The following is an 862,461-nucleotide window of genomic DNA, read 5'->3' on the forward strand; positions in this document are numbered from 1 at the left end:
AACATAGCAAGACCTCCTCTCTACTAAAAATCAAAATAAATAAATAGGTGGTGACTTTTTTTGTGTGTGTGTGTGAGATGGAGTCTTGCTCTGTTGCGAGGCTGGAGTGCAGTGGCGCAATCTCGGCTCACTGCAAGTTCTGCCTTCTGGGTTCAAGTGATTCTCCTACTCAGCCTCCCGAGTAGCAGGGACTACAGGTACGTGCCACCACGCCCAGCTAATTTTTGTATTTTTAGTAGAGATGGGGTTTTATCATGTTGGCCAGGATGGTCTCGTTCTCTTGAACTTGTGATCCACCTGCCTCGGCCTCCCAAAATGCTGGGATTACAGGCGTGAGCCACTGCACCCAGCCAGTGGTGACTTTAATCAAATGCTTTTTCTGCATCTCTTGAGATGATTCTATGATTATTTTTAAGTTTATTCTGTTAATTTGGTAGACTATATTGATTGGTTTTCAAATGTTAAACCAACCTTGTATTCCTAGAATAACCACAACTTGGTTGTGTAATATTATCCTATTTATAGATCTTTGGATTTGGTTTACTGACATCTTGCTTAGAATTTTTGCATCTTTGTTTGGCCAGTTATTTTTCTTCCTTATAATGTTCTTGTCAGGTTTTTGTATCAAGGTAATGCTGGACAGATAAAATGAGTTAAGAAGTATTCCCAGTTTTTCTGTTTGCTGGAAAACTTTGTATAAAGTTATTATTATTTCTTCCTTAAATGTCAGAAAGAATTCACCATTAAAACATCTGGACCTGGAGTTTTCTTTGTGGGAAGATTTTTATAAGTAACAGAACCAATTTCTTAAAATAGGACAACTAGGCTGTTGTTCTAGAATATGTTTGTTTTCTAGAACATAGTTGTTCATAATATCCTCTCACTATAGTTTAATACATGTAGGTTCTGTAGTGATGGCCCTATTTCCATTCCGAAGGGATAGTTTTTTATGTCTCCTCTTTTTTTCCTTCATCACTCTTGCCAGGAGTTTATCAATTTTGTTTTATTTTTTATTTTTATTTATTTCTTGAGACAGAGTCTCACTCTGTTGTCCAGGAGTGCAGAGGCGCAATCTCGGCTCACTGCAACCTCTTCCTTCCAGGTTCAAAAGAGTCTCCTGCCTCAGCCACCCCAGTGTGCCACCACGCCTAGCTAATTTTTATATTTTTAGTAGAGAGGGTGTTTCTCCATGTTGGCCAGGCTGATCTCGAACTCCTGACCTCAGGTGATCTGCCCACCTTGGCCTCCCAAAGTGCTGGGATGATAGGCATGAGCCACCACACCCCGCCAACTTTATCAATTTTAGTAGTTTTATCAGCCAATTACCTTTTGGTTCTGTTGATTCTCTCTTTCATGTCTTGGTTTTCTATGTTATTAAATTCCTCTGTCATTTTTACTACTTTCATCCTTCTACTTTATTTGGACTTAATTTCTGTATGTTTTCCCCAACTACTTGAGGTAGACAGTTCCATAGTTGATTTTCAAACATTTTTTATTTCCAATATATGCATTTGAAGCCATAACTTTTACTCTAAGCATGGCTTTAGCTGCTTCTCACAAGTTTTGACATATTGTATTTTCATTATTATTTGATACAACTAGTTTTAAATGTTCACTGGGGCTTATTTTTTGGCCTATGGGTTATTTAGTAGTACACTGCTCAATTTCCAAACATTTTGGGATATTCTAGTTTTCTTTTTTTTTTTCCGAGACGGAGTCTTGCTCTGTCACACAGGCTGGAGTGCAGTGGTGCGATCTCAGCTCACTGCAACCCCTGCCTCCCGGATTCAAGCGACTCTCCTACCTCAGCCTCCTGAGTAGCTGGGACTACAGGTGCCCGCCACCACACCTGGCTAATTTTTGCATTTTTAGTAGAGACAGGGTTTCACCATATTGGCCAGGCTGGTTTCAAACTCCTGACCTCGTGATCCGCCTGCCTCGGCCTCCCAAAGTGCTGGGATTACAGGCGTGAGCCATCACGCCCAGCCGATAGTCTAGTTTTATTTTTGTTTTTTATTACTAGCATAATCCATCTGTGGTCATTGAGTATACGCTATATTATATATTTCACGTCTTTGAAATTTAGTGCTATTTACGTTGTGGTCTAGCATATCAATAAGTATTCCAAGTGCACTTGAATATATTTTCTATAGTTGTTGGTTTCAATGTTCCATATATGTCAATAATAAGGTCAAGTATGTTAAATGTGTTAGTCAAATATTCTTTGTCCTTATTGATTTTTAAAATTTGCATATTCTATCAGTTACAGAAAGAGGTGTGTTAAAATCTCCCACATGTAATCATGGATATGTCTGTTTTTCCGTGAGAAATAGGTCCTGCCCTAGAACCTTGCACAGCTGTGTGACGGGCTGACACATAATGAGACAGTAACTGTGAGAATATGTTTAGACACTCTGGCAGAGAACAATCCAGTAAACACTCAAAGTTTTGTTCCTACTGAACTTCTGGAAGTTCCCTGAATGCAGGTTTTGTTTTTCCCTATAAGACTATGGTGGTCGCTGGGTGCAGTGGCTCATGCCTCTAATCCCAGTACTTTGGGAGGCCAAGGTGGGCAGATCACTTGAGGTCAGGCGTTTGGGACCAGCCTGGCCAATAAGGTGAAACCCTGTCTCTACTAAAAACACAAAAATTAGCTGGGCATGGTGGCACACACCTGTCGTCCCAGCTACTTAAGAGGCTGAGGCAGGAGAATTGTTTGCACCCAGGAGGTGGAGGCTGCAGTGACCCGAGGTTGCACCACTGCACTCCAGCCTGGGTGACAGAGTGACACTCCATCTCAGGAAAAAAAAAAAAAAAGGACTATGGTGGTTAATTTTGTGTTAACTTGACTGAAATACAGGATGCCCAGACATTTGGCTAACCATTGTCTTGATGTATCTGTGAGGGTTTCTGGACGAGATTAGCATTTGAATCCGAAAACTGAGTAAAGCCCTAATGTTGTTGGGCCTCGTACAATCAGTTGAAGACCTGAATAGAACGAAAAGGCTAATTAAGAGGAAACTCTGCCTGCCTGACTACTTCAGCTGGATGGATATCAGGTCTTTTCCTACCTCTGGAGACAGCTGAAACTTCAGCTTTTCTTGAGTCTCAAACCTGCTGGCTTTCAGGCCATATTGGTGCTCCAGGTACTCCTGGGTCTTCAGGTTGCTGACTGCAGATTTTGGGACTTCTAAGCCTCCATAAGAGCATGAGCCAGTTCCCTTGTGTGTGTGTGTGTGTGTGTGTGTGCGTGTGCGTGTGTGTATGTGTGTGTGTGTGTGGTGGGAGTGGTTATCAAAATGGACAGCAGGGTCAAAGCAGCAATCAGAATAGTCTGATGTGCGCAGATCTCTGGCGTTGGCTAGCTGAGCATGGTGTTCCTAGAAGTGAAATAGATAGGAAGCCTACTAAATTCTCACTTGATCTGTAGAAAGCAGAAAAGTTCTAGGTTAAGTGGACAAAAGTCTAACTCAAATCATAAAAACAGAGAGCTGCAGAAGCTCAGTTGATTCCCATGCTCAAGCCAGTTTACAAGCCCAGAACCCCTTAAATGGAGGGCGAGACCAGGTCCCCTTCTGGAAGAAGCCTGGTACACAGTCCCAAATTTATACTGTCAATCTTTTATTTTCTTTTTCCCAATACACAGTGACCCTGGTGAAAGGTGAAAGTGACCCTTTCCCCAGGATCACTGTGTGTTGGGAAAAAGAAAATAATCAGACCTTTTGGGGACTCCTGGACACTGACTGAACTGGCACTAATTCCAGGTGGCCTAAAATGTCATGGTGGTCCATCAGTCAAAGTAGGGGCTCATGGATATCAGGTGGAATTTTAGCTCAGGTCCATCTCACAGTGGGCCCAGTGGGTCCCCAAACCCATCTTCTGATTATTTCCCCAGTTCTGTGCCTAATTGGAATAGACTTACTCAGCAGCTGGCAGAATCCCCACATTGGTTCCCTAACCTATAAAGTGAGGGCTATAGTGATGGGAGAGGCCAAATGGAAGCCACTAGAACTGCCTCTACCCAGGAAGATAGTAAAACAAAAGCAATACCACATTCCTGGAAGGATTGCAGAGATCAATATCTCAATCAAGAACTTGAAAGATTAAGGGGTAATGATCTTCAGGGGTGGAGGTACCCACCAAATCCCCCTTCAACTTGCCCATTTGGCCTGTGAGGAAGCCAGATAAATCTTAGAGAATGATGATGGATTACTGTAAACTTAACCAGGAGGTGACTCCAATTGAAACTGCTATACCAGATGCGGTTTCATTGTTTGAGTAAATTAATATATCCTATATGTGGTACCTGGTATGCAGCTGTTGATCTGGCAGATGTGTTTTTCTCTATCCCTGTGAATAAGGACCACCAGAAGTAGTTTGCTATCAGCTGGCAAAGCCAGCAATACACCTTCACTATCATACCTCAGGGGTATATCAATTCTTCAGCTTTATTTCATAATTTAATTTGCAGGGATCTTGATCGTCTTTCCCTTCCACAAGGTATCATACTAGTCCAATACATTCATGACAATATCTTGATTGGATCTAGTAAGCAAGAAGTAGCAACTACTCTAGACTTATTAGTAAGACATTTGCATGTCAGAGGATGAGAAATAAATCCAACAAAAATTCAGAGGTCTTCTTTTTCAGTGAAATTTCTAGGGGCCCAATAGTGTGGGGCATGTCAAGATATTCCTTCTGAGGTTAAAGTTGTTGCATCTGACCCCTCTTACAACAAAAAGCAAGCACAATGTCTAGTGGGCCACTTTGGATTTTACAGGCAACGTATTCCTCATTTGGGTGTATTTGGCCCAAATGAGGGCCATTTACCAAGAGACCTGAAACACTGCTAATTGTGAGTGGATCCCACAATGAGAGAAGGCTCTGCAACAGGCTCAAGCTGCTGTGCAAGCTGCTCTGCTGCTTGGGCCATATGATCCAGTGGAACTTGGAGTGTCAGTGGCAGATAGGGATGCAGTTTAGAGACTTTGGCAGGGCCCTATAGCTGAACCACAGTGCAAGCCCTTATGATTTTGGAGCAAAGTGCTTTCATCCTCTGTGGATAACTACTCTGCTTTTGAGAAACAGCTTTTGGCCTGCTGTGGGACCTTAGTAGACACTGAACACTTAACCATGGGTCACCAAGGTATCATCCAACCTGGGCTGCCCGTTATGAATTGGGTGTTATCTGGCCCCCAAACCATAAAGCTAGGCATGTGCAGCACACTCCATCATCAAATGCAAATGGTATATATAAGATTGGCCCCAAGTAGGCCTTGAAGGCACAAATAAGTTATACAAGGAAGTGGCCCAGGCAGGGGCGCAGTGGTTCACACCTATAATCCCAGCACATTGGAAGGCCACAGCTGGCAGATTACTTGAGGCCAGTAGTTTGAGACCAGGCTGGCCAACAAAGTGAAGCCCCATCTCTACTAAAAGTACAAAAATAGGCCGGGCATGGTGGCTCAAGCCTGTAATCCCAGCACTTTGGGAGGCCGAGACGGGCGGATCGCGAGGTCAGGAGATCGAGACCATCCTGGCTAACACGGTGAAACCCCGTCTCTACTAAAAAATACAAAAAACTAGCCGGGCGAGGTGGCGGGCGCCTGTAGTCCCAGCTACTCGGGAGGCTGAGGCAGGAGAATGGCGTAAACCCGGGAGGCGGAGCTTGCAGTGAGCTGAGATCCGGCCACTGCACTCCAGCCTGGGCGACAGAGCGAGACTCCGTCTCAAAAAAAAAAAGTACAGCCGGGCGCGGTGGCTCACGCCTGTAATCCCAGCACTTTGGGAGGCCGAGGCGGGCGGATCACAAGGTCAGGAGATCGAGACCACGGTGAAACCCCGTCTCTACTAAAAATACAAAAAAAAAAAATTAGCCGGGCGCGGTGGCGGGCGCCTGTAGTCCCAGCTACTCAGGAGGCTGAGGCAGGAGAATGGTGTAAACCCAGGAGGCGGAGCTTGCAGTGAGCCGAGATCGCGCCACTGCACTCCAGCCTGGGCGACAGAGCGAGACTCCGTCTCAAAAAAAAAAAAAAAAAAAAAAAGTACAAAAATTAGCTGGGCGTGATGGCACATGCCTATAGTCCCAGCTGCTCAGGAGGCTGAGGCAGGAGAATTGCTTGAACCCAGGAGGCAGAGGTTGCAGTGAGCCAAGATCGTGCCACTGCACTCCAGTCTGGGCAATAAGAGCGAAACTCCGTCTCAAAAAAAAAATAAAATAAAGTGGGGGGGCTCAATGCCCAAGGTCCCTAGGATAGCACCTTCTCTCTCCCAGCCTTCACCTATGGCTTAATGGGGCATTACCTCCAATCAGTTGACAGAGAAAGGAAAAACTCAGATCTGCTTAAGAGTGCCAGGGTTGGTGTCCATGTTGGTAACCAAACATTCTGACTGATGCAACAGAGAGACGAGGCTGGGTGCGGTGGCTCACTCCTGTAATCCCAACACTTTGGGAGACCAAGGTGGGTGTATCACCTGGGGTCAGGAGTTTGAGACCAGCCTGGCCAACATGGTGAAACCCCATCTGTACTAAAAATACAAAATATTAGCCGAGCATGGTGGCAGATGCCTGTAATCTCAGCCCCTCAACAAAAGCAAAACTCCGTCTCAAAAAAAAAGAAAAGAAAAAAAGAAAGACAGTAAGGAGAAGGGAAGAGAAAGTAACTCAGAGAAAACAAGTCCACTCTGAAGCCATTCTGAGAGTGAGGTAAATGCTCATTGAGTTTTTTTGTTTTTGTGTTTTGGAGACAGTCTCACTCTGTCGCCCAGGCTGGAGTGCAGTGGCGCAATCTCGACTCACTGCAACCTCCACCTCCTTATAAGCAATCCTCCCACCTCAGCCTCCCGAGTAGATGGAATTACAGACACACACCACCATGCCCAGCTAATTTTTGAATTTTTTTTTTTTTTTTTTTGTAGAGATGGGGGCTTCACCATGTTGGCCAGGCTGGTCTCGAACTCCTGACCTCAAGTGATCTGCCCACCTCGGCCTCTCAAAGTGCTAGGATTACAGGCGTGAGCCACCATACCCACACCCAGCCCTCACTGAGTTTTGAGGCAACACATGGCATTTTGTGGCAACTGACTAATATAATCAGCAACGGGAAATTCAGGAAAAGAAAAGAAAGGATGTCACTGGGGAGGGCGCACAGGGCTTCAGAGTATTAGTAATTCTCCATTTTTCAAGCTCAGTGATGAGTTCATAAGTGTTCATTACACCATTATTCTTTAAACTGCACACATCTATTATACATACACTGTTATTTTTTATTTTTTTAGAAATGAGGTCTTGCTTTATCACCCAGGTTGGAGCGCAGTGGCACAATCACAGCTCACTGCAGCTTCAAACTCCTGGGCTCACGCTGTCTTCTTGCCTCAGCCTCCCGATTACACATACTCTGTTATTTATTAATTTTTTCATAATAAAAAAAGAGTGAGGGAGAAGGCCAGTAGCGGTGGCTCATGCCTGTAATCCCAGCACTTTGGGAGGCTGAGGTGGGCAGTTCTCTCGAGGCCAGGAGTCTGAGACCAGCTGGCCAACATAGCGAAACCCCATCTCTACTAAAAACACAAAAATTAGCTGGGCATGGTGGCTTATGCCTATAATCCCAACTACTTGGGAGGCTGAGGCAGGAGAATCACTTGAACCTGGGAGGCAGAGATTGCAGTGAGCCGAGATTGCATCACTGCACTCCAGCCTGGGCAACATAGTGAGACTCTATCTTAAAAAAAAAAAAAAAAAAGAATGAAGTTTGGGACCATGTGCTGAATGGAAGGTGGTTTGAGAGAGATGGGCAGATTTCAAGGGCTGGTACAGAACAAGGATGGAAGGACTAGAGTACAAAGATGGATAAAACCAGTGCAAAGTAGGTAAGACAGTAGTTGGATCTGGGTGGTGGAATCTGAGGGGATTTTATTTTCTTCTTCACCTTTTTCTGGGTTTCCCAAATATTCTACAATGAACATACATGACTTCTGTCATCAGAGAAAAGAACAAAAACTATTATGATGGACACTATTGGTCACTTCCCAACAGGCATTTTCTTTCTTCCCCGTTGACAGCATGAGTCATGATTGGTCTAATCCAGCCCCGGTAGTACTGTCTCCTTCCTCTGTGGTTCGTTAAGTGGTGTCTTTGGGCCCCAGTTCTGACCAATGAAATGAAAGGGCAAGTCTGCTGAGGGGCAGGATTTTAAGAAAGATTTTCTTACTTGAGAAAAAAAAGAAAAAGAAAAAAAACAGGAGAGACAGGGCAGGAAGCTCTTCTGATATTCCCATCTAGGTTTTGGGTGTTGTCAGGTCATGTTGTGATATTTGGATCTGCAGCAGCCATCTCGCAACCTTCAGGGAAGATGTTGCCACAGAGAGTGGCAGAGGGGAGAGATGGCCAGGCCCTCGATGACAGGTTGAGCCACTGAGGCAATCCAAGGACTATTCTGCTAACTTCTTGTTAAGCAAGGTACAAAAACTTCGATGGCTCAAGTCACTTTTGGTTAGAAAGAGTCAGTTACAGCCAAAAATGTTCTATTTGATACATTTTTTTTTTTACATGTGAGAAGAGATACATCTGGATGTCCTTAGAAGTCAGTTTCATCTCCGCAGACTTCTAGTTCAGCAAGTTTGAATTAGACAAATGGAAGAACTGGCTGCTGTTATCAGCCACTGGGTTCCAGGGGCTCCCCCATTCTAATAAGGTCACTCTTCTACATGGGAGCTTCTAATGTGACATAGTCACACAGCTGTTGCCTCCCCTCTGTGGATCCTATTTATAAGTTCCTTTTTCTATCGTTCATGTCAGCAAAATATGTTCCTTCCCCATTTCAGTATTACGGAAAGTGGGGTAATGAGCGTTCCAGGGATTGCTTGTGCCCTACTTCTCTGCTTGCTCATTTCTCCCTATTAGATCCTATTTTATATCTGCACCACTGAGCAGAGCTAGTAGTTAGCATCCCATAACCTCTTTGCATGACAAAGTGCTATACAAAGAAGAAACCTAGAGATAGAGACAGCAGAATAGACACAAACTTGAACTGACCAGTGTCAATATCTGCTGATTGCAATTGGCTCTGTCCTCTTAACCAGATATGCTCCTCAGGATGCATCCAGTGTGAGAGGCAGGGGAGGGGCAGGGTCTGTAGCTCCAGCAGTGCCATCTACTCAGGAGTCCTCCCCAGGGGTCCACTTTCTGTGGCCCTTCATCCACCATGGTTCATCTTAATAAATCAGCAGTCCCTCCCACCTCCCCAAAGAACGAGCTTTTAAAAACATGATTCAGGCTAGGCATGGTGGCTCACACCTTTAATCCCAGCACTTTGGGAGGCTGAGGAGAAAGATCACTTGAGCCCAGGAGTTCAAGATTGCAGTGAGCTGTGATTGCACCACTGTACTCCAGCCTGGGTGACAGAGTAAGATCCTGAAAAAAAAAAAAAAGAAAGGAAATAAAGAAAGGAAGAAAGGAAGAAAGGAAGGAAGGAAGGGAGGGAGGGAGAGAGAGAAAGAGAGAGAAAGAAAGAAAGAAAGAAAGAAAGAAAGAAAGAAAGAAAGAAAGAAAGAAAGAAAGCAAGCAAGCAAGCAAGCAAGCAAGCAAGCAGAGGAGAGGAGAGGAGAGAACATGAGTCACATTATGTCAAACTCTCCAAGGCTTTCCATTGCAGTCGATATGTGTTTGCTCCTGTCTTCCTCTCTGTGCTTCCTCACACTGGTGGGTCACAGCCTGTGACCTCCAGGGTACCCGTAGCCATGTCCCCTCCTTTTCGTTTTTTGTTTTTTGTGTTTTTTTTGAGATGGAGTCTCACTCTGTTGCCAAGCAGGAGTGCAGTGGCGCGATCTCGGCTCACTGCAACCTCCACCTCCCGAGTTCAAGCAATTCCCCTGTCTCAGCCTCCCGAGTAGAATAGCTGGGACTACAGGCACTTGCCACCATGCCCGGCTAATTTTTTTTTTTTTTTTTTTTTTTTTGTATTTTAGTAGAGACAGGGTTTCACCATGATGGCCTGAATGGTCTCGATCTCCTGACCTTATGATCTGCCCACCTTGGCCTCCCAAAGCACTGGGATTACAGGCGTGAGCCATCACGCCCAACCTTGTCCCCTAGTTTTTATTGAAAACCCACATATGACACCTTCTCCAACAGGACCTGAGAGGAAGGAGAGGCTCTGAAGAGTCTAGACTTCAAGACTTCAGCCATATGGGCAGGCCCAAGGTCCTCCCAAACAATCTGTAATAGCTGGTTGTTGGAGGGAACCTTCAGCTGCTCCTCCCCACTCCCCATCCAAACCCATCTCCTCTCCATGAAACACAGGCTGCTAGTAGAAATCATCTACCAGGCACAGGGGTGACTTTATAAGTTCTAGCCAGGCTAAGGACTGTCAGATTACTTTGGTCTGAAGAGTTGCTCTAAAATGCCAGCCCAGGGTCGGGCACGGTGGCTCACGCCTGTAATCCCAGCACTTTGGGAAGCCGAGGCAGGCGGATCTTGAGGTCAGGCGTTTGAGACCAGCCTGGCCAACATAGTGAAACCCTGTCTCTACTAAAAATACAAAAATTAGCCGGGAGTGGTGGCAGACGCCTGTAGTCCCAGCTGCTTGGGGGGCTGAGGCAGGAGAATCGCTTGTACCTGGGAGGCGGAGGTTGCAGTGAGCTGAGACCGTGCCATTGCACTCCAGCTTGGGCGACACAGCCGAGACTCCATCTCAAAAAATAATAATAAAATAAAATAAAATAAAATAAAATAAAATAAAATAAAATAAAATAAAATAAAATAAAATAAAATAAAATAATAAAATAAAATTCCAGCGCAGAAGGAGCCCAGTTTATCCAGTTTTTCACCTTGGCTAATGCATTGTAAAGTCCTACGTGCTGGGTATCTGACTTGGGTGCAGCAACCAAATATGGCCACAAGGGGGAAGTAATGCCTTTCGTCTGCGGCAGGGGTTTGGCTTCAACCAGGAACAGCTTGATATTTTTATCCTATTAAAGCGGAAGAGCCAGATGGAGATCTCGGGGTGCCCTGGTGAAGACAAATAACTTGATGGGCCATTAAAATAACATTCTTGGCCAGGCGTGGTGGCTCACGTCTGTCATCCCAGCACTTTGGGAGGCCGAAGTAGGGGGATAGCTTGAGTTCTGGAGTTTGAACCTGGGCAATAGTGAGACCAAAAAAAAAAATTAAAAATTAGCTGGGCTCGTGGCGTGCGCCGGCGGTCCCAGCTACTCGGGAAGCTGAGGCGGGAGGATTCCTTGAGACCAGGAGTTCGAGGCTGCAGTGAGCCGTGATCGCGCCACTGCACTCCAGCCTGGGTAACAGAGTGAGTCCCCGTCTCAAAGAAATAAATAAGTAAAATAATATAACATTCCTTAAATACTCGTTCAAATGTATTTAGTGGGGACGAAATGAATAATTTTCTGTTAATACAACAGTACATTTAAATAAAAAAACAACTGCAAATACATTTACTGTATGTGAATATATACAGTGGGGTTAGCGGTGGGTTCCAGGACCCCAATGGATACCAAAATCTACAGATGCTCAAATCCCATTGGCCAGGCACGGTGGCTCACGCATGTAATCCTGGCACTTTGGGAGGCTGATCACCTGAGATCAGGAGTTCGAGACCAGCCTGGCCAATATGGCAAAACCCCATTTCTACTAAAAGTACAAAAATTAGCTGAGAGTGGTGGAGGCATATCCCTATAATCCCAGCTACTGGGGAGGCTGAGGCAGGAGAATCACTTGAATCCGGGAGCAGAGGTTGCAGTGAGCCAGATGGTGCCACTGCACTACAGTCTGGGCAGCAGAGTGAGACTCCATCTCAAAAAAAAAAAAAAAAAAAAAATCTATGGTAATGATGGATCACTTAAAAATTACACTCTTTATGTTCAAAATAGAGATGTATTTTATGCATTGAATGTAGTATACATTTTTTGAGGAGAATAAATTGTTAATACATTCACAAGTTTTAAAATTCAAACGATACAAAAGGGTGAATTAAAATCTCTCTCCTGGTCAGGCACAGTGACTCATGCCTATAATCTCAGCACTTTGGGAGGCGAGGCTAAGGTGGGAGAATCACTAGAGCTCAGGAGTTTGAGACCACCCTGGACAACATAGCAAGACCTCATTTCTACTAAAATAAACAAAATTAGCCAGGCATAGTGGACACACCTGTAGTCCCAGCTCCTCAGGAGACTGAGGTGGCAGGATCGCATGAGCCTGGGATATCGTGGCTGCAGTGAGCTATGATCCCACCACTCCACTCCAGGCTAGGTGACAGAGGGAGATCCCGTCTTCACACACACACAAAAAAACCCTCCTCTTTCCCATTCATATTCTCCAACCATTGAAATCATTCAGTACCCTCCCATAATAGGTATCTATTACTGTGTATTCAACCAACCCAAAACATAAAAACATAGTGGCCTAAAACAACAACATTTAACAAAAAAAATTTTTTTTTTTTGAGATGGAGTCTCACTCTGTCGCCCAGGCTGGAGTGCAGTGGTGCGATCTCGGCTCACTGCAACCTCTGCCTCCCGGGTTCAATCAATTCTCCTGCCTCAGCCTCCCAAGTAGGTAGGATTACAGGCATCCACCACCACGCCCAGCTAATTTTTATATATTTAGTAGAGATGGGGTTTCACCATGTTGGACAGGCTGGTCTCAAACTCCTGACCTCAATGATATTCCTGCCTTGGCCTCCCAAAGTGCTGGGATTACAGGTGTGAGCCACCACGCCCAGGTAAGAAAAATTTTTTTAACAACCTTTTTTTTTTTGCTCAGGATTCTGTGGGTCAGTAATTTGTGCTGGGCTCAGCAGAGCAGTGCTTCTGCTGGGCTTGCCTGGAATGAATCATGCTGCTTCAGTCCTCTGATAGACTGGTGGGGATACAACTACAATGGCCTCACTCACTAGTGTGACTGTTCACACTGTTCACACTGGCTGGCTGCTGGGCCCCTCTCCCTGAGGTCTCTCATCCTAAGGAGGGTAGCCTGGACTTCTGTATGTGGCAGTCTCAAGGCAGCAAGAGAAAAAGGGTGGAAGTTGCAGGGCCTCTTCAGACGTAGGCCCAGAACTCTGACAGCACTTCACTTGCATTCTATTGGTCAAAGTAAGTCACCTGGTCAGCCAAATTTGAGGATGAGGAATAATATAGACTCCACTCCTGAAGAGAAAAGCAGCAAAGTCACATTACAAAGCTCTGTGCATACAGGGAATGCAAGGAATTTTGTGTCTATTGCAATCTGCTATGCCTCCCATGGAGTTTCTTAGGTGTCCTTCTATAAATATTTTGCATATATTTAAATATTCACAGACAAATGACTCCACTTCAAGCCAGAAACCTGAGTGTCTTTCCTAAATTCTCCTTTTCCCTTAAGATCTACACCCAGCGGCCGGGCGCGGTGGCTCAAGCCTGTAATCCCAGCACTTTGGGAGGCCGAGACGGGCGGATCACGAGGTCAGGAGATCGAGACCATCCTGGCTAACACGGTGAAACCCCGTCTCTACTAAAAAATACAAAAAACTAGCCGGGCGAGGTGGCGGTTTCCTGTAGTCCGAGCTACTCGGGAGGCTGAGGCAGGAGAATGGTCTAAACCTGGGAGGCGGAGCTTGCAGTGAGCTGAGATCTGGCCACTGCACCCCAGCCTGGGCGACAGAGCAAGACTCTGTCTCAAAAAAAAAAAAAAAAAAAAAAAAAAAAAAAAAAAAAAAAAGATCTACACCCAATCCATCAGCAAGTTACCAAAATCTCCAAAATGCATGCAAAATCCATCTATTTCTCACCATCTCTGTTGCCACCACCCCCCTTCCAAGTCACATCCATCTCCTGCCTGCCTCCTAACTAGTCTCCCTGCTTCCACTGTGGTTGCACTTAAAGCCATTCTCACCCAGCAGGTAGCAGGAGCTTAAAAACAGAAATCACATCATGTTATTTCTTTGCTGAAAACCCTCCAAGGCCTTCCACGCATTCAATATGTGTTTGCTCATGTTTTCTTCTCTGAACAATTTCATTCCACTCTCCTGCTTTTTTTTTTGAGACGGAATCTCACTCTGTTGCCAGGCTGGAATACAGTGGCGTGATCTCAGGTCACTGCAACCTCCGCCTCCTGGGTTCAAGCGATTCTCCTGCCTCTCAGCCTACTACGTAGCTGGAACTATAGGCACACGCCACCAGCTAATTTTTGTATTTTTGGTAGAGAAGGGGTTTCACCATGTTGGCCAGGATGGTCTCGATCTCTTGACCTTGTTGTGTTCAGCCCACCTCGGCCTTCCAATGTAGGGATTCAGTCAGGATGGTGGGAAAAATTGTAAAATAAACACAAACCTTCTTGGAAGGCCAGAAGGATTTTGTGAAAACCTCAGGATAGAGTTATGGCTGAAGGCAGCCTAATCCTCTTTGAGCTATAACAAGGGTAATTAACAAAGGAATGTAGAGGAGTCTATCTAAGTAACTTGTTTATTCATGTGGTCCTAAGACTAACCTTTGACCATCCATGGGTCCATGATTGCTCTCTACTCTGGGGATCAGCAACGGTAATTACCTTCTAGTGGTGTTTATGTGAGACTTTTGTCATTTAATGTGTGCTGAATAAATGCTGGGAGGGCCAGTGAGTAGGGGCTGCAGTTGCAACTCTTTACAGCACTCTCCTGGGAATCTGCAAGTGGCCCAGACTCTCAGCTGGACTGACAAGCATAATATCTGTGTCAGGGTATGTTATTCATCCATCACTGGGTTAGGGTCTGCGGGACGGACCCCCACATCCCAAAGTGCTGGGATTACAGGTGTGAGCCACTGTGAGCGGACACTCTCCACTTTTTTATTCCCAAAGGTACAGCCTCTTTGTTCTCATTTGAGAGCAGGCTCTTCTCTGCCCCAGGGCCTTTGGAACAGCTGTTTCTTCAGACTAGGCTGCTCTTCCTCTTGGGGTTTCACTCCTTTTTTTCCCTTTTGTGCAATTGCTTAGATAATTATTCCTCAAGAAAGGCTTCCCTGACCATAATTTCCCCTGCCCACTGTACCATCATTTCTATTACAACATGTTGTTTATTTCCTTTGGTATTCATCATATTATCTTGCTCAGGTATTGGTTGTCTTCTATTTTTCCTCTCTCCTCTTTTCAGAACTTAAGGACTTTGTCTTTTCACTGATCAATACTCTGTACCTAGTATAATGTCTGGTATACAATAGGAGTTCAATAAATACATGTGGATGGAATGAAGATTAAAGAGGACATGAACGGCTGGGCGTGGTGGTTCATGCCTGTAATCCCAACACTTTCAGAGGCCAAGGTGGGTGGATCACCTGAGGTCAGGAGTTCAAGACCAGCCTGGACAACATGGTGAAACTCTGTCTTTCCTAATAAGACAAAACTTAGCTGGGCGTGGTGGCATGCACTTGTAGCCCCAGCTACTCAGGAGGCTGAGGCATGAGAATCGCTTGAACCTGGGAGGCGGAGGTTGCAGTGAGCCGAGATTGTGCCATTGTACTCCAGCCTGAGTGACAGAGAGAAACTGTAAAAAAAAAAAAAAAAAAAAAAAAAAGGAGGACATGAACAGTAACATTACCTTGTGGTATAATAAAGGGAAGCCCTTGACTATGGGAACCTGGAGGAAGCTCACAGCACAGGCAGAGAACGCTGGGTATTCTGGCAGGACTTCCTGGGGCTGTGGTGTTTGAGCTGTTCTCTATGTTCAAAGAGATGCATCTGATATGTTGGGCCGCAGGCTGTTGGGATGCCAGGCAACCGCCAGAAAACAGGGTCACTTTAATAAATGGAGCAGATATCATAATGCTTATGAGCACCAACCCTAGAAAAAGATATTTTAGGCCAGGTACAGTGGCTCACATCTGTAATCCCAGTGCTTTGGGAGGCTGAGGAAGGAGGATCACTTGAGCCCAGGAGGTCAAAACTACAGAGAGCTATGATCGTGCCACTGCACTCCAGCCTGGGGGACAGAGCAAGACCCTGTCTCTAAAAATAAAAGGGGGGGGGCATTTTAATGTGGAATCCACTGATTTGTGTAATTATGAGGTCTGGGAACTTGGATGGAAAAAGAATTACATTTAATATTCTCTAACACTTGTCAACTTAAAAAAGAAGCTGAGGCAAAATGAGTAGAGAAATGGGCCAAGCTTGGAACTCGGGAGCATAGATTAAAGTTGCCGTGAATACACACTCCAATTAGCAGCAGTTACAAGTGGATTTTTTAAGGCAAAAAAGGGCATTTTTTTGTGTGCAGATGCAAAGTTGTTTGTCAGGAATTCTCATTGGATTATAGAAAGAACATTGATTAGCAATTGACTATACATTGTTAAGCTATAGAGTATGGGTTACAGGGTCCAGTGTGGCATTATTAGGTTAACTTCTAGCTACTTGTGGCAATAGCAAGCAGTTGTAAGAGATGAATACATATCTCAAGGGGAAAGTAGGATGAGATTGCTGTCTCTTTCTTTTTTTAATTTTTGTGGGTACATGGTATGCTGTCTTTTTTTTTTCTTTCTGAAATGGAGTCTTGCTCTGTCGCCCGGGCTGGAGTGCAGTGGCGTGATCTCAGCTCACTGCAACCTCCACCTCCTGGGTTCAAGCAATTCTCCGGCCTCAGCCTCCCGACTAGCTGGGATTACAGGTGAGCGCCACCATGCGCAGCTAAGTTTTGTATTTTTAGTAGAGACGGAGTTTCACCATATTGTCCAGGCTGGTCTCGAACTCCTGACCTCAAGTGATCAGTCTGCCTCGGCCTCCCAAAGTGCTGGGATTATAGGCGTGAGCCACTGCACCAGGCCTGCTGTCTCATTTTAATGTCTCTCTGGAAGTTTTTTATTTTATTTTATTTTATTATTTTATTTTATTTTATTTTTATTTTATTATTTTTGAGATGGAGTCTTGCTCTGTTGCCCAGGCTGGAGTGCCCGATCTTGGCTCACTGCAAGCTCCGCCTCCCAGGTTCACACCATTCTCCTGCCTCAGCCTCCTGAATAGTTGGGACTACAGGCGCCAGCCACCACGCTCGGCTAATTTTTTCACTGTGTTAGCCAGGATAGTCTGGATCTCCTGACGTTGTGATCTGCCCGCCTCGACCTCCCAAAGTGCTGGGATTACAGGCGTGAGCCTCCGTGCCCAGCCTGGATCTGATAATTTAAAAGGACTCACATTCCTCAGATAAAAGTTATTTTCTTTTCTCACCTATAATGAAAATCAGCATTTCCTTCAATTACGAATGTAGACAACCAACTGCAGTGGTATCAGTAGTAACTGTGACTATGTCATTAACAGAAGTCACAGCTATTTTCACACTACATTACAGTTGTTCCAGGTATCTTTAAATATCCTTCATACTCATTATTCCTTCAAAATTAGGATTTATTAGACATGCTGCTAGGCCTGGTTATTGAATGTGTGAAGAAAGAAGCACATCTGTTACTATATCTTAAGTATGCTTTTAAAAACATCTTGATAATTAAATTTCAGTCATATTAGTTTTCTTTTGTTGAAGTCAAAATAAAAATGTCGAGACAGATCGGGCTTGGTAGTTTATGCCTGTAATCCGAATACTTTGGGAGGTGACCAGAGGATTGCTTGAGCCTAGGAGTTTGAGACCAGCCTGGGCAACATAGGGAGATCTTGTCTCTACAAAATAATAATAGTAATAACAATAATAATTAATAAATAAGTAGAGATAAATCTCTAAATTTAAAATTTTATTTGAGAAAAAAGAATTGCAATTTGGGGCATGCATGCAGACTGGGTGCTCTTTAGTATGACCAAAGAGCAAAGAGAAGGTTGGAGGTTTTATAAAACAAGAAAAATGTTACATATTGCTCTCTGAGAAAGTTCCTTGGCACTAAGAAGGTTCTGGGGAGTTGGCAAGTTCTGATTGGTAAGCGATGGCAGTGGGCAAAATGAGTCCTAGAGTTTCAGGAAGTTATCTCAGCAGTTATAGATCAAACTGGTCTCAGGTTATATACAGCAGGCAGTTTCAGCAGCCAGGCTTGCAGGGAATTATACTCTAGTGCAATGTAATGTGTCCTAAGTGTTTTCTCCCCCTGGCTTCTTGACTCTGTTTTAGTTGGGTATTATGAGAATGACCCAGTTTGCATGATCAACTTTCAAACTTTTTAATCTTATGTGTTTTTCATACTTAAAGACATGCTTCTGGATCAGGCATGGTGGCTGACTCCCATAATCCCAGCACTTTGGGAGGCCAAAGTAGGAGGATCCCTTGGGCTCTGGAGTCTGAGACCAGCCTGGGCAACATAGTGAGACCCATGTCTCTACTAAAAAAAAAAAAAAAAAAAAAATTAACCAGGCGTGGTGGTGCATGCCTGTAGTCCCAGCTACCCAGGAGGCTGAGGCAGGAGGATCACTTGAGCCTGGGAGATCAAGGCTGCAGTGAAGCTATGATAGTGCCACTGCCATTGCACTCCAGTCTGGGTGATAGCCTGAGACCCTGTCTCAAAAACAAAACAAAACAAAGCATTATTCTGAAGAGGGGTCCATTGATAGACACTTGGGTTGCTCCCACCTACTGGCTATTGTGAATAATGCTGCTATGAACATGGGTGTACAAATATCTGTTCAAGTCCCTGCTTTCAACTCGCGTGTGTGTACATCCCCAGAAGTGGATTGCTGGATCACACAGTCAATTGATTCATCTCTGTTTTATAGCACGGGTTTTAGCATATCTCTCTTGGTCACCAGACCTAGAATTGTCCAAGAACTCTGGAGGCATATTTCACTCGAAAAGGATAGTCCTGCTCCCAAATTCCACCCAGTGTAAGGATCCCTGGACCATGGTCGATTCACAGCCCTAAACAGACCACAGGGGCTCTTCCAACTCAGGCCCTGCTGCTGAGTGCTGCCCCCAGCCAGATGAGCAGGCTGGGTTCTCTGAGTTCCTTTCTCCTGTTCAGTCACTGCATGTATTCTCAAAACATAGAAATTCATTCTCTCTGGAGGGAGGAGAGTGAGGCGTGGAGCTCCAGCTCCAGCCATGAGCTGAGCAGAAGAGAGGCATATGTTTCCAGTATTCCTTACAGCAAGAGACTTCAAGGCCCTTCACGTCTTTTCCTGCAGGTTCAGCTAATATCAGATCAACCAAGAATGTTATAGCAATATGACCTTAATGCTTCTGGAAGGTTCATTGTCTGGAATGTAAAGTTTTCCACTTCCTTCCCAGCGACCAGATCAATGGGCAAGAGGAGAGGTCTTCTAAAGACACCAGAGGCCTGTATCACCCTTCTCTCAGAACACTGGTATCAATTTATGCTATATTTACATAACCAAAGTAGCCATTCAAGTAACTCCTTCTCAGTAAAGTTCCGCTCCCTGGAGCCTTGCTGTCTCTGCTCAAATGTGTAGGCTATTGTTTAAGTCCTCCCAGCAGCCCTTCCTCCCCTCCTATCCTTTTGTAGGAAAACAGAACCTGCCCATTGGCTAGAAGATAAGCACATGACAGACTGTGCACGGTTGCTCATGCCTATAATCCCAGCACTTTGGGAGACCAAGGTGGGTGGATCACTTGAGGTCAGGAGTTTGAGACCAGCCTGGCCAATGTGGTGAAACCTCATCTCTACTAAAAATACAAAAATTAGCAGAGCGTGTTGGCACACACCTGTCATCCCAGATACTCAGAAGGCTGAGGCAGGAGAATTGCTTGAACCCAGAAGGCCAGGTTGCAGTGAGGGGGGATTACGCTATTGTACTCCAGCCAGGGTGACAGAGCAAGACTCCATCTCAAAAACAACAACAACAAACAAACAGAAGATAAGCCCATGACAGAAGCTGGGCCAATCAGTATCCTTCTCTGGGATTTTTTTCTCCTAGGGCTGGTAGGTAGGAGAGAATGAAGCAGACACAGGAAGACCAGGGGCAGAGAGACAGAACATAGTTATTGTCTAAGCAAGACCCAACTTCCTGTGTGTACAACCAAAAGCCCTGCCTGATACAGGCTGTTTCTTAGAGTTCCTCCTGATCAGGCATGTTTATCTATAAAGAGTTGGGATTTATGCCATGTTATGACTAGATGACTAGAGTTCATGTCTAAACTATTCATACCCCTACTTTTAAAGCATAAAACTAAAAACATAATCTCAAACATGCTTGCTGTTGTCACCGGTCATTGAATGTGGAATGGGTTGCCTGGGTGGCATGTGGAGTTTTTTGCACTGTGTAAAAGGGCCATTCATTGGGCACAGTGGCTCATGCCTGTAATCCTAGCATTTTGGGAGGCCAAGGCAGGAGGACTGCTTAAGCCTAGGAGTTTGAGACCAACCTGGGCAAAATAGTAAAACTTCATCTCTACAGGAAAAAAAAAAAAAAAAGTTTAAATAAAACATTAGCCAGGCATGGTGGCACATGCTTATATTCCCAGCTACTTGGGAGGCAGAGGTGGGAGGATCGCTTGAGTCTGGGAGGTGAAGGCTGTAGTGAGCCATGATTGTACCACTGCACTCCAACCTGGGTGACAGAGTAAGACCTTGTCTCAGAAAAAAAAGTAAAATAAAATAAAATAAAAGGGCCATGGCTTAATAGATTGCAAGCAACTGCCTTGCACAGTCCAATCTTGGGGATAATCTGTCTGAGGGCACCAGGGCCATGAGTCCCTCCAACCCATGCAACCTATTTAACCAGTGTATTAGCAAATGTCAATGGCAGACCCAAATACAGGGATGAGCTGGGAAATCCAACAAAGTTGACATATCTAGGATGTAGAAGGAAGCTGGTGCAGCCAGGATACCCAGAAGTGAGATCAGCAACAGCGGGAGAGGTGGGGCCTTTGGATCCCTTCAAAAGGGCCTCCCCAAGGAGACATAGCTGTGGATGATGAGTCTGAGTGGGTAGGGGTCCGAGCACCCCCCACCCCAAACCCTCAGCTGCTGCTCCTCCCTTTACAACTGCAACCCCAGTACTAACCCCATGCCTGGTACATGGAAGCATTTGGTTAAACTAATGAGTAAGTCAACAGTCCTCACTTAATTCCTAGATGGGCCACATTGCTGAGAAGCAGCACACAAGCCATCCATGAAGAATGTTCTCTTCTTGGGCAATTCACAGGCACCCAAGTTCGCTTCCTGCTGGGGCAGGTTTGAAAGCCCAAGGAGTGTTTTGAGGGTTGAGCAGTCACAGGCTCTTGCAGACAGTTTGGGGTTTCATTGATAGCACTATTCTTTCAAAAATGTCGTAGGCGTTTAATCCATTTTGTTCTGGTCAGTTCCAACATGAGTAACTGTAGGCAAAAATCTTATCTAGACGTGGCTTCCAAGCCTGAAAACTCTGATCTTTTACTTACCAGCTATTCCCCAAACTTAATGATGGTTTTCTTCAAGCCATCTGAAACAACTGGGTTGAGTGGGAAAGCACCATCTTTAATTCCTTCTTTGCCAACAGGCTCACAGCTTTTCTAAAGAGGGCACCAGTCTTAATTCCTGCTAAGGCTACCACTTTGCAGTTACCACTTATAACTGCTTCAGTGTGGAAGCAATGGCTTTTTCAAGTCTGCAGAACTCAAAATTACAGGATTCTCAATCAACCCAGATTATAGGTTATAGCAAAGAGTTCCTCCCTTAGCAAAGCTGTGCAAAGAAGCCAACTCTAGCTTGATTTTCTCTCTCACAGGACTTGCTAAAAGTAGCAAGAAGAAGCCAGACAACAGAAACGTTCTGAATTTCTGTATCTTTTTTTTTTTTTGAGGTGGAGTCTCACTCTTGTTGCCCAGGTTGGAGTGTAGTGGCGCAATCTTGGCTCACTGCAACCTCTGCCTCCCAGGTTCAAGCAATTCCTCAGCCTCTGGAGTAGCTGGGATTACAGGCACGTGCCACCACACTTGGCTAACTTTTGTATTTTTAGTAGAGACAGGGTTTCACCATGTTGGTCAGGCTGGTCTCAAACTCCTGACCTCAGGTGATCCACCCACCTTGGCCTCCCAAAGTGCTGGGATTACAGGTGTGAGCCACTGAGCCCAGCCCTGAATTTCCTTATCATTTATACATGGCTCCATTGCATTGCTATAACCTCAGTCAGTCCATGATCTGCCTTCCAAGGTGAGGTAGCTATTGTCTGAAGATTGTCTCCAGAGAACCATGTTACCAATATTCACAGCCTTGTGTAGTATCCTCCCTTTACATCTGGGCTGAGCCTGTGACTCACTCTAACCAATAGAATGTGGCAGAGTGACACTTGCCAGTTCTAGGCCTAAGCCTTAAGAAGGTCTTCCACTTTTGCATTCTTGGGATCCGGCCGCCATGTTATGATGCCCAGGCTAAGCCACATGGAAGGAGAGGTCACAGCTTTTGGCTATCCTGGTGCCACACACGTGAATGAGGCCAACTTTCATATTCATCCCCAGCGCCAATCTGACTGTAACCTCATGAAATACCCCTGTGAGATGCAGAAGAAACACCCAGCGATCACGGTCAACCCACAGAATGGTGAGAGGTAATAAAACGCTTGTTGTTCTAACCTATTAAGTTTGGAGGTCGTTTGCCACACAGTAATAGCTAACTGAAACACATGGTTTTGATCAAATATTTGACTACTGCATAACAAGGATCACAAGCTTCCCAGTCAGCAATGTCTGAGTCCTTGCCATCTGCCACCCACCTGCATTCATTAATTAAGCATTTAGGTTCTGTCACTTGTAGTAGTCTTTTTCCAGGTACCAAATTTAATATCAATTAGAATCAGGTTTGCCTGTGATTGACAGAAAAAATTAAGTAATAGTGGCTTAAACTAAATAAATAAACGTTTATTTCTCTCTCTCATTAATGAAGTCCAGAGATAAGTCCTGGGTCCCTTCCACAGTTTCAGGGACCCAGGCTCCGTCTGTCTTGTTGTTCTTCCACCATCAACGTATAGCTTTTTTCTCCTAGTCCAAGATGGCTGCTCCAGTTCCAGCCAAAATGGCTGCTTTCCAACCAACAGAAGGTGAAAGGGACAAAGAAAGATGTCTCTCTCCCTCTAAGGACATTTTCTGAAGTTGCACAGGACGCTTCTACCAGTATTTCATTTGCCAGAACTTACTCACATAGCCACACTAAGTTCAAAGATAGGCTAGGAGATGTGGTCTTTATTCCAAGTGGCTATGTACCCAGATGTAGATCTAGGGTTCTAAGGAAGAATGAATACTGAGGGTAGACTAGCAGTCTCTGCTGCCAATTGCTCTGATTACAGTGGTTTTCTGGTCAATCCTGATTTCTGGAGAACAGGTTTCCTCCTCTGTTCTTATTTTTCATACTTTTGACAATTCTTTAAAAAAAAAGAAATTTATTAATATTCTAGCTGGAACTACATGAAATTTATATAGTAATTTTAAAGAACTTTTATGAATTTACATCTTTTCATACAAAAACATGTGTCTTTTCATTCATTCAAATCTTTATATCTTTTAATTTGTGGTTTTCTTTTTATAGGTTCAATACGCTTCTAAAGAAAATGTATTCTGAAGTATTTCATAGTTTGGGTTGCTATCATAAGTATAATCCCCACAGCCATTTTGTTTCCAGGTATTCATTTTAAGAGTAAAAAAAGAGATAGACACTTTTGCTTCCAAGTATGATAAAGCAGCCTTTGGCATTGAGTGCTCCTGCTGAGAATGACAAGAAAAGTCAGATAAAATAGCCCCTCACAAGAACCCCACTCCTTGTCTCAAACCAAATATATAAAGGCAATGAAAATCTGCTCAACCAACCAGGCCTAGGGGGCCAGTGTTCCAGGGAAGGGAATGGAGGGAAGGGGAGCTAACAGTCTGCGGCTGTTTTTTATTCCTCATTGTAAAGTTTTCTTTAAAAAAACAAAAGTAAAAACAGGTTTTGTGCTTTTTTTTTTTTTTTTTTTTTTTTTTTTTTTTTTTTTTAGACAGAATTTCACTCTTGTTGCCCAGGCTGGAGTGCAATGGCGCGATCTTGGCTAACTGCAACCTCCACCTCCCAGGTTCAAGCAATTCTCCTGCTTCAGCCTCCCAAGTAGCTGGGATTACAGGTGACTGCCACCACGCCCAGTAATTTTTTTTTTTTTTTAAGACGATGTCTCACTCTCACCCAGGCTAGAGTGCAATGGCACAATCTCGGCTCACTGCAACCTCCATCTCCTGGGTTCAAGCAATTCTCCTGCCTCAGCCTCCTGGGTAGTTGGGACTACAAGTGCATGCCACCATGTCCCGGCTAAATTTTTGTAGTTTTAGTAGAGATGGGGTTTCACCGTTTTAGCCAGGATGGTCTCGATCTTATGACCTTGTGATCCAACTGCCTCAGCCTCCCAAAGTGCTGGGATTACAGGCGTGAACCACCATGCCCAGCCCTACTTTTTGTATTTTTCGTAGAGATGGGGTTTCACCATGTTGACCAGGCTGGTCTTGAACTCCTGACCTCAGGTGATCCACCCACCTCAGCCACTCAAAGTGCTGGGATTACAACCGTGAATCACTGTGCCTGGCTGGTGTTTTGCTTTTTATATTTATCTTATATGCAGTCACCTTGCCCAATTCTCTTATTAATTCTAGAAGTTTTTACTAGAATCTCTTCTGTTTACTAGACATATTATTTCTGGCAGTAAAAAGAGTTTTCTTTCTTTTTTTTTTTTTTTAAGTTTATAGCAGCTATTTTGTTTTCTTAATGTTCTAGCTCAACTTGGGTAAAATAACCAAACATTTGTCTAATAGAAGGAGTTACTGATGCCTTGGATAATGGAATAAAGAAGTTCACTAAAAGGTAGTGAAGCCTTTACCTGGAGTGCTGGGCTCTGTGTCATCCTCGTAATCCTCCCAACACTCACATGAGGAGGGCAATGCTCTCTCCACCTACAGAGGAGGAAAGGCGACTTAAAAATGTTCAGCAATTTGTTCAAAGTCTCATAGTGGAGGTGGCAAGAGTGGGTGTGGGGGGTGGGGCAAGAGGGAGAGAGAAACCCAGGCCAAAGTTGCCACCACCTTGTCTTCCCTCCACCGTCCGACACTGAGTTCTGAAAGGAGTTTTAAGTTTTCCTAAAAGAATTATCTGTCAAGTCAACAAAGTATTATATGTGAATCTTCATAGATGACAAATGATGGCTTCATTCACTCCCTCATTCACTTTTTTTTTCCCTGAGATGGAGTCTCACTCTGTTGCCTGGGCTGGAGTGCAGTGGCGGGATCTCGGCTCACTGCAACCTCCACCACGAATCTGTACGGCGGACAAATCTAGGAGATGCTGCAGCAGAGTTCTTTTTTTTTTTTTTTTCCTAATGAGACAGTCTCACTCTGTTGCCCAGGCTGGAGTGCAATGGCGTGATCGCGGCTCACTGCAACCTCTGCCTCCCAGGCTCAAGCGGCTCTCTTGCCTCAGCCTCCTGAGTAGCTGGGATTATAGGCATGCACCACCACAGCCAGCTAATTTTTGTATTTTTAGTAGAGACAAGGTTTCACCATGTTGGCCAGGCTGGTCTCGAACTCCTGACCTCAAGTGATCCACCAGCCTTGGCCTCCCAAAGTGCTAGGATTACAGGCATGAGCCACCACAACTGGCCCACTGCAACAAAATTCTGTGGAGAAGTATCTGACAATGTAAGACTAAGATTTACTCTCCTGGGGAATCAATGGGAGAGAGTTAATGTATGTTGTGATACTAATGTGTTAACAGTAATCTTGGTTTGGGGCAGAATTTTTCCGTTTGTTTGTTTGTTTGTTTGTTTGTTTTGAGACAAGATCTCTTTTGCTCAGGTTGGAGTACAGTGGCGCTCTCATAGCTCACTGCTCCCTTGAACTTCTGGACTCAAGCAATCCTCCTGCCTTAGCCTTCCCAGTAGCTAGGACTATAGGTGCATGCCACCATGCCTGGCCTAAAGATAAAAATGTGACAGCTTCCCTTGGAGAAGAGAACATGGGTAATAACTTAGAATCTGCAGGTGAAGACAGTATTTATGACCAGACAAGAGGAGCCGGGAGGAAACTGATGTTGAAAAGTCAAGTGTACATTTAAACATCCCAGATGGGAGAAAAATCAAGTCTACACCAACATTGCTAAAGAAGAAAACAGAAAAGCCAAGACAGATCAGGTAAAAAATCTTCAGGCTGAGCAAACGTCGATTGAAAGTGCAGATCAAAATCTTCTGCAGAGAGGAAATGAAGTGACTGAACTTTGTCATGACAAAGCAGTGCAGTCTCTTGATAAATGATCTGTCTGGGAAGGTCATTATTGGAGCAAGAGGAGGAAATTTCTGAAGCAAATGCCAAGATAAGCATGTTATAAAGAGCTGACAACCTTCAGAAAGCAAGTCAAAGACTTTGTAGCAAAGCGCAACAGAATCATTTGTTCTTCTCAAAACCAAGTTATTTCCCTTGAACTAAAAGCTCATGATTGTTAGTTGAGAGTACAGGAGGCTGAAAGAAAGCTCCTCATCTCAAAACTAGAGATAGCAAAGATGAGATAAATAATAAAGAGGCTGGGCACAGTGGCTCACACCCGTAATCCCAGCACTTTGGGAGGCCGAGGTGGGTGGATCACCTAAGGTCAGGAGTTCAAGACCAGCCAAGCCAAAATGGCAAAACCCTGTCTCTACTGAAAATACAAAAATTAGCTGGGCATGGTGGTGCACACTTGCAGTCTCAGCTACTCAGGAGGCTGAGGCATGAGACTCGCTTGAACCCAGGAGGCAGAGGTTGCAGTGAGCCAAGATCATGCCGTTGCATTCCAGCCTGGGCAACAGAGCAAGACTCTGTCTCAAAAAAACAAAAACCAAAGAATAAAGAAAACAGTGATTAAACTTGAGCTTCTAGAAGTCCTTATTCATCTGATGATCCAGATGGAGTATTGTTCAGGGAATATTTTCACTGCTCCCCATCTCTAGACATGGGGTACCATTTCCTCTAGACGGGAGGCTCTCAACACCCTCCCCTCAGATCTCCTTGTCTGCCAGGCCTTCCTCCTTCATTCCCAAACCTGATGTTTCCAATTGATTCGAATGGGGAGTTAATGGAAGGAAGACATCCTCTTCTTCCCTGCATTAGTCAGGGCTCTCCGGAGCAACAGAAATAGTAGGAGATATATACATATATGAAGAGATTTATTTTAAGGGATTGGCTTATATGATTGAGGGGTTGGCAAGTCTAAAATCTGCAGAGCAAGCTGGAAACTCTCAGGCTGGGGCTGAGGCTATAGTTCAATCCACAGGCAGAATTTCTTCTTTCTCAGAGAAACCTGTTTTGCTTCTTAGACCCTTCAACTGATTGGTGAGGCCCACCAATTATCAAAGAGAATTTCCTTTACTTAACTTCAACTGATTGTGTAGGTCAACCAAATCTACACAATATTTTTTTACAGTAACACCTAGATTAGTGTGTTAGATTGAGTAACTGGGGACGGTAGCCTAGCCAGGTTAACACATAAAACTAACCATTACACTTCCTGGCTGGAGTGCAGTGGTGCACTCCATTTTCCAAGCTCAAGCGATCCTACCACCTCAGCCTCCTTCATAGTTGGGACCACAGGTGCATGCCACCACACCTTAGCCTTAAAAATAAGTTAGAAAATTACTGTATTAGTTTTAAAAACTTTTTACATCTCAACAACAAAAGCCAAATAACCCAATTAAAAAATGGACAAAAGATTAGAATAAACATTTCCCCAAAGAAGGTATACAAATGTCTAATAAGCACATGAAAAGATGATCAACATCATTGGTCATTAGGGCAATGCAAATAAAAACCACAACAAGAGAATACTTAAGACAGACAATAACAAGTGTTGGCTAGGACATGGAAATATCGGAACTCTTAGAGGTTGTTGATGGGAGTGTAAAATGGTGCAATCACTTTGGAAAATAATTTGACAGTTCCTCAAAATGTTAAATGTAGAGTTACCATATGATCCAGAAATTTCACACCCAAGAAAAAATAAAGCATATATATGTCCACAGAAAAATGTGTACACAAATGTTCACAGCAGTATTATAATAGCTAAAGAGTAGAAATCACCCAAATGTCTATCAACAAATGAACAGATAAATAAAACACGATATATCCATAAAATAGAATATTATTCATCAATAAGAAGGAATGGGCCAGGCACAGTGGGTCACGCCTGTAATCCTAGCACTTTGGGAAGCTAAGGAAGGAGGGCTGCTGGAGCCTAGGAGTTGGAGACAAGCCTGGGCAACACAGCAAGACTCTGTCTCTATCAAAAATACAAAAATTAGCCAGGCATGGTAGCATGTGCCTGTAGTCTGAGCTACTTGGGAGGCTGAGGTGGGAGGATTGCTTGAGCCTGAGCCTGGGAGGTTGAGGCTACAGTAAGCTGAGATCTCACCACTGCACTCCAGCCTGGGTGACAGAGTAAGACTTTGTCTCAAAAAAAAAAAAAAACAAGGAATGAAATACTGATAACATGCTACAACCTGGATGAACTTTGAAAACATTATGCTAAGTGAAAGAAGCCAGTCACAAAAGGTCGCATGCTGGATGAGTCCATTTATTTTTTAAAACTATTTATTTAGAAACGGGGTCTCACTCTGTCACTCAGTCTGGAGTACAGCAGTACAGTAACAGCTCACTATAACCTCAAACTCCTGGCCTCAAGAGATCCTCCTGCCTTTACCTCCCAAAGCACTAGGATTATAGGTTTGAGCCAACTGTGCCTGGCCCGTGATTCCATTTATATGAAATGGCCAGAATAGGCAAATCCGTACAGAAAGAAAGCAGATTAGTTTTGCCAGGGGCTGGGGAGAAGGCAGATTGGGAGTGACTGCTAAAGACTATAGGGTTTCTTTTCTTTTCTTTTCTCTTTTCTTTTCTTTTCTTTTCTTTTCTTTTCTTTTGAGACGGAGACTCGCTCTGTTGCCAGGCCTGGAATACAATGGTATGATCTTGGCTCACTGTAACCTCCACTTCTTGGGTTCAAGCGATTCTCCTGCCTCAGCCTCCCGAATGGCTAGGATTACAGGCATGCGCCATCATGCATGGCTAATTTTTGCATTTTTAGTAGAGACAGGGTTTCACCATGTTGGCCAGGTTGGTCTCAAACTCCTGACCTCAGGTGATCCACCCCCCACTTGGCCTCCCAAAGTGCTGGAATTACAGGCGTGAGCTACCATGTCTGGCCTAGGGTTTCTTTTTGGGGTGATAAAAATGCTCTGAAGGCTGGCCGCGGTGACTCACGCCTGTAATCCCAGCACTTTGGGAGGCCAAGACAGGTGAATTACGAGATCAAGAGATTGAGACCATCCTGGTCAACATGGTGAAAACCCGTCTCTAAAAATGTAAAAACTAGCTGGGCGTGGTGGCGCATGCTTGTAGTCCCAGCTACTCAGGAGGCTGAGGCAAGAGAATCACTTGAACCTGGGAGGTGGAGTTTGCAGTGAGCTGAGAACTTGCCACTGCACTCCAGCCTGGTGACAGGGCAAGACTCTGTCTAAAAAAAACCAAAAAACAAAAACCACTGAATTTGATACTTTAAAAGGGTGAATTTTATGGTAGGTGAATTATATCTCACTCAAATTATCATTTTAAAATATTTTCATAAGCACTTTTACTTTTGCTCAAATTGCATCTTGATAAAAACGTGAAGTTTTTTTAAATAAAGATAATATACCTTATTCTCATTATATTATACTCTCTAGAAAATGTAAGTAGTAAATTTGAATTTGATGAGCCAGTCCATTATTTCCTAAACAATGTATAATCTGTGGGCTGTTCTTTCACCAGGGACACTTGAAATGGCAAAATCTTTTCCTCTCTGCCAATGGTTCTGTGCACCACAGCCATAAAGAAATGTAAAAGTTACTTGTTGGCTTATTAGTCTCAATAAGTTTTAGTTGATTAAACAAACAGATAAAGTCTCACAGCCAGGACTGCTGCGGCTGGAATTGCTGACATACTGTCATACCTCTCACTGGTCAATTCACACTCTCCTCCCATCTACACAGCTCTGGAGATTAAAAACAATCCAACCATGACTATCACGGCTTCAGAGGTCTATGAACTCCCAGGAATGATATGCAGACTTTTTCCTGAGGAGAGCCTAAACTTTTTTATTGGTTTCTCAAAGAGGGTCACTGACCAACATTTAGAGACATGGGCCAAGTCCGGCTACATTTAGATTCCGTAGTGGTGTCTGGTTTTAGTTTGCCACGTCCTTTCTCCTTTTTCTTGTCATAGTGCCCGCTCTTTGGGAGGTGGGGGAAGAGTCTTCCCCTGAAGTCTTCACTGCTGCTGGAGAATCTTCCTTTTTCATCTGGTTGCTAAATCCGGAGAATGAAATCTAGGAGATGATTGCACCATCCCCGCCCCCTGACATGAAGGATGCCCCACTGCCCATTGGGGAGGGGAGCAGGGAGAGCTGGAGAGAGGCTGGGTCGGGGCAGGACCCAGGCGCAGATCCTCTGAGGCCAGCTGCAGCCCTGCCTGCCTGCCTTCCCCTTTCCCCTCCCTTCTTTCCTCCTTCTCTGTTTCCTTCCTTCCATATCTCTTTCCTTCCCTCTTTCCCCCTCCCACTCCTTCCTTTCTTCCTTCTCCTGTGGAGGTGGAAAATTTAGCTAGGACAAGCTGGGGCTGGGACGTTCCAGGAGCCAGAGACTGAGTGAAAGGCACAGAGATGAAAACGCGGTTTGGGAGAGCTGGTTCTTGGGTCGGCTAAGAGGGGATGAGCTCAGTGGTTAATAGGATTGGCCATGGCGAATCCCTCAGCAGGGCACGCACGGCACAAAGGGCCGAAGCGCGCGGGTAGCTCGAGGTCAGGATTACAGAGACTCAGGAGCAAGAGAGGAAGGCTTAAAGAGCCAGACTGCGCAGCCAGGACTGGGGTGATGGGCGCTGTCCTGCCAGGCCGGAAAATGAAGATGTAGGCCCGCCCCCAACCTAGGGAGTACTACCGGCCCCGTTCGTGTCCTCCCCCGCAACCTCGACCCCATCCCACCCCAGGAACCTCGGCGAAGCTGAGCCAAGACCACTTCTGAACCAGGGATGACCAGTGAACCTAGGGTCAGAGCCATCAGTTGGAAAGGCTGAGAGGAGCCTTGAAAAAGAGGGCGACCTTCCTTGGGATCTGTCTGTGCACTCCCTCCTTGCCTCCCCCCTCCAGCCTCCCACTTGGTAGCACCTTCCTGATCCCCTTATCTCTAAGGCGCTCAGGGAAATGCCCCGCTACGGGAGCCTTCTGGGAAATGCTGCCCTTGCCGCCCAGGAACCATGAGCCCTGCAGCCCCGGTAAGGAAGAGTTCTCTGGGACAGGAGGAAGGGCCCAGGTCAGGGTGGGCACGCTTGCCACACAGGGAACGGGACAGAAGTCTTTTAGGCCCTGACAGCCTCTGGTCTCTGAATGACATCCTGTGGCTCCTGGTAGGTGAGGGTTTGCGGGGCTGAGCTATTGAAGGAAATGATCACAGTCCGAGGTGAGATACAGAAAGTCTTCCTTCTCCAGGTGGGCCCCCTCCAATCCATTCTTTACTGTGCCCTAGAGGGGACTTTACGACCCCCTAATCACACACCTCCCTCCTCATCTTGAAACTCCCACCCCCAGCTCCAGTCACTGCGTCCTAACATCCAAGCTCTCCGCCTGTCGTGCAAGGCCTCTGTGCTATTTCTTTGCAAACCCTGCAGCTCTATCGCCTGCCACTCCCCATGCCCTCCCCACCCCTGCGCTCTATGTTCTAGACACACGGAAATGCTGGGCTCTCTTCAACATCCTGACAGTATTCATAGGGGACCTTTCGGGTCGCCCTAGGAAACTGCCACTCATCCTCCAATGCCCCTTTCGGCCTCCTCTGGGAAGCCTTCCTGAACCCCTTGGGAAAAGTTAGGCTCATCTTTTCCATTGTTAAATCACACGCTGTGATCCAATTGTGTGTTTCCATGTAATCTCCCTCACTAGACTGGAAGCTGGGGATGGAAAGGGGAAGCATCAAAAAAACATTCAAAACTAGGAGCCTGGCTTCTCCTTGCAACTTTACTTTTTCTTTTTTTCTAGGAACTGAGTTCACTGATTCTTAAGAAAAAGTATTTCATGATAAATGAGTGAACAAATGTCTTAATAGAAAAGTAAAATTGCAGGCGAGGCTGCTCTAGAGGGGTAGACTACAAGTCCCAGCATGCCTCGGGTCAGCATCTCTTCACGTCACGCCCCCTCCCTGGGGGTGGGCAGGTCCGGAGGGCGGGGCCCAGGGGGCAACTGGGCTCCCAGGCGCTGCCGGAGGAGAGAAATGCCCCTGGCTCTCCCGGGCGCAGAAAGCGCAGGCGCAGCGGGTTGGGTGGCAGCAGCATCGAGTAGCGGCCGGTTTGGCAGCAACATCCGCAACAGGTGTAGACAAGGTGGGTGCATCAAGGGGAGGGCTGGAAAAGGAGTCTGCACCTGGCCCTCTTGTCTGATCTGTGTCAAGACCGTGGAGACGGGAGGGAGTGGCAAGAGGACAAGGCCGGGCCTTCCAGCCCAGGTGTGCCAGCCCTTGTTACGCAGCAACAGGTGTGAGCAGGTGGGGGAGGGGCGGAGGCACCCGCTGGCAAGTGAGTCGCCCTCAGGAACAGAGGGCACCTACCTGGATTCCAGTGCAAGCTCCATCGCATAAATGGATGAGTCATTTGCGGACCCTCAGTTTGTCCATCTGTAATATAGGAGTAAAGATTCCCTTCCTAACAGGGTTATAATGGGGACAAGGGGAGGGAGTAGTATGTTCGGTGACGTCCAAACTTAGCTGTACATTGGAATCATCTGAGGATCTTTGAAGAGTACCAGGGCTTGCCTCCTGCCCTCAGACATTCTGATTTAATTGTTACGGAGTGTGGCCTGGCATCGGAAGTTCTCAAAGCTCCTGCTGGCATAACGGTTTGAAGCCAGGACTGCTGGGTGTGAGTCTGGGCTCCATTGCTTACTGATCAAGTGGCCCCGTGCAACTGACTGGACCTCTCCAGCCCCCGTTTCCCCATCTCTGAAATAGGAATAATAAGGACTGCAGGGAGGCTTAAATGAGATAATGGATGAAAGCACTGAGAGGGGGTACCCAGACAGAGTGCTCGGTCCATCACAGCTGCTGTTGAACTCCTCTGTTAAGCACTTTGTAAACAGCTCTAGTGGGGTCCAAATGGGAGGGAGCCTTTCCATTGCCATGATTCTAATATTCTGCACTTCCACATTACAGAATCCCAAGGTTTCTAATACTTTAAGAGTCTCATGCTCCACTGACTGAGCTAGCCAGCTCCTCCCTCCAGCTTCTGCCTGCCTCGCAGACGCACTTCTACAGATTTAGAAACAGACCAGGACAGAGGGCCGGGGAGGAGGGATGTGGCCAAAGTTATGAAGCTGAGGCTGGAATCCAGGCTCCTGGTCCCCACCCCCAACCCCACACCAACGGCTGCCCTGCTGACCCCACAGTGACAGTGCTCCCATTCTCTTCCTAAGCAGAGAATGGGGAGGAGGCCGAGGCTGCCTGGCCCTTGTTTGTTTACTAACCCTCCCTCAAACATTTCCTGGGTGGCTCCCCGGGGACGGCAGGGCTGGGGGCTTCTCTCCAGGGAGCTGCTGCTGAGGCCTGTGTCTCCTGTGGCTCCTCTGACAGATCCCGCCTGACTCCGCCCTGGAAAGTCCTTTTGAAGAAATGGCCCTGGTGAGGGGCGGCTGGCTGTGGAGACAGAGTGAGTGATCCTGGGCCCCTGGTCCTGGGGCAGGGTAAGGGAAGTGGCTTACTGGGCTTGCCACAGGGAACCCTTCTCCCAAGGAGCCAGGACCTTTTCATCCTTCCCTTGTTTGTCCACGCTCTTCCCTCTGCCTGAAGGTCCTTCCCATTCCCGACTACATGGTTTAAACTTCTACTTGTTCCTCATGACCCATCTCAGATGGGCCTCTGTCTGAGGAGACTTCTCTGGCTTTTCCTCTGGCCCCCACCCCTGCCCCTGCGATAGCGTCAAGCTGGATTAGAGGCTCCTTCCTTGGTTTTCACGGCGTCTTACAGTGATCTCCTTAGAACAGAACTGTCTTTATCTGTGGGTCTCCCCACTCCCTGACCCCAGACTGGTCCCAGTCTGTGAGCTCCTCAAGGACAGGGGGCTGGGTTTGACCCTCTGTGTATCCACAGTCCCCTAACTCCAGGGGGGCTGGGTTTGACCCTCTGTGTGTCCACAGTCCCCCAGCCCTGGGCTGGACACAGAATGAGGTACAGAACAAAGTGAAAAATGAGAGAGAGAGAGAGAAGATAGAGGCTCAAGGTAGGGAGAGGTCTTTGCCCTTGAAGAGACCTGGGACGTGGCCTTAGCAGCTTCCAAGTAATGGGCCCAGTCACTCATTTCCCTGTTCAGCACATGTATGACTCGAGCTTCTACTATGCGTCAGACCCAATGGGAGGCAGGAGGTGAACAAGACAGAGAGAAGACAGAAAGAGGTCCTGCCCTCATTTCAGGGGGTAGATAGACAAGAAAAAGGTGGTTATAACACTAGGGACTGAGGCTGAGGGGACTTGGGAGTCTGTCTGGGGCTCCTATCCCCAGCAGGCTCTGGGATCGGCCTGCCTAGTGCATCTGGAATATTGTACAGGCTCCATCCTCCGCCGCTGGAAGCGGAACTGGTTTGCCCTGTGGCTGGACGGGACCCTGGGATACTACCACGATGAGACAGCTCAGGACGAGGAGGACCGTGTGCTCATCCACTTCAATGTCCGTGACATAAAGATCGGCCAAGAGTGCCATGGTGAGCAGAAGCCCCTTCCTCTGTGGCACCGTGACTGTGGGCAGAGCCCTCCCACTGTCTCTGAGAACACCTGCTGTTGGAAGCCTCTTTGCAGCTTTCAGAGGCATTTCACAGACATTGCTTCTGAGCCTCTGTGAACTCCAATTCAGTTTGGTGTGAGTTAAGAAATAGGTCCTTGGCTGTGTGTGGTGGCTCATGCCTATAATTTCAGCACTTTGGGTGGCTGAAGTGGGAGGATCACTTGAGGCCAGGAGTTCTAGACCAGCCCGGGCAACATAGTGAGACCCTGTCTCTAAAAAAAGAAAAAAAAAATTGGTGAGATGTGGTCGCATATGGCTACTGGGGAGGCCGAGGCAGGAGAATTTCTTGAGCCCAGGAATTCAAGGCTGCAGTTAGCTATGATCCCAGTACTTTGAGAGGCCAAGGCATGTAGATTACTTGAGTCTAGAGTTCAAGACCAGCCTGGGCAACATGGCAAAACCCCGTCTCTACCAAAACAAAAACAAACAAAAATTAGCCAGGTGTGGTAGTGTGTGCCTGTAGTCCCAGCTACTTAAGAGGCTCACGTGGGAGGATTGCTTGAGCCTAGGAGGCAGAGGTTGCAGAGTGTTTATGGCACTGTACTACAGCCTGGGGGACAGAGCTAGACCCTGTCTCAAAAAAAAAAAAAAAAGAAAAAGAAAAAGAAAGAAAAGGAAATCAGTCCTTTAGTGCCTTTCTCCTCTGTGCTGTGTCTCAGAGGTGAGCCAGGCACAGTTCCTGCCCTCCAGGCGCTTGGTACTGGACGAAGATGAAATGAAATTAGGAGGCCCAGAGAAGCGAAGTGGCCCAGGGTCATAGCAAATCTCCACATTCCTCCACCAAGGCCCAGGCCACAGTTCTAACTGGGTAACTGGGAGGCGTGCTGAGGGAAGCGTCAGCATGGAAAGGTTGGAAAGGTTAGAAGCGTAGAGTAGAATCCCTCAGAGGGTATATGGGATCAGAGGAGGTTGGCAGTGGCCAGTAAACAGAGCCCAAAGAAGTCAATTTCTATTCCTATTCCTGGTTTACTGGGGGGACCCGGGGCTTGCGCCTGTGGAAACCCATATTTGTCTGCTTCCAGATGTGCAGCCCCCAGAGGGCCGGAGCCGAGATGGCCTGCTAACTGTGAACCTACGGGAAGGCGGCCGCCTGCACCTCTGTGCGGAGACCAGGGATGATGCCCTGTGAGTCACTCTCAGGAGAGGATGGGGTGGAATCTTGGGGAAAGTTACCACGTGCCCCCTTCTCATTGGGCCTTCTGGTTCTCTGACCGTAGGAAGAGGGCACTAAGGCCAGTCAGCAAGGGTATCTCATTGGAGGTGGGTAGAGTGGATTTGAAGGGCCCATGGTGACTGGCCTGGCACACAGTGAACTCCTCATGTGGTCTACGGTGAACTCAGGATTGCTGAGGGGAAGGTGTGCACACCTGCCTCGGGTGTCTGGTTCCTGGTCTTTAGCAGCCTCTGAGGTGAGCCCTCACCTGAGGGTGATGCAAAGCAGCAGAGCAGCCTAGTGGCACCCTTGCTGTCTTCTTAGAAGATGCCCTGGTGGGGGACTCTGGTCTGAGGGGTAGCCCCCGACCTGCCTACAAAGGCAGTCAGCTGCGTCCCAGGCAGGGGCACCCCAATGTCAGATGCATATCCATGCGGCCAGCCTGGGTGTGTCCTCCGCAGGCACCATCCGCTCGCTCACATTCCGTCCCTTCCTACCCTCTGGCTGAGGGGTGCATGGCCTTTGCGCTGGAGGAGAGTGAAAGAGATGGGTGTGTGGGAGTGGGGGAAGCTGAGCTCCAGGCAGACAGCACAGAGCCGCCTTGTCCAACCCAGCCAGGTGCCATGGCAACCAACAAAGGCCCAATTGTCCCGTGTCTGCTGGGCCTTCCTGGAGCTCTGGGGTCAGAGCTTTGGGGAATTGTTTTGTTTGTAGATTTGGGATGTGGAGGGGGGCTGTGGCTAGAGCACCCACCCAGGAGTGTCAGATTCTGACATCCCCTGAGAGACCACCCAAGCCCAACCATCCACTGTATAGATGAGGAAACTGGAACTTCTAGAGGGGATGAGAAGAATGAATTAGCCTAACTTAGTGCTCCATCCATGTGACTGGGCAGGGGAGGGGTCACTTTTGTCTTCCTGAGGGAGACAAGAGATCTCTCCTTTCATGAGAGACTGGGGCTGGGTTGGAGAGGAGAGTCTAAAATGTGGGAGCCCAATTCACCTACCCCCAAACTCCCTCCTCATGGTCTGGTGGGATTTGCTTTGCAGAGCATGGAAGACAGCGCTGCTGGAGGCGAACTCCACCCCGGTGAGTTCCCTGTTCTCTCCCCCTTTCCCCACCACCTCCGTGTGCCATGGAATCATGAGTGATTCAGACTCGGTCTCCACCTACCAGAAGTTCTCAGTCTCATGTGGATAGGTTTGTGCAAACTCTGATGCCTGAGTCCCAAGTGGGAAAGGATAAGGGACAGCCAACTGGTGCTCAGAGGAGAGAGAGAAGCCTCCATGGAGACTTGCTGGAGGGAGTGGCACGTGAGCTGGGGAAAAGGAACTGTCTTTTATCGAGCAACTATTATGTGTCAGGTGTGGTGCAGGTATCATTCCACCTGCTCCTCACAACAGTCCTGTGAGGTTGGGGTTATTGTTCTGTCTCTGTAGATGATAAGACTGAAGCTCATTCATCCACACAACAAATATTTACTGAGCTGCTACTATGGGCCAGGCACTGTGTCAAGTGCCAGGGATCAGAGGTGAACCAAGGAGATGTGGGCTCTGCCCACCTGGACTCAGCCTAGTGAGGAGCCAGACATGGAACAACTAATTAATTATGCCATTTCAACAGCATAACGGCTCTGACAGAGATTTGCAGCGTCTGGCCCTTTCATCCAGGTGGTAGTTCAGGCAAGGCTTAAACCGAGAACTGAAGGATAAACAGAAATTGACTGGGTGAAAGGCGTGGGGAAGGGGTAAAGGGAACAGTATTCCAGGCAAAGGGATCAGCATGTGCAAATGCTCTGAGAGAGGTTAGGACGTTGGCAAGTTGAGTAGGAGGACAGCTGGGGTGGCTGGTGCTTAGGGAGTGAGTAGGTAAGGGGGGAAGGAGGGTTGGCACGACCAGGCCTTGTGGGCTGTATGAAGGATTGGTTTCTGCTAAGAGCACCAGGGAGCCATGACAAGTGTTTGAACAGAGGGATGGCATGATCAGATCAGGCTCGATTTATATTTTTAAAAAGATAATTGTTGTAACGTTGGGGCATTAAAAAAAAACAAAACAAAACAAAAAGGTAGTCTGTCAGTTACTGAAATTTTATTATAGAGAAAAGGAAAAAAAAGATAATCTGGCTGGTAGGTACGGAATGGATTGTAGAGGGTAACTGTAGACACCCAGAGGCCACTTAGGAGGCTGGGACAGTGTCCCAGCAACAGACTGGAGATCTGGACTAAGGCCTTGCTGGCCGAGACAGGCTGATGAGTACAGGATGTATTTAGGATTTGGAGTCAACAGAGCTTGTGACTGATGGAAGTGGCAGTTTGAAGAGCCGCCCAAGGCCCAGCTTGTCCTCCACCCCCATCTGCCTGACTCCAGAATCTGTGCTTGCTCTTTCTTTGTGTGGCACAATGGAGCCCCCTCTCACCTACAGAGAAAGTCCATTGGGAAGTAGCAGGGGAGACCTGGATGCATTTAGAAACCTCCTCAGGCATCCACCTGCTGAGCGCCAGGCATTATGCTAAGCCCCTGGCACCAGTGACATCATTTCATCTTCCAATAACCCTGGCACGGCAGCTGGGTAGGGATTGGCATTATCAGTCCCATTTTACAGATAAGGAAGCCAAGGTTCAGAGACGGGAGGTGACTTGTCCAAAGCTTATAGTCTTAAGTCAGTGGAAAAGCCTATCATGGAAGGAGGACATTATCTGCAGAAGTAACTGCATGAGCAGAGACAGAGAAGTGGTGTGTGCATGTGTGAGTGCACAAGTGCGTGTGCACATACGTGTGCATCTAAGGGCCCAGAGTCTGCCTGGCTGGAGAGCAATTCATGAGGGGAATGAAACAGGAGAGATGATTTCTGAGGTCACCAGGGCCAGCTCATGATGGCCCTCAAAGTCCAGTTGGAGGAAATGGACTTTCCCTGAGGCCTGTAGGGGAGCAATAAAGGGCATTCAACAGGGAGGGCTGTGGTCAGATTTTTGGGGGCAGACTCAGGCTCCCAAGTGGCAGGTGAATTGGAGGAAGCTGGGAGTAAGGAGGCTACCGCAGTAGTCTGCAGGGTGGAGGGACCCAGGTCGGGCTCCCCTGGCTTGGAGCTCCGAAGCCTCTTTATGTAGGGCGAATCAGTTCCACCACAGAGAGGCGAAGGGAAGGAAGCAAAGGCGACCGTCTGCACTCTGTGACTCTATGAAGCGGCCTCGCTCTTCTCTGCCTGTCCATCTCCTGTGGCTCTGCTGTCCCTTCTCTCTGCCCTGGCCTCTATTCTACCTCCCACTACTGCACATATACACATCCCTCTGGGCCCGGGCTAATTTGAGTCGGGTGTGTTTGTGCCTGTGTCTGCCTGTTTCTGTGTGTTCACCTCTGTGTTTATGGGTTTCTCTCTGTAGCCTGTGTGGGAATGACCTGCCCTTTGTCCTCCGACATGCTGGAGTTCATACCTCACTCCAGGTGGAGGTTCCAGGAGCCCCTAACACCAGCTTTACTGGGAACACAGGGCCTGGGGGCACAGCTAGGGACGAGGCTGGGGTAAAGCGAACCAGGTAGGCTACAGGATAGATGGGAGTTGCCCTGTCCTCCCTGGAGACTGGGAGCCCCAGCAGCATGAAATAGGGGAAGGTGGGCTAATTCTGGAAAGAGACTACTTGTCCTTCTTTTCTGCGTAACTTTGGCAGTCGTCAGCCTTCTCTGAGCCTCCCCTGTTACCATGAGCTGAGGAGAAAGAGGACGCTCCCTGCCACAACCCAGCTGGCGGAGGGCTCTGGTAGGGTCTGGAAAGAGCTCTGAGTGTCTTTAGGCGTAGAGGGCCTCTGACACCCCCTTCCTCCCTCCCCCTTCTTGGGTTTCTGTGGCTTGAGCAGGCCCCAGCTGGAGCAACCGTCCCTCCCAGGAGCCGCCGGGTTTGCTCCAAGGTCAGGTGTGTGACCCGCTTGTGGAGCCCCTGTAAGGTTGAGAGGCGGATCTGGGTAAGTGCTGGCTCAGCCCTCCCTGCCTCCATACTGGCCACCAGGATGAGCCTCCAAAACCAGGCCCAGTCCATCCCTTCCCTGTGACAAACATTCCATGGCTCCCTATCACCCACGGGACAAAAACCAACGGCTGTGCTGTACCCTCTGCCCCCAGCCACATCAGACCTTTCCCCTCTGCCAGCCTTCGCACATGCTGTTCCCGCTGCTGGCGAGACTGCAGTTTCCTCGTTCACCGGACAGACTGACACCCGTCCTGTAAGGCTCACCTCAGAGGCTGCCTGCCACCTGCTCGGTGGGGACCTCCTAGACCACCAGCCATCGTCATTCCCTCCCACAGCCTAGTGGCACTAAGGCTTAGTGCTTTCTTCATTCTGCCTGGTTTCAGAACTGGTTTATTCTGGTCTGTGTCGTCTTCCATGAGGCCTAGAACTTCCTCCAAGGCAAGGACAAGGCCTGACTGCGCTGCCTCTATGGAGCTTGGCACAAGGCTAGGCAAATGGCACATGCTCACTTAGTGCTCAGTGATGGGGAGTCTGTGCTGACCCTTCTCACACAGTGGGGCTCAGGGAATGTTCACTGAGTGAGCAAAGGAAGGAAGGAGGGAGTGAAAAACCTCTGTTATAGCAATACTACTACATAGTCAAATAATTTAGTCTAGATCTGTCTCCCCTCAACCTGAATGTTTCTTGAAGGCAGGATCTGAACCTGAATCTTTTCTCTGTCCCCAGTGCTCAGCACAGGGCCTGGCATGGGGTGGGTGGCGGGAGGGGTCTTGAGTGAGAGTACCTGTGATCTTACAGTCAACTCTGAGCTCTTCTTACACAGTGGTGCTCAGTGTGGCTATGTGTCAGGATTGCTTAGGAACTTACAAGCACTAACAACAAGTTCTACCTCTGGATGTTCTAATCTGGCATGGGGCCTAGGCCTAGGAAACCTGTAGTTTAAACCTGTCTCCTGGCCGGGCCTGGTGGCTGACGCCTGTGATCCCAGCATTTTGAGGCTAAGGTGGGCGGATCTCTTGAGGTCAGGAGTTCGAGACCAGCCTAGCCAACATGGTGAAATTCTGTCTCTACTAAAAGTACAAAAATTAGCAAGATGTGGTGGTGGGTGCCTGTAATCCCAGATACTCGGGAGGCTGAGGCAGGAGAATGGCTTGAACTCAAGAGGTGGAGGTGGTTGCAGTGAGCCAAGATTGCCCCACTGCACCACTGCACTCCAGCCTGGGCAACAAAGCAAGACTCCATCTCAAAAAAAAAAAAAAAAAAAAGTCTCCTGATGACTCTGATATGCAGAATCACTAAGCCTAGAAGTGCTTGGGCCACCAAGTTGTACAGATGTGGCACTGTTAGATCCTCAGAGGCTTGGAGAGGTTACCTAACTTGATCAAGATCACTCAACTCATCAGTGGCAGGTCTGGGACTCCCAGCCCATCGTTCTGAGGTATTCTCCATGCCCAAACTAGAATACAAGTTTGTTTAAAGTGGGGAAGCCAAAAACTAGGATTTAACAGACTGTAAACCTAATAACACAACAGCTCGGCTAAGGGGAGTCATTTGCATGCGACCCCCTGATTGGTCAACACTGGTTGTACCCACAAAGTAGCTGGGCCTCTGGAGGGGGAGAGGCAGGTTCAAACCCTCAGGTTCTGCCCATGGGTCTCTGGGCTGTCCCTACTTGTTGCCAGGTGACTTACAGGAGTTTACTTCTGGGCCTCCCAGACCTGGAGAGTAAAAACAGGTGCCCTAGAGGGACATGGGGTGCTCCACCCTCTCCAGGGCCTCCCAAGGCCACTGGCTTACTGCGTAGCAGCAGGGCAAGGTGGAGGCTCTGGATCTCAACTTCCCCACCAATAAAATTGGACCTGAGTGCTTAAATCCCTCTAGCCCCTTTTGGGCCTGGAGCCCGGATTCTGGCACTGCCTACCAGAAATCTGTATTGGATCACTGATGGGGAGGGAGCACCGGAGAGTTCACTGACCTACAGCATTGCTCGTCTGAGCCTCTTGCATTTTCTTGGGACTATTTGTTTTCCCTGACTTGAAACTGAACTCAGAGTTGGGCAACCTTAGTTCCAATCTGGCCCTGTATTTGATTTACTGGAATGAGTTCAATAAACATTAGGTACCTGCCACATTCTAGTCAGATCTGATTAGACCCAGTCTCTGCCCTCACAGGCATCTCCAGATCTGATGGGAGAGACACAGGGACACAACAGGAAGACAGCATGATCGGTGCTGTAATGCAGGGACATCCAAGGGCTGTGGGTATCCAGATGGGGCCCCAACAGAACCTGAGGTTCAGGGAGAGTGATGATTGAGTTGAATCTGGAAGACAGCTTGGGTAGTTGAATGAGGTGAGAAGCTCATCCCTATCAAAGGAAAATGGCATGGAGACTTGAAATCACAAGGTGTGCTTGGAGACCTTCCCCTTATCACCAAACTTCTTCAAAGAGATGTCATGACATGGGGATTGCATCCTTCACCTCTCAGCCTTTCTTCAACCCTCCATAACTTGGCTTTTCCTACTCAGCAACTCCTCTGAAAAGTTTTTTCAAGGTCACTCACAACTTCCAAGTTGCTAAAACCAGTGGCCTATTCTCTTGGAATTGACCAAAAGAATGGACAGAAGAACGTATTTAGAAGATAAAATCACGAGAACTGTTGGCTGTTGTGTGGAAAGTGAATGTGTGAAGACAAGACAAGGGCAACAACCTGCTTTCTTTCCTTCTTTCTCCTTTTTTTTTTTTTTTTTTTGAGACGGAGTCTCGCTCTGCTGCCCAGGCTGGAGTGCAGTGGCCGGATCTCGGCTCACTGCAAGCTCCGCCTCCCGGGGTTCACGCCATTCTCCTGCCTCAGCCTCCCGAGTAGCTGGGACTACAGGCGCCCGCCACCTCGCCCGGCTAGTTTTTTGTATTTTTTTTAGTAGAGACGGGGTTTCACTGTGTTAGCCAGGATGGTCTCGATCTCCTGACCTCGTGATCCACCCGTCTCGGCCTCCCAAAGTGCTAGGATTACAGGCTTGAGCCACCACGCCCGGCCAGTTGTTTTTTTTTTGAGACAGGATCTCCCTCTGTTGCCGAGGCTGGAGTGCAGTTGTGCAAACACTGCTCACTGCAGCCTCTATCTCCTGGGCTCAAAGGAGCCTTCTGCCTCAGTCTCCCGAATAGCTGGGTCCACGGGCATGCATCACCACACTCAGCTAATTTTTTAATTTTTTGTAGAGCCATGTGTTTGCGATGTTGCCTAGACTGGTCTTGAACTCCTGCATTCAAGCAATCCTCCCGCCTCGGCCTCCCAAAGTGCTGGGATTACAGGCGTAAGCCACTGTGCCTAGCCTTTCTTGATTTGAGTGCATGGTGATGGCATGTATTGAGAGAAGCATTTATGGGGCTGGGTACTTTGGGAGGCTGAGGCAGGCAGATCACCTGAGGTCAGGAGTTCAAGACCAGCCTGGCCAACATGGTGAAACCCTGTCTCTACTAAAAATACAAAAAAATTAGCCAGTCGTGGTGGCAGGAACTTGTAATCTCAGTTACCTGGGAGGCTGAGGCAGGAGAATTGCTTGAATCCAGGAGGTAGAGGTTGCAGTGAGCTGATACAGTGTCATTGCACTCCAGCCTAGACAACAAAAATGAAACTCTGTCTCAGAAAAAAAAAAAAAAAGAAAAGAAAAATGGATTTATGGGAAGAGCAACAGTTTTAGCAGATGGAGAAATGCTGCAATCACCTTGAGATGAGTGGTGTCTGAGACACCTGGACTTCTAAGGGGAGCTGGACTGTTCAGGTGTGAATCCCAGTTAGAGAGAGACACAGGGTGGAGGGAGGCTAAGTGGAAAGATCCAGAAGAGAAGGGGATCCTGACCCCTCTCCAGGTCTGCTCCCCCATGGGTAAAATGAGGGGTTTGGAGCTTCCATTTAATTCAGCACATAGTTCTTGGTTCCTGATATGCACTAGGCCCTGCCGGTGACACAAACAAATCAGAGTCCTTGCCTATAAGCAGCTCACATTTGGGCTGCAAGAAAGGCCAGGAGAAAGGATAGCAACAAGAGGCACAAGCAAGTTCCAGAGATTTCAGGGGAAAAAAAAATCATTCTTCCTGAGACCAGGAGAGTTTCCTGGAGTGGAGTGGGTGACCGTTAAGCTAGGCTTTGAAGGGTTGGCAGAAATCTAATGGGAGAGAGGGGAGGGCAGGGAGTGCATTCCAGAGAGAACACTGACCATTCTCTGAGCCTCAGTCCCCTACCCTACGGTCATGTGGAGCTAATAACTGCTTTAAGGATTAGAGGCGGTAACACATTTGATTACTTCCTTCAGGACCTGGTACATAGTAGGTGCTCAATAATCGTTACAGTCTAGTGCAGCCTAACAATTTTGGGTCAGTGATGGACCACATATAGATGGTGGTTCCATAAGATTGTAATGGAGCTGAAAATTTCCTATCACCTAGTGATGTTGTAGCCATCATAATGTCATAGGGCAATGCATTACATTTTCTACGTTTATATATGATTAGTTAGATAACAAATACTTACCAATGTGTTACACTTGCCTACAGTATTCAGGGCAGTAGCCTGCTGAACAGGTTTGTAGGCTAGGAGCAATAGGATATACCACATACTCTAGGTGTGTGCCATCTAGGTTTGTGTAAGTACACTCTATGATATTCACATACTAAAATTGCCTAAGGACACATTTCTTAGACTGTATCCCTGTTGTTTAAAAGATGCTTAACTGTATTTTAGTTACTTGCCATCCCTATCCTTCCTTTCCCTTCTTCCTCTCCAACCCCTGTTTATTTCCTGGGTTGGGGCTTAGCCATGTTCCCCTTCTTGTGACTAGTAGAACTGGATCTTTCCAAGTGGCATCATTGTAGAGCTGCTAGCGAATATTAGACTATCTATGAGGAGAAGTTGGGAGCCATAGAGAATTTTTTGAGCTAGATGGGAGGCCAGAGTAGGAGAATGGGCGTCACTGGGAGCTGGATGTAGGGCGGAAGTTTTAGAGGACAAGGACCGTGGACCTTGTGGGGAAGGCAGGGCCTTTCTCCAATAGCTTCCTAGTGGCTGGAGGCCCATTTCTAAACTTGGGGAGGCGGCTCCATGCATCCCAGAGAGGCCTGAGCCCGGCGTGTGGGTAGGGGACCAAACCCAGGCCAGGGAGTTCCTGGGCACCTGACGTGGCTGGATTCCCCAGGTGCGTGTCTACAGCCCGTACCAAGACTACTACGAGGTGGTGCCCCCCAACGCACACGAAGCCACGTATGTCCGCAGCTACTACGGACCGCCCTACGCAGGTAAGTCTCCAGCGTGCCCCGGGGCTTGCCTTGATCCCGCGCCGATTCAGCGCTGGGCCCAGCCCACGGTCCGTCAGTTTTGGACCAGGCTTCATCCTTTTAGCGTGCACGGATTTTCCCAGGTAGAACCCTCTGCAAGCCCCTCTCCATCCTGAGACTGGGAGAGCCCTGGGACCAGTGTTCGCCCCGAGCTGACCTCACCCCTCCAGACTGGCTTCTCAGCCCTACGGTCGGCAGTACCCATTCCCGAGCCGGTAGCGGCCCCTGGTGGCTACTGCGGGAACGGCTGCCTCCTCCCAGCTCTGGGGCCTGGCGGTTGGGAACGCCTGGCGGTTGGGAATCGTTAGGTGCCTGGTGGTTGTGTTTAGCGATCTCAGGGTTTCTTCGCTGCTCCGCCCTAGCGTGCCGTAGTGGACCCGTAGGTTCCGGGACATCCGCAGCAGATCCAAGGCCTGGGAGCCATGAAGTGGAGCTCTTCCTGCGTCTAGATCTGTTCCTTTGACTGGGGAGCAGAAGAGTGGGCTCGGCGCCTTACACTGGGTTGGGCTGGAGTGATGCAGGAAGGGTGCGAAGATCACTCTACTCCCTCCTAAGTCGCTGACCCTCATGGGCTGTCTCACTCTGCAGGCCCCGGCGTGACGCATGTGATAGTGCGGGAGGATCCCTGCTACAGCACCGGCGCCCCTCTGGCCATGGGCATGCTTGCGGGAGCCGCCACTGGGGCGGCGCTTGGCTCGCTCATGTGGTCGCCCTGCTGGTTCTGAGCCCTGGGACCTGCAGCACTGGCCCCTGCGCTTGGACTGCTAGACTTTTCTTCCTCCTGGACCCCGCTCTCTACCATCCAAGCCCTGTCCCACTTTGGCCCTCTCCTCTCCATTAGCTCCTTCCGGGTTTGGACCATTCCCCCCACTCCCTACCCTCACTCCCCACATGGGAAGAAGCTGTCATCCCAGGTACAAATGTCGCTTGAAGTCTTCACATCTACTGCCAGACACCCCCAAATCTGTTATAGGCATTTATGGATACATTTCCTCTAAACACACCAGGGCACAGCAAATACGACTTCATTTGGCTTCGAGTTCCGTAGACACGACATGAATCGGGCTCTCTGCTCTCTCGTCAGGGAGCTCGAGGCCTGGTGGGGAGAACAGGAGTAAACAAGAACTTGACAAAGCTGCAGAGTTATCAGTCCTTTGACAGGGACAGGTGGGGCAGAGAGCAAGGCAGGTAGGCTGGAAGAACAGTTATTGGCAAGTGTGCAGAGCCATGAACGTCATGGCATGTCCAAGGAATTAAATGGGAGTTCATCTGGCCTGGGGTGGAGGCCAGGATCAGACCATGGTGGGCCTTCTAGATAAGGAGCTTCCTGGGTGAAAGGGGAGATGTGAACGTTCCCTGGAGGGAAGTTTCATGATTGCATCTATAATATATTGCCTGTTTTGTGAATATTGACATACGTCCATACCCAAAACACCCCTGCCCACAACCAGCTTCCTGGCTGGTACCCATGATAATAATTGAGCTGAACCTTGGGGCCCCTCGTTGGGGAACAGGTGAGTTCTATTTGAGACTTCTAGCCCCAGAAAACTGCCTCAGTCCGGAAATGGCTCTCATACCAGGAGCTCGGCCCCCTTTTTGTAGCTGTGACTGTCACCCTCTCAGGCTTTGTCTCATCCTTCATTCTGAGGGAGATGGCAGTGTTCTTCTCTGGGGCCTGATCCACCTTTACACCAGCCCAGGAAGCCCCATCTGTGCCTGCCCTGAGGTGGTCCAGCAGTCTCCCCCTTTGGTCCCCTTCCAGTCTCTTCCCCCTTTCTATCCCAATCACCAACAGAAATGCTAACATCCCTGCCTGGTAGCCAGACTAGCCCACTAAAGCTCCCTGTAAATGGGGGCTCCATTAGTTCTGCTGCAGAGACTAATAAAGATTTGGTTGGCTTTAGCAGTGACTGTGGCTTGCTTTGTTCCCCTAGAAGGCCCCGTTTCCCTCTCCGTGACCCAGCAGCTACTAGTGCCTTATCCGGTCTAGTGAAAAGAGTGCGGATTCTGAGATCAGGTGGAACTGATGACAGCATGTTAGCTGAGTCATTTGGGGCAAGTCACTTAACCTTTCTGGATTTTGTTTCCCCTACACTTAAGGTAGCTGGTTGCAGTTGACCATTCCTGAGGGCTCAAGAGGAGGGACTGCCTTGGAGTCTCTGTTGTCTGAGCTGATGGATGATCCAAGCCAGGTCCTGCCTGCTTTCTGAGAATCCTGTTCATGTTGGGGTCTTTTCCAGTAGGTTCCCATCCTTCTAGAGCTGAATCAATGAATTGTTCTCATAGAAAACCAGGTGGCCAGGGAAGGAAACACCACCATCCTGCATCAGGCCTCTTGGGGCTGTAAGATAGAAACTCCCTGCTCAAACTGATTTAAGCCAAAGGGAAAAGGTTGAGCCACATAACTGAGAAGTCCAAAAGCTGTGTGATCCAGGGGCTTAAACAGTGTCACTTAGACTTTGCTTCATTTCCATCTTTACACCTGCGGGGCTGGCTCATTTGGAAGTTGCAGTGATGGTCAGCAGCTCCAGGCTAATGCCCTCCTGAGTTCAAGTCCAGCCAAGAGAATTTCTCTTCTTCTGACAGTATGACTGAAAGTCCTGAGCCTGGTGGACATCAGTCTAAATTGGGTCCTGTGGCCATCCCTGCATCAACCCCAGTGGTCTGGAAATGGATGGTCTAAAATAACAGGGCTTACAGCAGGGGTGGGATGGTGTTCCAGAGGAAATTTAGGGCACTGTTCCCAGAAGTAGGATGAATAGATGAAAGCTGGTTGGCAAAAATATCAGGAATTCACCTCAGCCACAGTTCCAGAGACACCAACTTAGAGGTAAGACATATATAAAACCAGCAATGATTGAATGAGGTTACAGAGGAACGTGGTGCAGTTGGAGTTCTGAAGAGCAGGCATGCAACTCTGCCAAGGGAACTAGGGAAAGATTTGGGACAGGAAGTGCAAATTTAGTCTGAACCTTGAAAAATGAGTAGGAGTTTGCCAATCTGAAAAAGGTGGGTGAGCTTTCCACACAGAACAAATGGAAGAAATGGTATGAGCAAAGGCGTTAGAGGCTTGAGAACACCATGAAGTTCAGGAACCAGTCTCATGCTATAGCAGGTTGCATGGTGAGAGGTGGTGAATGAGGTCAAACTATAAAGAACCTCTTGGGCCAGGCTACTGAACACAGGGCATAGTCCAATATGTGGCACCAGCTTAAGGACAAGCATAGATGCAAGAAGGAGCCTCTTGAGAAGGCCAAGTCTGTTAGCATTTGTGCAGTCAGAGGTTACATACCCTGGGTGTCCTAAGGCCTGTACTGTGTTCAGGGGACCCAGCAGTGCATCAGACCCAGTGCATGCTTTGGAACCTCAGCCTTAATTTTTTCTTTTCTTTTGTTTTGCTCCCCTCCCCTCCCCTCCCCACAGCCTTAATGTTTTCTGTTTTTGTCTTTCCTCCCCTCCCCCTTCCTCCCTCCCTCCCTCCCTCCCTCCCTCTCTCCCTCCCTTCCTTCCTTCCTTCCTTGGCAGCACTGGCAATTGGGGAGAGAGAACAGAGTTTGATCTGTAACTGACTGAACAGTCAATTGAGATAACTCACTACCTTCAGCCCAGCCTCAGCCTTAATTTTCTCCCAGATAGACCCAGTTATGCTGTCAGTCCTTTAGTGGCATCCCCATTATGCCATCTCATTAGAGGGTGTCTTACATGCCCCTGCAGGGACATCTCTGAGTCTGGCTCTGGGAATGACCTCTCCGGCACAGCCTCAGGACTTTTAGAGATCAATATGTAGGAAGAGCCCAAGCTGTCCAGAGTCCTTTCCCAAGAATGTGGGTTAAACAATGATCAGGGAGCTGGCTGGGCAGGGCATTTGAGATCAGACAGAGCTGGGGGCATTGCCATTCATTGCCCAAAGCTTCCCTGTTTTATCTTATAGGTCTTTGCAACAACCCCATGGGCCTGGCGTTACTATCCCTATTTTACCTACAAAGAAACAGATGCAGAAAAGGAAAGTAGACTGTCCAAGTCATGCATGCTGTGTCAGAATCTGGATTCAAATGCAGGTCACTTAACCTTGTCTACCATAGCACACTGCTTCTGCACTATAAATCCTGTGTGGCTCATTACCTGACAGGAAAATAATTCCCAGAGAGGAGGTCAACTGTATAACACAAACATCTCTTCTCTTTTCCTTTAGCAAATGCTTTTCTGAGAGGTTTTGTGGGCAGACAGGGCTGAGAGCTGGGTACTGGGAGAGGAATGAGATTTGGGCCCTATTCAAGGAGTTTGTGCATGTGCCTTTGTGTGTGTGTGTGTGTGTGTGTGTGTATGTGTGTGTGTGTGTGTGTGTGTGTCTGTCTGTCTGTCTGTCTGTCTACCCTAGACATGGACACAGACTATGACAACATGGGCTGTGGGAACTGGTAGTCCTGAGGTTGTAGGGGCACAGAGAAAGGAGCCCTTAGCCCAGGTATGGGTGGAAGTGTCTTAAGCTGACTGAAAAGACAAATGCTCTTCCAACTATGGTCTTGTGGGAGTTGCTAACTTAGATGAAGAGGAAACAAGAACTAAAGCAGCACTCAGTCAGTGCCAAGAGGTCTCTGGATGAGGCTGGATCTGCAGTGTGATGGGTGGAAATGGGGGTCAGCAGAGTCAAACCATCAGAGGCCTTGGATGCCAGGGAAGGAGCTTGAACTATATACTAACTCTCAGGCCATGGAATGCCTCCAAAAATGTGAAGCAAAGGAAGGACATGGTTGAACCTGGAAGTTCGATCTCACACACACAAAGATATTCATTCTCATAGACAACACAGTCTTAACCCAGACAAAACCATCTCTGCAAACTGTCTGGGCAGCCCAGGTACTACCTGGCTGCTCATAGCCAGCTCACTGGGGGTGCTCAACTCCACATCCATTCCTGAGACCACCTGCCTCCATCAGCCCCTACTAGAGGAGATTCTATAGACAGCGAGGGTCTGTGGCACTCTGAGCATCCCGGCAGTGAGTGCTTCTCCAAAATCAGGTATATGACTCAGTCTCAGAACTAGAGCCCTACATTCAGAATACCTGGTTGGAAATGACCCTAGATGCCCTCTAAAACAGATTTGTCTCCCCTTTGCCCCACCTGATAGGGACCATTCTACTGCCTTCTGCCACCCATAGGGACTGGGAGAACTCTTACCTTTTCCCTTTCCTGCCCTTGTGGGATAGCTCAGTCTGTGAGACCTCCTTCATCAGGAGTTGAGATCTGCCTCCTGAGACCTCCCAGGATTGGGTCCCAGATTTACTTCTGACCTCATATCACAGTGTTCCCCAACCTTAGAACTTCCCACAGAGGTCTGGAGACATCTTAAGTGGTCATGAGGAGACTTCATTGTCAGAATCATGGTCCAATCAGTCTATCACCCTTAAACCTGAAGCACAGAACCTTGAGGTTTGACCCTTTCTAAGTTGGTCACCAGCCTTGGGGATGAAAAGAGGACAAGCTAAGGCCAGGATATGCTTAGGCAGGAACGTGTGCTGAATATAGAAATTTCCAACTGCAAAGCAGATGTCAGCCTCTGTCTTCTCAGATTGTCACCTTCTGGCGGGGCGTGGTGGCTCATGTCTGTAATCCCAGCACTTTGGGAGGCTGAGGCAGGTGGATCACTTGAGGTCAGGAGTAGAAGACCAGCCTGGCCAACCTGGTGAAACCCCGTCTCTCCTAAAAATACAAAAATTAGCCAGGTGTGGTGGTGGGCACCTGTAATCCCAGCTACTCAGGAGGCTGAGGCAGGAGAATTGCTGAGACTCGGGAGGCGGAGGTTGCAGTGAGCTGAGATGGTGTCACTGCACTCCAGCCTGGGCAACAGAGCGAGACTCCTTCTCAAAACAAACTGAAACAAACAAACAAACGAACAAAACACACATCACCTTCTTCTAGTATATCAGGGGAGGAAGGAGGCCTTCTCCACTGGCCAGCTGCTCTCCCCCACACCCTACTGGTTACCATTTGGACATCTTAGCAAGATTCCCTTAAATGGATGCCTGTTCTCTCTAACTGGACACCAAGTATGGGATCAATGTGGGGTGGTTTTCCTTTACTGTCCTAGTTTTCATTCTCCATGTCTTCACCAGCCCCATCAAAGCATGTGCATCAGACTTTATAGAAATGGTGGAGTAACAAAGGAAAAAGAAGGAAATGAAAAAATAAAACAAAATTACTCTTTATCCCCTCAGTAAGGGCACAGGTTTTTAGTTCACTTGCAGAAGTTCCCACTTCCTCACCTCAAACCCCTGTCCTCTATTCTTGCTTTCTCCAAAAACCTCTCCACATTTCTGCCAGTGTGCTTTCCAGTCAGCTCACTGAAAAAAGCAATGAGTGCAAATAGATGTTCCCAATGCAGTTTGCTTCAAAATCTCTCGACTAGTAGGACTGTAACATGAATTTTTAATCCTTCCAGCTGTCCAGCAGACAATTTTTAAATTATTCACACACACATTAAGACAGACATTAATCCTCATAGACAAAACAGTCTAATCTGGAGGTGGCCAATGGACGACATCTGGCCCAAACATTGTTTTGTCTAGTCAACACATGGTTTTTAAAAAGTTTTGAATTAAAATGGGCAAAGATGAAAAAGACAGACGACACTAAGTACTGATATGGAGTCTCATACACTGCTGGAAGAACTGTAAAGTTAAACTGGTACAATTGCTTTGGAAACTGATTGGTAACGCCAAGCATATGCATACATTATAACCAATCAACTCTTCTCCTAGGGTGCACCCAACAGAATTGTGTACTTACCTTCACCAAAAGGTAGGTAGAAAAGTGTTTATAATAGCAATGGAAAAAACTTAAATTCTACAGGATAAATCTACTGGTAATATTCACAAAATGGAATGACAGTCAATCACAAAATGGAATGATAGTCAATAGAATTAATTATTTACAAGTATATGCAAAATTATGAATGTAATAAAAAATACATCAAAAAAGCAGAGAGGACAGGGAGTGGGGGTGGGACAATAGAATGATACTCTGGCAAGTTTCCTGTACCTTATGTGAAGTAGTACAATATTAAGTATACGCTAATAAGTCAAACATGCACATTGGAGTCCCTAGATCAACTGGAAGCCAGGTTTCTCAGTGGTGAAGTAGAAATTTACAGATAAGCAAAGGGAGGAAGCTAGAATGATTCATGTGGTAATGGATTAGAGTTGGAGACATCAGTATGAACTCATGTCTAGCTTGACATAGAGATGGGATTATATACAGAAATATTTACAGATATGTGTCTATACACATGTCAGTACATACATATATTTCCTTCATCTGCCAGCTGAGAGAGCCTCAAAGAAAACACCTCAGTGGAAATGAACACACCTAGGCTGGGCGCGGTGGTTCACGCCTGTTATCTCAGCAATTTGGAAGTCCAAGGCAAGTGGATAACCTGAGGTCGAGACCAGCCTGGCCAACATGGCGAAACTCCATCTCTACTAAAAATACAAAAATTAGCTGGGCGACGTGGCATGCACCTGTAATACCATCTACTGGGGAGGCTGAGGCAGGAGAATAATTTGATCCCAGGAGGCAGAGGTTGCAGTGAGCTGTGATCGTGCCACTGCATTCCAGCCTGGGTGACAGAGAGACTCTGTCTCAAAAAAAAAACCAAAAAACAAAAAAACAAGCCATGTGTGGTGGCACCCACCTTTAGTCCTAGCTACTTGGGAGGCTGAGGCAGGAGAATCACTTGAACCTGGGAGGCAGGGGCTGCAGTGAGCCAAGATCACACCATTGCACTCCAGCCTGGGCGACAGAGCGAGACTCTGTGTCAAAAACAAAAACAAAAAAAGAAAAAATAAAAGAAAAGAAAACAAAAAGAAATGAACACACCTAGCCCCACATCTTTTGTGTGTGTTTGTTTTTTGAGACGGAGTCTCGCTCTGTCGCCAGGCTGGAATGCAGTGGTGCGATCTCTACTCACGACTCACTGCAACCTCTGCCTCCCAGGTTCAAGCAATTCTCCTGCCTCACCCTCCCAAGTAGCTGGGACTACAGGCGCCCGCCACCATGCCCAGCTAATTTTCGTTTTTTTTTTTTTTTTTTTGAGACGGAGTCTCACTCTGTTGCCCAGGCTGGAGTGCAGTGGCGAGATCTCAGCTCACCGCAAGTTCTGCCTCCCAGGTTCACGCCATTCTCCTGCCTCAGCCTCCCGAGTAGCTGGGACTACAGGCACCCGCCACCAAGCCTGGCTAATTTTTTGTGTTTTTTACTAGAGACGGGGTTTCACCGTATTAGCCAGGATAGTCTCGATCTCCTGACCTTGTGATCCGCCTGCCTCCCAAAGTGCTGGGATTACAGGCGTGAGCCACTGAGCCTGGCTAATTTTTGTATTTGGGCACGGTTGGCGTTTCACCATGTCAGACAGAGATGGTCTCAACTCTTGACCTCGTGATCCGCCCGCCTCAGTCTCCCAAAGTGCTGGGATTACAGACATGAGCCGCCACACCTGGCCCCACATCTTCATTTCTAATACCAGTTCTCCAGTCAAAGAAATCAGAGATCCTTAGAGAAATGGCTGATTACAGGACTGGATAAAGAGGTATCCATGATGAGTCTGGAGCATCATGTACTGCCATAAAGAAGTACTCAAAAGACCAAAACAAATGCACATCAATGGGGGGTACATCGAAGGGGCAAAATAACTGAAAGAGCTGGAACAATTTGGGCAACCAAATAAAGTAGTATTAGATTATAACCCAAAGTATAAAATAAGAATCCATGAGTCCATGGATACTTTTGAGTCCATACTGATATAAATTATTGAACAGATAAATAAATGGGGGAGAAGAGACAAATCTCCCTTGCAGAATTCCAAACAATTTACATAGCTATTCCCCCCTAAAGAAGAACAAATCCCAACTCCTGAAATATGGGCTGCACATACAGATATCCTTCAAAGAATAGAGACAGAAAGGCAGTAGGTGAGAAGAGTAACTCTGTCGTCCAGGCTGGAGTGCAGTGGTGTGATCCTGGCTCACTGCAACCTCTAACTCCCTGGTTCAAGCGATCCTCCTGCCTCAGCCTCCGGAGTAGCTGGGATTATAGGCACACGCCACCACGCCCACCTAATTTTTGTATTTTTAGGAGAGAAGGAGTTTCACCATGTTGGCCAGGATGGTCTCGATTTCCTGACTTTGTGATCTGCCCGCCTCAGTCTCCCAAAGTGCTGATTACAGGCGTGAACCACTGCGCCCGGCCTATACATTCATCTTTTAACAGGCATTTGGGTTGTTTCTAGTTCTTGGCTAATACTAGCTACTATTAATTTTGTCCACAAGTTTTGTTTTCTTTTTTTTGAGACAGGCTGGAATGCAGAGGCAAAATCACAGCTTACTGTAGCCTCGACCTCCCAGGCTCAAGCAATCCTCCCACCTCAGTCTCTCAAGTAACTGGGATCACAGGCATGTGCCACCACACCTGGCTAATATTTTTATTTTTGTAGAGATGGGGTTTCCCTGTATTGCCCAGGCTGGTTTCAAATTCCTGGGCTCACGTGATCCTCCCGCCTCAGTCTCCCAAAGTACTGGGATTACAAGCATGAGCCACCACACTCAGCCTGTGTACAAGTCTTTGTATGGACACATGCTTTCATGTCTTGTGGGTAAATATTGAGGAATGGAATAGATGGGTTATATGACAAACACATATTTAACTTTAAATGATACCAAGCAACTTTTTTTTTTTTTTTTTTTTTTTTTGAGACAGAGTCTTGCTCTGTCGCCCAGGCTGGGGTGCAGTGGCCGGATCTCAGCTCACTGCAAGCTCCACCTCCCGGGTTTACGCCATTCTCCTGCCTCAGCCTCCTGAGTAGCTGGGACTACAGGTGCCCGCCACCTCGCCCGGCTAGTTTTTTGTATTTTTTAGTAGAGATGGGGTTTCACCGTGTTAGCCAGGATGGTCTCGATCTCCTGACCTCGTGATCCACCCGTCTCGGCCTCCCAAAGTGCTGGGATTACAGGCTTGAGCCACCGCGCCCGGCTGCAACTTTGTTTTTTGTTTTTGAGACATGGTCTTGCTCTGTCACCCAGGCTGGAGTGCAGTGGCATGATCTTGGCTCACTGAAACCACCTCCCAGGTTCAAGCGATTCTCCTGCCTCAGCCTCCTGAGTAGCTGGGACTACAGGTGTGCGCCACCACACCTGGCTAATTTTTTTATTTTTAGTAGAGACAGGGTTTCACCATGTTGGCCAGGCTGGTCTCAAACTTCTGACCTCAACATGATTGAGCTCCACTGCACTCCAGCCTGGGCAACAGAGCAAGACTCTGTCTAAAAAAAAAAAAAAGAAAAAAAAAATCATCCCCTAAAGGCTTAACTCTTCTAGCATCAACTCAATCAAAAGTCCAAAGTCCATAGTCTCATCTGAGACTGAAGGCAAGTTCCTTCCTCATATGATTTTCTGTAAGATCAAAAACAAGTTATTGGCTCAAACCTGTAATCCCAGCACTTTGGGAGGCTAAAGCAGGTGTACTGCTCGAGCCCAGGAGTTCAAGACCAGCCTGAGCAACATAGTGAGACCCCATCTCTACCCAAACTACAAAAATTAGCCAGGCATGGTGGCACGTGCCTGTGGTCGCAGCTACTTGAGAGGCTGAGGTGGTAAGATTGCTTGAGCCTGGGAGGGAAGAGGTTGCAGTGAGCTGAGATCATGCCACTGCACTTTACCCTGGGTGACAGAGTAAGACCCTGTCTAAACCACCACCACCACCAACCACCCCCCGACCAAAAACACAAGTTATTTACTTTGAGGATACAAGGGTTATATAGGCACTGAGTAAATATTCCCATTCCAAAAGGGAAAAATCAGCCAAAAGAACAAGGCAATAGGCCCGAAGCAAGTCTGAAACCCAGAAGGGCAGACATTAAACCTTAAAGCTCCAAAATAATCTCCTTTGACTCCAAATCCCACATCCAAGGCACACTGATGCAAAGGTTGGCCTCCCAAGTCCTTAGGCAGCTCCACCTCTGTGGCTGCTGTCACAGGTTAGAGTTGAGTGTCTGCAGCTTTTCTAAACTCAGGGTGCAAGCTGCTCGTGGCTGTAGCATTCTGCAGTCTGGAGGGCAGTGGCCCCTCTTCCCACAGTTCCACTTGGCATCGCCCTGGTAGTGACTCTTTGTGGGGGCTCCCATACCACATTTTCCCTCTGCATTGCCCTAGTAAAGGCTCTCTGTGGCGGTTCTGCCCTGTGGCAGGCTTCTGCCTGGGCACCCAGGCTTTCCCACACATCCTCTGAAATCTCATTGGAAGCTGCCAAGTCTCCCTCACTCTTGCATTCTTCACAGCTGCAGGGTTAACATCACATGAAAGCCACCAAGGCTTATGGTTTGTGCCCCCTGGAATAGCAGCTCGAGCTATATCTGGGGCCCTTTGAGCAGTATCCTGAGGCTGTGCAGGGCAGCAGGGCCCTGAGCCTGGGCCCTGAAACCATTCTTTCCTCCTAGGCCTCTGATGGGAGGGACTTGACCAAAGACTTCTGAAATGGCCTTGAGGCCTTTTCCCACTGTCTTGACTATTAGCACTTGGCTCCCTTTTAGTCATACAAATTTCCCTAGCAAGCTGTTGCTTGTATTCCTCTTCTGAAAATGTTTTTTCCTTCTCTACCACAAGGCTAGGATATACATTTTCCAAATTTTAATGCTCCTCTTCCCATTTAAATATATCTTCCAACTTTAAGATATTCCTTTGCTCTCATATCTGATTGCAGGCTGTCAGGCAGGAATGCCACCCCTTGAATGCTTTGCTGCTTGGAAATTTCTTCAGCTAGACACCCTAGCTGAAGGTCATCACTGTTTTTTTTATTCTTTTGAGATGGAGTCTCACTCTGTCGTCCAGGCTGGAGTGCAGTGGCACGATCTCGGCTCACTGCAACCTCTGTCTCCTGGATTCAAGCGATTCTCCTGCCTCAGCCTCCCCAATAGGAGTAGCTGGGATTACAGGTGTGCACCACCACACCCAGCAAATTTTTGTAGTTTTAGTTGAGATGGGGTTTCACTATGTTTGCCAGGCTGGTCTCGAACTCCTGACCTCAAGTGACCCACCTGCCGTGGCCTCCCAAAGCTCTGGGATTACAGGTGTGAGCCACTATCCCTGGCTAGAAGGTCATCACTCTTAAGTTCAACCCTCTGCAAAGCCCTAGGACATGAACACAATGCTAATGTTCTTTGCTAAGGTGTTAACAAGGGTGATCTTCATTCCAGTTCCCAATAAATTCCTCATTTTCATTTGAGACCTCATCAGCCTGGTCTTCACCGTCTATATTTCTATTAGCATTTTGGTCATAACCATTTAACCAGTCTCTAAGAAATTTCAAAATTTCCCTCATCTTCCCATCTTCTGTGAGCCCTCTAAATTCTTTCCCAACTTCTGCCCATTACCCAGTTCCAAAGTCTCTTCCACATCTTCAGGTATCTTTATAGCAATGCCCCACTTTTCAGTACCAATTTTCTGTTAGTACATTTTGCATTGCTATAAAGGAATATCTAAGGGTGGGTAATTTATAAAGAAGAGGTTTAAGCTGGGCGCGGTAGCTCACGTCTGTAATCCCAGCACTTTGGGAGGCTGGGGCGGGCGGATCATTTGAGGTCAGGAGTTCGAGACCAGCCTGGCAAATACGGTGAAACCCTGTCTCTACTAAAAATACAAAAACTAGCCAGACGTGATGGTGTGCACCTGTAATCCCAGCGACTCGGGAGGCTGAAGCAGGAGACTTGCTTGAACCTGGAAGGCAAGGGCTGCAGTGAGCTGAAATCGCACCACTGCGCTCTAGCCTGGATGACAGGGCAAGACACCATCTCAAAAAATAAAAAATAAAAAATAAAAGAAAAAAAGGCCAGGCGTGGTGGCTCACGCCTGTAATCCCAACACTTTGGGAGGCCGAGGCAGGCGGATCATGAGGTCAGGAGATCGAGACCATCCTGGCTAACATGGTGAAACTCTGTCTCTACTAAACATACAAAAATTAGCCGGCCGTGGTGGCAGGCACCTGTAGTCCCAGCTACTTGGGAGGCTCAGGCAGGAGAATAGCGTGAACCCAGGAGGCAGAGCTTGCAGTGAGCTGAGATCGGGCCACTGCACTCCAGCCTGGGTGACAGAGCAAAACTCTGTCTCAAAAAAAAAAAAAAAAAAATGTTTAATTGGCTCACAGTTCTGTGGGCTGTACAAGAAGTACAGTGCCAGCATTTGCTTCTGGTAGGCTTCAAAAAGCTTACAATCATGGCAGAAGGCAAAGGGGAGCTTTGCCCTGCTTTTTATCGCATTGCAAAAGGAACAAGAATGCTACTTCTGTTTTCCTTTTTTTTTTTTTTTTTTTTTTTTTTTGAGACGGAGTCTCGCACTGTTGCACTGTTGCCAGGCTGGAATGCAGTGGCACAATCTTGGCTCACTGCAACCCCCACCTCCCGGGTTCAAGCGATTCTCCTGCCTTAGCCTCCCAAGTAGTTGGGACTACAGGCATGCACCACCATGTCTGGCTAAGTTTTTGTATTTTTAGTAGAGACGGGGTTTCACCGTCTTAACCAGGATGGTCTCGATCTCCTGACCTTGTGATCTGCCCCCCTCAGCCTCCCAAAGTGCTAGGATTATAGGCGTGAGCCACTGTGCCAGGCCAGCTAATTCTGTTTTCTAATGAATGAGTTCCTCAATTTAATGTTCCAGCTTACTAACTCCATTCTAACTAACGGAATCCATTCTACCATTTATCCCATCTATGTGTTCCTTATCTTTCCTTTTAGAAACAGAGTCTTGCTTTGTTGCCCAGGCTGGAGGGCAGTGGTGCAATCAGAACTCACTGTAGCCTTGAACTCCTGGGTTCAAGAGATCCTCTCACCTCAGTCTTCTGAGTAGCTGAGACTGCAGGTGTGTGCCACCATGCCTAATTTTTTAATTTTTTTGCAGAGATGGGGTCTCACCATATTGCCCAAGCTGGTCTTGAACTCCTAGGCTCAAGCTATCCTCTCACCTCGGCCTCCCAAAGTGCTAGGATTACAGGCATGAAACACTGCACCTGGCTGTGTTCACTTCAACAATTAAAAACTTTTCACACTTATGATTCTAAATTCTTGTTTCATATCTTATCTCCTTAATATTTATCATGTCATCCTTAAATTATTGGTTTTCTTTCCCAAAGTATTTCTGCTTCAGATATTTACTTTTACTTTTGAGGCAGTTTTTAGGTATTCAACTATATTGCTGTGTGAGTTCAAATTCTCCTCAGGGTATACGCTACTAATCTGGAAGGCACAGGGAACAAGACTGTCAAGGAGAGGAGGGGACAAACTTTGGGGCAAAGAGCTCTAGGAACTCTAAGACCACATATAATCACTCCCACTCAGTATCAGTATCATCCCCCCAAGCCATAACTTATTTCAGGGCCTTGCCTTTATTTCCATCGGCTTATTAGGGCTTTTGTATTGCCCTAATATTACTCTCGTGGACACCTGCACTAGTATTCTGGCCTGTGGCCTTCATTTTACGGTAAGGTGTTCAGCTATGGTTATCCCAAGGCAGGGATTGCCCTTTTCTCTGTAAAGGGCCAGATAGTAAATGGCTTTTTTGGCTTTTAGGGCCATAAGGTCTGTGGCAGCTATTAAATTCTGCCGTTACAGTGAGAAAGTATGGCTGAGTTCCAATAAAACTTAATTTTAAAAACTGGTTCCAGGCTGGATTTGGTGGGAGGGCCACAGTTTGCTGGCTCCAGTCCCAAGGCAAAGGTATAGTTAGGAGTAAGGAGGCAAAAGCAGATTTTTTTTTTTTTTGAGACGGAGTCTTGCTCTGTCGCCCAGGCTGGAGTGCAGTGGCCGGATCTCGGCTCACTGCAAGCTCCGCCTCCCGGGTTCACGCCATTCTCCTGCCTCAGCCTCCCGAGTAGCTGGGACTACAGGCGCCCGCCACCTCGCCCGGCTAGTTTTTTTGTACTTTTTAGTAGAGACGGGGTTTCACCGTGTTCGCCAGGATGGTCTCGATATCCTGACCTCGTGATCCGCCCGTCTCGGCCTCCCAAAGTGCTGGGATTACAGGCTTGAGCCACCGCGCCCGGACGCAAAAGCAGATCTTAAGATGCTTTTCTTAATATGTCCTATTACTGCCTCCACCAGGGGCTATACCTTTCAAGTTGCCCCCTTCTCCTCCACCCCGCAACAATACCCCCATCAAAAAAAAGATTCTTTGACTCCCCAGGAGTTGCTCACATTTGCTATTGTTATTTTTCTGGATTCTGTCCATGTCCGCTTTATAGGTCTAGGGAGGGAGAAGCATATGCTAATTCACCATCTTGGCAGGAATGGGAAACCAAGTCAATAATTGTTTTCTTTTGTGTTTTATTTATATATTTTTGGCAGCAAAATTGTGTTTATTAAAAAAAAAATCTGGACTATGAACACACTTCACTGCTTTGAAGAACTCCAAGCCAAATAAAAAGACCAATCAATATTAAAAGCAGTATAACTGGTTACTTTCTTAAAAATACATAAAAAGAATCAAATCCAACAGTGTAGGAAGACAATCACCCCCATGTCAGAAGTCACAACTTCTTCCAAATAAAGAATATGACCCATCTGCCATATTGAATCAATATTTATTTCAGGACATGCCATGTCAAAATAAAACGAAGAGTCAACCCTTGCTTTTAACAATTATATTGTATTATAAAAGCACTTTACAACTCCATCCCATCTTTTAAGTATAAGTTACTGGTATGTGGGCTAATGATTATCTGTAAGCATTTCTCTATTCAGATCCATAATCCAAGTGCTCTCTGAATATTACAAGGTGACAATAAGTGGGAAGTGGAGGAGGAAGAGGAAAGAGAGGGTACTAAGGTTCTCCCAGTTTAAGGTTTTGTTGCAATGAGAGGATGAGGAAGTATGAAGATAGTTTTGTTGTCTTTTCATCTGTATACTGTGTTAAGTAATGCTTACAACATAAATTCAGCAGGTTTTTCCTGAGCTGTAACTCAGAAGTTTTCTTCCTGCAAACAATGTATTTACAAATGTGTTTATTAGCTTACACAGCAATCTCACAATAACTAGTAAAGATTAAAAGGGCACACTCCTAGTATATTTGTTTGCAGTGTTTTAAGGGAAATACATATTGCCATGGTGAAGCTCTAAATAGATTCAACGAAACATCTAAAAATTGAAAGTTGTTAAAAAAAAAAAAGGCAAAGAAATAAATATCACCAAAGAAAAAAGATTAATTGTAGTTTAAATATAAAACTAAATCACTAGTTAATTAAACTATACAGATCTAATACAAACCAAAACCAGCCTGAAAGACCCAACCTTAAAAAATGCTAACAAATAAGGCATAAATCTGCATAATATTGAGTTTTATTTCCATTCTCTCCTTTCTCTCTACTATGTATGCTTTACCTGATCTGCCTCTAGGGGCTTACAAGAAAACAGTTTCTGGTTTCCGTCTTCAATTTGACCTCAAATGTTCTGAGCAAAGTTTTTGCTATTCTGCTGAGGGTTCTTTTGTTGGTAAGCTTTAGATATCGTAGTTTCTACTAATTCAGTAGTTTTGATTGTAGTGCCAAATTTAAATTCTTCCAGTGGTTCTTCTAGAAGGAATTAAACTTTTATAGTGCCTTGCCTGCATAGTATTATTTTTTTAAAAAAGAAAACTCAAGCAAAATCTATTGCTTAAAGAGGTTTCTTATTTTTTAAACAAACAGAATAACTCTTGACAATTTTAAAACCATGGGAGAAATAGTTCATTAGAACTTCATTATCTTACCATGAAGAATACTAAAAACCTATTCTGAAGCACTTGGTTACTATTCTCTCCCAGAGTCTAATAAAGCACATGTGAAAGAGCCATTTGTTTTAGTCAGAAATACATTTTTTGCTCTTCTACTTATTGTAAGTACTCAGTATGTTCTTTAGGACTCATTTTGAAGATGCACCAGGAGCCTTTTCTCATTCAAGCACTGCCTACCATGATGGCTGAATTTTGACCTCAAAGAAGATCTAAGTAACTTATATCAGTGCTCAAGAATAATTTTGGACATCTTGGTCCATAGTCTACAGCAAGTGGTATCTGTAAAATTAAAGGATAATTCCAGTGGGCTTGGTTGAACTGCTGCTTTGCCATCTCTTGTTTGAGGAAGTGGGGGGAGGCTAGGTAAGAATAGGTAATAGGGAATGGGGGTAAGGGAGAGATGAGAAAAGCAAGGAGAGATAAAGTAGGCTATGAACACACTGCTCAATAACCAAGCCATACTCATACTGTTGAGATTTCCATCATTTTGAAGTACATTATCATAACATTAAAAAAGAAAAAAATGTTAAGAAAATGTATCTAATTTTTAAAGTTATCACTGGAATATGCTGAAATATTTTGGCTTTTTGTAAAATATAAATAATGAAGACACTGACTTTTTTTGTGCTTATGAAGCTAATAGATCATCTCCACGAGACAGGCAGCAATGATGAATTGCAATACGTTATTACTGAAGGGAAAAGGTTCAAGCCAATATTCACACTGCAGTCAATGAAAGAGTAAGGGGGCCAAAGCAGTGAGCTTCTAAAGAAGGGTTGAAGATGACATGAGAGATTAGCAGGAACAGCCTCCTTCGCTGACTGGTTGCTCCTGAGGCTTTTCCAGTTTTATGTCAATCACTGAAACAAAAGTTAAGGAGCCATAAATGGGAAAGTACAATTTCAATTCTTACAAACACTAGCATTTCTGGGATGGCCCTTATATTCCTATTTGTCTTCAGAGCCTATACAGTCACTATTTTCCACATAGCCACCTCACCATATAGGGTGCTCAAATGGAATAAACTTGCTTATATCTACTGTATGCAACAAGGGTCAGAATGAGGTACAAGCTCTATTTATGGGTATCTATCCTAAGGAACTTATTCTATAGCAGCAAGAAGTGATATGAAGATGATGTTCCTCATAGAATCATCCTAATATAAATCTGAAAATAGCCTTCAAGACAGTTCCAACAGCAGGAGAAGCATTTAATAAATAATGGGACTTCAGGCCAGGCGCAGTGGCTCATGCCTGTAATCCCAACACTTTGGGAGGCTGAGGTGGGCAGATCACCTGAGATCAGGAGTTCAAGACCAGCCTGGCCAACATGGTTTAACCCCCTCTCTACTAAAAATACAAAAATTAGCTGGGCGTGGTGGCTTGTGCCTATAGTCCCAGCTACTTGGGAGGCTGAGGTAGGAGAATCACTTGAATTCAGGAGGCAGAGGTTGCGGTGAGCCGAGATTGCGCTGCTGTACTCCAGCCTGGGCAACAGAGTAAGACTCCATCTCAAAAAAAAAAAAAAAAAAAAAAAAAAAGTGGGGAGGGGGCAGATTTCAACTCAACAGAACTTTTTTTTTTTTTTTTTTTTTTTGGAAACATATTTTATGTTTTTTGTTTTTGTTGTTTTTTTTGGAAATGGGAGTTTCACTCTTGCTGCCCAGGCTGGAGTACAATGGCACGATCTTGGCTCACTGCAACCTCTGCCTCCTGGGTTCAAGTGATTCTCCTGACTCAACCTCCTAGTAGCTGGGATTACAGGCGTGTGCTACCACGTCCAGCTAATTTTTTGTATTTTTAGTAGAGATGGGGTTTTTCCATGTTGGTCAGGCTGGTCTCGAACTCCCAACCTCAGGTGATCCACCTGTCTTGGCCTCCCAAAATGCTGGGATTACAGGCATAAGCCACCGCACCCAGCCTGTTTTATGTTTTTTATGAAAACATACAACATTTACAAGTGGGAAGGGCTGAATACCAAGTGCTATAAACTATATTGCTTAATAAAAATGTCTGCATATGGAAAAACACTAGAAGGTAAATATGAAACACTGAAAACATCAAATTAAAAATCTTTAGTATTAACTAATATTAGATGTTCCAATCCTTGGAAATAAACTAATATTATGTCCTGCTTCTGAAAGCAGAGGCTACAATAAGGCTCCACTCTATTTCTTGCCTGTGTCAAGCAGACAGCTCAAGTGTTAGAAAAAGAAATGAAAATCTGATATTCTATGAGGAAAAAGCCTAGAGTCAATGGGACTCAAAATGAAGAGGCAAGGAGACAGAGATTCTGAGAGTTTCCTGCTCATTTAAAAGCAAGCAAGCAAACACAAACCCTCTCACTGATCAACAATGAGAAGCAGGCTGCAAAGGGTACACTTCGATAACTATACAGAAACTATATATAACTTGCTATAGAAAACCTCTGAATTTCTATGCCTCTAAGTCATCAGTTCCTGGTTGTAAAAGGCAATGGCACAATATTCTTTAGCCAAGCAAGCAGGGCTCTAAAGACTAGTGTTAATAATGAAAAATTTCCGATGAAACAAAAAGGATACTGTCTTCTCTGCTTCTGTCCTGTGTGCTTTCCATTCCCGGCAAAGCTGCTGCTACACGTCGAAAGAGCTGTGGGAAAGAAAAGTGGTAATTGAGAGGGAACATTTAGCAAAAGGTATTGAGGTTTATGATTACTGTACAGTGAGCTGTCTAAAGGTAGGCACAGAAGGGTATTGAGGTTTATGATCACTGTACAGTGAGCTGTCTAATGCTGGGTACAGTGGTTCACACCTGTAATCCCAGCACTTTGGGATCCACCCGAGGTGGGCAGATCACTTGAGGTCAGGAGTTTGAGACCAGCCTGGGCAACATGGTAAAACCCTGTCTCTACAAAAAACACAAAAATTAGCCAGGTGTGGTGGGACACACCTGTAGTCCTAGGTACTGGAGAGGCTGAGCCTGGAGGACTGCTTCAGCCCAGGAAGTGGAGGCTGCAGTGAACTGAGATCATGCCACTGCACTCCAGCCTGGGCAACAGGGCGAGACGCTGTCTCTAAATAAATAATAAAATAGAATAAAATGTCTATTCATTCTATAAACGAGTATTATATAAAAAGCAGTATGCCAAATACAAAGAGATATAAAGACACGATTTCTGTTTTTTTAACTGGTGAGATAAGACATGAACAAATAGCTATAAGCAGCAAAAATGTCATTTGAATAATAAAGTATTACAGAAACCCAGAAAAAGGGCAGATCATTCATTTAACAAAACTGTATAGAATTCCTGTCTTTCATATAAAGAGTTAGGTTCTGGGCTGGGCGCAGTAGCTCATGCCTGTACTCCCAACACTTTGGGAGGCCAAGGGGTGTGGATCTCGAGGTCAGGAGTTCAAGACCAGCCTGGACAACATGGTGAAACCCTGTCTCTACTAAAAATACAAAAATTAGCTGGGTGTGGTGGCACATGCCTGTAATCCCAGCTACTCAGGAGACTGAGGCAGGAGAATCACTTGAACTTGGTAGGTAGAGGTTGCAGTGAGCCAAGATCACGCCACTGCATTCCAGGCTGGGCAACAGAGCAAGTCTTTGTCTCGGTGGGGGTGTGGGGGGGAAAGAGTTAGGTTCTGAAGTCAGTGTATAATATATTGTGAAAGTCAGTCCAGTCAAAATTATCCTTTATCATTTGTTAGAAAAGCACTATGTTAGAGATTAATACACCACCCCTCAAGTCCAACACAGCTGGCTTTTTCTTCCATCATTGGAATGAGTGCCAGTGGGAGTGGCTGACTTGTGTTTGAGGTATGAAGCTATGAAAAATATCTTCAACAGGAGAAACGCATTCAAGCCTGGTGAGACGTTTATTTTTGAGAGGCATATGAGAACAGATACTGGAACAACAGTTTATACTTCTTATATTGTTCCAATCTTAGTCATACACATACTGGGTACAACACCAAGTAAAACTGCCTGATTGTTTCAATTATTTATCTTTTAATTAAGCACACAGTGTAAACTCATAAATTAAATTCATGTGTGCTGTAACTCCTTTGTACCAAGTACTTGCTTACTTGAGGCAGTGTATCAGGCTGCCTCATTCTGTGTCTTTGAGACACAGAAATTAACAAGAAAAAACAGTTTTTTAATTCAAGGAGCTCAAAATCTGGTAAAGGAGATACTCAAACAATTCCTTATGTTACAATGTGATGCTACAAAGTAGTGTAAAATGCTATGAGAATACAGATGTAACAAGGTCCAACTCAGGAGGCTGAAAAAAATCTTTTTTTTTTTTTTTTTTGAGACGGAGTCTTGCTCTGTCACCCAAGCTAGAGTGCAGTGGCGCAATCCTGGCTCACTGCAAGCTCCGCCTCCCAGGTTCACGCCATTCTCCTGCCCCAGCCTCCCGAGTAGCTGGGACCACAGGCGCCCACCACCTCGCCCGGCTCATTTTTTGTATTTTTAGTAGAGACAGGGTTTCACCGTGGTCTCGATCTCCTGACCTTGTGATTCGCCCGCCTCGGCCTCCCAAAGTGCTGGGATTACAGGCGTGAGCCACCGCGCCCGGCCTGAAAAAAATCTTTCAGGAGGTAATATCTGAGTTGAGCGTTAAAGGCAGTCTTAAAACCTCACTTGGCTGACATACATACATAAAATGCTCAGGGTTTAAGTGCTCTATAAGTATCACTGAATTAAAGAAAGAACAGAATGCCTAGAAGGGCAGAGATAAGAGACTGGAACTATAAATAATATGTTTAAAAATGTATCGGGCCAGGCGCAGTCGCTCACGCCTATAATCCCAGCACTTTGGGAAGCCAAGGCAGGTGGATCACGAGGTTCAGGAGTTCGCGACCAGCCTGGCCAACATGGTGAAACTCCATCTCTACTAAGAATACAAAAATACGCTTGTAATCCCAGCACTTTGGGAGGCCAAGACGGGCGGATCACAAGGTCAGGAGATCGAGACCATTCTGGCTAACATGGCAAAACCCCGTCTCTACTAAAACTACAAAAAAATTAGCTGGGCATGTTGGCAGGTGCCTGTAGTCCCAGCTATTCAGGAGGCTGAGGCAGGAGAATGGCATGAATCTGGGAGGCGGAGCTTGCAGTGAGCCGAGATTGCGCCACTGCACTCCAGCCTGGGCAACGGAGTGAGTCTCTGCCTCAAAAAACAAAACAAAACAAAACAAAACAAAAATTAGCCAGGTGTGGTAGCGCGTGCCTGTAATCCCCAGCTACTCCGGGAGGCTGAGGCAGGGGAATTGCTTGAACCCAGGAGCTGGAGGTTGCAGTGAGCCAAGATCGTGCCACTGCACTGCAGCCTGGGCGACAGAGCAAAACTCTGTCTGGAAAAACAACAACAAAAAATGTATAAAAGAGCAAACTGCAAAATTTTGATCTGGTAGACAAAAGCCTGATAGGGTAGGTGCAGGGAGTATGAAGATTGGGGAAAACTCTAATTGTCTTGGTTCTATAAGGTTTAGTAGCTTTTTAAAAGATGTACCAAAATCAGGCTTTACCCCAATATTCAATCCAAATCAGCTATAAGACTTTGAATTGCAGAACATTTACCTTACCATTTCTGGTACACCATGAAAGATCATGTAGACGTACAAATTACCATCATGTCAAATCAATATAACATTAACTGTATACGGTGGGTCCATTTGGATTAATATGTGAACATTAGGTTTGAAACACAGATAAATATTCTAGCTAAGTGTGCCGACACAAGCTAGTAATCCCAGCTACTTGGGAGGCTGGAATGGGAGAATCAAGCAATTGAGCCCATAAGTTTGAGACCATTGGCAACACAGAGAGACCTCGTTTTAAAAAACAAACAAAAGCCATTCTAAATGCAACAATTAATGACTGTGAAAGCTGTTAATTTTATGAACAAAAATAAGTAGGCCAGGCACGGTGGTTCACGCCTGTAATCCCAGTACTTTGGGAGGCCGAGGCGGGCAGATCACGAGGTCAGGAGATTGAGACCACCTTGGCTAACACGGTGAAACCCAGTCTCTACTAAAAAAATACAAAAAAATTAGCTGGGCATGGTGGCAGGTGCCTGTAGTCCCAGCTACTCGGGAGGCTGAGGCAGGAGAATGGCGTGAACCCAAGAGGCAGAGCTTGCAGTGAGCCGAGACCGTGCCCCTGCACTCCAGCCTGAGCAACAGAGCCAGACTCTATTAAAAAAAAAAAAAAAAAACTGATACAAGTTAAATGAATAGAGAAATACAGTGCATTAGTCAGACAACTTTTTAACTTTCAGATAACCCTTTAACTTTCAGATAGAGTATTATACCCTTTTTATTTTTTTTTAATTTTTTTTTGTGAGACAGTCTCACTCTGTCGCCTAGGCTGGAGTGCAGTGGTGCCATCTTGGCTCACTGCAAACACCGTCTCCCGGGTTCAAGTGATACTCCTGCCTCAGCCTCCCGAATAGCTGGAAATACAGGTGCCTACCACCAAGCCTGGCTAATTTTTTTTTTTTTAGTAGAGATGGGGTTTCACCATGTTGGCTAGGCTGGTCTCGAACTCCTGACCTCAAGTGATCTGCCCGCCTCAGCCCCTAAAGTGCTGGGATTACAGGCAAGAGCCAGGGTGCCCGGCCCTATACCCTTTTTTTTTTTTTTTGAGACGGAGTCTCACTCTGTCACCCAGGCTGAAGTGCAGTGGCGCAATCTCAGCTCACTGCAAGCTCCGCCTCCCAGGTTCATACCATTCTCCTGCCTCAGCCTCCCGAGTAGCTGGGACTACAGGCGCTAGCCACTATGCCTGGCTAATTTCTTTTTTGTATTTTTAGTACAGACGGGGTTTCACCGTGTTAGCCAGGATAGTCTCAATCTCCTGACCTCATGATCTGTCTGCCCTGGCCTCCCAAAGTGCTGGGACTACAGGCATGAGCCACCCTGCCCGGCCTCCTATACCCTTTTTAAATTAAAAAAAATATATATATATATTGGCCAGGCGCAGTGCCTCACACCAGTAATCCCAGCACTTTGGGAGGCTGAGGCGGGTGGATCACAAGGTCAGATCAAGACCATCCTGGTTAACACAGTGAAACCCCATCTCTACTAAAAATACACAAAATTAGCTGGGCATGGTGCCACATGCCTATAGTCCCAGCGACTAGGGAAGCTGAGGCAGGAGAACTGCTTGAACCCGGGAGGCGGAGGCTGCAGTGAGCCTCCATCCTGGGCAACAGAGCGAGACTTCGTCTCAAAAAAAAAAAAAAAAATCTTCATTTTAAAAGAGTCTTGCTCTGTCACCCAGGCTGGAGTACGGTAGCATGATCATAGCTCACTGCAGCCTTGACCTCCTGGGCTCAAGTGATCCTCACACCTTGGCATCCCAAAGTGCTGGGATTACAGATGTGAACTATTATACCTTGTTTAAACCAGCAAGTGTTTCTAAAAGTTTAATACAAGGCTAGGCAATTCTGATCTTTTTTTTTTTTTTTTTTTTTTGAGGCGGAGTCTCGCTCTGTCACCCAGGCTGGAGTGCAGTGGCGCGATCTCGGCTCACTGCAAGCTCTGCCTCCCGGGTTCCCGCCATTCTCCTGCCTCAGCCTCCCGAGTAGCTGGGACTACAGGCGCCGCCACCACGCCCGGCTAATTTTTTTGTATTTTTAGTGGAGACGGGGTTTCATTGTGTTAGCCAGGATGGTCTCGATCTCCTGACCTCGTGATCCGCCCGTCTCGGCCTCCCAAAGTGCTGGGATTACAGGCTTGAGCCACCGCGCCCGGCCAATTCTGATCTTTTTAATGAGCATTCAACAATGAATTAAAAGCAGAATACAAACTTTGTCAGCTCAAAATTTCATGCATCAGGAAAAACTCCAATGTCCATTAATAAATCACCTTTCATCAAGACATAAAGAATACAGGGTATGAAGGAAAACATATTTTATAGAAATTGAGTCAAAAAAGTGTTCTCTCACCAATATCAGCTGAAAACTTGAAAATAACCATCTACTTATTATCACAAATAGGCAGTAAGTATAGTGACTACAGAAACAATCCAGTAGCTGACAATGTGACACTATATCAAACTTTAACAGTGTTTTGGGGATTTTTTAATTTTTGCATATAGAAATTTACTCTATAATAGTGATATAGGCCTTTTTTTTTTTTTTTTTTTTTTGAGATGTGGTCTTGCTCTGTCACCCAAGCAGGAGTGCCAGTGGCACAATCATGGTTCACTGAGGTCTCGACCTCACGGGCTCAAGTAATCCTCCCACCTCAGCCTCCCAAGTACCTGGGACTACGGGGGCATGCCACCACACCTGGCTAATATTTGTAAATTTTTGTAGAGAAGAGGTTTTGCCATGTTACCCAGGGTGGTCTCTAACTCGTGAGCCAAGGGATCCACCCACCTCGGCCTCCCAAAGTGCTGGGATTACAGCCACGCGCCACCACACGTGGTGGCACTTTTTTTCTTTTTTGAGATGGAGTCTCATTCTGTCACCTAGGCTGGAGTGCAGTGGCACAATCTCAGCTCACCACAACCTCCGCCTCCTGGGTTCAAGTGATTCTCCTGCCTCATCCTTCCGAGTAGCTGGTACCACAGGTGTGCACTACCACACCAGGCTAATTCTTGTATTTTTAGTAGAGATGGGGTTTCGCCATGTTGGCCAGGCTAGTCTCAAACTGCTGACCTCAGGTGATCTGCCTGCCTTGGCCTCCCAAAGTGCTGAGATTAAAGGCATGCGCCACTTCGCCTGGCCTGAAACACCAATTTTGAAAGAAGTTCTACTATGAGTAAAATACTATGAAACAGCATTCAATGCTACAGAGAAATCATTTGTGATAGAATCAATCAACGCAGAAAACTACATTGTATTAATAGTATTATTATAAGAAATTGCCACAGCCACTCCAGCCTTCAGCAACTACTACCCTGATCAGTCAGCAGGCATCAACATCAAGGCAAGACCCTCTGACAGCAAAAAGATTATGATTTGCAGAAGGCTATGATCAGATGATCATTAGCATTTTTTTAGCAATAAAGTATTTTTTAATTAAGATATGTATATTGCGGTTTTTTTTTTTTAATTTTTTGAGACAGAGTTTTGCTCTGTCCCCCATGTTGGAGTGCAGTGGTGCTATCTCAGCTTACTGTAACCACCTCTGCCTCCCGGGTTCAAGCGATTCTCCCACCTCAGCCTCCTGAGTAGCTGGGATTACAGGCATCGCCACCACACCTGGCTAAATTTTGTATTTTTAGTGGAGACAGGGTTTCATTGTATTGGCCAGCCTGGTCTCGAATCCCTGACCTCAAGTGATCACACCTCAGCCTCCCAAAGTGCTGTGACTACAGGCATGAGCCACCACATCTGGCCGGATTTGTACATTGTTTTTACAGACATAATGCTATTAATAGAGTACAGTATAGTGTAAACATAACTCACACACACTGGAAACCAGAAAATTCATGTGACTCATTTTATTGATATATTCACTTTATTGCAATGATCTAGAGCCAGAATGCAGTATCTCTGAGGTATACCTGTATGCAGTTTTGGCCTCAATGATTTTAACACCTGGCCGTCTAGTCAGAATGTATATTTAGCACATTTCTCTTTCAGTAGAGATGAGGACAAAGGAAAAGTGGCAAAGATTTCACAGGGAAGATTTTCCTGAACACATGTTCAGAGATTGAAAAGTACAAGGTATACTTAAGAATGCTTTTGTAGTCCAGACTGGTTGGAGCATAGAATATGTAAAAGAATTAGGATAAGGATATATATACTGGAGGGCAGACTAAGAAAGGCCTTCTCTCACATTCTTTTAGTGGCAAAGGAAGCCACTAAAAATAGTAGTTTGCTCTCAGACTTCCATCAATAATTCCATTGTCTTAAATATGGCTAAAGAGACATACAAATCACATAGTGAAATTGAAAGGTATTAAGTGGAATGGCAAAAAGCAAAAAACTAAAAGGTAACGTGTAGATAGCAGTACAGCATAGTAGTTAACAATCTGGGCTTAGGCCCTAGGTTGTCACTTACGTGACAGATCGTGTAATCTTCGTTCCTCTGTTCCCTGATCTGTAAAATGGGCTTAAAATAATAGTATACTTGCCTGATTAGATTATTGTGAAAGTTCAGGGAAATAATTATGCAAAGTGTTTAGTACTGACCTGCTATATATAAAGTTTTTTTTTTTTTGAGATGGAGTCTCGCTTTGTAGAGTGCAGTGGCGCGATTTTGGCTCACTGCAACCTCTGCCTCCTGGGTTCAAGCTATTCTCCTGCCTCAGCCTCCTGAGTAGCTGGGACTACAGGCACCGGCCACCATGCCCAGCAAATTTTTTGCATTTTTAGTAGAGGCGGGGTTTCACTGTGTTAGCTAGTATGGTCTCGATCTCCTGACCTCGTGATCTGCCTGCCTCAGCCTCCCAAAGTGCTGGGATTACAGCTGTGAGCCACTGCACCCGGCCTGAAAGTCTTTAAAAAAAAAAAAAAAAGCAGCATCCAGGTGCGGTGCCTCATGCCTGTAATCTCAGGACTTTGGGAGGCCAAGACGGGTGGATCACCTGAGGTCAGGAGTTTGAGACCAGCCTGGTCAACATGGTGAAACCCCGTCTCTATTAAAAATAAAAAAAAAAAAAAATTAGCCAGGTGTGGTGGCAGATGCCTGTAATCCTAGCTATTTGGGAGGGTAAGGCAGGAGAATCGCTTGAACCGGGGAGGTGGAGGTTGCAGTGAGTCAAGACTGTGTCACTGCATTCTAGCCCAGGCAACAAGAGTGAAAGTCCATCTCAAAACAACAACAACAACAACAAAAAAAAACGCAGCTTTATTTCTACCAGAGACAATAACTCTATTAGAGATAAATGAACTCATGGGCCTGCAGGCTTGCAAAACAAAGAATTTTGCCAAATGTTATACAATTCTGCAGTGAATTCTAGGACTAGAGCAAAACACCCACAGGCTCAATTCTGCTTTAAAAAGGAACTATAAAAAACTGGTGGGAAAGGTGTGGGGGTTGGGGGAGACCTTTTAAAAATATTACAGCAGAGGCCGGGCGCGGTGGCTCAAGCCTGTAATCCCAGCACTTTGGGAGGCCGAGATGGGTGGATCACGACGTCAGGAGATCGAGATCATCCTGGCGAACACCGTGAAACCCCGTCTCTACTAAAAAATACAAAAAACTAGCCGGGCGAGGTGGCGGGCGCCTGTAGTCCCAGCTACTCGGGAGGCTGAGGCAGGAGAATGGCGTAAACCTGGGAGGCGAAGCTTGCAGTGAGCTGAGATCCAGCCACTGCACTCCAGCCCGGGCTACAGAGCGAGACTCCGTCTCAAAAAAAAAAAAAAAAAAAAATTACAGCAGAACTGAAACTTTCTTACTTAGGAATATCTAGAAATTGTCCCCATAATATTACAACTTACTTCTGACATGAAATATTTATTAAACTGCTTGCCTATTCAAAATGCATAATCTTTTCGGCTTTTAAGAATACCAGGTTTTGGCCGGGCGTGGTGGCTCAAGCCTGTAATCCTAGCACTTTGGGAGGCCGAGACGGGCGGATCACGAGGTCAGGAGATCGAGACCATCCTGGCTAACACAGTGAAACCCCGTCTCTACTAAAAAAAATACAAAAAACTAGCCGGGCGAGGTGGCGGGCGCCTGTAGTCCCAGCTACTCCGGAGGCTGAGGCAGGAGAATGGTGTAAACCCGGGAGGCAGAGCTTGCAGTGAGCTGAGATCCGGCCACTGCACTCCAGCCTGGGTGACAGAGCGAGACTCCGTCTCAAAAAAAAAAAAGAATACCAGGTTTAGGCTGGGTGCGGTGACTCACTCCTGTAATCCCAGGACTTTGGGAGGCCAAGGTGGGGGGATCATTTGAGGTCAGGAGTTCGACTAGCTTGGCCAACATGGTGAAACTCCATCTTCAAATACAAAAATTGGCCGGGTGTGGTGGCGGATGCCTGTAATCCCAGTTACTCAGGAGGCTGAGGTAGGAGAATCCCTTGCAGCCGGGAGGCAGAGGTTGCAGTGAGCCGAGATTGTGCCACTGCACTCCAGCCTAGGTGACAGAGTGAGACTCTGTCTCAAAACAAAACAAAACAAAACAAAAACCAGGTTTATTATCAGCTAGCTTGAAAACTGAAAATCTTTTCAAGAGGGAGGCATAGGAAAGGTTTGGCTACTTTGAGTGGAGCTTGTGAAATGGAATAAAATTAGGTTTACAAGTTTTCAGACTTTTAAATAATTAAAATAGGTTCTCTTTAGTGAAAAGTATATAACTAACAAAGTATTCCACAGCATGTACTGTTATATTCACATATACCTACCTATTTTCATTATATATACACATATACTGCTTCATAACATCTATTTTGACATTCCTTGACATATGGTCCAGCAATTCTACTTGGGGGTATATATTCGAAAGAATTGAAAGCAATGGTTACACAAATATTTGCATACCAATGTTCATGGCAGCATTACTGACAATAGCCAAAAGGTGGAAACAACCCACGTGCTATATAATATATAAGTATATACTATATATTATACACAGTATATCCATAAAATGCAGTACTATTCTGCCTTAATAAGGAAAGAAATTCTGACAACTACTACAATATGGATGAACCTTGAGGACATTATGCAAGTGAAACAAGCCACACACAAAGGAAAAAATATTATATGAGTTCACTTATATGAGGTACCTAGAGTAATCAAATTCACAAAGTAGAATGGCTGGCTGTCAAAGGCTGGGAAAGGGGGAAATGGGGAGTTATTATTTAATGGGTACACAATGTCAATTTTACAAGAATGAAAAGGGTTCTGGATACTGATTTTTGCACAATAGTGTGAACATACTTAAAAAAAAATCCTATTTTGTCTAAGGAAAATGGATACAATCTTAGGATAATGAACACAATCTCAGGCACAAACTCCTGGCCTCAAGCAATCCTCTCATCTTGGCCTCCCAAAATGCTGGGATTTTAGGTGTGAGCCACTATGCCTAGCCCAAGAGTGGCACTTGCTAAATATTTTCCGGACTAGTCTATTTTTTCTCCATTCCTATTGTCATTATTCATTGTTGAAAAGTACATGGGGCCAGGCATGGTGGCTCATGCCTGTAATCCCAGCACTTTGGGAGGCTGAGGTAGGCGGATCACCTAAGGTCAGGAGTTCCAGGCCAGCCTAGCTAACATGATGAAACCCCGTTTCTACTAAAAATACAAAAAATTAGCCAGATGTGGTGACCGATGCCTGTAATCTCAGCTACTTGGGAGGCTGAGGCAGAAGAATTGCTTGAACCCAGGAGACAGAGGTTGCAGTGAGCCGAGACTGCACCATTGCATTCCAGCTTGGGCAACAAGAGTGAAAAACTCCGTCTCAAAAAAAAAGAAAGAAAAGAAAAGTCATGAATGTTACCTGGTAGACTGTCACTTAATTTGGATTTGCTTGTTGCTTCCTAACGTTTAGTTTTGCCTTACTTTTTGTCAGTAATACTACAGAAGAGATAGTGCCCAGATTCTTAGTGTATCATATCAGGAGGCACCTTATGCTGGCTTGTGCCCTTACTGGTGAAGTGAATTTTAGCCATTTGGTAAAATTAAGGTAGAGCTGGTCAAGTTTCTTCACTGCCAAATAACCAACTTTCCTTTTGTAAGTAATAAGTATGAGAGGAGATTCTTTGTGATTGTGTATACATCTTATTATTCTTTGTTAAATTTTCACTTAAGGTTTTAATATCAATTGGTGATTTTTGCCCAAATAAATCATTACTGTGACATCTGAAAAAAGATTACTAAATTTCCTTTCATTGTCTCATGGTCTGCTGAACTCCGGAGCTAGGCTGGGTCAGTAGGGCTATGCAGTGCCTCTTGTGCCTGTCTCTGTCTCTTGAAGTCCTATTTATTGTCTCTGGAAGGCTTAGCTTGCAGTCTCAGCAGAGGGGTTGACTCCCAGGAAGAGTGAGAGATTTGAGCCTAGCTGATGATATATAAAATACAATGAATTTGTCTCTGTGTCCATCATGTTCTGGCTCCAGAGCAATAAGAGAATTGCTAATGAGTTGGTGCCATTTTGCATACTTTCTGTATCTTGAACTCTAAGAGATCTTGTCCCTGGGTCTTCTGCTAAGGATTTGCCACCTGACTCTACTATAGCATCACATTACAGATAAAGAAGGAAATCAAAATATCTTACCCCAAAATAACATTATTTTTGCCATAAATAGCCCTGCAAAGGGCCATTTTGTGAAGAGAAAACTTGCATCTGTAAAACATTTCTATTTACATAAGTAGATATTTCCCCTTCCAGGTCCTCCTAATCCTGAAGAGAATAACTCAGAGTCTAGCACCTTTTAAAGGTCTAAATAAGAAACACTTGCCACCAGGCAGTGTCTCACTCTTGTAATCCTAGCACTTTGGGAGGCCGAGGTGGTTGGATCATTTGAGTCCAGGAGTTCCAGACTGGCCTGGGCAACACAGGGAGACCTTGTCTCTATAAAAAATTAGCCCAGTTGTGGTGGTAGGCTCCTGTAGTCCAAGCTATTCAGGAGACTGAGGTGGGAAGAGCATTTGAGCCCAGGAAGTTGAGGCTGTAGTGAGCTGTGATTATGCCACTGCACTCCAGTCTGAAAGACAGAGGGAGACCCTGTCTCAAGAAGAAAAAAAAAAAAAAATTGCTTCTGAGGGCAGCCAACTATGAGACTTCATTGACATTAGCGATCTCCAACCTTTTTGGCACCAGGGACTGGTTTCCTGTAAGACAATTTTTCCATGGACTGGGGTGCAGACAGTTTTGGGATGAAACCATTCCACATGTGATTATCAGGCATTACTTAGATTCTTGTAAGGAATGTGCAACCTAGATCCCTCCTGTGCAGTTCACAATAGTGTTCGTGCTCCTAGGAGAATATAATGTTGCCATTGATCTGACAGGAGGCAGAGCTCATGCTGTAATGCTGGCTCACCCGCTGCTCATCTCCTGCTGTGTGGCCCAGTTCCTGACAGGCCACGGACCAGTACTGGTCTGTGGCCCTGGGGCTGGGGACCCCGATCTACGTCGTAAGAACTTTGGTCTCCACAACCTTTTATCTTAGCCCAGACACTCCTATCTATTGATTCCAGGTCTTTAGATAACTCTTTCAATCAACTGACACTCAGAAAATCTCTGAATCCACCTATGACCTACAAGTTCCCCTCAACCCCCACCACCATTTTTAGTTGTCCTACCCTTCCAGACCAAACCAATGTATACATCATAGGTACTGACTGAGGCATTATGTTTCCCTAAAATATATAAAACCAAGCTGTAACCCAACTACTTTAGGCAGATGTTCTCAGAACCTCTTGACTGTGCCTCGGTAGAGGTTGCAGTGAGTGGACATTGCACCACTGCACTCCAGCCTGGATGACAGAGCGAGACTCCGTCTCAAAAAAAAAAAAAAAAAAAAAAAAAAAGGCCGACTCGGGCATGATCACTCATATTTGGCTCATAACAGACCTCTTTAAATATTTTACAGAGTTTCGCTTTTTTTGTCAACACTCTGGAGGAGTGGAAAACTTCTTTTCACATGGTGTAAGGCAGAAGGGGAAAAAGCCTTTTTCCATAATTTAATACAGCATTTAATGCACGTATAGAAAGAGCATAGAGTACAAGCCCGGAAAGAAACTCTAGTATTAACTACCCCATTATTACAGCTTTGTAATCTCAAGGATATTTACTATCTCTAATTCTTAGATTCATTCAAATAAAAAGGGGATACAGTTGTGAAGTTCAAAGGACACAATGATGCTGCTTCTCCTTGGAATACCCTCCCAGCTCAATCTGCCTAGCTGACACTTATCCTTCAGGACCCATTCCCTGGTAACTCCTTAAAAAGCTTCTCTAACTCACTCCCCAGTTCCTTAAGTCTTCTCCCTCCTGTCCAATAAAATCTTTTTTAAAAATAGAGACAGTATCTCACTGTTGCCAGGCTGAAGTGCAATGAAAATGTGATCATAACTCACGGTAGCCTTGAGCTGGAGGTTCAAGCAATCCTCCTGCCTCAGCCTCCTGAGTAGCTAGGACCATAGGGATGTGCCAAGGCACCCAGCTAATTCTTTTATTTTTTGTAGGGATGGGGGTCTTGCTATATTGCCATGGTCTCAAACCCCTGGCCTCCCAAAAGTGTTGGGATCACAGGCATGAGTTACCATGCCCGGCACTAAAATATATACCCCAAGTAGCACCAGTAGTTCTTCTTTCAGAGTATTTATTGCACTGATTGTAATAGCCTATTTTTACTTCTCTTTCCCTCTAGACTTTAAACTTCTGGAGAGCAAGGTTCTCATTTCATCTTTGTTGTCCCAGTATCTAACATGCAGTAGATATTTTTCAAAATGTTAGCTAAAACAATAATTAACGGGTGTGAAAACACATTAGAAAGCAAAAAGTGGCCGGGCACAGTAGCTCATGGCTGTAATCCCAGCACTTTGGGAGGCCGACGCAGGCAGATGACCTGAGGTCAGGAGTTCAAGACTAGCCTGAACAATATGGGGAAACCCTGTCTCTACTAAAAATACAAAAAAAAAAAAAAAAAAAAAAAAAAGCTGGGTGTGGTGGCTTGTGCCTGTAGTCCCAGATACTAGGGAGGCTGAGGCAGGAGAAGCGCTTGAACCTGGGAGGCAGAGGTTGCAGTGAGCCAAGATCACACCATTGCAAGAGCAAAACTCTTGTCTCCAAAAAAAACAAAAGGCAAAAAGTGCAGTACAAATGTTTGTATTAGTGCCTTTACTTGCTGGCTGTTTTGGGTACCTATTAAATGTGAATTGTCAGATTAATTCTTTGGGTATAACTATCCACAATATTACTTAGCAGACCAACACAGACTTGAGAGAGCTTATTTTCATATTAAGTCAAAGAAAATCTGGCAATACTTACACCCACTGAATCCTCCTGACCTCAAAAACAGAGCAAAAAAAGAAATCAATTTATTCAGTTCTAATGGAAAAAGAAGTATAAAAAGGATTTCAAATTTACACGCATAACACGGTTACAGTGAGGGAAAACTCTGACTAAATTAGATAAACTTCAACTTGATAATAAACAAATGCCTGCTGGGCGTGGTAGCTCACGCCTGTAATCCCAGCACTTTGGGAGGCTGAGGTGGGCAGATCACAAGGTCAGGAGATTCAGACCAGCCTGGCTAACATGGTGAAACCCCGTCTCCACTAAAAATAAAACAAACAAACAAAAATTAGCCAGGCATGGTGGCAGGCGCCTGTAGTCCCAGCTACTCCTGAGGTTGAGGCAGGAGAATGGTGTGAACCCAGGAGGTGGAGCTTGCAGTGAGCCAAGACTGCGCCACTGCACCACTCCAGCCTGGGCGACAGAGCAAGACTCTGTCTCAAAAAAAAAATAATAATAAAATAAATAAAAAAAACAAAAATATAACAACAACAAAAAAGCCAATGAAGAGTATCTTCAATTAAATATTAGAAAAGGATTTAATGGCTAGGCGTGGTGGCTCACGCCTGTAATCCCAGCACAGGTGGATTACCTGAGGTCAGGAGTTTAAGACCAGCCTGGCCAACATGGTGAAACTGTCTCTACTAAAAATACAAAAATTAGGCAGGCATGGCAGCGAACGCTACTCAGAAAGCTCAAGCAGGAGAATCGCTTGAACCTGGGAGGCAGAGGTTGCAGTGAGCTAAGATCATGCCACTGGACTCCAGCCTGGATGATAGAGCGAGACTCCATCTCCAAAAAAATTTAAAAAAAGGATTTAATTAACATAAGCAAATATAATTGGAATGAATGAAAGATACTAAAAGATTGACAAGTAGGTATATGAATCACAGAAATATGTGTTTAAAGAAAGCAACAGGGCCAGGTGTGGTGGCTCACGCCTATAATCCCAACACTTTGGGAAGCTGAGGTGGGTGGATCATTTGAGTGTAGGAGTTCAAGACCAGCCTGGGCAACATAGCAAGACTGTCTCTTAAAAAAAAAAAAAAAAAAGGCAGTGGCTCAAGCCTGTAATCCCAGCACTTTGGGAGGCCGAGACGGGCAGATCACGAGGTCAGGAGATCGAGACCATCCTGGCTAACATGGTGAAACCCCATCTCTACTAAAAAATACAAAAAACAACCTAGCCGGGCGAGGTGGCGGGTGCCTGTAGTCCCAGCTACCGGGAGGCTGAGGTAGGAGAATGGCGTAAACCCGGGAGGCGGAGCTTGCAGTGAGCCGAGATCCAGCCACTGCGTTCCAGCCTGGGCGACAGAGCGAGACTCCGTCTCCCAAAAAAAAAAAAAAGAAAGAAAAGAAAGTGACAGCCTGGGCACTGTAGCTTAGGCATGTAATCCCAGTACTTTGGGAGCCCAAAGCAGGAGATCACTTGAGTGCAGGGGTTCAAGATCAGCCTAGCAACACAGTGAGAACTCGTCTCTACTAAAAATTTAAAAAATTAGGTGTGGTGGTAGACACCTGTAGTCCCTACTTGGGAGGCTGAAGTAGGAGGACTGCTTGAGCCCAGGAGATGGAGGTTATAGTAAGTTATGATGGCGCCACTGCACTCCAGCTTCAGGGACAGAATGAGACTGTTTGAAAAAACAACAACAAAAAAGGCTAGATAAGAGTAATAGGTTAAAGTGATCCCATAGGCCCTCCCCCATTCTTAACTTTGAAAGTTATTACAAAGAAATACCTCAGGAAAGCTTCCTTGAAAGGTTATGCGTGAATTCTTTCCCTCTAGACCAGTGGTTCTCCATACCCACGGGGCATCAGAATTACCTGGGAAGCTTAAAAACAAACAAAACACTAGAAGCTTGGGCCTCACCCTCAAAGACTGATTCCGCTGATATGGGGTGGGGCTGAGTCATTCGGGTTTTATTTAAATATCTCTGGATGATTCTAATGTGCAGCTAGGGTTAAGAACCAGTGTTGGCAGGGCACGGTGGCTCACGCCTATAATCGCAGCACTTTGGGAGGCGGAGGCGGGCGGATCATAAGTTCAAGAGATGGAGACCATCCTGGCTAATACGGTGAAACCACGTCTCTACTAAAAAATACAAAAAATTAGCTGGGCGAGGTGGCGGGCGCCTGTAGTCCCAGCTACTCGGGAGGCTGAGGCAGGAGAATGGCGTGAACCTGGGAGACGGAGCTTGCAGTGAGCCGAGATCTCGCCACTGTACTCCAGCCTGGGTGACATCTCACAAAAAAAAAAAAAAGAAAAAAAGGAAACCCAATGCTGTAATAATAATTTGTAAGGGTATATGAAACAATCAAATCAAATAAGGGAAGAAAGACACTAATACTGAGTACTTACTTGTGAGGAAAATGTTAATAACCCCATTTTATACAAATATAAGGCTAAAGAAAGTATTTGCCACAGACCAAATAAACGGCAGAGCTGAGATTCCAAAGCTCTTATTTTTTATAATACCTAAGCTGCCTAGTATAAACGGAGTACTTTTTTTTTTTTTGAGACGGAGTCTCGCTCTGTCGCCCAGGCTGGAGTGCAGTGGCACGATCTGGGCTCACTGCAAGCTCCGCCTCCCGGGTTCACGCCATTCTCCTGCCTCAGCCTCCCCAGTAGCTGGGACTACAGGCGCCCGCCACCTCGCCCGGCTAGTTTTTTGTATTCTTTTTAGTAAAGACAGGGTTTCACTGTGTTAGCCAGGATGGTCTCGATCTCCCGACCTCATGATCCGCCCATCTCAGCCTCCCAAAGTGCTGGGATTACAGGCATGAGCCACTGCGCCTGGCCAATGGAGTACTTTTTATATGGAAAGCACTGTGAAAGGGCTATGTGAAGAAACAGCTAACAATCTTGGGTAAGAATAATTTGTTTTGTAAAAATACTACTATTACACATAAGTGAGAGACTTATCCATTTTTTTATGACAAAAAAAAAAGCTAATCCATTTTTTTATGACAAAAATTTTAGGGTGGGTGCAGTGGCTCATGACTGTAATCACAGCACTGTGGGAAGCCAAAATGGGAAGATCACTTGGGCCCAGAAGCTCGAGATCAGCCTGGGAATAAGGAGATCCTGTCTCTAGAGAAAATTACTTTAAAAATATACCAGGTCAGGCGCAGTGGCTCATGCCTGTAATCCCAGCACTTTGGAAGGCCACAGTGGGTGGATCACTTGAGGCCTGGAGTTTGAGACCAGCCTGGCCAACATGGCAAAACTCTGTCTTCACCAAAAAATACAAAAAATTAGCTGGGCATGGTGGCACACGTGTGCAATCCCAGCTACTCGGCAGGCTGAGGCACGAGAATTGCTTGAACCCGGGAGACTGAGGTTGCAGTGAGCTGAGACCGTGCCATTGCACTCAAGCCTGGGCAACACGCAAGACTGTGTCTCAAAAAATAAAAATAAAAATATATCCAAAATTTTTTAATCTATAGTTTTAATCAATGTATTTAACAAACTTGGTGCTTTCTCCAAAATATTCCAATTAGATTAAAAGAATCAGTGTCACTAACCTATACTCAACTCAGGACATCCCCAAGTGGGCCAAAAAAACTTTACAAAGGTTTTCAAATTCCAACTTACTTCTTGGTTAAATAAAAGAAAAATCTACTTCTTAAATGCCAATGACGTGCTAACAAAACAAAGGCTTCTGCTATATTAGGAATCACAGATGACTAAGTATGAGACTAGTACAGTTTTTAATACTTAAAACAAAAAATTCTCATATTTACTGAGTATCCACTTTTTGTGTGTGTGTGTGTGATGGAGTCTTGCTCTATTGCCCAGGCTGGAATACAGTGGCGCAATCTTGGCTGACTGCGGCTGACTGCAACCTCTGCCTCCTGGGGTTCAAGCGCCGCCTCAGCCTCCTGAGTAGCCGGGATTACCGGCATGTGACACCACGCCCGGCTAATTTTTTTGTATTTTTAGTAGAGAGGGAGTTTCACCACGTTGGTCAGGCTGGTCTTGAACTCCTGACCTGATGATCCACCCAACTCGGCCTCCCAAAGTGTTGAGATTACAGGCGTGAGCTATCGCGCCCAGCTGAGTATCCACTTTTTTTTCTTTTTTTTTTCGAGACGGAGTCTCGCTCTGTGACCCAGGCTGGAGCGCAGTGGCGCGATCTCGGCTCACTGCAAGCTCCGCCTCCCGGGTTCCTGCCACTCTCCTGCCTCAGCCTCCCAAGTAGGTGGGACTACAGGCGCCCGCCACCACGCCCAGCTAATTTTTTGTATTTTTAGTAGAGACGGGATTTCGCCGAGTTAGCCAGGATGGTCTCAATCGAGTATTCACTTTCTAGAAGACATTCTAGGGCACCCTTGCTGGAACAGCTTCTTTCCCCAAGAAACTTTTATTTGTAGTTTCTAGGGGGCAACAGACATATTTAAGTTGCAGTGACAGCTAGTACAGGAATTAGTTCAGGGATGATGACAAGTTGAATATGGTTCTCTGTAGAAACTTTCTTTTTTTTTTTTTTTTTGAGATGGAGTTTTGCTCTGTCGCCCAGACTGGAGTATGGTGGCAGATCTTGGCTCACTGCAAGCTCCGCCCCCGGGGTTCACGCCTTTCTCCTGCCTCAGCCTCCCGAGTAGCTGGGACTACAGGCGCCCACCACCACGCCCGGCTAATTTTTTTTTTTTTTATATTTTTAGTAGAGACGGGGTTTCACCGTGTTAGCCAGGATGGTCTCGATCTCTTGACCTCGTGATCCACCCATCTCGGCCTCCCAAAGTGCTGGGATTACAGGCGTGAGCCACTGCGCCCGGCCGAAACTTTCAAGTTGAGTATTTTAGTTCATTATTTTAGGGTTAAAAATTTTTTTAGGGATAATTTTAATGTAAAGGGATACACTGGAGAAGGAGATTTCAAAATAATATCACTATGACTACCAGTTCTTACCTTATGAAGTTAACTAAGTATTTTATAGGCAGAAATACCGCCCTTCAAAGAGCAAACTAAGCTAATCAGTTTTACCAACTTACAGAAAAAACTCCATTATGAAAATAAACGTTGTCAGAGTAAGGAGTGTTTTATACATAACTGAATTGTTATATGAGTGTTCATTATTTGTGGCCTTTTGACTTTTATTTATTTTTATTTTTCTTGAGACAGAGTTTTGTTCTCGCCCAGGCTGGAGTGCAGTGGCTCACTGCAACCTCTGCCTCCCAAGTTCAGGCAATTCTCCTGCCTCAACCCCCGGAGTAGCTAGGATTACAGGCGCTCACCACCACATCAAGCTACTTTTTGTATTTTTAGTAGAGACTTTGGCCATGTTAGCCAGGCTGGTCTCGAACTCCTGACCTCAGGTGATCCTCCTGCCTCAGCCTCCCCAAGGTGTAGGGATTACAGGCGTGAGTCACCACGCCCAGCTGCTTCTGACTTTTTGCTAGATCTCCATCTTAATTTTGGTAGTAAGGTATTAAATAAAAGATTATTATTTTATTATTTATATTTATTTTTTCAATTACTCTTAACAGATCATTTTTTACACAAGAGCCAGTGATTTCTTTCCTTTCTTGAGACAAGGTCTTGCTCTGTCTCCCATGCATGATCATGGGTCACTGCAGCCTCATCCATCCGGGCTCAACTGATCCTCCCACCTCAGCCTCCTAAGTAGCTTGAACTACAGTCGCACACCACCATGCCCAGCAATTTTTTTTTTTTGCAGAGACACAGTCTCCCTATGTTGCCCAGGCTAGTCTTGAACTCCAGGGGTCAAGCAGTCCTCCCACCTTGGCCTCCCAAAGTTCTGGGATTACAAGGTATGAGCCATCGTGCCTGGCCTGATTACTTTTAAATTGTAAGATCCTGTCAAATCTCTGATGAAAATGGCTTCCCCTCTCACTGGGAATAAAATGCCAAATCCTCACTACTGCCTACATGGTCTTAGACCACTGTTCTCCATAACTATCTCTGTGAGCTCTTCTCTTATCATATGCCCCTTCCTTCACTCTACTTTAACCTTACTAATTTCCTTACTATTCCTTAAACATGCCAAGTTTCTTTGAATTTGTCACTGCACTTGAAGCTTGGCATGCTCTTCCCTAGATGTATAAATGGCTCACTTTCTCAATTCCTTCAGTTCTTTGCTCAAATATCACCTTATCAGACAGGCTTTCCCTCCTTTTATAAGACATCAATATATCATCATTCCCTTCACCAGTAGTCTTTATCCTTCTTACCCTACTTTATTTTTCTATTTTTCTTTTCTTTTCTTTTTGAAACAGAGTCTCACTCTGCCTCCCAGACTGGAGGGAAGTAGCATGGTCGTGGCTCACTGCAACCTCTGCCTCACTGCAACCTCCACCACCCAGGTTCAAGTGATTCTTGTGCTTCAGCCTTCCAAGTAGCTGGGACTACAGGTGTGCACCACCACCCTCAGCTAATTTTTGTATTTTTAGTAAAGATGGGTTTCACTATGTTGGCCAGGCTGATCTTGAACTCCTGGCCTCAAGTGATCTGCCTGCTTCAGTCTCCCAAAATGCTGGGATTACAGGCATGAGCCACCATGCCTGGTCCCTACCTCATTTTTCTCTATAGAATGTATAACATCCTTAAGGATTATATTTCACTAATTGTCTAACTCTCCATACCAGAATGTAAGCTCCATAATGGCATGGACTTAGGTTATTTTGTTCCACTATTGTATCCCCAGTGCCTATAACATAACTAGGCATGCAGGAGGGGATCAACGAATATCTGAGTTCATTAATGACTGAATAAAACCTGATCAATATAATTTCTCTGTCAGTTCATATTCATCATATACATAGATTTCTGACCATTCAGTGATATTGAAGTCCCACTGTGGGCTGGCATGGTGGCTCACACCTGTAATCCCAGCACTTTGGGAGGCTGAGGTGAGCAGATTACCTGAGGTCAGGAGTTCAAGACCAGCCTGGCCAACATGGCAAAACCCCATCTCTACTAAAAAATACAAAAATTAGCCAGGTGTGGTGGAGCATGCCTGTTATCCCAGCTACTCAAGAGGCCGAAGCAAGGGAATCACTTGCACCCTGGAGGCAGAGGTTGCAGTAAGCCGAGATTGTGCCACTGCACTCCAGCCTGGGTGACAGAGTGAGACTCTCTCTCAAAAAATAAAATAAAATAAAAATAAAAAATAAAGTCTTACTGTGTTAAGGATATGAAACACAAAAGGATAAATTAGGGGTGAGGTTAAACTTGAGAGAGGCAGAATAATATAAGGCTTAAGAGCTCAGATTTTGGAACTAAATAGACCTGGGCTCACATTGTAGTTTAAGTTATAATCTTTTTTTTTTTTTTTTTTTTGAGACGGAGTCTCGCTCTGTTGCCCAGGCTGGAGTGCAGTGGCGCCATCTCGGCTCACTGCAAGCTCCGCCTCCCGGGTTCACGCCATTCTCCTGCCTCAGCCTCCGAGTAGCTGGTACTACAGGCGCGCACCACCACGCCCGGCTAATTTTTTGTATTTTTAGTAGAGACGGGGTTTCACCGTGTTAGCCAGGATGGTCTCGATTTCTGACCTCGTGATCCACCTGCCTCAGCCTCCCAAAGTGCTGGGATTACAGGCGTGAGCCGCCACGCCCGGCAAGTTATAATCTTAAGCAAGTTATTTGACCTCTAAAACTTTGGTTTCATATCAATGAAATGAATATGCTTATCTATTTCATAGGGATATTGTGAGAATTAAGTTAAACACTTGGTATATTAAGTGGATCTAGCAGACAGTATTTAGGCAGTTCTGGGCAAGTTATATAATTTATATGCCTCAGATTTTCTCCCTAAAATCAGACCAACAATAGCAGTTGACTCATAGGATTGTTACATAGATTCCTTCTTGTATTCAACAAGTATCTAAGCACCTAGATGTTATATATGAAATGCTTGCTAGGAAGGCAATAATGAAAGACTTTAAGTTAACATTCATGGCATAGTATTTACACTATGTGTGCTAGGTAGTCTTGTATCACACTTATGTTAATTTTTCTTCTTCCTAGAAGCATCACCAGTTACCTATCCAAATCAAATACACTCAGTTCAGCTCAGATACTGTTTTTTTGTTTTCTTGTTTGTTTTTTTTTTTTTTTTGAGATGGAGTCTCCCTCTGTCACCCAGGCTGAAGTGCAATGGCATGATCTCAGGTCACTGCAACCTCTACTTCCCAGGTTCAAGTGATTCTCCTACCTCAGCCTCCCCAGTAGCTGAGATTACAGGTGCCTGCCACCACGCCCAGGTAATTTTTGAATTTTTAGTAGAGACAAAGTTTCACCATGTTGGTCGGGCTGGTCTCGAACTCCTGACCTCAGGTGATGCACCCACCTTGGCCTCCCAAGGTGCTGGGATTACATGCTTGAGCCACCGTGCCCAGCTGATAATGCTGTTTTTTAAACAAAGCATTCCTTGACCAGTCTAACTATATGTGATCTCATTCAATTATTCAATACATCTCTTTGTGCCAGCATTCATTTTGCTTCTCTCCTTTTTATTTATTTTTTTGAATCAGGGTCTTGCTGTGTCATCCAGGCTGGAGTACAGTGGTGTGCCAATAGCTCACTGCAACCTCCAACTCCTGGGCTCAAGTGACGGTCCCATCTCAGCCTCTCTCAGCCTCCTGAATAGCTGGGACTACAGACACTCAACCAGAGCTAGCTAATTTTTAAATTTTTATTTATTTTTCATTATTTTGTAGACACAAGTTTTCCCTTTTTTGCCCAGGCTGGTCTCAAACACCTGGCCTTCAGGCAATCTTCCCACCTCAGCCTCCCAAAGTGTTGGGATTATAGGTGTGAGCCACCACGCCTGGCCTTGCTTCTCAGTAATTACTGTGTATCTTACTGTCTGCAGCATTTGCTAGGAATTTATCATGTATGACCCATTCTTTACTGCATAGTCTTCATGAGAATGTGACTCTTCTTCCCAACAATATCATAAGTTTCTTGAAGTTAGGAACCACATTTTACATAACTTTTTATTTTCCAAAGTACCTACAGTGGTCTAGCATACCATACTTGATACTATGGATTAAGGTACATGATAAAAGTCCAAGATTACCACCTGCTATAAGCCAACTGTGGTAGACACGGAAGATATAGTGATGAGGAAAAGATATGATCACCACCAATGCATAAGGTACATATACTATTTCAGCCAATATAAAATAATTGTCCCATACATATATATCATTGCAACTCCATGGTTAGTATGTACACAAGCTTTCACTGACCTGTTAGAGCTGATGCCCATCAGCTATCACTACTTTCTCATAAAGTCTTCTCTCTTTCAAACAAATCTTCTTTTTATGATAAGTACTAATGATTTTAGAAGTTTAAAGATCAAGGGGTTTTTCTTTTCTTTTTCCATTTTTCAGTACTTCAAAATAATAATAAGGTGACATCATACACTTATTACTTCACTAAAAGAATGTGCTAATCCCTAGATGAAAAGCCAGGTGAAGGCTAAAGTAATCACCTATCATTATCATTTCTTCAGCAATTTAAACACCATACCACTTTCAAAAACAAAGTAATACTTCTGCATTAAAAAAAAAAAAAAGAATTTGGGCCAAGCACCATGGCTCACACCTGTAATCCCAACACTCCGGGAGGCCAAGGCTGGTGGATCACTTGAGGCCTGGGGTTTGAGACCAGCCCGGGCAACATATAGCAAAACCCATTTCTAGGAAAAATAAATAATTAGCTGGGTGTGATAGTGGGTGCCTGTAGTTGTAGCTACTTGGAAGGCTGATGAGGCAGGAGGATTGCTGGAGCCCACCAGTTCAAGGCTGCAGTAAGCCGTGTTCACACCACTATACTCCAGCCTGGGTGACAGAGCAAGACCCTGTCTCAAAAAAAAAAAAAAAAGGGTGTGTGTGGGGGGTAGAGAATGAGAAATCTAAGGAGTAAAACTATTTTTCAGAGGCTGTCTTTTTATGAAATACTTAATGGAATGAAACACATTTTACTTAAATATCCTATATAATACAAATGATCATGTTAGATATTACTATTTATGCTAGTTCTAGTACGGATTGTTTTATTGTAAAAATGACAACAATATTCTGTAAGACAGAAGCAGTACTTTAGGGTAAAGTGCTTAAATCAAAGAGCAAAAGGGTTAGGCACAGGAAATTTCTTGGGTGCTACAGCCTAGTCACTTGAATCATGATCAGATAATAAATGTAAAAGCTCTCACAATTATTTAAAAAGAAAACAGCAACAGAGAAAGCCCACTTTTAAGCTTCTATTAAGTGATGTGCATTATAATCTAGTAAATGAGGGAATGGGGAAGAGGAAGCCAGCAGATTAGCAGAAAGCTAGGAAACATCTCTGTATATAGAAAAGCAGAACTACATGGTACCTTTAGTACTGATAAATATATACCTTATATACAGAAAGACTTCTGTGTATCTTCTGGTAAAAAGGCATGACTTTGTCAAATCAAATGAGTACAATGCAAAAATAAAAAATAGTTCTCCTTACAAACATACACAGCTGAACAAACACACAATGGTAATAACAGGCATATAAGACTGTGATTCTCAATGTTTTCCAAGACAGTGACTACACTGTGAAATTTACCTCGGAAAGTCCTGAATACCAGCACAACTTCTGAATTATGACTGACTTGCACAGCAAGAACTCAGAAGGGGTCAGAGATTATTTCATGATAATCAGTTTTATTTCCTTTATCGGAAATTCAACGTGCGTCAGGTGAATGCAAAGAAACGGAAGATGAACATGTATCTATGTCTAATGTGTAGTCAAAGGAATTTAATTTTTACCCCTATAAGTTCAGTGCAGACTTTAGCTTTGGTAATAGCAGAGCAGCTTGTATAAGACTAACACTCAGCAATGATTAACTCTGGATACAGGGACATTTCTTTTTTCTTTTTCTTTTTTTTTTTTTGAGACAGGGTCTCGCTCTGTTGCCCAGGATGGAGTGCGGTGGCATGATCTTTGTTCACTGCTGCCTCAACCTCCTGGGCCAAGCAGTCCACCCAGCTCAACCTCCCAAGTAGCTGGGACTACCACACTGGGCTAATTTCTCTGTTTTTTTGTAGAGACAGGGTTCCGTCATGTTACCCAAGCAGGTCTCAACTCCTGGGCTCAAGCAATCAGCCTGCCTTGCCTTGGCCTCCCAAAAGTGCTGGGAATACAGACGTGTGCAACTGCACCCAGCCCAAGAGGGGCAGTTCTTTACATAAAAAAGCCAACAGATAATGAAGACATAATGGTTCTAAATATGTATACACTTACTAACATAACTTCAAAACACAAGAAGTAACAGTTGACAGAACTAATCAGCAAAGCGAACAATACATCTTTGCTGTTGTAGATTCCAATATCCCCTTCTCAGTAACTTACAGAACTGGACAAAAAAGGATATATAAGGTGTTTTATTGTTGTTGTTGTTGTTGTTGTTTATTGAGACAGACAGAGTCTTGTTCTGTTGCCCAGGCTGGAATGCAGTGGCACAATCATGCCTCACTGCAGCCTTGAACTCGTGGGCTCACGCAATCCTCTGCCTCAGTCTCCTGCGTAGCTGGAACTATAGGTGTATGGCACCATGCTCAGCTAATTTTCAAAAAAAATTTTCTTCTTTTGTAGAGACAGGGTTTCAATTATGTTGACCAGGATGGTTTTGAACTCCTGGCCTCAAGTGATCCTCCCACATCCACCTCTTGAACTGCTGGGATTATGGGCATGAGCCGCTGTGCCTGGCCAGGCTATGTAAGATTTGAGAATGCTATCAAACATGTAAACTAGTATACCTAACAACTGTAAAAAAAAATCCTTTTTCCAGTACATATAAGAACATTCAATAAGATAGACCATATGACAGGCCATAAAACTTGTCTCAATAAATTACAAATCACTGAAATATTACAGAGTGTATTCTCTGACTATAATTAATACAGACTTAAATTAGAAACCAGTAACAATTAAGATTATCTAGAAATGTCCCTAAACATTGGGAAATTAACAACATATGTCTGTATCTTCACTGCTGTGGTCATTATACCTGTAAATACATTTATCAAAACTCATCTAATAGTCAACTTAAGATGTATACATTTCACTGTACATAAATGTTTATCTCAATTATATATATAAAAAAATTTTTTTTTTTCCTTGAGACACTCTCGTCCTGTCACCCAGGCTGGAGTGCAGTGGCGTGATTTTGACTCACTGCAACCTCAGCCTCCTGGGTTCAAGTGATTCTCTTGCCTCAGACTCCCGAGTAGCTGGGATTACACGTGTGTGCCACCACACCCAGCTAAATTTTTTATTTTTTAGTAGAACTCCTGACCTCAAATGACCCGCCTGCCTCAGCCTCCCAAAGTGCTGGGATTATAGGCATGAGCAACCATGCCTAGCCTGACAAAAAAATTCAACGTGCGTCAGGTGAATGCAAAGAAAGGGAAAATGAACATGTATCTATGTCTAACGTGTAGTCAAAACAGCAAATGAAGGGCAATTCCTCAAGTAACCTGGCTTCTCTAGGGATTGTTCAGTCTAGCTTAGAAAATTCTTAAGACAGAACCAACGCCATGAAATAAATCTTATTTTTATGGCAAAACAATGCAGCTCTAAGAATCTGCCAAAGAAAAATAAAGTATATTATCATTAATTCAATGAACATTTATTGAGTTTGTTGTTTAGTGGGGAGGCAGGATAAACTGACAATTAAAAAATTTCTGGCCAGATACAGTGGCTCACGCCTATAATCTCAGCACTCTGAGAGGCTGAGGTGGGCGGATCACTTGAGGCCAGGAGTTTCAGACCAGCCTGGCCAACCTGGCAAAACCCTGTCTCTACTAAAAATATAAAAATTAGCTAGACATGGTGGCGTGCACTTATAATCCCAGCTAGTCAGGAGGCTGAGGCACAAGAATCACTTGAACCTGGGAGGCGAGGCGGAGGTTGTAGTGAGCTGAGATCATGCCTCTTACTCCAGCCTGGGCAACAGAGCGAGACTCTGTCTTAAAAAAAAAAAAAAAAAAAAAAAAAAAAAAAAGCATAAAAATCTAAATTAAAAGTAAGAAGGGCTGGGTGTGGTGGCTCATGCCTGTAATCCTAGCACTTTGGGAGGCCGAGGCGGGTGGATCATGAGGTCAGGAGTTTGAGACCAGCCTGGCCAATATGGTGAAACCCTGTTTTTAATAAAAATACAAAAATTGGCTGGGTGTGGTGGCGTGCGCCTGTAGTCCCAGCTATTTGGGAGGCTGAGGCAGGAGAATTACTTGAACCCAGGAGGCGGAGGTTGCAGTGAGCCGAGATTGTACCACTGCACTCCAGTCTGAGCGACAGAGCAAGACTGTCTCAAAAAAAAAAAAAAAAGTAAGAAGGAATACTATTGCAATAATCAGAAAAGGCCTTTTTTTTGAGACAGAGTCTTGCTCTGTCGCCCAGGCTGGAGTGCAGTGGCACAATCTCGCTCACTGCTACCTCTGCCTCCTGGGTCTCAGTTCAGGCATTTCTCCTGCCTCAGCCTCCTGAGTAGCTGGGATTATAGGCACGCGTCACCATGCCCAGCTAATTTTTGTATTTTTAGTAGAGATGAGGTTTCACCATGTTGGCCAGGCTGGTCCTGAATTCCTGGACCTTGTGATTCACCCGCCTCAGCCTCCCAAAGTGCTGGGATTATAGGTGTGAGCCACCATGCCCAGCCCAGAAAGGCTCTTAATCTAAATTTGATTATGTCTGAACAGAGTTACAAATATTAGATAGGGAAGAAACTATTTTAGGAAGAAGGACAATAACATACAATAAAAATATGAGAAAATGGTCTATATGGAGTACTTCAAGCACGTATATAGTGGCCAAGGATTAGGATAGTAAGGTATGAGGGGGCTATATCAAAGATGTTATTGAACTGCATGTCCTGGCCTACAAGGAGTTTAACATTCATAATAAAATTCACAGAGTAAACTGATCAGCTTGGCATTTTAAAATAATCACTCTGGTAACAAGATGTAAAATAAACTAAAATGGGGCAAGACTAAACGCATTTATCAGTTAAAAAGCTATGGTAACAGGCAAGGCTACTAGATAGCAAGGGCCTCAATATACCAGTAGGAAGCGTAGTTAAGACTCAGTGTCTAAATGATTGTTTCCAAGGTATGAATGCAGATGAGTCAAAGAGCTTCTGGATTTCACTAGGTTTTCTCTCCTACTTCATGAAGACTTATTTTGACACTTGGCTACATAACAACTATTTAATTCTTGTGTACAAATTTGGCTATTACATTTTGAATGTAGGAAGCTTGTCTTCTGTATCTAGCAGGGGTTAGGAAAACAGTACTTACTTGTTCAAACAACAAACTGAATAGATTTGAGACTATTGCTGATCCATCTCTATGGCTTTATACCAGTCTTTTTAAAAAAGTATATCACGCATGAGAAATTCCCTGAGATACTTTTCTTTTTTTTCTTTTTGAGACAGAGTCTCGCTCTGTCAGCAGGCTGGAGTGCAGTGGCATGATCTTGGCTCACTGCAACCTCCACCTCGCGGGTTCAAGCAATTCCCCTGCCTCAGCCTCCCTAGTAGCTGGGACCACAGGCAAGTGCCACCACGGCCAGCTAATTTTTGTATTTTTAGTGAAGATGAAGTTTCACCATGTTGGCCAAGATGGTCTTAATCCCTTGACCTCATGATCCGCCTGCCTTGGCCTCCCCAAGTATTGGGATTACAGGCGTGAGCCACAACAACCGGCCAAGAAATTCCCTGAGATTCTTGTTTAAAATGTAGATGTATTAGGACACTATACTAAACTCACTGGAATCAATATCCATAAGTACCCCGAACCAGTTATTTATTTATTTGAGACAGAGTCTCGCTCTGTTGCCCAGGCTGGAGTGCAGTGGCGCGATCTCTGCTCACTGCAACCTCTACCTCCCGGATTCAAGCGATTCTCCTGCCGCAGCCTCCCGAGTAGCTGGGATTATAGGCGTGTGCCACCATGCCCATCTAATTTTTTGTATTTTTAGTAGAGACGGGGTTTCACCATGTTAGCCAGGATGGTCTCGATCTCCTGACCTTGTGATCTGCCCGCCTGGGCCTCCCAAAGTGCTGGGATTACAGGCGTGAGCCACCATGCCTGGCCTATTTATTTATTTTTTTTATACAGCGTCTCACTTTGTTGCCCTGGCTGGAGAGCAATGGTGCGATCAATTCACTGCAACCTCAGGCTCCCAGGATCAAGCTATTCTCCTACCTCAGCCTCCCAGGTAGCTGAGACTAGAGGGGCACACCACCATGCCTGGCTAATTTTTGTACGTTTTTGGTAGAGACAAGAATTCACCATGTTGGCCAGGTTGGCTTTGAACTCCTGACCTCAAGTGATCTGCCTGCCTTGGCCTCCCAAAGTGCTGGGATTACAGGTGTGACCCACCATGCCCAGCTGGAACCTGTATCTTAAATAAACTTCCAGGTAACAATTATGTACATTAAAGTTTAGACCCATTAAACAATTCTCCGATCCTCTTCCTAGGGAAAATTTGCCATTCTAAAACCTTCGTCCTTTCCCGTTTTTTTGAGACAGGGTCTTGTTATGTCACCACTCAGGCTGGAGTGCAGTGGCACGATCAGGACTCACTGCAGCCTCAATCCCCTGGGCTCAAATGGGTCCTCTTGCCTCAGCCTCCCAAGCAGCTGGGACTATAAGTGTGCACCAACACACCCGGCTAATTTTTTGATGTTTTATAGACGAGGTCTCACTTATTTTTCCCAGGCTGATCTTGAACTCCTGGCCTCAAGTGATCCTCCCACCTTGGCTTCCCAAAGTCCTGGGATTACAGGTATGAGCCACCAAGCTCAGGCCTAAAACTGTCCTTTCTTATTGTTGTCTGGATATTATTCTCTCTGCCAAGGACAGTAAAGGAAGATTACATTCCCAGCCTCAATGGTTAACTATATGTCTTTAAAAATATAAAATATAAGAAACGTTTGTCATATATTTTTTATTAAAGTTTCCAATGGCATGGTAAACATTAGATTTCTAATATATGCACTGAACTCCAACCACATTAAGTGCATTGTCTAGAATAAAGAGTTGAACTACGGTTATTTGTAGATTTGATTTAGACTTAACTTAGGAAAATTTGAATTTTTCTATAAAGCTTATATGTGCAATGATATCAAAGGCCATGATTTTTTAAAATATTAGGATGATTTGTAATGAAACTAAAAGGGTAAACATTTCTTTCACTTCTAGTCATTTAAATATTTAAGTTTTTTATTAAAAATTTTGTTTCTAAGTATTACGCCATAAGAAGTAATTAGTTATATTTGACTAGTTCTGAAGTTCCTTTAAAAAAACTTTTAGGCTGGGCACGGTGGCTTACGCCTGCATTCCCAGCACTTTGGGAGTCTGAGGCGGGCGGATCGCGAAGTCAGGAGATCGAGACCATCCTGGCTAACATGGTGAAACCCCGTCTCTACTAAAAATACAAAAAATTAGGCATGGTGGTGGGCGCCTGTAGTCCCAGCTACTCAGGAGGCTGAGGCAGGAGAATGGTGTGAACCCGGGAGGCGGAGCTTGCAGTGAGCTGAGATCGCGCCATTGCACTCCAGCCTGGGCGACAGAGCAACACTCCATCTCAAAAAAAACAAAAACAAAAACAAAACCTTTTAGACCAGGCATGGTGGCTCATGTCTGTAATCCTACCACTTTGGGAGGCTGAGGCAGGCGGATCACGAGGTCAGGAGTTTGAGACAAGCCTGACAAACATGAAGAACCCCATCTCTACTAAAAAAAAGAAAAACTTCAAAAATTAGTTGGGCATGGTGGCATATGCCTGTCATCCCAGCTACTCGGGAAGCTGAGGCAGGAGAATTGCTTGAACCTGGGAGTGGAGGTTGCAGTGAGCCAAGACCACACCACTGCACTCCAGCCTGGGCGACAGAGCAAGATTCCATCTCCAAAAAAAAAAACCCCAAGAAAAAAAAAACCCAGAAAGGTTATTTGGAAAAAATAAAAACAAAAGAAAAAAACCATAAAAATTCAATAAATAAACAATCCATTAAAAAGTAACGTTAATTGTTAGCTAATACTTCAAATCAGCAAGTCATTTTCCCAAATGACAAAATATATTCTATAAGATTAATCACTGCCAGTTGAAAGGGGAAGATGTTAACCAATTATTTAAATGTGCTTTTATTTTTATATATATATTTTTTTGGAGCTGGAGTTTCACTATTGTTGCCCAGGCTGGAGTGCAATGGCGCGATCTCGGCTCACTGTAACCTCCGCCTCCTGGGTTGTTCAAGTGATTCTCCTGCCTCCGCCTCCCGAGTTGCTGGGATTATAGGCACCCACCACCATGCCCAGCTAATTTTTTCTATTTTTAGTAGAGACGGGGTTTCACCATATTGGTCAGGCTGGTATCGAACTCGTGGCCTTAGGTAATCTGCCCGCCTCAGCCTCCTAAAGTGCTGGGATTACAGGCGTGAGCCACCGTGCCTGACCTAAATGTGCTTATTAAACTAGTATTTTAATTTTTTATTTGGTTTCATTCTCTCATTTGGGGGTTCCAGGACTTTGTCTTCCTTGGCTGAATTATATGAGCAGACAAAGCATGGTCTCCAAACAGTGAAATAAAATACTGTGGCACTCCCTTACAAAACCTAAGACAAGTAATGGTTTTTGTGAGTTAAGAAGGAAGCTACAAAAAATTAAGTCAACTCAGTTTCAAAAGTTATAAAATAAAAGTTTTGGTTACATTTATATTTAAAAGACAATAAAATAAAGTCCCAACAGCATCAGGAAATTCACCAAGATGAGATGTTCAGATAGATAATCTAAATAAGGAAAAACAGTAAAGTAGCAAATGGTGGGTTTTGTTTTGTTTTTTTTTCAGACAGGGTCTTACTCTGTTACCCAGGCTGAGTTCAGTGGCATAATCATGTCTCACTGCAGTCTCAAACTCCCGGACTCCAGCGATCTTCTCACTTCAGCCTCATGAGTAGCTGGGGCCACAGGTGCATGCCACCACACTCAGCTAATTTTTGTATTTTTTATAAAGACGGGGTTCTTGCTATGTTGCCTAGGCTGGTCTCAAACTCCTGAACTTAAGGGATCCTCCTGCCTCAGCCTCCCAAAGTGCTGGGATTACAGGTGTAAGCCACTGCACCCAGCCGCAAATGGGTTTTGAATTCAGGACAAGATTGTAAAAGAAATCGCTCCTCATTATCACTAGACAGCTATATCTGCCTGTATGGGTTAGGCTTTTGGAAAAAAAATATATACCTAGTAATAAAAATGTTCTAACATCAGATTATGGTAATAGTTGTACAATGCTATAAATTTACTCAAAATTGGCTAGGCAGAGGGGCTCACATCTATAATCCCAACATCTTGGGAGGCCAAGGTGGGAGGATCACCTGAGTCTAGGAGTTCAAGACTAGCCTGGACAACATGGCAAGAACGTATTCTCTGGAAAAAAATTAAAAATTAGCTGGGCAAGGTAGTGCGTGCCTGTAGTCCCAGCTATTCTGGAGGCTGCGGTGGGAGAATCACTTGAGCCTGAGAGGTCAAGGCTGCAATGAGCTGTGATTATGCCACTGCACTCCAGCCTGGGAAACAGAGCAAGACCTCATCTCAAAAAAATAAAAATAAGAGGGGCAGGGCATGGTGGCTCACACCTGCAATTCCAGCACTTTGGGAGGCCGAGGCAGGCGGATCATGAGGTCAGGAGATGGAGATCATCCTGCTTAACATGGTGAAACTCTGTCTCTACTAAAAATACAAAAATATTAGCTGGGCATGGTGGTGGGCGCCTGTAGTCCCAGCTACTCAGGAGGCTGAGGCAGGAGAATCACTTCAACCTGGGAGGCGGAGGTTGCAGTGAGCCAAGATCGCGCCACTGCACTTCAGCCTGGCGACAGAGTGAGACTCCATCTCATATAAATAAATAAAAAATAAAAATAATAAAAATAAAATCGGAAGCAATCAAACATCATGAAGACACCAGACATCAGTAGTGCTTACTATATGCTATCTGATAATTCTAGAGCTTCTAAACCTATGAGGCTACTTAGGGTCGGGGCTAGGGGACCACAGCAATGCCTTCTTCAGCTATTAACCAAGAAAAGGATAGCCTGAAAGCAGGATATAGAAGCAACTAGCTCACACCCTTATTAAAATCTCTCTAAAAGAGAAAGCCAGCTGGGTTTGGTGGCTCACACCTGTAATCCCAGCACTCTGGGAGGCAGAAGCAGGCAGATCACTTAAGGCAAGGAGTTTGAGACAAGCCTGACCAACAAGGTGAAACCCTGTCTCTACGAAAGGTACAAAAATTAGCCCGGCACAGTGTCGCACACCTGTAATCCCAGCTACTGGGGAATGTGAGGCATGAGAATCACTTGAACCCTGGAGGCAGAGGTTGCAGTGAGCCGAGATTGCACCACTGCACTCAGCCTGGGAGATAGAGTGAGACCCTGTCTCAAACAAAAAATAAATAAATATAAAAGAAAAAATATATAAGAAATAGAAAAGAGAAAGTCAGATGAAGCTACCCACTGCTTTGTCTTAGAATAGTGGCATATGGCTAATATAATGGTATTACACAAATTATTTAACTGTCTGTGGCTCCTATGGGTTCATTTACTTATCACTTACTACGTTCCATACACATTGCTAGGTTCTGGGAATATATAATTCTGATGAGAGAGAGAGAGATTTTCAATACACTGTGGTAAAGTATGACACTGAGATCAGGTCTGTGAAAACACGTAAGAGAATCAGGTGTCACAGACAGGAGGTAGGATGGGAAATGTCAGAGAAAATGTTGCTGAAGAGCTGACATCTAAACTGAAACTTACAAGGAGTACAATTAGGAAAGCAAAAAAAATGAACATTCTAAGCAAAGGAAACAAAAGCATGAGCAAAAATATCAAACCATGAAACAATATGTTAATGAGGAAAGAATGAGTGATCATTCAATATTACTTACATAATGGTTCAAGGCATGGAGGGAAATAAAGTATAAAAAATAACAATATAAAGACTTTTTCATAAAGCTTTAATTATTTAAAAGATGCTACTGTTACCCTCCGTTGATCACCCTCAATTAAGAAAATTATTGGTCTAAGCCAGGCATGGTGGCTCACGCCTATAATCCCAGCACTTTGGGAGGCTGAGGCAGATGGATCACGAAGTCAGGAGACTGAGACCATCCTGGCTAACACGGTGAAACCCCGTCTCTACCAAAAACACAAAAAATTAGCCAGGTATGGTGCGGGCGCCTGTAGTCCCAGCTACTTGGGAGGCTGAGGCAGGAGAATGGCATTAACTTGGGAGGTGAAGCTTGAAGTGAGCCGAAATCGCGCCACTGCACTCTAGCCTGGGTGACAGAGCAAGACTCCGTCTCAAAAAACAAAAAAAACCAAACCTAAATACATATATATATGTCCATAAATCTTATAAATCTGGGACCACTACTCTATATGATATATAGCCTTGAAGAGTCAAGCAGGTGAGTCTCTGGCTGACCTATCTTGTAAATGACTTGATAATTTGACATCTCCCTATATTTTCCTGCCTTCCCCCAAAAAGACCTGTTGTAAACATTGTTCAAACACCAGCAGTTTATTAAGGATAAAATAATCAGAATTTACTTTTACAACAAGTAGAAGAACACCATGACTGACAGCAAATACTCGCTTTCATTTATCTCAGTCTTGGCATCAAACTCAGAAATACGGACAGCAAATATTTATTTTCATTTATTTCAGTCTTGGCATCAAACTCTGAAATAAAGAAAATTTACTAGCCGGGCATGGTGGCTCACACCTGTAATCCTAGCACTTTGGGGGGCCGAGGCAGGCGGATCACCTGAGGTTGGGAGTTCAAGACCAGCCTGACCAACATGGAAAAAACCCCGTCTCTACTAAAAATACAAAATTAGCCGGGCGTCGTGGCGCATGCCTGTAATCCCAGCTACTCGGGAGGCTGAGGCAGGAGAATCGCTTGAACCCAGGAGGCAGAGGTTGCAGTGAGCTGAGATCGCGCCATTGCATTACAGCCTGGGCAATAAGACAGAAACTCCATCTCAAAATAGAATGAAAGAAAGAAAATTTACCTTTAAAGCAATGCAGTAGGAATGTAGTGAGAGGAGAGTATGGTAGATTTACCACTTTGCAGTAGTTCTGTTCACAATCTGAAGTTTGGCAAGTTTTTTCTTTTTCCAAAAACTATGCAACATTTATATTTTTCACTGTTTGAAAATACACTGCTAGTTTGTAAGGCCTGCTCTTGCCAGGGGGAAGAAAACCATACACCAGAGAATAGAATATTCACACAATTATTTCACGTTTTTTCAATTTGGTAACCTCAACTCAACTTACCTGCTTTACATTGTATCCAGCTTTTGCACTAGTTTCAATAAACATAACATTCAGCTCTTTGGCTTTCCTCTCTCCCTCCTCAATTGACACTTGCCTGTAAAGAAACAAACAAACTTCTTACTTTTGAGACATAGACAATATTATAAAGATTATAAAGAAAGCTCTGAAAATAACTTTCCTTGACATAAGGACTGGTTATACAGGTCAGATTAGTTTGAAAATTCATTAATCTGCCACACTTTTGAAATTTGTGTGTTTCTGTGTGTGTATACTTTTTTTAAAAAGACTTTTTGTTACTGATTTGCTTTCACTTGACTGGGCTCATCCTGTAATTTTTTTACTTTTAAAAACTTAATAGCTTGAGGATGCTTGAGTCCAGGAATGTGGAGGCTGCAGTGAACCATTATTAGGCCACCACATCACTGCACTCCAGTCTGGGCAACAGACCCTGTCTCAAAAAAAGAAAAAGCTAAAAATAAAACAAAAAACGCTTAATAGCTTGCCTCTTTCCCTTAGTATCAGACCATAGGCTTTTAGCCTTAAAATTCAAATCTTTGTGTAAAATAATTTTTATGGCTAGACAATTTCTGTCAATTCGCTCCTATAATTTATGTGGCCATTTCCAAACTATTAGAATGCAAGTTGTTTTCCAATTATACACTACCATGAAAATTTTTGCCCTAAATATTTGTGCTTGATATTTTGTGCACTGCAAATCATTTCCTTAGGTTAGATTTTGTGGATTTCTTCTTTTTGAGACAGAGTTTTGCCCTTGTCGCCCAGGCTGGAGTACAATGGCATGATCTCAGCTCACTGCAACCTCCACCACCTGGATTCAAGCGATTCTCCTGCCTCAGCCTCCTGAGTAGCTGGTATTACAGGTGCCTATCACCATGCCTGGCTAATTTTCATATTTTTAGTAGAGACGGGGTTTCACCATGTTGGCCAGGCTGGTCTCGAACTCCTGGCCTCAGGTGATCCACCCATCTCAGCCTACCAAAGTGTTGGGATTAGAGGCATGAGCCACTGTGCCTGGCCGATTTTGTGGATTTATCTAAGTGAAGTAAGTGAGTCAAACACATGTATGGTAAACCCTCTAGATACAAAATATTAATACTTTAATATTTCCTTTACAGGGTATTTTGTGATGCATTACAATTAACATTGTGTCTGAAATTGTGAGCTCTCAAGTGCAAGATTATATCATTTATTTGGTATTCCTAATGCCTAAGCTGACAGGTAAGTATTCCATAAATATACAAATGTTCTAATTAGATAGATTTAAACTATCAGCAGACAAACCCTGCTTCCTACAACACAGAAAACTGAGCAATGGAAGAGAACTTCCACAAGCGTCCATCTACTTGCAAGTGTGCCCTTATATTCTACCTCTAGTCCTATTACTATGAAAGAATTGTCCTTATTCTCAAAACTTACACCTATGTATTAGATCCCATTCCCTTCTTGCCTACAAGAAATTATTATTCTAGAATTCTCCACTCCCTAAAAACAAGAACATTCTTACATAACACTCCAACTGTTAAGATTTTACATTTGCTTGTTTTATCTTCTCATTTTCTCCATGTATATAAATTTTCTAAAACACTTTTTAAAAAAACTATTTGAGAGTAAACTGCCAATCTGCAGACCTTTAGCCTTAAATACTTCAGCAGTGTGAATTTCCTAAAAACAAGGACATTCTCTTATACAACCACAGTACAATTATTAAATTTGGGAATTAACATCAATATACCATCATTGAATCTATAGGTTTTATTCTTCTGTCAATTATCCCAATAATGTCCTTTACTGCCAGTTATTCCAATGTCCTTTATAGCAAATTAAATACTTCTTTAGAAATAAACTTTCTCAATTATTTGCTTATCCCGAGGTACTTAGAACAAGGAGGGAAGGAGTGACGGAGGCAGGGAGAGGAAACGAGGATAAATGCTCGAGTCAGTCTCTGGCATGTTCCAAAGGTGACCAATGAGTTTTCTCCTTAACTATATTATTATTATTACTATTACTTGTGGATTTAAACATTTTACAGTAATTACTGATTTTCAAATTTTCCTACAGTTTGACCAGTAGAGCTTGAGTTGGCTCTCCTGAATCTGACATAACCTCAATGGTCTTTTTTTTTTTTTTTTTTTTTTGAGACAGAGTCTCTCTGTTACCCAGGCTGGAGTGCAGTGGCGTGATCTCAGCTCACTGCAAGCTCCGCCTCCCGGGCTCACGCCATTCTCCTGCCTCAGCCTCCCGAGTAGCTGGGACTACAGGCGCCCGCCACCACGCCTGGCTAATTTTTTATATTTTTAGTAGAGACGGGGTTTCACCTTGTTAGCCAGGATGGTCTCGATCTCCTGACCTCGTGATCCGCCCGCCTCGGCCTCCCAAAGTGCTGGGATTACAGGCGTGAGCCACCGCGCCCGGCTCAATGGTCTTTAATAACTTCTTTGATTTATGGTATGACATGATGTTCCAGCCCCATTGTGTACATTTTCTGGACCAGATGCCAAATTTGTCATTTCTTTAAGTAGCCCTGGTTCCTTTGGAAAGAAACAGTATTTATATATGGTAATGTGGGATCATTCCTCCTGGTTTAAGCCCTTTCAGTAGACAGAGCTAGAAAATATTAAAAATTTTCAAATGCTAAAAAATGTAATGAACTCATGCTTATATTTATTTATATTTAACTTTATTAATCTTATATCTGTATTTCCATCTCCCATGTCCAAAATCCCAGTTCCCCAAGACAATAATTAATCAAAGTATTCATTTATTTTATGCAGAATACAGACAATCATTTTGAAATAACAATATCCAACATCATCACCAATATGTTTACTAAAAACAGTTAATATCTAGCCGAGTGTGGTGGCTCACACCTGTAATCCCAGCAAGGTGGGTGGATTATTTGAGGTCAGAGTTGAAGACTAGCCTGGCCAACATGGTAAAATCCCATCTCTAATAAAAATACGAAAATTAGCCAGGCGTGGCTGGGAACAGAGGCTCACGCCTGTAATCTCAGCACTTTAGGAGGCCGGGGCGGGTAGATCACAAGGTCAGGAGATTGAGACTATCCTGACTAATATAGTGAAACCCCTTCTCTACTAAAAATACAAAAAAATTAGCTGGGCGTTGTGGCAGGCGCCTGTAGTCCCAGCTACTCAAGAGGCTAAGGCAGGAGAATGGCTCGAACCCAGGAGGCGGAGCTTGCAGTGAGCCAACACTGCGCCATTGCACTCCAGCCTGGGTGACAGAGCGAGAGTCCATCTCAAAAAAAAAAAAAAAAAGGAAATTAGCTGGGCATCCCTATAGTCCCAGCTACTCAGGAGGCTGAAGCAGGAGAATCACTTGAACCCAGGAGGCGGAGGTTGCAGTGAGCTGAGGTTGTGCTATTGCACTCCAGCCTGGGCGACAGAGTAAGACTCAGTCTCAAAAAAAAAAAGTTATTTATTTATTTATTTTTTTTGAGACAAGGTCTTGCTCTGTTGCACATGAGTGCAGTAGCAGGATTGTAGCTCACTGTAACCTCGAACTCCTGGCCTCAAATGATCCTTCTGCCTCAGCTTCCTTTGGGAATAGAGGTGGTAAGCCACTATGCCCAGCCCATTTTCATTAAACTTATGATTTATCTTTCCTTTTTGGCCCTTATTTACAGTTTAATGGCTATACAGGTCCCAGTCCCTCATTTTGGCCACTCATGGGCCCACTAATTGGGACTCAAAGGCTTTCTGCTCAAAGGCATAGATGCACAGGAGTGCACTTCCACTACACATGCATTTACCACCTGGTATCTCTGAAGCAGTGGCTTCCCTTCAAACTCTGCGGACACCACCAGGACTTGAAAGATGGACATACAGCACAGTGGTGTGAGGGTTGTATCCTCTACCTCCACCATGCTCTGTCTCCAGGTCCCTCTGCAGCTTCTCCTAAAGTATTTGATGCTGAGCTCCACAGCAGCAGTCCAGCTGAGATGGCAGCCCAGTAGAGTCCTCATTTTGTTTTGGGTAATGTGTATATACATCTGTATTTCTCTCAAGTAAACTGTACCATGTTACAGATGACTTCACCTTGCATTCACTTAGTCATATATCCTGAAGATTAACTCCATAGTAATATATACTTTCTTCGTTCCTTTTTGTACCTGTCTAGTACTCCTTTAAAAGGATGTTTGTAAGTTTGTCAAACCATTTTCCTTTTGTGGACATCTGGGTTGTTTACAGTCTTTAGATATTACAAATAGTGCTATAGGAAATAGACTTGTATATATGTCTTTTTGTACTCTTACCAATGTATCTTGAGGAGATTCCTAGAAGTGGGATTTCCAGGTCAAAGGCTAAACGTCTGTTAGATATTGCCAAAAAGCAACTCTCTCTCCTCCATAGGAGTATTACCATTCTGCATTGCCTCAGCAATTCATAAGAGTAACTGTTTTCCTTATAGCCTTGCTAGCAGAGGACTTCAACAAACTTGGAATTCTGGCAGTCTGAATCTGAGGCAAAAATATTTCTCAGTGTAGTTTCAATCAGTACTTCAGTAAGAGCAAGACTGAGCTTCTTTTCAGATAATTAAGAGCTATGTTACTTTCTCCATAACTTCATATTTCTAGTCAATTTTTCTATAGTGATGTTTATCTTTACTTTTAGAGGCTTTTTATATATTTGGGATATTAGCCATTTTTGATACAATTTACAAATACTTTTCCCTAGTTTGCCATTTGCTTTGTTTATAATGTTTTATGTAATCAAACTTAACATTTTCCCTTATTTTGTGTCATAGCATTAGTATCATTAAGAACCAGAATTCAGTTAGTCCTTATTTTATTTTCACAATTAAATCTCTAATCCCTTCAGAATTTGTCCTAGTGTAATATGAGAACTTGATCCAATTTTATCTTTTTCTATACAGTTAACCAGTTACTCCAATCAATTTATTACATAGTTCATTTCCCCCAGTGATTTGAGGTACCACCTTCATACTTATTTTCTATATGAAACCGGGTCTGTTTCTAGCCTTTCTTTCTTTTTTATTTTTTTTGAGACAGAGTCTCACTCTGTCGGCCAGGCTGGAGTGCAGTGGCATGATCTCAGCTCACTGCAACCTCTGCCTCCCAGGCTCAAGCAATTCTTCTGCCTCAGCCTCCCGAGTAGCTGGGATTACAGGCACGTGCCACCACGCCCGGCTAATTTTTGTATTTTTAGTAGAGATAGGGTTTCACCATGTTGGCCAGGCTGGTCTTGAACTCTTGACCTCAGGTAATCCGCCTGCCTTGGTCTTCCAAAGTGCTGGGATTATAGGCATGAGCCACCACGCCCGGTTCTTTCTAGCTTTTCTACTCTGTTCTACTTTTCTGTAACTATTCATGCAGCAAGACCACATTGCTTTAATTATAGAGGCTTTTTTTTTTTTTTTGGACAGTCTCACTCTCACCCAGGCTAGAGTGCAATGACACGATCTCAGATCACTTACTTCCACCTCCTGGGGTCAAGTGATTCTCATGTCTCAGTCACCCAAGTAGCTGGGATTACAAGCATGTGCCACCTTGCCTGGCTAATTTTTATATTTTTAGTAGAGACAGGGTTTTTCTATGTTGGCCCAGGCTGGTCTCGAACTCCTGGCCTCAAGTGATCTGCCTGCCTCGGATTCCCAAAGTGCTGGGAGGTGTGAGCCACCACGCTGGCCAGATTTTTCTTTTACTATTATTAATAAAAATAGGGTCATCTTATTCATCTTATCTTATAACTTCAGAGGTAAGAGGGGCATTCTGTCTTGAACCTACTGTAGTGAGATTTTCAACCCCATCACTTCAGTGTGACTACCTGTCAACAACATTAATAACCTTCAAACTTCTAAATCCAATGGGTAATTCTCAGTCTTCATTTGGTTTGACCTTAAAGAGCATGTGGCATAGTTAATAACTGTCTTCTCCTTAAAACATTTATTTTCATTTGGCTTTCAGAACACTGTATCCACCTGGTTTTCCTCCTACTTTTGTGGCCAATTTCTCCTTCTTACTTGTTTCACCAGTTCCTCTTTACTTCCTTAACTTCTCAGTCAGTGGATCTTAACCAGGGGCAATCTGGGGAGAGAGTTTGGTTGTCACAACCTGGTTATGTGTGTGCTACCGGTATCTACTGGGAAGAAGCCAAGGATATTGCTAAATATCCTAAAATACCCTAAAATATCCTAAAACGCACAGGACAAGAATTACCTGGCCCAAAATGTCAATAGTGCCAAGACTGAAAGATCCTGTTTTAAATAAAAAATACCCTAAAATGTACTCCTTGGTCCTCTTCTCTAGCTACAATTACTCCCTTGCTGATCCCATACAGTCTCATGGTTTTAAATACCATCTATACGCTGATGACTCCCAAACATATATCTACCCTGGACTGTTCCTCTGAACCCCAGACACATATCATCCAACTGCATATCTGACATCTTCACTAAGATTTCTAATGGCCATTCTAAACTTAACATGACCAAAACTCAGGTCATGTTCTCTCCTAAAACAGCTCTTTAGACAGTCGCTCTTATCTCAAGTTAACGACAGTCACCCAGGCCAAAAATCTAGGTATCATCCTCAACTGCTCCTTCACTCACACTCCACATTCCACCCATCAGTATGTAATCCATCCACTGCATAAGTATATCCTGATAGCTCTATCTTCAAAATATATCTGAACTGAACCACTTATCACTGTATAAGCTATCACTGTCTTAGTCCAAGTCATAATTTCTTGCTTGGATGACAGACTGGATTAGCCTCCTTACTAGTCTTCTCACTCCCATTATTACCCCTTTAAATTCTTTTTTTTTTTTTGAGACAGTCTCACTCTGTCGCCCATGCTGGAGCGCAGTGGTGCAATCTCAGCTCACTGCCACCTCTGCCTCTTGGGTTCAAGCAATTCTTCTGCCTCAGCCTCCTGAGTAGCTGGGATTACAGGCACGCGCCACCATGACAGGCTAATTTTTGTATTTTTAGCAGAGATGGGGTTTCACCATATTGGCCAGGTTGGTCTTGAACTCCTGACCTCAAGTGATCTGCCCGCCTCTGCTTCCCAAAGTGCTGGGATTATAGACGCGAGCCACCGTGCCAGCCTACCTCTTTAATTTTAATAGAACAGTGATCCATGAAAAGTTATTCCTCTACTCAAACCCTCTAATCTCATTAAGAGTGAGCCCTCACTTTGCTGTACATGATCTGGCCTTCATTTGATCTGTTTGTTTGTTTGCCTTATTGCCTACTACTCTCCATAATCATCTTTTTTCTTTTTTTTTTTTGAGATGGAGTCTCACTCTGCCGCCCAGGCTGGAGTGCAATGGCGTAGATCTCAGCTCACTACAACTTCCGCCTCCCGGGTTCAACCAATTCTCCTGCCTCAGCCTCCTGAGTAGCTGGGATTACAGGCACACACCACCACACCCGGCTAATTTTTGTATTTTTAGTAGAGATGGGGTTTCACTATGTTGGCCAGGCTGGTCTCCAATTCCTGACCTCAAGTGATCTGCCCACTTTGACCTCCCAAAGTGCTGGGATTACAGGTGTGAGTCACCATGCCCAGCCTGCCATCTGTTTTAAAATAGAAAAGATATCGTGTTATACACATTGATCAAGTGCTTTTCTAAGCTTCATGTGTTAGAAATATGTTAAAACATCAGTAAATTTCTGTCATTCTTTTTAATGGCTACAAAGTATTCCACTTACAAAATACTATTTATATCTCCAATCTACTGCTGCTGGATATCTAGATTGCTTTTAATTTTTCAGTATTATAAATAATGTTGCAAGAAACATTCTTGTATGGTCACATTTTCACATTTCTGTGGGCCCATCTGTGGGATACCGGGTCAGTAACATTATTTTAAATTCTAGTATCATCCAATTGTTTCCCCCCAAAATTGTTTATAGTTACATTTTCAGTGCATGAGAATTCCTGTTTATTCAAACTCTTGAAAATACTGTGGATTTAAATCTTCTGAATCATGGTCGATCTAACAGGTAAATACGCTCTTTATGTATTCAAACTTATCAATCTTTCCCTTTATGGCTTCAGGATTTCATGTCATGCTTATAAAAGGCCAAATATAAAGATGCTTTAAAAAATTAAGCCTTTTACCCATTTGAAAATCATTTTGGTGGAATGAACAAGCTCTAATTGTTTTAAATGTGAACAGTTGAGAGATGATAGTCTGGTAAAGATTACCAAGAAAGATGGTAATTTCAAAGCAACTGACAAATGTTACCTTAAAGAAAAATTATTATAGTTTTAGGTAGGGCATGGTGGCTAATGCCTGTAATCTCAACACTTTGGGAAGCCGAGGTGGGTGGATCACCTGAGGTCAGGAGTTTGAGACCATCCTGGCCAACATGGTGAAACCTTGTCACTACTAAAAAATACAAAAATTAGCCAGGTGTGGTGGCGAGCTCTTGTAATTCCAGCTACTTGGGAGGCTGAGGCAGGAGAATCGCTTGAGCCTAGGAGACTGAGATTGGAATGAGCCAAGATTGTACTCCAGCCTGAGCGACAAGAGCGAAACTCCATTTCAAAACACACACACATACACACACACACACATATATATATATAAAATTTGATAAGTTTCTACCATTTGTGCACTCAACTGAAATTTTTTTTTTTTTTTTTTTTTTTTTGAGACGGAGTCTCGCTCTGTCGCCCAGGCTGGAGTGCAGCAGACAGATCTCAGCTCACTGCAAGCTCTGCCTCCTGGGTTTACGCCATTCTCCTGCCTCAGCCTCCCGAGTAGCTGGGACTACAGGCACCCGCCACTTCGCCCGGCTAGTTTTTTGTATTTTTAGTAGAGACGGGGTTTCACCGGGTTAGCCAGGATGGTCTCGATCTCCTGACCTCGTGATCCGCCCGTCTCGGCCTCCCAAAGTGCTGGGATTACAGGCTTGAGCCACTGCGCCCGGCCTCAACTGAAATATTAAGCAATAAAAAAACTAATCCTTATAAGCATCCTCCTCAGATGACTCTGGCTATAAAGGGAAACAATTCAGATACACAATTTTCCTATTTAAAAATGAAGAGGCCAGGCACGGTGGCTCACGCCCGTAATCCCAGCACTTTGGAAGGCCAAGGCGGGTGGATCACAAGGTCAGGAGTTCGAGACCAACCTGGCCAACAGAGTGAAACCTCGTCTCTACTAAAAATACAAAAAACTAGCCGGGCATGGTGGTAGGCGCCAGTAATCCCAGCTACTTGGGAGGCTGAGGCAGGAGAATCGCTTGAACCTGGGAGGCAGAGGTTGCAGTGAGCCGAGATCGCGCCATTGCACTCCAGCCCGGGTCACAATGCAAGACTCCAACTCAAAAATAAACAAGTAAAATGAAGGTACCGGCAGGGCGTGGTGGCTCACGCCTGTAATCCGGGTACTTTGGGAGGCTGAGGCAGGTGGATCACGAGGTCAGGAGTTCAAGACCAGCCTGGCCAACATGGTGAAATCTCGTCTCTACTAAAAATACAAAAATTTGCAGGACGCAGTGGCAGGTGCCTGTAATCCCAGCTACTCAGGAGGCTGAGGCAGAAGAATTGCTTGAACCTGGTGAGGCGGAGGTTGCAATGAGCTGAGATCACACCACTGCATTCCAGCCTGGGTGACAGAGTGAGACTCCATCTCCCCCCCCCCCAAAAAAAAAAAAAAAAGGTACCTACGAAGTCTCTAGAGTGAAGAAAAATAAAATAGTGAAAATTTCCTTCATAGCAATTCATGTCCAAAAAAGATTTTTATAAAGAAAAGATGAAATCACTTTGAATTTACTTTTAAATTAAGACTTTTTTGCAACTGTACTACTTTTTTTTTTTTTTTTTTTTGAGACAGTCTCTCACTCTGTTGCCCAGGCTGGAGTATAGTGGCACGATTTCAGCTCACTGCAACCTCCGCCCCCCGGGTTCAAGTGATTCTCCTGCCTCAGCCTCCCGAGTAGCTGGGATTACAGGTGCCTGCCACAGCACCTAGCTAATTTTGTATTTTTAGTAGAGACAGGGTTTCACCATCTTGGCCAGGCTGGTCTTGAACTCCTGACCTCGTGATCCACCCTCCCTGGTCTCCCAAAGTGCTGGGATTACAGTTGTGAGCCACTGCGCCTGGCCTGTACTACCAATTCTAATTGAGGTGCCATGGGCAGAAATGGGCTTCACATCTCCACAAGTCTTTTAACACTGGCTTTCTTTGCAACATTTGAATTAATATCACAAGTTCATTACCCGAATTTCAATATCCATCTCATGAATAAACAAATAATAAACAGTAAAAGCTCTTACTATTAAGTAGTATGGTCAAAACTATTTAAAGCAGAAAGAGTATGCAGTAAATCGCTTAAGAATGCTGAAAGCAAATATTCAAGCCATGGGTTCTACAGTGAATGTTAATATATTTTGCATCCTGTGACTTGAATATTGCTTTGCTCATTTGACTAAGGTATCACAATCAAGCTATTCAGTGCAACTACACAGTCTGGTTCAACCACACAATTAGAAAACAACAATCAAAAAACAAAAACCCACACCACTGAATTATAATGGATGTTTATAAGAAGACTACTAAGAAAAGAGTGTACATTTAATCATTATGAATAATTTTTAAAGATAAGGTTTTTCCAAACTGGTTTGCTCTTTAACAAAACAATATTCATGCTTATGAGATCTAAAAAATGCAAAATATTTACTGGCTTCAAGTCTAAACAAACTTGCACAAGAGTTATTTACACGTGAGCTTAAACAAAATAAAATTCATTTTCCCTTAAGGACTGGGTGTTTAATATTTACATTTATATTTGAGGTTCCCATGCTAAAGAAAAGCAGGGGAGGACACAAACTTAAGGATTAAGCATGTCTCCTTTCACAACAAATTTTCAGTGAACAAAAACAAAAGGCTGTATAACACAGAAATCAAACATTACACACACATAAAATAACTCCATACCTCTTGTCAGCAAGATCTGTTTTATTTCCTACTAGCATGATGATAACATCACTTCCTCTTTCTGTTCTGACATCATCAATCCACTTTGTAGTTTGCTGGAATGAGTTAACATCTGGTATAGGAGGGTAGACAGATTAGTGTTGCTGAAAAATGCCTCCCCAGGTGGTGGGCACCTCCCTCCAAAAAAGCCCTGGAAGTTGGAAGGGGGCTGGCACATTAGTACCCCACTTTTAATGTGCCTGCAACATAACTCCATTTTATCTGATTACAACTGTCAGCAATTTAAACAAATTACAAGAATAAAATCTTCAAGGTTCCTTTTAGAGTAGTTTAAAATTTTTTTGAATATGACCAAGTGAGTGCAATGTAGTATTTAATTTAAAAAAAAAAAACTTTTTGAAATATAAGGACAGTTATGGCAGATAATATGGTGTCACATTGCCACAATGCTTTTTTTATCACTTACACATACCAAACATAACAAAGAAAGCATTTTCAAAAGTATGTCAGCCAGTAAGTCCCAACACATCCAGAAAATTTGTAAAGCCTTTCAATAGCTTTCAACACCACTGTTGGCACAGCTTCCTCAGTTTGTGATCACTTTAACCTAAAATTTATTTGTTTAATGCACCAGAAACACCTGTAACAAAATTTATCTTTTCTAGTGTTGGATTCTAAGTAGAGTACTTCAACATTTATTACAGCAGCTAAAGAAAACAATATACTAATATTTGAATCACATTTGTGGATTAAAAAAAACGTAAGGTTTCACTTGCTGTGGTTAAAGTAAGCACAAACATTTTAAAGCTACAAAACGTGTCAATGCACAATATGAACATACTTCTTTTTTTTAAACAAACAGCAACCCAAAGTAAAGGTGCAAAAGAAGAAAGATTGCATATAGCACCTATTTAAAAAAAAAAAATCCTTGAACGCAATCTTCTAATTTTGCCAGCACAATTATTCATTATTAGATATGATTCCTGATTGAGATATGCAAAAATGTATAGTAACAGTTTTATTAGTCCAAATGAATAGTTCCTTTGTCTATGTAAGTTTTTTTTAGCCCACGATACTGCATCTGTGTAGTGTGGTACACATTTTTTAAAAATCTAAAAAGAAAGTCCCAGATACTGGGCTGGGCACAATGGTTCATGCCTGTAATCCTAGCACTTTGGTTTTTGTTGTTGTTGTTGCTGAGATGGAGTTTTGCTCTTGTTGCCCAGGCTGGAGTGCAATGGCACGATCTCAGCTCACTGCAACCTCTGACTTCCAGGTTCAAGAGATTTTCCTGCCCCCGTCTCTCAAGTTGCTGCGATTACAGGCATGCGCCACCACATCTGGCTATTTTTGCATTTTCAGTAGAGATGGAGTTCCATCATGTTGGTCAGGCTGGTCTCAAACTCCTGACCTCAGGTGATCCACCTGCCTTGGCCGCCCAAAATGTGAGGATTTCCAGCGTAAGCCACTGTGCCTGGCCTAATCCTAGCACTTTGGAAGGCTGAGGCAGGAGGATCACTTGAGCCCAGGAGTTCAAGACTCTGGTTTTCCTATAAATTATGAACCACTATATGGAATAATGTTTAATATTGCCTAATATATGTCATAAACCAATTTACAAAGGCAATTTCAATCAGAAAGCATTTTACTGTCAGTCACCAATGCTTCATGGAAAATTTACAGTCACTTAAAAGGCCACAGGCATTATTCAATCTTTAGAAAAAAGAAAGACTACTGGTTGTTTCACCTCCTATTTAAAATTTTTTTCTTGGAGAGAAATGAAAGTGTAATTTGTTAGCAACAAAGTAAATAAATCAGTCACAGAACCAAAATATGATTCAAATAAAAAAGATTAATAGAAAACTATACATTATGTTTTCTCTGTCTTCCTCTACAGAGACAGAATGGCTGGAAGGGGAAAGCAGAGAAAAGCTGGCTAGCAGAAGCTTGTAATAGCCTCAATAGAAAGCTTGGAGAATTTGGAAAACTTGGCAAGAGACTTAAACACAGATTATTTTATTTTAGAGAAATCTGAGATCAAATTAAATTAAAAGGAGACATTCCTCCAACTATAATTATGGTATGGTTTAGGAATAACAGGATACTAAGAAACCCTTGAAAAGGATTCACAATTGGACCCAAAAGAAAATTTCTGGGGCAAAAAACCTGGCACAGTTAGATATAAAGCATACTGGTATAAACACCAAAGCAAATATTTCTGACCTGGCTGATATGTGATTTACTACGATAAAACTTATTTTTACATGCCAGTAAGGAAAACAAGCACAAGACAAGAACATGCATGCAGCTAAGCTAAAGGTTGAAAGAAGATTAGAAATGCATAATTCCCTCCACTCACTTGTGATATCATAAACAACAACTGCCACAGTGGAGTCACGAATGTAGCTAGGAATCAAGCTCCTGAACCGCTCTTGACCTGCTGTGTCCCATAACTGCAATCGTACCTAACAACAAAATCAGTCAAACAAGCAAGAAAAGTAAGAAAGGTCAACCCGTTGCAATATACCTACTTGTGATATCGTAAACTACTACAGCTGCAGCAGAATCACGGATGTAACTGGGAATGAGGCTACGGAAACGTTCCTGACCCGCAGTATCCCACAGCTGAAGCCTGATCTGTGAGATGGGAAAAAATAAATAAAAAAAAAAAAACAAACGAAACTAATACTAAAAAGAAAAAAAAATGTTTTTTTAAAAGGGAGAGGGTGGGAAGGAAGTAGAAAGAAGACTCATGCAAGAGGTTGCAGGGAGTGAGGAATGAAAATAATACAAAACTCCTTTTTCAAAAGGGAGAAATATTAAAATTTTGCGTACTCCGAAGGTAAATGACTGGAAAATGCCACTGGGAAAGGTTTCACAGAATCAGAAATATGGCTTCCCTTTTTCCCTACCTAAAACCTATTTTAATCCCTATGCCTTCCAGGGTCAAAAAGTAGACTGTTGATGGTTAAACAGAGAAAAAAAAAAAAAAAAAAAAAAACTAAGGTAAATGTCAATGAAAGGAACAGCCTAAGCTATCAGAGTAAAGGAATTAATGCTTCTTTGAAAGCTTCTCTTAAGCTAAAACGTGTCTCTTTCCTATTGGGTCTAGAATACTTTAAAACTGGGTCTTTAACTACTGTGCTTGTATTTGTCCCATACATTTCTCCCCAGAACACATGTGTGTGTGTGTAATGTAACAAAAAGGAGGAAGACCTTTTTGCAGCCCTACATAAAAATTTATCTACTATCTCATATCTATATTACAGGCGCGAGCGTGTGTGTGTGTAATGTAACAAAAAGGAGGGCCAGGCACAGTGGCTCACGCCTGTAATCCCAGCACTTTGGGAGGCCGAGGCAGGTGGATCACAAGGTCAAGAGATCGAGACCATCCTGGCCAACATGGTGAAACCCTGTCTCTATTAAAAATATAAAAATGAGCTGGGCGTGGTGGCGGGCACCTGTAGTCCCAGCTACCTGGGAGGCTGAGGCAGGAGAATGGCTTGAACCCGGGAGGCGGAGCTTGCAGTGAGCCGAGATCACAACATTGCACTCCAGCCTGGGCAACAGAGCGAGACGCCATCTCAGAAAAACAAAAAAAAAGGAGGAATACCTTTTTGCAGACCTACATAAAAATTTATTTACGTACTATCTCCTATCTATATTACAAGAAGAAAAGCCTGAAAACAAGCATCAAGTTCTTGCATCATGACAGAAAGTTGTTTCCAAGCTTTCAATTTTTTTTTTTTTTTTTGAGACAGAATCTCATTCTTGTTGCTCAGGCCGGAGTGCAGTGCTGTGAACTCGGCTCACTGCAACCTCTGCCTCCCGGGTTCAAATGATTCTCCTGCCTCAGCCTCCCGAGTAGCTAGGACTGTAGACACCCACCACCACGCCCGGCTAATTTTTGTACTTTTAGAAGAGATGGGGTTTCACCACGTTGGCCAGGCTAGTCTTAAACTCCTGACCTCAGGTGATTCGCCCACCTCGGCCTCCCAAAGTGCTGGGATTACAGGCGTGAGCCACCGCACCCGGCTGCTTACAAATTTTAAGAAATGACATGCTATATATTAAACCATAAAAGAGAATATTCAGGAAAAAAAAAAACACATAAGAAATAACACTGGAAATAAAATAATGTTTTTGGGTGCAGGTCTCAAAATACTGCATGTAAGATATTCACTATTTAGGTGACAAGAATCTCTTCAAGGGGTAGTGGGCTAGAATACAGATTTTACACTGTATTTAAAGAAAACATTCCAAAGGACGAAAGACAAGAAATCCAACAAATAAATACACATTACTTTTTTTTTTTTTTTTTTTGCAACGGAGTTTCACTCTTGCTGCCCAGGCTACAGTGCAATAGCACAATCTCGGCTCACTGCAACCTCCGCCTCCTGGGTTCAAGTGATTCTCCTGCCTCAGCCTCCCGAGTAGCTGGGATTATAGGCGCCTGCCACCACGCCTGGCTAATTTTTTGTATTTTTAACCGAGACGGGGTTTCATCATGTTGGCCAAGCTGGTCTCAAACTCCTGACCTCAGGTGATCCACCTGCTCCAGCCTCCCAAAGTGCTTGGATTACAGGTGTGAGCCACTGCACCCAGCTCACATTATTTCTTTTTAGTCAGTCACTTTGACATGCATCCTGTCCTGACAAAAAAATACTGAAGTTCACAAATTGAAATCTTATTGAATGCCTCAAGAGTGGTATTTAGAAGGTCTTTAGCAGCTTTAATTTCTTCATAAAAATTCTCCTTTAATTCTCTGTAAAGTTCTTTGTTTTCATTTTTCCAAATCAAGATAACTGCCAAGTACTACTCACTCAGTAATAAGAGTTTTTCTCAACAACTGTAAACTCTCTTTGGTAACTCTGCTAAGTACTTCTTATGGCGACAATCATTGATTATTTTGATCGCAGTTTTCTAACCTGGAATGTTGCAGAAAATTGCACACTGAAAATATTACTCACTGTTCGATCCTCCAAGTACATAGTTTTTGATAAAAAGTCAATGCCAATTGTTGCCTGTAAAACAAAACAAAGAAGTTAACAAATAATAACCGTTTAATGGTGGCCAGCAGTTTAGGATTCAAATGGGATTCATTAATTGTGGAAGAAATAATGAATAAACAAACCAATACAACATAGCCAATTAAGGACAAACAAAACTTCCAGTGATAACAGTTTCCACGTATTCAGCACTTGCTTAATATTAGAGACTGTTTTAAGCCTTTTACATGATCATCTCTAATCTTTATACATTCCTGCCAGGTAGCTTATTCTCATCCCTATTTTTCTCATTTTACAAATAATAAGATAATGGCAACTTTGGTTTAAATATTTGTATTTGAACTTTAGCTTGAATATCTGATTGCTCCCCACTCAGAATGGTGCGTATCTGCCCCAAGAGCAGTTTTATAAAATATTGTTGATATAAACAACTATCTGCTGTCATGACCTCCTACATAGTGGTTTGTCAACTGTCCTGATGACATAGAAAGCCAGAGACTCACAAACATCGTAACTTTCCATAAGACACATGATTTTTCCAATATAAAATAAAAGTCATTAGGTAAGGAAAACAGGTTTTACTGTGTACCACACAATGATAGGTTCCTTCTGTGGTGAAAACACATGTAAAATTCTATTGCCTGGCTGCTATTTTCCCTATCAAGAGAAAATGGTGAAATAATAAGAGAATAGAAAGAAGGCAGACTAGAAAAAAGAGGGAAAAAAAAGTATACAAGTTAAAAAAGAGGCCAAAATTAATTAGGGGAGATAAATAAAAAGAATGGAAGAAAGACAAATGACCCCAGAAAGAGGATGTTGATATGGACTCTATTTTAGAAATTTAATCACCTCATTAATAAACGTTTGTGTGCACATATACTATGTATGTGTGTGTGGGTACATACATACTTTTTCCCTAAATATCTTTGTGCCATATTCCTTAAAACAGAAACTAGTTGAGTCTGTGCATTTAAAATATGAATCACTAAGAATTTTAAGTTCCTAAAAAACAATAAAAAACTAGATCAGAAAAGTGGTCCATCCAGTTGGGGGTTTTATTTCTGTTGGCAGAAAAATAGAATTCTGTGTGTGTCACAGCTGAGTTCTCATGAGATCTGATGGTTTTATAAAAGGATTTCCCCTCTCTTTGTTCTGTGCTTCTCCTTGTTGCTGCCATGTGAAGAAAGACATGTTTGCTTCCCCTTCTGCCATGATTGTAAGCTTCCTGAGGCCTCCCCAGCCACGCAGAACTATAAGTCTGTTAAACCTCTTTCCTTTACAAATTACACAGTCTCGGGTATCTCTTCATTAGCAGCGTGAGAACTAATACACGTGTCTCCTTTAATTTCTCCTGGCAGTGTTTTGTATAGTCTTATGCTGTTTGTTAAATTTGTTCCTAAGTATTTTATTCTTTTCTGAAGCTTCCGCAAATAAAATTTAAATAAAATTTTTCTTTTTCTTTCTTTTTTTTTTTTGGAGACAAGGTCTCACACTCTGTTGCCCAAGCTGGTATACAGGGGTGTAATTTTGGCTCAGTGAAGCCTCAACCCCCTGAACCAAGCGATCCTCTCAAGTAGATGAGACTACAGGTGCATACCACCACGCCCCACTAATTTCTGTATTTTTTTTGCAGAGACAGGGTTTTGCCATGTTGTCCAGGCTAATCTGCAACTCCTAGGTTCAAGAGATCTTCCCCATCTGGCCTTCCAACATGCTGGGATTGTAGGCATGAGCCACTGCGCCCCACCTAAAGATAATATCTTTATATGACAAACCAATGTAATGTTGGTAAGTCTTTACACATTTTTACATATATTCAAGAATGAAAGGTATAGTAAATTATATAAATTATCTACTAAGTGCCAATTTATACACATTGCCTCATTTAGTTCTCATTTATTCGTTCATCCATTATTTATTTAGAGACAGTCTCGCTCAGTTGCCTAGGCTGGAGTGCAATGGCGTGATCTCAGCTCACCGCAATTTCTGCCTCCTGGGTTTGAGCAATTCTAGTGCCTCAGCCTCTCAAGTAGCTGGAATTACAGGCATTCACCACCAAGCCCTGTTAATTTTTTTTTTTTTTTTTGAGACAGAGTCTTGCTCTCTCACCCAGGCTGGAGTGCAGTGGCGCCATCTTGGCTCGCTGCAAGCTCCTCCTCCCGGGTTCATGCCATTCTCCTGCCTCAGCCTCCCAAGTAGCTGGGACTACAGGCGTGTGCCACCACGCCTGGCTAATTTTTTGTATATTTAGTAGAGATGGGGTTTCACCGTGTTAACCAGGATGGTCTTGATCTCCTGACCTGATCCACCCGCCTTGGCCTTCCAAAGTGCTGGGATTACAGGCGTGAGCCACAGCACTCGGCCAAATTTTTGTATTTTTAGTAGAGATGGGGTTTTGCCATGTTAGCCAGACTGGTCTCAAACTCCTGGCCTCAAGTGATCCCCCCACCTCGGTCTCCCAAAATGCTGGGATTACAGGCATGAGCCAATGCACCCAGCTTGCTCATCAAATATTTATTAAGCATGTACTTGCAAACACTGTGTAAAGTACTAGAGATAGAGTGATGAACAAACATGCAGTTGGTCTCTACTCAAATTAGCACACATTTAAAAATCATGTAAACTTGTCTACATTCATCAGAAATATTTATTGAACTCTATTCCTTCCTAATACTGGGGGGGAAAAAAAGAAAGATTTTATTTATTTACTTATTTATTTATTTTTATTTTTATTTTTTTGAGTGACAGACTCTTGCTCTGTTACCCAGGCTGGAGTGCAGTGTGGTGATCTTGGCTCACTGCAACCTCCGCCTCCTAGGTTCAAGCAATTCTCCTGCCTCAGCTTCCCAAGAAGCTGGGACTACAGATGTGCACCACCACACCCAGCTAATATTTGTATTTTTTAGTAGAGACGGGGTTTCACTATATGTTGGCCAGGCTGGTCTCGAACTCCTGACCTCAAGTGATCCACCCACCTCGGCCTCCCAAAGTGCTGGGATTACAGCCGTGAGCCACTGTGCCTGGCAGAAAGAAATATTTATTGATTGCCTACTAGTCACCATCATTAGGAGCTAAGAATCCTGTGGTAAAAGAATAAAAAGCAGACAAGAATCTATGCACAGAGGTTACAGTCTGCTAAGACAGACAAACAATAAGCTAATTAAGTAAAATAGTATGTTAGAGAGTAGCAAAAGAGAAAAAAAACAGGAAAAGGACAATAGAAAATATTATGGTATGGTGTCGATATTTTTAGACAGGATACTCAATAAAGGCTAAGAAAATGACTCTCACCACTCCTACTCACATATCTATATACTGTAAACCAGTACCCTGCATTTCAATATATGAGATTTGGTTTTTTCAGTTACATAAATAAAACACCACAAACTTTATGTATGTCAATTCCTGTACAGTAAATATCTCTAACAAATAGGTTTTTAAAGAAAAAATTGAACTGTTTCTCAAATTCCATATAAACACTTATGCATTTCTCATTCACTCTGACTTAACATGGGATTACTGCATATAGGCTGCAGAAAGTTCACACTCAAGAACAGCTATGTAAAGCATGTAAAACAACAGCAATTCAAAAGGTGATTTCAAAAGCAAAGAAAAAGATATCCCACTGAACACTTCATTTTCTCTTCCATGACAAAAACATTCACTTGAGAATATATTAATTTGAACATCAAAGTACATTTGTTAATATACATAGGCAACATCACAAAGTTGACTAAAAGTAAATTTTGTAATATATAAGTCAAGAACAGTTCTCTCTTCCTCCTCTGAAAATAGCAAACTGTGACTTACAAATTATGCAGCTAGGTAGTACTATAAAGGCTACAATCATTATCATGCTAATATCATGTTTTCCTAAATGTATTTCTTTATAGCACTTTTGACTAGATTAATAAATTGTTTGATTAACTGTTAATTATCCAACTTCTCCCCACTAGAAGTTCCATGAGAGTAAGGTTGGTATGTTTGTTCACTGCAGTATGCTATATACCCAGGATGCAGAATAGTGCCTGGTACATAACAAAAACTCCAGGAAATAAAGAACAATGGAAGTGTTGAGAATGATAAATGCCAGAGAAGATAAGATTTAGCATAGTTAGGGACTGGCTTTTGATAGGAAGAGGGCATTTACTACAGTATAATGGAATGAAAGAGGATTGGTATAAATACTGTTACATATACACAGATGATGTGGTAAGAAAAATTAAAAAGGGCATTCCTGCCTTATACTTCCCATTTGTTTAAGAAGCAAGGTCTTCAAAGTAAGGGTCGAAGAAGAGTGGTAAAAGTGGTAAAGTTCGAGTTTGAGGAGTATAGAGTTAGTATGAAATAGTTACTCCAAAGAGTGCTTGGTAAACTGATAACCTAGTTGACACTAGCAACATTAATGTATTTAAGAACCAATGAGGAGAAATGAGATGACTGGGTTCATAACATGAATTTTGCCAGGCATATGTGATTGAACCAAAGAGAAGTGTATTGGTCTGTTTTCACGCTGCTGATAAAGACATACCCGAGACTGTGTAATTTATAAAGAAAAGGAAGTTTAATGGACTTGCAGTTCCACATGGCTGGGGAGGCCTCACAATCACAGTGGAAGGCGAAAGGTTCTTACGTGGAGGCAGCAACAGAGAATGACAGCCAAGCGAAAAGGGTTTCCTTTTATGAAACCATCAGATCTTGTGAGACTTATTCATTACCATGAGAACAGTATGCCGGAAACCACCCCCAATCATTCAATTATCTTCTACTGGATCCCTCCCACAACATGTGGGAATTATGGGAGTTACAATTCAAGATGAGATTTGGGTGGGGACATAGCCAAACCATATCAAGAGGCTAGAAAGTTAAAGAATTTCCCATGGAGTCTAAGCTAAAAAAGGAGAAAGGTAAGACAGAAGACACAGGATCAGATATTTAAAAACAACATAGAAGGGGTGGGCGTGGTGGCTCATGCCTATACATCCAGCACTTTAGGAGTCCGAGGCAGCCGGACTGCTTGAGCTCAGGAGTTTGTCATCAGTCTGGGCAACATGGCAAGAACCTGTCTCTACTAAAAATACAAAAAAGGCCGGGCACGGTGGCTCACGCCTATAATCCCAGGCCGAGGTAGGCAGATCACAAGATCAGGAGTTTGAGACCAGCCTGGCCAATATGGTGAAACCCCACCTCTACTAAAAATACAAAAATTAGCCAGGTGTGGTGATGCGCACATGTAGTCCCAGCTACTTGGGAGGCTGAGGCAGGAGAATCGCTTGAACCCAGGAGGCAGAGGTTGCAGTAAGCCAAGACTGTGGCACTACACTCTCGCCTGGGCGACAGAGCAAGACTCCATGTCAAAAAAAAAAAAAAAAAGGCCGGGCACAGTGGCTCACACCTATAATCCCAGCACTTTGGGAGGCTGAGGCAGGTGGATCACAAGGTCAGGAGACCAAGACCATCCTGGCTAGCACAGTGAAACCCTGTCTCTACTAAAAATACCAAAAATTAGCCGGGCATGGTGGTGGGCGCCTGTTGTCCCAGCTACGTAGGAAGCTAAGACAGGGGAATGGCATGAACCTGGGAAGCAGAGCTTGCAGTGAGCCGAGATCGTGCCACTGCACTCCAGCCCAGGTGGCAGAGTGAGACTCCGTCTCAAAAAAAAAAAAAAAGAAAACAAAAAGGCATAGTGGTGCACACCTGTAGTCCCAGCTACTCAGGAGGCTGAGGTGGGAGGATCACTTGAGCCTGGGGGGACGGAGGCTGCAGTGAGCCAAGATCACACCACTGCACTCCAGCCTGGGTGGCAGAGTGAAACCTTGTCTTAAAAAAAAAAAAAAAAATAGCCCAGCACTTTGGGAGGCCAAGACGGGCGGATCACGAGGTCAGGAGATCGAGACCATCCTGGCTAACACGGTGAAACCCCGTCTCTACTAAAAATACAAAAAACTAGCTGGGCGAGGTGGTGGGAGCCTATAGTCCCAGCTACTTGGGAGGCTGAGGCAGGAGAATGGCGTAAACCCAGAAGGCGGAGCTTGCAGTGAGCTGAGATCCGGCCACTGCACTCCCACTGGAATAGAAACTATTATAGTAAAAGTACCTGAATTTAAAAATTGGAAGGATACAAGATTGTGGTCTGAGAAGAGAATATATGATTTTTAGAGAAGGTTTGAGATTATGGAAAAGTACAGGAGGCTAGTAGACTGCCTATGTGAACATTATAGTTGTCTAAAATGCCGACAGGTTATAATGAAGATGAGAACTATGAAAACAAGTGCTATTCAAAGAAAGAGAAATAAAACAATCAATGTTGTTCTCAATGGTAAATGGTAATAATCACAAAACAACAGAGCTTGTGGCCAGGCATGGTGGCTTATCCCTGTAATCCCAGCACTTTGGGAGGCTGAGGCAGAAGGATCTCTTGAGCCTGGGTTGAAGATCTAGGCTAGATGGCAAAAACCCATCTGCACAATAAAAATTTTTCTTAATTAGCTGGGAGTGGTGGTGTGTACCTGTAGTCCCAGCTACTTAGGAGGCTGAGGCAGGAGAATCCCGTTAGCTCAAGAATTCAAGGTGGCAATGAGCTATGATCATGTCACTGCACTCCAGCCTGGGCAAAAGAGCAATACTCCATCTCTTAAAAACAAACAAAAAAAAGAATAGTTTTTTTTTCCCCCAAAAAAGAATGGAGTCACCATCCATAGGGATTATGATTCTCACTTTACGGATGTGAAAATATGGATTCTGAAAAATTTAATAATTGATCCAAACCCATCCAACTACTAAATGGTAGAACTAAGACATAAATAAAGGTGCTTCCAACTCTAAGGCTCATTACATAGCTTTCCTAGAAAAGAAATACCCGTGTGTTCATTTTTCAAGAAGATTCAATTCAGAAGCCATATTCCTGAAATAAATACTTCAAAAGAGGAAAAATACATACTAAGAGGATTCAGATTTTAAGATTACCCTAAAAGCTTTCTGAAAAATAAAAATGGTTTGATAATAATCAAGACAGCAGCAGTTAATGAGTGACAGCCTTAATTAGATTAACATTTGCTATATTACAAAGTAATTGAAATCGTTTTTTTCCTTAATCTATAAATGATGATAAATGAAATCAAGTTTTTATGCTAACTACATTATAATACATATAAAATGGATAAGTAGATTAAGAGTAACCTGTTTTCTTTTTTTAACTTAAATTTTTGTTAGTTCATTTAATAAGGCAATTTGAATCTATGCTCCCCAATTGTTTAAAAAAAATCTTTTCAAAGAGTTAATATGGTAAAAGATTTACAATGTGCTGAGTGCCTCAAAGTATTTGCTCTTAAGATTACTAATTTATTCCTTTTAGTTTGTTTGTTCTTTGATTTTTTGTACTGAAGCTGTGTAGGTTGTGAGGGCAGACATCCTTACTTGTTCCTGATCTTAGAAAGCATTCAGCTTTTCATCATTAAGTATATCAGATGTGGCATTTTTATGGATGCTCATTACCATTTAGAAGTTTCCTTCTATTCCTAGTTTGTTGTCGTACGTTTTTATCATGAAAGGCTGCTGGATTTTGTCAAATGCTTTTTATGTGTACATTGAAATGATCACGTGATTTTGTCCTTTATTTTATTCAAATAATGCATTATGTTGATTGCTTTTTGTATATTCCACTTGTTAAATGACACACAAGTCGGGTGTGGTGGCTCAGACCTGTAATCCCAGCACTTTGGGAAGCCAAGGTGAAAGGGTTGCTTGGGCCCAGGAGTTCAATACCAGCCTGGGCAACATAGCAAGAGTCTTTGTTTAAATAGTAACAATAATAATAATAATAACAACAATAATAGAAATAAAAATAATAGTGTATAATCTTTTTTAACATGTTGCTGGATTCAGTTTGATAGTATTTTGTTGATAATTTTTGTGTCTATATTCATAAGCGATATTGGTCTGTAGTTTAATTTTGATATCTCTGGGTTGAGTATTAGAGTAACACTGACCTCACAGAATGAGTTGGGTAGTGTTCTCCTCTATTTTTCATAAGAGTTTTACAAAGTATTGGTGTTCTCTAAATGTTTCACAGAATTGACCAACGAAACTATATGATGCTGGGATTTTCTATGTGGGCAGTTTTTTTAATTACTAATTCTCTCTACTTATTATAGATATATTCAGATCTTCTATTTCTTCTTGAGATAGTTTTAGTAGATGGTGTCTTTCTTGGAATTGGTCCATTTTATCTGTCATCTAATTAGTTAGCATATAATTCTTCACAGCATTCCATCATTACCCTTTTAATTTGTTTTTTTTTTTTGAGATGGAGTCTCACTCTGTCACCAGGCTGGAGTGCAGTGGTGCAATCTCAGCTCATTGCAACCTCCGCCTCCTGGGTTCAAGAGATTCTCCTGTTCTCCTGGCTCAGCCACCCAAGTACCTGGGATTACAGGCGCCCACCATTATGCCTGGCTAATTTTTGTATTTTTAGTAGAGATGCAGTTTTGCCACGTTTGCCAAGCTGGTCTTGAACTCCTGACCTCAGGTGATCCACCCACCTCAGCCTCCCAAAGTGCTGGGATTACAGGCATGAGCCACTGCACCCAGCCAACCCTTTTTATTTCTGTATGGTTGGCAGTAATGCTCCCTCTTTTCTGATTTTAGAACTTGAGTCTTCTTTTTTTTCTTGATCAGTCTAGCTAGTCACTTTTTTTTTTATCTTTTCAAAGAACTGCTTTTGGTTTCATTGATTTCCTCCATTGTTTTTCTGTTCTCTCTTTCATATATTTCTGCTTTAACCTCTATTAGCTTCTGTATTAAGCATGTCTTTTTACTTTCTATAGTTTTGATGTTTTGACATCAGGGTCCTTGCTGACACTGGAGGGACTGCCCCCGCCAGGATTAGCTTTTTCCTTAGAGATAGTAAACTCACCTGTGAGTACTCCTTTCATAGGCAAACCAACAAGTCCAAAGTCAATAACCCAGCACCTCCTCTACAACACTGAGGGCCAATACTACACTGCCCTAATCACCTGGGCCAGGTACTAGACAACTAAGAACAGCCCCTCAACCCCAGAACCCCTGAAATTATCTGAACTAGCTACTCCTAAACCTGCTTACCCTGTCTTGTGTGCCTCTTCCCTTGAAAACCACAATCAACACTTTTGTCCACATTTCCCGAGTCACCTGCCTTTTAACTGACTCAGTGCTTCCTCACGTGGCCCCCTCTGGCATGGCATGCCCTCTCCTCTTGGGATCTGTGAGCATAACAAACTATCTTTTCAATGGCAATCATCTTCTGATCTATTGGCCTCACCATACAGGAATAATGATAAAACCTAAATTTTGGCCGGGCGCCATGGCTCACGCCTGTAATCCCAGCACTTTGGGAGGCCGAGGCGGGCAGATCACGAGGTCAGAAGATCGAGACCATCCTGGCTAACACAGTGAAGCCTCGTCTCTACTAAATATACAAAAAAAAAAAAAAAAAAAAATTAGCTGGACGAGGTGGCAGGCACCTGTAGTCCCAGCTACTTGGGAGGCTGAGGCAGGAGAATGGCATGAACCTGGGAGGCGGAGATTGTGCCACTGCACTCCAGCCTGGGCAACAGAGCAAGACTCCATCTCAAAAAAAAAAAGAAAGAAAAAAAGAAAAAAAAAACTCTCAATTTTAAAATAGTCTCTTCCTTCTGTTTGCTTTGGGTTTAGTATTCTTCAAGTTTCTTAAAGGAGAATGTTAGGCTATTTATTTAATATCTCTTTTCTGTATAGTACTGCTTTAGTTTTATTTTTATTTTTATTTTTTTTTTTTGAGACGGAGTCTCGCTGTGTGGCCCAGGCTGGAGTGCAGTGGCCGGATCTCAGCTCACTGCAAGCTCTGCCTCCCAGGTTTTTACGCCATTCTCCTGCCTCAGCCTCCCGAGTAGCCGGGACTACAGGCGCCCGCCACCTCGCCTGGCTAGTTTTTTGTATTTTTTAGTAGAGACGGGGTCTCACCGTGTTAGCCAGGATGGTCTCGAACTCCTGACCTCGTGATCCGCCCATCTCGGCCTCCCAAAGTGCTGGGATTACAGGCTTGAGCCACCGCGCCCGGCCTACTGCTTTAGTTTTATACCATCACTTTTGGTATGCTGTGTTTTCTTTTTTATTGATCTCAAAGCATTTTCTAATTTCTTTTGTGATTTCATCTTTGACGTTAATTATTTAGGAGTGTATTGTTTAATTTCCACAAATTTGTGAATTTCCTAAATTTCCTTCTGTTAATGATTTTTAATTTCACTATTTATTCTTAATTTCAAGTGTAGATAAAAATGTCACAGAATCTTAGGCTTGGACAAAGTCTATAGAGAATATCCACCATTACTTCTAATGCCATCCTAGATGATATTAGAGATCTATTTCAACACTTTGGAAGAGATGAAATCAAACGATAAAGTATGATTTATCCTAGGACTGGACAAAATCATTTATACATGTATTTATACAGCATTTTACAGATTACAAAAAGTACTTTTACATCCACAACAGCATGTAAAGAAATAATTTTTTTTTAATATCTTGAATATTACTTGTAACACAAAATAGACAACAAATAAATAGGCAAAAACAAAATACCTGATAGGTGTTGTCAAAACTGTCATACATGAATCTGGTGATCAAAGATGTCTTTCCAACTGAAATGAAATGAAAAGATTTGCTCAGTGAACACATTACATTGGGTTCTCAGCAAATTTTTCTACAGAGAACTGCAATTAAAGTCAATGGGAAATATCTGCAATGGTTCTACTAAAAATAATTAAAACCCATATAGCCCCAAGATTGCCAAAATGACTTTCTCCAAACACAGACAACCAATTCCCAATTTAAAAGCACAGGTAAACAGTATATAGTTAAAAGTTGAAAACACTGTTATTATATACTGACATTCTTAATTCACAAAAGGCCAAGTAAGTGTTTACTTGGCCCTAACAAAAAGAATGGAGGCTTAGGTCCACTTCATCTAGCAAATCAAAGTATAATCCCTGGGAGTAGAAAGGCAAAAGATAGAGAGTCTTAGAAAGGGTATGAGGGCTACAAGAACTACACTGTTTAAGAGTGAGAAAAAGTGGCCAGGCGCGCTCGTTGACGCCTGTAATCCCAGCACCTTGGGAGACCGAGGTGGGTGGATCAGGAGGTCAAGAGATCAAGCCCATCCTGGCCAACATGGTGAAACTCTGTCTCTACTAAAAATACAAAACTTAGCTGGGCAGGGTGGTGCACGCCTACAGTCCCAGTTACTCAGGAGCCTGAGGCAGGAGAAAAACTTGAACCTGGGAGATGGAGGTTGCAGTGAGCTGAGATTAGGCCACTGTACTCCAGCCTGGCAAGAGACAGACTCCATCTCCAAAAAAAAAAAGTGAGAAAAACTGACAAGAGAAGCTGCTTTAAAATTCATTTCAAATCAGATAGATCTCTCTACTTCTCTGGCAGAGAATTCCCAAAGACCCATAACTTTACTTTGTATTGTGAGATATATATATTTATTTATTTTATTTATTTTTTTTCAGACGGAGTCTCGCTCTGTTGCCAGGCTGGAGTACAGTGGCATGATCTCGGCTCAATGCAACCTCTGCCTCCCGGGTTCACTGATTCTCCTGCCTCAGCCTCCCAAGTAGCTGGGACTACAGGTACATGCCACCACATCCAGCTAATTTTTTTTATTTTTAGTAGAGATGGGGTTTCACCATGGCCAGGATGGTCTTGATCTCTTGACCTTGTGATTCGCTCACCTTGGCCTCCCACAGTGCTGGGATTATAGGCGTGCACCACTGTGCCTGTCTTGTATTGATATTTTTAGGTTAATCCACATGAAAGTGTCACAAGGTCAAAAGTAGTGGAATGCTGGCAATTTCTTCACCAATAAGCACATTCTCCAAGGGCAAAAACCACACCTGATTGTTTTTCTATTTTGCCAGTGGCTTGGCACAGACTCAAAATACAAAATGAATGCAAAAAAAATTATTGATTAGAAAGGAACTGGGTAAATCGACATCTCTAATACTCCCCAAAATGTACTTTTTGGGAGGATAAGAACCATACCTAGTCATTCATATTTTATTGTGAATTAAGTAACTTTTGATTTCAAACCAATTTTTAGAGACCAGATCTGGCCTCTACCTCTCCCTCTTATATGCCATATGAAAACCTGAGGGAAAAATTAGGCCAAACAACAAAGAGGCCCACAAAATCACCTACTCCAAAATATCTTATTTAGAAGATCCTAAAATAGCAGGTTGAAGAGAAGAGCTATAACTAGCTTCTGTAGACGTTAGGCAAAAGCAAACTCATATTTGGGAAGAAACCACTTTTTTTTTTTTCCCCTTTGAGACAGAGTCTCACTCTGTTGTTACCCAGGCTGAAGTGCAGTAGTGCAATCATGGCTCACTGCAGCCTCTGTCTCCCAGGTTCAAACATTCCTGCCACCTCAGCCTTGCAAGCAGCTGGAACCACAGACGTGCGCCACCATGCCCAGCTAATTTTTTGTATTTTGGTGGAGACGGGGTTTCACCATGTTGCCCAGGTTGATCTCCAACTGCTGAGCTCCAGCGATCCACCTGCCTTGACCTTCCAAAGTGCGGGGATTATGAGCATGAGCTAACACGCGTGGAGACGGGGTTTCACCATGTTGCCCAGGTTGATCTCCAACTGCTGAGCTCCAGCGATCCACCTGCCTTGACCTTCCAAAGTGCGGGGATTATGAGCATGAGCTAACATACCCGGCCTGGAATATTCTTTACCCTAGGCTCCTGGGGTTCTAGGTGGCCAAGAACATTGTACAATATCAAAAGAACTTTAAAATGAATTCAAAAACAAAGCATCGGTGGAACCACTGGTTCCACAAAGCATCGGTGGAACCACTGGACAAGTTCTTGTCCAGACTTTCTTGTTGTACAACAAAAGACTGGCAACTGGTGTTTATCTTTTCCCTTCAAGGCTTGGAGTGGGTTAGCAGCTTTATAGATAAGGGCAGTTGAGATCATAAACTTAACCGCATTTGCACAAAAGAGTAAAATAGCCTATCCCTTCTTGCCTTAAATGCTGGTGCTTGTTTGTCTTCCTTACCAATACATGTCTTTTGTGGCATTTTCCCCCCAGAACAGGGTATACTTGTCTGTACTGAAGACCTGTTCAGGCCAGGTGTGGTGGCTCACACCTGTAATCTCAGCACTTAGGAAGGCTGAGAAAGGTGGATCACTTGAGGTCAGGAGTTCGAGACCAGCCTGACCAACATGGTGAAACCCCATTTCCACTAAAAATACAAAAATCAGGCCAGGCGCAGTGGCTCACGCCTGTAATTCCAGCACTTCGGGAGGCCGAGGCAGGTGAATCACGAGGTCAGGAGAGGAGATTGACACCATCCTGGCTAACACGGTGAAACCCCGTCTCTACTAAAAATACAGAAAATTAGCAGGGTGTGGTAGAGGGCACCTGTAGTCCCAGCTACTTGGGAGGCTGAGGCAGGAGAATGGCATGAACTCAGGAGGCGGAGGTTGCAGTGAGCCGAGATCGTGCCACTGTACTACAGCCTGGGCAACACAGAAAGACTCTGTCTCAAAATCAATCAATCAATCAATTAGCCGGGTGTGGGGGCGGGCGCCTTGTAATCCCAGCTACTCAGGAGGCTGAAGCACCAGAATCGATTGAATCTGGGAGGCAGAGATTGCAGTGAGCTAAGAGTGCACCACTGCACTCCAGTCCAGGCGACACAATGAGACTCTGTCTCAAAGCAAACAAACAAACAAACCTGTTCAGGCAGCTATCCTTTCTTCTCAATGATTTTCTTTTTTTTTCCCCAAGACAATGTCTTGCTCGGTCACCCAGGCTGGAGTGCAGTGGCACAATCTCAGCTCACTGCAACCTCCACCTTGTGGGTTCAAGCAATTCTCCTGTCTCAGCTTCCAGAGTATCTGGGATTACAGGTGTGTGCTACCACGCCTGGCTAATTTTTGTATTTTTAGTAGAGACAGGGTTTCACCATGTTGGTCAGGCTGGTCTCAAACTCCTGACCTCGTGATCCGCCTGCCTCGGCCTCCCAAAGTGCTGGGAGGCAGCACTTGAACCCAGGAGGCAAAGGCTGCAGTGAGCTGAGATCACACCACTGCACTCCAGCCTGGGCGACAGAGTGAGACTCCCTCTCAAAAAAAAAAAAAAGTAAAATAAAATAAAAAATAGGGCCAGGCGCCGTGGCTCACGTCTGCAATCCCAACACTTTGGGAGGCCCAGGTGGGCAGATCATGAGGTCAAGAGATCAAGACCATTCTGGCCAACATGGTGATACCCCGTCTCTACTAAAAATACAGAAACATTAGCTGGGCGTGGTGGTGCGTGCCTGTAGTCCCAGTTACTTGCGAGGCTGAGGCAGGAGAATCACTTGAACCCAGGAGGCAGAGGTTGCAGTGAGCCGAGATCGTGCCACTGCACTCCAGTCTGGTGACACAGAAAGACTCTGTCTCAAAAAAAATTTTTTAATTAAAAAAATAAAGTAAAATAAAAGCTGTATTTTTAAATGCAAGACATTTTGTATTTTTAAAAGAGTACAAGATTTTTGCCTGCCGGCATAGCTATACGGATGGCTACACAAATTTCCCCTTTTTTTAAACAATGGTCCTTATGGTAGATTCATTCACTTTGTCATGGCAGGTAACTGTAGATGCAGACCTTGAGCAATGGTATATATAAAGCAATTCAACAAGTTTTTCTTGTAATGTCATGACTTTTCTCTGCCTTGTGGGAGCACTTCCAGCATCACTAGCGGCACTTCATACGGGTCCCACTGTGTTATTCAAGGTTTGTAGTACACTGCACTAAACATGATGAGAAAAATGAAAGAACTGTGAGAGATCAATCATTCTGATCACTTTTTACTGCAATATGATGTTTACTGGAGAGAAAACTGCTCACTTGGAGATGATTAGAGTTACAGGCATTTTAAACTAATACTCACAACACTTAAGCTCACCACACCACCAACAGGAGGTAGCCACAAAATAATTACGGTATGTACTACAGTTAGTTTTATGCAGTTATAATTTAATACTGAATCTTTATGTTTATTTATATTTCACTCCACTGCAAATGGTACCATGTATGGTCTGTAAGCATAGTGTATACATAAGTTTTAATAAATTTTAATTTTTGCTGGATGCTGTGGCTCATGCTTATAATCCCAACACTTTGGGAGGCTGAGGCAGGAGGATCACATAAGGTCAGGAGTTCAAAACCAGCCTGGCCAACATGTTGAAACCCCATCTCTACCAAAAATATAAAAATAGCCAGGCATGGTGGCAGGCGCCTGTAATCCCAGCTACTAGGGAGGTTGAGGCAGGAGAATCGCTTGAACCCAGGTTGTGGTAAGCCGAGATCATGCCATTTGACTCCAGCCTGGGTGATAAGGGCAAAACTCCGTCTCAAAAAATAATAGTAAATTTTATTTTATTTTATTTTTTTTGAAATGGAGTCTTGCTCTGTTGCCCAGGTTGGAATGCAATGGTGCACTCTCAGCTCAACGCAGTCTCCACCTCCTGAGTTTAAGCAATTCTCTTGCCTCAGCCTCCTGAGTAGCTGGGATCAGAGGCCTATACCACCACGCCCGGCTAATTTTTGTATTTTTAGTAGAGATGGGGTTTCACCATGTTGGCCAGCCTGGTCTCAAACTCCTGACCACAAGTGATCTACCTGCCTCGGCTTCCCAAAGTGCTGGGATTACAGGCATGAGCCACTGAGCCCCGCCAAATTTTAATTTTTTATAATAGATTTGTCTACATATTTTATAGTAGTAAATGATAAAATCAACCTGTATTTAAATATATTTTATGCATTTACAAAATACCTTTTTCTTAATCTTTTTCAATATTTTTAGGCTACACAGTTCACAAATTTTTCAAAATGTCACAAATCTCCAAAAAAAAGTCCAATGTATTTATTGAAAAAAATCCATATATAAGTGGACTCTTGCAGTTCAAACCAGTGCTATACACAAGGAGCAGTGGTTCATGCTTGTAATCCCAGCACTTCAGGCATTTGAGGCAAGAGGAACCACACAAGGAGCAGTGGTTCATGCTTGTAATCCCAGCACTTCAGGCATTTGAGGCAAGAGGATCCCTTGAGCTCAGGAATTTGAGGATGCAGTGAGCCAGGATCATGCCACTGCACTCCAGCCTGGGCAAAAGAGTGAGACCCTATCTCCAAAAAAAAAAAAGGGCGGGGGTTGACTCCTATTGTTCAAGGGTCAAGTGTATATACTTTAATCCTAATCCTTAAGCTTTCCAAAATAAGTAAGGTAGAGACCTTTCTTTTTGTTTTTTGTTTGTTTGTTTGTTTTTGAGACAAGTCTCGCTGTCACCCAGGGTGGAGTGCAGTGGTGGCACAAATCTCAGCTCACTGCAAGCTTCACCTCCCGGGTTCACTCCATTCTCCTACCTCAGCCTCCCAAGTAGCTGGGACTATAGATGCCCACCACCATGCCTAGCTAATTTTTTTGAATTTTTAGTGGAGACGGGGTTTCACTGTTTTAGCCAGGATGGTCTCGATCTTCTGACCTCGTGATCGGCCTGCCTCGGCCTCCCAAAGTGCTGGGATTACAGGCGTGAGCCACTGTGCCCGGCCTAAAGATCTAATTCTTTTCTGACAACTTCTGCTTAAGAAAAAGCTTTTATTTCGCTAGCAAGAAAAAGGTACCACTGAAATGGGATTATGCTATACAGTTAATCTGATCAAAGAATTTTTTTAACTGATAGGTAGAAAAGATGATTTCAGAGAAATCTTAAATTGACCCTACTTCCTTATTGCCCCAATCCTTTTCAAAACACTCTTCACTGATGAAAGCCACACCTAGAATTAAAGATCACATCCTTGTTCTGGGAGTTTGCCTCTGAAACTGTAGTAAAATCTATGGCCTAAGTAAGTTTATTTTATGAGCCAGGCATGGTGGCTCATGCCTGTAATCCCAGCACTTTGAGAGGCTGAGGTGGACAGACCACTTGAGCTCACAAGAACAAGACCAGCCTGGGCAGCATGGTGAAACTCTGCCTCTACAAAATATACAGAAATTAGCCAGGCATGGTGGTGTGCACCCTGTAGTCCCTGCTACCTGGGAGGCTGAGGTAGGAGGATGGCTTGAGCCCAGGAGGTAAAGGTTGTAGTGAGCCTAAATCGTGCCATTGTACTCCAGCCTGGGTGATAGAGCCAGACCTTGTCTCAAAAAAAAAAAAAAAAAGAAAAAGAAAAAACAAGCTTATTTTATGGAAATACTTAAGATGAACTTAGGAAGGTGCCGGTAAAATGTTCTTATAAAAATAAAAATCTTTTAGGCCTTGAGCAGTGGCTCATACTTGTAAGCCAAGCACTTTGGGAGGCTAAGTAGGAGAGTTGCTTAAGTGTAGGAGTTAGAGACCAGCTGGAGCAACATAGTAAGACTCCGTCTCTATAAAAAATTGTAAAAGTTATCTGGGCATGCTGGTGTGCACCTGTAGTCCCAGCTACTCAGGAGGTTGAAGTGAGAGGACCGCATAAGCCCCTAAGGTCCAGCCTGCAGTGAGCTGAGATCACAAAATTGCACTCCAGCCTAAGTAACACAGAGAGACCAAGTCTCTTTAAAAATAAGTAGGCCAGGCCGGGCGCGGCGGCTCACGCCTGTAATCACAGCACTTTGGGAGGTCGAGGCAGGTGGATCACGAGGTCAGGAGATCGAGACCATTCTGGCTGACACGGTGAAACCCTGTCTCTACTAAAAATACAAAAAAATTAGCTGGCTGTGGTGGCGGGTGCCCGTAATCCCAGCTACTAGGGAGGCTGAGGCAGAAGAATGGCATGAACCCGAGAGGTGGAGCTTGCAGTGAGCCGAGATCGTGCCACTGCAGTCCAGCCTGGGTGACAGAGTGAGACTGTCTCAAAAAAATAATAATAATAATTTTAAAAATAAATAAATAAATAAATAGGCCAGGTGCGGTGGCTCATGCCTGTAATCCCAGCACTTTGGGAGGCCGAGGTAGGTGGATCACCTGACGTCAGGAGTTCGAGACCAGCCTGGCCAACATGGTGAAAACCTGTCTCTACCAGAATTACAAAAATTAACCAGGTTGCCGGGCGCGGTGGCTCAAGCCTGTAATCCCAGCACTTTGGGAGGCCGAGACGGGTGGATCACGAGGTCAGGAGATCGAGACCATCCTGGCTAACACGGTGAAACCCCGTCTCTACTAAGAAATACAAAAAAAACTAGCCGGGCGAGGTGGCGGGTGCCTGTAGTCCCAGTTACTCGGGAGGCTGAGGCCGGAGAATGGCGTGAACCCGGGAGGCGGAGCTTGCAGTGAGCTGAGATCCGGCCACTGCACTCCAGCCTGGGCTACAGAGCAAGACTCCGTCTCAAAAAAAAAAAAAAAAAATTAACCAGGCATGGTGGCAAGTGCCTATAATCCAGCTACTCAGGAGGCTGAGGCAGGAGAACTGCTTGAACCCAGGGGCCAGAGCTTACAGTGAGCTGAGATCACACCACTGCACTCCAGCCTGGGCTACAGAATGAGACTCCATCTCAAAAAACAAGTAAATAAATAAAATAAATAAGGCCGGGGATAGTGGCTCACACCTGTAATCCCAACACTTTGGAAGGCTGAGATGGGAAGATCACCTAAGGTCAGGAGTTCGAGACCAGCCTGGCCAACATGGCAAAACCCCATCTCTACTAAAAATACAAAAATTAGCTGGCGTGGTGATGTGCGCCTGTAATCCCAGCTACTCAGGAGGCTGAGGCAGGAGAATCCCTTGAACCCGGAAGATGGAGGTTACAGTGAGCTGAGATCATGCCACTGCGCTACAGCCTGGGAGACAGGGTAAGACACTATCTCAAAAAAATAAAATAAAATAATAAATAAATAAATAAATAAAGATAATGGACAAATTGTGGCATAGTCATAAAATGAAATATTACAATGGCAAAATATCCTAATATGTAAAACCACATGAACAAATTTCAGACACTACATGAGTGAAAGAGGCCAGATACAAAAGAATATATACTCTATAATTCTATTTATATGAAGTTCAAAACTGGCAGAATTAATGCTGATAGAAGTCAGAAAAGTTGTAAAGGGTTTCTAACTGAGAAAGGGAGCCAAGGAATCTTCTAAGTGCTGGTATTAATAGTTACAAGGGTGAATAAAAAGGTAAAATTTCCAACAAGCCATATACTTAAAATTTGTCTACTTTATGCCCTTTACTGGATATTATACATATTAAAATAAAATCTTTTTCTCAAAGAGTAAAACACTTTATTACATATGTATCATTCCCAATAAAAAGTGTATATATGTATGTGGCTATCAAGTACCCCTGATACGCTGTGACAAGAAGGGCATTTCACCTCGTGAAGTGAGAAAAACTCCAGTTTAATAGCGGAGAAAAATTTACCCATTTTATCAAGTTTTTTTTGTTGTTTGTTTTTGAGACAGAGTCTCACTCTGTCACCCAGGCTGGAGTGCAGTGACACGATCTCGGCTCACTGCAACCTCTGCCTCCCAGGTTCAAGCGATTGTCCTGCCTCAGCCTCCTGAATAGCTGAGATTACAGGCGCCCGCCACCACGTCCAGCTAGTTTTTGTATTTCTAGTAGAGACGGAGTTTCACCATGTTGGCCAGGCTGGTCTTGAACTCCTGACCGCAGGTGATACACCTGCCTCAGCCCCTCAAAGAGCTGGGATTACAGGCTTGAGCCACCGCACCTGGTCAGTTTATCCAGTTTCATAGTGAGAAAAAAAACTGACAAACCCAAATTGGAGATAAATCTACAGCAGCAGTTACCAACCTTTTTGGCACCAGGGACCAGTTTCGTGGAAAACAATTTTTCTGTGGGTGTGGGGGAGGAGGAACGGTGGATGGTTTCAGGATGAAACTGTTCTACCTCAGATCATCAGGCATTAGATTCTCATAAGGAGCATGCAACCTAGATCCCTCACATGCACAGTTCAAGATAGGGTTCTCGCTCCTATGAGAATACCACACCAGCACTGATCTGACAGGAGGTGGAGCTCAGGCCCACTGCTCACCTTCTGCAGTGAGGCCTGGTTCCTAATAGGAGAAATCCAGAATCTAGGAGAAAAAAAACTAAAGGAGAATGTCTCTCAGTAAAAGTAGGTAGGAGCAAGACAACTATAAGTTGAGTATCTCTTATCCAAAATGCTCAGAACCATAAATATTTCAGATTTTGGAAAATGTGCATTACACTTGGGCATCCTTAATCCAAAATCCTGAAATGAGAAATGCTCCAAAGAGCATTTCCTTTGAAAGTCATGTCTAAATATAAAATTTTGATGCATGTATTTGTAAATCATCTCTTAAAAACTACATTTGCATTCACTATGCTGTCTCAATGCAATCTTCAGAAACAAAATAGAAATTCTAGCACAATTTCAACATTTATAATAACATTCCTGAAATCACACCATCTGCACCATGCTAATTACACACTCTTGTAATTCTGTGAAGGCCAGACATGACAATGATCTCAGTGGGATTCACATTCCATTTGACTGTATTAACAACCACCGGCAAACAACTTGGGTATAAATCCTGAATCAAATGATAGGGCTAAATCTTCGAAACGTCTGTAGCCCAGGGCAAATATAATAGAAAAATAATCCTACTCACTTATATTTCTTCTTTTTAATGAGAACATATTAAATGCCAGGGACTGAAAAATGGCTGGGGATATAAAAACAATCAGAACATAGTACTTGCTAAGGTTAAGTCAGAGAGACAAAAAATTACTGCAGTGTGATTAAAAAGTACAAGAGTATGTTGTGAACAGGGCAGTCTTCTGTTATGAGGTGAGAAGGTAAAGAAAAACTTTCCAGAGAAAAATGACTTTAAACCTGAGGTCTGAAGGAGAGACTTTAGCTAGAAGAAAAAGAATGTATCTCAGGCCTTTAACAAGTACTGTGAGTATTAGACAGTTAACTTAGGAAGCTTTATTTATTTTTCCAATCTTATTTGGAAAGAAATAAATTTAAATATGTAACTCTACTTATATGAGATTACCTAAATTCTTCAAGAATAAATCAGACAAGTAAATCTGTAATGAGCCATATGCAGGACATAACCTTGAAGTTACAGGTCCTCTAACAGGATTTTGCTGCTAATATCAAACCTATCCCAACCTCAAACATCTACTTGAGAGAATAAGCAATATTTGAGGTGGCAGTTTCTGGAATCCCAACAATGCCTTAAAAAAAAAAAAGAGAGAGAGAGATAAATCACATACCATACAATTCACTATATTTTTTTGAAACAGAGTGCAGTGGCATAATCATGGCTCACCATGGCCTCAACCACCTGAGTTGAAATAATCCTCTGACCTCAGCCTCCAGAGTAGCAGATGCTACAGGTAGAAAGTGCTGGGATTACAGATACGAGAAATTCACCCTTTTAAGACCAGGTGCGGTGGTTCACAGCTGTAATCTCAGCACTTTGGGAGGCCAAGGCGGGCAGATGACTTGAGGTCAGGAGTTTGAGATCAGCCTGGCCAACATGGTGAAACCCCATCTCTACTAAAAATACAAAACTTAGGCCAGGTGCGGTGGCTCAAGCCTGTAATCCCAGCACTTTGGGAGGCCGAGATGGGCGGATCACTAGGTCAGGAGATCGAGATCATCCTGGCTAACACGGTGAAACCCTGTCTCTACTAAAAAACGCAAAATAACTAGCCAGGCAAGGTGGTGGACGCCTGTAGTCCCAGCTACTCGGGAGGCTGAGGCAGGAGAATGGCATAAACCCAGGAGGCGGAGCTTGCAGTGAACTGAGATCCGGCCACTACACTCCAGCCTGGGCGATAGAGTGAGACTGTCTCAAAAAAACAAACAAACAAAAAACAAAAAACAAAACTTAGCCGGCGTGGTGGCAGAGACCTGTAATCTCAGCTACTTGGGAGGCTGAGTCAGGTGAACTGCTTGAACCTGGGAGGCGAAGGTTGTAGTGAGCCGAGATTGCACCACTGCACTCCAGCCTGGGCAACAGAGCAAGACTCCGTCTCCATAAAAAAAAAAAAAGGCCGGGCGCGGTGGCTCAAGCCTGTAATCCCAGCACTTTGGGAGGCCGAGACGGGTGGATCACGAGGTCAGGAGATCGAGACCATCCTGGCTAACACAGTGAAACCCCGTCTCCACTAAAAAATACAAAAAACTAGCCGGGCGAGGTGGTGGGCGCCTGTAGTCCCAGCTACTCGGGAGGCTGAGGCAGGAGAATGGCGTAAACCTGGAAGGCGGAGCTTGCAGTGAGCTGAGATCCGGCCACTGCACTCCAGCCTGGGCGACAGAGCGAGACTCCGTCTCAAAAAAAAAAAAAAAAAAAAAAAGAAATTCACGAGTGAAAGTAATTTTAGATGAAGGTATTTCCTAATTGAAAACAAGGCAGTTGGCCAGGTACAGAGGCTCATGCCTGTAATCCCAGCACTTTGGGAGGCCAAGGTGGGTGGATCACCTGAGGTCAGAAGTTTGAGACCAGCCTGGCCAGCATGGTGAAATTCTGTCTGTACTAAAAATGCAAAAATTAGCCAGGCATTGTGGCTCATGCCTGTAAGCCCAGCTACTTGGGAGGCTGAGGCAGGAGAATCACTTGAGCCTAGGAAGCAAAGGTTGCAGTGAGCCAAGATTACGCCACTGCATTCCAGCCTGGCAACTCAGTGAGACTTCGTCTCGAGAAAGAAAAAAAAAACAAAAACAAAACTAGCTGGGTGTGGTGGTACATGCCGTTGTCCCAGACACTTGAGAGGTTAAGGTGGGAGGACTGCTTGAGTCCAGGATGTCAAAGCTACAATGAACCATGATCATGCCACTGCAGTCCAGCCTGGGTGACACAGCGAGACACTGTCTCAAAAAAAAAAAGAAAGAAAGAAAGAAAACAAGTGCTGGGACACAAAGTAAGTCTCAACAATTTTCAAATGTTTGAAATCATACAGAACGTGTTCTCTGCCCTCAGCAAAACTGAACATGAAATTTATAACTAAAAGATATCCAGAAAATGTTGAAATGTTTGAAAATAACGTAATGTACTTCTAACCCAGAGGTTCAAAAAGAACTCAAAATGGAAATTTAGGCTTGGTGTGTCGGCTCATGTACGTAATCCCACCACTTTGGGAGGCTGAGAAGGATCGAGTGAATACAGGAGTTCAAGATCAGCCAGGGCAAATAAGCAAGACCCTATCTCTACAAAAAAACTTAAAAATTACTAGAGTGTGGTGGCATGCACCTGTAGTCCCCTACCTGGCAGGCCGAAGCAGAAGGACTGCTTGAACCTAGGAGTTTGAGACTGCAGTAAGCTATGATCACGCCACCACACTCTAGCCCGGGTGACAGAGCAAGACCCTGTTTCTAAAAATCATCATCATCTGAGCTAAATGATAATGAAATCATTATAACATATGGCATGCACTACCCATAAGAACCAAAGTGCAGAAACAAGCCAAATGACCATCAACTAATAAACAAAATGTGGCATATAGATACAACGGGATGAAGTATTGATAATATGCTTCAAAATGAATGAATCTTGAAAACACTACACTAACTGAAAGAGGCCAGTCACTAAAAACCACATATTATTGCCAGGTGCAGTTGCTCACGCCTGTAATCCCAGCACTTTGGGAGGCCAAGGCAGGCGGATCATGAGGTCAGGAGTTCAAGACCAGCCTGGCCAACATGGTGAAACCCTGTCTCTACTAATAAAAAAATAAAAAAATTAGTTGGGCGTGGTGGCAGGCACCTGTAACCCCAGCTACTCTCTCTTTTTTTTTTTTTTTTTTTTGAGACGGAGTCTCGCTCTGTCGCCCAGGCTGGAGTGCAGTGGCCGGATCTCAGCTCACTGCAAGCTCCGCCTCCCGGGTTTATGCCATCCTCCTGCCTCAGCCTCCCCAGTAGCTGGGACTACAGGCGCCCGCCACCTCGCCCGGCTAGTTTTTTGTATTTTTTAGTAGAGACGGGGTTTCACCGGGTTAGCCAGGATGGTCTCGATCTCCTGACCTTGTGATCCGCCCGTCTCGGCCTCCCAAAGTGCTGGGATTACAGGCTTGAGCCACCGCGCCCGGCCTACCCCAGCTACTCTCTAACAAAAAATACAAAAATTAGCTGGGCGTGGTGGCGGGCACCTGTAATTCCAGCTACTCAGGAGGCTGAGGCAGAGAACAGCTTGAAACCGGGAGATGGAGGTTGCAGTGAGCTGAGATCACACCATGCACTCCAGCCTGGGCAGCAGAGGCAGACTCCATCTCAAAAAAAGATCACATATTATTAATATATACTAAAAGCCACTAAACTGTATACTTGATACAAGTAAATTGTATGATATGTAAACTTTAGCTCAATAAAGTTGCTATAAAAATTTATGTGGGTGATGGTTGTACTAAATGTGAATGTTATTTTTTATTTATGTTTTACTTATTTATTTACTTTTAATAGAGACAAGGTCTCACTATGTTGCCCAGGCTGGTTTTGAACTCCTGAGCTCAAGCAATCCTCCCACCATGGCCTCCCAAAGTACTAAAATTACAGTCATGGGCCACCATGACTAGCCAGTACTACAGTGTGAATGTTCTTAATGCCACTGAACTACACACTTAAAAATGGCTAACATAGCCAGAGACAGTGGCTCCTGCCTGCAAACCCAGATACTTGGGAAGCTGAAACTGTAGGATGCTTGAGGCAAGGAGTCCAAGGCTAGCCGGACAACACAGCAAAACTCCATCTGCAAAAACATTTAAAAAGAAATTTAGCCAAGCATGGTGGAGTAGACCTGTAGCCCCAGCTACTTGGGAGGGTGAGGCAGGAAGAGTCAAGCCCAAGAATTTGCAGCTACTGCAAATTACGATAGTGCCACTGCACTCCAGCCTAGGCAACAGGGTAAGATCCTGTCTCAAAGTAAAAAATAAAATAAATATCCAATATTGAGGCCAGGTGCGGTGGCACTTTGGTAAGCCGAGGCAGACAGATCACTTGAGCTCAGGAGTTTGAGGCCAGCCTGGGCAACATGGCAAAACCCCGTCTCTATTAAAAATACAAAAATTAGCTGGCGTGGTGGCACACACCTGTAGTCCCAGTTACTTGAGAGGCTAAGCCGGAGGATTGCTTGAGCCTGGGAGTCAGAGGCTGCAGTGAACCAAGAATGAACCACTGCACTCCAGCTTGGGCAACAGAGTGAGACTCTTGTCTCAAAAAAAAAAAAAAAATATATATATATACACACACACACACACACTCACATATATATATGTATGTGTATATATATCTATATATGTGTATATATATCTATATACATGTATATATATGTGTATATATATAATATTGGGGCTGGATACAGTGGCTCATGTCTGTAATCCCAGCACTTTGGGAGGCCAAGGTGGGCAGATCACTTGAGGTCAGGAGTTCAAGATCAGCCTGGCCATCATGGTGAAATACTGTCTCTACTAAAAATACAAAAATTAGCCAGCTGTGGTGGTGCATGCCTGTAATTCTAGTACTCAGGAGGCTTAGGCATGAGAATCACTTGAACCTGGGAGGTGGAGGCTGCAGGGAGCCAAGATCACAGCATGGCACTCTGGCCTGGGAGACAGAGCGAGACTTGGCAAAAAAAAAAAAATAAAATAAAATATATATATATATATATATATATGTAAAATAAAATATTGGAACACCAAAGATAACTAAAAAGTAAACTAAAAAAAGGTTGATTAAAAAAATATTTTTTAAGAGATGGGGTCTCACTATATTTCCCAGGTTGGTCCCGAACTCCTAGGCTCAAGTGATCTTCCCACCTCAGCCTCCCAAATGCTGGGATGAGAGTTGTGAGCCACCAATGCACTCAGCCTGATTTTTTACTTTTATTTATTTTTTTGAATCAGGGTCTTGTTCTGTCTCTGGCTGGAGTGTAGTAACACCAATCATGTCTCACTGCAGCATCAAGTTCCTGGGCTCAAGAAATCCTGCCACCTCTAAGGTTGATTATTAAAAGTTATCTAATTATTGGGGCCTCAAGAAAACCGAGGTGTATTAATTTAGAAGATTATTTTTATAAGTGGTAAAGTAAGTCCTCACATAATATATTCTTCAAGGATACCTAGGATTCATAGAATCTAAGACTGGTATTTGCATAAAAAAGAGAAGTCTCAGGCTGGCGCGGTGGCTCATGCCTGTAATTCCAGTACTTTGGGAGGCCAAGGTGGGCGGATCACGAAGTCAGGAGATGGAGACCACCACCCTGGATAACATGGTGAAACCCTGTCTCTACTAAAAAGACAAAAAATTAGCCGGGCTTAGTGACATGCGCCTGTAGTCCCAGCTACTTGGGAGGCTGTGGTAGGAGAATCGCTTGAACCTGGGAGGCAGATTGTTGCAGTGAGCAGAGACCGTGCCACTGCAGACCAGCCTGGGCACCAGAGCAAAACTCTGTCTCAAAAAAAAAAAAAAGAGAAGCCTCAATTAGTCTACAATCTATAACTATGATCAATTCTGACCTGCTTCATAATTCTTGGTCAATAACATTGGCCAGATGGTATTGAACTAGACCAAGTAGATATTTATATTTTTGAATTTGTCCCACAAAAAAACTATAAAAAATTAGTCCGCTATGATAATGGTAGCTTAAATCATATGCTATGATTGTAGCAACAAAAGCCAAGCAAAAAACACTACCTGTAGTCATTGTTCCATCCTGGTAACAAAGACAGTTGAGAAAAGTACCTAGGGATCACAACAGAAAAGCTCAGCGGCAAGCAAAACTCACTGCAATATCATATCCAAGGGCGTCTCACCTAGGTGATGCAATTCTAGAAGAAAACAGAATCAATTAAACCAAACTAATGCTACTTCAATGTCGCTTACCTAGTCAATAACACTAAAGTTTAAAAATCTAGTAGCTTTTCTCTAAGAGACCTAAAATGAATCAAGATTTTTTGTTTCTCCTGAATTTTAAAAAAAAAAAAAACTAGCTGGCCAGGAGTGGCAGCTCACGCCTGTAATCCCAGTACTTTGGGAGGCCAAGGCAGAAGGATCACCTGAGGTCAGGAGTTTGAGACTAACCTGGCCAACATGGTGAAACCCCGTCTCTACTAAAAATACAAAATTGGCCAGGCATGATGGCACGCGCCTGTAATCCAGCCACTCGGGGGACTGAGGCAGGAGAATCGCTTGAACCTGGGAGGCGGAGGTTGCAGTGAGCCAAGATCGCGCCACTGCACTCCAGCCTGGGCGACAGAGTGAGACTGTCTTTAAAAAAAAAAAAAAAAAAAAAAAAAACCCTAAACTACACCTATACAATCATATTTAAAACTTCAGAGAATGAATTTGGTTGTATAGAAAATTTATTAAAACAAGTAATTTCAATTTCACATCTATAGCTCAAAAGTTGTTTTTAATAAAAGTGATTTCTCCACAATAATATTTATCAGATCTACAGTATAAATTTCCAGCATGATGAAATAGAGACATCCAAAGTAAAAACAAAAAATATTTACCTTACAAAACAAAATATACTTTTTAAAAATTTTTTTTGAGATGGAGTCTCGCTCTTGTTGCCCAAGCTGGAGTGCAATGACACGATCTTGGCTCACTGCAACCTTCGACTCCTGGGTTGAAGCAATTCTCCCGCCTCAGCCTCCCAAGTACCTGGGATTACAGATGCACGCCACCACGCCTGGCTAATTTTTTCTATTTTTAGTAGAGATGGGGTTTCACCACGTTGGCAAGGCTGGTCTTGAACTCCTGACCTAAGATAATCCACCTACCTCGGCCTCCCAAAGTGCTGGGATTACACGCATGAGCCACTGTTCCTGGCCCAAAATATACTATTACCATATGATCCAGTGACCATGCTCCTTGGTATGTACCCAAAAAAGCTGAAAACTTGTGTCCACACAAAAATCTGCACAAGAAAAAAAAAAAAGGATGCACATGGATGTTTACAGCTGCTTTTTATTTGTAACTGGCAAAACCTGAAAGCAATCAAAATGTCCTTCAGTAGGCGAATGGATAAACAAACTGTGGTATAGCCACACAATTGAATATGATTTAGCACAAAAAAGAAATACAGTATCAAATCATAAAAAGACATGCCAGAACCTAATGTGAACTATTAAATGAAAATATCCTATCTGAAAAGGAATGCATACATGATCCAGCTACATAATACTCTGGAAAAGACAAAACTGAGGAGACAGTAAAAGTAAAACATCAGGGGTTGCTAGAGGTTGGGAGTGAGGAGAAGTAGGCAGAGAACAGGATGTTTAGAGAAGTGAAAATAGTCCATATAATACTATAATGGTACATACATGTCATTATTTGTCCAAACCCACAGAATACACAATACCAATAATAAATTCTAATGCAAACAATGAATTTTGGGTGATTAATGATGTGTCAATGTCAGTTCATTAACTAATGTATCATTCTAGCAGGGGATGTTGATTACGGGGGAGATTAATGCATGTGTGGAAGCAGGAGATACACAGGAAATATCAGTAAGTTCCTCTCCATTTTGCTGTGAACCTAAAACTGATCTAGAAAATGAAATGTTAAAAATTTTCATTTTGTTTTTTTTATTTCTTTTAGACAAGAAGGGAATATGATTTAAAAAGAAAAACAAAATTAAAGCAGAAAAAAATAAAATAGTCTGGGCATGGTGGCTCACGCCTGTAATTTCAGCACGTTGGGAGGCCGAGGCAGGAGGATTACTTGAGGTCAGAGGTTGGAGACCAGCCTGGTCAATACAGTGGAACCCTGTCTCTACTAAAAATACAAAAATTAGCTGGGCATGGTGGCAGGTGCCTGTAATCCCAGCCACTTGGGAGGCTGAGGCAGGAGAACTGCTTGAACCCAGGAGGGAGAGGCTGCAGTAAGCCGAGATTGTGCCACTGCACTCTAGCCTTGGCAACCGAGTGAGACTCTGTCTCAAAAAAAAATAAATAAATAATAACAAAACAAAACAAACAGGGTCTGGCTATGGCTGCCCAGCCTTGTCTCAAACTTCTGGATTCAAGTGATCATCTCACCTATGCTTCCCAAAGTGCTGAGATTACAGGCGTGAGCCACCACACCTAGACAAAAAAACCTGTTTACATAAAAGTTGCAGACAAGAAAGATACATAACGGTAAAGACAGACTACTGATTACTCTTATCAAAGAAAAACAGGCCGGGCGTGGTGGCTCATGCCTATAATCCCAGCACATTGGGAGGCCAAGGCAGGTGGATCACCTGAGGTCAGGAGTTCGAGACCAGCCTGACCAACATGAAGAAACCCTGTGTCTACTAAAAATACAAAATTAGCCGGACGTGGTAGCACATGCCTATAATCCCAGCTATTTGGGAGGCTGATGCAGAAGAATCACTTGAACCCAGGAGGTGGAGGTTGCAGTGAACTGAGATCGCCCCATTGACTCCAGCCTGGGCAACAGGAGTGAAAATCCGTTTCAAAAAAAAAAAGAAAGAAAAGAAAAAAAAAGTAAACAAATATATTAATGTTCGAACGGCTATTTCTCACTTCATTCCAAAACTATTAAATGCTAGGAAATAAGGAGGGTGGGGGATAAGTATGCAAAAACAAATACAAGTAAAGCCCTGACCTGAAAGGAGCTTACAATCCACCGAAGAAAACAAGCACGCACACATACAAGAGAGTGAACAAGATAAGAAAGCACTGTAAGGCAGTGACTCACGCCTGTAATCCCTTTGGGAGGCCAAGGCAGGCAGATCACTCAGGAGTTCGAGACCAGCCTGGGCAGCATGGTGAAATCCCGTCTCTACTAAAAATCCAAAAAAAATTTAGTCCGGTGTGGTGGTGGGCACGTGTAATCCCAGCTACTCGAGAGGCTGAGGCAGGAGGACAGCTTGAATGCGAGAGGCAGAGGTTGCAATGAGCTAAGATCGCGCCACTGTACTCCAGACTGAGCAACAGAGCAAGACTCTGTCTTAAAAAAAAAAAAAAAAAAAAAAAGGCCGGGCGCGGTGGCTCAGGCCTGTAATCCCAGCACTTTGGGAGGCCGAGGTGGGTGGATCACGAGGTCAGGAGATCGGGACCATCTGGCTAACATGGTGAAACCCCGTCTCTGCTAAAAATACAAAAGAAAAATTAGTCGGGCGTGGTAGCGGGCACCTGTAGTCCCAGCTACTCGGGAGGCTGAGGCAGGAGAATGGCGTGAAGCCGGGAGGCAAAGCTTGCAGTAAGCCGGTATTGCACCACTGCACTCCAGCCGGGGGACAGAGCGAGACTCCGTTTCAAAAAAAAAAAAAAGAAATTTTTTTTTGTCTTATACAAAAGTTATAAAAATAGTACAGGCCGGGCGCGGTGGCTCAAGCCTGTAATCCCAGCACTTTGGGAGGCCGAGACGGGCGGATCACGAGGTCAGGAGATCGAGACCATCCTGGCTAACACAGTGAAACCCCGTCTCTACTAAAAGTACAAAAAACTAGCCGGGCGAGGTGGCGGGTGCCTGTAGTCCCAGCTACTCAGGAGGCTGAGGCAGGAGAATGGCTTAAACCCGGGAGGCAGAGTTTGCAGTGAGCTGAGATCCGGCCACTGCACTCCAGCCTGGGCGACAGAGCGAGACTCCGTCTCAAAAAAAAAAAAAAAAAAAAAAAAAAAACAATAGTACAGAGAATTTCAGTATACCTTTTACCTGGCTTCCTCTAAGATAAAATCTTTTTTTTTTTTTTTTTTTTCCGAGATGGAGTCTTGCTCTATTGCCCAGGCTGGAGTACAGTGGTGTGATCTTGGCTCACTGCAATCTCCACCTCCTGGCTTCAAGCAATTCTCCTGCCTCGGCCTCCCAAATAGCTGGTATTCCAGGTGCCCAACCATGCTCGGTTAATTTTTGCATTTTTAGTAGAGACTGGGTTTCACCATGTTGGCCAGGCTGGTCTCAAACTCCGGACCTCGTGATTGGTCCACCTTGGCCTCCCAAAGTGCTGGGAATTACAGCCGTGAGACACCACGCCCGGCCAGCCTCTAAGATAAAATCTTACATAACCACGGCACAATTATCAAAACTAAGAAATTAACGGTGATATCATGTTATTAACTAAACTACGTAACTGACTTAGAATTTCACCCATTTTTCTACTAATGCCCTTTTTCTGTTCCAAGATGTCATCCAGGATCCCACATTGCATTTAGTTGTCATGTCTCCTTGGTCTCCTCTGATTTGTGAGATTTTCGCCATTTTCCCTTGTTTTTGTGACATGGACACTTTTGAATAACACTGGGCAGTTGTTTCACGTAATGTTCCTCAATTTGGATTTGTCTGATGTTTTCTCAAGATTAGACAGAGGTCATGCATTCTTGGCAAAACTACCACAGAATTAATGTGCCTTTCTCAGTGCATTATAACAGAGGATACATAATGGCTCATTATCTTATTCCTAAAGATGTCAACCTTAATCACGTGGTTACTGGTGGTGTCTGCAGTGTTTCTTCACCCTAAAGTTAATGTTTTTCCCTTTGTAAATAACAACTACATTGGGGAAGACACTTTGAGATGATGCATTGTGTTCTCAAACTTTTGCCCACCAATTTTAAAATTCATCAAAGGGATCTTACCTGCAGCAATTACTAATGTGGTATTCTAATGGTGATTTTTAAATTTACCTCATTCTGTCTGTATTTGTTAACTGGAATTCTTTTAAAGGAAGAGCTGTCACTTCTTCATATTATTATGAACTCATGGATATTTTAATTCTCTAATAGAGAGATCCTGAAATATTAAGCTCAAAAATATGTAAAGGAACGAACAGTATCCCAAAAATAAAGGCCTCTATGAGCAATTATATACAAAAATGTCAAGAATATTTCAGTAAGGAGGTCTTCCTCTTTGAGCAGCCATAGCAAAATAGTTACAATATGATGTGTGGAGTTTGCTTTAAAATAACCCACTTTTAGGCCGGGCGCGGTGGCTCAAGCCTGTAATCCCAGCACTTCGGGAGGCTGAGACAGGCGGATCATGAGGTCAGGAGATCAAGACCATCCTGGCTAACACGGTGAAACCCCATCTCTACTAAAAAATACAAAAAATTAGCCGGGCGAGGTGGTGGGCGCCTGTAGTCCCAGCTACTCGGGAGGCTGAGGCAGGAGAATGGCGTGAACCCGGGAGGCAGAGCTTGCAGTGAGCTGAGATCGCGCCACTGCACTCCAGCCTGGGCGACAGAGTGAGACTCCATCTAAAAAACAAAAACAAAAACAAAACAAAACAAAAAAACCCACTTTTCCCAAGAGTTCAAGGTTACAGCAAGCTATGACTGCACCACTGCAATCCAGCCTAGGTGACAGAGTGAGACCCTGTCTCTAAAAAATAAATAAATATATAAAATAACCCACTTTGATACAGAGGTTGGGAATGCTATATAGATGAAAAAAAAACTAAGATATGAGTTAATAATTATTAAAGCTGTGTAACAGCTAACAGGGGCTCCTGATGCGAGTCTCCGTAATTTTTTTTTTTTTTTTTTTTTTTGAGACAGAGTCTCGCTCTGTCGCCCAGGCTGGAGTGCAGTGGCGTGATCTCAGCTCACTGCAAGCTCCGCCTCCCGTGTTCCCGCCATTCTCCTGGCTCAGCCTCCCGAGTAGCTGGGACTACAGGCGCCCACAACCGCGCCCGGCTAATTTTTTGTATTTTTAGTAGAGACGGGGTTTCACCGTGGTCTCGATCTCCTGACCTTGTGATCCGCCCGCCTCGGCCTCCCAAAGTGCTGGGATTACAGGCGTGAGCCACCGCGCCCGGCTATATTTTTTTATACATTCAAATTTTTCTGTAATGAAGAGTCAAAAAATATTTTAAGGACCCCAAAACATAGTATTTAGTTAAATCACAAGTTCACTTTTCAAATATGCCATTTATAACTGTTGTCTATTTCTGAATCCTCCTTCTTCCCCCCAAAATTCTACCAAAACTAACTTTAAAAAATTATGGATTAGGTCGGGCACTGTGGCTCATGCCTGTAATTCCAGCACTTTGGAAGGCCAAGGTGGGCAGATCAGATTGAGGTGAGGAGTTCGAGACCAGCCTCGCCAATATGATGACACCCCATCTCTACTAAAAATAAAAAAATTAACCAGGCATGGTGGCACACGCCTGTAATCCCAGCTACTCGGGAGGCTGAGGCACGAGAATCTCTCGAACCCAGGAGGCAGAGCTTGCAGTGAGCCGAAATCATGACACTGCACTCCAGCCTGGACAACAGAACAAGACTCTATCTCAAAAAAAGAAAAAAAGAAATGCGGTATACATCTACCATGGAATACTACTCAGCCATAAAAAGGAACGAAGTAATGGCATTCACAGCAACCTGGATGGAGTTGGAGACCACTATTCTAAGTGAAGTAACTCAGGAATGGAAAACCAAACATCATATGTTCTCACTTATGTAAGAGGGAGCTAAGCTATGAGAACACAAAGGCAAAACAATGATATAATGGACTTTGGGGACTCAGGGGGAAGTGGGGGAGGGACAAAATACTATATACACACTGGGTACAGTGTACACTGCTCGGGTGATGGGTGCACAAAAATCTCATAAATCACTACTAAAGAACTCTTCCATGCAACCAAACACCTACCACCTGTTCCCCCAAAACTACTGAAAAATAAAAGGCAGAGACATGTTCTGTACAGTACACAACTTAATGACAATTTAAGAAACCAAACTAGGCTGGGCTCAGTGGCTCATGACTGTAATCTCAGCCTTTTGGGAGGCTGAGGCCAGAGGATCACTCGAGGCCAGGAGTTTGAGACCATCCTGGTCAACAAAGCAAGATCTGTCTCTATGAAAAAACTTAAAAATTAGCCAGGTGTGGTGGTGTGTGCCTATAGTCCTAGCTACTCGGGAGGCTAAGCCAGGAAGACTGCTTAAGCCCAGGAGCTTGTGGATGCAGTGAGCTATGATCACACCACTACACTCCAGCCTGGGCAACAGAGCAAGACCCTGAGTGTAAGGAAAAAACAAACTGGCAGGGTGTGGTGGCATATGCCTGTAGTCCCACCTACTCGGGAGGCTGAGGCAGGAGAATCACTTGAGCTCAGGAGTTAAAGGCCAGCCTGGGCAACATAGCGAGATCTTATCTCTAATTACAACATTTTTAAACAAGAATTTAAAAAATTTTTTTTTTAAAGTCTGCCTCATTGAGGCTGCTGTGAGTCTTGATTGTGTCACCTCACTCTAGCCCAAGAAACAAAGCAAGACCCTGTCTCAAAAAAAACAAAAAGTACATTTTATAAAATTAAAACCAACTTATTTTACCCCCATATTCATAGTAGCATTATTCATAGTAGCCAAAAGGTAGAGGCAAATAAGTATCCATCCATAGATGAATGAATAAACAAAATGTGACACATGCATACAATGGAGTATTAGCCTTAAAAAGGAAGGAAATCTTGGCCTGGTAAAGACTAGTGTTAGAAATAAGTGATACAAAGGTAGAAGCCAGACTATGAAAGCCTTTAACTTATAGAAGAGAGTTTGGATTTCATCACAAAAGTGAAGTCTGCTGGGATGTTCTGGCAAGGTTTAGTCAATCTCACAATGGACAGGATAACAAAGAGGTTTATTTAGTACTTATTAATTTTAAAAATCATAAAATATTTGTCCTTTTGTGACTGCCTTATTTCATTTAGCATAACGTCCTCAAGGTTCATCCACGTTGTAGCATATGTCAGATTTCCTTCCTTTTTTTTTTTTTTTTGGGACAGAGTCCCACTCTGTCGCCCAGGCTGGAGTACAGTGGCATGATGCCAGCTCACTGCAACCTCCGCCTCCCAGGTTCAAGGGTCAAGCAATTCTCGTGCCTCAGTCTCCAGGGTAGCTGGGATTACAGGCATGTGCCACCACGCCCAGGTAATTTTTGTATTTTTAGTAGAGGCGGGGTTTCTCCATGTTGGCCAAGCTGGTCTCAAACTCCTGGCCTCAAATGATCCTCACGCCTTGGCTTCCCAAACTGTTGGGATTACAGGCGTGAGCCCCGCACCAGGCCAAGATTTCCTTCCTTTTTAAGGCTAATATTCCATTGTATGCATGTGTCACATTTTGTTTATTCATTCATCTGTGGATGGATACTTGTTTGCCTCTACCTTTTGGCTACTACGAATAATGCTACTATGAATATGGGGGTAAAATAAGTTGGTTTTAATTTTATAAAACGTACTTTTTTTTTTTTTTTGAGACAGGGTCTTGCTCTGTCTCTCAGGCTAGAGTGAGGTGACACAATCAAGACTCACAGCAGCCTCAATCTTCCTATGCTCAAGCCAGCCTCCCAAGTAACTGGGACTATAGGTACCTCACCTGGCTAATTTTCAAAAAATGTTTGTAAAGATAGGGTCTCACTATGTTGCCCAGGCTGGTCTCGAACTTCTGGCCTCAAGCAATCCTCCCCACTCCATATCCCAAAGTGCTGGGATTACAGGTGTGAGTCCATGCCCCCCAGCCAAAATGTACTTTTGAAAAAGAAGAGAGCCAGGCTCAGTGGCCTGAGTCTATAGTTCCAGCTACTCAGGGGGCTGAGGCAGCAGGATCACTTGAGCCCAGGAGTTCAGGGCTGTAGTGTGCTATCATCATGCCTGTGAACGGACTGCACTCCAGCCTGGGCAACACGGAGAGACCCTGTCTCAAAACACAAACAAACAAACCCTAAACAAGTATTAAGCAAGTATTAAGTGTTGGTTCTCAGAAAATCTAAATCATCCAAGTTAGAAGGTAGAAAGCAAATGGAAAAGTAGTAATTGACCTAACAGACTCAATAATGATCAATTTTAAACCAACAATGGGGAAAGCTGAGAAAGCTGATTTGGACCACAGAACCCCCATTGATTTAGGAATTGTCTGGGCCAAGTACATCTATAAATAAAGGTGAAGATGGAACTAAAAACAGAAAGAAGGGATGAAAGTCTATTTAACAAGTAGATTAACACTCTCTTATATTCCCTCTTCAGTTCAACACAGCTGGGTCCCTCCTCCATTTCATCAGAAAATTAGAAGATAATGCTGCTGAGAAAGAAAAACAGGGTTTCTGTACTAGGGATTACAAGGTACAGCTGAAGGATAGAGTATAAACAATATTAAAAGCAAGGAAACTAAATGCATTTACTGTATGTTATGACTTCAAACCCTCTCTCCATTCACTTCCAAGAACACTGACAACCAAGTTTCTCTCCAGCAGTGCACTGAGTAATTCTTCTTCGGGGAATCTGACCAGCAAAAAGACTTAAAGACCCAACATTAGAGACTCCCAAAAAGGAACTCAGCAAGATCATTCTGCAGTAAAGGCCCACAAGAGCTTAAAAAAAAAAAATTACTGCTCAACTCTTAAATAAAAGCAAATAGCCAAGAAACACTAGTTTTTTGAGGACCACGTCAAACAGGAAATAGAGAAACTAAAACAAGCAGAGATGAAAAACAATTTACAAAAACTAAATATGCAGGAAGAAAAGTCATATAGCTTATTAATATCTTTCAAATGACAAGAAAAGGTAAAAATGGGGAATTAAAAAGATATTACAGAAGGCTGGGTGTGGTGACTCCTATAATCCCAGCACTTTGGGAGGCCAAGGTGGGCAGATCACTGAAGGTCAGGAGTTCAACCAGTCTGTCCAACAAAGTGAAATCACGTCTCTACTAAAAATACAAAAATTAGCCAGGCATGGTGGCGGATGCCTGTAATCTCAGCTACTCAGGAGACCGAGGTATGAGAATCGTTTGAACCCGGGAGGTGGAGGTTGCAATAAGCCAAGATTGCGCCACGGCACTCCAGCCTGGGTGACAGGGCAAGATTCTGTCTCAGAAAAACAAAAAACAGATGCTACAGAAAAGGAACATTCAGAAAACGAACAAAAACGCTCTTTGAAATTAAAATGATAAGGGCTGGCACAGTGGCTCATGCCTGTAATCCTAGCACTCTGGGAGGCCAAGGCCAGGCAGATCATGTGAGCTCAGGAATTCAAGACAAGCCTGGGCAACATGGTGAAACACCATCTCTACCAAAAATACAAAAAACAGCCGGGCTTGGTGGCGCATGCTTGTGGTCCCAGCTACTCCGGAGGCTGACATGGGAGGGATCACTTGAGCCTGGAAGGCAGAGGTTGCAGTGAGCTGAGATTGCACCACTGCACTCAAGCCTAGGTGACAGAGTAAGACTCCACCTCAAAAAAAAAAACAAAAAAAAAAAAGAAATTAAAATGACAGCAGAAAAAAAAAATAACAGAATGGAAGAAAGTTGAGAAAAATCTTATGAGAATTAAAACAGAAGCATAAGGAAATGGAGGAGACCAGATGAAATAAAATCAGGAAGTCTAATAAAAAGTCCAAGCCAGGTGAGGTGGTGCAAGCCTGTAATTCCAGAGTCAGGAGCTTGAGGCAGGAGAATCACTTGAGCCCGGGAGTTGGAAAGCAGCCTGGCAACACAGCAAGACCTCGTTTGCTAAAAAAAAATTTTTAATCAGCTGAGCACAATGGCGCATGCCTCTAATACCAACAGCTCCAGAGGCTGAGGTGGGAGGATCACTTGAGCCCAGGAGCTCGTGGCTGCAGTGAGCTATAATGACACCCCTGTACTGCAGCCTGGGTGAGAGAGCAAGGAGTTCAAGACCAACCTGGCCAACATGGCCACTCACTGCAACCTCCGCTTCCTGGATTCAAGTGACTCTCCTGCCTCAGCCTCCTGAGTAGATGGGATTACAGACATCCACCATCATGCCCAGCTAATTTTTTGTATTTTAGTAGAGCCAGGGTTTCACCATGTTGGCCAGGCTGGTCTCCAACTCCAGACCTCAAGTGATCTGCCCACCTAGGCCTCCCAAAGTGCCGGGATTACAGGTGTGAGCCACCACACCCAGCCTTAGCTCTACTTCTAAAAGCAACTGCACTCATCATACTATATTGTATTAGGTATTGTATATTTCTTCCCTGATAAAATATAAATTCCTTAAAAGTAGGCACTACCAAACCACCTAACACTGTAGCAGTTTTCAATAAACATTTGTTAAATTAAAACACTTTCTGAGCCCTTCTCATGTGGCCAGCACTCTTCTCAATATTTTGCATTATCTGACTAATTTAAACGTCACAATAACTCTATGGTAGGTCTATTATCTTTATGTTATACATAAGGAAAAATGGAGCATAAAGAGATGTTGAGTAATCTGCCAAAGGTCAGTAGCCACTGCTGAAACATGCAATCTAGACTCTTACTCTCCATCTCTACCAGTCCTTTAATGTTCTAAATCATTAACTCTACCATTTAGTTTTAAGGCCTCAGAACAAGACATGAAAAACTGGCAACACTGTAACATGAAATACAATTGGCTTAGTATTACCTAACCCAGCAGTTTACAAAAAGTGGTCCACTGACCCCTTGGGATCTCCCAAGACCCTTGGGGAGGTCCACAAACTCCTGGATGTCAAAACCATTTTTATAATATTAAGATGTTATTTGAATTTTTCACTCTTACTCTCTTGAAATGTATTGTGGAGTTCCCCAGGGCCTATATGATGTGTAATATTACAGGATTGAATGCATAAGCAGCTATGCAAATCCAATTGTCCTCTATCAAGTCAGACATTAAAGAGATTTGCAAATATGTAAAACAATGTCACTCTCACTAAATCTCTGTTTGGAAAATAATTCTTTTTCATTTCAGAAATGATGTTAGCATGAAGGCTAGGGATGGTGGCTAATGCCTGTAATCCCAGCACTTTGGGAAACCAAGGCAAGCAGGTCACTTGAGGCCAGGAGTTTGAGACTAGCCTGGCCAATATAGCAAAACCCTGTCTCTACTAAAAAGACGAAAAATTAGCCAGGCTTGGTGGCGTGTGCCTGTGGTCCCAGCTACTCAGGAGGCTGAGGCATGAAAATCACTGGAACCCGGGAGGCACTCACTCCATCCTGGGCAACTGAGGGAGGCTGTCAAAAAAAAGGTGTTAACATGCAATGGGTTTATTATTATTATTATTATTATTTGAGATGGAGTTTTGCTCTTGTTGCCCAGGCTGGAGTGCAATGGCGTGATCTTGGCTTACTGCAACCTCCGCCTCCCAGGTTCAAGCGATTCTCCTGCCTTAGCCTCCTGAGTAGCTGGGGACTACCACTGGGACTGTCCGCCACCATGCCAGGCTAATTTCTTTGTATTTTTAGTAGAGACGGGGTTTCACCATGTTGGCCAGGCTGGTCTCAAACTTCTGGCCTCAAGTGATCTGCTTGCCTCGGCCTCCTAAAATGCTGGGATTACAAGCATGAGCCACCACGCTTGGCCCTATTATTTTTTAACATATTAAATATTTTTAAATTTTTTTTTCAGTACAGTAAATATTGATATAAAACACATAAACAAAAGTAAGGCACAGTGGCATGTGCCTATAGTCCCAGCTACTAGGGAGGCTGAGGGAGGAGAGCTTGAGACAAGGCTGCAGTTGGCCATGATAGCCCCTGTGAACAGTCACTGCATCCAAGGAGAAGGGGGAAGGGGGAAGGAAAGGGGAAGAAGAAAGGGGGAAGGAAGGGAGAAGGGGGAAGGAAGGGGGAAGTGGAAAGGAGGAAGGAAGGGAGAAGGGGGAAGGGGGAGGAAGGGGGAAGGAAGGCGGGAGGAAGAGGAGGAGGAGGAGGAAGAAGAAAAAGAACAAGAGGAGGAGAAGGACAAGGAGAAGAAGGACAAAGAGGAGAAAGAAGAAGAGGAGGAAGAGGAGGAAGAACAATAACAACCACATTAACAGAGCTCTTTAGGATCCTCAAAAATTTGTAAGAGCAGAAAGAGGTTTTGGGGAAAAAAAAGTTTAAAAACCACTGATCCAGCCAATATAAAATGTTCAATACTGGCCAGGCATGGTGGCTCACACCTGTAACCCCAGCACTTTGGGAGGCTGAGGCCAGACGATCAGCTCAAAAGTTTGAGACCAGCCTGGGCAACATGGTAAAATCCCATCTTTACAAAAAAATACAAAAATTAGCCAGGCGTGGTGGTGCATGCCTGCTGTCTCAGCTACTTGGGAGGCTGAGGTGGGAGGATCACTTGAGCCTGGGAGATAGAGGGTGCAGTGAGCTGAGATCGCACTACTGCACTCCAGTCTGAGTGACAGAGTTAGACCCTGTCTCAAAAGAAAAACAACAACCTGGTCAGTACTGCTAGTCTCTGACAGTAAGACATTTTTCCTTATCTAACACATTGCAATTCAATCAGCATTGATGTAAAAAAGAAAAGGCAATATAAAAATGAAAAAAGCAGTAGTAGGCTGAGTGTGCGCTTCTCTCTGCCACTACCTCTCCTAATTTATAATTGGTAACATGTATACATAGTAAAATCTTCTACTGTAAACCACTCAGTGACATTACTAAAAGTGCCTCCGCATCTCAAGACAATAGCCAGAGGTAGTAACAAAACAGACTCCTCAAGGAAACTTCCAATTGGGTATTTCAACATTCATTCATTCATTCATACATTCAGAGACAAAGTCTCACTCTGAGGCCCAGGGTGGAGTGCAGTGGGGCGATCTCAGTTCACTGCAACCTCCACCTCCTGGGTGTTCAAGTGATTCTTCTGCCTCAGCCTCCTGAGTAGCTGGGATTACAGGCACACGCCACCACACCCAGCTAATTTTTGTATTTTTAGTAGAGATGGGATTTTGCCATGTTGGTCAGGATCACCTGACCTCAGGTGATCCACACATCTGGGCCTCCTAAAGTGCTGGGATTACAGGTGTGAGCCCCCACGCCCGGCCAAACATTCCCTTATTAAACCATAAGAATTTATCCAAGGTTAAGATTGATGGCATTAACTCAATCTGCTTCATGTACTGACGTAATTCATTTTCATCATAGAGCATAGTATCTTAAATATACACACATACATATATATATATATTTCTTTTCCTTGAGGCAGAGTCTCACTCTGTCGCCCAGGCTGGAGTGCAATGGCATGATCTCGGCTCACTGCACCCTCCGCCTCCTGGGTTCAAGCGATTCTCCTGCCTCAGCCTCCTGAGTAGCTGGATTATAGGCACTCACCATCATGCCTGGCTAATTTTTGTATTTTTGTAGAGACCAGGCCGGGGGGTAGGGGGGTGGGCCTCCACCATGTTGGCCAGGCTGGTCTTGAACTGCTGACCTCAGATGATTCACCCATCTCAGCCTCCCAAAGTGCTGGAATTACAGGCATGAACCACCGCACCCACCCTAGTATCTTAAATTTTTGACAAGCCAAATAAAACCTAATTTCAGATCAGTTCCATAAGCACATGAGCACATCATTAGTATAATTTGAATACTTTTCATGTGTTATATTAATAATTTAACAACAACTTTAACAAAGGAAGACTAATTCTGCTCAACTCAAAAACAAAAAAGTACAAAATTCAGGTCAGTCCTATTTTTTGAATGAAATGGTTGGGCCTTTAAATGATTGGTTTCTCTACCCACTTAAGTATCTGATAGATTCCTGTATACAATCAAATGATGTAAGTTTTAAGTGTTATTGTTAAACTATCAATTGCATACGGAAAAAATGTGAACTTCACCACGTCAAAGAGTGTAATATAGGCTACTAGCTTTCATTACTATTAGATTCAGCCACCATTCATTCACCCAACATGTCTAAGCAGCTACTATGAGCCTGGCTCTATGCTAGGCAATGGGGATACACTGAACAAAAAAGGTAACAGTTTTTATCTTCATGGGAGTTGCATTCTTCTGTGGGAAATAAAAACAAACACACAAAAAATAAGATAATTATAAAGGTGGTAAATGCTATTAAGGAAAAAACAAGACTTGCCACAGATTACAGTCTTTGAAAGCTGAATTGTGGAATTCTAACAGACCTAAAAATAAGTAATTCATGAAGAGTTACATCCAAACGACATGGAGTCTACAGACCTCTACTAATGCATAAGAAAACTATAGACACTAACCATGAAAACAGAGATCAATCTTTCATTGTCAAAGCTACTGAATGGCATTACTTGGCAATATAGTAACTTCAAAAGATAATTAACTTGACATCCTGAATTGAATGCTGAAACAGAAAAAGGACATTAGGTTAAAACTAAAAATCTAAATAAACTATGGACTTGAGTTAATAATAACATATCAATATTAGTTCATTAATTGTAACAAATGTGCCACACTAATACAAGATGTTAATAACAGGGGAAACTAGATGTGTGGATATATGGGAACTCTGCACTATCTTTTCGATTTTTCTGTAAGTCTAAAACTGTTCTAAAAAATGAAGTCTATTAAAAAAAAAAAAAAATCTAACCAGGCTTCAGTAATGGAGGGAGGAGGGTAGTAGAGGCTTAAACAAGGTACGAAATTAGAAGCCATAAAACTCTCCATTATGAATTAGAACATATACAAATACTCAAGAAATTCAAAGGAAACCTGAAGATACTTAGGAAGTTAAGCACTCCTTTCATGCTAAAATATTTTTAGACAGGGAGATGAATGAGTTTTTTCATGCAAACTAAATAGCTGTGCATCACAACGTAAGAAAGGCAATAATATCCTTAGAATGCACAATAAGCACTTTGGATCCTTTTTACCAATAATGATCAATAAGCTTTATTTTATGTTTGGGAACTATCCTGAAATTGACATATAAAAGCTGGACCAGGATCAACTCCATAGGTTCTACCAAGTTACTCACCTAAAGACACAAGTTTATACTTACCTCAGGAAAATATGTAAGCGAAAAGCAAGGAGATCGTATTTTTACCCTCAAAAGGGAGGAGGGGAAGATAATCTACATATGAAAGGAGAAAAATGATTTCCCAGTTCTAACGGGAGGCAATTTTGCAAGGGTATTAACCTCTGTAATGGCATACAAATCAGTATAAATAGTTCAAAGTAGTAATAAAAGCTATGAGTTTATATCACTTATATGCCTTCTAGTCAAAACAAACAATTAATGTTTTCTATAACCTCACCTAAAACACCTAGTAGGTACTCAATGTTTGATGACTCAGAACTAGTCTCTCAATGTCTGAATTTTAAAGACGGTCATGCAAAGTGTGAGAAAAACAAAGGAGGGTAATCGTCCCTGAATTGTCGAGTGTCAAGTTTGTATAATACAGCATAAAACTGAAATTACTACAAGAAGTAATCGTAGAAACGACCATCACAAAATTAGGATCTTGTATCTAATACGGAAGTACAGTGACAGCAGAACCTGACCAGGTAAATGACATAACAATTTCACTCATCAGATAGTACGGAATATGAAGCATAAAAGAATTATTTAGCCCAAATGGTATTTAAATCTAATTTAGATAACTAGATGAGTTTATTTCTACTCTACTCCATTTTCCAAAGGAAATTTGACAAAACAAAGATGTTTGTTATTCCAAGCCTTCTCTCACATGAATCCTCAATATATCATTGGAAAATACTCAAGAAATGAATAATTAACATTTCCCCAGTAATTCCCGTTTGTACCACCATGAGACTCAAACGCTGCTTCATGTTGAAAAGAGAAAAAGGGTAGGTGAGATGAGAAATATTCCAAGTAAAATGATCATGACATAGCATCTGGCAGAGATTGAAAAATCATCAACACTGCCAAAAGAATTGTCAGTGATGGAAGTCAACAGAACAAAATGAGGTTTTCCGACAAGCCACAGCCCCATCTAACCTAAAGGGCAAAAATCTCCACTGCCGACGCTACCCCTTTCACCCCCAACCACCCCATGCTCAAGTCGTCTCCAATTCAGATGTTTCCTCTATGGCCCGACTAATTTCCCACCCAGGTGAAAACCATTTAATAATTTTTTCTACGACCACCCCTTCCCACCTTCGACGACATCAGCACTTCTCAGGGCCAAGCCTCTGGGGAAAACAACGCCCAGATCCCACCCTCCTTGGCCAAGGTTGAAGAGGGCCCGTTCTCAGGAGTAGGGCTTCCCTGAGTGGGCCTCACAGAGCTGAGGAACTGGGAAAAGAGCAAGGAATAAGGGTGGGGCTCAAGAAAGGGTACTGGGGTAGGGGAAACGACGGAGACCGGAGGAAGAAAGGGATGGACAAGAGGCTGGGCGGGGTGAGGGCTGAGGAGGGGGGGCAGATCGACCGGAGACGGCCGGACTGCGGGGAACGGAGACGGCGAGTCAAGGATTGAAGAACCCGGGGAACAGGGTAAAATCTCGGCCGACAGATCCAGGCGGAGAGCCAGTGGCACCGGGGGGCACATCGGGAAGGGCTGCAGTGGCAACGAGCGCGGACGCTAGGCGGGCTGGGAGCCTCCGCGGACGGAAGGGCCGCACCGGGGGCGGTGCGGGGACGCTGGGGCCAGCTGCCAGGAGTGGGGGAGCCACGTACTCACCGCTTTGCTCCCCCAGGAACACCAGCTTGAATTTCCTCAGCGGATTCCCGAAGTCTCCGCCCGCGGACATGGTGGAACTAGAGGAGCTGCCGCCGCCTCAGCCCAGAGACCTCCCGGACCGATGCTGCTCCAGACGGCTGACGAAAAAGGCGAGCGGAAGGGCGGGCGCCGAGCTCTCTCGGCCCCTGCAAGGCCCGGTGGAGGAGCCCGGTTGGAGGGCAGCAGGACTCTCCACAGACTGGCAGCCGCCGCCGCCTCCCGGCAGAGTAGCCTAGCACCGAGCGAGGCCCGCGGCTGGGAAGGAGAGGGCGGTGTCGGCAGGAGCCAGGGGTGTGCTCTGGTTTCCCTAGGCTAGGGCAGTTCCCTCCTTCCGCACTCAACTCCGACACCTGGGGGAGAGAGGCAGAGGGTGGCGGAGCCGGAACCGCAGACGTATCTGGGACCTCTCACGCGCAGCGCCTCAGCTTCCACAGCTGCCGCCGCCGCCGCAGCCCAACCTGCTGAGTGCGCGAGCCTCTGGCGCGGCGCGGGGCGAGCCCGGGCGCGAGCCTGCGGCCCCGCCGGCCGCTGGCGTGCGTGCGTGCGTGCGCGCCACCGCCATAGCTATCGCCTTCCTGGTTTGGACAGCTCTACTGGCTCCTCCCGCACGGCGGCGACGGGGCAGGTTAGGTTTCCACTTGCGCCAGAAGAAGCCAGGAGGAGGCGGGGCAAGCCAGGGATAAGTTAGGAGGAGGCTGGAGCCCTTACGTCACTTACGTAATGAGCCAATCGGAAGGGGCCGAGGGCGAGCAGACACGCGAGTGAGGTGGCAGCGTGAGAGCGCGCGCAACCCTAGAGCAGTGGAAAGCGGACCAGTGTGGCGGCCATACGAAGTGTGGCGCTTCTCAGTCTTATGGGACAGGAGGGGAAGGAAGGGGAGGGGAGAAGGGTGGGGCGGAGGCGGGGCCGGGATAAAGGTGGAATATGATCCCCCAAAAAGTGTGGGTGGTCCTATAGCCTTAAAATTTGTAAGAGGTGCCTCTTTCCTGAGCCCTCAGCCGTGCCTCACAGTCCTCAGATCCGTTCTTCACCCGTGCACCCACCCCACCTTCTTCACCCTCTCATCATAATTCCTCTCACAGCATCTTACTAAATAACATTATCTTCCATTGCTCCCAGGAATTTTATAACTGTCAGAATCAGGGCCTCCCAATTTTGCAGATGAGGAAACTGAAGCCTAGAGAGAGAAAATGACTTGCAAAATCCGTAAAGCAGGCCGGGCGCGGTGGCCCACGTCTGTAATCCCAGCACTTTGGGAGGCGGAGGCGAGTGGATCACGAGGTCAAGAGATCAAGAACATCCTGGCCAACATGGTGAAACCCTGTCTCTACCAAAAATAGAAAAATTAGTTGGGCGTGGTGGCACGCACCTGTAGCCCCAGCTACTCGGGAGGCTGAAGCAGGAGAATACCTTGAACCCGGGAGGCAGAGGTTGCAGTGAGTCGAGATCGCACCATGGCACTCCAGCCTGGCGACAGAGCGAGAATCCATCTCAAAAAAAAAAAAAAAAAAAAAAAGCCGGGCGTGATGGCTCATGCCTGTAATCGCAGCACTTTGAAGGCTGAGTTGGGTGGATCACCTGACGTCAAGAGTTCCAGACCAGCCTTGGCCAACATGATGAAACCCCATCTCTACTAAAAATACAAAAAATTAACGTAGTGTGATGGTGGGTGCCTGTAATCCCAGCTACTCGGAAGGCTCAGGCAGGAGAATCCTTGAACCCGGGAGGCGGAGGTTGCAGTGAGCCAAAGTCACACCGCTGCACTCCAGCCTGGGCAACAAGAGCAAGACTCTGTCTCAAAAAAAAAAAAAAAAAAAAAAAAATTCCATAAAGCGGCTGGGCGCGGTGGCTCACACCTGTAATCTCAGCACTTTGGGAGGCCGAGGCGGTAGAATCGCTTGAGCCCAGGCGTTCGAGACCAGGCTGGGCAACAAAGCCTGGTCTACAAAAAATAAAATAATTAGCCGAATGTCGTGGTGTGCCCCTGTAGTTCCAGCTACTCAGGAGCCTGAGGCAGAAGGATTGCTTGAGTCCAGGAGTTGGAGGCTGAAGTATGGCACCACTGCACTGAAATCTGGGTGATAGAACAAGTCCCTGTCTTAAAAAAAAAAACAAACAAAAAAAAAAAAAAAAAAAAAAAACTTTCTAAGTGAATAATAAAAAAAGTCCTTACATTTGTGTATAGTATCTTATGTCATCCACAAAAACATTTATGTACATTTTCTCATTATTGGGGAGTTATTTGCTTAGCTGTAGAAACGACAGGATCGAAAAAGTGCCTTCTCAGGCCCAGGGATGAATTGGTGACCTAGAATAAATTACAGGGAGTGCTTAAAATATCATCTAGTCTGGCTTATCAAGACAACAGCTATATCCTCAAACCATCTCTATCAAAATTTACTCCCTTCTGGTTCCTCTCCCAGCCACGTGCATCTAAAATAAAATGCATTTAGAACATGCATCTAAAATAAAATGGTAAAAACCTGGCTTGTGGCATGGACGTTTGATTTTACAAGTAGTTTGTCAGGTCTAATAGGGTCCTCTCCACCATTAACCCAGAACCCTGGCACATACAAAGAGCAGCTTAAACCAAGAAACTTTTTAAAAAGATTATGCAAACAGAAGTGAGTAGCTATTTTCTTTCTGATGGGTACCAAGTTTTCATTATGCTTCCTGAAATAGACTTTAAAGTAACATCTGAGGACTGGAACTATAATTATTTTGTACTTCCTACAGAACTTTATGAATCAGTCCTCCCTGCTGCTTTGGTCTCTGTAGTCACCTAGACAGGTGGTACTATTCCCTGTCATTTTGAAGGGCCTCATGGTATAGTCCACCTCTTACCTAAAATGTTTTAATGGGTTTTTTTTGTTTTTTTGTTTTTTTGGTTTTTTTGAGACGGAGTCTCGGTCTGTTGCCCGGGCTGGAGTACAGTGGCCGGATCTCAGCTCACTGCAAGCTCCGCCTCCCGGGTTCACGCCATTCTCCTGCCTCAGCCTCCCGAGTAGCTGGGACTACAGGCGCCTGCCACCTCGCCCGGCTAGTTTTTTGTATTTTTTAGTAGAGACGGGGTTTCACCATGTTAGCCAGGATGGTCTCCATCTCCTGACCTCGTGATCCGCCCGTCTCAGCCTCCCAAAGTGCTGGGATTACAGGCTTGAGCCACCGCGCCCGGCAATGTTTTAATGTTTTAAGCTTTCATTTTGCATTGACACATATAGAGCCTCATTATCCTCTGAAGCTGCCTTCGTATTTACCAAGTACTCTGCGTAAGTTTTGTCTTCAGAGACTTTATGGCCTAAACATTGCATATTAAGTGCTATAGTGTATAGCAAATTGAAAAATTACTCAGGAGAAAGAGGAATTAGGCCCTTTTCAAGAGTATTTTCACCGACATTTTCACCTTCATAATTTCCTACACTCACTTCTCTTTACAGCAAATACTCTTCCCCTCCCTTCCCCACTCTTCCCCAATTCCTACTCATCCTTCAGTTAAAGAAATTGTCTTTTTTTTTTTAAATTTTAAATTGCTTACCACTTAAAGAAGTTATCTTTGTCCATTCAGGCTGCTGTAACAGAATACCATGACTGGGTGGCTTAAACAACAAACATTTATTTCTTACAGCTGGAGACTGGAAAGTTCAAGAGCAAGGTACCAGAAGATACGGCATCTAGTGAAGGCCCACTTCCTGGTTCATAGACAACCATCTTCTCACTGCACCCTCACATGGCAAAAAGAGAGCAAGAAAGTTCTCTGGGGTCCCTCTTACGAGGGGACTAATCCCATTTATGAGTATTCCACCCTCATGACCTAATCACCTCCCTGAGGTCCCACCTACTAATACCATCACACTGGGGACTATGGTTTCAGCATATGAATTTTGGGGAGACACAAACATTCAGTCTATTGCACAAGTCTTACTCCCATCTGCTCCCATCCCCACCAACAGTATAAGTACCTTTGCCTGTCCTATTGTACCCTATTCTTAATTGTTGTTCATTGTCAGTGTTCCCTACTTGACTGTAACCTCCATGAGGTCAGATCTCATCTTGTATCCCCAGTGCTTGAAGAGTGCTTAGTACATAGTAAGCATGCAGCAGATGTTTGCTGACAAAATGAAATAAAAGAGGAATTATTTTTCACTATCTTCAAAGGATGAATGGGATTGGGGCAGGCAGAGAAGGAAGGTTAAGAGCATTTTGGAGAAAGAGAACATTACCAAAAATATGTCATGTAATTTGATACTTCTTTCCTAAACCATTACTTATGAAAAAGATGCTGAGAACAGATCTTGTAACTAAAAATTAGGAACAATGGGAGAGGACAGGCTTCACAGCTCCAAATTCACAGTACCTAAAGCAGCTTTCATTATCAATTTAAAGGTGATATCTAAATTGAAGCCCAGGAATATGTAGGGAATCTATCACACAGAAATTGTAATAAAATTATAGCTTATCTTCTGCCCTGAGAGACACAAAGCTTCTTGCAGGGGGACTGAATTTTTTTTTTTTTTTTTTTTTTTGAGACGGAGTTTTGCTCTTGTTGCCCGGGCTGGAATGCAATGGCACGATCTCGGCTCACAGCAACCTCCGCCTTTCGGGTTCAAGCGATTCTCCTACCTCAGCCTCTTGAGTAGCTGGGATTACAGGCATGTGCCATCACACCCGGCTTATTTTGTATTTTTACTAGAGATGGGGTTTCTCCATGTTGGTCAGGTTAGTCTCGAACTCCCAACCTCAGATGATCCGCCCGCCTTGTTCTCCCAAAGTGCTGGGACTACAGGCGCGAGCCACTGCGCTCCGCTGAAATTTCTTTTTTTTCTTTTTTTGGAGACAGAGTCTTACTCTCTCCAGGCTGGAGTGCAGTGGCGTGATCTCAGCTCACTGCAACCTCCACTTCCTGGGTTCAAGCGATTCTGCTGCCTCAGCCTCCTGAGTAGCTGAGATTACAGAAGGGTGCCACCATGTCCAGCTAATTTTTGTATTTTTAGTAGAGACGGGGTTTCACCATGGTGGTCAGGCTGGTCTCACACTCCTGACCTCAAGTGATTCGCCTGCCTTGGCCTCCCAAAGTGCTGAGATTACAGGCGTGAGCCACTGCGCCCGGTCAATTTCATCTTATTCTTAGTGACAGGCACTATTGGTTGCATATCCAGCAACGCACACATAACACACACACATCCACCATATATACTAGAGATGACAGATGTGTTTCCAGCCTCCTTTCAGCTAAAGTATAGGCACATGAGTCCATCTGAGCCAGTGGGAGATGAAGGAAATGTGCTAGAGGCTTTTTTATTCTAAGAGAAGAAGAGATATAGAGAGATATATTTTCTTCCTTGATGAAAAGGAATAAATAAGAAAAAACTGCCTTTTTTCTGCCATTGATGTGGCTGTGTAAGGACATGATATTTAGAGCTAAGATAGCTCTTCTGAACATTAATATATAATTCTAATGAAAAAAGCCAATCACTGATGATGGCTAAGCAGAAAGCCACTGTACCAACCCTGGAACTGGCCTTCCTCTGGATTTCTTTTTAGTAACATAATAAATGTCTTTATATTTAATAATACCTTTATGTGTCTTTGTATTTCTTTGTTATTGTTACTTCGAGCTGACATTCTCATCTTTAGATCCCTTAAAACACCTTGCATAGTTGCTTGACTATTAGGCACTCAATATTGTACGTATATATATAAAGTAGTAGTTATCAAACAGGAACTGCCTTTTTCTGTTTAGTACTCCCTAAAAAGGGATTTATTACTGTTGGAGAGGCAGGAAATCAATAGAAGGAGAAAAACTGTCCAGCTAAAAGGACTGAAATCATATTGCTCACATTTGAAACAAATAATAGCTCTGGCAGGAATTCAAATTCCATCAAATGCAAAGACCTTCTAACCCACACTGCAGGGTATTATAATCATTGCTACTAAAAATAATAGTGGGTCAATATACAAAGCATAAAAATGACAAATGCTCAGTAATTCAAGGTGACCAATTAAATTAGTACAATTAACACAAGATATGTTGAAGTAAGTCTCATTTTTAAAAGACCACAAAAAATAAAGGTGGAGAGGAGTCATGTTAAAACCTGTTTTCCAAATACTTTGTCCTATAAGGACATGCCATTGGAGAATAAAGATTATTCAGTCAAAGTGGAGAAGGTGGTAGAACTTAAATGGAATGGTCCTTTCTGTAATTATAGCCAATGAATAGCTAAGTCAGAAGATATTTTTGCTACAGATTGATCTACAGAATCTATTTTTAATAATTCCATTTTGTTCTGTTCATGTGAATCATGGTCCCCGTTATGAATAATGTGATTTCTCAGAGCCTTGTAAGTGAGGTGTTACTTCCAGGCTTTGAAATTGCAGTGGGGGAAGAACTTGCTTCTTTTTATGCTAGTCCAGAATATATAAAATCTGACACATTGCTGGAGCTCTCCTCTCCCCACACTCTATCCCCCACAAATAATAAAGTCTCCTCTAAGATGTACAAGCGAATGAATCACTCCACCTGCTACTAAGTGATAATCACTCTCAGAGTAGAAGAGAACAACTGCCTCTACTGCTGTTTATATAAAGAACAGAGCATCTTAGGACAGAAAAGTGAGACCAACACTGTTTGCACTGAAATACCAACAGACTGCACAGCCAAATTGTAACTTGCCAAAGAAGCCAAGAGAAACTATCTTTCTGTGAACATTTCTTCGGCTTTTCAATTAACACAAAGTAATTAGGACTTTATTTTACATAAAATCAAAAGATATCAAAATAATTACAGAAATTGTAGCTCAAACTATCGAGTGAGATTATAAGCCACAACATCACAGGGAAAACAAACAAACTTCCAGTTTTAGGAAGATAAAGATGTTCTGTCTTCTTCTCTTTCTGAAACCATTCCAAAACCAGAAAAAAGAAATTAAAATGCAAACTCTGGGTTTGACATCTCTAACCCAGAGCCATAATATTTTAAGATGGGAGACAAAGATAGAGCAATGGTAACTGACTAAACAGAACATATAAAGTGCTTACTGAAAGATGAAGTAACAAGAAGCAAGTCAATCAACTAAGCAGAACTGCAGAAATTCTGCTCAGGAATGTGAAATACCAGGTACCACATAAGGTAGGGGTAAAACAAGGACAAAAACAAGAGAATTGTATCAACGACTGTATGAATAGCATTTTAAACCCATCCCTTTCTATGGTGAAACTGAATACAAGAAGCTCTCGGCGGCCGAGCGCGGTGGCTTACGACTATAATCCCAGCACTTTGTGAGGCCGAGGGTGGCGGATCGCCTGAGGTTGGGAGTTTGAGACCAGCCTGGCCGGCATGGTGAAACCCTTACTAAAAATACAAAAATTAGTCGGGCGTGGTGGCAGGCACCTGTAATCCCAGCTACTTGGGAAACTGAGGCAGGAGAATCGCTTGAACTCGGGAAGTGGAGGTTGCAGTCAGCTGAGATCGCGCCATTGCACTCTAGCCTGGGCAACAGAGCAAGAATCCATCTCAAAAAAAAAAAAAAGAAGAAGAAGAAGCTCTAGGCTCAGTTAACCAGGCATAGTAAAGTAACAGGGTGAGGTACTGCCAAAAGACAGGGGAATTGATAAGCAATTATCTCTTTCCAAGCACCTTCCATAAAAATGGCAGACAGTCTCATATGCCCAAAAAAGAGACTAAGAGTTTCGCTCTTGTTGCTCAGGCTGGAGTGTGGAGTACAATGGCGCAATCTCGGCTCACTGCAACCACCACCTCCCGGGTTCAAGCAATTCTCCTGCCTCACCCTCCTGAGTAGCTGGGACAGGCACATGGCACCATGCCCGGTTAAGTTTTTTGTATTTTTCGTAGACATGGGGTTTCACTGTGTTAGCCAGGATGGTCTCGATCTCCTGACCTCATGATCTGCCCGCCTCGGCTTCCCAAAGTGCTGGGATCACAGGCTTGAGCCACAGGGCCTGGCCCACATTAATTTCTAGACCAGCGTGGGCAACATGATGAAACCCCACCTCTACCAAAAATACAAAAAATTAGCCAGGCATGGTGGTGCGCTTCTGTGATCCCAGCTACTCCGGAGGCTGAGATGGGAGGATTCCTTCAGCCTGGGAAGTGGAGATTTCAGTGAGCCGAGATCATGCCACCGCACTCCAGCCTGGGTGACAGAGTGAGACTCCATCTCAAAAAAAAAAAAAAAAAAAAACCAATTCGCATTATTTTCATCAATAAAGACAAAAAATTTCCAAATCACTTTTCATACCAACTGTCTTCCTGGTTTTACCTGACAGGCTGTTGTTTCTGTTGTCCAGATCGAAGATTATCAGGGACAGTGTGCAGTCCTTCCAGAGGAGGCTTGCAAGAACACCTACATTGTAGCTGTACTCCAGTACAGACAACAAAGATTATATATATATACTCTTTATATATATACTCCACTATCTTTTGATGAGGAAAAAAAAAAAAAAACCCAGTTTATTTGCTATGTGATCCATTTACTAACATTATCATTTCAGAACCTTTCAGCTGGAAGAAACAGAAAACCCAACACCAAATAGTTTAAATGGCCGGGCTCTGTAGCTCACATCTGTAATTCCAGCACTTTGCAGTGGCCGAGGCAGGAGGATCACTTGACGTCAGGAGTTGGAGAACAGTCTGGCCAACATGGTGAAACCTCATTTCTACTAAAAATACAAAAATTATTCGGGTGTAGTGGCAGGCGCCTATAATCCTAGCTACTAGGGAGGCTAAAACAGGAGAGTTGCTTGAACCCGGGAGGCGGAGGTTGCAGTGAGCCAAGATTGTGCCACTGCACTCCAGCCTGGGCAACAGAGGGAGACTCCGTCTCAAAAAAAAAAAAGAAAAAAAAAGTTTAAACAATAGGGCAAACCACAAAAACAAGCCCTGGCCAGTGCAGTGGCTCACACCTGTAATCCCAGCACTTTGGGAGGCCAAGGCGGGTGGATCACGAGGTCAGGAGATCGAGACCATCCTGGCTAACATGGTGAAACCCTGTCTCTACTAAAAATACAAAAAAAAAAAAAAATTACCCAGGCCTGGTGGCACGCACCTGTAGTCCCATCTACTTGGGAGGCTGAGACAGGAGAATGGCATGAACCTGGGAGGCAGAGCTGGCAGTGAGCGGAGATCGCGCCACTGCACTCTAGCCTGGGCACCAAAGCGAGACTCTGCCTCTAAATAAATAAATAAATAAATAAATAAATAAATAAATAATAAAATAAAATTAGCCGGGCATGGCGACAGGTGCCTGTAATCCCAGGTACTCAGGAGGCTGAGGCGAAAGAATCGCTTGAACCAGGGAGGCGAATGTTGCAATGAGCCGAGATCACGCCATTGCACTCCAGCCTGGGTAACAGGGCAAGACTCCGTCTCAAAAAAAAAAAGGAAGTCCGAAGCTTCCAGGAAGCTTCCAGGACTAGTTAATTCCCTCCCACCCAGCAATGGCTACAAGAACCAGGTTCTTCTGTCTTTCTGCTCTGCCTTTCTCAGTGTATTGACTTTACTCTTAGATACTAGCTTCCCCAATAATCACAAGATTGCTGCTACAGTTCAAGCTGACACATCTATATCCTATAAAGTCCAGGGAAAGGAGATGCCGTCTATGTATCTCTGTAAGTAAAAAAAAACATTTCCCAGAATCCCCCATTAAACTCCCCATTACATCTCACTGGCCAGAATTGTTTCATATCCCCATCCTAAATCTGTCGCTACAAGAGAAATGGGATTACTAAGACTAGGATAGAGAGATCCATGGCTGTGTGAAGAAAGATAGATTTTTACATTAAAACTGTAATTTTGTTATGAGGAAAAGATGAAATATAATATTTGGAGCCGAAAGCCAGTGTTCATTACAATAAACACACGAATTCAGTTTTGAGTATGCTTTGTCCTGAAATATTCATTTGTTCATTTATTCATTCTACAAACACTTTTAACTAGTGTGTACCAGGCACTCTGCTTTACTACTGGAAATACAAAGCAGAAAAATATTTGGTCCTTACTTTTTTTTTGTTTTTTGAGACAGAGTTTCGCTCTGTCGCCCAGGCTGGAGTACAGTGGTGTGATCTGGGATCACAGCAACCTCCGCCTCCTAGGTTCAAGCAATTCTCCTGCCTCAGCCTCCCAAGTAGATGGGATTACAGGTACCACCACCACACCCTGCTAATTTTTTTGTAGTTTTAATAGAGACCGGGTTTCACCATGTTGGTTAGGCTGGTTTTGAACTCCTGACTTCAAGTGATGCACCTGCCTTGGCCTCCCAAAGTGCTAAGATTACAGGCATGAGCCACTGTGCCCAGCCTGGTCCTTACTTCTGAGGTTTTGAGGTTATATTATTCTACTGGTGAGGCAAGCATGTTAATATATATATTTTTTGAGATGGAGTCTTGTTCTGTCAACCAGGCTAGAGTGCAGTGGTGCGATCTCAGATCACTATAACCTCTGGCTCCCAGGTTCAAGCGATTCTCCTGCCTCAGCTTCCCCAGTAGCTAGGATTACAGGTGCCTGCCACTGCGCCTGGCTAATTTTTGTATTTTTAATAGAGGTAGGGCTGGTCTCGAACTCCTGACCTCATGATTCACCTGCCTCTGCCTTCCAAATTGTTGGGATTAGAGGTATGAGCCACCGCGCCTGGTATATTTTTTCTTTTAGAGATGGGATCTTGCTATGTTACCCTGGCTGTTGTTGAACTCCTGGCCTCAAGTGATTCTCCTACCTTAACCTCTCTAAGTGCTGGGATTTTAGGTGTGAGCCATCATGCTCAGCCTTAAAAAACTAAATGTAAGTAAGAATAAAGTAAGTAATGGGGGTACAGGTACTTTATTTATTTATTTATAATTTTTTTGAGACAGGGTCTCACTCTGTCACCCAGGGTGGAGTGCAGTGGCATGATCTTGGCTTATTGCAACCTCTGCCTCCTGGGCTCAAGCAATCCTCTCACCTCAGCCTCCTGAGTAGCTGGGACTCCAGGCTGCACCACTATGCCCGGCTCATTTTTTTGTATTTTTGGTAGAGATGGGGTTTCACTATTTTACTCAGGCTGGCCTTGAACTTCTGAGCTCAAGCAATCCTCCAGCTTTAGCCTCCCACAGTGCTGGGATTACAGGCATGAACCACTGATCCAGGCCCAGGTACTTTATAATTCTATTTAACTTACTAGATCTGATAAGAAGCGTATATTATGGTCTATAGATCACAGAGATCATGCATATATTTCATATATCATCCACCACTTTGAAAACTAAGATATGGGTAAATTGTTTTTTCTTTTTTTGTTTCTTGTTGAAACGGAGTTTCACTCTTGTTGCCCAGGCTGGAGTACAACGGCGCGATCTTGGCCCACCACAACCTCCACCTCCCACGTTCAAGTGATTCTCCTGTCTCAGTCTCCCAAGTAGCTGGGATTACAGGCATGCGCCACCACACCCAGTTAATCTTGTATTTTTAGTAGAGACAAGGTTTCACCATGTTGGTCAGGGTGGTCTCGAACTCAGGACCTCAGGTGATCTGGCCATCTCAGCCTCCCAAAGTGCTGGGATTACAGGGATGAGCCATCGTGCCCGGCCAGATGTGGGTAAATCTTAATTATCTCCTCCAGAAGAATATGAATTTGATGAATTTATTCTATTTGTATTTTATTATAGCCAAAGCCCAAGAAATGAACAATTGTTGATAAGTATTTTCACTACTGTATCATATCAATCTGGAGCTCAGGGGATATGTCTGAGCTGTAGATAGAGATTTTGGAGTCATCAGCTTATATGTGACAGCTGTAGTAATGAGAATGGATGTATCACCTAAGTAGAGTGTGTAGCCTGAGAAGGCCAGGATAGAATCCTATGGAACAGCAATATTTAAAGTCAGACAGAAAAAGTATGGCAGAGTGTGGTGGTTCCCACCTGTAATCCCAGCATTTTGGGAGGCTGAAGCGGGTGGGTAATCTGAGGTCAGGAACTCGAGACCAGCCTGGGCAACATGGTGAAACCCTGTCTCTACTAAAAATGCAAAAATTAGCTGGGCATAATTGGTGCACCCTGTAATCCCAGCTACCCAGGAGGCTCAGGTGGGAGAATCGCTTGAACCTGGGAGGCGGAGGCTGCAGTGAGCCAGCATTGCGCCACTGTACTCCACCCCGGGTGACAGAGAAAGACTCAATCTCAAAAAAAATAAAAAATAAAATAAAAATAAAGAAAGTAATCTGTGAAGAAAAGAATGTCAGAAAGTCAGGTGGGAAACCAGGAGAGAAAGTGGTGACAAGAAAGCCAAGGGAAGAGAACGTGTCAAAAGGAAAGGCTCAGTCAGCAACTGAAATACATCGGAGCAGTTAAATAAGTCAAAGACAAAAAGCATCCTACTATCAAAGGTGAGTGACTGCAAATGGGGCAAATGGGGACAAGGAATCTTTTTTTTTTGAGACAGAGTTTTGCTCTTGTTGCCCAGGCTGGAGTGCAATGGTGTGATCTTGGCTCCCTGCAACCTCTGCCTCCCAGGTTCAAGTGATTCTCCTGTCTCAGCCTCCCAAGTAGCTGGGATTACAGTCGCATGCCACCATACCCAGCTAATTTTTGTATTTTTAGTAGAGATGGGGCTTCATCATATTGGTAAGGCTGCTCTCAAACACCTGACCTCAGGTGATCCACCCGACTCAGCCTCCCAAAGTGCTGGGATTACAGGCGTGAGCCACCGTGCCTGGCAAGGAATCTTTTTAGGGTGATAGAACTGTTCTAAAAATTATACTGTGTTGATGATCACACAACTCTGTACATTAACTAAAAATCACTGAATTGTATGCTGAAAATGAGTGACTTTTGTGGATTATAAATTATACCTCAAAAGAATACCTCAAAAGAATGTTATTCCTTTTTTTTTGGAAACGGAGTTTTTCGCTCTTGTTACCCAGGGTGGAGTGCAGTGGCGTGGTCTTGGCTCACTGCAACCTCTGCCTCCTGGGTTCAAGCAATTCCCCTGCCTCAGCATCTCAAGTAGCTGGGATTACAGGCACCCGCCACCATGCCCAGCTAATTTTGTATTTTTAGTAGAGACGAGGTTTCACTATGTTGGCCAGGCTGGTCTCGAACTCCTGATATCAGGTGATCTGCCTGCCTCAGCCTCCCAAAGTGCTGGGATTACATGCGTCAGCCACCGAGCCCGGCTCTTTTTTTTTTTTTTTTTTTGAGACAGGGTCTCACTCTGGTTGCCCAGGCTGGAGTGCAGTGGCATGATCTTGGCTCACTGCAGCCTCGACCTCCCAGGCTCAGGTGATTCTCCCACCTCAGCCTCCTGAGTAGCTGGGACTACAGGTACAAGCCACCACACCTGGCTAATTTTGTGTATTTTTAGTAGAGACAGGGTTTTCTTTTTTTTTTTTTTTTTTTGAGATGGAGTCTCGCTCTGTCGACCGGGCTGGAGTGCAGTGGCCGGATCTCAGCTCACTGCAAGCTCCGCCTCCCGGGTTCACGCCATTCTCCTGCCTCAGCCTCCCGAGTAGCTGGGACTACAGGCGCCCGCCAACTCACCCGGCTAGTTTTTTGTATTTTTTAGTAGAGACGGGGTTTCACCGTGTTAGCCAGGATGGTCTCGATCTCCTGACCTCGTGATTCACCCGTCTCGGCCTCCCAAAGTGCTGGGATTACAGGTGTGAGCTACCGCGCCCGGCTGAGACAGGGTTTTCTACATTGCCCAGCCTGCTCTTGAACTCCTGTACTCAAGCAATCCTCCTGCCTCAGCCTCCCAGAGTGCTAGGATTACAGGAGTAAGCCACTGCACCTGGCCAAAACAGTATTTTCAAGAGGGTTACTGGTGGCCTGGGTCTGAGAAGTTTCAATGAAGTAATGAGAATAAAAACCAGATTTGGATTTAGGAGTAAATTCAAAATGAAGAAATGGAGGCAAGAAGTGAGACTCTTTCATTTAAGAAATTCGGTTCTGGCTGGGTGCGGTGGCTCTTGCCTGTAATCCCAGCACTTCGGGAGGCCAAGGCAGGTGGATCACGAGGTGAAGAGATTGAGACCATCCTGGCTAACACAGTGAAACCCCGTCTCTACTAAAAATACAAAAAATTAGATGGGCATGGTGGCAGGCGCCTGTAGTCCCAGCTACTCGGGAGGCTGAGGCAGGAGAATGGCGTGAACCTGGGAGGCGGAGCTTGCTGTGAGCTGAGATGGCGCCACTGCACTCCAGCCTGGGTGACAGAGAGAGACTCCATCTCAGCAAAAAAAAAAAAAAGAAAGAAAGAAAAAAAGAAAAGAAAAAAGAAATTTGGTTCTAAGGGCAGGAAATAAAAAAAGTAGTACCTAAAGAGACCCACAAGGTCAAGAAGGGGAGGAAGGTGGTAAGTTTAGTTTTAGGTGTATTCTGTTTGAGGTAAGACTCCATATAGCTACTAGACAATTATTCCCTTGTTTTAGAAGTAGGAATTGTGGCAGATTGCTTAGTACAAAAGTTCCACAACAGGTGCGCATTGGAGTGAAGCTGGAAAGAGAGCAGCACAGCAGATAAAGGGCCCCAGTTGCTCTCTAGGCAAATTCCATTTCCAGAATTACTGAGCTCAGAGAATATCCATAGGACTTCATCTGTCAGCTTCTAGGTATATCAACATCAACTTATTCCTCAGTACATATAGTGAAGAATCTCTGTCTACTCTCCCACTCTCCCCTGTTCCAGTTCTTCATTATCTGGAAGGTTTTCCTGGTGTTTAACACAAATCTCTCTTTAAAATTGTATTCCCAGCACTTTGGGAGGCCGAGGTGGGTGGATCACGAGGTCAGGAGATGGAGACCATCCTGGCTAACAAGGTGAAACCCCGTCTCTACTGAAAATACAAAAAATTAGCCGGGCCTGGTGGCGGGTGCCTGTAGTCCCAACTGCTCTGGAGGCTGAGGTAGGAGAATGGTGTGAACCCAGGAGGCGGAGCTTGCAGTGAGCCGAGAGTGCACCACTGCGCTCCAGCCTGGGTGACAGAGCGAGACTCCGTTTCAATAAAAAAAAAAAAAAAAAATTGAATCCTTTAAAACTTCTCATTTAAGAAAAGATGCTGTGGCCGGGTGTGGTGGTTCATGCTTGTAATCTTAGCACTTTGGAGGGCCGAGGTGAGAGGATCTCTTGAGCCTAGGAGTTTAAGACCAACCTCTGTTGCACGGCAAGATCTCATCTCTATTTTAAAATAATAATAATAGAATGTATTTTAAAAAAAGAAAAAAAGTTGTGTGCTGTCATGCTTTCTATTTCTAGTATTTACAAGATTGCCAGACATCCTCTTTTTTTTTTTTTTTTTAACGACATGGAGTCTTGCTTTGTTGTCCAGGCTGGAGTGCAGTGGCTCAATCTCACCTCACTGCAACCTCTGCCTCCAGGGTTCAAGCGATTTTCCTGCCTCAGCCTCCAGAGTAGCTGGAATTATAGGCGTGCACCACCATGCCCAGCTAATTTTTGTACTTTTGGTAGAGATGGGGTTTCACTATGTTAGACAGGCTGGTCTCAAACTCCTGACCTAAGGTGATCTTCCTGCCTTGGCCTCCCAAAATGCTGGGATTATAGTTGTGATCCACTGCGCCCAGCCGCAAACTACTATTGATTAATATCAATCATAAAATAAAGCAAACTCGAAATAATGAAAAAAAAAGTATTTAAAGCTGAGCACAGTGGCTCATGCTTGTAATCCCAGCACTTTGGGAGGCCCAGGGAGAAGGACTGCTTGAGCCCAGGAGTTTGAGACCAGCCTGGGCAACATAGTGAGATTCCCTTCTCAACAAAAAATATAAAAAACAACAAAAAATTGGGGCCAGGCGCTGTGGCTCATGCCTGTAATCCCAGCACTCTGGGAGGTCAAGGCGGGTGTATCACGAGGTCAGGAGTTCGAGACCAGCCTGACCAACATGGTGCAACCCCGTCTCTTCTAAAAACACAAAAATTAGCTGGGCATGGTGGCACACGGCTGTAATCCCAGCTACTCAGGAGGCTGAGACAAGAGAATCACTTGAACCCAAGAGGCAGAGGTTGCGGTAAGCCGAGATCATGCCACTGCACTCTAGCCTGGACACAGCAAGACTCTATCTCAATAAATAAATAAATAAGATGCTCAACATCTTTTTTTTTTTTTTTTTGAGACAGAGTCTCACTCTGTCACCAAGCTGGAGTGTAGTGGCGTGATCTTGGCTCACTGCAACTTGTGCCTCTCCGGTTCAAGCAATTCTACTGCCTCAGCCTCCCAAGTTGCTGGGACTACAGGCTTGCGCGGCCACACCTGGCTAATTTTGTCATTTTTTTTTTAGTAGAGACGGGGTTTCACCATGTTAGCCATTATGGTCTTGATCTCCTGATCTTGTGATTCACTGCCTCGGCCTCCCAAAGTGCTGGGATTACAGGCGTGAGCCACTGCGCCAGGTGTTTTTGTATTTTTAGTACAGACGGGGTTTCACCATGTTGGCCAGGATAGTTTCGATCTCTTGACCTTGTGATCCACCTGCCTCGGCCTCCAAAGTGCTGGAATTACAGGCGTGAGCCACCGTGCCCGGCCACAACAACTTTAATGATCAAGGAAATGCAAACCAAAACCACAAATACACCATTTCAAACTACTAAGATGGCTTAAAAAAATGTTTTGGAACCTTCAAATACTTGTACAAAATGTTTGTAGCAGCTTTGTTCACAATAGCCAACAAGTAGAAACAACCCAAGTGTTTGTAGACAGATGAACGGATAAACAAATTGTGTTATATCCATACAAGGGAATACTATTTAACTATAAAACAAAATAAAGTGTTAATACATAGTACAACATAGATGAAACTTTTTTTTAATGCTAAGTGAAACTAGGCAGACAGAAAACCTCAACTATTGTATGATTCCACTTATATGAAATATAGCAAATTCATAGAGACAGAAAGCGCACTGGAGATTAACAGGGGCTAGTAGGAGAGGTTAATGGGGAGTTATTGCTTACTGGGCATGGATTCTGCTTGGGGTAATGAAAATTTTTGGAAATAGATAATGGTGATGATTGCACGACACTGTGAATGTAATTAATGCCACTGAATTATACACGTAAAGATTGTTAAAATGGAATTTTTTCTCATATATATTTGACCACAAATTTTTTTTTTTTTTTTTTTGGTGGAAACGGAGTTTCGCCCTGTTGCTCAGGCTACAGTGCAGTGGCGCGATCTCGGCTTACTGCAGCTTCCGCTTCCTGGGTTCAAGCAATTCTGGACTACAGGCGCGCGCCGCCACGCCCGGCTAATTTTTGTATTTTCAGTAGAGACAGGGTTTCACCAAGTTGACCTGGATGGTCTGGATCTCCTGACCTCGTGATCCGCCTGCCTCGGCCTCCCAAAGTGCTGGGATTACAGGTGTGAGCCACTGCGCCCGGCCCCATATTTGACCACAATTAAAAAAAAAAAAAAAAACAAACAAAAACAAACCGAGCCGACTATAAATAGGGTGACTCTAAGTAGAGTGACTATAAACTCCAGAACAGTCCACATTTACGACTGTTGTGTGGATTGTAATTATTGATAGTATACCACTAGACTCTCAAAGCTATACAAGTTTGAACAATAAATTATATAGTCACCGAATCTCTAAGATCTCATTTTGAATGGTTCTGCAATCCTAACATCGGGCATTAGGACCTTAGAAAGGTTTTGCGATGACATCACCTCTGGAAAACTAGAACCCACCGGCCTCCAGGGAACTGGAGGCGGGGCGGAAGATATGTGCATTTCACACAAACGCCCAGCTCCCAAGTGAGAATCTTTTCAGTGATAAATCATCTCTTTACTTCGGGTCCTGAGAGCCTACAACTAAAGGGAAACACTTAAACAGAGTGTGTGGGATGGAGTCAGCGGCGGCAGAAACAGAGAATACCCCACCCTCCCCTGTCAAGCCACACTCAGCATGGCCGCCAACGTCCATGTGGAGGAGGGAGCGCGCATCCTCTCGCAGCCCCAGAGGGGCGTGCCCTGGGAACCGAACGAGCTTCAGCGGACCAATGGGGAGAGGCAAGGGGCGGGGTTGGCCTGGGTCGTCGGCCCGAGGGCGGTGAGGTTGACTTGGACTGGCGGGTCTTGTGGTGCCGCGGCTGCCACGTTATTTCCAGCTTTTGAGGTGGATTTTGCCCGGTGGTGTGCCACCGTCAGCGCTTCCGGGTTGAACTGCAGCTGAGCTGATCAGATCCCACCCTACCCAGTGCTTGTCCCTCCCCTTCCAAGCCAGCCCTAGTCAAAGCCCTGTTGGCCCCTCCCTCTCCTTTGAGATGACTCATCTCTGTATCCCAACGACGCGGCACCAGGTGTGGCCTGACACGTTTGAGCTTAAAACCTTTTTTTCTGATTATAAAAATATATGCATATTTTAGGAAATTAAGAAAAGCGTAATGGAAATAAAAGTGATTTACTGTCCCATCAGCCAGAAACAATCATAATTAACCTTTGTCATTCTTTTTTTCCCTCTGTGTATCAATTTTAACACAATTGAGACAATGCTGTATAACTTACGTATTGCTGTTTGCATATTAAATGTTTTTCTTTGTGATTTTATTTAGTTATTATTATTTTTTGAGACGGGGTCTCGCTCTGTTGCCCAGGCTGGAGTGCAGTGACGGTCTTGGCTCACTGCAAGCTCTGCCCCCCGGGTTCACGCCATTTTCCTGCCTCAGCCTCCCAAGTTGTTGGGACTACAGGCGACCGCCACCACGCCCGGCTAATTTTTGCGTGTGTGTTTTTAGTAGAGACGGGGTTTTACTGTGTTAGACAGGGTGGTCTTGATCTCCTGAACTCGTGATCCGCCCGCCCGCCTTGGCCTCCCAAAGTGCTGCGATTACAGGTGTGAGCCACCACATCCGGCCTTCTTTGTGATTTTAAATGAATGGCTAGGATAAGGTATTCCATGGATGAATGACTATCATTTTTATATTTTCCTGTTGAGCATTTAAACTAAACTTTGAGCCTGGGCACAGTGGCTCACACCTGTAATCCCAGCACTTTGGGAGGTCAAGGCGGGCAGATCACCTGAGGTCAGGAGTTCGAGACCAGCCTGACCAACATGGTGAAACCCCATCTCTACTAAAAATACAACATTAGCCGGGTGTGGTGGCACACACCTGTAATCCCAGCTACTTGGGAGGCTGAGGCAGGAGAATTGCTTGAACCTGGGAGGCAGAGGTTGCAGTGAACCAAAATCATGCCACTGCACTCCAGCCCGGGCAACAAGAGTGAAACTCCATTTCAAAAATAAATAAATAAATACATAAAATTTAAAAAATAAAATAAACTTTGAGTGGATAGCCTCTTGGAGATGGGGCAGGTCGGGAAAGAGAGATAGCTAAGAACTGGCTATTCCACAGCTTCACCTTCTCTTTGCAAAGTTGTTCCACAAGAATTACAAGATTGTAGAGTCTTTCAACATTTTAGGATCTTAGGGTCATAAAGTAGTACAATAGAGAAACTTAAAATCATAACATCTTGGGTGGGTAAGGACCCTGAAAAAACAAGTCCAAGCCTCTACCAAATAGTTTGACTCCATCTCAAAAAATAAACAAACAAAAACTGTTCTCTATGGAAAAAAAAAAAAAAAGAAAAATTAGGCAGGTGTGGTGGTGGGTGCCTGTAGTCCCAGCTACTTGGGAGACTGAGGCAGGAGAATCACTTGAACCAGGGAGGCAGAGGCTGCAGTAAGCTGAGATCACACCACGGCACTCCAGCCTGGGAAACAGAGTAAGTCTCTGTCAGAGAAAAGAGAGAGAGGAGAGAGGGGAGGGAGGGAGGAAAGGAGGGAGAGAGAGAGAGAGGAGAGAGAAGAGAGAGAGAGAGAGGAGAGAGAAAATTGTAGGAAAAGGTGTGGCAAAAGTCAAATGGTATATTAATTTCCATAGGCCTATATGACAGAGCATATACAATAGTCCTTCTTAAGGCCAGAAGAGTTTTTATCCCAAAACAGCATTATCAACTCAGAGTGACTTGTTTTAAATGAAGAATTTAGTTATTTTGGTGGTAAAGAGCAGGTTACCTCAAGTAGTTTAGGGTAAAAGTTTGTTGCGCATTTCTTTTTTTCTTTTTTTCTTTTTTTTGAAAGGGAGTCTCGCTCTGTTGCCCAGGCTGGAGTTCAGTGGCCGGATCTCAGCTCACTGCAAGCTCCACCTCCCGGGTCTACACCATTCTCCTGCCTCAGCCTCCCGAGTAGCTGGGACTACAGGCGCCCGCCACCTCGCCCAGCTAGGTTTTTGTATTTTTTTGGTAGAGACGGAGTTTCACCGTGTTAGCCAGGCTGGTCTCGATCTCCTGACCTCATGATCCGCCTGTCTCGGCCTCCCAAAGTGCTGGGATTACAGGCTTGAGCCACCGCGCCCAGCCTGTTGCGCATTTCATTATAAAAATAGTCATGTTGGAGGGCCTTGAGATGCTAAGCAGGCCAGTTTCAGAAAGAGATGGGATTCAAAAAGAGGGTGGTTTCGTATTCAAGAAAAGGGTAGGGACCACAACAAAGTTGGAAGGTCTGGTTTTCTTGCAGCCAGACTTAATGGATAATTTATTCATCTGAACTGAGTCTCAGTTTCATCATCTGTAAAATGGAAACAACCATGCAATTGTTCTCTAATTGGACCATTAACAATGTATGGCAGAACAATAAAATCTAAGACCATTTTAGGACTAGGTGCGGTCGCTCATGCCTGTAATTCCAGTACTTCAGGAGGCAGAAGAGGGAGGATCACTTGAGCCTAGGAGTTCAAGACCAGCCTGGGTAACATAGCCAGACCCCATCTCTATTAAATAAATAAAATAAAATAAATAAGGCTGGGCGTGGTGGCTCATGCCTGTAATCCCAGCACTTTGGGAGGCTGAGGCGGGCAGATCAATAGGTCAGGAGATTCAGACCATCCTGGCTAACACGGTGAAACCCCGTCTCCACTAAAAATGCAAAAAATTAGCTGGGCATGGTGGCAGGCACCTGTAGTCCCAGCTATTCAGGAGGCTGAGGCAGGAGAATGGCGTGAACCTGGGAGGCGGAGCTTGCAGTGAGCTGAGATCACGCCACTGCACTCCAGCCTGGGCGACAGAGCGAGACTCTGTCTCAAAAAATAAATAAATAAATACGTACATACATAAATACATACATATCTAGATAAAAACACTAAAGATAAAAGGGTTCAGGCACAGTGGCTCAAGTCTGTAATCCCAGGACTTTGGGGGGCCAAGGCAGAAGGGTCACTTGAACCCAAGAGTTTGAGACCAGCCTGGGCAACATAGTGAGACCCTATCTCTACAAAAAATTTAAAAATTAGCTGGGTGTAGTATCATGCACCTGTATTCCCTGCTACTTAAGAGGCTGAGGCTGAGGCAGGAGGAACGCCTAAGCCCAGGAGGTTAAAGCTGCAGTGAGCTACGATCGTGCCACTGCATTTCAGCCTGGTGACAGAGCGAGACTTTGTCTCAAAAAATAATAATGATAAATAAATAAATAAAAGACATAGGCTGGGCGTGGTGGCTCACGTCTGTAATCCCAGCACATTGGGAGACCGAGGCGGGCGGATCACCTGAGGTCAGGAGTTCGAGACCAGCCTGGCCAACATGGCAAACCTCCATCTCTACTAAAAATACAAAAATTAGCCAGGCACGGTGGCTGGCGCCTGTAATCCCAGCTACTCGGTAGGCTGAGGCAGGATAATTGCTTGAACCTGGGAGGCAGAGGGTTCGGTGAGCCAAGATTGCGCCACTGCACTCCAGCCTGGGGGACAGAGCAAGACTCCATCTCAAAAAAATAAATAAATAAATTTTTAAAAATGAAAGACATGAAGAAAGAGAAACATAATGAAATGTTAACATCCTGGCTGTCTTTGGGTGGTGCTGATTTTTTTTTATTTTTTATTTTTTTTGAGATGGAGTCTCACTCTCTTGCCCAGGCTAGAGTGCAGTGGTGCTATCTCAGCTCACTGCAAGCTCCGCCTCCCGGGTTCACGCCATTCTCCTGCCTCAGCCTCCCGAGTAGCTGGGACTACAGGCGCCCGCCACCATGCCCAGCTAGTTTTTGTATTTTTAGTAGAGACGGGGTTTCACCATGTTGGCCAGGATGGTCTCAATCTCCTGACCTTGTGATCCACCCGCCTCCCAAAGTGCTGGGATTACAGGCCTGAGCCACCGCACCCAGCTGGATGGTGTTGATTTTTGCTGTTGTTGTTTTTACTTTTCTGTATTTTCCAAATGTTTCAGTTAATTATGCCTCCCCACTTTTTTTTGAAGAAAAGGCGCTCAGGGGCTAAAACAGGAGTTGCTAATCATGACAATCATCTCTATTTTGATCAAAAACTTAGAGCCAAAGTTCTTAGTATTCTTCAGCAAGCCCAATCTTCATCCACAAATTATTTCTGGTACCTACAATGTGTAGATGCTAAAAAGATGTTGAGAAAAACACAGAGTGGGATCAGACAAGGATCCGAAAATCAAGGAGCGTTTTCTGGTGGTTTGAAAAAACGCATCTTCAAACAACTATAAAACAAATTGTAAGGTCTATAAAGGAGGTATAGGAAAATGTGTTGAACAATTATCAGTGTCGTATGTGCAATGCGCATGTGAATAGGAACGGCTGAATGATAAATTGGAGACAGATCGTGAAAGCTGTAAGTGCCGGCCAGGCGCGGTGGCTCACGCCTGTAATCCTAGCACTTTGGGAGCCCGAGGCGGGCGGATCACGAGGTCAGGAGATTGAGACCATCCTGGGTAACACGGTGAATCCCCGTCTCTACTAAAAATTAGCCAAGCGTGGTGGCGGGTGCCTGTAGTCCCAGCTACTCCAGAGGCTGAGGCAGGAGAATGACGTAAACCCAGGAGGCGGCGCTTGCAGTGAGCCGAGATAGCACCACTGCACTCCAGCCTGGGTGAGGAGGAGGTTCAAGCGATTCTCCTGCCTCAGCCTCCTGAGTAGCTGGGAATACAGGCACATGCCACAATGCCCAGCTAATTTTTTTGTATTTTTAGTAGAGATGGCGTTTCACCATGTTGACCAGGTTGGTCTTGAACTCCTGACCTCAAGTGATCCACCCACCTCAGCCTCCCAAAGTGCTGGGATTACAGGCATGAGCCATTGTGCCTGGCATATTATTATTATTTTGAGATAAAGTCTCCCCCTGTCACCAAGGTTGGAGTGCAGTGGCACAATCACAGCTCACTGCCACCTCAACCTCCCAGACTCAAGTGATCCTCTCACCCTCAGTCTCCCAAATAGTTGGGAAAATACGTATGCACCACCACATACAGCTAATTTTTATTTTTATATTTTGGTAGAGGCAGGATTTTGCCATGTTGCTTTGGGTGGTCTCAAACTGCTGGGCTCAAGCAATCCTTCTGCCTTGGTCTCCCAAAGTGCTGGGATTATAGGCATGAGTCATTGTGTCTGGCCTACATTTATTATTTCTTAATTTTTTTGAAGACAAAGTCTCTCTCTGTCACCAGGCTAGAGCACAGTGGTGTGATCATAACTCACCGTAACCACAAAACCCTAGGCCCAAGGGATCCTCCCACCTTGGCCTCCCAAAGTGTTGGGAGTATAGACATAAGCCTGTGCACCCGGCTGTATTGAAGGTTTTTTGTTTGTTTTGCTTTTTAAATCATGATCTCCATGAAATATGCTTCAAGAAAGCTGTTTTTGGAAATAAACTGGAATAGGAATGAGACTAAAGACTGGCACACCAATTAGTTATGCCAGCACAATAGTTCAGATGGGAGATAATGAAAATGGACCTTGGCTAGTACATGTGGAGGTAAAGAGGAGGGGCATTCAAATGAAGAGATAGAGCAGATAGTTGGAGATAAAGGTCAGAAGCACCTATCTCATTAGGTCAAGGAGTTATTACTATCCTCCAAATAATGTATTTCAAAAACTACCTCCACATTTTGATTTTGTAAAATTTGCACCCATGTCTCCTAATCCCAGGCTGCCAGGCAGGATAATTACACTAGAGGCTATGAGTGGTTTGCTAGAGTGGAATTAGGGTTTTTCTGTTTCTGTTTTCCAGTACATGTGTGATATTTAGGCCATGGACAGCAGCAACACACAGAACTTTTCCATAAGAAAAGTGTTTTGTTTTGTAGAGGTGTGGGTCTCACTATAGCCCAGGCTGGTCTCAAACTTCTGGGCTCAAGCAATCCTCCTGCCTCAGCCTCCCCAAGTGCTGGGATTATAGGTGTGAGCCACCTGGGATTATAGGTGTGAGCCACCGCACTTGGCCGAAAAGTTTTCTTACATTGAGTAAAACGTTTGCGATAACAAGTGGTTCAGTGCAGACCAACCTGAAAGGGTTGGGAAGAGGTGGATAAGGATAGCCTCTCGGGTGTCACAGTATCCCTCTGCTGGAGGAGCTCTGTGCAGGAGGTACTCTCCCAGGGCTGGACCAACCAGAACACGGGTTTTGGGCTTCTGGAAAGATTATTGTTTAAGTTGCACACCTAACTACCTGGTGAGTGGTTCTCCGTACCCTCTCCGTCGTTTTTTGTTTTCTTAAGAGTCAGAGTCTGGACCAGGCAAGGTGGCTCATGCCTGCGCCTGTAATCCCAGCATTTTGGGAGGCCAAGGTGGATGGATCACCAAAGGTCAGGAATTCGAGACTAGCCTGGCCAACATGGTGAAACCCTGTCTCTACTAAAAATACAAAAATTAGCCAGGTGTGGTGGCGGGTACCCGTAATCCTAGCTACTCGGGAAGCTGAGGCAGGAGAACCGCTTGAAACTGGGAGGTGGAGGTTGCAGCGAGCTGAGATTGCACCACACCACTCCAGCCTGGGTGACAGGGTGAGACTCTGTCTGAAAAAAAAAAAAAAGGGTCAGAATCCACCTCTGTCCCTCAGCTGGAGCACAGTGATGCCATCCTAGTTCACTGTAGCCTTGAACTCCTAAGCTAAAGCAGTGCTCTCACCTCAGCCTCCTAAGTAGCTAGGACTACAGGCTGGCACCACCATGCCCAGCTAATTTTTAAATTTTTCTGCTACCTTGGCCTCCCAAAGTGCTGAGATTACAGGTGTCAGCCACAGCGCCCTGCCCCTTCCTATGGGCTTCTATGATCTTACTAAACAGTTGAGCTTCCATCTTGCAGCCTCTTTCATCATCTTTTCACCCTCTCTCTAGGGTTAGGTAATTCCCACTCACTCAGCCCAGCCCTGTACAAGGAGAAAATTCCTGGTAAAGTTCAGGCTAGGGTGTCAGCCCATCTCTTTCTGGCTTTTCCTAGGTAGCCAGTCCTCTTCCACCTCTGGAGTTTTATATATTTTTTTTCTTTTAAGTATGATTTTCTTTGTATCAAAACCATACCAAAAAATAGAAGCGGAAAACTTCCACTGAAGCTAAAATAGTTTTCAGTTTGAGGTAGCTTAAGGTATATATTTTCACTTAAGTCATAGATTAGAACTTTTTGGCACTATGGGAAACTTTTTATAATAGGTGACCATGAAATTATTACTTGAAAGGAAGTTTAACTAGAGATCAAACATAGTCTTTCTAAAGGGCGTCCCTTTATTTTCTTGCTCCCTAAGGCATTCTCTGATGTGGTTGTGCTGAGAACCAGGACAGTTTTTTTTTTTAAGCTTTAAAGGAAGGCTAGCTTGTAAAAATAAAACCAGAAAGGCAAAGTACTCAATGCTTTTTTTGTGATGCAAGATATTATAAAGATCTAAAATCCATATTTACTTCTGGGAACTTTAAAAATATTCACATATTCATTATTTCATTCAACATTTGTTGGCACTTCATTATGTTCTATGACCTGTGCCAAATGCTGAGGATAGAAAGAAACATGAACAATATTCCTCTAAAAGTGCTCTAGTGAATCCGGTAGAGATCTAGTGGAGAAGATACATAAGTGAACAAATAGTGACAATACATTGTGTTGACAGCATGAGAAATGAGCTGTGGAAGTGCAGAGAAGGGACCACATTATTCCTGCAGAGTCATTGGAAATGGCTATACAGGAAAGGTAACATTTGACTTGTGTCTGGAAAGAAGAGTAAGAATTTTCCAGGTGAATGAGTAAACAAAGGTCATTTCAACACAAATATTGCAGGAGCAAAGGCAGGGAGGTGTGATAGACAGTATCATGATTGGAGAATTACAGGATTTAATATTGGCTATGGAGTAATATTTGTGTTGAAAAGGGTGGAAAGGGCCGGGTGTGGTGGAAAGGGCTGGGCATGGTGGCTCATGCCTGTAATCCCAGCACTTTGGGAGGCTGAGGCAGGTGCATCAAGTAGGGAGATCGAGACGATCCTGGCTAATATGGTGAAACCCCAAATCTACAAAAAATACAAACAAATTAGCCAGGCGTGGTGGCAGGTGCCTGTAGTCCCAGCCACTCGGGAGGCTGAGGCAGGAGAATGGCGTGAACCCGGGAGGCAGAGCTTGCAGTGGGCTGAGATCGTGCCATTGCACTCCAGCTTGAGGGACAGAGCGAGACTCTGTCTCAAAAAAAAAAAAAAAAAAAAAAAAAAAAAAGAGAGAGAGAAGAAAAGGGTGGAAAGGCCAGCCAGGCTCAGTGGCTCACATCTGTAATCCCAGCACTTTGGGAGGCTGAGATGGGAGGATGTTTGAGGCCAGGAGATCGAGACCAGCCTGAGTAACAAAGTGAGACCTCATCTCTACAAAAATAAAAATAAAAATAAATTAGCTGGGCACAATGCTATGTGCCTATAGTCCCAGCTACTTGGGAAGCTGAGGTGAGAGAATTGCTTGAGCCCAGGAGTTTGAGGTTGCAGTGAGCAAGATCGCATCACTGCACTTCAGCTTTGGTGACAGAGCAAGACTCTGTCTCAAAAAAAAAAAAAAAAAAAAAAGTGGAGGTGGAAATAAGGCTAGATAGGTAGACGGGAAATAGAGAGCAAAGGACTTGGTTTTTAGGAGTCTGGACCTGATCCCATAGCCACTATAAGGAGCCACTAGCCACATGTGATTATTTACATTAGAATTAAATTAAAATTCAGTTTCTTTTCTTTTTTATTCTTGAGACGGAGTCTCTCTCTGTCGCCCAGGCTGGAGTGCAGTGGCACGATCTCCGCTCACTGCAAGCTCCGCCTCTCAGGTTCACACCATTCTCCTGCCTCAGCCTCCCGAGTAGCTGGGACCACAGGCGCCCACCACCACACCCAGCTAATTTTTTTTTTTGTATTTTTAGTAGAGATGGGATTTCACCATGTTAGCCAGGATGGTCCCGATCTCCTGACCTTGTGATCCACCCGCCTTGGCCTCCCAAAGTGCTATTACAGGCGTCAGCCACTGTGCCCCACCCTAAAATCCAGTTTCTAAGTCACACTAGTCGCACTTCAAGTGCTCAATAGCCACATATGGTTGGTAGCTATCTATTAGAGCAGATATAGAGCATTCACATATTTGCAGACAGTTCTGTTGGACAGCACTGCTACAGGCAGTGTGTGAAGGGCATTAAACAACCTTGGGCAAAAAAGTGACATGGTCATATTTATGTTTAGAAATAGCACTCTGATGGCAGCATAAGAAATGGCATAGAGGTGGGGTATGGTGGGGTGCACCTGGGGTCTCAGCTACTAGGGAGGCTGAGGTGGAAGGATCATTTAAGCCCAGGAGTTCGAGTCCAGCCTGGGCAACACAGTAAGACCCTATCTATTTTTTAAAAACCCTTTTCTTATGGACTAGGAAGAATCTTTTGTGTTGCTGCTCTCCAAGGTCCAGATATCATAAGTGGCTCATGACTGTAATTCCAGCATTTTCCAAGGCCGAGGTGGGAAGATTGCTCGAGCCTGGGAGGTCATGGCTGCATTAAACTATGATTGCGTCACTGTACTCCAGTGTGGGTGACAGAGTGAGACCTTGCCTTAAAAAAAAAAAAGGCCAGGTGTGGTGGCTCACACCAGTAATCCCAGCACTTTGGGAGGCCAAGGCAGGTGGCGTATGAGGTCAGGAGTTTGAGACCAGCCTGGCCAACATGGTGAAACCCTGTCTCTATTAAAAATACAAAAATTAGCCAGGTGTGGTGGCAGGTGCCTGTGATCTCAGCTACTCGGGAGGCTGAGGCAGGAGAAGTGCTTGAAACAGGAAGGCGGGGGTTGCAATGAGCTGAGATTGCACCACTGGACTCCAGCCTGGGCAACAAGAGTGAAACTCCATCTCAAAAAAAAAAAAAAAAAAAAAATGGCCTGAAGGAGGGAGAGAAAGGGATTTGTCAAAATCATTTGAAGTGATCGGGCTGGGCGCGGTGGCTCAAGCCTGTAATCCCAGCACTTTGGGAGGCCGAGATGGGCGGATCACGAGGTCAGGAGATTGAGACCATCCTGGCTAACACGGTGAAACCCCATCCCTACTAAAAAATACAAAAAATTAGCCGGGCGAGGTGGCGGGCGCCTATAGTCCCAGCTACTCGGGAGGCTGAGGCAGGAGAATGGCGTGAACCTGGGAGGCGGAGCTTGCAGTGAGCTGAGATCCGGCCACTGCACTCCAGCCTGGGCGACAGAGCGAGACTCCGTCTCAAAAAATAAAATAAAATAAAATAAAGTGAAGTGATCACGGCCAGGCACAGTGGCTCACTCCTGTAATCCCAGCACTTTGAGAGGCCAAGGTGGGCAGATCACAAGGGCAGGAGTTCGAGACCAGCCTGGACAATATGGGGAAACCCCGTTACTACTAAAAATACAAAAATTAGCTGGGCATGGTCGTGGGTGCCTGTAGTCCCAGCTACTCAGGTGGCTGAGGCAGAAGAACCGCTTGAACCAGAAGGTGGAGGTTGCGGTGAGCCAAGATCATGCCACTGCACTCTAGCCTGGGCAATAGAGCGAGACTCTGTCTCAAAAAAATAAAAATAAAAATAAAATAAATAAGTAGAATGAAACGATCACAAATTACTATTTGGTTCTCTCTTTCTGAACCCTACAGTCATTCTTCTGATATCCACTCATCATGAAGGACAAAACTATCCAGAATTTAGGCCCAAAGCATTGACTTCAGGAAGCCTTTTTCTGGTGGCATTCACATGCTCCAGCCCTTTCCTTCTCTATCTCCCACTAGAGAGGTCAGGAGGCATTTGGTGAGCCCCTAGGCTGATAGCCAAAGGGTCTTCTGGGCAATAAAGAGAGGGACAGGAGCAGTCACATGCCTGGGAGAATGGGAAATTGGCTTATCTGGTACCTAGTTGTAGACTGATGCTCCATATTCATCTCAGATTATAACTTAGAATGTCCTTTACTGCTCACATCTAATCAGTCACCAAAGTCTGCCCATTCTATTGCCTTAATATCTCTCGTATTGATTCCTCTCCATCTCTATCAGTGCCTTAACTTAGACACTCCTCCTTGTCACTTACATTGCCACTTTAGTCTTCCGGCTGGACTCCCTGGCTCTGTTCTCTTCTCTACTTTTCCACTCTTAACTGGCTCCTGATTGGTCAAAGCCTCTCCAACTCTTTGGTCTGACATTTAACAATTTGACTCTATCCTGCCTCTCTAATCTCTTTTCTCAATAGTTTTCTCTCTAAATCTACATTTCAGCCAAACTTGAAGTCCCCTAAACATTCACCACTCTCTTTTTCAAAACCACATAGTGAGTAAATGGCAGGGGCAGGAATGAATTTGAGCCCATATTCTATGCACATTCTCCCATCTCTGTGTGTCTACTATGCTGTTTGTGAAGAAGCAGACAAGAAATATCATTGTAGAAATGGGTTATAGGTAGGAGAAAAGAGAAAGAAGAGGGAGCTTTCAATTCAGTTCACCAGATGCATATTCCATGGGCTGGGCCCTGGACTAGATGCTGGAGATACAAAGATAAATAAGGTATTGGCCAGGTGCGGTGGCACATGCCTATAATCCCAGTGCTTTGAGAGGCTGAGATGGGAGGATCACTTCAGGTCAAGAGTTCGAGACCAGCCTGGGCAACATAGCAAAACACCCTGTCTGCAAAATAAATACATACATAAGCTGAGCTTGATTGTATTCCTTTGTAGTCCCAGATACTCAGGAGGCTGAGGCAGAAGAATCACTTGAGCCCACAAGTTTGAGGTTACAGTGAGCTATGATCACGCCACTACACTCCAGCCTGGGCAGCAGAGCAAGACCCTGTCTCAAAACAACAACGAAGAAACAATCAAATATGAATAAGGTATAAATATCCTTGACCTTGGGAAGTTCATGGTTTATAGAAGGATGAAGTAAAAAGAAGAACTTGGTACTTGGAAAGCGGCCTGTGTTGAGCTGTCTTGGTTTCCCCAAATGGGTGGGAGGCTTTGTTTTTAGAGGCTGAAGACAAAATAAGCCAGAGAAGCTACTAAATGTTAGATATGCAGGGATTTCTGCTTACATCTATATGAAAGTGTCCCTCTGGGAAGCTCAGTAAACGCACTCCTTTATAACATATAACATCAACAACAGAGCTTTGCAACAATAATATCCATTCCAGTACGTTCATGGATATTGCTGAGGTGCGTTTATATTTATATATGCTAATTTCAGCTTCCTTTTGGGTTCTAGATTCTTGACCTTTGAAAATATTCTAATTGTTAGCTGGGCGCGGTGGCTCACGCCTATAATCCCAGCACTTTGGGAGGCCAAGGCAGGCTGACAACCAGGTCAGGAGATTGAGACCATCCTGGCTAACACGGTGAAACCCCATCTCCACTAAAAATACAAAAAATTAGCCAGGCGTGGTGACAGGCGCCTGTAGTCCCAGCTGCTTGGGAGGCTGAGGTAGGAGAATGGCATGAACCCAGGAGGCAGAGGCTGCAGTGATTGGGCCACTGCGCTCCAGCCTGGGCGACACAGCAAGACTCTGTCTTGAAAAAAAAAAAAAAATTCTAGTTGTTTTGGGAATCCTTGTATCTTCATACAAAGGACTAACCGTCTCCTTCTTCCTTCTTTTTCCTTTTTCCTTACTTACCCCAGAGAGTGTATTAACATGAAGATGGATTTGTATCTTTTTTTTTTTTTCCCCAGACGGAGTCTTGTTCTGTGGCCCAAGCTGGAGTGCAATGGCACCATCTCAGCACACTGCAGGCTCTGCCTCCCGGGTTTAAGCGATTCTCCTTCCTCAGGCTCCTGAGTAGCTGGGATTACAGGCATGCACCGCTACGCCCGGCTAATTTTTGTATTTTTAGTAGAGATGGAGTTCACCATTTTGCTCAGGCTGGTCTCAAACTTGTGATCCGCCTGCCTCGGCCTCCCAAAGTGCTCGGATTATAGGCATGAGCCACCACACCCGGCCATGTATCTTATTAGATTGTATTTACCTGGACTAGACAAGGAAAGAAACTCTGGCTGCCAACCTGCCCTTTTGCAAACCTATAGTCACAATCCCATAACACAGATGAAGCACAGGCACTGAAATGAAACAGCTCACCACTTATATAACATTATGTTAGCTAGGTACCTTCTTCCTGTCTCCGTTCCTCATCTGTGAGATGGGTATAATGATCCTCAGCCTCATAGGGTTATTGGAAAGACTGAATGAACCCATAAAGAACCGACCTGGCACATACTAGCATTTGATTGATTTTTTTTTTTTTCTTATTTAAAATTTCACTTCTAAAACCCCAGTAGCATTTATTAGGCAACAATCAATCACTGTACTGGAGGAGGTATGGCTGGTCCATTATATTTCCAAGCATAATTAATTGTCATATCTGTGTTACCTCAGTACTTTGCACACAATTCTGGTATTTCACTTACCATACTAGATACTAATTATTTGTTACTAGATACTAATTATTTTTTACTATTATTTTGATTGAGTTTCTCAAGGACTGAGATCCTGATTGATTAATTTATTCCAGCATCTAGCACGGACGTGGAAATCTGACTTCTAACCTCAATTTAAGAGATGATTGGTCCGGCCCGGTGGCTCACGCTTGTAATCCTAGCACTTTGCGAGGCCGAGGCGGGCGGATCACCTGAGGTCGGGAGTTCAAGACCAGCCCGACAAACATGTAGAAACCCCATCTCTACTAAAAATACAAAAATTAGGCGGGCGTGGGGGCGCGCGCCTGTAATCCCAGCTACTTGGAGACAGGAGAATTGCTTGAACCAGAGAGGCGGAGGTTGCAGTGAGCTGAGATCATGCCACTACACTCCAGCCTGCGAAACAGAGCGAGACTCCGCTTCAAAAAACAAAAAAAGTCAGATCTGTGCTAGACGCTGAAAGGAATTAATCAGACAGGATCTCAGTCTTTTAAGAACTTTCAAATACAGAGAAGAGGTGGTAACAAATCATTAGTGTATAATATTGTAAGTGAAAAATCAGAAATGTGTGCTAAGTACTGGGGTAACATAGAGATGGTAATTAATTCTGCCTGGAGAAACAGCAGTGAATGTGACAACCTGAGTGAGGGCGGAAAGCAGGAGAATTTCTAGACGCTGAATTTCAGAAGCTTCCGGAACTAAAATGATGCGGAAGTTGAGTGAGTCTCGGTGGGATATTGTTGCTGCACCTGGTCAAGGCTGTTCCGTCAGTGTTTTCAGACGCCCTGGGAACGCGGCTGCAGGGGCGGGTCTTCAGTTTGCACAGCTAGAGGCCGCGCAGTAGCAAAGGATGAGCGGAACCTTGGAAAAGGTAACGTAGATTCCACGCACGCGGGGCTTGGTGAGATGGTGGAGAGTGGATAGCGGGGAGGTGGCGGCGGGGGGATATCCGGGGATAAGACACTGGGGCGCCCAAGGTCCTTCCCAGCAGCACATGTGGCTGCCTGGCGGTGAAGGGACTGAGCAGATTCCTTTCCACCCGGGGCGAACTCTGCGGAGGCGAGCCGTGCCACGCCCACACCACACACCACTCTCTCCACCCAGTGCCTGGAAAAGGGAGAGCTCTGCGATGGGAATCACACCAGGATACGGTCCCGATTAACTGTGTGACCTTGGGCAGGTCATTTTATATTTGCATTTAGTTATCAACTTCCATAATTTTTTCTAAGAATGCAGTTTTGACTTGCTGAACTGATGAGGATGTGAAGCTACCTGGTAATAAGGAAAGAGTAGTAATAAACTACGTTTTCGTTCCTCCCTTCCCCTCCCCTCCCCCTCCCCCTCCCCTCCCCCTCCCCTCCCCCCTCCCCTCCCCCTCCCCCCTCCCCCTCCCCCCTCCCCTCCCCCTCCCCCCTCCCCCTCCCCCCTCCCCTCCCCCCTCCCCCTCCCCTCCCCTCCCCTCCCCTTCCCTCTCCCCTCCCTTTTCTTTCTTCTCGGATTTCGCTCTGTTGCCCAGGCTGCTTGGCTCATCACAACCTTCGCTTTCCGGGTTCAAGCGATTCAGCTGCCTCAGCCTCCCGAGTAGCTGGGACTACAGGCGCGCAAGACACTATGCCTGGCTAATTTTTGTATTTTTAGTAGAAACGGGGTTTCACTGTGTTGGCCAGGCTGGTCTCGAACTCCTGACCACGTGATATGCCCGCCTCGGCCTCCCAAAGTGCTGGGATTACAGGCGAGAGCTACCGCACCCCGCAAATTAACTACATTTTCATTTCCAAAACCTTATTTAAGTGACTGTCATAAAATCGTATGAACCACTATAAATGTGTTCCTTGGCTTTCTCCTATTCCCTTAAGAGATTTAACAGATTTCATTTGTGCTCTTTCAGTTGTATCATGCTGCTTAGATTAATGGCTCATTTTAGCAATTTATATTAAAATTTTGTTTTAGGCATTAGTTGTGGAGACTATTATTTCCATGATTCATAGGTCAGCATGGTCGTTGCAGCTCATGGATCTACCTATGGTTACCTTGGGGCTGCCCTTGAATGTGTAAGGGCCCACGCCTCACTTCATCCTTTATGAAACAATTCAGTTGTTCACCTGAGCCAGTTTGTAAGAATTTGGCCAAATATAGTGCCAAGATAATAGAAAAAAATTCAGAAAGTTTCAAAATTCCATTGTTAAAGATGGTCACACTGGTGACTACACTCCTTGATTTGCCTTGGTTGCAAGAAATGCTAAAAGGGAGGGAATAAAATAGTATCAAGGAATACTATTTGCAACCATTTGGTTCTCCATGTGTCACCATGTTGCTCAGACTGATCTGGAACTCCTGGAAAAGAGCCCATGGAAATCTGTCATTAAGGCCAGCATCTGACATGGGTATATAGAGCCTCCTTAGTTGCTTTAGTCAGCTAACCTTGTCATTATTTGCCAAATGTAAGTCTGTCTCAAAGTGTTAGTTAATACTTTACATTTATAAGGAAGGTCATAGGATTTGTGTCAGACAGTTCTATCTCTTGTTATGACTTTGGGCAAGTTATTTCACTTCACTGCTTGTGTTTCCTATCTGTAAAAGCAGATGATGCCCACCACATGGAATTGTAGAGATTATAGAGAATAATGTAGATAGGAGTATTTTGTAAGGTCTGAAGGATGATGCAAATAAGAATATTGATATTATTCTAGGCTGGGCGCGGTGGCTCAAGCCTGTAATCCCAGCACTTTGGGAGGCCGAGGTGGGTGGATCACGAGGTCAGGAGATCAAGACCATCCTGGCTAACATGGTGAAACCCCGTCTCTACTAAAAATACAAAAAACTAGCCAGGCGTGGTGGCGGGCGCCTGTAGTCCCAGCTACTCGGAGGCTGAGGCGGGAGAATGGCGTGAACCCGGGAGGTGGAGCTTGCAGTGAGCCGAGATCATGCCACTGCACTCCAGCCTGGGCGACACAGCGAGACTCCATCTAAAAAAAAAAAAAAAAAAAAAGAATATTGATATTATTCTATAGTTAATAAATTTTCATTTACATAATTTCATTTGATCTTCACAATAGCACGAGATAATCCTGGCAGATGAGGAAATGGAAGCCTCATGTCTGGTATATAATAGAGACTTCAGTGTCATACTGATGCCTTGAATGAATGACTGGAACCTAGGGTTTGTTTTTGTTTAGAGACAGGGTCTCACTTTGTTACCCAGGCTAGAGTGCAATGGTACAATCATAGTTTACTAAATTCTTGAACTCCTGGGCTCAAGTGATTCTCTTCACTCAGCCTCATGAGTAGCGGGGATTACAGGTACACACCACCATGCTCAGCTAATTTTTTTTTTTTGAGACAAGAGTCTCGCTCTGTCACCCAGGCTGGAGTGCAGTGGCATGATCTCGGCTCACTGCAAGCTCCCCCTCCTGGGTTCACGCCATTCTTCTGCCTCAGTCGCCTGAGTAGCTGGGGCTACAGGCGCCCGCCACCATGCCCGGCTAATTTTTTGTATTTTTAGTAGAGACGGGGTTTCACTGTGTTAGGCAGGATGGTCTCGATCTCCTGACCTTGTGATCCGCCCGCCTTGGCCTCCTAAAGTGCTGGGATTACAGGCGTGAGCCACTGTGCCCGGCTGCTCAGCTAATTTTTTTATTTTTAGTAAAGATGGGGTCTTGCCTTGTAGTCCAGGCTAGTTTTGAACTCCTGGTTTCAAGCAATCCTCCCACCTTGGCCTCCCAAAGTTCTGGGATTACAGATATGAACCACAGCTCCCAGACCAAACCTAGATTAGTTGTACCCCTCCTAAGACCCAACCACCTTTTCTTTTCTTTTCTTTTTTTGAGACAGGGTCTCACTTTATTGCCCAGGCTGTAGTGCAGTAGCACAATCTTGGTTCACTGCAGCGCTGATCTCCTGGGCTCAGGTGATTCTCCCACCTCAGCCTCCCGAGTTGCTGGGACTGCAGGCACCTGCCACCACGCCTGGCTAATTTTTGTACTTTTTGTAGAGACAGGGTTTCGCTATTTTGCCCAGGCTGGTCTGGAACTCCTGGGCTCAAGCAATCTGCCCATCTCGGCCTCCCAAAGTGCTGGGATTACAGGCGTGAGCCACCATGCCTGGCCCACTGCTTTTTCTTTTCTGAGTATTTTACATCTCCCTAATATGACAATATTCTTGGTTTTCCTCATCTGTGAAATGCAGGATGAAAACCTTTCCTGGCTTTCTTATGTGTCAGACCTTTCCTTCTTTGTAACCCGTATAGCTCGTTATACTGATCTAACATAGGATAATAAATAATTTGTGCATCTACTTTCCTCATTAGAAAGTTTTGTGGGTATGCGACTATATTTTCTTTTTTTTTTTTTTTTATTTTGTTTTGAGATAGGGTCTCGCTCTGTCACCCAGGCTGGAGTGCAGTGGAGTGATCTCAGTTCACTGCAACCTCTGCCTCCTGGGCTCAAGTGATCCTCTCGCCTCAGCCTCCTGAGTAGCTGGGATTACAGGCACGTGCCACCATGCCTGGCTAATTTTTTGTATTTTTTTGTAGAGATGGGGTTTTGCCATGTTGCCCAAGCTGGTCTCAAACTCCTGGGCTCAAGTGATCCGCCCGCCTCAGCCTGCCAGAGTGCTAGGATAACAGGCGTGAGCCACTGTGCCAGGTTGCAACTGTATTCTTGTCTATATGCACCCACCCTATGGTGTATTTGGCCTAAAGTAGGTAGCTGGTAAATGTCGAATGAATAAGTGGACGAACAAATGTTGATATTACATGGTAAGTACATGGTAGAGCTGGGACTAGAACTTCTAACTCTTAATTCAGTGCTTTTTCCTTGGGACCCTAAGAAATTTCTGGCTGCAGATAATCTCAAATTTTATTTTATTTTTGAGACAGGGTCTCACTATGTTGCCCAGGGTGGTCTTGAACCTCTGAGCTCAAGTGATCTTCCCACTTCAGCCTCCTGGGTTGCTGGGATAAAGACATGCCCTTCTGTGCCTAACTTCATCTCAGATTTTAGATGAGTGAGAAGCCCAGCTTTGCTAGAATAAAACTGGATAGAGCCAATACCTCTTTGGGTCAATAGAAGGAGTTCAGCAGGATGGAACCAGATAAGGCACTCAGGCTGATACTTATCAGATCAGTGTATTGATGATCATGATAGCAGGATGGTATCTGGGGAATTTAGAATGCACCAAGGAAATGAGTATTGAATCACTTGCACAGAAAATGAATGGCTCACGGGTGTCAAGCTCAGGTCTAGATGCCACTCACTCTGAGATCACCACTATTTTCTCAGGGATTACCTTACTCCTGAACTGCAAGGGTACGGTTAGGGGAGACACTGTGATTACTAATGGTGTGCCAAGTTATGTCTAATGTGTCAGCCCAGAAGTAACATCCTCGGGAACTGATCTCAGAGATAAAATGTTTTCACATTTCAGCATTTGAAGGCTAAAGAACAGAGTTCATATGAACAAAATATCCTCCTAATACATTCAATAGACAAGAATTAGAGGACATTAAAAGACATGAACTAGTAGTACACACATTTTAGAGTACCTAGAAGGGCAGGAAGTGCAAAAGCACAGAATAATCAAGAAGTTGGCTATTTCCTGGTCACCACTAGACCACAGGCCCTGGAGGAGCTTTTCTATTTTGTTAATGGTTTTATCATTAGCACCTGTCATACCCTAAGGTACATATTGTTTCACAAATGAGGAACCAAACAATTACCACCACCATTATCATTGTTACCAATTTGACCATTAATAATGCAGCTTCTACTTGTTAGCCCTTTTCATGTGTTATCTAATTTAATCATGTCAACAAGTCTATGAGGTAAATATTTTTATAAACTCTTCAGAGATAAGAAAATGAGGTTTAGAGAGATTTACTAATTTGATTAGCAGATATTTATTGGGCACTTGCTCTGTGCCAGAGTGTATGCTAGATGCTGGGATGTAGCAGGTTCCTGTCTTCATGGTGCTTATGTATTTATTTATTTATTTGGAGACAGAGTTTTGCTCTTGTTGCCCAGGCTTGAGTGTAATGGTGCGATCTCAGCTCACTACAACCCCTGCCTTCCGGATTCTCCTGCCTCAGCCTCCTAAGTAGCTGGGATAACAGGCATGCGCTACCACGCCCGTCTAATTTTGTATTTTTAGTAGAGATGGAGTTTCTCCATGTTGGTCAGGCTGGGCTTGAACTCCCGACCTCAGGTGATCTGCCCGCCTCAGTCTCCCAAAGTGCTGGGATTACAGGCGTGAGCCACTGTGCCCGGCCATGGTGCTTATTAAGAGATGGACTAATTAAACTTATAACTACTTAACTGACTATGATAAATGCTGCAAATGGAAGATTCAGGATACTATATGACTATAGCAGCAGGATCCAAGCAAGTCTGAGCAGTCACGAAAGTTTTCTTGAGGACACTGCATGACTACTAAGATTTAAAGAGTAAGTGGGATTTAGAGAGAGAAAATGTATTCCAGATAAGGAGAAGAACATGTGTAAAGGCCCTGAAATGAGAACACACTTGGAGTTCCAGAGGAACTCCTAGAGGAAGTTGGGAGGGAGAGAAGCACTGGGGTGTAGATTAAGGGAGAGTATGCAGATAAGTAGTATGGGAGTGAGAACTGAGGTAAGGGATTGGATTTATATTTAGGCCAGGCATGGTGGCTGGTAATCCCAGCACTTTGGAAAGCTGAGGTGGGTGGATTGCTTGAGCTCAGGAGTTTGAGACCAGCCTGGGCAACGTGGCAAAACTTTGTTTCGACAAAAAATACAATAATTAGCCAGGTGTGGTGGCATGCTCCTGTAGTCCCAGCTACAGGAGCCTGAGGTAGGAGGATCAGTTGAGCCTGGGAGACCAAGGCTGCAGCGAGCTCTGTGATTGCCCCACAGCACTCCAGCCTGGGTAACAGAGCGAGACCCTGTATCTATCTATCTATCTATCTATCTATCTATCTATCTATCTATCTATCTATCTAAACTATCTATCTGTCTCTAAATAAATAAAATTAAATAAATCAAGGCCGGGTGCGGTGGCTCATGCCTGTACTCCCAGCACTTTGGGAGGCTGAGGCAGGGGGATCTCCTGAGGTTGGGAGTTTGAGACCAGCCTGACCAACATGGAGAAACCCCATGTCTACTAAAAATACAAAATTAGCCGGGCATGGTGGCGCATGCCTGTCATCCCAGCTACTCAGGAGGCTGAGGCAGGAGAATGACTTGAATGCGGGAGGCGGAGGTTGCTGTGAGCTGAGATCGCACCATTGCACTCCAGCCTGGGCAACAAGAGTGAAACTCCTTCTCAGGAAAAAAAAAAAAAAAATCAAATCAGGTCAGACAAACAAACAAACATTTTAGATGGTGACCACAGGATTGTAAAATTGGATTAAGTTCTAGAGAATGTTAGGGAATTGAGTGTAATGGAGCTCAGCTCTAGCTTAGAAGTATCATCCAGCACTTGTGTTATGAGGGCAAATATTTACTTCTCTTCTTTCTTTTTTTTGAGATGGAGTCTCACTCTGTTGCCCAGGCTGGAGTGCAGTGGCGTGATCTCGGCTCACTGCAACCTCCATCTCCCGGTTCAAGTGATTCTCCTGCCTCAGCCTCCTGAGTAACTGGGATTACAGGCATGCGCCACGACGCCCAGCTAATTTTTTTTCTTTTTCCCTGGGGGATGGAGTCTTGCTCTGTTGCCCAGGCTGGAGTGCAATAGTGTGATCTCGGCTCACTGCAACCTCCACTTCTGGGTTCAAGCAATTCTCCTGCCTCAGCCTACCGAGTAGCTGGGACTACAGGCACCCGCCACCACACCCGGCTATTTTTTTTTTTGTATTTTTTTTAGTAGAGATGGGGCTTCACTGTGTTGCCCAGGCTGGTTTTGAACTCCTGAGCTCAGCCAGTCCGCCCGCCTCGGCCTCCCAAAGTGCTAGGATTACAGGCATGAGTCACTGCACCTGGCTCATGCCCAGCTAATTTTTGTATTTTTAGGAGAGACAGGGTTTCACCATGTTGGCTAGGCTGGTCTTGACCACCTGGTCTTAGGTAATCCACCCCCCTCCGCCTCCCAAAGTGTTGGGATTGCAGGCGTGAGCCACCGTGCCTGGAATTCATTTCTGAATTTTTTTTTTTTTAAAGTATAACAGCAGGATCCAAGCAAGTCTGAGCAGTCATAAAAGTTTTCTTGTGACCTTTTTAATAATTAAGAAATATAATTTATGTATTATAATATTCACTCTTTTTTTTTTTGAGGCGGGGTCTCGCTCTGTCACCCAGGATGGAGTGCAGTAGTGCGATCTCGGCTCACTGCAAGCTCCGCCTCCCGGGTTCACGCCATTCTCCTCCCTCAGCCTTCCGAGTAGCTGGGACTACAGGCGCCCGCAACCACACCTGGCTAATTTTTGTGTGTGTATATATATATATATTTTTAGTAGAGACGAGGTTTCACCGTGTTAGCCAGGATGGTCTTGATCTCCTGACCTCGTGATCCGCCTGCCTCGGCCTCCCAAAGTGCTGGGATTACAAGCTTGCGCCACCGCGCCCGGCCTATTCACTCTTTTAAAGTAGATAATTTAATGGTTTTTAATATATTCACAAACTTGTACAACTGTTACCACTATTTAATTCCAAAACATTTTTACCATCCTAAAAGGAAACTCCTTATCCGTAAATAGTCACTCTCCATACTGCCATCTCCCAGCCCTTAGCACCCACTAATCATCTTTACATCTTACGATTTGTCTAATCTAGTCATTTCATATAAATGAAATCGTTTAATATTGATGGCAGCAGTGGGCCATCTGCAGTGGCCGCTGCCACCACTCTGGCTGCAGCAGGGAGGTGTGGCCAGGGTTGTATGTTTCATGGAAGCAGCCGGAGCCAGGGACAAGTGGGAGCCCTGCCCCTTCCGAGTTGGGGTGGTGCCCAAGTCATGGCTGTGGATCTGGGCCTCCTGCTCCCCGCTCTTCCGAGTGCACTTATGGCTGCCCAAACTGACTACGGACCCAGGCATCTGTGCACTCTTGTGGGGCCCAGGAAGGCTGCCCCAGCCATCGCAGGCCATCAGAGGGGTCTGTTTCTGCTGCCTGGCTTCTCCCTGCTGTTGGCACCAGCTCTGATCTTGGAGTAAAACTGGGGCCAAGCCCAGGCCTGTCGCAGCCTGGCCAGGTGTACACACATTCAGGGCAGTGCTGACACGCCAGCCTCTTGCCTCTGTGACCCCCTCTGGACTTTGGGCACCAACAAGCATAGGAGGGAAGCCAAAGGGGAGGCTGAAGGGAGCTCAGCACTGGCCTGCACGTGCCCCTTGGCACCTACAGGGCACCATGATTGACAGTAGGAGGCAGACAGGTTCTTGGGCAGAAGGGTGCAGGTTCCTGGTGAGGCGCCACCTTCAGGCCAGGGAGTGCCTGAAGTCTGGGCCTGGGCTGCCAGTCCGGTGGACAGGAGTGGGAACTTACGGTGCCTTTTCCAGGCCTGCCCATGGCCACCCATGGACAAATCATCATGTACTTCCTCCCCTCTGAGGCTCATAAAAACTTTGAGGCTGGGTGTGTTGGCTCATGCCTGTAATCCCAGCACTTTGGTAGGCTAAGGCAGGCAGATCACCTGAGGTCAGGAGTTTGAGACCTACCTGGACAACATGGTGAGACCCCATCTCTACTAAAAATACAAAAAAATTAGCCGAGCGTGGTGGTGGGCGCCTGTAATCCCAGTTACTTAGGAGGTAGCTGGAGAATCCCTTGAACTAAGGAGACAGAGGTTGCAGTGAGATCATGCCATTGCACTTCAGCCTGGGTGAAAAGAGTGAGACTCTGTCAAAAAAACAAACCAACCAACCTTGGGCTCAGCCAGAGCTGAGCAGACATTGGGACAAGAGCTGAGCAGACATTGGGACAACTGGCTGCAGAGAGGAGCTACCCACTCTAGAGCTTTCTCTGCTGAGAACTGGGAAGACATTCAGACGACCTGCCTGCAGAGGGGAGCTGCCCACTCCAAGGGCCTCCTCTGAGCTATTTTGTCACTCAATAAAGCTCTTCTTTGTCTTGCTCACCCTCTGCTTGTCTGCATACCCCATTTATTCTGGTTGCAGGACAAGAACTTGGGACCCGTTTAATGGCAGGGCTGAAAGAGCTGCAACAGAAACAGGGCTGAGATGTGCCCCTTTTTCACCATGTTTTGGGTGAAGAGAAGGAAAGAAGAGCTGCCGCCCTTCGGGGAGCCCAGACCTGGGAGTTCCCTGAGCCAGGGCTGTGACTCTCTCCTTGGAGCCCTGTGGTTGCTGGCATCTCCAAGCTTCTGAGCACCACGTGTTCCCCAGTGCCAGCTGTGAAAGCTGCTTGCGGTGCACCTGGTCCGGCCTCACAGAGAGCCGACACCTGTGCCAGCACCTGGAGTTGCCCACCCTGCTGCAGCAGCCAGCATGTCTGACTGTGCACATTGGCCAGACCCCATGCTCACTCACACACCCCTCACCAGCCAATGCCTGACTTGCCCTTGGCAGGAGTGGGACCCAGGCTGGTAGCGTGAGCTGAGCACAGCCTGCCAAGACAAGTGGGTGAAACAAGCCCAGTTGACCAGAGCAAAACTTGGGCAAAGATGCCACCGGCCACAGACTTTTCCGGCCGGAAAAATGACATTCCAAAAATCCTGTAACAATATGTGAGGTCAGCTGACTTTCCAAGGATTGTACAGCTAGTAAAATGGAAGTGCTGATATTCAAACACAAATTCGTGTTTGGGTTTGTATATAAAATTTGTGCTCCTAACAGCCATAAGGACCCAATCCAAAGGCAGACTTTGATAGCAAACATAATGTGTTTGGAAGGTTATGGCTAAAGGAAAGACTGGAACCAAAAACATTTTTTTGTTTTGTTTTGTTTTTTGAGACAGAGTCTCGCTCTGTCGCCCAGGCTGGAGTGCAGTGACATAATCTTGGTTCACTGCAACCTCCACCTCCTGGGTTTAAGCAATTCTCTTGCCTCAGCCTCCCGAGTAGCTGGGATTACAGGCGCCCACCACTGCGCCTGGCTAATTTTTGTATTTTTAGTAGAGACAGGGTTTCACCATGCTGGCTAGACTGGTTTCGAACTCCTGACCTCAGGTGATCTGCCTGCCTCAGCCTCCCAAAGTGCTGGGATTACATGCGTGAGCCACCTCGCCCGGCCAACAAAAACAATTTTTTTTTTTTTTTTTTTTTTGAGAGGGAGTCTCGCTCTGCCGCCCATGCTGGAGTGCAGTGGCCGGATCTCAGCTCACTGCAAGCTCCACCTCCCGGGTTCCCGCCATTCTCCTGCCTCAGCCTCCCCAGTAGCTGGGACTACAGGCGCCCGCCACCTCGCCCGGCTAGTTTTTTTTTTTTTTTTTTGTATTTTTTTAGTAGAGACGGGGTTTCACCATGTTAGCCAGGATGATCTCGATCTCCTGACCTCGTGATCCGCCCGTCTTGGCCTCCCAAAGTGCTGGAATTACAGGCTTGAACCACTGCGCCAGGCCAACAAAAACAATTTTTAAAAGAACTTGAGAAAACCTGGAGGCAATGATTATTGCCTTCAAATACTTGAGGGATTTGACTTCTTGTATGAAAAACAAGAACCGAACTTAGTTTATATGATCTCAGAATGGGGAACTAGGTACAAACCATAGAATTTACAGGGAGGGCCGGGCGCAGTGGCTCAAGCCTGTAATCCCAGCACTTTGGGAGGCCGAGGCGGGTGGATCACGAGGTCAGGAGATCGAGACTATCCTGGCTAACATGGTGAAACCCCGTCTCTACTAAAAATACAAAAAACTAGCCGGGCGTGGTAGCGGGCGCCTGTAGTCCCAGCTACTTGGGAGGCTGAGGCGGGAGAATGGCGTGAACCCGGGGGGCGGAGCTTGCAGTGAGCCGAGATCGCGCCACTGCACTCCAGCCTGGGAGACACAGTGAGACTCCGTCTCAAAAAAAAAAAAAAAAAAAAAAAAAAAAAAAGTTACAGGGAGATGAGTTTGGGCTTTCTGTGTGGGAGGACATTCAGATAGTTAGCAGTGTCTGAAAATGTTTCAGTTTTGACCAGGGAGGTATTTAGGTAGCAGATGGATCGTTACGGACAGAGAGGCTAGTGTTGGTTGTGTACATGGGAAAGGTAGTGGTGAGGCTGGATGCAGTGGCTCACACCTATAATCCCAGCACTTTGGGAGGCCAAAGTGGGTGGATCACGAGGTCAGGAGTTTGAGACCTGCCTGGCCAACATAGTGAAACCACGTCTCTACTAAAAATACAAAAAATTATCCAGGCTTGGTGATGGGCACCTGTAATCCCAGCTACTCAGGAGGCTGAGGCAGGAGAATCGCTTGAACCTGAGAGGCGGAGGTTGTAGTGAGCTGAAATCGCGCCATTGCACTCCAGCCTGGGCAACAGTGCGAGACTCCGTCTTGGAAAAAGAAAAAAAAAAAAAGGAAGGTAGTGCTGGGCATTGAGAGTGGAAAGCCAGTGAGGAGAATTTGAAACTTCTGATAAATGAACTCAGGCAGGGACTGGGCTTTCCCAGGATGCCTAAGATGAGAGTAAACTCCATTGTAAGTTTTGGAACGTAGAGCCTGGGCAACATGGCAAAACCCCATCTCTACAAAGAAAAAATAAGCCAAGTGTAGTGGTGCATATTTGTAGTCCCAGCTACTTGGGAGGGTGAGGCGGGAGGATGGCTTGAGTCTAGGAGGTCGAGGTTGTAGTGAGCCATGATGACGTCACTGTGCCCCAGCCTGGGTGACAGAGCAAGACCTTGTCTCAAAAAAAAAAAAAAAAAAAAAAAAATTTGGAATGTAGATCAAGGTGTTGTTCATCTCAGGGAAGAAAATAAGAGCTGTCATGTAATAGCTGACTTGCTTTGCAACAGGAGTATAGGATATAGTATATAGTGGTGGAGAGAGCACTGATTGTGGGGTCAGCTAGAACATGACTTATTAGTTGTATGCATTAGGTGTGTTAATTCACTTTTCTGAGCTTTGATTTCCTCACTATAAAATGCGGTAGAAATGTCTACTTCACAGGAGTGGAATCATAGACATTGGAGACTTGGTAGGGTGGGAAGGTAAGAAGGAGATTAGAGATGAGAAACTACTTAATAGTTACAATGTTCATCATTTGAGTGATGGTTACAATAAAAACACAGATTTCACCAATATGCAATGTATCCATTTAACAAAATGGCACTTGTACTCCCTAAATCTATATAAAAGAAAATACAAAGAACTATGCCTCGCAGAATGGTTGTGAGGATTAAAGGAGATGGTGTTTGGCATATAGCAGGTGCATAGTAAATGGTAGGATTATTGAATGGCTATTATCATTAGCTATGAACTTCATGGCTATTATCATTAGCTATGAAGTTCACTAGTATAAATTGGTATCAGTTTTTTGAGAGGTAGCGTGGAAGAATAGAAAGGATGGACTTTGGGCCGGGCGCGGTGGCTCAAGCCTGTAATCCCAGCACTTTGGGAGGCCGAGACGGGCGGATCATGAGGTCGGGAGATCGAGACCATCCTGGCTAACATGGTGAAACCCCGTCTCTACTAAAAAATAAAAAAAACTAGCCGGGCGAGGTGGCGGGCGCCTGTGGTCCCAGCTACTGGGGAGGCTGAGGCAGGAGAATGGCGTAAAAACCCGGGAGGCAGAGCTTGCAGTGAGCTGAGATCCGGCCACTGCACTCCAGCCTGGGCGGCAGAGCCAGACTCCGTCTCAAGAAAAAAAAAAAAAAAAAAAAAGAAAGGATGGACTTTGGATTCAGGCAGACCTGGGTTTGAATTTCTCTTACCAAACCTCTAACTTTGGGCAATTTACATAAACTTCTTTTTTTTTTTTTTCATATATAAAATAGAGCCAGTTATCTCAATAATGCCCCTGTCAGAGATGGTTGTTGTAACGATTAATTGAAATAATATGGACCAGGCCTGGTGGCTCACTCCTGTCTGTAATCCCAGCACTTTGGGAGGCCAAGGCAGAAAGATTGCCAGAGGCCAGGAGTTCGAGACAGCATGGGCAATACGGTGAGATCTGGTCTCTTAAAAAAAAAAATTAAAAAACAAGTAGTATGCGTAAAGTGCCTAGCAAATAGGATGTACTCAATAAATTGTAGTAACAATGCTATTTTAAATAATGTTTATTAATACATAAATATATTGTTACTTTCGTGAAACAGCTCTCAGTTGCTTACATCAGAGACCCCGACCCACTGCTCTCACCATCCACCCCAGGCTCTGATATCTTAAGCTACTCACATGCTATAGATTTTGCACTGTGACTTCAGTTTTTTGGCAGTTATGCAGTCCTTGCTTGGTTCCTGGCTCATGGGAGTATTTTTGTTACCCACTGCAGCGTCTGTGCCCTCATTCATTCATTAGCTGGCGTCACCACCCTCCTCTTCCACTTGCAGGGCCAGAGTTGCTCTTCATTTGCTGATGGCGGGGAGAGGGTAATTGTAGATACAGTCCCAAAATAGATTACTATTGTCCTGATAAATAATGCCAAGCATTGCAGGGGAGAGGAAGCACATTTCCCAGAGCTGACAGGGAGAGTTCATACCACAATTTGAATGTCTTCCAGAAATTTGTCAACTCTTAAGTCTGGCTTTTAGATAATTAAATGCATAGTTATTGTAGAGACTCAGAAATCTGAACAACTCAAATGAGAAAGCAGTCTCAATTTGATCTTTTTTCCCATCCAGTACCTCTTCTATATGAAGTAACCCATTTAAAAATACATTCTGTTCATTCTCATTTCTATTCTGTTTGTTGTGGTTAATAGATCCCAGCCCTGGAGGGACTTTAGAGTCATCTGATCTAACTTCAAGGCACATGGCCAGTAGTTGGGGGAGCTGGCCTGACCTCTCCTGGGACCCCAGTTTCCTACTCTGTCTTTTATGCTGAGTATTAGGTTAAATATATTGTACACATACTTTACAAAGTCTTTTAGTACCTGATTCAGTTGTGCTTTTGGAATCATCTGCATATTTTGCCCTTCTATCTATTCACATCCTTCCCAATCTTCATGGTCTTACATCCTCTGCAAGACTTTTCCTAAGTTTTATCTTTCCTGCTTCTAATTTCCTAAGCATTAACACCTTCATTTATGTGAGAAAAGGTGTAGAATAGTGGGGAAATTATGGATTTTGGTGTCAGAGAAACCCAAGACCCTATGCTAGCTTCAATAGTAGTTGTGTGACTTTGGGTAGGTTACTTAATCTGTTTCCTCAACTGTAAAGTGGGGATAATAATGCTTATCTTGTAAAGGTATTATGATTTAGACACATGATGGGTGCTCAGCAAAGTAGATGTGGGTGCTTAATATACGGTAGCAATGATTATCATTTATTCATCAAAACAAACCTTGATTGTCTACAATGTGCCTGAGAGGAAAATGACATGACCCTTGCTCTGAGGATCTCTTGGTCTAGCATAGGGGTTCTTGGGTGATGATAAGAGTTTTGGTGAATCTCCTGAAGTAGTGGGCAAACTCTTTGTATATCCATGCCTATATGCATTTGTCTAGGAAGAGGGCTCATGAATGAGCAGATCCGCAGCAACGTGTATAACTGCAAAAGCTAAGGATTTCTCCTAGCCATTTCCCCCTGCATTTCCTGCCAGGTATGCTTGTTGTTCACACCACCTATTTTGACTTCCTCATACAATGCCTGCAGTATTGCTTAGCTGTTTAATACAAATGTATGTCTGTGCCTCCAGCCATCCAAATGCCTGAAGGACAGAGATTATGCATATATTTTTTGATAGCTTTATTGAAATATAGTTCACATAACCTACAATTCACCTATTTAAAGTGTGCAATTCTGTAGCTTTTATTATATTCACAGAGTTGTACAACCATTACTACAATCAGTTTGAGAACATCATCCCAAAAAAGAAACTCCATACTCCTTGGCTGTCATCCACAGCTCCCCAGACCTTCCAGCCCCAGACAGCCACTAATCGACTTCCTTTCTCCATAGATTTGGCTATTCTGGATATTTTACAGAAATGGAATCATATAATATTTGATCCTCTCTGACTGGTTTATTTTATTTAGTATGATGTTTTCAAGATTCATCCCTGTAGTTACATTTACATTTTGTTTTTATATACTCTTCAGCATAGCAGTTGGCATATAAGCCTTCTTTTTTTTTTTTTAACTTGAGACAGGGTCTCATTCTGTCACCCCAGGCCGGAGTGCAGTGGCACGGTCACGGCTCATTGCAGCCTCAGCCCCATGGGTCCAAGTGATCCTCCTACCTCAGACTCCTGAGTAGCTGGGATCACAGGCGTGCACCACCACGCCTGGTTAATTTTTTAATTTTTGTAGAGAAAGGGTCTCCCTATGTTGGCCAGACTGGTCTAAAAATCCTAGGCTCAAGTGATCTTCCCACTTTGGCCTCCGAAAATGCTTGGATTGTAGGCATTACCCACTATACCTGGCTTATAACAGACTTTTAAAAAATAAGCTTTATTTTAGAATAGTTTCAGATTTACAGAAAACTTGCAATGACAGTACACAGAGTTCTCGTATATCCCAATTTCCCCTATTACTATTATCTTTACATTAGTGTGGTTTATTTATTTATTTTTTGAGACAGAGTCTTGCTCTGTTGCCCAGACTGGAGTGCAGTGGTGTGATCTCTGCTCACTGCAACCTCTGTCCCCTGAGTTCAAGCGATTCTGCTACCTCAGCCTCCCAAGTAGCTGAGATTACAGGCACGCACCACCACCCCTGGCTAATTATTGTATTTTTAGTAGAGATGGGTTTTCACCATGTTGGCCAGGCTGGTCTTGAACTTCTGGCCTCAAGTGATCCACTTGCCTTGGCCTCCCAAAGTATTGGGATTACAGGCTTGAGCCCCTGCACCCAGCCTAGCATGATTATTTTTTTTATAATTAATGAGCTAGTGTTGGTATATTATATTAACTAATGTCCATACTTTATTCAAATTTCCTTAATTTTTCTCTGGTGTCCTTTTTCTGTTCCAGATCCCATTCAGGATATTATATTTTATTTAGTTGTCATCTTTTCCATAGGCTCCTCTTGACTGATAGTTTCTCAGATTTTCCTTGTTTTTGCATACTAGACTTTTCATACATCCATGTTGAAAGAATTAAAAAATTTTTTTTTTTTTTTTTTTGAGACGGAGTCTCACTCTGTCACCCAGGCTGGAGTGCAGTGGCCAGATCTCAGCTCACTGCAAGCTCCGCCTCCCGGGTTCACGCCATTCTCCTGCCTCAGCCTCCCGAGTAGCTGGGACTACAGGCGCCCGCCACCTCGCCCGGCTAGTTTTTTGTACTTTTTAGTAGAGACGGGGTTTCACCGTGTTAGCCAGGATGGTCTCGATCTCCCGACCTCGTGATCCGCCCGTCTCGGCCTCCCAAAGTGCTGGGATTACAGGCTTGAGCCACCGCGCCCGGCCAAGAATTAAAATTGTTATCCATAGTTGGGCATGATTTTCTCTTGATGTTATGGGACCTTAAGAACAGACATTTTTTGTTTCTTTCCCGTAAAACAAACAAACAAAAGAACAGATGTTTGCTTGGGAGGCTGAGGCAAGGGAATTGCTTGAGTCCGAGAGATCGAGGCTGCAATTGCTATCATTATATTTGTTTTTTTGTTCTTTCCTGCATTGTGAAGGATCATTATCACTGTTTTTTTTATTTTATTTTTGTTTTTTGAGACGGAGTCTTGCTCTGTTGCCCAGCCTAGAGTGCAGTGGCAAGATCTCGGCTAGCTGCAACCTCCTCCTCCTGGATTCAAGCGATTCTCCTGCCTCAGCCTCCTGAATAGCTGGGATTACAGATGCCCACCACCACGCCTGGTTGATTTTTGTATTTTTAGTAGAGACGGGGTTTCACAATCTTGGCCAGGCTGGTCTCGAACTCCTCACCTCGTGATCCACCCACCTTGGCCTCCTAAAGTGCTGGGATTATAGGCGTGAGCCACCTATCACTGTTATTGAGAGAGACAGTGTGCTGTAATAGAGGCATAGCTTTTGTAGTAAGTCAGTCCTCTTTTTTTTTGAGACAGCGTCTCATTCTGTGGCCTAGGCTGGAGTAGAATGGCGCAGTCTCGGCTCACTGCAACGTCCGCCTCCTGGGTTCAAGCAATTCTTCTGCCTGAGGCTCCTGAGTAGCTGGGATTATAGGCACGCGCCACCACACCTGGCTAATTTTTGTATTTTTAGTACAGACAACACCATGTTCGTCAGGCTGGTCTTGAACTCCTGACCTGGTGATCTGCCCGCCTCTACCTCCCAAAGTGCTGGGATTACAGGCTTGAGCCACCACGCCTGGCCATTAAGTCAGTCCTCTTAGCAGCTTATTAGGTATAAGTTTTTGGAATATAACCTCTCTGGGTCTCAGTTGCTTTACTTGTAAAATTGTCTTGCAGTGTTTTGAGAATTAAAGAAGACTTAATAAAGCCCCTCTCATGATGCTGTGCATGGCAGATGCATAGTAATTATTGATTGATATTAGAAAAAAATGGGTTAAGTTGGAAATGGTAAACAGTGAAAAAGCAGTGTGGGAGGGGGACTTCTGTTTCTTGAGCATTTACTGTAGTGGGTGGAATGAGAACGATGACCTTGGTTTGTTTGCATGCTTGGTGTTAATTGTAGGATAGCTTCTTTGCTAGATAAAAACATTTTTGTCCTCTTTTGGTTTGTGTACTGTGCTTTTCTTGCCTCTCTGAGAAGACATACTTGGAGGTCTATAAATGCTTAAGATTTTCCTAACGTGGCTGTTTTGCTGTAGGTGCTGTGCCTGAGGAACAATACCATTTTTAAGCAAGCCTTTTCTCTCTTAAGGTAAGGATATTCATAACAATAATTAAAGATAGGTAACATTTGCCTTTGGCTTCATAGTTCACACAGCATTTTTTCATCATATTTACTTGCATGTCTATAAGCACATCAAGCATATCCCCTGCTACCTTGCTCCTTCTCAATTCTCAGTTAATAGCATCTCCATTCATCTAGTTGCTGAGGCCAGAATACTTGCAGTTAATCCTTGATGCTGTTAATTCTTTTTTTTTTTTTTTTTTCCTTTTTGAGATAGAGTTTCACTCTGTCACCCAGGCTGGAGTGCAGTGGTGTGATCTTGGCTCATTGCAACCTCTGCTTCCCAGGTTCAAATGATTCTCCTGCCTCAACCTCCCAAGTAGCTGGGATTACAGGCACCTGCCATCATGCCCGGCTAAATTTTGTATTTTTGTAGGGATGGGGTTTCACCACGTTGGCCAGGCTGGTCTTGAACTCCTGATTGCAAGTGATCTGCCCACCTCGGCCTCCCAAATTGCTGGGATTACAGGTGTGGGCCCCTGTGTCTGGCCAGATGCTGTTATTTCTTCAGCAAAACTTGTTGGCTTTACTTTTGAAATATATACAGAACCTTTTTTTTCTTTTTTAATTGAGACTGAGTCTCCCTCTGTTGCCCAGGCTGGAGTGCAGCAGCATGATCACAGCTCACTGCAGGCTTGATCTCCCAGGTCAAGTGATTATTCCACCTCAGCCTCCCAAGTAGCTGGGTCTATAGGCGTGTACCAGCATGCCCCATTAGTTTTCATACTTTTTGTAGAGACAGTGTTTCGCCCTGTTGCCCAGGCTGGTCTTGAACTCCTGAGCTCAAGTGATCCGCCCAAAGTGCTGGGGTTACAGGCATGAGCCACTGTGCCAGACCTAGAACCATTTCTTTCTCCAGTTTTTGCCTCATGCTTTCTGTTTTGCTAAACCACTATGGATCAGCTCCTTGTCTTCTCATTGCCTTTACTGCTATCACTTTGCCTCCCAACTGGTCTCCCTATGTTTACCTTTGTCTTCAATTCTTCACAGTAAAGCAGAGTGATTTTTTTTTAAAAAGATACCTAACATTATGAACATAAGAATAATTCTTTTATTTATTTATTTATTTATTTATTTATTTATTTATTTATTTATTTATTTTTGAGACGGAGTCTCGCTCTGTCGCCCAGGCTGGAGTGCAGTGGCGCGATCTCAGCTCACTGCAAGCTCCGCCTCCTGGGTTCACACTATTCTCCCGCCTCAGCCTCCCGAGCAGCTGAGATTACAGGTGCCCACCACACGCCCGGCTGGTTTTTGTATTTTTAGTAGAGATGGGGTTTCACCATGTTAGCCAGGATGATCTCGATCTCCTGACCCCATGATCCACCCGTCTCGGCCTCCCAAAGTGCTGGGATTACAGGCGTGAGCCACCGCGCCCGGCCAAGAATGATTCTTTTAAAGCCAAGTTAGCTCACATCACTCCTTTGCTCCAAATTCTCCAGTGGTATCCCATCTTACTCAAAATAAAACCTGCAATCTTTACCATGGCCTATAGGACTTTCCATAATCTGTATCCTCATTTTATACTACTTACTCAGCATTAGCTACACTGTGGTTTCCTATTCCTTGATAATCTAAGCACCTTCCCACCCTAGGATCTTTGCACATTCTTTCCTCAGATATCCATATGGCTTGCCCTGTATTTTATTCAGGTTTCTGCCCAAATGTCATCCCAGCCAAGAGGCCTTCCCTGACTACTCTATGTAAAATATACACCCATCCATCAATCTCTGTTCCCTTGCTTTGCTTTATTTTTCTTTATAGCAGATGTCACCATCTGACACATTTTGTATATATAAAAATGTTTAACTGTCTTTCCTTGCCCCCTAAAAATAAGCATCATGGGGATACGGACTTTTAGTTTTGTGGACTGCCCTATTCCTAGGCCTAGAATGGTATCTGACACATAGTAGGCATTTAATAAATATGTGTTAAATGTATGAATTGACCCTTATAGTGACCTGGTAAAACAGATGATATTATCTCCATTTTATATAAATAACTGGGGTCTGTTGTTTTAACATGATGGAGCTAATTTGGGTTGGAATTAGGATTCAAATCCAAGTTGTCTTTTTTTTTTTCCCAACTGTTCTGTATATAAAGTGCAACCTCCCCATTGTTTTTCTTTTTTCGAGACAGAATCTCTTTAGCCTAGGCTGGAGTGTAATGGCACTGTCTCAGTTCACTGCAACCTCTACCTCCCAGGTTCAAGCAATCCTCCTGCCTCAGCCTCCTGAGTAGATGGGATTACAGGCACCCACCACCATGTCTGGCTAATTTTTCTATTTTTAGTAGAGATGGGGTTTCACCATGTTGACCTGGCTGGTTTCAAACTCCTGACCTCAAGTGATCCATGCTCCTCAGCCTCCCAAACTGCTGGTATTACAGGCATGAGCCACTGTGCCTGGGCTCCCCATTGTTTTTCTCTAGGTGCTGATGAAATACATTTGGTGGTTTATTTCTCTGTTCAGCAGCAAATATGCACCAAGTGTCTTTTGTGTGTGGCAGCCACAGGATATAAAATAATGTATTGTATATCTTCCTAAACTACTTGGCACTCATGATCCTGGATGATTTCTTGATTCCTTAACATTTATTGAGGGCTTTCTCCCTTTATTTCCCTTCTAACTTTTAATTTTTTTTTTTCTTAATCCCAAATGTGATAGTATCCCCTTCCATCTTAATCTATTATCCCATCTTAATCAGTCAACTGCTATTTGATAAGCACCTCCTATGGCACCATGCTATTTTTTGTTATCTTTAATCTTCACAAAAAACACTACAAGACAAATATAAATATCATTTTACAAAAGAGGAAACTGACTCAGAGTTTAAGATATATTTTCAGTCCCATGAGATTGTAGTATTATTGTCTGTATTTTTTTTTTTTTTTGAGACGGAGTTTCACTCTTGTTGCCCAGGCTGGAGTAGAGCGGCACAATCTCGGCTTACTGCAACCTCCGCCTCCCGAGTTCAGGCAATTCTCCTGCCTCAGCCTCCCGATTAGCTGGGATTACAGGTGCCCACCACCAAACCCGGGTAATTTTTTGTATTTTTAGTAGAGACGGGGTTTTGCCATGTTGGGCAGGCTGGTCTTGAACTCCTGACCTCAGGTCATCTGCCTGCTTCAGCCTCCCAAAATGCTGGGATTACAGGCATGAGCCGCTGTGCCCGGCCACTTTTTTGTTTTTTAAAACTCATCTCAAAATAGTTTCACCTCCCTAGTAGAAATGACAATACTTTCCTTTGTGTCCTATTTAATTTTGAACATTTCTGTTCCGAATCAATACCATATTGTGGCTCACATTTGTTTCCCAGCATCCTTCCCAACTAGACCATGGATAGAGATATCTTACTTATGTTTGCATTCTCAGGATGTGCACTTTGGCACACAGTAGGTGCTTATTAAAGTTTGTGGAAGGAAGAAGGGAAGGAAGGAGTAAGGAAACAGCATTGATGCATCTTTAGTGACAGAATATAAATTTTGAAAACTATGCAAATAAAATACGGGTTTGTAATTGTATTCAACATACTTTCTCCCTCCTTTTAGGTTTAGAACTTCAAGAGAGAAGCCCATCTATTCTGTAGGTAAGCAGTTTTTACCTAATGTAGTTGGCCTACTTTAAGTGACCCTTTAGCACTCTATAATAATTTTGCATTCTATAATAATTTTGCCTAGAAGGAAGCCTACCATATCTTTGAGAACAGTGGCCTGAACCAAACCCCACCCCTCCATGCGTGCATGGAATAGAACCATGGGTGAGAACATAAAGTAGTGGTTAAGAGCAAGAGCTCTATAGTAAGTTTGGATTCCAACTGTACTACATATTTATTCGGTGATCTTTGGCTATTTCTCTGTAGCTTGGTTTCCTCACTTTAAAAAATGAGCAGGCTGTGAGGCCAGGCATGGTGGCTCACGCCTGTTATCCCAGCACTTTGGGAGGCCGAGGCGGGCGGATCACCTGAGGTCAGTAGTTTGAGACCAGCCTGACCAACATGGTGAAACCTCGTCTCTACTAAAAATACAAAAAATTAGCTGGGCGTGGTGGCAGGCACCTGTAATCCCAGCTACTCAGGAGGCTGAGGCAGGAGAATCGCTTGAACCCAGGAGGCAGAGGTTGTAGCGAGCGTGGTGAGAGACTGTCTTTACAATTTTTTTTAAAAAAAGTAACCAGGCATGGTGGCACAGGCTTGTGATCCTACCTACTCTGGAGGCTAAGGCAGGAGGATCACTTGAGCCCAGATTACAGTGAGCTATGAACGTGCCACTGCGCTGCAGCCTGGGTGATAGAGCAAGACCCTGTCTCCTAAATAAAAAAAAATTTTTTAAATTAAGAAAAGAGGATAATTATAATACAAACTGCAGTGTACCATTTGAAGATTCAGTGAGATAAAAGATATAAAGTGCTTGGCTGGGTACAGTGGCTCATGCCTGTAATGCCAGCACTTTGGGAGGCCGAGGCAGGCGGATCATGAGGTCAGGAGATCAAGACCATCCTGGCTAACACGGTGAAACCCTGTCTCTACTAAAAATACAAAAAATTAGCCGGGTGTGGTGGCGGGCACCTGTAGTCCCAGCTACTTGGGAGGCTGAGGCAGGAGAATTGTTTGAATCCCAGAAGTGGAGGTTGCAGTGAGCCGAGGTCACACCACTGCACTCTAGCCTGGGCGACAGAGCGAGACTCCGTCTCAAAAAAAAAAAAAAGATATAAAATGCTCAAAAAGTAGCAGCTGTAATTGTTATTATTAATACTGCTACTATTCTAGACCTGTCTTGCATGTCCATCATCAGGCTAGGACTTTTCTCACACTGTTTAATCCAAAATGAATGTCCATTCAGTCTGATTAACTCAATGGATTTCCATCTCTGTTTCAACCCAATTACTTGCCATTTTTCCTTTGTCTATTATGTGAGAAATTTCAGTGGAGTTGTTGGATTTTAGTGATGTTTGTCATGTGTCTAACAAGTATCAGAGATAAAGGAATGGAAGTAAGGAAGGGAACTAACATTTTTTACTTGATGCCTACTGTGTGCAAGGAAGTGTGGAAGAGGCTTTACATACGTTAATTATTTTAGAAGGTGGCGGCAATGTGTAGGGAATCACCATTTCTACTGGACCCGAAGCCCAGCATCTCAAAATAATGGACTTTTTATTTGTACATTCTCATGACAGGCATGTATCTTATTAGACTGTGTGTTAGATGCTGGGGATACAAAATTAAGAGGATATAATCCTTGCTGTTTAGTAGTTTTAGAAGCTTATTTTTTCCCCAGGAATAACCCAATGAACATTTCTTTACCCACCATTTAGATTCAACTTTTGTTAACATTTTGTCATGTTAGCTTTTTAAAAATCAGACATCATGATACTTTACCCTTGAATACTTTAGCTTGGGTTTTTAGAAATAAGGATATTTTCTTTCTTTCTTTTTTTTTAAATTATAATTTAAGTTCTGGGTTACATGTGCAGAACGTGCAGTTTTGTTACCTAGGCATACACATGCCCTGGTGGTTTACTGCACCCATCAACCCGTCACCTACATTAGGTATTTCTCCTAATGTTATCCCTCCCCTAGCCCCCCACCCCTCGATGGGCCCTGGTATGTGATGTTCCCCTCCCTGTGTCCATGTATTTTCATTGTTCACCTCCCACTTATGAGTGAGAACATGTGGTGTTTGGTTTTCTGTGGTTTTTGTGATAGTGGAGTGCCTGCAAAGAATATATTAAGCAGCCCATTGGATACACTGATCTTGAGCTAAAAATATAGGTGTGAGTTGAAACTATAAATATGAAAGTTATTATTTTGTCAATTTTAATTGAAGCCATGGGAATGAATGTGATCACTTAAGGAGAAAAGGTGGAGAAGAGACGCAGGGATCATATACTGAGGAATTTCAACCTTAAAAATCTGGGTAGAGGGAGAAAGGCTAATGAAGCTGAGAAAGAGAGACCAAGGTAGAGAAAACCTGGATAGTATAGTATCATGGCAGGCAAGAGGAGAGCATTTCAAGAAGGAAAGAGTGGCCAACCATATTACGGTTTCAACTGTGCTACTGAGAGATCAGGAAAAACATGAACATGATAGTATCCTTGGATTTTAGCAATCTAGAGGTCATTGGTGACCTTGGAGCATAGTCTAGGTAGGTGGGATGGATAGGTTGTAGAAATTAACCATGAGGTGACAAGTGAATGAAAGTCCAAGAGTTAGGAAAAAATGACTGTAGACAATGCTTTAATAAAGTTTGAGACTGAATGGGTCAAGAAAATATTGGCAGGAACTGACGAGGGATGTAGGGTGAAGGAAAGGTTTTTTAAAAAATTGTTTATCTCTTAATTATACTTTTTATTTTGAGAGATATAAAAATATAGAAAAGTGAAAGAGTAATATGTCAAATAAACCCAGAATTGGCAACTATTAACATTTTGTCAGACTTTCATTGTCTTTTTGGTATTCAAACAAAAAGGTCTATGTTCAAGTCCTCATTATTGTCTAGCCTTGGTCTTATCCCTTACCCTCCTCAACCATAGGCAAAGTTTATTTTGAATTGGTATATATTCTGAGGAAAGTCTTTTAAAAAAATTATTAGGTTGGTGCAAAAGTAAAAATAATGGCAAAAACTGCACTTTTGCACCAACCTAATACTATTAAAATAATCAACTGTTAAAAATTTGAAATGGATGCATATGGTAAGAATAAACTTAAACTGTACAGAAGGGTATATGACGAAAAGTTAAATTTTATTCCCCTTTCTCAGTCTTTTTTTTTTTTTTTGAGACGGAGTCTCGCTCTGTTGCCCAGACTGGAGTGCGGTGGTCTGATCTCGGCTCACTGCAAGGTCCGCCTCCTGGGTTGATGCCGTTCTCCTGCCTCAGCCTCCTAAGTAGCTGGGACTACAGGTGCCCACCACCACGGCCCGCTAATTTTTTATATTTTTTAGTAGAGACGGAGTTTCACTGTGTTAGCCAGAATGGTCTCGATCTCCTGACCTCGTGATCCACCCTCCTCGGCCTCTCAAAGTGCTGGGATTACAGGCGTGAGCCACCTCTCCCCGCCCTCTTTCCCAGTCTTAACTCCCTCATGATATCCACTGATAGCAATTTCTTGTGTATCTTTCAGGAAGATTTTATATATATATGAAGATTTATATTATGTGTGTGTATGACTGTATCTTAATGCTGGACATTTAAGTTGTTTTAGTTTTTTGCTGTTTCAAAAAATGGTACACCAGCCATTTTCATATGTCTTTGTAAACTTGTTCCTGTACATTTGTAAGATAAATTCCTGGAATTGAAATTGCTGAGTCAATGCATTATGAATTGGAGATTTTGATAAGTATTGCCAGACTATCCACCAGAGAAGTTGTATTAATTTACATTTCTATTTTCCAGCCCAAACTGAGTTTTATAAAACATTTATTGTTAGCTGGAAGCACTGGCATGGACTTGTAGTTCCAGCTACACGGAAAGCTGAAGTCCCAGAACGGTCCTTTGAGCCCAGGAGTTTGAGACTGTAATGCACTTTCATTTTGTCTGTGAATAGATGCCACACTCTAGCCTGGGCGATACAGCAGGATCCCATGTCTAAATAAATAAATAAATAAATAAATATATATATATATATATATATATATATATATATATTTAGATGGAGTCTGGCTCTGTCGCCCAGGCTAGTGTGCAGTGGGGCGATCTCGGCTCACTGCAAGCTCCGCCTCCTGGGTTCATGCCATTCTCCTGCCTCAGCCTCCTGAGTAGCTGGGACTACATGTGCCCACCACCATGCCCAGCTAATTTTTTGTATTTTTAGTAGAGACGGAGTTTCACCATGTTAGCCAGGATGGTCTCGATCTCCTGACCTTGTGATCCGCCTGCCTCGGCCTCCCAAAGTGCTGGGGTTACAGGCGTGAGCCACTGCGCCCGGCCTTTTTTTTTTTTCTGAGACTGAGACACATTCTGTCACCCAGACTGGACTACAGTGGCACGATCTTGGCTCACTGCAACTTCTACCTCCTGGGTTCAAGAGATTCCCCTGCCTCAGCCTCCCAAGTAGATGGGACTATAGGCATGCGCCACCATGCGTGCCTTTTTGTATTTATTAGTAGAGACAAGAGTTTCACCATGTTGGCCAGGCTGGTCTCTAACTCCTGACCTCAGATGATTCACCCACCTCGGCCTCCCATTGTGCTAAGATTACAGGTGTGAGCCATTGCACCTGGCCTAAAAAAAAAATTTTTTTTTGTTAGTGAAAATTATGTCTCATTTTAATTTGCGTGTCTTGAGTTTGTCATCTTTTCATATGGTTATTTGCCATTTGTATTTCTTTCCTAATGAATTGCCTATTTATTGATTTATTGATTTATTTATTTTTGAGAGTCTCACTCTGTCAACCAGGCTAGAGTGCAGTGGCATGATCTCGGCTCACTGCAACCTCTGCCTCTTGGGTTCAGGTGATTCTCCTGCCTCAGCCTCCTGAGTAGTTGGGACTACAGGAATGTGCCACCATGCCTGGCTAATTTTTTTTGTATTTTTAGTAGAGACAGGGTTTCGCCATGTTGGCCAGGTTTGGTCTCTAACTCCTGACCTCAGATGATTCACCCACTTTGGCCTCCCAAAGTGCTGGGATTACAGGCGTGAGCCACCATGCTTGGCCCATTTATGTTTTTTGTCAGTTTTTCTATTGGATTGTTTACTTTTCCATTTTTGATTTGTAAGAACTTTTAATATAGTTCTTTCTTTTTTTTTTTTTTTTTTGAGATGGAGTCTTGCTCTGTCGCCCAGGCTGGAGTGCAGTGGCCGGATCTCAGCTCACTGCAAGCTCCGCCTCCCAGGTTTACGCCATTCTCCTGCCTCAGCCTCCTGAGTAGGTGGGACTACAGGCGCCCACCACCTCGCCCGGCTAATTTTTTGTATTTTTTAGTAGAGACGGGGTTTCACTGTGTTAGCCAGGATGGTCTCGATCTCCTGACCTCATGATCCGCCCGTCTCGGCCTCCCAAAGTGTTGGGATTACAGGCTTGAGCCACCGCGCCCAGCCAATATAGTTCTTATATATTAAGGAAATTAGCATTTCTCTGTTACATATGCTTGTACTTTTTCTAGTCATTTATCCCTTGACTTTATGTTTGTGTTTTTTTCATTAAACAGAAGCTTTAGATTTTTATATAGTTATATTTATTAATCTTTGATTTCTAGATTTTGTTTCATGCTTAAAAAGATATTTTCTACTCTAAGATTATTTTGAAAAGTCCTTCATGTTACCTTCTGATGTATATTTTTTCTTTTAAATATGTGGTCCAGACCAGGTGTAGTGGCTTACACCTATAACCTCAGCACTTTGGGAGGTTGAAGGGAAGATCACCTGAACCCAGGAGTTCAAGGCCAGCCTGGACAAAATAGGGAGACCCCCATCTCTACAAAAAATAAAATAATTAGCCTGGTGGGATAACCAGTGCCTGTGGTCCCAGCTACTCAGAAGACGAAGACTGAGGTAGGAGGATTGCATGAGTCAGATTGAAGTTGCAGTGAGCTATGATTGTGCCACTGTACTCTAGCCTGGGTGACAGCACAAGATCATGTCTCAAAAAGAAAAAAAAGAGTGAGGCTAGGCGCGGTGGCTCACGCCTATAATCCCAGCACTTTGGGAGGCTGAGGCCGGTGGATCACCTGAGGTCAGGAGTTCGAGACCAGCCTGGCCAATACGGTGAAACCCCATCTCTACTAAAAATACAAAAATTAGCCAGGCGTGGTGATGCATGCCTGTAATCCCAACTACTTGGGAGGCTGAGGCAGGAGAATTGGTTGAACCCGGGAGGCGGAGGTTGCAGTGAGACAAGATGGCGCCATTGTACTCAAGCCTAGGCGACAGGAGCGATCCTCTGTCTCAAGTAAAAAAAAAAAGTGAGCCTGGGCGTGGTGGCTCATGCCTGTAATCCTGGCACTTTGGGAGGCTGAGACGGATGGATCACTTGAGGTCAGGAGTTCCAGACCAGCCTGGTCAACATGGCGAAACTCTGTCTCTACTAAAAATACAAAAATTAGCCAGGTGTGGTTGCCACACGCCTGTAATCCCAGCTACTCAGGCAGCTGAAGGAGAATCCCTTGAACCTGGGAGGTGGAGGTTGCAGTGAGTCGAGATGTCTTGCCACTGCACGTCAGCCTGGATGACAGAGCAAGACTTGGTCTAATAAAGAAATAAATAAATAAATAAGTGTTTCATCTGAAATTATAAGTGGGGCATGGATACAGTTTCTCCCCCTTAATGAATGAATGAAGTCAGTTGTTTCAACATTTATTAAAATATCCACATTTTTGTCTGGGCAGTGTGGCTCATGCTTGTAATCCCAGCACTTTGGAAGTTCGAGGTGGGTGGATCACCTGAGGTCAGGAGTTTACAACCAGCCTGACCAACATGGTGAAACCCTATCTCTACTAAAAATAGAAAAATTAGCCGGGCGTGGTGGCGCTCCTGTAATCTCAGCTACTCAGGAGGCTGAGGCAGGAGAATCGCTTGAACCTGAGAGGCAGAGGTTGCAGTGAGCCGAGACCGCACCATTGTACTCCAACCTGGGCAACAAGAGCGAAACTCCATCTCAAAAAAAGAAAAAAAAAAAAAAAATCCATGTTTTTCCAGGAGGTTTGAGAATGTAGCCTTTATCATATTCTAAGTTCCTGTATAGATCTGGGATTTTAAAATTTTTTATTTAGAGTCAGGATCTCTCTTTGCTGCCCAGACTTTGATGCCATCACAGTTCACCACAGTCTTGAGTTCCTAGGTTCTAGGGATCCTTCCACCTTGGCCTCCCAAAGTGCTGAGATTACATGTGTGAGCCACAACACCCAGCCTAAGTCTAGGGATATTTTTTGTTTGTTTGTTTGTTTTTACTTAAAAATTTTTAAACATAGAGACTAGGTCTCACTATGTAATCCTCCTGCCTCGGCCTCCCAAAGTGCTGGGACTGCTCAGTCTGTCACCCGGGCTGGAGTGTAGTGGCAGCATCACAGCTTACTGCAGCTTCAACCTCCCATGCTCGAGCCATCCTCCCACATGCCTCCTCAGTAGCTGGGACTACAGGCCTGTGCTACCATGCCTGACTTTTAGTTTTTATTGTTTTTATAAAGACAGGGTCTCCCTATGTTGCCCAGGCTGGTCTTGAAGTCCTGAGCTTAAACAGTCCTCCTGCCTTTGCTTCTCATACCTCTAGGTTCACAGGCATGAGCCACTGGGCCTGGCTCGGAACTACTTTTTAAACTTCATTTTGTTTTATTGATCTGTATATATATTTGATGCCAGTATGAAATTGTTTTAAAGCTTTTTGGTTACTATAGTTTTATAGTATATTTTAGTTTTTTATTTTTGAGATGGAGTTTTGCTCTTGTTGCCCAGGCTAGAGTGCAATGGCATGATCTTGACCAGCCTCAACCTCTGCCTCCCGGTTCAAGCGGTTCTCCTGCCTCAGCCTCTTGAGTAGCTAGGATTACAGGCATGCGCCACTATGCCTGGATAATTTTGTATTTTTAGTAAAGGGTTTCTCCATGTTGGCCAGGCTAGTCTCAAACTCCCCACCTTAGGTGATCCGCCCGCCTTGCCTCCCAGATTGCTGGGATTACAGGCGTGAGCCACCGCACCCAACCTGTAGTATATTTTAATATCTGGTAGCTACCTAATTCAGAGGTCATTTTTTATTTATTTTATTTATTATTATTTTTAGATGGAGTCTCACTCTGTCACCCATGCTGGAGTGCACTGGTGCCATCTCGGCTCACTGCAACCTCCAGCTCCCAGGTTCAAGTGATTCTCCTGCCTCAGCCTCCTGAGCAGCCGGGATTACAGGTGTGTGCTACCATGCCTGGCTAATTGTTTTTGTATTTTTTTTTTAATAGAGACGGGGTTTCACCATGTTGGCTAGGCTGGTGTGTAACTCCTGACCTCAGGTGATCCACCTGCTTGGGCCTCCCAAAGTGCTGGGATTATAGGCGTGAGCCACCAGGCCCAGCCTATTTATTTTGTTTTTGAAGTTGGCATCAAATAGGGCATGTTAAATTGCTATTGTAAAAGATGCAATAGGAATTATTTTTTGAAAAGATATGTGGGGATAGGAGCATAATTTGTTCAACATTTTTCTATTTGGAGAAATTTAAGTTGTTACCAAGATTTTGCAATGGAAACAACACTGTGATGAACATTCTTGTGCAATAATGTTTGTGCCATTGTCTGATTACTTAGGGTACATTTCTGAAAGTAGAACTGTTGGGTCAAAGGAAACACACACTTTTAAAGCTATTGATTGATGTGTGTTACTAAATTGCTCTCCAGAAAGATGGCACCATTTTTTACTTCTCTATTTGAGAATCCTATTTTATATACTCATCAACATCGAGTATTATTTTTAATATTTGCTAATATTGTAGGTTAAAATATACTTTCCCTTGTGTTTGGAATTTCCATGTCTTTGATTACTAGTTGGTTGAACATATTTTTGTACATTTCCTTGCTATTTATTTATTCTTTCCTTTGCCCATGTTTCAACTGTGGTTGGAGAATACTAGTCCGTAGAAGGTTCCAGGGCCCAGAATAACTCACTAATGTTGGCTCAGAAAGATAATTTCCACTTGAAAGCACACAGCTTTGTTGGCATTTTTTATAGGTTCTTTCAGATATATATTTTTGTTGTTGTTTTTGTTTTTGTGAGAGAGAGGGTCTTGCTTGTGGTCCAGGCTTGAGTACAGTGGCATGATCATAGCTCCCTGCAGCCTCGAACTTCTGGGTTCAAGCAGTCCTCCTGCCTCAGCCTCTTGAGTAGCTGGGATTACAGGTATGCGCTACCATGCCCAGCTAATTTTTTATTTTTTCAATTTTTTGTGGAGACAGGGTCTTGCTGTGTTGCCTAGGCTGGTCTTGATTTCCTGGCCTCAAGTAATCCTCCCATCTCAGCCATCCGAAGTGTTGGGATTACAGGTGTCAGCCACTGCACCCAGCCTGAGATAACTTTTTTTTTTTTTTTGAGACTGAGTGTTGCTCTGTCACCCAGGCTGGAGTGCAGTGGCGCGATCTCGGCTCACTGCAAGCTCCGCCTCCCGGGTTCACACCATTCTCCTGCCTCAGCCTCCGGAGTAGCTGGGACTGCGCCCGCCACCTCGCCCGGCTAATTTTTTGTATTTTTAGTAGAGACGGGGTTTCACCGTGTTAGCCAGGATGGTCTCGATCTCCTGACCTCGTGATCCGCCCGTCTCGGCCTCCCAAAGTGCTGGGATTACAGGCTTGAGCCACCGCGCCTGGCCGAGATAACTTTAAAGTCAGAAATTTCAAAATGGAATTACAATGATACTCAGAAAGCAAGAGTAGGGAAAGTGCCCCATTCCTGCCTTCACCCATCCACTCCGTGTGTGGGCTCTGGGGACCATTCCAGCTGCTCTATCCAAGGAGGGGCTTAATTGTGGTGACCACCTTTTTCTTATTGATTTAAATATAAATAGACAGAAGTAAATATATAAAACTAGATCTAAAGAGACTAGATGAAGGGAACTTAGAGTGCTCTCATTACAGCATGAATAAAAAGGTAGAAGCAGAGAAGCATGGTATATTCAGATCCAAGTAGTTCAGTATAATTAGAACAGCTGAAAGAAATTTGAAAAGAAATTTTGAAAAATGTGGGCAACTGCCAGGGACAAATCATTGCAGATTGTTTTGGTAAAATATCTTAAGAACCATTTTTGTTTTGTTTTGTTTTGTTTATAAATATACACTTACCGAGCACATACTGTTTGCCAGGTGATGGCATTTTTTCTGCCCTGGAGGGCCTTACAGTCTGTTGAGTGGAGAGAATAACCTGTAATTAGCTTCTTGGCTGGGGCTACCCCAATTTTTTTCTTTCCCTACCTGCATAGTCCTGCTAAAAATGCTTATCCCAATTCCGAATGAGAAATAATTAAAACAAAGTTGTTTATCCCCATCCTGGATTGATGGGTTTAGTTCTCAGTTTAATAAACAAGAACATTGAAGGACAGTTGTCTCTGGCATATGTAAAGGAAAGGGGAATGCTGTGCGAAACGTCAGTGCGTGATTATGTCTTATAATTGTGGTAACTGAAAGATTTTCAAAGCCTCCATTTGAAACCCTGGAGTTTTGTGTCTTTCGTTAGTGAAGAGTTGCGTTTTCTCTCAGGAGGCTGCAATGTTAATGTGATAGCAGGAAACCTACTTATTGACATGACACAGGGGAAAAGAATTCAGTTGAACTTACTGGAAATCAGAGGCTTTCAAACTTGTAAATTTTATAATTAAAACAACTGGCTAATTAAGCAGTTTAACCACTGGTAATTTGACCAAAACCTTTCATTTAAGGGGAGAATGGTTCATTTAACAGTGGTTTGAACCAGCTTCTTAATTAAGCAGCTGCACTAATTATAGGAATTGCTCCAAACCGAATTTTAAAATGCCTCCTTGCCAAGGAATTCCAGTAGATAAGAGGCTGAGGCAAACATTTGCAGTACTTTCACCTACGATGTGTCATTATCTCAAATATCCTTTTTGGTTCTGCTTTTTGAAATTACAGATAGATGATTGAGTTTCTATGTAATACTTAAAGATAGTGATTGACATATAAGTTTTCTTTTTTATTTACACAAAATGTTTTATTATATAATGGAGGCATGGTAGAGCTATTACTATGAATTAAACTCTTCATCTTTGTATATTTAGGGCAGCAGAAGAGTTTCACAGAGATGGTAACATTTGAGCTGGCTCTGGAGGCTGTGTAGAATTTCACTGTCCAAGAGGTATAGTCCCAGCAGGGTAAACACCCGAGGAAGGCACAGAGGCATGAGAACTGTGGCAAGAATGGCAAGTGTAGCTCTGTGGCTGGGGAGCAGGGTTTAAAAAATCTAGAGGAGTGGGAGAATGAGATGAAATAGTTAGATCTAGATTATAAAATCAAGATCCTTAAGTGCTTACCTAAGAATTTCAAACTTTGGGCAGCAGAAAACCATCAAAATTTTACCTTCTGTCTCTTTCATTGTTGTCTTTAGAGTGCCTGGCATAGTGCCTGACAAATAGTAAATACCTATATTTTAAAACAGTTGTCCAGCCTGGGCAACATGGCAAAACCGCATATCTACAAGAAATCCAAAAATTAACCTGGTGTGGTGGCACGCACCTGTAGTACCAGCTACTCAGGAGGTTGAGATGGGAGGATCACCTGAGCCCAGGGAGGTCAAGGTTGCAGTGACCAAGATCGTGCCATTGCCCCCCAGCCTGGGCAACAGAGCAAGATCCTGTCTCAAAACAAGCAAACAAACAATTGTGTGTGTGTAATAAATAAAGGGTTAATTAATGAGAGTAACATGATTAGATTTTTTTTTTTTTGAGACGGAGTCTCGCTCTGTCGCCCAGGCTGGAGTGCAGTCGCCGGATCTCAGCTCACTGCAAGCTCCGCCTCCCGGGTTTACGCCATTCTCCTGCCTCAGCCTCCGGAGTAGCTGGGACTACAGGCACCCGCCACCTTGCCCGGCTAATTTTTTGTATTTTTTAGTAGAGACGGGGTTTCACCGTGTTAGCCAGGATGGTCTCGATCTTCTGACCTCGTGATCTGCCCGTCTCGGCCTCCCAAAGTGCTGGGATTACAGGCTTGAGCCACCGCGCCTGGCCACATGATTAGATTTTTATTTTAAAAGGATTAATCTGTCAGTTCTCAAGGGAGGAATAGAAGAGAGGGATGTTGGAGGGTGTAGGTGCAGATCAACAACTTAGCAGGGGCTACCAATCTAATCTCCCCACTCACTTCACATAACAACCAAAATGATCTTTTAAAAACATATATCAGACGTGCTTCCCTGCTTATGACTGTTCAGGATGAAATCCACACCTTTAACAAGGCCCAGCATGGTTGATTCCTACCACTACTCACTCTGGTTCTTTCTTTTTTGAGACAGTGTTTCACTCTGTCACCCAGGCTGGAGTACAGTGGCTCAGTCTCTGCTCACTGCAAACTCCACCTCTCAGGTTCAAGTGATTCTCCTGCCTCAGCTTCCTGAGTAGTAGGGGCTACAGGCATGTACCATCACACCCGGCTAACTTTTGTGTTTTTAGTAGAGACAGGGATTCACCATGTTGGCTAGGCTGGTCTCAAACTCATGACCTCAAGTGATCACCCGCCCCAGCCTCCCAAAATGCTGCGATTACAGGTGTCAGCCACTTTGCCCAGCCCACTCTCATGTCTTGCGTGCATTCTGTCCCTCTCACTTTGCTTCAGTCACACTGACAGCTTTTCTGTTCCTTGAATGTCCCAAGCTGTGTGTTACATTAGGGCCTTTACACATGCTGTTTCCTCTACCTGGAACACCCCATCCTCCATTTTTTTCATCCAGTACACTTCTATTTCCAATATCTTATTTTATTTATTTGTTTTTGAGTGGATAATACATGTATACAAGGAACAGATTTTAAAAGGTGCAAAGGAATATAAGTAACTCTCTTGCCTTTCTAGCCACTTCCCCCGCCCCACTATCCCCCCTGGGGATAACCACTATTATAATTTTCTTCTGAATTCTGGTTTCAGTTAAAATCTCATTTTTTCACAGAGGCCTTCCCTGATATTCTGTTCTAAAAATAGGCCTACCTGTTGTATCACCATAGCCATCCCTGTGCTTTTTGTTTTTATCACTTATCAGAATTTGTAATTACTTTTTATAGGAGAGAGGGTCTTGCTCTGTTGCCCACACTGGAGTGTAGCAGCATGATAATAGTTCACTGCAGCCTTGAACTGGGCTCAAGCAATCCTCCCATCACAGCCTCCTGAGTAGCTAGGGCTATAGGCACATGCCACCATGTGCAGCTAATTTTTTTTTTTTCCTTTTCGTAGAGACAGGGTCTCTTCTATATTGCCCAGCTGGTCTTAAACTCCTGGCCTCAAGCGATCCTCCTGCCTCAGCCTCCCAAAGTGTTGAGATTACAGGCATGAGCTACCACACCTGGCCACAATTTGTAATCTTATATTTACTTTGTGACTATAAGTCTAATGATTCTCTCCTCCCACTAGACTATAATCTCCATAAGCAGAGTTTTATTGGCCTTGTCCCCAACCCTTTGCACAGTGCCTGGGATATCATTAGTACTCAATAATTAAGCCCTTCCTAAGCTTTGCCTTCTCTAAGTTCATCTCTTGCCACCCTGATCCTCATGCTCTACTTTAAAATTCTCTCTGGCTCTTTCTCTGCCTATACCATGTTTTCTCCTAACTCCTACTTATCCTTGAAGTTTTACTTAAAAGCCACCCAGTCTAAGAATCCTTTCCTGACACTCAAGTTCTTCGTGTGCCCCTCCCCGGAACAGTGCTTATAGACAGCCCTTATCACCTTGCATTGATATTATTGTCTGTCTCCCTAGGTGGCAGGTTCTTTGTTTTTTTTTTTTTTTTTTTTTTTTGAGATGGAGTCTTGCTCTGTTGCCCAGGCTGGAGTGCAGTTCAGCTCACTGCAAGCTCCGCCTCCCAGGTTTACGCCATTCTCCTGCCTCAGCCTCCCGAGTAGCTGGGACTAGAGGCGCCCGCCACCACGCCCGGCTAGTTTTTTGTATTTTTTTTTAGTAGAGACGGGGTTTCACCGTGTTAGCCAGGATGGTCTCGATCTCCTGACCTCGTGATTTGCCCGTCTCGGCCTCCCAAAGTGCTGGGATTACAGGCTTGAGCCACCGCGCCCAGCAGGTGGCAGGTTCTGTATTGCAGGGACTTAGCCTTTGTTCATTGTTATAGCCCCAGCTTCTAGGGCAATGCATGGTACCTGTCGAGCCTGCCATGGATATTAGGTTGGTTGTACACTGCACAATTCTGGTGTGTGCCATTCATATGGTTGTGCAGTATAATTGTTGCTGCCTACCCTGATAGGTAATAATAAATATTTGTTGAATGGATGATTATACTTTGGAGAGTTCAGTGCTTTTTAGGAGCTCTTATTTTGAGTTGTAATAAAATCTTCTTCAATGAGATTCATTTGCAAGGCCCTGACCTGAGGATCACTGTATACCCATCAAAGAGATTTGGATATCAGCTCCATGGGTGGGTCCTCAGGTTGGAGAGTCTAGAGCCCAAAGTTGCAAAAGGTCAGATTCAGAGAGATGAAACTGGGGCAGCAGTCAGGAAGATACCTTGGTTATATTCTGTGCTCTTTGGGAACCTCTAGCCAAAAATACCACCCTACTCCTTACATGGTAAACTCTTACTCTGCTTTCAAGAATGCAGCTATTGCCTCTTCTGAACCTATTTCCCTGCACCCTGCAGCCCCACTCCAAAGGCAGAGTTACTTTTTTCTTCCTCTGAGCACCTATGACATTGCTCACATGTCCATTAAAGTACTTAGTACACCGTAAGGTGATTATCTGCTTTCCCATCTTCCTTTCATAGTATGCCTCGAGTATCTCAAGGGAAAAGTAGCATATTTTATTTGTAACTGTCTCAGTGTCTATACAGTTATTGGCATGAAATTGTAAATGTGGACTAATACATATTGTGGAAGGGATCCATGATATTTCTGGGTTGTCTTGATGAAATAGTGTGGATTGTAAATGTAGGGAAGTTCTCTGAAGCCAGGACTGTCTCTGATAGGCCTCACACAGAGCAAACCTACTTGGAAGCCCATTTCTGAAAAGAGAGGCCTAAGAAAACTTTTACTTGATGTCACTTAGATCAGGAATCCCCAAACCCCAGGCCATGGACCAGTAAGTGGTCTGTGACCTGTTAGGAACCAGGCCACACAGCAGGAAATGAGGGGCAGGTGAGCCAGGGAAGCTTCATCTGTATTTACAGCCACTCCCAGCCTCTCCCCATCACTCAGATTATCACCTGAGCTCTGTCTCATCTCAGATCAGCTGTGGCATTAGGTTCTCATAGGAGCATGAACTCTATTGTGAACTGCACATATGAGGGATCCAGGTTGAGCACTACTCCTTATGAGAATCTAATGCCTGATGTTCTATCACTGTCTCCCATCATCCCCATATGGGACCGTCTAGTTGCAGGAAAACAAGCTCAGGGCTCTCACTGATTTCTACATTATGGTGAGTTGTATAATTATTTCATTATATATTACAATGTAATAATATAAATAACATACACAATAAATGTAACACACTTGAATCATCCCAAAACCATTTCCCCACTCCTCACATCTGTGGAAAAATTGTCTTCCGTGACATTGGTCCCTAGTGCCAAAAAGGTTGGGGACCACTGACTTAGACTTCTTCACACTATCTTGTGTTTAGTCCCCCACAGAGTGGTGACCCTGAAGAAATAAGGGCAGGACCACAGCAGCTTGAAGATCCCTCTTCAAGGAAGGACTTGCTGCCCATATCTTGATGCCACATACACATACATATAGATAGACATACATACACATGTTATCCTTTAACCTCTTTGTTATCCTCATTTATAAATAAAGAAGAAATAATAGCTCAAAAAACTTTGCTGAAAGTAACCAGAAAGTAACAGGTGGGAAGTCTATTTAAACTCAGGTCTATCTGACTGAACAGCCTGTGTCCATAACCACTAGGTTATAACACTTGAACTTCTAGAATACAAAAATATAGTGAGACGTGATCTGATTTCAGTTTCTTATCTCTACCCATCTTTTCTTTTCTTTTTTTTTTTTTTTTTTTTTAAATTTAGAGACAGGATCTCCTTATGTTGCCTAGGCTGAAGTGCAGCAGCTATTTGCACTACAGCGTCAAACTCCTGATCTCAAGCAATCCTCCTGCCTCAGCCTCCTGAGTAGCTGGTGAAGGGCTGGCCTGCCCCTCCACATCTGTAGGCGTTTCTGAGACCTGAGAAAAGAAAGAGACACAGAGACAAAGTATAGAGAAAGGAAAGTGGGCCCAGGGGAGGCAAGGCACCGGTCTCTGAGTTCCCTCAGTATTTATTGATCATTATCTTTACCATCTTGAAAAAGAGGAAGTGGCGGGACAATAGGGTCATAGTAGGGAGAAGGTCAGCAGAAAGATATATGAATAAAGATCTCTGTGACATGAATAAGTTTAAGGAAAAGTGCTGTGCCTTGATGTGCATACGCAAACATCTCCATAAACATTTTCAGTTCATAAAGAGCAGCATTGCCACTAGCATGTCCCACCTCCAGACCTAAGGCGGTTTTCTCCCATCTCAGTAAATAGAACATACAATCGGGTTTTATACCGAGACGTTCCAGTTCCATTGCCCAGGGATGAGCAGGAGACAGATGCCTTTCTCTATCTCAACTGCCAAGAGGCCTTCTTTCCTCTTATACTAATCCTCCTCAGCACAGACCCTTCACCGGTATCTGGCTGGGGGACAATCAGGTCTTTCCCTTCCCACGAGGCCATATTTCAGACTATCACATGGGGAGAAACCTTGGACAATACCTAGCTTTCCTAGGCAGAGGTCCCTGCAACCTTCCCTTCAGCAGTGTATGTGTCCCTGGGTACTTGAGATTAAGAGAACGGTGATGACTTTTTTTTTTTTTTTTTTTTTTTTTTTGAGACGGAGTCTTTCTCTGTCCCCCAGGCTGGAGTGCAGTGGCCGGATCTCAGCTCACTGCAAGCTCCGCCTCCTGGGTTTACGCCATTCTCCTGCCTCAGCCTCCCAAGTAGCTGGGACTACAGGCGCCCGCCACCTCGCCTGGCTAGTTTTTTGTGTCTTTAGTAGAGACGGAGTTTCACCGTGTTAGCCAGGATGGTCTCGATCTCCTGACCTTGTGGTCCGCCCGCCTCGGCCTCCCAAAGTGCTGGGATTACAGGCTTGAGCCACCGCGCCGGCCTGGTGATGACTTTTCACAAGCATACTTGCCTTCAGGCACTTGTTTAACAAAGCACGTCCTGCACAGCCCCAAATCCATTAACCCTTGAGTCACCACAGCACATGTCTCTTGCAAGGACAGGGTTGGGGGTAGGGTCACAGATTAATAGCATCTCAAATACAGAACAAAATGGAGTCTCTTATGTCTACTTCTTTCTATATAGACACAGTAACAGTCTGATCTCTCTTTCTTTTCCCCACAGCTGGGACTACGGACACATGCTACCACTCTAGCTATCTGGGTCTACCTCTCTGGGTCTACCACAATGTATGTGTATGTAAAGACCCCCCCCCTTTTTTTTTTTTTTTGAGACGAAGCCTCGGTCTGACACCCAGGCTGGAGTGCAGTGGCGCGATCTCAGCTCACTGCAACCTCCGCCTCCTGGGTTCAAGCAATTCTCCTGCCTCAGCCTCCTGAGTAGCTGTGTGCCACCATGCCCAACTAATTTTTATATTTTTAGTAGAGATGGGGTTTCACCATGTTGGTCAGGTCGTGAACTCCTGACTTCGTGATCCTCCTGCCTCAGCCTCCCAAAGTGCTGGGATTACAGGCGTGAGCCACCGCACCTGGCCAAGACCCAATTTTTTTAATCCATTAGTAGCATACCTGTATACTGTTCTACACTTTCGGTTTGTTTTTTTTGTTGCTCACTTAACGATATTTGTTGGAGGCTGTTTTCAGATCAGCACAAATAAATCAAGTTAGATGTTTTGTAAAACTTTATGGCCGGGCGCGGTGGTTCACGCCTGCAGTGCCAGCACTTTGGGAGGCCGAGGCGGGTAGATCATGAGGTCAGTTCGAGACCAGCATGACCAACATGGTGAAACCCCGACTCTACTGAAAATAGAAAAATTAGCCGGGTGTGGTGGCACGTGCCTGTAATCCCAGCTACTCAGGAGGCTGAGGCAGGAGAATCACTTGAACCTGGGAGGCGGAAGTTGTAGTCAGCTGAGATCGTGCCATTGCACTCCAGCCTGGGTTACGGAACGAGACTCCAGCTCAAAAAAAAAAAAAGACTTTATGGAGCTCTATGATCTTCCTCTTTGTTGGCTATTTTTGCTGCCTGTCTCTTTCTCTATACAGTCACAGTTAGAAAACTTCAAAAGGGCAGGGGAAAGGATTTTTTTTCGAAAGAAAGAAAGAAAACCTCAAAAGGATTATTGCCTGTTGAGGAACAAGAAGAGATGAGAACCCTCTGAGAATGTATTTTATCTCCTTACTGCCAGTGGCTTTATCAGGAGAGAATTTCTCAAAGAAAGATTAGTGGGGATCGGGCATATTCTAGGAGCCAAAAGGAGTGAATAAGGGGATAAACTGAGAATCAGCCCAGGATCAATAAATATCTATGGCCCTTTAAACCAACAAGAGGTCAGCTACCACCAAATCTTCCCAGTATTGCAGTGGAGAATTTGTCCCCTCAAATCATCTGTGTGTCCCTAGAGGAGCTTAGAAAGAGGTTTTAATATAGTTATTGTATGTTAAGGAAATTAGCATTTCTGTTACATGTGCTTTGTACTTTTTCTAGACATCTATTCTTTAACTTTATTTTTTTGTTGTTGTTGAACAGAAGTTTTAACTTTTTTTTTTTTTTTTTTTTTTGAGACAGAGTCTCGCTCTGTCGCCCAGGCTGGAGTGCAGTGGCCGGATCTCAGCTCACTGCAAGCTCCGCCTCCCGGGTTCACGCCATTCTCCTGCCTCAGCCTCCCGAGTAGCTGGGACTACAGGCGCCTGCCACCACGCCCGGCTAGTTTTTTGTTATTTTTTAGTAGAGACGGGGTTTCACCATGTTAGCCAGGATGGTCTCGATCTCCTGACCTCGTGATCCACCCGTCTCGGCCTCCCAAAGTGCTGGGATTACAGGCTTGAGCCACCGCGCCCGGCCAGTTTTTTGTATTTTTTTTAGTAGAGACAGGGTTTCACCATGTTAGCCAGGATGGTCTCGATCTCCTGACCTCGTGATCCGCCCGTCTCGGCCTCCCAAAGTGCTGGGATTACAGGCTTGAGCCACCGTGCCCGGCCCAGTTTTAACTTTTTATATAGCTAAGTTTATTAATATTTGATTTCTAGATTTTGTTTCATGCTTAAAAAGATTTCTACTCTGAGATTATTTTTAAAAATCCTTACGGTTACCTTGTTTTATATATATATATATATGTATGTGTGTATATGTGTGTGTGTGTGTGTGTGTGTGTATATATATATATTTTTTTTAATTTGTAGTCCAGGCTAGGCGTGGTAGCTCACACCTGTAATCCTGGCACCCCGGGAGGCTGAGGTGGAAGGAGTTCCAGACCAGCTTGGGCAACATAGCAAGACTCCAGCTCTACAAAAAATAAAAAATACTAACTGGGCATGGTAGCACATGCCTGTAGTCCCAGCTACTTGGGGTCAGGGGGTGGGGGGTGGGCCAAGGCAGGAGACTATCTTGTACTTAGGAGTTTGAGGCTGCAATGAGCTATGAGATGGCATTACACCCCAGCTTGGGTGACAGAGCAAGACCCTGTCTCTTAAAAAACAACAATAATAGCAACAACAAAAAAACAGGTTTGTCTTATTTTCTCTCTTTTAGGTGGAATTCTACTAAGTGCCAGTCGGCCCTACAAGACAAAGCCCACCCATGGCATTGGAAAATACAAGCACTTAATTAAAGCAGAAGAGGTAAGGGGCAGGGGAAGTCTTTTGGAAAAGGGTAACGTGCAACTTTTGCAAAAACCTGAAGATCAGATATGTATAGTTTGGATAATATTGGAGCTAGAAATGATAGAGTTGCCTCCTTAATCCTTGCCAGTTATTAGTTTGGAATTTCCAGACTGGAGATATTTCTACCAACTTCCAGTCTTATCCCTAGGCCAGGTTATCATAGTAAAAAGCAAATGGTTTGAAATTTTTTTTTTGAGGGTCTTGCTTTGTCACCTAGGCTGGAGTGCAGTGGCATGATCACGGCTCACTGCGGTCTTGATCTCCTAGGTGCAAGGAATCCTTCCACCTCAGCCTCCCAAGTAGCTGGTTCTATAGGCTCTCGCCACCATGCCCATCTAATAAATTTTTTTTAATAGAGACAGGGTCTTGCTGTATTGCCCAGGCTGGTCTCAAGCTCCTGGCCTCAAGTGATCCTCCTGCTTCAGTCTCTGGAAGCATTGGGATTATAGGCATGAGCCACCGTGCCTGGCCCGATTTTATTATTTGTAATACTTTAAAAAAATCTTCCTAGTAGTGTACTTAGTTCATTATGGACTTCATAATGGAAATGATAATTCAGTTTAGTTGAGTGAATGAGTTGTGGCAAGTAGAGGTAGATTGATATTTTCAGCCAAATAACTGGTTCTTTTTTGTTTGTTAGGTTTTTTTGAGATGGAGTCTCACTCTGTTGCCCAGGCTGGAGTGCAGTGGCATGATCTCAGCTCACTGCAACCTTTGCCTCCCTGGTTCAAGCTATTCTCGTGCTTCAGCCTCCCAAGTGGCAGGAATTATAGGCGTGTGCCGCCACGCCTGGCTAATTTTTGTATTTTTAGTAGAGGTGGGGTTTTACCATGTTGACCAGGCCAGGTCTTGAACTCCTGACCTCAAGTGATCTCCCTGCCTTGACCTCCCAAAGTGCTGGGATAACTGATTCTTACTGTATTTTCAAATCTAAAATAGGCCGGGTGTGGTGGCTCACACCTGTAATCCCAGGACTTTGGGAAGCTGAGGCAGGCAGATCTCTTGAGGTCAAGAGTTGCAAGACCAGCCTGACCAACACGGCAGAAACCCCGTTTCTACTAGAAATACAAAAATTAGCCGAGCGTGGTGGCACGTGCCGGTAATCCTAACTACTCGGAATGCTGAGGCACGAGAATCCCTTGATCCCAGGAGGCGGAGATTGCAGTGAGCCGAGATCACACCACTGTACTTCAGCCTGGGCAACAGAGCGAGGCTCTGTCTCAAAAATAAATAAATAAATAAATTATGTGCTTCTTGAATCCTTTATCACAGATAAGTGGGTATTAGTTCTAAGCATTATGAAATTATTTAGCCCATTTCTTTGGCTCCAATTAGATTTCTATGTGTGTGCAGAGGATTTTCTTATGGGGTGGAAACAGCATGCAAGGTAGAAGATCTGGCTTTCAATCTGCCTGTCACTTCGTGCAAACAGTACAGTGGGGGAGATTTTGGGGAGACTTCAACAGCTCTTGGTTCTTTAGCTGATTTTAATGCTTCCACGCAACCACACATATTTCCTATTTACCTCTCTCTTCTTGGCAAGGTCCAATTCCACTGTATTTGGGCCTTAGAAGCCACTAACCTTGCCATGTTCTTCTGAGCTCGTCCTTAGAGTAAGGAATTTCAGGAGAAGAACACTACTACCTATCAGACCTGTATTAGGCAGGCTCCCCAACAGGAAACAAATGCCCTACTAAAATTGGTCCTTTGTAGTGGGAAGTCTGCTGAATTAGGAACAAGGAAAGTTGTGTTCTAGGCTTTGTTCTGCCACTTTTCTGCCTTGTGACTTTGGGTAAGTCAGCCTTCCCCGTCTAGGCATGGCGGGTCCTGAAATTATATGTAAAATATTTGCTGTAGGTGAATTTTTCTGGGAAGAGAGTCCATAGATTTTATCAGACTTTTCACAAAGGTTGAGAAATCTGGATTAGAATATCTCCAAGACGGCCGGGCGCGGTGGCTCAAGCCTGTAATCCCAGCACTTTGGGAGGCCGAGACGGGCGGATCACGAGGTCAGGAGATCGAGACCATCCTGGCTAACACAATGAAACCCCGTCTCCACTAAAAATACAAAAAAATTAGCCGGGCGTGGTGGCGGCGCCTGTAGTCCCAGCTACTCGGGAGGCTGAGGCAGGAGAATGGCGGGAACCCGGGAGGCGGAGCTTGCAGTGAGCCGAGATCGCGCCACTGCACTCCAGCCTGGGCGACAGAGCGAAACTCCGCCTCAAAAAAAAAAAAAAAAAAAGTTTCTTAGAACCTTCTCTCTCAGATAATTTTCTGCATATGTCATGCTCTGACCCACTCCATTAACGTGGTATAAAAGGAAGCTTAATGCCATCTGTCCCGCCATTCCTCTCCAGCCTCTCCTCCACTCTCCTGGATACCATGCTTTAATGGTATTGGGCCTCTTGTTTTTCCTCCAAGTCATTATACTTTTTCAAGGCTCACAAGCTGTTCTGTCTACTTGGAAGACCTCCCCTTCTTCACCTGGCTAATTCCTCTTCAACCTTTAAATCTCAGTGAGAAAGCAGGGTGTGGAGGGACACAAACAAATTTCTCCTTCGAAGAAACTTTCCTGGATTCCCTGCACTGAGTTACTTTTCTTTCTTTCTTTTCTTTCTTTCTTTCTTTCTTTCTTTCTTTCTTTCTTTCTTTCTTTCTTTCTTTCTTTCTTTCTTTCTTTCTTTCCTTTCTTTCTTTCTTTCTTTTTTTTTTCTTTTTTTCTTTTTTAAATTTGAGACATGGTCTCACTCTGCTGCCCAGGCTGGAATGCAGTGGTGTGATCATGGCCCACTGCCCCTTGAACTCTTAGGTTCAAGCGTTCTTTTTGCCTCAGCTTCTCAGTAGCTGGGACTACTTGGTGGCACATGCCACCAAACCTGGCTAATTTTTAGAAATTTTTGTAGAGACGGGGTCTCACTATGGTGCCCATGCTAGTCTTCTAGTCCTGGGCTCAAGTGATCCTCCCACCTTGGCCTCCCAAGTGCTGGAATTACTGGTGGAAACCACCATGCCCAGCCCTGAGTTGCTTTTCTTACCGTGAGCTGCCAGAGTTCCTTGTGCTTCCTCTGTTCTAGGAAAACTGCTCTATGTTTTAATCAACTGGGTGTTTTTGTTGTTTTCGTTTTTTTTTTTTTTTGAGACAGGTTCTTGCTCTGTCACCCAGGCTGGAATGCAGTGGTGCAATGGCTCACTGCAATCTCTGCCTCCCAGGCTCAAATGATTCTCCCTCCTCAGCCTCCTGAGTAGCTTGGACTACAGGAGTATACCACTACACCCGGCTCATTATATTTTTGTAGAGATGGTGGTCTCACCATGTTGCCCAGGCTGGTCTCGAACTCCAGGACTTAAGTGATCCGCCTGCCTCAGCCTGCCAAAGTACTAGGATTATAGGAGTGAGCCACCGCACCTGGCCTTAACCGTCTATTTTGATGACTATGTTCCCTTTTAGATTATGAGGTCCATAAGGGTAGAAGTCTCATTTTTCTTTATATCCTCAGTGTCTAGCACAGGGCCTGGCATCAAGAAGAGGACAGTAGGCCGGGCGCGGTGGCTCAAGCCTGTAATCCCAGCACTTTGGGAGGCCGAGGCGGGCGGATCACAAGGTCAGGAGATCGAGACCACAGTGAAACCCCGTCTCTACTAAAAATACAAAAAATTAGCCGGGCGCGGTGGCGGGCGCCTGCAGTCCCAGCTACTCAGGAGGCTGAGGCAGGAGAATGGCGGGAACCCGGGAGGCGGAGCTTGCAGTGAGCCGAGATCGCGCCACTGCACTCCAGCCTGGGAAACAGCGTGAGACTCCGTCTCAAAAAAAAAAAAAAAAAAAAAAAAAAAAGAAGAGGACAGTAAATATTGATTGAGCTAAACTGAAATGCGGTTATTGGAGCTGCCCTGTGGTTTTATAAATCAGATTTCTCAAATACAACCCACTATCTGCAAACACCTGGCTCCGGATGACCCTGGTTGTTTGAATGGATTGGATGCTCCCTTTGTTTAGGACTGTAGGCTTTTCTCTAATGTTATTGCGTGTCCCAGGATGGCTGGTACAGTAGTGCTGGCTACTGGAGTAAGTTGCTCCAGCCTCTTGGCTTCCTGCACGGGACAGCACAGTTAAAGCTTTCATCTACCACCTTACAGAGGCTCTGTCCTGAGTTCCTCTCTCTTATCCCTCTGGGGAACTGGACTAGTTAAACTAGATGGAATCTTTTGTGACCTCCTTTCTTTCTCTCCCTAAGCCTAGAAAAAAAATAAGTTGGCTAGATTCCCATTTTTTCCTCTCTGGGTCTCAGTCTGGCCCCTCTACTCTCGTGAGCCCAACATCCCTAAGACAAGAGTAAATTCTCATGCTCATGCACAAAGTACCCAACCCATGTCCCATTTCTGCTCCTTCATTCCTCCTTCGAAAGGTCCCACACTCAGTTTTATGACTTCTGCACCTTGGGAAGGAAAGGGGGGTATCTACTTCATCTCAGCTTTCCTTGTTAATACCCTCCCTCCCTCCCTCCCTCCCTCTCTTCCTTCCTTCCTTCCTTCCATTTTTTTTTTTTTTTTTTTTGAGACGAAGTCTCCCTCTGTCGTCCAGGCTGGAGTTCAGTGGTGCCGTCTTGGCTTACTGCAACGTCCACCTTCTGGGTTCACGCAATTGTCCTGTCTCAGCCTCCTGAGTAGCTGGGATTACAGGCATGCACTACAATGCCCAGGTAATTTTTGTATTTTTAGTAGAGATGGGGTTTCATCATGTTGGCCAGGCTGGTCTCAAACTCCTGACCTCAGGTGATCCGCCTTGGCCTCCCTAAGAGCTGGGATTATAGGCATGAGACACCGCGCCCAGCCTGTTTTTCTCTCTTTCTTAACATGGCCCGGTTTATAACACTGAGTAGCTTCCCATCCTTCCATCCCACGTCCTTGTCCTTGATGCTTTTTTGAGGGAGTAGATGAGAGATAAAAATGAGGCTTTTTCTTGGGTGGCAGCATGGGGGATCACAATAAATGTGGTATTTCAGCTCACTTACAGTATGGACCTGACCTCCTTCTCAGTGATCTCCCTTTTTGCACCTTGTATTTCAAGCATGTTTTCTCATACACCCATGCTCTTTCCTGCCTTTCTGCCTTTGCACATGCTCTTTCCTTTGTGTGGGATGATACCCTCCCTTTTTTCTCTATGGTGCTCATCCTGTAAGACCCATCTGGACCTGTGGCAGTGAATGATCACATATTAGAGCGTATCTCCACACCTAGCATCCAGTCTCAATGTGTAGATCTCATTATTCCTTAAAGGCCCTGCATCATTCAGTTGAATTTAAAAGGCTTCAGATATTTGGAGTGACTTATATTTGATAGAAGTAAAAATAAGGCCAGGCGTGGTGGCTCATGCCTATAATCCCAGCACTTTGGGAGGCCAAGGCGTGCGGATCACCTGAGGTCAGGAGTTTGAGACCAGCCTGACCAACATGGTGAAACTCCGTCTCTACTAAAAATGCAAAATTAGCCAGGCATGGTGGTGCATGCCTGTAATCTCAGCTACTTGGGAGGCTGAGGCAGGAGAATCACTTGAGCCAGGGAGGTGGAGGTTGCAGTGAGCCGAGATCATTCCATTGCACTCCAGCCTGGGCAACAAGAGCAAAACTCTGTCTCAAAAACAAAAAAAAGTAAAAACAATAATAGTCATTCATATTTGTATAGCACCGGGTCATTTTTCCCAAGACCATTTACATACTTGCCCTCAGCTGTTATCCAGCTTCCAGTCTTGGGGTAATGGCAGCTTAATCTGAAATTTGCCAAGAGAAAGATATGGGAGGATGAAATGGAGGCAACATGAATTTCTGTCACTTTGTTATATGTTCTCATTTCCAGGCCTTGGAGCAAGAGAGTTAGGCATGTCTTCTGCTAACTCAGACAATTTTCTTCCTCTTTGCAGAACGGCCCCTAGGAATCAAGATAACTTTTCTTTTGGAAACTTCATGCTGTTTTTAGTGTTGACAGAGAAGAGGTGTCTGCCATTTCTGTCACCTATTTATTTTGTTGTGGCACCCATAATAGATCAGCTCTTACAGCCACAAATCTGTGAGGAGACTGGAATCATTCCCAGATAAATCAGCAGGTCAGAATCACTTTATGGTTATAGTCTTAGCTTCTTGAGAGCTGTTTGGAGGTTGTAGCAGGGGAGTGCAGCTAGTTATACACCCTTGACTAAGGACCAGTCCTCCTCTATTGGGGATGGTTGTTCTCTTCAACCGAACTTGCAGCTTCAGGAGGGATGCACATGGAGTGGTAAGGGAGGAAGGTGACACCAGCCTAGCCAGCCAGATCAGCCGAATCAACCCTGGCAATCAGTGGGGTGACAGATGTCGCAGCCAGATCGCCCTCACATCTAGTCCTACCTTCTTGATAACAAAACAATTGGTTTTGCTGGTCTAGAAACTGTAGGGCTAGACATGTATTATAGGACTGGCTTAGGGAGAGTTACTTTATATTAGCACCCATGTTTTCACTCGTTTATTTCTTGTAACTCATTAAAAGAAAAACCATAATTGAGAATCTACTATATGCCACGCATTGTGCTGAGTATCCATAATGCTCAGGTAAATGGGACATGGTCCTACAAAAATTGTAAAGTCTGCTGGGAAAGTTAGTGCTCAAAAGTGTAACTAAATACTTGTGGCAAGTGCTTTACTAGGGGAATAAACTAAATATCAAGAGAGCAAAGATAAGCAATCGCTTCACGATGTTTTACATGGTAAATACATACAATTTTAAAAACAAAAAAGAAACAATTCTCCCCAAAAGGGTCAGTGAAGGTGTTACAGAGTTCAGCTCAACAAACATTTATTAAATGCCACCTGTATTCTTGGCACTGGGTAGGTAAAGCTGAACTGGACACTCCTCTGGCAGTATCTAGTTGCTTGGGGTAGCTGTTGACACAAGGCTGTAAAGAACATTAAAAAGCTCCCCAGGGCTTTTCTAAGTACAGGGAGTGACTCCTGTGAAGACCTGACTCTGCCTGTGCCATTAGAGCTCCTGATCTGCAGCCTGCTTGGAGTCTTGCCCTGTGTTACCAAATTACAATGGTGTCTGATTTTTAGAGGGATTCATGTTTGCTATGAGTAGTAGTAATGATCCTTTTCCTGAAAGTACTTTGGCATCCATTATCTCAGACCCTTGCAAGCCATATTTCCTTGGAACATTGGTAGTACTAGAGCCAAACCCTTCTTCAAGATGAATAATAATAGTCCTTCCCATTTTAGAAACATATTAAATGAATTGATAGAATTTTCTAAATTTCATACATTCCTCCTATCAGTTTTACTTGGTGAAAATAAATATTAACAGAGAAACTCAGTTATGTTTTTATTTTTTTAAATTATTATTTTTTTCAGAGACAGGGTCTTGCTCTGTTGCCCAGGTTGGAGTGCAGTGGTGCAGTCATAGCACACTGTACCCTCAACCTCTCAGGCTCAAGTGATCTCACCCCAGCCTCCAGAGTAGCTGGGACTACAGGTGTGTACCACTACGTCTTGCTAATATTTTTATTTTTTAAATTGATTAATTAATTTTTTGAGATGGGCTCACTCTGTCATCTAGGCTGGAGTGCTGTGGCATGATTATGACTCACTGCAGCCTTGACCTCTCTGGCTCAGGTAATCCTCCCACCTCAGCTTCCTAATTAACTGGGATTATAGGTGCTCCCCACCACACTCTGTAAAGATGGGGTTTTACTATGTTGTCCAGGCTGGTGTCGAACTCCTGGACTTGCGTGATATGCCTGCCTTGGGCTCCTAAAGTGTTGGGATTACAAGTGTGAGTCACCACAGCTGGCCTAGAATTCATTTCAGTTCAACTCAACATTTAATATTTTGGGGCTCTAGGAATAGAAAGATTAATGAGACATAGTACCTTCCTACATGAATTGTGGTAATAGTTTAGTTACCATAATAGAGAGACCTACAACACCAGGGGCTTAAGAAAGAGAGAAATTTCTTTTTTTCTCACATAAAGGTATAAGCAGATACTCCAGCTTTTTGTTTTGCCATACTTATCATATTGCTTCTATCTCATGGTGTGAGATGGCTGCTCCCTCTTTAGCCACTATGTTCACATTTCAGGCAGCAGGAAGGGGAAAAGGGAAACAGTGGTCATCATGTCTCTTTTCTTTCTTTGTTTTTTGTTTTTGTTGTTCTTGTTTTATTTTGTTTGTTTTTGCTGTTTTTTTCTTTTTTGTTTTGTTTTTTTGAGACAGAGTCTTGCTCTGTCACCCAGGCTGGAGTGCAGTGGCGTGATCTCAGCTCACTGCAACCTCCGCCTCCCGGGTTCAAGTGATTCTCCTGCCTCAGCCTCCTGAGTAGCTGGGACTACAGGTGCCCGCCACCACGCCCAGCTAATTTTTTGTATTTTTGGTAGAGACAGGGTTTCACCGTGTTGACCAGGTTGCTCTCGATCTCCTGACCTCAGGTCATCTGCCCGCCTCGGCCTCCCAAAGTGCTGGGATTACAGGCGTGAGCCATCGTGCCTGGCCTGTTTTGTTTTTTTTCTGAGACAGGATCTCATTCTGTCATCCAGCTTGGAGTGTATTTGTGTGATTATGGTTCACTGCAACCTCAAACTCTTGAGTTTAAGCGATCCTGCAGCCTCAGCCTCCTGAGTAGCGGACCACAGGTACGTGCCATCACACAGAGGTAATTTTTAAATTTTTTTGTGGAGATAGGGTCTTGCCATATTGCCCAGGCTTGTCTCAAACTTCTGGGCTGAAGCAATCTACTGACCTTGGCCTCCCAAAGTGCTGGGATTACAGGTGTGAGCCACTGTGCCCAGCCATGTTGTCTCTTTTTTTTTGAGACGAAGTCTCACTCTGTCACCAGACTGGAGTGCTGTGGTGTGATCTCGGCTCACTGCAACCTCCGACTCCCTGGTTCAAGCAATTCTCCTGCCTCAGCCTCCTGAGTAGCTGGGATTACAGGCACGCGCTACCATACCGGGCAGATTTTTGTATTTTTAGTAGAGGCAGAGTGTCACCATGTTGGCTAGAACGGTCTCAATCTCTTGACCTCGTGATCTGCCTGCCTCGGCCTCCCAAAGTGCTGGGATTACAGGCATGAGCCACCGCACCCAGCCTGTCTTTCTTTTTTTTTTTTTTTTTTTTTTTTTTGAGACGGAGTCTTGCTCTGTTGCCCAGGCTGGAGTGCAGTGGCCGGATCTCAGCTCACTGCAAGCTCCGCCTCCCGGGTTCACGCCATTCTCCTGCCTCAGCCTCCCGAGTAGCTGGGACTACAGGCGCCCGCCACCTCGCCCGGCTAGATTTTTGTAGTTTTTAGTAGAGACGGGGTTTCACCGTGTTAGCCAGGATGGTCTTGATTTCCTGACCTCGTGATCCGCCCGTCTCGGCCTCCCAAAGTGCTGGGATTACAGGCTTGAGCCACCGCGCCCGGCCAGCCTGTCTTTCTTTAGAGTAATTGAACTAGCACTTTGTAAACTGCAGGTGCTTAATAAATTCTTCATTTTGTAAAATTTACCAGTTGGAAATTGGGACCATGCTTACCTCCAATATGTAGTAGTAACAGTAATGTCCTATCTATGTACGCTATACAACCTGTTTTAAAAATGTCATTTATGGCAGGACTCAGTGACTCACACCTGTAATCCTAGCACTTTGGGAGGTGGAGGCTGGTGGATCACCAGAGTTCAGGAGTTTGAGACCAGCCTGGCCAACAAGGTGAAACCCCGTTTCTACTAAAAATACAAAATTGCCCATACATGGTGGCAAATGCCTGTAATCACAGCTACTCGGGAGGCTGAGGCACGAGAATTGCTTCAACTCTGGAAGTGAAGGTTGCAGTGAGTCGAGATCACGCCACTACACCCTAGCCTGAGAGACAGAGTGAGACTGTCTCAAAATAATAATAATTTTAAAATGCCATTTATTTATTTTTAATTTTTTTTTTGAGACAGGCCCTCGCTGTCACCCAGTTTGGAGTAAGGTGGCATGATCTTGGCTCACTGCAACCTTCTCCCAGGTTCAAGCAATTCTTGTGCCTCAGTTTCCCAAGTAGCCAGGATTACACATGTGCACCACCATGCCCGGCTAATTTTTGTAATTTTATTTTTATTTATTTACTTTTTTTGAGACAGGGTCTCACTCTGTCGCCCAGGGTGGAGCGCAGTGGCACCATCTTGGCTCACTGCAACCTCTAGCTCCCGGGTTCAAGCAATTCTGGTGCCTCAGCCTCCCGAGTAGCTGGGACTACAGGCGCCCACCCGGCTGCAATCTCCACCTCCCAGGTTCAAGCGATTCTCCCTGCCTTAACCTCCCAAGTAGATGGGATTACAGGCACTCACCACCACACACCCAGCTAATTTTTTGTATTTTTAGTAGAGACGGGTTGTCACCATGTTGGCCAGTCTGGTCTCAAACTTCTGACCTCAGGTTTTCCCCTCACCTCGCTCTTCTAAAATGCCAGGATTATAGGCATAAGCTACCATGCCCTGCCAAAAATGCCACTTATTATTATATACCAGGTGCTATAAGTACTATGTGCCAGGCTTTAAAGACATTATTGCATTTTATAGCCTTTTAAACCTATTTATTATTTAAGCCTTAGCGTATCATATGGTTATTCGAGACCCTGTTTGAGGAATCCAAGACTCAGAGAAAGATTAAATGATGTGCCCATGTGGCTAGAAGTTTTCAGAGCCGATATTTGGAATGAGGATGGCCAGAATTCACCTAACATATCTAGTATTTCCATTTCATATAAATTCACTCTATTAAGCTCACAATAACTTTAGCTGTTACAGATGAGGAAACTGAGGCCTAGAAAGGTCACACAATGTCATGTAGTGACTAAGCAGATAGTTAGGATTTGAGGTCAGATTTTCTGTGGCTTCCATCTAAGTCTAGCGCACTTTATATAGCATCAGGCCATGCCTCCTTGCTACCCCAGTCAGAGCCAGGCCTTTTGTCCACATGTCTCTCAAGTGTATAACACCAGGTTATAAAATACTTGATTGCTGCGTACCTCACAGCTCATTATGGACTATTCATGGTACTAACCCCAAATCATTCAAATCCTTGGGTGTAAATTTTGTTATTTTTATCACCATAATTTCTGGAAGCTGAATATGCTGCTGGCATATCAGCCTTTTTGTTTGAGGATTCAGATAATGGATAATTCTTACCGAACTTTCTCACCCTGGAGAGTGTCACTTACAGCGATAGGTAGATACTATCACTTGAGAGGAGAGAGCCTGGGCTTGGGGCTGCAGACTCGGCTTCCAGTTCTGGATAGACATAAAGTGGTTACCTTTGTCCTTTTCTTGCTGTTATAACCTTACACAAACCATTTTCCTTTTCTGGGTCTCAACTTCCTCCTTGTGTAGAATTAGGGGGAAGGAGAGACTCAGTTATCTCTAAGATGCTTTCCAGCTATAACAGGCTATGATTCTAATTTGATTCCTTTCTTTATCTGCTCTTTCCAGCAAAATTTCTCAGTAACCTTGGGCAAGTAACTTACCTTCAGAGGACCTCAGTTTTCTATCTGTGAAATAGGGGTAATAATGTGAACATTTCTGTACAAAACTTGTTTCATAATTTACCCTATAGTCTATTTGGGGGACCACAGTGCAGTCCTGCAGGGATCTAAGAATGACAATCCTGGGCTGTCCCTTAGTGAATCCAGGCCATAGGAGTGCCAACGTTTGATGATGGATAGTAGGCCATCCTCCCTCCTACATTTCTCCTAGCTTCCTTTCCTTTCCTGCCTGGCTGGCCTTCATGTGCAGTCAGGTTGGGCTTCCCAAAACACAGCTTTATTCATGTATATCCTTTGCACAGATTTATTTATTTATTTATTTAGAGACAGAGTCTCGCACTGTTGCCCGGGCTGGAGGGCAGTGGCACGATCTTGGGTCACTGCAGCCTCCACCTCCCGGGTTCAAGCGATTCTCCTGCCTCAGCCTCCTGAATAGCTGGAACTACAGGCGCCTGCCAGCACTCCCGGCTAATTTTTTGTATTTTTAGTAGAGATGGGGTTTCACCATGTTGGCCAGGCTGGTCTTGAATTCCTGACCTCGTGATCTGCCCGCCTTATCCTCCCAAAGTGCTGGGATTACAGGCATGAGCCACCGCTCCTGGCCCACAGAGATATCTTTAGTAGCTCCTCATGGCATTCATGAAGGCTTGAACTCAATCAGTAGGAGTAGAGAGAATGGGATGGATGTGAGAAAAATTGTGTAGATAAAATGACGGAAACTGGCATCTGGTATTATATGCAGTTAAGCTCTTGCTGGCTATGCTGTGCCCTGGCTCAGAACTGAAATATGTACTGTAATATCACAATGGGATCCTGGTAATGTGAATTGGTTCAGATAGATCTAGGCCAACATGGAAAAGCAAGTGAGATGCCAAGAGGGACACTGGGATCAGCTTTCTTTTCTTTGTTCTCCTAAAGCAATACCTTTGGAGAGTCCTGGCATTTTCTGTTGTTAAGAAAAGCCTCCTACAGGCTTCAGAGAAGCTCCTCCCCTCTCTGCTGGAAAATTTCAGCCACTCTCCATTGCATTCTGACTTTAGCATTCTACACAGCTCTTACTGCAGTGCTGCCTGTCACAATGAGAAGTCCTGATTGCTGCATTTGGCCATGAGTGTGTTGGTCTCTGAAGAAGAGAGAGCCGAATGCCTGCATGTTGGTGGTTGGTTTCTAGAGGTTGGCTTCCCACTCACAGCAAGGTCTAGCACCCTGGGGTGGCCACCACTGTTAAGAACTTTAGTAATGCAGAGGAAAAATTCCTGCACTGGGAATCAGGAGGTCTGGATTTTAGTTACTGGCGTCTGTCTTGTCTGGCTCCGTGATTCTGGGAAACACATTTATCTGTTTGGGTTTCATATTCTTCCCTTGCAAAGATGAAGAACCAGGACAAAATCATCTCTAAATTCCTTCCCATTCTAAAATTTTAAAATAATGACTCATTGTATGTTTTCTCTTCACTGGGCCCTGTGCTAGATATGAGGAATATAAAGTGAAAATAATAATAAAAGTTAATGTTTAGTGTTTAAATATGTGCCACAGATTGTATTAACCATTTTACATATGGTATTTTGTTCAATTCTCAAAACATTCCTGTGAGATCAGGTCTATCATCAGTATTACTGGCCTTGTAAAAGGACCATTTCTTCCTCTTCTGTATGCTTCTCCAGACTGGGTTCCTGCTCTCTATAGGTTGACCTCCAGAGCAGCAGTGTAAGGGAACCATTCCTACAGGTTGACCTCCAGAGCAGCAGTGTAAGAGAACCATTCCAGGTGCTCTGTTAGGAACAATGCTGCTGTGGAAGCCACTAGACTGTTGGCTATTAGATGGGGTGACTTAAGACTTATCAGTAGAGATAGTTTTTTTTTTTTCTTAAAAAAATAATTCTGCCCCATAGCAAGACTTACTACAAATCTCCAATTATTAGGACATGGTGGGTATCATCTCACGGATAGACAAATAGCCCAATGGAACAGAAGAGTAGAGAAACAAATGCATATATCTCTGGGTGCTTGTTATATGACATCAGTGGCACTGTAAAGCAGTGTGGCTGGGTCATTTCGGCTGGATGATCATGTGAAAACAAAAAATAACTCTTGACCCTATTTCGCATCACACACAGAAATGACTTAAAGATGGATTATGGATCTAAATGTAAATATTAAAATGATAAAACTGCTAGAACGTAAAATACAAGGGAATCTCCAATTATCTTAAGGTAGGCAAAGATTTCTTTCTTTGACACAAAAATCCCTATAACCATAAAAGATGAATACAGTGGACTACATTAAAAATAAGAACTTAAGTTCAACTTCAGGCCTGGTGTGGTAACTCACTTCTATAATCCCAGCACTTTGGGAGGCTGAGGTGGAAGGATCACTTGAGGTCAGGAGTTTGAGACCTGCCTGGGCAACAGAGTGAAACCCCATCTCTACAAAAAATTTTAAGAATTAGTCAGGCATGATAATGTGCACTGTAGTCCCAGCTACTTGGGAGGCTGAGGCGGGAGGATCACTTGAGACCAGGAGTTCCAGGCTGCAGTGAGCTACCATTGTGTCACTGCACTCCAACCTGGGCAATATAGTGAGACTCTGTCCTTAAAAAAAAAAAATCTGAGCTTGTCAGTAACAAGTTAAACCAAAAAGAGAAAATAAATAATAAATAAAAATAAAAAAAGAACTTCTCATCAAAATATACCATTATAAAGTTAAAAGGGGGCTGGAAGCTGTGGCTTATGCCTATAATCCTAATACTTTGGGAGGCCGAGGCTGGCGGATCACTTGAACCCAGGAATTTAAGACCAGTCTGGGCAATGTGGAAAAACCTTGTTTCTATAAAAAAAAAATGCAAAAATTAGCTGGGCATAATGGCACATTCCTGTAATCCTAGCTACTCGGGAGGTTGAGGTGTGAGGATCACTTGAGCGTAGGAGGTCGAGGCTGCAGTAAGCTGTGATTGTGCCACTGAACTCCAGCCTGGGCAACAGAGTAAGACCCTATTTTTTTTTTTTAAGATGGAGTCTCGCTCTGTCACCCAGGCTGGAGTGCAGGGGCGCGATCTCGGCTCACTGCAACCTCTGCCTCCTGGGTTGAAGCGATTCTCCTGCTTCAGCCTCTGGAGTAGCTGGGACTACAGGCAACCACTACCACGCCTGGCCAATTGTTGTATTTTTAGTAGAGATGGGATTTCACCATGTTGGCCAGGCTGGTCTTGAACTCCTGACCTCAGGTGATCCGCCCACTTCTGCCTCCCAAAGTGTTGGGATTGCAGGCATGAGCCACTGCACCCGGCCAACCCTGTCTTACAAAAAATAAAATAAAATAAAATAAAATAAAAATAAAGTAAAAAGGGAAGGTACAGAGAGGGAGAAGATATTTGCAGCACGTACAAAGGATCATGTTTAGAATATGTAAAGAACCTCTACAAATCAATAAGAGAAAGGCAGACAACCCAATTTTTAAAATGAGCAAAATACTTGAATAGGCAGATTACAAAAGACAATATCCAAATAGCCAGTAATCATATGGGAAGGTGCTCAGGCTCAACAGATACAAAGAAAATGTTAGTTAAAACCTCACTGCATTACCACTACATATCCACCAAAATGGCTAAAACAAACCCACAAGAAAACCTGACTATACTGTTTTCTAAGTGTTAGGAAGAATGTAGAGCCATTAGAACTCTCATATACTGCTGGTGGAAGTCTAAATTGGAAACTACTCTACAAAACTCTTTGAGAATATCTATTAAAGTTGAACCTATACAAACTGTGTAACTCAGTAGTTCAGCTCCCAGGTATACCCCCAACAGAAATGCGTACATATGTTTACTAAAAGATACACACTAGAACATTGGTTGCACTACTATTCATAATGGCCCCATACTGGAAATAACCCAAATTTCCACCAACAGTAGAAAGGATAATTAAATTGTGGCGTATTCATACAGTGGATTAGTAGCACATGAGAAGGAAAGAATTGCCATTCCACCTAATGCCTGGTGAATCTTATGAACCTAATGAATGAAAGAAGACAGACACAAAAGAGAATGTATCTATCATTCCATTTTTGTGAATTTCAAAAACATGCAAAATAACTATGGTTTCATAAGTCAGGATAGTGGTTACTAATTTGGGGGAAAGGAGACATTTTAGGGTACTGGTAATGATCTGTTTCTTGTCTAGGGTACTGATTACAGAGGTACTTTCACTTTGTAAAAATTCATTGAGCTATGTAACATATATTTTTGCATATTAATATATTGCAATAAAAATTTACTAAAATTCAAGCATAATAGATTTTAAGATTCTAATTTTAGATTGGTAAAACATTTACACTATTAAAAAATTTTGAAAACAGAAGAAATAGTTTAAAATTCTCATTCCTACCCCCAGGCTCCAGCCACCTAGTTTCTTCACAAGCAGCCAATGATACTAGTTTTTGGGGGTTTTTGTATTTATTTTTGTTTTTGAGACATGGTCTCGCTCTATCGCCCAGGCTGGAGTGCAGTGGCTTAATCACCACTCACTGCAACCTCTGCCTCCCAGCCTCAAGCGGTCTTCCTGTCTCAGCCTCCCAAGGTGCTGGGACTACAGGTGTACACCACCACGCCTGGCTAATTTTTGTGTTTTTTGCAGTGCTGGGGTTTTGCCATGTTGCCCAGACTGGTTCTGAACTCCTAGGCTCAAGCAATCTGCCTGCCTCGGCCTCCCAAAGTGCAGGAATTACAGGCATGAGCCACTGTGCCTAGCCAATACTATTTTTGTACATGCTTCCAGAGGTTTTTTTAAAAATATGCAAGCAAATAAGTATGTATGTAATTACACACATGCACACACACATATCTATTCTCTTCCAGCTCCCCCATTTTATATGTGTGGCAACATTTTGAACACATTATTCTACAGTTTACTTTTTATCATTTATTTATCTTAAAGACCTTTCCAGTATCTGTACATAAAGGAGTGGTTATTTATTTATTTATATATTTATTTAGAGATGGAGTCTCGTTTAGTTGCCCAGGTTCGAGTGCAGTGGTGGGATCTCAGCTCATTGCAACCTCTGCCTCCCAGGTTTGAGCAATTCTCCTGCCTCAGCCTCCCGAGCAGTTGGGACTACAGGCGCACACCACCACACCCAGCTAATTTTTGTATTTTTAGTAGAGATGGGCTTTCACCATATTGGCTAGGCTGGTCTCGAACTCCTGACCTCATGATCCACCTGTCTCTGCCTCCCAAAGTGCTGGGATTACAGGCGTGTGCCACCGTGCCCGGCCCCTTATTTCTTTTTACAGCTGCATAATTTACTTAATAAGTCTCCCTTCTTTTCTTTTTTGAAACAGGATCTCACTCTGTTGCCCAGGCTAGGGTGCAGTTGCGTGACCACAGCTCACTACAGCCTCAACCCCTCAGACTTAAGCCATCATCTCACCTCAGCCTCCTGAGTAGCTGGGATTACAGGCACTTGCCACAATGCCCAGCTAATTAAGAAAATTTTTCTTATAGAGTCAGGATATAGCTTATTGTCAGGGCTGCTCTTGAACCCCTTGGCTCAAGTGATCCTCCTATCTTGGCCTCAAAGTTCTGGGATTACAGGTGTCAGCCACTGCACCCAGCCATAAGTCCCTCTCTTTATGGGCATTTAGGTTAGATTATTTTTGGTTGAGGTGCTTTCTTCTTTCTGATGTATGTTGTATTAAATATTTTTTCCCAGGCTTCATTTTAACTTTTTTTTTTTTTTTCTTGAGATGGAGTCTTACCCTGTCACCCAGGCTGGAGTGCAATGGCGCCATCTCGGTTCACTGCAACCTCTACCTCCCGGGTTTAAGCGATTCTCCTGCCTCAGTCTCCTGAGTAGCTGGGATTACAGATGCATGCCACCATGCCCGGCTAATTTTTTGTATCTTTAGTAGAGATGGGGTTTCACCATGTTGGCCAGGCTGGTCTTGAACTCCTGACCTCATGATCCATCCACCTCAGCCTCCCAAAATGCTGGGATTACAGGCATGAGCCACCACACCCAGCCTTCATTTTAGCTTTTTACAGCAGCCTACACAAGTTGATATGTAGTGAAGCAATATTTTGTATGACAAAAAAGGGGAAGAAATCAAATAATTTTTCTACCTCTCAGTTCTTAAAAGGAATGCTGTGTAGACAATTGTAGAATTTCGAGCTAGGAGGAATAGAAGAGAACTAATGCTGAGATTCCTTTCTGTTAATTTTTTTCATGATTCTGATAAAACTCAGGATTCTCTCCTCAGAAACATATACATGTAAAATTTTGCATATAAATTTTGGGGCTTGGCCAGTAGCAGTGGCTCACGCCTGTAATCCCAGCACTTGGGGAGGCCAAGGTGGGTGAATCACCTGAGGTCAGGAGTTTGAGACCAGTCTGGCCAATATTGGTAAAACCTCGTCTCTACTAAAATTACAAAAATTAGCTGGGTATGGCAGCGGGCACCTGTAATCCCAGCTACTCAGGAGACTGAGGCAGGAGAATCGCTTGAACCCGGGAGGTAGAGTTGCAGTGAACCGAGATGGCGCCATTGCACTCCAGCCTGGGCGACAGGGTAAGAGTCCATCTCAAGAAAAAAAAAAAAAAGTTAAAATGAAGCCTGGGAAAAAATATTTAATACAACATACATCAGAAAGAAGAAAGCACCTCAACCGAAAATAATCTAACCTAAATGCCCATAAAGAGAGGGACTTATGGCTGGGTGCAGTCCCTCCTGCCTATGGCTGGGAGGCTGAGGCAGGAGAGTCACTTGAACCCGGCAGGTAGAGATTGCAGTGAGCTGAGACTGCACCATTGCACTCCAGCCTGAGCGACAAGAGCGAAACTCCGTCTCAAAAAAAACAAAAAACAAACAAAAAAAACTGGGGGGCTCATAGACCCCTTAATTCATATATGGGTTAGGAATATTTTAATCTAGGCCAGGCTTGGTGCTCACACCTGTAATCCCAGCACTTTGGGAGGTCGAGGCGGGTGGATTGCCTGAGCTCAGGAGTTCGAGACTGCCCTGGGCAGCATGGTGAAACCCCATCTCTATGAAAAATACAAAAATTAGCTGGGCATGGTGGTGGGCACCTGTAGTCCCAGCTACTTAGGAGGCTGAGGCATGATAATTACTTGAAGCGGGGAGGAGGAGGTTGCAGTGAGCCAAGATCGTGCCACTGCCACTCCAGCCTCGGTGACAGGGTGAGACTGTCTCCAAAAAAAAGAAAAATATTTTAATCTGACATAACCCTATCAATTTACAAATTGAGTAATAGAAGGCCAGAAATGGGAGGCGAATCTCAAAAGAAGGTAATAGCACAAGACAGTTACATGTACTCATGTTCAAGTAATTCATGTATTCAAGTAATGACAGCAGTATTCTCTCTCCTTGCATTGGCTGATGTCACAACCCAGACTGACAAGGGAAGCTGCTCATTCCTTCCCAGGAGAACTTCAGTTTGTAGGTAGGGTAACCCAAGAGCAAAATGTGAACAAATTTATTAGAAAGATTGACTTTTTAAAATATCAAGATAGTATTATTAGAATTTCTTGTATAATACTTTGATTATTTTCTTTCTCTTTTTGTTTTCTCTTCAGCCCAAGAAGAAGAAGGGAAAAGTGGAAGTGAGAGTCATTAATTTGGGGACAGATTATGAATATGGGGTTTTAAACATTCATCTGACTGCATATGACATGACCCTGGCAGAGAGTTATGCCCAGTATGTTCACAACCTCTGCAACTCTCTCTCCATTAAAGTCGAGGAAAGGTATGAAGGATGCTTTTGTATGGGATGTTCTTGGTGTGGGTAGAATGCTCTGCTTTTTTGTTAAACTAGGCTTTTGAGATACAGTTTACATGTAGTAAAATTAACTCTTTTTAGGTATATAATTTGCTACAATAAAAATATAAACTAGTTCTATTAACCTGAAAAGTTCCTTGGTGCCCTGGTGTAGTCAGTCTTCTCCCTCTTCCCCACTCAAGTCCCTGGCAATCACTGACCAATTTTCTGCCCCTATTGTTTTAACTTCTCCAGAATATCATATAAGTGAAATCACATGTATGTCGTGTTTGTGGCTGGCCTCTTTCACCTAGCATAATGTGTCTGATATTCATTCATGTTTTTGCAAGTTTTTTTTATTGTAAAATACACATAAGTTACCAGTTTAACTATTTTTAACTATACAGTTTAGTGATATCAAATGCATTCATAATGTTATACAAGCATCACCACCATCCATCTCCATAATGTTTTTCATCTTATAAAAATGAAACTCTAGCTGGGCGTAGTGGCCTACACCTGTAATCCCAGCACTTTGGGAGGCTAAGGTGGGAGGATCACTTGAGCCTAGGAGTTTGAGACCTGCCTGGGCAACATAGCAAGACCTCGTCTCTACAAATAACAAAATTAGCTGGGCATGATAGCGTGTGCCTGTAGTCCCACCTACTTGGGAGGGTGAGGCAGGAGGATAGCTTGAGTCCAGGAGGTGGAGACTGCAGTGAGCAGTGTTCTTGCCACTGCACTCCAGCCTGGGTGACAGAGTGAGACCCTGTCTCAAAATTTAAAAAAACAGCCTGGACGTGGTGGCTCATGCCTGTAATCCCAGCACTTTGGAAGGCTAAGGCGGGCAGATCACCAGAGGTCAGGAGTTCGAGACTAGTTTGGCTAACATGGCGAAACCCCATCTCTACTAAAAATACAAAAATTAACTGGGAGCAGTGGCGCGCGCCTGTAGTCCCAGCTACTTGAGAGGCTGAGGCAGGAGAATCGCTTGAACCTGGGAAGCGGAGGTTGCAGTGAGCTGAGATCGTGCTACTGCACTCCAGCATGCAAGAGCAAGACTCCGTCTCAAAAAAAAAAAAAAAAAAAAAATTAAAAAAAACAAACGTTGAAACTCTGTACCCATTAAACAATAACTTCCCATTCCCCTCCGCTGAGCTCCTGGCAACTACCCTTCTACTTTCTGTCCCTGACTTTTACTACTCTCCCTCATGTAAGTGGAATCATATAATATTTGTCTTTTTGTGACTGGCTTCTTTCACTTAACTTAATATCCTCAAAGGTCATCCATGGGCCGGGCGCGGTGGCTCACGCCTGTAATCCCAGCACTTTGGGAGGCCGAGGTGGGTGGATCACGAGGTCAGGGGTTCGAGACCAGCCTGACCAACATGGTGAAACCCAATCTCTACTAAAAATACAAAAATTAGCTTGGCGTGGTGGCGGGCACCTGTAATCCCAGCTACTCAGGAGGCTGAGGCAGGAGAATTGCTTGAACCCAGGAGGCGGAGGTTGCAGTGAGCTGAGATCGCGCCACTGCACTCCAGCCTGGGCAAAAGAGCAAGACTCCATCTAAAAAAAAAAAAAAAAAAAAAGTCATCCATGTGGTAGCATATGTCAAAATTTCCTTTCTTTTTCTTTTTTTGTTTTTTGTTTGTTTTTTGTTTTGTTTTGTTTTGTTTTTTTGTTCTTAACAAGCAGAATTTTATGTCCATTCAAAGAGTCTTTTATACCTTTCTGGGCCTATTCACTTGCAGAGAGGAGTCGAAACTGTAACCAGGCTCTTCATATCGTGCATTCATATGAGATGTCCAGTCTTCATATGCTGTCCAATTTCTTTAAGATAAATGGAGTGACTTGCAGCAGGGCCACGTAGATGAGAAAGTTCTGTATGGAGGAGATCACATCCTCGCGCATCTTTCGTTTCATCTCCTCCGGGTCCAGCTTCGGCGCGAGGCCCTCAATCCGGTACATCGCGGCTCTGACTTTGCAGTTTCCAGATGTCGCGCTCTCCTCTTCCCAGTGGCCGCCTCGCGCCTCTTTTTTTGTTTTTTGAGACAGAGTCTCGCTCTGTCACCCAGGCTGGATTGCAGTGGTGCAATCTTAGCTCCCTGTAACCTCTGCCTCATGGGTTTCACCATGTTGGCCAGGCTGGTCTCTACCTCCTGCCGCAAGTGATTCTCCTGCCTCAGCCTCTCAAGTAGCTGGGATTACAGGTGCGCACCACCACACCTGGCTAATTTTTGTATTTCTAGTAGAGATGGGGTTTCACCAACCACATTGGCCAGGCTGGTCTTGAACTCCTGACCTCAAGTGATCGCCTGCCTCAGCCTCCCAAAGTGCTGGGATTACAGTCATGAACCACTGCGCCCCACCTCCTTTCTTTTTCTTTTATTCTTTTAGTGACGTGGTCTCTCTCTCCCACCCAGGCTGGTATGCAGTGGTGCAATCGTTGCTTACTGCAGCCTCAACCTTCTAGGCTCAAGCGATCCTCCTCTCTCTCTCCCAAATAGTTGGGACTACAGGCAGACACCAAGTTGCCAAGCTGACTTTTTTATTTTCCTGGTATGATCTAGTCTTCTGAGTGCCTGGCTAATTTTAAAATTTTTTTGTAGAGATGGGGCCTCACTTTGTTGCCCAGGCTTCCTTTCTTTTCTTTTCTTTTTTTTTTTTTGTCTCACTCTGTTGCTCAGGCTAGAGTGCAGTGGCACAATCTCGGCTAACTGCAACCTCTGCCTCCCTCCAACCTCCAACCTTGCCTCTAATTTCTGGATTGTATAGTAAGTTTATGTTTAACTTTATAAGAAATTGCCAAATTGTTTTCCACAATGGCTGCACCATTTTGTATTCCCACCAGCAATGTATGAGAGTTCCGGCAACTCTTCATCCTGGTCAGCAGTTGGTATCATCAATTTTTAAAAAGCTATTGATAGGTTTATGGTGGTATCTCATAGTGGTGTTAATTTGCTCTTCACTAATAAATAATGATGTTGAGCATCTTTTCATGTGCTTATTTGTCATCTGTGTATCTTCCCTGATGATATGTCTGTTCAAATCTTTTGTCCATTTAAAAAAATGGCTTGTTTTCTTACTGGGTTTTGAAAATTGTTCATCTATTTTTAGATAGCAGTTTCTTTTTTTTTTTTTTTTTTTTTTTGAGACGGAGTCTTGCTGTGTCTCCCAGGCTGGAGTGCAGTGGCGTGATCTCGGCTCACTGCAAGCTCCGCCTCCCGGGTTCACACCATTCTCCTGCCTCAGCCTCCCAAGTAGCTGAGACTACAGGCGCCCGCCACCACGCCCGGCTAGTTTTTTGTATTTTTAGTAGAGACGGGGTTTCACCATGTTAGCCAGGATAGTCTCGATCTCCTGACCTCGTGATCCACCCGCCTCGGCCTCCCAAAGTGCTGGGATTACAGGCTTGAGCCACCGCGCCCGGCCCCTTTTTTTTTTTTTGAGACAGAGTGTTGCTTTGTTGCCCAGGCTGCAGTGCAGTGGCACAATCTCGGCTCACTGCAACCTCTGCCTCCCAGGTTCAAGCGATTCTCCCATCTCAGCCTCCCTAGTAGCTAGGACTACAAATGTCTGCCACCATGCTCCATTAATTTTTATTTATTTATTTATTTACTTATTTTGAGACAGAGTCTTGCTTTGTCACCCAGGCTGGAGTTCAGTGGCACAATCTCAGCTCACTGCAAACTCCGCCTCTCGGGTTCATGCCATTCTCCTTCCTCAGCCTCCTAAGTAGCTGGGACTATAGGCGTCCGCCACCACGCCTGGCTAATTTTGTTTTTGTATTTTTAGTAGAGACGGGGTTTCACCATGTCAGCCAGGATGATCTCTGTGTCCTGACCTTGTGCTCTGCCCAATTTGGCCTCCCAAAGTGCTGGGATTACAGGCGTGAGCCACCGGGCCCAGCCTCATTTTTGTATTTTTTTGTTTTTTTTTTTTTGTTTTTTTTTTTGAGACAGAGTCTCGCTTTGTCGCCCAGGCTGGAGTGCAGTGGCACCATCTCGGCTCACTGCAAGCTCCGCCTCCTGGGTTCATGCCATTCTCCTGCCTCAGCCTCCGAGTAGCTGGGACTACAGGCATGCACCACCATGCCTGGCTAATTTTTTGTATTTTTAGTAGAGACGGGGTTTCACCGTGTTAGCCAGGATGGTCTCGATCTCCTGACCTCGTGATCCGCCCGCCTCGGCCTCCCAAAGTGCTGGGATTACAGGCGTGAGCCACCGCACCTGGCCCATTTTTGTATTTTTAATAGAGATGGGGTTTCACCATGTTGGCCAGGCTGGTCTCGAACTCCTGACCACAAATGATCCACCCGCCTTGGCCTCCCAAAGTGCTGGGATTACAGGTGTGAGTCACTGCACCTGGCCACCAGTTCCTTTGCAGATATGTGTTTTGCAAATATTTTCTTCCTGTCTATGACTTATCTTGTCCTCTTAACAGTATGTCTTTTGAAGAGTAGAAGTTAAACTTAATGAAGTTCAGTTTAACAATCTTTTTCTCTTATGGTTTCTGCTTTTGCTTTTATATCTAAGAAATCTTTGCCTGACCCAGTCGCAAAAAAACATTTTCCTATGTTTTCTCCTAGAAGTTCTATAGTTTTAAGTATTGTATTTAGGTCTGTGATCCATTTTGAATTATTTTTGTATATAGTGGGTCAAAGGTTTTTTGTTATTTTTTTTTGGCTTATGAATATTCAATTGTTTCCAGCACCATTTGTTGAAAAGATTTTCTTTCTCCACTGAATTATCTGAGCATCTTTGTTGACAGCCAGTTGACCATGTATATATGGGTCTGTTTCTATGCTCTATTCTGTTACATATATGCTTACACCTGTACACACTGTCTTGATTAGTGTAGTTTGATTACTGACTCTTTGTTCTTCTTTTTCAAAACTACTTTGGCTATTCTAGGTCCTTTGGTTTTCCATAAAAATTTTTAGAATTAGCTTGTTGATTCTACAGAAAAGAGTCTGGGCATGGTGGCTCACGCCTGTAATCCCAGCACTTTGGGAGGCCGAGGTGGGCGGATCACGAAGTCAGGAGATCGAGACCATCCTGGCTAACGTGGTGAAACCCCGTCTCTACTAAAAAAAATACAAAAAATTAGCTGGGCATGGTGGCAGGCCCCTGTAGTCACAGCTACTTGGGAGGCTGAGACAGGAGAATGGCGTGAACCCGGGAGGCGGAGCTTGCAGTGAGCAGAGGCCACTGCACTCCAGCCTGGGCAACAGAGCGAGACTCCATCTCAAAAAAAAAAGAGTCTGATGGGATTTTTTTTTTAGGATTGTGTTGAATCTGTAGATCAATTTGGGAATAATTGAATCTTAATTGTTTATATTGAATCTTCTGATTCATTAACATAGTTTATCTCTCCATTTAGATATTATTTATCTGCTCTGCTTTTATGTATTTTTTGGATTTGTTGGAAAACTGTAGGAGAGGGAAGTAACATTTACTGCCTACCTACCTTCTCCATTCTGGGCTCTTTACATATCTCAGTATTTCACACAGTATAGGATGCTCTCTGGTTTTCCTTAAGTAACATTAAATCCCATGGGTAGAAATTCCTTCCCTTCGTAATTTTTTTTTTTTTTTTAATTTTGAAGACAGAGTCTTGCTCTGTCACCCAGGCTGGAATGAAGTGGCGTGATCCCGGCTCACTGCTACCTCCACCTCCTGGGTTCAAGTGATTCTCTTGCCTCAGCCTCCCTCAAATAGCTGGGACTGAGCTGGAGTGCAGTGGCACAATCTTGGCTCACTGCAACCTCTGTCTCCTGGGTTCAAGCGATTGTCCTGCTTCAGCCTCCCAAGTAGCTGAGATTACAGACGTTCCCCACCACACCCGACTATCTTTAGCAGAGATGGGGTTTTGCCATGTTGGCCAGGCTGGTCTCAGGCTCCTGATCTCAGGTGATCTGCCTGCCTTGGCCTCCGAAAGTGCTGGGATTACGGGTGTGAGCCACTGCGCCCAGCGGCAACTTCTTATCCATGTTCTGTCCTTATAGTTTTGCCTTCTTCAGAATTCCGTACAAATAAAATCATGTAGTATTTTTCTTTTTGATTCTTCTTTTGCTTAGCATACTGTATTTGAGATTCAATCACGTTGTTGCCTGCAAGTAGTTTTTTTTTGTTGTTGTTGCGAATAGTGTTTCATTGAAAGGATGTACCACAGTTTATTCCTTTCCTGATTGAAGGACATTTGTGTTGCTTCCAGTTTTTGGCAATTATAAATAATAAAACCACTATGAATATGTACGAGGTTTTGTGAGAACACACATCTTCATTTCTCTAGGAGTATGATTGTTGGGTCAAATGGTAAGTGAAGTGTATGTTTGATTTTATAAGGAATCAAGACTTGGGCACAGTGGCTCACACCTGTAATCCCAGTACTTTGGGAGGCTGAGGAGCACGGACCGCTTGAACTCAGGAGTTTGAGACCAGCCTGGGCAACATGGTGAAATCCTGTCTCTACATAAAAAATACAAAAATTAGCCTGGCTTGGTGGTGTACGCCTGTAGTTCCTGCCACTTGGGAGGCTGAGGCAGGAATATTGCTTAAGCCCAGGAGGCAGAGGTTGCAGTGAGCTGAGATCGTGCCACTGCACTCCAGCCTGGGCGACAAAGTAGAGAGCCTGTCTTAAAAACAACAACAACAAAAATGTAGCTTAGGTAGTCTGTCACTGTGGCAAGGTAGTATATGACATAGTATGTGGGTATGGCAAAGATTATACTTGCTTTTTTTTTTTTTACACTGAGTCAGAAAATTATTTTAATAACAAAACTTTTTTTTTTTTTACAGAATCATTATAAAATAGCAGTTGGTTACTCCATAACTGCCAGAATTATTTGTACTTGAGGTCTTGGCTAAGTGGGGCTGAAATCAACAAAAGGTCTTGGACTGTTGGTTCACAGATCATCCTAGGAAGCCTGCCCTCTTGATATCTATCATACTTACCTCTTATGACATGACCCAGTCCTTTAAAAAAAAAGTATCTCTCTTTCTTTATTCATTCTTTGGAGGCTTGAAGTGAATTTGGCACCGTTTATTAAATACCTTCTAGCCTTTGTCTTTTACCACTTCTTCAACATTTGGTTCTGACTGCATCCATTTCAACTTTGTCTGCTCTTTTCCAGGTTGCTTTAATAACGTTAAATAGTCCAAATTATTTTCTCTCTCTTCTCGGAGGTTTTTTTTACTACTTCTGAGGTCTGGGCTGTACAATTTTTTATGACTCTGTTCCTACTGGCAAGAGCTGCCATCAAAGACCCCTAAATTTGTTTACAGGTTTGGCTGGCATAGTTTTCCCTATAAAGGAAGCTGTTGGAACCTTAGTGTTTAGTTTATGTACTATTCTGTCATCAGCTGTCCTCATCACTTCGAGTAATTCGTGGAACTGGGCAACCTCCTCCCAGTCCACACCGCCACTGGGTGCTGCCATATTTGACAAACAAAAATTATACTTTCTTACTCATTAGATATTAATATATTCCTATCTAACATATGTGGAAATCAAGGCTTAGAAAGGCCAAAAGCACAGAACCAGTAACTTGCCTGGATTTAAACCCAGTTCTGCCTGACAAGTATTTTCAGTTATATAGGGTCTTATTTTAAGTCCTTCAGCCAAATTTGAACTTTTAAACCTTTATACATTAGAGTACAACTGTGCTAAAAAATGTTCTTTAGAAGGTTTGATAATAAGCTGTGACTTTAGCTCTCATAGTGACAGTACTTCAATTCTTTTAAACCTAAAAATGTGCTTTATCTCTTTCTGATGCCCCAGAGAGTTGGTTCCTCTTTCAGCACTTGACACATACCTCATGTCACTTAGTGCTCTGGTCTCGAATGATCTATTCCTGTGGCAGTTTCTCTTCCCTCTGACAGTGCGTTCCTTCTGGATGGGGACTGTGTTCTTTATTTCTTTAGCACCCACTGCAAGGCCTGCCATATGGGAGACATTCAGTCATGATTGAAAGAATGACAGGTTCTTGAATATCACTATACAATCCAATTGTGTGGTATACATTTCCTAAATTAATAAAAGTCCTTTTAATGAATTAATTAAAAAACTATTGATTGAGCCTCTTCTTGCTATGTGGTGAGCACTGCACTAGACATTCTGTGAGATACTAAGGTGAACCTCCTAGTTTCAGGGAACACACACACACAGAGTGAATGCACACATACATGCATGTACATACACACCAAGAAACATAATTGTAACATAATGTGAAAGATAAACTGCAATTACAGCTCAAAGAGGCTGAGTAGCATAGTAATTTACAGTAGTGCTTCTCAAAGTACCATTCTGAGAAGATGTCAGGAGCTTATGCCAAAATATACATTAATAATTTGTTTCCTTCATTAGGAAAGTCTTGATATTAAGAAAAAAAACGTGGCTGAATCAAATGGTTTGTTTAGTGACTGGTTGCACATTTCTCGTGGACCAATGACAATTAGGCTGTTCACTGGCAGCTTGTCTATTGACCGTACTTGAAGTAATATGTGGTTAAGAGTACAAGCTCTACTCACAGAATGGGAGAAAATACTTGCAAGCTATCTAGCTGACAAGGGATTAATAACCAGAATATATAAGGAGCTCAAACAACTCTATAGCAAAAAATATCTAATAATCTAATTTAAAAATGGGCAAAAGATCTGAATAGACATTTCTTAAAAGAAGATGTACAAATGGCAAACAGGCATATGAAAAAGTGCTCAACATCACTGATGGTCAGAGAAATGCAAATCAAAACTACAGTGAGATATCATCTCACCCCAGTTAAAATGGCTTTTATCCAAAAGACAGGCAATAACAAGTGTTGACAAGGATGTGGAGAAAAAGGAACCTTTATACGCTGTTGATGGGATTGAAAATTAGTACAACCACTATGGAGAACAGTTTGGAAGTTCCTCAGAAAACTAAAAATAGAGCTACCATATGATCTAGCAATCTCACTGCTAGGTATAAACCCCAAAGAAAGGAAATCAGTATATCGAAAAGGTATCTGCACTCCTGTGTTTCTTGCAGCACCATTCACAATAGCCAAGATTTGGAAGCAACTGAAGTGTCTGTCAACAGGTGAATGGATAAAGAAAATGTACATATACACAATACTATTCACCCATAAAAATGAATGAGATCCTGTCATTTGCAACAACATAGATGGAACTGGAGGTTATTATGTTAAGCGAAATAAGCCAGGCACAAAAAGACAAACATTCATGTTCTCATTTTTTTGTGGGTGCTAAAATTAAAAACAATTGAACCCACAGAGATAGAGAGTAGTATGATGGTTACCAGAGGCTGGGAAGGGCAGTGGGGGCTCAAGGAGAAGTGGGGATGGTTAATGGGTACCAAAAAATAGAAAGATTGAAAAAGATCTAATATTTGATGGCACAACAGGGTGACTATAGTCGATAATTTAATTGTACATTTACAGATAACTAAAAGAGTAGAGTTGGATTGTTTGTAACACAAAAGATAAATGCTTGAGATGATGGATATCCCATTTACCCTGATGTGATTATTATGCATTGTAGTCCTGTATCAAAATATCCCATATACCCTATAAATATATATACCTGCTATGGACCCACAAAAATTAAACATTAAAAAAGAGTACAAGCTCTGGAATCAAACTGTTGGCATTCATATTCTGGTTCTATCAGTTATTAGCAATATGACTTTGGGAAATTCTGAGCCTCAGTTTCCTCTTCTATATAATGAGGATGATAATTTTTTCTGTTTCTTTGAGCTCTGAAAATGAAACAAGATGGTACTTGACAGCACTTAGCACAGACACTGGCACACTGTAAACATTCTGTTACTGATTTTATTGTTGCAATAATTCAGAATTTTTTTCATCTGACAGGAATTAGAGATAGCTTCTTAAAAGTTGGTGGCAAAGAACATTAAATGTCATTCACAGAATGTTACTATCATACCTACAGTGGGGTCAGTTCCTTGGAATAGTGTTTGAAATTTTTAGGACTGTTTTTAGAGATGCTGCTTTTACAGTGAAGGGCACTGAATTTCCTGCTTTTCATCAACTAACCGCGGAAGTGCTGTTTTCCCTTTGGCTTTTACTTTTGCCACGTAGCTAGGTTTCTGGTTCCCCCACAGTTGGTGTGTTCACATAAGATTAGGGTCATTTTAGAGGAAATAGTTTCAATGTTTTGTTTGTTTGTTTGTTTGAGTCAGAGTCTTGCTCTGTCGCCCAGGCTGGAGTGCCGTGGCACGATCTCGGCTATTGCAGCCTCTGACTCTTGGGTTCAAGCGATTCTCAAGCCTCAGCTTCCTGAGTAGCTGGGACTACGCCTGGCTAATTTTTGTATTTTCAGTAGAAACGGAGTTTCACTATGTTGGCCAGGCTGGTCTCAAACTCCTGACCTCAAGTGATCCGCCCACCTTGGCCTCCCAAAGTGCTAGGATTACAGGTATGAGCCACCGTGCCCAGCGTAGTTGCAATGTTTATAGGGTAGTTGTGGTAAGAAGCTAGTTTATTTTACATCTGGCTAAGTGGTCAGTGCTGCATGATTGTATACTCCCGGATTATAAATTTAAAAACTATGTAGTCCAAAAAAAAAAAAAAAGTTTCTTTAAAAAACACAGCTGTAAAATGCCCTGGCTGCATTTGAGTGAAAACAGGAAGGCAGTTACATTTGTTGAGCACCTGCTATCAGTGAGGCACTCTGAACAAGCTAAGTACATTTTTCGTGTATTATTTAACTCAAACACCTTGTACATAGTAGATCAAAGTATCAACGCCGGAGCCAGACTGCCTGAGCTTTACTCTTGCTCCACTGCATTCTTACTGTATGACATTGGGCACTTTGCTTAACTTCTTTGTGTCTTGGTTTCCTCATCTGTAAAATGGGATTGCTAAAAGCACCTACCTTAAAAGGCTACAGTGAAAATTAAGGGAGCTATTATGTATAATGTATCTAGAACTATGTCCAGCAACTGTTGGCTGCTATTATTATTACTATTGCTATTACTATTATTATAGAAGCTTGCCCATAGTCCTACACCTAGTAAGTGGCAAGTTCTGGAGTTAAACCTACTTTTTTTCCTGATTCTCTATTCTTCTAACCGGTTCTCCACACAGCATTTAGGGTGATCTTTCTAGATGGAAATATGATTATGTCACTCTTCTGCTTGAAATCCTTTGATGGCTTCTCCCTTAGGAGAATGGGGATGATCCTACTTCCTTAGGAGTAGGAGTAGGGGATGATCCTACTCCCTTAGGATCACAATAAAAGTTTCTCATGTAGCTTCCTAGGTGCTCCAGGGCCTGCCTTGCCTCTTTCATACTTCCCTCCCCACCTCCCTCTACTTCCAGTTACACTGGCTTTGTTTTTGTCCCTTTCCACCTCAGGACCTTTGCATATACTCTTCCTCTCTTCATCTAACTAGCCTCTACCTTTTTCTTAGATGCCATCTTTTTTTATTTTGAGATGGAGTCTTGCTCTATCGCCCAGGCTAGAGTGCAGTGGTGCGATCTTGGCTCACTGCAACCTCTACTGCCCGGATTCAAGCAATTCTCCTGCCTCAGCCTCCCAAGTAGCTGAGATTACAGGCGCCTGCCACCACGCCCAGCTAATTTTTGTATTTTTAGTAGAGATGGGGTTTCACCATCTTGGCCAGGCTGGTCTTGAACTCCTGACCTCGTGATCCACCCGCCTCGGCCTCCCAAAGTGCTGGGATTACAGGCGTGAGCCACCCCGCCTAGCCTCTTTATTTATTTTTTATTTTTTGTTTGTTTTCTTATGTCTCGAATATTACTTCTTCAGGGAACCTCATTAAGTTAGGTCTTTATGTTATACATTAGAAGAAGTAAAAGGTATTTAACTGCCCTTTCATAACATGCACTTCTTGCTCTATAATTACTTGACTATTATTGGTCTTTTCTATTAGACTCTAAGCTCTGTAAGGCAAGGATTGTTTCTGTCTTCATTAGTGGTCTAAGCCTAAGATCTTGCCTAGTACCTGACGCAGTAGGCACTGAATAAAGACTTGTTGATTTGGATTGAATTCTAACAGGCATGCGGACATAATTCCTAGAACAGCAGGATGAATGTGCTGCTTTTTGCCTCTTTGCTGGCTCTTTGCTCCAAACAGCTCAGAGCATAAAGAGCTGTTTGTTTTTAGTAACTCAGTTCTCTGCATTGATTGAGGTTTTCAGACTGTCGTATTGTTAGGCAATCTCACTGCTCAGCCTTTCGGAGATGAAATTCTTTTCTTCTGATTTTCATTTCATCTTAATCCATCTTTCCTCAGGGGAGGGTGGGTAGGGATGATGGCCGTGACCTTGAGATGGAATTGGGCTAGACAGCAGGATGCCAACTTTTGTTCTCTAAATGGTTTGCACTGCTGCAACTACAACTCACCCAGGAGAGGCGAGGAAGAGGCCTCTTAAGTGGGTCCCTTAATTTGCCTGCATCCTTTGCCTAGCAGCTGCCTGAGGAGATGGAAATCTCACTCATCTGGGAGCAGCTTCCAAGCCTGAAGTTGAACCAGCCCCTGTGTTCTGCTGAGAGTAAAAGCATCATTCAGCATCCCTCGCTATGAGGCTACTCTTCTCTTTTTAAAACATCTACTTACATTTTTAAAAATTGAGATATAACTTGTATAAAGTGAAGCTCCCCAGCACCCCAGCAGACTTCCTCGTGTCCCTTTCTTGGCAATACTCCCCCTAAATAGCATTATTTTGTCATGTTAGGTTGACTCCTGAAATTCTTTCATTTATTTCCTTCCATTTTGCTGTCTGATCATCAAAGCAATGTTTATTGCAGAAAATTTGGAAGGTACAAAATAGTGTAGATACTAAAAATAAAAATAAAAAATAAAAAAAAACCCATATGTACTCTTACATACATAAAGGCCTGTTCTACATCTTGATAAATCACTACCTCCTGTGAAGCTTTCCCTGAGTCCCCCTTTCCTCCCCTTCTTGTCCCTATAGTATTTGGCACAAAGCTATTATTGCCTTTGTCTTACTGTAGTACAATGTTTGTATACTTACTTATCTCTTTAAAACACTCACAGTGACCTCCTTGAAAGCATAGACCTTTTTTTTTTTTTTTTTTTTGAGACTGAGCCTTGCTCTGTCGCCCAGGCTGGAGTGAGATAGCATGATCTTGGCTCACTGCAACTTCTACCTCCCACGTTCAAGTGATTCTTCTGCCTCAGCCTCCTGAGTAGCTGGGACTACAGACGCTTGCCACCACACCCAGCTAATTTTTGTATTTTTAGTAGAAACAGGTTTTCACCATGTTAGCCAGGCTGGTCTCAAACTCCTGACCTCAGGTGATCTACCTGCCTCGGCCTCCCAAAGTGCTGGGACTACAGGCGTGAGCCGGGCGGCCGACATTTTTTTTTTCTTTAAATAGAGACAGCGTCTCACTAGGTTGCCCAGGCTAGTCTTAAACTTCTGGGCTCAAGCAATCCTCCTGTCTTGGCCTCCCAAAGTGCTCACATTATAGGTGGGAGCTACCACGCCTGGCTGCATAGACTTTTTTTTTTTTTTTTTTTTTTGAGATGTTGCCCAGGCTGGAGTGCAGTGACATGGTCTCAGCTCACTACAACCTCCACCTCCCAGGTTCAAGTGATTCTCCTGCCTCAGCCTCCTGCATAGCTGGGATTACAGGCGGCTGCCACCACACCAGGCTAATTTTTGTATTTTTAGTAAAGACGGAGTTTCACCATGTTGACACTGGTCTTGAACTACTGACCTCAGGTGATGCACCTGCCTCAACCTCCCAAAGGGCTGGGCTTACAGGCGTGAGCCATCACATGCATAGACTTCTTATTGCCCATCAGGGTGCCTAGAACAGAGCAGGCTGTTAGTAAATATTTGTTGAGTGAATGAGTAAACAAATCAATGACATTTTGCTGAAGTAAGTGTTAAAGAATAAAACCCATTATTAGTGGCAGGAATGGAAAATTCTCACTTTAGTCAGTCAGTCCTATCTGCAGAATGCCAAAAAAGAAAAATAGTATTTTAGGGTGTTTTTACTTTTCTGAAACACAATTATTTCACTTGAACATCCATAAGAAGTCTATGATTGTGTCCCCATTTTTTATGTTGGAAAGTTATTACTGTATTTGAATCAGAGGAAGAGGAGATCAGAGATAATGCTGAAAAGCAGGAGGGATGTTATTTAGAAAAACTACCTGAAAGAATTTGCAGTACCTTGCATTTACTGGCTGTATTTACTGTATGCCAGGCAATTACTTATGTAATCTCATTTAATCATTGCAACAACTCTATGAATTAGGTATTATTATTTTCAGTTTATAGCGGAAGAAATGGAGACTCAGAAACCTGAATTTCCAAATTCAAATAGGTAATAATTGGCAGAGCCAATATCTAACTCCAGGACTGACTGTCATGTCTCTAGTCCATTTACTGTTACTTCTAAACTCCTGATCTCATGATCCACCTGCGTCAGCCTCCCAAAGTGCCGAGATTACAGGCGTGAGCCACCGCGCCTGGCCTATTACACTAAACTTCTTTTTTTTTTTTTTTTTTTTTGAGACGGAGTCTTGCTCTGTCACCCAGGCTGGAGTGCAGTGGCTGGATCTCAGCTCACTGCAAGCTCCGCCTCCCGGGTTTACGCCATTCTCCTGCCTCAGCCTCCCGAGTAGCTGGGACTACAGGCGCCCGCCACCTTGCCCGGCTATTTTTTTGTATTTTTTAGTAGAGACGGGGTTTCACCGTGTTAGCCGGGATCGTCTCTCGATCTCCTGACCTCGTGATCCGCCCGTCTTGGCCTCCCAAAGTGCTGGGATTACAGGCTTGAGCCACCGCGCCCGGCCTACACTAAACTTCTTTTGTAGAGGTCTACCTATAGAGGGCCATGCCCCTTGCTATTAAGTGATGATTTTGTGACACATGAAAATTTAGGAATCTTTTTTCATTTATCTTCAGTTTGATTAACTTTTTGATAAGATGAACACAACACTACTACCATATTTCCATGTAGCCATTAGTCAGGTCTTATCTCATTAACACACCAGTTCTCACAATTCTCTGTTGATATAGGTCTAGATCGTTATCTTGTTTATACCTGAAGAAACTGAGGCCTAGAGGGGTAAGTGACTTACCTGAGTAAATATTGCTAATAAGTTGCAGCGCGGACACTTGACTCCTGTTCCGTGTTATTTTCACTGCAACATGTAGGCTTGCTGAAGTCGATTTTAGTAAGCATAAACTCTAACCTGGGAGAAGCTGCCCCTCAGGGGAAAATTAACAACGTCTGGAGTATACTACACCACTTGGGGTATACTACAGATGTCCAGTGGGTAGAGGGATGTATATGGATATGTAGGTCAGCCCCTACAACAAAGAATTATCTGGTCTAAAATGTCAGTAGCACTGAGGTTGAGAAATCCTGTTCTAGAACAATTAATTTTCATGCCTTATTTCTCCAGAACAGATTAAATACCCAAGGTTAACCTCCAAAGCATACCTAGTGATGAGCTTGATTCTCTTTTTCTTTCTTTCTTTTCTTTTCTTTCTTTCTTTTTTTTTTTTTGAGACAAGGTCTCCCTCTGTTGCCCATGCTGGAGTACAGTGGTGCAATCTTGGCTCACTGCATCCTTGACCTCCTATGCTCAAACAATCTGCCCACCTCAGCCTCCTGAGTAGCTGGGGCTACAGGTGTGTGCCACCACACCTAGTTAATTTTTGTGTATTTACAGAGACAGAGTTTCACTGTGTTGCCCAGGCTGGTCTTGAATTCCCAAGCTCAAGCCATCCAGCTGCCCTGGCCTCCCAAATTGCTGGGATTACAGGTGTGTGCCACCACACCTGGCCGCTTGATTCTTTTAGAATGGGCTATTCTTCAGTAGCAACAAATTATTTATTAATCACCAGGTTTTATTCAGAGTATTGTATTAAGTATGATTAGAGATGCAGAACTGCATTAAACATGGTGTATTTGTTTAGGGAGTTTAGAGACTTTTGAAGGAGATAAGAGGGATCTAGTTACTTTGCTCCTGGTTGCAGATAAGCATCCCCTACATTCTGGAAACTATCACATGCAGTACTGGCTATACTTATGGACTACTATGATTGAAGTGGCTGCTGGCTTCCGTGAACACTCACTATAGTTGACTCTTCCTTCCCACAGTTATGCGATGCCAACCAAAACCATGGAAGTGTTACATTTGCAGGACCAAGGGAGCAAAATGTTACTGGACTCAGTGCTTACCACCCATGAGCGAGTGGTTCAGGTAGGCACTCCAGGAGAATAAAAAATGTATTTGCTTCTCCTGGTTCTTTTCTCTGTCCACTTTTTCACTTTCTGTTATGCTCTTTTCTTTCTTGAATAATGGTATTCTCCAGTGTTCAGTTATTGATGCCTCCATCTCTCCTTTTATAATACCTTCCCCCTATGCAGTCTCATTCATTCCTTAGGCCTCAGTGACCATCATTTAATACTGATAACCCCCAGATGTATACATCTCTAGTCCTGATCTGTTGGCTGAGGCTTGAAACTTGATACCCAGTTGTCTTCTGGCCTTCTCGACTTTGATCCACAGGAGTCCTCCCTGCACTCCATCTATGCAAAATTAGTTGTAGAGGGACTGATTTTCCTGTTTTTCTGTAACCCTCCCCACCTTTGAACCTAATGTGTCGCCCTTCTTTGTCTTCTGATACCCATTCATTCACCAAATTCTATAGCTTCTACGTCCTAAAAATCTTTCAGATTCATCCACTTCACTTTACCCCCATACCGAGTGATCATGTCATTTTCCTGCTTGAAACCCCTCAGTGGCTGCCTTCCTTTGATCTCTAGTAGTTGTCCTCTTTTCTTCCTGCAGATAATGATGGGTGCCAACCACACTACCATGAGGGCACCCAGAGGTATTAAAAATACACAGCTTGCCAGCTTTACCATCATCCCCCTTTTAATAAGAGCATTAATTGATATATAATGGGCACATCATACAATTTACCAATTTGAAGTATACAATAAAAATGGTTTTTAGTATATTCAAAGAGTTATGCAACCATCCCCACAATCAATTTTAGAACATTTTCATCACGCTAAAAGAAACCATGCACCCATTAGCAGTCACTCCTCTTTCTTGGTCACCCTAACCCCTTGCAGCCACTAATCTAGTTTCTATCTCTGTGGATTTATCTCTTCATTTAAATGGAATTGTACATTAAATGGCCTTTTGTGTCAGGCTTCTTTCACGTAGAGGAATGTTTTCAAGGTTCATCTCTGTTGTATTGGTACTTCATTCCTATTTATTGCCAAATAATATTCCATGGTATGGGCATCACCCTTTTTTTATCCACTCAAGGAACATACAGCAAGGTAATAAAATGAATGTTAAATTTAAGTCTAAATATGCTAATTTTAAAAATAACTAAGTATAATATTTGGCTTTTAAAATATTATCAGGACTAAATTATTTGTAATATATCCTGTGACAGATCTGACATGCCAGAAGCCCATAGAATAGTTTGAATGCTTTAGGTTGGTACTCAGGTGCTTTCATGATTCTTCTCCTGCTTTTCCTCTTCACAGCCCATTTACTCCAGCCACACATGGAGCTAGGTATTTTTTGGGTTTTTTTGGGAGACGGAGTTTCACCCTTGTTGCCCAGGCTGGAGTGCAATGGCAAGATCTCGGCTCACTGCAACCTCTGCCTCCTGTGTTCAAGTGAGTCTCCTGCCTCAGCCTCCTGAGTAGCTGGGATTACAGGCATATGCCACCATGCCCAACTAATTTTGTGTTTTTGTAGAGATGGGATTTCTCCATGTTGGTCAGGCTGGTCTCAAACTATGGACCTCAGGTGATCCGCCCACCTCGGCCTCCCAAAGTGCTGGGATTACAGATGTGAACCACTGTGCCCGGCCAATGGAGCTAGTTTTAATTTCCTAACACTCTTATGCCCCCACATTTTACTGAATGTTGTTTCCTCTGCCTTCGAAATCCTCCACATGACTGTTGAATTCTCCTAGTTTACTCCTGTTTTTCTTCAAGATTTCACCAAGATACTAACGCTTCTGGAAGCTTTTTTTGACCTTCCTTGGTTGAGTTGGGTAGGAATTTTTCTTGTGGGTCCTTGCAGCCCCCCTGCCTGCCCTTTTACCATACATCTGATTCACCTTGGTGTTCTTAGCACAGTGTTTGACACCAGTCAGGTCCTGGTATGCGTGGATATGGGCAAAACTGAGTTGAATCAGAAAGTCAGTGTGCCCAGGCAGGTGGTTCACGCCTATAATCCCAGCACTTTGGGAGAATAAGGCAGTCAGATCACTTGAGGTGAGGAGTTTGAGACCAGCCTGGCCAACATGGTGAAACTCTGTCTCTACTAAAAATACAAAAATTAGCCATGCCAGGCGTGGTGGTGTATGCCTGTAATCCCAGCTACTCAGGAGGCTGAGGCAGGAGAATTGCTTGAACCCGGGAGGTGGAGGTTGCAGTGAGCCAGGATCGCGCCATTGAACTCCAGCCTGGGCAACAAGAGCGAAACTCCATCTCAAAAACAAAACAAAACAAAAACAAAAATTAGCCAGCTGTTATCTCAGCTGCTTGGGAGGCTGAGGCAGGAGAATTGCTTGAGCCTGGGAGGCGGAGGTTTCAGTGAGCAGAGATGGTGCCACTTCACTCCAGCCTGGGGGTAACAGAGCAAGACTTCGTCTCAAAAAAAATAAATAAATAAATAAGAAAGTCAGCCTGCGCTGGGTGCCATGGTTCATGCCTGTAAACCTAGCACTTTTGGAGGCCAAAGTGGGAGGACTGCTTGCAGCCAGGAATTTGACTAGTCTGGGCAACATAGCAAGACCCTGTTTCTACCAAAAACTAAAAATAAAAAATTAGCCGGGACTGGGGGCACGTGCTTGTAGTCCCAACTACTCTGGAGGCTGAGGTGGGAGAACCACTTGAACCCAGGAGTTCAAGGCTGCAGTGACCTATGATTGTTCCGCTGCACTCCAGCCTGGGCAACTGAAAGAGACCCTGGACTTTAAAACCTCTTGGTCCAGTAATGACATCTAATGCCCACAGGAGCAGATATTGGCAGTGACCATCTCAGCACCTTGCAGAAGGCAGGAGAAATCCCGTAGAGGCCAGGCTCAGAAACCAGTTTTGGTATTAATCTTCCACCCTTGGGCTCTCCAGACTCTACTGGAGCTGGCATTTGAACCCATACCATGTCTGCCCAGTTACCTCCTTTTCAGCTCCTCCCACCTCTTAGAGCGCCTTCTTTCATTTTGCAGATCAGCGGTTTGAGTGCTACGTTTGCAGAAATTTTCTTGGAAATAATCCAAAGCAGTCTTCCTGAAGGAGTCAGACTGTCAGTGAAGGAGGTAGGTGCTGGTTTGAGAAGAGGCCCCTGTTGGCCTGCATATGCTCAAAATAAGGATAAGAACATCTGGGCTGGGCGCGGTGGCTCACGTCTGTAATCCCAGCACTTTAGGAGGCCGAGGCGGGTGGATCACGAGGTCAGGAGATCGAGACCATCCTGGCTAATGTGGTGAAACCCCGTCACTACTAAAAATACAAAAATTAGCCAGGCGTGGTGGTAGGCGCCTGTAGTCCCAGCGACTCGGGAAGCTGAGGCAGGAGAATGGCGTGAACCCGGGAGGTGGAGCTTGCAGTGAGCCGAGATCGTGCCACTGCACTCCAGCCTAGGCGACAGAGCGAGACTCCATCTCAAAAAAAGAAAAAAAAAAAAGAACACATCTGGACTGGCTTTAGAAAGAACAGAGAAATGTGGATAATGTGGCCTAAATAATAATCAGAAAAGTTGTATACTCTGATGACACTGTGATCATTAGTCCAGCTTCTGAGGCATCAGGGATGATGCTTTGTGGCCTACGAGTGCTGAGTTTCAACACAGCATCCTGATGTTGGTGGTGAGCCTATGAGGCCCCAGAATTCTCTCCTTTCAGACAGTTGTGTGGAAGAAAGAACATGGGTTAAGATAGTATATGGTGTAATAAATCAGAACACAAATAGGAAAATATATGTTAGAGAAAAGGTTCCTGGATCTTCAAGTCTTGACTGTAGCTTGACTAAATATATTTCATAAAGAATGCTAGTCAATAGGATGTTTGGTCAGGCATGGAAAACTTGGAGAACATTAGGAATCTTAGCCTAAATACTGAGTATTTGGGTCCAATTGCCAAGATGATCCTTCTTATGACACAGATGTATAAGGTCATCTTAGATTGGTACCATTTGCTCCATCCAGTTCTGCTTGTTCTGAGTCCATGCTTGTCAAGCTTCTTCTGGTTAGTATTTGGGCTTCATACAGATCTGGGTACACAGACACTACGTGCTGGTCATGCTGCCTTAAAACAGTCCAATCCCTGTTTGTTTTATTTCCTATGTAAATAATTTTGGTATTCTCTCTCTCTCTTTTAAATGCTTCTATTGTGATAGTTATAGCATTTTGACATTAAATCTTCATATATCTGTCTTTTCTAACTAGACTGCAAGTTCACGGAAAGCAAGGAGGAAATCTGATTCAAGTTTGAATCCCCTATACTATACTATACTATAAGTCTGCTACATAGTAGATGATAAAAGTTACTTGAATCTGAATGATTCTCTACAGAGCTGGTTCATGGTCCCTTTCTGGATGCTCTGCATATCTGGATAACTAAAAGCTCTACAGTGATTTCCACTTATTTTCTTTTTCTTCTCCTTAGCACACTGAAGAAGATTTCAAGGGACGATTCAAAGCTCGACCAGAACTGGAAGAACTGTTGGCCAAGTTGAACTAGCTACTGTAGACTCTTTCATGCCCGCAATGGTCATATTGAGTGCCAAGGAGAAGAGCTTACTGGGTAGTCAGAGTTCATCAGGAGACCTGACCCTTACATTTCATAAGTACCCATTCCCATAGCCAGTAATGTCCTCCTTCTCTGTGGCATGGCTGTACTTGCCATTTGTTACCACTTATCTATGAGGCAACCCTTGTTATCTTCCATCTAATAAATATCTGCTGCTGATATGTATATATATGTGTGTGTGAGAGAGAGAAATTGGCCCATCCTGTGGAGTATCTTTAAGAGATTCTATATTCTGGCCAGGCACGGTGGTGCATCCCTCTAATCCCAGCACTTTGTGAGGCTGAGGCAGGAGGACTGCTTGAGGCCAGGAGCTTGAGACCAGCCTGGCAACATTCTGTCTTTACCAAAAACTTTTTTTTTTTTTGCGAGACGGAGTCTCGCTCTGTTGCCCAGGCTGGAGTGCAGTGGCATGATCTCGGCTCACTGCAAGCTCTGCCTCCCTTGTTCACGCCATTCTCCTGCCTCAGTGTCCTGAGTAGCTGGGACTACAGGTGCCTGCCACCACGCCTGGCTAATTATTTGTATTTTCAGTAGAGACGGGGTTTCACCGTGTTAGCCAGGATGGTCTCTATTTCCTGTCCTTGTGATCCGCCCGCCTCGGCCTCCCAAAGTGCTGGGATTACAGGCGTGAGCCACAGCGCCCAGCCAAACATTTTTTTTTTAAATTAGCTGGACGTGGTGGTATGCACTTGTAGTCCCACTACTCGGGAGGCTGAGGCAGGAGGATTGCTTGAGCCCAGTAGTTCAAGACTGCAGGAGCTATGATTTTGCCATTGTACTCTAGCCTGGCTGACAGAGTAAGATCCTTTCTTTTTTTTTTTTAAAAAAAGAGATTCTATTTTCTCTTTGCCTGATGCTTTAGCACAGAAGCATGTTCCCCTTCCACATTTCTCCAACTAGAGTGAATTCATCCTTTAAAGCAATCTGGCATAGTGTCCTGTAGTGAAGCAGAGGATCATAACATAAGTAAACTCTCTATGGGTGGAAGTTGGAGAGAGGGACATTTTGGCTTTGTACATGAAAAAACTCTCCAGATAGAAACAGATTCTGCCCATAAGTGAAATAAAATGCTTTGTGGGGGTAATAAGTGACTTATAAGTATTCAGGTAGATGTTACATAACTGCTAATTAAGTTACTCTGGATTGAGTTTAAGCAAAGACTTGAAAGTTGATCTTGGTCAGGTGTCAGTAAACTACTGCCCATGAACAAAATCCTACCCACTGCCTGTTTGTGTTTTTTTTTTTAAATAATATATTGAGGTGAAATTCATATATACAAAATTAAACTTTTTTTTTTTTTAAACGGAGTCTCGCGTGTCACCCAGGCTGGAGTGCAGTGGTGTGATCTTGGCTCACTGCAACCTCCGCCTCCTGGGTTCAAGCAATTCTCCTGCCTCAGCCTCCCAAGTAGCTGGGACTACAGGCGCCTGCCAACACGCCCAGCTATTTTTATTTTTTTGAGATGAAGTCTTGTTCTTGTTGCCCCGGCTGGAGTGCAATGGCGCCATCTCAACTCACTGCAACCTCTGCCTCCTGTGTTCAAGCAATTCTTCTGCCTCAGCCTCCTGAATAGCTGGGATTACAGGTGCCTGCCACCACGCCTGGCTAATTTTTGTATTTTTAGTAGAGATGGGGTTTTACCATGTTGGCCAGGGTGGCCTTGAACTCCTGACCTCAGGCGATCCACCCACCTCAGCCTCCCAAAATGCTGGGATTACAGGCATGAGCTGCCGCCGCACCTGGCCTTAAACATTTTAAACTTGAGTAATTCAGTAGCATTTATTTAGTACATTCACAATGTTGTGCAGTCACCAGCTCTATCTAGTTCCAAAACCCCTCCGTTTTTTTGAAATAAAGGTTTATTGGATCAGAGCCATACGTATTCACTTACATACTGTCTCTGGTTGCTTTAATGCTGCAATGGCAGAGTTGGGTAGCTGCATGTGTATTGCCTCTGTATCATATGGGCAATGGGCAGTGTCACATGTTTTCCATTTGGAAACCTGGAAAAAATAGCAGTCTTTTCCAGTTGCTCAGTTGTTATCAATATATGGAAGCAGGAATCAGGATTTCATAAATTGACAAGACACTGGAGCTTAAGGACTTTAGGATCCAGCCAACCTAATTGTCTCTTTTAGCTAGTACAGGTTAGGAGCCCATAGAGGGCAATTCTTTGCCCAAGGTCATGGGATATGTCACTGGCAGAGGGGCAGCAGGATTCAAATCTCTTGATTCCTAATCCGTCTTTTTCTATCACATCACTCAGGGATGAGTCAGGCTTCTTACACAGGAGGCAGCTGGATTCTGTCACCTTGGAGCTCTTGTGTCACTGACCTAGTTGATGATTTATGCTCTCACCAGAGTCAGAGAGCTTTTGTTGCTCATCATTAGTTTGCCCTGAGACAAATGGAAGTTACTCTTAATGCCTTATCCTGGTAAGAAGGACTGGAGATATTCTGATTGCCAGAACCTCAGGGTTACAAAACAACTATGAGCTTTGACTCTTCTGGAGGGAGGTCCAGAAGGAAATGGATGTTCTTACGATCACATGGCAGTAAAACCACACGGAACACAAGTCTTCTGGCTCCAGGTTGAAAATGCCTTCCCTTCCCTCCCTGAGACAACCTGCTAAAGGAAAGAGGCAAAGAAACCTGAGTTGTGCCTGGCTTCTACATTTATTCATTTCTAGCCCATTGAACTTCAGATTTCTGATCAGAAGAATGAGCATAATCCCTTTTTAGGGATTTGAGATGGAGATAATATATATAATATATATAATATATATATATTATATATATTATATACCTTGAGCGGTGGCTCAAGGCCTGTAATCCCAGCACTTTGGGAGGCCGAGACGGGCGGATCACAAGGTCAGGAGATCGAGACCATCCTGGCTAACACGGTGAAACCCTGTCTCTACTAAAAAAAAAAAATACAAAAAACTAGCCGGGCGAGGTGGCGGGCACCTGTAGTCCCAGCTGCTCGGGAGGCTGAGGCAGGAGAATGGCGTAAACCTGGGAGGCGGAGCTTGCAGTGAGCTGAGATCCGGCCACTGCACTCCAGCCTGGGCGACAGAGCGAGACTCCGTCTCAAAAAAAAAAAAAAAAAAATATATATATATATATATATATATATATATATATAAAATGAACTAGTAATGCTCAGTAAATGTTATATTTCCTTCCCTTCTAAAACTTCTTTGGCATACTTTTTTTAAAATATTTTTTTCATGGAGGTATAATTTATATATAGTGACATACAGATCTTGAACATATATTTGATCAATTTTGAAAATACATCTACCTACCCATGAAACCCATACTTGTATCAAGATAAAGAACATGTCCATCACCCCAAAAAGTTCCCTCATAATCTTCTTCCCCCAAGATGGAGTTTTGTTCTGTCGCCCAGGCTGGAGTGCAGTGGCACAATCTCGGTTCACTGCAACCTCTGCCTCCTGGGTTCAAGCAATTCTCCTGCCTCAGCCTCCCGAGTAGCTGGGGTTACAGGCATATGCCACCACACCTGGTCAATTTTTGTATTTTTAGTAGAGACAGGGTTTTGCCATGTTGGCTAGCCTGGTCTCAAACTGGCTGGTCTCGAACTCCTGACCTCATGATCCGCCTGCCTCAGCCTGCCAAAGTGTTGGGATTACAGGTGTGAGTGACTGCATACGGCCATCTTTCACATTTTCTCCAAGAAGTAACCACTAACCTCGTTTCTACTGCCATAGATTAGTTTTGCCTATCTAGTACTACATATAAATGAAATATACAGTATGTATTCTTTTCTGTCTGACTTCATCCGTTTAGCATAATGTTTTATCCCTTGTGTTACATGTATCAGTAGTTCATTCCTTCAGCATACTTTTAGTTTTGAATATCCTAGTTGGGGTTAAATTATTCCTAGTAGTGCCATGAAATCACAAGGGATAGGCAGGAGAGAAGAAGGAATGTCAGCGGATTGAGAGTCAGAATAGGTGGGTTCTAATCCTGGCTCTATCAATCAATACATAACCTTGGGGATAAACTATTTTGGTCTTCATTTTACAAATGTGTTAACTGGCCCAGGGAGAGAGAGAGACTTGTCTAAGGTCACCTAATTAGCCAGTGGCAGAGCCAAGGATGGTTTAAGGTCACACAATTCCTGGTTGAGTGCACATTACTGAGATTTTTAAAAAAGGATTTTTATATAGATCACTTTTTTTTTTTGAGACGGAGTTTTGCTTTTATCACCTAGGCTGGAGTGCAATGGCACAATCTTGGCTCACTTCAACCTCTGCCTCCCAGGTTCAATCGATTCTCCTGCCTCAGCCTCCCGAGTAGTTGGAATTACAGGCACCCGCCACTACACCCGGCTAATTTTTGTATTTTTAGTAGAGACTGGGTTTCACCATGTTGGCCAGGCTGGTCTTGAACTCCTGACCTCAGGTGATCCACCCGCCTTGGCCTCCCAAAATGCTGGGATTACAAGTGTGAGCCACCACACCCGGCCAGATCACTAACTTTCAAGGATAGGATGCCTGGGTAAAATGGGCAGTTTTCCTAGTTGAGGCCAGCAGATTCCTCAGCTTTATGTTTTTGTCCCTTTCCTCTGGCTGAGGATGACTTGTTCCTCCACCACGGAAGCCTGGAAATGGCCAGCTGTGGATTCTGAAAAGGTATGTTTTAGACACATTCAAACAAATCTAGGTATTTTGGTCACTCAGATACTAGCAATGCTGAGGCCCCTGGGTCCCCTCTGTTTCTAGTGTACTTAAGGAAAGCTTTCTGAGCCTGTATTGGGTGTGCCTAGAACTAATCCTGATGGAGAGACACTGCATACAGAGGTAGCCAATGTGTCTTGTGCTTGTTTAATCTGTACTTTGATCTCTTTGTGAATTTTTGTTTTCATGTGTCTGATCTTCCCACAATCTGAAATGATTCATTTGACTATAATAATCCCTCTGGAATAACTTTCATTCTCAGACATTTCAGCTCATTTTAGAAAATCAGCTCACCATTGAGTGTCCAGGATCTGAAGAATGAAAACCCTTCAAAAGATAGCTGCTGACAGGGAAGAATCCCTGCTACCTCCTCTGCTTGCTTTAAGTCCTTGCTGAGTGAGAAGGGAGCCCCAGCATTTTCTACAGGAGAATATAAGGATTCAATCTGGACTTGCTTCAGTTCTCTTCGGGTTTCTGAAGTCAGCAGCTCAAGGACTTAGTCTGGCAACTTTATGGAGAGAGGGTGGGAGGAGTATCTTCTTAGTCATGTAGTAAAACGCATTGCAGTGCACCTTTGTACCGAGCACAAGGCCAAGTCCCCAGCCAAGGACCTTGAAAGGAAGAGCTAAACCATGAGTCCGCCCTAGGCCTAGCCAAGAGAGGCATCAAGCCAAGAGGTCTCTCCACTCATCCCTGGCACCAAGCCTCTAAGCAGAGGCAACCCAAAGCTGCCAGAGTTAGATCCTATAGGGACAGGTATGAACCACCTTAAAGTCCAGCTCCTAGACTGTGGGCTGCAAAGCTGAGACTAAAGAAAAACATACCAATCTATATCACTGTGGGCAACTTGCACTAATTAATTGCAAAAAGTTAATTTCCTTTTTGCAAAGTGCTGACAAAAGCAAAGTAATATTTACACAGTCAATGTGGTTACTCACTACTGTGTGTTAAGCACTGCACTGGGCACCAGATGCTTGTGAGAGTAGAGCAGAAAACAGCCTAGGCTTTAGAGCAAGACATGCTTGGGAGTCTGATCCCCAGTCTGAGTTTTATTTCCTCATCTAAAGGAGAGCGAATGCCATGTTCAGAGGATTAGAAATTAGATTAGATAATGTAACTCAGGACAGTCACTAGCACACTTAATAGTGATGATGGTAATAGCTAATGTTCACTCAACACTTACTATGTGCCAGATGCTGTTCCTAGGCTAAACCAATATTTAACTCAATCTTTCAACAATCCTATGAGGAAGGCCTATATTAGTTTTGAGGCTTGTGAAAAAGGTACTATATTTGCATTTTTACACAGGTAAAAACAGATCCTGAGATGTTAAGTAACTTGTCCAAAGTCACAAAGCTAGTAAGTGGCATAACTAGGATATGAAGGCAGCACATCATTGGGATTGAGAGCAGGCTCTGGAACCAGACTGTCTGAGTTAAATGCCCAATAAATTTTAACACTTTTTATTATTAGCTACATATGTTTCATTCCCTCATTTATTTGGCTTATGACATACGAATTATCCCCATTTATCTGAGGGAACAGGCTTGGATGGCAAGAGTCCTCTTTGCCTGATCAAATACATTCTGTGATCCACCCCATGCTTAACTCCCTATTAGAGCCACTGTCCTCCAAAACATGGTTGCTCCACTTAGCTGGTTTGGAAGCCATCCTTCCTGCTAAAGAGGCCTTTTATGCTTCTCTCTGTTGCTATCACCCCCTCCTCCATAGCCTACTATTTTTACTCACACAAAATACACACATTCCTATTGTAAAAGATTTGAATACACAGAGTCCTTACTGATGGAAATTGACATTGGGACCATTTACTAGTATAAACAATGCTGCAATGAACCTAATAGTATATATGTCTTATAAAAATACATTTCTGGGCCGGGCATGGTGGCTCAAGCCTGTAATCCCAGCACTTTGGGAGGCCGAGACGGGCGGATCATGAGGTCAGGAGATCAAGACCATCCTGGCTAACACAGTGAAACCCCGTCTCTACTAAAAAAATACAAAAAAACTAGCCGGGCGAGGTGGCGGGCGCCTGTAGTCCCAGCTACTCGGGATGCTGAAGCAGGAGAATGGTGTAAACCCGGGAGGCGGAGCTTGCAGTGAGCTGAGATCCGGCCATTGCACTCCAGCCTGGGCAACAGAGCGAGACTCCGTCTCAAAAAAAAAAAAAAAAAAAAAAAAACAACACCTTTCTGGCCAGGCACAGGGGCTCATACCTGTAATCCCAACACTTTGAGAGGCTGAGGTGGGAGGATCACTTGAGCCCAGGAGTTTGAGACTAGCCTGGGCAACATATTGAGACCTCATCTCTACCAAAAACAAAAACGAAATTTCTCTGATTATCCATGATGTAGAGCATATTTATAGTTTCCTATGTTTTGTGGCTTGTTCACTTTTTTTTTTGAGATGGAGTCTCGCTCTGTCACCCAGGCTGGAGTGCGGTGGCAGGATCTCAGCTCACTGCAACCTCTGCTGCCTCCTGGGTTCAAGCAATTCTCCTGCCTCAGCCTCCCAAGTAGCTGGGATTACAGGCACATGCCTGGCTAATTTTTTTGTTTTTAGTAGAGACAGGATTTCGCCATGTTGGCCAGGCTGGTCTCAAACTCCTCATCTCAAGTGATCCACCCAGTTCTGCCTCCCAAAGTGTTGAGATTACAGGCGTGAGCCACTGCGCCTGCCTTATTTGTTCACTTTTCTATCCAACTATGTGCTTCTTAGTGGCTTCCAGGTACTTTTTATTCTGGATGGTAATCTTTTCTGCTATAATTTACAAATAGGTAATGTCTACTTCATCTTTATTATTTATTTATTTATTGAGACAGTCTCACTCCATCACCCAGGCTGGAATGCAGTGGTGCAATCTTGGCTCACTGCCATCTCTACCTCTCAGATTCAAGTGATTCTCCTGCCTCAGACTCCCAAGTAGCTGGGATTATACTCAGCATGCACCACCATGCCTGGCTAATTTTTTTGTATTTTTAGCAGAGATGGGGTTTTGCCACGTTGGCCAGGCTGGTCTTGAACTCCTGACCTCAAGTGAGCCACCATGCCTGCCCTACTTCATCTTTAAAAGTTCAACTCAACTCATCCCTTCTCTTCTTTGAGATTCTTGCTGAAAACTCCAGTGCACACTGCTTATTTTCTCTGATGAATCAGCACTGAGCACACACACATAGCAATTTGTCTTTATAATTTGCCTGGTTATCCCCTTCAGCCAGAAATAGGATTGTTCTTTAAACTCCTATCTTCTCCCCTCTTTTCTCTTTACTTCTTCCCCAGATACTGGCATGAAGGCTCAAAGCAAATTTTAAGGCCTACTATACCTCAGATTTGGGCTTCTAATAGATCGATCCTGAAGCAATATTTGTTACTGTCTGGGTGTGGTGGCTCATACCTGTAATCCCAGCACTTTGGGAGGCTGAGGAGGGTGGATCACTTGAGGTCAGGAGTTCGAGACCAGCCTGGCCAACATGGTGAAACCCTGTTCCCTACTAAAAATACAAAAATTAGCCGCGTGTGGTACTGCTTACCTGTAGTCCCAGCTACTTGGGAGGCTGATGCAGGGGGATCACTTGAATTTGGGAGGCAGAGGTTGCAGTCAGCCCAGATTGCACTATTGCACTCCAGCCTGGGCGACAGAGCAAGACTCCATCTCACAAAAAAAAAAAAAAAAAAAAAAAAAAAGAATAGAATGGAAGAGTTTTGTTGAAGAAAAATGAGAATTGATATGCAACTGTTTTGAATCAGAAAACACAACCTACTAAAAGGGGGAGTTATTCAGCTCCAGCAAATTGTTAAGAGGGAATAAAAGTCAATGTTAACAGCTTTTCCACTTTTTAAAAGCTGAAAATCTGTATGTTAGTGTTAAATATACTTTAAAAATGTTAGCCCAACTTTGTGTGTTTGTTGGGTTGGGAGCAGGTTAAAGCCAGACTCGGTATCTGTTAATTCAACAGAATCTAGCATTTAATAGGTACTCAATATTTGAATAATTAGCTGGGTGTGGTGATGCACACACCTGTGGTTCCAGCTACTTGAGAGGCTTAGGTGGGAGGATGGCCTGAGCCCACTGAGGATGCAGTGAGCCCTGATTGCACCACTGCACTCCAGCCTGGGCAACAGAGATTCCGTCTCAAAAAAACAAAACAAAAACATATTTGAATAAAAAGTTTCCCCATTTGCTTTCTTCCTTCCACTAAACTGACTGAAACATCCAGAACAAGTGATGAAAGAGAAAAGCACTAATCAGGTAATCAATTTACCATTAGATTGTGAATTTAATTTAAAATAAAACGTCCCTAAAATCATCTCAGTACTTGGCACACTGACCCAAGATGTGGGGTGGGGGAGCATCCCTTACCACATTCTTTGTTTTCCTGGGAAATACTGGTGGAACAAGACAGCTGCGGATGTGTGAGATCTGACCACGAACATATGACAGCTGTTTGTGCCAGTCACGTCTAAACCCATGGCTCTCAACTCCAGATCCAAAAACTATCCCCATGTTTTATACCTCCCACACCCAGCATTTAGGATTTCTTCCTCTATAATCCTGCTGGGTGCTGATCTTGGCAGGCCCATCTACTGGGGATAGGTGGTTTGAGGTCTCAGTGGTGGGCACTGGCTTGTTCTTTCCTCCTCTGCAGCTCCTCTCGCCGCCTCGACTGCTGTTCACTCATGCAATCCTTGAACGCCTGCACCTGTGGCTGGCATTGCCGCCAGTCCTGGTGCTGGGCCATGCACTCCTGCACTGCAAAGTGGGAGGCAGCACAGCCAGAGCGGGAGATCAGCTGGTCCAGCGGGTCCTCCTCCTCATCCTCCTTCTTCACCCGTTGGGTCCAGGTATGGCCTTGAGGGGCTGAGGTTGACATCCTGGGGATGGGGAGTCTATAGAACATTAACAGAGACAAGGTTAGAGTGGGGATATAATATGTAAGGTTCCTAGATTATAAATAGCACTGACCAGACTGCACCGTTTAGCCTGTTTATGTCTCCCGTGGGAGACTCGAAGCTTGCAGACAGATGCTTGTGTTTTGTTTCATTTTGTTTTTTAAGGGTGTCTTGCTTTGTTGCCCAGGCTCACTGTAGCCTCCATCTTTAGGGATCAAGCCATCCTTCCGCCTCAGTTCCTCCCCAGCCAGAGTAGCTGGGACTACAGGTGTGCACCACCACACTCAGCTAATTTTTTTCATTTTTTGATAGATACAAGGTTTTTCCATGTTGCTCAGCATGGTCTCAAAACCCTGGGCTGAAGCGATCCTCCTGCCTTGGCCTCCTGAAGTGCTGAGATTACAGGTGTGAGCCAACTGTGCCCAGCTGATGTTTGTCTTGATTTACCTTTGTGCCTCCAGCACTAGGCCTAGCTGAGAGCAGGCCTGCAAAGTGGTTTGAACTGAATGAGATAAACCATGTGAGAATGCTTGACATAACATTCAATAAGTTCAATGGATTTTGCTATTGGAATATTAATTAGGTGAAATGTCATCTTTTTAGATAAGCTATCTCTGATCTACCTAAAGAGAACTAAACTTTCAGCTAGGTACGATGGCTCAAACCTGTAAGCCTAGCATTTTGGGAGGCTGAGGAAGGAAGATCCCTTGAGCCCAGGAGTTTGAGACCAGCCTGGGTTATGGCAAGACCTCATCTCTACAAAAAAATTTTAAAATGACTGGGTACGGTGGCTCACGCCTATAATCCCAGCACTTTGGGAGACTGAGGTGGTTGGATTACCTGAGGTCGGGAGATCAAGACCAGCCTGACCAACATGGAGAAAGCCTGTCTCTACTAAAAATACAAAATCAGCCAGGCATCGTGGCGTATGCCTGTAATCCCAGCTACTCAGGAGGCTGAGGCAGGAGAATCGTTTGAACCCGGGAGGCGGAGGTTGTGGTGAGCCGAGATCACACCACTGCACTCCAGCCTGGGGAACAAGAGTGAAACTCTGAGGCCTCAAAAAAAAAAAAAAAATAAGAAAGAAAGAAAAAAAATTTAAAAATTAGCTGGGCATGGTGGCACACACTTGTAGTCCCAGGTTCTCAAGAGGCTGAAGAGGGAGAATCCCTTGAGCCCAGGAGTTGAAAGGCTGCAGTGAGCTATGATGCTGCCACTATACTCCAGCTTAGGTGACATGGTGAGACCCAGTTTCAAATAAATAAATAACTGTTCTTCTTTTATCCTGCTAGTCTTATTCTATGCTGAAGAACAAAGTTTAAAAAGTGAAAGAGGCTGGATGTGGTGGCTCACACCTGTAATCCCAACACTTTGGGAGGCCGAGGCAAGTGGAGCACGAGGTCAGAAGTTCAAGACCAGCCTGGCCAAGATGGTGAAGCCCCATCTCCACTAAAAATATAAAAATTAGGTGGGCACGATGGCAGGTGCCTGTAATCCCAGCTACTTGGGAGGCTGAAGCAGGAGAATCGCTTTAATCCAGGGGACAGAGGTTGCAGTGAGCCAAAGATTGCACCACTGCACTCCAGCCTGGGCGACAGAGTGAGACTCCGTCTCCAAAACAAACAAACAAAAAAACAAAGTGAAAGGGTGCCCAAATATGGGTAGGTTTTGGCACATGGGAAGGATAGAAAGAGCTCAGTGTGGCTGTAGCATACACCATGCAGAAACCTGGCCTCTGCATCTATAAGGTGAAATGGCTTTGTAAACTATACAAAAATGTGAGATGTATTTATTTGCCCAAACTGTCATGCCCATCTGCATCAGAACACTCAGCAGAAAGCAGCATACAGAAGGAACTTAAGATCTGAAGAGAAATGACTTCAGCCTTTGCAAAAATTTCACCATGATGGGCTGTAAAGAAACTAGAAGGACTCCTTATTACCTTTACTGTGTCTCTCATTCACTCAACCAATGATTAAGTACCTATCATGTACCAGGCACTATGCTAGTGCTGAGGATTCAAGAGTGTCTAAGTCAGTTAAGTTCCTGGCTTCATGGAGTTTACAACCTAGACAAGGAGACAGGGCAGTTTACTATGCAGTGTACAGATAGCGAAGACTGGGACCACAGTGGAGGGATACCTAATCCAGACAAGGGCAGGAATAGCAGGGAAGGCTTCCTAGAGGAAGTGATTTCCAAGCTGAAACTTGACATATGGAACAAAAGTTAGCCAGAGATGGGAAAACTATTTTTGGTCAATGGAAGAGCAGGTGGTTGAGATAGAATCTGATACATGAGAGAAAAAAAAAAAGTTCAGTGATGGGAAAATAGAGTATCAGAACAAGACAATATTAAACTGGTGGGCTTTGTAGGACATAGTAGGGAATTTAAGACTTTTTATTCTGAGGGCAATGGGGAAGTCACAAGAGGGAGTCAGGCACTTTACACAACTCATTTGCCTTGGAGGCAGTATAACTTAAGCAGGAGGGGGAAAATGGGCTTTGAAACAGACTCGGACCTAGCTTTGTCACTGCCTCATTTGGTGTCCTTGGACACGTCATTTGATAACCTCTCTGGAAACACAGAGATGAAGCTGGGTGCCATGGCTCACGCCTGTAATCCAGCACTTTGGGAGACTGAGGCTGCAGGATGGTTTGCGCCCAGCCTGGGCAACACTGCGAGCCGTGATCATGCCACTGCATCCCAGCCTGGGTGACAGCGGGAGACCCTGTCTCAAAAAAAAGATAAGGTTTGTAAGGAGGCTAGTACGTCTAAAGAGTTCAATAAATGATAGTTTTCTCTTCCTAAACAGGCCAGCAGCAAATAATTTAGAGAAAGAACAGTGGAATGGAAAGTGCCTTGGATCCTAAACCAAGAGATCCGTATTCGAATCCCAGCACTACGCCTTACTATGTAAACTTTTTCATTTTAGTTTCCCCATTAATAATATTTAATTCGCACAATAGAATGAAGATTAACGAATGAAAAGTGCTTGGGCTACAACAGGACTCAGTAAATGCTACTGTACTCTCCTCTCACCACCTTCTGGCTTCAGTCTCCGGAGTAAAATGAGGACGACCCCTGCTCAGAGATCAGGGTAGGCTAGATGGTTGGCAGCTGGATCGTGGAGGCTGGCCTAAACTAGGAAGTCATGCAAAGGATCTTAAAGCAGACAAATGCTGGCAGCCACGAGGCCTGAAGCGCCTCAGGGGCATCGCGGACTTTGAACTTTGAGGACGCATGCGCGCGCGCGGCCGCTAATCGCTGCACCTTTGGGCCCGCAACGCCTTCTGAAGAACGCGGTATGCGATGCTCACCGAATAGGTGGGAGAAGAGGGCCCGAACACACGCTCCTACGCAGCGGCTTGAGCTTCGCGGGCGGTTGAGGGTCCTCTGTCCATCCTTCCGGGAACCAGCCCCTCGTGTGGAGCGCGCACACGGAAGGGGCGGGGAACGTGAAAAAGGCACGTTTTCACTGGTGGCCTCTCGGTGTTGAGCCCACCCTCTGTCCTCGCCGCACCCTTCTCGGGGACCCACTTCCGGGAAGGGGCGGAAGAGGTGGGCTGGTGGAGGCGGGGTCGAGATGGCGGCGCCTTTGAGGATTCAGAGCGACTGGGCGCAAGCCCTAAGGTGAATCCAGGCCCAGGACAGAGTCAGAGGAGGAGGGTAGTGGATGTTGCTTTTGCGTCAAGAAAAGCCATGCCTGGTCCAGGATATCAATAGGGGTTACTTCATCAATTGTTGAGGGATATGGAGGGAATAGGGTCCGGAAAAAGAATTGTCAAACCCGTGTGGTCATTCTCTGAAAAGCTATCCCCAGGTCAAGGGAGCACATGAGTTGTGTGATCCCCGCGTCAGAATTAGTATCAGTGAGTTGGAGAAAGACAGGGGTACTGGAAGGCAGGAAGGCTCTTGGCCAAGCAGTCATTTAGCAAATATTGATTAGTCGTCAGTTATTTCCAGAAGTCCCTGTACTCACCACTACTTTGTGCATGTGATGGAACCTTTGTATTCTCCTAGGCCCCTTAATGCTATATTGGGCATACTGGACGATACTATTAAGGAAACTAACACTATGTCCAGGCCCCGTACTGGATGCTTGGTGGAGCTCAGATGTATACTCTAAATATAAGTGATGGTTCCTGCTCTTAAGAAGCTGACATCCAAGCCGGGTGCGGTGGCTCATGCCTGTAATCCCAGCAGTTTGGAAAACTGAGATTGGTGGATCATTTGAGGTCAGAAGTTCAAGACTAGCCTGACCAACATGGTGAAACCCTGTCTTTACTAAAAATACAGAAATTAGCCGGGTGTGGGAGTGGGCACCTATAATCCCAGCTACTCTGGAGGCTGAGGCAGGAGAATCGGTTGAACCCAGGAGGTGGAGGTTGCAGTGAGCTGAGATTGCACCACTGCACTCCAGCCTGTGTGACAGAGCGATACTCATCTCAAAAAAAAAGAAAAGCTGAAATCTTAAGTAGGAATACACAGCCAACTATTCATTCATAAAACGTTTATTGATCTTATACTGTGCCAGTTGTTTCTCTAGGAATCAGGATGGATATAGCAGTGCCATATTTGTCAACTGCTACTGCTAATAAGGGTTTTTCAAATTGAAACAATGGTGAAGATGAATGAAACAGCCTTCTGCATTTAAGAAATTTTCACCTTACTAAATTTATACCTTACTTAATTTAGGTGGGCTAAAATACAGACTAGTTGCTAGTACACAGAATGTGATAAGTAGTAAAGAACAATAACATGGCCGGGCACGGTGGCTCAAGCCTGTAATCCCAGCACTTTGGGAGGTCGAGACGGGCGGATCACTAGGTCAGGAGATCGAGACCATCCTGGCTAACACGGTGAAACCCCGTCTCTACTAAAAAATAAAAAAAACTAGCCGGGCGAGGTGGCGGGCGCCTGTAGTCCCAGCTACTCAGGAGGCTGAGACAGGAGAATGGCCCGAACCCGGGAGGCGGAGCTTGCAGTGAGCTGAGATCCAGCCACTGCACTCCAGCCTGGGCGACAGAGCGAGACTCCGTCTCAAAAAAAAAAAAAAAAAAAAAAAAGAACAATAACATGAAGTTCCACTAGGTACCTATAAGAAAGTACAGCACCAGAATCAGAAGGCTTAACTTGGCCAAGATCATGCATCTCATCAAATGATAGAGGGTTACTGTCAACCTAGATGTTTCTGTCTTAAAAGCATAGACCCTTTCCATTAGACCCTAAAAGTGCTAGGGTGAAGAGATCAGGATTTGGATGATTGGGCAGGTGCCGAAATAATAAAAGGAATCTTGTTTGGTTATTGTGAGAGTTAATGATTGTATATGGAAAGTGCTTAGCACAGGGCTTGGTTTACAATAATCCTGATAAATATCTAATTAGATAACCTTGATTTTTCAAAGTGAGCTCACTGTTGATGGATGAGCATTAATTTAAACAACAGATATCTATTCATTAAATAGTTAATCCACAAATACTTCTTGAACAAATAAAGTTTGTCTGTGTTAGAATGATGTATACCTGATGAGAGGTTGAACTAGCTCGTGTCTAAGTACTGTGACCAAACTGGAGGTTACATGACCTTCTTTCTTCCCTTGTAACTATGGGATCCTGTTCAACTTTGGTGAGCCTAATTAAGCTTTTGTCTTTCTTCATAGGAAGGATGAAGGGGAGGCCTGGCTGAGCTGTCATCCCCCAGGTAATACCCTATATGCTGTCACTTTAAAGAAGAAGGATTATTACCCTTAAAAGAAAGCTTCCTATTTTCTCTTGGCCCAGCCTCCTTATATAATACTTATAGTCTGCAAATATGCTTGACCAGTCAGTACTGTATAGCTAACACCCCAACTCCTCCATTCCAAGGAAGGCCTTCAGATTGATTTTCCATTTGAAAGCCACAGACTTATTCATGGAGACATTGTTGATGCATCTTAATTAATCACTTACCCTGTGCTGTTGTATTCTAAGCACTTCTGCAGCTTTAACTGGGACCTTCTTGATGATAATTTCTAGATCTATAGCTCCAGCCCTGACTTCTCCATGTTCAAACAGAGATTGATCAGTTGTTTGCTGGAGATTTCTGCTTAAAGGTCTCACTGTCACCTTAAGTTACTTGACTTACTGAAGTCCAAAACCAAGCTGAGTACATTTGTTGTCAAGTGAGTTCTCTTTCTTGATTTTCTCATTTCTTAAGTTACCATCATTTTTCTAGGCACCAGAGTGAAAAACCTAGTTATTTGACCCTGCCATATCCAGGAAGCTCCCAAGTCTTATCAGTTTTTCTTTTGAACAACACTCTTTATTTCATTCACAGGATTCTTTTCAAATTGGTAACCAATGTGGTACCATTCTAAAACAAATCAACCTTCCTTCTAAATTCTGTGAGAAAGTTTTGTTTTGCTGATTATCTTTCATTTCAAATGCTGCTGATATATTGTATTTCTATGAGAAATAAAGTTTTGGCCAGGCACAGTGGCTCACACCTATAATCCTAGCACTTTGGGAAGCTGAGGCAGGAGGATCACTTGAGCCCAGGAGTTCGAGACCAGCCTGGGAAACAAAGTGAGACGCCCATCTCTATAAAAAATAATAAAAAAAAAATAGGCATAGTGGCATGCTTGTATAGTCCCAGCTACTTGGCAGGCTGAGATAGGAGGATCTCTTGAGCCCAGGAGGTTGAGGCTGCAGTGAGTTACAATTGAACCATTGCACTCTTGCCGGAGTGACAGAGTGAGACCCCATCATTTAAAAAAAAAAAAAGATTATTGTTTATATCAGTGGAATAAAGGACTGACTTTATAGTGTTGTGACTTGCCAATCATCTTAAAATATAAGGCCAGATGTGGTGGCTCACACCTATCATCCACCATTCTGGAAGGCCAAGATGGAGGATTGCTTGAGACCAGCTTGGGGAACATAGGGAGACCTTGTGTCTACAGCAAATAAAACTAGCTGGGCATGGTGTTGGGTGTCTGTAGTCCCAGCTACTCAAGAGGCAGAGGTGGGAGGATTGCTCAAGTCCAACAAGTCAAGGCTGCAGTGAACTGTGATCATGCTACTGGATCTCCTACCCTGATCGGGTAGCCGTGATCATGCTACGTGATCTCCTACCCTGGACCAGAAAGTGAGACCCTGTCTCTAAAAAAAGAAACACACACACAAATATACAAATATATATATACACACACATACATACACATATATACATATATATGTAACATAAAAATTCAAGGACAATACTGTATTTTATTTTACCTATTTTATTGTGCTTAATTATGTTCAAAAATCCTATTCTAACTGCTTGAGCTAGGATTGTGCCACTGTACTCCAGCCTGAGAGACACAGCGAAACCCTGTCTCAATTAAAAAATAAAAATAAAAAAAATTAAAAAGCTGGGCACAGTGGCTCTACTAAAAAAAAATACAAAAAATTAGCCAAGCATTGTGGCGGGTGCCTGTAGTCCCAGCTATTCGTGAGCCTGAGGCAGGAGAATGGCATGAACCCAGGAGGCAGAGCTTGCAGTGAGCCGAGATCATGCCACTGCATTCTAGCCTAGTCGACTGAGCAAGACTCCATCTCAAAAAAAAAAAAAAAAAAAAAAAAAAAAGCTGGGCACGGTGGCTCACGCCTGTTATCCCAGCACTTTAGGAAGCCATGGTGAGCGGATCACCTGAGGTCAGGAGTTTGAGACCAGCCTGGCTAACATAAAACCCTGTTTCTACTAAAAATACAAAAAATTAGCCGGGCATGGTGGTGCTGCCTGTAATCCTAGCTACTCAGGAGGCTGAGGCAGGAGAATTGCTTAAACCCATGAGGTGGAGGTTGCAGTGAGTGGAGATCGCACCATTGCATTCCAGCCTGGGTAACAAGAGTGAAACTCCGTCTCAAAAATAAATAAATAAATAAATAAAAGTAAAAAAAAAAATACACAAAAGACCTACATTTTATTTTAACTAAAATATATAAACATACATTAAAATTCACCATCTCTTCATTAGTCTACTGATTATTACAAGGACCTTGGCTTTCTTATAATAAACCATAACCGAAAGGCACCGTTTCTTTAAAGCAAGGCAAATCTTTACTTACGCTAAAAAAGCAATCTAAGAGCAAAATGTCAACTGGGGTTTATATTTTTTTAGATCTTTTCCCTAACATTTTGCATTTATCTTGCCCATACATACTATTAAAGCAGTTTTTTTAAACAGAGTCTTGCTCTGTCACCCAGGCTGGAATGCAGTGGCATGATCTCAGCTCACTGCAACCTCCAGTCCCGGGTTGAAGCGATTCTCGTGCTTCAGCCTCCTGAATAGCTGGGACTACAGGTGCATGTTACCATGCCCAGCTAATTTTTGTATTTTTAGTAGAGACGGGATGTCACCATGTTGGCCAGGCTGGTCTTGAACTCCTGACCTCAAGTGATCCTCCTGCCTTGGCCTCCCAGAGTGCTGGGATTATAGGCATGAGCCACTGCCCCTGGCCTAAAACAGTTTTTAAAAAAATTATCAAGTCTTTACAAGCAACAAACTTAGTTTTGTTTTGTTTTTAATTACCAAGCTACCTTCAACAACCAAGGAGTTTTTTGTTTGTTTGTTTGTTTTTGAGATGGAATCTCACTCTGTTGCCCAGGCTGGAGTGCAGTGGCGCAGTCTCGGCTCACTGCAACCTCCGCCTGCCAGGTTCAAGTGATTCTCCAGCTTCAGCCTCCCAAGTAGCTGGAACTACAGGCGTGTGCCGCCATGCCTGGCTAATTTTTTTTTTTTTTTTTTTTTTTTTTTTTTGAGATGGAGTTTCGTTCTTGTTGTCCAGGCTGGAGGCTGGAGTGCAATGGCACAATCTTGGCTCACTGCAACCTCCACCTCCCAGATTCAAGCAATTCTCCTGCCTCAGCCTCCCGAGTAGCTGGGATTACAAGCATGTGCCACCATGCCTGGCTAATTTTGTATGTTTTTTTTTTTTTAACAGAGACACGGTTTCTCCATGTTGGTCAGGCTGGTCTCGAACTCCCAACCTCAGGTGATCCATCCACCTCAACCTCCCAAAGTGCTGGGGTTACAGGCATGAGCCACCGCGCCCGGCAATTTTTTGTATTTTTAGTAGAGACGGGGTTTCACCGTGTTAGTCAGGATGGTCTCCATCTCCTGATCTTGTGATCCACTCACTGTGGCCTCCCAAAGTGCTGGGATTACAGGTGTGAGCCACCGCACCCGCACTTTTTTTTTCTTTTTTGAGGGTAACTTGTAGGCTCAGTTTTCTTATGAATTGGAGTTAATGATGTCAACTCTTAAGGAGGAGGATGGTTTTTGGTTTTGTGTGTGTTTATTTTTATTTTTATATTTTATTTATTTATTTATTTATTTTTGAGTTGGAGTTTCGCTCTTGTCGCCCAGGCTGGAGTGCAGTGGTGTGGTCTTGGCTCACTGCAACCTCCGCCTCCTGGGTTCAAGCAATTCTTCTGCCTCGGCCTCCCAAGTAGCTGGGATTGCAGGCATGTGCCACCACGCCTGGCTAATTTTTTTTTTTGTTTTTTTTTTTGAGATGGAGTCTCGCTCTGTCGCCTAGGCTGGAGTGCAGTGGCACGATCTTGGCTCACTGCAAGCTCCGCCTTCTGGGTTCATGCCATTCTCCTGCCTCAGCCTCCTGAGTAGCTGGGACTACAGGCACCCGCCACCACGCCCAGCTGATTTTTTTGTATTTTTGGTAGAGACAGGGTTTTACTGTGTTAGGCAGGATGGTCTCGAACTCCTGACCTTGTGATCCACCCACCTCGGCCTCCCAAAGTGCTGGGATTACAGACGTACTGTGCCTGGCCTATTCTTATTTTTTTGAGACAGAGTCTTGCCCTGTTGCTCAGGCTGGAGTACAGTTACGTGGTTATGGGTCACTGCAGCCTTGATCTCCTGGGTTCAAGAGATCCTCCCACCTAAGCCTCCTGAGTAGCTGGGACCACAGCCATGCACCACCATACCCGGCTAATTTTTTAAATTTTTTGTGGAGACAAGGTCTCACTATGTTGCCCAGGCTGGTCTTGAACTTCTGTGTTTATTTTTTAATGCATGGGGTCTCACTGTGTTTCCCAGGTGCTGAATTTGAACTCCTGTGCTCAAGTGATCCTTTCTCAGCCTCCCAAGTAGCTGAGACTCTAGGTGTGATCCACCATCTTGTTTCTTGTTTTTGTTTTTAAATAACAGCTTTATTGAGATAAAAATGTGTGCTATCTATGTGTTAGTTGCTTTACATATATTATTTCTAGTATCACTCCCCCCCCAAAAAAAGTCTATACCCGTTAACAGTCACTTTCCACCCCCCAATCCTAGCAACCACTAGTTTACTTTCTATCTCTATGGTTTTGCCTACTTTGGACATTTCATATAAATGGAATCATAAAATACGTGGCCTTTTGTGTGACTTCTTTCACTTAGCATAATGTTTCTTTCTTTTTTTTTTTTTTTGAGAGTCTTACTCTGTTGTCTAGGCTGAAGTATAATGACGCAATCTCAGCTCCTCATTGCAACCTTCACCTCCCGGATTCAAGTGATTTTTGTGCCTCAGCTTCCTGAGTAGCTGGGATTACAGGCACCTGCCACCACACCCGGGTAATTTTTGTATTTTTAGTAGAGACGAATGAGGTTTCGGCATGTTGGCCAGGCTGGTCTTGAACTCTTGGCCTCAAGTGATCTACCCACCTCGGCCTCCCAAAGTGCTGGGATTACAGGCAACTTAGTACAATGTTTCTATTTGTTGTTTTTATCAGTACTTCATTCCTTTTTGTGGCCCAGTAATACTCTGTTGTATGGATACACTATATTTTGTTTATCCATTCATCAATTGACGGACATTTATTTCTAGGTTTTGGCTATTATGAGGGAAGGAGATTTTGATGGCAGGATAGATGGCATGAGAACCGGCTGCTGTGGGGAATGGGAGAGGTGAAAGGATTACAAAACTGCTGAGTTTAGAAACATGAATTGGATTGGTGACAATTGGCAGTTGTGTCCTTTTCTGGAGCAGTGCTCAGCAGCCTGCATGTAGGAATGTAGAAGGTGAGTAGTTGGATTGATCCCAGTTCTGCTATTATATAGAGAAAACCAAGGCTGAGGTCATTTTAGTGACTTCACAAATGTAGAGAAGTCAGCTGGGCAGGGTAGCTCACCCTGTAATCCTACCACTTTGGGAGGCTGAGGCAGAAGGATTGCTTGAGCCCAGTAGTTCGAGACCAGTCTGGGCAACAGTCTCTACTAAAAATAAAAAAAAATAAAAAATAAAAAATTGGCTGGGCGTAGTGGCTTACGCTTGTAATCCCAGCACTTTGGGAGGCTGAGGCGGGTGGATCACGAGGTCAGGAGATCGAGACCATCTTGGCTAACACGGTGAAACCCCTTCTCTACTAAAAATATAAAAAATTAGCTGGGTGTGGTTGCAGGTGCCTATAGTCCCAGCTACTCAGGAGGTTGAGGCAGGAGAATGGCGTGAACCCAGGAGGCGGAGGTTGCAGTGAACCGGATCACGCCACTGCACTCCAGCCTAGGTGACAGAGCGAGACTCCATCTCAGACCAAAAAAAAAAAAAAATAGAATATGTATTTTAGTCTTGAAAGTGTATTCCCTTTCAAATTAGAGTTGCCTAGTGCTATAGTTTGGATATTTGATCCCTCCAAATCTCATGTTGAAATTTAATCCTCAGTGTTGGAGGTAGGGCCTAACGGGGGGTGTTTTGGGTCACGGGGGCAGACGCCTCATGAATAGATTAATGTCCTCCCTGGGGAGTGAGAGTGACTGAGTTCTCTCTCTGTTCTTTCCTGAGAAAGCTGATTGTAAAAAAGATCCTGGTATCTCCCTCCTCTCTCTTACTTCCTCTCTCACCATGTGATCTCTGCACACACTGGCTCCCTTCTCCTTCTGCCATGCGTGGAAGCAGCCTGAGGCTCTCATCAGAAGCAGATGCTGGTGCCATGCTTCTTGTACAGTCTGCAGAACCGTGAGCCAAATAAACCTCTTTTCTCGTAAATTACCCAGCCTCAGGTATTCCTTTATAGCAACACTAAACAGACTAAGACACCTAATCTAATTCTCTTTTTACTTCACCTGACTTTTAACACAGGTACCTGTTTTTCTTTCATGGGCCAATTTCATGGGTTTACTATTTATACAGATGCCTGAATTGGGTCTTCAAAGAGAAAAATATTAAATTTTTCTTATTTTTTGAGACATGCTTTTTTTGTACCATATAGGGAAACCGTCTTTGTATGGCAGCCTAACTTGTCAAGGAATTGGCCTAGATGGCATCCCAGAGATTACAGCTTCAGAAGGATTTATTGTGAATGAAATAAGCAAGGTATGTTTTTATATCTTCTAGATGGCATGATATTTAAAACTATGGTAGTACCCATACATCTACTTTAGATATTTATATGATTATCGTGTATCTCCACTTCATTTATATGAGAATCATAGTTTTTGCTGCCTGTGTTAATAGTTTTCTTTTTCTCATGTAGTTACATATACTTTTAAGTGCCATCAAACTTCCTCTTACTTCCCTCATATCAGTTCTGATAATGCAAGATGTATGTGTAATTTAAAATTTTCTAGTAGCCACATTATAGAGATAAAAGTAAATGATGAAATTGATTTTTGTTTTGTTTTGTTTTTTGAGATGGAGTCCTGCTCTGTCACCCAGGCTGGAGTGCAATGGCACGATATTGGCTCACTGCAACTGCTGCCTCCCGGGTTCAAGCAATTCTCCTGCCTCAGCCTCCTTAGCAGCTGGGATTACAGGCACCCGCCACCACGCCCAGCTAATTTTTGCATTTTTAGTAGAGATGGGGTTTCATCATGTTGGCCAGGCTGGTCTTGAACTCCTGACCTCGTGATCCACCTGTCTTGGCCTCCCAAAGTGCTGAGATTACAGGCATGAGCCACCACGCCTAGCCGAAATTGATTTTAATAATATATTTGATCTAATCCAGTATACCTAAAACATTATTTCAACCTGTAAATGCTACTAAAAATTATTAGAGAGATTTTACATTTATTTTTCTTATTAAGTCTTCAAAACTCCATGTATATTTTACTTTTACAGCCTATTTCAGACTCTAATTTTTATTAGAAATACTTGATCTGTATTTAGGTTTTATAAAATTTACAGTTGAAAACATATGCCTATATCCAAGTAGTTCTCAGTTGCCTGATATGGCTGTTACCTACTACACTGAACAATGTAGCCTTATAATCCATATCTGTTGAGGCCTTGATGAAGAGTCTACATTAATAGTACTTAACAGTTTTTCTTGTTTGTCTTTGAGGTGAGTATATGGGTAAGCAAAGCATTGGTGCACCCATGATTTGCCTCTCCCTACTAATTCTGACTGCTGCAGTTAGTATGCTTTGATGAGATGATTCCCTAAGGGTGGACCAACCTTTTGTTTCATTTTTCATTTTTTGTGTAATTAAACTTTTTAGTTATAAAAATACTTTGGATATACTTACAAGAATAGAGAATACTTCATTTTTCTTTTTTTTTTTTTTTTTTTTTGAGACGGAGTCTTGCTCTGTAGCCCGGGCTGGAGTGTGCAGTGGCCGGATCTCAGCTCACTGCAAGTTCCGCCTCCCGGGTTTACGCCATTCTCCTGCCTCAGCCTCCGGAGTAGCTGGGACTACAGGCGCCCGCCACCTCGCCCGGCTAGTTTTTTGTATTTTTAGTAGAGACGGGGTTTCACGGTGTTAGCCAGGATGGTCTCGATCTCCTGACCTCGTGATCCGCCCGTCTCGGCCTCCCAAAGTGCTGGGATTACAGGCTTGAGCCACCGCGCCCGGCTTACTTCATTTTTCATATAAGATTTTTAGCAAATGTTCATTCATTCCCTAAGGTGAGATGATTCCTTAAGGGCGGACCAGCCTTTTGTTTCATTTTTCTTTTTTTGTGTAATTAAACTTTTTAGTTATAAAAAATATTTTGGGGCTGGGCGCAGTGGCTCAAGCCTGTAATCCCAGCACTTTGGGAGGCCGAGACGGGCGGATCACGAGGTCAGGAGATCGAGACCATCCTGGCCAACATGGTGAAACCCCGTCTCTACTAAAAAAATACAAAAAAACTAGCCGGGCGAGGTGGCGGGCGCCTGTAGTCCCAGCTACTCTGGAGGCTGAGGCAGGAGAATGGCGTAAACCCGGGAGGCGGAGCTTGCAGTGAGCTGAGATTGCGCCACTGCACTGCAGCCTGGGCGACAGAGTGAGACTCCGTCTCAAAAAAAAAAAAAAAATATTTTGGGTATACTAACAAGAATAGAGAATACTTTGTTTTTTTTTTTTTTTTTTTTTTTTTTTTTTTTTTTTTTTTGAGACGGAGTCTCGCTCTGTCGCCCAGGCTGGGGTGCAGTGGCCGGATCTCAGCTCACTGCAAGCTCCGCCTCCTGGGTTCACGCCATTCTCCTGCCTCAGCCTCCCGAGTAGCTGGGACTACAGGCGCCCGCCACCTCGCCCGGCTATTTTTTGTATTTTTTAGTAGAGACGGGGTTTCACCGTGTTAGCCAGGATGGTCTCGATCTCCTGACCTCGTGATCCGCCCGTCTCGGCCTCCCAAAGTGCTGGGATTACAGGCGTGAGCCACCGCGCCCGGCCAGAATACTTTGTTTTTTACATAAGATTTTTAGCAAATGTTCATTCATTACTCTCTTTGGGCCAGGTAATAGGCTACATGTTATTTTATATTTCATATTTGTTTTTCATAAACAGCTATGGGTATTATAGGTGTCAGAAGATCTAAGTCTTAGTTAATTCTGACACTTATTAGCTATGTGATTTTGGACAAATAACTTAGTTCTCTGGGTCTCAGTTTCCTCATCAATAAAGCTGAGATCATAATCTACCTCCTAGAATGGTTAATGGGGAATGAGACTGCATGTGGATGAATCTATAAAATACTACAAAAGTTAGTTTTGGTTGTTTTACCATGACAATCCTGTGGGATTGGCATTTAAAATTTCCATTTTGCAGATAGGCAAACAAACTCAGAGAGGTTAATTAATCTCTAATAATCAAAGACAGACTGTATGCTGGCATTGAAACCCAGTTCTGTTGATTCCAAGTTTAGCACTACCATGCAAGCCTACGTTTTTCTCAGGTGTTTTTGCACAGCCTAGATGCTGACTTCTTTCTTCCCTTCATACTCAGACCTGGATACAGTCCTTATCACTTCAAACATGATTGCTAATTTTTGCTGTGAACCTGCTGGGTGGGTTCAGACAGTAAGTGCTTATAGTTGAACATTCATTTGTTTCCTAACTGCCATGAGTCACTTTGCTATTTGATATTGCTACATTGTTCTCTTAAACAGTAGATCTGTCATTGTGCTTAAATGTCTAACCCTGGAGGATAAAAATGTTTGACTTAGAATTTTATCTTAGTGCAGCATACTCACATTTTTTCCACTTGAATTTTGTCTGTTCTGATCTCTCTTGCAGTTTTTCTTTAAAATATTTTCATTAACAGCATGATTGTCCACTGCTAATATTGGAAGATATTTTAACATTTATCTTCCTTCATAGTCTGTTTGTGGATCAAAGGTTGATTTGCAAGATTGCAAAGTAGGAGAAAAGAACTGATTATTGAAATCTGTCACATAGCTCCAAAGAAAGGAAGTCTTCTGAGAGCTAACCCAATTCTTACAGAGGCCCAAACACTAAGCTTTTGAAACTCCTTGCATCCTTGCTAGCGTGAATATTCAGCCAAGAGAATTTAGCTGACACTTTAGTTTCTGGTACAAAAGGTAGTTCCAAATCCAGGCAAGCACTCTTGCAGCTATATGGGCTTTGTCACGCAGTTAGAAGCAAAAACTCATTTAAAGAAAGGCCTGCGGGCAGCCAGGCATGGATATGCTGGCTAAGAAAGTGCTGTTTGTGTAGATAGTCCAATTGTCATTTTAAAGGAGTAGATCTGTAAAGAACATACTGATTCAATGATGAGAATATTTTGACTTTGAAACCATTCTTTCTAATGAACTGTGAGGACCTGTGCTTGTTGGATATAAGGAGATTCAGAAAATTTTGATTACTGAAGTCATTTTCATTGTCCTGAAGAATGACCAGAGACTTGGCCGGGCGCGGTGGCTCATGCCTGTAATCCCAGCACTTTGGGAGGCCGAGGTGGGTGGATCACGAAGTCAGGAGATCGAGACCATTCTGACTAACATGGTGAAACCCCGTCTCTACTAAAAATACAAAAAAAAAAAAAAAATTAGCCAGACGTGGTGGTGGGCGCCTGTAGTCCCAGCTACTCAGGAGGCTGAGGCAGGAAAATGTCGTGAACCCGGGAGGCAGAGCTTGCAGATCGCGCCACTGCACTCCAGCCTGGGCAACAGTGGGAGACTCCGTCTCAAAAAAAAAAAAAAGAATTACCAGAGATTTTGAAGTACTACTACAGAAGAGATAAAAGGTTAGGGGTCCTTTGGTGAGTGTAGCTCCTCAATTCCTTATAGGAGATCTATACTTAGGTGATAGTATTGGTATTATGCTGGTTAGAGTAAGGGGCTGTCATATTGCAAGAGTCCTTGAGGGAGAGTTTACCAAGCCTTTTTTTGGAGACGGAGTCTCACTCTGTTGCCCAGGCTGGAGTGCAGTGGCACAACCTTGGCTTACTACAAGCTCCGTCTCCCAGGTTCACAACATTATCCTACCTCAGCCTCCGAGTAACTGGGACTACAGGCGCCCGCTACCAAACCAGGCTAAATTTTTTTGTATTTTTAGTAGGGATGGGGTTTCACTGTGTTAGCCAGGATGGTCTTGATCTCCTGACCTCGTGATCCTCCCGCCTAAGCCTCCCAAAGTGCTGGAATTAGAGGCGTGAGCCACCGCGCTCAGCCACCAAGCCTTTTTTTTAACCTCTACACATGCTACCTCGAAACACCAATATTCTTATCTAAAATGGTTACAGATGGCCTTTAGCAAGTCATGTCTCCTGAATCTAACATCTAGTTCTAAGCATACTTTCCTAATATGCCACCAGTGTTATCTTCCTATAGTAGTTGAAAGACAGGTGGTAATGACTAGGTAGAACACATGGGGCATCAAAATATAACTGTGTTACAATAACCAGTCTATGCACATGTACAGTCAATTTAAGTCTAAGCAGGGAGTAGGCACTGCAAGCCTGACCCAGGCCTATACATTTTATGGGTGTACCATAATTTACTTTACCAGTTTCATCTGGTCATTGTAAATGTCAGTAGTCTAACATTCTCTATAAAAGTTCTTATAGACAGCAAGTTTACTTTTAGACTTGTCTTTTAAGACCTAGGCTTGGGAGCTGGTGCTGAGTTTCCTTATATCTCTTTATGTCCTCTTCCGCTGATCCTGTTCCTTGCCCCACTGCCAGTTGAGAGTATTGGTATTAGATTTTCTTCTTAAAACTAATGCTCTAATGCTTGTTGGTTGTATCATACTACTTGTCTGTCTTCTGTGCAGCAGTTTATTTCAACATAAAAAGATAATGGCATCTTAGCAATACCAAATTACACTGTAGCCCTCAGCAGTTTAAAAGGACTGCTGATCTATAGGGGAGGGATAGTTTTGTGGGGTGGGAAAGGAGGATGAGAGAGGGTACACAGAGAAGATGAGAATGTCCTGTAGTCCTAATGTTTTCTTTAAGAGGCTTTAATTATAATACATTGGAGGAGTTTTACTGACAAATCTCATCTTTTCCTCTTTGTTTAGAAAAGCATTCATATTTCATGTCCAAAGGAAAGTGCATCTTCTAAGTTTTTGGCACCATATACTACTTTTTCCAGAATTCATACAAAGAGTGTAAGTATTTTGATAAAATGAAGAGAAAATGTAATAGCATGTTAATTTTTCATTTTATTTGCTTGTCTGGTGCTATAAACATATTCAAAGTTAATATGTCTTTCATTTAGTTTGCATTGTAAGATGATACAGCTGATGAAGTGTGATGTGTTTGGCAAAACTGGTACTCGAGTCCACATACAGTATGTGTTCAGATCTACTCACTGGTAATCTTAGAGATTATATCAAATTTCCTTGTATGTGTTTTAGGAGAGTTAGCAGCTTTCAGATAATGATATAATACTTGATGCTTGGCTAGGTGCAGTGGTTCACACCTGTAATCCTAGCACTTTGGGAGGCAGAGGCAGGAGGATCACTTGAGGCCAAGAGTTTGAGACAAGCCTGGGCAACAGAGTGAAACCCTGTCTCCACAAAAAAACAAAAATTAGCTGGGTGTGGTGGCACATACCTGTAGTCCTAGCTACTCAGGAGGCTGAGGTGGGAGAAATTTTTGAGCCCAGGAGTTGGAGGCTGCAGTGAACTGAGATTATGCCACCGTAGTGCAGCCTGGACTCTGTCTCCAAAAAATAAATAAATAAAAATAAATTTGTAATAGTTGATGCTTACATAATAATGCTGCTGCTCATATTTTATTCCTTTTCCTACAGGACAGGGACATTTTCTCAAAATTTCAAATATACCATGTTGAGGAATAATTTTTAAAGGTCTTTGTAATAAAGCCTTTTCTACCATGGGCTTCTTGGAAGCAGAAGTGAGAAATTGGTAGATAAAACTGATTATATTGAAGCCATTCACTTCTTACTGTTTGGTACATTTTTTAAAAGAGTGATTTTTGGCCAGGCACGGTGGCTCATGCCCATAATCCTAGCACTTTGGGAGACCGAGGTGGGTGGATCACTTGAGCTCAGGAGTTTGAGACCAGCCTGAGCAACATGGTGAAACCCTGTCTCTACAAAAAAATACAAAAATTAGCCAGACATGGTGCCACGTGCCTGTAGTTCCAGCCACTCTGAATGCTGAGGTAGGAGGATTGCTTGAGCCCAGGAGGTCGAGGCTGCAGTCAGCCATGTTCATGCCACTGCACTCCAAGCTGGGCAACAGAATGAGACACTACCTCACCAAAAAAAAAAAAAAAAAAGGCCGGGCGCTGTGCCTATCACCTGTAATCCCAGCACTTCGGGAAGCTGAGGCAGGCAGATCACGAGGTCAGGAGATTGAGACCATCCTGGCTAACATGGTGAAACCCCGTCTCTACTGAAAATACAAAAAAATTAGCTGGGCGTGATGGCGGGCCTGTAGTCCCAGCTACTTAGGAGGCTGAGGCAGGAGAATGACGTGAACCTGGGAGGTGGAGCTTGCAGTGAACCGAGATCGCGCCACTGCACTCCAGGCTGGGGGACAGTGCGAGACTCCATTTCAAAAAAAAAAAGAAAAAAAGAGCTCTTTTTTACCCTTATTACAAAACAAATATATACTTAGTGATGAAAATTTAGGACATGTAAAAAAAGTGAGAATCACTCATGTTTCTATATCCTAAAGGTAACTGTTAGGAACTTCTGCTGTATATCCCTTTTAAATAATAATCATAGTAGTAAAGGTCACATTTATTGATTGCCTACTATGAGCCAGCAACATGGCAACTTTGCATATCATTATTTTACTTAATACTCTGTCTTTTCCTTTTTTTTTTTTTTTTTTTTTTTTTTTTTTGAGACGGAGTCTCGCTCTGCCACCCAGGCTGGAGTGCAGTGGCCGGATCTTAGCTCACTGCAAGCTCCACCTCCGGGGTTGATGCCATTCTCCTGCCTCAGCCTCCCGAGTAGCTGGGACTACAGGTGCCCGCCACCACGCCCGGCTAGTTTTTTTTGTATTTTTTAGTAGAGACGGGGTTTCACCGTGTTAGCCAGGATGGTCTCGATCTCCTGACCTCATGATCCGCCCGTCTCGGCCTCCCAAAGTGCTGGGATTACAGGCTTGAGCCCCCGCGCCCGGCTGTCTTTTCCTTAAATATTTTACCAAAATGGGTTTTTACATTACATGCTATTTTGTAACTTGCTTTTTGTTTTGTTTTGTTGTGTTTTTGTTTTGTTTTTTCATTTTTTTTGAGATGGAGTCTCACTCTGTTGCCCAGGCTGGAGTGCCGTGGCATGATCTTGGCTCACTGCAAGCTCTGCCTCCTGGGTTCACGCCATTCTCCTGCCCTGGCCTCCTGAGTAGCTGGGACTACGGGTGCCTGCCACCATGCCCGGCTAATTTTTTTTTTTTTTTGTATTTTTAGTAGAGACGAGGTTTCACCATGTTAGCCAGGACTGTCTCGATCTGCTGACCTTGTGATCCTCTTGCCTCAGCCTCCCAAAGTGCTGGGATTACAGGCGTGAGCCACCGTGCCTGGCCTATAACTTACTTTTTATTACATAATTATATGTCCATTATTCTATGCTGTCTTTCAATGTATTCTTCTGAGAGTTGCATGGTATTCTATTGATGAGTTTACTATAATTTAATTTAACTGTTTTATATTACTGGACATTCAAGTGTTTCCAGTTTTGTGATTTTGTATTTTTATGAATACATTTATAGCTAAAGTTTTGCTCCCAAAGATGGGAAGAAATTAGAATTCATTTGTAAAAGTGGAATTGCTGAGTCATAGGGTGTGGGAATTATAAGACTTTGGGTGTGTTCTAATGCATCGCCACTTAACTGATTTATAGAGTCAATTTTTGCTCTGCATTTCCTCTGTAAAACATACCATTAGGTTGAATGTTTATCAAGAGTCAGTTGTAATGCCAGTTATATTATTTTTGAAATTATATAAATTAATTAAATATTATGTTAAATCAATAAAATGTGAATGTGAAAAGCAGAGAGCAATTATTTATTTGAAAACTAGGCAGCTGGGTGCAGTGGCTTTTGCCTGTAATCCCAGCACTTTGGGAGGCCGAGGCCGAGGCAGGCAGATCATGAGGTCGAAGTTCGAGACCAGCCTGGCCAACATAGTGAACCCTGTCTATACTAAAAATACAAAAAAATTAGCCAGGCGTGGTGGGGCACACCTATAATCCCAGCTACTCGGGAGGCTGAGGCAGGAGCATCGCTTAAACTCAGGAGGTAGAGGTTGCAGTGAGCCGAGGGCATGCCACTGCACTCCAGCCTGGGCAACAGAACAAGACCCCATCTCAAAAAAAACAAACAAAAAACAAAAGCACCACAAAAAACAAAGTTGAATGCTTTGAAAAGATGTGATAAAGATGATTTAAAAAAAAAAAAACTGCTTTAATAGTATGCTGGGCAAGATAAATGCAAAATTTTCAGGAAAAGATAAAAAGAAAAAGCAACCCTAGTTGAATTTTTGCTCTTAGATTGCTTTGTAAGTGTGAGTAAAGATTTGCCTTGCTTTAAAGAAACTGGAAGCTGTAAATTGTGCCTTTTGATTATATTTTATTACAAGAAAGCCAAGGTCCTTGTAATAATCAGTGGACTAATGAAAAGTTAGGGAATTTTAATGTATGTTTATATATTTTAGTTAAAATGTAGATCTTTATGTGTCATTAAAAAAAATGAGATAGGATCTCACTCTGTCTCCCAGTCTGTAGTACAGTGGTACAATCATAGCTCACCCTAGCCTTGAACTCTTAGGTTCAAATGATCTCGCACCTCAGCCCCCTAAGTAGCTAGAACTACAAAGTTCATGCACCACACGTGGCTTTTTTTTTTTTTTTCAGATGGAGTCTCACTCTGTAGCCCAGCCTGAAGTGCAGTGGCATGATCTCAGTTCCCTGCAACTTCTGCCTCCTGGACTCGAACGATTCTCCTGCCTCAGCCTCCTGAGTAGCTGGAATTATAGGTACCCACCACCACACCTAGATAAGTTTTGTATTTTTAGTAGAGGTGGGGTTTCACTATGTTGGCCAGGCTGATCTTCAACTCCTGACCTCAAGTGATCTGCCCATCTCGGCCTCTGGAAGTGCTGGGATTACAGGTGTGAGCCACCGTGCCTGGCCTAAAAAAATTTTTTTTTTTTTTTTTTTTTTGAGACAGAGTCTCGCTCTGTCACCCAGGCTGGAGTGCAGTGGCCAGATCTCAGCTCACTGCAAGCTCCGCCTCCCAGGTTTATGCCATTCTCCTGCCTCAGCCTCCCGAGTAGCTGGGACTACAGGCGCCCGCCACCTCGCCCAGCTAGTTTTTTGTATTTTTAGTAGAGACAGGATTTCACTGTGTTTGCCAGGATGGTCTCGATCTCCTGACCTTGTGATCCGCCCATCTCGGCCTCCCAAAGTGCTGGGATTACAGGCTTGAGCCACCGCGCCCAGCCTAAAAATTTTTATTCTTATTTTTTGTAGAGGTGGAGTCCTGCTCTGTTGCCCAGGCTGGTCTCAAACTGCTGACTTCAAGCAGTCCTCTCTCCTTGGCTTCCCAAAATGCTGGGATTATAGGTATGAGCCACTGTGCCTGGCCTTTATACATAATTTTTTATTATTTTCTGCTTTAACTTGAGGGAGAAGGCGATTAACCTCTTGGGAGAGTTGGGAATGCCACTCACCTTTTGAGAAGTAAGTTATTTTAAAAATCATTTACAGGCTAGGCATAGTGGCTCATGCCTGTACCCAGCACTCTGGGAGGCCAAGGCAGGAGGATCACTTGAGCCCAGGAGTTTGAGACCAGCCTAGGCAACATAGTGAGACCTTGTCTCTAAAAAAAATAAACAAAATAGGCTGGGTGTGGTGGCTCACACCTGTAATCCCAGCACTTTGGGAGGCCGAGGTGGGCAGATAATTTGAGGCTAGGAATTCAAGACCAGCCTGGCCAACATAATGAAACCCCATCTCTACTAAAAATATAAAAATCAACTGGGTGTGGTGGTGCACGTCTATAATCCCAGCTACTCCGGACACTAAGGCACACGAATCACTTGAACCCAGGAGGCAGAGGTTGCAGTGAGCCGAGGTCACGCTACTGCATTGCAGCCTGGGTGACTGAGCAACACTCTGTCTCAAAAAATAAACAAACAAAATTAGCTGGATGTGGTAGTGTGTGCCTGTAGTCCCAGCTGCTCAGGAGGCTGGGATGGAAGGATTGCTTGAGCCTAGGAGGTCAAGGCTGCAGTGAGCTGTGATTGTGCCATTGCATTCCAGCCTGGGTTACAGACCGAGACCATGTCTCAAAAACAAACAAACAAAAATTAACTATGCTCCTTTTCTATTTCTTACTCTCTTTTTATTTGAGCTTACTGAAAGATGATTCATCCATTTATTAATCACCTACTATATTTCAGCTACTCTTCTGGGCACTGAATCAAACTAATAAAACTACCCTTATAGGGCTTACATTTTAGGAGTGTGGAACCAGACATGATTTGCTGATGACTTGGATGTTAGGTATGAGAGAAAATGAGGAGTTGGGATGATTCAAAAAATTTTGGCCTGAGAAGTAGGTAAATTGTGTTCCATTTACTAATTGGAGGAGGAGCAGCTGTATTGGGATGGGGCAGGGGAAATAAAAGTTCTCTTTGGACATGTTCATTTTGAGGTGTACAGTCTAGCCTTGGTGTCCACTGCCTACCAGCAAGCAATTGAATAGATGCCACCTGTATCAGGACAGAACCTGAAGTATGTTGCTTACCAGTAAAAGATCCACTACTAAATTAGCCGTCCTTGTATAACAAGGAAGCAAAATAAAGAAGAAAAGTCTTAGAAAATGTTAGAGTTGATGGATATATCCCTATAGTTCTTCCCAAATTTATTAATTATGGTTTAATTGGCATAGAATAAAGTAAAATGAAAAGTTGGATAATTAAAGCCAAAGTCCCTACTTTTTTCTTAATAACTTATATGGGAATTATTGTTGCTGGGAATATGTCTGGAATTGCATATCTTGGTCCCACATTTCTGGAGCATTTGCAGCTGGTTGTTTTTTAATAAAAGAGTACAGCTTTGTATGTGTATAAAAGATTTGTTATTCTGATAATGGTTTATGCATGAAGTGATTGCTGATACTGAAATTACAAAAGTGAGGCTAGATGTGGTGGCTCATGCCTGTGATCATAGCACTTTGGGAGGCCGAGGCAGAAGGATAGCTTGAGCCCAGGAGTTCAAGACCAGCCTGGGCAACATAGGGGGACCCCATCTCTCCAAAAAAAAAAAAAATTTAAAAATTAGCTGGACATGCCAGCCCATGTTTGTAATCTCAGCTGCTTGGGAAGCTGAGGTAGGAGGATCACTTGTTCCTAAGAGGTTGAGACTGTAGTGAGTTGTAATCACGCCACTGCACTTCAGCCTGAGCAACAGAGTGAGACCCTGTCTTAAAAAAAAGAAAAAGAAAAAGAAACTATAAAAGTGAATTTGGAAAACAAAAAGTGAATCTGATATTTCTCTATTCTTTATTCTGAAAGATCTATATCTGTATATTTTCTATAGCTATACCTATATATAGGTATATGTGGAAATACCTGTGCTCTTGAATCCTCCTTTTGCATCTTAGAACATTATCTTTTGTGTAACTGGGTTCCTAAGAATTAGGAGAGGTATCTTAATTTTCTTTTTATTTTTTATATTTACTTTAAAATTTTTTGTAGAGATGGAGTCTCATTATATTGCCCAGGCTGGTCTCAAACTCCTGGGCTCAAGTGGTCCTCCTGCCTTGGCCTCCCAGAGTGTTGGGATTACACAGATGTGAGCCACTGCACTTGGTCTTAATTTTAAAATAAAATAGCAGGGCTGGGCATAGTGGCTCGTGCCTATAATCTCATCTCTCTGGGAGGCTGAGATGGGAGAATCACTTGAGCTCAGGAGTTTGAGACTAACTTGGGCAACATGGCGAAACCCCATCTCTATAAAAAAATACAAAAATTAGTCAGGCACATTGGTGTGCGCCTATAGTTCCAACTACTCGGGAGGCTGAGGCAGGAGAATCGTTTGAGCCTGGGAGGCAGAGGTTGCAGTGAGCTGAGATGGGGGCATTGCACTCCCGCCTGGGTGATGGGAGTGAAACTCTGTCAAACAAACAAATAAATGCAACACATGGAAACTATGGAAATGAAATGGGGATAGGGAAAACTTTTTAGCTGAAGCATTAGATGAATAGAGGAATATCTTTTTGTTTGAAGAAGTAAAAGGTGTTTACTTCAGCCTTGTTGGGAGGTTGGTGATGATAACTCAACCTTTACATCAAACAGCAGTACTTTTTTTTGGGCAACATAGGCTTCAGAAAGTCTTGCAAGAGTGAAACAAGGGAAGTTTATAACATATTTCAAGGGAATACGAGTATTTCATTATTTCTAACACATTGTTTTCTCTTTGAACAGATAACATGCTTGGACATTTCCAGTGGAGGAGGTCTTGGTGTGTCTTCTAGTACTGATGGGACCATGAAAATCTGGCAGGCTTCCAATGGAGAACTCAGGGTAAAGGATTTGGATGTGCTTTTAGGGTCTTAAATACAAAGGGTGGTCTGAGAAGCCTTGGACTGGGACATGGAAGGAAGAATGGCCCGTTCTAAAAATGTGGGACTACTCTGCATGTCAGTTGCTCTCTTTTCTTCCATTTTTGTGTTTTTTGTTGTTTCTTTTCTTTTCCTTTTTTTTTTTTTTTTTTTTTTTGAGACAGTCTTGCTCTGTTGCCCAGGCTGGAGTGCAGTGCTGCCTCCTGGGTTCAAGCGATTCTTGTGCCTCAGCCTCCCAAGTAGCTGGGATTACAGGCATGTGCCACCGTACACATCTAATTTTTGTATTTTTAGTAGAGATGGGCTTTCACCATGTTGGCCAGGCTGGTCTCCAACTCCTCACCTTAAGTGATCTGCCCGCCTTGGCCTCCCAAAGTGCTGGGATTACAGGTGTGAGCCACCACTCCTGGCCTCCCATTTGTTAATTGGAGAACCATTCTCAAGCTCAGTGATTTGGCAGAACAGAGTGGGGCTGGAGCAGTTAAGGAGCCAGACCAGTAAAGGTCTAAGTGGGTGTGCCCTTGTTTTTTAATTGCCTTCAGTGATCCGTTTCCAAGACAGAATAGGATTTTAAACAGAGATGAGTAAAAGGGTCCCCAAGCCACCTCAGCTCTTTATTCTTAGAACTAGACCTAGAGATAGCTGTGAGAGCCATGGATTTTTTTTTTTAACCTAGGCTCTGGGGTGTTTTTACATGGAATTCAATTCTATAACCTCTATAGCTGAATTCCAGGAAAGAGAGCCAACACTGCCTACTAGACAAATGAGCTAAGAGATCCTTTGGATATCCTTAGTTTTAAAACCTAGCATGTGGGTTTAGCATGTAGGTATTTCACATAAGGAACCAGAGTATGGGAGGTAAGAGAACATCAAGGGATGGACAAGAGAACTAGCATGGAATTTTCTTTTGTTTTTCCAGAGAGTATTGGAAGGACATGTGTTTGATGTGAATTGTTGCAGGTTTTTCCCATCAGGCCTTGTGGTCCTGAGTGGGGGAATGGATGCCCAGCTGAAGATATGGTCAGCTGAAGATGCTAGCTGCGTGGTGACCTTCAAAGGTCACAAAGGAGGTATGAAGTGTGGTTTCTCCAGAAGGCTTCTCTAATGATACCCAGAAATGAATCACTGAAAAGGTAGAAACAGAAACTAGTTATTCACGAATGCACAATCCATCCAGCTGGGCATTTAGATAAGCTGCCATTTCCCTAAGGACCAGAAATTCCTTTGCCACACAATCTTTTTATTGCTATCTTGAACTGTCTTACACAGTTGGTTTGATACCTAAAGCCTTTTCCAGCTGGGTGCAGTGGTGCATGCCTATAATCCCAGCTTTATCAGTTGTTTTCTACAATTGATTAAAAAAAAAAAAATTCTCTCCAGGAAATCAAATACTTGTGTGTTGGGAAATAGAGTGAGAGAGAAGGAGGTGTGCCTACATTTTGTCATATTAGTCTTTTGGCTGAGAGAACAGTAAAAGCTGGGTAGCTAATGGCTGCATCATCAGACATTATAGATAGAGCTTGATGATTCCCATAGATTTAAATTACAGTTCATGTTTTAAAAATGGATTAGCCTTATAACCAGTTAATATCAGATTATAGAGATAGAGTGGGAACATCTTCCCTTTGTAACTGACTTTTGTGGGGAAAAAATATAATTTAGGCATGTTTTATCCTTAATTGGAATATTGAAAAGGAGATAAGTATGCTATTCCTATTTTACAAGTTTGAATATTTTAAAAATATGTGATAATATCCCCAAATAATTCCTTGATCCTTCTTCTGGAACCATAATACATATTGTGTGTACCACTAATTTGGGAATTAATTTGTATTGCCTTCAACTTATGGGATTTTTAACTCTGTTTTTGTGAACCTCCGTACATTGTAACTTGGTGTGTGGAGAACAAGTTTTAAGCTTTTTTTTTTTTTTTGAGACAGAGTCTTGCTCTGTCGCCCAGGCTGGAGTGCAGTGGCCGGATCTCAGCTCACTGCAAGCTCTGCCTCCCGGGTTTTTACGCCATTCTCCTGCCTCAGCCTCCCGAGTAGCCGGGACTACAGGCGCCCGCCACCTCGCCTGGCTAGTTTTTTGTATTTTTTTTAGTAGAGACGGGGTTTCACCGTGTTAGCCAGGATGGTCTCGAACTCCTGACCTCGTGATCCGCCCGTCTCGGCCTCCCAAAGTGCTGGGATTACAGGCTTGAGCCACCGCGCCCGGCCAAGCTTTTTTTTTTTTTAGACGGAGTTTGCTCTGTCGCATAGGCCGGAGTCCAGTGGCATGATCTCAGCTCGGTGTAACCTTTGCTTCCCAAGTAGCTGGGACTACAGGTGCACATCACCACACCTGCTAATTTTTGTATTTTTAGTAGAGATGGGGTTTCACCATATTGGTCAGGCTGGTCTCAAACTCTTGACCTCAGGGTGATCCACCTGCCTCGGCCTCCCAAAGTCCTGGGATTACAGACATGAGCCACCGCGCCTTGCCTTTTTTTTTTTTAGACAGAGTTTCGCTTGTTACCCAGTCTGGAGTGCAGTGATGCCAGCTTGGCTCACTGCAACCTCCCCATCCCAGGCTCATGCGATCATTGTGCCTCAGTCTCTCAAGTAGCTGGGATCATAGGCGTGCACCACCACATACAACTAATTTTTGTATTTTTTAGTAGAGATGGGGTTTCGCTGTGTTGGCCAGGCTGGTCTTAAACTGGCCACAAGTGATCTGCCTACCTTGGCCTCCCAAAGTGCTGGGATTATAGATAGCCACTGCACCTGGCCCAAGTTTTAAGTTTTGATATTTCTTTATTAAAAACATTTTGCCAGATTACATGCTGATGTTTTAGCAAACACACACATTAACCTAAGTACATAAATGGTTTACTTCTGTGACGTAAGAAAATGGGTACGTTGAGAGGGAATAAAAACAATATTCAGAGCCTTCCTCACATTACTGAAGAACTCATCACCTCCTGAAGAACTGAGAGATTTAAGAAGTCAGAATGGCCTACAAATCTGGGGAGTCCAGGAGCCAAAGGAGTCTAGAGGAACAGTGCAAGCTTCACCTCAGATCTGGCCATCACTTTGAAGGTGTGGGGCACAGGAAAACATTTCAGTGGAACAAGTCATGACTCTGCACGTTGAACTTAGTTAACAAGATGCATATTCAACGTCAGTGCACACCCAGTTTCTGAATACCTTTGGATCACTGCAATTATTGTTCCCTCTACAGAATTCTAAGTCTCCCAACTTTCTTTAATTCTCCCTGAGAATATGTATGTGACCCTTAGCTTAGAGTAAATAGTAGAATGTTTGTTTGTTTATTTATTTATTTTGAGACGGAGTCTCACTCTGTCTCCCAGGCTGGAGTGCAGTGGTGCGATCTTGGCTCACTGCAACCTCTGCCTCCCAGGTTAAAGCAGTTCTCCTGCCTCAGCCTCCCGAGTAGCTGGGATTACAGGCATGCGCCACCACGCCTGGCTAATTTTTTTTTGTATTTTTAGTAGAGACTGGGTTTCACCATATTGGCCAGGCTGGTCTCAAACTCCTGACCTTGTGATCTGCCCGCCTCAGTCTCCCAAAGTGCTGGGATTACAGGCGTGAGTCACCATGCCCAGCCTAGAATGTTAAATCAATTTAGATTTAAGCTTTTATTCGCATACTTGTTCCATTCTTTTAGCCTTGTGAGAAAGTCCTGGGGTAGAGTAGTGCCTTCTGCAGAGTATAACAGCCCTGACTTTTTTCTTGAGAGGGAAGTTTTTAGTAGATTGAACAGGATGATATATTTTAGAAGAAATGACATGAAGTCAGATCCAGGCTAACCTCTATCAGGTCATGAAAGCTCCTTTCCAGTTAGTTGGATAAAGTAGCCCCAGATTTGGGGTTGCCCATTCTTCCACAGCATGGCAAAAATCAAGATAGATCTCTGATAGTTTAACAACATATATATAGCTAGATCTGATAGCTTAGCAACCGAAAGATTGAGTGATTGTCACTATCTTCAACCAAATGACTTCCGAGTTGCTTTGTGTGACTTAAAAAAAAAAAATCTTGGTCCGGGCACAGTAGCTTATGCCTGTAATCCCAGCACTTTTGGAGGCGGAGGCAGGTGGATCATCTGAGGTCAGGAGTTCAAGACCAGCCTCGCCAACATGGTGAAACCCCGTCTCTACTAAAAATACAAAAATTAGCCGGGTGTGGTGGCTGGCGCCTGTAATCCCAGCTACTCAGGGGTCTGACGTGGGAGAATCGCTTGAACTCAGGAGGCAGAGGTTGCAGTGAGCTGAGATCATGCCATTGCACTCCAGCGTGGCCAACGAGTGAAACTCTGTCTCAAAAAAAAAAAAAAATTCTCTTGAGTTATGAGATTTTGAAGCATTTTATTATCCAGAGCCATGAGCCATATTAAAAAAACAGAAATGGCCGGGTGCGGTGTCTCACCCTGTAATCCCAGCACTTTGGGAGGCCGAGGTGGGCGGATCGCCTGAGGTCAGCAGTTCGAAACCAGCCTGGCAAACATGGGAAAACCCCATCTCTACAAAAAATACAAAAATTAGCCAGGTGTAGTAGTATGCGCCTGTAATCCCAGCTACTTGGAAAGCTGAGGTGGGAGAATCGCTTGAACCTGGGAGGCGGAGGTTGCATTGTGCCAAGATCGCACCACTTCACTCCAGCCTGGGCAACAGAGTGAGACTCCGTCTCAAAAAAAAAAAAAAAAGTATATATACATAAATTGGTGCCCCAATACTGTGTGTGTGTGTGTATTTAAATATATAACTAAAGGATTATTGTGTTCTTTACTTAATTAACAAGCAGAGGTAAGGTTTCTGTGTGTATGCTGAATTTTTCAAATGGAAAGGTAGACTAAAAGTAGTTTTGTGTTAGTAATATATGAGTTCAATAAGTAACTCTAAAATGCAGTTTAATCAGTTTGAAGTTAAATTGCCCAGGCCATTTAAGTAAGGTTGTGAAATTTGGGAATATACATTTATAATCCTAATTTTTTATAATAAGCATTTCATCTTTCATAATCAGTGAAATGTTGAGACCAAATTAAACTCCATTTTAGTTAACTAGTTGGCTTAGTTTTTTTTTCTCATAATGGTAGTGGAAATGCTTATATTTATAGAATAATTTTAAGAAACCAAGTTGCAGTTTCAGCAGTTGGGCCATTATTTTCCAAGTCTTAAATACTTTCTTAGAAATTGGCTGTGCTACCTCCAAGTAATAGGAGGTGCTTCAAGGCTTATTTTTTTTTTCAGAGATCTGAGTCATAGCCATTAATTTTCCCATATACACATGTATGTATATTGTTCTCTAGCAACATTAGAATAGCTTAATATGATAGAGAAACTAAATAATTTAAATAAACTTGTTAAGAATATACACCTGGGAATATGAAATTTGCTTTATTTCTTACAAATACTTATTTCAGGAATAGTTTCTTCTAATGTTATTCGTATTTCCAGACTTTGGCTGGGATGCTTTTATGTGATTCTGTTGAATCTTTTTTTTTTTTTTGAGACGGAGTCTTGCTCTGTGGCCCAGGCTGGAGTGCAGTGGCCGGATCTCAGCTCACTGCAAGCTCCGTCTCCCAGGTTTACGCCATTCTCCTGCCTCAGCCTCCCGTGTAGCTGGGACTACAGGCGCCCGCCACCTTGCCCAGCTAGTTTTTTTTTTGTATCTTTTAGTAGAGATGGGGTTTCACGTGTTAGCCAGGATGGTCTCGATCTCCTGACCTCGTGATCCGCCCGTCTCGGCCTCCCAAAGTGCTGGGATTAGAGGCTTGAGCCACCGCGCCCGGCCAATGAATCTTTTCTTGAAGGCAAATGCTTCTGTGTTCTGGTTTATATGGTGAAGACTTGTATCTATTTGGTTTGATATCTAAAGCCTTTTCCAGCTGGGTACAGTGGTGCATGTCTGTAATCCCAGCTATTTGGGAAGCTAAGGTAGACAGATCTTTTGAGGCCAGGAGTTCAGGGCTGCAGTGTGATATAATTGTGCCTGTGAATAGCAATGGCACTCTAGCCTGGGCAACATAGTGAGACCCCATCTCAACAAAACAAAACAAAAATAACAGTAAAACTTTTTGCAGCTTCTGGTAAGTCTTAGCTGTGGCTGCTTCTCTTAGAAAGGCATTCTTGAAATTGCTACTTTCTTTTTTTTTTTTTTTTTGAGACAGAATCTCACTCTGTCACCCAGGCTGGTGTGCAGTGGCATGATCTCGGCTCAGTGCAACCTCTGCCTCCTGGGTTCAAGTGATTCTTCTGCCTCAGCTTCCCAAGTAGTTGGGACTACAGGTGCACACCACCATGCCCTGCTAATTTTTGTATTTTTAGAAGAAACTGGGTTTTACCATATTGGCAAGGCTGGTCTCGAACTCCTGACCTCGTGATTCTCCCTCATTGGCCTCCCAAAGTATTGCGATTACAGGCATGAGCCACCACGCCTAGCCAAAATTGCTACTTTCGTAGCTTCTTTCTAAAGTCATTCTTCATAGGTTCCCACTTCCCCAGGGTTCTATTTTCTTTATTCTTGTCATGTAAGTGTTAAGAGACCCACACCAGATGCTGTTATATTATGAGTAATATTTTACTAAAGAGAGGGTGATAATTTTTCACTCTGCTTTTATAGAAAAGGAAAACTATCTAGATTGCAACTCTTTGCTGAATATTACTTGAAATTTATACACAATTAATAATGTAGTCAGCTTTCTAGCCACAGCTATAGCATCTGTGCCTTGAATACATACTTTTCAGAATTGTTTTTTTCCAAAAGCATGTATCACTTCCGTGGAACTCAGTAGCATTTTGAAATAGCGGTTGGAACTTCCCGTAGAGACATAAAGAGATCTTTGATTGCTTAATAAGACCTGAAAGACCTTCCTTCTGATGATTCCTTAGGATTCTTAAAAGCTCTAAGATATTTTCTAATTAGATTTTTGCTGAATGTGTTATGGAGTTAAAATAGAAAGGTAGATTTTCCAAACTCAAAATACTTTGGTGACCAATTGCAAAATAAGAAACAAGATGGCAGCAAACCATATGGGCTCGATAGATCTGTTTTTGAGAGGAAGACTGAAAAATCTTTTCTCTAGTAGACTTTATCTAGTGGGTATATAGCTGTGAGAATTACATTTACCTAACAACTGTTGTCAGCTGTATAAATTGAATTTCGTTTTCTTTTTTTTTTTTTTTTTTTTTTGAGACTCCCTCTGTTACCTAGGCTGGAGTGTAGTGGCGCCATCTCAGCTCACTTCAACCTCTGCCTCCCAGGTTCAAGTGATTCTTGTGCCTCAGCCTCCCAAGTAGCTGGAATTATAGGCATCTGCCACCACACCCTGCTAATTTTTGTATTTTAGTATAGACAGGGTTTCGCTATGTTGGTTAGGCTGGTCTTAAACTCCTCGGACTCCCAAAGTGCTGGGGTTACAGTCGTGAGCCACTGTACCTGGCCTGGATTTAGTTTTTATTTTAAACTGCATCTATTTGAAAAGTTACACTATAGTGATTAGGTCCCACCTGAGTTGCTTTTAATCATATTTTCCCACACAGACCCTAAATTGGCTACTTTTTAAAGCTGTGGCATTTTCCATAAACTCATCTTTTTCTAAACAAAGTGAAATTTCCAGTGAGAATTGAGAGACATGGTTAATCACATTGGATTGGCACTTGTACGTTACGCTGAGTTGCTGTAGAGTTTTTGTAAAGGTTTGTGTATCTGAAGTCATTTCATTTTAAGAGGAACGAAAGTATGCTAAAGACCACTAATTAGCTATGTGACCTTTGGTCAGGTACTCTTAATTTATTGGGCACCTATACTAAGCATCGTTAAATGAGTTTTAATAAAACAAATACTAGCCCTGCCTGGATCACCATAAGGTTGCACTACCTCTCTACCCTATACAACTCTGTGTTTTTACACCTGTGCCATTGTATTGTAAGTCTTTTTTTTTTCCAGATATATTCTGTTTGTGTATTTTTTTCTCTTTTTTTTCCATTGTAAGTCTTTATGTCTATAATTAACTCTATTTTTTTGTGCTGTGTATTCCCGAAGCTAGGGACCAAATATTCATATTATAGATAATAAAGGGCTTCAAAAACTGTAAAACCGATAGACATTTTGGACATTATAACACTCGATCTTAATTCTATCATCTTTTTTGGCAGGCAATTCCCTGTTGAGGTGTGGTATGAGGGCTGGGTAGATAAGAATGTTCAGCCTCCTACTGGGCTCCCCTTACACTACCCTGGCAAAAGTGGAGCACTGACTTATACCGCCTCACATTGTAGACGGGGGAGGTGGAAGTTCAGCTTCCCCCTTGGTCCTGTGTCACCTTCTTGGTGAAAGTAGGACACAATTGCACCACCTGACTTGCATCACCTCATTGCCTCCTAGTGGCGTTACAAGCTTGGTTCCCTGCTGACTGACACCTGGGAAGGGGTTGTGGGCACCTCAGGGCACCTCTTTGTGCCTGTCAGTGCCAGACGGGGATGGAAGCTCACTGCTGGATCCTGATGACAGTACCCTACTTAGCCTGGTCAGCCCCACTGGGTAGGGGAATGGGAGTGCTGCTGCCTGCTTCCATGGGAGCAGGGTAGACGATCACCTCCTGTTCAGCCCCACTGAAACCATGCGGGAGGGGGAGTAACAGTTTTTCTGTTGGTGTCTACTTGTATAGGGTGGATGTTGCCAAGAAGATTTCTATTTTGTGATCTATGTCCTTCTCAGTCTTTGCGCTAGGGGCAACAGACTTTACTGGGAGTTTTGTTTTGTTTTGTTTTTTAACTCTGTTCCTGTTAGCAGTTTCGTGTTGGAGGCTTCTGCAACGTCCTGTCCAGGATATGTGGAAGGCAATAAAGAAATCCAGAAACTCATTGCTATGTTATTCTTTTTTTTTTTTTTTTTTTTTTTTTTTTTGAGACGGAGTCTCGCTCTGTCGCCCAGGCTGGAGTGCAGTGGCCGGATCTCAGCTCACTGCAAGCTCCGCCTCCTGGGTTTACGCCATTCTCCTGCCTCAGCCTCCGGAGTAGCTGGGACTACAGGCGCCCGCCACCTCGCCCGGCTAGTTTTTTTTTTGTATTTTTTAGTAGAGACAGGGTTTCACTGGGTTAGCCAGGATGGTCTCGATCTCCTGACCTTGTGATCCGCCCGTCTCGGCCTCCCAAAGTGCTGGGATTACAGGCTTGAGCCACCGCGCCCGGCTGCTATGTTATTCTTTAAATCCTGAGGTCCTTAGGTGGTCCACCACCTTCTTTCCGTCATTCCGAGTCTTCCTATGCTTGCTGTGTCCACGACTTTTCAGTTGTAAATGGAAGGACCTAGGAGCAATGGGACTACTCTTTCTTGGCCAGAACCAGAAGTCATGACCTTTTTTCAAATGGGGAGGCTAACCCTTTTAATTAATTATGACTGAAAGCAGCAGCAAGATATATGTAATTATATGTATATATAGTGGGGTCTTGCTCCACTGCCCAGGCTGGAGTACAGTGAAGCAATCATGGCTTACTGTCGCCTTGAACTCCAGGGCTCAAGCAATCCTCCCACCTCAGCCTCCTGAGTAGCTGGGACTACAGGCACAAGCCTCATGCCTGAATTAAATTTTTTGTATAGACAAAGTCATGCTGTGTTGCCCAGGCTGGTCTCGACCTCCTGAGCTCAAGAGATTCTTCTGCCTCATCCTCCCAAAGTGCTGGAATTACAGGTGTGTACCACTGTACCTGGCCAAGGCAGTGATTTTCAAACTGAATTCTCTTAGGTGTCTATTTTTTTTTTCTCCAAAGTTCTTGTTAAGGTGTCTACTTTATTTATTATTTATTTATTTATTTATTTGAGATGGAGTCTCCTCTGTCGAAGGCTGGAGTGCAGTGGTGTGACCTCAGCTCACTGCAACCTCCGCCTCCCAGGTTCAAGCGATTCTCCTGCCTCAGCCTCCTGATTAGCTGGGATTACAGGCATGTGCCACCACACCTGGCTATTTTGTATTTTTAGTAGAGACAGGGTTTCATCATATTAGCCAGGCTGGTCTTGAACTCCTGAGCTCAGGCAATCCACCTGCCTCAGCCTCCCAAAGTGCTGGGATTACAGGCATGAGCCACCATACTCGACCTCTTAATTTTTATTTTTAAAAAAGAGTTTTGAAGATAAAATAAAAAACTTGAACATGATTGCTCTAGCACACTCCACTAAAAATTAAATCCAGAATTTGTTTTTCCATGCCTGTCTTTCACAGCTAAACTTTGATTTATTGGGGAGCTGGGACTCTATTTCTGTTTTTCGAGCACTTGAACATGGCCAGCATGTGGTACCTGTTCAGAACATGTTTGTGAAGGGATGGAGTCATTTATGCAGCTCCATCTTCTCTGCCCTTGTAGTTCCTTTACTCCATCCTCCATCTTAGGGAGTTTTTTTCTCTTGCTAGGTATCCTGGATACAGCCATCGTTGATCGGGGGAGGAATGTGGTATCTGGTTCTCGAGATGGGACAGCACGACTTTGGGATTGTGGGCGCTCAGCCTGCTTGGGAGTCCTTGCAGATTGTGGTTCTTCCATCAATGGAGTGGCGGTGGGTGCTGCTGACAACTCCATAAACCTTGGCTCCCCTGAGCAGATGCCCAGTAAGTTGATAATGATATGTAGGATTGTTTTTTTCTTGGGCCCCCTTCAGTGATTGCCTTGGTTTCTCTATTTCTTCCTCATCCTTTTCTGCTCTGTACCTGGTATTTCTGTTTTCACCATACAATTAATATTTATTCTGTACCTACTATGTTTCTATTGCTTTGGAATCTACAAAGGAAGTATATGTCATAGCACTACATTTCAGTAAGTACAATCTAATTTAGCAGATGAGATTAATGCCTATAAAACAGGGGTGTCCAATCTTTTGGCATCCCTGGGCCACATTTGAAGAAGACTTATCTTGGGCCACACATAAAACACACTTAACATTGATGATAGCTGAGCTAAAAATAAATAAATAAATCTCATAATATTTTAAGGAAGTTTATGAATTTGTGTTGGGCCTCATTCAAAGCCTCCCTGGGCTGCAGGTTGGACAAGCTTGCTATAAAACATTTAGAGAACAGTAACATTTGGCTGAACTAATTAGTGATTCTTTTTATTTATAATATTCTTTTAGTGATAGAGTCCTGCTGTTTTGCCCAGGCTGGCCTTGAACTCCTGGGCTTAAGTGATCCTCCCACCACAGCCTCCCTAATAGCTGGGACTATAGGCATGTACCACCATGCCTGGCAAATTAGCGAGTCCTAATGCAAATATAATAGGTTTTCAGAGGGATGGAGTGTTCCCGGTTAGTATAGATAGGAAAGATGTCACAAAAGAAGTTGGCTTAAGCCTTTAAAGGGTAAGTTCAAGTTGAACAGACAGGAATGGTAAGGATAGGACAGTGGGAGCTAGGGCAAGGGGTAGGTGTAGGGGCAGTTTGCATTACAGCTTGGACATGAAACTGAGTGTTATATAAAAAGATACACTTGGCTGGGCTAGAAAGTTGAATTAAGAGGGGTAGTAGTAGGAAATGGGTTGAACAGCTGTGGTGAGAGGCTAATAAGGGTCCTAATAAGGCAACTTTCATTCTTATTTTCCCATAATAATAGTTGCATATTTGTTCCATAGGACAATATTTTTTTTGAAATGGAGTCTTGCTCTGTCGCCCAGGCTGGAGTGCTGTGGCACAATCCCGGCTCACGGCAAGCTCTGGTTCCTGGGTTCACACCATTCTCCTGCCTTAGCCTCCCAAGAAGCTGGGACTACAGGCGCGCGCCACCACGCCTGGCTAATTTTTTGTATTTTTTAGTAGAGACGGGGTTTCACCATGTTAGCCAGCATGGGACAAATTTTTTTTTTTCTACCATTGTCTTAGCCCTTCACATTTAAAAAAATAGACCTTATTTTTTAGGGCCATTTTAGGTTCACAGCAAAATTTAGCAGAAAGTACAGGGGGCTGGGCGTGGTGGCTCACGCCTGTAATCCCAGCACATTGGGAGGCCAAGGAGGGCGAATCACAAGGTCAGGATTTTGAGACCAGTCTGGCCAACATAGTGAAACCCTGTCTCTACTAAAAATACAAAAATTTAGCCAGGTGTGGTGGTGTGTGTCTGTAATCCCAGCTACTCGGGAGGCTAAGGCAGGAGAATCGTGTGAACCTGGGAAGTTGAAGTTGCAGTGAGCTGAGATCGCACCAATGCACTCCAGCCTAGGTGACAGTGTGAGCCTCTGTTTAAAAAAAAAAAAGTACAGGGAGTTCTTATATACCTTTTGCCTTACCCACCCACACATAGCCCTCCTCACTATCAACGTCTCCCACCAGAGTGGTACATTTGTTGCAGCTGATGAACCTACATATGACACATTATTATCATCCAAAGTTCAGAGTTTAAGACTCATTCTTGGCGTTATACATCCTATAGGGTCTGACAAATGTACAGTGACATGTATTCACCATTGTAGTATCATACATAGTAGTTTCTTAGCCCTAATAATCCTCTGTACTCTGTTAAAGCAGTTCTCCTGCCTCTCAGCCTCTTGAGTAGCTAGGACTCTAGGCATGCACCGCTACACCTATCTAATTTTTTTTATTTTTTATTTTTGTAGCGACAAGGTCTCACTATGTTGCCCAGGCTGGTCTTGAACTCCTGGCCTCAAGCGATCCTCCCATCTTAGCCTCCCAAAGTGCTGGGATTACAAGTACCAGCCACTGCTGCTGGCCCTAAAGTAATTTAAATGAAAATATTGTTTCTCGTTTTCTGTACTTTTTCATTTCCCATTTATTCTTCAGCCCATTCTAGGATGGTTTATGCCCAAGTACTTGACTGAAATGGCTGTTGTTAAAGTCACCAGTGACCTTCCTTTTTTTTTTTTTTTTTTTTTTTGAGATGGGGTCTTAGTCTTGCCCAGGCTGGAGTGCAGTGGTACGATCTCTTGGCTCACTGCAACCTCCACCTCCCAGGTTCAAGTGTTCAAGTGATTCTCGTGCCTCAGCCTCCCGAGTAGCTGGGATTATGGGTGCCCACCATCATGCCTGGCTAATTTGTGTATTTTTAGTAGAGACGAGGTTTCACCATGTTGGCCAGGCTGGTCTTGAACTTCTGGCCTCAAGTGATCCGCCCTCCTCAGCCTCCCAAACTGCTGGGCTTACAGGTGTGAGCTATGGGGCCCAGCCACCAGTGAGCTTTCTCTTGCCGAATCCATCTTATTTCTCTGTGCTTGTCTTTCTGAATTTAGTGGTATTTCACATAGTAAACCCTCTCCTTAGAGAACATTTTTTTCATGGCTTCTGTGATACCACACAACACTGGCTTTCTTCCTGTTTCATTGACTGCTACTTTTTAAAGTTCTCCTTTTATGAAACTCCTCTCTTCTACCTTTAAATACTAGAGGGCCCCACTATTAAGTTCTGGGCCCTCAACTGTAACTACAGTTTCTTCCTTTGTGATCTCATCTGTTCCATAGCTATCATTATTTAAACTGATAACGATTTCCAAAGTTCATGTAAAGCATAGACCTCTCACCTGAGTTTCAGACTCTATTTTGATGTCTAATAAATAAGTTGAACTTACCTTGTCTAACAAGGAGTGTTTGATCCCTCCCCACCCCAAACTGTTTTTTTCCATCTCAGAAATGGCACCACTATCTACCCATTTGCTCAAGCCTGAAGCCTGAGATTCACTCACAGTCTACGCCCTCTTTCCTCATGTCCTGCATCAGCAACGTCTACCATCTCTAACTTCAAAGTGTTTCTAATTTTTCTATTTCTCCCTCTCCCTCCCCTTCTCTCCCTCCCTCCTGCCAACATCCTGGTCCAAACTATCATCACCTATTTCCTGTACTACTGCCTAGACTATTCTCCTATAAGCCATTCTTTTCAGAGCAATCATTGTGGTCATTTAAGAAAATCGTGCCGGGTGTGGTGGCTCACGCCTGTAATCCCAGCACTTTGGGAGGCCGAGGTGGGCAGATCACAAGGTCAGGAGATCGAGACCAACCTGGCTAACACAGTGAAACCCTGTCTCTACTAAAAATACAAAAAATTAGCCGGGGGTGGTGGTGGGCGCCTGTAGTCCCAGCTACTCGGGAGGCTGAGGCAGGAGAATGGCATGAACCTGGGAGGCGGAGGTTGCAGTGAGCCGAGATCACGCCATTGCACTCCAGCCTGGGTGACAGAGCGAGACTCCATCTCCAAAAAAAAAAAGAAAAAGAAAATCATAAGTCATGTCATGCTCCTGCTTAGAACTCTCCAGTGGCCTCCCTTTGTACATGTTGAAATCCTAACCCCTTACATGGCTTACAACAAGCTCTTATACTTTCTGACCCCTGCACTTCTCTCCAGTCTCATGTCATACCATCCTCAGCCAGGCCCACTACATTTCAACTACAGGGCTTCAGTTTCTTCTTTCAGTACAGTGGACTCTCCCAGTCTCCGGACTTTGCCTTCTTTTTTTTTTTTTTAAATTGAGACAGTCTCCCTCTGTCACCCAGACTGGAATGCAGTGGCACATTCTTGGCTCACTGCAACCTCCACCTCCTGGGTTCAAGCAATTTTCCTGCCTCAGCCTCCCGAGTAGCTGGGATTACAGGCATGCACCACCACACCCAGCTATTTTTTGTATTTTTGGTAGAGATGGGGTTTTGCCATGTTGGCCAGGCTGGTCTTGAACTCCTTACCTCAAGTGATCACCCGCCTCGGGCTCCCAAAGTGCTGGGATTACAGGCGTGACCCACCGCACCTGGCCTGACTCTGCCTTCTTTTTCCCTTAGTCTGGAATATACTTCTGAAGCTCTTCACATAACTGGTTTCTGTTCACCTTTCAGATCTCACCGTTCAGTTGAAAAATTACTTCCACAGAGGCTTTTTAAAGTTAAAGTTTAGGCTGGACATGGTGGCTCACACCTGTAAACCCAGCACTTTGGGAGGCTGAGGTGGGCGAATTGCTTGAGCCCAGGAGTTTGAGACTAGCCTGGGCAACATAGTGAGACCCCATCTCTATAAAAAAAATTTTTAAAAATAAATGAAGTTTACATTTAAAGTTACCCTCTCCACTTAGCCTCCCACCACCTATTCAATTCTGATCTTATTTTCCTATTTTATTTTCTTTTAGAACTCATCACTTTCTGAAAGTATCCTACTTGTTTATTTACCTATTCACTAGAATCCTTGAGAGTAAGGACCTTATCTGTTTGTTCATCACTGTTTCCTTAGCAGTTAGAATAGTGTGTGATGTCATCACATAGAAGATGAAGGTAAAAAAGAAAAAGAAAAAAAGAATAGTGCCTGATACATAGTAGGCCCTAAAGAAATATTTGGTGAGTGAATGAATACATTTCATTTTCTCCAGGCTGTAAGATCTTTGAGGTCAGAGCCTATATTTTCCAGCATTGTATCCCTGCTCCTAGTGTGGTGTCTTCTCACGGTACAAACAACTTAGTATTTTAAAAGTTGGGTTTATTGCCAGCCATGGTGTGCACACCTGTAGTCCCAGCTACTCAGGAGGCTGAGGCGGGAGGATTGCTCGCGCCCAGGGATTCAAGGCTGTGGGGTGCTATGTTTGTTCTTGTGAATGGCCCATGCACTTCAGCCTGGACAACATACTAGACCCTGTCTCAAAAAAGAGTACACACACACACATTTTAAAAATACATTTGGATTTACTGAGGTATCTTTTACATATGGTAAAAGTCACCCTTTTCCTTGGCTACTGGATACCATTAAAAAACATTTTTAAAATGTAAAAATAAAGTCAGTCTTTTTAATTGTATAGTTCTGTGAGTTTTGTCAAATATATCCAGTTTATAAATAATACCACAGTGAGATACAGAACATAATAAATGTTTGCTTTGTAGTAAGTGAATCGCTAACAAAATCAGTAGTCAACCATCAGTATTGGTGCTGTGTGGGCACTGCCAGCTGATCAGCCTCACTGTTATTAACATAGTTCATTTGTCATGCAGGTGAACGGGAGGTTGGAACAGAAGCAAAAATGCTGCTGTTGGCCCGGGAAGATAAGAAACTTCAGTGCTTGGGACTACAGAGCAGGCAGCCGGCAAGTGGTTCCTATATGGCCTTTGAACTCTGAGGCAACCTGGGTCGTTCTGTTTCTTAGAAGGCTATTTTGGAAACATTTCTACTTGCTCCCTGTGTTCACTTTTGAGAAAGCTGCCTGAGTAAGAGGAAGTACAGCATAATGATTAAGAGTGTGGGATTTGGAATAAGGGCAACATTTAAATCCCTGTTTGTTTGTTTGTTTGTTTGTTTGTTTGTTTTTTGAGACAGAGTCTCACTCTGTCGCCCAGGCTGGAGTGCAGTGGTGCAATCTCGGTTCAGCTTACTGCAACCTCCGCCTCCTAGGTTCAAGTGATTCTCCTGCGTCAGCCTCCCGAGTAGCTGGGATTACAGGCCTACCACCATGCCTGGCTAATTTTTATATTTTCAGTAGAGACAGGGTTTCATCATGTTGGCCAGACTAGTCTCAAACTCCTGACCCATGTGATCTACCTTCCTTGACCTCACACCTGGGAGTACAGGTGTGAGCCACTGCACCCGGCCCTAAATCCCAGTTCTTGTGCAACACTTGCAGAGAATAAAAAAATAAAATAAATCTCAGTTCTTATGTTAATACTTAATGATTCCAGCATTGGACAAGTTACTTAACCTCTCTGCGCCTGCTTCCTCATCACTAAACTGGGCATAATAGGGTATATGATGAGGATTAAATGCTCTACTGTTTTGTGATCTTTGTTAAGTCATTTTCCTTCTCTGGGCCTTAGTGTGCTATATGTAAAATGATGAAGTTGTATAGATTTTCTTTCTTTATGAGTCCTGCTACCTCTTAGGTAATGTGAAGAAATTCTGAGTAAAGAACTCATGCGGCTGGGAACAATGGCTCATGCCTGTAATCCCAGCTTTCTGGGAGGCCCAGAAAGGGTAGATTGCTTGAGTCCAAGAGTTCAAGACTGGCCTGGGCAAAAAACCCATCTCTATTAATAATACAAAAAATTGGCTGGGCGTGGTGGCATGCACCTGTAATTCCAGCTACAGCTACTTGGGAGGCTGAGATGGGAAGATCACCTTAGCCTGGAAGGTCGAGGCTTCAGTGAGCCAAGATTGTGCCACTGTACTCCAGTCTGGGGAACCAGAGTGAGACCCTGTCTCAAAAAAAAAAAAAAAAAAAAAAAAAGACTCATGTATTCAGGACTCTTGATCAATTAATGAACAGACCATTAGTTGGAGTTTCTTCCTACATCTGAATTTTTGCTGGGAAGATTATGCTGTTAACTAAATTCTCTCTTTCCAGAGATTAGATTTTTAAAATTTCCTTCTAGCTCCTGTAATTGTCATCCAGACAACTTTAATGATTTGGTTTGGCCACAGCGTTTGCTGTTTTCATTTCATCTTATTACTTCATTGTGCTAGTGATATTTCCATTTTCAAAGTTTGTTTCAGGAACATTACCATTTTTGCTAATATCACCTTTGTACTTGAGTTTTCACACTGGCTTTTACTTCCAGAGGGAAATCAGGTTTTTTGGTTATTTTGTTTTTTGCCTTTTCTTTTTAGAATGTTTGGGGAAGACATAATCAGTCTGAGCTAACAGTAAGAAGTAAATGAAAATCTAATACTTTCTTTTTCAGATTCATGGGGAGAACTGTGATTCTTTACATCGCTACTTTATTTAAGCCTGTTTATTTTCCTACAAAATACCCTCCTTCAAAAGGTTGAAGTGACATGGAACAAAACTTACATGTGGGAATTGCAAGTGTTTCTCAAATACAAGGTTGTCATGAAAAAGGGGAAAAGAAGGAATTTTGTTGGTGAGGATACTGTGAGATAGTGTGTTGAGTGGTAATAGTTGGAAAACTGCCACCTCAGAGTATATTACATAAACTGTTCAAGTCCTTAACCAGCCTCAGGTTCCTGAAATCCTGGGAGTATTTCCTTCTCAGTTTTTGGTGAATGTGTAATTTACCATTTGAGAATAATTAAAGGGGGAAGGAAGAAAATATCTCAAAATATAGTGAAATTTTTCCTTTTTTGGTGCCTGTTTATTCTTGGAAACAAATTAATCTCTAAACAGCATTTTTGCCTCCTACTTGTTCCCAGGTGTTCCTCTTTATTGGCTCAGATGCTTTCAACTGCTGTACTTTTCTCTCTGGCTTCTTGCTATTGGCTGGGACTCAAGATGGAAACATTTATCAGCTGGATGTGAGGAGTCCAGGGTGAGTCACTATTCATTTACATGATGCAGGTCTTCTACAGAGTGGAAATTTTTATTGGCTTTAACGTTGATTTAGCCTAGCATATAGATGACTATTGAATCAAGGGTATATTTTTCCGTTTACAAAGGTTTTCTGGTCTGAATTTTCTGATTGTTCTTATTATTCCTGGACTCATATTAAAATATATGATTCATACTATTATGATTGTCTGACTAATGATTGCTGTGAAAATTAAGCTTAAATATAAACTAACATTTCATTTAAATTGATTGTCTAGAACTTTTAACCTTAAAGAGCTCGGTAATTTTCTCTTACATTAGACCCTGGCTACCCTAAGATTGAAAGATTGAATTATTTTTATTTATTTATTTATTTTTTGAGATGGATTCTCACTCTGTCCTCCAGGCTGGAGTACAGTGGTGCTATCTCGGCTTATTGTAACCTCTGCCTCCCGGGTTCAAGCAATTCTCCTGCCTTAGCCTCCTGAGTAGCTGGGATTACAGGCGTGCGCCACCACACCAAGCTAATTTTTGTATATTTAATAGAGACAGGGTTTCACCAGGTTGGTCAGGCTGGTCTCAAACTCCTGACCTCATTATCTGCCCACCTCAGCCTCCCAAAGTGCTGGGATTACAGGCATGAGCCACTGTACCCAGCCCTAAAAGATTATTTTTGGTTTAAGGAACCCAGCTCTGTTAGTTATGTAGTTTTGATCATGACCTTTCTAAACAGGCTTTTCCTTGGTCTTAAAGATACCTAAAGAGAATCACACAATCTCTCTGTTGCAGGATTTAATAATTTCTACAATTCTGTCCCTTCTTCCTTTGATTTCCTTCCTTTTTTCAACTGATATTTATTGAAAATAGCTTCTGTGGGCATCAGGCTTGGTTCAAGGCACTGAAAAACAGAAATAAAAGGTACAGACTCTGGGCTGGGTGTGGTGGCTCACTCCTGTAACCCCAGCACTTCGGAAGGTCAAGGTGAGTGGATCACCTGAGGTCAGGAGTTCGAGACCAGCCTGGCCAACATGGCGAAACCCCGTTTCTACTGAAAATACAAAAATTAGTTGGGCATGGTGGCGCGTACCTATTATCCCAGCTGCTAGCGTAGCTGAGGCAGGAGGATCGCTTGAACCTGGGAAGTGGAGGTTTCAGTGAGCTGAGATCGTGCCACTGAACTCCAGCCTGGGCAACAGAGCGAGACTCTATCTCAAAAACAAAAACAAAAAACAAAAAACAGACTCTGCCTTTGAGACACCTGGAGTCTAATGGTAAAGATGGACAAGTAAAAGACTGTTGTGCAGTGTGATCGCTTGTCTGACAGGGCTAGCCACAGAAATTTAAGGAAGCACCAGAAAGGAGAGGGAAGGAGGTAAGACTGCTTCTCCAAAGCAATGAGAAACATTGGATCTTGTTGAGTAGGAAGTTGCCAAGTAAAGGAGGAGGAAAAGAGCTGGGCTCGGCAGAATCCCATATATACAATCCTATATATGAAGGCATGTGAAAGGGGTTGTTTTCGGGAGTCTATGACAGGTATGTTCCCTGCATATGAGGGCAGTGGTGAGAAGTGATGCCAGCAGGAAAACAGGAGCTGCTTTGACCTTACCTGCCATTCTAAGTTTATTCCAAGAGCAGGGAAGAAATTACAGTAGATGGTGACTAGCTTATACCTTTTCTTCCATCATTTCAGTTACTTAATTTTTTTCTTTTTTTTTTTTTTTTTTTTTGCCTCCACAGAGATAGGGAATCTCTGATCACTATTATAAAATCACCCTTACATATATATTAAATTGATTCTCACTCAGCTTTCTCTTTCTTTTTAGAGTCCTGACAATTTTAATATTTTACAACAAATCTTAATTCTTTCGTTAAGTGAAAAGGTTAACATACTGCTAATATTGTTATCTTCAACCCATGTCATACCTGCCTTAAAAACTCAGGATTTGGGTGGTGACTTAGTTCATGTTTAGAGACATGGATGGTTTTAAATGAATTACCTTAATCTGCCAGTTAAGGTTCTTGCCAGGAAAGAAACCATAGAAATGTTTAATCTTTCTCCACATTTTATCCTGTTTGCTCTTATGTGATTAGTGAATATGGTCAAGTATTGCTTTTGAAGAAAGAAAGTAAAATTTCCCTTTTCTTTGAATCCTAGGGCTCCGGTACAAGTCATCCACAGATCAGGAGCACCAGTTCTATCCCTGCTAAGTTTCAGAGATGGATTCATTGCTAGCCAAGGTGGGTCCATGAGCCAATTGAGAGAGATGCTTCTTTGTAGTTCAGTTAATTAAACATAGTTTTAAGTGTATAATCTCTGGCTGGGTTGGGGCATGGTCCCCCATGATTCTTTGGCATATTGTACCTATCAATAGTTTTTATCACTCTGTGTTGTGATTGTCTGCGTCCCCCTCCAGTTCAAGCTCCTTGAGGGTGGTGACTGTGCCTTATTCATTGTGTTATTCCCAGAATTTAGCTCAATGCCCACCACTCTTGTGCCCTAAGGGAGCTCACAATAAGGCAGACAGACATGTGAACATATGATTGCAGTCCAGTTTGATAAGGACTACATTAGAAGACTGCATGAGGAAATGGAGAATAGCTAATTCTAGAGGCAGGAGTGCTGTCAGCAAGGTCTTTGTGAACTAGGTGACATGTAAACCGATAAAGATTTCACCCACTGGAGATGTAAAGATGGACACTGAAAGCTGAAGCTTTTGTGTATGCAAAGTCATAGATGAGGCAAGGCGGGCAAAAGAAGAAGGGCACTAGCATTTCCGGAGAGCCTGCTATGTAGTAGGTACTGTGTTTGATGCTTTACATACATATTCTAGGTAAAGCGAGTACCTTGGTGTAGCCAGGACAAACTCTTTGGAATGGAGTTCAGGAATGATGTTGGGGAAATGCCTGGAACAAAGTGTACATTAAGGGACACTGGATCCTTGTAGGAATGATGCAGGTGAGGAGGACTGGACTATACAGCCTGGAGGGACTACCTACCTACCTTGAGCATTTCAGTATATCAGTTAGGATGTTTTGGGCTGTTATTTACAGAACACTCCGCTGAACATGGTTTAAACAGTTAGGAAAGTGTACTGCTTCACTTAACAAGAAGTCCAGAGTCCATTTCAGATTATATTAATTTAGTGATTTGAAAATAAAAGTCAACCAAGGAGACTAAAGAAACTTGACAGCTAAGTCAGTGGTATTCTAGACTGGATCCAGGATGTTAAGGAAAGACTGGTGGAAAAAAAAAAAGTATGTGTTTAGGTAATAGCAGTGTACCAATATTGACCTCTTAGTTTTGACAAATGTAAGGTGATAACATTTGGGAAAACCTGAAACTGATTAAGGGCATATGGGAACTTTCTGTATTATCTTTAACTAACTTTTCTGTAAACCTAAAGTCACTCCAAAATATAATATTTTTATAAAACTTTTTTTTTTTTTTTAAATTTAAAAAACAAATGGGCTGGGCACAGTGGCTCATGCCTATAATCCCAGCATTTTGGGAGGCTGAGGTGGAAGGATCACTTGAGCCCAGGAGTTTGAGACCAGCCCGGGCAACACAGAAGACCCTGTCTCTACAAAAAATAAAAATTAGTCAGTCATTTCTGTGGTCCCAGCTACTCAGGAAGCTGAGGTAGGAGGATCGCTTGAGTCTAGGAGGTGGAGGCTGCAGTGAGCCATGATTGTGCCACTGCATTTCACCCTGGGTGACAAAGCGAGACTCTGTCTCAAAAATAATTTTTTTAATTAAAAAAATATTAAAAAGATAGTGACTGGGCATGGTGGCTCATGCCTGTAATCCCAGCACTTTGGAAAGCTGAAGCGGGTGGATCCCTTGAGGTCAGGAATTTGAGACCACCCTGGCCAGCATGATGAAACCCTGTCTCCACTAAAAACACAAAATTACTGGGCATGGTGGCACACGTCCGTAGTCCCAGCTACTCAGGAGGCTGAGGCATTAGAATTGCTTGAACCTGGGAGGCGGAGGATGCAGTGAGCTGAGATCATGCCACTGCACTCCTGCCTGGGTGACAGAGTGAGACTCTGTCTAAAAAAAAAAAAAAAAAAAAAATTAAAATTAAAAAATAAGGTTGGGCGCAGTGACTCACACCTGTAATCCCAGCACTTAGGGAGGCCAAGGTGGATAGATCACCTGAGGCCTCGATATTTCTCACCTCTTCTCTCCTACCTGCAGGCCATTTTCCTGATTGTTATCCCAGCACTTTGGGAGATCGAGGAGGGTAGATCACCTGAGGTCAGGAGTTTAAGACCAGCCTGGCCAACATGGCGAAATGCCATCTCTACTAAAAATACAAATATTAGCCGGGCATGGTGGTGTGCACCTGTAATCCCTGGTGAAACTCCCTCTCAAAAAAAAAAAAGAAAAATCTCTGTTTCAAGGTGATGTGTGGGTTATATGAGGAGTAGGAGGTGGAGAAGAGCTGACTCGTACTCTACTTTTGGTACTTTTTTTTTTTTTTTGGAATGTTAGAAATTTCTTTTTCTTTTTTTTTTTTGAGACAGGGTCTTGCTCTGTCACCCAGGCTAGAGTGCAGTGGCAGCATCTCAGCTCACTGCAAGCTCCATTCCCGAGTTCATGCCATTCTCCTGCCTCAGCCTCCTGAGTAGCTGGGACTACAGGTGCCCGCCACCACACCTGGCTAGTTTTTTGTATTTTTAGTAGAGATAGGGTTTCACCGTATTAGCCTGGATGGTCTCGATCTCCTGACCTCATGATCCGCCCGCCCTGGCCTCCCAAAGTGCTGGGATTACAGGTGTGAGCCACCGCGCCTGGCCTGAAATTTCTTTATTATTACTTATGCTTACTAAGCACCAGCTTAATACTGCAGAAAATTTCAAATCACTGTTGATAACCCACTTTCTTTTCTCCCACCCGAATTCTTGATCAAGAGTTTTTCAAGTAAAGACATGCTCTTCTCTCTTGTGTATAAAACGTTGTGAAATAAAGGCAAAGTATTGTGTATATCTTGCTGGAAAATGCTGCTTAGGGCTCTGGAGATGGTGGCTGCCCCTGCTCCTTTCACTGTCCAGGTCTTGAAAGACTCTAGTTCATGAACTGTCTCTTCACAGAGCAAGTCCACCACTTGCTGCGTTTATCATTCTGAGGGTTGAAAACTTTCTTACAAAGTCTCAGTCCAGTCTCTTGCCTTAGCTGTTGTAAATAGGCCTTTATCACTTATCTTCCTGTTTGTTTGCAGCTTTGGGATAAATTGCATTAAGTGGAAAACCGGGCTCTCCAGGAACAGGAAAGTTAGTGATTCCCAGTGTATACATTTCTTTCTCACCCTGGCTTTTGGAATTGCACTTTTGGAGTTCCTTTAGACACTCAGAAACGTAGAGAGAGATATATATCAAGGTCCTATCAGCTTCATTATTAACTTCATAGTTTTTGAAGAAGACATTGGCCTTGAAGTAATAGATGGCTTCATCCACAGTATCAATATCTTTTGTCTCTCTTGGGGCAGGTCCTTTGAATTGACTTCTGATAGGTAACAGTGCCATGTTTCCAATGAGTTCGGTGTCAGAATCCATGAGAGAAGAGTGGTAAGCTGGCATCTTGGTGGCTCCTGGGTTTCAACCCAGAGGAGCAGATTTTTTGTACTTTTCTACTTTTCTGCTGGGAAGAAGGCAAGGCATAACTTCCAGTACTGATATCTAAAGGCAAAGGGAGTAAGATTATAGCTCTGTTTTCAGAGGACAAAACTAAGACCAGTAAGAGAAAGTTATCAGAAACCACATTCCAGTTAATTATAAAGGAAAAGCTTTCTTTTCCTTAAGAAAGAAGCTGCCCTTAAGGTAGTGAGCACCCCTAACTCTGGCGATGGGCAAGTGTAGGCTGTTTGGCCGCTCTGCCATGTGCTGTAGAGGGAGTTCTGTACTGGTTTAGAAGTTGGATATAGATGATCTTTGAGGTCCTTTGGAACTCTTTGATTATTAGTGAGGAGATTTAAATTGCCAGATGAAACAAAATAAAAAACTTTTTTGATGGAAATTGCCAAACATATCTAAAAGTAGAGAAAATAGCACAGTGAACCTGCTATACCCATTGTCCAACGTAAGCTATTATCAATATATGGCTAATCTTGTTTTACCCATTCCCTTGCATTCCTCATTTCATATATTTTGAAATTTATCATGAGCATCTTATTTCACCTGTCAGCATTTCTATATGTCTCTCTCAAAGATAAGGATTCATTGTTGGAGAAGATGATTTTTAATAATAATGCAAGAAAGGGTAAGGTACTACCTTGTATATGCTGCTGCTTGGAATATAGATTAACAGATAAATTTGGAAAACAGTTTTTCAGATTTCCAAAAAGTTTGAAAAGGTTAATTAATATCTGCTGATTCTTTTCCAGGTCTTTATATATACAAAGTCAGAAAAAACTGTATGCATAAAGACATTCATTTATGCACATGCTGTCAACCATGAAAAATAGGCACAAAAAATAGATAAAAATATTAACAGTAATTGCCTTTGAATGGTAGATTGGGGTGATTTTTCTACCCCTGCTTTGTTTATTTTTAAAGTTTTGTTCAATGAGCATGTACTACTTCTATTTATTTATGTATTTATGTATTTATTTTGAGACAGAGTCTCATTCTGTTGCTTAGGTTGGAGTGCAGTGGCACCATCTTGGCTCACTGCAACCTCTGCTTCCTGGGTTCAAGCAATTCTCCTGCCTCAGCCTCCTGAGTATCTGGGATTACAGGCGTGGACCACCACGCTCAGCTAATTTTTTTTGTATTTTTACTACTTTTATATTAACAAAAAGAAATCACCTCATTAAGCAGTTTATAGATCACCCCAAGTTTCATTTGTCCGTGCTCTTTTAAGAATTAGATATACTTTTACTTTCTTAGTGTTAACTGTCCTCTTTCTCCTAGTGTATACAGTCAAATTTACAGATTGAGGAATAATCTGGGAACATTTTAATAGGGAATATCGCCGGGCGCGGTGGCTCAAGCCTGTAATCCCAGCACTTTGGGAGGCCGAGACGGGCGGATCACGAGGTCAGGAGATCGAGACCATCCTGGCTAACACGGTGAAACCCTGTCTCTACTAAAAAATACAAAAAAAAACTAGCCGGGCGAGGTGGCGGGCGCCTGTAGTCCCAGCTACTCAGGAGGCTGAGGCAGGAGAATGGCGTAAACCCGGGAGGCGGAGCTTGCAGTGAGCTGAGATCGGGCCACTGCACTCCAGCCTGGGCGGCAGAGCGAGACTCTGTCTCAAAAAAAAAAAAAAAAAAAAAAAATTGGGAATATCTACACAAATATTTCTTTAAAAAATGTTAAGGACATTTTTTTAGACATTCTCTATTAAAAATAATCTAGGATAAGTTTATAAATACACACACACACTCACACACACACACCTGTGGTTGCTTGCTCTGTGCCTTTGGCTGGCATTGCTAATCAAAGACATCCCTTCTTCCCACAGAACTCGCACTTGCTCTTCAAATCCACTCCAGCTCCGCATTCTAGGCAGCCACTATGGGTTATCATAATTGGCCCACATAGGCCGGGCATGGTGGCTCACGCTTGTAATCCCAGCACCTTGGGAAGCTGAGGCGGGTGGATGGATCACCTGAGGTCGGGAGTTTGAGACAAGCCTGGCCAACATGGTGAAACCCCATCTCTACTAAAAATACAAAAATTACCCAGGTGTGGTGGCGGTCACCTGTAATCCCAGCTGCTTGGGAGGCTGAGGCAGGAGAATTGCTTGAACCCAGGAGGTGGAGGTTGCAGTGAGCTGAGATCGCGGCATAGTACTCCAGCCTGGACAACAAGAACAAAACTCTGTCTGAAAAAAAAAGATGGCCCACATGATAAGATCTATTTGCCATTCTGGGTCTTTGGACCATCTTCTTTACACTAGTGATCTACAGAAGCAAATAAAAATAGTGAGTGTTTAAACTCTGGATAGAGTTTTCTCTTAGTTATATCAATTTTCTTTCTGCCTTTCAGGTGATGGAAGCTGTTTTATTGTCCAGCAAGACTTAGACTATGTCACTGAGCTCACTGGGGCTGACTGTGACCCTGTGTACAAGGTACAGGCCTGAGACAACACTAGACCTGGGTGATTCTCATGGGAGAACTAGGGCTTTTATGAGACTGAATCCAGATACCTTGTGGTCATTAGGGATGATAAAATAGTGCTTATTGTATAGGCAGTGTGGTAGGATGGGAAGAAATTAAGAGCTTAAGTCAGAGGTGACGTCTGGGCCAGGCATGGTGGCTCATGCCTGTAATTCCAGCACTTTGGGAGGCCGAGACAGGTGGATCACTTGAGGTCAGGAGTTCAAGACCAGCCTGGCCAGCATGGTGAAACCCGTCTCTACTAAAAATACAAAAAAATTAGCTGGGCGTGGTGGTATACGCCTGTAGTTCTAGCTACTTGGGAGGCTGAGGCAGGAGAATCACTTGAACCTGGGAGGTGGAGGCTGCAGTGAGCCCCGAGATCGCACCACTCCACTCCAGCCTGTGCAACAGAGTGAGACTCTATCTCTAAAAAAAAAAAAAAAAAAAATAGTGACTTCTGGCTGACAGCTGTACCCCCAGCACTTCTGGAGGCTGAAGCAGGTGGATCACTTGAGCCCAGGAGTTCGAAACCAGCCTGGGCAATAAGATGAGACCCCCATCTCTACAAAAAATACAGAAAAATTAGCTGGGCATGGTGGCGCACATGCCTGTAGTCCTAGCTACTCATTTGGGAGGCCAAGATGGGACAATTGCTTGGGCCTGGGAAGTTGAGGCTACCATGAGCTGTGATCGTGTCACTGCACTCCAGCCTGGGCGAAGAGTGAGACCCTGTCTCAGAAAAAAAAAAAAAAGTTCATCACTTACTGGCTCTAGAAACTTAAAAACTTACTTTACCTCACTAGTCTGTCAATTCATCTGTAAAATGAAGATAGTAATATGAAAACTCCTTGTAAATACATTCTATAAATATTATTATTATTATTATTAAGACTTCTGGACTGATTTTCTCATTTGATTAGAATAGAAAGAGAAAAATAAAAGGGGAAATATTTATTGACCAGACACTGTGCTGAACGTTTTATATACATTATCTCATGTAATCTTTGTTACCATTTGTTGAGGTGTAGGTATTATTATTCCTATTTTTTCCTATAATTTAAAAAAAGTTGTACAATTAATATCTGTAAAAGTTCAAACAATACAGAATGATACAGATTTAAAAGTCTCCTTTACGACCTTTTTGGTTCCCTTCCTCTTTTCCAGAAGTAACTAGCGTTAACAGTTTGGCACATATTTTTCAAGACTATTTTCAGAGAATTTGTACACTTACATCTTTATGTATTGATGTGAATAATATACTTTTATCTTCAGTTTGTACATAATTGAGACTATTCTCTATATAGTGCCCTGTGACTTTTATTTAAATTACCGTCTTAGAGCTGTTTCCAGGTAAATGCATATAGATCTATTTCTTTTTTCTTTTTTTTTTTTTTTTGAGATGGAGTTTCGCTCTTGTTACCTAGCCTGGAGTGCAGTGGCACAATCTCAGCCCACTGCAACCTCTGCCTCCCAGGTTCAAGCGATTCTCCTGCTTCAGCCTCCCAAGTAGCTGGGATTACAGGCATGCGCCACCACGCCTGGCTAATTTTGTATTTTTAGTAGAGACAGGGTTTCTCCATGTTGGTCAGGCTGGTCTCGAACTCCCGACTGAGGCCTGCCTTGGCCTCCCAAAGTGCTGGGATTACAGGCGTGAGCCACTGTGCCTGGCCATCCATTTCATTTTTTAAAATTCTTGTGTAGTGTTCCAGCCAGGTGCGGTGACTTACGCCTGTAATCCCAGCACTTTGGGAGGCCGAGGCGGGTGGATCATGAGGTCAGGAGATTGAGACCATCTTGGCTAACACGGTGAAACCCCATCTCTACTAAAAATACAAAAAATTAGCCAGGCGTGGTGGCAGGTGCCTGTAGTCCCACCTACTCTGGAGGCTGAGGCAGGAAAATGGCGTGAACCCGGGAGGCGGAACTTGCAATGAGCCAAGATGGTGCCACTGCACTCCAGCCTGGGTGACAGAGCCGAGATTCTGTCTCAAAAAACAAAAAACAAACAAAATTCTTGTATAGTGTTCATATTTTGAATCAACATATTTCCATTGTACAAATGAGGCAACTGGGGCCCGGGGGGTTGAGAAAGTTGCCCTAGGTCATGCAGCTAGTTGGTAGTAAAGCTGAGATTAAGTTAACTCCAGAATTCATGCTGTTTTCCTTGAAGAGTTGATGAAATCCTCCTCAGAAAAAAAGACACATATTCAGTACTTTTTTGTATTCAATTTTATAAGGTTCAAGAGTAGCCAAGCTCATCTATGAACCATCTCCTCCCCAGAGGCAGACCATCTGTGCTCAACCTGAACAACACTAATGGGTTTGCTTTCCACTTGGACCGATTAGTTTCTCTGTTCTATAGTCATGGGTGCATCCCAACCATTGGTGATTGGGATGCTGGCATCACTATGAGCCAGCAATTTTTGTAAGCACATAATCATGGATGTAATTCTGTTGCCTTCATAAAGCCTTCTCAGACTCCCTGGGACTAGTGTCTGTCAATCATAAGCCTCCATCTTTTTGAAATGGAAGAATCCCAGGCTTCCTTTTAACTGTGAATTCTTGTGTTCTAGGTAGCCACATGGGAGAAGCAGATCTACACATGCTGTCGAGATGGTCTTGTACGACGCTACCAGCTTTCTGACCTCTGACTTCTTGGAAAGAGCAATCCTGGTTAGTGAAAAGGTTTGACCCTGATCAACAATGAGCAGAAACATCATCAGACCTTCCCAAGGACCATGGCCCTTAGTGTCTTGGGCACACCTTGGAAATCACAGAAAGTCAGCTGTACTGGCTATATGGAACTCTCATGCCAAGACCTACTTTGAACTGAATAGGAAGGTCACTGGGCCCACTGCATTTGTCCCAACTTCTCCTTGTATAAACGTACCCCAGCAACACAGGGCAAGGATATAGATGCTTTTAGTTTGTTCTTAAACCAGTTGTGTTAAATGTTTACAAGGATCTCAGTACTAAAACTTGTTTTCTGGAGGAAATAAAGAAAATATGTTTGGAGGTCCCTGAATATGAAAAACTTTGTTAAAAACTCTTACTCCAGGCCGGGCGCGGTGGCTCAAGCCTGTAATCCCAGCACTTTGGGAGGCCGAGACGGGCGGATCACAAGGTCAGGAGATCGAGACCATCCTGGCTAACACGGTGAAACCCCATCTCTACTAAAAAATACAAAAAACTAGCCGGGCGAAGTGGCGGGTGCCTGTGGTCCCAGCTACTCAGGAGGCTGAGGCAGGAGAATGGCGTAAACCCGGGAGGCAGAGCTTGCAGTGAGCTGAGATCCGGCCACTGCACTCCAGCCTGGGCGACAGAGCCAGACTCAGTCTCAAAACAAAACAAACAAAAAAAACTCTTACTCCAGCAAAAAGTTGGTTAGGATGATGGAATTCCTTCCTCAGCACTCCCTGTTGCCTGACCATAGAGAAGGCCTGCTTGGCAGTAGCAACAAATGTCCTGTAAGAGATTCTTATGCCGGGCGCGGTGGCTCAAGCCTGTAATCCCAGCACTTTGGGAGGCCGAGATGGGCGGATCACGAGGTCAGGAGATCGAGACCATCCTGGCTAACACGGTGAAACCCCGTCTCTACTAAAAATACAAGAAAATTAGCCGGGCGAGGTGGCGGGCGCCTGTAGTCCCAGCTACTCGGGAGGCTGAGGCAGGAGAATGGCGTGAACCCGGGGGGGCGGAGCTTGCAGTGACCCGAGATCGCGCCACTGCACTCCAGCCTGGGGCACAGAGCAAGACTCCGTCTCAAAAAAAAAAAAAAAAAAAAGAGATTCTTATGCAGGTGGTAACCAACTGTCCCAGTTTGGTTGGAACTAAGGGGTTTGCTGTGACTTGAAACTTGCAGTGCCAAAAGTGGGGCAGTTTCAAACCAACATAATTGGTCAGCCTATATGTAGGTGAGGAAATTGAGTCATAATCATTGTAAAGGCATTGGCTGTCAAAGTGTGGTTCTTAGAACAGCAGCATCAGTATCACTGGGGAACTTGATGGGAAATAGAAATTGTTAGAGCCAATCCTAGACTTAAATCAGAAATTCTACGGGTGCAGCCAGCAATCTGTAGTTTAACAAGGATTCCAGGTGATTCTGATGTATGCTAAAGCTTGAGAGCCACTGATCTAGAGGAAGAAATGGTGGAGGGCACTTTAGTCACAGCTGGAACCCAGGGCTCAAAATGACAAGATTGGTCTGTAGGAGATGAGGCCACAGGGATTGGCAGAGCCCAGCTAGTGAAGGAGTAGGAATATCAGCTAAGGAGCTCAGACTTCAAGTGGTTGGCAGTGGGGAACCACTGAAGGGTTTTAAGCAAGAGAATGGCATGGTCCTTTTTTCTCTAAACATAAAAATGGAATCATAATGTATGTATTCCATGGCTTATTTTCACTTAATGTCTCTGAGATTTTCCATCTCAGTACATGTAGATGTTCCTCATTCTTTTTTAATAATGTCCAGAATGGGGATACCATATTATTTATATTTTTGAGATTATTAGAGAAAAGTTTCTTGAAAGATGTGACACTTGAGCTGGGACATGCAGATTAAGATTTCAATTTATTTAAGGGAGGAAGGTCATTTCATTCCTGGCTGGGGTAATAATATTGTTGACAGAGTTCTTTTTTTTTTTTTTTTTTTTTGAGACGGAGTCTCGCTCTGTCACCCAGGCTGGTGCGATCTTGGCTCACTGCAACCTGCACCTGTCAGGTTCAAACGATTCTCCTGCCTCAGCCTTCCGAGTAGCTGGGACTGCAGGCATGCACTACCATGCCCGGCTAAATTTTTTTTGTGTGTATTTAGTAGAGATAGGGTTTCACCATGTTGGCCAGGCTGGTCTCAAACTCCTGACCTCGTGATCCACCTGCCTTGGCCTCCCAAAGTGTGGGATTACAGGTGTGAGCCACCGTACCCGGCCACCAGAGTTCTTAAAGGCGTATTCTCATGTAAATTTTTTTTTTTTTTTTTTAAAGACAGGGTCTTGCTCTGTTGCCCAGGCTGGAGTGCTTTGGCATGATTATAGCTTACTTCAGCTTTAACCTCCTGGGCTCAAGCAATTCACTTCAGCCTTCCAAGTTGCTGAAACCATGGGTGCACACCACCACACTTGGCTAATTTTTAAAATTTTTTGTAGTGACAGAGTCTCACCATGTTGTCCAGGCTGGTCTCAAACTCCTGAACTCAAGTGTTCCTCCCACCTTGGCCTCTCATAGTGCTGACATTACAGGCATGAGCCACCACACTCAACCAGGAACTTTGTCTTAACTTTAAATCCCATTTTTTTCTACAACGCCCTGTTGCTTAAACCAAAGTGTAAAAAGAAAATACTGTAATTCATTTAATATCTACTCTGTTCTAGATACTATATTTATATATCTAATCAAAAAGCAAATGTTATTATTTGTTTTATTCTGATAAGGAAACTGAGACTCAATACAGTAAATACCAGAGGCTTCCTTGGACAGTCTATACACCTGCTACACTGTGTAATCACAGGCAGGGAGCAAGAGACCTTTGTGACCAGAGCAATTTCATTTCAAGGTGCAATTTGTGACAGGGTCAGGTAGACCAGAATGGACATATTCCAGAACTTAGAAATATTAAATCCTAGGGTCTCCAGGTGGAACATCTAAGAAGTCAGATTAAGAAAACAGGATGAGGCTGGGCGCAGTGGCTCACTCCTGTAATCCCAGCACTTTGGGAGGCCAAGACGGGTGGATCACCTGAGGTTGGGAGTTCGAGACCAGCCTGACCAACATGGAGAAACCCTATCTCTACTAAAAACACAAAATTAGCCGGGCATGGTGGCGCATGTCTGTAATCCCAGCTACTTGGGAGGCTGAGTCAGGAGAATCACTTGATCCCAGGAGGCAGAGGTTGCAGTGAGCTCAGATTGTGCCATTGCACTCTCGCCTGGGCAACAAGAGCGAAACTCTGTCTCAAAAAAAAAAAAAAAAAAGGATGAAATGGGCTGGGTGTGGTTGCTCACACCTGTAATCCCAGAACTTTGGGAGGCTGAGGTGGGCAGATCACAAGGTCAGGAGATCGAGACCATCCTGGCTAACACAGTGAAACCCCGTCTCTACTAAAAATACAAAAAAAAATTTAGCCAGGCATGGTGGCAGGCGCCTGTAGTCCCAGCTACTTGGGAGGCTGAGGCAGGAGAATGGCGTGAACCCGGCAGGTGGAGCTTGCAATGAGCCGAGATTGGGCCACAGCACTCCAGCCTGGGCGACAGAGCAAGACTCTTATCTCAAGAAAAACAAAACAGGATGAAACGTTGTCATTTATTTGTAGAATCTGAAACATTTGAACTCATAGAAGCAGTGAGTAGAAGAGCCAGCGTGGTGGCTCATGCCTGTAATTCCAGCACTTTGGGAGGCTGGGGTGGGTGGATCGCTTGAGCCCAGGAGTTGGAGACCAGTCTGGGCAACATGAGGAAACTCTGTCTCTATTAAAAATACAAAAATTAACCAAGCGTAGTGGTGGGCACCTGTAATCCCAGCTACTCAGGAGGCTGAGGCAGGAGAATCACTTGAACCCGGGAGGTGGAGGTTGCAGTGAGCCAAGATCGCACCACTTCACTCCAGCTTGGGCAACAGAGCGAGACTGTCTCAAAAAAAAAAAAAATATATATATATATATACACACACACACACATACACACACACGTGTATATTTTGATACTTTTATATTTTTATGTATATATACATATATTTTATATATACATATTTACATGTATGTATGTATATATAATATACTATAATATATAATATATATAATATATGTGTGTTTATATATATAGAAGCAGTGAGTAGAATGGTGGTTACAGAGACGTGGGGAGGAGGAATGGGGAAAATGATAGTCATAGGGCTTAAAGTCTCAGGAGGAATATATTGTTTTTTGAGATCTATTGCATAGCATGGTAGATTGCTAAGAGTAAATTTCAAATGTTCTCAACCCAAAAAATGTTAAGCATATGAGGTGATGGATATGTTAACTGGCTTGATTTAATTATCCCACATTGTATTTATAAGTCACAATAGGACTTTGTGCCCCATAATTATAAACAGGTATAAATTGTCAATTTACAATTAAAAAAAAGAAAACAGGATAAGGAAGGATATGGCTGAGTACACACAACACGTGAATGTCTGTGAGTTCCCATTCCAGGGCTCACTATTCTACATTGCCACCACATTCATCCACTCCTTTTCATAGGTCTCTAGAGTCGATGTCCCAGTTGTGATATATACAGTGACCCTTGACAGCTGCTCTGAAATCCGGACCCAAACAGAAGGAAAGGAGGCCAGCTCTCAGGTGCTCCATAGCCTTGTCCACTGTGAAAGGAAGGAGCCCCTGTTTTTAGCAGACAAAGCTTTTTCTTTTTTTTCTTTAGGATTAAGGAGTGCATTCTGGGTAAGGAAGGGTAGGACACTGACAGCTCTACAGACTCAGTGAACTGTGCTAGACGGTGTTTCTTGGCTTTGGGATGCCGCCTTGTGACTTCTTATGAGAAATACCTTTCTCTCCAGACCTGAAAAGCTGGCAGCAGCATCAGCTATTCAGCATGTACTTGGTACCAGGCACAGGCCTCACAATAGGTAGATTTCTTTTCTAAACAAGACTCTTTGTGCATATACTTTTATGTTCTTTTTCTGTTTTAACTTTTATTTTGCCAATAACCTTAAACTTGCAGAAAAATTGCAAGAATAGTACAAAGGATAGGAAACAGACATGAGAAATATTTAAAAATAATAAAAAGAATAAAAAAGAATAGCATCAAGGATTTCAGTACACCCTCACCCAAATCTCCCAGTTGCTGACTTTTTTTTTTTTTGAGACAGAGTCTCACTCCGTCACCCAGGCTGGAGTCAAGTGGCGCGATCTTGGCTCACTGCAACCTCTGCTTCCCGGGTTCAAGCGATTCTCCTGCCTCAGTCTCCTGAGTAGCTGGGATTACAAGGGTGCACCACCACACCTGACTGATTTTTGTATTTTTAATAGAGACAGGGTTTCACCATGTTGGCCAGGTTGGTCTCAAACTCCTGATCTCAAATGATCCACCCGCCTCAGACTCCCAAAGTGCTGGGATTACAGGTGTGAGCCACCGTGCCTGGCCCAGTTGTCAACTTTGTATTATGTTTGCTTTATCACCCTCTTTCTGTATATATGTGCACAGATTATATATGCTATATTTTTTCTGACTCATTTGAGAGTAATATGTAAATGTTATATTCTATTACTCTATTACCATTTGTGATGGTAAATTTTATGTGTCAGCTTGACTGGCCATGGTGCCCAGATAGTTGGCCAATTTTCTGGATGTTTCTTTCAAGGTATTTTTTTTTTTTTTTTTTATGAGATGAACATTTAAAATCAGTGAATTTGGGGGCTGGGTGAGGTGGCTCAGGCCTGTAATCCCAGCACTTTGGGAGGCCAAGGCGAGCGGATTACTTGAGGTCAGGAGATAGAGACCACTGGCCAACATTGTGAAACCCTATGTCTACTAAAAGTACAAAAATTAGCCAGGCGTAGTGGCAGGAGCGTGTAATTCCAGCTACTCGGGAGGCTGAGGCATGAGAATCACTTGAACCCAGGAGGCAGAGGTTGCAGTAAGCCAAGATTGCACCACTGCCACTGCACTCCAGTCTGGGCAACAGAGGTAGGCTCTGTCTTTAAAAAAACAAAAAACAAAAATCAGTGAATTTTGGCTGGACACAAAATTTTTGGATTACCAGCTGACGCGTGTAATCCCAGCACTTTGGAAGGCTAAGGCAGGAGCGTCGCTTGAGCCCAGGAGTTCAAGACCAGCCTGGGCAACACAGGGAGCCCTTGTCTCTACCAAAGAAAAAAAATTAGCCAGGTGGTGGGGTGTGGCACACTCCTGAAGTCCAGCTACTCAAGAGGCTGAAGTAGGAGGATCGATTGGGCCCTGAAGGTTGAGGCTTCTGTGAGCCATGATCATACCACTGAGCTGCAGCCTGGGCAACAGAGCAATACCATGTCTCAAAAAATAAATGAATAAAATAAAATCAGTGGATTTTGAGTAAAGCAGATTACCCTCCATAGTGTGATAGTGTGAGTGGGCCACATCCAGTCAGCTGAAGCCCTTAATACAACAAAGACTGTTGTTCCCCAAGCAAGAAGTTCTGTCAACAGACTGCCTTTGGATTCAGACTGCAGTTCTTCCCTGAATCTCCAGACCATCAGCCTACCCTATCAGTGTCTGGATTTGCCAAGCCTCCTGTGAGCCAATTCCTTAAATGTCTCTCTCTCTTTCTATGTATATATACACATACATACACATATCTATATGAAAACAGAACCTACACATCTTATTGGTCCTGCTTCTCTGGAGAGACCTGACATATGTCATTGTATGGATATATACCACATTTTTATCCATTCATCAGTTGATGACATTTGGGCTGTTTCCACTTTTTAGCTATTATGAAATACACTGCTAGCAGCATTCATGTGCAAGTTCTTGTGTTAACATATGCCTTCAGTTCTATTTGGTATATACCTAACAGTGGAATTGCTGGATCATATGGTACCTATATTTAACTTTTTGAGGAGCTGCCAACTGTTTTCCAAAGTGACTGTAACCATTTTATATCCTCACTAGCAGTGTATGAGGGTTCTGGTTTTGTTTTTTATTTATTAATTTTTTTTTTCTGAGACAGAGTTTCGCTGTTGTTGCCCAGGCTGGAGTGCAATGGCATGATCTCGGCTCACTACAACCTCCACCTCCCAGGTTCAGGCGATTCTCCTGCCTCAGACTCCTGAGTAGCTGGGATTACAGGCATGCGCCACAACACCTGGCTAATTTTTGCATTTTTAGTAGAGACAGGGTTTTACCATGTTGGTTAAGTGAACTCCTGACCTCAGGTGATCCACCTGCCCCAGCCTCCCAAAGTGCTGGGATTACAGGCTTGAGCCACAACACCCAGCTATGTCCTTGTTTTTTTCCATTTTTAAAGTTATAGTCCATTGATGTTAAGGTGGTTAAAATGGTGTCTTCCAGGTTTCTCCACAGAAAATTAATAAGCATTTTGTGGGGAGCTACTTTGAAACTATATAAATATCCTGTTCCCATGAAACTTACATCAACTAGTTTTAGCATTCTTTGATGATTCTTATCTGAATCAGTTATTCCCATGCTATTAGTAATTGTCAAAGGGTGACTTTCTTATTTCATCATTTTTTCTATATTTATAATTAGCATTCTACCATAAGGTAGAACTTCCCTTCTCCCCCATTTATTTATTTATTTAGTCATTTGCTTGTTTGTTCATTCATAGATATATCAGTGTGGACTACTCATGGATTCATATTCTATGACCACAACTCATTCTTACTATCATTTACTTTGATGCTTAAATTGTCCCAGTTTGGCCAGTGGACACTCCTTCAAGCTGGATCCTGTGTCCTTTTGACATGTTCCCATCATTCTCTGAGCACTTCCATCTTTTCTGGTACCACAAGATGTTCCAGCCTCACCCTGTATTTTTCCAGCCCCAGCCCTAGAACCAGTCACTTGTGTAAGTGGCCCTGGTTCCATTTAGTAGAGAATGGTATTCAGAAACCAAGATCTGGGCACTAGTATACTCTGTTACTGGAGTGTTCCTGCTTCGGGGCCCTATCGGGGACAGTACACGAATGGCCCTTTCCACATCCATCATATTCTGTAGTAAAAAGCATGAGTTCACACTGATGTCTCCAGTTCCAGCCCACCTCCACATGTTTTATCCTACCCTTCCATGTACATACTTCCTTTCTTCAATAGTGAGGAACTTGCCTCTCCTAATCCTCAATATAGTCACTGATTTTGGAGTACCTCTGTGAATAACCAACCTGCCAGGACACAGGCCAGCTCCTCCTGTTTTACCCACCCCCTGCACACATGGTTGTCACTCAGATGGGGTCTTCCTGTCTCCCTCCACCTCAGCCAGGTCTAGGCTGAGCAAGGCGTTCTCCCAACCCTCTGGATTTTCATTTTAATACATTTGTTTTCTAGTGGTAAGAGTGAAACAAATGACTAGCAAACATGAAAAGATGCTCAACTTCATTAGTAATTAAACAAATGCAAATTAAAATTCAAAAGAAGGCTTGGTAATGCAAAAAATTAAAAGGGTAATTCCATATTTTCATTTTGTAAATAGGAAAATGTGGCTAAGAAATAATTGTTTAAGGTCAGAAAACTAGTAGGTAACAGATAGGATTTGGAACTTGGTCTTTGACTCTACTGCCTCAAGGCTGAGGGAGCATCTTGTATATGCTACATGCTTTCCTATAACTTATTATTTTAATTTTTTGTAGACATGGGATCTGGCTATGGTGCCCAGGATGGTCTTGAACTCCTGGCCTCAGCAGTCCTCTCTTTCTGCCTCCCAAAATGCTAGGATTACAAGTGGCTGAAGTAGGAGGATCGATTGGGCCCACCTGGCCACCTATAACTTTATATATTTCCCACCAACCCTGTGTTACAGTTGATTGTTAATAATCCCATTTATGTGAACAAACTTAGACTTAGGCCATTAAGCAAGCTTGCTTCAAGTCATACAAGTGGCAGGTGAGCTCGGCAGCATGAAGATTTGGTCACTTTCTGACCACTCAATTTACCCAAAACTTGCACTTTAGTTTTTAGCTCTTTAATTGACTTTTCTGTCCTTTGGCCCACCTCCAAAAGTGTGTTTTACTTATTCCAAATACACCTAAAGTAAGCCTTTTGCCTCAAATAATATGAAAGCGCTACTTTAAGGCAGGCCTTCCTCTGTAACAGTGTGGTTTCAGAGACCCAGGAAAGTTCTTAAATATCTCAGGCACTAGTATCTGAAATGCCATCAGGGAAACAAGCTTTTCCTTCTGCATTTAGAGATGAGATTTTAAACACAGCATTCCTTTTTCCCTATATGAGTGATGTTAGATTCTTCTCCTCAACAGAGGAGTCTCTCTCTGTTGCCCAGGCTGGAGTGCAGTGGCGTGATCTCAGCTCACTGCAACCTCTGTCTCCTGGGTTCAAGCGATTCTCCCTACCTCAGCCTCCCAAGTAACTGGGATCACAGGCCCCTGCCACCACATCTGTTTAATTTTTGTATTTTTTCAGTAGAGATGGGGTTTCACCATGCTGGCCAGGCTGGTCTCGAACTCCTGACCTCAGGTGATCCACCAGCCTTGGCCTCCCAAAGTGCAGGGATTACAGGTGAGCCATTGCACCTGGCCTGAGCCAGCACACCCGGCCAGATTCTTTCTTAAGAGCACGTTTCCATTTGAGGGGAGTAAGAGGCTGACTGGTTGGGTGTGGTGGCTCATGCCTGTAATCTCAGCACTTTGGGAGGTGGAGGCAGGTGGATCACTTGAGCTCAGGAGTTCGAGATCAGCCTGAACAACATGGTGAAACCTTGTCTCTACCACAAATTATTAAAAAAAAAAAAAAAATCGGCTGGGCACGGTGGCTCACGCATGTAATCCAAGCACTTTGGGAGACCGAGGCTGGTGGATGATGAGGTCAGGAGTTCAAGACCAGCCTGGTCAAGATAGTGAAACCCTGTCTCTACTAAAAATACAAAAATTAGCTGGGCGTGGTAGCACATATCTGTACTTGGGAGGCTGAGGTAGGAGAATAACTTGAACCCAGGAGGCAGAGGTTGCAGTGAGCTGAGATAGCGCTACTGCACTCCAGCCTGGGCGACAGAGCAAGACTCCATCTCAAAAAAAAAAAAAAAAAAATTATCTGGGCATGGTGGCATGCCCTTTTGGTCCCAGCTACTCTGGAGGCTGAGGTGGGAGGATCACTTGAACCCAGGTGGTGGAGATTGCAGTGAGCCATGATCATGCATCATGCCACCGCACTCCAGCGTTGGCGATGGAGTGAAACCCTGTCTCAAAACAACAACAAAGAAGAGGCTGACTGAAGGAGTAGTACTTAGGGAAGATACTCCTGAAGAAAAAGAATGGGGATGGGGAGAGAAAAAGGTTATATTGTGGCATTGTGTTAGGGTGATCAGACCCAACACCAGGCTGTGGGGGCTACAAAGTACAGTGGAGTCAAAGCAATGAGACAAGTTAACAGTGCATAAAGTAGGTCCAGGGGACCAACGGCAATATGGAGGCTGCAAAGGCCCTGAACTCTGGGAGTGATCAAACAAAGAAGCAGGTGGTGAGGACGTGGGGGTAGAAAGGAAGCAGTGCATCAAGTGTTTGATCTATAGCTGTGGTAGTTTAGCAGTTTCTTTGAAGCATATGGAACATGCTCTGCTACTCGAGATAATGGAGAACATGTTTTTCTACCTCAAGATACAATCAATTTACGAGCCTGGGAGAGCAAGAAGCAAGGAGCCAGCAAGTCTAGACACATTCCAGAGGCAATGAGGTGTTTTATGCCCTGAGCCCTGGATTCCATCCAAGCCATGAGGGGTTTTATGCCCTGGGCTTAGATTGTGGTGCAGCAGGGCAGCCTTCCACCCTTTGGCACAGAGCTTGGTGTTCCAAAGGCCACGAGGGGTTTTAGACCCTGGACCCAAGACATGTTCCAAGACTGTTTTACATTATGTCAAACAAGCAAGTCTTGCCTCAGCTCTTCTACCAACATGCCTCCTTCTTCTTTTTTGCAAAACCACCACAGCTATCATTGCTTGTTCTCGGCGGCGGCTTTCTCTCCAGAGGCAGCTTCTGCATCTGCTGACTAATATGAGACAGCACAAGCACATAATTATTAGAATAAAATTCACAGATGTAGAACTTCCAATGACCTTAATCCATTTAAGAGGATTGATTGCAGACAACCCATCAGCTGCCTTACTCAAAATATTAGTTCTAGGGAGCAGGACTAAGTGAGTCTGAGAGGCTTCAAAAACCTGCTCTTTTAGTTTTACGATGTTGAGGGTGAGATTTTCCTCTTTTCCTTCCAAGTGATGTTTAACTTTTTCCCATTGGTGTTCTGTTTCATTGTAACTATGGGGAGTAATACAAAAATCAGATGTATTCCAGTCACATTGTATTTGAGTTCTATTTTCTAAACTCATAATATGATCCCCCATCCAAATTACAGTCTGATGGAGATCATTAATTTGATTAACTATTTTTTTTATCTATTTGAGCCTGAGAGTTCCATAATTTTGTGGAATTTTTCTGCCACTTATCAACAAATTCAGCAGTTTGCACAGATGACTGTAAAGCCACACCAGCTACTGTAGCAGTAGTAGTAACAGCAATGAGGCCAATTATAGCAAATATGAGAGCCACTATAAATCTTTTTGAACAGGATAAAAGTTTCCTAAGGATTTCAGTTATAGTATGAATAGATGGTAATGCTTCCCATGGAAGCATCTCTAAACAGAGTTTAGAGATACAGGGATCCAGACTCCTTCCCTGGCTCTAATTAACAAAATAGTTTTTGTTTTGTTTGTTTGTTTTTATCAAAAGCTGAGTTAATGCAGGTAAATAGGCGACATTCTGGGCAGGTAATAGAGCGTGTATTTATATCAATAGTAACATTTCCTATTGGTAACATAAAAGGTGGTCGAACACAACTTTGAATCCAAAACGTCCTGTTGGAAAGAAAAGAAAGAGCATATTTATCCTTACCTCCCTCCCTGCTGTACTTTTCATATTTACCCTCCCAAATTTTAATTGGACTTTGAGCTACAGTTAATTTTCATAATTCTGAATGTTCCTGTCCTATAGCAGGAGATATCATTTTTGGACTGGGGCGCCAATGCCATCAGGATTCCATATGATAGGGGCATCAGCTTCCGTCTGAATGTATTGTGTATGATTCCATTGCCAGCAATTCCATCGGTTTGTTACATTTGCTTTACAAGAGGGTCTTCTGGTGCAATTTGGTTTGAAAATCTCCTTAGGGGACCAATCAATGACGATTCCACAGGAATTATTTTGTAGCGCCTCAGCCTTACTTGCTATACAATCTTCTCAAGTCCAAGTATCTACACCTTCCAACCAAACTTTATTTTGCTTACATTCGAGCTTGTTTGGACGGAATTGCTGAGTTTTAGGGCTGGAATGGTTATATTTTAAACTTTGCCCCAAAATCATTTGTAAAGCAGCCTGTGATTTATTTTTTCCAGGGATTACTGCCAACTAGACTTGTGTGCCAATTTGTAAGAATCCAGCGGCAGGTCCCAGGCATATTGGAGGATATTTATATCCTATTGATATATTCATTTTCATCCCTTCCTCATTAGAATGCATTGGCCCTCGATTATCTATGGGCTTAGGCATCCAGTTACTGTTTTTGTTGTATACTTCAATAACCGGGTCCATCCAACTCACAGACCTAATTAAAGGAGGAAATGGGACATATGCCCAATAAGTAAAATTTTGAGTTGCTCCTACAGTAGGGAGGCTTACCACCACAGTGAGTACTGCCAGCATGGCCATCATTAAGTTACTAGTTGTTTTTGGTTTGTTCTGTGCTCTCAAGCTATCCTCTGCCATCAGCACCAGCTTCTTGATTTGTCCCCATGTTGGAGGATCTGCCTGACGAGTATTCTTGGTCTTCTCTTTTGTCTGTGAGATGTTCATTCATGCCATCACTTGTATCAGGAGCTCTGGCTCTTCCCAGAGTCCTCTCTTCCTGGTGTGGATCATGATACATTTCAAATGTTTGGTGGGCACCCACACAGGTTACTCATTTTCGCCTGGAGAGACATAAGCAAATCCTCTTCCCCATGTAATTATCTTTCCTTTTTCCCAGCTTTTTGTATGAGTATCCCTCCACCATATATCTTGTCCGGCCTTTTTGTTTTCCTTTTGTCCTGTCAAGTGTTATTCAGCTGCAGTCATGGATTGATCTTGTTGTAAATTTAGAAAATTTAATGTTGATAAAGCTAAATGTAATTGTATATGCAGTATTTTATATTCCTGGTCTCCCCCTTTTTGTTTTTGTATTTGAGTTTTTAAGGTATGATTAGCTCTTTCAACTATTGCTTGTCCTTGTGAGTTATGTGGAATACCTGTAATATGGGTAATATTCCATTGTTGAAAAAATGTAGCCATAGCTTTACTACAGTACCCTGGGCCGTTATCAGTTTTGATTTTTTTCTGTGATTCCCATAACTACAAAGCAAGATAAAAGATGTCTTTTAACATAAGCTGTAGCTTCTCCTGTTTGACATGTGGCCCAAATAAAATATGAGTAAGTATCTACTGAAATATGAACAAAGGACAACTTTCCAAAGGCAGGAACATGTATTACATCCATCTGCCAGATGGAATTTGGAGATAAACTTCTAGGGTTAACTCTTGCTCCTTGATGTGGCAGATGTGAAACTTGGCAGGCAGAGCAATGTTGTACAATTTCCTTAGCCTGTTTCCAAGATAAGCCATATCTGTTTCTGAGACCTGTAGCATTAAGATGGGTTAAAGAATGGAATGTTTGTGCATCAGTAAAAGCTGCAGAAACCAGTGCATCCGCCCTTTGATTGAGTTTGGTTAAAGGGCTGGGGAGGTTAGTATGTGCTCTTGTATGAGTGATATACAAAGGGGAATGCCTTTGTTGTACTGCTTGTTGTAAAGAATGAAATAAAAGATTGAGTTGATCGGCCGGGCGCGGTGGCTCAAGCCTGTAATCCCAGCACTTTGGGAGGCCGAGACGGGCGGATCACGAGGTCAGGAGATCGAGACCATCCTGGCTAACACGGTGAAACCCCGTCTCTACTAAAAAAAATACAAAAAACTAGCCGGGCGAGGTGGCGGGCGCCTGTAGTCCCAGCTACTCGGGAGGCTGAGGCAGGAGAATGGCGTGAACCCAGGAGGCGGAGCTTGCAGTGAGCTGAGATCCGTCCACTGCGCTCCAGCCTGGGCGACAGAGCGAGACTCCGTCTCAAAAAAAAAAAAAAAAAAAAAAAGATTGAGTTGATCATCAGTTACATTTTGAATTAAGGCACATTCAGTATTTTGCGTGGCTTGCATCGCATAGGCTGAATGAGAAATAATGTAGCTGTTTAAAGGTTTTTAGTACTGTAATTATAGCCATAAGTTCAGCCCTTTGAGCAGAAGCAAAGTCAGTTTGAAAAACTTGTTGTTGAGGTCCTACAAATGAGGCCTTTCCATTACTAGATCCGTCAGTAAAAACAGGATTGGCCCCTTCAATAGGGGTCTTTTGAGTATTGGAGACTAATATCCATGATGTCAATTTTAGAAATTGGAATATTTTGGATTTAGGATAATGATTATCAAGTATACCAATAAAACCAGCTAAATTAACTTGCCATTTCTGGGAATTAACATAAGCTTGCTGAATTTACTGTTATTTAAAGGAACTATAATTTGATTTGGATCATGTCCCATTAATTTTGTTGTATACAGCCTTGCTTGACCTATCAGTACAGCAATTTGATCTAAGTATAGAGTAAGTGTTTTAGTTGTATTGTGAGGTAGAAAAAGCCACTCAACTAGATCATCCTGTTGAACAACAACATCTGTAGTTGAATGTTTAGTAGGAAAAATTAAAAACTATAATGACATAGTGGATCAATTTGAGTCACTCGTGCCTGTTGAATTTTTTCTTCAGTTAATTGAAGTTCTAATGCTTCTTTGGCTAGAGAGCATTTGCTGTTAAGGTCAGAATCACCTCATAAGGTAGAAAAGAGGTGAGACATAACATAAGTAGGAATGCCTAAAGTGGGACAAATCCAATTAATGTCTCCTAATAATTTTTGAAAATCATTTAGAGTTTTAAATTATCTCTTCGAATTTGAACCTTTTGAGGCTTAATGATACTTTGTTCTACTTTCATTCCAAATATTGAAATGGAGTGAAAGTTTGGATTTTATCGGGGGCTATGATTAATCCTGCTGCAGTTACAGCCTTTTCTGTTTGTAGCATAGTATTAATTCCTCCCTAGTTTCAGCTTCACATAAGATATCATCCATGTAATGGATGATATAACATTTTTTAAACTGTTCTCTAACTGGCTTAATAACTTTTCCGACATAAGTTTGACAAATAGTTGGGCTATTTAACATGCCTCGTGGAAGTACCTTCTTTCCAATAGTATCTATCCACTGGTTCTTTGTTATTTATGGTGGGAACAGTAAAAGCAAATTTTTCATAATCTTGGGTCACTAAAGGAATGGTAAAAAAAGCCATCTTTTAAATCCGTCACTATGAGAGGCCAGTATTTAGGAATCATAGTTGGGGAGGGCAGCCCTGGTTGCAGCACACCCATGGGTTGAATTACAGCATTAACGGCTCTCAAGTCTGTTAACATTTTCCATTTCCCTGATTTTTTCTTTTTTTTTTTTTTTTTTTTTGAGACGGAGTCTCGCTCTGTCGCCGGGGCTGGAGCGCAGTGGCCGGATCTCAGCTCACTGCAAGCTCCGCCTCCCGGGTTTACGCCATTCTCCTGCCTCAGCCTCCTGTGTAGCTGGGACTACAGGCGCCCGCCACCTCGCCCGGCTAGTTTTTTGTATTTTTTTAGTAGAGACGGGGTTTCACTGTGTTCGCCAGGATGGTCTCGATCTCCTGACCTCGTGATCCGCCTGTCTCGGCCTCCCAAAGTGCTGGGATTACAGGCTTGAGCCACCGCGCCCGGCCCCCTGATTTTTTCTTAATAACAAACATAGGAGAATTCCAAGGAGAGAAAGTAGGCTCTCTGTGTCCCTTTTACAATTGTTCTTGCACCAATTTTTTTAAAACCTCCAGTTTTTCCTGTTTCAGCACCCATTGCTCTACCCAAACCAGTTTGTCAGTTAGCCAAACAAGAGGAATGGGAGCCAGGGGCTCCCATGGCTGCTCCTAAAAATGATACCCTAATCCAGTTTGCTCTGTTTGCCCTTTTAGTTTTAAAGGTTCTGGTTGGCCATTTTCATTTTTTTCCTAGTCCTTTCCCTGGGAGATATCCCATTTTTTTTTTTCATTATTTATTTACTGTTGTTACTATATTGATCCATAGGAATAGATATTTCAGCACCCCATTGTTGCAATAAGTCACTTCCTTTCCATCTGGCCCTTGACATGGCAGAATTAAGGAACTTTGATAAACTTCTGAGGCAGCTCCTACTCCAACAATACCAATGGATGCCTTTTGTTTGGGCCAATGCCAGGGTCACTGATCTAAAGCAATAATAGAAACATCATCTCCAGTATCTACTAGTCCCTCAAAGTCTTTACCTTGAACGGTTACTGTACAAATAGGTCTTTTGTCAGATACTTGATTAACCCAATAGACAGCCTTTTCTGCTGGATTTATACTACCAAACCCTGCCATTCTTTTTACTGTGCTGCTTCCCAGTTTTGTATAAGGTAGAACTAACAACTGAGCAGTTCTTTCTCCTGGGGAAGCAGACCACGGAGTTGCGGAACGGATAACTAGTTGAATTTCTCTGGTATAACCAGAATCAATTATTCCTGTATGTACATTGACATCTCTTAAATTTAAACTAGACCTTCCTAGCAAGAGACCAACTGTTCCTGAGGGTAAAGGGCCCCTAACTCCCATGGGGACCTTCTTTGGTGGCTCCTCAGGAAGTAGGGAGACAGGACTTGTGCTGCAGAGGTCTACGGCAGCTCTGCCTGCTGTGACGGGGGACAATTGTTGTACATTTGTAAGGGCACTGGCTGTGCCTCGGTTTGTTGAGGGGCCCGAGAGAGGTTGCCCATCTTTGCTAAATGTAGAATGACACTGATTTGCCCAGTGATTTCCCTTTTTACATCGGGGGCAGATACTGGAACTTTTTTGCTGCTTACTGGTAGTAACCTTTGCCTGTTGATTTCCTTTTTTACATTCCTTTTTTGTGTGTCCAAATTGCCCACATTTAAAACAAGAGCCTGAGAAACGAGGCATATTTTTTCCGACTTTTAATCCAGCCATAGCCTGAGCTAAAAGAGTAGGCTTATGTAAGTTACCCGCAGTGCCATCACAAGCCTTAATATACTCGGCCAGATGAGCCTTCCCCGTCATAGGTTGAATAGCAGTTTGACATTCTGCATTGGCATTATCGTATGCAAGAAGCTGTATTACAACATCTTGAGGCTGTTTTGTCAGTTATGGCTTTATTCACAGCCTCTTGGAGCTGAGCAATAAAATCAGTATATGGTTCCTTGTCGAACAGAACTGAAAGATTGATATTTTTTCCCTGTAACATTTGTTCTTTCCCATGCCCTTAAGCACACAGAGCGTAACTGAGCCATGGCAACATCCTCCATTAATGCTTGATTGTCTAATCAACCCCAATTAGGGCCGACCCCCATTAACTGTTCAAAGGACACAGGCACAGGCGGCTGTGCCTGTGTGTTTTCTCTTGCCTAAGTTTGAGCTTCATTAGCCCACCAAGTTTTAAATTGCAAGTACTGAGACGGAGTGAGAACAGATTTTGTTGAAGTATCCCAATCATATGGTATTAACCTATTATCAAGAGCCACAATTTTTTAGTAAAGTTTGCACAAAAGGAGAATTTGGCCCATATTGACTAATGACTTGAATTCCTTTAACAACTTACAAAGAAAAGTGGCCCAATTAGCTATATTCTGTCCTCTTTGTTGGGTTACAGTAACTGGAAACTGCCATGCTTCAAGGTCTCCTTCAGCTCTAGCCTTCTGAATAGAATTTTGTATAGCACCACCAGTTGCTCCAGATTTTAATGTTGTCACTACAGGAGCAGTAAGTTTTACAACTACTTCACTTTCTTGCCCATTGTGGGAGAGGGAGGAGGTGCCCATTCGCTTAATTCAGCAGACGGAGCCAACGGACCAGTAAAATACGTGTTTTTCAGCTTTCCTTTCTTTTCTGTGATTTCCTCTGGCTCCTGTGCCTCGCATATCAGAATCTGATGTTAGTTTCTTACACTCATCCTCCTCTTCTTCATCTGAATCTGCCTCATTATCTGTTTGAAATGACTCAAGAGCTGCCTTTATTAACGGCCACATTGACCAAATAGAAACTGGAATTTTGGCTCCATCTTTATATGCCTTTTTAAAATCTCTGCCAATTCTTTCCCATTCATCCAACTCCCTAGTCCCTTGTTCCAGGAGCCATGGGCAGAACTGCTCTACTGTGCTGAAAAGTGTTAATAGACTTTGAGTACTAACTTTCACTCCCCCTCTCTGTAATAAATGCCTTAAGAAATTTAAATAAGAATTTTGCTTTCATTCTGTCCCATTGTTACCCTGGTTCTTCCGAGCGCCCAGCTTACCCACTGAGCTTCTTTCAGTCATCCTCGGGTGTCCTGTGACAATGTGTCCTCCCCTTCTGCATGCTCTAACATTCCTTCACCGGGGTTTTCGTCGCCCCACATTGGGTGCCAGAAATGTTGGGGTGATCAGACCCAACACCAGGCTGTGGGGGCTACGAAGAAGTCTGGCGGAGTCAAAGGAATGAGACAAGACAAGAGTGCATAAAGTGGGTCCAGGGAGCCAACGCCAATATGGAGGCTGCAAAGGCCCCAAGCTCTGGGAGCACACACTGTTTACTGGTGATCAAACAAAGAAGCAGGTGGTGAGGATGTGGGGATAAAAAGGTGAGGAGGTGAGGACGTGGGGGTAGAAAGGAAGCAGTGCATCAAGCATTTGACCTATAGCTGTGGTGGTTTAGCATTTTCTTTGAAGCATATGGAATATGCTCTGCTACTCGAGATAATGGAGAACGTGTTTTTCTACCTCAAGGTACAATCAATTTATGAGCCTGGGAGAGCAAGAAGCAAGGAGCCAGCAAGCCTGGACACATTCCAGAGGCCACAAGGGTTTTTATTCCCTGAGCCCTGGATTCCATCCAAACCACAGGGGGTTTTATGCCCTGGGCTTAGATTGTGGTGCAGCAGGGCAGCCTTCCACCCTTTGGACAGAGCTTGGTGTTCCAAAGGTCACGAGGGGTTTTAGACCCTGGACCAAGGACACGTTCCAAGACTCTTTTACATTATGTCAAACAAGCAAGTCTTGCCTCAGCTCTTCTAGCAACACATTGCCCCAAGGATAGACCAATGGACAGCAGTCCAGACACCAACCCAGGCATATGCTGAAACTTCATAATCTAACACAGCAGTCATTACAGATCGGTGGGAAGACAATGAATAATTAAATAACTGATCTGGGCAGTTGGATATCTTTTTAAAAAGATAACTACCTTGCTCCATATATAAAAAAATAAATTCTAGTTGGGTTAAATACTTAAATGTGAAACGGACTTTTGGAAGATCATATAGGTGAAGATCTTTATGCCCTCACATAAGGAAATATTTCTTAAGCTAGACACACGAAGTATAACCAGAAAGGAAAAGATTGATAAATTTGACCTAAAAAAAGGTGAAAAAAGCTTCAAATTGAAGAAAGGATATGTATTTCATATTATCAACAAAGAATTTGTTTTCAAAATATATAGCTTTTGTTTTTTTTTTTTTTTTTTTTTGAGACGGAGTTTCACTCTTGTTGCCCAGGCTGGAGTGCAATGGCGCAATCTCTGCTCACCGCAACCTCTGCCTCCCACGTTCAAGTGAGTCTTCTGCCTCAGCCTCCCAAGTAGCTGGGATTATAGGCATGCGGCACCATGCCCAGCTAATTTTGTATTTTTAGTAGAGATGGAGTTTCTCCTTGTTGGTCAGGCTGGTCTTGAACTCCTGACCTCAGGTGATCCACCCACCTCGGCCTCCCCAGGTGCTGGGATTACAGGCGTGAGCCACTGTGCCCGGCCTGTCGGTTTTTGAAAAGGATAGTCAAATAGAAAAAATGGGCAAAAACATAAATAGGTGTTTCATAATGAGGAAAAACAAATAGCCAATAAGTATGAAAAGATACTCAACCAAGAAATGCAAATTAAAATCCACAATGAGATGCCACTTTATGCCCACTATATTGGCAAACGTTTTAAAACGACATCAAGAGTTGGTGAGGGCCAGGAGTGTTGGCTCATGCCCATAATCCCAGCACTTTGGGAAGCTGAGATAGAAGGATCACTTGAGCACACGAGTTCAAGACCCGTTTGCACAACATGGCAAGACCTTGTCTCTACAAAAAATTTAAAAATTAGCCTGATGTGGTGGTGTGTGCCTGTGTTTCCAGCTACTTGGGAGGCTGAGGCAGGAGGATTGCGTAAGCCTAGGAGGTCAAGGCTGCAGGAGGTCAAGCCATGATTGCACCACTGCACTCCAGCCTGGGCAACAGAGGGAGACCCTGTCTTAAAAAAAAAAAAAAAGAGTTGGTGAGGATATGGAGCAAAAGAAACTGATACAATGCTATTGCCAGTGTAAATTAGAATAACCACACCAGAAAACTTTGGCATTGCCTTGCAAAGTGGGCACATATACCCAAATGTTCATCAACAGAGAGTACTGTACAGCCTGTGTGATAAGTCACACACACAAATACCTACCGTTTGTATAAATGATACCATTTATATAAAGTTCAAAAATATGAAAAGGTAAATATGTCGCTATGGATATTTGCAGTGTGGCACTGGAGCTGGCTTGTACTGGCTTGGGAAGAACTGGCAAATGCCACAAACCAGCACACCACTGGGTACAGGCATATGGAGTAACTCTCTAAAGAAAAGCAAGAGAATTACAAACAGGTAGGGAGGGGCACATTGGAGAAGTATTCCTTCAACAAGGAATGTTCTAATGCTGCTCTTTTTCTTCCTAAGAAGAAAAAACAAATAGAAGTTAGTTAGGTTGATGTGAGAGTCTGTGGTGGGTGGGGTGGGAGGTTCTGAGCAAAGGTAGCAGCAGAGGTGAATGAGGAGAGGGGATGGCTGGTCCAGGCAGTGGCAAGCGCTGCAGTCCATTCTGACGAGCACTGGGCGCGTATAGGGCAGTGGTGAGAGCTCAAGGTGGAAAGGGAGGCACCGGATCACAGAGGGCCTGTGTGCCATGGTAAGCAGTTTGGAGTTCACTACAAGTAATGAGGAGTGTGGGTTTCGCAGAACAGAGACAAGGCAATCTGGCCCACGAGGAAGTTGTTGTGGTCTTGCTGAAAGATGAAACCAGAGCTGGGCCCTGATTATGAGGAGGAAGAGCAGAGGAGCTGGGCTTGAGAGGTTGTCTAGGAAGCAGAATGGACTGAGCTTGGTGACCAATTGGATTTGGGATGTTCATGGAAAACAGGGCTCTGCTGTACTTAGAGAGGTGGAGCATGACTCCCTCACTGTAAGGGTGGACCACACAGTGACTGCCTTCCAAAGAGTGCAGTACAGAAAGGGGGAAAGAAGGGCCGGGTGTGGTGGCTCACGCCTGTAATCCCAGCACTTTGGGAGGCTAAGGTGGATGGATCACTTGAGGTCAGGAGTTCGAGACCAGCCTGGGCAACATGGCAAAACCCCGTCTCTACTAAAAATACAAAAATTAGCTGGGCATGGTGGCACATGCCTGTAATCTCAGCTACTCGGGAGGCTGAGGCAGGAGAATCACTCGAACCCAAGAGGCAGAGGTTGCAGTGAGCTGAAATTGTGCCACTGCACTCCAGCCTGGGCAACAGAGTGAGACTCCATCTCAAAAAACCAAACAAACAAACAAACAAATTCAAATTGTGGGACATTCTACAAAACACCTGACCATTATTAAAGTGTCAAGGTCATTAAAGCCATGGAAAGTCTGAGAAACTGTCACAGTCAGGAGGCACCGGAGGAGATGTGACAGCTAACTGTAATGTGGCATCCTTGATGGGATCCGGAACAGAAATAAGATATTAGGTTAAAACAACTAGTAAATCTGAATAAAATGTGGATTTTAGTTAACAATAATGTACCAATATTGGTCATTATTTGTGACAAATGTACCATACTAATGTAAGATGTTAATAATAGGGGAATGTGAGTGCAGTGGCTCACACCTGTTATCCCAGCACTTTGGGAGGCCAAGGTGAGCCCAAGAGTTCAAGACCAGCCTGGGTAATATGGTGAAACCCCCTTTCTACAAAACATACAAAAATTAACCAGGCATGGTGGTACACGCCTGTGTCTCAGCTGAGGTGGGAGAATCCCTTGAGCCCGGGAGGTCGAGGCTGCAGTGAGGTGTAATCCTGCCACTGCTCTCTAGCCTGGGTGAGAGAGTGAGACCCTGTCTCAAAAACATTAAAATAATAATGAAATAGGGGAATGTGGATGTGAGGTATATGGGAACTCTCTGTACTGTCTTCTCAACTTTTCCAAAACTCTGTTCTAAAATAAATGTGTTTTTAAAAAATTAGCCAAATGCATTTCTTCTAAAACCTTTTTATTAAAACTAATTGCTGCTCTCTTTAAAAACAAAAACAGAGCCCTGTAAGTCTCCAATTTCTGAGTTGAGTGACCTTTCACAGGGTCACAGAATCAGCCCCAGCTCTCCTAGTCCTTTCACTGACTCCTCTCTGTTGCAGAGGTGAGATTTGTTTAGGGAAGTGGGACTACAACTCCCAGAGTGCACCTGTGCGGTTGTCAGGAGCAACCAAGGAAGCAAACTAACAGCCTTGCTAGAGTCTGAGGACTATCCAGGGCCTCACTGCCAGCCAGCCGGCCATGGGCCAGGATTATTACTCTGTGCTCCAGATCACTCGCAATTCAGAAGATGCCCAGATCAAGCAGGCGTAAGTTGGGGTGGGAGCCAGTCCTTAGGGGTGTGCTGGGGCAGGCCCTGCCCTCTTCTCTTCCAAAACAAGCTTTCCTGCACAGCTTAGAGCAGACAAGGTAAACCTTGTTCCTTCTTTCACTTCTTGCATACCTGTATCCTGGCTTTGGTCTGGGTCAGGGCCCAGGTTGGAAATTTGAACTCTTTAGTTCCTCAATCTGCTCCCAACCCATCTCCCTTTATGCTCCATGCCCTGTCTCCTCTCCTGGGTGCCTTGCCTTTCCCAGCAATGAAATGGAGACAAAGGAGCCATTTGAACTTTATCTTGAATATTATGGAGAACCAGAGGCTTATGAACAAGGGAGTGGCCGGGCCAGATAGATGTTATAAATTCGATTCTGGCCATGATGGAGGTTTTCAACATTGACTAAACTGCATTCCTGAATACTTCCATCAGGTCTTAAGGATGCTCTGGTTCATTCCTAAGAAAGCCTACGACAGGAGTCAGTACATTTTTCTGAAAACATGTTTTTGTTTTTGTTTTTGTTTTTTTTGAGACGGAATTTTGGTCTTGTTGCCCAGGCTGGAATGCAGTGGTGTGATCTCAGCTCACCACAACCTCTGCCTCCTGGGTTCAAGCGATTCTTCTGCCTCAGCCTCCCAAATAGCTGGGATTACAGGCACGCACCACTACGCCCAGCTAATTTTGTATTTTTAGTAGAGACGGGATTTCTCCTTTTTGGTCAGGCTGGTCTCAAACTCCTGACCTCTGGTGATCCTCCCGCCTTGGCCTCCCCAAGTGCTGGGATTATAGGTGTGAGTCACCGCACCCGGCCAAAAACATGTTTTTTTTTTTTTTTTTTTTGAGACAGAGTCTTGCTCTGTCACCCAGGCTGGAGTGCAGTGGCCTGATCTCCGCTCACTGCAAGCTCCGCCTCCCAGGTTCACGCCATTCTCCTGTCTCAGCCTCCCGAGTAGCTGGGACTACAGGCGCCCGCCACCTCGCCCGGCTAGTTTTTTGTGTTTTTTAGTAGAGACGGGGTTTCACTGTGTTAGCCAGGATGGTCTCGATCTCCTGACCTCGTGATCCGCCCGTCTCGGCCTCCCAAAGTGCTGGGATTAGAGGCGTGAGCCACCGCGCCCGGCCAAAACATGTTTTTTTTAAACAAATATTTATTAAGCGTCTACCACAGGGTCGAGAGGGTACTTCACCTCCTGCTGCAGTGGTGGCAGCTGGAAATAAATGTCTGAATCTGACAGTGACACTTCCTTACCTCATGCAGCTAGATTTTGTTGCTGAATAGATGTTGAATAAGTCACCACAACTGTGATGAGTGTTACAAAAGAGGAAGTACGGGGGGCTACGGAAGTTATCTTGGAAGGAGAGAGACCCCTTAGAAGGCTGTTCGGGGTAATCAAGGCAAAAGATGAGGCCAGAGAAAGGGGAGGGAATGGACTTGGCAATTAAGTGGATCACTGGAGGGTAAAGAAAAGAGGAGTCCAGGATAACTCAGTTAAGTTGGGCAGTGACAATAGGTGCATGTTTTGAGTGTGTAGGTGCAGTTCTGAGAACTTTCCCTCACTCTTTAATCCTCACAACAGTCCTGAGAATTAAGTACCATTATTATCCCACGGCCATGCACTAGTAAATGGTGGAGCCAGTGTTCAGACATCAGGCCTCCCAGAGTTGCCAGTCATGGGCCTACTCCTGGGCCAGGTCCTTTTGGGGATCAGTGGCGTAAGTGGAGAGTCTGCAGTGTTGTTGGAGAAAAAAGACACAAACTCATGAAAAGATTTGAGAACAACTCAGGACAGTGTATGATGTCACCCACTCCTTGGAGCATCTCATTGACCAGAAGGACCCATCCAGGGAAAGGTAATCAGGAGGAAGGGCAGTGGGAGTGCAGAAAGAGAAGCACAACTTAAGCACTGGAAAGGGCTGGATCAGAATCCAGATTCACTTACCTGCTAGCTGTGTGACCTGGGCAAATTACTTAACCTCTCTGAGCTGAAGTTTTCCCATGTCTAAAAATCATCCTCATAATAAAGGTTGCTGTGAGACTGAAATAGGATTAGATAAGATAATGCATGTGTCCAGCAATCATTTGCATGTGAAACCATGTCATATAAAGAGTGATTAAGGCCTGGCGTGGTGGCTCATGCCTATAATCTGAGCACTTTAGGAGGCCAAAGCAGGAGGATCCCTTGAGCCCAGGAGTTTGAGAGGGCAGCCTGGGCATCATCGGGAGACCCTGTCTTTACAGAACATTTAAAAATTAGCTGGGCATGGTGGCACACACCTGTGTCCCAGCTACTCGGGAGGCTCAGGTGGGAGGATCGCTTGAGCCCAGAAAGTAGAGGCTGCATTGAGCTATGATTGCACCACTGCACTCCAGTCCGGGCAACAGAGCAAGACCTGTCTCAAAAATATAAAAATGGCTGGATGCAGTGGCTCACACCTGTAATCCTAGCGCTTTGGGAGGCTGAGGCAGGTGGATCACTTGAGGTCAGGAGTTTGCCAGCCTGGCCAACGTGGTGAAACCGCTTCTTTACTAAAACTACAAGAAATTAGCCAGGTATGGTGGCGCACACCTGTAATCCCAGCTACTCGGGAGGCTGAGATAGGATAATTACTTGAACCCAGGAGGCAGAGGTTGCAGTGAGCCGAGATCATGCCATTGCACTCCAGCCTGGGTGACAGAGCGAGACTTCGTCTCAGAATAAATAAATAAATAAAAATAAGGCCGAGCGTAGTGGCTCATGCCTGTAATCCAAGCCCTTTGGGAGGACGAGGCAGGAGGATCTCCTGAGATCAGAAGTTCGAGACCAGCCTGGCCAACAAGGTAAAACCCCATCTCTACTAAAAAAAAATTAGCCGGGTATGGTGGCAGGTGCCTGTAATCCCAGCTACTCAGGAGACTGAGGCAGGAGAATTGCTTGAACCTGGAAGGTGGAGGTTGCAGTGAGCCGAGATTGAGCCATTACACTCCAGCCTGGGCAACAAGAGCAAAACTCTGTTTCAAAAATGACTAACTAAATAAATAAAAATAAATAGAGTGATTAAAAGAACTGTGCATGTTTCAAAAAGCAGTCCTTAACCCTTCTCTCCTGCAATAACTCTAAGTCACATGTATGACATGCTTGCTCATGGGACAACCTAGATATTGATTAAAAAAAAAGAAGAGCTAAACTTATATAAGGAAGAAAAGCACCATGATGGTTTATAATTGTCCAGGATTCATAACTGCAGCGTTCAAGTTGTGATTTCACCCCTTTCTCTGCCACTCAGGAAAGCAGGTGAATGAGAGTGATGTTACTGCAGGGATAATTTTGAAACCACTCAAATTTATATGAAAAACTAAACCTTTCTCAAACCTTGTTACCTTTTTTCTTTTTTTGAAATGGAGTCTCTCCGTCACCCAGGCTGGAGTGCAGTGGCACAATCTGGACTCACTGCAATCACAGCCTTCTAGGTTCAAGTGATTCTTCTGTCTCAGCCTCCTGAGTAGCTGGGACTATAGGTGTGCGCCACCATACCCGGCTAATTTTTGTATTTTTAGTAGAGACGGGATTTCACCATGTTGGCCAGCCTGTTTTCAAACTCCTGATTTCAAGTGATCTGCCCGCCTCGGCCTCCCAAAGTGCTGGGACTACAGGAGGCTGAGATGGATCGATCACTTGAAGCCAGGAATTTGAGACCAGCCTGGCCAACACGGCAAAAACCGGTCTTTACTAAAAATACAAAAATGAGCCAGGTGTGGTGGTGGGCACCTGTAGTTTCAGCTACTTGAACTTGGGAGGCGGACATTGCAGTGAGCCCAGATTGCGCCACTGAACTCCAGCCTAGGTGACAGAGTAAGACTGTATCTCTAAATAAATAAATAAATAAATAAATAAAAATAACCAACTGTGACCTTTATAATTGAGAAAGGCTGGTTTGGAAGGCTGTGACAATGTCTTCAAGTCTCTGAAAGTAGATATTCTCTCTGTAAGGTCCCAGGGCACAGCTACATCCCTTATGGATGGAGGGACAGTTGCAGGACAGCAGATCCAGCTTCCTGTTGCAGTAAGAGGAGGCATTGCCTAAAAGTCAGAGCCATTCCACAGTGAGATGGGCTGCCCTGTAGGATGCTGAGCGTATATCATTTATTTACTCACTCCTGCTCAGTGCCCAGCACTGGGGCTAGAACTGGATGCAGCAACTCCAGAACCTATTAGATGAGTCGACGACACCTGGAACACAGCGCTGCTAAGGACGAGGATCAAAGGTGCTGGGGACTTGGGAAGGGGAGTCTAACCTAGAAAGGAGGCTAGCTGTCAGGGAAGGCGCCCTGGAGGATTTGGTAACCTGAGCCGAAAGTTGAAGGATGAATTAAAAATTGCCCAGAGAAGCTGGGAGGGGCTGTAGAGGGGTGAGTCATGCAGGAGAGGTCAAGGGAGCAGCAAAGGAGAACAGTGAGTGAGGCCAGAGGAAGAGGCAGGGGCTTGGATCTTAGAGCGAGATATCTGAGTTTTATGCTGGAGACAATGGGGAAACCAGTGAAGGGTTATGCCAGGAGAGGGACCTGGTCAGAAAATGTTTCAGAAGGCCGGCATGGTGGGTCATCCCTGTAATCTTAGCACTTTGGGAGGCTGAGGTGGGCGAATCACCTGAAGTCAGGATTCAAGACCAGCCTAGCCAACAGGGCGAAATCTTGCCTCTACTAAAACTACAAAAATTAGCCAGACGTGGTGGCTCATGCTGGTAGTCCCAGCTAATCGGGAGGCTGAGGCAGGAGAATGACGTGAACCCAGGAGGAGCTTGCAGTGAGCCGAGATCACGCCACTGCACTCCAGCCTGGGCGACAGAGCGAGACTCCATCTCAAAAAAGAAAAAAAAAAAAAAGAAAGTATTTTAGAAGCATCAGTATTAACGAGCAGAGAGAGTGAGAGCAAGAGTGAGAGATACCGCAATTGGCAGCACACAATGCAGTGGAGGAGGGGCCACTGGGTGCAGGAAGACATGGTTCTGCAATACTTGTCGGGATAAAGAGACAGGAACAGAACATTTATTATTTATTTTGAGACAGAGTCTTGCTCTGTCACAGGCTGAAGTGCGGTGGTGTAATCTTGGCTCACGGCAGCCTTGACTTCCTGGGTTCAAGCAATTCTCCCACATCAGCCTCCCAAGTAGCTGGGACTACAGGTGAATGCCACCATGCCCGGCTAGTTTTGCATTTTTTTTTTTTTTTTTTTTTTTTGTAGAGTCAGAGTTTTGCCATGTTGCCCAGGCTGGTGTTGAACTCCTGAGCTCGAGTCATCCTCCCACCTCGGCCTCCCAAAGTGTTGGGATTACAGGCATGAGCCACTGTACCCAGCCCAGAACATTAGTTAGAAGGAAAACCCCATGTGACTTGGTGACTGATGGGATAAGGAGAGGAGATGAAGGAGAGCTTGGAGTCAAAGTGCTCACATTTCTGGCTGCAGTGCCTGGGGAAAAATTATGCAGTGAAAATGTATGTGTTGGCAGGGTCAGGTGGCTCACGCCTATAATCCCAGCACTTTGGGAGGCCGTGGTGGGAGGATCACCTGAGGTCAGGAGTTCGAGACCAGCCTGGCCAACATGGTGAAACCCTGTTTCTAATAAAAATACAAAAAATTGGCCGGGCGCGGTGGCTCAAGCCTGTAATCCCAGCACTTTGGGAGGCCGAGACGGGCGGATCACGAGGTCAGGAGATCGAGACCATCCTGGTTAACATGGTGAAACCCCGTCTCTACTAAAAAAAAAAATACAAAAAACTAGCCGGGCGAGGTGGCGGACGCCTGTAGTCCCAGCTACTCGGGAGGCCGAGGCAGGAGAATGGCGTGAACCCGGGAGGCGGAGCTTGCAGTGAGCTGAGATCCGGCCACTGCACTCCAGCCTGGGTGACAGCGCGAGACTCCGTCTCAAAAAAAAAAAAAAAAAAAAAAAAAAACCCAAAAAACTAGCCGGGTGTGGTGGCGGGTGCTTGTAATCTCAGCTGCTTGGGAGGTTGAGGCAGGAGAATAGCTTGAACCCGGGAGGCGGAGGTTGCAGTGAGCAGGGATTGTGCCACTGCACTCCAGCTTGGGCAACAAGAGAGAAACTCCGTCTCAAAAAAAAAAAAAAAAAAAAGTGTATGTCTGGACTCGGTGAATTTATGATACCTTGGAGAGGAGATGGCAAGTAGACAGTTGGAGGTAGTCTTTGGCTCAGGGAAGTGGTCTGGTTCAGGATGGAGATTTAGCTGTGAGAGACCGAAGCCTGCCCCTGGGATGAGAAGAGAAACCACGGAACTCTGGGGATGGCGGCGAAGCGAGTGTGGGCACTGGAAAAGCAGGCGGAGGTAAGGTTGGGGATCATGCCTGGGCTGAGTGACAGGCGTCTGTGCTGGACGCCTCCCGTGCAACCCTCCAGACCCACTCCCCACCGTTCCTGCCCTGCTCGGCTCCGGCTCCGGGAGGCTTCCTTGCCCTCAGCCTTCCAGATGGAGCCGGCCCAGGGGAGCACTAGGCGGGAGATGGGGAGGGAGAAGGGCGGGGCTGCGGCTTTATTCCCCAGTTCTCCTCCTATGGGGTCTCTTCAGTCAGCTGTGTCGCTTGACAGAAAGTCACAGCTCCGCTGAGGGCCCTGTCCACACACTCCGACAGACCCCTCAGCGTTCTTGGCCTGGGAAAACTGCACTCTGCTGTCCCTGGCAAGTCTCCCTCCGCTCCTCCTGCACCTGGGCGAATGGTCCCTTTATTAAACCCTCCACAAACCACCCAATCCGCGCCATCTTTCCCCCACCCCGGGTCACTTCTGATACATATTCTCAGATGCTACGATGTCTGCCCCTCAGAAACAGGCCAGCTGGTAGGACTTGTATTAACCCTCCCTCCTCCAGGTACCGCAGACTCGCCCCTTAACCACCCGTTGAAGTCAAATGAGCCGTCTTCAGCAGAGATTTTCAGGCAAATAGCAGAGGACTGGGCAGAAAAGAAGTGGGAAAAAAAATAAGCACAGAGTGGGTGTGGGCGGCACAGGAACCAGACGCGCGTTGAGCGCCTCATCCATGTCCGCTGCACACCCGATTGTAGCTCATCCTCCCAAGACGCCTGTGTGTCTGCTCCTGTCCTCTAAGAAGCAAACAGGATTATGTGCAGGAAATGTACCTGGAGAGACTGTGAAGGATGAAGGGAAGGGAGCAGGAGCGCGCAGGGAGATTCCCCAGAACACAGTGCAGCCTGACGCTTGCGAGTGGAGATAGGGAAGGGAGGAGTGGGGAGGGAGAGCTCAGCCAGCCTCTGGGGAGCCCTCACGCAAAGCGTGTCCGTTGGAGGAGTCCTGTGTCTTGCAGGAATGGGCCAGCCTTGGTATCTCCACCACACGTTAGCACTGGGGGCAGCTCAGGGGCAGTAGCTTCGGCTCAGATGCCCTGGGGGGCAGCTGCTGGAACTGTCAGTCAGCTGTGCTCCCCGCACCAGCTACTCTTCAAGAGCTGAGCAGTGCACCTCCGCAGCCACCACAGCCCGTGAAACTACCCCGGATTTATAGCCAGCCAGGAGTGGACAGAGTGCCAGCTCTGAACTCTGGTCTGCCCTCAGAAACAGGCCAGCTGATACGGCTTGTATTAACTCTCCCTCCTCCAGGTACCGCAGACTCGCCCTTAAGCACCACCCGTTGAAGTCAAATGAGCCGTCTTCAGCAGAGATTTTCAGGCAAATAGCAGAGGCCTTCGACGTGCTGAGTGACCGTGAGTAGCTGTGGGGCTGAGCAGCCCCCTCGATTAGGATCATTCCTTAAGTCTCCAGACTGTTGGGTTTTCTGAGGGGGCCCAATAGCGAGGAAGCATCCCTCTTCCCTGCCTAGAATCTAGACACACAGAGAAGACAGAATACCGACCTGCCTTTCTCAGTAGAAGCAAGCTGAGGGGGAGGACATAGGGTGTGGAGCCCAGGATTACATTGACTCGCTCACCCTGGCAGGCAGTGTGGGAGCAGGGGCACATTCCCCACGCATCCCTATCCCTTGCGAGGACGGGACCTTCCCCGGGAGGAACAGACTGAGGGGCTTGCAGCTACCGGGGAAGAAGGCTGAAGCTGGGCGGGCGCACCCACCTGTCCCTCCCAGAGGTCCTTCCCAGTGGCTGAGTGTCCATTTCCCCAGGGCCAGCAAGAGTAGGAACAGGCACAGAAAGGCCAGGAGTAATTAGGAAATCTCTCTCCGATGGAAATCAGCAGAGTGAAGAAAGTGTGATCCCCGCCCCCACACCCAGGGCCATCCTTGCGGGCTTTCCCTGGGACTTGTCCTGGAGACTAATCCTGGTTCCTGCAGAAGTACAGCTAGAAGATCACTAAGGTTTCTACAGCCCTGAGTTTTCAGGACTTCAGGGTCCTTAGACTCTAGGATTTCAAAGTTTTAAAATTTGGAGGCTGTAGAATTCTTAGCTTCTAAAATGTCAAGGTTCTATAATTCTGTTTACCCCAGATAAGACAGTGGCCATGATGACTGAGTTAGGCCAAATCCCAGGGCCATGGCCTGAGCCTCAGTCTCTCAGTTATTCCCCCAATCTCTCACCCCGCCCCCAGCAAACCCAAGGCTTTCCCGTCTCTCTTCTGGGCTACAGAAGCCATACCTAGGTCCTCCCAGAATGAAATGGAACCCCTGACTCCTAGGGTCTCATTCCAAAGACTGCCAGACAGCAGGCACTTTGGGATCAAGCTGCTTCTGCCCCTTCCCTTTCTCTATATCCGCCTGCTTCCCAGCCCCTCCACCTATCTCAGCCCCCAAAGTTGGACGCCTCCTCAAGGTGATGCCCATCCACAGCCGTGAAGAGAGGCATCTACGACAAGTTTGGAGAGGAGGGCCTGAAGGGTGGGATTCCTTTGGAGTTTGGATCTCAGACCCCATGGACAACTGGTTACGTCTTCCACGGCAAACCCGAAAAGGTGTTCCACGAGTTCTTCGGTGGAAACAACCCCTTCAGTGGTAAGAGGTCTTCAGAGGTCTTCCTCCCCACCTTGCCTTACAGGGAAACGACACAGCTATAAATGATGCTTTTCGTTAAGTAGTTTTGTTTTTATTTTTACTTTATTATTTTATTTATTTATTTATTTATTTATTTATTTGGAGATGGAGACTCGCTGTGTCGCCCAGGCTGGAGTGCAGTGGTGCGATCTTGGCTCGCTGCAACCTCTGCCTCCTGAGTTCAAATAATTCTCCTGCCTCAGCTTCCCGAGTAGCTGGGACTACAGGCGCACGCTGCCATGCCCGGTTAATTTTTTTTTTTTTTTTTTTTTTTTTTTTTTTTTTTTTGAGACGGAGTCTCACGCTGTTGCCCAGGCTGGAGTGCAGTGGCGCGATCTCGGCTCACTGCAAGCTCCGCCTCCCGGGTTCCCGCCATTCTCCTGCCTCAGCCTCCTGAGTAGCTGGGACTACAGGCGCCCGCCACCGCGCCCGGCTAATTTTTTGTATTTTTAGTAGAGACGGGGTTTCACTGTGGTCTCGATCTCCTGACCTTGTGATCCGCCCGCCTCGGCCTCCCAAAGTGCTGGGATTACAGGCTTGAGCCACCGCGCCCGGCCTAATTTTTTTAAATTTTTAGTAGAGATGGGGTTTCACCATGTTGCCCAGGCTGCTTTCGAACTCCTGAGCTCAGGCAATCTGCCCACCTTGGCGTCCCAAAGTGCTAGGATTACAAGCGTGAGCTACCGCGGCCGGCCTATTTTTACTTTAATAAATATATATAACACATTGCAAAAGAAAAAGTAAAACAGAATTCATTGAAAAAGAAATACATTCCAGCCCTCCATTTTCTTTCTTTCTTTCTTTTTTTTTTGAGATGGAGTCCTGTTCTGTCACCCAGGCTGGAGTGCAGTGGCATGACTTCAGCTCACTGCAACCTCTGCCTCCCGGGTTCAAGCAGTTCTCCTTGCCTCAGCCTCCTGAGTAGCTGGGATTACAGGCACTCACCACCACACTCAGCTAGTAATTTTGTATTTTTTAGTAGATGAAGGGGTGGCCCACCCCTCCAGACCTGTGGGCATTTCTCGTTAGGTGGAACAAGAGACTTGAGAAAAGAAATGAGACACAGGGACAAAGTATAGAGAAAGAAAAAGTGGGCCCAGGGGACCGGTGCTCAGCATACAGAGGACCCACGCCGGCACTGGTCTCTGAGTTCCCTTAGTATTTATTGATAATTATCTTTACCATCTTAAAGATAAGGGAGTGGCAGGACAATAGGATCATTGTAGGGAGAAAATTAGCAGTAAGACATATGGATAAAGATCTCTGTGACATGAATAAGTTCAAAGGAAAATGCTGTGCCTTGATATGCATATGCAAACATCTTCCATAAGCCTTTTAGCAGCATTGTTTCAGCAAGTCCCACCTTTTGCCCTAAAGCGATTTTCTCCTTTCTCAGTAAACAAAGCATACAATCGGGTCTCACACTGAGATGTTCCATTGCCCAGGGACGGGCAGGAGACAGATGCTTTTCTCTATCTTAACTGCCAACATCCGCCAAAAGGCCTTCTTTCCTCTTGTACTAGTCCTCCTCAGCACAGACCCTTCACGGGTGTCGGGCTGGGGGACAATCAGGTCCTTCTCTTCCCACGAGGCCCTATTTCAGACTATCACATGGGAAGAAACTTTTGACAATACCTAGCTTTCCTAGGCAAAGGTCACTGCGACCTTTGGCCATGTATGTGTCCCTGGGTACTTGAGATTAAGAGAATGGTGATGACCTTTAACCAGCAAGCTGCCTTCAGGTACTTGTTTAACAAAGACACATCCTGCACAGCCCAAAATCCATTAAACCTTGAGTCACCACAGCACATGTCTCTTGCAAGGACAAGGTTGGGGGTAGGGTCACAGATTAACAGCATCTCAAATACAGAACAAAAGTCTACTTCTTTCTATATAGACACAGTAACGGGCTGATCTCTCTTTCTTTTCCCCACAAGTAGACATGTGGTTTCACCATATCTGCCAGGCTGGTCTCAAACTCCTGACCTCAGCTGATCCGCCCACCTCCATACATACATACACAATCATTGAAAGGCCTGGGTGAGAAGGCTCTAAGCTGGCCCTGTAGGAAATCTTCCAAGAACACCACCTCTAAACTGGTCCACAAGGAAAGCTGCTGTCTCTGCCACAGTCACGAAGAAGGAATCAGGAAATGTCACCGTTGCATTCCAGAACACACCATAAATGTAGCTGCAACTGCTGCCTCACTTGCTTCTGACAGGCATGAAACTCGTAGGTGGACACACAAAGGCTGCTGCAGAAAAACCCAGTATTTCCACGACAGTGCTCACCAGCTCCAGACAGAGCCATGGAGAGATGCCTGCCGCCTTCTTCCCGCCTCCCAAGTAGCTCAGGGTTTACCTGATGAACAGAATTAAAAGCCAGAACATTAGCTGCTAGAGAGTCTGGGGGTTGTTCCTTTTGGCTCTACAGATTCTCTAGGAGGGAAGGTATGCAAGAAGGAGGTCAGAGCAGATGCCAAGTGCCAGCATGGCTACCATGGGTGTTTTATAATTTATTATTATTAGAGTCTTACTCTGTTGCCCAGGAGTGCAGTGGCACAATCTTGGCTCACTGCAACCTCTGCCTCCTGGGTTCAAGCGATTCTCCTGCCTCAGCCATCTGAGTAGCTGGGATTACATGCAGGCACCAGAATGCCTGGCTAATTTTTATATTTTTAGTAGAGATGGGGTTTCCACTCAAGACTGGCCAGGCTGGTTTTGAACTCCTGACCTCAGGTGATCTGCCTGCCTTATCCTCCCAAAGTGCTGGGATTACAGGCATGAGCCACTGTGCCAGGTATAATTTATTATTTTTAATTACTGTCTTATTGATGGGTATTTAGTTTCTTTCTGGTCTTTTGCTAATATTGTATTTGTGGGAAGATACCTCTTGTCTCTTTTGCAGTTAAAACAGTTCTTGTGCTATTTATAGTTTCCCTAACATGCTTGTCTCCCTACCAGACTGGGAGCTGCTCCAGGTCTGATTGATCTCAGAGTAGCCAAACCCCAGCCTAGCATCTGACAAGAGTGAGTGGATGGGTGGATGCATGAAATGAAGGAAGGAAGGACAGATGGATGAATGGATGAGTGGGTGTATGAATGAATAGATGGGCGCGTGGTGGGTGGGTGGGTAGGCAGATGGATGGCTGGGTAGGCGGATGGATGGCTGGGTAGGTGGATGGGTGCATGATCCCAAGTCTCAGACGAACTGACCAAGAGTTGATTTCTGAGGTTCAGAATCATCTTGCAAAGGCAGTGAAAAGACCTTCACACCTGACTTCCTGGCTCCAGTTATGCCCACATAGGCCTAGATTTTCACTGCCTGTTTTCTCCTACACCCCTTCCCCTTCTCCCTGACTATACTTCAGCCTTTCTGAACTTCAAAAGTTCTCTCCTTCTCTTCTCTGTGCCAATACGTGGGTTATAGCCCCTGTGCTTCAGAGACTGCTCCCATTGTGTGCCATCCTCATGTGTCTGCCAGAGGAAGCTTAGTTTATAAGCTCCACGTGAGACTGAAAATAGCAAGGGGCTTTGAGTAGCAGGCCTGTTTCCAATCCATGTGCTGCCATTTGTGAACTGTGTGGTCCTGGGAAATTTTCCTTACCCCTCTGAAACCCCAGCTTCCTAACCATTACATAGACAAAATAATCATTAAGGCTCAAGGGCTATTATCAGATAAGATAATGTTTATGAAAAGGGGCTTTGCAATTGGCCAGGCACGGTGGCTCACGCCTGTAATCCCAGCACTTCGGTAGGCCAAGGCCAGCAGATCACCTGAGGTCGGGAGTTCGAGACCAGCCTGACCACCATGGAGAAAATCCATCTCTACTAAAACAACAACAACAACAACAACAACAACAAAAAACCAAAAAAAACAGTCGGGCACGGTGGCGCATTCCTGTAATTCCAGCTACTCAGGAGGCTGAGGTAGGAGAATCACTTGCACCAAGGAGGTGGAGGTTGCGGTGAGCCAAGATTGTGCCATTGCACTCCAGCCTGGGCAACCAGAGTGAGACTCCGTCTCAAAAAAAAGAAAAAAAGGAAAAGAAAAGGAAAGGGGCTTTGCAGCCCAAAAATGCCATACGGTGGACCTTGTCTCCCTACCTGTCTCAGTTCAAAGGAGCCAAGGGAGTCTACAGGGCATCGCTCATTGGGAAAGGTCAGGCTCAGGGTCTGGGCCTCCTTAGGCAGCACCCAGAAGCTATACTGCCACAGTGCTCCACCCCAAGGGTTCCTGAGTCCCATCTCCCTGCAGGGTTGAGGGGCTGGGCTTCCTGTGGCCTGGCTATTGGGGTGTTTACTGCCTGGTACACTGTAGGTCTGGGTGAACAAGTGAATTCAGCAGTGCAACAGGAGGCCAGATGATTTGCAGGCCCCTTGATTGCCCATCACATCTTACAGGGACACAGTGTAGTCACCTCATCCCTGCCTAAGGTCATTTCACCATTCTAGCCTGTGAAGTTCATTCCATGGCATCAACCATGAGAAGCAGAATATGGGAACTCTGAACCATAGTGCCCCTCAAGTTTACAGCTTATGAAGGGCTTTCACATCTAGCAATGCAGTGTGGCACAGTGGTTAAGGACACAATTTCCGTATTCATATTGTCCTGTGGTTCAGATCCCAACTACTGCTTACTAGCTATGGGACCTTAAGCATTTTGTTTGGCCTCTCTGGACCAATGAAATAATAATGTAAGGTGCAAAAATAGCACCTGATGCATAGTAAGCTCTCAGCAAGTTTTAGCTCTTTATCTTAATGGTGGAAGGCAAGTCAGGCATTATTACCCCATCCCACAGACCAAGACACTGAAGCCCACGGATCACACAGCACATCAGGGGCAGAGCCGGGATGGGGCTGTCTTTGCACTGGGAGGAAGGATGTGGGCAGCAAGAGGGGTTATGGGTGTAGAGCTGGGCAGGGGCAAAAGAAAGTGAGGAAAGAGGAATTTGGGGGATGCTAGTGGCCTCTCAAATTGTTAGGGACCAAACTTTTCCCTCTCCCATCTCAGTCGACAGCTTTATAGCAACTTGAGTCTGGGGTCTTTAGTAGTCTTGGGCTGGGCTGGACAGTGAAGGGGAGTGGCGTCTGTGGAAGAGTAGGGAGGACTGGCCAGCTCTGACCTTCCTGCCGAAGACTACCAGCAGTCTCTTCTGGCACTCCCGAGCGCGGCCACCAGAGGGAGCGCCTCCCTTTCCTGAGACAGCCAGAGTTACGGTATCCAAGTTGTGATTAAGAGAGACGGGGAAGCAGCGGGGGCGGCGGCGGGGTGATACCCCAAGCAGGGGTGAAGCAGTGGGAAGTGGCAAGGGATGATACTCACTGCATCAGCGGTTGAAGCAGCTCCTTGGCTTGGCCAGTCCGAGAGGTGGTTATAGGATGCTGGGTATTACACAGGGCACTGAAGAGGTTGGGGAGCGTATCTGGATGGGGAGGTGGAGTGTGTGTGTGTGTGTGTGTGTGTGTACACGCGTGTCTGGGTCTCTGGATACAATTTCTCTTACTCCTCTCCCTAACCCCCGCAGAGTTTTTTGATGCAGAAGGAAGTGAGGTGGATTTGAACTTTGGGGGGCTCCAGGGCCGAGGGGTCAAGAAGCAGGACCCCCCAATCGAACGGGATCTCTACCTGTCCCTGGAGGACTTATTCTTTGGCTGCACCAAAAAAATTAAGATCTCCAGAAGGGTGAGTACTCAGCTTGCTCCTCCCGGGAGCCACCACCTATCTCCTGCAGCCTAGCAGCCACCTCCTCCCTTACCCGGGTGGGAGGACTCAGGGATGGTCTCTGATGGAATTACAGAACCTTAGAGGCCGGGCGCGGTGGCTCAAGCCTGTAATCCCAGCACTTTGGGAGGCCGAGACGGGCGGATCACGAGGTCAGGAGATCGAGACCATCCTGGCGAACACGGTGAAACCCCGTCTCTACTAAAAAATACAAAAAATTAGCCGGGCGAGGTGGCGGGCGCCTGTAGTCCCAGCTACGCGGGAGGCTGAGGCAGGAGAATGGCGTGAACCCGGGAGGCGGAGCTTGCAGTGAGCTGAGATCCGGCCACTGTACTCCAGCCCGGGCGACAGAGCGAGACTCCGTCTCAAAAAAAAAAATAAATAAAAAATAAAAATAAAAAAAGAACCTTAGATTCAGAGACCTAGGATGTTAGAATTCTAGAATCTGAAATTCGGAAGGGACAATTGAGGATATTAGCCCGGTTCTTTCCTAGTGCAGGAGTGTCCTCTGCAGTCTTCCCAACTGCAGTCTTCCTCTCTTTCAATTCAGCCCCATCCCCGTGGGAACTGGAAAGGCTCTGAATCCTCTGAATTCTTTCCTCTGGGCTTTACCAGACCATATTCCCAGGATTTTACCAGGGTGCATGCCTCATGCATAAGAAAGAACAGTGGGCATGGAGGGTGGGCTGGGAGACAGTCACCAAGGTGACGGGTTGAGGAAGACCCTCAGTGCCTCGTGTCTAGTCCTTGGCTTGGCCCTGTGCCATGGCCCAGCCCTGTGCCAAGCATAAGAGCAAGCCTCCTCTACCTTTGCCCAGCAGAGGAGATGCTGATGCGGCCATGCTTTCCACAGATGGCACCCATCTGGACATGCGATTGGGGAGTGGAAGGATGACACAGTGGTGAATGCACTGGGGGAGGCTTAGATATGTTGACTTTCATTTCTCTCTTTGGGATTAAGAGACTTGCTGGAGGCTCAAGCCCAGGCCTCTGGGATTTGGAGAGAGGAAGGAAGTACATTTTCACCATGTATCTGTTAGTGGCCAGGCCTGGAGCTGTGTGTTTGATCAACTAATGGTGACTGCTTGGCATCTCAGCCCCTAGCCCCAGTCTCATGGCATCCCCTGCCATCCTGGAATCATAGGTTCTTGGTTGTCATGGCAACAGGATGGGCAGGCTCTCCCCATTGCTGGAGGCTCTTCCCATTGCTAGAGGATTGAGCCCAAGTACAAATCCCATAGAGCATCTTTCATGTGTGCAAAGGTCACCTGAGTGTTCATGAAAATCTGAGCAATTGACTGTGCTCATGGAAGTCCTAAGCAGACCTCCCCACACCTGATATGTTGCTGCAGGTGCTGAATGAGGATGGGTACTCCTCCACCATCAAGGACAAGATCCTGACCATTGATGTGAAGCCTGGTTGGAGGCAGGGCACACGCATCACCTTTGAGAAGGAAGGGGACCAGGTAAGAGTGGAAGAAGCTGACTCAGATCAGTCACTGGACTCAGGCGGTGGGAAGACTGAGGAGGAAGGGAAGGGAAAAGAGGCAATACTTTTTCCTGACCCTGTGAGCCTTGGTCTGTAGACAGCCCAGTCTGCAGAGTGGGTGAGACAGGATCCCTAATGTTCCTTCCAAGGAACAGAGCCTTATAATGCTTCTGTGAATGGGCAGCCCAGGGACTGTCCCCATTTTACAGAGTGGGAAACGGGGACCCAGAGAAGAATGGGACTTGCCTAGGGCAAGAACATGAGAGCTGAAAGGAGATCCCAGTCTGAACTCCAGTGTTTTCCTGATTTTCTTCAGTGCTTCTCGGAATAAAGCCCAACTACAGGAGCTACTCAGAAATCATTTAATCATAATAATTTTATTTATTTTATTTTATTTTATTTTATTTTGAGACGAGAGTCTCACTTTGTTGCCCAGGCTGGAGGGAGGTGAAACAATTTCAGCTCATTGCAACCCCCACCTCCTGGATTCAAGCGATTCTCCTGCCCCAGCCTCCTGAGTAGCTGTGACTACAGGCACGTGCCACCACGCACAGCTAATTTTTTTTTTTTTTTAATTGAGACAGAGTCTCACTCTGTTACCCAGGCTGGAAGGCAGTGGCGCAGTCTTGGCTCACTGCAAACTCCGCCTCCTGGGTTCAAGTTATTCTGCTGCCTCAGCCTCCCCAGTAGCTGGGATCACAGGCATGCACCACCACACCCAGCTAATTTTTGTATTTTTAGTAGAGACAGGGTTTCACCATGTTGGCCAGGCTGGTCTCGAACTCCTGACCTCAGGTGATCCACCTGTCTTGGCCTCCCAAAGTGCTTGGGATTACAGGCGTGAGCCACTGCACCTGGCCACCTAGCTAATTTTTGTATTTTTATAGAGATAGGATTTCTCCATGTTGGCCAGACTGACCTCGAACTCCTGACCTCAGGTGATCTGCCTGCCTCGACCTCCCACAGTGCCTGGGATTACAGATGTGAGCCACCATGCCTGGCCTATTAGTAATACTTTTAAATTAAATACTATTTAAATAAAAACATAAAATTATTGTCCAAGGCATGCTGAGTCCTTAAGTCCTGAGAAGAGGCAGAATGATGGAGCATTCAGAGCCAGGAAAGATACATTCCTTTGCCTGCACTTTTTACCCCCTTTCTCACCTATGAAACATCTACCTCCGGTCTGGCTTGGTGGCTTACACCTACAGCCCCAGCACTTTGGGATGCCAAGGCAAGATAATCACTTGAGCTCAGAAGTTTGAGACCAGCCTGGGCAACATAGTGAGACCTTGTCTCTACTAAAAACAAAAAAGTTAGCTGGGCATGGCAGTGTGTGCCTGTGGTCCCAGATACTCAGGAGACTGAGGCCGGAGGATCTCTTGAGCCCAGGAGGTAGGTCAAGGCTGTGGTGAGCTATGATCATGCCACTGCACTTCAGCCTGGGCAACAGAGAGAGACCCTGTCTAAAAAAAAAACAAAAAACAAACAAACAAACAAACAATAAATAAAACATCTACTTTGAAGAAACATGCTTCAAAACCCAGCTCGTGTTTCCTGCTCTGGGCAGCCTTCTCTGAGCTCCAGGATCTGGGCCTCCCTTTATCATGTCTCGAGCTTGCTGAGGATTCACCGTCAGTTCCTCTCCCTCCTGGCCACGAGACTGGGAGCTCCTTGGGGTGAGGGGCCAGTCTGATTCCTCTGTCCCCAATGCCCAGAAGAGACCTCAGCAGACTTGTGGTGACTTAAGGACAGGGGTGTCATGCCTGGAGTTACTAGCAAGATAGAGACATATGGTCGGTTGCCTGACGCCCAGCTCAGTGTTCTACCTGCCGTCTGAGGAAGCCTCTCCGAGCCTCCAGCTGAGTGGTCTATTTTGGGCATGCTCAGTACAGAAGTAATTCTGGGGGGATTCATCTGGGTAAGCTTCTCAGGCTTCTAATCTATCTGGGCTATGGGGGCCAAACTGAAAAGGCCCTTCCAGAAAACCTGCTCTCATCTCCCCATTGTACAGATGAAGACATGGAGACAAGTAGAGGCAGGAACTTGGCCAAAGTCACACGGCCAACTAGTCCTTGTCACCCTTTGGCGTCCCCTGCCCAGGGCCCCAACATCATCCCAGCAGACATCATTTTCATCGTAAAGGAGAAGCTACACCCTCGCTTCCGCAGGGAGAATGACAACCTCTTCTTCGTGAACCCCATCCCTCTGGGCAAGGTGAGTGGGCAAAGCGCTAGAGCAGAGGGGAGGGGATCGGCATGAGCCCCACCTGCCCTGGCCTAGACTTGGCCTCCCCTCCCGCAACCACCTGCCATCAGTCACTAAGCCCTGTGGATTCCACCCTCCAAATCACCATCCACTTGGTCCCCTCTGCTCATCCGCACCGCCTGGATCTGTGCACCAGATCTGCACAGCAGGTCCTCCTCCCCACTTCTCATCTCCTCCAGGCTCTTCTCCTTAGAGATCCTGCCACACACTCATCGGACCCTGCCATACTCCTCACTGTCTAAACATCTTTGTTTAGAGGGCCACTGGAGGCCCTCTGCGATCTGCTCCCTGCTTACCCCTTCCCCTGCACTCCAGCCCCTTCGCCGCATGGCACCCTGCCTGCGTAACACATTTTCACGCCTCCGTTCTCATTTCTGCTGGGCCCTCTCCTTGGAATGCTGTCTATTCACCTGACCCTATAGGGTCCTCATCAATAGCTACCACCACTGCTACCACTTCCTGCCCTACTCCTGAATGGTTTAGGGGCCTCTCCTTGGCTCCCACAAACACTTTTATTCTATCTCCATCATTACATTTATACAACATCCATCTTACCTGCCAGATCCACCCATCTTTCCTGCCAGGGCAGAAAATGCCTGGGTCATTCACCTATTAGTTCTTGAACAGCCTTGTCTCCCTTGTGCCTAACTCACAGTCTGGCACTGGACAGGTTCCTAAGGTGCCTTTTAAATAGGAGGGCCATGGTGACCCTCCTCAGCCCCACCTTTGGCCCTGACCCTCCCTAGGCTCTCACCTGCTGCACTGTGGAGGTGAAGACTCTAGATGACCGTCTGCTCAACATCCCCATCAATGACATCATCCAGTGAGTCTATCTGCCTTGGGCCCCAGTAGCCAAGAGAAGGGCTAGCCTGGGATTTAGGGGGTATTGTCAGACAGGTCTGCCCAGTAGAGTTGTACAGGCTGCCCCCAGCACAAGGATTCCCTGCTGAGGGGATAGAGAGGACCAAAACCAAACCCACACTCTGGCCACGCTGTGGGCTGCAATCACCTGGCAAAAGGAGCACCTTTTTCTAATCCACACGAAGCTACTGCAGAGGCTAGAGGCCCCCAGTGTTGGGCAACCCCGTGGCCTCCATCCCCCTAAACTTCTCATTAGAGTTCTGAGTTGCATCCCCTAAGTCCTTTTCCAACAAAGGCCCTCTGCCCCTGCAGAGGTTTGCCTGGCAGCCCAGCGCCCCGCCCTCACCTCAGGGTTTGCTCACCCTTACTTCCCGTTTCCCGTATCTTAAACAAAGTTTCTGGAATCCTCCATCAGAGACTCAGTGTAAACAGGTTTTCAGGGAGCAAGCGGTTTGGAATAAGCCAATCTCCTCTCCTTTCCCAACCAGTTCTGGCTAAGAGCCACTCCAGGTGAAGGCTGGAGTGACTGTGCCCTTCCTGGGGTTATGTGACAGGGGTTATGTGACAGGGACTTGCTGAGGTGCTGCTCTGGGATGATGTCTAAGCTCCTTTCTTTCATCCTATTTCAGCCCCAAATACTTCAAGAAGGTGCCAGGTGAGGGGATGCCATTGCCGGAGGACCCCACTAAGAAGGGGGATCTCTTCATCTTCTTCGACATCCAGTTCCCCACCCGCCTCACACCCCAGAAGAAGCAGATGCTGCGCCAGGCATTGCTGACATGACTGCGGTGGGCTGGAGCAGGGGTGAGAGGAGGCTAGCTGGGCCTCACCCCACCCCTACCCGCCACAGCCTCAGGGTGTGCACAGGTGTGCATAGCCTCAGGGAGCCTGCTGCACAGATATGATACCAGAGTGGGATGGTGCAGGGCTTAAACTAACATAATAAAGATCTATTTCCTGTCCTCCAGCTACACCCATGAGAGTGTGTTGGAGAGGAGCTTCATATTAGCCTTTCTTGGGGGGCACAGGGAAGAAAGAGGCCCAAGGAGCTGAGTGCCTGGGTCCCTGTCCTGGCTTTGTGGGAAAGGGCAGGTAAGGGTTCAGATCCTCTGTGCTTCCACTTTGATAGAGTGGGGCAGGGCTGTGTGGCCTCTGAGGGTCTCTAGCTCTGCTCTGGCTTTTCATGACAGAAGAGACAATCTCTGGAGCATGGTATGGTCACGTTAGAGACAGGAAAACTAAAGCACAAAAGAAAACATTTGTTGCAGGTCACTCAGGCCTCAGTGGCAAAGCTGTCATCAGAACCTTGAAGGTGGCAGGGTGCGGTGGCTCACGCCTAGACTTTGGGAGGCCAAGGTGGGCGGATCACTTGAGGTCAGGAGTTCCAGACCAGCATGGCCAACATAGTGAAACCTCATCTCTACTAAATACAAAAATTAGCCAGGTGTGATGGCAGGCACCTGTAATCCCAGCTACTCCAAAGGTTGAGGCAGGAGAATTGCTTGAACCGGGGAGGCAGAGTTGCAGTGAGCTGAGATCGCTCCACTGCACTCCAGCCTGGGCAAAAGTGAAACTCCATCTCAAAAAAACCCAAAAAGGCCGGGTGTGGTGGCTCATGTTTGTAATCCCAGGACTTTGGGAGGCCGAGGCAGGTGGATCACCTGAGGTCAGGAGTTCGAGATTAGCCTGGCAAACATGGTAAAAACCCGTCTCTACTAAAAATACAAAAATTAGCTGGGTGTGGAGGTGAGTGCCTATAATCCCAGCTACTCGGGAGGCAGGGGAACCACTTGAATCCAGGAGGTGGAGGTTGCAGTTAGCCAAGATTGTGGCACTGCACTCCAGCCTGGGTGACAGAGCAAGACTCTGTCTCAAACAAAACAAAACAAAACCAGAAACCCCCCAAAACCTTGAAGGTCACTTCCCATAGACTCACCCTGCGTAGAAGAGCAGCATAAAGAACACGTGTGCACTGGAAACAGCTTTGGTTCTACCCCTCTGGCCTCAATCCCCTGGTCTGTGATAGGGTCCTGGGCAGGGTGATCTGGGAAACCCAAGTTCTGATCCCAGCCCTGCCACTTTCTCCTGGAACCAGTTACCACACCTGTCTTGTCAGTAGAGCAGAGCTCATAACCCCCTTCACAGGCACGTTGTGAGGACTGAAATCATTGATGTGAAAGTGCTTGGTGAACTCACTGCTTAGATTCAGGAAGGGGTAACAGTACTGCTGCCCCCAAGGCCTGGAGTTCCAGCATCCACGTCCAACCGGGCCTGCGTAGACCACACTTGCCTCCTCAAAGTCAACAAGTGTGCTACGCTCCCCTTCCATGCCAGCGAGGTTCCCTTCTAGAGTCTGAGCTTGGGTGAGGATAGATCCAGGCTTCGGGGATTAGGTAGCCAATTCCATGGAATGCCTTCAGAGGTGCCAGAAATGGCCCCACGTTCAGATTGCTTGGGACTCCACCATTCAAATCACATCAGCTTAAGGCTTTTTCTTAAATGGGGGTTCAGTAGCACTTTTGTCATTAAAAAAATCACCATGGGCTGGGCGCAGTGGCTCACGCCTGTAATGCCAGCACTTTGGGAGGCCGAGGCGGGTGGATCACAAGGTCAGGGGTTTGAGACCAGCCTGGGCAACATGGTGAAACCTCTTCTCTACTAAAAATACAAAACTTAGCCGGGCATGGTGGCATTCACTTGTAATCCCAGCTACTTGGCAGGCTGAGGCAGGAGAATCACCTGAACCCAGGAGGCAGAGGTTGCAGTGAGCCGAGATCGTGCCACTGCACTCCAGCCTGGCAACAGAGCGAGACTCTGTCTCAAAAAAACAAAAAACAGGCCGGGCGCGGTGGCTCAAGCCTGTAATCCCAGCACTTTGGGAGGCCGAGGCGGGTGGATCACGAGGTCAGGAGATCGAGACCATCCTGGCTAATATGGTGAAACCCCATCTCTACTAAAAATACAAAAAATTAGCCGGACGTGGTGGCGGGCGCCTGTAGTCCCAGCTACTCGGAGGCTGAGGCGGGAGAATGGCGTAAACCCGGGAGGCGGAGCTTGCAGTGAGCCGAGATCGCGCCACTGCACTCCAGCCTGGGTGACACAGCGAGACTCCGTCTCAAAAAAAAAAACAAAAAAAAACAAAAAAAACAAAAAACATTCACCGTAAAGTCAGCTGCCCAAAGACCTTGCGATGAAGACTCCAGGACCAAGGCTCCAGGAAGCATTTCAGCACAGTAGTTAAAAGCATGTGGGCTTTGGAGTCAGATACACCTGTTCTGGATCCCAGGTGTGTTACTAGCCAGCTGTGTGCCTTTGGGCAAGTCACTTCATCTCTCTTAAAGCTTGTAGCCCCTACCTTGCAGGCCTTTCATGGAAACCAGATGGTGAGGCATGAAATACTCAGGGGCAGGACTCAGGTGGAGTGGGGTGGTGAGAGCTGCCCTGTTCTGAGAGCAAGCCCTGAATTGAGAGGGGCTGTGAAAGTAGAGCCAGGGCTGTGAAATTATTGAACTCTAGGTCCCCTGTAGGGCAGCAGGAAAGCCTACTCCTTATCATGAGGCTCTGAAGGAAGCCTGGGTCTCAGGCCTGAAAGTCCCTTAGGAGATTCCTATTACCTCAGTGATCTTCGGCGCTACCTTGAATTAGGCAAAGCACGGCTTATCATATGCCCACTTAATAGGCATTAAAGGGTTGGGGACCAAAGAGAATTGATCTACCTCTGATCAGAATGAATGAGACCCACTGGTATGTTTTCCAGTGGTTCCTACCACTGTTCCCAGCTCATTGTCCCAAGGCCACACCCAGAACCACAATGAAGGTGGGTAGCCTCATGTCTATTAAGGCTGCTGAATGAACCAGCTGACTTGGTCATGCCCACCTGGCCTGTTTAGCTTTGACACACACCTACTAAACTGCCTCTCCTTCCTCTCGTCCAGAGCAGAGCTAACAGCCTGCCTCAAAGGATTAGTGTGAGAAGGTACATAAAGCACTGGCCAGGTCCTCCGTACATGCCACCCCCTGCAGCCTGCCTGGGCTGCCTGTCAACTCTTAACCTGGTCTGCCACCTTATGGCACTCAACCCTGTCCCTCCCGAGGACTATGGGGCCTCAGATCAATTTGTCAAAAACTAAGAAGGAAGCTGAAGAATCCTGGACCCTCGTTCCTTCTCCAAGAACCAGTCTAACGCCCTGGCCCTCAACCCAAGCACTGAAGGGTCTAGCCTCCAGCTCTGACCACTGGGCTAATGAGGGGAAGGAGCAGTGGCGTCAGCTGCTTGAGGCTGAGGGAAGAGGGAGGGTGGTTGTGTTCTCAGGGCCTGGCTCCACAGCTGCCAAACAAGCTTCCCCAAGGACCCCAGCATTGGTCTTGGGGAGTCCAGAAGGGGAAGGAGGACTGGGTCCCGGTCCCAGTTCAGTAGCGGACTTTCTGGGTGTTCTTGCCTGCATCGCCTGTGTCAAGCCTCAGCTTCTTCAGACACCTACGAACTGGGTCTGAGTGACATATTACTAAGGGCCCAGCCCTACAGAAGATGCCTTGGGATTCTGGGACCTCACAGTCTCCACTCCTTGAAATTGTAGTAGCCCTGCCTACCTGCCTCTGAGGGCAGGTGATAAGAACAGGGACAGAGAAGCGGAGACCCCTGTGTAGCCAAAGCCCTGGTTTCCTATGGACTCCTTGGATCCCTAGCTGGGGCGGGGGCAGGTGGAGAGGGGCTGTGGTGAGACTCCAAATGGAAAGTATCCTGGCCAGGTGCGGTGGCTCACGCCTGTAATCCCAGCACTTTGGGAGGCTGAGGTAGGTGGATTGCTTGAGATCAGGAGTTCGAGACCAGCCTGGCCAACATGGCAAAACCCCGTCTCTACTAAAAACACAAAAATTGGCCGGGCACGGTGGCTCAAGCCTGTAATCCCAGCACTTTGGGAGGCCGAGATGGGCGGATCATGAGGTCAGGAGATTGAGACCATCTTGGCTAACACGGTGAAACCCCGTCTCTACTAAGAAATACAAAAAATAGCCGGGCGAGGTGGCAGCGCCTGTAGTCCCAGCTACTTGGGAGGCTGAGGCCGGAGAATGGCGTGAACCCGGGAGGCGGAGCTTGCAGTGAGCTGAGATCCGGCCACTGCACTCCAGCCTGGGCTACAGAGCGAGACTCCGTCTCAAAAAAAAAAAAAAAAAAAACACAAAAATTAGCCAAGTGTGATAGTGTATGCCTGTAATCCCAGCTACTTGGGAGGCTGAGGCAGGAGAATTGCCTGAACCTGGGAGAGGTTGCAGTGAGCCGAGATTGCACTACTGCACTCCAGCCTGGGTGGCAGCAAGTGAGACTCTGTCTCAAAACAACAAAAAACACAAATGGAAAGTATCCTCAGGCAGAAACCGGATATTTACCCTGCAGCCTCCACCCACCCTCTGTGGAGTCAGGGCCTGCTCCACCCAGTTCAGTAACACTTCCTCTGTGGGTATGGCTGTGGAGGGTGGAAGGAGGCTGACTTGTTCTCACAAGGTCTGGGACTTTGGGAGAGGTGGGTCTTCCCTCCGTTTGTAAAGTGGAATAAAATAAAGTTGACAGCATCGAAGAGTCTCATGTTCCTCTGGAACTGCAGGAGATGCAGGGCAGAGAGGAGCACTCTTGTTGTGCAGATAAACAGGCCTGTGGCTGGGGTGGGGGGTTGGGATGGCAGGCACTAGGGTACCAGATTCTGAGTAAGAGCTCAAGTGGCCTGGCAAAAGAAGGGGAGGCGAGAGCAAGGCCACTGCTGTCTCTCAGGTGGCTCCTGCTCTCCCCATGTTAGTGCAGGGCCTAGGTCTGAAAAGAAATGGACTGGATGACCTCCACGGGCTGCAGATTGGATGCTGGAGGTAGAAGGTGGATCACACCCATTTTCAAAGTCAGGTGGTTCCTCCCCTGCCCACCAGGTACCAAAAAGGCCATCGGACCAAGACCTCTGGTAACAGCTACAAGAGAAGGAGGAGACACCAAGGTTGAGCTTGCTTTATGGGTGACAAGTGGGCTAGGGTGGGCTGCGGGGGGCAGGACGAAGATTCTGGCTGAATGTTCCAAGGGATGGGAGGCTTGGGATCCTGGCTGGTACCAGGCCTCCCACACTGTCAAATGTCAGCTCCACCAGCACTGAGAGACAATGAGGAGATGACAATGTGGAGAGAGGGAAGGTGGTGGGTAAAGGCACGGAAGAGAGAGGCGGGGAAAGAGGGAAGGAGGGAAGGGAAAGAAGGAAGAAAAGGAAAGCATGGCCCGGCTAGAGCTAAAGCCAGAGGTGATCAGGTCAGCAGCAGGAGAGGCTCAGAAGGGAGCCTCTCGGGAAGTGCAGGCGGCCATGAGGGCCCGTTTCAGCTGCTCATAGGTGACGAACATCACCACGTTCCAGGAACCCAAGCGGAGAAAGGAGGGCATGAACCTAGGGGAGAAAAAACACAGGTCATGGGAGTACCTCCACCTCCCACTTTCCTCACTGGGCCTGGTATTCAATCCAACCCAGTGGCTCTGTCCCAGAGGAGACTGGGAGGACTCAGTGAACTGAGCTCACAGCTGCCTGGTATGAATTCCCTTTGAGTCTCCGTTTAACAAATACAAAATTGTGATGGTAGCAATTCTGGGAGGAAGGAATTAAAGGGATAAGTGAAAGCTGGCGAAATGCCAGGAGTGGGATCAGAAATAGCCTGGGCTATCAACCCACTGGGCTGATACTCACTTCCGGGTGCTCCTCTCCCACCCATGATAGACATGCATAGCCAAGAGGCCTGAACTGGGTGGGGAGGATCAGAGGCTCACCCTTTGTAGAAGGCTCGGGGTCCCTCCTTCTGGAGCATGGTGAGGGCACAGTGGCCAGCGCTGCTGTACTGGCCCAGGGCAGAGTTCATGTATCTCGTCTTGACCACGTCTACAGGGGAGGCGATGACAGTGGTGCAGAAGCCTGCCCCAAAGGCGGAAGTGAAGTGGCAAGGGAGGTCATCTGCCAAGGAGGAGCAGGCAAGACAGTCAAGATTCTTCACTCATCATTCCAGAAGGAAGGAGAATACTTAAGTAGCTAAGAGTTTTCACGATTTTAAAGAGACAGAGAGGGTGGGCACAATGGCTCATGCCTGTAATCCAGGACTTTTGGAGGCTGAGGTGGGTGGATCACTTGAGCCCAGCAGTTCAAGACCAGACTGGGCAACATGGCAAATCCCTGTCTCTACAAAATACAAAAATTAGCCAGACATAGTGGTGCGTGCCTATAGTCCCAGCTACTCAGAAGGCTGAGGTGGGAGGATTGCTTGAGTCAGGGAGATCGAGGCTGCAAGGAGCCATTAATCACCCCACTGCACTCCAGCCTGGGCAACACAGCAAGACCCTGTCTCAAAAAACAAATAAGAGGGTGGGGCGCGGTGGCTCACACCTGTAATCCCAGCACTTTGGGAGGCCAAGGCGGGTGGATCACTTGAGGCCAGGAGTTCGAGACCAGCCTGGCTAACATTGTGAAACTCTGTCTCTACTAAAAATACAAAAATTAGCCAGTGTGCTGGCGCACATCTGTAATCCCAGCTACTCAGGAGGCTGAGGCATAAGAATTGCTTGAACCCGGGAGAAGGTTGCAATGAGCCGAGATTACATGGTGAGACTCTGTCTCAACAAAACAAAAAACAAAACAAAAAACAAAAACAAGAGACAGGGACTCCAGCTGAGACCTCTTCTGAGGACCGGAAAGAGTCGTTGTGCCAATCTAGCCTCAGTTCCTCAATATGCAAAGTGGGAGCTTCATCCTAGTTGGCTTCAATATGGCAAGTAAGAGATATATCTTACTCTCCCTGCAAAGGGCAAATAGGATGAAAAGATGTAGGCTTCTGGTGTCAACTAGACCCCTGTACCTGCTCCCGGCACGGGGGAAGGGTGAGACCCAGCACCATCAACCTTGTGACTCACCTGTCATGAGGTTGGCTTTCAGAAGGGCATCCTTGATGAGGTCATAGGTCACCAGCTCAGCACAGTTGACAATGGCATTACGAGCAACATTGGGAGAGGTCCCTGTAGGAAGAGGGAGATCCTGGGTGAGACCAGAGAATCAGGGAGGAGGAAAAGGGGAAAAGAAAACAACTGTACACACCTTTCCAGAGGCCCCCAAACCCTTCCTCTCGGGCAATGGTCTTGTAGGCATCGACGGTGCTTTGGTATCTCCGACCTCCAGCCCGGGCCTGAGCTTGGAACCGGACCTTTACCACATCCGTGGGCTGGGCCACAGCCACAGCCAGGGCACCTGTGGTGCTGCCTGCTAGGAGGCGGCTCCCAATGCTGGCATCTGTGGGCGAGTCAGGGGGTCAGTGGCCAGCGGGCTTGCACTGGTTTTTTACCTCATCTCTCCTCACCAAAACCACCCTGTCACTGTCATCTCCTGCTTTGGGGAATAGAATCCAGAAGCTTTTGGCCTTCTACAAGCTCTTGCTCTAAGAACTCCTCACATCAAACAAAATATCCCTATGAATGTCTACTCCTTGATAGGGACACAGCAAGGGGTAAGACCAAAATGAAACCTGGTGCTTTCTTTCATAAAACATTTTCATTTACCTGCTCAACAGCCCTGAGAAATCACAATCATTTCCATCTGACAAATGTAAAACCAAGGCTCAGAGAGAAGTGGCTTTCTGAGGACCGGGACTCCTAAGACTTGGGATCTCAGGTCAGCTTTACTTCTTCCTGCCATGTGATCTTGGGAAAGAAAACTTTTGTTTGGGGCTCTGTTTCTTCATATGTAAAATGGAGGGTTGGCAGAGCATAGTAAGGAGGTGAAAGGGAAGAACGCTGGCCTTGAAGGCGAGTGTCCTGGCTCTCTACTGTGTGCCCTTGGCCAAAGTCCCCCTCTACCCACTGCCTTCCCACCTCAGTCTCTTCTTCTATAACACTGGGATGATACTGCCTACTCCCAAGGTGGTGGTGAGGACTGTCATGGGATGATGCCCTGCTCAGAGCCTGGTGTAGCGCAGGTGCTCGGGAACTATGCGGAGGACCAGGCCCTTCCAGTTCTCTGTTCCTCTGATCTTCCTAAGGATCATGAGGCCTAAAAACACCTATATGGCTTAATGAACTAAGATCTATCATCACTGAGAAAAAAGGGCCAAGGGGCCTCCAGCCTAGCTCCATACTCACGCTCAGAGCCCTTGGTGTAGAACTGTTTGACAGAGTCATACAGGCCAATGCGGACAGAGGCAAAGCTCATTTGACGCTGCAGGCCGGCAACCAGTCCATTGTAGAGGCTTCGGGGGCCCTCGGTACGCACCATGGTCAGAATGGTGCCCAGCACACCGCGGTACTGGGCGCCGGCTGTAGCGCGCACTGGCCCCTGACTTTCTCCTTGGATCTGCAAGGCCAAAACGGGGTAGCTACAGGGATAGGCATGTTGCCCTTCCCACCTCCAGTCATCTTGATGCTCCAAATACCCACTGGCCCTTGAGGGGTCTGTGTCCTTGGGGAGGGAACAGAGTAGACACCATCAAGATCCCCAGGCTTCATCCCCTCACCTGTAACCGGACTTTAGCAGTATCCAGAGGAAAGGTGATGAGATCTGCAATGCAGGCAGCTGTGCCAGCCCCAAGAAACTTCACAGTGGCAGTAGGGGGGATATCTGTGGCCTTGAACCCAACCATGATGCTGATTTCCTGCTACCTCCCAGGAGACGGAGAAAAACCGGAGACGGGGCACCTTTAATCAGTAACAAGACGAGATAGAGGAACTCTGCCGGAATCTAAGCCAAGAGGAGAGAAGCCCCATTAGCCACGATGTCCCCAGGCCCTCCCTGCTCACCATCCCCAACCCCAGCTTCCCTAATAGCACCAAGCCCCTCAGCAAGACTCCAAGTGGCCTCATGAGGGAAAATAGATGTGAACTCGAGAGGCACTCAATTAGGCACTGGTGAAGCAATTCCTGCTCAAGCAGTCAATACTTCATGAAGGGCTCCCTCCCTTTCAATACAGGGAGAGTCTGGATCAGAGCTCTCCTAGCGCTGCCTCATAAACAGCCACTGGACCAGCCCTCTGTCTGCTGGATGCAGAGGTTTCACTGATGATGCCCATGTTCCTGCTTCTGTGATTCATCTGGAGAGCTGACAGAAGCGGAGGAAGTTTCACCCAGACTAAGACCCGACAGGCACAGACCCACACGCTTATCTTCTGGATGTCTAGGCAGGAATGGTTTCCACGGGTCTGGAACTTAAGAAGAAAAGGAAGGTACAAGATGATGAATTCAGTCCCTTCCCAGACCGTCAGTCTAATTCTCTCCTCCAGCTCCCACATAGCTTAGGATCTCCAGAGTCACTGTTTTGTGACTTTGCTGGGCAGTAGTTCACTGAGATGCAGGAGATAATATCTACCCTAGAGGAGGCTTACTGTTGGGCACAGCGGGTGGGTGGGCAGATGATTCAAGCTGCGTTTGAGGCTTACAGGACATACTCTCAAAATGCAAAGGAGGGAACAACCAATGCCATCGGGAGAGAAGGAAGAGTGAGTGATCAGAAAAGACTTCCTGGGCCGGGTGCAGTGGCTCATGCCTGTAATTCCAACACTTTGGGAGGCCGAGGCAGGCAGATCACCTGAGGTCAGGAGTTTGAGACCAGCTTGGCCAACATGGCAAAACCCCATCTACACTAAAAATACAAAAATTAGCTGGGTGTGGTGGCACGCACCTGTACTCCCAGCTACTTAGGAGGCTGAGGCAGGAGAATCGCTTGAACCCAGGAGGTGGAGGCTGCAGTGAGCTGAGATTGTGCCACTGCACTCCAGCCTAGGCGACAGAGCAAGACTGTTTCAAAAAAAACCAAAAACCAAAAACAAACTAGCACTTTGGGAGGCCGAAGTGGGAGGGCTGCTTGAACCCAGGAGTTCAAGACCAGCCAGGGCAACATAGTGAGACCCTGTCTAAAAAATATAAATAAAAATAAATTAGCTGGACATGATGGTGCATGCTTATAGTCCCAGCTACTTGGGAGGATTACTTGAGCCCAGGAGGCTAAGGCTGCAGTGAGCTGTGATTGTGCCACTGTGTTCCAGTCTGGGTGAGAGAGTGAGACCTTGTCTCAAACAACAACAACAACAAAACTAAAGACTTCTTAGATAAGGTAACATTCAACTAGGTGATTTTGGGGGCTGAGAGTAAACTCTGGGGCATTAGACTCCTCCTGGCCTACCATGTGATGCAAAGAAAATTGCTCTCCTTTTTGTCTGGGCCAGTTTCCTTTCCTCCAACTTAGGGGGATCCACACTTACACAAGACAGGCAAGGATGGGGGTACAGGTCAGAGCTGTGAAGAGTGATAAGGAAACCAAAAGCCCCATTTTGTTCTGAATTGGAACCACGCCCTCCTCCACTGCCCCAGGAGGAAGTGAGCCCAGCACCCTAGTTGGGGAGGGTGACCTGCTTCTTCCCCTGAGCTTATTTCTTTGACTTCATTGGAGCAGCTGCTTTGAGCCCCGCCTGACTGACTGCCTTTGTTGCTGGGGCTCAGATGAGAGCTGGCTGGTGAAGGGAGTCAGCTGTGAATACAGAGACCCATGGAAACAAAGAGCTCACCCAGCTTCCTCTTGGGCTTCTCACTCCAGGTGGCTGGGGCAACCAGGGAAATGAAGATACAATAGCAACTACACTGGGACCTACAGAACAAGGCCTGACCTTTTTCTTGTTTCCCTCCAGCTTGCCCACGAGGCTCAGTGAAGACTGCTGCTCAAATGACAGAGTGGGTTGATGAAGGTGCCCCTGGACTCCCCAGGTTCCCTGCTCTGACACCCCCTTCCCCCAGGAGGTGCTCCACAACTTTCCCCACCCCAATGCCCGGGGCACTGTATTAGCTCAATCCTCAGAGCAGCCCTGCAAGGTGGCTGCCCTTACTTCCATGTGAGATGAGTAAGAGCCACACCTACAGGCACCAAAGCTGGTAGTATTTGCTTTGCACTGCTGCCCAGCTCCTCAGTTCCTTCCTGCTGTTTTCTCAGCCCCAGGCACAGGCAGGGCCTTTCACAAGGAAAGTTCTCGCAGGCTGATTAAATAGTCCTGAGAAGGCTCAGGCAAATGGTATCCCTTCTCTGGGCATCAGAGACATCATGACATGAGTCTATCACATTCCTGACCTTGAGCTGGGTTGCAGGATGTTGTGAAGGCCAGAGAGTAAGACCCAGCTGCTGCCTAAAGACAAGTGCACAGAGGTTCAGCTGCCATTCTGAACGTTGCCTTGGGTTTGCCAAACCAGGTCCTTCAGAGGGTGGGTAAGGGGGCCCTACTGACAGCAATTAAAATGCAGGCCTAGAAATAGTTAATCCTGGCCGGGCGCGGTGGCTCAAGCCTGTAATCCCAGCACTTTGGGAGGCCGAGATGGGCGGATCACGAGGTCAGGAGATCGAGACCATCCTGGCTAACACGGTGAAACCCCGTCTCTACTAAGAAATACAAAAAAATAGCCGGGCGAGGTGGCGGGCGCCTGTAGTCCCAGCTACTCGGGAGGCTGAGGCCGGAGAATGGCGTGAACCCGGGAGGCGGAGCTTGCAGTGAGCTGAGATCCGGCCACTGCACTCCAGCCTGGGCTACAGAGCGAGACTCCGTCTCAAAAAAAAAAAAAAAAAAAAAAAAGAAATAGTTAATCCTATTTTACAGTGCCCAGCAAATAACCAGTTTCAGAGCTGCGCAAGGCTATTACCAATCTCGGTTTCAGGGATAGTCAAAAGCTAGCATCAAAAATATGAAGTTAGAACAATAGGTTCCTGTCCTAGCTCTTCTACTGGCTCCCAGGATGACCTGGGGCCAGTCACTGTTCCATGTGGGCCTGTTCTCTCCTTTATAAAATGGGGACCAAGAACCTCGGCTTGATTCGGCTGAAGGGCCAGAATGAGAGCAGGGAGGTGTGAGAGTGCTCTGTGAACTGGAAAGAGCCACTTCACTGTCATGGGGTGGGGATGGTAGTTATTTTTGTTAATGCCCTGCTGACTCCTGTCCCTAGACCACAGGGTTAGGAGACAGCAAGAGATCTCTTCCTTGGACTGGACTCTTACCTGGCTTTGTAAGGTCTCACGGTGAGGCCTCCAAGATCAAGCTTCTCTAAAGGTGTCCCGTTCTTCAAAGCTGCCAGTGGCTATCATGGCCTGATCCCCTTGGTTTTCCATAGAAAATGGGTGGGAGACGAAACACCTAATGGTCATACTATGTGTCCTGTGGGTGAGCAAAGGCGGAGAGTTTAGAAAGGGCCACCTGCCCCAAGACACACAAGCCCACCCAGTCCATGCCTTGGAGGGGGATGGAGAACAGGGCCCATCTCACCCAGGGACTGATTAAGTGCACACACTGGAAAGGGGAAAAGCAGGGTAGAAAATGAACCTAGGTACACTCCCCACCCCCACCCCACCTGCTTAATATCACAAATTGGCTCTTGTCCAGGCTTCTGCTTTTGTAACACCCAGTACTCTAGATAAGCACCCCCTAGCACAGTCATCAGACTTTGGTGAGTGAGAGAGTTATGAGGGGGTCACGATGGGACAGAGAATCTCCGGGAATTGGCTAGGGCCCAGGCCGGGCTGTGAGGAGGTTGGATGGGCTGGGAGCCTGCCCTGCAGGGGCCAGACTGAGCAGCTCAAAGCCCACTAGAAAAAGCCCCTAAGCCCTGGGAAAGGCAGTGCAGGAACACTGCCTGGAGCCGCCTGGTGAGAGAGAGGTCATCGTGGTCATCGCTGACGGTCCCCATCCAAGGCAGGGCTGGGCGTCGTGGTGGAAAGGAGGGATTGAAAAGGTGGAGGATCAAACCACAGCCAACCGAACGGAAGAGGGAAAGAACAAAAAGGAGTAAGAAAAAGAGTAAGAGAAGAGAAATAAAGAACCAAGGACAGAAAGGATTTGTACAGGCCGAGCGCGGTGGCTCACGCCTAAAATTCTAAGACTTTGTGAGGCCGAGGGGGGGCGGATCGCTTGAACTCAGGAGTTCGAGACCAGCCTGGGCAACAAAGCGAAACCCCGTCTCTACAAAACACAAAAATTAGCCAGGCGGGCGCCTGTAATCCCAGCTACTCGGTAGGCGGATCGCTTGAACCTGGGAGGTGGAGGCTGCAGTGAGCCGAGATCGCGCCACTGCACTCCAGCCTGGGAGACAGAGCGACAGCCTGTCTCAAACAAACAAACAAACAAACAAACAAACAAACAAACACAAAAAATAAAACCGAAAGAAAGAAAAGAGTACAAACTTGGGTGGGAGAGAAGGGAAATGGAAGAGCGGGCAGCGCACGCAGAACAGGTGTAGGGGGCGCAGAGGGTGCAGGGCTGGGGCCAGGCTCACCAAGCCTCAGGGAGAACACGAGAGTGCGTGCGGCTGTGTGTATCTGCTGGAGGAGGGCGCGTCGGGCGAGCAGGACCAACGCGGACGGTCGATCTCAAGGCTTGAACAGCAGGGCTTTGCAGTGTGGCTCCGCGCGAGCGGCAGCGCGGCACAAGTCTCGGGGGCGGGGCCCGGGGCGGGGCCTGCGGGGCGGGGCGTGCCAGCTTTTACTTGGGTGAGGAGATTCTGGAGCCGCCGCCTTTCCGCGGGGACCGTCCCGCCTAAGGTTCTCTCCGTGACTTTCTCCACTCCCATTTCTGTGCGTTCCATCACCGCGTTTACTGTTTCGTTCCCCTAGATGGTCACTCCCTTGCCACTCCCCGCCTCTGCTTCACACTCTCTCGGGCCGCCAACCTCTTTGTGAGGATGGCAAGACTGACGGCCGGAAAGGAGTCTTGTCCAGTCACACACCTCTTGCCTCCCAGCCAGGACGGTTTCTAACAGCGTTCAGCGGGGTCGGGTCTAAGTGTACTTTCTTTTTTATGGGCCCAGCCCCCAACGCTGGGCAAACTACCCACCCTCCTGCCAGCGAGAGCGCGGCTGGCTACTGCAGGGCGGGGCGGGGTCTCGCGACTGGCCTCGCCGTCGATTGGTTACAGCCGCCGCGTTGTCGAGGGAAGGAACCAATCAGAGCTGCAGCAACAGGTGGTCCGGCAACCCGCAACTGCGGTTGGGCTCGGCTGGGGTTCGCGCCTTCTCCGGCGGTGGAGCGGCCTGGCCTTTAGGGACCAGGGACACTAAAGGCCCCGGCGGGGCGGGAGCACCCAGCGTGACCTCACGCTCCTATACACACGCGAGCAAATGGGCTGGCCCCCCGCATGTGACAAGGCAGAGCCGGGCCCAGGCCCGCTGCTTGTCCAGCCCTGGGATGAGTCTCATCCCAGGACCGGGCCTGGTTCACCTTTAATTGGCTGACTCGTCCTGTGGGGGTAACCGGCGCGTGAACAGCCAACAATTGGGCCCGGTGGCCAGGACAAACACGTGCATTTAGGGAGTAGAAGAAGGCCGGTATTAACCTCCATTTTACGGTGAGGGAACGGAGTCCCAAAGACGTTCAGTCATCTGCCTGATAGTCACCACACAGTGGCGAGCCCTGACTTACACCCTGGTCAGGTCGGCGCCATATGTGTTTTCACCAGCAGAAGGGACTGCCAGGGAACAGCTGAGGGGACCAGAGCTGGGAAGGGCCTGGATTATTACAGCGGAAAGAAAAACACGCCGAGCGCATGGTCCTGGCAGAAGCAGCGTGGAAACAGAAGTCAAGGCAGATTATTTCTGTCATGAGGAGATCTTGCCATGTAGGAAAAAAGAAAGAAAGAGAGAGAGAGAAAGGAAAGAGAGAGAGAGGAAAGAAAGAGAGACAAGAAAGAAATAAAACAAAGAGATCGAAAAAGAAAGAAAAGAAAAGAAAGATTATTTGTGGCACTGTGGGTCTCCCTCTGCCAGGTTCTCTAGCTTTTGCGCTGAGCCCTGTCTGGCTGTGCATTCCGGAGAGGCTCGGCAAATTTGCCGTGAGATTGCTGACCGACAGCAGAACAGATGCAAAGGCCTGCAGACCAAAAATTGTCCCTTTAGCTGTCCTAACAGGGAAGGATCTGGATTCCAGAAACTATATACTTATTATCCTTGGCAAAAGAGACTGTTAAAAGCGTGGACTCTGAAAAAGGGAAGAGGAGATCAACAAGATGCAGCATGAAGTCTTTAAGAAGTCCTCTTTGGAAAAAAAGATGTGTTTAGGGTTTAAACTACTTTTATTATTTATTTATTTAACTTATTTTTTGAGACAGGGTCTCTTTTTGTTGCCCAGGCTGGAATGCAGGTGACTGGGTCTCTACTCACTGCAGTCTTGACCTCCTGGGACTAAGCAGTCCTACTTCTGCCTCCCTAGCTGGGACCACAGGGATGAGCCACTAAGCCTGGCTAATTTATTTATTCGTTGTAGTGACAGGTCTCCCTATGTTGTCCAGGCTACTCTTGAACTCCTGGTCTCAAGCAGTCCTCTGAACTCGGACTCTCACAGTACTGGAATTACAGGTGTGAGCCACTGTGCCTGGCCTCAAGAAATTCTCTTAAAATTCTTTTTGGGTGGGGGCAGATCTGAGCAATCCTATAGACATACAAATGCTGCACCCATGGATATTCAGCATCTTGCCCAAGTCATAAGATGTCCTGTGGACAAACCAGAGAATGTATGGGTACAGATAACTATATTTTGAAAACTTGTAGCCGGGTGAGGTGGCTCACGCCTGCAATCCCAGCACTTTGGGAGGCTGAGGCGGGCAGATCACCTGAGGTCAGGAGTCGGAGACCAGCATGGCAAAGATGGTGAAACCCTGTCTCTACTAAAAATACAAAACTTAGCTGGGAGTGGTGGCGTGCGCCTGTAGTCCCAGCTACTTGGGAGGCTGGGGCAGGAGAATCACTTGAACCCAGGTGGCAGAGGTTGCAGTGAGCTGAGATTGCGACATTGCACTCAAGCCTGGGCGACAGAGCAAAACTCTGTCTCAAAAAACAAAACAAAAATAAAAAGAAAAGAAAACTTGTTTCACATCTATTTCACTGAATTGTGTGTACACGCACACACACACGTTTATTTGTAAATATTTTGTATGTGCTAATAACCAAATTGACAAGTTTCATATATTTTGTTGTATAATTTTAACATCATCCCAGGAAACAATTCACTGTGCTTACAGTTTTGGAACTTTTAAATCTTTAAATACAAACTGTATTTGAAACACTGAAAATGAAAAAAAGACACAAGAATGAAAGAGAAAACTGAAAACATCAGGTAATTAAAACCAACATGAGAAAAACTTAAACATTTCCTTAGTCTCTGATAATTTCTGCTAAGAATATTGAGTAGATTGGCTATATTAACTTTCCTCCCCTCATCAAACAAGCATACAATTATCTGATTGCATTTTTAAAAGGAAGTCAAATTTGATGACCATGCATTTCTAAAATTGACATGAAACTGAATTTCTTTTTTTTGTTTGTTTGTTTTTTGTTTTTTTTTTTGAGACGGAGTCTCCCTCTGTCGCCCAGGCTGGAGTGCAGTGGCCCGATCTCAGCTCACTGCAAGCTCCGCCTCCCGGGTTTACGCCATTCTCCTGCCTCAGCCTCCCGAGTAGCTGGGACTACAGACGCCCGCCACCTCACCCGGCTAATTTTTTGTATTTTTCAGTAGAGATGGGGTTTCACCATGTTAGCCAGCATGGTCTCGATCTCCTGACCTCGTGATCCGCCCATCTCGGCCTCCCAAAGTTCTGGGATTACAGGCTTGAGCCACCGCGCCCGGCTGAAACTGAATTTCTTTAAACCCACTTAGCAGATGAGATGGGGGATGGTGGCTCATACCTGTAATCCCAGCAGTTTGGGAGGTTGAGACAGGTGGATCACTTGAGGCCAGGAGTTGAAGACCAGCCTGCCAACATGGCAAAACCCTGTCTATACAAAAAATACAAAAATTAGCTGGGCATGGTGGTGCATGCCTGTAGTCTCAGCTACTTGGGGGACTGACATGGAGGATCACCTGAGCCTGGGAGGTTGAGGCTTCAGTGAGCCATGATTGTGCCACTATACTCCAGCCTGAGTGACAGGGTGACCCTGTCTCAAAATAAATAAATAAATAAAAAATACCTGTAATCCCAGCACTTTGAGAGACTGAAGCAGGTGGATCACAAGGTCAAGAGATAGAGACCATCCTGGCCAACATGGTGAAACCCCATCTCTACCAAAAATACAAAAATTAGCTGGGTGTGGTGGCACTTGCCTGTAGTCCCAGCTACTTGGGAGGTTGAAGCAGGAGAATCACTGGAATATGGGACATGGAGGTTGCAGTGAGCTGAGATTGTGCCGCTGCACTCCAGCCTGGCGACAGAGCGAGACTCCATCTCAAAATAATTTTTAAAAACCTCTTAGAAGATTAAATTGAATCATATATTTGTTAATTTCCATGTCCATTTTGATGTTTCTTCTTCCTCTTGGTTTTGGTTTCTAAAAAAAGGGGGGTGGGGAAATGGCGACACAAAGCCAGATGGAATTACTTGACATGTTTGTCACGTAATTAACCATTGTACATGAATTTTCCTTGGTAAGTAACACACCCTGGTTTTTTGTTTGTTTGTTTGTTTCTTTTTGAGACGAAGTCCTGCTCTGTCGCCAGGCTGGAGTGCAGTGGCGCGATCTTGGCTTACTGCAACCTCCACCTCCTTCAAGGAATTCTCCTGCCTCAGTCTCCCGAGTAGCTGGGACTACAGGTGTGCACCAACATGCCCAGCTAATTTTTGTATTTTTAGTGGAGATGGGGTTTCACCATGTTGGCCAGGATGGTCTCTATCTCTTGACCTTGTGATCCACCTGCCTCGGCCTCCCAAAGTGATGAGATTACAGGTGTGAGCCACTGGGCCCAGCCCACATCCTGTATTTTAAAAGTTGAATTGAAAAACACTGAGCTAAAAGATGCATGTTTTTCCATGAATTGTGTGAATGAAATAAAGCTAAATTCATAAAGCATGAACATAGCAGCAGTTCTCATTTGGCTCACAGTCCTAAAAATGCAAATTCTCCTCAACTTCTTAGAGCATGACAAGTCTTCAGCTGGCAATTTTTCCATGTTTATATAAGAAGCTAGAATTGATCATATGGTTTTACAGTGCTTTCTCTAAAATCCGTTTGTTATTAGATTCTGTTTTTCTTATTATTTCTCACAGGAAATCAAGCAGCAAATTACTCCCATATTTTAAGCTCTAAATTCAAGAACAACTAAATTCACTGCCAGCCATTACAAATATTCAGTTCTTTATTAAGGTATACACCATTACAGTAGGCTCAGAGTGCTAATACATGAATAATAACTATAGTTAGTAAAACAATGCAAATGAAGATGAGTTTAAAGAGCCCTGATCAATGAAGTACTTTTCAGTTGAAAAATTATAGAAGGACTGGGTGCAGTGGCTCACGCCTCTAATCCCAGCACTTTGGGAGGCCGAGAGGGGCAGATCACCTGAGGTCAGGAGTTCCAGATCAGCCTGGGCAACATGGTGAAACCCCGTCTCTATTAAAAATACAAAATTAGCCAGGTGTGGTGGCACATGCCTGTAATCCCAGCTGCCCGGGAGGCTGAGGCAGGAGAATTGCTTGAACCTGGGATGCAGAGGATGCGGTGAGCCGAGATCGTGCCATTGCACTCCAGCAACAAGAGTAAATCTCCATCTCACAAAAAAAAAAAAAAAAAAAAAAAATTGTAGAAGGTTCCGGGCGCGGTAGCTTATGCCTGTAATCCCAGCACTTTGGGAGGCCGAGGCTGGCAGATCACGAGGTCAGCAGATCAAGACCATCCTGGCTAACACGGTGAAACCCCGTCTCTACTAAAAATACAAAAGAATTAGCCGGCCCTGGTGGCGGGCACCTGTAGTCCCACCTACTCGGGAGGCTGAGGCAGGAGAATGGCGTGAACCTGGGAGGTGGAGCTTGCAGTGAGCGGAGATGGCGCCACTGCACTCCAGCCTGGGCGACAGAGCAAGACTCCGTCTAAAAAAAAAAAAAGAAAAATTGTAGAAGGTATGCACTAAAAAGCAATAGTAATATATGATAACTCAATAATTATTGAAGGAATAAGTGAATGAATCAAACTAGAAATTATTTTGATATATTAGTTTTCTTTTTCTTTCTTTATTTTTTTGAGATAGAGTTGTGCTCTGTCACCCAGCCTGGAGTGCAGTGGCAAGATCTGGGCTCACTGCAGCCTCTGCCCCCCTGGGGTTCAAGCGATTCCTGCCTCAGCCTTCCAAGTAGCTAGGATTACAGGCACGCACACCACAACGGGCTAATTTTTTGTATTTTTAGTAGAGATGGGGTTTCGTCATGTTGGCCAGGTTGATCTCAAACTCCTAGCCTCAGTAGATCCACTCACCTCGGCCTCCCAAAGTGCTGGGATTGGAGGTGTAAGCCACACTTCGCCTAGTTCTCTCTTTCTTTCTTTCTTTCTTCCTTCCTTCCTTCCTTCCTTCCTTCCTTCCTTTCTTTCTTTCTTTCTTTCTTTCTTTCTTTCTTTCTTTTCTTTCTTTCTTTCTTTCTTTCTTTCTTTCTCTCTCTCTCTCTTTCTTTCTTTCTCTTTCTTTCTCTCTTTCTTTCTTTCTTTCTTTCTTTCTTTCTTTCTTTCTTTCTTTCTTTCTTTCTTTCTTTCTTTCTTTCTTTCTTTCTTTCTTTCTTCTCCTCCTCCTTCTTCTCTTTTCTTCTTCTTCTTCTTCCTCTTCTTCTTTTTTTTTGAGATGGAATTCTTGTTGCCCAGGCTGGAGTGCAATGGCATGATCTCGGTTCATTGCAACCTCCGCCTCCTGGGTTCAAGCGATTCTCCTGCCTCAGCCTCTCGAGCAGCTGGGATTACAGGTGCCTGCCAACACGCCCAGCTAATTTAAGCCACAGAAGTTAACCCAAACATAGTCTGTTTTGTTATTTTATTTTTAGAGATAGTGTCTCGCTCTGTTGCCGAGGCTAGAGTGCAGTGGTGTAATCATAGCTCACTGCAACCTTGAACTCCTGGACTCAAGCAGTCCTCCCACCTCACCCTCCTGAGTAGCTGGGCTTAAGGCACAAACCGTGCCTGTAGCTGCTATGTGCAGTGCCTGGCTACAACTAGTTCTATAAAGAAGAAAAAGTCAGGAAAAGTATTTACGTAATAACATTCTCAAATTCTTTGTTTGCCAGATATCTTATTTGGTCACTTAGGGTACAGTTTTTTTTTGGTTTTTTTTTTTTTTTTTTTTTTTTGAGACGGAGTCTCTCTCTGTCGCCCAGGCTGGAGTGCAGTGGCCCGATCCCAACTCACTGCAAGCTCTGCCTCCCAGGTTTACACCATTCTCCTGCCTCAGCCTCCCGAGTAGCTGGGACTACAGGCGCCTGCCACCTCACCCGGCTAGTTTTTTGTATTTTTTTAGTAGAGATGGGGTTTCACCATATTAGTCAGGATGGTCTCGATCTCCTGACCTTGTGATCTGCCTGTCTCGGCCTCCCAAAGTGCTGGGATTACAGGCTTGAGCCACCGCGCCCGGCCTGGGTACAGTTTTAAACTAGTAAACAATTATACTATAGAAGAACTAAACTAAATTATAACATGGCACAGACTTCTTAACTCGAAAAATCTAAAAAGTGATAGCAATTATTCTAATTAACATTTGAGATGAACTAATGACCCAAGACAACCTTTGAAATTATTCAATTCTTTTTTAAAAGTATACTAGCATAATTTAAGATCTAGCTTGCCTAAGATTATTTATTTTATTTTATTTTTATTTATTTATTTTTAGATAGGGTCCTGCTATATCACCCAGGCTGGAATGCAGTGGCACAACCAGAGATCAGAGTTCATTACAGTCTCAAACTCCTGAGTTCAAGTGATTCTTCCATCTCAGCCTCCAGAGTAGCTGAGATTACAGGCGGGCACCACCACACCCAGCTCATTTTAAAATTTTTTTGTAGAGGTAGAGTCTCACTATGTAGTTCAGCCTGATCTCAAGCAATACTTCCCACCTCAGCCTCCCAAAGGGCTGAGATTACAGGCATGAGCTGCCATGCCTGTCCAGAATATGTCTCTATAGTAAGTTTATCATTAGAATGTTTTGATCTGAAGACAGAGTCTTAATGATTCTAAGTGTAATTCTAACCTAAAATCAAAATCCTTCGTTTGTAAACATCAGATTCAATTTTATGTTAATTCGTACAGCAACTAAACAAAAAACAGGTTTTTAAAATGTCTGTATTATTTATTACCTAAACAATTCTGACCACTAACAACCAAGAGGGGGCGGGAGGGAACAACACTACCAGACCACGAAAACATCTTGCTTCGCAACAAACTTTCCTCCCTCGCTTTAACATTTTTGAGGATTCTTTTCCAAACCTATTACATGTATATTACGATGGTTACGAATTTCCCAACTCCACCACTCCTTTCAGTGCATTATTACTATTATTATTTTATTTATTACTTTTTTTTGAGATGGAGCCTCGCTCTGTCGCCCAGGCTGGAGCGCAGTGGCGCAGTCTCTGCTCACCACAACCTCTGCCTCCTGGGTCCAAGTGATTCTCCTGCCTCAGTCTCCCGAGTAGCTGGGATTACAGGCATGTGCCACTGCGTCCAGCTAATTTTTGTATTTTTAGTAGAGACAGGGTTTTGCCATATTGGCCAGGCTGGTCTTGAACTCCTGACCTCAAGTGACCCGCCCACCTCAGCCTCCCAAAGTGCTGGGATTACAGACATGAGCCACCATGCCCAGCCATCAGCACATTATTTTTAATATCTTAATTAAAGGGGAAAAAATCCCCTACTTGTAATAACAAAACAATGTTGGAAACTGCCATTAAAACACAACAAGTGAAAAACAGAGCTCTTCCCAGACTCACGGGACTACAAATTTAGGAAGTACACAAAAAAATTAAAAATTAATTACACTCAATTGGACACATTAAATATGTACAGCTTTTTGTACATAAATCATACCTAAATAAAGTGATTTTAAAAACAAATGAGATGGGCCAGGTGTGGTGTCTCACATCTGTAATCCCAGCACTTTGGTAGGTTGAGGCAGGTGGATCACTTGAAGCCAGTAGTTAGGGACCAGCCTGGCCAACATGGTGAAACACCATCTCTGCTAAAAACACAAAAGTTAGCTGGGTGCGGTGGCACACGCTTGTAATCCCAGCTACTCCAGGGGCTGAGGCATGAGAATCTCTTGAGCCTGGGAGGCGGAGGTTGCAGTGGGCTGAGATGGTGCCACTGCACTCCAGCTTAAGTGACTCTGTCTCAAAATAATAATAATAAATAAATAAAAACAAATGATCCAACCCTTACCACCAACTGATAAAGAAACAAACAAATGAGTCATGCAAAAGAAAAGTCATGCTTTTTGATTTAATCCTACTTTAAGAACACTAACAATAATTTGCATGCAATAAATACAGTTCCCTAAATACAACAGATGAATTCTTTTATAAACACATCTGATTTTTGTTTATGGAGAATCTATTAATAAACACATTTTAGATTCAATATATTATGTATGTATGAATGGAAAGCAACCTTAAACATTTTAAATACCAGACATATACAAAAGAATTATAAACGAAGTAATACAAAGTGCCTCGTGTTTTTTTTTTTTTTTTTTTTTTTTTTGTGAGACGGAGTCTCGCTCTGTTGCCCAGGCTGGAGTGCAGTGGCCGGATCTCAGCTCACTGCAAGCTCTGCCTCCCGGGTTTACGCCATTCTCCTGCCTCAGCCTCCCGAGTAGCTGGGACTACAGGCGCCCGCCACCTCGCCCGGCTAGTTTTTTTTTTTTGTATTTTTAGTAGAGACGGGGTTTCACCATGTTAGCCAGGATGGTCTCGATCTCCTGACCTTGTGATCTGCCCGTCTCGGCCTCTCAAAGTGCTGGGATTACAGGCTTGAGCCACCGCGCCCGGCCGTGCCTCGTGTTTTTATCCTGGAGTCAAACCATAGAAATCACAGGTTATTAAGAGAACTTTGAAAAATATTGTTTTGAATATTGAAAATCATGTGTTTTGGGCGTGCCCAAGATGGCCGAATAGGAACAGCTCCAGCCTCCAGCTCCCAGTGTAAGTGACACAGAAGAAGGGTGATTTCTACATTTTCAACTGAGGTACCAGGTTCATCTCACTGGGGAGTGCCGGACACTCAGTGCTGGTCAGCTGGTGCAGCCCGACCAGCGAGAGCTGAAGCAGGGTGACGCATCACCTCACCTGGGAAGCGCAAGGGGGAAGGGAATCCCTTTTCCTAGCCAAGGGAAACTGAGACACACAACACCTGGAAAATCGGGTAACTCCCACCCTAATACTGTGCTTTACCAAGGGTCTTAGCAAACGGCATACCAGGAGATTATATCCCACACCTGGCCCAGAGAGTCCTATGCCCATGAAGCCTCCCTCATTGCTAGCACAGCAGTCTGAGATCTAACTGCAAGGCGGCAGCAAGTCTAGGGGAGGAGTGCCCGCCATTGCTGAGGCTTAAGTAGGTAAACAAAGCCACCAGGAAGCTCGAACTGGGTGGAGCCCACCGCAGCTCAAGGAGGCCGGCCTGCCTCTGTAGACTCCTCCTCTGGGGACAGGGCATAGCTAAACAAAAAGCAGCAGGAAACCTCGGCAGAGGTAAATGCCCCTGTCTGATAGCTTTGAAGAAAGCAGTGGATCTCCCAGCACAGAGGTTGAGATCTGAGAATGGACAGACTGCCTGCTCAAGTGGGACCCTGACCTCTGAGTAGCCTAACTGGGAGACATCTCCCACTAGGTGCAGACTGACACCCCACACCTCACATGGCAGGGTACACCCCTGAGATGAAGCTTCCAGAGCAAGAATCAGACAGCAGCACTCACTGTGCAGCAATATTCTATCTTCTGCAGCCTCCGCTGCTGATACCCAGGCAAACAGGGTCTGGAGTGGACCTCAAGCAAATTCCAACAGACCTATAGCTGAGGGTCCTGACTGTTAGAAGGAAAACTAACAAACAGAAAGGACACCCACACCAAAACCCCATCAGTATGTCACCATCATCAAAGACCTAAGGCAGATAAAACCACAAAGATGGGGAAAAAGCAGTGCAGGAAAGTTGGAAATTCAAAAAATCAGAGCGCATCTCCCCCTCCAAAGGAACGCAGCTTGTTGCCACCAATGGAACAAAGCTGGACGGAGAATGACTTTGACGAGTTGAGAGAAGAAGGCTTCAGTCGATCAAACTTCTCAGAGCTAAAGGAGGAACTACATAACTAGCGCAAAGAAACTAAAAACCTTGAAAAAAGAATGGATGAAAGGATAACTAGAATAATCAATGCAGAGAAGACCTTAAAAGAACTGATAAAGATGAAAACCATAACACCAGAAAAACGTGACAAATGCACAAGCTTCATTGACCGACTTGATCAACTGGAAGAAAGAGTATCAATGATTGAAGATCAAATGACTGAAATGAAGCAAGAAGAGAAGTGTGGAGAAAAAAGAGTTAAAAGAAATGAACAAAGCCTCCAAGAAGTATGGGATTATGTGAAAAGACCAAATCTATGTCTGATTGGTGTGCCTGAAAGTGATGGACAAAATAGAACCAAGTTGGAAAACACTCTGCAGGATATCATCCAGGAGAACTTCCCCAATCTAGTAATCTAGTAAGGCAGGCCAACATCCAAATTCAGGAAATACAGAGAATGCCACAAAGATACTCCTTGAGAGGTATCTTCTCCTTGAGAAGAGCAACTCCAAGACACATAATTGTCAGATTCACCAAAGTTGAAATGAAGGAAAAAATGTTAAGGGCAGCCAGAGAGAAAGGTCGGGTTACACACAAAGGGAAGCACATTGGACTAACAGCAGATCTCGCAGCAGAAACTCTAAGCCAGAAGAGAGTGGGGGCCAATATTCAACATTCTTAAAGAAAAGAATTTTCAACCCAGAATTTCATATCCAGCCAAACTAAGTTTCACAAGTGAAGGAGAAATGAAATCCTTTACAGACAAGCAAATGCTTAGGGATTTTGTCACCACCAGGCCTGCCCTACAAGAGATCCTAAAGGAAGCACTAAACATGGAAAGGAACAACAGGTACCAGCCATTGCAAAAACATGTCAAAATGTAAAGTCCATTGATGCTAGGAAGAAACTGCATCAACTAGCAAGCAAAATAACCAGCTAATATCATAATGACAGGATCAAGTTCACACATAACAATATTAACCTTAAATGTAAATGGACTAAATGGTCCAATTAAAAGACACAGACTGGCAAATTGGATGAAGAGTCAAGACCCATCAGTTTGCTGTATTCAGGAGACCCATCTCACATGCAGAGACACACATAGGCTCAAAATAAAGGGATGGAGGAAGATCTACCAAGCAAATGGAAAACAAAAAAAAGCAGGGGTTGCAATTCTAGTCTCTGATAAAACAGACTTTAAACCATCAAAGATCAAAAGAGACAAAGAAGGCCATTACATAATGGTAAAGGGATCAATTCATCAGCAAGAGCTAACTATCCTAAATATACATGCACCCAACACGGGAGCACCCAGATTCATAAAGCAAGTCCTTAGAGACCTACAAAGAGACTTATACTCCCATACAATAATAATGGGAGACTTTAACACCCCACTATCAACATTAGACAGATCAACGAGACAGAAAGTTAACAAGGATATCCAGGAATTGAACTCAACTCTGCACCAAGCAGACCTAATAGACATCTACAGAACTCTCCACCCCAAATCAACAGAATATACATTCTTCTCAGCACCACATCGCACTTATTCCAAAATTGACCACATAGTTGGAAGTAAAGCATTCCTCAGCAAATGTAAAAGAACAGAAATTATAACGAACTGTCTCTCAGACCACAGTACAATTAAACTAGAACTCAGGATGAAGAAAATCAATCAAAACCGCTCAACTACATGGAAACCGGACAACCTGCTCCTGAATGACTACTGGGTACATAACGAAATGAAGGCAAAAATAAAGATGTTCTTTGAAACCAATGAGAACACACACACAACATACCAGAATCTCTGGGACACATTTAAAGCAGTGTGTAGAGGGAAATTTATAACACGAAATGCCCACAAGAGAAAGCAGGAAAGATCTAAAATTGACACCCTAACATCACAATGAAAAGAACTAGAGAAGCAAGAGCAAACACATTCAAAAGCTAGCAGAAGGCAAGAAATAACTAAGATCAGAGCAGAACTGAAGGAGATAGAGACACAACAAACCCTCCAAAAAAATAAATGAATCCAGGAGCTGGTTTTTTGAAAAGATCAACAAAATTGATAGACTGCTAGCAAGACTAATAAAGAAGAAAAGAGAGAAGAACCAAATAGACACAATAAAAAATGATAAAGGGGATATCACCACCGACCCCACAGAAATACAAACTACCATCAGAGAATACTATAAACACCTCTACACAAATAAACTAGAAAACCTAGAAGAAATGGATAATTTCCTGGACACTTACACTCTCCCAAGACTAAACCAGGAAAAAGTTGAATCCCTGAATAGACCTATAGCAGGCTCTGAAATTGAGGCAATAATTAATAGCCTACCAACAAAAAAAAGTTCAGGACCAGGTAGATTCACAGCCAAATTCTACCAGAGGTACAAGGAGGAGTTGGTACCATTCCTTCTGAAACTATTCCAATCAATAGAAAGAGAGGGAATCCTCCCTAACTCATTTTACGAGGCCAACATCATCCTGATACCAAAGCCTGACAGAGATACAACAAAAAAAGAGAATTTTAGACCAATATCCCTGATGAACATCGATGCAAAAATCCTCAATAAAATACTGGCAAACCGAATCCAGCAGCACATCAAAAAGCTTATGCGCCATGATTAAGTGGGCTTCATCCCCGGGATGCAAGGCTGGTTCAACATATGGAAATCAATAAACGTAATCCAGCATATAAACAGAACCAAAGACAAAAACCACATGATTATCTCAATAGATGCAGAAAAGGCCTTTGACAAAATCCAACAGCCCTTCATGCTAAAAACTCTCAATGCATTCGGTATTGATGGAACATATCTCAAAATAATAAGAGCTATTTATGACAAACCCACAGCCAATATCATACTGAATGGGCAAAAACTGGAAGCATTCCCTTTGAAAACTGGCACAAGACAGGGATGCCCTCTCTCACCACTCCTATTCAACATAGTGTTGGAAGTTCTGGCTAGGGCAATCAGGCAAGAGAAAGAAATAAAGGGTATTCAGTCAGGAAAAGAAGAAGTCAAATTGTCCCTGTTTGCAGATGACATGATTGTATATTTAGAAAACCCCATCGTCTTAGCCCCAAATCTCCTTAAGCTGATAAGCAACTTCAGCAAAGGCTCAGGATACAAACTCAATGTGCAAAAGTCACAAGCATTGTTATACACCAGTAAGAGACAAACAGAGAGGCAAATCATGAATGAACTCCCATTCACAATAGCTTCAAACAGAATAAAATACCTAGGAATCCAACTTACCAGGGACGTAAAGGACTTCTTCAAGGAGAACTACAAACCACTGCTCAGTCAAATAAAAGAGGACACAAACAAATGGAAGAACACACCATGCTCATGGATAGGAAGAATCAATATCGTGAAAATGGCCATACTGCCCAAGGTAATTTATAGATTCAATGACATCCCCATTAAGCTACCAATGACTTTCTTCACAGAATTGGAAAAAACTGCTTTAAAGTTCATATGGAGCCAAAAAAGAGCCCGCATTGCCAAGACAATCCTAAGTCAAAAGAACAAAGCTGGAGGCATCACGCTACCTGACTCCAAACTATACTACAAGGCTACAGTAACCCAAACAGCATGGTACTGGTACCAAAACAGAGATATAGACCAATGCAACTGAACAGAGCCCTCAGAAATAATACCACACATCTACAGCCATCTGATCTTTGACAAACCTGAGAGAAACAAGAAATGGGGAAATGATTCCCTATTTAATAAATGGTGCTGGGAAAATTGGCTAGCCATAAGTAGAAAACTGAAACTGGATCCTTTCCTTACTCCTTATACGAAAATTAACTCAAGATGAATTAGAGACTTAAATGTTAGACCTAAAACCATAAAAACCCTAGAAGAATACCTGGGTAATACCATTTAGGACATAGGCATGGGCAAGGACTTCATGTCTAAAACACCAAAAGCAACGGCAACAAAAGCCAAAATTGACAAATGGGATCTAGTTAAACTAAAGAGCTTCTGCACAGCAAAAGAAACTACCATCAGGGTGAACAGGCAACCTACAGAATGGGAGAAAATTTTTGCCATCTACTCATCTGACAAAGGACTAATATCCAGAACCTACAAAGAACTCAAACAAATTTATGAAAAAAAACAAGCAACCCCATCGAAAGGATATGAACAGACATTTCTCAAAAGAAGACATGCATAAGCCAACAGGCACATGAAAAAATGCTCATCGTCACTGGCCATCAGAGAAATGCAAATTAAAACCACAATGAGATACCATCTCACACCAGTTAGAATGGCAATCATTAAAAAGTCAGGAAACAACAGGTGCTGGAGAGGATGTGGAGAAACAGGAACACTTTTACAGTGTTGGTGGGATTGTAAATTGGTTCAACCATTGTGGAAAACAGTATGGCGATTCCTCAAGGATCTAGAACTAGAAATACCATTTGACCCAGCCATCCCATTACTGGGTATATACCCAAAGGATTATAAATCATGCTGCTACAAAGACACATGCACACGTATGTTTATTGTGGCACTATTCACAATAGCAAAGACTTGGAATCAACCCAGATGTCCATCAGTGACAGACTGGATTAAGAAAATGTGGCACATATACACCATGGAATACTATGCAGCCATAAAAAAGGATGAGTTTGTGTCCTTTGTAGGGACATGGATGCAGCTGGAAACCATCATTCTCAGCAAACTATTGCAAGAACAGAAAACCAAATATCACATGTTCTCACTCATAGGTGGGAATTGACAATGAGATCACTTGGACACAGGAAGGGGAGCATCACACACTGGGTCCTATTGTGGGGAGGGGGTAGGGGGTAGGGATAGCATTAGGAGATATACCTAATGTAAATGATGAGTTAATGGGTGCAGCACACCAACAAGACACATGTATACATATGTAACGAACCTGCACATTGTGCACATGTACCCTAGAACTTAAAGTATAATAAAAAAATAAAAATAAAAAAAAAGAAAATCATATGTTTTGGGGAAGGAGAGAATTAACAACCGTTCTTTGCCTTAAAATACTTTACATTTTATGAAATTGCAATTGGAATGAAGAAGCTCCTAAAGTAGTCAGTATTCGGGTCAGGGAAATTGAGCAGAGGAGCAAACTACCGTTTGTTTTCTCAACTCCTTCCCAATGCTCAGCGGAAGAGGTTCCCACTTAAAAGAGCTGCTGAAGTCATTTCTATTTTAGAAAGGTAGTATGAATGAGGTTTTCTATGTATTAGCTAGAATTTATGGTAATTTGTAAAATGTTTTTCCATTTTTAAACGTAAGAGTCTATATGTCCACCCACGAAGCAGCAGTCACTGCGGCTAACATCCGCCACCACACCAGTCTGCACGGCCCATAAGCCGGTGTGGAGAGGACCAGAGTTCACCTGTCAGCAGCACCATGGAATCAACTGTCCAGCCTTTCTGCCATTAATTACCACAGATGTGGTCTTTTTCCTGATATTCTATTCCCACCGGAGGCTTTTTATTAAGATATTGTACCTGTGAATGCATTTAGGGTACAACATATTGTCTTCAAGGTACGGGGGTGGAAAATTGGAGGCAGGAAGCAAAAAGAGTGCACTCACTCTCCCTTCTTACTTTTCTGGAATCCAGGCTTGTCCAGCATGAAACTGGACGTGAACCCAACCATCTGTGTCTGCAGGGAGACTTCTCCCATGGACCACAAGCCACTTGACACCATGGGCCTCATGTGGAGATTCCACTGCTTCTGGTGCCCTCTCCCTGGCTACAGTTCTGGCCCAGGAGGCCAGCAAAGCTTCTGGAACAGAAGTTGTCACCATAACTGCATTAACTCCCTCAAGGAGAGCAGCAGACTCTTCTAGGGCAGGCAACCCCTCCCCAGGGAAAAGAGCCACTTCAGGAGGATGTGTCTCCTCAGAGCTTTGCAGGGATGTTTCCCCTTTGTCCGCTTTTGATTTTTTTGGTAATGATTTCCGGATTCTGGCCTCTTTTGCTGTGCTAGGAAAATTCTTTTGATTTGGATAGGCAAAGGCACACAGGAGCTTATTTTTGGCACCAAAGGCCTGTGTGGCTTTGCCTTTAATTGTAAGCACCAGGCCTGCAGAATGTCCCGGTGAATCGGATTAACAGGTGGCTGTTTAGAGGGTGATGAGGGGATTGGTATCTTCTTCTGAGGTTTGGGGTTATCTCTGTACTCTGCCGCCTTTTTTGGGCAGAGTGTTTTTTCATCTTTAGCAGATATTTCTCCTTTGGTTCCCTTTGCTGATGTTCCTGGCAAAGCAATTGTGTTTGATTGATCCTCTTCCCTCGACTTCTGTGAGGAGGTCCAATCCTTGCCTTTTGCCTTCTCCATACTCAGAGAAGAAGTGGAGCTTGGTCCCAAAATCCTTAAATCAGAGTGAAGGTATGCAGTAATCATCACTACCAAGATGGAAACAATTTCTATTTTTCCATAAAGAGTCTATGAAAAGAAGCCAGGCACAGTGGCTCACACCTATAGTCCCAGCTACTCAGGAGACTGAGGCAGGAGGATCACTTGAGCCCAGGAGGTTGAGTTCAGTCTAGACAACGTAGTAAGACCCCACACCTCTAAAAACATTTTTAAAAATTCTGTGAAAAGAAAAACCCAAAGTAAGCAGCAGACCTACATATAAACATTGTTTAAAAATTACATTTGCCAAAAAAATGGAAATAACCCAAACATCCATCAGTTGCGGAACGGACATATGTTAATAAAATATGGTATACGCAAACAATGGAACATTATTTAGCAATGAAAAGGAATGAAGTGGCTGGGCACAGTGGCTCACGCCTGTAATCCCAGCACTTTGGGAGGCCAAGGCGGGCAGATCATGAGGTCAGGAGATCGAGACCATCCTGGCTAACACGGTGAAACCCCGTCTCTACTGAAAATACAAAAAATTAGCCAGACGTGGTGGCTGGCGCCTGTAGTCCCAGCTCCTCGGGAGGCTGAAGCAGGAGAATGGCGTGAACCCGGGAGGTGGACCTTGAAGTGAGCTGAGATTACGCCACTGCACTCCAGCCTGGGCGACAGAAGCAAGACTCCATCTCAAAAAAAAAAAAAAAAAAAAAAAAAAAAGAAAAGGAATGAAGTACTGATACATGCTAGACCGTGGATGAACCTTGAAAACATTATGCTAAGTAAAAGAAGCCAGTCACAAAATACCATACATTGTATGTTTCCTTGTATATAAAATGTCCAGAACAGTCAAATATATAAAGACAGAAGGTGGGGCTTCAGGGAATGGGGAGACTGGGCCATGACAGCTAATGGGTATGGGGGCTTGTTTTTGAGGCAGTGAAAATGATCTAAAATTGATTGTAGTGGTGGTTGTACAACTCTGTGAATATACTAAAAACCATTGAATTGTGACTTTGAATGGATGAATTGTATGCTATATGAATTATATTTCAATAAAACTGTTAACAAAAATGGAAAAATGGCTGGATGTGGTGGCTCATGCCTGTAATCCCAGTGGTTTGGGGGGGCAAGGCTGGAGGGTCACTGGAGCATGGGAATCAGAAACTAGCCTGGGCAACATAGGGAGACGCCCCCCCTCCATCTCTACAAACAATTAAAAAAAATGAGCTGGGCATGGTGGTGTGTTCCTCCCTCCTGAGGTGGGAGGATCACCCAAACTACTCAGGAGGCTGAGCCTGGGAGGTTGAGGCTGCAGTGAGCTGTGATTGCACCACTGCACTCCAGCCTGGGCAACAGAGCAAGACTCTGTCTCTAAAAAATAAAAGGAAAAAAACCAAAATGCAAATTAGACAATTTTAGCATTCTCTCTCTCTTTTTTTTTTTTTGAGACAGAGTCTCACTCTGTTGCCCAGGCTGGAGTACAGTTGCAGAACCTTGGCTCACTGCAACCTCCACCTCCCAGGTTCAAGCGATTCTCCTGCCTTACCCTCCAGAGTAGCTGGGACTACAGGCACCTGCCACCACACCTGGCTAATTTTTGGATTTTTAGTAGAGGTGAGGTTTCACCATATTGGCCAGGCTGGTCTTGAGCTCCTGACCTCAACTGATCCACCCACCTTGGCCTCCCAAAGTGCTGGGATTACAGGCATGAGCCACCACGCCTGGCCCATTTTAGCATTCTCTTAAGGACAGCTTGTTGCACTTTGAATAAACTCGAAATGGGTTAATCTCTTAAGGACAGCTTGTTGCACTTTGAATAAATTCGAAATGGGTTAAAAAGCAATGGCTGGTCGTGGTGGCTCACACCTGTAATCCCAGCACTGTGGAAGGCCGAAGCGGGCAGATAACGAGGTCAGGAGTTCCAGACCGGCCTGGCCAACATAGCGAAACCCCGTCTCTGCTAAAAATACAAAAACTAGCCGGGTGTTGTGGCACGTGCCTGTAGTCCCAGCTACTGGGAAGGCTGAGGCAGGAGAATAGCTTGAACCCAGGAGGCAGAGCTTGCGGTGAGTCGAGACCATGCCGTTGCACTCCAGCCTGGGTGACAGAGTGAGACTCCATCTCAAAAAAAAAAAAAAAAAAAAAAGGAGAATGTTTTCCAAGGCTTCTTATGAGATGTCAGTGAATCTTCATGGTCTGAGTCGAGACCTTCTGAAATAAATTTAAGGCATGTTGATCTGCACACCTTTGACAAGGCTTAACTGATATAGAGTTTATAAATATCCACAGGAATTTGTAATGTTCCATCATATCATTTCTCAATACTGGATGTTCATTGTTTTATACTTTTGCTACTTTAAATACCAAGAAACCTTTTCACAGGAAGAATAAAATCTCCATTTTTCTCTAGAGTGTAGGTAACAAAATATAAAATTAAACCAGATATATGTTTGACAAAGTAATACCTAAAATCACCATTATAATATTCATAATGACATTATGTTAACAGTCATCGTAAAGTCCATAAAATTGATTTATAAAAAATGCAGATGATCTTAAGGTAAAAAATACAGTAAGTGCTTTTTGCTAAAAAGCTCTTTGTTGAATTAGGATGTGCTATAATAACTAAGACACCAGACAATACTAAATGTTACCCAAACTACAACACAACACACTTTGAACATAATTTAAGCCTAAATTATTCTGCACCAGCAGGATTCTTTTTAGTGCCTGGCAGTATAAAGCCGACTTCAAGAAAAAAGACACAAAGTGTGAATAACAAGTTCGGTGGCAAAATTAATACCAATGAAGCTTAGCAGAGAGAAGTGAGGAAGGTGCCCATCTCTTCATTCTGATAAGATGCCATCTCTAAACATTACATTCCTTTCAAGAAGTGGAACTTCAGATTTAGGTAAAGAAAACTGGAAAAACTAGCCTGAATGTGAATATCTAGTGTTAAAGCAACTTCCTAGAATGAGTGAATCAAGGTAAGAACATATATCGTTTTCTACTGGGAAGTAAGAGTTTTTGAAGGTTTTCTTTTCTGCAGTTTGTAGTTTGACTATTTTCCTACAAACTCATTGAATTCAGAACTAAACAGTAGAATTACAAGCATAGCTCAAAGGAACCCAGTCTGTTTCTGTTGTACCAACATAAGATTTCTGTTATGTTGTTGAATCTGTGGTTGCTTCCTCAATGACCATTTCAAATGACTCTGTCCTCTCATCTGCTCAAAGCAGGAAGTCAAATCAGGTTTTCCTTTTTCATAAGAAGCATCACCACACTTTCTGTTTGCGTTGATGAGATGGTACAGCATGGTGACATACCCACAGAAATCCTGCAAACCCACTTTGCTCCTTAGTATTTCCAGTGCTTTATGAGCACCCATATGACACAAGCAAACTCTCCTTGTGGTTTTATTTTATCAAGTGGAAAAATTTCTCTCATCCCACCATTCAACATTGTAAGCACATGTGAAGCATGGATCATAACTCCAAGACATAATAATAATAATATAGCAAGAATAACAATGCTGAAATATATCTGACAGTTTTTGAGATCTTGTGCCTTTGGAAAGTAAAAGAAATGGGGTTATGACTTCTGGAGATGACTTCTGGATAACAGGTCTAATATGCTGAGGAGTTCTACTCTGAGGGACTGGATTCATTGGTGAGAGGAGCCATGGAAACAAGCAATATACAATTCTTGTTTAGAACTCTGCTGCAAGTCACAGGTTCCAAATCAAGAAGGCTTTCACAGTGTAAGATACTGAGAAGAAAACCACAGTTGGGTTGTTTTGGTTGTGTAACCACATCATTGAGACACAGACACAGCGTTGTGCTTCTCAGAGTAAGTGCCTGATCAAAATTTCTCTCTATTCTGTACTTCTTTTTCACCAGTGTTTTGAACCTTTTCTAGGTCTTTAAAAAAGTTGTCCAGACACTCATATGAAAATTTGCAAACTTTTGGTGAAAGATTTCCCATAATTAAACCAGCAAGAGTAGCCAGGTATGGTGGCTAGCACCTGCAATCCCAATGACTTGGGAGGCTGAGGCGGGAGGATCACTTGAGTCCAGAAGTTCAAGACCAGCCTAGGCAACAAAGCAAGCCCCTATCTCTATAAAAAATTTAAAAATTAGCTGGGCCTAGTGGCAGGTGCCTGTAGTCCCAGCTACTTGAGAGGCTGAGGCAGGAAAACTGCTTGGGCCCAAGAGTTTGGGGGCTGCAGTGAACCGTGATCCTGCCACTGCACTCCAGCCTGGGGAACAGTGAGACTCTGTCTTAAAAAAAAAAAATCTGTTTACAGATGTAACATTGTACCATGATGAATTAAGTTGATTTAAATTAATTAATTAATTTTTTAGTGAAAGCAACTATATGAAGTAAAGGAATAAAGAATGGCTATTCCAGCTGGGCATGGTGGCTCACACCTGTAATCTCAGCACTTTGGGAGGCAGAGGTGGTTGGATCACTTGAGGTCAGGAGTTCGAGAATAGCCTGGCCAACATGGTGAAATCATGTCTCCGCTAAAAATACAAAAATTAGCTGGGTGTGGTGGTGTGTGCTTGTAATCCCAGCTACTCAGGAAGCTGAGGCAGGAGAAATGCTTGAACCCGGGAGGCAGAGGTTGCAGTGAGCCGAGATTGCACCACTGCACTCCAGACTCGGCAACAAAGTGAGACTCTGTCTCAAAAAGAAAGAAAGAAAGAAGAAAATACCTTACAGAGTTGCAAAGTAATCATCTAATCACTTTTTACTCAATTATGAAACCTTCAAGAGAATAAAATTTTTGTCAGATATGGATACATACAAATGAATAAATTCTTAGTTATATAAACTAGGTACCACATGGTAATCCTCAAACTTCACTGAAATTATGGTAGACTCTCTTTGTTTTACTTCTCTTCATTTCAAAATGTTGAGAGGGTTGAGGACCTGAATAAATGATCTTATCAATAGCATATTTCTCAGGCAAAGTCCATATTTTTATGTCATTTTTGTGATCTGACCAGCCTACATCATCCACAATGTGTCTATGGCAGTTTCTACCGACAATATTGGTGAAAGATGACCACTATGTGACCATTCGTCAAATGTCAAAAAGATCAACTTTTGACAATCTACACTGACTTATAAGATCAATGTACTGGTGTCTTTTTATGCCAGGAAACTTAGACAATCAGCCTCCGTAAAACTGGGCAATGGATTATAACCTTTCTCATTGCTGAAAATGTCCTCCACAATCCTGGTGTGACTTGAAAATGGTGTTATCCTCAGGCCCTTTACTGTAATATCCAATAAGCGATAAAGGTACAGCATGAGTTGATCTCGACTGTAACAGTTCCTTATAGTATTTTTATTCCTCTTTCTTAACATGTTTAAATTATTAATATTTCTGTGGCATCACGGATTGTGGATATATAGAGGACGACATGCTTTGCATATTCTTTTCTGTGAATTTTCAAGGCCCTGTCACATGTGGGCTGGTGGCTTGCCCTGCAGGTGTTTGTGCTGGATGCAGAGCACCGTGTCTATGGTTCAAAGGCCTGTGGTGAGCCCGCAGGAAGCCTGATACCTTACGGTTTAGAATGTTGGGGCACCCCATAGTAAGAGTTCCCGACAGCTCCGCATAGCATAGAACAGAGAACGGTGCATCAGCAGTTCCAAGTTTCTTCATTAATCTACATTTTAGGGGATAAAAAGACTTTCAAGGTTATCTTTCTTATAAATAACTCTCCAGGCCCAGTAACCTTCCTTCATATGTGACCATTCCTCGAACTTCACTGAAATGCTTGGAGAATCTCTTGTTTTACTTCTCTCCATTTCAAATTGTTTGCCTTTATGATTCTCTCTCTCTCTCTCTTTTTTTTTTTTCTTTGAGACGGAGTCTTGCTCTGTCACCCAAGCTGGAGTGCAGTGGCCCGATCTCAGCTCACTGCAAGCTCCTCCTCCTGGGTTCACGCCATTCTCCTGCCTCAGCCTCTCGAGTAGCTGGGATTACAGGCACCTGCCACCTCGCCCGGCTAGTTTTTTGTATTTTTTAGTAGAGACGGGGTTTCACCGTGTTAGCCAGGATGGTCTCCATCTCCTGACCTCGTGATCCGCCCGTCTCGGCCTCCCAAAGTGCTGGGATTACAGGTTTGAGCCACCGCGCCCGGCCTCTTTTTTTTTTTTAGATTGGCTCTCACTCTGTTGCCCAGGCTGGAGTGCAGTGATGCAAACATGGCTCACTGCAGCCTCGGCCTTCTGGGCTCGGGTAATCCTCTTATCTCAACCTCCCAAGTAGCTGGGACCACAGATGTGCACCACCATGCTCAGCTAATTTTTAAACTTTTTTTGTAAAATGGGGTTTCACCATGTTGCCCAGGCTGCTCTTGAACTCAAGCTATCCACCCACTTCGGCCTCCCAAAGTGCTGGGACTACAGGTGTGAGCCACCATGCCTGGCCATGACTCTCTTTTATTTTAGGTTTCTCATATTCTTTCCAGAGCAGTCTCTCCTACTTTTACCCATTATTCTATCCCCTGCTAAGTTTTCCCCAGGACCTTGCTTCTGCAGTCTGTTCCCTATTCTTCTGTCTTTCCTTCTGCTGTGTAAATTAAAATGAACTGTCCTCAGGGCTTGCCCACCCCTTTCACAATGTCTATTTTTTCTCCTTCCTCTCTCTGCCAAACTTTCCAAACAATTGGCTGTCCTCTGACTTCTCAGCCTCTGGCACAACCGTTACATAGTTGATGAATGGATAAATGAATGATCTCACATTTATCTCCTCATTCACTTCACTCCAGTCGCAGGCCTTCTTTCTGCATTTTGAACATGCCAAACTCATTTTCACTTTAGGGCCTGTGGACCACTGGTTCCCTTTGCCTGGAACACTCTTAAGATCTTTGCTTGGCCAGCAACTCTTATCATCCCTACACACACACACACACACACACACACACACGCACCCCACATGCACACACACATACACACACATTATCAATACCCAAGTTTAAGTACACTTCGAAAGTAAATTCTTTTTTAAATGTGAGACAGAGTCTTGTTCTGCTACCCAGGCTGGAGTGTAGTGGTGTGGTCATGGCTCACTACAGCCTCAACCTCCCAGGCTCAAGTGATTCTTCCACCTAAGCCTCCCCCATAGCTGGGGCTACAGGCATGCACCACCACACCTGGCTAATTTTTGTATTTTCTGTAGAGATGGCGTCTCCCTATGTTGCTCAGGCTGGTCTCAAACTCCTGGACTGAAGCAACCCTCCCATGCTAGCCTCCTAAAGTGCTGGGATTACAGGCGAGAGCCACCACTCCCAGCCTAAAGGAAACTTTTATTGAAGTAAAACATATACAAAACACTGCACAAACCCTAAGTATACAGCATGAAAAACTTTTATAAAGCAAACATCCCTGTATAATGAGCACACACACGAGCAAATATTACTAACACCCAGAAGTGATCCTTTGTGTCTACCGTCAGTCTCTATCTACCCAAAGAATAACCAGTATCCTGATTTTTTTTTTTTTTTTTTTGAGACGGAGTCTCACGCTGTTGCCCAGGCTGGAGTGCAGTGGCGCGATCTCGGCTCACTGCAAGCTCCGCCTCCCAGGTTCCCGCCATTCTCCTGCCTCAGCCTCCTGAGTAGCTGGGACTACAGGCGCCCGCCACCGCGCCCGGCTAATTTTTTGTATTTTTAGTAGAGACGGGGTTTCACTGTGGTCTCGATCTCCTGACCTTGTGATCTGCCCGCCTCGGCCTCCCAAAGTGCTGGGATTACAGGCTTGAGCCACCGCGCCCGGCCAAGTATCCTGATTTTTAACACCAAATATTTGTTTTACCTGTTCTTAAACATTATTTAAATGGAATGATACTGTATGTACTATTTTGTGTCTTTCACTCAACGCTGTGTGAGATTCATCCAAGTTATATAAAATTGTAGTTCTTTAATTTTCATTCAAAAATAGGCAGAGGCCTTAAATAGACATTTCTCCAAAGAAGATATACAGATGGCCAATAACCACATGAAAAGAGCCATAGCATCACTAATCATTAATCAAAACCACAATGAGAGGCCCACCTTACATCCATTAGGATGGCTACTATCAAAAACCCAGAAAATAAGTGTTGAAGAGGTTGTGGAGAAACTGAAACCCTTATACACTGCAGCTGGGAATGAGAATGGTCCAGCTGCTATGGAAAACAGTATGATGGTTCCTCAAAAAATTAAATACAGAATTACCAATACCAAATGATTCCACAATTCCACTTTGCACTTTGAATATACACCTAAAAAAATGGAAAGGAGTTTTTGTTTGTTTGTTTGTTTTATTTTGTTTTTTGAGATGGAGTCTTGCTCTGTCGCCCAGGCTGGAGTGCAGTGGTGCGATCTGAGCTCACTGCAACCTCTGCCTCCTGGGTTCAAGCGATTCTCCTTCCTGAGTACCCCCTAGTAAATCTCTAAGTCTGCAACCCAGCCATACTGACAGCTGGCAATCCCTTGGATGCACCTTGAATGTTTTTATCTTGTTTCTGGGCCTTTACATGAACCATTTCCTTTGCCTAGAATAACTTTCGCTTAACTTTCTTTACCTGGATAACACCTATTTGACCTTTAGGTGTCTTCCTCCAAGAAGCTTCTTGGCCCCCCAGCCAGGTCAGATGTCCCTTATCTGTGTACCTGCTCTTGGGTGCTTTGTACACACCTCTATTTGTAGCTTTGATCACCCAGTATGGTGACTGATGGTTTGCGGTTTGTCTTTCCTGCCCCACCGTCCTCCACCCCAGTGAGCTCCCTGAGGACAGGACTGGTCTTGTTCACCCCAGCACCTAATATAACATATGGCTCACAATGTATGTACAATGAATATTTTCACTCTGTAGCACTCTGTGCTTTTCAAAGTGCCCTGAAACAAACTCATCTATGGAGCTATCATAATATTTCCTTAACATTCATTCCTCCTGAATAAAATATTCTTTTAAAAAATACTACCATTACTTAGAACATTTATGTGAATTATCCATCATGTCACAGATGGGACTGAGTTGGGACTCTATCTCATTTTCATCTGATATATTAGAAGAGTTTGAGAAAAACCAGATTCCTTTTGAATCACTTGACTGGAGGTGGTGTCTCTAGGAGTGTGGTGGGGAAATGGGTGCACGGAACTCAGAAGCGGGCCTCAGCTGGTGATCTGACCTTCTCATGAATTCACGTCCCTGCTTTCCTGGAAGCATGAATTGAAGCCAGCATTGAAAAGGTGTTCACACTGTAGCCTGGGAGAAACTGTCTCTCAGTCCTTGGAATCACAGAATGAAAGAACTTCAGGTCATCTGGTTGAATCTCTGCCTTTAAGATGTGGGGAAAGAGACTGGGAGCAGTGGCTCACGCCTGTAATCCCAGCACTTTGGGAGGCTGAGGTGGGCGGATCGTCTGATGTCAGGAGTTTAAGACCAGCCTGGTCAACACAGTGAAAACCCCATCTCTACTAAAAATACAAAAACCAGCCAGGGTGTTGTGGCACGCACCTGTAGTCCCAGCTACTCGGGAGTCTGAGGCAGGAGAATCACTTGAACCTGGGAGGTGGATGTTGCTGCAAGCCAATATTGTGCTAACCTGGGCACAGAGCAAGACTTTGACTCCAAAAAAAAAAAAAAAAAATGGAGAAAGAGATCTAGTATTTTGGCCTAGAAACCTCACAAGACTCACCAATCTCGTTTTTCTTTCTCCAAAAGGCTGGACTTGGCAGTTAGTAGGCTCCTGATCCCACACAAAATATCTCTTAGAATATTTTATCCTCCCTTTCTCAGAATCATCACCTGAATAGTATCCTCTGCGTAGGTGGTGTGTTAATATTGCCATATAGAAATTCATGGAAGACATAGTTCCCGGCCCTAGAAACTTACAAACTGAGACCAGGAGTTTGAGAGTGATCTGCACACGTCAGTCAAGTCAAAAGAAAGAGAAACTCTTTTTTGTTTTGTTTTGTTTTTTGAGATGGGGTCTCACTCTGTCACCTAGGCTGGGGTGCAGTGGTGTGATCTCGGGTCACTGCAACCTCCATCTCCTGGGCTCAAGTGATCCTCCCACTTGAGCCTTCCAAGTAGCTGGAACCACGGGCGTGTGCCACCACGCCTGGCTAAAAAGGGAAACTTTTAATTTAATTCAATTCAATTTAATTTTTTTTTGAGACAGAGTTTCGCCCAGGCTGGAGTGCAGTGGTGCGGTCTTGGCTCACTGCAACCTCCGCCTCCCAGGTTCAAGCGATTCTCCTGCCTCAGACTCCCGAGTAGCTTGGATTACAGGTACCTGCCACCATGCCTGGCTAATTTTCTTTTTTTTTTTAAATTTTTTAAATTTTTAGTAGAGACGGGGTTTCACCATGCTGGCCAGGCTGGTCTCGAACTCCTGACCTCAAGTGATCCGCTTGCCTCGGCCTCCCAAAGGCATGAGCCACTGCACCAACCAGAAAGTTTTTAAAATATGGGTTTTATTTGAAAACCAAGCCAGACATTAAATCAAAATAATTTTTTTTTGCTTTTGTATGAACTCTCCCGTTTTTATACATAGATGATCTGAAGTTATAATTTAAATTTAGGAAAGTGCTGAGGATGAATAGATATTGGCTTTTTCCCAGAGTGTGGAGGGGTAGGAGCAGGGAAACAGGGAAATGACACTACCGAGCGCCTTCTGTATGCCAACGATTTTTTGTTTGTTTTGTTTCAGAGAAGTGAGTCTTGCTCTGTTGCCAAGACTGGAGTGCAGTCGTTATTCACAGGTGCAATCATGGCTCATTGCAGCCTTGAACTCCTGGGCTCAAGCAATCCTCTCACCTAAGCCTCCCAGGTAGCAGGTGCACACCACATGTCTGCTTTCCAAGGAGGTTTAGATCAACCCTCACAACAAGCCTGTGAAGCAGGGATTGTTATTCCCACTTTTCTGGTAGCACACCAAGGTGCAAGGATTCCCTGTGGATACGTGGTTAGTATGGTAGAATGGCGTGAGGTTTGAACCCAGTCCTGACAATCATCAGAGCTACACAAGGCTGCCAAGAAGTAGAAAAAGACAGTGGCATTTTGGGTCCCCATTATCAATTCGAAAGATGTACAGTCTTAAGCTTGGAAGTCGGTCGTCTGGTTCAACCCTGCCTTTTGCAGAAGCAGGAACTGGAGCCCTAAAAAAATAAAGCAACTTGCCTGCAATTAAATAGGGTGAGAGGGGGCAGATGAAGCGTAGGCATGTGGGGCTGGATCTGGCTGCGCGCTGACACATAGAAAGCCTGAAATATAAGTGAGAAAGGAAAATTCCAAGAAAGAAAAGGCAGAGAAGTGGCTGTTCTTACTCCCACACCTAAGGTGTGAATTCTTTTATTGAGTCATAATAATTTCCCAAGAATTCCGAGTCTTGCTACTTTAGGTTCTTGCCCAGGAATCCACCTCTTTTCCCCCAAGCCCAACAACCCTTTGAGGTGCTCACGATTGAGCGCATGGTGGCGGGGGAAGGGGCTGCATGGGGGCGGGGATCCTATGGCTTCACATCATCCACTGTCACCTCTGGTCCCCAAGTCTCTGGATCCTTTGGTCTCACCTCTAGACAACCGTATCTTTCAAACCTTCTTCCCTGGCAACTCCTCTCTGTCCCGACAAAATCTCTCCCAAGACATTGTCCTTGTAGTTAGATTCACACAGAGCTTTTGCTTTCATAAGGTGTGTACATGCCCAGCTTCTCACTTGCGTGTGACAGCACCCCGGTGAGGTGGACAGGGAAGGGATGGCTCTCTCCATTTTGTAGGAAAGGGGAGGCTGCCCTCTTGATTCTTCAGTGTCATTAGGAATATTTACGAGTCCCAGCCTCACACTGGCCCAGCAGGGCTTCTTTGGCACAGGCTCTAGTTTTTTCTCTTGTTCCTTGGGTTTCCTAGAATCCCAAAGGACTCTCTGTCGCAGCTACATTACGAATAGGCTGATGATGCATGTGTGACGGTGCAGCGGCAGTCGCCAGCTCTGTGTTGCTGGGTGGCGTCCCTCCGGGCTCTGTGGCTGATCTCCCACTCTATCGTGGGCCCCTCCTGTCCCGTGCTTGCCATCCTTCCTGCTTATCATTCATTATCTATCTTCCTGCTTACCATTCATTATCGTAAATCTAACCAGATTTCACGGGGATACACATCTCCAACCCTCCATTTTGTCCAAACGGATCTATCTTGGTTTTTTTTCTCTTGCCTAAATATTAGGCATGCCTAATGGGTTTCAAAAATTAATATAATTTATTTTCCATCTTGTCAGTGCAAAACAAAGGTGTTCTCAAGGCATGGCACTGAAGACCAGAATCCTTCCTCCTCTTCTACTTCTGTTTCTTGAATCAGCAACAAGTAAACAACAGCTCTGTAAACATGTGTGGGTCTGTGTCCATGTGTGCGTGGATCCACCGTTTTCTTCCATTCTTAACTGGTTTGGGACATGTTAGCTACCAGTGGCCTTCTTGTCGTGTTCAAAACGGAGATTCCCGTAACATCTGGACTTTCATCAGGGCCCGTTTCAGCTGCTCATAGGTTACGAACATCACCACGTTCCAGGATCCCAAACGCAAAAAGGAGGGTGTAAATCTGATGAGAAAAACAACCAACACATCAGGTGGAGTGCTAGGAGACCACAACAGATGCGTGTGCTCTCGCGGGACACAGCGGTAGTGCCAAAGGATCTAGACTTCTGTTCATCACAAGTATTTTCTGAAATCCTTTCAGTCTCTCTCCATCGCTCTTTTTTTTTTTTTTTTTTCCTGCTAAGGGGATTTAGGCAGAAGTCGGAGTAAGGGAAAAAAAAACCTGACGTTTTGAGACAGGTTACTGTGTTAGGCAGCGAATTCTCACAGTTCTTTTTTTTTTTTTTTTTTTTTTTTGAGTCAGAGTATCACTCTTGTTGCCCAGGCTGGAGTGCAATGGCACTATCTTGGCTCACCGCAACCTCCGCCTCCCAAGTTCAAGTGATTCTCCTACCTCAGCCTCCCGAGTAGCTGGGATTACAGGCATGCACCACTACCCCCGGCTAATTTTTGTATTTTTAGTAGAGACAGAGTTTCTCCATGTTGGTCAGGCTAGTCTCGAACTCCTGATCTCAGGTGATCCACCTGACTCAGCCTCCCAAAGTGCTGGGATTATAGGCATGAGCCACTGCACCGGGCCCCTCACAGTTCTATAAGGCAGCCATGTTTTCACAAACCGAGGCCCAGGGAGGTTAAGAGCTCAACCAAAGACCTGTGGCTAGTAAGTGTCAGAGGTGTGGTTCTGACTCCACCCTGCTGCTGGGTGTTTCTGGGTTCAGTTACACCCCGGGGGGCCAGCCCTAACGTGGCCGCCTGCCAGGACATGGAGCAGCTTGGGCTTTGCAGCTACCTATAGTAGCTCTTGTTCACTTGTTGAGTCCATGATAACACCAGGCACCAGAAAACTCTCTGTCGAAGGCATCAGCAGTGGGAGGTGAAAGGGCCAAGCTAACAGCTTACCAGTAGGATAAACAATATTGTTGGGTGTGGTGTCTGACGGTCTGGGTTTGAGCCATGGCTCCACCATTTTAACTTGTGGTCTTGGATAAGTTACTTAACTTTTCTGACACTCAGTCTTTTCCTTAGTTAACGTGGACAATACTACCCAGTTCAAGGGGCTGTTGGGATAACGTGTGTAAAGTGCTCAGCACGAGGCCTAATATAGAGTGACTTAGCTGTCGTGATCATCGTCACCAACCTGCATTATCAAGTGCTCACTCTGTGCGAGGGACTGTGGGAGATACAAGACGTCTGAGCCACTTTGGCTTTCGGGAACTTGCCCTTTGCAAGAGGAATAACTTAAGCTTACCAATACTGTAATACAAGGCAGGAGGTGATAAATACCATAAAAATGGTATCAAATGGCATTGCAGAAGTTCCCAGGGAGGAGGGAAAATTTACACCTGAGAGTGTTAGGGAGGAGGTGGCATTTGAACTGGTCTTGAAGGAGGCTAAAATTGACAGCCTGTAGATGATGAGGCATTCCATGCAGAGGGAGCAGTAAGTGCAAGAAAATGTGGAGTATGTGGAGACAGTGAGGAAAGCACCGGCTGTGGTCAGCGTGGTGCTCAATGGCCATGGCAGGAGGTCCGGGAGGTCTCAGGATTGTTAACTTCCTTTGGAGACAGGCAGTACTTTTACCTGTTCCTAGAACGCTTCCTCAGTCAGGCTTCCCTAACTCTCCCCATCAGGTATGGTTCACTTTTTTTCTTTTACTTGCATGGTTTTTTAAACTTCTCCTTTGTGGCATTTACATCTGTACTCTTCACCGCTACATCCCAGGTTGACCCATGGTAGCCACATTAGAAAAGAAAGAAGCCCCCGTTCTCTGGGAGGGAGCACAGGAGGCAGGAGGAGGCTCACCCCTTGTAGAAGGCTGTGGGGCCCTCCTGGGCCACCATCTTTATCATACAGTCGAGGGGGCTGAGGTACTGGCCTGGAGGTGAGTTCATATACCGGGTCTTCACCACATCCACCGGGGAGGCCACCACTGTGGCACAGAAGCCGGCTCCAAAGGCAGAGGCAAAGTGGCAGGGGAAGTTGTCTGCATAGGAAGGATGAGCAAATATCAAGGAGTGCGTTTGTGTTCTGTCCATATGTATGCACTGTTTGTCCCCACCTCAACCATGAACTCCCTGAGCATATTTTCCGTATCTGACAGTATTTTCCGTATCTCTCACAGTGCCCTGGGCTAAGCTCTTGGTAAGTACTGGCAAACTAGGCCTGGGCTGACCCAGAGGTGGGAGGTCATGCAGGCTGTTTGAGGAAACTGAAGTCAGAGAAGGTGAGAGATCCTTGCTTAAAGCTACATAGTGAGATGTGGTGCTGGGACTGGAACCCAAGTCTCCAGCCTCCCAGTCTAGGGTTCTTTCCTGCTTGTCACCACAATGTACCAGGCACTCTTTACTAGGCACTGCTTCTCTCTCTGCTCCTTCTAAAGCCCAGTTGCCTCTGGGTTCCCTCCCTGCTGGGGGAGGGCTGCCTGCCTGGAGCCCAGGGCCTCACCAGTGAGCAGGTGATAGTCCAGCAGCTTCTCCTTGAGGATGTCGTAGGTCACCACCTCAGCACAGTTGACGATGGCATTCCTCATGATGTTGGGCAAAGTTCCTGTTAGGAAGGCAGTGGGGACGGATGAATGGGAAATGGGAGAAATGGATGCCCTGGCTGCAAGGTCACAGGCCCCAGTTTTGGGGCTATCAGGCCCCATTCCAGTGGTCGCAGCCAGAGGATCCCACCCCAGCTGCGCGGATTCCACATTTTCCTCTCTAGAGTTAACAACTCTCAGATTATCCATATCTTCCTCAGAGACAGAGAACAGAGAGGCCCACTGGTGTTCACTTGGCCTCATTTTGGAGGGTAATCTGCAACAGCTGTCAAAATTAACATATGCCTCCCCGAGACCCAGCTGCAGCCAGAAAAGAAAGTCATTCAGCGAGAGGCTGAGCTCTTGGAACAGTGACAGAATGTGGTGCCAGCAGGGCCCACCCCTGGTTTCACAGGTAAGGGGACAAGCTCTGAAGGGTGCCCAACAAGTGACTGAAGAGCCCCCACTTAAGAGGTGTCCTGCCCTTAAACTTCACTGGGTCAGTTTCTTCTGCAAACATTTCTGCAACCTCTGGTTCACACGTGGAGAGAGTCCTGCATTCATCACAGTGGCCGCCATGTGGACACATAGGGAACCCTCCAGCTTTGCTCCCAAGGGAGCGCTTCCTCATTGCATCTCCCTGCGCCCACTCTTCACAGCTGTGCGTTTCTGATGCTCCTCTTCTTCCTCTGGGCCCTGCTTGAGGGCCCCTCCCCTTCCGTCTCCACACACCTAGAGCCTGTTCAGTCTTCCAGGCCCAGCCTAGGTGTCACCTTCTCTGCAGAGCCCGCCTCTGGAGCTCCACCTCTGGGGCAACCCCTACCACATCCTGCCCGTGGTGTAGCTGCATCTTGACTTATCTCCTCCGCTGTCCTCACGCCCTGGGTGTGTGAAGGTGTCTTAAATTCATTTGTCTCCCTCACAGCAGCCTGCACATGGCAAAGGGCTGGTAAAATGAACTGAGTTTGAGGGGCTGTGGCAGGCCAGCGAAGTATCTTTGGTTGTGATGTTCTTTCAGAATCACTGGAACATGCCATGCTGGGAGCCCCTCCTTGCTGGGGTCCCTGCCCCAGCCTGAGGGGAGGGAAAGCTCTGCCTAAGGCCGCTTGTGCCCAGAGTCCAGACCTACCTTTCCACAGGCCCCTGACTCCTTCCTCCCTGGCGATGGTTCTGTAGGCATCCATAGTCCCGCTGTATTTTCTGTCGCTCCCAGACGACCCGAGGTGTATGCTGGCCTGAAATCGGACCTTCACCACATCTGTGGGCTGGGCACAGGTCACTGCCATGGCTCCCGTGGTGCAGCCGGCCAAAATCCGGGTAGTGAGGCTGGAGCCTGGAAGGGACAGAAAGAGTGGGTCAGTACCCCCTACTAAGCAGCTCTCTGGGACATGCTGTTCTCTGCGGGACTGCCCCTGCAGCTTCCTTGATGTCCGCTCAGAGCCTCCTCATGAGCATTCGGTACCATCTTCCCCCCCACCCCTGGCTCTGCCTCTGAGTCTAGACTTCCCTGGTCTCTTGACCCACAGACGTTCGGCCACCCCTTTGGTGCTCAGGGACCTGGTCACTCACTGTCTGCGCCTTGGGGGGTGTAGACCTGCTTGACAGAGTCGTAGAGGCCGATGCGGATGGAGGCGAAGCTCATCTGGCGCTGCAGGCCGGCCACCAGCCCATTGTAGGGGCTGCAGAGACCCTCGGTCCGCACCATGGTCAGGATGGTGCCCAGCACGCCACGGTACTGCACAAGCCGGGCCGTCTGGGCCACCGGGTTCTCCCCCTGGATCTGAGGGACAATAGCGGGGGGCGAGGACTCAGATGGGAGGGCAAGAAGGGGCTGGGTGCACAGGAACCCTGCTGGGGCTGGGCCTGCCTGGGCTGGGCCTGAGAACAACCGTGCTGGTCACAGCCTTCACATCACAGTAGAAATCACTGGTGTCTGGGCAGGATTTTACCATTCACAAAGCAGTGTTATACACACGGCTTGATGTTTGGTACTCAGAGTAAATCAGAGGGACAGATTGTCTTTCCATTTTATAAGTGCTTTGTGGCTTGCCCAAGATCACACAGTTAATCCCTTACTTTTACCGCACACTGTGCGCTTTACGAAGTAGGGCCTAGCCCATAAAGGGCCCTGTCGCATTATGCAAAGAATTTAGATTTTTTTGTCTTGGTGGATGGTGATGAGAGGAGGCAAGGAAGGGTCCTAAGCAGTGGAGTGAGAGTCTTCGTCAGGGTTCTGAGTGAGGAAGGGCATGTGGGCACACGTCATGGGGGCTATGGGGGAGAACTAGCCCCTCCTTCCATGTGATCAATGACCCTTGGCCAAAGGGCACCTACCTGCAGGCGGACTTTGGCTGTGTCCAGTGGAAAGGTAAGGAGGTCAGCAAAACAGGCTGCTGTGCCTGCCCCCAGGAACTTCACAGCCATGGTGGGAGGCACGTCTGAAGGCTTCAGTCCAACCATGGTCCTGGAAGGCTCTGCCCAGTCTCTTTAGGGCCGAGAGGAGGTCCAAGGAGAGAGGCTGCTCCACAGCCCTGGGCTTCAGTGCAGCGGTGAGGCTGCAGGAGACAGGCCAGAGGAGGCTGACGGAGTGATGTCTGGCCTGGCCCCCAGGTGCTCCTCAGCATCCAGGAGGGGCTTTAGAAAGGGAGAAGCCTGGGTGGTGCCATACTTAAGCTGCGTGAATTTGGCCTATAAAAACAGGTCACGTTCCCATCCCTCGGATTTTGCAATCCTCCTCTTGACTCTCTCCCTCCCCTCCTTACCATGGGTAGGCAGAGCTGACAGTGGTATCTGCACTGTATACATGAGGAAACCGAGGCTCAGGCACCTGTTCTCCCCAATATCAAACTGCTTCCTTTTTTTTTTTTTGAGACAGGTTCTCGCTTTGTTACCTGGGCTGGAGTGCAGTGGTACAATCCAGGCTCACTGCAGCTTTTACCTCTTGGTCTCAAGTGATCCTCCCACCTTCAGCCTCCTGAGTAGCTGGGACTATAGGCGTGCATCACCATACTCAGCTAATTTTTTATTTTTTGTAGAGATGGCGGTCTCTCTATGTTGCCTATTCTGGTCTCGAACTCCTGGCCTCAGCCTGATCACTTGACAAGAGGGGCAGTTCTTAGCCACTCATGGGAAATGGAATGGATGGGCGTAGACTCAGGTCAAAAGCCCATCTTGGGGTCAGGGCTCTAGAACTTTCAGTAGTCAAGCTCGGGGAGGAGGGGAAGCCACAGTGGAGGGCACATATAGGAGCTGCCCTGAGGCCAGCACTCCCCAATCTTCTTCCCAATTCACTCCAGCCTCCCCTACACCCCTAGCAGCCGGCAGCCTTTTGCCACTGGCCAGTGGAGGAAGAAGTCAAAAGTGGAATCCTCATTTCTGTAGCTCTGCTGGGGCTCCTGAGGGATGGGATGTTCTAGTCTGCATGGTCCATTAATGTTTGCTGGTTGCTTCTTGCACTGGATACCGTGCTGAGGGCTTTACAGACACTGACTGAGTCGATCCTTTATAAGGCTACAAGTAGTTGCTATTATTATTCCCATTTCATAAACCAGGGACCTGAGGCTTCCAGGGCTTTAGCTAGTCATACAGCTGAAGTGCTGGCACTAAGATTGGTGTCCATGCTTGTCTGACATCTGAAGCTGTGCCTGTTTCACTGCCCAGAGAGTCTCAGACTTCAGGGAGAGCCGAAGATCCCTTGAGCTGCTTGTTTACAGAGTAGATTCTCAGCCCTCAGCCCCAGAGATCCTGATTTAGGTCTGGGGTGGGGCCTAGGAATCTGCATTAGGAAAACTCCCCATGGTAGCTCTGAAGCGGGGGAAGGGGACCCCATTTTGAGACATCCTACCCAATACCAGTTGCCTCCCCAACTCCAACCCACCCTCCCGGCAAAGCCTTCACAGCAGCCCACTGAAGAAGCCATCTAGGCGGAGAGACCATGGGCTCTGGAAAGCTCCCAGTAAATGACCTGGACCAGCCTCAGGTCAGAAGTGCCCCTGTCATCCCTACTCAGGAAGAGGCCCCAGGGTCTTCACGGAAAGAAAGGGACTTATGCTCTGGAGGAATCGCAGAGATTCTGGGGCAGGCAAAGAAGAAAGCCACTTCCTGTCTATGGGGATTGGCAAAATCCCACCAGAGGCAGCCAGCAAGGCAAATGGGGTATGAGTCTTGAGTGAGTGACACGGGTGTTGGGTTCAAGTCCCAGCCCTGCCACAGTACCCTCATCAGGGCTGCAGCTTCCTTTTTATAAGGTGGGGGCTGGACTGAGTATCAGGTCTGACATGCTACAGCTAGTGAGCCCTGACTGCTCGGGGCTGCTCGCTGAAAGCCTCCAATGAAAGGGAGAACAGGAGAAGGGAGAGGGACAGGGGAAGGGATGAGGGAGGAGAAAGGGGTCTTACCTGTGAGTCCTGCCAGGGCAGGGGCAGCACAGGGGCTCCCTATGGCTCCATCCCAGGGGGTGGCAGCAGGGATCGGATGGCCCCTCCTTGTCATTCACTGTTGTCTCTGCTGCTTCTGGCTTGGCACTGGTCTTATACACACGGGCTGACCTGAAACCTTATCCTAGAGAAGCTGGTTGACTGCCTGATCACTTGACAAGCGGCTGGCTGGTGAGGGCAGTGAGGTGAGAGGGGAGGTGAGTGAGTTCCACATCTGGTTCAGTCCTCTTACTTGGGGTGCTTTAATATAGCTCCTTTAAACTGTGGACGCTTTCTTGGTGACAGGGTGTATGGGGGGGTGGACCTGCTGCTACTTTTGAGTCCAAAGGTCAAGGCCTCCCACGATAGGCTGGGCACAGCTCTCCCAGGCCTCATAATAATAATGATAACTGTCATTTCTTCGTGCCCACTATGTGCTAAATATTTTACATACATTACTACTATTTTTCACAATCCTATGAGATAGGTACTATTAGAATTCTAATTTTTTTTACTTTTTTTTTTTTTTGGTAATTTAAAAATTTTTAGTAGATTCGAGGTCTCACTGTATTCCCCAGGCTGGTCTTGAACTCCTGAGCTCAAGTCATCCTCCTGCCTCAGCCTGGCAAAGTGTTGGGATTACAGGTGTGAGCCACTGCACCTGGCCTAATTTTGTTTTTTAATTACAGATTTATCGATATAGAATTCACATACTCTACAATTCATCTGTTTCAAGTGCACAATTCAAATGGTTTTTAGTATATTCTGAGTTGTGCAACCATCAACACAATCTATTTTAGAACATTTTCATCACCCTCCTGCCCTGGAAAAACTCCATACACATTAGTAGTCACTCCCCTTCCCCCACTCCCCAGCCTCAGGCAACCACGAATCAATCTACTTTCTGTCTCTATAAATTTGCCTGTTCTGAACACTTCCTAGAAATGGAATCATCCACTATGTGCTTGTTTGTGACTGGCTTCTTTTACTTAGTATAGTAATGCTTTCAAAGTTCATCCGTGTTGGAGCCTGCTTCAGTATTTCATTTCTTTTTAATGCTGGGGATCCTAAAATCTTACCACTTATTTTACTGCAGAGGAAATGGAATCTCAGGGAGGTCATGTAGCCAGCACGTGGCAGGGCCTGACTCCAGCCTGTAAACTCTAAGGCATTTTGAGCTTATCTACTGTGACCACCATTTTCTCTGACATGACACTTGGAAGCTTTAGCATGGACACTGCTGGAGCCAAGGGAGCTGGGGCGGGGTGGAAGGGTGCCCCACAGAAGCTACTGGAGGCTCCATCTTTGGGCACTTAGAGTAAGGGCTGGGCATAGCTGAATCGGGCCCCAGGTGATGGGGGAAGGGGAGAAGAGGAAGAGAAGGGAGGGGAGGAGTGAGAAGCAGAAGGGAGGGAAGGAGAGTGAGTTGATTGGGTAGGGCAGAGGAGGAGTAGGCGGAAGTCTTTTCTGGACTTGGGCACACAGCCAGGGTCACAGGGCAGGTGGTCAGAGGTACGGACGCTCAAGTGCAAAGCTTGGGCTGTACCTGTCCTCTTCCTTGGACCAGGCTCTGACCTTAATGTCAGCAGAATAAGCAGCTGCATTAGTGTTAAGAGGGAAGTGGCTGTCAGGGCTGCTGAGATTAGGAAGGCTTAGGAAGTAGGTTCTGAGCTCCATCTGTAATTGCTAGCCTGGAGGTGGTGGGATAAATTGCACGGAGTCTGTGGGGGAAGAATAGAGTAGAAGCCCAAACGAGGAGGCAGCAGGCTCTGGAGAAACCCAGGGGGAGGGAGGGCCAAGCTCTCTTTGGCTTGGGAGCTTGAGAGCAGGACCAGGTCTGCCTGCTTTGGCTCCATGTCCAGAGGCCAGCCCATGCTAGAAGTCCCAAGGCTGCCTGCTATGGGTTGGGAAGAGAGGCAGCCACTGGCTCGTTCTGGTGGTGGGAACACCTATCTCATGCCTTAATCCATGCCACATGCCTGGTCAAGTCATTTACCTCAGAGTTGGCACTGGGAAGATTCAGCTTCCAGGGCTAAGATATTGATAAATAACACACTGTTTTGAAGTGGAGATGGGAGGTCTCGACCCTCAGGGTCCCTTTGTGTCATCAGAGGCTGCTCTCAACCTGGAGTAGGAGCATGTCCTCCTAACCCCGATCAGGTTGTCTGTGGGAGCTAGAGTGGGATTTGGAGGAATATTCTTTACCTGGGGCTTTCCCCCTGAGGCCTGGTCTCTGACTGCTCCTCTTTAGGTTCCCTGAGCCCCAAAGGAAGTGGGGTCCTGGGCCTTGAATGCTCTGTGCTGGTGACTTGAGAGGGAGGCTGGCCTCCATGGTGCTGGGGAGGGGTGGGCTGGCAGGCTGGAACTTAGAAGCAGAGACAAATAGAAAGGGGAGGCCTTGTCACCAGGAAGGCGGCACCCACTCCTTCCTTGAGGTTCCCGCATCACTATGCACCCGCTGATGCCCGGGAGTGCTCGGCCTGCCCCAGTGGCTGTGTGCTTGCCTCACTACGGGTTTGCTCCGGAGCATCAGAGAGTGGGTGGGGCTGACATTTCCTAAGCTTTCACTGTGTGCCAAATGTAGGCGAAGCACTTTAAAAAATGTCATCTCATTTGATCTTCCTCACAACCCCATGAAGCTGGAGTGATTATCTCTGTTTTACACGAGGCCACAGAGGCTCAGACACAGCGAGACTGGTCTCTCTCTCCAGCTGCACGCCGCTCACAGGCTTTTCTGGCTCGCTCTCTATAGCTGTCCATAGTCTGGCCAATTCTCTGGGCTCACCCCAAGACCTGTCTCTTCTAGGAAGCCTTCCCTGACTGCTTCAGCCCACATGGTCTTTCTCCATGAAGTCCCTAAATTAAGAGCACTTATTGGCTGTACCTTGTTTTGATCACTGAAAGCAGTAGCCTTGCAATACCTCTGGGGATTTCTTGTGTGGTGAATCACTTCCTAACTACACAAACAGAGGCAAAACACTGAACTTACAGAAACTGTAGATATCATACTATCTAGAGTTAGCAAGTTGTTTTGAGGACTGAGTGAAGTGACATGTACCTGGGGGTGAAATCCTATTGCCCAGCCACGTCTTTTTTTTTTTTTGATACGGAGTCTTGAGTCTTGCTCTGTTGTCCAGGCTGGAGTGCAGTGGTGTGATCTCGGCTCACTGCAACCTCCACCTCCTGGGTTAAAGTGATTCTCCTGCCTCAGTCTCCTGAGTAGCTGGGACTACAAGCATGCACCATGCCCAGCTGATTTTTGTATTTTTTTTTTTTTTAGTAGAGACAGGGTTTTGCCAGGTTGGCCAGGCTGGTCTCAAACTCCTGACCTCGGGTGATCTGCCTGTTTCACCCTCCCAAAGTGTTTGGATTACAGGTGTGAGCCACTGCGCCCGTCCATGGCCCTTTTCTTGTCCTCCCCACAGGGCTTTGTCTGTGGCAGCTGCTCAAGAGTTTGTGGTCTGACAGCCTCAGCCAGAGTTACCCATCTCAGAGATAAGAGGGATTCTGAGGGTTCCATTTTACTAATGGATTTCAAGCATCAGCAAAGGAAATACTGGGTGTCACTGTCATCTGGACCAACCTGATTCTGGGGGAGCCAGAGTCTCATGGTGATTGATCCTGTGGGGGGTATGGTTGTTAATCTTCCTCTCTGGCAGTTAGGGCACACACGAATTCCTAGCATCCCCACTCCAGTGAAACACTTGTGCACAGATTACAAACACCAATATGATTTTATTCAAACACAGGCAAGAATAATGACCTTCAGAGCTGGGTAAAAACAATAAGTTAAAAGCATGGTTAGAATTTTAGACAATCGGATAAAAAGTTTGAAGGAGGTGATTTCCCCTTCCTGTCCTAATTAATTCAACATGGCATAAAAATAATTTGTATCTATAAAATATCCTTGTTCCCACACAAATGAACTGGAGGTGGCTCTAGGATTTCCTTGACTATGCACAATGCACACAATGTACATGTCCCTCCTCCCCAGCTTTTAAGGCAAAAATGGTCCCACATCTTCAGGCAGAGGGTGGGCTCATGTAAGCAGTCAGCTGTGCCAAGGACACCGGGAGGCGTTTCTCCACCGAAAGATGCCTGCTAGGGTCCGCTGGCCAAAAGATGGAGGAGCCACTTGGGCGCGGATTCCATTTTGTTTCTAGCCTTTGCCTTACCACAGAAGAAAGGAGCTGAAATTCTGGCAAGTGGACACTGGACTGGCTTGGGGCACTCCTCCAGTCTGGGCTGACTGGGTCTCTTGAGGCAGCCATGGCCTAGGTAAGTGGTAGTTTCAGGACTGTGACAGCCCTGAAGGAGCCAGACCTGGTGCCTCTGCAAACTGGACAAAGCTGAGGGAGGGTGGGCAGGTGTCTCCTTCTCCCAGCGCCTCAGGCTACGTCAGTCTTTCTGGGAGTACCGAGAAGAAAATATCCGTGCAATTCTGCGAGTTTCTTCCTCAGGCAGGTTGGGGGGGAGCGAGTTAGGTCTGGGGCGACAAGGCCTTTGGGAGAGGGCTCCCCTGGTGGCTTCGCTCTTGTCCTGGAGAGGAAGAAGTCAGCTAGGTTAGTGCTGAGGATATGGCACCACCAATGGATGACACTGGTTTCTCTCATCTTTTGGTCCTTTGGTTAATATTTATGTAGAGCTGCGTGGTTTACAAAGCGCTTTACATACCTTATGTTGCTTGACCCTTACCTCGACCCTATATGGGGGGTATATCATTCTTCCCACGTCGTGGATAAGGAAACTACATCCAGGTGAAATAAACTCAAGGTCCCACAGCTCTGAGTGGCAGAGCTGGGATGTGAACCCCAGCCCTGACTCTTTCTGTGCCTCTGGAGAAGGAGGGCGTCACCTCCAGGACAGGTCTGAATCCTCACCCCTTCTCCTGTTGCGTGGCTTTAGACAAGCCATTTGTGCTCTGGGTTTAGTCCTATGTGTGATGCTGGGAACATATCCAACTCTCAGGGAGATGGTGGGGAATGAGACACTCTCTGGCCCTTAGGAGCTCCTGGAGTTGCCAGATGACATAAAGCACCCACCTACTGCCTGCCTACCAAACTTTGATCTCTCTGACTCTGGCTGACAGGGCACCACTAATTCCACCTTTAAGGTATTTGCCTGTGGGTTATGGTGTCATGGTCCTCTGGACTCCTCTAACTCATTTGCTCATTTTTCTTTCTTTTTTCTTACTCCATGTCAGGCTCCTGTGCTGAAGGAACTCAAAGTTATACAGGAAAGCCATCCCAGACAGCTGGCTGAGAGCAAGGTCCTGGGGAAGAGGTGGGGGCCTGATGGGGGAAGGGGCAGTTCTGAAAGGAGATGGGAGCAGCCTCCACAGGCCAATCTGGCTAACTTCATGGCATGCAGCTTGCTTTTCCCTGCCATCAAGTCCCATGAGCTGAGGCTGTCATAAACTGAAGGACCACTGAGAGCACACTGTACCACTTCCTGGGCACTGAGAAGCAGCTTGGTGGAGACCCTAGAGACTGGGACTACCTGTGCCCTGCAGTTCTGCTCATGAGAAACTGAGGCCCAGCTAGAGTTGCTTCTGGCATCAGTAACATTCAGTTATTCTTTCTTTCATGTCTGCAACCCTTTTTAATACCTACTTGGGAGGGGCACAGAAATAAACAGAACTCCGTTTTTGGCTTTCTCAGCTCAGACTTAAGCCTTGGGAGGCAGAGAGATCTGCCTAAAGAATTAGAATTGGCCGGGCGCGGTGGCTCAAGCCTGTAATCCCAGCACTTTGGGAGGCCGAGATGGGCGGATCACGAGGTCAGGAGATCGAGGCCATCCTGGCTAACAGGGTGAAACCCCGTCTCTACTAAAAAATACAAAAAAATTAGCCGGGCGTGGTGGCGGGTGCCTGTAGTCCCAGCTACTCGGGAGGCTGAGGCAGGAGAATGGCCTGAACCTGGGAGGCGGAGCTTGCAGTGAGCTGAGATCCGGCCACTGCACTCCAGCCTGGGCGACAGAGCAAGACTCCGTCTCAAAAAGGAAAAAAAAAAAAAAAAAAAAGAAGAATTAGAATTGCCAGAATGAGATAAGGGGAGTGGAGTCAGGCATCCCTGGTCTACTGCCTGGATGTCAGTTTCCCACCCATGAAATAGAAGGGTGGATGGGAAACCTTGAGGGTCCCTGCCAATCTAGAATTCTAAGTGCCAAGGGAATGTCTACAATCTGGGAAGCTCTCAGTGCTATCAGTCCACAGGCAGCCTCTCCTTATAACCAAGAGCAAAGTGGCACTAGGGCTGGGCTGCACAGCAGAGACTAGACGATACATCTCCCTGCCTTCTAGGCAGGCCTAGGCTAAAAGGGAAGAAGGAAACCCACTTTTTGCTGGTGTTTGCAGTTATTCCTTCCAAAATACAGGAAGCACCTGCACTCCATGATTGATACCTCAGGCCAGTGGGCCAGCCTCTGCCTATTGCTCTCCCACTTCCACACTGGGTGCTCCTGTAGGGCATGGACTGGGTCTGAGGCTTGGGATCCCAGCAAGGCCAGGTCCAAGACAGGAGCTTGGGAGCGGCTAGATGAGTATGGGTGGGACCACAGGTTTAAATTGGGTGGGGCCAATTTAAATTGGGTAGACAATGAGCTACCCAACAATCACAGAGATGACCACAGGCCAGGGTAACCACAGGCTTAAATTGGGCGGGGAGGAGACTCTTGTAGTAAGCTTCTCATTCATTCATTCTAGAACCAGTGGTTGTTGGCCTACCATTTGCCAGGTCTTTAGTTAAGTCAAACTCTCTCAGGCTCTCTGTAGCACTTTAAGCTTGTGTATATCTTTCTTTACTCCCAAGACCTAAGATGGCTGTTTCCTGAGCTACTTGGGGTTTAGGGTGACAAAAGTCCCATTCCTGTCCCCCAGCTGTACTGCAGGTAGATTTTCTGGGTCATCAGTTGTATCTTATCTTCCATTTCTTTCTCTGCTACTCTGAAGGGGAAGTAGGGAGATGCTTGCTTTATGAGCCAGATGGGAAAACAGGCCTAAGAGCAGAGTATTCTATCTCAGATCCTAAAACCAGGCATTGTTTCCCCATCATCTAGAGGAGATGTCTTCTCCGTTTTAGAGAGACGTAGATGAGTCTTGTTCTCCATGGCTGGAAGGGCCAACTACCTCAGTTCATGAAATGACCATCGAAAGACCTCTGTTGGGCTGGGTAGCTCACGCCTGTAACCCCAGCACTTTGGGAGGCCAAGGCAGGGGGATCGCATGAGTCTAGGAGTTTGTGACCAGCTTGGTCAACAGAGGAAAACTCTGTCTCTAAAAAAAAAAAAAAAAAGGAAAAAAAATAGCAGGGTGTAGTGGGGCACACCTGCAGCCCCAGCTACTCGGGAGGCTGTGGTGGGAGGATCGCTTGAGCCCAAGAATTCAAGGCTGCAGTAAGCTGTGATCGTGCTACTGCACTCCAACCTGGGTGACAGAGGAAGACCCTGTCTCAAAACAAAACACCTCTGTTGGTGACTCATCAGACTTTTCAGGAGCCTAAGATCTACTCTACTTGATCAACTCTTATGGACAACAGGCAGACGTGGTTCCTTTTGTCACAGGGCTGCTCAGCTAGAGAGGAGACAGACAATGAGCTACCCAACAATCACAGACGTGAGGCTTAGAGCTTGTGAGCACTGAGAAAACAGCAATTAGTAACAGCTAAGAAAGTTTGGGGAGGCTTCACAAGGAGGTGGGCTCCAAGATGGGCAGGGTTTCAACAGAAGCTGGGTGTGGGGTGAGGTCTTCATTAGCGGGAACAGTATGAGCATAGACTTACACCTACTGGCTGGGCCATATCTGCCCTGGAGCTGAATCGTGTGTGGCACCAACCTTCCAGCACTGACACCCTGACCCAGTGGCCTAGGGGGCCTTATCTGCAAGGCCCAGGCCCAGGGACCAGGGCAGGGCCAGGGTGTGCAAGGACAGAGAACTCACACTCAGCAGCACTTTGCTTTTGTTGACCTCAATAGGGTTTAGAAACCATCTTGATTAGTAGTGAAGATTCTTCCTTCATCAGGACTGCTACCCTAACACACAATCCTGGTGGGGTTGGCCAGAGGCGAAACTGGCCAGAGCAGGGATACCCTCAAATGTATTATCCATTCCTCTGAAATACTACCACACTTCTGGCTGGAGGCCTGAGGGCACAAGAAAATTGTCAGCAGAGCATGTACTTTTTGGGAGGCATCAACCTTCCTGGGGAGGCAGGAGGAAGACACATGGAAGCAGGATTGTCGCAGCTGGAGGGGCTGCAGGTGCCTTGGAGTCTAGACAGTGGGTGTCATCCATGGGGTGAAGTCCCTGGAGCAGGGACTTAAACATGAAGGTGGAATGTGAACAGACGATGAAGAGAGAGGGTATGCCGCCTGCAGGCGCAGCTTTTGTGAGGAAGCAATTTTCTTTGCTAGGAAAGTGGTGGGTATGGGATAGACTGAGCTGCAGGTATGGAAAGCAGCCAAGACAAACCTATTACTAGAAGGAGGGGTTGATGCTGGCTGAGGGAAGTTCCAGAATGTGTGGGGGGAATCTGACCTTATTCTTCTTGGACTTCAGCGAGCTGATCTCCAAGGGCCTTCCCAGGGAACAGGGATGGGGTATTCGATGACTGTACTAGGCTGAAGGACAGAACTGGCTTTCCTGCGGGCCGGGTGTCACAGCAGCAGACCAGGGGCTTTCAGGCTGCCCCATTAAATCCTCCCTCATCCATACATGGGACCTGTTCCTTTCTGAGTACCTGGACACCCAGGCCATGAACATGATAGGCCTCTCTGATAATAGATGTGTCTTAAAAGAGCCTTCAATGCTAAAGGTTGGACTTTGCTGGGGAGAATATGGAGCACGTGGAAGGTGTAAGGAGTGGTTTGGAAAGAAAATGTGGGGGTTCCTGGGGCTCTTCAAATTGAGTGGCTAACCCTGCATGAGGAGCTGGTTTTAGTCCTGGCTCTACCACTTCTTAGCCAAGTGGTGTTGGGCAACCCACTTTCTCTTTGGGCCTTGGTTTGTGCATCTGAAAATGGGATCAGGATGAGCAGATAATGCAAGAGGAAGCACTCTATAAACCACAGGCTGATCCTAGCTCTTGGCTCCTTCTCTGATCTGCTCCCTGTGACACAGCCTCTTCTCCAAAAGCTCTCTCGGGAGGGCCTGGCCCTTTTCTTTGGCCTGGAACATGATCTGATCCCAGCCACTGTGTTCTAGGCTCTCTCCACTCCAGCCCCCAGATGGATCCCTCGAACAGGCCACATGCTCCCAGGGTTTGGTGAGTGCAGGTGCCCCCACTTACCCCTGGTTCCAAGTAACCCAGGGACTTTCTCAGAGGACAGGCAATGGAGTGCAGTGGAAAGGACATTGGTCTGTGGCCCAACCTAACTGTCCCACTCACTCAAGATCAAGACACTTTGTCATTCTGGGTCTCTGTGGGTCTTAGCTTCACTGTCAAGTGGATCTAAGAACTTCTGTTTGGTCTTCTTATCCAGGTCTATGCTGGGTTCAAATAAAATTCAGATATGGCCAAGCTAAGATGGTGCTAGAGCCAATACCAGCTGCAGACCCAAGAGCAAAATGAAGCCTTGCTGTTCTCAGACCCCATCCCAGGCAAAGGGTCAGGCCCCAAAAGTCCTGAGTAGAGCTGGGGTACAGCACCTCCTGTACTGGGGTAAGCAGTGCTAGGCCAGGCAAGCTCTCCCCATTCCACTGTCTTCCCCCCTTCTCTGGTAACAGTGAGCCTCTGGTCTGGGATGAGTGCTAAAGTTCTGTTCTTTTCCACAGTAGCCCCTTTAAGTGACACAAACATTGACTCAGGAGCTGAAAACTGAAAGTAAACAGCGGCTGGGTCTGGCTGGCTAGGTGGACCTGCCAATGGACTGCTGCATCAGAGGCCGAGTGAGGGCTCAATATAGTTGCCTGCCTTGCTCAACTTTCACCCCTTTGGCTGGCTGCCTTCCCCTGGGGTGGCCCTCAGAGTCTGGCCTGGACTACAACTTCCTTGACACTCCAGAGAGCAGCAAACTCAGCAGCCACGAGTAGGAGCAGAGGGGAAGTGAGGACAAGGTACTTAGACTAGAGGTCCAGCCCTGAGAGGCAAATCCTAAATCTGACTTGCTCAGCCTGGCTGCTGCATGGCCGGTCTCATGCTCTGAGCTCACCCTCCATGCCTAAATTAGAGGTCTGGTCATGTGGTTCTCACTACCGATATGCTCCCTCTGTGCCACACCCCACCTGATGCCACCCTCTCCTTATTCCAAGAAGCCTTTCCAGACAGGCCCATTCTAAAGGGCCTACGTCACTCCCTCACCCCGGGCCTCAGTCTATGCCCGGAAGGGGCCTGACTAGGGCAAGACTCCTCAACCTTTTTTTTTGGTTTGTTTTTTAAAACAGGGCCTGGTTCAAAAGATGATCCTCAATCTTCTGAACCCAAGCTCTGCCAGAGACAGGGCTCAAAAGTCCAGGTTTTGAGGGAAGGGCTAAAAATTATACTCTTACAAGAAGAGCTCCTGGCTCCCCCTAGACTCTGGCCTCAGAGTGGCTTAGGCAACCTGAGACTAGCACCTGCCCAGCAGACCTATGAGCCCCTTCCTAAAAAGTGCCTGCCAACTTGCAGTCTGGGACAGCCAATTTTGGCTGTTTCTTCTGACCTCTACACCCTTGGCCAAGCTGCTTATTTTCTAAAAGCTCTGTATGGCCTTTATCAGAGATACTTTGACCTTTAGGTCTCCTCTTAGGCGCTGCAGAAAGCTAGGGACTTGGTGGTTTAAAGAAATGAGGCAATAGGTCAGGACCTCTTGCCCCAAGAGGGGCAGCTCAGCCATCAGGCCTGGACCACAGGCTGAGAAGAAACCCAGCATCAGGAAGTTCCCTCAGGTCCCTTACTGATCTCATCTGGTGACTTTGTGGAGAACTGGGGTTCTCTACCAGGACCATTCATCTTTCAGCTGCTTCTGGTTTGTGGAAGGGAAACTAAGGGATAGTTTTTTTTTTTTTTGTTGTTGTTTTTTTTAAGATACAATTTCACTCTGTTGCCCAGGCTGGAGTGCAGTGGCACTATCTCGACTCACTGCAACCTCTGCCTCCGAGGTTCAAGTGATTCTCATGCCTCAGCCTCCCAAGTAGCTGGGTTTAGAGGTGCCAGGATAGAAAAATTCTATCCCTTGGTTTAGACATGTTGCTGAGGACCTCAGAAAGTCAAAAGCAGAGACAGGACAAAAAAAATCAGGCTTGCTGGCACCTCGATCCTTAGTGATGTCTGAAGTGCTGTGGTCCAGCTGAGTACAAGTGAGAACATGGGGTGGGAGGGGTGGAAAACTCAAGGTTTTAAGGGTACCCTCATGCCTGGCCTTGTCTCATACTTCCTGCCTCCTACACTCACTCCTCATGAATAACAGTGTTTGGCCCGATGCCTGTGGTTAATCCAGGGGCCCATTCATGATGTGGGCAGAACACGGGCTTAACGCAGGAAGACACAGAGCAAGACGGGGCTCACCTCATGGTAAAGAAGTGCCATGTGTGCAGGGCAGGGAGGCCAAGGCTCAGATGACAGGCTGCTTCTTGTCCTTTGCTTTTAATTCCTATCTTGTTTCAGTACAGGCCCATCTCTTCCCATTTCTGACCACGTCTCTAGTACACAGTGCTTGTACCTTCTGCTGTCCAAATTCTGTTGATTCTGAGGTTTTTTCTTTTCAAATCCACAGCCTGAAAAGCCTTTCTTCATCTTTGTTCAATTCAACTTAAGCCACCCCACATGGCTCTGTCTTTCTTTTCCTATACTCATTCCCTTTGCTTTACTTCAGTGCTAATACAGCCAAATGCTATTTGAGGAAATGAGTGGTTTGGAGGCCAGTGCCTTCCTAAGAACTGCGAGCTCCCTGAAGGCAGGATCCACAGCATGAGGGTCCTAGCTCTTTCAGCATGACAGGCAGTTGGTAGGAGTTGGAGGAACTTAGATATAAGGCTGGCTCCCCAGGGAACTGAGAGTTCCCTGAGGGAAGTCCTGTCTTCTGCACCTAGCTCAGGGCTATGGCTTTGCACATTTGTTAAAAGATGCAAATTTCAAGTTTGAGGTCAAAACTATCTTCCTACTTTCTGGCCTGCCTGTCCTCAGGCCCAGCTCTAGTTCTCCTATTCATTTATGGGAAGTTATTGGAAGGTTCTGAGCAGAGAAGTCACATGATTGAGTTGATGACTGATTTAACATCTTAAAAAGTCAATAGGATGCTGTATGGGGAATCGGTTGCGAGGAGAAAGGGAAGAAGCAGAAAGGCAAGTTAGGAGGCTACTGCAATAATCCAGGTCAGAAATAATGATGGCTGAGACCAGGGTGGTGAGAAGCACATTTCTGTATATTTTAAGGATACAGCTGCCAGAATTTCCTGTTTAATCGAAAACTGGCATCAGGGAGGATTCCAAGAGTTTTGGCCTGAACAACTAAACTACAGTCCCAGCTACTCAGGAGGCTGAGGCAGGAGATCACTTGAGCCCAGGAGTTTGAGGTTGCAGTGAGTTGAGATCATGCCACTGCACTACAGTCTGGGCAACAGAGCGAGACCCTATCTCAAAAAACAAACAAACAAATAAAAAAACAACCCCCACCTCAGAGTTCAGTTGTACCCTTTAATCAAAATTGAGAAGACGGAGGGGGAAATGGATTTGGGAATAAAATCTGGAGCTCAGTTTTGGACATGTTAAATTTGAGACATCTATTAGATATTCAAGTGGTGATGCTGGGTAGGCAGTTGTCGAGTTACAGTTGTAGAGTTAGGTCTGGGCCAAGCTAACCATCGGGAGTCTTCAGCATACAGAAGAAGTAGGGGAAATGAGGGAGACCCAGCAAAGAAGGCAGAGCAGGAGCAGCCAGTGAGGGAGGAGAACCAAGAAGAAGTGATGCCTTAGAAATAAGTGAAAAAAGTGTTCAAAGGAGAGAGATCAACTGTGTCACATGCTGCTGAGAGGTCAAATAAATTGAGCACTGAGATTTGATAACTGACTTAGGAACATGGAAGTTTTTTTGGGGTTTTGACAGGCTTAAACAGTGTTCCCCCTGCCAGTGGTAAAGTGGGGTAAAGGTCTGATTAGAGTGTGAGATTACACTGGCTCCAGTGTGGAGAATGAATAGTGGTGGAAAAGTGCAAGTATAAGCGACACTGGTTAGAAATAGTCAGGGGGTGCCAGGCTGGTGGCTCACTACTGTAATCACAGCACTTTGGGAGGCTGAAGCGGGCAGATCACTTAAGGTCAGGAGTTCGAGCCAGCCTGGCCAACATGGTGAAACCCCGTCTCTACTAAAAATACAAAAATTAGCCGGGCGTGATGGCATGCGCCTGTAATCCCAGCTACTGGGGAGGCTGAGGCAGGAGAATTGCTTGAACTCGGGAGGCAGAGGTTGCAGTGAGCCGAGATCATGCCACTGCACTCCCGTCTTGGGGGAAAAAAAAATAGTGGGGAGATGATTGGGCTAGACAAGGGCAGGGTGAGAAGTAAGTGATTCAAAAGATGCTTAGGTGGCAGAATTAACAGGCCTTGGTGATGTGGGTTTTGGCTATGGGTCATGGGAGATAAAGGAGCAGGGGTGAGAGATAATTGTGCTTCTGGCAGGAGTAACTACATGGATGGTGGCTGAATTTCCTGAGAGATGGATGCAGGTGGCAGAGGAAGTATGCAAAGGAAGATGACAAGCTCAAGTTTTGGACAGAGTGAATTGTGTGTGACACATCAGACAAGACGTCTAGGATGCAGTTGAGTCTGTACGTGTCTGCGGCATGGGAGAGAAGACTAGACTGAAGATAAGGATTTGCATCATTCGAAGTAATATTTGAAGTCATCAGTGATTGAGATATTCCCAAGAGAGAAAATCTACAGAGCAAAAGACATAGTCTGAGGAAGACAACATGTAAAGCAAATTACTGCCGTTCTCATCATCAACCTCTCTCCTCCCCTGTACCGAAGTTGATAAAACTAGTTTGTCCATCAGCAGCTAAGCAAGCAGAATCATACATAACTTTAAACAAAATTAGGAAGCTGTCCCCAGTAAAGAGTTACTTCATCATAAGAGGGAAGAGAAAGCAAGGGCAGTGGAACTTGATTGATTTATAATGAATCTGGAACTGCAAATGGATCACTGTGCCACAGTCCTGCTAAACCAGCCATTGTTCTCACCCCTTTTCTTTTTGCGGAGGCAACAGCCAGAAGATGAGGTAGCATGGGGTGGGAATTACAGGCTGGCCCCAATACTCTACCTGTGTGGCACTCGGTATTCTACAGTACAACCACCCTGTGAGGCCTGATAACCCCATTTGACAGATGAGGAAGCAGATTCAGAAAAGTCCAAAGATCTGACAAATGTCACACAGGGTCCTGTATCCATTCTACTGTGGGAGGAGGGAGGGGACATCTGTTTCACAGATGCTTCCAGTGGAGACTGGGAGGTTCCTTGGCTCAGGTATATCATTTCAATGTGGAGTGAAAGATCAGGTCTTGCCTTTGATCATGGGGGGAAACCAGAGCAATCAATCCAGCAATTACGAGCCCTCTCCTGTTTCAGGGATGGGCTGTTAGCCCTGACCTGGAAGCAGGTCAGCTTTAGTATAGCAGTCCCAGGACAGTGGTTGAGAAGAGCCCTGCAGCCTCTCAAAGTGCTCCTCTTCAGTTGTGAGGGCCAAGGCTGGCCTTAGGAGGAGGCAGAAGAGACGGAATTCTCAAATGCGGATACAGGACAGGGCTCCTGCCCTTGTCTCCCTCTCCCTCACAGAGCTGCTGACTGTGCCTGAAGCAGCACCGAGAAAACAGGAGCTTCCATCAACTTGAAACCCTACCACCAGTCTCTAATCCTGTCTGCTTTAGCACCCATCTTCTCTGCCTTCCTTCATGACACTAGGTGAGTTTTCTTTTTCCTCTCAAAAGGCCAATACCTCCACATGTGCTCTAAATCTCATGCCCTTTCTGTTCCCCCTCTCCTTTTTCTCTCCCGCTTCTGTGTCTTCCCTTCTCCCTTTCTCTATGGGGATTGCTGCATTAGCACATAGAAAGCTGCAGCCTTCCCATATTGAAAAACAAAAACAACCTCCCTTGGTTGCCACTCCCTTGGTGTGCCACTCCAGCCACTGCCCTATTTCTCTGCTCCATATTCACAGCCTAATTTGTGGAAGGAGTTAGAGTCTCCATCTTATCATCATTCAATCACTGTATAGTTTTAATGACATATGATTATGTGATTTCTTTGTATAACATACCAATGAATCTATGTAACAACAGTAAATCACGAAGCACAAGAAAATGAACATCTGTAAACCCACAACCCAATCTAAGAACCGAAACATCACTAATACTGTTGAATAGATCTTTATGTTCCTCCTCCCCTATCCCATTCCCCTGCTTCTATCCCATCCCCTGCCTCCACAACTATGAACACTGTAATCAAACTGCTGAAAACCAGAGATAAAGAGAAAATCTTAAAAACAAGAAATGAATAAAGGCCATTCAGTGCAAGAACAATCAGAACAATACTTCTTATAAGAAACAATGGAGGACAGAAGACAGTGGAAAGGTATCTCTAAAATGCTAAAACAACAAAAATTCAAGTTAGAATTCTATATCCAGTAGAAAAAAAATCTTTCAAAAATGAAGGCAAAATAAAGATATTTTCAGACAATTGAAGCTGGATAATCAGTTACCAGTAGGTCCACACTACGTGAAATTCCAAAGGAAGTTTCTCAGGCTGAAGGGAAATGGTCCCAGCCAGAAATCAGGATGTGAAGAAGACATGCAGAACAACAGCAATAGTAAGTATGTGGGTGAACAGAAAAGACTATTTTTGTCTCAAGTTCTTCAAAGTGAGGCCTTTTTAATAAAGGTCACAAGATGATGGTGCTCCTGCTCAAATAATATTTCAAAATTAAATCTAAAATAAGTATAAAGAAATCAGTTGATGTTGTGATTTATCCCAAGGTAACAATTTCAATCTTTTTTAAAAATGTAATTCTTAAAAATGTTTTCCTCTTAAATTTTGGTGTCTCTACTTGCTAGTGTCCTAAATACACACATGATCTTATTTCTTAAGTCATCCAGTGCTGGCTGGCAGCCAGCCAGGAGCGTAAGATTCTTAGAAAATGTGCTGAAATAACCCAGCAAGTAGTGAGAGGCCCATCACTAGCCAGGATGACTAACCTCCCCGTGTTTACTGGATTCTGGGTTCCAGTGGTAAAACTGCGACAGTTCTGGGAAAACCATGATGACTGGTCATCTGAACCAGGACGCAGAATGAGGTCCTAAGGACAGAAGTGACTCTGAGAGCAGCAAACAATGGAATGTTGTTAAGGGCAACAAAGAAAAAAGGCTGAAAAGTATTATCTTCTCAAAAGTAGACTTGCTCTTTAATTGAAGTGGAAATTCTTATTTCTCCCTCTCCCATACTTTGTATCTAGTATTTAATAGGCCAAAGACATACATCAGGATACTTCTGGACTGACCCCATTTTTCATTAATGTGGCCTCTGGGAAAGCATATAAAATGTATACATGTTAACTGCTAAATAAAATCTAACTGGCTAGAAAAATGTACCATAAGTCAAATGTCATGATTTTCAGGTGGTGTAAGAGAAGAGCACAGAGTTGTGAGTCAGAAGTTTAGATTCAGGCCGGGCGCGGTGGCTCACGCCTGTAATCCCAGCATTTTGGGAGGCCGAGGCAGGCAGATCACGAAGTCAAGAGATTGAGATCATCCTGGCCAACATGGTGAAACCCCGTCTCTACTAAAAATACAAAAAGTAGCTGGGTGTGGTGGTGCATGCCTGTACTCCCAGCTACTTGGGAGGCTGAGGCAGGAGAGTCACTTGAACCCAGCAGGCAGAGGTTGCAGTGAGCTGAGATCGCACCACTGCATTCCAGCCTGGCGATAGAGCGAGAGTCTCAAAAAAAAAAAAAAAAAAAAAAATTTAGATTCACTTACTGGTTGGGTAACCCTGGGTAAGTGACTCAGCCTTTATGCATCTCAGTTTCTTTATATATACACAGAAATAGTCATAGCTTATGGGTCAGTATGTGAAGCTCTGAGCCTCAGTTTCCTCATTTTATTTTTTATACAGTCTCACTGTGTCACCCTGGCTGGAGTGCAGTGGTGCCATCATGGCTCACTGCAACCTCCACCTCCTGGGCTCAAGTGATATTTGTGACTCAGCCTCCCAAGTAGCTGGGATTATAGGCATGTGCCACCACGCCTACCTAATTTTTGTAATTTTTAGCAGAGATGAGGTTTTGCCTTGTTGACCAGGCTGGTCTTGAATTTCCTAGCTCAAGCGATCCCGCCACTTCACCCTCCCTAACTGCTGGGATTACAGGCATAAGCCACCATGCCTGGCCTAGTTTCCTCATTTTAAATAGAAGTAATGATAGTATATTCCTCATCAAGTTGCTGAATTTGATTCACTAATACAAAGTACTTGGAACAGTGCCTGGTACATGCTAAGCACCACCATAACTACCATCTTTAACACAGCCTCCTCAGAGAGACCCTGGTACCCATCTCATGTCTATAAATATTTTAGTTTTTGCTTACTGTTTGTACTCCATGAAGACAGAGAATTTGTCTGTCTTATTTACTATTATATGCTCAGTACCCAGCATGACACCTGATACAGAGGAGGTACTCAAAAGTAGTTATTATTATTGTTTATTTTCTTGCCACTTGCAAGAAAGGTCAGGTGCTGTGCCAAGGCAAAAAAGAGGAGATGTGGGATTTGTACCAGAGTTCCAACCACCTAACTCAGCTGAATGAATAGTTATGAGGTGTTTTGTAAATGGCAAATAGTTGTATGACTGATATTCTGCTCATTCAGATCTTACTGTTGCACTCCCGTAAGGTTACGTCTGTGCTCCCATCTACTTGCTTGGTGGGGACTCCCACAGCACTCAATACACATTTCTTAGCTGCCTCTTGCTTTCATGCTTCTGCACTGCTTTTTTCTTGCGCATGTCAGTGTTGGCCAACAATGCCCTGCTCTTACACATTTGCTCTTCCTCACTTTTCCTGAGCTCCCTGACTACTGCTGGGCCCACAGAATATGCTCAGTACAAGCTTGAGGAGTGACCTCTGCTGCAGCCTTTCCAGGAAGATGGCCTGGGGCAGCTCTGCCTTCTGTGCACTGTTCTGTGGAAGAGATGATGACTCTATAGGAGAAAGGTCAGTTGGCCATTCTCTTACCTGATCTGTTGTGGCTGCTGGTGGCAAAGTTGCTGAGAGTGACAGCATCCGCAGGGAAGCCTCCAACTGCTGGGGAGGCAAAAAGAAGTTGGGCACCACAATGGGCTCTGGGCTACGATGGCAGTTAAGGGACAAAAATACCTAGAAGTCCACCCCCCTTGCAGTGGAGGCCAGTATCTCCACTGACCATTCACTCTGCCCCCACTCATGTTTTTCCCTCAATTAATCTTGTCCATAAATTCTTTGCTCAGCTAGCTCCCTCTGACTGGAAGGCTTGCCCACTCCTAACACATACAAGTTCTTTATGGATCGGTTCAAACCTGCCTCCTCTAGGAAGCCTTCTCTTAATCTTAGCCCACTTCCTCACAACCTAGAGCAGTTTGCAACACATGAGAATGCTTAATTTTTCAGTCTGATACAATTATTTTCTTCAATCTTCCCTAAATTTCTCAATGGCAGAGACCGTTTCCTTCTGTTACCTCTACTTCCTGAAAGCCCCTCAGGAGGTTGGCAGGTAGTAGGCATTGACTGATTCTTGCCTAAGGGCCTGCTGGTTAGAAAAAGACCTATTAGCAGTCAGTCAGACAATGTGGGGATGGGCATGTGGCTCCAGGAGGCAGTGCCTTAGGCTGCATTTAGGTGCCCTGCACCGAAGGAGGGCCTGTTTGCCTGTGTTCTCTGCTCACATCCAGAAATGTGAGCTCTGCATCAGGGGCTGTCCATGACAGGACATGTCCTCACGTCAGGGACCAGTACAGCTGGTCCGATCTGGATGCGAGCCCTAGAAGGCAGGTACTGTATCGTATCTTGCACTTCTCCACCATATCTTCTTGAGGTACTCAGTGCTGTGTTGAACATGTGGTGTTCCACATATTCTCATTATTTTTTGAATCAAATAACTGATTCAGTTTAGTTGAACTCTGAAGGGGGTAAAGAGGGAACTATTTTGATGTTCCAATTTTTTGTTTCTGTTTAATAAGCTAAGTGTGGTTCTCACTCCAATTTGCTTACCACCTTTTCTATTTTATCATCGTTCTTCTACACTAGACTCTACACTCCAAGAAGGCAGAGATGATCTTTTTCATAACCATATTCCTGTCACCTAGCATAGTACCTGGGAGACAGTAAGTACTCAATAAATACCTTGAGAATGAATGAAATGCATTGATTTCTTGCTTTGGTTCAAGTCCCTGATTTTTCCGTAGAGAGGTGGGGAGGAATGGAGATCCCAAAGGGAAAGACCTTTTGACCCGAGGCCTTCTGCAGAGGCCCAGGTGAGGTAGGGTCTATTTGCTGTTGCTGAAACTGCTGGGGCCTGCCTGCCAGCCAGCCGATGCTGTGGGGAAGAAGGAACTTTGCTGTGAGGTGGCAGGGCTGGCTCTGAAGCATGGAAGTCTCCTTCCCAGCCCACTGCCTCATGTGTGCTTTAGGGTCCTGTCCCAACAGCCACTTTCTCCCACCAACTTTATTTTATTACACGTTTTTTTGAAACAGGGTCTCACTTCCATCATTCAGGCTGGAGTGCAGTGGTGTGATCATGGCTCACTGCAGCCTTGACCTTCTGGGCTCAGGTAATTCTTCTACTTCAGCCTCCAGAGTAGCTGGGATTATAGGTGCATGCTACCACGCCTGGCTAATTTCTGTATTTTTAGTAGAGATGGAATTTCACCATGTTACCCAGGCTGGTCTTGAACTCCTGACCTCAAGTGATCCTCCCACCTTGGCCTCCCAAAGTGCTGGGATTATAGGCATGAACCACTATGTCTGGCCTCATGAACTTTTAAGTTCCTGTTCCTCAGTCATAAAAATGTTCAAGTTTCCCATTTAGGGGGAAAAAACCAAACAAACCCCTGACCTTGCATTGTCTTCTAGTTGCCACCCAGCTCTCTGTCACTTACTAGATGGATAACTTCAGGAAAGTTCATTTTTTGTGCCTCAATTTCTCCATTTTTAAATGTATTAGTACTTATTGTTTTAAGGGTTAAATGAATTTATAAATGTCAAGTGTTTAGAATGGTGCCTAGCATAGTGAGCACTTAATAAATGTCAGCTATTCTTATCTCCTCAGTTTATGTGAAAAAGTTGCCTGTTCTCACTGTCCTCACCATTTAGCTCCTTTGACTAATGAAGTTTGGCTTCCATTCTCACCAATGCAAGGTCCTCCTTAACACTAAAACCAGTGATACATGTCAGCCACATTCTCCTGGACCTACGTGCAGCATCAGTGTTGACCACCACGTCCTGAAACTCTGCAGCATCGGCTCCCATGGCACCTCTCTCTGCTGCTTCTCCCACCTCCCGACCAGCTCTCCTCACCTCCTTTGTGGGCATGCCCTGTCCTGCTTCTCCTTTGCACACTGAAGATGCTCAGAGTCTGCCTCTGTGTGTTTGGTTCCCCCTTCCCAGGCTGTTCTTGCTGCCCTCATCGATTCCCAGAGATGCCTCCCTTTATGGCTGAGCTCAGCCCTCAACTCCAGGCCTGCATCTCCTCCTGGATGTCCTACAGGCACATGCCGCAAAGGGCAACCTGCATCATCTCCCAAACCCGTCTATGTGCTGTTTCCTATCCAGTAAATGGTATCACCTGCCTGGTAACTTGTGACAGAAACCTCTAATTATTATTTCCTTTGTCTCATCCCCTGCCCCTCTATCTAATCCTCTCAGATCTGTTCCCCTCCTTTTCATCATAAAGCAGTCTATACTTCAGGTCAGACTTTCTTCATCTCTTTTATTATTGCAAGTGTCCTACCTAGCCTCCTCGCTTCTAGTCTTCCCTTTCTTAACCTGCCCTCTGCAAGGCATTGGGTGACTTCTTTTTTCATATGTACATCTGACCATACCACACTCTTGCTTAACAGTGGACACTATCCATGTACCAGGTATCGTGCTAGGCATTTTACATGATTATTTTCATTTTCACAACAACCCAGTAAGTACTACTATCACCTCCATTTTCCAGATGAGGAAAGTGAAGTTTCTTTGCTTTAGAATAGAGTCCAAGTACCTCAGCCAGGCATAGAAGTCCTTTAAGATCCAGGCCCTGCCTCACCTTGCACCATCCCCTCATCCCTGGACTCTAGCCACAGTGAACTACTGCCCACAGGCAGCCTCCTTCACCCAGTGAGGCCTCTGCACATACAGTTTGTCCTGACTAGAACTTTTCCTTGTCTCTGTTGCACAATGCCTATTCATCTTTAAGGCCTGGCTCTCCTGTCTCTCTTACTGGGATGGCTCCAAGTAGAGTTAGGGCAGCTCCTTCCTCACGCTCCCTTGCGTTCTGTCCACGTCTCATCACAGTACTTGGCACAATAAACTGTCAGTATCTATCTATTTGACCATCTCCTATCTCATAATGGGAACTTCTCGAGGTAAGGTCTCATTCAAATCTGTCCTTGGCACCCAGCACAGGGCCTTGCATGATTTATTTTTGAAAGAATAGTCAGGAAGGCCTAAGTTAAAGCAGCGCTTAGGGTCTGGACACATATGGCAGCTCCTCCATCGGCCATATTCTGAGCACAATTAATACTGACTGCAAAGGCAGCAACATCAGGGTCCAGGATCCAGGATAGGCAAGGTCAGGGAGAACTGCACATGAGGAGGTCTATTTTCAATGCTCAGACTCCAGCCATTGCATGCTTTAATCCTTTCCTGAGCCCACTCCCCCACCCCTAGGTTTTTCTCTGATCTGCATCAAGAATCATACTGTGTGGTATGTACAAATGTTTCCACTCATCTGGTTTTCTCAACAACGTTGTGAAACTGTAATAGTTCAATCCAATCTATACTGACAAATCCCTTCTCTGGGTAGTGCTAGGTCCTGAGGATGCAGAAAAAGACAAGGTCCCTGACTTGGGGAGCTTATAGTTTGGTGGGCAAGGGATTTCCGCCTCCGTTTTATAGGTGAAGAAACGGGCTCATAAAGATTAAACTATATGTCTATAATCACAAAAATCATTTTGTGGGTCTAGAAGGGTCAAAGTCAGGCTCCCTGACTTCTAGTAGAGGAAGATTTCTAGTCTAGTAAAGCAGCCTGCTTCACCTGCCAGCCACACAATATTCCCTGCTTGTTGGGATAGCAGGTGAGCTGATCTAATCAGTTGGTTAGGCCACAGGTGTGAAGGCTGTAGATGGTCCTAAGTGGTTTCCTTTCCCCATAACATGCCAGTCTGTGTTTAAAAGGAGGGAGTAGGGAATGTCAGGTGCCCCCTGTTCCCATCAACAGTACCTTACTGGGGCCTTGGGAAAGTCCATCTCCATGGTGCCTGTTTAGCTCCATCACTTGGTTTTTAAAAAAAATTTAATCTGGCAAGGCATGGTGGCTCAAATGCTCTACTTGCAGCATTTTGAGAGGCTGAGGCAGGAGGATTGCTTGAGGCCAGGAGTTTGAGACCAGCCTGGGTAACACAGCAAGACCCCAACTCTTAAAAAAAATTAGCTGGGTGTGATGGTGCATACCTAGTAGTTCTAGCTACTTGCAAGGCTGAGGTGGGAGGATCACCGGACCACAGGAATCTGAGGCTGCAGTGAGGTATGATAATCCCACTGCACTCCAGCTTGGGTGACAGAACAAACTGTCTCTTAAAAAAGAAAAAGTAGGCAAGTCACGATAACTGAGCATCAGTTTCCTTATATATGCAAAATAGAGATGATACCTACCTAAAAGACTTGTGATGACTAAATGAAAAATGTGCATAAAGTGCTCAATGGCAGTGATCTACTTCCCTCTTTCTCTAGTCCCTCTGCTTCTCTTTCAATTGAGATAAATAGTCTCATTCCTTAGATGCTGAGCCTTGCCTTCAGGTGGTAAAATACCCAACAGATGAATTGGATAAATCAGGGTAAGCTAGGCTAATGTGCTACCAATGCCTAAACCCAGTTCAAGGCATTATGTTTCTGAGGGCTGGTGTTAATGGTAAAACTGTAGCACCTGTCATGCATGTGGGGTCTTCTGAAGGAATGGTCTTCCCATGCCCCCCAGTGCATTCCATGAGGGTGGCCACTTGCTCACACTCACACTAGGCTAGCCTTAGCACCAGCATCCAAACCACTTGTGGGAAATGCCAAAGGATACAGTAGGAGGCTATGCTTTGTGGATGTCTCTGATCCAGTTGTCACTTGCCTCTGCCTGATGTCAGAGGAGTCGATGGGTGGTCCCTTATGTTTTTCCCTTCTGCTCTGGGAGGCTAGGTTTAGTGGCAACTTCTTGAAGCTATCAGCAGAGTCACTGAGCTCACTGGTAGCAGCTTCATTCTCGGCAGGGGCCTCTGACTTGGGCTCCTTGTTCTGATCTGCCTGTGGTGAACTCCATCCAACAAATGTCCTGCTCTGTTGGGCTCCTGAGAGTGTCGGGCATGGGATGGGCTGAGGGTTGGCTGAGGCAGATTCGCCACTAATCTTGGCCTTAGAGGCCTCACCCTCACAAGCAACAAGACTTTGGCTAGGAGAACCCTCCCTAGGCAGGTGGGAGTTGACAGCCCTTTCTGGGCTGGAAAGAAAGCTACTTTTGACCGTAAGCTCTTCTCTGTAGAAAGGCCCTGGAGAAGGACAAGAGGGGCCTTCCCTCTGTACCTCATCAGGCTGAGGGCTGATGACGTCACTTGTGTCTGATATGAAACTAGACCAAGGGCTAGTTTTGTCTGTCACCGTGGTGATCTCATTTAAGGTCCTGGGCTCAATGATGTCTTCTTCATAGTCTTCATCACTGTAGGCTGGGCCTGCCTCAGTGTCCTCACTGCTCTGCATCCTTGTAATGGGTACTGTATGCCTCAGGGACTCATGGAGCATTCTTCCTCCATTTGAAGTCTCTTCAAGAGGAGGGGGTGGTGGGGAATCTGTGCCCTTATCTGGAGCTTTTGCCAATGGCTCATCTGGCATTGTGCATTGTTCTTGCAGTGCCTCTGTGTCCCGAGCATCTGGGAGGGTGGTGGCCTTGTTGTTTCTACTCCTGGCTCGGTGAGAACTCAAAGCCGCTTGGGAATCCCTGGTGATAGTCTGCAGATCTGAACAGCAACACATATCACTCTCATTACAAGGTAGGGCCACAGACCCCTCAAATTTCCCACACTAGCCTCTAGCTTCAGAAGCACTCTGGCAATCAGACTTTGAACAAGCCATAAAGAAAATTAGTCCACCCAAGATTCAGTGAGACTATATTCAAGGCAGTACAATTTTTAGTACTTTATTCTAGTATCAGAGGACCAGAATCTAATCTATAGTTGTGGATACATCTGTGGAAATGCTTTCAGAGACTATCTGCTCATGCTCAGGAATCCTTAGGAGCTGGGAGTTCTGGTGGGCATGTTCACGCTTCCAGTTACTTCAGTAACTACCTATATTAAAAATCAAAATGAGAATCCACTTATTTACCTATTTGATGACAGTTATTAAAACTACCAATTTTACTTGGAAAATAAAAGCAAGGAAATATCTATCACCCACATGATAAGGCAGGGAAGATTTACAGAGAAAATAGAAGCAGCAGGGTATGTTGGAAAGAGCATAGGCTTTGGAGCCAGTCAATCCTGGGTTCAAATCTCCGTTGTCACTTGTTAACTTTGTGATCACAAGCAGACTATCCTCTCTGAGCCTGTTGATCTGTACAGTGTAATCAACACCATCCACTTCATAAGGTTACAGTAGAGAATACACGAAAGAAATGGGCATACATTGTGTGGTGAATATACAACCACTTAATAAATAGAAGCTACTAGTCATCTCAAATTATTTTTGGGATGAAATAGGAGTGAATAAATTAATAAACAGACCTAGTAAATGATACATGTTTGCAAGATAATTTGAGAGGAAGAAAATTAGGAACTGAAGGCAAATTTGATTCCTGGGGAATAGGGGTCACATCTCCCTCACAGCACCTAACACAGGGCTCATTCTACAGGAGGTGCTGGCTGTTTAATATTATACATTGATGATTTTCAGGCCTCAAAGGAATGGGTAGATATATGAAAATGGAACATTACTACCTGTAAATAGGAATAGGCACTGGGAAGCATGTTTAGTTGGTCCTAATCCTTTGGCCTGAGCAAGCTTTCTGTCTCAGAGCAGTCTTCTTGTTTTTTATAAACCTGCCCAGCCTTCAAGGCTTCAAGGCATGTTCTATTGGATCTCCTTCAGGAAGCCTTTGCAGATTCATGAGTTCAATAAGATTGCTATATGGCTTTGTTCTATAAGGAAGCACTTAAGAATACGATGCTGTGTAATCGTATGTTTACCCCCTCAGACTGTGAGCTTCCTTATAAGCCTTCACTTGCACAGGAGTTTATGTTATGCTTTTAAACATACTATCTTGTTTAATTTTCAGCTAATCATATGAGATCAGTAATTACAAATAAGCAACTTGAGTTTCAGAGAATTTAAGTGGCTTGTCCAGAGCAGGGAGTAGTATGTAGCTACTCAGAATTTGGGACTCCAAGTCTTATCAGGAAGCTTCTCAGGGCATGAACCATATGTCTGAATCATGTTGTATCTCTAGGGCCCGGCCTAGCATATAGCTCTGGCTTTAAAAAAAAACCCACTTGGTAACACTCTCTCAAGTTTCACTCATATCCATCTGTCTGATGGCTTTGTAAAAGAAGCGCACTGAGGCATAATGGAGGCAGGGGCAGGCTTTTGCTATGTTATTATTATTTTTTTTTGAATGGTTTCCCCGATCTAATCATCTTTCTCTTTTTAAATTCATTCTCCTTGTGAAAACCAGTTCTCATTCAGTCGTCTGCTTGCTGAGAACTTCCCATTTCTTCCAGGATAAATATTAGGCCCCACAGCTTCAATTCTTCTTCTTCCTTTTTTTTTTTTTTTTGAGTCAGAGTATCATTCTGTTGCTCAGGCCAGGGTGCAGTGGAGCAATCTCGGCTCACTGCAACCTCCGTCCCCTGGGTTCAAGTGATTCTCGTGTCTCAGACTCCCAAGTAGCTGGGATTATAGATGCGCACCACCACGCACAGCTAATTTTTGTATTTTTAGTAGAGACGGGGTTTTGCCATGTTGGCCAGGCTGGTTTCGAACTCCTGACCTCAAGTGATCCACCCACTTCGGCCTCTCAAAGTGCTGGGATTACAGGTGTGAGCCACTGTGCCTGGCCACAATTCCCCTCTCTCTCCTCTTTTAATATGCCCCTTTATAAAGATTCCCCTATTTGTTTCCACCTCTACTCCAAACAAGCCTTCATCTGTTTTGCTGTCATACTTTCTTTGTGAGAGGATTTTTCTTTGGTTGACTATAGAATATAAGCTTGATGAAGGGAGATAATGCCTGTCACATCCACCACTGTATCCTGCTGGGACAAATAATAGAATAGTGCCTGGCACAGATGGTGCTCAATAAACACTTGACTGAAAATATCCAAGCAAGTGGAAGTCAAACACAGAGCATTTATCTGAGGCCATGGATACAAACAGGTTAGGTATCTGGAAGAAGAGGACAGAAAGAAGGTTTGTACTTAGTGTCAATCATGGTGTTTTTCTCTCCCTTTAGAGAAAGAAAATTGAAATTCTTCATCCCTGTGGAGAATCTATGCACTTTGCTCGAGCAAAATCAAGTGAGGTCTAAGGATGCTGACCTAGTTGATTTCCCAGTGTTCCCTGAAGTTTGCCTGATAAAGATTTCTAGGTCATGACCCTGGACCCTGATTCAGAAGGATGGAGTAGGACCCAGGAATCTCTATTTCACAGTAAGTGCCCCGGGTGATTCTTGTGCTCAGGCAGGTTGGCCAATACTTGCTCTAGAGCAGTCTCAGTCTTGTCCACACACTAGAACTACCTGGGGAGTTAGAAACAATACTGATGCCTGGGTTCCACCTCAGAGATTCTGTTGACCTACAGTACAGCCTGGGCACGGGGTTTTTTAAAAGTCCCTCAATAATTCCAATACACAGCTAAAGTGAGAACCACTGCTCCAAAGGGGTTTTTCAAAGGGTGGACTATGAACCCCTAACATCCAGAATCATCTAGGGTGCTTGTAAAAAGTGCAGACTTCTGGGCTCTGATAATTAGAATTTTAAATATGCTTGTTGTTTATTATTTTCTCAGAGAGTGGCACAAGTTCAAGAACTGCTATTGAGGAACCACTCATCTAATCTACCCCACTCTTTTCCTGGCTGGGGAACCTGAAGTCCAAGAAGGGAAAGGACATGTTCAGAGTCAGGCTCTAAGTCTGTACCAGAAGCCCATCAAGGACCTGGGTCAGTCCAATGCTCTTTCCATTGCCCCATGTTGTTGTGCCATATTATTATGTCCCTCCTTTTCAAAAGCAAGATGGTTAAAAAAAAAAAAAAAAAAAAAAAGGGAAGAGGGTGAAAACAACTGGTCTCTATTGGTCATAGGGGCTTGTCAAAGGAAAACATTCAAATGCTTTTCGAATTAGCACCTAGTGACCATAACTTCTCAATAAGAAAGGATCTGAATCATACCCGTGATTAAGGAGCTGACTTGCAACACCAGGTTATTAGATTTTTCCAGGATACACTGGCTCCCAGGGTCTAGGCTGCTGGCACCTGGCTCAAGATGGTCCCTACAGCTCTCCTGGTGCTGTGAGATGGCCGTTTGAGTTTGAGGGCTGAGGGGTAGGAAAGGCTTGGTGAGCTTCTGGCTGAAGTACCTCTGGATTTGATCAAGCTCACTCAGATTCTTCCTATAAACAAAAGGGGGAGAAGAAAACAAAAGGGTAATTCATGGAGATTATGAACATCTTTTATGTCACCTGAACACTACTGCTTGAGCCAAAGCCTTAATACCTCTCACTTGCTCTATAAATATACTAAGGCCCTCTCTCTCCAATCCACCAACTCATCCTTCACTCCTCTGACTGCAATCCTGCTACTGGGGACAACTTTCTCCCCATTTTGTCTGTCTAATGCAATTCCTCATATGATGTCCAGCAAAAATGCCACTTCCTCAGAAAGGAACCATTCTTGACCATCATTCCAGTCCTTATTTCTCTTTACTTTGACAGAATAAAGCCCTACTCTGTGCTAACACTGTCCTTTGCTACCTCATAACCATTCCTAATCCTTCAGGCAAGCAACTTCTAAAAAGCCTTCCCTGACTCTCTTAATTAGTTTAGGGGCTCCTCTTCTGTGCTCCATAGTTCTTTCTGCACTCTTCCATCACATCACTCATTTATTTCACATCTACTTCCCCTGATATACAGTGAGCTCTGGGCTGATTCCTTCACGTCTACTGCACCCAGCATAGTGCTTGGCGCAAAACAAAAGAATGTTGAATGGATAAAAAGGACATAAATAAATGATTTTTAAAATCTGTTTAAAAGCCTTTAATAGGGCTGCATTCTTACCATTCTCCAATAAGAAACCTTCACTTGCACAGGATTTTATGTTTATGCTTTTAAACATACCATCTTGTTTAATTTTCAGCTAATCATATGAGATCAGTAATTATAAATAAGCAACTTGAGTTTCAGAGAATTTAAGTGGCTTGTCCAGAGCAGGGAGTAGTATGTAGCTACTCAGAATTTGGGACTCCAAGTCTTATGCTTTTTCCATATGAGATGGGCTCTGTTCCAGCTGGGTTCGTTCCTTCCTCATACTTCTGCTGATACTGGAACCTGAGTTCAAGTAACTCCCTGCTCTATTTCTATTCCATTCAACTTTTAAGGTTGCAGCTCACATTTCTTTTTTTCAAAGTCCATTATCCCAAATCGTTGGACCACCTGTCCCTTAAACACCCTCACACTCATCATTTCACACGTCAAACCTTTTCTTAGATTTTCCCTTAATTGTCTCATTACATGTTAGTTTGGTTTCCCTAAGTAGGCCGTGGGCATCTCGGAATAGAAGATGTATCTCAAATTTCTCTGCTTCCTTAGTACACTCAATGTGCCTGGTACAATCAACACAACATGGACACCAAATACCTGTGACATGAACTGAAAGTCTTTCTATCCTTTTGTTAGAAACAGTCTGCGTGTCTTAGAGGAAAATCCAAATGAGAGGACAAAGTTGATCCTTATTCTATCACTAGAGGCCAAGACTCAAGTCACAGTGGTGTGTACCAAATCACTTAGGTGTCTATATTGTGGTATATGCCACATGGATAAACATCTGCAGGAGGAACATGCAAATAAATGTAACTTGGTGGGGGGTAGCTTTGGGAAATATGCAAACCTACCGGTCTTGTTAGACCAGTGTAGAACCATGTAGAACCATGGCATATCAACCTACGAACACCAAGCTGTAATTTGCTCATCTGTGAAACACAGGTTTATTAATACTTGCTCTGAAGGCCTGAAATGATAGCTATGATTCAAATGCAGCACTGTTAAAGGGCTGTCTGAATCTAAGGAGGTAATGCAAATTGATCTTACCATGTTTCACGCCCATTTGGTAAAGAATCCCTCTAGATAGTAGTTCTGAAAGCCTAGTTCTAGGACCAGCTATGGCAGCATCACCTGAGCCTGTTAGAAATGCAGAGTCTCAAGCCTTATCCTAGACCTACTGAATCAGGAACTGTGTGGATAGGTCTTAACAATCGGTGCTGTAATAAGCCCTTCATGGGATTCTGATATACATTAAATTTTGAGAACTGCTGTCCTAGCGCAGTGCTTTTCAAGCTGGCAATATTGTCCCCCAGGATACACTTGGCAATGTCTGGAGACATTTTGGGTTGTCACAAGTCAACCCAAAGAGAGGGGTGCTACTGTATGTAGCTGGTAGAGGCCAGGGATGCAGCTAAACATCATATAATGCACAGAACTGACCCTCAAAACAAAATATCTGGCCAGAATATCAACAGTGCCAAGGTTGAGAGAAACTACTCGAAGGTGAAGGAGTTTTTTTTTTCAAGTGGGTTCCAAATAGGTTATGTGATGACCCAATAAAATACAACCAAATTGTCAATAATTTCACTTAAATAGCCTACAATCTCTAGCATTTTACTAATCTGAAATAAGAATCTGAACATATTACTTCTTTGTAAAATAAGTTTGGGCAGTTTCCCATAATCTATAACAGAAGTCCCAGCCTCTGGGCTGTGGACCGGTACTGGTTTGTGGCCTATTAGGAACTGGGCTGCACAGCAGGAGGTGAGCGGGGGCAAGTGAGCGTTACCCCGGAGCTCTGCCTCCTGTCAGATCAGCAGCGGCATTAGATTCTCATAGGAGCACAAACCCTATTGTGAACTGCTCATGTGAGGGATCTAGGCTGTGTGCTCCTTATGAGCATCTAAATAATGACTGATGATGGGAGGTGCAAGAGTTTCATCTGGAAAGCATTCCCCACCCCCCAACCCCACCCTGCCCCATCTGTGGAAAAATGATCTTCCACAAAACCAGTGTCTGGTGCCAAAAAGGTTGGGGTCTGCTGGTCTATAGCACTATTGATCAATGTTTAACTTGTGTCATTAACCAAAAAGATTTTGTCGATGTTTCTTTTCTGAGTTTGCATTATAAAATCAAAGAATAGGTTTTTTTTTCCCCCCAAATATAAAGTCTTTTGGACGGGCGCCATGGCTTACGCCTGTAATCCCAGCACTTTGGGATCACGAGGTCAGGAGTTTGAGACCAGCCTGGCCAACATAGTGAAACCCCATCTCTACTAAAAATACAAAAAATTAGCTGGGTGTGGTTATGGGGACCTGTAATCCCAGCTACTTGGGAGGCTGAGGCAGAAGAATCGCTTGAACCCAGGAGGCAGAGGCTGCAGTGAGCCAAGATTGCACCACTGCACTTCAGCATGGGTGACGGAGTGAGACCCCATCTCAAGAAAAACAAAAACAAAAACAAAAACAAAAAAAGCCGGGAGCCGCAGTGGCTCAGGCCTGTTGTCCTGGTGAATAAGGAGGTAAGCAAGGTCAGGTGTTGGAGCCCATTTAAGGCCCTTCATGATCTGACTCTTAAAAACCTCACCTTGCTTCTTGCATCTTATGCTCAGCTTTTTCCTACATGCACTGCTGGCATTTCCCCAAACTTGACTTGCCCCTGAGCCTTGACATAACTTCTTTCTGCACAAAATGTCCTTCAAAGACCACTTCAAATGTGACTTCTTTAAATCTTTCCAGGAACAATCCAGAATATTAGGCATTCCCCTGTCTACTCTTGGCCAGGAAAACTGCAGCTCTTACTAACCTGCATTATAATTATTTGGCAACATGGCTATCTCCTCCACTGAGATGGGCAGAGCAAGGATTGGAGGTCAAGTCTATCTGACTCTGAAGCCACGTCCTTTCCACTGTGCCACGCTTTTCATTAGACAAGCGAGGGGCTGATATAGCTGATCTATCATCGCCCTTTCAATTCTTACAGCGATTCTGACTCAAGTGCTAACTAAACTAAGAAAGGAACAGAAAAGAGTTAACAGGACAGAGGCTGGTCTGGAAGAAGTCAATGGTTGTGAGGATAAAGACTGTGGGCAGGACGAAGCTTTGTAAGTTCTAAAGAGAGTGGGAGGCTGTGTAGATGTGAGGGTGGTTATTATGAAGTTTTGGTGAATAACCTGAAGCTCCTGCATTTACAGCTGGATCAGTAACAGAGCCCCTGAAGGAATGAAAGGTCCCAAGCTGATACAGATTCATCTATGAGGAATCCCATGAGGCTCCAGGGTCCAACCTGATACTAACATGCAAAAGAGCACTCTACTAATGTTCCTAGGGCGGTGGCAGGTGATGGAAAAGCAGTAATGCACATTGCCATTTCTCATTCACCTTGTGCCCCACTATGGTTTCCTGCATCTTTTCTCCGCAGAGCCTCACCTGAGAGAAGTCAGAATGGAGGTTTGGGAGGACAAAGGTGATGTGGTCAGTTTGTCATCACATGGCAAGAGTGCTTCTCCCTGAAGATGCAGGGATTCATGAAACCGGCGAATGTTCTGCACATGCTCTTCATGGCGTGATGCTTGGTTTCTTGTGGTGCCACTTCTGCCACAAAAAAAAAAAAAAAAAAAAAAGGGAGCAAAATAAATTCCCAATCAATGAGAACACTGCTAGCGTCACAATAAACAAATCACTATCCTGAAATGGAACTGCAAATCTATCCCCACTATCACAGTTCCGGCCTTATCATCTCTTGCTTGGATTATAAATGTCTCCAAAATAATCTTGTCTTCAATCTTGCCTACCCCCTTTTAATTCATTCTTCACAATAAACAGAGTGATTTTTCTAAAACATAAATCTGACTGGGGGCAGTGACTCAAGCCTGTAATCCCAGCACTTTGGGATGCCGAGGCAGGTGGTTCACTTAAGGCCAGAAATTTGAGACCAGCCTGGCCAATATGATGAAACCCTGTCCCTACTAAAAATACAAAAATTAGCTGGGTGTGGTGGCAGGTGCCTGTAATCCCAGCTATGCTATAGGCTGAGGCAGGAGAATCACTTGAACCTGGGAGGTGGAGGTTGCAGTGAGCTGAAATCATGCCACTGCACTCCAGCCTGGGCGACAGAGTGAGACTCTGTCTTAAAAAAAAAGAAAAGCCTCCCAAAACCAAAAACCATAAATCTGAAGTAGTAATAACAAGAACAACAATAACAACAATATATTTGGCATCCTTATTATACGCCAAGCCCTGATGTAAGCATTCAACATATATCAGGCCATGTAATTACCATCATGCCTTTCTAGCTTTGGCTTTTCAACAAATCTCAAATTCCTGAGCATGATATTCAAGAACATGACTCCAAAAATCTTCTTTTTTTAATTCACAGCTTTATTGAGATATAATTCACATGCCACATAATTCACCTATTTGAAGTGTATTACTCAATGGTTTTTAGTATAAGAAGAGTTACATAAGTGTTACCACAATCAGTTTTAGAACATTTTTACCACTCACAAAACAACTTCATAACCATTAGAACTATTCCACATTTCCTGGTCCTAGGCAACTACTAATTTATTTTCTGCTTCAATAGGTTTGCCCATTCTGGATATTGCATATGAATGGAATCATATAATATGTGTTTTTTGGTGACTGGCTTCTTTCATTTAGCATAATGTTTTCAAGCTTCATCTATAGTACAGCATGTATCAGTCTTTCATTCCTTTTTGCAGCTGAATAAATATCTACTCCTCAGTTGATGGGCATGAGTTGCTTCTACTTTTTGGTTATTAGGAATAATGCTGCTATAAACGTAAGTGTACAAGTTTTTGTGTGGACATCTGTTTTCATTTCTTTTGGGTATATAACTAGAAGTAGAATTACTGGGTCATAAGGTTACTCCATGTTTAACCTTTTAAGGAACTGCCAGATTATTTTCCAATGCACCTGCAGCATTTTACTATCCCACCAGCAATTTATCTACCCCTTCCTAAGTCTTGAGATATTTTTTTTTTTTTATTAATACAGTCACCCTAGTGGATATAAAGTGGTACCTTATTGTGGTTTTGATTTGCATCTTTTACTGTGATTATTGGCCATTTGTATATCTTTTTTGAAGAAATGTCTATTCAAATCCTTTGCCCATTTTAAACTGGTTATTTGCTTTTTATTATTGAGTTGTAAGAGTTCTTTATATATTCTAGATATTATTTTGAGACAGGGTCTCACTTTATCTCCCACGTTGGAGTGCACGGCTCAATGCAGCCTTAACCTCCTGGGCTCAAGTGATCCTCCCACCTCAGCCTCCTAAGTTGCTTAGACTACAGATGTGCACCACCAAGTCCGACTAGTTTTTCAATTTTTTGTGGAGATGGGCTCTCACTATGTTGCCCATCTCTATAAAAAATAATAACATGGCCTTGACCTTCTGAGTTCAAGTGATCCTCCCACCTCAGCCTCCCCAAGTGCTGGGATTACAGGTGTGAGCCAATGCACCCAGTCCCCTTTATATGTTCTAGATATAAGATCTATAACTGGCCGGGCACGGTGGCTCACACGTGTAATCCTAGCACTTTGGGAGGCCAAGGTGGGTGGATCACAAGGTCAAGAGATCGAGACCATAGTGGCCAATATGGTGAAACCCCGTCTCTATTAAAAATACAAAAATTAGCCAGTGTGGTGGTGTGCCCCTGTAGTCCCAGCTACTCAGAAGGCTGAGGCAGGAGAATCACTTGAACCCGGGAGGTGGAGGTTGCAGTGGGCTGAGATCACGCCACTGCACTGCAGCCTGGTGACAGAGCAAGACTCCGTCTCAAAAAAAAAAAAAAAGAAATCTGTAACTTGCAAATATTTTCTCCCATTCTATGGGATGTCTTTTCACTTCCTTGATGGTGTCACTTGCAGTGTAAAAATTCCTAGTTTTAAGATTTTATTTATTTTTATAATATCAATTTGTATTTTAGATCCGTGGTATATGTGCAGGATGCTGAGGTTTGGGGTTTGAATGATCCCATCACCCAGGTACTAAGCATATTACCCAACAGTTAGTTTTTCAACTTTTGTCCTCCTCCCTTTCTCCTTCCTTTAGTAGTCCCTAGTTTCTTTTGTTGACATTTTTTATGTCCATGAGTACCCAATGCTTAGCTGCCACTTATAAGGGAGAACATGTGGTTTTTGGTTTTCTGTTCTTGTGGTAATTTGCTTAGGATAATGGCCTCCAGTTGCATCCATGTTGCTGCAAAGAACTTGATTTTGTTCTTTTTTTTTTTTTTTAATGGCTATAAGAGTTTTTAATTTTGATGAATCTAATTTTTTTCTTTTGTTGCTTGTGCTTTTGGTGTCATTTCCTAAGGAATCATTGTCTAATCCAAGCTCATGAAGATTTACTCCTCTGCTTCCTAGGAAGAGTTTTATAGTTTTAGTTTTTACATTTAGATATGTGACCTATTTGAAGTTAATTTATGTGTATGGTATGAGGAAGGGGTCCAACTTCAATCACTTGAATGTGGATATCCAGTTGTTCCAGCACCATTTATAGAAAAGACTATTCTGTCCTCATTAAAGAGTTTTGGTATCCTTGTTGAAAATTAGTTTATCACAGACACCTGGGTCTATTTTGCGATTATCAATTCAATTCCACTGATTTATATTTCTATCCTCATTCCAGTACTGTTTTGCTTACAGTAGCATTGTAGTAAGCTTTGGAATCAGGGACTCTGTTCTTTTTCAAGGTTGTTTTGCCTATTTTGTGTGCCTTGAATTTCCATATTAATTTTAAGATCAGCTTGTCCATTTCCACAAAGCCAGCAGGAATTTTGATAGGGATTGGGTTGAATCTGTAGATGAATGTGGAGAATATTGCCATCATAACAATATTGTCTCTTAATCCATAAATATGGGATGTCTTTCATTTCGTTTAGACCTTTTTCAATTTTTTTTTTTTTTTTTTTTGGCAGACAGGGTCTTACTCTGTTGCCTAGGCTGGAGTGCAGTGGCATGAACGTGGCTCACTGTAGCCTCGACCTCCTGGGCTCAAGCAATTGTCCTGCTTCAGTCTCCCGAGTAGCTGGGACTGCAGGCGTGCACCACTATGCCTGGCTAATTTTTTCGATTTTTTGTAGAGCTAGGGTTTCACTTTGTTGCCCAGGCTGGTCTCGAACTCCTGAGCTCAAGCAATCCTCTCACCTTGGCCTCCCAAAGTGCTGGAATTACAGGCACAAGAGACCACACCCAGCCTCAATTTCATTTTTGGTTATTCATTGTTGGTATATAGAAATAAAATTGATTTTGCTTATCACGTTTTAAAAGTTTCTGTTTCAATTTGTAATACAGTAAAAATTGATAGATATAACCCACATAAACAAACCTGTTTGGGTCATCACTAATTTTTAATAGTATGAAAGGGTTTTAAAGTGAAAATATTTGAGAACCACTGCTTTATAAATGTGTAACTGATATAAAATAAACTTTATGCATTTAAAGAATACAATTTGATGAATTTTAACACATGTATACATCCAAAGAAACCACTACCACGAGATAATGAATACATCTACCACCTCCAAAAGTTTCTTCTTGTCTTTTGCAATTCCTTCCTCCTTTCCTCCTTATCCACCCTGCCTTGTCCCTAGGCAACCACTGATTTGCTTTCTGTCAGTATAGGTTAGGATGCATTTTCTAGGATTTTATATAAATGGAATCACAAACAATGTACTTTTTATTTTTTTTAAGAGATGGGTTCTCGCTCTGTCACTCAGGCTGGAGTGCAGTGGTGCGATCATAGCTCACTGCACCCTTAAGTACCTGCGCTCAAGTGAGCCTCCTGTCTCAACCTCCTAAGTAGCTAGGACTACAGGCAGGCAAATTTTAAAATTTTTCTGTGGAGATGGGGTCTCAGGATCGTCTTAAACTCCTGGCCTCAAGCGATCCTCCCATCTCAGCTTCCTAAAGCATTGAGATTAAAGGCCTGAGTCACCATGGCTGGTCCAATGTACTCTTTTTCATCTAGCTTCTCTTCCTCAGCATAATTATTTTGATATTCATTTTGTTGTCTATCAATAATGCATTTCTTTTTATTTTTGAGTAGTATTAATATTTCATTGTATGGATATACCACAATTTGGTTATTTGTTCACCTCTTTGTTGATGGACACCTGAGTTGTTTACAATTTTTGGTTATTACAAATAAAGCACAAAGACAAGAAAGTTTGGAAACTGCTGTTCTAGGCATTTTGCATGTATTATTAGTAATAAAACCTCTCTCTTAAGGCTGCTGTGAAAACCCAGTGAGCTAATGTATATAAAGTCCATATGAAAGTGAGTTATTTCTATTCTCATTTACTCTTCATAACAGCCCTTGAGGTACTATATTATTTTCATCTAACAAATTAGAAAGCTAAAGCTCAGAAAACTAAAGTAATTAGCCTCAGGTCACATGTAGCTAGTAAGTGGTAAAGTCAGGATAGGATTCCAGATCTGTCTGACCTTACAGCCCACTTCACCACCCTGTCCCTTGAGCAGGGCAGGGTCAGGAAGAGCTGGATCTCTGGCAAGATGGTCAGAGAGGGAATTATAGCCTAGCCTTAAATGGCTATCTGTAAATAATATGACATTTTGATGTGGCCCTTCTGAAGTGGTAACAGGGACATCTTTATGTGGACAAAAGGCAAACCATTAAACTTTTAGCTTTTAAAATTACTAAAGAGTGGGCACTAGAGATACCCTCATCCTACCCATGTGTCCCACTGATTGGCTATGGTCAAAGTGACACTTATAAAAGATATAACAAAGGAATTATCTAAAATCTGGGATCTAGGAATTGACAGATACATAGCTCTCTTTGTACAGAGGACAGAGGAGCTCTTCACATCGTGATCAAGTAGAAAACTATGTAGCCCTGAACTGGGCCTTAGAGTGGTTACATGATATAAGTGTCTTCTTGGAATAATAGGGTCTGCTCAGGAACTGCTCTTGTAGGAAGGGCTGCTGTAGAGGAAGATTTCTTGCCCTTTCCCTGAGCTGAAGAGAAAGACATAGGAGAGACTCTGGTGTAGGCAGAGGAGGGTGCCAAATGGTACTAGGGCCTGCAAAGAGGTAGAAGGAAAAGTAGCAACCTTCCTCTTAGACCCTGCCCTTGTACAGGATGGAACATGCTGTAGCCCTGAGGCCATATGCATGTTCAAGCCTGGCTTAGTGAAAAGGATGGACCAGTTGCTTTTTGTAAAATAAACTGGCATGTAGTTTTAGGAGGGGAAAGAAGATGTATTCCTCACATAGCTGATGACTGACTTTAGGGATAAAGGTTAAAGACCTTGGAGGATAACAGAAACTTATCCCTTGTACTGAAGTGGCCCTTCTGAAAGCATACATATTCTAGCTCCTATCTCATAAAAACTTTGTTTTCATAGGATCTTGGGGTTTTTGGAGCTGTGATGAACAAAGCTCTAACCCTGTCTTGTTTTTTCCTCTAATAAAGGAAAGAGAGAAATGATAAGCCAGTTCACACACTTCCATTTTTTAACCCAATTTCTTCTCATCATCAAGAATTCACTCACCTCCCAGGAGAGGAGAAATCAAGCTCCTTTGAGGAGGCATGAGCAAGTTGGTCTAGGGTCTGCCTTGCCATGTGGCTGGAGAATGCAGCATACATATCAGAGGCAGGGAAGGAAAAGGGACTGTATATTGGGATCTGTAAACACAACAAGAAAAATGGTACACTTGTCACCATAAAACCATTTGTAACAAAGCAGTATGTAAATAAATTTGTAAAATTTATTGTGTGCATTTAATTTACTGAATACTTTGTGTTAAACACTGTGCTAAACAATTTACATACATTTTCTCATTTATAATCTTATGAGGCAAGTAGTATTATTATCCCCATTTTACAGACTATGCTATCAGATTACTTTTCAGTTGCTTTATCTATATTTATGCTCTTGTTCCTCCAGCTATTAATACACTGTAAATGCCTGGATGGATATCATTTTATACTTACCCTACATATGAGGATAATCTGGCTGTGAAATTTCTTGTCTTAGGACTACCAGGGTTGGGCTGAAGAAAGGACCTTCCTATATAGGAACCAATGAACTCTGTTTTCTTATGCATGCTTTCATTCAGTATTTATGGATGACCACTCTGTGCCAGACCCTGGGCCAGGCACGAGAGACAGAGAGATGAATAAAAAACATAGTCTTTGCCTTGATAGAGCTCTCGTATTTTTGATAGTCTGGGAAATTCTTCTTTCTCTTACAGTTAAACTCCTTGAAAGATTTGTCTATGCATACCATCATCAATTTCCCTCTTCGCATTCTTTCAATTATTTTTTTAATTGAAAGACTAATGATATCAGTGTAACAGAGTTGAAAAACAAGTCAACTTATATAGTTTCAGATTCTATATGACAATCTTGTTTTATTTGAAAACTGAGCTATAACTAATATATTATACAATTCATCCTTTTAAAAAGCTCAATTCACTGGTTTTCAGTGTATTCAAAGTTATGCAACCATCACAACTAATTCCAGAACATTTTCATCACCCCAAAAGGTCAGGAGGTTGTTACGAGACACAAATAGTATATAATGTATTCGATAAGCTGGAAAGGGCCAAACATAAGTAAAGAATGTTCTTATACGTCAGTACAATTCTTAATGGTTAGGGATGTGACTCTCCATACATACCAGTGATTTTGAGGTCTCTACTCCACGCCTTGCTTGCCTTTCTTCTTTGAAGTGTATCAAACTCTCCAAAGGGGAGACAGCAACTTTTATCTGCCCCTGGCACTCTCCACTGAAGTCCGTGATGTTGTACCAGCCACAGACAAACTGGAAACCAGAGAGAAGTGGGGAGAGGTCCACTGAGGCAAAGCCAATCACCCTCTCTTCATCTGTAGGGGAAAGAGAAAAGCTGGGCAATGTGGCTAGGTATGTCCTGCCACTGAGATTAGAGGCTGCACACAGAGAAGCTGATTCAGGGGATAGAGGAGTTCAGTGATCCCAAAGCCATCGGAGAAGACAGATAATGAAGTTGAGAGAGACTGGCAACCAAAGCCTGCCTTCCTGTTAGGAATTCCCTTTCTGTATGGTGGGAAAAAGCTGGCAGGCTTGCACTTCATTCTTTCTCTTTTTTTCAAAGAGATGGAGTCTCACTCTGATGTCCAGGTTGCAGTGCAGTAGCATGATCATAGTTCACTGCAGCCTCAAACTCCCAAACTCAAGCGATCCTCCTTCTTCAGCCTCCCAAATAGCTAGGACTATAGGCACACATCACCATGCCCAGCTAATTTTTAATTTAATTTTTTTGTTGAGACGCAGTCTCACTATGTTGCCCAGGTAGTCTTGAACCCCCAGCCTCAAGTGATCCTCCTGCACTGGCTTCCCAAAGTGTTGGAATTACACATGTGAGCCACCCCACCTAGCTGGTCCTCTTGATATAGGCAATTAGAAAATAACACTAAACTTAAGAACTTATTTTTCCTAGGCTATCATGTCTCAGTGATTTTTCTCAGGACAGTATGTCTTGCAATTATGGAATTATGAGAGATTTGCATTTTGCTATTTCTACTTCTCTGTATTTTCCAAATTTTCTACATATGTATTATATTTAATTAAGAGCAAAGTAATGCAAATTAAAAAGGAAAGACAAATAACTCCCTGGAGACCAGTTTAGGGTGCAAAATGAGCCTGGGCTCAGGCTCTTCTCTATATGGTAAGGGGGCTGCCCTTAATGACTGAGAAGATTCTCTTTTTATTGGACAAGCTACCATGCAATGACCTTCATTCTCATTTTCTTTGCTACTTATTCCTCATTTCTGACATGAAGTAGCTGGGGACAAACAGGCCTCTGTCACTACATGAATTTCTATTTTACACAGGCTCCATTCTGTACAGTGAAATCAAAGGCTGGATCTACCAAACACTGACACAACTATAGGTCCATAAATTGCTTAATAAATAGAGGAATGCAAATTTTCCAGAGGAGTAATCGTGAAGTTCCCACAGTTCCTTGGGCACATTCCTGATGATGCTAAATTCATCACATACTGCATAACATTTGTTTGGACAGCTTGCTGTCCTTTAGACTCGAACCTAGCTAAAAGATGAGAAAAGGTATTAACACTATGTTCCCTACGCTGTCCATACCTGGCATAACATCTTCCTGCATGAAAAACTTGATATTCACTGAAAACACAAGTAAACTGGCCAACCTAGAGCGGGACAAAGGAGCAGTGTGCCACAATAGCAAATCTAGGTATGGCTTTGACTGGAAAACACATTCCTCTAACTCCCTGAGCCTCAGCCACACACATAAAATGAGAAGTATTGAACCAGATTCAATATCCCCTTTGGTTGAGCAGGTGGCTCATGCCTGTAACCCCAGCACTTTGGGAGGTTGAGGAGGGAGGGCGGCTTAAGGTCAAGAGTTCGAGACCAGTCTGGGCAACATTGCATGACCCTATCTCTAAAAAAAAAAATTGTGGGGTATAGTGGTGCATGCCGGTAGTCCCAGCTACTTAGGAAGCTGAGGTGGGAGGACCTTGGGCTCAGGAGTTCACAGCTGCAGTGAGCATAATCCTACCACTGTACTCCACCCTGGGAAACAAAGTGATCCTGTCTCAAAAAAGAAAAAAAAAAGATCCCCTTCAACTTGGAAAATTTTTGATTCTATAAACACTTGAAGCTGTATTCCCCAGAGTGGGGTTCAAGTAATTCTTACCCACTGGGGATGAAGTATGATGGAGGGTTCTGCCTAAAATGAAGGTAGTACATCTTAAACATACTTGAGGAGTGCTTTGGCTAAGCAGATCATGGAGAAAAGGAATGGCTTGGAAGAGTTAAATTTAACATCGGATTAACAGGACAATCTGCCATTCTCCATTTGCAGTTAATGTTCTAGTCATTGAGAACTTCCCTCAACTCTTTCTTGACTTGAGGCTTTGTATTTGTTTTCCCCTCTGACTACAGTAAGTCCTGACCCTTCATTCCTCAGCTCAGGTGTGCTCCAGGAAGCCTCCTCTGACATCCTAAGTCTGGGTAAGACGTCTCCTATCAGAGTACCCTATATTTGCCTAATCATACTATACTGTACTTTTTATGTCCCACACTGACTGTGAGCTCTGTGAGGACAAGGGACCATGCCTGTTTTATTTTTATCTTTGTATCCCTAGTACTTAGCATGGTGCCTGACACAGAATAGAAGCTCTGCTGAACACAGCTTGGTTGGATTTCAGTATTTTCTATACTAGATTTGTTGAGTTTGTGTGGAAACAATAGAATTAACCCATTCATGCTGGAGTTTGCACATTTTTTTATAAAAAATCAGACCTTGGTAATGACCTCGAGCAGTAGGATATAATAACTCCCACAAGCTTAGCATTCCTATAATGGAACACTAGGCATAAATAGGTTAAGGGGAGAGAGACATCTACATACACTGAGTGGTGGTCAGTGTTGTCTAGGCATTTTCCTCACTTTCATTTATGACCAGATCTTACTGAGACCCTCTTGAAGTCCTGGAAGATAGGGAATGTATTTTATTCTCTATACTCCAATAGTCCTAGCATAGTACCTGACACATAGTAGACATAATAATAAAAATAGCTCCATTTATTAAGCAACAATTATGTGCCAAGTACTTTACATATATTATCTCAAATCCTCACAAATCCTGCAAGGCCAATACTATTATTCTAACTTTATAAATAAGAAAGATAACAGGAAAGAGGTAAAGTGATTTAATTCAGGCCACGGAGTTATTATAGTAAATAGCAGAGCCAAGATTTGAACCCAGGTCTGCATAAGACCAAAGTTTATTCTCTTTTTCCTGCTAAAATAAGTGCTGAATTGTGAACCCTGGTCTGCTTGAGAATCTCTGTGGTACTTTAGAGAGAAGAGAGAAAAAGCCTAGAAAGGAGGGTGGAGCTCAGCTAAACAGAGCAAGAATTCCTTGTGTTGATTCAGAGAAAAGTGAGTTATGATCAGCTCTTGCTGTATTTACGAGGTTGGGTAGCAGTGGAGGAACTAAGTGAATCCAAAGCAGCAACATAGAACTCATCATCAAAACAAGGGACTCACAGCAGCACTCACCAACAGGAGCACAGGCGGAGAGAAAGGTCAGTAAATTCCCTTTACGTTCTGATTTCTCTCGGGTCTTTATTAGGGTTTGAGGTTAGCTCCAAAAATCACCACTGGCAAACAAAAAACTGTGACTCTGTAGGCTGTGTAGGCGACTCAAAACAAATGAAGATTTGGAAATCAGGGCCTAGCTGGAATCCTAAAGGAGCTACACTTAGAGGAGAGATTTAGTGAGACAAAATTTTCTAAGCTGTAAGATGGTTAGACGTCCGCACTACCTCAATTTTCCAAGTTTTCCAATCTTACTAGCATGGTAAGGACAAACAGTGAAGGCTGTACAACCAGTAAGAACTGGGTTCAAATATTGGCTCCACCAATTCATAGTGACATGCCCTTAGTCAAGCCACTAAACTTCCTTGGCCTTCAGCTTTTACAGCTATAAAATTAGACTAATTTTATTTTTACCATCAAGAATCAGAGATGTTTGTAAAGTTCTTAGCACATTACTGCTCGTTAATAAAAACAACAAAAACTGATATGGTATTTACTAAGTGTCAGGCTTAATTCTCCAAAAACCTTATGATAATAATACTACCTATGAAGTAGCCTCAATTTTACAGATATGGAAATAGGCACAGAGAAGTCATTTACCCAAGGTCACACTGCTACAGTAAGGGGCAGAACTGGCATTTGAATCTGAAGAACCTGGCTTCAGAGTCAAGGCTCTTAATGTTGCTGTGTTATGCCTCTTAATAAAACTGGGTCGAAAGACCATAATATCAGCACATCCCTCTTGGGAAGGTTCTTAAAAATAAGAAAAAATATGTGGTTAGACTCTTGTCTTGTGTACTACCTGATAATGCAAGGGTCTTGGTTAATAAGCCAGAGTCAACAGAAGGCTTAACATCATCATACAAAAGTGGGGAGAAACCACTTGTATGTGGCAGGCTGTACATTATGATGGTTGACAGATACAACAGGAAAGACTCAAACATACTTGGATTTCTTCACTAACCAGGTAGTCAAACAAAATTATATAATTTTTAAGTACTTGAATTCTGTAGGAGAATAGGCCAGGTATGGTGGCTCACGCCTGTGGTCTCAGCACTTTGGGAGGCTGAGGCAGGAAGACTGCTTGAGCCCAGGAGTTAGAGATCAGCCTGGCAACACAGTGAGACCTTGTCTGTACAAAAAATAATTAGCGGCTGGGTGTGGTGGCTCACGCCTGTAATCCCAGCACCTTGGGAGGCCAAGGCGGGTGGATCACGAGGTCAGGAGATTGAGACCATCCTGGCTAACACACTGAAACCCCATCTCTACCAAAAATATAAAAATTGGCGGGGCATGGTGGCGGGCGCCTGTAGTCCCAGCTACTCAGCGGGCTGAGGCAGAAGGGTGTGAACCTGGAAGGCGGAGCTTGTAGTGAGCAGAGATCGCGGCACTGCACTCCAGCTTGGGCGACAGAACAAGACTCCATCTCAAAAAAAAAAAAAAAAACAAAATTAGCTAGGCATGGTGGTGCGCGCTTTGTGGTCCCTGCTACTCAGGAGACTGAGATGATCACGCCACTGCACTCCAGCCCAGGTGACAGAGCAAGATCTTGCTAAAAAAAAAAAAAAAAAAAATCCTGTTGACAATTCACTTTTTTTTTTTTTTTTTACAGGAGAATAATGTGGCCTTCTGGGGGATTACCCTCTACCACATATCTGCATTCCCAGCACCATCGGGAGTGCTTCACTTCGTTTAAAAAAAAAAAAAAAAAAAAAGGAATGGTAAATTGTCAACAGGATGTGAGCTTATTTTTACAAGCAAGCAGATATTCTTTTAACAGAGTTCGTACCTCCTTTATGCCAAACTTTGAAGACCAGGGTTTGTTGTGGGTCCAGAAGCAGCTCTTTTGATAGCCTATTAAGAAAAACAACCACTGTAAACTAAGTGTATAGGAACTTTCTGTAGTATAAAACTTAGATTTGAAGAATATCTTGTAATTTGCAAAGCACTTTCCCACACTATTTCATCTTCTTAGCCATCTTCTAGGATATATTTTTCTTCACAGTTAAAATGAGGGGATGGAAGCTCAGAGAGGTGAATTAACTTGCCAAGACTTGAAAACAGGCTTCCCTAACACAACATTTCCTCCCCACCACTCCCAAAGTTTCCCTAAGACAGAGGAGTTCCTCAACATGCATTTAAGAGTTTTATTGGAATGGGTAAAGATTCTGCTTATGCCTTAGAATGAGAGAATGGTGAGAAGGGAAGAGGAGGAAAAGAACATTTACTGAGTGCCTACCTTGGGCCAGGCATGGCACCAAGTGTTTCATATACATTTAATCTGCACAAAAGCCTGTAACAGGGACATTATTATCCTTATTTTATAGATGATAAGATTGGGCTCAGAGAAGTAAAATGGTTTGCTTGAGGTCACTGAAGAGTAAGTAAGTAGTAGGCCTGGGATTTGAACCCTGGCTTGCCTGACCTCAACACTATACCATGCAGAGGCAAGGCAACAAAGTAAGAAAATGCCTAACTTTCATACCAGATAAAGAAGCTGAAGTGAAATCCACTGAACACCTCCAATACATTTATATATTATATAAAATACAGTTTTAAGTGACAAAGCTTTGGAAATTTCCAAACCAGGTGCTAGGGCTCCAGGTAAGCAAGAAGGAGATCTAGAGAAAACCAAGAGGCTTGATTTCATTCCCCAAACACCACTGGGGAAGTGAAGAGAGCCTACTTCCAGACCAATGAGAGGCACGGTCTAAAGTGAAACAAGGACTGGTCAGAGATTCTAATTCTAGCTGGGAGTCAAAAGACTCACCTCTGAATTGTAGCTCTACTATTATCACCTGAGCGACTCTGGCCATGCACTTAGCTTCTTCCAGGCCTGGTTCTCTTACCTGTTAAATGGGATAATACTACCGACCTGCAAGTTGCTATGAAGATCAAAGGAAACAATTTTGTGATAAGGGAATTGTAAATAGTGTCATTATTCATTTTTCTTCCAATCCTGCCTCTGTTACCAACAGACTATGTAGCCTCCCTGGGCCACAGTCTCCTCAACTGTAAAGTGAAGAGATGAAATCAGGAGATTGCTCATGTCCCTTCATCAACTTTGTGAAGTTTTGTAATTACGTTAGGTTTTTAGGTTGTGAATGAACAAATCACCTCCACTTAGAAGCTCAGTCCTCTGGTTTCCTGCCTTTTGGGGAGGATTTGATATTTTATATGAAGTACTCTGATGGCCAGAATTTCTATGATTTCCAGTAGCTCACCATATACAGCACTGAGTTTTCACTGCAGTTCTAGCTCCTGACTCAGGCCAGCCTCTCAAATTACAAAACACTGAGCATGTGACCAACTGCTGAGACTCAATTAAAGTACACAAACACTGTGAAAAAACAGAAGACCAGACACCATGGGTATGGCTAGTGTTGGTGGACAAGAATTAAACTTTATACAGGGTGATACAGTATAACTTCTAATAATGATTTTGTTACTATTATCATAACATTGCATCACATTTAATAAAGTTTAATTCTTGGTTTCCTATGCCAGCCCCCTCACATTTAATTAGCCCTCTTTGTCCTAATAAAATCTGAGTGGCACTGCACAGTGCCTGACAGGACTTTACCTCCTATTTTTGAGCCTCCCAAAGGAGACCTAACATTTGTTGTATACCTGCTTTGTACCATAAGGCCCTAAATGTCATCTAATTTGGACCTCACAATGACCTTATAAAAATGACCCTCACTTTTCAGAGGAATCTGTGGCTCACAGATGTTACGTAACTTGACCACACAGTCAGTAAATTACAGAGATGGAGTTGGAGGCCAAGTGTCTCTGGTTCAAATGCCCAGGGTCTTTCCACTACACCAGAAGTCTTTTCCAAGGATGAAAATCCACAGCATTTTCTGAGATTAGTTCTCTTTGTTCGGAATATCTTTCCAACTCTTATTCACCTGGATAACTTATATACATTCTTCAATATTTAGCTGAGGTGTCTTATTTATGAAGCCTTCCCTGAACTTCTAGGTTGTCCTAAATAATCTTTTTTTCTGAGCTCTACCAGCATCCCCTTCTTATTTCTCCTTATTGTAATTTTTTTTTTTTTTTTTTTTTTTTTTGAGACAGTGTCTTACTATATTGCCCAGGCTGGTCTCAAACTCCTGGGCTCAAGTGATCCTCCCACCTTAGCTCTACCATCCCACATTGCCACCCCTCCCCTCCCCCAGTAGCTGGGATTATAGGCATGTGTTACCACACCCAGCTTGATGGTAATTTGTTATTGATATTTTTTCCCAGGTAAGACCATGCACTCCTCAACTGCATGAAGTATCTTAATCATCTTTAATTCCAAGTGCCTAAAACAGAGAGGTCCTCTCACTGAATAATTTTTGAGCATACTGAGAAGAGTTAAAAACATTAAAACAAAACCTTTAAACCACTGCTTGCTGTGAATTCATAAACACTAGGATTAAATAATTGCTGGGATAACAAAAGCATTTTCCAGGTCTGCTCAAAAATCGCGTTGGTTATATTCCTTGCTCTGACTTTGTGTCCTGGAACAAAAAGCAGATTCTGGAAGGCTGATGAACAAACAGATAACACAAACCTTGACTGCTGTTGAAAATTCCAGATGGGGGAATCTGTGTTTTCAACCACTTGGGTGTATATAGGAGATGATTCATCGGCTGTTGCAAAGGATACACAACAACTGGGTATCAATACTTTCCGCTCTGTCAAGGGGCTCCCTGAAATAGAATACAGTGGAGTGACTGTACTTTAGGGTACACAAGAAGCCTCAGATTATACAGGCACAAGCAGGACTATTCCTGGCCCTCTTCTACCTATGGGGTCTTTGTTCAAGCTATCCCCCTGTGTCTGAAATGTTTTCAGGCTGGGTGTGGTGGCTCAAGCCTGTAATCCCAGCACATTGGGAGGCCAAGGTAGGAGGACAGCTTGAGCGAAGGAATTCAAGACCAGCCTGGGCAATACAGTGAGATCCCATGTATATAAAAAAAAAATTAACCAAGCATGGTGGCACATGCCTGTAGTCCCAGCTACTCAGGAGGTGAGAGGATCTCTTGAGTCTGGGAGGCAGAGGCTGCAGTGAGCTGAGATTGCACCACTGTACTCCAGTCTGGGGGACAGAGTGAGACTGTGTCAATCAATCAATCAATCAATCAATCAATCAATGGATGAAATGTTTCGGTGACCTTTCTGCTACTACCCTGTCTTTTTAAGACTCAGTTCATAAATATTCCCCAAAAAGAAGTGACTTCTCTCATGTCCTGTACTTTGTGGGAAGATGGAAAATACTGTGTTGAGAGGCAAAAGATAAGATAGAACTACAAGGAGTCCTGAACCTAAGAGTCAGATGACCAAATATCAGCTCTGCCATAAATGTGCTATGTGATTTTGGGCAAGAAGTATCTAGGCCATAGCTTCTTCAACTGTAAAACTGGGCATATTATACTTACACTTCCAAAGATATTGTAAGAATTAAGACAAATACTAAGAGTAAGTAACACTTATATATCACTTACTGTGTGCCAGGCACTGTTCTACGTACTTCATATATATAAACTCATTTAATCCTTACAACAACCCTGTAAGATAGCTATTTCTATCATATAGATTATTTCTATCATATAGATTTCTATCATTATTATTTCTATCATACAGATTTCTAAAAATTAGGGTACTGAAAAATTAATTAGTTGGTCACATATTTATTAAATGGTAGAACTGAGAGTCCAATTCAAGCATTCTGGCTCCAGAGTCCATGCTCTAAAATGTCTCCTATATTGCCTCTACTATGGGGTTAACAAATGTAAAATACTTGGTGCTGGTGAGAATACCTAATGTTAATTTTTACAAGATCAGGTTTCCAATGTGGGAGACTTGGTCAAGTTATTCTGTCTTAGGACAGTGTAAAATGCAGACGGCTGATGATACTAGATAGTCTAACTGAGCTGTACAGGAAGATAAGCCACGAGCCACGTGTGGCTATTCACCTTTAAATTCATTAAGACTAAAGATAAAAAATTTACTTCCTTGGTTGCACTAGCCATATTTCAAGTGCTCAATAGCCACATGGGGCTAGTGGCTACCATACTGGACACTGAACCCACAGAACATTTCCATCATAGTAGAAAGTTCTTTTGGACAGCACTGAATAATAGACACTTTACAAAACATAGACTATATATTTCATGAGATCACTTTCAGCTCTAAAATGCTATGAATGTCAGGATTACAGATGAAGGAAAAGAGATGAGCAGAGCAGAAAGGAATAAAGTATGTCCTAAACATAATCGACATGCTCCAGGGAACAGATTCTGTATGTGTATTCTAACTGGGTTGTCTTCTTTCTAATTGTCTAGCTCAGAATTCTCCAAATCCATACTCCCACTTGTCCTGTAGGTGAAGTTCATCTTTGAGGCTCCACCCTTTTCTCCATCTCGCTGCTCCTTTCAGTAAGTACTCCTCCAGGGTCCTCAGTCTGTCCCTCTGGACAGAAAGCATTCTGATGAACAAATTAACACTCAGGAACTGCTGATTTTATTCCTCTCCACATGCAGTTTAATATTTAACAAGTAGTCTTTAAAAGATAGGTTCTAGTACCATCTACTCTGACAAGCCTCCCTAGGTGGAATCACTGAACTTTATACCCTCAGAGCTTCCAACTTAAAATTTCTTTCAGGGGAAGAAAAGTAGCTATAGCTTTGCTTTGATATGTTTTCCTCAAACTAAAGAATTTCCATTAGACCAATTCTTTTCAAACTTTCCCACCAAAGTAACAATGATTCAGAGAAGAATAAACATTAAACTCTGAAGTGCAGGAGTCCCGGTTGCCTTGAAACAACTATAATAAGCATAACATCTAGCAGGCTTGTCTTTTATTTTAGCAATTCATGAAGGTTTTATATTATATTCCATAATACAACTATATTTGTATCTGAAATGTATAAATGAAAAACAGCATTTCTGTTCCCAAATCTTTGTTAAAAAATTGACATGCTTATTATTTAATCTTGTGACTTCCAGCACCCAGGGCACAAAACCAGACCAGATGACATTACTTTTTCAGTCATTTGTACTGGAAATAATTAATAAAGAAAGAAACTGCGTGATGGGAAGAGAAAAGAGAATGGAGATTTTGTGAGGAGGCTTGGGAAGGAGAACTGAAGAGAGATGCTAGCCTTGGAAGGAAGATCTAGTGGCGTCCACAAAGCAGGAGAGAACTGAGGCATGTGCAAGTTGCCAACAAAGCAGGACCTGGAAAAAGGCTGAACTAAGAAGCAGAGGAGCCTTAGAACAGGGAAAGCATTAAAGATATAGAGAAGAACTCTATGAGGAGCAAAACAACAAAACAAAACAACCTCTGGCTACAACTTGGCCAAACCAGTTTACAAGCTATTAAAAAAAACCTTTTTTAAGGCTAATCAAGGAAAGCAGTAGGAGTTACAAGCGTATTCTTGAAAGAACAGGGAAAGGTTAATAAAATAGTAGTAACCAGTGAGCTATCTTCTTAAAAGTTTTAGTGAAACTGAACAGTATTTATGCGGATTGACTTGTGGAGCATCTACTCCCGCCTACTTTTATTGCATTGTATTCCTCTCTATTGTACAGATTGGAAGGGTTAAAAGCTACATTTCTTGGACTCTTTTGCAGCTAGGGTATGGATGCAAATTGGCCTCTGCCAATCAGATGCCCTCACAAAAGATCTGGAGGGCGGGAGGCAGAGGACATCTTCCTTTTCCTTCTGCTTTTGCTAATAACAAGGATGATGATGTAGAGACATTGTGTTTTCTGATCTAGCGTTTGGTCCCTGGGTGGAGAGAGGCCCTGTGGCAATGGCGATGACAAGAGCTTCTGATTCTTAGATTTCAGTTTTGGCACTGCATTCTGAACTTAAAAGATTTAGTGGTTTCCTCCTGAAAGTTTAGCCTAAAGCCCACTCCTCTAGACCTTCTAATGACTTAAAGTACCTTAATATTCTATATTAAACTTCTCTCTGCTTAAAATGGCTGGAGTGGGTTCTGTTTCCTCTGCCTGCTATAGCTTTCATCTCTCATTCTTTCTCCCATTTTCCTTTTTGGTCTTAAGCTTCAACTGATTTCTTTCAATAAAATGTCATAAATCCTCACAACTAGGAAGAGATAACCTGGCTCTACCATAGCAACTCTCAAATATTCTATAATAATCTGTGTTTCCCTCACTAGACTGAGAGCTCTTTGAATGCACAGAGTAGTCCCAAGGCCCTTATTAAAGGGTTGCTGACTCCCCACTGCCCTTTGTCTACAGATAGTTGCCCAGGGTTACAGAGAAGAGTTGCCTTGTCTGCTTGCAGTACATACTCATAGAGGATAGCAACATCTTCTCAAGAAAGCTCTGAGAAAGATCAGCAGAGAGGACCAATCACTGTTCCTAGAGGCAGGACACCTAGGTTCCAATATACGCTCTGCCGTTGCTTTAGTGTGACATATTGGATACACCACTTCATTCTGGCTCCCTGGGCCTCAGTTTTCTCATCAGAAGTAAGGGCTCTCAAACCACTTTCCACAGTAAAATTCTAATTCTAGATATATATCAATCTTGCTCACATCTGTCTCTTATGGCAATACCCCCTGTCCCTCTGGTTTTATTTGTTTATTTATTTATTTATTTATTTTTTGAGATGGAGTCTCACTCACTCTGTTGCCCAGGCTGGAGTGCAGTGGCACGATCTCGGCTCACTGCAACCTCCGCCTCCTGGGTTCAAGTGATTCTCCTGCCTCAGCCTCCTGAATAGCTGGAATTGCAGGCTTGTGCTCAGCTAATTTTTGTATTTTTAGTAGAGATACGGTTTCGTCATGTTGGCCAGGCTGGTTTTGAACTCCTGATCTCAAGTGATCTCCTGGCCTCAGCCTCCCAAAGTGCTGGGATTACAGGTGTAAGCCACTGCGCCCGGCCATCCTCCAGTTTATTTTGAAAGCTACTATTTGCTAAAGGCCTTGAAATAAAACTATTTTAACTTAGGAAAAAGATAGTTCCTTATTTAGACTTGAACAGACACATTCCTTTTAGCCAAATAGGTGGGTGAAAAAGAAATCAGCTTGGGAGAGCAGGTGTATCAGGTTTCTCTGGCTCTCCTCTTGTAGGTGGAAATTCATCTGGGCCTGTTTACATTCTGAAAAAGGTCAAGTTCTGAAATACTTTTGGAAGCAGCCCAAAAGAAGGCTGCTACACCCCTCCACAGGGTTGGGATGCACATTGAGAACAGTTAAGAAGACTTGAGGTCAACCAGTTATGCCATTTAATAATTCTTGATCTGTGGGAGACAGGCACAGACAGATAATTACAACCCAAGAAGATAAAGACTATGCTAAAAACACATGGGACCCAGAGGGGCCCTGAACTCTGCCTGGATGGGCTAAAGAATGCCTCTAAAAGTTGATAATATTGAATCTGATTTTGTTTTTTACTCAGTATAACTTATGCTACTTCAAATTATTTTACCTCTCTGTTCCTTACTTGTCTCATTTGTAAAACAGGGCTAGAAACACCTGTTTTGTCTAACGTAAGTGTACAAATCTTAAGAGTATTGAAGCTGATCTTAACAGAAGGTTCCTCAGAGCTTTTTCTTACAAAAGTATCCAAGAAGTTCTTTTATTTTCAGAACCAGGACTACAGTGGTGACCACAGACCATTTCAGAGCTGCTTCAGAATTAAGCTTTGCTAAAGGCAAAGCTCCGAATTCGGGGCTGTTTGTTAATCCTCTGCATAAAGGTTTGCACGAAAGAACCATTCATTTCCTTCCTTAAGAAAGAGCTTCCAAGGCATAAAAGGGACAGACACTCTGAGAACACTGTTAAGGCAAGAGGAAAGTCAGAAGTACAGATTGTAGAATAATGGTCTCCTACGAGAACGTTTCTGTTGCCTATTCTCCATTCTTGCTGCCTACCTTGCTTCTTTAGGCTTCAGAACTTGAACTAATGTGACGGCCCTCTCAGTGACTGCTGCTTTCAGTTTTATCCAGTATCTTTTTCATATTGCCACCAAGATTTCATGTCTGGTCAACAAATATGACCTTGTCTCTCCACAGATTAAGGCTTTGTTGGTTTCATCTCACCTGCAGTGTCAGTCATGTAGCATACAAAATGCTGCCCATGTAGCCTAATTAGTCTTTCCAGCCCCATTTCTCACTACTTTTTACTCACATTTAATGACCTTTTTTTGGCCAATGTCCCATTCTCTCATAGTACCAAGCTTTTGACCATGCTATTTCTTCTCATTAGAATGCCTTTTTCCTCTTTCATTCAGCAAACTTGCTCCTCCTCCTTCAAGAGTAGACTAAAGTGACACCAATACTTTGAGGCCTGACCACCCCATTAGCAAAAAAACTCCCTCTGTGTTCTCAAAGTTTTCCTATACCACCACATCCACCCTTCCACAGCTTTCCTCTTTCATATTGTTTATTCCTCTGTACCAAAAATGTTAACATATCTCTCCATTAGGCTGTCTGTTCCTTGGGGACAGGGACTGTGTGTTGTTTGTTTATCCCAGCACTGTGATCTTCATGATGCAGCAAAGCAAACATAATGTCCTCCTGTTTTATGAATATGAGACATAACACCTCTCACATTTCTGGCACGAGTTGCAGACCTGTAAATCACTTGTTATTTAGCCTCTAGGTAAAATGACCTGAAGTTACATAGTTAATGTGCTCTGCAGAGCCAGGTGGGCAGGTCTGTACTCAAAGAGACGATGGGCAGGTCTCTATACTATAGGTCTATACTGTATACTCAGCACAGTGTCTGACTGACACATACATGTTGTGGGAGGAAGGACTACATGGGCTTATCACTGCAGGGTGGAAATCAGGATACAACAGTGACGTCTGAAAGTCAGATGTCTACCATATGCTTGCCTTGACCTGGCTGAACAGAAAGAACTCTGTGAGAAATTTAAGAGAGAACAAGTTAGGGGTCTGATGATCTGATGGTGGATAAGGAAAAGAAAAGTATCTATCTAGGTTGATACTCAGGTGGCTGGACTGGGGAATTTACGATATGCAACAAGTTCAGAAAAGCTTTCATGTTGCTTAAACCTTTAGGATTGAGAAAAAAATATTTATCAGTTAAGATAATTAACAGATCCTGCCATGATTTGAAAGACTTGTGAAGAAAGGAGCACACCCTGAAGAGTTAGACATATGCTCCTGGATAGGTGAGGAGAGCATACCTTTCAAGCTCAAGTGCATTGCTCTTTCTACAAGGATGCTGACTGCAAATGTTCCATCCAACTCAGCAGGGCCCTCCTGGGTCAGGCAGACTTCAGCTGTGGTGCTGCTGCAGGGGACCTGAGTGGAGGCAGGAGACTTCTGGTGGCCGGAGACTTCTTCCGGTGGAGAGAGTTGGACCTCATCATTTCTTCTGGGGAGTTGCTCAGACTCACTGTGGCTGCTGCAGTCCATAGAGTCCAGCTCATGAGTGGGCTCAAGGTGTGAGGAAAGAGAAGAAAGAACCACATGAACTCGCAAGGCAGCTCCTGAGAGGTTGGAAGCATTTCGTCCAAACAGAGGATACACACCTAAAAGAGGATGGAGAAGAATAAGGCTAGTCAAGCAGGAACCAAGGAAATACTCACTGAGGGTACTGTGGTCCTTTCTCCTTTGAAAGGTCTACAAACTCCAATACATCAATTTGCAAAAGAAACTATGAAGCTGGTAGAAAACAAGAAAACTTTTACCCTGCCCTAACTATCTTCAATAATGAAAAGTAGGCTGAGTGTGGTGGCTCACACCTGTAATCCTGGCACTTTGGAGACTGAAGTGGGCGAACTGCTTGAGTCTAGGAGTTCAAGAGTCTGGGCAACATGTTAAAACCCTATCTCTACAAAAAACACAAAAATTAGCTGAGCATGGTGGTGTGTGTCTGCAGTCCCAGCTACTCAGGAGGCTGAGGTGGGAGGATCACTTGAGCCCAAGAGGTTGAGGATGCAGTGAGCCATGATTGTGCCACTGCACTCCAGACTGGGTGACAGAGCAAGACTCTGTCTCAAAAAACAAAACAAAATAAAATAAACAAACAAACAAAAAACCCAAGTAATGAAAGTAGTAAGATCTCTGATTTAAAGCCAAAGCCAAGTGACTACCAGGCAGAGCTGTTGTGGAAGGGATTCATGCGCTGAGAGGCAATAAGACTTAAAGAAGTCTGAGATTTGATGAAATCAAGAGTGGCCTATTTTCTCTTCCTCGTGTCTCATGGGCTCCTGTTTTTAGACCTTCTCCCTATCGGGAAGCTGTCTTGACACTCAATTTAGCTATGTTTCACTAGGGTTCTGGCAATATTTTCAGGGGTCGAGGGGAAGTAGGAGGTAAGCGGAGACCAGAAAGAAGTATAAGGGAGTTAATATTTGTTGGGTGTTTTTCATATGCCAGAATCTCAGAGGAGTTAAATAAACTGCCAACATCACTCTTCCAGTAAGTGGCACATTTAAGCCCAGAGATTTGAATTTCACCAACTTGCTGAATATTAAAATAAGATTTATAAAACAGAAGGTACTAATAGTTCCTCAAAATCTCAAAGTTTGCTTCATTAGACTCATTTCAATTCAGGAAAATGGAGTTAACTGATTCATAGATGGCAATAATATTAAACCTTTCCTGTTTTAGATAACCAGTTTTCTTCTCAAAGCAATGTGTAAATTATTATGATTATCAAAGGAAAATAAGGGCAGGTCATTACAGGCGGGAAGACACCCAAAAGCAACACAGTTAAATCCTTATCCTCGGGAAAATTAACAAAACATGGAAGTAAGGTTGGATGGATGGCTTGATTCATTCAACAAACACATCAAATGACATGCCTTGTATAAGACCCGTGTACAAGAGAATAAAAAGCTCAGACAAGAGGGATATGGAGAAGTATGAGGGAAATGGATGATCTGAAAAGCTAAATATTACCTTTGGTAGCACTCAATAAAAAGAGATATTTGTGTCTGAGTTCCTATACTTAGATCTAAATTCAGTGTCCTAAACCTACTTTCTTCAGCAGAATGAAGCTAAAAGCCTGTCTTTATAAACTTTAGTTCAAGTGAACTTGGTTCACTTCAAGGACATTTTCTGTAGTCCCTTTGAAGGGACTCTAGGCCTGCTCAGATAAAACAGAGCACATGGCATTTGATGTGCTCAACAGAGCCAGATTTATACCTGTTAGGTCCAGAAAGAACCAGAGAATTTGGGATGATCACCTAGATACACTCAGTTCTCCTCTAGCCTGGGCCACCCACTCAACAATAGGGTCTGAGCACAGGGCTAATAGGGCTAACAAAGGGTCATGACTCAGTTTCTTCGACTGTAGAGTTGGGGAAATAACAACTAACTGGACCGCAATATTAAGCTGAATAAAGATCATATTTGTAAAGAATCTACTCTGGCTACCTCTAATTCATCTTAACTACAGTCACTAGCTTTATTTTTCTAAATGCAAAGCTATACACTCCTCTTGTATTCAGAAACCATTGTACTAATTTTCCATAACTCTCAGGAAAAAGTCCAAACTTCAGCTGAGAAGAGAAGGCTTTCAACACAGTACTCCTGCCTACCTCCCTAGCTTCATCTCTAATCACTTCCAAATCTATGTATGCTAAGATGCAGCTGTCCGAAATTACTATAGTCCCCAAAATCTATCAAACTGCTTCATTCTCCTGTACTTTCACCCATGCTGTTCCCTTCTTTAGAACACCTTTCTTTACCCCTTTCCTTGACTTATACCTACATCCTTTGAAACTCAGGTCAAGTATCACTTTCACTGAGATGCTATCCTTAGAGATGTTGCATCCCTGCATTCCCATAGCACCAAGAATACCTTTTTCATAGTTCTCATGCCTCACTGTAATTATTTACTTACTATTGTATTCTCCTATTAGACCGTAAACTCTTTAAGTTCAGGAACTAGTTCTTACTCATCTTTGAATTCCCAGGTCCAAGCATATGTATCAAGTACCAAGCAAATGTTTGAAAGAAAAGCACCCAGCACAAAAATGCCACCTGCAAAATGTTACCCTTTTCTTTTCTGCTCTGTCAACTAGTTTATTACCATATAGATTTTCTTTATGGTTCCAAGATGTGGTGACCAGAGAGGAAGAATATCCTGGTCCCCTCAGTAGGTATGCTTTTCAATATAATTAATAAACTAGCATTCTAGATGATCATATAGGCTCTTATATATGTGGTTACAAGTAGTTCCCTAAATTCATTCATTATTTCATAAGTGTTAACAATGTTCTAAGCACTATGTTAAATGCAAAAATCTGATGAGTTTGGATGCACCCTAATGCTACGAAGTTCACAGCCAATTCTTCGACCTATGTTGATCCCACCACAGTACTAGAATTAGATAACACCCTTTCTTAAGCAGGCAGTGGAACTTTAAAAACAATCTCTTTAGGGATGAGTTCATGTCCTTTGCAGGGACAGGGATGAAGCTGGAAACCATCATTCTCAGCAAACAAGAACAAAAAACCAAACACTGCATGTTCTCACTTATAAGTGGGAGGTGAACAATGAGAACACATGGACACATGGAGGGGAACATCACACACCAGGGCCTGTTAGGGGGTGGGGGGCTAGGGGAGGGATAGCATTAGGAAAAATACCTAATGTAGTTGACGGGTTGATTGGTGCAGCAAACCACCATGGCACGTGTATACCTATGTAACAAAACTGCACATTCTGCACATGTACCCCAGAACACATATATATAATATTATATATATATACACACACACACATATATATACACACACACATATATATAATCTCCTTAGTTACAAGAAGCACTACTAAATTATTATTAATCTTTCCGTGTGCAATAATGGAAGGAAAACTTACTAGTCTGTGACCCTGGGCAGGTAACTCAATCTCTCTCAGCCTTCTTTTTAATGAATATAAATTGGGTATAATAGCTATCTCACAGGATTGCTGGGAGGGTCAAGTAAAGTAATGTCTGACAGAGTGTCACGCATAGTGTTTGACACAGAGCAGGTGCTCAAACTACAAGAGTTGAATTGGGCTCCTCACTTACCACTGACAGTTAGTGTCCTCGCTGACCTCTCCCCAAGTCTGGCCAGGTCCACATAGGCTGAGCCAATCCAGCTGTCTGTCTGATGGGGTCTCTCCACACTATCATTGCCATAAGCTTGCCACACTTGGATCTCTAGCCTCTCCTCCCTGAAGTACCAAAGCAGTGATGGTCCCCTGGTGACTTCTGCTCTTTTGGATGCCTTGAAAGTGACGATAATCTGCTTTTTGTTTACAGATTCCTTGGGTTTCTTGAGAGGGGTCCAAAAGGCTTCATGATCATAGAACTTGTAGCGAAGGTAGCAATATGTATTCTTATGAATATGGTTGTGGCCAGCAAGCAGCACGCAATGGATGGGCAGCCACAGCCTTGGGGTGGAGATGGTGACAGTGGCTGGCTCCCCTTCATCCATTCTGACAAAATCTTTCAGGCTGTTCTCAAAGCTCCAGCCCAATAGCTCAGCAGCTTCCAAGACCCGCTCTCTATCTCCACGATGCGTGAAGGAAACTGAAAGCTCCAGACCACCCACGATCTTCTGCATGAGCTCCAAGCCATGAGGTAGGCCCCCATCTTCTGGTAAAATGATAGGATACCATCCTGTGATTCCTTATGGGAGAAAAGAAAGATTCTCAATTATAGTCTTAAAAGTAAACAAAAAACAAGTTTGTTACTCTCCACCCCATAGTATCCCATCACCCTGGCTCAAGACAGAACAGAAGACATACCCCAGTGAATCAGAGTTTGTGTTCATCTGACCACTGAGAGGTAATGAGATTAGATGGGAAGAACAAAGGCTAGGAGTTGGAAGATCTGAGTTCTCTTTGGCTATGGCTAGATCTAGTGGTTTATTATGAACAAGCCATTAATTTCTCTCAGATTTGGTTTCCTTAGCTCACAAATGGGAAAACTGATGCTAGTGCTGTCTCCCAAAGTTGTTATGATTATCCAATGAGATAATGGTTTAGAAAGAGCTTTGAGAGAGAAGTGCTTTAAAAGTGTGAAATGTTTATAGTACTATGAGTACAATAGAAAAGGCCGGGGTCAAAAGAGATCTGGGGTCTAGACTCAAGTCTTCTACCAAGGGAATCGGCATTTAGAGAACACATACCAAGGACCAGGTGCTAGATTTCAAAATCTTTCTCTATCGCCCAGGCTGGAGTGCAGTGTTACCTGTAACTTTGAACTCCTGGGCTCAAGTCATTCTCCTGCCTCAGCCTCCCGAGAACATAGGACTATATGTGTGTGCTACCACGCCTGGCCATTTTCCAAAAAAAGGTTTGTGCTTGTTTTTTTTTTTTTTTTTTTTTGCAGAGATAGGGTTGTGTTGTGATACCCAGGCTGGTCTTGAACTCATGGCCTCAAGTGATACTTGCACCTTGGTTTCCCAAGGTTTTGGGATTACAGGAGTGAGCCACTGCACCTGGCCAAAAACTACTCTTTATTAAACATCTAGTATGTGTCAGAAATTCTGCTAGCCCTTTACAGATATTATTTCATTTAATTCCTCTGATAACCCTGAGAAGTTCTGAGGACTAAATGGGATAATAATCCTTATTTTACAGGTGAGAAAGTGGAAGCTCAGAGACCTGTCCACCTTATTACTGCTACCAAGTAAGAGAGCCAGAATTTGACTCCAGGTCTAGCTGGCTCTAAAGTCTACATTGCACCTAGTATAGGTTCACACTATCTTATCTGAAACCTTTAAGGCCAGATTTATTTCTGAATTTAGAATTTTTCAGGTTTTAGAAAGGTAATAGAGTACATAAACTGAATATTATATAATATTATATATCAGGGCCCACAGATAGTAAATACTTAAGGCTTTCTGGGCCATATGGTCTCTGCCGCAGTCACTCAGCTACTGTGGTAGCTACTGTGGTAATAAAGTGGCCACAGACAATTTGTAAATTAATGGGCACAGTGTGTTTTAATAAAAGTTTACATAAATAGGCAGTTGCCTAAGTCTCGTATCAGCTGAGGTCAGATTTGGCTCCTCAATGAGTTAAAAAACTTCTATTTTCAGGGTCTTTTGGATTTTGGCACTATATAAAACAGATTGCGGAATGATAATATTCACAGCAATTTTCTGAGAAATGTTTTACTGAGTGTATTTTACAAATGAGAAGATTTAGGAGATTAATTTGCTGAAGATTACTTAAGGTTTTATGACTTTTGCACAGGTATTTAGCTTTTCTGGGCCTTCTTAGTTTTTCTCTGTGAAATGAGGAGGCTGAAAATTTTGATCTCTAAGGCTCTTTTTCAGCTTGATAGCCTAAGAGCCTAGGGCTTTGGTTCTATGATTATGTTTCCCCACAGCTTAATGGTTCTTAACATTTTTTTGGTCACAGACCCTTTTGGCTCAAATGAAAGCTATTATGCCCCCGAAAATAAACAAATACACGTAGACACAAAATTTCATGCCATTTCAGTGTTTAAGAACTGCATAGATTATTAGATGGTTACTTTAGCTCTGCGATTCTATAATTGAGGGTATAGGTAGGGAAAAACAAAATAGAGTGCTCACTTTAGAATACGCTGAATACAAAGACAAATGATATATCCTTAATTATCTAAAAGGTATATATCCAAGGGGTTAATTTTAATTCACAGAGATGTGATTTCCCAGATGGTGCTTGTTCTCTCCCAAACTGTAGCTAAGTTATAGAAGGAAGGAAATTGAGGTGTCCTATGTGCCCAGCCCTGTGCCAAGATTTTTCACATGTAAGATTTCATTAAATGCTTTAATAATCTTGTGAAATAGATATTACTATTTCCATATCTACAGATGAGGAAACTATGGATCTGAGAGATGAAGTAACTTTGTTTAGATCACAAACAATAAGTGACAGAAGGGAGTTTTGAATCCCATATCAACTTGTGCAGACTTCTGTCTGGCAGGCACATACACAGTACCTGTTTATTAGGGTAGTGCTCAAATATTAACTCACGAAAAAATTGGGAGATGTGTGACAGAATTCTGCAAACTAGATTACACAATCCTAGGCAGGAAGATGGACAACAGAAGGAAAACCTACACTTATTGCACACCTACTATGTGTCAGGTACTTTATATAACCAATTTAATGAGTTCCTACCTTATAGACTTATCAGGATTAACTGTATCCATCCCACAAGATAAGAAAATGGGGGCTCAGAGAGGTCAAATCACTTGGTCAAGGTCACCCAGTTACTAGTAAGTAGGATGGGATCAGTATTTCCAGACTGCCTTGGTGGTTGTGTCTACTTTGGGGGGCATTTATCCTATATCCTTATTCCTTCTATAGTGAGAGAAAAAATAGGGAAAAATAATGAGTGAATCTGGATTTCATTTCAGGTCCTGCCACTCACTAGGTATGTGGTTTTGGCAAACTACTTAATCTCTCTAAGTTTTCTCATCTGACACATGAAAATAATAAGATCCTATATCCGTACTTGTCAGGGTTACTGTGAAGCTCAAACAAGATCTGAGAAAATATTTTACAAAGTACTATATAATATAATGGATATTGCCATATTCTTCATCATCATCATCATCATCTTTCTTAGGGAAGGATGATAGTATAATGTCTTGAGCTTCTTTGTTTTATTAGAAGACCTTCAGAATGATTAGGGAGAAGACTTAAAATGTTTCAAGAAATGGAGTTCACGCATGATTTGGCTCTCTGTGTGTCTGTTACTGGTGTATAAGAATGCTTGTGATTTTTGCACATTCATTTTGTATCCTGAGACTTTGCTGAAGTTGCTTATCAGCTTAAGGAGATTTTGGGCTGAGACAATGGGGTTTTCTAAATATACAATCATTTCATCTGCAAACAGGGACAATTTGACTTCCTCTTTTCCTAACTGAATATCCTTTATTTCTTTCTCTTGCCTGATTGCCCTGGCCAGAACTTCCAACACAATGTTGAATAGGAGTGGTGAGAGAGGGCATCCCTGTCTTGTGCCAGTTTTCAAAGGGAATGCTTCCAGTTTTTCCCATTCAGTATGATATTGGCTGTGGGTTTATCATAAATAGCTCCTATATTTTGAGATATGTTCCATCAATAGTTTATTGAGAGTTTTTAGCATGAAGGGCTGTTGAATTTTGTCGAATGCCTTTTCTGCATCTATTGAGATAATCATGTGGTTTTTGTCGTTGGTTCTGCTTAAGGGATGGATTATGTTTATTGATTTGCATATGTTGAACCAGTCTTGCATCCCAGGGATGAAGCCAACTTGATTGTGGTGGATAAGCTTTTTGATGTGCTGCTGGATTCGCCACCTGCCCACCCTCGCAAGGGAATAAAATACCTAGGAATCCAACTTACAAGGGATATGAAGGACTTCTTCAAGGAGAACTACAAACCACTGCTCAACGAAATAAAAGAGGACACTAAACAAATGCAAGAACATTCCATGCTCATGGATAGGAAGAATCAATATCGTGAAAATGGCCATACTGCCCAAGGTAATTTATAGATTCAGTGCCATCCCCATAAGCTACCAATGACTTTCTTCACAGAATTGGAAAAAACGACTTTAAAGTTCATATGGAACCAAAAAAAGAGCCCACATTGCCAAGACAATCCTAAGCAAAAAGAACAAAGCTGGAGGCATCATGCTACCTGACTTCAAACTATACTACAAGGCTACAGTAACCCAAACAGCATGGTACTGGTACCAAAACAGATATATAGACCAATGGAACAGAACAGAGGCCTCAGAAATAACATCACACATCTACAACCATCTGATCTTTGACAAACCTGACAAAAACAAGAAATGGGGAAAGGATTTCCTATTTAATAAATGGTGCTGGGAAAACTAGCTAGCCATATGTAGAAACCTGAAACTGGATCCCTTCCTTACACCTCATACAAAAATTAATTCAAGATGGATTAGAAACTTAAATGTTAGACCCAAAACCATAAAAACCCTAGAAGTAAACATAGGCAATACCATTCAGGACATAGGCACGGGCAAGGACTCCATGACTAAAACACCAAAATCAGTGGCAACAAAAGCCAAAATAGACAAATGGGATCTAATTAAACTAAAGAGCTTCTGCACAGCAAAAGAATCTACCATTAGAGTGAAAAGGCAACCCACAGAATGGAAGAAAATTTTTGCAATCTACCCATATGACAAAGGACTAACATCCAGAATCTACAAAGAACTTAAACAAATTTACAAGAAAAAAACAACCCCATCAAAAAGTGGGCAAAGGATATGAACAGACACTTCTCAAAAGAAGACATTTATGCAGCCAACAGACACATGAAAAAATGCTCATCATCACTGTTCATCAGAGAAACGCAAATCAAAACCACAATGAGATACCATCTCACACGAGTTAGAATGGTGATCATTAAAAAGTCAGGAGATAACAGACACTGGAGAGGATGTGGAGAAATAGGAACGCTTTTACACTGTTGGTGGGAACGTAAACTAGTTCAACCACTGTGGAAGACAGTGTGGCGATTCCTCAAGGATCTAGAACTAGAAATACCATTTGACCCAGCGATCCCATTACTGGGTATATATCCAAAGGATTATAAATCATGCACTATAAAGACACATGCATACGTATGTTTATTGCGGCACTATTCACAATAGCAAAGACTTGGAACCAACCCAAATGTCCATCAATGATAGACTGGATTAAGAAAATGTGGCACGGCCGGGAGCAGTGGCTCAAGCCTGTAATCCCAGCACTTTGGGAGGCCAAGACGGGTGGATCACGAGGTCAGGAGGTCGAGACCATCCTGGCTAACACGGTGAAACCCCGTCTCTACTAAAAAATACGAAAAACTAGCCGGGCGAGGTGGTGGGCGCCTGTAGTCCCAGCTACTCGGGAGGCTGAGGCAGGAGAATGGCGTAAACCCTGGAAGCGGAGCTTGCAGTGAGCCGAGATCGCGCCACTGCACTCCAGCCTGGGCGACAGACAGAGCGAGACTCTGGCTCAAAAAAAAAAAAAAAAAAAAAAGAAGGAAAATGTGGCACATATACACCATTGAGTACTATGCAGTCATAGAAAAGGATGAGTTTATGTCCTTTGTAGGGACATGGATGCAGCTGGAAACCATCATTCTGAGCAAACTACCACAAGGACAGAAAACCAAACACCGCCTGTTCTCACTCATAGGTGGGAATTGAACAATGAGAACACTTAGACACAGGGCAGGGAACGTTACACCCCAGGGCCTGTCATGGGGTGGGGGTTAGGGGGAGGGATAGCATTAGGAGAAATACGTAATGTAAATGACGAGTTAATGGTTGCAGCAAACCAACATGGCACATGTATACCTATGTAAAAACCTGCACATTGGGCACGTGTACCCTAGAATTTAAAGTATAATAATAATAATAATAAAAATAGAAAAAAGAAACGGGGTTTCACCATGTTAGCCAGGCTGGTCTCGAACTCCTGACCTCAGATGATCTGCCTGCCTTGGCCTCCCAAAGTGCTGGGATTACAGGCGTGAGCCACTGCGCCCAGCCTGTGTTTATCCTTTCTTCAGGCTTTCTCCATCTATAAAATTAACCTCTTCTGTTCAGCTCATTGGAACATTGGAACACATTTCATTTTATGAAATGAAGTATTCTAGATTGCAAATAAAATAAATTAAGATCTTTAAACTAAAAAAAAGTTTCAAGAAAACATTTGAGGTATTGGAGAAAGTTCAGAAGCGTGTGTTAAGGGCTTGTGATTTTTTTTTTTTTTTTTTTTTTTTTTTTTTTGAGACGGAGTCTCGCTCTGTCGCCCAGGCTGGAGTGCAGTGGCCGGATCTCAGATCACTGCAAGCTCCGCCTCCCGGGTTCACGCCATTCTCCTGCCTCAGCCTCCTGAGTAGCTGGGACTATAGGCGCCCGCCGCCTCGCCCGGCTAGTTTTTTGTATTTTTTAGTAGAGACGGGGTTTCACCGTGTTAGCCAGGATGGTCTCGATCTCCTGACCTCGTGATCCGCCCGTCTCGGCCTCCCAAAGTGCTGAGATTACAGGCTTGAGCCACCGCGCCTGGCCAAGGGCTTGTGTTTTCTTTTGAACATCTTATAAGAGAGACAGAGATGATCTCTTGTAGGGAAGTGAAAGGGAAAGGGTGGCATCAGAAAGTGATAATCTGGGATCCTTACCAGATCTCTTGATCAGCAGCTCTTTTGTTGGAACTTTTACTACTCCAAGCAGATACTCTTTGCATGACTGAATACTGATTATATCACTGGCTGTTAAATCAAGCAAAAAAGAAAAATTATTTGATGGTCTACTCATCAAGGAGCTTATTTACAGTATATCCACACAACCCTCCCCTTACATGAACTAAATCTTAGTTTTGTAAAATACATTAGAGATTATCTTGCTCTTGCTCATGCCCCAATCAAAGCCTGAATGGCCTCAGTTTTTTTTTTTTTTTTTTTGGCAGGGTCTCACTCTTTCGCGCAGGCTGGAATGCAGTGGTGCAATCATAACTCACTGCACCCTTGAACTCTTGGGCTCAACTGATCCTCCCGCTTCGGCCTCTCAAAATGCTGGGAGTACAGGTGTGGGCCACTGTGCCCAGCCCAGTTTTTAAATTAAATGTTTTGAAAAAAATTCACGAATATAGAAAAGTTGCAAAAACACAATAATGAACTCCTACACACTCTTCATCTGGATACACCCATTAACACTGACGCATTTGCTTTATTTCTCTCTACACTATCTTTCTCTTACATACTTAGTACATATCCTTATTTTTTGCTGTTATCTTTCAGAAATAAGTTGTAGAGATTATGACTCCTTACCTCTAAATACTTCAGTATGTATCTCCTAGGAAGGGCTACACCATTAAAAATGTAGCCTCTTTTAATTTTGATTGTGACAAGTCATATGGTGCTCACCTGACTTGGTATTTTCATGATAGACAGCAAAAATAACTTCTGCAAACTCCAACAACTCTGCTAGGAAACAGGCCTCTCCACTACAGTGCTGAGTCACCAAGTTACACGTGAACTCAACATGATGGGAAAACTCAGGGCAGAAGGAACAGGCCACAGGGTGAGTTCGGCGCTGTTCTCCCTGGGGCAGGAAGGAGAGATGAGTGGTGACAGAGGCATTGACCCCAACTGTGGCACTAAACTGTAAAGCAGGTTCCTGTTCAGCCAAAGCCCTGTAGAGGAGAGGGGTGGAAATGAGAAGATACCATGGTAATATTAGAAATCAGCTTGACTGCCTGGAAAATAACTTCATTATTTCTATGAGACCACCAAGAATAAAACCAACTATATGCTTTCTTTTTTTTTCTTTCTATATGCTATCTAGGCTTTTGGCAGTGCCACAATGGGCTTTCTTAGTAATCTAGATATCATGGCATATGTATATGGGGGTGGAGGGGGATAACATCTGCCCATCAGAGTGACCCTGAGGATGACCCACTGTCCTGTCAATGCCCTTAAGTCAAGGACCACAGGAACCAACTCTAGTTGAACAAGCTGGGTTTACTGCTCATTGCAATTAAGGAAAATATATACCATGGGGAACCACAGTACATCTCAGTGAGAAGTATCAGAAAGGGCTTATCAACATTGGGCTTGTGTTAGCTGATTTGGGTGAGGGCTTAAAGGAGCAGGGCTTTGCTCTGGATTGATTTTCTTAAAGAATCTTATCTAGATGGAGGGAATACTAGAGTAACGCTAAAGCTATAACTGGTGAAGCAGCAACTGTCACTCATTTTAGCCAGACAGGAGGATGTTGGGTGTTTCTATGGTTTGCATAAGTGACCTTGTTTTGGTCTGTGCTTAGACATGATGATTGAACTGTCTTGTTTTTGCCTCACTTCATCATAGTAATACAGTGATCTTGTCTGATGCTGATGTTCTGTAAGATTATTTATGCTCAACAAGAAAACACCAAAGTCTACCTATGAATGTCGGCCCAATTCCCAGAAGTCTGGGGCTGCTTTTCTCTTTCTCAGCACAGATGTTCCATGATGTACAAATGGAATCTACATGCCTTTAATGACATTCATAAAGAGCAGTCAAGTCATTTGTGTGTAGCTACAGTGTGGGATAAACTCCCTTTCCCTAAACTCCCCAAGGGGATAAAGTTGACATCTAGGCAAAAAAGTCCCCTATTTTTGAAGCATTTCTTGATATCCCTAAAGTAGACTTATGGGTTCCTTCCTGTTAAAACCTTATTGTACTTCATATATACCAGTAGAGAGTAGTAATTTGGAGTTATACAGATCTGGGTTTGAAGCCTGGGTCCACCATTTACTCACCGTGTGACTCTCAATAAGTTATTCAACCTCCTTTAAGTCTCAGTTTCCTCTTCACTAAGATGAGGTTAATATAAGGATAGTATATAAATATGAAAGATATATATTATATATCTGGATGCTTACTGCAATTTCATTTCTAAGAAAAAAAGAAACACTTTTTCCTTTTCATTATCATTAATGATCATTAATAGATGATTTATCATTAACAGAAGATTAATGTGTATCCATACAATAGCATACCATGAAGTATATATTATGTCTAGGAAAAATGGGGTGAAAATAAATTGAATGCCAGCAGTAGCTTAAAAAATGAGGATAGACTGGGTGCGGTGGCTCATGCCTGTAATCCCAGCACTCTGGGAGGCTGAGGTGGGCGGATCGCCTGAGGTCAGGAGTTCGAGACCAGCCTGCCCAACAAGGCGAAACCCCATCTTTACTAAAAATACAAAAAATTAGCCGGGCGTGGTGGCGGGCACCTGTTAACCCAGCTACTCAGAGGCTGAGGCAGGAGAATCGCTTGAACCTAGGAGGCGGAGGTTGCAGTGAGCTGAGATCGCGCCACTGCACTCCAGCCTGGGTGACAAGAGCGAAACTCCGTCTCAAAAAAAATGAGGATAAAATACTCATAGGGTGTTGTAAAGATAACATTAGATAATATATACAAAGGAGAGAACTTGCCTATGGACAGTGAAGGACTCTCAATAGGGAACTCTCAGAGATGGCAGAAAGGCTTGGGCCCCAAGCTGGTTTGAATTCACTCATTCAGTCGTTATTTGCTGGGTATCTGCTCTGTGTGTCATGCCTTGGGCTCAGCTGGATATTCAGTAGTGAAGTAGCCTCAATTCCTTAGCTTCGTGGCATTTAAAGACTACTGGTTATGTCCAAGAAAGTTTCTATTCACTCTGAGTTAAAGATCAGGTGTGTTAGAAGAATGCAAGTCAATAAGAAGTGCCTACTTTACATAGGCACCAACAATGTATTTTCAGGAAGACCACTGGCAGGTAAGATGGAGGCTAGTGTTTCTTGAGGAGAGAAGACTAATTTACAGCACCTGCTATCTAGATGCCAGCATAAGGATTCAAAAGAGGGGTAAGTTTAGGACACCAAGAATTCTTTTCAGTAAGTGGCAATGCAAAACTTACTTCCCTGATTTTACTGGCAAATAAAGGTCACAATTATCTATACAAGTGGAAGTAATCAGAAAAATCTGTATATTGGTACGATAGTTTGTAGTTTTTAAAATGACTTCATATTTGTTAATTTTTATACTGATCCTTATAAAATCAGGGTAGGAATTTAAAATTTCCATTTCAGATGAAGAAACCGAAGCTCAGGGAAGTAAAGAAATCAGCCCAAGATCATACACAGCTAGTAGGAGATGGAGATGAGACTAGAAGCCACAGTATCTGATTTCTAGAACAGTTCTGTTTCCATTATACCATGCATTGTCTCACATCCTGTGAACCTCTCCCAACCTACCAGAAGAGTGTTGTATCAGAACTGGCCTGACTTCTTGCTCTCCCTCCTTGAATATATGACACAGATCAAATGGGAGATTTAGAATGAACTGCCTGCCATCCAATCTGACTTTCCTCATGAGTCCTCAGACAGAGCAACTACTGAGTTTCTGACCTGTTATCTGCCTTCTCTGAGATCTACTGAGTATCTAAATTCTGAGTCCTTCTCTGCCAATTAAATACTAGTTAATTTAATGCCATATTGAAGAATTCTGATGTTAGCTGGATCTGAGACTCAGGAGGAACTCCAAATACATAAGTTTCATGCCTCCCTGCCTTTGCACATGTTCTTCTCTTTCACCAAAATAACTTTCACTCCCTTTGGGTATCTTGATAACTACTATTCCTCTTTTAAGACTCAGATTTATTTTGAAGGAGCTTGAATCCCAAGCTAAGGAAGTTGGACCTTATTATATGGACCAATGACCCCTAAAGAAGGCTGTATACAACTTAGGAGGTTCATAGGATAAACTACATTGGTGATCTCATATATTAAAGTTTTTCTATTCCATGGTATATCTTAGAAGGTATTTTGTATATGAGTATAGCAGTACGTGAAGATGATTTATACATGAATAAATATGTACATATTTAAAGGGTATGCTACTTTTTTATTAATAGGAATGCATAATTAAAATTATGAGATCAGGCCGGGCGCGGTGGCTCAAGCCTGTAATCCCAGCACTTTGGGAGGCCGAGACGGGCGGATCACGAGGTCAGGAGATCGAGACCATCCTGGCTAACACAATGAAACCCCGTCTCCACTAAAAATACAAAAAAATTAGCCGGGCGTGGTGGCGGCGCCTGTAGTCCCAGCTACTCGGGAGGCTGAGGCAGGAGAATGGCGGGAACCTGGGAGGCGGAGCTTGCAGTGAGCCGAGATCGCGCCACTGCACTCCAGCCTGGGCGACAGAGTGAGACTCCGCCTCAAAAAAAAAAAAAAAAAAAAATTATGAGATCACTGCTATCAACAATGGGAAATCATCAAGTTTTAATGTAAGGACGTGGCATGATTATAAAACTGCTTTACTGTCTCGGTGATGGGATCTGTACCTCAAACCTTAGAATCATGCAATATACCCATATAACAAACCTGCACATGTACCCCTGTATCTAAAACAAAAAGCTGAAATTAAACAAACAAACAAACAAAAAACACACCAAAACCCAAAACAAACATAAAAACAAAACCTAAAACCAGCCTGTCTTTACATCACCTTCACTAACACTAAGATGTTCTTGGGCAGCAACTGAAAAAGTCTATGTGGAGAATTTAGTGAGGAACAGTATTAACTACGCTGAGTATCTTAGCTCTTCAGCATCAGATCTAACACAGTAATGCAATTTCTTATTTGGAGACCATAAAGTTACAGGTGAACAGTTTGACCCTCGGTTACAACAGGGAAAAAGTTAGGGAGCACTTGTCTGTTTCTTTGTTCAAAGGGTGTCAGTCTGAAGCAGGAGCCTGATCTAGTTATCTTTCTTACTGGGTGCCTGTTATATGCTAGAATTATGATAGGAGGTTAGAAGGACGGAGAGGAGCTCAGGCAGTGTCTCTGACTAGAGGAACTCACAGTCTAGTGGGAGAAAAATACATGTACGCCAATAATTGAAACAGGATATGTGCTACAACCAAGGTGTTAACAAAGCAAAAACCACCAACTCTGCCTACACGTACAAAGATATAAAGGAAGACAGTCTTGAAGGAAAATAGGAGTTTGTTAAGTAGACAAAAGGAAGAATATTCAAGGCAGAGAGAAGTATCAGTGAAGACCTGAAGGAGGTAAGGGAGAGCCGTGCTGTTTTTCTACAGAAATAGTGTTCTAGGCAGAGAAAACAGCAAGAAAAAGGCCCTGAGGGGAAAATATGCTTGGTGTATTCAGAAGCAACAAGGGAGTCATGGCTGGAGTGGAGTAAGCAGAGGGGAGACAGGCAGGAGATGAGATTACAAAGATAGTTGGGGGCAGGGGCACGGTTTTTGTTTTTTTTTTTTTTGAAATGGAGCCTTGCTCTGTCACCCAGGCTGGAGTGCAGTGGCACGATCTCCGCTCACTGCAAGCTCCACCTCCCGGGTTCACGCCATTCTCTTGCCTCAGCCTCCTGAGTAGCTGGGACTACAGGCGCCCGCCACCTTGCCCGGCTAATTTTTTGTATTTTTAGTAGAGACGGGGTTTCACCGTGTTAGCCAGGATGGTCTCGATCTCCTGACCTCGTGATCCGCCCGCCTCGGCCTCCCAAAGTGTTGGGATTACAGGCGTGAGCCACCGCGCCCGGCCTAGGGGCACGGTTTTGATCATATGGGGTCTCATAGCCATTTTAAGGGCTCTGGCTTTTACTATGAATAAGATCAAACATAGGCCAGGCGTAGTGGCTCACGCCTGTGATCCCAGCACTTTGGGAGGCTGAGGCGGGCGGATCACTTGAGGTCAGGAGTTCGAGACCAGCCTGGTCAACACAGTAATGAGGATCCTGCCACTGCACTCTAGCCTGGGTGACAAAGCTAGACTTAGGTGTTCATAAGTTCACTGGCTACTATGTTGAGAACAGACTAAAGGGGTACAAGCTGGAAAAATAGGAGGTAGTACTCAGAAACTGAAAGGAATGAAGTGAGATTACACAGGAGTTGCAGTGATTGGGTATGGCATGGTTTGATGGTGTAGGGTATGACCATAAGACTAAGTTGTTAAGAAAGGCACAGGATAAAACTGTTGGGCAAGGTCAAGGAACTAAGTTGCTAATAACAGTTAGAATAGCAATGTTTGCAAGTGATTTACTCACTTATATGCTGAAATGCTTTCTTAACAGAAAAAGAGGAGTTGTGGTTAATGAACTGGAAATTATACCTAAGAAAGTTTTGCATATCTGAGCATTATTTTACAATGATTGCAGTGTAAAAGGCTTGAGAATTGCTTGTCTCAGGTGGACTTACTTGGCTGCTGCTTGCAGACCACAGGCTCTGATAATTTGGACTGAGATGGAAACAGTTCGGGCAGCAAGAACTCCCTCTGCTGTTCTTGGACTACGCCTGTACCTTAGGCCCACATCCAGTAAACCTGAAGAATGAGGACACAAGGAAAGAAGGCTGGTCAGAAGAATCTCTGTTCCACCAAACCACAAAGTTGTGGTCAGGAAGGATGGAAGAGGATTAAACACTACAACGAACAATAAGCGCAATGAGAGAATCTGTCCTTGTCATAATCATATTGTTATTCTTTAGGGTTAATAAAGGCTTAACAGGTTACTAATTTACTTTACATTCAAGAAATTATGGTTCAGAGATTTAATTCCTTGCCAAGATTACACAACTACTGAAGGCAGAACTTAACTCCAGATTTTTTTTTACCCCCAATTATGTTTATAGAATTGAGATGGGCTCTAGCCATTTTCTTTTTAAACTTTCAAAAGGTTTCCACACCTCACATACTTCTATCACCCTCCTACCATCACCACCTGAAATATCTTCTTGTGCTACCTTTTTATAAAAACTCTATCATCCTACTGTTACATTTCAGGGAGAGCTTTATGGAATAACAGAATAAGCTGATCAGGGAGCATCAGGAGGAACAACTCAATCTTAATTATGGTGACATAAAACTTGTTGTTTTGGCAGATACTTTTTAGCAAGCATGTACAGCAACTTGATTTAGGAGGCTAAACTTCATTATCTGATGATAAATTTGGAGGGCACACCATTCTGCTGGAGTCATTAGGATGTAATATCATTCAAATCTCCAAATTTGAATTAATCCCTCCCAACTTTAAACCCTAGCCTTTTCCTCTCTTACAGTGAATTCCTGGTTCATGTTAACTATCTTCTACCAATCCCCCATTTGCTCATGTTGGCTTGGAATAACAATTCTCTGAGTGTACCATATAATGCTTAGAATTTATGGCTTGAGGGCTTATAAAATGCTTGCTGAAGTTAAAGGTGAAATGAGACAAGCAACATTTATATAGACTCCATGGAGCTATAAGTTTTCTAGAATTATATACAAAATTGGCAGTGTATATTCTGTACTCATTTTTTCCAAAAGAAGGTGTCTTACAGTTTTCATCAGATCCTCAAAAGGGCAAATACCTCAAAATGTGAAGAATCACTAATTTAGAGAGAAAAGGGATTTTTATGTATACTGTATATTTTGTGTGTGTGTGTGTGTGTGTGTGTGTGTGTGTATATATATATATCTATTTTTTTTTTTTTTTTTTTTTTTTGAGACAGAGTTTCGCTTTTGTTGCCCAGGCTGCAGTGTAATGGCTTGATCTTGGCTCACCGCAACCTCCGCCTCCTAGGTTCAAGCGATTCTCCTGCCTCAGCCTCCTGAGTAGTTGGGATTACAAGTATGGGCAACCATGCCTGGCTAATTTTTTTGTATTTTTAGTAGAGACGGGGTTTCTCCATGTTGGTCAGGCTGGTCTCGAACTCTAGACCTCAGGTGATCTGCCCACCTTGGCCTCCCAAAGTGCTGGAATTACAGGTGTGAGCCACCACGCCTGGCTATTTTATATATTTTTATGTATACTGATTTTGAAAGAAAAAGACAAACTTGTTTTCAATTACCTGATGACTGGTTCCTCAATTCTTTCCTGTTCTCAATCCTGGGGGTTAAAGGGAGATTAAAGGTCTGTATTCCCACATCCTCACGATGCTGGGTGGTTACCATAGCACAGATCCTTGATAATGGCAAGGTTCCTTTGGCGACCATCTGGTCTCTCACATTAGGATAATAGTATCTGTAAACCACAAAAACACAAGTTGTCAGAAGAATTAGGTGATAAATTATTCAGTCTGCCCCAGAGATCAGCCTTCACTACCTGGTTATCTTTGGTGCCTGCTTGTTCTGTGTTGGTAGTACGCAGTTATGGTGTCTGGCTAAATTTACCACTCATTACGTGGAGGAGGAACTCCATAAATTATACCCTGAGTTCAGGACAAAGCCCAGCTTCCCACAAGCTTTCTGTGAGGTAACTGTACATGCCTTGAACCTGTCGGAGGTGGCCAGTCCTGAAAGTTTCCATCTTGCAGCAGCAAAAGTGGTTCAAAGTGGAGTAGGCCCAATGTCTTTCATGGCTTACTCTCATCTTCATGCTGAGGACCCTCTAATTTAGCAGGGTAATGAGGATCTGTCAGTACCTACGCTATTTCTTTCTCATGTCAAAACAATCCATTCTTAGATTGCAAAGTTGTAACTCAAACCTAGGTGGTTTTAAAAATCTTTTTTGTACTTGACTTACAATTAATCGTATTTAGGAAAATGTTCTCACATTTGGATGGTACTCATCCCTAGCTCTGTTCCTGATGCTGTTTCCTTTCCTCTTGTATTTATACTCTCTTAAGCACTTTAGCTGGTTTGTTCGTGGTGCAGATATAAAGGGGTGGGTTGAACATCTGTATTTATGCCAGTAATTTCCTGGAAATCTACCAATATTGGTAACATTGAGTGGATTTATATTCTATAGTATAAATCAAATATAATAATTTATATATTTATTATATATAAATTATATTATTAAATTTTATTTATAAAATAAATATAAACGTTCTTCTGGTGTCGGGAAGAACAGGTTACAAGAAATGAGTTTATAAATGGGAGACCAGTTAGGAGGCTATCACAGTCATTTAGGCAAGATACAAAAAGGGCCTGAACTAAACAAGGCAGTAACAGAAGCACAAAAAAGGTGATTGATATGTTTAATACATAATAGGAGGTAAAATGAACAAGACTTTCACTTCGAATGTAAGTAGTGATTAGAAATACGAGATACAATGGCTCACAAGATCCTAATAACAGATTTCAGTAAAAACTGGACAAGAGTCACTGTCAAATCCAAATAATATAAAACAGGGCAGAAGGGGCTGCTTAGCTTTCTTACAATAATTCAACCTAGGCTGGTTAGGAATAGGATGCTTTATGATTGTGCACTTCCTTCCTAGGCATAGGACTGGGGTCTCCACACTGTACCTGCACCAGATTTCAAACTGGACTCCACCTCCAGGTACAAGGCCCTGTGCAGAGAAGGCACTTAGTAGGAGCCTTTGCACTGGAACTTCAGCTGGCAACAGGAGAGAGTGATGGTGTTCACTATTAAAGATGGGATCCGGAACACAGAGTGTGGTTGCAGTTCTGAAGGGCTTCAGAGTAATTCCTTTAGAAAAGAAAAGCATTTCAAAATAATCCAACATATGACTTAGTGCTTTTTTCTTCTTTCATGTTCTTCCAGTGAATATTACTCAGTAATTCCCTAGTAGCTATGGTTCCCTATGATCCCATGATAATATAGAAGAAAAAGATCCCTTGCTAGTGGACAATTCATATATTGCTATTCAAGTGCTGACACTTGTTAAGTTTTTTTTTTTTTTTTTAAATTATAGCTACCTTAGCGAGTATGAAATGGTATCTCAGTAGTATTGATTTGCATTTCCCAAATAAGTAATGATGCTCAGTATTCTTCCATGTGCTTATTAGCCATTTGTATATCTTTGGAGAAATGTCTATTCAGATCCTTTGCCCACTTTTTAATTGGTTTTTAAGAAATGATTGATTTGTAAGAGTTCTTTATATGTTCTGTATATACAAATCTTTTATTTGAACCTCAAAATCAACACTGGCAGCACTCTGGCAATCATTCTGGAACATACACTGAATGGCGAAAAATTCGAGTCACCCAGTCTGTTTGTTCCCAGGTGAGAACAATGTGAGACAGTCCGACTTCTTGTTTCTCGGAGATGACCAGAAGGTGGGGACAGTAGAGGCAGTGCAGAAGCTTCCACTCTGGGGACAGTAGGATGGGGTTTGAATCCCAACCTCGGCCCTTGTTAGTGGGGCAGCCCCAAGCAAGTCACTTAACGCTTGTGAATCTCATTTTTTCTTTCATAAAATAAAGCAAACAGAGTCTACCAGGGTAAGTTGTTTTACGAGTTAAAATAATGATCTATGTGAGATATGTATATGTACATATTTCCTTTAGGAGCAATGGTTCAGTATTCCCTAATTCAGCGTTCATGGTGCTTTACAGAACACAACTACTGTGAGGACTGAGAATCAACACTACGTATATAGATAAGAGTGAGTGGGCACGTAAAGGATATAAGATGGGGCAAAATGCAAATAATTGGTAGATCTAGGTAAAGAGTATACAAAAGTTCTTTGTACTATTTTTATAGGTTTTTGTAAATTTGAAGTTATATCAAAATAAAAAGCTACAAAAATAGTTAAAAAATAAAAAAACTTGGCCTATCTCCTGTTTTACTGCCCAGGTAAGACTAGAAATACTCAACAACACAAAATTCACTCAGAAAAAAAAAGAATTCTTAAATATAATGTAATAAAAGAACCATATAAGAATAAGAAAGCCTAATATCCTAAACCTACCATTTTCAAGGAACTCCGGTCCTTTCAGCACACTGGATTGCGAGTGTTGAACTGGAAAGTAGTACTGGACATAACAATCTGCTTCTCCCCAGACTGTTGCCTGAAGAGGGGCTAGCCCTTTAACCATCTCTACATGGATCTCAAAGCAGTGCTCCATCAGTGCATTTCCTCGGTCCTCTGCCTATTAAATGAAACAGAAACACCGGTGAGCTTTAAAGAGTAACTTGCTTAGAATATTCCTGCTTCTCTATGAAGTCTGAGTATAGATAAAGAGATAAGTATAATTAGTTGATATTAAAATAGATACTTAATTTTCACTGTAACTATCACAACTGCTCACTGTAAGTAGGCTAAATAGGATGTACTCCTGACTATGAGACTGGGTTAATATTAGGAAATCCATAAATGTAATTCAGTGCATTAATAGAACAACAAAAATGATTAACACAAATGCATTTGATAAAATTCAATATTTGTTCCTGATAAAAGCTCTTAATATACTAAGAATAGAAGGCTATTCCCTTCACAGGAAAAAGAATAAATAGTAAATTTAGAATAAATTCTACATTTAGAATAGCAATGGAATGAGAAGTGAAGTGGAAGAAGGGTAACACCAGACCAAACTAATATCATAATTTAAGAAAAAAAGGAAAACTAATAGCCTACAGCAGACAGTGGCATCCACGATTCCAGCAGGACTCCTTAGCCTGGGCCACTTAGAATAGCAAACAGGTACTAACTACTATTTCCAAATTAGTTGGGGATAACGTCAGGACTGTCCAATAATGGTAAGGACTACTTGGGGAGGTAGTGAAGACACTGTTACTACAGGGAATAACAACAAATAATCATGTATTTATTGAGGATTTACTATGAACCAGGCACTACACCAAACAGCTCACCTTTATTAGGTGATTGAACATGCAGAGCTATTAACAGTGGAACCAGGTTTAGACTTAATGTAGTCTGACTCCAGAGCCAGTGATCTTTATCCCTATTCTATACAGCAGATCTTAGACAACAAATCATTCAGGAAAATTCAAAGGGGGGAATTCAGGATTCAGATAAGAGTTGAGATTATATATATATATGTGTTTAACATTTTAACTACTAATCCAAAAAATCTAGAACAGAGACTGTATTAAGTCTCTGCTTTGAAAACTGAAAGCATATGTTAGCAATACCTGCTCAAAAATTTTCCTTAGAAAAACACAAAACTTGCAATTTGATTCCCTGGGGCAAAAATTGGGGAAAAAAAATCAAGAGTCACAACAGCTATTTAATTTGGCCTTATAGTGTTACAGCAATTTGATAACTCCCTTCTGCAAATGGTGAATTGGATGAGAGGCATGAGTGTAGGAGGAAAAACAACTGTTTTTATAGATATCTAATCCCACAGGTAAATCTTTCAAGGATTTCCTCTGTGCACATAGTGAGAAACATTTTCTAACCTTTAGTATGGAATTTAACAAAATCTGAGTCTACACTGCAAGGTGACAGCCATATAATGCCTAAACAGACTTGGGGATATTAATGTGGTTTTTCTTTATTTGTGCTTTTATATAATTTTCAACTTGAAAAATACGATTATCTATTGACAAACAATAATATCTAACAAATAATTGGCTAGGTGTGGTGGTTCATGCCTGTAATCCCAGCACTGTGGGAGGTCGAGATGGGTGGATTACTTGAGGTTAAGACCAGCCTGGACTGGCAATATGGTGAAATCCCATCTCTACTAAAAATACGTAAGTTACCAGGCACAGTGGTGGGTGCCTGTAATCCCAGCTACCGGGAGGCCAAGGTGGGAGAATCCCTTGAACAGGCACAGTGGTGGGTGCCTGTAATCCCAGCTACCGGGAGGCCAAGGTGGGAGAATCCCTTGAACCCAGTTGGTGGAGGTAGTAGTGAGCTGAGATGGCGCCATTGCACTCCAGCCTGGGCAACAGAGCGAGATCTCACTTCAAAACAAAACAAAACAAAAACAACAAATAACTAAGAAAAATTTGGAGTTCATAATATACAAATAAACCATAACTTGCTAAAAGTTATTTTCCTAATAGTTCTTTCCCTGCTAGAGACATTTAAATTTGTCATTTGGGTTCAGACTTAAGAATATAACATACTTAAATGGTATGGATACTGAGATTTGGCTGTACTAGTAAAAACAACAAATATAAGATACAGTAGTACATGATACAGTGGAATAAAGACTGAACTTGAAGTTAGAAGACCTGTGTCTGAATCCCGGTTCTCTCATTCTTAGTTATGTGACCCCGGACAAGTAACTTACTCTCTTGGATTCTGTCTCATTATCTATAAAACAGAATAACAATGACCCACCTCATGTAGTTGTTAGGGAAATAAACATAAGAATGTATGTCAATGTGCTTTCTCAACTGGACAGCACCAAACAAAAACAAATTACTTTTAAATTACTAGTAGATAAGCAAGCACTTCACAATGGCTTTCCAGCATGGGCTCAGCCAATAAGCAGGGTAAGATTTTGCTGGCTTACATTTGGGATCACTCTCCACTCCCATTTTTTTTTAAAGGCAACAAAGCTAGTAAATTAGATAATTAAGATCTGGTTGTTCGATTGGATTTTCTTTATAAATTGAGGGACATAGAGATCCATTTAAACCATAACAGAAAACTACCAATGATTCCTTTGATTTATAGGAAGCACTGGAGTGCATGTTACGTTCTTTTGTTGAGCCTTTCATTATAAAGGATTTGGGCAATAAATTCACTAAAATATGCAAGAGAAAATGAAATAATGACTTTTTGTAAACCATAGCATTTACTACCATAGCAACAGATGCTACAGTTGGCTGGTCCAGGAAATGGGCTGGCCTAGGGCTGAAGGGAGGGAGTGTTCCTTCTTCATGCTTTAATCTTTGTAGTGCCATTATTTGATCTGAAGAACCCATAGCTAAAAAGACTCGAAGACTCCCATTTTGGTGGCCTGAAAACACATCAATCACAGGCATGTAGCGGTCGACAGCAACAACTGGGTACTGGGCATCCAGCAGCAGGCGAGAAATTTTAGGATCTCTAGAGGGGGAGAAATTGTGAATAAGCAAATAACAAGCATCAATCATGTCACAGAGCAGTTTTATTTCTTTCTTGACTCATTTTTTCAGTTTGTTAAAAATAGATCTGCAACTGGAAAAGTAATAGTGGTTTTAAAAAATGTGTGCATCTGTCAGTAACCCACCAAATAAAAATTACCAGGCAGAGAAGTTCAAAATGTAGCAATTTAAAGGCAGGGAATGTGTCTGATATGTCTCTGTAGCATTATGGCCCCAAGTCCAGTGTCTGTGATTTGAGTAGTATCTCATGGAGCTTTGCTAAACTGCATTATTTTATAGGGAGGAAGTGTGGTCTACTAGGAAGAATGTGGACTTTGGTGTCTGACAGATAAGATTTGGATAATATTGCCAATATCTGCCATCTACTGAGTGCTTAGTATGTGATAGGCATTTTATAGTGTTTCTAATCCTTTTAACACTGCAAAGGTTGGTATTATCCACTATTAATGGATGAGAAAGCCAAATTTAAAGAGGTTAAGTAACTTAGCTAAGGATATACAACTAGTAGGAGGTTAAGTTGGGATTCAAGCTCTGATAAATGATTTATAATGTCATGCTGAATCTTAGCTCTGCCACTTACTTGCTGTGTGACTCAAGCAATTCATTTAACATTTTTGAGTCTGTTTTGTCATCTGTAAAATGTACACAATGAAAAAACTTACATCAAAGGGTGGTTGTTAGGACTAAACTGAGATAACATACAAAATACCAACTATGATGCTTGGTACATGGAAAATGCCCAGTAATTGGTAGCTACTATTATTTTACACACTCTCAGCAAAGAATGAGATCTAATGGAATGAGAAGTAAAGTGGAAGAAGGGTAACACCAGACCAAACTAACATCATAATTTAAGAAAAAAAGGAAAACTAATAGCCTACAGTGGACAGTGGCATCCACGATTCCAGCAGGACTCCCCAGCCTGGCTATGATTTCCAATGTTACTGTTGTAAGTATTAATACTTAGCTGTTCACAGAAGGCATATCCATGTATTTTCTCTCTAGATCTTCATGATTGTTCCACAAGAGAGATAGGGAATCTACTATCACCCTCATTTTACAGATAAGGAAAAGAAAGTCAGAGAGGTTAAGTGACTTCTGCAAGTTAAAGGACAAATTTCTTCATTTGTAATATAGGGATAATAATAATACTTTATAGGGTTATAGTGAGGTTCAAATGAGCTAATGCCCACAAAGGTGCTCTTTGTAAAATGTAAAACACAACATTTAAAACACAGAACTATGAGAAGGCTGCTAGGAAGGAGGTCAATGCTAAAATAAAAATCAGAAACTTGAGTCAAAATAAAAAAGGCACATCTTGGGCCAGATGCGGTAGCTCACACCTGTAATCCCAGCACTTTGGGAGGCCGAGGCGGGTGGATTGCGAGGTCAGGAGATCGAGATCATCCTGGCTAACACGGTGAAACCCCGACTCTACTAAAAATACAAAAAATTAGCCGGGCGTGGTGGCGGGCGCCTGTAGTCCCAGCTACTCGAGAGGCTGAGGCAGGAGTATGGCGTGAAGCCGGAAGGCGGAGCTTGCAGTGGGCCAAGACTGCGCCACTATACTCCAGCCTGGGGGACAGAGCAAGACTCTGTCTCAAAAAAAAAAAAAAAAAAAAAAAAGGAACAGTTTGTATTGAGGAATGAAATAACCATCAGGTTAATCAATACCCCACCTATGTGTTAAAAGTGAGGTGAAGTAATCAAATCTGAAGGTCTAAAAGATAATATTCATTATATAAAACTTGCAAATAGCTGATGTGAACAATACTGAAGTTCTGTGATAGAATGGTAAACCACCTTTTGTGAGGTGGTAACTTTTGGCAGTAGAGCTTTTTGGTAAAGAGTGTGGACTCCACTGCCATGCTATCTTGGGCCCTAACCCTCCACTTTATGATATATGTGACAAGTAATTTAACTTCTCTGAGTCTCTGTTAACTCATCTGTACAAAAAAGCAAATAGAAGTACCTGCCTCAGAGGGTTGTCAAGAAGATTAAATGACTTGATGTATGCAAGGTTTTTAGCATAGTGCCTGAAACATGGTAAGCAGTATCTGTAAGATACTGCTTTAGAATAGGAGAAAGAGCAGCAACTGTGGTGAAACTGAAAAAAGTCCTTCAAGGGATTACTGGGCTATTCATGTTTGCAAATCAAAAGAATTCCTTTTCAGTCCATACAAAGTTAAAGACGCACAATAAAGAATACTCCAAAAGGTCCTATTTACTTGAATGACATGTAAAACTGGTGGAGGGGAAGTTTCACCAGCCCGAGCAGCTTGTCCAGTCCTGGGCTCCGCACCTTATTCCAAGTTTCAATTACCATCACATTGTTCTTAAGCCTTTCCAGGTATTTGGAAGACAGAGAGACGGGAATCACCTAAAAGAGAGGAACAACCAAAGCAAACAAAAAACTCATACCTAAGACAAATATTAATTTATACTTTCACTCAATAAGCATTTACAAAAAGCCTACTGTTAACACACAGTGTTATGAGCTAAAGACATTCAAATAAAACTTACTCTGTATCCTCAAGAGAAGTAGCAGTCTGCTGTTAGAGACTAACACACAAAGGCCAGATACAAAACAGTGAGTTCTCTGATGACAAAGCTCATACAGGTGGAGCTTTGAGGACACAGAGAAGGTTGTTAAACATGTCAAACATGGTGCCTGCCAAACTTGTCCAATCCTTTCTAAGGCAAAGTGATCCACTAGTAAACCCCCCTGAAAGAAAGATGTTTTTGAAAGAAGTATGCTACTGACTTGACAAGAGTTGAGTATTTTATCAAAGGGCAGCCAATCCACTGACTGGATAGCATTTAATAAAATGACCAAGTGCCAAAAGCTCTGCCCAACAGGTGTCACAGTAAAGAGCAAAGCCAACTGTTCCTCTGGATTTTCAACATAAAATTACTCCAGAATTGGCCAGTTGGTAGTTCCAATAGAAAACATGAGAGGCAAAAAGCATGAAATTAGAAAAGGGATGATGAGAGGAAGACACCAGAAGAACAGAGCAGAGCTACTTTTGTATCCACCTAAGAAACACAAAGTGGATACAAACCTAGTGTTTGTATCCTCAACACATTTCTGTTCCTTGAAACCAAAAACAGTAAAACTAGAACAGCAACCTAACCTCCAAGTAAGGAAGTTGCAGGCAACTACTTCTGGGACAAAGTAACCTTAAATCTCAAGGCCGAGCAGGAGTTAACTAATACAAAAAGCTCTGCTTAAGTGGTGTCATGAAGGCTTAAAGGAAATTTAAGGCAGAAGAATGAGCACATACAAAGATACAGAAGTAGGAGAAGAGAATATTCAGGAAACTCTAAGTAGTTGAGCACAGCTGGGTTATTTAGTATAAAGGGAAGAGTGGCAGGAGCTGAGGCTGGAGAAGTACATACAGTCAGTTTCCAAAGGGTCTTGGATTTACATTCCATCTTGAAGGATATAGGGAATCACGGAAAGGCTTTAAGAAGGGAAGTAAAATGTTCAGGTTAGTGTTTTAGAAAGGTCATTCTCATTGGTGCATAAAGGAGGCAAAGGACATAAAGAGAACTGGGAAACAGCTAGACCAGTCTGAAGGCTATTTGGAAGGAGGGTGAAGGTTTAAATAGAAGCAGTGGCAGTGCAGTGAAGGTAAAGAGATGTGTTCCAGAGAATTAAGTTTGTAGTATCTATCAGACTTGGTAAGTAATTACATAAGAAAGAGTCAAGGGGCTGGGCGCTGTGGCTCACACCTGTAATCCCACCACTTTGGGAGGCCGAGGTGGGCAGATCACGAGGTCAGGAGCTCGAGACCATCCTGGCTAACACGGTGAAACCCCGTCTCTACTAAAAATACAAAAAAAAATTAGTCGGGTGTGGTGGTGGGCACCTGCAGTCCCAGCTACTCGGGAGGTTGAGGCAGGTGAATGGCCTGAACCCGGGAGGCGGAGCTTGCAGTGAGCTGAGATCGCGCCACTGTACTCCAGCCTGGGCGACAAAGTGAGACTCTGTCTCGAAAAAAAAAAAAGAAGAAAGAGTCAAGGAAAACTAACAGGTTCTATTTAGGTGCCTGAGTAAATTATAATTTGAATTAGGGCAGACAAAAAGAGGAAGAACAGATTTGGAAGAAGTGATGAATTCAGATTTGAACATGTTTGAATTCGTTCTTTCATTTACACATCTTTATTGAATACCCAGTATGTGCCAGGCAATGTGTTAGGTGACAAGTGTAAACTGAGATATCCAGGTGGTAATGACCAGCAGGCAGTTAGATACAGAAATCTCAAACTAAAAGGAAATGTCTGGCATATATAGAAGTGTAGATGTGGAAGTTATCGTCATAAAAATGACTGCTGAAGCTGTGTGAATAGATGTGATGATCATGGGGAAAAGTGGATTGATTTGGAAGAGTGCCAGCAATACAGTAATGAGTGGAAGCACCAACAATTAAAGGAAGAAGTACTAGGGTTACCACCCTTTTCCTAGTTTTTTTTTTTTTTTTTTGAGACGGAGTCTCGCTCTGTCGCTCAGGCTGGAGTGTAGTGTTGATCTCGGCTCACTGCAAGCTCTGCCTCCCGGGTTCATGCCATCCTCCTGCCTCAGCCTCCTGAGTAGCTGGGACTACAGTTGCCCACCACCATGCCCGGCTAATTTTTTGCATTTTTAGTAGAGACGGGGTTTCACCGTGTTAGCCAGGATGGTCTCGATCTCCTGACCTCGTGATCTGCCTGCCTTAGCCTCCCAAAGTGCTTTTCCTAGTTTTCCTTCTGGCCCAATGACTGAAAAAGAACAGCTTCGAGTGAGGAAGAAAATAAGACAGTAAAGTTACAAAAACCAAGAAAGAAAACAACTTAAGCACCACATTATACAGAAAAATCAAGTTAAGATGCATACTAAAGTAGGGAGAAGAATAAATGTGAGGATAAATATATAAAATAAAATAATAAAGGAGAGATTGGAGAAAGATGGGGAGGTTTAACTAATCAAAGTCTTAGAGGAAGCAGAAAGGAATAGAATCCCAAAACTCAGGCAAAAGAAACAGAGAGAAACCATGTGAACTCAGACAGAATAAAGACAAAAAGTTTTAAAATGTTGACAATGCCTTTCCCTCTTCCATCCAATAGTGGGACTGAATCTGTACACCAAATAATTACAAAGGTTCCTGCTAGTCTGAACATTCTAGATTTAAGATGAAATTATAATTTGGGAAGCATTTGTCTCCCACCCCTATATTCCTCTAATGGATATGGAATGTACAAAGTTACCTGAGAAAAGTTAAAGACCGGTTGTGTTGTGCCCCATGCGATGACAGATCTGGTGACTTCCTCTGTGCTGAAGAGTTTACAATTTAAATAAACATTGCATGGTGATTGTTTCTCAGATTCTCCACTAATAAAATCTTTCCCATCTGGCACCATCAACAGCACATGCAACAGCAAAGCACTCTCTTTTGTTGACCCATTCGTCTGAATAACTAAATTATGGGAGGCTGGCATAGCCATGAAGGTTGAAGGATGTGGTGCTAGAGGGCTTGGTGACTTTCGGGTGGGGAGCACCAAGTTCTGTGCTTTCTTTGCAGTTTCCTCATGAATTTGATTTAAGTTTTGTGGATTTTTGGTATAGGTCATATCTTGGTTAAGTTCTGGTAGTGCCTTATTTGGACTTGTAGGAGCACAAAGTGGGGTATAATGGGTATTGCCACTTAACTTAGTATTGACACCAGTGATATCTTTGTTATCTGTAACAAGCTCCATGGTTACCTATAAAACACAAAAAGAGAAGAGTCAGTAAGAATGTCCTTTAGAATTGGAATTAGAATTTTGAGGCTGGAAACAACATCAGATTATTAGGAAATGAATTAACTCATCCTCAAACACTCTAATAGTAAGAATATTAACAGAATGCATATACATTAACTTGCTAGACTAAGAAAAACTAGACAGATGATTTATCAATAACAGAAGATGAACCTGGAAGATCAAGTTAAGCCAGAATAGAAGAAAGTTCCCAGAAAAGAATGGAGACATGTTTAAAGGACCCAGAAATCCAGTTGAAGAGGCTCCCACTGGCTAAATCTAGGACAATTTCAGCATCAGAATGAGTAACAGTAATGGATTATAACCTATTGAATAATAATCCATGAATCCATCCTGATATAAAATAAATATGAGAGAAGAAACAGCTCCTCCGTATAGAATGCCAATTAATAAACGCACAAGAGACGGTAGAGTTAGAAATCACCATTTGACAATCATCACAGTCATAAGTGATTCAGGTTAATCCCAGTGGAGGAACATTCTTTAAAATAACCGGCATTACTTTAAAAAAAAAATCAACGTACTGAAAAATAAAGAAAGGCTGCAGAACTGTTTCTGACTAAAGGAGAGATTAGAAAGATCTGACAAAATGCAATAGATAATCCTTGACTAGAAAAAAAATTTGCTATAAAGGCGCTGGTATAATTGGTGAAATCTTAGTACAGCCTGTAGATATAGCATCAATGCTATGCTGACTTTTAAAACTCTAGAGTATTATGCATGATGATGTCCTTGTTCTAAGGAAATACACAAAATATAAACTAAAGAATTTAGGGGGAGAGGCATGATGTACAACTTACTCTCAAATAGTTCAGAAAAAAATGTGCATGTATATGTATGGGGGAAGGAGATAAAGGGACAGAAAGAGAGACAGTGAAGAGACAGACAGACAATTATAAAGAAAATGTGACAAATAGTAAGAATTGGGGAGTCTGTGTAAAGAGTATAAAAAAAGTCTAAATGTTAAAAAGTAAAAAAGAAAAGGGATGCAGGATAAATGATGAATTTGAAGAATAGAAGTGGTCACTAACTGTCAGGAGACTCAATTACTAAGGGTAAAAGGTTCTTGCTGTTTCTTTGATCTGAAATCCATAAGTGTTCGTAAGTGTTACACAGCAAGGTTCTTTTTTTTTTTTTTGAGACGGAGTTTCTCTGTTGCCCGGGCTGGAGTGCAGTGGTGCGATCTTGGTTCACTGCAAGCTCTGCCTCCCGGGTTCATGTCATTCTCCTGCCTCAGCCTCCCGAGTAGCTGGGACTACAGGTACCCGCCACCACACCCAGCTAATTTTTTGTATTTTTTAGTAGAGACGGGGTTTCACCGTGTTAGCCAGGATGGTTTCGATCTCCTGACCTCGTGATCTGCCTGCCTCGGCCTCCCAAAGTGCTGGGATTACAGGCGTGAGCCACCATGCCCGGCCAAGGTTCTTTTACTCTATTGAATATAGACAGCAATCTATCCAGAATAGTATTTCTCTCAAAAGAGCCAGAATAGAAAAAATTTCTAGTTGATCAATCCTATTTATAACCCCTTTCTGATTTTAAACTTTGTAGTCCAGAATGAACCAGGCAGGCAACAACTATAACTTGGATAGCACAAGAGTAAGGTGATGTTAATTTTTTGCAATAATAATCATGTAAGTCTTTAAAGCAAAGTGGTATTTACTAAGACCAAGAAGAGAGAGAAGGCTTTCAAGAAGAAAAGGCAGTATGACAAAACACAGAGGCATGAACCAGTATGATACCTTACTGATTCTTTATATAGTGTGACATAGTTATTGGTAGAGAAGCTGTAGGAGAGAAGGCTGAACGGTAGGCCAGGGTCATATAGTAAGTCTTGTACTTTATCCTTTGGGTGATTGGGAGTCATCAGGATGTTTTAGGCATGGCTGTGATGATTTTTTTTTTTTTCTTTTGAGACAGAGTCTTGCTTTGCAGCCCAGGCTAGAGTGCAATGGTACAATCTTGGCTCACTGCAAACTCTGCCTACTGGGTTCAAGCGATTTTTGTGCCTCAGCCTCCCAAGTAGCTGGGATTACAGGCGCATGTCACCACTCCCGGCTAATTTTTGTATTTTTAGTAGAGATGGGGTTTAGCCATGTTGCCCAGGCTGGTCTCGAACTCCTGAGCTCCGGCAATCTGCCCACCTTGGCCTCCCAAAGTGCTGGGATTACAGGCTTAAGCCATTGCATCCGGCTGATTTTTAAAACTCACCAGGACAAAGCTATACTGAAGCCACACACCCTGATTCTGCCATCTAAGAAATCCTAACTCACCTGAATACAAGGAAATAACCCTCTCTCCAATGAATTATATACCAGAATTCATTCTATCAGGCACACTTAGTTACTTTTCTCCTTCTTTATTCCAATTACTCTAGTCTAAGCCACCATCAATCATCTCTTTTCTGGACTAATGCCACAGACCACCTCCCTCTTTCCTCTTGCAGTCTATTCTCTTGTAAAATGGAAATCAGATGATGTCACTCCCACGCTTCAACATCCTTTCCTTGGATCTTAGGCTAAAATTGAAACTCTTTACCTTACCTACAAAGCTCTGATGATACGGCTTCTACCTGACCGTTCAACTCTACTTTCTACCAATCTCTCTCTTGCTCACTATCCTCTGGCAACATTCTATCCCTTGATGACTCCAAGTCCAGTCCTGCTTTAGGGCTGTTGCATCTGTTATTCTCTCTGGAATGGTCTCTGTGTTTTTTACTTTCTCCTCTTATTCTTCAGATCTCACCTTCTATGTCACCTCCATAGAAAGATGTTCCGTGATCACCATCTCCTACTTTCTCCCATCATACCATTTATTTCCTTCATAGCACTTCCACTGCTCTATTTCAAGAGATGCTACATAAGATCAAAGACCTTGCTTTTCTTGTTCACTGCTACATCATCAGTACCAGCCAATAATGCATACTCAGCAAATACTTCTGACTTCCTGAATGTGTATCTACATACCTTGAGGGGGCCAAATACAATCTGATCATTTTCCTGTTGCACTGGAAGTTGATCACTGAAAGAAAGCAGCTCTGATTGAATGACAGCTCGCAAAGAAAGTGACGCATATCCAATGACTTCTGGCTGAGGAAGAAGGAGAGAGAACATTTTGGTTAGTTAAAGAGAAGCCACAGGAGATCTTAATTAAAGTGACAACATATGATGGCTTATAAAGGAAACCATGCAGGAAGAAAAAAGCTTAATTATCTAAGACAACTCTGAGATCCCACTTTCTGTCATATTTTGGTCTCTCTTCTGGTTTTTGTTACTTCTGTCTATAAGAATACAGAGGGTTTTATAAGCCACAAAGTGGTTGGAAGATTATCTTTTTCTATCACTAAGAGTTAATTCTTACTCAAAATGTTCAACTTCATTATTAAAAATAACAAATAAAATTTAGATGTCACAAATTTTTGCTATTAAAACTAGGGAAATTGTAAAGTTTAATATATCTAATGCTATCAAGGCTATGGAGAAACAAGAGGCTGTCATTTGAGTAAAGCTGGAAATATAAACTGGGAATATGCTTTTAGATGGCAAATTTGGTAACAAATATTAAAAGCTTTAAATATTTATGCTCTTTGGCCCACTAATTTCATTTCTGGGAATTTATACTAAAGAAATAATAAACAGGCCAGGCGCGGTGGCTCATGCCTGTAATCCCAGCACTTTCGGAGGTCAAGGCAGGCAGATCACCTCAGGTCAGGAGTTCGAGACCAGCCTGGTCAACATGGTGAAACCCCTGTCTCTACTAAAAATATAAAAAAATTAGTTGGGCATGTTGGCAGGTGCCTGTAATCCCAGCTACTCAGGAGGCTGAGGCAGGAGAATCGCTTGAACCCAGGAGGCTGAGGTTGCAGTGAGCCGAGACTGTGCCATTGCACTCCAGCCTGGGCAGCAAGAACAAAACTCTGTCACACACACACACACACAAACACACACACACATACATACACATACACACAAAGAAATAAGAAACAATGCATAAAAAGCTTATACACAAATACGTATATGTTAAAAGTAGTTAACAATGAGATACACCTAGTTGTCCAATAATCAGGAATTAAGCTAATTATATAGCACATCCACATGATGGCATAACATGCAGCCATTAAAATGACACTTATTAAAAGTTTCTAATAATATTAATTGTATTTGTTATAATGGTTGATAAAAGGGTATTAATTCATGTATATCATAAACCTTCAAATACTTACAAAATTATGTGGAAAACACTAAATAGATATTTTTGAAGAAAATGAATAAAAACCCTCAAAATGCTAAATGATAAAAAGAAAGAATAAAACCTACATACAAAATTATATAACATATTTTGTTAATTGGAAAAAGACAATGCAGATAGGCATAAACGCTAACAATAGTTACTTCTTGGTGACAGAATTACAGGCAATTTTTGCCTTTTAAAAATTATTTTTCAACTTTTCTACAAAAATATGTAAAACTCTTTTATAATTAGAAAAAAAATGCTGGCCAGGCGCAGTGCTTCACGCCTGTAATTCCAGCACTTTGGGAGGCCAAGGCGGGTGGATCACGAGGTCAGGAGATCGAGACCATCCTGGCTAACATAATGAAACCCCGTCTCTACTAAAAATACAAAAAAATTAGCCGGGCTTGGTGGCGGGCGCCTGTAGTCCCAGCTACTCTGGAGGCTGAGGCAGGAGAATGGTCTGAACCCGTGAGGCGGAGCTTGCAGTGAGCTGAGATTGCGCCACTGCACTCCAGCCTGGGTGACAAAGAGAGACTCTGTCTCAAAAAAAAAAAAAGAAAAAAAGAAAAAAAGAAAAGAAAAAAAAATGCCATTAACTAGGTATAGGAAAATGATTCAATGTAAATACATCGAAATGTTAATAGAGTTTATTTTGAGTTATGAAATGATGCCTTTCCCGCCCTTTCTATTTTGCTATAATTTTCCAAAAAGGACCTGTATTGTATATGTCTTCTGAAAAAAGCAAAAGAAAACAAGATGTTCTTCATGCTATCCATACCAAATAAGAGGTCAAAAGATTATAAAGACTATTCTTTTATTGAAGGAAGTAAAAACTGCTTGTTATAGTTTATTGATTTACTTTATGCCAGCTGAAAGTAATTTTATAAACTTGGAATTAGTTGATCAAAACTGCTACTCACAACTGTATTATTTTGGGCTTGGATAACTTATGTATTCTGCCTGCAAACAGGAAGTAAAATCTCAAATTAAGGCTGATAGCCTGTATCAATATAGCTACCTTTCTCTAGAAGGGAACAGCACAATAAAGAGGTTAAGAACTTGGGATCTAAAGACAGCAGATTTGGGATGGTGTCTTGGTTCTTTTATTAGATTGAGTGATCTTGGACATGTTATTTCACCAAATCTCAGTTTCTTCATCTGTAGAATGAAGATAATAATGTACCTAATTCACAGAGTTGTGGTGATTAAAATTGATAGTGTGCTTGGGTAGAGTCTTTAGTATTACATCTGGCCCATGACAAACAGCAGAGATTTGTAGTAGTAATAATAATAATAACAATGGATTATTAGTACTGCCTGCACCTGAAGATTCCTAGTTTAGGCAAGAATATAGTTTTAGGTATGCTCCAAATCCCTGGGGTGAAGGTAAGGCAAAGGCCAAAATCATTCAAAGTACCTTTTTCTGTGGAGTTTTCTTTGCATAAATTTGGAAAGTGAGGTTGGAATTCCACCAGTGCTCTATCATTGGGCCACCAAACTGTACTGGAAACACAAATCGCTGCTGGAACTTCACCTCTGTAAGGAGAACCAGACACACAGACATGTCACACCACCCAACTGAAGTCATCATCAATCCATGCCTTGATACCACCTGCTTCCCTTTCAAATTTAATTAAAATCTCCTGCAGAAATCTTGTCAGTGTAATTTCACAGAAAGTGCTAGGGCTGTAGGACTGAATGAGCAGGGACAAAGAGAAAACCCTGAAGATAGTACACAGAAGACAGGCAGTGCTATGTTGCTCTGCTTTGCTATGAGAAATGAATGCCGATCATGAGTACTGGATGTGTAAGGAGACATACCTATACACTTCACTTTGTTTTAGGTAATAGGACTGTTTTTAAAAGACAAGTTGGTAGGTAGTATACTAAAAGAAGGGGGCTGCCTGGAGGTGGAACAATGAGGGATAAACAGATAAATAGAAGAATGGAATAAAAAACTATAACAACAAAAATAAACTTATCTTCTGGACACTCCTATTGTCACAAACAAGGTATCAGGTACTGATGTTAGCAGTGTCAGGCAAAGCACAGTCTGTCTCTTGGGTGGAAAGGAAGGGGTGTCTGCTATAAGTGTAAGTGGAAGAAGTGATGGTGGTATTTGAGTTTGTGCTCATGGCTATAGAGTTTTAACTAGTAAATAAAAAGAATTTGAGGCCGGGTGCGGTGGCTCATGCCTGTAATCCCAGCACTTTGGGAGGCCGAGACGGGCGGATCACGAGGTTAGGAGATTGAGACCATCCTGGCTAACACGGTGAAACCCTGTCTCTACTAAAAATAAAAAAAAAAAAAAAAAAAAAAAAAATTAGCCAGGCGAGGTGGTGGGCGCCTGAAGTCCCAGCTACTCAGGAGGCTGAGGCAGGAGAATGGCATGAACCTTGGAGGCAGAGCTTACAGTGAGCCTAGATCACGCCATTGCACTCCAGCCTGGGCAACAGAGCGAGACTCTGTCTCAAAAATAAATAAATAAAATAAATAAATCAATAAAATAAAATAAAATAAAGAATTTGACACCAGAGTCAAAGGATGTAAGTTTAAGCTCCAGTTCTATTGTTTATTATTACCACCTCAGAAACACTTTATCACCTATAAAATGATCTTCCTGTCCATTCACTGCTAAGGCCCTTAAAATGGATCATGAATCTGAAGAATCCTCACAAGAGGCCCAGTTATGAAGAGAATCTGCTATTTCTAGCATTCATTCAAATGACCCATTTTAACCTACCGATCTCTCTATTCATCTCTGGCCATATTAATTGGTGACTCTATACTTTTCTTGGCACTGTTGGACAGGATCTGGACCTTGCTGTGTGGATCAATGCACAGAAACTACGAACAAAAGGTCTGGGCCCAGGAAGCCCACATCCACTAGATCAGTTTATTTGGTTGCCCTACCTGGGAAAGGGAAGTAAGATAACACTTGCACCTCATTGGTGTGCTGGGAGGATCAACTGAGGTAATAAAGGAAAAAGCACTTTAGACACTGTAAAATTCTTTATGTACAAACAGAATCCTATTTCAATTTCTCCTTACTACTTAGGTACGTTCTTGCACTGTTACTATATTTCTCATATAATTCTCTGTTTCTTAAGCTCATTATTTTTCACCACTGAGTAAAGTTAATTTACATTATGCCAGCTGCAAGCAATTTTACAAACTTGGAATTAGTTGATCAAAACTGCTACTCACAACTGTATTATTTTGGGCTTGGATAACTGATGTATTCTGTCTGTGAGTTAAGGCAGTAAGTGAAGAAAAAATTCAGGTAAATAACTTGCTAACACTGTCCCAGAGAAGATTTTTTTCAAGAGTTGAAAGGGATCCAGATTAATACCTAGTCTAATCCATATTATTATTAAGAGAGGCCCACAGGTAAGACAGTGATTTTGCCTAAGGTGCATGATTAGTGTGTGGTATAATCAGAACTAGAACCCAGTCTTGCAATTCTTGGCTCAATGCTTATTCCACATTTCCCATATAATCCTTCTCAGAAAAACAGAGAAAGGATCAATCACTGTGGCCAAAAATAAAAATAATGTTTAAGAAGCAATATAGATTAAGGCACATTTTGGAATCGAAATGGTGCTAGGTTGAAGTTCTAGTTCTACCATAAACCAGCTGTGTGATATTACACAAGCTACTTAATTAATTTACGTCTCAGTTTCCTCTTTCCTCATCTGTGAGTTTCCTCTTTCCTCTTTATATCCTGATATGCAAAAATTCCTAAGATTAAAGGCAAGGTGCAGAACCACGTACAGGTTGGGCAGCCCTAACCCCAAAACTCAAAATCCAAAATGCTCCAAAATCCAAAACTTTCTGAATGCCAATATGATGCCAGAGTGGAAAATACCATACCCTACCTCATGTGATGGTCTCAGTCAAAACGCAGTGAAAACTTTATTTCATGCACAAAATTATTTAAAACATTGTACAAAATTACCTTCAGGCTATGCGTATAAGGTCTATATGATACATAAATGAATTTCATGTTTAGATTTGGGTCCTATGCCCAAGATATCGTATTAATGTATATGCAAATATTCCAAAATCTGAAAAAATCTGAAATCCTAAATACTTCTGGTTCTAACCACTTTGAAGAAAGGACACTCAACTTGTGTATGGTGCACTAACACTTGCAGAAGCATGGAGGACAGGAGGTGGGGGAAGGGATAAACCAAGCTTGTCCAACCTGTGAGCCCACAAGTGGCCCATGATGGCTTTGAATGCAGCCCAACACAAATCTGTAAACTATCTTAAAACACTGTAAGATTTTTTTGTGATTTTTTTTTTAAGCTCATCAGCTATTGTTAGTGTTAGCGTATTTTATGTGTGGTCCAAGACAATTCTTCCAATGTGGTCCATGGAAGCCAAAAGATTGGACACCCCTGGAATAAACATATTTGCTGATACACACGCACGTGCGCACACACAAGCACATACACACATCTATCTATCTATCTATCTATCTATCTATCTATCTATCTATCTGGCTATCTATCTATAATGGCTTAAGGAAGGATATAAAAGCAACAACCTTGTTTGTCTGCAAGGATGCAACTTTTGAATTTTGAACCATGTGAATGGATTATCTAGTTCTAAAAGGAAACAAAACAAAGCAAAGTAAAAATTTAAAAATCCCATGTTACTATGCTGTAAAGGAAAAGTTATTTGACTATGTAGTAGGAGTGTTAGGACCACATCTTTTATTTCTCAAACTACTTCCCAGAGAAGAAACTTAACACTGATGAACTAACTATTCATAGATCAAACTGGAAAACCAAGGCAAAGGTATCCTCAGAATATATTAGAAAAGTGGCTGTAATTTTGGGTGGCAGGAACATAAATGTCTATTATATTATCCTTTTTCTGTATCTGAAATATTTAAAACAAATTAGAAAAAAAAAGACAACACCAAAAGCATAAGCAACAAAAGAAAAAAACAGATAAACTAGAGTACATAAAAATGAAAAACTTTTGTGCTGTAAACAATACCATCTAGAGAGTGAAAGGCCAACCCACAGAATGGGAGAAAATATTTGCAAATCATAGATCTGATAAGGGGCTTGTATTTAGGATATACAAAGAACTCTTATAACTCAATAACAAAGAGTCTGATTTGAAAATGAACAAAGGATCTGAATAGGCATTTCTCCAAAGAAGATATATAAATGGCCAATAAGCACATGAAAAGATGCTTGACATGACTGGCCATCAAGGAAAATGCAAATCAAAATCAATGTGATGTCACTTCACATCCACCAGGATGACCAGAATAAAAAAGAATGGAAAGTAACAAGTGTTGATGAGGATGTAGACAAATCAGAACATTCATATACTGATAGTGGGAAAATGGTGCAGCCACTGTTGAAAACAGTCTGGCAATTCTTGAAAAAATTAAAACATAAAGTTACCATATGACCCAGCAATTCTACCATTAGATATATACCCAACGGAAATGAAAGCACACGGTCCATACAAAAACATGTACACAAATGTTCACATAGCAACATTATGCAAAATTGCCAAAAAGTGGAAACAACCTGAATGTCCATCAACTGAGGACATCAACTGAGGAAAGGATAAATGAAATGTGGTATATCTATGCAATGGAGTATTAGCCATAGAAAGGAATGAAGGACTGATATATACTACAACTTGAAACCTAAAAATATTATGGTAAGTCAAAGACAGTAGTCAAAAAAATCACAAGTTGCATGATTCCATTTATATGAGACACCTAGAATGGACAAACTGATAGAGACAGAAAGAAGATTAGCAGTTGCTTAGGGCTGGGGAAAGAGGGAAATGGGAAGTGAAAGCTAGTAAGTATGGGGCTTCTTTTAGGGGAATGAAAATGTTCTAAAATTAGATTGTGCTGATGGTTGCACAGCCTTGAAAATATTGGCCGGGCATGGTGGCTCATGCCTGTATCCCAGCACTGTGGGAGGCCGAGGCAGGTGGATCACTTAAGGTCAGGAGTTCAAGACCAGCCTGACCAACATGGTGAAACCCCATCTCTACTAAAAATACAAAAATTAGCCAGGCATGCTGGCACGCACCTGTAATCCCAGTTACTCAGGTGGCTAAGGCAGGAGAATTGCTTGAAGCCAGGAGGTGGAGGTTGCAGTGAGCTGAGATCAAGCAACTATACTCTAGCCTAGGCGACAGAATGAGACTCCGTCGCAAAAAAAAAAAAAAAAAAAAAAAAAAATTAAAAAATTTTATACTTTAAACGAGTAAACTGTACAGTATGTAAATTATGTCTTGCTAAAGTTGTTTTAAAAGAAGAAAAATGGCGACAGTTGAAAGAAAATGATTTAAGCATCATAATTTTTGAGTTCTAGTCAGTTATGTTACTAGTGACCTGCTGCCTTATATTAGAATAGTCATAGTATCACTGGGCCTGTTTACTCCCTTATAAAATACAGAAATTACAGTAGATTCACTTCAAAGTTCTTTCTAGCTCTAAGATTTTATGATACTACAAAAGTCAAATGAGGCCAGGCATGATGGCTCATGCCTGTAATCCCAGCACTCTGGGAGGCCGAGGTGCACGGATCACCTGAAGTCAGGAGTTCGAAACCACCCTGGCCAACATGGTGAAACCACGTCTCTACTAAAAAATACAAAAATTAGCTGGGTGGGGTGGCATGCGCCTGTAATCCCAGCTACTCAGGAGGCTGAGATGGGAGAATTGCTTGAACCCGGGAGGCGGAGGCCGCAGTGAGTAGAGATTGCGCCACCACACTCCAGCCTGGGCGAAAGAGCGAGACTCCATGTCAAAAAAAAAAAAAAAAGTCAAATGAGTAATTACGAATTCAAAAATTCTTCCAAAGTCAGAATGTCTAAGGTGCAGAAAACCAGTGTGTCTCTTACTTCCATTTGTAATTTTACTGGAGGCGAGTCGAACAACCTCAGTGATCAAAGCTGTCTTTCCCAATCCGCTTTCCGAAAAGCCCACAGGAAAGTGATATTCTACAAAGAAAGTGCTAAAAAGAAAAACAAAAAAAGTGATTAAAAACTAACCAAACAATAAACCTAATTTCCGTCTGATAAATCCAACATATATTTGAAGTCCTATTTTCAGGACCTCTAGTACTCAGAAGCCTTACCTCTTCTTCAAAGCTTTCCACCAATCCTTGTCAGAGAATCAAAGGTTCCCTTTCTCGCGTTCCCACAGCACTTTTAATACAAAACATCTATTTTGGGCCCTAAAGCCTTATGTTATAGATAGCCATTTAAATGTTTCTCTGTCTTGCTAACTGTAAGATATGTAAGAACAGAGTCTGTGTCTTAATTTTCTTTAGTCCCATACTTACACAGTTCTTGGGATCTAGTGGGGATTCAGTATATTTCTGTACATTAAATGATGCATATGAAAACACATCCCAAATCACAGTATTATACAACTTTTGATTATTATCATCACACACACTTTCGAAAAATGTCAAATTTAGCTTTCTCATGTTAGAGACATACCGCTTTTTTGCTGTAGTCACCTTAGGTGGTGGACCAGCATAGCTTTTTTTGTCAGGGGTCATCTGATGATTATCTGGAGGAATTCCCATGGTTTCAATGATGATTCTGACTGAATGTGTTCTACCCAAAAGGGCCAGTCTATCCACACTTAGTGTCATCGTTTGGGTATCTTCTGGAGTTTCTGAGAGCATCTGTTGTTCAACCAAATTTCTGAAAGGAGTTCACACGAGCAGTGAGGCATACTGTTACAGGCTTCACATGAAACAATCTAGTTTGCACAGGCAAGATGAGGAAAGAGGGAGGGCAGCAAGTTTTAATTTTTTAATTTTTATTTTTGCACAGGGTATTGCTCTGTCACCCAGGCCAGAGTGCAGTGGCATGATCATGGCTCACTGCAGCCTTGACCTCCTGGGCTCAAATGATCCTCCCACCTCAACTTCTCAAGTAGCTGGGACCACAAGCATGGGTCATCACACCCGGCTAATTTTTGTATTTTTTGTACAGATGAGATATTACTATGTTGCCCAGGCTGGTCTTGAACTCAGACTCAAGCAATCCTCCTGCCTCAGCCTCCCAAAGTGCTGGGATTACAGGTGTGAACCACCACACCCAGTCAAGCATCTTGATTCACAAGTTATCAAGGATTGGAAACAACCTTAATTATCAGAATTCTGGTCCTATAGTGCAAGAAATCTCAAAAAATGTAAAAACAATTATAATCTAAAGGTTTGAGAGTGTATATTCAGGGTAACTGGAATCTATGCTCGCAGTACAAAAAAATTTTTAAATACTATATATATACATATACACACACACACATACACACACATACACACACACATATACACACACATATATATACACACACACACACACATATATACAATACACATGAGTACAGAGACTGAAACTACAAATTTAGGTTTTTCTAGAAGGGACACAGACCTTATTTCAGTTACCCACTATCCTAATGTAACTACTATTGTCACTTTTGTGTATTTCTTCTCATTTGCTTTCCTTATGCATATTTTCTACATAGTCGTGATTACAGTACACATACAACCTAGAATCCTGCTTTCTTCCTTAACCATTTAAATTATACCTATCTTGGTAGAATCAATAAAATGAAAATGACCATACTGCCAAAAGCAATCTACAAATTCAGCGTAATTCCCATCAAAATACCCTCATCATTCTTCACAGAACTAGAAAAAAAAATCTTAAAATTCATATGGAACCAAAAAAGAGCCCACATAGCCAAAGCAAGACTAAGCAAAAAGAACAAATCTGGAGGCATTACATTACCTGACTTCAAACTATACTGTAAGGCCATAGTCACCAAAACGGCATGGTATTGGTATAAAAACAGACACACAGACCAATGGACCAGAATAGAGAATCCAGAAATAAAGCCAAATATTTATAGCCAACTGATCTTCGACAAAGCAAACAAAAACATAAAGTGGTGAAAGGACACCCTATTCAACAAATGGTATTGGGACAATTGGCAAGCCACATGTAGAAGAATGAAATTGGATGTTCATCTCTCACCTTATAAAAATATCGACTCAAGATGGATCAAGGACTAAATCTAAGACCTCAAATCATAAAAATTCTAGAAGACAACAATGGAAAAACCCTTCTAGACATTGGTTTAGACAAAGACTTCATGACCAAGAACTCAAAAGCAAATGCAACAAAAACAAAGATAAATAGATGGAACTTAATTAAACTAAAAAGCTTCTGCACAGCAAAAGAAACAGTCAGCAGAGTAAACAGACAACCCACAGAATGGGAGAAAATCTTCACAATCTATACATCTGACAAAGGACTAATATCCAGAATCTATAAGGAATGTAAACAAATTAGCGAGAAAAAAATCAAACAATCGCATCAAAAGTGGGCTAAGGATATGAATAAACACTTCTCAAAAGAAGATATACAAATGGCCAACAAATGTATGAAAATATGCTCAACATCACTAATGATCAGGGAAATGCAAATCAAAACCATAGTGCGATACCATTTTACTCCTGCAAGAATGGCCATTAAAAAAAAAAAAAAAAAGAATGTTGGTGGGGATGTGGTGAAAAGGGAACACTATTACGCTGCCGGTGGGAATGTAAACTAGTACAACAACTATGGAAAACAGTGTGGACATTCCTTAAATAACTAAAAGTAGAACTACCATTTGATCCAGCAATCCTACTTCTAGTATCTACCCAGAGGAAAAGAAGTCATTATATGGAAAAGATACTTGTACACGAATGTTTATAGCAGCACAATTTGCAATTGCAAAAATATGGAACCAGCCTAAATGTCCATCAATCAACGAGTGGATAAAGAAATTCCATATATATATATGGAATACTACTCAACCATAAAAAAGAAACGAAATAACGGCATTTGCAGCAATCTGGATGGAATTGGAGACCATTATTCTAAGTGATGTAGCTCAGGAATGGAAAACCAAACATTGTATGTTCTCACTCATAAGTGGAAGTTAAGCTATGAGGATGCAAAGGCATAAGAATGATACAATGGACTTTTGAAACTGAGGGAAACAGTGGGAAGAAGGTGAGGGATAAAAGACTACAAATTAGAGGCCGGGTGCGGTGGCTCACACCTGTAATCCCAGCACTTTGGGAGGCCAAAGTGGGCGGATCACCTGAGGCTGGGAGTTCAAGAGTAGCCTGACCAACATGGAGAAACTGCGTCTCTACTAAAAATAAAAATTAGCTGGGCATGGTGGCGCATGCCTGTAATCCCAGCTACTCGGCAGAAGAATTGCTTCAATCCTGGAGGTGGAGGTTGCAGTAATCTGAGATCGTGCCATTGCACTCCAGCCTGGGAAACAAGAGCAAAACTCTGTCTCAAAAAAAAAAAAAAAAAAAAAAAAAAAAAAGGCTACAAATTGGGTACAGTATCATATTGCTTAGGTGATGGGTACAACAAAATCTCAGAAATCACCACTAAAGAACTTATTCAGGTGACCAAATACTACCTGTTCCCCAAAACCTATGGAAAAAAAAAGTACCCATCTTTTCAGATTATTACATTTTTAAGAATTACAATGTTTACTGAGTTATTGCAACTTAATCACTCTAATGGTGCTGGACAAATGGGTCATTTCACCTTAGGAGATCTTGTGAAAATAATATTCCTTTGCGTTTACCTTTAAATAAACAGAGCAGCTCACCTATTTTTCTTGCCTGTTGACCTCTTCTTCAGCTTATGATCACTTGACTCCAGAACCTTAGACGATCTGGCAAAAGCTGTTGACTGGCTTATTTTTTTAGAAGGGACAACATCATCCTCTTCACTGAGGAAATCACTGATGCTGGTATCAGATTTCTATGGAGAGGAAGAAACAGAGACACTAAAAGACAGCTGCTTTGGGGATTGTGGCAACGAAACATTTCTCTAAAGAAAGCAAGTTCTAAAAAAAAAAAAGAAAGAAAGCAAGTTCTTCTCTGTACATACATCACTCTCTTAAAGAAAGAACTGACACCAGGAAGATAATCCTGTATTTCTCCTGGTTATACAAAAATAATCTGAAGTTCACAAAAATAACCTACAAGTTCAGTTGAAAGCAAATAAATGAAGGTAGATTCTTCTTTCAAATTCTCAATAACAATAATAATTATTTATTGACTATAGACTGTATGTCTGGTATTATGCTTAATGCTACATGTATATTTCTAACATTCACCACATTCCTACAAGGTTCCTTTATCTCAGTTTTTACAAGAGAGAAAATCAGAGCTGAAAAAAGTAAGGCAGCTTGTTTATGAACCATACCTGTAAAGCCAGATTTTGATCTCCATGGGCTTCAAAGCCTGTATTTCTACCATAGTTTGAGGCCAAATGACTTGGACGATGTCACCTAATTATTTGGATAGACTACTTATTTATTTATTTTTTTGAGACACAGTCTCACTGTGTTGCCAGGCTGGAGTGCAGTGGCACAATCACAGCTCACTGTAACCCTGACCTCCCTGGGGCTCATGTGATCCTCCTACCTCAGCCTCCTAGCTGGGACTACAGGCATGTGCCACCACCCCTGGCTAATTTTTGTATTTTTTGTAGAGTTAAAGTTTGGCCATGTTGCCCAGGCTGGTCTCAAACTATTGGGCTCAAGTGATCTGCCCGCCTCGGCCTCCCAAAGTGCTGGAATTATAGGGGTGAGCCACTGTACCCAGCCAAGACTACTTTTTGTCACCATTCTATACTACAAATGATTCATTCTGCTTTTAATCTTGCTAAAATGAACTGTTTACTATATATAGGTCACAAATTTCCTTAATGAGGGAACCAATGGCTAAGCCCCTTGCAATTCATTTTTATTTTGAGAAAAGGCAGCTACTGCAATGGACTGATCAGCCCTTTACATCACAAAATGTAAAATAAAGAGAGAAGATGGCATTATAGTTACTGGGTTCCATTTAAAAAAAAAGATACAAAGCTTGCTAATATAAATTCAGGACACAAACCCAAAGTTATTTTAAGTCTATCATTTAAAACTACCCTTTTTTCAGCGTGTCAGGGGGTATAATGTGTTGATCTGTGACAGGGGGACAAATTAATTTAAATAAGCATGATAAGAATGTCTTCTTGGAAGCAATACAACTTTTTTTTTTTTGAGATGGAGTCTCGGTCTGTTGCCCAGGCTGGAGTGCAGTGGCATGATCTCCGCTCACTGTAACCTCCGCCTCCCAGGTTCCAGTGATTCTCATGCCTCAGCCTCCCAAGTAGCTGGGACTATAGGCATGCGCCACCACACCTGGCTAATTTTTGTAGTTTTAGTAGAGACAGGGTTTCACCATGTTGTCCAGGCTGGTCTCGAACTCCTGACCTTAAGTGATCTGCCTGCCTTGGCCTCCCAAAGTGCTGGGATTACAGGCGTGAGCCACCGCGCCACCACAATACAACTTTAAAAGGCAAAATTACAAAGATTTTTGCCTTTAAGATTTCCTTTAAGTGGCAACTTTTAAAAATGGTTATTGATGAGTGCAACTGAAGAATAAATTTTAAATTTTATGTAATGTCAACTAATTTAAGCAGCAGCATGTGGCTAGTAGCTACGTTGAATAGCATGATTGTCCGGTTACTTTTTTTTTTTTTTTTTAATTATACTTTAAGTGTAGGGTACATGTGCACAATGTGCGATTTGTTACATATGTATACATGTGTCATGTTGGTTTACTGCACCCATCAATTCATCATTTACATTAGGTATTCCTCCTAATGCTATCCCTCCCCCAGCCCTCCACCCCTCGACAGGCCCCAGTGTGTGATGTTCCCCACCTGTGTCTAAGTGATCTCATTGTTCAATTCCCATCTATGAGTGAGAACAGGCATTGTTTGGTTTTCTATCCTTGTGATAATTTGTTCAGAATGATGGTTTCCAGTTTCATCCATGTCCCTGCAAAGGGCATGACCTCAACCTTTTTTATGGCTACATAGTATTCCATGGTGTATATGTGCCACATTTTCTTAATTCAGTCTATTACTGTTGGACATTTGGGTTGGCTCCAAGTCTTTGCTATTGTGAATAGTGCTGCAATAAACATATGTGTGCATATGTCTTTATAGTAGCATGATTTATAATCCTGTGGGTATACACCCAGTAATGGGATTGCTGGGTCAAATGGTAATTCTAGTTCTAGATCCTTGAGGAATTGCCACACTGTCTTCCACAATGGTTGAACTACTTTACACTCCCACCAACAGTGTAAAAGCGTTCCTATTTCTCCACATCCTCTCCAGCATCTATTGTTTCCTGACTTTTTAATGATTGCATTGTAACTGGCGTGAGATTGCATCTCATTGTGGTTTGGTTTGCATTTCTCTGATGACCAGTGATGATGAGCATTTTTTCATGTATCTGTTGCTGCATAAATGTCTTCTTTTGAGAAGTATCTGTTTACATCCTTCATCCACTTTTTGATGGGATTGTTTGATTTTTTTCTTGTAAATTTGTTTAAGTTCTTTGTAGATTCTAGGTAATAGCCCTTTGTCAGATGGGTAGATTGCAAAAATTTTCTCCCATTCTGTAGGTTGCCTGTTCACTTTGATGATAGTTTCTTTTGCTGTGCAGAAGCTCTTTAGTTTAATTAGATACCATTTGTCAATTTTGGCTTTTGTTGCCATTGCTTTTGGTGTTTTAGTCATGAAGTCCTTGCCCATGTGACTACTGGCTACCGAATTGGACAATGTGAGTACAGGACATTTCTGTCATCACAGGAAGTTCTAATGGACAACATTGTCTTACAAGGCTCCATTTCGAAGGATCCTTATCAATATGCACAGTTATTTCTAAAAAAAGGTTTGTTTCCACAGATGCTGGAGAGGATGTGAAGAAATAGGAATGCTTTTACACTGCTGGTGGGAGTGTAAATTAGTTCAATCATTGCGGAAGACAGTGTGGCAATTCCTCAAAGATCTAGAACTAGAATTACCATTTGACCCAGCAATTCCATTACTGGGTATATACTCAAAGGATTATAAATCATGCTGCTATAAAGATACATGCACACATATGTTTATTGCAGCACTATTCACAATAGCAAAGACTTGGAACCAACCCGAATTCCATTAATAGTAGACTGGATTAAGAAAATGTGGCACATATACACCACGGAATACTATGCAGCCACAAAAAAGGTTGAGGTCATGTTCTTTGCAGGGACATGGATGAAGCTGGAAACCATCATTCTGAGCAAACTATCACAAGGACAGAAAACCAGACACCGCCTATTCTTACTCATAGATGGGAACTGAACAATGAGATCACTTAGACACAGGGTGGGGAACATCACACACTGGGGCCTGTTGGGGGGTGGAGGGTTGGAGAAGGGATAGTATTAGGAGAAATACCTAATGTAAATGATGAGTTGATGGGTGCAGTAAACCAACATGGCACATGTATACATATGAAACAGACCACACATTGTGCACACGTACCCTAGAACTTAAAGTATTAAAAAAAAAAAAAGGTTATTGACAAGGTAATCAAGATCTAGATGAGTCCAAGGGCTGAAAGGAATTAAGGTTAACATAAACTACATTGCTCAACAGCTAAGAATTTCAGGTACCAAAATACAAGGTAATCACACTGTGAATGCTATTCAATATTAAGAATGTCAAACACTGACTTTGGGGAAGGAACATTGTAACTCCTTGACTTTCCCGCTGTCTCATGGTCAGTTAGTTCACTCCTTCTTTCAGGCAACAAACATTTTCTAAAATTATTTTGTTCAAATAGCATGGGGGATTATGTAGTACCATTCACACATTCATTTATTCACTAAGTATTCACTGAGTGAGCACTCGGTATCTGTCAGGCCTTTGCTGTACTGGTAATAAAAAGAATGAAGACACATTCCTGCGTACAAGGGACTATATCATACAACGTGGTAAGAGCTATAATAGAAATATGTGCAAGATATATGGGTATTCAGGTAACAAATTATGCTTGGAGAAGTCTGGGATGATTTCTTCACAGAGGTGATGAGTTGATCTTTAAGAATTAAGTTTATCAGATGGATAAGAGCATTTCAGCATTCAAAGTAGAAGGATTAGTACCAGCAAAAAATAGGGAGATACAAGAGCTAAGGCCAGGTGCAGTGGCTCATGCCTGTAATCTCAACCCTTTGGGAGGCCAAGGCAGGAGAACTGCTTGAGCCAGGAGTTTGAGACCAACTTGGACAACATAGTAAGACCCTGTCTTTACAGGAAAAAAAAAAAAAAAAGAGCTAAAATGTTTCAGAGTGTCAAGTGGCATGAGACTCCAGTAAGGCTGGAGACTCCGGTGGGTAAAGGGTGTAAGTGGGAGACAAAGTTAGAGAGGTCATTCACGGTCAGATTCTAACACCATGCTCAAGACTGACGACACACTGTGGTCTAGTAGAAAAAAATACAGGCTTTTTGTCAGATAGACTAGGGTGAGAATTCCAATTCTGCCACTTAATTATTAGTACTTAACCTCTTTAAGCTTTTGTTTAATGCTATGTAAAGGAGAGATAATACTATCTCATGCAGCTGGTAAAAGAATTAAATAAAATAGAGCTGGACATGGTGGCTTATGCCTGTAATCACAGCAGTTTGGGAGAGTGAGGTGGGCAGATCACTTGAGGTCAGGAGTTCAAGACCAGCCTGGCCAACATGGTGAAAGCCTGTCTCTAATAAAAATACAAAAATTAGCCAGGTGCAGTGGCATGTGCCTGTAATCCCAGCTACTCGGGAGGCTGAGGCAGGAGAATTGCTTGAACCCGGGAGGCGGAGGTTGCGGTGATCCGAGATTATGCCTCTGCACTCCAGCCTGGGTGACAGAATGAGAGACTCCGTCTCGGAAAAAAAAAAAAGAATTAAACAAAATAATGAATGAAAAACAGTATTTAGTGCTCCATTAGTTTCAGCCATAAAAAAAAACAAACAAACAACCCGCCCAAGTATTTAATAAATGATAGATAAGATGTGAAGTCCCTAGCACACAGAAAATGGGTAATAAATATGTAATAAATATTTCCTCGTTATCCTATAGGGAACATATTATCAGTGATGACTGTGAAGGTGGGAAGTCATGAAATCCTAACAGTTCCTAAGGTCTTTCTCACCCACCTCCTCGTGTCCAATCCCACTGCTGCTACTCTCATTCAGGCATTCTCTCTCATATTTCCCGTAGCCCAGTGGCTTCCTATCTGCTTCTGGTTATTCCCTCTTCAGTCTGCCCCCCTGTATGGCTGCCAGACTCAGATTCCTAAAACACTCTTGTGATATGTGACTTCCTCTTCACCTGACATGAAAAGCCTTTCACAGATTGGCTGCAATGTGCTAGCCTGCCTTTTCAACTTCTTTTCCACACAAATTCTCATCTAGTCAACTGGATCCCTTGTAGTGCAAAAATGTGATTTTCTGCACAGGTCATTCTTCTACACCCATTTTGTATCTTTTCTCTGCTTCTCAAAACACTATCTTTCAAGTCTCAGTTAAAACCCTTTATTCTTCATTATGCTTTTCCCCAACAATCTCATGTAAAAGTTTTCCCTGCTTCTTCCAAACTGTAGTAGCCCTCACTGGCTTACTACTGGGCTGGTATAAACTACCTTGTATTTCAGTATCTTTTTTTGACCTGGAGAAAAGGAAAATCAGGAGTATGAACCTTTGCACATATAAACAATTACTTGTGGAACAGGGATTGGACTTACTATGTATAGACTCTAGAAGATGCTAAGTCAGTGAAAAGAGCATAAGGCTTGACAGAAAAAAGAACTTTGAAAAAACCAGCGCTGCCAGAAAAGAGAATCCCTGTCTCACAGGCCAGAAGAGTTTTGTCTCCTACGAGTAAGAAGTATTTTTGGAATATTTTTAACAGATACCAGTTAAGGATGGTTCTGAGGGTGTAACTACATCAGCTGTTCCTTATAAAAGCTCTAAGGAAACCATATAATACATTAATTAAACCATAGGCTTTGGACTCAGGCAAACTTGAATTTGAATTCTGGCTCTAATACTTATTTGTTACATGTTCTTGCACAAAATACTCAAATTCTACTAGGCCTGTCTCAACATCTGTAAAATGAAGATACTACTTTCTTCTTCAGGTTGTCATTATGATTAAGTAAGGTAAGGTATGTAAAATGCATAGCTGTCTGGCAAGTGGTATCATGCCTCCAGCTACTAATATTATTAATACATTTGTTCTCTAATTCTCAGTGCTTTAGGTTCAATGACTTACAGGTACTGTATAAAATAAGTTCTCCAGAAGACTTTGGTCATACTGAGGGTCATTCAGTTCACTGCTGCAATACACATCACTCCCAGGAGATGGGCAATCTGGAGGAGAGCCTAGCCCATCCCAGAAATTGCCTTGGGATAATTCAGCACTGCAGAGATAAGAAAACAAAGCAGAAGAATTTTAACAGAAGTTTCAGCTGAACTATTCTCTCTTTAGTGAAACTTTCTGAAGTTCTAAATGTGGAAGGAGATATGTTAAACAAAAGACTCACATTAAACAGAAGACTACTGAATAAATATTTCCCAATTATACTACCCCTCCTCTGGGATGCTAACAACCAGTATTCAAAAACACACTACTGACACTGATTGTGATCTCATTCATTTATTCAACAAACATTTACTGGTCACCTATTATGTGCTAGGTCCTGGAAGATACAGAGATGGCTAAGCTAACACAATCTGTACTCTTGTTGTATTTACAGTCTGATAGAGAGAAAAAAAGGTATAATTCAATGAGTTAAATATTATACACTGATTTTGCAAAAAATTCACAGATACACCCACTTCCAATAAACAAAAATATGTGCATTTAGGACTAATTACGGTGATATTAGTTCTATACAGAATATAAAAAAATGAATAAAACACAGTTTATAAACTAATAGGAAGATAAGCATATAAGTAACTATAAACTCAGAATTTTGAAGGAACAAATTCTCCCTTTTTTTTTTTTTTAAATCCTATGCTGGTCTCTCTCTCTTTTTTTTTTTTTTGAGGTGGAATTTTGCTCTTGTTGTCCAGGCTGGAGTGCAATGGCATGATCTAGGCTCACTGCAACCTCTGCCTCCCGGATTCAAGTGATTTTCCTGCCTTAGCCTCCCTAGTAGCTGGGATTATAGGCACCCACTACCACGCCCGGCTAATTTTTGTATTTTTAGAGATGGGGTTTCACCATGTTGGTCAGGTTGGTCTTTAACTCCTCAGGTGATCCACCTACCTTGGCCTCCCAAAGTGCTGAGATTACTGGTCTCTTTTTTGATAGCAATTTTTACTTTCTACCTTTCTTTCAGTTCCTTGTATAAATTCCATATTTTTCCTCAAAGTTTAGGTTCCTTGAGGGCAAAATATGCATATAGTTCTGTTTCTCCTACATTAATTAGCATTTAATAAGCACCTGTTAGTGAACTTAATGATTTCTTAATGAATATGATGCCAGGTACTGTGCTACAGATTTTATTTATTATTTCTTTCCATGTTGCTTCCTTTCAAGTTAGCTGCTATACTTCTTTCCTTAATTTCTCAAGAAAATAGTATATAATCACTACCTTCAAATTAGACAGTGTTCTTATATTATTTTGAACAAGCAGATAGTTAACGTTCCCTTCCTCACCTTTCCCTGGGCTACAGAAGGGTTTCTCAATCTCAGCCCTGCTGACATGTTGGGTCAAACAGTTCTTCTATCTTTGGGACTGTCCTATGCATTTCAGATCCCTGGCCTCCACTTATCAGATGCCAGTAGCACATTCCCAGTTGTGACAACCGAAAAATGTCTCCAGACTCTGTAAATATCTCATGGGGTTGGGGTGGGGAAGAATCACCCCCTCCTTGAAAACCATCTATCTATAGTAACTCTCAAAGGTCAGAACAGCTTCCTAACTGCCATAATCCAACTAACAACTTCCCAGTCTACATGGCCTCTCTGCAGCTTCCGCAGCCCAGGAGTTTAAGACCTGCTTCTTTTTGAAACTCTACTTTTTGGTCTTTTATATAACTGTATTATTTGCCACATATACTCTCCCCCTTGTACATCCTTAAAGTTACGAAGATTTTTCCAGTTGCTTGTTATTCCCCACTTTGTACACCCTTAAATTTATGAAGACTTTTCCACTTTTTACTCTTTTTTGAAATTAATATTTCTTTGAATTTATTCACCTGTCTATGACATACTAAAAGGGCTAAAATTTGCCTGTGTTCCTTGGCCATAAAGTAAGCCTATTTTCAGTACTATCCTCTTCTTTTTCTTCTTAGACATAATTTTAAATAAAAGAATACACATACCTATTCTGAAAGTCAAATAGGACTACAAGGCTTATAATAAAAAACAGTAGCTGAGTGATTCCTCAGAGGGGATCACTTTCAATTCCCTTGGATGCTTCTTCTAGTATTTACCTCCATATTTCTCTTTTTAAAAATTTATTAGAGACATGGTCTTGCTTTATTGCCCAGCCTGGAGTGCACTGGTGTTATCATAGCTCACTGAAGCCTTGAACTCCTGGGCTCAAGGGATCCTCCTGTCTCAGCCTCCTTAGTAGTAGCTAGGATTACAGGTGCATACCAACACACCTGGCTAATTAAAAATTTCTGTAGAGACAGGGCCTCATTATGTTACCCAGGCTAGTCTTGAACTAAACGATCTGACGTGGCCTCCCAAAATACTGGGATTACAGGTGTAAGCCCCCATGCCTGGCTTTACCTCTGTATTTTGAAGTGACACATTAATATACCACTATTTTCTGATTTTTCGCTTTTCTGTATGATCTATGAAAAATGAAGGACCCACTCTTTTACACCATTACACTTGAACCACACATTTCCCTTTTATCCATCTTCTCTATTTAGTTATATTACAAATTTTTTGGTTAAATTAATTTTCAGGGTTAATATTGTATCTGAGCCAAGTACAGTATAATTTATTGCACCTCTTTTCTTATACAAGTAATTATCCCTGGTATAAATTAACTGCCTTAATTTTCATTTGCTTAGTTTTCTTTGACGTATTACTACTTTATGACTGAATTCTTCAAGAGAATTGAACATTTCCTAAGAGAGAACTGAAAATTTGGTCAATATATGTTCCATTCCCCTTCACCTCTTCACTCCTTAGAAACATCCCTACTGAAGTCAGGGATGCCCCTATACGGACTGCTTGCTCTCTCTCTATGTTATATATCCGAAATCTCCTTCTATCCCTCTTCTGTGTTGTAGCCCCTATTTCTTAGACTATATGTCTTACTCTTTCTTCCTAAAATCAATGTTCAGTAGAAGATATTTTCCTGTGGTTTTCTGAGGAATAGTGCAAGACAGGTAAACTTCTGAGAATCTGAATAAAGTTATTTTTACTCTACCCTCACACTTGATTAATAGTTTGATTAGGAGTAGAATTTTAGGTTGAAAATAATTTTACTTCAGAATTCTGAAGACATTTCTGCACTGTCTTCCAAGGAAGTGGTAGAAAACCTGATGTCATTCCAATTCCTGATATTGTATATGTGACCTTTATTCTTTCTCCCTTTCTGGAGGCTTTTACTATTGTCTCTCAGTATTTTAAAATTTCATAATTATGTGTCTTAGTATATCTTTTTTCATTCACTGTTCTGAGTTCTTGATCCTTTTTTTCCCATAAACAGCTTTATTGAGATATAATTCACATACCATACAATCTTCCCATTTAAAGTGAGCAATTTGGTCAGATATGGTGCTCGCACCTGTAATCCCAGCACTTTGGGAGGCCGAGGCTGGTGGATGACTTGAGGTCAGGAGTTCAATACCAGCCTGGCCAACACAGTGAAACCCTGTCTCTACTAAAGATACAAAAAACTAGCTGGGCGTGGTGGCATGCGCCTGCAATCCCAGCTACTCGGGAAGCTGAGGCAGGAGAATTGCTTGAACCCGGGAAGTAGAGGTTGCAGTTAGCTGAGGTTGTGCCACTACACTCCAGCCTGGGTGACAAAGCAAAACTCTGTCTCAAAAAAATGAAAATAAAAAGACAAAATAAATAAAGTGAGCAACTCGATAGTTTTTAGTATGTTCATAAATGTGACCAACCATCACCACTCAATTTTAAAACATTTTCGTCATCTCAAAAATAAACTCCATAACCTTTAGCTATCACTACCCTGCCCATCAGCACTCCCATCCCTAAGGAACTATTCATCTATTTCCTATTTCTATAGATTTGCCTATTTGTACATTTCATCTAAATGAAATAAAAGTACATATATTTGCCTGTGACTGGCTTCTTTTTATTTAAGACAGGGTCTTGCTTTGCAACTCTGGCTGGAATACAGTGGTGCAATCACAGCTCACTGCAGCCTCAACTTCCAAGGTGCAAGTGATCCTCCCACCTCAGCCTCCTGAGCAGGCAGGACCCTACAGGTGTACGCCACTACCCCAGGCTAATTTTTTACTTTTTGTAGAGACGGGGTCTCCCTATGTTGCCCAGGCTGGTCTTGAACTCCTGAGTTAAAGTGATTCTCCCACCTCGGCCTCCCAGATTACAGGTGTGAGGTACCAACACTGCGCCCGGCCTGGTTTCTTTCAATTAGCATGTTTTTAAGGTTCATCCATGTTGTAACATGTAGCAGTACTTCACCTTGATGGCCAAATGTAAAAACACTGCTCTACTGTATGGATACTCCAGATTTCTTAATCCATTCATCGGTTGATGGACATTTAGTTAGTTTCATTTTTGGGGTTGCTTCATTTTTTTTCCATGTGGCTATCCAGTTGAATAATGCTGGTATGAACATTGGTGTACACATTTTTATGTAGATGTATGTTTTAATTTCCCTTGGGTATATAGCTAGGAGTTGAAATGCTGGGTCACATAGTAAATCTTTGTTTAAAAATTTTATTGTTTTCTGTCATATGGTAAATCTATAGGTATGAGTTTGAGGAGTTGACAGCCTATTTTCCAAAGTAGCTTCATCATTTTACATTCCTGCCGGCAGTGTACCAGGGTTTCAAATTCTCCACAACCTCATTAATGCATAGACTATTTGACTTTAGTGGGTGTGAAGTAGTATCGCATTGTCTTGATTTCCTGATAACAAATGGTGTCAAGCATCTTTTCATGTGTATATTGGCAATCTTTTTTTTTTTTTTTCTTTTTTTGAGACGGAATCTCACTCTGTCGCCCACCTCCCAGGTTCACGCCATTCTCCTGCCTCAGTCTCCCGAGCAGCTGGGACTACAGGTGCCCAAAACCAGGCCTGGCTAATTTTTTGTATTTTTAGTAGAGACGGGGTTTCACTGTGTTAGCCAGGATAGTCTCGATCTCCTGACTTCATGATCTGCCCGTCTCGGCCTCCCAAAGTGCTGGGATTACAGGCGTGAGCCACCACGCCCAGCCTTTTTTTTCTTTTTCGTTTTTTTGAGATGGAGTCTCACTCTATTGCCTAGGCTGGAGTGCAGTAGTGCAATCTTGGCTCATTGCAACCTGCACCTCCCAGGTTCAAGCGATTCTCCTGCCTCAGCCTCCTGAGTAGCTGGGACTACAGGCGCACACCACCACGCCCAGTTAATTTGTTTGTATTTTTAGCAGAGATGGGGTTTCACCATGTTGGTCAGACTGGTCTCGAACTCCTGACCTCGTGATCCGCCTGCCTTGGCCTCCCAAAATGCTGGGACTACAGGCCTGAGTCAGCACACCCGGCCATGTTAGTTATCTTAATATATTTTTTTGGAGAAATGTTTATTCAGATCCATTGCCCATATTTCTAATTGGATTATTTGTTCCTTAATTATTAAGTCATGTAAGTTATTTATATGTTCTAGATATAAGTCCTGTATCAGATGTAAGGTTTGCCATTTTTTTTTCCCATTCTGTGGTGTCTTCTCACTTTAATAGTGTCCTTTGAAGCACATAAGTTTTCAATTTTGATGGAATCCAATTTATGTATCTTTTCTTTTGTTGTTTGTGCTTTTGGTGTCATATCTAAGAATCTTTTCCCAAATCCAAGGTCACAGATTTACCTCTATGTTTTCTCTAAGAGTTTTATAGTTTTAGCTCTTTCATTTAGCTGTTTTATCCATTTTGAGTTAATTTTTGTATACCGTATGAGATAAGGGTCCAACTTCATTTTTTTTTTTTTTTTTTTTTTTTTAGATACAGGTCTTGCTTTGTCACCGAAACTGGAATGCGGTGGTGTAATCCTAGCTCAGTGTATCCTTGAACTCCTGGGTTCAAGTAATCCTTCTGCCTCAGTCTCCTGAACAGCTAGGACTATAGTCATGTGCCACCATACCTAGCTAATCTTTTTTACTTTTATTTTTTGTAGAGATGGGGGTTTCACCATGTAGCCCAGGCTGGTCTCAAACTCCTGGCCTCAAGTGATCCAACTGCCTCAGCCTCCCAAAATGTTGGGATTACAGGCATAAGCCACTGTGCCTGGTCCCAACTTCATTTTTTCTGCATGGGGCCATCCAGTTGTTCCAGCACCATTTGTTGAAAAGACTATTTGTTCCCCCATTGATTGGTCTTCACAGCCTTGTCTAACTCATATTAGTTGACCACAGATAGATGGGTTTATTTCTAAACTATCAATTCTATTCCATGGATTTATACGTCTATCCTTATGCCAGTATCACACTGACTTGATTCTGTTGCTCTGTAGCAAGCTTTAAAATTGGAAAGTGTGAGTCCTACTTTTTTTTTTTCCAAGATTGTTTTGGCTGTTCTGGGTCCCCTGCAATTTCCTATGAATTTGAGAAACAGCTTGTCAATTTCCACAAAAAAGTCAGCTGGGATTCTGATATTGTGTTGAAACATAAACATAGGATTTTTTCCATATATTTAAATCTTCTTTATTTCAACAATGTTTTACAGTTTTTATTTTTTTATTTTTTTGAGACAAGATCTCACTCTGTCACCCAGACTGGAGTGTAGTAATCACAGCTCACTGTTGCTCAAGGGATTCTCCTGCCTCAGCCTCCCAAGTAGCTGGGACTACAAGCATGTGCCACCATGACTGGCTGTTTTTCTGCATCTTTTGAGATAATCATGTGGTTTTTGTTTCTTATTCTATTGATATGGTGAGGCCGGGTGCGGTGGCTCACGCCTGTAATCCCAGTGCTTTGGGAGGCCAAGGTGGGCAGATCACCTGAAGTCATGAGTTTGAGACCAGCCTGGCCAACATGGTGAAACCCCATCTCTACTAAAAATACAAAAATTAGCCAGGTGTGGTGGCACACACCTGTAATCCCAGCTAGTTGGGAGGCTAAGGCAGGAGGATTGCTTGAACCCGGGAGGCAGAGGTTGCAGTAAGCTGAGATCAAGCCATTGCACTCTAGCCTGGGTGATAGAGTGAGACTCTGTCTCAAAAAAAAAAAAAAAAAAAAAAATTTATCTGTTTCTCTCTCTCTCGATACAGATATAGATAATGGTGGATCACATATATTTATTTTCAGATGTCAAACTAACTCTCATTCCTGGAATAAATCCTGCTTGGTCATGGTATAAAATTATTTTTATATGTTGCTGGGTTCGGTTTGCAAGCATTTTCTGGAAGATTTTTGTGTCACATTCATATTGATCTGTAGTTTTCTTTTGTGATGCTCCTGTCTGGATTTGCATCAGAGTAATGCTTGCCTCATGAGTTGAGGAGTGTTCTCTACTATTCTAATTTTTTAGAAAGGTTTGTGAAGAATTGGTATCAACTCTTCTTTGGTAGAATTCAGCAGTGAAGCTGTCTGGACCTGGGCTTTTCTTTGTGGGTAGTTTCAAAGTTACGAATTCAATCTCTTTAGTTAATTTTTACTATTTCAATTATTAATTGCTTTGTTAGAGGTCTCTTCATATTGTCTATTTCTTCTTTTTTTCTTTTTTTGGAGACAGAGTCTTGCTCTGTCGCCCAGGCTGGAGTGCAGTGACGCCATCTCGGCTCACTGCAAGCTCTGCCTCCTGGGTTCACGCCATTCTCCTGCCTCAGCCTCCCAAGTAGCTGGGACTACAGGTGCCTGCCACCATGCCCGGCTAATTCTTTGCATTTTTAGTAGAGATGGGGTTCCACCGTGTTAGCCAGTATGGTCTCGGTCTCCTCGTGATCCAACCGCTTTAGCCTCCCAAAGTGCTGGGATTACAGGCGTGAGCCACTGCGCCCAGTCCATGTTGTCTACTTCCTCTTGAGATAGTTTAGGAATCTGTCCATTTCATCTAAGTCGTTGACTTTATTGTCGTACAATTGTTCATGGTATTTCTTTACCATCTGTTTTATTTGTATACAGTTGGTATTAATGTCCCTGCTTTAATTTCTAATGCTAGTATTAATAATTTGAATCTACCCCTCCCTGGGAACACAGTCCACCAACTAGTAACTAAGGGAAGAGGGGGCCCTAAAGTCTTGCCTGCCTTAGCCTGGAGTGGGGTTTCTATTTCTGTGAGTTCGGAGGGATAGGGAGAGATATCTTGGTTCAAATACCAACATGAAAGCTCATGTGCTTCATTTCAGGGAAATTTACTTTTATAATTCCTTTCTCTCCTTTTTTCTTTCATCTTCTTTTTAGAATTCCCATAATTTGGACATTGAACCTCCTTAAAATATCCTCAATTTTATATTTTTTTTTTCCGATTTTCCAACTCCATTCTTTTTGTTGAACTTTCTGGGATTTTTCCTCATCTTTCTCTTCCAAATTTTGCATTAAATATTGTTCTCTGTTTACATGTTGAAGCATTCCTCAAACATCTACAAATTGTGGCTATCTGTTCATATTAAAAGTCAGGCACTGAAATGCTGACCGGAAGTGTCATATTCCAGTTGGGAGTGGGAGAAAACTTGTTGACTGGTTGGTTTCATTATAAAATAATTGGGCAGAGCTAGACCATTTTGTTGAGTAATCTCTAATGGTTGGTATCTGTACTTCTTTTCTCTTGAGCTAGACGGTTTCTCAGCAAAATATCAATCTCCTGCTTGGGAGGTGATGTGGCTGTCAGTGTTCTAGGAGTCAAGAGGTAATGGGGATCAGAGGTAGGAGGGGTGTTCATCATTCCATATGCAGACTTTAATTTAGTCTCCATTTCCTTGGTATGGTCCTCACCACTACCTTCAGTTTGCTTGACAGCCTTGCATCTAAGGATCAGTTTGTAACCTCTATATATTAAACTGCTTGTCTTTCACTGGGCAGGGTAATGTCAGTCTTCTGGCTCTGGGGATGGGAGATGGTATTATAATAATAATATCTAACATTTATTGAGAGGTCATTCTGTAAGATGTTTACAGGAATTAATTCACTGAGTCCACACTACATATCACTGAAGTAGGTTATATCCTTTTTATAGGTGAGGAAACTGTAGTAGAAGGTGGTTAAGTAACTTACATAATGTTTTACAACTACTGAGTGGCAGAGTTCAGGTTCAAATACAGGCAATCTGGTTTGAGGTTCTCTTTCAATTAATCTCTATTCTATACTGTCTGTCCAGATCTTGGAGAGGGGAAAGAAGGATCTAATTGCTCCTATTTATTTTTTCTTAACCAGTCCTCATTTTTAGCCTCAAACTCAGATATTGCTTTGGTGTTTCTAATTCCTGCAGTAGTCTTTTTGGGCTACTGCAATCAAACTGTTGGTCCTCTAACCTCAAACATACAGACTTCTCTATTTTGCTAGGTCAGTTACCTTTGTTCACCTGTTTTCTAGCTTCCAAAATTTTATTGACATCTTTCTTTTGCTGTCACCTCCCCTTTTGGTTCTTGTGAGTTTATGCCTTTTCTACTCTTTCATTATCATTTTGTTGAGGTTTATTTTATTTTGAGGCAGGGTCTTGTTCTGTTGCCCAGGCTGGAGTGCAGTGGCATGATCTGGGCTCACTGTAACCTCTGCCTCCTGGGCTCAAGCAATTCTCCCACCTGAACTTCCCCAGTAGCTGGGACTACAGGCGTGTACCACCACGCCAAGCAATTTTGCATTTTTTTGTGGAGACAGGGTTTCCCTATGTTACCCAGGCTGGTCTTGACCTCCTGGGCTCAAGCAATTTGCCTGCCTCAGACACCCAAAATGCTGGGTGTACAGGTGTGAGCCACCATGCCTGGCAAAGAATGGGGATAAAAGTTTTAACTTTTATTCTTACTTTCATTCTACCATACTCTCTCTGGGTGATCTTGTCCACTCCAAAACTTTCGGTTATTACAGAGTAGCTAACAAATCTCCAATTTTTATCTTTGGGCTAGTCCTCTCTCTTGGGCTTCAGCTCTATATATCCAAGTGCCTACAACTCAAGTTTAACAGATTTACATGCTCAAACTTGAACTTGGCCTTATGCCTGCTTAAGGATTTTCAATAATTTCAATCATTATGATCCATGAAGTCACTAGGGCAAAAACCCTAGGGATCATGTTTTACTCTTTGCCCTCTTTCTACAACTAATAAGTAATCAAATTCTGTCATTTCAACCTTTAATGTCTTACCTCTCCCCTTCTGCCAGGGAGAAAAAAACCCCCACATGATTTCCCATCTCTTCTATCCAATGCTTTTCCGTACTGTTGTGACAGTGATCTTCTGCTCAAAACATTTTGATGTTCACACAATTTTTAAGGTCCAGATTCATTAACACAATAATCAAAGTCTGGCTTCCACTTACCTTTTCCATTATACCTCTACTCACTCTACTCATTCCTACCATTAGCATACGATGAGTATGTAGTGTTGTCACTTCCCTGTAATAGAAGTCTAAATTTCAAGTCAAACTAATTGGAGGTTTTTTATTTTCTTTTTTTTTGAGATGGAGTCTCACTCCTTCTATCATCCAGGCTGGAGTGCGGTAGCATGATCTCAGCTCATTGCAACCTCCACCTCCAGGGTTCAAGCAGTTCTCCTGCCTCAGCCTCCTGAGTAGCTGCACCACCATGCCTGGCTCATTTTTGTACTTTTAGTAGAGACAGGGTTTCACCCTATTGGCCAGGCTGGTCTCAAACTCCCCAACTCAGGTGATCTGCCAACCTTAGCCTCCCAAAGTGTGGGGATTGTAGGTGTGAGCTTTTGGAGCCTTTGAAACACATGCTCTCCCATAACCTTTAAAACTTCGGCACATACTGCTTTTAACCACTATGCCCTATTAACTTTCCAAGACATGAATGTAGACAGTATCTTTTATATAAGAGACAATAAATAGATGAGTCTGGTTGGAGGGCACGTGTTATTCATAATGTTAACAGAAACAGCTACCAACAGTAAAAATACTATGTGTTGGCCAGGCACTGTGGTTCATGCCTGTAATCCCAGCACTTTGGGAGGCTGAAGCGAGCAGATCACTTGAGGTTAAGAGTTCGAGACCAGCCTGGACAACATGGTGAAACCCTATCTCTACTAAAAATACAAAAATTAGTCAAGTGTGGTGGTGCATCTCTGTAGTACCAGCTACTTGGGAGGCAGAGGCAGGATAATCACTTGAACCCGGGAGGTGGAGGTTGCAGTGAGCCAAGATTGTGCCACTGCACTCCAGCCTGGGCGACAGAGTGAGACTCCGTTTCAAAAAAACCAAAAAACAGGCTGGGCGCGGTAGCTCAAGCCTGTAATCCCAGCACTTTGGGAGGCCGAGACGGGCGGATCACGAGGTCAGGAGATCGAGACCATCCTGGCTAACACGGTGAAACCCTGTCTCTACTAAAAAATACAAAAAACTAGCCGGGTGAGGTGGTGGGCGCCTGTAGTCCTAGCTACTCGGGAGGCTGAGGCAGGATAATGGCGTAAACCCGGGAGGCGGAGCTTGCAGTGAGCTGAGATCCGGCCATTGCACTCCAGCCTGGGTGACACAGCGAGACTCCGTCTCAACAACAACAACAACAAAAAAAACCCAAAAAAAAAACCCCTCAAAATATTATGTGTCAAGCATTGTGCTACTCTTTTATGTACATCATTTTTAATACTTACAACAATTTTGCAAGGTTAGGTACAATTCCAATTTTACCAATGCCTCTGAAGTTCAGAGATACCTGCTTAAGGCCACAAAGCTAATTAGAGATGAACGTCGAATTTCCACTTGTATCTGTTTAAAATCCATGCCTTTTCATCATACCATGTTAACACTGGTGTTGGGGAAAGAGTTGGGAGGTAAGAATGGTGAGGTAGAATGGGATCATTCTGTAAGTGAAGCCAAAAGTAAAGGGCTAAAGTTTGGAGTTTTATTTAGTAGGCAATGAGTGATCATTTAAGCAACAGGGAAGGGTTTGGTTAGTCTAAGGACATGTTACTTTAGGAAGATAAATCCGATAACATTGTATACTATGAATTGGAGGAAAAGTTTAAAAGGAAGAAAGCCAGTTAATAGTGCTTACCTGCCTAATAGCAGCTGTATAGCTCTGGTATCAGCTTTTGTGTCATGTCTCCAAAATGTATTCTCAGTTGAAGGGAGGAGGTGATCTTCAATGTGGTCTTTAAATTGATTCCTAGAAAAGGCTCTGATTCTAAGGTGTGGAAAAATACTTTTTCACTGAGTGGCTAACAGATGGAAAAAATCTAAATCATAATCACTTTGTACATGCAGCTGGTCTGACTCAGAAAATTTAATGTACTTTAGACTTAACTGCCTTAAATAAAACTTTACACTTTGCAAAGCTCTTTCCTACAGTAGAATCCCATCTCATTTCTGTGAGGTAGGGAGAGAAGATCCCCATTTTACATCCAAGGATACCAGTTCAGAGAGAGTAAAGAATTTACCCATTTACATACGCTGCAAGTGCCAGTGCTAGGATAAGATCTTCAGTATCTTAACTCCTAGTGTAGGCTTCTTTCCCACCACATCAGGAATTATTTGATAAGCGTTTCCAAGATTATCCAGTCCATAACTTGACAAAAACACAGGTTAACAACTATTAAGAAATGAACTGTTAGGGTTCTGTCTATCCTGTAACTTACTGTGTTGATGCTCTAAGAGAATCTTCATTAATAGGAGGATGAACTTGGTCCAACAACACGCTGGTCTCTGGGCTTGATTTCATTGCAGAAATCACCATGGCATTACGCAGTTTATTGCCTTGTTCTAACAGAGCTGAAGAGGGTAAATGTAGAAAACAGAAAAACCCAAAATGCAGCAGAAACATTTGGAATATTCAGGGCATTTCCTTTTATCATGGGACTCACCAGTGTGTACTGTAATAGTTTACTCATCTGCCTTCCCCATTAGCTTGAGAATTCCTTGAGGACATTTACTCAAAAGAGATGTTTACTGAGCTTCTACTGTGCACTGTTTTAGATGCTGGCATTATAACAATGAATGAAGTCTCCATTCCGGAGACTGACCTCTTGTGGGGTTGTTATATCCATGCACTGACTCTTCCGACTGGTGTTTGTACCTAATAAGGTTAGTAATGTTTATATATTTTTTGTATCCAGATACCAAATTTATACTTCTATGGATGAAGAAAAGAGCGCTAAAAAGCTTCCACAACTCAAACAGCAGGTTAATGGAAAAGTCAGAATAAAACCTGAGTTTTCAGACTTTCTGATAGGTAAAATTTACCCCGTTCCTTAAGGGGTCCCACAACAATAACAGCACCAGAAATGAGAGAAAACATTTATTGAATGTTTACCACATGCAAGGCACTATTCTAAATATTTTAACATGTATTACTCATTTAATCCTCCCAATAGTCCTCTGAGATATGTACTACGACTTCTTTTGTTTTCCAGATAAAAAACTGAGGCAGACATAACAAAGGATGAGTTCATGTCTTTTGTAGGGACATGGATGAAGCTGGAAACCATCATTCTCAGCAAACTATCGCAAGGACCAAAAGCCAAACACCGCATGTTCTCACTCATAGGTGGGAATTGAACAATGAGAACACTTGGACACAGGAAGGGGAACATCACACACCGGGGCCTGTCATGGGGAGGGGGGAAGGAGGGAGGGATAGCATTAGGAGATATACCTAATGTAAATGACGAGTTAATGGGTGTAGCACACCAACATGGCACATGTATACATAGGTAACAAACCTGCACGTTGTGCACATGTACCCTAGAACTTAAAATATAAAAAAAGAAAAAAAAATTGAGGCAGAGAGTAGGTAACTTGGCCAAGTTGCACACATAATACGTCTATAACCAGATGATTCCACATCCTATGCTTTTAACTGCTATACTATCTATGACCCTACTTAGTTCTTAGGTTTCTTTTTAAAAGCTGAGTGCTAGCCGGGCAGGGCAGCATGTGCCCATGGTCCCAGTGACTTGGGAGGCTGAGGCAGGAGGATTGCTTGAGTCAGGAAGACGGCTTGAGTCCACGAGTTTGAGGGGATAGTGTGCTATGATCACACCTATCAATAGTCACAGTGTTCCAGCCTGGGCAACATAGTGAGACCCTGTTTCTAAATAAAAACAAATACAGTAAAAAAGCTCAGGCCCAATAGTATTATTCCAACAGATACAGGAGGTCTTATTATTTTCTTGAGGTTCCACAGGCACTTAGAAAGTGCCTAACTCCCAGTCTAATTTTATAATTTCTAAAAATAAAATACGATGGTTAGGCCAAGAAAAAAAACAAGTCAAAAATATCCATAGTCTTATTCATTATTTACATATTTTTAGAGACAGGGTCTTGCTCTGTTGCCCTAGCTGAAATGCAGTGGTACAATCATAGTTCACTAAAGCCTTGAACTTCCAGGCTCAAGCAATCCTCCCACCTCAGCCTCCCAAGTAGCTAGGACTATAGGTGCATACCACCATGCCTGGTTTGTTTTTAACTTTTTTGTACAGATGGTATCTTGCTATGTTGCCCAGGCTGGTCTTGAACTCTTGGCCTCAAGCTATCCTCCTGCCCTTGCCTCCCAAAGTCCATAAACATCAAAACATCTAATATTTGTTACTGTAAAGAAGTCAAAATATACCTTAAAAACTTAAAAAAAAATCAAAAATCTTAAATATCATATGTTCAATGTATGATGTGGCAATACAACTAAACTAAAAAATAAAGATCACTCACTATGATAGACAGAATTGTAAGATGGCTACCCCAAGGTCCCCAGTGCCTCATATACTCATACCTTGTCCTAGTAATTCAAACACTTGTCTAGGTATTACTATGAAAGGATTTTGCAGATGTAATTATTTAAAACAAATTTTTTTTTTTTTTTTGAGACAAGGTCTCCCTCTGTTACCCAGGCTGGAGCGCAGTAGCATGATCACGACTCACTGGAGCCTCGACCTCCCAGGCTCAAGTGATCCTCCCACCACAACCTCCCAAAGTGCTGGGATTATAGGCATGAGCTGGCTTGCCCGGACTTGCAGATATAATCAATGCTTACCTTAAGACAGGAAGATTATCTTGGTAGGCAGAACCTAATCATATTAACCTTTTAAAGTAGATTTTTCTCTGGCTGGTTAAAGGATATGTATGATAGTCAGAGACGTGAAGTAGGAGAAGAATCTAATGTATCATTGCTATTTTGAAAATGGAGAAGGACAGTATCCTGCTGTGTAGTTAGTGTTTCATAAATAATAGCTGGTTGACTGATACAGCCTTGTCCCCTCGTTTCTGGTAGTGTATTAGCACATCAAAGACCAGAAAAATCATTAGGTTGACGTATTTGTCGTGTCCCTCCCACGACCTCAGTTCTATGCTTACTAAAGTGGCCCACTTAATCTTGTGGTTGGAAGGGACCTTTGAAGATCTTATCCAGTGCAACCGGAGTCCACTTTCCCAGGGAAATTATACCAGGAACAGGAAACTCAAGACTGTATGCTCTCACTTATAAATGGGAGCTAAAAACTGGGTACTCAGGGATAAAAAGACGGCAACAATAGAAACTGGAGACCACTAGAGGGGGAGGGAAGACAGGTGCAAGGGCTGAAAAACTATTGGATGCTACGCTTAGTACCTGGGTGACAGGATCATTGATACCCCAATTCTTGGCACCATGCAATATAACCAGGTAACAAACCTGCATATATACCCTCTGAATCTAAAATAAAATTGAAAAATAAAAAAGATCTTATCCAGCTATGTACCTGATAATTTAACCCCATCTGTAAAAGTCACATCAGAAGGTTATCTAGCCCACACCTGACCATTTACAGAGATGTGGTCCCTCTCTCATTTGTGCACAAGTCAGACTACTAACTCAGACTGAGTCAAAATCTATCTTGTTTTATCTGTAAATCCACAGATCCTAGTAACTCTTATTGAAGAGATTGCACATTGACAGCCCATGGGTTGTGCATGGCATATTCTGCTTGGCTTGAACAGCTGGCCAGCAAAGTCTTGATTTAAAAAGCAAAAGCAAAACAAAACAAAACAGGCCTAGGTAAACAATGAAACTAGAGTCAGATGAAGCATAGGACTTTGCCTTAAAGTCTGAGACAATAATAAATGAGAGCTGCCCCCTTTGATAGCACAGGAGCTTCCTAAGTCTGAGCTTGTGTCTTCATTTTAAAATGGGGATAATACCTACCTCACATGACTTTTATAAGATTATGTATATAAAACACTTGGCATAGTAGCTAGTGCATAATTAGTGCTCAATAAGTGGCAGCTGTTTTCTCCAGGCTATCTCTTGCTGGTCCTTTTACCAGTCTGGTTACTCTCCTTAGAAGGAACATATCTCCTTTCAGAACACATGGACACAGGGAGGGGAACATCATACACCAGGGCCTGTCAGGGGGTGGGGGGCTATGGGAGAGATAGTATTAGGAGAAATACCTAATGTAGGTGATGGGTTGATGGGTGTAACAAAACTGCACATTCTGTACATGTACCCCGGAACTTAAAGTATAATAATAAAAAAAAATAATAAAAGTTAAAAAAAAAAAAGAAGGAACACATCTCCTTTCCTTTAGATCTTTAATGTTACCTTCTTTTTTCTCTTTGCTTTTTTTTTTTTAGAGATGAGATCTTGCTACATTGTCCAGGCTGGACTTGAACTCCTGGGCTCAAGTGATCCTTTTACCTCAGCCTCCTGAGTAGCTTAATGTTATCTTGTTAATGAGGTCTTCCTTTGCCAACCTATGTAAAACTAACATCCCCTTCTCTCACCTTCCTGGCTTGATGTATCGCCATTGCCATGATCACCAGGTAACACATGGTTATTTATTTAGTCTATCATTTGTCTTCCAATCAATATAAAACCCATACAGCGGGAGTTTATATCTTTTTTCTTTTTAACTACTGTAGCCCTGATGCCTAGAAGAGCACCAGTCATCTGGTAATGCTGAATAGATAACTGCTTATTGAGTCAACAAATATCTTTCTTAAAGTCTGGTGCCCGGGTCTATACAAATGAGCTGACAAGTGCTGAGTACAGTGGGTTCATTTTCTTTCTTGTTAACGCAGTCTTTGCATTAAAGACTAAAATTAATAGTTTATAATCTTGGAGTATACATACATACATATATATATATATATACTTTTAAATATATATATTTTTTCTTTTTTTTTTTTTTTTGAGACAGAGTCTCACTCTGTTGCCCAGGCTGGAGTGCAGTGGTGTGATTGTGGGTCACAAGAACCTCTGCCTCCTGGGTTCAAGTGATTTTCCTGCCTCAGCCTCTCGAGTAGCTGGGACTATAGGCGCCTACTATCACACCTGGCTAAGTTTTGTATTTTTAGTAGAGACAGGGTTTCACCATGTTGGCCGGGCTAGTTTCGAACTCCTGACTTCAAGTGATCTGCCCGCCTCAGCCTCCGAAAGTGTTGGGATTATAGGCGTGAGCCAACGCGCCCGGCCTGTATATTTTTTAGAGTAGGGAATCTAAGACATTTCAGTTGAAAAAATATAAACAAAATGTTTTTGTTCTTTTACAAAATGTGCTTAATTATGTAACCACATAGTTCTGATGCTACAGATATTTTAATTTTGGAAATTTTACTTGTAGGGATGTAGACAAATTCCTGTTATGATCTTGAGGTCAAAGAGATACATGGTTGAACATTACAGTGTAATGTTAAGTCAATTGCTTTTATTATACCACTCCTTAACATGAGGTAATCTAATTCTGTTCCTGTTTGCTTTTTTATTTCTGTCTAAGCCCTTATAAGGGTAAACTGTCTCCTTTCTTCTTCTATTTGGCCACAAGTCATTATTTAATTCCCAGGATGAAGATTAGCAGTTGTATACTGAATGTTCTCACTAAGACTAAGTTTTCAGAATGTGAAATGGATTTGGTACTAGTCTCCATACAGTGGGATAAATAAATGCTGATGATGAGACAAAAACCTTACTTGCCTTGAATTATTTTGGACAAAATAAGGACTAACCCTTTTCTATGATAAAGGTTTTCCCTTCATATCCAATTCCTTTTAAATGATTCCTTTGCCAAACCTGCAATTTTATGCACCGAGTAATTATTTAAAAATACCCTGGTGGTTTAATACGGCTGTCTTTAAATGGTGCAAGATGCTGGACTCTAGCAAGACTGCCTGTTTTTATTTGACTTAGTTCAAACAAGAGTCTTGGTTCTCTTTGTAGGCTGGCTAACAAGTAGAGCAATCCCAATAAACGTAGTTTAGTCTGACTCAGTTCACAAATAAATACATACCTGAAAGAAGATCCTTGGTAGGGGGGTTGTTTGAAGAAAGAATGCATGAGTCACTGTGACTCTTGGCAACTGTTCTAATTTGAGGCTGGAATTCAGAACTGCTCAGAAGGGACATCTGCTTCCGTGGAGCTCTGCCTTTCAGAGTTACAGACTCTAAACTCTGTCCTGAATTAAGATGGTGCTGTAGTCCAAAGGAAGAATCCTTTATTGTATCAGGGTTCTCTGCAAAGTATACATGGTCTTTTCCCCTGTTTTTTTTTTAAAAAAGGAGAACATCAGCAATATATAATCTATTATGGTAACATTCTATTTTGTCAGAGACAGAAAGTAGACCAGCGGTTTTGGCAAGGTAGTTTGGACCTCAAAAGGGGTGACTTATTTGCAATGCAACTTTGTAAATCTCTTTTTCATCTCCCAAATTATAGAAGTAACAGATGCTTTACCTACAGTTAGGGAGTCATAGCTTAAGCGAGACAATAAAACGAAGAGCTCAGCAGAGCCTGACACAAAGCAAATGCTTCATAAATAATTACTTAAAATAAAAACCTGATTCTTATTCCATTCTGTTTCACAGAATAGCTCCCTTTCCCTCTTTTCCCTCATGAACATCTGTCCTGCATCTGGATATCATTTTGTCATTTATTTGTATGTTGGCTTCATTGTGAGTGGCTTCATTGTGAGATTGTGAGTAGTCCTCGAAAACAGAAATTATGTCTTACTTATTTCTAGGCCCAGCACCTAGTATCAAACCAGGACCAGAGCGAGGGCTTCACAGTTATCGGCTAAATGAGGACTGTGCCTCTCTCTGCTGTTAATCTTTTACTCAACCATAAATGAAAGACAGAAATCACAAGTACAGTGGAGTTAACTGACAGATTGACTGGTATTAGGTGTGGTAATTACCTCGGAGTGGTTGATCTACTGCTGTTGGCTCCCAACTCTTTTCCATCAATTTTGATGGTATGTATGTCGCGGGGCCTTGATGGAACCTGAAACTGGGTACTGCTGGGTTCAGTATTCTCTCTGAATCCCTGCTTAGATAAAAGCACGTTTTCTGTCATGTCAGTGGTAGGAAGTGGATGGTAGCTGTCGTAAGTTTCTGACAGAGGCTCCAGAGCAAGTGAGACCTAAGAGAGACACATAGTATACGAGAAATTTTCTTCAGCATTAATTAACTAAAGACTCCCCTGCTTAATATTAATTAATGTCCCCCATTCCTTACAAGATTAATGTCCCCCATTAATTATCTAAATTCCTGCCTACCTCAGAAGCTTCATCTCTTACTAAGCTTCCTTCCTTCATCCCTCTGTTCCAATAGACCAATTACTTATGATTCTAAATATACCTTATATTTCATTGCTTTATGCCTTTGTACATACAATTTTCCCCAGTATTCCTTCTTTATGTCTAAGTAGAGATGCCATGTCCACTGCCTTCTTCCTGTTTCTACTTACTCTGTATCTATCCATTAGTATAATTACCATTTACTGAACCTTTTACTACAGGCCAGGAACTGTGCTAAATTCCTCATATAGAGAAGCTAATGTGATTCTATAACGCCATCAGGAAAGTATATTACCTTAATTCGAAGATTTTTTTTTTAAGCAAAGATTTAGAGAAGGTACTTGTAACCTTTCGTTCATCATCCTGATTAGATTATGCATTCCTTGAAGGCACTAGCTATCTTCTTCATTTTTCTATCGACTAATTAGCAGAGTGCCTGTATACATAGTATGCAAGTCTAATATGCCTAATAATGCCTAATGGTCTGATGAATAAAAGAAGGACATAACATTTTCTGCATTTTTATTATTGGTTGCTTGGGAAAAATAAGGTCTAGTTCTATGCTGGAGATGAAGAGGGGTGAGGAGGGAGGACAACTAAGATGCAAAGGTAATTACTTTAAGTTTCCTTATCATTTCCTTCCTGTGAGTTCAAGTTCTTTGTGAAAAGGCTTTCTAGTCCTCTGAAAAGCCCAATGGAGAAACGTCTAATGGAGGAATGAAAAGTAAAATGGAGTTTTAAAGCAAAACCTTAAGGAAGAAAGTAAAGGATATACTCCAAAAGAAAAGAATAGCAATATTGAAAGTTCAGTTTCAATGACAAAGAAAGCAGAAGGAATTGTTTAAGCAGCCAAAGACTGTCAAATAATGAATGCCCTAACACAAAAATGAAAAATTGCAGTTAGATGTTTTACGATGTCTCTGGGAAGGTCAATGAAATATTTTATCCAGAAGAACTGCCAAGGCACAAACTCAATAAAATATGCCTGGGTCTTGATGAGAATTCTGTTCATGAACCATAACATAAAGTCCTTCAAGTCTATTCATCACGAAGATCTTTGTACAAAGACAAATGACAGCAATGCAGCAGGACGAATACTCTGTGCAGTGATCACTGTAACAGCATCACATAAAATTCTGGTTGCTCAAACATAAATGTCAGGAAGTGTTCCCTTACCATTCATCACTTGCCAAAGACTGCCTCTGCATTCTAGAAACAAAGGAGACACTGAGGATAAAGGTAGTGTTCCTGGCCTTAACAATGAGCTGCTAACTGGCCACAGAGTTTGCTTTAACTCATTGGCCTGTACTACCATTGGACCTTGAATAAAGAGTCAGAGAAAGTCCAGGCGCTTGCCACGCTCATCTTACAATCAAAACACAGGGGCCTAACTTCTTTGTTCAGTTAAACAAATAATTGTTGATACCAGCTCTGTTCCAGGCTCTGTGCTACCTCCCTGAGGAAAAAAGAGGACTAAAACATGGACTTACAACTGTAATCCCAGCCCGTTGGGAGGCAGGGGTAGGAGGATTGCTTGAGCCCAGGAGTTTGAGACTGGCCTGGGCAATATAGTGAGACCCTGTCACTACAAAAAATTTAAAAAAAAAAAATTAGCTGCGTATAGTGGCATGTACCTTGAAGTCCTAGCTACTTGCTAGGCTGAGGCAGGAGGATTGCTCGAGCCCCAGAGATTGAGGCTGCAGTGAGCTATGATTGTGCCACTGTACTACAGCCTGGGCAACAGAGCAAGACTCTGTCTCAAAACAATAACCCCCTCCTCCTCCACAAACAAACCTTCTGCCTCAGAGGATCATAGTATTTTGTAGGGGAAGTTAAAAAAAAAAAGTAATTTTTCCACTTCTCTATCGGCCAGGAAGGGCGGTGGTGACATACCTATCAAGTACAATGACCACGGCTTCTGTGCTTTGACAAAACCTTAGATATGTGGCCTTATGGCCAAGTGCCTGAAATTTCATGTTGTTGGAACATTCGCTGTATCCCTGGGGGTTGCAGATCTCTCTCTGTTTGCTGTGGCTAAATCAAGAAAGAAGGCACACACAGATTTCTTCAGAAATTATGATTCCATCAAAGATTTTGAGGAGATGAAGAAGACTGGTATCTTTCGGAATACAAAGTGATTTTGAAATATAAAGATTTTCTTTGGGCTAAATTACGCAGAAGTTTGTCACTGACTTGTGTTCCTGAACTATGAAACATGAATATGTGGGCTAAGAAAGAGTTTCTACTGATAAATAAACAATTAACAAAAAAGTAATTTTAATATAAAATAGTAAGTTTTAAGATAAGGAAGTGTACTAGGTGGTATGGGAATGCTAAAAAGGGGTCTGAGGCTGGGGAAGAGGTGAGGAAGGAGTGCCATGGATGATTTCCAGGAATGAAATACAAACGTTTGAGCTTAGAATCTTAAATCTGAATGAGGCAGAAAACGCTGAGGGGGATGGAAGTAGAACATCAGAAGCAGAGGGAAAAGTATTGGTCAAACTTTGGAGGTATAAAACAGAAGAATGTTCTGTCAATTCCTAGCAGTCCAAGAGACCATCTACTCTAACCCTCCAGTTGTATTTAGCTCCCAGATCTTCATTCCTGTCCACCTCAATCATTCGCCTCCCCAGTCATGATTCATCTTGGTGCTTACTCCTCTGCCAATCCCTTGAGTCCTGTAGAATTTATATTTTATACAAATTACCACTTTAATGAAACATTTCTTTCTTTAAATGTCCCCATTTCCTCAAAGTCTCTTCCAATAGAAAACACCTACACTTGCCAGGCTAAAGGAAGTTAACTTTTGCCTTTCTGGTGCTAACTCTAGACCATCATTCTGTCACTTAAATATATCACCCCTTTTCCAAAGCCCACGCCATCCACATATACCATGAATGTACCACATGCTTCTCACATCCATAAGAGAACAACTTTTTTTGTTTATTTTTTATTTTTTTGTATTTTTTTGTATTTTTTATTTTATTTGCTTATATTATTGAGTGATACATGCACATAGCTTAATGAAATGTCATTTACTCCAAAGAAGAATTTTTTTTTTTTAATTATACTTTTAAGTTCTAGGGTACATGTGCACAACATGCAGGTTTGTTACATATGTATACTTGTGCCATGTTGGTGTGCTGCACCCATCAACTCGTCAGCACCCATCAACTCGTCATTTACATCACGTATAACTCCCAATGCCATCCCTCCCCCCGCCCACTCCACATAATAGGCCCTGGTGTGTGATGTTCCCCTTCCAGAGTCCAAGTGATCTCATTGTTCAATTCCCACCTATGAGTGAGAACATGTGGTGTTTGGTTTTCTGTTCTTGCGATAGTTTGCTGAGAATGATGGTTTCCAGCTGCATCCATGTCCCTACAAAGGACACAAACTCATCCTTTTTTATGGCTGCATAGTATTCCATGGTGTATATGTGTCACATTTTCTTAATCCAGTCTGTCACTGATGGACATTTGGGTTGATTCCAAGTCTTTGCTATTGTGAATAGTGCCGCAATAAACATATGTGTGCATGTGTCTTTATAGCAGCATGATTTATAATCCTTTGGGTATATACCAGTAATGTGATGGCTGGGTCATATGGTATTTCTAGTTCTAGATCCTTGAAGAATCGCCATACTGTTTTCCACAATGGTTGAACCAGTTTACAATCCCACCAACAGTGTAAAAGTGTTCCTATTTCTCCACATTCTTTCCAGCACCTGTTGTTTCCTGACTTTTTAATGATCACGATTCTAACTCGTGTGAGATGGTATCTCATTGTGGTTTTGATTTGCATTTCTCTGATGGCAAGTGATGACGAGCATTTTTTCATGTGCCTGTTGGCTGTATGCATGTCTTCTTTTGAGAAATGTCTGTTCATATCCTTTCCCCCTTTTTGATGAGGTTGTTTTTTTCTCGTAAATTTGTTTGAGTTCTTTGTAGGTTCTGGATATTAGCCCTTTGTCAGATGGGTAGATTGCAAAAATTTTCTCCCATTCTGTAGGTTGCCTGTTCACTCTGATGGTAGTTTCTTTTGCTGTGCAGAAGCTCTTTAGTTTAATTAGATACCATGTGTCAATTTTGGCTTTTGTTGCCGTTGCTTTTGGTGTTTTAGACATGAAGTCCTTGCCCATGCCTATGTCCTGGATGGTATCACCCAGGTTTTCTTCTAGGGATTTTATGGTTTTAGGTCTAACATTTAAGTCTCTAATCCATCTTGAATTAATTTTCGTATAAGGAGTAAGGAAAGGATCCAGTTTCAGCTTTCTACTTATGGCTAGCCAATTTTCCCAGCACCATTTATTAAATAGGGAATCCTTTCCCCATTTCTTGTTTTTCTCAGGTTTGTCAAAGATCAGATGGCTGTAGATGTGTGGTATTATTTCTGAGGACTCTGTTCTGTTTCATTGGTCTATATCTCTGTTTTGGTACCAGTACCATGCTGTTTTGGTTACTCTAGGCTTGTAGTATAGTTTGAAGTCAGGTAGCGTGATGCCTCCAGCTTTGTTCTTTTGACTTAGGATTGTCTTGGCAATGTGGGCTCTTTCTTGGTTCCATATGAACTTTAAAGCAGTTTTTTCCAATTCTGTGAAGAAATTCATTGGTAGCTTGATGGGAATGGCATGGAATCTATAAATTACCTTGGGCAGTATGGCCATTTTCACGACATTGATTCTTCCTATCCATTAGCATGGTATGTTCTTCCATTTGTTTGTGTCCTCTTTTATTTCACTGAGTGGTGGTTTGTAGTTCTCCTTGAAGAGGTCATTTATATCCCTTGTAAGTTGGATTCGTAGGTATTTTATTCTCTTTGAAGCAATTGTGAGTGGAAGTTCATTCCTGATTTGGCTCTCTGTTTGTCTGTTACTGGTGTATAAGAATGCTTGTGATTTTTGCACATTAATTTTGTATCCTGAGACTTTGCTGAAGTTGCTTATCAGCTTAAGGAGATTTTGGGCTGAGACGACGGGGTTTTCTAAATATACAATCATGTCATCTGCAAACAGGGACAATTTGACTTCTTCTTTTCCTAACTGAATACCCTTTATTTCTTCATAAGAGAACAACCTTAAGGACACTCATCAGTCTTCCAGCAATGACTCAAGGTTCGCTTTAACAATAAGTTGCCTGCAATTATCTACTATATCTACAACATCTATCAGTATCAGAGAGAGCAAATTAGTAAGTATAATTTTCAGAATCATGTTGGTCAATGCAGCATTTTTTTAAAAGCCAACTATTTAACAATGTTTATTTATTTATTTTTTTAATTTAGAGGCAGGGTCTTGCTCTGTCACCCAGGCTGGACTGTAGTTGTGTGATCATAGGTCACTGTAACCTTGAACTCCTGGGCTCAAGTGATCCTCTTTTCTCAGCCTCCAAAGTAGCTGGGATTACGGGTGTGCACCATCAACCACATCAGGCTAATTTTATTTATTTTATATATATTTTATATATTTTAGGGGTCTTGCTCTGTTTCCCAGTCTCAAACTGCTGACCTTAAGTGATTCTCCCACGTCAGCTTCCTGAGTAGCTGAGATTATGGGCACATGCCACCATGTCTGGCTCAATTTGCTAAAATTGTGTTGAAAAATTTTAAGTCTAGGTTCATTAAGGATATTGATCTATACTTTTCTTATATTGCTCTCTGGTTTTGGTATTAAGGTGGTGCAGGCTTTAAAATAAGTGTTTTCTCCTTTTCTATTTTCTGGAAGAGACTATGTTATTGGTGTTATTTCTTCTTTATGGTTGGAAGAATTGGCCAGTAAAGTGATCTGGGCCTGGAGATTTCTTTTTCAGAAGGTTTTAAGCTAAAAATTAAATTTAAAAATAATTATTGCTTTATTCAGGTTATCTGTTTGATCTTGAGTGAGTTTTGGTAGTTTACAGTTTTCAAATAATTGGCTCATTTCATCTAAATTGTCAAATTTATATGTGGAGAGTTGTTCATAGTATTTCCTTAATATCTATGGGTGCTATAGGCTGCTGTCTTTCTTACAGTAGAATCAAAAGGAAAGTGAAATATTTGTGTTCGTGAAAGAGGACAAGAGACTTATGAATTTCAAAACAAATGAAAGGAAAAAGCATATTTGTTTGTGGAAGAGAATGTGAAAGTTGATTATTCAAATTGGGTCCTTCTTGTCACATCCAACTAAATCAGTTGAGGGCCCAGGGGAAAAAAAGCACTCGAGGTATATAGATTGCTCCAAGAATGCAATTCTTTGCAAGCCTGGCTGCAGAAATGGCCTGCTATTACTCTCAGACCAGTTTCACCTGCCAATGAGAGGGTCACTCATCAAAAAGAGCTTGCCAGCTCCCCAAAGCTTCTCTAGTGCCAATAAGCTTTTTTGGAACACAATATGTACAGTTTTTCTTTTTTAAAAAAATGTTTAATTTTTATTTTAGGTTCAGGGGTACATGTGCAGATTTGTTATACAGGTAAACTCATGACTTGGGGGTCTGGTGTACAGATTATTTCATTACCCAGGTACTAAGCACAGTACCTGACAGGTTTTTTGTTCTGAACCTCTCCATCTTCCCACTCTCCTCCTTCAAGTAGGTCCCAGTGTCTACTGTTCTTCTATTTCTGTTAATCTGTTCTCATTATTTAGCTCCCACTTGTGAGAATATGTGGTGCTTGGTTTTCTGTTCCTGAGTTAGTTTGCTAAGGATAATGGCCTCCAGTTCTATCCATGTCCTGCAAAGGACATGATCTCATTCTTTTTCATGGTTGCATAGTTTTCCATAGTGTGTATGTACCACATTTTCTTAATGGTCTACCATTGATGGGCACTCAGCTTGATTCTATGTTTTTGCTATTGTGAATAGTGCTGCAATGAACATAACATGTGCATGTGTCTTTGTGATAGAACAACTTATAGTCCTTTGGGTATGTACCCAAAAAGTATAATTATGTAAAGTTATAATTATTTTTTAAATTTAATTTTCAGCTTAAAACCTTTTGAAAAAGAAATCTTCAGGTCCAGATCACTTTACTGGCAAATTCTTACAATACCCAGCAGTGGGACTGCTGGTTCAAATGGTAGTTCTGTTTTTAGATCTTTGATGAATCGCCACACTGCTTTCCACAACGGTTGAACTGATTTATGCTCCCACCAGCAGTGTATAAGCATTCACTTTTCTCTGCAATCTTGTCAGCATATGTTACTTTTTGACTTTTTAATAATAGCTATTCTGACTGGTGTAAGTCATTCTCACTGTGGTTTTGATTTTTACTTCCCTAATGATTAGTGATATAGGGCATTTTTTCATATGCTTGTTGGCCGCATGTATGTCTTCTTTTAAAAAGTGTCTGTTCATGTCCTTTGCCCACTTTTTAATGGGGTTGTTTTTTGCTTGTACATTTGTTTAAGTTCCTTATAGATTCTGGATGTTAGACCTTTGTCAGATGTATAGTTTGGAAATATTTTCTCCTATTCTGTAGGTTGCCTCTGTTGATAGTTTCTTTTGCTGTGCAGAAGCGCTTTAGTTTAATTGTCCCAGTTATTTTTGCTTTTGTTGCAATTACTTTTGTTTTCATCATGAAATCTTGCCAGTTCCTATGTTGAAAATGCCATTTCCTAGTTTCCAGGGTCTTTATAGTTTTAGGTTTTACATTGAGGTCTTCAGTCCATCTTGAGTTGATTTTTGTATATGGTGTAAGGGGTCCAGTTTCAATCTTCTGCATATAGCTAGCCAGATATCCCAGTACCATTTATTGAATAGGAAGTCCTTTCCCCAAAATTTTTCTTTCTAATAAAACTCCCAACCTTCTCTTTGTTCTTTGAACATACTGAAGACCATCACCTGTCTATATGTCCTGAATTGCAATTCTTGCTTCCCAAATAAAATGTTTTAAATTTGGAAATTTGTCTTTGTATTTTATTTTAACTACAACAAGAATATTTCTAATAGTAAAATACACAAACAAGATATGACTGTGTCAAAATATAGCATCAGGAAACAAACTATAGTAAGAATTATGATGGGCCTGTAGAACAGACAAATAATGAAAACTGAATAAACAGAAAGTACACATTTAAACAGGTTTTTTTTTTTTTAAGTAGATAATGAGTGGTATTCCTGTGAAATGCAGTTGCATATTAAGATTAAAAGCTTTAGGATGTCAAAGTTTCTTATCAATGGTAAAATTTATAAAAGAATGTTTTGTGAATGCAGCAGAATTTGTGTATAATAGCATGATTTGCATATATGTATCTAACCAAAATTAGTTATGCAGCATGTTAGTGGTATGGCTGCAAACTTAAAAGGTGAATTGAGTGAAAATGTTAAATAATTTGTGGTATTCTTCTTTGTAGCTGAGAACACAGATAAAAATAACTTTCCAAGAGTTGTATCCATTTAAAGTATCAATGAGAACTTTATGCAAGCAAAAAATTTTTGGATGTGATGCTCATGACACATATTATCAAGAAAATATAGTTCTCTGAACTGGAAAAAGTCTTGAAAACGTTATTAAAGACTGATGACAAAGGATGATGATCCTGAAATGGTCTTTGTTGACAATGAAGTTGTTTCAAAATCTAAATCCAAGGTGGCAACACTTTGCAAAGACAGATAACCATAAAGCTATTTACTGTCTTATTTACTTTGTCTACAAGGCTAAAAGTCAAACCACACACACACACACACACACACACACACACACATGCACACACATATATAACTAACATGTGAATTAAATAAATTCCTGCCGGGCGCGGTGGCTCACGCCTGTAATCCCAGCACTTTGGGAGGCCGAGGTGGGTGGATCACTTGAGGTCAGGAGCTCGAGACCAGCCTGGCCAACATGGTGAAACTCTGCCTAAAAATACAAAAATTAGCTGGGTGTGGTGACAGACGCCTGCAATCCCAGCTACTTGGGAGGCTGAGGCAGGAGAATCGCTTGAACCTGGGGCGGAGGTTGCAGTGAGCCAAGATCATGCCACTGCGCTCCAGCCTGGGTGACAGAGCGAGACTCTGTCTCAAATAAATAAATAAATAAATAAAATAAAAATAAATAAATAATAAAATAAAATAAATAAATTCCTTTGGTCAATATTTTGTTTGATAACTGGAAAGCAGGCCAGGCACAGTGGTTCACATATATAATCCCAGATTTGTGTATAATCCCGTATAATCCCAGATTTGTTTGTATATAATCCCAGCACTTTGAGAGGCTGAGGCAGGAGGATCACTTAAGCCCAGAGTTCAAGACCAGCTTGGGCAACATCTCAAGGCCTTGTCTCTACAAAAAAATGCAAAAATTAGCCAGGTGTCATGGTGTGCACCTGTAGTCCCAGCTACTAGACTAAGGCTGTGGTGGGAGGATCACTTGAGCCTAGGAGGTCAAGGCTACAGTGAGTCACGATCTAACCACTGCACTCCAGCTTGGGTGACAAAGCAAGACCCCATCTTAAACAACAACAACAACGATCACAACGACAACAACACCCCTGAAAAACTGGATAAGCAGTATGTAGCCTGTCATTAGTACATGGATATTGGGTGACTTAGTATAAGGTATGGTGCTAAAAAATGTTTTCGAGCTTGAGTTTAAAGAAGTCTCTTGGTTTATGTTACAGTCCAAGGAGACATCCCAGCCTCAGATCACTAGCACAGACTGGTCAAATACAGGGCCATTTTAAGTGACATTACTGCCTATGTAAAAAACCTGATGGCTTATCTGCAAGGGCATTATCAAGGAACCATATGTCATTCAATTTACTGATTACTTGATGACTGTATCTTTGGAAAGTTTTATCGGCAAGGAACTATCTGTCCTACTTTTTTGTATTTTTCCATGCTGAAACAGGATTTCCAGAAATGAAACTGATAGCATGAAATACATTCCTAAAATTGTAGAGCTGAAGACTGATATCCCAGAAAGATTTTTTTGGTTTCAAGCTTTATAAAAACTAACACTGTTCAACTTACCTTTCTCAATTTATACTGGAAGTGTAACATATGGAGGTTAATAAAGTACAGTACAATATTTAGGATTAACTGTGATGTTGAAATCTTAAATTTTACAAATGTCTTAGTAGTAGTACCCTAACTATCAAAACTATTTTGCCAAGATTCTACCTTTGTTTGGAAATACTCATGTTTGTGAATGGTTACGATCTGTTATGGAACTGAATAAAAACTAAATCTTGTAATTAAATGGTTTAAAAATGAATGATGTAATGCCCATCATATACATAATACTTGGTACTAACTTAGTATAGAAGTAAAAGTATCACATTTCTAGCCAGATTAAATGAATGACTTCAAAAGAAAAAAGCTATAGTCAAGTATTCCTGTTTCCCAATTTCAAACTTTAAATAATCATATGTTCGTGTATATATATACATACATATCTTACATAAATATACACATACATATAAGATATATGTGTGTGATATGTGTGTATATATTTATATATGTGTATATACTATGTTACATGCTTATATGATAGCATAAGTTTGATACTTTCAATACTTTTCAAAAGTCTGAATATATTTTTGGCAGTTGATTTCTTTTACGGCCAGTCTGCTTGACTCACTTATTTTTTTTGACATCTGATCTATACCAATAACGGAATACAACAAAGCTTCCTCTCTCAATCAGCGTGATTGTAATGAACTATATCTGCCTTCTTTGCAGTCCCTCACTCCCTAGTCTGACCAAACCTGATCTTTCCCTCCAGAGCAACACTGTAAAGCCACCTTTCTTCCTTCATCTTCCATTCTATCAGCTCCTTACTGGCTACACTTACCCCTCTTGTCGGGAGAGATCCCATGCTTAGTCAACTCAATACTGTCCTTGGGGACAGCAAAGCAGTAGTATAACAAGAATTCAAGCTCCATCATTCACTGCATGTTTTTCTTTTTAAAGTATCTTAAAATTAATATAACACATGCACATTTAGATTCAAACAGTTCTATAATTTTGTTACATAAAACAAGTCCCTTACATAGACACCATTCCTCTTTCCTCACAGGCAGCCACTTTCAATTTCTATACCTGATTCTTGTGGTATTTACCTCTACAGCTCCAAATAACATGATAATGTTACCTTGACTTAGTTTCCAGGCATGACCTTTTGACTTCCTAATACAGGAGATAAGAATTTAGCTCTATCCCACATCCACTTATTTCCTCCATCCTCCCAATGTGTCAATATAGTAAACACTGATTATTGATCTAACTACAATTATTGTATGAGCATGTGTTCCATTTATAGCTGAACAATTAGATGTACTGATTACTTTTCCTTTCCTGCACAACACTTTCCCAAAATGCTGTCTTGTTTTCTTATTTGCTTAGTTAAAAATTTTTTTTTTTCTTTTTAGAGATCGGGTCTTGCCATGTTGCCCAGGCTGAACATGAACTCCTGGGCTCAAGTGATTCTACTGCTTCAGCTTCCTGAGTAGCTGGGACTATAGGTGCATGCTAACATTTGCTTTGTTTTTATTGTTCTTATTGTTAATTCAATTCTGAACTTTTTGCCAGTTGTTGAATTCTCCTCTTAAGATTTTCAGACACATTAGGTGTTTTGTAACTTTTTTTTTGAGAAATCTCTCCCAGAGCCTTAGCACATACTACAATTTGGAACACCTGCCATCTATGCCTTATGTACAGTTGCTTCACCTCAAATCAAGGGATTCTCTTCGGCTCTCTCCTGTGTTGTATCTCTTGTTTGCAATATCCCACCTTGTCTTCTTTTTAAGTTTACTCCCTCAGTTTGGCAGAGAAAGTCCTTCAGCTGCTTTGTCAGGAAGAGTGTCAGAGAGGTACAAATTTTTGAGACTTTGTATATACAAAAACTTCATTCTACTCTCACACTAGATAGTTTGCCTAGAGAGAGAGAATTCTAGGCCATTTTCATTCAACATTCTAGAGGCATTATTGAATTGTCTTCTGGACCCTAATGTTGCTCTTGAGAAGTCTGAAGCCACTCTACTTCTTAATTCTTTGTGTGTGACTGTTTCTCTTGTTATCTGGAAGTTTACAGAATCTTGTTTTTGTTTTCAATGTTCTAAAATGTCACAATGATATTACTTGCTGAAAGTCAGCTTTCACCCACTATGTTGTACTTAATGGTCACTTTTGTAAAAAAAAAAAAAAATTGATATCAAGAAAAATGTTTCTATGGATGGGTGCGGTGGCTCATGCCTGTAATCCTAGCACTTTGGGAGGTGAGGCAGGTGGATCACTTCAAGCCAGGAGTTTGAAACCAGCCTGGCCAACATAGTGAAACCCTGTCTCTACTTAAAAAAAAAAAAAAAATTAGCTGGATGTGGTGGTACATGCCTCTAATCCCAGCTATTTGGGAGGCTGAGGCAGGAGAATCACTTGAACCCGGGAAGCAGAGGTTGCAGTGAGCTGAGATCATACCACTGCACTCCAGCCTGGGCTACAGAGTAAGGCTCTGTCTCAAAAAAAAAAAAAACAAAACAAAAAACAAAACAAAAAAACCCAACAACAAAAACAAATTTCTAAGCTTTTTACTATGAAAAATTTTAAACAAATACAAAATTAGAAAAAAATAAATAATGACTACAGGTACTTATTATCCAGTTTCAACAATTATCCACATCTGGCTAATCATGTTTCATTTATACCTTCTCCAAGCCCTGCTTTGTTACTGGATTATTGTGAACCAAGTTCCAGATATCATACCATTTCTGTAAATATAGTTTTAATAATATGAGGGCTCATTAACAAAAATAAACACCATACCATTATCACATTTTAAAAATTAATAACAATTCTTCAAAATTATCAAAAATTGAGTCAACATTCTAATTTCCCTGATTGTTTCAGATTTTTTACAGTTGGTTTCTATGAATCAGGATCCAAACGAATTCCACAGGAGACTTTTTCTTTCTTTCTTTCTTTTTTTTTTTGAGATGGAGTCTCACTCTGTCACCCAGGCTGGAGTAGTGCAATGGCGCAATCTCTACTCACTGCAACCTCCACCTCCCGGGTTCAAGCGATTCTCCTGCCTTAGACTCCTGAGTAGCTGGGATTACAGGTGCCCACCATCATTCCCAGCTAATTTTTGTATTTTTAGTAGAGACGGGGTTTTACTATGTTGGGCAGGCTGGTCTCGAAGTCCTGACCTGGTGATCCGCCTGTCTCGGCCTCCCAAAGTGCTGGGATTACAGGCATTAGCCACAGCGCCTGGCCCACAGGAGGCTTTTTCAATCTGGTAACTCATGTATTTAGTACTGAGAAGTCTTCCCGAATTCCTGAATTGCGTCCAACACTATTTATTTATTTATTTATTTATTTATTTATTTATTTATTGAGACAGGGTCTCACTCCATCACCCAGGCTGGAGTGCAGTGGCATGATCTTGGCTCACTGCAACCTCTGCCTCCCAGGTTGGTGATTCTCCTGCCTCAGCCTTCTCAGCCTCCCTAGTAGCTGGGATTACAGGCACGTGCCACCATGTTCAGCTAATTTTTGCTTTTTTAGTAGAGATGGAGTTTTGTTGTGTTGGCCAGGCTGGTCTCAAACTCCTGGCCTCAAGCGATCCAACTGCCTCGGCCTCCCAAACTGCTAGAATTACAGGCATGAGCCGCCACACCTGGCTGACAACACTCATTAAAGAGGGGAAAAAACCAAGTGCACAATATATAAAATTTACAACGTTCAGTATTCAATAAAAATTTAACAGAAGTAGGAAAACATGCCCTAAAACCACAGAACAATTAATCAATAGAAACAGACCCCAAATGATAGGTGATAAAATTGATGGGACCTTAAAACCGCTATCATATAGATGCTCCTAATGCTTAAGGATATAAAAGAAAATGTGACTGCAAAGAAAAAAGAAAATGTACATTAAAAAAGGAAGTGTAACTTTTAGAGATGAAAATATTTGAAATGAAATTATGACTGATGGGGTTAGAAGCAGGTTAGATACCGTACAAGATGATTAATGAATTTGAATATAGAGTGATAGAAACTATAAAATGAAATACACAGAGGATGAAAAGACTGGAAGAAACCAAACTCCGTCACTGGTAGAAAAATGTCAAGCAGTCTGAGATGCTTTGAAGTCTCATGAAATCACATGCTGGCTCCTTGAAAAGATTAATAAAATTGTTAAACTTCTATCCAGGCTGATCGAGAAAAAAAATGAGAAAACAAATTACTAATATTAGGCATGAAAGAGGAGATATAATCACAATTGCTTTAGACGTTTAAAGACAGAAAAGGGATGTTATAAACAACTCTGTACCAATAAATTCAACAACTTCAATGAAATGGATGAGTTATTTGAAAATCAAACTACCAAAGCTCACTCAAAAAGAAAGATTACCTACATAAGCCCTGAATCTACTATAGAAATTAAAGTGGTAGTTAAAAACCTTCCCCATAAGGAAAAATCCAGAAACCAGTTAACTCCACTGGTAAACTTTACTAGACATTTAATCAATTCTACGTTAACTCTTCCAATAAACAGAGGAGCAACTCTTCTAAAATCATTTTATGCCAGCATTACCCTCACATCTACATAAAAGACAATGCAACAAAAAAATACTACAGATTAATATCCCTCCCGAACAAAAATGTAATGTTTCATTTCATCCTCACTGAAACATTAAATCACAATAACATATAAAATGGCTAATACCACATGACTCCATAGTGTTCATCATAAGACTGATAGTCTGGTTTTGTTTTTAGAAATGAATCAATAAAATAGGTCATACTAACAGACCAAAAGAAAAAAATCCAAATGACTATCCTAACACATACAGGAAAAACATTTGATAAAGTTCAATACCCACGATGAAATCTCTCAGAAAATTTGGGAAAAGTGTTGTTAAAACTTGGTACTTTTCTAATTGATAAAGGACAAATATGAAAAACCTATATCTAACATCACATTTAATAGTGAAAGATACCAGACATGATGACTCTCCTGTAATTCCAGCACTTTGAGAGGCTGAGGAAGGAGGATTGCTTGAGGCCAGGAGTTTGAGACCAGCCCACCAACATAGCAAAACCCTGTCTCTACAAAAAAACTTTAAAAAACAGTGTGCATCTGTAGTCTTAGTTACTCAGAAGGCTGAGGCAGGAGGACTGCTTGAGTCCAGAAGTTTCAAATTGCAATGAGCTATGATCATGCCAGCCTGGGTGACAGAGTGAGACTTGGTCTCTTAAAAACAAAGCAAAGGAAAACAAACAAACAAAAACAAGTGAAAGACCAAATGTTTTCCTATGAAAAGGAAGAAGGAGGGAAGAATATGTTTTCTATTCAACATTATACTGGAGATCTTAGTGTGATAAGGCAAGAAAATAGAAATAAAAGGCATATAGATTAGAAAAGGAATAAACCTGTCTTTATCCACAGATGACATCATTGTCTATACAGAAAATTCTCAAGAATCAACAAAAAGCATACTTTGGGATAAATCAAAATATATACAGGCCTGCATGATGCTAAGTATAAAAGATTGTAGAAAAACATTAAAGAGCTAAACAAATGGAGAAATATACCATGTTCATGGAAGACTCAATATTGCTAAGAACTTAATTCTCTTAATTTTATCTGTATATTCTACAGTATCAACAAAAATCCCAGCAGACATTTTTTGTGGAAATTAACAAGCTGATTCTAATATTTATAAGGAAATGCAAAGAACTTAAAATAGACAAATATTTTCAAAAAGAACAAAATTAGATGGCTCAGAGTATCTTATTTCAAGGTTTACAATAAAGCTGCAGTAATACAGTGTTACTATCCTAAGGACAGAAATACTAACCTGCAACAAGGATTCCATTAAAAACAAAAAGAAATACAGATCAATGCAACAGAATAGAGTCCAGAAATAGACTCATACATATATAATCAATTGATCATATTCAAACAAAATTTAATGGGGTGGGAAAAGACAATTTTTTCAATAAGTAGTGACAGAACAAGCAGATACAATTATAAAAAAAAATAAATCCTGACCTTATTTCATATTACAGGTATACCCAAAAATTAATCAGACATGAATTATACCTAAAAGTAAAAGCCAAAACTATAAAAATCTCAGGGGAAAACAGTGGAGAAAATCTTTGCAACCTTCCCCTAATCAGGGGAAGATTTCTTAGGTAGGCCTAAGTTTACAAAAAACATAAACTATAAAAGGTAAGATCGATGGCTGGGCATGGTGGCTCACACCTGTAATCTTAGCACTTTGGGAGGCCAAGGTGGGTGAATCACCTGAGGTCAGGAGTTCCAGACCAGCCTGGCCAACATCGTGAAACCCCATCTCTACTAAAAATGAAAAAATTAGCTGGGCATGGTGGTGGGCTCCTGTAATCCCAGCTACTAGGCAGGCTGAAGCAGGAGAATTGCTTGAACCTGGAGGGCAGAGGTTGCAGTGAGCCGAGATAGTGCCAGTTCACTCCAGTCTGGGCAAAAGAGTGAGACTTTGCCTCAAAAAAAAAAAAAAAGAAAAAAAAGTAAGATCGATAAACCTGATTTCATGGAAAGAAAAACTTCTGTTCTTCAAAAGACACAATCATCAAAATAAAGGAAGAACAAAAGAAAACAAAGGAAGTATATATTCAGGGCAACTTGCATTTATGCTTCTGAGTTGCAGTCCTCAAGTTGGGCCCAAATAAAGTCTCTACTTATTAAAAAAGAAAAGAAAAAGAGAAGCCAAAGGCTGGGAATATAAATACATACATACATACATACTTATAGGCCTAATGTTAAAAAAGTTCTCAAAACTAAAAAAGATAAACTTATTTTTTAAATGGGCAAAAACCTTGAACAAACAATCCACAGGAAGTATCAGGGATTGATACATTTTCCTATGAATAGGCCAAAGAGGTAATATATTAGGCTTTGCATGCCATATGGTCTCATTACTTAACTCTGCTGTTAGGCATAAAAGCCACATAGACCATATATAAATGAATGGGTGTGGCTGTGTCCTAATAAAACTATTTACAAATATAGGTGATGAGCCAGATTTGGCTTGGGGTTTGCAGTCTGTGAACTCCTGAAGAAGATAAAAGAATAGCCAAAAAGCCCATGAAAAAATACTCAACACGTTAGTCATCAGGAAACACAAATGAAAATCTCAATTAGATATTAGTACATACTCATTAGAATGGCAAAAATGTAAAAGAGTGATCAAAAACTTAGAAGGCTGGTGAAGCATAAACACCTTCAATTTTAAGAAGAGCTGGGGTTCCTATTGGTTCCAGAGACCCTGCTTATAGCCAGCAAAAATGGTCTTTGACAACAGCCTTCTAGACATATTTGCCTTTAAGGCCTGTTCCTGGCAGGCCTCCATAGGCTCCAAGATAATGGAACAAGAGAGGAAACAAATCTTTAATTATAGCTTCTGTTTCTTCACTGGAACCACGACTTATTTCTGTACTCCTCAGTCATTCAAAATTTGACAAAATTCTCCACTACTCTATTAAAAACAATTCTTCAACAAACCCAATGACTGCAAATAAAAAAATACACAAATATTGTTGTATGAATTGACATTTAAATTGAACAAAAAATTGTGCAGGCATTCTGGAAAATAGTCTGGCAGTTCCTTAAAAAGTTAAAAACAGAGTTACCATATGGCCCAGCAATTCCACTTTCAGGCATATATCCAAGAGAACTGAAAGCATATGTTCACAAAAGAACTTATATATGAATGCTAATAGCAACATTATTAATAATAGTCAAAAAGTCAAAACAATCCAAATGTCTATCAATTTTAGAATGGGATATATCCATATCGTCAAGTATTATTCATCCACAAAAAGGAATGCACTTCTGATACATGCTATAACATGGATGAAACTTAAGAAACATTACGTTAAATGAAAAAAGCCAATCGCAAAAGGCCACAGATATTATTCCATTTGTATAAAATGTCTGGAACAGGCAAATACATAGAGACAGAAAACAGGTTAGTCGTCGTCAAGGGAGGGGGAAGAGAGAAACAAGGAGTGGCTGTATTGGGTACAGTGTTTCCTTTTGGGGTGATAAAATGTTCTAGATTTAATAGTAGTGATGATTGTAAAAACCACTGAATTGTATACTTTAAATGGGTGAATTGGCTGGGTGTGGTGGCTCACAGCTCTAATTCCAGCACTTTGGGAAGCTGACACGGACAGAACTTTGGGAAGGTGACTACTGGAGCTCAGGAGTTCCAGACCAGCCTGGACAACGTAGCAAAACCCTGTCTCTACAAAAAAATACAAAAACTGGCCAGGTGCGGTGGCTCACGCCTGTAATCTCAGCACTTTGGGAGGCCAAGGTGGGCAGATCACGAGGTCAGGAGATCGAGACCATCCTGGCCAACATAGTGAAACCCTGTCTCTACTAAAATACAAAAAATTAGCTGGGCATGGTGGCGCACGCCTGTAGTCCCAACTACTTAGGAGGTTGAGGCAGGAGAATCACTTGAACCCAGGAGGTGGAGGTTGCAGTGAGCTGAGATCGTGCCACTGCACTCCAGCCTGGTGACGGAGCAAGACTCCGTCTCAAAAAACAAACAAACAAAAAACAACAAAAACTTAGCTGGGGTGGTGGTGTGTGCCTGTAGTCCCAACTACTAGGGAGGCTGAGATAGGAGGATCGCTGGAGCCCAGGAGGTCGAGGCAGAGTCAGTCAAGATTGCATCACTGTACTCCAGCCTGGGCACAGAGTAAGACCCTGTCTCAAAAAAAAAAAAAAAAAAAAAAAAAAAAAGTAAATTTTACGGTATGTGGATGATATCTTAATTTTTTTAAAAAAACTAGGTGCTATGGAGCACACCTATAGTCCCAGCTACTCAGGAGGCTGAGGCAGGAGAACCCAAAAGCTTGAATCTAGCCTGGGAAACAGTGAGATCCCTTCTCTTAAAAGGAAGAAAGAAAAAGAAAAATATAAAACCTTACTTAGTGGCTGGGCACAGTGGCTCATGCCTACAATTCCAGCACTTTGGAAGGCCAAGGCAGGCAGATCACTTGAAGTCAAGAGTTCGAGACCAGCCTGGCCAACAGGGTGAAACCCCGTCTCTACCAAAAAATACAAAAATTAGCCAGGCATGGTGGTATGCGCCTGTAGTCCCAGCTACTTGAGAGGCTGTGGTGGCAGACTTGCTTGAATCCAGAAGGCGGAGATTGCAGTGAGCGGAGATAGTGCGACCGCACTACAGCTTGGGTAACAGCTTCTGTCCGTGTCAGCTTCCCAAAGTGCTGGAATTAGCGCTATGAGCCACCACACCCAGCCAATTCACCCATTTAAAGTATACAATTCAGTGGTTTTTACAATCATCACTACTATTAAATCTGTCTCAAAAAAACCCCAAAGAAAACTCACCTTACCAAAACCCTGTACTACTCCCGATTTCATTTTTCCCCTAGTCATCGATCATATGCACATATGTAAATTTGAATTTCCCTTTGTCATCAATCCAAAATCATTTTTCCAGCTGGTACACAATCATAACTATGTCATTTTATCTTCTATGGATATAAAAGCTTCCACAAATAGACTATAATTTTAATATTGTTGAATAAATTATTTTCATTTTCCCAATATTAAAAATGTATTTCCATTACTAGACTGAAGCACATAACTTCCTTCTCTTTTCATAGTATTTACTTAAGGTAAATTCCCAGGGGTGGAATTACTGAGGTAAATGATATACAATAATTCATGTGACTTTTGAAACACAATGTCAAACTGTTTGGCAGTCCTGATGCAAATTTATATCATCAACAGAAAAGCCTGACTAAACCAGACCCACTTCACCATTAAGTCATCAATATAAAGTGTCACTATTTTAACATTTAATATATTATAAATGAGAATAGGATAAATACAATAAATGTTAATTTTTTTTTCAGTTAGACGAATCTATTTCTGGAATCTGTTCCACTGACAAAATTATATGCTTATGATTTTATAATATTAATAAATGCTTACATTTGGTAATGTTAGATGTTCTTTCCTTATCTTTTTTAGGCTATTTTCTTATTTAGTATGTCATTTTCTCTACACATTTTAGAATACAATTGACAAGGTATAACCCCTGGAATTTCTAAGGGGTTTGAATATTCAGAATTTTCTAGAAAGTGCTCCCAATGAGTCCCCCACAGAAGAGGGACCATTCTATGTTCTTTCCCAGTATCTCATGCATATCTATCACATAATATGTATCACACCGGGTTCTGGAAAATTAAATGAAATGGCCATCTTTTATCTCTGTATATCCTAAGTTATGGCATGTAATAGTGTATGAAAAAAACGTAAGTTGATTTCTTCAATAAATAGTGCTGGAAAACTAAATACCCACATGCAAGAGAATAAGACTAGACTCCTCTCATCATACCCCCCCAAAAAAGGTTAAAAATGGAGTAGACTTAAATGTAAGATCTAGGACTATAAAATGACTAGAAGAAAACAGGGGAAATGCCTCATGACATTGGTCCAGGCAAGGATTTTTTGGGTAAGACCTCAAAAGCACAAGCAACAAAAGCAAAAACAGACAAATGGGAGTGCATCAAACTAAAAAGCTCTGCACAACAAAGGAAACAATCAACACAGCAAAGGGACAACCCACTGAGTGGGAGAAAATATTTGCAAACTTGGCATCTGACAAGAGTTAATATCCAGAATATATAAGAAACTCTAACAATTTAACAGCAACAAAACATTTTTTTTTCTGATTAAATAATGAACAGAAAACTTGAATAGACATTTCTCAAAAGAAGACATACGAATGGTCAATAGGCATATGAAAAAATGCTCAACAGGGCTGGGCGTGGTGGCTCACGTCTACAATCCCAGCACTTTGGAAGGCCAAAGGTCAGGAGTTCAAGACCAGCCTAGCCAACATGGTGAAACCGTGCCTCTACTAAAAATACAAAATTAGCCAGGCGTGTTGGTATGTGCCTGTAATCCTAGCTACTCAGGAGGCTGAGGCAGGAGAATCACTTGAACCCGGGAGGTGGAGGTTGCGGTGAGCCGTGATGGCGCCATTGCACTCCAACCTGGACAACAAGAGCAAAACTTCATCTCAAAAAAAAAAAAAGAAAAGAAAAAAGAAAAAATGCTCAACATCACTATGATTATGGAAAGGCCAATCAAAACGACAATGAGATATCATCTCACTCCAGTTAGAATAGCTACTATCAAAAAAGACAGAAAGTAACGAATGATGGTGAGGACGTGGAGAAAGGGATACTCATGTATTGTTGGTGGGAATGTAAATTAGTACAATCATTATGGTCAATAGTATGGAGGTTCTTCACAAAAATTAAAAGTAGAACTACCATATGATCCAGCAATCTCACTACTTGTTATATAGTCATGCACCAGGTAACAACATTTCCATCAATGACAGACCGCATATACAACAGTGGTCCCATAAGATTATAATAAGGTTGAAAAACTCCTATCGCCTAGTGGCTGTAGTGTTGTAATGTGGTAGTGCAATGCATTATTCTATGTTTGTGGCGATGCTGATGGAAACAAACCTGCACTGCCAGTATAGCACATACAATTATGTATGATACATAATACTTGAAAATGATAATAAACAACTATGTTACTGGTTTACAATTTACTATATTATACTTTTTCTTTTTATTTTAGAGTGTAGTCTTTCTATTTATTAAAACAAAGTTAACTGTACAACAGCCTCAGGCAGGTCCTCAGGAGGTATTCCAGAAGGCACTGTTATCATAGGAGATGACAGCTCCATGTGTGTGACTGACCCTAAGACCTTCCAGTGGGACAAGATGTGGAGGTGGAAGACAGTGATAGTGATGATCCTGACCCCGTGTAGGCTTAGGTTAATGTGTGTGTTTGTGTCTCAGTTTTTAACAAAAATGTTTAAAAAGTTAAAAACATTTGAAAATAGAAAAAAGCTTATAGAATAGGGATACAAAAAATATTTTTGCATACCTGTAAAATGTGTTTGTGTTTTAAGTGTTATTACAAAAGATTCAAAAAGTTAAAAAAAAATTAAAAGTTTATAAAGTAAAAAAAGTTAAAGTAAGCTAAGGTTAATTTATTATTAAAGAACAACATTGTTTTGTAAATTTAGTGTAGTCTTCTAAGTGTACAGTGTTTATAAAGTCTACAGTAGTATATGGTAATGTCCTAGGCCTTCACATTCACTCACCACTTACTCACTGCCTCACCCAGAGCAACTTCTAGTCCTGTAAGCTCTATCCATAACTGCTCTATATAGGTATATATCTTTTATCTTTTATACTGTTATTTCATCTTTTATACTGCTATCTTTTAACTTTTACACTGTTATTTTTATGTACTTTTTCTATGTTTAGATACACTTAGATATGCAAATTCTTACCATTGTGTTATAATCGTCTTCATTGTGTTACAACAGTATTCAGTATAGTAACATGCTATATAGGTTTGTAGCCTAGAAGCAATAGGCTATACCCTAAGCCTAGGTGTATAGTAGGCTATACCATTTAGGCTTGTGTCATTACACTCTATGATGTTTGCACAAGGATGAAATTGCCTGAGGACACATTTCTCAAAATACATCCCCATCATTAGTAGTAATGCATGACTGTATATTCAAAGGAAATAAAATCAGTATGTCAATGAGATACCGATACTCTGTTTATCACAGCACTATTCACAATAGCCAAGATGTGGAATCAACCTAAGCACTCATCAACAAATCAATAGATTTTAAAAAATGTATATATACACAATGGAATACTATTTACAATAAAAAAGAATGAAATCCTGCCAACTGTGACAACATAGATGAACCTGGAGGACATTATGTTAAATGAAATAAGCCAGGCACAGAAGGACAAATATTATACTGCATGATCTCACTCATATAGAATCTAAAGAAAGTAGATCTCATACAAGCAGAGCAGAATAGTGGTTAACAAAGATTAGGGAAGGTAGCAGGGAGGGAAGATGGGGAGAGGTTGGTCAATGGGTACTATGGTACAGACAGGAGGAATAAATTCTGGTGTTCTATTGTACAGTTGGGTGAATACAGTTAACACCAATGAATTGTATATTTCAAAATAGCCCGAAGAGAGGACTCACCACACACAAAAAAACACAAGTTTGAGATGATGGATATGCTAATTACCCTGATTTGATCCTTACACAATGTATACATGTATCTAAACATCACATTGTACTCTAAAAATATGTGCATTATGTGTTAATTAGAAATAAAATTTACAAAGTAAGCTGAATCAATAAATGAATACATCAAAGATACCACTTACATGAGTCAAACAAGCAATTATTTTCGGTACTATATTATGAGCTATGGGAAAAACAAAGAAAGCAGAAAACAAAGGCTTGCCTCTCAGGGAATCTAGAAACTAAAAGAGGAATTAAAGAGAGCCTACTAATAAACAATTTTGGAAACTATGTAGAATTATAACTGAACAAGGATTATATAATTAATACTTTTATGAATGTAAAAAAGAGCACAAGAAGAATGAATGCAGTAGGAGGTGTGAAGGTCTCTCGGAACTTGAGATGGCACTAAGGCACTAAGAGGATTTGGATAAGTGGGAAACAAAAGTAGGTCTACTGGGTAAAAACATGAGCAAAGGCATGAGGTGGAAACTAGCATGATATACAGGAGTCATGGACCTATCCATTCTACAAACAGACTCAACTATTTCTGCCCAAAAAGTTTATTCTATGCAGCAAATAATTAAAATATATTTTTACCTGGAGTTCTCCAAGTTTCTTAGATGTTGATGAAACAATGGTAAAAAATCCATTGATTTGATGGGTTGGAGAAAGTTGAGCTAGTCCATTGATCTGAACTCTACCAATTGGAAGATGGTCAAGTTTGGTGATTACTTCCAGCACCAGCACAGCCATATCTAATCAGAAACAATTACAACACGGATATTTTTCATTTACTTTTATTTTCTTTTTTAAGAAGTGCGTAGACGGGTATATGCAGAAAAGCTTTTTAACTTGAAAAAAATATTTTATGTTGGGTAACACCATTGCATTGGTGAAAGTGAGGGAAATTAGTTACTTTAATATGTTGCTAATAGGATGGCTAACCAGAAAGCAATTTAGTAATAACATAAAAAAGTAGAAAAGCACATATCCTTTTTCCATGAAATTCTACTCTGTTTTTTTCTTTTTTTCTTGAGACAGGGTCCCTCTGTCACCCAGGCTGGAGTACACTGGCACAATCATAGTTCACTGCAACCTCGAACTCCTGGACTCAAGTGATCCTCCTGTCCTAGTCTCACAAGTAGCTGAGACTAGAGGCACACACCACCATACTGGGTAATTTTTTTTATTTTTATAGAGACAAGGTCTCACTGTGTTGCCCAGGCTGGTCTCAAACTCCTGGCCTCAAGTGATCCCTCTGACCTTGGCCTCCCAAAGTGCTGGGATTACAAGTATGAGCCACCAAGGCAAGCCTACTCCTTAAACTTTATTTTACAAACTGTAAATTGATCTATGTACCAGAATATTAAATAAGCTGCATTTTTTTTTACAACAGCAAAATGGTGAAAAATAAAGTAATAAAAAGAATATAAGTAGCTCTATCTATACCGATACGGAACAACATCCAAGATGAATTGCTAAGTAGAAAAAAAGTGCTAACTATATATATATATAATTTGTGTAAATAAAAGGAATTATGCAAAGAAGCTTTTATTAGTATAGAATATATTTTATAAGTAAATATATTCCTGTGTAAAGACACACAAGAGACTGGTAACCTTTCATACCTTTAAAATGTTTTACCATGTGCATGTATTTCCTAATAAAAAAAGTGATACAACTGATAGAAAATACAACTAATTTAAAAACTACAACAGAGATAACAATTAACTATCTGGGCAAAGTAATTTAACTTAAATTATTTTAATTTCAAATAATCACTTATCATACCATTCTGGGCATAGAGGAGTATGAACCCAAGATCAAAAGAACAATAAAGATTTAGAGAAGAACGACAAATACCACACACTGAGGAAAAAATAAATCAACTGAACAAAAATATTTAGCATAGCAAGTATTTGATAAGAAAAATACCCTTAAAAGAGTATTGTTAAATGTATTTGCCGAGAACTCAGGCTTTGGTTTTGACACACAGAGCAACAAATCTCAGTTTTCATTCTCATCATTTCTAGTTTTGAAATGGACAAAGGATTGCCCTTGCATAGCTGCACGGGTTGGTCTCTGCCTCCCAGGAATATCTAATTGCATTCTCTTGGGTTATATCTGGAGCACTGAGCTATTGAGAGCACTTGGAACCAAGAAAAATGAAAATAAACTTTTCGACTATCGTCTTTAACTAGTCACTTAAGACTAGTACCTTCATGCCCAGAGGAGAAGAAATATAATGTATGCATATGGAATCTAAGATCATTTCAGAACAGTTTAACTTCTGAGTATTTTCTTAACCAAAGTTGAGAAAATGGTTCGTTTTCACCCTTTGTTCAATACTGTAGTGAAAAGCATGTAGGAATTATTATTAGAAGACCCGTGATTGTGTTCTGACTGCAATATTCACAAGCTATTTCTGTATAAGCCATCATTGCCTGTAAAGTAGGCTCATAACATTTGCATCACTGCTGTGTGAGGAACTGGGGTTACTGCAAGCAGAACACTATTACAGTGTCTTCCCACATGGTAGTTGCTGAATGGCTGTTAAATGACTTTAGGCAAATTACTTGACATATCATAGTCCCTGTGTAACATCTTGATATGGTTTGGCTGTGTCCCCACCCAAATCTCATCTTGAATTGTAACTCCCATAATCCCCACATGTCATGGGAGACCAGGGGGAGATAACTGAATCACAAGGGGGGTTCTCCCCATCCTGTTTTCATGATAGTGGGTTAGTTCTCATGAGCTCTGACGGTTTTATAAGGGGCTTCCCGCTTTGCTGGGCACTCATTTTTCTCTCCTGCTGCCATGTGAAGGACGTGTTTGCTTCCCCTTCTGCCATGATTGTAGGTTTCCTGAGGCCTCCCTAGCCATGTGGAACTGTGAGTCAATTAAACATCTTTCCTTTACAAATTACCCAGTTTCAGCTAAGTCTTTATAGCAGCATGAGAATGGACTAATACACTACTCATGGGGTTATCTGAAAGTCATATGAGCAAATAAATATAAAAGTGCTTTGTAGACTATAAAATGGTATACACATGTAGAATAAGGGAAATGGACTAACATTTATTCATTGGGTATTTACTAACAGCCAGGCTCTTCCACATCTCGTTAATTCTCTTAACAACCCTATGATACAGGTGTTTCTGTCTTCATTTGGGGATAAAAGAGGCCCTGCAACATCATGTATATTCCTAAGTTCACGCAGCTTTAAATTGACAGAACTGGGCTAAAACTCATTTCTATCCAATTATAAGTCCACTACACTTAATTATAAGTCCACTACACTATTCATCACTTCTAGGACAAAAAGCTTAATTCTTAATAGACTTCTGACCTTTATACTTCATTTGTTGTGGAATTAGAACCCCTATTGTTCAGCACTATTCCTACTCCCATTTGTCTTTCACATTCCAACTAACTGAATCCTATCTGATCAAAGAGAGGTAAAAATCATGTAGTGCAGCCATAATTTTCTCAGTTTCTACTCTAGTCGTTCCATGCTCCAAATATTTACATGGCTGCTATTTTCTGCAACAGAACAAAGGGTAAAGGAAGAAAGATGTAAGAGTATGAGGCATATTTCAGAATCCTATAATCCTTCTATTTTCTAAGGCAGTATAATATAATAGAAGTATTAATAATTTTGGAGTTAAGTGCCTCCCTGAATTTAGGGTTGGTGCCAGGGTAACCTTGGGTTAATCACTTTTAACTCTTTGAACCTCAAATTCATCATTCAGAAAATCAGGATAATACCCACTGCAAATGTACAGGGCCTCAGAGCATGCTTTCTAGTGCTCTGCAGAGGCTTCATCTTATTTCTCCTATTGTATTTTCACTTTCTGTAAACAAAAAGTTATGAAGATTTAAAATGTAAAGGTTTTCTCATTAATTAAACAGAAATCTGTACTTAACATGTTTTTGCAGTTGCCTTAACTTCTGTTTAGAATAAGGTAAAATAGATATGAAGAAAGTGGTCAGGCATGGTGGCTTGCCTGTAATCCCAGCACTTTGGGAAGCCAAGGCAGGAGGATTGCTTGAGTAGAGAAGTTTGACACCAGCCTGGGCAACAACAGTGAGACCTCATCTCCACAAAAAATATAAAAATTAGCTGAATGTCGTGGCATCTGCTTATATTCCCAGCTACTCAGGAGGCTGAGGTGGGAAGATTGCTTGAACCCAGGAGGTTGAGGCTACAGTGAACTGTGCTCGCATCACTGCACTCCAGCCTGGCTGACGGAGACAGACCTTTTCTCAAAAATAAAATAAAATAGATACAAAGAAATAAATAAAATGATTTTACACATCAAATAAGATGATAGACTTGAAAGTATCTCAAAAACTGTAAGATGCGATACATTTCCCCTTCTTTTTAAAATTGTTATTTTTATCTGAGGAACTCACATAATCGTTCTTACTACCGCTCTCCAGCCTAGAAAAAAAGAGCAATCCCATTTCATTTCAAATGTTAATACTGGTACAGCCTATATATTTTACTCATTTGTAAATCTCTTCATACAGTAGTGACTTCTCCTTTTTTGACTCATACAGTATCCTAATTACAAGGTTATTTTATACTTGTCAATATCTTGAGTGTAATAAAAACGGCTTGAGAAAAAAATATAGTGCATGCTAATATGTGACAACATATTCATTACTTTTTGCATTTTATATTATTTTAAGTTAAATATGTACACAAAAGAGTAAATAAAATAATAATAATAACGTGAGTATCTACCACACAGGTTAAGAAATAGCACACTTTTTCCAAGTTTTTGGTTAGAGCACACACTTTTGTGAACTGATGTCTTATCTCTTCATTTTCAGTTGTTTTCTTTCTTTTTTAGAAACAGGGTCTCACTGTGTCACCCAGGCTGGAGTACAGCGGCACGAACACGGCTCAACACAGCCTTGACTTCCTGAGCTCAAGTGATTTCTCTCACCTCAGCCTCCCAAGTAGCTAGGCCTACAGGTGTGCACCACCATGCCCAGCTAATTTAAAAAAAAAATTTTTTTTTTGTAGAAACAGGGTTTTGCTATGCATGTGGAATGTAATTTTTTTGTAGAAACAGGGTTTTTCCCAGGCCGGTCTCGAACTCTTGGCCTCAAGTGATCTTCCTGCCTCAGCCTCCCAAAGTGTTGAGATTACAGGCGTGAGCCACCACATTCAGTCTCTTATCGCTTCATTTTCTAAAAAACATGTCATGTCAGCCAGGTGTGGTGGCTCACGCCTGTAATCCCAGAATTTCGGGAGGCCAAGGCGAGCAGATCATGAGGTCAGGAGATCGAGACCATCCTGGCTAACACGGTGAAACACCATCTCTACTAAAAACACAAAAAATTAGCCGAGTGTGGTGGCAGGAGCCTGTAGTCCCAGCTACTCGGGAGGCTGAGGCAGGAGAATGGCCTGAACCCGGGAGGCGGAGCTTGCAGTGAGACAAGAGTGCACCACTGCACTCCAGCCTGGGCCAGAGCAAGACTCTGTTTCAAAATAACAACAACAACAACAACAAAACCATGTCATGTTTACAGTTGGACTGTCACTTATAAGGTTCACCTCATGTGTCTCCTGTTGAAATTCTACCTTTTCCATGGCCTTCTTTCTTAACTAGAATCATGAAATTTGGGTGCTGGCACATTTGATGTTTAACTCTTTCAATTTACTGGTGGGAAAATTAAGGCCCAAGAAGATGAAACGGCTTGCTCAAAGTCAAACAGCCAGAGCATAGAGTAGAAGCAGGATTCTGGCTTCCTAATAAGATTAGTCCTTATTAACTTCCTAGAATATTCATATGATATTACTATATGTATCAAGTAATCAGACACTGTCTGGCATTGCTCACTACTGTTTCATGTATGTCAGTTTTGTTTTCAACTAATCTTTAAGTTCCTTTTGGGCAGGGAATACATCTTAAATCTCTGTACACACTGCCTGAGTCTTAATATTTTTGTAAGACTTGTACCTACAATGTGTCAGCTACTAGACCAATCACTTTACAAACATTTTTTTCATTTAGTATTTACAATAATTCCTGACAAATAAGTGCCATTTTTCCCAATTAACTAATAGGAAACTGGGGCCCCAAGATGCTAAGGAACCTCTCAGCATCACCTAACAATCTAGTCCTGAAACCAGAGTTCAAACTCTAGACTGTCTAGACTTCAACCCGTTCAACCAGGTTGCTTCTTTGTGAAAATACCTAGAAAATGGAAGGGCAACTACATGATCCCATTTTACAGATGGGGAAACAGGAATCAGAAATGGGAAGAGACTTTCCCAAAATCACATAGTTGGTAACACCAATGTAAATGTTCGGATGCCAAATCCAATGCACCAGTATACCATAAGATGTTCAAACAAAAGTCTGACCTGTTGATTACCATGTTAATAAATTCCTTGTCTCTTATTAAATTTCTAATCACTCCTCATTTGTTACATTACATAAAAATACTACCTGAGGATTTCAGTTTTAAGTTTACAGTACCAAGATTATTTATGAGTATCTTTTAATCGCATTTATTGCATTTAACCTACTATTAATAACTAAACTTTTTGTGAAGTTAGAGTTCTGTATCATTCTGATTAATTTTTTGGATTTTTTGTAAACCCCACAATGCCTTAAACAATGTCTAACATGTGCTAAATATATTTTTTGAATGACTGAATTACAGCATTTGTTCTTTACATGTTGATGTTTCAAAAATTTTTTCTCGAGGGAATGTAAGTTACTCAAGGACAAGTTAATCTTTAACTCACCCCTGGCTCTCCAATATTCTGAGCCCAACAATGTTTACATGATAAATGCTCGAATTTTATTGACTTGAACTGAACTGATTTGATAAATAACCCCATTACCCAAAACGTATTTATGTGAAAGCTTGACCTGACTGAAGAAATAACATAGTACACTCAGAATACTTTCCTTGTACAAAAATGAAGACATCTTGGCCTCTGGTTCCCTACAGAGGGATGCTTTCCATCTCTGAACATCTGTAATACTAACTCCCTAAACCATTCGTTTGGCATTTAGTATGTATTAGCTTGTACTATTGGTAAATTTTACATCTATATCCTCTTTCCTTGAGTATAACGTAAACCCCAGAGTTGAGACTACAGTTATTGCCTAAAAAAGCATGGTGTAGTGAAAAGAGCATGAGTTTTGGTGACAGACAGAAGTGGGTTCAAATCCTAATTCAGTCATTTATCAACTTTGTGACCTCAGAAAGTATTCATTTCATCTCTCCAAACTTGTTTCATTGTCTATAAAACAGAGACAATACCTATCTTTCAGGGTTATTGTAAGGATTAGAAGTAATACATTTCAAAACTGCTGGCACACAGTAACACTCAATAAATTTACAAAGAAAAATCTCTACTATAAAAACTCTTTGACTCTTCAATAATTAAGAATGCCCATATATGCTAGGTACACAATAACACTTATTGCTGACAATATAACCACATGCTTTGTATTATGTCTGCAGGTGCAATGATAAAACAATAACATACCTGTTAGATAAGAGGTAAACTGTTTTGGACCACAACGAATAGCATAACGTGTAGTTGTTCTCACAGCTTTTGGTTCAGTCTGCAATGCATCCCTGGGACAAAAGAGGGTTCCATCTGATGTTTCTCCCCACCATCTCACTCGGACCAGTACACAAGTGGGAGGCTTTGCAATCTTCCATATGACTCTATTAATAGTAAGTTTTAGAAAACAGCGTAGCTGGCCTTCAACCAGAGGTGGCAGGCTTGTAGATGGAGAAATGTCACTTAAACCTGTAGAGGAATCCAAGAAAATGGAATCAAAATTTAGACTAAATATAGAAAACATATAATACGCTTTTTGAATGAAAACAAACAAAACACTTTAGTCTTAAGTTCAGCAATTCATCATCATTTAGAAAAAAGGTTTATCCTACCCATTATTCTAACACATGAGAAGTAACTATCAAATCAGACCACAGAATAATCTACCTGGTCATGTAAGTCACCCTGATAACTAATTAGTATTTAAGGTTTGATTTGAGTTACTGTAAGTAAAGAACATACCAACAAAGACACACTAATATAAACTTTTCTTTAATTGAGTTACTATTTGAAAAATAGAAATATCAGAAGTAGTTGAAATTTTTCTAAGTATGGTTGAAATTTTTACAAGTACAGTTGTTTTAATTTTTGCAACATCTATGGTTTTTAAGATATGTAATCTTTAACTCTTTTTTTTTTTTTAAAAATCACTAACTATAAAACAGTAACAACTCCCTTCACTCACAAACGATTTAGACTATATCATACAACTCAGCATTTCAATGAAGAACATCTTAAATTGTCTGTAACTTTTCTTTCCTGCCAAGACCACACAGTCAGTGAGGACACAGACTATCTAATCTTCAGATTCCGCCACTATTTTTAACACAGTGCTGGGTCCATATATTTATTGGCTTTAGTATTTATTGGATTTCATAAAGACATTAAAGTGTAAACAAAGCAATTAATCATGACTTTCTATAAAATTTTCCTTTAATGACCCTGATTATCTTCCATTCATAGTACATTTTCAAGAAGACTTGGAGGAAATTTAAGAAACCATTCATACATTATGTATACCTTTTTTTTCTTTGACTTTTCTTTGAGGAGTGGTTATGCCTCAAAGAAGAAAATATATGGAATGTATCAGGACTAATTATTTGGACTTCTAATGCAAACATCCCCTCTGCCCTCCATAGTGGAGAAAAGACCCACCATAATCCTTACGGATAGTTTCAACATAAAAATTATACACGATTGTGTATATATTTCTACTATTGAAATGGTATAGCAAAAAAAGTATATTCTGTTCTATACTATACTATTTCTACTTTGACTTTCCGCTTATCAACCAAACATGCTTAACTGGTTTGACACAGGGAGCACTAGTATGCTTCAGTCTCAGATCCTCCTATCTTTCGTGGCAGGAAAGTCACTACCTCAAAACTGCCTTAGTAATCTTTAAACAGCTTGGATAAGAGTAATTCCCAGATTGTAGCTTCAGTCCTCAACCTAATGGCCTAATGTCCTATCACTGCTCCAAACCAATACTTCTTTTCTCACTAAACTGCCTACGATGCAAAAAGGCAGGTTCACCCACTGTCCTTTTTCCCTTCGAGGCAGTCTTGTAGAGATTCAATATCCAGTTTCCTGATCTGCCCTCGGTCCCCAGTTTGACTGTTCTCACTGCAGCTAACATCCCCTACTCGGTGAGCCTGTGTCTCCTCGAGGTGTTAACCTGATAAGGACTCTCTGCTGTACACTCTTTCACGATCTCAGGTCCTTCAGGAGAACCTCATGCCCTTACCCCCACTTCAATCCTATCACACTTGTCATTCCCCACTCTTCCCCGCTCTATACTCTACAATTATTTTTTCCCCAACTCCTGCTCATAGCCAGTCCTTCATGCTTCATTCATTCAACAAACATTTACCGAGTCCTGCTTTGTACTAATCCTTGGTCATTCAGTAATGTATAAAACGTGATTCTTGTCCACAATCACACAAGAAATGATATCATCCCTTTGCCAATTTATGTTTCTTCCTGTCCCTGCGGACCTCTAAAGCTACTCGCACACATACATTTCACTTCGTTATCAAAACCAATCCTATTATTGTTTGCTCTTCTCCTCTACAGTCATCCCACCGGTAACCTCCATCTCATTAATCACCACTTTGTGGCCCCTACCCCAGCCCCTAATTCCTTTCTATTCTCTGGAGGGCCAACTGCCCTTCCTTTTAACCTTCTGGTCCCCTGGCTATTTCCCTTCTTACGTCCCTTTTCTTGTTTATCCAGCGGGGGTGGGGGTCTCCCTAAAATTCCTTACACCCTGCTCCCCTGTTAACGCTTTCCTCAATCTTTGATCGCTCGGGTTACCTCTTTTTTTGCGCCCACGGCTGCCCCCAGGCCCTTGGCCTTTACGTTGCTTCATGATGAGCCCGAGCTCTTCTTCATCAGCACAACTCTGTCTCCACCACCTAAGCAGCCGCCTCCCGCCATCCCTCCCCACGGCGCCTGCGTTCCCCGGCAACCGGCGCCGCTGGGCAGCCTGGGAGGCAGGGAAAAGCCACTCTTCCTCTAACAGTCTCCGGAAAACAGTGGGAAGAGAAGGCGCCAAGACGCCTTCCCGCCAATAGACTACAATACCCAGGATGCTTTGCTACAATACCTCTGCGGGGTTGGCTGGGGGCGCCTCCGGCTGCGCAAGCGCATACGGATACGCCCGTTGAGGACTCCATTGCCCAGGGTGCATTGCCCTGAAGACGGCTCCTCTTTCCGGTGAAAGTTGTCGGGTTTCCAGTTGGGAGTCTGCGGAGTTCGCAGACTCTGTTACCCAGCTTCCTTTGTGTGAGGGCTGTTGCGCACTTCCGGTGGAAGTGCTGAAGCGAGTGGGTGGAGTTTGCAGAGCCGGTGGGCGGTAGGCGGTGCTACCGGTAGCTGGGTGCTGTCCAAAGGCGACTGGGCGTCGTTAGGGGAGCGAGTCGTGACCGGTTGGGCCACACTCAACGTGGGACGAAGGTTCGCCTACTGTTTGACTACGTGCGTGCAGCCTTTCCTTGATGTCGGCCCTCGAAAAGAGCATGCACCTCGGCCGCCTTCCCTCTCGCCCACCTCTACCCGGCAGTGGGGGCAGTCAGAGCGGAGCCAAGATGCGAATGGGGTACGTGACCCATACTCCTACCTAGGGGCCAGGCCCCGGCCATTGGAGAATGGTGGCTCTGAGCGTTCAGAGAGGCACGGGGAAGGAGTCTACCGATAGGAGAAGATGTTGGCGGCGGCCTGGAGATATTTAGATGGAGTAGAAGGCAGATTGGGGAACTAGGGGAGGCGCCAAGTCAATAGAAACTGGAGGAAAAATAATGTTGTTGGAGGGAGAGGGGAATGAGGCAAAGGTTGGGGAAGCTGAGAGACTAACATAACTGAGAATCACCTCCAGAATGAAGGAGGTTTAGAAAAAGGTGACAAAGGTGGAGGAAAATCGGCCAGGGAAGGTGGAGGGAAATGGGGAATGACCGAGAGAAAAGTTGAGGGGAATTGAGGCAACAACTAAGAAAAGGTTTGGGAGGAGTGGATATTGTAAAAGTTCTAATATGTATACTGTGAGAACTAGATAGTAGAAAAGCTTAGGGAGTTGGACAGGGTTGGAGAACGAAAGAGGAGCACTAGGAAGCAGACGATTCTAGATAATTCCCAGAGGTCTAAAGACAGAGTCAGGGAATGAGAGGTGAGATTAGGCCTCTTAAGGGAGAATGAGAAAGTTTGGGGAGTAGGCCTAAGGTAAGGTGGAGAATATAGCCATGAAGATTGTTAAGGGTAATAGGAATGTGCTGAGAAGCTGGACAGGATAAGGGAGAGAGAAGAAGGAGAGGACTGAAGAATTTGCAAAGTGACCATAGGCTCTAAAGATTGAGAAATAACTATAAATGCGGTTTGGTGAATGGAAGTGCTGCAGTTGTAAGGTCTGGGAAGCTTAGAGGAAGATTTGGGCAATCAGTTTTTGCGGGGCTAATAGATCTGAGGGAAGCAATGTACTGGCCTAAGACTTTGAATTAGTGAAGCATTGGGAGTTAGGGAAACAGTTTGCTGGAAAGAGAGGAGAGCCATGTTGAAGAGATAGGCTTTGGAATTTTAGATCATTAAATGGCTTGTGCCAGGTTAGGGGATACTTGGGCCGAGGACAAAGAATGAGGTGAACATGGGATAATTGCTGGAAAGTGGAGACAATTGAATAGGCATTTGGTTTTGAGGGGATATTTGTAGTTTCAGACAGGATTCTGGGAATTAGTGACTGTAAAGAGAAAAGGAGTAGGAAGGATACTTAGGTATGAGGACTCAAGAGTATATTTGGGATTCTAGAGATGAATTGATAAATATTCTTTGAAAAAGGACTACAGAAGAGAAACCTTAGGTTCTGAAGAAGTAATGTGTGTAAAAACTTACCAAAAGAAGCGAGAATAGGAGATGCAGTACTGTGACAGTAAGTCCTAGGGATGAAAAGAAAGGAGAATCCTATAAAACAGTGGGGTAAAGGAATGGGAAGAACAATTGGAAAAACCAGGGAAGGAAACTAAGAATTGAAGTGGAGACCTGCTGTGATATACAGTAGAAAAAGGAGAAAACCTTAGCAGGGGGAGATAGAGAGATGGACGCACAATAGAGGAGGTAGAAGGCTACATAGAAGGTAAAGTGAAGATTATTTTGACTTTGGAAGATCGAAAAGTTGGACTATAACATGAATAAAGAGAATTTGGAAACTGACCCATAACATTATTTGGGAAAATTAACCTGGAGTTTAATATTAATGTAACATTAATTGTTATATATCTTCATTGCTGCCTTTCTTAAACTACAATTTGATCTTTCAGTATACCAGCACTCTTCTATACAAATACATAAGAAAATCAGATTTTTAATAATTATACATTCTTTAGATAAGTTTAATTAGGGCTCAGCTTCTCATTTTGTCAAAACAAGTTCTCTGAAGATTGAAGAACTGGGTGAAAATACTGAGAGAAAATAAAAGGAAAATCTGCTGATTAGAAGATTGTATAATTGTTAGTAATTCATCGTTTTTATTTTGTATTACTTTTCATTTTATTTTTTTTAGAGACAGGGTCTCGCTGTGTTGCCCAGGCTGGAGTGCAGTGGCACAATCTTGGCTCACTGCAACTTCTATCTCCTGGGTTCAAGTGATTCATGTGCCTCAGCCTCCCAAGCAGCTGGGATTACCGGCGTGCACCACCATGCCCGGCTAATTTTTGTATTTTTAGTAGAGATGGGATTTCACCATGTTGGCCAGGCTGGTCTTGAACTCCTGGCCTCAAGTGATTTGCCCCACTTGGCTTCCCAAAGTACTGGGATTATAGGATTGAGCTACCATGCCTGGACAACTTACCTTTTTAAATAGATGCTTTGGTCTTCTTGGTTTAGGGTAACTGCTTATCCTGGAAAAGAAAGTTCTTTAGAAAGGCCTTTCTGTATGGTAGTATTGTGAAGAAAATTCACAAAAATATGGTAGTATTGGTGAATATTTGTGTGGTCCTCAAATGGCTTATTTTCCCGTATTTTTCTTTTCTACTTTATTGGTACATAAGCAGGCTTCATCTAAGTCTCATGGTAGTAATAATGCAGATTCTCTTTCTCCTTAGAATCATAAAGCTGAAAGAGAGCATAGACATGGATCATTTCACCACTTCATCATGTAGTTGAGGAACTGAATATTCAGAGAGTTCTGTATTCTGTAAGGGAATGTATTAATAAATGAGGGAACTGAGACTCAAATATTCCTAAAGCACCCTAGAAGCTTAGCGGTGGGGCTGTTAAGGACTAGGACTTGGGTCTCTTGACTGTGAGACCCATTGTGTATTTTGAAGTCATAATTGTCATCTGGGAATACTTAATTTGAGTTGTGTATCTTACTCCTTTGCATATAATATAGGATTCAGTCTTTTTCTTCAGTCAGTTGTAATTTATGAAGTCTCACACCAATTTCAAAGCATTCTTTATGTCTCCTTATACTTGCTTTTTTCTTAACTTCTATTCTTCCACTCTATCTGTTACTCACAAGTTAGTCCTGTTCCCTTGATAGTCTCTTGTGTGGCTTACTCTTTCAACTATTTTTCATGAACATTTCACTAAACATTATTTAGGCATGTTTGCATATTCAGGGTGCATATTCTGAGTTGGTGAGTTTTCATAATTCAGTTTTTCAGATTAGATTTAGTAATTCCAAAGTATCGTTGGATAATTTAATAATAGCAATTTTTAAAGTAAGTACTGTGTGCCAGACATTGTAATGGTAACTTTATGTCATTTAATGTGTGCACAGACCTGCAAGGTGAATATTTTCCTGCATTATGGGTAAAGACATTCAGAGATTAAAAGTCACCCAACTAGTATGTACCAGAATCAGGATTCAATCTAAGTTTAGTCTCTAGAATCCATTCGCTTTTCAGTACACCAATATTTTCTCCTGGGTAAGGCCTGAAATCCTGGTGTCACTGTTCCTTTTAATAGATGCCAATGGATGTTGCCAAAAACATAGTGGTTTTGAACTTTATTCAAGCTTTTAGAGCTACTCTGACTAAAGTAGATTTGAGATCCCTATTTGTTTTGCACCCCTGGTGTGCTTGAGAGAAGTATCTTTTGAAAGTCACTGCTTTCGTATATACTATTACTATTAGAGGAACTATAAAATATTAAATCCATTCATTATTCAACATGTTTTTGGTTTATCAATAGTTGTACTTTTCGGCCAGGTGTAGTGGCTCATGCCTGTAATCCCAGCACTTTGGGAGGCCAAGGCAGGCGGATCACCTGCGGTCGGGAGTTCAAGACCAGCTTGACCAACATAGAGAAACGCTATCTCTACTAAAAATACAAAATTAGCTGATGTGGTGGCACATGCCTGTAATCCCAGCTACTTGGGAGGCTGAGGCAGGAAAATTGCTCGAACCCGGGAGGCGGAGGTTGCGGTGAGCCGAGATCGCGCCATTGCACTCCAGCCTGGGCAACAAGAGCGAAACTCCATCTCAAAAAAAAAAAAAACAAAACAGCTTTTCTATAATTATCTCTTACATTCCTTTTTCTTTTTCTTTTGTAAGAGATAGGGTCTTGCTGTGTTGCCCAAGCTGAAGTATAGTGGCTTTTCACAGGTGTGATCTTGGTGCATTACAGCCTCAAACTCGGGGGCTCAAGCAGTCTTCCCACCTCATCCTCTTGAGTAGGTAGGACTGAGGATGTATGCTAGCATACCCACTTCTGTAGTGACTTAACTGACATGTATATAGTCATCCCTTTTTATATTCTATGAGGTAAACTAGGGCAGGAGTTAATATTTTAATAAATGAAAAAACTGAAGTGTTCACTGACTTGCCTAAGATCACAGAATCATTACATGGCAGGAACAGCATTCAAACCCAGGACTTCATATTTTTGGTCTATTGTTCTTTTTATGGCGTGCATTGAAGGGTTTGGTATTTGAAGTGACATAGATCTAAGTTTGAAGCCCAACTTAGGTATTTACATTGGTCAAGTCATTCAGCTTCTCATCGTCTGTTTTCTTATCTCTAAAATGAGAATACTTCTGCTTACCTTAGAGTGCTGTGAGAATAAGATAATACATAAAAAGCGCTTATAGTTCCTGACACATAAGCTCTTAAGGAATGATAGCTAGTAGATAATTATAGATTGAGAACTGTGAAGAAGGTTCATAGTTTATATGGAAGCTCTCCTTTCAATTTCTTATGTTATCAGCTTTTTTGTCCCCATGAGCTGTATGTTTATTCATATCTGATAGATAGTGTTTCATCCATCTTCTTAAATTTATTATGGTTATCGGGCCTCTTAGGAAGGCTTTAATGAGCTATTCACACAGATGGGGAAGTAAAGGGCAAAGTGAAGTGATTTGCTCAAGGTCACAGATTGAGTTACTAAAATAATCAAATCCCAGTATTTCTGGGTTTTTTAATATTTTCATTAGATTTTTTAAAAATTAAGTTACAATTTATATGCTATAGAATTCATTCTTTTAAAAGTACAATTCAGTGATTTTTAGTATGTTCACTCGGTTGTACAGTTGTCACCACTAATTGCAGAACATTTTCATCCTCCCATAAACTCCTTACTCATTAGCATCCTCCCTTCCCCCCAGCATGTATTGCTTCTGGCTCTTGAGTCACAGAGAGGCTTTTCCTTTTTTCAGGTTATAAAGGAATCATTTATATTTTTTCCTGGTGCCTGTATGATGTCTTTTTTTTTTTTTTTTTTGAGATAGAGTCTTGCTCTGTCACCCAGACTGGAGTGCAGTGGCGTGATTTCGGCCTGCTATAACCTCTACTTCCTGGGTTCAGGCGATTCTCCTGCTTCAGCCTCCTGAGTAGCTGGGATTACAGGCATGCACCACCACACCTAGCTAATTTTTGTATTTTTAGTTGATACGGGGTTTCATTATTTTGGCCAGGCTGGTCTTGAACTCCTGGCCTCAGGTAATCCACCCACCTCAGCCTCCCAAAATGCTGGGATTACAGGCGTAAGCCACCGCGCCTGGCCATTTTTTTTTTTAATCCATTTGAAGTTTATCTTGATACGCAAAGTGAGGAACAGAAGAAATTTTATTTTTATGCAAAGGCTATGTAGTTGTTTTAACATCATTTATTACATTTTTTAGTCCTTTACCCATTATGTAAATTTCACTACAATAAAGAAATAGTCCTGGCCAGGCTCAGTAGTCCATGCCTGTAATCCCAGCACTTTGGGAGGCTGAGGTGTGTGGACCGCTTGAGCTTGGGAGTTGGAGACCATCCTGGACAACATGGTGAAACCCCTTCTCTACAAAAATCACAAAAATTTAGCTGGGTGTGGTGGTGTGTGCCTGTAGTCCCAGCTACTCGGGAGGATCATTTGAGTCCAGGAAGCAAAGGTTGCAGTAAGCCAAGATCATGCCACTGCACTACAGCCTGGGACGCAGAGTGAGACTTGGTCTCAAAAAAAAAAAAAAAATTCTTCTTCCTCAGTGATTAAAATGACACCTTTGTCATATGCCAAATTTCTATATAGATCTGGGTCTGTGGAGTTTCTTTCATGTGCCACTACTGTACTTTTAATTAGAGGCTTTATTAATATGTTTTGATGGATGGTACAGGTTGTTTCCCCCTCATTCATTTTTAGGATTTTCCTCGTTCCTCTTGTTTCTTTCCTCACAAATAAACTTTCTAATCCCATAGCCTAGTGCCAGAAAAAAATTCTGGCAGTATTTTTATTGGGATTACTAAATACAAACATTAATTTAGAATAAACATTTTTATGATGTCGAATGTTCCTTGAAGAAATATGGTATCTTTCAATTTGTGTGAATCCCTTTTGAAGGAAATATATTTCAGATTCCAAGTATTGACCTAAATTATATTCAATCTAATGTTACTTAAATTCCATAGTACTCTTAAATAATTGTAAAACTCAATAGATTTACTGTTTAAATACAATTAAATCTGCAAAAATCCCCAAATCAGCAACATTATATTGATGTGAAATAATCTAATTTGCTGTTACCAGTTTACTGTAGTTTAAACTACAAGGACATTTATTATTGATAGGATGTTCCAGGGTTCATTCAATTGCTAAACAATTTCATTCAGGATCCAGGCTTTTTGCATCCTTTCTTTTGCCATCCTTAGAATGGTGGCTTTTCCTTCTCTTGCTTGTCATCTTATGGTTGCAGGATGGCTGCTGCCACTCTGCTTCTATCTTATCTTTACAAATAAAAAGAAACAGGGGCCAAAGTCCTTTCCTAGCTAAGCTTGTCTTTTAATTTTTTCCCAGAAATGCAAGCTCCCCAGCAGATTTTTCCCTTAAGTCTTTTCGTCCAGAACTGTTTGCATAACCATCCTAAAAGCAATCACTGGCAGTAGGGAATGGGATTAACTATGATTGGTTTAGACCAATTTTGGTTCATTCCCTTGGACTGTAGGAGAGACAAGAAGAGATCTCCACTAGCTGCTTAAACAAAAGCATCACAATTTTGTTAGGGAAGAAAGAGTGGGAAGTGGGCAGGTAATGTCTGAAATGGAGAATAAACAGCATCTGCCCCAAATCCTGAGGTTAACAAGTAGAGAAGCCTAATCTTCTGATTTCAACTTCCCTACTGTTTTCATTGCAGTGTAAGTATAGGAAGTAATAATCCCACCCCCAACTCCCCTGCCCCTTATTGCCAGATTTGAGCCCCTTGACATTCATTTCAGAACTTCTGAGTAAAAGTCCATTTTTCCACTGTTACTTATTGCCAGCAGATCCATTTCTTCTTGTATCTTCAGAATTGGGTAGTTTGCTCTTTTGTTTTATTTTAAACCTAATGAGGCTTCCTTGTTATGCTACTTGATGTCAGATTTGAGAAAACTTCTCTAGTTGTTTGGAAAAAGACTTTTTCCTTCAAACTATGAAATAGTTTTTTGTTTTGTTTTGTTTTTATTTTTTTTTTTAAGAGAAGGAACGTTTAATTAATAGTTCCATTAAGAGGGTGGCCACACACTTAGATACTCTTCAAATACAACATTGGTTACCAGTTTCAGGTACCTTCTACCAATATATTTTGAAGATTGAATAAGAGATTATATTGAAAATTCCAATCATTTCAAACCACACCAGAAGACTGAAGTTGTTTACTTATCAGTCCTTTTCCTGTATGCTTCTGTGTGTGTTTCTGGCCATGGACTTTTTCCAGGTTTAAGTGGACATCCTCTCTGCCACTAACAAGTTGTATGACTCCGGTCAGTTATTTTTCTCTTCCTGGGCCTCATTATCATGGAAAGAAAGAACACTTCGGCACCTGACATACTTGTTTAAATCCAAGCTCCCCAGCCTGGGCAACATAGCAAAAACTTGTCTCTACTAAAACAAAACAAAACAATCAGGCATGGTGGTGCACACCTGTTAGTCCCAGCTACTTGAGAGACTGAGATGGGAGAATCACTTGAGCCTGGGAGTTTGAGGTTGCAGTGTGCTGTGATCGTGCCACTGCACTCCAGCCTGGGAGACAGAATGAGAGCCTATCTCTAAAATAATAATTATAAAATAAAAAGTCAAATCCAAGCTCCAGTGCTACCAAAAATGGCTCTGGGCAAGTTATTTAGTATTTCTGAGTAACCTTAAAATGAGAATACTTCAATGGTACTGTTCAAAACCCTGCTTGGTACGTAATAACACCTAGTTGTTTCCTTTATGAAAGTAAGATTTGAGTAGATGCTCTCTAACAGCATGATTCATGATGTAGTTTTTAGAATCCTGAAGTCTGCTGCTTAATGGCATGCCTTGGAGTAAGGAACACTTCAGACCTACCACAACCCTCAGCCAGCCATCTGGTTGCTTTCTTTCCATTCTCTTCAAAGTACTGCTAATAAGGACATTTTAAAAACAGTGGTGCCTTGATTTAAATAGCTGACTGCAATTAAACTTCAGTATTTAGCCTCCACTACCAGACTCTTAGACTTTGACAGAATTTATGACAACAGTGATTAAGACTGCTACTGTGCCCATTCATGACTCATCAATAACTCTCTTAACAGACTTATGCAGCCTAAATGTTGATGTATTATTCCTATTTAGATTTGAGACAGTCATGTAAAACCATACAACTCATATTTCTTGTTCCTTGATCTCTAGGCAAGGAAGTTTTTTCCTCCTTCCCTTTCTCCCCTTTCTCTCCTTTCTCCTGGCTTTCCTCGGGATTTGATCATATAATTTTGTTGGTTTTGGTCATTATCTCCTAGTAGGCGTATCACATTGTAGACAAGAAGAACATTCTCTATTCTCCTTAGTTCTCTGAATTGTAATTATTGGTCAACTGTCTATTCCTCAAAACTGTTGAGGTTCATATGGGTAGGAATTGCGTCTGAATTTTGTTGGTGCCTAGAATGCTGTCTACTTTAGTGCTAACTGAACGAGAAACCCAAATCCTGGCCTATTTAACCCCATACTATAAGAAAAACATTATTTCCCCACCAGTTGCCTTAAGGTGGTATAACTGGGGCTATACTCCCTTTTTCCTAAAATTGGTTATACTTCATAGAATAATAGAATCCCTATTTCAATACCAACTTTTAGGTAAAATGTATTGTGTTTACAATATGTTACTTTGAGATTTAAAATAATTATGTGGTTGAAACTCTTCTAATACGTCTTGTAATAGGCTTGTAATAGGTCTCATGTTATGTACAGATTCAGGCTTGTTACTTTTATTTTATCAAAATTTGACAATTTGTGTCTTCCTCTTTGATTCCTCAAACCTGAAAGCAAGTTCATTATTATAAGAGAGCAAATGTCAATTAGCAATTATTTTCACACTAGCCTTATTTTATAGTATTCAGTTTTTCTGCCCTTGCCCAATTATCACTTATTCTTTAAGAGTGAAGACTATTTTTCAAGCACCTTCACCAAGTTTAGGGACCAGAGCAAGCAGTCTACCATTAAAGGCTAGGGTTAATAGCGCTCCAAAGTCATGTCCTAAGCAGTGTTAATTTCCTAAGTATTTCTTGCACTTAACAATTGCCAAGTTTATTTTTCTGGCAATGCCTTCCATTTTCTTCACTTTTTCAAGTCCTACCCATCCTTTAAAACTGATGAAGCACTTTCAGACTACTTTAGCTCATTCATTTGCTCTCTCTTCTCTGAGCACCTATAACAATTTTGGCATCTCCACTCATCAATTTTTGTGCATTGGTATTGTGCTTTTTCACTGTTTACTGTGTCAGACTTATCGAAGATAATTTTATGCAGATTTTTGTGTGTTTCCTCAGTAAACTTTGGAGCTCCTGTAGTACAAGGGCCTTTGTTTCTTTGTGCTTTCTATTGTAACACAGTTAAATGTTTTTGTAAAGTTTAATTTAATGGACACGTAGCACACATTCATTTAAAATAAAGTCCTGAAGCTTTTTCTGGTCAGTCCAGCTTGCACTGATTTTTCTATTTTGTGTCCTTTGGTGGCACCTGTCATTGTACCAGGAATCAGCAAACATTTTCTGTTAAAAGCCAGATAGTATTTTAGACTTTGAGGGCCATGTTAGTCTCTGTTGCAGCTACTCAGCTCTGCTGTTGTAGAGTGAAAGCAGCCACAGACAATATATAACTGAATGTGTCTGTGTTCTAACAACAGTTTATGGACACTGAAATTTGAATTTCACATAATTTTCGCATGTTATTAGTCTCTCTCCTCCCCATACCCTCCACCTTTTAGAAATGTAAAGATCATTCTCTGATCCTCGGCCATGCAAAAATAGGTGGTGGGCTGGATTTCCCATAGACTGTAGTTTGCCAACCCAGTATCAATACTGTTAGTTCTGTATTTCTGCTGTCTTATAGTAGAAAGAAGGTAGGTTTTAAAATCAACAAACTAGGCTTCTTTTCCTGGCTTTACTACTTACCGCTTAACTGGTGCAAACTTGACTTTATTTTTTTTTAAATGTAGATAATAATGCTAGCCTCATAGAGTTTTTGAGGAGAAAATGAGATGATATATGTGTAGAAATATTATTTAAATTGGAAAACTGTTTAATGGAAACCTACTGTATTTCCTGAATTCTAAGATATATTTCTTTTTTACATTTAAAATGATAATGTCTTTTTTTTTTTTTTTGAGATAGAGTTTTCACTCTGTCACCCAGGCTGGAGTGCAGTGGCACGATCTCTGTTCACTGCATCCTCCGCCTCACAGGTTCAAGCAACCCTTCTGCCTCAGCCTCCTGAGTACCTGGGATTACAGGTGTGCACCACCACGCCCAGCTAATTTTTGTATTTTTAGTGGAGACAGGGTTTTACCATGTTGGTCAGGCTGGTCTCAAACTCCTGACCTCAAGGGATCTGCCCACCTTAGCCTCCTAAAGCGTTGGGAGATAGTGTCTTAACAATGCTGTTGGTCAGATAAAAATTCTAACTTGGTTCTCATTGGCTGAACATAAGTGAACACCAAAACCAGGATCAAAATTTACAAAACGTATAGGTGTTGAGAACTTCTTAGAGATATAACTGGAGTGCTCTTTTAACCACTAAGAACTGAATGCTTGTGAGGAGGCGTGGGTGTTCAATCGGGTGGGTTAAGCAATATTCCTAAAGTGAGAGTCAAAAGTAAGGCTGAGGCCAGGTACCGTGGTTCATGCCTGTAATCCCAACACTTTGGGAGGCTGAGGTGGGAGGATTGCTTGAGCTCAGGAGTTCAAGACCAGCCTGGGCAACATAGCTAGACCTTGTCTCTAAAAAAAAAAAAAAAAAAAGGTAAGGGCTGGTGTAGTGGCTCACACTTGTAATCCCAGCACTTTTGGAGTTCAGGGTGGGAGGATTGCTCGAGCCCAGGAATTTGAGACCAGCCTGGGCAACATAGTGAGACCACATCTCTACAAAAAGTTAAAAGATTAGCCAAGCATGGTAGCGTGTACCTATTGTCACAACTACTCGAGAGGCTGAGGTGGGAGGATCAGTTGAGCCTAGGAGGTTGAGGTTGCAGTGAGCCATTATCATGACACTGTACTCCAGCCTGGATGACAGAGGGAGACCCTGTCTCAAAACAATAAAAAAAAAAAAAAGTCAGATAGCTCTAAATAATTGAAAGCTGGCATATGAACTGGTGTTTAGTTGTATGAAACATTCCATCACCAATATTCTTGTGAGGCACAGAAAACTGTTGGTCCGAGTGATTCAAAAGAGAGTGGAACTATGAAGAAATGGTCAGGAATACCTTAGGTTTTTTATTCTGCTTTCATTTATGTATGTTATATATATGTCTCCATAAGTAATATATAAGGAATCTATATAAGTATAAAAGAGCTGTTTCTTCTGTAGAAACACAAAATGAATTCTTTTTTATATAAAAAATGTAAAATGAATTCTAAGTGATAAAGTATTGTGTCATACTTGATAGTTCTTTTTCTTAGTTTTTCATCTTACAAATTCTCTTTCTTAGCTTTTCATCTTACAAATTGATGGTGCCTTGTACATACTGTATTTCGTCTATTCTAGCAACAAGATTGTGATCTGCTTGTTTAATTTTCTTAATTGTAAACTCCTTTTGTATGTTATTTACTTGTCTTAATGCAGTTAGCATCTAGGAGCTCAATAAACATTTGTTGAGTGAATGAATGACACTCAGATGCAATGGAAACATGACATTTTCCCAATAGAAATAGTTTAGAATTGTCCATCCTGAATTTAATAAGGAAGTAAATGGGAGGGAGGAGCCATAGACTTAGAGTAAAATTTTAAAAATATGATTATTGAAAGCTTGCAAAAATGAACTTGTACCCTATTTATATTCTTCTGTGATTCCATATTTGTATCTCTCTGTCTTTATTCTTTTAAGAAATATATCTTAGGTGGTTGTGAGGATTAAATTTGTATAATGCTTATAAAGTGCCTAGTTCATATACATGTCTAGCTTGTTTCATTTAATCCTTTTCATTCCTTTAATTAAACAGCTTTTCCTTAAGCATAAGAACCATTGTTCATTATATATAAAAACCACTTTTAATTGAGTTTTTCTGTGTTAATCAACTGAACTATATTATTAGCTGGGTTTCATAAAAAATGGCATTTTTAGCATATTGTGGATAAGTAGGCTTCGGAGTGGAGCTACCCACAGAATTTACCAATATTTTATAATAATCTTAGGAGAAATGTGTCTTGGTACTCCCAATCAACTCATTTTTAAGTTAGAAAATCTCTATACTAATATTTTTTCACTGATTATTGGGAATTCTAATCTTTTGTAGCTAATTAGAGGATTTGTATTTTTGCCTCTTCCCTAACCAGATTAATGTTTAGTAAGGGTGGTACTTAAAATTTTTATAGCGTTTGAGTTAACAAAATCTTCACGCCAGATATCATCCTTGTGAATCCTTTTCCCTTCTGATTATATTAACATGTGTTCCACAAGAAAGACTGGATGTCCCTTTTATGAGCTCTCATGGATTATTTCATAGCCATAGTGTACAGTGGCTGTTTCCCTACTTCCCCCCTGCATGAGCTCTTTGAAGGAAAGGACTAAATTTTAATCAATGGGAACTTCTAGTCTGCTTATTTCCCTAGTGCCTAGGAAGTATATCAGGGCCTGCCATGCAGGACAAACTCAAATATCTCTTCAATTGAATTGAGATTAAATTAGCTGCTTATATAAGCAAATTGTGACTGGAAAGAAGCTCTGAAATGATTGCCCTAATGATATTTACTGTTTGCTTATGAAGTATTTTTTTTTTTTTTTTTTTTTGAGACAGAGTCTCACTTTGTCACCCAGGCTGGAGTGCAGTGGCGCAATCTTGGCTCACTGCAACCTCCGCCTCCCGGGTTCAAGCGATTCTCCTGCCTCAGGCTCCCGAGTAGCTGGGATTACAGGCACATGTCACCACAACCAGCTAATTTTTGTATTTTTAGTAGAGACGGGGTTTCACCATGTTGGTCAGGCTAGTCTCGAACTCCTGACCTCAAGTTATCCACCCGTCTTGGCCTCCCAAAGTGCTGGGATTAGAGTTGTGAGCCACCGCGCCCGGCCTGAAGTATGTCTTTTATTCTAGATCATCATGACATTTAGATGAGTCTGGGGAGGGGATCGAATGGCTGTTGGTCTGAAATATACTTCATTAGAGGCTTCTATATGAACCTGATTGGTTTTCAAACTTCAAACCTGCTTGCTTTCTTCCTGTTGTGGCAGAATAGTAGCTTACATAAATGCTGATTATTGGGTAATGCCACACGTTGATTTTGAGGGTAAGCAACTGCATTAGCCTTTGCAAAACATCAAAAAGCCTATATTCTGTCTGTTCTCTTGCTTTCATTAATGGTGTTTCAGTGGCTTTTTTTCTTTGTTTGAGCCCAGATCGTTTTAGAAAAGTTGTCATTATATCCTTTTTTTTTTTTTTAAACTTTTCAAGTTGTAGAAAAAGAAGTTAATAATTATGTTGTTTTTCCTGTTGGGCGAAAGGTGGAAGTAAAATTTAGAAAATTTATTTTCTAATTTAGGCAAAGTACAATTCTTTATTATCAACGGTGTAAGATTACACCTGTTCTCCCTGTGCTACAGCAGTCTGTGTTTATCCATGCACTTTAAGCAAAGTATATTTTTATGTGGTCTGACTCAGCAGGTTGGAAGTTCCTATGGCTTAAGTATCTTATCTGAAGATGGTTTTAAGTGAGATAAGGTTTCATTTATTTGCTTGAAAGCACATCATATATTGGGCTGTAAGTGTCCTGTTCTGCTTAATGCAAGAGATTTTGTGAAATGCTTCTGTTTCCATTTTCGGATTCCATGATGCTCAACACAGAAAAGTAATAGTAATGGGAGCTAGGATTTTTAACCACATGGTAAATCAGTATTTAATAAATTAGAACTCTTTAAGAAGGCCTCCTGTATTCTCTCTCTGTGAATGGCATCGGGAAAACTTGAGAGTTTTCCTTGATTCTTCTTTCTCACTTCACTCATCAGCTCCCTCCAATCATGATCATAACAGTTCTAAACCTTGACTTTGTTCTTAGTCTACATGGTGCTCAACCTTGCTACAAGGTTCTTCTACCAATCGTTACTATCCCTACAGCAGGAACCAGTCCTCTTCCTAGGGATTTCAGGGTGTTCATTGCCAGCTTTGATGATTTCAAGAATGGGGAACTTAATATTCGAGGATAGTATTGAAAACTGATAGGGAAATGACCCTGAGAGTCAGATTCTAGCTCAGCTGCTTCCCATGGTCTTAGACAAGTTATTTAAACTCCATTGGCCTTAGTTTTCTCATTTGGAAAATGAGGATAATAATAGCTACCCCAGAAGCTTGGTGTAGAAATTAATTCCTGTGTTTATCTCCATTGTCTCCTCAAATTTCATTAAGTTATAGTAATTTGGAAAAAGGAATAAAGCTAAAGGACAAAGAAGAGTAGGGATATAAGATGCTTACAAAATTTAGGAAGATAGAAAGCAAGTTGATAAATGTTTAGAAGAGAAAACTGAAAACTACTTGTAGAAAGAGATTGAAAGTTCAAGCTAATCCATATCACTATCCTATAAAGGCTCAAGAATTCCAGGTACTAGGTGCCTGTGAAAAGGGACTTAGAGTTTTCTTCTAAGAGTTTTCCAGTTTTGGCTAATACATGCAAGTCTGTGATCCATTTTGAGTTAATTTTTATGTATGATATGAGGAATGAGTCCAACTTCATTCTTTTGCATGTAGATATCCAGTTATCCCAGCACGATTTAACTGAAAAGGTTTCCTTTGCTATTAAATTATCTTGACACCCTTGTCAAAAGTCAGTTGACCATTAAATGTATATGTTTGTTTTTGAGCCATCAATTCTGTATCATTGATTTATATATCAATCTATATATTGGTGCTACACTGTCTTTTGATTACTGTAGCTTTTTGTAGTAAGTTTCGAAATCAGGAAGTGTATTGTTTCCAACTTTGTTCTTTTTTAAAAAACTTATTTTGGGTCCCTTGAATTTCCATATGAATTTTAGGATGAGTTTGTCAACTTCTGCAGAGAAGCCAGGTGTAATTTTGATAGGCATTGCTTTGAATCTGTAGATCAATTTGAGAAGTATTGCCAACTTAATAATACTCAGTCTTCCAATCCATCAACACTGGATGTCTTTCTTTTTATTTATGTCTTCTTTAATTTCTTCAACAGTACTACATAGTTTTCAGTGTTTAAGTCTTGCATTTATTTGGCTATATTTATTCCTGCATATTTTATTCTTATCAGTGGTATTGTAAATGGAATTGTCCTCTTGATTTTATTTTTGGAGTGTTAATTGCAAATTACGGAAATACAATTGATTTTTATATATTGGTCTTATTTTCTGAAACCCTGCTGAAATTGTTCCTGTAGTTTTTTAATGGATTCCTAAGGATTTTGCCCTATACATTTTAACATGTATAGGTAATATAAAAGTCCAAGTTTAATCAATATCTCTGCTGTTCTTCTGAAGTAATACAATGACTTTAGCAACCTGTGGCAGGTGGAATAACAACATCCCAAGGATGCTAAGGTCTGAATCCCTGGAACCTGTGAATATGTTATTTTACATGGCAGAGAGGAATTAAGGTTGCTAATCAGCTGACCTTAAAATAAAGAGATTATCATGGATTATCTGGGTGGGCCCGGTGTGATCGTTGGTGTCTTTTAAAGAGAAGGAAACAGAAGAGCAAGTCAGAGCCTGAGAGATTTGAAGATGCTGTATTGCTTGCCGGCTTTAAAATGGAGGAAGAACTTGTAAGCCAAGGAATACAGGCTGCCTCCAGAAGCTGGAGATGGTATTTAGACCTCTCAATCTGGGCACTAGACTAACTCATTGCTACTATTCTGGTTATTGCTTATAGGCCTTTGTAGTAGTCATAGCTAGAATTGTGAGTTCATACTGATACTTCTTTCTTCTTTTTTTTCTTCTTTTTTGAGACGGAGTCTCGCTCTTATCGCCCAGGCTGGAGTGAAAGTGGCACTATCTCGGCTCACTGCAACCTTCGTCTCCCGGGTTGAAGCAGTTATCTGCTTCAGCCTTCCAAGTAGCTGGGATTACAGGCACCTGCCACAACACCTGGCTAATTTGTGTATTTTTAGTAAAGATGGGGTTTCACCATCTTGGTCAAACTGGTCTTGAACTCCTGACCTCGTGATCTACCTGCCTCAGCCTCCCAAAGTGCTGGGATTACAGGGGTGAGCCACTGTGTCCGGCCCATACTGATATTTCAAAAGGAAGGACAAAAAGAATCAAGAGTTCACCCTGACATTTTCATTTCAAAATTAAGATTACAGGGTTTTTTACTTTTCTGATTTTTTTTTTTTTTTTTTTGAGACGGAGTCTCGCTCTGTCGCCCAGGCTAGAGTACAGTGGCCGGATCTCAGCTCACTGCAAGCTCCGCCTCCCGGGTTTACGCCATTCTCCTGCCTCAGCCTCCCGAGTAGCTGGGACTCCAGGCGCCCGCCACCTCGCCCGGCTAGTTTTTTGTATTTTTTAGTAGAGATGGGGTTTCACCATGTTAGCCAGGATGGTCTTGATCTCCTGACCTCGTGATCCGCCCATCTCGGCCTCCCAAAGTGCTGGGATTACAGGCTTGAGCCACCGCGCCCGGCCTTTACTTTTCTGATTTTTATCTAATTATCTCTTCCTTTACAATGAAAGTCTTGGTTCCTAATGACATTAACCTAACTGCCTATTTGCTTTATCCAAATATGTATGTATATGATGTTCAAAATAACAAACTGTGCTACCATTAAAAATAACCAACAGTATGATTACTGAATACTGTTTAAAATTTATTTTCAAAATAAATAAATAAATAAAATTTATTTTCAGTTCTTTTTTTTCCTTGAAGTATATTTATCCCACCAGAGATGTGCAGTCAAATAATTGTTTTTAAAGTCATTTGGAATAATTCTTAATACACCATTAAGTTAATTTGTTCTGTTTTATGTTAATTGTGGTAATTGGTTTGTACAAAGTGTTTAATATGCTTATAAAACAAAAATTATGTACATGACTACAATGTTGAGGTATAAAACAATACATATTCAGAAAATTATAGCTTTTTTCCTTGTATCCTACAAGTAACTCTTTTCATTAGTTTTTGCTTTTATCAATGCACTTCAAAATATGTAAACATATATTTATACTTCCCCCTTATATGAAAGATAACATTGGCCAGGTGCGATGGCTCACACCTATAATTCCAACACTTTGGTAGGCCAAAGCAGGCAGATCGCTTGAGCTCAGGAGTTTGAGACCAGCCTGGACAATGTGGTGAGACCCTGTCTCTATTTAAAATTAAAAACTAATGATAAATAAATAAAATAACATACATATGGTTCCACATATTGCTTTATTTATTTATTTATTGAGTCAGGGTCTCACTCTGTCACCCAGGCTGGTGTGCAGTGGCATGATCATGGCTCACTGCAGCCTTGACTCCCTGGACTCAAGCTATTCTTCTACCTCAGCTTCCCTAATAGTTGGGACTTTAGGTGTGCTCCACCGTGCCCCCTAAGTTTTTTATTTTTCATAGAGACAGTGTTTCGCCATGTTGCCCAGGCTGGTCTCAAACCCCTAGGCTTAAGCAGTCCACCCACCTCGGCCTCCCAAAGTGCCAGGATTGCAGGCATGAGCCACTGCACCTGGCTTGCCTATTGGTTTTTAAATTTAAGATATTCTGATCACTTCTTACTAGTACACAGAAATCTTTTCCATTATTTTCCCTGCAGTTGTTGTGTGGACATAACCCAGTGTATTCAGCCAGTCCCCTATTGATGGCCATTGGGTTTTTTTCATCCTTTTCTGTTTCAAATAGTGCTGAAATGAGCAAATTTACTCATATGTCATTTAGTATTTTGGGGATTAGGGCCACTTTTAAGATAGTTGTCTTTAATGTTCTATAGTTTTACCATAATGTATTACTTCTCTTTAAATCTTATGGTTCACTGAGCTTCATAAATCTGTGGTTTGATGTTTCCTCAGTTCTGAAAACTTCAGCCACAGGTTAAACATTCCTAATCTGAAAATCTGCAGTACTCCAAAATCTGAAACTTTTTGAGTGCTGACATGACACGAGTCAAAACAGAGCAAGAAATGTCAGTTTATAAAATCAGAGACAGACTTTAAAGACAAAAACCATTGTTAATGAGGCAGATGACTGGAAAAAAAATATTAAGCCACCTAGCAGCATGCATTCTCATCCCTAGAGGACCCACAGTCTGGTCTCTTGACAGGGTTAGAATGTTTGTCCCCTCCATATCTTATGTTGAAATGTAGTCACCAGTGCTGGAGGTAGGGCCCAGTGGAAAGTATTGGATCATGGGGGCAGATCCCTTATGAATGGCTTAGTGCTCTCCCCTTGGTAATGAGTGAATTCTGCTTCTGAGTTCAGTCGAGATCAGGTTGTTAAAAGAGAGTGGTGCACATCCCTGCTGTCAGCTCCCGCTCCTGCCATGTGATGTGGCTGCTCCAGCTTTACCTTCTACCATGATTGTAAGCTTCTGAAGCCCTCATCAGAAACAGATACTAGTAGCATGCTTCTTGTACAGCCTGCAGAACCCCAAGCCAAAATAAACCTGTTTTCTTTATCAGTTACCCAGCCTCAGGTATTTCTTTATAGTAGTGCAAGAATGGACAACATAGAAAATTGATACTGAAGAGTAGGACGTTGCTATAAAGATAACTGAAAATGTGGAAGCAGTTTTGGAACTGGATAACAGGCAGAGGTTGGAAGAGTTTGGAGGACTTTTCAGAAGAAGACAGGAAGACAAGGAAAAGTTTGGAACTTCTTAAAGACTTGGTTAAATAATTTTGACCAAAATGCTGATAGAAATACGGACAATGAAAGCCAGGCTAATGAGGTCTCAGATGGAAATGAGGAGTTTATTGGGAACTGGAGTAAAAGTCACCATGTTATGCCCTAGCAAAGAGTTTGCCTGCATTGTGTTGTTCATGCCATAGGAACCTGTAGAAAGTTGAACTTGAGAGTGATCAAGAGTAGCTGGCAGAAGAAATTTCTAAGCAGCAAAGCATTCAAGAGGTGGCCTGGTTGCTTCTCACAGCCTGGTATCAGATACAGGAGCAAAGGAATAACTTAAAGTTGGACTTTATAGGCCAGGTGCACTGGGAGGCCAAAGTGGGAGGATTGTTTGAGTTCAGAAGTTCGAGACCAGCTTGGGCAACATAGTGAAACTTCGTCTCTACTAAAAATAAAAAAAAGTTATCAGCTGGATGTGGTGGTATATGCCAGTAGTCCCAGCTAGTCCAGAGGCTGAGGCAAGAGGATCACTCAAGTCTGGGAGATTGAGGCTGCAGTGAGCTGTGATGATGCCACTGCACTCTAGCCTGGACAACAGAGTGATGGAGCAGACTGTAAAAGTTTGGAAAACTTGCAACCTGGCCCTCTGGTAGAAGAGGAATCCAGGAGGGCTTTGGAGTAACCACTTACTAGAGATATTTGCATGACTAAAAGGGAACCAATCGTTAATATCTAAAACAATGGGGAAAAGGTTTCAAAGTTGTTTCAGATGTCTTTGGGAAGGTCCCTCTCATCACAGGTCCAGAGACCTAGGAGGAAAGAATGATTTCAGGGCCCAGGCCCAGGGCACTGCTGCCCTGCTCAGCCTCTGGACACTGCACCTTGTATCCTGGCTACTCATGCACCAGCCAGGGCTCAAAATGCCCCAGGCACAGCTTGGGCTGCTGCTCTAGAGGGCACAAGCACTGTAAGTCTTGACCACTTCCATGTGGTTGGCAAGCCTGCATGCACATAGAATGCGAGAGTGAAGAAGGCTAGGCAACTTCTGCCTAGATTTCAGAGCATATATGAGAAAGCCAGTGTGCTGCAAGGGCAGAGCCCCTGCAGAGAAACTTTGCTAGGGCAATGCTGAAGGGAAATGGGGGGTTGGAGCCCCCTTCAAAGACCCCACTGGAGCATCACCTAGTGGAATTGTGGGAAAGGGGCTGCCACACTTCAGACCTTAGAATGGTAGAGCCACCGGCAGCTTGCATCCTGAGCATGGAAAAGCTGCAGGCACTCAACTCTAACCTCTGAGATAAGCTGGCAGGGCTATACCCTACAAGCAATAGGTGGAGCTGCCCAAGGCCTTGGGAGCCCACCCCTTGCACCAGTGTGCCCTGGACGTGGGACATGGAGTCAATAGAGATTATTTTTGGAGCTTTAAGATTTAATGACTACCCCGCTGGGTTTCAGACTTTGATAGGGCTTGTCGCCCCTTTCTTTTGGCCAGTTTCTCCATTTTGGAATGGGAATGTTTACCCAATGCATGTACCACCATTGTGTCTTGGAAGTAAATAATTTGTTTTGGTTTTACAGGCTCGTAGGTACATCTCGGGCTGCTTCCACATCATAGGTGGAAGGGGATGAGTCTTAGATGAGACTTAGGACTTTGGACTTGATGCAGAAACAAGTTAAGACTTTGGGGGAACTATTGAGAAGAGGTGATGGTATTTTGCAATGTGAGAAGGAGACGAAATTTGAGGGGCCAAGGGCAGAATGATATGGTTTGGATGTTTGTCCCCTCCAAATCTCATGTTGAAATGTAATCCCCAGTGCTGGAGGTGGGGCCTAGTGGGAGGTGTTGGATCATGGATGCAGATCCCTCATGAATGGTTTATTGCCATCACCTTGGTAATAAGTGAGTTCTTGCCCCGAGTTCTCTCCAGATCTAGTTGTTTAAAAGAGTGTGGCACCTCCCCCTTCTCTTGCTTCTGCTCTCTCCATGTGACACAGATGCTCCCACTTCACCTTCCACCGTGATTGTAAGCTTCCTGTGGCCCTTACCAGGAACAGATGCTGGTACCATGCAGAACCATTAGCCAGTTAAACCTTTTTATAAATTACCCAGTCTCAGGTGTTATGTTACAGCAATGCAAGAACAGACTTAACACATCCCTCAACTGTTTCTGATGTTTCTTCTCACCTAAAAAATAAAATACTGTGTTTGGTAACCTTTTAATCAAACACAACATTGTAGGTAGGAGACTGAATGCCTGCCATTGTTGGTTGTTGCTTTTATTTAATAACCGGTAGAGGTGTTCTGTGATGTTACTATGCTGGTTGGTTACCCTGAGTACATTATGTTTTTTCACTGTATTAATGGTATGTTATATCTTTTACTGTTAAGTACTTATATGTGAATAAGTGTAAGAAAAATGATTATCAGTAACATGTGAGTTCAATCAGGAATGATGGTGATGCCAAACAACCATAGATTTTCCACATGGGTGGCTAAGATAGTGACACCATTGCTTTCTGATGCTTCAGTTTACACAAACTTTGTTTTGTGCACAAAATTATTAAAAACATTGTTTAAAATTACGTCTAGGCCATGTGTATAAGGTCTATATAAAACATAAATGAATTGTGTGTTTAGACTTGGGTCCCATCCCCAGGATATCTCATTGTGTATATGCAGATATTCCAAAGTAAAAAAAAAAAAAAGGAAACAATAAACTGAAATTTGAAACACTTCTGGTCCCAAGCAGTTTGGACAAGGGGTACTCAACCTGTAGGGCTTCTTCAAATACTACTTTTATTCCACTCTCTTATTTCCTTTCAGAACTTCAGTTTGACATATTTAAGACTTATTTACGCTTCCCTTCATATTTCTTAACTTTTATATTTTCCATCTTCTGTTTGTATTTTGGATTCTAGATGTATCTAGATGTATCTGAACAAATTCACTACTAGTTTACCCTTCTCCTTAACTGTGTCTAATCAGTTAAACTTGACTGTTTTTTAATTTTAATTCTTTTCATTCTAGAAGCTTGTTTCAAGTTTCTGTTCATTTAAATGTATTAAGCAGTTATTTTATATTGTATTTGATAATTACTTTATGTGAACTCTTTACAGGTCTGTTTCCTCACATATTTTATGCTTTTTGATTGTGAGATAGTTATTTGCCTTGAAACTTTGTGAAAGTTCTTAGTCCTAGAATGAAGATTGACTCTTTAAGGAGGATTTGCCTTTGTTTCTCTTGGGTGTCCTGAGGGCACTACCAGTTGAATCCACTTTACATTCTCATCTTGAAACTTCTTGGGATATGTAAATGATATGTATTTAGCTCCATATCAGTTTGAGAGCCGTTTGTTTCTTCTTGCTTCTCTCTTCTCAACGCCAAGTTTTAAGACAGGCTTTTTTGTTGTTGTTGTTAAATTTAATCCTGAGATTGTGGTAAGGAGCAGAAAGTTAATTCTGTTTCAACCTTTCACTGAGCTTATGATCCTTTGAGATCCCAGCTTGATGGGAGAAAGGTTTCCTGCTGGGCTCCCCAGCAAGGCTTCCTACCTTGGGCTTTGTGTCCTGTTCTGTGTGCCCCAGGAAACCGCCGAACTTCGGACAGTTGGCAAATGCCATCAAGATAATAGCCAGATTTAATGGTGTAAGTGCCTCTCTGGGTTTCCACCTTACTTAACTTTTGGCCTGGGTCTTCCCTGTTCCTTACTTTCTTGCCAGCTCATTCTATGCATTTAAAAGAATGAATGACTATATAATTACAATATATAAGATCGTTATATATAATTAATAATTATACACTATGATTGTGTAAATATAACATCTATATATTTTTTACACACACACTTACATATAATTTTAGCCAATATTTCTCAAGTTGGATCTATTAATTACCATAGACAGAAACAGTTCCTAACATAAGAAGTCTATACTCAGGCAGACTGTCAGTCATTTTGTGAAAATGGGGAACACGATTTTCTAACATGCAAAGTTTCAAAATTAATGTCCCTTTCTCATGAAGCTGATGGAGGGTGTGTTTCATCAAAATAAGAGACTATAACAAGAAAAATATGGGATATGGGATTAGGGATTCAACACAGGTGAAAGGCAAGAAGAATTCCCCAGATGATAGTAAAATGTTATCAGTTCATCATATCAAACAGCAGGCAGTCCCATTTGGAGCAGATGAATGGAGGGTGCCAGAAATGGAAATTTGAGTGAAAAATAGACCTGGTAGATTATTTAATGTGAATGACCAAATATTAAGAGAATTTTTACAGAATTGAAAGGCTTTCTTTGTTTAAAATTGTGAAATACTCATACAGAAAAGTAAAGTATAAATGTACAGTTCAAAAAATAATAAATTCTCATGTGTCCATCACCTAGCTTATGAAGTAAAACGTTATCAGCACCTTAGAAACCTGTTTGTCTCTCCTCGAGAGCATCTCTGTTTCCCAAACTGGTATTGAATTGCATGATAATCAGTGCCTGGCTTTTCTTTATTGTTTTACCACTTGTGCATGTGTATATTAAAAATACATTATTTAGCTTTGCCTGTTTTTGAACATTATTATTAATGGAATTATACAGGATTTATTCTTCTGTGCTTATTTCTTTCTCTTAAGTATTTTTCAAATTCATGTAACTCTTAAATTTATTTTCACTGCTATGCTATATTCTATTATCCAGATACATCACAGTTTGTATATTCTATTGGTGATGCATATTTAGCTTGCTTGTTATTCTTTGCTTTTATAGACATGTGTCTACAGACATTCTTATATGTGTGTTTTGATGCCTGTGTGCAGGAGGTTCTTTGTAACGTAAAATTACCAAGTTGAAGGACACTTGTCTAATTTTATTAGGTGATGCTTTACTGTTTTCCAAATAGCCTTCCCTGTTTCCTTGTTAATACCTGTTAATGTCTGGCTTCCTATATTTTGTCAACGTGATGGATGTGAAATAGGATACTTCACTGTAATTTTAAATTTGTGTCTCTTAAATTGGAAACCTTTTCCAATTTAAGAGACACACCTTTTTCGTATGTTTATGGGCTGTTTGTGTTTCCTCTTTAGGGAAAAACCTATTAATGTCTTTTGCCTATCAAAAGGTTTTGGGAAACGATTAGTGACACTGTAATAGAAAACTAAGCAAACAAAATTAAAAAGACAATTCTGGAAAAAAGCAAAAAGTTGTACAAGAAGTACAATTGGTCTACCATGTAGCTCAACTATAAACCATGTTTCTATAATAACTAACAGGAAGTACTTAACTAATAATCACTTTTCAAAGCTTACAATTGAAGAAATGCCAACAGTCACATAGCTCATAGTTATTGGAAATGAAATTTAGACTAAAAGAATCTGACTTCAGAGCCCACATTCTTATCCATGAAACTATGCTTACTGCTCTCTATATGTAGCTATAGTATGAAAATGGTGTATAGTTTAATGAAAAGGTATTTATTTTAATGAAGTTCAAGTCCTGTATCTTTTTTTATCACTTCTGCTTTGGGTGTTGTATCTGAGAAACTGTTGCCTAATCCAACATCACAGAGTTTTACGTGTTTTTTTCTTCTCAGAGTTTTATTCTTCTGTTTAGGTTTATGATACACTTTGAGTTAATTATGTATATGGTGTGAGGAAGGGGTCTGGATTTGTACGTTTGCATGTGGATATCCAGTTGTCCCAATATCATTTCCCCCATTGAATTTATCTTGGCCCCTTTGTTGAAAATCAGTTTGTTACAGGAAAGGGGTCCCGATCCAGACCCCAAGAGAGGGTTCTTGGATCTCGCTCAAGAAAGAATTCAGGGCAAGTCCACAGTGCAAAGTAAAAGCAAGTTTATTGAGAAAGTAAAGTGGTGAAAGAACAGCTACTCCATAGAGAGAGTAGACGTTCCTGAAAGTAAGAGGAGGAATGCATCCACTCTAGATATAATGCTTGTATATATGGAGAGATGTGTTCTGCTACAAGGGTTTGTGATAAAGGATTAATTTCTTAATTACTATATTTTGCAAGAATCGATATTATTAACTTTAAAGCAAAATTAGGAATGCCTTTGTTCTCCAGATATCAGGATAGCTGGAAGCTCCCAAGTGTGGGTCTGTTTAGTAAACGTTATTAATTTGTTCCCTTAACCATAAACACCTAGAGGCTAGGAATGCCTAACTTTCTGAGAATGCAGCCCAGCAAGTTCCAGCCTCATTTTCCTAGCCCTCACTCAAAATGGAGTCGCTGTGGTTCAAATGCCTCTGACAAATTGACTATAAATACTAGTTTATTTCTGGACTTTTGATTATATTTAGATGATCTCTATGTCTGTTCTTATACCTGTACCACAGTCTTGATTGATGTAGTATCCCATTTGCTTTTACTAGAAAGTTTATAAGGACTAAGTAAGGATTATTAACCTCAAAGCTATTTAATAATGGTAATAAATATTTATTGAGAAACCAAGCTAAGTGCTTTATGCACATTAATTTGTTTCAGACTGTCAACAGATATTAGTCATTGATGTGTATCAGACTCTGGGCTGGGAATACATCAGTGAAGTAATGGAGAACCTTCTTGTTCTAATGGATCTCACATTAGTGGTGAATTAGTTGGAGCGACTGGAGGATAATAACAAATAAGGGAATAAGATAATTTTAGAAAATGATTAGTTTTATGATAAGTAGAACAGACTAATTTGAGAATAACCAAGAGATGAAAGGGCATCTTTGATCCTCATAATAACACCTATAAAATGGGTACTATAATCCCCTGACATGAAGAAACTCAGGCTTACAGAAGTAAAGTGACTGCCCAGGGTCCCATAGTTTAATAAAGGCAGAACTGGGTTGTGAAAATAAACCTTTAGTTGGTTGCAAATGGAAAATGAATTCAGATTTAGGAACTAATAAGAATGCAGTATCTCCTCATTCTTTTTCTCTTTCTGCTGGAAATAGGTTGTTAAGGTCAAATTATAGGCTAAGCGTTCTTAATTTGGGATTCATAGATAGGTTTCTTGAAGCCAGTGGAATTATATGCAAAATATATGTGCATGCATTTTTTTCTGGATTGAGGGTTCATAGCTTTCATCAAATTCTGAACATGGTCTGTGACAATATCAAAAGGTCCATAAACACATTTGATTCATGTGACTCAGGCAGACACCGTATTTTCTTTGTGTCCTTCACAGCACCACTTTGTCTTCTCTCTGCAAACTTCTTCCTTTGGCAATAGGAGATGGGAGGAAATTATTTATTTTGTTAGGTTTGAAATAAATTTTATTCTAATGTAAAAAAAATTATACAGTTACTTACCAGAGTAGATTTTTACTTACAAATTGTAGGACTTAATTATTCGTTTCTCTATTCAGAAGTTTAAAATTGACTTTGATTCTGCTGTCAATCATCTTTCATATCTTGAACATTCCCAAGATTTGTTCATTGCCTTTGAAAGGTCATTCTCTGTTTTCTTACTTTTAATTCCATTGCCAGTTAAGTCTCCCATTCTTTTCTCTTTTTTCTTTGTCAACCCTATTAACTGATCCCATCCTTTTCTAGCCAGGTTATTGCAACACATTTTTTCCCAGAATCAAGTCCATCTTGTGCCTGTAACCAGATTGATCTTTCTGAAAGACTTTTGTCTCTACATTTTATTGACTCTTCATTTTCTTTTTTTGTTTGTTTGCTTTTTGGAGACAGGGTTTCACCCTGTCACCCAGGCTGGAATGCAGTGGTGTGATCACAGCTCACTGCATCCTTGATCTCCTGGGCACAAATCATCTTCCTGCCTCAGCCTCCTGAGTAGCTAGAACTACAGGCGTGCACCACCATGCCTACCTAATTTTTTTTTGCTTTTAGTAGAGACAAGGTCTTGTTGTGTTGCCCAGGCTGGCCTCGATCTCCTGAGCTCGAGCGATCCTCCCCCCTTGACCTCCAAAGTGCTGGGATTACAGGCATGAGCCACCGTGTCCAGCCGGGCTCTTCATTTTCTCCCATCCAAGTACTAACCAGGCCCGAACCTGCTTAGCTTCTGAGATCAGATGAGATCGGGCGCATTCAGGGTGTTATGGCCGTGGACTGGCTCTTCATTTTCTATGATATCATCCATGACTGTTGGGCCCCTCCAAAAAAATCACACACATACAAATAACCGGAAAAAGAACATATATCCCCCATTTTATTAAGCTAACATTCTTTTTCCGCTATCTAATTGTGTCACCTTCTTTTGGCATTTCAAAAATGCTGTATTATTCCCACCTCATTTCAGTGGGAATTGTTGTTTTCAGTTGTTGTTTTCAGTGTTCCTTCTGACAGGCAGCAGGCTGGCTCCTTATCTGCCTGAAATGTCTTATCCCTCTCTCCCTCCCTATTTCCATCAGCGCAGATTCTTTCTGTCCTTCAATGCCTAGCTTAAGTGTGTCTGTGTGCTTTTTTTAAAGCCTGTCTTTATTCTCCAAGCTGGAAGTAATCTTTCTCTCCTCCTTTGAACATTCAATGCACTTTAGCTGTACTTCTTAGGGTATTTAACTCTTTGTACATTTTGTTAGATATTTACGTACTTAATACTAATTTCTTGACAGCAGATGCGTTGTCTCTCTAGTTTTATAATTATCTCAGCATCTCCCATTATCCTATGTCAGTTCCAGCCTTATACATTTAGTAGGTTCTTAGTAAATATTTTTTGAATGAATTAATCCTTTTTTTGAGAGCGAGAGACAGGGTCTCATGGTTTTGCCCGGGTTAGAGTACAGTGGCTATTCACGAGTGTGATAGTAGTGCACTACAGCCTTGAACTCCACAGCTTAAGTGATCATCCTGTCTCAGTCTCCCAAGTAGCTGGGACTACAGGGGTGCACCACCACACCCAACAATAAATTCTTCCTTTTAAAATGTAACTGTATCAGTCTGTTTGACGCTGCTGATAAAGACATATCCAAGACTGGGTAATTTATAAAGAAAAAGAGGTTTAATGGACTCACAGTTCCACGTGGCTGGGGAGGCATCACAATCATGGTGGAAGGAAATAAGCATGTCTTACATGGTGGCAGACAAGAGAGAATTGAGACCCAAGTGAAAGGGGTTTCCCCTTATAAAGCCATCAGAGCTTGTGAGGCTCATTCACTACCATGAGAACAGTATAGGGGAAACTGCCCCCATGATTCCGTTATCTCCCACCAGGTCCCTCCCACAACACATGGAATTATGGGAGCTACAACTCAAGATGAGATTTGGGTAAGGACATAGCCAAACCATATCAGTAACTTAACCTTGGTATGCTTTTGAAAGTTCTTTCACTACTTTAAAATTCTTTCATTATGACCCCATGGGAGGAAAAAGTTAGTAATTAATCTAAAAATTATAATTAAAAAAGGCCTACGCAAACTATAATGACTATAAAGTATCTAGGCATAAAATAAGAATCTAAAGCTATTTTTTAAAATCAATCTAAACTGTATCCCTAAAATTCACAATATTCTGTTCTGACTAAAATACAAAAATAATGTAAGATTCTTGCCACCTATGTAATGTCTAATATTAGTTACAAAATTAATTGAAATCTTCTAGTTTATAAACAATCATGTTTTATGTGTGTGTGTGTTTGTGTGTGTGTGTGTGTGTAGACAAAGTCTCGCTCTGTCACCCAGGCTAGAGTGCAGTGGTACGATTTTGGCTCACTGCAACCTCCACCTCCCAGGTTCAAGTGATTCCCCTGCTTCAGCCTTCCTGAGTAGCTGAGACTACAGGCATGTGCCACTATGCCTGGCTAATTTTTGTATTTTTAGTAGTGACGGAGTTTTGCCACATTGGCCAGGCTGGTCTTGAACTCCTGACATCAGGTAATCTGCCCACCTCAGCCCCCCAAAGTGCTGGGATTACAGGTGTGAGCCACCATGCCTGGCCCAATTATGTGTTTAAAAGAAGTTGTTAGGGGTATGCTAGAAAATCTCTGTAGGAGTAGGAGCAACCTTTGGAGATGGAGAATTATTGATTCCTTAAATAAATGGGAATTATTCGTTTGGTAGAAAGAAGTTGGGAGTCCCTGGAACCTGTTTTTTTGTTTATTATTATTATTATTATTATTATTTATTATTATTATTATTTTTTAAGAGATGAGGCCTCACTTGTTGCCCAGGCTGGATTAGAACTGCTAGGCTCAAGTTATCTTCCACCCTAGTCTCTCCTGAGTAGCAGGGACTATAGGCCTTTTTTGTTTTTTGTTTTTTTAAATGAAGGAAATTAGAAGTGGAGGGTGTTCTCCTGTGAATAATTTCTATTTATAGGAAGTAATTTTTCTCTAACTGGTACCTGGCTAACTTGTAAAGGTTCTTTGGCATTGGCAGAGTGAGCTATATTTAGACTACAAAAAGAAAACCTCTAATAATGTGCACTTAAGCCTTATTACCTTTCAGAAGCATAAATGACAGCATGAGAAGATAAAAGGATGAAAGAAGTGATACAGCATTGGGGTAAAGAGCAGAGGCTTTGGAGAGAGAGTGGTAGAACTGGATTTGAATTTTGTCACTACCATATAGCAGTTGTGTGGCCTTGGCAAGTTACCTTTATGTCTAAATCTGTTTTTTTGTCTGTTAAATGGGCGTAAAAAGTTTTGCAAGGGTCAAATGGAATCATGTCTGTGAAGTATTTGGCACAGTGACTCGTTTGTGCATAGTGAATATTATGTACTATTACTGTGATGATTTCCTAGGTCCAGATATCAGAATTCATCCATGGATCCTTAGAATCCATTATAACATGTTTGACATGCCATGTTATCATTATAATCAAATTAGTGTAGGATAGGTAGATTTGTGAGTAACTTGTGAGTAAGTAGAATTGTAAGTTCTGCTTTTAGTTTTCCCATAGGATTTCAAGTGCAACCAGAAAAGGAAAAAAAGCAGGTCCAGGCTGAAGTTGCTATTTACTTCACAATGTCATTTTTATTTCAGAAGATAGGATTATCGATCTGCTGAGCAATTATCAAACGCTAGATATATTAGATTCTTTAAAAGTAATTTTATTCAGTCTCTGCAATCTAAGGCAGAATAATTTGACCAAGTTCATAATGTGTTAGGAACTTGTAGAGAAATGGTAGGAACTATAAGGAATTTGAACTCCTCTTTCATTCCAAATCATGTCCTCTATCGTTGTATTTATAGTGCCTCTCTCTTAACATGGGGAACTGTAAAAATCCTCAGTGCTCAGGCCATAACACAGACCACTTAAATATGTTTCTAGAGGTGAGACCCAAGCATGAGTATAAAGTTCTCCAGGTGATTTCATTGTTAGATTCAGAAATATTGACCTGGTTCAATGCCTAGAACAGAGTAGACATTCAATAAATGTTTCACTTTTGAAAGAATAGATCCCTTGCTACCTCTCTGCTCTGTTGTAGTTTTTTTCCAGTATTATAGTCAACCAGGAGCTTTTATATCAAGTTTTTAAAAGGAGATTTGTATCATACTTTGTAGATATTCTCCAATCAGCCCCATAGCATATTCAGGAACATGTCTGGCAGGAGGTAATGTTTTGCTGCTGATAGAATTCTGAATTTCCTCCATTACCAGGAAGAAGAATAGGTTAGAAATTTGGGACAGCTTGGAATTTCTTTCTTGTATTCCATCCAAGGTTGACGACATAAATTGTGAATAGATACTTACTGATTTATTTTGTTTTAGAATAATTTTTCGTTTTTTAATAATACATGATCAAAAATAAAAAGATAGTAAGGAATAGAGATTGAAAATTTTTCCTCTCATTTCCCAATCATACTTTCCTTTCCAAGATACCATAAATGTTATATCAGTATCCTTCCAGAGATGTTGAAAACATACATAAACGCTTAACATATATTTCACAATTTTACCCAAGTGATAGCATGCATATCGTGTTCATCTTGGAGTTATATATATGAATCTTGGAATTATATATTCATATATAAATATTTTTATTAATATATTCATTTTTACAACTAGTGTTTTTCTTTTTTTTTTTTTTTTTTTTTTGAGACGGAGTCTCGCTCTGTCACCCAGGCTGGAGTGCAGTGGCCGGATCTTAGCTCACTGCAAGCTCCGCCTCCCGGGTTTACGCCATTCTCCTGCTTCAGCCTCCCGAGTAGCTGGGACTCCAGGCGCCCGCCACCTCGCCCGGCTAGTTTTTTGTATTTTTTAGTAGAGAGGGGGTTTCACCGGGTTAGCCAGGATGTTCTCGAACTCCTGACCTCGTGATCCTCCCGTCTCGGCCTCCAAAGTGCTGGGATTAACTAGTGTTTTTCTATCTACTACAATTTATTTTCATCAGTTCCCCTATTGAGGGATATTAGATTTTTTCCAACTTTCCTCTATTACAAACGATGTTGCATTGAATACTTAACACTTCTGTGTGAGCAGTTCTTCAGATAAATTCCTTTAAGTTCAAGGTATTGATATTGTCAGTTTGCCTTCCATGGAGGTTGTATATTGATTGTTTGGGAATGACAAGGAAGCATGAAAGAGTATGGAGAATTAAATGTGTAAAGGAGTAATAGTGACCAAGACTATTGACTGTTGACTGAGGTAGGAATGATATTAATGATATTAAAGTCAGCAAGGTGAAAAATGAGCAGGTTTTGTGTGTATATGAACACAGAATTTATTTGTGATTAAAATATACTAAAGAATTTTGAAAAATCCTAAAATTTTTACTCTTAAATCTATGTTTAGATTTAAATACATTTAAAAATACTTATTTAAATGCATTTACATTAGTATGTAATACAATACATTAAATACATTCTTATTTAAATACATGTTTAATATGATACTTTGTGATGAATTCTTTATATTTTTAAGAGAAAATACGTTTGCTGTTTTCATTACCGACTTAAATTTAGCGTTTATTGACCAAGATTTTATCTCTTTATGCATAATTTTTTCTTGAAATGTCTCTCTCTTTTTTTTTTTCAGCCCTGGAAGAAAGCGGGACTTTTCCCCTGTTCCTTGGAGTCAGTATTTTGAGTCCATGGAAGATGTAGAAGTAGAGAATGAAACTGGCAAGGATATATCCTTTGCAAAATGGCTTATTCTTTAGTGAGCTTATGATGTTGTCTAAGTTAAAAGACTTGTGTAGTTTCTAAAATGTTCTTTATTCCTGAACTTATTTCACCTTATTCCTCACTTGTTCTTTATGGAATATTGCCTGTAAGTCCATGCCAGTATCTTTCTTGGCTGTAATTGTCTAATGCTTGGAGAAGGGATTAAGAATTAAATTCTTGAAACTGATAAACTGTCTTAGGGGCCCAGGGGAAGGTTTCATGAGTCAAGTGAGTTGAACTAGTTTCGTTTCTAGAATCCAGGGGCTATGTCCTTACGAGGGCAAAGGGACTATATATATATTTTTTTCATTGAACAAAATGGTCACATGGGCTTCATGCTTCAAACAGAGGGTTGGTGTCTCAGAAATGTCTACTTACATCTCTTACATTTGGCAGTCTGCAGTTTTGCATGTAAGTTTCTAGCAGTATTACTGTGATTAAATAATGAAAAACTTCAGTGAGCAAAAACATAGATGTTTTATCTTTAACTATTCATACACTTTTCGAGTTTACAAGAGTGGTTCAGAGGGTCCAGTCCTGCTCCTTCTGCATGGAGGAGGTCATTCTGCCCTTTCTTGGGCTGTGTTCACGGTAAGTAGGTTGTTGATAGTACAAGTTAATGTTAGCACTTTTGAAGTAATTAAAGTATAGGGACAAATCTTGGAAGTTAACACATTCTATTTGGGAAGCAAGAATTGCTATTCCAGGCATACACACAGACTGGGTAGTATGTTCTTCAGTATGTCTGAAGAACAAAGAGAAGGTTGGAGGTTTTATAAAAAGGAGAAATGTTATATATTGTTCTTTGAGAAAGTTCATTGGCACTAGTAAAGGTCTGGGGAGAAAAAGAAAAGATAGGGAGTGAAGGAAAATGTGAAGGAGAAATTTAAAAATGTTAAAAAAAAAGGTTTCGGAAGCTGGCAAGTTCTGTTAGATAAGTAACTGCAATGAGTAAAACTAGTCTTAGGGTCACAGCAGGTTGTTTCAGTAGCTATTAGATAACACTGGTTTCATATTCTAGCAGGCAGTTTCAGCAGCCAGGCTTGCAGAGAATTACTTACATTCTTGCAGCAATGTCATGTGCCCTGAGTACTTTTTCTCCCTGGCCTCTCAACTCTGTTTTAATGGGATAAGACAAGAATAACCCAATTTGTGTAAACTTCCATAGTGCAATCATTGTTTACTTCTGGATGAATTTGACTAGCCTACCTCTTCATTTTATGTAGAGAAGCAGACATTTTATTTAGGTGCTTTAGATAATGTCTATCACTTTGTCTCCCATATAGAGCGTATGTAATACTTTGCACATGGAGGTACCTCAAGAATTTGGAAAATGTTTCTTCCTTTTTGAAATGATTCTTTATATTTTAATGGTGCTTGTTAGCTACAAGGAAGTAAATAATATTTGGCTAATGATACTGTGGTCTAGAGTAGAAGATACGTGTCTGTGTGAATGCTGTCAATTATAGATCTTCCTAATACCCTTGACCGGAGTGGGACAGCCCATGTGCAAGGAGAGATACTGCTAAGTAAGATACTAGCAACATCTGTGTTTAAAATGAAGTTGTCATCTCGTGTATGTGTCAAGCAGATATGCATCCTCTGTTTACCACTAGAGAGTCTGAAGGACAGAAAATGAGAGCAAGTGGGAATGCAGCACTAGACACCTGGAGCCAGATGGCTGTGGAGTTGAGGAAGTCCCTGAACATAGCACTTTGTTCCTGGCAGCGGGGATTACTGGGGTTAAGTTTAACTCTCATCTTGTCTCTTCTTTTAGACTATGAATTCCTTGAAAATAGGGATAACTTCTGTCTTATTCTTTTTTTCCCCAAATGGCTTGAAACAGTTCTTTAAACATAGGCACATATTCAACCGCTGATTAGCTGATTTGGCCCTTGTCTTGTTTGCTACTTTTGTAGGATAAATTGTGTGACTTGTCCATAAGTACCAGGTTCTCTCATGTCTCTGGACCAGTACTGTCCACTAGAAATACTGTGCAAACCACATATATCATTTTAAATTTCTTAGTAGACACTTTAATAGATAAAAAGAAATTAATTTTAATGTACATATATTTAACTATTGTATCCACAATATCACTTCAATGTGTGGAAGTAATTATATTGATTACCTAATCAATATAAAAATTATTATTGAGATATTTACATCTATTTTTATACTGTAAATTTGAAAATTTTATACTTACAGCACATCTCAGTTTGGGCTAGCCACATTTCAAATCATAGCTTTAGTCATTTACTTCGCAAATAGATTGCAAAGTTTTTTGGAGGCAAATTCCATGGCTTATTATGCCCAGCACATATTGTACACTCGAAAAATTTTATGTATGTATTTATTTTTTAAGAGACAGAATCCTGCTATGTTGCCCAGGCTGGACATGAACTTCTAGGCTTATGAGTAATTTTCTTCCATCTTTCTATTTTCTAGGTGTTCAGTGAAATGTTTATTACTTTCATAATTTAAAGATTGTTTTTTCTTTTATTGGAAACTATTTTCAAGGAAAAAGGTCATACTCACTTCTGGATCTGACAAGTTTGGCAAACTGAAACTTTTCCAGAGAAGAGCAATCAAGATGAGAATACTTTAAACAATAGCATTTAAGGAACAGTTGAAGGAACTGAAAGGGGTTTGCCTGAAGAAAAGAAAGACTTGGGAGACATAATATTTGCTTTCAGTTGTATTTTTGTATGTATTTTTAAGACAGGATCTCAGTTTGTCGCCCAGGATACTGTACAGTGGCACAATCATAGCTCACTACAGCCTCAACTCCTGGGCTCAAGTGATCCTCCCACCTCAGCCTCCCAAGTAGCTAGGACTACAGGTGTGCACCACCATTCCCGGCTAATTTTTAATTTTTTTGTAGAGACAGGGTCTCACTGTGTTCCCCAGGGTGGTGTCAAACTCCTGGCCTCTTCCTCCCTTGGCCTTGCAAAGTGCTGAGAATTACAGGCATGAGCCACCAAGCCTACCCTTATATAAGAAAAAAAGCAGCCACATTTTTTAAACATTTACTCTGTGCCAGGTACTATGCTAAGTGCTTAAGTGGATTATCCCATTTAATTTTTCTGTAATACTGTGAGATTAGGCAGATAAGGACTGAAATTTAGAGAAGTTACAGAGCCAGTGACAGCATGAAAACTCATACTTGTTCTGACTCCAGTGTGCATATTTCTTTGAAGACTGCTTTTATGCCGCCTAAGAGGAAAGATTCAGGGCAGAAACTATAGAGACCTATTTTTGACACACATAGGCAGAAATTCTAAAGATTAGGACTATTACAAAGCAACCCAGGTCCTCAGCAGAGGAAAAGCAAGCATCATTTCACTGAAAGGATGTAATTGTGAATGTATTCTTCCAAGTTCCTTCTTGTCCATAATTCTATAAAATCCTTAATCCTGAGTAGAACTCCTTTTCCATCTAAATGTTTTGTGGTTTGGGAGGGGAAATCCCCCAAATCCAGATTCGCCAGAAGTTCTATTACCTATCAAGAGAAAGCATTTATACCTTGGCTTTAGTAACAGAAACAAACAACCATAAAGCACTTGAGAAACTTTTATCTATAACCACTTTTGTGGAACTATCAAAGGGATATAACTATTAGAAGAAAATTATGCTGTTTTATAGGATAGTCTTTAAATATCTAGAAGATTAATTTTTGAACCTTTTATTCCTTGTTTATATTCAATAGGTTAGTGATTGTAGTTGCCGCTTCAGTAGTTAAGTTTATCGTATATAGTGGGTAATAATGTATACAAAAAATACAGCAAACATTTTAAGAAACTTTTGTCTCAGACTAGGTTTTGAATGTCAAAGCAGCTTAATCTATCTGAATTTTAGATAGATGGGTATAATACCTCCTAGTTAATGGGGTGGTTGTGAAAATTCAACAAAAGATATAAGGTTCTTGGTGAAGTGCTTGACTCATAAGCACTCAGTTGTTAGATGAGTTTGCAGCAAGATACAAAGGTAATGCAGAGGAAGGAGTGATTAACTTGTGGTAGATGAGGGGTCTACAAGGAAAGTTTCATAAGAGAGGACATCTGAAATGGTTTTTAAGACTAAATAGAAGTTGGATTAGCAGGGAAGGCATGCCAAGAAAAGGTAAGCACACAGGCATTGAAGAGTGTAACAGTGAAGTTTGTTTTGGAAATTACAAGTAGCTTGGCTATAGTTTGAGTAGAGTTGAGGTTGTAGTTGTATAATGTATGATGAGGGTGGGGAGCAGGGAAAGAGGTGACTAGAGAGATCACTGGAGCAAAATTATATACCTATATATATACCTTGTATACCTAGCTAGGGAATTGTACCTTTAGTTTCCTTTTACTTCTGGGTAACAGTAGAGGGAGCTATTTTTGTTTGCTTTTGTTTTTGAGACAAGGTCTCACTCTGTCACCCAGGCTGGAGTACAGTGACGCAATCCTGGCTCACTGCAACCTTGACCTCCTGGGCTCAAGTGATCTTCCCGCCTCAGCCTCGTGAGTAGCTGGGACCACGGGTGCGCACTGTCACACTCAGCTATTTTTATTTTTTATAGAGAGGGAATCCCACTATATTGCCCAGGTTGGTCTTGAACACCTGGCCTCAAGCAATCCTCCTGCCTCAGCCTCTCAAAGTGCTGGGTTTACAGGCATGAGCTACTGTGTCTGGCCATGGGAGCTATTTTTAAACACATTTCCCCCACCCACATCCGCATTAAGCATATTTTAGGTATATCAAAATTATGGAGGGAGTATAGAAAGCATGTTTTGCTTGACACACATTCACACTGTAAAATTCTGGTAAGTAAAGTATCTTGATACACGTTTACCTGACTGTAATTGAGTACTACTGTTTTAGGCAATAGGAAGCTATTGAAGAGCTTTAGAAAAATCAAAATACTAGTATAGATGATTGATTGGGCAGGAAACCACAGTGGAGGCAGGGAGACTAGTTAGAAGGCTATTCTTATATTACTCAATTCTAAATATTTGACGTCTTATGGAGTATTAATTTCTCTTGAAAAGGAGGAAGTTCATTTACATTTTCCACCATGTAAAAAACCACTTAGGATAATACTGTTTTAAGCTATTTATTTATGAAGGTATTATTAGTCTAATACCAAAACCAGGCAATGATAATACAGGAAAACTAAGCCAGTCTCACTTATAAAATAGATACAGAAGTGGGGCATAGTGGCACATACCTATAGTCCCAGCTACTTGGGAAGCTCAGGTGGGAGGAGTGCTTGAGCCCAGAAGTTTGAGGTTGTAGCGAGCCAAGATCATGCTACTGCACTCCAGCCTGGGTGACAGAACAAGACCCCATCTCATTTATATATACATACATACATACTTATTCACTTGCTTATTCACCTAATCCTAAGGAAAATAACAGCAGATTGATAGCATGGTAAAATAATAATACACTGTGACCAGGTAGGTTTTGTTCAAGGAATGCAAGAATATCTCAGCATTAGAAAATCTTATCAGTATGATTCACCTCTTACCTCACTTGATGCCGCAAAAGGACTTGATAAACTATAACATCCCCTCATATTGAAAACTCTTGGCAACTAGGAATAGATGAAAAACTTCCTAAAGATTATAAAATTGATACAGAAACTAGAAAATTGCATAAATATCATACTTAGTGGTAAAACAGACACATTGACACATTCCTTTTAAACTCAGGGATAAGACATGTGCTGTGGTTTGGATATTTGACCCCTCTAAATCTTAGTCAAAATTTGATCCCTAATGTTGGAGTTGAGGCCTAATGGGAAGTGTTTAGGTCATGGGAGTGGATCCTTCATGAATGGCTTGGTGCCATTCTCATGGTAATGAGTGAGTTCTTACTCTCCTACTTCCAAGAGTTATTTAACAAGATCTGACATCTCCCTCCCTTCTTTCTGCTTCCACTTTTTTGCCACATGACCTTTGCACCTGCCAGCTACCTTTAGCCTTCCACCATGAGTGGAAGCAGCATGATGCACTCAGCAGCAGGAGCAGATGCTGGTGCCGTACTTTTATACGGCTTGCAGAACTGTGACCCAAATAAACTTCTTTTCCTTATAAATTACTCAGGCTCACATTACATAATGGTAAAGGGATCAATTCAACAGGAAGAGCTAACTATCCTAAATATATATGCGCCCAATACAGGAGCACCCAGATTCATAAAGCAAGTCCTTAGAGACTTACAAAGAGACTTAGACTCCCATACATTAATAATGGGAGACTTCAACACCCCACTGTCAACATTAGACAGATCAACGAGACAGAAAGTTAACAAGGATATCCAGGAATTGAACTCAACTCTGCACCAAGCAGACCTAATACACATCTACAGAACTCTCCACCCCAAATCAACAGAATATACATTCTTCTCAGCACCACATCGCACTTATTCCAAAATTGACCACATAGTTGAAAGTAAAGCACTCCTCAGCAAATGTAAAAGAACAGAAATTATAACAAACTGTCTCTCAGACCACAGTGCAATCAAACTAGAACTCAGGACTAAGAAAATCAATCAAAACTGCTCAACTACATGGAAACTGAATAGCCTGCTCCTGAATGACTGCTGGGTACATAACAAAATGAAGGCAGAAATAAAGATGTTCTTTGAAACCAATGAGAACAAAGATACAACATACCAGAATCTCTGGGACACATTTAAAGCAGTGTGTAGAGGGAAATTTATAGCACTAAATGCCCACAAGAGAAAGCTGGAAAGATCTAAAATTGACACCCTAACATCACAAGTAAAAGAACTAGAGAAGCAAGAGCAAACACATTCGAAAGCTAGCAGAAGGCAAGAAATAACTAAGATCAGAGCAGAACTGAAGGAGATAGAGACACAAAAAACCCTCCAAAAAATCAATGAATCCAGGAGCTGGTTTTTTTAAGAGATCAACAAGCAAGACTAATAAAGAAGAAAAGAGAGAAGAATCAAATAGACGCAATAAAAAATGATAAAGGGGATATCACCACCGACCCCACAGAAATACAAACTACCATCAGAGAATACTATAAACACCTCTGCGCAAATAAACTAGAAAACCTAGAAGAAATGGATAATTACCTGGACGCTTACACTCTCCCAAGACTAAACCAGGAAGAAGTTGAATCCCTGAATAGACCAATAGCAGGCTCTGAAATTGAGGCAATAATTAATAGCCTACCAACCAAAAAGTCCAGGACCAGATGGATTCACAGCCGAATTTTACCGGAGGTACAAGGAGGAGCTGGTACCATTCCTTCTGAAACTATTCCAATCAGTAGAAAAAGAGGGAATCCTCCCTAACTCATTTTACGAGGCCAACGTCATCTTGATACCAAAGCCTAGCAGAGACACAACAAAAAAAGAGAATTTTAGACTAATATCCCTGATGAACATCGATGTAAAAATCCTCAATAAAATACTGGCAAACCGAATCCAGCAGCACATCAAAAAGCTTATCCACCATGATTAAGTGGGCTTCATCCCTGGGATGCAAGGCTGGTTCAACATACACAAACCAATAAACATAATCCAGCATATAAACAGACAAAGACAAAAACCACATGATTATCTCAATAGATGCAGAAAAGACCTTTGACAAAATTCAACAGCCCTTCGTGCTAAAAACGCTCAATAAATTCGGTATTGATGGAACATATCTCAAAATAATAAGAGCTATTTATGACAGACCCATAGCCAATATCATACTGAATGGGCAAAAACTGGAAGCATTCCCTTTGAAAACTGGCACAAGACAGGGATGCCCTCTCTCACCACTCCTATTCAACATAGTGTTGGAAGTTCTGGCTAGGGCAATCAGGCAAGAGAAAGAAATAAAGGGTATTCAGTTAGGAAAAGAAGAAGTCAAATTGTCCCTGTTTGCAGATGACATGATTGTATATTTAGAAAACCCCGTCGTCTCAGCCCAAAATCTCCTTAATCTGATAAGCAACTTCAGCAAAGTCTCAGGCTACAAAATTAATGTGCAAAAATCACAAGCATTCTTATACACCAGTAACAGACAGAGAGCCAAATCATGAATGAACTTCCATTCACAATTGCTTCAAAGAGAATAAAATACCTAGGAATCCAACTTACAAGGGATGTAAAGGACCTCTTCAAGGAGAACTACAAACCACCACTCAGTGAAATAGAAGAGGACACAAACAAATGGAAGAATATACCATGCTCATGGATAGGAATAATCAATATCATGAAAATGGCCATACTGCCCAAGATAATTTATAGATTCCATGCCATTCCCATCAAGCTACCAATGACTTTCTTCACAGAATTGAAAAAAACTGCTTTAAAGTTCATATGGAGCCAAAAAAGAGCCCGCATTGCCAAGACAATCCTAAGTCAAAAAAACAAAGCTGGAGGCATCACACTACCTGACTTCAAACTATACTACAAGCCTAGAGTAACCAAAACAGCATGGTACTGGTACCAAAACAGAGATATAGACCAATGGAACAGAACAGAGCCCTCAGAAATAATACCACATGTCTACAGCCATCTGATCTTTGACAAACCTGAGAAAAACAAGAAATGGGGAAAGGATTCCCTATTTAATAAGTGGTGCTGGGAAAATTGGCTAGCCATAAGTAGAAAGCTGAAACTGGATCCTTTCCTTACTCCTTATACGAAAATTAATTCAAGATGGATTAGAGACTTAAATGTTAGACCTAAAACCATAAAAACTCTAGAAGAAAACCTAGGTAATACCATTCAGGACAGAGGCATGGGCAAGGACTTCATGTCTAAAACACCAAAAGCAACAGCAACAAAAGCCAAAATTGACAAATGGGATCTAATTAAACTAAAGAGCTTCTGCACAGCAAAAGAAACTACCATCAGAGTGAACAGGCAACCTACAGAATGGGAGAAAATTTTTGCGATCTACTCATCTGACAAAGGACTAATATCCAGAACCTACAAAGAACTCAAACAAATTTACGAGAAAAAAACAACCCCATCAAAAAGGGGGAAAGGATATGAACAGACATTTCTCAAGAGAAGACATACGTACAGCCAACAGGCATATGAAAAAATGCTTATCATCACTTGCCATCAGAGAAATGCAAATCAAAACCACAATGAGATACCATCTCACACCAGTTAGAATGGCAATCATTAAAAAGTCAGGAAACAACAGGTGCTGGAGAGGATGTGGAGAAACAGGAACACTTTTACAGTGTTGGTGGGATTGTAAATTGGTTCAACCATTGTGGAAAACAGTATGGCAATTCCTCAAGGATCTAGAACTAGGAATACCATATGACCCAGCCCTCGCATTACTGGGTATATACCCAAAGGATTATAAATCATTCTGCTATAAAGACACATGCACACGTATGTTTATTGCAGCACTATCACAATAGCAAAGACTTGGAATCAACCCAGATGTCCATCAGTGACAGACTGGATTAAGAAAATGTGGCACATATACACCATGGAATACTATGCAGCCATAAAAAAGGATGAGTTTGTGTCCTTTGTAGGGACATGGATGCAGCTGGAAACCATCATTCTTAGCAAACTATCGCAAGAACAGAAAACCAAACGCCACATGTTCTCACTCATAGGTGGGAACTGAACAATGAGATCACTTGGACTCGGGAAGGGGAACATCACACACCGGGGCCTTTTATGGGGAGGGGGGAGGAGGGAGGGATTGCATTTGGAGTTATGCCTGATGTAAATGACCAGTTGATGGGTGCTGACGAGTTGATGGGTGCAGCACACCAACATGGCACAAGTATACATATGTAACAAACCTGCACGTTGTGCACATGTACCCTAGAACTTAAAGTATAATAAAAAATAAATAAATAAAATAAAAAAATAAATTACTCAGGCTCAGATATTTCTTTATAGCAGCATAAATGGACTAAGACAGTAAGGGTGCAATTTTCAGTGTTATATTGGAGTTACTAGTCAATACAATAAAGACAAGTTTTAAAGATTTGAAAAAAATTGCTAGAACAGTTATTATGTGAAGATATTCTGTCTCTAGAAAATCAAGAATATCAACTGACAAACTACTGGTTAAGCAGTAGTTTACAAAGGTGATGTTTAAAAATCTGTTTTTTCTAAAATTAGCACTTAGCAGATCTGGAAATGTAATAGGAAAAGTGGTCCTATTCATAAAAGCAACAAAATATAAAATACTTGGGAATAGGCCGGGCGCGGTGGCTCACGCCTGTAATCCCTGCACTTTGGGAGGCCGAGGCGGGCGGATCACGAGGTCAGGAGATCGAGACCATCCTGTCTAACACGGTGAAACCCCGTCTCTACTAAAATACAAAAAATTAGCCGGGCGCGGTGGCGGGCGCCTGTAGTCCCAGCTACTCCGGAGGCTGAGGCAGGAGAATGGCGCGAACCCGGGAGGCGGAGCTTGCAGTGAGCCGAGATGGTGCCACTGCACTCCAGCCTGGGCGACAGAGTGAAGACTCCGCCTCAAAAAAAAAAAAAAAAAAAAAAAAAAAAAAAAAAAAAAATACTTGGGAATAGACTTTATTTTTTAATTGTAAGACATTTATGAAGAAAATAAAATGTCACAGAAGAATTTAAAGGAAAATCTGAATAGGGAAATAAGTTATGTTCCTGTATGAATCTAGCCAAACTGGCTAATATCCCAGTGGGATTTTTTCACGAGAGTTAATTAAACAAACTGAAATTCACGCAGAGTAATAAATGCCTAGGAATAACCAAGATAATTTTGAAAAAGAGCAAGAAAAAGAGCAATCTAGTCTTTCAAATATCAAAACATAAGTCTATCAGTTAATAGTCCGGTATTGGCAGAAAGAATAAAGAAATAAGCCCACGTATAAAAAGGAATTTAATACACAATGAAAATGACAATACAAATGAATTAAAGGGCTGAATTTAAAAAACAAATCTTAAGAAAATTCAGATACAACCTTAAGGCAGGCCTTTTTAAACTTAGCCAAAAGAAGTAAAAGCCATAAATAAAAGATTAATTTGACTTTACCAAAACAAAAACTTCTAGACAAAATACCTTAAAGTTAAAACACAAGCTATGTGTTAGATAAAAAATATTTCATATATGTGCAATACAAACTATAAGCAAAGGGTTAATATTTTCATTATATTAAAAAGAAGAAAAAACTACAAAGCAGTAAGAAAAAAGATAATCCACAAGAAAAATGGGCAAGAGATAAGTGTTAGTTCACAGAAGAACTATGGATAATGGATAAACTTATAAAAATGGGACTACCTTACTATTAGCAAAATATAAAGTAAAATAAAAGAATAACACTTTTGAGAGGGGCAACAGAGCAAGATGTTGAAATAGAAGCCTCCACTTATCGTCTTCCCCACAGGAACACCAAATTGAACAAATGTTCACATAAAAAATCACCTTCATAAGAACCAAAAATCAGGTGAATGATTACAGTACCTAGATCTGTCTTCATATCACTTAAAGAGACACTGAAGAGGATAGAAAAGACAGTCTTGAATTACTGACACCACCCCTTCCCCATCCGCTGGCAGTGGTTGCATGGAATGGAGAGAGAATCTATGTGCTTGGGAGAGGGAGAGCACAGTGATTGTGTGACTTTGCATTGGAACTCAGTGCTGCCCTGTCACAGCAGAAAGCAACACTGGGCAGGGCTCAGTCAGTTTCCACAGAGGGAGGATTTAGACCAGCCTTAGCCAGAGGGGAATTACCCATTCCAGTGTTCTGAATTTGAGTTCTGGAAAGCCTTTCCACTCAAGCTAAAGGGTTCTGGGGTCCTAAATAAACTTGAAAAGCAGACTAGGCCACAAGGACTGCAATTCCTGGGCAAGTCCTGGTGCTGTGCTGGTCTTGGAGCCAGTGGACTTGAGCAGCACATAACCTTGTGAGACACCAGGGGCAGCCGGGGCAGTGCTTGTGCCATCCCTCCCCCAACCTCAGGTCTCGGAGCAGCTTGCAGCTCTGGGAGAGACTCCTTCCTTCTGCTTGAAAAGAGGAGAGGAAAGAGTAAAAAGGAGTTTGTTTTGCAACTTGGATACCAGCTCAGCTATAGTAGGATAAGGTACCAGGCAGAGTACCAAGGCCGATTCCAGGCCCTAATTCCCAGACAGCATGACACATACTGAGCTAGAAGGGAACACCCAGTCCTGGCAGGATTCATCACCTGCTGACGAAAGAGCCCCTGGGTCTTGAATAATCAGCAACGGTATTCAGACAGTACTTGCTGTGGTCCTGAGGTAAGACTCAGAGATGTGCTGGCTTCAGGTATGACCCAACACATTCCCAGCTGTGGTGGCTATAAGGAAGGACTCTTTATGATTGAGAAAAGGAGAGGGAAGGATAAAGAAGATTTCATGTTGCAGTTAGTTACCAGTGGGGTAGATCTCGGACCGCATTTCTGGACCTACCCTGGGCCAGAGGGGAGCCCACTGCCCTGAAGAGCCAGTCCCAGGCCTGTCAGCATTCACCATAAGGTGACTGAAGAGCTCTTACGCCATGAATAAACACTGGTGGTAGCCAGGCAGTACTTGACATGGGCCTGGGGTAGTGGTAGCCATAGGGAAAGACTATGCTTGTGGAAAGGGTAGGGAAGAGTAGGAAGGACTTTGTCTTGTGACTTGGATGCTAGCTCAGCTGCAGTATAATAGAGCACCAGGTAGATTCCTAAGGTTTTCAGCTCTAAGCCCTAACTCCTGGATGGCATCTCTGGACTCACCTGGAACCAAGGGGCAACCCACTGACCTGAAGGGAAGGACAGAAGCCTGGCTGGCTTTGCCACCAGCTGATTATGGAGCTCTAGGGCCTTGAGTGAACATACATAGCCAGGCAGTGGTTACTGTAGGCCTTGGGTGAGTCCCAGTGCTGTGATGGCTTCAGGTCTGACCCAGCACAGTACTAGTGCTGGTGGCCACAGGGGTACTTGTGTCACTCCACCCTGAGCTCCAGGAAACTCAGCACAGAGAGGGACCCCATTCATTTGGGAGAATATGAAGGAAGAGAGTAAGAATCTCTGCCTGGTAATCCAGAGAATTCTTCCAGATCTTATCCAACACCATCAAAATAATACCTCTGTGAGTCTGCAAGAGCTAGGGGTTTGGGGTGCCCCCTAATGCAGATGTGGCTTCAGTGACCAAAAACTTAGATCACAATGCCCAAGTTTCTTTGAATACCTGGAAAGCTTTCGCAGGAAGAATGGGTACAAACATACAATAAATACCTAACTCTTCAATGCCCAATCACTGATCAACATTTACAAACATCAAGACTGTCTAGGAAAATATGACTTCACCACATGAACTAAGGCACCAGGGACCAATCCCAGAGAGACAGAGATATGTGACCTTTCAGACAGAATTCAAAATAGCTATTTTGAGGAAACTCAACAAAATTCGAGATAACAGAAAAGGAATTCAGAAAATTTATCAGGTAAATTTAACAAAGCAATTGAAATAATTAAAAAGAACAGAAATTCTGGAGTTGAAAAATGCAGTTGATGTAACAAAGAATGTGTCAGAGTCTCAACATAGTTGATGAGGCAGAAGTAAGAATTAGTGAGCTTGAAGACAGGTTATTTGAAAATACACAAAGGAGACAAAATAAAAAGAATAAAATAAAAATGCAGCACACCGACAATAGAAAATAGCCTCAAAAGGGCAAATTTAAGAGTTACTGGTCTTAAAGAGGAGGTAGAGAGAGAGATTGGCATAGAAAATTTATTCAAAGAGTTAATAACAGAACTTCCCAAACCTAGAGAAACATATCAGTATTCAAATACCAGAAGGTTATACAACACGAAGCAGATTTAACCCAAATAAGACTCTCAAGGCATTTAATAATCAAACTCCCAAAGGTCAAAGACAGAGAAAGAATTCTAAAAGCAGAAAGAGAAAAGAAACAAATAATATACAATGGAGCTCCAGTGCATCTGGAAGCAGACTTCTCAGTGAAAACCTCACAGGCCAGGAGAGAGTGGCATAACATATTTAAAATCCTGGAAAAAAAAAAAACAAAAAAACAAAAAAACTTTCACACTAAAATAGCGTATCCAGTCAAAATATCCTTCAAACATGAAAAGACTTTCCCAGACACACAAAAGCTGGAGGATTTCATCAACACCAGACTTACAAGAAATGCTAAAGGTAGTTCTTTTATCTGAAAGAAAAGGACTTTAATCTGAAACAAAAGGACATTAATGAACACTAAGAAATCATCTGAAGGTGCAAAACTCACTGATAAGTACACAGAATAACATTGTTGTGTATAAACTACCCATATCTTGAGTAGAAAGACTAAAAGAGGAACCAATCAAAAATATTAACTATGACAACTTTTCAAGACATAAACGGCACAATAATATATAAATAGAAACAATAGCTAAAAACAGGTTGGGCATGGTGGCTTACACCTGTAATCCCAGCACTTTGGGTGGCCAAGGTGGACAGATTGCTTGAGTCCAGGAATTTGAGACCAGCCTGGTCTCAGTGAGACTGCATCTCTACAAAAAAAAGCAAAAAATTGACCAAGTGTAGTGGTGTGTGCCTGTAGACCCAGCTACTTGGGAGGCTGAGGTGGGAGGATTGCTTGAGCTGGGAGGCAGTGGTTGTAATGAGCTGAGATCATACTACTGCACTCCAGCCTAGGCAACAGTGTGAGACCCTGTCTTAAAAAAGAAAAAAGAAAAGAAGTAGAGCCAACAAACATTGAAAAGTGGAGTGCTGAAGTTAAAATGTAGAGTTTGTATTGGTTTTCTCTATGCTTGTTTGTTAGTTTGTTTATGAAATCAGTTTTAAATTGTCACCACTTTACAGTAATGGGTTATGATACTATTTGCAAGCAAACTCAAGCCAAAAACATACAACAGATACACAAAAAATAAAAAAGCAAGATATTTAAACATACCACCAGAGAAAAACACCTGCAGTAAAGGAAGACAGGAAAGAAGGCAGAGAAGACCACAAAACAACCAGAAAACAAAGTCACAGGAATAAGTCCTTATTAATAATAATGTTGAATATAAATGGACTAAACTCTCCAATCAAAAGACATGGAGTGGTTGAATGGATACAAAAACAAGGTCCACTGACCTTTTGCCTACTAGAAGCACTCTTTATCTATAAAGACACATATAAACTGAAAATAAAGTGAGGGACAAAGATATTCCATGCTGATGCAAACTAAAAAAGAGCGGGAGTAGCTATATGTATATCAGACAAAATAGATTTCAAGACAAAAACTATAAAAAGAGGCAAAGGTCATTATATAATGATAAGGGGGTCAATTCAGCAAGAGGATATAAGTTATACATATATATGCACCCAACACTGGAACACCCAAATAGGTAAAGCAAATATTAGAGCTAAAGAAGGAGAGATGGACCTCAATACAATAAGAGCTGGAGACTTCAATACCCCACTTTCAGCACTGGATAATCGAGATAGAAGATCAACAAAAAAAATTTACCTAATCTGCACTATATGTCAAATGGACCTAATAGTTACCTACAGAACACTTCATCCATCAGCTGCAGAATACACATTCTTCTCCTCAACACATGGATCATTCTCAAGGATGGACCATGTTAGGCCATAAAACAAGTCTTGGATAACATTCAAAAAATTGAAATTATATCAAGTATATTTTCTGACCACAATGGAATAAAACTAGTAATCAATAAGAGGAGGAATTTTGGATACTATACAAACACATGGAAAATAAACAGTATGCTCCTAAATGACCAGTTTGTCAATGAAATTAAGATGGAAATTTTAAAATTTCTTGCAACAAATGATAATGGAAACATAACATACCAAAGCCTGTGAGATACAGTGAAAGCCATACTAAGAGGAAAGTGTATAGCTATAAGAGCCTACATCAAGAATGTAGAAAACCCTCAAATAACCAATCCAACAATGCATCCTAAAGAATTAGAAGAGCAAGAGCAAACCAAACCCAAAATTAGCAGGAGACCAGAAATAATAAAGATCAGAGCAGAAATAAATGAAATCAAAACAAAAAAGTAAAAAAGATCAACAAAATAAAAAGTTGTTTTTTGAAAACATAAAATTGACAAACCTTTAGCTAGACTGAAAAAAAAGAAAGAAGACTCAAATAAATAAAATCAGATGAAAAAGGAGACCTTACACCTGATACCACAGAAATTCAAAGGATTACTAGAGGATACTATGAGCAACTATATGCCAATAAGTTGGAAAATCTAGAAGAAATGGATAAATTTCTAGACAGATACATCCTATGAAGGTTGAACCATGAAGAAATCCAAAACCTGAACAGACAAATAACAAATAATGAAATCCAAGCTGTAATAAAAATCTCCTAGTAAAGAAAAAATGGGACCTGATGGCCTCACTGCTGAATTTTACCAAACATTTAAAAAAGAAATAACACCAGTCCTAATCAAACTATTCTGAAAAATAGAGGAGGAGGGAATACTTCCAGACTCCTTCTATGAGGCTAGTTACCCTAATACCAAAACCAGACAGACAAAAACAAAAACTACAGGCCAATATCCCTGCTGAACATTGATGCAGAAATCATCAGCAAAATACTAGCAAACCAAATTCAACAACACATTACAAAGATTATTCAGGCTGGGCACAGTGGTTCGTGTCTGTAATCCCAGCACTTTGGGAGGCTGAGGCAGGTGGATCACCTGAGGTCAGGAGTTCAAGATCAGCCTGGCCAACATGGTGAAACCCTGTCTCTTCTAAAAATACAAAAATTAGCCAGGCATGGTGGTGCACACTTCTAATTCCAGCTACTCAAGAGGCAGAGGTGGGAGGATTGCCTGAACTTGGGAAATGGAGGTTGCAGGAAGCCAGGATCATGCCACTGCCCTCTATCCTGGGTGACAGAGCAAGGCTCCTTCTCAAAAAAAAAAGAAAAAGAAAAAGATTATTCGTTATGATCAAGTGGGATTTATCCTGGGATGCGAGGATGGTTCAGCATATGCAAATCAATCAATGTGATACATCATATCAACAGAATGAAGGACAAAAACCATATGAACATTTCAATTGATGCTGGAAAAGCATTTGATAAAATTCAACATCCTTTCGTGATTTAAAAAAACAAAAAACAAAAAACTTAAACTGGGTATAGAAGGAATGTAACACAATAAAAGCCATATACGATAGACCTGCAGCTTGTATCATACTAAAAGGATGATAAATGAAAAGTTGAAAGCTTTCTTCTGAGATCTGGAAAATGGCAAGGATACTCACTTTCATCACTGTTATTCAGCATAGTACTGGAAGTCTTAACTAGAGCAATCAAACAACAGAAAGAAAGAAGGGGCATCCAAATTGGAAAGGAAAAAGTAAATTATCCTATTTTGCAGATGATATGAACTTATATTTAGAAAATCCTAAAGACTCCACCAAAAAACTGTTAGAACTGATCAATTTAATAAAGTTACAGGATAAAAAATTGATATACAAAATACAAAAATTAGTAGTGTTTTTATATGCCAACAGCGAACAATCTGAAAAATCAAGAAAGTAACCCTATTTACAGTAGGTACAAATAAAATACCTAGGAATTAACCAAAGAAGTGAAATACAATGAAATGTATAAAACACTGATGAAAGAAATTAAAGAGGACACAAAAAAGGGTAAGATATTCCATGTTCATGGATTGGAAGAATCAACATTGTTAAAATGTCCATAACACCCAAAACAATCTACAGATGCAACACAATCCCTATCAAAAATACCAATGATATTCTTCACAAAAATGAAACAGTTCTGAAACTTACATAGAACTACAAAAGACCCAGAATAGCCAAAGCTATCCTGATAGAAAAGAACAAAACTGGAGAAATAACATTACCTGACTTCAGATTATACCACAGAGTTATAACAACCAAAACAGCATGGTACTGCCATAAAAACAGATGCATAGACCGATGGAACAGAATCGAGAACCCAGAAACAAATCCATACATCTATAGTGAACTCATTTTCAACAGAGGTGCTAAGAACATACGTTGGGGCAAGGACAGTTTCTTTAATAAATGGTGCTGGGAAAACTGGATATCCATATACAGAAGAATGAAACGAAACCCCTATCTCTTGCCATATACAAAAATCAACTAAAGATAGGAACAGCTCCAGTCTCCAACTCCCAGCGCGAGCGACACAGAAGACCGGTGATTTCTGCATTTCCAACTGAGGTACTGGGTTCATCTCACTGGGGAGTGCCGGACGATCGGTGCTGGTCAGCTGCTGCAGCCCGACCAGCGAGAGCTGAAGCAGGGCGAGGCATCGCCTCACCTGGGAAGCGCAAGGGGGAAGGGAATCCCTTTTCCTAGCCAGGGGAACTGAGACACACAACACCTGGAAAATCGGGTAACTCCCACCCCAATACTGCGCTTTAAGCAATCAGGCACACCAGGAGATCATATCCCACACCTGGCCAGGAGGGTCCCACACCCACGGAGCCTCCCTCATTGCTAGCACAGCAGTCTGCAATATCGCAGCAAGGCAGCAACGAGGCTGGGGGAGGGGCGCCCGCCATTGCTGAGGCTTAAGTAGGTAAACAAAGCTGCTGGGAAGCTCGAACTGGGTGGAGCTCACAGCAGCTCAAGGAAACCTGCCTGTCTCTGTAGACTCCACCTCTGGGGACAGGGCACAGTAAAAATAACAAAAACAGCAGAAACCTCTGCAGACGCAAACGACTCTGTCTGACAGCTTTGAAGAGAGCAGTGGATCTCCCAACACGGAGGTTGAGATCTGAGAAGGGACAGACTGCCTGCTCAAGTGGGTCCCTGACCCCTGAGTAGCCTAACTGGGAGACATCCCCCACTAGGGGCAGTCTGACACCCCACACCTCACAGGGTGGAGTACACCCCTGAGAGGAAGCTTCCAAAGCAAGAATCAGACAGGTACACTCGCTGTTCAGAAATATTCTATCTTCTGCAGCCTCTGCTTCTGATACCCAGACAAACAGGGTCTGGAGTGGACCTCAAGCAATCTCCAACAGACCTACAGCTGAGGGTCCTGACTGTTAGAAGGAAAACTATCAAACAGGAAGGACACCTACACCAAAACCCCATCAGTACATCACCATCATCAAAGACCAGAGGCAGATAAAACCACAAAGATGGGGAAAAAGCAGGGCAGAAAAGCTGGAAATTCCAAAAATAAGAGCGCATCTCCCCCGGCAAAGGAGCGCAGCTCATCGCCAGCAACGGATCAAAGCTGGACGGAGAATGACTTTGACGAGATGAGAGAAGAAGGCTTCAGTCCATCAAACTTCTCAGAGCTAAAGGAGGAATTACATACCCAGCGCAAAGAAACTAAAAATCTTGAAAAAAAAGTGGAAGAATTGATGGCTAGAGTAATTAATGCAGAGAAGGTCATAAACGAAATGAAAGAGATGAAAACCATGACACGAGAAATACGTGACAAATGCACAAGCTTCAGTAACCGACTCGATCAACTGGAAGAAAGAGTATCAGCGATTGAGGATCAAACGAATGAAATGAAGCGAGAAGAGAAACCAAAATAAAAAAGAAGAAAAAGAAATGAACAAAGCCTGCAAGAAGTATGGGATTATGTAAAAAGACCAAATCTACGTCTGATTGGGGTGCCTGAAAATGAGGGGGAAGATGGAACCAAGTTGGAAAACACTCTTCAGGATATCATCCAGGAGAACTTCCCCAACCTAGTAGGGCAGGCCAACATTCAAATCCAGGAAATACAGAGAACGCCACAAAGATACTCCTCGAGAAGAGCAACTCCAAGACACATAATTGCCAGATTCACCAAAGTTGAAATGAAGGAAAAAATCTTAAGGGCAGCCAGAGAGAAAGGTCGGGTTACCCACAAAGGGAAGCCCATCAGACTAACAGCAGATCTCTCAGCAGAAACTCTACAAGCCAGAAGAGAGTGGGGGCCAATATTCAACATTCTTAAAGAAAAGAATTTTAAACCCAGAATTTCATATCCAGCCAAACTAAGTTTCGTAAGTGAAGGAGAAATAAAATCCTTTACAGATAAGCAAATGCTTAGAGATTTTGTCACCACTAGGCCTGCCTTACAAGAGACCCTGAAGGAATCACTAAACGTGGAAAGGAACAACCGGTACCAGCCATTGCAAAAATATGCCAAAATGTAAAGACCATCGAGGCTAGGAAGAAACTGCATCAACTAACAAGCAAAATAACCAGTTAATATCATAATGGCAGGATCAAGTTCACACATAACAATATTAACCTTAAATGTAAATGGACTAAATGCTCCAATTAAAAGACATAGACTGGCAAACTGGATAAAGAGTCAAGACCCATCAGTCTGCTGTATTCAAGAGACCCATCTCACACGCAGAGACATACATAGGCTCAAAATAAAGGGATGGAGGAAGATTTACCAAGCAAATGGAGACCAAAAAAAAGCAGGGGTTGCAATACTAGTCTCTGATAAAACAGACTTTAAACCATCAAAGATCAAAAGAGACAAAGAAGGCCATTACATAATGGTAAAGGGATCAATTCAACAGGAAGAGCTAACTATCCTAAATATATATGCACCCAATACAGGAGCACCCAGATTCATAAAGCAAGTCCTTAGAGACTTACAAAGAGACTTAGACTCCCATACAATAATAATGGGAGACTTCAACACTCCACTGTCAACATTAGACAGATCAACGAGACAGAAAGTTAACAAGGATATCCAGGAATTGAACTCATCTCTGCAGCAAGCAGACCTAATAGACATCTATAGAACTCTCCACCCCAAATCAACAGAATATACATTCTTCTCAGCACCACATCGTACTTACTCCAAAATTGACCACGTAATTGGAAGTAAAGCACTCCTCAGCAAATGTAAAAGAACAGAAATTATAATGAACTGTCTCTCAGACCACAGTGCAATCAAACTAGAACTCAGGACTAAGAAAATCAATCAAAACCGCTCAACTACATGGAAACTGAACAACCTGCTCCTGAATGACTACTGGGTACATAACGAAATGAAGGCAGAAATAAAGATGTTCTTTGAAACCAATGAGAACAAAGATACAACATACCAGAATCTCTGGGACACATTTAAAGCAGTGTGTAGAGGGAAATTTATAGCACTAAATGCCCACAGGAGAAAGCAGGAAAGATCTAAAATTGACACTCTAACATCGCAATTAAAAGAACTAGAGAAGCAAGAGCAAACACATTCGAAAGCTAGCAGAAGGCAAGAAATAACTAAGATCAGAGCAGAACTGAAGGAGATAGAGACACAAAAAACCCTCCAAAAAATCAATGAATCCAGGAGTTGGTTTTTTGAAAAGATCAACAAAATTGACAGACCACTAGCAAGACTAATAAAGAAGAAAAGAGAGAAGAATCAAATCGACGCAATTAAAAATGATAAAGGGGATATCACCACCGACCCCACAGAAATACAAACTACCATCAGAGAATACTATAAACACCTCTACGCAAATAAACTGGAAAATCTAGAAGAAATGGATAATTTCCTGGACACTTACACTCTTCCAAGACTAAACCAGGAAGAAGTTGAATCCCTGAATAGACCAATAGCAGGCTCTGAAATTGAGGCAATAATTAATAGCCTACCAACCAAAAAAAGTCCAGGACCAGATGGATTCACAGCTGAATTCTACCAGAGGTACAAGGAGGAGTTGGTACCATTCCTTCTGAAACTATTCCAATCAATAGAAAAAGAGGGAATCCTCCCTAACTCATTTTACGAGGCCAACATCATCCTGATACCAAAGCCTGGCAGAGACACAACAAAAAAAGAGAATTTTAGACCAATATCCCTGATGAACATCGATGTAAAAATCCTCAATAAAATACTGGCAAACCGGATTCAGCAACACATCAAAAAGCTTATCCACCATGATCAAGTGGGCTTCATCCCTGGGATGCAAGGCTGGTTCAACATTCGCAAATCAATAAACATAATCCAGCATATAAACAGAACCAAAGACAAGAACCACATGATTATCTCAATAGATGCAGAAAAGGCTTTTGACAAAATTCAACAGCCCTTCATGCTAAAAACGCTCAATAAATTCGGTATTGATGGAACGTACCTCAAAATAATAAGAGCTATTTATGACAAACCCACAGCCAATATCATACTGAATGGGCAAAAACTGGAAGCATTCCCTTTGAAAACTGGCACAAGACAGGGATGCCCTCTCTCACCACTCCTTTTCAACATAGTGTTGGAAGTTCTGGCTAGGGCAATTAGGCAAGAGAAAGAAATAAAGGGTATTCAGTTAGGAAAAGAAGAAGTCAAATTGTCCCTGTTTGCAGATGACATGATTGTATATTTAGAAAACCCCATTGTCTCAGCCCAAAATCTCCTCAAGCTGATAAGCAACTTCAGCAAAGTCTCAGGCTACAAAATTAATGTGCAAAAATTACAAGCATTCTTATACACCAGTAACAGACAAACAGAGAGCCAAATCAGGAATGAACTTCCATTCACAATTGCTTCAAAGAGAATAAAATACCTAGGAATCCAACTTACAAGGGATGTAAAGGACCTCTTCAAGGAGAACTACAAACCACTGCTCAGTGAAATAAAAGAGGACACAAACAAATGGAAGAACATACCATGCTCATGGATAGGAAGAGTCAATATCATGAAAATGGCCATACTGCCCAAGGTAATTTATAGATTCAATGCCATCCCCATCAAGCTACCAATGAGTTTCTTCACAGAATTGGAAAAAACTGCTTTAAAGTTCATATGGAACCAAAAAAGAGCCCGCATCTCCAAGACAATCCTAAGTCAAAAGAACAAAGCTGGAGGCATCACGCTACCTGACTTCAAACTATACTACAAGGCTACAGTAACCAAAACAGCATGGTACTGGTACCAAAACAGAGATATAGACCAATGGAACAGAACAGAGTCCTCAGAAATAATACCACACATCTACAGCCATCTGATCTTTGACAAACCTGAGAGAAACAAGAAATGGGGAAAGGATTCCCTATTTAATAAATGGTGCTGGGAAAATTGGCTAGCCATAAGTAGAAAGCTGAAACTGGATCCTTTCCTTACTCCTTATACGAAAATTAATTCAAGATGGATTAGAGACTTAAATGTTAGACCTAATACCATAAAAATCCTAGAGGAAAACCTAGGTAGTACCATTCAGGACATAGGCATGGGAAAAGACTTCATGTCTAAAACACCAAAAGCAATGGCAGCAAAAGCCAAAATTGACAAATGGGATCTAATTAAACTAAAGAGCTTCTGCACAGCAAAAGAAACTACCATCAGAGTGAACAGGCAACCTACAGAATGGGAGAAAATTTTTGCAATCTACTCATCTGACAAAGGGCTAATATCCAGAACCTACAAAGAACTCAAACAAATTTACGAGAAAAAAACAACCCCATCAAAAAGTGGGCAAAGGATATGAACAGACATTTCTCAAAAGAAGACATTCATACAGCCAACAGACACATGAAAAAATGCTCATCATCACTGGCCATCAGAGAAATGCAAATCAAAACCACAATGAGATACCATCTCACACCAGTTAGAATGGCGATCATTAAAAAGTCAGGAAACAACAGGTGCTGGAGAGGATGTGGAGAAATAGGAACACTTTTACACTGTTGGTGGGATTGTAAACTAGTTCAACCATTATGGAAAACAGTATGGCGATTCCTCAAGGATCTAGAACTAGAAGTACCATATGACCCAGCCATCCCATTACTGGGTATATACCCAAAGGATTATAAATTATGCTGCTATAAAGACACATGCACACGTATGTTTATTGCGGCACTATTCACAATAGCAAAGACTTGGAATCAACCCAAATGTCCATCAGTGACAGATTGGATTAAGAAAATGTGGCACATATACACCATGGAATACTATGCAGCCATAAAAAAGGATGAGTTTGTGTCCTTTGTAGGGACATGGATGCAGCTGGAAACCATCATTCTTAGCAAACTATCACAAGAACAGAAAACCAAACACCGCATGTTCTCACTCATAGGTGGGAACTGAACAATGAGATCACTTGGACTCGGGAAGGGGAACATCACACACCGGGGCCTATCATGGGGAGGGGGGAGGGGGGAGGGATTGCATTGGGAGTTATACCTGATGTAAATGACGAGTTGATGGGTGCTGATGAGTTGATGGGTGCAGCACACCAACATGGCACAAGTATACATATGTAACAAACCTGCACGTTATCCACATGTACCCTAGAACTTAAAGTATAATAATAATAAATAAATTTAAAAAAAATAAAAAATAATCCCTGATAATTTATTATTAGGTAAGAGTAACCCAGGGAAGCCCACCAGAATGTCAGTGAAATAGTTGAATATGGTATTTAAAGGATCTAAATTTTGTTAGAGAATGAAACACAACACTTCTTCATTAGAATATTCCTATTTAAAAATGACTTTTGTTTGTTGTAATGCAATGTTATGTGTATAATTCTAGAAATAATGTTTTCTAAAGCTACATGTCAGCCTGACACCACAAAAATTGTTGGCACGTTTGAAAAACTAGTATACATAAAATTAATTATGTAAAAACATTGGATTTCATGGAATTGGATCTAGTTTGTAAGTGGGCTCCATGTCTCCTGTGTGGAGAAGAAAGATAAATAAATAAAAAATAAAAATATTAATTTAAGAGACAAAAAAAAAATCAACTAAAAATGAGTTAAATACTCAAATTTAAGACCTCAAACTATGAAAGTACTAAAACAAAACATTGAGAAAACTCTCCAGGACATTGGACTGTGGAAAGATTTTTTGAGTAATAACCAACAAGCACAGGTAGCTAAAGCAAAAATGGACAGATGGGATCATGTCAAGTTAAAAGGCTTCTGCACAGCAAAGGAAACAACAAAGTGAAGAAACAACCCACAGAATGGGAGAAAATATTTGCAAACTATCCATTTGACAAGGGATTAATAACCAGAATATATAAGGAGCTCAACAACTGTATAGGAAAAAATCCAATTTTAAAATGGGCAAAAGATCTGAATAGACATTTCTCAAAGGAATATATTCATATGGCAGACAAGCATATGAAAAGGTGCTCAACATCACTGATCACCAGAGAAATGCAAATGAAAACTATAATGAGGTATCATCTCACCCCAGTTAAAATGGCTTTGATGCAAAAGACAGGCAATAACAAATGCTGGTGAGGATGTGGAGAAAAGGAAACCCTCATACACTGTTGGTGAGAATGTAAATTAGTAAAGCCACTATGGAGAACAGTTTGTAGATTCAAAAAAAAAAAAAAAAACCCTAAAAATAGAACTACCATATAATGCAGCAATCCCACTACTGCATATATAGCCAAAGGAAGGGAAATCAGTACATTGAAGATATACTACACTCCCGTGTTTATTACAGCACTGTTCACGATAGCCAAGATTTGGAAGCAACCAGTGTCTATCAGTAGATGAATGGATAAAGAAAATATGGTACATATACACAAAGGAGTACTATTTGGCCATAAAAAAGAATGAGATCCCTGTCATTTGCAACAACATGGATGGAACTGGAGGTCATTATGGTAAGTGAAATATGCCAGGCACAGAAAAAATTCGCATGTTCTCGCTTATTTATGGGAGCTAAAAATGGAAACAATTGAACTCATGGAGATGGAGAGTAGAAGGATGGTTGCCAGAGGCTGGGAATAATGGATGAGGGGAGGGAGGTGGGAGGTGGAGGACAATTGGGGATGGTTAATGAGTACAAAAATATTTAAATAGAATGAATAAGATCTTGTATTTGATGGCACAACAGGGTGACTACAGTCAACAGTAGTTTACTGTGTATTTTAAAATAGCTAAAAGGATATAATTAGATTGTTTTGAACACAAAGAAAGGATAAATGTTTAAAGTGATGGCTGCCTCATTTGCCTGATGTGATGGTTGTACATTGTTTGCCTGTATCAGAATATCTAATGTACCCCACAAATATATACCCTTACTATGTACCCGCAAAATTTTTTAAAAAACAATACCACTTTTCACTTATCAAATTGGCCAAAATTAAGTTTGAGGATATCATGTATTTGTGGGGATACCTATTTCTCCATACTTTCACCAATACTTGATAAACCTCTAAGAACCTGTTTTGTCAGCCAAAAAAACTGTACTAGTATTTTCCCAGCCGACTTCTTAAGAAGATAATATGAGATTATCTGAGATAATCTGGTGGGATTACGAAGTGATACAGAAGCATGTTATTACTACCCACATCTTCCAGTCTTGTCTCTTGTTCTCTAGTCTAGGGTTAGGATAGTAGGCCTTCATTTTGGGTATACATTAGAATCACCTGGAGAAGTCTAAAATGTATAAATAACTTTGGCCCCTAACCCAGTTCACTTGAATCAGAATTTCTGGTGGGTTTGTACCTGGGCGGTAGTATTTAGGTGATTCTGTTATGTAGCCAGGGTTGAAAACCACCTGGAACCAGGCAGCTTGGATTTGAAAATTGTCTCTGTCACTTATTAGTTATTTAGCCTTGGGCAAGTTATGTAATCTCTCTGTAAAATGCTGAAAATTATGTCTAAGTAGTAAAGAGTTGTGAGGAGAAAGTTAGGTAATTCATTTGAGGCATTTAGATTGCTGACTGGCACATAGATTTAGTAGACATTAGCTGCTACTGCTATTGTTGCAGTTACTGCTAAACACCATAATATTCTAGTGAGAAAATGGTTGGTTAAGTCTAGTTCTTAAATAGCTGCTTTCCACTCATCCATTTCAGAAGTAGCAAAGTTGTACTATTTGTGGCAAGATCTGGAGTAGCTACCATAGATCTGCTCTGACACTTTTTTATTATCTTTAAAGCACGTGTTAGTCTGTGAATTTACTTTGCTCGTTTATTTTTTTCTAGTCTTCCTCCACCATAGTAGAATGTAGATACCATGAGAGCAGGAGTATTGCCAGTATTTTTCCCTCCTGTAACTCCATTACTCCATTGGTGCCAGATTTTTATTAGAAAGATTTGTTAAATAAATAAATGAAAATTTTGTTTTTAATATTTGTAGGGATTTTCTGACAGGCACCTATGATTGTAAATCATTGCTTTCAAGTTAAAGCCTAGAATTTCAAATATATATTTTGTTTATGTTTTATAAACCTGGTTCTATTATCTACAGAAATCAAGCAAATTAATACTATCTTTGCCACTTAATTTTATTTCTAACATATGGATTTGTTTTTGTCATTGAAGGCTTTACTGTCACTAAATAACTCCTGTAAATTAGCAAATAGCTTTCAGGAACAAACAGCAAAGTATAGTAGAATTTCATTCCATTGTTGTCTTTAAACGGTATTCGTTAGAGTAATAGGAATAGAATCAGACTTGATTTTCTATGGGATTTTAAAAATATGACTTAATCTGACTTGTTTTGTGATTTACTTTTACTTTTATATTGGTAACTTACCTTGGGTCTAGTTCTGTTTTTACTTTTTATTTGTTATGTGACCCTGGGCAAATAATTTTCTTTCTCTTGGCCTCAGTTTTCTCATTCATGAAATGTGATGGTTAGACTAGACAGTTCTCTTATTTTATTTTTAAAAGTTAAAATTTGTTGACATTTGGTAGCCCTAATTGTGATATATTATTGTCAAAGAATCCAATTTAGTTGAGGAAGAAGATCCCCAATTATTTCAGATTTCTTTCAACCTCTAAAATTGTACCTCCCCCATGATATGATTTCTTTTTCAATACATTTTTAACAGGAACACAGACTTGTATGTTCTACAGTATCTGTCTTAAGTGAATCTTAAGAAGACTCTTCCGTGACTTTTACTTTCAGCAAATTTCATGATTTGAATGTCATGTTTCTGTGATGTCCTGAGCCAAGATATAAACTGACTCACCATCCTTATTTAAGGGATTCTCTCTCTAGAGTAAGGAAAAGATATCCAAAGAATATAGATGAAAACCAGAGCTCAGAGGGTCATTGTCTAAAGGCTCTTAACTGTGTGTGTCAAGAAAGGATAGGAAGAATTAAGATTGAAAGAGGGATTTAAGTAGAGAAAGCCATATTTTGAAGTTGGGACAGAACTACAATATATGCCAAAACTAGTAGAAAATCATCATTCTTTCATTTTGCTTAAAAGTAGAAAGTCTTTTGATTCTCTTGGGTCCTTTGAATTCTGATGGTAGTTCATTTTACAAAGTTATCATTGGGAATTGGGCAAAATTTGTTATCCTAGATGTGTCTTAACTACTTTTCCTTTTCCTTTTTCTCCTAGGCAGCGATTATTAGTAGAGTTCAGTGTAGGATTGTGGCTTTGGATCTGCGAAGTCATGGTGAGTAAAGTTCTTAATTAGCCATTTACTGGATTATAGTCATCAAGCCCCTTTGAATAGTCGTAACTATTAGAAATTTCAACATGGCCATAAAATTACCTTGTCTATTCCATTTGGGCTTTTTTTTTCTTTTCTTTTTTTTTTTTTTTGTTGGAGATGGAGTCTCATTCTGTCACCCAGGCTGGAGTGCAGTGACACAATCTCAGCTCACTGCAACCTCTGCCTCCTGGGTTCAGGCAATTCTCCTGCTTCAGTCTCCCTAGTAGCTGGGATTACAGGTGTGCGCCACCATGCCCAGCTAATTTTTGTATTTTTAGTAGCGACAGGATTTCACATGTTGGCCAGGCTGGTATCGAACTCTTGACCTCAAGTGATTCATTCACCTCTGCCTCCCAGAGTGCTAGCATAGCAGTTGTGAGCGACTGTGCCCAGCTCGATTTGGGCATTTTGAAGGAAGTCGTAGCTTCTAGTCTTTACAAATGTATGTGTATGTATATATATTAAAGTTTTATTTATAGTATTTATTTTTGTATTTTATATGTGTTAAGCTAAGAAAATGCCCTTTAAAGTAACCAGATTCTTATGCTGATGTATAAGCAATGTGGATAAATCTTTGCTAGGCTACTGTAATTATCCTTCTTAGGATAACTGTAAAGATTTGTCTGTAGAAAATCCTTGCTAAACTCATTGTGTAAAATTATAAAGTCCTTAATCCATTGTCCAAAGATGGTATTTTTAAAAGAGAATTCTTCTGCTTTTATAATTCCTGTCTGTGGGAATTTTATTTTAAAACTATTTTCATTTTAGGTGAAACAAAAGTCAAGAATCCTGAAGATCTGTCTGCAGAAACAATGGCAAAGTAAGTAACCAGATATTTCTTACACATTGCCTGTCTCCCATCACTATTATAAATAGTACTATAACTTTATCACTTTCCTGATGAGATTGTTGGAGAATAATTACCACAAGGAACATTTACTTCTGTTCTCTCTCCTCTACTTTTGGTTTCTCCTTACTATTTAATCTTGAAAGAAACCTGCATCTTTCTTGGTATGTCCAATGCAATGATCATCATATAAAGCACATGAAAATTCTTCAAGGCACAGTTTAGTTTGTGAAGGCTTTTGAAAGTTTTCTTCTGTTGATGGAATTGCATTGAATCTGGATACCTATTATGGACTTATGCTTGGAAAAGTAGTTGTATGCAAGAGGCCTTGAGAGTTTCTCCTTCAGGTATCCTGTGCATATTCTTCGTCTTATGTCATAGAAAGATGAGAACATGATATTAAAAAAATGACAGTTATACCCTGGGCCTAAAGTAAAAAATGAATGTAGCATATACAGTGACTCTCAAAAGTGCTCACTCATCAGAATCACTTGAGAAGTTACGAGACATACAGATGACTTGACCCTACCCCAGACCTACTTCTAGCCGTGGGGTCTGGACATTTATATTTTGATAAAGCTCTATATAGGAATCTGATGGAGCCAGTTCAATGACTGTTGTTTGGGAATCACTGACCTATAGCATAAATAGGATTCTTCTAGCCATTCTGCTTTAATACATACTCTCTCAGGTATTTGGTCACTTTGGCCAAAAATATCTTGCCCTCTTTTACTTTAGCAGCTTTAATTTAAGAATAAACTTTTTCCTTCAGAGCCCAAACTGATGTAGCAGTAATTTTAATACTATTATTTTTTTACTGTCTACCTGGAGATAGTTGTTTTATTATTATAGTAGGTGTTATTTGTGTACTTTTTATCAGCCAGCTTTCATTAAAGTATAAACTAAGCATTTATTAATAATCATTATTTTGTGTAATCATTTATTGAAATTAATCCTCATTATTAACTCTGTAATACAGACATATCCTTTTACAGATGAGGAAACTGGCTCATATAGGTTGAATAGCTGTATGAAATCACACAGTCAGTAGATTGAATTTAAGGTCATTCAACTATAGTCCTTGTCAGAGAGAGAGAGAAAGAAATAATGTGTATAGTATGAGTATCATTCCACTCAATGAACATATGCCTTAAAAACTATGAAAAGAGAGGTAAGAATCTGTTCCCCCAATTATTCCTACTGCCTTTGTTAATATGAGAGCAATATATCCTTAAACAGTCAAGCCTGTTAGTGATACCTCTAGGAAGATTTGTGAATGATTTTTAAGGAAGTAAAGGGTTTCTTGACTTTTAACAAAAAAGTGAAATACATCATCTGAGTGTCCAGGCAGTCAGACAAATTGATGATGATGCCTTGGTTAACATTCTAGAGGAAATTGAAGAATTAATTGAGAACCTTAAGGAAACATGGACTAAATAATAATGTTTCAGTCTAGGGCTCATCAGGAGAGAGAAACAACATAGTAAATTGTATAAGTAAAGTTGAATATAAATAATTATTCACAATAACAGGGGATTGGAATGAGAGATTGGTAGTAAGAAGTAAAGAAAACTCTTAATAATATAGGAAAGCAGATATAAGGAACAACCACTCCTCCCTTGGGCTGAGGGAGTACACCCAGGGTTGAGATCCAGACCTTGTTGGAGAATGCACAACCATGGCTTACCGAAGGTTAGAACTTGCTGAAAATCTGCCCTTTGGAACCTGACAGAATTCTGCCCTCTAAGGTACAGGGAAAGCTATTCTTGGGGAGGTATCTCACCAGAGGCACTTGTCTACAAAAACACTGGGTGGGGGAGGGCTAGAGTACTGGAGAAGCCATTTGTGCAGGAGGAATTGTGCAGGAATTGGCAGGAGTTGGATACTGGGGGAAGTTCTGTGTTTCTCTAGCACCCTCCATTAACATAGCTTAACATCATGCCTACTGGCAAGGGAAAAATATTTAAAGGCCTCACTCACGTCTGTTTTTGTAGAGCAGGCAATGAAGGATGAATTGGAGTTGAGGTAGTAAGTTGTTAACTGGCACCAAAAAATTTTTTTAATAATAAAAATCATCCACAGTAGATGAAGATGATGACCAAGAATCAAAAGGGCGAACAAACTGGATTCTTGCTGAAATTATCCAAGCAGTCAAACATTTATGTGATTTCTGAATTCAGTTACTCTGTGGAAAAAAAAAATCTCAAAATAGGCATACTTACTATCAACTGCGGAACCTAAATACTCCATAAGAAAGTATGTGAAAAAGCCAAATTTGAGCTTGGGTCATTCTGATATTCCAGTTTCTGTGATACACAGTAATGCTTCTCAGAAAAGTAACCTAGCATTAAAATATGACAGAATCCCTTTAAAAAGCATCCACCAAAATTGTGATACATCCAGTTACAGTCTGGATTTGTAGGTAACCCTTGCTACTTCATCTTTATTGTATTTCTCTGGATTTTCAGGACTTACCTCAAGTAAGGTACTTGTTGACTGAATGCTCTGCTTGATTTTAATAACAATACATTTTTCTTGGTGGTAGATGATCAAGTGATTAATCGTAACTACCTTCTACCTGGGTAAATATGCCTTTCCTAAGCTCAGACACGATGTTCAGTTGGTGTGTTTCAGACCTCTCTACCTTTGTGCATGAGGCGGATACTGCAGAACCCCTTCAATTCAGTTAATGTGTATTTTAAGGAGAATTGGACTTAGATAGTCGTCCATAGCATCCTTTTATTTTACTCATTATTTGTGTGTTAGCAACCGAAAGTTTCTTGGAATTGTTCAAGAATTATTCTGGAAATTACATGTTGATATTTAATATAAACATGTTTTAAACTTTAGTCTTTTCTTTAAAAAAAAAAAAAGTTTGCCCCCAAAATTATATCCAGTGTTGTTTTAGATTAATTGAGGATATAATTTTTTTCTGGTCTGTTATTTTAATATGCAGAATTAGCTTTGGAATACTACCTGTTTTATTTTTTAGAAACTGTATGTATAATAATTTCCTCTGTGTTACTTACTCTAAAGACCACTTTTTTTTTTGCTTTTTTTGTTTTTTTTGAGACTGAGTCTCGCTGTGTCGCCCAGGCTGGAGTGCAGTGGCGCGATCTCGGCTCACTGCAAGCTCCGCCTCCCGGGTTCATGCCATTCTCCTGCCTCAGCCTCCGAGTAGTGGGGACTACAGGCGCCCGCCACCACGCCCGGCTAGTTTTTTGTATTTTTAGTAGAGACGGGGTTTCACCATGTTAGCCAGGATGGTCTCGATCTCCTGACCTTGTGATCCACCCGCCTCGGCCTCCCAAAGTGCTGAGATTACAGGCTTGAGCCACTGCACTGGGCCAAGACCACTTGTATCAAGTCTTTGTTCCTGATATTTTCCAGTGGCCTCTGGGCAAAGGCATTATAGTTTTGACTTCATGAAATTACTCTGAATTCACAATACCCTATGCCAAGGGGAGATGGCTTTACCATTTATACCTGAGGTTGCAATTTTTTGAATTTTTGCAATCAGAACTTGGTGATGACCTTGGGCAGTAGAATATAAATAACTCTCACATGCTTAGTGTTCCAATAGTGCATAAATTGGTTAACCCATTGAAACATTGAAAATATGTAATATGTAGTAAGAAAATGCAGCTCTTTTTACTTGGTAGAAATGCAATAATATATTTACTTGGTAGAAATGCAATAATATATTTATAGACCCAGTGAGATTAATTGATTAATACAGACCCTTCTAGACAGGGCTGCTGAGGGATTACATTAGGTGATGTTATAAGAAAGTTTTATAGCACAACTGAAAAAGAAGCACTGAATAAGTATTAGTTCTCTTTTCTTTCCTTCATATCATTTTGTCTCCCGGAGAGAATTTTGTGTTCGTATAGAAGCAGCACTAGTGTCAAAGAAGCTTGGACTTTTCATCTTAACTATTTGTTATCGCTTTGGATGACTGCCTGAACTGCTTCACTTTCTGTCTTAATCTTAAATTTAAGTCCGAAGGAATATTAAACCATTTGTTTTCACTTACAAAGTTTGGTGGCCTCCCTATCTCCCATTCAGATGGTCTACAATTGCCGAGGCTACCCTATTCACTCCTGCAATTGTTGTATGAGATTTTAAAAATCAATTCCTACAGAACTAATAACATTTGCCTTTGCCATTATGAATACTGTAGAGATTATATATGAAAGTCTGTGTTCCTTCATTGACACTTGCTATATTTGGTTAACACTGTGTGAGTGCGCTTAAGGTATGTAATGACGCTCAGCAAGACAAAACTTTCTTTTGAAGTTGAACCAGCCACTCCCAAAAGAAGGGAGTAGAACTAGCCTAAAATATATATATCTATAATAAGGCAGTAGAGCCAGTGGGTCTCCAGAAACACACCTTACTGTTCTTGTCCACCTATTGCTATAGCAAGGAAGGCCTACATGCAATTAAAAACCAAACTTCATACTTCAGTTCTAATTTTCAAAGCTTTAAAATTGGTCTTTGTCAAACAGATCCATTCATAATTGAAGACTAGAACCAAAGCCAATAAAATGAGCTCTGAACACCTTTCTAGTTTCTCAGAGCACTGTACTTACATTTATGTTGATCCTTCAAACAAATGAGAAATTGTAAATAATAATTAACATTTGTGAAGCATTTTACTCTTTCGAGGTGTTTTTTTGTTCACCTCTCAGTTAATCCTCAAAGCAATCCAGAGCAGTCAGTGATATTTTTCTCTTTTTTTATAAATGTTGAAACTCAGTTTCTGAGAGATTAAGTAACTAATCCAAGATCACATAGTGAAAAATAAACTGAGGCTGGGGCTCATCTTGTGATCTCGAGGTTTACTACATTATAATGCTTAATAAATTTTTTTTCTTGTTTTATAGATGGGAAAATTGAAACAGAGCAGTTAAATGATTTTTCCAGAGTTTGAATCTTAGGTTCAAAATAAAGGTATATGTTTACGTAATTGTACTACATATGTGGAACAGTGAAAGTGTGATGTAAAGGAAAATTCAGTAATTTGGGTTCTTAGTCCTTTACCTGCCATTTATCAGGAGAGCTAGGTGTGTGGCTACACATATTGATACTGGGGGCATGTTAGAAGGTTTACATAGGTATGTTTGTAAGATGGCCCAATAGACTTTTACAGTTTCCCAGAACTGTTACACACCAAAGGAAGGAACTGGGAAAGAAAACCGTTTTTATAGTGTTGTCCGAAAGCATTCTTATGTATTTTTCTTCTCTTTACAGAGATGTTGGCAATGTGGTTGAAGCCATGTATGGGGACCTTCCTCCTCCAATTATGCTGATTGGACATAGCATGGGTGGTGCTATTGCAGTCCACACAGCATCATCCAACCTGGTACCAAGCCTCTTGGGTCTGTGCATGATTGATGTTGTAGAAGGTGAGTTTTCTTAGCACGGACCAAATCAGGATTTCACTTAATAAGAGACATCCATGGTAGATTATTACCTTGTCTTAGTTTATTGTTGATTTCATTCACCTTGAAATATGTCCCTCTGTCTTTACATCCTTTTTAAGTTTATACAAGATAACCGTTTTTCCATGTCATCAGAAACTCTTCATTAACATATTTTTATGACTGCATACTATTTCAATCCTATGTATGTTCCATAATTGTATTTAATCATATAAAAAGAAGCTGCCATGTCTTTTCTGACCGAGCTTCAGAAGTCACACTGCTGCTTGTGAATATAAGTCATCCTCTTCAGTGTGAGGGCATGACATAAAGGAGTGAATACCCCAGAGGCAAAAATTATTGAGGGCCATGTTTATTTCTCTGCAAGCATCACTAAATTCTGCTGTCATCAAGAGCAGATATATAGTAATTGACTCAGTGAGTGTAAATGCTCAGAAAATATGTGGTTACAGTTTTTGTTTAACATCCAGGTACAGCTATGGATGCACTTAATAGCATGCAGAATTTCTTACGGGGTCGTCCTAAAACCTTCAAGTCTCTGGAGAATGCTATTGAATGGAGGTAACCAACAAATCTTTGTCACCTTTATTTAATTAATTTGTTTGTTTGCTTGCTTATTTACTTATTTATTTATTTATTTAGGAGACAAGGCCTCACTCTATCACCCAGGCTGGAGTGCAGTAGCATGATCCTAGCTCACTGCAACCTTGAACTCCTGGGTTCAAGCAATCCTCCCACCTCAGCCTCCCAATTTGCTAAGACTACAGGTGCACACCACCAAGCCTGGCTAATTTTTAAATTTTTTGTAGAAACGAGGTCTTGCTATGTTGCCCAGGCTGGCTTCAAGTAATCCTCTTGCTTTAGCCTGGCCTCAAGTAATCAAGTAATCAAATTCCTGGCCTCAAGTAATCCTCCTGCTTTAGCTTCCCAAAGTGTTGGGGTTACAGGCATGAGCCACAGTGCCCAGCCACTGTTGCCTTTATTCTAAATGTTAGATTGTAGCTTTTCTTCTTTTTTAGGTCAAGCGCCAAGTTCGAGGAATAGAATTTCAGTTGCCATGCTTTATTGTAATAACATATGAGGAAACATTATATAAACAGCAGAATTTTTTTGAATATTTAAAAATATTTTAGATTTGGCTCAGTTGTCTGAAGCCCATTCTTTTCCCAATACACTGTAGTGCCTCCTGGAATCTTAGTAATTATTGATCATCTGCTGGGTCTAGCTGTTTCTGCCTCTGAGGTGAGAGGTTAGACTAGGTGGTTTCTAAGGCCTCATCCACCTCTGACGCTCCATGGTTTTAGATTTACTTGCTGTGTTTCAGATAAAATGGTGGAGAAATGGAAGATGGCTATAGGTTCCATTCCCTCACGTTTATTTGGATTTTGGGTAAATAAACTCAATGGGTAGTTTTTATAAAAATCAGTGTCAGAATTCCATTTAAGCAAAGGAATGAATTTATTCATTAATTCAGTTAATCATTTGATAAAGTATTTATTAAACACTTATTTTGTGCTAACAGGTGAAGATTCAGAGAGGAATAAAACACTATCCCTTCCCACAAGGAGATCAGTCTTTGGATAAATGTCTTCATCATCCTATCTTCCTTCCTATTCTTCTAACTCTATCTCCAGTCCCTTCTTCAGAACATTTTCTCTTAAGTTCTCCAAACCACCCAGATGACTCTTTCAGCAAAATTACTAGAGACCTTTAAGTCTCTATTATATTGCACTGTATACCCTTAAGTTTTCCAATCCTCCCTTGAGGGATATGGCTCATATTAATTTTTATTAATGTCTGTCTTAATGCCCTTCCTGCATCATAAGGGAAGAAGCTATTCTGTATTTCTTTTTTACTTTCATATAGCATATGGCAGACTGCCCTAGCAGGCAGAATATATCTGTTAACTGAATCAGATATCAAGTGGAAATTTAGGACTTGGTAAATATATCCTAGGAGTTTTCCTAGGACAAAGGGTCTTATGCAAGAATATGGCTTGTCAGAATGATGTTTGTGTTTGGTGAAGTTGTTTTTACCACTTCCTGTTCACTACTGTGATGCAGGATTCCTGTTCTTGCGGAAATATCAAAGATCTCTCTATCTTGGGCAGACAGCATCAAGAATGTAGCTGCTGCCAGCTTGGCTTGTACCTCAGGTGCCCTGCCTGCTTCCACAATAACAACCAGTGAGAAAGTTATTCTAGAGTTGGCTCAGTTGTCTAAAGCCCATCTCTCTTTTATCCATACTTTTTTTTTTTTTTTTGAGACCGGGTGTCACTCTGTTGTCCAGGCTGGCGTCCTGTGGCGTGATTACAGCTCTCACTGCAGCCTTGACATTCTGGGCTCAAGCGATCCTCCTGCCTCAGCCACCCAAGTAGCTGGGACTACAGATGTGCACCACGACGCCCAGCTAATTTTTGTTTTTTGGGTTTTTTTTTTTTTTGTAGCAACAGGGTTTTATCATGTTGGCCAGGCTGGTCTTGAACTCCTGGACTCAAGCAGTCTGCCCGCCTGCCTCGGCCTCTCAAAGTCATGGGATTATAGGTATGAGCCACTGCATCTGGCCGTTTCCAAACTTTAAAATTTATTCGGTAAATTTTTTTTTCTAGTGCCTAAGATGTGTCAGTACCTGATCTAAGAACTGGGGGATGAATCAGGCTCAGTTCCTATCATCAAAAAACTGGGGATGCAAACAAGGAGATGGATAAACACAACACAACGAAGGAAGCCAGGGGATATAGAAGAAGGGTACCTCATGCAGCCTGGGTATCATGGTAGGCCTTCTCTTAAGGTAGAGTCTTGTTTCTTTTGCCAGATACAGGATAGCATAAGGGTTCTGTTTGTTAAATGTTAAGATACTGGGTTTCATGAGAGTCATTGATTTTTCTGAACCTGAAAATTGTTATACTATGAGGTATTTGGTAATTTTGTTTTTTATTCTGCTGGATATCTGAATCAGGTTTATGACCGATGGCCATTTTGGCTATTCCAGATTTTTTTTATGTTGCGATATAAAGCCAGTTAATTACTGCTTTTGCTCTCATAGGTTTCCTAATGAGAGGCAGCAGGGGTATAGTCATTAAGAACCTGGGCTTTAGGCCAGATGTGGTGGCTCACACCTGTACTCCCAGTGCTTTTGGAGGTTGAGATAGGAATATCACTTGAGGCCAGGAGTTTGAGACCAGCCTGGGCCATATAGTGAGACCCTGTCTCTACAAAAAAAAAAAAAAAAAAAAAATTTTTTTTTTAATTAGCCGGGTGTGGTGGCATGTGCCTGTAGTCCCAGCTACTCAGGAGGCTGAGGTGGGAGTATTATTTGAGCCCAGAAGTTCAAGGTTACAGTGAGCTATGATGATGGTACTGCACTTTAGCTTTAACAACAAAGTGAGACCTTGTCTTGAAACAAAACAAAAAAGTTAGGGGAAACCTGGGCTTTGAGGTCAGACAGATACAAATTTGCATCTTGGTTACACCACTCTGGCTGTTCTGAGGAAAATCGAATAGAAGAAGAAGTGGGGAATAAGGTATGAAGTTGGTTAGGAGACTGTTGTAGTATAGGAGAGTAAGAATGGTAAACATAGACTAGGATGGCAACAGAGGAAGAAAGAGTCATTTTTTAATGTATTTTCAAGGTAAAGCTGACAGGACTGGTTTATGGATTGGCTGTTGGGAGAGAGACGGGGGAGGGCAGGAAGGGACTTAAGGATGACTTCTAGGTTTTTAGCCCAAGCAATTGGATGAATGGTAGAAACAGAAAGAAGTAGATATGGGAGCAAATAAGGGGCAGATAATCAGTTTTGTTTGGATAAACTCAAATGCTTATTACATATGTAAGTGGAAATGTTAAGTAGGCAATTGTATATACTAGTTAGAAGATTAGAAGAGGCTGAACTAGAGATAAATTGGAGAATCGTCATCACATAGTTAATATTTAAAGGTGAAAGATTGAATGTGAAGACCTAGGAACTTGATATTGATAGGAAAAAGATCCCAGACTGAGTCTTGGGATATTCCACAATATTTAGAGCTTGGGAGGAAGAGGAAGATCCAACAAAGAAACTGAAGAGGCACAGTTGATGAGGTAAAAGGAAAACCAGGTGAGTATAGCAAGTGTTTGTAGAAGGAGGGAGAGAACAACTGTGTCAGATGCTGCAGAGAGATTAAGTAAGATGAGGACCAAGAAATGACTGTTGGAATTGGCATGATAGAAGTGACCTTGACAAAATAAATATCTGAAAATAAATGGGAGATAAAAATCAGATATAAGTTGGGGAAAGGATGAGAGGTGACAAAGTAGAGAAAGCAAGATAACTCTTTTGAGGAGCTTTGCTATGTAGGAGAGCAGAGAAATGGATTAATAGGTAGTAGTGAATGTGGCATTGGGAATGTTTTTAAAGGCTGGATAGTAGAGTATGGTTGTGATATCCACAAGAGAAAAAAAGTGACACAAAAGAGAGACAGGATAACTGAAGGAAACAGTATCTTTTCAGAGGCAAGAGGGGATGGGAACTAGTGCCCAAGGTTGGCCTTCATTGGAATAGAGATATTTCATGTATTAAACAGGCATCAAGGCAGAGTATATTATTATTGGTGAATCTGTTTATTCAGTTGGTAGTTAAAAGACGAGGTAATAGTTCTGATTGCCTCAGTTTACCATTAAAGTAAGAAATAATGTCATTATCTGAGGAGGGGGGCTTTAAAATTTTGAATGATTTTTTAAACTAAGAAATGAGATTTAAAGAAACACTTTCTCCTGGTGGCTTGCTTCAGGCAGTGTTTCCAGTTCCCCCTGGGAATGCAGTCATTTTGCTTTGCCCTAAGTTGTACTTAGGTGGACAAATGTGAGAAGCCTAATTTATTCAGATAGCCTCAACTCTGTAGCACAGCACACAAGGCCCTGGAGAAGCTGGTGCCTGCCTACCAATCCTATTCTGCCACGCTCCCCCTTTGCCTCCTCCCTGCTTCTGCTTGCAACCAGTCTTCTAAAATCATTATCTTGCCGACTTTCACATCATAGCACCTTTGCTCACAATGTGCCCTCTGCCTAGAATGCTCCAACCAACCTCTTTTATTTTCTGGTTAAACTTGTTGTCTATGCTCCTCAGTTTAGCTGTGACCTTTGGGGAGCTTTCTCTGACCTCCTCATTCATGATAAAGTGCCTTCTTTGAACCTTGCCTTGTTATATTAACATTATGTGTGTCTTTTTCTCCCTACTGAATTATGTGCTTCTTGAATATAGGCCTGGCACCTAGTATCCTCTTGATAAATAGCTGCAGAACTGAAATGGCTATGGTGTTTTTACTTAATTTTTACTACCTAGCTTATAACCATATAGCCAGGTGAGTAGTAGTGGCAATCTCTATAGTAAGAAACACTGGTGATCACTACTTTTTACTAGGTCTCACATAATCTGTGGAATTATTTATTTGATTCCAATGATTTGATTCAATTGATACTGAATACCCTTCTCTCTTCATTCTTTTCTTTCCCAGTGTGAAGAGTGGCCAGATTCGAAATCTGGAGTCTGCCCGTGTCTCAATGGTTGGCCAAGTCAAACAGTAGGTCTTACTTTTCCCCCTTGGTCTGATTAGAGGCAGAAACATGGTGAGGGAATTACAGATTTTCTTTTGCTTTCCTTCCTTTCTCTCCTTCCTTTCCTTTCCTTCCCTTTCTTTTCTTTCCTCCTCTATTTAATACTGGATTACCTTAGCAAAACTGTATGTGTTAAAAAGCAAAGAATCCCAGAGCATAGACATGAAAAATTATGTTCACCTTAGTGATGGCAGCTGAGTTTCATTCTAGTAACCGTCTCCTTCTAAGCCAAACCTGGCGGTGAGGGAATTATAATAAAAAAGCTCTGGCATAGCCTGAGTGAAAGCCAGATTCTAAGAATGAGCTAAGATTATTTAGCCCAATTGATCTTTCCTGATGGAATTACATGGTATTCTGGATATTGCTGTATAGTCACAAAATAAACTTAAAGTTTGATGAATTGAGAAAATGTTGCCCAACAGAACAGACAGGAGTTAGATGAAAATGATGACAGCATTGAGTGTTTACTATTTGCCAGGCACTCTGCAAGGTATTTTATATGCACTGTCTCATTTTTAAAACCTTATATTTTGGAAAATTTTCACACATATAAAAGAAGAGTAATATAGTGGATGGACCCTAGTGTGCCCATTGTCCATTTTCAATGGTTATTAACCCGTAACTATGTCTCATTTGTTTCATCTGTGCCCCTATGTATTTCCCCAGTCACAAAATATTTTGAAGCAAATTCCAAACAAATATAATTTCCTCTGCAAGATTTTCATATGATCTAAAAATAAGGACTCTCTAAACATCATCACAATGACATTATTACACCTAAAAAATTGGCAGTTCTTTAATATCATCAAATATCTAATCAATATTCACATTTCTGATTGTCTCATAAATAATTTTTTATGGTTAAAGTCAAAATCAAAATAAGTAGATAGCAATTGGTTGATACACCTCTCATGCATCTTTTAATCTAAGGTTCCACTTGTATCTCGCTTTCTTTTTTGATTCCTTGCAATTTATTTCTTGAGGAAACCTTCCTGTTTGCCCCATAGAATTTCCCGTGATCTGGATTTGCTGATTGAATTCTCAGGCCATAATTTAACATATTTGTTTGTTCCTTATATTCTCTATAAATAGTTAAACCTAGAAGCTTCATTGGGATCAGGTGTTTTGTTTGCCAGAATACTTAATAGGTGATGTTGTGTACTGCCATCAGGAAGTACATAATGTCTGATTGTCTTTTTTTTTTGAGACGGAGTCTCACTTGGTCGCCCAGGCTAGAGTGCAGTGGCGCGATCTCAGCTCACTGCAACCTTTGCCTCCTGAGTTCAAGCAATTCTCCTGCCTCAGCCTCCCGAGTAGCTGGGACTACAGGCAAGTGCCACCATGCCCAGCTAATTTTTTGTATTTTTAGTAGAGACGGGGTTTCACCGTGTTAGCCAGGATGGTCTCTATCTCCTGACCTTGTGATCCGCCCACCTCGGCCTCCCAAAGTGCTGGGATTACAGACGTGAGCCACCACGCCCAGCCGGTTGTCTCTCTCTCTTTTTTTTTAATGTCAGGAGCCGTTGATGTTTATTACCTAGATTCATTAATTCATTTGCACTATCTCATTTAATCCCTACAATACCTCTTTAGGATAAGTATTGCTTTATAGATGAGGAAATAGAAGTTCAGAGAGGTAGTTTCCCAAGATCACATAGCTCGTGGATGACATAGCTGAGATTCAAACTCCTGTGTATTTGACTTCAAGGCCTATATTACGGGTTTTATGCCTAAAAGGGCAATTTCAGTAGAAATACCAGGTAGTCTAAATGCAAGACTTTGAATAAGCTGTGAGACTGCCCACTTTTCAATTCCTAAATATTTTGAGACCTCAAATTTGTCTAATCAGTAGTAAAGCATTTTCCATGGCATATATGCAGATAGTTGAGTGATTTTAAAATTTTATTTCCAGTGATGTTTTCTCTTAATAAGTAAACCTATGTGTAGGAGAGTGTGTATGTGCACGTGTGTTAATTGTCACATAGATAGCTGGAACTTTCCTGCCCCTTATGATCTAGGTGAAATTGCCTTGAACCTCCTGATCCACAGGCTATAGAAATTCAAAGCATATGTTTCTTTGTTACACTATTTTTTAAATCACATCTATACTGTATACTACATGTGAAGCTTGGCACCTCAAGTTTCATATAAAACTCCTACTTAACAAAACATTTATGAACGTACACTTCACTGAAGGTTTGGCAGAGAAGACAGAGAGGGAGAAGTTATCATTCTTAAAAATCTACCGCTGACCTTTGAATTTATCCCAGTCTCTTTTTATCTTGCTTGTTCTAGAGATGCCATTTGAAAGAGAAAAACAATAATTGGTTGGTTCAGATGGTTTCTGTCAACTAATTAAAAAGTGAGGCCTTTTATCATTCTGTTTGAGCCTTGTTCTACTGTAAGCAGGGTTCAGCAGAAAAGCACCATGTTTTGGAGTTAGTTGAGCCTGGATTTGCATCCCAGCCTTATCCGCTTATGAGTTAGGTGATACTAGACAATTTTCTTAACTCTTGAGGGCTACTTCATAGGATTGTTATGAAGATTATGTAAGATTATGCCAATAAAACTCATGCCTGAGGAAATGGTTGTTTCCTTTCTATGGGTCAGTATTGGTGTAAGAAGTGGAAACCAGCCCTTGGAGTATAGTTATACATTGGCCATGATTTCCACAGCCCTGGAAATGCACAATTCTATCCTCCTACCAGGATAATTGTTAAGTTTTATCTAACATTTGATTTTAAAAGGCCATGAGTATCTCTGAGATAATTTCTGTATTGGAAAGAGGTGTGTAATAGCACTTTTTTAAAAAAAAACCTAGGTGTGAAGGAATTACAAGTCCAGAAGGCTCAAAATCTATAGTGGAAGGAATCATAGAGGAAGAAGAAGAAGATGAGGAAGGAAGTGAGTCAATAAGCAAGAGGAAAAAGGAAGATGACATGGAGGTGGGTTAAAACATTGATTCTTGAAAAGATGTAGTATGGAATGGTTCAAACTGTGTGTGGGTGGGGAAGCGCTGATAACATTGTTCTTTTTGTTTGCCATCAGGTATTTTAGGGCACAAAGACACTATCATAAGAGATACTTAGCTTAACTATAAGATGTAAAGCGCTGTTGATAGCTCTGACCAATTGGAACATAAAACTTACACTGTTTACCCTCCCCTAAAACAGACTGCTTTCTCACCTGTTCTTCTGTTCCTGTGTTTCCTCCCATGAGAAGAATTCCATTTCCTACTAGTCTGTTCTAAGCTCATTCAGATCTTACCCTGTCCATCTGTCTTTCAAAGTTTATCTCCTTGAGGAAGCTTTCTTTCATTTTCTTTCTTTTTTTTTTGTCTGTTTGTTCGTTTGAAACTGGGTTTTGCTGTGTTGCCCAGGCTGAATTCCTTGGCTCATGTGATCATCCCAGCTCAGCCTCCCCAGTATCGGTAGTTGGGACTACAGGTGCATGCCACCACACCCAGCTTCCTTGGGGAAGCTTTCTGACCTTAATTGATATCACTCTCTTTCCAACACAGCACTGAAAGTCTATATGACACACCTTAGCACTTTTTTTTTTTGAAGTTGTACATATTAAGTCATAGAACTGATTTTATAAGTCACACTCAGAAATCCTATGGTCCTTTGCTAGTCATCTGTTGACTCAGGTTGTCCTCTGTGCAAGAATTGTATTCCAAACAAACAAAAAATGTGTATTTTGTGGCAGAAACTGATGTTCTGCATGAATTTCCCTCTGCATTTAGCTCAGGGTTGTATAAATAGTGTTTTATAAGTACTTGCTAGGCAAGTAGTGGTAACAAGTGCTTTTTTCTTGAAAATGTTTAGTGATCATGAACAGCAGACTAGGGATGGATTTGATTATAAACATCTTACTAATGGCAGGTAATGAACATGTAATGACCTACTTCTTTGCGTTTGGAGATGCTGCTGTTAGCAAGAAGGAGAATATATTTTTAAACAGGATTTTAAATTTGAGGATCTTCTTGCCATCTTTAAAATCAGTGATCAGAAATATAATACTTTGTACCTCTTTAGAGTTTACAAAGGTATAAATAACGCATGGTCTATTTGGTCCTCTCAACATCTTATGAGGTGTGGAGAGATCTTTTCTCCCATATTACGGTGTAGAATCTGAGGCTCAGAAGTTAAGAGATTTGCCCAAGGTCATCAAGCACGCATTTAGTAGATTTGAGACTCTTAATATAATTAATTGCTTTTTACTCATTATGTGCTAAGCACTATGCTGAATGCTTCACATTTATCATCTCTAATTCTCATTTTAGTTCTGCATTGTAGATATTATCACCATTTTACAACTTAGGTACAGATACTTGCCCATGGTCACACATAAAAGTTAAAGCTAAAACACACCCAGATCCTCGATTTTTAATTCTAACTCATTTTTTCTTTGTATTTTTTTATAAGCCCAATTATGTGGTTTCATAAACTCCAGCAGTTCTGTTGAGAGGGTGAACTGAGGCACATTAATTAGGAGTGTCCATGAGTATTCACTCCCTATTTCTCCCCAACCCTCCCAGCCTTGGCAACCACTAATCTAATCTCTATAGATTTGCCTAATCTGGACATAAAATATAAATGGAACTAATAATATGTGGTCTTTTGTGACTGACTTCTTTTCCCTTAGAATAAAATTACCAGGGTTCATCCATATTGTAGCACGTATCAAATACCTCATTTCTCTATATGGTTGAATAATGTGCCATTGTATGGCTATACCACAGTTTTTATTCCATTCATCGCTTGATGGACATTTGGGTTGTTTCCAATTTTTGTCTATTATGAATAATACTTCTTTGAACATTTGTGTGTAACTTTTTGTGTGGATATAGGCTTTTATTATTTGTCTTGGGTACACAGCTAGGATTGGAACTGATGGATCATATGGTAAGTATATTTAACCTTTTGAGGAACTGACAGACCGTTTTCCAAAGCGGGTGCACCCTTTTACATTCCCACTAGCAGTGTATGAGTGTTCCAGTTTATCAGTATCCTTGTCAACACTTGTTATTTTCTCTCTTTGTGATTATGGCCATCCTAATGTGTATTAAGTAGTATCTGATTGTGGTTTTGATTTTCATTTTCCTAATGACTCTTGATATTGAGTTTCTTTTCATGAGCTTATTGTCCACTTATGTATTTTCTTTGGAGAAATGTTTTTTCAGATACTTTGCCCATTTTTTACTTGGGTTATTTGATTTTATTACTGAATTTTAAGAGTTCTATATATATTCTAGATACAGATCCCTAAATTGCAAATACTTTCTCCCATTCAGTGGGTTGTCTTTTTACTTTCTTGATGGCATTCTTAGAAGTACAGACAGTTTTAATTTGATGAAATTCAATTTATCTGTTTTTCCTTTTGTCCCTTGTACTTTTGGTATTATATCTAGGAAGGCTTTGCCTGAAAGTCATGAAGATTTATACCTATGTTTTCTTCTAAGAATTTTCTTTAGCTCTTACATTTAGGCCATTTTGAGTCAATATTTGTATATAATACCAGGAATGAAACCAACTTCATTCTTTTGCATGTAGATATCCAATAAATAGTCTGTCCCAGGTCCATTTATTGAAAAGGCTCCTTTTTCCCCATTTAATTATCTTGGCACCTTTGCTGAAAATCAGTTGACTATAAATGTTAGATTTTATTTCTGGACTCTGAATTCTATTGATCTATATGTCTGCCCTTATGCAAGTACCACACTGTCTTTGTTATTGTAGCTTTGTTGTATGTCTTGAAATCAGACAGTGTGTAAGTCCTCCAACTTTGTTCTTCTTTTTCAAGGTTACTGACATCCTATGTATTTAAAAAAAATTTTAATACTTGTTTATGTGCCAGACCACACTCCTGTTGTCTCACATACATGGGTATCTTTAGCTCATCCTTACAATTCTTTCAGATCTTGTGCTGCCAATTTCACAGCTAAGAAAACAGGCTGGAACTGGGCACAGTAGCTCATGCCTGTAATCCCAGAACTTTGGGAGGCCGAGGCGGGTGGATCACGAGGTCAGGATATCGAGACCATCCTGGCCAACATGGTGAAACCCTGTCTCTACTAAAAATACAAAAATTAGCTGGGCGTGGTGGCATGCGCCTGTAGTCCCAGCTACTCGGGAGGCTGAGGCAGGAGAATTGCTTGAACCCAGGAGGCGGAGGTTGCAGTGAGCCGAGATTGCGCCACTGCACTCCAGCCTAGGCAACAGAGTGAGACTCTGTCTCAAAAAAAAAGAAAGAAAGAAAGAAAAACCAGGCTGGAAGAAATTAAGTAACTTCCCAAGGGGCCCACAGTTATTAGTTAATGATGGCTTTGGGACTTGCATTCAGTCAGATCTGACTGACACAAAGCGTTATGTTTTTAAACACTTTTCCAGTGAAACAGTGGGAGATAATGCAAGGCCTGTGGTGGATGCCCTTGTGTGGAGAACTGCATCTCGCCCAGGTAAACATCCCAGAAAGATTGTTAGCCAACTTTCTGTTTCTCCCACCCAACAACAAGTGGATCTCATTATATCAACCGGCTTTATTACCATTTTCACAGCATCCAATAGGCATCTAAACTAAACTTTATGATCCAGCTCTTGGGAGAAAGGATTTATTTCCAATAACCTAAATACAGGAGAAATCCTAATTCTATCCAGAATTTTTCCTTTGGTTTTACAAATTTTAAGATTTGAGATGAACTGTTTTATATATATATATATTATAATATTACTTTTTGGAGGTTCTCTTACGTTAAATTTGTCATTTCCCTGTGAAGTTCAGTGTGCATATAGGAGGGGCTTGTGAGATTATGCCTTGTCTCTGACGGTAGAGCTGATCTCTTAGAAATGGCTCATTAAAGGAAAGTGTTGTGGGGAATAGGACAGGCTGAGGTTCCAGGCTGAAATGGCAGTATTTCCTTTAAAGTGTCCTACCCCTGGTAAATATTAACAGTGGAGAATAGAATTAGTTCTTTAGTGAGAATATTTGAATCATAAGGTACCTTTATGTCTCCTTTATTGACAGAAGACCAAGGCCCAAAGAAGGGAAGGGACCTGAGAAAATCAGTGGCAAAGATAGGACTAGAAGACTCAAGTTTCTTGATTTCCCATTTGGCCATCTTTCTTTCCTTCCTTCCTTCCATCCATTAAAAAAACATAAAATTTGCCATCTCGGTAATTTTTCAGTGTACAGTTAATATTCACATTGTTGTGAAACATCTGAGATATAAACAACAACTCCCCTTTTCCAAAACTCTTCCAAAGGCCCCGGTTACCACCATTCTACTTTCTGTTTCTATGGATTTGACTATTTTAGATACCTCATATAAGTGGGATCATATATGTCTTTTTGTGACTGGCTTATGTCACTTTGCATAATGTCCTCAAAGTTCAGTCCCTATGCGGCTTGTGATAGCATTTCTTCCTTTTTCTGAACTGACTTATATATGTATATACCACATTTCGTTTATTCATTCGTCCATCAGTGGCCATTTGAGTGGCTTCCACCTCTTGGCTGTTATCCGTAGTGCTGCTATGAACATGGGTTTGCAGATACCTCTTTGAGATTCTGTTTTCAATTCTTTGGATATGTACCCAGAAGTGGGATTCCTGCATCATGTAGTAGTTCTATTTTTAATATTTTGAGGAACTGCCTTAATGTTTTTCCTATTGGTTGAACCATTTTACAACTCAGTACACAAGGGTTCCAAATTCTCTGCATCCTCACCAACACTTATTTTTCTCTTTTTTGATAGTAGTCATCTTAATGGGGGTGAGATGGTTTCTCATTGTGGTGTTGATGTGCATTTATTTATTGATTAGTAATGTTAAGCATCGTTTCATATGCTTATTGGCCACTTCTGTATCACCTCTAGAGAAATGTCTATTCAAGCCCTTTGACCATTTTTTAATCAGGTTACTCGATGTTTTTAGTTGCTGAATTGTAGGCGTCCTTTATATATTCTGAATATTAATCCATTATGAGATATATGATTTGCAAAGATTTTCTCCCATTCCATACACATAGTACCATTTGTCTATTTTTGCCTTTGTTCACTGCTTTTTGGTGTCATATCTGAGAAATCATTGCCAAGTCTAGTGTCCAGCTTTTCCTCCATGTTTTCTTCTAGGAGTTTTATGTCTTAGTCTTACTAGACTTACTAGGTCTTTAATCTTAGTCTTACTAGGTCTTTAATGAAGCTGGGGAATAAGGCCCCAGCTTCATTCTTTGGAATATGCATATCTGTTTGGTTATCCCAGTACTGTTTGTTGAAGAGACTATTCTTTCCTCACTGAGTGGTCTTGGCACTCTTGTCAAAAATCATCTGACCATTTATGTGAAGGTTTATTTTTGGGCTCTGTATTCTGTTCCACTGGTCTGTTTGTCTTTATGCCAGTACCAAGTTGTTTCAATTACTGCAGCTTTGTACTTGGGGAGTGTGAGTTCTCCAATTTTGTTCTTCTTCAGAATTCTTTTCGCTAGTCAGTGTCTCATGAGATTCCATATGAATTTTAAGATGATTTGTTTCTATTTCCTAAAAGGCCATTGGAATTTTGATAGAGATTATGTTGAATCTGTAGATTACGTTGGGTAGTATGGACATCTTAAGCATCCAGTGATCTTTAACGTAATATGTTACTATCTTGTGTTCGCTTTTAGATTTTCATATTGTGGTTGATTCAGTATATTTATTTCAATTATAATGTTTCAAATATTTCAATGGTATAGAAAACTATAGAGAATTATTTTTTTAGCCAATATTTGATTGCATACTCTGTACTTATCTACTATAAAGATTTAATAAATGTTGACATTTTGTCATATTTGTCTCATATTTCCTTTCAAAATTACTATTGCAGGAACATTATATCATTATCATAAAATATAAGAAAAAATACTCTACTAACAAATCAACTTATTTTCAGTTTTCCTTTTTTGTACTTTACTATAAGTATACCACATTTTTCCAGTACTAATCCTAACTTCGATGACATGTTGTAATCTGTTTCTTGCTTATATTATAAACATTTTTCATACTGCAATATGTTCTTTGTAGTTATTATTTTGATGAAAAACATCCTTTTTGCCAACCAAGTATGAGAAAGGCTTAATCTTGACACTACCACTTACTAGCTTTGTGATCTTAAGAAAGTTTCCTAAACTTACAGAAACTAATAGCAATAAAAAGTAAACTTGTAATTATCTTAAAATGAATATTACAGTGGCCCATACAACAAGACTGTTAGAAGGACTGAATGTATATGAAAATGTCTGGGACTCAGTAGGTCCTTAATAAGTGCTAGTTTCCTTCCCTTTCCTTTTCCCAGGGATCTAGTTTTTAATCCTGTTCCTCCAGGGCTTGCCCTCGGAGACTCAGAACTTGCTCTTATTCCTCCAGACCAAGAAAGACCATCCATACACCTGGAGAATTGAACTGGCAAAAACAGAAAAATACTGGGATGGCTGGTTCCGAGGCTTATCCAATCTCTTTCTTAGTTGTCCCATTCCTAAATTGCTGCTCTTGGCTGGTAAGTGTATATGTGCATGTATTAGTCAGCTCAGGCTGCCATAACCAAATACCATAGACTGGGTGGCTTAAACAACAGAAATTTATTTTCTCACAGTTCTGGAGGCTGGAAATCTGAGATCAGGGTGCCAGCATGGTCAGGTTGTGGTGAGGGCTCTCTTCCTGGCTTGCCTTCTCTCTGTGCCCTCACATGGCCAAGAAAGAGTGAACGTGAGCTCTCTGGTGTCTCTTCTCTTAAGGACGTTAATTAGGGACGTTCATCCTATCATGTCAGAGCTCTGCCCTCATGACCTTATTTAACCTTTGTTACGTCCTTATAGGCCCTAGTTCCAAATACAGTCACATTGGGAATTGGGGCTTCAACATGAGTTTTAGGGGGACACAACTCAGTCCATAGCAGTGTTGGTATATTGTCATCTCAATATGACCTCATTAAAACTTCTCACCAAATAAGTAGTGACATCCAAAGTAGAATACCTTCCTCATTCATCTATGCCTTTTCTCCTCCCTACACCCAGTCTCTAAACCTAACTAGCATAGGCATTCATCTAAGCGTTAGGATGACCTAATTCTGGCCTGGCCTGTCTACTTGGTCAAGCTCAAGTCCTTCTTAGCCTAGAGCTAGATACAGTGGTATAAGGATATTCTGAGTATTATGAGAATTAAAATAGTAAAACCCTGTTTTCAGAACCAGTTTAACATAGTGATTTTAGGGGAATCTCAACCTGAAAAGTTTCATCTGGTGGTGAGAATATGCTCTGGGAGTTAGGATTGGTATAAACATAAATTGAGAATGTTATCATGTTTACAACTTTGTAACACTTTTTACTTAGTACTTGAACAGCAAAATCTATTTCACAATGAATTCTCTTGTTTTCTAGGTGTTGATAGATTGGATAAAGATCTAACCATTGGCCAGATGCAAGGTAAGTTATCAAGAAATTATGCCCCTGGACCCTTTTCTGAAGAAAGGGTGATAGGGCAATTAACATCCTGAGATAGTGAAGTATAACGGAGAAAGCCTGCACTTTAGAGTCCAATCCAAGTTGAACATCTGCCTCTACTCCTGACACACTATATGATTATGGGCAAGTTATTTCCCTTTCCTGAGCTTTAATTTGTTTAAAAAAAAAAAAATCCATCCAAAAATGAAGATTGTAATACTACCTATGTTTCAGTTATAAGAGTTAAAATGAGGCAATGTGTTTTAAAATTATAAAGTACTGTATAGGTGTATGATACTGTGAAAAGAGATATTCCGACTTCTGATGAGTTTTTTGTTTGTGGGTTTTTTTTTTTTTGGAGTCTTACTCTGTTGCCCAGGCTGGAGTGCAGTGGCCCAATCTTGGCTCACTGCAACTTCTGCCTCCCAGGTTCAAGCAGTTCTGCTGCCTCAGCCACCCCAGTAGTGGGATTACAGGCATGCACCACCACACGTGGCTAATTTTTGTATTTTTAGTAGAGATGGAGTTTCACCATTTTGGCCAGGCTGGTCTCAAGCTCCTGACTTCAAGTGATCTGCCTGCCTTGGCCTCCCAGAGTGCTGAGATTACAGGTGTGAGCCACTGCAGCTGGCCAGTATTTTTGTTATTGTTAGAATTTTTAGGAAAGGGAAAGGCTCAAGATAATCTAGATATAAAAAGGTATAAATACCTGTTTAGAAGACAGCATGGTAAGATGGTAAAAGTAAAGTCTCTGAAGTTCAGAAAACTGAATTTTGAATACTACTTTTCCAGTAATTTTTTGACTCTGGCCAAGTTTTCTGACTTGCCTCAGCTTTAGTCTTCTTAATCTATAAAATGAAAAAACGGATGGCAGCCTCAAATGGATCATGAGGTATAATGAGTAGAAAAGTGACATGCTGAGCACTGTGTACAGATGCATGTATGTTAGCTAGATGACAGTGGAGGCAGCGGGTCCAATTTTGTGGGGGCTCTTGCTTTAGTACAGGTAAAAGACTCAGTGAAGGTGAATTCAGTAAGCATGCAACTTTTGGGTTATGGGAAGAAGAGGTGCCAACTCCAAGACCAAAGTTTCAGGCTCAGGCAGAATCTGTTCTAGACCTTTCTTCCCTACTTACTCTCCCTGGACAATTTCATGGCTTCCATTTGTACCTTGATGACTCCCAAAGTTAAACATCCACCTCATCCCTCTCTCCTGAGGTCCAGTCCTAGCCCATGTAGCAAAACTGCTGGATGTCTCATGGGCCTCTCAAACTGTTCTTTTAGCTATCTTCAAGCTTTCCACAGCAAAAGGAGCTATACTCCTTCATAATAGTTGTTCAAAGCCTCTTGAATATAAAACTCTGGTCCCAGACCTTCATGGCTTTGCCTTCCTTTAACTACATTGTATCCTGAGGCCTGGAACAGGACCATGAGCTGGGACTGTGTGATTTTTTTTCATGGCACTGATGTTGGTCATTATGGGCTTAGACACTTATTTAAGTAGATTCTTATAAACGTCTAAGCCCATAATGACCAACATCAGTGCCATGAAATTGAATCTAAGACACTTAAATTCAATTCAGAAAACCTTTCCTAGGCACCCTTTCTGTGCAAGACCTGTGCATGATGCTGGGCAGACAGAAGAATCAGACATGGCCCCTGAGACTGCCTGAAGGCAGTTGACATGGACTGGGATAGCATTTGAAGTCATTGTTGATCACCAGCCTTGGAGTCAGACAGTCCTGGGTTTGAATCACTGTTAATAGTTTTGCGGTATGAGTGAATTCCTAACTTCTTTAATTTTGAGTTTTTTCATCTATAAAATGGAGATAATGATATATCTCAGTACAGTTACATGAAGTTTAAATGGAAAAAATGCAGGTAGTTAACAAATGATGCCTTTCATTATATTCAGGAAGTAATCATGATTCCTTACGAGATGTCCTCCTGTTTCCTCAGTATAGATTATATCAAGACCACCTTCTGGTTTAAAGAAAGCCTCCTATGAGTATAGAGTAAATGGCGAGGATAAGGAACGTTCCACAAAACAAAAGGAAATGGTTAAGGCTGCATAGATTCCAAACCACAGCTTTCCCAGCACTGTGTTCAAACCAGCTGACTTAGTTATGAAATCCTGGAAAACTACCACCTATTCATAGTACAACTTGGGTAAATAATTTAGGCTCTCTGAACCTAAGGCTCCTAATCTGTGCAATGGGAGAGAAGAACTTGGAAATATTCCCACATCATAGAATAATTGTGAGGATTACCCATGAGCGTGTTATTTTATGTGTACCTGGCACAGTGTTGTTGGTGTATGTGAGTTCTCCCTGATTATACCGACTCTTCCAAAGAGGAAGGACAAATGCATCCCTAGTCATCAGAGCTGATCTAACAGAAACAACAGGGAGATAGGAGTTGTAAGTTTTGGATCTAGGCATTTGTTCATCATTCATTCGCTAAAGATTTAAGCATCTACTCAGTGCCCAACCCTGTGTTAGTTCTTATTAGGGATATAGAGCAAGTAATAACACCATCGTCCCCTGTTCTTACGGAAATAACACACTCCTGGGGAGGCAAGCACCAGTGGCATGTAAAATGTAAACTTACTTGAAACTTATAAGAGGGCCATGTGCTGCTTTGTGTTTGGATCCAAGTGCATTAACAACAGTACTTTAGGAGCTAGATGGGAGAGTTGACTAGGCTCGAGCACCCAGAGAGAGGCAGCTTACTGCAGGAGGAGGGGCACAAGCTGGACTTTACTAATTGGGATCATCTTATTCCTCCACTGATTAACGAAGTGGCCTTGGGCAGGTCACTTCACTAACTTTGGCCTCAGTTTCATCATCTCAAAAAAGAATTTCAGTATTTTCGTGCATAATTTTATAGAGTAGATTTTAAGAATCAACTTTAAAAATGGATAGAAGAGTACACTGAAAACTTTTTGAATCCTATGTAACTGGGGTAAGAACCACAGGATGTAATGACCAGAAGAACTTTCAATCCCATTCCTTTATTTTATAAATAGAGAATCTGAGGCTGAGAAAATCTGCTGTCTCTACTTATGGGGGCTCTGGGTCTCCTTAGGGATCTTCTTTATCAGTCATCGCTGTTCATTCTCAATCATTGTCGCATTACCTATGAGCTTACAGTGTTCTGTGAGACAATATGAGAAGGTGCTTAGTACAATGCCTGGCACATGCTTAAGTGCTCAAATGGTAACTTATTGTAATAATACATTTTGAATCCTTAACATAGCTGACAAAATCCTTAATGGTTTGGCCCCTGCTTACCTCTCCAGCCTTATTGTTAACCACTCTCATAAGCACCATGCCAAGCTTCTTTTATTCCAAGCCATTTCAAGCCTTTTTTCCTTCCTGGGTCCCTCTTGGATTGTGAAGTTCCCTTTCTTATGCTCTTACAGCCCCACGTGCCCAGTTTCATCATAGGAATGACATGCTGCATTAAAATGTTGGTTGTTGTGTTTTACTCCCCTACTGGATTGTAAATCCCCTGAGGACAAGAACTGTTTCTTCTATGTGTCTCTGGCCCAGAGTAAATGTACACTAAATAGGACAGAAGGAAAAAGTGAAGGGAAATGATTGGCACAAGGCTATAATTACTTGTATTACCATCCTCAGCAAGACTTGATAATTGGGTCCAGAGTGTTGAGGTGAGGTTGGAAATGGGGAAGTAGGTCCTGGGCTCCCGGAGTGACCTATGAGGCTGCATAAGACAGGGCTCTTTTAGTCCCTGAAGTTGCCTTGCTTTGATTCCTCTCCAGGGAAGTTCCAGATGCAGGTCCTACCTCAGTGTGGCCATGCAGTCCATGAGGATGCCCCTGACAAGGTGAGTCTGGTGTTCAATGACTGTAAAAGGACAACTGTGAGAATAACCCTGGATGTCACAGAAGACAAGTCTCTGAGTCTCAGCCTGCATTGCCTGCAGCAGCTGCTGTGGAGCCTATGCAGATGCAATTCCACCAGCTCTCCAACTTCTCCCTGGCAGCTGCTTATGGTATTGGCTTTGTGTATATGTGCTGAGGAGCTACTGACACCCTGCTATTTCATCCCAGGGCCCTGTGGTTAAGATCTTCAGCTCTACTTCTCCAGTACCCCCAAAAGCCAGATGGAAGAGGGATGATTAGGGTAGAAACTGCTCCCTAAACCACAGGCAAGGTTAGGAATTAATATGGACTCCTCCTGTGGGAAAACACTGTTTTGTAACTCTAAGGGCACAAATAAGCCCTTCACGTCATTCCTCTTGAGCTCTTTGGAGCTATCCCTGGCAAGGATGGTGGGGAAGAGTCTCCTAGCTCTGCTAGGGAGGGCCTAGGTCCTTTTAATTTCAAGCCGCTCAGACCTGTGGGTGGGATGAGGGCACTGTAGAGCCTAACCGTCTAACAGTAGCCCACAGCCCAAGGCTAAGCCCCATCAGTAACCTTCATATGGCCTGGAATATCTCTCCCTTTTCCAGGTAGCTGAAGCTGTTGCCACTTTCCTGATCCGGCACAGGTTTGCAGAACCCATCGGTGGATTCCAGTGGTAAGGCGGGTACAAGGGTTTAAGAACCCCAGCAGTGCTGGCCAACTCTGACAAACAGATATTTGCAGGACTATAAATACCTCTGCCTTACCCCTGCCTGGTTTGGTCACCATGCCTTTCTTCCTCTTCCTCAGTGAAGAGCCTGGCATGTCTGTTTCTACCAAGCCATGGTGGGTTGTTTCTTTGTGCTGTGCTCCAGTGGGTTGATGCTGAGGCTGTGATTAAATTGTGCCTAGTCTCACTCCCCACTGTGATGTGCATTTCTTCTTGAGGTGCCCCTTTGAGGAGGCTGGGATAGGAATCAGTCCATTTCCAGGCTCCTAGAGAAGTTTTCTTTGGCTTCTCCTGCCCTGCTGCCAGGGAAAGCTGGGCAGGCCATGGAGCAGGGCTTTCTTCTTTCTTTCTTTTTTTTTTTTTTTTTTTTTGTTTCCTTGGTACAGTCTTGGCTCACTGCAACCTCCGCCACCTGGGCTGAAGTGATCCTAGTGCCTCAGCCTCGCAAGTAGCTGGGATCACAGGCATGTGCCACCATGCCCAGCTAATTTTTGTTTTGTTTGTTTTTTGGTTTTTGGTTTTTTTTTTTAGTAAAGATGGGGTTTCTCCATGTTGGCCAGGCTGATCTTGAACTCCTAGCCTCAAGTGATCCACCCACATCGGCCTCTTAAAGTGTTAGGATTATAGGCACAAGCCACCGCGCCTGGCCTAGAGCAGGGTTTTCTACAGTGTTGCAGAGTGTCTTCCCATGGCCAGCTACTAAGCAAGCTGGGAATGGAATGGGTGCTCTGCCATGCTTGCTTCCCCTCCCTTTCCGAAGCTGGCAGAATATTAGCCACTCTGCAGAGGTGATCCTGGAAGCTCTAGAGCAGGGTTTTCAACCTCAGCACTCTTGACATTTTGAAGTGGATAATTCTTCATTGTGGGGGCTGTCCTGTGCGTTGTGGGATGTTTAGCAGTATCCCTGGCTTTTATCCACCCGATAACAGTAGTACCCCTCCCACACACAGTTCTGACAGACAGAAATGTCTCCAGATTTTACCAAATGCCTCAAGGGAGGCAAAGTTTCCCCCTCTATTGGTCTAGAGGAAGAAACAGGGCCAGGCCTCTCATCCTAGGAAGCTCTTCATCTGTTTAAGGAAACACAGTTGGGCTCTGTTGAGGAAGAAGAAGAGAGGCATGTTGACCCCAAACCAGGTGGTCTTGACCCAGCTCAGGCAGCGCCTAGTCTGTACTGCAGAAGGCTTTTGATCCTCAGAGAGCCCACAACCCTGATGAGGAGTCATTCCTACCATTGAAAAGTCTCTTCTCTGATTTTGGTGAGGGTTCGGGGGAACTTGTTCCCCACTCTCAGCAAGTTTGAAGAAGAAATATTAAGAAAAGGAAATGACTTCTGCCGTAGAGAACTCTGAATTCCAGGGCCTGGGAGATGAGAGTAACAGGGCAGGGTAAGCACTGGAGATGATGGCGAGACCCTGGGACAGTAAACCACAGAACCGACACCCCTGTGCTGAGCCATCCCTCTAACAACTGACCATTGATGGATCCCAGGAACCAACAATAAAGACCTAATTTCTCTACTGAACAGTGTTTGTCTGGGGCCCTTCGACCATTTGGAGCCTTGGACAAATGAGCAGCACACTGAGAGCAGACCCTGGGTCCGGCTTTGGTCAGGGCTATGAGATGGGTCAGATTTGCTTTGGTGGTCATTAGGCCGGGCTTCCTGGAGGACACAGATAAGTAAGGGAAAGCTATTGATAGTTACATTTGTTTTTCTTTCTCTTTCTGTTCTTCCATAGCGTGTTTCCTGGCTGTTAGTGACCTGCTGTCCGCCCCTCCTCAACATCGAGCTCTGTTGTAAATACGTCGCACCAGAGGCCACTGTGATGCCACTGTCTCCTCCTCCCCGTCCCGCCTGGCCATGTGACACTGGCTCCCTGTAGACGGGCACCCTGAGATGTACCAACCTTTTCATGTATTCTGCCAAAAGCATTGTTTTCCAGGGTCCTTGACCAACTTTGGCTTCCCCAGTCCAAGGCTCCCCTGCTCCTTTCCCTTCCCTGTACTGGGGTATCTCCTGCCTGCTCTCCCTGCGTTGCCTAGGGTAAAGCCTCCAGATTTGCCATACTGAGCCCCTCTTCCTAGCGTCAGGCGATACACCTGAGTCCAAATGTCTTCCCAGGCTCAGGGACCTCCATTCCTTGAGATTGTCTTGGCATGGTCCAACCCTGCCTCATGTGATGGACAATGTATGGGGTGGTCCTTATTTTTCCCTTTCAAATAAAACACTAGTCAGGTACCAGTTTATCCTAGTCATACTCTTCCAGGTTTGGAAGACCCAGAGAGGCCAAAATCCCATCCTTAGGCACCGGGAGGGGTGGTGGTGGGTAGCATCACAAGAAACCAGCCTGAAAATCAGGTCCAGCCAGTCCAAGCACATGGCCTCCCATCTGGGAGAGCCCACTGTCCCACTCCACATGTCTGGGCACCTGCCCTGGGCTGAGGCCAGGCTGCTCCAGGGGCCTCTTGAGCCCTCACCTGCCACACAGCAACCCAGGTTAAATACAGCCCATGCACAAAGCCACAGGCCAAAGCCTATGGAATTGTTTTTAATCATCAAATTTCACCATGTTTATAGCTGGTTCCTGGAGGTGTGCAGTGCCCTCTTGCCTCTTCAAACCTACAGCTTCTCTTTGCCATTTGTGGATTTCACGTCACTCCACATAGAAGCGTTACAGCCTGGCATCCCCAGTCTTTGCCTTCTTCCAGCTGCCTCGACAGCACTGCGGCCTGTCCCTATTGCCCAGGCACGCCATTTCCAAGGGCAGGAAGGAGCAGTGTCCTGAAGCCCATCTTCTCTGTGACTGTCTTAGGTGATGTGTAGCCCCCTCCATCTTTCCACTCAACAATTTCTCACCCCTGTCCTGCTGCATGGTCCGGAGTCTGGGACCTACTTCGTTTTTTGTTATTTATGACCTTGTTTAAAGAAAATAAATATCTCCCAACCTTTATTGGTCTGGTCTTTCTCTCTGAATTGTCCTTATTTCTGCTGATATGGGGGCAGGGGACAGTTCATCGGACTTATGGAACTCCAGAAACCCCTTTCCCTATAGCCCTTCAATATGTTCTGCCTGTCCCAGATCCAGAATGCCCAGTGGGATGGTCAGAGCCACCCTCCTCTGCAGCCAGGATGGAATTCCAGTCCCATCTCTCCTCATTATTGACTGTGTCGACTTTGGTCCAGAGCAGGGCAATCTGTGCGCTATCCACATGATCTCAGTCACCATAGCTTCACTTATGTGAAACTTTATCCACAACCCAAATCATTTCCTGAACTCTGAACAGTTAGGCCCAGGTACCTCCTCCTGTCTCTCCCAGATGATCAAAAGCCACTTCATATTGACTATTTCTAAAGCTGAATCCACCTTCCCCCTGAAACTTGCTCCCCATGAAACTTGTTCTTCCGCCAGTGTTTCCTGGCTCAGTAAGTGATAGGTACCACCGTCTCTCCAGTTGTCCAAACCAGATACCCACAGTGAATGCCTTCTCTTACACCTGCCTCAGGTCTCCCACCAAATCCTGTTCATTCTCTTTTCCGTGTCCCCTCTTTTCCATCCCATAGTCAGTGCCCTAGCTCAGGCCTCCTCATCTCTCACCTCGATCACTTCAGTGCCTTTGCTGCCCTCCTCCTCCCCAGGTGGCCCGCCACACATTGTCAGAGGCGCCTTCCTAGTAGGCTCTGGGGCCAGGGTGGCTAAATTAGAACCCAAGGCCCACCCCTTACGCTGTGTGGTGTGGCAACAAACTCTCTCTCTGTGCTGTAGTTTACTCATCTGAAAAATGGAGATAAACAGTATCTACCCCACAGAGTCTTGAGGATTATACAAGTTAAACTAGGTTAACTGGCTTTCTCAGTAACTGGCACATGGTAGACACTTAATAAGTAGTTCCTGTTATGACACTGTTACATTATTATAGTTAGGAACTTTATTCAGGGCAGTCTGTGGGCCAGTAGCCTCAGTATCTCCTGGAAGCTTGTTAGAGAACTGTGTCTCTATTGAATCTCAGACCTATTGAATCAGAACTCATCTGCATTTTAACAAGTGCATCAGTGCCTGAAAATGTCTGATTTAGTTGATGATGAAATATTTCAGGGTCATTCATGAGCTCCCTAGTAGAGGAGAGAAGTTCCTTATGTGTGGTTTGATTTCTCTCACTGGAACCCTTTGCGGGTGCCTTTGCTGGGCTATGTGCCCTCTTGTCCACAAGAGGGCAGCATGATTACCTGTGTGGTTTTCAGGGGCACCCAGGTTCATCAGGGGAAAGTCATAATGGTTACCAAATTTTGAGTGTCATCTAATTCACTTGACATACATCTCATTTAATCTTCACAGCAACTCTATGAGGTAGGTGCTGTTACATTCCTTTTACAGGTAGGCAGACAGGTCCAAATTCCTACAGCTTGGAAGTGACTGTCAGAATTCAAAGCTGGCTTGCTTCCACATCATGCTGCTCCTGGATGCTACAAGGGACCCTGGGCAGAAGTCATTTTGGCCCAGATACCTGACTTAAAAGAGCAGGAGGAGGATGACCGTGGAGATGAACCCTCTACACTTGATGGAGGAGGCTGAGAATGAATGAAATGCTCATGAGCTTTGTGGTTGGTTGTGTTTTAGGCCCTTTCATCTCCATTCATCCTTTGCATCCTTGTGAAGTACAGGCATTATCCCCAATTTAAAGGCAAGAAAGCAAAAGCTCAAAGATGAAATGGCTTGCCCACAGCCACGGCCCGAGTAGCAGCATCTTTGTCTTCTGATTCCAAGTCTACTGAGCATTCCATCACACCCCAGTAGAGAAGGGACCATTCATGTATTCACTTAACATGGCTTTAATGAGCACCTACTATGCGTTGGCCATAACAGTGTCCTTGCAGAGCCTAGAGATCAGCATGTATGAACTCAGAAAGGGAATAAAGAAGGATACCCCAGGATCCTTGAATGAAGGATTGCCACAAAGAAGGAGCATGTTTGGGACAAACCAAAGTCCCTCTGTCACACAGACACTAGTGAATGTCCAAGGGAAACTCCTTCCCAAAAAAGGAGGATAGGCACATTTTGGAGGCAGACATAGATCTGATGGGGGAGAGACAGAATCTTGAGACTGGGAGGACTCAAGACAAAGGCATGAGGGGAATGGGGCATGACTTTGTAGCCCCACGCTCTTAACATACTGTTAGGAGCATTTGCTTATTAAGCAAACCCAAACACCCAATATGTGCCAGGCATCCAATGGACTTTGTAGACAGAGGTAAATAATGAGATTCTTAAAATGAACTCATTGTCTAGAAAGACAGTGATAGAAATAGTGACCATGTTGTAAGAAGGCTGGGGGTGGGCAGTAACTAAACCTATTTGGAAACAGGCCAGGAATGGTTTCACAAGAGGTAGCATGTTTTTTTAGACAGAGTCTCCTCCATCGCCTAGGCTGGAATACAGTGGTATGATCTTGGCTCACTGCAACCTTTGCCTCCCAGGTTCAAGCAATTCTCCTGCCTCAGCCTCCCAAATAGTTGGGGTTTCAGGTGCCTGCCACCACACCCAGCTAATTTTTGTATTTTTAGTAGAGATGGAGTTTTGCCATGTTGGTCAGGCTAGTCTCAAACTCCTGACCTCAAGTGATCTGCCCGCCTCGGCCTCCCAAAGCGCTGGGATTACAGGTGTGAGCCACCAAACCCAGCCAAGAGGCAGCATTTGAGTTGAGCCTTGAAGTATCACAAAGTGGAGGTGGAGGAGGAAGGGCAAGACATTCCAGGTAGAAGGAACAGCACAGACAAGCACTGGAGACTTGAAAGTCAGCCTAGGAAGAAGACTGTGGCTGGAGTATGGGCCGAGACAGGAGAGGAGGTAGGAGGCAGGGCATAAAGGCCTTAAGTGTCAAGAATAAGGAGTTTCCAGAAGTTATTAAACAGGGATGTGACAAGGTCCGGTCTTTTTTATAAAGGAAAGTCACCCTGGTAGCCTGCGTAGATGGATTGGTGGGTGCCAGACACGAGGCCAAGAGGTCAGTAAAGAGGCAGTTTTAATCGGGCAAGGAAAAGACAGAGGTATACTTAACTAGGACAGTGGCCACCGGCCTGAGAGAACAGGATAGTCTCAATATTTTGGAGGTGGAATGAACAAGAAAGAAACTAGTTAGATTTCAAAAGTGAGGGGCCAAGAACCCTTAAGTTGGATGCAGGGGCCTGTCATGCAAAGTGGGGGTTGGAAGTGAAAGGTGAAGGTTTTACCAAGGGAAAAGCAAGAGGAGAGCTTACACTAGCAGCAGAGAAAGCTAAAGGCAGTCACACTTCTCCCTGCGGTCACTGTTTTGTTTGCAATCTTGGAGCCAACGCTGCTGCTCCAGCTGGCCACCCCACCAGCAGCCAGAATCAACACATTCTCAGTCTGGGGCCAGGGCTCAGAAAGTTATGTCAACTCAAGAGGCTCCCTTATTCCTCGAGCTGGCTTCCTCTCCCAGCAGTTTGCTAGAAAACTCCAGCCCACAGCCAGGCAAAACCTTGGAACCCAAGACTAGCGGAGAGGCTGGCCTCTTCCAGGTGCAGGCAGTAGGTGGCTGAGGAGTGAACAGTGTCGAGGGAGAAAGTTTCTTCCTGATTAGTGACAATGATGCCATTCCATAATGACTTAAGAATGACTAATCAAACAAGCTTAGAATAACTGACATGATACCATCTGTATCATTATAAAGCACATTTATAACCTTTGAGACCTCCAAACTCCTCTGGAGTGGGGAGGGCAGACAAATCAGCAGTGCCTCCTACAGATGAGGAATTCGAGGCTCTGACAAGGAAAGTGATTTGTCCAGGGTCACACGGTAGCACAATCTGGACTAGAACTCAGGCCACCTGACTTCCAGACCAGTCAGTGCCTTTTTAGTCTCACACCATAGCAAAAGGAGAGGAGGGGTGGGGCAGGGGCGTGGAGGACTAGGGCCTGATGGTGAGAGAAATGCTCCAAGCTCAGTTCAGCCTCCTACTAGCTGGGTGACCTCTGGCACATCACTTCCTTCAGAATTTCAGGTTCTGCATCCCAAAATGGGGTGATAATCCTTAATTCACTAGGTGTTATGAGGGTAAATGAGACTAAGTATCCAAGTATAGTAAAAGCTGCTGCCTACAGTAGATAAGGTGAAAAACAGTAGATGCCATGGCACTAAGAAGATAAGGGAATCCCCAAAGGGTGGGGAGACCAAGGCACAGTCATTCTACTACTCCTGCTGGGTGGGGCTGCTCAGGCAGAATTAGTGGAAGCCAGTGTGCCCCTGGGGCCTGAGAGCGGCCCACGATGCACCCTCCTCTGGCCTGGGGACGTCCTTCTCAAAAAATTTTTGGCCAGGAGCAGTGGCTCACGCCTGTAATCCCAGCACTTTGGGAGGCCAAGGTGGGCAGATCACAAGGCCTGGCCAACATGGTGAAACCCTGTCTTTACTAAAAAAACAAAAATTAGCCAGGTATGGTGGCAGGCACTTATAATCCCAGCTACTCAGGAGGCTGAGGCAGGAGAATCGCTTAAACCCAGGAGGCGGAGGTTGCAGTGAGCCAAGATCACGTCACTGCATTCCAGCCTGGGTGACAAGAGCAAGAATCCATCTCAAAAAGAGAAAAAACTTTTAACCAGGATTTTTTTTTTAATAGTAAACCATAGCTAACACAGCATTTCTCATTTTAACCATGTGGAAATGAACAGTCCAGTGGCATCAATGACATTCACAAGGCTGTGGACCACACCACTATCTATACCCCAACTTTTTCATCATCCCCAGCAAGAACTCTGTACCCATTAAGCAGTGACTCCCGCCTGCATACCCAGCCTCTATTCTGCTTTTGGTCTCTGAATTTGCCTATTTTAGGTAGCTCACAGGTGGAATCCTACAATATTTATTTTGTGTCTGGCTTATTTCATTTAGCATAATGCTTTCAAGTCCATCCATGTTGTAATGTGTATCAAAATTCTGTTCCACTTTATGGCTGAATATTTTAGTACATGCATATTCCATATTTTGTTTAGCCATTCTCTTGATGGACACCTGGGTCTGCTTCCACCTTCTGACGATTGTGAATAAAGCTGCTATGACCATGGGTGTACAGCTATCATTCCATTCTTTCAGATACATACCTGGGAGTGGAATGACTCGGTTAGATGACAGTTCTGTGTTTATCTTTCTGAGAAATCACCAGTCCGTTTTCCACAGTGGCTGCACCATTTCACATTCCCACTAGCAACGCATGAGAGTTCCAGTTTCTCCACATCCGTAGTGACACTTATTTTCTGTTTTTTAATTGTAGCCATCCTAGGAAGTGTGAAGTGGTTCCTTATTTGCATTTCAAGACCGCAAATATGGAGGGAGAAGGAGGGCTTTAGGGTCAGAAATGTGGGCTGATGCTGGCTGGCCCAGGGACTTGGGGCTTGACCTACCTGTCCCATCCCAAAATCATAAGAGACAGAGGGACCCAGGGAGCTGGACAGGGAGGGAGGGTCTCTCTAGCCCCAGGCCCTGGAGGGTTCACAAGGCTTAGCAGCTCACACAGTGGCAGCAGGATAAAACCATTCCTTCAGGTTGAGCCTGCTGACAATTCCTGTTCCCTTTTTTGTTGCCAGAGAGTAAAAAATAGAGATTCTAGGACCCCAGAATCTGGAGAGAATTGTGAGAGTTTCTCACCATTTTTACAAGAAAATTGTGTATTTTTACAAGAAAATTACATGTACAATTTTTAAAAGAAGATTTAATGTAATTTTTTATGTGGTAAATGGAAAAGCAATCTGTTTTCCCAAAACAGATTACAGATCATAAAGTTAGACAAAATCTCTTCTCCTAGAGTGATATATCTGAATTTGTAAGACTAAAGAAAGTTTTAGGTTTATCAAAAGAGCATAAATGGTTTTATTAGGTTGGTGCAAAAGTAATTGTGTTTCTTTACCATTAAAAGTAATGGCAAAAATCGCAGTTACTTTTGCATCAACCTAAATAACAGTTGGACAAATGTTAATCTAAGGACCTGTGAGTTAGGGTGATAAGCCTTCCCACCTCCATATGCACATATGGACCTCCTTATCCTTCAATATCCAAATCAAAAGTCACATGACCCCATCACATGAAAGACATAATCATGTCTCTCACAACTTTGATAATGACACAGGATTCTTCTCTGCTACTTGCCAACCGGGGACCTCCATGGCCAGCAATGCCTCCTGCCCAGGCCTCACATGGCCACAGACCTGCCTCTGGAGGTACCATGCCCACTGACCCACCTGTGCTATAGCTTGTACCCACATTCAGGGGTTCTTGAGCTCTTTCCCCATGTCCAAGAAGAATGAGGATATGCTGACAATTTGAAGAGTGAGGATGGGCAGAGAAGAATTTTATTGAGTGATAGAAAAGCTCTCAGTGGAGAGGGGACAGGAGGGGTGGTCCCCAACCCCTGCAGTCAGATGGTTTCTCTATCTCTCTGTGCCTGGGTCTGGGGCTTTTTATGGACTCAGAATGGGGAGTGTGTGCTGACTGGTTTGTCAGTATGCAAAAAAGGTTAAAGCAAAGACACCACTCACAGTATAAAAAAAAAATTAGGAAAGGGTAGGTATACGTAAAATAGGTGAAAGGTGGGGAGCAATCGGAGGAAAGCGCACTGAATGGGAAAACAGGTTCTCAATCTGGTTCATGGATTTAGCTGGGACTTGTAGCTGGACTTTAAACTGTCTTTGTCTTGAAGGTAGGATTTCACTGGGGACCCCATCCTATCTGCCTAGGCATTTGTCTGCTTCCTGCCGTTATCAATAACATTTTATACGTTCCTCTTTCACTAGTATTTCACTGGGATTGTAACTATTTTCACCATATTTTCACATACGTCAGTATTTTCACTAGTATTTCACTAGTATAGTCATTGTGGGTTCTCTTTTCTGGGAGCTCTTCAAGGTCAGAGACTCAATCAGTCATCCCAGCATCCTCAGCCCCAGCAAAGGTCCTGGCCCAGAGGCAACATCAGGAATGCTTAGCTGAATGAATAAATGACAGGCCACACATGCAGTCTGTGCTCATTTGTCCACTGTGCACCTGTTCCAAGAAGCACCTGTGGCGCATTGGAAAAAGCGTGTGTCTCTGAGCCAGGAAACCTTGCTTCTAGTCTTGAGCTGACACTGACACACAGTGGAATTATGGGCAAGTTGCTTTACTTTTCTAGGGCAGGGGAACTAACTACTGCCCTCCAGCCCCATAAGATGATAAGCAGGTGAACAGGAGACATGGTGGTCATTATTTTAGAGTTATGCTCCATCTGAAAATGTGGTGGACTTTAAAGGTGGTAGGGATGTCATTATCTATGGGGCTCCATCTGAGCGATGCCCTTGAACCCTGAACCAAAAACACTGTCACCATGCAGGCATCCTGGTGCCTAGAATTCACTCCTAGCACCTTATTCCTTTGAGCTAATCTTTGATTTCACCAGGCTACCCATTTCTAACGCAAATATGCCCCTGTCAAGGACAGGGAAACTCTGTCACTCAAACCTTAGGGAGAATGGGCAGATCAAGCCCTTCATGGGAGGGGTCCTGTGACCAATGAAGTGAATATAAAGAGGGATGTGGCAGAGAGGAAGAAGGGAAAGAGGCAGGCTCTGATTCCGAAGGGGGAGAAAATTGTGGGGGTCCACAGCGGGGAAGAGAGAAAAAGTCCAGAAAGAGGTTAGAAGCAGCTAGGAGAAGTGGGAGACTTCCCCACCAAGCTCCAGATCCTGGTTCTGCCCCTGGCTGTGTGAACTCAGTGATGTCTTTTCTTTAAACCCCACTTTCCTCCTTTGCCAAAAGGGATGATAATTGTTGTGACTATGATACAGGAGAGTGATCCACAGCAAAGAGTAGGCACAAATGTTTGTTTCCTCCCCCTAGCCCTTAGCCGATTTCATAGTTCTACTGAGTACACAGCAATCTGCAGGTCAATGTCCCTCTCTCCCAACCCCAGCCCCTACACACAGGCTCCTTTGCTTCTCCCAGCTTGAGCAGCCAAGGCCCCCAACAAGAGACTCTTTCAGTGGTTCTATGAGAAGGCAGTTTGTGCTGCCGTTGGCGTTACTGGACAAGAGTCCCCGGAATCAACACCCTCTTGCTTTCTCCTCCCAGACAGCTCTCTCTACTCCCCTGTTGTGTCTGAAAGAGGGACAAGCAGGATGGCCGCTGCACCTTGCATTGCACAGGCACACATTCTTCCTCTTTCCATGTGTTTCTGGGGCTCTAACGTGGACACCCTCAGCATATTCTGGCCACAGGGTCCTGCTCTCGCTCCAAGCTCCCACAATCCTTAGGATGAGCAGCACACAGCTTCCCACTTGATTCTATCCAATTCTCGCTTACATCTGGGCATGGACCAGCTCTGCCTTAAGGGCAGTGAGCAGGCTGTCTTCTTTTCTTGGATTCTCATGAAGCAGCTAGCATGGGCAGGTCACTCAACAAGTGTTCACCATACATTTGCAGAACTGATTCATTCCTATATTCAACAGATATCTACATCTGACAAGAGTTCTTAACTATTAGGCATCAGTGGCACAAGCGATAGACCTTTTCAATACCTGGGAAAATGTTGGAGGTCCCCCTGCTGTAAAATTATTGGCTCCAAAAGATTATTGTCAATGGAAGCACAGAAGTGACAGCAAAATAACATGGAATACAGACAACGGAGGGCTAGTTAAGGTCTTTGGTGACAGACTGACATGGATTTGAATCCTGCCTCTGCTATTTTATACTTGGATGACTTCAGGCAAGTTATACTTTCTCTGCCTCAGTTTCCCTCATCTATAAAATGGGCATAATAGTATTCATCTCATTTTGAGGCTTAAAGGAGACAAATACACCTAAGTTCTCAGCACAGTGCCTGGCCTATCATAAATGATATGGTTACTAATGATAATGATAATAGACTTTAATGTAAAGAATATTATCTGGAATCAGGCTTGCAAGTGATATATAGTGCAGTGCCAGAAACCCAGGTTGGACAAGGCTATTGGAAAACAGCTCACAGAACAGTGCAAGAAAGAAAGAAACAGGCTGGGTGCAGTGGCTCATGCCTGTAATTCTAGCACTTTGGAGGCTGAGGCGGGAGGATCACTTGAACTTGGAGTCTGAGAAAGAAAGAAATAAAATTATAAAAATATCAGTGCCCCAAGCCACAGTTGACCCTGCTTAGAATTAGCTGTCTATCTATCTACTAAGTGGGACCCAAGGCCATGCCACTTTATCAGGACTGGTCAGATTCAGAGGGCATGGAGACTAGTGCAAATATAGAATTAGGCAAATATAACAATTAGTGCAAATATAAGAATTAGGCCTTTCCACTCTAGGAGCAACGTGGTTTTGAAAGCCGTCTGGTGGAAAGAACACTGGTAAGGGAGACAGACCAGCCCCAGCTCTACCAGGAAGCCCCAGGAAGCCACTAACCATTCCCACCTCACTTTCCACAGTACCTGCTATTCTCTCCTCCCTGGGGAGGTGAAGTTCAAGTGGAGTGGTAAAGTGTTTTGACAATGAACATGCTGGCCAAAAGTAAAGTGTCACTGTCCCTACAGCATGCCCCCTAGTATACACCCAGCCTGGTCTCTCCTCAGCCTCTAGGGACTCTGCTCATCTTCAAGACTTGCTCAAGTCCCTCCTTCCCATGAAACTTCCAGGGGTGAGGGGAGCCTCTTAATGCAGCCTGTTCATGTCTCCACTCGTGGCCACATGTCTCGTGATGATTTGAGGGTCTGCTCCATTTCTAGGGGCAGGGTCAGCATGTAATTCTCCTTTCCCTCCCTAGTGCCAGCAAGGGCCTGACACTGAGTAGGCACCTTGTCAGTGTGACTCGAATAAACAAATGAGGCTTTCTCAACTACCCCAAATCACAAGGCTCCCCTCCCTCTTGATGGCAGCATTCAGTGGTCATTCATCTCTTTCTGCATGCAACATTGTCACATTGTGCTTCGATGACACTGAACTCAGGATGCATTTTGTCTTATCCCCCTACCGGCCCAGCTTCCAGGGCTACATCCTCTGTATCCCCACAGCACCCGCTGAGCCCAGGGCCTGCCCCTGAGGATTACTCATTAAGCAGTTATTAATTTGCAGCCAGACTTTTCTGAGTCTCAGTCTCCTGGTCAAGATGTTTGATAACTGCCCCATCTCAGACATTATTAAAAGCGCAAGATTTGGGGCCAGTCTGTGGTACTCTCAACAAGTGACTTAACTCTATAAATCTGCCTCCTTATCTGTACAATGGGGATAACTGTATTGACCTCATAGGGTTGGAATGAGCATTAAATATTTAACGCATGAAGCTCTTAGAACAGTGCCAATACTCTGATTAGCTCAGACCCATCCTGTAATTCTGAGAAGTCCAGGTTCTGTGATGAAAAGCGAGCAGCCTCCCCTGCAGACAGTCGCTTTCTGTCTCGTCTCAGGCCTGTTCCTCTTGGAACTGGAGGAGGCAGCTTGTGAGTAGTGATAGTAACTTAGTAAGAGGATTTCCAGAATCCTGATGTGCTCTGCAGAAATCCTGGGAATGTGACAAGATGCACTTCAGACTCTGAGGAAGCTGGGTGTTAGAACATCAGAGCCTTTCCCTCGGGGCCACAGAGCTCTGGGAAGCTGAGGTCCTATGGGCTTGCGGGGAAGGGGCAGAGACGGCGAGCATCCAACCACCCAGTCCTTACACTGTGTGGCTTCCTTGTGAGCAATACATGCCCACAGCCCTGTGAAGGATCCTGAGCCAAGTGGCCTGAAATGTTCTCTTGGCACAAGTGCCCAAATATCACAATCACCCATCCATGCAGCCTTAGCCCCTGCTAGGCCTTTTGCTGGGAAACACTTCTCATCACACTCCACTTACAAAAAGTCTATGTCCTCCAGAGCACAGCTCAGAGGATGCCTTTCAGAACTGCTGAACGCCTCCTTACGCTGAACCAGACCTTCTTCTGGGGCTACCGAGAGGAATGAGGAGCACAGAGCCTAGAGGGGGCAGCCTGGCAAATACATAAACATTGAAATTCGGTGACCTGAGGGCTGGAATAGAGGCATTTACAAAGTACAGCACAGCCACAAAGCACTTTCACTGCAAGGAAGGCAACTGACCAAAGTTTAACAAATGAACAAAGTCATTTCAATCCAGAGAAGTGTAATGAAGAAAACAAAGTCAGTTCATATGAAAGAAAGTGGCTGGGTGGTGGCATGGTCATGGAAGCTCTGTGAGGTAATATTGAGCCACTGCATTGAGTGGAATGACGAAAAGAGCTCAGCGGTGGAAAGACTGAGGGGATGGCAAATGTCAAGGGCTGAGAAGTGGGAGTGAAGGTGGTGGTGATGGACATGGTGGTGATGGGGACAAGAAAGAATTCCAGTATCTGGAATGTACAGTGGGACAGTGGTGGGAGGTGAGCTGCACTGAGATTACAGCATAAATAAAATGCTGTACAGTCATTCCTCAGCATCCATGGGGAGTTGGTTCCAGGACTTCAAGAGGACACCAAAATCTACAGATGTTCAAGTCTCTTGTATAAAATGGTGTAGTATTTGCATATAACCTGCAACCTGCACACATCCTCCCATATACTTTGTCACCTCTAGATTACTTATAATACCTAACACAATTTAAAAGCTGTGTAAGAAGATGTTATACTGTGTTGTTTAGGGAATACAATACAATCTATTTTTTCTGTACTGAGCATGTACAGAATAAAGTCTGTTATCATCCATGGTTTTTTTTTTTTCCAATATTTTCAATCTGAGGTGCAATCCATAGATGGGGAACACATGGATGTGGAGGGCCAACTGTACTGTGCCTTTTTTTCCACTCAGCATTATAATGTAAGAATATTCGCAGTTGGGAAAATGATTTGTAAACATTTTTAATGACTGTATTAAAAAGCCATCATATAAAAAGAAAAGAAAGTTGCTTTCAACTTAAAAAAAGTCCTTATATAATGTACCACTTGTCTGGGATATGCTTCTGGGAGGGGGACACTCCCTACTTGGGCTGCAACAGAAGACAGTAGGGAGAAGGGCTTAAAGTTCTGGGAGTCAGGCTAGCCCCTCCTGCAGGTGTCCTCATTACCACTTCTTGGTCCCTGTGGTTAAGGTTCAAAGTGCCAAAAGACCCACTGATCGAACCTGAGACTGTCGAGATGTCCTGTTCCCAACAGAGAGTATCTGAGCTCCAGAAACTTGCCTTTCAGGCCTCCACTCCCCCCTCCTTTGTACTATGCATCCTACTCTGACTCCCATGGCTGGAGCAGATCAAACGTACATTCTGTGTCCCCTGGTAACGACCTCTCCCTTGCCTCTGATTTGCAAGGCACAGGCAAAGCTGACAAGGCCTTCCTCCAGGAGGCTGCTCTGCTTTCTCCTCTCCTACCCCAGCTTTTGGCTCCTGGCTTCTCTGGAAAGCCACAGGACTCCACCAGCTTCTCTCTGACAACAGTTCAGTCTTCAGGGCTGGAGCTGCAGGGTCTGCGGAATTCCTGTCCATACTCATGTATCCACTTGTTGGCCACTGGGAGAGAACGGGGAAGAAGGAGACGGCAGACTCAGCAGAGCAAACAGCAGCAGTGCTGCAGACTGGTGCGCACTCACAGGGGCATGTGAGTACCCCGTTAAATTCTGCATCCTAGGCAACTCACTTGCCCATCCTAGTCCTGGCCTCACTATGGACTACAAGCTGTTTGTTCCAGCAGATAAATAGCAAAGAGGACATCGTCCTCTGGAAAAATGTGACAGGTCCTGTCTCCTGTAAACTCATTTTCAAATGTTTGGGAACTAAGGTCACTCACCCTTCATTTTAGAAGCCCATGTTCCCCGTGAAGCCATTCCAGAGTACTGAGAGAAAAACGGATGGCATCTCCTGGCAGCCTCCACCTCAGCTCATGAGCCCCCTTCCACTTCTTTTTCTGTATTCAGAGCTAAGTGCTCCTGGACGTATATGTGACATAAACACGTCCATCTGCTTACTGATCTCTTCTTTGTTTTCCCACCTCCTCATGGGGAACACTAAATGCGAGAGGCAATGGCTTGACACATCTTTCCTTGGGGTAGAGTGTGGATGGGACAACATATTCCTCTCTGGAGGTCCTCAGGAATCAAAGCCTATCTGGTCAGGTGAATAAACCTTTACTGACAGTTACTCTGTAACAGGAACCCCTGCCTGTTATGGGCTCCCAATCTGTTGGGGACACCTCATTCATAATCCGATCTTCTCAATATAATGTGGCACTGTAATGAAGCGTTTAGAATGGGATGGCTGTGCTAGGTCCCACCCATCCCCTGTTTCACTCTACTCTGCACCCCGTACCCCCTTCTCATGCTAGAAAGGCAGGACTTACCCCACTTATCTCCCACCAGGACAGGACAGCCCGCATGAAGTGTGTCACTGTCCCCTTCACCACTCCTATGCAGGTTCCACCAAAACAGTGCTGCATTCTGAAACAAGAGGGCCCAGCCCCAGGGAGGGTCAGCCCAGAACCTCAGTCCTCGGGAAGCACATACTAAGGACAAATGCAGGCATGTCATTGAAGAAGCCTTTCCATGCAGTCTGGGGGCAATGCATGCATAAAATGGCACAAAATGGCATAAGTTGCCATTTACTCATTCACGCATGGGTCACTGACAGAGTCCACTGTGCCCCAGGTCCTGGGGCTGCAGAGACAAATCACGTCCAGTTCTGCTCTCCAGGAGCTCACAAGAAACAGACATAAAACAGACCTGAACGGCCGGGAGCGGTGGCTCAAGCCTGTAATCCCAGCACTTTGGGAGGCCGAGGCGGGCGGATCACAAGGTCAGGAGATCGAGACCATCCTGGCTAACACGGTGAAACCCCGTCTCTACTAAAAAATACAAAAGACTAGCCGGGCGAGGTGGCGGGCGCCTGTAGTCCCAGCTACTCGGGAGGCTGAGGCAGGAGAATGGCGTAAACCCGGGAGGCGGAGCTTGCAGTGAGCTGAGATCCGGCCACTGCACTCCAGCCTGGGCGGCAGAGCGAGACTCCGTCTCAAAAAAAAAAAAAAAAAAAACAAAAAAAAAACAGACCTGAACAAGACAGCGTGGTGAGTTCTGGGAGAAAGGTGAGCATGTTTGTCATTGGGTCACTGAGGAGAAACACCCAACAAAACCACAAGGTGGAACAAAATATTCCTTACACAGCCAAGCACATCACCAACTCAGAAGCTTTTCCTCCCGTAGGCACTTATGACTAACACCTTCAGGGAGCAGGCAGTATCATAGTCCCCATTTTCCTAGCAAAGAACTGGAGGCCCAGGGCTTTAAATAATGCAGCAAAAGAAGGAGCAAAGTGAGGACACAAGCTCAGGTGTTCTGACGCTAAATCCTGTATGTTTTTCCCCCACACACTGCTTCTTTGCCCTATCTACTTCCTGTAGTCAAATTACTTTAACCTTGGCCCTCAAAGTAGACAAAACCCCAGGTCATGAAGAGCTTTCCAGGATGCGTTGGCAGTCTCTATGTTCCCAAGCCTACAAGAGGCACCAAGTTCCTGAGCATTCAGAGATACCTGGCATTGATTTATCAAATGCTTAGAATGCGTCAGGCACTGTACTACCTGCTTTACAGGAATGATCTCATTTAGTTATCTACATTTCATTCCTAAATTAGGTAAGGGCTGCCAGGGAGTTGGACTGATCTGAAATTTGGAGGAAATGCTCATTCATGAAGCAAACCTCCTATACTCAGTTCTCCTCGGCGCCTACCCTTTCCAAATTCCTATTGCACCATCAGAATGCCTGCTGACATCTCTGTAAACTCCTGGATCAAAGGGCTATGAATTTCCCTCTGCACCCACTGTGTCTCTAGCTCTTAATGTGGACTGAACTAATAATGGAAGGAACTAGCTGCTGTAGAGGATCCAAAGTAAATAAAACAGAGCTCTTATCTTGAGGAGCTGTACTGTGACAGGGAAGACAGACGTGTAATCATCTACTCGCGAGGTAAGTGTAAATAAAATAACAAATAGAGGCACAAGTGACAAGTATGTTTGTGATAGTAAAGAAGACTATTGGATGATCTGTGATTCTGAGAATTGGGGAAGATCTCTTTTTGGCCCTCCTCCCAGGAATGGGCTTGCAAGCACAGAGAGCGTGAAGGTTAGGGCGTGAGCGCTGCACTCCCTCAACTCCATCTTCTGGGACCAGGGCCCCACTCACCTTAACCACAGGCACGCTGAGGTTGGCATAGATGAAGGCTGTGGCTCCTCCAGCTTCCACCGAGCTCAGCTACAAGACCAGAGGAAGAAGCCAGAGTTAAAACAGCCACCGACTTCCCTACCCTGTCATATGACGTCATTTCTGCATAGATTCCTTCCCACGGTCTTCTATTCAACTCTGAGAGAAATACTTGAAAGACAGTGATCCAACTTAGGAGGAATTTCGGGAGCCTACTCAATGGCATTGGTGTTGCCTACACGGCCATAAGAGGACAATGTTTTGGTATTCCTTCTTTCTTTTCCCTTCCAGTTAACATCCTTATTGAGGGCTACAATAAGTAGATTCAAACTTTTTTGACTGAGACCCTTAGGAAAAAATACATTTTAAATAATGACCCAAGACACACACACACACATACAAACACACACACAAACACACACACACACACACACAGCCTGAAATATAATTGTCATAAAACATTCTTACTGAGATAACTTCTGATCTTCTCTATTTATTTTATTTTATTTTATTCTAGCGTAGTTCTCTGAAATGCTCATCAGAACCACTAAACTAATCTCACAACCTATAACGGATCATGACTTGTGGCTTGAAAACCAGTTTAGACTATGATTCTTCTTGGAAGCTGGGCATCATAGGAACTACTCATTACACCTTTGGCGTATTCTCCAGATCACTCTGCTCCTCTCCAGGAAACCCAAGCTAAGGAGTTTCATCACTGGTCTGTTCTAGGATTATGGATATGTTTTCTTAATGTGAAGCTTTTTTTCTGGTTGTCACAGAAATATATAATAATTATAAACTTTTTTAAAACAGGAAAATATTTTTAAATAACAATACTTATCATTGTACCATCCAGAAAAAAGTTACAGTTGACTTAGTGATAGTTGACACTTATTGGGCACTGACTATATGCTAGACGTTACACTATGTCCTTACAAATATATTATCTCATTTATTCCTCAAAACAATCCTAGGAGTTACAATTGTTATTATTTTTAACTCTTCTCATTTTACAGATGAAGAAACCAAGTCTCAGAGAGCTTAGGTACCTTATAAAAGGTCACATGACTCTTCCGAGACAGAGCCAGGATTTGAGCTGAGCCAGTGCCGTGTGACTACAAAGCCCCTGCTCATAACCATCATGCTACACCTTTGGAAATTTAGGTCATATCCAAACATTTACTATTATAAACAACACTGCACTGAACAACTTAATGAAAACAAATCACTTTGCATTTTGGATTGTTTTCATAGGAAAGAGTCTTAGCACTAGTATTATGGGGTCAAAAGGATATGCATAAGTTTTATACTTCTTACACATTTTGCTAAATTATTTTTGCAGCAGTTGCATCACACAAAAGTGCCAGTTTTACCTCATGCTGCCTAGCACTATCTACCGGAAGGTTCATGCTCTTTAATCTTATGGCAGTCAGATCCCAGCACATTTACTTGTGTTACAGAGCAAAAGGTATAGGAGGTAGGACGCTGGCCCTTGGTAGATGCAAGTGAACTGACGTGGTGATTTGGAACCTGGAAATGGCAGTGGTGACTATCAGCATTCCTTGGCTCCCCCTGTAGCACACTGGGAAAGCCGACAAGAACAACAATTGGTTCCTTGTGTTTAAGTAACTAACAAATTAGATTATTCTATTCCAGCCCTTGCCAGTAAGGGGCAACCTGGACTTTCTTGCATTCTTTTACCTGTGGTTTTACAATATGGTGGAAAGGAATGACATAGCCAACACACTAAAAAGAAAATCAGATTTTGCATGCAATGAAGCTCATGAGCACAGCATGGGCCATGAGAACAGTGGGGAAGGGAGAGAAATCTTCCCTCTGTATACCTTCTACTGTTTTGTATTGGGGCTGAATTTTTTTTTTTTTTTAATAGAGACAGGGTCTCACTCTGTTACCCAGGCTGGACTCAAACTGCTGGGCTCAAGCGATTTTCTTGCCTCAGCCTGCCAAGTAGCTGGGACTACAGGTGCACACACTGCACCCAGCTTGGGACTGATCTTATGTCCAATCTGAGCAGAAAATCACCAACTGGATCTCAACTCAATCCTCTGTACTTCTTAAAGATTATTTCCTCCCTACAATATCAGTCTTAGGTTTCCCACAGACCTTAACATTTGTCTTGAGAAATGTTTGTCTTGAAATTGTCTCAAGAAATCCCAACCTGCAGATAAAAGACAGGCATAATCTAGCACTTCCCAGGTCCCACGATACTGATTCCCCTTTACGAGACCCTTTCCTTTAATTGCTCTGTAGGATACAATGACAGAAACATACAGTATGGAACTTTCCAGAGTGACATCCCTTCTTACATTATCTCATCAGATCCTCACAACAACACTATGAGGAAGCACAGGGCAAAAAGTGAGCTCAAATAATAGATGTAATCTGTGCTGAGGTCACATAGTAAGTGGCAGAATCAGAATCATCCCTTTCCTTTAATTGCTCTGTAGGATACAATGACAGAAACATATAGTATGGAACTTTCCAGAGTGACATCCCTTCTTACATTATCTCATCAGATCCTCACAACAACACTATGAGGAAGCACAGGGCGAAAAGTGAGCTCAAATAATAGATGTAATCTGTGCTGAGGTCACATAGTAAGTGGCAGAATCAGGATTAGGTCAACTGACTCCAAACCCAAAGTGCATTCCATTCCACTGTGTCTCAAATACTTAAAACCCAAATGCACATTCATGCACATGCATGTGAAAGTGTGTGAGAGTGCGTGCACAAACACAAACACACACACATGCATTTGCCATTTAAAATTACTGGGCTTTTATACCCATGCTACCTTTGCTATAGTAACTGGGGCCCTGTAACCAGGGAACCAGCCATAGGAGATACTGAGGGGATAAAGAACAGAGATATATTGTGCCCTAGATGCCTTATTTATTTGGCAGTAGTTCATTCTTTCACTGTCTGTGACCTCCCATGACAGTTGGAGTGCTAAACCAGAGATGCAACCAGCTGCAGCTCCAATGATCAGAATGAGGCCAGACACCATTGTAAGTGGAAGCCTTCCAGTTCCATAGAAGTACAGAACTGAGCCACATAGAGAAACACATTGACATTGCTGGCATTAAAGACTACACAGAATGCTGGCCTCCAACTGCCCTTTCTTGACTGTCCTGTGGAGACCAGAAACAGTTCTAATAGAAGAGGAAAAGCTGGGGTACAGGATGTCTGTTATTCTAATGAGCCTGAAACAAGGACTTCATCCTTGGTTGTTATATAGAGCCCCTTCAGTGAACAGTAAGATATCTCTTCTAATAAGTGATTAATTCTAATAATCTCTTCCAGTGACAGGTGATTGAAATTATGGCTTGCCACAGAGAAGGAAGTAAACCCACATAATCTGAAGGAAAGGGGATAGGTGAGATGATACAGACTGGGGCCGAATCCTGATCAGGCCAGGAATTAGGAGAGAAGTACAATTTATTGTTTTATTTTGAAAGGGGTGTCATGAAGATTTTACTGAAGATTTTACAGAGAGATAAGGAAGATAATTTTCACTAAATATCAGAGGCAGCACTCGCTGAATTTCTCTCAGTGTCTCTATTCTTCCCTCTTGTAAATCTGCTGCCTCATTCCTCATCCCTGTCTCTCCCCACAGCTCCACAACCTCATCTATGGGTTGTTTTTCAACACTCATTAGTCCATGAGACCTCAAGGACACAGACTCTCAGATCCTCCTCCTGTGTTGTTCAAGTTTCTCTATCTCTTTGCCTTCAGTGGAGCTCTACTTCCCATCCTAATCCACTGCCCATACCAAGGTCATATTTAGATTTACACACTGTCAGCTCTTTAAGGGTAGAAACCTTGTCTTATATTTCTTTACATCTCCTACAGTGCCTATCAAAAATGCTGTCTGAAATTTGCAAAATTCTGGGAGATTTTTGCGCTGAGTACCAGATAAAATCAATATAAGAAATTGCTTTGAAAACAATAAAATAAAGTAGAGCTATAGTCAGTCATGAAGTAAGAAGCCCAGAGCAAGACTCACATAGATCATAAATGTTGCAACTCGGTTTCCAGACTTCATTCTGTAGAGGGGGCTGCTTGGTGACTGAGAAAAAAAACAGAACATATCATTATTTTACGCACATGGCACCAGTGGGACAGGCAGGATCCCACTATTAATACAAATAGAAGTAAAATGGGGGCTTCAAAGATGGGATATAGTTCTGAGCTACACCTACTGGAGTATGTGCCCGCCTTTGCTGGCAGGTACTCAATACAATTTTCTTTTTTTTTACTAATTTATTAGATACTTATATAAAAAAATTGTATACTAATACCAAAGAGAACTACTTGTCAGTAATGAAAGTACTATATAAGGGGTTAATTGCACCTCTGAGTTTTCTGTGAAATATAGCAATTAATATATAAAATATTACAGATAATTATTCTGTAGGAACACCAAATCAGAAGACCAGAGTTCCAATTACTTGCTGAAGAGACATGCTCTTTTCTTTTTGTCATGGAACAGTCTGAGATATGATTTACATTCCATAAAATTCACCCCTTGTAAGCCTACTGTTCAATAAGTTTTAGTAAATTTTAACAGTCATCCAATCATTCCCACAATTGAGGTTTAGAACACAGAACACTTCCATCTGCTGAAAAGTTCCTTCATGCCAATTAGCAGTCAATCCCTGCTCCCACCTCCAACCTCAGGCAACCCACTTATCTGCTTTCTCTCTATAGCATTCCATTGTGCAGATATATCAAAATTTGTTTATCCATTCACCTATTGACAGACATCTGGGCTGTTTCCAATTCTTGGTTATTACAAATAAAGCTACTATAAACTTTTGTGTACAAGTGTTTGTAGAGACATATTTTCTTTTTCTTTTGGGTAAAATACATAGGTGTGAAACGGCTGGATCATAAGTAGGTGAACCTTTAACATTTTAAGAAACTGTCAAACTTTTTTCCAAAGTGTCTGTATAATTTTGCATTCCCACTAGCAGTGTATGAGAGCTTCAGTTCCTCCACATCCTCACCAACACTTGGTATTATCTTATTTTATTGTAGCCATCGTAGGAGAGTGCAGTGCTATCTCATTGTGGTTTTAATTTGCATTTCCCTAATGATGTCGAGCATCTTTCCATATGCTTCTCAGCCATTCATTTATCCTCTTTGGAGAGGTGGCTACTCAAATAACTTTTTGTCCATTAAAAAAATTGAATTATCTTATTACTGAGTTATAAAGGTTCTATAGATATTTTGGATACAAGTTCTTTACCAAATATATGACTTGCAAATATTTTCTCCTAGTTGGTGACTTATCTTTTCCTTTTCTAACGATATTTTTTGAAAAGCGAAGAATTTTAATTTGATAAGGTCCAATTTATCAGTTTTTTTCTTCTTTTATGGATTATACTTTGGTGTCCTATCTAAGAAATCTTTGCCTAACCTGTGGTCACAAAAATTTTCTCTTATGTTTTCTTCTAGAAGTTTTATAGTCTTACATTTACATCTATGATCCATTTTGTGTTAATTTTCATATATGGTGTGAGATAAGGATGTATAGTCATTATTATTTTGCAGATAGATATTAAATTGTTCCAATACCGTCTATTGAAAAGATTATATCTTCTTCACTGAATTTCCTTGGCACCTTTGTCAAAATCAATTGATCATAAATGTGTTGGTTTGTTTCTGGACTCTGTTCTGTTCCATTGACCTATGTGTCTCTCCTTACACTGGTACCACACTGCCTTGATTCTTGTAGCTCTATACTAAGTTTTGAGATCAGGTAGTGTGTGTCCTCCAATGTGTTCTTCTTTTTCAAAATTGTTTTGGCTGCTCTAGGTTTTTTGCATTTCCATATACATTTTAGGATCAGCTTATTAATTTCTATAAAAATAACCCTCCTGGAATTTTTATAAAGCTGGGGTTCAATTTATAGATCAATTTTGGGGAGGTCATTTTAATCCTCAAAAATCACTACTGGGTATCTACCCAAAGGAAAAGAAAGTATTATATTAAAGAAAAAACACCTGCCCCCAGATACTTATTGCAGCATTATTCACAACAGCAAAGTAATGGAACCAACCTAAATGTCCATCAATGGTTGATTTAATAAAGAAAGTATGGTATATATACAACATGGAATACTATCCAGCCATAAAAAGAATGAAATCATTTCCTCTGCAGCAACATGGATGGAGCTGGAGGCCATTATCCTAAGTGAACTAACTCAAAAGCAGAAGATAAGATATTGCATGTTCTCACTTATAAGTGGGAGCTAAACAATGGGTACACATGGACATAAAGATGCAGGTAACAGACACTGGAAACTCCAAAATGGGGGAGGGTGAAAGGGGAGTGAGAGTTGAAAAATTACGTATCAGGTACAACATTCAATATTTGGGTGATGGGTACACTGGAATTGTAGTCCCCACCATTACACATGTAATACCCATGTAACAAGCATGGCTGGGTGCAGTGGCTCACTCCTGTAATGTCAGCACTTTGGGAGACTGAGGTGGGAGGATTGCTTGAGCCCAGGAGTTCAAGACCAGCCTGGGCAACATAGCAGGACCTTGTCTCTACAAAAAAAAAATTTTTTTAATTAGCCAGGTGTAGTCCTAGAGCTACTTGGGAGGCTGAGATGGGAGGATCACTTAGCCCAGGAGTTCAAGGCTGCAGTGAGCTATGATGGTGCCACTACATTGCAGCCTTGGCAACAGAGCAAGACCCTGCCTATAAAGAAAAAAATAAATACATAAATAAATTCGTAAATAAAAAACAAGCATATATACCCCATGAATCTAAAATTAAAAAATATATGTATTTGCTATTATCAGCAAAGATGGCCAGTTGAGATCATGAGGATAGAAGAGTTACTGGAGGAAGGACAATCCTCACCAGGAAGTCCCTGAGTGAAGAAGTCAGATGATTCCATGACAAGCCACATTCTTCCCTCACCAGCAAATTTTAGAAGAGAGATGGTGGCAGACAAGAAAATGAGTCAGCAACAATATGCTTGAAACTAATGCTTTCAGATGTTTCTAGAACAAGAACCTTTGTTCTAAGGTTTCACTTAGTATTCCCTGAGAGCCTACAAGAGCTCTGCCTCAGAGAAATAAATAATGCCCTGGCTTCCTACCCCAGGGGATTGGTCACTGACTCCACCATTACCGTAGCGTGGTCAAAGTGAGGCTCATAGTGCCCTCCGATGCCATAGTTCACCACCTGCAGATACTCTGCATACGGAGGCCGGACATCAAGGCCTGTGAGGGCAGCAATGCGGTGGTTAAGGGTCACCAGCATTGGGTCAACGGTGTCCTTCAGCCAGGCACTAAAACACACCACAGATTGAAGCATCAATGATCTGATGCCTGAAATGACTAAATGATGTCTCTGAATGAGTGAATAAACAAATAAATTATGTTAATTGCCAGAAGGAAGGATGGAAGGAAGGAAGGAAGAGAGGGAGGGAAGACAGACATAACTGCCTAATTACCTACTCATTCCTCATGGTATGTCTGCCCAGTTCACTTTGTTCTCTACCTCAACAATCTCATGGCATTGAGATACAAAGAGGAATAAGACAAAACCCCTGCCTTCAAAGCTACTATGGTGTAGAGACATCTGAACAGAGGGACCCGGATACAGTGGGAAAAGCTTGAGATTTAGAGAAATGTGACGAGTCCCCAATCCTCTGTGATCCTAAGTGAAGTATTTAACCACTAACCTCTCTAAGGGTCAGTGTGTTGTCTATAAAATTGGGATGATAATAATGTCTACTTCACAGACTTAAAAAGATTGTGAGAGGCAATGCTTATGAAGACACTTTGTGAGCTATATGTTAGTGTTACTTTTAAACACAGGAAAATCTCTGCTCTACTGCAAGACAAGCCAGGATAGGGCAAAGACCAAACAGCAGAGTTCAGTCTCTTTTCCTGAATGTCTTGTTGAGGTTCTGACAAAGTGGCAATTTTGGAATCAGAATTTATGTCCCTGGAAAATGAGGAAGTGCTCCCTAAAGCCAGTGGGCCCCCTGGGGAGACCATAAAGCTCTGAGGGAAGAGCCTTGGCATGATATGGAAGACCATTTCTTTGCTCTTTGCTTTTGATGAACTAATGTGTTCATTCTTTTAAATAGAGTGCAAGCAGAGTGCTATGCCACATGCTCTCAGATTTACAGAGATCCCCAAGACAGGGTTATTGCCTTCTAAGAGCTCATGGATTATGGGAGAAAGGACAAACACAAATATAACTAAGAACAAAGTAAGGTACAGTGAAAAATTGAGAAACAGACTTTAAAGTGCTGGGGAGCACAGAGGAAGAAGAAGTTCATTCCAGTGGGGCACTCAGGTAAGATGGTGACATTTAGGCCAAATTTTGAAGGGTACATAAAATTTCAATAGATGGAAAAGATGTAGGAGTATTCCAGCCTGAAGAAACAGCATAAGCACCGACATGGAGGTGTGGTAATAAATTATGCATAAGGAGATAGGAAGAAGTAACGGGAGATACAGCTGGAGAAGCAGCCTCAGGGCATGACATAGAAAGCTGAAAACACTGTGATATGGAATCTGGACTTGACTTTATGGATAATGGGTAGTCCGTGAAGGTGTGCGAGCAGGAAAATGATTGGTAATTAGAAGTTCCCTGGTGACCTTTGGGAGACCAGCTCCAGTGAAGTTGTGAGGACAGAATCAAAAGTCAAAGAGCTGAAGAGTGATGCAAGTAGAGAAAGAAAGTAGTTTCTTGTTCTGAAAAGGGAAGAAAATGCCACCTGCTCCCCTGGAAGCAATTAACCCAAGGCTGAATTTTCTCTCTGACACTACAATATCAGAAAGGTTAGAAAAAGCAATGAAGCTGAGGAAGGGTCATAGGGACCTTCCATAGCTTAGAGAATAACTACTAATATGAAAGGCCCTTAATGTACCAGACCAAGTAAGTTAAGCCAAATAAATGATTCTGAATCACAGCTTTGATCACTCACCTCCCTTCCCAGACAGCACAAACGAATCCCCATTCTGAGGTCTGGCCTCTTGCCAAGGATGCTGACATCACTGTCTCACATGTCTTTGGTGGATGCAAGTAAAGGGCTGCAGTGGGGGGTGGGCAGGGCTGGAGGGGTGGGATAAAGCTGGGCTCTCACAGCTGAATCTGCTTCTCTACAGAAGCCATCAGGGCCACAGAGTCTATTTGTCCTTCCAGTCTCATTGTTGGCAAGTCATGCTTTGAATATGAGTCAGGAGGTGGGAACAGAATCTTGTAAAGTTAAAATTACAAATGTAGACAGGACTGTATCTTCTGGAAAAGCAATCCTGTTTAGAAGAACAACTACAGACTTATTTTTTGGCTTAGACCAGAGGAGCTCTTCCAAGTCTCTCTCGAATGGCCTTCTAGTTAAATCCTCAGATGATCTAACAATCTGGGAAAGGGGAGTGGAAACTTCTCCCTCTTAAAAAGAATGTATCGCTATAAACGTGAACTAGGGGTTCTCCACCTCTGGCGGTCCCTGAACGGCTGTTGCTGACTGGCAGTCAGGTATGCTACGGCCCTGAGGGTGGGCAGCAGGTATGACCAAGGAAGGGCCCTTCTTACCTTTTGCTGATGCGGTACTCCACTTGTAACTGCTTCTCCCCTGATGCCACCACTGATCTCTGTAGCTGGTGGGAAGGAAGTAAGACAAAGTCCAAGTGGTTATGATGCAAAAGGAAAGGCTTGTCATTCAACAGATATGCTCCTCCCTTAAGCATAAACATAACAGATGCCAGTTCCTCCCTAATTAGAGGACATTTTGCATGTGGGACTAATTTAGGGGCAGCTATCAATCCTGAAAATAAAAGACCATAAGGGACTAAAAATCGTAGAGTTGAAAATAACCTTTAACACTGTGTCTAGTCGACAGTAAGCACCCGATAAAAGTTTGCTAAGTTGAATTGAACTGTTATTTGAATCCCTTTTGTATCTGCAAGACTGTGAGTTAGGTAAGAACAGGGGCTATTTCTCATTCGTCTTTGTTTCCCGGGGTCAGGCACAGGGCCTGGCCTATGGTAAGCACTTCGTAAGTGTTTGTCGAATAAACGAACACCTCCAGCAACAGGAAACTCTCTACACTCAGAGGCACCCTGCTCCTTTTAAATATTCTAACGAAAGCCTTTCCTTACAGAGAATCAGAATCTGTTTTTGCTACAACTACTTTTTTAAAAAAATTGATTATAATAGTTATAGATGTTGAGGGTACTTGTGAGATTTTCATAGCTGCAACTGCCTTGATTATGAAAAGACAACAACAGTTTTGATAACACTAGTTTAATTTAATGCCTCTCTTTTGTTCTGAATGTCTAGATACAGCATTTAAATTATTATTATTATTATCTTTAGAGACAGGGTCTTGCTATGTTGTCCAGGCTGGAGTGCAGTAGTACAATCATAGCTCACTACAGCCTCCAACTCCTAGACTCAAGCAATCCTCCCACCTCAGCCTCCCAAATAGCTGGGACCATAAACACATGCCACCAAACCTGGCTAATTTTTTAAAAAACTGTTTTTTGTAGATATAGGGTCTTGTTTTGTTGCCCAGGCTGGTCTTGAACTTCTGGTCTCAAGGGATCCTCCTGCCTCAGCCTCCCAAAGTGCTGGGATTATAGGAATGAGCCACCGTAGCAGGCCTAAATTATTTTTAAATAAAGTGTCTCCTAATTGCAAAATCCAGGGACAGAAAGAGAAATATTATTTATTTATACGAGGGTAAATGCCTCTGTCATCAGAATGCTAGCTCATGAGGGCAAGGACTTGACCTTTTTTCAGTGCTGTATCCCCACGGTCCATTCAATGCCTGGCGGTGGAGTAGGTGCTTAGTACTGGTTAAATAAACAAATGAATGAATGAAACAGGGCACTGTGCTTAAAGGTACTCACAGGGCTCAGACTCAGCTCTGGTGCTTCACAGGCAGGCAGAGCCTGGGGCAATGAGCTACACAGACAGAAGCTCTTTCCCTTCTCTGAAGCTTCCATAATGTCATTGTCCCTCCTGCTAAACCAGGTAGACAGTCTTGGAAAAGCCTCTTCTTTTCCTTGGGCCTGTTTCCCCATCTATAAAATGCAGCACAGGAACAACATGTGCTTGCGTGTTCCTCTCATCATGTGGCTCTACAATCTTATGAAGCAGGAAATCAGAAGGGGATTGATGTTGCCTCTATCCATTGTCCCTGGTGTGCTGTCCTGAGCCATTTGTAGAGGAGAGACTCACAGAAGAGAGATGCTCCCTTCTGTTCTTTTAGGGCCAAATCAATGGTTAAAAAAAAAAAAAAGAAAAAGGAAAAAAAAAAAACCCTGAGGAATCCCTTCTCCACTCCAAATTAAGGAGCCACCTTATACTTAATTCCTGTAACAATCATTAATTGTCCACGTACCAGTCACTCATTTTTTGGAACAAATATTTATTAGTTGTTCTCTGTGCTAAGCATTGTGCTAGGCCCTGGAAAAACAATATGTTAACCCAGACAATGTCCCTGCCCCTAAGACATCTAATGGGGCCATAATAGGCAAGTATAGAATGCCATGGAAATACAGAGAGGGGCACATAGCCCCTTCTTATGAGGGACAGGAAGTCTTTCCAGGATGTCCACGAGACACACTGGAATCATACGGGTGAGAAGCCAAGGGCAGCTCATTCCAGGCAGACAGAAGAGTGTGCAGCTGGAGCATCAAGTGCTGGGGGAGATGTGGTGGAAGGGGTTGGCAGCAGCCAGGCCATGGAAACTTGTAAGCACTCAAGGGCAAAAGTGACCCATTAAAGAGTTTCAGCAAGGGCTTGAGTGGTCAGACCTGAGCTTTTAAAGATTACTCTGGCAGCAATGGGAAGAATACGGGCAAGGCATTTGCAGAAAGATGATGCCTGCTAGTTTACAATCTGACTGGGGAAAGAGGATGCTGACCCAAGAAACTGTCGGTGATGTCAGACAACACATAAACGGCAGAATAGATTTAAAAATTAAGTACCAGACAACCGGTGAGAAAAAGCTTAGAGTTCAGAGGAGGAATAGGTAATTGTATGTGGCTCTAAAAGGTGCTCTAAAAAATGAACCAAAGGCGGTCAGACTGGTCAGGGCTAGCAGCCCAACGAAGGTGCAGGGCTTCAACTGAGTCTTCAAAGAAGGGCAGGATGTGCCAGAAGTAGAGACAGAAGTAATGAGTGGGTGTGCTTTGGGAAAGGGACAGTGACTAGGAAGCAGAGATATTCAACACAAGCCACTGAGGCGTCTGTCTTCGGTTCCCATGGGGGAGCCACTACCATGTCAGTGCAGGGCTGATTCCTGGGAGAGCCACAGACCAGACGGGCATCAGCAGCCCCAGAGAGACTCTTCTAGGGGAAGGAGGTGTGCCAAGATCTGTGCATGCCAAATGGACGACACAGCCATGAACATTTAAATCCACGTCTCTGGGTGGGTCACTTCTCCCGTTACCATGGTAACAGGGCTGTTCTAAGCAAAAAGTAGCTGTTGGCCAAAAGCTACTACTGCTGGCTCACTGCAAAGCTGAACCTGTTTGCTCTAATTCACCAGTGGGGCTTAATTATCTCAAAAAACTTCTGTGCAAAGATTCTAGACTGTCCTGGAGGGGATTTTAGATGAAATGATGATTGCTCCTCTTCTGCCTCCAATCCATGTCTGCTGTGACAATCTTCCTTAAAAATCAGACATGATCATGCAACTCTCCCATTAAAACTGTCCAACAGCTCTCCTGCTGCCTACAGGATAAAATCCAAACTCCCTGGCATGGCATTTATAGCATCTGCTAATGGTGTCTCACATCTAGCCTCATCTCCTATTACCTCTCGCCCCCATCCCTTGCACACTTCAGCCACCAAGTTTCTGTCCAGTCTCTGAACATACCACATATCACATACTGTTGCCCTTGCACATACTGTTTTGTCTTTCTGGAATACCCTTTGCCACCTTCTTTCTCTGATAGATGTCACCTCCACAGTGAAGCCTTCCCTGATTCTTCCTCCCTTACCCATCTGTTCTTCACCCAATTGCCTTTTCTTTACAGGAAGCCTCCCTTTTTTATCTGCATAGTACAACTCCCTGCACACACCTCTATGATAGCATGTATCATAGCTTAGTGTAAATATTTGTTTTTTACCATTGTGCACTAAGTTCCCAAGAGGAAAGAACCAATACTTCATCTCACTGTAAAAGCCCAGCACTCAGGCCAGTGTCTGGCACACAGTGGGCTCTATTCTCTTGATGAATGACTAACGGCTGCCTGGATGAACTGCACATGTTAAGGGCACAATGTCTGGCTTGACAGAAATAATTCTGAGACAATATCTTTAAAGAGGCAACATGCTTATAGAGGTGCATTATTTTTTAATATTTAGCACGCTTCCAAATGGAAGATTAAATGTCCTCTTCCCATTGACATCCAGCTCGGCTTGGTGACTTGCAGTGCTTTCCCTGTCGAAGAATTAGAACCTCGCTGTTGACTGCAGTAGTGGCCACATGTTTTGCTATGACCAATGAAACATGGGTGGAAGTAACATCTGGCACTTCCACGCAGAAGCTTTATGAGCCAGCTCATGTTTGCCATTTGTCTTTTTCCTTTTCCATGAGACTGGCAATGTCCCATATAGAGGCTGCTCTGTCAGGCTGGGTCTTTGAGTGAAGATAGCGTGGGATGGCTTTAATCAAAATTTAATTTAATCATGATTATAATTTAATTATAATCATAATTACATTATAACTAAATTATAGCTAAATTTTTCCTTAAAACAGCCCTGTTGCCATGGAAACAGGAGAAGTGACCTACCCAGGGATGTCTATTTAATCGTTCACGGCCATGTCGTCCATTTGGCATGCACAGACCTTGGCACACTTCCTTCCCCTAGAAGCGTCTCTCTGGGGCTGCTGATGCCTGTCTGGTCTGTGGCTCTCCCAGGAATCAGCCCTGGGCTCACGTGGTAGTGGCTCCCCCATGGGAACTGAAGACAGACGCCTCAGTGGCTTGTGTTGAATATCTCTGCTTCCTAGTCACTGTCCCTTTCCCAAAGCACATTCACTCATCACTTCTCTCTCTCGCCACATCCTGCCCATCTTTGAAGACTCAGTTGAAGCCCTGCACCTTTGTTGGGCCCGCTAGCCCTGACCACTCTGGCCTCCTTTGGTTGTTTTTAAAACGAAATTATAATCATGATTATAATTGAAGTACAAAGTTTAATTTATAATTATATGTTATAATTTATAATTCATAAATGAGGCACAGAGATTAACAATAATAAAATAGAATAATAATAATAATATACTGTATTAAAGTTATGGGAAAATGACCTCTCTCTCTTAAAATATCTTATTGTACTACACTGAGAATAACTGAAACCACAGAAAGTAAAATTGCAAATAAGGGGGACTACTGTCCCTCTAAGTTCTAGCTGTGGCTCTAGCTATATGTGTGACCTTAACAAGTCCCTTCCCCTCTCTGGGCCTCAGTTTCCTTTTTAACAAATACTGAAGTTCAGCTTTCTACTCTAACTCTGTAAATACGTGCTAGGATTTTACTCCTTGCCACTGTCATTTCACCCTTTTCCCCACCTCTACCGATTATATGGAATGGTTGACACTTTTGAAGTGTTCTTTTTTATTTGCGTTTTCTTAGGTTAAACTTACATACAATGATATGCACAGGTCTCAAGTGGACCATTTGGTGAGTTTTGACAAATGCATACAGCCACATGTACCATGTCCCTAAGAAGATATCGAGAGCACATTTTCAATACCCTAGAGAATCCTCTTGCACATCATCCAGTTAATCCTTTCCCTCCAGAGGCAAGCACTATTGTGATTTCTTTCCACCATGGATTAGTTTTATGGAATGGTTGGCATTCTGAACTCCTTAGCTCTTTGAGGTGTCTAGTTGTTCAGGTTGCTTATTCTGAACACTCCTGAACTCCAGGCATGTGAAGACACAAAGAGAAATTCTTGGCGGGTTCTCAGGACACTCACCCATGGTTCTGCAAATTCTCTAATTTTCTGAGCCTCTGAGTCACTGACAAAGTCATGGTAGAGAGCAATGTAGGGCTCCAGGTGGATGACCTCCTTCCGGATGGGCTGGAGCAGCAGGTAGGCATTGGAATTGGTCTCATAGGAACAGTAGAGGCTAGGGATCTGGTAGAGAGTGGGCTGGAAAGAAAGAATAGGATAAGCACAAGAGAAGAAGGGTCTAGGAGCAAAACTCAACTTAGGGGAACTATGGCATAAAAAATTGGAATGCAAAAGATACAGAATGTGGTCACTCTGATGCTGCCCAAGTGAGCTTTATTGTTTTTAATGCATCAGCTCTATCCCCTCATGTTATCCCAATTCTAGTTTCTCACACTCTAGCCAGGCCTCTCACCCTTTCTCTTTCCCTGAGGAATCCTACCTGGGAACCCAGGGTCTGACATAGCCCCTCGTAGGTGTCTCTGGTCTGCAGGTGGGGTATATTGGGCCTCTGGATGACAGCCTCAGCTACCACCTGGTTGGGGCTCTCTGCCAAGAGCCTTTCATATTTCAAGACATTCCTGGCCATCCTCTTATTATCTGGGCCTGGAAGAAATCAGAGCAGGGAATATAAAATAGGGATTAACAAACATTGGCAGCAGGGAGTGCCACCAAGGTTTCCTCCAGCTTCACTGCTGCACAAGATGGGCAACTGGATCTCCTGAATAACTCCTCATGTCAACGCACAGGAGGACACAAGGCCCTCACTCCCAGAAGAGTACCTGGTATTTTTTTTTTTAAGTACCTGGTTTTTTTTTTAAAGTACCCAAAGCCTTTTGCACCTTTGAAGATGCAAAGGTGCAAAGGGCTTTAGGAAGCAAAGTAGAACTTAAAACTCTTAGGCCAAGGGATCATGAGGATGGCTGCTCTGGGACAGTGTGATGGTATATATGGGGAAGATGAAGCTTCATTCATTCATTCATTGATTCTTTCACCCATCCATTCAATAAATCTTCAATGAACATCTACTATGTACCAGATACTGTGCTACAGGCTGACCTCCCAGAATTTAGAGTCTAATGGAGAAAAAGGACATTAAAATATCACTTACAACAAAATATGATAAGTGCAATGAAAGAGAAGTCCAGAAAGCCAAAGCGTATTGCAAAAGGACCCAACCTATTCTTCCCCAGAGAATTGGAAGCTAATTCATTCCTTGCTCCACTAGATCTTTCAAATCTCCTAACTGGCCTAGACCCAGAGCAAAGAAGCATGGGGCAGAGGGACTCTAGACTTTGGCTCTAGACTGGATTCCCACAGGGCCCTTGGGAAACCCAATAAATCTTGTGTCTTGTTCATGCCCACCTGTCTATACCCACTTTGGCTGCAAGATGCCCCATGCATTGGCAGAGCTACCCGTGGCCTGCTGGTCTCTTTGCATGACTCTCAATGCATCTCAGAAGGAGATGCTGAATTGTTCTAAGGCTCCCAAAGCAGCTTTCTCTGAGGAACCCAGTGTGCTTCTAACCACAAGCATCACCCTGGCAAAAGAGGAAAGGAAGGAGCAGAAATTACCATTCTGTTTTAATAAGAGAAGAAACGAAGTTTTGGAGAATGGAAATTATTAGCCCAAACCCCAGTGAAAATATTGCAAAGCCAGAAATAAAACTGGGAATCTCAACTTGCCATGTTCTATTATCCACCTATAAAAGCACACAATTTGGGTGGATAGCAAAAAATTTAATAGATCAAGTGCAAAGAAATAAAGAAGGTTTGGATTATAATTTTGTTTGTACCACTAATTACTCAAGTGTTTGTAGATATACAGCTACTTCCTTATCCTATTGTTTGCTAAATTATCAGAAGGGAGTAATGTTACTAAATTGATTCATTAAAAAGTTATGTATACATGCAATTGTAAAGTCCTATATGGAATACTTTATAAATATTAAAACAAAATAGTGATTTTTGTATCTCATTTAAGTATCTAAATACTAAATACTCATGCCTGTAATCCCAGCATTTTGGGAGGCCAAGGAAGGTGGATCACTTGAGGCCAGGAGTTCGAGACCAGTCTGGCCAACATGGCAGAACCCCCTCTCTGCTAAAAATATAAAAATTAGCTGGGCATGGTGGCACATGGCTGTAATCCCAGCTACTTGGGAGGCTGAGGCACACGAATCACTTGAACCTGGGAGGCAGAGACTGCAGTGAGCCAAGATCGCGCCATTGCACTCCAGCCTGGGTGACAGAATGAGACTCTGTCTCAAAAAACAAAACCAAAAAACAAACAACAAAGAAAAAAAACCACACCCCCAAAAGCAAAAGTAAAACAAAACAAATGAATACTGTATTAAAGAAAAACCTAGGAAGCCATTTACCACTAAAATGTTAAGCAAATATACACATATAACTTTGAAGCAAACATTTCCAAGCAGATAGCTGAGTTAGGAAGCATCTCCCTCCTGTTTAACTCAATTTGTTGTTAGCAAGCGACTCCCTGAAGCAGGGATGATGCTGAATTATGTGACCCACTGGCTGGGCAGGATGCATGCATCACAGAAGGAGACCTGATGTAAAGGGAAAAACTGGTATCTCTCTGTGAGCAGCCAAACTGAGCAATCCTGCTGAGTCACTTTCCTTCTTGCGTACATAGTGCACACTGATTTCATTCATTCTTGGGTCTGCTTCCAAAATCTGGGACTTTAAAATGTCTCTGAAGAAACTAGCTCCCACTCCTGGGCTTTTTCTCATTGAAGCAACACTAATATATCATTGATTGGGTGGAGGAAGGAAGGGACAGGTTGATATCTTCTCAGCATTTTCCAACTAACTTAAAAATTTACCCCGATGCATTGAACAGTATGTAAGATTTCACCAAAATTTGAAATGTGACCTGGATTATGAAATCAAGATAATAAAGATAGGGCCAGGCACAGTGGTTCATACCTGTAATCCCAGAACTTTGGGAGGCCGAGGTGGGGGGACCACTTGAAGTTAGGAGTTTGAGACCAGCCTTGCCAACATGGTGAAACCCCGCCTCTACTAAAAATACGAAAATTAGCCAGGTGTGGTGGTGGGTGCCTACAATCCCAGCTACTTGGGAGGCTGAGGCAGGAGAATCGCTTGAACCCAGGAGGCAGTGAGCTGAGATCACGCCACTGCACTCCAGCCTGGGTGACAGAGTGAGGGAAAAAAAAAAAAAGATAATAAAGACAGATAGCTGTATTTCTCTTGCAGGAATTAAAAGCCAGGAGCAGAAGGGAGTTCCCCATAAGTCAGACCTGTGGCTGGCTTATCTTTTATCCATTACGTACTGTAGAGAAGAAACTCCCGAGAGAGGCTGAGGGCACATGAAACATTTCCTGCCTGTTTCAAAAAAAAGGAAAAGAAAGCATTAACTTCACTGAGGACATCTCCTCTGAACAAACCATTAAATGGATTTAAAAAAAAACTATAAAATATTCTTACCATAAGTAGATAACAAGGCTCACTGAAAGGAACAGCAGACCAGAAATGCAGAGGATCTATGGCCTCGCTGCAAATGAGGTCTCACCAGTCTCCTCATTTACTAATGACTTATGACCACCCTTACCAGGCAAGGTAGGAAAATAAATGAAAATAAACCTTCTTAAAGTGCCCTCAAATCTTAAAGCATGCAAAACCACGTAATTGCAGTGTGTTGTTATTTGTTATATTATATTTAATAATACAACCAAAGTTAAATATATTTAACCTAATATGGAACTATAAAAATCCTAGTAAAAATAAAATTTGTTCTCCAGATTCAATTCTTCCCAGAGTCCACAAAGTTAGTGGAGGGAGGCAAAGAAAGAACTAAAACGGAAACATTGCCCAGTGCACAGGAATTAACTCTCCCTGCAGCCATTCAACCTTGGGCTCAACATAGTCAAAAGGAAATAGGGCTTTCCAGACAAATCTGGGAACAGAATCCTGAATGGATATGCAGCAGTCCTCTTCTGGGTGCTGCCAAACGATGATTAACTGATAGAAATGTATTTCATTCCAATCACTTTACTTTAGCATATTAACAATTCACTTTTAATGATAAAAACAATAAGCAGCACACTATGAAACATACGAGAAATGGAAAAAAATTACTACACCAAAATCCAGGGACTGAAGCACTTTGGATAATATATAGTTTTTACATAGTTATAGGCATATTTGTATACATTTCACATCCTGATTGTTTCACTCTACACTGTTATCAGGAGTATTTTGATATCATCACGTAGTCTTCACAGACAGCATTTTTAACGGCTGCATTTTATTCCGTCCAGAAGATATACCACAGAGAACATAACCTTTCCACTACTGTTGGACAAATATATTGTTTCTAATTATTTGATGTAATGAATTACTCTGTTCTACATTTAACAAGGAATACTTGAGTAATCTATGAATATCTTATAATGTCAAATATTAAGTTAAGGTCACAGCTTTTCAAACTCTTCGTGAGATGAAAAGAACCAAATACAATTTCACATATCTTTAAAACTTGAGAGCCTTGTAATAAAGTAAAATTATATTTTACAAAGAACAAAGATTTACTTTTGGTGTCTCAGTTAAGTTTCTTTGGAAATAGGTACACTAAGTAACATTAAATGAAAACAGAACATATACATGTATGTATCATGTAATAAGAACTGACATTTATCCAGCAAGTAGCATGTGCCATGCATGCATTCTGTTAAAGGCTTTGCCTGTATTAGCTCACTCAATCCTCACAGCAACCCATTTGAGGTGAGCATCTTTATTCCTCTCTTACAAATAAGAAAATTGAGGCCCAGGGAAGCTAAATAAGTTGCCCATGTTTTCATAGCATTTGAACCCAGGTCTGTCTGATTTCAGAGCCCACAGCTTAACCACTGTACTCTACCATCTCTCATTATTAGCAGTTACTAAAATTTTTTTTACTAACATATATGAAATAAAATACATTATGAAATAAAATACATTAAATTTTATATGATAATGAAAGGTCCATGGGGACATTTACTTCCAGTTTACTAGGGAGTGAGAAGGAACATAAACCATCTATAAGATAATGCCTTATGTCTGTTATTGGGGAATAAAAACATGCTATAAGAGCACCAAGGAGGAAAGCCTGGGGAGTGAGGAGAACTCAGGAAGACTTCACAAAGTAGGTGACATTCGAACTGGGCCTTGTAAGATAAACAGAATTTCACCAGACAAAGGAGGATGTGGAAAGAGAGTAGAAGAGAAATCCAAGCCATCAGAGTTAGAGGGAAACAAAACAAAACTAATCAATAATTGGGTACAGCACTTGAAACCCCGTCTTTCAGGGTAAGCTGCTTTAGTTTCTCTTCTCTGAGTCTTTCCACGTTGATTCTCCATTTCCTTCCTCTAGGAAAACTCAATTACTTCTCACCCTTTGTTACATCACAGTTATTCTATTTGGCTTTAACACACAGCAATTTAGCAGGACAGTTAGGAAGAACACATACACAGTTTTTTTTTTTTTCTTTGTTTGTTTCTTTTCTTTTTTTTTTTTTTTTTTTTTGAGAAGCAGTTTTGCTTGTTTCCCAGGCTGGAGTGCAATGGCACAATCTCTGCTCACCACAACCTCCGCCTCTCGAGCTCAGGCAATTCTCCTGCCTCAGTCTCCTGAGTAGCTGGGATTACAGGCATGTGCCACCACACCCAGCTAATTTTTGTTTTTTTCTTTTTTCGTAGAGACGGGGTTTCTCCATGTTGGTCAGGCTGGTCTCGAACTCCTGACCTCAGGTGATCCGCCCGCCTCAACCTCCCAAAGTGCTGGGATTACAGGCGTGAGTCACCGCACCCGGCCAACACAGACACAGTTTTACAACAAAGATCCATTCACCAGGAACTTCCATGAAAGGAACAGGACTGTTTGCTGCACTGAAAGTAAATCTGTTTGGGCAGCAACACATGGGTTTGGACCACCCACATCCTCCTCCCCTTTCTCAAGAAAAGGGGGAAAGAAAAAAAAAGGTAGGGAGCAGAAATGGTTTACTAGTTTTGGAAACTCTAGGGAACTGGTTCCATGGAGATTTTTGCAGCCTACCCTTGAAGACTGTACAACTCGGGTGGGAAATGGGGTTAGCTATACAAAAGCTATACCTTACCCAGTTATTGGTTAGTTTTGTTTATTGGCAGCTGCTTTATTTAGGGAAATGAACTTCTACATAAGGCACACCAGGGAGTAAGTAGATCAACAGTGCCATGGAAAAATAACACCTGGAGGAGGCACTGTGGCTGGCACTACAGAACAGTGACTCCACCTCTGTAACCAGACACGAGTCACATTACAGTGGGACTCAACTGCAGATGGGAAAAGCTCATAATCAAACTTCTTTGTCCATGGCAATATCATGGGTAATATCTGTGATGAATTATGAGTTGCTGAGAGCACAAAAGAGTGATCTACATTTACTGTGAACCCACTAACCATTTGGGAATAAAGCAGCTGCTGCTACAGGTGACAAACATGGGAAATAATGATTGTAAAGTAGTCAATGCATTGGAAAGAGCACTGGACTAGTAGTCTAATCCTAGGTCTATAAGCTTTGTGACAAGTTAAGAGTCTTTTAGAGACTCAGTTTCCTCACATGTGATACATGGAAATGATAAAATAACTTCCTTGCTTGACTCACATTTGGTCCTACTGGGAAGATGAAACAGATGAAGATGTGAAAATGCTTAGAAATTGTAAAGCAGTTATAAAGGATTTCACTCAGTAAAATAAAAGCAAGTGAGCTTCACTTATTCCCTTACCTGGAAATAGGCAAAGGCCAAGTGATCCAAGGCATCTTCTAGACTTGCCTCATCCTCTGTCTTCCACTCTCCATAAGATCCTCGGAAGAGACTGACAGCCTCCTCCAGCCATGGAATGGCATGGTAATAATCCCCCATGTCATAGGCCACCTACACAGAACACAAGTACCATCGCTAAAGCCTTATTCCACAGGTAGAAAAAGAAAATGACAATTCAAAGAATAAGAGGACCTTTGGAATCCAAGAAGGCAGATTTTAATTTCAAACTCATTTTAATTCAATTTATTAAGCATCTACTATATACAATGCATTGTATTAGGTGAAGAGGAGACATAAGGGTTCTTATGCTTAAGGAATTTATAATCTGAAGGAGAAGAGAACATGACCTCAACTAACTTTAATTTGGGACACAATGTCATGAGTGCTCCAAGGAAAATGCATACTATCCTGTGGTGGCACAGAGAAAGGAAGAGACTTGGGAATCTCAGAAAGCTTCATGTAGGAGGTAGCATCTGAGACAGGCCTTCCTTGAAGAAGGAAAAGGATTTTGGTGAGTAGAGACTGGGAAGAAAAGCATTTTAAGATGAGGGAATGGCAGAAACAGAAATCTAAAGCAAGAATGTGTTCAAGTAGTCCATCATGGCTGTAGCTAGGGTGAAGAGAAACAAAAAGTAAACTTGAAACAGCAGCACCGGCTAAGCAAATTACAGTCTTGAATATCATATTTTTAGGAAGATATTGCTGGTAGCAATGTGAAGAATGGATTATATTCATTCATTCATTCATTCATTTATTCAATATTTACTAAGTATTTCCTATGCGCCTGGTGGCCCTGTCCTGTAAGAGCTTAAATCAAGAAGGGGCATGTGAGTAAGCCAATAATTGTAACACAATGCATTAGACACCATAACGAAGGTAGACATGGAATACTATGGAAGCTCAATGGATCTGTTCTGTATTAAATGCTGGAACGCCGGCAACATGGCAACATGTACCAGACATAGCTCCTGTCTCCTCATAGTTTACAGTTAACTAGAATACCAGAGTTGCAAGTGGAATTTCCGGGAAGTTGATACTGGAGACAACATGGAATTGTAAAGTTACAGACTAGGAAGAACTATTGCAAAATGATCTAATTAGGGTGTAACTTCCTGACAGAGAAAAATCCTAGAGATATTGCAGTTCTGCAGCCTAAATAATAAATCATTGTTCCTTCAAGTCTGTCATTAACCTGTTGTTTCATTTTTCTGCACCTCAAGTCCTATTTGTAAAAAGGTTGAGCTAAAAAATGCTAAAAATGACTGAACTTTTCATGACAAGTTAATTTGTTTAATTAAGATTTCTATGAATGGCCGGGCGCGGTGGCTCAAGCCTGTAATCCCAGCACTTTGGGAGGCCGAGACGGGCGGATCACGAGGTCAGGAGATCGAGACCATCCTGGCGAACACGGTGAAACCCCGTCTCTACTAAAAAAATACAAAAAACTAGCCGGGTGAGGTGGCGGGCGCCTGTAGTCCCAGCTACTCGGGAGGCTGAGGCAGGAGAATGGCGTGAACCCGGGAGGCCGAGCTTGCAGTGAGCTGAGATCCGGCCACTGCACTCCAGCCTGGGCGACAGAGCGAGACTCCGTCTCAAAAAAAAAAAAAAAAAAAAAAAAGATTTCTATGAATAACTTCAAGTCCCAGCAATATGGTAGACTGAAATAACTGGAATCCTTCCGAACACAAATTCAGACACTTTGAATACTATAAAAAGTGTTGTATTATATATTTTCAAGAAATAAAAAAACAGAAAATATCAGGTACCAGAAACAAAAAAGGGCTAAAAGCCCAAACCATAAGCTTATGAGCAGATGCTGACGTTCCTTAGGATGGGGGTGGGTGTTAATCATAGTAACCTTGGTGTTCAGTAACCTTGGGTTATAACGCCCATATGAGGATAGAAGATGAGCCATTCTTAGACCTGCCGCAAGCCCAGGAACTGGAACTAAGACACCTGTATGAAATTGGATTCTATAAAAAACTACACCTTAGGAGAAAAGGTAGACCAGAAAAAAATTTGCCTGCTGCCTTAATGAGACAAGAAGATTTGTTTGTTTCTGTCTAGATCTGTGTAAGAATATTCTCAATTTTGAGCCTCTACTTCTTGTGAGTATAGGGTTTGAATCTGCAATATTCATATGGTTAAGGAACTCCTATGTCAATAAATGAATATAAAAATGGATCTAAGGCCAGTGAGAGCACCAGAGTTTCTGGAAGAAGAACACCCAAAACTCTCTGGAGGGATATTCCCACAACTCTGGGCACATGGATTCTCTTAGGGGGAAAATGTCCTGCTGAAAATAAGCTCCCAAACATGACAAACTATATCAGGAAATAATCCATCATGAGCAAGAGTCAACAGACACAATAGCATGATGATGGAATTAGACAATTAAGAATTTCAGAAGATAGGCTGGGTGCAGTGATTTATGCCTGTAATCCCAGCACTTTGAGAGGCTGAGGCAGGAGGATCACTTGAGGCCAGGAGTTCGAGACCATCCTGGGCAACACAGTGAGACCCTTATTTAAAAAGTAGCTGGATATGGTTGGGCACACCTGCAGTCCTAGCTACTTGGGAGGCTGAGGTGGGAGGATCACTTGAGTCCCCCCAGGTGGGAGGATCACTTGATCAAGGCTGCAGCGAGCCATGATTGTGTCACTGTACTTACTTGGATGGCAGAGCCAAACCCTAAGAAAAAAAAAGAATTTCATAAACTAGAAACTTCATAATCCATAGAGGAAGGGATTGGGGAAGTATAGATGAAACAAATTTGGCCACATGTTGATAATTATTGAAGCTTATTCTGTGACTTGGCAATACCACTCCCAGGTATTCATCCAAGAGAAATGAGAATAAATGTCCATAGAAGGACATAAAAGGATGTTAACAGAAGCTTTATTCACAGTAGCCCAAACTGGAAGCAATCCAAGAATCTGTTAACAGAAGACTGGATCAACAGTTTGTGGCATATTCATAGAATGGAATACTACCCAGCAATAAAAAGAAATGAACTACTAACAAATGATACAATATGGATGAATTCCACAGATACAATGTGCTGAGTGAAAGAAGCTGGACTCAGAAGGGCATATACTATATGGTTTAGGATCACGGCTACCTGGGCAAGGGTGGAGCAGAAGGGGTGGGGTGAGTGGTAAGGAGGATGAGTGGGGTTTTAGCTGTATGTAACATGTTTTTTTTTTAAAAAATATATTTTAAAAAATGAAACAAACATAGCAAAATCTGAACATATATCCATGACAATGATAGATATAATTGCTTGCTATATTATTTTATGTCCTTTTCTTATATTTGAAAAGTTTTCTCTCTCAAAATAAGTAAATAAATACAGAAAGAAAGATTGCCAGTAAGACTTCCAGGAAGTGACTTACTAAATTTTCAACATATGGCTTTACTTTCAGAAAGGCCTCACTAATGAAGAATATGTTAGTACCATACATCAAACTATTTACCTGGCTTAAATTTAAATCAGCCATGAACATGATGATTGAGCTCTGATTCCGCTCAGGATCCCATAAAAGAGAAAACGGTAAGTAGAGAGACTCAAGCAGCCCACTCTGCTTTAATTTGGAAGACTGACTCCCAAAATTTGGAATCAGGACACATGAGACCCACTCCCAGATCTGTTGACAAATACTGTAGGTGTCAGGAAAAATACACCTTACTGCAATAAACACCTTCAAAGGTAAAATGGATTTGCTCCATTGCTTTTTATGGCAAAGGCTGGCAAAGAGTATATTACAAAATGATCTCAAGTGTGATTACAACTTATAATCAAAGATCGGTTAAAGACCTCAGATGGGTGGGGGGGTGTTCCTGAAGTCTATTTCCTCAAGTAATGTTAAAGCAAATGGCCTTAGATTTTGGACACTATTTTAATTTTGTATTTCTAAATGCTTAGGAAATGTTGCATTGGATTCCAGAAAGTCTCAGGAGGCTGTTTCCATGATCCTACCTTTCCATCACCATCTCTTATCCTTTTCCCCAACCTTGTGTCCCTGACCCCCTGATTTCCCTTTCTACCCAAGGGTTCATGCACTGGCCGGGTGCTATAGTTAGGGTGACCAAAGGACCATTTTCCCCAGTTCATGTCTGTTGTTCTAGCATAATTAATAACACCCCTTTCAATCTCAAGAGTGTCCTAAGCATATAAACACCTTTATTACTATGGAAAGGCCCTGAGATTTGGAGTCAAGACTGGGTTCAAGCTTTAGTTCTGCACTTAAAATTGCATAATCTTAGGGCAAATTATTTACATTCTCTGAATCTTGTTTTCTTTCTCTGAAAATGGAAATATCAAATTTCCCAGTTTACTGTAAGTATTAAAAAGAAGTAAAAGCAATTGGGACACAGGTATTTCATCCATAAGAAACCAGAGCCAAGCAACTGGTCCTCTCTCGAATATTGTTACCTTGCCGACTTGGAAGCAGTCATCCCCTGTGAGAGAAAAGAGCCGTTTGGGGCTGTACAGGTCAGTGATGGCAGAGCCAGTGACTCTCTGAAAGACACCTCGGGCCAGGCCTTTCACATTGAGCATGTACACGTCCTGCAGCCGCATCAGGGCCCTTGCTGCTCCCTCAAGGTCCTCAAAGGCTGGAAGGTCTTGCTCCACCTTCTCATAGCCATCCTTCAGAGCTGTAAAAGTAGTAAAAACATCAACCTGTCATTCAAGAAACAGGAGTTGGGCATTTAATACATGCAAGGCATGACCACCTGTTCAAATATTTAGTGAGATCAAGTTGGATTTGTCTTTGTGTTCCCAGAGGCAAGCACAGTTCCTGGCACAGGGTGGATGCTTAATGCAATTCTGAATGAGGAACATTCAGAATGAGTGAATGAGGAATAAAAATTAAGGCACACGGCTTCATTATATTGTCCTATCCTGTATGTCTCCAGAAGTCTTGCTCTTTAGGGAAACAACTCTTCTTTTTCTTTTTCTTTTCTTTTCTTTTTTTCTCTCTTCTCTCCTCTTTTCTTTCTTTCTTTTAATAGAAATAGGATCTTGTTCTGTTGCCTAGGCTGGAGTACAGTGGCATGGTCATAGCTCGTGCTTGAATTCCTGGGTTCAAGTGAGCCTCTCACTTCAGTCTTCTGAGTAGGCAGGACTTCAGGCACACGCCATCACATCCATCTAATTTAAATACATTTTTTTGTAGAGACAGGGTCTTGCTATGTTGCCCAAGCTGGTCTCAAACTCTTGGCCTCAAGTGATCCTTCCAACTTAGGCTCCCAAAGTGTTGAGATTATTGGCAAGAGCAACCGCACCCAGCCTCTTCTCACTGTTAGCTTTCCAAAAATCAACAAACTTCTTTTTTTTTTTTTTTTTTTTTTTTGAGACAGGGTCTTGCTCAGTCACCCAGGCTAGAGTGCAATGGTGCAATCTCAATCTCAGCTCACTGCAACCTCCACCTTCTGGGTTCAAGCGATTCTTGTGCCTCAGCTTCCCAAGTCTACAGGCATGTGCCACCATGCCTGGCTAATTTTTGTATTTTTAATAGGTTTCGCTATATTGCCCAGACTAGTCTCAAACTCATGAGCTCAAGCAATCTTAGCCTCTCAAAGTGCTGGGATTACAGGCATAAGCCACTGCGCCCAGCCCAAAAGTCAACACTTTTTTTTTTTTTTTTTTTTTTTTGAGACAGTCTCACTCTGTCGCCCCAGGCTGGAGTGCAGTGGTGCGATCTTGGCTCACTGCAACCTCTGCCTCCCGGGTTCAAGCAATTCTCCTGCCTCAGATCCTGAGTAACTGGGATTACAGGCATGTAATCCCACCACATCCTGGTAATTTTTGTATTTTTAATAGAGACGGGGTTTCACCATGTTGGTTAGGCCAGTCTGGAACTCCTGACCTCAAGTGATCAGCCCACCTCAGCTTCCCAAAGTGCTGAATTACAGGCATGAGCCACTGGGCCGGCCGTCAACAAACTTCTTAAAGCACAAAGCAGAATAAATTGGGAAAGTGATCTTGCTATAGATGACACTGTAGTGACAATTTAATGAAACAGAAACTACTAGAAGACGGTTATTTTCTATACATATATAAATGGAAGGATTTATCTTGTACTTCGTCACAGGATTGTATAATGTATAATGTATAATCATACAAACCGATTAGCAAGGGGGGCTAATTCTTTGTGCTAGCTAGAACTAAGGATATTAAGTAATACCCACCTACTCCATTACCCTTTGAAATCACACCCCAACAGAATCTCTCTCCTTACCACCAGTCAGGAGATAGAATCTTCTCTCTTACCCTCCAGCCCTCCTCCTCATTACCTCGGATGTTCTCACTGGCCTCCAGACTATGTACCACATTCCTCCAGTCAGACTGTAGGCGTTTGATGAGAGTAAATGCAAGCAGAGGGTTAGCCACAGGGGTTGTTGAATCCTCATGCAAAGAAAGTACCTTGTCATAGAATCTGAAAGAAAGGAGTAGAATGATCTCACCTCCTGATACGACCACTACACCTAGGGAAAGCTGGCATGGTGTGTGTACATTAAGAGTAGCTAACATTGACATGCTGAACCTCTTGAGATTCACATAATAGTCCAACCAAAAAGCCATGCAAGCACAAAGAATATGAAAACTATAGATACAACAAAAGTAGGTCTGCTCTTTTGTTCATTGAATGAGTCAGTCTATATTAATCAATTACTGTATATCAGGCACCATGCTAGAGATATAAAGGCAAGACAGGGTCCAGCTCTCAAAGGGATCACAAAGTCTTTTTCTCCTGTCATCACTGTATATGCAATACTTAGTATCTGGTAGAAACTCAAAAACACTATTGAATTAATTATAGCCACTGTGATGTGTGCTATATAGTGGTCCCCAACCTTTTTGGCACCAGGGATGAGTTTCATGGAAAACAATTTTTTCCACGGACCAGGGGCATTAGGGGATGGTTTTGGGATGAAACTGTTCCACCTCAGATCATCAGGTACCAGTTAGATTCTTACAAGGAGCACACAACCTAGATCCCTCGCATGTGCAGTTCACAATAAGGTTCACGCTCCTATCAGAATCTAATGCCGCCACTGATCTGACAGGAGGCGGAGCTCAAGCAGTAATGCTCCCTTGCCCACCACTCACCTCCTGCTGGGGGGCGGGGGGCGCCTCCTAACCAGCCATGGACTGGTACCAGTCCCTGGCCCAGGGGTTGGGGACGTCTCTGCTATGAGAGAAGTGAGCATATAATGCTGCAGCTGTGCAGGCAGGGCAGCTCACCCAGGTGGGAGTTAGAAGGGGGAAGGAAAGGCTTCCAAGAAGAGATGGCATTTGATCTGAATCTGAACGGATTTGTTAAAATACTGAAAGCTATGACTTATTGAGCTCCTACCATGTATTGGCCTGTTGAGCGCTATAAATAGGTTGTCTCATTTAATCGCCCCCCACCTTCGGACCTACACTTAGTGTAGATTTAATTTTACCCATTCCACGGAGAGGAAACAGAAACAAAGCCACACTGTTAGTAAAGGGCAAAGCCAGGATGGAACCCAAGTCTGACTAACTCTGAAACCTGAGTTCTCAGCTGATTATGCTATATGGTTTCTTAAGGAGCTAGAACAAAGAAGAGAAGAAGAGTATTTTTCAAGCCAACAGGAACCATTAGTGTACAAAGGCACAGAGGCTTGAGATATATTTGTAGTAAGTCAATCTACACTAGTTATTTGCTAGATGTCAGACTCCATGCTAGATTCTAGGGATACAAAAGCAAGATGGGGTCCAATACTCAAGGATTTCACAGATAAGAAAATAACTTTTTTTCTCATCACTCTATACCTAAATTCAATACATATTTCTATGAAAGAATGAATGAAGAATACTCTCCTAGGAGCTAAGGAAAAAATTCTGAATAAGGAAATAATCTTGGTCTCAAGGATCCACAGTTTAGTGAGTAAGGAAGATACAAATAATTACATTACAGATGCAATACCAGATTTAAGAACAAGGCTTGGTGGGGAGGACAGAGAGGGGATGACTAATTCGGCCACAGCAAGTTAGAGAAGGCTTTAAGTGAGAGTGGTACTGTTAAAACTATGACTTGTTCACATATATAAATGTGTGAGAGGGTGGGGAGGAGGCCACTTCAAAACTGCAAGCACAAGACAGGGAGAGTCTGAACCACGACAGCGACGGAGAATGGACTGGGTTCAAGGAAGGAGTTTAGGAAGTGGTGATGACTGTAAAGCAGAATAAGAGGTGGGATTGTCCAGTACACTTTCAACCTTTCTAGCTTGGCAACAATTGCAGAAAAGGGCAGAAATGATAGGGCCTGAAGTGATCATCTTTCTAGTTAATTTCCCTTCTCCAGTGTCCTTCAACAGTGTTCATATAGGCAAAAGATGCTGGTATACTACGGTTAATTCCATTTCTAAAACACCAATGGAATTTATATTACTGAAATTTATTATCTATAACAGGACACATTAAGGGTACTATTCCTGCTCTCCAAGAGTTTTCCCCCTCGTTTTAAAATTATTAACTTCAAAAACAGTATAACAAGAATGGAAGTAGAAGAAAAAAGAGTTTGTGCAAAGTGAAAAAAAAATGAACGTGTGCAAGCGCACAGGAGACTATGAGTCCTTTGGCAAAAGTGGGGAACTTCTGCAAGGAGACAGAGATGAAAGTGAAAAACAGAGGAAGTGGCAGGGTGGTAGGATTTCAACCCCTTGGAGCAGAGTCCGATCTGAGGATTTCTAAAGAGTGAGGTCCTCAACTATGAAATGAAGCCTGAAATAGAAGACGACCGTCTTGAGGCTTCCAAGGAGCCGAATGTTTAATTCAACATAAACTAAGGAACAAGAATCTGGACCTGGGTCTCCCAGTGGGGAAATGGGAAACCTGTCAAGTCCCAGGGTGTCTCTGATCCCAAAGACAAGGCAGTCTGTGAGCTGGAGCTCTAGGGTTTTGAAATGAAACCAGCCTCCAGGGTGTGGGATCTTTACTACCCATTGTTTCCTGCTTTGGCTCCATATGGAACTACTTAGGGAAAGATATTCCACTGCTAGATGAAAAAACTTAACAAGCGGAGACTTGGGCTTGAGTCCAGCTTAAAGAGCAGGTGTCCAGGAACAACTGAGGCTGAGAGGGCAGTGATTTTATAAGACAGCTGGATAGGAAGGAGCTGGGGGAAGACCTGAGACTTATTCTGACCCAGCCTCCAACTATCACTCAGTTTCCTCATCCATAAAATGAAAGAACTGGTCTAGTCTAGAAGATTTCTATGGATCTTTTCAGCAGGCACATTCTGTTATTTCTTCTGATCACCCCTTCCACAACTGAATAAACAGATTCCTCATTAGCTTGAGGACTAATGTTTAACAGGAATCAGAGGAAACTGAGGCACAAAGGTAAAATGGTAAAGCAGAGAGGTGAATATTTGCCCCAAGTCATGCATCAAATCAAATGTGCTATCTACTTCCTTGTTTTCTTAGCACCCCTCCTTGCATTTTGGGGTTGATTTGTTTAGGTCAGGGTTTGATCTCTATTGCAGCACATCAATTCAGTCCAGTGTTTAGATATGCCAATTTTCTGTCACACAAAGAAAAAAATCTCTCAACTGATAACTGAGGTTGGCTTAGAATCCAAAAGTTGGCCCTAGCCCAGCCTCTGAGCACACAGCGGTTTCCAGAGTCTGGAAACTGAGTTACTGGATGCTGAATTCAAACCTCAGGGTTTCCTAAATGTCTTTTTGCTTTGACAAATACTGCTGAGAATGGAAAATCAGATCCTTTCCTTCAAGAATCTGCACATAAAATTTGCAACCCAATCCCTGCATTAAACATAGCCTGGGCAGGTTATCCAACCACAATACATGGGCTATTTCACTTCAATATGTTTTGCCTTTGGAATTCAGAAATGGTTTTGTCTCAGTTCTTCTGGGACATTCTTAATGCTTAATCCTTAGCACAGAAAAAAATTGCTGCTGACACTTCTCTTTCACTCTTGGTGGTATTTTAAACTACAAAAACAGCAACAACAAAAGCTAGGGTAAACTCTCTTTATATACATAACTAGTATATGTACCATACTGGCATATAACCATATATACTATAACAAGTATAATTTTTATTCATTAACTTGGAGTAGGGAGTAGTTCCTACCTCAAGAATATTGCATTTTTCTATCTCAACTGAGCCTTGGAAACAGCCTCTCAAGTTACATAAAATCACCAGATTGGGAGTATAGAAAAATTAGCAAGAACTGCCAAAATTCTTTTTTTAAAAAGCAAACATAAAGGCTGGGTGCGGTAGCTCATGCTTGCAATCCCAACACTTGGGGAGTACGAGGAGGGAGGATCAATCACTTCAGGCCAGGAGTTCAAGACCAGTCTGGGCAAGAGAGCAAGACCCCGTCTCTACCAAACCAAACCAAACCAAACAAAAACAAAAACAAAAGCAAAAAAAGCCCTAGCCAGGCATGGTGCGCATGGTGGTGCGCACCCGTAGTCCTAATTACCTGGTAGGCTCAGGCAGGAGGATCACTTGAGCCACAGGTTTGAGGTTACAGCGAGCTATGATAGAGCCGCTGCACTCTAGCCTGGGTGACAGAGCAAGACCCTGTCTCTTAAAAAGCAAACATTTCACTGGGTTTTAGAGCAGTCACTAGAGAACAGAATGATAGAATGCCAGTCTTCAAAATATCAAACTAAACTACAAAATTAAATGTTCGTAAGTCACCTGAGAAAATAATTGGGAACTTTTCTGATTTGTATTTTATCTAGGCTGTCACAATCCTAGTTAATCCTCAGAGCCAAAAGTGGGGCCTAGTTTCACTAGTTGGTCTTAAAATAAAATAAAATAAAATAATAAGCATAAAGGCTTAGCATTTGTCCAGCAATTGTTACATGCCAGGCATAATGATAAATACTTTTACATGGTACTCTTAATCCTTCAACAACCCTATGGTGATAGGTACTGTGTTTATCATCATTTTAAAGATTAGGAAACTAAAGCTCAAAGAGGTAAAGTAACTTGTCCCAGATCAGAGCCAATGATTCAAACAGAGGTCTGTTAAACTCCTGAATTTACCGTTAACCACTATGTACTGTGGCCACTAGTAAAACCTCAATTAGTTAGGGGCTTGGTCTATGTCTTGGTATAACAGATAAAAGAAGCGGTAGGGATAACATAGCATAATAGGAAAAAAGTTGGATAAACAGTCAAAACAACTGTATCCTAGTCCTGGATTTGCTACCTGTTAGATTTATTAATACAATCTTGAATAAGCAACTAGACTTTAGTTTTCTTGGGTTTTAACTGATTTCTCAACAGTTAACAGTGTAATACAAATCTATTTCAAAGCACCGTGTGTGAGAGAGAATCAAATGAGATACGGTTTGTATGAGACCTCCTGCTGCGACAAAGTTGTGGCAATGATAATGGTGGAAAGACAGTGAAAGAGACCAGCATGGCGGAGTGGGGTCGGCCAGCTGCTTTGGCCAAAATGCTCTGAGTGCTCTCTTCTGAGAATGTAACCTGAAAGACCAGCACAGGGATTCTGACCCCCCACTCCCATCTCCATCTGAGCTACCCAAAGAAAGAGATTACTGGTATGAAAACAAGCATGGGTAGCAGGGAGCATGCTGGGCTCTGAAATCAAGCAGAAAAAAGTCTTTCCTATTTCCATCAATAAGCTTGGACTCCAATGACTCTGGGCTATGAACAAAAAGAAGACATTTGACTCAGTCAGCATGGACCCATAGAATACTAGACAACAATGCTATACCAAAAAGTGACAATAGTTATTGAAATGATCTTCATTTATTGTTAAAATTAATACATACCTATATTGTACATTGTCACACTATTTCATGCTGTTTATATGCAAGCCACATACTTAAGGACAAGCACCAAATTAGCTCATTCAGTCACTATTAACAAGATCTCTCACAAATACTTTCCACCCACAAAATGCTTTTCTTCTACATAGCTCTCTCTCACAGTCATGGGGTCTCAAAGTTTTGCACAGGGTGACAATGGGTTTGGGGGTCACACTGGACCTCAGAGTCACTCCCCATTCCACATACCTTCTTCTCATGTCACCCCAGAATCAGTATTACTATCACATACACTCACGCAAAGTTTTAAAAGCAGTGCATTGTGCCGTCTTAGCTCAATGAGAAGGAGGTCACGTGATAAAAGTACAATATTAATATATCCAAATAGTGACGTGGTCATAACCACTCTGTCAGTGTTGTAGGCTTCTTCATGTCCCAAGCAGAGAAGGCGCAGCACATATTCATACAGATGGTATCATATACAATCATTTATCTTTCATTTTTCTCAGCTGGACACTGCCAAAGTCGATACATGACTATGGTGCCTCAGCATCCCAAGTCTAACAATCTTTTATGCCACAGTGTGTAGCACTAGAGTTTGTTGATTGTATATCAAAACAATATTAGCTGAGCATCCACTGCCGTGTGCTATACTCAATATCTTCTGCATCAAGTATGTTTTTTCACAGTGCTTTTTTGATATCAAATATGTTGACACACATATAACATCTCAGTTATCATTTATTTAGTATTTAGAGAGCTTCTACATGTGTAAGAAGGAAGAACTGAAGACGTAGAGGGCTGTGGACATCTCTGATTCACAGTCATGGTGCTACAGACCCGAACTCCTTGAGGGCAGAGTTGGCTCTTCTTCACCATTTTATCCCCACTACCTGGAACACTGCCTGGCTCTTAGTAGGCACTCAAAAATATGTGTTCTATGAATTAATGAACTGAAGCATTATTCATATAGCGACCTGTACAGTTACTCAGCATCACTCACATGCAGAATATGATATCCACAGCGTCGTGCCCATCCAGTGCCAATGACATGTAAATCTCACATATGGTGGAAGACTGTCCCCTGACTCCTAACACTAAACTTCAGCTCACTAGGTCATGCGGTGTTTCATGATCGCCCCTTGAAAAGTCAATACTTGCATAGCTAAAGCGTCACCATATTTTCTCCATCTCACTCTCACAGTGTCTCTGTCACAGCACCGTCCACTGAGTCTGTGTCAGTGTGACACAGGGCCTGGGGATCATACAGCTTCGCACAGCACATTGTGAGGTCCTTGAGTCACCCCACCCCGCTCTTCCACAGTGCCACCGTGTGTGTTATGGAGTCTGCAGTCCCACACAGTGTGACTCAACCCTCGCCAACACCTCATGCCACGGAGTGTCGGGGTCCCACACAGTGTGACAATGGGTCTGGGGGGTCACACTGGCCCTCAGAGCCACTCCCCATCCCACGCCACAATGTCTCAGTCGCACGGTGCGACAGTGGGTCTGGGGTCCCACGCAGCATGACAATGAGCCTGGGGTCACACTCAACCTGAGTCACCCCACGTTGCTGCACAGTGTCTCCCACTGAGGCCCCTCGGTCGCTCCCACTCGCCGTGCCCTCACCTAGTCAGGTCCCGCAGCCGCGCCTCCTCCCCGCGCAGGTACCGCCTCAGCAGCCCCAGCAGCCGGCGTTCGGGCCCCAGGGCGCGCGCCACGCTGGTCAGTGCAGAGAACGTGTCGCCCCGCGCCGCAGCCCTTTCTGGGTCTCCTGTCCCGAGCGCCAGCACTGCCAGCAGCGCCGCCAGCCGCGCCCCTGGACCCATCGCCAGCGCTAGCGCACTTCTCAGACAGTCCTGGCCGCGCGGAGCCAGCTGCTCCTGCCCTGGCCTACCCCGCCCCTTTCCCCGCCGCCTCCCGGCTCAGGCCCCGCCCCCTGGCCCCGGTCAGTCGCCTCCGCCGCCCAGTCTCGCCCCACGCCCCCTGCCTCCTTCCTTGTTTCGACGCGCCTCACCTCGCTCTCTAGCCCTCAGCTCCTCGGAATGCGTGGGGGCTTCCTGCAACATCAGTGTCAGCCGCCCTCCACTAAATCGCGACCCTGTGAAGGTGTTTCCACTGTGCCCATCACACTGGGAGAAATTGAGGCGGGGGCGAGGTGAGCGATGAATTCACAGGTCTAAGGCTGTGACCATCCCCAAATATTGTTAACACCATGCTGACAACATCCCTAAAATATCCGCCCCTCTGTACCATGGAGTGGGAATACACAAACACCACTGGATCCCCACAGAAGAGCCAATTTTGCGTGTGTGAATAGCTGCGCAGGCAAAGAGCGGCAAGAGGGCAGCAGGCAGGAAAACCCTCACAGAGGGCGTGACATCTGAGCCATCTGAAGGATGAGTAGGACTCTGTCAGGATGTGAGTGTATGACAAATCTAGGACTTACAGAACCTGAAACTCTGGGGTCCTGATGTCACTGCTTTACACAATATACCTAGAGTCACTTAGGCAAACAAAAATATTGCTATTATTATAGCCTACTAGGCTACTTACTCTATTTCCCCCCTCTTAATCATTTCCCAGGCAATGTTCATTCATTCAACAAATATTTATTAGCACCTATGTTAATGTGCTGACTACACAGAGAAATAGCAGATCCAATCCTGGACTCAGAGGAGGAGACAGATATGTAAACAAGTAATCACAGTAAAGTGCTGTCAGAGTAACTGAGGGTTGTGCAATGTGCAATGGCAACACTGAAGAACCCTCATCTAGCGGGTGGAGAGGGCTTCAGAGAGGAGATAATGTGTGCTGGTTCAAAAGCATGAAAAAAATTGGAAGTTGACAGGCAAGGGAGGAGTGGGCTTTCCTGGCAGAAGGTACCTGTGCGTGACAAGGTTTGGAGGTGGAAAACAGTTTGAGTTCCAGAAATGACGAGAAGTTCCTTGTGCTTGAAACTATCAGATTGCGAAGGGCCTTTGCATGCCATACTAAGAAATTTAGGTGCTTTTCCTCTATGAAAATCCAGTGGAAGTTTTTAAGGTGGTAATAATTGTAATAACAATGGCAATAGTAAACACAGCAGTTAATACTTACTGAGTGTTTCCTGTGTGGCAGGGGCCATCCAGAGTATTTTACATATATTAACTCATTTAATTGCTGTCCAGAGTATTTTATATGTATTAACTCATTTAATTCTCATGCTGACCTTACAGCCTAGGTAGTAGTAGTATTCTTATAGTATTATTAGCCCCACTTTACCAATGAGAAGACTGAGTTGTAGGGACAATCAATAACCTACTCAATGTTAATCACTTGTGGACCACATTTGAGGTGTGCTGTAAACCAGCTGTCTAGGAAAAAAATTAAAATTCTGATTTGTGGCATTTGCCAATTTCTGTGGTGTCAATTCTCCCATAGTGGCTGATTTCAACATGAGAATATGTCATCACTGACTGCGGTTGGATAAAGATGCTAACAATCAATTCTTGCGAGCTGGGGTGAGCCAGCTCCAGCACACCACTGCTTGTGTAGACATGGAGATGTACCACGCAGATCCCCCTTCAAACAATTGTTGCACAGCTGCAGGGAATGTGATCAGAAGAGTCTCCAGCGGTCAGCTGCTTTAGGGTCTATCCTATAGCAGAGAGCAGCCTTGCCTAGGGAAATTTCCTTCCTGGGGCAACCCTAATCCAGCAACGGAGCAAGGTGAGGGAATCAAGGCCTAGCCATTTTGGTCCATCGTGAGAAAACTCTTACAGGCAATACTAGCTCCAGCACGCCTGCCACCTTGATTAAAGCTTCATCAAGCCTCTTTGACTTCTTCCTCTCCCCTTTCTTGCTTCCTTTCCCTTTCATAGATGTTGATCTCTAATAAACATCTTGCACCTCAAACTCCATCTGAGCCTCTGTTTCTAGAGAACCCAATCTGTAACATCAACTCAATCAACATACATAGTAAATGGTAGAGAAGGGACTTGAACCCAGGTCATGTGGATCCTGATTCCATATTCTTAATTACTACCAGAGGCAGATTTACCCAGAAGGTTTTGAAGATTAAGCTTCAAGGCTCCTACCTTGCACAAACTCTTTCCAACTGAGTAGCCTTCCCATAGAAGCTGTTCTGACCAGAGATTAGGGACTGTGGTAGGCAGAATCACGCCCTCCCTCCAAAGATGTGCATGTGTTGATTCCCAAAACCCATGACTGTGTTACCTTACATGGCACAAGAGACTTTACAGATGTGATTAGGTTAAGGATCTTGACATTGGAGGATTATGCTGGTTTATCTTGGTAGTCCCAATGCAATCATGAGGGTCCTTAAAAGTCATAGAAAGAAATGTGACAATGGAAGCAAAGTCAGAAAGATTTAAAGATATTTAACACCATATTGCTGACTTTAAAGATGGAAGAAGGAGGCCACCAGTCAAGGATTGTGAACAGCTTCTAGAAGCTGGAAAGGCAAGGAAACAGGTTCTCCTCTAGTGCCTCCAAAAGGAACGGAGACCTGCTGACACGTTGATTTTAGTCCAGTAAAACCCATTTCAGACTTCTGAACTCCAGGACTGCAAGACAATATATGTGTTGTTTTAAGCCACTGTGTTTGTGGTCATTTGTTTCAGCGACATTAGGAAACTGATAAAGGAACCCAAAGGTATCTGTTTTGTATTGTCTCTGTCTCTTTAGCCCAAATGGGCAGTACTTCTATTGATAAAATTATCTTAAAACCTTTGAGGATTTCCTATAAATTTTACTGGAGTTCTTTCCATTAGACAAAAAACATATCTATATTTCTTCCCAAGAAGTGCCCTTCTCTCACTTGGGCTGAGACTCAGGGTGGTGGTACAACAGTCTTAAAAGTCTTTTTATTTTGTTAGAGATAGGGTCTTGCTCTGTTGCCAGATTGGATTGCAGTGGCATGATCACGACTCACTATAGCCTTGAACTCCCGGGCTCAAGTGATCCTCCTGCCTCAGCCTCCTGAGGAGCCGGGACTACAGGCACATGCCACCATGCCCAGCTCATTTTTGTATTTTTTTGTAGAGACAGGGTTTCACCATGTTGCCCAGGCTGGTGTCGAACTCCTGGCTTCAAGTGATCCCCCTACCTTGGCCTCCCAAAGTGCCGGGATTACGGGTGTGAGCCACCACGCCCAGCCAGCCCTAAGATTCTTAGAAGCATTTCTTTTTCCTGGTTGAAATATAAGTACACCCATAAGATTCTTAGAGACCGTCTACAAAACCACAATATAACCACCAATATTAGGAAACTAACATTGACAAAATACTAATACCTCGAGTTCACATACCTTCTTCAAATTTTCTTGATTGTACCATTTAAATATGTTGTGAATCTAGGATCCTATCCAGGACTATTTGTGTGTTTAGTTGTCATATCTCTTTGGTGTTCTTCAATCTGGTACTGTTCCTCAATCTTTGCTTACTCTCTGCTATCTCAACACATTTGAAGATAACAGGCCAGTTATTTTTTGGAATGTCTCAATTTGAGTCTGTCTGATGTTTCCTCATGAGTAGATGCAACTTTGGCAGGAACACAACAGGAATAATTCTTTGTTCTTCTCAGTGCATCATGTCAGGAGGCATAGTATGTTGATTTGTCCCATTGCTGGTGGTGTTAATTTTCAGTACTTGGTATAAATTATGTATGCCTGGTTCCTCCAGCATAAAGTTAATGAAAAAGTATTTTCTACTTATTAATTGGTAGGTTATTACTACTTATTGGCATTCTCTGGTAATATAGAGCTTTCTCTTCTGTCCCAGTTATTAACTTATTCATTTATCTCAATATGTATGAGTTCATACATATTATTGAACAAATTATAATTAACTATTTATTTGATGCTCAAATTATTCTGCAGTTGTCCTGGCCAACACAAGTTGACTAACCCCTTCGGTATGGCTCTTGTGTCCTTTTGATATGTCCCCTTTACTCCTCTCATTCTATACTTTGTTATTTATAAGCTATTGCAGGTAATCTTGTACTTTCTTTCCCAGCCCCAGTCCCAGAATCAGGTATTTCTCCAAGGAGTGCTGGTTCCTTTTAATGGAAAAGAGTATTCAGAAACCAAGATTTGGGTGCTGGTGTGCTTACTGTGACTGGGATGCTGCTGCCCTCGGGTTCTTTCAGCAGATAGAGCTAGGAAATTGTACATAATAATTTTGTTAAATTTATTCCTTAAGTATAGTCTTCTTTATAAAATTGAAGTATAATTCGTATAGTATAAAATCTACCTTTAGTGTACAATTAGTTGATTTTTAGTATTAATATATTCACAAGGTTGCAAAACCATCACAAATATCTGATTCTAGAGTATTTTCTTTACCTCAAAGAGAAACTCTGTACCCCTTGGGAGGCTGAGGCAGGAGAATCACCCGAACCTGGGAAAAGGAGGTTGCAGTGAGCTGAGATCACACCTCTGTACTCCAGCCTGGGTGACAGAGTGAGACTCTGTCTCAAAAAAAAACAAAAAGAAAAAAAAAAAGAAAAAAAGAAACCCTGTACCATTAGCAGTCACTACCTCATGGCAACCACTGATCTACTTCCCATGTATGTGGATTTTTTTTATTCTTGGCATTTCATATAAATGGCTTTGTGTGGTTTTTTAATACTATTGTAAATGAAATTTTTTCTTAATTTATACTGTATGGAAGTACAATTGATTTTTGTATATTGAGCTTAAATCTTGTAACCTTTTAAACTCATTTAATGTCTCTATAGTGTGTTTTGTGGATTCCCTATGATTTTACTTATAGACAATCATAACATCAGAAAATAGATTACTTCTTCCATTCCAATCTGGATGCTTTTTATTTATTTATTTAGCCAAAATGACTTGGCTAGAATCTCCAGTATAATGTTGAATAGAAGTGGTAAGAGAAGGCATTCTGGTCTTATTTCAGATCTTAGGGGAAAAGCTTTCAATCTTCTGCCATTAAGTATGATGTTAACTGAAGGTTTTTTGTTAATACCCTAATTAGGTTGAGGAGGTTCCCATCTGTTCTTAGTTTGTTGAATGTTTTTAATCTGTAGAATGCATTTTCTACCTTTGCTGAGGTGATCATGTGGTTTTCACCCCTTATTTTCTTAACATGGTGTGTTATATTGATTGATTCTTGTATGTTGAAACAACCTTGCATTCCTGGGATAAATCTCACTTGCCATGATGCTGGATTTGGTTTGTTAATATTTTGTTGAGGATTTTTGTATCTATATTAACAAGAGATGTTGGTCTGTGGTTTTCTTTTTATCTGATATCTTTGTCTGTTTTGGTATCATAATTTTGGTCTCATAGAATGAGTGGGAAAGTGTTCCCCCCTTTTCTATATTTTTATGTGTGAGTTTGTATAGGATTGGAGTAAGTTTTTCTTTAAACATTTGGAAAAATACACCATGAAAGTCATTTAAGCCTGGGCTTTTTTTTTTTTCCCTGTGGGAAATTTTTTGATTGCTGAGTCAATATCTTTAGAAATTCTTTTAGAGTAAGTCTCCTGGCAATGAATTCTCTTAATTTTCTTTCATCTAAGAATGCAGCTATTTTACTTTTATCCTGAAGTATATTTTCACTGAATGTAGAATTCTGAGTTGACCTTTTCTTTTTCTTTTCCCCTTCCTTCCTTCTTTCCTTCCCTCCCTCCTTCCTTCTCTCCCTCCTTCCTTCTCTCTCTTTGTCTCTCTCTTTCTCTCTTTCTTTCTTTTCTTTCTACAAGGTCTCACTCTGTTGCCCAGGCTAGAGTGCAGTAGTGGTGCAATCATGGCCCACTGTAGCCTTGATCTCCTGTGCTCTGGCAAAGCTTCCTGAGTAGCTAGACCCACAGGCACATGCCACCACACACAGATAATTTTCTTTTTTTGTAGACACAGGGTCTTACTATGTTGTCCAGACTGGTCTTGGACTCCTGGGCCCAAGCAATCTTCCCGCCTTGGCCTCCTAAAATGTTGAGATTACAGGCATGAGCCACCATATCTGGCCATGCTCATTTTCTAAAAATCTTTTTCTCATATTCGGATTAGATAATTTCTATGGGTCTATTTTCAAGTTCACCCAAGTTTTCTCTTTCCTATGTTATCTGTATTCTGCCATTAAGTCCATCAGTGAGTTTTTAATTTTGGCTATTATACTTTCAGCTCTAACATTTCCATTTGATTTCTTTTTATGTCTTCTATTTGTTTGTTGATACTTTCCATTCAAGAGTGTTCACCTTTACTTCTTGGAGCATTTTATAATGCCTAGCTTAAAGTCTTTAACAATTTCAACACTTATGTTCTCTCTTCATTGGCATCTGGTGGCTGTTTTTTCTCATGCAGATTGAGATTTTCTTGGTTCTTTGTATGCTGAGTAATTTTGGATTAAATACTAAACATTCTGAATATTATACATGTCTAGATCTTGTTTAAATCTTATGGAGAATATTCATACTTTCATTTTAGCATGCAAGTGACCCAGCTGGATACAGGCCACAAACTGTGACCTGTCTTTGTGGCTGTGGTTAAAATGTCAGTTCAGTTTTCAAAGCCTTTCAATGCTATTCAGACCTCTTCCAGTTGTGCATACTCAGTGGGCAGTCTTGGATCTGGATAGTGGTTTATCCCTTTATCCCATATCTCAGTACTCAAGTCTACGGTATGCTATTTAGTATCAGATCCATGCGTGCACAGCTCAGAGGTGGACCTAGGAATTACGGCATTGCTCTCCTGGGCTTGTCTCCATGATGTTTGAAACTTTACAGTCCCCTGAGGCTCCCCTTTTAGGTCCTCTCACTAAAAACCCGAGGTTTCACTTACCCCATTCTGCTATGTACTTCTCATGACTGCATGTATCCAGGGCCAAGTAACAGGAAGACAGAGTCCTCAAATGCCTGCTCTGTGTATTCTGTCCAGGTTTTACAATTGCCAGGGTAGAATGTATCTGTTTCATCTTCCCCAAAATCAGAACCTCCTAACTATAATATTTTGTTTTACTTCTGGATCAGTAGAGGAATTTTTGAAGTCACTTTAATAGCAGTGTTCCAAGTTTAACTAAAACAAACTAAAATTTAATGCAATTACGCTACAAGTGTAAATAATTACATGATGACATTAGAATAGGTATTTTCCGAGCACTGGTAAGTTTGTGAGGGCTCAACTTACATCCCTGTTTGAAACAACTTGCTAAATAGGAAGTTTTTTTTAACCTGTATTATTAGACCATCCCTATTTCTGAATGTCAAAATAGTGAAAAATGTATATTAGCTTTGAGGAAATGTTAGTATAATAAGGCTTTTGGGTATTAAAATGGAAAAAAATTGACAGAAAAGAGTTGAGGAAAAGATCAAGATTTTCAAATAATTATCAGAGAAAGAGAAGGGCTTCTCTGGAAATAATAACCATCCTCAGCTTCAGCTTGTGCCACTCTCCTCTGCTCGCTCCACTCCAGCCATGCTGGCCTTTTGTCTTTTCATTTCTTGCTCTTGGCAAGCTCTTTTCTGATTCATGTGGAATTTCTGACAGACTAAATCCTACTCATCCTTTGAGTCATTTCCTCAGGGACATTTTATTTGTCTGCAGACTAGGTTCAAGTCTTCATATTATTCAAAACACACCCTGTGTTTTCCCTTGGTAGCATATATGACAATTATAATTTTTTATTTGGGCCAGGCACAGTGGCTCACGCCTGTAAACCCAGCACTTTGGGAAGCTGAGGCAGGAGGATCGCTTGAAGCCAGGAGTTTGAGACCAGCCTGGGCAACAGTGAGAGCCTGTCTCCACAGAAAAGTTAAAAATAATCTGGTTGTGGAGATGTGTGAATGCAGTCCCAGCTAGGAGGCTGAGGTGGGAGGACTGCTTGAGCCCAGGAGGTTGAGGCTACAGTGAGCCAGAATTGCACGACTGCACTCTAGTCTGGGTGACAGAGTGAGAGTTTGTCTCAGAATAATAATGATAATAATAATAACTATAATTATTACTTCTTATTTGTATAATTAATGGCTATCTGCTATACTAGATCATATACTTCATATAAGTGAGATGGTTCCTAGCTGAGTGCCTGGCAATTGCAGGTACTTGTTTAAAAGTATAGAACAGGTTAGGCATGGAGGCTTATGCCTGTAATCCCAACACATTGGGAGGCCCAGGAGTTCAAGACCAGCCTGGGTAACATAGAGAGACAAAAATACAAATATTAGCCGGGAGAGGTGGTACATGCCTGTGGTGTGGGCTCCTTGGGAGGCTGAGGAGAGAGGATCTTTTGGGCTTGGGGAAGTTGGGAGATCAAGGCTACAGAGAGTCATGATTGTGCCACTGCACTCCAGCCTGGGCAAGATAGCAAGACTCTGTCTCAAGAAAATAATTGTTTGTTTTTTGTTTGTTTGTTTGTTTTTTAGATGGAGCCTTGGAGTGCAGTAGTGTGATCTCAGCTCACTGCAACCTTGGCCTGCCAGGTTCAAGCAATTCTCCTGCCTCAGCCTCCCAAGTAGCTGGGACTACAGGTGCCCGCCACCACACCTGGATAATTTTTTTTTATTTTTTAATAGAGACAGGGTTTCACCGTGTTGCCCAGGCTGGTTTTGAACTCCTGAGCTCAGGCAATCCACCCACCTCAGCCTCCCAAAGTGTTAGGATTACAGGCGTGAGCCACTGCGCCCAGCCAAGAAAATAAAAATAAAAATAAAAATAAGAGAATAGACAAATAAAGTAGAAAGAGCATTCAAAACAATCCTGTTAATCTCTTTATCAAGTGTCCCTAGTGCCAGTCCTCTTCCAAATCTTTTGAATTGCCTGTCCTCACAATAAGCCTATGAAGTATGTATTGTCCTGCATTTTACAGTTGAGAAAACCAGCTTATGGAAATGAAGTGACTCAGCTGCAAGATGGTAAACCCAGGGTCCCCAGCTCTCAGTTGAGTGCTCTTTCCATTGCATCATTACTTCACGTTGCTCATTATCAGTTCCTGGGTTAGCCTCCCTTTTACGTGGAATATTTTACTCCCTGGAACATTTCCAGGGACTCACATCACCTCAGTTTTTCCTTTATATTATGAAAGGATGAAACCAATAGATCAATGTTTCTCAGTGTGGCCCACAGCCTATTTGCATCAGAATTATTCAGGTAAATGTGGATGTTCTTATGAAAAATTCAGATTCCAAGGTCCACCCAGATTCATTGAATTGGACTGTAAGAGGGTGGAGGACAGGCAAAGTCCAGGAAATCTGCATTTTTAACAGGCTCTTGAGGTGATTCTTACACACATCCGAGTTGAGAACACTTCAGTAGGTGATCTTCAAAGTTCCTTTCCACTTTGACAGTCTTTGCTTCTAAGACATTAAGTTTGGGAGGCATGTCTTTGCATCTCTATCATCTTTTACAGAGCCTAGAACTCAATATATTTTTAGTGAACAAATACACTTGTATTCGAAAGACCCAGATTCAAGTTCCTGCTTAGGTAGGTACCAGTTGTGATTCCCTGGGAAAATTACTTAATGTTCTAGAAATATCATTTTTAAGATGGAAATAATAACAATCTCTATCCTGGCTGCCAACAGCTGATGTGGAAGATAAATTAAATCATGTTTGTGAAAGCTGTTATGGTGGTTCCAAGTTGAAGAACCACTACAGGCATAAAGTGGGCACCAGCAGGGGTTACTAAGTCCTTCAGACTCACAGGTGGCTCACATACAGCTCTCTCCAGTGGAGTGAATGGGGAGCTTATTAAAACACAAAAGAAAACCGATCTCACCTTTGAAAAATCACATTTCCATTCAAAGTAGGTAGGGTCTTTCCATGGAAATAACATGATTTTTTAAGAGAGACTCCGAGGCATTGCCACAGTGACCCCTAGTGGAACTTATAAGCCAACTCAAACCCACCACCCTAGTCCTACATTTGCTGTTGGCTTAGCAGAGAGATCGATTTATTAATTCCATATATCTGTTCTTCACATAGGCTAGGACATTTTTGTGAAGCTTCTCTTTGTCCTCAGAGCCTAGCATTCATCCATCCATTCAACTATTACTGAGCATCCTGGGTGCCAGCTGCTGTGCTTGGCTCCAGAGGGATACAGCAGTGGAGTCAGTTGGGATCCTCACCCTCAGAGCCAGGTAGGGACAAGTTAAGAGTGGAGACAGAGAAGCAAACAACCAATAACAAGAGTGACACATGCTCCAAAAGAGGAAGTGCATGGAACTATGGAAGCCACTTTCTTTGGCAAAATCTCAATGATCTGTTTTGAGAATAACAGATTGAGGGATGAATGGCAAAAACGAGGCATGAAGTGTAAACAGGAGCCAGATGGCGAAGGGCATACTCTATAAATAAATTTAGATTTTATTCTAAGGTCAATGGGAAACACCTGAATAGTTTTAAGCACAGGAATTATTCGATTTTTGTTTTTTAGGATCATGCTGGCTTCAGTAGGTAGAGCTGATGGAAGGAGGTAAGACAGGAAGGAACTACATAGTCTAGGTAAGAAGTGAATATTAGGTTGGGAGGGGCATACAGGGAGTTTAAAATATATTGATGAAATGGCATTTCTTTCCCTGGGTGGTAGGTACAAAAGCACGCTATTCTTTACGCCTTACATTTATACTGCATAAATTATGTAGTATGTGTGAAACAGTTCATTTAAAAACATACAGAACTCACAGGGGGAAAAAACTATATATTTTTGATATGTACATATGTCACATAAAATTTGGAAGGGAAGGATGGCCTCCCACTTTGTGATGAGGGTAGCCTCTGAGGAGGTATGGCAAATTGTAAAAATAGCCATGATCCTTATTCCTCTCCGTATCCACACCCTTTGCTATATGACTTTGTATCTCCTGCTTGAACCTGGGAAGTTCTTATTATTTTCTTTTGCCAATAAATTGCAACAGAAGGAACAGTGCATCAATTCTGAGCCTAGATGTCCAGAGGCCTTACATGCTTTGGCTGTCTCTTTTGGGGCTCTGCCCAGGCACCCAGCGAATACCCTGGGCTAGCCTGCTGGAATGTGAGAGCTCATGTGCAGCAGTACTTAGCCAACCCAGCCGCGGCCATCGGAAATAAACCAGCACCCAGTCAACTTGGCAGCTGACCACCAACAGATAAGTGGACTCCCTTAAGACCAGAAGAAATACCCAGCTGACCTCAGCCAAAACTGCTAACCCACACAACAGTGAGTTACATAAATAGCTGCTGTTTTAAGCCACTAAGTGTTGGGGTAATTTGTTTTGCAGCAAAAGTTGACTGATACAGAAATTGGTGTCTGAAAGTGAGATGTTAGGCCTTTAACAAAACCCTAAAATTTGTGACATTGGCTTTGAAATTGGGAGTGGTTGGAAACTGGGAAAATGGCAAGCAAACATAGTGAGTCTGGAGAAATGATGGGAAATTATTACTAGAGGCTGGAAAAACAGTAATCTGTGTTTCATAGTGGCACTTTATAAAGACCTCTGCAAGAATTAAAGTGATGTCTAGTCGACCTCTGGACAAAAAATACTTCTTGGAAACTTAAGAGTGAGATCCCACAGAAGCCCAATTCAGAAATACCAGTAATAAAATCTAGAGAGATGTCACAAAACAATTGTATCATTTGGAGTATGGAAGAGACTATTATCAGATACATAGAAAGCCCACTAAGTTTTAAATGAGTTGTATGTGTGAAGTACCACCAGCCTGGATTAAAGGGGACTGAAATTATTCAAACTACCAATTATTTAGCTACCAACATGGGCCATATCTTCAAAAGTAGCCACGGAAGGTGACAGACAAGGAATATGTTCCAGAGGGTATAGTCAAGAGCCACAGAGATCAGTGGAGCAAGAACCCCCCTCCCAGGGAGTAGACTCTAGACCTGAGCAAGAAATACACCCTCTCCTGGGAGAGAGAGACTTGTAAACCTTTGCCAAGCTAGAGTTCAGAATTGCTATGTTTAAGGGTGACTATGTGTCTCTCATTCTTCCCTTTTTAATTTTGCTTTGTTTTTGTTTTTTGAGACAGAGTGTTGCTCTGTTGCCCAGGCTGGAATGCAGTGGTGCAATCTCAGCCCACTGCAACCTCCCACTCCCGGGCTCAAGTGGTTCTCCTGCCTCAGCCACCCGAGTAGCTGGGACTACAGGTGTGTTGCCCCACGCCTGGCTAATTTTTGTATTTTTAGTAGGTTGGTCTTGAACTCCTGGCCTCAAGTGATCTGCCTGCTTTCAGCCTCCCAAAGTGCTGGGATTACAGGCGTGAGCCGCCATGCCCAGCATTCTTCCCTTTTTTAAATGGAAGTTTATATTGAGGATATCCTGCCTCTGTCTCAATGTACAGTAGGTATGTGGGAGGCAAATAACTTATCTTTAATTCATCGGTGTCAGGATCAGGAAGAACAACATCCATAATATCGCATACAAACCTGATGTGGACCACAAGATCCTAGTCTTCAAGCTTGATGACATAATTGCAAGAGGTGTTTGGGGGTCTTGGAATGGTGGTAAGCATATTTTTCCTGTGGGAGGAATGTGAATAATTACGGTCAGAGAGTAAACTGCGGTAGATTACAAAATTGGCCACAATCTTTCCATCCTCCCTGAATTCATACTCTTTGAGTTGTGACTTTGCAGCATCCCCCATCAAGAGGTGGAGGGAGACTATTTCTCCTCCCTTTACACCTGAACTGACCTCATGACATTTTTGGCCAATGGAATGCAGCAGAGAGAAGGTACAAATTATCTGTCTAAGTCCCAACATGCATCACACATCTCAGCTCTTTCTTTTGAAGTCCTGTCCCACTACTCATATGAAATGACCTGAGCTAGCCTGCTGGAGGACAAGAGATCACGTAGAATAGAGATGAGCCATCCCAGTGGAAGTTATTCCACATTATCCAGGAACCAGCCAATTTAGCATCTGACCTCAGACCCCCGAATAAACTCAGCCAAGACCAGGTGAACAACTCACCTGGGCTTAGCACAAATTGTTGATGCAGAATTGTGAGCTATATAAATACTTGCTATTTTAAACCACTAAGTCTTTGGGGATAGTTTGTTATTTGGCAAAAGCTAACCAATTAAAATAGATTGAACCAATATAAGAGTCAAAGCACGAAATTGGATAGAGAAGTACTAAAAAGGAAAGGGAAATATGTGGGACAAATGAGAAAGTGCTGACCTTTGTGGTTCTAGGTGGTGGGTACATAGGTGTTTGTTGTATCCTTCCCTCTAATTTTCTTTATTTGAAGTTTTTATAATTAAAAAAACTAGATTAAATTATAATTTTAAAGTAAAAAGAATACATGTTGGAGTTCCAAAATGCTAAGGCTCCATCTCCTGTCCGCACCCTCATTAGTTGATCATACTCATTTCCACAGCTTTTTTTTTTTTTTGAGACAGAGTCTTGCTCTGTTACCCAGTCGGGAGTGCAGTGGTGCAATCTCGGCTCACTGCAAGCTCCGCCTCCCGGGTTCACGCCATTCTCCTGCCTCAGCCTCTCGAATAGCTGGGACTACAGGTGCCTCCCACCACGCCGGGCTAATTTTTTGTATTTTTTAGTAGAGACAGGGTTTTACCATGTTAGCCAGGATGGTCTCGATCTCCTGACCTCGTGATCCACCCACCTCAGCCTCCCAAAGTGGTGGGATTACAGGTGTGAGCCACTGCACCCAGCCATTTCCACAGCTTTAAATACTTTGGTATGTTGGTAACTTCCAAATTTATATCTCTAGCTCAGACCTCTCTTCTGAGCTCCAGACTCATATTTCCAGTTGCCTACTTGATATTTATACTTGGATGTCTCTCAGGTGTCTCAAACATGACTTGTCTAAAATTGATCATTTAATCTTTCCCTTTGTTGTAGCCAGTCCCCAAGATAGCCATCCCTGCCTCTGGGTACTCACACCTTTGTCCCTTTCACACTGTAGCAGGATTGCAGGATTGATATATGTTACCATAAAATTATACAGAAACGACAGTTTGTGACTTCCAAGGCTAGGTCATAAAAGACACTGTGGCCTGTACCTTTCTCTTTGGAGAAACTCACTCTGGAGGATGTCAGCTGCCCTGTCACGGAGACACTCAAGCAACCCTACGGAGAGGCCCATGTGGTAAGGAACCGAGGCCTCTTGCCAACAGCCGTGTGAGTGGGCCATCTGCCCACTTTGGCTTTCCTTATTTAGCTCAGGTTAGCCGAAGCCTGGCTGGAAGCCATTCAGCAAGTCACAAGCATGACTGCTTCCCAGGTTTCACTCAGATAGCCCCTCTGCCTGGAGTTGAATTTACATATATGCCATGTGCCCCTCCCCACGCCTTTGCTTATCACAGCCTACATGCCTTTAAAAACCCAGTTCAAATTCCACTTTCTTTTTTTTCCCTTTTTTTTTTTTTTGCCGAGGACTCCTGATATTGCTTGGCTTGGTGCTAGGTGCTGGGTGCTGGGGGTACTGCACCGAGTCCGTTGATTCCAGCCCTCAGGGGGCCCACAATCCACGGAGGGAGTCCAATCACTTCAGTCTGGTGTGGGAAGTGCTGCAACAGAGGTGCAAATGGAGAGGGAAAGGCGGGGCCCTGCCAGCTTGGTTAGGGCCACAGGCAGGAAAGGCTTTTTGGAAGGGGTGGTGCTAGAGTCGAGGGTAAAAGGAAGACCAGTCTCTGGCAAAGTGAAGAGAAGTCCAGCAGTGTTGCTGGCTGAGGCCGCTCTGTCCCATCTGTTGTGCTGCCTCTCATGTCAGGTAGAAATCACACCTTTCTCTCCTCTGGACTGATACCAGCATTCCATGGGTATTAATTTCTGGACTTGGGTTTTTGAAAACAAACTGCCCATAGGTGATCAGGAAGGGGAGGGGGACCCAAAACTGGTTATATTATGAACAGCAGCTGAATTATGCATATTTAGACTGGGAGGTAGGGGACTGAGTGAAAAGGAAATGGACTGTTTTTATAACACAGAGTTTCTAAGTGCAAAATGTAGAAGCTACAGAAGGCAGAGGTCAGCTGAACACAAGAAAGAGCTCTCTACTGGCCTGTATTTAAAAGAGAGTGAACTTGTTTTGGCCCCTTGTCCCTGGAGAGGTTTAAACATGTATCCCCATTGGAGGTCACATCATAGAAAATGGTGACAGTTAGGTAAGACACCCTTTAAACTCCTTTCCAGTGGAAATTCTGTCGCCCCACCATCATCCCTCAATGACTCCCGTCAGCTGCTGACTGAAGTCCAAGCTCCACGGGGCAGCACACGGAGCACTCCACCTCTCCACTCACATCCGTACTCACACCTACTCTCAAACTTCAAGAACACCACCAAACCACTTGTGCTCTGCACACGTATGCCATGCTCAGTGTTTAAAATATCCTCCCCTCTCCCTTTGCCTAGTGTTTATTCTCCAACACTCAGCACTGGCACTGTAGTGGATGTTTGTCACTTTTTGTTTGCACTATTATTTCCAATTTGGCAAATTAACTCCCCAACTATGTCTCAATGGAAAGGTAACTAGTGTCCTGCCTCTTACTAGCACTCAGGAGGAAGCTGAGGGAGTCAGATCCTTCTTTTATCAGCCTCCAGTTGCAGCTAGGAGGCAGGCAATGACAAAAATCCAGTCAATTGGGCCTTCTCTCAAGTTACTTTGAATCCAAAGTCATAAGAAATAGATAAAGGTGATTTATCTGATGGTGTGGGGGCAGTGGCATGGTGTCCTTGACAGGCTGTTTAGACAGTAACATGGTTGTGTCTTTTTTCCTACTTTTTAGCCTTCTGGAGTGCCCTTGTTTCTTGTTTCCAGGTTAATAAATATGTATTAAATGAATGAATGAAGCAGAGGGATAAAGGTCAAAGACGGTCTAAAACAAATTATTTGCAAGGTTGGACCACTTAATGATCAGAAATGGAGTTAAAGAGAGGGAAATAAAAATAAACAGGAGAATGGTCACAGCACTAACAGAAATGAAGGGAAGTGTTGGTTTAGGGAAGATAGAGAGGAAGGATAGCAAATACCAAATTTTTATTATAATCCCCCCTCAAAAACATTTCCATTTATATACATACCAACTCTTCTCCTTTGGTGAGAACAAAAACAAAACCCTATTATTTTAGGTTGTGTTAGCTGCTTGGTCTCTTTATGTGGGTCTCAAGTCAATGGCCTTGCCCTTTACTTCAGAGACTGTTAAATTTAAAGAACTCATCAAATAGCACATACCCAGTGGCAGGAGAAATCGAAGATGATTTGGAGGTTTCAAACCAGGGAGTTATATGGCCTCTCAGGAAAAGCAGCAAGAAAATGTGGAGCTTGAGATTTCAGCAGGTATGTTGTGAGCAGAGATGACCCGACAGCAGTAAGACGTCTCTAAAACAGGTGGTATCACCACTGCATATTTCTCATGCAACTCTGCACATATGCAGAATCAAGGATTTAGTGTTTTTCTTCTGCAAGAAGAAACATGAGATAGGTTCATTCATTTGACAAACTTTTATTGGGTACCTGCTGATGGCCATATACTGTTCCAGGCAGTGGTAAAGTAGTGAAAAAGCTATGCTCATGAAGACAGATAATACTACTACTTAAATTGATTTGTTCACTTGTTTATGTGCTATAAAGAACAATAAACTAGCAAAAGCGGTTAAGGACGGGGTCAGCATGGTTCTCAGAATATTCCATTTAGAAGCTGATAAAAGGACCTCGTAGAACATTCCTTTCAGTCATCTTCCCTTTGAGCCTGATCTGGGAAAGGCAGGCAACAAAGACCAGGCCCACAGATTCATAAGAACCTTTGGAAACTCAGTCCTCCACCGTTATTGAAGCATAGATCTACGGTTATTACTGTGAGAGATTTCCAAACTTTGAACTTTTCTCTTATTATAGTAGCTGGCGCTAACATGGGCAAACAAGTTAGATCAGCTGAAGGAGAGAAAAAGAAAAGAAAAACAAGAATTTTAATGTTAAGTTTTCACATCTGGGACTTCCGATAAACCAATCAAGAAATATTTCCTGAGTACTAAGCCAGAATATTCATTTAGATGCAAAGTAAATTCTAGGGTATGTGATGTGTGTATTTCAAGAATATTTCCTGTTTAGATAGCAAGCTTTATGAACTACACAGTATCTCAAATAAAAATTACACAGAAAGTCATGCCTATGAAGAGACCTGTTTATTACTGATAACACTTCATTTGGCTAAAACCACAAGAAATCCACACACAAATACATAAAGTGCAAATTCTCACAGGCAGTACTTACAACACACCCTGGTGTTTTTGTAGGGAAAAATAAGAAGATGTTGACAGAAACTGTTAAAACAAGGGCACATTTTTGAACTACTGCTACACACTTTAGTCAGAAAAATAATTCATTCTTAACTGCATCTATTTTATCTGGCACATTCAATGACGCATACAAAGAGTTTATTCTAGCCTAGAACAACAAGGCCTCATCTTACATAGAAGCAGACTCTTGCTTGAGTGGCTCTTGTAAGATACACGATGAATCATAACAATGGACAAAAACATACCAAATAGGATCAAATTAGTTGTGACTCACTTGGAAGGTAGTGCTACTAGGCTCAAAATGACACTTAGACTAGTGATATTAAGTCTACATAGACATCATTTCTTTACCTTCCTGGCTAACACCTTGCTTTGGGTGTAAAATACCAGGCATTATATATAATTTCCACAGAGAGATATGCTTTGCTCTCTCCAAAGAAACTAAGTATTTAAGGGGATGTCTGCTTAATAAACATTACATTATAAAGTTCAGTAATGGGACTTCATTCAAAAAACTGAATTAGAAAAGTCATTTTTTGATTGTTCTTTAAACTATTTGCAAATTTTAAAAATCCCTTAATTCCTAATTATCAGCAATTAAACACTCTATAACAGGTACTGAACTAGGTGGTGTGGATATGAAAAATAATAAACCACTATTCCTACTCTCGGGGCTGAGCATCAGGTGGTCCTTCTTAGTCAAGGAATGCCAATAGTAACAAAACTGTTTCAGGTCAGTTTAGTTTGGCGTTAATTCTTCTGAAGGTCAGATTCTAAGGGCAGGAAATAGTCTAGATATGTTCTATGTTTATATATCTTTTTTTTTTTTTGAGATTGAGTTTCACTCTTGTTGCCCAGGCTGGAGAGCAATGGCACCATCTCGGCTTACCACAACCTCCACCTCCTGGGTTCAAGCGATTCTCCTGCCTCAGCCTCCTGAGTGGCTGGGATTACAGGCACGCGCCACTACACCCAGCTAATTTTGTATTTTTATTGGAGATGGGGTTTCTCCACGTTGGTCAGGCTGGAATGAAACTCCCGATCTCAGATGATCCGCCTGCCTCAGCCTCCCAAAGTGCTGCGATTACAGGCATGAGCCACCGAGCCCAGCCTACGTTTATATATCTTGCACTACAGCCAGTGTGTGTACCTCAAGGATATGCAGCCATTGGGGGTGAGGGCACTGGGGGAGAAAACTGAGCAGCCACGTGATGAACATGGTGCTCCTTTGTGGCAGCATAAGTTTCAGTAAAGATTAAATATATCATTTTTATATTAAAAGTTTTATTATAGAGAATGCAAAATTCACTTACATTTTAAAGATAGAACACACTTCATGTCAGTGGTAGGCTGCTTCTGATTTTGCTCTCAGAACCCCTTCCCCCTCCATCATGCCCCTCTGCTTTAGGGTTACCCTGGTGGAAAAATTTGAGCACCAAACTCTAGGTATGTCACTTTGTCCCTATTTGGTCACTCTACACATTCTTATAGGTTCTCTTTTGTAAGTACATAGTCTTGAGTAAACAGAGGAAAGATGGCCTAATGAATGTATAGTATGGTGAATACTTGAAGGTAACCAATAGTCAACACTAACTTTGTTTCCAACTAGAATTAAAGTCATGCTGTGCAAGGAGTCAGACAATGAGCAATTCGTATCTTACTATTTATACTTCTGTGGCTTAGGGTAAGATGCTCTGAGGGACAAATGTGAATAAGATTTCCTCAGATCTTGTGCTTTGGCTCTCGAAGTACAAGGAAACCTGAAATAGAATGTTAGGTCAATTGCCCATACATTTTGGTTAGTACAACTTTTTCCTCCTCAATTTCTAGAGCAATCTCAGATGACAAGTGAATTGTAAAAGGCCATAATAAATTAACAGATAGCAGTATCAAGACAGACCAAAACAGGTTATGAAATAGATTAAAAATTACTTCCCACAATAAGTATTAAATATAATGACAACATTAACAAAATAACCAAAAGTCCATAGACAAATGTAGTTTATGACTAAGTTTAAAGCATTCTAAATGAATACAGTTGAGATTTCTTATCAGTGAGGTAACAGGGCAACAGTCCTTTACAGTAACAAAATGTGCAAGGGTGCCTAGGAAAAGAGGGAGGTAGCGAGAAAAAGGCAAAAAATTAAATGTATCCAAGTGGAGTTTGGATTTTTCAAGCATCACAAATATCAATGGAAAATGTGAAAAAAAAAAATACTGATAGCAGCAGTTCATAGAACAATTTATCCATTAAACTCCAGCTAATAACCTTGTTGCATCAATTCCAGAAGCAACTTGCTTAAGAAATGGGAGGTCTATTTCCTACAGAAAGACATTCCAAGTATCCAATCTCTCAGAACCTCTCCATCTTCCAAAGTTTCTACATCCAAATAACAACATACATATTCAAAACAAAAAACTCAAATAACCTAAGCCACTATACATTCTTCAAGATGAACAAAAGTTTGTTCAAGTCTCACTTAATTTGCCAGGTAAAATTAAAAATAACAGTGAAGCAGGTAAATTATTCATTGCACTTAGGCATCAGTTACTCAAAACACACAAAAATTGTTTTGTGAGCTATATTCATCTAGATACGGAGTGAAACCCAAATGTTATTTTTAGTGCCCTTTCTGACATTTTTGTTCTAACCTGAGTTTTTTTAAAAATGTGCTGGAAAGAAGGACCCTTAAAAACTCATCTGTATATCTCTTAATTTTTAAAATTTGTATTCCCTTAAAAATAAAAAAAAGATTTTGAATAGAAGATATTATGAAGATTCCTCCTCAAGAAGGTCCTACATCTTAAACTTTCCATGCTGTCTTTAAAAATAAGATCCTCATTCCCTCTGGTTCTGTCTTCACTAGAGATGGAAAACATTATGGCATAGTATTTCTTACTTTGAACCCTTCAATAAAAGACTCAATAAAAATTCATTAGCAAACTTAGCAAACTATCTCAACAGCTTTCTCCTCTCTAGAGTCAAACAGTCTTTATTCCTTGAACTTTTTCTCAGAAGTCTTATTTTCTAATCTACATCTTCTTCCTTTTTATTTCTGCTCTCTCTCTTCCTGAGTTCTCACGTGATTCTGATACAACATCCTAGCAGGAACTGAATCCGTAAAAGGGATACTTTTTTCTCACCTCCTAAACCTTTCATTTTAGTGATCACAATAAAGGAAAATGGTAGGTGCATATTCATCATAACAACAAATAAACACAAGTAAACAGGTGGGACACTGTTTACTCCCTACTGTTATGGTGTTACATTTGCCCTTCACAAGAAGCATTTCCTGTGTCTCTTTATATTGTTTGCTTATTTCTACTGTTTATTTTCAATGTATGCTTTGATCTTGACCTACTAATTCTCTCCTTTTCTACAAAGCTCTAGAAAATTCCAGTTTTGACTTTCATGCTTAATGAGAATGCAATCATTTTCATAATATTGCTCAAAAAGAAAAAGACAAACAATGTAGTGCCTGAGGCTGAGCCCTCCTAGCCAGCACTTCTGTCTCTCTTGGAAAGCTTGGGCTATCACTGAATTTATCCTGTTAGGCAAATGTGCACCTACAACGTCAAGTTCATGTTAAGTGTCATGCTCAGACAGACTCATGACAGGCTAGAATAAAATAATTCCCTCAATCGATACACTTGAGGAGCATTCATAAAATTTTGTTAACTTGAGATAAGAACACTTCAATAACTTTTCACCTTAAGATGACTTAAATGTTGCATTATATTAAAGCACTCAAATAAAACTGTTTTCTTCATAATAGAATGACAGTCATGACATGACTTTAGTAACTATGAATGAGCCATTGATTCATTTTAGCTTCATTTTTGTTTATCAGTCACTGAAACACAGAACTAAACCAAATACATATGTTTTTCATATATACAACATTATACCACTTTGCAGAATATACGCCATTCCCTAAATTGCAATCTACATTCTTAAAAGCATATCAAACAAAAGATGTTTTATACATTTTAAAAATAAAACAAAAATTCTACACATTTCTTCTCCAGTGCAAAGCCTTTGAGAACAAACTCATTGAGAAAAATGGTGCTCTACATTTAGTTAGCTGTCTATTATCTACAGTCATACAGTCATACAAGATCCAATGATAAGAAAGTAAGGAAGGAACAAATTAACAATAGTGGCAATACAATAATTGGACAATTAGGTTTGGATTATATATGCTCAACCAAATGTTAGCTGATAGCTGCAACAAACTAAACCATGATTTAAGGAACGTTCTAATCAGTTCAAACTTTATATTATTATTTTATATGAAATAAGTTCTCTAATTCCAGTGCTATCTCCTATAAGCAATTTGTTTAGGTCTTGTTATTGTTATCTCCTAAGTATACTCCATGTGTATTCTGAGAACTATGTAGGACAAGATACATTTTAAGAAGATTAAACAGCATTTCTTTTTCTCTCTCTCTTTTTATTTATTTATTTATTTATTTATTTATTTATTTTTGAGATAAGGTCTGTGTCACCCAGGCTTCAGTGCAGCAGTGCCATCATAGCTTTCTGTAACTTAAACTCCTGGCCTCAAGCAATCCTCCCGCCTTAGCCTCCCAAAGCGCTGGTATTACAGGTGCCAGCCACCATGCCCAGCTTAAACAGCATTTCTCTATTAAACCTTTTCAGAAGACTGCATGATCAGCCAAAAGCGCCTTTTTTTTTTTTTTTTTTTTTTTTGAGATGGAGTATCCCTCCGTTGCCCAGGCTGGAGTGCAGTGGCATGATTTTTGCTTACTGCAATCTCAGCCTCCCAGGTTCAATCAATTCTCCTGCCTCAGCCTCCCGAGTAGCTGGGACTACAGGCACCCACCACCACACCCGGCTAATTTTTGTATTTTTAGTAGTGACGGGTTTCACCATATTGGCCAGGCTGGTCTCAAATTCCTGACCTTGTGATCCACCTGCCTTAGCCTCCCAAAGTACTGGGATTACAGGCGTGAGCCACCACACCCAGCCCAAAAGTGACTTTTTGAAAAAAAAAAATTTCTACACTAAAAAAAGATAAAGAATAGTCATGCAATCTCTACAGAAGTCAGCAAGATGTTAGAATAAACTGGACCTCTGTTTTAAAACATGTAGTTGTTTTTTTTTTGTTTTGTTTTGTTTTTGAGATGGAGTCTCCCTCTGTCGCCCACTGGAGTGCAGTGGCCGGATCTCAGCTCACTGCAAGCTCCGCCTCCCGGGTTTACGCCATTCTCCTGCCTCAGCCTCCGGAGTAGCTGGGACTACAGGCGCCCGCCACCTCGCCCGGCTAGTTTTTTTTTGTATTTTTTAGTAGAGACGGGGTTTCACCGTGTTTGCCAGGATGGTCTCAATCTCCTGACCTCGTGATCCGCCCGTCTCGGCCTCCCAAAGTGCTGGGATTACAGGCTTGAGCCACCGCGCCCGGCCTAAAACATGTAGTTTTAGTATTTCATAATACTTAAAATTGGATGTTTTATTTCTTAGTAAAATTAACATTACTTCATAAAATAAAAGAATAAACCTACTTACAAACATGTAATTCAAAAATTAGACTGTCAAATAAATTCAGAGCTCCTTTCTCAGTTCAGATTTTTTTCTGTAATAAAAGGTTTGATAAATGACACAATTCTAATATGAAGATCCTTAACAACATTAAGCCTGCTTTTATTAAGATCTTTATGTACATTCCTAAGATTTTAAAATCAGCAAACTCATTTGATATAGAGGAAGCACCTACAGATTTTGGAAGATTTTCCTTAGCTATCCGAAAATTGACTGATTAAATTATGGTAAATGCAGGAACACTTGTTTTTTCCGTTCATACCAGACCCTGAGAAGGCACTGAGAAATTTGACAAGAACAAAGCCAATAGGAGTGTTGCCACTATTGTTTTATGTTCAGTAAACGTCAGAATTTTAAATACATACAGAAAATTTACACTGCACCAATGACACCTGAAACAGACATGCCAAAACCACACATTGTAACATCTGTTCTAAACTACAGAAATGCTAAATATCCTATTTCAAATACTCTAATTTGTAAATTAATACCTATGATGTCACAATGACACTTTTTCATAACAATCAAGGAGAGTACCATGTTCTTGCCAATTTTATGGATTAATTTCCTTAACTAATCCTATAATTATATAACATTTACCTTTTTTTTTTCTTTTACCATGCTATCCACAATTACAAGATACAGAACTAGGCTTAACCACACTATAATAAGAAAACTCACTTCTGAATTGTGATGTTTCTGTTAAAGGAAGAACAATACGTTACTCTAATACTTTTGGTGTAATAACTTTTGTTTGAATTATGAAAAAATTTGAATCATTTCCTTCTAGACTATTTCATTTCAAACTTATACTTTGTTTAGTCTAGCCAGTTGACCAAAAAGAAAGAAAATAAAGGAAAAAGATACTCAGCTAGATGAGCTAGAGAGAGAATGCTAACACGAGGTTCAATGTATGGAGTTCTCGGTTGCTCTGTTCCATATGCCCACACAGTGTCATGACATATTGGTGTACCCCTAAACAGAACGCCAGATCAGTCCATTCTTACTAGGCTGAAGAAAATTCTCAATTAGAGCATCAATGAGTTTCTTCAGTTCTTCCTCCAGTAAAGCAGTGTCACTGAGGAAAAGATGAAGAGTTTTGAAATTATTTATTTTCATAGGCTTAAAATTTATTTAAATTAGTTTTATTTTTTAAGAGGTCCTAATGGAGACATTAAACAATTGGTAAACAAAAGAGGAATTCACTTGGTTAAAACAAAACAGACCAAAAAAAAAAAATTACACACAAAGAAAACACTGCTATCACAAACTGAAGGTGAACTGCATTAATAGGAGTTCCTTGGCAGATGATAAACAGAGGAGTGATGGTATATCTAAAGAATTCTCCTAGGTCAGGAGAATGAGGTTCAAATGGCTTTGAACACGAATAACAGGTGTTAGAAGAAAATGGCTTCCTGAAATACTTTGAAAAATAGTCAGTACAAATGTTATGGAATGATATAACATATCTTTCAGGTAGCAGAAGGAGGTGTGACTAAAAGAATGTGATGTTTAAAAAAATAAATATGCACTTAAAAGAAGGCCCTTGAAAGTCATCACTGAGGTGTTGCCATTGCCCAGAACATTTCGAGGCAAGCCTCTTTTAGATTGCCTTTACAGTCATTTTAAAAGCTACACAACAAATCAGTTCTTATTACTTTAATGATCTTCCTTCATTTTCAACCAGATGTAGCATTACCCAATTTGGTTTACTTTAGATTCTGCTTTGAATGACTTCAGGAGCTCTTTATCCCCCCAAAGGAAATGAAATCCATCCTCAAATGCAAATATTTGGGGAAATACATGATAGTATAGCTTGGTTGGACTCTGAAAGCAATTCTAAAAAGTCTCCTTCCCAAATCTATGTTGGGCAATTACAATATTATAGGAGACAGTACTTTTAATACATTTAAGTAGCCTTTGAATATGTTTATGAAATTAACTTAGTCACAATTCATCCTCTTAAAAGGAAATGAACTAAGCAGATTATGTCAAGTCATATTAGACATAGAAAATGAATATTTGGCAATAAACATAAATTATCTGATGATAATTTCCTTACGTTAATCATGTAATAGTTAAAACTCAGAGAATCTTTCCAAGAATATAAATTCACTACAATTTTAAAATTCAATTCCCAAAGGATGTAGCTGCTTTAAAAAACAGTCTGGCAGTTCCTCAAAAGGTTAAACACAGAGTTACCATATGATCCAGCAGTTCACTCCTAGGTATATACCTAAGAGAAATGAAAACATACATTCACACAAAAACCTGTATGTAAATGTTCATAACAGTATTCAAAACAGCCAAAGAGTGCAAATAATCTGAATGTCCATCAAATGATCAATGGATTAAAAAGCATGGCATATCCATGCAATGGAATATTGGGCCATAAAAAACAAAAATTTAAAAAAAGGAATAAATTCATGCTACAACTGAATCATGGTGGAACCTAGAAACCATTATACAAAGTAAAAGATGGCAGTCACAAAGGCCCACATATTGTATGATTCCATTTATATGAAATGCCCACAAGAAGCAAATCTATAGAGAAAGACAGTAGATTGGGGTTGCTGAGGGCTGTAAAGGAGGGAAATGGGAAGTGATTTCTCATGGGTCTGGGCTTTTGGGGGTGATGAAAATGTTCTAAAATTGATTATAGTGATGGATGCACAACTTTGAACATACTAAAAGCCACTGAATTGTACATTTTAAGTGGGTGAGCTGTATGGTATGTGAATTATATTTCAATAAAGCTTTTGTAGGTATATCTAAAAAATCAATTCTCACCTCTGGTCAGGTGATGCGCACATCTCTGCATAATACTTTATCTTTGGTTCTGTCCCACTTGTCCGAAGGGTAGCAACACAGCCATTTTGAAAAGTAAATGTAATCATTTGGCTGTTTTTACTCACAGGCAGCACCTATGCAAAATGGCAACAACAGCTTAATTATACTTGGGATCTTTTTCATTTTCTTTCATTTTCAAGAATTGTAAAGTACAGTCCACTTACATGAGGTATCTAAAGCCGTCAAATTTATAGAAACAGAAATTAGAATGGCAGTTGCTGGGGCAGGAGGTATAGGGAGTTACTGTTTAATGGATAGAGAGTTTCAGTTTAGCCAGATAAAAAAGTTCTAGAGTTCTGTCGCACAACAATAAGAATATACTTGACACTACCGAACTATATACTTAAAAATGGTTAAGATAGTTAATTTTTATGTTATGTGTTTTTTTAACCACAATTGAAAATTTAAAACATATTTTAAAAGAATTATAAAATACAAATGAAGATTACCTATATATAATAATTCATAAACATACCATTTACTGAATAGTTAAGGCATTGGGTTATATACTTCACATACATGATCTTTGGGCCTCAACAATAACCCTGCAAAGTAAGTATTACCGCCATTTTACAGACGAGGCTCAAAGAGAGTAAACAACCTATTCAAGACAATCAGCTAAGTGGTAGAATAAGAAGCGGAAGCCAAGTTCCAAAGTCCAAACTGCCTCTATATTTGCGAAGCAGTTTTGCAGTTTATCAATCATCTCCAAAGAGGAGTGCATATATTCTGCATGTACTGGGGTGCAGAAAAAACTCTATTTTTTAAAAAAATTAAAAAAAGAAGTGATGTTTTACTGACACCAAATATATGGATTAACACTGGTACTCTTGCTAGTCCACACATCCGTCTGTTAAGGCATCTCGACAGGACTGTGAGGGTTGTACTAGGCCAGAGGGGTTGACAGTGGTAATTTCCTCAGCTGTCCTGAGCCATGAGTCCTGTCCTTGAGACCCCTCTCGTGGTCAGTACATTACCACATACCAGTGGCTTAGAGATCATTCCTTCTTTTTCATCCACAGCCCATAAAGTAGCAAGTCTTTTCTACATTTTATTTAACTCGACTTTATCCAGTTCTCTCCATCACTGCTCCTATATTGAATTCAGGCAACCATCAAACTTCTTCTAGACTGCTGACACAGTGTACTAACTGATCTTGCTGCCTGGAAGTTTGCCCCTCAAAACCCACTCACCATACAGGTCATTCTTCTCACCTCATACTCCAGTTATAGACAACTACCCGTGGTTCTCTGAAAAAGAATATGCTTTTTCATCTCTGGACCTTGTACTTACTGTTTCCTTTGCCTGAAACACTCTCTGCTCCTCCTGCATCTGGCTAACTCCTAATCATACTTGAGAACTCAGTTCAGAACAGTTCTCTAGAAGGTCTTGCATAAGCCCCCAAAGTCTCTTCCATGACATCCTAGGCATGTCTCCCTGGTAGCACTTATCATTTTGTAAATTGCTATTTACTTGTCAATTTCCTCACTAAACTTTTTCTTGAGTGCAGTGTCTTTGTCATTGCTACATCCCTAGTGTACCTGTGCCTGTAGCACAGAAGCAGTCTGATAAATGAATGTACAGATGAATATCAATCTATCTGAAACATGGAAAAGAGAGAATTCAGGAAGGCTTTGATACTTACTATGCAACCTTGGGGATAACAACATCTATGCTACCTACCTTACAAACTTGTTGTAAGAACCAGAAGAGAAGAGATGAAAAAGCACCCTGAATAATGAATATCATACACTTCAATGAGAATTAAGAGAGAAAAAAACATTATACCAAAGGCTACTTGAGCACAGCAAATTAGAGAAATAAAAAGAAGCAAAACATGATTCTTCTCTTCCAGCAATTCACAAAGATAGAAAAATAGACACACATATACTCATACACAGGATATCAACACCAGGAACTAATACTGTTGATTGGATAAATATGCAAAAATGGAATATGGGTACTATTCTACACAATAAACTACAGATTTTCCAAAATACATTATGTCCCCAGAATCTTAAGACCACATCAGAACAGTACAAATGGAAATTTGGGCTAATAATCATCATAACAACAACAACAAAATGAATGTAATCAGCAATCTATGGCATTTAAGTATTTGTTGAGCAGCTACTACATAGGCAGGAATGTGGAGAGGCACAAAAGTACATCAGAAAGAAACATGCCATGTGCCACACAATGATGACACAAAACAGAAAGTAATAGGAGGAAGGCACACTATGTAATGAAACCTCAAGAGGAAGGTATCTAATTATGAGGCCTAGAGGTCATGTGGAACAGCTGATATTTTTCTTAAGTCTTACAGTGGCTGAGGTATGGGGCTGTAGAAATTGGAAAAATGGATACACTACGGAAACAACTGGACCAAAAAATGCAGAAAATTTTTTTAAAAAGTATATATGAAGGTAAGTAAGTTATTCTATTTGGCTGGAGGTATAGGGAATAAGGTTGGAAAGGGAAGTTAAAATCAGAAAGATGTATGGCTTTGAAATTATAGGCTTTTACAGTTATTTTCAACATTATCTAGCATCATTGCCCATTTTCTCTCTTTCTTCCTCTCTCTCTGCCCCCACCTCCATTCCACACACCTTACTGTGAGGGTAGTATACATGATTATTTGGGAAGTGATAAGGATAGGATCAAAGTCAGAGAGACAAGTTAGCAGACTGAAACATGCTCTGGAGCAAAACAATGAGTTCTAGTCTCACAGGCCTGAAGTTTCACCATTTTATTATAGTATTGATGCAGGTGAACCCCCAAACTGGGGCTCAGCCCAGGAGGCTTCCTGGCTTCACACAGGAAAGAATTCAAGAATGAATCAACAGAGTAAAGTAAAAGGAAAGCAACTGCTGGGCGCGGTGGCTCATGCCTGTAATCCTAGCATTTTGGGAGGCCAAGGCAGGTGGATCACTTGAGGTCAGGAGTTCGAGACCAGCCTGGCTAACATGGTAAAACTCTGTCTCTACTAAAAATACAAAAATTAGTCAGGCGTGGTAACATGCTCCTGTAGTCCCAGCTACTCAGGAGGCTGAGGCAGGAGAATCACTTGAACCTGGGAGGCAGAGGTTGCAGTAAGCTGAGATCATGCCACTGCATGCCAGCCTGGGAGACAGAGCGAGAGACTGTCTCAAAAAAAAAAAAAAAAGGGGAAAGCAATTTTTTTTTTTTTTTTTTTGAGACAGAGTCTGGCTCTGTCGCCCAGGCTGGAGTGCAGTGGCCGGATCTCAGCTCATTGCAAGCTCCACCTCCCGGGTTCACGCCATTCTCCTGCCTCAGCCTCCCGGGGTAAAGCAATTTTATCAGAGCCACAAAGTATAGGAAAATGGCTGCTTCATAGGCAGAGTAGCACTATGGATTGCTGGCTAGCTATATTATAGCTTCTCCTTAATTAACATGCTAAATAAGGGGCAAGTTACTCACAAATTTTCTAAAAAAGTAGGAGGAGTTCTTGGAACCAAGGGTTCCTCCCCGTTTAAACCACATAAGGTAATTTCTAGGTGTTGCCATGGCATCTGTAAGCTGACATGGTGTTGGTGGGAGTGTCTTTTAGCATGCTAATGTATTATAATTAGCATATAATGAGCAATGGGGGAATTAGAGGTTGCTTTTGTTGCCATCTTGGTTTTAGTTGATTTTGGCTGGTTCCTTTACTGCATGCATCCTGTTTTGACCAGATCCTGTTTTGATCAGTGGGGTCATGACCAGTGTTTGGAAAACAAGTCCTACTGATCTCCTACTTCAGTATGAATTATTATAAACTGTTAAAAACTTTTTTTTAAAGTAAGTATTTACAGGAGCTTCCAATTTGGTGAACACGTGGACTCGCTGGGAGGCTCCAGGCCCCAACCCCATCCCTAGTACATTGCCCTATAAATGTCTTACGTCTGGCTGTTCCAGAATTGTCACCTTTATAATAAACTGGTAAACATGAGGAAACTGGATAGAACCTCATGTGAAATCTGTCCTGCCTCTGGACTTTTTGGTGACATGAGCCATGAAATTTTCTAAACTGTTTGGGAGAAAAAAAAAAGTGTACTTACTGATTTCTTATTAGGCTGGCTACTGTCATATCCAGTGGTAATGTCCCGTACATGCAATATAGCAAATGTTCCACAAAATTTTGGATATTCTTTTGGAGAATCAAAATTACGAAGCCTTTCAAATATACTTTTGATGGTAGATGGTTCATAACATAAGAAATAGGAAGTTTTTGAAATATGATAACCATATCTGTGCAAAGATTCAAAGTGCTGAAATTAGATTTCAGATAACTCTTTAAAAAAAGTATATATTAAAGAAGATCAGCCTACTACAGTATTTTATAAAAAATGGCAGTCCTTAATTCATATAATTTTAATACTTTAAAAAAAAATATTAGGCACACTAATATAAGAGCGCCTATGAAGGTTGGTGGATTTACTCTCCCTGAGTAATCAATCAAAGGTCATGAAGCTTTTTAGTGATGCACTTTTAATATTAGCATAACATAAACTTATGAACCAAGTGTACCTTCTCATAACACTGTGTATTCTTCAGAAACAAATTTAGAAAACTAAGGGTAGGACAATAAAAGAAAAATCGAACATGTGAAATTCATAATAGTAGAACTTACTTTTCATAAACTTTAACCAGTTGCTGTTTCAATGTTATATTCATGGTTTCCAGGTAAGATGCCATCTCAGCAACCACAACAGCTGCGCTCACCCCATCTTTATCCAAAACTGAAGTTCCACAGAGGAAACCTGAGGATTGAAAACCATCACTAGAAAAGAGGAAAACTTAAGCCTATAATTTCAATAGTTTTACATTTCTTCAGAAGGACAAGGAAATGTAAAAGCCTAGTAATAGATGAAACTCATCAATACTGAGTGTATTTAGGGGACGCTTTGGTTCTTTTTGTTTTCTGATAAGAAATGTATCTACACATTTCTCAGTTCTCTGTAGTTTTACAACCCAAAATATGAAACCAGAACACAAAAAACTCCTCTTACAGAATTACATTTTAAAAAATTATCAATCAAATTTCAAAGATTTTAATATTTACTACATACCAATAGACTCTTCAAATGCAAAAAGGACTTCTTTCCCATTTTCCAGGAGGTCTATTATCCTACTTCCAATCCATTTAAAACCTGGTAATGTTTCCTGAAATGCAGAGGAGGCCATTCTAGTTAAGTGACTGTCTCACAAATACCTATTAGAGAAAAATATGCCACTACATGCATACAACATTCACATAATGATCTTTACTATAGTCCTCAGTCCACAAAGGTTTATAGAGTAGCAGACATATAGTAATAAAGTACCATAAATACACACACTGCTACTACTGATGACCTACTATTTACAGATTATAGTACTAGGTGATTTACACCAAATATAAACCAGCATTTATAAGTGGTGTTCATATAGTCACAAAGTAACATGAATAAGCACATACACTATGATCACCTACTATTAAGGACTGAACCAAGTGCTTTACATTATCTTTTTTTTTTTTTTTTGAGACAGAGTCTTGCTGTATCACCCAGGCTGGAGTGCAGTGGTGCAATCTCGGCTCACTGCAACCTCCATCTCCCAGGTTCAAGCGATTTTCCTGTCTCAGCCTCCTGAATAGCTGGTATTACAGGCGCACCACCATGCCCAGCTAATTTTTGTATTTTTAGTAGAGACGGGGTTTCACCATGTTGGTCAGGCTGGTCTTGAACTCCTGATCTTGTGATCCACCTGCCTCAGCCTCCCAAAGTGCTAGGATTACAGGCGTGAGCCACCACACCCGGCCCCATTATTATTATTATTATTATTATTATTATTATTATTATTTTGAGACGGAGTCTAGCTCCAGGCTGGAGTGCAGTGATGAGATCCCAGCTCACTGCAAGCTCCACCTCTCGGGTTCACGCCAATTCTCCTGCCTCAGCCTCCCAAGTAGCTGGGACTACAGGTGCCCACCACCACGCCTGGCTAATTTTTTGTATTTTTAGTAGAGACAGGGTTTCACCATGTTAGCCAGAATGGTCTCGATCTCTCGACCTTGTGATTTTCAAGCCTCAGCCTCCCAAAGCCCGTTATCTTTTTTTTAATGCTTACAAACATTATCGCTGAAACACAGGCTCGAAAGATAAGTCAATCTGCCCAAAATTATACTGCATATAAAAGATGGAGTCAAGATTCAATTTCAAGTTTCTGCTTCTCAGAAACTGTCCTTTAAGCTATATTATAACCACTAATATAAGAGTGTCTATGAAGGTTGGTGGATTTACTCTCCCTGAGTAATCAATCAAAGGTCATGAAGCTTGTTAGTGATGCACTTTTAGTATTAGCATAACATAAATTTGAACTAAGTGTACCTGCTCATAACACTGTGTCCTAACTATTAATAAAACCACCAAGACAGTTACTAAGTACTCCTTTAAATAATTAGATTTGAGGACTTTTCATCTAATGAGCTACTGTTCACTTTAAAGACACAATCTGTTTTAGAGTCAACAGAAAGAGTATGTGATACACCCTAACACCAAAGCTCACCATTACTAACTTGTTTCCTAATTCACCTTTCTACCTCCTTACTGAAAAGAAAAAATAAAAAAGTCAAAACTTCCCTGCTACAACAAAAACAAGCAAATAAAATTATAATAGTGGCCTTTAGAATTGTTCTTTTTTCTCTTTTGTGCCCATTATAATTTTTCTTGCTATAGATATAAACTAGGAAAACATCAGAATCTTAGGTGCGAATAAACTTTCAGTATCTTCTATTTTGCTATTTGCGTTTTAGAAAGTATAAAGTTGAAAGCTCTATTTCATATAGCCAGGTACAATTTTCTTTTACTCAGTCAATTAGTATTAAGACCTGTAGCCTGACTATGGCTCAAGAAAAATGCCCAGGGACATTTTCACTGATATTTGGCAAAGATGGCAGAGAAAAAGCAACTTAGTTCCCATAGCTGCAAAAATGGTCAGCTGAAGGGTCTTAAGTTCATAAGGTTAATGATCTTGTTTTTTTGGATGTAGGATCATTGGGTCTTACTATGCAATTTAGAAGACTACTTGAAGTTCCTAAAGACCATGCTTGAAGAGCCTAAACAAGGGGTTCATGACACCCACAACTTTTTGGAGAGAAGTCTGAGTTACTGATGGGGTCACCAGGAGCTAGATTTTCCCTGTCTGAAAACCAGATATTTGTTGTATGGAATAATAAGTATTAATGTATTTTTTAAAGAATATCTCATCTTAGTACCAGAAATTCATATACAGTACTGGATGAATTTTGGCTCAAAGTGTCTAAATTATCAAAAAAGACTGAATAAGTGTTAACAGAATTAGAAAAATAAGGGAATTACAAATGAAATCAACGAAAGTTTTGGTGGGGAGATGTCTTTAACATACAGAAATAGGCTTTTAAAAGTAGCACACAGATATTATCGATTCTTACTTCAAAATGAAATCCTTCTTTAAGTGCAATTGCCTTCAAAATTTTAGAAGAGACTGTGGTGGCTAACATATAAACGTTCTTCACATCAGCATTTCTTGATTTATTTTTCTTCCAGCAATCAAACATCCACCACCCAAACAAAGCTGCCAACTCATTGCCTGTGAAAACTTTCCAAGAACCACTGTAGAGAGAAGGAAAATGCAATGTCAAGACCTTTCTTCTCATTGAAACTTCTTGACGCCAAGGCCTACAAATTACCATCTTTCAGTTAGGAAAAATCAAAAACTATCATATGGGATTTTTGAGAAAACATTTATTACTACTTCTTTTCTAACTGACCAGGGGTGATTTTACAGTAGGAATGGTACGACATCTTTTGGGAAATTATTATACCATTACATTTACTTTTTTACTTAATGAGAGAAAAAATTATGATAAATAATTAATGCTTTCTAGGTAAGGACATTTGTCACATTACAATGGTAAAAATACATAGCAGCCCAGAGGACTAAGATTAGGAAATGGGTGGCTCACGCCTGTAATCGCAGCACTTTGGGAGGCCAAGGTGGGAGGATCACCTGAGGTCAGGAGTTCGAGCCCAGCCTGACCAACATGGCGAAACCCTGTCTCTACTAAAAATACAAAATTAGTGTGGCAGCGCATGCCTGTAGTCCCAGCTACTTGGGAGGCTGAGGCAGAAGAATTGCTTGAATCTGGGAGGCAGAGATTGCAGTGAGCCAAGATAGTACCATTGCACTCCAGCCTAAGCAACAAGAGTGAAACTCTTGTCTCAAAAAAAAAAAAGGAAAAAACAAGGTTAGGAAATAACTACATCATAAAGTGATCTGTTGGGATATTATGTCTTTGTAAATATTAATATTTTCAAATAATATATAAAGTCAGGGAAAAAGGCTTATACTGTAAGCATTTTTTGAAGCATTTTGTACAATTGAAGTGGAAAATAATCAAGATATAAAACTATGATCATAATTTAATAAAAACAAATACATCTTTAAATATTTCAACTAAAAAGACAGGAAAGAATTGTCAAAGTATCAACTTAGGTGGTTATTTCTGGATAACGGGTTTACAGGAAATTTGTGTTCTTTTCTTATCTTTTCATTATTTTCAAAGAGCCTGTAAGACTTAAAATACATTGCTTTTCAAAGTTCAAGCTTTTAATCAAATAACATACTTCTCCTGAAGTTCTGCTGCTGCCAGTCTGTCTGCATCAGGATCTGTGGCTAGCACTATCCGGGCATTTTCTTTCTCTGCCAGTCTCAGGGAAAGTTCCTGAAACAGTGACCCAAAAAGCTGGATTGTACTGAAGAACCTAAATTCAATGTTAATGTTCCTGTATGTAGGCACAGTTTTAGCGATAGGAATTTTAGAAGGCATAGAATTCAGCTAAGTTTAAAATAAGAAGCCAAAAGTAGGGACACCCACCATAGACATTTCAAACAAAACACAGCCTATGACTCCAATACAATTAAAAGATGTAAACTACAGTCCTTTCTGTTTTTGTAAGTAATCTTTGAATTGTCAATGAGTTCTACCTATTCTGATGGTTTAATAAACTAATAATAATTTAAATACTAAAAAAAATACCAGCACAGATTCTCCTTCTTCAGGATTTGGACATTTAACAGTAGAAAAGTCTGGATCAGGATCTTTTTGTTCTGGTACTGGAATTGGAGGCTTAAAACCAAACACTTTAAAAGCCAACTGCACATAGTCATGTCCGACCCCATGAAAAGACGTGTGCACAAATTTCAAGGTGGTCTTCAAGTTTAACTCCCTGTAAAGGAAAATCAACATAAGATCATGATCACAAATCTTAAACCATCAAATTCTGAAAAATGTGATTAAAGCCTTCAGCAGAGGTCTAAGATACTCAAACAACAAATGAAGAGTATTAACTTAAAGATCAAGGGTTTTAATTCACCAGTATTCTCCCTTTGTGGCTCAACTTCCTGACTTGGACAGCTGCCTTCCATATGCTGTGCCAATACCCTGAACAAGCTAAGCTAGTATCATCTAAATAAGTATTTTATCTCACCAGACCATCATAAACACTTTCTCACACGCCAGTAGACCCCCTGTTTCTTCACTTCCAGTGTAGATTGCAAGGTACCTAATTACACTCACCTTCTTATATGTCACTCTGGGTACTTTGACCATCCAATACCCTAAACCTTGTTGAACCCAAATGTGTACCTTTTCCAGACTTGCACCAAAATAGTTGAATATTGCTAGAATAAATCTCACAAAAGGACTGAACAGCTTCATTCTGAATGCATACTCAATGCTGCCAGGCAATCATACTTTGTTACCCCCAAAGCTTATTTTTTACTCTCCAAGATGGTGACTTAATTAGTACCTTCTCTTCTCTTCTTATTCCTTTCCTCCCCCTTCACCTCATACATCATTGAGACACAGAGCCATTTGATGGGAACTTCCTAATCACCCCATACCAAACCAACAACCCATATTTTTTCCTTCTTCCATCTGATAATAATGAGGAAGCATTCTTTGTATCAAAGGTCAACCGCTCTACTTCTGCTCTGGTCCCCATCTATTCTCACTTGAGAACTTTAGTACGTGGATAATCCTTTCTCGCCAGCATCATTTCCACTAGCATCTAGACTCTGTTTCTTTGGTCTTTTCCACAGCAAAACTTTCTATATCCTAACTTCCCATTTACTAACCATTCCCCATGAAAAATAAAATTTATTATAAGACAAATAATAAAAATAAAATGTTACGACAATTTTCAAACATACATCTAGGAAGACAGAATATCTAACACCATATAACCATTACCTCACTTCAATATGTTTCCATAGTCTGTCAATCTAGTCTCATTTATTCAAGACGTATTACTTTACATGAAAATGCTTTAGTATTTAAAAACATAACCATATTATCATTATTACATCTAACAAAATCAACAATAATTTCTTTCCTCTAATACCCTATCTGTGTTCAAATTTTCCCCAAGTGTCTCAAAAATACTTTTAACAGTTGTTTTACTTGAAGCAGGACTTGAACGAGGTTCCATATAATTTGATTGCTATGCCTCTCAAGTCTCTTTTAATCTATAAATGTTCCTCCCTTCCTTCCCCAACCCGAATGTCATTTATTGAAGAAACTGGCCCATTTGTCCTGTAGAAGTTCCTGTATCTCCAGTATGTAGACTGCATCCTTTTGGTATTAACATGCTCCTCTATCCTATTTTTTCTGTAAATAGGCAGCTGCATTTAGAGGTTACATTAGATTCAGTTTCAATTCTTTGGGCAAGAATAGGTGCTGTGTATTTTCTATTGACTCACAGCTGGAAGCACACAATTTCTACTCTACTTTTAATGCTGTTAAACTAAGATTCACCAGTGTCAGCCTAATCCTTCCATCAAAAAATTTCCCATCAACATTTCACCTATGGGTCTTAGCAGCCCTTGATGAGAATTACTTAGATACATGATTTATTAGAGGTCACAACATAGTGATTTTGAAAATTCTATTATTCCTTCTGCATTTATTGGATTTTTCTTTTAAAAATAATGATCCTGGCCAGGCGCGGTGGCTCACGCCTGTAATCCCAGCACTTTGGGAGGCCGAGGTGGGCGGATCACAAGGTCAGGAGATCGAGACCACGGTGAAACCCCGTCTCTACTAAAAATACAAAAAATTAGCCGGGCGCGGTTGTGGGCGCCTGTAGTCCCAGCTACTCGGGAGGCTGAGGCAGGAGAATGGCGTGAACCCAGGAGCTTGCAGTGAGCCGAGATCGCACCACTGCACTCCAGCCTGGGCTGGGCGACAGAGCGAGACTCCGTCTCAAAAAAAAATAATAATAATAATAATGATCCTTTATCAACCATTTGATTAGCCCTAACATTCAGTTCACATAGAAAAGGCAGAACAAATTAAGATAAAGTTTCAAACATTTATCAATTTTCAGAAAGAAAATTTAGAATTTATCAAATTTCAGCATGAGTGATTTTCAGTCCAGCAAATCCCAAAGGTGACCAATAAAGAGCTTTTTTAGTATTACTAACAGTCACAGGCTTTTTATGTTTAATGTTTTAATTCATTAAGGTGATTATTCTTTTTGATGCCCAACTATCCAATATTTGGTCAGTGGGAGTCCCTTCAAGTTGGCCCCTAGATCCTTTTGATATGACCCCAGTATCTTTGAAAGCTAGCCTGCTTTATGGCAAGGAAAACAAAGCTATCTCAGGCTCATTTAGTACATTTTCTGCCCCCGTCCTTGATGAGAATCAATTTCTCCAATAAGCCGTGGTTCCTTTTACTAGGAAATGGTATTTAGAAACCACAATCTGGGCTTTAGGGGTAGGCATAGGCCTTATTAGTAACAGAACTAGTATTTTAGCATTTTAGGTAAATAAAACATATTTCAAATTCAAATTTAAAATTGTAATTTTAAAATTATTTTATTTGATTTTACATTTGCTTCTCTTAAACTAAAATCTTAGATCCTAGTGACATTAACATAGTTACCCATTTGTTTTATAATATATATAGTATGTCTATCTATATATTTATTTATATCCACATCTGTAAAACCATCAATATTACCACTAACAGTATAGCTATCAAATACAATTTGAGGTTTCTTTGTAGTTCTTTATCCTTAGGACATATCCCACTAGAAATGTATAGTCAATAACTGTAAAGTCACTTGAAATAATTCTTCTCTGTGTAATTATGCCTTCAGCTTCATAAATAGTTCACTTGTTAATTTGCTTTTGCCCATATACTCTTTAAAAAACAAAAATATAAATAAGAAAAGACAGAAAGGATAAAAAAGGAATCAATTCTTTTTAGAGTGATTAGAGCTGGTAGCATTTAGCTAGTATTACTGTCCACTTATCATTTTAGATGGAGAAGCAAACAATTGATAGCTTGAAGGGTACATTTTTGAAATTAAAATAAAGTTGAGAAAAAGCTAAAATTATTTTGTAGGATAGGAAAAATATACTCAGCCAGCCAGGGTTCTTCCTAGCAATAGTGTTAGCTATTTACAGAAGAGTTACAGAGATAATTATGGAAATATGGAAATGGTTAAGGAAAAATAAAATCTTAAAGGAAATATACTTATCTAACACAGAGGAAATACATATATTTAAGTATAACTTGTTTAACTTTATTGAGATATAATTCATATACCATATAATTCACCCATTTAAAGTGTGCAATTCAATGGCTGTCACTACATTCATAGAGTTGGTCAACCATGACTATGATCAACTTTAGAACATTCTCACTACTCCTGAAAGAAACTCTAGGCTGGGCATGATGGCTCACACCTGTAATGCCAGCACTTTGGGAGGCTGAGGCAGGCGGATCACCTGAGGTCAGGAGTTCAAGACCAGCCTAATAAATAGACAACACTTTGTATCACTTTTTCTTCTCCTCATTTGCTAACATTATTCTAAAGTGGTATTATCTGATATTCCCACTTGGATACCTGTAAAAACAGATCTTTTTCAGATCTTCCATGTATCTCCTGCAAATATCCTGCAGAGGGTCTCTCTTCAGCGGGCTGGTATCCACCAAATTATCATTCCAGGAACCATTCCAGGGTTCCACACATTCTTCTATACATTTTAGAATTTCTTTATCATGAGGTGACGTGATCTGAGCACCGGTTTCCCAGTAAACCTAGATGATAAGTAAATATAACCATAATCACTTAAAATGCTTGTCAGATCTTTTCTTACCTATAGTAGAGATCTTCAGCTTTACTAAAAAGCATATAAAATTGAGGCCGGGTGTCATGGCTCACGTCTGTAATCCCAGCACTTTGGGAGGCTGAAGCAGGCAGATCACGAGGTCAGGAGATCAAGACCATCCTGGCTAACACGGTGAAACGCCGTCTCTACTAAAAATACAAAAAATTAGCCAGGCGTGGTTGTGGGCGCCTGTAGTCTCAGCTACTCGGGAGGCTGAGGCAGGAGAATAGTGTGAACCTGGGAGGCGGAGCTTGCAGTGAGCCGAGATTGTGCTACTGCACTCCAGCCTGGGCTACAGAGCGAGACTCCGTCTCAAAAAAAAAAAAAAAAAAAAGCATATCAAATTGATCAAGCAAAAAATGTCAACATAGGACTAATTTAACAAATATTAAAAGATACAGATAGTAATTACTCTACAGGGACTCTTCAATCAAATGATTATATATGATTTTCTTTTAGAAGTATACCTTAATAACAATATGAGCAAAATGCAAGCAGGCCTAATTATTATGATAACATTATAATATGCATATGCCATAGTGTCCAATTATACTCTTAAACCTACAACTATCTACTAAAGATAATCCAAAAAACCATAGAATATTCCTTAAAACTTAATACTATTTAACTCATTATAAAGTAGTTATGTGATACAGAAAAAAGTCATCTTTCTATTATAAAGTAGAATTTATATCATACCAAATATAGTTTATTAAAAATTAACATGTTAATTATCCATATAAATTTCAATGAGTTTCAGTTTGTCAAATAGCCTGATCAATAAGACATTAGGAACAGTTACCAAAAAAGCATGAAAATGTAATTCTATTAATTTATAGGATTTCAAATTTGGAAGGTTAGAGAACATCTATGGTGACTTCTACCATGTATAGGACACAAATCCCCTCTATTGCATCCTGAATGAAGGAAAGAAGAATACATTTGAATCTGTACTATGTACTAATCTCTATGCAAAGAATATGGTTAACCAGATGACCTAAAAATCTGTGTTCTATAAACACTTCAAAATGCTATATAAAAGAGAAAAAACATTATCTTAAATGCATAGCATAATCCACAAGAGGAAAGGGACAACTCTAGGCAGTGAGAGAAAAAGAATTAAAAAGCGGAATGATAAGCCTGTGGGACTGAGATTGTGGTTACTTGGGGTTTGAGAACTGTCCATTTATCTGGTTCTTGGGTTGTAATGCCCATGTGCAAGATATGGAGTTGGAACTGAGACCCCCAAATAAAAATGGCATTGTTGAAGCATTTCACTCTCAGTGAAAATGCAGAATAGAAAAAGTCCTGCCCACTATTATAGAGATTGTGAGGAAGCGTGTCTCTTCTTGGGTTCTGGGTAATTAAAAAAATTTTCAAATCCAAGGTCTGTACTTCAATTATTTTAGGATGAGAAACAATAAATTAACACAGAAACTGTCCCCAGTCAGTGAAACCCTTGAGGTTCTAGCAGAATTTTTAAAACAAACAAAAAACCCAGAATGCTTAAAACAAACAAAACTGTTCTGGAGGGATGCTCCCACATTTCAAGCCATAAAAAAGATTATCTCCGTAAGTCCTGAAAGCTCACGTGAAAATTTATAAAACATAAGAAAAAAAAAAAATCCTGTTCTTTCTCCCGGTCCCCTTCTCCTTGCTTTTCTGTGGACGTGATGCCTGGAGGTACAGCAACCACCATGTGATGACCATGCTTGAGGGTAAGGCCAGAAAAACTGCAAGACACAAGGCCTGACATCATGGAGCTACAGAACCATGCCTGCGGCCACCTACCCCTGGACGTTTTGTTATGTGAGAAAAATGAACTTCTATCAGCTTAAGCCACTTTTGCTGGTTTTACTTAATCTGCACCAGAAAGCATCCCTATCTGATATAGTAACATAAAAATTCATGCAACAAAATACATCCAGGAATAAACGTTAAAAAATATCTGAAAAATCTAGTTTAAAACAGTGTTTAGGTCAGCTTACTCCTTTCTGCCCGTGGACGCTGCTGAGGAAGCATCATTAAAATCTCTCTTCCCTGCCATCATGTCTAAGTCAGAGTCTCCTAAAGAGCCCAAACAGCCGAGGAAGCTCTTCCTTGGAGAGTTGAGTTTTGAAACAACCGATGAGAGCCTGAGGAGCCATTTTGAGCAATGGAGAATGCTCACGGACTGCGTGGTAATGAGAGACCCTAACACCAAGTGCTCCAAGGGCTTTGTTTTGTCACATACGCCACTGTGGAGGAGGTGGATGCAGCCATGAATGCAAGGCCACACAAGGTGGATGGAAGAGTCGTGGAACCAAAGAGAGCTGTCTCAAGAGAAGATTCTCAAAGACCAGGTGCCCACTTAACTGTGAAAAATATATTTGTTGGTGGCATTAAAGAAGGCATCGAAGAACATCACCTAAGAGATTTTTTTGAACAGTATGGGAAAATTGAAGTGATTGAAATCATGACTGACCGAGGCAGTGGCAAGAAAAGGGGCTTTGCCTTTGTAACCTTTGACGACCATGACTCCGTGGATAAGACTGTCATTCAGAAATACCATACTGTGAATGGCCACAACTGTGAAGTTAGGAAAGCCCTGTCAAAGCAAGAGATGGCTCGTGCTTCGTCCAGCCAAAGAGGTCGAAGTGGTTCTGGAAACTTTGGTGGTGGTCGTGGAGGTGGTTTCGGTGGGAATGACAACTTTGGTTGTGGAGGAAACTTCAATGGTTGTGGTGGCTTTGGTGGCAGCCATGGTGGTGGTGGACATGGTGGCAGTGGGGATGGCTATAACGGATTTGGTAATGATGGAAGCAATTTTGGAGGTGGTGGAAGTTACAATGACTTTGGCAATTACAACAATCAGTCTTCAAATTTTGGACCCGGCCAGGCGTGGTGGCTCACGCCTGTAATCCCAACACTTTGGGCGGCTGAGGTGGTGGATCACCTGAGGTCAGGAGTTCGAGGGCAGCCTGGCCAACATGACAAAACCCCATCTCTACTAAAAATACAAAAATTAGCCGGGCGTGGTGGCGGGCGCCTATAGTCCCAGCTACTTGGGAGGCTGAGGCAGGAGAATTGCTTGAACCCGGGAGGCGGAGTTTGCAGTGAGCTGAACTTGCACCACTACACTGTAGCCTGGGCAACAGAGCGAGACTCCATCTCAAAAAAAAAAAAAAAAAAATTGGACCCACGAAGGGAGGAAACTTTGGAGACAGAAGCTCTGGCTTCTGTGGTGGTGGAGGCCAATACTTTACTAATTATGAAACCAAGGTGGCTATGGTGGTTCCAGTAGCAACAGTAGCTTGGCAGTGGCAGAAGATTTTAATTACTGCCAGGAAACAAAGCTTAGCAGGAGAGGAGAGCCAGAGAAGTGACAGAGAAGCTACAGGTTACAACGGATCTGTGAACTCAGCCAAGCACAGTGGTGGCGGGGCCTACCTGTGACAAAGAAGACATGTTTCAGACAAATACTCATGTGTATGGGCAAAAAACTCGAGGACTGTATTTCTGACAAATTGTATAACAAGTTATTTTAGTTCCTGTTCTGTGGAAAGTGCAAAGCATTCCAACAAAGAGTTTTAATATGGATTTTTTTTTTTTTTTTTGCACCATGCTGTTGATTGCTAAATGTAATAGTCTGATCACGATGCTGAATAAATGTGTCTCTTTTTTTTTTAATGTGCTGTGTAAAGTTAGTCTACTCTGAAGCCATCTTGGTAAATTTCCCCAACAGTGTGAAGTTAGAATTCCTTCAGAGTGATGCCAGGTTCTATTTGGAGTTTATATACAACTTGCTTGGGTAGAGAAATCGTTGTCTTCAGAAACCTTGGTGTAGTTGAACTTACAGTTACTGTTGTGACCTGAACTTCACCACTAAAAGGGATTACCCAAGCAAAATCATGGAATTATTGGTTATAAAAATGATTATTGACACATTCTATGCAATATATCTAAAATGAATAATGTTACCAGATAAAATTATAAATGGGAATGAAGCTTGTGTTTCATCCATTATCATATGTAATCAATAAACAATTTAATTATCTTAAAAAAATGTTTAAAATGCTACTAAAGAATCTAAAAGAAGTCTTGAAAGAATAGAAAGACACACCCTATTCTTGAATAGGGAGACTCAATTATTAAAATATCAAAGCTCTCTAAATTAATAGTAAATAAAATATGATACCAATAAAAATGCCAAAATAACTTTGTTTTCAAATGGGAAAAATACCACAATATCATGCATGGAAAAATAACATAAATAAAGTCAAGAGGACTGCGAGGAAATGTCTGCAAAACAGATGGCCAAGAGCTGCTTCTTACATAGAAAGAGTTCCCATAAATCAATAAGAAACAGCAAAAGAATAATGAGCAAATAGTTTAACAGATGCAAAACTATAAAACTCCTAGAAGATATGCTGAGAGGAAGTCTAGAGGATCTTGGGTTTGGCAATAACTATTTTTTTTTTTCAGATGGAGTTTCACTCTTGTTGCCCCGGCTGGAGTGCAATGGCACAGTCTCGGCTCACTGCAACCTCTGCCTCCCAGGTTCAAGCGATTCTGCTGCTTCAGCCTCCCGAGTAGCTGGGATTACAGGTGCCTGCCACCATGCCCAGCTAATTTATTTTTTATTTTTTATTTTTTATTTTTAGTAGAGACGGGGTTTCACCATGTTAACCAGGCTGGTCTCAAACTCCTGACCTCAGGTGATCCACCCGCCTTGGCCTCCCAAAGTGCTGGGATTACAGGCATGAACCACGGTGCCCAGCTGGCAATAAATTTTTAGGTACACCACCAAAGGCATGATCCATGAAAGAAAGAATTGATAAGCTGGATTTAAAATGAAAATAAAATTTTCTGCTCTGCAAAAGACACTGCCAAGTGAATAAAAAGACAAGCCGGACTGGGAGAAATATTTGCGAAAGATATATCTGAAAAAGGACTGTTATCCAAAATATATAAAGAATTCTTAAAACTCAACAATAAGAAAGCAAAACAGACACTTCACCAGAAAGAATACACAGATGGCAAAGAAGCATATGAAAACATGTTTCACATCGTATGTCATCAGAAAAATGGAAATTAAAACAACAATGAGATACTACTGCACACCTATTAGAATGGCCAAAATCCACAACACTGACAATAGCAAATGCTGGCAAGGATGTGGAGCAACAGAAGCTCTCATTCATTGCTGGTGGGGATTTAAATAGCCACTTTAGAGACAGTTTGGCAGTTTCTTACAAAACTAAACATACTCTTGTCATATGATTCAGCACTCACACTCCTTGGTATTTACTCAAAGGAATGAAGACTTATGTCCATACAAAAATGTGCACACAAATGTTTATAGCAGCTTTATTCATAATTGCCAAAACTTGGAAGAATCTATGATGTTCTTCAGTAGGTGAATGGGGAAATAAACGGTGGTACATCCAGACAATGGAATATTCTTCTTCTGTGCTAAAAAAGAAATGAGCTATCCAGCCATGAAGAGACATGGAGGGAATTACTATGTGAAAGAAGCCAATCTAAAAAGGCTATATATTGTATATTCCAACAATATGACACTCTGGAAAAGGTAAAACTGTGGAGACAGTAAAAAGATCAGTGTTTGCCAGGGGTTAAAGAGGAGAAATGGATGAACAGGCACAACACGGAGAATTCTGGAGGCAATGGAAATACTCTGTATGAAACTATAATGGTGGATACATGTCATTATTCATTTGTCAAAACCCAAAGAATGTACAAATGAAGAATGACCCTAACATAAACTATGGGCTTTGGGTGATAATGACATGTCAATGCAGGCTCATCAAATGTACCACTCTGGTGGCGGATGTTGTTAATGCATATGTGGGGACAAGTGGGTACATGGGAAATCTCGGAACCCTCTGCTGAATTTTGCTGTGAATCTAAAACAGCTCTACAAAATAAAGTTTGTTAAAAAACAATCCTTTAACAGACTTCTCAGAAAGGGAAACACAAATATCTTATAAATACATGAAAAGACACTCAACCCCACTCATAAGACAGGTACAGATTAAAAATAACATTTCTACCAATCTGATTGGCAAAGATTAAAAGCTTTGATGATACAATCATGGAAGATAAAGGATAAAGGCCCTCATATATTGTCGATGAGGTTATTAAATGGCACGACCACCTTGAATAGGGAATGCCAAACTTTCTTTGCATATTCCTTTTGATCCAAAAGTTTCACCTCTAGGCCAGGCACAGTGGCTCACAGCATTCTGGGAGGCGGGGGCAGGAGGATCACTTGAGGCCAGAGGTTCAAGACCAGCCTGGCCAACATGGCAAAATCCTGTCTCTACTAAAAATACAAAAATTAGCTAGGTGTGGTGGTGCATGCCTGTAGTACCAGCTACCCAGGAGGCTGAGGCAAGAGAATAGCTTGAACCTCGGAGGCGAAGGTTGCAGTGAGCCGAGGTTGTGCCACTGCACTCCAGCTTGGGTGACAGAGCGAGGCTCCATCTCAAAAAACAAACACAAAAACACAAAAACTCCAAAGTTTCACCTCTAAAAATCTATCGTACAGATCAGCAGTGCCCAAAAGAAGTATGTGCACCACAAATGCAAGCCACATATAAAATTTAAAATTTTCTAGTAGTCACATTAAAAAATGCATAGATGAAATTAATTTTATGAATAAAGCATATATATTCATGCACATATATATTCATATCATTCATATGTGTATATATTCATGCCATTCATACATATGTATATCTGCTTCATTCATCTTTAAAAATCTATATAGATGAATCATAATTTATATAATCAATCCTCTATCGATGAACATTTCATTTGCTTCTGATCTTCTGCTATGTATAAACAGTGCCACAGTAAACATTCTTCTACATTCATCTTTGTTTTATTTTTTTCTTTTTTGAAACAGAGTTTTACTCTGTAGTCCAGGCTGGAGTGCAGTGGTGTGATCACAGTTCACTGCACTCTCTGACAGAGGAGCCCTCTCCTCTCCCGGGCTCTCCAAAAAATACAATGTCACATATACAAATATATACATATACAAACACACACATATACATATATATTTTTTCCTTAATATACAAGCACAGGTTAAAATATACATATTGACTATATATACACATGTATGTATATATATGTACATCTATATGTGTGTATGTATACATGTATATACATATATACACATACATACACATAGAATGAGAAGAGGGGAAGGGAGAGGGAGAAAGAAAAAGACAGTCTGTAAGACATATTGTTGTATGAAATCAGCAAGGCACAGAACACTATTATATAGTACCCTACCATTTATGGGGAAAAAGACGGGGAAGTGACAAACACATACATATTTATATATGTGTGGACTATCCCTAAACAGAAATGAAAACTGGAAACAGTATTTGCTTCTGAGAAACGGTACTAGGGGACAGAGATAGGACAGATACTTTTTACTGTTTAACTTTTTAACCTTGTGCTTACATATTAAGGAGAAAAAATATTTGAGGGTCCACTATGTGCCAAATATGTTCAATAGCAATGAATATCAAGGCAGACTAAGTCTCTCTACCTACGAACTTATATTTAGGGGATGGGGGTGAGGAGGGTCAAATAAATAAGATAATTCATCATAAAGAAACTAGATCCACAGCCTGGGCAACATAGCAAGACCCTGTCTCTACTAAATATAAAAAAATTAGCTGGGTATGGTGACTTATGCCTGTGGTTGGGAGGCTGAGGCAGGAGGATTGCTTGAACTTGGAAGGTTGAGGCTGCAGTGAGCTGTGATTGTGCCACTGCACTCCAGCCTTGGTGACAGAGCAAGACCTTGTCTTAAAAAATAAAAATAAACAAATAAAAAAAGAAAGAAAGAGAGAGAGAAGGAAGGGACGGAGGGAGGAAGAAAAAAAAAAGGCAGGCAAGTGGTATACACCTGTAGCCCCAGCTACATGAGAGGCTGAGGCTGGAGAACTCCCTGAGTTTAGGAGTTTGAGGCTACAGTGATCATACCACTGCACTGAAGGAGGACCACTCTTAGGTGTATATGCTGTGGAGGAATCAAGAACTCTCTAACAGACACCTCTAACAGGAACCTCAAAAGTAGTGTATCTAGAACAGAGTTCTTGATTACCCCACAACATATACACCTAAGAGTGGTCCTCCTTCAATCTCTTATCTCTGTAAATTAACATTACCACCCACCCAAACAAAAACCAAGAATCATTCTTGATTACTTCCTTTCCCTAACATTTAATCTACTAACAGGTTCTACAGATGCTGTGGCTAAAATAGAGGTTGAATATGTTTACCTCTGCCCATGTCCTCTACCAATCACCATTCTAAACCATTGTTGTCTTCTGTCTGAACCAAAGCATCCTAACTGGTCTCTTCCCTGCTTCCATTGTTCTCCCTGCAATCCATCCTCCACGAAGCAGACAGTGATCCCTTAGAACATAAACTTTCCTGCTTAAAGTTCTTCAGTGGCTTCTTATTCTTTTGATAAAACCCAACCCCCTTGCCTTGGAGCTTATAAGTCTGCATAATCTGCCTCCTGCTTGTTTCTTCATTCCTTCCCTTCCTGTGCTCACTGCATTCCAGTCATACCGCTGCTACCCTCTGTTCTCTAGCTCCTCCAACATAGCAAGTGCTAATTTTGCTCTAACATGTGTGGTGACCCAAAACTCTATAACTTAAGTCCAGATTTCTCCCCTGAGCTACAAGTCTATATATCCAACTACCTATAGGAACGCAGGCTTATCACCCACTCAGAAGCCCCAAACGGTGGTTCAATACTGTGCTGCATTCTTCTATTTCCCCTCCAGAGCCACTTTTCACCCTTCTCCACTCTGCTTTCTGCCACAGAGGCTGACCTATCAAGTGGAATCCTGTGGCCAACAAGGAGCTCCAGCAGAAAGTCAGAGGGAGAGGAGAGTGAGGATAAGGTACCATTCCTCTGGCTCTGTTGTTGAAAACTCCCACTCATTTTTCAAGTTCTTGCTGCAATGTGACTTTATGAAATGGTAGAGAGGATGGATTTAGGAAGGGATAGAGAAATCAAGGACAATTAGAAATAAAAGAACTAAAGAAGAGATTTTTGTAATCGTACACATTGAGAAATAATAAATGCCATTAGGGATACACATTCTTTGAGGACCAGCCTCAGTGTTTTTAACCTTTTGTTCCCAACGTCTAGCTCTGCTCTCCAGTATAGAAAACATACTCAGCACATATTATTTGAATAAAAAAGATGACCTATAAGATAAACAAAGGTCAGGAGTCCAAGGTTTACCTTGTATCCATTGTCTTCCTTGCGGTTGTGAGAGGCAGTAATCATCACACCTGCAACTGCTTTGAGCTTCTGAACTGCATATGGCTGAAAAATAAATAACACCATAGTTCCATTTTGCTTCCTAGCTATTTACACATTTGACATGAGAATAACTTTGATTAAATGACAGGAAAAGCATTATAGTATGATATTGCTTTTGTTAATACACTCTTTATTTTCTATTTACTTGATTTTTCCTTATACCTTTATTATAAGATTTCCTTCCTTTTACTTTTTTGGATTTCTTCTGTTTTAGCACAAACATGTTAAGCGAAAGCCAACTCATTATTTTAAAATCTTTTTTTTCCTTATATATTCATTAAGGCTATACATTTCCCTCTAAGTAGGGCTTTAGTTAAAACCCATAATTTTTACTATGTATTGTTTTCATTATTGCTCACTTTTAAATACCTACAGGCAGTCCTTGCTTTGCTCAGTTCCTATACATGAATTACTGATATTATGCTTTTGTTAAATAGCTCCAGTCTCCCAACAACATGTTCAAATTTCATTTACCACAGTAATATTAACCATAACTGCATCAAGTACACACTTGGCTTCTAGCTCTTCAGTCCACACATCCCTACATTTATAACAGAGCCACATCATGATGAGTGATCAATCATGTCACTCTTTAAAAGGGTGTCAGTGATTGGTCACTGAGCATCTGTTTTTTAGCGCTCACACAAACTGCAAAACATGTGGCTCTATTGCCTCCTTTTCTCCCAGTAATAGACCCATATGACAGTATACAAAAATGGATAATGGAAAGTAGGAATTAGCCAACAAAGGTGAAAGTGCAGCAAATAAACAAAAAGGAGTAATAATAGAGGGAAATTTGAATTGAACATAAATGAAGTTATAGAAAAAATAAGTGGGAATGCTGACACTGCTGCCATTCAAGAGACTTTAGACATACTACCAGGGAAGTGTAGTGAAGGGGAACACATGGATTAAATGAGGAACGAGACTGTGATGAGAAGGATGAAGATGTCCCAGAAGAAGTGACACCAACAAAGAAACCTTCACATTAAAGGAACTCCCAGAGATATTTCACAAGATTGAAATTAACAAAGGATAAGATGCTGGACGTGTATCCAAACTCAGAAAGGTATATTAACGATTTGCCAAGGCACAGATCAAGATGCTTGCTTGTAATATAAGTAAGTTATAACCACAAGAAGCAAGCTCTAGGCCGGGCGCGGTGGCTCAAGCCTGTAATCCCAGCACTTTGGGAGGCCAAGACGGGCGGATCACAAGGTCAGGAGATCGAGACCATCCTGGCTAATACGGCGAAACCCCGTCTCTACTAAAAAAAAAAATACAAAAAACTAGCCGGGCGTGGTGGCGGGCACCTGTAGTCCCGGCTACTTGGGAGGCTGAGGCAGGAGAATGGCATGAACCCGGGGGGCGGAGCTTGCAGTGAGCCGAGATCGCGCCACTGCACTCCAGCCTGGGGCACAGAGCAAGACTCCGTCTCAAAAAAAAAAAAAAAAAAAAAAAAAAAAAAGAAGCAAGCTCTGTTTATCTCCTGATAAGTTTTATTTATTGATTGATTGAGACGGAGTCTTGCTCTGTTGTCCAGGCTGGAGTTCAGTGGCACGATCTCAGCTCACTGCAACCTCTGCCTCGCAGGTTCAAGCAATTCTCGTGCCTCAGCCTCCTGAGTAGCTGGGATTACAGGCATGCGCCACCATGCCTGGCTAATTTTTGTATTTTTAGTAGAGATCGTGTTCCACTGTGTTGGTCAGGCTGGTCTGAAACTCCTGACCTCAGGTGATCCACCTGCCTTGGCCTTCCAAAGTGCTGGGATTACAGGCATGAGCCATCACCCCCAGCCTCCTGATAAGTTCTTTTTACAAAGAAATAAAGTACTTTAGTTACCAATGTTTCTTAATGTTTTAAATTACAATGTACTAAATAAACATTAGTTTTACCATTGTTTTTTCTTTTTCCTTATACATTTTTACCCAAGAGTAAGAGTGTTTTTAATGTTGTGGCAAAAAAAAAAAAAAAAAAAAAAAAAAAAAAAAGTTAAAGGTCATGGAACAGTCATAATTTTTCTCATTGATGATTAAGATCATCTGGCATTTTCTTAATCCAGTCTATCATTGATGGACATTTGGGTTGGTTCCAAGTCTTTGCTATTGTGAATAGTGCCGCGATAAACCAACATGGCACATGTATACATATGTAACAAACCTGCAAGTTGTGCACATGTACCCTAGAACTTAAAGTATAACCAAAAAAAAAAAAAAAAAGAAAAGATCACTTGGCATGGTTTTGGCTTATACAACTGTCTTTATAGCCCCCACACTCTGTGCAAAGCAAGGACTGCCTGTCATTTCTAATCTGCATTATGTTATCTTCCTTAATCCATGAATAGTTTATGAATGTGTTTTTAAAATTCCAAACATGGGAGGATTTATGGGCTTTTTTATTTCTGATTTTATTGCATTGGGGTCCAGGTATATGGCTTGATAAGCAGCTCTTTGGCATTTGCTGAGACTGTGATTCTGCTTAATAATAATGTAAATCCTATCATCATACAATAGAGAATTTTTACACACATACACACACACACCCAGATCAAGTCAGCTGACAATGTGTTCAAATCTATCCTTCATCATTTTTGTCTGCCCAATGAATCAATTTCTGAAAGAAGATATTAAAATATTCCACTATAACTGTAGACTTGTCAACGTTTATAGATCAAGTTCTCAGCTAAGTTGAACAAATGTCTGTTGAATGAAAATAAACTCAAAGCAAAATTTGTTTTTCTTCCATTGGTCCCTTATATTACTCCACACAGAACTACATGCACAAAAAAGATTTGAATCCTAGTTGATTTCAGAAATATTTTCAAGAGCAGCAAGCTCTATGATCACCAACACAACACACTTACTACAAAAGGTGTAGGAACATATCTTGAAAAAAGGTACACAGGAACATCTTTGGCCAGCAAGACTGCAGCAGTGAGTTTAGCAAGCCTAAAAAAAGGGAGATTTCATTTAGTCCTTTGCCTGCCATACTTTTTAAAAACCAACCTTCCACATAGATGTTTCATATGATAATTAGTCTGAATAAATAGTAGCCTAATATATCCTATTCTTATAATAACTGATTATTTAAACTTCATGCCCTAATTGGAAAATTTTAAATAAATAAGATTTTTTTTAAAAAAAAGAGTTTAACAACTAATAGAATTGACATTTCAATTTCCTCTTTTTCCCTCATTCATCTTTTGATGGCTCTTTTACTAAGAAATAAAATCTGTAAAAGGCAAAAAGAATGGAAAAAGTGATATGAGACTTTGATAAACTCAATATGCATTATTACCCCGAAAAAACACCCTAAGACTAATCTAATAGGCATATAATGAGAATATAAGCTACATAATGACTACTGCCCAGTGCCTTTGCCAAAATACTAAAGTAATAAGCTATGATGTCATTCTAAATATGAACTCTAAATATTTTAAATTTTTACTTCTTTCTGTAAAATCTAAAGCTTTTCTTTGAAACACTTTTTATTCTATTTCAGCTCTAAAGTAAATATTAGCATGTGATCACATTTCTATCTGACAGTCTACTGTTTCGGAAATCCTACTACTGGACAAAAAATTTTTTAATATGTTTTATTCTATTTCAACTTAATCTTTAAAACAATTAACTCTGTACCTCTGGCTGCTGCAGCTGCTAGTTACTTGACCCCGAGTGTCATACCCAACCACAAAGCCTCTCTGCTTGAAGTCTGAGAAACATCTCTCAAGGTATTTGTACATCCCCTGAAGCAAATAAACACAAAAGATTAGTCCTAATGGATGCTTGCATTTCATATGACTCAGAATCTCTTATTTTTATGTTTGCTGTGCAGCTGACTGGCTGCTAGGGAAGTGGCTTCTGCCTTTATGCCCATGCTTACCAGTGTGGGAGCAATACTGTTCAATCCAGAAATGTAAGATGACAAACATATCCTGGATTTTCAGACACATTTAATACCATGGAAATACCGATTTAATAACCACTAAATCCAATACAATAAGTAAAACATTAGGAAAAGCAGAAGAAACATGAGCATCAATAAGCTAAAAAAAAAAAAAGATTAGAAGAGCCAACATAAATTGTTTCTTGTCTGAAGGCTCTAGAGAACAGAATTTTAATTGTCTTAAGTCCTTGCTAGATCATATGATTGAAGTTAACCAAAAGATTTGACCTATTTATGATGCAAACATTTTTAATCAGCAACACAGTTCTTCACTAGAACATTTCTTATGATGATTGATCCCATTTGTAATTCTTTGGTTTTAAAATCTCACAGAAAAGTAATACCATAGACTAGAAAAACGTGCAGTCATGGATGACAAAAAAATGAAATAAAGTATTTCATATTGAAAACATCACAATGACAAACTAAAACCATTTAACTACCTTACAAATGATTTGTTAAGTTTAATAAATACTTTAATATCTAAAAATAACATTTTAACATTTTATATTATTACAGTCCTTTAAAATGAGTTCCACATAAAAGATGGGACATTTAATCCTAACACCCTGAAAAGAAAGCAATGCAGACACCATTTCTAATTTGGTCTCTTTCAATATGTCTTTTAAGAAGAGGAGACAATAAGATTAAAGCTCCATGTAATGTCTTGCCTAAGGCCAAACTAAGTTATACTGATTTATTGAAGACCTATTATATGGCAGGCACTGCTAAATAAGTATATGGTAGCACCAAACAAAGCCACAGTGACTTCTGGTGCCTGAGTTTCTCAAGTACAATTAATTTTCCCAACCTATAAGCTATGAGTGAGTGCATGCTTAGTATATTAGCTAGATTCGACAACTTATTTCTAATGACGATACTATCCTAAAACCTCACAGACCCTCATATTAATCTCTGCTATCAGAATGCATCTTATTTCCCTATATTTTTAGGTTGGTGGGAAAGTAATTGTAGTTTTTGCCATTAAAAAAATGACCAAAACCTCAATTACTTTTGCACCAATCTAATAGAGTCTGAAAAGGGCTAGGGCTTAAGAATCAGATTCCATCCAGCTTTTCCATTTCACACAATGGAATCCCAACTCCAGTGAAAATGTGCACTTCTGTAGAAATTGCTTTTCAAACACCTCCCCTACCCATTTTTGTAAAGTCAAGAAATCTTCACTTAGAATGAAAGCATATGAAAAGACTAAATGTGTAAGAAAATAATGAACTAAAGCATCTCTGGTTGAGGAATAGGGGGAGGGGTGGGTGAGGAAGGGGCAGGTATCCTACCTATCCAACCATCCTGTCATTCCTTCTCTCCTACCTCTGCATTAGGCCTTGGCTTTAGAGAATTCTCTCAGAATAAGGCTAAAGATGATTTACTGTTTGGGAGTATCGATTAGAATTATGTCTACTGAATAATTCTCTAGCCCAGAACTATTTTTAGTATAAGCTAAATACATTATTGGTCTCAAAAGTATCGTTATTTGAAACAGGATGATTCACTTGCAAAGAGAAGCAATTTGTTTCTAGAGTGAGCTGCATAACAATGGAGAGAAGTAAAACAAATTGTATCATATTACACAACTGTATTAACTCTTACGTGGATATAGAAACCCACATAAAGGATATGTGATAAAGGAAAATATTTTCAACTAAATTTTCCAAATTCTGGTTAACCTTTATAAATGGCCATATGCCAAAATGAGTAGTTATTTTCTTCTACCTAAGTTTGTTTCTTTGTATTAATTGGATATGCTAATATACACTTCTTGGTTTCAAATGCAAAGCAACATTGTTAAGAAGTTGACAATGGCAACCAAAATAACTCTTAATCAGAAAGTCAGTCTGTGACCGTGAAGATACATAAATGACTTCTAAAATCTTGGGCAAGACTAAAGGTCAGAATTGAGTTTACAGTTTTTACTTATATAAGAGTAACTTAGGGGAAATAAAGCTTTGTGTGTGTGTGCATTTAGAATGGCACTACTTAATTTATAAATTAAAAAAAAAAAACAGACTGAGAAAAAGTACACTTTTTTTTTGAGACAGAGTCTCGCTCTGTCGTCAGGCTGGAATGCAGTGGTGCAATCTCGGCTCACTGCAACCTCCGACTCCCAGGTTCAAGCAATTCTCCTGCCTCAGCCTCCCAAGTAGCTGAGACTACAGGCACGCACCACCATGCCCAGCTAATTTTTGTATTTTTAGTAGAGATGGGGTTTCACCATGTTGGCCAGGATGATTTCGATCTCTTGACCTCGTGATCCGCCCGCCTCAGCCTCCCAAAGAGATGGGATTACAGGCATGAGCCACCATGTCTGGTCAAAAGTACACTCTTGATACTTGATAATACTTACCTGTGTTGACTGTATTACTGTAAGGTCATTAATATAGCAAAACCCTGCCCCCATGGCAGAACGGAGTCCTGCAGTCCCAAAAGTCATTCGGCAACAAAGACGATCTCGCAGCTCCTTGTTCATCCCATTCCGTAACAGGTTTTCAATCTGCTCTTTTGTTTTGGGATTCTATAAAGAAGAAGTATTAAAACTTAACCAGGAATCCAAGCAGAGTCCTAATATTAAGCCCTTCGGAGGGGTCAATGTGTATATATCACAAGGTTCAACATTCAATATAAATTCCACAGTGCTACTTCTTTGTACGTATGATAAAATAATACCTGCCATTCACTGAGTCCCCAAAGGAGAAAGGGCCTGTTGAGGGTGATTTACATATCTCTAAATTTTATAGCATTTGTATAGCATATTAAAGAATGTTGTTTTTTAAAAAATTTGATATTTAAGAGCTTTGAATCCAAAATAAACCTCTTAGTAAAAAATGACATCAATTAAGTTAGAGTCCATGTTAGATTTCAATCATAGTTCACTGTAACCTCAAACTCCTGGGCTCAAGTAATCTAGCCTCAGCCTCTTGAGTAGCTGGGACTACAGGCATGCGCCACTACACCTGGCTAATACATTAAGTTTTAAGAGAAATAGAGACACTACTGGATAAATACCATCAAAACATGCCTACCAGTTACCTACCTAGACCTCTGCAATTCAAAATGAACAGATATTCCTTTCTACTGCTTAAAAATCACAGAAAACGATTCAATTTATCTATGGCACAAGTTGGCCATAAAAATATTTTATGTGTTAAGTGTGAACTTAATTAAGAATGAGAATACAAATTCATTCCAAAAATGGTTTGTGAGGCAGGGCATGCCAACATCTATATTTGGGATTCTGTATTTCATTGTCATGTACTTTAACTTATTTTCATAAATCTCAAGAATACCTGTCACTGAAAATGGTGCTTCACAAAAGAATATCAAGTTTCGGCTGGGCGTGGTGGCTCACGCCTGTAATCCCAGCACTTTGGGAGGCCGAGACACATATATATATGCTTTAACATCTATTAGTTTTATATATATAAATATATAAATATAAATATATTTATATACATATATAAATATATATATGCTTTAACATCTATTAGTTATATACATACATAAATATATATGTGTGTGTGTATATATATATATAAAATCCAGACTCAAGGAGCTTCTGTTTCATAAATGGCACACACTAACAAATAACTTACATAAAAATATGAATAGCTCTTAAGGGAAAAATATGAATAACAGTATCTGGGATACTATCATTTCTAAGATACCACTAGATTTCATAGGTCAAAGAGACTTGAAGAGGGCTAACATTTAAAGGTGGGCATAAGAATGGCAAAAATTGAATAGACTCTTCACGTTTAGAGGGTACATAGCACTGTAATACCCTGCTAGTAGGAATGTAAATTGGGATAGTCTTTTTACAGTGGTTTTACAGCAAGTATCAAATTTTAAATTGCACATGCCTTTTGGCCCATAGATGTCTGTCCACAAAAATACCTTCACATGAACAGTAACATTTATTCATATAAGAAGGTTCACTGCAGCACCTGTATGGTTAGTATTATTATTAATATTACCATTGTATAGAGGAGGAAACTAAGATTTAGAGAGGGAGCCTAGTATCACTGAGCTGGTACTGGAAATTTAGACAGTTTGGGAACCTAAGCTGGTCTGGCTCTAAAGCCTATGCCATCTCACTACAAACAAAATAATTGTGTTGGGGTGTTAATAATGCTTCTGATAACAATTTAATTCCAGTTACAAAGCAAAGTGATGTTCCTTTTTATTACAGGTATAGTGTGTATATATATATTGTATGTATATATAGTATATATGTGTATATAGTATATGTGTATATATACAGTATGTGTATATGTGTATATATGTAGTATGTATAGTGTATGTATATATATATCTAATATATATGTATATACACATATACATATATGTATGTGTATATACATATGTATACACACACACACATATATATAAATGATCCACCAGACATAAATGCTGTTGGTTACTGAGTATACTTCCTAATGTTTAACTGCACAGCTACTAGAGTAGGGCCTAAAAATTCCATTCCCAATTACAGACTTCACAAGCAGTACTAACCTAATTCCTGGTTGTTGAAAAGCTTGTAAGTTAGAGAAAAATGAAAATGAATAAAGAATCATGATATACTAGATATAACAAATACACTTTTATGGCAAAAAGCTAAATAATTATGACAACAGGCATTTGAAATCTACTTTACACTCAGATTTCTCCACTATTTAACAGTGAGACATTAAATTAGATGTTGATGTTATAAACTTTTAAAAATATAACCTAAAAAGCTATCTACGCAGCCATAATTATCACATATTCTCCATTCAGATGAACTTACATTTGTATTTTTTTCTAAAGTCATTATATCACTACGATTTTATAAACTATAATATATGAAGATTCTAAAGAATTATAAATTTATTATTATTATTATTATTTGAGACAGAGTCTCGCTCTGTCGCCCAGGCTGGAGTGCAGTGGCAGGATCTCGGCTTGCTGCAAGCTCCGCTGCCTCCCGGGTTCATGCCATTCTCCTGCCTCAGCCTCCCGAGTAGCTGGGACTACAGGCGTCCGCCACCACGCCCGGCTAATTTTTTGTGTTTTTAGTAGAGACGAGGTTTCACCATGTTAGCCAGGATGGTCTCCATCTCCTGAATTCGTGATCCGCCTGCCTCAGCCTCCCAAAGTGTGGGATTATAGGCATGAGCCACCACGCCCAGCCAACTAATTATTTTTAAATGAAATTTTCATGTTGAACTCAGGTATAATAAATGAAAAGGAGAGCAGAAGAGTATATACAGTGTTTTCATTTATATAAAAAGAGGTATGTGTATATTTATATATCATCTAGAAGTATTCCATGTAAATATAAGAGATTAAAAATAGTGATTACCTCTGAAGGGGATATTAGGCATGGGGTTTCAAGTAGACAAGTGACTTACTTTTATTGGAGAGCCATGATGCTGTTTGGATATTTTATGTATATATTATTTTTTATGGTTAAAAACTAGTTAGGTATTCATGATGGCTCAGAAAAACCTCTACTTGTGTGTCTATGTGAATGATTTTTTACCCCACAAATTGCTCTCCTTTTCCCATTCACAGAAAGCTACTGATAAGATCTGAATCTATAAAACATATATTGGTGTTCTCTCAAATGCAAATTATTGTTTGCTTTCTAACTGTGCTCTCTTATTTACAATTCATTGATTACTTGGGGGTAGAAGCCTAGTCAAGAAAAAAAAAAGAGGAGGAAGACAGTAGGAAAGCTATTTGACTGACCTGCTTTCAAGAAACATACACACCAGGCTGGGCACGTTGGGTCACGTCTGTAATCTCAGCACTTTGGGAGGTCGAGGCGGGCAGATTACCTGAGGTCAGGAGTTCAAGACAAGTCTGGCCAACATGGCGAAACATTCTCTCTACTAAAAATACAAAAATTATCTGGGCATGGTAGTGTGTGCCTGTAGTCCCAGCTACTTGGGAGGCTGAGGCAGGAGAATCACTTGAACCAGGGAGGCAATTTAGTGAGCCGAGATCGCGCCACTGCACTCCAGCCTGGGCAACAGAGTAAGACTCCGTCTCAACAACAACAACAAAAAAATACACACTGACCTATTACACAAAATGGAAATTTATTATTTAGAAAGTAAATGCATTCAATCTGAAATAAATTTGCTTTTAACTAGCATATCTTAGAATCCTAACAATTTTAGTACTCCAAAAAAGTAATCCTGCAGAAAATCGAAAAGATTTTAGTGACTACTAGCATTTCTCTGTACTTCATCAGTAATAAAGCTAATTGTTTAGTATGAAGTCAGTAAGGTGCAGAATATAGAAAAAAGCCATGCATTATTTTCGAATTTTACCTGTATACCAAAAATTTTCCTTTAGGTTCTAATCCTATGGTTTGCTTCAACTTTACATGGCTGAAATGAAGAAAAGAAAGTATCTTCTTACGTAATACTTGTGGAGTTTTCTTTTTTCCATATTGTAGAACCAGAAGGCCCAAATTCAAAGAAAACATGAAAGAATTGATTTTTCTAAAATCACTTAAAAAAATTAACTTCTTACAAACTTTCACAGATGTGAAGAAGGTTACACACCAGACCAAAATTCACATCAACTCTGCCTGCCGACCAGTGAAAGTACTAACATTCACTTATGAAGGATTATTTTGAACTTGCCCAAGTTTTCTGAATAGGTTCAGAAAACTAGGGACTTCTATATTATTTATGTATAATAAATATAAATGTGTATAAAAGAGTGTAAAAAATGTAATCAAGTTTGCCAATGAGAAGTGTGTTAGCTTGTCTGCATTGGTATAAAGGAATACTTGAGGCTGGGTAATTTATAAAGAAATAAGGTTTATTTGGCTCACGGTTCTGCAGGCTGTACAAGCATAGCACCAGCATCTGCTCCACTTCTGGTGAGGCCCAGGAAGCTTTTAGTCATAACAGAAGGGAAGAATAGCCAGCTTATCACATGGTGAATGAGGGAACAAAAGAGAGCTGCCAGGCTCTTCAACAATCACCTCTCATGTGAACTAACAGAGTGACAACTCCTTATTATCACCAGCAGAGAACCAAGCTATTCATGAGGGAACCACCCCAATGACCCAAACGCCTCCCACCAGGACCCACCTCCAACGCTGGAGGTCACATTTCAACATGCGATTTACAGGGGACAAAACAGCCAAACCATATTGAAGAGTTTACCTGTAAATCTTTTTTCCTATTTATCTGATAAACCTACTATTTTAATAATTCTAACACAATTTGAATCTACTCTATTAGTATTCTAGTACAAAACCTAACAGCTTAAATACACTCAAAAACATGAATCGCATTGTTTAGAAGATTGGAACAGACCTAAAAGAACATAATATATATTTAAAATCCCAAATTCAGTCTGGGCACGGTGGCTTATGCTTGTAATCCTAGCACTTTGGGAGGCTGAGGTGGATGGATCACCTGAGGTCAGGAGTTTGAGACCAGCCTGGCCAACATGGTGAAACCTTGCCTCTACTAAAAATACAAAAAAATTAGCCAGGCATGGTGGTGGGCACCTATAATCCCAGCTACTCAGGAGGGTGAAGCAGGAGAATCACTTGAACCTGGGAGGCGGAGGTTACAGTGAGCCGAGATCATGCCATTTGCACTCCAGCCTGGATAACAAGAGTGAAACTCTGTCTAAAAAAAAAATCGCAAATTCTAATATTGTTATACATCTAAAGGGGAGCCAATATACAAAATTGACTCTTAATAACTCAAATATATCTAAAGTTGCAAAATTGTATATAACATTTTTAAATGTTACTGGCAGAGACTTATGTCTAAATAATAAATACCAGTTTTATATAACTACAGAGAAAAACATTTTTATTTTGTTTATCTATTTATTATTTTGCCCCCCATCGTGAATGAAAGACAAACAAATTTTAAAGTTTATTTCTAACCAGAAGTGAAAATAGGAAAGTGCAATCTGAAAATCTGAAAGGTAAACACAGCTGACATTCACTTCTGAGGGTAAGCCAATTTGAAGATCCAAGTCTAGAGTCTTGGAGCAGAACAGGTTTTCTAAATCAGATGTTTCCTTATGAAGTCCAAACTACATTCATGCTAAACTAATCATTCTTTCCTATTTAAATAATTTTTGTGTGATTCTAAATTTAATTTCCCTATCTTAAAAAAATTGGTAGAAATTAACATAAATTTGGCTTAGACAAAAAACTTGAATATAAAATATACTCATCATATAAAATGAGATTTATTTGAATAATTGCTTAATAAACACAAAAATCATATCCACAAAATGAAGTACTAAGTACCCCCAAAGTAGAAAATAATCTTGAAATATAATATTATCATTTAAGAATATTAGATATACCAAATTAATGTGAAAGATTAAAAAAAGTTAATTATTTTGTTTCAAAAAAACTATTTTTTTTTAAAAACTATAATTTTAACAAAGCACATACAATGAGCTCAATTTTACTGTTCAATTACATAGTCAAACTTGTCTCTGTTAAGCTTTAAGTAAAAAATATTTCTCATATAAGGTAGTCAACATAAAATATTTCAAATGTTTATTGTCTTTCTACAAATATTGTGACATATCATACTTTTCTTGACCAACAAAGAATCCAATTATTGGCTAATGTGCTCAGTAGACCACTGGTAGGAGAGAAAGATCACTGAAGTAATAATTCTAGAAGGTTTGGCCCTGATCTTGAGTCAGCAATTGCTTAGCTAAATCATCCTGAACAAGTCACTTCACCTTTCCTTAGACTTTAGATTCCAAGCATATGTGATGATTTTTGAGATTAACTTTTCAAACTCTATAGGTTTTGTCAGTAAGTGATCATGGAAGGCACTAAGTATACCAAGTTCAAGGGCTCCAGTAACATCTATTACTAGCTTTATGACCTTGAACAGGTAATTTAACTCCAGTATCTTCACCTGTAAAAAACAAGAATCATGTTCTACTCTTTTCCCTGGGCACCATGGGCCAGCCTCCCTTGGAGCTAAATGAGACCATGTGACAGAGTTATGGTCACTGGATATGAAAGAGATGTGCACCACTTCCATGCCTAGCCCCAGACCTACTCCCCCACCACTCCTCTTTCCCCATTTACCCATTAAACAGAGAGGACTCTAAGGACCTACAGGAGTATGTAGCAACAAGATGGAATAAATGATTTCATGGAACATCCCCCTCCTTTACCTCCTACCTCATGGACCAGCACTGGGCTGTAACGTCAACAAGAAATAAACTTACACTGTGTAAGCCACTGAAACTTTGGCATATTTGTAGGGTTTTTTGTTTGTTTGTGTTTTTCTCTTTTTTTTTTTTTTGAGACAGAGTCTTGTTCTGTTGCTCAGGCTGGAGTACAGTGGTGACACATCAGCTCACTGAAACTTTGGCACATTTGTAGGGTTTTTTGTTTGTGTTTTCGTCTTTTTTTTTTTTTTTTTTTTTGAGACAGAGTCCATTCTGTTGCTCAGGCTGGAGTACAGTGGTGACATATCAGCTCACTGCAGCCTGGACCTCCTGGGCTCAAGTGATCCTCCTGTCTTGGCCTCCCCAAAGTGCTAGAATTACAGGTGTCAGCCACTGCACCCAGTGGAAGTTAATACTTGAACTGAAAAGTGAAAGATTAGTAGGAGTTGGATTGTGGAGCAAGGTGGGTGAGGAACAAGTTGGGAGTAGAGAGATAATGGAGTTCGGTATTAGACTTACTGAGTTTGAAATAATATCTATACCCAGCACACTAACCATTGCTTCCCCTCCCCCCTCCGGCCCCCAATAGTAACCTAGGAAAAATTAAAACAAGATACCATTTTTCACCGAAAAACTTATTAAGAATTTTTAAAATGAGTAAGCCCAGTGCTGGGGAATGAAAATTAACTCTAGTAACCAAGGAAATGAAAATTAAAACAAGATACCATTTTTTCACCTAAAAATTGATTAAGAGTTTTTAAAATGAATAAGCCCAGTGCTGCGGAATGAGAGTATATTTATTGCTATGGCTTAGTAAAAAACCACTTTAAACTTAATGGTTTCAATCAATAATCATTAATTATCTTTCATAGTTTCTATGGGTTAGGAATTCAGAAATGGCACAGCCAGGATGGCTTGTCTGTGTACTGCTGTAGGCTTGTCTATCTGGCAGTGATGCTGACTGTAGGCTGGGGCCTAGTGGAGGCCATCAAATGGCACACCTACAGAGGCCACTCCTTGTGGCCTTGGTTTCCTTGCAATGTTGGGTTCCAAAGGCAAGTGTCCCATGAGCAAGCAAGCCAAGCGGGAGTCACATTACCTTTTATGGCCTAGCTCTGAAAGGCATGTTAATTTCCACTGCACTGTATTTATTATTTTTATTTTTATTTTTTTGAGGCAGAGTCTCACTCTGTCATGTAGGCTGGAGTACTGTGGAGAAAAACATGTCTCACTGCAGCCTCCACCTCCCAGTCTCAAGCAATCTTCCTACCTCAGCCTCCCAAGTAGCTGAGACTACTGGCATACACCACTATGCCTGGCTTTTCAATTTTTTAAAGAGATGGGGTCTTGCCATGTTGCCGAGGCTGGGCTTGAACTCCTAGCTTCAGGCAATACTCCCACTCCAACCTCCCAAAGTGCTGAGATTACAGGCATGAGCCACCGCACCTGCTTTGTACTATATTTCTTTAGGCAGCTACAAAGATCCACCCAGGTTCCAGCAGAGGGAACACAGATCCCACCATTCAATTAAGGAGTACCAAAGTCACACAGTAAGAAGAACATGTGGAATGGGACATATAGTTGCAGCTGTCTTTAAAAAAATACAATCTGCTAGAGGGACTATAAATCAATACAACATCTCAGATGACAATTTGCCAATATTTTAAGTAGCTTAAATATTAAATAGTCTTTATTTTAGCAATTCTACTTCTAGAAATTTATCCCGAGGAAATAATCACGGATGCACGTTATGATTTAGTCATAAGGATATTCACTAAAGTAATATTAATAATAATAAAAAAAGTAAGCAAACCACATGTTAATAGAAAACTGGTTAAATAAAAAGGCTGATGTAATAGTACATTAACATTATGTATTAAAAAATCACAATAGAATTTTAATATGCAAAAACACTTAGATATATTAGGGGGGTAAGTATATAGACCATATGTGTAATACAATTCCAAATTTGTAAAATATACATAAATGCATAGAAAAATAAAACTAAAAAAATGTGATTGTTCCTTATATCTTCATAGGGAAGGATTACTTATGTAATCAAGGAGAAAAGTTTACAGAATACAAATTAACCCCAAACTCTTATTTATTTAAAATTTTACTTTATTTTATATTCCAGATACATGTGCAGGTTACACAGGTAAATGTGTGCCATGGTGGTTTGCTGCACCTATCAACCCATCACCTAGGTATTAAGTCCCACATGCATTAGCTATTTATCCTGATGCTCTCCCTCCCCACGCCTCTCCGACAGGCCCCAGTGTGTGTTGTTCCCCTCCCCGTATCCATATGTTCTCATTTTTCAGCTCTCACTTGTAAGTGAGAACATGCGGTGTTCGGTTTTCTGTTTCTGTGTTAGTTTGCTAGTTTGCATGATGGCTTCCAGCTCCATCCATGTCCTTACAAAGAACATGCTCTCAATCCTTTTTATGTATACATAGTATTCTATGGAGAGATATATATATTACATTTTCTTTATCCAGTCTATCACTGATGGGCATTTGGGTTGATCCCATGTCTTTGTTATTGTGAATAGTGCTGCAATGAACATATGTGTGCATATATCTTTGTAACAGAATGATTTATATTCCTTTGTAACACCAAACTCTTAACCTGTGGATTAATGTCATTCATCACTTTAGGAAATTTCATAGCAACTATCTCTTTCCTCTCCTTAAGAGATTCCAATGAATAGCATGTTAGACCTTTTCCTGTATCATCTTATGTCTCATAGCCTCTCTTTTATTCCTCCACTTCCCCCAATCCTTTTGTCATTCCATGCTTTGTTCTGAATATTTTTCACGGACCTATCTTGCAGTTTGCTAATTCTCTCTCTGATTCCTCTCTAAAGTGTTGTTAAATGTGTTCATTGAATTCTTAATTTTGGTTATTGTATTTCTTCAGTTTCAGAATTTCTATTTTTTTTTTGTTTTGTTTTGTTTTGTTTTTTGAGACGGAGTCTCACTGTCGCCCAGGCTGAAGCGCAGTGGCCGGATCTCAGCTCACTGCAAGCTCTGCCTCCCAAGTAGCTGGGACTACAGGCACCCGCCACCTCGCCCGGCTAGTTTTTTGTATTTTTTAGTAGAGACGGGGTTTCACCGTGTTAGCCAGGATGGTCTCGATCTCCTGACCTCGTGATCCGCCTGTCTCGGCCTCCCAAAGTGCTGGGATTACAGGCTTGAGCCACCGTGCCCAGCCGTTTCAGAATTTCTATTTTTAAAAATTTACTTTTTTTGTATTATTTTCATTTCTCCACCAATTTTTTTAACTTATGAGATTACTCCTACTTCTGCTCTCTGCTCAATTTTAATATTTTTTATCTTCTTGATCTTGACAGTCTTAGTTATTTTAAAGTCTACATTTGATAAATACAGGAGCCCTTGCAGGTCAGTTTGCATTATCTGTTGTTTTTGCAGGTTCTTGTTTATGCTGACTTGCTTCCTTATATTTCTGGTTATCTTTGACTCTGTACTATTATATTTATATTATTTTTGTAACATTATTAGGTATTATATTTAACATATTATTAGTAGGAATAATTTGGAACCTAAGATGAAGCTACCTCCCTCCAGGAAACTTGTTGTTGTTGTTTGTTTGTTTGTTGTTTTGCTTTTCTTAGGCATCTGAAAGCACTAGCAATCTAAGTTCACTTTAATCCAATTTCCAAGCCATCCAAATGACTCAAAACTGGAATACAGTCTGTACAAGGAGTGTTTGAGTTCACCAGTATTCACAGGGCAGCCCTTTGGACTTCTAAAGAGTGTTCTCAGGGTCTCCACCCGCGATAGGGCCCAGATTCCAATTTTTGTCCCTCTATACTAGCAAGACCAACAAAAAGACTGCCAATCTTCTTAGCTGCCTATCCTGATCAGTAAATGTGCCCTGGGCAAAAGTGGCCCTAAATACTAAACTCAGCTCTCTGAATTTCTGTCTTCTTCTAGACTGTGGCCTAGAATTTCTTTCTTCTTCGAAATCTCGAACTGGAAACTCTTGACTAACATTAAATAACACCTTCAAACAGATTTTTAAATCTACATTTTATCTATTTTTTCCAGTTGTTGGAGGAAGATTGTCCAAATTACCTCATCTGTCATTTCTAGAAGTAGAAGTCTTTCCACCATACAACACTGCACTATATAGTACGGCTTTATGATGCTTAACTTACATGTACTCCACTATATGTATTTAGCCCTGCCTCCTAAATATTAAAATTGTATTTTGTGCATGTGCTCTATTATATATGGTGCATTACTACATATGTTAACATATTCTCATATATTACTATATAAGGATAGATACTTGAAATCATGTATCTTGTAGTTCTTGGACAATTTAAGGGTTTACAAGGGTGATTTTAAAATTTTATACCATTTTTATTATTTATTGACTTTGGAATCTAACTCCTAAGTAAGACAAGACTCCACTATACCAGAAATGTTCTCGCATGGAAGTTACCTATTTGGGATACTACAGAACATGTTTTTATTCTGAGTAGGAGCTTAAATAAGATAGTATCGGCCGGGCGCGGTGGCTCAAGCCTGTAATCCCAGCACTTTGGGAGGCCGAGACGGGCGGATCACGAGGTCAGGAGATCCAGACCATCCTGGCTAACACGGTGAAACCCCCTCTCTACTAAAAAGTACAAAAAACTAGCCGGGCGAGGTGGCGAGCGCCCGTAGTCCCAGCTACTCGGGAGGCTGAGCCAGGAGAATGGCGTAAACCCGGGAGGCGGAGCTTGCAGTGAGCAGAGATCCGGCCACTGCACTCCAGCCTGGGTGACAGAGCGAGACTCCGACTCAAAAAAAAAAAAAAAAAAAAAAAAAAAAGATAATATCTAGGTTTCTGTCAACTGAGATTCCATAGTTTTGTGCTTAATTTAACGTATACCCGTATACCAGATAAAAGATTCATAGCTTGATGTTTCATGCATATTTTGGAATGGCGAAAATACTACCAACAGGAGAACCCTGCCCATCAGCATGAAAACTACCAAGAAAGGAAACAATAATATGCTTTTTCTTTTTCAATAAAGCCCAATTTTCATATTCTTCTGAAATTAGGCTACAATTATGGTCTGACTGCATTTCTCAGAAGTTAAATATCTCTATATGTATATGTCATCTTTACATGTTACGGAAATAATCTAAGGGAAAAAGTTATATGCAAAATGATGCTCTCAGCATTATTCAAAATAGCTTTTAAAAATCAGAATAAGACATCCAGCAGAAAGGAAATGGTTAAATATGATATATTTACCAAGTGAAATACTATGCTGTCAATAAAGTTATAATTATGTTCTACATGATAAAAATTACATATATAAATTCAAAAGACAAACTGAGAAAAAACATTTGTAATACACGATAAATCAATCAAAGGCTTATTTCTTTAGCATTAAAACAGGAGAAAAGATTAATAACTTGATAGAAAAGCTAGCAAAAGAAATGAAAACAGTTCATAGAAAAGGAAATACAGGTATCTTTTAAGTATATGAAAATATACAACTTCACTTATAAGAAAAATGGAAATTAAAGCTAAAATAAAATATGGTTTTTATTTTTCACAATGGCAAAGACAAATATTTGATACTGCATTGTAGAGTCAAGAATTTGAGAAAGCAGGCACTTTTATATATTGCTGGTAGAAGAATACATTGGTGCACACTCTCTGTAATGCAATTTGGCAATATCTGTAAAAAAAAAAAAAAAAAAAAAAAATTTTTTTTTTTGAGGCAGGGTCCCACTCTGTCACCCAGGCTGGAGTGCAGTGGTGCCATCACAGCTCACTGCAGCCTCAACCTCCCGGGCTCAAGCAAGCCTCCCACCTAAGCCTCCCAAGTAGCTGGAACTATAGGCATATGCCACCATGCCCAGCTAATTTTATTTACTTTTTGTAGAGATGAGGTCTCCCTACTTTGCCTAGGCTGGTCTCAAACTCCAGGGCTCAAGCAATCCTCCTGCCCTGGCCTCCCAAAATGCTGGGATTACAGGCATGAGCCACCACACCCAGCCTCCCACAGTTATCTTCATTTAAGTGAAAAACAAAATGATATTTTAACTGAACAAGAAAATCAAACAAAACCTTAGTATTCCTAGATATGCTTTGGTTACTTTGAGGAAAGGAAGGGAGGAGAATGGAATCAGAGAGGTGGACATGGGAATTTAAATTCTAATATCTTTCTTTTAAAAGATGTGATTCAAAGTTAGCAAAATATATGATTTAACAGAATGGGAGCTATCATTTTCTGTCTTTTTAAAAAGAAGATAGAGATCAATTTGCTAGTAAGTCTTCATGGCTTTTTTTTCCTGATTTTCTTACAAAGCAAACATCCTTATGTAAAACTTTTATATCTACATTTCTATGAGAGTTTCTAGGATCCCCTCCACAACTCCATTCCATCTCATCCTAATTACATGCTGCAGCCAGATTAATCAGCCAAGAATCAGCAATAGAGTTCAATTCTCATTACATCAAATGTAAAAATTAGAAAGGTTGGGGTCAGATCCCAAAGGGCAGAGGAGTTTGAAACCTTCTTGGATTCAAATAGCCCCCTCTCTCTACACTTCTCTGAGCCTGGGTTTGTGTGTAGGCTTTAAAAAATGGAAATAACTACCTCAAACAATCTGGGAGAATTAAGAGACTTTCTACATGAAAGTATCTAGTAAGTACCATGTCTGGTACCTGATCACTCATAAAATCTAGTTTTCCTTCACCTATACTTACTCACCATAGCACAATACACACGCTATACTTAAGAAATCTCTTTATTGTTTCTGCATGCTTCCTGCTCAGTTTCATTTCCCTGATCAGTGCCATTTTCCATTTTATTATTCTACCGTGTCCACTTTAAATTTTCTGCCCCCATATCTGTTATCTATTCGTATCCTACTTACCCTTCAAGTCCCAGCTCAAATTCTACCTCTTATAAAAAATCTTCCTGACTTTGAACTCCTATTGCCCTTAAAAGCCAATGTCAGACAGTTGACCACTTAATTTTTGTTTATATTTTAAATTTTACTTTAATTATTATGAATTATATTAACACATTTCTCTTATTTAAAAAATACTAATAACACAGATAAAGCTACAGACATCGTTGACCATTACTCTCATTCCCAGACCCTATCTTTAGAGGTGCTGCTTATAGTTTGTAATACATTCTTCTAGACCTTTACTACACGTCTACATACCTGTAAAATACAGTTTTGCTTTAACTCTTTTTTTATATATATGGCATCATATTGTACATGTTGTTCTATAACTTGCTTATTTCACATATATCTTGCACAGAGGGGCAAATACTGCATGATTTCACTTATATGAGGTATCTAAAATAGTCAAATTCATAGAATCAAAGAGTGGAATGGTGGTTGCCAGATGCTGGGAGGGAAGGAGGAATGGAGAGTTGTTATGCAAGGGGCATAAAGTTGTAGATGAATACATTCTAGAGATATGCTATGCAGCACTGTACCTACAGTTAACCATACCGTATTGAATACTGGAAAATCTGTTAAGAGGGTACATCTCATGTTAAGTATTCTTACTACGATAAAATAAAATTTAAAAAATATATAAACTTATATACCTATGTATCTATATCTCTATATCTATATATCTTGGAGGTCCTTTTAATACATATAGAACCATGCTATTCTTTTCACTCCAGAGTGTTCCAGTTTATGTTACCATTTCTTTATTCATGGACATTTAGGTTTTTTCCTCATTTTTACTTATATAAATAATGAAATATTTCAGAGAGAAATGATGTGAAAAAATTCTGAAGCAGAAACACAACATAAAACCACTACTTACATTAAAGAGGTTTCTAACAAGGTAGACATTAAAATGTCTTTGAATCAGAGATATATGGTATTTTTCATTTACCATATTATAGTCTTCATACTCTTTAAGGCATTAAATATGGCCATTTCCATTGTTTTGTTTGGTAAGATACACTGCTCATTAAATGATTTGGTGTAAAAGATCCTATGAGGATTGGCAACACTATCTCACTGCCTTCCTGCCTATTCTTCACCAGCATAGATCATTTTCTCCATTAACTCCCGACACTAGAGGGCAGCAGCCTCAGTACTAATTAGTAGTAATGCAGCTCGCAGTTGACTAATGAAAACAATACTCCTTCAGTAAAATCTGCACTAAATTACTAACGAACTTTTTATGTTGAGGAAAAATATTTCTTAAAAACCAAATAGACATAAATTAGGTAAAGACAGGTTTCTCCACGAAACAAACCAATCGTGCTGTCTCTCCAAAAGGAAGGATGAAAGAAATCTGATTTAGATTATCCAGGGATTATCACTGAAATACAAGCTAATGTAACCAGGTGTGGTGGCTTGTGCCTGTAGTCCCAGCCACTTGGGAAACTGAGGTGGAAGGATCACTTGAGCCCAGGAAGCTGCAGTGAGCTATGATCACACTGCATTCTAGCCTAGGTGACAGGGTGAGACCCTGTTTCTCTACAAAACAATACAAAACAAAAACCCTGAGCTAATGAAATATAATAAGATGTATATTCTTTTGTTAATTCACTGTGTTTCACAAGTAAAGCCTGGAAGAATCAAATGATGACAAATTCCTTTTTATTAGATTCTCCACATTCTTTCTGATTTTTTTAAATAAGAGGAGAGGAACAGATAGGAATAATACTTTTAAAAAAAAATTTTTTTTTTTGAGATGGAGTCTCGCTCTGTCACCCAGGCTGGAGTGCAGTGGCGCGATCTCAGCTCACTACAGCCTCCGCCTCCCAGGTTCCAGTAATTCTGCCTCAGCCTCCTAGGTAGCTGGGATTACAGGCAAGTGCCACTACGCCTGGCTAATTTTTTGTATTTTTAACAGAGATGGGGTTTCACCATGTTGGCCAGGCTGGTCTCGAACTCCTGACCTCAGGTGATCTGCCTGCCTCAGCCTCCCAAAGTGCTAGGATTACAGGCGTGAGCCACTGCGCCCGGCCAGGAAAATAATTTTAGATCAAAGACATATCCAAATAGGTTTTCTAATGGCCTTGTAGAAGACTTGAAGGAACTTAATAAACAGATTTTATGAAAGAAAAAAAACCCCAAAAAACAAAAAAAACAGGGCAAAGAAGTCCCCCAAATAACAAACAGAAGTAGCTAGTCTACCTATTTTGAAAACTGTCAGGTGAGACATGAAGGGCTTTCAAATATGAATCACTCCTTTTCAGATATATCTATGGAAAAGTTACTACATTATGTAGTTTTTCCACACCATCTTCTTTCAGTAAGCAATCTACATTTAAGGTTTCTCCATCTTTTCACAGCTTGATAGCTCATCTCTTTTCGTGGCTTGACAGCTGATTTGTTTTAATCACTGAATAATATTTGATATGCAACAGTTTGCTTATTCATTCACCTATTGAAGGACATCTTAGCTGTTTCCAGTTTCAAGTACATTTTTAATTTGAAGAAATAAAAGTATAAAGACTTTCGGTTCAAGATGAAAGACTTAAACACTTGTCTCCCCTCCCTGAGAACTTATTACAGTGATAGTAAAGGAACAAAAGGACTAAACCTACAATGTAAAAAGAACTGGAGGAAGGGGTCAGTGGGTACTGAGGAGTAGATGCAATTGCCACGGACAAAAAGTAGCATGAAACAAAGCGCAATAAGCCCAAACCCAAAATAACTTGATAACATGCACATTTTGTTCTATAATCAAAATGAAATCTCATCTTCAACATGGATGAACCATGAAGGCATTATGCTAAGTGAAATAAGCTAGTCATATAAAGACAAATACTGTATGATGCCACTTACATGAGGTACGTAGAGTAGTCAAATTCATAGAAACAGAAAGCAAAATGGTGGCTGCTAGAGGCTTAGGGGACGAAGAAATGGGGAGTTATTTGATGGGTACAGAAATTCAGTTTAGCATGATGAAAAAGCTCTGGAGACCTGTTTTTCTTTCCTTAAGATCCATCAATTAGTTGTTCAAAATGATGCACCATTTTAGTTGGCTTCATTTTTAGACCACAACTTAACTTACTCAGCTTTGTCTTTCCTTGCTTATTCGGGTCCTTCATTCTTTCCTTCCCTCCCTCCCTTCCTACTTTCTTCCTGTCTTCCTCCTCCCTCCCTCATTCCCCTCCTTCGGTGACTGCTTTTTCTTTTCTTCTTTTTTTTTCTAATGTTGTTGACCAGAAATAACACGCCATCTTCACCATATTACTAACATCTTCCAGCTTTTTACTATTTATGGCATAGATGCTGAATTCTTTTTTAAGACATATTTCTGGAACCCCAGTGTGGATCAGTACACTGTTATCATCTAGGATTTCTTTACATTGGATTTCTGGGGAAGTTACTCCATGTCAACTTCCTCATATTTCCTATTTCCTTTTGCTATGTTTCCTCAACTTTAACTTCTATATTTTCTATTGCATTTGGCAGGGGTGGTGTGTCAATGTTTTTTTCTTAATTTCCAAGAGCTCATTATTGTTTCCTGTTCCTTTTTCATAGCATATTTCCTTATTTGATGGAATAATTGTCTTATTTAATCAAAAAACATTAAGTTCTTGTGTTCCCTGACTTAACTCAGTTTTTTTCCTGTATCCATTGCTTTACTTATTTTGCATGCAGCTTATTTCCTTTTTATGGTTTGATCGTTAGTTAGCTTTAACATCAATAGATTTTTAGCCACTGGTACCCAACATTCTGTTTTCTGTTTCTGTGTATTTGACTACGCTAGGTACCTTATATAAGCTGGTATGGGTTTTCTCTGTTTTCACATATAGAGTATGTTTTCTGCCAGTCTCCCATTAAACAAAATGGCCAATTGGAAGCTCTGTTAGTTGCACTTATTGTCCTGCAAACTTTGCTAGCATTAATTATATTGTTTAAACTTTCAAAATGACTAATGCTAATAGCATAACTATCAAAATTCAGGAGACATAGAGAATAGTGAGTGAATTCCCATTTTTCACAGCACAGGGATATATCTGACAGATAATATCTAAAGCTTTAAAATACATCAAGAAATAGCGGTTCTAGTCTATTACTTGGTCTTTTCATGGTAACCACAAAAATAACTAAAAAGAAACTTAAAATGACCTATAAGCAAACTGAGGAAAAGAAGAGGCAGTTAGGATCATTGTTTTCCATTGTTTTCCCTTCTGTACTATTTTTTAAAATCATAAGCATGTATTTCTTAAAAAAAAAATAAATTGCAAATAAAATGATGAAAACAGGAGAAAATGTAGGAAATTTGGAAGTAAAAAGAAAAAATGAATTTGAATTCTAAAAATAAAAATTCAAATATTCATTTATATGTACTAAATTTCTTGGACAGAAGGAGAACACTGTTGCCAAGGAGACCAAAGCAACTGTTCAGCTCTTTAAAAAAAAATCCATGGCAATTTATTCTGCATGATATTACATCCTCCTCCAGCTTTATAAAAGCCAATAAAATGGTTTTAATGAGGGCCTTGAAACTTAGCTTATGTTGTCACTAACATGTATTAAACATTTGCTTTATGGAGTCTACCACAGTGATAAGAATACAGTAAAAGTGAGATGACCTAAGTTTGAGTCCCAATTTTACCACTTAAAAGCCATATCTCCTTGAGCAAGTCACTTTTCTTTTATGAGCTTAAGTTTCTTTACTTGTAAAAATGGGGATAACTACTACCTGCCTAACACACTGTTGCCATGAATAGCAAACGAGACTTAGAGCATTTTACCAAAGTTGAAACACTACAGAAATAAATTCAAGGAATAAGGACTAGCATTTCCCAAAAGTAATAAAGCCATATGTATATGTTCTGCACTCTTCATTGATTAAATGCCAAATTCAGTATTAGAAAAATGTGAACAAAAAATGTTATATAAACTAGTATTATAAAAATTGGATTGAACTAGGTGGCAGATCCAATGGCCCATCTAAGCTCCGTAACTGGATAATGTCCACAATTTCTTTGGGTCTCCATACAATGACCCTGGAGTAGACCACCTTTGTCGAGGAATGTCGTGGGTGTATTTCCCATCACATAAGGATGATTTAAAAGGAAATTCACTCATCACCTTTTCTACCTGGGCTACATTACGAGGCACAGAAAATCATGCGAGTGACACTGAAAAAAACTTCTACCATTAGACTAATGTTTGAATCACTGGCCTAGATTGAAGTATTTTATTTCCATTTTCAGGCTTTTTATAAGCCTGTGCTACCTTGAACTTTACATGATACTCTTTCTCAACACAGACCTACATTCTGAAACCAGAGTGCTCTACTTGCTATTTCTTAAAATGCCATGGCCAATTCCTGCCTCCACATCGCTGTTGATATATAGGAAGTTCAACACCTTTGTGGCAGCTGCTATAGCAGGCTGAGCAGCTCTGCCCTATGTCCCAGCTCTATTCCCCATCCAGCCACTGATCCATCCACTTTGCCAGTGCCTAACATCTTACATATAGGACTGCTTTTAAAAAGAAAATTAACAATGCATAAAGAACAGGACATATTATATTGAGAGAACCTGGCTTCTGGGCCAGCACAACTTATCTATAATTTGACAGAATGTATGAAAGTACTGAAAAAAAGAACTAGGAAGGAGGTGAGTGACTTAGCCCTAGAGGATAGAAGGAGAGACCACTGTAGTAGAGTCATCTGTTCACTGCCTGGAGGAGAAATGCCTTGATCTAGGACTTTTGGGTTCTAGTGGTAAGATAGTCCCATTGTGGAGATGTGTGCATTTACTTATTACAGGTTGATGCTGTTAAATGTTTGTGTCATATATCTGACTCCCTGTGATTTGATTTCATGACCACTAAAAATCTTCTTTTGACTTCTCCTATGGTGCATCTAGAAAATGCCCTGAATAGAAACAAATCTACTTAGCTATTACATCTGTACCATACAGTAATAAAACATTCTGAATTCAGACATCAGTTTCTGTGACATTGAGCACAGTGAGTCCATCCTGAGACAAGGTAGGCTAACAAATTAGGCTGAAGGCTCAGGAACTGGAAGGTCACATTCTGGACTTGTAAATTTACCAACAGAAAGCCACCCCATAGAAACTACGTGGAGTACCCCAAACTGCCCCAATAAACAGCCCATCTTGTTGCATTGTTTTCTTTTTAACACTTACATGCACACCTGTGTGTATTTAAGCCCTTCAAAACATACTAAAGCCCTTCTATGACCTGGTCTTTACATATCCTTCCAAAATTTTCTATGTACCCTGAGCAACAGCAGAAATAAAAGTTCTTAATACACACATTAAAATTTATCTCTATGCTTGTCATAGTTCTCCTTATGTTAGCAAGTCTAATTTTAACTAATTCTGAAAGTTCAAGCACAAATAACATTTTTTTCATAAAGACTTTTCAAATACACCAACCGAGACTAAGATTAGTAATTTTAGTGACCAACGCAAGTAACACATTGACCTCTAATCAATTTATAACTGATTATATGCCTCATCTGAGTCATGAATAATTGGTGGCAGTTGGTTCCTTTTTTAATTAATAGGTATTCATCAGGTGTTAAACTCAGTCTCTCTATGTTAAAAGACTACCCATGTCATCAATGTATAATGTAAGAAATGCTGAGTCTGATCTTTACATTTCTGCACTCTAAATTTCAGTGCCCTGAGACATAGTCTAGCTTCTCTATAGTATCAATCTACAGTAGATATGATTTCTCCATTAAATATATTCTCTCCTATTAAGAAAGGATCAATGAAGAAATTTATTATATTTATTAACAAATTACTTAAATCTATTCCTCTGTTAAGGAAACTTATTACTTGCCTCTATTATTTATGCTTTTCCTTCCCTTCTATGTTCTTTAACGATACGATCCATATCTATTTCATCTTTCTGTCTCTCACAGGTTTCAGCCAATGCCTTATATTCAGAGGCACTTTAAATACAAATTAAGAATTTATCTTCCACTTTTGATGAATTTTTATCTTCATTATTTTTATTTTATGTTGTTTTGCTTTATTTATTTTTGAGATGGAATCTCACTCTGTCACCCAGCTAGAGTACAGTGGAACAATCTCAGCTCACTGCAACCTCCGTTTCCCGGGTTCAAGTGATTCTCTGGCCTCAGCCTTCGAGTAGCTGGGACTACAGGCATGTGCCACTTCGCCTGGGTAATTTTTTTTTTTTTTTTTTTTAGTAGAGACAGGGTTTCACTATGTTGGTCAGGCTGGTCTTGAACTCCTGACCTCAGATGATCTGCCCGCCTTGGCCTCCCAGAGTGCATTACAAGTGTGAGCCACTGTGCCCAACCTCTCTTCATTCTTTTTCAGGGGCTGGGTGAGGTGGTTCACACCTATAATCCCAACACTTTGGGAGGCTGAGGTGGGAGAATCCCTTGAGGCCCAGAGTTCAAGACAAGCCTGGGCAACACAGTGCGACCCCATTTCTTTAAAAAAAAAAAATTTATTTTTTTAATTAGCTGGGCATGGTGGCATGTGCCTATAGTCCCAGCTACTCAGCAGGCTAAGGCAAAAAGATCACTTGAGCCCAGGAGTTCAAGGCTGCAGTGGGTGCAGTGAGCTACGATTGTGCTACTGCACTCCAGCCTGGACAACATGGAGAGACCCTGTTTTAAAAAAAAAAAAAAATCAATCAGGAGACTCATTAGGAAAAGTATAGTTAGAACTGGCACCTAAAGAAAACAAAGTTTTGCTACTCCAAGTGTGGTCCACAGACCAGCAGCATTAGTATCACCTGGAAATTCATTCTTAGGCAGAATCCGAGGCCCCACCCCACACCTCCTGAATCAGAATCTGTATTTCAAGATCCCCAGGTGATCTGTAAGCACATTAAGGTTTGAGAAGCATTAGACTGTAGAGAAAGAATTATTCGTCCGATATACATATGACCAATTAACACCAAATACCTCATTGTAACTGCTTATTTGTTGGTCTTCCTCATCTGCTGAGGCTTGTTGAGGGCAGGAACCCTTTCTATTTTCCTCACAAGTATTTCCTGGGTCTAACAAGACCTAAAACACACACTCGACATTCAATACTTTTTTGCTGAATGAATGAATGAACAAAGTAAAAACAAAACTTTCAGAAAGAGAAGCCTTAAGGAAATTCATTTGTACAACATGATGTCACATAATACCATACAAATTCCTTAATTCAGTGTCATTAATTCCATTTTAAATGTGCTGCCTTCTCTACTTCAACAAAGGCATTTTATGCACTTGACAAAGCAAAAGCTCGGATTATCTTCCTTTGTTGGAGCCACCAGGGACCTCTTTTACAAGTAAGATAGCTGCATTTTAATTCTGATTGTCACAAATCCATCCCAAATGCCCGCATAAGGTTTAATTACCGCAACAATTTGGAGGTGGGGGCGGAGCGTGGGTGGGGAGGTGTTGGTAGAGAAGTAAGGGTTAAGGCAAAAACAATCCTGTATTAAGAGTACCATATGAAACCTGGAAAACACGATTCCTTGAACAGATTAATTCCAGAAAATAGCTGCCAGCAGGAGAAAGAAGAGGTAAGCGCCTTGCCTTTCCCAAGAGCAAAAGGTGATACTAGAAAATACCAAGGATAGAAGACCAGCGACTACCTAGCGACAGAAGGAGGAAACACACCAGACCAGAACTAAAGCAGATAGCGGTTAGAAACGCCCAGTAAGGGTGCCAGAAACCACTTTCAGGTTTGTGGAGAAGGAAGTCAAGAGAGAAAAAGGGAAAGGAAATCGTTGTTTAGGGTATAACCTACAATGATTTTTTTTTTTTTTTTTGGAAGAAAGAGGGAAGACAGCACTTGAAGGGAAAGAGGGTAAAGAAGAGGAAGGGAGGTTACAATTGAGAGCACCGCAGAAGGAAGCGATGCAGATGTTCGGCTCTGGCGGACCGAAGGAGGAACCCCATGCATAGGTGGGTGGCAACGCCCTGCTCCGCTGCCCCCCGCCCGGTGTCCCGAGCCATCTCCTCTGCAGCCCGTGGGGCGCTGGGTGGGCATAGGAAAGAGCAGACTATGTGGGGGAGGCGACGGCGGATGCTGGGCTGACCAGGTACCCACCTTATCCCAGCGGAGCCACTGCCCGATGGCCGTGTCCAGCTGAGGATCCCCGGTGTGGTAGGGGGCGTGGAGCAGGTTGGAGTTCAGATCCCCCTCTGTGTTTTCAGCCATGGCGACCAGACAGGTGTACGTGCCGGGGGCCGGCGAAGACACTGAGTTGGGGTAGGGGGTGGCCTGGGGTTCGCTCACCAGGGTCCGGGCGTCCCCACCTCACTGAAGGGCATTGGAGACCAATCGCAGGGTGTTTGTAACAGCTCCTGCTGCGGCGTCAGGGAACCGGGAGAGAGGGGGCTTATGGCCGCCTGCTCCCCAGCGGACCAGGTCGGGGTCTCTGGGCGAAGTGACTGAGGCGGTCGCGCCGCGAGAGAACAACAACAGTCCCAGATGTCTGGGTCCTGGCCCCGCCACCGCCGCCGCCGCCGCCGCCGCCGCCGCCCGCACCGCCTACGGCCCCGCCCCGCGCCTTAGGCCCCGCCCCTTCCCGCCTCTGCTAATTTAAGTCCGCGAAGCCCTAAACTGGAGTCCGGGAGCGCGCTCCCCACGACTCCGAAGTAGCATGGGTTTACAGCCCGTCCGGGTGGTGAGGCAGTAGTGCACAGTTATTTTTATTTTTTAATTTGCCATGGGTCTCCTTTCCTCGATCTGCTCTCACGGCTACCACTAGGAAGCTGCCTTCGCGCTTGCCCTGCAGATCCCAGCGCGCGCGCAGACCCCCAATTTCTCTTGGGGGCACGCGCCGGTTGTGGGAGGAGGGGCTGTGCGAGCTGTCCGCGCACTGCTTCACGGGAGCTGTAGTTCTTTCCTTTGAGCTCAGCGGAGACCGCCGCCGAGACTACGACTCCCAGCAGCTCCGAGCCCTCCCTTTCCTCAAAAGAAAAAGATCTGCTTCGAGGTAGTTCCCTACGGACGCCCTATCCCTATTAGTTATGCTGCGGTATGTGGCCCTGGCATTAAATTAAACAAGGAATGACATAGTAAGGGGGCAAAGTGGTATTCGTTTAGTGCTGTGCAGTTTACGAGTCTCATTCTATCGCTTCAATCCCTCAGTAAGGTAGGGGGCGTCGTCCTTTCCCGTTTCACACACAAAGAAGAAACTGACTCCCTGAGACAGTCCTCTCCTAAGAGGCCGAGTTCGTGAGCGGTCAAACTAGGGTTCGAGTCTCATTTCAGATTCCCTCGGCTGGCAGTTATTTTATTAGGTCGGTGCAAAAATAACTGCGGTTTTTGCCATTAAAAATAATAGCATTAAAAGTAATGGCAAAAACGGCAATGACTTTTGTACCAACCTAATAGCTCTGCTGCTACAGTAAACTAGGAGGTAGGGCGAACAAGATTACTGTAAAATAGATGAGGAAGTTGTTGAGGGAAGATGGGTCGACATTTAACCTTGATAAAAGAATGTATAAGCATCACAAGATACCAAGAGCAATGGTAATGGGAATACTGAGGAAGAGGAAATTGGTTCACTCAAATTGAAATAGTCTTCCGTTACTTCTTAGCCGCCTCTCCTATGGAATGCTCACCTAACTTGAGGTCTGGGAAACGCTGAGAAGTGCTGACCTGTCAGCCACCTAGCTACTCCTCCATTTCTTGGTCTGGCCTTCTTAGAATGGCTATGATTTTGACCAAGTATATTACAACTCTTTCCCTAGTCAGCTTTTTTGTGAGGAGGGTATGATAATATTTACATCATGGCTGTACAGTAACTTAATAAATGGCATTAGTCTGCGTTTCACAGATAAAAGACATAATAAGTTCAAAGTATTACTTTATTTCCTTTAAAGTGCCATTTAAACTACCAAGGTACAAAAGGATTGTGGTTCCAGTTTCTGAAAAACATGCCATAGTCGGGAGTTGCAGTTTTTGCTAAGTGATTGTTTCCTTTGTGGAGTCAGCAGGACTCTTGTTCTTTTAATTACACAAGGCCTGGGAAACAAATCACGTGTCCTGGAGAGAAATTCATCTTCCACTACCATCACCATTATTGTCCATGATACATTTACTCTCTGCTAAGCATTATGGTAGGAGCTGAGGCTACAAGAATCTATATAATTGTTCATTTCGAGAAATAACATCTAAGGAGACAGGATATATGTAAGAAAAGAAAGCCCATGATAAATAGCAAATGCTGCCAACAACTGTTAATGAATTTACATCTGAGGTGGTCAGTGAAAAAAGCATCAAGCAGGAGGGACCTGCACTAGGCTTTCAGAAACAAAATAAACATGTTGAGAATAAGATAGAGGATATTTCAAACCCATAGACTAGTGGTTTTCATATCTCCCTAGGAGTTTGTTTAAATTCATATTCCTGGACACTGCCTCCAGAGATTCTGAATCAATACATTGGCATAGGGCCCAGGTACCTGCATATTTGAAATATCTATTGACTGTCACAGAGGTGGCCATAATCTTACAACTCAAAGTGTGATTAGGAGGACCACTGTGCTGATGTCCTCTGGAAGCTTTTTAAGAAATACAAAATTTCAGACTCCACTCCAGTTCTGCTGCATCAGAATCTACATTTTAACAAGATCCAGTGATGATTTATATTTAAATTTGTTAAACAGTGTTTTTTTATAAGACAATCCTTATTCATTCATTTCTGAGAAACACTACCAAATCAACAGAGCTTTCAAGAGATGGAAAAAAAGAGCCAACTAACCTTCACTTTTATCAGCAAGATCACAGTAGACATTAACTACTTACCAGAAATCTTGCCCAGCGGATTAGGTTTATTGTTCGGACGTTGGAGGGTAAGCATCCTCCAACTCATCAAATCCAACAACAGTGTCTAAGTGTGTTCAGCAGAGGAAGTATAGTAGTTCCCCCAGTCTGGGAAAGCTCAGAGCTTTCATTTCTGTTGGAATTTGCCCACGGCATCCTGCATTTTTATTTGCTAAGCCTGGCAACATTAACTGTGGTTATGAAAAAGAATAGTCTTCTTGGTCCCCATATGCAAACATACATCACTTAATGGCAGGGATATGTTCTGAGAAATGCGTCATTAGGTGATTCTGTCATCTTAACATCATAGAGTATATAAACCTAGATGGTATAGCGCACTACACACCTAGGCTATATGGTATAGCCTATTGTTCCCAGGCTACAAACCTGTACAGTATGCTGCTGTACTGAATACTGTAGGGGACTGTAACACAGTTGTAAGCATTTGGATATCTAAACATATCTCAATATAGAAAAGGTACAACTTTTGGTATAAAAATTATGGTTTAAAAATATAAAATGGCACACCTATATAGTGCACTTACCATGAATGGAGCTTGCAGGACTGAAAGTAGCTCTGAGTGAGTCAGTAAGTGAATGGTGAGTGAATGGGAAGGCCTAGGACACTACTGTACACTACTGTAGACTTTATAAGTGCCGTACACATAAGCCTAGGCCTACACTGGGTCAGGATCATCCAGATATCACTCAGTCATAGGAATATTTCAGCCCCATTATAAGGTTATGGGACCACCATTGTATATGCTGTTCTTTGACCGAAACATCCTTATGCAGCATATGACTGTATTATATTTACTACACATATATATAATATAGTATGTTACCAATATTACATATAATGGACCTAATATCTTAGAATCCTAATATATATAACTTACCCTCCAATGATTTTAAAAAATACCATGTGTATGTCTATACAAATATTTATTATATATGTCTATATACAAATATATATATATTACATAGTTGAATGAATAGCAAAGGACAAAGCAAATGGAGGAAAATGTTAACAGTGGGTGGATCTGGGTAAAGAATTTATGAATAGCTGGGCGCAGTGGCTCACACCTGTAATCCCAGCACTTTGGGAGGCTGAGGTGGGTGGATCACCAGAGGTCAGGAGTTCAAGACCACCCTGTCACTACTAAAAATACAAAAATTAGCCAGGCATGGTGGCAGGCACCTGTAATCCCAGCTACTTGGGAGGCTGAGGCAGGAGAAATGCTTGAACCTGGGAGGTGGGGGTTGCAGTGAGCCAAGATCATACATTACACTCCAGCCTGGGTGACAAGAGCAAAATCTCTCTCAAAAAAAAAAAAAAAAAAAAAAAACACACACACACACACACACACACACAAAATATATATGTATTATTTGCACTATTTTTATTTTTGTAACTTTTTTTTTTTTTTTTTTTTTGAGACGGAGTCTCGCTCTGCCGCCCAGGCTGGAGTGCAGTGGCCGGATCTCAGCTCACTGCAAGCTCCGCCTCCCGGGTTCACACCATTCTCCTGCCTCAGCCTCCCGAGTAGTTGGGACTACAGGCGCCCGCCGCCTCGCCCGGCTAGTTTTTTGTATTTTTTAGTAGAGACGGGGTTTCACCGTGTTAGCCAGGATGGTCTCGATCTCCTGACCTCGTGATCCGCCCGTCTCGGCCTCCCAAAGTGCTGGGATTACAGGCTTGAGCCACCGCGCCCGGCCTATTTTTGTAACTTTGAAATTATTTTTTTCTTTTCTTTTCTTTTCTTTTTTGAGACTGGGTCCTGTTCTGTTGCCCAGGCTGGAGTGAGGTGGCATGATGATGGCTTGCTGCAGCCTTGACCTCCTGAGCTCAAATGATCCTCCCTCCTCAGCCTCCTGCATAGCTGGGACCACAGTTGCCCGCCACCATACCTGGCTAATTTTTTAATTATTTGTAGAGACAAGGTCTTGCCATGTTGCGCAGGCTGGTCTTGCGTTCCCGGGCTCGAGCAATCCTCCTACCTCGGCCTCCCAAAGTGCTGGGATTACAGGTATGAGTCACCACACCCAGCCGTGAAATTATTTCAAAATAAAAAAGTTTAAAAGAAAAACCTCCACTGTATAAGAAATACACATTTCTTTATTATTAACAAAAAATCTAGCCAAGCATGGTGGCTCATACCTCTAATCCCAGCATTTTGGGAGGCCAAGGTAGGAGGATCCTTTAGCCCAGGAGTTTGACACCAGCCTGGGCAACAAGGCAAGACCCTGTTTCTACAAAACAACAACAATTTTTTTTTTTTTTTTTTTAGTTAGCTGGGCATGGTGGCTCAGGTCTGTAGTTGTAGCTACTTGGGAGGGTAAGGCAGAAGTTCCAGGCTGCAGTGAGCCTTGACTGTGCCACTGCACTCCAGCCTGGGCAACAGAACAGGACCCTGTCTCTAAAAAGAGAAAAAAAAAAAAAATTATTAAAAGACTGGAATTTCTCATTCTGTTAGGGCAGCAAAAATTTGAATTTTCATTAATATCTGGAATTTTCCTCCCCACCCAGGCCTTATCTAGTACTTGGAAAACAGGAAGGGTCTGTAGGTCGAGTTCATTAAGGTTTCTGCAAGCATCTGCATTGTCCAGAGCTGTAGTGGTCACTGACACTGGAAGTCTGACAGCTTTCTCCCTGCATACCATTTGTAAGCAATTACCAGGAAACTTGGTTGGGGCTAGGAACCCCAAAGCCTCCGTCTACGTTTGCCACATAGCCATCTCCTCTAAAATCTTGCCCATTCCTTGAAATGCTACCACCAGGCAGAGCTCAGGGCTTCTCTCTCTCATTACCTGCCTACTTTAAGACTTTAAATCTTGACAAAAATCTATCATTCGGCTCTGTGACTGCTCTGAAAAGAGAAGTATTTTCTTGTTGCTCACAAACATATTTGTCATAAACTCTAGTGAACTCTATTAAAAAAAGAGAGAGAGCCCAGAAAGGAAGTATCTCGCGAGCAATTTTCTACTTTTAGCCCTGTTACATAAAAACCTCCTCTGAGGCAAGGGGATCCAACAAGAACAACAAATAAAAAGTTGTCTTTGTGAAAGAGGAGATAGATGCAGAACATACCCAGGAATATAGTGAAGCAAGGCAAAGAACTCAAGGTGCAAAATGTGAGGAAGCCTTTTTGCTTACGTTTGTGAAGTGCAGGGTTGGCACCTGAGAGTCGGTGCCTCATTCCATTTTTTAACACTTAATTGAGATATAAATCACATACTATACAATTCAACCACTTATTTATTTATTATTATTATTATTTATTATTTTTTACTGCTCCTTGCAGAGCAAGGCTAACTCATAGGCAGTATGCCCAGAGCCTGCCCAGTTCACCCGTTTAAAGTATACAATTCAGTAGTTTTTGTTACATTCACAGATATGTACAAACATCACTATGGTCAGTTAAAATGTTCATCACCTCCAAAAGAAACTCCGTGCCCTTTAGCCATCAGACCACTATCACCCTATCTCCCCACTCCCAGGCCTAAGCAACCTCTAATCTACTTTGTGGCTCTGTGGATTGCCCTGTTGTGAACATTTCATCTAAAGGGAATTATATCATATGTGGTCTTTTGTGACTGGTTTCTTTCACTTAGCATGTTTTCAGGGCTCATCTATGTTGTAGCATATACTTCATTTTTTTTTTTACAGCTGAATAATATTCCAGTGTATGCATATGCCATATTTGTTGATCCATCCATTGGTGGACATTTCAGTCATTTCTGTCTTTTGATTATTGTGAATAATGCTTCTATAAACATTCATGTATGATTTTTTGTATAAAATGTTTTTGGCTGGGTGCGGTGGCTCACGCCTGTAATCTCAGCACTTTGGGAGGACAATACAGGTGGATAACTTGAGGTCAGGAGTAAGAGACCAGCCTGGCCAAAATGGTGAAACCCTGTCTCTACTAAAAATACAAAAATTAGCTGGGAGTGGTGGAGCATACCTGTAATCCCAGCTACTGAGGAGGCTGAAGCAGGAGAATGGCTTAAACCCAAAAAGCAGAGGTTGCAGTGAGCCGAGATGGCACCACTGCACTCCAGCCTGGGCAACAGACTGAGGGAGACTTCATCTCAAAAAACAACAAAAAAAAAGTTTTCACTTCTTGTCAGTATATACCTAAGAATGGATTTGTTAGATCATATGGTAACTCTGTGTTTAACCATTTGAAGAACTGCCAGATTGTTTTTCAAAGTGACTGTACCATTTTACATTCCCTCCAGCAGTGTATGAGGCTTCCAATTTTTCCACAGATTTGCCAATGCTTGTTATCATCTGACTTTTTTATTCTAGCCATTTTAGTGAGTGTGAAGTGCTATCTCGTTGTGGTTTTGATTTGAATTTCCCTGATGACTAAAGATGTTGAGTATCTTTTCATGTGCTTATTGGCTACTTCTGTATCTTCCTTTGAGAAGGAAATTAATATATTTTGTCCACTTGCGATTGGGTTATTTGTCTCTTATTGAGTTTAAATGTTCTTTTTATTTCTGGATATATGACCCTAATATAGGTCAGATATATGATTTGCAAATATTTGTCCTCTGTGACTAGAGATTGTTTTATTTCTTCCTTTCCAGTCTGGTTGCCTTTGATTTCTTTTTCTTGCCTACTGGCTCTGACTAGAACCTTCAGTACAATATTGAATAGAAGTGACAAGAGCAGACGTTCTTGTCTTGTTCCTGATTTTAGGGGGAAAGTATTCAATCTTCCACCATTAAGTATATGTTAACTGTGGGTTTTTTTGTAGATGCTCTCATCAGATTGATGAAGTTCCCTTCTGTTTCTAGCTTGTTGAGTGTATTTATCATGAATGTTGGATTTTGTCAAATGCTTTCCCATATCCATTGAGATGATCATATGAGTTTTTAAATTATATTGGTATGATATAATTAATTATTAATTTTGGGAAGTTAAACCAAACTTGCATCCCACTTGGTCATGGTGTATCATTGTTTTCATGTTTCTGGATTTAGTTGCTAGTATTTTGTTGAGGATTTATTTGTTCATACTCAATAGAGATATTGGTGTGTAGTTATCTTTTTTTGTGATATATTAGTCTGATTTGGATATCAGAGTAATACTGGCCTCACAAAATGAGTCTGGAAGTGTTTCTTTCTCCCTCAATTTTTGGAAGAGTTTGTGAAGAGCTGACATTAATTCTTCCTTAAATGTTTAGTAGAATTTAGCAGTAAAGCTATCTGGACCTGGACTTTTCTTTGTGGGTAGTTTTCTCATTATTAATTCAATCTCTTCATGTGTTATAGATCTCTTCATTTGTCTATAGCCAATTTCAGTAGTTTGTGTCCTTGTAGGAATTTGTCCATTTAATCTAAGTTATCTAATTTGTTGTCATACAATTGTTTACAGTATTCCTTTATAATCCTTTTTATTTCTGTGAGTAGTAATGTCCTCTTTCATTTTTTATTTTAGTAATTTGAGTCTTCTCTCTTTTTTTTGGTCAATCTAGCTAAAGTTGTATCATTTTTGTCAATCTTTCGAAGAACCAATTTTAGGTTTTATTGATTTTCTCTAAGGCTTTTCTATTTTTTAATCTCATTAATTTATACTCTAATTATTATTATTTCATTTATTCCAGTTTACTAATTCTCTTTCCAGCAGCATATAAGTGACTAAACTGACCCCTTGGCTTTGTTTGTGTGCATGTGTATATTCCAGTGAAACTTTGTTTGCAAAAGCAGGTGGCAGGCCAGATTTGTCCCATGGGCCACAACTTGCCCATTCCTGATCCAGAGTAATGGTTCCCAACTCAGGGTGCACATCTTTTAAAGGACTCAGCTGCTGGGCTTCACTCCCTAAGATTATGATTTACCCGATCTGGGTTGGAGCATGGTCATCAGTGGGGTTTTTTCTTTGTGCTTGGTTTTTGTTTTAAGCTTTCCCATGGATTTCCAATGTGCAGCTGAAGCTGAGAGCCATGGATTCATAGCAGGGATCTGACATTTGGGTCGTTTGTCTTTAAATCAGCAGAATTTTATTATCTTGGGGTTTTGGAGGCCAGAAGTTCAACGTTAAGGTGTCAGCAGGGCCAAACTCCTTTGAAGCCTATGGGGAAAATCTTTCTTTGCCTCTTCCAGTTTCTGGTAGCTCCAAGTGTTCCTTAGCTTGTAGCTGCATAACTCCAATCTCTCCCTCTATCTTCACATGACCCTCTTCTCCTCCAACTCAGAAATGGCCAAGTGGAAGAGGTGCATAGGGCAAGGTGTGGGAGCACGGGTGGTGCAGAGCTTCTGTGGCTTCTCAGGGCACACCACCCTCCTAGCACCTCAATGTGTTCCACCCATCCAGAAGCTTTACTTTTGGGTTTTTAATTAAGGTTATTGTATTTTCTATTTCTAGAATTATTTTGGATTCATTTGTAAATTTACTACAGCACTTTTCATAGTTTCCTATTCTCTACAGAGAGCTTCAAACTTGTCTTTTACTTTTTAAACCTATAGCCTGCCTCATTGTTTAAAATTTAAAATATTTATGGGTCTGTTTCCCTTGTCTAATGTTTTTGCTAGCTCCTGCTCTGCAGTCTGGTTTCTTTGTGAGCCGTGTGTGTGTGTGTGTGTGTGTGTGTGTGTGTGTAAAATGGACACTATTTGAAAAACTATTTGTGGGAGTAAATTTAGACTTGCAATGAAAGTTCTCTGGAGAGCATTTGCATTTGCTTCTCTTTATAGAGAAAATTCTTTTCTCTAGAGAGGAATTGACAAGTGCCTGGTAGTTCAACTACTTTAAGGCTTGAAATTATCTGGTGCTCGGGTGACCCTATGTAGGCTGTAATTCCATGTAAAATATTTCTCTTCTAGTTTATAGTTACTTGGATAGCGTAGCTCTTTGGGGTTCCAATATTGTGAGAAGTTTCTCCTGTTAGACTCTCAAGCTTATGCAGACCTTGGCTTTGCTTTCTGTCTTGCCTGTGACAGTTTTAAAATTAAGGTTCAAAATGTTCAAGACTGGCAAATACTCTCAGGGCAAAAGCCACATCTTGCACAGTTACATCTTTGGGATAACATTTTCCTTTCACTTTTGGCCTGGTAATGTTTTACTGACTTGTCATTTCTTCTTTGTGATTTACAAGGAGGTTAAAAATAATAACTGAGCTTTATTATTTAGTTTTAGCAAGAAGGTTAATACAAATAACCTCATCTACCATTTTGGGAAACACTATACTATTTTGATAATCATCTTATGGCTGTAAAATATTATGTCAAGTTGATCTACCATGGTATTTTTTTAAAATTATAGGTTTCTTAACTTGTCTCTATTTTTCCTATGTAAATAGCAATAACATTGAACACCTTTGTGAATAAAGCCATTTTTGCCTTCTGCAGTATTCCATACCTAAATTCTTGAGAGTACAACTACTGAGCAATGTACTATAAATGTTCAGAGGGTTTGATTTCTAAGGGTTGAACTAATGTCTTATGAATCAAATTGCATGATCTTCATCTTTTTAGTTCCGTCATAGTAATATTAATATTTTTAAAGACCAAGTCCAATAAACTAGTCTTGGTCACCTGATGAAGCAGTTCTCAAGCAGAATATGAATCTTTATGAGTTTTCTTTTAAAATATTAGCTCTTTTATGTAAATTATTTAAGTTCAATTTAATGTGGCAAATACTTGTATGCCTGTAGTGTTACATCTTTCTAGGTGTTTCAGATTTAGGATAAACAAGATAGACAAGCCTTGTTCCTGCCCTTATGAAGCCCAGGATGAGGAATACAGACAAATAACACATTACTGAAATGGACTGATAAGTGCTTTGATACCAGTGTTCCGTAATACTATGGAGTTACAGAGGAGGGGCACTTAATCCAGACTGGGAGGGCCATAAAAGGTATCCTTGAAGAAATCATAGCTAAACCTGGTAAATCTTGAATTTGGGTGGCCTACGTTCTCCAACTTTGTCCTTATTTTTCAAGATTCTTTGGGTTTTCTAGGTCCTTTGCATTTCCATATAAATTTTAGAATAAACTTGTTAATTTCTACCAAAAAAAAGCCTGCTAGGATTATGATTGAGATTATGTTAACTCCCTAGATCAATTCAGAAATAATTGACATCTTTAGAATACTGAGTTTTCCCATTCGTGAAAATGATCTATCTCTCTAATTTAAGAAGACCTTTAATTTCTCTCAGCAATGTTAACGTAGGTTTCAGTCAAAGGTCTTATAAGTCTTCGACGTATTCCTAAACACTTTGGTTTTTTATGCACATGTAAATAGTTTTATTTTTATAGTTTAGCTTGGAACTGAAGAACAAATAGGAGTTAGGAAAAAGGAATATGGTATGCTAGGCAAAGGAAACAAAACAAGAAGGATTATTTGTGTGCTGAGAGCTCAATATTACAAATGTCTGCAACAAACCTCTTTTATCATGCTGACATGGAAGAAATATTGCTGAGGTGAGTAACAAAAACAACAAAGAAGGCATATTCTTCTTTTTGAATTCCAGGGTCTACAACTATACACCTAATAATACTATCTAGTAATATCTATCAGATAGATATGATTTTCTAATAATACAGCAATAATATCTAAAGCCCCTTTGGGGCAGAATAAAGTTGGAGAACTTACACCATCTGACTTCAAGACTTATAAATATGCAGCAATTCAGAGTGTACAGTATTAGTATTAGGATATACAAACAGATCAATGGAACAGACTATTTCTGTGGGCCCAGAAATAGACCCACATTCATTTGAATTTTGAACAAAAGCATCAAAGCAAGCCAATGAGAAATGGAAAATTCCTTCAATGTATGATATTGAAAAAACAGAATATACATCTGGAAAAATATCAGTCTCAACCTCTATCTTACACCAAATATAAAAATTAATTTTAGCCTGGGCTCAGTGGCTCACGTAATCCCAGAATTTTGGAAGGCCAAGGCAGGAAGATCACTTGAGGCCAGGAGTTCAAGACTATTCTGGACAACATAGCAAGACACTCTCTACAAAAAAATCTAAAAATGTATATATATATATATATATGTTAGCTGGGCCTGGCAGTGCACCTGTAGTCTTAGCCACTCGGGAGGCTGAGGCAGGAGGATTGCTTGAGCCCAGGAGTTTCAGGCTGCAGTGAGCTATGATTGATTGTGCCACTGTACTCCAGTCTGGGTGGTAGAGTAAGATCTCGTTTCTAAAACCAAATAAACAAGCAAACAAAAATAAAAAAATAAAGCTATAGAGCTTCTAGAAGAAAACCAAGTAGAATATATTTGCACCTTGGGAATAGGTAAATATTTTTTAGGATAGAGAAAGCATTAATCACAAAAATATAAAATTGATAAATTAGTTGTCATCAAAATTAACAACTTCTGCTCATCAAAAGACAGTCTTAAGAATCTAATTTGGTGAGCTATAGGTTGGGAGAAATTGTTTTCAAAATATATATCTGATAAATATATATCTGATAAATATATATCTGGTAGTATCCAGAATATATATAGAATTCCTATGACACAATAATAAAAAGACAAAAATGAACCAAAAAAACTACCATTTTTTAAACTGCAAATGACAATACAAACTTAATCTAGCTTAAGTAGAAAACTGAATTTTAGTACAACATTGTGAATGTACTTAATGAACTATACACTTATTTTCAAATATCTATTTTTATATATAATTCAAAAATTTAAAAATTAAATGTCTTGGCATATGTACCTGAGAAAGGCAGGAGTGGAGCTAGCTTCAGGGACCCCTGGATCCTGACATGAGGACTCTGTCTTCACCTTTCAGCTCCACTTCTGTTTCCTCCCAGCCTCCCTTACTTATTTTTCAAAATAAGACAGTTGTTACTACATAGAGCTCTGGGCTAGGCAAATATCACCCCAACTAGCAACCCCAAAAAGAAAGGCAAGATTTATCTCTCTGCTTCAGTAGATATAAATGTCAAGGAATAGTTGCCCAGATCAGGTTATGAGCCCACTACCCCTAAGGCCTTGCCAGGAGGATAATATGTTGAACCACCCCATAAAAATCACATAAAATGGATAGTTAAGGAACAGTTCTCCAAAGGAAGGGTAGGGTTCTGTTACTGGGAGATGAAGAAAAGGGATGCTAAACAAACAAGACAAACAGATCCCTTTAATATTGATTTGTTATCTGTTCCTTGACTTTAAACAAATTCTTTACCATCTGTCAGTCATTTTTTTCAATTCTTTCTGAAAAAAAAGATCATTTATTTATTCAACAACTTTATATTGTGCACCTACTGTTGTGCTATGCACTGTTCTAGGGATGAGAAAGAATGGTAAATAGATCAAAGTCCTGGTACTCTTGTAGCATGAATGATTTTCCCACTTATAAAAGCAGTATTTGCCAGCTCCACATCTTGGCCATTTCCAAACATCACCAGTAAAGAAACTTTTTTTCTCTGTTGAAAGAAAAAGTTAAATAAGTCTGCTACATTTGGAAGGTCAAAAATAACCTTTCACTTTCAGGGATAAAGTATTCTGTACCTAGAGCCACTTAATATATGTGTGTCATTCTAAGCTTCAAAGTGATGAAGTAACATATTTATTTCAGTTCTAAACCTTGATTTCTCCAGTTTTTGTTCATTTTCTTTTATTTTCTCTCTTTTTTTTTTTTGAGATGGAGTCTTGGTCTGTCGCCCAGGCTAGAGTGCAGTGGAGTGATCACGGCTCACTGCAACCTCCGCCTCCCAAGTTCAAGGAATTCTCCTGCCTCAGCCTCCCAAGTAGCTGGGATTACAGGCACCCACCGCCACACCCGGCTAATTTTTGTATTTTTAGTAGAGATGGGGTTTCACCATCTTGGCCAGGCAGCTCTGGAACTCCTGACCTTGTGATCCACCTGCCTCGGCCTCCCAAAGTGCCGTGATTTCAGGCGTGAGCCACTGTACCTGGCCTGCATACCTGCATACCTGATAGCTCATTTTGAAATTGTTGCTTTCTGTTTTATTAAATGTCTGTGTTTGTGGATGCTAGATGACTATACTATGCTGTTGTAGGGTATCTTGCTTTCCTATAATTCTGTGTGTTTGTGTGTGTTCTATTTATTCAATAAAAAAACTGGTAGCCTGTAGTCAATTTTCTATCCCTAATAGTATTTCATTTCCTGATGAAATCCAAGATCCCTTTTTTATTATAATATGTAGACAGCATGGCATATTGTAGACAAAGGGAAATTTAATCTGTTGGAGCCAGCTGTTGGTGAGAAACTATGATTTTATGGTGATGTTATATCTTCAGCTATACGCTGGAAATTTTCTAGGATTAGAAGAAAATGATTCATTCTGGACTCGCAACAGGGAAGAAACTCTACATTATTTGGTAAGATGAGGACTAAAAGATATGATTTTCTGTGGATTTTATTGTTTAAAAACACTATGCAAATCATAACTTGGAACAAGTTATAATATACTCATATATACGTAGATACGGGTATAGATATAAATAGTATGTATATACATATGAGTTTTATCTTTACTTTTTCTGCCAACCCTTTAGTTAGGAATATTAGTGAGGAGTGAAATGGCAAAAAGTATGTATCAATCTTGATAGCATTCAGCTGCATGTGACTAAAACAAAACTAAGCGGCTTAACAAAGAGAGGTTCATTTTCTTTTCCAAATAACAAGAAGTCCCAGGGAAGGCAGACCAAGCGTAGATAGTCAAAGACGTCATCAAGCACCCAGCCTCCTTTTATCTTTCCGTTCTTTCTTCCTTAACATGTGGTTCTCACCCTCATAGTCAAAAGATGACTGTGCCACGTTCCACATTATACCTGAATTCTAGGCAAGAGGAAGGGTGAAGGGCAAAAAGTTCACTTCAGCCAAGTCCGCCTGCCCCCCTTCTTAAAATGAGGAAAGCAACTGCTGCTTTCCCATGCTCCACCCAACTCTGTACCTCCGGTAGACTTTTTCTTACATCTCCCTGGCCAGAGCTGTGTCCTATAACCACTCCTGGGAAATTACGTTTTTGACTGCACATGCTATTGCCTTGAGCAAAACAGAAGTTCTGATGGTAAGAAGAACAGGAATAATGGATATTAAGTAGGTAGTTAGCAGAGCTGCCACGGGTGGCAATAGGGGGAAAAAATGCAGCTCAAGAGCTGGAAAATACAAACCATATAGTGTATAATTAAGAGTTTATCATAGTAACTTATTTAGGAACTATAGCATGTCTCCCATAAAGTTACTGAACATATCTGCATAATTTATCCAACACTTAGATCAGTGCCTAGCCTGGTCCTATTGCAAGCACAGCAGTAGATCTCAGTCTAGCAGTGGAGGCCCTGATCAATTACCTTCCCTAGAGTCGAAAGTCTTTGAGGTGTATTCTCAAGGCTGACACAGCATCCAGAATTCCATATACTCCTTTCTTTCTTCCTACATTTATGGCTGTTCTTATTTTCATTGCTGACTTTTCTTCAATTAGCCCCTTATTTAAATGTTGGTATTTTTCGGTTCTTTCTGAAGCGCCACCACCCCCCAACTGCTTTTTTTTTTTGACACAGTGTCTCACTCTGTCGCCCAGGCTGGAGTGCAGTGGCGCAATCTTGGCTCACTGCAACCTCCACCTGCCTGGTTCAAGCAGTTCCCCTGCCTCAACCTCCCGAGTAGCTGGGATTACAAGTGCACGCCACCACGCCTGGCTAATTTTTTTGTATTTTAGTAGAAATAGGGTTTCACCATGTTGGCCAGTCTGGTCTCCAACTCCTGACCTCAGGCAATCTGCCCACCTCGGCCTCCCAAAGTGCTGGGATTACAGGCGTGAGCCACGGCGCCTCACCTGAAGCCCCTTTCTTAATCTTCACTTTAATCCTTGGTAATTTATTATAGTCCAGTGGCTTCAATTATGAATTAATTGATGATGTTTCTCAAACCGTAACAGCACTTTGTCTTCTGACCTCTGAACCCTATTAGCTATTTTCACTTGGATAGCTCATAGACAAGTATTAGGTATTCTTTAAAATTTTTTTTTTCATTTTATTTATTTATTTATTTATTTATTTATTTATTTTTTTGAGACGGAGTCTTGCTCTGTCACCCAGGCTGGAGTGCAGTGGCAGGATCTCAGCTCACTGCAAGCTCCGCCTCCCGGGTTTACGCCATTCTCCTGCCTCAGCCTCCCGAGTAGCTGGGACTACAGGCGCCCGCCACCGCGCCCGGCTAGTTTTTTGTATTTTTAGTAGAGACGGGGTTTCACCGTGTTAGCCAGGATGGTCTCGATCTCCTGACCTCGTGATCCGCCCGCCTCGGCCTCCCAAAGTGCTGGGATTACAGGTTTGAGCCACCGCGCCCGGCCTTCATTTTATTTTTAAATATTTATTTATTTACTTATTTATTTAAAGACCCGGTTATGAGACTGGCTAACGTTTGTATTTTTGGTAGGGGTGGGATTTCAGTATGTTCCCCAGGCTGGTCTCGAACTCCTGGGCTCGGCCTCCCAAAAGTGCTGTGATTACAGGTATGAGCCACTGCGCCCAGCCAATATTAGGTATTCTGACTCTGTTATTCTAATACTACCATTTTAACACCTTTGTTTCAATGCTAAGGACATGCTAAGTATGAACAGTTTCATCAAAATTAGGTCAATGTTGATGATGAAGAAAAGGCTTTATGGAGCAACATCTAATTATTTAATGCCATGATAAATTTTGTGTTTTAAACTATTTCCTTCAAATTTCCCCTTTTATTTTTTAAAAATTATATTTGAAATAAGTTCCTTTGCTTTTACACTTTACAACACAGATTTGATTCATTGATCATATTTTGTTCATATCAAATGGACGAGAAGTCCATTCTGCATCACCATTGTGTACTTTCTTTTGTAGTCATTATTTTCACAAAATCTAATTTTTTTCTGGAGTAGTTTTTAAATTTTTTATTTTTATTTTTGAGAAACAAATAAGTGGCAAGGAAAAAACAGGGAGAGAAAAAACTATAGATCAAAAGAGACTTAAACATGTTCACCAAATGCAATCTGTGGATCTTGTTTGATCTTGATTTGAACAAATCTACCATCAAAGAAAATTATGAGACAATCCGGGAAATTTGAATACTGACAGAACATTTAAGGATATTAATGAGTTACTAATTTTTGGTATGATAATAGTATTTCATCATATTTGTAAAAGAAATATGAGGTCTTGGATTTGCTTCAAAATATTCTGGAGGTAGCAAAAGTGGGTGTGCGTATAGGTGAAACAAAATGGCCTTGAGTTAGTAATTGTTGAAACTAAGAGACAGGTACATGGGACTTCATAATATTAGTTTCTGTACTTTTGAAATTTTGAATTTTTCCATAGTAAAACATGAGATACATAAATAAGTCCTGTGAAGCAGATTTGTTTCTCTAAAAATTACCAGTTTTACCATGTGCAATTTTAGCCATCAGTTTTATTTTGTGTTATTTCTTTATTAAAACTTTTTATTTTATTTTATTTTATTAATTGATTTTTTTGAGACAGAGTCTCACTCTGTCGCCCAGGCTGGAGCACAGTGGTGCAGTCTCGGCTCACTGCCACCTCCACCTCCCGGGTTCATGCGATTCTCCTGTCTCAGCCTCCCAAGTAGCTGAGATTACAGGCATGTACCACCACGCCCAGCTAATTTTTGTATTTTTAGTAGAGGCAGGGTTTCACCATGTTGGTCAGGCTGATCTCAACTCCTGACCTCAAGTGATCCACCTGCCTCGGCCTCCCAAAGTGGTGGGATTACAGGTGTGAGCCACCGCGCCCGGCCTTATTTGGTGTTATTGTACTGTTTCTTACAAATTGGATAGAAAACTGATCATTTGTATTCATTTCTTAGCTATCCATGAAAAACTTGTGAGAAATTTTGTTAGGATATTTCAGCTGCAAGCGACAACAAACCTTAACTCAATTGGTTTCAACCATAGAGGAATGCACTTCCCATAACAACTAGTTCTACATTGGGAACACCACTCCAGGATTGATTCATTCAGTAGCCCAGAACTCTGCCATCCTCAGGACCCAATGATGTCCAAGGACTGAAAAGGATTGTGTGTCTCTACTTATTAGCTTAAGAAACCTCTCCGGAGGTCCTTGGATGCTTTCTACTCACATCTATTTGCCCAAATTAGATACATGCCTAATTAATCCCTGGCAAGGTGAATGAGTGCCTTAGATCAGTCCCAATTCCTTTCTGTAGGCCTGGAGCTAGAGAGATTTAGCAGGAAGACGGAACTTACCCTGTCAGCATGGGAAAAAGGAAAAGTGCCTGTGACAGGAAAAACAACAAAGAGGGAGAGGTGGAGAGGAACAAGCCAAAGAAAGACAGAGAGGCCACACTATCCTAAGCTCCTGAATGCACTGTGACATCCAGATGTCCTGGGGAAGACATAAACACACCATACGGCACCCACAGGAACCCAAAGAGACTGGAGTTAATAAAGAGATTAAAAAGATTAACAGGGGGCTCAATTCATTCATTCATTCATTCTTTCTTTCTTTTCTTTTTTGGGGGGTGGGGTGGGGAGTGGGGGACAGAGTCTCACTCTGTCGCCCAGGCTGGAGTGCAGCGGTGCAATCTTGGCTCACTGCAACCTCTGCCTCCCTGGTTCAAGCAATTCCCCTGCCTCAACCTCCCGAGTAGCTGGGATTATAGGCACATGCCACCAAGCCTGGCTAATTTTTTTGTATTTTTTTTAGTAGAGACAGGATTTCACCACGTTGGCCAGACTAGTCTCGAACTCCTGACCTCAGGCAATCCGCCCACCTCGGCCTTCCAAAGTGCTGGGATTACAGGCATGAGCCACTGTACCCAGCCCTCAATTCTTATGTTTGAGTGCAAGAACTTTTATGTTAGAGGCAATAATAATCTGGCCTGATGAAGTACCTTTTCAAATAACTGGTATAAAATCTGTCCCAAGAGTATAGTTATTTGCAATATTTGCTCATTGAACAATTGGAGAATGTTTGATCTCAATCATGGCAAAGTAAGCAAGGATGGATCTCTATGGACAACCTGCTTTTATGTAAAGCAGCCTTCTTATGAAGAAATGGGGACTGGGTGTGGTGGCTCATACCTGCAATCCCAGAACGTTGAGAGGTCAAGGCAGGAGGATCACTTGTGCCCAGAAGTTTGAGACCAGCCTGGGCAACATGGGGAGACCTCGTCTCTAGAAAACATATAAAAATTACGTGGGCATGGTGGCATGCACTTGTGGTCTCAGCTACTCAGGAGGCTGAGGGGGAGGAATGCTTGAGCCCAGGAGATTGAGGCTGCAGTGAGCTGTGATCATGCCACTGCATTCCAGACTGGGAAACAAAATGAGACTTTATTTCAAATAAATAAACAAAAAAACAAAATAAGAAATGAATATTATTTGTCTGAAGTGATTAAAATTTAATTAAATTATTTTGTAAGTCACTTTTGAAGTTTTTTTTTTTCCATAAGGTCTTTAAAAACTTGAGGCAATTAAAGCAGACAACCTTAAAGGCTGCCAAGAAGCCTCTTTAAAACAGGTTGAGCCGGTTTTTCTCTACCTTTTTAAACTAAGTATGTTAAACCGTTAAAGCTAACCACAAGGATTGTTGCTAATTTATTACATGTTTTCAAGATGAAAAGAAATGTGGTCTCAGCCAGTTATCTGGGGATAATCCAAGTTTGCATCTAGCCTTGCTATGTATTTTTTTCTTTGTACCTACCTTTTGGTTACCATGACAACTGAGAGGTCATGGGGGAGAAAAGATGTTTTGACTGCTGAACTGAGGGCAGGAGGAAAGCAGAAGGAAGATTTGGGACGGGTTTAGAGACACAAAGTGGCTGAGTAGATTCAGGTCAGGGAACAATGAGAGCCAGGGGTATGCGGATGTCTTTATGCTGAGCATTTCATGCTAGCTGTAGAGAAGACAGGCCTGATGCTAAGAAATAGATCACAATGCAGAGTACACGAGTAAGGATGGAGAACCCAAAGGCCAGCGGAGCAGAAAAGTTTTGTGTAGACGCGGTGTCCTCCACTCTCACCCACTACAGATTCTGTGCCGCTGTCCACAGAGTATGAGTGCTGGATCCATCCAGTCCATCAGCCAGGCATGGACTAGTGGCCAACCCATATGTTCACTGGTCCCACTCCCTGTTGACAGGGTGTCTTGAGTAGAAGAACACAACCACTTCAACAGGTGGCCTTGATAGGTCCTGTCTGAAGGGTGGAAGCTAGCCGACTCCCCAGCTCATGGAGCAGCCAAGGGGTATTGAGGTACACAGTCTCCTATGGTGACCCTGGGAATAGGTACTGACAATTGGCAAGCTGAAACTAACTTATAAAAGGGTTGTTGTGGCCCAAGTTGGAACTGGCCTAATTTGGAACATAGTAGTAGTGACTGGGCCTTACACAGGATGCCCTTCTAATCAGTCCATTCTGTCCAGTTCTGCTCTGGGAACAGCCACATTCTGCCTTAGGATACAGCTGCCAGCCACAAGCAGAATTTTAGAACTGATTCTGGTTTCTACCCATTACAGATGCAGAACTACTCCCTCATTTTTTATTTTTTACTTTTTGAATTAAAAAAATTTTTCATATTTTAAAAATATGTTTTTATGTGTTACTTTTTATCTGTTGTAATGCTGACTTGAAGTAGGGATAGGACAAAGTACTTGTCCCCCCAAATAAGAATTGGAAAATTTTACTGCTTAAAATTGATGATGACTCATTTGACCCTCAGGAACTGTTTCCTAATGAATCACTGACTTGAATTATGTCATTTATTTACTCTGTCTCTCCTTTTGTGTTAGTTCCCTGGCCTCATGTTGGTGAAAAGGGAGTTTGGTGATATATAACCTTTAAAAAGTGCATTTATTACACATTTCCCGGCACCATGTAATTTGAGCATTGTGATTCTGGCTTTTTATTATGTCTCCTTTGTGCTTATTTTCGTTTTTTTTTTTTTTTTTTTTTTAATTCCTGAATGTTCTGCAATCTCTCTTTACTAAATGCGTGAATTACAAGTATATGCAAAAAAAAGGTGGCTTTTTTGACTTGCTAAGACAAGGATGTTGTGTTCCGGATTTATAATTATAGCATTGGGGGAAAATATTTTATTTCAAAAAGACTAAATTGGTTCTACTTCAAAAGAGTTTCAGTTAGTTAAATGTAGGATGGTGAAAAGCCTAAAGGGTAGTCCTTTGATCCTGTAGTACTTTTATTTAGCTATTAATTAGATATATTTTCTTGTGCTCATGGCCTTACCTATTAATACTTAGTTTTTAAATAGTCAAACAAAAATGGATGTGCATGTTGGGCTGCTTTTATTGTGTTTCATTGTTTCATTTAGCTACATTATGGCCTATTTAATTTCATATTTGCTGACACAGTATTGATCATTTACATTTGTGACACAGTTCATATGCAAATATTTTGCATCTTGGAGTAGCAACCTGGTCATCTGTTCTCCTGCCCCCTCCCCTGCAAACTGTCTCCTTTCTCTCATAACAGCTCTACTGCTTACATATTTTACATGCTGTCTTTGATAAAAATTCATTCATTTACTTCTGTTATGTCCAAGGCACAATTGAATTTATTGAAAGAAATATAAAAAATAACACTACATGATATAATGTTTTATAATTTAAAAAAATTTTAATAGATAGGGTCTTGCTCTGTTGCCCAGGCTGGAGTGCGGTGGTGCTGTCCTAGCTCACTGCAACCTTGAACTCCTGAGCTCAAGTGATCCTCCCACTTTAGCCTCCCAAAGTGCTGGGATTATAGGTGTGAGCCACTGTGCTCAGCCTTAAAGAAACTATTTTTTACAATGTGGGGTAGGTGGGAAGTAGTGAGGGAGGAGTAGGATTCATTTGAGATGAACCTAGATGGGCAGGATATTGCCAGAAAATTGAGAGGGAAGAGATTCTGTATACAGAGATGTGATGTAGGTAGTTTATCCTTGTTTCTCCTACCTTATATTCTCTTCATTCAAAGCTTATTCCTACCACACCTCCTTATTCTCTGCCTGAATGAATATAAGTTTCATAAGGGTAGGGGTTTTAATCTATGTTCACTGCTGCATAGTCAGGACCAATAATGCCTGGCACATGGTTGATGCTTAAGTATTGTGAGTTGTTGAATTAATAAACATGTGAATGAAATGATAATTACGTGTAAGGTTTGGGGTCTCTAGCCTTCTAAAATGTCAATTAGCTCATTATTTCCCCTCAGATACAATTAGCTCATTATTTCCCCTTAGCCAATATAATTTATAATCAAATTTACAAATATTTAAATTTTAATACATATTTTAAAAATCGTAGATGACATTGCACATCATACTATATGTCTTTCAGCCATGCTTTTAGTTTTTTATTGTTATTAACTTTCTGTTCATGTCTTTTCCCATTTTTATATTGGCAATTTGTCTCATTGATTTGTAAGTCCTCTTTATATATTAAGGAAATCAACTTTTATCTGTCTTATATATAGCAAACATTATTCCCAGTTTGTTATTTATACTTTGACTTCATTCATTGTATTACTTACTGTGTGTTATTTTTAATTTTTATGAAGTCATCCATATAAATATTTTATTTTGTTTTTTGAGTTTCTCCTTGATTATTTAAGAATGATTAGGCTGGGCATGGTGACTCATGCCTGTAATCCCAGCACTTTGGGAGGCCAAGACGGGTGGATCACGAGGTCAGGAGTTCAAGACCAGCTTGGCCAAGATGGTAAAACCCTGTCTCCCCTAAAAATACAAAAATTAGCGGGGCTTGATGGTGGGCACCTGTAATCCCAGCTACTCAGGAGGCTGAGGCAGACAATTGTTTGAACCTGGGAGGCGAAAGTTACAGTGAGCCGAGATCGCGGCCACAGCACTCCAGCCTGGGCAACAGAGTGAGACTCTGTCTCAAAAAAAAAAAAGAAAAGAAAAGGAAAGGAAAGGAAAAATTATCCCATGCTGTCTCCTAGCTTTAATTAGTTTGCTTTCTTACTTGCATATATCTTAGATCTATTTAGGACAGAGAATATTTATTAAGTGATCCATCTTTTGTCACTAATTTAAAATGTCGTTTTATCAGATACTCAAGTTTGGATCCATAACTGGTCTTTCTTTTCCATTCATGTGACTGAAACAACATGCTTAGAATACTGTAGCTTTACTATATACTGTTTTTGTGGGGTGGTGTATGTATAGTTCTATGCAATTTAATCTCATGTATAGATTTGTGTAACCACCACCACAATCAACATACAGAACTGTTTCCTCACCACAGAGGAACTTCCTAGTGCTACCCCTCTGAATTCACACCTTCACCCTGTCATGTTCCTGACAAGTACTAATTTGTTCTCCATATCTATAGTTATGTCACTTGAGAATGTTATTAAATGGAGTCATACAATGAATAGTCTTTTGAAATTGACTTTCTTCAATAAGCATAATGCCCTTGATGTCCATCTAGGCTGTTGTGTGTATTGCAAGCTTTTTCCTTTTTATTTCTGAGTGGTAGTTCACATAATGGATGTGCTGGAATTTATCCATTCACCAACTGAAGGACATTTGGGTTATTTTCAGGTTTTTGCTATTACAAACAAAGCTTCTATGAACATTCCTTGAGGAATGTTGTTTTTCCTAAGTATGAAGTATTGGATTAAATATAATCCTTCGTTTATGGTACACTGTCATCATTGGACCTATGCAGAGCCATGTTACTCATTTATTTTCATTTATCTGTACTAATAAATGAACACCTATGAACCCACCACCTAAGCCAAGAACAAATAACTCACATCTTTCTTTGTTCTCCATCCCTATCCCATCACTTTGCCTTTCCCTCAAAGACACCTACCCTCTTGAATTGTGTTCTTATCATTTCTTTTGGGGCTGGGGTGTTTTTATCACATTCATTGTTAGCTTTACAAAAAGACTTCAATAATCTATATTACCTTCTGGGATTTGCTTTGCTACTAAAGTTTTGTTGCTTGTGACTTAATTTTCTTCCTGTGTAATATTCTATTGTGTGAACATAGTAAGAAAATTTAGGTTGTTTTCAGTTTTTGCAATATGATTGGTGCTGTTCTGAACATTCTTTAAGTGTTTCCAGGTACACACATGCTAAGCTTTCTTTGGGTGTATACCTAGGAGTGGAATTGCTAGATCAGAGAGGATGCAAATGTTCAATTTCATGAAATAATATCACACAATTTAACAAAGTAGCTGTTCCAATTTATACTCCCTCAGCAATGTGTCAGAGTGTCCTTTAATTCATATTTTCTTTAATGCTTGCTTTTGTCAGACATCTTACCTTTTACCATTTGAAAAGATAAAAAATAGCATATCATTGAGATCTAAATTTGCATTTTTCCAATTTCCTGTGAGGTTTATTGTATTTTCGTATGTTTATTAGCCTTATGTGTTTCTTCTGTGATATGTTTGATTATGTCTATTGTACCTTTCACTATTATACTATTTCCTTATTAATTGGTAAGAATTCTTTATATATCCTTGATATTTGTAGGATCTTCCCGTTTGTTGCTTGTCTTTTCACTTTCTTTAAGGTGCAATCTTGGCCCTTAACCTCAGAACATACACAGTTTATTTAACCACTCCCCTACAGATACACATTTTTACTGTTTCCAATATTTTACCATTGTAACAACTGAACCTTAGATATTCTTGTATCTATATATTTGGGAACATGTGAGAGTATCTACAGGAAAAACCCTTAGAAATAGAGTTAATGCTGACAAGTGGTATGTGCATTTTAAGTTTTGACAGATACTGCCAAATTGCTGTCCCTGGGAGCTGTACTTATATTCCTACTGTGAGAGTGCCTCTTACCCTACATTCTCTCCAACGTTGTAAAAAATGGTCATCTCGATTTGCATTTCTTTTACAGTCAGTGAAGATGAGTTAAAAGCCCTTTGATATAATATTTTTATACTGTTATGATATAAAGTTATATGTAGGAAAAATAATGTTGGAACAGGTGCATCAGTCTTTTATCTGCAGGGTGAATACACAACCTTTGTGTAGATTCTTGTTTATTACTTGTTTTTTATTTTGGGCCTATAAAATGTAAAGATGGAATATGATGATTAGAGGATTTTCGTAAAATCATTGGCTTTGGCGCAAATCCAAGCACATTATGCAGGTAGTTTTAAGAAGCCTTTGAACTCATGTTTTTTTCCTTCTATCAAGCACATCATATTTGTTATAATGTATCAGGTAGAATAACGGCCTTCCACAGATGTCCATATCCTAATTCCTGGAGCCTGTGAATATGTTCCCTTACATGCCAAAGGGGACTTTGCAGATGTGATCAAGTTTAGGATCTTCAGATAAGGAGCATTATCCTAGATCATCCAACTGGCACCAGTGTAATCACAAGGGTCATTAACAGCAGAAGAGGGAGGAAGAAGAGGTCAGAGAATGAAATATAATGATAGGAGCAGGGCCAGAGTGATGTGCTATGAGAACCTATCATTGCTGGCTTTAGAGAGAGAAGAAGGGCCCATGAGCCAAGGAAATCAGGAAGCCTCTAGAACTTGGAAAAAGCAAGGAAATGGATTCTCCCCTGGATCCTTCAGAAGGACTTCATCCCTCCTGACACCTTCATTTTGACTCTATGAGACCCACTTTGAACTTCTGACCTCCAGGCATAAGATAATAAATTTGTATTGTGTTAACTGATTGAGTTCATGATAGTTTGTTACAGCAGCAATGCACAACTAATACATATAGAAAATAAACAGTATAAGTGAAACAAAGAAAATAAAAACTTTATGTGGTCCTTTCACTCAGAGAAGTATTATCAGTATTTTGGTATGTATCTATGGTTTTGTGTTTTTTTTTTTTTCTTGTTTTTTTAGACAGAGTCTCGCTCTGTCACCCGGGCTGGAGTGCAGTGGCGTGATCTCAGCTCACTGCAACCTTGGCCTCCTGAGTTCAAGCAGTTCTTCTGCCTCAGCCTCCCGAATAGCTGGGACTACAGGTGCCTGCCACCATGCCTGGCTAATTTATATATTTTTCTAGTAGAGACGTGGTTTCACCATATTGGCTAGGCTGGTCTCGAACTCCTGACATTGTGATCCACCTGCCTCAGCCTTCCAAGTGCTGGAATTACAGTCATGAGCCACCACGCCCCTCCAGTTTTGCATATTTTTAAATTACACAAATAGTTTTATACTTTATGCTCTTTTTGTAACTTGCTTGTCTCAGTCAAAATTACATTTATGGGATATCTTTATGTTGATAATGTAACTCTAGTTCATTTATTTAAAATTATATATAATATTTCATGATAAGAATTAACCATGTGCAGCTGCTGGGAACCTGAAGGTACTGGGTAGGTGCAGGCTGAACAGACAGGGCTCTGGATGGGTTCCCAAGTAGTGAGGAGTCATGGATCAAAACTACAGACCAAGGATTCAGGCCTGGGGAGAGAAAGGAAAATAGTATTAAGACAGTGCCCGGCGCAGTGGCTCACGCCTGTAATCCCAGCACTTTGGGAGGCCGAGGTGGGAGGATCACAAGGTCAGGAGATCGAGACCACGGTGAAACCCCATCTCTACTAAAAATACAAAAAATTAGCCGGGCGCGGTGGCAGGCGCCCGTAGTCCCAGCTACTCAGGAGGCTGAGGCCGGAGAATGGCGTGAACCCGGGAGGCGGAGCTTGCAGTGAGCCAAGATCGCGCCACTGCACTCCAGCCTGGGCGACAGAGCGAGACTCTGTCTCAAAAAAAAAAAAAAAAAAAAAAAAAAGACAGCATCATTAGGTGACATTATAGAAAATGGCACAGTAGGGTGCTCAAAGAATTGGTGCTTCCACTGAAACAAACATAAGCTATCAAAGACTGACAGAATCAACTTTTTGGGGACCCTGAAATATCCAAAACTTACAGCAACCAGGGGAATGCTTAATAAGGAAAAGGGCAGTTGACTTTTGGTAAGAGAGCACTATGGCTTTTTTTTTTTTTTTTTTTTTTGAGACAGAGTCTTTCTCTGCCGCCCAGGCTGGAGTGCAGTGGCACGATCTCAGCTCACTGCAACCTCCGCTCCCCGGGTTCAAGTGATTCTTGTGCCTCAGCCTCCTCAGTAGCTGGCAATATAGGCATGCACGACCATGCCCACTAATTTTTTGTATTTTTAGTAGAGACGGGGTTTTGCCATTTTGGTTAGGCAGGTCTCGAACTCTTGACCACAGGTGATCTGCCTGCCTAGGCCTCCCAAAGTGCTGGGATGACCATGCACTCCCAGGACCATGTGCATGCACAGCCAGGCATGGTGGCGGGCACCTCTAATCCCAGCTACTCGAGAGGCTGAGGCAGTAGAATGGCTTGAACCCGGGAGGTGGAGGTTGCAGTGAGCTGAGATCACATCATTGCACTCCAGCCTGGGCGACAAGAGCAAGACTCTGTCTCAAAAAAAAAAAAAAAAAAGAAAGGAAGAAAGGCCTTAGAGGATCATAGGCTTGGCACCTCTGGAAGATCTGTGGGCTCCATGCAAAGGCAGACCTGTAGGTGGGCTGGCGTAGGGGTGAAAAATGTCCCCACTCACAACCAGGCCGCAAAGACCAGAAGAGTAGTATTTTTTTCTCTTTTTTTTTTTTGGCTCTGAGTACTTAAGGAAATCTTTGTTAGGTCACTTCACTAAGCACTGAGATAATGGAGCAGAGGCTTTGGTAACTACATGTAACAGGGAATACCTCTTTCCAAAAACAGTTTGAAAGCATCATTAAACAAATGGATGACTACAGTCCTCAACAATTAACAACAGCAAACTTGGGGAAGGAGGAATATATGATTTCCAGAGTTACCACATTAATCACATTATATTATTCAAATGCTCAGTTTTGTGTGTGGATGTTTTGTTTTGTTTTGTTTTGTTTTGAGTCAGAGTCTCGCTTTGTCACCCCGGCTAGAGTGCAATGGTGCCATCTCAGCTCGTTGCAACCTCTGCCTCCCAGGTTCAAGCAATTATCGTGCCTCAGCCTCCTGAGCAGCTGGGACTACAGGCATGTGCCACCATACCCAGCTAATTTTTGTATTTTTTGTAGAGATGAGTTTCGCCATGTTTGCCAGGCTGGTCTTGAATTCCTGGCCTCAAGTAACCCACCTTCCTCAGCCTCCCAAAGTGCTGGGATTACAGGCAAGAGCCACCACACCCAGCTGCAAATGCTCAGTTTTTTTTTGTTTTTTGTTTTTTTTGAGACGGAGTCTCACGCTGTTGCCCAGGCTGGAGTGCAGTGGCGCGATCTCGGCTCACTGCAAGCTCCGCCTCCCGGGTTCCCGCCATTCTCCTGCCTCAGCCTCCCGAGTAGCTGAGACTACAGGCGCCCGCCACCGCGCCCGGCTAATTTTTTGTATTTTTAGTAGAGACGGGGTTTCACTGTGGTCTCGATCTCCTGACCTTGTGATCCGCCCGCCTCGGCCTCCCAAAGTGCTGGGATTACAGGCTTGAGCCACCGCGCCCAGCCAATGCTCAGTTTTCAATAAAAAATTACAAGGCGTGCAAAGATAAATCAAAGAGTGGCCCATTTAAAGGAACAAAATCGTTAGGCAGAAACTGTCCCTGAAGAAGCCCAGACATTGGACTTAGTAGACAAAGACTTGAAATCAGCTGTCTTAAATGTGCTCAAAGAGCTAAAGGAAACCATGGACGAAGAATGAAAGGAGGCTGGGCGCAGTGGCTCACGCCTGTAATCCCAACACTTAAAGAAGAATGAAAGGAAGCCAGGAAAACAATGTATGAACAAAATAAGAATAGTGATTAAAAAAAGTTATAAAAACGAACCAAATGGAAATTTTAGAGCCGAAAAGTATAATAACTGAGGGTAAAATATATTAGAGGGGTTCAACAACAGATTTGAGCAGGTAGAATAATCGGTGAATTTAAGAGGACAATTAAAATTATCCTATTTGAGGCACAGAAAAAATTAACCTCAATGTATCCAGTCCTTTATCGATAGACACTCACAGTGTTTCCAACTTTTCCCTAGTAATAAACTATGTTACACTGAACATCCTTGTGCACCTTGGGCATATATGCAAGAGTTGCCTTTGGACTATGGTTCTTAACCTTGGCAGCATATTAGAGATTAAAATTTAAACACCTGATTCATATTTCCAAGAGATTCTGGTTTAATTGGTCTGAAGTGGAATCTGGATTTTTTTTTTTTTTTTTTTTTGAAACAGGATCTTGTTTTGTTGCCCAGACTAGAGTGCAGTGGTGGGATCATAGCTCACTGTAGTCTCCAACTACTGGGCTCAAGCAAGATTCTCTTGCCTCATCCTCCCAAGTAGCTGGGATTACAGGCAAGAGTCACTGCATCTGGCTATCAGTATGTTTTTTAAAAAATTTATTTCAGGCAACGGAGAACCACTCAATTGGGTATATATGTAGATGTGGGATGATCAGGTCATAGGATAGGCATGTCTTCACTTTGCTAATACTGATAAATTGTCCTTCGAAATAGTTGTATCAATATACACTCCCAATGACAACATATCAGAGTTCCCATTTCCCCACATTCCCACCAACACTGTGTTTTTATTATTTGCCAATTTGGATGGGTGCCGAATTGTATGTCATTTTTGTTTTAATTTGTATTTTCCTGGTTTTTAATGACGTTGAGCATTTTTTCATATATTTATTGGTCTTTGGGGTTCCCTCTTCTGTGAATTGCCTTTTAAAAAAAAATCTTGTCCATTTTATAATTGTCATTTATCTTTTTCTTATTGATTTGAAGGAATTCTTTATATATTCTGGATATAATCTTTATTGCTTTGTTGGTGGCAAATATCTTTTCCCAATTTATGACTTGTCTTTTCACTTGGTGTTTGTATCATACAGAAGATTTCAGTTTAATATAATCAGATTTAGCATTCTTTTCCTTTTGATTTGTGCCCTGTGTTTTCTTTTTAAAAATACTCTTAATTCTAATGTCATAGAGACATTTTTAATATTTTTGTGATAGAATATTATAATAATGACTCCAATGAATCACAGCATCCTGTTTGCACGTTCTTATGTAGTTCCCGCCCACATTGACTCTGGACTTGGCTAAATGAATCTGTGACCTGCTCTGGCCAAACCGACATTGATGTAAATTGATGTAAGCAGAGATTTGAAAAGTGCCTGTGCATTGAAACATGCATCTTGCATCACAGTCACCTTCAGGCTTGCCTGCTGGAGACGGTGGCCTAGTGAATGGCCAGCACCAGCTGCCAGACATGTGAATGAGGCTATCATAGACCTCGCTGGTCAAGCTGATCCTCCCAATGGCTGCACCATGGTGAAAACACCGTAAGCAGCACCCAGCTCAAATTTCTGACCACAGAATTGAGAGCAAATAAAATGGTTGTTTTAGCCACTAAGTTTTGGAGTTGTTTGTTACAGAGCAATAGCTAAATAATACAATTTTCTTTTTTTAAAAAAGAAAGCCTTCTTCTAAAGTTTTGCTTCTCAGATTTGGATTTGTAATTCATCTGCAATTTATTTTTGAGTATAGTAAGAGATAGGGGTCTCATATATATAAATTTGAGTATGGTAAGAGACAGGAGTTTTATTATATATATTATATATATAAATTTCATAATTTTTCTCATAAGACTAACCTATTTTTCTAGCACCATTTATTAAATAATCAATTTTTTCATTTGAAATTCTATTTTTTTTTGAGACAGGGTCTCACCCTGTCACCCAGGCTAGAGTGCAGTGGCACGATCTTGGCTCACTGCAACCTCTGCTTCCCCGGTTCAAGTGATTCTCTTGCCTCAACCTCCTGTGTAGCTGAGATTACATCATGTGCCACCATGCCCCACTAATTTTTGTTTTTTGTTTTAGCAGAGATGGGGTTTCACCATGTTGGCCAGGCTCGTCTCAAACTCCCGACCTCAAGTGATATGCTTGCCTTGGCCTCCCAAAGTGTTGGGATTACAGGCATGAGCCACTGCACCCGGCCTGAAATCATACCTTTATTATACAGCTAGTTCTAACACATGTTGGTCTTTTTCTAGGTTCTTTGTTTTATTACCTGTTTAGCTATCTCTGCACCAATACCACATTGCTTCACATATTATGGCTTTATACCGTTTTCATATCTAATAGGAAACTTCCTAATATGCCTATCCAATATGTCTTCTTTTCTCCCTTCTTCTTGATTAGTGGAATACCAATTTTGTTTGGTGTAGCAGTGTCTTCAGCTCCAGGCAGTGGATCATGATCGGACTAACTGAGGGGTCAGCAAACTATGGTCCGTTGACCAAACCCATTTTACTCCTGTTTTTGTGCAACCCATGAGCTAAGAATTGTTTCTACATTTTTAGATGTTTAAAAAAAGAAAATATGATGTGAAAATTATGTGAAATTGATATTTTAGTATCCATAATAAAGTTTTATTGTAACACAGCTACATTCATTTGTTGATATACTGTCTATAGCTGTTTTCATACTAAAATGAGAATTGAGTAGTTGTGATAGAGACTGTATGACTCTCAAAGCCTAAAATATTTACTACCTGGCTCTTTACAGAAAAAAATTTGCCAGTCACTGGTCTATGCCAACCTTGTATGCAGTTAGATGACAGTGAGCATAGAAGATGCTTCCAGAGGACACATTCAAGGGCTGCCAGATTGGCTAACCAGAGAACTTAGCCCAGCAGGATTTAATGTCTTCTTTGAACCGATGATTTACATATTTTCCATTCTTTCCTTTCTCAAATGGGAATTTTTACTGTGATGATCCTGTTCTTTCTCTGCTGCAGTACATTGGGTGTGTTGGGAGCAGATAATTGTCTTTTAGCCTTAGGTTGCTGGACCACAGGATTCATATTCAGACCTAGTAAAAAGGATTGCACATCACTCAGAGATCTTTCACTTCAGGCTGGTTTATTTTTATGTAAAGTGTACATAGGAGAAGAATAGTGTGTTTGGATGATTGATTGCCAAAGAAGTCGACTGGCAGATAGTGTTAGTTGCTACACAATACTGATTCCTTCTAACTGAAATCTGTGTTCTGGGTAGTACTGCCTGTCTGGATAATGAATTGTCTAAGTCAGTCATGAAATCTGCCTCTCCCTTATCCTTCCTTCCTTCCTTCCTTCCTTCCTTCCTTCCTTCCTTCCTTCCTTCCTTCCTTCCTTCCTTCCCTCCCTCCTTCCTTCCTTCCTTCCTTCCTTTCTTCCCTCCCTCCCTCCCTCCCTCCCTCCCTCCTTCTTTCTCTCTCTCTCTCCCTCCCTCCCTTCCTTCCTCTCTCTCTTTCTTTCTCTCTCTCTCTCTCTCTCTCTTTCTTTCCTTCTTTTTTTGACAGAGTCTCACTGTGTCGCCCAGGCTGGAGTACAGTGGCGCGATTTCAGCTCACTGCAACTGCCGCCTCCTGGGTTCAAGCGATTCTCCTGCCTCAGCCTCCCGAGTACCTGGTACTACAGGCACATGCCACCACGCCCAGCTAATTTTTTGTATTTTTACTAGAGATGGGGTTTCACTGTGTTAACAAGGATGGTCTCAAACTCCTGACCTTGTGATCCACCTGCCTCGGCCTCCCAAAGTGCTGGGATTACAGGCGTGAGCCACCACGCCCAGCCCACTCTTTTTTTCTGCTAGGGAAGACTTATAATCTCATTCTAGCCAATGAAAATATGTAAATCAATGGGGTTTGCTGTGTTCCAATAAAACTTTATTTACAAAAACAGGTGGCAGACCTGATTTGGCCCATGAGCCATCGTCTACCAGTCTCTTCCATAGAATACATAAGAAGAAAGTGGGTAATGGGGGGTTAATAGTCTCTGACATGATATCTAATATGAATCGCTTTAAACTTTGTAAGTAGTTAAACAAATGTTTGTTAAATTTAGCTAGTTGTACAATTTGGTCACTCAGTAAATGGTCAATATGTAAGTCAATTTGTGATCTTGTGAGTGAACTCTCTCTAAAAATTATATTTTTAAGTGGTTGTTTTCTGTACACAGGAGAGGTATTGATTTTTGTATATTGCTCTTGTATTCACCAACCATGCTCCTATTGTCTCTGATAGGTTGTCCATAGAGTCTGTTGGATTTTCTATATGAAATATTATACTATTTGGAAACAATTAAAGTTATCATCTACAAAGATAATTGATATATGCAGTGCACATGTATGTGAATATGTTTTATAAAGGGATTCTCACAAAATAATTCATATAAATCAGTAATCATATCACCTTAATCATACTTTATCTTCATTTGACCCTCCCAGCATTCTCCTGTGATTATACAAGTATTGTTATTCCTATTTAACAAAATAGGAAAGTGATACCCAAAGAAATAACAAAATGGTACTTTTAATATTATAAATTATATTATATTATATTATAATCTCATAGTTGTGTGGGAGACTTTTTCTCTTCTCCCAGTCATATGCCTCAACTCAGAAAACAGAAGCTTCCCCAGCTCTTTCACTTTCTTCCCCTCACAGGAGAAGGAGGGACTTCACTGATTGGAGAAATTATGAGAGCATGACTTTCGTTGGTTGCATCCCTAGTAAGTGATGTAACATGTTAGAATTTAACATGTTATAATATGCAGCATGACTAGTCCATAATCTTTTCTCTCTGACCACTTAAAAAAAAATAGTCATAATGATGTTTACTGGTTTTCAAGTTCAAAGTCTAAAAGAATCTACTGAATTAATAAGAATTGGAAAAGATCTCTAGATCCAAAACTAACACAAAATATTAATCAATTTCTAGATAGAGAACAAACATTAAGAAATATGCCTTTTTTTTTTTCTTTTTTCTTTTCTTTTTCTTTTTCTTTTTTTTTTTTTTTTTTTGAGATGTAGTCCCACTCTGTCGCCCAGGCTGGAGTGGAATGGAATGATCTCGGCTCACTGCAACCTCCGTCTCCTGGGTTTCAGCAATTCTCCTGCCTCAGCCTCCTGAGTAGCTGGGATTACAGGTACCCACCACCACGCCCGGCTAATTTTTTTATTTTTGGTAGAGATGGGGTTTCACCATGTTGGCCAGACTGGTCTCAAACTCCTGACCTCAGGTGATCCACCCATCTCGGCCTCCCAAAGTGCTGGGATTACAGGAGTGAACCACTGCACCCAGCCAAGAGATATGCCTTTTAAAATGGCGTCCAATATAATGTTTCTAGGAATAAACCTAAATAAAGATGTTGAAGGTACTATGGAGATACAAGAAAAACCTAAATGAAAAAGTAAACTATATTCATGAAATGGAAGATTTAGCCACGTAATCAATTTTCTCTAAACAGATTTATAGATTCAATACAATTCCAATTAAAATCCTACCAGGTGTTTTATGAAACTTGGTGATTTTTTTCTAAAATATATAAAAATTCAAAGACTCAGCCGGACACGGTGTCTCATGCCTGTAATCCCAGCACTTTGGAAGGCCAAGGCAGGTGGATCACCTGAGGTCAGAAGTTTGAGACCAGCCTGGCCAACATGCTGAAATCCTGTCTGTACAAAAAATACTAAAATTAGCCGAGTGTGGTGGCAGACACCTGTAACCCCAGCTACTCGGGAGGCTGAGGCAGGAGAATCACTTGAACCTGGGAGGCAGAGGTTGCAGTGAGCCGAGATTGTGCCACACTGCACTCCAGCATGGGAGGAAGAGCGAGACTCCATCTCAAAAAATTAAAATTAAAATTTAGAAAAAATTCAGAGAGTCAAGAAAATCCAAGATGCTCTTGAGAAAGAACAACATAGAAGGACTTGGTTTCACAGATATCAAGATTCATTATAAAGCTAAAGGAATAATGACAATATTGTAATTGTACAAAAATAGGCATACAGACCTCTCAAACAGAATATGCAGCTCAACAGCAGACTATTGTCTTAATAAACCAATAATATAGAAATGATGTTGCAGATCAGTGGGAAAACAACAGATCTTTTCAATAAATAGTGGCAGACTAGTTAGTATCCACCAGATAAACTGAAATTGAATTCTTACCTCACAATATGCACATCACACACATCAATTAATTTCAAGTGGATTAAAGACCTAAATGCAAAAATTAAACCAGAAAACTTTTAGAAAAATAATAAACATGGCTGGGCGCATTGGCTCATGACTGTAATCCCAGCACTTTGGGAGGCCAAGTCAGGCAGATTGCTTGAGCCCAAGAGTTTAAGATCAGCCTGGGTAACATGGCAAAACCCTGTCTCTACAAAAAGTACAAAAATTAGCTGAGAGTGATGGCACACAGCTGTAGTCCCAGCTACTAAGGAGGCTGAGGTAGGAGGATCACTTGAGCCTAGGAGCTCGAGGCTGCATCATGCCATTGCACTCCAGCCTGGGCAACAGCGCAAGACCTTGTCTCAAAAAAGGAAAAAAGAAAATAATAAACACAGTATCTTCATGATCTTTTGTAGGGAAGAATTTTTTTTTTAAAACAGGAAAAAGGTGCTAATCTAAAGGATGAGGAATAACAACTCTGTCAAATCAAGATTCTGTCTTCATTAAAGTCACCATAAAGAGTGAAAAAACAAGCTACAAAATAAGAGAAGATATTTACAACTCAACTATCTGATAAAGGAATAGTATCCAGGATACATAAAGAACTTGTTCAGAGCAGGTGCAGTGGTTCACACCTGTAATCCCAGCACTTTGGGAGACTAAGGGAGGCAGATCACTTGAGCACAGGAGTTTGAAATCAGCCTGGGCAAGATGGGTTAAACCCCCATCTCTACAAAAAAATACAAACGTTAGCCGGGTGTGATGGCACATCCTGTAGCCTTAGCTACTTGGGAGACTGAGATGGGAGGATTACTTGAGCCCAAGAGGTTTAGGCTTCAGTGGGCCATGATCATGCCAACGCACTCCAGCCTGGGTCACAGAGTGAGACCCTGTCTAAAAAACAAAAAACAAAAAGCCAAAAGAATTTGTTCAAATTAATTAGAAAAAAATTTTCAAAAGACTTAAACAGGTACTTCATATTTATTGACCAATGTTAATGTCCAATAAATAGATTATAAGCACTTAACCTCAGTAGTCATGAGGGAAGTGCAAATTAAAACCACCACGAAATATATCCACATAGTTACTAAATTAACAAATATTTTATTTTATTTTTGAGACAGAGTCTAGCTCTGTCGTCCAGGCTGGAGTGCAGCAGCACGATCTGGGCTCACTGGAACCTCTGTCTCCTGGGTTCAAGATATTATCCTGCCTCAGCCTCCTGAGTAGCTGGGATCAGATTAACAAATATTTTAAAAGATTGTCTCCTAATCTTAAACACTGGCTAAAATGCTGAGCAACAGGAACTCTCATACACTACTGGGTGGAAGTATAAGAGAATCAATTTATTAAACTGGCAATATCTTCCAAAGGCTAACATAGGCAGACCCTATGACCAAGGAATTGCACTTCTAGCTGAATACCCAACAGAAATGCATATAAAAACATCATTATTGGAAATAGCTCAAAAGTGGAAACACCCCAAATGTCCATCAACAGAAGAACGGATAAATAAGTTTGTAGAGTATTTCTAAAATGAAATACTTAGCAATGAAAACTAATGAACCACAGCTGTACATGAAAATATGGCTAAATCTCTGATATGATTAGGCTTTATATCCCCACCCAAATCTCATCTTGAATTGTAATCCCCAGGTGTTGAGGGAGAGACCCAATAGGAGGTAATTGGATCATGGGGGTGGTTTTCCCCATGCCTTTCTCGTGATAGTGAGGGAATTCTCACGGGAGCTGATGGTTTTATAAGCAGCTCTTCCGCCTTCCCTCTCTAACTCTCCCTCCTGCTGCCTCATGAAGAAGGTGCCTGCTTCCCCTTCCGCCATGGTTGTAAGTTTCTTGAGGCCTCCCCAGCCATGTGAAACTGTGAGTCAATGAAATCTCCTTTGTTTATAAATTACGCAGTCTTGTGTAATATCTCTATAGCAGTGTGAGAACGGACTAATACAATCTCATAAACATATATAGTTGTCATAGGGTTTGTCAGAGTGCCCCTCCCAAGAGATCTGCAGGTCATTTTAGTGGCCAGACTGTTCTCTAAATTCAAATCGGACCTAGTGTATGATTATTTAATTCTAGAGAGTCAGTACCAGCTTGGGACGAAAGCCTCATGAGAAAGTAGATGTAGAAGCAACCTCAGGGGTCTAGGTGTGAGGGGTGCTCAGTGGGGCCAGGGAAAATTTTAGACCCTGACATAAAGTTCATGGCACAAAGGTTGTGCCCTGTTGGAGGCAGTAAGTTCTGCTGCTGTGGGAATTTACCAAGGGTTGGATGGAGAAGCTACGCAGAAACCTGAGACTCCCCCGGGATGTGATTGGCCAAGACGCTGAGTGATATTCCTGGCTCACTCCTGTCTGCATGTCTCTGTTCAGTTCTGGTTCCTCAGTGGTTGCTATTGCTGCCACAACTGCTGTTGACAGTATTTGGCTCAGCTGTTCTTGAACCACACCTGTACTTTGTGCTTGGTCAAGTTGAGCTTCTTCTTTTCCCTCTCTTTGGAGCTTTGAGTACAGGTTATCCTCAAAGAGTTTCCCCAACTCTTTCAGATGTTCCCTATTATAAATGGTGCATTCCTGATGCTGTCTCTGATAAGGGGAGGGAGCTATAAGCCCAAGCTGCTTCTTGCATCCTTTACGCTTGCACAGCTCCCTCTTGGGTGCCCGTTGTCTGAGTCCTTTGCTCTGGTCAACACAGCATGAAGCCAACTTTGGTCTTCCATATGTCTGCTTGGGTAATTATGCTCTGCAGAAATAATGCTCCCCATGTGCAGGTTTAAAGCCTAGTCTTTGGGGGTGATCCAACTTATGTTCTCTAATTCAATTTCCCAGAAATAAATACTGTTTTAACTCCTCTCTGACATTTATGTCCATTTCCAAATTATTTCAGCATTTAAAAGAGCAAAAGAGGATGGGACACCCATCAAATCTCAACAGTTTTTAAAGGCCAATCTGAGGCTTGAACCTCATTCTCCTGACTCAAAAGCCAGCGTGTATTTTATTGCACATGCAGAGCCCGTTAGTTTCTTCCGATACTAGAAACCATTTACAGAGCCCCTTCTATTTATTGCCAGCAATGGTGCTAATCGCTTTATACACATTTTCTTATTTAGCCCTCACAACTCTATAAGATCCTAATTATTATCCAAATTTTATATATGAAGCCTAGATAAGTGACTTGCTCAATTTCATAGAGCTGATAAGTGGAAGAGCTGGAATTTAAGCTCAGATTGCTCTAATTATAAAGGTCCTGCTGCTAACCATTAAGTTATAATTTAATAATAATAACAATGCTTTAATAGTAATGAAGTAATGTTATAATCTAATAAAAGTAATACTGTGGTTGCCCATCATAACACTGTTGCATTGGCCTGAGATGCTTTATGATAGCCTTGGCTTTGTACAGTCCTCCCTTGGTATACACAGGGGATTTTTAAGTGTACAATATAGTATTGTCATCTGTAAGCACAGTAGCAGTGCCTTTACCATACCTGGAGAGCATATTGTTCTCTTTATTGAGCAAATTAAATACTCCCACCTGACTCAGAGATGCTAAATTGCTAACAACCTCTCTAAGGCTTTATCCTCTTCCCTTTTCTTAAGAAACTTCTCTCTGAGCTACTAAGAGCTAGATTAAAATAGAGGCTTTTAGCCAAGTGTGGTGGCTTACACCCATAATCTCAGCACTTTGGGAGGCTGAGGTGGGCGGACGGCTTGAGCCCAAGACTTCGAGACCAGCCTGGGTAACATGGGGAAACCCCATCTCTACTAAAAATACAAAAAATTAGCTGGGCACAGTGGTGTGCACTTGTAGTCCCAGCTACTTGAGGGGCTGAGGTGGGAGGATCGCTTGAGTTGAGCCTGGGAGGTGGAGGTTGTAGTGAGCCAAGATTGTGCCCCTGCACTCCAGCCTGGGTGACACAGTGAGACTCTTCCCCCTACCACCACCAAAAAAAAAGAGAGAAGAAAAAAAAAAAAATAGAGGCTTTTCTCCACTGCCCTGACAAAAACCAAAATATACAACTCATTATAATCAGTCAATACAAAAGTACTTATTAAGCACTTTCTGGTGTCTCCTACTGTACTAGACACAAACATAACCATAATTGTCAGTGTGAATTATCACAGAGAAAGCAGGCTTCTATGCAACTAAAGATTAGTCAAGCCCCAGGCATTTGTTGTGGTATCTTCAAGGCCTTATGAGAGCTCCTACCAATGTATGGACTTTTATGAGTTGACTGTGATAAGGAGGAAAGCATTGAAGGAAATGATTTTATGGTTAGGAAATTTGGCAAGGTAGGTTTTGTAAGTAGACTGTAGAGAGCTTAGGACACCTGTGAATCTCAACATTTCTCTTTCGAGCCCCCTGGAGATGAATACCATACTTTGAGAAAACAGCAGCTGGGTTCAGTTAAATAAAAACAGCTTTTGGTAATCAAAATAGCATGGCGAGATGGAGAAAGAAGCTTTCTCCTGCAACTGCACAAAGCTGTTAAGAGTTAACTACACTGAGTAATCTCAGAGTCTAAGGCTATGGTAGTTCTCACACCAACAATGTTTGTAAAAGTTTTCTAAATACATCTCTCTCCTACTCATTGCTATACCATCCTAAGGTACAGCAACGAGTAAGGGAAGGGAGGGAACAGGCCTGTGTGTTTTGATAAAAAGTGACGCTTCCACAACTTTAAGACCCACTGGCCTAAGATAATGAGTATGGAGTACCCAGCGTTTTCATGCATTGTTTTCTCCCAGGGCCCCAAAAGGGAGTAGCTGGGAAACATGCATTGCTTTCTATTCTGAAATTCTGAATACTACTGAATTCTATTTTGTGTAGGGCCCTGTAATAGAGCTGCAAGATAAATTAAACTTATGTGCATATGTTTACACATATGTATGTATATATTAAGGTCCTTGGTTTATTGGTAGTTTTCATCTACTTAGGAAGATAGGACATATTCATAAAAGAATTTTAAAAATAAAGTTCTGTGTGCTTAGCCCCAAATGAGTGATTTAGACCAGAGAGGCATGGCAAGTAACGTGTTGCTAATATTTGCAACTTTTGCAAATATTAAAAGATGCAACTTTTGCAAATAATTTCCCTTTAGAACAAATAAGGATAATAAAGAGATTCTCATTCACTTGCATGTCAGTATGTGTTCTTAAATTGGGGATAAAGAGGTAGAATTATGACACCAACTAGACAGAAATTACAAATTGTGCATAACAATAAATAATTTTACATGTAAAGCTAATCTATTAGATTTTTTTTTTTTCCTGTGGGGATGTGGAAAAGCCTGAAAACAGTTAATTTATACATAGAACTTTGGAATTTCCTAAGACAGACAATTATTGCAAGCTAATAATTTTGAAAAATTGTATAACATGAGACACGAGAGTAGAGCTGCATCTTGATTGGAGTGAAGGATTTATGTGGACTGTAGAGAGATTATGGGGAGTAAGAGGAAGGCGTCACACAAGGCCCAAGAAATGCAATGAAAACTAACATTGGAAAAATGGTTGTTGTATGGCAGGAATTTTTTATATTATTTCATTTAATAATTACATATATGATCTCATTTAATACTTACAAGAATCTGGGACAGTTGAGATTGCTCTCCCAATTGTAAAGACAAAGAAACTGATCTCAGGAAAGAAGAAGGAAATTGTCCAAGGTAAACCATCTAGGAAGTGAGACAGATTAAATAAAGCCACAAATTCTTTTCAGCTCCTCCCATCAAGACCAATATTTTAAAACGCTGGTCTAGCCTTTGGGAGGATGACAGTCCACATGGAAGTCACCCCAGTCAAGCAAGATATGTGAGGTCATGGGCAACCTTCCAGCCCATTCAGCCCTCCTGCTGAATGCAGCAGTGTGAGCAAGCTCAGGTAATACCAACCAAGAAGCTGCCCAGCCAATTCGTGTAATCGTGAGAAACAAGAAATTGCTGTTGTTTTAAGCGGCTGTGGTAGAGTGGTTTGTTATACAGCAGTCAATAACTAAAACAGCCAAACTTGGACTATAGGGCCTCCTTGTTCCAAAGCTGATGTTCTTTCCATAACACATACCACCATTTTGTTGTCTATAACATAGAAGTCTTTGATAAAATAATCTATAAGACTCCTGAGTTCTTCATAAAATCATATTCCAGATACACAGAATTGGAAAAGTCCAAGGTCTGTTTGGATAACAGGAAGAAGGCAGTCTAAACAAGATAGAAGTTTGCTGTAGAAGAAGTAATAGAAAGAAGAGTCTTTTTATTTATTTTTTCTGAGACAAGATCTTGATATACTGCCCAGGCTGGAGTGCAGTGGCATGATTGTGGCTCTCTGCAATCACTGTCTCCTGGACTCAAGCAATCCTCCTGCCTCCGCCTCCCGAGTAGCTGGAATTACAGGCATACACCACCATACCCAGCTAATTTTGTATTTTTAGTAGAGATGGGGGTTTCTCCATGTTAGTCAGGCTGGTCTCAAACTCCTGATCTCAGGTGATCCTCCCACCTTGGCCTCCCAAAGTGCTGGGATTACAGGCATGAACCACCATGCCCGACCTAGTTTTTGTATTTTTTAATAGAGATGGGGTTTCACCATGTTGCCCAGGCTGGCCTTGAACTCCTGAACTCAAGTGATCCACCCGCCTCAGCCTTCCAAAGTGCTGGGAATACAGGCATGAGCCACCGCACCCAGCCAAAAGAAGAGTCTTATATAGCATAGTGATTCAGACCAAGAGCTGGGTTTGAATCCTGGCTCCACTACTCAGTTGCTTTGTGACTTTGAGCAAGTCATATAACCTTCCTGTACCTTGAAATTTCCATTGTTTAAAGGGTAGTAAAAATAGAACCTTTCTCACAGCCTTGTTGTAAATGAGGCAACACATGGAAAAACTTAGGACAGGGACACCAAGTGGACTGAGACCAGAGGCAGAGTCTAACCTGCCATTGAGGTGAGGGAAATGTCACAAAGGCAATGTTTGATACTGGTGATGAAGTTTGCCTATGGCAGTAGCACAGCCCTTCCAATCACATAAGAGTCTTGGAAACTTTTGTGGATGGACTACTGAATTTTTTTTTGGCATCTCCAAGCAGAGAAGGCTTATATTATAGTGATAGATGGTATAATGAGTGCTTTTAGGATAATCCTCAACAGCTACATAATGTCTTCACCTCTAAAGTATTTCACATCCTTTTGTCATTTGATGGCTACTGTGCAAATAATTAGGAACCACAGAGTCAGTGTTCTAGTCATTCATTCAACTAATATTTATGCAACATTTCCTGGAGGAAATAACGGTAAAGGGAATAGGAATGACCTCTGTTCTTATAGAAATTATAGTAGAATGAAGAAAAGAGACATAGTAAGCAGGCAATGATTGTCTAGAGTGCTAAATGTTTTATAGGGGGAGGTACGGAGTACTGTGAGTTGCATATAGAAAGTATTCCTCATACATATTTTATATTTTACCTTCTGAAATGATATGGTTTGGTACTGTGTCCCACCCATATCTCATGTTAAATTGTAATTCCCAGTGTTGGAGGTGGGGCCTGGTGGGAGGTAACTAAATCATGCGGGTGGTTTCTAATGGTTTAGCACCATCCCCCTAGTGCTGTTTGTGATAGAGTTCTCACAATATCTGGTTGTTTGAAAGTGTGTAGCACCTCCCCACCACCTCTCCTGCTGGCCATGGGAAGATGGGCTTGTTTCCCCTTAGCCGTCATTGTAAGTTTCCTGAGGCCTCCCCAGAAGCAAAAGCCCATATAGCCTGCAGAACCATGAGCCGATCAGACCTCTTTTCTTTATAAATTACCCAGTCTCAGGTAGTTATTTTTAGCAGTGTGAGAATGAACTAATACATATGGGGTACTATGAGTTGCTTACAGAAAGTATTCCTGGTATACATTTTATATTTTACCTTCTGAAATAAAGTGATCTAAATGGATATCTGGAAGGTAAGTAGGAGTTAGCCAGGATGATGCCTGCAATTTTGCTACAAGTTAAGACTAGCTTAAATAGTGAGCTCCTGCTAAAGAGCAGTGAAAAGAATACTGCATCAGTAGGATGGGGTCTCTGGTATTGGAATTTCATTGCTGATAGCGGAGGATAAGACAGTAGCTAACTCACTGGGATCCAGAGGTGACTAAATAGGAGTATAGTGAAGCTGACCTTGAGAAGTCCTCTTAAAAAGTGACCCAGAAAGACAAAAGAACCAGAAGAAGGTGAGAGTAAGAGGTGAACTACATCTCTCAGGTTATAAACATGCAGAAAAACAAAGGATGGTATAATTGGAAAAAACACATGTCAGATGACCTAGAATCTGATCTTAGCTTGACCATGAACTCCCTTTTAGTGTATGATGTTGGATAATAAATTTTCCCTCTCTGGGACTCTGGCTTGTCCATTTATAAGATATGTGAGTTGGACTACTTAAAAGGAGACAAGAAGGGAATGCTACAGTACAAAAAGTGAAAGTGGTCAGACACGTAGTTCAGAAACATTGCTGTCAAGCCACAACCTGGCCAAAGCACAGAGGAATTTAGGACCTGACATTGAGCAGGTGACATCACTTGCCATCAATCCTAGGAAGGGAACGAATTTTTCTAGACACATGGCTCACTTCTCTGGTTATTTATTGCAGGTCTGCAGAGGAAAGTAGACTGTATTTACTTATTTGCTTGTCCCTCTCATATACTTGGCACCCTTCTGTTCCCTTCCTTCTATTATAAGGAACTCAGGGTATATGAAAGAATGGCGCTAAAGGAGCAGAGCCCAAACCAAAGCTAACTGATTGCTAATGTTGCTAATGGCAGGTCTCAGTGGGGGGATGATCTTTAGAAAATTATAGTGGAAATCCTAGTACCCAGCCTTTCTTAGAACAGTACCTCCCTTCTTTTTGAACACTGATCCCCCACTTCAACTATGTAGTTCCAGTAGGAGCTGGAAATCATAGAATCTCTCACCCTTGGCACAGGGATGAATATGTATCTTCTAGCCAGGGCCAAAGAGAAATTTTGCAAATTAGAGATAAGGGGAGGGGCTCAGTCCCCCTCAGATGGCAAAAGTGTGAGATGGAGCCAGGAGGTGTCAGTAGCCACATCCCTTGCTATGTGGAGGAAGCCAGTCTGTAGTTGGTGGGCTGACTTCCAGAAAGAAGAGACAGATGGAGTGTGGTGGGGTGGGGACAGGGGAGAGGACAAGAATGCAATCTACCTTGTGGCATTATTGTGCCTATTTCCAGTTGTCCTGGAGGTCCAGCTTTAAATTTACCCTTACCTATAGGAAACAATAAATGTGTCTTTTGACATTTTGAGGTTTCTACCCATAGCAACCAAAAAAGTATTGCCTGGCCTAGAAATCTTTAGTTTTCTGCCAGAGGTGACTACTTAACTATGTTTAGATGTAAGGTCACTCCTGGTCCTAGACCCCTTGTAGTCCAAGTTTCCTGGAATGGCCTATACTTCCCATGTGTTCGGTATTTTCATAAGTTTACCTAGTAATACTTCTAAACTACTCCTCATAATGACCCTCTGAGGTGGACAGGGTAGGGTCATCCCTATTTTACATCAAGAATACCAGGGTGAAGTGACTTGCCAACTCATGTAGTAAGTTAGAGGTAGAACAAAGACTCAAACCCTGGACATGACTAGTACTCTATTATGACAAGCTCTCTGTCCACTTGGGCAAGAGCATTGGAATGGCTCAGAATATGTTGCTTATTCATTCAACAAATACCATTGAACCTGTGCTAGGGCCAGGCACTGTTCTGGGGCCCAGAGTACAGTGTCAAACGAGACACAGCCTCTGACTCACAAAGCTGATAATCTAGACTGTGTATACACTAGTAAAAAGGCAATTAGAATAACGCGTGGTAAATACCATGGTAGACGGAGTCCTTCTGGAACAGATAGGAGGGGCACTAAACCTGTTCTGATAAGAATTAGGAAAGGATTCTTAGCAAGGTCACTGCCAGTCCAGCACCTTTTTGTGAATCAGAGAAAAAAGAGTGCTCTTTCCTTAAAACACCAACTTCTGGGACATTTTTATAAAAACATATAACTCTGGAATGTATTTTCTGTGCAGCAGGCAACCAGTACAACTGTGTGTGGCACCCTGCTTCCCAGAGGAAATAACATTGAAGCTGAGATCCAAAGGGTGAGTGTATGTTAGCAGACAGCCTACCTGTCAGCCCCAGGCCTGTCTGAGAATTGGGTCTGCTGCCAAACGTGCCATTATTTATTTAGGCAGCACAGCCCTCCTGTGGCTGCTCCTGTGTCCTCACTGATACCATAGTCCCTTTTTTCTTTGCTTCAGTCTGGTCTCCCATGGATCCCAGAGGACTCTCTCCCTGCAGGTTATTTAATCTCCCTAGACCTGTTTGTCTACCAGGGACGAGGTTAAGAGTTTGTGTTTCTGGACCGTAGCCCTCAGTGGTGCTTAATTCAAAAAGAAACCCCAAGAGAAAACTTGATCCTCTCTGGGAGGGCCCAGCCTAGAGGATAAAGTATCTAAAGGCCTGGGGATTGTACAGCCTTTTCCTGATTGGCTGCTAATTTTGTTCTTCTCTTGACTGCAGTTTTTCATTTCGTTTTGGTTTTTTATCTGTGGCATCTTCTTAGCTCAACGAAAGAAATAAATAAGAAGGGAGCATGCAACCCTGTTGTTGCTAGAATCCTAAAATAGTAGGACTGGGGGGAAAAAAAACAGTATGCTTTCCCCTCCCAGCATTCTTATCTAAGTGAAAACAAACTGTGAATGCAGATTTAAAGGGGAGTAGAAATGACTTTTATGAGAGAAAACTGGAAGAGCATTCAGGAAAGGACAGAGACCATTCCATCTCTTTGCTTTAGTGACATCAGGAGTTCATGTGTTGATGGAATGTATATGAAGCTCTGATCTTTTAGAATCAGCTGACAGGTGGAACTAATTTCCTTCCCAACCATCTGCACACTCTATAAAGATAGAACAGCGTCACGTTTCAATGCACTGGATGTCTTGATCATGAAATTACCTCTACTTTAGAGATATTACTGGCTCCCATTCCCAGATTCCCCCACCTGTTGTAATGCTTGCTATGATTAGGTTAGCTTATTATGTTACATTATGTTATATGATATTATTGCGCCTGGGTTCACAGGAAATTCTTTTTTATCCTCCCCCCTCTGCCCATTTCATACTAGGTTCTTCCAAGATTATTTTAAGGAAGCTTGTTTGAATCCTAGACTGTTCAAATGGAAGAATTTTAGATGTCTGGCATAGCTCAGCAGATTACAGCCAAGGAGCACAGGCCCAGAGGGGCATTGAGTGACAGAGGTCAGCGGGGAGTTAGCGGCAGAGCTTAAGTGTCATCTTCAGTGTTCTTTCTACCACTGACACTATCTTTTTTGGCAGATGATTAGCCTGGGATGAATTCTGAGACGGTTCTGGAAAGCATGCTGTCTTTCCTCTTCTAGCTACAGATTCCTCTTTTCCAGTTCCTTCCTCTTCTGTCTTTTCTCCTTAAATTTTGAATCTCATCCAGCAGCCACAACAGGTGTTGGGCCTGCCTCTCAACAAATCCTACAGCTTGGCTGGCAGGGTCCCAGGGGTGGAGTGTGTCCTTGCACCACCCACTTGGCTGCCAGATCAGTTTCAAGGTCTCTCTGGTAGCCTCCAGGGCCAGTTCTAATAAGAAGCTCCTCCCTCCTTGGAGCATCCAGTGATTGACATGTAAACTCTTCAAAAGTCTGCTCTGAGCGCCTCATGTGAGGAATATTTTATTGCAAACTGAAGCTCCCTGAGAATTGTTCTCTGTACTAAGCTTGACACAGTGTTAATCTACAATGGAGGCTGCTGTTGACAATCATGGTAAGAAAAACTCACCTGTTTACCTGAAACCTTCCCAGACTAGCCCTTTTTCGCTTCGATTGTTCCACTGGTGAGGGTGGGGCTGCTGCTGTGCCAAGTGCTACACTTTTTGTACACTCAACACAAAATTGTAATAAATGTACATACAGGGCTCCGTTTGAGCTTAAATTATGTCCACTTTTGGAATTCACACAGGCGTGGGTATTTGACCGTGAGTGAGCTGCTCAGGTCTCCCACAGGGAGCCTGCAGGGAGGAGAGCAGTTAGTGGCCGGCCTCAGGCAGTAGCACCTTTGGTGTTTACACGCTGGTCATGCTCACCCTGGCCTTCTCCCTGCCACTGACCAAGCCCTGCAGACGTATGAAAGCCAGGCCATTCCTGCCCAACATGGGGCTCCTGTAATGGGCAGTCTCTGCTCTGGGGCTCCTCATCAGCCTGGCTGAGGCTTTCTCAGAGCTGCATTGAAACCTGAGGCTCCTCCTGCCCAGTCCTTCTTCCTTCCCTCTTTTTTTCACTGGTGTCAGATCTGCATCACCATCTGAGGCTCCCTCATCTACTCCTGCTCCCGCACAGGCATTCTCCCCCAGTACATTTCTGGCACTTCTCACTCCATTTTGGCATCTGCTTCCTGGAGGACCCATTTGGGCATATTCGACCTAGTAGGTCCAACTCACCCAAAGTCCATTTTTCGTGAGGACTTTGGGTCTCTCGTGGGAGAGAACTCATCTTAAGGAAAGTGAGGAGATAGGCAACATGGGTCCAGCAATAGAATCTTCAAAATCAAGGACGAATGAGCCAACATTTAACATTAGGTTTGTCATGCAGATTTGTTTCTTGGCCTTGCTGCAGCTCAGGCTTAGGAATTTGTAGAGGGAAAGTGGGGTTAGGAAGGAATCAGCAAAATATAGAAGAGCTGCTTTACTGAAAGTTCTGTGAGTCAAAGGACATAAATATTACCCATTAGAAACCCATGTGACAAAGTATATCATGATGGAGTTTCTTCCCCTTCATCCATTCCATATAATAGATGCTATGTACTGGGAACTCCAGAAGTGTCCAAGTCACCTGACCTCTCAGTTCAGCATGTGAGAATCACTCTCCAGGCCTCTCAGAAATTAAGAGGTGCATTTCTCAGGGAACTAGGGTCCTTGGTTAATAAGCAGAGGCAATGAGTTGCAAAACTGTACATAAATTTGAATCACAGACTATTATAGCTGAAAGAAACTATAATTCCTTTCCATATAGATTCTATATAGATTTCATCCATCCATATAGACTAGATGATCTATGGTAATCATCCAACCTGCTGATTTTCAAACTACATTCCACAGAGATTCTCAAAGTCCTGGGGGAAGAGTGCTACGGATGAAACAATGGTAGTTTGACAAAGGGAGAAATTAATTTAATTTGATGCCAGAAGGTATTCGATAAAAGTAAAGTGATGAGCAGATGAATTGATCAATTTAGGTCAAACAGCTAATAAATAAAGGCTCCAAGATGAGAATCCTGATTTCCTAGCTGCTTATGTGACTTTATAGGGGACTTTAGCTATTACTTTTGCAATGTGGTGTCTGTGAGCCAATTACCCAGAATGGAAAGAATTTTGGGATCCTAGTGTATGTTTTGTCTCTGTGTTCTACTCTTGGGAGAGAGGCATATTGCATCTGCCTTATGGATGCAGCTGGGTGACTCTAGACAAGTGTGCTTTTCCTGAAGTCTGGTTTTCATTATCGTTATATCCTCAGGCTCACAAGTCAGCTGGGACAGGGATGCTGACAGAAAGGACTAGTGGGAAGAATATATTTGCTTCTAATTTAGTATAAAAACAACCACACCCCACAGATCAAAACCCATGGAAACTTCCATCACCCTGGGGCAGTGTTTAGAGTGGCATTTCTGAAAGAGTTCTGAGAGATACTTAATATGCTCCTGAAAAAGGGTTCCACGTCAAATACTTTTGTGCAATGTTCCATATTATATCCCTGTCTTGGAGATTCCTGTTGCACATAAAAGTGTTCTGAAGAGTTCTGCAAAAGATGTCTGTTTAACCTTAATCCAGTGTTTTATAAACTTGCTTGTTGATAGAAACTTTTATATATGGAATATCTATTATCATCATATAGAACCTGCTTTGGAAATGCTGGGTAAAGACCACTGGCTGGGAACAAAGGAGGTCTGGTTGTGGTCTTGGCTCTGGTACTAAGTTGCGTTTCCCCACCCCCCCAAGACGGAGTCTTGCTCTATTGCCCAGGCTGGAGTGCAGTGGGGTGAACTCAGCTCACTGCAACCTCCACCTCCCAGGTTCAAGTAATTCTCACTGCAACCTCCGCCTCCTGGGTTCAAGTGATTCTCCTGTCTTAGCCTCCCAAGTAGCTGGGATGACAGGCACGTGCCACCACACTTGGCTAATTTTTAAATTTTTAATAGAGATGGTGTTTCACCAGGTTGGCCAGGCTGGTCTTGAACTCCTGACCTCATGATCCACCCACCTTGGCCTCCCAAAGTGCTGGGATTATAGGTGTGAGCCACCGCGCCCAGCCCTAATTTGCATTTTTAAGCTTTTCTTTGAACTCCAGTTTCCTCATCTGCAAAAGGAGACGGTTATAATCAGTGATCTAGAGAGAAAAGGACTACAATTTATTGCAGACCCACTCTGTGCCAGGCTGTGGATGTGCCACCATGGCCTATGCTCAGAAGGGCCCCCACACTTGGTTTAATACTCTGCTGTCACCATCTTTAAATTCTTGGTAATTTTTGAACAAAGTGCCAGCATTTTCATTTTGTGCTGGGACTTGCATTTTTGCACTGGTTCCATGTGACATTATCTCTACTCTTCATATTAATCTAGTGAGAATGTGCATATATTTGTGATATACAGATATGGAAGCTGATAATTAGGTTAAATAAATTGCTCAAGATCACATACAGAATGAATAGCAGAGCCAAGATTCCAATCTAGTCCACCTGGTTCTAAAGCTTTGCTCTTCCCACTAGACCAGCTGCCAGTGCAAACATTCTGTGATTCTAAGATTCTTTTGTTCTTTAAACACCAACTAGATCTGTCTCATTGTTTAAGGAACAGAATAACTTAATTCTGTTTACTGTCTGAATGCATATCTGGCTAAACAGATTAGTAAATGATGGATTAGATATCAGTGAATGAATGGCTAGACAACAGGGAATGAATGGCTGTAGAAGTTAGACATGGAGTCTGACAAACTTGGTTTGCCATTTACTAACCATGTGACCTTGGGCAACGCACTTGACTTCTCTAAGTCTCAGTCTACCTCATAGGTATATTGTGAGGATTAAATGAAAGAATGCACTGCCTAACACATGGCAACCCCTCAATAGAGTATTACTATTCTTTTATTAACCGGGCCAGGCTAGGTTTGCTATTGCGATATCAGAACTCCCAATATTATAACCCATTTAATTTGCTCAATAGCAAGTAGAAGAACATTAGATTTCTTTACTCCTTGCTGAATCAAATCAAATTTTTATCTAATTCAAATCCAATTAAATTTAGCTTCACCCCCACCTGCCAGGTTTGTGGAACATCTAATTTCAGAGACTTTGTGGGGATGCAAAAACCCCAGGGCTTACCCAATCCAGAAAACCTGGGGGACAATCTCGGTCCATTGCAGTTGTGTTGAAGATGCTCATTGTCCAAGCAGGTGTGGAGCAGCCAGAGGTATCTGGCCCACTTGCATAAGACATTTACTCCTTCCATTGTAAACCTGGCCACCCAGAACTCCTGTATGGTCCCAAAGCTATGGTGTGGTAATTATCCCCCAGGAGTCTTTGTAGTCATCACTGCCAGAGATACTAGGAGGGCAATGGGGGAGAGTTCATGGGCTGATTTCCACCACCCCTCCATCCTCCTGGTCTTGTAGAATCCAGCTCTTGTCCCTTTAACCCTCAGAGTTTTCCCTCTCACAGACAATCTAACTCTGATCCTTGAGGAATTTATACTTTGGAAACAGAGACCTCCCAATATTTTCCTCCTGAGGTAAGGGAAATCCCCCAACCTGCAAAGGACTGTCCTTCCAAATAGGGTGCAGAAGAAAATTTCCTTTGAGTCTTTAAATAAATCCATGGTAGAAATAACTCATTAATTCACTCAATTACACAATGTTCTCAAACTTTTTCATCTTCTGAGAAGGTTCTGATATCCCCTTTCTCCCTTGGCTACTGTATTTTGCATCTAAGTCTATGTGTCTTTATTACAAATTGGTGGGTGGGGGGATGACGGGGGTAGAGAAAGTGGCAGGACTAGACAATATGTTGCTGATTCTCTCCATTCCTAGGTGAGGATGGTCACAACCAACTATTTGGATTTCACGTTTCACATCTTCAGAGTCCCTTGGAACAATGAGAACAGTGGGTAGAAAAAACAGGCGTTGGAAGCCTTTATTTATGGGAATAGGCTTATATGTAATGGCATGGGGGCTTGGTGCTAGGGTATCGGAACAGGCCAGGACACTAGTGTCTCCAGATTAGGTAAAAGAGAAGGAAGCATGGCCAACAATGTTCCCAGCTGTGTGGACAATTATGCTGGATGTCTGCCAGATGAAGGGTAAAATTCTGTGCTCTAAAAAGTGGCAGCAGAGCTGTAAACCTGTAGTGCTGGGCCCTCTAGTGGCTAGTTCTTTTTCAATGAATAGAGCTGGCTGTTTCCTACCCTGCTGTCTCTCACTGCCTTGTCTTTTTAGTTTGCTAGAACCACTAACTACCTCATCTACATTCTATCATCCCATTGCTCTATTATTACTGGTACTGACTTTGGAATGAACTCCATGTTAGGGCACAGTTCTTGAGGAAGTATTGATTCTCTTGGAAACAGACTGAGATGGAGAATTGCATGCAGAAGGTTGTTGGGGGAAGTATTCTTGGGAAATAGGAAATGAGAAAGCAGGGGTGGGCAGAGGAAGAAGCTAACTCACAAGGTGGTTGTCACTGAAGCCTCAGCTGATCCTCTGGGGAATTCCGGAGCTAAGATGGCCTCTCAGAGTTGCCCCAAATCGGTGATGGACTCAGACCTTTGGATCCCTGTATCAGCCCCTCATTGGTTGTGAGCCGCCCAAAGAAGGAGCTGTAACCTTGGTGAGTCAGCTCCCTGGGTGCAATGAGGAATTCAGTTGTTCATAAAATATTAATTTTTCTTTCCTGTTCATGAATTTCTGCATTTCTTGTTCCCAGGAGCTCATTCTCCCTCAGAGTTCAACCACTGCCACAGATCGTTCTCTCATTTCACCCAGGGAAATAATGTTCTTGGTTTCTTAGCAGCACCTGAAACAAGATTCCTTTTCTATACAAGGTTGGCTGTTTGGCTGAAAGCCTTGCTTTGTCTGTTTCTCCTATGCCTAAACCGAAATTTTGGATATTATTCCAATGACAGGAGAGACCAGACTCACCTGTGCCAGAAAAAAAAAAAAAAAAATGAGCAAAAGTCACACTCCCAGGATAGGCTAAGTTATACTCAAAAGGCTCCCGTCTTCACCCCCTCCCTCCAAAACATGATCTAATCAGAGTAACAGCACTTCTTCCTTCCCAGCGGGGTTATAAATGTTTTTATCTTAACTAATCCTTTCGGGGGAGAGTTAGGAGGGTATGGTGAAGACAGGAGCCTGTTGGGGAGAGTGAGGAGGGTGGGATGCAGATTTCTGGGGCTGTCCACCAAAAATAATTCTCTCCTTATTCCACAGTGATAGATGTTTAGCTGGGACTTGACTACTCAGATAGGCACCTCATTTGCCAGCTCCCCTTGCAGCCAGTTTGTGGCCATGTTGTTTAAGCCCTCGTCAATGGAGCTAAGCAGAAGAGATGTACGCAGCTTTTGCCTTGCTTTCTTGAGAGTAAATCCCTGGCCCTGGAATTCTACTTTGTCTTTTTTCTCACTAACCAGAAAATGCTTTGACAATGAGTGACCTTGGAAGCTACATGTTGAAAATGGCAGTTGCTATCCTCAGTCTCTGAATGTTTGAGTAGGGCAAAGCCATCCACCTACTTTGAACACTGAGCTTGGCTCATACTATACTGGACCTTCATTTTTTATTTTATTTATTTATTTATTTACTTACTTTTTGAGAGCTGGAGTGCAGGGGCATTATCACAGTTCACTGCAGCCACTTGACTTTCCAGGCTCAGGTGACCCACCCGCCTCAGCCTCCCAGAGTACTGGGATTACAGGAGTGAGCT

At 42.3% G+C, this 862,461-nt stretch overlaps 13 protein-coding genes, 19 long non-coding RNA genes, 1 other non-coding gene and 4 pseudogenes across 89 annotated transcripts in view; 14 read left to right on the plus strand and 23 right to left on the minus strand.

Annotated features, from left to right (window-relative positions):
- Positions 1–29,965: 29,965 nt before the first annotated feature.
- LOC114672356 (uncharacterized) lies at positions 29,966–33,749 on the minus strand. Its single transcript, XR_003722686.2, has 3 exons — positions 33,678–33,749; positions 32,492–32,557; positions 29,966–30,202 (listed from the first exon to the last, which is right to left on the minus strand). It is a non-coding gene; the product is annotated as an uncharacterized LOC114672356 (long non-coding RNA).
- PLEKHB1 (pleckstrin homology domain containing B1) lies at positions 30,315–47,058 on the plus strand. Of its 4 annotated transcripts, none has more exons than XM_015115177.3 (8): positions 30,325–31,166; positions 33,509–33,584; positions 34,480–34,632; positions 35,735–35,837; positions 36,915–36,954; positions 39,717–39,821; positions 45,017–45,116; positions 45,744–47,058. In XM_015115177.3, the coding sequence occupies exons 1-8, from the start codon at positions 31,149–31,151 to the stop codon at positions 45,878–45,880; spliced, it is 732 nt and encodes a 243-aa protein (XP_014970663.1). In that variant the 5' UTR covers positions 30,325–31,148; the 3' UTR covers positions 45,881–47,058. The 4 variants fall into 4 exon arrangements, with proteins under 4 accessions (XP_014970667.1, XP_014970663.1, XP_014970665.1 ...); XM_015115179.3 differs by lacking the exon at positions 30,325–31,166 and adding an exon at positions 32,182–32,267; XM_015115181.3 differs by lacking the exon at positions 39,717–39,821 and having other exon boundaries at positions 30,315–31,166.
- A 7,425-nt stretch (positions 47,059–54,483) lies between these two features.
- LOC144334365 (uncharacterized) lies at positions 54,484–58,048 on the minus strand. The gene is made up of 3 exons (XR_013404117.1): positions 57,192–58,048; positions 55,670–57,020; positions 54,484–54,723 (listed from the first exon to the last, which is right to left on the minus strand). It is a non-coding gene; the product is annotated as an uncharacterized LOC144334365 (long non-coding RNA).
- Positions 58,049–60,550: 2,502 nt separating this feature from the next.
- Positions 60,551–161,017, minus strand: RAB6A (RAB6A, member RAS oncogene family). 5 transcript variants are annotated; one of them, NM_001261303.1, is given in 8 exon segments: positions 60,551–62,817; positions 64,518–64,584; positions 100,212–100,305; positions 111,165–111,276; positions 113,696–113,801; positions 116,135–116,188; positions 126,770–126,828; positions 160,500–160,971. In NM_001261303.1, coding segments are annotated over 8 exon segments (627 nt in total). In that variant the 5' UTR covers positions 160,570–160,971; the 3' UTR covers positions 60,551–62,752.
- On the plus strand, positions 64,815–67,150 carry LOC144334370 (uncharacterized). Its single transcript, XR_013404122.1, has 2 exons — positions 64,815–66,261; positions 67,055–67,150. It is a non-coding gene; the product is annotated as an uncharacterized LOC144334370 (long non-coding RNA).
- Positions 70,018–77,380, plus strand: LOC144334361 (uncharacterized). Its single transcript, XR_013404113.1, has 3 exons — positions 70,018–70,432; positions 73,241–73,479; positions 76,357–77,380. It is a non-coding gene; the product is annotated as an uncharacterized LOC144334361 (long non-coding RNA).
- LOC144334364 (uncharacterized) lies at positions 88,204–90,077 on the minus strand. The gene is made up of 2 exons (XR_013404116.1): positions 89,017–90,077; positions 88,204–88,485 (listed from the first exon to the last, which is right to left on the minus strand). It is a non-coding gene; the product is annotated as an uncharacterized LOC144334364 (long non-coding RNA).
- Positions 89,736–93,702, plus strand: LOC144334371 (uncharacterized). The gene is made up of 2 exons (XR_013404123.1): positions 89,736–91,158; positions 93,584–93,702. It is a non-coding gene; the product is annotated as an uncharacterized LOC144334371 (long non-coding RNA).
- On the minus strand, positions 117,620–121,853 carry LOC144334368 (uncharacterized). Its single transcript, XR_013404120.1, has 3 exons — positions 121,584–121,853; positions 118,598–118,639; positions 117,620–118,468 (listed from the first exon to the last, which is right to left on the minus strand). It is a non-coding gene; the product is annotated as an uncharacterized LOC144334368 (long non-coding RNA).
- LOC144334366 (uncharacterized) lies at positions 136,903–141,821 on the minus strand. Its single transcript, XR_013404118.1, has 2 exons — positions 141,627–141,821; positions 136,903–137,854 (listed from the first exon to the last, which is right to left on the minus strand). It is a non-coding gene; the product is annotated as an uncharacterized LOC144334366 (long non-coding RNA).
- On the plus strand, positions 160,231–161,883 carry LOC144334357 (uncharacterized). The gene is made up of 2 exons (XR_013404109.1): positions 160,231–161,163; positions 161,658–161,883. It is a non-coding gene; the product is annotated as an uncharacterized LOC144334357 (long non-coding RNA).
- Positions 161,884–192,979: 31,096 nt separating this feature from the next.
- On the plus strand, positions 192,980–285,933 carry MRPL48 (mitochondrial ribosomal protein L48). Of its 4 annotated transcripts, none has more exons than XR_013404106.1 (8): positions 192,980–193,084; positions 210,964–211,016; positions 214,600–214,637; positions 234,433–234,521; positions 253,670–253,839; positions 269,994–270,096; positions 273,101–273,509; positions 285,324–285,933. XR_013404106.1 is itself a non-coding variant. In XM_015115184.3 (8 exons), exons 1-8 carry the CDS (start codon positions 193,064–193,066, stop codon positions 274,610–274,612), a joined length of 639 nt encoding a protein of 212 aa, XP_014970670.1. In that variant the 5' UTR covers positions 192,980–193,063; the 3' UTR covers positions 274,613–274,846. The 4 variants fall into 4 exon arrangements, 3 of the variants coding, with proteins under 3 accessions (XP_014970670.1, XP_077819902.1, XP_028689641.1); XM_015115184.3 differs by lacking the exon at positions 285,324–285,933 and adding an exon at positions 274,538–274,846 and having other exon boundaries at positions 273,101–273,190; XM_077963776.1 differs by lacking the exons at positions 253,670–253,839; positions 269,994–270,096; positions 285,324–285,933 and adding an exon at positions 274,538–274,846 and having other exon boundaries at positions 273,101–273,190.
- LOC144334355 (uncharacterized) lies at positions 237,153–240,212 on the plus strand. The gene is made up of 3 exons (XR_013404107.1): positions 237,153–238,095; positions 238,407–239,278; positions 240,166–240,212. It is a non-coding gene; the product is annotated as an uncharacterized LOC144334355 (long non-coding RNA).
- LOC144334360 (uncharacterized) lies at positions 239,095–248,863 on the minus strand. Its single transcript, XR_013404112.1, has 3 exons — positions 248,643–248,863; positions 240,069–241,853; positions 239,095–239,207 (listed from the first exon to the last, which is right to left on the minus strand). It is a non-coding gene; the product is annotated as an uncharacterized LOC144334360 (long non-coding RNA).
- LOC144334358 (uncharacterized) lies at positions 254,863–256,589 on the plus strand. The gene is made up of 2 exons (XR_013404110.1): positions 254,863–255,133; positions 256,189–256,589. It is a non-coding gene; the product is annotated as an uncharacterized LOC144334358 (long non-coding RNA).
- On the minus strand, positions 255,391–255,881 carry LOC718745 (mitochondrial import receptor subunit TOM5 homolog). The gene has a single exon (XM_001115450.5). The coding sequence runs from the start codon at positions 255,820–255,822 to the stop codon at positions 255,667–255,669; it is 156 nt and encodes a 51-aa protein (XP_001115450.2). The 5' UTR covers positions 255,823–255,881; the 3' UTR covers positions 255,391–255,666.
- On the minus strand, positions 260,859–261,436 carry LOC106993381 (protein MIX23 pseudogene; annotated as a pseudogene).
- COA4 (cytochrome c oxidase assembly factor 4 homolog) lies at positions 276,447–287,689 on the minus strand. 5 transcript variants are annotated; one of them, XR_013403315.1, is made up of 4 exons: positions 287,612–287,689; positions 283,765–284,291; positions 279,681–279,894; positions 276,447–277,309 (listed from the first exon to the last, which is right to left on the minus strand). XR_013403315.1 is itself a non-coding variant. In NM_001193378.1 (2 exon segments), a coding segment is annotated over 1 exon segment (264 nt). In that variant the 5' UTR covers positions 284,276–284,291; positions 287,612–287,681; the 3' UTR covers positions 283,903–284,011.
- Positions 287,690–287,854: 165 nt separating this feature from the next.
- On the plus strand, positions 287,855–338,866 carry PAAF1 (proteasomal ATPase associated factor 1). Of its 4 annotated transcripts, NM_001265839.1 has the most exon segments (12): positions 287,861–287,924; positions 289,955–289,995; positions 296,527–296,630; positions 301,999–302,088; positions 309,389–309,487; positions 310,445–310,595; positions 319,936–320,130; positions 325,478–325,569; positions 327,627–327,742; positions 329,897–329,979; positions 335,737–335,819; positions 338,424–338,866. In NM_001265839.1, coding segments are annotated over 12 exon segments (1,179 nt in total). In that variant the 5' UTR covers positions 287,861–287,877; the 3' UTR covers positions 338,502–338,866.
- On the minus strand, positions 319,036–367,486 carry LOC144334363 (uncharacterized). Its single transcript, XR_013404115.1, has 3 exons — positions 367,263–367,486; positions 319,569–320,535; positions 319,036–319,185 (listed from the first exon to the last, which is right to left on the minus strand). It is a non-coding gene; the product is annotated as an uncharacterized LOC144334363 (long non-coding RNA).
- On the minus strand, positions 332,789–333,472 carry LOC718786 (actin-related protein 2/3 complex subunit 3; annotated as a pseudogene).
- Positions 342,698–348,593, minus strand: LOC144334369 (uncharacterized). The gene is made up of 2 exons (XR_013404121.1): positions 348,314–348,593; positions 342,698–343,928 (listed from the first exon to the last, which is right to left on the minus strand). It is a non-coding gene; the product is annotated as an uncharacterized LOC144334369 (long non-coding RNA).
- Positions 361,250–381,664, plus strand: DNAJB13 (DnaJ heat shock protein family (Hsp40) member B13). 7 transcript variants are annotated; one of them, XR_003722688.2, is made up of 9 exons: positions 365,769–365,950; positions 367,586–367,697; positions 368,983–369,086; positions 370,160–370,321; positions 375,888–376,045; positions 377,437–377,550; positions 379,588–379,790; positions 380,588–380,664; positions 381,332–381,664. XR_003722688.2 is itself a non-coding variant. In XM_028833809.2 (9 exons), the coding sequence occupies exons 1-9, from the start codon at positions 365,869–365,871 to the stop codon at positions 381,483–381,485; spliced, it is 1,077 nt and encodes a 358-aa protein (XP_028689642.2). In that variant the 5' UTR covers positions 365,794–365,868; the 3' UTR covers positions 381,486–381,664. The 7 variants fall into 7 exon arrangements, 6 of the variants coding, with proteins under 6 accessions (XP_014970672.1, XP_077819853.1, XP_077819854.1 ...); XM_028833809.2 differs by having other exon boundaries at positions 365,794–365,950; positions 379,677–379,790; XM_015115186.3 differs by lacking the exons at positions 365,769–365,950; positions 367,586–367,697 and adding an exon at positions 361,250–361,372 and having other exon boundaries at positions 379,677–379,790.
- Positions 381,665–386,680: 5,016 nt separating this feature from the next.
- On the minus strand, positions 386,681–395,473 carry UCP2 (uncoupling protein 2). 15 transcript variants are annotated; one of them, XM_077960327.1, is made up of 9 exons: positions 394,996–395,120; positions 393,725–393,881; positions 390,850–390,899; positions 390,213–390,436; positions 389,842–390,052; positions 388,805–388,996; positions 388,624–388,725; positions 387,493–387,673; positions 386,681–387,118 (listed from the first exon to the last, which is right to left on the minus strand). In XM_077960327.1, exons 4-9 carry the CDS (start codon positions 390,336–390,338, stop codon positions 387,004–387,006), a joined length of 927 nt encoding a protein of 308 aa, XP_077816453.1. In that variant the 5' UTR covers positions 390,339–390,436; positions 390,850–390,899; positions 393,725–393,881; positions 394,996–395,120; the 3' UTR covers positions 386,681–387,003.
- A 6,830-nt stretch (positions 395,474–402,303) lies between these two features.
- On the plus strand, positions 402,304–431,805 carry LOC144334372 (uncharacterized). Its single transcript, XR_013404132.1, has 3 exons — positions 402,304–403,142; positions 403,749–404,249; positions 430,199–431,805. It is a non-coding gene; the product is annotated as an uncharacterized LOC144334372 (long non-coding RNA).
- On the minus strand, positions 411,164–412,315 carry LOC100429661 (developmental pluripotency-associated protein 4 pseudogene; annotated as a pseudogene).
- Positions 423,500–432,007, minus strand: UCP3 (uncoupling protein 3). 2 transcript variants are annotated; one of them, XM_015115192.3, is made up of 7 exons: positions 431,689–432,007; positions 429,626–429,846; positions 428,861–429,071; positions 428,421–428,624; positions 427,213–427,314; positions 426,571–426,751; positions 423,500–424,771 (listed from the first exon to the last, which is right to left on the minus strand). In XM_015115192.3, exons 2-7 carry the CDS (start codon positions 429,749–429,751, stop codon positions 424,657–424,659), a joined length of 939 nt encoding a protein of 312 aa, XP_014970678.1. In that variant the 5' UTR covers positions 429,752–429,846; positions 431,689–432,007; the 3' UTR covers positions 423,500–424,656. The 2 variants fall into 2 exon arrangements, with proteins under 2 accessions (XP_014970678.1, XP_077819907.1); XM_077963781.1 differs by having other exon boundaries at positions 429,626–429,925; positions 431,689–431,804.
- A 3,414-nt stretch (positions 432,008–435,421) lies between these two features.
- Positions 435,422–590,623, minus strand: C2CD3 (C2 domain containing 3 centriole elongation regulator). 8 transcript variants are annotated; one of them, XR_013404125.1, is made up of 33 exons: positions 590,359–590,623; positions 587,962–588,231; positions 581,034–581,191; positions 556,956–557,179; positions 556,053–556,300; positions 550,434–550,566; positions 549,854–549,982; positions 537,808–537,955; positions 531,268–531,422; positions 528,069–528,278; positions 527,466–527,578; positions 521,989–522,107; positions 519,305–519,427; positions 515,787–516,281; positions 512,768–512,919; positions 510,255–510,501; positions 507,445–507,625; positions 506,035–506,218; positions 504,633–504,805; positions 503,004–503,127; positions 497,179–497,447; positions 496,435–496,524; positions 489,326–489,928; positions 485,481–485,828; positions 478,864–479,002; positions 476,089–476,153; positions 470,856–470,999; positions 469,725–469,858; positions 463,609–463,773; positions 459,315–459,535; positions 454,965–455,892; positions 449,894–450,005; positions 435,422–436,245 (listed from the first exon to the last, which is right to left on the minus strand). XR_013404125.1 is itself a non-coding variant. In XM_001115612.5 (33 exons), the coding sequence occupies exons 1-33, from the start codon at positions 590,411–590,413 to the stop codon at positions 436,105–436,107; spliced, it is 7,062 nt and encodes a 2,353-aa protein (XP_001115612.4). In that variant the 5' UTR covers positions 590,414–590,623; the 3' UTR covers positions 435,422–436,104. The 8 variants fall into 8 exon arrangements, 4 of the variants coding, with proteins under 4 accessions (XP_001115612.4, XP_077819905.1, XP_077819906.1 ...); XR_013404124.1 differs by having other exon boundaries at positions 454,965–456,222; positions 470,856–471,061; XM_001115612.5 differs by having other exon boundaries at positions 470,856–471,061.
- Positions 442,674–448,628, minus strand: LOC144334374 (uncharacterized). Its single transcript, XR_013404134.1, has 3 exons — positions 448,485–448,628; positions 445,108–448,351; positions 442,674–442,769 (listed from the first exon to the last, which is right to left on the minus strand). It is a non-coding gene; the product is annotated as an uncharacterized LOC144334374 (long non-coding RNA).
- LOC144334375 (uncharacterized) lies at positions 540,327–542,718 on the minus strand. Its single transcript, XR_013404135.1, has 2 exons — positions 542,117–542,718; positions 540,327–541,361 (listed from the first exon to the last, which is right to left on the minus strand). It is a non-coding gene; the product is annotated as an uncharacterized LOC144334375 (long non-coding RNA).
- Positions 546,137–549,110, minus strand: LOC144334373 (uncharacterized). Its single transcript, XR_013404133.1, has 3 exons — positions 548,967–549,110; positions 547,923–548,470; positions 546,137–547,349 (listed from the first exon to the last, which is right to left on the minus strand). It is a non-coding gene; the product is annotated as an uncharacterized LOC144334373 (long non-coding RNA).
- Positions 590,624–590,898: 275 nt separating the features above from the next.
- PPME1 (protein phosphatase methylesterase 1) lies at positions 590,899–681,543 on the plus strand. 7 transcript variants are annotated; one of them, XM_077961368.1, is made up of 14 exons: positions 590,899–591,142; positions 623,160–623,393; positions 623,761–623,878; positions 651,539–651,596; positions 652,404–652,455; positions 657,739–657,893; positions 658,400–658,490; positions 663,422–663,487; positions 666,343–666,466; positions 672,922–673,051; positions 673,932–673,976; positions 677,779–678,011; positions 678,471–678,538; positions 680,332–681,543. In XM_077961368.1, exons 2-14 carry the CDS (start codon positions 623,380–623,382, stop codon positions 680,348–680,350), a joined length of 1,173 nt encoding a protein of 390 aa, XP_077817494.1. In that variant the 5' UTR covers positions 590,899–591,142; positions 623,160–623,379; the 3' UTR covers positions 680,351–681,543.
- On the minus strand, positions 679,259–679,396 carry LOC114672532 (small nucleolar RNA SNORA7). Its single transcript, XR_003722938.1, has one exon. It is a non-coding gene; the product is annotated as a small nucleolar RNA SNORA7 (small nucleolar RNA).
- An 11,896-nt stretch (positions 681,544–693,439) lies between the features above and the next one.
- Positions 693,440–732,268, minus strand: P4HA3 (prolyl 4-hydroxylase subunit alpha 3). 2 transcript variants are annotated; one of them, XM_015115196.3, is made up of 13 exons: positions 732,015–732,268; positions 724,879–725,021; positions 723,014–723,237; positions 718,540–718,689; positions 715,071–715,122; positions 712,196–712,359; positions 711,778–711,954; positions 706,374–706,438; positions 703,953–704,112; positions 700,807–700,869; positions 696,759–696,827; positions 694,926–695,015; positions 693,440–694,099 (listed from the first exon to the last, which is right to left on the minus strand). In XM_015115196.3, exons 1-13 carry the CDS (start codon positions 732,212–732,214, stop codon positions 693,779–693,781), a joined length of 1,878 nt encoding a protein of 625 aa, XP_014970682.3. In that variant the 5' UTR covers positions 732,215–732,268; the 3' UTR covers positions 693,440–693,778. The 2 variants fall into 2 exon arrangements, with proteins under 2 accessions (XP_014970682.3, XP_014970681.3); XM_015115195.3 differs by having other exon boundaries at positions 694,926–695,022.
- A 16,265-nt stretch (positions 732,269–748,533) lies between these two features.
- PGM2L1 (phosphoglucomutase 2 like 1) lies at positions 748,534–810,158 on the minus strand. Of its 4 annotated transcripts, XM_077961370.1 has the most exons (15): positions 809,760–810,149; positions 786,885–787,052; positions 784,216–784,322; positions 783,441–783,525; positions 780,497–780,580; positions 770,949–771,142; positions 767,069–767,258; positions 766,656–766,753; positions 765,461–765,641; positions 763,080–763,173; positions 762,641–762,770; positions 762,069–762,258; positions 757,948–758,081; positions 756,165–756,235; positions 748,534–748,757 (listed from the first exon to the last, which is right to left on the minus strand). In XM_077961370.1, the coding sequence occupies exons 1-15, from the start codon at positions 809,868–809,870 to the stop codon at positions 748,744–748,746; spliced, it is 1,851 nt and encodes a 616-aa protein (XP_077817496.1). In that variant the 5' UTR covers positions 809,871–810,149; the 3' UTR covers positions 748,534–748,743.
- Positions 773,203–774,573, plus strand: LOC100426238 (heterogeneous nuclear ribonucleoprotein A1-like; annotated as a pseudogene).
- The window catches only part of LOC106993384 (uncharacterized), a 79,019-nt gene continuing 25,649 nt past the window's right edge, over positions 809,092–862,461 (plus strand). For both annotated transcript variants that reach the window (XR_013404131.1, XR_013404130.1), the window contains exons 1-2: positions 809,092–809,229; positions 809,484–809,614. This is a non-coding gene — a long non-coding RNA (uncharacterized LOC106993384). The remainder of the gene's footprint in view (positions 809,230–809,483; positions 809,615–862,461) is intronic.

This window comes from Macaca mulatta, chromosome 14, assembly GCF_049350105.2.
Source record: "Macaca mulatta isolate MMU2019108-1 chromosome 14, T2T-MMU8v2.0, whole genome shotgun sequence".
Taxonomy (NCBI): domain Eukaryota; kingdom Metazoa; phylum Chordata; class Mammalia; order Primates; family Cercopithecidae; genus Macaca; species Macaca mulatta.

What these genes read in the sequence shown, in the direction of transcription:
- PLEKHB1 (XM_015115177.3), top strand. An exon ending in GATCGGCCAAGAGTGCCATG is followed by an intron (nt 34,633 to 35,734) that starts GTGAGCAGAAGC and finishes GTCTGCTTCCAG; the next exon opens with ATGTGCAGCCCCCAGAGGGC. An exon ending in AGGTTGAGAGGCGGATCTGG is followed by an intron (nt 39,822 to 45,016) that starts GTAAGTGCTGGC and finishes TGGATTCCCCAG; the next exon opens with GTGCGTGTCTACAGCCCGTA.
- RAB6A (XM_015115136.3), bottom strand. Translation starts at nt 160,569, where the DNA reads ATGTCCGCGGGCGGAGACTTCGGGAATCCGCTGAGGAAATTCAAGCTG. An exon ending in GTTCCTGGGGGAGCAAAGCG is followed by an intron (nt 126,829 to 160,499) that starts GTGAGTACGTGG and finishes ATTTCATTTCAG; the next exon opens with TTGGAAAGACATCTTTGATC. An exon ending in TGTTGTTTATGATATCACAA is followed by an intron (nt 111,277 to 113,523) that starts GTGAGTGGAGGG and finishes CTCCTATACCAG; the next exon opens with ATGTTAACTCATTCCAGCAA.
- MRPL48 (XM_015115184.3), top strand. Translation starts at nt 193,064, where the DNA reads ATGAGCGGAACCTTGGAAAAG. An exon ending in CAAGCCTTTTCTCTCTTAAG is followed by an intron (nt 211,017 to 214,599) that starts GTAAGGATATTC and finishes CCCTCCTTTTAG; the next exon opens with GTTTAGAACTTCAAGAGAGA. An exon ending in TCCATTAAAGTCGAGGAAAG is followed by an intron (nt 253,840 to 269,993) that starts GTATGAAGGATG and finishes TCCTTCCCACAG; the next exon opens with TTATGCGATGCCAACCAAAA.
- LOC718745 (XM_001115450.5), bottom strand. Translation starts at nt 255,822, where the DNA reads ATGTACCGGATTGAGGGCCTCGCGCCGAAGCTGGACCCGGAGGAGATG.
- PAAF1 (XM_028832860.2), top strand. Translation starts at nt 287,878, where the DNA reads ATGGCGGCGCCTTTGAGGATTCAGAGCGACTGGGCGCAAGCCCTAAG. An exon ending in CTGGATGTGAGGAGTCCAGG is followed by an intron (nt 327,743 to 329,896) that starts GTGAGTCACTAT and finishes TTTGAATCCTAG; the next exon opens with GGCTCCGGTACAAGTCATCC. An exon ending in TGGATTCATTGCTAGCCAAG is followed by an intron (nt 329,980 to 338,423) that starts GTGGGTCCATGA and finishes CTTGTGTTCTAG; the next exon opens with GTAGCCACATGGGAGAAGCA.
- DNAJB13 (XM_028833809.2), top strand. Translation starts at nt 365,869, where the DNA reads ATGCTGGAGACAATGGGGAAACCAGTGAAGGGTTATGCCAGGAGAGGG. An exon ending in TGTTTCAGAAGGCCGGCATG is followed by an intron (nt 365,951 to 367,585) that starts GTGGGTCATCCC and finishes GGTCTGGTTCAG; the next exon opens with GATGGAGATTTAGCTGTGAG. An exon ending in CACTGGAAAAGCAGGCGGAG is followed by an intron (nt 367,698 to 368,982) that starts GTAAGGTTGGGG and finishes TCCCTCCTCCAG; the next exon opens with GTACCGCAGACTCGCCCTTA.
- UCP2 (XM_077960326.1), bottom strand. Translation starts at nt 390,338, where the DNA reads ATGGTTGGGTTCAAGGCCACAGATATCCCCCCTACTGCCACTGTGAAG. An exon ending in CTGCTAAAGTCCGGTTACAG is followed by an intron (nt 390,053 to 390,212) that starts GTGAGGGGATGA and finishes TTGGCCTTGCAG; the next exon opens with ATCCAAGGAGAAAGTCAGGG. An exon ending in CTACACCAAGGGCTCTGAGC is followed by an intron (nt 388,997 to 389,841) that starts GTGAGTATGGAG and finishes ACTCGCCCACAG; the next exon opens with ATGCCAGCATTGGGAGCCGC.
- UCP3 (XM_015115192.3), bottom strand. Translation starts at nt 429,751, where the DNA reads ATGGTTGGACTGAAGCCTTCAGACGTGCCTCCCACCATGGCTGTGAAG. An exon ending in CACCCCCCAAGGCGCAGACA is followed by an intron (nt 428,625 to 428,860) that starts GTGAGTGACCAG and finishes TGTCCCTTCCAG; the next exon opens with GCTCCAGCCTCACTACCCGG. An exon ending in GGACTATCACCTGCTCACTG is followed by an intron (nt 426,752 to 427,212) that starts GTGAGGCCCTGG and finishes CTTCCTATGCAG; the next exon opens with ACAACTTCCCCTGCCACTTT.
- C2CD3 (XM_001115612.5), bottom strand. Translation starts at nt 590,413, where the DNA reads ATGAAGCAACGTAAAGGCCAAGGGCCTGGGGGCAGCCGTGGGCGCAAA. An exon ending in TTGTATTTGGCCCCCTCAAG is followed by an intron (nt 516,282 to 519,304) that starts GTATGTAGATAC and finishes TGTGTTTTATAG; the next exon opens with GTAACCATGGAGCTTGTTAC. An exon ending in CAGTTTGAAATCTGGTGCAG is followed by an intron (nt 504,806 to 506,034) that starts GTACAGTGTGGA and finishes TGTGGTTTACAG; the next exon opens with ATACTATTATCCTAATGTGA.
- PPME1 (XM_077961366.1), top strand. Translation starts at nt 591,042, where the DNA reads ATGTCGGCCCTCGAAAAGAGCATGCACCTCGGCCGCCTTCCCTCTCGC. An exon ending in GGAGCCAAGATGCGAATGGG is followed by an intron (nt 591,143 to 623,159) that starts GTACGTGACCCA and finishes TTTTTTTTTCAG; the next exon opens with CCCTGGAAGAAAGCGGGACT. An exon ending in TAAATTGCTGCTCTTGGCTG is followed by an intron (nt 673,052 to 673,931) that starts GTAAGTGTATAT and finishes CTTGTTTTCTAG; the next exon opens with GTGTTGATAGATTGGATAAA.
- P4HA3 (XM_015115196.3), bottom strand. Translation starts at nt 732,214, where the DNA reads ATGGGTCCAGGGGCGCGGCTGGCGGCGCTGCTGGCAGTGCTGGCGCTC. An exon ending in GAGTACCGCATCAGCAAAAG is followed by an intron (nt 704,113 to 706,373) that starts GTAAGAAGGGCC and finishes GGTGTGTTTTAG; the next exon opens with TGCCTGGCTGAAGGACACCG. An exon ending in CCTGGTGGGAGATAAGTGGG is followed by an intron (nt 694,100 to 694,925) that starts GTAAGTCCTGCC and finishes GTTCTCTCCCAG; the next exon opens with TGGCCAACAAGTGGATACAT.
- PGM2L1 (XM_077961370.1), bottom strand. Translation starts at nt 809,870, where the DNA reads ATGGCTGAAAACACAGAGGGGGATCTGAACTCCAACCTGCTCCACGCC. An exon ending in AAAAAGATCTGTTTTTACAG is followed by an intron (nt 767,259 to 770,948) that starts GTATCCAAGTGG and finishes TTTCCTTTACAG; the next exon opens with GGAGTTAAACTTGAAGACCA. An exon ending in CTGGTTAAAGTTTATGAAAA is followed by an intron (nt 762,259 to 762,640) that starts GTAAGTTCTACT and finishes ATCTTTGCACAG; the next exon opens with ATATGGTTATCATATTTCAA.